This window comes from Mixophyes fleayi, chromosome 2 (genome assembly GCF_038048845.1).
Source record: "Mixophyes fleayi isolate aMixFle1 chromosome 2, aMixFle1.hap1, whole genome shotgun sequence".
NCBI lineage: Eukaryota > Metazoa > Chordata > Amphibia > Anura > Limnodynastidae > Mixophyes > Mixophyes fleayi.
The window spans coordinates 338,145,200-339,298,632 of NC_134403.1; the positions used below are offsets into that span (position 1 = coordinate 338,145,200).

The 1,153,433-nt window shown below is 39.9% G+C and overlaps 3 protein-coding genes across 7 annotated transcripts in view; all 3 read right to left on the minus strand.

Moving 5' to 3' along the window:
* CRYBG3 (crystallin beta-gamma domain containing 3) overlaps window positions 1-17,096 on the minus strand; it is a 164,694-nt gene extending 147,598 nt beyond the window's left edge. Inside the window, exon 1 of the mRNA XM_075197033.1 lies at window positions 16,429-17,096. Coding sequence (XP_075053134.1) covers window positions 16,429-16,865 — 437 coding nt within the window. The 5' untranslated portion in view covers window positions 16,866-17,096. The remainder of the gene's footprint in view (window positions 1-16,428) is intronic.
* Window positions 17,097-40,972: 23,876 nt separating this feature from the next.
* ARL6 (ARF like GTPase 6) lies at window positions 40,973-83,020 on the minus strand. 2 transcript variants are annotated; one of them, XM_075197031.1, is made up of 9 exons: window positions 82,919-83,020; window positions 79,221-79,359; window positions 72,462-72,523; window positions 69,094-69,162; window positions 65,907-66,001; window positions 54,968-55,097; window positions 49,972-50,027; window positions 49,854-49,866; window positions 40,973-41,516 (listed from the first exon to the last, which is right to left on the minus strand). In XM_075197031.1, exons 2-9 carry the CDS (start codon window positions 79,341-79,343, stop codon window positions 41,483-41,485), a joined length of 582 nt encoding a protein of 193 aa, XP_075053132.1. In that variant the 5' UTR covers window positions 79,344-79,359; window positions 82,919-83,020; the 3' UTR covers window positions 40,973-41,482. The 2 variants fall into 2 exon arrangements, with proteins under 2 accessions (XP_075053132.1, XP_075053133.1); XM_075197032.1 differs by lacking the exon at window positions 49,854-49,866 and having other exon boundaries at window positions 82,919-83,019.
* Window positions 83,021-138,783: 55,763 nt separating this feature from the next.
* LOC142139435 (ephrin type-A receptor 6) lies at window positions 138,784-769,114 on the minus strand. 4 transcript variants are annotated; one of them, XM_075197036.1, is made up of 19 exons: window positions 767,079-769,114; window positions 728,614-728,678; window positions 642,712-643,375; window positions 487,664-487,819; window positions 466,840-467,175; window positions 357,560-357,684; window positions 321,604-321,651; window positions 318,532-318,694; window positions 305,031-305,139; window positions 287,504-287,574; window positions 283,079-283,204; window positions 271,215-271,400; window positions 218,839-218,900; window positions 197,518-197,727; window positions 153,789-153,938; window positions 145,015-145,208; window positions 142,132-142,281; window positions 140,149-140,257; window positions 138,784-140,057 (listed from the first exon to the last, which is right to left on the minus strand). In XM_075197036.1, exons 1-19 carry the CDS (start codon window positions 767,179-767,181, stop codon window positions 140,037-140,039), a joined length of 3,048 nt encoding a protein of 1,015 aa, XP_075053137.1. In that variant the 5' UTR covers window positions 767,182-769,114; the 3' UTR covers window positions 138,784-140,036. The 4 variants fall into 4 exon arrangements, with proteins under 4 accessions (XP_075053137.1, XP_075053135.1, XP_075053136.1 ...); XM_075197034.1 differs by lacking the exon at window positions 767,079-769,114 and adding an exon at window positions 742,386-742,549; XM_075197035.1 differs by lacking the exons at window positions 321,604-321,651; window positions 767,079-769,114 and adding an exon at window positions 742,386-742,548.
* Window positions 769,115-1,153,433: the final 384,319 nt, after the last annotated feature.

Below are 1,153,433 nucleotides of genomic sequence, written 5' to 3' on the forward strand. Positions count from 1 at the left end.
GGAGACGGATCCTTGCCCAAAAGTGCTTTTGTGCTGATCAGTTGGACTACATGAGGCCCTATAAGAGCATGCCGGGAGTTGTAGTAAACCCATCATCAGAAAGGCTCAAAACACAGAAAGGAAGAAAAGGAAATTATGGCTGCATTTTGGGGATTTTCTACACAGACATTATCACATATTTGCCAACATTGGGAAGTTGTTTCCCGGAAGGACCTGGGGGCACGTGAGTGTGTGGAGGCGAGGCTGGAAGCCCCACCCCCTCCGTTTAATTTTAAAGAGCTGGCCAGGATCAGGGAGAATTGCCTTGGGAGTCTCTCGGACTTTTCGGGAGAGTAGGCAACTATGCATTATCACCAAGGCGTAGATTTACTAAAGCTTCTAAAAAGTAGAACTGTTGCCAATAGGAACCAAGCAGAGTCTAGCTATCATCTTCTAGAACATACTATATAATAATGAGTGGGAAACACCTCCACTATTCCTTTTTAGATGCTTTAGTAAGTCTACCAGCAAGTCTTTATTCCTATAGTGACCATAAGGAGCTCTGCTAAACCATTTAATGAGTACGGGAATGCCAGGGGCAGTGTTTGGAAAGAGGAAGGAGAATTTTAACATGTGTTTCAGCAGATTTAATAAATGGGGGTAAATGTATCAAGCTGAGAGTTTTCCGGCGGGTTTGAAAAACCAATCAGATTCTAGCTATCATTTATTTAGTACATTTTACAAAATGACAGCTAGAATCTGATTGGTTGCTATAGGCAACATCCCCACTTTTTCAAACCCGCAGCTTAGTAAATCTAGCCCCTTGTCTGGAAAACCTTAAATCCCATGCACTCCAGATAGTAGATCCCATTCCTGTAAATAAAAGCCAAAATAGCAAAAATAAATTAAAATAAGGTAAAATGTATAATTATACAATATGTAGAAGAGCATGATGGTAGATTATGTTAGATTAGTGTTTATAATAGGATTAGAGGCACAAGATCAGGTTACCCTGTGACATTATGCAGCATAGTGACAACACTATGTAAACTGAGATATATTTATGTATAGGGAGAAAGACTGTCTGGTACCACTTATAATCACCAAAGTATAATCGAGACGGGACTGGTCGGAACTTACTAAGATAGATGAGAAAATGGTTTTGAAAGCTTAGGGATTGTTTCTGCTAGCGAAAACCTAGGGTTTTGTCAATATTATATTTGCACTCTTGAAATTATAATTTACGACGGATGTAAAATAATTTCTAGTTTATCTTTACTTTTATTTTTTACTATACAAAAATATTAAGGGTGTACCTGTTACCTTCACACAATATCCAGCCTACTTCAGCCATTTTGGCTGAGTGATATCTGGGTAGTAATTGGAGACTTGCCAACTCTCCCGGAATGTCCGGGAGACTCCCTCATTTTGCGAGAGTCTCCCGGACTCCCGGGCGAGTGTGGCAATCTCCCGAATTCTGCCCACTTCACTAGGAAGTGCCCCACTTCCTAGTGAAGTGGGCAGAATTAGATCCCAAACGCCGCGATTTCCGGTGAATCGCGGCATTTAGCCCCGCCCCCCGCTGTCAAATGATGCAATTCGCGTCATTACGTCGCGGGGGCAGGGCCAAAATGACACGATTTAAAAAAGTTGGTAAGTATGAGTAATTGTGAAGCGTGAATTGAAGAGCAGCATTGTTATGACTACTGCCCACAAAATACCTGCCTCCAAGGAGTGTAGGTCTTGACTTATAACATTAATACACAGTTATAATCCCTCTTACACATACTTGCCAACTTATGGCAGCCTGCGTCCAAGAGCTGCCGGGGGAGGTAGGCGTGCGGGGCTCAAAAAAACCCGTTCCCGTGACGTATTGACGCAAACGTGTCATTTTATAGCAGGGGCGGGGCCAAATGCCACAATACTTGGGGAATCGCGGCATTTTAGATTTAATTCTCCCCACTTCACTAGGAAGTGGGCAGATGCGGGAGGCTGCCATACTCTCCGGGAAGTCCGGAAGAACCACTCGGAATCCAGGAATCTCCCAGACATTCCGGCAGAGTTGGCTAGTATGCTCTTACATTCACATGAAAAAGAACTTCTACAAACACACATGCTGGGCAACTAAGAAGGCATTTTAATTCATTAACTTTCATGACACTGCTCAATGCTATTTGCTGATTGGCTGTGGGTTATACATTATTCTGTATCTGTGTTCTGTAGTTATGTCTAATTCCATGTTCAACATATCCCCGAACCATGTGACAGCCACCTGTAGGTGGTATATTAACTTTATAGTCAGCGACAACATTCTGCAGCACTGAATGATACAAGTACTTTATTCTGCTATATCTGTTCTTGTCCCAGTGGAGCTGACATACTAGTGTGCACATTAATGCCCTTTTGTGTAATATAATACATGTGAATAAAATGTTGTGTTTTTGTGAATAAAGAATTTCAAAATACTATCTGATGGTGAGAGAAATCTCTCGAAATTGTATATTCACATGAGGGTCATTCCTCTACTATTAGTTTAGAAGACTAAATTAATTGGGTTTCTGGTTGTTGCGCCAAGGTCTATTGTATCTGTACAACAGAATAAGCCAAATGTATTCAACAATGGGGACGTGTAGAAATACAGCCAGCTCAAACAGCATCAATCACTATTAATGGCTGAAATCATCCGGCCGCTGCATAGAAAATATAAATAATATATCACTAGAAAACAAAGATTGGGGCCAGCTCCAGGTACATGTTATCATCACTCAATAGGCTAACCAGCTCCTGCTATAAAAAATAAATTAATTGTATTATGCTTTTATATACATGTATATATATATATGTATATATATAAAAATATTCATATTATACCACACTTAATAAAGTGTTTTCCCTGCCTGTTACTATTCTTGCGGTATACAACTTTCCTTTACACAAATTGGTGTAAAATAAAAATGTGCTGTAGCCGATAGCAACCAATCAGATTCTACCTAACACTTTTCTAGTACAGTTAAGAAAATGAAAGTGAACTCCTGACTGGTTGCTATGTGGTAAGGCAGTTTTTTCCTGTGAACAAGGTTTTATACATGTACCCCATTGTATCCCAGAATATTAAATTACTCTTTTGTTATGTGTATTACAAGTGACACCAATATTTGGTGCTGGAAGAAATCAGCGCCACAGCTTTTACAATACCTCCAAAACTGTAGTAGATTTCTACAATAATTAAAATAATTGTCTGCAATACAACCATCATTTACACTGGTTTTCATGTGACGTTCGGAAGGTGGTTTAACCTTTGTTATTTCTCCATATAGTTAATGAACTGGACTCTTATCTGAACACATGATATGAGGCTGTAGCAGCTAATTTACTGTACGGAGCCTAAGGGAGACCACATCTTGTTTGATCAGGTTCAGACCACTTTGCCGTCCTCTGAAAATAGCATCGGTTATACGATTTCTTTGTGAATGGAAAAAAAGACTGCTATTATCATAGTGACTCCATTTGTAATTCACTAAACTGTGCCTTAACCCTTAATATGGGCTGCGTTGTTTAAAGTAGAGAAAACATTCACCTACACACAGGAGGATGCCATTTTGTGTGCCTATAAATTCATTCAGAAGTAATGACATCACTGAAGGACGCTGTGCCTTATTTCTTAGTGATATCACTAGTTAGTGAATTGATAAGCTGTAATCTCATGAAAATTGGTTGAGCTCACAAAATGGCTGCCTCCTTTGGTTTACTGTAGGTGTCAGACATACATGCACCTATTACCTGCTAACATGCTCCAATTTTTCAGACTTATTCCCCATTTGAATTCTCTTGGGCTGACTTAAGTTAATGATGTTCAACATTTATTCTAATAAATATCAATGATTTACTTCAGTCCCATCTGTGAAATTAGTGTAAAGGAAGATAAGTAGAGCAATGTGTCCTGGGTAAAAGAGGTAAAGTTTATATAAAAGATGCTTGTCTAGGCATGCTAGGACTTGTAGTTCCACAAAAGCAGGGGAACGGCTGGTCGTACAAGCATAATCAACAACTATCTGTCATACTTGCATACTCTGTAATTTTGGGGAGAACAGGTCACTCTCACTGACTCTGCATTTCCTTCTTTCAAAGAGGCCAAGCAGGGCTTAGATGATGCGATTTGCGTCTTCAGGCCTTGCCAGGCAGGTCCTGCTGACGGGTAATCATGGCACCATGCCAACCACCCTTTTGTTCGTCCCAAACGTGGACTAGCATGCTATCAGTAGGCATTCACTTAATTTAATTCAGTCCAGGATGAACATAACAGTGTGAATGTAGCATTAAATCACACAACTACAATATAGCACAGGTCAGTAAATAGTGGTGAACCCCCTACTTCAACAATCTGCTGGATGACAATAACAGGGTTACATTTCAGATACAGCTGGAGTTTAAGAGATCTATAGATACTGTAAGAAGAAGGAGGCCGTAGATACTGTAGTAAATGGTGGCTCAGTGGTTAGCACTTCTGCCTCACAGCGCTGGGGTCATGAGTTCAATTCCTGACCATGGCCTAAAATGTGTGGAGTTTGTATGTTCTCCCTGTGTTTGCGTGGGTTTTCTCCGGGTGCTCCGGTTTCCTTCCATACTCCAAAAACATACTCGTAGGTTAATTGGCTGCTATCAAAATTGACCCTGGTCTCTCTCTCTCTCTCTCTCTCTCTGTGTATATTAGGGAATTTAGACTGCAAGGGACTGATGTGAGGGAGTTCTTTGTACAACGCAGCGGAATCAGTGGCGCCATATAAATAAATGATGATGATGATGATGATATCCATCGCTGGCTTGGTGCCATAAATCAGAGCAAAAGAGCTGCGGAGTGGATCTTTAAATCATTTTTATTTTTAAAGGCAATCACCAATAATACAAAGTATTTACACAACAAAAATGTCCTCTACCAATGTAGTACACCACAACTTGGGATACAGCGTGATCTAAGCAATTATCAAAAACATTCGCAGAACAGGTTTAAAGCAATTAACACTTCATAAAACTGAAAGGTTTACTAGGAAATCAGAGTTTACACTGCAATCAATGGCATTTTCTTGACAAAAAAAAACATGTTGACTTTATTTTATTCTTTATTCTATTACATGTGATTTTAATTTGTGTTCACTATAGCGATCTGTATGCCCGGTTAAAAATAAATGTATTGCATTTGTTTTAGCAGATTCGGAGCAGCTGGAGCCTCACAGCCACAATGTACTAATATTAGCAAAACCCACATTTTGTTCCTAATGCTGTAGAGACCCAGTCAGCTCTTATAAGGGGTTCAGGCCTAGAATTTAGCAGTCGCTTAAAGCCACAAATGTTCCCTGCACATAAGGGAATAAGATCCCTGTGAGCTGTATGTTTTGTGGTTGTGTTACATTTTCATAATACATGTGAAACATATGTCTGTATTTACAAAATTACATTTCTGTGATGCATTAACCCAAAAGAACTTCCTGATTCATTTATTATGTACCGTTGTTCCAAGGGAACACACAAGGAGCTTTATACTTTTCTTAGCCAGGCATTAAAAATGTATGGTAACAAATCATAATCCTGTAGCTTAAAAAAGTGATGGTTCTATACTGGGTGATGGACTGGTTTAACTGTTACCAATAAAGGGAGAGTCCACTTCACTTGGGGCCTGATTCATTAAGGATCTTAAATGAAGAGGTATCTTATTTCAGTCCCCTGGACAAAACCATGTTACAATGCAAGGGGTGCAAACTAGTTTTCTGTTTTGCACATAAGTTAAATACTGACTGTTTTTTCATGTAGCACACACATACTTGATAGCTTATTTGTACACTGAAATTTAAAGTTGATATTTGTGTGCTACATGAAAAAACAGTCAGTATTTAACTTATGTTGAAAACAGAAAACTAGTTTGCACCCCTTGTATTGTAACATGGTTTTGTCCAGGAGACTGAAATAAGATACCTCTTCATTTAAGATAATGAATCAGGCTCTTGGTGTCTCCCCAAGCAGCAATTGATGAGGGAACCTTTTCCCTTTTTTTTTTAAAGTGATTGGATCGAAGTCGGCAAATAACCTACAGAGCTTAGAGTTTATTGGTCCTCCGTAGATTCCAAACCTGACCATACTAAGTTTTGGTCTCTGATCCTCTTCCATCATGGTATGTGTGTACCAATGCGGTGCAGCATACCCAGAACAAGTATACCAGACCGTTGTGCCGGCGGGTAAGACTCGTCTGCACCACCTATTTAGTGTTGCTACATTCGAGAAATCGAAACCTGGCTGAGCCTGGGTGATTTGCAGTCCCTGTCTTTGCAAGCTCTGTAATAACATACCTGACTATTATGGTTTGCTGATGATGAGAGAGTCCCCCTTATAAGACATTTGTAGAGCTTGTATTTCTATGTCACACAGAGGACATGTGTTATGGCCTCCCTCTCACACGTCTATGTATAACCTTGTGCCTTGGGACTTATTGGAGTTTATAACTACAACAATGTTGTGGCTCTGTTAGTTCTAAAGTACTATCACTGCGCTAACAGACCACACGCTGCATTTAGAAGATTCCCTGTTATTGTTTTTTTTTATATCAGTTCTTTGTATTGGCCAATTCACTGGTGGGTAGTAGCTGTGATTTCCCTTCTTGTGCCCAGGTTTGAGAGGAACAGGACAGTTCTGGTTACATTAGTTTGAATTTTTGGCCTCTGGCAGTGTGTGGGTGGTTTATGTTAGTTATAATGAACGTTTATGTGTTATTTGTATGTACAAAATAATATTATGGGTGCACGTATCCTGGGATGATCATAACTCACACAAGAGTTCCATAGTCTTCTATTATATTATCAGATGCCCAATATTTTATATTTTTTTCTAGAGTAATATCTGACCACTCACCTCAACTTCAGTAATTACATTTTAGGAAGGGGGATACCTACTGCCCACAGTGGAAGCTACACCCCTTCTGGTTTCACTTCTCTGTATCCAGCCAGACATGTCCTAGGACTCTCTCAAACCCTATCTCAGATGGTGTTACACTCCCCTGCATCCAGCCAGACATGTCCTTGGACTCTCTCAAGGACTATCTCAGATGGTGTTGTCACTCCTCTGCATCCAGCCGGACATGTTGTAGGACTCTCTCAAGGCCTATCTCAGATGGTGTTACACTCCCCTGCATCCAGCCAGACATGTCCTTGGACTCTCTCAAGGACTATCTCAGATGGTGTTACACTCCCCTGCATGCAGCCGGACATGTTGTAGGACTCACTCAAGGACTATCTCAGATGGTGTTACACTCCTCTGCATCCAGCCAGACATGTCCTAGGACTCTCTCAAGGCCTATCTCAGATGGTGTTACACTCCTCTGCATCCAGCCGGACATGTTGTAGGACTCTCTCAAGGACTATCTCAGATGGTGTTGTCACTCCTCTGCATCCAGCCGGAAATGTTGTAGGACTCTCTCAAGGCCTATCTCAGATGGTGTTGTCACTCCTCTGCATCCAGCCGGACATGTTGTAGGACTCTCTCAAGGCCTATCTCAGATGGTGTTACACTCCCCTGCATCCAGCCAGACATGTCCTTGGACTCTCTCAAGGACTATCTCAGATGGTGTTACACTCCCCTGCATGCAGCCGGACATGTTGTAGGACTCACTCAAGGACTATCTCAGATGGTGTTACACTCCCCTGCATGCAGCCGGACATGTTGTAGGACTCTCTCAAGGCCTATCTCAGATGGTGTTACACTCCTCTGCATCCAGCCGGACATGTCCTAGGACTCTCTCAAGGCCTATCTCAGATGGTGTTACACTCCTCTGCATCCAGCCGGACATGTTGTAGGACTCTCTCAAGGACTATCTCAGATGGTGTTGTCACTCCTCTGCATCCAGCCGGAAATGTTGTAGGACTCTCTCAAGGCCTATCTCAGATGGTGTTGTCACTCCTCTGCATGCAGCCAGACATGTTGTAGGACTCTCTCAAGACCTATCTCATATGATGTTACACTCCTCTGCATGCAGCCAGACATGTTGTAGGACTCTCTCAAGACCTATCTCATATGGTGTTACACTCCTCTGCATGCAGCCAGACATGTTGTAGGACTCTCCCAAGGCTTATCTAAGATGGTGTTGTCACTCCTCTGCATGCAGCCAGACATGTTGTAGGACTCTCTCAAGACCTATCTCATATGATGTTACACTCCTCTGCATGCAGCTGGACATGTTGTAGGACTCTCTCATTGAATCTCTAGCTCAAGCTGAGGTGAGTTATGTGCAGACCCAGCTAACAGTTTATCAAAATGCGCTTGGTGCAAACTTCTCTTAAATGAAAAATCTTGACATGTCTGTTCCCCCTCAGAAGCCCAGGGCCTGTGCAACAGACTACAGTTTATGTATACCTTGAAAATAGCTACATATGCTAAATGACCCAAATCACTCCCATGTATAAGTTAGTGGTTTCAATATGTATAACAGCCAAACAACTAATTATGTGGGACTTACTTTTGAAACTCCTGAATGATATAACCCAGCTCTTTGCAAGCTGTAGTCAGTGATGACACCAATATGGAAGCTATACCTAGGCCCAACACTCCCATCAAAATCAATTGCACAACATCATTGTGCTTAAGAAGTTATTCAAGATCATCACACAGATAAGCATCTATTTCATTTACCTACACACACAGTATTTATCCTGATTATTTTTATTGAATTGACTTTAAAAATGCTACACTATGTCCCTTCATGCTTTGTACAATACACACACACACACACACACACACACACAAACACATCTTGATCATCATCATAAACATTTATTCATATGATGCCTGTAAATTCCATAGCGACACTTCTCTTACTGCTGTCATTGAAAAAACTTTCATGCATCAAACTCCTATTTTCATACAGATTGTAAGTTTGTTAGTAACCAGACTTGCTTTAGTACTGTGTATCTTCCCAGTAGTTAATCGCTTCTAAGAATGCTGGTGCTTTCGAGCAGGATGGAACTTATAAATAAGGGACATGACACAAGTATTGCTGCTTCAGTGTTTTTAGACCTTTTTGTCAGATATTGCTGTGATATAATGGAGTAAAGTTACAAGAATTTCATAAGTGTCAAAGGCTTTTATTGACAATTACATTAAGTTTATGCAAAGAGTCAATATTTGCAGTGTTGACCCTTCTTTTTGAAGACCTCTGCAATTCCCCCTGGCATGCTGTCAATCAACTCCTGGGCCACATACTGACTGATGGCCGCCCATTCTTGTCTAATCAATGCTTGGAGTTTGTCAGAATTTGTGGATTTTTGTTTGTTCATCCGTCTCTTGGGGATTGACCACAAGTCCTCTATGGGATTAAGGTCTGGGAAGCTTCCTGCCCAGGAGGATGTTTTGGTACCATTGTTTATTCATGGCTGTATTCTTAGGCAAAACTGTGAGTGAGCCCACTCCCTTGGCTGAGAAGCAACCCTACACATGAATGGTCTCAGGATGTTTTACTGTTTGCATGACACAGGACTAATGGTAGCGCTCACCTTTCCTTATCCGGACAAGCGTTTTTCCAGATGTCCCCAAACAATCTGAAAGGGGATTCATCAGAGAAAATGACTTTACCCCAGTCCTTAACAGTCCAATCCCTGTACCTTTTGCAGAATATCAGTCTGTCCCTGATGCTTTTCCTGGACACCAGGCCATCCTCCAAAAGTCTTCGCCTCACTGTGCATGCAGATACACTCAAAGCTGCCTGCTGCCATTCCTGAGCAAGCTCTGCACTGGTGGTGCCCCCATCCCGCAGCTCATTCAACTTTAGGAGACGGTCCAGGCAATTGCAGGACATTCTTGGGTGCCCTGAAGCCTTCTTCACAACTGAACCTCTCTCCTTGAAGTTCTTGATGATCCGATAAATGGTTGATTTAGGTGCAATCTTACTAGCAGCAATATCTTTGCCTGTGAAGCCCTTTTTGTGCAAAGCAATGAGGTCTGCACGTGTTTCCTTGCAGTTAACCATGGTTAGCAGGGGAAGAACAATGATTTCAAGCACCACTCTCCTTTTAAAGCTTACGGTCTGTTAATCTAACTCAATCAGTATGACATAGTGATCTCCAGCCTAGTATCCTTCAACACTCTCACCTGTGTTAAAGAGTGAAACACTGACCTGATGTCAACTAGTCCTTTTGTGACAGGGCTGAAATGCAGTGGAAACGTTGTTTTTGGGAAAAAAGTTCATTGTCATGGCAAAGAGGGACTTTGAAATAAACTGCAATTAATCTGATCACTCTTCATGACATTTGTGTTGTGCCATGTCATGCTGTGTTATTCTCGCTGACAGTCATTTTAAACGCCCAGAGCACTATTTCTTTTGTGTAAGGTTTTTTGCCAGGCCTTGGTTTGGTTGCCAAGTGCAGATGAGGAGCTTTGGCATGAATCGCCAACACTCCTTATCATTTGAGCTCCAATAAGAGGGAACCTCAGTGTATTTTGGAGTTGGAATAGCTGAACTGTCTTCACAAAATCATAACACAAATACATAATAAGCTCCTGGGGATAAAACTAATAAATAGAACTATAATTTAAGTAATTACAATATTTTGTCTTTTGATATCTTGTATGTTTACATATACATAAATAGATAAATATATTCCTTAGTATAATCAAATTTAAATATAATGGCATCTACAATTGAAACCATATGTGAGAGTTGCTTCCGTTCTACAAATCAGTATACCACATATGGCAAATCATGATGGGAGTTGTAGTTCACGCTTACATTCTACAAATCAGTATGCCACATATGGCAAAGCATGATGGTAGTTGTAGTTCACGCTTACATTCTACAAATCAGTATGCCACATATGGCAAAGCATGATGGTAGTTGTAGTTCACGCTTACATTCTACAAATCAATATGCCACATATGGCAAAGCATGATGGTAGTTGTAGTTCACGCTTACATTCTACAAATCAGTATGCCACATATGGCAAAGCATGATGGTAGTTGAAGTTCACGCTTACATTCTACAAATCAATATGCCACATATGGCAAAGCATGATGGTAGTTGTAGTTCACGCTTACATTCTACAAATCAATATACCACATATGCAAAGCAAGGTGGGAGTTGTAGTTCACGCTTACATTCTACAAATCAATATACCACATATGGCAAAGCAAGGTGGGAGTTGTAGTTCACGCTTACATTCTACAAATCAGTATGCCACATATGGCAAATCATGATGGGAGTTGTAGTTTACGCTTACATTCTACAAATCAATATACCACATATGGCAAAGCATGATGGTAGTTGTAGTTCATGCTTACATTCTACAAATCAGTATACCGCATTAGGCAAAGCAAGGTGGGAGTTGTAGTTCATGCTTACATTCTACAAATCAGTATACCACATATGGCAAAGCATGATGGTAGTTGTAGTTCACGCTTACATTCTACAAATCAATATGCAACATATGGCAAAGCACGGTGGGAGTTGTAGTTCACGCTTACATTCTACAAATCAATATACCACATATGGCAAAGCAAGGTGGGAGTTGTAGTTCATGCTTACATTCTACAAATCAGTATGCCACATATGGCAAAGCATGATGGTAGTTGTAGTTCACGCTTACATTCTACAAATCAATATACCACATATGGCAAAGCATGATGGTAGTTGTAGTTCACGCTTACATTCTACAAATCAATATGCAACATATGGCAAAGCATGATGGTAGTTGTAGTTCACGCTTACATTCTACAAATCAATATGCAACATATGGCAAAGCACGGTGGGAGTTGTAGTTCACGCTTACATTCTACAAATCAATATACCACATATGGCAAAGCAAGGTGGGAGTTGTAGTTCATGCTTACATTCTACAAATCAGTATGCCACATATGGCAAAGCATGATGGTAGTTGTAGTTCACGCTTACATTCTACAAATCAATATACCACATATGGCAAAGCATGATGGTAGTTGTAGTTCACGCTTACATTCTACAAATCAATATGCAACATATGGCAAAGCACGGTGGGAGTTGTAGTTCAATCATATTCTACAATTGCTATTAAACAAGGTTTTCTTACCTTCTATAGCAAATATACCCTATTTATCAGTTATGTTTTTTTTTGTTTTATTTCAGAATTAAACTGAAATCTAACAGATACACAGATATTTGCTTAGTGATAGGAGTTAATGCAGCCTGTTTGTGGTATGAGGCCTACAGGAATATCACGTATACCCAGAAAAAGACCAATACTCCTTATATACGATAGGACCTCACGACAAGCAAACTTTGAAATGAACTAGATCTTAAATATTTGAGAAGTCTAGTTTAGTCAACAAGAGGCTCAATGAATATTTTGAAAACAAGACTTTTTTTTCCAATATAATGGGTGCTTCTTGTAAAATTGTCAACTACAAACAGTGAAAGCTGCCAGTTTGTGAAAGTCAGGAATCAAACTCATGATTTCAGAGCTGTGAGACCGCAATGCTAACCACTGTGCTACCATGACTTTTAAATTAATCAGTAAGAATTAGCCTCACTGAGTTACAGGTGACCTATAAGTCTCTCTATACTCCTATATGCGGCACAGAAATTGATTATCTTTTGATTGACAGACTTCTTGTTTCAATTGCTGCCGTATCCCCTTAGATGTAAGCAGTACATCCTCACCCACAATACAACTTCTCCTTTTTCTTGTCCGGTTACAAGTTACACAAGACCTAGATTACTAATGACAAGGTTCTGTAGTAACATTCTGCCAGTGCTCAGTCTGAGGCTGCCAAATAAGTGTTACTCAGTGGCAATAATACTCTCGTTTTACAGCTTGATCTCTGCAAAGTATCTAACCTGCCCAGCTCTGTGTATTTTTACAGTCTTGTAAGGGAATGTGATTTGGGAGTTTATCTGAGCAGTGATTTGTAGAGCACAACACTGTAACAAACTGTGCAGAATGTATGGCATCTGGTAGTTACTGTAATCATGATGGCAGCCAAGGGAAAACAGTCTGTGCAATACAATGTCATGCTAAATGCTGGTATATAATTAAAGAAGAATCATCCCTAAATGCTAAATCTCTCCAATAACCCTGTCTCCTGTAGTCAGTGCAGTAACTAGACATTTCAGTGCCCTGGGCGAGACAGGGCACCGGCGCCCCCCATCTAAATGGGAGTGACATTTACCAAGTGGATGTGGTCAACCTAATGCAGGGGTGTGGGTAGCACTTTTGAATATTTTGTCACATTCCACACAACCAAGTTGAAATAAATGTCAAGATTATTATTTTATTTTTTTTGTAATATTGCTCATTGTATATGTTTGCTGTTAGCTTTTCAGAATTGCATATAGCAGGCGATTATAGATTGCTCACTTGTATATTAATACATGTTTGCTTGATAGCAATATACAAATATGAGAGAGAGAGTCTTTAAATATAATCCTGCTTGTAACATAACAAAACCTTGCCTGTCTCACCTTTGCTTGATGCCGTAAGGTACAACCTGAGACTTTTTGAGATTTCCCATGGCTGATTGCGATATTGACAGAAAATAACCAAATGCCGAACTTCCTGTCAGTGGAACGCACATGCATTCCACTGTGGAAGTTAATGGCTGATTTTACAGACATAGGTAGCGGGCGGCTGCAGCGCCCCCTTGGGCTTGCGCCCTGGGCGACGGCACCGCCCGCACCACCCTAGTTACGACTCTGCCTCTAGTAGTACTGCCAATGTCACAAAACCGTCAACCTGTGCATTTCCATAATTACTTGTAATGGTAACTTCTCGCTGCTGATAGGCTGAAAGTTTGAAAATAATCTGTGATCATTGAATATTTGTTGTTCAAGCTGATGGATATCTGATACTGAAGTAAGAGGTCTGTGAACCACTCTGGCCTGAGTACCTTGTGGCTCTAGCAGGGGTAAAGTTATTTGGGAGACTTTACAATAGGTGTAAGTCTCCTGTAAGATAAAGTGTAACCGTGCTTACTGTAGACTTAGCAAAGACCTGCAAGGCCAAAAATAGACTAAGCAGTGGTTATGACTCATCCGCTGTGTCTAAAATTACACTGAGTAAAAGTATTTATCGTAGGGATCAGTGATCCCCATTTTTATCAGTGTTTTACAAAAGCGTTAGGGTAGTTATGGATCTGAGGTACAACACACATTACTGCTTTGCATAAAACTGGTTCCCTATAAAACATCAGATTTAATACAAAAAAACTAGGATTCTGTGTCACATATGAGTGTTCTCTGTTTATATCATAGAGTCATAGGGCTAGATTTACTAAGCTGCGGGTTTGAAAAAGTGGGGATGTTGCCTATAGCAACCAATCAGATTCTAGCTTTCATTTATTTTGTACCTTCTACAAAATGACAGCTAGAATCTGATTGGTTGCTATAGGCAACATCCCCACTTTTCAAACCCGCAGCTTAGTAAATCTAGCCCATAGTCTTGAAGATGTTTTCCATCTTGTACAACACTCCTGAATATGGCACCACTTTTTCAATATTTCATCCGAGATTTTATATTGAGCAATGAAGTAACATTTTCTGATATAGCAATATATCAAACACCACCTGGATATTATACTATTAGTTACAGAATCTATACATTACCTTCTCATTAGTATAACTTTTATCTTGCTCCTATTTCAATTTGTATGTACAGACTTTCTAGCTGTTTCAAAATAAAGGTCACCTGTGCCACAGTGGACAAGATAGAAATGGTGATAACAAAAGTTCCCCTGTGCTTCTAACACAATGAGGGCTATACCCAAGCAACTGCAAAAGTCTAAACGTGCAGTAACTAATCAACAATTAGCCTGATCTGATCTAGTGCATGTTAGACAATGGGAACAAATGTTTCCTAAATCCCTGTTTACAATAGAGACAGTAATTATTAACCTTTATTTATATAGTGCTAACATATAACACAGCACACCAGCGCTGTCCCAGTGGAGCTTACAGTTTAAATTGCCTGACACATGAGTGTGCTGCTATGCGGTTGTAGGTCATACCGCCACTTCTTCTACTGTCTTTATTGTATAACTATCACATTCCATTCACTTATATTTTCCCTACCGCCTCTTCTAAATTTCTGTTCGACCAGAGAAATGGATCACTGCCCCAGCGCTGTGAGCCAGGAGGCCACCCAATTAATCATCATCATCACTACCATCTATTTATATAGCGCCACTGATTCCGCAGCACTGTAGAGAGAACTCACTTACATCAGTCCCTGCCCCATTGGAGCTTACAGTCTAAATTCCCTAACATATACACACACACACAGACAGAGAGGGAGAGAGACTAGGGTCAATTATTGATAGCAGCTAATTAACCTACTCGTATGTTTTTGGAGTGTGGGAGGAAATCGGAGCACCCAGAGGAAACCCACGCAAACACGGGGAGAACATACAAACTCCACACAGATAAGGCCACGGTCGGGAATTGACCTCATGACCCCAGCACTGTGAGGCAGAAGTGCTAACCACTGAGCCACCGTGCTGCCCGTTAATAAAGGCTTATCTTATTTATGTCCTTAACAAAAAATGAATAGGATTACCAGGGAATTCCATGGTAATTTGGACTTTTACCTATACCAAGTTTTCAAGAGAAAAGTTCCCCCAGAACGGCTTTCAGAGTGAGGTGCCAGAACACAGCACCAAAACAAACAGCTTACAGCCAGCAGTGTATCCTCAGCACGTGCTAGCTGAAACACTGACACTTTCTCAAGTACTTCACGCCAGCTTTATTCCAGCTTTTGGAGAGGTGCTCCATACTATTTTAGGGTAAATAGCCCACATGATACAATCCTGTCTTTCATTCTGATTTTATTTTTTGAATTGTTCAATAATTAAACATATTTGGGTGAAATCTGATAATTATCAATAACCCAAATATACAATAATGTGATGTGTGTCTATGTAGGGAATTCTTCTGCAAACAATCAGATTAAAATGGATTGAAGCCTGTGTACAGTAACTGTGTGGTTAGACTATAATGACCCTACATCTGCCTTTCCTGCCCTAAATTGTAACGTGCCTGAGGCAAATCAGTCATTTTGTGATAAACATTCACATGAACAATTATTGAATAACAATTGATTGACTTGTAATGTGCGTGCCTCAACTGTATATTGATATGATTGTACAAATGTAGTTGCTCACTCAGAAACAAGAATAGCTGATGAGTGGGCGGCCAGCTGAACTACAAAGCCTTGAAGTTTTCCTGCTTTATAAAAATAAATAAATCTGTCTCACAAAAAGTTTCTGTCCTTTGCAAACAAGTGTTATTTATCCAATTGGATGATATATATATATATATATATATATATATATATATATATATATATATATACATAAACAAACACATAAAACATAATAAAAAAAATAACATTCAATTAAATGTTATCAAAATAATAATAATAATAATAATAATAATAATAATAATAATAATACCTGCTTTGGTCCTCTCCTTCACCTTTGGTCTTGGAACTTTCATTCTCCTCCTCCTTTTCCTGAGATGATGTCTTGGAAAAGAGTCTAGAAAATCCACTGGACCTGTCCTGTTCCTCCTTATTCCCTCTAACTGGTGCATTTTCCAAGCCCCCCTTGTTTTCCTGGGGGGTCCTCTTGAAGAAGAGTCTGGATGGGCTCTGACCTCTCTCCTGCTCCTCTACAGGTTCGGTCCTGTCAGTGCTCTCCTTCCTCTCCTGGGATGGGGTTCTGAAGAAAAGTCGGGACGCGCTCCTGTCACCTCTCTCTTGCTCCCCTCCTGAATCCTTACTACCAGCTGCACTGTCCTCCTCCTTCTCCTGGGACGATGACCTAGAGAAGAACCTGGAGAAGCTCCTGGATAACTCATCCTGCCAGCCTGGTCTCCTGCGAGTGGTCATGTCCTAGATATGAGCAAGGACTTCCCCAAACAAGCCAAGAGTAGTGACATGCGGACTGAGAGGTCACTCGCGGGTTCTTGGAAACAAAGTTGGAAAAGTTTAGTTGTAGAGGAGACTAGGAGACGCTGGATGAGCCATGGGTCACTCCATGGGTCTCTGTCAGGGAGGAGAAGGCTGGAGAGAAGCTGTGATGTGTCCTGGCACAGAGGAAAGACTCTAATCAGACACTAGGAGGGCTGCCCTCTGTGCAGACTGCTCCTTACGCCCTTCCCCTACAATGCAGGAGGAGGTGCAGCCTTCAGCTGGGAGCTTGTGTCATGTTATATGACCCAGCAAGAGGCTCCGCTTACATCATGTACAACTGCTAAATATTCTTATTCTTTTCTCTTGTCTCGGTCCAGGCAATAAACAGACACTATATTGTCAAGGAAAGAGAAGGAGATTATGTCAACAGAAACACTTGTAAGGGGCTAGTGTGACTCTGTACTGCAAGCCAGAAAGTCACAAGCGCCACACAGCTGCTGTATGGAGCAAGTGTGTGAGCTAGCTGTGCATACTTGTCATATTATGGGGATTCCTCTTCCAATGTTTATTTGAACTATAGTAGTCCCGTGAGTGATATGATTGAAGGAATGTTATATATTATTATTATGGGTGTGTGTGATATATATATATATATATATATATATATATATATATATATATATGAACATAGTTACATACACACACACGTCACTAATATATATCACTCATATATATATATATATATATATATATATATATATATATATATATATGAACATAGTTACATATACACACGTCACTAATATATATCACTCTTATATATATATATATATATACATATATATATATATATATATATATATATATATATATATATACATATATATATATATACAGGCACACAAACACACACACGTGTGATCAAAAAATATCATAAAATTGACATAACAACAAGTTTTATTGACTGATGTTTGATAACTAAGAGATGTAAAATAGTTACGCATTATTTACAGGTGATCATAAAATACATTGTCTAGTTGGCTGTATAGAGAATAGACAGATTGATTGTATTTATTGTACCTTTTCAGTCCACTATCCAAAACTGTGTGGGGCATCATTTTACACACTATTATAATGTTTCCTGCCTCAAAGTACAGGAAGGACATTTCTGAGGAACTGAAGATCTGGAAATGCTATAAACACAAGAATAATGGATGCAAACTACTATATATCAAATCGGGTGGCTTCTACATAGATGTGGTTCCTGAATTAATGATGCAATCCACATATGTTTAGGGGCTATGTATAAAGTTGCTGGCCAGGCCCAGCTGCCATGTATTATCTATGCTATGGCTAGAATAAGAGACCTCAGGGAGGATTGTTAGATTATAATGGCATAGACGTAAGAGCTAAATACAGCATCAAGTAGGGCAAGTGTAGGGGTAATGGTAGAAACAACACCAATGTGTATTCAGGTTGTGCTGTGACTTTTGGTGGCCCAAACCCATATTAAGTCACTTTATATCTGCGTTCCCTTCATTTTGTAGACTGCATTAATAATATGAGCAGATCTTAGCTCCTATAGTAGGAACTGATGTATGAGACCTTATAGTTCCTTAATATGATTCATTATATGTGGACTTAAAATTAAATTGCAACTATAATCTATGTTGACTATTGACTGGTTCCAATACTGGTCTATTTCAGTCTTTGACAATATATTTAGTTATATGATTTTTTATCGGTTATTAATATAGAATGTCACTATTAATAAATACTTTATTAAATATGTACTGTCTTGAGGATATATATATATATATATATATATATATATATATATATATATATATATATAAAATGACAATTTAGATACAGATAGGCATGTGACTGATTATTAGTAGTAGCAGTCCAATAAAATCACAGTCCAATGTACAAAATCCTTTTATACACTTCCCATGTATAGGTGGCTGCCAGTCCTCCAAGAAACCAATCAGTGTAATATGGAAATAAAATCTAAGAATACAGACAGAAGGACAAGGCGCACAATAGTGTAGTATTTTGATAATAAATAGTTTAAAAGTGCATATCAAACTGAGGTGGTCTATAAGTACACCAAGGGCTAGATTTACGAAGCTGCGGGTTTGAAAAAGTGGGGATGTTGCCTATAGCAACCAATTAGATTCTAGCTGTCATTTTGTAGAATGCACTAAATAAATGAAAGCTAGAATCTGATTGGTTGCTATAGGCAACATCCCCACTTTTTTAAACCCGCAGCTTAGTAAATCTAACCCCAAATCCTCATCACCAAAGAGAGGTAAAAACTAGATAATCCAGAGAAACTGTGCAGTATATTAATATTTCAAGCAGTGTGACACCATCCATTCTTGTGTGTGTGACTGCGTACCAAATATTACATCTTTGAGGCTTATTTTTATGGGTTCCAATTGTGCTGTATCAGATCAGATGATCTCCAGGTCCCAAAAAGCAGCAGGATGCCTCATAAAAATTAATCAATAGAATCCAAATAGTGTGATATCATAATGACACAATTTATTATATACACAAAAAGTAATGCACTCACATTCAGGTGAGAGTAAATGAGCTTATCTGTATGAACCACATCCATACAGAATGTAGAATTCCTGGCGGTATCGCGACACAATGATAGTACTGTTTTAACACGTTTCATCTGGATGTGGTTCATGTGTATATATATATATATATATATATATATATATATATAAATATATATATATATATATATATATATATATATATATATATGCATATATCATACTTACCTACTTTCGCGAAGCTCTTTCCAGGAGAGGGGCGTGAGTGGAGGGCGTGAGGGGGCGGGGCGCGCCCAAACGCGGCAGTTTGGCCTTGCCTCCCACGCAGGAAAATGCCGTTTTGTCGCGGGGGACGGGGCCAAAATTACGCGATTCACCGTGAATCACGGCATTTAGTGGTGGCAGTAGCGGGATGCCGGAGATTTGACAGCTCTCCCGAGAGTCCGTGAGACCGATCCAAATTTGTGAGTCTCCCGGACATTCTGGGAGAGTTGGCAAGTATGACATATATATATATATATATATATATATATATATATATACATGTGTATATATATATATATATATATATAAATATACATATACACATGTACATATGTATGTATATACACATATACATATATATACATACATATATATGTATATGTGTATATATATCTATAATATAAATGTCTAGTGGCGTGTGTTAGTCTATCTGTGTGTGTGTGTGGAAAAAATAAAACCAAGCTGCAGCGCCACCTGCTGGGCAGAGTTATACACTGACCTACTAAATTCTTAGTGTGTGTGGGAAAAAAATTCAGAAAGGGTTGAAATTTGGTATACTAAGATGTTTTTAATTTGTTAATTTAATTTGTTAATTGTTAAAAGTGTTTATAAAGATTTAAAAAAAATATATATATGTTTCTTGAAGGAGAAGTGACAGTTGGGAGTGGTTGGTGGTTGCCGGAGGTGACAGTGGGGAGTGGTTGGTGGTTGAGGCCTGGGCTATGGCCCAAATGCATGACAAGAACCTTTTTAACACCTTAAGTAGCTTGATTTGACTAGAATGCATGAGTATCATGCACGGGTTAACTTGTATATATATATATGTTTGTATATGTATGTATATATATATATATATATATATATATATATATATATACATACATATATTAATAAATATATATATATATATATATATATATATATATATATATACACACCGAGCAACTGCTTGTGGTTGATTTCTACTTGACAAATTTATTGTTACACGTTGCCATGGGGTACGCTTTTTCTCTATGTGAATGAGCCTCCTTGATTTCTCAAACTACTACAGGTTTGGATGCGCAATATGCAGAGAAATGATGACCACATTTGTTTGTTAATGGGCAACCACATACACTACTATTTAGCTTACTCTATTCTCAGCCAGATCTACTATGGTAAAATACTTAATAAGAGTTATTTCTTTGTTCCCCTACGGCTGCAGAAAATAAGATGATGACCTTGATGATTTGAAACAGCAGGCTTGGCCTCCCAGGACGTGTTTGTGCTTTGAGCATATAAAGGGCCACTAAGCCTACTTATCGTGACTAGATTTGAGATTTCAAATAGCATCAGTTTATTTTAGTTTGAACGGGGCTGTGGATGAATTGAGATTATGGTTTTAATAAATATGTTATGTAGCTCTTGTCAAGAGGACACAAGATCTGTTATTTGAATCTTGTTATTCATTAAAGCCACATAGGTGGTAACTTTGCACTTTGGCAAAACCATGTTGCATTGCAGGGGGAGGTAAATTTAAAATGTGGGGACAGATTTATAGTTGGTGTAGGGGATGTCTTAGATCAACTTTAAATTTCAGTGTACAAATAAAGCTATCAAGTATTTCTGTGCTACATGAAAAAACAATATGTTATGTGCAAAATAATAAACTAATTTGCACCCTTGCATTGTAACATGGTTTTGTCTATTAGAAAATTTACCAATTCTTTGCCTTAAGCTAGGTATACACTACACGGTTTTCGTACAATAATCGGCTCAATCAGCCGACATACGACCGCTCGTTCAAAAGTCGGGTCAGTGTGTGTTTTGACACGATGGTCGAAAGTCTGCCGAAATGGACGATTGTCGCCTCATTTGGTTGGTCGTACCGTTAAATATTTTCGTTCCATTCTCGTTTCCGTTGTGTAGTGTGTATAAGTTTCCGACCGATCCACAACAGTGAGTACGAAATTACAGTCATTGCTCAGGACAACATGGCTGTAAAAAGTCGCTAAGAGACGTCCGCTCTTCCCTTTATCGTCCTAAACAAGGCTAGCGTGTATGCAGTCCATGGACCGAGCGATCGGACCATCGATCGCATGTAAAATCGCTCGGCATAAAAAGTTGGTGGAAAATTCTGTAGTGTGAACCCAGCTTTACTTTCCTTAATGAATCAGGCCCAAAGAATGTTGTGACATTCTGTACTATTAATTTTTCTCTTCTCTTGCGGAGTTCTTTTTTGAATTCACATATATTGTTATTCTTTCCTTATACGTTAATATTTATTTAAGATGAGTATTTAAATACAATATCGGTGTCTGCTTTATCCGCACTGCGTGTGATGATCTGTAATGGCGCACCTCTCAGCAAAATGAGTTGTGTGTGTTTGAAGCAGTGTGTATATATCATTGTAATAGTTATGTGTGATCTTTGTGGTTTTTTTTATAGTTGTATGTGTCAAGTGTATGTGCAAATATGCCCCTGTCCTTACTAGCAGAGAACCCAGGGTTAGATTTACTACAACTTTCTAAAAAAGAAAAATAGAGGTGTTGCCCATAGCACCCAATCAGATTCTAGCTATTGTTTACCTAGTACAGTCTACAAACAAATCATGTGTACAGATGGAACCCATTAGCATGATGTGGCACAGTGAGCGCAATCAGGCGTTTCTTGTCATACCACTAATGCTAGTCATTCTCCTGCATAGGATGTGTCTGTTTCTGTATGCACTGTAGAAGAGGTGTTCTAAGTACAGAAACACGCCTAACTGGGTATAAAAGTAGCCTGCAGACACCTTTTAAAAAGCCTGTATGATGAGTTTAACAAGATGTTCCTAAATCAAAATTTCCCACTTGATAATTGCTCTGGAGAAGTTTTACTACAATCTATCCACCTAGCTCTCAGATACTTCTGTGCTTATAATTAAAGGGCAGAAAAAGCATTTGCTTTGTACCTATGAGGCCACGGGGATTGTCTTTACAGTCATGGCCAAAAGTTTTGAGAATGGCACAAGTATTGATTTTCACAAAGTTTACTGCTTCAGTGTTTTTAGACCTTTTTGTCAGATGTTGCTGCGGTATACTGAAGTAATATTACAAGCATTTCATAAGTGTCAAAGGCTTTTATTGACAATTACATTAAGTTTATGCAAAGAGGCAATATTTGCAGTGTTGACCCTTCTTTTTGAAGACCTCTGTAATTCGCCCTGGCATGCTGTCAATCAACTTCTGGGCCACATACTGACTGACGGCCGCCCATTCTTGCCTAATCAATGCTTGGAGTTTATCAGAATTTGTGGGTTTTTGTTTGTCCACCCGCCTCTTGAGCATTTACCACAATTTCTCAATGGCATTAGGGTCTGGGGAGTTTCCTGGCCATGGACCCAAAATTTAAATGTTTTGATCCCCGAGCCACTTAGTTATCACTTTTGCCTTATGGCAAGGTGCTCCATCATGCTGGAAAAGACATTGTTCATCACCAAACTGTTCTTGGATGTTTGGGAGAAGTTGCTCTTGGAGGATGTTTTGATACCATTCATTATTCATGGCTGTGTTCTTAGGCAAAATTGTGAGTGAGCCCACTCCCTTGGCTGAGAAGCACCCCACACATGAATGGTCTCTGGATGCTTTACTGTTGGCATGACACAGGACTGATGGTAGCGCTCACCTTTCCTTCTCTGGACAAGCGTTTTTCCAGATGTCCCAAACAAACTGAAAGGGGATTCATCAGAGAAAATGTCTTTGCCCGAGTCCTCAGCAGTCCAATCCCTGTACCTTTTGCAGAATATCAGTCTGTCCCTGATGTTTTTCCTGGAGAGAAGTGGCTTATTTGCTGGCCTTCTTGACACCAGGCCATCCTCCAAAAGTCTTCGCCTCACTGTGCATGCAGATGCACTCACACCTGCCTGCTGCCATTTCTGAGCAAGCTCTGCACTGGTGGTTAACCAAAAAATGCAGTGGTCACCCCACTCACTCACAAATACTAGTGCACTGCAGAGGGTTAAAAAGAATACATATTTATTTAAAACATAATAATCACATGCACAGACAATGCTGTGCTCAAATAATAAAACAAACCACTAAATTGGATGAACCACAATTGGATATTAGGTAGGTGCACCTACAAATTAAGCTAACATTGCGCATAATAATTCCAACAGCTGGCAAAGTTCAAAAATTATGTTAAAAATATTCCTGATAAACACAGATGGTATTGTCACACGCCGGTCCCATAGATAAGTGCCGGCACTGTGACTTGCCTCTAGGAACTGTGATTGAGCCTATTCCTGTTTCTGAGATACTACTTTTACACAGGTGTTCCTGGCTGCCTTGTTCTGGACCTCCTCCTGATTCTCATTTGCTCTGGAGTATTATTTAAAATATCCATGGTCCTTGGCTCATTGCCTGTTCTTCGTGTTACTCAGTCTGCATTAGGTCCTGGCTGCCTTTACCTGTAGTTCCACGCTGCCTGCTGAACTTCTCGCTGTTGTTACCTGTTCGCTGGACTTCTGCAATCTACAACTATGGTACTGGTTACCTGTAGTTCCACGCTGCCCTGCTGAACTTCTTGCTGTTGTTACCTGTTCGCTGGACTCCTGCAATCTACAACCATGGTACCGGTTACCTGTAGTTCCACGCTGCCCTGCTGAACTTCTTGCTGTTGTTACCTGTTCGCTGGACTCCTGCAATCTACAACTATGGTACCGGTTACCTGTAGTTCCACGCTGCCCTGCTGAACTTCTCGCTGCTGTTATCTGCTTGCTGGACTTCTGCAATCTGCAACTCTAGTACCTGGTACCTGTAGTTCCACGCTGGTCGGCTGAACTCCTCGCTGCTATCAAGACTATATGTTGAACGTCCACTGTGAGTTGATTGCTGCACCTGTGGTTAATGCTGCACACCTGTCGTTGTACCTTCATGCTGGGTTCTATTGAGACTTTCCCTGTGATTAATCTGCCCGCTGAATTACTACGGTCTGCGGCTAAGGGTGCCTGTCACTTGCAGTTCCACAGTGGGCTCATCGTATTGGTAAGTTTCTGTGTTCTCTTTTTTTTTTATGGATGGCGCGGGGCAGAGTGAAAAGGATCGTGACAGCTGGGCAGCAGAGGTCAGTGTGACAGCGGGGCAGCAGAGGACAGTGTGACAGCGGGTCAGAGGAGGACAGTGTGACAGCGGGGCAGAGGAGGACAGTGTGACAGCGGGGCAGCAGAGGACAGTGTGACAGTGGGGCAGCAGAGGACAGTGTGACAGTGGGGCAGCAGAGGACAGTGTGACAGCGGGGCAGAGGAGGACAGTGTGACAGCAGGGCAGCAGAGGACAGTGTGACAGCGGGGCAGCGGAGGACAGTGTGACAGCGGGGCAGCGGAGGACAGTGTGACAGCGGGGCAGCGGAGGACAGTGTGACAGCGGGGCAGAGGAGGACAGTGTGACAGCGGGGCAGCAGAGGACAGTGTGACAGCAGGGCAGAGGAGGGGACAGTGTGACAGCGGAGGGGGACAGTGTGGGGACAGTGTGACAGCGGAGGGGGACAGTGGGCAGCAAAGGGGGGCAGCATGAAAGGGGGCAGCAGAGGGTGACAGAGGGGGGCAGCATGAAAGGGGGCAGCAGAGGGCGGCAGCGTGACAGAGGGCTGCAGAGGGGGCAGCGTGCATGGGGCAGAGTGCCTGGGGGCAGAGTGCCTGGATGCAGAGGGGGTAGAGGGGGGCAGCGTGACAGGGGGCAGCGTGACAGAGGACTGCAGAAGGGGCAGAGTGACAGGGGGCAGCAGAGGGCGGCAGCGTGACAGAGGGCTGCAGAGGGGGCAGCGTGACAGAGGGCTGCAGAGGGGGACAGCGTGACAGGGCAGAGGAGGGGGACAGCGTGGCAGAGGAGGGGGACAGCGTGAGAGGGCAGAGGAGGGGGACAGCGTGAGAGGGCAGAGGAGGGGGACAGCGTGAGAGAGGGCAGAGGAGGGGGACAGCGTGAGAGAGGGCATCGGAGGGGGACAGCGTGAGAGAGGGCATCGGAAGGGGACAGCGTGAGAGAGGGCATCGGAGGGGGACAGCATGAGAGAGGGCAGAGGAGGGGACAGCGTGACAGAGGGCAGTGGAGGGGGACAGCGTGACAGAGGGCAGAGGAGGGGGACAGCGTGACAAAGGGCAGAGGAGGGGACAGCGTGACAGAGGGCAGAGGAGGGGACAGCGTGACAGAGGGCAGAGGAGGGGACAGCGTGACAGAGGGGGCAGTGTGCCTGGATGCAGAGGGGGCAGAGTGTCTGGATGCAGAGGGGGCAGAGTGTCTGGATGCAGAGGGGGCAGAGTGTCTGGATGCAGAGAGGGCATTTTTGCGTACAACTAAATAAGTATTTTTGTCGTGACCTAAATACATATTACAATTTTTTGACCCAACTACTTCTAAAACAGGACTGCTCAGTAATTATTTTGGAGGGGTGCCTTGAAAAAATTTGGAGACTCTAAGGGTGCCGCTAACTGCAAAAGTTTGGTAACCACTGGATTAACCCTATATCAGCAGTGCACTAGTAACCCAAGCCCTAATTGATATACAATATATGCTTCTTCCACAAAGGATGACCAATACATATTAAAAATAATTCAAATCTCCCATGGTATAAAGATCATTGTTGTTATATGATCTAATAATTCATATATTCAGAATAGATAGCTTAGTGAAATAAAAAAATATATATATTGAATATAAAAATAAAAAATATAAATAAAATAAAAATAATATTATTATATATAAACCCATCTGTGTGTGTGTGTGTGTGTATAAATAAATACACAACAAATAGAGTGTGCTAAAAACACCTCTATAGAACTACATGACCGAGTGTTACTGGAAATAATCACCAGAAATGACCAGATATTAGACAAAGATATTAACATATGAACAGAAAAATATAAAGTAATAGAAATATTATTATTAATAATAATAATAATAATAATAATAATAATAATAAATACCCACTAATCAGCCTTATTTTAAATGATTTCATTAAGTTCTAATGATTCATTTAGAACTGAGGGGGATAGTGTATTAAGAAGATATATCCAGAACACCTCTGATTTACAAAGTTTCTTAAAGCGCTCACCCTATCTGGTCGTAGATTTTAGGAGACGGTCCTGGCGTTTGGTGGACGTTCTTGGGCGGTCTGAAGCCTTCTTCACAACCATTGAACATCTCTCCTTGAAGTTCTTGATGATCCGATAAATGGTTGATTTAATAACATTTGTGTCATTCTCAAAACTTTTGGCCGTGACTGTGGACAGCTTAGTAATGGGGACGTGATCCCAGACATAGTTTAAAAGAGGACTCATGATTTTTGCTATTATTTTCTTAGAATCAATAGGCACACTCAAAGCAGAGTAAAATGCGATAAAGTTTTACCTAGGTGCCCAGATGGTTTGCCCTGAGCACATCATGGTGCATTTCTTGAGACAGAAAAGAGAGTAGACCCTGCCTTTGCAAGCTTACAATCTAGAAGGGGCTGGGAGTTCACACATAAGGATGTTGTAGGACTTGATGTGATGATGTATAGAGATCTGGCAAAGGTAGTTCCAGTAAAGTAGTGACCGAGACAGAGTAGGGGTCCAGAAGAATATGGTGGTTAGTTAGTCCAGGAGTGGATGGTGTCTTGGAGGTATTGTATGGATAGCAGCATTAATAAGTGTTGCAGAGGCCTAGATGGTGCAGGGTTTGTTTTTTTTCTTTAAACTGCTATTAATGACAGTTTGCTGTACGTGTCATGTCATAGCAACCACAGTCTTGTGGCATGGTGTAGTGAGCAGAGAGGTTTTGGAACATCCCTCTTCTCAACATGCACATTCTCGGCACAATCCTCTGTCCCCTTCCTCATCCATCACATGACCGCTGAGGAGATTTTGATTGACTTACTCTGACGCAGATCATGATTGAGTTTCAGAGTTGAAAACAAATGCTTTCAGCTGAGAAACAGTTTCCTGCAGTGACAGCCATGCCCCATGGAGAGATTTTGCAAAGTCATAGGAGGATATGAAAAGTAAAAAAAAGTCTTTTAGGATTAGATATTTCATTGAGTGAAGATAGCAAACAGTGAGCTGCAGTATAAGAAGACAGACATATATTTACATTTGTGTGCATGTATGTCAACACATAATGGTAGTAATTGAAGGTTCCGGTGAAAAATGTATAAACCCCCCCAGAGTTCTGCTTATAGTTAACTACGATAACCCAATTACTTGAGCAAGTTTGACTATGAGGTGAAAGTACCTTTTCACATATGTTGTAGATCTGCTTAATTCTACTGAATGCCTAGGGGTTGTGAATGAAAAGTTGCACATGCAGAATATTTCAGCTTTTGGAGACACGTGACAGTTCCTGTAGTAATGACAACATAGCTTTGGACTGAAATCATTTCAACCTATGTTCTGCCAAAACATGATTTCTTCTCATACAGCACTTGTGCCTTCCAAGTATCGCTGAAGCACACAGTCTAAAATCAAGTAACAGGAGTTCAGTGTTATAATGTTTTCTCTGTGCCAGGATTTAGTAGACAGACACATGTAACTTCTGGCTCTCTAGCTGTTGTGAATTTACAAGCTCCAGTATTTCTTGACATGACATGCTGGGACTTGTAGTTTCAAAACAGCTGTGGAATTACAGGTTGCCTACATCTGCACTATAGTAAAACAACATTAAAAGTATAATAGAATAAAATAGAATAGAGAGCATGTTGTGTTTGTATTCCGATTACAATCAATAAAGCAAAAGAAAATGAAATAAAAGAAAACTACCACAACTGAGCCAAGGGCAGGAGGAAGTCCCACCCATTCCTCATAAGAGAGGAGTTTGGGCCTTCCTAAGGGCTCAAATTCAGTCTAGTCTTGGCTGGTGTCTGTGGAGGGTCGAAGTCTCACACCTCTCGACTGAAGTAACTAGGGTTAGATACAGAAAAAAATGACAAGGGGGGCACCATAACACAAATATGTTACTACCAATAGACCAAGTACCAATATAGTATAATGATAGTTATATAATTATATCAAGGGAAGAGCAGAGAGATTGGCACAGGCAAGGGAAGCGCAGAAAGGTTGGCGCAGGCAAGGGAAGAGCAGAGAGGCTGGCGCTGGCTAGGGAAGAGCAGAGAGGCTGGAGCAGGCAAGGGATGAGCAGAGATGCTGGCATAGGCAAGGGAAGAGCAGAGTGGTTGGCACAGGCAAGGAACGAGCAGAGAGGTTGGCGCAGGCAAGGGAAGAGCAGAGAGTTTGGCACAGGCAAGGAAAGAGCAGAGAGGTTGGCACAGACAAGTGAAGAGCAGAGAGGCTGGCGCAGGCATCGGAAGAGCAGAAAGGTTGGCACAGGCAAGGGATGAGCAGAGAGGTTGAGTCAGGCAAGGGATGAGCAGAGTGGTTGGGGCAGGCAAGGGAAGAGCAGAGTGGTTGGCACAGGCAAGGAACGAGCAGAGAGGTTGGCGCAGGCAAGGGAAGAGCAGAGAGGTTGGCACAGGCAAGGAAAGAGCAGAGAGGTTGGCACAGATAAGTGAAGAGCAGAGAGGCTGGCGCAGGCAAGGGAAGAGCAGAAAGGTTGGCACAGGCAAGGGATGAGCAGAGAGGTTGAAGCAGGCAAGGGATGAGCAGAGTGGTTGGGGCAGGCAAGGGAAGAGCAGAGAGGTTGCCGAAGGCAAGAGAAGAGCAGAAATGTTAGCGCAGCCAAGGGATGAGCAGAGAGTTTGGCGCATGCAAGGGAAATCACTAAAATAAGATGGCACTTCATGCCATGAAAGGAAAGGCTGCAATATTAGGTCAGCCCATAAAATGGTTGCCTTCAATATATGTAGGTGATGGGTGCATTACAAACATTTTATTGCCACTACAGGGTGTTATTATGATCATAGACCACAGTAGATATTAACACGTCATCAGCATCTTAAATCAGCACCTTATTTTGTAAAATTTTATTTTGTTAAATTGAAAATATTTAAAACACTGCCCCCTCCATCATCACACTGCTCCCCTCCTTTATCACCACACTGTGCCCACTTCTTCTTCATCACCACAGTGTTCCTCCTTCCTCATCCAGTTTTCCGCTTACCTTACTCTGGTCTTCCTCTTCTGTCAGCGGCTCCTCACTGACAGCATTTATGTTAGTCTAAGAGTATCCTCACTTTAGAACGCGACATTTTTTCTTGTAAGAAAATCATGGTGTCAAAAATGCCCATCGCCTTTGCTTGGCATTTGGCAGTATTCTGCAGGACCTAATTTATAGAGGAGCCTGTGCAGATCCATCAATCCTCATTTTAATCTCTTCAGTGTTATTACTTTTAAACTTTTTTTTCTATGTGTGTAAGTATATCAGTGTTTAGCAGCTAGCACATTAATCTTCCTATACTGATATCAAGATGGAGTTAAATGTGGCTGTACCCGTGTGGCCATACAAGCTGAGAAAGTTGTCCAGCATGTTTACATTCCTTATTCCTATTTCACAGCGCAGGATTGCTGCTAAACCGCTATTGCAGAGCTGGTCTAGATTCCACTGTCATGTCACTGGAGCCTCATTACCTGATAGGATTTACAAAAAAAAATGGTCTGGGTGTTGGCGCCTGCATGTGCAATCCAGCTGTCAAACATTGAATTTATTTGAATAATCTTTAACGCTGCACCACCACCTACTGACCGGTGGTAGTGCGGGCCCCTCCCAGCTGGTGACTCAGGCTGACATATTTTTCTCGGGCTCCTTGTGGTCGAAATACAGCAGGAGGGCTTATCACCCCCCTCCCCCTTCCCTGTAACTCCAGCATTTTCAGTTGGTTAACAAAATTAATTTGCGGGTTATGTACTGTAGACCTGGCAGAGCTGCAGGAAGAAAGAGCTGCAAGTTGCAGCCCCCTGAGCTCTGGCTGGGAAGGGCAGGATTGCACATTCCCTCTTTACTATATGGTGGAGCAGCTTTGAAGTACCAAAAACAGGTATCATTAATTATATAGAAGAGCAACCAGTTGACCAAGTTTTTCATGAGAAACAAAAACTATTTTGTTTAAGCTCCACAAATTTGCAGTGTTTCAGTATAAGATAAGATCATTTCAAACCCTTTTGTGCTGATACCCACGTTATATCTGGGAATCAGCTTTGCTACCTATTGGTCAGAGTTTCATTAATAATATTGGTAAATAGTAAGTTGGTAATTGCACTATATGGTTTTAAAGAGGAGATTTTGGCATCCATCCTGGCAACTCAAATTTTGGGAGGTCTTAGCCTATAGATTAAGAACCCCTGAATTATAAAAGGTATTGTTTTTTTATGCTATTCTAGAGACAAACATCATACAACAATACAGCAAAAACATTTGGTGCATTAGGCTTTCAACCACTTGAGTCTTTCAGTCAAGTACGTAATCTAATATACCATATTATTATATTATTTTTTTATTCATGTATATATATATATATATATATACATAAACACACGTACATATATCTCAACAATCCTTATTTTTGTTGACCAAAGACATGTGGGGAACGGGTGCAACATATGCAGATTTGGGCTGATCGAGGGCATGTCCTGATTTTATCTCGAGGTCGGGTAACAGTGCTGAGTTGATAGTATGAGAAGGACCAGGAGGAACCAAGGGCCCAGGGACAGCCAATTCTTGCCCTCCCCCATTCCCCAGGATACATGAACAGCCTTAGCAAAAGCCAGTATGGCTGCATACAGGCTATGGGGCTGTGACTGTAGAGGCCCAACCAAGACTGCATGTGCAGCTTTGGCTAAAATTACTGGAAAGTATTGGTCCACACAGTCGTTTACCCTGAATATAATCAGACTCCAATGGGGTCGGAGTCGTGAACCTTAGGTGTTCACCCCATTCTTTCACACTATAATTTAGCAAGTGCGGCCCGGACACCTTGTACCTGCCCCTTCCCTCTCTGCACCCCTGGGTAGTATATAAGAGCAAAGAAATTTCTCCGATAGTGGAAATATTCTGATCTGCTTAAACAATAGAAAACTGGGGGCACCAAATTATAATATGCAACAGTCAAAAAAACCAACCCTATATAATATATATATATATATATATATATATATATATATATATATATATATATATATATATATATACATATACACACACACACACACATACCAACACATAATATGGAAGGATGACCCACAAAAACACCTGGATTGCACTGACAGAAATATCACTTTATTAAAACACATCACATTACTCCATACATCAAATCAAAAGCGCTAATAGACCTTGTGATATATTCTAAATATATGTAATCAATCTAAAACCAGTTCTAATATAGAGCAGTATGTCAAATAATACCCTTGTATACGTTCTATACTGCCGTATCCCACATTCAGTGGAGACAGTAATCACAGTAGTGAACATTCAATCTTGGCTCATAGGAGTAGAATATTCCGATCCGCTTCTTTGCTTTATTTTTTTTTTTTAAGTAAGACAGAGTTTGTAAAATAACCCCCTGCAGGCCTGGGAAAGCTGCTGTTTGAACTTTAATGGGACTGGAGAAATGTATACGGCAGAAGGATTCATAGGCGTGCTGGAGGCTGGGGACACGGATGTTACACCTCCATGATGTCAGCATGACATCACAGAAATGGGCATGGATTGGGTCTGCCCATAGTTGATGTTGTTAGAGGCTAAGCAGTGGTGCCTGGTTATACTCCAGATGAACGTCACAGATTTTGATTGAAAATGGTCTTCCAGAGTAATCAGACAGCATCCTTTTGATAACCCAGACTGCCCTAACGATGTTACCTGTGGACAAAGTCACCTCTTTCTAAATAAAACAATACCAAAACATGGCAGTATTGCTAAGACCAGGTAAGCACCAAAGAATTTTCCGACCGATGTGTTATCTACGATTTTACTAATGACTGAAGGTCCAATCGCTCGGGCGTTTCATGCGTATATACACTAAACAGATGTTAAAGAATTAACGATAGACGGAGTGTCCAGGCAGCGACTTTACACAGCCATATTCTTGTGTTAATAGGTTTGGATTTCGTACACACTGTAACAACATATTTGGACCCTGTAGCGATATCCCCAAGAAATTTAAATAATGGGCCGAGCATGTTCATTAAGAACCATCCAAAAACTCTGAAAAGGAGAAGGAAACACGTATTCTTCATTCATTCTGTAATACATAGATGTGTACAGTGTACGTTCGTTCATTCGCAACCGCACACCAGTAAATTCTTTTACTATTATGGATACTGTTGAAGAACAGCAACAGCTCCTTTGCTATTTGCTATGGCAAGAAGACTGCAAGTACAGACCCGAAGGGAAAGAAGGAGAAAGAATCAATCTTGTTGGACTTTCTTGGAGACCAGTGGTCAGGGAACAGGGGAAAATTACCCCAAATGGGGTAAAAATGAAATTCCTGGGGGTAATGCTGCCGATTCACATGCTGTCAGTTGGATTGTAGACCCCTTTATATGTGAAATTGCTGTTGTACCAGAAGAGCCTCAAGGGTTGGCAGAGGCACTTCTTGAGCTTCGGTGCAATAATGAATCTTGTATTGCATTTGAAAACAAAGCAGATCTGTCATATTTTTGGATGTCAACAGCTGTAAAGAAATTCAATATTGCACATGAGGAGGCAGTCAAAGAGTTGCTGCCTTTTGCAACAACCTAACTTTGCAAACAAGGATTTTCCACCCTAACGAACATAAAAACAAAGCAGAGAAATCGATTGGATGCTGAAAACTGTATCCAAATTGCTCTGACATCAAAATGCCCCAATATTGATGCTCTCGTATCAATGAACCAACATCATTTCTCCAAAACCTGAAGTTTTGAAGTTGAAGCTTTCAAAGAAATGTTGAATAGAATCAATAAAATGTTGAATTCCAATAATTAATAATATATGATTTCCTTCCTTTCAAATCAAGGGGATAATGGCGTATCTAAATATATTTTGGGGTAAAAGGTAAAAAAGTTCCCTGACCCCTGTTGTAGACTATACTGACAAATGTGTATAGTTAAATAAGCAGACATGCTATACACAGCAATTCAGTAAACAGCTACTATTGCGTTACCGTTAGAAGCACCTAATTACCAATTGAGTGATATGCGGACACCCCACCACGTGGGAGAGGTACATGTATCGCCCACAAAGGAGTCGCAGCTTGAGGAACTATCGGCACTTGGTCGCGGATCGATCGGAAATTTTTACATATTACATGATCATAAGGTGATTGGAACGAGATTATTAAACAGTAGACCAACCAAATAAACAGATAATCGGCACGTTGGGGTGACTTTGTAATAATAAACACTAACCCGACATACAAACGGTCGCATGTCGGCTGTTTTGCATGACGATTGGACTAAAAATCTCCAGTGTGTACCTAGCCTAAGGTTTGCAGAAGATACATCTGAATGAAATAATTCACAATGTCATGTTTGGCTAAAACCAAACACAGCGAACCGCCACATAAACCTTGTGCCAACCATCAAGCACAGTGGAAGAGGAATGATGATTCTACAGGAAAATGTGAGGCCATCTGATTGACAGCTGAAACTTCGACTAAGTTAAATCATGCAACAAGACAATGATCCTAAGCAAACCAGGTAATCTACAACTTAATGGCTGAAAAAAAAATCAAAGAATCCGTGTTTTGAGATAGCCAAGTCAAAGTGCAGACATCTATCCGATACAGAAGGTGTGGTGGCACTTGAGAGCTGTGTATAAACAAATGGGAGCATATTTTGTACAGTACTAAATATATTTTTATTTGTTGGGCCCATCTGTGTCAGAGTGTTCGCCTATAAAAGTATCAATGAACTGAAGCGGTGGTTGTAAGAAAGCGTGGGCCAAAATCCCCCAGATATGAAGTAAGGGACTGACAAACATGTACAGTTGTAAACCTGTATAATAATGACTTCAAGTTATTGCTACTAAAGGTGGTTCTACAAATGACTGAATTATATGTTTTACATACCCATTTACATCCGCTGACACACAGGGTGGTCTCCTGAGAAGCTGGAGGCATGTGCGTTGCAGAACATCAACTCCTGTCAAATGAAAGATAAAAACCTAATACTTGTGGCTTGTAAGAGTGTTCAAAGAGTGTTCACAATACCAACCTGCAGCATAGTGTATTAACTTCTCAGCATGAATGATCGTAAACATTTCAAATGGACTAACGGCATTACCGCAGGTTTTAGAACGCGTGTTGAGCGACTGATTTCATTACCAGTGTGTACAAGCCCAGAGGCTTGCCATTCCTTTTCCCTTCCTTCCTCACTACAGTACGCATCTGCAGGTAGCACTCTGCAATCTCTGATACCTTATAGAGAACTGTTTGTCATATTACAAACAGCTGACTATTAATTCTGCAGAGCTGTACGTTTAAATTCATTTTTCCCCCCAATCATAATACAGCAGAAAACCCCCCAAAAATGTTGTCTCCCTTATTACTAATCTAGTTATAGTCGAGCTCAAAATCTAAATGATGTGTGAGTAACAAACTGGAATGGTCCACCTAATAGTATATTAACATGGAAATGTAAATCATACATATATTTCCAAAGTAATAACTTTTGAACAAAGTTTCTCTCTGACATGGTAGCAGCATTCATTTATTAGGAACTAGACTTGTAAGATAAATATTATTTTAGAATACATGTTCCACTTTCATTTCCCTTTAAGAATGTCTTTCTTTTATGCGTTAGTAATTTAGGCAACTCCCAACAGGCTTTTATGAGCGGAATGCTTAACAAAAAGAAATAATATTGCTACAGATTCCTACACTCTCCTGCAATTACTTTCACTGAATCAGAAAATTAGTACAACCATTGCTTTTGTTGTCTTTAAGGCTGCTGCCATCTTGTGCAAACAAGCAGTGATTCTGTACATTCCACCAAACTGGTTGTGCTGGATGAGTCACTGATGTGTAATGTTTGCACTGCTGTCCAAATGTTCACTGAACACCTCAGGGTACAAAGTTCAGTAAGACAAATATCTCAATAGCTCCTTGGAGAACATACATGTACAGAGGCGGCCCTAAGCTTAGACTGCACAGGTGGCTGCCTACAGTCTTGCGCAGCGTCAGGGTAATTCCTGCTAATGTTTCTGTAGGTCATAGGCTGCGGTATAGCGGGCAGTGGTATGGGAATCGGCTGGTTTATCACTGGGCCTGGTATGTGCTTTGGCCACGTAGGCTAACGTCGCATACACTGATGCCTATGTTTAGAACCATTTGGTTTGCTTGTAAAATAAGTATTCAATATTAGCCATCAATAGCACTTCAAAAACCTCAGTAACTCAGGAGAAGCAACTCCACGTCTCGCATACAGGTTAATGCCAAAAAAGCAAAATTATGCACTTGGGTCTCCAAAAACCAAAGGCTGAATATAGTATTAATGGCACTATAATGGAAACTACTGAGGAACGGGATCTAGGAATCACTATTTCAGGTAACTTAAAGGCAGGTAAGCAATGTAACAAAGCAATGAGAAAGGCAAGTCAGATGCTTGGTTGCATAGGGAGAGGAATCAGTAGCAGAAAGAAAGAAGTAATAATGCCACTGGATAGGTCATTGGTACGGCCTCATCTAGAATACTGTGTACAGTTCTGGAGGCCATATCTCCAGAAGGATATAAATACATTAGAGACTATACAAAGAAGGGCAACTAAAATGGTGCATGGTCTACAGCACAAAAGTTACCCGGAAAGACTAAAATATCTTAATATGTATAGTTTGGAGCAGAGAAGGGAAAGGGGGAACATGGTAGAAACGTTCAAATATATCAAGGGTTTTAACAAGGGAAACATTCTTCAAAGGAAGAGAAGTATTAGACAACGAGGACATGCACTGACACTGGGGGGAAGTAGGTTAAGAGGAAATCTGAGGAAAAATTACTTCACAGAAAGGGTAGTGGATAAGTGGAATAGACTCCCATCAGAGGTGGTAGAAGTTAATACAGTAGAGCAATTTATACATGCTTGGGATAGACATAAGAATATCCTTATAAAGAATAAAAGGACCAAATAGGGTTTGAGGTTGCCATAGGTTAATAAAAAAATGGGCAGTCTAGATGGGCCAAGCGGTTCTTATCTGCTGTCAAATTCTATGTTTCTAAGGTCTGGATCCCTGGATGATCTGAGACGTTCTTCTACAGTCTGGGTCATGTTTACAATGATGCCAACATACACTAACGCTATTAACTTTGTTACCCATGAGCATAACATTAGTACCCGCTGCTGGTCCAGAGAAAGAGAGTGAGAGCGAAGTACCAGAGAAAATAAAGAGGGTCTTGGCTGTGCCGGCAGATGCCAGCAATGAAGACCCTGAAAGCAGGTCAACTGGAGCTAGGAGCCAAAGACTTGCAGACTGCAGTACAGATATCTTATAATAACTGAAAGGGTTCGATGGCGGCTCTACATATTACTGTGCACACCTTTTGTAGGGGTCCCTTTTCATTTCTCACCTAGGGTCGGCTCTGTATATGCCTTTGTTTATTTTAGCTAAACATTGTCTTAACTACCTGGCATGATGTGATTGCAAAGAATGTGCAGCAATACCACGAGGACAGTGTTTTTTTTAACCAGGGTGCTTAGACCTCTGGGGTGCAAGACAACTTGCAAGAGTCCTCACACTAGATTTTTAACATCTAGAATTGTAGATCATTTAAGTAATTAGTTGGTGTCCAAAAAGATTGGTGCAAGATGTTTAGGAGTTCCGGATATAAAAACTGAACGTATTGTTCAAGTGGGCGCAAGAACATATTTTGAGACTCAAAGGGCTGTCGGCCGCCAAAAAAAAGTTAAGAACCATTGATGCAGGCGGTGTACATCATGATACATTGAAACAGAAGTTTTTCTCTGAAATACAGATTTAGTAACAAAGTAAATTGAAAACACGCTTATGTGAAAAAGATCTGTAATATATATATAAAATGTGTTTTGAGTGTATACGTGGTATATTTCGATATACTAAACACTAATCTGAAAAGAATGATTGTTTTTCATTTTTATAAATAAACATTTTTATGTTTGGTAAGATGTTGAAATCACACTTCCTCTTGGCATGAGCTTTCTGGTACTCCAATTATTCCTTGCTAGCTTCTTACTAAATGACTTGTATGTGTGGTATGATAACAATAGTACTTCTTGAGAGTCCAAAAATTAGATGGTGTAATTGGTATATTTATCGCAGTTGTATAGGCAAGTGCCACCTTATTGGTGATTTAGCATCCCAGTGATTCTTTAGAATACCCTGGATAAGCAATGTTCTCCACCATTCTATCAGACTTTGCTTAGTAGGTATCTGTATATCTTTACTCAAATCCTTAGGGTCATATTTAATTAAGCACAAAGGGCCTCTGGATCATACCCGAAGGCACTTCACGTTACCGCAACATCGCGGATTTCCCTTCACCCCCCATAGGGTTGCGAAGAGAAATCCGCAATGTTGCAGTACCGTGTTGACATTTTATGCGCACAGCCGCAATGTGCCGCTTAATTGAATATGCCCCTTAGTGTAGTGTATAATCTTATATATGGAATAATGTACCAGCTACTGTAAATAAGAATATTACCAAGATGTTCTCTGACCACATAAAACATTTGTATACAGATGAAGAAACGTTGAAGTGATTACTAACAGTCCTACCATGTAAAGTATTTCTAATAAGGCATGTTCTTTATTTCAAAAATAGCACACACAGGGCATGTACACACGATGAAACAGACACAGCTGTATATTGTGTCTGAGGCAAACACTATAATACATTCAGTAAAGTACACATATAATTCAGTAGAATATGTATTATTCCTTTATACTCTTGTTATATTTGAACATGTTTTTTTTATACATATCTATCTCTATCACAGTACACCGGAAGGGTGTGAATTCAATACCCTGTGATGTGCCGCGAATTGCCTCCCACTTCTCGGCGATAGCTCTTCATAGATTTTTGCCTCGCACCCCACAGAGGTGGAAAGGAAAATGAGCGATATTCTTGTACCGTAATACCTGGAACTGAGTGCAGCTGGACATTGCTGTGAGATCAGGCGGAACATCGTGGGGAACTGAATTCCCCCCTAAAAGACATCATGGCAGCTTCCAGCTAGGGGAGTCTGAGATAGCAAAATTTATTAAAGTCAGCAGCCTTTCACATGGCTAAAACAAATGTTGCATTAAATAAATGTTTTCATATTTTTTAGTTATTTTTTTAATGTAAACTGCATTGGATTGTGGAAATGTGTTTCTTTAAGTATTAGACCGTTAAATGATCTTGGAGGCACACAAAGTTAAGAGAATTACTGTTGTAGCCAATCAGAACATTACAATGTCCACAAGGCTTGAGCAACATGTGGCCAATCAGAGCTTTAGAATGTCCACAAGGCTTGAGCAACATGTGGCCAATCAGAGCATTAGAATGTCCACAAGGCTTGAGCAACAAGTGGCCAATCAGAACATTAGAATGTCCACAAGGCTTGAGCAACATGTGGCCAATCAGAACATTAGAACATTCACAGGTCTAGATCTACCTGTAACCAATCAAAGCTTTAGAAAGTTTACAGCACACAAAGATACCCAATTGCAATAGAAACAACATAGTTATTTTTTACATGCTGTCAGTACTACCAGTGCCCTGTTAAACAAGATCAGCTATGAGGTGTATTTAACTATCCCTACCAATATTTTGAATACACATTTTCCATGTCTCCAATTAATTGCTTTACTTCTGCCATTTAAATTGAAAAAAAACCCTGAAAATGTCACGTTTACTATTATTTTTACACATTAAAACAAATGGTGTACATAATTCTCATATCCCTGTCCATCACAAATTGTTTGAAAAATGTACATTATTGATGCTTTCATAAACTAAACCACTCTTTGGTAAATGACTAAAATGGTTTACTCATGTTTAAACCATGAAATTCTACACACACTGCTTTTAATGCAGTCAGCCTTGCAAGATGCAGTGTATTTAAATAGTAGAGAGTGAAGTCACTTATCTGTTACATTACTGTAAAGTAAAATAGTTAATGTTTTATCAGTTTTCCCAGTGCTGCTTTTTCCTTCCGCTCAGTCGTCATTGTTGCCAGAATCCGTGTACTCCCAGTAGTGCGAGTGATCATGTTTTTAAGAAATGACCTCTTCTTCACATTTTTGGCAGCAATACAATTTTTCAAAATGAAAAATCTTAAAGATAACCTCATGAAATGAGTAAAGGCTATACTGAGCTTGTTGTATTTGACCTCTTTAGCAAGGACTTGTCAATCCCACATAAAACCGCAAACTTGTCTATAAATATCAAACAAGCATTTGCTTAGGTCTAATAAAACAGGAAGGGCCTTATATATTATTCATTCACCTCTGCAATAGCGGCAAAGACCTTTTTCCCTGTAAAATTATGTCATCTGATTCATGTGGCGACCTGAACCCCAGTGCTTAGCTGGCAGACTACCTCTCAGAACGTAGACCAGTGAGGGCAACAAGCGGCCCCCGAGCCTTCACCTGCTGCCCCGAGCTCCTTCCAGCTTATAGTCAGATTTGTTATAGCTTGTAACACTTGTTTAATATACCTGCTGATATGTTAGTACTGATAGCTGTCGCTTTCTTTTATTAAATGTATTGTTATAACGTATTAGCGAGATTAAAGGTAATGTGCGGCCTTTTTAAAGGTTAAAGGGTCACACCATGCACCCCCTGTAGCATATCAGGTTGCCCATCACTAGTTTAGTGTAGATCAAGCACTGTTCGTTCTTCTCCCTGATGGTGACGCTCCAAGGAGCCTCATAGTCAGCCCGCCCTTGTCAATAATCCTACACAAAAGTGCCCCCTGAGGTAAGATACTCACTGTGCCTCATGGCAGATACAGCCCAGCATGCCCACTTAACATTGGCTCCACCATATTAGCTTTTGAGGACTGTCAGATCCTATCAGGTCTCACAGAGTCTGAAGTATCATGTTGTATAAACTCACAGTAAGTACAGCTTTATGGTAACTGCAATGGTTTTCTCCCATTGCCTGTGATATGGAATCAGGTATCAGTATAAACTATTGCTCAAAGTCAATGACGTGGTATAGTGCATCAGGGAAGTACTGTATATCAGCATGCAGTAATGATTTTCTAAGCAGCGTAAATGTTCCTAAATTTAAGGAATGTATATACAACATATCCAAATATGTATTTCAGATTTAGTTCCACCTTAAGGAGACATTTCCAGAAAAAAAAGCCAAGAGACATAAAAACACACAAATTACTTAAAAGCATCAACTCGTTGAAATATACTCATAACAAAGTTTTAATGTGTTTTATTTATTGGGTGAAATACAGGTAGCTGTAATACAATCAATCAACAATATATATTATATATATAATTATATATATATATATATATATATATATATATATATATATATATATATATTTATCCATTTGTACTATTGCTTAAACACTTGCTCACGTTTCTTTTCAATTCTACAATACAAAACTCAGTATTTCTGAAGTAAACCGAAGATGAATAAATTAATAAATTAAAAGGTGATTCCCCCACATTGCATTACTTATAAATTGGACACATTTCATTTCACGGATTTAAAAAACCACATAAAAGGTAAAACACAATAGATGCTTGTAGTGTACTAGTCATTATTTGCCATAATAAAACTGAACTAGTTTTGCTTTACAAAAGTGTACCTGAGGCGCTAAATGGAATGGATGACCTTCTTTTGACATTGTAAACTATCCAAAACAATTAGCACTTCTTTTGGTCCAAGTGTATGGAAAGTGGTTGAGGGTGAAATTCCTTATCTTCTTAGGTCTTCATTGCTTGAATTTGATCTGTTGACGATAATAAAAAAAAAAAAAATGTTGGCAATTCTGTTAATTTTTTTTTTTATATATCAAACTAGATGATTTCTATGATAATTTAAAGTACATAAACTATTCCACAATTGCGACTTTGTAATTATGAAAAAGTGTATTCAGGGTAAATATGTTTCAAATGTAAAACTAAATAGGTGCACAGTAAACTTGTAGAAGCAACGATATCCAAGAATCCACGCAAGGGTGTGTCTTGTGGTATAAACCGAACAGAGTACCCTTGTACATCATGCCAATAAACTCTAAATATTTTTTTGCAAGTGTCAGAATCGGGAAAAAAGTTTTGTAAACAGAGGGTCACCAATCTCGCGGATTAATCACTTGCACTTTTGTCATTTCCTGGGTATTTTCTTTAAATAAGGCATTTCCGCAATAAGGCTTTCAAAACACATAGGTGTGATTAAATTAGTTTCCCATACGTCCTGTTGCAGAACAAATTGTAGGTGGTTACGGTAGTGATCGCGTGATAAAGTATGTGTAACTCCTGTCATTTTCGCGCACACCTCTAGGAGACGAACAAATCAATCATATTTTCTCATGCGATCAGTACTACAAAAACAACAATAAAGCTGGGTACACACTACAGGGTTTTCACCCAATTATTGTGCCAATCACATGATAACCGACTGTTAGGTCCAATATCACATTAGTGTGTACGCTCCCACGATCATGTTTTATCGTTACCAAAGCACATCGTATCATTTAGTTGATTTTATAAACTGACTAAAAGTCCCCATCAACGATGGAACAATGTCGGGCAGAAGTGGAAGTGTGTATGCACTCAGGACCAGAAGTGTAGGCAGATCTCCATAGAGTGTACAGGGTCACCAAATATTCAGCAGATGATTATGACAGATGGGGAGCACAGATCTGAAGGTATTTCATCTACATAAGAATCCTAATGCTCATCGGGACTTTCAATCGTTTGTAAAATCGTTACAGATATCTCATCGGGAGAAAGTTTCTGTAGTGTTTACCCAGCTTGACAAAGAGGTGCAATACAAAGACATTTTAAAGACTTGTTTTCCGGAATTTGAAGTTATGGTTTTATGTGCTGATAGAGAACGCCGTATGTGATGAACCATATAAAAGGGTAATGGCGCTATAGTATCTGGATGCTGTAATTAGTTGATTTACGTGTTGATGCCCATTTAAGCTGTACCATGAGCAGCTGGCTTTGTGTGCTGAACCTGATATTATTTACAGTCTGGTGAAGTCAGTTCTGAAATTCTTTGCAGCAAAACATTTGTACATATGGTTCATCGTAAACATGGGTGACGTCGCTTTCATCCTATGTCATCCAAGCAGCTTAGAAAATGTCAAATCAAAGAAACTGAGATTGTGTTTAAGAAAAGTGCAGTAGGACTAAGTGTTTGCCTTGAGGGCATTGTAAAACCTTAAACCCTATTATTATTATCTTTTAATTTATAAGCGCTGTACATTGGGGCTGATCATGACACAAATTACTTACAATGACAGAGGGTAAGATAGCTCTGTCCAAATGAGCTTACAATCTAAGCAGTATGGGGAACACTTGATACATAACTTAGCAGAATGACAATTGTACCGGTTAGTGGGGAACGTGTGTTCGGCAGCATCCAATAATAACGCAGTCATCAGTGTCTGACCTCGGTGTGCAGCTACCAGTGGTACAGATGGAGTCAGAAGAGACTGTGCCAGATGGATGCATGAAACACGAGTCATTGCAGCAACCATAAAACAGTCATCTGCCGGCCGACAGAACTGACCCTACTGTCCTCATTACAGATTTTGTGGTTTTACAGAAATCTATTGATCCAAATGAAGTAACCTCAAACGCCCTGCAGTTATAGTACTCTTTACTGTCACACAAGAGGGTGGAACTACAGAGAGTCTAGATAGTGTGAGCCTGACCTCCATAGTGTAATGTAGCTTATGGTCAGATGCTGGTGAATACAGCTAAAATGGGACCTGGATAAGGATTTCTGCATCTTGTAACCATAAATGTCCAGAAAACACTTTTAACTTCTAATTGTTAAACGTATATTAGAACAGTATCGAATTTCAGCTGCAACAATGTCTCTTATCCTTAAAAAAATAAACAAAAACATCTTTTCACTCTGTTAGTCTAATTCACAAACATAGTGTTACAGGTGTAAGCATATTAGTCTAAAATGCATTCACATTAACATCCAATTCACAAACACCTGAAGTAATTTGTGTGAACTTAGTGTTAAGTAACGTCAAATTCAAAGTATTTCTATTCATGGGTATTCAGAGTAAATTTTTGCCATGTTCACTTTGAAGATCGTTTTTTCTTTTCGCTGTAACTTATGTTAGACAGTGTTATTTTAATTAAATATTATTTCAATTACACTATGTTAGCAGTAACTACACGTTTGTGAGCAGTAACTACACGTTTGTGAATTTGGTGATAACATACAAGTGAAATGAATGTGTGTAAAATATATCTATGATGGAATATGTGACTGACAATTAAGGCAAGACACACCTGGATATTAGGGTCACCTCATGGAAGAGGCCTGTTTTATTTCAAATGGAAAGGTGTATTATAAGGAATAATGTACCTTTTTTAAATTAAAAAGCATACTAGAAGTCACCGCAGAGCTTCTTGACCTTGATAAAAGCACTTGACAATAAGGTTTATACATACATACATACATACATACATACAGATCCTAGTTCTCATAATTACATACAATGCTGTAAAACAAACTATGGGATAAAAGTGTATTTATTATATATCTATCTATAAACACATACCTGTCTGTTCTCCGGGAACGTAACCAAGACTCCTGAATTTTAGGGACTCCTCCCCAACTCCCAGGAGAGTAGGCTACCCTACCGGATCCTGCGTCTTGTTGTAAAGTGGGCGGGGCTCTGATGACGCAATTCATGTCATCAGACCTCGTGGGGTGGGTACTAATGATGCTCTAATGATGCTATTTGTTACGCAATGGTCCCTTCGCGCTGAGCAACAGTGCATAGCACAGTCGGTGCCATGATAACGCATATCGCGTCACCATGCCCCTCGCCATGTGGACCTCCCCTGCGGGATCTCGCAGAGGGAAGGTCCAAAATTATGATGTATGGTAGTTACTATCCTGTCAGCGTCTAGGTGTAGCTGTGTGTCTGTCTACAGTAGAGTTCATATACTTGTATCTCATCTGCGCACATGAAACAATACATAAAAAGTTAAGTACTATCTCTATAGCTGGTGTTAAAAGACAAATTCAATTTAGAATATATACTTAATGAATAAAAATATTTAACAACATCTTAGCAAGTGATATCAGCGTTTCTATCTGTAAGATGCGATGTACAATATCAGCCAGATATCTATATCTCGCTATATAAACAGATACATACAATGGTTATAAAAAGTATTCACCCCTTCCTCATTTTCATATTTGATTTTTGTACATCATGTAATCAACATGGATTTATTTATTCAGGAATTCTTACCACTGGTAACACAAAATACTTTGTAATGACAAATAAAAGAAGCTTACAGCTTTTTTTAAATCATTTCTACATGCAAATATACAATGAATGATTGTATTCGTATTCACCTTTTACTAAGAGTCACCTAAATACACCCTGGTGCAATAAGTTGTCTTCAGAAGTTACACAATTAATTGGAGCTTAAAGGGCCTAAGTCATTAAGGAGAGCAAAGCATAAAAAAGAAGTAACATTTGCACCTTGGCAAAACCATGTTGCATTGGAGGGAGAGGTAGATTTCAAATGTGGGGACAGATTTATAGTTGGGGTAAGGCATGTCCTAGATCAGCTTTAAATTTCAGTGTAATAATAAAGCTATTAAGTATTTGTGTGTTAGATGAAAAAACAGCCAGTATGTAACTTATGTGCAAAATAATAAACTAATTTGCACCCCTTGTATTGTAACATGGTTTGTCCCAGAGAACATTTACTCCTTTTTTGCCTTAATGACTCGGGCCCAAAGTGTTTAAATGAATGTAAGAATATATAGCTATCTGTGAGAGGTCCCAGAATTGGTCTGTGCATTTCCAAATAAAAGCTTCATGATAACTCTAAAAGTACATTCAAAGCAAATCTGATAAAGGAATATTTAAAAGCACCAATGGAAGGATATAATAAACCTTCAAAGACTTCGTAACATCCACCAGAGCACTGTCCAAATGACAATAATGAAATGGAGGGAATATGTCAAATCTGTGAATTTTTGTAACACAGGCTGTCCTTCATGTGAGCATGACACTTGTTGGGGCCGACAACTGACAGATACAGTCTACCAACGGATGGGACAACAATTGCCTGGGCACATTACTGCCCTGCACTATATGGGAGGTTGGCAAAAAGAAAACTTGCATGAAGTCTATGGTCTGAGACCAGAATGTAACTTTTTGGCCTTAACACTGGGCACTATGTTTGGAGCAAGATGAAGACTACACATTATCAAGTACAGTCTACCATGAATCAAGATCGCGAGAGCATAATGCTCTCTGTTTCAGAGGGTAGACAACTTTAAACGGAGGGCAAAATGGATGGAGAAAGATATACAACAGACCTACAATGTATATTCCAGCAGGTCAATGCCCCAAATATACAGTAAAAGCCACATTGGAGTGGATTAAACACAGAAGGATCAATGTCCTGGAGTGGAGCAGTTATTGCCCAGACCTCAATCCCATCGAGAATCTGTGGAATGTTTTGAATATTACTGGTTATCGATTGGCAGATTCTTACCCAAATAGGCTACAGCGGTAACTGCAGCTAAAAGGGCGTCAACTAAGAAAACAAGGGGTTAATGCTCATGTAATTAATTGTCTGCGGTTACTATAACTAAATAGTTTTTTGTGGCATTAGATAAATGTGGTGTTCATGTGATCAGAATTCCTGGATAAATCCGTTTTAATTCTATGATGTAAGAATAAAAGTATAAGTGTATGTGTATATATATATATATATATATATATATATATATATATATATATATATATATATATATATATATACATACATACACACACACAAGTTAACCCGTGCATGATACTCATACATTCTAGTCAAATCAAGCTACTTAAGGTGTTAAAAAGGTTCTTGTCATGCATTTGGGCCATAGCCCAGGCCTCAACCACCAACCACTCCCCACTGTCACCCCCGGCAACCACCAACCACTCCCAACTGTCACTTCTCCTTCAAGAAATATATATATATTTTTTTAAAATCTTTATAAACACTTTTAACAATTAACAAGTTAAATTAACAAATTAAAAACATCTTAGTATACCAAATTTCAGCCCTTTCTGAATTTTTTTTTCCACACACACTAAGAATTTAGTAGGTCAGTGTATAACTCCACCCAGCAGGTGGCGCTGCAGCTTGGTTTTATTTTTTCCACACACACACAGACTAACACACGCCACTAGACATTTATATTATAGATATACATACACACACACACATATATATACCTCAAGATCTATATGTATACACACACACACACAGTCATATGCATGCAGTCACATTAAATGTCGGATGAGGGAGAGTGAATGAAATTTACAGAGTGTTTTCAGAAGGGTATTTTTACATATGGGCATCTCCTTTACTGCAGATCTGGAAACTCTTAAAAGCAAAACAATGTTTGCAGGAAAACAGAAATCCTTGACTCCACATGTAAACCTTAATTGCGACAAAACTCCTCCACCCACGCGAGATGTAATTGTAAATTGGGGATTGCTGGAAACACTTTAACGTGAGCTGCCAGCAACAATTATCCACTCTCCTGACATCTCCCTCAATAAGACGTTACACAGCAGTGGTAGACAACCTGTGACACTCCAGCAGTCCAGCTAACAGAATGCCACTGCAGTTTAGCTGGAGCATAGTTAATAAATATTTGTCTAGATTTACTTCTACAATAGTCTCTATCATCCTTACACAATATAGAAGTAAGTGGAAAATGCTGCAGGAGTAGCACTGCAGTATTCTCTCAGCATATGTTGTCTAATACCAAGATATGTATTGTAACTGAGATGAGTGTCTGCCGCATTATGTTTATGAACAGTAAATCAATTCTGACATCTAGTGGCGATTCCTTGTGTTGCTAAAATGATACAGTTCATCATTTGGTATGGATACAGCCATTCTGTTTGAGTGGTAAGTATGGAGCAAAAGTAAATTAATAAATAATGTTCTTGCTTTCCAAGCCATCTCGGGTATTTGAGATAAAACATACCAAAAATAAATATTATCTTAGTTAGTTACTATAAACACATATTCCTACTAGCAAAAGAGACCCGGGGGTAAATGTATTAAGCTCCGGGTTCTTCAACACCCGCGAGTTCGGCGTCTTCAGCGTTCGCTTAAATTTAAAGCGGCGCTGCCTTGTAAAGGGAAGTTTCCCTTTACAAGGCAGAGCAGAGTAGTAAGTCAATGTTTAAACTGTTAAAATCTAATGTACATAGGTAATTATTACAATACAATGATGGGCTAGCTTGGCATGTGCAGGTAAGCCCTTTAGGCAGGTAATTATTTGTGGATGGTTAATGAAATATTGTTTTATAGTGGGTGCTTGCAGGTCATGTGTACGTGAACATATGGGTTTATACATCAGTGTTTGCCCTTGTTTAGTGTAAAAGCAAAACATTTGGAAACAGATTCTAGAGACACTTTGCTGCTAATCCGTTGTATTGAAGCACATTATGCCCCATACGGTCTCTGCGGACCTTGGAGTACACCAGGTCACGTCTAATGAATTTCACTAAGACATAGTTTTTGCACTTTTAATGCTCCTCTTCAAAACTATTAATTTACAAAGCCCAGAGAATGGGGCCAGATGGTGAAAATAGCATTTGACAAGCATAAAAAATAAAAAATGTAGGGTTGGTTAATTTTGAAAATATTTACAGGGACAGATCTCAAAATCTATAAATCAGAGGACAACTGGGAACTAAGAAAGATGAATAAATCAGAAGAATATTAATGCAATGATTTTATGGTCACACAGAAGTGTTGGTAAAATGACGGTGAACGCGCGGGGTTAGGGAGAGGGCCCGACGGTGAACGCGCGGGGTTAGGGAGAGGGCCCGACGGTGAACGCGCGGGGTTAGGGAGAGGGCCCGACGGTGAACGCGCGGGGTTAGGGAGAGGGCCCGACGGTGAACGCGCGGGGTTAGGGAGAGGGCCCGACGGTGAACGCGCGGGGTTAGGGAGAGGGCCCGACGGTGAACGCGCGGGGTTAGGGAGAGGGCCCGACGGTGAACGCGCGGGGTTAGGGAGAGGGCCCGACGGTGAACGCGCGGGGTTAGGGAGAGGGCCCGACGGTGAACGCGCGGGGTTAGGGAGAGGGCCCGACGGTGAACGCGCGGGGTTAGGGAGAGGGCCCGACGGTGAACGCGCGGGGTTAGGGAGAGGGCCCGACGGTGAACGAGCGGGGTTAGGGAGAGGGCCCGACGGTGAACGAGCGGGGTTAGGGAGAGGGCCCGACGGTGAACGTGTTACATTATTGGTGTCAATATTGTGTCAGGGTCACTTTAAAAAACACAAGTAAAACCAGTGTATCTAGGCCCATATGCGGAGTCAGAGGCCTCACAAGTGTGCCCAGCCCTGCACCTGTGGCATATGTGCCAGGCATACATACACCCAAATAGGTCATAAAGCACAAGAACAGTTTTTTAACATTTATTTTGGAAGCGAAAAACCCATTTGCTATTAGGCTATTTATAATACAACAGATATAATATTCCTTCTCGTGTACGAATGAAAGTAGTAAAAAAGAAATTTGTAAAAAATACTTGCAAAATTCTATAATATAGGCATGATAAATGAAGGAAGCACCTATCAGCTTCAGAGGTGAATTTATAATCAGCCAATCAGCAGCAGATAACTAGTGCTGGTGACCATAATGATCATCTGCACCTGACCTCAGGCACTCACAATTAAGAGCGTCTCTGTGCAGGTTTCCATACCTTACTGTACGCAGCCTACATTACACTGCCATTTCCTGCCATTCTAGTCGCAAATTACACATACACAGAAATGATACAAAACCTAATATAAATATACATGTAGAATGTATAAGTCGTGATTGCTTGATACATAATAAGGCTATGGGACTAATATACATACTATATACATTTCTGTTTAGCCTGATAACAAGGGGTGATGCACAATTAGAAAAAAGGCAACACATTGTGGTAAATGGGAAAGCACTGCCCGCATGGAGGTCGTCAATAACACCATCAGAGCTATACAAGATTGTAGGAATAAAAATAAAACATAATAAGCCAATGAAAAGCAGCTGTACTCACTGCGTGATTTGGTCTGAGAGCAGGAGAAATGGAAATAATAACATGAAAGAATGGCAGAAAGAAATGACGGCCACAGAGAAATGCAGAAGTAATGGGGGCGTGGGACAATGTGACTTACCCTGTAGCCACTCCACCCCTTCCTGGAGACCCTCTCCTTTTAGACCATCACTTGCACTGAAAGAGGTAGGAAAACAGTTACCACGACATCATTGTAAATTAAATATACACACAATCTGGCCAAAAGGATCATGACACCCCCCAACACAGATGGATCTGTCTGTGAACGTCACATCTGTTTCATGATCATATAAAAACAGAAACATTACGTGGGATTACCGCACTCAACAGAACCGGCAAGGAAAGGGCGTGGTGCAGGACTAAAGATCACCAATCATAACGCAAGAAAATGTTTGGATTCGCGTAATGCTCAACATTAATGTAAACATGGGGGTGTTCCTCATGGTTTGGATTGGGCCCCCTTAATCTAGTGGCTGGATGGTACCTTATTGTTTTGGACAATTCAGTGCTACTAACATTAGGCAGAAGTTTGTGAAGGTGCCTTTTGTGTTCCGACATCAGTTCATAAAGGGCGGTGTGTACACAAGTGGTTTGAGGAAATAGATGTACAGGAACTCGACTGGCCAGTTCAGAGTACCAACCTTAACCTAACTGACCACCTTTGGGAGGAGTTGTGACCTCGCTGGCAACAAATGTTCCATCACCCAACTTCAGTGGTTGACCTCACTACCACTCTAGTGGAAGATTAGCCCCAAATTCCACATTCTACATTCCATCAATACCTGGTAGTTTCTTCACATGGGCGAACAATGTATTTGCTGCAAAGGGTGAACACTATACTTTCTGCCAGAAAGTGTATCACAATAACTACTATGACAATAACTACTTCAGATACATAAGCTGTACTTTCTGGTGAGCCACCACAAACACAGCAGAGAAGGATCAGTGCTCAGTGACCCACTGGAGATTCAGTTCCAACAGAAATCATCCAATGTCTGGCACACTGCAATTGAGCACACCAGCGTTCCTCACCTCTGGTCCCAATGTGCCCCTGACAACTAAGTACCTAAGTGCATCAGATGAAAAAGTCAATATCTTATGTCCACTTAACGGCTTCCCATAGGTGTGTTCATAAGGCACCTACTACACATAAGATTATGCACCGTTTTCACATAAATTGCATTAGTTATTTGCTGGCGCCATTACAAAGAAGTTGTAAAAACAGTTAGAAGCTAGATTAGTAGGCAAATTCGCAGAGAAAAAGCAGACAATCAATAGGCCTGGTGCATCCTGAGTAAAAGGCATTTGGAGCATTGACCCCCCCCCCCCCCTATACATGCAATAACAAGCTGTAAGTGACCACATGTGTATGTCTAATTGTTCCATATGGATCACACATTTCCGTAATAAAGATAACAAAAATTGTGTTGTGTGTTCATGGGAGCTGGACTTCAAATGTGTACATAGATATAAATAGGCAAATAAAGTAAATTACTAAAACTATAGCTGATGAAGGGTGCATTGTTGGCCAAAGATATTTTTAAGCACACTCATGAGACTAATCCATATTCTGCAAACAGATCCACACAACTTCTTCCCTAACCCAGTGAAAATTTTTGTGCTCAGCAAGTGCCGGGGCAATTGCGCAAATGTAGGCAAGTGACATCGCAGAAGAGCGCTTGAGCAGTTTGGTACACCACATATAAGAGTAAAGCAATCATTCAGCGGATATGACAAACAACCGGATCCTTAGGTGTGTGGTTAAGTGAAACTTAACACTATTTATAAATAAGTGATATTTTCTCTTTAAATACACCATGGGGGGAATTCAATTGGCTGCGTTACTATAAAAAGTAAAGCGGTCTGAGTACTATTACCGCTATTATGGCAATAGTGCGCTTAAATACCAGCAAGTGTCGGGGCAAAAATACCGTTATTACGGTAGTTTTAATGCCGGCTTTTTGCTCACAGCTCAGAAAGCTGGGTTAATATTAATACGTTTTACGCGGCGGTACTTTGGGGGGATTGGATTCCCCCCATGTGTTCAAATTGAAAAAATAAAAACACACATTACAAATACAAAATTACCACAGATACATATTTCAGATACAGAACAACACAAAACAGATCATTTACAAAAGTGGAAATAAGTGAATGCCTAGCGCCAATGGCTGTTACTTCTTCTGATGTCATGCGCCCATTTTTCCTCATTCTGATTGGAGGAGCTGGCTGGATATGGGTGATCAGAACATTCCATGTTGAATGCTGAAGGTCTCCAGGAATGTGCATCACACAGGAGCTCACAGATGTAAAAATAAGCTTTCACGGGGTGTTGCCAGTTTAGCGAGTGGCTGTGGTGCCTTTTTGGTTGCACAAATTAACTTAACCTTTTTAACTTTTGTCCCAACTTGGCACAGTTTGCAGAGGGAGGTGCATTTATATGTGCACATAAACCAATGTACAGTTGAATTCAGTCTGTATATCCGCTTATCTGTATAAGCAGTAATTTATGAATAAAAGCTGTAATTAATAACAAGGGTGGTCTAAAAGTGGTAATAAACTGTACTCCCTGGTGAAGTTTTTACTTTTGTCCCCAAGTTAATTTCTACCAGGACCGCAATCCAGTACAATGTACAAACTGACTGTGTGGAACAACATGAAAAAGCAGAATAGGAGCACAAATAGTAGACTCATCTGCACAGAATAAAATGTGCACCTCTGCAAGCTACTGCCTTCATATATCACCCTTATACAATGGTTTATGTAACACCATTTTGTCAAATAACAATTATTTAATTAAAAAAAAATACAAAAAACATATCCTAATGTAGCATAATTCACATACCGCAGGTTCTCTGGGTGTCCTATTCCATTCTATGTCTTACTTATGTATTGCAAGAAAATGGTTATTTTGTGCCGAACATCAATAAAAGAGTTTTACAATCTTCACAAACTTCAAACACCAACTATAACCTCAGGACAGACATTACTCAGGTTGTAAACATCCCAGTATATCAAAATAACAGTGCAATGATTTATTGAACCGTAACATTTAGTTAATAAAAGCAAAACACCACAACATTTAGGATTACGGGAATGTTCAACTACTAAAGTTTGCAGCAGATAACTAGGGTCAATTCCAGAGGTGGAAAAAGGTGAGTCCACCGCACAAAAGATGATTCTTATTATTTAGCGGTGTTGTGCTCCTATTTATCTGCCGTTGTGTGTATTTTTATGGTGATGAATAAACCTACAAAAGGGCATTTAATGAAGGTTGAACAAAATTGTGGTTAACGAGAAGTAGACCAGGCTGAACATAAGGAGAAGGGTTTGTAACTTGAAATGAAATGCAGGATAGGTGCTAGAGTGGTGGCAATATCTAATATATAAATGTCTAGTGGCGTGTGTTAGTCTGTCTGTCTGTGTGTGTGTGTAAAAAATAAAACCAAGCTGCAGCGCCACCTGCTGGGCGGAGTTATACACTGACCTACTAAATTCTTAGTGTGTGTGTAAAATAAAATTCAGAAAGGGCTGAAATTTGGTATACTAAGATGTTTTTAATTTGTTAATTGTTAAAAGTGTTTATAAAGATTTAAAAAATATATATATATATTTCTTGAAGGAGAAGTGACAGTTGGGAGTGGTTGGTGGTTGCCGGGGGTGACAGTGGGGAGTGGATGGAGGCCTGGGCTATGGCCCAAATGCATGACAAGAACCTTTTTAACACCTTAAGTAGCTTGATTTGACTAGAATGCATGAGTATCATGCACGGGTTAACTTGTATACAATATATTTTCCTAAGTGTCTACTCAAAAAGAAAAATGGAAATATGGAAGGGGACCTGCATTTACATATGGTAAAATAACTGTAGGGAATAAAGAATGTAATGAAGTTCATTGGTATTTCTCAAATTCTAGCACAACTACCAGTATCTCTAGTTCACAGAAGTAAATCCACAGCTTCACGGTTGCAGAATAACATACAGAAATCAGTGGCACACAAAGCCACGTGCAGAAAGTGCAGCACCAGCGGCATACTCTGTCTGAACCATGCCGTGTTTATGAGCTGTGTTGTATAAAGTATATCACATATAATTATCTCAAACACAACAAGTCATATAATGTAGCTGCAAAGTGTTTATTTACTCTGATATGAAAATGTGCCAGAGAGCGTGAAAACTAGAAGATGTGAAGAGAGAAGTGTTTCCACAAGATTCTAAGTCTTGTAGCAGCAGCATAAACTGGTTCTGATGTCAGATTCTTCAATAGAACATCATCGTTTGGATGAGATCAGTAGCTGCCAGGTCATTTACAAACTAACAACCTGGTTTTCTGAATTTTCATTTTAGTTAAAAAAAACTTGGGACAAAATTTAGCAGATGTGAGTGGAAAAGCCATAGAAGGAAAAGCGAATGAAGAGATGTATATAAATGATCTGCCAAGATGGCAGCTGTTCAGACTCTCGGTCACCCAAGATCTGGAACCAGAGTGACAGTGGCAGCCTCTGGTCCCAGCGTGGTACCTGCTCATGGACACAAGAGTATGAATAACAGTGTTAAATGAGAGCAAACGTCTGATTAACTGCTACAGAATACTGTATATTGTACTTTGCACAAATGTGTACATAGCTGCTATTGGATAATGTGCACTTTCGCTTATGTTAATGACTCTACTATGGTGACAAGCAGACTCACTGCAACGGCAGTCTACCCTAGCAGCTTGTGTATTGTGTAGCCTATCTCCATTAATGCTCCCCTCCATGACGGTACATCCCAAGTGCTCACTACGTTTATCTCTGTTCCAGCAGACAATACAGAATACAGAGTAAATAAACAAAAGCAAAAAGAAGGTTAGTGAATCAGTGAACTCACATAACCTTATCAAAGTGTTTTTTTTTTAAACATGTCAAAACCTGGTATTTTTTATTATTTTTTTGCCAGCAATCCCTGTTGTAATATTGTTCCTGAGAAAAGATTTCTGCTTAGACGTGCTTTAGTGTACAGCGCAGAGAAAAACGGCATTCTGGATTATAGGCACTTCCAGCAAACAAACATTCGTATTGTGCACACACATACTTCAATATAATAGAACCATTACCAAATATGCCACGGCTTGTCCTTGATGTTCTCTAAGCACAGCAACTGAGAGACCTTGACAGATGACAGAGAGTCTCTTAGGTCCATTTTGTTAGCGAAAAACAAAATTGGTATCCGTCTGTGTTTAATGTCTAGGGAATGGGAGAGAAAAAAAAAAAGTTATTTAAATGAAAATTACAGCTAAGAGGCAAAAGGTGTTCTTATGTGGAAAAATTCAACAAAATACTGAGCAATGTTTAAACCCTTCCACATTTAGTATATCTAGAGATATTTAAAAGGACAAGTGATTTTTGGGAGAAGCCATTGCCATTTAAACGTGTCTGATCCTTACCACAGTATGAAGGTATCACTATATATGGAGATATTTTATGTTTTTGTCCCAGCAACCAAAAAAAACCCAGAAACCAGGACTGTTTGTACCGTTACAAACAGTTGGCAATAGGGAGTGTTTTTAGGAGAGTGAAATTGGAGGTGCTCTAGAGCTGCGGCTAAGCAATTCCCCTGGGGACATGGTCAAGCCTAAGATAACAAGGCCCCCCCTCATGTGCTGTGACAACATACCCTTTCCAGAGGCTCACTCCAAATGTCCTGAGTAAAGATCCGCTAGGAGGTATGCAACCGCACATTTCCATTCTACAGCAGTGGAATACAGAACACTTTTGACTATTTTAAAACTGTTGTTTCACTTTTGTGGTGTGAAATGAGCCTGTATATGACACAATCTTCCTGATCAGTGTAACAGGAGGCTCACTACACTACTAATCACACACGTGGACAGGTCTATCTCCTGAAATACCACGTGCTCCTCTGTGTTCTGAGGATCTGAATAGTTACAGTTTGTTCTATTCCCAATACTTCAAAACTGGGACACATGGATGTGCAGGATAAGAAGAAGGATTACACAAAGGTGCTCTGACCCACACACACATGCCCAGTTCACTACTACAGGACACATTACTACTAAGATCTCAAGGCTCTGTAAAGCCTCACTTTTACAGCTGCAAAGTGCATGACACGTGAAGCTTATCATCATTGACCAAAGGCCAGAATCACTTTCTGTACAGAACAGTACATACTAGTGACTCGTTTTGAAAAAGAGTTCTATGATGGAATTCATCAAAGACAAAATATACCTAGATAAGGATCCTCTTATATAAAATGGATTTATTTTATGTTATGGATGCCACTGATCCACTACATGGGGATTTTATATATGGGCACAAGAGGAATATGTGTGGGAAAGCAGGACCTGTCACCTACACAGAGTGGTAGCATACAGTTTATGGGCTGCCCCAGTATGGAGAAGATCAATTTACTAGACACTTAGGCACTAACAGACTTGTATTCCTGAGGCCCGGCTTGTAGTCCTGAGGCCCGGCTTGTGTTCCTGAGGCCCGGCTTGCAGTCGTCAGGCCCGGCTTGTATTCGTGAGGCCCGGCTTGTAGTCCTGAGGCCCGGCTTGTAGTCCTGAGGCCCGGCTTGTAGTCCTGAGGCCCGGCTTGCATTCGTCAGACCCGGCTTGCATTCGTGAGGCCCGGCTTGCAGTCGTCAGGCCCGGCTTGCAGTCGTCAGGCCCGGCTTGCAGTCGTCAGGCCCGGCTTGTAGTCCTGAGGCCCGGCTTGCAGTCGTCAGGCCCGGCTTGCATTCGTCAGGCCCGGCTTGCAGTCGTGAGGCCCGGCTTGCATTCGTGAGGCCCGGCTTGTATTCCTGAGGTAATACTTTACAGTGATAAGTTAAATGTCCATGAATATTAATTTAGCCCAGAAAATGAATACCTCCACTGTTTAGATGACAGGTCAACTTTAAAAAGGAAAAAGTCTCCACCTTCAAACAAAGTATTATGAGTAACTTAATCTCCATAATTGCATGACATTTCATAAGCAAACACTAAAATAAAAAAAATCACTATGGTTCTACAGTTCTAATCCTGAGCCTGATATTTAAACATGCGCTAACCACAGACCTAACACTGCTCCACACAATCCAATCACTAGTCTATGTCCAAGCTGCAAACTTTTCACTGAAAGTCAAGTAATGCAAGAAAGCAAACACATGGCATACATTCTACAGGCTAGGAAGAAAAACAAAACCTAAGGAGCTGCCAGTTAGGGTTCATCTGCAAAATAATAAAAATACAATCGTTGCCCATCGTTTTTAACGGGACATACTTATTTACCTTCCACTCTGAGATATATATATATATATATATATATATATATATATATATATATATATATATATATAGAGAGAGAGAGAGAGAGAGAGAGAGAGAGAGAGAGAGAGAGAGAGAGAGAGAGAGAGAGATAGATATAGATATTTATACACACACACACATTTCCGTAATGCACACGAATAAGCTCCACATTGAAGATGAAAGCTGTACTAAGTATATTTAGCAGAACTCTTCCAGGAAGTGTCTCTTCGCACCCCACACATCCCCAAATGTTGACAGCTGGAGGCTGCAGCTGAAACGTTCACGGCTAGTGCATTAGTGACTAGGAAATGCCAAGCACATGTGTCATTATTGCCTCTTCAAAGCACAATAGCGGGAAGCTGTAGAATATCCTTTGTAATACACTTTGATGTTGCTTTTCATTGCTGAGAATTACAGCTTCATCTACAGTACCGCACAGAACTTCCATATAGAAAAATCAATACATGACTATTGGAGGGCTCGCCACCTCCTGCTTATCACAGCACATGTAGAGGTACAACCATACACTGGGAATGTTACAGACATGGCATAAACAGCCAAGGAAGCTTCTTTTAATTTGATTTGCAAAATGCAGCACATAACAATGAGGCATTTTACTATGTCTGATTAATACCACTAATATTACAGAAATAAAAACAGTAACATAAGTGCTGTATAGGTGAGAAGAGATTATAGGACTGGGGGAAATTGAAGGGCATTAACACGTTTATTGATACCGCTCCAATAGCAGATTATAACCACTTGGTGCTGGGGAAAAGATTCCACATAAGTCATTCCTCTGGAATGTACATAATTTCAGCTGCAATCTAATGTAAAAATTTACCAGCCAGGAACAATTAAATGCAGTATAATGGATATATGTATCTATCTAGCTGAAGGAGCCAGATAGGTCTATGTCCTTAGTTATTGCACATACAGGCATCACAGAACAATGGTAACAAAGAGCAAAGACTCTGCGTCTAACATCCCGATAAAACTGAGGACACATTCTCACAGCTCATCTGCAGCATAGTGCGCAGTAAGTATTGTACAGTGTCTGAATGCATCTACAACCTACAGACAAAGGCAGAACTGATTTGAAGTAAATGTCTGTCAGAACGTACGTGTGTGTGTGTGTGTGTGTGTGTGTGTGTGTGTGTGTGTGTGTGTTTGTATGTACAGATCCATTAGTTTACAGAATTTTTCAGACTATCAGCATCAAAGCGCATTTAGGAGGCCTCAAGAACGTGTAAACGTCAAAATGCAACATTCTTTTTCTCTTAAAATAAATGTTTTAGTCTTATTTAAGGCTTAAATAAATTGTGAGTGCGAAGGGACATCAGGTCTGCGTTTGCACTTTTAATGTGTGTGAAGTTTTTTCTTACATTGCACTTAGTGGACCTAGAAACGCGCTTCTCTAACATAAGCCTATACATTTAGTGGGACCATTTCTAGGGAAAACAGCATTATCAGGCGTACTCGCCACCTGTAATAAGACAGTCCTTATGTGCAGTGCCCTGTGTAACAAAAATAACCAAATAATTAAAAAAAAAATGGGCAGTACTCTTTCCCACACAAAGTATCCCCCCCTATGACAGTAAAACCATGCAACCCAAAAATAACCATAAAAACGGGCAACGCCCCCCCTCTGAGGCTCCTCTTCCACTCCACCCAACTCCCCATCCAGCCTCAGCCTGTGCACATTGCTACTCTGAACCCCCAGCATGAATCTAGCACATATTCACAAACCGAGACGCACACTGGGTCCAAATGAATTAAGTATAATCGTTATGCACTGGCAGGCTTGATAAACGGAAATACATAGTTTGATCTTATTGTGACAAACGTCCTATATAGACACGGACATGCATGCACAGCCTTTATTTGTATACAATGCCCTGTACCGCTATATTACAAGAGACATAAACTGAAGAACAGAGGAAAGAGCTGGTTGATTCACAGCAATTCTGTAATACTGTGTCAGCTACTGATGTCATATAAAAATTCTGCAATAAAAGATACTTCTGGGATATGAACTGAGACAAATTAGGACACAGTAAAGAACAGACACAAACGGGGCAGAAAAATAAAAAAGACAAACAAAATTAATTTTGAAGAAGAAAAATATCAGTGCTTTGATTTAGCTGTCAGGGGAGGATAGGGACTCTGAAAGAGATTCAAACATCAAAGCAACTGACAGAAACAATTTACTTGATGTTTCAAGTTTTCATCCACCAATGACCATTCGGAGGCTGACCTCCAGTCACAGCTCCCGGTGAGGGAGGATGCGGGGCACGGATACAGGAATGAAATGGAGGGAGAAATGAGACTGACAGAGACTATGAAATTGAAGAAGTCCTGACATGACACTTTAGAAAATAATGGGGTTTGATAGACAGAAATGTCTCGGATAATAATCATCCACAACATGGGGGAAAATATGCAGCAGAGCAGTATGCAGTTTCTGCATACTAAAACTTGTCTGGGGATGGTCAAAGGCACAGCACGGATTTGTGTGACTGGTACCATGCTATCTCGACAGGCAATTAAACACCCACACCACTGTGCATGCGGTTATGTTTTGTCACAGTGTATATGGTAAAACAGACTGGAAAAAAGTAAGGCTGCAAAGGTTCCAAATTTTGTCAGCACATGAGAGAACTGAAGTGAAATTTGCTTGTGTGAGGAAAAATATTAATGAAATCAATATAATATAATCATAATACTGAACGGTATACAGTGGTGCTATTATTATTATAAGTTATTATTAAAATAATGGTTACTATTGAGTTATCTTTCAATTAAGTAGGAGAAAATCATGTATTAATGTTGTTATAAGGTCCCTTACCCACCGGTGTTAAAAAGCATGCTTATATTAGTGTTTTTAGCATTAGAAAAAGTGGGCTGCCTGTTCTATTTACTTGCGTTCACTGTAAGTAAACACAAAGGGCCCGATTCATTAAGGAAAGTAAAAAATTGAGTAAGTAGTCTACTGGACAAAACCATGTTACAATGCAAGGGGTGCAAATTAGTTTATTATTTTGCACATAAGATATATACTGGTTGTTTTTTTCATGTAGCACACAAATACTGGATAGCTTTAGTTGTACACTGAAATTTAAAGTTGATCTAGAACATGCTCAATCCCAACTATAAATCTACCGTCATATTTTAAATTTACCTCCCCTACAACATGGTCTTGCCCAGGTGCAAAGTTACTCATTTTTTTGCTTTCCTTTCCTTAATGAATCAGGCCCATTGTGGTCAAACCAGAAACCTCCATTTATCCCGCTGCCCAAGTACTGGTTACCACCACATGCCTGATGTAATCATGTTTGACATGCGGCGCCAATTGCGTTTTTCGAACACCAGTGTGTAATCCGCTTAATTGGCGCTGTCCTTTATCTGTGTAAGATGCTCTTTACTTGGTTTACTTTTTCCTCAAAATTAATACAATATTACAAAAGGATTTTAAAAATGGCCAATACATTGTAAGATGATTTGTGTTAGGGAGGTGACACATATCTCTGACAGATCTACCAGTATACGTTCACAGCCTCGGGATATGGAAGGTGCCAAGCGGTGCCAGGGGCACACCCTCATCACACAGCATAACAACAGATGTAACCTTTTCATATTTTTGTGTTAATGTGTTTCCATGGAGAACCGATATCTCCCCACAGTGCAAGGACAGCACCTGCAAATAGAGTAAGACGGCAAAGCCAAAATATAAATAGTGCAAATATTCTGATACACATCTGTGATGTATGGAAGACCTTAAGGACACTGTCATGAACGCGCTCCCAGCTGCCGTGACTTTGGGGTGTTTGCTGTATGAGATCACACACGATTTCAGCCCGCAGTCTCTCTCTACCTATCACACAGGTTCTAGACCTACGGAATCATCCCCAACACAGCGTTCTCACACCCCCCAGACACTTCAGGTTCTGCCACCACCTATTGGGTATGGGCAATAGGACCCCAATATACTGTCCCACACGCTTCTAGTTCCACAAACTAGCAAGACCCACACCAGCACACACAGGGTTAACTCTTCACACCTCCAGACTGTTACACAAATGTAAATGCAAGCACACACAGCTTGTTAATCAAATGCATCAACAAATCACACACTGGCATTCCAAGGGTTAACCTGGACGAGCAATCTCTTCTAAACTGGCTAATGAATCCGTTAGAGTATCAAGGACACAACTTATTAAATTTTAGATTTAATATACGAAAATACAGGGCATTCAGATATAAAGAAAAATAATGAATAAACAATTAATATATTGACATAACAAGCAAAAACAGTTTAAAATAAAAAGGATTACATTCAGATTTGCACTTACATGAATTGCATTCTGGCTAAGGGGAATTGGCTAGGAAGATGGACAGCTTATCAATGTAACTTGATTTCCCCAAAAGTCTGACAATTTTTCCTTTCCACACACAGGTTTTTAAGCCAAATGAAATGTGACGGTCTTCACAAGGGCAGTGTTTAATGCTAATAGGGGGTAGGGATGTCCCCTGGGTGTCACTATACTTTGCTCACAAATATTCCCAGAGTCTTGACCTGTTTGTAATTCTTCACAGATATATCTCAGAGAAATAACACCCCCCTCAATAAACCTGTCATAATCTCCTGCACCTTTAAATACCAAACATAATGGAATTATGACAATGTGAGAAACCTCTTCCAAAGATATGTGACTATAGCTGTTCCCTGTGTAGTTGGTATTTATGTTTTAAAACCCTGGTGTGGTTTTTGTCCTTCAGTACGGAGTAGCAGAGGGATTTTCCAAAATATGAAAAATGAAGGCATTTCCTTTCAAGTTCATATTTCTATATACCTGCATAAAGACCATGCAGATTTTTATACAAGAGTCTCCAAGATTCGCACCTAGGCATATGGCTCTCCAATTTACATCCAGGGGTTAGTCTGTGTTTACACTACCTATTGAAAGGAAGTCAATTAGCTAGGGAAATACATGATCAAATACAATGGATGTCTGTGATCTGCATATCTTAAGCTGGTCTCTTCAAAAAGGGTTTGCCTAACTCAATCACCTCCTACTGGGCTCATTTGGTCACACATTTATCTGAGTTGAAGATCAGGTTAATTTATGTATCCATGCAAAGTTTATTTTGGGCCCTGACATTCAATATTCTATTTTAGCATATCAGATTTATGCTCTCATCCTGACAGACACATACCCAGTGGCGTTTATTAAATGCGCCTTACATGCATTTGTAACAAATGTAACATGCATGTAAATGGGTATGACACTAGAAACCATTGTTGCTTGTGTTAACATACTCCCTGTCCTTTTACTTGTGTTGTGTAGCAGTTTCAGAATGTTACTTATTCTATTCTTCATATGTAACGCATCAGAAAGCCTACAGAGATCTCTAAGACTGTAAATGTGCAAGTAAAACGCTAGTGGGTATGAGGCCTAAGACAGGGCTAGACAACCCCAGTCACAATGACAACTAGTGATCAGATATACTGCACTTTTATGATCCACCTGAATTCTTCTGCTGCTAGCATTAAACATTGCTTATGCTTTTATAGTATTCATGGCTGTATACAGAATTCAACACAGCGCATTCACCACTGATACGCACTGCACAATACTGATAGGCTGTCAGGGACCTAACTAAGTCCCAAGATGACCTGAATTATGCAATACTGCTCCTTCTACTGGCAGGTGCAGAGAGCTGGAGGGAGGGCAGAGGCTGGGGCATGTAGGGGTGCTGGGGGCAGCCACAGGCTAGGGCATGCAGGGGTGCTGGGGGCAGCCACAGGCTGGGGCATGCAGGGGTGCTGGGGGCAGCCACAGGCTGGGGCATGCAGGGGTGCTGGGGGCAGCCACAGGCTGGGGCATGCAGGGGTGCTGGGGGCAGCCACAGGCTGGGGCATGCAGGGGTGCTGGGGGCAGCCACAGGCTGGGGCATGCAGGGTAATGGGGGCAGCCACCGGATGGCGCATGCAGGGTAATGGGGTCAGCCACAGATTGGTGCAATATATAACATACCAGGATGCAAGGTATTATTAGGTATTGTGAAGATACAGTGCATTAGCACTGAGCAGATGAATAGTTGAAATAACTTGCCCCTTAATGAAATATTGAACTGTATTTCCAGCTCACACATTTCCATCCACACATTCTACGAGCAGTTGCTATAGTAGCTTCATGTACCCTGCTATAAATTAACTATAATTAATGTATTCATATGCAAGAGTCTTCAACAAGAGTATTTGTCACAGGTATTACACAATGTTACCTGTTACCTGGCAGCACTACACACCTTAAAATGTTTGTGGCTTACAAACTTCATTATAAAACTGCTGGCTTTTACCTTTTGGGTACATTTGTCCTGCATTGTCTATAACCGCATTATAATTATTTTTAAAAAAGGTAGTGGACTGGTACTACTGGTATCATTAACTCCTCTTATTAGTGTCATCATTAGTGACTGATTATTTAATAGAGGATGCGCTACAATATACAATAGGTTATTCCAGCATTGTTATCTCTTAACATAGACCAGACTCTAATGGTGTTCACTAGGGATTACACTACATGTGGTCTGTTAGATGCTGCTTGGAAACAAAAAAAGACAATGCAGGAATATTTGGTGATTTCTGTGATATAGAGAAAAGGTCCTGCTACTCCTGCAATTCTGTAGTTGTTTTTATTTACTTTCATTTCTAGCACTGAACAGTTATGCAAACCCAGAACCTTCAATTAGGGAAAATGGTGTAAACTACTACAACAGATAATACCTCATCAACTCCCTATAACATAACCTGCATCAGTAGTCCTATCATATGAATAATAACTTGGGAATTCATCATGGAGAGCAAATCTCAGACGTAAGTAGGTGGAAATGTAAAAAAATTGGTGATTGATCAGGAACATCTTTGCGTTTTTTCGAAAAAACTTATATTGACAATAACACAAATGTAATTTATGTAGCAGTTTTGAAACATTTACAAAAAGAGTTCAGGACTTTCCTTTTAAAAAAACCCCAAATACAGCCATGCCTTCTTTTTGCAGTTATTGTAACCAGGTATGAACAGGTAATGAAGGTCTATATGTTCCTCCACATCATGGATCAGTCACATTAAAGCAGCAACCCTATGAAAATACCAGGGGGTTTTCCGGTGGGTTTGAAAAAACCAATCAGATTCTAGCTATCATTTATTTAGTACAATCTACAAAATAATAGCTAGAATCTGATTGGTTGCTATAGGCAGCATCTCCACTTTTCAAACTCGCCGGCAAACTCTCAGCTTGATACATTAACTCCCAGGTGTGTTTTTAACATAGATCACTGTGGCAGGCTAGAAGAAGAATGCTGGTATTTACCATTTTCCCTTGTATTTTTTTTTGTTTCAGGTTGTTCTTAAATGACTTAAGATTCTGAACTACCATGGCAACCACTGTCACATGACACATGATGTAGCGCGCAGTGAGACTCTGGGACGGTCCCCCTGAACTCAGTCTGCACTGTGACATTCTCCTTCTCCCTGCTCTGCCATCACATGACATGCTGAGAGCTGTGAACCTGTGTCTGTGTAGCAGACTGCCTGTCCCTGTGTCTGGTAGCCATTTCGGTTTGCCAAATAAAGTTCTTTTGAAAATGAAATAATAATTTATAGGATGATTGCTTAAAATGTACTTAACCTGCTATTTAAAGAAGAAAAACAAATATTCTATGTGGGACCGTTGCTTTCATACAAGCCATTTTTGCGCTCACTCTTCTTAACTCCTGTCTCGACACTCATCGTACCTCAACCAGCACTCTATAGTAATAACACAGGGAGTGTATCCCGATGAATACTTTACGGAACGCTTTGGCAGATGCTAATTCAGTGTTCCCCTAGAACATGGTTTTAATACTAACACACATTTAAGGTTTGTGAACGCTGTACGCAATATTGAAATGGACATGAAGAAAAGGAAACTCTTGTCAAAAAATTGTGTATGCTGTATTTGAATGTTTCTTGTGTTATTGTTTGTTGTTTCTTTTTTGATTGTTTGTTTATGGGCAGTTCTGACTGATTTATTGGATCTACATTATGCACTGTACTCTGTTGTAACTGCCATGTTTGTTACATATTCTTTTACTAAAAACTTAAAAACCTTTTAAGTTAAAAAATAAAATAAAAAAAAATGGTATATGTGTATAGGTCCATTTGCATGGAATTTTTTGTGCCCTATCAGTGTCAAAGCACATTTAATAGGCTTTAAAATGAGAGCCTGTGTGTACGAGGCTTTAAAACTTTAGGTAAAAGCAGGATATTATACAAATAAGAAAAACATGATACAAGTTTTATGCTGTAATAATTCTAAAAAAAATACTTAAAATTAAATAACTAACATTATTAGAAAAGTGTGAAGAGAACAACTAAACCTGTGATACAACACACCTATTCTGTATTAGAAATAGTGCGACAAGGTGCTAGACTCTCTAAATTGGGCTGCACTTGTATATACACAGAAGCAGCATGATTTCTGCTGGTCCAGGTCTGAGCTGGGATGTACCAGTCACAGCTGAAAAGACCGAAATTAAAATCAGTCAAGAAAGACTTTAGGTATTTGAACTGCTGACATATATCATTTGAGCTGAGTGCTCTTCAGTAGCAGCCGTCAGCAGCGCTGACAGGACCAGTTTCTGTAGAATGTCTGAGGATAAAGGGAGAGGGTTGGGGAGGGGGGGCACCCAGCAATCTTACCTGCGTGATTTAAAAGGGTCTCCAGTTCTTCCTTGGCCACAACCATTCTCAGCTTGTCACTACTGTCAATGACAAAAATAATAGCCTGGCCTTCTCTTCAGCATAGAAAGACAGGAAACAGATTTATTGTCAGACATATCAGTCACGGCAGGAGCAGCTATAGAACAAAGCAGGCCTTATTGTTTCATTCTTAGCAACCGCCTCACCCTAAATAGTCATTTTAGCAGAATGAATTGCACATTTTCAGATTACAGGACGGCCATATAAGAGCGACAGGCTGCAGAGTGTTTTTATAAAGGTCACAGAAGTCCTTGGTGACTCCTAATAGCCTAACATTTTGTGGAGTTATTCCTTATACTGTAATACACAAGTAACTTTTTTTTTTTGACAGAGAAATCAAATTTATGATAATTTTATTACGTTATATTTTGCTATTCTTATCTTTGTGTATATGTGAGAAAGGAAAGCTGCACGGTGCGAGAGACTTGATGCTTTCTGTTACAGTGGGGCTGATGCAGAGTTGATTGCAAAATGGGCGGAAATTTCTCTTAAAAAAAACCCCAAAAAAACACAACGTATTTCCACTCACACGCTGAGCTGTGCACACCTAGAGACACGTCCAGCTCCTCGTGTGCCTGGTTTACATCAACTAATCATCAGTATATATTTACACCTGCCCTCTAGCAGATGCAAAAGATACGCCTCCTTACAGGCATACACGCGTGTTTCTGCCGGTCTGCATGAGCCGCATGTGTGATCACACCCTTACTGTATGCCGCCTGCGTTTGCACACCCCTATTCTCCACCGCTCGGCCTAGCCAGTTGTTAAGGAGGAAGTCCCAGATATGCGCACGTCTACATTGGCGTATATGCGTCTTTGTGGGAATTTGCATAATTTATGCTAAACAAGCTGGTGTACTACGCACTCTGCATCAGGCCCAGTGTGCGCAACGGAGCTGAATCCGGGCAGGTATTATACTGGTTAGGACCACCATAGGGTAACCCTGGAAGCAGTAACTAAAATGGCATCTTGAGGAATGAAGGAGAGAAGCTGTAGGGTTAGTCAAAGGACTGTGAAATAAACTGCTACTGTTTGACACGGACGAGGCATGGCCAAGAATGTAAACCTTACTGAAAAATATTATTTGTGTCACAATTCCTGTTCAAAACAGGTAAAGACATACTTCAAAGTTGTTTATACAAGAATTCATACCTCATCATTTATTCTATTCCTATTTACACATTGTTATAGTAACAAGACCTTTGCACACTCCACTGACAACACCCTACATGCTGGAGCCCTCATATGAAAATATATATATATATATATATATATATATATATATATATATATATATATATATATATATATATATATATATATATTCCCCCAAAAGTCTATTCACTGTTTAGTTTGATTTTTGATTCAAATGACATTTATGCTTAAAGTAAACAAGCTCAAATATTTAACCTTCAAAGCAACAAGCTCAGTTAGACAGTTTTACGATGCAGGATACAGTTCATCACAGATATACAGCCAGGCAGAATCTCGCCCTTTTCCAACACTAGCGGATAGATCTGATAGCTATAACTCAGGTTCATACACTGGGATGTGCTTGATTTTGACACTTATGGAAATGCTGATAGTGAAGCAAGTGTTCACATCGCTTATCTGTGCAGCAATTAATGGGAGGAAGAACAAGTGATTACATATCAAAGTATGGGATTAAAATAATATTTCACACTGTCTGGCCATGATAGGAAGGATAGCTAAATCATATAGCTGGCTAATATACAGGCATTCACGTGGCGTATGTTGGCTTATCCAACCCAATACAGCTCAGTGGGGGAAGCAAATCAATATCCATGAGGTAAATAATCAAGCATGATATCTGACCCGTTGGTCTATCCAATGTAATAGTTCATTTCACATCTGGAGAGAAAGATTAAATAGCACTTGTCACCTCCATATAGTAGAGGCAGCCATTTTGTGGGCTAATCCGAATATTCATGAGACCATAACCAGCAATTCAGTATTAACTACTGAAACTAAACAGGATTGCATAATATCAGTTTACTTGGAGCCAAGGATAACACTGTTGTCTCAAGGGTGAAATGGACAGGCTGCATGGTCATGAATATTGGTTTAGCCCACAAAATGGCTTCCTTCAGTATGGGTTAGCAGCATCTGTACTTTGATCTTCTTCTCTGGATGTGTGGGGAAGGAACTATCGCATTTAGTAGAAAAACTAGACATAAGCACAATGTACAAAACCTATTCTGTTCTGTTTGTTTGTTGCATACACTCTTACCAGGGAGTGTATTTAACATTACCTGCAATATAGAAAAGTCTCGGCAACGTGCAGCCGAGTGCTTCTGGAATTTTCCTCGCACCTCACAGGGGTGTGCTGGAAAATATGTGATGTTGGCTATCATAGTTTCCGAAAATGTGAGTGACCAAGCATCGCCGAGAATTGAATGGACATCCTAGTGACAAAAGCTAGATGGCCAGATGATGTAAAGGTGGGACCAGGCACGTATGCTTAGCCAAATATGCTGTACAATATACAGTACATTTCTATAAATGGTGCTAAACAGTTTCCACAGCAATTACACAGAAAGGAGCAGCATATAAGACCGAGGTTCAATCTGTGTAAAATATTTGGATAAGGAGCCTACTGTGCAGGTTTGTGTTGTCTAACACATACACACACACCTGTGTGACGCCATCCTTACACAGCATCTTTCTGGGTTCTAAACACTAAAGTGACTCCAACCTGAAATAGTCATCACAAGACTCTCACGTGTCAAGCTGATCAGATTCAGATCAAGAAAGATGCAAATGTAATAAATAAAAAGAAAAATGATGTGACAAACTGTACTACACCTACTGCAAGGCACAAAATAGTCATAAATAACGTACACAATAAACAATACCTTGTAATATATTACAAGATCCTCTTGTTATTAACGTGTATATTCTTTATAAGTGTTTATTTGAACTTGTAGCAAAGGGTAAGCACTGACAACCACTAAGACCCGTTGTAGGAAGTCCTTGACATTTATTGTAACCAGGTTTGGTTATTTTTGAGATGTATCATGATGTACAACATTAATTTAGTATTATTGAAGCCATTCTGACAGAAATGCTGTTTTCACTTTGACAAAAATTAGCAAGGTCACTTACTTGTAATAGTGCTCCCAAAGGTTTCTGTACCGCCCCTGTCCCGACATGTCAAAAACAGTGAATGACAAGCTGAAGGGAAGGGATACAACATAGTTATCACAGATCATAGGAAGAGTACCTCTTGCAACCTACAGAAGGTTCTGTTAGAAAATATTATGGGACATTTAGAGGAGTAAAGCAAAAAAAGAAATAAACAAGGAACAAATACAGGACAGTTTTATTTTTCCATGTCAATCTAAAGTTGAGCTAGAAAACTCCCCTCCCACCTCTGAATTTGTAGACACATTTTACATTAGCTGCGCATCATTACCGTTAGTACGGTAATAGCTGCGCATCATTACCGTTAGTACGGTAATAGCTGCGCATCATTACCGTTAGTACGGTAATAGCTGCGCATCATTACCGTTAGTACGGTAATAGCTGCGCATCATTACCGTTAGTACGGTAATAGCTGCGCATCATTACCGTTAGTACGGTAATAGCTGCGCATCATTACCGTTAGTACGGTAATAGCTGCGCATCATTACCGTTAGTACGGTAATAGCTGCGCATCATTACCGTTAGTACGGTAATAGCTGCGCATCATTACCGTTAGTACGGTAATAGCTGCGCTTCATTACCGTTAGTACGGTAATAGCTGCGCATCATTACCGTTATTACGGTAATAGCTGCGCATCATTACCGTTATTACGGTAATAGCTGCGCATCATTACCGTTATTACGGTAATAGCTGCGCATCATTACCGTTATTACGGTAATAGCTGCGCATCATTACCGTTATTATGGCAATTTCTCTGCTGATTTTTGCTAATTAAATCTACCCCTATATATGGTGGTATCGCTTTTGGAGGAGGAGACAATTACTACTCATCTCATGTAATATTTCAGAAACTAAAAAAAAAAAACACAAAAAAAGACAGGTTATACAACATTCTGAAATACTATTTGGTCTGAAAAGTACATTTTTACACAACGCTGACTGACGCCTCACAGGTTTTCTTTCAATTAATTACATACAGAACAAATCCTAGTTTAAAATCCACCATTCTTCCTTGTATAAATTTTCATGTCATTTTACATATTATGCCTCTCTTCACCCCATGTATCTGTGTTATTACCCAAACGAGGTGCGATATCAGACCACAAGACTAGAACGAGGTGTGTAATTATCACTAGGCTCAACAGCAACTGAGAATTGCTGACATTTTCTTACCATTACACAAATTCCCTTTAGAACTGATTATTTGATGCTATCAAAATCGCCTAGTTTAATCATCTGCTAAAATAAAATGTTCAGATGAAGGGGATTAATGTATTACAGTCGCAAATGTAAGGCTTGTTATAGCAAAGCAATGAAACTGCTTTAAACCTCTGATGGCTAAATTAAAATGAAACTTTCCAAGATATGGAGGTCACTGGGATTAATTATTTTTTATATCTTAATCATTACTTTTTTGTGTCTTTTTCTGATTACCTGTCCTGAACAAACATTACTTTTAAAAAGGCGATTTGATGAGATGTAGCATCTAATAAACAAACAACTATGACAACGCAGTTTCTGAATGACTTAGTTTTAAGGGCTGCTGTATATTAATACCTAGTTAAAGCAGCTGCGTTATTGCCTTGGGTTTATTGCTAAAATACTTAAAAGTATAAATAATAAAAAGACAAAACAAAAAAAACCAACTTTTTACTACAAGTGAAGACCCACTGAGAGCTAGCGATCTTTTATATATCTGGCTGTAAATTAATATTTAACAAGACATGAAATATCAAATGCATCACCTGGGAAGCAATTCATTTTGTTGGCATAATTTCATTATATTGCTTATTAATGAACCTCTGCTATCACTATAAAAGTATTGCCACAACAAATCACCTCTAAACATGTGGTCAAAAAAGAAAGCTAAGTCATACCTTCCAACCATCCCATTTAGACAGGACAGACCCGATCTGAAGGGCTCTGTCCCAACATCCCGATCGGGACAGCTTTGTTTCACGGGTGGGAAATTTGGAAGCTATGTCTCATTCACTGCTGCTCTCCATGGCAATGAAGGAGTCTTAAGGGGAGGGGAGGAAAGTAAGGGGCAGCCCAGCACTTCAAAAGCCCTAGCCATGCCCCCTGTCCGTATGACGACTAGACAACTGTAAGGAGGTATGCTAAGTTTAAAGTAGAATTCTATTACATTCTCTCCTCATCAGTGATAGAGGCAGGGCACTTCTCGGATCCTCACTACCACCAATGTATACAAGAGAGTTGACTTTTTCAGATGTAGAGGACTGTTAGATTACTGAGAGCATATAACACTTATCTTATGACCATCTTGTGAAGGCATCGCCTGATTGGATGGTCACGGCTCCTCAGAATCCGAGGCACACCTTGTCTTCCATATATCCAATCCTGTTTGAACACTCCTCTAATAAATTACCCGAATTCACTAGCGATTGGGAGCGTGAGCTGGGATCTGCTATTACCGAGCAAGATTGGGATGACATATTCCAGCGTACTCGAGCAAGTTCAATTAGTGTGCGAGTAATCGAAACACAATATGAAAGTGTGGTACCAGTGTTCCAGCCTATTAGCTTAAAGGATTCCCGGGTACCCAGACCTTTGCTGGAGATGCCAACTGGTGCCGGACACTCCACTGCATATTTGGTGGGAGTGCGTGTCTCTCAGACCTTTTTGGGATACAGTTCTACTTATCTCCAAAGCAATTGTGGGAACTGAGTTAGCCTAATTGCCCAAAATTTTGGCTACTCAATGATGCTAAATTATCTGTCTCCCAATAAAAAAAAAAATCTACTTTGAAACATCTCAGCAGTGCAGCAAAGGCTGTGATACCGGTGCACTGGAGATCTCTAACACCCCCCTCTATCAAGGAATGGTTTGAATGTTTGGACTTTTATATGTCTATGGACAACACGATGTACTCCTCGGCTGATAAATATAGAGTACACTACCTACTTTGGTTTGAGTGGATGGAATTTAAAGATACCACATTGTACGCCCAATGGAATACATGAAGTCCAACCCCACTCCCCCCCCCTTCACTTTCCATTCCCCTTCTTCTTTCTATCCCCTATCCAACAGAGTAATGAAGCATTTACCCATCTTTTGGTGTGTCCAGTCACATTTTCTACAGTTCTGCTTGCGGAACCTGATGTTAATCTTTCCAGACCAATGAATGAACAGCCTTACGGATGTTGTAAGCTTCTTGAATAATGTTATTTAATATACAGCTAGCAATAAGGTTCAAATTTGTTTATATGCATTTGCTGTTTCATTTTCAATAAAAAACAGATTATATATAATAACAAAAAAAGAAGAAAAAAAAAAAAAAGATATATAGCCATTTGTGGTACTGTACCTGGATGTCTTGAATTTCTCAATGCTGAATCCAATCGTTGGGACTATATCGTGGCTCTGAGCCTTAAAAATAAAATGAAAAGTGAGAGCAAAGGTAAGTTCTGTGCAGAATAGAGTTAAATTTTCTCTGTATCTCATAGAACACAATACTATATCCATGAGAGAGAAAAAAAAATTGGAAAGTGGTCTATACAAGCTTCCATACAGTGGTAAGCCTGACCTAGGAGGAGGATTTCTATTATTAAAAAAAAAAAAAAAAAAAAAAAAGTACGTAGATGATGGGTTGCCACTCGAAGTACAGACCCTTTTACAATCCCATGCAAATTCCATCATCTTGAAGCACAAAATCAACGCAAATAAAATAGACGCCTGACATCACAGAATGTTATCTGCCCTGCAAGTCCGCATTTTTTGCAGCCTCATAAATGACCTCTAATAACATTACACAAGACACCTTTTTCAGAAAACTGTCACAAGCTTGCTTTTCATTTGTTTAATTTAACGCTGTTTATTTGCAGAGTAATTAGATGCACTGCTAGAAAATTAGGCCATTAAAATGGTGAAAAGAGAAACTTTATTTTACTGTTCTTTCCCATGGGAAGACACTACCAAGAAATGTCTGCATCTTGTCACCAGCGAGGTGAGGTTGCTGCATACAGAAGATTTGAGAAGAGAAAAACTCTGCAGGAATCAGCAGAACTAGCATACTGTCATGGCTGTACTGTAAAAAAAGACACCAAGAAGCCAGGAATGACATTAACACAGACTATGTCTCTAAAGTGTTACTGTTATGCCCAGATAATTGCATTTCATTAGTTTATGCACTGACATATCTGCTATTGGCTTTAATACATTAAAGCAGGGTTTCTCAACTCTCCACCAGCATTTATTTCATAGTTACCTACTCTCCTGGAATGTCCTGGAGACCCCCGAATTTCTGGGAGTCCTCCAGGACTTCCAGGAGAGCAGGGCAACCTCCCGGATCCTGACCATTTCCGTTAGTTAAGTGGGGTGGGGTGGGCAGGGACAAATGACGTGTTACGCTTGACCACGCTTCAATAATTCGCCAGTGAGATCTCTCTTCACGGAAGGGAGATCTCACAAATTGGCAAATATGATTTATTTATACATCAAATACCCCATAACCGGTTATGTTTCAATCATTTCCTTAAACAAAGAGAGGCAAATTAATCAGTATACTTGGCCAATAATACACATTTACTGATTTCAAGGTAATTTATTGTGTAGATTGTGGATGACCAGCAACCTGCATTAATCTACACAAGGCCCGAGTCCCACTCAAATTCAGAATTCTGTAAGTTATTAGGCTCTGAGTACTCATCAAGTGCAGGCACCAGCAAGGCTGAATATATCTGGGACAGTGGGAGTCCCAAGCTTGGGACTCAGGTGGTTCTACTAACTGGCATAAGGGGCTTTCTGAAAAAAAAAGCAACAAAAAAAAACAACAACCTAAAAAACTATTTAAAAAAACATAATAAAAAATAAAATAAAAAATCATTATAAACAGATCGCTCCTTTAAAAGACTTAACCTCAAACTTTTTCATAGAAAAACATAAAAGGTAAAATACATTATGTTGTCTTATAATGACTTTCCACTGCCAATTTAATATAAAAAAAAATAAAGTTTACTTATCCCTACTCCCATTCATCAAACTGTACGCTTGTTTCTTTTAAATGTGATTTGTACAGCACAATGCATGATAATGTTCAGATTGTGGGGAGTGATCCTAACTTCTGTGGGATACTCACAATGATGTGCATATATGTAACAAATATGATATTTACCCAAGAAAACCTTTGGTTTTATTTGATTACGAGGATCTCAGAAGTATCTTTTTAGGAGTGATTTAGAATCCCAGCACCTTGTCTAACTGTATCTTCACAATTCTGTGCTGGTGGTGGGGGGGGGGGGGGGGAAGCATCAACATCACAGCAGTGTGCAATGACTGAAGCACACCCCTCCCAGCTTCCATTGCATCAATATTAAACATTTTCTCAACTGCAACAGCATCATCAACCTGCCAGTGGCCTAGTGGGAGCAGTTAGTGTTTGAAGGCACAGAGCTAATAACTGTAGATAAGGTAACATGGAATGAAATGTGAAGTGAGGGGGAAAAATCAAACTAAGCAATATTACTCCAAATGAGAGCAGGTTAAGCTGTATCTTAAAATAAAGTGTACATGTAGTATACTGTATTGATAAAACCATATGATTGGGTCTAATACATTGTACGGAAGCCACTTGTCTGAAAGTGGGCCTTTTCTTTTCATGCAAGTTAAATACTTGCAAATATGAGAGAGGGGGGATTCAAACCCCTGCGATGTGCCATGACGTGCCCCTGGAATGGTCATGAAGGCATTCTGCAGTGATTTAAAAGCCCCATAGGAGTGCGCAGGAAAATCTGATGTTCGGGTACCTTAGTACACAGAAATGAGCACATCCGGATAGCGAATTACCCCCTTGGGGTAAGTCTGATAGTCTTATTTCTTCCTTCATCCTAGGCTCTCTTTTCCCCATACAATAGTTGTAATCCTTCTCTGAATATTTTGGTGTGCGTAGTCTTCAGCAATAATAATTTAGGTAACGCCGTATGATGCAGTATGCATTTACCACCATACTTATAAATCCATACTAAAAACAACTGTTTTGCTATGTGAAGTAGGAAAATAACAAATATTAATAAACTACACACATTAATTTTTGAGGTATAATACAAGTTTAAAATCACATAAAATCCTATTTTAAATCACACAGAATACACATCGCCCATGACTACACAATATAGATGATCCAACCGACATCTTTCTATACAACATTCATCTTAGACATAGACAGGTAGTCTCTGCTGTTACACAATGAGAAGACCATGATAGTTACCCACACGGCTTCCTTTTCTGACTGGGCACAAGCCAACCAGGCACTATACATCTCTTAACAAATCTGCCAAAATGTGTAGCAAATAAAAAAATTATTTAATTTTATTGCAGTAACGTGTCAGCCAGATAAATCTGAGATGTTGAATACTTTCGTGTCAAAAGTATTATAGGAGTGAAACCTTTATTGGCTAACCAAAATATTTTTTTCTATTTGCTAGCTTTCAGAGCACAGAGGCCCCTTCATCAGGCAAGTTTACAAATGAATGACTGAGAAAAGGGCACAACATTTAAGAGATGTTACATCAAGCAATGTGTACAGGGGGGGGATACATCATTAAGATAAGGTAAACTAATAAAACGGAGGTTTTTGTTGGGTATGGAAGAGTGAAGGCCCTAGGAGTTCAGAGAGCTGGGGGTAAATGTATTAATGTCCGGATTCTTCAACTCCGGCGTCTTCAGCGATTATATTTAAAGCGGCGCTGCATTGTTAAGGGAAATTTCCCTTTACAATGCAGTGCCGCTTTAAATTTAATCGCCGAAGACGCTGAACACGCCGGAGTTGAAGAATCCGGACATTAATACATTTACCCCCTGGAGTCACTCTGCTGTGAAGTGTGTCCATGTAGTGGGTCATAAATCCAGGTGTTAGGTTAAGTCCTTGAGTCAATGACTGGAATGTTCTTATCAGCTTGAGTTCCCAGATTTTTCTCTCCCTGACATTTTTTTTAAAAAAACTTTCAGTAATAAGACTTTTAAATCTGTCATACTGTGTAATGATCCCCGTGGAACATATGGCTCACTATAACAATCTCAATCCTGAATCTTTCCTTCCCAGAATCCTGTCCTTAGCAATCCTTTCCAAATGAGGTGTGGGGTACACTCATATATAGAGGAATAATAACTGTAGCCGGCAATACATGTTAATGGACACAGGCACTGTGCTAGTTCCTGGCTTTACGCAATTGATAAAAATTAATGGTTTGCCCAACAGGACATAACTGTAAATCCTGCTGTGTGGCCCTGCTCTTATATCCTCTTGCAGGAGTTAACCAGCCACTGACAACATCTGCTGGGTCCCTATGTCACTGCCAGGAGGAACCAGGTTGTCACAAAGGAGATTTAAAAATTAAATAGGAACATGTAAAAAAAAAAAAGAAAAAAGGACAATGTAAATAAATATTTAAGAGAACAAACCCCCCCCGCCATAAATTCTTGAAAGCATTATGGAAAAGACCGTGAAGGGGTTATGTTTCTCCAACCTGTATTTGAATAGGGTAAAAATCATCCAGCAGACACCAGAAGGATGGGCGGCATCAATATTATCCCGCACATTACTAAAGAACTTCATACAAGGTCTACAATATCCCACCTTGGCTGAACTCAGTGGGAATGATTCATTAAGGGAAGGAAAGCAGAAAAAACGAGTAACTTTGCACCTTGGCAAAACCATGTTGTATTGGGGGGGCAGGTAAATTTAAAACGTGGTGACAGATTTAAAGTTGGGGTAGGGCAACTTTCAATTTCAGTGTTAAAATAAAGTTATCAGGTATTTGTGTGCTACATGAAAAGCAGTCAGTATTTAACTTATGTCCAAAATAAACTAATTTGCACCCCTTGCATTGTAACAAGGTTTTTCCAAGAGAAAATGTACTCCTTTTTTTGCCTTACTTTCCTTAATGAATCAGGCCCAGTATAGTTAAATATTATTTGACTAGTAACATCCAGTAAAAATCAGACACAATACAGAGTGGGTAGAAATTACAGCAGCAACTACACCATGGTTATTAAGTGTGGAATGAGTGCTACCTTGTGCCACATCTCCAGATAGTTTAGCTGTAAATAACCTGGGATATTTTAGTTAATTGCTAAAAAACATTATGCACAATAGCACAGTGACTTAGCGATTAGCACTTCTGCCTCACAGCACTGGGGTCATGAGTTCAATTCCCGACCATGGCCATATCTATGTGGAGTTTGTATGTTCTCCCCGTGTTTGCGTTGGTTTCCTCCGGGTGCTCCTGTTTCCTCCCACACTCCAAAAATATACTGGTAGGTAAATTGGCTGCTATTAAATTGCCCTTAGTCTCTCTCGGTCTGTGTGTGTGTGTGTGTTAGGGTATTTAGATTGTAAGCTCCAATGGAGCAGGGACTGATGTGAATGATATACAGCACTGTGGAATTAGTGGCGCTATATAACTAGCTGATGATGATTTACTGCAGAAACCTCTACTCCATCTATATATTGCATACTTGCCAACTCTCCCGGAATGTCCGGGAGACTCCCGTATTTCGCGTGAGTCTCACGGACTCCCGAGAGAGTGTGGCAATCTCCCTGATCTGCCCATCGGTTCAAACGCCGCGATTCACCGGTTATCGCTGCATTTAGCCCACAAAATGACGCGATTTCCGGCGCCCCGCCCCCCTCACGCCCACCTCCCCCGGCTGGCTCCCGGAAAACATTTTGATAAAGTTGGTAAGTATGGTATATTGTTCACCACATAACTTAAATCTCAGCAATGTAACTAGTTCTTATTGAATGGAAAGACTGATTCGTTACAAATATTGGATCAGCCATGAAAAGTCAAGTACAGAGCCATGAACAGCCAGAAACAAGACAGTAAGACATGCAATCCCAGACACAGCCCTATCTATCTTGGTAAAAAGTTTACAACTTGTTAATTACTTAATAAAAGTGATAAAACAAAGTTCTACAATGTAAGTGCGCTTTTTTTTTTTATTTACACCATTAGTGTGACTCTGTGGGAAATAAAGATACCCTGTGCTTAAATTGCACCCAATTATATCATTGCAGAAATCCCTACTATAATTCTTATAGTACCATAATTGGACACTGTTAAAACAATAAGATGTGTGTCTCCAGCTGGCACGCTGTTGTGCTTAACTGCCTGTGGACTAAAAATGTGCAGATGTAATGACTCAGGAGTGGGGCTGTAAAATCTTTAACTCTTTGGTTGGTAAGACAAGTGCATATGTAATACATTCTGTCATGCAGGAAAAGAGTGGCAACTTTAAATGAGAGCATAATGTGCTGACTGCACAACACTGAGTAACTTTTATATTCTTCCAAGCCCAGAAGCAATTTATTGCAGCATTCTATACAAATAAATCAGGGTTCCGCAGCACTTTCCTTACACAGAATAGATGCATCAAAAAACCTGTAGCTCCCAGAAACCCTATCACATAGTGTTCATTTTATTTTTAGTACAGAACTCCTGTCTAAATGAAGCTTTACCTAAAGAAACCCCAGGTAGGAATACCTGCCCTGAGACCATGTTATTCATCTTGCTTTTGACCCCTGACCAGCTGCTGGTGCCAACATTTTTGGAGTCCCATAACGGTTGAAGAGTGGGATCATTGGTTAAAATTGAGATGTCAAAGGAGTGTGTTCATCTGACTGAACAGGTGCCACAGCAATCTAATCAAATGCCGATTTACATTCCACAAACCCTATTGACAGATATTTGATACTTCTCTAACAAATCCACTCTTTCAGCGCCTGGTGGCTTTAAAAAAAAAAAAAAAAAAAAAAAAAAAAGGTGACACCTACAGTGGTTTCAGTGACAACCATAAGCTAAGGGACTTCTACCCATGTGGGTGCTGAATTTCCCCCTTTAAATATTTTTTATCTACTAACCTATCAATATAACCCCCCCCCCCCACCAAAAAGAAACCAATACCCCATTCAAAAACATAACTATTCTAAATTTTAACACATAGAAACAAGAAAGTGTCAAAATAAACTCATGACTGATTTGTGACCATTTGTCTGTTTTCTTCAGACAAACTCCATAAACCTCTGTGTCCATATGATCAATCACAAACACATTACAGCTGCACTTACGTTAGCAGGTTTCAGTTTGTTGATGATGGTGGTTTTACCACTGTTATCTAAACCAAGACACAGGACATGAACTTCTTTTTTCTTCAAGCCCAGCCAGCCTGCCAGCCGGTCAAACAAGCCCATGGTCCTCACTCCGTACCTGACATACAAAATTTATATGTAATCACTGTTACATAAGAGCATAACAATGTGTCTACTCCACCAGCAACCTTATTAATGGGGAAGGAAAATGTCATGACAGCTGCAGACGGCATAAGAGAAGAGTAAGCTTCTTACTATAAAGGCCTATAGTTTGTAATCAGGATTGGCAAGTAGGTGTGTGCAGCAGCAGGCTCTTAAATAATACATACAGTACTGTATAGCAATCTTGTAGTATATTTAAAACACTTAAATATATGAGTCATGTAAAAAAAGAAAGTACATCCTTTTTCAAATCCGTGTTATGCCCTGAAATGTAAAATTATCTAATCCTCGACAATTTTTTTTATCTATAAATGTAATCTTGTGTGACAAATAACCCATAAGTTGTTTTTTTTGTTTATTAATCAAAAAATAAAATAAAATACAATTTTGGCTCACCCCTCCTTCAGATGTCTTAGGACATTCATTTATGTACAGCTCTCTCAAGGTCTCATCAGCAATTCAATAGGGTTAAGGTCTGGACTTTGACTTTACATTCCCAAAAATGTGATTCTTTTATTTTTCAGCCACTTAATTATAGATCTGCTGGTGTGCTTAGCATCACTGTCTATTTGCATGATCCAATTTTAGCCAAGCTTCATGTTATTCAAGCAAAATATAAGCCAACATTAAGAAACCATGGGGCAAATGTATCAAGCTGAGAGTTTTCCGGCGGGTTTAAAAAACCAATCAAATTCTAGTTATCATTTATTTAGTACATTCTACAAAATGACAGCTAGAATCTGATTGGTTGCTATAGGCAACATCTCCACTTTTCAAACTTGCCGGAAAACTCTCAGCTTGATACATTTACCCCCATGTGTGAAACAGTAAATACACCAGTACCGCTTCCAAATCAATAAAGTAATCTGAGCCAGATGTTACCACTTCTATATAAAATAAAATTTTTGGCAGTTTGTTTTGGAGGATAAAGGTTTGTGTTAACAATACATTTATTTAATGTCAGTGCATGTTTGGAGGAAATAGGTCTATCTATTAATTCTGAATGCTATTAATTTAATGTTGGGGATAACTGATGGGAAATAGGTCTATTTATTAAATGGGAATGCTATTAATGTTGGACTGGTTCAAGTAAGGAGACCCACTTATTAAACGTAGGTGCAACTGAGTTAATGTCGGGTCGGTTGGGTGGAGGAAGAACTAAATGCTAAACGTTCCATATTTCATGTACTTATCCCTTTTTTCCCCCAAACAGGGCCCCAACATTCCAGGATGCAGACAAGCAACTGAGCTTAAGAAACCAGCGATTAGTGAAATCTGCAACAACAGCTAGGAGAGCAGCAGTCTGCCAACTGTCCCGCCCGATTAATGAGCAGCAGTGGCCGCGCGCCGCCAGAGTAGCGAGCAACAGTGGCCGCGCGCCTCCAGAGTAGCGAGCAGCAGAGGATGCCCGCCGCCAGAATAGCGAGCAGCAGAGGATGGAGGAATAGAGGAGCATACAGTCAGAGGAGAGAGAACCAGAGATGCATATAGAGAATGATGGAATAGAGGTACATACAGTCAGCGGATAGAGAACCAGAGATGCATACAGAGAATGATGGAATAGAGGTACATACAGTCAGCGGATAGAGAACCAGAGATGCATACAGAGAATGATGGAATAGAGGTACATACAGTCAGAGGATAGAGAGCCAGAGATGCATACAGAGAATGATGGAATAGAGGAGCATACAGTCAGAGGATAGAGAACCAGAGAACCATACAGAGAATGGAGGAATAGAGGAGCATACAGTCAGAGGATAGAGAACCAGAGATGCATACAGAGAATGATGGAATAGAGGTACATACAGTCAGAGGATAGAGAACCAGAGATGCATACAGAGAATGATGGAATAGAGGTACATACAGTCAGAGGATAGAGGACCTGAGATGCATACAGAGAATGATGGAATAGAGGTACATACAGTCAGAGGATAGAGAACCAGAGATGCATACAGAGAATAGAGGAATAGAGGTACATACAGTCAGAGGATAGAGAACCAGAGATGCCTACAGAGAATGATGGAATAGAGGTACATACAGTCAGAGGATAGAGAACCAGAGAACCATACAGAGAATGGAGGAATAGAGGAGCATACAGTCAGAGGATAGAGAACCAGAGAACCATACAGAGAATGGAGGAATAGAGGAGCATACAGTCAGAGGATAGAGAACCAGAGAACCATACAGAGAATGATGGAATAGAGGTACATACAGTCAGAGGATAGAGAACCAGAGATGCATACAGAGAATGGAGGAATAGAGGTACATACAGTCAGAGGATAGAGAACCAGAGATGCATACAGAGAATGATGGAATAGAGGTACATACAGTCAGAGGATAGAGAACCAGAGATGCATACAGAGAATGATGGAATAGAGGTACATACAGTCAGAGGATAGAGAACCAGAGAACCATACAGAGAATGATGGAATAGAGGAGCATACAGTCAGAGGATAGAGAACCAGACAACCATACAGAGAATGGAGGAATAGAGGAGCATACAGTCAGAGGATAGAGAACCAGAGAACCATACAGAGAATGATGGAATAGAGGAGCATACAGTCAGAGGATAGAGAACCAGAGAACCATACAGAGAATGGAGGAATAGAGGTACATACAGTCAGAGGATAGAGAACCAGAGAACCATACAGAGAATGATGGAATAGAGGAGCATACAGTCAGAGGATAGAGAACCAGAGAACCATACAGAGAATGGAGGAATAGAGGAGCATACAGTCAGAGGATAGAGAACCAGAGAACCATACAGAGAATGGAGGAATAGAGGAGCATACAGTCAGAGGATAGAGAACCAGAGAACCATACAGAGAATGATGGAATAGAGGTACATACAGTCAGAGGATAGAGAACCAGAGATGCATACAGAGAATGATGGAATAGAGGTACATACAGTCAGAGGATAGAGAACCAGAGAACCATACAGAGAATGGAGGAATAGAGGAGCATACAGTCAGAGGATAGAGAACCAGAGATGCATACAGAGAATGATGGAATAGAGGTACATACAGTCAGAGGATAGAGAACCAGAGAACCATACAGAGAATGGAGGAATAGAGGAGCATACAGTCAGAGGATAGAGAACCAGAGAACCATACAGAGAATGGAGGAATAGAGGTACATACAGTCAGAGGATAGAGAACCAGAGATGCATACAGAGAATGGAGGAATAGAGGAGCATACAGTCAGAGGATAGAGAACCAGAGATGCATACAGAGAATGGAGGAATAGAGGAGCATACAGTCAGAGGATAGAGAACCAGAGATGCATACAGAGAATTATGGAATAGAGGAGCATACAGTCAGAGGATAGAGAACCAGAGATGCATACAGAGAATGGAGGAATAGAGGTACATACAGTCAGAGGACAGAGTCTATAGTGTAAAGGTACAGCATCAGCTGATGGTGAGAAGCTGCTGTTGATATGTGCAATGTGAGCCTACGGCACAATACACGTACAGCGCGTTGTATATACACCAATGCCTAGGACATGTCACATACCTTGCAGCAGCCCAGGCACCGGTCTATGTGACAGACGTACGGACACCGCTGTGTGCACCGGAAGCCGCGGACTCTATGGTAACCCAGCAAACACTTTCCTGCGGCTCATAGCCACGCCCACCTTCTCCTCACAGCCAATCCCTAGTCTGATAAGAATGTCCCAGTGTAGGATGCTTCGGCCGCTCGAGGTAACGAGCGAAGAGCTGCGATTGGCTGCCAGGGATGTGTCCGTGGTACAGGGTTCTCCTGTGTCCCGCTGGTGCTGAGGGATGAAGTCACCTAGTGACCTAGGGGCTGGGCTATGTCTATGTTTATTAATCCCTAGGGCATGTGGGCAACCCCTGCCTCCTGCTGGGACTTATAGTTCCACAACAGCGTGAGAGACATTATTTCCTTAACCCTTCTCTATAGAATGATGACCAGATGTGAGAAATGCTGCTGGAGCTTGTGGCAGATATGGTGAATGACGGATGTGGGTCTCTTAAGCAAGAAACTTTATTATAGCCCACCATATCTTAGCAGTAATTACCATTACGTTTCACCGTGATACAGGTTGTTGTACTGCAGCTATTTACCATAAGGGGGGAGGGGGCATCTATTTTTCTCATGTTAGTTATCATTTCTTATCACATTAATAATAAATTATATACAATGTCTATTTATCAACATTGTTCAGCCACACAGCCGCTCCAATAGGAGCCAATTCCGGCGAATAGTTTGCAGTAAAGTGATCGCAATTGCAGGCTCCTGGGGCCAGGAAGAATTTTCGATGAGGAGAGCATGAAGTCTACCGGGAGGGATCCGAAGATCCCTCTCCTGTGATATCTTCAGATGGCAATAGCTGTTAGGGTCAAGCTCCGAATTTGAAGCTTGATAAATAGTGCATATTCGCAGTCCCTAAAAACACCTATGGGGACTGGATTTGTGAACGATGAAGCTGGGATCGTAGCAGATATTGGACATATAGGCTATAGGAGTGGCCTCTGCTGTATTTTTACACAAGCCAAGTTCAATATTAAGTTCAATAGATCTCTAATATTATATTTATATGGTATGTAGACAGGCGCGGGCTGGCAGGTTTCGGCCCGGGGGGGGGGCGCATAGGCGGCCGCATCATGTGACACGCGATGCGGCCGCGTAATGTTGAGAGATTATTTCATCCGCGGGGGGATGGGGGGGAGGCGGCCGGCCCGAACAGCCATTAGACTGAGCGGCCCGGGTGCCCGCTGCCCCCCGGTCCAGCCCGCCCCTGTATGTAGATGACAGTTTATGTCCATCTTATATCTTTCTTTATTAAGAACACTGCTGTGATATGGCACAAATGAAACAGCACAATAAGGATCCTTTTATATCCAAGTGGGAGAATTAGGCTATATCCATGAATGGATTCCAATTCCGATCACCTGGTGAACTCTCAGATATTAAGCACAAGTATGACAGCCAAAGTTAGTGAAATAATACTGTGTGTTAGTTTATTCAAACTGCGGAGCTCTATATGCTGCCGATTAGCTTACCAGAAATCTGGATAGGACGGTCAGATGTAACAGTACAACTCAGTGTGCACTGAAATGGTGATAGCCGCCGTAGATTGAAAAGAACATTCAGCAGTCAAGTATAACAGTAGAGATTTGTGTGCACTGAAATTGTATTTGCTGCCGCAAGTTGTAGAAAGCACTGGGCAGTGATTTTGGCTATCACCATTTCTGGTAAAATGGGGGAGTTAGAACTAGTAGCAATGAACGAGCTGTATGATATTATAGGTAATACGGAGACATGGTGGGATGATACACATGACAGGGCAGTCAACTTGGAAGGCTATTCTCTCTTCAGGAGGGATAGGGTAAATAAAAGGGGAGGAGGAGTATGTCTTTATATTAAGCCTGAATTAAAACCAAGTATTCAGGAAGTTATATACGAGAATATTGGTGATAATATAGAGGCATTGTGGGTGGAAATATCCAGTGGAGGAAAAAGTTCAGAGAAGTTGCTGATAGGGATTTGCTATAAACTGCCAGATATTAGTATGATTGAGGAAACACAACTTTTACAGCAAATTGAAAAGGCTACAGAACTAGGTCAAGTTTTAATTATTGGGGATTTTAATTATCCGGACATTGATTGGAGTACTGAGACCTGCGGTACAGCTAGGGGAAATAGGTTTCTGAGTATGCTATTAGTCCCAATTAGTAGAAGAACCAACTAGGAACCGCACTATACCGAACCTAGTAATAACAAACAATGTAGACGTAATATCACATATTCAAGTAAGGGAACACTTCATCATCATCAACAACATTTATTTATATAGCACCAGCAAATTCCGTAGCGCTTTACAATTGGTTAAATTTATTACATTAATAAAGCAATACTGGGTAATACATACAGACAAAGAGGTAAGAGAGCCCTGCTCGCAAGCTTAAAATTTATGTTACATTGGGAGTTTGAACACAAGGGCATGTGCTAAATCATATTGCACATTGGACCAACACTTGGGAAACAGTGATCATAATATAATAAATGATTATAATAAATGGTCTCATTTGAAATTGCTTCCCCAAAGCAACGGTATAAGGGATCAACTAGGACTTCAAACTTTAGAGAGGCACAATTTAATATGCTAAAGGAGTCTATAAAGTGCATAGACTGGAATGAAATTTTTGAATGAAAAAATATGGAAGAAAAGTGGTCTGTCTTTAAAATGTTGTTGGAAACATACACGTATAAGATCATTCCTATGGGAAATAAATGTAAAAGAATTAAGTCTAAACCAATGTGGCTAAATAAAAAGGTAAGGGAAGAAATACAAAGAAAGAAGCGTGTATTTAAATTGATTAAGTCTGAAGGGTCCAACGAGTCCTTCCGTAAGTACAAGGAATGTAAAAAAACATGCAAAAAGGAAATTAGGTTGGCTAAATTAGAAAATGAAAAACAAGTTGCAAAAGAAAGTAAGACAAACTCCTAAAAAAAAAAAAATGTATATAAATGGCAAAAGGATTAAAAAAGTTAATATAGGACCCCTGAGAAGTGAGGTGGGTGCATTGATAAATGATACTAAGAAAAAAGCAGAGGTATTAAACACTTTCTTTTTTTCAGTATTTACTAGAGAGGAATACATGGTAAAAATAATACATAAAAACGGAAATGAAAACGTACCATTAATTAATACTTGGCTGACAAAGGAAGAAGTACAAAGGCAACTGAAGAATATTAAGAAAAATAAAGCTCAGGTCTGTTTGGCATACACCCAAGGGTTCTTATGGAGCTAAACTCAGAAATAGCTAGACCGCTATCCTTAATTTTCATAGATTCAATCTCATCTGGCTCAGTACCAAGGGATTGGCGAATAGCAGATGTGCCGTTGTTTAAAAAGGGGACGAGACCACAACCTGGGATTTATAGACCTGTAAGCCTGATATCAATAGTGGGGAAGCTGCTGGAAGGTATATGAAGGGATAATATTCAGGATTACTTGGTGCGCAATAAGATTATTAGTGAGAATCAGCATGGATTTGTGGGGGATAGGTCTTGTCAAACTAATCTAATTAGTTTCTACAAGGAAGTTAGTGGGAACTTAGACCAAGGTAGCACAGTAGGGTGTGGTCTACTTAGATTTTGCAAAGGCCGTTGATACAGTGCCACACAAGAGGTTGGTTTACAAAATAAGGAAACTGGGTCTAGGAAACAAAATTTATACTTGGATTGAAAACTGGTTAGAGAATAGGGAATAAAGTGTTGTGATAAATGGAACATTTTCTAATTGGTCAAAAGTTTCAAGTGGAGTACCTCAAGGTTTTTTTTTTGCAGATGACACTAAACTCTGTAAGGTAATAAAATCAGAGCAAGATGTAGCTTCTCTACAGAGGAACTTAAATAAACTGTAGGATTGGGAGCCAAATGGAATATGAGGTTTAACATAGATAAATGTAAGGTTATGCATTTAGGGATCAAAAACAAGCACGCAATCTATAAATTAAATGGGATTAATTTAGGGAAATTTATAATGGAAAAGGATTTAGGAGTGCTCATAGACAGTAGACTAAGAATAGAGCTGCAAGGGCATATAAAGTATTGGCATGCATAAAATGGGGCATAGATGCAAGGCAAGACAGTATAATTTTGCTACTGTATAAGTTGTTGGTAAGACCTCATCTTGAATATGGAGTACAGTAATGGGCACCACTATATAAAAAAGATATTTTGGAACTAGAAAGGGTTCAGAGAAGGGCGCCAAAATTGATAAAGGGTATGGAGTCCTTAAGTTATGAAGAAAGGTTTACCGGTTTAGGCATGTTTACTTTAGAAAAGAGGCACCTAAGAGGGGATTTGATTACTATGTAGAAATACAGAGAACTTTCATGGGATCTTTTTACCTTTACATAGGACATGCGTCACCCCCTAAGGTTAGAGGAGAGGAAGTTTCACAACCAGCAAAGGAAGGGGTTCTTTACAGTAAGGGCAGTCAAGATATGGAATTCACTGCCAGGGAAGGTTGTGATGGCAGATTCAATAGATATGTTTAAGAAAGGGTTAGGCAAATTTTTAGCGGAAAATTGTATCCAGGGATACGACTTAATTAAAATGAAGGATAGTAGTGGATATAGGGAAAAAATAGGACTGCAATATTGGGTCTAGAGGGATTTTTCCCGATTGAAACAGATTGACGGTTGCTTAATCTGGATCAATTTCAAATATAAGTGAGGGATCGCAGGAGATCCAAAATAGGTTGAACTTGATGAACTGGTGTCTTTTTTCAAGCACATCAACTATGTTACTATGTTAACATCTGGACAATGCCTATTGATTGTTTACTTCTGGTAGAAGTCCTGATATGCTAATTGGGCACCTACTGTATGTTCCAAAAAATTTTGGGATAAATATGTGTTTTGCAGATTGAGCCATTATTAAAGCATGACATATATATACATATAGTCTTGGGTATTGTGGATCCACACAATATTATTACATGAATATTTGTGGACTGTTACTACACTACTATAATATTGAGACATGTATATGTTTATATTTGCTATTATTCCATGGTCATTTGTGGATATTTATGAAACCATCACAATACTTCACTATGTGGCCATTTTTGTTTACCGCATATTCAGATATCGGAGGACTATACAGAAGAAATTTCTCCAGGTGATCCAGAGAGGAAGTGGATGCTTTGACGGCTGATTTCAGACTACCAAATGACACTATTTTTTCATCATCACATGTGAGTGCAATTGAGTGCATCCTTATTCCTATTCATATTCATTACAGTACTTCACTATATGTGTTATTTTCCCTTTTTGGGGTTGGAGAGGAATATGTCCAAAAAGTTGGATCAAGATTTTCCATATTTGGATATTTAAAAGACCTTTTAGGAAATTGTTTCAGAACATATGGCCAATTGTGAAAATGTGATTCTCATCTTTTTAACCAGTACATGGTCCTTTCAGATTCGGGTTTCTCCTTTGCTCTCATGTTAGTAATTAACGCCGATACCAGTTTTTGTTTATTATTAGAACCAATCCACATTCTTCATATGTCTCCAAACCACTCTCTCTAACTTCCTCTCTCGGCCTCAGTGGACTGACTCCTCTAATAATTGTGTTGGCCACTGCCTTGATCTTGTTTTCTCCAGACTTTCCTCAGTTTCTGATTTCTTTAATACTCCTTTCCCTCTCTCTGACCATCACCTGATCATCTGTAAGCTGTTCTCTATCACCTTAATTCCTTTGCACCCTAACTCTAGCATCCTCATACCCACAGAAATCTCAAATTACTCACTTCTAATTCTCCTGGACCTGTCTTCTGCATTTGACTGTTGACTCATACAAACACATTACCTTGGTCTCCAAGAACACCGTCCTATCCTGGTTCTCATCCTATTTATCAAACCAGTTGTTTAGCTTCTGTGTCTCTGTACCACCAGGCTTGGTGCTAGGCCATCTACCATTCTTTGTCTATAACACTTCTCTTGCAAAGATAATTAGCTCCATTGGACTTCAGCATCATCTCTATATGGATGTTAGCAAAATCTCTCCTCTCTGGATCTCTCTCCATGTTTGTTGGAACATGTTACAGAATGTCTCTCTGTCATTTAATATTTTATGTCCTCAAACTCAATCTTTCAAAACTAAGGCAATAATATTACCAATTGTCAAAAGGAGCTGCCTACCTGAAATTTCTATATATTTAGACAAAACGAAAATAAATCTTACCTCTCAAGTTTGCTACTAATGTGTCACCCTTGATTCAGAACTGTCCTTTGTTCCCCACATCCAATCTGTATTCAATTCCTGTTACTTACATCTATGAAACATTGTCCTCACCAAAAAACAAAAAAAGTCCCCCCAGGGAACAGGACTCCTCCTTTGGCCTTTGGCATATATCGTAATACTATAATGGCAACCAAAGAGGGGGGTGCTCTCTCAACTTGGGTATAAATACAAATTCAAAAAGGTGTGCTTAGTCGCACAAAGTCAAGTTGATCATGGTAGGACTCCAGTCCATTAACAACCATAAAATCAATTTTATTATATTATTAAATTAAAATATCATATGTTTACAATTTGACTCATTATTTCATATTTTGTTATACGTGTCCACTGAAAGGCAAAATTGATATTTGATTAAAATCAGAAAGAAAAAAAAGGAAATAAGTGAGAATAACCTCTAAAACCAGAACCTTCAGTAAATTCTGTTCAATATTGTTATTGTCACAATAAATATTTTATTTTTGAATCAGAAAGTGTTGTCCCATTTCTTTATTAAATCAATTGTATAAATGTATATTTCAAACACTCACAGACACAATATCCAAAATTTGGTGTGTTATTATAATTTAATGTTGCAATGGTGTCTCCTGATCAAAGTTAGAGAATTCTTGTAGCCATGGGATTCTTGTGCTACTAGGGATATAAGCTAGATGTTACTGTTATAGATCTCTCATTTCTATTCAGATTAAGAGCGGTTCTTAATTATTAGTTTTCTGTATACGTTAATATTTCTTTTTTATATATTTGTTTAAATTACTCAGATTGCTTGAGTTATCAATACTCATTATTAATACAGAGAGGTTACCAAGATTTTTATTACCATAATAGCGATATCTAAATCCAGATCATACAAAAATTGTTTATAAAATTGTATCTTATTTTATCATCATCATCATCACCATTTACTTATATAGCGCTACAGATTCCGCAGCGCTGTACAGAGAACTCTTTCACATCAGTCCCTGCCCCATTGGAACTTACAGTCTAATTTCCCTAATACACACACAGACAGAGACTAGGGTCAATTTTTGATAGCAGCCAATTCACCTACTAGTATGTTTTTGGAGTGTGGGAGGAAACCGGAGCACCCGGAGGGAACCCACGCAAACACGGGTAGGACATACAAACTCCTCACAGAAAAGGTCAAGGTCAGGAATTGAACTCATGACCCCAGTGCTGTGAGGCAGAAGTGCTAACCAGAGAGTGGTTTGGAGACATATGAAGAATGTGGATTTTCAATGATTATGGGGATGAACTGGAGGCTGCCATGTGAAAAGGACTGCGCGCGGGGTAGTGTCTGATTGTGTGAGCTATGTTTCTCTTAATGTTAGAAGGTGGATGTTGTTCGAGAGGAAGAAGTCATAGATGGAGGTTAGGGCAAATTTAAAGGATTTTGAAAAGTGATGAGAGACTGGTGATGTGTTTGATGTTTCCTGTCTTATATAGTGTTCTGAATGAGAAAAATATCGATGGGAGTGGGGGTGGAGAGGGTCTGGATTTGGTGATATATCACCAGCTAATAGAAGCAGAAGGAAAGAAAGATTAAAGAAAAAGGTGATTAAAAGAAATACATGCTTGTATTGTCTGGTGACATTTTGAGAATATTGCAGTTAAGCTTTTAAGGTAGGAAAAGAGTTCATGAGTGTTAATTAGAGGGAACTTGAGTAATGAGAGGGCATTGTGAATAAAGGGCTGTGAAGCAGAGTCTGTAAAGGAAATTTTAATTTTAATTTGAACATTAATGCTGTAGAACGATAGCAAGAAAAACAGTTTAGTAAACACTGTGAGCTTTGATAGAGGTTAGGGAATAAGACAAAAAAGCACATTAAGTAGACAGATTTACTGTATACATAACAAGTTACACTGTCAAGGCAGAGAAATGAGCAGAATGTGGGTATAACAGCTGCAGATTGTTGTTTGAACTTCTCACATGATTTTCAAATGTGTTTTTTAACTGTGAATTTTATACACTTTGTGAATAAATAAGTTAGTTCAGAAAAAAGTTCAGAAGTATTTAAAAGTTTAACTATAACTATGTAACTTCTGGTAGTATAACCATGTAAATCCTGTTACCTCTATTTTTCCTTCCTCAAACTTAGAAAGGAACATTGATGAAACTGTTCCACAGATAACTATAAAAGGTGCTATAACCAAATAGATTTGTTATTTCATTTTGTAAACTGGACCAGAATATATCACGGTGCTGGTTGCTCCCAGGAGAGAACCACTTGGATGGGATAGTTATGAGAGCGTTGTAAGGGACAAAGCAGAAGTCGATGGGTTGGAGATCTAAATCATGTTTCATACTTCTAAGAAAAATCCAGAATACGGACATTTCTCACACAAAACACTTTAACAACTTTAATTCAAGCACTCATCATCTCACACATTGACTATTGTAATTTCCTCCTTACTGGCCTTCTCCGAATCAGAATCTCACCCCTACAATCTATTTTGCACACAGCGGCTAGATTGATTTTCCTTGCAAATCGTTCGTCCACTGCTGAGCCACTCTGTCAGTCTCTACACTGGTTGCCTGTTTTTCACTGAATCCAATATAAAATAATCCTTCTAACATACAAGGCCATCAGCAAAACTGCACCAACATACATCTCTTCACATGTTCAAAATATCTCCCAACTCAACACGTCTGTTCTGCACAAGATCCCCGTCTCTTATCCAAACTCATTACCTGTTCCCTCTCTCGGTTACAGGACTTTTTTCGGGCTGCATCAATTTTGGGGAATTCTTTTCCTCGCACATTAAAACTTTCCTCTAGTCTTCAAACCTTCAAGTCTTCTCTGAAAACCCACATCTTCAGGCAAGCTTATAAAGTGCCTAAACCTCCCTAGGTTAACCTAATAACACCCTTTGCACAGTTCACACAAGACAACAACCCTTTGACCAACATTGCTGTGTAACTGTACCTTATAGCTCACTAACCACTTATTACCTTTGCAATCTGGCTGGACCACTATGCAATATGTAGCACTTAACCTGAAGTGATCAGTATCTTTATTTTTATGTTCATTTTTATCGTTATTTGTTATGTATTTGTATCTATGTTTATTATTAATATAGTAACAATATTATTACCTAGTTTATTTATGCTACTTACTTTACTCTGTTACATTGTTTATTTTGAGAGTGATCTATATTCCCTTATGTGGGATTCATATATTAGTGCTTTAGAATTTCATATGTTAAAATGGCCTGCAATAATTAAATTGAACCAAAGTTGAACCAGAGGCTTGACAAAAAGGTGTCTAATTAACTAATTTATATCACCTGCTGACAAGATGACTATTTAAGACAGCTTCACTAACCCCCATTAGCTTTGAGAAAGTGCCTTGCACAGGCACGAAATGCATCAGCGGGGGTTTGCTTGTGAACTGGATTTCGATGTATGATTACCTCAATACTTGAACCCCTTTTTCCATTGGTGTCCGTCAACGTGAGACTACTGTTAATTATTCTCACCACTGGCCTCAGCTCGCTCCAACATTCAGAACCGGCGCGGATACCACACCTGGTAACATATGACAAGATTTGTCTAACATCGGAGCGTGATCCACGCGGGTCACGGGACTGGAAGTACGGGTTACCGTTATCAACTATTTGCCCTAAACTCAGGAAGGAGCTGGCTAGACTACTCTTGGAAGTGAGCACTAAGATCCAGGCCATGCAAGATATGCCTGACGGACGTCTGGGATTCAGATGACCTATTAGCAACTTAAGGAGGAATCTACATCTTATGAATTTTGCTACTATTGATGCATATTTATCCCCATTAAACTGAGACTGTATTTTTATTGTCTCAATTAGAAGGTACCTCTCTATCAATGACTGTTTTTACTAAAGTGTTGGCCACACTTCTTTTCTGGTTGCGCAATCCATTCTATTACTGAATTTTATTTTCATCCACAGCTACGGCGGCTGATATGTTGCCTCAACTCTAGTTGGAATATTTATGAGATAGTGGTAGATATATTGTTTTTTATACTGTGTAGCAGTTTTCTGGTATTTGCCAGTACTCTGTGTTGAATATATTTACATTAAATGTTTTAATTGTTATCCAGTGCCTCTTTTGATTCTTCAAGAGAACACCAGCAGTATTTATTATTAAATCCTGTATCTATTCAGCAGCGCAACCCTTATTTTCTGTTTGTTTGTGTCTCTGACCAATTTTGGTGGCTGACAGCAATCCACCACGAGTGTGCAGCAGCTGAAAAGTATCTGTACTTAGATTGTTTCTATACATCTTTTACCCTTTGAATCTAAAATTTATAATTACAGTCATCCCGGGAGACTCTCAGGTGAGCGCCAATTTACCCCTAGTGGGATATCTACTTAACCTGAAGTATCAAACTCCCATTGTCACATATATTGTAAGCTTGCGAGCAGGGCCCTCTTACCTCTCTGTCTGTATGTATTACCCAGTATTGTTTTATTACTGTGTTTGTTCCCAATTGTACAGCGTTACAGAATATGCTGGCGCTATATAAATAAATGTTGATGATTTTGAAGGTATATAAGAAAACTATTTTTTTTCAAGATTATGTCCCTAAAAATTACAGAGACAAAAACCCCAAGAGTAAGGTCATTTTCAACCCGAGACAGACTCAAGAAATGCAAATATAGTGATGTTAGTGTCTATCAAGCACATGCAGCAGTTAATCGCACAGCAAAATAAACTGTTATATCATCATGTACTGAACCATAAAGTTCAAACAGAGAAAATAGAGACAATTGTGGCTGAAGTGATTTGAGTAAAGCATTTTGTAGCACTCACTTACAAAGAATGAAAATTGCAAACACTTCATCAGCTAAACCAACTGTGAAAAGTGTTTGTTGAACTTGGTAGCAGTAAAAAAAAATGGAAAAGTAAAAAAAATAAAACTAAACGAAATGAAGGATGGCCATATATAGGCAAGTATTCTAAGCTTGGTATAGAAACATTTGCATTTATTAGAAAAAAAAGAAATAATTAACGCTTTATGTCCCTGCAAACAAAAATAATGCAAAGTATGTACTCGCAAATACATATTTCACTCTTTTCTCTCTTATACAGAAGCCCAATTTTTAACCTGTGTTCTTTTTCTACCATCTTTGGTACTTGTTTTCTTACAGAAGTGGAAGTGGCTCAATCAATTTATAGGCTCATAGCAGGTGCTTGGAATGAGTGTGGTTATCCTAAAAGGGACAAACACGGAGGAAAATCCGCCAGCACACTGCTATAGCCAGCAAAGGATCTGTCATTTCTACTGTAAATAAAAATGCAAAAGTCTCAGTTGCACACATTTGCAAATGTATGTTAAAGCCACCCGCCACTCCACGGCACTTTTGCTAATAGGGTGGTCCTAACTCTAAACAGTGAGAGTCCCATATATTTGGGCCATACATATATTTGTTTTTAAATTGAGAGCTAACTTACCAAGAGGTACCCCAAAAGCCTCCAAATCACAATACAGCGCCAGCACTCCCCCTCAGCTACTGACAGTAACATGTCTCAGACAAATACAGAAGTGGAAGTTGCTCAATCAATTTATAGTCTCATAGCAGGTGGTTGAAAATCCGCCAGCACACTGATATAGCCAGCAAAGGACCTGTCATTTATACTGTAAAAAAAAATGCAAAAGTCTCAGTTGCACACATTTTCTAATGTATGTTAAAGCCACCCGCCACTCCGCGGCACTTTTGTTTTCTTAACTGTACTCATAACCTCAACACAGTGGAGCACACTTGCCAACATTGTAAACTTCCCCTCCAGCCCTCAAAGAAGTCCCAGAGACGAAGTTAGGAGGCAAGTGTGTGTGTGTATGGCAGGGGGAAGCATGGTGACAAGATTACCGTGGGTTCTCCCCCCGCTGTGTAATGCATTGCTAGGCAGGGGCAGGGCTATTATGACATCTTAAAAGTTGGTTTAAGAAGGGGTTGTCCACCAGCATTAAAAAAAAACATTAAATCACTCTGTATAACAATTTGCTTGAATTCATCTTACACACTAAAGCTTAGTAATCTCTGTAAGCTGCAATTTCTTTTAGATATTATTTCATCACATTTTTATGTCATGATCCATAAGTGAATATCATTTGAACCTGTGCATCCTCCCTGTAACAGGAAGTCAACAAATTCACAGTGCCTCATGTCTTCTTTCTGTACCCTTGGTACCAGGAGATAAGGATATAACAAATAAAATGTTGATTGATGACTTTACCTTGAACAATTCATTAACTGTGCATACACATCATAATGTACATAGTAAATAACAACAAGCATTCACAGCTTTATTGAAATTGCCATAGAAATTGATGGAAAGAAATACAGAGTGTTGGTCAACTAAAACACCCAATACTAGAAATAAATAAAGGTGTGCACAGTCGTAGCTCCCGGTGCATCTTGAGACCTACCACACCCTGATTTGGCTCAGTAGGGACCCCTTGCAAAGGCCAATACCGGATCTCCCTGAACAGGTAAGGTCAAAAAAGGTGTATAGGATCTATCAGGCGCTCCACTCAGATGTGCAGCTTAGTATGAAAATGTGAATACCACTATAATTCACAATAAACAATATATACAAAAACCAAATCTTACATACACTAGCGCTTTCTTTTCTACTCAATAGGATGTTCATATGCGGCGTCCCTTATTGTAGAGGGTATCTTCTTATCCTGTGGATCCGTTCTTCAATGTATGTACTTTGTCGGATCTCAGATCTTGTGAGTTTTGGATTCTATAAGTACCGCCCTCCATGGAGATCCAGCGCCATTTCACAGAGGAACACAGAAGGGGTAGCACAATCTGTAGAGCAGTTGGGCAGCAACATAGGTAGAATAGAAAGAGGAGGGGATAGCAGTGTTTTTCAAAGTCTACAGTGACATTCAGGCTGGAGCTCCATTGCTAATTTTCATTGCTGAAATAGAATTAATAGGGCAGGTTTGGTCTTCTAAATCTGCAGTCCCATAATGTACAGTGTTATATAGGTGACACATAAATAGGAGAGCTCCATTGCTAATTATTATTGCTGAAATACAAATACTAGGGCTGGCAGTCTTTTCTTCTGAATTTGCAGTCAAATTGTACTGCGTTATATAGGTTACACACAAAGAGGAGAGCTCCATTGCTAATTGTCATTGATGAAATACAAATACTAGGGCTTGCAGGTTTTTCTTCTGACTTTGCAGTCAAATTGTACGGTGTTATATAGGTTACACACAAAGAGGAGAGCTCCAATGCTCCATTGCTAATTGTAATTGCTGAAATACAAATACTAGGGCTGGCAGGTTTTTCTTCTGACTTTGCAGTCAAATTGTACGGTGTTATATAGGTTACACACAAAGAGGAGAGCTCCAATGCTCCATTGCTAATTGTAATTGCTGAAATACAAATATTAGGGCTGGCAGGCTTTTCTTCTGACTTTGCAGTCAAATTATACGGTGTTATATAAGTTACACACAAAGAGGAGAGCTCCATTGCAAAATTGCTAATTGACATTGCTGAAATAGAAATCATAGGGCTGGTTGGCTTGGTCTAAATCTGCAGTTACATTTTACTGTAACATAGCTCACTCAGAAAGAGGAGAGGTGGCAGGATTAAGTGCTGAAACAGAAATAGTAATAATAGGGCTGCCAGTGTTCTTAAAAGTCTTCAGTGACATTCTCCTGTGCCATAGTTCATACAGAAACAGGAGGGGTGACATTGTTGTTGTCATTCTCCAGTCTCAGTCATGATGATACTAATCCCTCGACCTCATATGCTAAAGCCTATGTTCAAGTGCATAGTGGTTTTAAGTCAGGGAAACAAAAATGTAAATAAAAAGCTTGTAACTTTTTAAAGAAAAAAACCCCTCTCTAATAAAGGTGAAAGTTTACTGTAGAAAAACAAAAATTGCCAAGATGCCATTTTACCCAAAATATTACCAAGCATACCAGCATCAGATAGCTCCGCTTTCTTAGCTAGATTTCAGCACCTGTAATCTACACTGTCATCATATTCACCCTCATCATTGTGTACATCTTCCTCAAGCAATACTAATTCATCCCCGCTGGAATCCACAATCACAGAAGTCTGTGTACTTTAATGTAATTGCCAATAAATGGCCTTCCTCATGGAATTTGGGAAAGCTTAGTATTTTTCATAGTAGCAGTTGGCAGAGAAACTGAAGGAGGAGACGTCGTTGTGTCATGTACCACTAGAGCTGTCAGCCTGCTGACCAGGAGCTCATTGCATCTCTTGTGATCTGGGACAGTGGGAAATAAAGACATAGCTCTTAAACCTAGGATCAAGCACAGTTGACAAAATGTAGTGATCCGATTTTAAGATGTTGATAACTCTAGGATACTGGCGAAGCAAATTAAGTATTTAATCTACAATTACAATATAGTAAGCGGATTTGCTTTGTTTCATTTCCTCCTTCAATTTCTCTAGCTGCTTCTCAAAAAGTCTAATTAGGGAAATCACTTGACTCAAGCTAACAGTGTCTGAACTCTCTTCACAGGTGACTACTTTGCTGGACTAAAGTACATTCCCCCTCATATTCTATTCTTCTTGCAGCTGCTGCATTCTCCTACATGCTGTTACACAATCCCAAAAATAACATTAAATATTTTGGGACACAGACAGCATCTCCTGCATGTCATTGTCATTTTTTAAAAAGTTCTGTACCACCAAGTTGATTGTGTGAGCAAAACAGGAAATGTGATGGAATTACCATCTGCTTGTCCACATATCTGTGGTTAAGTGTACAGTGGGTAGAATGGCATTTTGTAGCCCAATAATTACATTTTTACGAAGCAAATCTTCTGGTAGAGGTGAGGAATAGTTTTTCTAGTAAAATGGTGTCATGATGGAATTTGGTAACAAGGACACAAGACCTCAACTAATTGTCTAAAACCAGCTGCATTAATAGTGGATATTGGGCACAGATCTAATACTAGCATAGTCGCCATTGCGTCTGTGATCCGCTTTGCTACTGGGTGACAGCTTTCAATCTTGCTAAGGATTGTTTAACAGTCAATTGTTGTAAACTACTAGTAGTCTCCTTCTTGGTCTGCTTCTGGTTTGAAGATCCACCCCCAGCAGCAGGAGCAGCAGCAGTGAGCCTAACGCACATGGATTCTTCTGAGGAGACCTGGATAGGGGAGAAGTCATCTCGCATTAGCAACTTGGATGCAGGACTAACTCCGATCACTTGTGAGGATATTGATGAAGGTGTTGGGGGTGTAGATTGCAGGTGCTGGGATCTAGATGAGAGAAGGAAGGTAGCTGATGCTGGACTGTGTGTTGTTATTTTTTTAGCATAAGTTTTTGATTTTCCCAAGAGCTGTCCATGAACTCGCTTCAAATGGCATAACATGGATTAGGATCCTAGATGGTTAAGGTCCCTAACTCTACTGACTGTGACTTTACAATGCTACAAATGGCTAGACAACTGTTGTCAGGATTTGGGTAAAAATTATTTCACACATAAAAGGTGGATTTTTTGGTCTTATGCCCAATCATGACAATGGCCTTCTTCTTATCACTGGTAAGAACTGCTTGTTTGAAAGTGTATGAAAATAATATTGTGACCTGTGAGGTGGTCAAAATTGTCTGCAAATGACTTGAAATTAGTGTTATTGAGGTCAATAATAATGTAGGAACACAAAAAGAGCAAAATTATGTGATTTTAGCATATTTTAGCAATTTTTCTAAAAAATACAGATCCAAAATCAAAACACATGAGGGCGGATTTGCCAAAACCAAAACACGAAGCTAATACAGATCAAAATCCAAAACCAGTTCACGAGGCTCAATGAGCATCTCTACTCTACAGACATCTGTATCCTTGAAACCCAACCAATCCCTTCAAGCTGCACCATCTGCTCTCCATATGGATGGGGCCAATGAACTTCCGGCCAGCTCTTCTATGCCGAACTGACAATCTGTCAAACATAAGAAGGACATGGCGTACTCATAAGATTTGCATTGGGTTGTACCAGTGAAACTTAGAGAGGGAGCCACTACTGTGACGAACTTGACCTGAGAAACAATATTAAACCACAATCATTGCAGAACAAGATGATGAAGTAAACGAATAGCAGGCGGGATAAAACACATTGGTCATTGATTGCCTGCACCACCTTTAGGTTGTCACACCAAAATATTATGAACTTATTCCTCAGCCTGTCAGCCCAGAGGCATACAGCCACAACAATGGGAAAAGTTGGGGAGCCATGCACACCATTCCCACTACAGGTATGCCCCCAAACCTGCTAAACTTGCTGTGTCCATGATTAGCTGTAGGGTACTGCTGGCCACCAGGGTACTTGGCTACAAACAAACACCACTAAAATCATAGAGCTAGACCGATCAGATAGCTTAATCCACCTTGATTTTCTTAGATGATCCCGACAGGGACTGTACCCATGTCAGGGGAAACTTACATATCCTGGAAAACTCAACAATCAAATCCTCCAGCTTCCTAATCTTCTCTTCGCATAACCGACAACAGCCCGCGTCAGTGTCAATTTCAATGCATAAATAGGATAACCTGGCAGTGGATCCTTTAGTTTTTTTTTTCGTTGGCAATGGGCATGCCCAGCGACATAAGCAAAGCCTGAACAAAAACTAGTAATTGCTGCAAACTGAATGAGCCAGGCCTATCAACAAGAAATCATAAAGAAATGCACAAGGCCTCTGTGTCCCATCCCCATCTCAATACACTAATGAAGAGAATAGCTAAATTTATCAAAGAATGCTCATGAGAAGAGGCATCTATCAAAACAGTACCCATTGTTTAACTTAAAACCCATATTATGAAATGAGACAGGGTGAGTGTAAGAAGGCAGAAGGTGAACTCAATGCCCAACTTGGCCATAAATGCAGCAAGCCTAAAACTGCTAACCAAGCTATGTGCCACCTCAAAGGACTAATAATTCATGGAACAGTGCTGCATATCAATGGCGTCATTGACTGATTTGCCACTTGGTTACATCATGTGTTGAATCAGCTGGAACCAGGGACCTTCTTAGGGACTACCCCAACAGAAGAAATAGAAAATTCCGGAATAGGTGGCATGGTGAAAGGGTCCCGCATGCATCCTGCTCGTACCTCCTTGGCCACCTTCTCCGCTAATACGTCTGGAAATTCACAAGCTGATTACCCAGGGTCTTAAAGTTCAAAATCTTTCCTACCATACTTACTACTCTTACTTACCCCCCTCTTCCCACTAAACCAGTACTTTATTACCATAATAAGTTAAACTAATTTTCAATTGTTATATAGAACAGAAATAAGCTATAGAGGCGCTAGGTGATTAAATTGTGAAAAAAGTCAATAAACATATAGGAATACTTATATTTAGCTTACCAGTAGGCAGCTCTTTTATCAAATGATACCTATCTGCAAGTGTCAAACCTAAAATCCAAAACACAAAGAAAAAGAAGCGCCACACATAGTGTAATTCGGTTATATCAGTGTATAAATAGTGATGTCAATTAGACCCGTACCAAAGGTGCAAATAATAATCAACTTATGTGATATGTAGATAGGTAGGTGCAATGATGATCCTCTAGTAGTCCTTCTTCTTATCACCCAAAGATAGATCCAGATCTGAACTATAACTCAAAAGGATAGCCAAAATAGTGTAGTATGTTCTTTGTGTATATGCAATATCTCAACAATACTCAGGCTGATAATCAGAGCATAATGTAATATGCATAAAAATATTTAAAAACATAAAAGAGCAATTATATGCCCGTACATGATATATAAGACAAACAGCTTATCTGTCCTCAGCACTGAGATCCACACAGGTGTTATAACACTGGAGCAGGACCGAAGATGAGCGATGCTCTGCAGTGAGGCCACGTTCTTGACTGTGGTATAAGCTGAACAGGTAATGCTGGGAAGCGATGAACTGCGGAGAGCAATAGCAGTAAGATCCACACAGGTGTTATAACTCTGGAACACCGGAACAGGGTAAGTATGAGCACGGACGGGAGTCAGAGGAGATGCTTCCTATCAGGTAGGAGACCTGATGAACTGATACCCATAGAAAGGAGGAGGACCCTTATAAAGGGAGCTGGCTGGTGATCCTCCTATCACCGTGGAGCAGAGGTTTTAAAAGGTTCCCGGATTGCCCATGTGCAGAATGCTTGGCAAGATGGCATCCGAGGATAGGGGAAGACCAGGCTGTACAACAGATAGGAGTAACCACGGGCAACCCATGTATACAAGGCTCAGAATGGAACTAAACCGGTGAGATGCGTGATAAAATTGCTTGTTAGATATTTGTTAGTCTTGTTTTTGAGATACCCTGTTTACTGCATGCAAGGGTTTGTTTGAACCAAAGAGATATATTTTTGATATATAAAACTGGCAGAAAACCTTTGGGAGCCCGCGCCTCACTAATAAATGTTCCAGTATGGCTTCTAAAGACCAGCCTGGTGTATTACTATTTCATTTGTGTGAGCTTGTGGTCTGAAGTAGGGGGGCGGAGGGTTCCTTAGTCTCCATCTGGTGTTGCTCATTTCCAGAACATTACCCCACAAAGTTCTTACGGTATTCAGACTAAGGTGCTCACACAATACTTCACATTACTTACATCAAAAGTTATTACTCCACCAATCACAATCAAGTTCTCTCTTTTCTACGGCTGATACACACAAATATCAGGCTTAAACATGCATGTGATTGGTGGAGGGACTTCTTTTAAGATAAACATAGGGAGATACTCTGCCCAGCCTGTTCTCTTCTCTGAACAGCTAGGGGATAATGATGAGTATTAAACAGTTACACCTGCCAATAGGTGTGGTGTAGTGGAAGAGGATATAGATTTTCTGCTTTGGGTCCATGGCCTATGTGTCTCGATTTCCCAATCTGAAATGTTGGCGGTTGTGCACAGTTGTTCTTGTGTAGCTAGAATAATGTATAAGTAGTGTTCTTACTACCTGTGTAGAGTAGAAAGCAGGTGTAGATACTCTTAGAAGGTGTATCTGCTGCCCCTGCTTCCCTCCTGGTGCAAGATCCGTGCTTAGAATGATGATCATCAGAACTTGCATTTTGTTTTAAAAATACTGGAAAAAAAACAGAGTCCCCCCCTCCCCCCAAGAGGCCAAAACAGCACTAATGCTGTCTGCCTAGACTGGTACTGGCTAAATCGGGTGGACAGAAAGCACTGAGTGCCTCCAAAATTGCCAATACCAGCACTAGGATATGCCATCCAGGGCTGGTGGCACTTGAACTGTGGGGTCTCTCTGCCATAGTGACAACGAGCCCTAGGCCATTCAGTACAGTGCTGAATTCCCTAGGGGTATTGGGCCTGCAGAAAATTATGCGGGCCTCCCCACCTAGGTTTAACCAACACTGTTTTGAATAGAACTAGGGCTCTTCCTGCAAACCCTGGTGCGGTGGGTGTGGGGTAATACCGTATATACTCGAGTATAAGCCGAGTTTTTCAGCACATTTTTTGTGCTGAAAAAGTCCCCCCTCGGCTTATACTCGAGTAATGCTCGGGGTGAGGTAGGTGAGCGTCATCCCTAGTGAGGAGAGAAGGTGCCGTACTGAGCGCAATGCAGGCTGCAGCAGAGCGGGCAAGGTGGGTAGTGCAGGTGCGGCCTATGCAGAGTGACCTCTGACACCACATCGGGAATAGCTGAGCACTCGCTCAGACGCTGCCCGGCAGTAGACTGCGCATGCGCAGCAGTTCTCCCGGGTCCCGTTGCAGACTGCTGTTCCTGATCGTCTGCGTCTTGGGCTCCGGGTGCTGCTGGGAAATGTCCACCTTTCACTGCAACTTCGGCTTCCAGATAGACCCAAAAGGGGAGTGCAGTGCCTGGGACGCATCATCCTCTAGTCCCCAAGCACGGAGCGCTTACTTATACGGGGGGGTTTAACAAACTTTATTAATTCACACCTTAAAAACCAGCGAAGGAGAAGTGTGGGTGACAGGGCATTATTTACCCGAATATATCCAGGCTGGGAGGGAGAAGAGCAGCGCCAGTAATAGAGAGCTGCTAGTTTGGAATAGAGTTGTGACTGACTCTACCCGCCCTTGGTTCTATACCTGCCGCGAGTGTCATATACAGTTTAAAGTTGGAATTGATCGTTGACACTTACCTCTTTTGCTCTCCCATACATACTCGGCACACTGTAATCTGCTACTGCCGCTACGGAAAACCGGAGCTGAGATAGATAGACCATTTAACATCTACCCTGTCGCTGATCTCTCTGACCTAAAATACCAATTATCCACTGAAGACGCGACATCAGTGAAAAATTGCACAAACCTAGCGGCACTGATCAACGCCACAGGCAAAAGGCTAATATCCCACTGTCAGCCATCATCACTAGATCGGCACCTCTGCTGATTCCCCGCAGAGACATAAAGTTTGCCTAACATCAAAAAACAGATAAGGGACTGCAATGTATGGATTTACATTACTATTTACTCTAGAGATGGTTCTCTCTCAGTATAACTAAACTTAGGAAGACACTTTATAAAGGAATTACAGAACAATTCCTGTGTTCTCATAATTACGTCCCCTCTTTATGTATGATGTCCAGACACTATTAAGGGCAGAATTCTGTAAGCTGTCATGGAGGCATTTATCAGGTTTAGAGAACTTGTAGCACCTGTTGTACAAGTTTCAGCCTGTGGCAGCTGCTTATGGTCCAGAAGAACTGGAGAGCTGAAGGTTGCCCAAAGCTGGAACATAGGCTACAGCTCATTGATTAGCAAATTGGCATAATAATGGTGTACCAGGTAGCCATTAGCCTAATGTGATGCAATCTGGGTAAAGTTACACAGTATGAAAACATCTATAAAAAGTTAAATTTACCAGTAGCTGCTGCATTTCCCACCCTAGGCTTATACTCGAGTCAATAAGTTTTCCCAGTTTTTTGAGGTAAAATTAGGTGCCTCGGCTTATATTCGGGTCGACTTATACTCGAGTATATACGGTAAGTAAAAATAGAAAGAATAATTTTATCTATGGTGCACAACAGACCACCATTAAGTGGATGTGCAGTGCTGGCATCTGTAGTACTACAAGCACCATCATGCCCACGGCTGCCAGGGCAAATGCATACATTTTAGTAAGCATATCTTACGAAATTATATGCATTTTACATACTATTCAGGTACATTTTCGCTTATGTCATAAGCTCAAATTGCGTCCAACTCTCCATAACGCCCAGTATTTGTAAATTTGCATTGTGTGTACTTTATAATCTGTGCCTGGATCTGTACTGACATTCATTCCACTCTGTGCTGTGATCGGATTATAGCTGAAGAATAGAATTCTGCGTCAAATGTACAAAGTGTTGTGCCCAATGGCAGAATGAGGCGAATTCTCACAGAACAGTTCACTCTAGTACAACCCCTCAAGTTAGGTAGAGAAGGTGATGAAAAAACAGGATGGGTTATTGACAGACATAAAATTAGGGACATTCATAGGTTAATAGTAGTTTAAAAAGTCTGTAACTTTCCTCTCAAAATATTTTTTTGTAGTATAAAGATTTATCTAACACTTTCTTCTTTGTCTAAGTTTCATTACAAGATGTGATCTTTGTCAATTGGCAGCTTGGCAGCTGTGAGATATATATTTACACTCACACCTAAAAAACAGCACGTCTTCAGATACAAGCTGACATCTGATGGTGATCTTTTGTTTAGAAGCTGTGTATTTTGGCTTCAGGGTATGTTTCTGCAGTAAAACATGTGGAAAACTTTATTTCTGTTAAATGTAAGTAATCTTAGTATATCTAAAGGTGATACCACAACTGAGATAGCAATTTTACACATTTATTACATAAAGTATTGCCTAAATATAAATCATTACACTTTTGTTTAGCAAGTCAATGCTGAGGTATCTGTTAAACATTTTATTAAATGTATCATGATGACATTTCTATTTTTGTAAATTATCAAATATATATATTGAGACAGACGCATTATGAAAGTGCTGAATGCCAGAGTTATATGTCCCAGCTTTTCTGCCTTGTTTACATTAAAACCCCAGAGAAATTGTTTATGTGTGTGGGAAAAGCTTCCCAAAGTGAGTTCTTCAGCTACAGGAAAAGATGGTAAGGGTCCCTGGGGTCATGTATGGAGAGAGATGGGTGGGCTCCATACATAAGGCCCGGGTTTTCTAAATTTCTTGTGCAAGTGCTGTAAATCAGGAGTTGCTCCTGCAAGGTACTGACAAAAGGCTGCTAGGCAGTTTCCTCTCTCTCTTAGACTTGGGGAGGAGGTTGAATGCCTTCTGAGAGACTCAGCAAATGGTGAGCAATTACCTCTATGTTTTGTATGTGTGTGGGACACAAGGTCCTTCACAGGAGAGAGGGTCTTCCTGTGTGTTTAGTTAGTGCTGGACAGGCAAGGTGTTTATATCTAAGTTTTCTTTCTTTTTCTGTTTAATAAAGCTGCCTGAGGCCAGTTGTACCAAAAACTCTGGACTTGTGATGACTTCTCTACCCCGGGAGATGGCACCTGTTCCTGTAACATGATCACAATGTGCTGGAGAATATGAGCATGAGATCTGTGCATATTAAGAGGAGCATCAGCCTTAACAAACCTGCAGGAAGCAGGTCTTTGTGTGCTTTGAATTTAAAGTGACAGACACAGTGGAGAAAAACTTGCACTTAGGATCAAGCAGAGTTGTCAACATGTAGTGATCCAATTTCAAGATGCTTCAAACCCTTGGGTCTTGGCAAAGAGAATAAAGAACTTAATCTACAAGACCAACATACTTAGCAGAGTTGCTAAGTTTCATCTCCTCCATCAGCTTCTCCCTCTGCTTTTCCAGTACTTTGATTAGGGCTATGGCTTGACGCAGGCTGCCAGTGTCTGAACACACTTCAATAGTTACAAATTCAAATTGTTCAGTAGCATGCATAAAACAGTAAGGACTCTCCCTATCTCATGGTTTGATGTGTAGGTCTTCATAGCTTGTTGCTATTCCTCTAGTCGCTGAAGCATATAAAGTGTGGAATTACACCTTGTTACTACCTCTTGCTTCAGTTGGAGGCATGGCAGATGACATGTCATCTGCAGATGGCAGATGACAATTTTTTGGCAGCTGATGAAATGTCCAGAAATCCTTCACATCAAATTCTTATCTGAAGACGAGGCAAACCATCGTTTCTGGATTTTTTTATTTACGTATCAATATCTTCTATATCTATAGACCTCCCCCCTGTTATCATCAGCCATTTTAGAACAGACAGTGTGGCTTGCAGTTTGTGCTCCTAAAATAATGTGTATAGAACGACTAGAGGGTTAGATAGGGTGAAACAGGGAATTTTATATTCGCTGTGATTATTCTAAATGTTATTGAAATATAACCAACACACATATAAAAGGGGCGCTAATTCTCTTGAAAGACCTGATTAATATGCTGCTGTCTGAGCAGGATCTGGACCCGCTTGTGTATAGAAAAACTAAAAAATTGTGTAAGACAGCGCAAAAAAGCTCTAATCAGTACAATATTTAATACATATAAAATAAAAATCCAATCGGAATGTACATCACTATGGGCATATATATGTATACCCAGAACTTCAATACACACTGGTCTTATATTTGAACACTCGTTGGAAAATGATGAATAAACAATTAAATTGCTGCCACAATGACATTCAATACAAAGATTGAGAGAAAGGCAATATATATATGCTTAAGGACACCACATGTGATCAGGATGTGGTGTCAATACCATCAGAACAACTTGGAGATAATGATAGAAAAAGTTCCGATTGGATTTTTATTTTATATGTATTAAATATTGTACTGATTAGACCTTTTTTGCGCTGTCTTACACAATTTTTTTAGTTTTTCTATACACCAGCGGGTCCAGATCCTGCTCAGACAGCAGCATATTAATCAGGTCTTTCAAGAGAATTAGCGCCCCTTTTATATGTGTGTTGGTTATATTTCAATAGCATTTAGAATAATCACAGCGAATATAAAATTCCCTGTTTCACCCTATCTAACCCTCTAGTCATTCTCTACACATTATTTTAGGAGCACAAACTGCAAGCCACACTGTCTGTTCTAAAATGGCTGATAAGAACAGGGGGGAGGTCTATAGATATAGAAGATATTGATCCGTAAATAAAAAAATCCGGAAACTATGGTTTGCCTCGTCTTCAGATAAGAATTTGATGTGAAGGATCAAGTTGTGTTTTGTGTATTCTTGGATCCAATCCTGGATGCGTCCAAATCTCTGAATCTGAACTGCTCATCTTGAATATACGAATATATATATATATATATATATATATATATATACAAGTTAACCCGTGCATGATACTCATGCATTCTAGTCAAATCAAGCTACTTAAGGTGTTAAAAAGGTTCTTGTCATGTATTTGGGCCATAGCCCAGGCCTCAACCACCAACCACTCCCCACTGTCACCCCCGGCAACCACCAACCACTCCCCACTGTCACTTCTCCTTCAAGAAATATATATATATATTTTTTAAATCTTTATAAACACTTTTAACAATTAACAAATTAAAAACATCTTAGTATACCAAATTTCAGCCCTTTCTGAATTTTTTTCCCCACACACACTAAGAATTTAGTAGGTCAGTGTATAACTCCGCCCAGCAGGTGACGCTGCAGCTTGGTTTTATTTTTTCCACACACACACAGACAGACTAACACACGCCACTAGACATTTATACTATATATATATATATATATATATATATATATATTGCTCTTTTCATGGCTTCTTTTGAAGATATGTTTCATTTAACTTTTATTGTATAACTTACTGTGCAATACTATAGGTAGAAGCTCATACAGACAGCATAAACCATGCCAATGCATTAGGAGGGCAGTGCTGTGGTTTCACAGGCACATGACTTGGGGTAGCATTGGAATGTTAGGATATTGATTTGATTTCTCCTTTTTATTGTTCTTATTTGGATACCAACCATCTCTCATGTTCACAGACTGCTTTGCTTTGGTAGTTGCTTTCCCCTCGCAACCAGGAGAAACTATAATTGTGTAAAGAAAAGTTAAACGTAATAAAATGGTTTATCAATAATAATGTAAATTAAATTCCCCGGCACTGATCTGTGAAATGACACTTTAAGGCTGAATATACAGGGCTGGTTTTACGATGTATCCTGTTTTCCTTTGGATTGATGAAATAGTGGTGCAGGCACACTAGAGATGATTATGAGAAGGGCATACTATGCTAGCTAAAGGAGCCTGTGTGTGGTGATGTCACTTTTATATAAAATAGAAAAGAACAGAGCATGGGAAGATTGTAAATACCTGAGTGCACTTGGCCAAAGTCTAACGACACCTCCAAATGGATATTCAATTGTGTTTTTTTTAAAGGGCTTGAGAAAATATGGTGCTTTCTGGGAAAGCGACAGTCTTCCACTTTGTACAAAAATACAATAATAATTGCTGGGTAGCACATGTACGCATTGTGAACAATTTTCCTCTGCAATGTGATCTCTGATGTATGAAAAATGTACTTAAGGCATTTCCAGACCATTAGACTAAAAATGTGTATGGGTGACAAAAACAATTAAATGTACATGACCAAATCAATGTACATGACCAAATCAATCGTATTACTTGACAAAAATGACAATATTGGAAGGTGTCTTTTGTAATTGTTTGTTATATGCGTGAGCAAAACATTTGTTCCTTAATGAATTGCTAGCAAACATTTGAGTAATATATGTGATTCAATTGTTCATGGATATGATTGTCCAGCATTTAAATTGGCATGTTAATGGCAAGCACAATGCGGTACGTGTGGGTCAAAAAATTACCCTGATGGCCAACAGTGATCTAGGTGTCTTTTCAGGATCTTCATTAGGTATGGATTCTGTTGGCTTTTGTGTGCGGTTATCTTCCAACTGCACTAATATGCCCCAATGTCAATGATGCTGGAATTTTGTTCAATTTTGACACCCATGTGTGTGGTCAAATTGGAAAATAATCACAGAGTGGCAGAAATGACCCTTTGTGGCTTAATGCTCCCCACTGTGCCGCGCATGGGTATTGAATCCACAATGCTTGTCAGTGAATCCCATTTCAGCGTTAAATAGCAGAAAAATGTCCTGCAGCATTCAACTAGCTCACAGTAACAATCTCTTGTCAGTGGTTTACAGTGCATTATTGTTGTAATAAAACACCGGCACTTAGGCATGAAAAGCAGAGATTCTTGTTGTAGAGTTTATATAACTTATATTTAGTCAGTCTGCTCTTTCAGGCTCTGATCAGCATTGTTAATCCAAAAGATAAATTCAATAAATAATAGATTTAATCCCCACTTATATCTGCTTATAGTTTGCAGCCCACTTGTGATTTCACTGCTTTTTTGATTTCAAGTGCTGTTTTTGTTTAAAGTGTGGAGTTGGTTCCATTAAGGAGTTGAATCCAGGAAGGGGTTTAAACTGGTAAGTGGCTAGGAAAGGCTAGTACTAAAGTTCACTGTAGGCTATAAGAAGTTAGGTTAGCCATAATAAGATGAGTAGTAGCAGGCTTGATGATCTCACTCAATGCATATCTTGTCATATGTATGCACACTTGGAGCAAGTGTTCCAAGGTTTATACCTCTGTGAGAAATGTGAGCAATTGGTCTCTTTGGAAGCCCAGGTAACTGATCTAAAGCAGACCATTGCAACATTGAGAGACATTGCCAACCTGGAGCAGAGTTTACAGCTCACCGTTGATGCGTTAGCTGAGCAGGGTGGAGCAGAGACAGAGGAGGATGCACAGGTAGGCAGCTGGGTAACAGTTACTAGGGGTAGCAGAGGGAGGAAGAGGCAGGCCAGTTCTGAGCTAGGCAATCCCAGCAGATTTGCCAGATTGGATGAAGATACTGTGGAAGGCAGTTCAGAATTGGTAGAGTTGGATGACACTGCTTCCTCTAGCAACCAGGGGAATGGTCTCTCCAGCACAGAGGGGACCAAAGTTACTCAGGGACCCAGGCAGATTGTGGTGGTAGGGGATTCAATTATTAGGAAGGTAGATAGGGCAATCTGTTACCGGGACCGTGCATGCCGAACAGTGTGTTGTCTCCCGGGTGCTCGGGCTCGGCATATTGCGGATCGGGTGGACAGATTGTTGGGAGGGGCTGGGAATGACCCAGCGGTTTTGGTACATGTTGGCACCAATGACCGAGTTAGAGGAAGAAGGGGTGTCCTAAAGAATGATTTCAGGGACATAGGTCGCAAACTTAAGGCAAGGACATCCAAGGTAGTATTTTCGGAAATACTACCTGTGCCACGCGCTAGTCCAGGGAGGCAGCGGGAGATTAGGGAGGTTAATGCGTGGCTAAAAGATTGGTGTAGGAAGGAGGGTTTTGGATTCTTAGAGCACTGGGCTGATTTCTCGGTCAGTTGCCATCTTTATTGTCGTGATGGATTGCACCTGAACGAGGAGGGGGCTGCAGTGCTAGGGGAGAGGATGGTTAGAAGGTTGGAGGAGATTTTAAACTAGGCTCCGGGGGGGAGGGGCAAGCAAGTATTTATGGGATAGACATTGAGAGTAGTAAGGAGGAATTTAACAAGAGTAAAGGGGGTGGAGAGGGGGGAAAGGGAAGCATAGCCGATAAGGAGCGGCCCTTTTTAAAGCAAAAAGAAATACCTAAGGGAGCCAATAGACTTAAGTGTATGCTTGCAAATGCAAGAAGCCTGACAGGTAAAATGGGGGAGTTAGAACTAGTAGCAATGAATGAGCAGTATGATATTATAGGTATTACTGAGACCTGGTGGGATGATACACATGACTGGGCAGTCAACTTGGAAGGCTATTCTCTCTTCAGGAGGGATAGGGTAAATAAAAGGGGAGGAGGAGTATGTCTTTATATTAAGCCAGAATTAAAACCAAGTATTCAGGAAGTTATATATGAGAATATTGGTGATAATATAGAGGCATTGTGGGTGGAAATATCCAGCGGAGGAAAAAGTTCAGAGAAGTTTCTGTTAGGGATATGCTATAAACCGCCAGATATTAGTACGATTGAGGAAGCCCAACTTCTACAGCAAATTGAAAAGGCTACACAACTAGGTCAAATTTTAATTATGGGGGATTTTAATTATCCGGACATTGATTGGAGTACTGAGACCTGCGGTACAGCTAGGGGAAATAGGTTTCTGAGCACGCTAAAAGACCATTACATGTCCCAATTAGTTGAGGAACCAACTAGGAACCGGACTATACTCGACCTAGTAATAACAAACAATGTAGACGTAATATCAAATATTCAAGTAAAGGAGCACTTGGGAAACAGTGATCATAATATGGTCTCATTTGAAATTAGTTTCCAGAAACAACAGTATAAGGGATCAACTAGGACTTTAAACTTTAAAAAGGCAAATTTTAATATGCTAAAGGAGTCTATAAAGAGCATAGACTGGGACAAAGCCTTTGAAGGAAAAAATACGGAAGAAATGTGGGCTGTCTTTAAAATGTTGTTGGAAACATACACGTATAAGTTCATTCCTATGGGAAATAAATGTAAAAGAATTAAGTCTAAACCAATGTGGCTAAATAAAAAGGTAAAAGAAGAAATGCAAAGAAAGAAGCATGCATTTAAATTGTTTAAGTCTGAAGGGTCAGAGGAGTCCTTCCATAGGTACAAAGAATGTAATAAAACATGCAAAAAGGAAATTAGATTGGCTAAATTAGAAAATGAAAGGCACGTTGCAAAAGAAAGTAAGACGAACCCCAAAAAGTTTTTTAAGTATATAAATGGCAAAAGGATTAAAAAAGATAATATAGGACCACTAAGAAGTGAGATGGGTGAATTGATAAATGATACTAAGGAAAAAGCAGAGATATTAAACACGTTCTTTTCTTCAGTATTTACCAGAGAGGAACAAATGGCAGGAGTAATACATAAAAATGGAAATGAAACCATGCCATTAATTAATACTTGGTTGTCAGAGGAAGAAGTCCAAAGGCGACTGAAGAATATTAAGATAAATAAAGCTCCAGGTCCAGATGGCATACACCCAAGGGTCCTTATGGAATTAAACTCGGAAATAGCTAGACCGCTATTCTTAATTTTCAGAGATTCAATCTCATCAGGCTCAGTACCAAGGGATTGGCGAATAGCAGATGTGGTGCCGTTGTTTAAAAAGGGGACGAGATCACAACCAGAGAATTATAGACCTGTAAGCCTGACATCAATAGTGGGGAAACTACTGGAAGGTATTTTAAGGGACAGTATTCAGGATTACTTGGTACGCAATAAAATTATTAGTGGGAATCAACATGGATTTGTGAGGGATAGGTCATGTCAAACTAATCTAATTAGTTTCTACGAGGAAGTTAGTGGGAACTTAGACCAGGGCAGGACAGTAGATGTGGTCTACTTAGATTTTGCAAAGGCCTTTGATACAGTGCCACACAAGAGGTTGGTTTACAAAATAAGGGAACTGGGTCTAGAAATCAAAATTTGTACTTGGATCGAAAACTGGTTAGAGAATAGGGAACAGAGAGTTGTGATAAATGGAACATTTTCTAATTGGTCAAAGGTCTTAAGTGGAGTTCCTCAAGGTTCCGTGCTGGGACCACTCCTTTTTAATATATTTATTAATGACCTTGGTGATGGTTTAGAGAGTAAAGTTTCTATTTTTGCAGATGACACTAAACTCTGTAAGGTAATAAAATCAGAGCAAGATGTAGCTTCTCTACAGAGGGACTTAAATAAACTGGAGGATTGGGCGGCTAAATGGAATATGAGGTTTAACACAGATAAATGTAAGGTTATGCATTCAGGGATCAAAAACAAGAACGCAATCTATAAATTAAATGGAATTAATTTGGGAGAATCTATAATGGAAAAGGATTTGGGAGTGCTCGTAGACAGTAGACTTAGCAATAGTGCTCAATGTCAAGCAGCAGCTGCAAGGGCAAACAAAGTATTGGCATGCATAAAAAGGGGCATAGATGCAAGGGAAGACAGTGTAATTTTGCCACTGTATAAATCATTGGTAAGACCTCATCTTGAATATGCAGTACAGTTCTGGGCACCACTCTATAAAAAAGATAATTTGGAACTAGAAAGGGTTCAGAGAAGGGCGACAAAATTGATAAAGGGTATGGAGTCATTAAGTTATGAGGAAAGGTTAGCCAGTTTAGGCATGTTTACTTTAGAAAAGAGGCGTCTAAGGGGAGATATGATTACTATGTACAAATACATTAGGGGTCAATACAGAGAGCTTTCATGGGAACTTTTTACCCCAAGGACCATACACAGGACACGTGGTCATCCCCTAAGGTTAGAGGAGAGGAAATTTCACAACCAGCAAAGGAAGGGGTTCTTTACAGTAAGGGCAGTCAAGATATGGAATTCATTGCCAGGGAAGGTTGTGATGGCAGATTCAATAGATATGTTTAAGAAAGGGTTAGACAAATTTTTAGCGGAAAGGTGTATCCAGGGATACGACCGTTAATTTAAAATAAAGGATAGTAGTGGATATAGGGTAAAAATTGGATTGCAATATTGAGTCTGGGGGGATTTTCAAAATTGAAACAGATGGGCGGTTGCCTACTCCGGATTAATTTCAAATATAAGTGCAGGATCGCAGGAGATCCAAAATAGGTTGAACTTGATGGACTGGTGTCTTTTTTCAACCTCATCAACTATGTTACTATGTTACTATGTTACTAACCTGTCCCCAGTGGCAGACTCAGGGGTAGGAGGTGACCCGGGGCACATGCCCCACCTCTCATTACTTTCTGGCACCCACCTCCCTCTTCTCCCTGACTGTTGGGCTGTCAGAGAGGAGCCTTGGCCAAAAGGAGCCGCTGCCAGAAGAAAAAAAGACCATTGTAAGGTACGTGGAGAATGGGATGATGAAGGGGCAGAGTGCGGTTATGAAGAAGGGGGCACAATGTGGCAATGAAGAAGGGGACACAGTGATAAAGGGGGAACAAGGTGATGATGGAGAGGAGCAGTGTGATGAATGAGGGGAATTAGTGTGATGAAGGAGGGGGAGCAGTGTGATGAAGGAGGTGGAGCAGTGTGATGAAGAGGGGGAGCAGTGTGATGAAGGAGGTGAAGCAGTGTGATGAGAAGGGGAGCAATGTGATGAAGGAGGTGGAGCAGTGTGATGAAGGAGGGGGAGCAGTGTGATGAAGGAGGTGAAGCAGTGTGATGAGAAGGGGAGCAGTGTGATGAAGGAGGTGGAGCAGTGTGATGAAGGAGGGGGAGCAGTGTGATGAAGGAGGTGAAGCAGTGTGATGAGAAGGGGAGCGGTGTGATGAAGGGGAGGGAGCAGTGTGATGGAGGAGGGGGAGCAGTGTGATGAAGGGGAGGGAGCAGTGTGATGGAGGAGGGGAGCAGTGTGATGAAGGAGGGGGAGCAGTGTGATGAAGAGGGGGAGCAGTGTGATGAAGGAGGTGAAGCAGTGTGATGAGAAGGGGAGTAGTGTGATGAAGGAGGTGGAGCAGTGTGATGAAGGAGGGGGAGCAGTGTGACGAAGGAGGTGAAGCAGTGTGATGAGAAGGGGAGCAGTGTGATGAAGGAGGTGGAGCAGTGTGATGAAGGAGGGGGAGCAGTGTGATGAAGGAGGTGAAGCAGTGTGATGAGAAGGGGAGCAGTGTGATGAAGGGGAGGGAGCAGTGTGATGGAGGAGGGGGAGCAGTGTGATGAAGGGGAGGGAGCAGTGTGATGGAGGAGGGGAGCAGTGTGATGAAGGAGGGGGAGCAGTGTGATGAAGAGGGGGAGCAGTGTGATGAAGGAGGTGAAGCAGTGTGATGAGAAGGGGAGCAGTGTGATGAAGGAGGTGGAGCAGTGTGATGAAGGAGGGGGAGCAGTGTGTTGAAGGAGGTGAAGCAGTGTGATGAGAAGGGGAGCAGTGTGATGAAGGAGGTGGAGCAGTGTGATGAAGGAGGGGGAGCAGTGTGATGAAGGAGGTGAAGCAGTGTGATGAGAAGGGGAGCAGTGTGATGAAGGGGAGGGAGCAGTGTGATGAAGGAGGTGAAGCAGTGTGATGAAAAGGGGAGCGGTGTGATGAAGGGCGGGAGCAGTGTGATGAAGGAGGGGGAGCAGTGTGAAGAAGGGGAGGTGCAGTGTGAGGAAGGAAGAGAACAGTGTGAGGAAGGAAGGAGAGCAGTGTGATGAAGGGAAGGAGCAGTGTGACGAAGGAGTGGGAGCAGTGTGAAGAAGGGGGGGAGCAGTGTGATGAAGGAAGAGAGCAGTGTGAGGAAGAAGGGAGAGCAGTGTGATGAAGGGGGGGCAGTGTTGTGAGGGGCTCACCTGAAATTCCGGAGACCAGTGAGCTCCTGTAGGAGGCTGTGGTCATATCCTCATTGGCCGGGTTGGTGAGTCAAATCAGGACTCACCTCCCAGCCGTCTGTTCTTTTGGCGTCGCAGCAAGCTAATCAGAGCTCACCTCATCATTACGTGGCATTGCAACGAAGACGGGTGATGTCGGTGCACCGCCGGCTATGTAAGCTGTCTCACGCGCCGCCATTTTAGTTAGTCAACAGTGTAGAGAACAGAAGATGGATGCAAAAAGACAGACAATGCCGGAAGAAGAAAATAGATGCTGGAGAAGAAAGAAAACAGATGACAAAGAAAAATGACCTCAGAGAGAAAGCGGGGGCAGAGAACCCTTGTCAGAGCTAAGAGGTACTCTGCCTCCTGAAGATCATTGCGATCAAGAACAGAAGAGTCCGGGTACCCAGCGGTGAAGCTAAAACGATGGCGTCGGAGGGAGGGATTCCAGGAGAAGACCCCCAAAGACACCAGAGTCAGGTAGGACCCAAGGAGGCATTCCTTCTTCTAGGCCCATGCCTGAACTTCCCTGTTTTTCTCTATCCCACACATTATAGGGCACAAGGCCCTGGCACAGTTCGGGCACTAGGCACAGAGGCAAGTGGGGCACACGGACCAGCACAGTTAGGGTTAGGTATACTTAATTGGGCACCAGCCCATAGTTAGTCATTGGGTACCAGGCCCAATAGGTAGTTTATGGGCACCAATCCCAATAAGTTCAGGGGGAACCAGGCCCTTTAGTTTGGCTTGGCACCAGGTCCAATACCAAGAGAGGCACCCTGCCCATTAGTTTAGTTGGGCGACCGGTCATAGTAGTGGGGCACATGGGGGGGGGCTGCTGGTTTCATTTGTACTGGGTCCCTCATTTTCTCATGGCAGCCCTGTTGAATTCAGCCCATTCTGGGTCCATCTTGCATCCAAAATTAGTTGGCATTGGAAGTTCAAAGGTGAGACTCAATAGCATGTACTGCACAAGTGAAATGTCTCCATTAAGCACAACCTAGTATTATATCACCCACCCCCATCGTTATAGAACTCCACCCAAAACTTAGAATACTAATAATAATTTAATGTAAATCTTGCTTTTTCAGTATTGGGCAGAGTTCTTTGACAATAAAAATAGACTTATTTACCTGGAATGTCACAGAGTTCCCCTTTAAGATTAAAAATAGCACACAAATATAGTATGATTGTTGGACAAGATCTACTCTATTATAATTATTATACTTCTATATACACACACCCGCAAAGCCCATACTTGTGATATTTCTTGTTTCATATTTTTGGGCCTGCCCCCCCCACCCCCATTACTGTATGGCTGCTGAACTCCTGAGTGCATACTTGCCCAATCTCCTGGAATGTCTGGGAGACTTCCGAACTCCCGTGACAGTAGGCCATTCTTCTGCGTCCTGCAGGACAGGGGAAAAAAATGATGCGATTGATGTTGTCCTGCCCCATCTCCCCTCCGAGACCTCCTGGAGGGGATACACCTAAAATTGGCATGTTCGCCACAGTGCTGTACCCAACAGGTGATATAGTTATACCGGCCATGTTTATACATAGCTGTGGTGAAGATCTATCCCAGCATTGCCTGCCTATTGGAAGAAACAGCAATGACAGTAATGTGATAGGACATTGATTAACCTATCACTTTACACGCATTGCTGTTCCATCCAATAGGCAGAATTGTATCCAATTAGGAGAATCCACTCTCTTCCCTCCTCCTTCCATTGTCTCCATGTCCACAGCTTGTCACAGCTATAGTCCAGGGGGCTAGTTAGAAGAGTGTGGCTAGGGCTTCCCCTACAGAATCCTTTTCAAGCTCCTCACTCTGACTTACAAGGCCCTCGCCAACTCCACTGCTCCCTACATCTCTAACCTTATCTCTATTCACACCCCCTCCCGCTCACTGCGATCGTCCAACGATCGTCGCCTCTCTTCCCCTCTGATTACCTCCTCTCACGCACGTATCCAAGACTTCTCCCGCGCCGCTCCCCTCCATTGGAACAAGCTCCCCCGCTCCATCAGAACTTCCCCTAATCTGTCCTCTTTCAAACGAACATTAAAAACCCACCTTTTCCTTAAAGCCTTCCAGTCTCATGCTTAACCTCCCACCGGTCGGCTACCTCTCTTTCTCATCCTTTCTTCCCTTCTCCCCCTTCCTCGACTCCGTCTCCGTTTCTCCTGTCTCTCCATCTCAAAGTTTTCTAACTTGTTTCTCATTTCCTAATGAAGGTGTTTTTTTAGTGTCTTGTGCATTTTGTTTTCTCTCTCTCATTGTGCTGGATAATTGCAACAGCCGACACAGGCAGTGAGGCTATAATTCTCTAAAGCATGTGTACAATTGCCGGTGGTGATAGTTCACAGCTCGTCTCAGCTATAGCTCTCTGAAACTCGCGTAAGAATGTTTGCTGCGGGTTTAGGAAACGACATACAAGATGTTTTATGTTATTAAGTCCTTGTCTCCCTCCTCTGACAAAGAACTCTGTTCTTCAGTTTTATTTTTTCCTATACTGTCATGCTCGATAAGTGCGCCAGTCATAAAACACAATAATAAACCTCATGTAGTTGTATCATTTGGATTATTATTACAGTAATAAAATCACATACTGGTAAGAAGATGCTGTCTGCATATACTTCTGAACACATCCCTTTTATATCATTAAAAAGGGTCATCTTTTGCTGAGCCTGACATTAGACGGTTATCACTTTTTTAATGTCTAGCACTTTCAATTATTTTTCTTTAATTGTCCTTACAATTTTTTACTCATACCACTTTTAAGAGTGCCCATACTGCCCTCTCACAAAATAAATTACTATGGTGAGGTATTATTTTTTTTAATGTAGAGAAGGGTGCGGAGGGGCATTGTGAACAGATCACAGAGAAACAAAGAAGCTATCATTTATTTAGACAATGGATTTGTGATAAGTACTGTCTTAATTAGACAAATGTTGTTGTGATCAGCAATGACAAAAGCTTTGTTTATAGTCTGCAACCTAGTACAATCTGGCTCTTTTGATTAGTTTAGTGGCAGTCATCCAATCAGTTGCTATGACACAGGTATGTCAGCAGCAACAAGATTTATAACTGCCCTGTCAGCAGCAGAAGAATGGATCAATTTTCAAGGTATTTGTGGGGGAAGTGAATATCTTCCCCATGGTAGGCCACTCTTCAAAGTCTTCCTCATCTTCCCATTCTTCCTCTTTTCGAGGCAGTCATGTAAGAAGAGTCCTGACCGCTTGCGCTTCCAGCACTGTGGTTCTTCCAACACCGGCCGCTGGGCACGTCCATCCTTTTTCTCTTTCCTTTGTCACTCCAAGGCTTGCTTCAGGCACGTTTCCATCTCTCCTTTTGTAACGACAAGGTTGGGTCCCTCGTACCTCGGAATGATTCCCCGTTGGGCCATCTGTATCCTGCCCATTACACCAAAACGTAGTGCCTGCGGGAACAACAGACTTACACTAACTTCTTGCCTTTGTCACTACTAGTCCACCTAGTGTTGGTACTGACTTCCAACACTGCTTCAGTCTAGGGGAGAAACCACAACAAATTACTGAAGGGCATGGATACAGAGTGGAAGGAAGGGGTTGTATGAGGTGTAGGCCAGAAGTAGACACCATGCACTCTACTCCTATCGCCGACACTTTGATTTGGCCTAAGTGCGGGACTACAGTTATTTTGGACAAGAAAGTATCCTGCCAGAGTAACCTACTCACTGATGTATTGGTGAGGGCCCCAACCAAGTGAATGAGACGAAACCAAAAGATGATACTCACTGAGAAATCGCTGCCTCCTTTTGATGGTCGTCTGTACTCCCAGGATCGGCATCTATAAAGGGACGGTACAAAACAGCCCACCCATAAAGCAGTCTACTGGGCTATTATGTACCTCCCACACTAGTGCTAGCTATAATAACAATATAAACAATAGTGCCCTGGTCCTAACAACAGTACTATGTGACCAGATGCTGCACAACTTTAAACTACTAGCACTAGATGTAGTGTACTGCCCTAACTCAAACCCCGCAGTTCAAAAACACCAATCACAAAATACAGATGGCAGGTAATGATGTATACCAGAAGCCTACCTTTAATGGGGCACTGACTTCTGAATCCTATAAGGGAAAATGCTTATAAGAAATACAATACAATACATAAAATACAATACAATTTAAGGGAACACCCGGTCTGTCCCCTTCTCTACCTGAATATGGCAGAGAAGGGGACAGACCGGGCATAGTCTCACAATAGCAGAATTCCAACAAATTGTGACCACAGGCTAATCCTGTACTTTAACTGGTGTCCACAGGCTAATCATGTAATTTCCTGGGGCCACAGGCTATGCCTGCATTTAAATGGTGCCACAGACTAAGCTTAAAATTGAACAAATGCGACCATAGAAAGACATACAATATACCTAAACACTCCTAATTACCCAGGGCGTTTGGCCACTGCTGCTGCATGGGTCTAGCACCCTAAAGATGCCCAGGGTCTTGTGCCCAAAGTGTACAGAAAGATAGAGTGCAGACGTCGACCTAGAAGAGAGTTGCCCAAGGACCTTACCAGACTCTAGCAGCTGTCGTTGGCAGAGGGGAACCATGATAGCTCTTTTGCTTCCCTCTGCTGCTTCTTCTGGATGGCGTCTACAGCAGTATTCTTTCTTGATCCTGCAGCTCTCCGACTTTACTTAGTCCGTTGGCATCTTCTTACTTCTCTTTTCTTCTCCATCGGCTTCTTTCTTCTATCCGACCTCCTCTTTGTTAATCTCGGCGTCTTTTTGTTTTTTTTAAAGCTGTTATTTTCAACAACAAGTAAAATGAGATATTATTTGAAACAAAAGTATTAATTGTTCATTACAGAGGTGGATTCACACAACTAAACATAGTACAAATAGTATGAAAACAATACATGTGGTAAAGAGCCGAAGTTGCTAGTATCTTTTAGAAAATATATGCTCACGACATTCAACTACTGTGCAGATATGAATCCCTAGAAAGAAACCAGGATCAAAACCAAGGGGGATACCATGTTATGTTTTTTTTCTTTATTTGGGGGAAAAGGAAATTAGGGGAAGGGGAGGACAATGACATGAATGGAGGGGGATGGGAGGAACAGAGCTGCAGGATAGAAAAGATAAAAAATGAGGGGGGAGAAAAAGGTGATAGTGGAAATTAAAAAGCAATCGGGGCAGAGTGACCTGCACAAATGCTGTCCTGAGTCAGGCAAATAGAAAAGGATAAGAAAAAATGGCCCCCTGAGTGCGAGGCTCAAGTGTGGGGGTGACTCACTGGGTGCCGGGCAGCGAAGAATGGTGAAAGGTGTACCAGAGGTCCCATGCCCTGTGAAAATTGGAAGATTTATCCTGGAGAAGGTTCGTGATGTATTCCATCGATACTATGTACCATACTCGTGAGACAACCACCTGAAGGCATGGGGGGTGTGAGGATTTCTGGACGTGGCTATCTGCAAGCGTGTAGTGGCACATACATGTTGTACTTATTTGTCGCAATGTTTGGACAGATTTCTCATTGGAGAGCAAAGCAACATGACCATCGGGTCAGTGGTTACATCAATGCCCAGGATCTGGGTTAGAAGGGTTGATACTTGACTCCACAGACTGGAAATGTAGGGGCATTGCCACCATATAGGAAAGAAAGACCCCACTCCCCCCATCCCCTCCAGCAGAGGTCTGATGTGCCTAGATAGAGTCAGTTTTTTGCTGGTCCCGGGTTCTTTTTTCATTGATCCTGGCATCTTCTTTGTCGACTGCATCATCTTCTTTGTTGACCGTGGTGTCTTCTTCCTGAAGATCTTCATCACTTGGCTCTCAGTGTAAAACTGAAACTGCGCTGCGGGTGTGGACAGGTGACATGGCAAGCACTAATTGCCTCACAGTTCTGGCCACTGATTGGTGGGCAGCAAATCATTTTCGATTCGCTGTCACCAGTACCGGAACCTGGAAGAGAGGGTTAAGGATTTACCTGCGCTGTATCAGGTGAGTCTTTTCTTATTTTACTCACCTTCTTTTTGGGCTCTGGGGTCAATTTCTCACAAATACCGGGTTTATATGGCCTAATTATACCCACTTCACACTGGATGGCCACCCAGGGGTGGCTTTACTATGCCTAGGAAGCATACCAGTACCTGCTAGGGATCTTATAGTCACTCATGCAAATGCAGTTAGAAATATTACATATATTGTAATAAAAACAATCACTAGAATTCTATACACAAGTAAATAAATGTCAGGCAGGTTTACCACATTATCTGTCCCCACTAACTTAAAGAGCTTCAGTCACCTGGATGTTGTGACTTTCTGAATCCCAGCCACTTGGCCTGACAATCACTCCTCTACTATGTGGTAGGAGTCTAGCCCTTGGTTTCCCTGTTTGATTAGGCCAACCAAGTGACAAGACCCATAGAGTTCTTCTGAGCTACAGATGTACAACCAGGATGCTCCATCCAGCAGAAGCCTAGACTTCAAAGCTGGAGTTCTTTCCAGGATTAAAACAAACATTGCTAGAAAAATTCTGTGTTGTTGTAGGAATGTTTTGATTATATTTTGTTTTACAGTTTTCATTATTTTTTATTGTATACACGTTTTTGTTGTGTATTTTACAATACTTATATTATAGATGACTTCCAAATTGAAGACATCATTCCCTTCCCAAGGCAGGGGAAACTTGCCCTTTGTACAATCGGTGGTTATTATCTTCTTGTAAGAACTCTGCAGTTAGTTAGTTAGTTAGTTAGTTAGTTAGACTACAATCAGATGTACACTTTCTATTAATGTTGTTGGGGTTGATTCCAATTACTTATCACCTCTCTGTAATCCTGATTTGATTTGATAAACTTCCTAAAAATCACAACGTGGGAATGATGTCGGAGTTACGATCTTTTCAGCAGATTGTTATGACAGATGAAGATCACACATCTGAAGATAAATTGTGTAGGTGTGTACACATGAATCAGGCAGCACGGTGGCTTAGTGGTTAGCCTCACAGCACTGGGGTCAGGAGTTAATTTCCCGTCCATGACCTTATCTGTGTGGAGTTTGTATGTTCTCCCTGTGTTTGCGTGGGTTTCCTCCGGGTGCTCCGGTTTCCTATAAATAGCTGCTGATGATGATGATCTTTCAGTCATTGGTAAAATCGTTACAGAATTTGCATCTGAAGTAAAATACACTAGCGTGTACCGAGATTTACGCAAACTTACCCACACATACCACTGACCGGTGGTAAATATAAATATATATAATAATTTTACAGATACATATATTTTCCAGGTGAACTGTGACAATACTTATGCAAAATAGTAACAATGGAAACACTTTCTCCATTTTAATGAATAATAAAGGAACAATAACCATACTATTGTTGCAACAAGATACTTGCCATGTATGGGAAGTGTTTAATAATATGGTACAAAGCAATGATTGCTGTTGCTTAACGTGTCTGCTAGCAGTTATGCCGATTCTGTGTGGGTTTTCATCACATGATAAATGCATGAAATCAGATTAAAAAAATAGTTCAATAATCAATGTGTCAGAGTCCTGATCAAGTTCATTGTTTCAAATTCAATGATCATAGGTGAATGCAGACACAGGTGGATACAGACATAGGTGGGCAGCACGGTGGCTTAGTGGTTAGCACTTCTGCCTCACAGCACTGGGGTCATGAGTTTGGTTTCCGACCACAGCCTTATCTGTGTGGAGTTTGTATGTTCTCCCCGTGTTTGCGTGGGTTTCCTCCGGGTGCTCTGGTTTCCTCCCACACTCCAAACAAAAACATACTAGTAGGTTAATTGGCTGCTATTAAATTGCCCTTAGTTTCTCTCCATCTGTGTATGTGTGTATGTGGGGATTTAGATTGTAAGCTCCAATATGGCAGGGACTGATGTGAATGAGTTCTCTGTACAGCGCTGCGGAATTAGTGGCGCTATATAAATAAATAGATGATGATGATGATGATGATACAGACCTTACATTCTACTCATAAAGTAAAATCCATTTACAAACCAAAGTAGTCACAAAGTTGGACATTTCACGACTCAGTTGTATTCTACTTTTTCCCCTCCACCCCTGCCATAGACCATAATGTAATGTGTGTGATCCCTACCAATGTTTCAGTTGTTATGCAAATACAAGTGTTATGGAAATTGTGTATTATTTGGAGAATTAATTATATTCTGTAGGAACATATTTGGCAGTAATGGTATGTAAATGTAGACAGAGTGTAGAATATAATTACTTTGGTTTATTTCCTGCATTTAAGTAGATATAAATAAATACATATGTATGGTGTTATTTAAATAGTCATACATAATTCAATTTGTATATCATTTTATTATGTATTATCTAGGAAATGGATCTAGGAATATTTAAATAAGCTTGTGCAGTGGATGCTCACTAATAGGTATATTTAAAAAATACATACTCCGTGAAGTTTTACTAAATTGTTCAGTGAAAATATAGATGTGATTCTGCTGTATTTGAGGGCAGAATGAATGCCGTCTCTGTTCAGTGTTTGTATTGTACATAGATAGTTAATGTGGAGCCGTCACCAACAAGGTGAAGGACAGCCATGGTAGCTCGGTGGTAGTCATTTCTACGACTACCATCACACCGACACTACTTACCCCGATACCCTCATCACAAAACTGTTATTCCCGACATCTTGGCATTCCCGACTGTTGAAAAAGCTGACTAGCATTTCCACCCACGCCCAGTCCTGCACACAGAAATGACGTCAGTTGTAAGCGCGACCCTATTATTGGTGGCGTTAAGGGGGCAATGCAAGTACGCGGCGTCTGGACAATGTAGAAGGATTATTAAAAAGTATTTTCCAGCCAGCGCATACTTGCATTGCCCCCTTAACGCCACCAATAATAGGGTCGCGCTTACAACTGAAAAGGTAAAGCTAAAATAACTATATCATAAAAGGGTTTGTAGGCAGTAGTAATAAATACTAACTAACCTAAAAAAAAATGAAGGGCCTGATTTAGTGTAGGATGTTAGCCCAACCGTGGGCCAACAAAATCCACTTTTACTGCACACGCACAGTAGTACGGGCCGCAGAACTGCGTCCTACTGTAAAGTAGGCACCAAGGGGTAAATGTATCAAGCTGAGAGTTTTCCGGCGGTTTGAAAAGTGGAGATGTTGCCTATAGCAACCAATCAGATTCTAGATATAATTTTGTAGAATGTACTAAATAAATGATAGCTAGAATCTGATTGGTTTTTCAAACCCGCCGGAAAACTCTCAGCTTGATACATTTACCCTCAAGTGTCCTAAGTTTGTTTCGAATTTACATTCATATAATGGTGAAAAAGATATTGGTGACCTGTATGTTACTTTGCGGCCACAGTATCCCTCGTTAATATATTACTGTGTCTGACTATTCTCTGATTCGTTTCCTCTAATTAAACCTTTCTCTATGGTATGATTCAGCAAACTGTTTACACAATCAGCCGTGTGCACAGAAAATATTTTAAGCAACCATTGTTTGCAAATAAAGCTTTTAAATTATCCTGCTCTTTCATCTAATGAACAGTTACTAACAATATAACAGTTAATGGACTGAAATTGTATGAAAGCAGCAAAATATTTATACTGTGTGGGTGCTTTGTTCAGAGGTAGCTCTGATTCGGATGTGGAACAGGGCATTATCTGGCCTCATAACACAAATTAAGGGCAGTGCACGTGTGCTGGACTGGTGCAGCATCAGAAGAGGCTCAACTCTTCTCTGCACTTCTCATGTGGGGGTATCAGCGGGGAGTCAGGATGTCAAGACCGAGTTAGGGCCTTAAATCCAGAATTATACACCCACATATAAACATGAACATCAATTTTACAGGACAATATATTTCAACGAAATTCAAGGGTTGGACTGGGTACACTGACAGGCATGATCCTTGGCTTGCAGGTGGCCACTCCAAGTACTGTATACTGAGGAGATTATAATGCAACTAAAATTACATATAATGACATGAAATAGAAGGTAAAGTTGGCTCTGCCCAAATGATCTTATAATCTTAGAGGTGTGGGGAACAATTGGTACATAAGGTAGTAGAATGACAATTGTAGCGGGTGGTGAGGGGTGTGTCTACTGTGAGGCAGATGCATTATGATCAAACACTAGAATTAAAACAGCCATTGGAGATGGCCAATTCTGTGCAGCACTGGAAGGTCCCCCCTAGTGCACTGTCTCGCTCCCTCCTCCCTGCACCTCTAAAAAAAGAACACAGAAGAAAAGACTGTAAGCATAAAAGTGATGGGGGATAGTGTGAAAAGGGACCACTGTGTGATAACAGGGCACAGTGTGGAAAGGGGACACAGTATGAAAAGGGGCACAGTGTGATAGGAGGGCTCAGTGTGAAAAGGGGGCAAAATGTGGTAAGAGGGCACAGTGTGAAAAGGGGCAGTAGTGTTATAAGAGGGCACATTGTGTAAAGAGGGCACAGTGTGATAGGAGGGTACATTGTGATAGGACGGCACAGTGTGGAAAGGAGGCACATTGTGAATAGGGACAGCAGTGTGATAGGAGGGCTCAGTGTGAAAAGGGGGCACAGGGTGGTAGGAGGGCACAGTGTGAAAAGGGGGCAAAGTGTGGTAAGAGGGCACAGTGTGAAAAGGGGCAGTAGTGTTATAAGAGGGCACATTGTGTAAAGAGGGCACAGTGTGATAGGAGGGTACATTGTGATAGGACGGCACAGTGTGGAAAGGAGGCACATTGTGAATAGGGACAGCAGTGTGATAGGAGGGCTCAGTGTGAAAAGGGGGCACAGGGTGATAGGAGGGAAGCAGTGTGATAGGAGGGCACAGAGTGATAGAAGGGCTCAGTGTGAAAAGGGGTCACAGTGTGATAGGAGGGCAGCAGTGTGATAGGAGGGCAGCAGTGTGATGGGAGGGAATAGTGTGATAAGAGGGCAGCAGTGTGATAGGAGGGCTGCAGTGTTATAGGAGGGCACAGTGTGTTAGGAGGGAAGCAGTGTGATAGGAAGGGTCAGTGTGAAAAGGGGTCACAGTGTGATAGGAGGGCAGCAGTGTGATAGGAGGGCACAGTGTGATAAGGGGCAGCAGTGTGATAGGGGGGCAGCAGTGTGATGGGAGGCCATAGTGTGATAGGAGGGCTGCAATGTTATAGGGGGGCACAGTGTGATAGGGGGCAACAGTGTGATAGGAGAGCTGCAGTGTTATAGGGGGGCACAGTGTGATAGGAAGGAAGCAGTGTGATAGAAGGACACAATGTGATAGAAAGGATCAGTGTAAAAAGGGGTCACAGTGTGATCGGGGGGCAGCAGTGTGATCGGGGGGCAGCAGTGTGATAGGAGGGCACTGTGTGAAAAGGGAGCTCAGTGTCATAGGAGGGCAGCAGTGTGATAGGTGGGCAGAGTGTAATAAGGGGGAATTGTGTGATGAGAGGGCCCAATGAGAGGAAGGAGGCCCAGTGTAATGAAGGGGGAACTGTGTTATGAAGGAGGCTCAATGTGATGAAGGTTGAACAGTGTGATAATGGGACAGACAAATCTGTTATCTGTTGTTCTTTTATAGCTATATAGTGTTTTACTTAAAATAAAGCAAAGAACAAACATGACCAACATTAATTTGTGTGTCACATAGTGTTGTATTGCACAGGAGTTCGGACTGGAGAGGGGGAGGAGTCGGGGGTTAATCCATAAAAGAAAAGTCTAGCTTCACCTCTGCTGTGCAGCTACTGGTGTTACGGTGGGAATGAGTAGAGACAGTAGAAGCTGGAGGGATGAAACATGAGCCAGAAACGCAAGACAGCTGCTGTCCACCAGGACCATTTTTCACCATTTATATTTACTGAACCACCTTCTTTTCATGGGTCTGGAGAAATCTTTAGTTTTATTTGCTGCATGGATACTATCGTTGTTATCCAGAGTAGCAGTGTGCTGGGTATATTTGTCATCAGGCTCACAGACACTTATTCCCCATGTTCTCAGACGATATGGTGGCAGCTGCTACCATCAAGGAGGCCACGGAGATCATCAAAACAAGCACAGAGATGACAACAACAATGACAATTGAACTCAATGGTTCCAGCAGCTGAACTAAGATATCATCCCAGTAGATCTTCAAAACAACCACATCCTTGGTCCTCTGACATCCTCTGTCATTTCCCACTCCACATTTTGAACTTCTGTATATTTGTGTTTAATGTTTAAATGTTTTCCATTTATTTATTGCATGTAAAATGCAGTGGTGACTGCTTAGGCCGTAATGGACAATACTTTAGTACGCTTAATGCTGGCTTTCAAGAAATAGATTTATTTAAATAAAGACATATCTTTATAAAGTTTATAAGATATTTAAGGACCTGTCCTAAACAAAGTGGAGACAGCGATCGCATACCATAACATGTCTGTCCCCAATAACAGCTTGACCACTTTCCCAGAGGGCTTTACAAACATGTCCACAGGTGGGACAGCTGAACAGTCACAAATCAGGTCTGTGTTGCTGAAATCAGAAGAGCTGTGAGGTATGCCATCGTGTGGGCTGAAATAATATCCATGAGAATATTCATAAGAATTATCGATACAGTGGGAAGCAGCACCTCATGAAAATAAGTCAGGCCCCATGTATATTAGTGCCTCAGTCAGGGCCGCTGCTAGGGTACTAGGCAACCTACTGGAAGCATCAGTCTGTGCCTCCTCACTAAAGTAAAAACACTGAATAGCATTATATCACTGGTTCAGTATTTTAGACTCCGCTCACAATTAGGCCTGCTAGTGCAGGGGTGCACCCAGTGGTTCTTGGTGCCTGGAAACCCCCCTCACAGCCAGGGGCACTATATGCTTGAGCTGGCTTGCCCCATGTATGTGATGGAGATAAGAATTGCCAGTGTATATGATGGGGATAAAATTTGCAAGCGGATATGATGGGGATAGGAAGAGTTTGAGAGCAGCTCAGCACTGTCTAAAATTATAGACACGCCCCATGCATACTGGTCATGCCCATTGGCTGCATGGCTTGAAAACCCCTCTCTAGAAATCTTGCGTTTGCCCCTGTAGTGGTAATGCCTGCCATGTTCTCATTGATGGGATGTACCAATATGGGATGGGGTAAGGAAAAGGCAACATTTGAATGTGAAATGGACAACCCCTTTAGTAAATTATATTGACTGTTTACTTTTTAGTGATAAAAACAACTACCTTCGTTTGTAGTTCTGAACATTGGGTAAATTAGCACACTGTAGTAAACTTTTAGCATAATTTTGGAAATAGGAATTGCGAAAACACAGTGAGATGAAGAACTTTATTCCAAGGAAACAAAAAGAATAAAATATATATTTAAGCAAATTTGCCAAAAGAAAAATCTAAAGAAAGCGGACCACATTTCTGAAGGATGCATGTAAACATAAAAATTATACATTTTCTATCATTTTATCGGGAATTGGCGATACAAAGTAACAAAGTAGATACAAAAGACAAAAACAAGTTTTCCCATACTTTCTCAAGCTCTTCTTTGTAATAATCAAAGCTAATGTTAGGTGTGATTACACTATAATTAGTGAATATAATAGAGGCGCGTTTGTTAAATCATCTAGTCTGTTAGATAATACTGCAGGTATTAATGCCTCAGTTTAATGCTGTAAGTGCAATAAAAACTATTACAGTATCTCTAGATAATGACTGTAAAAATGTACTTGTCTTGCAGTAACGATATAGCAGCAATACATATATATGTCAAAATAAAAAAGGTAAAGTAATTAATTCAATGTACTAAAGTCGCTGTTTTATATGATTTTATTATAATGTATTTATTTTAATTTATATTATTTAATAAACAGAGGACAATGATGATTATTTTCTTTAATATTTGCTGTCAGTCTAACACCAATGTCATCCTATGAGGGAGGAGAGAGATTCGGCAAGCTGTATAGTGCTAGGGAAAGAAAGATGATCCCATTTAAGAAACTTTGGGGCGATGGATGAAATGACAATGATTAAAGTTCCTTTCTTATTATAATATCCTGTTTCTGACTTTCAAAGAAACAAATCGTGATTTAATTTTCTGAGTAACTTTGATGGTGCTTTATGTGTGAATGCCTGTAGTTTTTCTTTTATGTATTTTGAAATGAACTCAAATGAATTTTCTTTGGCAATGGTGTTACTTTTTGGTGTTCATGAGAAGTATTATTTACTATATAGTGTATAATGTGGATTCTGAGATTTTTTACCTCATCAAAAATAATGACTAACAATCTATCTCAGCTATAGTTAATTGCAGGGAACTACTGTCTGGAATGAGTGGGACTACCCAGTTAATGTTATTCCCATAGCTAAAATACAAAAAAATGTATTTAAAATGACCTCTGTTACCTAAAATACTTTTCACATCTCCCCTCCTATTTAAATTGTTTAGCACCGCTCCTCACAGTAACTTTAGGAAGAATTGGTCAGTGTTCATGTCTGTATGCCATTACTGAACAACACCAGTTGTATATGCTGTATAGAGACACAGATAATTGTTGCATTCATTGTTTTACTAGAAGACAGGAAATCTCAAAAACACGCCAAATATGTCTAGCAGCAGAAGTACAATCCCCAACAGTACTTTTACTTGTGGATTTACATTTCTGCAGTTGAAGCAAGTCATTCCCGCTTACAGCTACTTATTATATCTCTATGACCATTAATTTAGATTATTAATGGGCAACAGGTGGCCCCCGGGCTGCCAGCAGCCCGGTGAGCATTTACTTGTGGACCCCAGCTCTATGTCCTGCACGGACTTATTCTCTACTCTATGTCATGTAGCAAAGAACAAAAATGATTGTGATTGGAGCAGCCAGCGTTACGCATCATGTGACCTCCTGTGCATATTGTAGGATGGTCATGCAGCACATCTAATCGGAGAAGTGAGTGGAGTAAGTCTTCTGCCTTCCTCTGTGAGTGACAAGGTAAGTGGGAGGTCTGCGTGGCATGTGGGCAATGTAAGAAGGTCAGGGGCCTAAGTGACAAGTGAGGACTCTGAGGGAATGAGGGAGAACTTTGGAGAAAGTAAGGGGTCCGAGTGGCATGTTGAAGGTCTGCGGGGTATCCTGGAAAGAGTGATATGGGTTTACAGACTTAATTTGGGGCTTTTTTTTTTATCACTGAGAGTAAAGGTAATGTATGGTTCTCTGTAAGTTTGGAAGGCAGCACATGCTGCCCTTGAAGTGTATGAAGTTGCCCCTCACAACTTTAGATGCCGTGGAGTTATAGCAATGTGATCAGTTTAATACTCTTGATCGTTGTTTTATGACAGTAATGTACCATTAGGAAGGGGGAAAGTTATTTATGCCATTTTAGAAGAGTCTTTACCTATGTAAATAATTTCCCAACAATTAATGTGATTCCCACCTAGAATAAAACTATTAGTTTACTTAAATAGGCAACTGAAGATTGACAGAGTTTATGTAGATTCTGTGTAAATATATCACAGTGTAGCTGGTGTTACCAAGCTGTTACACTGCACCTCCTAGGAGTTATTCCTAATTCTAAAGGAGACCCAATTTTTGCAGATGATTGGAGATATGTTATGTGTACATGATATGGAGATATGAAATGTGTACATGATATGGAGATATGATATGTGTTCATGATATGACTGATAATATATATGTACATGATATGGAGATATGATATATGTACATGATATGACTGATGATATGTGTACATGATATGGAGATATGAAATGTGTACATGATATGGAGATATGATATGTGTACATCATATGGAGATATGAAATGTGTACATGATATGATATGTGTACATGATATGGAGATATATGTGTACATGATATGATATGGAGATATGATATGTGTACATTATATGGAGATATGATATGGAGATATGAAATGTGTACATGATATGATATGGAGATATGAAATGTGTACATGATATGATATGGAGATATGATATGTGTACATGATATGATATGGAGATATGATATATGTACATGATATGGAGATATGATATGTGTTCATGATATGACTGATATGATATGTGTACATGAAATGACTAATATATATGTGCATGATATGGAGATATGAAATGTGTACATGATATGGAGATATGATATATGTACATGATATGATTGATATGATATATGTACATGATATGGAGATATGATATATGTACATGATATGATTGATATGATATATGTACATGATATGGAGATATGATATGTGTACATGATATGATATGGAGATATGATATGTGTACATGATATGGAGATATGAAATGTGTACATGATATGATATGGAGATATGAAATGTGTACATGATATGATATGGAGATATGATATGTGTACATGATATGATATGGAGATATGATATATGTACATGATATGGAGATATGATATGTGTTCATGATATGACTGATATGATATGTGTACATGAAATGACTAATATATATGTGCATGATATGGAGATATGAAATGTGTACATGATATGGAGATATGATATATGTACATGATATGATTGATATGATATATGTACATGATATGGAGATATGATATATGTACATGATATGATTGATATGATATATGTACATGATATGGAGATATGATATGTGTACATGATATGATATGGAGATATGATATGTGTACATGATATGGAGATATGAAATGTGTACATGATATGATATGGAGATATGAAATGTGTACATGATATGATATGGAGATATGATATGTGTACATGATATGGAGATATGATATGTGTACATGATATGGAGATATGAAATGTGTACATGATATGGAGATATGATATGTGTACATGATATGGCGGATATTATGCGGTTGATGCAGAATTGTGAAGTGTATCTTGCGTGAAATCATTCTGCCCATTCACAGAAAGTGGGTGCACACATATGTACCCATGCAGATTTGTGTGATTCTGCCAGTTATCCTAGGCTGACTTTGGAGAGGCGGGATGGGGGCGTTCTAATGTAGGCCCAGTACAGTAAGGGAGTGTTAGCACAATTAGCGAATGGATGCAGAGCAGACTGGGATAAAAAGACATTATATATATATATATATATATATATATATATATATATATAAACACACTATATATATATACTCCTGAGAAATGGGGATTATTGGTGGTGGGACAGGGCAGATGCAAATAGTGTATGATGATGATGACGACCTCCGGCACTATCACCGACACTGGCTGATATGATATATCTGATATGCTAAGTGTACGTAATATGACTGATATAATATGTCTACATGATATGTCTGATATGCTAGGTATACATGATATGTCTGATATGCTAGGTATACATGATATGTCTGATATATGTATACATGATATGTCTGATATGCTAGGTGTACTTGATATGACTGATATATGTATACATGATATGTCTGATATGATATGTGTACATGATATTTCAGATATGCTAGGTGTAAATGATATGACTGATATATGTGTACATGATATGTCTGATATGCTAGCTGATATATGTGTACATGATATGTCTGATATGCTAGCTGTACATGATATTTCTGATATATGTGTACATAATATGACTGATATGCTAGGTGTACATGATATGACTGATATATGTATACATGATATGACTGATATATGTGTACATAATATGTCTGATATATGTGTACATTGTATGACTGATATGCTAGGTGTACATGATATGTCTCATATATGTGTACATGATATGACTGATATGCTAGGTGTACATGATATGTCTGATATATGTGTACATAATATGTCTGATATGCTAGGTGTACATGATATGTCTGATATATGTGTACATGATATGACTGATATGCTAGGTGTACATGATATGACTGATATATGTATACATGATATGTCTGATATGCTAGCTGTACATGATATGTCTGTAATGCTAGCTGATGTGGCCGATATTCTAGGTGTTCATGATATGACTGATATAATATGTGTACATGATATGACTGATATGATATGGCTGATATTCTAGGTGTACATGATATGACTGATATGATGTGATATGGCTGATATATGTATACATAATAAGACTGATTTGATTAGTGTACAGGATGTGACTGATATGATATGTGTACATCACATGACTGATATGCTAGGCGTACATGATATGACTGCTATGATATGATATGGCTGATATGATGTGTACATGATATGACTGATACGATATGATATGGCTGATATGATGTATACATGATACGACTGCTATGTTATGAAATGGCTGATATGATGTGTACATGATATGACTAATATGATATGATTTGGCTGATATGATGCATACATGATAGGACTGCTATGTTATGATATGGCTGATATGATGTGTACATGATATGACTAATATGATATGATATGGCTAAAATGATGCGTACATGATAGGACTGCTATGATATGATATGGGTGATATGATGTGTACATGATAGGACTGCTATGATATGATATGGCTGATATGATGCATACATGATAGGACTGCTATGATATGATATGGCTGATATGATGTGTACATGATATGACTGATATGATATGGCTGATATGATGTGTACATGATATGACTGATATGTTATGATATGGCTGATATGATATGGCTGATAGGATGTGTACATGATATGACTGATATGATATGATATGATATGACTGATATGATGTGATATGGCTGATATGATGTGTACATGATATGACTGATATGATATGATGTGATATGGCTGATATGATGTGTACATTATATGGCTTTACATAAGCAACAGTTCCAAGCAAATTGTATAAGTTATTGTGTCCAGGTAACTCTCAACACTAAGGACCTATTGAACCACTTGTGAACACGTTAAATCCTTTGAATTTACATTTTAACATAGATATTTAAATAAGTGTATAACATTAAATTCAACTTCTTAAAAGCACTCTATTTATAAGAAACTGCAATCTTAGTTTCCTTTGTTGTCATCTGCTGTGAGTTGAAATCTTCCAAGCGTGGGCTGTTACATTAAGTAATCATAAAGAACCTGCCATGTTTGAGTTAGGAATATTTTTACATGGTGCCTTTTACAGTAAATAGCACAGAAAGACAGCAGGTTATACCCTGACTCATGCGAGAGTGCTTGTAGTGCTACGTGTGCTCTCTGGCTGCCTCTAGTTCCTGCTGCCCAGTCACAAGCACTCTCCAGCCTGGAAGCTATGACGTAGAGAGAAACCACTGGGGACACTGATCTGGGTCAGTGACTTGTGAAGTTAGATGGACTTTCATATCTAGTGATGACATTCTGGATTTATTTTGAGTTACCAGAGCTTTTCTGACCTTCAAGGAAAGGTATAATAGTACAGCTCATCCTACTTCACAACATATCAAAACATTTTATTTATTTAATACAGCTAACAAAAGTCAGTGGCAGCTGTGTGTGTGTGTGTGTGTGTTACAAGTTGGGCTCCAGAAAATAAATATATATGTATTAAAGTGGTACTGCTGTGAAAACATTTCTGAATAATAATGCACCCAGCAAATATGCTGTTTGCTTTATAATCTATAATGTTAATGATCAGTATAAAATATGTTTATTGTTATTCTTGGCTCTCAGTGTCTTTCAGTGGTTATGGTTTCATGCTAGTCAGACTAATGAAAGCATAGATGTGATGAGTTGATGATTTTAGTTAATGACCTGCAATGGGTTTACTTATTAACTGCCTGATACAGTGCAAATGGAGAAAAATAATCATGTTTAAAATCTTTGCTCATTTGTGCTGGCACCTCATAGGGCCCGGAGGTGAGAAGGGGGGCCCAGCAATGCCATTGTGACCCCACCTCCAAGGTGCTCCTTCACAAGGTGTCTGCTCTCAAAAGGCTAGAGAGGAGGCCTCTTGTGAATATCCATCGGCTCTATTGAAAGCAGAGAGGGAGTCAAGGAGGAGAGAATGTCATCACTGGGCCCCAAAGCAAAATTTGGGTAGGGGCACTGTTCCGCCCCTGGGGGAGTCTAAATGGTGAAGTAGACGTGATTTAAAATGTGGCACAATGACCAAGCAAAAAAAAGTAATGTTACTACTTGCGGGGTGTGAGATTAATTTGGTGATAGGCATAAAACTGGACTAATGCTGGGTACACACTACAGAAAATTTCTCCCGATGTGATATCGTTAATGATTTTACCAATGACTGAAATTCCCAATCAGCAGCTGATTCATGTGTACACACTATACACGTTTTACCATCAAATCTGTGCTCTTCATCTGTCATAACCATCTGCTGAACACTTTGTGACTCTGTAAACTCTGTAAAGATCTATGGACACTGCTGGTCATACACGCTGCAGAATTTGCACAGTTCATAGAGATTTTTAGTCCGTTTATGGAATCAAATCAAACAAAACGATGCGCTTTGTAACAATAAAACATAATGATCATGGGAGCGTACACATTAATGGGATATCGGACCTAACAGTCATTGATCATGTGATTGGCACCATAAATGGGTGAAAAACCTGTAGTGTGTACCCAGTCTTAAAGAGGTGAACTAATCTGCACTATAGTCAGTAACAAAACAATAAGGGGATTTTTATAAACTTTTATTTCTGTACTAATCCTTGTCTTCACATTAGAAGCCTCCTGTGGCGTCAATTATCTATAGCAGCAAACTGAGGATGAAAACTATTATTCATGTATTAAGTGTAGTGAATATGTATATTTTTCTATATACACATGCACACCATGTAAGCTGTATAGTAAACCATACTTGCCAACTCTACCGGAAAGTCCGGGAGACTCCCGAAATTTGGGTCAGTCTCCTGGGCTCCCGGGCGAGCTGGCATTTCTCCCGCATCCCAGGTTTCACCGAGAATCGCGTCATTTGACGCGATTCTCTGTGATTCACGCCATTTTGGAGGGCGGGAGGGGGTGGGGCGAGGCCAATCGCGTCATTTAGGCCCCGCCCCCGTGACCCCGCCCTCCAGTCACGCACCCTCTCCCGGAAACTTGTTTCCGGGAGTTGGCAAGTATGTAGTAAACAGGATGATTATTTCTGACAAATTAACCAGCTGACGTGTTCTCTAAATGTTGTTCAAAATAAACACGGTACAAAAAGAGTTAAATGTCCAAATGAAGTCTATGGAAATAAACCATTGCACTTTATTTCCCAAAATGCATAGTCAGGATTACACAGGACTACAACACACAGGCATGAGACCTATTAGCTGGAAAACTTGAGCCTTTTTTTCTAGATAAGGCTTTTTTTGGGGGGTGGGGTGAGGTGTTGTGCTTTTTGAATTAGAAATTGATGCTTAAAACACATTTAGATATGACCTGTCCCTCCACACACTGCCGCTGGCCTCCCAGCTGTTATTACATTGTTTAGCTGAGCTCCTCATAGTTACTGTAGGAAGAGACATATGACAGTCTACGTGTGTGACACAGAACTGCAGCAATATATTTTACTTTCCCCCTGTATTGTTTTGGAACTTCATGGATCATTTTTCAAATAAGAAATTATATATATATATATATATATATATATATATATATATATATATATATATATACACACATATATATATTTACAATTGGCATGAATATATTTTAAATAAACTGTATAGTATATCCCTTTATTTGGTGAGTAGTGATGTCATCTTATATTTGGAGAGTATTGTATATAAGAAATTCCCACCCCCCTCAAACTTGCTTTGTTTCAAATAGAAATTTGTGTAATATAAGGACTGTAGAGTCATAAGGATACTAGGCGGTAAATGTATTATACTGCGCTTTCTGCAACTCGCCAATATTCGGCAACTTTGACAGCCAAATTTAAAACGGTAATGTCATTAAGGGCAAAACTTGCCCTTAAAGACATTGCCGTTTTGAATTTGCCCTTCAAAGTCGCCGAATATCGGTGATTTGCAGAAAGCGCAGTATAATACATTTATCCCTAGAAATCTCGTCTGCCCCGTTCTCTCCTCCCCTCCCTCTTCATTGCCGTGCTCACTGGTGTGCATGGCACCCATTCACTGCTGCTCTGTCATGCAGATACCTCACAACTTTCCCACCGATCGGGACTGCGGGACCAAGCCCTCAAATCAGGACTGTCCCGCCTAAATCAGGGCGGATGAAAGGTATGCTTCACTAATCAGGTAAAACAACCTGATTGATACTTAGTGAGCATAATATTTTGTACCAGGTGGAAGGGGTCATATAGGTGGCCATGTGTATGCATATATACTACTTGCATATTTAATACAATACGTGTGCATGTTAAGCATGGAGCTTCAAATTACGAAAGTCATATCTGGAAAACTAAGTCTTGAGCACTCTAGATAACAGATTCCATAACCAGGCATTTGCTGCCTGAGACGGCACTTGTATACTGCGACCCACCACCACTCAATCGCTACCAGTCCCCACTGCAGGAGTGAGTGTGAGTGATTGAGTGAGAGCTGTAGGGACAGGGGAGGAGGAATACATCCTTGTCCTCTCCTGCTGTCAGTCATTACATTACAGTGATTGCAGGAAGGAGCACAGGAGACAGAGCAGTCTGTGACAGTGCTGGGAGTGTTGGGCACCAGGAGGTGAGGTGTATATATATATATATATATATATATATATATATATATATATATATATATAAATAAATATATATATATGTGTGTGTGTGTGCGATGCTTTTAAATGGAAACTACAAATCTGTAATTGAAAACTGGGCATGTGGTTCATTTAGACCCAACCCTAAAAAAATATTCTTCCATGGCTCCACTACATATATATGCTGTATACCACTGCTGCTCTGTTCTCTTCTAATTAAATGTGTATTAGCTATTAGCACTTTGTTGTTATACCTTTTACAGTGCTGTCCGTCTATAGATATTATATATTTTCTCAGATTGTGTGAGATTTTGTGGCTTTCCCAGATCTATGGGGCGCAGTGGCGGAACTACCATTGGTGCATCAGGTGTGTTGCACAGGGGCCCATGGAGATAATGGGGCCCGTTGCATGGGGAACTAGCGAGCCGTGGGCCCCACTTCCCTGTAGCGGGGCCCACAGTTCGCTAGTTCCAACTATGACAGGGCAGATATGAAATGAACAAGTGGTCGTGGCTTGGTGATGCCATTCATGTACATTGGCTGGGGCAGTGTGTATGATGATGGTAACTGTGTCATCAGCCAATGCCTACTCTGTACACTGAGGTAGGCGTGGATTAATGATACAATTGGCTTCATCACTACATGTCCCGCCCACCGCACAGTCACCCATGCAGAAGAGCTGCCTGCTCTCTCTGGAGTTTGGGAAGGGATTCTCCCAGACATTCCAGGATAGTAGGTGACTATGACTAGACCATGTACCATTTGGCATTGGATTAGGGAGTACAGTATTGAACTAGGGAGTACAGTATTGAACTAGGGAGTACAGAAAGAAGTTACCTGACATTGCTCAGAAGTGATCTTGAAATGACTGTTAATGACCTTGAAGAGAACTTACAGTGGATCTTTCAGAAGCAGCAATGCTATGTTATTATGAGAGACCCTGTATAAAGGCACTATATGCCACTATCAGAAAGGAAAATAATGTGGTTCTGACCAACGAAAGAGGGAGCTTTATGATAGCCATACAGAACCATGAAAAAACATGGAGTATTGAAACATTTATAATATAATCTATTTTCTATTCTATATTTACCATGTGCTTTTATATATTTTCTAGAAAACAAAGGACAGACAAGTCCTATCTGAGCTGCCCTCTCCTGGCTGCTTACGGCACTAGCAAAGCTCCCTTGCATCTTTTTATGGAAAGGTTCTAAGAGGCATAGATGAAGTAAAAACACTAGAAGACAAAGATTTTTTTTTTTTCGGTTCTAAACTGTAAAAGTACAAGAATATAGAGTATTGATTACATGGACAATTTAATCCTGGGCCTCAGGAAGTACACTTTGTTATTTACCTCAAATATTCATACACACAAGCTCACTACAACAAACCATTACTTAAATATGTAGCGATACCTAGTACTCCTAAATAATAATGTCAAATAAAAAAATCATTAGCAGCTTAAATTTTGGATTTGCACGGTGTTTCTGTTGCTATAGACAGAGGAGGCAAGCACTCTGTTGGCTGAGCCAATATTCCTATTAATCCACTAGGAACTAGTGACACCACCGAGGAATGAGGCATGAAGTGCCCAAAGTGCCTCGTGCCTCAGCGATGCAGCAGATTGTAATTGCAATCTCGTGAATATAGGTCCAGGTGACAAATTGGCTGCCTACGCTGTGGGAATTCACAGGTACAGTTTAAACTGTAGATCCAAAATTCACCTAAAATATTGTTTCTATATTTTTTAAAAAATTTGCACGTTATATTAGTAGTTAGAAGATTACAAAGAGAACTGCAGTAAGTTCGTTGGGCTGTTACCATTTAGTCTTGCTACATGAGCAGGAAGATAGTGTGGACCAAAACTGCTACCGAGTTCAAGGACAATTGGATGAAGTCGTCACACCATACTGCACACCCATGCAACGTCACCCATCAGATGCCAGAAGTCTTGCTGTGGGGCCCAGGATTCTACTTGTCAGTAACTTGAAGACATATCTATTTAAAGTTTTCAAAAACTTGTCTGGAAGTGTTGGGATCTCTCTCTCACCAGAAGAGTCCAATAGTCTAGAAAGCGAGAGACCAGTATGAGGAATAAGAATCTCTTCTGTTAAAGAAATACTGAGGCACAAAACAGTTGTTCCTACTACTTTCATACATGAAATCCCTTTTCTTGTAAATGCATCATCTGTAATCGTAAAGTCTGTATGCTGCTCACTATCCTTCTCTGGTGTCCAATGAGTGTAACTCCAACTCTTCTGATGTCACTAAACAGGAAAAAGGATGATTAGAACTGGTCATATATAAATTACATACAAAAATTGATTGATTGTGTATAGAACTAATTATGGTTCAAATATGGTCTCAGTGCACTGAGAATAGGGTTGGCATCAATATTAATGATCTCAATGCCGTGGCACCTCTGCCATCAGACACTAGTGCTCTCTGATAAAACACTATTATGTGAACGGCAGGGGTACACTGATGTCGGCTGCATTCTCGGTGTGGTGTACAAGCGGCCAGTGCGGTCTGAGTGCACCGCATGAACCGCACATTAAATCACTAATATCCGAGACCTTTTTTGCGTTGTTGAAACAGTGTTGATAGACTCTGAGAAACAGTTACGCTACAGAAATACTGAAAAACGTAAATGCTGTTTTTTAACCAATAGACAATAGAAAACTGAATAGAATAATGTTTGCAAATTATATCCCTTTTCATTTGAGGATCTGAATGGTAAGAATAACTAATGGTGACATATCCTTTAACAGTTGTATTGCTAACTCCCACCAGAGGTGTGTGACTAAGCAAATGTATGTAAGCAGTGTAAATATGTCACACGTATGTGAAGAAGTCCAGTGCTCAACACATGTCCTGTCTTCTTCCCAGCCAAGTATGTACTCTGCTACATGGGTATCAATAAACATGAGGTGTGGTGACTGACTGGTGGGTAAACCAGAGAGGAAACAAAAGCAAGATGGTATCTTGGCAACCATCAAGAACGGTACTCAGTCAGTAAAACAATAGTCATAAGATTATGCAATCCTCCTGACACTACAAATTTACACACAAGATCTAACACACTAATGGATTAGGGTTATGAACCCATAAGTGTCAGTCTATGACCTCCTTTGGTACTCTAGATGTAAGTGTAAGTAAACAATAGCAGCTCTCAGTAAAACTTTCAATTAAGAATAAGATATTTTCAAGGCTTTGCAACTCTGGATGAGGAACAAGGGGTAAATATAGAGGGATTTTAAATGATCCACAACATACACAGAAAAACACAAATAACATGTATTGGAAACCATTCATCAAAATAGAAAAGAGTGAATGATAGAGATTATAAAAATGTCTTTGAAACCAGTGCAGTTTCAATAAACAAAAGTGAAAAAACCTGTAAAAGGGCCAAGGTCTGCTACAGAGAGCTTGTACTTATGTACAGTAACTACCTTTATATAGCACCATGTTGTGCAACATATCTAAAATCTAAGGAATACATAATTTATTTCATAATACTGCAGGAGCTTCCTGTATTATTGCTGCTATATTCAAGGCCAGTGCTAGGTGTCACGTCCAGGTGAGCCTAGTTGGTCGCCTAGGGCACCAGGGTATAGGGGTGCCTAAAACATTGAATTAGTGACATACTGTAACTCATACAGTGTCTTTATTTCCACAGTGAAGCTAACCGCTACTGCTCCCCCATGTTGGTAATGGGCTGGGAGTGGGGCGCTGGGCTGTGACATCATAGCCCAGCGCCACATTCCTAAGAGGAGAACATACCCATTGCCCACCCCCACTACACACATTGTAAGACCTGGAGGGATTTCATAAAATGTTGATGCCCTTTTTTGGGGGGGGAGGGGTGGGGGGGTTCTAGCATTTAAGTTTTACAATTTAATGCCGTTTATATAATTTTGGGTAAATGCAGTAATTAAACTTATAGTTGCAAGTGCTCTATGTGTATTTTGCAATATATACAATTATTTCTAATAAATAGAGAACAGAACAAATAGAAGGAATGCATCCCTGCTCCAATGGTCTTGCAATCTACGTACAGAAGAAATACTAATCTCTAGTAAATTTAGTACCACAGTATTAGTATTTCTGAAATGTTTGTCTTTAGTTCTAAATTACTTACTCAATGCTCATTCTAGAAACTAAGTCCAACGTTGTGAACCCAGCCGCAATGAAATTATTAGCGTACTGACCCATCTTAATGGACTCTAGCCACTCAGTGACTGTGACAAAAAAATGATACTCGGGTACTTCCCCCGGAGATTCCGGCATACTGTAAGGAAGAGACACGTAAGGAAATTCAGTTTTCAGTGATCAAAAATAACATAAATTCACAGCATATTTTATTTATAAAACATTTATATATATGTTGCAGAGGTTAATATAATATTTGCAAATCACATATAATACCGTTATTCGGCCTCCCCACTGATATATGCAATGCTATAACTCAAATGTTAATTGGGACAGATTTGCCCATACGATGACGGGGGTTGTATAATATGTTATCATCTTACCACACTAACTGTGTCGCATGTTTATCCTGAGAATGTTTGGACTGATCAGCTGGCGCCAAATCTTCCACAATCGTGTAACCAAAATTGTCATAGATTGTTCTGCTGAGGTTAAGGGTCGGGATCTCCCCCGATATAAATCCTACACCGATACTGCTGCTATGAAGCGCCCTTCTAAGCTCTCTGTACTGTAAAATCCTCCCCTTCCTCTCACCCCCTCTACCATCACATGACATGCTGAGAGCTGTTAGACCCGTGGCTGTGTAACTGGCAGTCATATTTTGCAACCTCCAGAGAGATTTTGAAAAGGAGATAATTATTTGTAGGATGACAGCTAAGAAAAATGACAGATAAGATGCATGCTTAGAAGGTACTTAACTTACTATTTAAAGAATGAAAACAAAACCTTCTATGTGGGATTGTTCCTTTACGAAATCCAAGTTAATTTAGTCAAAATGCAATTGAGAAATGCTGTCTTTCCCTCGTGAAATGAGACATCATACTATGTACAAATACATTAGGGGTCAATACAGAGAACTTTCATGGGAACTTTTTACCCCAAGGACTATACACAAGACACGCGGTCACCCCTTAAGGTTAGAGGAGAGGAAATTTCACAACCAGCAAAGGAAGGGGTTCTTTACAGTAAGGGCAGTCAAGATATGGAATTCATTGCCAGGGAAGGTTGTAATGGCAGATTCAATAGATATGTTTAAGACAGGGTTAGACAAGTCTTTAGCGGAAAAGTATATCCAGGGATACGACCGTTAATTAAAATGAAGGATAGTAGTGGATATAGAGTAAAAATAGGACTGCAATATTGAGTCTGGGGGGACTTTTACAATTGAAACAGATTGGCGGTTGCTTACTCTGGATCAATTTCAAATATAGTGCAGGATCGCAGGAGATCCAAAATAGGTTGAACTTGATGGACTGGTGGCTTTTTGCAACCTCATCAACTATGTTACTATGTATCAATTTGTGTAGTCACAGAAAAGTAGAACCTGCCATCAACATTCTGCTGTTTGCAAATTTGTGTAGTACAATATAATGCAAAACAGAGAATAAAAAAATAACATTGAAATAAAATATATTTTAACGTTTTGGTCCATCGAAGGCCTTCATCAGAAGTCACCCATTACTCTGGATGATCCCCAGAAACTCACTTTTCTGAGCCATTTTCTTGTATACATCATTGTAATTACTTTATTTTGTTGCCAATTCTAGTGACATAACAGAACAATGGGAGCAATAGTATTGATGATATATTAACACACTGATCCCAACCAATAACCCAGTTGTGACAATTTATCAAGTGAAGTTTCGTGCTCCATTACCGAGAAATGTGCTCACCCTTTATAATGGACAGTAGTCATATGTAAAAGGATTGTGTCATCGGAACAGATAGCTGTAATTACCATGATTAAGAGATCTATCAGGATAACAGCATGCTGTAAATGAACTAAAAGCACAGGTGCATTGTAATACTCCGATGACAAGTTTAAGACCTAAATAAATAACACTGCCAGGGAACAGAGGGCACACTCAAGTCATCCTACATCGCAGCTCCTCTTAATCACGAGCTGGCTTTATGCATGTAGATAAATAGCAGCTATATTAGTCAAGGCATTTCTTTATTACGCACATTGACTTACTTTTCTGTTCATAGGTTAAAGTCATTTGAATTTAATGATCTTGATCTGTGATCTGTTTTCCATTGCCTTTTGCTTTGCTATGTTATTAGGTACTGCACCCCCTTCTTTATATATCGTCTTAATGAATGCGTGTCTTATCTCATCATTACTGTATTGGTTCAGAAAGACTATTTTTATTTTTTCTCCCTCAACTTACTACTTAACAAAAAACTGAAGATGGCCATACTGTGTTCCATGGCTGTCAGATATGGCCATATAAGTACATAGATGTGTATGACCAAATCGTATATATAGATGTGTATGGCCAACTCTGAAAGATCCTGATATTCGGTGCTCAAATGGAATGTTCGGAACTGGCAGAGCTACATTAGCGCAACTGGATGACGCCAAAACACATGGTCATCTTCCACCCGCATCTACCACTCCTCCACATCTGATTGGGATAGGCAGTCTTTTGGTGTCCATACACACAATGATTTGCAGCCAGTTAGGTATAAAAAAGCCAAAATGGTCATGCAAATCACACATGTGTGTGTATATATGTATATATATATATATATATGTATATATAAAATAATTATTCCCCCACATGCCCATGCTGCTATAGCCTCCAGTGCATTCTCCATTATTTTTATTGGAGACAAATAAGAAACTTAGAAAAGGTATAGAACATGAAACCATCACTATGCTGCCCCATGAACAGTGATGCCCTGTGGTACATGTAGGTAGTTGGCTATGTGGTAAGTACAGGCTGGCATTGGGCTTAGCTTACTGTTGTAAACTATGAACACGGTTCAAGTACAATCCTTTTATTCTATGAAACACTATATTCCTTACCCAAGAATATCTTCCACTAATATGTTAAGGGCGCTGGGGTTGCGGATGAGCTTGTCTAGGAAGCTCACGATATCTGAGAACTTGGGTCGGTGATTCCTTTCTTTCTGCCAGCAATGAAGCATCAACTGATGAAGAGAGACTGGACAGCCCATCGGTGCAGGGAGACGGTAACCTTCTTCTATAGACAGAATGACCTACAAAACATAGTCATACAAATAGTACTACATTACACATATGTTGTAATTAGGGTGTATATCTGCATATGTGATGAAGAGTGCAAAAAACAGTTAAGCTGAATTCTACAAGGCTTAAATGTATATTACTGGGACACTAGGAGTTAATTCAGCCCCTGAACTACTCTATTTACGCAGAACAAACTATTGTATAAAAACAGATGTGGGAATCATTAGCATTTGCAATGTTGAAACTATTTATATGTGGAGTTTTCATTCAGAGAGTTATGAAAAAACATCTTTAAGTTATGTGGGTTATATATAGGATAATGCATCCTCATCATCATCCGCTAATTCCGCAGCACTGTACAGAGAACTTACTCACATCAGTCCCTGCCCCAATGAAGCTTATAGTCTAAATTCCCTAACACACACACACAGACTAGGGTTAATTTTACAAGGACCCAATAAACCTACTCATATGTTTTTGGAGTGTGGGAGGAAACCGGAGCGCTCGGAGGAAACCCATTCAAACACAGGGAGAACATACAATCTCTACACAGATAGGGCCAGTTCAGGAATCAAACTCTTGACCCCAGCGTTGTGAGGCAGACGTGTTAACCACTGAGCCAACATGCTGCCCACGGTGGCTCAGTGGTTAGCACCTCTGCCTCACAGCGCTCAGTGGTTAGCTCTTCTGCCTCACAGCGCTCACTGGTTAGCTCTTCTGCCTCACAGCGCTCAGTGGTTAGTTCTTCTGCTTTAATGCACTGCCTACTGTAATTTATATGGATACTAGGAAACAAGGAAGCATTCTATGATCATATAAAAACACATAATGTTTGATGGTGCTGCAGTCTTGGGGCTATATGTGCTGATCACTGCCTGTGAAAATACCGGGTTTAATGTAACCCTCTGTGCCGCACAGCTGGCTTACCCGGTACCTATCCAAGGTTCAAAACCACCCAGGCAAATATCCGACAGAAAATAAATAAGTTTATTTAACAAAATGGTGGCACCAAACAGCAATAAATATGTTAGATAATACCCTGCAATAAATAACACTACAGTCTGGCACAGACAACATACAGGGTATAAAGAAAACACCTCATCAGTATTCTAGCCACTCTCAGGGACCGCTGTCTATCCAGCTTCTCCCCTCTCTCCTTTGAGGCTACCAGTAAGGCAGTGGTCCTGAGTCACTGTCACTCTGCTTTTGGCAGACACACAGCTCCCCAAGACCTGGAGAGGTAGATTAGGGCATAGGCAGTACTCTAGGGACAGATTGTCCCTTTCTTGTCAGGGGCAGAGATCTAGATCTCAACGCCAGCCTGACTTCAGCTATCACTGGGTAGTGAATGCCTCATTGGACTCAGACTTTCCTCCTGGCAGCAAAAAAGAGTGGATGGTCCAGTGCAGGCCTCTAGTATGGGGTCCTGGGTCCCCAGATTTGGAGCTGGAGTGCGATGCTTTAAAGCTTGTGGGGCTGCTGAATCTTGCTGTGCTGGGGCCCTCTCAGACACCCACTCAGTCAACATCTCCTCATCTGTCAATTCCTCATTGGTAAAGGTGTAGGAATAGTTTTCTCAGGGCCCCATTGTAGTGACCTTTGATATGACAATTCCTTTACCCTCTCCCATTAATTCTGTCATACAGTCTGTAATCATGATTTCTGATGGTAGCTTTTTTCCATCCAAGTCACCAAATGGGAGGATTTCTCCTAATCCTTTCTGAGTAGTCAAAGGTACAACATCCTCACCAAGCAGCTCTTCTTCAGCCCACCACAAGATAGTAGTTTGGGTAGCTGTGTATAATCCACTGGAATGGATCTTGAATTTGGGCACTCCTCATCCCAATAATCCAAAATGTGCTGCATTGTGGTGGGGTGGTGCAACACATCCATATCCCCATCCAACAGACACTGCCACAGTCCTTCATCCCAGAAATCCCTTCCCCTGTGTGCACTGGACTGCTTCATCCCTTCCTTTGGGAACTTTTTCAACACTGGGCTGTGATCTGCTCTCTTCTTCCCAGAGCTCACACTCATTTTACTTCAAGAGATCACCTCACTGTGATTTCCCCTCCTTGAGACATGGTTCCATCTTCTGCTCTCCACTGGCGGGGTGCGCCTCCCCTTATCAAATCAGCACTTAGGCGGCATTCTTCCCTCGCCTAAAGCCCACAACGCTTTTCGTGACACTTCCTACCTTAAAGCTTTTAGGAGTAAGTTCAGGATAATGTGGTGACTGGTTTCTAGTGCTAACTGCTTAGCAGAGCCCTGGAATGTATCACGATACAGTTCCCTTGCAGCTCTACCCAGAGAGGACCTGGGACTAAGTAACCCCATTGCTTGCCACCAAAAATGTGAAGATACCAGGTTCTCTGGCCCAATTGTACCCACTTCACTCTGGCTGGCCACGCACGGGTGCCTTCCTAGGCCAGGGAAGCCTACCCAGTACCTTCTAAGGTTCTTATTAGTCACTCAGGCAAATGCAATTAGAAAAGTACAACAGTACATTTATTTTAACAAAAACAATCACTAGATTATTATGTACACACAGTAAATAAATACATTTACCACATTATCTGTCTTTTACCCCACTAGCTTAAGGAGCTACAGTCACCTGAATGTCCTGACTTAAAGACCCATGGAGTGCTTCTCTTAGTTGCAGCTGTAGTCCATTGGTAGCAAACAACAACTCAAAACCTGCTACACTGCACTTCCATGAATCAATTCTCAGAATGAATAACCCCCCCCCAGAGTGGCTCCTTATATCTAGGGTCACTTTTTCACAGTGCTTTCTCCTCCCTGGGCAAACCCCTGGGCCTCTCCTTGTTAAACATTGGTGAGTGCGGTTCTAGGGGAGTTGGAGAGGGGAATGGAGATGAGCTGTACTTCCACGGAAATTCCCCTGCTAGATGGCATGTCTAGACTAGTCTTGTGAGAACACTGGACTCTAATTAGCCTTCACCCTCACTAGTATCTTGCAACCTGATCCCTACCCATAACCCAATCTCACTGCCACATCATCAATATACAATATACATATTTACAATGTGCCCTTATCAACATGTAATTAAACACTGCAGTTGGGCTGGGGAACAAAAGCAAGGACTATAAAAAGTACATGCTATAATCCACTTTTTGTGAGAAATGAGGGACAGGCTGGTTAGGGTGATATTAATACCTCATTTCACCACACTGCCCAATTTAAATAGGACATTTTATTCATTGGCCAATGATTGCAATACAGTGCCTTCACTGGTCCTGAAAGCTAACGGCCCATGAGGAAACAGGCTGGGCGCCAGAGCCAAAGTCCTTACTGCAGACCGTCAGAGTCCTTACTGCAGACCCCTGAAGCAAGAAAGGAACTTTGGAACCCTAACTGCACAAAATATAGACTTTACACTGTTTCATACTCACTCAGCTAGGAGATGACGGTGACTCACAAATATAACATACATACAAACATAAATATATAAATAAATAAAATATTTCAATTTTTTTTCAAACAGCATTTACATATGTTTAATAAAGTGCACCTGACAGGGAGAGTGGATCAGAGAAGTAGCCCAGTCCTGATTGTCAAAATGAAGGAACTTAACCATGTAAGAGGGAAAAGCCCCCACTATGGACGTGGTCATTAACATTTTACATAGTAATAATTATTTTTTTTAAACAATTAACAAAATGCATTATGTTAATGATAGTATTGACGTTATGTAACTCATGAAATTCTATCCATACCAAATGGAGAGAATAAAAAGTCTTGACAGCGGAACAGAACTTGTTACCTGCCCGGTTATTACAAATCCTGGAAATCAGGGCTATTACCAGGTTCTAAAGAAGCCGCTGTTGGGAATTTTACTATAATTGTATTCATGGTATAATATCAGTGTTGTACATAGAGGTGAGATGATTAACCACCAGGTGCTAGAAGTGATAGAAGAGTGATTTATAGAAAGCTACAAAAGTTATTTTCTTTCCACCTTATTAAGTATAATACCACAACATCTACGTGTTACAATGGCGCAGAGTAGTGAAACTCAAATGGCCCCTGGGTTCATTTACCAAGTAATTCCATTATCTCCTCATAACTACTCCTCACGCTGTGCCACACTCTCTGGAGGCATTTATTGTAGATTTAACTGCAAAAAAAGCTTTTGATGAATAAATTGAGTAGAAATTGTTACACTTTGGTTTTTTTTTTCCATCAGTCTGAACAATGCAGTGACATTCCCTTTGGATCAGCTCTTCGTCTTGGGAAACATCGCACTTACCAGCCGCTTGCCATGCTCTTTGTTCAATTTTTTCCAAGCAATTATGTCAGTATTGTTTGAAATCCATTAGCTGTTCTTTTTTCCCCGTACAGAAAATCGGTAAGTTTTATAGTGCACGTTAATTTATACGTTCCCTGTCAGTCTGAAAAGTAGGATTTTAGAATTATTCTATACGATAGATGAAATTTGCTAGAACTTTTTGCTTTCTGTTGATAGAAATCATTTCAAATGTTTGTTACACATAATATACCTGGAAGTCAAGTTTTCTACTTTGTTTCTTAAAACTTATTTTTTTCTGAATGGGAACAACTGCCATTTCCAACAACAATGCATTTCAGGGCTCATAATAAAATTTGGGTAGGGGCCCAACGATTGGACTCTAGCCTCCTGGGCCTTGTGCTCCACTCTCAAAATAACACTAAATTACACCCAACATGCATCCAACTCACTGTTTTGCATGTAACACACAAATACTAGGCAGCTTTCACTTGACAATGCAATTTAGAGTTGACCTAGGACTCTACATCTGTCTGAACATTTATTTATTTTTAACTGAAAAAAAATTATTAGGATTTTGTAGGACTTTTAAAACGGGGTACTGGAGAAAAAAAAGGGGAAGAGAAAGACATTATAATAGAGGGAGGGAAGGAAGGAGGGAACATAGTGTGTATGGAAAACAGCAATAGGTCATCAATTAAACAAGTAGTAATATCTCTGAAATGCTTTAGTACAGTTATAACAAAGTAATTACTTGTGTACTCTGCACACCTTCGCAAACAACTGGACATAAAATTGAAACATTCCTGGCTGAATAACACCTAGGAACCCAAGGAGCCGGCATTAGTTATCTGTTGAGAGGCTCGTGGCGGAGCTCCCGCTCCATGAGTTACATAGATATGCCAACTGCGCTATTTCACCAGTCTCCGTTTCGAAACTAAAATTCACTTTTGATATAATGTTTGGCAGTGTTGGTGGTACAGGTTGCTTCCATGCCTGGGCTATGGCGGCCCTAGTTGCTAGGAGAACATGGCCCATCACGTATCTTGTGAGATTGAGGGAGGGTAGAGGTGCAGTAGGGCCAGCTCTGGGAAGGGATGGCTCAGGCATCGAAAGATAGTTCCAAGTAAGCTAAACACCTCATTTCACGGGTTGGGTAAGCTTTACCTATTACCAGTATTCCGACACGGAGAAGCCCTACAAAGAAAATCCAAAATTATGAAGAACCGATTGGAAAACGAAACAGATTTACCTTCAACCCGACGCTGGACATTTCCGATGAAATCCCCATGCTGACAGCAAGTGATTCCGATTGAAGCGGCAATGTCGGGTTAAGTGTTTAAACACGTAACCTTAGGGGTCCCCACATCGCCGCTTTAAATTTCTATTGACAGACGTTGCGATGACGTCAGCCTGCAGTGCCGAACACTTGTTCAATCGGGATCACTTGCTGTCAGCGTGGTGCTCCCATCGGAGATGTCCAGCGCCGGGTTGAAGGTAAGTCCGTTTATTTTCCAATCGTTTTTTTATAATTTTGGATTTTCTTTGTAGGGCTTCTCCATGTTGAAATAGTGGTAATCGTAAAAACGATTACCACTGCACTCCACAAGAGCTGTAGAACTGGACATGACCAAACACTGTCTGAACATGTTTAATTTGATCCCCTTCTTCCCGCAGCACCACATGGTTTTGCCAAGATGCTAAATTGCACTTTCCAGATGGATTTACTCCTAACTGCAAATAAGGCTCTCTATGTGCAGACTGTACTAAAACCCAAACCAGCTCAACTGGACATGCTGGATGAGAGATGTCCTGCAGCTGCCCCTGTAAATGTGCCTTATCCATGTCTTAAATCCCTAATTATATATAGTTTTCTCTCGCGTTTCGCCTTTGATCCACCCAGCTCCTGCCATCAGGACATGCACAAGTTTCCACCACTGCAGTCACCCCCAGTTTCACCGGATAACTCCATGCGCTTTACATAAATGTGGGTGCAAAAAACAGATACGTGATCTGACATAATGGTCCTGCAGGTCTGCAGGTTTTCACTTTCAGAAATGCCCAGAGATGTTTCTCCCATGAGACGAGGTGAGAGCTGTTTCAGGTGTCACAATGCTACTGATAGTGGAGAATAGCTGTCCATTACTGCATATATTAGGGTGTACTTAGACTTAGAGAGTGATGTGCTGAGTAAAACAAGGTTACTGCCATGTCCTAGAGAGGCTTCGTTATATGGAGTCGTTATGATGAGTGTGAGCTGCTCCTTTGAGGCCAAATTAAAAATCATTGATAGGCAGAAGTGGATTAGTCTTCCCAGTGGCTACATTAGATGCGATACAGAAGAACGCCAGTATATCAGGTGAATATATTACATCAAACTGTATCCAACTAAATGTAGATCCATAGAATAAATAAAACTCAGAGTGTGGTATAAAAAGAGCTCAACAAGTGGAATTTCAGGAAACTATGTACAATTCGATTAGCATATTGTCCAGATGTGCTGGATTCTTCTGAAAATCTTAATTGCTCAAACACTGTCTTTAATTGATGTCATCTGCAGAATCTCCTCCTAAGATTTAAACTCTCCAGAATCAGAATGACAGGAGACTGCTGCTAGAGTCTCGTGGCTAATTACTGAAAACACCCTAATCCAGAAAGTGCCAAGTATTCTGGATAATAGATCCCATGACCCTGTACTTTTGTTACAGTAACATTTTATAAAAATCTTGCAAAAAATATCCATTTGTTGCACAGAGGTTAAAAAAATGGAAAGTGAGATTTATTTATAAAACAAACCTATGGCATATACTGAAACTGTGTGTGAAATTGGTTAGTGTGTAATAAGGTGTAAGTGTAGTGTATGGTATAGTATATGGTATAAGATATTTTATTACACTAACATTTTCTAAAATGCCCCCTGTTATATTAATTCAGCCCATTTCCAGGAACATATAGAGATAGGCAACATGTTGCTCTCCAGCTGTGGTGAAACTACATGTACCAGCATCAGGGGCGGATCCAGAAGTTAATTGTACCGGGGGCGATTTAGCCCCGCCCCCTTTTTGACACCTAAGGCTGCTGACAGCTGCACACTATGTGCAGATCCGTTCAACAGAGAGAGTTAGGGAGAGAGTCCTGCCTGGCTGTGTCAATCAGAGCAGTTGGGCAGGACTCTCTCCCTAACTCTCTCTGCTGAACGGATCTGCACATAGTGTGCAGCCGCCGGCAGCAAGCCCCTGCTAGGGGGGGCGATCGCCCCGATCGCCTCCCCCCTGGATCCGCCACTGACCAGCATGACAAAGGCTGTATATCATCATCATCACCATTTATTTATATAGCGCCACTGATTCCGTAGCGCTGTACAGAGAACTCACTCACATCAGTCCCTGCCCCATTGGAGCTTACATTCTAAATTCCTAACATACACAGAGAGAAAGAGAGACAGAGACTATGGTCAATTTTTGATAGCAGCCAATTAACCTACTAGTATGTTTTTGGAGTGTGGGAGGAAACCGTAGCACCCGGAGGAAACCCACGCAAAGACGGGGAGAACATACAAACTCCACACAGATAAGACCATGGTCTGGAATTGAACTCATGACCCCAGTGCTGTGGGGCAGAAGTGCTAACCATACTGCCCACATGTATATGTAAATTTAGAAGGAAAAATTGCACTTCAATCATTGGTGGTAGTGGGGGCAGTATCTGCTTGGCCTGGTTTTCCTCCTGTTAGGCACTCTATTCATTCATTAGTAGTTGTAGGGTGCCTAGGTGGGATGGCACCTGCTCGCCTGTTATGCCAGGTAGGTGCCATCTTGTTGGGTACCAATGTCCTAGGACCTATATATGTATTATTGTGGGATCTGAGCACACTGTTACTGAATCTTCTTTATGCCACCCTGAGTGTGGCAAACACATTCCAGTGAGAACAGTTAGTGTGTAATGAATTGAATACACTTTTTACGTGCTGTACATAAGACCATTTCACAGCTCCCATAAACAGCTATGTGGATGGCTGCTGCAAACAGTAGTTAAAGGTTCAGTACAGATATCTCCAATATCTGTGGCAATACCATTGATATATATAGCTGCAATACTTAAAAATGCTATAATCCGGCATAAACTGATATTTTCACAGGACTTAAGGCCAGGAAGGGTTTGATAAATGGGCCCCTATAATTCTCTATGGCAAAAGCAAAAAGTCAGATAATTAAAAAGGGGGAATGTGAAAACTTTATATTTTTATCCCAGGAGATAAACAGGAGAATTAAATAGGCCCATTGGAGGGTAATAAATATAAATAAATAAAACAGAGCTACTTACATCTTGATTAGACATCTCCCAATATGGCCTCTCTCCATAAGACATCACTTCCCACATCACAATCCCATAGCTCCAGGCATCGCTTGCAGAAGAGAACTTTCGATAGGCTATCGCTTCTGGAGCTGTCCACCTGATGGGGATTTTTCCACCCTAAAAGCAGAAAATATTTTAAATTGTATTAATTTACATTAAGAAATTGACCAAATATGAATTCAGTGTACACAGTATAGTTATGTGGAGTTAGGTTTCAGCAGTTCCATAATGCTGACAACAAGTGATGAGAGGAGTTGAAGGGGCTCTGAGTGTTAATTACTAACATTTCATTTAGGTGCAATCTTATAATAAATCACAGCAACCAATCAGACACTTGCTTTCATTATCAAACATGTGCTAGACAGATAGAAGCTCATTTCTGATTGGTTGCCATGGGTTCAGTAGAAATTGTGAATTTAAATACAATGTTAGTAAATGAGCACTACTGTCCAACTTACACTACACAGATTAAAGCTATTTGCTTGGTTGCTATGGTAGCAGGCAAATAGAAATGATTGGATTTGTGGGTCGGAACAGACCATTCCACAGAAATGTGGAGCTCTGGCCATACAATCTTCACGTTATGCGCATTGTACATTGCACATGATGCATTTCAATGAATGTATAGTATGAGAGAGCTGTAATGACAGGCTGTCAGTTCATTATGCTGTGTGTTTGGGGTAAGACTGGGACCAAATTTCACCACCAAAAAGTGCAAACTTTTGAGGCTAAATGCAAAGTGAGGAGAAATCTCTGCAGAACAATTTGGAAAGGTCACTCCTCTATAGGGTTCACACACCCACAAAGACTGGGATTGTTTTACAGTAATACGGGAGTCTGTCTCTGGAGCTGATTAGCAGTGCTTCAAATAGAAACTTGTATATAAAAGTATAGTTTTCACTGATCTGGTAGTTTATGTGACTAAAACACTGGCCATTGTTTCTCCCTGACTTTAGCACAACAGATACAGAGACACATGGGACAGAAATACTCCTGTGCTGGACCCCTGTATCTGTCCAGCATTGTGCCAGATCTCTTACTGTGGCTTTGGGGACAACCCTGGCATCCACAGTAAGACCCAGCATTCGTCAGTGAGGTCAGTCTGAGAGCGAATCAGAATGAAGGCGCTCCATCATCATCACCAACATTTATTTATATAGCATATTCCGTAATGTTTTACTTCACTCGGACTCGCTTCCAGACTGTACCTGTACTGCTGTGGAGTTTAGTCTCGTGAGAAAGAGACCATCGGCTCTATTTATCAATGTATATGCCATTATTTATCAATGAAATCTCACAGAGGCAGCTGTGGGCAAGATCTAGCAAATCTTACCGCCGGCTATGAACACTTGATGTATAGGGACTGGTGTACTAATATGGTTATGCGTTGCTACAAGAAGGGAGATGGGAGAACGTGTTTCTACAGGCAAAGTGGGGAAATTGTGTTACTACAAAGGTGACGGGGGGAGTGTTTGTGTTACTGCCGGGGTTGCCAACTCTGAAATGAAAAACAAGCATCCGATAAGTGAAAAACAAGCACAACCAATCCTAAAAAGAGCCCAAAAAAGCCAAAAATTATTTATTTTTTATTTATGATACAAATATCAAGATAATATTAATAGTAATGGGATCAGCAGCAGTTTCTGCAGTTACAGTAACTAATGATGAAGATTCAGGAGTTATAGCTGCACTTTAGGGGGTTGTTTTCTCTGTACACTACAACATATCCCCAGCGTTACACTATAATTACACACATCATGTTCTGTCTGGTTGCATATATACTCTCCATATCTACTGCATACAACACGCTGAAGTTTACCTACCAACACCTGACATCACGCCCACGTAAGGGACCAGCAGCGTCCTTACACTCACTAAAGCGTTATTATAGACACGGCAATAAAGTTTGTTGAAAAAAAAAAAAGGTGAAGCCCAAAAACCCGCAAACCGCGACCACCAGAAAAACCCTGCAAACCGCGACCACCAAAAAAAACCGCAACTCTGGGAAAAAACAAGCCCAATTCCTCTTGTTATAAGCGTAATTGGCAACTATGGTTACTGCAGATGTGAAGGAGGCAGAATGTGTTACAAAGGAGGGGCATCACTTTACTACATGGGGATGGTCACGCCCCCTTTGGTGACAAGCTGCCCCATGGGAACGTTTTAATGAGATATATCGTGTAACTGAGATATAGTATAACTCTAGTAAATTCTATGTATTTTGAATTATGTTATATTGCTGCCCTCGGACCAAAGTGAGAAAACATGTGGTTTACCTAGAAAAGGATAGGGTCAAAACATGACCAATGCTTTGGGGTGAGAAACTATTTTCTAGAGCAGAAGTAGGCAATCCAGAGACTAGCAAGGCATGCTGGGACTTCTAATTCCACAGCAGCTGGAGAGCCACAGCTTCCTCTCCTATCATCCATCACAGTTGCCATGCTAATTCTACGCACAGATCATTTCCCTCAGCTTTTTATTCTGCTTCACACTGACTAGAAAACATGTCCAAAATATGCTAAGTGCTTGCTTGCCTGTTAGAAATATTCCTAAATGATCTGAGTACTGAAGAGGATTCATCAAACCTGTCATTTCCCTAATCCGGAAAACCTTTACCGGTAACAAGGTTTTTTTTTTCTGAGCGGGTCGATGCCGCATTTCTGCCCAGACTATAAAACTATAATGAGCTGAGAGAAAAATGCTAATTTGATTCCTGAGCAATATGCAGTATTAACTGAACTATTGAAACGTTTATGAATTGGGCTTCTTAGTGCCTTCTGACTCATGACAATGCTGAATTAGCTCTGAATGTAATTAAATGACAAATTCCAGTGGGCTGTCAAGGATCTCCGCTAATGAGGATACAAGTGTCACATGAACTGAGTAATGTGTAGCAAGATTTCCAGAGGACAGCCGCTGAACAGGGCTCTACGGGAACGTCACAGACCAGGTACTGCACAAACCTGTAGCGTTTAAAGGGAGATGGGTAAAAATAAAAAATTGCTAAAAGACTGAAAATTCCACCAAGTAAGGTCGAAATCTCCGTCTCTCCTCACAGCACATTCTCGTCTCATTATCCTTTTGCTATGATCAATTATGTGGAATAATGTTGTGGTAGACGCTTGACAAGAAAAGTACATCGCACTGTTTAAAATATTAATAGCCTATAATTTATTTTTTGAAACAGTGTTTTAATTTCTCTCTGTTGGTTACTGCAAAACAGTTGTCATTTTCTAGGTGAAGACAAGTCCAGCCTATTAATAGATTAATGAACCCTTTTAGGAGGCAGATAGATGTACAAGTGATATTGTATGTAATAAGGAGGAGCGTGCATTTGGGTTTCCAACCTCCTGAAGCCAAAGCCTAGTAAAAATTACACCCCACTATCCCACCGCAAAAATGAAATAAACATTTTTTATGTTTAGGAATCAGGGGCCTGATTTATTAAGGATCTTAACTTGAGAAACTTCTTATTTCAGTCTCCTGGACAAAACCATGTTACAATGCAAGGGGTGTAAACTAGTTTTCTGTTTTGCACATAAGTTAAATACTGCCTGTTTTTTCATGTAGCACACAAATATCAACTTTAAATTTCAGTGTACAAATAAGCTATCAAGTATCTGTGTGCTACATGAAAAAACAGTCAGTATTTAACTTATGTGCAAAACAGAATACTAATTTGCACCCTTTGCATTGTAAGATGGTTTTGTCCAGGAGACTGAAATAAGAAGTTTCTCAAGTTAAGATCCTTAGTGAATCAGGCCCCAGGGCACCAACGGTCCGATGCCCAGGACCCCTTTATACATTTCCCTCTCTGCATCAACTGCAGGATTCAGAACCTTACACACAAAGAGGAAAGGACTGATTTGCAGATATATGTAAGCTCAGTACAAGGTGCACAGGGTGAGGTGACCCTTATGTATTGCTGTTAGTTTTGATCTCTATTTCATATCGATCCAGTTAGAGGGGAAAGATGCAGATATGATGCATGTAAGTATTCAGGGAACGCTTGCTGTCTGTGGAGCAGTATAGTATTTATAAATGGCACTGACAGCGCTCCCTATAAGCTAAAATGTGTAATGTGTGTTTGCCTTTGGGATCTTATTTGTCCATAGGAGGATCCACTACATCACCGGATCCCATAGCAAAATTCTGGGGGGGGGGGGGGGGTGGGGTGGTGGCAATGTGGTCCGACCCCCCCCCCCGTAACCCACTCTTTGCTCTTCTAAGGCCTGAATGAAGCTCCATTTGTTCTCCACTTCACAGGCTCCTAGATGGCAGTGGGTGCAGACAATAGCAGAACGATCGCTGTTGATGGGTTTGAGGCCGCTATGGGTCCCTGCTCACCCTATCACCCCATAGCCATTGCAAACCCTTCACCACTGGGAGGACCTGGCTGGACATAGGCAGATATGCAAAAGATTCTCGATAATGCATCAAATTTTACACACAAATACAATAAATGATAATGGGATATTATCAGCTGCAAGAGTTAGAGATTGCTCATATTTGAAGTCAGTCCTGTAAGTCTGCAGAACGTTTGAGCAATGCAGAATAGTTATATGTCCTGAACAGGCCCGGCGCTCCCATTAGGCAAGGTTAGGCAGTTGCCTAGGGCGCCGGGCTCTGGAGGGTGCCACAGAAATAAAATTACTTTAAAACTGTGCGGCGACCGCTAACCATACCTTCCACAGCCGCCGCACAGCTTCAGATAAATCCACGGGGAGGGGGAAGGGGCTATGGATCACCACCGTCGCCCTCCCCTCCACCAGCTGATGGGATGCTCCGTCTCCTCCCCTCCACTCACTGACTGTAGGGCGTGACATCATCATCACGGCCCGACAGTGTCAGTGAGTGGAGGGGAGGAGACGGAGCAGAGAGGAGCAGCTTTATAGAGGCAAGCTAAGGTAAGGAAAGATGGGGGGGTGGCGTGGATTTTGAAAGTTTGCCTGTGAGGGGGGGGGGGGGGGGGGGCGGATTTTGAAAGTGTGCCTAGGGCGCCAAGGACCCTAGCACCGGCCCTGGTCCTGAATAGTGGCAGTAATTGGTATTCTGCTGCTACTTTTACTAAGACACCTTTTGCATAGTCCAGGCAGCAGAGTAAGAGCATTATTATAGGCACATAAACAAACACAAGGGAAAAACTAAAGATTTCAAATAATGACACTTGGAATATAGGCAGCCCTGATGCTTCATTGCTGTAGTGCTTTTGTGTAATACATGATTGGAGGTCAAACAAGCAGTGTTTTAGGAGAAAAAGGAACAAGTTCTAATTATGTGGGTAATTAACACCTTGAATAACTTTTGATTTTCTAGGAGAGGTCTCCTCCAGAAATGTCAATTTCACCCCTAAAACACACAAATATTGTGCAGTGCTTCTGCTCAGAAAATGAAAATGGGGACATTTATATGCAGTGTTGTAAAATAGCTACAATTGTGCATACAAATATATTACACTGCCACATAATTAGCATTGTTATTGACCCTAGTGCATCAATAAACATCTATTTGCATTATTTACTCTACCTTGTCCTTAACATGGCAACCTACTTCAGCGGAAATCAGGAGAGCATAGTGAATGCATTAAGATAGGTATAAAAACTCCCATTATTTCATTTATATATTTCAGCTCATTAATACATATTCCTCCATGTATTATTTCAAATAGTAGTTTTACTTGCTCTTTAATATGTATGTGCTCTCTGAATAACTGTACTAGATGTTAATGTAATTCATAATTATAACCATCAAACTATTTTATTTAGGAACATTGCATATATAGAAGACAATGAACAAGGATAGCCACGGTAATTGGATTTCTGTTATTAGTAAAGATCACTGACATTCCATATGAGATAAGATGAACCCCACTGTCTTTATCCATTTATCATACAATATGGTGACATTAGGTCCCATCGCCGTACACTTTATAAAAGTACAATGTGTTCTGTTATAGAGCATATTTCAGTAATTACTAGATAATATGTTGTACATGAAGACAATATTGCACACTCAGTGCAATCAACTTGAAATTATCATCAAACCTGCTATGCCAGTTCAATTTTTGTTTACTAAAGTGGACCTGTCATGCAGTTTTAGATAATCTAACATCAATAGTACGGTCTATAGTATAACATAATTAGCACACATCATACTTGATAGAATAAGCTAAAAAATCTGTACCTCTCCTCCTTTGCTAAGTACTTCCTCCTACAATAATACCGTTAGCAGCAGTTAGTAGATGACAAGTACTTTATAACCCCTTCAAGACCTGTTTGTGTGTTGTTTTAGTCAATAATTAACAGCAAATGTTATATTGTTTTTTGGGATATACTATTAAGCTATTTTGTAAGATATTGAAATATATAGCCTTCAATTTTACATCCACTAATTAGGATAATCCAGACAAAGTTTGCAAGAAATATAATTTTCCCCAATTTATTCTGTGGTTACTATGACATTCAGAGCAGTCCCAGAAACTGCCTTGAAATGTATTTATATAGGTCTCTGTAAACTTTTAATCAAGGTCTTAGGGAGTTATAGGGAATGAAACAGAATATGTTTTATCTTATTTTGTTTTTGTTTTAAAAATTTTGGTTTTGTGTTTTGCGCTGCTATATTTAAAATTCAAAATGTCGCTTTTTTTTTTTTTATATAACATTTGGGAGTCTACAGGGACACCAATAGGTCTCCCCTGTCTTTATTATGAAAACACTACATGGCCAAACTTATGTGACCACACCTTATATTTGCTAAACTGCGGGTTTGAAAAAGTGGAGATGTTGCCTATAGCAACCAATCAGATTCTGTCATTTTGTAGAAAGCACTAAATAAATGACAGCTAAAATATGATTGGTTGCTATAGGCAACATCTTCACTTTTTCAAACCCTCAGCTTAATAAATATACCCCTGGACCTAAGTTATGGGGAAATATATTAAAATAGTAATAATAATCAAATTATGCTGTTTAATCAGCCTCTACCACCTCCTAGAGGTGCACTGAAATCTAAGAAATCTATGTTATTCCTTATTAGTTATAATATTGTGGTTTCACATGATATATTAAATATGTATATTATTAACTAAATAACTACCTATGGATCATTCATTTATTCAGATATAGATTTTATTATCTGAGCTTAATCAATGGCTGAAGTGGAAATTTAGAAGTGGTGGTATAGAAATTGTAAGTGAATGGAATTTGATAGTTACAATGAAGGCAGTAGGAGAAGTGGCGGTATACCACCGTATACCAATCTACTACTAGCACTGAGTTTAATGATGACAATTATATTCAGGCATCCAGAATGACTGTTTTAATTAAATGGTATTCCAAGATTGTCTCCATTCCTTGGAAATTATTGTGGAACTGGTGAGTCTATTAACACTGACCTCGGCTTGTAATTTATTCACATTAATGTGAGGAGCACGACTTGCTTTTGTTAACACCTTATGGAGGTAATTGTATATGGCATGCTATTGGCATCCCTGCCTTGCACTATTGTAGAAACATGATCCTTCTCCTATGTACCCCGATTCTGGGCTTGTGACGCCATGAGGGACGTCTCACCCAACATACATTTTGCGTAGAAGCTTAATCATTGGGTTAAGAAATAAATGAATAAGCATATTGGTGGGATGTCATGTGAGACGTCCCTGCCCAAATCAGGACAGCTTGGAGGTTTGAGTTTGTTCATATCGAGCCTATAATATTAATGATATTCTCTGAAATAAACATTTTATATATTTATATATACATTTGCTTATTTAGAGATGCAGCTTGATGAGCTAGGCCCCCATATAATAATTGTTAATGTAAATACCTTTGAATTTCACGTTAAAAGGATTTTTAATCTGCAATGTAATTAAAATTAAGGAGAGCTGTTACAGGTGGCTCTAAACAATTATTAGAATAAAAATGACACATTGTAAGAAAATAACATTTACAGACTTAAATTCCTCCATCATGCAGGAGGGTAATTATCCTAATTGAAATAAGGTTTTAGGCTTTGTAAAAGATCTGCTTACTTTTAATTGAATTTGTGCTTACATTTGTTGCAAAGAAAGCTTCTTAAGCCTATTTATTTTTAGTGTGCCAATTTCATAATTAATGTTTTTTTGGTTCCTTAGTGTAGCAGCACATTGCGATGTGATATACTGTAGTGCTTATCTCCAGGTTACTTATGAAATTAAGCAGCTATCCTTCTACATTTGTTATAAGAGGAACTAAGCATTTCTCTAATGAATTCTACATTGCAGTATACTATATACACAGAGTTCTGCTGTTATGCAGGTGCTAAAATCAGTGTAAAGGCTGTTGTCACATAATTAAGATTTCTGGTATTCAGTGTTTGCACTTTGTTATTATTAATGAAATAAAAAAACAATTAAAACAAAGCACAAAATAATTTGTTGTTTAACTTATTTTTATTTTAAACACAGGGGGAGGGTTGTCAGGGACAGGTGCCATGGGTAGGGTGCCAGGAAAGAGAGATGAGAGTGCTGAAAGACAGAGGAGAGGGTGCCAAGAGAAAAAGGGAGAGTGTGCTAGGGAAGAGAGAAGAGGGTGCCAGGAGAGAGAGAGAGAGAGAGAGAGGGTGCTAGGAGAGAGAGAGAGAGAGGGGGGAGGGTGCAGGAGAGAGAGGGGAGGGTGTACTAGGACAAAGAGAAGGGGGTGCCAGGGGACAGAATTCAGGGAAGGAATGGGTGCCAGGGGAGGGCCATCTGGAGAAGTGTGGCAGGGTACCAGAAGAGAGAGAGGGGAGAGAGAGTGGTAGGTGCCAGGAGAGAGAGGGAAGGGTGCCAGGAGAGAGGGGAGGGTGCCAGGAGAGAGAGAGAGAAGGGTGTCAGGAGAGAGAGAGGGAAAGGTACCAGGAGAGAGAGTGGAGGGGGAAGGCTACCAGAAGAGAGAGAGGGGAGGGAATCAGAAGAGAGAGAGATGGGAGGGAATCAGAAGAGAGAGAGAGGGGAGGGAATCAGAAGAGAGAGAGAAGGGAGGGTGCCATTTGAGAGAGAGGGGAGGATACCAGAAGAGAGAGAGAGAGAGAGAGGGAGTTTGCCAGAAGAGAGAGGGGAGGGTGGAAGAACAGAAAGAGGGGAGGGTACCAGAAGAGAGAGAGATAGAGAGAGAGAGAGAGAGAGAGAGGAGAGAGAGTGGTGGGTGCCAGGAGAGAGAGAGGGAACGGTATAAGGAGAGAGAGAGAAGGGTACAAGTAGAGAGAGAGGGGAGGGTACCAGAAGAGAGAGAGGGGAGGGAAGCAGAAGAGAGAGAGGGGAGGAAAGCAGAAGAGAGAGAAGGGAGGGAAGCAGAAGAGAGAGAGAGAGAGAGGGGAGGGTGCCAGGAGAGAGAGAACAAAGGGTGTCAGGAGAGAGGGAAGGGTACCAGGACAGAGAGGGGAGGGTACCAGAAGAGAGAGAGGGGAGGGAAGCAGAAGAGAGAGAGAGGGGAGGGTGCCAGGAGAGAGAGAGCGAAGGGTGTCAGGAGAGAGAGAGCGAAGGGTGTCAGGAGAGAGAGAGAGGGAAGGGTACCAGAAGAGAGAGAGCGGAGGGAATCAGAAGAGATAGAGGGGAGGGTACCAGAAGAGAGAGAGAGGAGAGAGAGTGGTGGGTGCCAGGAGAGAGAGAGGGGAGAGAGAGAGGAGAGGATGCCAGGAGAGAGAGGGGAGGGTGCCAGAAGAGAGAGAGAGAGAGGGAGAGTGCCAGAAGAGAGAGAGAGAGGGAGAGTGCCAGAAGAGAAAGAGGGGAGGGTACCAGAAGAGAGATAGAGGAGAGAGAGTGGTGGGTGCCAGGAGAGAGAGGGGAGGGTGCCAGGAGAGAGAGGGAAGGGTGCCAGGAAGAGAGAAAACGGTGTAAGGAGAGAGAGGGAAGGGTACCAGGAGAGAGGGGAGGGCACCAGGAGAGAGGGGGGAGGGTGCAAGCAGAGAAAGAGGGGAGGGTACCAGAAGAGAGAGGAGAGAGTGTGGTGGGTGCCAGGAGAGAAAGGGAAGGGTACCAGGAGAGAGAGGGAAGGGTACCAGGAGAGAGAGGGTAGGGTGCCAGGAGAGAGAGGGAACGGTATAAGGAGAGAGAGGGAAGGGTACCAGGAGAGAGAAGGGAGTGTGCCAGGAGAGAGAGGGGAGTGTGCCAGGAGAGAGAGGGGAGGGTACCAGAAGAGAGAGAGGGGAGGGTACCAGAAGAGAGAGAGGGGAGGGAAGCAGAAGAGAGAGAGGGGAGGGTGCCAGGAGAGAGAGTGAAGGGTTCCAGGAGAGAGAGAGGGAAAGGTACCAGGAGAGAGAGTGGAGGGTGCCAGGAGAGAGAGGGGAGTGTGCCAGGAGAGAGAGGGGAGGGTACCAGAAGAGAGAGAGGGGAGGGTACCAGAAGAGAGAGAGGGGAGGGAAGCAGAAGAGAGAGGGGAGGGTGCCAGGAGAGAGTGTGAAGGGTGCCAGGAGAGAGAGGGAAAGGTACCAGGAGAGAGAGGGAAAGGTACCAGGACAGAAAGGGAAGGATACCAGAAGAGAGAGAGGGAAGGGTACCAGAGGAGAGAGAGAGGAGGGAATCAGAAGAGAGAGAGAGGAGGGAATCAGAAGAGAGAGAGGGAAGAGAAGCAGGAGAGAGAGAGGGGGGATATTTTTCATGAATTTTAATGGGTAGAGAATGAGCATATTTGGAGGTGTTCTGGTCTTTGCTGAATTTCACTGAGCCTTCTTAGTTGCACAAAATGGCTGGATCTTATTTCCGAGGTTTGTGGTGAATTTAATCAACACTTTCAAAGTGACATATTTCACTCAGTATTGATGAATTTTTATAGAGGAAGTGTGTTAACAAGCTCACATAAACCAATATAAATGAAAGTTTAAAGTAAAATAATGAATCATAATATAAAGGCAGCCTTGATATTTCTTTACTCATGATCTACATATAAGTTAAATAAGACATAAATGAGAGCCAAACAAGCAATATTTTAGGAAGAACAAGGAACAACTTTACAATTTAAGGGAATAGTCCATATGTAATTTGAGGCAAGGTTTTTAACTATGCGAATATACTGTACGCATTTTTGTCAAAGGCTGAAAATCCACCATATATTGGGTTAAGTCTCTGTTCAAATGGGCTGTGATACAAGGAATAATATATGCTGTTATATATGCATTGTTGGTAAAATAGTCTACATAATATGGTACCATTCAGTTAGCAACCTCTTTCTAAATTTAAGGGTACAACAGTACAGTTGGCCTTCCTCTACAATATTGTTTTTGAGCTTAATTCCATTTAAAAACTATTCCATTATGTGCTCGGGAAATACAGTAAAGACTCAAAAGAATGCAGAAATGACAATAATTTAAAGGGAAGTTTCTACCACGAAGTGAGAACTTCTTATCAGGTGGCACTATGGGTAGCAGAAACAAGGTTAGGCTAGGGCATAGCTCTCAACATTCAGAATCCCGAAAGCGGGACATATAATCCCTGCCGCACTCAAACTCCACCCAGTTACGTCCAAACATCGTCAACAAATGGGCATATTGTAATCAAAACCCAATCACTTTTCCATTAAGCTCTGCCCCTTTTGCAGGCCATGAATCATGACGTCCTGCCAAAATAGGGACAGTTGGGAAGTATGGGCTGGGAGAAGTACGCTGTGTGTGTGCGTACATTGTCCCAATCACTCAACTACATGAGCAGCAAGGTTACTGGCAGCAGGGTATCTCCTCTTCCTCCTCAATACTTTCTGTACTCACACTGTCAGTCAGTATTCCTGATAAAGTGAGCTCAGACAAAGGCCTAGATTTGTCGAGAAGCCACCTAGTCCCAGGTCTAGGCCTACCGGAATTTACGGGAGACACTCTGCTCCATTGTCTGTTTACTGTTCTTATGTTTTTACAATGTGAAATCCACGGCTGTTGAGGTGGCTCATTAGGTTTGCGGGTAAAAAAATTCTGTAAAACACATTTAATGAGGAATAATAATTATTATTTTTAGCGTTTAGGGCACCGTAAAGCTCAGCAGCGCCGTACATGGCAGTAACATATTCTACTTATGTAAATACTGTAGGTATTTATGATTAATAAATTATTCATAATTATATGATGATTCATTTATGTAATCATCTAAGTTCTCTCTACTTTTAAAGTTATACCGAGAAGATCAGGTTTATTGTGAGCTACAGTAGTCTGTTTTATATCTTTTCATATAAAAAGTCCAGAAAATACTGTGTCTGGAGGATTTGAAAAAAAATAATAAAAAGCACTTTTTTATCCTTTGTCAAAATGCCGCCACTATTCAGTGTATTCAGAAGTTCTTCCAGACTTTACTCATGTTTTATGTTACATATTACGCTATCTGTCAGCGAGATGGAAATCACTATCGATTCCTTCAGCCGCCGAAACAGCCACAAATATGTTTCTGTACATCCTGTAGGTTGCAGCTGGCAGAGGTGTTTAAATAGTAATCTAGACATCTGATGATTTACTGTTTGCTAATGTGAAATAAGGGAATTAGTCATATGACTGGAAGACACCTGTAATTAAGTTTAACTGCAATTGTGATAAAAAGGGCCCATCTATAAGCTTAGTCTGCAATGCACAATTTACCTGCTACTGATCTGTGTTATATATCCCAGAGCTTCGGGCAAGTCTTATTAATAATCATATCTCATCTCTCTACTGCACCTGGCGCTGAGCTCTCCAGAAAAACCATGATTCATGGTATTTTTACACTATTCTTAAAATACAAAGTAACCATGAAACAAGGCTATGGAAACTTAATCTCCAAGGAGTAATTAATTCTGCTAAAAAGTATATAATGCTTAGCACTAAGGGGAAATGTTCGCACGTTAACCTACAAGCGAGCCTGTCCCTATGCTGGAGAAAACTGAATAATAATAAGTAATATATAGAGCACAGTATGTAATTATCATCCTGACTCAATTAGGCCTAATGCATATTTCTGTTGTGATGTATTTGTATTCTCCAACGTGTACTTTCCATTTACTGCGCTCCTCCCTGGAGTGTGATTTTGTGTATTTTTCCTTTTTGCCATTTTCTTATTTTTTCCTACTCATTTTATTCCGTAATGTGGAGCAGTTTGTCTGTCTCTGAAGCTATACTGTCCTATGTAGTGGTGGTTAAATGTACGGACTGAAAGTTCCTTAGTGGTGACCTGCAACTAAATGGTTAATCTTTGTTAATTGTTTGTATGCTGGAGGAGTGCTGCTAGGTAGGCTGGTATTACCTGGGGGAGCAAACACAGAGAAATATAGGAGCAGACACATAGAAATGGGGGAGCAGACTCAGAGAAATGGGGGAACAGACACAGAGAAATGGGGGCACAGACACAGAGAAATGGAGGCTCAGACAGGGAAATGGGGGAGCAGACATAGGGAAATAGGGGAACAGACACAGAGAAATGGGAGAACAGACACAGAGAAATGGAGGCTCAGACAGGGAAATGGGGGCACAGACATAGGGAAATAGGGGAACAGACACAGAGAAATGGGAGAACAGACACAGAGAAATGGAGGCTCAGACAGGGAAATGGGGGCACAGACATAGGGAAATAGGTAGGCAGACACAGAGAAATGGGGGAGCAGACATAGGGGAGCAGACACAGAGAAATGGGGGAGCAGTCACAGAGAAATATAGTAGCAGACACATAGAAATGGGGGAGCAGACTCAGAGAAATGGGGGAGCAGACTCAGAGAAATGGGGGAAAAGACACAGAGAAATGGGGGAACAGACACAGAGAAATGGGGGAACAGACACAGAGAAATGGGGGCACAGACATAGGGAAATAGGGGAGCAGACATAGGGAAATAGGGAAACAGACACAGAGAAATGGGAGAACAGACACAGAGAAATGGGAGAACAGACACAGAGAAATGGAGGCTCAGACAGGGAAATGGGGGAGCAGACATAGGGAAATAGGGGAACAGACACAGAGAAATGGGAGAACAGAAACAGAGAAATGGAGGCTCAGACAGGGAAATGGGGGCACAGACATAGGGAAATAGGTAGGCAGACACAGAGAAATGGGGGAGCAGACATAGGGGAGCAGACACAGAGAAATGGGGGCACAGACATAGGGAAATAGGGGAACAGACACAGAGAAATGGAGGAGCAGACACAGAGAAATGTGGGGGCAGACACATAGAAATGGGGGAACAGACACAGAGAAATGGAGGCTCAGACAGGGAAATGGGGGCACAGACATAGGGAAATAGGTAGGCAGACACAGAGAAATGGGGGAGCAGACATAGGGGAGCAGACACAGAGAAATGGGGGAGCAGACTCAGAGAAATCGGGGAACAGACACAGAGAAATGGGAGAACAGACACAGAGAAATGGAGGCTCAGACAGGTAAATGGGGGCACAGACATAGGGAAATAGGTAGGCAGACACAGAGAAATGGGGGAGCAGACATAGGGGAGCAGACACAGAGAAATGGGGGAACAGTCACACAGAAATGGGGGAGCAGACACATAGAAATGGGGGCACAGACATAAGGAAATAGGGAAACAGACACAGAGAAATGGAGGAGCAGACACAGAGAAATGGAGGCTCAGACAGGGAAATGGGGGAGCAGACATAGGGAAATGGGGGCACAGACACAAGGAAATAGGAGAGCAGACACAGAGAAATGGGGGAGCAGACATAAGGGAGCAGACACAGAAATATGGGGCAGAGACGTGGGGACACATGGGAGCAGATACAGAGAAAATGTGGCACAGACACAGAGAAGTGAGGGAGCAGATACAGAGAAATGGGGGCACAGACATAGATAAATGGGAGAACAGACATAGGGAAATTGGGGAGCAGATACAGAGAAATAGGGGAGCAGACACAAAGATATTGGGGCACAGACATAGGGACATAGGGGAGCAGACACAAGGATATGGGGGCACAGATATGGGGACAAAGGGGAGCAGACACAGAGAAATGGGAGAGCAGACATAAGGAAATTGGGAGCAGACATAGAGAAAAGGGGGCACAGGCACAGAAATGGGAGAGCAGACACAGAGAAATGGGGGAGCAGACAAAGAGAAAAAGGGGGCACAGACACAGAGAAATGTCTGAGCAGACACAGAGGAATGGGGGCACAGACACAGAGGAATGGGGGAGCAAATACAGAGAAATAGGGGAGCAGACACAGAGAAATGGGAGAGCAGACACAGAGAAATGGGGGAGCAGACAAAGAGAAATGGGGGCACAGACACAGAGAAATGTCTGAGCAGACACAGAGTAATGGGGGCACAGACACAGAGGAATGGGGGAGCAAATACAGAGAAATAGGGGAGCAGACACAGAGAAATGGGAGAGCAGACATAGATAAATGGGAGAGTAGACATAGAGAAATGAGCGAGCAGACATAGAGAAATGGGGGAGCAGACATAGAGAAATGGGGAAGCAGACATAGAGAAATGGGGGAGCAGACATAGATAAATGGGAGAGTAGACATAGAGAAATGAGCGAGCAGACATAGAGAAATGGGGGAGCAGACATAGAGAAATGGGGGAGCAGACATAGAGAAATGGGGAAGCAGACATAGAGAAATGGGGGAGCAGACACGGAGAAATAAGGGGGCAGACATAGGGAAATAGGGAAGCACACAAAAGGCATAGGAACCATATATGGGAAACAAACAATTCAATTGTGGAAGCAGTTATGGGGAAAAGATATGGAGTAAAGAGACATGGGGCTAGATTTACTAAGCTGCGGGTTTGAAAAAGTGGGGATGTTGCCTATAGCAACCAATCAGATTCAAGTTTTCATTTATTTAGTGATTTCTACAAAATGAAAGCTAGAATCTGATTGGCTGCTATAGGCAACATCCCCACTTTTTCAAACCTGCAGCTTAGTAAATCTAGCCCATGGAATGTATATAAGAGACCTACGTCACAGAGATAGGCAGAGTATACGATACATGGGGAAGCAAACAAGGAATGTGGAGGTGCAGACAATATAGATGTGGACGACAGATAATATGGCTACACTGAGGATAAAGGGAGCTGACAAGACACCAAAATACAAGGTACAACCTAGAAGACAGACAAGAGAGAGATATGAATAACTAAAATCTACTTGTTAATGTTTAGCAGTGCTGAGCAGTGAGTGACCACTCGTAGTTTGCAGCTTCCCAATGGTCTTCCCACTAGCACCCATTTTCGGCGGCCAACTTGCTTTAAATAATTTACATAACGGAGGCAAATGTACGGCATTGTCCCACAATGTCATATAACCTCGCTAGTTAGTGACTGATCTGCAATTTCTGTTACATATTTTCTTTTTCATTTACAAATCAGTCCTTCATACATCTTTACATAAAGACTGATTTTGTCTGGCTGTATAAGACTTATAAAGTGGACAGGGTCAACATATCAAAATAACATGGAGACATTTAACAGTAATCCTTTTAGGAGATCAAACTGTTGATTTCCCTACTATAATATCTGTTATTTTTTTCCAAGTGCAGATTCCATTAATAGTATTTACATGTCCATCCCTAATAATTATGATAACACCAGGGTGCACTGACCCCTTTTGACAGTGGTTAGTAATGATTTTTTGACAGCTCAATAATTACAGTGGTAAAGACATAACATAAGCTGAGATCACTGTGTCTTCCATTATATTTATTTTCTATCTTCATTTGTGACATTGTGCCACAAATACTGTGACTTTTAATTTCCTAGGTGCCGTTGTGTAAAAAAAACAACTTCTTTAGTTCCAGTTTTACATATATTCACATTTCTCTAAATGCTATCTGCTTTTTCACGGCCTGGTTTGTCAAAGTATTTTCATAACAAACAACTATCCTGCTCTGTGTCAATAACCCTACATGGTATACGGTTATCAGCAAATATAGACGCCGTCTTATCTACGCCATCTACAATCTCAGCACTAAAACGATTGAAAGTGCAGATCCCAATAGTAATCCCTGTGGTACACCGTTTATCACACGTTAGCCCACTTTAATATGTTACAATATATGTATAAATATACTTTGTCTTCTATGCTTTCACCAGTCCCACTCATCACAAGTTATAAAACAGCCCCCTACACAGGGCACTGTATGTGCCCTGTGTAGTAAGAAATAGAACAATGACTCTTACACATATCCTCTAGCAGCTCCAGCACTAGACAAGTTTGGTAGGTTTCCACTAAAACAGAGAGATCTTGAACATGTTTGTGAAACCAGACCCAGGCTGGTCAGTACAGAACTGGTCGTCATCATAGGCAGCACGGTGGCTCAGTGGTTAGCACTTCTGCCTCACAGCACTGGGGTCATGAGTTTAATTCCCGACCGTGACCTTATCTGTGTGGAGTTTGTATGTTCTCCCCGTGTTTGTGTGGTTTTCCTCCGGGTGCTCTGGTTTCCTCCCACACTCCCAAAAAGCATACTGGTAGGTTTATTGGCTGCTGTCAAATTGACCCTAGTCTGTCTGTGTGTCTGTCTGTCTGTGTCTGTTAGGGAATTTATACTGTAAGCTCCAATGGGGCAGGGACTGATGTGAGTTCTCTGTACAGCGCTATATAAATAAATGGTGGTGATGATGATGATGATGATCAACTTAAAAAAAGCAAATAGTGTGCTCCCCCCATCCCAAAAAAAAGTGAACCAAGCTCCAGCACTCATAGCTCGGGCTGGTTATCACTAATGCGGGGTGATATACAGCATGGGTTCCCCCTTCAAAAGCCGCAATTTGCAACAGTTTATGACAGGCTGGGCTAGCGAAACTAGCAGCATGGGGTTTTGTTGTCGCAGTGGGAGACAGACCCATTCTCAGCAGGCGGCTGAGTTTCCTAGGGGAATTGGAGACACAAAAAATGTGCCCCCCTTTAGAAAAAACAATCTCTGTGCCAATAGTACTGGGGCTCATCCCAACATCCCTGAGGCTCATCCCAACACCTGTGGATGTTGGCTAACTATTGCTTACAGTAAAAGACAAAGTATTTTCATACTTGACACTAACTGTCCCAGCAAGTCCTAGTAGCCATAAACTGGTTGGGTATGCTGGCGCTTGTATAATGCCCAGGGCTGCCAGAACATACTGATGCATGTAGACTATTGGAAGTCTTGAAGACTTCTAATCTAATAATTTATCTTCTGTCATTCATAGTGTGTCATTTTTATAAAGGGGATTTTTCAGCTTGTTTCTTTTTTCCAATTTGAACTACAACTAATGAAGAAAGAAGAAAAGAATACTTATTTCCAATTTGGACTGCGGTGGTTGAAGAAAGAAGAAAATAAGGTTTTATTTTACATTTAATAAAGTGGTGAACTAGGGTTTTAGAAAGTCTTTTATTTAAAAAGTTAAGTTTACTTGAAAATCGTGTATGTGTGTTTCATTTATTTCCTGTTTTATTATAATGGTTCAGGACCCCTTTCCATCACATTGGGACCACTCGGGTGGCAATGTTGCCACTTCAGTGGTCCCAATTGTTAATTACCTGGTCCGCACATCACAGAGGTGGTAAGAAGAGCCCCAGTGGTAGCCTCTGGGTGGGGCAATCTGTCTTTTGCAACCCTTCTTCCCATAGAGGCACCAGGTCTAGGCAGTTTCAAAACCATGCTCATGGACTCTCTGTCATAATGGAAACCTACCAAAGCTGTCTAGTGTTGGAGCTGCTTGAAGATTTGTATAAGGGTCTTATTACACACAGCACCATATGTGGGGCTGTTTTATTACATGTGAAGAGAAGCCTTTGGCAGAGAAGTGTATTTCTACACACACTCCGAGCAAAGTAACAGTTAAACTTCACTCAGAAAAGAGTCACATGTACTGTAGACAGTCCTGATGTTCCCACACTCTCATCATTTATTTAAGCTACAAATTTGGTGAAACCAAGTATTTTAGAAGAACAACACAAAAATGTATTTAATTCAAAAGGGTGGTACTAAAGGGGAAGAAGATTCAACTCGAAGTAACGTTCAAACTAGAGTCTTAAGGATATTTTTGCATCCCTGCAATTGAGGCACACTTTTAATTTGCAGTGGCTTAATGGAGATGTGGATAGAAGGCGGGTACCTCGATGTGGGTGGGCCACTGAGTTGTACTGGTGCAACCCCAAGCTGGGACATTGTTCTGGGACCCTACGTTTTAGTGTGCTATTGTTCGGAGACCCCAAAAGAGGCAGTTCCATGTAGAATGTATTGTACGTTGACACTTGGGGGTATATTTACTAAACTGCGGGTTTGAAAAAGTGGAGATGTTGCCTATAGCAACCAATCAGATTCTAGTTATCATTTATTTAGTACATTCTACAAAATGACAGCTAGAATCTGATTGGTTGCTATAGGCAACATCCCCACTTTTTCAAACCCGCAGTTTAGTAAATATACCTCTTAGCGTCATGTAACAATGGCTTGCTGACCCAACAATGCATATTGTCAGCTAGGATCCAAAAGAAAATGCACACTGACAGCTAGTGTCCAAAAACAATTACATATTGATACTTGGGGTCCTACAAAATGGCACACTGCCAGCTAAGATGCCAGAAGAATGACACATTGACACTTCCACTCCCAGTAAATGGCAAATTAACATACACCAAAAAATTTTACTCTTGTTTTCAGAAAGGTGGCATGATGACACTTGGGGTTTCAGAACAGTGGCACATTCAGATAAAGCTGAAAAAGGCAGGCTGAGCATTACATTCAAGATAACCAGAATATTATTTTCTAACTCTGACATAAACAATAAAATATCTTCATTAACAGTCCAATAAGTGGCCTGTTACGACTGTAAGTCTAGAGTCTAATTTTAGTGTTTCTGTGGGTAAATGAAACTTCTAATCAGCTTTACGGCATAAACCACAAAGCATCATAGCCTTGCTAATGAATACTAGCAGTGTACACTCAGTTGCAAATTGCAGCATTAAAGGCAAAGCGTATTATCATTAAATATATGAATTTTATACTGTTCAACTGAATGCAATTGGTGCAGTGTGGTGTAATTACGGGCTATCAGAGCTTCCATGAGGCAAAAAAGTTGGTTCTGCCTTTTGTCTTGTTTTAAAGTTAGTATAATGGAAGCTAAATGAACTATATGTTTTGTTAACTTCATGAATTCTCTGACTAGTGACAGTCTGTCTGTGCGAGTATTTGTGAGTCCATCTGTGAATTTGCCAGGTTCCTTTGCATAAAATAATTGCCTTATACTTGGCAAGACAATGGCATTTTCTTAATCCTGAGTAAGCCCTTTTGAGTGTGTTTGAAGAGGGCTCTATTGCTTGATTCATATCCATTTAGAATAATAGTATTATACACAGACATTTTTTTTATATAAAGTTTGAAAAGTTACCTTTAAAACTAAACTTTGACAAGGGAGTCACAAAAAGATCCAAACTAAACTAAGGTAGAGCTTGCTCAGCATTGACAAAAGTGGAAGGAATCTGATTCTCATGATCTAATGAAGTTTCAGTACTTTTCTCCCAGAGATATGTGGAAAAAACTAACTTCTTTCAAACACATAATGAAATAAAATAAAATCCCCAAACCTTACAAGCTTGCAGAATTGTTATGCCTGTCATATCCAGTACTGCAAGAGATCAGGAAACTTAGGGATTAATGAAGTTTGAGGCTTTGCACCCTACAATTATTTTAGCCTTTAGATTGTTCTATGTTCCTTGAAATTTCTGTTCTATATCATACTGCTCTGTTTGATGGACTTCCATTGATTATTTTACAAAGTAAGACACCATAGACAAATGGGAAGGACTGGCTGTTATTGCTGTAACCTGAATGACATTGGTAGACATTTATGCAAACTGGTGTCTATACGCAAGTAACTGTACTACTGTTGGATGCACGTATTTTCATTTTCATATAGAGGTGCATTTATTACCATAATATTATTGTAAGTTTGAGAGGAACCCCACATATCTACTATTTGCTGCTGGGGACTCTGCTCCTTCCTCTGTGTAATATTCAGTCTGTGGCTTCTCACATGACTACATTTCCCACATGCAGAACTTTTCTCGTTAGCATACTGACATGATTAGAGAGGTCACTACCTCCCATAAGATCACCACGCTCATATTCTGAAATAGTCTGTTCTGTTGTGAAAATTCTGCAGATTTGATTGACTACAAGTTGTTCTTTGCCCAGCCACGTCACTGGGGATGTCCAGATGACCAGGACATGAAGGTTGGCAACAACAAGCTTCAACCTTGATCAACATACACATACAGTCAAGTCCACAAATATTGGGACATCAACACAATTCTCATATTTTGGGCTCTATACACCACCACCACAATGGATTTGAAATGAAACAAACCAGGGGGTAAATGTATGAATCTCCGGATTCTTCATCTCCGGCGTGTTCAGCCTCTTCAGCGCTTAAATTTAAAGCGGCGCTGCATTGTAAAGGGAAGTTTCCCTTTACAATGCAGCGCCGCTTTAAATTTAAGCGCTGAAGAGGCTGAACACGCCGGAGATGAAGAATCCGGAGATTCATACATTTACCCCCAGATGTACTTTAACTGCAGACTTTCAGCTTAAATTTGAGGGTATTTATATCCAAATCAGGTGAACAGTGTAGGAACTACAACGGTTTCTATATGTGCCTCCCACTTTTTAAGGGACCAAAAGTAATGGGACAAACGACTCAAAAGCTATTTCATGAACATGTGTGGGCTATTCCCTCGTTATTTCTACAATCCTACATCAAACTTTCACTTTTTAATACTTTGTTGCAAATCCTTGGCAGTCAATTACATCCTGAAGTCTGGAACGCATAGACATCACCAGACGCTGGGTTTCATCCCTGATGATGCTCTGCCAGGCCTCTGCTGCAAATGTCTTCAGTTCCTGCTTGCTCTTGGGGCATTTTCCCTTCAGTTTTGTCTTCATCAAGTGAAATGCATGCTCAATCGGATTCAGGTCAGGTGATTGACTTGGCCATTGCATAACATTCCAGTTTTTAGTCTTAAAAAACTCTTTGGTTGCTTTTGCAGTATGCTTCGGGTCATTGTCCATCTGCACTATGAATCGCTGTCCAATGAGTTCTGAAGCATATGACTGAATATGAGCAGATAATATTGCCCGAAACACTTCAGAATTCATCCTGCTGCTTTTGTCAGCAGTCACATCATCAATAAATACAAGGGAACCAGTTACATTGGCAGCCATACATGCCCACGCCATGACACTACCGCCACCATGCTTCACTGATGAGGTGGTATGTTTTGGATCATGAGCAGTTCCTTTCCTTCTCCATACTCTTCTCTTCCCATCACTCTGGTACAAGTTGATGTTTGTCTCATCTGCCCATAGGATGTTGTTCCAGAACTGTAATGTCACACCTAGATACAACTCCAGACCTTTAACTTGCTTAATTGATGATGAAATAACGAGGGAATAGCCCACACATGTTCATGAAATAGCTTTTGAGTCGATTGTCCCATTACTTTTGGTCCCTTAAAAAGTGGGAGGAACATATAGAAACCATTGTAATTCCTACACCGTTCACCTGATTTGGATGTAAATACCCTTAAATTAAAGCTGAAAGTCTGCAGTTAAAGCACATCTTATTAGTTTCATTTCAAATCCATTGTGGTGGTGTATAGAGCCCAAAATATGAGAATTGCGTTGATGTCCCAATATTTATGGACTTGACTGTACATAGCACCTGTCACTCACCGGACTGTGAGTGCTTCTTCCCGGACTATTAGGAACCGTGGACGTCCTCTATCCTGAGGGACTGCGCATGCGCAGCCCTTTCCAAACCTTCAGTGTATGTTCCTTTAACTTAATTGGCAGATCAGGCAACCTCCCTATATTAAGCACCTGTGGTCAACACCACGTTGCCTGATCTTGGAGTCTCATTCCCCATGAGTCTCTGAAGGTGTTCCTGTGTTTCCTTGTTTATTCAGCCCTGCTGATTCCTGTGGTTTCCAAACCACTTCTACCTCTGTGGTTTCCAAACCACTTCTGCTACTGTGGTTCCCATACCACTTCTACCATCTACTGTATCATCGTGACTGTGAGCTGATTCCTATCCGCTGCCTCCGTGCACTACAGTCTTCTAACCACTTCAACTCTACCATGTATCATTGGGACTGTTAGCTGATGCCTATCCGCTGCCTCCGTGCACTACAGTCTTTCATTCACATCCACTCACCTGTTCATGATTGTGACTGCCAGCTGATTCCTATCCGCTGCCTTCGTGCACTACAGTCTTCAACCTGCAACCCGTCTGTGTTTCATCGTGACTGTTTAGCTGATTCCTATCCGCTGCCTCCGTGCACTACAGTCTTCAACCTGCAACTCGTCTGTGTTTCATCATCGTGACTGCTAGCTGATTCCTATCCGCTGCCTCCGTGCACTACAGTCTTCAACCTGCAACCCGTCTGTGTTTCATCGTGACTGTTTGGCTGATTCCTATCCGCTGCCTCTGTGCGCTTCAGTCTTCAGTCCTTGTCAACGCTCCCGTGTTTCCTTGAGTCTGCCTCCACTATTGCTACCCGCTATTCTCCGTGATCAACAGTGCCTGTTCAACTCTGCTCCCCCGTGTCCCATCGTTACTGCACCTGCTGGTTGCTATTGGCTACCTCCGTGTTCCCGCAGAGACCCGCTGCTGCTACTCCTCAGCACTACTCATCCATCTACTGCTGATCCGCTCTCCACGCTTTCCTGTGTTCCCTGCTGGTCTACCTACCCGTGCGCTGCACCTACTAGACCACCGCTTCACCCATCCAGGGACTTCGCATCCTGCCGGCCTCCTGCCGTTCAGGTATCTCTGCACTCCTGTCTGACTGCCTCCTGAACCACGGTATGCATACTTCTCATTGACTGTGCTGTGTATTGCATACCTTGCTGGACTGTGTTGGTTCTCCTCTGGAGTGTGCTATCCGCTGAGTCTATTGCCATCATTGACTGTGTTATCTTATGCTGGACTACTTCAAGAGACTTTCTATATTGGCAGTATTGTTCAGTCATCTATACATTTATATTGTGCATATCACTGTGGTTCAAAGTCAAGGTGCCCGTGTATATATTGTGTTGCAGTCTCTCCCCGTGCACCTCCTCACATATATATTCAGTGATACAACTTGCTAGTGGCAGACCACTGACCCCTGTTTACAGTTTCACCTGTTCCAGTATCCTCTCACATAGCAGTGGTACAACTTGCTAACGCAGACCACTGACTCCCCGGATACCTCCACTTGGATTCCATTCCTTCACTCAGACAGCGGTACAACTTGCTATCCGCAGACCGCTGACTCTCATCACCTCCTCGTTTCTGTTGGACATTCCTCCTCACTATAGCAGTGGTACAACTTGCTACCGCAGACCACTGACTACCTTCACGTGTCCTTTGTCCATACAGTTCCTCGTGTATTACTACCTCCATATTGCCAGTGCTGCTAGTCATAGACTTTCCTGAGCATCTCATCATCTGCTATTTCCTGTTCCGTGATCACCCTGCTACCAGAGTACCATATTACCACCTATACTGCTCTGGTAAGCCTATCACCTGGTGATCCCTGGGTAAAGACTCCTAGTGCCCGTGACAGTAAGATCAGGCCATGACAGACCCAGATACGGAACCTACTGCTAAAGAGATGCTGCAGCATCTGGTCAGTCGTGTGGAGCAACAGGATGCTCGCCAACAGCTGTTACTTCAATGTTACCAATCGTTAACCTCCCAAGGAACATCTGGACAGACTGTTACAGCTAGTATTGAAGCTCCTGTGCTTTCCTCCGTTTCCCCAGTGCCATCCCAGGTGTCTACAGCTCCTACGCTTCACCTGCCTACTCCGTCAAAATATGACGGGGACCCCAAAACTTGTAGAGGTTTCCTTAACCAATGTTCAGTCCATTTTGAACTCCAACCTCAAAATTTTTCTACCCATCGTTCCAGAGTGGCCTATCTTATCTCATTGTTTTCTGGACAAGCCCTGGCTTGGGCCTCCCCTCTGTGGGAAAGAAACGATCCAATTCTACAAGATAGTGCCAAATTCATTTCCACGTTCCGAAGTGTGTTCGATGAACCAGGTCGTGTGACCTCCGCTGCTTCCAGCATTCTTCGTTTGCGACAAGGCTCCCATACAGTAGGACAGTATGTCATTCAATTTAGGATCTTAGCCTCTGAACTTCAGTGGAACACTGAAGCATTAGTTGCCGCCTTCTGGCAGGGGCTCTCCGATAAAATTAAAGATGCACTGACTACCCAAGAGCTTCCTTCGTCACTAGAAGATTTGATCTCTCTTTGCCATCGTGTAGACATGAGATTTCGTGAAAGAGAATCTGAGAAAACAACTTCTGCTAAAGCACCTCTTCGTTTAAACCCTCAATTTCGTCCAGTTTCACCTTCTGTGATTCCCATGGAGATAGGACGTTCCAAATTATCTTTAGAAGAGAGGAAACGAAGAGTAAAGAATAGACTCTGTATCTATTGTGCTGATTCCACACATATGCTCAGTTCTTGCCCTAAGAAATCGGGAAATGCCAGGCCCTAACTAGTTCTGGAGAGGTGAAGTTAGGGTCCCTGGAGTCCTCTCCATTGTCTATGAAATCTAAAGTCTGCGCTTTCGATGTTACGATTTCCTTTGCTACTAAATCCTTTGAGTCACAGGCATTGATTGATTCCGGAGCAGCAGGAAATTTCATTTCTAAATCACTAGTGAATCAATGGTCCCTACCAGTGATCACTTTAAAAACACCCATTACTGTGACGGCTATAGATGGATCACGTCTCATCAATGGTCTCATCACCCAGAGTACGTCTCCAGTAACCCTTCAGATTGGTGTACCACACCATGAAGAAATTTCGTTTTTAATTCTTCCTGTTACGACAAGTCCGATTGTCTTAGGCCTTCCATGGCTTCAATGTCACTCTCCCCAGATTGACTGGCGCACCCCTCAAGTTACGTCTTGGGGGCCTGAATGTCACCATCGTTGTCTCTCTCAAGTTATTCCTCTTAAAGTACAGCAATCTTCCATCTCATCTTCCTCCCCGGGACTCCCTCCTCAGTATGCTTCATTTGCCGATGTGTTTGATAAAGCTCAGTCTGAACGTCTTCCTCCTCATCGTTCTTGGGATTGTCCGATCGACCTTCTACCTGGCAAGACTCCTCCCAGGGGTCGGGTCTATCCTCTCTCGTTACCTGAAACTCAAGCCACATCTGAGTACATACGGGAGAATCTCCAGCGTGGGTTCATTCGACCTTCCACCTCTCCCGCTGGAGCTGGGTTCTTCTTCGTCAAAAAGAAGGATGGATCATTACGCCCTTGTATAGATTTTCGTGGACTCAACGCCATTACTATCAAGAATCGGTATCCCATTCCGCTGATCACTGAGCTATTTGATCGCATCAAGGGAGCTCGGATATTTACTAAGTTGGATCTTCGTGGTGCCTACAATTTAATTAGAATCCGTTCCGGTGACGAATGGAAGACCGCGTTTAACACCAGAGATGGGCATTACGAATATTTAGTAATGCCCTTCGGGCTGTGTAATGCTCCCGCGGTTTTCCAGGGTTTCATCAATGAGATCTTTCGGGACTTATTATATGTATGTGTCGTTGTCTACCTGGACGACATATTGATCTTCTCACAGGACCTGCCTTCTCATCACCAACATGTGGCAGAGGTCCTCTCCAGACTACGGAAAAACTCATTGTTCTGTAAATTGGAAAAATGTTCATTCGAGTTACCCCAGATTCCATTCTTGGGGTATATAGTTTCCGGAGTTGGCCTGAAGATGGATCCAGACAAAGTAAATGCTGTACTACATTGGCCTCAGCCAACTACTCTTCGTGCCATCCAGCGTTTTTTAGGTTTTGCCAATTACTATAGACGCTTCATTCAAGACTTCTCATCCATTGCATCTCCCATTGTGGCCTTAACTCGGAAAGGGGCTAATACTAAGCAATGGTCATCTGAGGCTCTCCAAGCCTTTCAAATCCTCAAAGAGTCCTTCTCGTCTGCTCCCATTCTGCGACAACCTGATGTGACACTCCCCTTCTTCCTAGAAGTAGATGCCTCTAATGTGGGCTTAGGAGCTATTCTCTCCCAACGCTCGGAGCAACAAAAATTACATCCTTGTGCCTTCTACTCTCGGGGTCTTCTGCCCGCAGAGAAAAACTATACTATCGGGGACAAGGAGTTGCTGGCCATCAAAGCTGCATTAGAGGAATGGAGATACTTGTTGGAAGGAGCTCGCCATCCGGTGACGATCTTCACGGATCATAAGAACTTGTCATATTTGCAATCTGCTCAATGCTTGAACCCTCGTCAAGCAAGATGGTCTCTTTTCTTTTCCCGTTTTGAATTAATTATAACCTTCAAACCAGCTGCTAAGAACAAGAAAGCTGACGCTCTATCTCGAGCTTTTGTGACGTCCTCTGATGTAGAAGAGGTTCCCAACCATGCTATTCTAGACCCCAAATGTATTTCTCTGGCTGCTTCATCCACCAAAATGCTACCATTTGGGAAGACCCTCGTGCCTCCTACTCTGAGGAGGAAAATCCTTTCGTGGTTCCATGCCTCTCGTTTTTCTGGACACGCCGGTGAACATAAGACCTTTGAGATTCTCTCTCGTAGTTACTGGTGGCCTTCAATGAGGAGAGACGTCAAAGAGTTTATTGCTTCCTGTGATTTATGTTCTCAGTTCAAATCCTCCCGCAGAACTCCAGCAGGGTTGCTGCGACCACTACCCATTCCGTCCAAGCCTTGGACCCATATTAGTATGGATTTCGTTACTGATTTGCCACCAAGTAAGAATCACAATACTATTTGGGTAGTGGTAGACAGATTTTCGAAGATGGCTCATTTCGTCCCTCTGTCCGGTTTACCTTCCTCGTCTACTCTGGCTGAACATTTCATTAAAGAAATCTTCCGCATCCATGGATGTCCGTCTGAGATTGTGTCAGATAGAGGAGTACAATTCGTTTCCAGATTCTGGCGGGCCCTTTGTAAAACCTTGGGCATACGATTAGCACTCTCATCATCTTACCATCCGCAATCTAACGGACAAACGGAACGAGTCAATCAAGATCTTGAGACTTTTATTAGGATGTTCTCTTCAGCCAACCAAGACAACTGGGTAGAATTGCTCCCTTGGGCTGAATTCGCCCATAACAACATGTACCATGAGTCATCATCCAAAACTCCATTCTTTGTGGTCTACGGTCACCATCCGTCTTTTCCGGAATTTCCTGCCCTCCCGCCCACCCAAGTTCCTGCTGTGGAGACTGCTTGTCAGACCTTCAAAAATATCTGGTCTCAGGTCAAAACCTGTTTAAAGAAGACATCTAACAAATATAAGTCTTTCGCAGATAAGAAGAGGCGGGCTATTCCACCACTAAAAATTGGAGATCGTGTCTGGTTATCTACCAAAAATATTCGTTTGAAGGTTCCATCTATGAAATTCGCCCCTCGTTTTATTGGTCCATATAGGATCATTCAAGTTATCAATCCAGTATGTGTTAAACTTCTTCTTCCTAAGAATCTTCGGATCTCCAATGCCTTCCATGTGTCCTTGCTCAAACCTCTCATCATCAACCGTTTCTCGACTCCTTCCTCAGCACCGCAGCCAGTTCAAGTTCATCAGGAGGAGGATTTCGAGATTACTGAGGTATTGGATGCAAAAATTTCGCGAGGAGTCCTCCGTTTCCTCGTTCATTGGAAGGGCTTTGGTCCTGAAGAGCGTTCATGGATCAAAGCTGAAGATCTTAATGCTCCTGCCCTTCTGAAGAAGTTTTATTCCAAAAATCCGGACAAGCCCGGTTCCAGGCGTTCTGTGCCCACCTTTAAAAGGGGGGGTACTGTCACTCACCGGACTGTGAGTGCTTCTTCCCGGACTATTAGGAACCGTGGACGTCCTCTATCCTGAGGGACTGCGCATGCGCAGCCCTTTCCAAACCTTCAGTGTATGTTCCTTTAACTTAATTGGCAGATCAGGCAACCTCCCTATATTAAGCACCTGTGGTCAACACCACGTTGCCTGATCTTGGAGTCTCATTCCCCATGAGTCTCTGAAGGTGTTCCTGTGTTTCCTTGTTTATTCAGCCCTGCTGATTCCTGTGGTTTCCAAACCACTTCTACCTCTGTGGTTTCCAAACCACTTCTGCTACTGTGGTTCCCATACCACTTCTACCATCTACTGTATCATCGTGACTGTGAGCTGATTCCTATCCGCTGCCTCCGTGCACTACAGTCTTCTAACCACTTCAACTCTACCATGTATCATTGGGACTGTTAGCTGATGCCTATCCGCTGCCTCCGTGCACTACAGTCTTTCATTCACATCCACTCACCTGTTCATGATTGTGACTGCCAGCTGATTCCTATCCGCTGCCTTCGTGCACTACAGTCTTCAACCTGCAACCCGTCTGTGTTTCATCGTGACTGTTTAGCTGATTCCTATCCGCTGCCTCCGTGCACTACAGTCTTCAACCTGCAACTCGTCTGTGTTTCATCATCGTGACTGCTAGCTGATTCCTATCCGCTGCCTCCGTGCACTACAGTCTTCAACCTGCAACCCGTCTGTGTTTCATCGTGACTGTTTGGCTGATTCCTATCCGCTGCCTCTGTGCGCTTCAGTCTTCAGTCCTTGTCAACGCTCCCGTGTTTCCTTGAGTCTGCCTCCACTATTGCTACCCGCTATTCTCCGTGATCAACAGTGCCTGTTCAACTCTGCTCCCCCGTGTCCCATCGTTACTGCACCTGCTGGTTGCTATTGGCTACCTCCGTGTTCCCGCAGAGACCCACTGCTGCTACTCCTCAGCACTACTCATCCATCTACTGCTGATCCGCTCTCCACGCTTTCCTGTGTTCCCTGCTGGTCTACCTACCCGTGCGCTGCACCTACTAGACCACCGCTTCACCCATCCAGGGACTTCGCATCCTGCCGGCCTCCTGCCGTTCAGGTATCTCTGCACTCCTGTCTGACTGCCTCCTGAACCACGGTATGCATACTTCTCATTGACTGTGCTGTGTATTGCATACCTTGCTGGACTGTGTTGGTTCTCCTCTGGAGTGTGCTATCCGCTGAGTCTATTGCCATCATTGACTGTGTTATCTTATGCTGGACTACTTCAAGAGACTTTCTATATTGGCAGTATTGTTCAGTCATCTATACATTTATATTGTGCATATCACTGTGGTTCAAAGTCAAGGTGCCCGTGTATATATTGTGTTGCAGTCTCTCCCCGTGCACCTCCTCACATATATATTCAGTGATACAACTTGCTAGTGGCAGACCACTGACCCCTGTTTACAGTTTCACCTGTTCCAGTATCCTCTCACATAGCAGTGGTACAACTTGCTAACGCAGACCACTGACTCCCCGGATACCTCCACTTGGATTCCATTCCTTCACTCAGACAGCGGTACAACTTGCTATCCGCAGACCGCTGACTCTCATCACCTCCTCGTTTCTGTTGGACATTCCTCCTCACTATAGCAGTGGTACAACTTGCTACCGCAGACCACTGACTACCTTCACGTGTCCTTTGTCCATACAGTTCCTCGTGTATTACTACCTCCATATTGCCAGTGCTGCTAGTCATAGACTTTCCTGAGCATCTCATCATCTGCTATTTCCTGTTCCGTGATCACCCTGCTACCAGAGTACCATATTACCACCTATACTGCTCTGGTAAGCCTATCACCTGGTGATCCCTGGGTAAAGACTCCTAGTGCCCGTGACAGCACCATATAAAGTGCTAAACCCGACAGCAACAAATCATATTCTAACTAACATTTGTCTAGGACAGTTTAGAATATGCAAGCAAACATCTTTTTGGATTCCCCCTTCCTCCGGGATAATATTTAAATACAGCATCTTCTAGTAGGTAGCTACTTGCCAGAACGTCCGGAAGACTCACAAATTTCATGCCTCCAAACTTGCAGTTTGGACCTCTCTCCCAGGGGTTCCCAAATGGGTTTAGTTGGTATTAGATTTCAAACTACAGGTAGAGCACAAATACTTTTTTTTTATTCATTTAAACCTTATTAACATATATACTGTACATATGGGTACATTTTAGCAAAGAGTTCCACAGACAGCATAAGAAATCCATCTGTGATAACTTTTGCTATCTTTAGCTCACATTAGTATTGCCTTCTCTCCTAACTTAATGAGACTATGTATAGTTATGTGTGAAATTCATGAACATGACTGGTATTACAGCTCTGTAATGGTGTATATGCTAATCATGGAACTGCAGTTACTGACTTTTAATTAAGATTTTGGATTAAACTAGACATAATATTTCCAAGGATTATTTATTTTATTATAACACACAAGTAATGCTAATATACAGCATTTATAAACTCTTATAAATAATATCTGTATAATCTGTGAGTTCTATGACATCACTTCTGTGTTTATCTGAAGGAATACGTTATTACATACTTTACAGGTCACCTTGGATTTACATAACTTGTATTAAAGCCTATCCTACGGCCCTGTGTCTTTATATGGTCAAGTAACTGCTAAGTGACTTCTAATATCCATATAATTTACAGTAGGGAGTGCATTATCCCATATCTCATCATCTTTCCTGTAGTAGTCCAATTGAAAATGTAAAGTAATCATCATCATCACCAGTTATTTATATAACGCCACTAATTCCCATTGGAGCTTACAGTCTAAATTCCCTAACATACAGAAAGAGAGAGAGATAGAAACTACGGTCAATTTAATAGTAACCAATTAACCTACTAGTATTTTTTTGGGAATGTGGAAGGAAACACACGCAAACGGGGAGAACATACAAACTTCACACAGATAAGACCATGGTCGGGAATTGAACTCATGACCTCAGTGCTGTGAGACAGAAGTGCTAACCGCTACGCCACTGTGCTGCCCCACGTAATGTGAATATATGTAAAATAATATAACCACCGCACTAATAATTTAAGTAGTATCAGCTGGAGGGGTCAATATGCAATCAGCCAATGAGAGGCTGCTAAATAGTGCTGCTGATAGTCATCATCATCATTGTGTAACATTGCACGAGCCCTCCAGCACCCACAAGATGTATGTCTCTTAGAAGGAGAATCTGGTGATGCATCTATGTCTATGTTTACGATTTCCAGCCCATCCCCGTTCTGCCCCTGTAGATGGAAACGCATAGTCTACATACAGACGTATGCATACACATGTTTGGTGCACATGTGCAGTTTGGGAATGTGCATCTTACATAGAAAAGAAAAACTGATGTAAGTCCAACTCTAAAGTGCAGATTCAATTAGCCGCGAGGTGCTGCCAGACATCGCCTCCATGTCTGGCTGTGCACACAGTGGCTAATACGGTATAGAAATCTCTGCTCATTTTGATAGATTTTAGTAAAAACTCAGACGCTATGTTTCTCTGTGAAAACTTCTGGAGACACATCATGTCACCTCGTGCTGAATCGAATCTGCCCCTAATTGAGCTCCAAAGTGTTCACTTTATTGTAATTTGCAGAGAAAAATACATTTTCGGTCATTTTGTGTCAGATATGTAAAGAAAGTATTTTGAAAAAAACAAAAATAAAAGACTGTATGATTTGTGTAGGTTCTGCACAGAAAATTTACTAACATTGATGAATTGTGCCTAGCCTAAAGAAAGGCAAATTAGGCTCAGCACAGGGGTGAGAAATAAGTAGCACCAGTGAAAGACTTAAAACCTTCTTTTCATTTTGTTTTTTGCTTTTCTAGCATGGACATATGAGTAACTTTTTAAGGAGTTTTCTGTATTACTTTTCAATTGAAATATATCAGTTGAATATTCAACACAGAAAACACTAAGGGCTAGATTTACTAAGCAGCGGGTTTGAAAAAGTGGGGATGTTGCCTATAGCAACCAATCAGATTCTACCTTTCATTTATTTAGTACCTTCTACAAAATGACAGCTAGAATCTGATTGGTTGCTATAGGCAACATCCCCACTTTTTCAAACCCGCAGCTTAGTAAATATACCCCTAAGTGCTATTTCTTTGCATCATTGATTCAAAACAAATATCTTAAATTAATTACATAAAACTCACTAATGATTATGTAACTGGTGGTTTTGCCAGATATGATGTATTGTTGGAAGCCATAGAGCTAATGGTACCAAACAATCCTATACAGATATTACACATTTCCCAACCTCTAGCAGCCTCAGCCACCCTCTTAACCTCACTAGATTACCCTATTACCACCCATTACACAATTTCACACAAGACAACTACCCCTGACCAACATTGTTGTGTGACGGGATCATTTAGCTTCTGAGTCACTTTTGCCTTGATTTAACCTCATGTATCAAACTCCCATTGTCCCATAGATTGCAAGCTTGCGAGCAGGGCCTTCTCACCTCTTTGTCTGTTTTACCCAGTTTGTTTATTAGTTTACTGTGTTTGTCCCCAATTGTAAAGCACTACGGAATATGTTGGCACTATATAAATAAATGATAATGATGATGATGATGCGAAAAACTTGTGTAGGAAGGATAAAGTGCATCCTTAGACTCTGTCTTACCAAGGCCAGATCTTACAGCAGGTAGTCTTGTAGAGCCTCAAGACAACTGTGCACAATCTCCACCCCTGGGACCTCACTTGTCTACCTGACCCCCAACACAAACTCTTGTTGTCTTGGCATGGGCTTAAATAAGACAAAGAATTCACTGCATTTTTTGGGGGGGTGGGGGGGGGGAGTGTGCGCTGATCCAATGTTTAAAATATAGATAGTGTCATATTTATAAATTCACATACAAAATTCTTACAAATCAAAAAAATATATATACATCTACATATGTAAAAGAAGAAGTTTGTTTGTTTGTTGGCAATTATCTTCTACAGCTGTCAAGGTAAAGCTGCCACATTTTACATAGTTATTTAGTATTGAAAAAGTAACCTATTAAACCACATTGCTACAAAGCGACAGAGCGACAAATATTGAAAACATCATTTTTGGTTGTAAACAATTAACTGCTGGAAGGAAACCTGGTGACAACACGACATAATGACAATGCCACAAATCTTACTTTCGAAATAGCATTTCTGGTCTATTTACCAAATAATTTGCTAATATATAAAGACTGCTACACACTACAAATCGGACCCGGGCAACAACGGGTGACCCTGCTAGTAAATATATACATATATATATTTATTTATGGGAACTGCACGCATTATGCAAATAATTACAATGTCAGAAAGTACATGAAATTATCAACTAAAGGAGGCTTGCCAGGATATTATTATTATTATTATCCTTTATTTATAATGTGTCACAAGATTTCCGCAATGATGTACATATTACAAACAGTAGACCTTACAAGGTATAACAGCACACAACAATAAACAAGTACTACTAAGACTTCAAAAGCTGAAGTGATCTATTGAGACAGGAGGGAAGAGGGCCCTCCTCGAAAGAGCTTACAAACTAAAGGGAGAGTAAACAGGCACAAGGGGAGTCAGATGAGGGGGATCTAGGGCAAGAGGAGTGCATGGGAGGGAAGCGGGAGAAAGAGGATGAGGTAACAAAGCATAAAGAGAAGGTAATCCGAATGGTGATAGGCTTTTAGGAACAGGTATGTTTCCAGTGACCATTTTAAGGTGCCCCGACTGGGGGAGAGTAGGGGAGAGTAGGATAGAACGAGGGAGATCATTCAGAGGGAGGCAGTGTGGGAGAAATCTTGGATTTGGGAGTGGGATGAGGTGATCAGAGTGGAGGAGAGGCGACTGTCATTGGCTTATCGATAGAGATGGGAGGGAGTGTGTATGGAGAGGAGGTTGGAGATGTGTGGAGCGGTGGAGTCAGAGAGGGCCTTGTAGGTGAGGGTGAGAAGTTTGAAGCGTACTCTGTAGGGGAGGGGAGCCAGTGGTAGGCAAGGCAAAGAGGGGAGGCAGAAGAAGAGCAGCGTGAATGGAAGATACAGTAAGTTTAGCACCCTCATTAAGTATAGACCGAAGGGGATTGAGGTGGGAGTGGGGGAGGCCAGTGAGAAGGTTACAGTAGTCAAGATGGGAAATGATAATTGTAATTGAAGCCTTGATTTGACTTGTGAGACCACCACGCCAGGTAAGGATTAATGCTTTAGGATCTGTGTGAGCTGCAGTGTCTATGTGGTAAGTGCTTGATCTGCTAATTCCATTTTCACAAGACTAACATGAACATTGTGACAAACAGAATCTCCATCCGCTTTAGAAGCAATGGTAAATGCTGTAAGAGTGGAAACCTCTCTCCTTATGTGATTATAGTGACATTATCTACACCCGGTCTCAATCTGTGATTCTGAGCTCCTGGTGACTGATGTATTTTTTCACTGAAAGTTATTGATCATAAAGTGTATTAAGCAGGCCGGCTGGCCAACTTATGGATACCTAAGGATATAGTGGGAGATCCTGTCAACCAGAGTGGGACATTTACAGGTGCGGGCTGGCAAGTGTAAGCCAGGGGGGCGCACAGGCGGCCGCATGGCGTGTCATGTGATGCGGCCACCTGTGCGCTGACGCAGCCGCATCGCATGTTATGTAATGCGGCCGAAGGTAAACAGCTAGAAATATTGCATCGGAGGGGGGGGGAGAGGCCCTAACAGCGGTTGGACCGAGCGGCCCGGGGGGGGGGGGGGCGCTGCCCCCCTGCCCAGCCCGCCCCTGGACATTTACATTACAGTTGCTCATTTTTATTTTCTGTGTGAAACTTTATATATCTTTTAAATCTTTGGGAACATTATTTATTGCTTTGAGTGTAGACTACAGTGGATCAGCACTATTATGTTAAGTTTTTTCTATGGTCGATGGGGACTAGCATCATTTAGACAATTGATAACTGCAGACTAGCATTAAGTCCAACAGCAGCATAAATATTTATAGATTTAAAAATGCTGGGTACCTGCACAGTGTGATGTTTCAAAGTTTCATTTTTTTTTTAAATGTTATTTTTCTTAATTGGTAAATCAGCAGCGGCCATATGTTAATCTATGTCCATTAATTGATAGATTAATTGGCTGCTATCAAAATTGACCCTAGTCTCTCTCTCTGTCTGTCTGTCTGTGTGTGTTAGGGAATTTAGACTGATGTGAACGAGTTCTCTGTACAGCGCTGCAGAATCAGTGGCGCAATATAAATAAATGGTGATTATGATGATTGTTTTATTATTTAGCACCTGATTTGTATATTTTCGGTTTTCAACAACTAGTGGTCACTGACTGCTCATACTCATGTCAATCTGGGGTAGGGACACACCTCTCTATCTCTACCAGGGCGAGAGAGACCATCACTTTGTCACCTCGTACGCATCCCTCCTGGTACTGGAACACAAATTCCAGGTAGGTCTCCCGGACTCCCGGGTCAGCGAGCCATTCTCCCGCATCCTGCTCATTTCCTAGTGAAGTGAGTAAGCATGCTCCTTTAAGTGTGCTGACTGGCCATCCAGGCACATCAGTGTAAAAACAAGGTGTTTTACGGTGCAATTTCAGTGTAATTTGGTAAATGACTTCTTTAACTTAAAAAAATATAATGTATTTATTTTAAAGTGCTTCAAATATTTTCTTTATCCTCAAACTACCAATCTTTGCCAAGCTAAATAACTGCCAATCGTTTTCCAACAACTTATTGCACATTCTTCATCTCACATGAATAATCTGCTCAATTTGGTGCCATTTCAATTTCTGCCTAATGATTAAACTATGTGATTTTTATCTTGACTAAGATTATCACCCATTCATATTATTCAGAGGAAAGCTTATTTTGATACCTTTGTCTGATACTATGATATAAATATCAATTTTAATACTTATAATTATGATATCTTGTACTCTGCAAGTCACATTTTGCGCTATCGTCTGATACATCATGAAGTCTACTAATATTGAGCAGCTTTATTAGAGGTCTAAGGAATACATTTACAGCAGGGCCTTCAGTTTAAGAGTTGACTTCCCTGGGGAAAATATATACACACTAGAGGGTAGATTTACTAAGCTGCGGGTTTGAGAAAGGGGAGATGTTGCCTATAGCAACCAATCAGATTCTAGCTGTCATTTTGTAGACTGCACTAAATAAATGGCAGCTATAATCTGATTGGTTGCTATAGGCAACATCTCCACTTTTTCAAACCTGCAGCTTGATAAATTTACCCCCAGGGGTGTAACGTGATCACTGGGCTCCATAGGAAGATAGACAAATACAAAAGGGAACTGAAGTCTAACAAAAATATTTTTAAGAGATAAGAGATCATATCTAACCTTCATAATAATACTCTAGTTACTGATCTTTCTCTAACTTCTTTAATAGTATTTCTAAGAGTTCTAATATGATATAATTGTGTAGAAAAGAGCTCATCTCAATCTGTAAAGAGGATTTTTTTTAGGCGCATTCTCTAGGAACAATTTGTAATGCACATAAGCTGCTCGTCACCTGGCAACCTTTGAGTCAATACTTTAACCACTGTTTTTTTTCTAGCATGACACTGGCTTGTGCTGACACAGGATACCGACATTTGACAGGTCTTGTTAAAGCATAGGTGTGTAGGAACAATCATGTACTGCAAGCTGTTTGAATTGTGAGGGTAGAGGCTTGTAGAACTATATAAAGCCTTGATTAACCCCTCCTATATAAATGTGATGCATTTTACCAGTTATGTATTTGTACAATACACAAGCCTCAAACACCAAGGAGTCTGGCATCAAGTACTACAGAGAAAGTATATTGTGTGAAGAAGCCACGCAGCGAGCATGTGCTTATGGCAGAAGCCACTGAACGATTACGGGTTATTGAAAAGAATCAAGGTTATATACAAAGCAAGCCAAGTCCCAGCTAGAGGGCTGCTGGTCGGTTTCTCTTGTCTCTTGAACCGAGGTCTGATCTTCAGAAGATTTGTCAGCATGAGTATATGCTGGAAGTGGTTCCTCCACCAGGGGTACAGGTACGAAGATTATCATGGGGCCCAAAAGGCCAAGATCTACTATAGGGCTTGGAGCCCCTTTATCTCATGTTTGGTATCTCGTTTTCCGACAGTTGTAACAGTGACTGTAAATATACAAAGACTCCCAATCCTATGATAATTTTTGTCAGTGTTTCAGGAGTTGCCAACCCCAGTTTCATTGTTTATTTTACTATAAAAATGTATTTATACATGATTAAATAAATATTATTATTCATGTTAACTACCAAATAGTATAATAGCTGTTAGAAAGATGGATACATTCAATTGCTCATCTTAAAAATGTTACATTTTTCTTAGTCATTAACCTACATTTTCTTCAGTGTTCATTGACAGCCTAATCTCATTTGATTGGGAGTATTTTTAAATCTATAGTCACTGCCTCCCTGGTTATGGTCTGTGCTATAAATACATATTGCTCTATCTCATGTTTGCTACTATACGCACCGCCCGAAATTCAGGGTAAAAGACAAGTGACTAGCTGTTCATTATCAATAAAGGTTATTTATTAAATGTTTATGAACAGAACATTTAGGGGTATATTTACTAAACTGTAGGGTTTAAAAAGTGGAGATGTTGCCTATAGCAACCAGATTCTAGTTATAATTTAGTTAGTACATTCTACAAAATGACAGCTAGAATCTGATTGGTTACTGTAAGCAACATCTCCACTTTTTCAATCTGTTTTAAATCTATACTAAGGCAATCTATATTAAAGAACATTTGGTAGTTATACCAGGACAATCTATAATTTAAAAAAGTTTCACAAGTTTAGAACAGATACCATGACTTCAGAAAGGCTTTTGTGTAGAAGTTCATGGGGGTGGGGGGGGGGGGGGGGGGGACACAGCATGCCCACCCAGCAAAAATCATGGGTTCCTACACACCTGTACTCCCCCTCTACAGCCCCTGTGGGTCTCTGAATATGGGGACTGTACTTTTGTTCAGGCGTCGTTTGTAACGTAATTAATGGTGACCCAGGGGAGGTGCCCCGTCGCAAACCTACTGCAGACTGTGTGTGGCTTCCATTCTATTTTCAATTGAGTTAACAATTAAGAAAATAGAGGAGGAAATAATGTTAGTTAATTGAATTTAATCAGCAAAAGTATTAAGATACTGAGAGTAGAAATAATCACTTAGCAGTCATCAAGACATTGTACCTTGTGATTAGTAGTAGCTAGTTCATAGCTGCCCTATATACAGACTAATCTAAGACTGGTTTATCAAATCAAGCACTTGGCTTCCAGCTACACAGGCTCCACTACTCGAGTGCCACAGCACTCGTAGCTGATCTCATTTCTTGGTGCAGAGACATTTCTATAAGTGCTCACATACCACTAGGGACAGAGCCCCTATAGTTCTGGATAAGGAACTTGACAAAATAGTTGTTCTGTTATCTGCCTGCTCCCTACACATCCTCCTAATTCATGCTGAGATATCACCCGCATGGCATCCTCACAAAAGACCTAGAGTGATGCTTCCACCAAAGAGGCTGCCCACCCAGGGGAGGGCAGGAACATTTTAGCCCGGGGGGTAAGACTTGACACAGCAGCCTAATAAGAACATTTTAAAGGAAAGAAATGCCGGAGGCCAGGTAACCCAGCTCAAGGTAGCCCACTATGGGACTGGCCCAGGAGACAGATGCCCCCCTGCCCCTGTGACAGATAATCCAGGCCTGATTCTATCAACCCTCAACTTTACCTTCTGTTTCTTGTTATTGTACATAATCTGCTTATATTATCATCCCCCTCAACGTACATCACAAATTGTCAGCACTTTAAAATTGAAAATAATAATTTTACTTGGCAGCCTCAGACTTTAGCCATATATGGCCCTATTATGAATATATAGCTTATTCTAATGTTTATATAGGCATTGCTTTTACAAAAAAAAATACAATTGGGGTCATTTATGAAATTGTTACAAAGGTTGAAAAGTGGTTTTGCCCATAGTGACCAATCAAAATCTAACTAATTGGGATTTGTTGTAATGGGTAACACCAATTTCAATCTGTTTTTATAATGTGTCCAGATAAAACTAATCTGCCTGAACAGACAGACTTATTGGACGAGAGAGGTTAGTTGCTGTGATAACTGTACCAGGAACTAGAATATATATTCTAAAAGACACTGCGGGTAGAACAATAGTACAATGAAAATCCATAATGTTTATATCTTGATTGAATAAAACAAATGCTTATATAACAACACAATGTAGTTCAGCTGTCTCTAGTTTTCTGGTAATATGATTGTATACGATCCAAGGAATGATTGCGTGAATGAAAGCGTCTGGGTGAGCTGTCTAATGAATAAATCAGTGGCAATAATTAAATGTGAAAATAAATAAACAGCTGAATAAGTTAATTTATGAGGTTGTTTAAAGAGTGCAGATCTTATAAACATGGCAGAGTGCCACATCATTGCCATTAACATAATCAATAGCAGGAAGACTGCAAGTGCTTGGCTTGGTCTCAGTAGACATGATTAGAGTACTGTAAACTTCATTTAGTGATACATGGACTATTGTACTGTCTGAGTCAAGGACAACACAGCTCATTTAGGAAACATATGGGAATACAGTAATCTTTCAGGCAAGTTTGTACTTATTTGAGAACCTATTTTTGGGCGTCACGTATTTCCAATGTCCATGCCCAAAACTCCATGTAAAAATTGTGACATGCGTATGAGTGGCACATATATTAATTTACGGCCAACTCAAAACAGATGACATTATTCATTATAAATGCCAAAGTTGCATTATCCTACAATGTAATGAAGAGAGAATAGTGTCTTGACAATGTTATTAATAAATGCAAAAGTCAAATCTTCCATATATAAAATGTAATGGAATTCAAACACCACCCGCTGTTTACCGCTTTATAAATCAAGCAATGATCTTCTTTCCTGCAGTAATCCAAATGGAGATGACAAATAAGAGTTCCAAATAGAACTCTGACTTGACGTAAAGTATCCACAATGCTAATGAATAAAGTAGTATCAGCTGGAGTGGTCAATGTGCAAACAGCCAATCAGAAGCAGCTAGATAATGCTGCTGGTCTCATCATCATCATCACCATGTATGCTATACCAGCTCTTCAGTAGCAGCAAAAGATACATCTACAATTCTTATTAGGCCACACCTCCAGGGGGCGTGTTACACTTTCCTATACACATCCTTACTTACCTTGCTCGATCCCGTTCCAGTCCCGTTTCATAAGGAGCTGCAAGTTTAAAATACGCTCAACTCTAGATATGAATGCATGTTGGTCAACATGCACAGTGCAGAAATACTATAGTTACACCACAAAAATACAGATGTCACCAACTCTAAATAAAGTCCATAGTGCATATATAGATGAATAGCTATATTTTGCATTTTCATTGCCCATTCAACAATTTTCTGATGTTTAGGTCCATGATTGAAAGGCACATGTCTGTAATAGCAGAAACCTCACCTCAGAGTATTGCTTACTATTACATTTCATTGTAAAAAAATATGTAAAAACAGTTCCAAACATGGACAATTTCCACTAACTTCATCTGACCATAACATTGCTTTTTGCATCCAGTGAAATTAATATTTTTGCACATGAAGACATAATCACTCACACTAATATACCTATATCACATGTCTACCTACTAACTTGAGCAAATCCTTTTATGCCCCACAATCTCGCTGCACGAACATATGCACAGTCTGTGTAAAGGGTGTCAATGTGGTAATATAGGTACAAAATGGCTCTTGAGGTGCATGGTTGCATTTATTCTAGTTTCTTAGTGACTGTGATGATTGAAAGTAGCTCTGACTTTTGGCTCACCCGTGCCCCTCAGAATCCAAACAGTCAGTTTAATTGCAATTATGTATTTTTTAATGTACATAATAATGCTAAATACTGCCTATATCCATCAATAATTCCTTTGGGATAAAAAAAAAACAATATACAAATCTCTAGATAATTTAGTAAACCAATATTTTTTCATGTTAAATGTAAAATGAATAGATCTAATATTAAATATTTTTTCATACTATGCAAAAGATAAAATATAAGCACCTTTTTGCCCTCCCGAAGTCACAAATCTGACACAACCCTTTATTCGCCCAAGTGCAACCAATCCAAAAAGGCCACCTATGTTTTCACAGAGTAGACAGATAAGTTGTGTGTGATGTTCTGTATGGTAGAAGTCAACAGGACTACCAGGACAACCTATCAGCATTTAGCTTTTAGGTCATGTGCAATTTAGTGAAAGCAAGTGTCTGATTGGTTCCTGGGGTTTAGTGCAAATTTTACACTTAAATGCAATGCTGGTAATGATCCTTAACATGTTTAGTACCTGGACTAATACAAACAGGTTTATAATGGTTTTGAAGTATTTTGTGGCAATAACATAGTTTTCCAATGTTTTCCTTGTATCTTTCATTTCATTAGGAACCTACTGTACACTGGTGTTTCCATTGGTAGCTTTAATAACCAATCTAGTTAAGGATCATATAGTTAAGATTGTTATGTATGTATATTATCAAAATTATTCTCATCATTATAATTAAGTCGTTTGTGCATTCACGAGTGCTTGCAATATTCACATATGAAAATATAAACTTTCCATAACGTAATAACCTAAAATGGCTAATTATAAAGATTTAAGAGAAACCAATTTGTCTCTGCACTTGTGTCGTTCTTCTACTGTGTTCCATTCTATTGTACTTTCAGCAGAAATTTAATAGTGCAAATTAACTTTTCTTCTTCCCCTAGAACAACATGTTGTAACTGAAATGAATAATAGAAATGATTTCAATAAGAAATACAAGACAGAATCTAGTGACCTTTTCTACCTGAATCAACTTACGGTAACCAACGCTATACAGCAATTACATTGCGAACATGGAATTGTAAGTGGTGTAAGGATAATATTTTTCATCAAAGTTTAAACTGGTGATAAAGGTAGAGAATCTCTTGGCTATAATAAGGCCAACATGAAACATGGCAGCCTCCGCAAAATCATTTGTTCCAAAGAAGCTATAATACACACAAATTATGTGACATTAGACAGGAAAAAGATACATGTATTATTAGGAGTGGCCTTTATATTGTTATATCTAATTGACAATCATTTGAAGCTTAATGTTGTAATCAATATATATATACTTAATTCAGATGTTTTTAATTGATAAAATGCCTGTTTAGTGTAGTTATATATCGTAGCACTTCAGTTCTATCATACCCCAATATTTCCTATAAAAAAAAGAATCAGGAAAATTAATCTCGGACCATATCATCATCACCATTTATTTATATAGCGCCACTGATTCCGCAGCGCTGTACAGAGAACTCATTCACATCAGTCCCTGCCCCATTGGAGCTTACAATCTAAATTCCCTAACACACACACACACACACACACATAGACAGAGAGGGAGAGACTAGGATCAATTTTGATAACAGTCAATTAACCTCCCAGTATGTTTTTGGAGTGTGGGAGGAAACCGGAGCACCAGGAGGAAACCCACGCAAACACAGGGAGAACATACAAACTCCACACAGATAAGGCCATGGTCGGGAATTGAACTCATGACCCCAGTGCTGTGAGGCAGAAGTGCTAACCACTTAGCCACCGTGCTGCCCATACCATGACACTGCCACTATCTCTATGGACCACACCAATAAATAGTTAGACCACACCCCTTTGTTTTTGGTAAATAGAGTGTTACACCACACTGATGAATGCAAACCACCTGATTACTTTGTCTCTATTACAAACACAGGTCTTTCTTAAATGGTCTGATTTTAGTGCTTAACATGTGTATTATGTAAATAAAACCTATAATGATTGAATTACATGTTGGTATGTACATACTGTGGTTGTGTAAGCAGCTTCGGGATCATCTTCCAGCACTCGGGAAAGTCCAAAATCTGACACTTTGCACACCAGATTGCTGTTGACCAGGATATTCCTGGCTGCCAGATCTCGGTGCACATATCCCATGTCGGAGAGGTATCTCATCCCTGAAGCGATTCCTCGTAACATCCCCACCAACTGGATGACAGTAAAGTGGCCGTCGTGTTTCTGCAATAAATTCACAACACAAGATTATCTTTCCATACGTCAGTACTTAGATGCCTCATTATCAAAAACATTTGTTGTCTGATTCTATTTCATGGTTAGAAAACCCGGGAAGATAATCTGTTCTATCATCAGCCACCAGTGTTGATGAGCAAATAACGGGCAAAGGTAAAGCGGTGGCAGGATTGTGTGATTGTTATGTACACTTTACAGCCTCGTTCTCACATATTCAATACGAAAATGGATAAAACAGCATGATCAATATACATGAAGGTGTCGTCCTGCCTTTACCAATACACGGCCTCATTTACAGTCGGACGCAAGTCCTTCTGTTGAGCGCAAAAGGCACTTTTGTCCAAAGATCCGTCTCAATTTGTACTCTGACCGAGACGGATCTCCTTCTTGCACCTCTCTGCGCTTAGAGAGGAGGCACGAGGGAGGTAGTGGGTGAGCCTAGCAATGTAAAGGTGTGTTCACACTCTTTACATGCTATTTTGAGTTGAAAGCAACCGCAGTTAGGTCTCTAAGATACGTATCTTTTGCGGGTGCTTTCAGCTGGTGCAAGAGACCTTGATGTATTAAAAAACAAAGTAACAAATAATTATATTTAAAGAAAAGGTTTGCACCCCCATCCCAAACAGCATAACCAACCCTTGTGCTGTTTGGAGGGGAGGAAGAACATTTTTTTTTTTTTGAATTTAATTATCTGCTTTAAAGGGGGCTTTGCATGCTACACTTGCACACTGGTCCATAAGGCAGATAAAGAGGTGTGTTTGTACAATTTGCAGAGTATTCTAAATGGCATGGATCCTTAGATCCTTAGATCCTTAGATCCACTCTAAATACTGTGTAAATTACGGGATGCAATTTACACTTTTGATTTCAGTTTAAATTGCGTCCAACTCTAAATGAGGCCCACAATCTTCACAATTTTAATCCAAAATGTACAATTCTAAATGTAGCATTAACCATACCTGCCTACTCTCCTGGAATTCCCGGGAGGCGGCTCCCGAATTTCGGCGAGTCTTCAAGGACTCCCGGAAGAGTAGGCAAAACTCCCGAAATTTGGCGAAATTAACGGCAGTGAATGGAGGGGCGGGGCTTAATTGCGTCATTTAGCTCCGCCCCTCCATTAAATGCCGTGAACTTCGCCTTTTTATAGTGGGGGCGGGGCTACGGTGCCGCAAAATCCCACCACGCCCTCCTCCTGCCCCATGTCACATGACTTCTTAAAAAGTGGGCATGTATGGCATTAATATTTTAGACTGCAATGGTGGCACATTGTGATATTGTGAAGGGGCTTAAACACTACTTACGTTATTTCGACGTAACTACTTTAAAAAAAGGGACTACCTGGTAATTATTAAGGCTTAGGGGAGCCTTGGAAAAATTATGAAAATCCTAAGGGTGCCTCGAACGGAGAAAGTTTGGGAACCACTGGTGTAATCACCAACTGCAACTAATCTGCAATGATATTGGCCCACTAAAACACAAAGGAAGGCAAATATCTGCTTGGTTGCCATCACTTACACTACAGGCCTCTAGTGAGGATCGTCGGGCAGTCCCTCGCCTATGGGCCCATTAGGTGTCGCGCCTGAAGTGATGGCGACGGTACTACCTATGCTTGTAAGAAAGACAGCCCCAATATCCTTTTACTCAAGATTTATTTAGGAAAGAAATAAGTCTGAAAAAGTAATGTTGCAGGAAAAAAATGTAAAAGTTGAAATGAATCATGGGGGTGATCATAACGTGAAGGTTCCGACATGTGCACTTTCATCTGGCCAGGCAAATTGTCATGCAAAGCATTAGCAGTGGAGCACTTCCCAACCTGGAAAGAAAATAAGCACCTTTGTATGTGTTAGGGGGACAAACAGATGCATTTGTGCATAACTGACAGCAATGCGATGCTGTATATTCTGCTGTTAGCAACTGAGCCTTGTTGTGTTACTTATAGACTATTAATGAACAGAACTACTTTATATTGTACTAGTTGCCATGCCAATATGTTTAGTATGTATATTTCTGGGTATATTACATACATTTCATTTTATAAAGAATATAGTGCTGCATTTCTATGAGAACCAGAAAAGCCACAATGTAACCACAGCCATAGAACCATTACTTATCCAACATAAACAAACTCAACAATAGATAAAAAAAAAATACCAACTTTCTATTTTTCCTGAAAGCTGCTTTACATATTGTGTTTTGTCAAATAATTTCTATTTAACACTATATAGTAACCTGTAAGGAATAATAATGCTATTACCATATATAAAACCTATTCAGCACCAGCTGTGCAGTTCTGACACCTCAATAACATGCTTCATATTATACTTTCTTTATCGAAGCGCCACCTTAATCCGTCACACAGGAGATAAGACTCCATTATGGTGTGGGAGCAGGCTTGGGGCAAAACCTGTAAGGTTAAAAGCCTAAGCATGATAGTTTTATTTTGTGTATCTAGATTTTATGGCCATCACTATCTGTCTGTAGAGTAAAGGAGAACTGCACAACACACAACACTATAATGTATAAAACCAACAGTTGGAACATCAATAAAAATTCCATAGCTCTATAGTTGTAACATAAACAACATCAACAGTAAATAAATATTATCCTCAGTTTGGCATTTTACTGTATTTATTATATGTAAGAAGCTTATTATATATGATATGTAGCTGTCTTTTTATATATATAATTGGAATCTTCTAAGGAGGCATGATAAATACTAATTGTATCAATGTTATCTTTCAGTATTTATGCCAAAATGCATAGGTTTATGGCACAAGATAGCGGGATATGCGGAGGAGCAGACATTTTTACACGGCTACGGGAAGGAATTGGGGGGCAGGGTGTTTCTTCCTAAGTACATAATAGGTGTGATCGTATTGTTTAAATGACTAAAAAATCACTGTAATGCTTTACTAAAGTTAGATGAAACCTATATGTAACAATACTATCACATCATCATCATTTATTCATATAACACCCCCAATTCCGCAGCGCTGTACAGAGAATGTTCGTCACTCACATCAGTACCTGCCCCATTGGAGCTTACAGTCTACATTCCCTAACATACTCACAGACTAGGGTAAATTTTGGAAGCAACCAATTAACCTACTGGTATGTTTTTGGAGTGTGGGAGGAAGCCAGAGCTCCCAGAGGAAACCCACACAAACACGGGGAGAACATACAAACTCCTCACAGATAAGGTCTTGGTCGGGAATTGAACTCATGACCCCAGCACTGTGAGAGCTAACCACTAAGTCCCCGTGCTGCTGATTTTACAACCTAAGGCGGCACATAAAGGATGTTTGTCATCCAAAGTTCTATTGAATTAAAAACACAGAGCAAAAATGATGATTGTTTGCTAAGGTAATGTTGAATTTAGACAGAGACAATATACGTGATTATTTGTACATTCTTAGACATATTTTACCATATCCTGTTGCATAAGCAGTAATATATATATATATATATATATGTGACATCATCACGCCCAACATTTGCAGTGAGGAGCGCACAGAGAGGAGCCAAGAGAAGAAGAGAAGAAAACAGAAGAGAAGAAAGAAGGCAATAGAAAGGTAAGTAAATGGGAGCAAAAGCAGCATGGAGGGCACAGTGTAATCTGTGTTTAAGTATGTTCATCCATGCTGCTACTACTACTCTGATCATTATTCTGTGAATTTCATCCCTGCAATCTGTGTTTAAGTATGTTCATCCATGCTGCTACTACTACTCTGATCATTATTCTGTGAATTTCATCCCTGCAATCTGTGTTTAAGTATGTTCATCCATGCTGCTACTACTACTCTGATCATTATTCTGTGAATTTCATCCCTGCAATCTGTGTTTAAGTATGTTCATCCATGCTGCTACTACTACTCTGATCATTATTCTGTGAATTTCATCCCTGCAATCTGTGTTTAAGTATGTTATAGGAAACTGTTATCTGTTTAAACTTAGGTTGGCACAGTCTTTTATTGCTGCCTAATTTATGATAGGTATCTGGCCTCCTCTATCCTTTCCCACAAATGTTTTCTTTTCCTTTGATTAGCTGACCAATTAGCACATCTGTAGTGTATTCCTAAATTAGACTACATCTTAGCTTCATTCTATGGGGAGATGTATGTGGGGTTAGACGTGTGTGATTTCTGCACTAAGTGGGATTTTCTCACAAAGTGGACGAAAATGCACAGTTAGACAAACATTGGACTACATTTGCCTTGCTTTTACTCTCAGCAATAAGCAACATCTGCCACAGCCTATTTCTGCACTACTTGTCTATTTATATGGAAGACTGCTAAGAGGTAATTCTTAAAATACCCTTGCTTGTTGCTTTTACCCCTTTTATCACAATGTTTCACAAATTGCTTTTCTTAGTCTCATTTCATGGCATGATCTTTAGAACTGTGTCATCTTTCACCCCTCCACCAACACACAAATTTGTTCATATTGCACCTGCATTACTCCACTCACCTCTATTTAACACCCATGAACTGTTGTCCTATTTATTATCTCTAACAAGTACAGCCTCCACCTGTCGCCAGAAAATAAAAGGCCACACATCTTACAATCCCCTTGCCTATCTTTCGCTCACTCTGCTTCTATTAGCTGGTGATATATCGCCTAATCCAGGTCCCCCACACTCCTCACACACACATACATCAGAACACTACCGTTCTATAGCAAACCTCAAACACATCACCTGTCTACCCTCTCTTCCCAAGTCCTTTAATTGTGCCCTTTGGAATGCACGATCTGTTTGTAACAAACTTACCTCCGTTCATGATCTCTTCCTCTCAAAAAATCTCAACCTTCTGGCAATAACAGAAACATGGCTCATGCAATCAGACACTGCCTCACCTGCAGCACTTTCACATGGTGGCCTCCATCTCACCCACACCTCCAGACCTGAAGGCAGACAAGGAGGTGGGGTTGGACTACTTCTCTCCCCACAGTGCACATACACAGTTCTACCAAATGTCCCATCACTCACGTTCACATCTTTTGAAGTACATGCTATTCGCATTTTTAATCCATTCTCCCTACGTGTTGCGGTGATCTATCGTCCCCCTGGAGCACACCAACAATTTATTGAGGATTTCTCTGCATGGCTCCCTCACTTCTTATCTTCAGACATCCCCACCATCATCATGGGTGACTTCAACATCCCCATTGATAACCCACCTTCCAAAGCTGCTTCCAAACTACTCTCTCTAACATCCTCACTTGACCTCTCCCAGTGGATTGAATCATCTACTCATAAGGATGGCCACTGCCTTGATCTTGTTTTCTCTAGACTATGCTCAGTTTCTAATTTTATTAATACACCCTTCCCCCTCTCGGATCATCACCTTATCAGCTACACTCTCACCCCCACTGCTCTAACCTCTCTACTGTCTAACTCAACCAAGCCTCCTCATACTCGTAGAAATCTTAATTCTATTAATCTTCAACAATTTTCCACCTCTCTCCAACACCTTCTCTCCCCTATCTCTACATTCTCATCCCCTGAGATGGCAGTACCTCATTTTCACCTAACCTTAGCAACGGCCCTTGATCAAGTGGCTCCAGCGACACTTCATACTACACGTCGACTTCGATGTCAACCGTGGCACACCAAAGCAACACGAAATCTTCAAAAACTGTCCCGTAAAGCAGAACGTCACTGGCGTAAATCTCGAAGCTCTAATGACTTCTTCACATATACTTCTGTCTACCACTCCTATCGAAATGCTCTGGACACTGCAAAACAAACATACTTTCAATCTCTTATCTATGCTCAGGCTTCTAACCCCAAACGCCTTTTCAATACATTTAATCATCTTCTCAATCCTCCCACCCCGAACCCTCCATCTACTATCAGTGCTCAGGATCTTGCTACCTACTTCAAGGACAAGATTGATAAGATCAGACTAGAAATGGTATCCTCTTCCTCAACAAGCAATCAGCTCATTTCCTTCCCACTACCCTCTGACACCCTTTCTTCATTTGACCCCACAAATGAAGAGGAAATTTCTACGCTCTTCTTATCTTCCTACTCTACCTCCTGTCCTCTTGATCCTATTCCCTCGCATGGTGGCGAAGTGGTTAGCACTTCTGCCTCACAGCGCTGGGGTCATGAGTTCAAATCCCGACCATGGCCTTATCTGTGTGGAGTTTGTATGTTCTCCCTGTGTTTGCGTGGGTTTCCTCCGGGTACTCCTGTTTCCTCCCACACTCCAAAAACATACTGGTAGGTTAATTGGCTGCTTTAAAAAAAAAAATAAAAAAAAAAATTGACCCTAGTCTGTCTGTCTGTCTCTCTCTCTCTCTGTGTGTGTATGTTAGGGAATTTAGACTGTAAGCTCCAATGGGGCAGGGACTGATGTGAATGCGTTCTCTGTACAGCGCTGCGGAATCAGTGGCGCTATATAAATAATTGATGATGATGATGATGATGATCCCTGTCTTCTGTGCTCATTTCACCTCTAACTCAAATCTGTAATCTCTCACTCTCTACTGGCATCTTTCCATCACTATACAAGCATGCAGTGATTACTCCTATTCTAAAAAAACAAAACTCCGACCCAAACTCTCTCTCAAATTACCGTCCCATCTCTCAGCTCCCTTGCCCCTCCAAGCTTCTAGAGAGAAATGCCTACACTCACCTCACACGCTTTCTTTCCGCAAACAACCTGTTGGATCCTCTTCAGTCAGGCTTTCGTTCTCAACACTCCACAGAGACTGCGCTGACCAAGGTTGTTAATGATCTGATCACTGCTAAGACTGAACGCCATTACTCTCTCCTAATTCTCCTTGATCTCTCGGCTGCATTTGACACAGTTGACCACTCTCTTCTCATACAAACGCTGCAATCCCTAGGTCTTCAAGACACAGTTCTATCCTGGTTCTCATCTTATCTCTCTAATCGCTCTTTCACTGTTAATTTCTCTGGAGCCACATCTGCTCCGCTTCCCCTATCAGTTGGAGTACCACAAGGCTCGGTGCTAGGTCCTCTGCTGTTCTCTATCTATACCACTTCTCTTGGAAATCTAATAAGTTCCTTTGGCTTTCAGTATCATCTCTATGCGGATGATACCCAAATCTATCTATCCTCTCCTGATATCTCGACATCTGTGTTGTCCCGTGTAACTGACTGTCTTTCTGCCATTTCATCTTGGATGTCCTCTCGTCAACTCAAACTTAATCTTTCTAAAACAGAGTTAATAATATTCCCACCTGCCAACAAGAGCATACCTGACATTTCTATCTCTGTTGATAACATGACCATAAATCCCACCCCACAAGCTCGCTGCCTAGGTGTAATCCTTGATTCACGCCTATCCTTTGTTCCCCACATTGACTCTATATCTAAATCATGTTACATACATCTAAAGAACATTTCCAGAATACGCACATATCTCACACAAGACACTGCTAAAACCTTAATTCATGCACTAATCATCTCCCGCATTGACTATTGCAATTCCCTCCTTACTGGTCTTCCCAAAAACAGACTCAAACCCCTAAAATCTATTTTGCATGCTTCGGCAAGACTGATTTTCCTTGCAAATAGCTATTCCTCTGTTGAATCACTCTGTATGTCTCTACACTGGCTGCCTGTCTTCTACCGAATCCAATATAAAATACTTTTACTAACCTACAAGGCCATCAACAAAGCTGCACCAACATACATCTCCTCTCTTGTCTCAAAATATCTCCCAACTCGGCAACTCCGTTCTGCAAAAGATCTGCGTCTCTCATCCACCCTCATTACATCCTCCCATTCCCGGTTACAGGACTTTTTTCGGGCTGCACCCACTCTATGGAACTCTCTCCCTCGCACAATAAGACTCTCCTCTGTTCTACAAACTTTCAAGCGTTCTCTGAAAACCTACCTATTCAGACAAGCTTATAATATTCCTCAACCACCATCTTAACCTCACTACCTTTAGCCTGTTACACAATTTCACACAAGACAACTACCCCCGGACCAACATTGTTGTGTGACAGGATCATTTAGCTTATGAGTCACCCTACCTTTGCAGTCTGGCTGGGCCAAGATGCAAAATGTATACTTAACCTCATGTGTCAATCTCCCATTGTCCCATAGATTGTAAGCTTGCGAGCAGGGCCTTCTCACCTCTTTGTCTGTTTTACCCAGTTTGTTTATTAGTTTATTACGTTTGTCCCCAATTGTAAAGCGCTACGGAATATGTTGGCGCTATATAAATAAATGATGATGATGATGATGAGGGGAGACATGTGAACGGGAGCAAAAGCAGAATGGAGGGCACAGTGTCAAGCATCAGGAAGAAAATATTAAACTTTATTTTTGTTTTTTCTTAATAATAAACCTTACAAAATTGCATATGAGACTCTTTCTTTTCTTGTGACCCACAAAATCTTAGACTTTGATTATTTGGCCCAGTTGGGGTTTTGAGTTTGACATGCCTGCATTAGACATAGTGTTATACTGCCATCTACTGCCTAAAGTTTGTATTGCATCAGCATTGACTCTTATTAATAGCAAGACCTACTGTATAAAATGATGGCACTGTTAAGACTTTCCTTAGATCTTTCTAGCGGGTGAACAAACACCATGCTAGTCTCCTACATAAAGATTCTAGAAAGCATGATTCCTCCTGAGAGATGCTTATTGAATGTCGGGTCTCCTTGCAGGGAATAAGGGAATCATTTATTTGTGTGTCAACCGTATTACTTGAAGCTAAGTAAAAATAATTTTTATATTATGTGAACATTTTCTTATACATATGTTATGCCAGTTTGTCCTTCTTTCTTTGTGTTAGTATTTCCGCATTGTAATCTTGGTTACCTGTGCCTAGTTTTGCTGAGTGGTACAGAAATGAGATTTCAGGTGAGATAACGTGGAGTGGGCAAATTTTTAGGTGCATTACTTATTGCGGCGTATATAATAACAAATCAGATCTTAAAGCATTTAAATTAAAGAAAATCAATACTGGTTCAAGATTAAGAGCACAGCTGGTGGCATGATGAGCAGGGGCGGGCTGGACCGGGGGGGCGCTCAGTCTAGCGGCTGTTCAGCTCTGGTGGATTCCACTGTTTCTTGCATTTCTTACTGTATTGAGGAGAGCTATTCTGGACGGCCATGCTGCAGGAAGTTAATGTCCTCTGCATCGCGCTTGGTATCTAGGGGTGTTTCTTCCAGCCCCTTCGGCGGTCACATGACCAAAATTGCAGCTATAGGCCTCAGGGAGCTTGCTGCTAATGGAGCAATCTGGTTGGGCCTTAGTAGTATAAATGGCAGAGAGTGCTCAGCCTCCCTCCCAGTTATAATGTTTAAGCTGGTGCATGTTTATAAAGCGACTTGCTATAGGTGAAGACCTCATTATCAACTACCTAGGTTCTAGGGATTCACTGGGATCCAGCAGGAGCCCTAACAATGACCATTTTATATTTTACAAAGCTACTTAAATTCTGCAGCTGCCCAGAGCTGGTGGGTCCTGTCCTGTACTTTAGTAGGACACATTTAGCACTCTGTCCAGGCTTATTCAGAGCAATGTAATAAGACACTCCACACATACAAAAGTGACACATAATGTCACCTGAGGTAACCTTAGTCTCATGATTAATGTAAGCCATAAATTAGGCTAAACCAAGTAGGATTTTAGGTAGAAAAACTTTAAATGTTTATTTTATTGAAAAGGGTGGTAATAATAAATTGGTTGGAGGTTGGACTGTTGGTGTGACCTGTATACATTTGCACAGTGCATCTATTCAGATTTTTCTATATCCCCACCTAGGAGCACTCTTAGTCTGTGAGGCGTCTCCTGAACGCGGAGAGAAGACGTGTACCTTGATGTTTGCTGAGGGAACCATCAAGGCGCTGTCCTACAAAACCAACAATGGTTTAATATGCATCCAGCGTGTTTCATATGGAGACAATCATTATGTAGTCTGTATGAATATCCAATGAATTGATGTCACTGTTTCTTAGTGAAGCAATAGGCTGTATTCTCCTGTATAGTGATGTCTCAGTGATGTCACAGTTTCCCAGTGTAACAATAGGTTGTATGCTCCTGTATAGTGATGCCTCAGTGATGTCACTGGTTCCTAGTGAAGCAATAGGCTGTATGCTCCTGTATAGTGATGCCTCAGTGATGTCACAGTTTCCCAGTGTAACAATAGGCTGTATGCTCCTGAATAGTGATGTCTCAGTGATGTCACAGTTTCCTAGTGAATCAATAGGCTGTATGCTCCTGTATAGTGATGTCTCACTAATGTCACAGTTTCCTAGTGAAGCAATAGGATGTATGCTCCTGAATAGTGATGTCTCACTAATGTCACAGTTTCCTAGTGAAGCAATAGGCTGTATTCTCCTGTATAGTGATGCCTCAGTGATGTCACAGTTTCCTAGTGAATCAATAGGCTGTTTGCTTCTGAATAGTGATGTCTCACTAATGTCACGGTTTCCTAGTGAAGCAATAGGTTGTATGCTCCTGTATAGTGATGCCTCAGTGATGTCACAGTTTCCTAGTGAAGCAATAGGCTGTATGCTCCTGAATAGTGATGCCTCAGTGATGTCACAGTTTCCTAGTGAAGCAATAGGCTGTATGCTCCTGTATAGTGATGTCTCACTAATGTCACAGTTTCCTAGTGAAGCAATAGGTTGTATGCTCCTGAATAGTGATATCTCAGTGATGTCACAGTTTCCTAGTGAAGCAATAGGTTGTATGCTCCTGAATAGTGATGTCTCAGTGAAATCATTGTCTGATGACAACAGAAGCAGTTTAAAAGACAAACAGAAAGCATGAGAAAATGAAAAACTATGATATACAGAGCAGAGACTGATGTATGAGCACTGTAAATTGACTTGAGAAAAACAGGTATTTAGTACTTAGTCTTTTGCAGATGCAACAACTCCTTCGGCAAAAGGGATCCCAGACACAGGCATGGTAAGGGGCACATTGACATGTTTTCTACTGTGCCAAGAAACAACTTCTGTAATAAAAGGTTTATTGTTCTTTTTACTCATTTTTAAGTAGACATCCATGACAATGGGAGCCGTTTGCCTTACAAATACATTATTCTTACAAAATTAAAAACTAACATTGGACAGCAAGGGATTCCAAACATTCCAGGTCTAATTAGACATGCTGTTTTTGTGTGGAACATATGAACTCCGGGGACAGATTCATTTCCTGCTTGCTAAGAGGTCACTGTTCTATGCTTATCGTTTGCATGTTTCCTGTCAAGGATGATGAAATTGTAATATTCGTTTCATTGTTTTTTTAATTAAGGTGTTTTATGCCAAGGATATTGAAACGTAAGGCATGTATGTATAAATTTATACCACGTGGACAACCTTATAAAGCCAAACTCACATAAATGATAGTCCATAGCGATTATTTTAACGCTTATCTACTTAGCTTTGTAATTTAGGTTCTGAAAGCATGACACATAGTTGCAGAAATTGCTATAGCACAAATTGGAAAAAACTAATAAGCACAGTAATAGCCAACATTCGGAAGCTGTAAACTGCACACAACTGATTTTGTTATCTGTTAATAATAAAAATGTAACTCAATCACTCCTTTTTAGTAATAGAATACATTGAGTAATGTTCAATGCAATTAATACATAGGTTATTATTTAAGACTTTGGATAAAATAGGTTTCAAGGTAATATTGCCAAATGTACACAAAATACTGATTTGTCTCTATAATATTTTTCCACACCCACCATATGCATTACTCATGCTTGAAGTTCGTGTTAGCTGTGTTAGACTTTTATTGCAGGCCAACAAGTATATCAGAGGCATCACTGCCAGCCCTGTTAGAAGAAGTACAGGTGACAGCTGTCGGTATATCTCAAGAAACCTTACAAAAATCTAATGCATGAGACCAACTACTAGAATATAGAATGTGGGAAAGGGGGTGTATTGTTAATAAGTTATAAATTTAGGAGTCTACTAAACAATATCAGGAGATATGAAAGATTTTGTACCACTGCTCATTGCAGTGATAGAAAATCTTATCTCACCTGAATTTACCATTACATTTTTGAGGGGGCAGCTATGTGACGCGCATTTCACTGGTACTCTTACTGCTTCGCCAGCCAATTGGAGGTACATACAGACTGGAACTGGAAGCCTGGTCTTGGGATTCCAGTTCAACTTTTGTGAAAAAGTAAAAAATAAAAATAAATGTTTCAAAAAAATATTAAGAAAATGTAATTGAATTGCGATTCAATAAAAGGCTTTGTTTAAATAGACAATGCCTTTCAGGGATTTCCTTTCTGCTATCGACATTCTGAGACTTGTACTGCCGCTGTCAATGATAAATAGGATGGAAGCCCCCGGCAAAGTCTATCACCGGCGATATCCGGCAAAGTCTTCTCCGGCTCGGGAAACATCTATGGGTACTGCTATGTATACAAAGCAGCAGTTATCTGCTGCGATGCACTGTTAGTATATTTGCATATTACTTAGATATGCGTCAGTCCCCCGAAAATGGAAGTTTTTAGTGAAATTTAATGATAATTAATGATAATTAAATTGATAATAAATAGGCCCCATAGAGAGAAGCCCTAAGCCTGAAAGAGCTTTTCTCCATTGATAAATAGACCCTTTAATTTCTTAAATTACCTTGAGCATCTAGTTTATAGTAAGCACATTAAACAGGATTAAGGCAAAAGCAGACATGGTCCCTGAAGCTGAAGCTCTTTCTGTGACCTAGGATTAGAGTTTTTACTTCCCTCTTATGTGTTACGAGCGATTCAGCTCTTATAAATGCTGCACTTTTGTAGCTTTCCACGGCTGCCATGTGATCCTACCCTTATATCACTATCACCGCACTCTAACCAATTCCATGACATCGGCCCCTAATACCACCATTTTATGTACAACAGGCCGACCTATTGTACTCCTAACTTTGCTAGTTTTTAGAGCTTACCTTAATCATCTTCTCCTCCATAAGTGTCATACAGTTATTAATTTATAACTATTCCAATACTTCACAACTATCTCTCTTCAAAGAAAAAGTATTCTTTTGTGCTAATATGTCCAGGTTTATTGCAAATGTTAGGAGGTATATTATTATAATATGATAATATAATACCATATACAATGTACACAGGGCAGAAAGTAAATGTTTTCCTCTAGAAGTGGAATATATGCTCCTCTCTATGTATGGGTGGGGTAGGATATTGCCTGTGGGGCTGATTGGGAAGAAGTTGGGTGGGCTCCCCTTCCACATGCCTCTGCCTGAACGCTACCCACATTGCATAATTTTAGCTGTCTTCTACATTCCTTTCTCCCCTTGTCTCCCTTACTTCAATAGATTTATTCAGTCTGTCACAATATGGTATTTGTTCAAAATCTGCAACAAAGATACACCCGGGGTAAATGTATCAATCTCCGGTTTTGTCAACTCGCGGGAGTTCGGCGAGATGACAGCTAAAATTTAAAGCGGCGCTGCCTTGTAAAGGGAATTTTCCCTTTACAAGGCAGCGCCGCTTTAAATTTAAGCTGTCATCTCGCCGAACTCCCGCGAGTTGACAAAACTGGAGATTGATACATTTACCCTCCGTACTGCACTCTTTGGTTACAATCTCTTAATGTTATACAACTCTTCCTCTGATGAAGTTGTCTATAGTACGATGAAACGCGTAAGGAAGTAAATGGATTGCTATATGGATCTCTAAACACGATTAGGATTGAACAACATGCTATAAACTATGACTGCTGGCTTATTTAAAGAAATGGATTAAGTCTGCAATTTGCACCAGGTGAAGTCTTTGCAGCGGTACACTACTTTCGAGAGTCCAGCATAACAAATACTAAGGAGCTCCCTTGAAAGAACATGACAGCTAAGTGCATCGGTTCATTTGTCCGTTAGTATTACACCGCTAACTGTCAAAGACCATAGAGTGTAGTGCAAGTGAATCTTTGTTGTAGATTTTGAACAAATACCATATTGTGACAGACAGACAGACTGAATACTTCTACTGAAGCCTGCACATTTCTATATCATAACCTCTGCTGAAGAATAGCTCCTGCAGTCATAATACTAGGTAACATTTACAGATTAGTAATAATATTCCATCATATAATAAACGTAAAGGGGTGATAGAAGGCTAACTCTAAACAAATATAAAAAATGTCATTAATCATTGGCAGAGACCTATGATAAAGCAATGTTACCTAAATTAGCATTAAACCTGCAATTTATTGTAATTGCAGGATAAAGGAGATGTCCAACTTTTAATGTAATCCATTCATGCTATGACAGGTGTTCTTAATAGTTTATGGGACCCAAATTATGGGGTACATTTAAATGTAAATGTCTTTGGTGTAAAAGTGTTTGTTTTGAATTTTTTTTTTATCTTGCATGATTCACCACCCTGGAACAAGTGTTGGAATTTTGACATCATAGGCTTGCAACAACCTATGTAATTGAGCACACAGAAATGCTGCCTTAAGACAGGATAAAAGTCTTCTGATCACAACCACTGATAAAGCTGTAGGTCTCTGAAGGTAACTGTGGCCTGATGAAATGGAATTTCAGCATTTTAGTCTGCCTGCATCTCATATAACACTTGTCATTTTCATTTTCTGTTACTATGGAGTCTTGTTATGAATTGTTTATAAGCCAAACCTTCGGGTAAGGGATCCACTCGCTCACCCGCTAAATCCCTGGGAGTGAAGCCTTTGGACCGTATCCGGCCATTTGATCAACTCTGCCAATGCAGGACAACCATTCAGAGGGAAGTCCACATGGAGGAAAATTACCATGGGCACTTGCAGTTACAGACCGGGGCCTTCCATCAAAGGATCCACTTACTCGCTACCTCCCTGGCTGTTAAGCCCACAGACCTTCCATCACTCCAGACCCCCTCCCTGATACGTTCATGGCTAGTGACCAGCAGCCCATCTGGTATCCGAACAATGAATGACACTTTAGAGGAGACTCATCTTGTGCAAATTCACCGACCGTTTGCCGTGCATGTGCAGTATACACATGGAGGGAAAAACCATGAAGTGAAGTCTTTCATCAGTGCATTAAGATAGCTATCACTGGGAGACACATCTTTGCCGCTACAGCCACTTTTTTGTCGGCACTGTCCCGGTTAGACAAAATTGATAAATATGTCAGAGAATTAATTTCTTATCACTATGACAAAGGGTGATGAGAAATTATACATAGCAGGCAAACTTTGTGCTAATTGATAAATAAACCCCAGTGTCTCATTTTGAAACAATGTAAAACAGCAGTTAATTGTCTTCTATTATTTCACCTGACACTTTCATAAATGTGGGATTGAAGATATTATGGACTAAAATCACAATAATAATATTAAAACTTGATTAATATTTGTTTTATTGGTTGGCAGTACAGAGTAGGTTTGCAAAGTGAGGGCCATGGGAATCCACCCTAAGGGCTAGATTTACTAAGCTGCGGGTTTGAAAAAGTGGGGATGTTGCCTATAGCAACCAATAAGATTCTAGCTGTCATTTTGTAGAAGGTACTAAGTAAATGAAAGCTATAATCTGATTGGTTGCTATAGGCAACATCCCCACTTTTTCAAACCCGCAGCTTAGTAAATCTAGCCCTAAATGTTTGATGGCTTTTGACCTTGTTGGGTCCTCGCCTATAGGTTAAGAAGCTCTGCAGTAATATATTTCTTGGTTTCTTTGCTAACCAATCCACAATCACTATCCAGCCAGGATTAATTGAATTTGTTTTCCATTGTTGCCAGTCAGTGGGTAGACATGACTGGAACTCCACCACATTATACTGCTTATGTAACTGTGACTGACAGTTCCAGTTTGATAACAGGCACCAAGACTGACACTGTTTGTTTCAATGATGATTGTGGAATGATTGGTTGGGTGCAGGCATGTCTACTTGTTGGGTTGGATGTTCTATTTGCCAGGCTTCAAGGTGTAGAGCAGAGGTGCCTAACCTGTTGGTCATAGCTCCAAGTGGGATCCCAGAATCAGCTTTCCGGCTCCCCAATTATCAGATATGCAACATATAAAAAGCATTTATTTTAGGGAAACCCCTTGTCGCAAGTGGTAGAACTGCTGAAGCCTTATGCCCGGACCATAGCATATTCCGAGTAACACAGTCCTGCCACCATCAGTAATGGTTCCTTTTCTATGTCTTGTCACCCTGGAGAAGTTTAAATGAATTCAACACTTAGTGCAGTGTTTACATAAAGTGATTAGAATGGCTGCTGCTGCACTGAGAGATGTATTCATTTAAACTTGTCCAGGGTGTCAAGTCCTAGAAAATGACCATTACTGGTGCTGGCTGGGGTTAGTTACTTAGTCCCAGGTGTTCTACCTCTTCTGCAGAGTAAGGTTACAACGTAAAATAAAAAAATAAAATAACTGGCATTCTTGTTTAATTCCTTCATGCTTGCCGAATGTATAGAGGTCAAAGTGGAAAGTTAGAAGTGGTGGTATGGGAAGTTAGAAGTGGTGGTATGGGAAGTTAGAAGTGATGGTATGGGAAGTTAGAAGTGGTGGTATGGGAAGTTAGAAGTGGTGGTATGGGAAGTTAGAAGTGGTGGTATGGGATGTTAGAAGTGGTGGTATGGGAAGTTAGAAATGGTGGTATGGGAAGTTAGAAGTGGTGGTATGGGATGTTAGAAGTGGTGATATGGGAAGTTAGAAGTGATGGTATGGGATGTTAGAAGTGGTGGTATGGGAAGTTAGAAGTGGTGGTATGTGAAGTTAGAAGTGGTGGTATGGGATGTTAGAAGTGGTGGTATGGGATGTTAGAAGTGGTGGTATGGGAAGTTAGAAGTGGTGGTATGGGATGTTAGAAATGGTGGTATGGGAAGTTAGAAGTGGTGGTATGGGATGTTAGAAGTGGTGATATGGGAAGTTAGAAGTGATGGTATGGGATGTTAGAAGTGGTGGTATGGGAAGTTAGAAGTGGTGGTATGTGAAGTTAGAAGTGGTGGTATGGGATGTTAGAAGTGGTGGTATGGGAAGTTAGAAGTGGTGGTATGGGAAGTTAGAAGTGGTGGTATGGGATGTTAGAAGTGGTGGTATGGGATGTTAGAAGTGGTGGTATGGGAAGTTAGAAGAGGTGGTATGGGAAGTTAGAAGTGGTGTTATGGGAAGTTAGAAGTGGTGGTATGGGATGTTAGAAGTGGTGGTATGGGATATTAGAAGTGGTGGTATGGGATGTTAGAAGTGGTGGTATGGGAAGTTAGAAGAGGTGGTATGGGAAGTTAGAAGTGGTGTTATGGGAAGTTAGAAGTGGTGGTATGGGATGTTAGAAGTGGTGGTATGGGAAGTTAGAAGTGATGGTATGGGATGTTAGAAGTGGTGGTATGGGAAGTTAGAAATGGTGGTATGGGAAGTTAGAAGTGGTGGTATGGGAAGTTAGAAGTGGTGGTATGGGAAGTTAGAAGTGGTGGTATGGGAAGTTAGAAGTGGTGGTATGGGAAGTTAGAAGTGGTGGTATGGGAAGTTAGAAGTGGTGGTATGGGAAGTTAGAAGTGATGGTATGGGATGTTAGAAGTGGTGGTATGGGATGTTAGAAGTGGTGGTATGGGAAGTTAGAAGTGGTGGTATGGGAAGTTAGAAGTGGTGGTATGGGAAGTTAGAAGTGGTGGTATGGGAAGTTAGAAGTGGTGGTATGGGATGTTAGAAATGGTGGTATGGGAAGTTAGAAGTGGTGGTATGGGAAGTTAGAAGTGGTGATATGGGAAGTTAGAAGTGGTGGTATGGGAAGTTAGAAGTGATGGTATGGGAAGTTAGAAGTGGTGGTATAGGAAGTTAGAAGTGGTGGTATGGGAAGTTAGAAGTGGTGGTATGGGAAATTTGAAGTGGTGGTATGGGAAGTTAGAAGTGGTGGTATGGGATGTTAGAAGTGGTGGTATGTGAAGTTAGAAGTGGTGGTATGTGGAGTTAGAAGTGGTGGTATGGGAAGTTAGAAGTGATGGCATGGGAAGTTAGAAGTGGTGGTATGGGAAATTTTAAGTGGTGGTATGGGATGTTTGAAGAGGTGGTATGGGAAGTTAGAAGTGATGGTATGGGATGTTAGAAGTGGTGGTATGGGAAGTTAGAAGTGGTGGTATGGGAAGTTAGAAGTGGTGGTATGGGAAGTTAGAAGTGGTGGTATGGGAAGTTAGAAGTGGTGGTATGGGATGTTAGAAGTGGTGGTATGGGAAGTTAGAAGTGGTGGTATGGGAAGTTAGAAGTGGTGGTATGGGAAATTTGAAGTGGTGGTATGGGAAGTTAGAAGTGGTGGTATGGGAAGTTAGAAGTGATGGTATGGGATGTTAGAAGTGGTGGTATGGGAAGTTAGAAGTGGTGGTATGGGAAGTTAGAAGTGGTGGTATGGGAAGTTAGAAGTGGTGGTATGGGAAGTTAGAAGTGGTGGTATGGGAAGTTAGAAGTGGTGGTATGGGAAGTTAGAAGTGGTGGTATGGGAAGTTTGAAGTGGTGGTATGGGAAGTTTGAAGAGGTGGTATGGGAAGTTAGAAGTGGTGGTATGGGAAGTTAGAAGTGGTGGTATGGGAAGTTAGAAGTGGTGGTATGGGAAGTTTGAAGAGGTGGTATGGGAAGTTAGAAGTGGTGGTATGGGAAGTTAGAAGTGGTGGTATGGGAAGTTAGAAGTGGTGGTATGGGAAGTTAGAAGTGGTGGTATGGGAAGTTAGAAGTGGTGGTATGGGAATTTAGGAGTGACAGTATGGAAAATGTAAGTGGATGGATTTTGATAGTTTCACAATAAAGGCAGTAGGATAAGTAATGGTATAACACTACCGTATACCGGCAGACTTGGTACATGGTAGGAGGGACTAGGAGTCAAGTCTGCTTTACCCTTTCTGTTTCCCACACGATTAAAATATACTGATTCCAATATTCTACCAAAAGTAAGCCCTACATTTCCCTCCTTTCAAACAAAACAATCTGAAATGCATTGGTTTGTCTATGAAATTAAAGAGCTACTCTCAGTGTGTGAAGCAGCACGCAGTTATAAAAGGATGTCAGTCATTAGGGTGCAAATCACCTGCAGCCCTAAATGGGTAAAATAGAACCAGTTTATAGTTGTAATACATATGCAGTGCTCTTTATGTCAGCTCTGCAGACTATAGTATGTTTTGTACTGACTTACAGCTGGCACATGTTTTTCATTTCATGATATAAGACATATAGGATAAATGGACTGGAAACATAACTGACATTTTGTTACACAAAAGAGATAGAAGGATCATGGATCACATGTACCGAGACAATGCGTATGTGCCTGCACGTGAAGCGTCTGCTGGCCAGATGGCTTACCTCTGCTGTCATTTATACGTTTGCCTGATGTTTTATGCTGGTTTATCACAAATCAATCATAGCACTGATCTCAGATTGGAAGAGTCACATGTCCCTTCTATATCTTTTGTTTAGAATGTTGTTATCTTTAAAGGACACCCAGGCTCTGGGGTTCAAAGAGCACGGATAAGGTGAGATTTTCAGATACCATATAAATGCCAGTTCTTTATGTACCATCTCCTTCTTATTTGCCTGCTTTCCTAGAATGGTTTTTTGAATTTTGAGTTCCGCAACATTCTGTCTCCGGTTGCTTATAAAAGTGCCATTTAGTATTATGAAACATATGTCGTTTTGATAAATTATAGGAAAACCAAAGTCATCAAGATGATTAACTTATATTCTAGACCAAACTATACCATTAATAGTAAAGCTGTTGTTGAACTACAAGTGCATGCATATTAGTTCCTTAGAACAGGTCTAAACGCATTTAAACAGTCAACACAGAATAATGCGATTGGTCAGCATGGCAGTTCTCTACCAAATTAGCCAAAATTTGTGTATGGGCGCAAACTGACGAGTAATTCTAGATCAAACTCTCATTGGCACTGCTAAGATTTTAATTGGAAAGGCCAGAAAATACAGTCTGATGGTGAGCATTATAGCATAGTAAAAAAGGGACAAAGATACCTCTTCCCATTATATATCCATCTTATAATGCTATAGATCATACTTGCCAACTATCCCGGAAGGTCTGGGAGACTCCTGAAATCCAGGTAGGTCTTCTAGACTTCTGGGGGAGTAGGGCATTCTCCTGCATCTGCCCACTTCCTAGTCAAGTGGGCAGAATTTGGAGCCTCCATTACGCGATTCTTTGGGGTTCGCTTTTGAATCATTATATCATGGGGACGGGGACAAATTACGCAATTCGCCAAGCCCCGTTCCCACGCACACCCATCTCTCCCCGGGAAGTACATTGGCTTAGTAGTTAGCACTTCTGCCTCAAAGTGCAATTCCTAACCATGGCCTTATGGGAATATGGCCGCATGGGTAGTGATATGGGAAGGTAGAAGTGGTGGTATGTGAAGTTAGAATTGGTGGTATGGGAATTTAGAAGTGGTGGTATGGGAAGTTAGAAGTAGTGGTATGGTAAGTTAGAAGTGGTGGTATGGGAAGTTAGAAGTAGTGGTATGTGAAGTTAGAATTGGTGGTATGGGAATTTAGAAGTGGTTTGTACATTCTCCCCGTGTTTGCGTGGGTTTCCTCCAGGTGCTCCGTTTTCCTCCCACACTCCAAAAACATACAAGTAGGTTAATTGGTTGCTATCAAATTGTCCTGTGTGTGTGTGGGTGTGTGTTTTAGGGAATTTAGACTGTAAGCTCCAATAGGGCAGGGACTGATGTAAGTGAGTTCTCTGTACAGTGCTGCAGAATTAGTGGTGCTATATAAATAGCTGATGTTGATGATGATCTCCCAGAGGCCAACACTCTAAAGTTGACAAGTATGCTATAGATACATACATACATTTCAAAAAACTTAAAACTACACAATATGCAAAAGTCGGAACAATGCACAAAAATCCATTTTTTATTCCTAATATTTTCATTTAAATTCCATTTTCCCTAAATGGTAACTCTGCTTAGAATCAATTATATTCTTAAGTTCACGTCTTCTTTATTTGCCAGACATACTTTAATGTATCATCGTACTAAGGTAATTCAGCCTGGGGGGAAAGCAGCTATTCTAAAGAGAGCGAAAACCTCATGAATAACATTATGTAAAAATTAATTTATGATAAATGATGTTAAATCCTAGCCCAGAATTGTTTCATATTCAAATGTCACCAGAAAATGACACCTCACCCGCAGGAATGAGTCCAGGGATCCATTTTCCATGTATTCAACCACAATCATTACGGGCCTGCCTGCAAATACAGCAAAGACATTCATTAGGAAGATTAAAGGTGTATTATGGGTTGGTTATACATTTCCAGCTGCTATGGAAAGATTATCTGTTTTACTTTAATGAAGTTCATATGTCTCATGCTGCCGGGAAAAAAAACATTGGAAGTAGATTATTTGTGTAGATGCTGCCAAGTGCAGACACTGGATGTTACTCACTGACTGCCGTTGTGCTTTTTATTACCAGATTCTCAGCACGTCAGACACACAATTGTATATAATGACTTATGTCAGTATTCATCATCACCACTATATTCATCTTATAAAAGAATAAATCACAAAAGGTATTATGGGAGCCATATGGTCCACCAATACATGTGCTGTTTTTAAACATCATTTGAAACAGGTATAAACTGTTCTATTAAAATGCAATATCAATGACTGGTTGTCTTATTTTATTAACTGTTTCACTAAACAGTTAATGTTTTCATTGCTTTCTCTTTGTTGAAATAGTGTTACAGATGTTACCATTCCAGAGACAATAATGAAAATATTAAGACATGGTATACAGGGAATTGTCACTTACAAGAGGCAGATTAGATGTGTTTTGCCAGTGCCGTAACTAGACATTTTAGTGCCCTGGGCGAGACAGGGCATCGGCGCCCCCCATCTAAGTGGGAGTGGCATTTGACAAGTGGGTGTGGCCAACATGAAAGAATTATGTTACACATATTTGCAAATGCATGATTATATATGTATATATATATATATATATATATATATATATATATACACACACACACACATATACATACAGTGGTGGGATTGAAATAAATTAACAACCGGCTCTCTGCCCTAATGACCATTTTAAGTATGTAAAAAATATATAGCAAAAGGTATTCTAATATTTCTAATATTTCATGCACTTAATACTCAAATAAGAACGTGTAAGCCCCAATGGGGCAGGGAGTGATGTAAATGAGTTCTCTGTACAGCACTGCTGAAGAAATTCGTAAGTTTAGTTGTTTTATGTAGAGGACAAACTGTATATTTATTTTACATAAACTGTACTGGGGGAGGGAGAGCTGTCATTTATTTAGTACATTCTACAAAATGACAAGTTAGAATCTGATTGGTTGCTATAGGCAACATCTCCACCCTTTCAAACCCACAGTTTAGTAAATATACCCCTTAGAGTTTATGGTGGTGGAGGTTTCATTTCTAGTAACAACAAGAGTGAGCAAGATTGAGGGTGGCAGTCAGTGGGCTACTGTATTGAAAACGTATCATAATCTGAATACAACCTATAAATTGCATCTACACCAGGTCGGTGGTAGTCAACATTCCGAATGTAATAAAACCAACACAGATAATACCTAAATAAAAATACTCTGGGGAACTGTAGTTTGTAAGTAGTGAACCAGGAAATGGAGGAAAGGTGGGGGGAGTGGGTATCTGGGGGCTCAGTGAAACGCATCATCTGGCCCTGCCCCCTAAACTAATAGTACATTTTTAACCTATTACACCAGGGGGTGGGGTTTAGGACAGAATTTGAGCGGCATTGTGAAGCTGACAGGAACCAGGAGGTTGCCTTGCTCTCCCGGGAGTACTCTCAGAAGTTCGGGAGTCTCCCGGACATTCCTGGAGAGTAGGAAACTATGCTGTATATAGCTTAACGATCAACACACTAAACAGTGTTGCATTTGGGTGATGCTGAGCACTGTACACTGGGGGAACACAAAAGGATGCCAGCCTTAGAGAAAACAACTAGGGGGAAAATGACAAACTATCATCAGCCCTGCTTTCTATATTTGTACTTTTATCTTTATCCAAATGTAGGTAAACTCTATCTGCCCATTCTTGCTCTGCCTTACCTTTAATGTTATCATTTTTAGACTTAGAGACTGGAATGCTGTAATCCAGGAGGGGGATATTGGACATTTTTACAAACCCATTACCAAAACTGTTCTTGGACAATAGTGCAATAAATTGGTTGTAAACATATACGTTCCTCTTCCAGAGATGTCATGGAGGAGGGGGTGGACGAGAATGAAAAAGGTTTAAATTCATAGTAATGAAATTATATGAAAAGTGTCAGTTTTTGGGATCAGTCTACTACTAAAAATTGTTTAAACCTCCTAACCTTTCCCCAGGCAGCGGATTATGTGAAAATGAACACGAGTATAGTTCTTCTATTTCTGTGTTGTTTTAAGAAACTGTTTTGCACTTACGTTCGTTCTGTCTTTGTCTTAAAGGATTCACATGTCAAATAGGCTTCTTGTTTTCTAACACTACATTTATGCAGGGAGTTGTTTGGTTTAGAGTAACTAATTATGTTAGGTTATGATTTTATTTTTGATAAGTTATGTAGTAACTAAAGACTTCCTAACAGAGCCGTAACTAAGAATTCTAGCGCCTGGGGCTAGAAAGACAAATGCCGCCCCCCTAGCCCTCAATTTTAACCAAATTAACCTAAAATATTCCTAAATTGCGCCCCCTTCTTCAGCCTTGAGCCCTGGGCGGTCGCCCCTGTCGCACAGCCCTAGTTACGGCTCTGCTTGCTAAGAATGTCAACTCAAGAATTAACTCTTAGAGGTGGCAGGACTTTGTGTTTAATAGAGAATGCGAGATAGACTTTTGCAGGGTTTTAGTCATTGTAGACAGATCAGGTGGTTTTGTGCTGATAAACCCTTTCACGTCCTCATGTCATGCCCAGGTGGTCTTGTCGTGACAAGTAGTATCATTATTTGTGGTACACCCGACTGACATTACTAAACTGAAGTAAGCTCTGAACACAGTCTGAGACTGAAACAGTGGTGAGGAATCTGACCAGCAGTTTGCAAGTGCGACAAACCACAGACAACCCTTTATACGTCTGTGAAACAGAACTACTAAATGTAACGGGACATATCAATTCTCACACAGTGATCAATAGGTGTATAATAGCCATTACAGAGCAGTGAGCAAAAAAATAAATAATTACCAGTAGTAATATTACCGTAATCGTGGTACACCGAATGAAGACTAATCAAGCTGTACTGCTTCATCATATCTATTAGAGATTAGTACAATTTTTAAAAACAGTAGTGTTGCTGGAGGATTTATCTCTGTATATTTTCCTTTCTGGATAAAGCCACCCTTTCCTGCACCTGCTGTCAACTTATAAAATAGATTGAGCAACTTCCACTTCTGTATTGGTGCTTTGTAGAATTGCAAATGATGCAATGCGCAGTGAATTTCGTCAATGAGGCCCAATCCCTCGCACTTCACTATGAAACTCACAAGATGCAGGAGAATGGCCTGTTCTCCCATTAGTCCAGGGGATAAATGTATCATCTTAAAATTTATGCAAGTCGCTAGAAATCGGCGACTTTGCAGTAAAAATTTAAAACAGTGATGGATTGTAAATTTATACTGCAAAGTTGCCCATTTCCAGCGCATTGCATAAATTGCAAGATGATACATTTACCCCCAGGAGTCCTACCCGGAATCCAGGAGACTCTCAGACATTCTGGGCATACTTGCCAACTCTCCCGGAATGTCCGGGAGACTCCCGCATTTTGCGAGAGTCTCCCGGACTCCCAGGTGAGTGTGGCAATCTCCCGATTTCTGCCCACTTCACTAGGAAGTGCCCCACTTCCTAGTGAAGTGGGCAGAATTAGATCCCAAACACCGCGATTCACCGGGTTTTGCCCCACCCCCCGATGTCAAATGACGCGTTTGCGTCATGACGTCACAGGGGACGGAGCCAAAATGACAGGTTTTTGGCCGCCACGCCCCCTCACGCCCACCTCCACTGGCAGGCTCCCGGAAGAGAGCTCAAGAAAGTTGGTAAGTATGATTCTGGGAGAGTAGGCAAATGAGATATAGAAACACACACAAAATATGTTAAATTTGTCAGAAGCCAATTAAACTACCCAATGTCTGCTGCTCCTGTGATATCTGCTACTGTATCCAGAGAACTCTTTGTTCCATATCACATGGAAACAAATATAACAGCCCTGGCATGCTATAAAAACTTGACTGAAGGAAGCCCATGCATTTTTAAAGACACAGCCAAGCATCAAGAAGACAATGAAGTGATTGACGTCTTAAATAAATTTGGACTATCTTTGTAAACCCTCCAATTTTTTTCACGTTTCATTTGCTAGGTTAAAATAGTTAAAAAAACAACAGCAAAAAAGATATGTTTTTAAGTAGCACAAGCAAAACAGAAAGTCAGAAAGTCAGAATATTAAAAATAGGATAAAATAAAGTTTTGGCTTCAGCCTGTCAGCTGTGACCTTGTGATTTCGGAGCTGTGCATCTCCACTATAAACAGAGTGGAATCAGCCCCATGGAAACTGCTTACAATCTCAAAGTTCAGAGACCCTTGCTGTGAATGTAATATATGTTGCTTAGAACCACAGAAGCTTGTCAACAATCTTTAGGCCTGGCCTCGGGGTTACCAATTTAACAGGCTGAAATGCCTGGAACCATTTTATCTGAAGATGTGTAAATAAATGTTAAAACCCCAAAGCTATTCTCCCAACAAAACAGGCAATTAATGGAGCGACTTCCATGCAGGTCGAGCCGAGCCGTGCTGATGGCCACCTTTCAGTAATTTGCAGCCATTTAAAAGCTCCGGAGTTGAAAGAAATTTTCTTTAATCACTATTTTGAAGTAGGCGGTTGAATCAATGCCGGACTTAAATAAACCTCTAACTCTCAGTTCTCTGTTAGTGAAATCTGGTCTTACAGATAAATAAAGTTTTTTTTTTTCCATTTCTGCGATGCAGAAGTTATTTACTTACGCTATGGAAAGCGGATCACCCTTTCCAGAACTTACATTCATTTATCATGTTGCCATATTGAATCCAAGAAACATGTTCTGTATGTTAAGTGGGAATTAATGTGAAAGGGGAACAACTGCAGAACTTAATCCAATGTCTTTAAGCACATATTGAAATGTAATACATACACTTTGAATCACTTTAGAAAGTGATTAAAAATAAGGAAAGATGTTAAAATGTAAATGAAGGATTTAACCGTGAAGAAAGATTTAACACTTTGAGCTCCATTGCATTTTGATTCAGTATTATATATGTAGTGTTAAGCGCAATTTGCTAACTTTAAAGCGGTCTAGTAAGGTGTATACCATCATTATATTCTCATTATATGCATATTGTGCCTGATGTAGAGTTGGATGCAAGTTACGGAAAAAATATAGGTGCAAATTGCATCCATGGAAAATAAGCAATTTGCGTAGTATGCAGAATCGCAGGTATCTTAATTTGTCTACAACGCTGTATAGTGCGAAAATTGCGTATGTTGGAGTAACCCACGCTTAAAGCAAAAAAGGGCAGCCCCTTTCCCAAGGAAAAAGCAGAACGGACAAACGCAGGATTTGTAGAGGGGGGGTTTCCACACCACACCGCCAGTGGGCGTGACCAGCATGCATGGGGGCGTGGCTATAATTTTAGACAGTGCTTGTCTGCTCTCAAACTCTTCCTATCCCCATAATATACATGGGCAATGCTGCTTGCACTACTGTTAGGTGCACGCAACTCTCCCTTTTCAAGCAATGCTGTGTGAAGTGGGAACAGGGTCCAGCCACCTCAATTTTACAGTGTCCAAGGCTTGGAGGGGGGTTTCCAGGCACTAGGAACCCCCCCCCCCCCTCAGTTTGCCTATGAGCAGACCAGTGCTGAAACCACTAGGACTTTTCCCAAACACCTCTAGTGCAGTAGGTGGTGGGTAATTCTTAAAATGAATATGACTACTATTCCCAGCAAGCCCTGTTCACCTTAAAGTGGCTGCCATCCAGAGCTTGCTGGGATCTGTGGTGCACCTTGCCAAAGTTCTGGGAAAAAACACGGACACTGTATAAAAATACATTATTATTAATAAACACAGTCCCACTTAAAACCTTTGTTAACCATTTTATTTTTCACCTAATTCCTGGGGTGCAGGACTCTTCTGGGGGTCCGCCAAGCATTCCAGGGCTTAAAAGCATAATTAACCTTTATTAGATGCTGCACAAAACCTGCTTGTTGTCCCGTTGGAAAAGACAGCAGTGCATCTACATTTATAGACCCATGCTGCATGCAGAATTGCACCTACTTGAATTGGAGAACTGCATGCACCTGGAAAAACAATTCTGTGCTGCAGAGAGGAAAATGCACAACCTGAATGTGAAGGGGAAAAGGCCTAGCCCAGCTCTAAAATGTAGTGTAACATGGAAATTGCAGTATGTGTGTGCAGCAGGTAGAAGTATGTCATACCTCCCAACTGACCTGATATCAGCGGGAGAGTCACAATTTTAGGTTTCTGTCCCGCCTGGGGACATGTTTGTCCCGCAGGTGAAAGTGTTGGGGGAAGGGAGGTAAGTAATGGGCAGCCTACCGCTCTACAGCATTATGCAGCGATCTAGGGGCGTCGCCATGCAGATGTCATGCCATGACCACTCCCTCTTTGTGATGTGGCCATGCCACCATTTTCACTGCAGGGGACAGACATGTTGGGAGTTGTGTTATGTAGTATTTGCACCCCTTACACTAGAACATGTGTTGCTCGGCTAAAAATTCAGCCCTTAACTCTGAGTTTACCCCATAATGGGGTAAACCACAAAATCCCAGTTAACACTTCAGTGGACAGTGAGTAATATATAATGGGGTCCCCATTATATATTACTCACTTTCCACTGAAGTGTTAACTGTGATTTAATGGGAAGATCAGGTTGAAGAGAAGTCTGAGTTTAGAGTTTAACACAGTTTTACTTCTTGAACGTATGTATGTATATTTGCAGCCTTATGTGTGTACTTTGAGCTGCATGTATCTCAACATACATTTGACTCCAAACACTGCTGTGTTTCTACTTCAGGTGTACAAATGCGCACACTTGCACAACTGTAGCCTAAAGATGTCGTTGGACAATATTAGCAGTAATTGCAAAAGTTTCATTACTGCATTTACCCTATTTATACACAATACAATGTAGTGAACTGTCGTACACACAGCAGAGAAATGTAACTCGAAGGTCACATTTTCCATATAAAATGTAATGAGATACAACTCTCGTCATCCGTGGGTTACACCTTTAAAAAGCCAAAAGAATCTTCTTTCCTGTTGTAGCCCAAATGGAAATGACAAGTAAGTGAAAAGATGTGTATCTGGCATGTTCCAAGTCTCATTAGGTCGCCTCTCCACAGATCATACTACACACATATGAACACGCACTTTCTGCCCCACCAGACATAAGGTGCTGGAAATCCGAGATACGCTCAAATCTAAATACAGATGTGTTTTGTTACACATGTGCAGTGCGGAAATGTGTATTTTTACAACCCACAAATGGACTGATGAAGAAAGAAGATCCCTATGGATTTAGTTGTATAATAAAAATACATGTTGTTTCTAAACTGTGTTTTTTTTTCTATTAGGTAGTATTGGGAAACTTTTGTGGGTGTAGGATGCCAGGGCATGTACTAGTAGTGTCACAAGCTACAGTATGCTCTGCCAACCATGGGCTAACGATTTGTGCCAATGCTGTCATCATGATCATCAGCATGTATCATTATACCGAGGCTTAGTCATCTGCAATGAAACACCTCCTAAGATCCTAGGCCGCACCTCCAGAAGGTGTGCTACACTTGCGCGTGCACACCCCTTCTGTACTGAACTCGCATATACATACTCCTATTCCATCTCACCAGACATAAGGGACCGCAAGTGCAAGTTACTTCAAACTCTAAACACGGATGCATTTCTCAGTGCATGCCAAATGCGCTAAAGTGTATTTTTACGCAGCGTAGTTGGATCTAAGTCCAGTGGTGGAAGTTTGCTGGTATTCGGTGACATGCCTTACTGACACTTCTCCTCCTGCCTTCATTGTAAACCTATAAATTTCCATTCACTTATATTTTCCATAGCAGCACTTCTAAATTTCCACTTCGACCACTGCCTAAGTCCACTTCTATATCAGGTCCTAAGATCTTAAAATCCAGTCATGTTGCTAAGAACTGGAATACCTGTGGCAACCAGTAGATGTCACTATTTCATCTCAGCTCCTTAATGCAGCCGGTAACATTTAGTAATTTAAGTTAAAAATGGAGTCTGTTCATCAGATCCAAGATTACACAAATTAAAAAGCAGTTCAATGGACAGCAGGAACCTATATTGACCCAATGCCCAGGACCAGTTATTCACTCCCAATAGAAATGGCAATGGAGGTTTCTCCAGGCATAAGCATGAGAGGACTGAAAGTGCAAAGTCGGGTTTGACAACCATTCTGTGCAGATTGTATATTTTCTAATTAAAAAAAAGAAACTATTGGAGGAATGGTCAGGAGGGTTTATTAATAAAACTCCTGATGCAGCGTTGAACATAAAGAGGCCCCGTTTGTGCACGAGCAAAGAATGCAAATATGGGGCAATTATCTTCAACTCCAAAGCTTGCACCCAGTTTATGTAAGTGCAATATTTACATCTCTCAGCTAATGTATTTTAAGATCCGTGTAACTAAAAATAAGACATCCCACACGGGCAAGGTACATATATACAGCTCTGAATCAGGCCCAAAATGTTTCATTTGCCTGAGTTCTGCAGGTGGTAAGAACATACATTCCCCATGTTATGCTGCTATATAAAAACCATCAAGGCTGTGGGTACATTTATCTGTAATAAATCAATCAGCTATGAGCCACAGCTGAGGCAGGGTTGCTGTGGGCAGACTTCTTTTTCAATTATTATAGCTAATGTTCCACTTGTCATATTTTCCAGATGTACTTAAGGCATTTACAGCAGTTCTGTAACGCAAACAAATGAATTGCACCACTTGCTGTTCATCATGGAACAACTAAAGTTTACCATTCTGTGCACACGCTCAGGGACCTTTTAAGTCACGTATACGTTCTGTGTAACAAAAATTAGATTGCTGCTGTTTTTCAAATGTACAATAGGAAACAATTGTGTATAATATTTTCCTTGCAAAACTCAGACACATTTTTTATGTGCAAAAGCTACAATTATATTATTTACATAAATTCTTTATTTCCTACTATAACTTATTGGGGGGTTTTCAATTGACGGCGGGATCGCCGAAAACCCAGCGATCGAAAAATATTACCGTTAATACGGTAATCCTGCGCGTAAATACCGTTAAAACGGTAATTTACTCGCTCAGGGAGCTGCGAGCTGAAATCCAGCGAGATATTAACGTATTAACGGTAATACTTTTCGAGCACGGGGTTTTTGGCGATCCCGCCGTCAATTGAATACCCCCCATTTAATCTAATAGTATTCTGTTGTTGACAACCTTCCAATGTAGATATAAACACAGTATTTGTACATTATTTTGAGCTAGTTGCAGTTTGTTATCAACTACAGTTACAAACATGATATGAATTTACAGGCTCAATTAGAGTTGGAGGTATGTCCGTTTCTTCATATACATTTCTCTACTGTGCACCAAAAATGTGCACACATATGTCTGTATATAGTTTTTTGTGTATTGTTGACTTGCATCTTGTAGAGGCAGGAGAGGGTACGCAGGTGCCGGGAAGCTTGGATGAGTACAGTAAGGGTTTAATTAAATATGGATGCATTCCCAGATGTGCCTTTTACGGGGTGTAACTCTTGCTGGTTATGGAGGGTTGGTGAAAGGAGACACAGTGTTTATGATGATAACTATTCCAATTGTAAAGCGCTACGGAATATGTTGGCGCTATATAAATAAATGATGATGATGATTATGATCAGCAGCACTATCTAGCAGCTTCTGATTGATAGTACTTAAATCATTAGCTTTGCAGCTACTTTATATCAAGTTACAGCCACTTATTCGTATTACTTAATTGACATTTCCATTTGGACAACTGCTGGAATGAAGATTCCCATTGGCTTTTTAAAGGGGTAAACAACAGACGTGGTAATTACATTTTATATGGAAAATATGTCTTTCACTTTTATTAATAACTGTCAGTACAATATTGTCTCTTGTGTATATATGACACTTCATTATATTATTTTGTTGTGCAGAAATAGGATAATACGACTTCAGCATTTATTACTAAGGCTGCAAAGCCACAGCTCATATACTTGTATGCCTGACGTACATTTGATGCAAATACTCTTCTGTTTGTGAGCTGACTCAACATGTTAAGATAAGTATGCTTTTTTGCGTGCAACTTTTCCTATGTATGTTTGGTGCACAAATATTTCTAACTTTAAGATCATTACTATGGAGCTGACAGAAAAATAAGTTGGATGTATGAAGTTCATCTAATACAAAGGTATGTTTGGCACCAAAGTCTTCTTGAATCAGTTTGACAGGAGCCTCACATCAATACCCCAAGATTGAAAACCCATTTTGATGCTAACATTTAGAGGCATGGATTGGCTACATGTTGGCCTAGCCACCATACCCCCGCATAACAGCTGCTTACAAATGGACATAACCAGAGAAAAAATAAGACTGCGCTCGGTGTATTCCATATTATACATGGTACCAGCTGTGTGGAAATATAAATGCCCATATATGTATACAAAACAAAAAGACAGTTGTTCTCAGTGCTTATCCTTAACACTGCATGTGATGATTATGTAGTATATCTAATGACTGATTGTAATTTTCTGTTGAATTCATGTATGACAATGTATATTGTATGTATTCTTGTAATGTAATCTCAACGTGTGCTTTGCTAAATGACATGAGTCTAGATTTCAAGTGTCAATATCTGTTGAAATTAGCCAGACCAAGGATAGATAAGGATCTTGGAGGAGTTTGAAGCCCGAAGTTGTAAACCATCTACCTAAGCAGAAGGAGCAGAAGTGAGAACTCAAGGCCCTGTGAACATTCTGATCTCAGAACATCTCTAGCTCACTTCGAAAGCCCTATGACATTTGGGAGATCAATGTGTCTTTATTGACAGCTAAACTGCAAATGTGGGGGGTGAGGGCTATGTGGAAAAGGGTTTAAAATCTCCTGCTTTAAGCATCAGACTGTGCATTTTCATGAGGGGTCTATCAAGACTACAATGTCCCATTTTCCTCAATTGTGTTTCCTCACACACCAGGGGGTAAATGTATCAATATGCGGGTTTTTCAACACCCGCGTGTTCAGCCTCTTCCGCGATTAAATTTCAAGCGGCGCTGCATTGCAAAGGGTTAACTTCCCTTTACAATGCAGCGCCGCTTGAAATTTAATCGCGGAAGAGGCTGAACACGCGGGTGTTGAAGAACCCGCATATTGATACATTTACCCCCAGGTCTTAACTAGTAAGTAGTAATTCTGATTTTGTTTCCTATTTTATTTTTTGAAACTTATTTGTGCAAATTTATTGTATGCCTTGTTATTAATTTTTGTAAATAAGTCTTGGAAACATTTTTCAGATTAAAAACATTTAATCTGGTGTATTCTCCGTGATTTTTTGTGAACTTATGAAGCCCAGGGAAGCTCATGCTACATGTGTATGTGATTTAAGTGTGAAACATTAATAAGTGGTTTTCGTGAACGTAAGGACACCATAATAAATCCTTTGTGGTGGCAGAAAAGGTGTATTTATTGCTAAGTGACTAATGTGACGCCAGTCACGGCCAGCTGTTCAGATTGCTGTATCTGCGACAGGCTGGGCGTTTGTGACACTGCATATCTGTGTGTATCTAGCAAAATGAAAACATGACGTATTAGTCCATATTTTGATCAAAACTTTAAGCCTGCATCCCAGCGTCAAGGACACCTCATTATATGCAGGTCCTATACTGACCTAGATGCTTTAAACAACATCAAAATGCAGTTAAAAATCAGATGCACTCACCTCCCAGGTTTAGGGACTTATCTAGCCAGGGCACTTTTTGATTGAATCTCCTCCTATCTCTAAATGAGGCTCTATATGTGGTAGTACAAAATTTAAAGGCACACAAAATGTCCAGAATCCAACACCAACCAAGAGGTAGCAGTGACAGCTGTTGTAATTACCAAGGAACATATTTCATTATACTTTGTACCACAATGGCCTTGGATATGGCGATGCAAACATAAACATTTACAAAAAGAATGTTAACATTTTGTCAACAAAATTGACAACTTCTAGTATGTTTTTAGAGTCTGGGAAGAAACCAGAGGAAACCCATGCAAACATGAGGAGAACATACAAATTCCACACAGATAAGGCCATGTGTGGGAATTGAACCCATGATGCCAGTGCCATGAGGCAGAAGTGCTAACCACTAAGCCACCGTGCCACCCACACTCCAGGAGGTAAATTTATCAACTGTGAGTTTCTGGCAGGTTTAAAAAGTGGAGATGTTGCCTATAGCAACTAATCAGATTGTACTTATCATTTATTTAGTACATTCTACAAAATGACAGCTAGAATCTAAATGGTTGCTATAGGCAACAACTCCGCTTTTCAAACCTGCCAGAAACTCGCAGCTTGATAAATTTTCCCCTTGGTGTTGCAAATGACCCCAATTAAGTATTAATGATACCTATAGTCCATAGATCGTGATTTTCAGGTAATTCTAGAAACCTAGGAATTAAACCGTGGTCTAATATGTAAGATGTATGATATATTTGCACTGTAACTTAGTAAACAAAAGAAATATGCATTTTAAACCATTCTGCAGAACAGTCTGATAAACAGATTAAACCAGAACAAAGCATAGAAGCCTTGTATCTACTGATTACTTATACTGACTAATGTGTTTTATACAAATACAGTCCATAGAGAGCCCCTGTCAGTGAGCAGCACAAATGCTGTACGTCTTGTTTAGAAAGTGCTCCCTGTACCAGACAGGGTCTACCATCGGGTATAATAATTCACTACCTATCCATAAGCATGGCAGAGGAATAAAAACATCCTATGCCAAACCTTTAACCTATTCCTGCAAGAAAGGAAGCTCAATGAAATGATACAATGTTTTATGTTACTGGCCAGTGTCATCGCGGATTCATTCATTCATTTTTATAGTTCTGAATGGCTTTATGTTGAATATATCCCTTTAAAGGCCAGAAATCTATATTTCTTCCCTTTACTTGCGACAGAAGAGAAGTAGCTGCTCAAAGAATGTAAAACAGAAGATGTCATAGCAACATCTAATTTGATAGCATTTAAATTGATGTAGTCTGCCTATTTAGTTATCTGCTATGATGTGTTACGTTTATTCGGTCTTTTATTAGATTCTGCTGTTTGTTGTTTATGTGAAGCATTTTTAATATCTACTACTTGTGATGAAAGACAATTAGGGGGGAATTCAATTAGACGCGATGTTCCTCAGAACATTGCGGCTGCTCAGTTTTACTTTTATTAAGGTAAAATATCTGCTCATTTTATCTCTCACCTCTATGGGGCGCGAAAAATCAGCGGAGATTTTTGTAAAAATCTGGCGGCCGCGATGTTTTGCGGAATTGAATCTGCCTCTTAGAAAGGATTTCTAGTGTAAGAGTTTTTGATATAATGAGGCCTCCCCTTAACTAATAGAATGTAGGACCAGATGCCCAAAGAAGTAGCACTAGCGAAACATCTGCTGGCAGTAAATGATACCCTAGTATCATAGATGGTGTGGATAGTACAATTGACATCATGTATTTGCCACGCTCTAATGCAGACTGTCTCTGTTTAGAGCAGTAATTCTGTGTCTGACTCCTCACAGATTTAAGAATATTAATGTTTTGCCAAACAGAGGGGGCACTGGTAGGTGAAAATACAGTGACTACTGTAAATTTCGCTGTTAGAGATTAGGCATGTCACAGGTTTAGAACCCAGTTTGAGGGTATATGTCTAATATTAAATACTGCCATCTCCAAAGATAAAAAACGCACTGGGCTTCCCATTTGCATGTTAGATTTAGATAGGGAAGCACCCTGGCTAAGTGGTTAGCACTTCTGCCTCACAGCGCTGGGGCATGAGTTCAATTCCCGACCATGGCGTGGGTTTCCTCCGGGTGCTCCGGTTTCCTCCCACACTCCAAAAACATACTAGTAGGTTAATTGGATGCTATCAAAATTGACCCTAGTCTCTCTCTGTCTGTCTGTGTGTGTGTGTGTGTGTGTGTGTGTTAGGGAATTTAGATGGTAAGCTCCAATGGGGCAGGGACTGATGTGAATGAGTTCTCTGTACAGCACTGCGGAATCAGTGGCGCTATATAAATAAATAGTGATGATGATGATAGGGAACTACTTTAAAGGTAGACAGGCTTTAGATATCACACACTTTTATCTACAATACCATGAAAAGATGTATATTATGAACCTGTGATTATAAATACAAAGATTTCCTCCTTTTCAAACTTATAACTTAGACATTGGAGGGGTTCAAAACTACATATGATCTTTATTGAGCTTGCAATTTAGTTACATTTCTGGGGAACTTACAGTATATAGTGTATCTGTATTAGCTTACACTCTCAGTTATACTTACATGGAAATGAAAGCCAACATGTCAGAACAATATCTATAATAGGACTAATATAACAAGGATATGGATTTTATGCGAGAAACTAATAGAAATAATTAGATTTTTTTGATTTCATGGAGAAGAAAGCCCATCTAAGTTTTTATTCTTAACACACATAGGCTTTCTTACTTTTCACATCTATCATTTTAATATTTCACTATGAGTTGGTACAATGAGAAATGTTCAATATCCCAGAACTTAATAAAGTCATTTTTTTTAATATGTAAAGAAATATTTCCTCTATATAACGGATTTAATTGGGAGTGCTTTGCAATCAGAGCGTTCTTTTCTCTCTTCATAGGTTACAAAATTCCAAGGAAGCCAATCTGCTTCTCCACGGCTATAAGAAATATGAATTTGGGAAACTGAAGCAGACTCAGAAGAATGAAGATTAAGTAGAAAATCTGATTAAGCAGAAGGTGGCTAAAAAGAAAATTGAAAGACGCAGACTGAGGAGAAATGACTCCATAAGTAAGTAAAGGAGAAAAACTTTTTGTAAATATATAACTAAGTAGAAGAGAAAAACAAAAGATCACCTAAATTAGTATTTCTGCTCGTTATTCACAGTAAAAGGAAAAGGACCTCAGTTAAGAAGCAGGATTACTGATGCAAGGAAGGGAGAGCTTACCTACATGTAGCTTATTTAAATTTTAGTAAGACCTTTGGCATTGTGACACATCAAAAAATGATACAACATTGGTTGAAAAGATAGATGACAGAGGGTTGTATTAAATGGAATTGATTCGGAAGAGGTAGAGGTTACCAGTGGGCTATCCCAAGTATCTGTACTAGGATCAGTCGTCTGTTAAGGGAAATCAAGATATGTAACAGGGTCTCAATAATCCAAATGCTGAATATATTACTGACAGCGTGAAAATGGCACTTAATAAATCTGGGAGTCATTATTTCAGTTGACATAATTGCAGTAAAACTTTGGGGAAGGCCAGTCAGATGCTCGGTTACATAGGGGAAAAAATTAGCAGCAGAGAGAGGTGGTAAAGCTATTATAGGTCACTAGTAAGATTACACCTAGAATACTGTGTTAAGGAGACCTATCTCAAGGAAGACAATGATTGTGTAAAGAAGGGCCACTAATATGGTGCGTGGTCTACATGGCAAAACTTAACAGGGACGGGTAAATGACCGTATATATAGCATGGAGCAGCGAATGGGTTATGATTGTAGAGTTCTCATATATTAAGGGTTTTAACAAGGTACAGGAGGGATACATTCTACAGAAGAATTAGAAAAAGAGGACATGCCATTAAACTGGAGGGTTGTATGTTTACAGGGAATCATCTCACCAAATTGATAGTAGAAAGGTAGAATCTTAAGTGACCTCCTTGTTTAACTTTGCCTGTAGCAAAACTGATGACAACAGAACCACTTAAGAGGTGATCACAAGTCTAAACATAACAAGTAACAGTTACTAGGGTCTTGGGATGATATATAAAAGACCTTAGAAACCCTAAAGATGTACAACAAATAATAACTAAATCATATTTAAGAAGGTTACGTGAACGTTAAAATATTGCCTTTTCATAAATATTGTTATGTACCAGACCAATACTGATCAATAACCAATAATGTCACATCACAAAAGTCTTGAACAAGATTCTAATATTGACATTGGTTTTAAGAAATGTATACATTATTTATTTGACAACAGTGAATACTTTACTGTTGTTCTACAATAAAAGCCTGAGACTGAGTTACCACATTTCCTAAGCTTCCTTCTTAGGTGTAATCAAAGCAAGATGATTCTAGATTGGTTACATTCATTGTTGGGATAACTATAGCTCCACTTGTATGTGCATACTACCAAAATATGGTTATTAAAATGCATTAGGCTTGGACTGCAAGAGCTTTATTTACAGGATAGCTAGTCTTTGCTTAGAATCTCGAAGTTATGCATGCATTATGATATTTAATTTCACTGTGTACATAAGAAAGGACAATGTGCACTGCAGCAGTAGGGAAGTCATTTATCATATCCAGTTTGAAAATTATATTATTGAGGTTCTGCAGAACTCTGCAATTCTTTAAATTATTTAGCTCGCCCTTCCACAACAGGAAAAGAGACGATGCTCTGTCTAATTTGGTTTAGGCTAAAGAAACATATGACTGATCTTATACATTTTTGAGCCAACAGTGCTGTTTTAAAATAATTACATCCCATGAATGGATTTAAAAAATGCTGATATAATAAAAGATATACACTAAAAGAGAAAATATATATTTCAGCGAAAAATCTGAAGCCGAGATGTGGCTGGGCCAGGTTTATTTCTGAGGCCTGTGAATTCTGAGGCTTGTGAATAGCTTACAGGTAAAACCTATGCCCCTGAAGTCATTATTCTTAGCAACAATGCATGTTTAAAAGTTTAAATAAGTGAACTTATCTATTTTCCCAGAATCCATTGAAGAGCATTGGACCAAATATAGACAGATTATAGAATGCCAGGGTTGCTTTTGCCATAATTATGTGTTAAGAGATGTTACTTTGCTTTGTGGGAGGTGGCAAAGTAGCGGACAACCAATGAGATTACTGGGATTGATAGAGGCTAGTGGGTGTAGCAAATATATTTTGATTCTACTACTAAACTTCTAACAGACAGACTGACCTTCCTTCAATAGAAAAAACTGGTGACAAATTAACCTTGTCTTTATTCAACCTGCACCAAAACTTAGGGAAGTAATTTATATAAAGAAATTGGTAAATCTGTCAGATTTGCAAATCAATTAATCTGTGTACCTACTCTGACTACCTAGGTCACTACATTTCCAGGAACATTTTGGTTTTATATTGGACACCTTTGACATAAAATGACTGATAACAAGAAATAGCAGCTAATATGGCAACACTTCAGATTGGAAAATTGGGACAAATTAGGACAATGTTCAGGCTGCATCACCTGTAACCAACAAAACAGGAACTGTTCCCCAATCAGAGCCAGTTTAAGGGGGAAGGGGGCATCGGGGACATGTACTCTAAAAGGGTGCGGGTCGAAGGGGGTCAGTATTGTTCTTGATGGCTGGTCCATTCCCAGAGAACAGCCATCTTCCTTCTAGTGGCCACAGATGTGCAGAACAGCTAGAGATCCTACACAGCGCGGATGTAACAAGGTGTGTGTATGTGTGTGCAGGGCTGCCAAGAAGAATTCAGGGCCCGGGTACAACAAATTCATGGGGCCCCCCTCATAGTGAAGTAAGCCCCAAAATTTTTTTGCGCCGCCTTACGGCGGCGCAAAAAAGATTAGGTATATGGTCATATATTCAGGGGCGTGGCTAGCCAAACGGCAGTGCAAAAATTTTGGGAGGTGCGGTCATGCATTTGGGGGCGTGGCAAACGTGCCATTGGGGCGTGGCTAACATAAAAACCACTAGGCTCTCAATTCGCCGGAGCGTCACATATGTTTAAGCACTCCTGACTTTCAGGACATCTACCACCACAGGGTAGTATACAAACAATGCAGTGTGTACACAAACAGTTCAGTCTTGGCCTACACCTTACATTGGACACAACATTCACCGAAAATTGGTATTGTCCCTACTAGAATCACAACATTTCACACACTGTGCTGCTCTCTCCTACCTGTTCTTCTCACTTTCTCCACCTGTGGCTGCTGCTTTCTTTAGTTGTGGCTTGTCCGGATCCAGAAATGTTGAAGGACCTATTTTGAAAAAAAAATGGCTACATTTAGAAAATTACAGCCAGCCCCAGCGTTAAATCAATAGCACCCACGATTAATAATTAGGCCTTCCTCCAGCTCCAATATTACAATAATGTGCCCCTTCATCATCGCCATGCCTTATGATCACACTGTGCCCTCCATGCTGTTTTTGCCCCCTTCATCTGGCTCCCCTTCATCAGACTATACTATGCTGCTCCCCCCCTTTTTCAATCCCACTGTGCCATGCCTCCCCCCCCCCCTTTGTAACCCCACTGTGTCATGCTGCCCACCATTTTTTAACCCCACTGTGCCATGCTGACCCCTGTTTATTAACCCCACTGTGCCATACTGCCCCGTTTTTTAACCCATCTGTGCCCCTCTCATTTTTTCACCCCCTCTGTCATGCTGCTTTCCCATTTTTTAACCCCTCTGTGCTCCCCCCTCAATTTTTAACCCCTCTGACATGCTGCTTTCCCATTTTTTAACCCATCTGTGCCCCTCTCATTTTTTAACCCCTCTGACATGCTGCTTTCCCGTTTTTTAACCCCTCTGTGCTCCCCCCTCAATTTTTAACCCCTCTGACATGCTGCTTTCCCATTTTTTAACCCCTCTGTGCCCCCACTCATTTTTTAACCCCTCTGACATGCTGCTTTCCCATTTTTTAACCCCTCTGTGCTCCCCCTCATTTTTTAACCCCTCTGACATGCTGCTTCCCCGTTTTTAACCCCTTTGACATGCTGCTTTCCCGTTTTTTAACCCCTCTGTGCTCCCCCTAATTTTTTAACCCCTCTGACATGCTGCTTCCCCGTTTTTAACTCCTCTGACATGCTGCTTCCCCGTTTTTTAACCCCTCTGTGCCCCCCCTTATTTTTTAACCCCTCTGTCATGCTGCCCCCCCGTTTTTTAACCCCTTTGTGCCCCCTCATTTTTTAACCCCTCTGTCATGCTGCCCCCCCGTTTTTTAACCCCTTTGTGCTCCCCCTCATTTTTTAACCCCTCTGTCATGCTGCCCCCCCCCCGTTTTTTAACCCCTCTGTGCCCCCCTCGTTTTCCTCCCTTCACTTACCTTTTCTCCTCTCTTGGTCTTCTCTGCTGCTCTGTGCTCCAGACTGACTGAATGCTGGGCATGACATGATGACATCACACCCAGCATTCAGACAGTCTGAATAGAGCACAGAGCAGCAGAGAGGAGGGATGCCGGCTCCGCGATCAGGTGAGTATGTTTTTTTTTTTTTTTTTAAACTAGCCTGCTCCCCCCACCAACGACCGAGCCCCCCCCCCCCCCCCCCCACCCCCCGCCAAAAAAAAAAAAAAAAAAGGAAAGGAAAAAAACGTTTTCAAAAAAAAAATTAAAAAATTTTAAAAAATCAGCAGCGCAAGGGCCCGGGCCGGGCCCCCTGACATGCCGGGCCCGGGTAATTAGTACCCGCTCCCCCCCCCTCTCGGCGGCCCTGTGTGTGTGTGTGTGTTTGTATGTGTGAGTATGTGGTGTATGTTACTGCAATGTGTGAAGCGTAGGGGAGCTATATTAATATAATATGTGAGGGAGGGGAGAGGGGTATGTTACTATAATGTGGTGAGGGAAGGGAGGTGGGCTATGTTACTATAATGTGTGAGGGAAGGGAGGGGTCTTAAAATAATATGAGAGGGAAGAGAGGGGTCTTAAAAAGTGTTTATTTAATTTAATAGTGCGGCCTATTACTTTAAGGTGAACTGATGAGACCTTTGATTTAATGCTGGGTTGGTTTGGGGCTATTAATTGAATGTGGGGCTAAGTATGGAACTATTTATGAAATGTGAATATGAATTATTTAATGCCGGGGATGGTTGTGGGAAATGGTTATATTTATTAAATGCAAATGTTATTAATTTATTGCTATAGCTGTTTGGAGGGAGGGAAATAGGTTTATTTATTAAATGGGAATACTATTAATTTAATGTTGAGGCTGGAGGGAGGCCTCATTATTAAATGTTGCTGCTATTGATTAAACGCCAGGGCTGGTTGTAGTTTTCTAAATTTGAAGCATCCATTTGTTTTCCAAATAGGGCCTCCAACATTCCAGGATCCATACAAGCAGTAACTAAAGAAAAAAGCAGCCGCAGGTAGTGAAAGTGTCAAGAACAGATAGGAGCGCGCAGGACAGTCTGCCAACTGTCCTGAATCTGGTGGGGCAGTCGCGAATTTGGGTGACTGTTACGCTTAGTCAAGATTTGATCCGACTACAAGGACATTTGAGAGGTATGTTCCACTTCACACTGTAATGCTCTTCAAGGCAGAGCTGCGTGCACCTAACAGAAGTGCACACAGTATTGCCTGTGTATTTGTCTAAAATGTGTATAAAATGGTACCATATAACATCATAAGGACCCCCCCCGTCTTAAGTGTACCAGGCTCCCCAGAGCCTTAATCCAGCTCTGTCCCCAATAATTGGGATTGTGTCTTTGTAAATCTTGCAAGGCTGGTACAGCAAAGAATGTCAAACATCACAAGTCCTGTGGAGTTATGAGAACACCCACACATATCTACTAGTAGATCTTGTACATAGGACAACTTGCATGTTAGGTTTATGCCCTTATAGTCCATCTTCATTTAATTTTAATTGGATTGGAGGTTAAGTGCTACATATTCTATGAATTCTTATCGCAGCTGTGACTAAACATGTGAGGACAAGTCTGCCCATTCTTCATCATATATTCCAAGTAATGTGTTCTCTTTCCAAGATAGGTCCTGTTTACCACAATGCAGCAGTCACTAATACAAATAACCTGACATTTACCAGATTCAATTCCATTAAAAAGTCATGGACTCCCTCGTAGCAGATGGTTTTCTAAATCATGTACAAGTGATCTCATTGCGATGGCAGTTGTTATTTTCCCATGTTATTGTAAGAGGGATATTAAAACTAAATAAAATACATAATTGCTCAAGAATTTTAAGATATATTAGTACAAAACAAGCCTAGCAGCAGAGTACTATGCACAATTTGTAAAACTGTGTCACTGAAGAAACAAAATTATACAATATTAATTACAATAGAGGGGGTCCAACTAGTGATAATGGCTGGAGATGTGCATCAAATAATTAATTCAAGCCCATCATGGTTTATTACATTGCTGGTAACAGTAAAACGGTTGTAAAAATTCTAGTACTAAAACATGTTTGAAAAAGTTCAGTAAAAGTTCCTGACAGATTTTGGATACAGTCAGAGGGTCACGTTCTAAAATGCAGAATGGGAAATTATTTAGAAGAATTTTACTTGTTCACTGAAAAACTTGAACCAACAGAGTTAAAACAAGATATCTATAACAGGTTTACATTGCTCTACCACTGCCAGCCACAATCATGGCTATATTGATAGACAACGTGGCTGTTTTCAAACCAAGTAGGCACAAACTTGTCAAGATTGTCTTAAATAATCATAATCTTTAATTAATTGAATTGCGCTCCAGTGGACAGAAAAACAGTACTCCTTACAGCCGAAGACATTATTGACTTGTGTTTGTGATCATTGGTTGATAATTTATATGGGGCTCTTCATGATCCATTTGTTACACACACCTACTAAACCACCAGACCTGTCTAATTTGGTCTTTCACGAGCATCACCGAATGAGCCATAGGTCTGGTCGGTCCGAACAAACATATTCACATATGTGTGAGCAGCTTTAGTCTTCAATTACTTCACTGACGTATCCATGACTATGGAATTGCTCATTTATTTCTAAAATAATACCTATCTATTTGACATAATAAAACAACAACAAAATATTGTTTGTTATTATCAGCCAAAACTGTTATTTATTACGTTGAACTAAGAAGTTGTTTAGACAAATTAGTTCAATTATACTGACATAAACTCGCACAAAAGTGACTAACGATATAATAGTTATAACATAAACATGCCTTTGTCACGAACATGCTCCCAGCTGCCGTTACTTTGGGGGTGTTTGCTGTATGAGGTCACACACGATTCCAGCCTGCACTCTTTCCCTATCACACAGGTTATAGACCTACTGAATCACCCCAAACAGCGCTCACACCTCACACACTCAGGCCCGGCGCTCCCATTAGGCAAGGTTAGGCACTTGCCTAGGGTGCCGGGCTCTGGAGGGCGCCTGGAGGGCGCCACAGAATACTAAAAGACTTTAAAACTGTGCGGCGACCGCTGACCATACCTGTCACGGCCGCCGCACAGCATTCAGATGCACGGGGAGGGGGGGAAGAGGCTATTTTGTCACCACCGCCGCCTCTCTGCTCCGTCTCCGCCCCTCCACTTACTAGTGTCAGTGAGTGGAGGGGAGGAGACGGAGCAGAGAGGCGGCGATGGTGAGACAAGGTAAGGAGAGGAGGGAGGAGGGAGGAGGGTGGCGATTTTTGCCGCTTTTTTAAAAATGCCTAGGGCACCGTGGACCCTAGCACCGGCCCTGCACACACTTCAGGTTTGCCACCACCTATTGAATACAGGCAATAGGACCCCAATATACTGTCCCACACTGACACACAAGGCTTCTAACTATCCACAGACTAGCCAGACCCAAGACCCAAGGGTTAACTCTTCACACCTCTGTTACACAAATGTAAATACAAGCACGGACAGCTGGTTAATCAAATGTATCAACAAATCACACACTGGCATTCAAAGGGTTAACTAGGTCGCACTATATTCTTCTTAATAGGCTAATAGATTCGTTAGAGTATCAAGGACACCACATATTAAATTAAATTATAGATTTAATATACAAAAGTACAGGGCGTACATATATAAAAAAATAATGAATAAACAATTGATTGACATACACAAGCAAAACAGTATAAAATAAAATGGGTTACCTTCAGAGTGTCACTTACATGAATTGCATACTCTGTGCATTGGGAAATTGGCAAGGAAGATGGACAACTTATCAATGTGAATTGATGTCCCAAAGTCTGACAATCTGTTGTAACTGGTCTCAGTTTTTTAAAGAGACTTCCACACCTGTCCCCGCCTCCAGGGGTTGTGTCTGTAATACTTTTTTCAATCACCATTTGCATTGTGCCTGATTTACTACCCAATTCAACTATGTGACCTAACTTTTCTGTGGAGCGTCACACAGAAACAATTTCATTATTAATAAATCCCTTATTAATCTGTCCATCTTTTGATACCAAACATGATAACATTTTGACAACGTGACATACCTTTTGCAAAGATATGTGATTTTAGCTGTTCCTGGATACCACCCGTACCGGTCATTCACAACCCTGGTGTGAATTCTGCTCCTCAGTGTGGAGTGATACCCGAATTTCCCAAAATATGAACTATGAAGGCATTTTCCTTGGAAGCTCATATTTCTATATCTCTGTATAGGCCTTCAAAATTCTGCCTTGGGCTGCAAGGATGACCAGCTGTGACCGGCCCCACAAAGTCTATTCAGGAGTCGAAAAACTAACTTGTGTCAGGATATATCTCACAGCAAGAGCCCTTTGAAGTTGCCATAGGTGACACTCCTATCTTCTCACACTGAGATGTGCAAAGCCCTCCAATACATTTACATCAGACTTTCTGTCTTCACATTTTACACTTTAGTAGAACATGTAGGTTAAGTTTAGCTGTCATTCTTTCACTCAAAATATCGATCCTTGTCAATAGAGAAAATTACATAGAACAACATTTTGCTCTTCACTGTTCTTTTCGTCAGAAAGTGATATTCCTTTATTTTTTTGCATTTTATGAAAGTGAAAATACTCCGATCAACCACACATTAAAACCGCCTTCCTAATATTGTGTAGGTACCCATTGTGCCGCCAAAGCAGCTCTGACAGCATTTAGTTGATCACAGAAGTTTCTCCTGTATAGTTGTATCTTACGGTTGCATCTTCCTTTCCATGTTCAGCCATTAAACACAAGGTACACAGTATGAATTAGGAGAACATAATTGTAATGCCTCAGACCCGTTTTAGTTCAGTAGAACAGAGGACAAGCATAGTGGTTTGGAGCAGTGGTTTAGCAATGTATTTGTATGGTGGAGTGGGAAAGGGGAAAGATTGACCAATCAGGACTTGGGATCAAATGTCCCAGTTTTTAAAATGTGTGAATTATCTTGATTTGTTACATATCTTACTAGTGTGGCATTTATACAGCTTTCTAGGTATTTTTGGTAAATTACCAGATGACCCCTGACAACTGATTAAGGGTTTTAAAGAGCAGCATATGATTTCAATGCTCAACCCAGTATAGACAAATCTACTGATAAGGAGTCTCAATTGTTATTGGATACTGTAAAACATCCAAACCCTTCTAACGTTACTAAACTACTTTTCTTGAGCTTTAATGCTATGGCTTATGGTGTGCCATGGACAGGAAATAATTTATTAAGAGCAAGACTTGTGGCTCAGCTCACATACACATGAGAGGTTGCATCTACCTTCATGGGTCCACTGGTCATACCTCCCAATGTTTGGGTAACAGCATCGGGATGGCGGCGTGGCCATGCAGAATCTCTCTCAACTTTCGCACTGATCGAGACAAAGCTGTCCTGATTGGGATGGCGGGACAAACTGGGACTATACCGCCTACATGTGGATGGTTGTGGGGTATGACTGGTTCATACACAGATGTGCAGCCCCATCGGCCAAAATCATAGTCCAGCATACCATCAGAAATACGTGATCTTTTCAGTCCTGAAGGTGCTGCATTAGTGAAAACATCCCCACCAAGCACAGTCTGCGCTCATATTTAGCCGTCCCTCACATTAATTTATTATTTTAAAATGTATTAAGAGATGTGTCTCCCAGACATTCCTGGAGAGTTGGCATGTATGATGTACATCACTATGTGTGAAAGTTCATGTGCCTGTGGTTCGGTTTGATAATATTAGTTGTTTCAATTTCAGTATAGATGGGGAGGAGCACCTGTTCTTTTAGGTGCCCAAATATTTTGCTTACAGACATCACCATACATAAAATATGTTATTGTTACAAGCATCACCCCGGCACTGACAGGGTGCGCTGCCACAACTCTATAAGACCTGTAAATAACAACCGAGCCTCTTGCGCAGGAAAATCTCCCACGCCAGGCACTTTATACATTAGATATAATCAGACTGTATGACTGCTAGAGATAAAATTCAGGACAGGCTAACAAGTTGCTGGTTCCTGAACTGTCTGATCCTTTTAGAGGAAGTCTTATCAATCATGAGAGCCTGGAGCTGGTCTTTCTCATTGTTTACAAACACCTATCTGGTGACTGTGTGCAGAAAATGCTGATGTTATCTCCATGAGGCAGGAGCAACAACATGACTCAATTTTGTCAGATATACAGTAAAATACACTATTACCACAGAAATAGCTTTACATTATAATTCCTAGATAAAAAAAAAAAAAATCATATTATTTCCACGGTTTGTTGTATTTTCTGTCTGCCTTATTTTCTTTTTTTTTTTTCTATTAATGACCCTAAATAAGTGCCTTAAGCTTTAGTCCAGACACAGTGTCCAGCTACATTAGCGACGCCTGACCAATAGTTCCTAACCATAGGGTTTAATTGGTGGCCGCAGAAGCTGTTCTTTAAGCAAGTGATCTTTATATATTCTCGCTTGCGTGTGAGCTAATATAATTTTCAAAGGAACAGCTTGCTTCAAGAACCATAGCGATGGAATCAGACACAATAAAACAGATCTTAATGTAGTGATTGTCCTCATTACTAATATTGAACAGTGAGATACAGAGAGTTGGACGTGTTGAATGCAGATCTGCACACGTTCCATAAGCTCGGAATACAATTTAACAGTCTCTGCCGAGAATATTTAATTGAACATTACAAAGTGATACATTAAATGTTAAGGGGTGCTAGAAGCCTTGAAATAAAAGCTAAAATGACCACATGAAAATTCACACTGTATTCAGTAGAAAAAGTCAACTATTACAATATTATACAATATAATAAATGGCAGCATGATGGCTCAGTGGTTAGCACTTCTGCTTCACAGCACTAAGGTCATGAATTCAGTTCTCAACCAAGGCATTATCTGTGTGGAGGTTGTATGTTCTCCCACACTTCAAAAACATACTAGTAGGTTAGTTGGCTGCTGACAAAATAACTCTTGTGTTTGCGTATGTTAGTGAATTTAGACTGTAAGCTCCAATGGGGCAGGGATTGGTGTCAGTGACAAATAATCTCTGTGCAGTACTGCGGAACTGGTGGCTCTATTGAAATAAATGATGATCGTGGTGAATTACCAACAAATCGTTAACAATACACACAAAGGTGTAGCCTTGCATATATTTACAGTCAGATCCCACGATATACAACAGAAATTCAACAATATACACGTATGTATACTCCCACTATCCTCTAACACAAAAGACAATATATAAATAACAAAAATAAAGATCATAAAAAAAACTGATATTTCCCATGTAGAAATTATTGTTCAAAGATTTCTTGAACTTCAGATTAATTTTTTTGTCTCAAAAAACACACAAAAACAGAAGTAAAAAAATATAATAGTAATATGATGCAGCAAGTTTAATCTCATCATTATTCCATAACCACGCGTTACTGTAGTGGTTATTATAATATAACATTTCAATATGTGAATATCCACCTTAGTAGATCTTTATCTTTTTCAATACTCTCTTGTTAAGTATAATCCCAAGAGGACACACATCTTATGCCTAATGAGAGAGTATTGAAATATTTTTTACAATAGTTTAATGGTGCACAGTTATTTTCTCTTAATTAAATTATATTTAACAGACGAAAGGGACACATTGGCAAGTGGAAGCTCATGCCTAAAACTACCTGAGTGCTAGTATTGGCTCGAAGGCGTATAAGCATCAGGTTTTCGAGATCCTACATTTGGGCCATGCTAGATTTAATATTTTACCCTGTGTGACTGGATGGCCTGGGATACTACGAGTTTATATAAACTAAGTCTAGGTGGTGTTTTGTCTCTTTGTCACTGGAAATTGTCCCTAGCAAACAATCTCTGTTGGCCAATCAGCAGGCATAGATGACATTGTGTGATGGTAGAACACTCTCCCTCAAAAGGGTTAGTAACACTCACCTGTGGGGGGGTTTTGGGGCACCATCAGCTACTGAGTCAAAGGAAGAGTGATGGTTCTTCATGGCCTAGAATCGTCAGGGACATTCCGTTGATCCCTTTTGGTGATAGTAATGGCAGGTAGCTGCTTTTTTCGCCACCACTGAAATTGATTTAATTCAATAAATTTGTGACCTTCCCCCTGACCCTGTGACGTTATTTCTTGGTTATGAGTTGGTGAATGGTTGTCTGCCGGTGTAATGTAAAGGGCTGTGAACCGCTAGGTGGCTTATTTGTTTAATGGATAGATACACTCTCTAGCAAACAATACACCCTGCTGCAGAATCCACTTCAGACACAGGAACTGTATGCAGTATTTTGCCTATACACATGATATGCTGTATCATCAACACCAGCAGTTTTGAAAATCACCTGCACTAATAGGTTTTTAGATCGTAGTTGGGGGATTTATTTAAAAAAAATACAACAAAATGTAGAGTTATTTAAATGCTACCTCAGAATAACAAACAACATTTCAAGCTCCAAATTAATCACTGCAAATGTACGGAGTGTAGAATAAATTATATCTGTCTTTTTGAATAATAAGGTCAATCTAAATCTTGGTTATAAATGAGGTATTAAACCTTATTGGTCTTAATAACCAAACTTTGCTGAGTATATTATTTAGTGAATAGGTTACACCGTTTATTAAAATCACTTTTTCAGATCAATTTATTTTCAGTTTCTTTTATGTTTTCTTGTACTTTACTATTTTTTAGTATATCAACATTTTAAATTGCAAAATCTGTACAAAATCACTAAAAATAAAGATAAGCATCACACATTATCCACCCAAGCTACATCCACATTGAGACAAAACCAAACCCGCTTAGCGCCAAGCCACACCTCTCAAGCCACACACCAATCAGGATGATTGCAAGATATGTCATTGGGCCTATTACATAGATCTCCAAAGACCCACCCCTTTGTCTATCTACTCATATTTCTATATCACAACATAAAACAGAGAATCAAATCAGTTACACACGTCTATGATTTCAGATTATACAGTACATAGCATCCTCTCATCTTGGCGGCAGCCTGCCAGGAAAATATTAAACTAATGGAAACCAATATAAAGTATCCAAAAGTTCTGGTTGAGTTATTTTCCCAGAATAATTGCTAAAATGTGCACTTCAGTATTACATGCCCAGGGTAGCAGCGATATAAAACCTTATAAATAAAGTCATCTATTATTCTCCTTTGAAAACCTGGGGAGATAATCTATAAACTGCAAATTAGTAGCTGAATTTATGACTGGAACTCACCTGTCAATATGACCAGAAAGTTAACTGAATTTTATATATATTTCATGAAACATAACCACAATCAATAAAACTTAAATTCCTTTGTCACATTACAATGCGAATTTCACTTCTTATTTTTATTGAAAGTACTGGATGTCATGTGATGTCTTCTGTTCTCATCACACACTGGAGGTGCAGAATTTTGGAACAGTGTAGTGATTTTATTTTATCACCATTGTGTCCCCAAGCCACTGGGGTTATTTACTAACAAATGTAGTAGTCTCACTCTCTATGTTACAATTCTGAAGGTTCCATGTAGAGGTATGGGAAACCATTGTTGGGAACCACCAACACTGACTGCAAGACTAAGGCTGGATACACACTACAAGATTTTCAGCCGATTGTCGGGCCAATCACACGTTAAACGACCGTTCTGCCTGATATCTCATTAGTGTGTACACTCTAACGATGAACGATTATCATTCTAAAGCACATCGTATCGTTTGATTTGATTTTTAAACCGGACTAAAAATCTCGTTCAAAGATGGAACGATGTTGTGCCGACTGCAGTGTGCATGCACTCAGGACCAGCAGTGTCCATAGAACTCTATGGAGTGTGCAGAGTCAGGATCTTTTCAGCTGATGGTTGTGACAGAAGAAGAGCACAGACCTGAAGGTAAATCTTATAAAACGTGTATAGTGTGTACACATGAATCAGCTGCTGATCGGAACTGTTTTTTTCAGTCGTTGGTAAATTCGTTAAGCATATCGCATAGGGAGAAATTTTGTATAGTGTGTACCAAGCCTTACAGAGATGGTGTAAGGGGGATTATGAATTGTACCATCTTTAACCACCACCTCCCAACTTCTGCTGCATATATTTACTGGAATGCTCTCCTTCATCCTATCAGACTGTCCACTAACCTTCTAAGTTTTAGTTGGTTCATGAGATTGCACCTGTTCAGGGAAGCCTATCACATTTCCGACTACTCTTTTATCTGTCTATATCTCCACCTCTGCATACAATATCAGCACTACCATTGTAATTGCTCTGGTACCATCCCTAAAGCACTTTAATTATTTGCCAAGAAGCAAGCCAGTTACATGACTGGTCAACTCAGTTTTTTTAACTAATATAGATTTAGAGAGTGTAGAGCCAATAAACCAACTTGTGCAAGCTGCAGCATACTTCCCCCCCTCCACCATAGCCAATCAGTCTCATGCAGCCCGTACTCCATACAGCTCATCTGGCTCATAATGCTTATCCCATCAGTGCTGACAGTGCACAGGAACTGGGGGGAGACAGGCTGAGCGAGCTCCAAGGGAGAAGCAAGGGGGATCATTTTGGGCTACTGCTGCAGCTGATTTGCAGAAGCTTGTGAAGGCAGATCAGGAAGAGGATGATGTATAGTCTGTGGTTTCTTGGGTATCTCTGCTTGGGCTGCTGCATGGCTGCTACCTGCTGAAAGACCTGGGACAGCTGGAAATCTAATTCATCTCTTCAGACCCTAACCAAAAACAAACTGTCAGCTTTTACTGAAGGACATGCCCCCACTGGCATTGTTTGACCAGGAGAAAATGCAAATGTGGAGGGCTATGCTTGCCGTATATGATGTTTTCTGTTACCTATCCTGCTGGCAAACCCCATCCCCAGCCAATATTAAACTGGTGCAGGTTCTAACTTTTGCTCCATACATTCATTTTCCCAGGGTTCCAGGGAGGAGAATGTGTAGAAAAGTTCAATTTTGCGATGACATGTTAATAGCAGTTTAAAACAATATTTCCACTTTCAAATTCTGAATTTCCTGATCTTGACCTGTTATTTCTGGAAAAACTGTGGAAACAGTGTGGGAAACCAGGAAAAGCAAGAAAAAACTATAAGTGGAAGCACTGGTTTTAAGTGCTAGTCTTGCCCTTTCCTTCCAAAGGCTGACCACACCCCCAACAGGGGACACAGGAACACAAATGAACAAGTGCACAAGCAAAAACACAGAATGAATCCTAAACACATAAGCTACTAAAGAACAAATGCACAGAAATAAATGCAAACATACACACACAACAACAAATCACCCAAAGCAAAGACCTAAAAGATTTTTAAAACAAAGAATGATTTAGAAATTACATGCATGCCTAATTTACTGGGGGATTTAAAGATTTTTTCCTGGAAAATTTAAATTCTTTTCACAAAGCCTCTGTATATGGTGGATCTTAGACTCAGTACAAGGTCGATAATATTGTATAGTGGAGAAGGAGAGATTTATTTTTAGTGGCTATTTAGATCACAGAAGAACTGCATTATGACAAAGTCCACTGGATTTGTCATGTTGGGGGGGGGGGGGGGGGGTAAGCCAATTTAAGAGACCTATTTTTTTCTACTGAGCGATAAATGTCACAGTTCACAGAGTTTGCTCTATATATTTCTCTGAAGGATCTCTAATCTCACAGCCACCTTTTCATAAGTATTTTGATTAATGAGACTAATATATTGGCTTTCTCCCCCAGGAAGGATAAGCTAACAGTTTGCTGAGTTGCATAGTTTAATGGTTGTAAGAATATACATCGTTAGGTGGTTTGTGGGGGATGGTGAATATGTAATGAAAGAATCCCCATGACAAGTAAAGTCTTACTACAGTAACATTGTACAGTGAATTATATCTGTTGGCGCATATACTGCACAGAGCATAAAACTTCAGCTGTCTAGATACCCTCTCCAGTAATGAGTAAATATTGTAAATAGCCAAACTCATCTTTAAAGTGTACACATTGCCAATACACAATGGGACCAACCACTATTTGTGCTCCACCTACAGTCAAAGCGTTTCTACTAGCAGAGAGGGGGGGTGGGCAGAAGCACTCGGCACAATGCCTATGGAAAATCATCATACCCTGCAGTGGGTGAAGTGGAAATGTAGAAGTGGCGGTATGGGAATGTGAGCGAATGGAATTTAATTGTTTTACAATGAAGGAAGTAGGAGAAGTGGCGGTATGATATACCACCAAATAGAACCCCACTTCTACCACTGATAACCTGCCAAGATCATTACCTTTTGTCACATTACACCATGGAAATGGAAACAAATAAAATCAAACTTTTTCCAGCTTTATTTACACATTTTGCCTTACAACATTCAACTAACGAAAAAAGGGCAGCAGTTCTGAAAATGAATATAGAATGAAAAACTTGTCTTGTGTTAGCTGTGTAGAGGGTGGTAATATGGTAACCTAGAGAGATTAAGAGAGTGGTTGAGGAATATTATAAGCTTGTCTGAAGAGATGGGTTTTCAGAAAACATTTGAAGTTTTGAAGACTAGAAAAAAGTCTTGTGGTGCAAGGGAGTAAGTTGCACAAAGTGTGTGCAGCCCGAAAAAAATTCTGTAACCGGGAATGGGAGGATGTGATGAGAGATGGAAGAGAGAGGCAGATCTTGTGCAGAACGGAGGTGTCGAGTTGGGAGATATTTTGAGACAAGTGAGGAGATGTAGATCGGTGCAATATTATTGATGGCCTTGTATTTTAGGCAAATAGTCAGGTACGACTTGATATGAAAGAGCCGCAGTGCTAATGATTTCGGGGGTCTAAAGGGGTCAATACACAATTAACTAATCAGAAGTGGCTAGATAGTGCCGCTGAATGCCATCGTCGCTGAGTATCATTGCACACGCCCTCCAGTAGCTACAAGAAATATGCCTCCTAAAATCTGTATCTGTGGATGCGTCTGTGACTAATCATGTCACAATTATGTGACATGATTAGTCTTGTCACATAATTGTGACCCTCCTCCTTGAGGACCCTCTCTCCCGCATCCCCTCTTGCTCCCTCCTCTCCGCTTTGGGGGTCTCCCTGTCATCCGTGCCTTCCCTCTTGGACTCCGTCGTTGGCGGACCTTCCCCTCTTCCCTCCTCCGCCCTCTCTAGCTGTGCTTTGAGCTCACTGAGTTACTGTGATTATTGTTTACTGTACTGTGCTGTCTCAGCTCGTATTGTAATTTCGTTTGTCCCTGTACGGCGCTACGGACACCTAGTGGCGCCCTATAAATAAAAATTAATAATAATAATAATAATTCTCACAATAAGGATACCTAAATAGGTGGTGTGCATGTTCACAAGAAGCGTGACATATACCATGACCGTACTACTCTATGTTATTTTTGTTTTTTCTGCATTGTCTGAGCTGTGATTTATTGGGAGGACAGCCCGGAAGGAGAATCTCCCATATACAATTAAGACGACCTACGAATAACTCATGGTACGCAGCTTATTACATCCGTCTATATATATAATCAATTGATAATACACATTGAGGCGCCGTGCCTGTCTTTTGTTGCAGTGTTCCCATTTCCGGATTGACCATCTGGCTACAGGTTATCGTGGCTGCCGCTCACACTTGAGCCAACTATTTATCTGGAACTGTTCCATATTTTATTGTATTTGATTTATATTGATAATTCTGTCACGCTGTGGTTATTAGCGCCATCTATATCAACTTGTTGGTTTTCTATAATAATAATAATAATTATGTGAACACACACTTACTGTATTCAGCTTATGCTTGACCTTCCCCATTTTGCCTCTGCACATGCCAGGGGACCCAAATCAACAACATGCAACAATCTAGCTATGGAAGCATGTGCATGCATTTGTGGTGGAATGGTGCGGAGTTGTGTGTACATCCAGCTGTGAGTGAGCCCAGATATACACCAACAAATTTAGAATTGCGCTCAGTAAGCCTCTGAACTTGCACAGCTTGTATTTTCCTTTTCTATTTCTTTAGCAAATAAAAAATATCTGACTCTATGAGAAAAAGAAAGTTTATTTGAGATGAGTAATACCTTTATATTCTGCTCTATGACAGGACCAGCAAAGTAGGAAAATGTGTCATGTAAAAGTGTTGTGACTACCGGTGGGGCATTGGGCATAAAGGGTGTGTGCCTACTAGAGGGTGGGACATTGGAAGTCAAGGGTTGTATTCTTATAGGCTCCACCAATGTGAATTCAGCATTGCCAAGGAAACCCAGAGACATGTATACACAGCGCAGCCAGGGAAAAGGAATCACATTAATAAAAATACACATTTTTTTTTAACAAACAATACTTTTGAATTTAAAGAACAAATTTACATTTAAAAAATCTCTGAAGTCCCCTGAGCAATGTTATCCTCTGCATGTGCCTATCCAGATATGGTCTCATCCCAAATAAGCATACTGAGTTCCAAGACGCCATACAGCCCAATCTGTAATATAACAATTTACCAAGAGGAGCTGAATAATCTGGAGATTCAAAGAGACGTTGCTGCATATCTCTGCAATTCTATCAGAAATGAAATATGTGAAAGGAGCATCCACTAAACATAAAGCATTGCTTTAACAGCCACATTTACTGGTTTACCAAGAATACATGACTGCAATGTGAGGAATTTTTGAGCAATATTAATTCAGCACTGCTAGCGGACAGACGGTTACTTTAATTATATTGCTCCAGTTTTGTGTTGCTGAATTAGCCGACCTTTCCACCACAAGTCCTGTAAAATTTTGGGCAGCACTAAAATATTTAAGCTCGATACACAGTGACAATGTTATGAATAGAAATGCCTGTAAATGACTTCAGTATGCACTAGTAATAGCTTCAAGCTGATAAGTAATGGCTCGTATTGGAAAGGGATGTGATGAGACTACTGTTATGGCTCTATTAATCAAACTTTTTTTTTCCTAGTTACGGCGCTACATTCACAGCTCACTTATACCTATCAAATAAATAGCTTAGGTTCTTATCAAGACAGCCCGTGTTACACTGCATCTTCTAATCATTCCGCTGTTCGGCTGCAAAACTAAGAGGTGAGAACACAAGCATTAATATTATTATACCCACGAACACCGCAAAACCGAATACACATGTGGGTTATCACCAATATACTTCCAATGTCAATCGGGTGATGACCTCATAGACACCTTCCTACGAAGCTTTTGTGTTTCCCATCATCTGTCAGTTAAACCAGAATGCACCCAGAACTAAAATTATACCAGCACGCAACTTCTCACATTTATAAAAAAATTACGAGATGCTCAGGCTCGGTTCCTCGAGAACCGAACACACCCGAACTTATCTGAGTACTGAGCCAAGCTGTCGCGCGTCCTCGGAATTGAAAACGAGGCAAAACGTCATCGTGATGTCGGATTTCGCGAGTTTTGAATTCCTTTTTAGGATCCAACATAACGGTGGGTGGGAGGGAGGGCGGACAACCATTTTTCTTTTCTGCCACTGCTGTGTGCCAATGTTTCCTAGATGTGCTAGGAACTGCCCTGTGTTTGAGTCATTGCTCTGTCGTTTAGCATCCAGCCAAGTCGCTGCAGTCTTTGTTTGAAAGTGTATGAAAATAATATTGTGACCTGTGAGGTGGTCTAAATTGACTGCAAATGACTTGAAATTAGTGAAAAAGTGTTATTGAGGTTAATAATGTAGGAACAAAAAAAGAACAAAATGTGATTTTAGCATATTTTAGGATTTTTTCTAAAAAATCCAAAACTAAAACACGAGAGCGGTTTTGCCAAAACCAAAACACGAAGCTAATCCAGATCCAAAACCAAAACCCAAACCAGTTGACGGTGGTCAGTGAGCATCTCTAAAAAAAAATACATAGGTTTGGTGTATGGCACCCCCATCACTCATAAGATATTTATTACCCTAGGATTAATGAACTTCAGTTCTCCTGCTAGGCCATGTTGGATAATATTGAACTTTAAGCACTGCCAACAGTGCTGAGTGGTTTACTGGTTAGCCATCCAGTCAGAATTCTTGACCAAAGAGCTGAGGCAGTGCTAAAGTTCTAAATTCTCTGGTCTCCTCCAGGAGGAAACTTGACTGTTGAGTGAGGTTAGTATCTGTTACTTGAGGTACAACAGTATGAGTATTGGAGGAGTTTTTAAAGTTTCAGAAATGGTTATGAGGCAGTCTTGGGTGATGGATGTTACACTTCTAGTTGTAATAGATATGACTTGGGTTCAAGCGCTAATACTGTTAGGACTGAAGACTCGTCATGTGGTCAGATTTAGAAGTGTAAAGAAGTGCAAGGTGGTCAGGCCGCTCTCATTGTACTAAAATAAAATGTAGATAAATGGTTAGACTACATTGCGTCTATGAAGTGTATTCTATCCCGCAGTTGCTGGAACCAGGCTCTCCCTTCCCACTTGTGGGTGCAGCGATGTACACAGAAAACATTTGGTTTGATTTCCCAGGCATCTGATTGATAAGAAACAGTGGTGGAAGTATTGCTTCCGCACTGGGGCTGCAGGTCAGTGAGTGGTCGGTAAGGTGTGATCCAGGTCTCTTCTGCTGCTCAGTAGCTGTAGGTCACTATTAATAAAGCCGTCTAGCATTAAATCAATATTAAAAGAAGATCTAACATTGCTGAATAACATCAAGTACACCAAGTAAAGTAAAAAAAAAGTAAAAAACTAAAATAAGTTGTGAACAATGCTTGTGAAAATATAAATAAAGTTAAAGGTTAAAAAGAAAATGGCATCAACATTACCGTATTGCACACTATTACCGCACTATTACAGTAACAGTGCGCAGGCCGCGTTATTTTCGGCAGTAACACGGCCAATTGAATTCCCCCCATAATGTTTCTTATACATTAGATTTGATTCACAATCTAAGGCTATTATTTTAATTATATTAATCAATTTATAGGATGTTAATAGAAAAGAGGAGAAACACACCCCTTCATGTAAGCCAGTTAACAATATTTAGTGATGTTAGCTGGAATTGCAATTATCAGAAAAATTATTTCATTTTGTAATCACAGGCAATTAAACAGCGTTAAAAGGCCTTAGGGACCTATCTTTTAGTGACAGCCCTTTTGTGACCATAACATTTTTTATCTCTGCAATTTATCAAAACAATATCACCAGGGTAGCTGAGCAATACTCAACTACCCCAGCAATACTAGCCTGGAGTTGTAGAGGTTACCTTACCGCGGCTCCTGGCCAGTCACTGCAGATGTGCACACAGGTGATGCAGCTCGTACTATTTCCTCCGGCAATCAGGCTTTTCTGACCCTTAAATGGTATAGAGCTAAGTGCATCTTATTTGAAATAATATTATTAGCCATTCAAATGTGTTCCTGGATTATAAAAAAATAAAAAAACACCCACATTGATCCCTGAAGCTGCCAGGGGTCCATCCCCATAATGGGAATAACTTTTTTTTAATTCTATCCAAGCGGGTTTTTTAGCCATCTATTTTTAATTTATTTTACAGATAGGGTTTTCTTTTGGTATTAACCAAGTCAATATCTTTTAATTCATGGGGAGGGGGGATACATCTCAGCCGATATCTGAGAACGTAAACAGATACACAGGGGCACAGATCAGCTCTTATACAGTAAATACTGTAGACACATCCTGCTTGTCACCAGTGACACATTGTGATGCATTGGGAAACAAGGTAGGAGATGGGTTTAATATAAATCCCCAGTGCAGGGTGCTGCAGGGAAAAATAAAAACACGGAGTGATATAATGTCACTCACTCAGTATTACAGGCGCCTCAAATGTTGGCACACTAGGTGACTGCCTTAAATTGCCTCATGGTAGCCTAATGAGAGAGCTGGCCCTGAATTAGTGATTGTGGGTGTTTCCTGGATTGCAGAAGGTCCAAGGTACAGTCAAGACGGAGGGCACCCTCAGAGGGTGACTCAATTAATCTCGTGATGGCAATATCCACCATCGTCACTGTTGGACTTTAACAAGTTTTCAAAATTAAAAGGACCTCACTCTAAGTTAGGAGTAAATCCAGCCACAAGATGCAATTTTGCACTTTGCCAAAACCATGTTGAGCTGCAGGGTGGACATATTTAGAGTTGGGAGAGAGTGGTACATCCTAGCTAAACTCTAAATCACAATGCAAAAATGATGCTGCCCAGTTCTGTGTCCTCTGCACACAACCAAGCATCAATTTCCCTGCATGCAAAAATAAAATCACATTTGCCTGTCATGCATTGCAACATGGTTTTTCCACATGCAAATTTGCACCTATTAGCTAAAATTTCTCTGACTCAAGATTAGGTTTATAGTGCGTAAACCCTGTTATTTGGCAAAGCATGGGTGGAAATTATGACAATGCAAGTGGAGATTCTACCATATGTAAACACTCCCATCTGTACTCCGTTGCAATGGTTTAGAATAGACAGGTGCCTGTAAGCGGTCTTCCATTGGTAAATTACTAGCTATCCACATTGATTTATCTATACAACTTCAACTTTTAATATACTATTACTGAATTTGCTTTAACTTGATTATTATTTAATATTTTTTTACAGTTTTTTCTTAATTATTACTAGTTTTTCTGCCTTCAAATTTTGCCTTTAAAGCCATTGCCACTTTAAATTTACCATGCCAAGTCGCTGGATATCGTCGATTTGCAAAAAAAACGCTATTTCATACATTTACCCCCTGATGTTTCCTTTTTCAACGAATCCCAAGAACTATCCACATATAATACATAAAAATCATTATCAGATTTTTCTGCTCTTGCAGGTCTAATAATATACATAGCTTCAATGTTTTATTTAAGCAATGTGATCTGCAGAGAAAATGATCTCTCCTGAAAAATTCTGTCGTCTCTCTCATAATATATCAAGAGCAAATATATCTTGTATTGATTGAACAGAGCTTTGTCATTATCACAGTATCTAGATGAAAAAAGCTTTCATCGAGTTGGGACTTGCTTTAGAAATCTGTAAGTAAAATCTAATGAAATTATTATATGTGTCTATTAAATATCAATGAAATACCCACCAGCACTGGCCAAATAACTGAAAAAATAAATATTTATACATGACAGCAAATGTTGACAGTTACAGTTACATTTAAACACTTCACATTACATGGTGTTACGATGGGCCTAGTGAAGAATGAGAGATAAACTTACTTTAGAAAAGTTACATTAAATAATATCCAATGATTGCAAAGGAAAAAGAAAATACTATACAAGTTTAGTTTGATGTGTAAGAATACTTTGTAAGATTAAACATTGTATTTGCAAACATTATACCTAATAAATTATAAATAAATGAATTGATTGCCCTGACTTTAAACCCTGGGAGAATCAAATAATGACTTACATCTCTCCTCCACAACCCACACACATGGCTTATATCTCTCTTCAACCCAAACATGACATAACTCCTTCACAACCGACACACTGCTTCCAAGTCTTCTCAACAGCTTGTCAACAACTTACATTACTCCTCCACCATCCAAACTTGACATATTCATATCTCAACTAGCCAAACATAACATAGATGCCTACTATATGGGCCAAACATGATTACATCTCTCCTCCACAGCCCACACACATGGCTTATAACTCTCCTCCACAGCCCGAATACATGGCTTATATCTCTCCTTTTCAACCTAAACATGATCCCTTCACGCCCAACACTCTGCTCCCATCTCTCGACAGCATATCAACAACTTACATTACGACTCTACCACCCAAACTTCACATACTGATACCTCTACCACCAAAACATAACAGAAATGCCTACTCTATAACTCAAACATGACTTACTTCTCTTCCCCACAACCAAAACATGACTGGCATCTCACATTCACAGTAAAAACAGAACTGATATCTCTCCTCCGCAACACAAACATAACCTACACCTCTTCTACACATACCAAATATGATTTCCATCTCATCTCCACATTCACCAAACATGACTTAAATAGTTCCTCCACCTCTAAAACATGACAGACATTATTTCTACACAGCCACAATATGACTTACCTCTCTTCTACACAGTGACAATATGACATACTGTACATCTTTTCTACACTGCCACAATACAGCTTACCTCTCTTCTACACAGTCATATATAACATACTGTATATCTCTTATACACAGTCACAATATGAATTACATCTCTTCTACACAGCCACAATAGGACTTACATTTGTTCTACACAGTCACAATGTCATCATCATCATCATCATCATTTATTTATATAGCGCCATTAATTCCGCAGCGCTGTACAGAGAACTCACTCACATCAGTCCCTGCCCCATTCACTTTTACAGTCTAAATTCCCTAACATACACACAGAGAGATAGAGAGACCAGGGACAATTTTGATAGCAGCCAATTAACCTACCAGTATGTTTTTGGAGTGTGGGAGGAAACCGAAGCACCTGGAGGAAGCCCACGCAAACACGGGGAGAACATACAAACTCCACACTTATAAGACCATGGTCGGGAATCGAACTCATGACCCCAATGCGGAGAGGCAGAAGTGCTAACCACTGAGCCACTGTGCTATCCCATGACTTACATCTCTTCTACCCAGCCAAAACATAACTTGCATTTCCTCTCCACATTCTCCAAACATGACTTACATAGTTCCTCCATCCCTGAAACATGGTGTACATCTCTCATATACATCACAAACATGGTTTGCATATCCCATACACAGCCCAGACACGGCTCATACCTCCGATATACATCCCCGAACTATTTTACACTGTCACCACAAGCCATGGATTACTTTCATTGCATTTCCGTTAAATACACTCATTTGGGTCTTTTGCTATATATATATATATATATATATATATATATATATATATATATATATATATATATATATTTATATATATATTTATTATTACAATATATATATATATATATATATATATATATATATATATATATATATACACATATATATATATATATAAAATATATATATATATATATATATATATATATATATATATATATATATATATAAAGTTTCTGTGCCTCCCCAACCGTAACTTTTACATTAACATATATGCCAACCAGTGATTTGTATACATATATATATATACATATATATATATATATATATTAAATATATACACACATGTGGATATAGATTATATATATATATATATATATATATATATATATATATATATATATATATATATATATTCCAGGTGCAAGTGAGTCTTTTACAGAATGAATACACAAAAACTATTGTTTTGTTTTTTTACTAATCTTGTGGTTCATAATTGTCATTAAATATTTCACATAACTTTTAAGAAGTTTTTTTGCATACAAGGGGCTAGATTTACTAAGCTGCGGGTTTGAAAAAGTGGGGATGTTGCCTATAGCAACCAATCAGATTCTAGCTGTCATTTTGTATAAGGTACTAAATAAATGAAAGCTAGAATCTGATTGGTTGCTATAGGCAACATCCCCACTTTTTCAAACCCGCAGCTTAGTAAATCTAGCCCAAAGTGTCCTTATCCGTCCTGTAATCCAGAGAAAACACAGATAATTGTAAATTTTCTTTTTATGCTGTTTATTCATTCTTGGGTCTGTGTTGAAAGATGTAGGGAGTGTAGACAGATATTTTCAAACGTGTCATTACAATATCCTTTAATCTCCTTAAATATATATATATATATATATATATATATATATATATATATATATATATATATATATATATATCTGGGTGATCCAAATGTCATTAAAAACAGTAAACTTTGATTATTGTGAACAATAGATTTTGCCATTTTGAACAACACAATGTGAAATCTGTCGCTACCTTATATGCATAATTAAGGCCTTCTAATTAGTTTAGGTAAGCTTCAGCAGTGTGTTTTTGCCTAATTAAAATAAACATCGCTTTGAGAGTAGAATCAACAAAAAAGTTCAATCACACTTCTGTGTCATTATAATTTGATGTAGAAATAATTAATATGTTTAACCGTACCAAAACATAACAGCAAAAGTCGACTTGGGGACTTAGAAAATATTTATCGCAATTGAGCTATTGCTGTAGTTATTTTAAATAATTTAAATATGGAAACGCATCCTGGGTTATGTTTAAGAATTTAATTACTGCTCATTCTATTTAAAGATACGCACAGAGAAACAATGGTGATATTCAGCAGGGGGTATGTTTCAAACTTAAATTTAGCACGTCTATGTATTACTCTGTAAAAATCAGCAAGGAACAGATTTGGCTTAATTCTGAGCCGCTTTAGTACAATACAAAAAAGCCCATTGGGAAAATCTGCTATGTAAATAATTTATACTTAAAAATAACGTTTGCAATTAACTACAAGGTCATGGTGTTTAATGGTTTTTAACAATACATCCAGGATATTATTAAATAAACTTTTACTTTTTAATAGCCATCTTTGACAAAAAAAAGAACTGCTTAGCAAGAACAAGAAAGGGAAGGGGGGATATCCTTTACACAAAAAAAAATGTTAAAAAAAGCATATGGTTGTGTATTATTTTCCATAATGATGCTTGTTTCTCTGAATATTCACATGCACCAGTATTGTAGTACACTAGCTAGTTGTATTGGGGAGTAAGGTATCGAATGTTTGGTTAGCCACCAAAAGTTTGGTATGACAATATCATACCAAACATTTATTTATGGCTTAGCCAGATTTATGGGAGGGTCCCAAGTAAACAACAGTGCACATATTATTATTAATTTTGGGACCCATGTACCAACTCGCTTTGCACTGCCTAAGCTGCCCACCCTCCAGTGTGTACTCGGAAAGAGTTTTCAGCACAGCCGGGAACCTTGTCAGCGATCGGCGTAGGAGGCTACTTCCTCAAAATGTGTTCATAAAAATGAACTTTAATTTCCACGAGGAAGGCCTTTCCCGCCAATGACATCAAAATACTGTAATGGTGGATTCCAGCGGTGATGAATTAATAATGTGTGAGGATGATGTACACACTGATGAAGGTGAGGATGAGGCTGAGGATGAGGATGATGACAACAACATCTTGCCACAGTAGAGTTCATTAACAGCACTGTTATCTTAGGTGGCTTAAGCCCATTGTTAGCTTGTTTTGTGGGGCCCAAACAAACCAAGCACATCAGCCTCAAAAGTGGCACTCCTTGCCGCTGAAGTGCTTGGTTTGTTAAAGTGTGCATGTCCTTTTTAAGATTCAATATTAGGGTGGGGGGGAGTGCCCAAGGACAATTCCATCTTGTACCACTTTTCCTTTCAATTACTGCTGTGTGCCAATGTTACCTACATGTGCTATATACTGTTGTGTGCTTTGCAAAAATCTTAGACACCCATTGATGATGTAGATGACTCAGCACAAAATTTTGACATCTGGTCTTGTCTACTGTAAAAGAATTGACCAGAATTAGTGACACCTCTGCTGTAACTCCATCTGATCCTTCTATCAACTATCAAAATCCAAAGAATGGCGGAGGATTATTTTTATTTTTTTTAAACGGTATAAAGACAACAGTTTTATTAACAAAGAACAACGTTGCTTGCAGAAGTAATGTAAGCATGGATGTCTAAATAGACGTGTATATGTATTACCTTATATGTATTACCTTCCACTTTGCTGCTGTTTCATCAGTATTGCACAAAGTGTTTGCAATCTGCACTTTACGTCAAAGGTACATAACTATATTATAATTTTTTGTGAATTGGGGCTGATTCAAAGCTCAGTGATGAACTTCCTTTTTGCTGTCAATTATAATGGCTTTTTTTTAGTGCATTGCCTGGCACCCTGGATTGGTCTGGGTCTCATAAAAGCACGTAAATTGGGGGGGTGTGCGCAATGCTCGTCGCCATGTATTAGCTGTAGAATTACCACAGTTATCCAAGGAATGGGTGGAGCGTTCAAATGACCCATATCTGATTTCATGATCCAAGGACAATCCATCTTGCACCACTTTACTTTTCTGCAACTGCTGTGTGGCAATGTTTCCTAGATGTGCTAGGAACTGCCGTGTGTTTGAGTCATTGCTCTGTCGCTTAGAATCCAGCCAGGTCGCTGCAGTCTTTCTTTGAGAGTGTATGAAAATAATATTCTGACCTGTGAGGTGGTCAAAACTGACTGCAAATGACTTGAAATTAGTGTTATTGAGGTTAATAATAACGTAGGGGGGAAAAAAAGCAAAAATATGTGATTTTAGAATAAAATAGGGATCCAAAACCAAAACCAAAACACGCAAGGGCGGCTTTGCCTAAATCAAAACCAAAACGCGAAGTTAATCCAGATCAAAAACCAAAACCAAAACATGGGGTCAGTGAACATCTCTATCATAAACAGGGATTTAGCTCACAAAATATCTGGCGTCATCTTGTGTTGGAGGGGCTCATATGGAACTAGACACATTTGCACCATCACTGCATGCATTATTATTATTATTATTATTGCAGATTTGTAAGGTGCCACGGTGCTCCGCAGCGCCGTACAGTAGGGAAGACAAGGACATACATAAAACAAGAACAGACAATGCAGACAAAATGAATGGAGACATGAAAACAGGGTATGGAGGACCCTGCACATTAGAGAGCTTACATTCTAAGGGGAAGAGGGCACAGCTGAAACAAGAGGAGCAAGTGCATGAGACAGAAGAGTGGGTGTTTTTTGAAAATGCATGGGGCAGCAGAGTGGGGCCTTTTCTGAGCAATCATGGGGCAGCAGATCATGGTCTTTTCTGAGTATGCATGAGACAAAAGAGTGGGGCCTTCTTGAGCATGCTTGGGGCAACAGAGCCGAGCCGATTCTGAGCATGCGTGAGACAGAAGAATGTGGCCATTTCTGAGCATGCATTGGGTAGAAGAGCGGGATTTTTCTGAGCATGAGGGAGACAAAAGAGCGGGGCTTTTTCTGAGCATGCATGAGGGAGAAGAGCAGGGCCTTCTCTCTAAGCATACGTGAGGGAGAAATGCAGGGCTTTTTCTGAGCATGAGGGAGACAAAAGAGCGAGGCTTTTTCTTAGCATGCGTGAGGGAGAAGAGCAGAGCCTTCTCTGAGCATACGTGAGGTAGAAGAGCAGGGCTTTTTCTGAGCATGAGGGAGACAAAAGAGCGGGGCTTTTTCTTAGCATGTGTGAGGGAGAAGAGCAGGGCCTTCTCTGAGCATACGTGAGGGAGAAGAGCAGGGCTTTTTCTGAGCATGAGGGAGACAAAAGAGCGGGGCTTTTTCTTAGCATGCGTGAGGGAGAAGAGCAGGGCCTTCTCTGAGCATACGTGAGGGAGAAATGCAGGGCTTTTTCTGAGCATGAGGGAGACAAAAGAGCGGGGCTTTTTCTGAGCATGCGTGAGACAGAAGAATGTGGCCATTTCTGAGCATGCATTAGGCAGAAGAGCGGGATTTTTCTGAGCATGACGGAGATAAAAGAGCGGGGCTTTTTCTGAGCATGCATGAGGGAGAAGAGCAGGGCCTTCTCTGAGCATACATGAGGGAGAAATGCAGGGCTTTTTCTGAGCATGAGGGAGACAAAAGAGCGGGGCTTTTTCTGAGCATGAGGGAGAAATGCAGGGCTTTTTCTGAGCATGCGTGAGGGAGAAGAGCAGGGCTTTCTTTGAACAGACACATGTGAAGTGAAGCCCTAAATGGGACACAGGAGGATGGACCAACATCCCAAAATTTGCTATGGGTTCTGGCAATGCCATGCTCTACCCCTGTCTCTGGTAACTTACAAAGACTCTTGTAGCATTGGTAGATATTTAAAAAACTGCCCATGTGTATGAAAACCAAACTAGGATTAATGTTAGCATTTCATTCTCATTTTCAAACTTTTTTTTAAATGATATTGAATGTTACACTACACTGCTATGAGGTGTTTATGTGTTGTATCGCCAGTAAACGGAAAACTGGATAGGAAGCTATCTATCTGGATCTGGATAAAACACATGCCAGTATCACATGAATGTGTGTCTCTTAAGTGGCATGTGTAGCTCTGTTATATTTTCTTTATCTTGACACAGTGCAGGGAGGAGATAAAGAACATAACATATAAACAAGTATCACCATTACATTAGTGTCTAGTAAGGGACCCATGCTGCTCTGTGATCTTTTCTGTTTATTGAAACAGTGAAACCAGTGTCACACTAATCCCTGAATATTAGTGTGACCATAGTGTGTGTACTAAGTGATTGGTCATACCTACTGGTACAAAGCCAGGGATAGGGCACAGACTAGTCTTCCTACTGTTCTAAAGCCTGTAAATCGGTGTCTACAAACTGGCAGTGAATCCTGTTGCTGTGTGAGCTGTGCCGTCTCCTGGCACAATGCAGTGAGGAGAGAGAGAATGGACAGACATTAGGATGTTCAATATAAAGCATAAAAAGGAGTAACTTTGTACCTGGGCAAAACCATGTTGCATTAGAGGGGGTGGTAAACTTAAAATGTGGGGACAGATTTAAAGTTGGGGTAGGGCATGTCCTAGATCAACTTTAAATTTCACTGTAAAAATAAAGCTATCAAGTATTTGTGCGCTACATGAAAAAACAGCCAGTATTGAACTTATGTGCAAAATAATAATCTAATTTGCACCTATTGCATTGTAACATGGTTTATCCCGGGAAATATTTACTGCTTTTTTTGTGCCTTACTTTCCTTAATGATTCAGGCCCGGAGAGTGAATTAGAAAAGAAGAAAGTAGATCACTCAGCTACAGACACACTAGACATGAAATACACTGTCAGTCACCTCTTTCTGTATTGTGCAAATGGCAGCAGCAATGGTTTGTGCATCATTACCAAGGGCAAACACAGGATTTCTAGAGGGACATTTTCAAATGCTTAATTTTGGAACAAAGAAAACAAAAGCTTTCAGCAATAAGCCTGCAACAAATAGTTTTTGCAGTCAAATCGATTTTACTGTAAATAACAATTAGAGCCACAAAATATTGTGGCTCATTCACATAGTGTAAGATGTTATCTCATAACAAGACTGAGGCTAACAACATATTTTACCTTTTTAACGTTTCCTTTTAACTTCTAGTGACTCACCATTTAAAATGTGTTCATAAATGTGTATGTGTCAGTGTCTGTAACAGATATCACAGAGAGAATACATAGCACAGGCTGCGCTGGTACAGACCTAAGGGTCTAATTATTCAATGATGAAAAACCCCTATCCCTGGCAAAGCGGGTCTCACGGGCGATAGTTTTAGCCGCAATCATTGTTCGGTTATCATCATCTAACAAAAACAGAGGAATATCACTGTGAAATGGCTTTATCCTTTCAATACAGCATGTTTTCAAAGGTCAATCATTTTTTTTAAAAGAAAATATATTTTTTTTTACGTATTTTTATGTATTTTATTTTTATGTTTGTTTTTTTTTTCCACTCAGTATTGGAACTGAAATCCCAGGTCCGGGTTTTCAGTTCCACTGCACTGAAGCAGGAATTTAACCCTTAGCGCTGAGTACCGACAGTTTAGTGACAAACTGCTGCAACTGAAAATCAGTCTTATCAACGCATTGTAATATATAGACCCCATATTCCTTAATCTATAACATAACTTTAATCTATACAGAGAGTAAAATACTTTCTGCTACATCAAGAGACAACAAGCTTATGTCTCTCACACCTAATTGCCAGGGTGACAGGAAACTCCCCAAGAGCTGTGAGGTTCTTAACTGAATCCTATGTCAGTATGTGGTAGCCTCACTGATCTTTATGCAAGAGGGAAACATTGTTCTGAAATCTTAATTAAAAAGGTCTTATATTCCAGTTTGGTGGCCATGTTTCTGAAGACTAACATTATATGTTATACTACTGTTTAATGTCAAGTGCTGGGGGGGGAGAGGTCTGAACAACGGGAAACCTCCGCCAAGTGCGCGTCTGATTACATTCACTTTTCTGAATAAAAACAAATTGAGTCACACTTGGAAAGCATCAGCAGAGCCAAAGTTAGCCAAACAACCAGTCAAATTGTGTCCTATGTTGTTGAGAATGTATTTAATAAAAGTAAAATGCTACCTCCCTCTCCAAATACAAATCTAACTGCAAGTTGACCTGTTGCTTGAATCAAACCCAATTATGATATCCCAGCATTAGACAAGTGAATCTGAACAGCAGGATTATACCCTAAAGGGATCCATATTTTGACCTAAACCTGACAAAGCACACAGCAACATTGTCTCCTGCAGCCTTGCTCTGAGTAATGAGCATGACAGGAATATCAAGGAATTCATTGTGAATAATTGATTTTGGTAAAGCCCGAACACAACAACTTTCCCTTCAGAGTGCTGGTGATAATTATACAGACTGCTTGCAACAGCAACAGATGAATCCATCAGTACTTATTGGAACTGCTGTGACATGATCATGCATCACCTATTTACTCTGCTGTACATGAAAAGTCATGTGGGCTATAATCTGTGCCTCACTAAAATCATATAGCTTCACCTTATTCAATACAATGTTGTTTTGCTTTAGTTTTGTAATATTTTATTTCAATCCAGCTGATGGCTGTAATGTTTCTTCTTTGTACCTTGACACATTTATCATACTGAGTTTAACACAATGGGGTCATATATCAATTTTAAATAATAGAAATCGTGTTACCAAAATGATGTTTCACCCTTAATAGATGTCAATCCTAGCACTAGAGGCCACGCCAGTCACTGTTGCAGGACAGAAAGGGTTAACGTCTATGTATAATTCATAGTCCTACAGGTTATGATACTAGGATTTTTTTTTTTGAATAAAGGGGCTTTTGTGGGATATTAATTGTGTCGACTTTATGGGGGAGATTCAATTAGCCCCAACGTTCTCTCATTTGTAATGGTAGTACGGTAAAAATATACATTAATTTTTTCTCGCACCTCTATGGGGTACAAGCAGAAATCAGCGGATATTTCACTAAAAACATACACGTGAAGTGTCTCCGCGGCCATTCTGCAGACACTTAGCACGTATTTTTTGCAAACTGAATCTTGCCCTATGTCTGTAACGGTGGTAGTCATATTAATGACTACCTCTAGACCGACAAAAAAAATAGCGATTTAAAGTATGCCTACAAAAAGAAAATAATGACTCGCCATCCTTACGCTACATACCGATTCCTGTCAGTGCCGGCACTTTCAAATTGCGTCACTCTTCATAGCCACAGAGATATCTCTGTATTTAAAGTGGCAATGCAAGGACCCCACAACTTTAATATCTCATTTACACGTTAGGGTTAGGCGTTGCCGCATTAAATACAAACATATCACTGTCACTGACGTGAAATGAAACCAATCGGTATGTAGCGTAAGGATGCCGTGGATGTCCACTGTCATTTTTATTGTAAGTCATTATTTTCTTTTTGTAGGCATTCTTTAAATCGCTATTTTTTTGTAGGTTTAACCTATGTCGGTATTACCAACATCGATAAATGGTACCCAAAGCGTCTGTAATCCTTGTAAATTAAACTCGCTCCTTTATATCAGCATGTACAACATACATTTAATAGCCCTCCATTCTCACTATCGCTAAATTATAACAATACAGAAATAATATGTTCGTTGCTAGGATAATCAGAATGAAAATGGCTGGCTCTCAGACCAAGTAACTAGGGCTTAGTACATGGAGTCAGCTGGTGACTGTAACGTTTGGCAGAATATTTTCATCATTATTAATGTATTGTTAAATATATTATTTGGCAATACAGTGTAACTAATGACTAAAAAAATTAGATACTTGTATCATTTAAACTTTAAAAACTTCTGCATGATGAATAGATTTGATTTTTGTCTACTGTCGCATTGAAAAAACTGGCCGGCTGTAACAACACAGTAACCCATTTTGGGTGCCGATTTATAGGTCAGGAAACCCAACTTTAAAAAAATATATTCCCTTTAAAAAAAGAAGAAACAAAGGCTTGCAATTGCAGTGATTAGCACAGTAAAACCATAATTGTAAGGGCTCTGCTGGTATTCCAGCTCAGACTGGGGGAAAAGGTTGCTGTATCAGAGGTAATTAAGAGATGATTTTGGTCAAGAGAGCTGTTAAATGCGTTGTAAAATTGTTTTAGAGGCTCATTAGTTGCTAGACAAGTGAGAGCCTACTGAAGAGACAGTTGTAAAGGAGCCAGAGTAGCAGAATCAAAGGAAAGTAAGGTTACTATAGCTTAACATATATTCCCATCATTATACAATGACCTCTAATAACAGAGGCAATGAACACGTTATATGAGGAAGATTACATTCCAGGAAAGTTACTAATCTATTGCAGTCAAACAGTCTAGAGCAGCCACCTTTACACAGAATCAGAGAGCTCTGTAAAACTAATACAGATATACCGTACATTTTAGGAGAGCTTCATGGGAGGGGATTCCATCATTTCCTTTTACCAAATTATTCATATTCTATAAATAAACTGCAAATACTATATACAGTATGGGCCTGATTCATTAACGAGCGCAAAACTAATTTATTGTGCGTTTTGTTCAAAGCGCACATAATTCAGGCATACGCGCGTCTGTATTCAATTACAGTACGGGTGTAGGTACGTTCTGCATATATGGCACTGGCCGCATTGAGATAAACATAGTGCAGGATACAATCAATTCATATGTGGAATAAAAAGTCCCAGCAGAACACACAGGAAAAAAATATATTAAATCATTGTCATTTGTTAATAATACAGTCATTAAAGAAAAAAAGTTTTTTTTCCCACTGAATACATTTATCATGATGTTGTTAATGTCTACTGTACATACAATACATTTTTACAGCTGCTCTTGATTGCAAACACATGTTCTAGCATGCATATGTGACTTTCATCACTATCACTCGGCACTTACACCAGACCTGTAGCTGGTGCAAGTGAGAAGACATTAAAACACGTATCCTAGAGATGCCCAAAGCTTGAATCGGACGCTGCTGCGTGCGCTTGACCTCGGCTCGCCCTTACTGCACACTAACTACATTCATACCCCCACTCCCTCCCCCATTACGTCTATGAAACTGTAGGCTGTCGTAAGTGTCCTTTGTGTTGAAAGATGAATTGGATGTACTTGTGTTCACTGGTGTATAGTCCGTTTCTGGGCATGCGCAGAGCAATATTATGCACAATACGATACGTATCGGCATTTACGTTCCTTAATGAATCAGGCCCAATGTGTACATCTAACTTTGGAAAGGCCTCCAAATCGCATTGCCCTGCATACAGACTTTACAAGAATGATTGTAGATCTTGAAATTGTTGTGCAAACCTTTTAATTTTAACATTAACTATGAAATTGAAGAAGGATTTCGGGTACTGGTAACCCCCTTCCTCCATGCGTGCTTATGCATTTGGTTTACTAAAATATTTCAGAGATTGCCATATTGACAAATAATTTCATGACATTATATTATAGGCCTACTCGGCCGATATGAGTGTGAGAAAGCACTTTTCACGTATACTGTAGTAAAACCTACAATCCTGTCTCACCGCTCGCTATCAGTTAGCTTAGTAAAAGTTATTGCTCTTTAAATCGGCTTTAAGAAGTGCTGATTGGTTCATTACAGTGCTTTCAAAAACTTAACAACATGAAATGTTACTCCTATGAGTCGTAAGCTCTGTATATAAGCAGCACATTAACACAGAGAGATGAGCAGGCAGCATATAACTAAACATATGTTACATTTGCTGTGTTACAGCTGTATAATTTATCCTATATTCACCACTTTTACATGTCTGGATGCATTAATGAGAGTGTATACATCCCACATACTGGCAGCAGTATCACTTGGCTCCTATTACCATTACTCGCTCTAGCCTGTGTGTAACCAGAAGCCTAGATTTGAGCTATCAGTTCCACTGCTCTAGAAAAAAAAGTTGAATTGAAGTTTTATTAAAAAGCAAAAGCAAAGTTTTTATTCATAAAAATGTATCTGTAGCTATAATATATTAGTTATTATATTAAAATATTAAAAGAATATATGTTTACTGGGGGATAGCCCAATTCATTTGAAATACTAGACCAGTGTTGTCTAACCTGTGACACTCCAGGAGTTGCGAAACTACAAGTCCCAGCATACCCTTCCAGCAATAAGCTGCTATATATTGGCAAAGCATGCTGGGACTTGTAGTTTCACAACACCTGGAGTGTCACAGGTTAGCCAACACTGCACTAGACCCACTAGTCCAGGAAGTCTGCCAGCTTACAGGCACCTTAATGGTTTGTATGCTCATACAAGATTAATGTCTTAGCACACAGAGCCAAGTTAAATAATCTCTAGGGCATTTTAGCAGAAAGTACAAGACAGAGAGGGAGGGGCACAGTTTACTACTCATTCTCTCAGGTATTTATTTAATAACTGTATTATACCATTAGGCTTTATTATGCCCCATTAGCCACTGGTGTCAAAAACTAGTCTCCTACTAACGTGTTTTTTTAATGCTAATAAAATCATGGAAATGAGTATGGTAATGGAAATGGAAACTGTTAGTTCCAATGACCCAATACTCACACGCACTTACGATTGCAGTTAGGAAAACGTATTGAGAAAGACTGATCTCTATTGACACCACCAATAGCAAATGCAGGTGCTGTGGTCGAAATCATGTCAAAAGTGATCGTGTTTGACATACGGTCTCACTAGCTCGTTCCTAATGCCAATGAGTAGCCAGCCTAAGGCTGTAGACTTTACAAAGCTGCAGGGCAGGTACAATTTAAATACCTTTATATTTGTAAACCCCTGAAACGGTTGCAGCAGTATTTGACATGCGGTTTCTAGCCAATGATTACACCTGTAGCCAAGGTAGAGGACTCTCTGTTGGCTTCCTCACACACACTTCAGTAAACACGAGTAAATGGAACATGAAAGAAACTACACTGTCGCCACCACTCCCATCCTCAGGTATGAGTGGAAGTGGGTACGGGGTCATTAGTATATATAGGCTCTATATGTATAACCGTGTGCATGCTTTTACTAGCGTTAAAAAACACTCAGCATGTACCATGTGCAACACCAGTGGGTTACCAGCCTAATAGTAGCTGCATATTTAGATTTGTTTGGACAACTTTACAGCTTGTCTCAGGTTATAGTTTGTGTCTATTACAAGTAAAAGGACTGTTAAACTGTACTACAGTGTGGAAAAGATGACTCTTGTCAACATACACATTATCAGGAAAGTAAAACTTACTTTTTGTTACAACACCTTCAAGACGGATGATATTTGGATGATCAAACTGTCCCATGATACTTGCTTCTCGGAGAAAATCTCTCCGCTGCCTGTCCATGTAACCTCCTTTTAAAGTCTTAATAGCCACTGGGATTTCCTTCTTTGTAGGAGTCTTCAATCTTCCACTGCATACCTCTCCAAATTCCCCTAAAAGATACCTTGGTATTAATATAAATAGTACTCATATCATAGTGTAAAGTGTATAGCATACACTAATGACATTTCTAATATCTACTCCAAACACAACAGCAATAAAAAAAAAAAAAACATCCTCTAAGCTGTAAACAATTGATTTATTTTTCAGGAACTCTATACACATCTTCCTGCTTCTAGAATAACATTAACCTTTAATGGTCTCAGACTACACATCTGATTAGTACATGAAATGCAAATTGCTAACTCCGTTTTACTTTTCTTTTATTAGTGAACACTGGAGAAATATTGTTACAGGTGGTTTTAATAATATCAACTGATGAAAAGTGAAACAACATAATGACAAAAGCAGAAAAGCAATATCAAGTAATGCATTAACCTGGCTAGCTGGCTCTGATAGCCCCGATTTGAGATTTCAGTTATACTAATTAACAAATAAATTAATGGATTTTAAAAAAATGATAACAAATGTTTAAAAATTATTGAACACTGAAAAAAATTATTTATTCAAAGAATAAAGCCTTTTTAACAATCATTTTCATCTGTTATCGCAGAGGAAGTATTGTAGCGGTATATGTACCATTGCGATACTTTATGAATTGGCTTACCCGTGCAATCACATAGGAAAGCTATTTGGTATACTGGACAAAACGTGGAAAAAAAAACACAGTCTCACCGGCAATAGGGCTTTTTTCACCCATTCATAAATATACACCATTGTTCTTGTCCCCAGCTATTGTTGATTTATGTGATTCTGAACAATACACAATGACGAGCAGAGGATGTTGGGAGATCTAGTCTACAAAAACATCTACCGTATGGTTTTCATGCTCTCTGTCCAATGTGTACATTTATAGACCATTCCATCTTGTTTCATAGAGACAATCCTAATATTAGCACAAAATGACTACATGCACTCTACACAATTATGTATCATAATCAAATGCACAGCAAATTGCCCTTATGATTCCTATGGGGCAAAAATAATGGGGAATGGGTAGGCACAACGTTTCTGTAAGAAATTATTTTCAGGAAGAAAGTTTATTGGAATGCTGTAAATATTAAGAATGGTAGGGTTGAATATATCCAGCTTTAAAGTTATAACTGATGAATTATACTTGGAACTAAATCAAAGTGAATCTAAAATAGTTGGAAAATGCTAAAATTTTATTATTGCAAAAGTGAAAACGGAATATTTGCAAAGTAGGACCTGTGATGTTCTTGATAAAGCAACTTTAGTGTCTGGTACATTCAGTTCCAACTATTAAAAATATCTCTTTGTCCTGATGGTTATGTTTACACTTTAGTACAATAATGCATGGTTGCTAAGAATTGGAGACAATGTGCAATTGTCAGATTAAGTGATCCCAATGAGTTTTTTTTTAAAGTGTGAAAAAAGGGGGTTGAAAATCATTGCGCCTCATTTTATTGCCACCCTTGGTTACTAAATGCTTGGAGGAGTGGCAAAGGCTCGTCTTTAAGTTTGGTTTGTTCCTATTACAAGTAAAAGACCTGTTAAACAGTGCTACATTGTGGAAGAGAAAATCATTGTCCACATTTACATTAATAGTTATTGTTTTAATAAAAGTGCATTAAATTGATTCATTTTATCCTATGTTGTCCTCTTTATAACACCACTCTCATACCCACACCATATTGCCACTTTTGGCTTGTCTCCTATGCTTAAAACTATTGTATTATTTTTCTGAATTTATGTGATGCCGAAAAACACAGTCATCTAAAATATAATTTTTGAACGGCAGCATAATCTTCCCGACAGAGATAAACCTGGTACTGTATGTAATATTTCATATATTCATACCAGTAATATCAATGTGATTTCCCCTTAGATCGACATTACAAGGTTTTAGGTTAATGTATCTCTGCATGCTCATCTCAGTTAAACACAAGCCTAACCTTTTCATGAATATTACAATGATATTTGAAATAATATCATGGGATACATTCAGCACGTGGGTTGTGTTGGAGATAATAACTTAGTGTGCCATTTTGGTTCTGTAGGGACCTTGTGTTTATCGGAAAACTACTACAATATATCCTTATCTGATTAAAAAAATAATAGTAATATTGTGTATATATATATATATATATATATATATATATATATATATATATATATATATATATATATATGTGTGTGTATACAGGGGTTGAAGTGGAAATTTTGCAGTGGCGGTGTGGAAAATGTAATTGAACGGAAGTTGATAGCTTTACTATAAAGGCCGTGGCCGGCAGTGGTTTTATACCACCATATACACCCCCACATCACTGTGTGTATGTGTGTATAATCTTATATATAAAAATCATTGGTCTGTTGGTTTGTCTGTCCGGTTATGCATTCGGACACCCCTGCACTGATTGGGATGAAACCAACGTAAGGTGGTCCAGTTGGATACTGGCCAGGTTTTAGGGGGGTTAGGGTCCTGGTCGGACCTCTTGTTGGAGTACATTGGGCAGAACTTTGATCCGGGGATGCTGTTCTGGGCCTTCCACTGGATGGATTTGGATGATATTTAACATAAAAACAAAAACGACACTGGGCAGCCACTTAATGGGTGTGCTGTAAGAGCTGCTAAGCTGCTACTTATTTTTAAAAGGTTGACAGTTACATACAACTCATTAATACATATATATATATCACTATACTATTTTTTCCTCCTGATGAAGTCTGAACATCTAACCAGACGAAACGCGTTGAGGAGTGTCTAAGGACCTTTCCATCATCTGTTTGGATATCGTGGTACTAGTGTGGTGGGAGCGCTGCAGAGATCTACATATGAGCTGATTGATATCTATGCATACATCTCTGAATACATCCCAGATGAGTACCTAAAGATACCAATATATGTTTGTTACCTTGTGTTTTTATGTAAGTGTGATACTTACTATTTTATTAGTAAAATCTGAGTTTTACAATATTACACTATATGAGTTTTTTTATATTGCTCCTATAATGCTGAAGTTCCAGTCCTAACAGAATTATACACTTGGATGAGTGACGTTACTGGTAACAGCTGCTCAGATTTGGAGTTTTCCATTGAACTGATTCATACATCTTCTGGTTCTATCATCTGGTACGCAGATATATGTTTATTGGTGATTACATTGGTGGCATTGAACACAGTGTGCTGTCACTTTTGTATATATCTAATCACCCTTTCGGTTTCATTAGCCCTATCGGAGAGAATTTATAATTTTTGAGTATATATCTGACTCATCCACTTTACTCTCTCTTATTACATTATTTTATTGTGGTAATACACTATGTGGCGCCGTGTTTCCTTTTTTCCTTTATATATATATATACATACATACACACATACACATATGGGAAAGTCTCCTCTTTTGCCCAGGAGCAGGACAGACAGAGAGCGCACTCAGTACATACTCAGCATCACTTTGTCCTTTGTATAACAAGAAATAGTCTAATATTTAAGGCTCTGCTCTTAGTGGGTGAGTATATAAACCCAGGGACATTGGGGGAAGGGATGGTACAAAGTATTATTACAGTTATGGGAAGTGGGCAAGAAACAGCCGGACCTGGGCCCAAGATTCCCCTCAGAGGCACATTTTGAACCGACTCTTTTAGGTTTTATGGCAGTGTGTCTTTTGATGAAAACTATTTAAGCTGAACTTTGGACTCTATCTTCTTCTTTTACTTTTGAAAATTGGACTTTGAAACTGTGTCACATGGCCATAAATAGTGTTAGATAGAGTGTTACCACAGTGATATTTAATTCAAGATTTTTAGTTTTCTTTATTACAGCATTTTAACATTAGATGTGTCATGAAAACATAATACCACAATGGTTGGGAAGCGCTGGCTTAGTGGAAGAGTGTCACAGGAAACAAAGTGTACCTGTCATCTACACACTGTAGAAGTCATTAAAATGCATAGCAGGGAAGTTTTTCCCAAATAACACACCTGGGATAAACCTTTATTTCAAACCAAATAAAGACACGGACACAAAATTAAAGTTGGAATGAATGACGGTATTTATTTATTTTTAAACTAATAGGACTGTAAGGCGGACGAGAGCAGGGCAGTCAGGAACGCAAAACCAATAAGGTGGAAAGGTCAGACCATAATACCACCAACCCAGGATCATACCTTATCTATTGGCCGGTGCTAAGATCAAGTCCAACGGCAAGACTACACCCCCAATAAACTCCGCCAGTATAAACCATACAAAACTGGCCCAAAGGTTCTACTAACAAAACGGACCAACCATGGTATGACACCATAACCGCAGGGGGGTAGTGACCTATGACAAGATCAACCAAGCACCATATGCACAGTTACAGACTGCACTGTTCTTCTACCCTCAACAACTACATTCAAAGTTATGTAACCAATTGTAGGGAGGGCGGGAGGAATCCGGAAGCAGGAAGGGCAGAAGCCTCTGCACACTGACTTATAACTGTGTATAAGTCCCAACCCCTTCCTGCACTCATTGGCTGAAACTTACAGGAATCCACAGCTAATAGGTTCTTTGGTAAGTCACTCACCCGCATGATTTTAACTGCGTTTAGTCTGAGGGACACACTTCTCTTCTTGGAGTTAAACCAATATTCAGTCAATCAATTCACTAGAGAAGGTGAGGCCTATCTAGCGACTCAGTCGAGACACAAATGCCTCGGCTGAGTCGCTACATAGGCTACACTGTCATGAATACTGGTGCAGCTCACAACATGGCTGCCTACACTCTGTGTACATATATATTAAGATAAGAACAGGATATTGGAGTGCATGACATAGAAATGGAGACAGTTGTGAGGGAAGTAGAGAAGGCATCCAGGTAGGTATGAAAGATCAGTGATTTGATATATAATATTGATATAATACAGCGGGTCTGTCCAAACTGTGGTTCTCTAGGTGTGGTGAAACTACAAGCCCCAGCATGCTTTTCCTGCTGATAGTATGCTGATAGCTAGCAAGGTATGCTGGGAGTTGTAGTTTCACCTGGAGAGCCACAGGTTGGCCAGGCCTGTAATAGAGTATAGTATAATAGAGACTGGAGAGCCTTACATGTAAGAACAGTGACCTTGTCCATATGGCGGCTTGTGGAATGTCACAGAATAGATCTAAGGAATGGTCAAGCTGGCTCTATTATTCGTATAAGCACAAACAAGCTCAATTACTAAACAACAAATACTTCCCTTCATCGATATTCCCTCTAAACTGAGCAGTCTGAAAGTGAAGCAGTTCATCTTATTCTAATGAGAATACCTCCCTAGAGTGCTGCATTGAGTGCCTGTTGTTCACTAGAACCCAGCACAATGGACTATTTTTATCAAGTTCAGTTTTTATCACAATATTCTGATCAGAATCTAATGAACAGGGCTCTAGAAGAACATGTACAGATGACAAGTCGTTGGGGGTGGCACATTCATACACACATACTGGAACACCAATTTAGAAACCAGAAAAATGTATTCATTTCTGTGCATGAATGTTGGCAGAAAAATGAAATTACCAAAATGAGTTTAACTATTTACCACCTGGCTGCTGTTTAATACAGTGATCCCCGCTCATAGTTAGAGGTCTTGTACTATATTCTTCTTTCAGTACATAATATACAGTAGATACTGCGGCATTTTAACATTATATTTACCCTTCTACCTATCTGAACAGATTATATGTTTTATTGGTGGAGAAAATGCGCTGTGTGTTCATTTGGTTTACCTAATTTATAGCTCCGGATTATCATTATAGCGGAAAATCTTCTGCAGTAAACATTTTTAATATTAGCCAGGCACATTCTAATAATATGTGAGCTCATTAGACTAAGCCCGTAGCGTAATGATGTAATAAGGTTACATTTCTTTAAATGAAGTCCAGTATGCGAGGGAGCAGTGTATATTAGCACTGTGCACAGCAGAAAGCTGCATTAGTTAGATAATCAGTGTTTGATGTGGATGGGGTATTGTGAATAAAAATTAAGTAATGCTCAGAAAATTATCCAACATCTAAAATACATTTTGCGTAATAGATTTTTAGATGAACTAACACATTAGTGTAGCCACTTCGCCGCAGCGGCAGTGCTGGGGTGCAACACACAATTACTGTTACAGTTATTATGACATATTAATTCAAACCAGTGTATTCCACATAGCCGTGGCAACAAGCTGGCTGATATTAACATGCACTGAGACATAGCAGTATTGAAATATGAAAATGAGCTGTTTTGTAAGAGGTAACCTAACCGAATGGAGGATGGCAGACAGAAAGATATACAAGACTACTGAATTCTGAAATGTTCATTTGGTTAAAAAGATAACAACAATTTAGGGTTGCCATTGTCGGTGAGAGCTTGTGATAAACATTCCGTTTTGGAATGTTGAGAATAATGGGTTCTTAATTGCTTATACTTTTGCAGAACAAGTCATAACCTGCTGATAACCTACTGATAGACAGATGTGTGACTATAATGAGATAGTCCGATGTTGCTTTGGGCAGCAGCATCAGTGTCATAACAGTGGGCTGGCTGCGCCCCTGTAAACCCCCTTTACCTGTAATAGTGGACTTGCATCACAGGTACCTAATCTGTCTCCTTAGTGTGAGGATGGGGAGCAAAGTTTCAGTGGTGCAGTGCCCAATCCACTTTCACCAGGTACTTCTAACTTACTAACAATAGAGTAAATATTGTAACCAGGAATAGGGCCTGTGTATCAATGGTTTCCCTTCTTGGACATTGAGAACAATTTCATTTTGGAGTCCAGTCCATTACATTACCTGTTGACAATCTGTTGGGTGTGACTATAGGGTGGTCCTTAAGTGTGGAAACACCCTTTTAAAACGAAAATCATCTGGGTGTGGTGGAGTGGTGGAAAACATTTTAGAGTACATGGCCAGTATGTCGGCCAACTTGAAGTCGACCACTTTGGATGCAACTCTAATTTTTTAAATGGGAAGGCAGTAATGTGACATATCAAACAGATGCAGAAATCCATACGAAAAACAATGGTGTTCTTTGTGTTAACATAACTTTATTCATTCTGGAGTTTTAACTTTTCTTTTGCAGGTAATGATATTTAAGACAATGGCACTAACACATACAGAACGTGCTGAGATTGTCTTCATATCTGGAATATGAAGCAGACATGATATAGCCTTTGTATTTTTCCCCATCCAGAGTTGAGGTGCAGTGACCCACTATACAACCATTACCTAGCACACTTTCCCTGCTTGAGGAATAAGACACATCAGTGCGGTGACTCCATTTCCATTGGGAACCACTTCAATTCCATTGGGAACCTCTAACTTACTAGTAACAGAATAAGGCATTACTAGAGATTTCTCAGCCCGTATGATTGTGTTTAAAAATGGTGTGTGAGCCTAGATGCAGTGTAATGTGTTCTTTATACTGATGCAGTGCATCAAAAAAGAGAGAACCAAATAGAGCACAACCCAATCTCATTGCTGTAATAACCCAGAACATTAGTGTAGTACTAACTAGTGTGAGAACCCTTCTGCTGAGTGTCCTATCCTGTCTACTGACATAATACAAGCAGGAGAAGGAGAACTGGAGCACAAACCAGTCTCAATGCTCTAATAACCATGAACATTAGTGTAACTACTAACTGTTGTGAGAACCCTTCTGCTGAGTGTCCTATCCTGTCTACTGACATAATACAAGGAGGAGAAGGAGAACTGGATAGAGCACAAACCAATCTTACTGCTCTAATAACCCTGAACATTAGTGTAACTACTAACTGGTGTGAGAACCCTTCTGCTGAGTCCTATCCTGTCTACTGACATAACACAAGGAGGAGAAAGAAAAATGGATAGAGCACAAACTAGTCTCATTGCTGTAATAACCCAGAACATTAGTGTATCTACTAACTGGCATGAGAACCCTTCTGCTGTATGTTCTATGCTGACAAAGTGCAAGCAGGAGAAGGAGAAGCGGACAGAGCACAAAGTCTCATTACTCTGAACCTTTAACAGTAGTATGCAGTAGCATAGCTGAAGGCCTCAGGGTTCTGACATGGAGTTAAACTTGCCCGCTGCCTCCACTCCTAATAAAATCCACTAGTATATTAAACAGACTCAATGACCACCTACCCTTATACAATCCACAATGAACAGAACATTGCCTATAATCCCTAGAACAACATGCTACTCATAGCCCCATGACACCATGCTATATATTGCCTCTTGATAACATGCTATACACAGACCGTGAGTCATTTTCATCATATAACACTACAGTCATGGGCAAAAGTTTTGCGAAAGACACAAATATTGGTTTTCACAAAGTTTACTGCTTCAGTGTTTTTAGATCTTTTTGTCAGATGTTGCTATGGTATACTGAAGTAAAATTATTGACAATTACATTAAGTTTATGGAGAGTCAGTATTTGCAGTATTGACCCTTCTTTTTGATGACCTCTGCAATACACCCTGGCATGCTGCCAATCAACTTCTGGGCCACATACTGACTGATGTCACCCATTCTTGCCTAATCAATGCTTGGAGTTTGTCAGAATTTGTGGGTATTTGTTTGCCCACCCGCCTCTTCAGGATTGACCACAAGTTCTCAATGGGATTAAGGTCTGGGGAGTTTCCTGGCCATGGACCCAAAATGTCAATGTTTTGATCCCCGAGTCACTTAGTTATCACCTTTGCCTTATGGCAAGGTGCTCCATCATGCTGGAAAAGGCATTGTTCATCACCAAACTGTTCTTGGATGGTTGGGAGAAGCTGCTTTTGGAGGATGTTTTGGTACCATTCTTTATTCATGGTTGTGTTCTTAGGCAAAATTATATTATATATATATATATATATATATATATATATATATATATATATATATATATATATATATATATATATATATATATAATTTATTTTTAATCAACATGATTTGCAATATGCTGCAGACATTGGTTGCAATTAACGGGATCTTGAAACACAGCAAACTATATGGCACCACTGTCCAAATACCTATAGTAGAATTATTAGACTAGTTATGCAACTAACACTTTGAATGGAAGGCAGTGAAACCTTAACAAGGTTGAATTACATTATTTTGCCTGATTTCATGGCCCACTGGCTATATTACAACATTAATTATGATAATTTGAATAAATGACTCGATTGAACTGATGAAAACAGAATAGGATTAGAGACACTATGGGTCATAATTCTGAGGTGAAGATAACTGACAGACTGATTAATAAGCTAATATAGACATGTATTAAAAATCACATTGCCATGTTAGTGACAATAGAAAGGAATCGTGACATATTCAGCAAGCCATGAATTACATATCACTAAATACTATGTGCAAAGCATTTTTGTTTCACTTTTATAATTTATTAGAGACGAATGTACCAATAATGGGTGATAATAGAAGGCAACCAAAATGAACATTTTAAATTGTAAAATGCACTTGTCCCACCTTCACTTAATGATATTGTCACATGCAACCCTGCCCTCGTTAACATAATCACACAAGTGGGCAGGTCAATGAGGGATCTATTTATTAACAGGCCCCTTTCTCCTGCAATAAAGCTGATTTTTTTATTGCATAAAAATCCCTTATCAACGCAATTTACAAAAAAGTATGGCTGGTGCAAGTGAGCGATACTTTGCTGCCTTGGTCTCCCGGAGCGCTAAGGTTTATCTCCTGAAATATTCTATTCTGTTGTGAATATTCTGATTATCTGATTGGCTACAGGATGTACCATTATTATTACTATTAATTCTTTACTTATCCGGAGCTGCACATTGAGGGGATGATGACACAAATAAATAACATGCAACAATATGAAAGAGAAGGTAAAACTATCTCTGTCCAAATGAGCTTACAATCCAGGTGATATGGGTTTCTATACCCAAACAAAACTGGGAACATAAGGAGAAACAGGATATGTGAACTGATTTCTACTCTGACCCTAATCACAGGCACCATTAAAAAAACAAAGTTATTTGGTGAAATATATAGAAGCGGATGCCCAGCCTAGGCCTGACATACTCACATTGCTAGTTCATATTTGCCTACTCTAACGGAATGTCCAGGGAGACTCCTGAATTTGTGGGAGTTCTCTCGGACTCCCGGGAGAGCAGGGCAACCTCCCAAATTCTGCCCACTTTGTTAGCAAGTGGGTGGGGGTGGCGCTAATTGCAGCATCCTGACTATGCCCCCTGCTGTAATAGGCCAACATTGTTAATGTTTAGCAGAGGGGTGGGACCTAAAAGTCGGGATTCGCGTGGTCACGCCACCAGGACGCAGCAGCAAGACTTCTCCTCCCGGAGATCGTGCTGCCAAAGTTGGCAAGTATGTGCTAGTTGCTTCTACCATGCAAAAACATAATATACAGTTACAAGTAACCATAATAAAATAAGAAATGTATGTGTATTATATTTATACTGGTACTGGAGTCATAAATCAAATATGTTTTATTACATTAATTGAAATAAATAATGTATTAATCAATAATGAAAGATAACTAGGGCATTATATTGAGACTCAGGGCCTGGACCCATGTCAAGGCCTTACATCTCGTTAGCAGGGCCGGATTAGGGGAATGGAGGCCCCTGGGCTAATCCAGCCCTGCTCATTAGGCATATAAGACTTAGTTGCTAAATTAACATAACAAGTAGACTAAATAAGTATAATAGCATTAAATATACAGTGTACATTACATTAAAAAAAACCTTTATTTTTACATAAAGGCAGTTGAATAAAATAGGGTCATAAGTTCAAATAAGCAAGAAAATGACTGCTGTTTATCAATAAGACAATATGCATTGTAATCCATGTACAAGAAAAGTCATACAAAGTTTAAGGCCGCAAAGCTCACAGTGGTGTGTTTGTTCATACCTTGTGGAATACGCTAATAGCCCATCAAGACACACAGCCTGCTGTGAGATGTTCGCTGCTATGTATTTATTTTTTTTGTTTTTAATTAAAATATACCAATCAAGACGTTATTTACACTAAATACTTCCCATGTGAAAAATAATAATAAAACCCATATTTATCTCTGATGATAAACAAAGTACATTACGTAGTATTTTCGATCTTACATGAATGGTACAGAAATTACATCTCTTTGCTCAGTGGTGCACACTGCCTGAACCATGCACAGTTCACGTCTTGTATGAGCGATTAAATGCAAATGAAAGTTTAGGTGTTTTTTTTTTTTCATTGAAAAAAAAGTGCTTTTCTTCAATAGTCAATAGTAAATGTATTTTAATTTCTCACATTTTCGTGTTAACATTGTCAATTGGGATTGTCCACTTTAGGACAAACCCATAACCAGTCATGGCCCCCAAATTCAGCCACCTGGGAGTCCCAGAGAGTAGTGAGTTTTCTTCCCTGTAACTCTTATCATTGTCTGACAACATTGCCATCACCGATGGTCCCTGCTACTTAATGAATTCTAGAGAACTGATGGCTTGCAAGATCCAGCCATCAGTAAGTGAGATGGCATTTGATTGGATGGCTTAAATACTTCTCCAATCATGTGCCAGTTTTACTCACGCGCCTCCCAAACACTAGCTGCTTCAATTGTACTACATTTTAACAGTTGAAACTTTCGAAGCTCAAGCACCTAGATCCCTCTGCATACAGTAAACAGTTAAGATCAGTGACAATATATAAGAGTCAAAAATGCAGAAAAACTTTGATTTCTTCTTACCTGCTCCAATTACTCTTTCAATCCGAATTCTCGATGGGTCTATCTCTTTTGCAAACTCATGAACTGCTAAGGAAGGGTCTTCGTATGTGTCTGGGTCAATGTAGGTTTTTGCTCCTGGGAACCTCACTGTAGAAGAAAAAAAGTTACATTCTCATAATATGCCTAATTTAAAAATGGCTGCAAATATAAAATAAGTCCCTGAAGTTAGTGTCCCTGATTTCTAAGATTGTCTAACAACAATGTAATGAATGTCATATTCCATTTGGTGATGCAATGTATTTTATCTAATTTTAAATTGTATGCTATGTTAGCTGAGATTTATTGAACTTAAATATTTAAAATATTTTAGAAATATATATAGGATAATCCTCTTAATGTATATAAGAATGTTATAAGTCACAGAGCAGTTTGGTGTCCATATAAATGAACAAAGCCAAATGTGTTTATACATAGCATTGAACTCCAAATTCAACTAGCTACAGTTAAAATTCAATTATTTTTACAAATTGAAAGGAAACAAATGTTGTTTGACCTGTTTCTGTTGAAAAAACTTACTATGTAACAACAGATTCTATTTCATCTAACTCAGCCTTATCCTCCTGGAGGTCTACGGGACGGTCCATACTCGACTTGTAAGGACAATTGTGCCTGTAGCACAATTCAGGCAGCAACCACAATTGCTATCCTGAGATAGCGATAGCCATCAGAGGGCAGTGGTCATCGTTGTTAAATAGGCTTTGCCATGCTTTGCATTGGGAAGCATCACCGGAGAACCCGTTGAACCCTATTGGTGGCAATGGGAAAACTAGGAAAAAGCCATTAATCCGGTGGAACTCCCGTTTTAGACTTTTATCTATTGACAAATAGTCCCCTAAGTGCATGCTCTAACTACACCAGCTTCACCTTGACAGCTGACATGAATTTAAGTTGGACATTCAAGGAACTCCAAAAGTTCACTGTTAAATCACCATGGCTGAACACACATGAAAGCTCCATGATTTCAATGGATTAAACTGCACAGGCTTACACTCTATAGGCTTACCACATTTTTAGAAACATGCAACTCTCCTACAGTTAACAAGATCCTGAACTCATTGTCAGTCAATTCACATACAAGCTAGCATGTAGAGACCACTGACAGACAAACTCCAAAAGAAACAAAAACAGTCATGTAGATATGCAAGGCAAATTGATTTATTAAAAAAACTGGTCTAGGAACCTCTATTTAATTACTTAAATAGAACTTGGCTTTTTACTGTGAGAGTGCTTAAGACATTACAAAATAAACAATGTATTTTTTATGGGAATAAAAAAGGAATCAACAAAATTAAGTTAAAAATTTTAATGACATTAATGAGCAGGGAAAATCAGATGGAAAATTAATAAAATAGCATGGCAGCATGTGAATAAGTACATGAACAGTATTTTAAACATAGGCTAAAAACTGGAGAGGAGAAGGAGTACACAGCTATAAACACAATATAAGGCATACTCACAGGCTTATGTCCTAGTGAGTCCAGTTTCTAGCATTTTAGCTCAGGCATATTTTTGTCTTGTTTGGCTGATTTGATAATTTAAATACTATAGTGCTCAGAAAGCAGAAAAAAATAATTTCAGAGGATTTGCAAACAGTGGGAGAGCTGCATTTTCAATATATGAAAACAGTTGCACGTGGTGTTTATTCTTAAAGTAGGCTCATTTTCTGGTGTGTAGGGGATCTGCTTAGCCATGCCCACTTTTGCAGACTCATTGAAATCTTATACACTAGCATAATAATAATAATAATAATAATAATAATAATAATGATGTTTTGCTCCATATTTGAGCCCTAATTTATGACCCCACACTGTTTCGGTTTAAATATTTGCCTTAGCACACATGGCTTGAAGTCTATTTTATTTGTGATTTCCCCTGGCTCTCAAGCTCTGTTCAGTAAATCTACAGATTTCCAATGCAGGAAAAAGATAATATAGACAGCAAATACTAAGAAAAAGAGCAGCATGCAGATAATAACATAGCAAAGTGAGACACTGCCCAGAGGAGTTTACACCCTAGTGTTATAATAGGTGACTTCCAGGCATGACAGGATGAGAAGTGCATATATTATTATGGATGGATCAGGAGGTCAAGTGCTTCTAGAGTCAATTGTGCATGATGAATAATTTAAACTGATGCTTCAAACACAAGGTACATTTTCTGGGCTTTCAAATACATAGAGAGTGGATCTGATGCTTATACACAAATCTCAGTTTCGAGAGACAGGAAATCCTGCAGATGATTCACTTGCACTGTACTAATGCCGTATGGGACCTGTACTGGACATTCTATCAAAAGAGAGAAAACTCCTGGCACAAGTATACAGTAACAATGGCTAGACCTGTTTTATTTTGTTTTATTTGTATAATAAGATGCTTGTTATTTTAAGATAGAAACTCAGAAATGAAAAATAATCCAATGTAAATGTATCTATCAATCTACAAATATAAATATATATAAATAAATACAGTGCTTGAAGCAGGCAGCCACGGCAGGCAGAATTCTTGTTCATCGGCCCTGTAAATACTTGCTTGGTGCCCTCGGCTGAGTCCAGCGCCCTCCTCTGTACTCCCTTTGTGATGGAGGAGGGGATACAGTGTGAAGAAGAAGGAGGCATAGTGTGATGAAGGAGGGGGCACAGTGTGATGAAGGAGGGGGGACAGTGTGATGAAGAAGGGTTACAGTGTGATGGAGGAGTGGGCACAGTGTGATGAAGGAGAGGGCACAGTGTGATGGAGGAGGAGGTAAAGTGTCATGAAGGAGAAGGCACAGTGTGATGAAGGAGGGGGTACAGTGTGATGAAGGAGGGGGCACAGTGTGATGAAGGAGGGGGCACAGTGTGATGAAGGAGGGGGGACAGTGTGATGAAGAAGGGTTACAGTGTGATGGAGGAGTGGGCACAGTGTGATGAAGGAGAGGGCACAGTGTGATGGAGGAGGAGGCACAGTGTGATGAAGGAGAAGGCACAGTGTGATGAAGGAGGGGGTACAGTGTGATGAAGGAGGGGCACAGTGTGATGAAGGAGGGGGCACAGTGTGATGAAGGAGGGGGTACAGTGTGATGAAGGAGGGGCACAGTGTGATGAAGGAGGGGGGACAGTGTGATGAAGGAGGGTTACAGTGTGATGGAGGAGTGGGCACAGTGTGATGAAGGAGAGGGCACAGTGTGATGAATGAGGGGGTACAGTGTGATGGAGGAGGGGGTACAGAGTGATGAATGAGTGGGCACAGTGTGATGAATGATGGGGCACAGTGTGATGGAGGAGGAGGCGCAGTGTGATGGAGGAGGGGGTGCAATGTGATGAATGAGGGGGCACAGTGTGATGAATGAGGGGGCACAGTGTGATGAATGAGGGGGTACAGTGTGATGAATGAGAGGGCACAGTGTGATGGAGGAGTGGGCACAGTGTGATGAATGAGGGGGCACAGTGTGATGGAGGAGTGGGCACAGTGTGATGAAGGAGAGGGCACAGTGTGATGAATGAGGGGGTATAGTGTGATGAAGGAGGGGGCACAGTGTGATGAAGGAGGGGGGACAGTGTGATGAAGGAGTGTTACAGTGTGATGGAGGAGTGGGCACAGTGTGATGAAGGAGAGGGCACAGTGTGATGGAGGAGGAGGCACAGTGTGATAAAGGAGAAGGCACAGTGTGATGAAGGAAGGGGTACAGTGTGATGAAGGAGGGGGCACAGTGTGATGAAGGAGGGGGTACAGAGTGATGAATGAGGGGGCACAGTGTGATGAATGATGGGGCACAGTGTGATGGAGGAGGAGGCGCAGTGTGATGGAGGAGGGGGTGCAGTGTGATGAATGAAGGGGCACAGTGTGATGAAGGAGGGCGTACAGTGTGATGAATGAGGGGGCACAGTGTGATGAATGAGGGGGCACAGTGTGATGAAGGAGGGGGTACAGTGTGATGAATGAGTGGGCACAGTGTGATGGAGGAGGGGGTACAGTGTGATGAATGAGTGGGCACAGTGTGATAAATGAGAGGGCACAGTGTGATGAATGAGGGGGCACAGTGTGATGAATGAGTGGGCACAGTGTGATGAATGAGAGGGCACAGTGTGATGGAGGAGGAGGCACAGTGTGATGAATGAGAGGGCACAGTGTGATGGAGGAGAGGGCACAGTGTGATGAATGAGTGGGCACAGTGTGATGAATGAGAGGGCACAGTGTGATGGAGGAGGAGGCACAGTGTGATGGAGGAGGGGGCGCAGTGTGATGGAGGAGAAGGGACAGTGTTAGGGAGGAGGGGGTACATAGTCTTTTAACTGCTCATATTCCTTTAACTCTAAAATGTTTTTCATTACACACAATGGAACAAATAAATATAAAACAAACACTAATAAAAATACAAAATGAAACAAATGACTAGCACATTACTCACAGTTTCCATTCTGTAGGTTTGCACGTCTTTTCTCTTCAGATTTCATTTTTGCTTTAATATACCATTGGCACCTATGGGAAAAATAAAGTAATCATTGTGAGATCACAAGTTTTATATACTATAAAATATGCAATCAAATTATAATGCATTTTAAATCTTCTTCTTTCAAATTTCCCTAAATAATTTCTTTGTTTTTTTTTTTGCTTAATCCTTTTTTGCTATATTTTTAAAACAAACACAATCATGGTTCCCATTGAAACTCTTTCACTTGAGAGAGAGCATTATATTCAAAACTCTACGGAGAGGTGAGTATGGAGGAAAACGCATATCTCCCAAATTCTCCTGGACAGTCAGGACTTCTGACTCAACTGTTGGGAATTTTGGCTGGTATGTCCCGCTCAGTGCCACTCTGTGCAGCAAAGTAAGGGGTCTATTTATGAAACTAAAAAGCGTGTTCAATCCCCGACAATGTCATTAACCGCAAAATTCTAATTTACTATTACTGCATCCGAATAGATCATAGATCATCATCACCATTTATTTATATAGCGCCACTAATTCCACAGCGCTGTTCAGAGAACTCAGTCACATCAGTCCCTGCTCCATTTTAGCTTACAGTCTAAACTCCCTAACACACACACAAATAGACTAGGGTCAATTTGTTAACAGCCAATTAACCTACCAGTATGTTATTTTTGGAGTGTGGAAGGAAACCGGAGCACACCCACGCAAATACAGGGAGAGCATACAAACTCCTCACAGATAAGGCCATGGTTGGGAATTGAACTCATGACCTCAGTGCTGAGAGGCAGAAGTGCTGACCACTAAGCCACCATGCTGCCCAATAGATATCTGCTGCTTTGCATATCTCTTCGTTTTACTGAGCAGTCCCCATAACAGTGTATGGGCACTTTTCAGTAACGCTATTTACTAAAGTTTGCTAAAAAAAATTATCATTTTTAGCATGTTAAGCACGAAGCTGGCGTACATTAACATAATTGAATAATAATTGAAAAATTTCACTGAAGACAGCTCTGCTCCGAAGAGTAGAGCTGCACAGCACATGTGTGGAGGGATCATGTGATCCCTCCCTGTCACATGCTAATTTGTCTTTATTTGTTTTACAATATGCTGCTCTGTCTCCGTTTACCATTTCCTCTATTTTGGAAATTTAATTTTCTGCACTTAACCACCACCTTGGATGCTTGTTTTTTTTTTCACAGATTTAGGTGGAAAGGACTTGATAAAGAAACTCAGACAGACAGACTTTCAAGCACCTTGTTTTCTATCTCTGCGTCTGATGAGTATTTTTACAATGTTAAGTTTTATGTTTTAAAATAAAAAAAGTTAAAATGGCCATATCATTGCAACATATAAATTCATCCCTCATAAGGACCTGAGAATTCACGTTCTAAGAGTATTAGAGCATTTCTATAATTCCTCCCATATAGACAATATCTAATATATAAATGCTTAGTGGCGTCTGTGTGTGAAAAAAAAAACCAACAAGTTGCAGCGCCACCTGCTGGGCGGAGTTATACACTGACCTACTAAATTCTTAGTGTGTGTAGGAAAAAAAATTCAAAAAGGGCTGAAATTTGGTAGGGCTCAAACTCATTTTCGTGAGGTAATTTTACCTCATGAACACACATGTGTAGAGGCGTGCGTTAGTGTGTGTGTGTGTGTGGAAAAAACTATTTTCTCAGAAAGGGCTCATCCAATTGACCTGAAATTTGGTATACTGACATTATTTGACAAAAAAATTTGAATAGTCAAGTCAGTTAATTCCATCATGCCCCCTTCCCCCCGTGGGAGGGGTAGTAAAGGCTAAATTTACGAGTTGAGGGGTCAAACTCATTTTCGTGAGGTAATTTTACCTCATGAACACACATTAAAAAGGGCCCTTGCGTCGGGAAGTAACGCTCTTCCCCTGAGGAGGCCTGGGCTAGGCCCAAATGCATGACAAGAACCTTTTTAAGACCTTAAGTATCTTGATTTGACTAGAATGCATGAGTATCATGCACGGGTTAACTTGTTTTTAGATATGTATTTGTCCTTTAAGAATTTGTTTTATCCAAACAATCTCTCTTTAACGTCATCAGATATCAGGGGAGGGTTGGCAAATTTTAGCCCAGGTGCAAAACTTAACTCAGCAGCCTACTAGGAACATTGTAAAGGAAAAAAATGCAGGTGGCCCACTGACCCAGCCCAAGGTAGCCCAATATGGGACTGGCCTGAGGGGCAGCTGCCCCTCTGCCCCCGAGAACAGCAAGCCGCTGTCGGGTATCAAGTAAGCCTCTCATACAGCAGTCATTAGATCACAATTTCCTCAACTTGCCCCTTGTCCAAATAACAGTGAGACTTTCTCATTTTACAACTTGCGACACAACTGGTGACTCCTGAGAATGGGCATAAAACTGAACATGAAACAGATTTATGGACAGGAATTGAGGTTGTTAACGCTAAATGTTCTCAATGGGATAAACACTGCTTCTGTTCGTACCTTTACTTGATCAAAATCTCCCCAGATTAGGAGTTTCGGGCACTTAACGGTTAAATGGTTTTCTCAGTCTTCTAAAACATTTTTTAAACATGTTTGATCTTCTTACAGTTGTTTACAATGTAATTCTGTCCTCCCTTCTAATGTCCATCCCTTTCTTCTCCTGCTTTTCACAAATTCAGCATCCTAAATGGTCTGAAGAGCTCACTGACTTTATAGTATATAATCCTATTTCCTACAACATGTTGAGATGAATTTAGCAGAGCTCAAATCAGTGTCTATGTAAAAGCTGAGCTTTAATATACCCTGGCAGCACAATGAGGCTATTATATAGGGGTAAGAGGGTAATAACTTCCTGGGACCCTGTATGGCAGCTCTTTTATTGCTCATTGAAGCAGGTATACAGCATTGGTCCTGCTACTGTCAAGGAGCCAGCAGGGTTATTTGTATGTATGTTTTTTTCTGATATTATTTATGATAGGTGATTTACTGGGAACCAAATATTGCATTCCTTTATAATGGAGATATCTGTATTATATCTGGCACAACATAGAAGGAGAACTACATTTTAAAATAGAAATGTGCTAGAAAGCACACACTTCACAATAACTTTGCAGAGTGGGATTTTCCTCATGGGAATTTTGGACTAGTTAAAAGAGCGATGCAAGGAAAGATCTGGGTGTTCGTGGATCATTTGAGCTTGGTGTTGGAATTCTGTCTCCTACCGGCTCCATCATTGCCCGCAATTCTGCATCTTAGTCGCATCTGAGATTGGACATCTTGCATCAGCAAACTTCCGCTTCAACAGGAGCTGCTCGTGAATCCTGTTAAGCCTATAGGAATAGGCTACACCACTCCTACCAAACCGGTAGACAGCTCATAGCTGAGCCCAGGAAGAGGAGGTGACCGGATAAATAGGACAGCCAAGAACTCCACTTTGAATGCTGGGCAGCAGGCGGTACTTTCACAAGTCTGCGGTTTTAGCAGTGGAGGCGAGAATTTACATTTACCACCTAGACTAGGACAAATGCATGCGTGCTTGCCTGGGAATTCCTTTCCTTGGTGACTAAAGACCCTGGGATTACTACAGGGAAAAGGATTACAATTAATTGAACCTATAATACTCCTAGAGGATTGGCATATCATTATTGAATTTGCTACAGAGTCAACCTTAGGACCACTTTTACATCACACAACTTGGTCTGGACAATGCTATTGTTTGGCCGGGTAAACTGGATTATTGAATCTGAGATGCTGTGGGGAATTTGTTGAAGCTTGTTTTTCAATTTCTGTAATAAAGTTATTGTTGTTCCATCTTTCCTTGACTGTTTGATCCTAAAGAACCCTAACATTCCAGGGTCACCTAGTGAGCCCAGGCTTTAACACCCTGGTATCCTCGCACCTACTATCACCAAAAATGATGGCAAGGATATTACGGCACAATCTAGTGCACCCACCACTCTTCAGATTGCTCATTTAGTCCAATAAATGTGCTCTTTTTAAAACGTCTGCTGTTTGACAAAATAATCAGACCCTAATTGTAATGAAATATATTTTTTCAACACAAAAAAAACTCTAAGAACACCAAACATCTTATAAATGTCACAAACTTAGAATAATGCATATAATAAAATAGATGAACTTTCCTTTTCCCATGGGCTGTATTTGCTGTTTAATTTGGAGCTTTGGCTGGATTATAAATTTAATTCCTGTGTTGATTGTTTATGCTGTTATTGTTTGTTAGACAAAGAATATTGGATGTTTTTTCCCTTTGTAAATGCATTCTGAATGTTTGTTTATATGTGTCACGCTGACCCTAATTCATCAAGATGAGTGGTAGCGTGTTGCATGTAGATTGGACAGCAATTGGCATATTTATGATTGAGGTATTAACAAAGTGACACAATATCTCCATTTAGCAGAGCTGTGATGGAGTAACCCTTGCAGATTCCATGTTGTAATACATTCTTATGATCATTTGTGCTGGATCTGACCCCTTACTCTTGGAGGGAACAATTAAGATTCTCTTCCATACTTTTCTATAAAAACATTTAAGTCAGAAGCGACACAACAGGGCACGCTTTCCAAGGAATTACTACAACCTATTTGGCATATCTTTGGCATTACACCTTTCAGCATGTTATTTGCAATGGTTTTGAAATGAATTCTGTTTGCTCCTGGTGGATAATCGCTCAGCGGATAAACCAGCAGGTGCTTATCTAAGCAGCCTCTCCAATATGAATAGACTCATCATAAAACTTGCGATGCGACAGTTCATCAAATTGCTAATTCCAAAGAATAGAGTAGAACACATCTGTAAGGGACCAATCCACTTCCTCAACCTGAAATTTGTTTTAAATTCTTCAAGTGAATGGAGTATTATTCACAATTTCCTCGCCTTGCGTTCACAAAATAACTTCCAATGAATGCCCCTTATCACTGTGCTTAAATGATACTTCAAAATGAAATTATATCTCGCGCGCATGGTGTGGACTTTCCCACTTGCACATCTTCAAAACAGATCAGTGCAGTTAATGTTCTATAATACTACTGAAAATAGGGAGCAAAGCAAGAGCCACAATTTACCATACCTATTACATTTGCATTTATTTACTTACTGATCACTAAGAGAAAACACTCTGCAGAAATTGATTGATTACCACTAAATAACTTTAATATTATAATGTCAAATCAAGAGTTTAATTAACTTAGTATGCATGTTTTAAAACCAACTTTGTGTTCTGTGTTTCAATTATTTCCAGAGTGTTACATAATATTGATATTTTCTCTCTCTTCCACTCTCCTTCTCTCTCCCCCTCTCTCTCTGTCTCCATCTCCCACTCTCCACCACTCTCCATCTTCTCCCTTCTCTCCCTCTCCCCACTTCCCTCTCTCTCCCTATCCAGCCCTCTCCCTCTGTCCCTCTCCCTTCCTCCGCATCTCTCCCTATCCCCCCTCTCTCTCTTCCCCCTCCCTCTTCCCCTGCCTCACCCTTTTTCCCTATCCCCCCTCTCTCTCTCTCTCTTCCCCCTCTCTCTTCCCCTGCCTCCCCCTCTTTCCCTATCCCCCCTCTCTCCCTCTCCCCCTGCCTCCCCCTCTTTCCCTATCCCCCCTCTCTCCCTCTCCCCCTGCCTCCCCCTCTTTCCCTATCCCCCCCTCTCTCTCTTCCCCCTCCCTCTTCCCCTGCATCCCCCTCTTTCCCTATCCCCCCCTCTCTCTCTCTCTCCCTTCCCTCTTCCCCTGCCTCCCCCTCTTCCCCTACCCCCTCTCTATCTCTCTTCCCCTGTCCCCATATCTCCCTCTTTCTCTCTCTGCCTATATATATATATATATATATATATATATATATATATATATATATGCATAATATTTAAATAACAGAATGTAGCAGGTCTCTCATGCTAAACTATCGGAAGGAAATATTCAGTGTACTCACACAAGTCTATATTTTTGCACATCAGGTACAGACTAATTATTCCATTAGGTGTTTGTACTGCAAAGCTGGATGCATGATGGTATGGATAGAGAATAAATGGAGTGAAACACAGATGGAGGTACTATAAGACATATGAAACATGGCAGACATTTCTCATCTTACGCCACAATACATGGCATAGCCGCTCTAAGCCGTTAACCAGGGAACTAAAGAGAAACAGAGATCAATGATGTGTGAAAAAGAGAACACTGACCAAAACTTAGCATTTTTTCGAAATTCAAAGTATTTACCCTTTACAAATTACATTTTGAGTAAAGATAAATTTAGTGATTAGAAACTGACATTTGACAAGTAAAATTAGAAGAAGACACACACAGAATGAGAGTTGCTAAGCAATAGCCAGATGAGAAAAGTTGTGGGGAAGGGAGAGCAGGCAGAAGGTAGATCTTATAAGAAAATTAATTGCAGGAATTCTGATTTCTAATTGAGATATGCTCAGCAAAATATATATAATTGTCAAGAGGTCGCTGGGAGAATGCAGTGTTACAGATTAGAGAATTTAATAAAACTAATAAGTACAATTTATAGACTTAATCCTCTGCACCTAGAAGGGAAGAACATTCTTGTACCTCTATGGTTAATTGTTGTATGAGAATAGATTAACTTTGCTGATGTGAAATGAGCTGGATCACTCTCTCATGATGTACTTTTTCCAGCCTGAATGGAAAGCAAGCTGGAATCACTAGTGTAAAAATACTTAATGTGCCTCATCACATGTGATTAGCGACTACATAGTACAGGTTCCTCAATCAGTGCGTTGAGGAAAATGAAGACATTAGATTCTTCCCAGTTCACTATAAATATTGAAGGAATTATAGCTAATTGGATTCTGAAGAAATGATAATGAAACACTGGATGTTAACTGCACCATTAAAGGTGCATTGACTCTAGCAAACATCTGCTAAAATGAACTACCTGCCTTGTAATTATTCACTCTCTATACGTCCTTATTATTTATGCAGTGCACAAAATCCAACCTATTAAGTTCTGGATCCAATGTGTTCTCAGGTTAAAATACACTATACCCATAGTAGAGGCAGCCATTGTATAAGCTCAACAAGTGTTCGTAAAAAAGGCAATTTACCCATTCACTTGGAAAAAGTGATATAACTGATGAAATGTCACCAGTCACTAAAGACTTCTAGGCCACAATGCAAAATCTGTATACCATCTCCTCTGCCTGCTCCCTTGTCTGCTAGCTCATTGTTTGGACACTCCCTTTTCTTATCTGTTATTATGCCATCACCTTTGTTCTGCTCCAGCCGTCTCACATCCTTCATTCTTGAGATAGTGAAAGCATTAGTAAATCCTGTTTAATAGTGTCAAAGGTATTTTTGGATGAAGCCAATATATTAGCATGAAATATATGTACATTGATTTATCTTATTTTATTTTTATGATTTTATTTAATGTGGTATTTTTTATTGCAATTATATTGTCTGTGAGCTGAGGAGAGAGATGTGAGCAGGGAAGAGTTTATTCTAAGCACAGATGTTCCTAACCAGTATTGTTCGACAAAGACATTCCTACTGTGAGGCAGAAGTGGTTAGCACTTCTGCCTCACGGCACTGGGGTCTTGAGTTTGATTCCCAACCAGGACCCTATCTTTGTGGAGTTTGTATGTTGTCACCGTGTTTGCGAAGATTTCCTCCGGGTGTTCTGGTTTCCTCCCACACTGCAAAAAACATAGTAGTCGTAAACTAGCTAACCTAGTAGGTAAATTGTCTGCTATTAATTTGACCTTAGTCTCTCGCTGTGTGTTGTATGTTAGGGAATTTAGACGGTAAGCTCTAATGGGGCAGGGACTTATGTGAATGAGTTCTCTGCACAGTGCTGTAGAATTAGTGGCGCTATATAAATAGGTTATGATGATGATAATGATGATGATTCTTCACTTCTTAAAACCCCCATCACAGACTTGGGACCTCAATGGACTACGGAACGCCTATATACTATCGCAACCAATTGTAACATTGTGACATTTGAATTGTAAAACAACCGACTTTTCCATTGTTTATAAAAGTAACTGTTTTTTTCACTGAAAGGCAGAATTTCGGACTTGAAATTTGATGATAATATTATCACAACGCTAGCTTCTATTATGGATATAAAACTTTTTATGCTTTTTCTTAATGTTCCTTTGTTGCAGAAATTCAGTTATTGCTTTTTCAGTAGATATAGGGATCTTTATAATTTGGGAATGACGTCAGAGATTTCCCGATTACAAAAACTCAACATATCTGCTAAACAGGTTTTGCTAAAGCCACAACAATCCCAATAAAGCAGGGAGTGAGTCAAGTTACTTCATTACTATGTTATTACCACAGAAGTAATTTGTTACTGTAATTAAGTTTTTCTGCATTTCCATCTGGCCCAGAAAATATGCAAAAGGTCAGGCAAAGCATTATTACAGGGGCAGGATCCCAGATTTGTCATAAGAGAAGATTAATGGCCCCCATAGCACTCAACATATCTGTGCAATGTCAGCCAAAACCAACTGGGTTACCAGTCCTATGAATTTATGAGTACCATAATTGTAGTCTGCAATAATAGAAACCATGTACCTCTAGTATAGATCATACTCACAAAATATTTACTGTATTCCTAATATAACTTGAAATATATTAAAGTCAAATTTACTTTGTGTAATACGTTTTTGCAAAATCCAAATAGATTTGTAAATGGTGTATTACTTTTCTTTAGTTAAGTAATAATGCGATCAGTGCTCAAATAACCAAATTCACAAACAATGTACTCCCAGGCTTTCATATTAAAGGGCCACTAGACCTAAAACACCCGTTCCCTAGCATAAAATAGCGCTCAAAATAATCACCAAGGACGCAGTGGAGATCATAAAGGAGGCAATAGCATTAACAATGTAACTGTTTTATATTTGTGAGAAGATAATTAAGTGGGAGGTCAGACACAGAGCTGCTCCAAAGCGCAGCCATCACTAACTGCTGTCCGTATGCAATGTTTTCTGGGTTAATCCGACAAATATGAATTTTACATATCTCAGTATAGCCCAGGATTGACTCCAAATTCCTTGGATCTGAAATAAAGGTAAAACTTAATTTTCACAAGATTTGGTTGCCACCAGCTCATGCTTCTGACTTTCTGTGAATTGCTGTCCTGCTCTTGTATATATACATAATATTACATCCTTACTGCCAAGTTCTGGATTATGCTACTCATTCTTTTGAAGTGGGTGGGACTTAATGATGTGGTGCACGTCATCGGGAACCACTTTCATTGCTCGAGAACGCGATCTGCATCATATTGCTGGGGTGGGTAGGGCCTGGTTATGGTAATCGTTTCATCATAGCCCTGCTGCAAGATGATGCGAATTGTATCACTATGCTGTGGGGGGAGGGGAGAGGGGGTGGAGCCATGATGTACACCTGTTTGCTTAGTGTAAAATACATAAATCTGTACTGAGTATGCCCACAAAAGAATTGTATACCTATGTTTGGCACTTGCGCCTCCTTACTCTTGAGAGGTAGAGGGAAGGGTCATACATACAGGCAACATCAAAGACTGTCATATATCAGTGGTGCTGCCGTGAAACAACAGCCGCACAGTTATGGCAATGTGACTTCATAGTTCCACTAAGAACAGGTGAAGGAGGAGTGCTATATATTACGCAGCTACAATAGACACTTACTTGGAGTGATGCTAGCTCAACCAATTATTCATGCAAGTCAAGAGACTGCCTAGAAATACTTGTTTTACACTACGGGATGCTTGTAGAAATTCAAACAGCTAGACAGGACAATAGACACAAGAAAATAGACCCTATGGTTTGCCAAATTCCATAGCACCTACAAGCTGCTGCTTTGATTGATGGGGGATGGGATAAAATGCTTATGAAGTCTTACACATTCCTAAACAATAGGCCATTGGCAGGTAGAACACCATTACAGAAAATACTGGACAGAGGAAAAATCAGCGAAAGCAATGGGTAGTTAAGGGCAGCACGGTGGCTAAGTGGTTAGCACTTCTGCCTTACAGCACTGTGGTCATGAGTTCAATTCCCGACCATGGCCTTATCTGTATGGAGTTTGTATGTTCTCCCCGTGTTTGCATGGGTTTCCTCCGGGTGCTCCGGTTTCTCCCACACTCCAAAAACATACTGGTAGGTTAATTGGCTACTAACAAATTTACCCTAGTCTGTGTGTCTGTGTGTCTGTGTGTCTGTGTATGTGTTAGACTGTATGCCCCAATGGGGCAGGGACTGATGTGAGTTCTCTGTACAGCGCTGCGGAATTAGTGGCGCTATATAAATAAATGGTGATGATGATGGGTGGTGACTTTGGCAGGGAAGACAGGAACCCCTAAAATACCTGTAAAGACCAGAGAAGAATTAGCATAAGGAGATATTTTGATACAACACAAGGTATACCTAGGTACATTCCAACAGGTATATGTGACATACCCCCAATTCCACACTTCTGCTCATATCTGGTAGGGAAATACAGGAAGACTGGAATAGGAGGAACAAGTTGAGATAGATGATGTAGGGACATAATACCCTTATTGAGCATGTAGAGCTCATTCCTCATAAACTGCAGATTACGGTGAAGATATTACAAGCTGGGCAGGAAGTATGGGCAGCTCCAGCAGTCAAGGATATAGGTTTTAAGAAAGGCAGACAGGCAGTAATAATAGCACGAGGATCAGGTGATACTGCTGATGTTGTCTTAATTGATGATCATGATGAAAATATTAGATATTTTACTTTTTACAGATTATTGCCTCTGTTTAGACATGAGAGAATAATGTTTTACCGTGGCTGCAAGCCAGATGTTCTGCTACATTGAACTGTTGGATTTATGAACATATACCTATCAGCTTGGGTGCTAACTTTTAACGCTGAACATTAACCGTTACTGTAAAATGCACATTTTATGTTTTTTTGTATTTTTATTTTTCTTGCTTTTCTCGCTACAGTCGTGAATTTTAAGATAAAATGTGACAGTAATTCCCAATTAAAGTGACATCAAGCTTATATATCTACCATGATAGAAGTAATGTTAAACTTGTACATGTAATATGAAACAAATACTTTGCCATCTACTGTCTAACCTTAGTATTGGATTACAATCACAAAGGGTATATAAGGTCACACATGGTCAAGACCTGTTTGGGATTTCTCTGGTAGAAGAAGAGATATTGTAGCCCATTCTCCTCTATGTGAAGATTATCTTGCTAATATTGGATTCCTGTGCTGTTTCAAGACTTCTGTATGCATTGGGTGCCAGCTCTGTGGGTGATGTGGGTGCTTCAGTACCCCCAATATTTGTACTGCCACTGTGTCTATGCAGTCATATGGGGAGGCGGTAACAAGCACCCCCAATCAGTTTTAAAAGATGGCCTCTAAGGCTGTATGCTAACAGCATTCACCTTAGCTATGTAAAATAATGTTTCTATTAGATCTTTGTGCCAATTGTCATGCTTTTTTGTGCTTGTTTTTCATGATTGTAACCCTGTTAAGCTGGTACCACTGTTATCTATATGATCCTGTGCAATATGATCTTTACAAGAAAGAGAAATTAAAAGTTGTCAGTACCAGCAGTCTTAGATATTCCTAGCCTGCCTCCAACACTCAGCAGTCCTCTGATTGATGGCCTTCTCAATTAGAATCCTAACAGAACCCAGCTGGACTCAGGCTAGAGATGACATAACACTTCTCTCAGGTGTTAGCACTAACCTCCAGTACTCATGACACATGCAGGGAATCACCAATCAACCAGCCACTCCTCAGTGCTTGAGTACCAATTGTGTCCAACATCTATAATCCCACTCCAGGTCTACACTAAGAAGTAGAACCAGTCTATCCGACAGCAGCACACAGATCCACATTTCCATCTTCTGTGTTTTCGGCAAAGTACTCATACCAAGGAACCAATTACACTGGACTGTGACCTGGGTCCTGGTGAAATTCGGTGGAGGTCTTAGACTCCACGCAAGTTTATTCGCTTATGTCACTCCTACTTGCTAGTAATTGTCATCTGTGTATGTGTATTCCGCTACACTTGCTGTCTATCTGTTTTACAGCGTCACTGCGATATACTCTGTTGCATCCATTTGTTTACTGCCTTAACAGTGTCAACACCTCCGATTACCTTGTTGCACACTACACTCTGTTCAAATGGTGCCAAAACATCCGTGTTCTTCATTACACACTACACACTGTTCAACCAGTACCATGTACCTTACTGCATGCGACAGTGTCCACACATTATTGCACGCTATGGACTGTCCAAACAGGGCCAACAAGTCTGTGTACCTTATGGCACTCTACGTATTATCCAACCAGTGCCAACATCTTTGGGTACCTTCGTACATGCTACGCGCTGCCCATGCAGTGCCTACAAACTCTGTATTCTCTATTACACGTTACCAAACTCCTATACTTCATGTGCTCAGCAGTAGCCTCAGCACTTTGCCAACAGCGTCAAACCCCTCAGCGTATTCCAGTGGGACAACCTCTTTTTGTATCACATCCACACACCCTGCCAAAGCCACCACCCATTGCTTTTGCTGTTTTTTGTTCAGTCATTTTCTGTGTTCTCCCATAGCTACAAAGTTCTCACAAAAGTACAATAGAAATTCTATAAAGAATTTAAATCATGGTCAGTGCAAATGTGTGTATATGTGGAGTCTGGTGCATGTCAAGACACCTCAAAAACTGTTACGTTAACAGTAAGTAATAAATGGGAAAGTTGCATTTTCTATATACAATCTAATTAAATACAAACATCTCCACATTTTTCTTTTAACCCTTTAAAAATGAAATTGAAATTCCTTTCCTAGAGTAACCCAAATGGAAATGTCAATTAAGTAATATGAACAGACAACCGCGACTTGATATTACATAGTCACAACACTAATGATTTAAGAACTATCAGCTGGATGGGATATGAAATGAGCCAATCATGGGTGGCTAAATAATACTGCTGATAGTAATCACCGTCGCTGTGCATCATCCAGTACCCGCAAGAGATACGCCTCCTAAAAAGGTTTATCTATGATATGTCCCCATCTAATTAGGTTGCAATTTACTTGAACATGGTCTCACTGTACTATGTTTGCCTCCACTAGCCCATTAACATAAATTAATTTGATTTTCAACCGAGTCATAGTTACATATTATTATTATTATTATTCTTTATTTATATGGCATCACAAGAATTCCGCAGCACCATACCAATTACAAAATATAATACAGCAGACCATACAGGATACAACAGTACAGGATACAACAGTACAGCATAAAACGAGTAAAAACAACACTCTAAAAGCTCCAAGCAAAGCAAGTACAGTAACGTTGGAGAGGAGAATATGGTATAGAGACAGAAGGGAAGAGGACCTTGTCATAAGAGCTTACATACTAAAGGGAGGGGAAACAGACATCAGGCACAAGAGGAGTCAGTGAGAGGATCAAGCACAAGGGGTGCACGAACAGGGAAGTGGGAGGTGAGGAGAACAAGGATGGAGAAGGTTAGGTGGATGGCTGGTAGGCTTTGAGGAACAGATGGGTCTTGAGAGCCCGTTTGAAGGTGCTCAGATTAAGGGACACATGAATGGAGCAGCACAGTGGCCTTGTGGTTAGCGCTTCTATCTCACAGCACTAGGGTCATGGGTTTGATTCCCGACCATGGCCTTATCTGTGTGGAGTTTGTATATTCTCCCTGTGTTTGCGTGGGTTTCCTCCGGGTGCTCCAGCTTCCCCCCACACTCCAAAAACATACTGGAAGGTTAATTGGCTGCTATCAAAAATTGACCCTTGTCTCTGTCTGTCTGTCTTCCTCTCTGTCTGTGTGTGTCTATATTGGGGAATTTAGACTGTAAGCTCCAATGGGGCAGGGACTGATGTGAGCGAGTTCTCTGTACAGCTCTGCGGAATTAGTGGCGCTATATAAATAAATGATGATGATGATGATGGAGCGACAGAGGTCATTCCAGTGGAGGGGCAGCACAGGAAAAATCTTGCATTCTAGCGTGGGATGAGGTGATCAGTGTGGAGGAGAGGCGATGGTCATTGGCTGAGAACAGGGAACTGGCGGGAGTGTGAATGGAGAGGAGGCTAGAGATATAAGGGGCAGTGGAATGGAAGAGTCCCTTGTAGGTGATGGTGAGGAACCCAAAGACACTGTAATTGCTGGGAATACAGAATTTGTAATAGTTCAAACTTCTATAGGATCAGTATAATCTTTTCAGTCATCCTCTTGAGAGAATACAATTCCCAAAAATAACACTTTACAGCTTGCTCACCTTTACACATACCTAATAATTTCTGACTACGATACTAGCATGAAGATGAAGATTAATGTAACGGAACACAGTCAATCAACCTAGATGTATACCAAGCCTGATATACTATTAAGAAATATATTTGCCACTAGCCAGTCATGTAAACTAACAGTCTCCATGCAGCACTAGATTAAAAGGAGATGGGTCCATAGTCTTCAGAGGCCTTGTGGTGTCTGTGTTCACACTGCAGAGAGCTCATGAAGCTCACTATTGACTGAGGATAATGGCTAATCTCTGAGTGCAGGAGCCAGAGGAGATGCCAGAGGGGAGCAGGATATGGAGCAGCACTGGTGGTACCTACATGGGGAGCTGGGTTCTATAGAAACTTTAAGCTCAGTAGTTACTCCCATGGCTGTACCCCTTTCACACAGAACTGTCTATAGTCTTGCTGCTTTTGTTGCAGAGAAAACTAAAACAACACAATCCTCCCCTCAAGTAAACACATAGTAGGAGTTCATTTTTCTCTTTTCCTCAGTTCACTTATTTTTGTTGATGAAAGAAAAAAGTTTTCATATGTACTAAGCAGGTAATAAGCTGCCTCTCAGCCACTACTTCCCTAGTCATATGCATACTGTGCCTACCTCTAAGCCTGGATCTGTTTTATTTTCCCAGCAGGCTTCATCTGAGACATGTAATTTATAGATGTGCTAACACAGCACCACAGACAGTAACATTCACTCCATTCTTTAATTGTACTGACCAAAGATGATGTATAAGTAGACTAACACTGCTATTTTTCAAATTTTAATGAGACTTCTGCATGTAGCATATATTGCAACAAGATAAAAAAAAACCCATTAATTATTAAGAATCATTAAAAGTCGTAGCAAAAAATTCAGGTTAATTAGCATGATTAAAACAAAAATGTCATCCCTTTCAACCTTAAAACTTTTTGAATGCCCTTTAGCCAGGGAAAGCAATGCGTCTGCTGTTCTTCTGTGGTCCATTTACAGAGAATATGCTTTTCTCTCACAATCAATGGTTGACATTTTATAAACGTGAAATACTGCTGCTTGTAAATGAGTTCCTTGCTAATCATTTCAGGCACTTATTTTTGGTAATTAGTATGCTAAGCAAGAAATAACAGTCTGCTAATTAAATCATCATGAAAGCACTTCACCTTTGACAAAAACAGAATGAAATTATGAAATAGTAAGGCAGGGAGTGAAGGCGTAAAGGAAAATAAATACAATGTCTGAATTTGGAATAGACGAAAATGTTTTATTCCATATTAGACATAATACACTGTAATAATTAAAACTAAATGTTTTAAATAGTCTCACGTTAAAATGTATTTCTGTCACTTAACAATACAGTCATTTAAAAGCCATTAATCAAATTACTGAACTGGTCCAATTCACACGCTATTAAACTCCATTCAAGGGATCATTGAAAATAGACTGGAAGATGTACCAGGACTACAATTTAAAAAACAAAATCAGAGATGTATTATTCTATTAAATAATTGCAAATCAGCTATTGGTTTCTGTCGTTCCCATTAGCAATGACTGACAAAACCAATCTTCCTTTCAGTCATTAAATGGAACGATAAAGATCTAAACATAATTTTAAGTAGAGATGCTCAGGCTCGGTTCCTCGAGAAACGAACACACCTGAACTTAGGGGACCCGAGTCAGCTCGGTACTTTCGCGCGCCCTTGGAATTGAAAACGAAGCAAAACGTCATTGACACATCGTCGGATCTCAGAGCTCGTGACTTTTGGATTCCTTTTTAAGATCCAACATAGCGGGCGGACCCCCATTTTTCTTTTCTGCCACTGCTGTGTGCCAATGTGTCCTAGATGTGCTAGGAACCATCCAGCCAGGTCACTGCAGTATTTGTCCGAAAGTGTATGAAAATAATATTGTGATCTGTGAGGTGGCCAAAATTGACTGCAATTGACTTGAAATTAGTGTTATTTAGGCTAATAATAATGTAGGAATAAAAAAAGAGCAAAATTATGGGATCTTAGCATATTTTAGGATTTTTTTCTAAAAAATACAAAACCAAAACCAACACACACAATGGCGGTTTTGCCAAAACCAAAACCAAAACACGAAGCTAATCCAGATCCAAAACCAAAACCAATTCACAGGGGGTCAGTGAGCATCTCTAAATTTAAGTAGTACGCATTGCACATTTTTGGACTGTCTAAACTGATATACATATTTGAGATCAATAGCATGTGAATTGGACCTGCCTAATAGATCAGTTATTTGAAATTTCTGTTTTTTATTATATTACTCAAAGAGAATGATCTCCCAGAATGATGCTCACTTCTGTATAGTGCAGATGCATAACTCTTACACTAAGTATAGCTGGAGGTTTGTTACAGGCATGCTGGTCAGAGACATAGGAAAACCTCACGGAGCACTAGGCAGGAGTTTAGGTTGCTTAGTGAGTAGCTAGACTGTAATACTGGCAGTGTTGGAGGGAGAGGAGCAGGACAAAATGCAAATATAGGGGGAAATTCAATTAGCCGCAAAGTGTCTCCGGAATGTCCCCATAGAGGTGCGAGGGTAAATGAGCGGAGATTTCTAATTACCGGCAATGTCCGCATTCGTCGACAATTGAATCTTAAACATAATGTTTCATGCTCCTACCTGCTCCCATTTGACTCCACATGTAACCAATATAATTGAACATTTTTTTTGTGGACCTAGCATGAATATAGATGTACACACACTTTATTATGTATATGGTCCCACTGATCAAGTGTATATTATTATTATTATTATTATTAATTATGCTATCAATGGGCTGCATGTTGCCCCTTCAGGTTGCATTGTTGCGTAAACGGGCATGTCTAGGCATAAGAACGAGCCTCAAACACATAAAAGTGATGATCAGAAAAACAGTCGCAAAGTCAATTCACTCTCATGATTATTTAAGACAAAAATGAGGTTAAACCGAGCGGTATTTTAGGAGAAAAATGAAAATGTTCACATGAATAAAGGGGTTTTCCCAACCTGATAGAAGCTTAAATGTTTTAATGTTTCAGTCATTTTCCATAGTATGCACCAGCCCTCACCTCTAGGCACAGAATTTACAGACGTAAAGACCAGGATATAGGTGTGCACCTTGAAATGCGTTAGATAGACAACTAGGCGCACTTGTGCACATAATAAAGCGCTGCAGGTCTGTACTTTTGGTTGAAGGTCTTTATGTGTTATAAACAGGTATATTATGTTCTAGTATAGGGAAGTTTCGTTTACCTGCCAGTGATGAGGAAGAACAGAGTGAGTATAACCAGAAGAGTGAATCCTCCAACCGCAGCTGTGGCAATTACCAGGATCTGCCCTTGTTCTGCCGCCATATCAGAAGCTGCAACAAGCAAAACAAACAGCACTAAACAACAATGTCGTATGTACATGTTAAAAAAAGAAATAAGCAACTGTAAAGTATAACAAAAAGGTGACATAATATGTGAAGTAGATATAAAATCCTCTTTTAGTTAATTTAATACTGTTATTTTACATTACTACTTCTACCACTTGTACTTCTTAAAGTAGAGATCCCATGTATATATTTTTTACTTTTTTAGATATCAAGCTAAGCACCTTTTAATGCATCTGATTTTTTTCTTAGCTATCATCCTACAAATCATTATCTCCTTTTCAAAAGCTTTCTGTTTGACAGACAAATATGGCTGCAGGACACAGACACAGTCAGTCTGCTACACAGCCACAAGCTCACAGCGTGTCATGATGGCAGAGGAGGATATGGCGCATGTCACAGTGCAGACAGAGCTCAGAGGGGCATTCTAAAGCCTCTCTGCTCACTACATCATGTGTCATGTGACAGTGGATGAATCGGTAGTCCAGAATCATAAATAACTAATAGCAGCCTGAAGAAAAGAAACAAAGAAAAATAATAAATACAAACATTCTTCTCACAGTCTGCCACAGTAATTTCTATTAAACAAAACTAATTTTTCCATGGGATTGCTGATTTAACATAATAATATCTGATAAATGGCCCAAAGACTGGGAAAAGTTTACCGCAGTGTGCTGAATCACTTAAAGACAAATACGTAAAAGTAATTTTCTTTTACTTCATATACATATACAGTATCTGATATGTAGAGATATTATACATGAATTTCTGGGTCTTGCTTCTTATTGGTTTGTCCATGTTATTTATATATAGCTTTGCACAGTGATACATTACAGTATATCCTGTTAGATACTGTTATTAAGGTTGTGACACTTGGTGATTACATTTTAACATGGCTCTACAAGAACAGTTTTTCCTTTGGTACTTATCATTGTGTTCTATGTAGTATATTTGAGCTTGGTGCTTACTGCTATCTACTGTACCTTGAAATAAAATGGTATAACCCAATTTTCCACTACAGCTATGTTAAAAAGTAATTATTACTTTCTGACTCCATAACAGATAGCTGATTCCTCTCCGACGTATTTAAACCAATGTACAGACAATCCTTCTCTGCCCATTTCTGCCTTCTCATGAACCCACCCCACTGCTGTGCCCATGGTCTTAAAGTATCCTTGTCCTATGTAGTATTTTAGCTAGTACCCTCCACCCGAACTGGCAGTCACAGCTTGTCAGACTCTGGTGGTACTCAAATAATTCCTAAATGTTTTTTCATATAATAATAAGTGTGACAGGATGGCCGCTTATACCACCCTGTCTGTTATTGCTGGGAACCGGCTGAGCATACTTTGCCCCTGTTCCCTTTCATTAGTCCGAATACGCCCCTCCTGTCGCCGTAGGAGAAGCCTGCTGCCACCACTGGACTCCTTTGTGGTATCCAGAACCACGTTCCTTCTGGGTAACTGTCGCTGCTAGTGTACTCCCGTGCTGGTACACTTGGGCTAGTACCCCTGACCGCTTACTATGGATCAGGGTGCTGTAGATGGATCCTCTCTGGCCTATCACACTGACCAGAGCTGCTGGGTAGCGGCAGAGTGGTGGTACTGGAGACCTGGGTCCAAACCTCAGACAGCCGGAAATGGATTCGATTTTGGGTCTAATCTGTACGTCACAGGGTTACAGCGATATTGAAGAAGTTGTCAACAGGGTCTTGAAGCAGAGAGTGATGTTTATTTTGCTCAAGTGTCCTGACAAGGACAGTTCCACTGATTTAAGGTATCAGTGGTCAGATCAGATGGAACATCAGAATTATACATTTCAGTTTACAAGGGCTCTCTTTTTATACAGCTTTAGACACAGCCTCACAGGCTATTTTCAGAATCAGGATGCAATTTGTTTACCCAAACATGGTGATATCCTAAAACTTTGTGATTTTCTGCATCTTAATTTGGACACAGTGGACATCTGACAGGAAGTCTAATTACCCCTTCCTTTCCCTTAATGGGTATTCGACACTTACATCAAATGGTCTAATTAACATGAGACTAGTATGGGTGCTTTCTTCCAACAGTTGCAGAATACACATTTCCTCAAAAGTAAAGAATTTCCCAAGAAAAGTTGCAAACCCCAAACAAGGCATTTTCCTTACACCAAGATATACAAAAGACATTCTAAACAAAGGCTTATTGTATCAGATATATACATCAGAAATAATGCATTTCCTCTAGTAAGGTTAAAACAGAAAAAAATATTTTTTTCCCCTGGTCTCAGAATTAAAGATTTCCTATATCAAAATATGCACAATATCAAAAATAAGTGGTTTGGCAATTATATAAATAAACGTCCTGCGGTATTTCCTTTAAATAAATTTATACCATAAGTTGTAAGTGATCCAGTCACACTAGGTAATACATAATTGCCTTAAATAGAGCCTTAATGAATCATTAGTGAGTATATTTATGCCAGATTACCTGTAATTTGCTGTAATCCACTCCATCACTCAGTAGCTGCATAACCTCTTGATTAAGCTCTAATTTATTTAAATTTGGAACGACAGCTGTAATAAACTCGTCAGTCATTCCCTTTTTCAGGCATTTCTCAATTTTATAAAATAATTCTAACAGTGGTACAAATATCAGCAAATTCTGAATTGAAACATGATACTTTCTAGCAACGTCATTATGGTTTAAACTATGAAAATAATTAGACATGCTGCTTTTTCAGCCTCCTCTGATTAGTAACCAGGTCAGTCAATCAGCTCTTACAAGTACTAAACTAGTGGTCCTGTTTTCAATTGTTGATAAGTTAAAGGTAAAATCTATGCAAGAAATGGCCCCGCCCCTTATCCACCTGTCCCTCCAATTTATAAAACTCTAAATTTGTGCCCATAGTTCAAAATATACTCACTCCCACTTCTCACAGCCTGGAGAAGTTCAAATAAAAATTAATTAGCATGGTTGTTGGTTGGAAGTTGAATGGACGAGATTCCGAGCGTGATAGTTTAAGTCCAACTAAGCATTCAGTGCCAGATGGCTTATATCCTATACTTTACTTAAGAGGTTGCAGCTTCAAATTAAATGAACAACAAAATAATCAGGTCTCCAGTTATCTGCACTCTCTCACCCATTACGGCTTGTTACACACTACCGAGTTTTCAGCCAATTATCGGGCCAATCGCTGGATATTTGACCATTCTGCCCGATATCGCATTAGTGTGTACGCTCCAACGAGGAACGATTATCTTTCCAAAGCACATCGTATCGCTTCATTTCATTTATAAACTGGACGATGGAATGATGTTGTGACGATTCTGCAGCATATATGCACTTATGACTAGCAGTGTTGGCAGATCTCTATAGAGTGTGTAGAGTCATGATCTTTTATCTTTTCAGCTGATGGTTTTAACAGATGTAGAGCACAGATCTAAAGGTATTCACACATTTTACACAATTCAGAAGGATCTAAATCGTGTAAAATGTGAATCAACAAGACGATCAGGAGTAATTTTGTATAGTGTGCACCCAGCCTAAAGCTAGGTGCGCACTACACGGTTTTTGTCCAATAATCGGCTAAATCAGCCGACATACAACCGCTCGTTCAAAAGTCGGGTCAGTGTGCGCAGTGACACGATGGTCAAAAGTCTGCCCAAATGGACGATTGTCGTCTCATTTGGTTGGTCGTACGTTTAATATTTTCGTTCCAATCTCGTTTCCGCTGTGTAGTGTGTATAAACTTCCGACCGATCCACAACAGTGAGTACGAAATTACAGTCATTGCTCACGACAACATGGTTGTAAAAAGTCGCTAAAAGGACGTCCGCTCTTCCCTTTATCGTCCTAAACAATGCTAGTGTGTATGCAGTCCATGGACCGAGCGATCGGACCATCGATCGCATGTAAAATCGATCGGCATAAAAAGTTGGTGGAAAATTCTGTAGTGTGTACCTAGCTTTAGTAAGATCATTGAAAGGGTTCTATAAATATCTTGTACTCACTTACTACAAGACACAATACACACACACACACACACACACACACACACACACACACAATACTTTTCCAGTGCAGTCTCCCTACATTAACAGAACCCACAAAATATCCTCTGCGAATGTACTTGTCTACATACCTATTTTATCCTAGCTGAGGCAGGGAATAAAATCTAAAGCAATTTCTGAGGCATGACTAGACAATGAATAAATAAGATACTAAAAATAATAATAAAAATAATACAAGATCAACAACAAAATACAATGTAATAATGACGATGATGATAATAGATCTAAAATAGTATAAAAAAAATAAAACATTCTACTGGTTAAGATGATATATTCTAACAATAGAAAACATGAAATGGACGATATAACAACAACAAAAACTAATGAGATAAATAAATGAGAAAAATAAATAAGTAATACAATTTTATTGAAACCAGTCCATAAGACCATAATCAAACTATATAAAGAAAGTAGGATACATTTAAGATAAATGTTAGGTCAGTTGCATACTTTAGCCTGTTCTCAGTTTTGAAATTGCAAGGTTTTCCTGCAGAAATTGGGTTAGAGTAGATTATCCAATTATATGCTCAGCTAGAAATAGTAATACTTCATGTTTGATGCAATGTAAGGAAGCTGTTATTTACGACACCTAACTGAACAGTTACTTGGCCCCTATAGAGCTATTAAGTATTTGCATACATGCTTTATGAATTGCTTCATCTGGCAGAATAAAAAAAAAATTCTGCACAATAATGTCTACGTTGTGTGATTGATTTAAAATAACTTCCTAGTCACAGAGGGTCCGCCATTCCTGCATCAGCTTTGCAACTTACTATTAATAATCACTTAAAAATGAAAATGGTTTGCCATATCTGAATGCTTCTAGTAATGATGCATCTGATTCTATTGTGAATTATTGAGGCGGCACAAATTGTGTTCCGGAAAATATCCTTGAAGTAACCACTCAACACTGTTCATTTCTGCTGTACTGCTCTGATTTTAATGAGACCTATATATTATATAGGCAGTTTGATATGCGACTCAGCAACCATAACAGTAACAGATATTAATCGTTTAAATGTATTTTTGGGGTGGGGAGGGGTATCCTATTGTCTTGGTATACAATAAACACATTAAATTGGTTAGAAGCAAGCTCCCTTATTATAAAAGAAAATGATCCACTTAATGTGTTGCGCAAACACCTGCATGAAAATAAATTATATATATTATTTTTTTGAAATGGTTAATTATTATTACCAGTATAGGTGGTGTATAGGCTATAAATACTTAGTTGCCTTATCTCCCAGAATGTCCGGGAGACCCCCAAATTTCTGGGAGTCCTCCCGGACTCCCGGGAGAGCAGGGCAACCTCCCGCATGCAGCATCCTTAGTTAATAGAGTGGGGGTGGGGCTTAGTGACGCTGATTCTTGTGTCATCTTGGCCCCGCACCTATTGGAATAAGGTAAAATTGTGTTGCCTGCTTAGGGGTGGGGACAAGTGACGCAATTCGGTGAGCTCCGCCCCCACACGCCCACCTGCCCCCGGGATCTCCCGGAGCACACCAACTAAAAGTTGGTAAGTATGTATAAATATATGTATATGAAAGGTTCTTATTACAATATTATATTATTCAATAATAACTTGCGTTTCAAGCCATATGTGGGACCAGGCTGTTTTGAATCATGTACTATGTCTTGGTGACTGCTGGTGGAAAAAGAGATCAGTGTCTTCCTCTGCTTCTCTTATTTACTTTCTACCCTATATTTACATTAGGACGATCACCACGCATATAGATTTCCATTTGACCAGACATAATAGCCTTTGTGTGCCAGACAAGTTACAACATTTGCAAACCTCACAACTGTCCCTATTGTCGAAGTCGTATAATTGGATGAACGAAAGTATATTGGTTAATATTGTTTTATCGTGCGATTGCACTCAGTACGCCACGCTACACGTGGCATAACGCGATCGCACTGTAAAATACGCACGCACACACTCGCACTACAACATTTAGTTATATATATATTTCATATTTATATGTATTCCATTCCACAGTGATTTATGAGCAGATAGTATTTAGTTTATTATTATTTTATATATTATGATTATATGTACACTTCAGTGTTATTTAAGGTTCAGGTTATAGGAAATGTGTCATGTCTGATATAATTTTAATCCCCTATTCATCAGCAGCTGTCCGATTCATTCGCCGAAGAGATCGCATATTGCATACTCTAGTTATTGATGTTAGGGAATAAATAGTCAGAGTGATACCAAACTGTAAAATGCTAATGGACTAGTTGTAACTGGTTTCTGGGCGGGAGAATCATCTGGAATGTTGACCCTCAGCCTTTGAGGGGATTGTTTGAACTAGCCTATGACCTGTTTACACTGGACCCATCTGAAGTCTGGACCTATAGAAGCAAACCCCGTCATCTGCATTGTTCTCTCTGTAACACTAAATGTATATAGTCATTGCTGTGCTCCCACTGGCTTCAGTCTAATCTGACCACAGTATTCTGGAGTGAAATACTGTTTACTGGTACCCGTGGGAGCGCAGCTAGCGCATGTGAACACAGCGGTATGCATTTATCTTTTGGTATAGGCTGTACTGTATTATAATCATGTATTAAATTGTTAAACTTTGCATCTGCTAAAATAAATAACTTTGCGCCTTGGAAACACAACACAATCGCTTGGGCAATGTTTATTTGAAAACGATAGAATTACTTTAATACTATTTAGGCAGCCTATACCCATCTGTGGACCGCACTAGAGGCAGGGCTTAACATGAACATGGGTGGAGTTTTACACTAATGTGACTATTTGTGGGTGGAGTTTTGGTGGATCTGGGGCAGGGACTATTTTGTCCAGTTTTGGGATTATAAATTTTGTGACGCATGTATTTGTACCTCCGTCCATCTCTCTGTCAATAGTACAGGAGAGACACAAGGATGTAATCAGTGGTAGATAGAAGAGGTGGTGAGTGGCCATGTCCTGATAGTGGTCATATTGTTGGTGATATCTTTTAAATTTAACATTTTATTTTAATGTTACTATAGTTCCTGGTGATCATTAGCAATTTTCTTTCCAGTAAATGTGATCTGTGTAAATACTTATTTATAACTGCAACTGTAGTGTAAGCCATGTGGCAACGGGTTGGACGTCTATAATTCATAAAAATGTTTTCTCAATGTATGATATGGTAAGATGACATGTCTGCGGATTTCATTGTAGGTGTTTGTGTGACTTAGCAACAAGCACGAGACATTTTGGGCATCTCTGCTGCTCTGCTTCCTTCCTGAACATTTGTGCTTGCTCAAAGCGAACTGTTGATTGGTTTCTATAAGTTACTGCAATGTGTAAGGAGAGCAAAGCAAAAGGAAGGAGTACGTTTTCTTTAATTAGTTACTGTTTTGCACGTAGGTTAGGTTCTGGCTGCTTTTTCATGTAGCACACAAATACTTGATAGTTTTATTTTTATACATCACATTTCATATTTACCTCCCACTCCAATAAAACATGGATTGGCCCAGGTTCAAAGGTACTCCTAGTTTATGCGTTGTTCTCCTTAATGACTCAGAACCCACTGTGAGTCCATAAATCAGCCCTTTATCTAATTAAATTAATGACTGCATAGGTATTGTGGTGAAACGAGGTTTTAATATCACCTTAACCAGTCTGCACCTCGTCTCTCACAAACTGTGGACTATAAAAACATATACTTTTTCTAGCCCTCTGGTTCCCCATATTTGTCAGTCATAATTAAACTTGTATATATTCTATTTGTAAGCAGTTAAAATGTCTACCAGCATGGTTTTCTTATCTTGCAGAGTAGTCGATTGTTTCAGCCTAGGAAAAAGGATTATTTTCCACCAGTCCTTTATGAATGTACATCACATTAATTACAGAGGGCTGCATTGTGTATTTAAATGTAATGCGTCTGGATTGTGACCTCACTTGTTTAAACAAATTCTGCTGTATAGCCACAGAACAATACCTATCCTTAATTATATCAAGAGTGGCTCATCTGCTTTCCCTTTGTCTGTATGTTTACCTGTGAAAAGGTAACAGAAAAGGACCAATCATACAGGTCCTGAAACTACTGAGAAGGTCATTTATGGCTTTTGAAAGAAGCTCCAGAGAACAGCAAATGGGTATTCACTACCCAGTGATAGCTGAAGTCAGGCTGGCGTTGAGGTCTCAGCCTCTGCCCTGACAGGAAAGGGACAATCGGTCCCTGGAGTACTGCCTATGACCTGATCTACTCTCTCTAGGTCTTGGGGAGCTGTGTGTCCGCCAAAAGCGAGTAACAGTGACTCAGGACCACTGCCTTGCTGGTAGCCTCAAAGGAGAGAGGGGGAGAAGCTTGAATGGATAGACAGCGGTCCCTGAGAGTGGCTAGGATACTGGTGAGGTGTTTTCAGTATACCCTGTATGTTGTCTGTGTTAGACTGTAGTGTTATTTGCTGCAGGTTAATATTTAAACACTTTTATTGCTGTTTGGTGCTACAATTTTGTTAAATAAACTTATTTATTTTACTTTGGATATTTGCCTGGGTGATTTTGAACCTTGGATAGGTACCGGGTAGGCTAGCAGTGCGGCACAGAGGGTTACATTAAACCCAGATATCATTTAAGAATATCTTTTTGATTAATTAATGATTTGGGTAAAATGTGTTTTCTGTAGAAGGGGTGTTGCTAGTAGATGGGGCAGGTATTATGGCACCAAAGCTTCTGCACCTTTATAATTTTTAGCACTCCTCAGTGCTTTTGGGGTGTCCACCATAATTGTGCATAAATATTTCTGGCTGTCAAAAGTCATGTCTGTCAGAAGTATCTACCAAATAATTTTTAGCACTCCTCAGTGCTTTTGGGGTGTCCCCCATAATTGTGCATAAATATTTCTGGCTGTCAAAAGTCATATCTGTCAGCAGTATCTACCAAATAATTTTTTGCACTACTCAGTGCTTTTGGGGTGCCCCCCCTAATGGTGCATAAATATTTCTGGCTGTCAAAAGTCATTTCTGTCAGCAGTATCTTACCAAATAATTTTTACCACTACAAGTGCTTTGCGCTCAGAGTGGATTCAAAGCAGTCCACATATGATCAGAATGAGCAACCAGGTTCTGTCACCAGTCCTGATGTTAGTGTTCCCAGTACGTCATCTGGCCAAGGTGATGTCAAACAACAGAGTGTTTCCAAATCAGTGCAAAAAACAAAAAGCAAAAAAAAATGTACTGTGTTGAAGCGAAAAAGAAGTGTTACTGAGCAAAAGTTAAGTGCTGATAAAAAAAAATTTGCAAACATGCCATTCTACACATGCAGTGGCAAAAAGAGAATGAGGCCTTCACCTTTGGCTATTAGTGGCAGATCCCAAAAAGTTACCCAGCCTACAATTGGTGCACAACTACTGTTATGCGTCAAAGCCGAGCTGCAAGATAACAGTAAGGCATTAGAGGAGAATGTTTGCTCTGATTCACAAATGACAACAATCCCTGTGGAGAGTCCATCCAACAGTGGGATGTCTAATCGTGAGCATTCTGCTGATGTGTGCCTTAATAGCCCGAGTGTAGCCGGTGATACCCAAATTGAGGATGCCACTTTGGAATTAGAAGAGGATGAGGGGGAGATTTGTGTAGGCGACGAGGGTGCTAATGAGGATGTTGATGAGGATGAGGTTGTTTGTGTAAGTCCTGCACCAGTGGCAGCAGTTCTGGCACGTGACAAGAAAAAGGCCATTGTCATGCCTGGCCATAAAACAAAAAAATCCACTTCTTATGTGTGGAATTATTTCTACCCAAATCTAGATAACAATTGTAGTGTATGTCAAGCCACAGTCAGTCGAGGGAGGGACCTTAACCATCTTGGAACCTCGTCTATGTTACGCCATTTAACGAGAGTTCATGGCAAAGTGTTGGGAAAAGCTGAAAGTTCTTCCCAAAAAAATACAAGCACTCCATCATCAGCTAAGACCCTCCGCTCACCGACATCCCGACGGCTACAAAATACACCCACCACACCATCCTCATCAATATCCTCAGTAGCGCTCGGAGTTAGCCCGGCATCCCACTTAAGGCTGGATGACTCCTGCACTATTATTGATTCCTCTGAAGAAAGTGTTAGTCCCACTGCCACTGCTGTTGCTGCTGCTGGGGGTGAATCGTCATCCCAGAGGCAGGTCAAGAAAATGAGCAGTCCTACATTTCAGCAATTAACTGTGAAACAATCATTTGCGAGGGGAAGCAAATATGACAGCAGTCACCCAGTCGCCAAGCGAATCACAGATGCCATGGCTGCAATGTTAGTGTTAGATCTGCGTCCAATCTCCACAATAAACGCAGCTGGTGTTTCACAGTTAATTGAGGTTTTGTGTCTGCGTTACAGAATTCCATTGCGACACCATTTCTCCCGTAAAGCAATTCCACAACTATACCAAAAAGTGTGTAAAAATGTAGAGATTGCGCTAAAAAATGCCATTCTGCCCACTGTCCACTTAACCAGAGATATGTGGACAAGTGGAAGTGGGCAAACCAAAGACTATATGACTGTGACAGCCCACTGGGTTGGTCATTCACCTTCACCAGCAGGAACAGCAGCAGAATGTACACCACTACGTAACATTTGTCACAGGCAGGCCACTCTTTGTATCCCCGGATTCACTAACAGGCATACGGCTGAAAATTTGTAAAACTGAGAGATGTGATTGATGCATGGTTTATACCACTCGGACTCTCCCCAGGGTATGTCATTTCTGATAACGCCAACAATATAGTGCGAGCATTACAGCTGGGTGATTTCCAACATATTCCCTGTTTTGCTCACACCATCAACTTGGTGGTACAGAGCTTCCTACGAAATAACCGTGACGTGCAGGAGATGCTTTCGGTGGCCCGTAAAATTTCAGGCCATTTCAGGCATTCAGCCACAGCATGTAGGAGATTACAGCAGCTTCAAGAGCAGTTTAACTTGCCCTGCCACCAACTTAAGCAAGAGGTGGTAACTCGGTGGAATTCCACCCGTACATGCTTCAGTGGATGGAGGAACAGCGCGAAGCCATCCAAGCATATTGCACAAGCCATGACATTGGGAAAGGAGGGGGGATGTATTTCACTCTTGCACAGTGGGGAATCCTTTCAGTCCTGTGCAAGGTGCTGAAACCATTTGAAGTTGTGACATGTGAGGTGAGTGCAGACTCTGCTAGTTTGAGCCAAGTCATTCCTTTAATTAGACTATTGGAAAAGCAGCTTGAGAAAATGAAGGAGGAGCTGAAAGCAAGCAATTCAGCAAAGTATGTTGGCCTTGTCGATCAAGTACTTAATTCGCTTCACAATGATCCTCGAGTTATTAAGATCTTGAACTCGGATCAGTACGTTTTGGCCACTGTACTTGATCCAAGATTTAAAACCTACATTGAGTCTTTACTCTTTAGATGTGAACTTTTGCAAGGAGCTATTGCTCAGCAAGTTGGCCGCTGAACTGGGCCTCTGCTTGACAACGTGTCCTCCTTCACTTTCTCAAGCTGCTGCTGCTCGTAAAAAAATTAATTTCCCAAAAAGAAGCAGGGAAGACGCAGGGGGCAGATCAGAACAATTTAACATCTGGGCTGGTTTGAAGGATTTTTCCAAAAAATGTGTCACTTTGCCCATAACTCCATCCAATACGAGTATAAACATGCAAAGGATGGTGGAGGATTACTTTCAAGAGGTAGTTGATATGGAAATGTCAGACAGTCCCTTTCCTTACTGGGAAGAAAAGCAGGCCATTTGGAAACCCATGTACAAACTTGCTTTGCAATACCTAAGCTGCCCACCCTCCAGTGTGTACTCTGAACGAGTGTTCAGCACAGCAGGGAACTTAGTCAGTGATCGCCGTAGAAGGTTACTTCCCAAAAATGAGGAGAAAATGATGTTTATAAAAATGAACTACATCTTCCACGAGGAAGGCCTTCACCATCCAAGACATCCAAGCACTGACTGTTCTCTAATGGCGGATTCAAGCGGCGATGAATTGATAGTCTGTGATGATGACATACACACTGATGAGGGTGAGGATGAAGCTGAAGATGATGACGATAACATCTTTTTAAAACTTTCTATGCAAGTGTAGGGTGCAATCAACCCCCAAAGAGGAAAGGGACTTATGGCATTTCCATATCACGTACCGTCTTGAAAGGCTGCTGTTTGGGCAATTTATCCTTAAGGGTAGGGTGTCTTAGACAGAGTGATCCCAAACTGGCTTTGTCCATTTCTCTTAATATTGTACAGTCTATAACGGCTGAATTTTTTTGGATTTTATACAAGTGGAGGGGAGCCTAGAGAGACAGAAACCAATCTGGCATTCTCCATTTAAATTAATATTGTACAGTCTATAACGGCTGAATTTTTTTGTATTTTCGACAAGTGGAGGGGGGCCTATAGAGCCAGAAACCAAACTGGCTTTGTCCATTTTAATTAATATTGTACAGTCTATAACGGCTGAATTTTTTGTTTTTTTAAACAAGTGGAGGGGGGCCTATAGAGACAGAAAGCAAACTGCCTTTTTCCATTTCTTTACATATTTAACTATAAGTGTAGGGTGTAATATACATCCAAAGACGATGGCTGCATTGCCAATATGCATAGATGGAGAGGAAGACAATCTGTTTTGTGTGTAGAATAAATGAAGGATGAATTAAACTGTTTTTTTAATGATTAACCTCTACAATTTGATTACTTATCTCTAAAACAGTTGGAGCACTAAATTGGGTTATTTTAGGCCCAAAAACATTGATTTTTCAACAAAATAGCAAAACAAAACCAAACAAAACCAAAACCAAAATACGCAATGACGGTTTTGCAAAACCAAAACCAAAACACGACGGTAATCCAGATCCAAAACCGAATCCAAAACACGGGGGTCAGTGACCATCTCTAAAAACAATACTGGGTAATACATACAGACAGAGAGGTAAGAGAACCCTGCTCGCAAGCTTACAATCTATGGGACCAACCCCCAGATACGTATGAAACACGTCCACTCCAAGAGAAGATTGGAATGCAGTACCCCTTCTCTTCCTGAAGGTGATGCTGTATGCTACTCTGTATGAGGAGCCTGCAGACCATTAAATCACTTAGTAGACTGCTACAAGAAATATTTAAGGGAAAAATCTTGAATATCAGAAACTTTACTTTGCAGTGTTCAGCTGCAGACCTTAAATTAACTGCGTCTGGCCATCTTATTATGGGTACATATCACTGTGCAAAACAAAGCTGTACAATTAAATTAAGAACAGATTGAACTTGTGCATGTTTCATTAGCATGCAGTCATATAACAATAAGCATTTTAAAATCTGATATTGTATGTTTTTACATTAAGCACACTGCGGTTAATTAAACTTACTTTCATCTCCGGTTTCAAATTCAAACTTATGACTGTAGCCGCTGTATCCCGCAGCGGTCCTGACTCGAATGTGAAATATATATTTGGTGGATGGCTTGAGGCCTGTGATAATAACACTGGGAGCTTTGGATCTTGTGGAGGAATAACTGAGTTGTTCATGTTCCTGTAGACAAAGAAAAACAGACACAGTTTAGGGGAAAAAGAATGATCCATAATATTATCATTTGTCACCCAGCTTCAGGTTTTTGTGAAATGCACAATGTATTATGTAACAGATGTGTTTGAAAGCGATATATTTTTTTCACCGTTTGCTGTTCTTTTGCCTTTGAAAGCTGCGCCTTTGATTTGCTGCATGAAATGACAAGAGCTGTAGCGGTACTGAGCTTATCTTTATGATAAACTCAGCTATACTTCTACAATGAAAGCTTAGTTCATAGTTTCAAGCAAAATGAAATATAACATTGCTTCTTTCATGGGGCAATACACCAATGATAATAAGTCCGGCTTAAAGGGGAACTAGAGTGTATTTTTAAATTTGTAAATATTAGGGGTTTGACTCCAGGTACCACTGCGATTGCCAATATGCCTCAACTATTTATATTATTCAAACACTGCATAGCCTGTAGAACTCTGAAGTTGTTGCAGATCTATTGGTCTGGACACTAGTAGACTGCAGCTTGGGATTCTCCTGCAATCGGGTGGATCCATATAGCAAGATTTAAAAAGCTTTTACATTCTCTGGGCCATTAAGGAGAATAAGACAAAAAAAGGAGTAAATGTTCTTCGGGACAAACCATGTTACAATGCAAGGGGTGCAAATTAGTTAAATATTGACTGTTTTTTCCTCTAGCACACAAATACTTCATAGTTTTACTTTTACACTGAAATTTAAAAGCATACTTGCCAACTTTTCCTCGTTGGCTTCAGGAAGATCCTGGGGGAGGTAGGCGTGCGGGGGTGAGGCTTGACGTATCGCAGCATTTTTGGCCCCACCCCTAAACGAATGTCACAATTTTGGCCAATTACAGCATGGGGCGGGGCTAAGATGATGCAATATTTGCGTCATTAAGCCCCGTCCCACCACTTATCTATTGAGGGGGCGAGAACCGGGAGCCGCCCTGCTCTCCCGGGAGCCCAGGACGTCTCTCAGAAATGCGGGTGTCTCCCGGATATTCCAGGAGAGTAGGCAACTATGCGTTAAAGAAAAGCAGCTAATTAATCTCTATAGACTGAAGTGTCTTTTACATTTCTGTCTCCATTACTGAAGTCATGTTGTCTTACCTGTCAGTCTGTGATTACATTTTGGTCTCCATGAAAATGGCCACCTCCATAGGCATCAATACATGGACATAGGACACAATTTCTGAAATGTGTCATCATGCCACAGATGACGAAGCCAACTACGTCTTGTACTGGGCTCAGCATCAGGGAGAATGCCAGACTCTACAGGGAGTGAGGGAGATCACCCCAATGTCAGGGAGTCTCCCTGACATTCAGGGAGAGTTGGCAAGTATGTCTAAAAGTTGATCTAGGACATGCCCTACTCCAACTATAAATCTGTCCCCACATTTTAAATCTACCTCCCCTTCAACATGGTTTTGCCCAAGTGCAAAGTTATTCCTTGTTTATGCTTTGCTCTCCTTAATGACTCAGCCCTCTGACAAGGGGGGTGTATCTAGATGACCCAATAGTTACTCCCAGCTATCTTACTAACAGATCTGTTTTGCTACATGTTTTACATTTTTATTTAAGTTTCTTTTTTTTTTAATAAATTATTGTGCATCTTTCATAGCACTAAACTCTACTGTTCCTGTAGTATCCTGGAAGATCATGCTGATCTCTAGAAACTGAATTTGAAAAATCTGGGCTTTTACATCTTAAACTTGTCTTGATTTGTGCATTTCTTACATACTGTGACAGTTCTGCAACCTTTAAAACTTTTTGAAAAAAGTTTCATTATTTTCAGAAACAGTTAACAGAGAAGGCAGGGATAATGTTAATGTCTATGCTATTTATCCACCACCGCCAAAATATGTGTAACAATGATTTGTAAATATTATTATCATCGATTGGGGATGGAGAACAAAATGTGTCTGACTCTGCTCTTCAATATATTTTGTGCCAGCATAGCTGGCAGATTATTTCATAATACAGATTATGGGCCTGATTCAGAGTGGATGCAAGCATAAGCCTAACTTGAGATTGAAAGTGTTGCATGCAAGTGTATGTGTATGTATGCCGTATTCAGAGTCGAAGATGCATCTATGTCTGAATGAGCAGCAGTTCCGTCTGAAATACAACAGCCACCTCTGACAATTACGTCCAACTTGCCAACTTGTACAAAAATCATTCATCTTATGTTACCACAATTGCTAGGAAGCATAATTTAAACTTGCATAACCAATCTAATACAGCAGGAACATGCGTACAAAAAAAATGATCAACATGCTTTGCAAATCCTAATAACCGACTACTGAAAATAAGTGTCTGAGAATCATTCGAAAATCTTTAATTCACTAGTTGGTCATCATCATCTGCTACTTCTTACACCTGCCCCTGACTATCTACAAATAAAACCACTTTTTCAATCATACCTGTCTGAGTCTATAGACAATTGCTTGAACACGACCGTACCGTACATGGCCTGTGTTAGAACACCCCTTGCCTCCCCTGCTACACCTCTTCAGGTATAAGGAGTGGTAAGTGCAAATAGTCGCAGGTCTGAATAGCGAGAGTTGTCTACGTTCATATTCTGGGCATTCGCAGTGCAAAACAAACGCAACGACGCACTATGTAAATGGGTGAACGTCTCACTCTGAATCAGGCCGTTTGCTGTTTGAAACAAAGCTTTATAATAATCTAAGGGCTATAGTTGTTCTATGAGCAGCATAATGTTTTTTTTATTAGTGGTGGTACGTAGCAACTGAAGCCTTTAAATAATTATACTGAAACAAAATGTTTCAATTAAAATCACACTTTTAACCGTAACTTATTCTCATGCATGCAGCTCCCATTATTAACTACACAGATGGAAGACTTAAGTGTGAGCTTGAAATACTCATCATTACTCACTTCTACCCGCAGGTAGTGCCAAAATGGCGGCGCTATCCGGGGGTAGTCCTGTTGGTGAGAGAGAGAAAAAAATGCACAGAATTTATGTGAATTCTACCTCTGCTGAATCTACTGTTTACAAAATCAAAAGGAAAATAAATTACATTATATTTCCACAAGTTGTAGTTACATTTGCTGTAAGGATATGATAGGAAGAGAAAATAGTTAATTAATTATAGTAATGGCATATCCACAAGATTTATCAGTAATATTAAAACACACAAGGCCTGCCCAGGGCCGGATTAACCATAGGGCTAACTGGGCTACAGCCCAGGGGCCTATGGCATCCAGGGGGACCTTGAAAGTGCTCAGCAGCAGTATTGATCGGTCAGGGGCGGGGGCGCCCCCGGCGATCAGTGCTGCTGAGCACTTTCCCTGCAGTCCTTCCCCGGTGCGCTGTAGTCTCTTTACTGAGGAGATCTCGTGAGTCTCACTCTCAGGAGATCTCCTCAGTAAAGAGCGTACAGCGCGCCGGGGAAGGAGGTAAGTGCCGGGGGGCGTGCAGCTCGGATCACGGGGGGGTCCTCACGGGGGAAAGGAGGCCCCCTTAGCCCAGGGGCCTCCATTCCCTTAATCCGGCACTGGGCCTGCCTTAGAACCAGACTTGTAACCAAGGGTGGAACAGCCCATTCAATGACTGACATTCAATAATGGATCATGTTCACTAGTTGACTAGTAGGGCAGAACCTATTGTAAGTCAGTGGCAGAACTACCATTGGTGCGTCGGGTGTCGTGCACAGGGGCCCACGGAGATAATGGGGCCTGCTGCATGGCAGATGCAGAGGGCCGGGGGCCCTGGGGCCCACCTCCCTGCACCGGGGCCCACAGCTCGATACTTTTGCCTCTTTGTGAGAACAAAACAACTTGGAGAAAGACACTTCAGAACTTGTGGCTAAACAATGATAACATCTAGAAAAATTTAAAACTTGGCATGTGAATTTGCATTGTTTGTTTCAATAACAATAGCCACCTTTGTATACATAATTACTTATGGCAGCTCAAACTAGATCATAATTTAATTTCTTGAGAACTTCCTTTCCCTTGTGTTACAGTTGTCTTATCATTCTAAAGGGAAGATTCAAATGGCCGTGAGCTGCCACCATACATCACCTCCATGTCCGACTGCGCACATTGATGGCCAATACGGTATGGAATTTCCACTCGTTTTTCTTCGCACCTCTATAGGAGGTGAGGGAAAATGAGTGGAGATTTCAGTCAAAACATCAAGACGATGTGTCTCCGTCTACTGTTCCAGAGACAATTCATTGCACCTCGCGTCGAGTTAATACTACTCAACAACAAGCCAAGTCTGCATTCAAAAGTCAGCATCACTTGTGAATTTGGCCCCACTTATGGACAACCAAACTGGATGAGGTTGGATCATTTCCGGATCCCACTGAGGTACGCACAGACAGACTGCTAGTGATCATCTTCTGACTAGAATGTTCAATAATGATCCCATTGTTTATGATCAGAATATTGTTATTGTATTAATAGTGGGTGCCCCGATATCAGGGTAAATTGATGTGATTGCTATCGATATCAGTGCATGCGTGTCTAGCTTAAGGTTATGGCTACACCAGTGCCCTTTGATCACTGATTACTGAACATCTGACACTATATCTATATATAAAAGTCCTTTATGGAACTTGTTCTCAATCGTATACTGTTCATCAATACCATATTTTTTATTATTACAATATGTGTAGCATATCCCTGGGCTCCCAAGCCTGAGTGTTGTGCTTGAGTAGATCCAAAATAGACTCAATAGATTTCAAAATGCTAAAGCTGCCCCACCACCTACTGTACAGTATCATTTCACTAACTTGCTCCAGCACCATGCCGGAGCCCCGGGCTGCTCCATACAGTTTCTTTTCACAAGGATCCTCTAGGTCTGACATAAAGAACTTCCACATCAGTGGTCTTCACCACTTTTAAATGAAGGGTGCTGTGAGTATGAGGACCAATCACAACCTGCGATCTCTTGATTGTGGCTTGTGATTGGTCTTACCACTCATTCCCCTCAGTTTTCGGCCAGGGCTGTGAGAGGAATGGAGGCCGGGGGTAGGAGCACGTCGGTCATAAATTTTCAGTAGGTAATAGTACACACTATGAGATTACATTACTATGCAGGGATGTGAAAAATTGCACATTGAGGAAGACTCCTCTCTGTTTTACCAGATACTGACCCTGTCGTGTCATTTCCATATTGTACACACAGTTCAATATGAATGTTTTCTGCACTGTCCACAGGGCCCAGAATGAAGACAATATATATATATATATATATATATATATATATATATATATATATATATATACATTTCCAGTCACACTTGTCTGTTAGATAGATGCATGTGCTGTCGTTGTGTGTGACCCATAGGTACCATGACCAATAAGGGCATAATATTAATTAATTAAAGTCCCTTTTTCCACATAAATTGTAAAATGTAATGAAATACAAAATATGTATATTTGGATCTTTTTAAATGAGTTCTTCTCATGTCTGCTGTTACCTGACATAACATTTATCTTGAGTCTCTTCCAGCTTTGTAAAGAAGTACTGACTGACTGAGCGCAGGGCCCAGAGGCCTGATCTTCTCTTCTGTGGTGAATATAAAGCACCTCACCAAATCAGCTTCTCACACACAGACATGAAAGTCGCTTCTCAAGCTGAAATATTGATGGATGATCATTACTTTCATAACTCTGCATCATTTGTACTGTAAATTTGGTTCACTCAGTCAGACTTTATTTTTTAAGCAATACTATAGAAAATGCAACCAAGATACTTAGTGACATCAATGAGGCACTTCATGCCTCATGCCTCTAGTATGCCACTAGTAATGTGTGTCTCTTTGTACAGTGACATCATTACTTTTTAGCAAAGTGAAAGCTGCAATGTAATGAATATTGCTAGATTCCATAAAATGACTGCATCATCCAGGCGCGGACTGGCAGATGTCAGCCCAGGGGGTGCACAGGCGGCCGCATCACATGACACAGGAAGCGGCCGCGTCATTGATGACGCGGCCGCATCACACATCACACACGCATCACATTTATCGCTGGTAAAAATCTGCCCTAACAGCTGTGATTCTGAGCGGCCCGATGCCCCCCTGCCCACCCCGGCCCAGCCCGCCCCTGGCCTCATCTGTGTAGACAACAGGTAGGGACAATTTAACTTATTCTAGACTGCAAGATACCTATGTCCTGACAAAATCCAATGTATTCTGACAAACAGGCCCCCTCTGTGACTGCAGTCCAGACGGCCGTACACCATATGGCTACTGCAATGCTGTGCACCCTGCTGCTGGCACATGTAGCCTTAAAGGGGCAACCATCAGCCGGTCACACCTCCCAAGTGCTGGACTGGGGGGCAGGGGGATAGTGGGCTACCTTGGGCTGGGTCACTGGGCCACCTGCATTTTTTCCCTTTAAAATGTTCCTAATAGGCTGCTGAGTCAAGTCTTGCCCACCAGGCTAAACTTTGCCAGCCATCCCCAGACTGCCAAGCAATTGGGACAAAAGTCTGATGTGCAGGACCTCAAATTGGGGCTGTCATCTGCTAATCTCATTCTAAAAAAATATTTGTTTACAAAAGGCTCCACCTCTCCCCCCTTTTTGTCTTTCCACCCCTGACCCTGTCTCCCTTTACTCCCATCCCAAGGATTTTTGCGCACACTCTAGGTGCATGGCACCTGAATACAGATGCACACCACCAGTGTAAATAAGAACTTTTTAAACAAAGACATAGGGGTATATTTATTAAACTGCGGGTTTGAAAAAGTGGAGATGTTGCCTTTAACAACCAATGAGATTTTAGTTATCATTTATTTAGTACATTCTACAAAATGACAGCTAGAATCTGATTGGTTGCTATAGGCAACATCTCCACTTTTTCAAACCCGCAGTTTAGTAAATATACCCCATAAACTTTTGTACTTGGACTGCGCAAATTGCATGAAAGTAACCGACTGGGAACAACCATGGTAAAGTGCGTTTTTTTACCTATTTTTTTCCTGTCTCCCCCTTGGTAATACTTACAAAATAAAAATATATTTGTTGCAATTTGCTACCAGCAGAAAGTTCTATCAAAAATGAAACATAATTGTATATATTTATTTATTTTGATAAACTAATAAATAAAAGTTGTTCCTATTTAAACTGGTGCATCCCAAAAATTGCAATTTGGCCTGGATATGAAGCGGCAATCCCTCCGGGTATCAAACAGATAAAATACAAATCAAACTATGAATTCAGAACAGCTTTTGCAAAATACACTATTCCTGGGTAGAAAATAACATAATATATTTTTCTCTTTTTAAACTAAATATTTTATATTGCATTTTCAATATAAAAATAGCTCTGAAAAATACATTAACACACAAAACTTTGTAGAAGAAAATAATGTGATACTGTAAGATCCAGGGTCTGAAAGAAAAAATCTATTTTTCATGTAAGGTAAAGGCTGAAATCACATACACGCTACTTGTGCTTAACAGGAAACAAAATTTGCTAGGGCTGGAATTTTCAAGATGGAGTGTGGAACGCAACACAGAGCATAAATTGTCAAGGTAATAAAAAGAGAAACTGCTCCCTGGAGACCAAATTCACAGTCCCTGAAAGCGTTAGTAAATTTTCACATGGTTAAAACAGCACTATGCCCCTGCTCCACTGCCTAATAATGTTTCTTTGCTTTTAGTAGTATATTCCTGGACTGCATATTATTGAATTATGTTTTCTGATATTAAGCACTGGAATAAATTGTGTGAACAAGACTGGCCCGCATTCCACAGTACATAGTACTGTGCATTAATTCATACAGCTACTCACTGTTTATACAGCTCAATAGTCTATGCATACAAATATCTCATTATGAAAATTTTATTCTGCATATATGTAATAACCACCACTATTGTTTTCCCAAATGTCCACTTTTGCTGACTTTTTATTTTATTTTTGTTTTATTATAAATGTTTTTTTATAGAAACAGTAGGTCATTTAAAAAAAAAATTATACTTTCCTCCCCTTCCCTTACTACTTTATAAGACCTTTATCTTTCTTCAACATTATTACATAGCTCTTAACATTGGCTTTGAGCTCTTTAACCCTAAACTCATAAATCTATATTTTCTTTAGATGTTTTTTTCTGTGGTAACTTAATACAAAGCTGCGCAATTGATGTGGTTTACAACAGTATTGATTAGATACTGTTGCTCTTTATACCCTTGTTTGCTTTAGCAAATAAAAGGAAACAAACAGAAACTAGCTTGTAGCACAACTTGCATTTCTATCCCTGCATAGATTCTCTGACATAATAAAGCAGTTATTGTGGAAATAAAACTAAGCACTGCTCATGATCCACCCAAGCCCCACCCTCAAACTGCCCAAACTCCACCCAGATGTGTAAATTAGGTCTATGTGATCATGAAGCCAATCCCACATTCAGATAGGCCACATTTTACTGGGGGTGTAAGAATCAGGACAGTCCTAATACAATCTTTTGTGCCATATGCACCATACTTTGTGATTTGTAAAAAAAAAAAAATCACTATCTTGCTATAGTTGTATTTTAAAGTGTACCTGTCACCTACACGTAAGGGTGACAACCATTTTATGAACTGACCAAATATTCAGCCTATCAATTCACTAGAGACTAGTGATATCACATGAAGCTTAAAGTGAATTGCCAGCCTGCATTCCCATGGCATTTTGCATTAAGTCTACATGATAGGTCCATAAGCTTGCACAAATATAACTTCCCTTGGATCAGAATCCCTAATGATAGGAGTAATTATAATTATTATTTTTATAATAATTATAATAATTATTATTTTTTTCTTTTTATTTGTGCATGATAATTACTATATATCCAGGAAAGAAACCTGAGTAATTCTATTATAATATATATGGATACAATATATATTTTTAAAATTATTGCCTTTTATAGGAATCCATTACATTGAAATAATTAAGTTTGTGCTGGTGCGGAGGGCCTTTGTTTTTTTCTTTCGGATGTCCATAGGCTTCTCTGTTCACTGACATAATTTCATGTTAATACAATTAAATATTCAAAGACGGAAAACCTTTGCAACCAAGAGCAACATAACAGTGGCTCTAAAAGAATGATTAGCCCTTAATTATTCTAGCCTGTCCGTGATTACAACTTTATTATATATCTATGCCCAAAGCCTAAACAATCATGCGTTTTCCTTTGGTTATTGCAAATTATTTATATAATTATCATAATTACTAGCTACATGTAAATGTCATGGCCGGAGGGACTGCTAATTATCATGCATAAGCACTAAGCTCGACTCATAGCACCAGTGGTGTTGAGATATGTTTTTTTTTATTCTTAGTAAAATTCCTTAGATACCTTCAATTCACACTTAAAACTGCATGTGTTAGAAGGGTGAGTGTACTGGTGATGAGTCTTTATAGGCCGTGAGAATTTACAGCATGATCTATTAAAAACTATTGTCCGGATTCCTGAGTGTTTGGTCTTTGCTTGATTTTGGTTTCCTGATTTTTTTGCTTCTTCCCATTTTATTTTCGGAACCCCCCCACCCCCCAACATATTCCCAATTGTAAAGTGCTACAAATATTCTGGCACTATATCAATTAATAATAATAATAATTATTATTATTATTGCTGTTGGAGTAGTATATTGCAGTGTAGACAAAGACAGCCACATATGTAAGTGGCCAAATTGAACAAGATCACACCGGGGTTCATTAATGCTGTCAGCACAGACAGACAGAGGTCATCTGCAGGGTTAACAAGCATGTGTGTAAGTGATCCAATGATTCTGATTGGATAATTCTCAGGCTTGCTGATCATTTTGGGCCCCTGTATGAGCTTTGGTGGCCTTGGTGTGTGTGGCCAACATACTGTCCCTTCTAGACTTGCAACACAAGAACTGTCCCATCTAGTCGTATGATACTCCCCAAAAACTTTTACATGTGTGCTCTTCCCCTGAAACATAAACTATTTTACATCAGTTACGAGTAAAACATTTTTATTCTACCATCAATATCAATTTTACCTCAGAGTAAGTGTTGTATAATGAAACACAGAGCAAAATCCTTATCTAAACATATTTTCAATTTAAGGGGAATACAGCGGTTGTACACAAACCTGTGCTGAGCCTACTGGGGAGTAGTCAAGATGAGAGAGCTCTACTACTGTCACTATAAGCTCCCCGGAATCAAATCAAAATGAGAAACCAAGGTTACATGGACGGCCTGTAATTGAACGGTGCATGAAATTATACAAAATAATAATAACCTTTAACTGATAGTAAGATAGATTTCAAATCAATGTTATTGACTTTTACACTTCTTTCTGGTGGGAAAAAAATATAAATATATGTATCAAGTGAGTTTGAAATATCTGAGCCCTCACATGCCTTCCCTATTCACTACAATAGAGTTCAGCAGGTAGCCACAATTACTGATACTATTAATGTTGTTGCTACAATGTTATAGCTCTCTGGAAAACAGCTAGCAGTTAATCTGACACATTTAAGCTATGTTTTTCAATCATACAAGCAGCATAAAACAAATAAAAATGTTTGCAAATACATATTATTGATTGTGTGATATAAGTAAAAAATAAAATAAAAATTCAATTCCTTTAGGGCTTTTGTGCAGTCTGCACAGACTTGTTATTTACTTTCCCCAACATCAATAGAGACTTATTTAACAAACTTAAGTCAGACCCGTTGTATCTAGCATGGGAAACTGCTCTCCAGTGGATTACAAATGAACATGGATTCAAAATGGATTCCAAAAAGAAGATCTCAGTGGATTACAAGCAAAAAGGAATTTATATTTCATTCATAAATTGGTGAACAAGGATATGGGGAGTTTGTATTTCAAATAAACATGTGTTTTCTTTACATATTTATTTATTGATTTATTATAATGGTTCATGGACCCCTTGCCACTATACTGGGACCACGGGGGAAAAAAAAAACTCTGGGCATTCCAATATTCATTATTAACCTGGTTCCCACAGCACAAGGGGGACAGGAAGAGCTCCAGTGGTTTTTAGAAAGGGGCTTGCAGTCTTGAGGCATGGGGAGGTGAGAGCATGCTGTTCCCAACCATAGACACATAGTAGCGGGATCACATGATAACTGCCAGTCTGTTTTAGTGAGAACTAAATAAGGCTGCCAGAGGAATTTGGGGGGGGGGGGGGGGGGGGATACTCCCCATTTTTGTTTATTTTATATATGGAATTTCCCTTTCATTTCAATCTGCCACGTATTTTTAATGGGGTTTCTACAAGTAGCATGCATTCTGAATGCACTTGCAAATGAAGGCAAAAATGTTCAGTTTATATTAACTGCATGTGAAGCACATATCAAATGCTTATTCAAGACAGGCATATGCCCTCGGGGCACCCTATGTGGTGAACCCCATCGGGATTAGTTTCCCCACTCCCGCCACTTCTACCCCTCCTTACCTTAGCAGGCAGGAGGTGGGGGCACCATCTTTTGCTCCTTAGACTGGGAGTGAAGCAATTTGCCGTAGCGTCTTAGCCAAGTGTCAAACTCCCAGGGTGTCACTGACATGGGAGTAAGAAGCTGCATGCTGCTGCTCCTTCATGTCAGGGACATTAGGAGAGGCGGGGGAGGCATGTAAACCACTAGATTTGTGACATGACGTCACTCATTTAGTGTTTTAGGTGTCAATTTACAGTAAGGGTGTGCTAAACTCAAGCGCACGCACCCACATCAGAATCAAGCTGTGGACATCTCAAAGTTTCTTGTTTTTCTTCTGTATGTCTTGCTCCATCAACAGGGCTAGTCCAAGTCCTGAGTACTAGTGATAACAGTCTTGTATGCATGCTATAGCATGTGTTTGCAAACAGGAGAAACTGTAGAAATGTATTTTATGTTCAGCAGACTTTAAGATCACCCTAATAAATGTATTCCACAGGGGGTGGGCTGGGAGCTTGGGAGGGGGTATTTTTTTGCTGTTCTATCTTTATTGCCTTAATTATTACTAGTGACTTTAATTTTGGTTTTTTTTCTGTGCATTTGTTCACAAATTTATAGTCCACATAGGCTTTGGACGTATTCTGCAGTGTCTTATGTATTAGAGCACAGAAGATCTACACTGAATTCATCAGCACACATATATTGAGATCCGTGCCGTGATGTATTTAGGAGTGCAGGGAGAGCTGATTTATATTGCGCTCAGTATGCGTGCGTGAGGAATCGGATCCAATATGTGCAACAAAATTGCATTAAGCTATAAAAGCAATACACGTTTCAGAGACCTCACCCTGACCTATTTCATCCCGGAGAGAGTTGTCTGATCCTGAAGTTAGCACTAACTTTGTGAGTTAATCTGGACTTAGTTAATTGACCGATATAAAACAAACCGTTTACATCAATTAAGTAATTGAGCCCAGGTTAATGCAATGCTGCATTCAGGAGCAGACATCTTCCAGATGAATTGGCTCAGGCTGACATCTATATAGCTATATCCCATCTGTACAGCTCTATAACAAGTGAGGCAATCACAGCCATCAAATACAATAGGGCACTCATGCAAGATATTAACATAAAAAAATCAACTGTGGCAAAGTTCTAAAATCACAATCCCAAAATAGTCCTTGCATTCCCATATTTATATATATTATCAATCCAAAATGGTTTGCACATGCTCAGAATTCAACTACATTATAAAATAGTAATTCACTAACTGTACTTTAAAGTAAATAAACTATCTATGATGCGGCTGAATATCTCACAGAGACCCTAAAAAGCTAAAAAATGCAGATTAGCTGCCTATATACACTCCATATGTGCCTAGCTTTACATACATGTGCACCCTGTGAAATAGTCTAATGGGAAATACATTTGCATGTAAAACGGAATCAGTCACTTAGGGCAGGTGTTGCTTAGGGAAAGGTAATGTTAAATGCCGGGGGGGTTGTTGTAAGAGGAAGAACTGAAGTGAGTGCATTTGGGTGTTGCAGGTTGTTGACTATAACTGGTTGCTTAGAATTATGGACTGAAAAGCAGACTTTATTGCACAAGGTGGTATTTTACCAAATTGTTACTTGGGGTGGGTAGTGTGATGTTGCCCCACCCCCTGTATTTGAATGGGGAGAAAGCTGCAATAGACAGACTATTCTATTGTCTGCAACTGAAAGGGGGTGTTTTTTTTTTCTAACTGGAAAAACAAGCAGATCTGCAGCTTTAGTGCTCTCATTCACTAACCTTTGAGGGCCCCACATGTGCTGTGTTCTTCCGATGCCACCTGAGCCACCTCACTTACAATATACAAAAAAAATGTTGTGTGTTCACATTTCGCAAACACATGTTAATAGTGGTATTTAATAGTAGCGATTTCCCTAAAATCCAGAACGAAATCCCAACAGGCCTTGGGTTACTGTCATATTAAAGCAGAAATCTGGATTGTCAGGTGAAATATTGGTTGTATGGTTCTCTATTAGCTGCCTATTTAATCAAACTGTGGGGTAGAATGTGAGTGTAAGTATGAAGCTGAACGTAAGCATGACATTCACTCAGTGTGGTCCAGAGCAGTTCAAAATCTAATTTGCCCTGTTATATCCTCTGGCAGAACTGAATTATTTAAAGCAACTAGCCAGGAAGCTTTGAATATGTGAGGTGTACATGCCCGAAATGTAAGACCCAGTGTAGTATCTGAATCGGTCATCCAATCATTGAACACTCTCTTTGGACAAGTACAGCCTACTGCTGCCAAAGCTCCCGAACAATCTAAATAAATGTTCATCATCATCACCATTTATTTATATAGCGCCACTGATTCCGCAGCGCTGTACAGAGAACTCATTCACATCTGTCCCTGCCCCACTGGAGCTTACAGTCTAAATTCCCTGATAAAGACACACACCCACACACACAGACAGAGAGGGAGACAGACAGACAGGTACAGACTAGGGTCAATTTTGATAGTAACCAATTAACCTACCAGTATGTTTTTGGAGTGTGGGAGGAAACCAGAGCACCCGGAGGAAACCCACGCAAACACAGGGAGAACATACAAACTCCACACAGATAAGGCCATGGTTGGGAATTGAACTCATGACCCCAGTGCTGTGAGGCAGAAGTGCTAACCACTATGCCATTCGGACACGGGATTCCATCACTTAATAATAATATGTCAGAGTTGATTTGTGCACCATGGTTCTAAAACCAACCTTCAAAAACATATCAGCAATCTCCAATTGTAGAGGGACCCTGACAAATTCTATTCTTTTTTCAACCAAACGCACATTCACTTAATTGTTCATTCTATTGCTCTGTATTTTTTTTTTTTTACTATCTCCATATGTTATCTCAATCATCTCTTTTTTTCTAAAACCGTAATCTTGTAGGACTTTAATATATGTAAATGACTTTCTGCGTGTGTTTGTGTGTTACTTTGCTTCTTTTTTTTTTCTTTAGAGTGTGTTTTATTGACTCATCCATTGTGATTAGTTGATGAAAGAAACTGTGAACAAGAAAGCATGGCATCTGAGACCAGCTTTGTGTTTTCATTATCACCTCTTTTATCTTCCTTCTCATGCTTCACATATACATTCCAAACCCTTTAGTGCTCTACAGGGCTGCAATAATCTCCTCTACACAAACTTTTAGAACAATTACTTCTTGCATTTGAGCTGGATTAGCACAGCAGTAAGAATTGTTGGAGACATCTTGCCAAAAACATCTCAAACACTGTTGCATGAGACAGACTCATTGGACACAATGCAGACTTTTCATATGGTAGTGTTAGCATTATATAGTCAGAATTATTGTCTGCATTTGATTATTTGGGGATTGCTAGAAATGTGGAGTGAATTGATAGGTTTGAAAATTCCATGAGCTGCTTTAAAAATGGCAAAATATGACAAGGAATTAGAGCATCACATAAAGTTTGTTACGCTTTCAATTTTGTGATTGTATTATATAAAAGCAAAATAGAAGAGTGCATTTTGAATTAGCAGGGCTTAGTGTCAGTGTGTTTGAGTTTAGATTATATGCGCACTTATTTCAGCAAAAGACAGAGCTAAGATAACATTATTCATTTATCTCTCTAAATATTTGTTTAACAGATCATATATATTTTTTCCCAAACATGGCAATTTAGAAAATATTCAGAGAATAGACTCACTGTTAGGAGCTGCGGCGGCCGTGGGCACCCCCGCGACTCACTGGCCTTGTCCCTGGCGTCCCGGCCGTCTCCATGACAACTGGGACGTCACTTCCAGTTTCCCGGCCCGACCATTGCTAAGGCAACGGCCGGACGCCGAGATTTCTGATTAGCACGCCCCGTCAACACAGGGCAGCCGGGCGCATGTGCGGGGACATCTATAGCCTGCGGGCTAATTAATCAGTGACTCAAATTAATCAACAGTACCTGGGGATGATTACAGGGCAAAGCCCTGATTGGCTACCATCAGTATTTAAGGCAGGGAGGGCTTAGCCTCCCTGCCAGTTATAGCGTGGATTCATCTGTTGCTGACCTGCTCCTGTCCTGTTCCTGCTTTGTCCCAGTTTTCCTGTGGATACTCTGCCTGTTTACTATTGGACCTCCTGTTGTGACCCTATTGCCTTGTTCTTGGATTCTGCTGTTGTGCTGGTGACCCTAACCCTTTGGCGTGTTATTTGACCATTCTACTTGCTTGTGACCCCTGACCTCGACTTACGTCTGACCATCCGCTACCATCTACACAGCCTCCTCTGACCTGCCACTGCGGTGTTGTTAAGGAACTTGTACGGCGCTAGGAGTTAAGTCCTGCGGGCATCAGAGTACCCGAGAGCGCATAAAGCTTTACGGGAAAGGCGGCTGCTATAGGTGAAGACCTCTGTCATCTGTTCTGCAAGTTCGTTATCAGACCGGCAGCCTAACACTCACACAATATATATTTCTCAATAATTCAAGCACAATAGAAAATACAGTAAATAACCTCAGTTTACAACTATGAAAAACATACAAAGCTGTGATCAATATAACAATATTTGCTGGAGTAGGTTAGGGCATTAATAAAGTGTGAATGTCAATTAGTAGCATGTATATAGCAAAGCTTGTCAGGAACTATTCAGTTCATATAAATGACTTGGGGCCTGATTCATTAAGGATCTTAACTTGAGAAACTTCTTATTTCAGTCTCCTGGACAAAACCATGTTACAATGCAAGGGGTGCAAATTAGTATTCTGTTTTGCACATAAGTTAAATACTGTCTGTTTTTTTCATGTAACACACAAATACTTGATAGCTTATTTGTACACTTAAATTTAAAGTTGATATTTGTGTGCTACATGAAAAAACAGTCAGTATTTAACTTATGTGCAAAACAGAATACTAATTTGCACCCCTTGCATTGTAACATGGTTTTGTCCAGGACACTGAAATAAGAAGTTTCTCAAGTTAAGATCCTTAATGAATCAGGCCCTTCATCCCCAAATTGATCCAAGAATTTGAGTCACACCATATACTAAAAATAAGACACAGTTATTGAGTGGTGTCACTAGAATGATGAAAAGCAAGAGATACTCATCCACTTAATCCAGGGGCTACTCTTTACCTACTGCCCCACGTCTGTCTTCTGTCTGACTCCCTTGTAGGTGCCGTTACGTCTCTTGCTGCACTCTGTGCGAGTTCCCATAGCATTACTCACACTCATCTGTGATACTTATGTGGATTACCTCATCTCGGTGGTAATCGCATTAACGGTGATATAAACACCGACAGTGTTTACACCTAAACAATTAATACACAGTGAAGAAAGTGACCTGTAAAAAATAACTACTTACCTGGAAACAAAAACACTGGAAATCTGAAGTAAGGAGAGAGCGACACTTCCAAATTACATCACTTGCAAGCGAGACTGGGACATTTTCGTTTTTAAAGCGGCAACGCACGGACCCATGCAAGTATTACCTTTGGGTTAGGGTTAGGGGTTAGGGGTTAGGGGTTAGGGTTAGGAATACAATTCATATTACAAGCAATAAATGTGTTTGTGCGTTGCCGCTTTAAAAAAATAAAAATCAAACACGTGCTTACAATCTACGTCATTTACAAGTCTCCTCACATCGAATTTACAGTCTGTCTGTTTACAGGTAAGTAGTTGTTTTTAGCAGTTTGCTTTCTTCACTATCAGAATAATTATGGAGGAGTAAACACTGTTGGTGTTTACATTATCGTTTGCTCGTACTAAACCCCCTCATCTATATGTTACTTGCTTCTGTATCCGGCGCTACGGAATCTGTGGCGCCTTATAAATAAAATAATAAAAATAATAATAATAATAATAGTTATCCAGTTTGTGTTCCAGTTCATTTATCAGGTTGTTTTCACCACGGATGGGATAATGTATAAAACGGCACCTTGCTCTTCTACTGCTAGAGTGCATTCATTGGCACTGTGAACATTCACTCCGGTCAGCAACGCTCACTCTGCTTAAGTTCAACAACCACACTTGCTTTGTCCTGTGCAGTAATGCAGTCTACCTCCAGATAGTCACAGCGATGCCTTTTGACAGACAGACTTTTTCAAATCTGATTCTCATGTTGGATCCTGGTTTCTGTTTAAATATCTTAAAGGAGGAGCAGGTCCATCTTAACTAGGTACCTACAATGATTATTGAAAATCATCATACCCTGTCAAAATGATTACCTTTTGTCACATTGCACCATGGAAGTTGAATTAAATTAAATCCACATTTTTTCACCTGTATTTACCCATTACAACCCTCAACATCAAACTGAAAATAACATTTACAAAAATTCTTAACAATCAATATAATTTAATTACTAAAATGCCTTGGTTTGGATAAGTGATCATACCCTTAGAGTAAGGGTATTTTCCGACCGCTGTGTTATCTACAACGATTTTACTAATGACTGAAGGTCTGACCGGTCAGGCGATTCATGTGTACACACTGATGCGATTTACCTTCAGATCTGTGCTCTTCATCTGGTCCTATAGTCGTTTAGAGAATGACAGCACAAAAGCCACTCATTCCTGTCAAAATGATTAACCGCCTTGTTATAGCTATCCACATGTCCTTACCAATTTTGTTAGCCTCTGTGACTCTGAAACGAAATTTTTTAGTCTCAATACGAACGAACAAACTATTCCATCCACAGCACTCTCTACATTTAAGTCACCAGGACATGTTCATTGCCGGCATCGGCTGAAAAGACCATGGGCTAGATTTACTAAGCTGCGGGTTTGAAAAAGTGGGGATGTTGTCTATAGCAACCAATCAGATTCTAGCTTTCATTTATTTAGTACTTTCTACAAAATGACAGCTAGAATCTGATTGGTTGCTATAGGCAACATCCCCACCTTTTCAAACCCGCAGCTTAGTAAATTTAGCCCCATGACTCTGTAAATTCTATGGAGATCGTGATCGTGAGTGTATATACACACTACATGATAAGAAGCTGATTGTAATGAGATTATTAAACCGTACAAATAAAACGACAATCGGCACTTTGGAACTATTGACGCTCATTATGTTATTATAAACACTAATGCAGTGGATCCCAAACTTTATCAGTTCGAGGCACCCTTAGGGTCTCCATAATTTTTTCAAGGCACCCCTAAGCCAAAATAATTACCAAGTAGTCCCCCGACTTGCTTACCACTGGCCCTGGCCGTGACACTGATATCACAAAGGTACCACAAGGAGCCGCGGCGCACAGTTTGGGAACCACTGCACTAATGCGATATTTGGCCCAGCTGTCGTTTATCGGGTGATTGGCCCGATAATTGGCTGAAAAACCTCCAGTGTGTATCTAGCCTAACCATTATAAGCTTGGTCAGATACAATCAGTAGCCTTCCAGATCACACCACAGGCTAATTGGCCACCACCTGACATTAATTCTAGTGGTTTTGATTTCTTCAGAATAAAACTGGTTGCTCATGGAGGATTACACTACTAGTAGCACATAGTAAGGCAAAGAATTCTTCATGGTTGGAAAGGTACTTTCAAAAGGGCTCCGGGATAAAGTGGAAAAGCACAAGTTAGGAGAAGGATACAAAAGACTTAGAACCTTCTACTTAAGGTATTGAGTGTGGCTAATTTATAGAAAACATTAGAACCATATTAATACAAATATTAATAAAAGCTAGTAAAGATCAACACCTATTGAGCTATGTACAATTGTGTATTTTTTTTATATTAATTTCATACCTCCTCTATGCTGTTTATATTATTTTTGTGATTATTGGATTATGTGGATTTTCATAATAATTTTTAACTATAGAAATGTGTATATATATATTATTAATAAAAGAATAATAATGTTTTTTCTGCTTTCATTTTACTTGATATATAGTATTTTACACATGGTATGTATAAATGTAGAAACCAGAGATGCTCTGCCGATAACGAGTAGTTGAATAGCCTCAGGTATTAATGATGTAAATTAGTATTTTGCTGGTTATATAGAGAGGGCAAAGTGAGCTCCTGGTTATGTCTCTGATGAAATTGCTTTAAGGCGCTGAAACGCGTAAGATTAGTTTATTACATTACTGTTGGAGCCGGGAGCACCTGTTCTAACTGAGAGACTGCTTCCCCACTATTGGAAACTTGTTCCTTCTGCTGTGATCGTCTGTCATCTATATACAGATAAGTTGCTTTCTTTTGCGCAGAGTTAACAGAAGGGGAACCATCAGAAACTGCCCTGTTTAAGGGGAGGGAGGGGCAACACTATTGCCGTGTGTACCCAGCGGTCTGTGGTTGTCAGCGTGGCTTCAGCTCACATGGAGCGGAGCGGACACCTCTGACTGCTCTGTCCAGTCATTTTGTAAGATAACCGGCTACTTTTATAGCTTCCCGGTCAGATCAAACCAATTATATCCCCACTAACAACACCTTCTAATAACTTTAATCATGCAACTTGGGTGAAATTAACAGAACTGTCATTATATTTACATCTGTGAATAAATAAGTTTATATTCAACTTTGTTATTGGATACAGGAAGTTTCCAACCTTTGGGTCAAGATAAAATCAAAAGTAAAGTTGCTGCCTAACACAGTTAAAAAAAAAGAAAGAAAACTAAATGGATACATTCTGAGAGTGTATTTATCATCTAATATTGTTTGTTTGTTACTATCTCACCAATAAATATTGTCCAATGCGATCAGTGTGGTTCCAAAGCGCGAAAGAGATTTAACAGTATTACACAGCGAAATACAATAATAATGTTACAAAGTATAACCGATGCATACGCAGCGCACCCTGGATCCAAGAACAGTCGTCAAAGCTGATGTCTGTTGGCAATGGCAAAGAGACTGTTCTGGTACCAAAGGTCAGTTTATATACAGTTTGGTTACAAAGAAACAATGATGATGTCACAAATATACATAGAAAATACTAAGAAAGTTCTTCATTGGTCCAGGGTTTTTGATGTTTCTGTAGACTCCTGGTCATAGGTCAGTTGAATCGATCATCTTTCCAAAGGAGGGGGCAACTCACTCCAACTGTTGCCTACAAGTCTTCCCGCCAAATAAACAGTTTAAACTAACTGAGTATTAATCTCATACCATTCATAACTAGCGATCGCTATGTACGATCACTACTCTGTTGATACCGGAAATCTGCTGATAAAATCTGGATTAATATGAGACCAAACTCCATACATTTCTGAGGACCTGAACCATAAATAACTTTACTGTAGCTTTATCTATGTATAAATAATCTCTAATTCATTTATTAATAAATGAATGTGGGTTGGAACTTTAACAAATGTGTCCTATTTACAAATGTAGGTGTGAATATCAGTGTATGTGCGGTTTAGATGTGCGATTGCATTATTAACCCTGGTATGATATAGCATACTAACCACAGTCGCACGGTAAACCAATGTTAATCAATTTAGCCGACTTCATCCAATTAGTCTACTTTCGACAATATATAGCAAAGTGCTGTTTTTATGATGTTTGAATTTGTATATTGTTCATGTTTTAAATTAATTTATGATATTTATTTATATATTATTAAAAGGCTATTGAATATCCGCATTTCACGTATCTGTTTTTGTGGTTCTAGCGCACTATTGCAAGTCTTTTTTTTAAAAGATTTCAAAGGCTTTTTCTCTCCCTCCAAGTACCATTCAGAGCATTATTAAGAAGTGGAAAGCATTGGCACCACCAAACACCTTTCCTATATTGGGCCGTCCCTCCAAACTGGATGAGAGAGCCAGAAAGATATTGATCAGGGAACACTACCAAGGGGCCAATGAGCATGGACTGGCTGGCAAATTTTAGCCCAGGGGCGAGACTCAGCAGCCTATTAGGAACATTTTAAAGGAAAAAATGCATGTAGCCCAGTGACCCAGCCCAAGGTAGCCCACTATGGGACCGGCCAAGGGGGAAAATGCCCAACTGCCATCCCAGCCCAGCCAGGCCTTACCAATGGCAAATTTGAAGAACTTACAAGTCTTTATTGATCAGATTGGTTGGTCTGTGCATGTGACAACTATCTCACAAGCTTTCCACAAAGCTGCCCTGTATTACAGGGTGGCAAGAATTTGGAGCCTCTTCTGAAAAAGTGCCACACTTTTGCGCCTTGCAAATAACCACTTAGACGATTCTGATGCCATATGGCAAAAGGTTGTCCGGTCAGTTGAGACCAAGATAGAATTTTTTCAACTGAATTCCAAGCACTATGTTTGGCGCAAACCAAACACAGCACACCACCCAAAAAACACCACACCTACTGTGAAGCATGGTGGTGGAAACATTAAGTTGTGGAGGTGTTTCTCTTCTGCATGGACAGGGCGATTGGTCAGGATTGGAGAAGATGGATACGGCCAAGTACACATATATTCTTGAGGAAAATGTGTGGCCCTCTGCAAGACAGCTGAAGATGGGCAGGTGGTCCACCTTCAACCACTCTATACATACCGCCAAGAAAAGAACGCAACGGCTTAAGAAGGGGAAGATGAATGTCCTTGAATGGACAAGTCAAAATCTGACTAAACAATTCTGCAAGGAAGGATGGCCAAATATTCCCCAATGTAGGTGCACAAAGCTGCTTGAGACATATCCAAACAGACTGATGGCTGTAATTACATTAAAAGGTGGCTCTACAAAATATTAAATCAGGGAACTGATCACTTTCCAACCCTGTTATTATAGTTTTTAATTTTTTTATTCATTTTCTGTTGCCTTTTTTTGTTATTTGAATGTGGTAAGGCAAAATGTGTAAATAAATCTGGAAAAAAAAATAATTTATTCAATTTTCCTGGTATAATGTGACAAAAGGTAATGATTTTGACAGGTTAGATGATTTTCTACAGTCACTGTAATTAAGGTGGACTTGCTCCTCCTCTAATCCAGTCGACCTCCGGATAGTCACAGCGATGTATTTTGTCAGAGGCAGCCAGACTTTTTCAAAGCTGATTCTCATGTTTGTACCTGGTTCCTGTTTAAAGATCTTAGAGGAGGAGCAAGTCCACCTTAAGTAAGTACCCAACTAAGACTCAAAATTAGGACTCAAATTGTTAGAACAATGTGGGGATAAATCCCCTAACTTATTTGTATGAACATAAAAGTTCCTGAAAAGCTTTGTTATATGCATGCTGCTAATTCACTCAATACACTGACCTACTCCAGCAAATATTGTTATATCGATGGCATTTTTGCATGATTTTATAGTTTTAAACTGAGGTATATATCGTGTGAGCCTATATATGATTTGTTAATAAATATTTAGAGAGATAAATGAATATCATTATCTTTGTTCTGTCTTTTGCTTAGATAATTTGTCTTCTTTACATCCTCTCCGGATAGACAGCAGCAAGGATTGGGTTAAAATATTATCACTTACTATTTAATACTAAAACTTGTATATAACAGCACCTGCCGCCTAAAAATGAAAAACTATAAACGATAAAAAATAAATAAATATATAAAACACAAAAGTCCGCTTATCATTGAAATCTATAAATGTAATACTAAAAGCACATAAAAAAACAATAATTAACAAACACAATTCCATTTTAGTCCACTGTCTAGATATTGCAAAGCAGCTGCTAGCGTTAAGATTATATGTCAATATATCAAAGAACATGGAGTGATTTGATGAATAACCTCCAGATTAAACCACCATCACCTCTGTAGTTTGTTTGATGACTTCAGCAACCAAAGTTCACCAGATATATTTATCCAATCCAATATGAACCACAATACGTGTCAAGGATGTTGTTTTTGAAAATAAGCAGGAATAAATCGTTCTAAAGCATTTCATTCACTGGACTTTACTAATACTTTAGATGCAATGACAGCTTCCAAGGAAACAAAAATCTAACTTATTATTTAATACACTTTTTATATATTTTTTATATTAAATTCTAAATATTCTCAGCAATATATTTAAATTTTGTAATAGCATCGGAGATGTTTTATTATGTGCAGACATCATGGCCCAACCAGAAAACAAAACATATTTCCTCTCCATTCCAAAGGTTTTGGTGATGGTTTTCCATAACCAAAGGTGGTTAAAGAGTTAAGAGTGCTAAGGTAAAAAAGTCAGAGGGGTATATTTACTAAACTGCGGGTTTGAAAAAGTGGAGATGTTGCCTATAGCAACCAATCAGATTCTAGCTATCATTTATTTAGTCCATTCTACAAAATGACAGCTAGAATCTGATTGGTTGCTATCGGCAACATCTCTACTTCTTCAACCCGCAGTTTAGTAAATATACCCCAGAGTCTGGGTCAGCACGGGCTAACCTGGAAGGATCTAAGGGGCATATTCAATTAGGGTTCCGGTTCGCGGGATCGCACCAGAATGGGCCGTGAACTTAATCCACGTTACCGCAATAACTTGGATTTTCATTCGCAGCCCTTGGGGTTGCGTACGAAAATGCGAGTTATTGCGGTACAGTAATACCGGCAAGAACGCACAAGAACGCGTACCAGAACCCTAATTGAATATGCCCCTAAGGATCCAATTCTTGGACTTGGTAAATGACATTGCAACATCTCTACTAGAGGTGCTGTTGTTGCAGCACTTGTAAAACTAAGGTTTGGCTGACGGCCTGCAGTTCTGCCTCTGACCTAAACGCCTGGTGGCGCTGCAACACACAATGACTATATGGCACTATACAGCTCTATTGTACTGTTTGCCTATGTTTATAGAGCTCTGTCTGATTTTACTAATATGCACAAATATCTGAGAGACAATATGGTTCTGAATGTAGATGGAGGATTTTTATACTTAAGTTGATGGGTAGACCTGGCCTGAAAGGGGTTGATTATAGCATTTAAAGGCTATGTTCACTCAAAACTGTATGTGATCATTTACTGTGGTCAGCTGTCTAAAAAGAATAAAAAAAGGATGAAAATTAACGAAGAGACTATATTTAAACCAACTGAAGCAGAAAATAATTAATTGCACAAATTATGACATTTGAAATAATCATATTGTTATATGTGCAAAAGCAAAAAAATACAAAAAGAACACCTCATAGGCTCCTATAATCACATCTGGAACCCCCTTAATTAATTACAGCTTTGCTATTTCCTCCTAAAATACTCTTTGTTTGACCGTTTTTACATTGAACAAGTCACATGGTATCAAAGGAACATCAGATATACCTCTATTTCTATTTTCACACTTGTACATTTCTATTTATCCACTAAATTGAATTATCTATTCACACACATCCATTATAAATGATCCAAGACACAGCAAAAGGTGTGTCAGGGATGCTATTGGCCGAATACTAGAACAATTAGTACATGAGGCCTTCTATGCTTACAAACTACAATCTATATGCATTTAGTACGACAGGAGTTAAAATTAAGTTCCTGCAGATTTCCACCAAGATGGCCACCCTCATGGTTCTTCAATTATTACAATGTCAACAGTTAAAAAAAGTGGAGAAACATTGAATTCACTCAGTCTAATCCTTGGTTGCCAAAGACATTTAGCATGTCGCTGAGCAAATAAAACCATATTCAGCGACTGGTAAACATAAGTTACTGTCTATGGCGGCAATTATCAGAAACAATCTGTACAAAATAAGGAGGTTGTCGGCAGCTGCCATCACAATATTCGAACCGAAACAAAATCTGGAGTCGCTTGTTTAAAGCTGGATAAAAATAACTTGTAAATGCGAGCAACAGACTTGAGATGGTTTTATAAAAATCTAAGAAATCAAGCACATTTCTTTATGCCATTTCAAAACAGATGCAATGCTTTTTGAAGCCACAGTCTATGGATCTATTATCGGTATTGTTGTGGAGATGGGCAGAGTTTGCACAAGGTCATCCCAAAAAACAACCTTAAGCCTCGTCACATTTTTGCAGCAGCCTAAATGCTTTTATGAGCAGCAGGTGTATTCCCACAAAAGACACTAAAGCTATTAACAGCACAGTGAGGAGTACACAATAATAGGTTGTTAACTCAGCCTTTCTGACAAGAGCACCGGGAAAGGACACTATGAAGCCATTAATAATAAATTATGCATATTTCATAGAGGGGAAATAAAGAAAGAAAATGCTTTCTTTAGCAGATTGAAGCTTGTGTCAATTTACATTTCATTGGTGCTACTTTATTTACCTTTTAATTGCAATATTTCGTGGTAGTGATTCACAAGACAATCTATACAACAATTGCCCCATAAGCACTAAAAAGTCATAAGATGCTGTGCTCAGAAGTGTTTATTGTGGGTCTTTGCAGCTATTAAAATCCAAGTACAGATGATCCAAGTTCAGATGTGCTCTGGGTCATCATGGGTCCAATTAGGCCCAATAGGGGAGAAATTTATTGTTTAAAAAAAAAACACAAACACAAAACAACAATGCTTTAATATGCCTAATCTTCAGTTAAAATGTTAATAATCAAAATCAATTTTTAAGGTGCTATAATAGCTTCTGTGCATACGTGACGCGACTTTGCCCGACTTACCAACATAAAAAAATAAAAAATGGGTAAAAGTGGTAATAAATAAATAAAGATGCTGCCATTTCACTTTGAAAAAATTCTGCGATGGTGATAGCGATTTCGGCAGCACATGTGTCTCCACAATCCTTATTAACTAGGTTTCCCCGTGCTTTGCAGGTTCGCGAACCTGTTTACTGGTGGGAGCCATTGATAGTTATAATAATTAGGCTTGCAGGTTGTGTGTGCAGATCTGCTGACGAGCTTCCAGCTCAGTACAAACTTTATGACATCAGTACGTGTTTTGAAACAGCGTGTCCTCACAAGTTCCAGCCTTCAGTACATCCAGGGAGACATCTTCTGCATTATTGTAAGGTACAGAGAACAATATGTATACAATTACTAAGGTGCAACAGCTTTCAAATTGGCTTCTTTTATTGCCTAAGAAAGACTTAATTGACTGTTACCTTTTATGTTTGTGGAGTACCTATTTCTACCATCATATTGTGGATTCTATGTTCTATGGGGGGGATTCAATTGACGGCGTTGGCCATGTGAACAACACTGGCTGTGCACTATTGCCATTACTACAGTCATTTCAACGCTGAATTTTTGCTCTGTGAGCCGCAAGCAAAAATCTGCGTTGAAATTACAGTACGAACGGTAATAGTGCGCGGGCCGCGTTATTCTCACAAACAACGCAGTCAATTGAATTACCCCTCTAAGGAGGCAATTGGTAGGAACTGTGTTTTATAAATATTTAAAGGTCTTTATGATTATATGCTCCTTATATGGACTGGAACACCTAAAGGTCTGAAATTATTTAATGACCTATTGCTGCTTATAAGGATTAATGAGTTTGGCAATTCAATTTGGGAATCTATTGTTACACCTACCACGTTGAACTATTATTTATATATGTATGTGATTCATTTTATTAATAAAAGAGAGATATCTTTTACTTACACCAGCACTCTCTCTCTTTGTTAGTTTTTTGTCATAATGGGTCTATCTATCTGATGAAAATAAATGAGTCAATCTTTAATTTTATCTCCACACTTTACAATTCAGCGCAGATCCCTTAGCTACTTGTAAATAATAACACTTAGACCCCCTACACGAGAGTGTCAGTTCTTGAGCTATCACTCTACAAAAGCAGACTCACCTAACAAGTACCTTTCAGAGAAAGCTCTGAAGCTCACATCACTCAATCCACTGAGACTCACAACTCCACAACACACACTCAAGTGCTCAGCTGCATTTACTCGAGCAGTCATCTCAGCAACCGGGTTCACATGACATCACCCACAGGGCGTTAGAGTGGAAGGGGCACATAGACCCTCAGATTAGCTTGTGCCCTTTGTCAAGCCAGTTAGCAAGGCTCATGGGGGTTGTTGTTTTTCACCTACCTTCCGAGCCTGGGTTATGGGAGAGTTTTCACGGCCATCTGATTTACACTTTTAAACTCTTGAGTGAAAACCGTTCATCCTTTTCCCAGCAAGCAGCACCAACCCTCCCCCCGCCCCCCTTAACATCGCAGACGTGACATTATTTTTTTGTGAGTTTTTTGAGTGTTACATCATCAAGAGTTAGAAAAGTGGAACCATTACATTGGTATACAGTACGGGAGAATTACCCTTAGGGCCCAACAGTGCCAGATTATAGGTGGGAGAAAATGGGAAACAAGGCGTCAACAAGCATATTGGCCCATTAGTATATGGGTATATGATGAAACTATATGGCCACTCTGAAGTTACATAATTAGTGAGGTAGAAAAATGACACAGCCATCATCTTCAAACTTTTCTATACTTCAGCAATACAAGTGGGTAACCTCAGGGTCATGAGAAAAGGGGGTGCGGCCTCTTCTAAACGGCGCATGCGGAGGACTCTTCTCATTGGTACATGTGCCAGACTGCGCATACTCAGATGCAGCCCGGCTCTCTTGTGAGAGCAGAGTAGGGGGTCTTAGAGGCGGGAACAGCATTGTCGGGCCCCTACCCACATTTTGCTATGGAGACCCGTGATGCACACTGCTCCACCAATGGGTATTCCAATATCTGTGTCTATTGCTTGGTTAATCATATAAGAGTTAGATAATAAATGGGAAGCTCCTTTGATAGGGTGAAAACATATATACAATTTAACAAATTAGAGGTAAATTTTCATATATTGCTAATGTGCACAGCTATTCATTATAAAGTTGGTGCTGCCAAGGTTGTGCTGTTGTCCTATGAGTCTTATCATTTGTAAATGAGCCTTCCTATATAAGCCCGGAGTTGCACTCATAGCATTCAATCAGCACTAGACGAGCAGGGTTCTCTTACCTCTCTGTCTGTATGTATTACCCAGTATTGTTTTATTAATGTTTGTTCTCAATTGTAAAGCGCTACGGAATTTGCTGGCGCTATATAAATAAATGTTGATCATGATGTTGATGAATTTAACCCTTGGTTTTGATTCCAGCATGCCTCTTATCCACTAGATATCGCTGGCTCTAAAACAGTTAATATTCACCTTTCATCAGACTGCTTCTCATCCCATGCTAAACTAAAGAGCTATTTTATTTCACAACAGAGGACCGTGCATTATTCTACGTCACAGGATTATTCAGCCTCATTACTCAGGTCTTAATATCTGCGTCCTTTATGTCTCTGCCACGAGCAACGTACTGAAACACACACAGCTTTTTTTAGTAAATATATTCCGAGGCTCTGGAATTACCGCTTGGAGCCTATGTGATGAAGAGCAGGAAAAATATGTTCCCTATGTGAACGGATGGACTTGCTCATCCCTGAAGGGTCATACACTAGCTGAAATCTTTTGGCTGTAATGAATGGCAGTGAAACTCATTTTAAATAGAAAATTGTCAAACTACCCCGAAGCTGCCGACAGAAGCCTTAAATTCTCTTTTTCCTCCCAGTTAAAACAGTATCCAGAACAAAAGCTTTGTTCCAGGGCAAAATATTAAGTCTGCTACAGTAAAATGTAATGTTGAAGACTTATGAGCCCATTTGTAATATATCCAGGTCTTAGTTGAAAAATACTGTCTGACAATACATCATTTTGTAGTGTTTTTCCGTATTTTCTATAGGCTTTGCCACTAAACCGTAAAAGAGATACCATTGATTGTCTTATGTATAAATGTGATCTATGAACAGTGAAAGGTTGTAACCTCAGTTTATCCTTGTCCTATAGATTGTCAGCAGGGCCTTCTTGCCTCTCTGTCTGTCTGTATTACCCAGTATTCATCATCATCATCATCATCATTTATTTATATAGCGCCACTAATTCCGCAGCGCTGTACAGAGAACTCATTCACATCAGTCCCTGCCCCATTGGAGCTCACAGTCTAAATTCCCTACTATAGACACACACTCACACACACAGACAGACAAAGAGGGAGAGACTAGGGTCAATTTTTTTTATTTTTTATTGCAGCCAATTAACCTACCAGTATGTTTTTGGAGTGTGGGAGGAAACCGGAGCACCCGGAGGAAACCCACGCAGACACAGGGAGAACATACAAACTCCACACAGATAAGGCCATGGTCGGGAATTGAACTCATGACCCCAATGCTGTGAGGCAGACGTGCTAACCACTACGCCACTGTGCTGCCCAGTATTGTTTTATTACTGTGTTTGTTCTTAATTGAAAAGCACAACGGATTATGCTTGCACTATATAATTATATAATTAAATGTATAATTAATTAAATAATATAATTAAATGTTGATGATGATGCTGAACCACAATTATGTGGTTAAAACAGGAATGTGAGCCTCTTCATGAAGATACTTGGACAGTATTGCATTAATGATAGATGTATTTGAATCATCATTATATTTTATTTATATGGCGTAACAGAATCCAGAGCCGTAACTAGGCAGGTGCGGGCGGTGCCGTCGCCCAGGGCGCAAGCCCAAGGGGGCGCAGCAGGTGCCCGCTACCTGGCTCTGTATCTACAGCCTTTTACTTTTGCAGTCACTGACAGGAAGTACGGCATTTGGAACGCAAACTTGCGTCCGAAATGCCGAACTTCGTGTTAGTGACTGCGAAAGTAAAAAGCTGAAGAATTTCAGGTTGGCCACACCCACTTGGCAAATGTCACTCCCACTTAGATGGGGAGCGCCGGTGCCCTGTCTCACCGAGGGCACTAAAATGTCTAGTTACGGCACTGACAGAATCCGGAGCGGCGCTCAATCACAATCCTTGGTGTTTTTTTCTCCCTTATTTTGTTCTCTAACTTCTAATAAACCCGAAAGAAATATTAATTTTTGGATATGCTCAAGGAGATCCTTCACTGTACAAAGCAAAACGTTGTGTGTTCATATACAGTTTTGTGAATGTTTTCATTACATATTAACATTCAGTTATGTCATTTAGAGATGAAAAAACTTGCAACTTATTTTGCACTTCTAAAAAATTTTGTGTACTATGGTGATATTCACATCAAACCATCTCTATTTGTGCTAGTTTTATACCAAAACATGTGACTTACTAAAACCATACATTGAAATTTGACTTTGGACCTATTTGTCTTCCTGCTGAAAACAGAGGTCATTACATAAAAATGAAGCTAGTCATATATACACCAAATTTATCTTTCAGTTTGATTTATCTTTGACAAAGTTAGGCTGACATCGTATAGTATGTGTATGGCCAACTGTAGGACCATCATGTCAAAACAAAACTCAATTGAGTAACACTGAAATTGACGAGACAGGAAGACTCGTGATGCACAAATGTACAATGTCTATATTCAACTGGAACAAAGAACATCCATGCAGCCATATCAGATCACGTCATTCAGCTCGATAACCAAACAACCAATGTGTGGCCAAATCGACCACTTATGTGCTCCTAAGCAACAGTGGGGCATATTTAACAACTGGCGATGGGAATCTATCGTGCACTTACTGTTAAAAACACGTCCCTCTGTGTGTCCCTCGCATATTTAAGAAGGGTGCATCACAGCAGATATCGTGGATATCTGCTGCTTTGCATTCCTTTTCGTTTTTGGGAGCAGTCACCATTCTACAGTATGGTGACTGCTCCCAACAGCAATCTAACTAAGATACAAAAAAGCTGAAGCTGGCGTACATTATCATAATTGAAAGATTTCAGTGCTGTGAGCTCTGCTCTGAAGAGCAGAGGTGGACAGCGAATGTGTAGAGGGATCACATGATTCCTCCCTGTCACTCACCGCTCGCTCTCTGCAACTATAGTTGTAGAGACAGAGCGGAGATGTCTGTGCGCATGCCCGAGGGTTTCACGTGGCGCATGAGCACTGGAGTCAGAAGAGGAGCCCCGTTCATCGCATGCTGCTTCGGGAACGAAGCGGCAGTGGTAAGTATGTTTTCCACTTCACAGGAAAAGCAGTTTTTCGGAACTGCTGTTCCTGTGTTGCTTTTTTAATAAATATGAGAAATAGTTCAATCCTTATCAATGCGATAAGGATTGAAAACTGTTTTTCATATTTTGCGAGTGTTGATAAATGTGCCCCAATCTATAGCCACTTTTACACTTCCACCTACATCCCTTTCATTAAGAGATAACAGAAAAGGGACAGTAGTCACATTCCTCAGCAGGTCCTCGTCTGACATAAGGAAACCCAAGTAATCCTCAACATTCTAAAAATGTATCTGTGACATTCCATGCTCCTCTTAAGCTACAGCATTCTGGAGCGTTACAACAATTTGGCTCCATGATTTGTTCTACATCTTTATATAAACACCAAAAGAAACAAGAAATCTGTCTATTTCGTTTATATGGGTTTTTTTTTTAATTGAAAATACGGTTTTTAGTATCTTAGCGACTAGTCTAGTATTGTTCTTCCTGTTCGTGATGTGATATAAGTGAATTGGGGGTGAATATAAAACACACACTAATCACTCATTACCATAGTATTTGCATCTAATTATTGGCAAGCTTAGTTAATGTGAGATGAAATAACTCGTCAGTAAAGTAACAGTGCAACCTTTGCACCCATTAAGCATTTTAATGACCCTTCTAGCCCGAAAAAACACTATTAGCATAAACATGATATTAACATATGTGAATGCCATATTACATACCCTAATAGAGCTTGGTCAATGGGAGGTTCCATACAGGACGGAATAAATAATCTTTGTGTCTGAAATGTAACGTTGCAAAAATAAAATGGTAATTGCAGCAGTTGCTGGTGTCTGATTTTATAAATGTTATAGAGCCAAATTCCACCAGCTGCCTCATCAGAATGCCGGGTATGCTGTGGGTATAGGCATTTATAGCAAAATCTGATTTATATCATTTTACTAATTTGGAAGTTAAATAATGATCAAATTCAAAAAATGTATTACTTGGCTGCAAAAAATCTATTATTTATTAGGTTTTGTGACAGTGAAGAGACGTGGAGAGGAATTGCCAATGTTAGCTTAATGTGCTGGCTAGTAAAAGATGTTTTTTGTTACTATACTGTATGACATGAGGTTCACTATGCCGATATCAGTTTTGATTACGTGCATTGTACAATATGGGTTCACGATTTGTGATTATAAGTTCAGACAATATTTGTTAAACGGAACTCGGTGCACACCTGATGCTTTAATCAAGCTGCCCTATAAGAAGTGTGTTATGTTATGTTGGATCCACCCCAAATGACGAAGTGGCCTAGACGAAATGCGTAGAGGGCTTTGATGAGGATCACTGTGTGTAAGGTTTGCTGCTTAGGTCCATAGAGACAACAAAGCAAATTTGCAAGAAACTATGATATGCTGATATTTTTATTGATTTCTGGTAGTGCAATACTTGTATATTTTAATAAAACTGTATTTTGGATAACGCACCATGGAAGCGCCCCATGTTTGTTTGTGACAGTCCTGTTTAAATTACAAAGCCAGTGAATTGAGAATGTAGGAGAGCATAAGTGTGTATTGCATCTACTACCTTTTATCTGGCTGTAAAGCGGTGGTCAGAGTTCTGCGGTATTTGTTGACAAAAGTTATTACATAGAACATGTTGTAAGCAAGTATTTGTATTCTGTGGTGCACCTCGTTTTACATGTGTTCTAGAGCAGACTCCTTTTGTATTCATACAATTTGTCTGTTTGCACTAATGAAACAAGCTCGGCCCTCTTGTACATAGTTTGGTTTATTGCTTTTACATAGAACACAATTGACACTAGGTATATAAATAATAAGCATGTCTGTGACTTGTTTGGTATCAATGATGTCTGATGCAGTGTAAAGACAGACAAATATCTCCCAACTTGACACCTCCGTTCTGCACAAAATCTGCGTCTCTCTTCCACTCTCATCAAATCCTCCCATTCTCAGTTACAGGACTTTTTTCGGGCTGCACCCACTTTGCGAATTCCTTCCCTCGCACAATAAGACTTTCCTCTAGTCTTCAAACCTTCAAGTGTTCTCTGAAAACCCACCTCTTCAGACAAGCTTATAATATTCCTCTACCACCCTGTTAATGTTCCTAGCTTACCCTATTATCACCCTCTACAGAGCTAACACAGGACAACAACCCTATGACCAACATTGCTGTGTGACTGATCATACAGCCCACTCAATACTTTTTACCTTTGAATTCTAGCTGGTCCAATGTGCGATATGATGTAGCACGTACCCTTGTGTTTCAAACTCCCATTGTCCCATAGATTGTAAGCTTGCGAGCAGGGCCCTCTTCTCTCTCTGTCTGTCTGTATTACCCAGTATAGTTTTATTAATGTTTGTTCCCAATTGTAAAGCGCTACAGACTTTGCTGGCGCTATATAAATAAATGATGATGATGATGCATTCCATTTTAGGACAAAATTGCTATTGATGGTTATGTAAACACAAGTTAGAAACTCTTATTATCCCCCATAGGTGTCATGCAGCTACACGGACAATCAAATTCAAATGTTGCAGTGATCAGGGGGCTTTGGAATACCCACTTATCAGCATACTCGTTGACAGCACAATCCCCCTCCTCTGCCATCATGTACATGGAAGAAGGGCTCTTACCCAGCTTAGCGAGGGTCTGGAGTTCAGAAAGGCAAATGAGAGACTCTGCAGCCATATAAGCCTCCCCCACAGGGAGATTTTTCAAATGGAGTCATAAGAGGACTCCCTAGAAAAATTAATCGCTTTATAAAGGTACAATACTTGCTATTTAAACATAAATAAAACAAAACATAAAAACATTTATGTAGCATTCAGCTTCAACAGTCACGTATGTACAACCAACTGATCTACACAGGTTAGAAATGGAGACAATGGGACAGGATAGAAAAGTCAGAGACCCCAATATTGACCTTGATAAAGATGCAATTTAAAAATTATTGTCTCATCATTTACACTGTCTCGACTCCATGTGGACTAACAGATGGATGCCGGGCAACACATGGCTCTTAACTCTGACAAATCTAAACTGTGAAAAATACTTTTTACAAATTATAATAGAAATAAAATTAGACAAACTCTGAGCCGTGAGCTCAGTGATGGCCAAGGGCAAATGTCCTCTTTGCTCTGTACTTAAATCAGCCATGCTTATATCAAATATATTTTGCAGTGTAAACATACTGCAAACCTGACTTAAACATAAGAAAGGATTAAGTGGAAATACAATCACAGCAGCAGTAATCTTAAATGGCTGAGCTAGCTGTAAATGCAATTTTCTAATAAATGTAATAATTTATTTTACAGTTGCAACAATTTGGCACTTAATCTCCCGAGGAAGCGCCCTCGCAGAAAATATTGTTTTGCTTTATTTATATTTTGTAAAGGTAGGGTTATAGAATAAAATAACCATCACAAACAAGGATGAACAGTAAGAGACAGCAAAATAAAAACATTATTTCCAACAAGATGTTTATGAGGTCTCAGCTAAATATATTTTTGTTATTTTCAGGGTAGATGAAATCTGTGTTGACCTCTAAATATACTAAATACACATAAAAAAACCTTTAGGGGTATATTGCCTATAGCAACCAATCAGATTCCAGTTATCATTTATTTAGTACATTCTACAAAATGACAGCTAGAATCTGATTGGTTGCTAAAGGCAACGCCTCCCCTTTTTCAAATCCGCAGTTTAGTAAATATACCACTGCGACTTTCCTAGCTTTATTAAGGTTATTGTACCTATATGATTAGTTTTATATATAGATATGGTTTCTATTGAACCAATACATTTGAAGTGGGTATTTTAGTATAATAAGACGGTTGCTTATAATTCCTTCGGTGTAAAGAGAGGCCACATCACTCAATCTACTTCTATTACAAATCTCACACACACAAATAAATTGAATCACTGGTCATTGAAACCCTACACACAAAGCCACCTTTACTCACTACATTGGTTGTACTGTACTGGGGAATGGATACAGAATTAGGTCGGAATATATCATCACAGGAGAACTTCACTGTTAGAGGAAAATACACCATTGTAAAAGTATCATTCTCACCGTATCTTTTTGTTCTCAAATAAACTGGCCATTCTACAGAGAGATCCCAAATCCCCGGTGTATCTGCATTTATTATAGAAAGGAAGTTGCTATACTATTATTTGGCATGCTCCCATCAGAGGTACAGTGAGGAGGGTTAGAAGGTGCAGATAAAAAGGAAATGATTTTGGAACATCCACACAGAACATACTATACAAAATATTTAATGTGAAAAAGCCTGCTCCATTCATTTATCACAAAGTTTAGAATAATAGTCCTCTATCTAAATGAATGTTACAGGAGGTGCATCCCAAGGAAATATCCTATGAGAAGAGAAAGTAAAAATAATAATAATTCATTGATTACATTGATTCTTAAAATATTTCATGCTTTATTTCCTTATTTAAAAAAATAGTTTAGAAAGCGCATAAGGACCCTCCACCAAAAGTTGTGCAGTCAGATACATAACAAGAGGGGGTGCAGTGTCTACTGGGCCCTGAGGTGAGGGGGGTCTTGGCAATGGCAATGCTGTGTGCTCAAAGCCCCTCTGAGGATTTATGCTTCCCACTGAGAGCAGAACTGTGGGCCCAGAATACTAGAACGGCATTGCCGGACCCATCCCTAATGTAACAATAGGTCCCGGCAGTTTACTGTTCAACACCTGCATGTGCTAATAGCCTTCCTATAAAATAAGGTATTTACATTCTTACCCATGGATTATAGAAAACTCACCCTTCCCCGTCCTGGGGCTGAATGCTCTAAACTGTCCTTACCACTCTCTTACTGGAGGGACTGGTGTCCTTATTAGAGGTAGATAAGTAATTTGTGTGGTCATATTTTGTACATATAAGTGTATTAGTACTGCCACCAGCTACTGCAAATCATTCCTCCCAGCAAAGAGAGGTAAGTAACACCATGCTGAGATATTTTTAATGCTTTTTACCGCTTGATGAATAGATTCAGTACGCAATCCTCATAGAGGTCTATGAGGACAGCGTTAAACAGCTTAAAGGCAGTTTAACACCAGAGAAATGATTTCTTTGATGTTAACCCTTAAATTGAATGAAGTAGTGAAAGAGCCTTTTTAGGCTCTTCACCGCTCCATAAACAGACCCCTAAAAGTAATTTATGTGTCATAATTACCTACCTCTTAGTGTATCTAGTGTCTGCTATTTTTGTAGAATGAGAAACCCTTTAAAATATGGGGATCTGGTGTAGTGGTTGGCCCTAGCTTTGTCATTCACAAAACATATCTGGGTAATCAAACACCAGTACAGGAAGCAATTATACAGGCTTACAGTCTTGGCTTCAACCGTGCCTTTAATCATGGTAATAAGTTAAAATACATACGTTAAATACGTTTAATAAAAGAAAGATACACCTATCTGTAATAACACATCAGCAGGATTGTTAATGTAAGATAAACAAATAGGAAGGAGCTGGTCTCCGAGTCAAATGCTTCCTATACAGGGTGTTTGATCACCCAGTGATGTGTGTTTACACTAGATCCCCATACATCACCAATAGCCCATCATCAGGGATAAGAAAATGAACCTATATATTAGATCATGATTACTGCCACATATGAGTACTGCTGAAGTCAATGGAGCTGATAGCACATGTCGCCCATATGCAGAGCCTCCGCCATCAGTAGCATATGTGCCAGTTTACAGCATGGCATCATGGAGTATTTGTACTTTCCTTATAGTGGATGCAAAAGATACTCCTAACACACGTATATGTGGATTTGTGCAGCTCTGCAAGAGATGCATTTGCCTAAAAATGCCTTTACTGCACTCTGCCAAAGTTAGAATGCATCTTTCCCTCCCCTCATCTCATCTCTCCAAGTGTAGATGGGTCTAAGTGTCATAAGCGTGCAAGTCTGCATAGGCACATATGTGTATACCCACTTTCTGGGCAGGTGCAGAGGGATATCACGCAAGATATGCTATGCAAACTGGCGTAAATCCCATTCTACATCAGCCTACCATGTGTGAGTAAACTAGGGATTAATGTATATTTAGAGACCGTGTTCTTGTCCTCTTCTTTGAATTGTTTATGCAAGAGCGTCCTGTGTCCAGTAGACCAGTCACCTATATTTTATGGCACCCCCAACCATCCCACACAGATTTCAGAAATTCCTTTGACCAAAAGTATGAGTTGGGTGGGTGCTTGGGGTAGTCCACTCCAAGTGCATTATGTTTTATATAGGAGCCAACATGCATCAAAACAATACTTTTTATAATCCATATTTGAGGAGATCTTTGTATATATCTATAATCAGTAAACCTATGCACATGATAGGTTTCAAGCATAGATACAACCTTATGAAGAAGAAAGAGAGATCAAGCAACTTCCCAAATAATTTACTAAAACCTATTTGTGTCTTGTATGTATCTGTGCAAAAATTCAGAATCTGATTAATGAAATTAATTAAGTATTAAAACTCTGCTATGTTTTAATAGAGAGATATTCTAGATACAGAATTCATCACTAGAAAAGTGTGTGTGTAAAGGACCACAAAAGCCAGTCATAAAACTGATTAGCATACCCCACTCTTCATTTAGTGACCGCACAGTGATGGGGAAAATTTTGGGCACATAAAATAACTCTTTATACAATCAGCATTGTGACATTTTTGTCATACTAAACTCAATTGAATAATATTCTGTCTTTGTGTGCTTAAGAATTTAAGTGTCAGAGAGGCTTGGTTTTTAAAAACTCTATATAAATAAAATCATGTGAATGTTTGTTATACAATATCTCTGATTAATTTAGTTTTTCACTGTATTTTGAGATAAGTCAGGAAGCAACTAAAGACGTTCTCAGAAGGACAGCTTTGGAACCAAATCTTAGTGGTGGCAGGACTCATAGTTAATAGCGAATTTGAGTCATCATTTTTGGAAAGTTTAATCCTCTTTAGGCAGACTAGGAGGTTTTGTTTTTAACAACACTTTCACATCCACACATCACGCATGTTCAAGTGAGTCTAGTTGTGACACTATATTCCAAAGGGTTTCTCTTGGAAATCATTCTCAGTATATGCTAAACACACAAAGAATGAGTCCAGGAAACATCAGCACCATTGCCTGGAATGAGGTATTAAAATAACAAAGTCTAAAATTTGCATAGACCAGAATTCCAAGTGCATCAACACATTTGAAAAACTTACATTTAGCTCAATGGGAGCACATTATAAACGCAATTAGATGTGGTTAAAAATAATTTGTTTTCACATGCATTTGCCTTGGACAAATTTATTACGGATGCATGTTTAATAATATCAGATTGAGCACTATGCGGTTATTATATGCCTTCTATTTGTGTTTTAACATGCAGTAAAGAAAACATTGCAAACTTCACTGGGTACGTAGCCAAAAAGAGCTAGATTGCTAATTAGAAAGTTCATACAATAATGTAATAACAAAAATACAAATGTGTTGCATAAATGTAAGGCATAACATTTACTGTGTAATTTCCTACAAAAGTGCTAAAACTGAATATAAGACACAGAAAGAAAAACATTGTGTAACAGATAGGCAGAAAGAAAGCACTACTTGCATCTTAAGTGTTTTTCCAGGAATGCTGAGCAAGACCTACTTTCTCATAGTACTTGATCTCGTAATCCAGAATGACCCCATTAGGATAGTCTGGTTCTTGCCACGAAAGAGCAATGCTGTTTTGAGATGCCCAGTCTTTCCTCACCATACCAATTAGCGAAGGAGCTGAAGAAGAAGATAATCACAGTGTAAATATTGGAAAACTGTAATTCAGGCAGTTTTAGGCAGGATAAGAGGGAACTTACTTGGGACAATATTTTTCTTTAGCCTTAGATTATTATTGTTGGATCGATTAATAATTAAGGAAGGTTTCCACCTTTGGATACATTTAATCTACTGGTTTGCACATGCACTTTTGCATTTTTTACTAAATACATTGGAGGTCATTTCTGAAGGGCGTCCAATGTGCCTTAGTCTTAGTTTTGCACTGATGAGTCTCTATGTATCACCCAACACACATCAAGGTGCATCCTACTCTCCGCACTTGTGAGCAGCCTCTGCAAACTACAAGTGCACCTTTATGTGAGGAGAGGTAGGAAAAGTTTAAACTTTGCACTTTGGAAAAGTAAAAACATCAAACCCTTCAGTATCACTTCGTTAAATTAAATACATGTTTCAGTTTTTTCTCCTGAAATACTGCTCTTTATATACTTTTTATATGTCCTAAACATATCAAGAGGGGAAATTGGGATAGTATTTCTTATGATGTGCCACTTTTCCTTGTAAAGTTTTGTTATTACATTGCTCTGCGTGCATCTAGAAATGACCAAACATTTTAATATGGCCATTTAAGCAGAGAAGCATATCTGCGGGTGCACCCACTTATACAACAGATCCCATGACAGTGCCTTGTATAACAAATAAATAATTAAAAACAAAGGCAAGGTGCCCCCACTCCTCCCCTACTAATCTCAACCAGCCCCAGTGCTAGATAGAGCCTGGGCTGGCTTCCAATATAGCATAGACACCATGAGTCCCCTTGCTATAGTGAAAACCAACCCCAGGGCTGTGGGGGCAGGGGTAACAATTATGGCACCCATGGCCTTGTCTCAGTATAACGGACAGAGGCCCCAGTGCACCCGACCACTATATCAAAAGAGTAAACAAAAATAAAGGCACAAACACCGTTTTAATAAATCGAATGAATAAAGTTTACTTGAACAAAAGAATCCCCAAAACCCTTATTCACTTTCATACATAGAGCTTCTTATAACATCCATATCTCCACCTGCTACAGTGCATAAATATTTAGAGTAGTGAGGTGCCCTATGTAAGAATTGTTCATTCTATACAATGGAAGCTCTGCTCCAAAAGCAGAGTAGAGCTGACCTTTGCCACCTCTAATGTGGCAAAGGATTTTACCATACAAAGGAGAGGAGGAAGTGGGGCACATATGATCCGATGGGCACTCCCCCATCGCAGGTCTGTGCAAAGGGACAGAGATAAGGCAAATATGGAGGAAAGAGAAGACATTTGCCACTCTGTTCTCCATATTTGTCTTAGTGCATACAGATCTTTGATTTCTACAGACAACTTTGCCTGGAGTTTTTGAAGTGGTTGGAGGGTGGTATGATTAACAGGGAGATGGGACCATCATCAGCTTACCTATAAGGTTTACTTAGACTTCTAGAGGAACCAACCACTGCAGTATTATCCAACTAGAGTTATTGAAATTGAAAGATGAGAATATGGCTTTAGTGTAATGTGCCCCACCCAATCAACGTTTTGTTAGTTGGAAAGAATACTTAAAAAAAAAAGACATTTAAATGTGCAATTGCCAACATGAGTGACTCACTACATACTATATAGTTAAACAGCACGGTCATACAAAAATTATGTATTCTGCTTAAAAGGTGAGACTTTAACACTCTTTAAATATATCAAAACTTTAGTAATCCTCATGATATTCGATCCATCTTAAAGTCATTACATTCATCAAATTCAATAAGACTTGCAGAATTCCTGTTAATAAATCTGACACTATGAACCAATTCTTAATTCCTTGCATGTAATCATATGGGAAATCCTACAGTGATCTATAAAACACTAGTAAAATGCTAGTAAAAATATCAGACATGTTTTTATTTGATATGCCTTTACTAGGGTTTCTATTAACATTAAAACACAGGTAAAATGCAGTCTGCCACCAGATCTATGACAGTAAGAGCTTTGAAGTGCTCTTGGCCTGAACATCTAAACCTAATTAAAATTGGGATCTATTTAAAAAAGATGTGGAACTAAGGAGATCAGAAGATCAATATTTTAGAGTGATGGCATGAAGGTGGTCATAGGGGTAACAGGAGAGTTCTGAAATATACATATTGGAAGGATCAAAGGAAACACTGGTCATGTTTAGATGAGTAGTTTGAGTGGGTATTGAAGCAGCAGAGAAAAAGAGAATTAAGCACAAAAAAAACAAGACAACAAAAATATATTTAAACTATTAAGAGAAAAGCCTTTAGACAATGTGATGTTTACATCTTCTTTTATATAAAACCAAAGCTCCTGTTAATGTCCTTGTAGTGGACTAACAATGTGTCTACTGTAAAAGATCAAATTATGTCCTTGCTTATTGTAAACTACTTTAAATTCAAATCAAAAACATTTCAAGCACCTATAGTAGTAGCTATACTACAGACATTGATTACTGTGGTGCTACTTGGGCTATTGGACACACACTTGTAAGAGGTCGGCTTTACCTAGTGTCCGCATGCCATCATATTCCCAAAAAAACAAATTAATGTATTTAACAATCCCATTAAAACAGTAACACTAAATAGACCAATTTTATTTTATTCTTCATTAAATAGCAAACTACTATTGCTGCATTTAAGAAGTTTGTCTTTGTCCTATCCCCATATTTGTCACATAACAAATAGTTTTCTTTGAGTGAAATGTGAATTTTATTACTTTTTAGACACTCTTTGCAACAGCAATTTATTTAGGAATTAGAAAAAAAACTGTTTGGCCACTTACTTTTATCATTTTTTCCTTTGAGTACAATATGCTATTTTAAGACCTAAATTCAAGGCTTTTTTTGTACATGATCTTAAGGGAATTCAATTGGCTGCGTTACTGGTGCAAGTAAAGATTACCGTACTAACAGTAATAATGTGCTCTATTACCGTTAATACTGTAACTTTAACAGGGATTTCTGCTCGTGGCTCTCTGAGCAGCGAGCAAAGAGTTAAAAATTACCGTACTAACTGTAATAAGATGCACTGTTACAGTTGTAATGGTAATAGGAATTAATTAAAATCCTACCTTCTTTTAATATACCGCAATACTAGTAGAATATTAATTCCATTAAGTTATCATATTTATTATATTAAAGGAAAATTGATAGCTGGTGCAGGTCATCCTATATGTGTATCTCCTTTTTCTAATGTTTCTCTATATTACCAAAAAAAGGATAGAAACAATGCTAAGGGGAATATTCAATAAGCTTTCCGGTTCGTGGTAACGCGCGTTACCGCGAATCCTGCGCAGTATTGCCGTTAATACGGTACTGCATTAACGCGGATTTTCGTACGCAACCCTATGGGCTGCGAACGAAAATCCATGTTATTGCGGTACCGTGGATTGACTTCGCAGGCCGTTCCGGCGCGATCCCGCGAACCGGAAAGCTAATTGAATATGCCCCTAAATGTCAGAAAAATGTATAAACTTAAAAAACTGAATCCGTAGATCAAATTATTCTTAAGATATTCACTATAAAAATAATAAAAAAAATTACAAATATCACAAATAAAAACATTTATGCATCAGCGCTGCTATAGTGCTTCCATAATCATGAATACAAAACAGAACCCAAAAAAAATCTCAAAATATCTATTTTCCTATAGTTCTCAATATCCAATTTATTAATATCTGGATCCAGCACATAATTTGAAAAATGTGTATATCAAAGGCTTTATTAAGTCTCTGAAAGCACCTAGAGACCAATAAGAATCAGTGGGTAAATTTATTAAACTGCGGGTTTAAAAAAATGGAGATGTTGCCTATAGCAACCAAACAGATTCTAGTACATTCAGTACATTCTACAAAATAATAGATAGAATCTGATTGGTTGCTATAGGCAACCTCTTCACTTTTCAAACCTGCAGTTTAGTAAATGGGGGTAAATGTATCAAGCTGAGAGTTTTCCGGCCGGTTTGAAAAACCAATCAGATTCTAGCTATCATTTATTTAGTACATTCTACAAAATAATAGGTAGAATCTGATTGGTTGCTATAGGCAACATCTCCACTTTTCAAACCTGCCAGAAAACTCTCAGCTTGATACATCTACCCCCTGGTCTTTTTTATCGCATTGGTACATGTTTATGGACTTAGTACACAGATCCTAAAGTATCTTCTCAATCCTTACGGAAAACCAGTGGCAAAAATATAAATAAATCTTTAACAGAGCAAATCCACAAATAATCATATATTTCTGAAACATTTGTACGTTCTGATAGGAATAATGGGTTCACAGGACAGCTCAGTTTAGATAAAGAGATAAAACAACTGTCACATCCATGGTAAAAGTGAGCTTTAAAAGAATGCCTGCTTGCAAATTGAGGTACAACATCATGCATTGTCAGCTTCAAATGCTTAGGAGAGGTCGAATCATTATATAATAGTAAAATTGGGAACCTCTCCGATTAGAAAGATTATAAGTCATTGTTTGCATATGTATATATGTTTCTCTAAGTGTTTCATTTTCATAATAACTTCTGGACGATAAAGGACTAGATCTAAAGTCTCCTTATATGTCCTATATTTCATTATCCTAGTCAGCAACTGTGCAGAGAACATTCCATTGATCCACAGAAACAGAATTGCACTTGGCTTTTGAAAATAAATTTAAAAGGCTATTGAAAAAACTATTTTTTTCAATAATACAACAATAAAGACAATCCAACAAAACATATCAATTATAGTTAGCAATTTTCAGAAACTACATATATCGGACCCTATGAATTCAAAAGGCTGATCACGTGATTCTCCTCCATTTTTATTGTTAAATTTCTTATAGCCAAATCTAAAAATTAATTAAAACTCATAAAAACATAAATCCCAAATTAAAATAAAAAACATATTTAATACATCTTGAAAGGTCTGAGCTGCTCTGTTCTATGACTCCTCCTCAATCAATCATTTTTCACCATGTATAGTGTATTATATTAGGACAGATTAAGAAGTATTATATATATTCAGAAAAAAATAAAATAAGTAGACTATGTAAAAATAAATCTAAGAATAATAAATAAACTCAATTTAGACCAATACTATAATTTGATTTCCCCGATCATATAGCTTTCACTTCAAAATATTAGTATCTAATTCATATAATGTAACGCAATGCACCAACTTAGAGAAAAAGGTATATAGACATTTCTCGAAGATTTAATTCTGTAAGTACTAAGAGGCTAGTATTGATACCCATCCACACCATCAAATCATTTTCAGTGTGTGTGATATATATTCATTAGTTTGATGTATATCTCTTAAGTTTCTTTCAGACAAAAATTCATAAACAATGTAAAAAAGTATGTAGAAACTCTTATAACATCTCAAGCGATGTAAACTGTTACAATGTATAACTCCTCCCCGATCATTCAGTTTTTACCTTTTCTAGAGCTAGAGAAAAGTTGCATAACATATATTCAAAAGAACAGAATAAAAGAAGTCTATAACAAACACTATTTAATTCTAAATCGCAATCCCCCAGATCACATGACTTTCATTCATGAAGTAGTGATAACTACTTCATTTAATATGAAACATGAACTGAAAAATAATATGTGCATATCATTTTCTAATCTAAACATAGAACAAGATTCTCAAACACATAAACAATAATGCAACATTTTAATAACAATGTAGCAACATTGATGTAAGAAATCAGTTACAATATTATTCTAAGCAACTAAAACATTTCATGTGAAAAGACACCAGAAAAAAAATGGATCACTAACCTTTATTATTCTAATAAATTTACAATCACATGTTCTTATTTAAACCAATTCGTTTTCAAAATACCATTAAGACCAATTGTTTCATTTAAGCCAACACGGCATAGTTGACCTAACTGATATATCCAGTATTTCTTTTAAAGTGATCTCCACCTTAAGCTGAATATGTTCAAAGGCAATGATTTTTAAAAGCAGACTTACTGAACATAGAAAGAACATTATTAATAAGAGTTCAAACCCATAGATTTCCGAGACATTTTAAGTTATGTCAAAGTAGCGATCCCTACTTTGACATAACTCAAAATGTCTCAGAACATTATGGATTTAAACTATTATTAAAAATGTTCCTTCTATGTTCAGTAAGTCTGCTTTTAAGACGTTTGGTCGTCCTACAAAAGCACTGTAAGTTAGAGCTACATTGTAAAATATATATAACGTAACCTGTTTTGCAATTAATATAAATTTTAATTTTAAATATCTTATTAACCCTACTGGTTATATTTTTAGTTCATTTTGCACTATAATTCTGCAAGGTATGCATCTTGTCTCCCCCACTTGTAAAAAGCTAGGGGTCTACTTGGGAGTCAATCTAGCCTACTGATTAGTGAAAAGATTCTAATTCGTATTTACCTGGGTCCAAAATACTAGGGGACAATTTTTTTAAGATTTGCCCTGCTTTGAACATAATTACAGGGTCTTGAGAGAGGCTAGTCTTTAAAATGCCTGTTTCAAAATGGAAACATGTTTTTCATAATAATTAGTTTACATCATAAAAGCATCTATTACATTTAATAAATGCTAGATTGACATCTCCTTTCCAATTCTTAGTCATTTTCATATCTTTTAACATCAGGAGGGATACACTATCCCTCACTCTAACCTCACTAAGAGCTTTAAGTACTTTATCAGTTGGATATCCCCTATACAGAAAATTGTCATCATATCTGTAGCTTATTCAAAGGTATTCACTGAAGACGAATTGCATTTGATGCTCATTAGTTGCCCCTTAGCTTTTTCCAAGGTAGTAATGGGCTCTTTTATAATGTAAATAATTATTATCTACCTTTTATGGAAGGTCGAAGAGGATATAGTGGAGCCCTGGACCGACAGGGTCACTTCCAGGAAATCAGTGGAGACCCTACTAAAATTGTGTGTGGATTTCAAATTTTATGTGTTATTGTTTAAAAATGAAATAAAAACCTGTGCTCTTGACTCATTCCTATTCCGAATGATAAGTACATGTAGCAGCCATAGAGAACCAGGTTTGCCTCATAAACACCCTCCCAAATATATAGCAAACTCACCCATAAGGAAGTTGGCATAACTCTGGGTGACCCTGGTTCCCATGGCCATACCCATCACCTGTAGATAATATGTGTTCACACAAAGAAGATAGTTGTGTGATAAAAAGATCAATAGAATCCAAAATAAATCTATGTTGTGTCCCTAAGATCACTCTGTCTCAAATCAAACAATCCTGAGTCAACTTAAGACAAAGTTGATGGGGGTAATTGGTGTATAAAGACTGTACATCCATAGTGAAGAATCCATATGTGTCCTTCCAGGCTAGAATTCAATAGCTTGAAAAGATGAACGAATTGCATAGAAAACATCTAAGGGAGGCCACTTTTGTCTGTAAAAAAGGACATCGCAAACCAATGTAGTTTGCTATCTCTGCAGAGAAAATCTTGTGGCTTTAAACGCTTGTTGATCATCACTAATGCTATAAAAGTTTCAAGCATACAAGGTGCCTAACCAATATTCATTTTGGTAATGTTCCTATTATTTTATTTTTATCTGTAATTATGAGCAGGTTGGATGTATTGATCTACTTGTTTTGATAAACTGGGTGGTAATATTTCTGTATGGAACATTATAAGATGGTCAGGCATGTTAGTTACATTTTTTGGGAACACAAGGAATACTAGGTTTCATCTTGATCTAAAAAAATAAAATTAATTCTCATTAACAATACCTTAACATTTTCTAATATTAATTAACTACTTAATTATATATATATATATATATATATATATATATATATATATATAATCATATCTTTGTCAGATCTGTATTTCTATCATTGTAGTGCTAGGCATCATCATAGTAGTGATCTTAGAGGCTATAGGTCATATTATTGGTGATAAAATCACTGCCAGATTAACCGGTTGGTTTGTAGTTTATGCAACTTCCTAACAACCTGGATCTTGGTATGTGACTAATTATTATTTCTTCTGTTTGCAGATCTAAGTTCCTTTTTTACCAAACGTTGATTTCCAATTTAAGATTCGATAATGATTTTCTCTTTAATCCTGTGTGCAAAATCATTTATCTAAATACTGTGAGATTGTAGTCGGGTTTAATCCCACCATCTTTTGTTCTTTAATAAAAAGTTTCTTTAAACAAAGTTGTCTCAAGAATGTATTTACAATAAAAGTATCACATTTCTTTAAACTTGTTGAGGCAACTAATTCCAATACTTTCTGTAGAATGCTGATCTCATTAGATTTAAGTTCATAATGACTTAAATTAAAGTTACAATGAGGAACCTCTACATATTTTTCAATTTTGATTTGAGATTTCTTTCCCTTGTGACTTCTACATTATTTTTTTGTTCTGATCTATTCATTTTATTCCACAGATGGCACTAGTCAGAGCTAATGTTTTCACCACATAAAATGCATTTACAGTCCTTTACACTGATGCCAATTAGAGAACAGCTAACTGCTGCATTTGCAGAACATATGGAGTGTATAGGAATATTTTATATATATATATATATATATATATATATATATATTGTGACAGAGTCACTGGAAGGAGGCTAGATATGGAGGTATGTGTCCCAGGCTTCCAGCATTGTATACATAAGGCCCAGTTTGGGTCTTCTGTTCTATCAGTCTTAAACAGACAAATCAAAGGATGCACCTGTGAGGTGCTTGTAAAAAGGCAGCTGGGATATGCAGCCAGTGTCTCAGACCTGGGAGAGGTGAGCTGCCTCCTGAGACACTCTGCTGCAGGGAGCAACAGTTACATGTGGTTTGGTGAATGTGTGGGACATAATTTCCTACACTTGAGAGAGGGCCTCCATAAATGTATTAGCTAGAAGCCAGACGGCTAGGATTTTATTTGTGTTTTGTTCCTATTTACAAGCTGGTGAATAAACTGGCTGTGGCTGTTATTCAGAAACTCCTGGACTCGTGTGTCTTACTGCTGCTGTTCACCCAGGAGATGATACCTGTTCCCCTGATTATACTACAATATATATATATATATATATATATATAACACACATATTCACACATATATACACCATATGGAAAAAAGTATTTGGATGCTTGACCATTACACCAACAGGGACTGTAATGACATTGTATTCAAATACATATACTTTAATATGGAGGTGGTCCCCCTTTTGCAGTGATAACAGCATCCACTCTTCTTGGAAGGATTTCCACAAGATGTTGGAGTGTTTCTGTGGGAATTTGTGCCCATTCATTCTGTAGAGCATTTATAAGGTCAGGCACTTTTTGGACAAGAAGGCCTGGCTCACAATCTCCACGTTCCAATTCATCCCAAAGTTGTTCGATGGGGTTTAGGTCAGGGCTCTGTGCGGGCCAGTCAAGTTCTTCAACACTGAACTCATCAAACAAATTCTTTGTACTCCTTGCTTTGTGCACTGGGGCATAGTCATGTTGGAAGAGAAAAGGGCCTTCCCCAAACTGTTACTACAAAGTTGGAAACATAGCATTGTCCAAAATTACTTGGTATGCTAAAGCATTAAGATTGCCCTTCACTGGAGATAAGTGGTCTAGCCCAAACCCTGAAAAAACAGCCCCTTACCATTATCACTCCTCCACAAAACTTTGCAGTTGACATAATGCAATCAGGCAGGTAACATTCTCCCGGCATCCACCAAACTCAGACTCACCCATCTGACTCCCAAACAGAGAAGCGTGATTCGCCACTCCACAGAACATGTTTCCACTGCTCCACAGTCCAGTGTCAGTGCGCTTTACATCACTCCATCCGACACTTGGCATTGGTCTTAGTGATGTAAGGCTTGCATGTAGCTGCTCGGCGGTGGAAATCCATTCCATTATGCTCCTGTCACAAAGTTTTTGTGCTTTCATTAATGCAAGTGGAAGTTCAGAACTCTTCAGCTATGGAATCAGCAAAGCGTTGGCGACTATTACACACTATGCCTTAGCAGTCGTTGACCCCTTTGGCAATGGGTCTGATTGAAACACCAATAATACCACCAATAACACCAATCAATAATTAACAGCTGTGGCCAAATACTTTTGTCCCTACAGTGTGTATATATGTATATATATATATATATATATATATATATATATATATATATATATATATATATATATATATGTGTGTGTGTGTGTGTGTGTGTCAGAATAGCAGTAAATAGTCTGATTTTACTTATATATTTTGAAGTGGTTTAAATGCATCTCTTTCCACAGCCAGCAGCAGGCTGAAAGAGCATCTCTGCAGGCAAACAGAGCACCTGCAGAGGATTCCATTAAAGTTAGGAGAGTCATTTGTCCATCAAGTTAGGGCTGTGGGAGGAGGACAAACTATTTGAACCTGTCTTTTCTTTTGCATAGCGTGACTGATGCCAGATAGTGGCCGGTGTCTAGGGAGCTGGCCTCTTATTGTAGCGCTAGGGTCATAAGAAAAGAGTTTGTAACTTTAAGTCATGGATTATTTTGCCACTCTGACAATAAAAAGCAAATTAAAAGCAAGAAAGTGTTCATGTGTGCATTCTATCTATCTATCCACACGCACAAGTTTGCAAAGTTATGCAAATGGATGCTGAAGGCAGCTTAAAAGCACTTAACTCATCAATCTAAAAAAATCACACGTTTCAGTATTGTGATAAATGTTAATTATGACTTTTTCACTTTTTATGAGCAGAAACCTTGATCCTGGTTTTATATTTTATGTAAATTAATGCTGGTTAATAATAATTTTTTTTGTCATGCCATTCTCACTAATGTGTATTACACACAAAGTATATACTTGTAAAGTGAATGCACTGGCCACATTATTATTTGCTGTACTAAGCATTTTAAGTTTTTACGGTCTACTGTGATGTGCTTCCTGCTTAGTTTAAGGCACTTCTAACAGTAAAAATGTACATCTTGGCAGATCTGTATTCCATTCCCAAAGTCTTTTCACAGCAGCATGTCCGAATAAAACAGAATATACAGAAATGTATAAATAGCGACAACTTTCAATTGATTTAACATATGTCAGTTCAAATTGATTGAAAGTCAAAAGCCAAAAATGAAATAAAAACAAATGATGGTGTCTGGTTGAGTTATTGCAATTAATTTTTCAGAGTAACGACATTCTAATGCTCACAAACACACAGTTTGCCTGTTGAATCAATGATTTGTAGCAAAGCTTTAAGCTACTGATATCATTGTGCTTATGGGCCATTTCAGCATTGATCTTTGTAGTCTTAATAAATGACTGAAGGAAAAAAGACATTTGTTTTACCTCTGTCTTTCTGATATAAAATGAATCAGTGCATAAAAAAATGGTATCCTTTGTGTTAGGGGAAACAAAATCACAATGAATCCTAAATGAAATAAAAGTGTAACATTTCACCTCTTTACTCTGATCAAAAGTGTGCAAATGTTGACTGGCTTTTCGAAAAAATGAAACAAATATTCAGCTTACTCTAAAAAGCCACAGTCAGTGCAATGTATTGAATTGGTCAGTACCTGGTCAGTGCCTTAGGTGCATTAGAAAAGAAGAGATGGTTCTTCGCTCTCTCTCTCTCACACTTATTGAGTCCGTTACTTTTAGCCATGGGCAACACAGATGCACAAGTTGCCACTAGAGAGACTGGTAAGTGCTGGAACCAGAATGCCTCCCCGAGAGTAAAAAGAACATGATTTTATTGAATTTAGTAGCCAGATACAAGATTTGATAGTAATTTGTGAGATGTATGCAGGCAAATTTATATTTTATAGATCAATAGGAGGGACAACAAATAACAACAGAGGATTTGGGGAATTTATGTCCACAAGGCTAGTTGTGAGGCTGAAAATAAGTGTTACACATTATTGCATAGAAGTAGAAACTACATAATTTCTATACATCATTAACTTATTGGATCTTTATATTTTTCATGTGGAGGTGCTCCTGCTTGAGTTCAGATTTTCAGATAGAAATACTTTATCATACTGGAAAAAGATAAACATAAGAAAAGCCTACAATCTATGTTGCAATTTGCAAAAAAACACTAAAAAAAGATTACTGTAAGGGCCGCTAGCCATTCGTGTTTAAACGCTGTACATGAATGGTATTTTTAAACGGAACTTTCATACATTTTAGACACTGCTTGCTACATGTCAGTGCCTTGAAAACATTTTAAATCACTTGAAAAAATCCATTCATCTGTTTGGGAGTGCACTGTATACATACCCAGTATAGGTTAACAAGAGTGATCACACTAGCGTTGTATTTTTTGCATTCCTGCCACAAACCCATTAAGTCCAATGGTCCATTCATTTTAATGGTGTTGATTGCTACAGGTGAAGATCCCACTGAAGTGAATGGTATTTGAAATGAATGGACCATTGACATTGAATGTGCTATTGTTAGATTTTATCTCCTACATCAACAGAGATTCAATTAGTCTCTGGTGATGTGTGATTATAGCAAGGAGTCCCCAGGACACCCTCACTGCCAGCCAATTACATTGAGGCTAGTGTGAGAAACCGCTTGTGACTGACTGAGCAGCTAATGGGCATCAATTCAGTTCACAATCATTTAGGTGTAAGTCTTCTAGCTTACAGTTTGCATTGTCTGTTTTTTTTACTTTTCAATAGATTAAAAGAAAAATGATTTTCCCTTGGATTGCAAAAAGATATCCCTTGGTTTACAGTTATGTTCTCTCTTGGATTACAAGTAAAAAAGATGCCATACAAATAAGAACATTGTTTTTTTGAAAAAAATAATAAATTGAAGATCAAAGTTTTGGTGAGTTTAATTTTCAATAAAATTTTATTTAGCAATCATGTGTGTTATTTACATATTTTTAAAATTTTAGTAATGGAATGGGGACCAAGGAACTCATTACCACTATATAGCGATCATTGAGGTGGTGTCAGGCGCCGTCCTGCTTCTGCCGCTAGACGGGCACCTGCCTCCATGCAATGCCTTTGTCCCGTTGCATAGCAACACACATTCTCCATGCGTATGCTGGGCTTGGCAACCATTGCATAGCGACTAGAGACACTTTCCTGTTTACGAACCGTACGCATGCGCAGGACATCACGGCCCGTCGCATAGCAACTACTTGGTGATTGGTTGCATTCCTCCCGCCGACTGTGGCAGCACCAATCAGAGATCTCTTTCCTCTATTTAAAGAACACCCTGACACCATTTGCTTGCCAGAGTATTTGGTCTTCAGTCTTGCTCCAGCATTTGTTCCTGTGCCTATTACCATTTTAGATTCTGACCCTGGCTTGTTCCCAACTTCTCCTTTGGTTCCTGATTTTGGGGTTGAGTGGTTCCTGAATCTGATTCGGCTTCCTGGCCATTCTCCTGTTCCTGATTTGGCTGCGTTTGTCTCTCTGGTTTTGACCCGGCTTGCTGACTATCCTGTGTACTGCTGAATCTGATTTCCTGGTGCTCCATCACCGCTGCCTCATTTGATACCTCGCCAGCAGACTGATACTGCACGCCCCTTGCAGCTAAGTCTGTACCTCCTTGCGGGGGTCTCTGGTGAAAACCAGGGGCATTAGATTCCACGCCTCAGTACTCAGTAGCGCCAACTGCTGGTAGGTGTCACATACTTCATCTTCGTGACTGTGACAGTATACTCTGGCCATGTCAAATGTCAAAGGCATCAGTGACCTATCTGCCGCTGACTTCCTGCAGAACCTGGTACGTCGGCTTGATCGACAGGAGGTAAATCAGACTTATTTTACTGCCATGTCTACAGGCATTAGCTACATGCCTGGATACCCTTCATAGAACTCTGGCTACTCCCGGAGTATCTGTTTCTCCCGCACCCCATGCTGCCAGCTCATCAGCTTCAGCTGTTCTCAATCCTCCTAGTGGGATTAGCATCCTACCTCCTGATAAATTTGGTGGTGAGCCTAAGAGATGCAGAGGATTTCTCAACCAGTGTGCTATCCAGTTCGAACTTTCACCTGGGATTTTTTCTTCAGAACGAGCCAAGGTGGCATTCAATTTTTCACTACTCACATATCAAGCTTTAGCATGGGCCTCTCCTCTCTGGGAGCGCAGCATTTTTACAGAATTCATCTTCCTTTATTGAGACCTTCAGAAAAGTGTTCGATGAGCCTGGTCGGGTTGCCTCTGCAGCTTCCAGCATTCTGAAGTTACAGCAGGGGACCCTCTTGGTGGGTCAGTATGCTGTTCAGTTCAGAACTCTTGCCTCGGAACTGAAATGGAATAATGATGCCCTTGTATCAACTTTCTGGCAGGGGCTGATAGATCGGCTCAAGGATGAATTGACATCCAGGGACTTACCTGCCAACCTAGATGACCACATCTCTTTATGCGTCCAGGTTGAAATCTGGAGTGAACTCAGGAATGGGAACAGTCTCGCCGGGCTATTCCACACTTGGCTCCCACCTTTCAAAATCCAACTATTCTCCCCAAGGAGCCCATGCAGATCGGGCGTTCTTGTCTAACTATGGAGGAGCAGGAACAAAGGTTTAGGAACCATCTGTGCCTCTACTGCACTGATCCCACTCACATCTTGTCTCAGTGCCCCAAAAGACAGAAGGTCCTAGTCGGTGCCGGGAAGGCCGGTCTAGGACTGAGAGTATCTTCCTCCTGTTTTCAAGATAAGACTGATTTTTTGATGCCCATCATCATTCATTTTCCCAAAGGTCCGGTCTCCCTCCAGGCCTTCGTGGACTCAGGTGCAGCAGGGAACTTTATTTCCGCATCTTTAGCAGCCAACCTTCACTTACCCCTGGAACCATTATTGCAACCCCTGGCTCTGATGGTGGTAAGCTGGTAACAGAGTGGCCAAAGCATCTATCTCTCAGACCACTTGTCCTATTCACCTGCAAGTTGGTCTCCTCCATTTTGAGTGGATCTCTTTCTTAGTTCTTCCACAGACTATTAATCCTATAATTTTAGGATTATCCTGGTTAAAGGACCATTCACCACAATTTGATTGGCAACAAACTCTGGTCACCTCATGGGGTCTGCTCTGCACAGATCAAAGTTTTCATACCCTTCCTATCAGCTGAGATCAAGTCATAAGCTGTCCTCAGAGTATGCCGCTTTTGAGGATGTTTTTCAGCAAGATTGCTGCGGAGATTCTTCCACCCCACCGCCCTTGGGATTGTTCCATTGAGCTTATTCCGGGAAAGAAGATTCCTCAGGGTAGAACCTATGCTCTTTCTCTTCCCGAGACTCGAGCTATGACTGAATATGTCTCTGATAACCTTGAAGGAGGATTTATTTGGAAGTCTTCCTCACCCGCTGATACAGGATTCTTCTTTGTCAAGAAGAAGGATGGATCTCTGAGACCATGTATTGATTACAGACTACTCAATGCCATTACCGTGAAAAATAGGTACCCTATACCCCTTGTCTCTCTCGATCGGATCAAAGGTGCCACGATTACCAAGTAGGCCTCAGATGTGCCTACAATTTAATTAGAATCTGTGAGGGCGATGAATGGAAGACCACTTTTAACACACGGGATGGCCACTATGAATATCTTGTGATGTCTTTTGGTCTATGCAATGCCCCAGCGGTCTTCCAGGAGCTCATTAATGAGATTTTCCAAGACCTACTATATCTCTCAGTCGTTGTCTACCTAGATGACTTTTTAATATTCTCCAAGGATCTAGAATCTCATAGAGGTCACGTCAAGGAGGTTCTCTCTCGACTACGCCTCAACCATCTATATTACAAACTGGAGAAGTGTGTCTTTGAAGACTATCGGGTACATTTTCTGTGTTATATTGTGTCCGGTGTCGATCTATCCATGGATCCAAGGAAAGTTGCTGTCATCCTCAATTGGCCACAACCCTTGGGTCTCAAGGCGATTCAAAGCTTCATTGGCTTTGCCAATTATTATCAGCATTTCATCCAAGATTTTTCTACTCTCATCTCTACTATAACTGTCTTCTCCCGCAAGGGGGCATCTAAATCATGGTCTCCCGAAGCTCTCAGTGCTTTTCAGTCATTAAAAAGGGCATTCTTCTTCGCCCCTATTTTGCTACAACCTGATTTGTCTTGGCCTTTCTTCGTTGAGGTTGATGTTTCCACCATTGGTATAGAAGCCATTCTTTAACAGAAAGATTCCAATGGAAAGTTTCATCCTTGTGGTTTCTGTTCCAGAAGATTCTCCACTAGTGAACAAAACTACAGCATCTGGGATACGGAATTATTGGCCATCAAACCAGTCTTAGAAAAGTGGAGACACTTGCTAGAGGGGGCTGAGCATGCGGTTACTGTGTACACGGACCATAAGAATTTAACTTACCTGCAAACAGCTCAGTGTCTGAACCCGCACCAGGCCCGCTGGTCTCTGTTTTTTACCCGCTTTAACCTCATTTTGACCTTTCGACCTGGGTTTAAGAATATCTGATGCTCTCTCCCATTCGTTTGATGACAAAGATCTCCAACCCTCTTCCACACCCAGAACCATTTTGAATCCTACTAGTATTGTGGCCCTCACCAGAACCTCATCCAAAGTTCCTCCTGTTGGTCGCTCCTTTCTTGACCTGAGGCTTCGGCCCAAGGCTCTCAAATGGGCCCATGATTCCCTGTTTGCCGGTCATGCTGGTGTCAAGACGACCCTCTCGTTAATCTCAAGGCATTATTGGTGGCCCTTTATCCAGGCAGACGTTAAGGCTTATGTTGCTGCTTGTGGAGTCTGTGCCAGACATAAGACGCCTAGGCAATCTCCAGCAGGACCTTTGGTACCATTACCTATTCCAGAGAGACCATGGACTAGTATCTCTATGGATTTCATTACCGATTTACTAACTAGCCATGGATTCAATACCATCTGGGAAGCAGTGGATAGATTTTCCAAACTGGCTCATTTTATACCTCTCAAGGGACTTCCTTTGGCCTCCATTCTTGCCAATCTTTTCATCAAACAAATTTTCCATCTTCATTGTTGTTCTTGGGACATAATATCTGATAGAGTTGTAGAGTTTGTTTCCAAGTTCTGGAGATCATTTTGCAAAGAGCTGGGGGTCAATCTAAAATTTTCATCAGACTACCATCCCCAGACCGAGAGGGCAGTTTCTCAGGACTTATTCTTCAGGTAATCAATCTGAATAACGCACAGTCATCATTCTGTTCGCATGCGTATGCTGCGCTTGGCCATCGTCACATAACGACTAGAGAGTCTTTCCTGTTTATGACCCGTACGCATGCGCAGGACATCACGGCCCGTCGCATAGCAACTACTTGGTGATTGGTTGCATTCCTACCGCCGATTGTGGCAGCACCAATCAGGGATCTCTTTCCTCTATTTAAAGAACACCCTGAAACCATTTGCTTGTCAGAGAATTTGGTCTTCAGCCTTGCTCCAGCGTTTGTTCCTGTGCCTATTACCATTTTAGGTTCTGACTCCAGCTTGTTCCCGACTTCTCCTTTGGTTCCTGATTTTGGCTTTGAGTGATTCCTGGTTCTGACTTGACTTCCTGACCATTCTCCTTTTCCTGATTTGGCTGTGTTTGTCTTTCTGGTTTTGACCTGGCTTGCTGACTATCCTGTGTACTGCTGCATCTGATTTCCTGGTGCTCCATCACTGCTGTCTCATTTGATACCTTGCGGGGGTCGCTGGTGAAAACCAGGGGTGTGTTAGATTCTGCACCTCAGTTCTCAGTAGCACCAACTGCTGGTAGGTGTCACATACTTCATCTTCGTGATTGTGACAGGTGGCAAATTTACCACTACAGGGATCTCAGTATTCCTTACTACCCAGGGGGTCCAGGAAAAGTCGCATTGTTTCTCAACATGAAATTGGTTTCCAAGTCTGGTATGGTTTCAAAAATGACAAGGGAGTCCACCATGTGGGTTTTCTCTATTATAGGAAACCAGTGTAGAACGTACTCTAGCAGCGGGATCCCATGCTTTGTCCCTCTATTTTACTGTCTGTCTAGCCTGGGGTTGGTTTTCATTATAGCACTATAGCAGACAGACTCCATACTCGTCCCCATTATAGTAGGAACCTAAGTGAGGAATCTGTTACCCAATGGTGACCTTGGGTATGGCTTGCAATAGCCATTTACTGACTAAGAAGCAATTGGAAGAATTAGTAAGCATTTTGCACATCTGATAGAATGTTGGTGGATTAAGGGCACATTATGTTACAAGACAGTTAAAGTCAGAGCTTAATTTGGCCAAGGCATTAAAATCACCAAAGATTAGCATAGGTACTATCCTTATAGATGAGTCTAGGCATAATAGCCACCATAGGAATTTTATTTGCTCTATATTTGGCTCATAAAGTCTTATCAGAGTGTAGGGAGAACAGTTTATGAAGCTTAAAGTAGATTTTAGTGTGAAACAGTATGGCATTTTCATTCTGCTTCACAGATCCATTTGAGAAGTATCCGTGAGGAAACAAAAAATTTATGACAAGTGATGGGGGGTGGTGCCAGTGGTAGTGGGTCTCCTGTAGATTAAAAATAGCAGCTTTACTCCAAGACAGCTCATGTTGCTCTGCAGGGGTAGGAAGGGTTAAAATGCGTGGACAGATTTCAAGATAGAAAGACAAGTTAGATCAAAATCATCCTGCAGTAGAAATTCTCATTTCTTAACTTCAAAGGACTGAGGGAGGTTTAGAAAAGGATACACATTTGCTTCAGACATAATAATCTTGACATCTTTATTTATACTGCAGTCATGAGAAATAAGAGAACAAAAAATATGCAGTATGCAAAAGAGATGGCTTCTGCATGCAGGAACCTGAATTCACCTCAATCTAATAACACAGCTGCTCTGATAAATCCCATCCTGTTATTCAGCAACAGGTGGGGGGGATCTTTTTATACGTTTAGCCCTAGCAACGCTGACATATTTTATTAGTTTAACTTTTGCACAAATAAGTTGAAAAGGAAACCTTTTTTTGAATTATAAGAACGCCTACGGACAACAGGGTGGCAGCTGTGTTAAATCCCCCTCTATGTCACCATACAAATCCTGTGAGCAAAGCTAAATTACTTCCCACACAAAATATAGGTCACATAATTGCTTGCAGTACCATTTAACTATTTTATAGACTGTCTCTAACATATAAAATAAGGGGCAGAGACTTATCAGGGTGCTAAATATAGCCAGTTCCCAAATTGACTTGTCTTAAAGAAAAGTGCAAAATGTAAAACAATATAAAGTAAAAAATGGTATGCTGCAGAGATCATCCGAGATTGCTCTTGACTCTGGCTCCCACAGGTAAGTATTACAAATGTCAGCAAAACAATGCCTCCTGTCATGACAATCACTTAAACATTTTTCCCATTCTGCTTTGCTCTTCGGAAGGCCAGTAAAACCCAGATTCCAACTGTGGCTGCTTTATGCTCAAAAAGTATAAGTTATAGATAATTTGGTGCTGTAAAGCTGCCTTGGGAACAATCTGTAGAGTTGGAGTATTCAAGTGGATATTTTTAGGTTATTAGCACCACTTTCTAATGAAAATGCAAGTAGCTTCCAATAATTATGATGTTTAAAAGTTACCATAGACATTATTATAAGTTTTTTTATTTCTGTCCACTAAAATGTCCTACTAGTAAATGTGCTTTATGCTTTTTTATTTTGACATTTTTTATTATTAATAATGTATGTTTGTGAAGTTCAGACTCTTATTGGCTAAAAAAATACAAATAACATTTCCCTCCGCCCTCCCGGTGTTGGAGAAAATACCTTCAATACTAACAAGTGAGGGGCCACTGCCGGCAGTTCTGAATTCTTACCTCTACTCTTCTGTACTTAGAAACAGAAATACAAACACATGTGTAGGCAGCATTCTGTGTTCCAAATATAGATACTGCTGGTGGATCAAGGTAACAACTTAGCATGCATCCAATATGAAACGCAGATATACCTCAGCAACACAGCTTCAGTCTGGTAGTAAAAAAAGATGAAATTCACTATCCAAAGTACAGTCAGCTTGGAAGTATTTGCTCCAGACTTCAGTGTAAAATAAATAATAGAATATAGAGCAGCATAAATAACATACATAATGGATGTGGACTTTTTTTGGTTAAAGGGAAGAAGGCCACTTAGGGACGTTAGGTTCACCAACTAATTACATACACATTTAAGCTTGCACAATTCTAGGACTGGGCCTGTCCTGTGATATATATATATATATATATATCTATCTGTGATCGATATATATATATCTCACAGGACAGGCCCAGTCCTAGAATTGTGCATTTATGTGCGAGCTTAGATAGATAGATAGATAGATAGATAGATAGATAAATAGACATACATACATACATACACACAGATGCAAATTTGAAAGTACGCCCAGTCCTGTAGTGTATATTGCGTGATTTCTCTTTGAGCATGCCCACAAATACCTACTCCTACTCTATGAGTTCCACACATCCACACTTATATCTGATTGTGCCTGGAGCATTCTAATGTAGGCCAAGTTTTGTAAGGGCGTGTTTGCAGAATTGGGGGGAGGGGGCAATCCAGCAATGCAGGCCTGAACACAGATGCACAACGTTTACAGACGTTTTGTTTGCACCAGCCTAGAACCTTGTGCAAATACATGCTAATGATGATCGCCAGGATTAGCTGGCCGCATCTGATTGGCTCATTGTGATTTCACATCTGAAGCTGTTGTATACTTTCCTTATTGATTGTGCAGATGGATTTGGTGTATTTTCCCAAAAATTTGTTTTTTCACGAGTATGCGAGAAGGTTTTACTTGCCATAATTTATGAAGCCCAATATCAAATATGTTTTTTTCCTATGAAAAAAACTTTACACTGCTTCATTGTGATTACAACCTGGTTCTGTGTATGCGTATGTGGGTGTAAGTATGCCTGACATAAACTACACCTATGCTACAGACGCAGAGCTGAACAAATCTTGAGATGTGTCCCACTCAACATGAAATGTGCTATTTTTGCGTATGTATTTTTGTGCTGTAAAATACATCCAAGTTGCGTTCAACTCTCCATCAGGTCCATAGTCCTAATTTTATACCAGCAAACCCATCAGTCCAAATGTTATACCAGCAAACCCATCAGAGGTGAACAGATTATATACTAGCTATCCAATTACAGGTGCCTGAATTATATACCAGCCAGTCGATAATAAGAGCCCAGATTATATTCTAGCCAGATAATCAGAGGTGCTTAAAATGCACTTTATACAAGCCAGGCTAGATTATTTACTAATCACACGCAGCACCTCTTGCTCCATTCTTTTTTTTTTTACAGCACCTTTTGCTCCATTCTTTTTTTTTTATTTCTTTAAACAAGTTTTTATTAATGGTCAAGAGTTCAAAATAACCAAAATCAGAGATATTTGCAAATGACATAACAAACAATTGAAGGGTTGCTTCAGTCAATGAAAGGAACAATAGTCTTAAGTCCTTGTAAAAGAGAACAGAATGAGCGGTAGATTTTCGTATAGTTAAGAAAATCCCAGAGGGAGAGAAAGAAGGAAGAAAGGGGAGAGAAAAGAAGTGAGTGAAAGATGTGAAACACAGGAATAGAGAGAAGATAGAAGATAGGGAATGAGAAAGAGGAGAAAATAGAGTGAAGGAGGCGATGAAGAAAGGAAGCAAAAAGATGAAGTATCTATGGCAATAAAATCTCTCAAACCCTCTTCAGCCCATGGTCTTGATGGTTTCACACTGCAGTACTATAAGAAGTGTGCAGCGGACCTTGCCTCGCACTTAACGTCCTTCTTCAATCAAGTTCTTGAGAGGTCGTACTTTGACTCTCGCTAACATTACTGTCCTTCCTAAACCCGGTAAAGAACCTTCACACTGCAGGCTACAGACCAATTTCTCTTCTCAAAGTAGATAACAAACTGTACGCCAAAATTATGGCCACAAGACTCAATCCCCTACTTCCTTCTGCAATCCATCCCGACCGGGTCAGCTTCATCCCAGGAAGGCAGGCCCCAGATAATACCAGGAGGGCCAACGACCTGATACATGCCATTCATGCCGGCAAGCTGCCCTCTCTAATAATGACGCTGGACGCTGAGAAAGCATTCGACCACATCTCTTGGCCGTTCATGCTTGGTGTGCTTGGCCCAATGGGCTTCTCTGGTAAAATTCCTAACAGGCATTTCAGCTCTTTACCTGACTCCCTCTGCCATGGTTTCGGCCAACGGTCTTACCACCAAACCTTTCACAATCTCTAATGGCACTCGTCAGGGATCCCCCTCTCTCCTCTAATATTCGTCCTTATCATCGAGCCACTAGTGGCCAGAATTCGTGCTAACCAATCCAATCCATCTCGGGCATACAGGTTGGCTGAACTGAAAACAAGATTGCCTTATATGCAGACCATGTCCTTATTAGCAAATCTCACCTGGTCTCCTCCCTCTCACCCCTCATTTCCGAGCTAGATATATACGGACATATATCAGGTTACAAGATTAACTCTGCCAAAACAGAGACCCTAGACTTTCACAACCCCTATTCTGACAAATTGCTCTTAGATTACACATTTCCATGCACCTGGCAACTCCAAAAAATAAAATACATATGTGTTTTCCTAAGCAAAACCCTCTCCCATCTTTTTTAGGCCAACTTCCCTCACACCCTCTCTAGAATAAAAACAGACTTGACCAATTGGTCTCACCAATATATCTCCTGGATTGGCCATATTAATGCAGTCAAAATGAATATACTACCTAGACTATTATACCTCTTCCAAACCCTCCCTATCCAAATAGAACCCTATGTTTTTAAATTTCTTCAATACAAAACTTTTAGATTCATTTGGGCAGGCAAATGCCCACACATACAACTCTTGGTCCTTCAGTGGTCTCCTTGGGGTGGGGGCTACACACACCTGCTTCCCTCTTCTGGCTCTTAAGAGCATGTCACCATAAAAAGGCCCTGAGCCATCTCCCTGAGAGGTCTCCCTCTCTCTGTCTATTTGGGACTTGGCCTCCCGACTCCTTGGTTTCTCCCCTCACCTCTCCCCAGTAATCACTCTCTTCAATTCTCCAGATATCCCCCTGGATTGCTCTCCTCCTCGTTCTCCCCTTGGCACACCCAAGGGTTCCGTTTCTTGAATGACATCCCTCATAATGTCCTGTTCCCCCAGTTTACCAACATACAAGTGAAAACTTGCTTACCCACTCAATTCCTCTATCAATACCTACAAATTCACAATCTCCACTGTGCCTGCGCCGGGCATCAACAGCGGGCCTAATTTCCACTAGATATTCTGAAATTGACCTCCCCTACTGCTCCTTCCCGTGATCCTCATGAGATGGCATGGGAACGAGACCTGGGAGAACCTTTTGATTAGGTGAACTGGACTAAAATCCAGGACAATGACGCTTTTAGCTCAATGTGTGTATGAATAAAATAAAATGTCTATAAGCTTCTGTTTTGCTGGTACTACATTCTTACCTGTCTATATAAGATACTATCCGACTCCTCGAACAGATGTTGGCACTCATGCTCTGGCACAGGCACTTTCCTACATATATAGTGGTCTTGCTCGAAACTAACCTCTTTGACGGGAGGTCAAGTGCCTGATGGAATAAGTAATTCAAATCTCTCTTCCTTTTGAACCCAAATTCTTCCTTCCACCCCTTGGATTCCCTTCTGTCACTAAACATCAAAACAAACTGGCTCGCCACATCCTCTCTGCTGCCACATGCCAAATTGCCTCCGACTGGAAACAAATTTCTCCCTCCCCTATCTCCACCGTGGTCGCCCCAGGATTTGGCAGGTTCACCAAATGGAATTTATGACCAGTATTATATGCAACACCTCAAAAACCTTCAATAAGGTTTGAAAACCCTGGATGTCCTCTTTTCAATACCAATCCTCCTTTACCTAGGCTTTACTTCCCGTCCCCCCACATTTCTCTCCCCTTCTTCCTAATGCTCTAATGGTGGCTTCTACCACACAGCCCTCTTGCTCCATTCTTATTAGCTCCATAATAATACCTTGAATGTTGCTGGTGGGGCATGTTTTCCAGTCTGCAAAGAGTTGGGTGGGCTACTGGTGAGAGTGAGAAGGGAATGGCCTCTCACTTTGCAAAAGAAGTGCTGTTGTGGTGCATAGACACCCCTTCCTCTAAGTCAGGGGTGGGCAAACCTGTCCTCAAGGGCCATATCCAGTTCATGTTTTTAGGATTTCTGTCTGTAGAAACAGGTGGGATAATTACTGACCCAGCCAAATAGATTAACTCAGCTGTACATGATTAAAGAAATCCTAAAAACATGAACTGGATATGGCCCTTGAGGACAGGTTTCCCCACCCCTGCTCTAAGTAAATCCACAGGTCTGGATTGTAAAGTGGCACAGGACTTTATAACTCCACACAAAGCTTCAGTCACCTAGTGGAAAAGGTTGCTGGGTACACAGCTTAGGAAGGTGTGGTGGTGTGAACCAATAGGAAGACACAAATTCTGTTCTATTGGTCCACACAGTCACTCATTCTGTTTTGTGGCAAATATCCTTAGAAGTGATGAAGCTGCAGACCTGGGCGGTCACAATGTCCTGCCCTATTATAATCCACCACTAGTTATTAGGTATGTCAAAGTCAAGGTTCTGTTCAAAAATGTAATACAATACAGGTAGGGAAAAATAAATAAGTTCTGCATTTAGCAAGTGATTTGGACAGCGTTAGATAATGCAATATAAATAAGCTGAATGCAGCAGCATTGTATAATCACCTCTGTGGCGTTACAATTATATTTTATGAACAAAATTCAATTAATCACTCTATGTATTATATTTGAGGTGGGACCATTGTTACGGTTGTGTAAATATTAGCATACTTGAATACAAATCACAAAAACAAAATTACACTAACTAATAATTTGGATTAGTGGAATAACACATATTGAGCTCTTAATACTAACTATACTGAAATGCATCTCCAAATTCTATTAATGTTGCATGCTAAATAGAAGAGCAGTATTTATTTGTATCTACTTTACCAGGATGCTTATATTTGAATGAGGAATTAGTGCCAAGTACTGTTTACAATGATGAAAATTATGTTTAAGCTCCTAAGGCTTGGTCGCTTATCGGATTATAGTGACACAGTAACTTTTTTAGTCAGTAACCACATGTAAACAGATGCAGTCAACGGGGACAGTAAGGTCTGCGTGTTTAAGATTTATTTGGTCTCACAACAAATCTTACGCCCTAAATTAGCTCAGCTTCACTATAATACTGCAGTACCACCTAATTGTTAAATTATACGCACATGCTCCTTCCTCTTACCGGAACCCTGGGGGTCACTTCATGCAGACATTTTTCCCAGGGTTCCATGAGAGCCTTGGGCAATATCTTGGGCTGTGTCATGCTGCAGATGATGGATGTGAGAGGGACCAATCAGAAGCCACAAGTGCAGAGGTTGCAGATTCTGATTGATCCTCCACATCATCCACCGTCTCTGCAAGCATTCTAAAAAGTTTTGACAGCTTTCTATTACAGAATCGGTAGTGCCCCAGGAATGACAGCTGCAACCCCCATTACAATTATCTTCATCTTTAGAGGATGAGTTATATTCTTCATTATTCTGTAAAATTATCTTCATCACCATAGTTGTTGAAAAAAACTTCCAACACTAAGGGATCTATTTATTAAATGGAGAAAAGCCCTATCTCCCATTTTTGCCATAGATAGGGCTTTTCCCTATCTATCACAGGCTATAGCAGTAGTATCGGGGAGCTCAGTCCTTGCTGGCAAAAATAATTATAATTATTTTTAATTAATAATTATTTTCGCCGAATTTTGCCAGCAAAAGTTTCCCCATCCTGTCCAGTATTGCAGAAGCACTAATCGCTGAGTTGACCCTGCAATATTTTATGGATAGAGCATGACAATAAATGGCAGTAGAAAACTAGCCCTAATACCAGATAAGTTAATAAACAGGTCCATATATGTAGCTACGTCATCTTGTTATAACTCCGAGAGAGTTTATTCTCAGAGATTCCATTTCATCCATGTCTCCTGAACGAGACACTATTAGATCAGGGTTTGTGCCAATAGGTTTAAGAGTACGGCCCACTGTGGGACCACTTCCAACACTAAAGAGTATGATGCTCAACATGGGCCTGCTAAACAGACATATTCAATAGAGCTAGAATAACCATCATGGTTCTTAGATAACACTGTTACTAAGAGTATTGCCACTTCTGAATATGCCATGTCATCAATGCTATTGTTGAGTTCATCCTTTGTAACCATATAATGACATGCAATGGCAATGAAACAGTATTAATACATTGACCTCATGCACTTTAAACTTATTAGATACAAAATCTTTTGCCCTTTACCCTTTATTTATCAGTTTAATGGTCTTTAATTTACACAGTTACGCAGCCATTTAATAAACGTAGTAAATAGAGATACATTCATACATACATAAGCCATTTAATAAATGTGTAAATGTCGGATTTCCCCATTTCCTGGTGTGTCCGTGAGTTATTACTGGTAATTTATTGGGAGTCAGGCTTCTCTTATTATAAATAAGGCTCATATTTTAATTTTATTTTTATGTTATCCACCCCTTTGTATGGGGACACTTCATCCCTAACATGTCAAGATAGTAGTGACCAAGAGTGTCAAATTTTGCTCCCTTTAATAGAAAGAGATGGGTGGCATTCATTGTTAGTGTAGAAAAGTGTCTCAATATACGCCTATGTGCACACACAAAACAAAATTTGATTTTGTAGAATGAGAAATTATAATCAGATATAAAGGCCTGGAGATTGTGAATTTAGGGGGATGTTCCCACTTTAGGGGGTGTACACCAGGCCTTTTAGCTCCCACAAAATATGTCCTCCAAGAGGAGATCAGGCAGCGACCTAAAATTTGAATGGGTCAACTTTTGTGCCAACCATGTATACTATGGTTAATATAAACTTTTACATTTGAAATAACAAAATTAACACTGAGTTATTTAAGAAGTAAAGGAGCAAAAATTAGCAGCAAACTAGAAATGTTGAAACTAATTAAAGGGTGGTGCTAAATTAATAAGTGAAGTTTTGACTTTTTCTTTCGATATATACGTTCCTTAGTCTGTACATATATTTGTCAAGGTGCAGGTAAAAACAGGACAATGTTCTGTATATCTAGAGGGATTAGAAATAATAACAAATAGTCAGCAAATGGCTTGTATAATAAAGAAGAGGCGCTAAAACTTTCTGCAAGGTATATTTTAAAAAGTTCTACATTCCACTGACATTATATATGTATAAATTCTGCTATTCTGTTTTATTATTACACACATAAAGACAGGTATACCTGTACAATGTTTATGCTTAAATTCCCACAGATAAGTTGCATTTACATTTAGGGGTTGTCAACAGTTTGAATCAGAGCACTTGTTAACGCATAAGAAACGCCTAAAGTCTCTTCGCTTCTGTGTCTATCTGATCCTGATACATTATGTATTATGCAAATGTGTGTTGTTATCTAGCCTCAGAGGTTCACGGACCATTAGCATCTGGTTCAAAATACCGCCTTGAGGATTTCTATATCCAGTTTTCGAGATGATGCTAAAAAAATCAGCTGCTCTCCCTGAAAAGGGAACCAATAAAACAGTATGTGCGTAACTTAAAAGTGCTATTTTTTTAAGTAATGGACTGATCTGTACCTGATCGATCTCTGGGGTCTTCCTTCTCATTTTTGGCTCATTGAGAACTTCTGCTAAGTGCTCTTTGAACACTCAGAGGAAACTTGTTTGTTCTACAACTCTCCTTGACTGTAAAGTAATTTTCTCCAGGAATGAAAAGTTAATTTGTTTCTCTGGAAGATGTATCCGTGTTGTTTACCATGAGATGAAACAAATTCAGCCCAAGATTTCATGTGGATTTGGGACCACATCTAGAGTAAATGTTGACTTACAATTTTAGATAAATGACAAGCACTTATTTTTTTTAGAAAGGAAAAGTGAGGACAACTTGTCAATCAACAAACATATGTGCAACTGCTAAAAGTTAACTTAGGCCCCATGAACACTTAACTTCTTATCCAGTACTGGGTGAAAAACATTTTATTTCAAAGCATTGGGCAGTATAGAAAGGGGATTATGAGATCCCAAATGAAAAGAAATGTATTATCTAAAATTTGAGAGAAGCGGACTCATATGAAAACTGTTCCCACCTCCTGGGGAATCTGGGAGCACAGACAGTATACACTTCAGTAAATAACACCTGTATCTAGAACTCTATGTACATAATTAAAGCTGTAGTGATCTATTTTTGGAGCAGAGCAACACCAGATGTAATATTTGATTGTTACATACAATATAGCTCTGCAAATATAAAAAAAGGAGCAGGAGTTGACCTCTGCCAATTGAAGTGGGGAAGAAGCTGCACACAGGGCAAATGTAAATCATTAATCTCCTTACACTGCATGTGCTCCACCCAGGATCCTTAATAGTGCTTAGTGGTGCCAACAATAATAGTTAAGGCTTAGTTATGCCATTATTTAGGTATCCATTAGACACACATCTGAATCGAAAGTAGGAACATGCCAGCAATGGGCAACAGGGTAGTCTCTAAAAACCTGATATGTGGCTTATGGTAGTTTAAATGGGACAGAACATAACACTTAGAGACAATGGTTGGGTATTTTAGGCACGATTGATCTCACTCCTGAGATTGCAGCCAAATAGGACTTCACATTATCAGAGCAACATGTTCATGAAACGAATACAGCAGGTTAATTCCCTACTGGTTGATACAACAGCTTATTAAGAGAGGAGATACCACCATTCCAATACAGAACATACTGTTGTTCCGATTGTTTTTTTAGTCTACAAATTATGAATATGTATGTTTTTCCTTGCTTATTTTGGTATGTGGAAATGTATCCAGTTGTCCTAACCATAGCCATACTGCAAATTCCTTGGCTGCTGCTTAAATCATACAACCTAATTGTCTTGATTTTTGCAGAACAGTCCAAATTTCCAGTGACTGGAAGGGGTACGTCTGTTGAAGAAGATTGGGCATGTTCTCTGTGGATCAAAGCTTGGTGTGATTTGTCCCAATTTTCATTTTTGGAACTTGGGTTGTGTTGGGAAGTATGTAGTAGCTAATAGCTATCCGATAAACACCTATAGCAGCGCTGGAAACAATTTAGCTATAAAACATACATGAGTTCATGACTATAAATAGCATATATTTTATTTTAACATAAACAATAAAAATAAACAAATATATAAATATATAATCTGCAATTTAACCCATAAGATACATAAAAACACATAGAATTCAAAAATCCTATAAAAAGGTATTAATGAAACCACCTGCAATCCATATATCGTGGAATAGGACCACACAAACTAAAAACCTAAGATATATAAATAATGGTATACATTAAGTGAGCCTAGGTATATGACAAATACATATCACTAATAAAAAATAAAATCTACATAAAAACTTTGCAGAGAAGGTGGAATTAAACCAGTGTAAAACTAACAGATGAATCCCGATAAATAATAGAATCTTATAGAAGGATCTCCATAAGAATTAGTTCCACAGATAACAAAGGATATTAATCGCCCGGGATAGCTTCCGTCCAAATAAATGGACTAATTTAGCAAATTAAATAAGATGCAAAATTTCGGCTAAAAGTTTTAAAAGATGATTGGAACTTATCCAAATGGTATCAGATAAATGTCTAAGTGACACATATAGTCAATGTAGATAATAACGGCTCACATAGTAAATCTGACAGACCAGAACCTTGGGCTTTTAGTCCCAAACAGCATGGTTACAGTCTCCAGCAGCTGAATTAGGAAAACAAGGTACTTCATCATCATGATCACCATTTATTTATATAGCGCCACTGATTCCGCAGCGTTTTACAGAGAACTCATCCACATCAGTCCCTGACCCATTGGGGCTTACAGTCTAAATTCCCTAACATACACCCACGGAAAGAGAGAGAGAGAGAAAAACTAGGATCAATTTTAATAGCAGCCAATTAACCTACTAGTATGATTTTTTTGGAGTGTGGGAGGAAACCAGAGCACCCGGAGGAAACCCACGCAAACACGAGGAGAACATACAAACTCCAAACAGATAAGGCCATGGTCGGGAATTGAACCCATGACCCCAGTGCTGTGAGGCAGAAGTGCTAACCACTAAGCCACCGTGTTGCTTCACCCAATATGGATATATTTATGGATTTGAATTTTACAGTGACTGCAATGAATTTCAGAATTGTGCAGAACTAAAAATGTGAGATGATGGTGATTTCCTACTCTAAAGTAATAGTGATTCTGGAGGACTTTATTTTTTGGAGACATTATTGAATATCCTCCTCTTGGGTGATTGAAGAATTCTTTGTCTGAGTGGAGGACATAGATAATCTCTTCTGAGAAATTTGGGGCCATGGAAGATGTCACTATAATCTGATGCTACCATCTTGAATGCAACTTAATCTCATCTGTGTGATCTTACTTTATAGTTATGTCCTCTGATGTACTCATAGTGGGTCATTAACAAAGGCATAAAAATACAAGTGCGGTAAAAAAGGAGATTCTTACTGCTTTGTCTGTTTTTGTGTCATGATGCTTGTTCTACAAGACCCCCCCACCAGGATTAACCAGCTGGACATGAGTAAACAGAATGGGAGAGATCCACAAAAAGAAGTATTCTTCACGGGTGCGGACTGCAAATATCTAGATGCTGCATATCAATCTGTAACTGCATAGAACACATTTTACTCCTTGGCTTTTGGGGAAAACAAACCTTAACTACTACTATCAATGGATTGCTTTTTCTCCCTCTATGCACATGTTATAGAGAAAGCAAATTGATATATGTGTAGATACAAAGTAAATATGGATGGATCATCATCATTTATAATATATAGTGCCACTAATTCCGCAGCGCTGTACAGAGAACTCATTCACATTAGTCCCTGCCCCATTGGAGCTTACAGTCTAAATTCCTAACACACACACACAGACAGACAGACATAGAGAGACAGACTATGGTTCGTTTGATAGCAGTCAATTAACCTACAAGTATGTTTTTGGAGTGTGGGAGGAAACCGGAGCACCCGGAGGAAACCCACGCAAACAAAGCAAGAACATACAAACTCCACACAGATAAGGCCATCTGCAAAAATGCCCCTCTATTATTTTAGGTTTCCATTTTTAATTTTATTTTTTTTAATTCTTATATACTGTCCTAAAAATTCAACTTAAATCTGGGGTTCCGAATTGCTCTACATTTTTCTGGCAGTCAGAGTGCAAGGAGCAAACTACTGAAAGTAAATAGATTGATACTTCCCATTTACTTACTGCTGCTTATAGTACGTTACATTTAATATTACTGTATGAATTCATTTCTAACTAGATTTTTCAGTTTCAACTATTACATACAACGACCCTAACACGAACGTATTACAAAATAATTGCAAGGGCTTCACAAAAACAACTTGCAGAGTGAAAAGGCAAACCGCAAATCTTTCTTAATGTATTTATGTATATCAGAAAATCAGTGTGCAAATAAAGCAGATTAAATCAATTTTCCAATTCCTGGCAAGTAAAGAAAGACGTTGGAAACAGAAGAAGGTATCCTTATTGAGTTTAGGAAAAGGGCTGACGGATTGTATTGTAAATATTTTAGTACAAAGTTGCATGTGTGGAATTAGTCTTGAAGGAAAACAAGTTTACCGAACTTAGTAATATCTGAGTGTCTCATTTTTCAACCCTGTGGATTCACAGCTGCTGAGCAACCACGGTATTTTCCGTTTCAGATAGACGGATGGTGTGAGGGAAGAGGGAGCAAGACAGCCTACAACTATGTCATTTATGCCATGCAATCTGTCTAACAATTGTTCCAGTACTGAAGCAAAATTAATTCTACAAAATCATTTACTTGCCAAATTAAAAATAAACTGGGAATTGCCATAACTGAAGGATTTACAAATCCCTTTTCTTGCCTTACTTTATATCACATCAGGGATCACACGGAATGTTTTGCAGTTAAATAAAAATATATCTCTTTTTTGGCCATAGTAATGCCTTGTACTAAAATTCCAAATAATAATACCTGTATATACTTAGGCAAGTTTCATACACAGTCCAGACTCTTCTTCTTCATCATCATCATCAATATTTTTTTATATATTGCCAGCAAATTCCGTAGTGCCTTAGAATTGGAACTCTTCTCCTAGGGCTACCTACAACCAATTACTATACACTTCAAGCAATCAGCAAATCCAATTTTCCTTCCCACACTTTCATTGCTGCCAAATTCAAAACACACTGGGCTCTTTTTACACTGAACTTTTTCTGTGCCCCACCACCTGAATGTCACCTAACTTATTGTATTCCCATTGACCCCTCTCTGTTCTTCTCTGTATATACTTTTGACTGTTACTTGTAATAAAAAAGGGGGAACAATATGAATAATTCAGATGCCTCTCCACTGTTTAAAATAGTAGACAAAATGCAAATACCTTACTAGGTTCCAGTGAAAATAAACTCCCAAATTTAAACTTGTTAAGCATCTAAAATAAAATTGCTCATCAGTAAATAGTAAAAAGGAAGGGGGTTGGGTCCACACCAGGCAGGGACTCACCTCAGATATTCCATACAGCCATCTATTGCTGTTTTATATTCCAACTGAGGGGGTTGCTCTTCCAACTTAAACTGAACATATTCTCTCAAAGAACAGAGTTGAAAAAGTAGGCACTCCAGTCCAAAAGAAAGAAAATACTTTCCAATATTAAAATCACTTTTATTAGTAATTAAGAACGTTTATTCACATTTCAACTTTTACCAGGTCCTTTTATGGCAAAATATTTAAAAACATTGATAGAGAAAGTGAAAATAGATAATGAAATGGGCTCTATTAAAAATATCTAACCAAACCTGTGGGTGGGGCCAGACTCTAAGATCTGACAGGTTGGGTTCTCATAGGTTCCATAGTAAATTTAGATCTTAATTTTGTGTGCAATGATTTATATATTTATTCTTTTTATTTTAGTTTTTTATTTTTACTCCAATTTCATAAATTTCATGTCAATTTTGTTATCAATTTTTTCCATGGAGAATATCAACTCTTTGTATGCCTATGTAATGTTTATATATTATTAGGATTGATTACAACTTCTTATAATATGTATTGAATAATAAATAGATAATTACAGTGCTGTGTCTTTCTTCATTATTTTTAAATATATAGCAGTTTCATAATTTATATAATCACTATTGTCAAACCATCCACTTTTTCATTTTCTTAATTCCAATACAAAATATTGTAAAAAAAAATGATTTATTTTGGACTTGAGAGTCTTATTTTTCATCTCTGTTCTATGGCTGTCTACTATGGGACCCCCAATGACTTACTAACTACAATGGGAACTCCTATGTATGTCAACATTGGTACCCCTTGTGTCTGCCTACTCAGGACCCTTACACATTTATTTCTTTATATCCCTCTCTGTGTATCGTGGGACTCCCTTTGTCTGTTTACACTGGTAGCCCAAAAGGCTACTGTGTGAACTCCTGTGTGTTTGGCTACTATGGGAACCCCTATGTCTGGCTACTTTGGAAAACCTTGAGTCTGCTTTTATGTCTACTGTGGTACTCCTTATATGTGTCTGCACGCTGTAGGTTTGCCTATGTCTGAAGCCATTCTGAGACTGCTATCACTCTGTGACCCCCAGAGCCATACAGTAAATGCACAAAAAACTATTAACGAAAGCAGACAAATTTGCACATATAAAATCTTCATATAATTATTTCATACCACCGAAAGATTGGGTCATTACTGCATAGTACAGTTCTGTTACACACATATATATTCATAGTGTAATATATATATATATATATATATATATATATATATAGATAGATATAAAATACTGCAAAACGTGATCTAAGCAGTGAACATGATTATAATACCATTATATTACATATTATATGGCTATAGGTTACTAAACTCTATCATGACTTGTCAATGAGACACACTCAAAATACAATTCCGTTACATTGTTTAAGTTTTAAGGGCAATATGGAATGCGATCCTCAACTACTAAAACCGCTATGTGAGATGTTCACCTTTAGCAGCCCCCTTTCCGAGGAACTATATATGTCCCACTTTACTCAGTTGCCCCCAGGACTTAATGTCAGGTAGTAGTAGTTGTTGATTTCACTATTGCCCAGTGGAGTGGACAGAACATGATAGGAGGTACCTAGCAACCTAGATGCTAACAGCAGAGAAAGCTGAGAATCAGACTGGCAAGGGTTAATGCAGAGTAACAGACAAGCCAAGGTCAGGAGCAGAAGTGGACAGCAATTTCTATAACAAGCTAGGGGGTCAGGGCAGGTAGAGATATATATGCATATATGTTTAACAAGCCAAGGTCAGGAGCAGGAGAAGATAGAGAATCATTTAAACAATCCATTTCAAACACTGAGAACAGAACAGATCAGGAAAAAACGCACACTAGGTCAAGCAGGAACTATCACCAGTATTGGTATGGTAACAGGAAGAGGTTTATAAAGCCAGCAGAACCAATGAGATATTGCAGGATGATTAACTGCATGAGTGTAGCAGTGACTATACAGTTGACGCTGCCAGACAGAGAGCTGAAGAGGTGCTGGTTGCTATTAACATAGCAAACAGCTGAATCAATGATGCACCGCTTGCGTGGGAGGAGGGGATGCAACAATTGTTAATAGGCAACTAGTCCAGAGCATAGTGGCAGACATCCTGCACATACACGAGACTTAGTTCAACACACTGTCGCTTAATACGGAGAAATTCTGATCAGGCATGCAGCGGTGACCTCTACATCAGGGCTCAATCAACCAGTGGCTGACGGGGAAAGGATGCCAATTATAGATCTGACATGTAGCGGTGATCATCAAATTCCTAAACATGAGAGCACAATCCACTGTCACCTGTCAGGGAAAGGACACTGGTAACAGATCTGGTATGCGGTGGCGATTACCATACACTTCATACACTTGGTAAATCACGGTGCTAGGCAACAAATCCGGCGTGCTGCAGTCATCAACATATTTCTTAACAATAAGGACATACGACTTTACGCATACCCAACATGACATGGCCAATGGACAAGGTCATGATACAATTTTATCATACTCTATACAGACATCGGACATTACACCTTCCCAACATTAAATAACAGTGGACATGGTTATATTATACTTCTAGTACACTCTAAGTAGAAAACGCACACTACAACTGCCCAACATGACCTGACCACTGGACATGCTGATAATACACATCTGTTATGCAATACAGACATAGACACTACAAGTATCCAAGATAACATGGCCATTGGGCATGACCATAGGACACTAATCCTACCCAATATGCTATGGCATTGGATATGATAATAACCCAACATGACCTATGGAGAGGAGGTATGAGCATGATGACCAAACAGAAGCCGTACTCATGGAGATTGTGGCATCTGATTGGGCCTCCTACTCACACGGCCTTCCACAGCCATTTTAAACTTAAATATGTTGCTGGCTCTATGTTACAGAAATGAAGGAATCTTGGGAAAAACTGCTGCATGGAGCTCGGGGCTCCGGGGAAGGAGCAGGTTACTTATATTTATTGATAAGGTAATAATGCAGATTTAAACACTCAAGTATGAAAAGTGTTTTTTTTTCTGCTCTTGTACACATTTAGGACCTCTTTTAGAGTTGGACGTACGTCCATTTTTGTGGCGTAAATATAAAGCAAGTATTTATAAAGGTTTTTTTTAAAGTATTTCTGTGTTGCGGAATCACACCAAATGTATGTATATAGATTTGTGAGTATGTTATGCTATTACTGGTGGTAACTCTTCATATATTAGGTGATGCAATAAAGAGCTCTATCGCAGGTGAAAACATCCATTTTCGCAAGCAATAGGACTCTTCACCTGTCAACAATTATACCCTTAAAATGATCCCCCTAATAGATGTTTGTAATGCTTAATAAACAGTGTCATTTTAATGTGCTTCCAGAAGCCAAAGGAACAAGAAACATCTAGTCCGTGATGTGTGATGCATGCCATAGAAATCTGAGCCGGGATTCTGGCACCCAGTTGTTAGCTTGGACACAGATTTAAATCAGAGTCGTTTGGCTCACTGCACCTGTCTAAATATCAATAGCATTTTTTATGGTAACTGTACACACTACAAGTAATATTTATCACAGTCTGTTCCTTCTGTTCTTGAAGAATAAACAGATTAGAAAGCCTTTCCAAATTAGACTCCCAGGAGCTTTACCCCTTTATTCGATAGAAAACGAGGATCTCACTTTTTAATTGCGTTCTGGTTGATGCACAGCATAGATCAAATATTACTTTTATATTGAGGAATGTGCATGATTTATAAGGCACTCAGCAACACCATCTCTGGTCACATTAAGTCTCTAAATAAGGCTGAAATTCCTGTGATTATTTCTTTGCTGCAGCTGAGCTCATTCCTCTTGATCTTTTATTTGTTAATATTAGTATTCTGCTTCAATCTAAGTTATGTTTATTATTACTATTTTGGTTACCATTTTTTTCTCCCCCCTCTCCAATACAAAATATATAGGTGTCATTACTCACAGTTTGACAGCTAGCCTATGTGTAAATATATAAATATATCTATATCTATATCTATATATATATATATATACACACACATATATATATATATATATATATATATATATACATATATATAAATATACATATATATATATATATATACACACAAAGGAAAAGGTGGTTTGACATTTTTTAATCATTACAAGTGGAAAACCATACCATACTAAGGTAATTTAATTTCATGCAAATGTGCATGGGTTTTGCATTTTATGCATAAAAAACTATTTTATTTTTCAATTGGTTTTGGTAAAATCAGTTCTAGGACTGGAGTTTTTTGTTACACGATGGTTGGCGGTGTTTTTAAAACTAGTGTTTGCTATAGTAATTTAATACCTACATTTATGATAGTTGTGATTGAATATATTATTATTAGTGATTTGGAAGGCACCACAGTGCTACTCAGCATACTGGACAGTGGGAAAGCAGCACGTTCATTAAACAGGGACATATATGTAGACTCAATAAATTCAGAAGTGAAAAAAAGGTTAGGGAGAGCCTTGCTTGTGAGAGAGCTTACAATCTAGTTGGAAAAATGCAGATGTGAAACAAGAGGAGTAAGATTTGGGGGTAATCAGCACAGAGGGGATACTTGAATACAAATGAGAGTATTAGTTCACCAAGAGAAGAGGCAGATATCCAAGAGCGGAGCCTTGTAGAACTCCTCCAGATAATGGGAGTGGAAGGGAGAATGTGTCAGATCTAGAGACACTGAAGGAGTGTCACAAAGTCCAATGGAGTGAAGAGTGTGTAGAGACGAGAGTGATCAATGATGCTGAAAGTAGCAGAGAGGTCCGACAGGATGGAAAAATTAACCTTTTACTTTCCTGTAAATAGATGATTAATCACTGATGTGAAGACAGTCTCAGCGGAATGTTAGGAGCAGAATTTAGTAGTTGGAAAGAGAGATTGTATCAAGAGATAGTTTAATTAGAATTGGTTAGATGAGTGCATGACTAAAACAGGATGGGAATGAGCCAGTGGAGATAGAGGCTAGCAATGGGGGAGATGGAGTTTATAAGTTGAGAGGCAATAAGTAGGTTGTGAGGTGAGATGATGAGATAAGTGCAGAGACTTCAACTCCAGTTATGGGGAAGAATGAACGGAGGTTGGATTGGTGAGTACAAGAGAAGGTGTCAAATTCTGTCAATTCTGTCTCTGAAATAGGTGGTGAGGTCATGGGCTGTGAGGAAGGATGGGGAAATTGGAACAAGTGGGTAGAGAAGCAGGAGGAAGGTGGCAAAGAGGTGTCAAGGATTAAAAGATTGGGTGGTTATTAATGTTGTTAAGTAGTCTTGCTTGGTAAGTGAAAGGTCAATATTGTAAAAGAAAAGCTCTATACTTAGAGAAGGAAGATGGCGCTGGAGAGAGACTGTCTCCAAAGGTGCTAAGCAATGCAGGAGCACTTTTGCAGGTAGCAGTTCTGTTTGGTGTGCCATAGTTGAGGTTTGGATTGCCAGAGACTGTATTTGGTGGCTAGAGCTATGGCTGTAGAAAGAGCCAGTCAGATCAGGGCAGGAAAGGTTAGTTAAAAAAAAAACAGAAATTGGGAGAGTGGAAAGGGCAAGTTGGAGAAATTAGAGATTGAGCAAAAGTGGGAGAATAGGTCAAGGGAGTGTCTATCACAGTGGGTAGGTGAAGAAGTTCACTGGGTCAGACCAAAGTGAAAGAAGTTTTATGGTGGAAGAGACAATTCAGTATCCCAAAGGTGTCTTATTACTAACCAGTGAAATACTGGATCACCATAGAGAAAACTTTCTCACAGTTTTAGGGGAGTTGGTTTCATTATTTCCTATGTGAGTATTAGGAATTCTTAGACCTCTGCAATAGCAGCCCAGAGCACTCATTATATAATCCCTTGGCCAGTTGGGAGGGAATCATACACAGGACACCCTGATGAGCTGTAGTATTAAAAAAAAAATGCTATAGACACCCTACTGAGCTCTAATTTGATTTGATTGGTTGACATATTTTAAGGGCAAACCCATTACTATTAAATTTAAGGAAATATATATTAGCTTTTAGTCCTTTTTAACAACTTTCATTACGTATATTCCATTTATTATTTCACTTCAATTTTTACTATTATTACTTATAATACACAGTTGATTTAACAGAATATAGGGTTTTTTCATGAGAAGTATAGTAGTAGGCTGTTCTTATACTGAATGTCACTATATATATATATATATATATATATATATATATATATATATATATTAATCACTAAATATATAACACAATACAGAAGAGTTATAGCTTACATTTCATACTACATACAACCAAAAACCCATTGATTTGCCTCTGATCACAATTATTTGCATAATATGTAAGCTCTTTACAACAGTGACAATAGTCTGCAGTTTATGTATTCTTCCCACATAATCAGCTATAGTTATGTGAGCTCTTACACACTATGTATTTGTAATGGTTATATAATACATACAACAGCCCTGTTTAAATATGTAGAAGAATAAGAAGTGTCTTGCTTCTACATTATACCTTGCACTCTGCATAATAGCTCAAAAAAACAATCTGTGTGGGATTGATTAGATCCTGTGCACTGCGCAATGCTGACTACTGGCATCACCTGCCAGCAATGCACAGTTCTGTGTACTTCTAGATCTATTTGCTTGATGGGTGCTGGCATTCAGGATCTGAATGAATTTCCATTTGCCATTCATTTACACAGCAATTCACGCATTGATATAAAGAGCCTATTATAATTTTGGAGTGACTTACTAAGCAATATTCTGAAAAATAAGACCAAAATAAAGAAAAAAAAAAAAAAAAAAAAGAAAAAATGAAAAACCTAAAATTTTAAATTGATATAAAAAAATAAAAAGCCACTAAGACTTTTGGTAGGGACCTGTCCCAATTTGAGACCCTCTTTGCCTCACAGAATGCCGCCACACATGACATATCAGGCAGCTATGAGGCATCTATAAGAGTCTCCTTGACAAGCTTTTCAAATCCAAAGATGTATTTACGGAGTTCAAGGAAAGAGACATACTTGGCCGCAGTCTATCTTGGCATCATGGGTGCTCAATAAGCATGTCCGTAGCATAGACACAATATAAACTCTTAACCGGGTGGTATAGATGCCATAATTACGTACACAAATGCTAGTAAAAGGTTTTGCCAACCCGTTGGAGATACAGTAGGGCTCCTGGATCGTTATCACATCTGCGCGATTGTGAAAGCATTATTCCATTCTTGAGGGAAGTATTCAGGCTGTCGGAAAAGATAGTTGGGCACGACGTTCCGGTTCACCCAGGCTTCTGGCCGCTTTCCCATACCAGCATTCAAAAGTACAACTAGAGCTGTCATTCCAGTGCATTGACACCTCAGTCGATTGGTCCCACCAATCGACTGAGGTGTCGAATAGTGAATGGTCCCACCATATTGTCGATGGACAATATTATTTTGCCAGCAACAGATAAATACTCGGTTTTTATGCCCACATGGGTTAGTTGGTTGGAGTTTAAAGAATCAAGTATCTATATGGATGCATTTTCTCTGCCTAGATCCACTTAGAGTACAATACGCATCCCCCTTCTTCTACCTTCTTCCCACCCCTCCCCCTTTCCATGTTCATATGTTATGACTTTATACTTGTCTGTCAAGATGCAATGGATCTATGTATTTTACCAGTTGACGCTATACTTTTGGTGTACTGTTCTTTTATTGACAACCAGAATGCTAACTAAAGACTATATTAAAAAATGTTAGTGTTTGAATGACCAATCAAGATAATTATATCACAATGTATATAATGAATTGTATAATGTGAATAATGAATTGTATGAATCCGTAAGGAAGTCAAATAGTGGCGAAATCAGTTGGCTATATGAAGCTCAGAGATTCACTCACACATGCTGTATAGAGTAGCTCTCCCCCTCCCATCACCCATATGACAAAATAGGTTTGAACATTTTAACTGTAAAGAGAAAATATGTAGCGTGAATTATGTATATTATGTAAGATGAAATGGTAAAAAAAATAAAAGAAGTTTAGAGGAATAGTAGAGAAACAGTTATAACACAGTTTGGATTAATAGTAGAGAATATAGGTATACCACAATTTGGGCTTATAGTAGAGAATATAGGTATACCACAATTTGGGCTAATAGTAGAGAATATAGGTATACCACAATTTGGGCTTATAGTAGAGAATATAGGTATACCACAATTTGGGCTTATAGTAGAGAATATAGGTATACCACAATTTGGGCTAATAGTAGAGAATATAGGTATACCACAATTTGGGCTAATAATAGAGAATATAGGTATACCACAATTTGGGCTAACAGTAGAGAATATAGGTATACCACAATTTGGGCTAATAGTATAGAATATAGTTGTAATACATCAAAATGAAAATCTTGAGCAACTTTGTGTACCCCATATAAATGTTACACTGGGGATTACTTTAGGTAGTAAGAGTAAAGTACATATATTTTTTTAATAGTAATATACAGGTAACACAGGCAAAAATATAAAAAATATTTTACTTTCTATAGTTACTTTGACACAATCGGAGGAATTCAATTGGCTGCGTTACTTGAAAAAGTAACGCAGCCTGCGCACTATTACTGTAATTATGGTAATAGTGCACGTAAATACCGTTATTTACGGTACTTTTAACAATGGCTTTTTGCTCGCAGCTCCCTGAGCTGCGAGCAGAAAGTCGGGTTAAATTTACCATAATAACTGTAATAGCTTTAACGCGGCGGTACTTTGGGGGGAATTAAATTCCCCCCAATTAGTGCAACACCAGAAAGTTAACCCAAAGACTAATGAGTTATTTCTCCTAGGTACACAGTTTATTGGGTGAAGTACATCACAACAGCACCTATGCTAAACCACATAAAAAAATTCTGACTGCTAAGCCATATAATATAAATAACAGCTTAATATAAAATAGCTGTTTATATTATAGTCTCATTTCTGGGTGAGTGTGGCTTAGTCAGCATGCCCCCAGGACCTGTGTTTCAGATATTGTCCTCCATCATCCAACAGCAACTGGAACAAAATTCCTGCCAAGGCTGTACATTGTTAGGCTGGGTACACACTACAGTGTTTTCAGCCAATTATTGGGCCAATCACCCAATAAACTACCGTTCAGCCAGATATTGCATTAGTGTGTACACTTAGACGATGAACAATAGCCGTTCCAAAGCACCGATCATTTGCTTTGACTGTTCAGCAGAACTAAAAATCTCGTTCAGCTATGGAACAACATTGTTCCAATCCTGCAGTGTGTGTGTACTCACAATCAGGATCTCCATAGAGTTTACAGAGTCACAATCTTTTCTACCGACGGTTATGACAGACGAAGAGCACAGATCTCAGGGTAAATCTTTTAAAACGTATATAGTGTGTACACATGAATCGGCTGCTGATTGGGACTTTTTTTCCAGTGACTATTAAAATCGTTACAGAAAACACATTGGTTAGAAATATCTGTAGTGTGAACCCAGCCTAAGTGCAAGTTTCCCTGATTATCTAATTAATGGGGGCACATAATAAAAACATGTGTTACATGGCTGCGAGTGTCCAGCAGATTGGGATGTGGTAGACAAGAGGGAATGGAGCACTTACTGCAACTTCTCTTTACAGGCTACCTAAAGCCAACAGGCCTGCATGCTATAGCTTTTTCTTTTTCTTTGTATATTAATAACCCTTTGTTTTCCATACTATAAACATTGTTAGAGAACTGTTTATTCATCATCATCATCAGTTATTTATATAGCGCCACTAATTCCGCAGCGCTGTACTGAGAACTCATTCACATCAGTCCCTGCCCCATTGGAGCTTACAGTCTAAATTCCCTAACATACACACACACACAGACAGACAGAGAGAGAGAGAGAGAGATTAGGGTCAATTTTGTTAGCAGCCAATTAACCTACCAGTATGTTTTTGGAGTGTGGGAGGAAACCGAAGCACCTGGAGGAGAACATACAATCGCCACACAGATAAGGTAATGGTCGAGAATTGAACTCATGACCCCAGCGCTGTGAGGCAGAAGTGCTAACCACTAGGCCACTGTGCTTATTTTATATAGAAAGAATGCTCAGAAATTGGGATTTTTGGAGTGTAAGGGTCTGAGACAGCAGAAGTAAAAGTAAAGTGGACTAGGGGGCATACAAATGTGCCCATCTTTTCACATTGTCAGTGCCACCATGGGGTAGGTTTACTAAAACCTCTAAAAAGGAAAAGTGAGGTTTTGCCCATGAGATTATAGCTAGTATGTTCTAGAATGTACTAGATAAATGATAGCTAGAATCGGATTGGTTGCTATTTATTGTTTAGCTCACACATTAGCCAGTATCTGGCTGCAATATCGTAGATTGCACTTATTTTAAATATTATTGCATTAGAAAATGAAGAGTGAATATGCATCTATAGTATGTAAGCTGAAATGGTGATACACTAAACAAAAAAACAGTTTGGGCTAATAGTACAGAAAAAGCTATAACACCACTTGGATTAATAATAGAGAATACAGCTATAACACATCAAAATGAAAATCTGATGGTGAAGAAATGAATTATGTAGCATTGTGGCTGTTAACTTAGTAGGCTACAGAGCAGTAAATATTAAGCCAATAGCACAAAATTCTGAACCCTTACATAGCTGACATTCATTTGCTACGCAACAAAGCCCAAATCCTTATCTAATCCTGTCATAAAATATGACTCTTAACAGGGAAAGATGGATTTTTTTGTTGGAGCTTAAAATGCTGAACAAAAATGAGCAGAGCTTTACAGAATACTAGACGATTGAAGGCAAAAAAATGACTCTTTTGGGAGTGCTACCTTTTTGAGTTAGACACCATATTTATTTCTTATTTTATTGCTACTGTACAGTGAAAAATATATAAAAAAAAAGTGATATATGGAGAGCACGCTTACATCCCATCTCAGCCATTTTCTGTTTTACTGCTTTATTTACAACTGAGTTAAAAAAAAAAAAAGAAAGAAAGAAAGAAGACATTCACTTTATAGACTGACATTTCTTATATTTCAAATTGCATCACCATCAGCACCAGCGGGCAGTGACCCCTGACCTAGTGATGTCAAAGTAAAAGGTCGCTGACTTAATGTTGAATGAATGGGAAGATAAACACATGGGGCGTGAAAGGCAAGTTAATGTCTTGTTTCTTTCTGTCATAATTCTGCCATCAATCACTAGTAGGATATTTCATTAAACCAACATTTACATTTACTTAGTTACTTAGGCGTTTTTTGGAATGAGGTGTGGGAGATGAAAAGAGAAGGCAATCTTCCAAAAGTAGCGTCTAAATTATATAAGCTACAACATTCTGACAGAAACAAAGCAAATTATAAGCATGCTGAAAATATCGGGTTGTTTACAGAGGGGGAATCAGATTGAATACACGAAACACTTGTGCGGCCATTTTGTACCAATATAGAATCTGCTCTTAAGACTTGCTTTGGATTGTACGATTTCACAAGCAGGGTCTTCTTTGTTTTTTCTTCTTAACTGGTAGGTAATGGCTGCAAATCTTTTAATAATTGTACAGCACTCCCTTAAGTGTTGGTTCTTTAAGCATACATAATGGATAATAACTGAAGATGTGCTTATAATGAAACAAACTGATGTAGCAGGAATTGGGGGGACAGTCCAAAAACATACGGGTAATTTAATTGGCTTCTGACAAAAATTGACCCTAGTGTGAATGTGTGTGTGTGTATATGGTAGGAAATTTAGACTGTAAGCTCCAATGGGACTGGGGCGGATATGAACGATTTCATAGAGGAGCAGCTGAGCATGCCCAAGATGGCTGCCTCACCCTTTGCAGTACTATTAGGGGAAAGGCACAATGATGACGATGATGATTATAATTATCATTATTATTAATGGAATTTGCTGGTAATTCCTACTATGTTTAAAGTGATGCTGTTGTGTTTTATAGTATTTAATGCTAGCCAATAAATATATTACTTTGGATAACTCTCTCTCTATCTCTATGTATATATATATATATATATATATATATATATATATATATATATATATATATGTGTGTATGAAGGACTGAATTGCATGCATTTTCATTCATAACTTAGGGGCTCATCAAAAGTTGCATTTACGCATCGAATGTCTGTAGGAAAAGTCACAAAAAAAGCACACTTACATGTATGTGTTAAATTAGATGCATCTCAAGGTGTGTACAGCTCACAAACTGTAGTATTTGTGCCAGAAGTATATCAAGTGTGTATCATATATACTTATCCCCCCCAATATAATAAAGATGTGGCTTGACTGTGTACTAGTAAACGCTAAAGTCACATTAACCTAAGCTAAAATAATAATGTAAGGAAGTGTCATATACACAAGAGAGAAGAGTGTCTTGATAGCTCTTAATAAATGCAAAAGTCGCATTTTCCATAAAAAATGTAATCAAACACAAACACCTCCACATCTGTTGTTTTTCCCTTTAAATTCAAATGGGAATATTATTATTATCCTTGTAGTAGTCCCAATGTAAATGTCAGTTCAGTAATGCGGATAGACGGCTGCAACTTGTTATAACATAGCTGCAACGCTACTGATTTAAGTACAATAAGCTGAAGGGGTCAGTCAGGTAATGTTCCTGATAGTCATAACCATTGCCCTGCATTGAATACAAGAGGTACACCTCCTAAAAAGAGTATCTGAGGATGTATCCACCACTAATTATGTTGTATTTACATAGACAAATCCTTACTGTATTCAGTTTCCGCATGCCCACGTTCCATCTCTCTGGAGGTATGAGCATATGTTACGCAAATATTTGGATACGGACGTACAATATGTTTATGCATTTTTGGTGTATATGTCCAATACATATCTTATGCAGAAGAAAAAGGAAAATATCCAAATCTAAATGTCCCTTTTAATTTTTAAAGATATCTTTTTTTTACATATTTTTTTCCCTCATTTCTTGAAATACTTCACAGAGAGGAGGTGTCAAGTGCACATTAACATATTAATTGCATGACGAAGGACTTCTTAGTACTTAAGGCACACCTTTTACCTTTAATAGGTGAGTGTAAACTTTGCACAAATTTACACCAGTATTGAGCGCAACGTGAACAGCAACTGTACAGTACTAACGTAATATTGATTTTTTTTTTGGTCCATCTGCACGGAAATGTTCAGCCATTAAATCATCATCAACATGTAAACTTGCATATAGACAAAATCAAGGAATAAACTAGTAACACACAAAAGTAGCAGAGTAAAATGTTTAATCGCTCATTATTGAAAATGGCATGACTGCCCTTCACATCAATAAATGCTTAAACACATAGAAGATATTTCTAGTTTTCAGAACAATGCAGTAAAGAAATTCCAGAAAGTATCGGAATACCAGTACTCCAATCATTTGGTATCTTTACCAGGAAACACATAAATACCAAGGAATTCTCCTCCTATCAGTATCGCCATCTCAGAAGATAATCATCGAAAAAATTGTTTTTGTTTAAATAAATATATTTTTCTAATTGGATCACTCTCGAAACAATTTTTTTTTTTTAAATATTTTTTAGACTTTTTTTAACACTTTATTTTTTACAGTTTTTAAAAATTGCTTTACAACTGGAACGGGAAGCTTAAGCCACAGCGCATGTGTCAACCGTAAAGGCAAGTCATGATGCCCCGTAGACCAGACTGGCGAGGCGGTAAGAGTACTCTTACTGTCGCCAGCCTGTATTATCGGGCAGCTCCGACTATATTTTCTTGTTAAATTGGGGTGATAGGAGGCTTTTGTATCATTGTAATAAGCTGTAATAGAAAACCTGCCCTTTCGTCATTTCATAGTAAATAGACCGCTTTATGATGCCCAATGTGTGTAACCTTGTGACATATACACTCTAATTACAGCAAATCCTTGGAAATTTACGGTCTAAGGTAAATGTTATCTCTGCCACGACCTAAGCTGACCTCATCTTTCTCACGCTCCCTCTCTCAATCTGATTTCTCAATGCAAAAACATGTGTGTATTGTGTGCAGTATAAAAAATATACTAAATTTTGCAGGTAATGTTTTCTCTCTCCAGGCCTTCTTTTGTAATATATGTGATGATAAAATAAATACATTATCTAGTAATGTCCCTGCTAATTTTGCAGAACTAGCTGAGTAAAGCAAAAAACTGGCTCATGACTTATTTAATGGATTGGAGTAAAATTGCTTATAACATGGCCCATTACTGAATTTTCTGAGATTTTTTTTAGTTGTTTAGTTGTGGCAGAATTTTTTTGTTGGCTTCAGTTATTTTTCTCAGCTGGTTGTCACAGCTAATCTCCTAAGCGCTGATATCTGTTGTCTGGCTTTTGTTCATATTGCTGAAACACTGAAGCTAAGTGCACACAGTCGCTGTAATTGTCTTGTTTTCACCATAACCACTCATTTTTACAGTGTCCACAGTGCAAAAAATATACAGTGATTATAGCACAGATATAATACTGTCCATTTGATATTTACTGGGGATTTCAATAAAGTTGCAAACAAGTTAGATGTACACTATAATTATTTCACTTTATCATGGGTAAAAAAACAACAACACTGTGTTCCAAACAGCATTGTATTTTATGTGCACAATTTAAAATAAGTGCAATTATTGCAGTATGTTAGCTCACAGTTTAAACTGATAAACTGATGGCATATTTAATTTGAAAATAATATTTTATTTGAATTAAGTTTTTTAGCATTTTTTTTCTGTACTTACTGTAAAGAGCCCACTGTGTTCTTAACAATTAGTCGACCCAAAACGGATCGTAGAAATGCTCACACAAAACAAAACAAAATCCGGATGATTTCGTCCACTTGACCTAATGTAGCATGTATGATTTCTGTTAGATCAATTAGTGATAAGCACAGCAAAGCGATGACCCTGGAAGCTAAAGAAAAACCTGCCTTTAAGTTTTCAAATGTCAAAGCAGTGACAGCGTATCCCCTTGGCGCCAACAAACAGGAATTCACCATCAATATAATGAACCATGAGAATAGACAAGCACCAAAACACATGTAAAAAAACAAAATATAGCTTACTTCAGAAAAAACCCAATGTATAATAATATGGCCTCCTCTACTTTTGGGGTACCACTCTGACCCCTTGGCAACAACTCCCAGCCCCATAGGTGAAAAATCTTAACCGAAGAGGGACCACTAGACACTCGTACCCTTGTCTGTAGCCTGATCCATTTGCTTGTATCAGTTTTACCTTGGTGGCCCCCTCTTCATCCAGGACAATCATGCCTAAATCTGCCATCTCAGAACTTTGTTACCATGTCCACTGTCAAAGCAAATCATTGTCCTCTAAATGTAAACGGTCTGTTAGGCCCCCCTCTGCCTCATTCAGCAACAACCAACTATCCAAAAACACGTACCAAATTTGTGTACTTTTCAGCCACACTTCCTTCCACAGACTAACTTCGAAAAGAAACGATACCCATCCCAACTTACTGTTAATGAACTGAGGGAAGAACATGGATAATATACAGGATCCACAGGGACAAGGACGGTAGGGGGATGAACACAAGGAGCCGCATTGTGGATCCTATGGGGGGCGAAAGCCCACGAACGGCCAGAGATGGCATCGGGGGAAGACACCAGTGCCACGGAAGAGGGAAGACAGGAAAAGAACAAAGGGAGGTAAAAGACATTAGAGAAGGTGAGGATTGAGAAGAATAGAAAGCAATGATATACAAAGAAAGAAGGGAATAAAGTGTACAATAAAGAACTGTTGAGACAAAGGAAAATAATAACATTAAAAAAGAAAGTAAAACTGAGCAACACGGGATTGCCCACAGCATGCATACCACAGCAATTTTCAGTCACAAGAGGAAGAAAACCAGCTAGGCGAATTGCGTCATTTTGGCCCCACCCCCTAAAGTCATTTTAGCCTATTACAACAGGGGGCAGGGCCACAATGATGTGTGAATCGCGACACTAAGTTCCGCCCCCACCCTCTTCACTAACAAAGTGGGTAGGATCCAGGAGGTGGCCCTGCTCTCTAGGGAGTCCAGGAGGACTCCTAGAAAATCGGGAGTTTCCCGGACATTCCAGGAGAGTAGGCAATTATGACCTTAACTCTTGCATGGCCCACAATTCAGGATCACACACAACCTCAGCGCTTATAAACCAGACCTCAGTTATCCATAATATTGGTACTAGGACAGCAGCTTCAGTCTCTGTGCCAATCTGAGATCACTGAAGTAAGCTCTGCTGATGGAGTTAATTAAAGGAGAATTAGCCAGCACAGCTAATGACAGCTCTGGTTACTTTACTACTCCTGAGCACATGAACATTTTTAAAGGCCTGTTGAGAATATGTCTGTTGTAAACTTGGCAGTAAAATTAAACACTTTTTTTTAAATCACTTTGCATGTGACAAGTATATAAAATATAACATTGAAGTTACATTTATGTAAGGTAATTCCGATTTTTAAGATCATTTTATTTATTTTTATTTTTAAAGCGGTAAAATAATGTACAATTCCAGCATCATATTACTTAAGGTACTAGCAAGTATTTTGCTATGTGATTTTATAAAATAGTAGAGACATTGTTAAATAATATATAAAACATCTAATTAGTCTCCTTTAAAGTGTATCTGTAACATGTTGGGAGATATATTGTTATCATTTATATATACTGGGTAAAAGGGGAATATAATGGATGGGAGCATTTAAAAAGCCCACTCTCGTCCCATGAGGGGATGTTATATGATGATTGTAGGAGTTTGTTCCAAATGTCTGATTCCAGTCCAACTTGTAGCCGATTGTGATAGCCTTGACCTTGTCTGGTAGTTGACAGGAAGTACGGTGAGCTGAGAACAGATAGTGGAGATAGTGAGGGAGATGCAGTCATGAGATACACGGGGCAGAGTTCCGTTTGGGTGACTAGCGAGAACCATGTAGAGTAACTGTGTGCATTTAAGGGCATTTATGGACATGTGAAATGCCCTTGTCTAATTTTTATTAACAGTTTGTTAATAAGCTCAAATATTATTCAGTGCTTTACAGAGAATAGTTAATTATTCACATCGGTCTCTGACCCAGTGGAGCTTACAATCTATATTCCCTGCCATACAGACATAAACACAGCTAGGGTTAATTTAATCAGAACCCTATTCATCTAGCAGTATGCCTTGGAGTAATGAAAGAAACCATAACACCCAGTGGAAACCCACAAAAGATTAAAAAATTCCTGGTTGAAATCGAACCCATGAACCCGGTGCTGTGAGACAACAATACTAACCACTATGCAAGGGGGTGCCCACTAAGCCTTCGTGCTACAGAAAACGAACAAGCCACACTTGAGTGGAGTGGAGAATAAATCAGATATAGGCAGATCGGGATAGCGGCTAAAGGGTGGAGGGTAAGAGTTACCATCCCTATGGCATAGAGAGTGAGCTCTTGTGTATCACCTGTGGTATACTTTCATCTATTCGCAGATCCTCAGTATGTACTGGAGGTATTCAATAAAGGAGTGGAGTTTATTGAGAAATGGTCTAGCGCTCACTATTTAACAACTTACATGAAGTGTACTTTATGCCTGTGTCATCAGCAAACAGACTGGTTATAACCTTGCATGTGCACTTCTACCCACAGAGCCTGGAGGTAAGAGAGACTAAACTGGTGATATGTGCAGGGGCGGATCTAGATTTTTTTTTTACCCCGGGCGATTTAGGCCCCGCCCCCTTTCTGCCATCTAAGGCTGCCGGCGGCTGACAACTATGTGCAGGGCCGTTCGGCAGTGACAATGTGCTGCCTGGCTGCTGTGATTGTGTTTAAAACACAATCAGAGCAGCCGGGCAGCACATTGTCACTGCCGAGCGGACCTGCACATAGTGTGCAGTCGACCGGCAGCAAGCCCCTGCTAGGGAGGGCGACTGCCCCGATCGCCCCCCCCTGGATCCGCCACTGGATATGTGCAAGTGTATCAGACACCTACAAAGCACACACCAGTGAGAAAGGGGTTACATACATGTGGCTGAAAACTATTCTCACCTCTACTTATATTCTCTGTCCTGTTGTTTTTCAATTAGATTTGCTTGCCTGTGCGCAATACTTACCATAAAATGTTTAATCCTGCTTATAATCCTATAAGAACACATTACTTCATTTGCCATTAGGGATTTTTTCCTGAAACGTTGAAAAGTCCAGACTCTCTTAGACAAAATAGGCTGTATATGACCAGTATTTAATAAACCTCTAAATGACTTTACCCAACTGCTATTAAAATACTGATGGCCTCATTAAGTTAATTTATCCTCTATAAAAAGTACTTAATTATTTTTGTGCCCACACAACATCATAAGCCATTTGTGTGCATCCCTGCACAAATGTCACCAGGTGAGAGATAACAGCCCATAGGAATAGCTTTCCTCATCCCTGCTTTCTGCTAAGATCTCTTTCACAGGCTGTTAGAATCTCTTGATCCATGCTAAAAGCAAAATAAGTTCCACATGAGACCAGTCAGTCGCAGCATGCCTCCCTGTGGAGAAATGGCCTTCTAACCCATTCTTTTCTTTCCAAACAAAGGCAGTCTTGTCTTGTTCTTAACTGCCACCTTTTCGGTCTTGATACTAATGTTTAAGCCCAGACAAGAGAAAACAGATTTTCCTGGAAGTCTAGTTGTATAGCTTTACAGGCTTATTCATTAACAACCGGAAACTGACGAGCAAGAAAGCGCTGTATCCTGTCCTACATCACAGTAGCATCTTGTAGCACTTTGATATGATTTTGCTCTTTCTGCCAACCTTGAGTGTTTGAGTAATGGTAAGCAAAATTCATTCCCTCAGTATAGATCATACTTGCCTACCCTCCCAGAATGTCCAGGAGACTTCCGAATTTCAGGCAGCTCTCTTGGACCCCTGGGAGAACAGGTCTTTCTCCTGGATCCCACCAAGTGGGATGGTGACCTCAATGACGTGATTTGAGGGGATTGTGTCATTGTGGTGCAGGGGTGGGGCCAAAATGATGCAATTTGGTGTGTCATGGTCCTCCCCCGTTCTCTTGACACTTGACTTCACCTCTGGGATCTAGGAGGGGAGGATAAACATGTTGGCAAGTATGATATAGATTTTGAAAGGACAGTTTATGATTTAAGAGGTGTTTCCAAATTGGCAATTTCTCAAATAAATGGCGGTGTGGATGGGTGGATTTTAAGCATGGCCACTTTTGGTCTGAATATTTTCCCCATGAATGTTAAGTAAAATTTAAATTTGCACAATAGATTTTGGGCAAAAACGAGGACTCATCTTGCAGAGCTGGTGTGACAGGATGGACCGCCTATGCCACCCTGTCTGTTGTTGCTGGGAACCAGCTGGGCTTACTTTGCCACAGTTCCCTTTTGTTATCCCAGATGCGCCCTCAGGGTAACTGACGCTGCTAGCGTATCTCGTTGATGGTGTACCTGGGCTGGTACTCCTGACCTCTTACGATGGATCAGAGAAGCTGTGGATGGATCCCCCCCTGGCCTATCACACTGGCCAGGGCTGCATGGAGAGCTTGGGTCCAAACCTCAGAAACAGCTGGAGAACGGATTAGAGTTTGGGTCTAATTTGTAGATCACAGGAATACAGAAATATTGAAGATGTTTTCAAGCAGGTCTTGAAGCAAGATGTTCATTTTCTCTCACACTGGTGGAAGGTACTAGTGTGATCAGGTCAGATGAAAATCAGAAGAACAAGTTTCAAATACAAGTTAGTGCCTTTTTTACAGTTCAGAAAAAGGCTATTTTTAGCATCTGGATGTACCCTATTTACACAAACATGGATTTACAAGCATTGCAAAGCTAACAAAACAAAATTTGCGCGTATCAATGAAATTCACTCTGGACAAAAGGCCACACAGTAACGACCCCCTGCTGGGCTTTTGGCCAGAGCAGGCATGACACTTCATCACAAAACTTCGTTAGCAATTCCTGCTATCAGACTCCCTTCTACATATGCCTAATTGGAGGTTTCCAATAGCAACCTTACAAATCCCACACAATGACACTTCCATACAAAACACATCCCAATACACATAAGACCTCCATCCAAAGGCCTATTGTATCAGTTATATGCATCAGAAATAAGACATATCCTTTAGTAAGGTTAGAACAGGTAAAATGAGTTTCTACCCTGGTCTCAGAAATAACAAATTCCTATCTCAGAATATATACAATATAAAAAATAAGTGCATATGCAATTATATAAATAAGCGCCCTGCGCTACTTCCTTTAAATAATTTCATACCAGAAATTATTTATCAGTGATCCAGTCTCAGCTGGATTATTGAAACTTGGTATGGGGTAGGGAGGACACATTATTCGGGGCATTCTTTGCTGTGAGGAGGGGCTTACCACCATTTTTACTACAGAAAAGGACTTGAATTGTGCACAAGCTCAGAACTGCTGGTTATTCGGGTCTTAGGCGCACTCTGAGCAATAATAATAATAATAATAATAATAAAAAAAAATATTTACAAAGAATGTCCCCTCACTCTTTTGATCAAATTAATTAATAAATAATTGTATATCAAGTAGTATCTGCGGAGGAAAACAGAAAAGTCTAATTTACAGAAAGGGGGAGGGGGTCTAAAGTGATAGGAGTCTCTACTGTACACATTGAAACAGTGCATCTCGTAAGAGTTGTCTGACTCTCAGCCCACCTGCAGGTTGCAACGGCATCTCCAGAGAGTGTCAGGTTGGCATGTGTGCTGAGGAGGATCTTGGGCAAAATCTATTATAGTTCCTGCTAGTAGTGTTGCTAAATGCTCCTAGGCCACAATGCAAAATCTAAAGTGGTGCCCCCCACCACTCCGGCATTGTCCTGTCTCCCACTAATTGTACCTATCTCACAAACAAAACACAAGAACATACAGCCTATCTATTTCTTAGAGCTCAAAGAGAAAAGCATTAAAATGCTTAGTGGTTGATAACATAAGTATAAACCATTAATCTTCACCTTAACACTCATCATATATAATAAAGACACAACACGACTTTTTAGCAAATTAACTTGTTAATCCAAATAACCAAACACAAATATGGTGTAGGGAGAACACTGTAAGCAGCATCAGCAAAGGCATAATACCTATCCGGATGTTCCATCATGGGTCACCTACCCTCAAGACATCAGTACTTATCCATCATTTTGCCGAGCGCACCTTTGTCATTTATCTTTAAATTGGGACAATATTCCCAGGCATTCCAGAACCCTTCTGGGCTAATCAGAACGCACGACAAGCTAGCCCCCAGGGGCGGTACTTGCACTGAACGAAGGGAACGGGTTCCAAATGCCTCATTACCATCAATGTGCGCTCCACCAACTGTGTCCACTGACTGTACAGTGTTTTGCTGCCATGGCAAAGACTGCACTAGCCTCAGGACCATGGTCCTAGTACCGAGCCCGTGTACCACGTAGCTCCCAATACCTCCGGGGCTGCACCAGCACCCGATTCAAATAACATAGCTGTGCACAACATGGCTCCTCATACCTTCAGGGCTGCACCATCACCCAAACCAGAAAAACATAGCACGTGCACCACCTGGCTCCTCATACCACCGGGGCTGCACCAGCACCCGAACCAGATAACATAGCCTGTGCACCACATGGCTCCTCATACCACCGGGGCTGTACCAGCACCCGAACCAGATAACATAGCCTGTGCACCACATGGCTCCTCATACCACCGGGGCTGCACCAGCACCCAAACCAGATAACATAGCCTGTGCACCACATGGCTCTTCATACTTCTGGGGCTGCACCAGCACCCAAACCAGATAACATAGCCTGTGCACCACATGGCTCCTCATACATCCGGGGCTGTACCAGCACCCGAACCAGATAACATAGCCTGTGCACCACATGGCTCCTCATACCACCGGGGCTGCACCAGCACCCAAACCAGATAACATAGCCTGTGCACCACATGGCTCTTCATACTTCTGGGGCTGCACCAGCACCCAAACCAGATAACATAGCCTGTGCACCACATGGCTCCTCATACATCCGGGGCTGCACCAGCACCCGAACCAGATAACATAGTCTGTGCACCACATGGCGCCTCATACATCCAGGGCTACACCAGCACCCGAACCAGATAACATAGCACGTGCACCACATGGCTCCTCATACATCCGGGGCTGCACCAGAACCCATACCAGATACCAGAGCTTAAGCACCATGTAGCTCAGACACCCTCGGGTCTGCACCAGAACTCGGGCAAAGACATGGAGAGTACCTCCCCTACCGCAGGCCACACCAGCAGGAAGGCGAACTCCAGAACCAGCCAACGAACACCGGATCCAGCAGCAGGGAATGTTATCTCTCATTATCATGAAATAATCTACTTTAAACATTAAAGTAGATCCCTTACACCACGGAATACTATATTTCCAGTTCCACTGCGCATGCGTATCATGTGCAGATCCCGAAAAGTAGCCCATTCAGCTGCCAGAGTTATATTTTCTTGGCCATAAGCAGCAATGCAAAAGAAGCTCTATCGCCACTTTTTAATTTATAGAAAAAGGAAGAGGAGGGTGTAAGTGGGTGGACCAATCACAAGCCACATTCAAGAGATTGCAGTTTGTGATTGGTCTTCCCACTCACACCCCTCTCCCTTGCCATTTAAAGTCAGTTAACTCAATTGACAAACAGAACTGGTAGAGCTCTGGGAAAATTAGCTGTATAAAGCAGCTCCCGCTCTGCCTAGGTGGGGGGACACTTTAGCAACATATTTTACCTAGGTGATACTGCAGCTTAATGGTTCCTGAATCCCTGATTGATCACTCATACTGCTCTTTACATAATGCCCCTTGTGTGCAGTGAAAAATGATTATATTATGGGGTCTATTTAACAAGTAGAGAAATGTCCGGCGAAAATGGGTGTTTTCGCTTCTCTCTCTCTCTATATATATATATATAATTATATATATCCCTTCCTGTCTGTTTTGGCTGACTTTCGCTATTGACGGATCTGTCTGGTGGGGCTTCTCCATACCTCCGTATGTATAGTAGAGACACCCCAAAGGGGGAAAAAATGCTTTATTTACTGAAAGCATTTTTAATGTTTTTTTTTAAAATAAACTTTATTTCATTTTTAATTTTTTTTACTTTTTTGAATAACTTTTTTTTTGTTTCAATTGAATTTGGAAGACCAAGTCCAGGCTTCCAGTTCACATGTGCAAATTGCCACCAGACTGACCTGGCGAGCAGTAAGACTATCGCTCAGCTGCATTGGTGATATTTTATTGATGAATCTTGGTGAAACCAAATTTTCTATTGTCGCCAAAAGCAGCGATAGAAATTCTATATTATCACTCCAGCTTAATAAACTTAATAAATAGACCCCTATGTATTTAATGTGAAGGAAATTCAATGTAATGCCAAAAGCAGCAATAGAAATTCTATATTATCACTCCAGCTTAATAAACTTAATAAATAGACCCCTATGTATTTAATGTGAAGGAAATTCAATGTAATATTATTATTATATTATTAATAATAATAATAATAATAATAATAATAATAATAATAATAATAATAATAAGAGATCCCCAAATTTATTCCCCACCCCACAAAAAAATAAACTACATATTGTCTGGTTTATTTATAATATATTTGAGATTTGCCCTTTTGTCATTTTCAGTATGTACACTGAAACAATCTTGATAACAGTTGAAAAAAATTAGCATGTATTGCAAGGCTTAAAAAAAGAATGCAGGATATAAAAGTATACTACATTAATTTCATTTTTACAGCATATCATCTCTGCAGGGTAAACCAGCCCGCTACGCCAAATTGATATTTCAGTAGCTGGCGCCTTTTTAGCTGCTGTAAAAATTGCACTCATGATGGGAAGTGACCCTATGTCTATTGTGTGTTTATTAAAAAGCAAAAAAAAAACAACGGAAGCATGTAGACAGGTGATCTTAGCACTGTATAAAAAGATCTCATACGGGTTTATAGTAAGGATGAGCGCGCTCGGATTTCTGAAATCCGAGCCCACCCGAACGTTGCGGATCCGAGTCGGATCCGAGACAGATCCGGGTATTGGCGCCAAATTCAAAAGTGAAACTGAGGCTCTGACTCATAATCCCGTTGTCGGATCTCGCGATACTCGGATCCTATAAATTCCCCGCTAGTCGCCGCCATCTTCACTCGGGCATTGATCAGGGTAGAGGGAGGGTGTGTTAGGTGGTCCTCTGTGCTGTTTAGTTCTGTGCTGTTTAGTTCTGTGCTGTTTAGTTCTGTGCTGTTTAGTGCTGTGCTGTTTAGTGCTGTGCTGTTTAGTGCTGTGCTGTGCTGTGCTGTGTTCTGCAGTATCAGTCCAGTGGTGCTGTGTGCTGTGCTCTGTCCTTCTGAGGTCAGTGGTGCTGCTGGGTCCTGTGCTGTGTCCTGTTCAGTCCAGTGGTGCTGTGTCCTGTGCTCTGTGCTTCTAAGGGCATAGTTATTTCCCCAATATTCCCCTGTGTTTAAAAAAATAAAAAAAAGTTTTTTTTATAAAATACCAAAAACTACTTTAATATTTTTTAATTACCACAAAATTTTCACAACCAATCCTGCAGTATAAGCCCATTGGTACTGCAATATTACCAAGTTCACACATTCAGCAGTAAAAGTCCAGTGGTACTGCAATATTACAAAGTTTACACATTCTGCAGTATCAGTCCAGTGGTGCTGTGTCCTGTGCTCTGTCCTGCTGAGTTCCGTAGTGCTGCTGGGTCCTGTGCCGTGTCCTGTTCAGTCCAGTGGTGCTGTGTCCTGTGCTCTGTGCTTCTAAGGGCATAGTTATTTCCCCATTATTCCCAAGTTTGTAAAAAATAAAAAAAAAGTAAAAAAAAATAAAAAATTAAAAAAAAAAAAAAATATATAATAATTATAACCAAATTTGCAAAACCAATCCAGCATTATAAGTCCATTGGTACTGCAATATTACCAAGTTCACACATTCAGCAGTAAAAGTCCAGTGGTACTGCAATATTACAAAGTTTACACATTCTGCAGTATCAGTCCAGTGGTGCTGTGTCCTGTGCTCTGTCCTGCTGAGTTCCGTAGTGCTGCTGGGTCCTGTGCCGTGTCCTGTTCAGTCCAGTGGTGCTGTGTCCTGTGCTCTGTGCTTCTAAGGGCATAGTTATTTCCCCATTATTCCCAAGTTTGTAAAAAATAAAAAAAAAGTAAAAAAAAAAAAAAAATTAAAAAAAAAAAAATATATATAATAATTATAACCAAATTTGCAAAACCAATCCAGCATTATAAGTCCATTGGTACTGCAATATTACCAAGTTCACACATTCTGCAGTATCTTGTGCTACATATAATGGAGAGCAAAAATTTGGAGGATAAAGTAGGGAAAGATCAAGACCCACTTCCTCCTAATGCTGAAGCTGCTGCCACTAGTCATGACATAGACGATGAAATGCCATCAACGTCGTCTGGCAAGCCCGATGCCCAATCTCCTAGTACAGGGCATGTAAAATCCAAAAAGCCCAAGTTCTCAAAAAACAGCAAAAAAAGAAAATTAAAATCATCTGAGGAGAAACGTAAAGTTGGCAATATGCCAATTACGACAAGTAGTGGCAAGGAACGGCTTAGGCCCTGTCCCGTGTTCATGACTAGTGGTCCAACTTCACCCAAGGATCAAAGCCCTCCTCCCCCCCCCTACAAAAAATTTAAGAGAGTTATGCTGTCAGCAACAACAACAAAACAGCAAAGAACTCTGCCTTCTAAACAGATGACATCACAAATCCCCAAGGCGAGTCCAAGGGTGTTGTTGGTTGTGAACCCTGACCTTCCCATCACTGTACGGGAAGAGGTGACTCCATCCAGCATTTGCAGCACGCCCTCTGCATATGCTGGAAGGATCACCCACAGTCCAGTTACAGATTTGGCTAATGAAGGTGTGAATGTTGTGCACTGGGAGGAGGATATTGATGTAGCTGGCGCTGAGGAGGATGTTGATGATTATGATGCAGACAGATACCAAATTGCATTTCTCAATTTCTATTTATATTCTAGATTATATAACGGCTGAAAAGTTTTCTGTTTTACTCCTAGTGGAGAGGGGATCTGATGCAGACAGATACCAAACTGCCTTTGTCCATTTCTTTGTATATTTGAATTGCTAGTTCTACAGTCTATGCAGGCTGCTTTATTTATATTCAACTACAAGTGTAGGGCGGGGGGGGGGGGGCATAGATAGCCACCAAAGTAACGTGGTCCATTTAATTTCACTTTCTAGCTCCACAGTCTGTGCAGCCTGCTTTTTTTTATCTTCAAAGTATTTATATTTACAAGCCTTGCAATCTAAATTAACTAGAGGTAGTGACGTGGTAGAACTCCAAAAGGCAGTTTGGAAGCCCCTGTACAAACTGGCTCTATTTTTTAACTGAGTTGTCCCCCCTCCAGTGTGTACTCGGAAAGAGTTTTTAGTGCAGCGGGGAACCTGGTCAGTGAGCGGCGAAGGAGGTTGCTTCCTCACAACGTTGAAAAAATGATGTTTATAAAAATGAATAATCAATTCCTCAATGAAGTACAGCACTGCCCTCCAGATACTACAGAGGGACCTGTGGTTGTGGAGTCCAGCGGGGACGAATTGATAATGTGTGATGAGGAGGAAGTAGACACTGTAGGGGGAGAGGAATCAGAGGTTGAGGATGAGGACGACATCTTGCCTCAGTAGAGCCTGTTTAGTCTGTACAGGGAGAGATGAATAGCTTTTTTGGTGTGGGGGCCCAAACAAACCAATCATTTCAGTCAAAGTTGTTTGGTAGGCCCTGTCGCTGAAATGATTGGTTTGTTAAAGTGTGCATGTCCTATTTCAACAGCAGACCTCTCAACTGCAGCTCATCCCTCCTCTGCGGGGATAATGTCTCCTGTGCTCTGACACGTCACTCTGTGTACTCTCAGCCTCAGGATCTGACACTACAGCTACCATGCCTCTTGTAGCAGCCCTCACTCCAGGGCCTCTTCCATGTGCAGTGTCCCCCTCTCTCTTGGGTTCACTATAGTGGCATGGAGTTCTCCCCCTCATCCAGGGCACACATTCCTTGCCCTGGCTCAGTCACCACGCTCAGACTTCCAGGCAATGCTGGGGGAGCCTGGGAGCTTCCACCCCAGGTCCCCAGCTACAACTCTCCTCTCCTGTGTCTTCTCTCTCTTTCTGACACTTGAAAGATCGTGCCTTTAAATGAAAAAGTCAGTCTTGATTGCACGACTATGTGCAAGTGCAACAGGGACATTTTTTTGGGTTTACAAAGTCAAACAGTAACACTACGACCCTGTCTGTCTGGGGTCTGTCAATGACGAATTGTCTGGAGCATGTTTTGAGGAGGTATTGTGGCCCCGGTATCAAATTGGGTACCGGGGCCACCCCACTATGCAGTCCAGATACTTGTTTGGTGGAATTCCGACACGTGGAGGGTTTTTTAATTATATTGTGGCCTCGGTACCAAATTGTGTACCGGGGCCACCACACTACGCAGTCAAGATACTTGTTTGGTGGAATTCTGACACGTGGAGGGTGTATTTATTTTATTGTGGCCCCGGTATCAAGTTGGGTACCGGGGCCACCCCACTACGCAGTCCAGATACTTGTTTGGTGGAATTCTGACACGTGGAGGGTGTATTTATTTTATTGTGGCCCCGGTATCAAGTTGGGTACCGGGGCCACCCCACTACGCAGTCCAGATACTTGTTTGGTGGAATTCTGACACGTGGAGGGTGTATTTATTTTATTGTGGCCCCGGTACCAAATTGTGTACCGGGGCCACCACACTACGCAGTCAAGATAGATAGATGCGTATCATAGATAAAGTACATTCAGTGGTGTGGGGCAAATTGAAAAATATTCAAAATGCACTGACATTATCAAAAACAAGAGGTTGTCACACGCTAAAACTCCAACATGTATATGATGGAGAGGATGGAGGAGCAGCCGTATGTGTAGTGTAATGCAGACCTGTTGAAGGTTTTTTATATATTTTATTGTGGTGCCCAGTGCCCACTCCTCTACGCAGTCCAGGTACATTTATTGGTGCGAATCAAACAAGTTGATGGTTTTCTTATTATATATATTGTGGTGACCCACTCCTCTACGCAGTCCAGGTACATTTATTGGTGCGATTCATAAAAGTTCAGGGTTTTTAAGATATTGTGGTGACCCACTCCTCTACGCAGTCCAGGTACATTTATTGGTGCGAATCAAACAAGTTGATGGTTTTCTTATTATATATATTGTGGTGACCCACTCCTCTACGCAGTCCAGGTACATTTATTGGTGCGATTCATAAAAGTTCAGGGTTTTTAATATATTGTGGTGACCCACTCCTCTACGCAGTCCAGGTACAATTATTGGTGCGAATCATAAAAGTTCAGGGTTTTTAATATATATTGTGGTGACCCACTCCTCTACGCAGTCCAGAAAGATACCTTGTTGCAACGTTTTGGACTAATAACTATATTGTGAGGTGTTCAGAATACACTGTAAATTAGTGGAAATGCTTGTTATTGAATGTTATTGAGGTTAATAATAGCCTAGGAGTGAAAATAAGCCCAAAAACTTGATTTTTAAACTTTTTATGTTTTTTTCAAAAAAAATCCGAATCCAATACCTTAAATCCGAACCGAGACCTTTCGTCAAGTGTTTTGCGAGACAAATCCGAACCTCAAAAATAACGAAAATCCGGATCCAAAACACAAAACACGAGACCTCAAAAGTCGCCGGTGCACATCCCTAGTTTATAGACAGATGATAATGGCAGAGACAAGAATTTTAATATTTGCAGTCATGACTTTACTTAACATAAATGCCCTAGTAAGATGGAATCTACTCAAATGAGTAAGTACAGAAGTACAGCCACAGCAACAAAGAATAAATATATTAACATTCATTGCAGCTCTTGATGTCTACTTAGAATATCTATCTATAATATAAATGTCTAGTGGCGTGTGTTAGTCTGTCTGTGTGTGTGTGTGTGTGTGTGTGGAAAAAATAAAACCAAGCTGCAGCGCCACCTGCTGGGCGGAGTTATACACTGACCTATTAAATTCTTAGTGTGTGTGTGTAAAAGAAAATTCAGAAAGGGCTGAAATTTGGTATAATAAGATGTTTTTAATTTGTTAATTTAATTTGTTAATTGTTAAAAGTGTTTATAAAGATTTAAAATATATATATATATATATTTCTTGAAGGAGAAGTGACAGTTGGGAGTGGTTGGTGGTTGCCGGGGGTGACAGTGGGGAGTGGTTGGTGGTTGAGGCCTGGGCTATGGCCCAAATGCATGACCAGAACCTTTTTAACACCTTAAGTAGCTTGATTTGACTAGAATGCATGAGTATCATGCACGGGTTAACTTGTATGTATATATATATATATATATATATACACATATATATATATATATATATATATATATATATATATATATATATTACAGTGCACTGAGGGAAAGCAAAAGATGATATGATGTAAAGAACACAGAATACAATACACTCCAAAAAATACAATACGATATAATATGGGTGTAAAGCCAACATGCTACTAACTGATAAATCAGCATGGATATTTAACTATTTAATTCATGTCCTAAAATCTCTATAGATCGTAAATATTAATTCAAATCATTTAAGTAAACCAGGGTATGCTGGAACCATACCTTTTTTACCCATTTACTTTTTGCTAAATCAGGACACGGCCTTGCCTCCTCTGAAAGGGGGTGTTATGTCAGGGGGCATCTCCACTACCTCCTCCCTTTCCACAGGGCCGCCATCAGGGGGGTACAGTTGTACCGGGCCCGGGCTCACCAGAGGGCCCGGTACAACAGTGCAATTGGGATCATGTGATCTGCCTGTGACAGCCAGATCATATGATCGCAGGGGTGGAGGAATCATTCCCCTGCGATAATATGATCTGGCTGTCATTCTTGTGCCTGGCTGAAGACATCAGCGCAGAGTAGCGGAGACCAGCGGACTGCAAGACAGCGGGTCCCCAGGTAAATTTGTGTTGCGCTGTTGCTCATTGGGAAAGGGGCGCTCACCGGGGGAGGGGAAGGGGGGCGTAACTGGGCCCCATGATTTCTGATGGCGGTCCTGCCTTTCCATAAAAACTTTTGTGAAATGCTGCATGCACCATAGGCACCTGTCACCCACCCAGCATGGGGCGAGTTGGGACAAAGATACCCACTTGGAAGACGGCAGGATAGTCCCACTGAAATCAGGATCATTGGGAAGTATCGTTGTAATTGGCTGCTTTAAAACCTCTTGATTGCAGCTTATAATTGGTCCGTATTCCCATTTCTTGGTTTTCAACATTTGGCTGTAAGAGGAATAGAGGAGCCTCAGGAAAAGTGGAGACATTTAGAAATCTCTACGGCTCTGGTTAGGTGGAGGGGTGTGTTATTAAAACATTTTCAGTAGATAGTGAGGCTTTAAGTAGTTCCCAGGGTGATCTTAACAAATATTTTTTAAAAATTGGGCAGCTTTCTCATTTATACAATATATAACCAGTTCTTTGTGGTAGCCTGGTTATATTATTATTTTTAGGTTTATCCTAATAAGATTAACTAGCCAATGGACTTAGTCCCCCTCTCACAGAGACATTGAGTCCATGCAATGGCTCTTTAATCACCCATTTTGAGCTAGTGAGGACTTGGTAATAAAGTGGGACACCAGAGGTAGTAATTATGAAACAACAACAGCCCCTATGTAAAGGACAAGAGATCCAATACATTACAATACCTACAATAAGACTTGCAAGGCAGATCTTTTCATATATCTAAAACTTATAAACAGGTAATTCATGCTGCCTTCCATTCCAGTAGCAGTAATTAAAACTACCGTATTTTTCGCTCCATAAGACGCACCTGACTATAAGACGCACCTAGTTTTTAGAGGAGGAAAACAGGAAAAAAAGTACACACTATAGCCTCCAGGACACACACTATAGCCTCCAGGACACACACACTATAGCCTCCAGGACACACACACTATAGCCTCCAGGACACACACACTATAGCCTCCAGGACACACACTATAGCCTCCAGCACACACACTATAGCCTCCAGGACACACACTATAGCCTCCAGGACACACACTATAGCCTCCAGGACACACACTACAGCCTCCAGGACACACACTATAGCCTCCAGCACACACACTATAGCCTCCAGGACACACACTATAGCCTCCAGGACACACACTATAGCCTCCAGCACACACACTATAGCCTCCAGGACACACACTATAGCCTCCAGCACACACACTATAGCCTCCAGCACACACACTATAGCCTCCATGACACACACTATAGCCTCCAGCACACACACTATAGCCTCCATGACACACACTATAGCCTCCAGGACACACACTATAGCCTCCAGGACACACACTATAGCCTCCAGGACACACACTATAGACTCCAGCACACACACTATAGCCTCCATGACACACACTATAGCCTCCAGCACACACACTATAGCCTCCAGGACACACACTATAGCCTCCAGGACACACGCTATAGCCTCCAGGGCACACGCTATAGCCTCCAGGACACACGCTATAGCCTCCAGGACACACGCTATAGCCTCCAGCGCACACGCTATAGCCTCCAGGGCACACTCTATAGCCTCCAGCGCACACACTATAGCCTCCAACGCACACACTATAGCCTCCAGCACACACACTTTAGCCTCCATCACACACACTATAGCCTCCATGAAACACACTATAGCCTCCATGACACACACTATAGCCTCCAGCACACACACTATAGGCTCCAGCACACACACTATAGGCTCCAGGGCACACTCTATATCCTCCAGCACACACACTATAGCCTCCAGCACACACACTATAGCCTCCATCACATACACTATAGCCACCGGGAAACACATACACTATAGCCACCGGGAAACACATACACTATACCTTCCAGGACTCCAGCCTCCCATAACTTACCTTACTCCCTCCGCGCAAGATCGGTACTTCTCCGCCTATCTGTGAGGACCTAGGTATCACATGGGACGTGCACCACATGACAGGTGCCGTCCCATGTGATACCTAGGTCCTCACAGATAGGCAGGGGGGACGGACAGTTCAGGAGGATCCGCAGGACCGCGCAGTCCACCGGCACTGGTGTCTCTCTTCAGCCCGCTGGACCTGCTTCTCCACGCTGCCACCGTTTTCCCTTCAGCCCGCTGGACCCGTAAGTTTACCCGCTCTCCTTTCTTGCTGGCTTGCAGTATTCACTCCATAAGACGCACACACTTTTTCCCCCACTTTTTTTGGGGGAAAAAGTGCGTCTTATGGAGCGAAAAATACGGTACTCATGTTTTTTTTCAACTGAGTATTCAAAAGTCATCATCATCTTATTTATTCTTATGGTTCCACAAGGAGGGTCTTGCTCATGAGAGCTAACAAACTAATGTGAAAGGGCAATGCTAAGACAAGACGTGTGAGTGGGGCGTTATATCGGTTTTAGTAAAAAAGTTTCTAGAGGGCATTTGAAAGTTTAAAGCAGGCTTGTCCAACCTGCGGCCCTCCAGATGTTATGAAACTACAAGTCCCAGCATGCACTTCCAGCTATCAACAGGTTGTCTACTGGTAAAGCATGCTGGGGCTTGTAGTTTCACAACACCTGGAGGGCCGCAGGTTGGACAGGCCTGGTTTAAAGGTTGTGAGAGAGAATAGTCGGGTGAGGTAACAAGTTGAGAGAAGTGTTGGCTGAGCGAGATTAATAAGGTAACTAGAGAACAAAGTTTAGAAGCAGATCTATGAGGTTGTGGAATATAGTTACAGCTTCTACCAAGAAACTTAAGAAATGGGGTAGGTATGTAACAACCTCCTTCATATCACCCCCATGTGATTGCACTCACGTTGTTTGACTGTTTAAACATTTTTATAAGATGTGACTGCAATCGTTCTTAGGGTGTTCTTATAATTCCCCAAATGCAGCTCAGGATGGAAGGTGTATTGGATATCTTTTGTGTCCCGGGAAACAAAATCCTCCTTCCTCTCCAGCAAATGTAATACAGAACTGGTAACCCAGGAACTGCAATTTCTTTATCACCAACGCGTTTCAACCTTAGATTAGGTCTTTTCAAAGGTACTCTTTGCTTTCATAATGTATCTGGCACTAGCTGAAACCATTCAAAAGAAAATATGAATCACTCTAATGTGAACACTGCAATAAAGATCTTCAGCTGTGTAATGATTATATTATCCAGCGACATATCATGCCGTCATTACTTATATGTGGTTTCTGTTGCAAAGCAGTTAGAATTTTTTCTTTTAGGTCAGCCAAAAACAAATAATTACATATTGTGACACCATTTTTTCCCACAAAGCAGTCCCCAGGAGTTAAAGATATGTGTCCTTATGGATTCCCACCAAAGAATACTGATTTGATATTGTTTTTTTAACCTGATATCAGTGATGTGTATGACCACTTCTACCCCCCCCCCCCAATTCCTCCTATTCAGTAGCTCACCCGTCACATAGTAATGGTTTCTTACTAAATGTTTTTTGAGAGAGAAGTCAAAGCCCAATAAAATGTTACAAAATTTTATTACAATATAAATCAGTATATTGTTTTTATTCACAACAAACTGCCACTGTATAAATATCCAACAGGGAGATGGACTAGCAAAAAATATTTTAAATGTATCTATATAGGGAGAAACTTTATTTTAAAAAAAGAAATGAGATTAAACATTGTGTTATAACCATTCGTTAATCTTTCATTGCGTAAATACAAATACATATTTTTTAAAGAAATTTAGTTTTCTATTGCCCTCATGTGTACCTGGTTTTATTATATCTACACGCTCACATTTTAAATGAGCTCACAATTATCAAATCTGTTGGTATTTGTGTCAATGGTTTATTATTCAATTTGCTCTAAGGTATATTTTGATGCTAACATGTTGCAATAAATTGTTTCATTACTAAATGGTTTTCCTATCTATTGTTTACATGTACTCGTAAGCAAATAAATGACATGATCACTCTGACAACTGATACATGAACCAATTTATATTCATCTTTTGTTGTATTAAGAAATTTTAGGTCCTGAGTCATTAGTGAAAGTAAGGGATAAAAGGGAGTAAAAGTTCTCCGGGACAAACCATTTTACAATGCAAGGGGTGCAAAATAGTTTATTATTTTGCACATAAGGTAAATACTGGCTGTTTTTTCATCTAGCACACAAATACTTGATAGCTTTATTTTTACACTGAAATTTAAAGTTGATCTAAGACATGTCCTACCCAAACTATAAATCTGTCCCAACATTTTAAATTTACCCCCCCCCTCCCAAGCAACATGGTTTTGCCCAGATGCAACTTTTCCCCTTTTTTATGCTTTGCTCTCCTTAATGACTCAAAATGAACTTAGTGTTTGTAATAAATGAACATACTTGACAGTCTATTGAGAAACAACAGCCTAAGCGGTGGTTGACTATATCTTCATTTTGATATAGCATACTGGGGTACAATATTTATTTCAAATTAAGAGCTCTTGTATAAATAATTCTAGGCTGTACATTTAAAATGGATTCAAGAAGCAAAACCATTAAAATGATGTCCCAGTAATTGAGACATTCTTCTATAATTTTGTATTGAGGACTAAAGTGGCTTATAAACAAATGATCTTGTTTAATTTCAATCTGTCTTATATTTTTATTGCCTTCATTATTAATAAGGTATTTTCTATCAATTCAATTTTATTTCATCAGAAATTATTAGGATACGATTTTCCCATGAGGCAAACCTTTAAGAATTCAACCTGTCGGAAAAAAAATTCCACATTATCTCAAGTCCGACAGTGCGAAATAAAAATTGTCTGTAATGAATGTTCTTCAATCTGCATTTTTGAAGATGCATACAGGGATTGAGAATTTACATGTGTTTCGTTACAACTAGTTTTTTAGTAATTGCATTACTTTATTGCATTACGTATTATATTTTAATACGAGAAAATGTTATCAGCCTTATAATATAGTATAGATTTCAAATCAGTATTATCTCATATCTGAATAAAGCTATTGAGGGTCTCAATGTATCTCCTACAATAGATTGCGTAATATGGGTCTCCATGGCCATCCAACATGTCTGGAGGTAATAGGTCCTCTCAAATAAAAAAAATCTGTGCATAAGATCAAAGTAATCTAAAATACATTGTTGATGCTCCAAATATAATAAAGTAATAAAAAGCTTTTAATCCTTTATTGTGAAGAATAATAGTATAAAGTCATTGTATATCTACAGCAGTGGTGCACAATATAGGGCCCGTGTGGGAGGGTAAAAGGTGCTGTTACAAGAAGGAGAGGGCAGAATGTGTGTCTACAGAGAGGAGAGGGCAGAATCTGTGTCTACAGAGAGGAGAGGGCAGAATGTGTGGCTACAGAGAGGAGAGAATATGTTGCTAAATGGCAAGAGGAGAATGTATTACTACAGAGGGGATGTGGGGGTATTACTACAGATCTGAGGGGGAAGTGTTACTACAGAGGTTATGGGAGGATGTGCTACTACAGAGGTGATGATAGGCAGGGCCACCTTAACAACTTTATGGGCCCCTGGGCAATGCAGTGTACCGGGCCCCTAAAAAAAAAATATTATATATATATATATATATATAGTGTGTGTGTGTGTGTGTAAAAAAAATATATATGTATGTAAAAAAAAATGTGATTATATATATATATATATATATATATATATATATATATATATATATATATATATATATATATATAGGGGCCCCCTTAACTTACCTTAAGTCCGATCCTCTTCTTTTTTCCGCGCCGCTGAGTCTCTTCTGCCCTCTTCCGTGCTGTGGTTGCAGTGAATGCTGGGCGTGACATCACGCCCAGCATTCACTGCAACCACAGCACGGAAGAGGGGACCAGGGAGGGAGCCGGATCACCGCTGATGTGACCGCAAGGTAAGTATTTAAAAAAAAAAAAAAAAAAACAACATTTTTTTTTTTTTTAGGATTCGGACGGGCCCCCCTTGCCTGCAGGGCCCCCGGGCACCTGCCCATCGTGCCTAATGGAAGAGACGGCCCTGATGATAGGATCTGGTACTACAGAGGTAATTGGGGGAGGGTGATGTAGCATTACAGATGAGATCCCATAGATTGTAAGCTTGCGAGCAGGGCCTTCTCACCTCTTTGTCTGTTTTACCCAGTTTGTTTATTAGTTTACTGTGTTTGTCCCCAATTGTGAAGCGCTATGGAATATGTTGGCGCTATATACATAAATGATGATGATGTTACTACAGAGGTGTGGGGGGGTGTCTTTATGCAGAGGTGTGGGGGGGCAATGCATTACAGGAGGGATGAGATGTGTTACTGCAAAGGCGAGGGGGATGTGTTATTACAGTGGTGGGCAGGGTATGTGTTATTGAAGTGGTAGGAGTGAGCAATGTAACAATACATAGGCGAGGGGGGGGATTTGTTAAAACAGAGGAGAGGGAAAACAAATGAGCTACAGAGGCATGGCTAGGCCTGGCGCCATCATTAGGTAACTTTATTCAGCTTCCTACAGTGCCGGTACTTGGGGGGCAACACTGAGGAAGCTGCTGGGCATTAATTTGAAGATTGCATTAAATTCTATGCTCTCAGCAGCTGCAGATATTAATCAAACTACCTTCAAAAGCCACCGGCCACTTGTAGCTCTCTAGTTGTCCTGTTTCGCTTTGTTCTAGGAGAGGCAGTGGTGTGGTGCCCCTCTCAGTGGCACAGGCTCCACCCACAGAGGAGGAGACGATGCACTCTATGGTCTATAGTGGTCTGCAGGACTAGTCAGGCGCACACTCTCCCCTAGCTGACATATGTATGGATAAAGGTAACTGTAGGGAAGAAAGAGGGCTCTTAATGTAATTGGGAAGGTGGTCTCTGGTAGCTCTTGCCTCTTTCCAAGACCTACAGTTAGGTTAAATGGATGGTGACTGTGTGACTGAGGGGGTGGAGATTGGTCTATAAAAATTTAAAATCAACAACAAGGAAACTCCAAAAGGATCAGGGCACTGCTTTTACTTAGCACTGTTGATCAGACATTAGTAGGGGATTATTTTCAGAGACCAGTACCCCTAACATCCATATTATTAGCGGTACCCCGGCTCACACTCAATCGATAGGTTGGAATGGAGGCTAATGGTCTGGAGCTATTACTGTGAATATCGTGGCTCCCACTGTCCAGCTATGATTTTGTCTCTGATGAAGAGGTTCCATGGTTAATATTTTTCACTTTGTGTTAGTGAGAACTCAAAGAAGTGACTCGCATTAAAATGTTCCTCTTATTGTTTACACAAGTGCGTCATCCTTGTTAAGCACTCATGGATAATTTTTCAGTGCAGATTATTTCTGGATAACTTTTTCATGCAGACAGATCTCACTTTTCAAAGTTATCTGGAAATAATGGGTTATAAGAAACTGCTGTACAGGAGTATATTTTAATTTGCAGCCTACAGCTGCTGGCCTTTTTCACAAATATGTGTGAAGTGAACCAGCACCTCAGTGTTATGCTGACTGGGGCTTTTGCATGTAAAAGAGTCTTAGAGACAGTACAGAAAGGTGCACTGAGCTAAATATTGGCTGCCACAGTACAATATAAAGCTCTCAGCTTTCTGTGTTACTACCAACAAACAATGCTTTCTAAAAGAATATTTATAAGAGTAAATTAGCATTCGATTTAGCTGGCATTGTCCCGAAAAAAGGTATCTGCGTTATTCATATGTCAAATTGTGAACCTCATTCTGTGTTCCTGGAACATCTTCTAGCGCTATAATAATGATGCATTATTGTATTTTAAGCAGTGTCTGGGTTTTCTGTTGTAATGTGATAAATAATTTACTATTGCTATAATCACAAAGGGAATATTTACACTGTAAAACATGTACAAAACAGTTTGGCTGTTAAAGTCTGGCTGCACTGCCTGTAATATATTGCTACAGATACTGTAAGAGACATTAAATCAAAGAGCAAGGCATGAAACCTAAAGAAAATTAATTATTAAACCCCCATACTGCCCACTTGTATCTGTGTTCGTGCTGGACATAAACTAATATAAACGAGGGTCTTGGATAAGGGACACGTGATTTACAACGCCTGGCGCTCTATAAGGTCACATTCGCTTACAGCCCAATTGTTCTTTCTGGCATGTCATAGTGCGAGAACAGCTGACAGTGGCTGTAATATCGGGTGAGACTTGATAGAGATATATACATGTTCCATGACATTCTGTAACAGGAGTTCTAAACGCACAAATTCATTATCTCATTTAGTTTCAGCTTTAGTAGCGCAATTCATCATTCGAAAGTCACCTTCACTAGATTGCATCAACATTCACACCATACACATATTTGAAAAGCAATATATTTTTTATGACAATTTTGCACCATAGATTAAACTAGGAGTCACATTCATATTATAGAAATATTGGTAAATTGGGTAACTGCGTACAGTAGGAGGTTCAAGGCCAAAAACATTAAAATTAAATAGAGCTTGCCCCATAGCCTGAGCCCTGTTTGTATGCCTAGTCTGTAGAGTCAACATGTACATAAGGCATCATCATCATTAGCTATTTATATAGCGCCACTAATTCCGCAGCGCTGTACAGAGAACTCACATCACTCCCTGCCCCATTGGGGCTTACAGTCTAAATCCCCTAACATACACACACATACAGACCGAGAGAGACTAAGGTTAATTTAATGGCAGCCAATTAACGTACTAATATGTTTTTGGAGTGTGGAAGGAAACCAGAGCAGGCGGAGGGGACCCATGCAAACACAGGGAGAACATACAAACTCCACACAGATAAAGCCATGGCAAAGAAAGGTAATTATTGTGCAAATGGGTTTAAAAGCAACGCTATAGTGATCTGTCTGCAAATGTAATAATTAAAATTAGAAATGTGCACAGATCCCCATCTTTTGGCTTTGGTTCTACTTTATGTGTTTTGGTTTTGGCCAAAAATCCTCATGTGCTTTGATTTTGGGCCTGGATTTAATTCAAAATTGTGGAAAACAGGTAAAGTCAGGTCATTTTGATATGTTTTTGTTCCTACATTAGTATTTATATCATTAACACTCATTTATAGTCATTTACAGTCTATTTTCTAATGATCTCTTCACAATTGTCAACATTTTCACCAATATTGGCCAAAGGCTGCAACGAGCTGGCTGGATAAAGTAGTAGCAGAGTAGAGGTACAAATACAGTTTAAAATCCCTATGAAGCATAGTTGCACAGCAGTGGCAGACAGATGGCAATATTATAAAGTAACGGGCACCATTAAAACATAACCGCAGAGCACTGGCTGATAGGATGAAGAAACGAAGATATCATAAGGTAGACCAACCCCACAACTGAAATGGTTTGAGAAAATCGCTGGAGCATGTGAAGTGTAGAATTCCACTTCGTTACTAGCTCTTGCTCCAGTTGGGGGTATGGCAAGCATTTATTTTTATTTTTTAAAGAGCTGTAATGATCTACATGTGCTTGCTGAATACCGAAAATGCCTAACATCTCCTGCACCGACCTCTCATTTTTGTAGAAAATTTAAGCGGCCAAGTTTTGTGCATGGTACATGTTGAAATTCACCCAGTTGTAATGCACACACAATGTTCGCTCCATTATAGGCAATGAGGAATCCTGAACAGAGTCTTAGTAGGGTGAACCATTCTGTTATGACATTCCCGAGTTTTTTCAACTGATTGACACCGGTATGCTTCTTAGTAAAGTCAGAGAAACAGAGAGTAGCTTGCCTGTGTTTAACCCTGAGCAGCACCCTTACCCCCCCCCCCACCCCCCCACCCCCAACACTTCTTGATTTTACAATCCAAGGACCTGATTCATTAAGGAACATAAATGCCGTTATGAGTCGTATTTTGCATTAAATTGCTCTGTACATGCCCAGAAATGGACTGTACACCAGAGAATGCAAGTGTATGCAATTCATCTTCATGTGTGAAGGACACTTATTATTACGAATATATGAGCGGAACTGGGAGGGAGGAGGGGTGTATGCATGTAGTACAGTGAGCGCGTGCCAAGCTGGAGCACACAAAGCAGCACCTGATTCAAACTTTGTCCATTGTCTGCCGTATCACTTGCACCAGCTACAGGTCAGGTGTAAGTGCTGAGTGATAGTGATGATGGTCGCGTATGCATGCTAGAGCATGTGTTTGTGATCTAGAGCAACTGTAAAAACGACATTTTATGTACAGTAGACATTAACATCATGTTGAATGTATTTCACAGGGGGGAAATGGAAAAAGTGTTTTTCACTAATCTATATTATTAACAGATGAAAATAATAATTATAATAACAATAATAATAACAATAACAATAATAATAATAATAATTGGATAATTGTGGATCTGAAAATGTTGCAATGTGTTGTACTTGAACAAGATAATGAGGAGGTTGATGAATGTGTCCAAGCAAGTCAGCCACCAGTGGTACCACCTCATGCGGAAGTATTTTTATCCCAATTTAGACAACATTTGTCAAGGTATCTGTAGCCTTTGTAATGCCACAATAAGTAGAGATGGGGACGTTGACCACCTGAGCACTTCCTCTCTTCATCACCATTTATTTATATAGCGCCAGGAAATTCCGTAGCACTTTACAATTGGGAACAAACACAGCAATAAAACAACTCTGGATAACACAGACAGACAGAGAGGTAAGAAGTTTCTGCCTGACAGCTTACAATCTCCCCATTACCTTATTTCAATCAAGTTATCAAGTTATCAAAAGGTGAAAAATCATGTATAGTAATAAGCAGTATAAGATTGGAGCGACACAACAGCAGGAGAGTAGAGATAGTCTGAGGAAGTCAGCGACTTGCAGCTATGGTTACCACCGCTATGGTAAAGAGTCTGGTCCAGGTGTAGGTAGGTAACAGGAGAGTCAGTGGTCTGCGTATAGCAAGTTGTACCACCGCTGTGAGAAGGAATGAGGACTTGTCCAGGTGCAGGAGAGTGAAGTTGAAAGGCAAACTGTGGCTGTATGGAAACAGCGTGAGTAGAGCAATGTCTTGAGAGGCAGATATGGAAGGCACAATGAATAGTCTGTATGGAGTAGATGCCTTGCAGGGAGGAGAAGCTGGTCACAGCAGATATGCACAATAACGCTAAGTAGTAGCGTGAGGAGATATCGTAGCTTGAGTGAAAGCTTGTCCTAAATGAAGCAATGCAGTAACACAGTCTATATGGGTACTTGTACCCTGTGCAGCAAACAACAATGGATACAACTGGTATGCGAGCAATAGGCAATAGTCAATAGTCAGTAGAGCATACCCAGTTGTGTAGATCCAGAATCAGCTGAGAAGTGAAGCGTTGTAGCGGTATGGGAACCGCCGCTGAGTTGAGCAGGGAGCAGCGTGGAAACTGCACACAGGAGTAGAGCTGGAAGCAGTTTGGAAACTGCACACAGGAGTAGAGCTGGAAGCAGTTTGGAAACTGCACCCACCTATAGAAGTTCACTGGGAGTGAGACTTCAAGATCAGGCAACTACCTAAGGCTGCAGGTGCCTTAAGTAGGGAGGGGTGATTGATCCATCAATCACATTAGTGGTCAGGTGTAGTTTGTTAAAGGGACCTGCGCATGCGCAGTGCGACAGGATGGCGGACGGCCGCGGTTCCACACAGGTGTGAGCGGGAAAGATGGAGAACCACGTACCAGAGTGGAGGCACTCACACTCCGGTGAGTGACAATAAGCAGTCCAGCATCACCTATCAGCAGAATGGATAGACACCTCATGTAGTCTAGTAACAAGCAGTCCAGTATCACCTATCAGCAGAATGGACAGACACCTCATGTAGTCTAGTAATAAGCAGTCCAGCATCACCTATCAGCAGAATGGATAGACACCTCATGTAGTCTAGTAACAAGCAGTCCAGCATCACCTATCAGCAGAATGGATAGACACCTCATGTAGTCTAGTAACAAGCAGTCCAGTATCACCTATCAGCAGAATGGACAGACACCTCATGTAGTCTAGTAATAAGCAGTCCAGCATCACCTATCAGCAGAATGGATAGACACCTCATGTAGTCTAGTAATAAGCAGTCCAGCATCACCTATCAGCAGAATGGACAGACACCTCATGTAGTCTAGTAACAAGCAGTCCAGCATCACCTATCAGCAGAATGGACAGACACCTCATGTAGTCTAGTAATAAGCAGTCCAGCATCACCTATCAGCAGAATGGATAGACACCTCATGTAGTCTAGTAACAAGCAGTCCAGCATCACCTATCAGCAGAATGGACAGACACCTCATGTAGTCTAGTAATAAGCAGTCCAGCATCACCTATCAGCAGAATGGACAGACACCTCATGTAGTCTAGTAACAAGCAGTCCAGTATCACCTATCAGCAGAATGGACAGACACCTCATGTAGTCTAGTAATAAGCAGTCCAGCATCACCTATCAGCAGAATGGATAGACACCTCATGTAGTCTAGTAACAAGCAGTCCAGCATCACCTATCAGCAGAATGGATAGACACCTCATGTAGTCTAGTAACAAGCAGTCCAGTATCACCTATCAGCAGAATGGACAGACACCTCATGTAGTCTAGTAATAAGCAGTCCAGCATCACCTATCAGCAGAATGGATAGACACCTCATGTAGTCTAGTAATAAGCAGTCCAGCATCACCTATCAGCAGAATGGACAGACACCTCATGTAGTCTAGTAACAAGCAGTCCAGCATCACCTATCAGCAGAATGGACAGACACCTCATGTAGTCTAGTAATAAGCAGTCCAGCATCACCTATCAGCAGAATGGATAGACACCTCATGTAGTCTAGTAACAAGCAGTCCAGCATCACCTATCAGCAGAATGGACAGACACCTCATGTAGTCTAGTAATAAGCAGTCCAGCATCACCTATCAGCAGAATGGATAGACACCTCATGTAGTCTAGTAATAAGCAGTCCAGCATCACCTATCAGCAGAATGGATAGACACCTCATGTAGTCTAGTAACAAGCAGTCCAGCATCACCTATCAGCAGAATGGACAGACACCTCATGTAGTCTAGTAATAAGCAGTCCAGCATCACCTATCAGCAGAATGGATAGACACCTCATGTAGTCTAGTAACAAGCAGTCCAGCATCACCTATCAGCAGAATGGATAGACACCTCATGTAGTCTTCACCGTCAACATCTTCATCAGTAACCTTCTCATTATTATTACTTATCCAGTTTTCAAATGCAAACTGACACCCCTAACGTAATACATGATTCCCAAATGACATCCTAGCACACTGCTGCTGGGGGTGAAACTTTTACACAAGGGAACCAACAAGAGTAAGCATAGCTTTAAACAACAAGCGTTTGCAAGAGGAACCAAGTAGTACAGCCAGCCTCCTGTTGCACAGCGGATCAGCTATGTTAGCATTGGATGTGCAGGGCTATGTATAAAAGATATCGATCCAAAACTCACAAGATCCGACATTTTACCAGAAGTGACGTTTTGCCTTGTTTTCAGATCCGAATTTGGATCTGAAAACATGAATCTCGGTTCGCCTCGGTACCCCAAAATTCGGATCTGTCGGATTTCTCTAAACCCAAACCGCTCATCTCTAATTAAAATACTAAATAATAGGCTGGCTAAGCTTATGAAAACCAGGCGACATACAGCTCCAGAACAATTTCGATAGAGTTGCATGCAGATATCTCTGACAGCCATATATCTCTATGGTGCAGCAGGATATCCCTTTGAATGGGCACAATTTCCCCCCTAAATGCGCAATCTAAAAGTGGTTAAGCTGAGTCTTAGATTTGTTCAGTTTGCTCCAACCTTCCACATCACTTTGTCTACCACTGGCTAAAATATACCTGGATGCTTAAAATTTTGATGTTTTTACAGGGAAAGTGCACCAAGGATATATTTAGTTAATTGAGGAGAGTGCAAAAGTGATAGTAGACGGGACTTTCAAGTACCATTTTTTAAAGTTTTTTCAGTGTGCGCTTTGCCATCTCGGACAGGAAGATTAACAATGGTTGCGTAAAACGTTTGCACGGAATCCTTGCCAAATGCAGAAAGGGGACAAGCACCTATGTGTATGATGATCAGATGCAAACGCACAGCGCACTGTTAAAGGCACGAAATGAATGCGATGCACCTTCTTTTGCAGTATGTAAATGGGTATTCCAGTGAACTATACCCCCAACATGGCCTTCCCAGTAGATATTATCATACTGAGAAAAATAAAACATATTAGTTGTCTATCTTAAATAGCTTATGACGCAAACATTGATCTCACCCTACAGAACAAGATAGTTGGTACTTTAGTAGATCAATGCACACACATCTGTCCCGAAAAGTTGGAAGCACTTGGCAAATGCCCAATTGAACTAAAAGTACAGTGGCTATGTAACGTATTGACCCCTTTTGGCATTTTTCACATTTTATTTTCTTCATGTAATCAAAATTAATTTATTCAAGAATTCTTACCACTCTGTACACAACATACTATGTAATTTCAAAGAAAAAAAAAAAAAAGTAATTAATTAAGTACAGATAATAAACAGACAATAAATGATTGCATAAGTATTCATCCCTTTGTTTAAGACTTGGCAGAAGAACCTTAAAATGCAATTACATCTCAGAGGCTATCTGGGTAAGTCAGTACCAGCTTTGCACATCGAAACATTGCAACTCTCCCCCATTCCCCTTTGAAATCTTGATTAAATTATATCAGGTTGGTTAACCTGATGAGATCTAGGTCTGCGCTTTAACTGGGTCAATCCAGGATATTGATTTTTTCTTATTTAAGCCAATCTTAATGTGACTTTTGCTGTATTCTTTGGGTCATTGCCCTGAAGGTATATAAAACTAATTCCAAATCCTGACTACCTTGAATATTGCAGCAGAATTTCTGCCGAGATTTATCCATATCTTGCTCCATCCAATTTGCCTTTTTTTTTTACAAGTTTTCCAGTCCCTGAAGTCAGGGCTGGATTAAGGCTTTGGGGCACCCATGGCACTTAAATCAGGGGCCCCTATGCACATCGCTCCCATTGCCCCCTCCATGTATTTCTCATTGCCCCCTTTGTCATCATTAAGTTATATAGCGCCACCAATTCCGTAGCACTGTACAGAGAATATTTGCCACACACATCAGTCCCTGCCCCATTGGAGCTTACAGTCTAACTTTCCTAACACACACACACTAAAAAAGCAAACTTCTAAAGCAAAAAAAGCTTTGTTGAAGTTTGTTGAACCTGTGTCATTTTGGGATTTGAGAAACTGAAAAAAGCTAATAGGATTTGGGAAGTTGCTAATTTAGAGACGAAATTTGTCCAAATCTCAGTAAAGAAAATTTCTGGGTTTCAAACAACCCTAGTAGCAGTAATAATTTGTGGTCTTTGAAATTTCTTGGGTAATAGATTACATATAACAATATTCCCTCCTAACTTTATTAATGTCACTTATTTTGAAAGGAAGTCTATCCACAATTAGGGCTGAGCCAAAAACTATAAACTGGTAGAAAGAACGGCCCATTGTATAACTGACAGGATGGTGCTTTTTGCATTTCAGAAGAGAATTGGGAATATTAAGATTTTTCCTCCACGTATATAATTGATATAATTCAGTTTAACTGAGTGGGTTTGACAGCACCTACTCTCTCAGGTATTTTCTAATTTTATTTGCATTACTAACCAAATTACATATTACATTTTGCATGGATTGACATAAATTTACATAGGAACATTCTGAACATAATTTTTATGTGAAAGGCGTAAATTGACAATGTAACAAGAAAGTGAAATTCTGCCAGCACCACTGCTGTGTGGTTAATGTAACATTCACTGTTAACAAAATAGAACTAATCAAAGATAAAATAAATTATTATAATATGATGTGTGAAGGAAAAATCATTTGTTTCACTGTAATTTGGACCAGACTGTAATACAGATCTGGGGGTAAACGTATCATACTCCGGTTTTTTCAATTCGCCAGGAATCGGCGAGTTGACAGCTAAAATTTAAAGCGGCGCTGGCTTGCAAAGGCCAGCGCCGCTTTAAATTTTAGCTGTCAACCCGGCGAGTTGAAAAAAATGGGGTATGATACATTTACCCCCTGCTTGTAAATACAAAGGACACTTTAGTGCAACGTTTATCTTGATTGAAGTCTACTCGAACAGGAATTGACCTTAATATCAAGAATGTTCACTATTTTTTTCTAGCATAATATCCATTATATATAAGTAACCCCATACAGAGTCATGTAGCGGTATACAGAAGAACATACACACTACACCTGCCAGTAACGGCATTGTTCTCTAGATATCAGTATGGATTCAAACACTGAACACAGAAACCATATATTCACAGGTACCATATATTCATTCTCAGGTGATACAAATGACCTTTGGCCCTTTAGATACCACCTAATTGAGAGTGCATCTAACCAATGATTTAAGGCAATTATTTTATACAAATGAATCATTATGGCCTAAGTTTGTTTTTATTTTTAAAGTGGCGCAGTTATCCTATTTTTGTAAAAATGGTCTCAAAAACAATATTCATTCAAAAAAAGTATAAAAATATACAAAATATAATATAAAAGATATATACAATAAATATAAAGCTATGGCAATTGAGCAGACAAAGAAATAAGAGTTAATTGTGCCAACACATTACAAAAATATTATTATCAGTGAGATCATAGGATTCGCTCACGAAGGATCACCAGTTGGTAGGCATCATGTTTACTGCAATATGTGTTAGGTCATTTCCAACCTACTAAGCAAATCATAAACAGGAGACTTTATCCCTGAAAATCACAATTGAAAGCAATGGAAACTAATAGGCTGCAAAGTATAGCACTTCTTTTTACAAATAAGATCATTTGTGGCTTGATAACAATGTCCTTTTATGTTCTTACAGCCCGGGAATTAAACACCTTAGCCACACTACATGGAGAGTAATGTGGATAAATTTCGCTATTTATATTTCTGCATAAATGGTCTCATTGTGTTCCTTTACTCCACAACTCATGATGATCTGTAGTTGTTATGCCATGGCAAAGGTAAAATGGATTAATGGGAGTGATTAGGTAGCAGAGCTGCATTTGGATCGTGATGGAATGCGTACACATTATTGTGATACGTGCTCATTTATTTTCCTCTGCACATGTAATGAAAAAATAAAATAAAACATTGGATTTTTAACATAGTAAAACAAACCATGCACAATAATTGAATAGGAGAAAAAAAAACAATTAGAGAAGCATAATTAGAAAACATTAAAGTGCGGTTATAGAGGTTTGATTTATGAACTATATTTTAGCATGATGTAATGTTATTTATCTTCTGTCATCAACACATACATACATACAAGCCATGTACTACACTAAAGTTCAAGGTCGTTATGGCGTCATTGCCAAACTGCAAGGGCTTTTTTACCTACTAATAGTCCATAGGAAACAAGTTGAGAGTGTTTTCACCTTCAGTTAACTTTGCTTTATTGGCCTATACATGTTTCCTGTGAGTTTTATTAAATACACTGCTTTATGTAACTAGCTTCCCTTAGTATGCTTTATTGCATACTTGCCAACTCTCCCGGAACGTCCGGGAGACTCCCGCATTTTGCGAGAGTCTCCCGGACTCCCGAGAGAGTGTGGCAATCTCCCTGATCTGCCCAGAAGTGGTCAGAATACGGTTCAAACGAGCATTTGGCCCCACCCCCACTGTAAAATGACGCGGTTTGCGTCATTACGTAATGGGGCGGGGCTAAAATGACGCGACTTTCGGGGCCCCGCCCCCTACCTCCTACTAGCAGCTCCCGAAAAAAAAAATGAAATGTTGGCAAGTAAGCTTTATTGTTATTATCATTATTGTGTATTTATATGGTGCAACCAATTCACTCTTTATGGAGAATATTTGTCATTCACATTAGTCTCTGTCCCACGAAGCTTACAGTCTGAAGTACCTAACACACACACACACACACACAGACTAGGATTAATTTTGTCAGCAGCCACTTAAACTACCATGCATGTTCTTGGGAGTGCTGGAGGAAACCTACACAAACACGTGGAGAACATATAAACTCCACACAGATAAGGCTTGGTTGAGAATCAAAATGAGGATCCCAGTACTGTGAGGTAGCAATGCTAACCACTGTGCTATTGCCCAAAGATATATATCATCCGACAGAGATTTTCAAGTTAGTTGCGCTGGTATATGACACAAAGCCAGTCTCTGGATATAACTGTATCCAATGCAGAGAGCACAACATTTACTGTGTCAAATCCCAGGGCAATGAAATAAATATTCTGTTGATATAAAGATATGAGTGAGGCACACAGAAAGAAGACAGAATTATAAAGGATTGCATTTAGTAAGCATTGCAGGAAGACATGTACAGGCCAATAAACTAAAACTGTCTGATGGTGGTAACCCCTTCTAATTACCAGAGTTCTACAAAGGAATGTATAAAAAAAAAATAAAGGGAATGTATATCTTTAATTTTCTATTAAGTTGTATATAATATTCGTAGGGCTTATATTTTTGCATATAAATTTTGTGTATATTATATTATATATATATATATATATATATATATATATATATATATATATATATATGCGCCTTATCTTACAGACATAATTTTGAAGTAAAAGCACTGTCTCCAAACTGTAACCTCTGTGATTTCCAGGAGAGAACATATATTCTACGGAGCTATGTGCCTTCACTCACTGGTTTTGTCATCAATTGGCAGATCTGGTCCTAGTACAGGTTATAGGGGAAGTCATACATGCTATGGAGCTATGTGCCTTCACTCACAGGTTATAGGGAAAGAGCTCTAAAATACATACAGAGGATTCAGTTTGAGTATCTTTACAAAGCACAATGGCACATTCAAGCATTTATATTTATCCTTCCTGAATTTCAGCATAACTGCTGACTCAAAAACTGCAATACATACATTCCTTCAAGTAGACTGTGAATATTAACATGTACAGTACAAGCACCCAGGGAAATGTTGTCATCTTTCCATTGTGTAAAGATCCCAAAGCAAGGGGTGTTCTATGTCTGATGTATATGCCATAAAAGCATATAGGAAGCAGCATAGGATTGTCCTTCAACTGTACTGGGAGTTCTAGTGATGAAAGAAGTGACACTTCCACAAGCCTCCATTTCTATTCTGCCTAAAAAAAATATCCCCAATGCACAACAGTAAGATCTTATTCATGTTACATCTGTGATACTGGCCAAGCACAATGCATTCTAAAGCTCTAAATAAGCTGGAGCTCTGGAATCATACTGCTACAACCAGGCCCACATAGCAAAATTGGGGAAGTGCCCGGCTATGCCTCTGTTGCCTCCCTTGTTCGGTGCATGCGCACATCCCCAGTAAAGTTGATCACACATAAGTTTGGTGGAGGAGGGAAGATGGTATCGGGCTGTTTTTCAGGGTTTGTGCTAGGCCCCTTATCTCCATTGAAGGACAATATTAATTATTCAGCATACAAAGTCAATTTGGACAATGCTATGCACAAAGCAAGGACTACAAAGACATGGTTTGAGGAGTTTGGTGTGAAAGAACTTGACTGGCCCGCACAGAGCCCTGAATTCAACCCCATAGAACACCTTTGGGATGAACGGGAACAGAGATTGCGAGCCAGGGCTTTACGTTCAATATCAGTGCTTGACCTCATAAATGCTCTACAGAATGAATGGGCACAAATTCCTGCAGAAACACTCCAACGCCTTGTGGAAAGCCTTCCAAGAAGAGTGGATGCTGTTATCGCTGCAAAAGGGGGACCAGCTTCATATTAAAGTATATGTATTTGAATACAATGTCATTACAGTCCCTTTTGGTGTAATGGTCAAGCGTCGGAATACTTTTGTCCATATAGTGTACATATGCATTTGCCCATTCTTCTCTCCTACAACTTACTAACCAGCCCCTAAGCTTAGCTTTAAACAAAACAAGCATTGAACCCCTCAGATAGATTCCTACCTATACTTGCCTAGTCCTCTGAAATTAATATCTATTTTATCCTACCCTACAACCTGAATTTCAAGTACTCTGTGTATTCCTTTTTATTTGGGGTGCGAGAGGGTCCACCAATCCTATACCTAGTTCTGGGAACTCTCTACATTTACTATGCCTAACGCATCTGCATTTCTCTAAGCTGTCCTTCTGTAATGTCATCCCCTTATCTGAAACTTAATTTCTACAAGACTGTACATCTTGGAATCCCACCTTCCACTAACATTCCGTATCTAATATCTCTACCTCTGCAAGCAACTCCCACTTCACAAACCTGTTGCTTTGGGTTAACATTTGATTCCTCATTGTCCTTCATTCTTTCATCTAAAAAATAACTGTCACGAACAAGGTAATAGGGAAGCCTCACCTGCTATTATTAGCCCTGTTATGAAGGAGGCGCGGAGTCTAACCACGCCCCAGGTTTTCACCAGGGAATCCCGCAAAGAGTTTTGGACTTAGCTGCTGAGATGTGTCGGTCGCGGCCCTCCCAGGTAGCTACCAGCGAGGTCTGGTGAACAAACGAAGACGACAATCCGGGGTCAAACCGAGTGGGGCAAGAAGGTACAGAGGCGGCAGGCAGAAGAGTAGTCAGGAAGCTAGGGGTCGAAGCCAGGATATCAAACGGGAACCAGGGAGAATCCAAAGGGAGTGGTCAGGCAGGCAGAGGTCAAAATCCAGAAGGCTAGCAGTATCTATAGAACAGGAGCCAAGAGACAAGTTGGAAGACTAGATACTCTGGCACCCTAATGGTGTCAGAGTCCAGCTTAAATAGTGCTACATAGAATACCATTGGTGGGAGTGAAGTTCGGCGGTCAGCTGGTCTGACCGCCGACAGGAAGAGCCGCTTAACGTCTCCGTTGCCTAGCAACGGAGATACGATGTTCGGGCGCATGCTCCTAGAAACTGGAAGTGATGTCCCGTTGCTAGGCAACGGGACGAGCGGCAAAGGAGAAGGCGTCCGCACCGGGTAAGAGCGAGGGACGGCACCTGACAATAACTCCTGAATCTATTCTTGTCTGATAACTGAAACTACTAAAACACCAACACATGCACTCATTTCCCGCCTTAACTACTTTATTTACATGCTTAGGGGACTGCTATTATCCAACTGACCCAGGCGCGGGCTGGGAAAGTTCAGCCCGGGGGGCGCACAGGCGGCCGCATCACATGACACGCGATGCGACCGCAACGGGGGGTGGCCCAAATATCTGTCAGACTAAGCGGCCTGAGGGCCCGACGCCCCCCTGCCCCCCGGCCCAGCGTGCCCTTGAACTGACCCACAGAAATTTATGTTGATCTTTCTCAATAACCGATTTACTAATGCTCTACCTGTTTCCTTTAGGATGACATTTTAAATCTTGACTCTACCGCTCTCTCCCTCCACCATAATCTCATGCATTTTCCAATCGTTAAAAAACTGGTCATATTGTCCAATACCTTAGTTCTCTGCTGACCATTCATTTAGCCATTTTAATATATTTCATGTTAGACTTTGGTACACTTTGTCTTACTTACATGGTTTTCTATTTACAATTCAAATACACTGTTATATGTTCTTGTTACATGACTAGCCAACTCCTATCATCCTCCCTTATCACCAGGATTTCTCCCATGATGCACCAATACTGTGCAATTAACCACCTTTACCTTTTCAATGTAGCCTTACCCTTTATATTTTTAAGCATTGCCTGAAACTGCACATCTTCAAGGAAGCCTATTAAATTCTATGGGAGGAATTAAATTCCCTGCGTTGTTCTTTAGGATGCACATTATTACCACTGGTACGGTAATTTCAACGTGGATATCTGCTTGCGGCTTAGGGAGCTGCAAGAAAAAAATCAGCATTGAAATTCCCGTACTAACGGTAATAACGCGCAGCAATTACTTCTTTTGAATTCCCTCCTATAAATAGGCTAAATGACAGAGCTCATTTGAAAATCCCATCCCTTAACATGCAAACCTTCTTCCGACATCATCACTTATTGTTTAATACAGACAACGCTTCTCTCATTGCTCTTTATTTATGATCGATCACAGAAACTAGTAGTGTGGCTGGACCATACTACACCGAGTGCTTTCCTTGTGGGGATACTTGTGGCTGGTCCAATTTATAAATCAGCCCTTTAGATTATAAGCTCTTGTGAGCAGGGCTCTCTCATCTGTTTCACTGAACTCACTATAAGATGCATTTCACAAATTTATATTTTATTGCCGTTAAACTAAAAACACATCACGTACACGTTACATTCTACAGCTTTTTCTGTACATTTTAAGGCACATATTACAATGCATTTCAGAACTAAAACCATGTGTTACTATTTTACTAGGAAGCATTTATGTCTGTACCATGGCCCATACTGGCATCCAATAAATCCACAATGCAGAGAAGAGGCTGCAGTATATACAGTACATGACATTGAGAAAGCCTGGGGACCCACTGAGACACAATACCAGGTATTAAGTTGAAATGCAATTAACACAGGATCATGCTGTGATTCCCATGTTGGAGGTTAGTGATTCTCTCAGATATTTCTAGTGCCTAGTCTTGCCTGTAAAACATCACATCACACAGTATTTAAGCTGCAGTTATAAAGATTTATTAAGCTTATTGCATTGTAAAATTGCAGTGTAAGAAGTTTCCTACACTATAGATGAACGGTGTATTGTCTGGTGGGGATCTATAATACTGTGTCTGACACCTGAGCTGCACTCTCTGCCCTCTAACCCTGCCACAGCTCACTAGCTGCATCTTTTCTAAGAAAGAGGAATATCCCCCCACTCACTATAAATACTGCATATCTCAACACCACCTATCCCCTTAATATAGACAACCGCTCAGAACAAGGTATTATTAATGCCTATTACACTAAAGGAGTAATTTTTATTCCGTTTCAGAAGGTAAAAAGTCAAACAGGGGACAGTAGTGCAAACGGCATACTTTCCCAGGCTCCCCCAGTTACCCAAGACTGGCAGCCGATTTATGTTTAAGGGGCTTTCCACTTTAAAAATCCTTTTAACCAATCCCATCTCTTCCCAATAATAGCACTAAGCATCAGCACCATACACAGGGTCCCAGCATCCACATATAGCTGCTACCTCTATAGGTCACCTTCAGTAACGCTCTCTTCGTAATACAGTAAATGGTAGCGGCTCCCGGGACCACCACCACAATGCTATGATCGGGAAGTAAAATAATGTTCTAAAGTGCCATTGAATAATTTACAGGACTTCTAAACCTAAAATACAGTAATCTATCCCAAAAAACTAGGCGGATGAGATTAAATGCTTAAAGTTCATTGAGATTAAATTTCAATCCTGAGCAATTAAAGGAGTCTTTTGCACTACACTGCGTCCAACAATCTCTTGTACTGTACAGCTCTTTGGAAAAAGAAGGATTAACATACACACAGTAGAGAGAACCATTGTGTGTGCTCAGCCATTTTTCAGCCTATCAAATGACTAGAATCTTGTGACATCACTGATATCACCTGTACATAGTCAGGTAATTGGTTGCACTCAAATATTAGTCAGCTCACACAGTGGCTGCCTATGTTGGGCCTCGTTTATGAAGTGCGAAATGGCCAAGGCACGGCAGGTAGCGCGAGTCACAAGATGGCGTGATAACTTAATATAATTATAATGTATTCATTATTTTATTTTAGTTACCCATCTTTAACACATACTATTTTGTAAATCCCAGAGTACAAGAAAAATTAGGAGAATGGTATCTTATACATGGGTCAGGAGAGAATGCACTGCACAGTTGGTCAATATTGGCAAATAAGGACAGTTTAAAGGTAAAATATTATCAGAGACAACCTGGGTCCCTAAAAATTAGGGATATAGGAGTTTTGGACCAGTCCTGTGCCTGCATTTTGAGAAGAACCTGTCAAGATGTACTATGACCATAATGTAATAAAAAGCTTCACATACACATAAACTGCCAAACTAACACTGCAATGGGGTCTATATGAACTACAGCCAGAGACAGGCTGGGCTTGGGTCAAGGGGGGATCCCATAGTGCGCTACCGTGGGCTGGGTCACTGGGCCATCTGCATTAATTTTTCCTCTAAAATGTTCCTAATAGCCTGCGGAGTCGAGTCTTGCCACCTGGTCTAAATTTTGTCAGCCCTCCCTTGACTGCAACACTGACTGCACAATGTGATCTGCCAAATACAATATAATCTGTGTAATGTGACTTAATAACTGGCAAAACGGGGGGGTGATGATGCAAACTTGTGTCACTGTGCAGTGGCGGGGGGCAGGGCCACGATGACAAGACTCACCTCATCAGGCCTAGTCCGCCACTGTGTGATAATGTGAACTACATCCATGCACATCGGTGGCAGGGCCGTATGACATGAATTGTTCAGTGAAACAGGATCCAGGACGGTGGCTTTCTGTCCCTGGGTGCGCAGGAGGACTCCACAAAATTCATGAGTCTCCCGGACGCTCCGGGAGAACAGGCGATTATACATTCTTTGCACAAACATGAAAGTTAAATAAGATGCACAGAAATATGTGCAAAGAAATGCTTTTTTAAATGACTTTTTAACATGATTTAACATATCATTCAACATTCTAGCGTCAGTTACCATCATGTAATGTATTGCTAAAGACACTTTATCCCACATCTCTCTCACAGAGAACTATACTCAGTTTGTAGTGCAAATAGCAATGCCTCTAGACATGTTAAATTGGCATGCGTTTGGCCTTGTGTGCACCTACAAGACAAACATCTACAAACTATCTAAAGAAAATGTGCTGCCTACGAAAAAAAAAAAATCCTGTCCTCCACATCAGCAGAACTGGATTGTAATTTAGCTTGTCCTTCACTTTGAACAGGGTCCCTAAAGTTTTATTTGAAAGTCATGACACTACAAACACAATTTGTTTCAGATTGACTAACCGTGATTAATGATTTCCTGTACTGTACTTGACCTAAAAACTCCTTTGATCCTTCACAGGCAATGTAAGCAGTTCTGCTATGTAAAATGCCTTTTTCGTGATTTCATTAGCATGCAAAATATAGATTTTCTCTTTTACATATCATAAACATAACATGACATTCACTGCCCTGCATAGATACTTGATATCGGTTTCTAAATAAACCTGAAAGCTTGTGAGGATTCTATTTTGAGAGTCACTCAATTAAGGTTTATGTCATAGGGTTCTAATTACAAAGTGGCTGCTGTATGGTGCTTAGCTGGACAACAACACTTCAGCAATTAACAGAATAAACATGTAATCTCATACTAAAGCCTTGGTGAAAGAATCAATATGGGCTCTGACAATAGAGGTGGCAAAGGCTCCGGCTAATTGAAATGTGTTTGATTTCCGTACTTCAATTTATCACTGACTGGAGTGCACAACACAGAACAGAATTCTATAGCAGTCTTCAATTAAAATCTCTTAAAGGTTTGCAAGGACATAATTGCTGAACTCTGAGAACGTTTACTCTAGAAATCTATTATCAGTGACCTATTCGCTTTGCAAGGTAAATTCAACAACAGGCAGAAAAAGAAAGTACATTTTTAATTATAGACCTGGATATGAAAACATGGCAATCGTGGATATTTGGATCATTGGAATTGACTAAATCATTGTAGAGTAAGTAACCATATTTAAAAATGATGCTCTGAATTTCTTATTATGAAACAACAGGGATACATAATTACGTATTTGCCTACTTACTTCAAAACTTACTTCCCAACTATTAAAGTAATACAAATATTTTTCAATGTACTTATTTAATAACCCTAAAAATTGTGTAACCCCCAGGTACCCATGCTCTGTGCAAGGTATGAGAGAAAGCGCTAGTGTAACTAAGAGTCCTTAGTCTCTACTAAACAGTAGAGTGGGATTAAATCTAATTTGTTGGGTGGCTTAGTGGTTAGCACTTCTGCTTCACAGCACTGAGTCATGAATTTGATTCCTGACCATGGCCTTATCTGTGTAGAGTTTGTATGTTCTTCCCATGTTTCCTCCGGGTGCTCCAGGTTCCTCCCACACTCCAAAAACATACTAGTAGGTTAATTGGCTGCTATTATATTAACCCTAGTCTCTCTGTCTGTATGTGTGTATGTTAGGGGATTTTAGACTGCTAGCTCCAATGGGGAAGGGACTGATGTGAGTGAGTTCTCTGTACAGCGCTGCGGAATCAGTGGCGCTATATAAATAAATGGTGATGATGGCATTGCTCCTCTCGCAGCAGGGAACGTGAAACAGAGACATAACCACACAAGCAGATATGTAATTGAATAGCTTTAGCGAAAAGATCTGCAAAAACAGAGAAACAATACATCATATATGTAAAACAATATCGTAGGCCCAACCAATAAAGGATAAGTACCTGCTGTGGCTTCTGACATGAGTCACAAATGTGCATAATTCATAGAGTAAGGGCTGGAGATGCAGGCCTGTAATACAACGGAGTACATTGCCAATGTATAGTGCCGTCAATGTCAGGTGGAGGTCTCCCACAATGTTTATACCTGGCAGAGCAGTTGTCTCTGGTGGCTCTGGCAGTAAAATCACCTCACAGTGTGATTATGTAGAACGGGTTATCACCCAGTGGTGTCAAAGAGGCTGTATATTGTGAGGTATATTGTGGGGATAAACCTGTGGTGGGTATGAGACATTTGTGCTTAGCCCTTGCTGAATATAATTGGCATACGTCCGTGGGAGCATAAGGCCCTTAGGCTGGACACTGGCTGTATAAAGTGGCCAAATAGCATACAGTAGTGATGTGAAGCTCCTCAAACTAATGTAGGACGAACGTTACGTGGTGTCAAACACACCTCTGTTTGAAGCAAAGTTTATACACTAATCTTGTTAGCCTTTGGATTATTGCTTTTATTGCCATATCATGCATGTTAGGTATTTAAGTGTTAGCTATGCAAGCTTCACTGTGTATATATTTACTGTTCTGCTTAACCAATTGTTTTATTATACTGAGCTCCTTGCAACATTTAGTCCTCCATTATGTACCAAAAATGTGTCCTTCTTTCTCTAAGAAGATGGAATGCATTGTTCTGATTAAATAAATATAGCCGGATTTAGAGATGTGGTTTTATTTGGAGTATCTTAAGTTACAACCAAAATTCAATCTACTGTATAGATGCGTCTATCGTTATCATCAACTCGTAAATTTGCACCAAGCCTATGGAACGTGCAAAAGGGCTTATTTTAAACATACGTCAAAGTCAAAATCACATGTATTCCTAAGGGGTGTCGTTGACTTACAACTCAACGCCCTCACTGTCCTGAATACATGAGCGCACCCGACCTGCGTCTCCAAGCGCAAGGTGCCCCTAATGCAAGATTCATGCAATTCAATATACAGATGCAAGTTGTGCACATACGCAGAGTAACACATGTTACACAAGTCAAATTTTTATGTGCTACAACTGGACTTGGGTCCAACTCTAAATCAGGCTCATAAACAGCAAGCACTTCGGGGGAAAGCATCTGAACTTCATTGATAAGTTGCTACTATATCAAATATAGTTCAGACCAACCTGTTAATGTTCTTTAAAAATATTTTTTTTACCTTGTAGTGGCATTTAAAGTGTTTATTCAGTTCTGAAAACATGGGACAGGATAGTAAATGTTTTGGCGATCACTATGGAATATAATGATTTAGAAGAGAACAAACTATTTCTGGCACAATCAATTCGAGACATTTACTGTGACACTTTAGAGTCAGACAGTTAGTGTTCTCTTACAGTCTTTATATCTCGAGGTAGATACCAAGGATTCCTGAGTTATTTCAAGACCTCGGATCTACATAAAAATGGAGAATAAATTGACTTTTGTGTACAATTGATCAGATTTATCTGCTCAAATGGTGCAGGACCCACAAAACTGGGTATTAAAAACAAAAATGTTCATTATGAGACATTACACTATGCTTTCCAGTATAATAGATTATATGTTAAACTGCAACGTTTAGTGTAGTGTCGCATGATGAAATATTTTTTTCTGTTATTAACCAGTTTTACGAGAAAACATAATAGTTAACAAATAAAGTGTAGGTAGCAAATACAAATCTCTGCGTTGTTATAAAAATGTTTATTTTTGTATAATAAACATATAAAAAAAAACCATTTTACAAAAACAACGGAACTTTGCTTTTAATCGGTAGGATTAATTTTTAGGAAGAAATTCTCCAACCGGAGATGAATTAATGGGAGATTTGAATACAGAACACATGTATCTAATTTACTGTTTAACTAGTAATAACAAAACAGGGGATCTATCATTTTGCACAGGCATAAAGCTGTATAATGTCTTATGGCTCAGGGCCTGAACTGGTTAATAGTATATAACATTCTGATACTGAACTGTGAAATTGCTAAAGTGTATTGGAAATAGAGCTCAGAGCTGGCAACAAATGCCAAAAACAGGAGAGAAATGATTACCGGTGTGACTGCCTTCACGTTATTGCATTTTCAATGTACCTTGCCAAGCTGCAACGGTGCAGAGACTAACCTTCATTTACAACAACAAAAAATATGAACGCATTCCCTGAGGCAGACACAACGATAACATTTGGATATGAATTGTTATTTGAAACGTGGACTTCAGTTTATTGAGCTATGGTTAGACAACTGGGGTGTGAAAGATGTACCTCTTCTGCTTGTGACCTTTCTATAAGTGACACCTCATAAATATGATTTAAGGTGACATTAGATGCATATAATTGACAAAGAGCACAGACTGTTGAAAACAATGGCATTGTTAACTTGCATAAACTTAACATAACACTGTCATTACATTGTATGGAGAAAATGTCTTTAAAAAGTTCATAAAAGAACAAAGGCAAAGGGAATTCAGTCTTTTCCAAAATAAATTCAGATCACATTCTTCATGCATAACATACCTTTCCTATATTCACAAACTAATGAACTCTTAGAACATTGGCAATGTTTATATATTTCCCTAAAATACCCTAAAAGGAATCATTGTGGCAGGCTACAAGATGAATGTTGATATTTACCATATCCCTTGTTTTTTTTATCAGGCTGCTATTAATGATTTATGATTCTGGACTACCATGGCAACCACAGTCACAATGCACATGATGTACTGAGCAGTGAGACTTTATAACACCGCCTCTGAGCTCTGTCTGAACTGTGACATCCTCCTTCTCCCCTCTTTACCATTACATGTCATGCTGAGCTGTGAGCCTGTGTCTGTATAGCAGACTGTGTCTGTGCCTGATAGCCATTTATGTTTGCCAAAAAGAGTGCTTTTGAAAAGGAGATAATGATTTGTAGGACAGGTAAGAAAAATGACAATGAATTTGCCGTTTATAGAAAAGTATAAAATAAATAAAAATAATAAAAAAAACCTTGCTGGACAGAAATTATATTGCAACAGCTTTGTTTTATTTTTACACAATGGGAGGCAGTTTGCCAAGTCTGTGGGACATTCCAAATTCCTTACATTTATCAATGCAAAAACTACACTACACACAATTATGTATATGTGCAGTGTCGGACTGGGGCATGAAGGGCCCAACGGGGAAAAGGAATGGTAAGGGCCCACAAAATAGTGCATGCTCCGCTACAGGGGCATGACAAGCCATCAGAGAGGTGTGGCCAGCCACTAGATGAGGGATGGGGAGAAACAAAGAAGCATCACTGCCCTGGTCACCTCATCTGAGTTATTCTCCTTTCCTGCTAGCAGTGTCAGTGACTATCCTGCTCTCTCTTACCTGTACTTGAGGTTTTCACTCCCTGCTGCTGATTGTGTCCTAAGCTCAGTAGCTGTTTGTATGGATCCTGGAATATTGGGGCCCTGTTTGGGAAAAAAAGGATAGGTACAGGAAATATGGAATGTCTTGTAATGAGTGACCCACAAAACCAGCCTGACGTTAACACCCACTTTAATAAATAGGCCTCTTCACCCCAGCATGCTCTGACATTAAATGAATAGTATTCACATTTAATAAATAAGTCCAATTCCCGTCTTCCCCCCGAAGCAGCCCTGACATGATATAATTAATAGTCATATTACATGAATATGAGTACAATTTAAGTCCACTGCTTACAAAGGCATAATTAAATCAATCTAGTCTTGTAACATGAACAATAAAGAATCTTACCTGGTGCAAGCATCATTTTCACAGTTTTTCACACTGCCGTTGGCTCACCCTAGTTCCTCTGCAAAGAAGTGTGATGACACAACAGGGAATACGTCCATTATAAGTAATCAGGCAATGCTTCTTATCACGAAGATAACGCATTTTACCACTGACATGTGAGACAGAGGTTAGCATTGCTGTCTCACAGCTCTGGGGTCAAAGGTTATATTTCAACTAAAGCCCCATCTGTGTGGAGTTTGTATGTTCACCGAAAGTCTAAAAACATACTGACTAATTGAAACTAGGGTAGAGAGTGGTACCCTCATGCAGTGGGGCGCAACCAGTAGCCTGGTGGGCCAGTCCGACCAAACATCACCCCCAATAATAGCGTGTAATATCAGTACACCCCCCAATAGTGTGTAGTATGAGTACATATGTAGTAGAGTGATAGTACTCCCCCACCCTAATAATAGTGTGTAGTGGGCAGCATGGTGGCTAAGTGGTTAGCACTTCTGCCTCACAGCACTGGGGTCATGTGTTCAATTCCTGACCACGGCCTTATCTGTGAGGAGTTTGTATGTTCTCCCCGTGTTTGCGTGGGTTTCCTCCGGGTGCTCCGGCTTCCTCCCACACTCTAAAAACATATTGGCTGCAAACAAATTGACCCTAGTCTATGTGTGTGTGTGTGTGTGTGTGTGTGTGTGTGTGTGTGTGTGTGTTTTAGGGATTTTAGACTGTAAGCCCCATTGGGGCAGGGACTGATGTGAGTAAGTTCTCTGTACAGCGCTGCAGAATTAGTGGCGCTATATACATAAATGGTAATAATAATAATAATAATAATAATAATAATAATTAAGATGTGACACTACTAGCATTGTGAACAATCAAATAAATAGTGAGTGTAAAAGTGGATTTGAACATAATCATAAGAATAAAAGTGAAGAATCAGTAAGAAGAAATTCCCAGAAGTGTGCTACTAAGTCACTGCTCAGGATATCAGGACCATATACCCTTGAGTACACTAATGAGTAATGTAGGGTCATGGACACCACCACCATGAGAGCAGTAGATTGCAAATCACACTGTAGGAATGTAGGTCTTCTCTAGTTATTACTGAACAATCAACCAGGAGGTGACAGTCTATATTGACCTTACCTTAAACAATGACACAGGTCGGTTGTATATAAGTTTTGGCAAAAGCATTTAAAGGATACCAGACAGCAAACTCCTTTGGCCCCAATGGAGAGGCATTTCTAATCGGTGGTAATCGTTTTACCGATTACGAGAACTCCGACGAGGTTGACACCTACAAAAAAAAATCTGATTGGCTAAAAAACCGAATAGAATAAAAACAGACTTACCTGAAACCCGAAGCTCCAGATGTCCGATGGCAGCGGCATGCTGACAGCCAGTGATCCCGAACACCAAGCTGACCGGAACTTCAGTGTGGCGTCAGTGCGACTTAAATCAATGTTCATTTTAAGCGGCAATGTCAGGACCCTGCAGTGCTTTAAATTAACCTACATGTAAGTCGCGCTGACGCCACACTGAAGTGCCGGACAGCTGTGTCTTTGGAAGCACTGGCTGTCAGCATACCGCTGCCATCGGACATCTGGAGCTTCAGTTTTCAGGTAAGTCTGTTTTATTCTATTCGTTTTTTTAGCCAGTCTGATTTTTTTGGTAGGTGTCAACTTTGTCGGACTTCTCGTAATCGGTAAACCGTACCCAACCCTTTCAAATAAACACTGGGTTTAGCATTAAAGTCACCTAGCTGAGGTACCAATGAATAATAGGGTATTAGGGATTCCCAGGTCTGTTCAAACCTGAGTTTTTGCCCCCTCGCCTTACCAGGCCTCTATTGTTGTTGCTCCCTTTCCCTCTCATAGCTACGGAGATCCAAGTCACATCTGGTTGAAAGATGAATGTACTCTCGTAATTCCAGCAACTAAAAATTGTAATGGATATTTTATGTTGGAAAGATGTAACTCATATATAGAGAGACTGTAAGGTTAAAAAGAACAGGCCCATCAAGTCCAAATTGTAATTGTGTTGATCCAGAGAAAGACAAAACAATACATACAGCTTAACAATTGCCAATTTAGCCTCACAGGATTAAACTCATTTTCTTCATGGACTCAAAAATGACAATTGGATACATTGCCTGGTTCAATCACCTCCATAATTCCCTAAGTAAGGACTTATATTGCTAATACTAAGCTTACACCATGTGCTTTTATCCACTTCTTACACATTGTTGGATTTTATTTGCCTTTGCAGCTGCTGCCTGGCACTATATACTGCTGCTCAGATTTCTGTCAATGAAGTTCTATTACATCTCAATTTTCCTTTACTTGTATTGCTATTAATGTGCAAGTATGAAAATTATTACCATGATCTAGGTGTACAACCCTGCATTAATCTACATTGGATTTTATCTGACATTTCATAGCCCACTTTGCAATTATGTCTTTATCTTCCTGTATCAAATTATTATCCTGCTGTCTGTTAATAACCTGATATACTTTAGTGTCACTGGCAAATGTGGACCCTTACTTTCAAGGTCATCTGCAAGGTCATTAATAAAAATATTGAAAAAGACAGGATCCTCTACTGATCTTGTGGTACGCCACTGTTAAAATTAATCAAGTCCTAACTTGTTCCATTTAGAATTAATTACTTACTATCATTGGGCAGCACGGTGGCTAAGTGGTTAGTACTTCTGCCTTACAGCACTGGGGTCATGAGTTAAATTCCCAACCATGGCCTTATCTGTGAGGAGTTTGTATGTTCTTCCTGTGTTTGCGTGGGTTTCCTCCAGGTACTCCGGTTTCCTCCCACACTCCAAAAACATTTTGGTAGGTTAATTGGCTGCTAACAAATTGACCCGTGTGTGTGTGTGTGTGTGTGTGTGTGTGTGTATGTTAGGGAATTTAGACTGTAAGCCTCAATGGGGCAGGGACTGTTGTTAATGCGTTCTCTGTACAGCGCTGCGGAATTAGTGGCGCTATATAAATAAATGATAATAATCATTAAACCAGTTCTCAACCCATGTACAACCAGGTCTCTACCCATGTACATACTGTCATTCTATGTAACAGAAAGTTATGTATAGCAGTGCCGAACAGTGTATATATCACATCATCTGCACTACTAACATCCAGGGGTATATTTACTGAACTGCAGGTTTGTAAAAGTGGAGATGTTGCCTATAGCAACCAATCGGATTCTAGCTGTCATTCTGTAGAATGTACTAAATAAATGACAACTAGAATCTGATTGGTTGCTATAGGCAACATCTCCACCTTTTCAAACTCTCTTCCAAAATGAATTGCCCCATCTTATCGTTCAGTGGCACAATATTCACATTTTTATCTGCTTATGTATTTGAAAACAGATTTGGGGTTAAACTTGCTGTCTTTAGCAGCCCGTTTTTTAGCTTTACTTATTGCTAACCTAATTTCCTTTTTACATACTTTGGTATGTTCCATATATTTCCATAAGACTAGTTACCACTTGTGTTAAAAAGTATGTTTAACGTTTAAAAATAAAAAAGTTTGTTTTACTAGATTTTGTTAATGCCAAGAAAGCAGGCACAGGTCTGGGGATGAAACCTAGTGGTCCCAATGGTTCCACACTCACTTCTTCTGCCTGTGTTCAGAGCAGCAGTGGCTTGACAAGCACTTTCTGTTCTGAACTTGCATGTAGATGTAAGCTGTACGCTTGAGCAGTGAACACATTTTGCACCAAGACTCATCTATATGATGCACAAATTCACTTAAATATGTCCATATTAGTCTTCCATACCTTAGTTTAAAATCTCCTTATAAACATCAGTTCCCCCAGTACAACTGCACCCTTCCTATTGAAGTTCAGCCCATGCTTACTGTAGAGCAGCGATAAACAAACTGGCTTACCTCAAGGGCGGCCCTCATATCTTCAAGAGGGCCACACAGAGGAAGGAGGGAGAGCATACTGGACTCCTTCTCCTCCTCTGGTATTCTGCATGACCTCCCTGCTTTGTGCCCGTTCTGCCTTATTTTATGCTTTATAAAAAGGCAGAGAATAAGATCAGGAGCAGCTGTCATGGGGCCACAGATAAAGGCTTCGGCCAGGGGCCACCTGATGTCAAGCACTGCTGTAGAGCCTTTGGCCAAAACAGAAATTGACCCATTTGTCCAAAACCCCCAATTTCACAACCACATTTATCTCTACCTTCTAGTATCTTTCAGGTGTAGCAAGTGTCACAGGAAGTACTTCAAAAACACTACTTGGAGGTTCTGGCTTTGAGTTTATAGTTCAATTCCCTGAAATTGTTTTTATGGACTGTCCATCAACATCTAACTACATCAATGGAACCCTTGTGTACTATGACCTCTGGGTCCTCCCAAACTCTCTCACTAATCCAACAACAAGAATCACTTTATGCCAAACCTAAGCATAGCCAACTATTAAGCATTCATGCGCCTGGCAACAAATAATACTATCTGTCCTCCTGATCACTGAATCACCTGCATCCAGCTCCGGTCTGCTTTTCACCATACTCATGATCCAATCTCTATAGGAGCAGTAATTCCCCTGGTTGCTAGTGGAAGTATCTTGGTGCCGCAATGCTACTCCTTAACTGACATCCCTAATATCAACCAACTTGGAATATTTATTAGGGTCAGATCAGGGCTGACACTATTCTCTCTGCCGATTCTGCTGTCTCAGCTACCGACCTCAGGATTCTGTTCTGCCGTGTTGCCACCCCTTCTACACTTGCATCAACCTGTGTCTGTTCAGCAATAAACAACCTCCTCTCTATATAAACAATTGTATCTCAGTGTTGTCATTTAGATCCAGAACCTGAGCTTTCAGGTCAGCAGTTCACAGCGGTATTCACTCAAATATTTGATCTAGAACTGCATACATAGCACCGACGGGTATTACCAATCATAAAACACACACTGACTGCAATTCACTTATTAATTACTTATTATATGGGTATACTTATTCCGAAATTAAAGCACTGGGTATTGGTTAAGCAAAACTAATCAATGCAATAATAGCGTAGTACTGCAGAGTATGACTATAGTAATGTTACAGTACTAATAAGCTTCTTACAATTAAAAAGTAACATTTTAAAATAAATTTAAAAAAAATCAGTGAGTGAAAAACTGAAATACATTAAAATATGCATTGCCTACCTATGTTGAATTATAGCCTTGTGTTCAATTTTGCATTTTTAAGAACAAAGTAACTAACAGTTGCAAGAAAAATTAATTACCCTCAGAAGTAGACTAAATAAGTAAATTTGTGGTGAGAGAAATCTGCCACCTTTGCAATTGTGCTGCCTAGGCCCAGGCCTATGTACTCTTTCCACAAACCCAATCTTGACACTGCATTACATGCTAGATGATATAGCCAACATTCATGTAACGGTAGAAGAACTGCTATATGTACATCTTCACCCAGCAGGATTGACCATGAGAACTGGCAAAGGAAGTCAGACCTGAGTCTAACCACTCTCAAAGGTGAGGCCAAGCATATGGTCCCTGTACAAGCAGTCTGACTGTCAATACAGTAAATACAGTAAATTAAATATAACATCATACAATAAGGAATTCTTCTTTCGTAATAGTTATGAGACCAATTATTTATTATACAGTATCTATGGAGCTTTTTCCCCCCAGAATATTAAGCTTAATTATATTTTTTCTATTATGAACTCAGATTTTAGTAAAGAAATTGAATCATACGCCCCATGTACATGCTTAAAATTATTATTATCCACACATTTAACCAATACATTGCATTGACAAAAACAAGTACTGCACATGTTAGTCAACATTATCAAAACACACAAGCATAGAATGCGGTAAGCATTATGAAATATACTGTATCACATCAACAGAATGGAAATATGTTTAATACATGGAGAATTAGAATGAGGCATTGAACTAGCTGAGCACATTTAATTTCTCACAGTGTCAGAACATAAAGTCAGCACCTTTGGTCAGGTTTCTAGTCTCTCTGAGAACAGCGGGACTTTCACAAGTAACATCATTGTCCTTAGGGAATGTAAGAGAGATGTGAATGTATAAAAAGTGTTTTAACGACAACAAACTCTCTTCAGACAGAAAATAGCTGGCAGTAATCCAAGGCCGGCGAAATCATGTATCAATAAAAACGGCAATGCTGACTTTAATTAGAGATGGTCACTGACCCCCGTGTTTTGGTTTTGTATTCGGTTTTGGATCTGGATTACCTTCGTGTTTTGGTTTTGCAAAACCGCCCTTGCGTGTTTTGGTTTTGGTTTTGTTTGGTTTTGTTTTGCTATTTTTGAAAAAAATACCATTTTTTGGGTCTAAAATAACCTAATTTAGTGCTCCACCAGTTTCTTAGATAAGTGAGGTAATTCTAAAGCTAATAAATTATGAAAAAAACAGTTTATTCCCTGGTAGGCCGTCCTTAATTCGAACACTTGTCTGCAAATTATACAGACAAACCTGGTTGTCTACCTCCTCCATCTTTGATTATTGGTAATGTAGCCATCGTCTTTGGGTGTATATTACACCCTCCACTTGTAGTTGAATATAAAAAAAGCAGCCTGCACAGACTGTGGAACTAGAAATTTGAATATACAAAGAAATGGACAAAGGCAGTTTGGTATCTGTCTGCATCAGATCCCCTCTCCACTAGGAGTAAAATAGAAAACTATTCAGCCATTATATAATCTAGAATATAAATAGAAATTGAGAAAGGCAATTTGGTATCTGTCTGCATCATAATCATCAACATCCTCATTAGCGCCCTCGTCACCTCCACAAATCTCCCCCTCATCCTCTTCTATTTCCAAAGTGGCCTCCTCAATTTGTGTATCACCGGCTACACTCGGGCTGTTCAGGCACACATCAGCAGAACTGCTGAAAGGGCCCTTTTTTATGGGTACACTAACAGAATGCTCACGATTAGACATACCACTGTTGGATGGACTCTCCACAGGGATTGGTGTCATTTGTGAATCAGAGCAAACATTATCCTCTAATGCCTTACTGTTATCTTGCAGCTCGGCTTTGACGCGTAACAGTAGTTGTGCACCAATTGTAGGCTTGGTAACTTTTTGGGATCTGCCACTAATAGCCAAAGGTGAAGGCCTCATTCTCTCTTTGCCACTGCGTGTGTAGAATGGCATGTTGGCAATTTTTTTTTTATCGCCACTTCACTTTTGCTCAGAAACACTTTTTCGCTTCAACACAGTAAAAAAAAAAAAATTGTTTTTGTTTTTTGGACTGATTTCGAAACACTGTGTAGTTTGACATCGCCTTGCCCAGATGACGTAGTGGGAACACTACCATCAGGACTGGTGAAAGAACCTGGTTGCTCATTCTGCTCATATGTGGACTGCTTTGAATCCATTCTGAGCCCAAAGCACTTGTAGTGCTACAAATTATTTGGTAGATACTGCTTACATATAGTAATTTTGACAGACAGAAATATTTATGCACAATTATGGGGGACACCCCAAAAGCATTGGGGAGTGCTAAAAATTATTTGGTAGATACTGCTGACAGATAGTAATTTTGACAGCCAGAAATATTTATGCACAATTATGGGGGACACCCCAAAAGCACTGGGGAGTGCAAAATATTGGAAAAAAAAAAATCCTCTATCCTCCTCTCTTCTCTAGCGATTTTTGATAGCTCAATTGGAATAAAAATATTGTATTCTCAGTCCCTGTTCTAATCAGCCTGTGACTACACCCTGCTCTCTCCCTCTGTCAAATGGCGATGGATTGCTGTGGAGGCGTGTATTTATAATCTTCAAGTATCGCAAGAACCGAGCCCCGAGATCCGAAGACGTCACGATGACGTTCGGCCTCGATTTGGATTCCGAGCGGGCGGGAGAGTACCGAGCATACTCGGCTCGGTACTCGGATACCCAAAGTTTGGGTGGGTTCGGTTCTCGGGGAACCGGACCCGCCCACCTCTTACTTTAATACACCTGACAACTATGATCTTAGTGATTGCATTACCATCTACCACATAAATGTTGGATTTATGAACTGTGCTTGATAAAGAGGTGTCACTCCTTTTGCTGTACTCAATACATTTTTCATATACAATTAATAAGAAAAACTCTACTTAGTTACTAAAACTGTGAACCTCTACAGTCATGGCCAAAAGTTTTGAGAATGACACAAGTATTGGTTTTTACATAGTGTGCTGCTTCAGTGTTTTTAGACCTTTTTGTCAGATGTTAGTATGGTATACTGAAGTAAAATTACAAGCATTTCACAAGTGGCAAATGCTTTTATTGACAACTACACTAGGTTTATGAAAAGAGTCAATATTTGCAGTGTTGATCCTTCTTTTTGAAGACCTCTGCAATTCATCCTAGCATGCTGTCAATCAACTTCTGGGCCACATACTGACTGATGGCTGCCCATTCTTTCTTAATCAATGCCTGGAGTTTGTCAGCATTTGTGGGATTTTGTTTGTCCACCCACCTCTTGAGGATTGATCACAAGCTCTCAATGGGATTAAGGTCTGGGGAGTTTCCTGGCCATGGACCCAAAATTTTGATGCTTTGATCCCAGAGCCACTTAGTTATCACTTTTGCCTTATGGCAAGGTGCTTCATCATGCTGCAAAAGGCATTGTTCGTTCCCATAATGTTCTTGGATGGTTGGGAGAAGTTGCTCTTGGAGGATGTTTTGGTATCATTCTTTATTCATGGCTGTGTTCTTAGGAAAAATTGTGATTGAGCCCACCCCTTGGCTGAGAGGCAACCCCACACATGAATGGTCTCAGGATGCTTTACTGTTGGCATGACACAGGACTGATGTTAGCATTCACCTTTCCTTCTCCAGACAAGTGTTTTTCCAGAAGCCGTAAACAATCTGAAGTCGAATCCCTGTACCTTTAGCAGAAGATCAGTCTGCCCCTGATGTTTTTCCTGGAGAGAAGTGGCTTGTTTGCTGGCCTTCTTGACACCAGACCATCCTCCAAAAATCTTCGAGTTACTGTGCGTGCAAATGCACGCACACCTTTCTGCTGCCATTCCTGAGCAAGCTCTGCACTGGTGGTGCCCCCATCCCGCAGTTGAATCAACTTTAGAAGACGGTCCTGGCGCTTGCTGGACATTCTTGGGTGCCCTGAAGCCTTCTTCACAACTATTGAACCTCTCTCCTTGAAATTCTAGAAGATTCGATAAATGGTTGATTTAAGTGCAATCTTACTAGCAGCAATATCCTTGCCTGTGGAGCCCTTTTTGTGCAAAGCAATAATGACTGCACGTGTTTCCTTGCAGATAACCATGCTAACCAGAGAAAGAACAATGATTTCAAGCACCACCCTCCTTTTAAAGATTCCAGCCTGTTACTATAATTCAATCAGCATGACAGAGTGATCTCCAGTCTTGTCCTCGTCAACACTCTCACCTGTGTAAACGAGAGAATCACTGACCTGATGTCAGCTGGTCCGTTTGTGGCAGGGCTGAAATGCAGTGGAAATGTTGTTTTCGGGATAAAGTTCATTGTCATGGCAAAGAGGGACTTTCAATAAAATTGCAATTCATCTGATCACTCTTTATGACATTCTGGAGTATATGCCAATTGCCATCATAATAACTGAGGCAGCAGACTTTTTGGAAAATAATATTTGTGTCATTCTCAAAATTTTTGCCCATAACTGTATTACTAAAGTGCAAGGTGATTGGTTCAATATGAGGTAAATTGCATACGCATATTGGAAACGACACATCCCTTGAGAAAGCCAACATGCTCGGGGCTTGGAGGCTCTAGGTGACAAGATGGCCGATACCATCTCTCCCAGAATTCATTGTTTCACATCTGAGATGTATGGAGACAGATAGTCTATAGCCTGAGGCTTATCTGGTATGACCACATACTATTGCTGCAGCATTTATTGACCCATGACAGATAAAAGAGAAAGAACGCGGCAGCATTACAATTACTTTGCACCTGTGAGACCACAGCACTGAATAACCATCCATGTGGTAAGATTACATCAGTACACTGTGAACAGACAGAGCATGACATACGGTTGAAGACATGGAAGGCATCTGACCTTGTACTTTTGGTTACAGGAACATTGTTTATAAAGTTGGATGCTTCATGTGGACACAGGTAGATGTTACTATCTCAATAGTGTGAACATTATTCTAATTATTAGTAGATGACATCTGAATCAACAACTTTCTCTGGTCACAGATAGCTGCTGGTTACAAGATGGACATCATAAATTAACATCCTGCATGGACAAAATACAACAATATATAGGGGGCAAAAATCTTATTGGCTGTAATTCTATCGGTCCTTTCATAACTGTTGCATATTAAATGTTATAAAAGGTTTTTTTTAACATGCAGCAGTGCTAGATAGCAACAAATCAAACTTAATTATAGTGTAAGGTTTATATGTTAAGTAAATAATTCTATGTATACAGTATTATCTGATTTATTTAATTATTGTTTCAATTATTTTAACTGATTTTAGTTTTCTACCAGTAATCATTGGCTGTTTGGTTAAGTTGTATTTGTTTGTGCAATGGCTATGTTGCTGGTGCAATATGGTATTTTAAGAAAATGTAATCAAATAAGTGACATTTGAATACATGTTGAGTTGTGAAATTTAGATTCCATGGCTTAGTTATTTTACTTTATATGACTACTCTTTGCCGTTGGGGAAACCTGCTTCTTCCATATCTCTCAGTCTATGGCTTGCTGCTTACCTCCAGTTCCCTCCTCACACATGCAGGACTGTTCACAGCCTCCCACAAGATCAGTACACTCGTTTCCTGATATACCTTGTGCTACAGTGAACATTCCGTTGATCGAATTGCCTACAAGATGTTCTATCCCCGCCCACTTCAGAACTGGGAACACAAACATGAAGATACAGAATGCTAATAAAAAGGTGCTCAGACCCTAGTGAAATGGACCATTACCACCTAATTACTAAATTTCACTCGTATCTCATTATTTCCAGGGCCACCTCAATTTCTGTAATATACAATCCACGTTGGTGTTCTATATGTCAGAGAATAGGGCCCCCACTGCCGCATCACACTGACAGGGATATCTGGGTCTGTGAGATAAACCACAGAAAACTGGGTAGCCCGTTTGCATGGAGCAGCCCCAGAGGCTCCTGGGAGGGTAAAGGAGCAGGTGAGTAACAATTAACGATTAGGTAAAAATACAAGAACAGCAAATTCTCTCACACAGGAGGTCAGTAATAATGTTTGTGTCAATGTAAATCTCTAAGTGTCAGAGGGTCAGTGTCCATCCTGCACTCTACTACATGTTTATATCTATGTGGTTACAGATTTATTACCAAGCTCCCCTCAGAGCTGTATGTAGTGTGAAAATCATTCTCTGATATGGAAGATTCCTGTGTGATGTCAAATAGATTTATTGCAACAGAGAACACTGGGCACAAACTATAACCTTAAAGGTTATAGTCTGAATAAAGTATATATTAGATAATGCAGGAAATCCAGGTACTGAAATTTGCCATAAAAAATAAATATGTTGTAAACAAACTAAATATTTAACGTTGCCATTCTTTAGACAAGGGAAAACTGAGCATACCATATATAGTGATATGTATCACCCAATGAAACTTCTATTTGGTGAGCAGATGTTTACACATATAGTATTATTTTGCCTCCTCTCTGTTCCTAAAGCATATATTCTTCCTCCATAATCTTATTTTTTCTTGGGAGATCATTTGTGCAAAGTAGCAATGTCGCCTCCCCCCACCACCAGTCCAACCATTTGTCAGGAATGAGTTTGCATCAACCAATTGTACTCTGTAACCACAGACTCTCCATTGTGCAATCTATCCCGCTATCAATCCCAATATTTTTCTCTTCCCAAAACCCTGTAGTTGTCCCCGTATATAAATTCATGCCATGCATGTCCTCCACTCCCAAAGTAACATCTTATTCCCATATTACAATCCACTTCCATTCCCATCGCTCAATCCTTCTATATTCCTGGTGATAGTGGGGGAAAGGGGAAGACGTGGAAGGGGAAAGGCAGGAGAAGGAAAGAGTGAGATCCTTACAGGTGAGATTGCTAAAGAATGAGAGAGGAAGGACCATGTGATCTCTTAGTGTGTGTGGGGGCGGAGCCTCGGTCCAGGAAGTAGTTATTGCTCCATTGATAGGCTATTTGTCCCACACAACGCATACACCACTTTTATGTCATGTGACTGGGTGAGGGGGCTGTATAAGATGGATGGCACCAGAACCTCTCTAGTCTCTCCCTTTATGAATAAGATTAAGGACAAGATAAACTATTTCACAGCCTACTTTTGATGGATTACAGATATGTCTGTAAATGCACTTGGTGGAAAGAGTAATAGCAACAAGGGCAGGCTTAGCCGGGGGCCAGGGGGGCATTTGCCCCCCGGGCCGGTCCCATAGTGGGCTACTTTGGGCTTGGTTACTGGGCAACCTGCAGTTTTTTCCTTTAAAATGTTCCTAATAGGCTGCTGAGTTGAGTCTTGCCCTCCGGGCTAAAATTTACCAGCCCTCCCCTGAATAGCAACACTTCAAAGTTTACCCGGCAACCAATATAGAGCAACTCCCATGATTAATTTCTGCTTTTCCTTTTTTCTACTAAAAAACTACATAGTTTAGCTTCATTTAGGTCCTAAATTAATCATATAAGTGAGTGGACATCACTTTCTTTATTACATGTGTTACTTTTGAATGTCTATATTACACTGGTCAAAGTGTGCAAATAAATGCGCCTTCCCATATAAAGTGTAAAAAAGGCATCCTATTGAAGTATACCCCATTGACGGGCAAACTGATACATGTCAGGGGCAGCATGGTGCGGCCCTCTAACCGTCACAAGGGCCGCACATTGCCCTTAATTTTAGTAATAAGTTAAAACAATACAATACAATCCAAATATAATCACAGCAAGAGACACCAATCTGTAATAACATATCAGCAGACATTTTAAACAAGTGTTACAAGCTATAACAAACAAATCTGAAAATAAAGCAGGAGGGAGCTGGGGGCTTCAGGGCAAGGTTCATGTGTACCTGTGAACCTGTTGCACATCACTGGTATAGGCCAAAGGCTGGGTTTCTTCATCTCCGGGGATGTGCAAAATTTAATTATTTTTGCAGGAAAAAACAAACTTTGAGGCTCCCTACACCACCCCTCCAATCACCTTTAAGTGACATTTTCTGCAAAACAAAATCTTATTACAGGCCGGCACTCAGGAAGAAAACATTTCATCCACCACCTGGGTTGAACCCACCTCTGCCAGGCAGATAAGGGCTTACCATACCGCTTTACCACACTTTTTGAGGTTGTCACTGACTTCTCCTAGTGCCGCTGCTTGGTCAAGCCAGCCACACCCAGACAGTTGTAGACGGGTAATCATTGCCACCACAGACTCCTTCACAGGCAATCAATCTACTTTGCCCATAAATTACCACCATGGCACCTCTTTACTGGCTAATCTCGCAACCGCTTACTATGCATAGATTGTAAGCTTTCGAGCAGGGTTTTCTTACCTCTCTGTCTGTATATATTACCCAGTATTGTATTATTAATGTTTGTTCCCAATTGTAAAGCGCTACGGAATTTGCTGGCGCTATATAAATAAATGTTGATGATGATGATGCATAAGGACTGCTAGAGAGCCGACAGAGCGCTGACTCGTGTATACTGGGCTCAATGCAGGAAAGCAAGAGGAAGAATTAAAATGTGAACTTTGGTCATGGGGCGTACTTACTTCTTCACACTTGGCTTCTTCACGTTGGCTTATTTTTTGTTAAATAAATAATTGACCAAGTAGAAGTTATATGCGCTATTTATTTAGAACATGAGATTAGATGTATCACATTTTAGACTTGGTGAGGACTAGATGATTGTTATTTATGTCCTGCTATTTTATAGAGAATATTTTGCCCAAATCCACGGCATCAAGTATCTCATTGAATTGCATTCATTTCTATTTTTCATTAAACAGTGATTATTTTCATATCCTCTAGACACACTAATTAATGATTTGTAATACAATAATAGAGCTACGTTACAATCATTGGGGATGCCCCACTGTCTCAGGAACCTCATATCTGGTGTAGATCTTCATCACATTGACACTACCAACATCTATATTTTCCCTCCAGTCTGAGTGGATGTAGCGCTTGAGTCATTTTTTGTATTTTTATCTGCTATTTATAGCGCTGTTAAAAGTAGATGTTGTGTGCGGAGGAGTGAGCACCCACCCTCACCAGTAAGCTATATCTATTAATATTTTGCAAATGTGATGTGGTAAAGCCCATCTGTAAAAGTCTACCATATTGTGGAGAGAAGGAAGGGGCATTATCATCATCATCAGCTAGTTATATAGCGCCACTAATTCCGCAGCGCTGTACAGTGAACTCATTCACATCAGTCCCTGTCCCATTGGAGCTTACAATCTATATTCCCTAACATACACAGACAGACTAGGGTAATTTTTAATAGCAGCCAATTAACCTACCAGTATGTTTTTGGAGTGTGGGAGGAAACCGGAGCACTCGGAGGAAACCCACGCAAACATGGGGAGAACATACAAACTCCACACAGATAAGGCCATGGTTGGGAATTGAACTCATGACCCCAGTGCTGTGAGGCAGAAGTGCTAACCACTAGGCCACTGTGCTGTCACAGGAAAGGAAAGGGTGGGTCTGGTGAGAAATTAAAGGCAAGGTCTGGCTAAGGCCAATGAATGCTAATCATTTAACGCCCAGATGCCAGATGTAACTACTTGCTAGATATTTCCTTTTCTCTGCTCATTGTAAAGACTTAGGCCTCTAGTAAGACAGATTATAAAATTGTACATTATTCATGGCATCTCAGTGGGTTAGAGCTAATCTGTAAATTATAAACGCTCCCAGATTTAATAAAAATGATCCACTTGGATATTTTTAAAAAGCACATTTGTGAATATTTATATTTCCTATTCAGTGTTTTTTTTGCAATTTGCTTTTTAAAATCCTGTACTGAAATAATAATATGGATTTGATAAATTAAAAGACATAACAGTTTACATATTAAGGTTTATTAGGCATAATATCCACTGACTCATTTAGAGGGGGATTACAGGCGAGATTGCAAGAAATCTATTATATAAGAAGAAAAATTTAAAGTGCTAAGAAAGTAGAAAAAAGTAAAACAAACCAAACACTATCCATAGTTTTACTTCCCACGCTTTCATGCAAACTGTAAATGTTTTGTACAATATAATTTATAGACTATACTCATACAGGATTCATGTATACCATACATTTGTGTATTGCAAAAGTATTATGTATTGATAAAAAAGTAATAGTGGAATGGTCTGCCCCTTTAAATTCTATGATACTATCTGTAATTGGAATATAACTCTCCCTCTTCCAAAACAAAAAGGGAATTTTTACGTCTTGAGGTCCAATTGTTGATGTGACCAATGACTAGAAATACTGTTTGTGTTAAGGTGGTCAGACAAACCAGCTCTAAAGTGTTATCATTTGCAATAAATCCTTGCACTTTACGCTAAAAAGTTGACCTAAATTGAAGGTAGGAGCCGATTTGAACATGTTTGAACTTGAGCTTAAATGGATAAATAATATATATGATATTTTTTATGTTTTTCCACGCAAAACGTAAATTCAAACACACTAATGCTTGCTGTTTGAATAAAAGAAAACAATAAAAATGCAATAAATAATAAATATAGCCATTCACACTCAATAATGTGTAAACCGTCTTGAACATGGTAAGACCCATTTATTTTATAGCTTATTTTTATATCTATTAAATGCGAGCTGCACCTGCAAACTTCAAACTTGAATTTGAGTCAAAAGCTCTGTAGTTGTGAAACACACACAATTGGTCGGACTGAATTTCAAGGTTTTTGAGTTTGGCTCGACCAAAAGTTTGAGTCTGTCAAACCAGATAGAATTTCACACAGGTTGAAATAGTTTAAATATCTCTATCCATGACACAGTTTCCTGAAAAGATTCAAAGTTGTTAGAGAGTGACCTTTCAAAAACCTTTACTTTACCAATGTTCTTAGGGGGGAATTCAATTCCTCACAATGTGCCACCAGACATCACAGTGATGTCTGCCTGCACTAATATCCATGTACTATGGTAGCAGAACATCACTGATTAATCTGCTCAATGTTGTGCAAGGAAAAATAAGCCAAGATACAATGCCGCATAGTGCCTTCATGACCGTTCCGGGGGCACTACATGGCACATCTCGGGGAATCGAATTCTCCCCTTAAATTGCTGGAATTATTTTCAATACAGGCCTGTTATGAAAAAGGTCTGTGTAATATATTTAAGTTGCACCTACATGACAGTTCCGCTTAATTATTACCACTTACAAGAAATAATTCCGAACACAAAAGATGAATACGAAACTTACCTTCCTGATCTGTGGTGATGGTGATGGATGTGTAGTGTTTGGGTGAAAAACTGAGTTCCGAGACTCCGTTGGCTGCCTCGATTTCAAATGTGTAGTTGACATGAGATAAAAAGTCCAACACGGTGACAGAGGAGTTGAGTAAACCAGAATGTCGAGGTACAAAACGAATCCCCCCACCACACAGTTCACATTGGCCAGGGTCTGTGCTGCATTTCTTGCAGAGTACATTGTAGATGAGGTCCTTCCTGCCCCCAGTGTCGAACGGTGGACTCCATTCCAGATATAGGGCTGTTTCATTCATGTTGAAATTGACATTTCTTGGAGCTGAAGGTGGTTCTGCATGCCAAAAATAAACAAGAGAGACAATAAGTAATTAATACAATCTGGGTGACATCCCACCTTTCTGCTCTTGTGTTTTGGGCACATACTTTGATTTCCCAGTTGCAGTCTATGAAGCAATCATTCCTCCGATAATCAAGTCTTACTTAGCAATCAGCCCCCTACTGGGACATGGTGAACACTGCCAAGAACATTTACTTCAGACCCTTAAGAAATTCCATTTAGCTCTAGAAATCTAATGATTTAATTTAAAATGTGTTAAAAATTCATGTCTCATTTTAACATCTCAACTATTCTGCAACTGAAAGCTAGCAAAGGCAAGAAAACAAAGTATATCCAATACCACTGAGATAAAACATAAATGGCTGCATGCAACTGGTGACTGTTCTGCAGTATACAACAAACAGGAAAGTGAATCTATTTTGTAGTATATAATATGTACTAAGCCAAGGATGTTTTCCTGCGGCAGGTCAGTATAAAAGTAAAAATTTGGATGTTACCTTTCTGTTTCCTACAAGATTGTTCAGGTAAATAATACAAAGAATTGTCCTTTGCATAATTACTCTGTACATCAATAATAACATGGTTCAGGAGATAGCTGTGCAGAGCAAACTAGTTATGACTCTTGATATTATCCCATTGAGCTACAATTTGTAATGTTAACATACAACTGGCTTTCTTTTCTTGTCTTATTTTTTTTAAATCAGGCATCCCAGACTAAGACACGATGGTAAATTTATCAAGCTACAAGTTTCCGGAGAGTTTGAAAAGTGGAGATGTTGCCTATAGCAACCAGACCCTTGTTATCATTTATTTAGTACATTCTACAAAATGATAGCTAGAATCTGATTGGTTGCTATAGGCAACATCTCATTTCCACCCTGCCGGAAACTTGCAGTTTGATAAATTTACCCCACAATGTCTGTGGGAGTTTCTTGGTTTATTTTTGTTTTTCGTTCTACTAACATGAACTAATAAGTGCACACTGTTTATAATAGCATAGGAAATTAAATTCATGCAGTTTTTATGGTTCATGACTTGGGGTATGTGTTGAATCAACTATGTTACCATTAGTCTTGTGTGATTGATATGCGGGCGAGAGGGCTTGTAATTAGACATCTTCCTTTTCATGGCTGAAAACTACTAGACCCCTGATCTTTAAAAATTATGCTTTTACTACAACACTAGTAAAAGTATATAAACAGGTATGGGGATGGAACCTATTGGTCGGCAGCTGTGGCGAAGACAGCTGCGTCATTAGGAAATTGTCTACTCCAGCGGTTCCCAAAGTGTGCGCCACGGCTCCCTGGGGTGCCGCGGCGCTGTCACAAGGGTGCCGGGATCGCCCTCAGAAGAAAAAGAAAGAAAAAAAAAAAAGAAAAGAACTTACCTATCCAACGCCATATCCTCCTCACTGTTCTTACAGACTGTCGGGCGTGACGTCATCATGTCCGACAGTGTCAGTGAAGAGCAGGAGCAGCAGAGAGAAGAAAGCAGAAAAGAAGACAGCAGAAAATGAGGATGAAGGTAAGTAAAGGAATGGAGAGGGGAGCTGGCAAAGAGGGGGACACAGGGAGAGAGGAGCTGGGAGCTGGCAAAGAGGGGGACACAGGGAGAGAGGAGCTGGCAAAGAGGGGGGCACAGGGAGAGAGGAGCTGGCAAAGAGGGGGGCACAGGGAGAGAGGAGCTGGCAAAGAGGGGGGCACAGGGAGAGAGGAGCTGGCAAAGAGGGGGGCACAGGGAGAGAGGAGCTGGCAAAGAGGGGGGCACAGGGAGAGAGGAGCTGGCAAAGAGGGGGGCACAGGGAGAGAGGAGCTGGCAAAGAGGGGGGCACAGGGAGAGAGGAGCTGGCAAAGAGGGGGGCACAGGGAGAGAGGAGCTGGCAAAGAGGGGGACACAGGGAGAGAGGAGCTGGCAAAGAGGGGGACACAGGGAGAGAGGAGCTGGCAAAGAGGGGGACACAGGGAGAGAGGAGCTGGCAAAGAGGGGGACACAGGGAGAGAGGAGCTGGCAAAGAGGGGGACACAGGGAGAGAGGAGCTGGCAAAGAGGGGGACACAGGGAGAGAGGAGCTGGCAAAGAGGGGGACACAGGGAGAGAGGAGCTGGCAAAGAGGGGGACACAGGGAGAGAGGAGCTGGCAAAGAGGGGGACACAGGGAGAGAGGAGCTGGCAAAGAGGGGGACACAGGGAGAGAGGAGCTGGCAAAGAGGGGGACACAGGGAGAGAGGAGCTGGCAAAGAGGGGGACACAGGGAGAGAGGAGCTGGCAAAGAGGGGGACACAGGGAGAGAGGAGCTGGCAAAGAGGGGGACACAGGGAGAGAGGAGCTGGCAAAGAGGGGGACTCAGTGTGTGAGCTGGCAAAGAGGGGGACTCAGTGTGTGAGATGGCAAAGAGGGGGACTCACTGTGTGAGATGGCAAAGAGGGGGACTCACTGTGTGAGATGGCAAAGAGGGGGACTCACTGTGTGAGATGGCAAAGAGGGGGATACAGACTGATATGGTGAAGGGGTGCAGTAATATGATGAAAGGGCACAATGTGATGGTGAAAGGGTCTAAATACATCTTACGTCATTTTGACCCTTAAAAAACTACTTAAACGGGACTACCCGGTAATTATTTTGGCTTAGGGGTGCCTTGGAAAAATTATGATGACCCTAAGGGTGCCTCGAACTGAAAAAGTTTGGGAACCACTGGTCTACTCTATCTACTCATGTTCACTGCTAGTGAACACAAAGGCATTAAAGAAGTGCTCTCCATTGACCACCCCCAGACTGCAAGTATAAGTGCTGGGGGTAAAGTGTGTGAAGCTGCGGGTTTGAAAAAGTGGAGATGTTGCCTATAGCAGCTAATCACATTCTCTATTGTCATTTGTAGAATGTACTAAATAACTGATAACTAGAATCTGATTGGTTGCTATAGCCAACATCTCCACTTTTTCAAACCCGCAGCTTGATACATTTACCCCTTGGTCACCCCTGGCTGTCAACCTTAGAAATGAATTATCATATGTGGGCTTACTAATACATCATAAAAGGACTTCAAAAGGGAGAAACAATATATTGCATAAACAGGTAAAGCAACTTAGTATTGTGGCATTTACCAGGGACAATAACACAGAAACCAGATTCTGTCTTTGTTTAGCTTTGCTTTAATAAACATTACATGGAAATAGTACCATTTTACTTCTTCAGTACCACTATATATAATATTCCAGTGTAAAACAGTATTTGCTACTCCATAAAAAAAATTGCAGAATGTTTTTTTGTCCCCTAAAGCCACAATATGTCTACAGATGCTGCCTACTAGCTGATATAATATAAACCCATGTACTGTAATAACTCATTTTGAATTCCATTTTTACACTGAAGAATCTCAGGGGATAAAAACATTTTGTGATGCTAAAGGTTGAATTCAAGACCGATAAGTGATAACCAGTGGAAAGTGTTGATTAGGTAAGTAAATATGAAGTGCTAATAGGTGCAATCTCACCTATATTTTATTAACAGCAAGTGTTGTACCCATTAAACATGAAGCTGTCATTTTATCAAGAGGTTCTCCTATAACTCAATGTTCCCTTGGCAAAATATTCTGTGGGGCACATTTATATGGCTGCCAGTGCAAAAAAAGTGTCTTCCTCTCCCGGAAACATTTAGGGCCCGATTCATTAAGGCATGAAAATCCCAGTATGTGCCATATTTTGCATAAAATTGTTCTGCGCAAGCCCAGAAACAAACCATACTCCAGAGAACGCAGCAACACTCAATTCATTTACAAGCACAAAAGACCATTACTACGGTCGACAATGTCAAGGGTGGAACAGGAGGGTAATGGGTGTATACACGTAGGCAATGTACAGTAAGGGTGTGCCAAGCTCGAGCGCCCACAGCAGCCTCATATTTAAGCTTTGGGCATCTCAAAGGTACATGATTTTCTGCTGTATCACTTGCACCAGCTACAGGTCAGGTGTAAGTGCCAATCACTTGTGATGATGGCTGCATATGCATGCTAGAAGATGTGTTTGTAATCAGGAGCAACTCTAAAAATGCATTATATGTACAGTAGACATAAGTAAATGTATTTTATGGAAGAAATAAAAAAAAAAAACACTTATTTTTTAATGTTTTGTCATAAATTACTATATTATTAACAGTTGAATTAATTGAATAGTTTTTTTTGTTATGTACGTTCTTTTGTGACTTTATATTCCACATATGTATTGGACATATCTTGCAGTGTATTGTCGGTTAGAGAAGTGCAGACTTAGATCTGTATTCATCAACAGACGTATCTTTACATCCACTGCTTGTTGAATATGGGTCGGCACATGCCCAATTTATGTGTTTGTTTTAAAAAAAAAAATGCACAAATGGCCTCATTCATTAAGGAAAGCAAGGCAAAAAAGAGTAAAGTTTCTCCAGGACAAACCATGTTACAATGCAAGGGGTGCAAATTAGTTTATTGTTTTGCACATAAGGAAAATATTGGCTGTTTTTTCATATAGCACACAAATACTTGATAGCTTTATTTTTACACCGAGATTTAAAGTTGATCTAGGACATGCCCTACCCCAACTATAAATCTGTCCCCACATTTTAAATTTACCTCCCCTTCCAATGCAACATGGTTTTGCTAAGGTGTAAAGTTACTATTTTTTTTGCTTTACTTTCCTTAATTTGATTGACTGTCTCAGGCCCTTAGTCTAAAATAGTCAATCAAAAAGCTCCTCCGTGTTCATATGATTGCAGAGGAAAGAATGGGAGGGGGTTCATGACATGAACATTAAAACGCCACTATGATCACTAAAGCATATGTCTTGTGACTGTGGTTGCCATGGCAATCCCATGACACATTGCAAACTGTAATTCATTAATAGCAGCTTGAAACAAAACCCTGAGGAAAAATTGATAATCGACGTGTCTTTTTACAGGTAACCGAAGTGATTTATGTTATAGAAGTACACCTCATATTTACAAGGGATTGCAATCTTAAAATAGCAGTATAATTTGCCATCCTGCCTAAGGTATGCCCAAAAAGGACAGAGATACTATTTCCCCCTTGAATATGCATTGCTCTTATAAGGGGAATAAGTATAGAAAAATAGGGATATTTACAAGTTTAAGAATTGAAGAAGTCTTTAACAATAAAAAAAATCTGGTCACACAGTGCTAGCATAATGCAAATAAAAGCAAGCAAATGCAAAAACAAAACATACTGCCCATAAAACATTATGTACTTGTTTATACTGCTCGGGAGAAAAAACATACAAATTGAATTCTTGACTGTAATATTTGTTTCTTGGCAGCTAACACCTTACTTTGTCCTACAGAGGTGTCAAAATATTTGCTCTTCTGCAGTTGAGAAGTATATTTTCATTGTTTATATTATACTGTCTTGTTCTGTGAACAAAACATTGATTATCTCTCTAACTGGCCAGGTTCTCTAGGTTCTAATAGAGGGATTTTTTCATCAAGAATGTCATAACATTGGTTGCTTTCAGCTTTGTGATATACAGTATAAAAGGGTACACATACCAACAGTTCAAATTCTGCAATTAATCTTTTACTCAGTATGGATCACTGGAATATGTCATATTTAATTCACTCACAAATGTCAAGGAGGAGTGATATAGTCACGGTGTCACAAATCTAGCAGATAACATGGATTCACTTTCGCCAACCTGGATTAGCGCTTGCAGTGACAGAGACGTGGCGTCTAATTAACCCCCCCAATTTTCGACAGGGACCCCTGCAAGGAGGTTTGGGCTTCCCTGCAGGTAGGTTTGCAGGTCGCGGCCCTATGTGCAGCCTCCGAGCTGATATCAAACTGTATCAAGAGACTGGTCAACGTAGCTGGAACTGGTACACAAACAGACTGCAGGGAGCCAAATCAGCAAACAGAAGTCAGAACAAGCCGGGTCAGCAACAAACAGGAGCATAAACCTTACCAAACGACAGGCAGAAGTGAGTTCAGAAACGATCCAGGTCAGAATGCACAGGAATTAGCCCCAAGAAGTATTGGAACGCTGGAGTAAATGTTTGGAGCCTAATACTTTGGCACATGCCAGGTTTAAATAGCTGTGCAAATAAATAGGGCGCGCCTCAGGTCAGAACACATGATCACAGGTTCAGACCACTGAAAGGGCCATGCACCTTCTGTTGGACAAAGTATTATTACGGCACAAGGTTCTGTGCCTGGAGCTAAGGGGAGAGGGACCATGCTGGACAGCGGGTTTGAAAAGTAACAGCCGACTCCGATGTGACTGTACCTCCCCCTCTTAAGGGTGGACTCCGGACACCCAATAAAAGGCTTAAAAGGAAATTTCTATAAAACAGCTTAAGAAACTGGGGAGCATGAATGTCAAAGGCCTTGACCCAAGAAAACGCATCAGGAACCGCAACCTATCCAATCTACAAGGAGCTGAAGATTACTTTTAGAAACACAAGTCCAAAATATGGCTAACCTCATACTCCTTTTGCTGGTCAACTGCTATAGAGGAAGGAGAATCATTTCTCGAGGTAAACCTATTAAGTACTAAAAGTTTGATTAAAGAAATGTGGAAGACATTGGAGACATGTAATTGTCAGGATTACGTATAGGATAGAGCTACTAACTGGTATTTGCGCAACTGAACAAGGAGGCGCGGAGTCTAAAGCATCCCTGGTTTTCACCAGGGAACCCCACAAGGAGTTTTGGGTTTGGCTGCAAGAGGTGCGCAGGTTGCGGTTCTCCAGGACAGTTACCAGTGTAGTAGTGGTGAGAATAGTCAAACAATCCAGGTCAAGTCAATCAGGTAATGCAGTACCAGGGGAGATCCAGAGAGAGAGGTCAGAATAAACAAGGTCAAACCAGGAGAGCTGAAGCATCCAACCACAATCCAGAAGGAGGGTCAAGAAACAAGACGGGTCAATAAATTAGGAGCTAACAGGATGCAGGAAACACAAGGAACTCTGGAGGCAAGTAAGACCTGATACCCTGGCATCCTAATGATGTCAGAGTCAGGTTTAAATACATGCAGCTGGACACGGATGGGAGAGAGATGTGGGGGCAGTAAGTGACGACACTGACCACTGACAGGTGGCGAGGAAAGGGTCCTGTTGGGGTCCTGCATGCGCCCAGATGGTGGGGTAGATTGCATCCATTATGCCTAGCAACAGGACGCCCCTGGCCAGATACGACAAGCAGCCATCCCTGCTGCATAGAGGCGATGCAGGGACGGCCCCTGACAGTAATGAGGTCAATAAATCCAACCTGAAAGCCACTAGATAAATTGTTTGTAGGATTTTGAAAGGTCCAATAAAACGTGATGCAAACTTCATACTGTGCACTCGTAAGCGCAGGTTCCTGGTGGATAACCACACTTTGTCCCCGGTACTAAACTAGGAATTGTGCGACTTTTTTTGTCAGCTGCAGATCTGAGTTACATAATGTCACTCATCCGGTGTTATTAATCTAGTACATCACCATAGAAGAGATGCAGCTGGAAGATTCTTACCCTTTAAGGGGGAGTGATGTGCGAATCTCGTAATTTTTGTCCCCGTCTCCATAATGCAATGACGTGAAAGTGCGATTTTGTCCAAAATAAAGTGATTCATGGTGAATCGCATCATGGAGGATCCCATCATGGAGGATCCCATCTTGCCCATTTCACTAGGAAATTGCCTGGATGCGGAAGGCCTGAACTCCCGGGAGTCCGGGAGACCTACCCAGAATTTAGTAGTCTCTCTGACATTGTGGGAGAGAGGGCAAGTATGAGATATGTGTGATAACTCCGGTGTTACACTTTTGCTATATAGCCCCCATACTAAATAAAGCCTTAGTCCTGTGTAAACAGCTGTTTCGGCAGGATTTAAGGTAAAATGTTTGATAAACAGGCCCCTTAGAACAAACAATGAATTAAAATTCACAGTGGGCTTACTGGACACAATAAGATCTAAGACATGCCCTATCCCGACTATAAATCTGACCCCACATTTTATATTTACCTCCCCCTCCAATGCAACATGGTTTTGCCAAGTGCAAAGTTACTAGTTATTTTGCTTTACTTTCCTTTATTTGATTGACTGTCTCAGGCCCTTAGTCTAAAACAATAAATCAAAAAGCTCCTTCGTGGTCATTTGATTGCAGAGGAAGGAGTGGGACGGGGTTCATGACATGAACATTAAAACGCCACTCTGACCACTAAAGCATATGTCTTGTGACTGTGGTTGCCATGGCAATCACATGACACATGAAAACAAACACAATAAATATCAACAAATGCAGAGGGTGCTCTGGAGTACTATACTATGGATAGCAAATAATGAGGGGAGAGCCTTACGATTGGAAGTGCACTGGACCAGCAGCGACTCATAGACTATCCACTTTTAATGTAACAAAAACTCTGTGGCAACTCCTAGAATGCAACAGGGGATCTGTCCATCTTTAAAGTATTTACAGATTTAAAATTTAAGGTTGTATACCTGTTATCAAGTGCAATTTGAAACAACACATGCTGAACAACAAAGTGACTATAGAATGCCAGATCATGAGGGGCATTGCTTGGCCTTGGCTCCAGTTGCCCAGGCCTCAGTTATTCTTAATTTTTTTATAAAAAAAAATTGCAATTTATATCTAGGGGCCTATTTAATTTTTACCATCTTTTTGCACGTAAGGTATCATCTGTCATAGCAATGATGACAGATGACCCTTCAGAGCAATTTACTAATAAAGTCATATTGGGACAGTACATCCAATAGGAGGCTGCCCTGGCGATGACTTTTTGCTACTGAAGACATTTGCAGATAATAGCTCAGGAGAGAGCAGCAGCGCTGCCCAGAGGGATCCAAAGATCCCCCTACTGCAAAGCTCTCCCAACAGTATTCAATGGCTATCACAGTCTTTAGATATAGCTAAGCTTTTCCAGGCCTGATAAAATTGCCCAGCCCGTGTCTGGCAGATATATAATATAGAACACATGACTAGTATATTAAATGATCGTCCAAACCAATTCCTCTCGACATGGCATCTTTGGAAAGCCTATTTTGCCTCTTCGCAACGTATCTCTTAATGTAACATTTCCATTATAAGTCTTGAGAACACAATATACTCCATTGAGTCTCTCCCTATTCTTCACTACTTTCCCTTTGCTCTCTTTTCCTATAACAACAAACCCTTCTTGCCCTCCTCATTCTTCCCCTTCTTTCTTCTTTTCTTTTCCTCTCCTCTCCCAAACCTTCTCCCTCCCCCACCCCGGCACGGATTGTGCCACTCAATGAAGTTTGCTCAAATTTAGTCTATTCCCATGGCTGCTCTCTCAATCGACATATGTATTAATATTGACATGTTATTTTGATTCTGCCTGTAAGGTGATGTGTGTTTTATCCTGAAAGTCTGCGATTCGGTCCATTTTCTTTTTTCTGTATATCCTGTTTTGAAAAATATTCAATAAAATTTATTTACAAAAAAAACCAAATTCCCAGACCGCAGTTCCCATTGAGTATGATGGGGATTGCACTTTAATGCCGTAATTTCGCAGATTGCAGAAGATATCTCTGATATATCCTGCATTAGGCTGTTCTTAAATGAACATTTTACTTAAAAATGACTAAACTATGTGGAAAAAGCAGTTTCCAGGACTTCATAAATAGGCCCCATAATAACTTATTTGATATACAGAACTTTAAGTGAATCTGTCACCTTCTCTCAGCAGAGGCTTTGGCAGATTATGGCAGCACTCAGCAAGTTACTGATTTTTGCTCCCTGTGGCATTCACTGCACTGTTCCACTATACCACTCTACCTACGTATCCCATAGTTGCCTACTCTCCCGTAATGTCTAGGAGACTCCCGAATTTTTAGGAGTCATCCCGGACTCCAGAGAGAGCAGGCAAAAATCCCGTATCCAGATTTCGGCGTTCTTGAAGATTGAGGGGGTGGGGGCGGGCTTAACGTGTCATTGTGGCCCCGCCCCCTGCTGCGATTGGCTAAAATTGCCTGAGATTGCCTAACGGTGCCCCGCGCGTGGCCACGCCCCCCTCGACGGACCCCCTCCTGGAAAGCTGCCTGCAAAAGTAGGCAAGTATGACGTATCCTTGTTGATCTGTTATCTTTATTGACCTCTGGAGAGAGCGACAGCAGCCACCACAATGCTCCATCTTTCCCTCTGCTGCTCGACAATCACAGCATAGACAGTTTCGGGGTGGCTTTTTAAAGCAATAGGCAGGAGCAGGAGTTGGAAGAAGAAAAAAGACATCCTAGGCCAATGGGCAAGGGTAATCCTGGCCACTCAGTCACGAAGAAAAAAACCATACAATTAGTGTAGGGTAATCAATCTTCATCTGGTCATGGGGGCGGGTGCCTAGCAGCTATTAGGGCTCTGTGGGCTAAACAAGGAACTAATAATATAAATATGATGCAACTATTTCCGGAGAATTTGATAGAGTGACTGCCTATGAGTACAGTCTATCTGCCTCCACTGTGTGTATATGATAAGTCCGCCTTAAAGTATATTTCAAAACCAAAACTCTATTAAATTTAAATGTCCTTTTATTTCTGCTACTTGTAACAGTACATTGTGTGTGAATGTGATGACTTTGGCTGTGAGGCCAGGGCCACACGTTCCTTAAAAACAAGATGTGCTCAAAGTTCATGTTTGGTTGTTTCCACAATGTGTCCCCAACCTTGCAAGTGACATCACGGGGCCTGATTCATTAAGGGACACATACTGAGTGCAATGTGCATTTGTTTTAAAACACATGTTAATGACACCTGTTAATAACATAGGCATTAATGATAAAACCTATAAAAATAATAAAAAAAGTTTTTTTTCTTTCGTTCCCCCCCCACATGAAATACATTAGGTTGTTATGAGTATTTACTGTACATAAAATACATTTTTACAGTTGCTCCTGATTGCAAACACATGTAACAGCATGCCCAGCCGTCATCACCACTAGTTGGCACTTAGACGAGACCTGAAGTTGGGATAAGCGATACGGCTGAAAAACAAGTGTGACAAAACGAGTGTGATAACACTAACCATCCCATTTCCCCTTGCTTTTGTTCCCCAGCTGAACAGACTACAACTACAGTGCAGTTGTTATTCATTGTCCTTAAAGTGAAGTTGGGTAGGTTATGGGTAAAGATCAGGTGGTGTCCAGGATACAGGTGAAGGGGCTGGAGCTGTATTCATTCTTCCCCCTCCTTCCTCTACAGGAAGCATGGAACAGCTGGGGACCTTGTGACATCACAAAGTAGTGTAAGGGATTAATTTTAGGAGGGGCTGACTGCTACCCTATCTTTGGAGGTGGGGAAGCCAATTAGTATTCATTGTTCCCCATGGGCCTAGTCCAGACGTTTTTTCTGCATCCCAGCAAGGAGCTTTGTGGAAGCACAGCTCATCTCCACTCCCCCTCCAACCCCTGATCCAGGACCTACCAATGTTTAAAGAGAGAGAGAGATCCAGGAGTTTACCAAGGAAGGGGAAAGTGGAAATTTGACCCTAGCTATAAGGAGACACTGCAGGGGGGGGGGGGGGGGGTGGTGTTCATTCTGGGATTTCATTCATAGAAGGTGCAAGGTCTGGTTTTTGAGTTGTCGTTCTCTACCAGAATCTACATATGCAGCTGAGAGAGATCCATGGGTCGTGAAGTCTGGACAGCCAGGTGACTAACTCCCTAAGCTAGTGGTGTAAGGAACAGAAGATGTGGTAAACCTGCCTGACATTTATTTACTGTGTGTACATAATAATCTAGTGATTGTTTTTATTACAATAACTGTTTTGGTTTACTTTCTAACTGTATTTCCCTGAGTGACTGAGAACCCTAGAAAGTACTGGGTAGACATCCCTGGCATAGTAAGACACCCACTTGAGCTTGGCACACCCTTACTGTACACTGGCTATGGGCATACGCCCCTCCGCACACTGCTCCCTCCCTGAAATCCTAGGCTGTAGTAAGTGTCCTTTGCGCTCGAAGATGAATTTAACGTTGCTGCGTTCTGTGGCATATTGTGTGGTTTTGGGTATGCGCAGAGTAATTCTGCAGATTATAGACACAAAACCGTTTATATCCCTTAATGAATCAGGCGCGGAATGTTCAGTATAGCGAGAAAGCTAAATGCCAAGGAGATGATTATCTTCAAGACTTAACAGGTCGATTTATTATGGAGTACAAGCCCTACCAATGGGTGTTTCATCCAGAGATAGCCCTTCGCCCTATGACTCACTAGGTGATAGTAGTGCTAAGTCTCGACAAGGTTTATGTTCCGCCACAGTTCTTCTGCTATCGCCATCTCAAGATGACGATAACAGAAGATAATAAATAAAGGAATGCTTTACTTTTAGAATAAAGAATTTTCTCAATTACTACAATTTTTAAATATTTTTTTATTTATTAATATTTATTTTTTTCGAACTTTTTTGTTCTCTAAGTGTCCAGGGGCACTAATAAGATCTGATACTTAAATGGTGGCATCAATCAGCAGCACAATTTGCAAGTAGCAGTTGCCAAGCCCTAGGTTACAAATACAAATAAAAAACAAAAAGCAAATAGCGCTGTAAATGATAAATAGGGATAGTGAGATGTTACACAAATTTACAGCGCTATTTGCTTTTTTTGTTTTTATTTGTAACAATAAATTATGGTGATTTTCTAGAAGAAACCACTGAGATCATTATCTAATTCTTGGAAACGGTGGGGGAAAGGACCCTGGCTAGCACCAACAATGCTCTAATATAAACCAATAAGTATGTGAAGGAATCCATACTGTATAGAGACTATTTTAAACCATTAACTGTGCTATTGTGTAATTTATTTAGCTATTCTTAAACCTTAACAGATTTTATTTTCCAGCCATATGGGATTGTTTTTATGCATTAATTCCCATGATTTGATCCCTACCAGATTGTGCTAAAATCTAGTAATAACGTACATTTTATAGGAATAACACGGTCCGCACTGATGGATTTTTGCAATCCACAGTTGTCAAAATAATACAGAATTGATGTGTTTACTATACTTGCCCTATGTATGAAATAGTTACCAATGGAATCCAAATTATCACGTCTTTTGTGCTTTTATTTTTATTCAATTTGAATAATGAATAGTTAGAGTAACAGCCCCGGAGAACAAATTATTCAGTTTCCTGTATTTATTCATTTAATTACTATGCACAGATTAATGCAAAATTGTAGCTATTTGAAGAACTACAATATTATCAATTATTTTATAGGCTACCCCAAGAAAAAAAACATACTGCAATGCTGAAAAAATATACCCTCTTTACTGAAGGGCCCTTATGCCAATTTGCATGACGATTAAATAGCTTTTTAATTGCCATTAAATTATGCTGGCTAAACTGTGATTTCATGCAAATATTAAGCTGTAATGACATACAGTGAATCATTTAGTAAGATTTAGAACTTGGAACAAAGAGGGACAATTAATTCTAATCCTTAGATTTAACAATATAATGTGTCACTGGGCTGTTTATGAATATGGCCTGATTGCTTTGCTTTCATTTATAAATTATGCACGGAAGAAGTTTGACATAGACTTACTCAGACACGTGCAGACATTTTTCTACCAAGCTTTCTGTGATTTCTTCAACGTCGCTTTTTTACAGCTTTAGATCTTAAAGGATGCACATTGTAAGTCAAGCGCTGGGGCACCCACAATACAGATATTGCTCTATTCCTATCATAGGATACAATTTTCGATGAAGCCAAATTAAAATATTAAATTTGAAATTTTATTCATACACCATCTAATATAACAAATATATGAAAAATCTGAAATATCCTCAATTTGGAATACAAAGCATCACATAAGTTGGTAAGTTCCACTCAATATATGAAACAGAATATATTCCTTATCTCATGAGATCGTTGCAGAGAGGAACAATTACCTACACCTTCTATATATTTATAACAGGTGAGGCCAATCTTTATATAGATGAAGATATTCTTGCATATGGATCCAATATGATACAGATACCCAAATAATAATTAAAAATTAAAAAGTATACATTTCCAATATCCAGAAACCGAATACATGCATGATTCAAAAATTAAGGGAAGGGGAGGGATTAAAAATAGATGTTGGATAATAGTAATACACCTGAACAAATAGAATGGAAAAAGTGCATAGAAAAACTTGCTGGTATTGTTGTCCACCGTATGGTTAACGATACATCCAAACACATATATGTAGAGTATAGTTCCACCTATGCATAGGTAACTGTTGTCATCTATAACTCCTTTGTATCATGTATCCGCTTGTTGAACTTAGAGTTCATGTGTATAGCAGTAAAACATAACCACGTGTGGCTGTCTTGTAGTGACTTATGCACTCCGGAAAATATGAAATAATAGGGCTTACCCGACTTGATCCGTGACTTAAAGTATAACCGAAAATCAAATACAATATACCGTCCCCTCCTGGATGATTTCCATAAATGGAGCGAGACGGAGTTTGCCCAGGTTGGATCTGTGATCCGAAGAGTGCGTATGACGCAAGCACGTTTTTCCGTCACCTCGTATCTGGGGATACACCCCTTGGTTGCCCAGGAACCAAAGTTTCGTTGGAAATAAACCAATTAGTTGCAGCGGAAGCTGTAGTAGGTATTAAAACACTCTCCTTTACCTCTCACTTCTTCACACAGCGCTGTGTTTGACAAGAATATGGAGAGGAACCCTGCTGACGCATTTCGTCCTATATCCTAGGACTTTTTCAAAGCTGTTACTTCTGCACCTTTGGTTCCTATTTAAGGGATAAGTGGGCGTAATCATCCTCACACATATTAGTGTCTTAAAGTGAACTGTTCCATTATTTCTGGAAGGAAGCCAGATGACATCTGATAATCACTCCAAATTACAATGATGTATAATTCCACATAAACGTTACCCAATCGGATAAATTTAGTTATTTTTATATATTAATCCATTCCTTTTTCTAATGCACATTTCATACAACAATACATTTTAAAGAAAAGAGAGATGGACCCAGATTGAATCTACTTCACACGGGCTTAGCCCATAAATCCACCATTCTTGTGGTTCATATAACGTTTACAGTACTATACATCACCCTTATTCGAATGTTACAATAATATGTATAATATAATATATTTTCCTCTGGTAAGTATTTATTAATTTATGCAGCTTTACTGCTTTTGTAACTCAATCTGATCCTTCTTATCTTATATCTATAAACTTAATTGAACACCACATACTATTCCGTGAGCTCCTAAGTCTGGTGTTCTTACAATTCTTATAACACATCGGTTACAAGGTTGAGCCTCATTGCATTTTAAAAAGAGATATAATATCAAATAGTCTCCTCGTATAGAGGGTGACCATTTTAATCGCAAAATTCCAATGCTTCATTCAAACCTCTCGGAGAAAGGGTCCCTAATTTAAAGATCCAAGAGGATTCACATTGACATAATCTCCGGAATCTATCCCCTTTTCTCACAGTAGGCAATACCTGTTCCAAACCCGTGATCCTAAGACACCCTGGATTTTTTCTGTGTACCTCCAAATAATGTCTCGACACACTATGTGTCAAGAGACCATTAAGGATATTACATCTGTGTTCGCGGAATCTTACTTTAAGCGGTCTCATAGTTCGACCAACATATTGAAGATGACACTCACATTCCAACATGTAAACAATATATGGAGTGTCGCAATTAATAAAATGTTCAATGGGAAATTCTTCCCCACAAGTGTTTGACCGTACTTTCATAGTTCTATTCATAATGTGGTCACAAGTTAAACATCTTGATTTGCCACACTTATAGCATCCCTTAGGTTTATCTGGGAGCCATGTGACATTATTTGTGCACTTCTCTTGTTTTAACATGCTGGGAGCTAGTATTCTTTTCAGATCCATATTTTTTCTGAAAATCACTTTCGGTGTACTATCCAAAACATTCTTTAATATATTGTCTTCCTTAAGAATATTAAAATTTCTCCTCACAGCATTGCCAATTTGTCTGGACTTGGCATTATATATTGAAATAAAGGCTGGATTGCTATTATTAAATCTATTCTTTTTTGTTATTGTTTTGTCTCCATCTGAAGATTCTAATAGAAGACTCCTATCTAAGGTAGAAACATGGGAAACAGCTTCCTTAAGTATACTCTCAGGATATCCCCTCTTATTAAAATTATCCATCATTTTATCAGATTGGATCTTAAAATCATAATCTTCTGAACAGTTCCTCCTTAGCCTACCTAATTGGCCTCTGGGTATGTTGTTCACCCATGGGCGATGATGTCCACTCTCATAATGGAGGTAATTACAAACATCTGTTGGCTTGTTGTAATTTGAAGTTATGACTCTGTTTCCATCAGCTGTTACTGTGATGTCTAGAAAGTTGATAGTATCCTTATTAAACTCATAAGTAAACTTCAGGTTATATGTATTGTTGTTTAAAAATTCAACAAATTCTAAGACAGAGTCTATATCCCCCTTCCACACAAAAAACAGGTCATCTATGTACCGACCATATAAGACCAGGTTCGCGCCACACCGGCCCCCCCATATAAGTTCCTCCTCCACTTGTCCCATATACAGATTGGCAAAGCTCGGCGCGAACCTGGTCCCCATGGCCGTACCGAGGACCTGCAAATAAAAATGGTTCTCAAATAAAAAATAATTGTGGGTTAGGATGTATCTGATGGATTCCAGAATAAAATCACATTTAGCCTTACCAATGCTATCATCTGTGTCCAAAGTCCTTCTAACTACTTCCACTCCCTTCTCATGGGGTATGTTCGTATATAATGCTTGGACATCAAGCGTCAAAAAACCGTAATCCGGCTTCCATTCTAGATTGCTTACTATATTTAAAAAATGAATGGTATCCTTTATATAAGAGGACAAACGCGGGACAAAACCCTGTAAATAATGATCCACATAATGCGAAAGATTAGATGTAAGCGAACTAATGCCCGATATTATGGGGCGTCCTGGTGGAGAGACTAAGGACTTGTGGATTTTGGGGAGGTGGTAAAATATTGGGATCACTGGATGTTCTAAAAATAAGAAGAGATATTCATCTTTAGATATTGTCTCTTCATTCAGGGCTTTAAGTAACATAGTTTTAAGTTCCAACTGGAAATCCTTAGTGGGGTCTCTCTGAAGTTGTTTATAGCACGAAGGATCCCCTAGTTGTCTGTTTGCTTCACCTACATACTTTTCTCGATCCATAATAACCACCCCCCCTCCTTTATCAGCTGATCTGATAACTATCGAAGTATCATTACGTAATTCTTTAATAGCTTGTCTCTCTTTCGGATGAAGATTGGAATAGCATCGAGGGACACCTATTCGAGGGACATCTCCTACATCATGATGTTTCTTATCTTTTCGATTTGTCCCACTGCATATTAACATAAAATCCTGTAACGTCCTATTGTAAAAGAAAGTAATGGCTGAGCTCTTGTGACTGAGAGGAAAAAAGTTTGAACTACGTCTGAATGAGCCACTATTTATGTCAAAAATGGGGGTTTCTTTAGTTTCCTCTACTCTATTCTCCTCCCATAAAGTTTCAAGAATATCCAGACTACTTGAATCATTTGTATCAAGAGTGATAGGAGCTCCCTCAATCGATTGTTTCCTTAATTTCTTAGTGGCAAAATATCTTTTCCTACAAAGGGTTCTAACATATCTATTCAATTCTACAAATAAATCAAAAATGTTCGGCTCTTTTGTGGGAGCAAAATTTAAACCCCTGGACAGTAATTTTGATTGATAGGGAGTAAGCTCTTTTTTAGAAAGATTGAATAGTCCTCTATACTCTATCTCACCCTCATCCTCCTTCCTTTGCTCTCTCCGTCCTCTCCTTCCTCTGACTCTCTTCTTCTTTTGGGTGTTCTCTGATATAGTACATGGTACGGGTTGTGATGTAAGCCCATTTTCCATTCTGGGCTTTTCTCTAAAAAACGAGTATCTTTAGAAAAGTTTGGGTCCCTTTCCTTGGGTCTAGCTCCTAAATCGCGGGCAGAATGTTGCCCCTTTTCCACATCCATTGATGTCTCACTATGCTCGCGAGTTTGTCGGTATGATCTTCTAGGGCTGTGATCCCTATATCTATTTCTATTCTCTTCTCTATGATAATTGCTATTTCTCCCATAGAATTGTTGTACGTTATCCCCATTGTTACTTTTCCATGCCCTTCTATAAGGGGTTCTATTTGTCCTATTAGTGTCTTTCCTTGTTTCTCGATATGGTATTTTGTCAACACGATTTGAATTGGGCATCCTATAATTTTTAAAGGTCCTCACTTGATTCAATTCGTAATCTGTCCTATCTCTCTCAAATTTCCTTGTCTTCCTATCTACCAGTTCTTGCTCAAATTTCTCAATTCTTTTATTAACAGCAATGTCCCTTTCCTTAAATTCTTTAGATCTTAAAGGACCTCATCCATCATCTAATATCCATACAGCAGTTAATTAGGTAACAGGTTTTAGATTTGACTTTGAAGCTTCAAAATAACATGCTGTCATTTCCTCATGTTTATGGTTCTCATCAGATATGTAAAGCAATATGAAATGTACTTGTAATATACTAATGTAATAACCATGTAATATACTTCTCTCCCGGGAGATCCCGGGCAGAAGTCATGTGACAGGGGGTAGGAGGGGGTGCAGTGACGTTGTTGCATCACCATAGCCCCGCCCCCACTATACAATGCCAAAATTCACGGTATTGAAGAGCGGGGGGTGGGGCTTAATAACGCGATTAAGCCCCACCCCCGACATTCAACGCCGTGAAGGTTTGCCTACTCTTTCGGGAGTCCCTGAAATTCTGGAGCCTCCCGGGAATACCGGAGAGAGTAGGCAAGTATGTGCTAATGGCATTCTCAAATGTAAATGTTTCTGGAGCCTGGCTGATATTTTAGAATTAAATAATAGGGTGATCCTTGTGTGCACCACGTCCTGTTCAGAAGAACGGGATATCCTATCTTAACGTTTTACTCCTTATTTACTACAAGTTTAGCTTTCCGCATAGTTAAACTAAGATTTTGTTAATAGAAGTTCCCACTGCCCTGTTTTACTATTTTAGATACAATTACATTATGTGACTGTACATTTTATTTCCCAATTATCTGATGCATGGACTGAACTTCCTTTTCCTCCTCTTGTTTTATACAAGGACTGACCATGGATGGGAATGACCATGGTGAAGTAAAACTGTGGATTTGGAGAGTCCCTTTAAATTATTATTGCAGGCCCCAATAATTTTTAATAATATCTCTGCTGCGGAATTGGTGGCGCTATATAAATAAATGGTGTTGATGATGATGATCTCTGCATCTTGCTATTAAAACATAGGAGTCTATTTATCAATAGGAGAAAACCCCTAGATCCTGTGAAAATATTGGGGTTTTTTTTGCCAGATTTCAGAATTTTTCCTATTAATCAAAGCCCCCTGGCCGGTGTAGACTAATGCCGGATATCGCCAATGGTAGCCTTTGCCTTCGGTGAGGCTTCTCCATGCGAAAATGGGAAATCCTATTTATCATGAACAACGGATTTACAAGGAACGCTGCTGATAGCTTTAGGCGGAACTCACTGCTGGGAAAAAAATGTTTTCTAGGCAAAATATAGCATTTTCACCTTTTTTCTTTAAACAAAGTTGTTTTTTTATTTTTTAAAAATGTTTTTAAAAACAATTTTTGTATTTTTTTTATGGAATCTGGAAGTGGAAGCGCACGTATACGCAGGAGGACCCTTCACTGGCCTGGCAGCTGCTAATACTCCTCTTACGGCTGCCGACCAGTGTCACCAGGGAGCCATCACTCAGCAGCCCCGGGGAATTTTTTTAAATTGCACTATATATAGGTTACAATAAGGAGGGCTCTTTTTAAATACACCCCATATTCTTTAATGGTATATAAGCATTTATATTTATGGTGCATATGTATGCCTTTTAATTTTGGATCATTTTAACCCTTAAAGCGTACTTATTCAGCCTTGAAAAATAAAAAAATCATTAGAATACATGAGTAAAAGTCTAACTACAATATAAAATTATTAACACACATACCATTCTTAGGAAAATCAGATATAAAACTAAGGTTTGTAGTACTTCCTGTTAACTTATCAGGCATTGTATAATGTAGCTGTTGGTGAGCTCCTTTGACATTAATACCATGTGATCATGCCCAGCCAATCTGTTGAATGCTAGCAGTTTGGTGATGTCACGGAAATATTCTCGGAAGCAGAGTGGGCATGCTTCTGCCAGTACATGGGAAGTTCACACTCTTATTAATACTCAAATATTTGTTCCTGTCAAGTACATGGCTAGCTTCTTGCAGACATATACAGATGTGTATTTATAAGAGACTACATGGATTTAACACACAGTATCTGTATCATATGTTTATTCATTTTGTTTTTTAGCTATCTGTTTAATGTACAGACGGATGTAGATAACATGTTCCCTTAAAGTTTAGCAATTCTTTAGCTATGGCCCCCGTAGGGTAATGACTTACTTGTACAGGCCATGGCGGGTGGGTCTGCGTCCGCTCTGTAGTAACCTTTTTCACACTGACAGACAGTCGTGGCCTCCACATACGTGAAACTGTGTGGTGGGCATTTGGAACACTTGATATTCCCGGCAAATGCCTTGTAAAACCCAGGACGACAGGCTGCAGAAATAAGACAAACCAGTCAATGCTTTCTCTTCACTTTTCCCATTCATTCCATCTGTCATTCTGTGGTGACAGTGAGAAATCCTGCTTAGATGCTGTATATAAGCTCCATCTGACCGCAGGCAAGCCACTTTATCTCCCTGCACCTCAGACAGCACAATTAGATTGTAAATCCTTGCAGGCAGAACTTCATTATGTCTGTTTTCCTACAGTGACAGTAAGTAATTGTCAAAATTATAATTCTGAACTCAGGCCAGCCCTAAACTGAATCTGTGATCATGTTTACATGGCCTTCTCCTGTATTCTTGCTTTTTTTTTTACGACAGACAGAATAAGTAATCCTAATACTGGTTGGCTTTATCATTTTGTTTGGCTGTACAGTAGGAATGATAAACAAATATACACACTCAGATAGTAAACCACCTTGCATATTGACAAAACAGAAACAGTGGAAGTATCTGAACACATTTGTCATTTGGCTTGTTTTGGAAAGACACTGGTATAAAGTAACACTGTAAGTAAATTAGATAAACAACAGAGAATAATAATATCTCAAGCAGTACAAACAAAATGTAAAATATATATACAAACTTGTTAACAGTAAAGAACAAAATATTTTGCATGAACGAACTTTGCTTCCGATAGACGTGTGTTACTGTTACACACATGAACCTACATATGCAGCCAAGTTAATATATTCAGTGTAGATGTAGGTGGCTATAAGTTGGATTCTATTACATTCAATGAGGTCCTGCTCAGTCAGTGCATGGAAAGCATATGAAAATAAAACGCTCATGCACTTTTGTTGCAATATTTAGCTGCAAAAAATGTTGACAAAACACTCACTATGGGATCACTGGTGGAGGAGTAAACGCTGTCAAACGGCTCTTTCACGGCTTTTCTTTTTTTTATTTTACAAAGGGTTAACGCTGGAGATTTCCCTGGCAATAACCTAATTACCAGCACTTACTGGAGTCCCCAAAGATCTCTATGTGGACAGGAACATTAGGCAATTTATTACGTAAAGCTGTTTGCAGTAAAGTAACACACCCATCCTGGTTCCAGTTGAAGCCTCTTTAGCATCGCTAGATCCCTCACCGGCGAAAGTGTTATGTGCATGCGCACAGTCAGGGGCTGTCAGTGCATGCTGGCACTTGTAGTGCCACACTACATTTTTAAAGTATTTATCTGGTAATGGTCAGGGATACCAGGAGGGGCCCTGTGCTATTCAGCACCGGGCTGGTCATCTGTAGCTGCTGGGGCCCGATTGTTGGTTGAGACCCCCCTCCTTAGAGGACTGGGCCAGATGCTGAGTAGCCTGGGGTGTTAGAGAAGGGGAGAGAGTGGCTTGTTTGCCTAACTTTGTTTAATGGTAGTGCCATCCCTGCACCCTACATGGAATCATACTTTACTGACTTAACTTTACTATCATTGATAAATTAACATATAAATAAGCTAGTATATAGTCATGTGATTAAACACTGCTTTCACCCAGAAATACTAATAGCTTGTAAGGAATAAAGAGCAGCTCTCACATTAATATCTCTACTCGAAGAGACTCGTGAATTCCCCCTAAGGATTACAAGGTTTTACGGATAATCTTTGAATGTGTAACACTTTCAACTGTATTATTTCACATGATACAAATTGCATTTTACAAGCAAAGGGCAATTTCCAAAGAGAGTAATCCTTTAGAAATCCTAGCACTTCACCATTAGTCTCTTCATTGAGTCAGGTACTCAACAGCTCAAATCAAATCAATAGCAGTTCTGAGAATGGCTTTTACTGTCAAAGTTTCTCAATTTCTCTACAACAGAAACATTTATTACCTATTAAATTGACCGTAACTTAATTAGTAATAAATTATAATCCCACAACCTGAAATTGTTCGTTTTCCCGACTGTTGCATATCGAAATCCTCTCAGGGATTTTAACCCAAATCCATGTTCAACTTAGAAAACCGATTACTGCTTAATAATGCAATAAATCACTTTGAGGGTTAATGAGCAATTGACAGCTACACACTATTTCATTAACTCTAGGTGCAAGTTTTATTTTAGTAGTTTTGTAAGATCAGTGACATATTATCCCACAATTCCTTTTAGCAGTTAAGACAAATGTTTAGTATAAACGCTAGGTCAATGCATTCACTGGGCATTCAAGGCATGGTTCCATAAGTGATGGATCTAGGCATTGTAAATGTATAAATGTATGAAAATACATTTAATGTTGGGGCCGATCAGTGTATATGCAGTATATATATATATATGGCAAGAGCACACTATTGGTGAAACGCACGCAAACAACTTCTCGCCTTTTTACCTTGTTTTAATGTTAGGCTGGTAAATTACTTGACACCATAAATACTAAATAAACAGAGACCAGCTCTCTAGACACCAGCCAGCTTTTCTAGCACTGGTCACACCGAACAGTGAAACAAACAGGGTTTTTATACCTGACACTCCTCCCACAGCCCTAGCTTGATGGGCAGGTGACACTCCCACCTTCCCTTTAAAAAGGTGTTCTCATCAGCTGCTTCTGTTTCATTGCTCCTTCTACAGGCACACCCTGTTAGCTTGCTGCATGGGAAAAGACACTTCCAAAGCATGTAAGTTAATCAGACTATACTTTATATTGTCACACATATGTCCTCCACCTGTTTGTCTTTAAACTAGGTGCACTGCTGCACTAATGTTCAACTCTGTTTGCACTCTTTCTCTGCAGATTGTTACTATATATACAAATTTATGTACATATATTTATTTAAAATGATTGGGGGTTATGTTACCACATCATCTATTACCTCTCCCCCCATGATGCACAGATAGAATTAATGACTGCATCAGCACAGCAAGTATCTTTGTTTTTGTGCTTAAATATTGGGGGTGCTCAAGCACAAAGCTTGCCCCTATGCATATAATTAATTTCATTGATCTGTGAATGTGCACAAAGTAACAGAAAAAAAACACATTGCCATACACCTTGCCGAGTTATGTCCCGTGTCACCACAAATACAACTTTTCTTACAACACAATGCCTGAAACACTAAATACCTGGGAAAGATAAATGAAACAGCAGTGTGGGAAAGGAAACTAAAATTGCTTTAAATGTCTTTCGAGTATTGAGTGGAAAACAGTGTCCCTCTGTGAGGCGCGCAGGATATAAAGCCTAAAACACCTTGGTTTGGCACTCATGCTCCCAGATATTCCTCCTTTCCACTCTCTCAGGAGTAGTCTAGAGGTGCACGTAGGTTTGTGGGGAACCAGAAAGATAACAAGAAGTGCCCTGTGCAAATGTGTAATCATCACATGAAAGGTCCAACCTCATACCTCTTTACAGCAATCCTTTCATTTCTGTATTTTTTCCTAAAACACTACTCATTTATGATTTAAATTATTCATGACATTGGGTCTACCATTATAACATTTGTAAATTCTGTTTTAACCTTTTTATTACATTGGGCAATGTGCACCTAGAAACAATGAAACCACAAGTTCCAAAATGCGTTCCATTTAAAGTCATGTGCAAAACCCCATCTGCACTGTCCCAGAGCTGGAACAAATCGAGGGCTTTTATTTATGGAGTGAAAATGACTGTGCTCCCTTCCACATTGCAAGGAAAACCTCCAGAATTGCACCCTTTAATGCCCCTTACCCTTTTCAATAATTTTACTTCACAAAATTGTACTGCATAAGGGCACCAGGTATGCCTACTCTGCATTTAGCATGGAATTCCCTCACTAAACATTACTTCCTCCGTCGCCCATTGCAAACTTCTGCTCCTCCACATATGCTGCCATAGTTCTCTGGAAACTCATACCTTTTGCCAGAAATATAGACACACCTCCACTAATTAAGGCACACGGTGTTACAACGAGAAAATTGCGATGTGTCTTGGCCATTTTCCAGCTCATCAATGAGGTTCCTTTATTAACTTTGTTCAAAGAAGCACTATATAACAACCAATCCGCAATTGGTTTTTAATTGGTTGCTATGGCACATAGTAGCCTACTCTTCGAAATGTATGAGAGACTCCTGAATTTTGGGGCGTTCTCCCCGTCTCCCGGGAGATCAGGTGATGTGGAAGTAACACGATATTGACTGTTTATGGTTAATATTGTACAATTAAGCAATACATGATACTTATATTCTAGCGAGGTAAATAAGTGTATCAACTGTGTACTTTTCAGAAGTTGGCTTGAGGTGGTCAAAAGTTGACATGGACTGAATAGATGTATTTACAGTGACAACTGGACAGACGTTGTGTCAAGCAAAATATGGACATACTTCTCTGTGCTTGAGAAGTGTCCACATCTGATGTGAATGCTATAAAGACTTCGGTCCTGAGTCATTAAAGTATGCACACTGAGGGCATCATGCGTTGTAAACCGCACGTAACTCTCCGTACTCCTGAAGACAGTAAGGAACAGATGTGGTGTTGACTAGAGGTGTAGCTTTACTTTGCTCTACTAGACCAGGCAATGCAAGATACATACAATACCTATGTGGAATATAAAATCTCAAAAGAACGCACAGGAAAAAAAAAAAAGCAATTCATGTTAACTGTCCATAATATGTAATTTATGATTATAAATGGCAACTTTTCAAAATGTTTATTTTTTTATGTTTTTTTTGCCTTGGAGAAACATTTATTAGGCTGTCTTTAATGTCTATTGTACATAAAGTACATTTTTACAATTGCTCCTAATTGCAGACACATGTTAAAGGATGCATACGATACTGACATCCAGGGGCGGGCTGGGCCAGGGGGCTTCGCCCCCCAGGGCCGCTCAGAATCACAGCTGTTAGGGCCGGCCAGTTGGCCGGCTGGCCGCCCGGGCCGCTCAGAATCACAGCTGTTAGGGCCGGCCAGTTGGCCGGCTGGCCGCCCGGGCCGCTCAGAATCACAGCTGTTAGGGCCGGCCAGTTGGCCGGCTGGCCGCCCCCGGAAGCAATATCACCAGTTTATGTGATGTATGTGTGATGCGACCGCACAGGCTGACATCTGCCAGCCCGCGCCTGCTGACATCACTAGGACTCAGGACTAGCCCTATAGCTGGTGCTAGAGATACGGCAGAAGAACAAGTAACTGAGACACCCAGAGCTTAATTCGGACGTGGCTGCATGCGCTTGAGTTTGGCATGTCCTCACTGCAAATTGAATACGGCCAAATGCTCCTTTCCCGCCCCGTACACTCCCCGAATCATAGGCTGTAATATGTGTCCATTGCATTCGCGCAACAGGGCTGCGTTCAAAGTTGCATCTCCCGCTTCTGGTCATGCATAGAGTGATTTGCGTACGATACGCTCAATGTCGGCAGATACTTCAGAAGACTTTGAAAGACTTAGTGCCTTATCACAGGCCACCCTCCTGCATCCCGCCCCCTTCCTTTGTGAAGTGAATGGGATAGTTCCAGCCCCATTGCGCAAACTGCAGTGGTGGCTGTGTGATAGGGGCCATGATGCTGCAATTGCGTTGTCACACCCCCAACACTTGCCCCGGGAGCTCAACAAAGTGGGCATAAATGCAGATTTGCACCGTTCAGCAACGCAAGCAAAACACCCTAATAGAATAAAAAATTAAAATGATAAATCTTTATTATATATCCATTTCTATGTATAAAAGAACACCTAAACTTTATAATATAAGTCATTTATTTTTCTTCACTCCTATAACAAAATGCCAATAAACCTAGAACAATTCGTGCATTAAGTTAACAGAATGAATTATGTTCAAATGGAGATGAGAAGACAGAGTTAGAAAATAGACATCTGTATATCCCCACCCAAAATATACCCCTGAATCCACAAATCAATTTAAAAAGGCTTTTAGTCCTGCAATATCCCTTAGAATGTGTATTGTCAATCACTCTTCTGTTCTGCTTGATTGTCTTTTTAAAATGCACCTGTCACCCACACACAGACGAGTCATCCATTTTTAGGGCTGAACCAATATTAATGCAGCCCATTGATTCAGCAGCAAGAAATATAGACACAGTAAAGTCAGAATTTACCGGTGCATTAATAATCTGCATTCACAGAAAACCTTACCTCCACTGTGCAAAAGGAATGGTCGCATTACCTAGTGCATTCAATTAGGTCAAAAAGAACAAAATAAATTAAAAAGTAGCATATACACATGTCTTAAAATAAATAAAATCTACAGCTATAATGTAATTGATGTAAGTGTATTGGTGCAGTATTTAGCACTAAAGCGCTAATCATGCCTGGAAAGCTAGCATTAATGGGATTCTAGCAGTAAGTAATTTGTTTTAGGGTTTTGATGATGATCATGATGATGATGCCTGTCTTAAGATTCTTGAACCTTTGCTAAGGAACAGTACTGTGATGTTTGTACTTTTCCACTTCATTAAACATTTAGAGGTTGATTAAGTCATCATATGTTCTGTATAATGAAACCCTCCCAATTAAGTTCTATGGGAATATCTACTAAACTTTGGGTTTGAAAAAGTGGAGATGTTGCCTATAGCAACCAATCATATTCTAGTTATCATTTATTTAGTACATTCTACAAAATGACAGCTAGAGTCTGATTGGTTGCTATAGGCAACATCTCCACTTTTCAAATCCGCAGTTTAGTAAATATACCCCCTAGAAAGGAACATTTTTCTAAATCTCAGAGGGAAAAATCTTTCCCCCTTAATATAACCTACTCCCATATAGCAACTAGGGACCCCAGGACCCTCACAACACCATAAGCTGGGAGCCAGATCCATACAGTTTGATTGAAGAGGACTGGATTGATTGTTACGATGCCATAAATTACAGCAAAAATAAGCAGGATGTATAGTGGTCTGTGTCCAGCCTTCAGGTAAAAGAGGGATTTCTGGGGGAATATCTATTTGCTACATGTGGGGTGTAGTCTAAGTTATGGGATGATTGTGATCTGCAGTGGCCCTCTGAAAGAGACCCCCCAGCTTTGCGAGGGGGTTGTTTAACAAAATATATACTGTATACTAAGCCGTATATTAACTGCAGATAGCAAACACGAGATAGTTAGCTCAAAAGCCAAACAGTCTATTTAGTTTGCTCATAAATATATACCAAAACCAGTCATGAAAAAGAACAAGATTAAAGTCAAAGTAAAAAAAATATATTGACGCGTCTGAAGGTGCCCGTCTCATAAATGGATGGCAAATGACAAATAGCAAATCATAGTGAAGAATAAGTCAAATCCCCCACAAGAAATCATACAGCAAATCCTGAAATCTATAGGATTATGGAAGAAAATATTCACTTGACATGTAGTACCGGGGTGGCCATAAATAACCGTATGTCAAGTCTGAGAATTGTGGCCTCCTTAATAAAAATGTAAATGATCTGCACTCCGAGAGGCAATATGTCTACAGCGTGTGAGGGGATGAGGTCAAACAGCAATCAGAAATAGGCATTAATCGAACAACAATTACAATGTGCTGAGAGATATGAAATAGTAGAAGGGGAACAGATATAGGTGGGATGGTGGCACCTAAGATGAACTAATGAAGAGACACATTTGGAAACATGTGATAAGGTGTTAAAGGGATACGCTTTCTGTATATTAGAAACAAATATATATTTTGTATAGTATTACTGCACGGTATATATATATATATATATATATCAGAGGCGTCTTCATATGCGATTGCTTGGTAACATCAAAGCATCTTACTATTCATATATAAATATCTAAATTATTATACGGACTGGTGGGATGCTCTCCCGCACGGACTGGTGGGATGCTCTCCCGCACGGACTGGTGGGATGCTCTCCCGCACGGACTGGTGGGATGCTCTCCCGCACGGACTGGTGGGATGCTCTCCCGCACGGACTGGTGGGATGCTCTCCCGCACGGACTGGTGGGATGCTCTCCCGCACGGACTGGTGGGATGCTCTCCCGCACGGACTGGTGGGATGCTCTCCCGCACGGACTGGTGGGATGCTCTCCCGCACGGACTGGTGGGATGCTCTCCCGCACGGACTGGTGGGATGCTCTCCCGCACTGACTGGTGTGATGCACTCCCACGACAGCGTGTGAAATCCCTTATACTATAAATAGACCTCGCACAAGAGCTAAGTTCATTGCGCATTGGAGCTTCTACACTGTAGAATCTGTTTTGCGGCGTCTGTCCTTTTTTTTTTTTTTTTAACCAATCATGTTCTGGATTGGATTACAAATATGGGGCCCTTCTAGCTGAATACTGCAAACAACTAGTGGGGCTTTTTGCCCAAGACGAACAGAAGACATTTATAAGCAGGACTTTGGAATTATAAATATATTTGAGATATTTAGAAGCAGGACTGGAATTACAAATACTTTTGGACTTTTCAAGCAGGGAATTTGGAATTACAAATACTTTTGGACTTGGTATTCAAACATTTTTGGATTAAAAGCTGCTGATAAAAGAAAAATAATTCATTTTGGTGAGTATTTTGGGGTTATCTTATTTTTAATAAATATATGTGGTATTAATGAGGGTGTGTATTGTTTTTATTGGGGTTTTATTATTTCTATTAAAATTGTGTGGTTGTAAACAGGGTGTGGTGTTTTTTGTAACATTGTCTTTTTGTGGAACTACAGGTCTCAGCCCGCCCTGGGTGTCAGGGTATGTTGGCACTTGTGGTTCTCCAAGTGCCAGCATGCCCTGGCTGCCATGGGTATGCTGGTGCTTGTAGTTATACAAGTATCAGCATGCACACACTGTTTAGGGCTGCCTGGGCTGGCTGGGACTTCCACAAAACAAAATGGCATCCGTTTATTTGTTTACATTAACTTTCACCTTTATTACCCCACACTCACCACCCAGGGGTGTAGGAAGAGCCCTACTGCTTTCACCACTGGGCTGGGTGTCCCTAGAGAGGGGGCCCACTTGTTTTTTTTCGGTGGATCCCACTCCCTAGGGAATCCAGCCCAGCAACAAGCAGCCTGGGGTTGGTTTGTCATTATGGCAGAGGGACCCCTGCTGCGTGTCCCCCCTGCTATAGTGCCACTCACCCCGAGCTGGTTTGTCTAGTGCTGGCTATGTGAAAATCGGGGGGACCCCAAAGCAAATATTTTCCCCCGATTTTCACGTAACCATCAGTAGGCTGGCAGCACTAGGGTTAATAGTGCTCTGGCTTTTTTTTTTTTTTTTTAAACTTTTATCTATTTTTACACATTTGACAGCCTTCGGGACAGAACAGTGTAACAGTGATATGTTTACTAATCACGCAGGAAACACAGGAGAGCTAAAGACGGGAGTGTTTGACATCACAGCAAATCGCCAGAAATCACCAGCGATTTTTAAGATCAGAGTAAAGATTGCAGTTTAATACATCTGGCAAATGTGGGACTAAAATCACGGATTATCATCCGCGATTTGCCGCGATTTTAAAACACAAAAAAAAAAAAAAAAAAAAAAAATCGGACCTTGACACAGTTTTACCCCATGGTCTTGTTGAGCTTTTTGCTGGCTCTGGTAACGTTTATATGCTGATGACACTAAAATCTCTGCACTGCTGTTCTCTCATCTCTGCTGTTTCATGTTCCCGGCTGCCTTGCTGCTTTTTCGTCTTTTATGTCCTCTTATTACTTTAAACAGAACATGGATAAAACCTGACATTTTTCCTCCTTTTAAATCTGTTCCCTTGTCTGACATAACAATCACTGTGGATCACTTTCCCATCTCTCCAGTTCCCAAGCCTGAATCCAAGGGGTAATTTTTGACTAATACTCTCATTCACCACTCGCTTTCAGCTCTTCTACTTAATAACATTTCTCGCTAAAATATTGGTGTATCTGGCTAGACTATGGCATCGCTCTCCTTTGTGGAGAGCAGACCGGCTAAACTCGGGTCTGTGATGAATTGCACAGCTCAACTCTTACACATTCCTATTACCATTATGTTTGGCTCATAAATGTTAATTACTCTTTGTGGTGTTGTGGTTGACACTTTATAAAAATTATTAATAACAATAAATTTGCCTTGCATGTCAAAAATAGACAAGTAATATAAGGTGGACATCAATGGAACCTTGTTTGGTCAAGATTACCAATATTACGGAGACTTCCTCAATAAAATGTACCAATTCTTATTGTGTAACGGAATTTGCCATTGCTAAATATGTGCCATGACTCATCAATATGTTATTTTTGCATGTTCCTCACTAGAATGTCTGAGAATTTGGAATACAAGACTAAAGGGGGAATTCAATTGGTCACGTTACTTTTCCAAGTAACGCGGCCTGCGCACTATTACCGTTATTACGGTAATAGCACACGTAAATACTGTTATTATGGTAGTTTTAACGCCGGCTTTTTGCTTGCAGCTCCCTGAGAGCCGGGTTAATATTACCGTAATAACAGCAATAATTTTTACGCGGCGGTCCTTGGGCGAAAACTAAATTCCCCCCTAAGAATCTTAAGAATCTATGACTTCAGTCACATTTATTTTAGTACCTTCACTGCTTTGAAAAAACAAACAAATGAGATCTTGTATGTAACTGATGTATGTGTGATGAAGCAGCCTCACAGTGGGGACACTGTGGCTCTGTTGTTAGCTGGCAAGTATGATGGTTAAATAGCTCTAGCGATCTTACTAAAAAATATACAGTGTAATGTATCAAATAATGACATTAATTTTCATTTCACAATCCATGTTCGCCATTTTATTAGTCCCTGTGTGTCAAATTTACCAACCTTTTCTTTATCTTACTTTCTAGGAGCAAATGTGTGTAATATATATATATATATATATATATATATATCTCTAATATATAAATGCTTAGTGACGTTTGTCTGTCTGTGTGTGTGTGTGAAAAAAAAACAACAAGTTGCAGCGCCACCTGCTGGGCAGTTATACACTGACCTACTAAATTCTTAGTGTGTGTGGGAAAAAAAATTCAAAAAGGGCTGAAATTTGGTAGGGCTCAAACTCATTTTCGTGAGGTAATTTTACCTCATGAACACACATGTGTAGAGGCGTGCGTTAGTGTGTGTGTGTGTGTGTGTGTGGAAAAAACTATTTTCTTAAAAAGGGTTCATCCAATTGACCTGAAATCTGGTATACTGACATTATTTGACAAAAAAATTAGAATAGTCAAGTCAGTTAACTTCCATCATCCCCCCTTCCCCCCGTGGGAGGGGTAGTAAAGGCTAAATTTACTAATTGAGGGGTCAAACTCATTTTCGTGAGGTAATTTTACCTCATGAACACACATTAAAAAGGGCGCTTGCGTCGGGAAGTAACGATCTTCCCCTGAGGAGGCCTGGGCTAGGCCCAAATGCATGACAATAACCTTTTTAAGACCTTAAGTATCTTGATTTGACTAGAATACATGAGTATCATGCACGGGTTAACATATATATATATATATATATATATATATATAAATTAATGTTTGCTTTACGTTTGATTTAACTGCATAAAAGCAGGCAATATTATCTTTTGTACTTACAGCGTGCATACTTATTCCTGTAGATTTTGTAGATATATGTTACTTTTTTATCTTAACATGCATCCACTATGAAATTTTTCTGTTTAATCAGGTAATAATCTGGTCTAATATGGAGGAAGTTCACATTCCTGGACGGGGTTCAGAGGTATAAAAGCACCAAACCATAGAAAGGGATGAGTGACAGTCCCCAGGGTATTTGATGCTATAACAGTACAGGTTTTCAAGTTTACATGTGGAATAGTTAGAACCACCTGTAGTTCTGTTACAATGTGTCACTAATGAATTACACATGTGCTCCAGGAAGTGGAAAACATGCACTGTTAGGGGGCCCTGAGGACAGGGTTTGTGAACCACTGGTGTACTATAACTATATGGATACCAAGCTTTGTGTTACCCTGGGACTCAGAAAAGGACAGAGAATCAGACCAGCATCTTAGCCAGATTATGAGCTTTCATTTCCAATGTAGATGTGCAAGCTGACTAATACAACGGCACAATCACTCTTATCATAAAAAGTAGGGATGAGCGCACTCGGATTTATGAAATCCGAGCCCACCCGAACGTTGCGGATCCGAGTCGGATCCGAGACAGATCCGGGTATTGGCGCCAAATTCAAAAGTGAAACTGAGGCTCTGACTCATAATCCCGTTGTCGGATCTCGCGATACTCGGATCCTATAAATTCCCCGCTAGTCGCCGCAATCTTCACTCGGGCATTGATCAGGGTAGAGGGAGGGTGTGTTAGGTGGTCCTCTGTGCTGTTTAGTTCTGTGCTGTTTAGTTCTGTGCTGTTTAGTTCTGTGCTGTTTAGTTCTGTGCTGTGCTGTGCTGTTTAGTGCTGTGCTGTGCTGTGCTGTGCTGTGCTGTGCTGTGTTCTGCAGTATCAGTCCAGTGGTGCTGTGTGCTGTGCTCTGTCCTTCTGAGGTCAGTGGTGCTGCTGGGTCCTGTGCTGTGTCCTGTTCAGTCCAGTGGTGCTGTGTCCTGTGCTCTGTGCTTCTAAGGGCATAGTTATTTCTCCAATATTCCCCTGTGTTTAAAAAAATAAAAAAAAGTTTTTTTAAAAAATACCAAAAACTACTTTAATATTTTTTAATTACCACAAAATTTTCACAACCAATCCTGCAGTATAAGCCCATTGGTACTGCAATATTACCAAGTTCACACATTCAGCAGTAAAAGTCCAGTGGTACTGCAATATTACAAAGTTTACACATTCTGCAGTATCAGTCCAGTGGTGCTGTGTCCTGTGCTCTGTCCTGCTGAGTTCCGTAGTGCTGCTGGGTCCTGTGCCGTGTCCTGTTCAGTCCAGTGGTGCTGTGTCCTGTGCTCTGTGCTTCTAAGGGAATAGTTATTTCCCCATTATTCCCAAGTTTTTAAAAAATAAAAAAAAAGTAAAAAAAAATAAAAAATTTAAAAAAAAAAAAAATATATAATAATTATAACCAAATTTGCAAAACCAATCCAGCATTATAAGTCCATTGGTACTGCAATATTACCAAGTTCACACATTCTGCAGTATCAGTCCAGTGGTGCTGTGTCCTGTGCTCTGTCCTGCTGAGTTCCGTAGTGCTGCTGGGTCCTGTGCCGTGTCCTGTTCAGTCCAGTGGTGCTGTGTCCTGTGCTCTGTGCTTCTAAGGGCATAGTTATTTCCCCATTATTCCCAAGTTTTTAAAAAATAAAAAAAAAAGTAAAAAAAAAATAAAAAATTTTAAAAAAAAAAAAATATATAATAATTATAACCAAATTTGCAAAACCAATCCAGCATTATAAGTCCATTGGTACTGCAATATTACCAAGTTCACACATTCTGCAGTATCAGTCCAGTGGTGCTGTGTCCTGTGCTCTGTCCTGCTGAGTTCCGTAGTGCTGCTGGGTCCTGTGCCGTGTCCTGTTCAGTCCAGTGGTGCTGTGTCCTGTGCTCTGTGCTTCTAAGGGCATAGTTATTTCCCCACTATTCCCAAGTTTTTTAAAAATAAGAAAAAAGTAAAAAAAAATAAAAAATAATAATTATAACCAAATTTGCAAAACCAATCCAGCAGTATAAGTCCATTGGTACTGCAATATTACCAAGTTCACACATTCTGCAGTATCTTGTGCTACATATAATGGAGACCAAAAATTTGGAGGATAAAGTAGGGAAAGATCAAGACCCACTTCCTCCTAATGCTGAAGCTGCTGCCACTAGTCATGACATAGACGATGAAATGCCATCAACGTCGTCTTCCAAGCCCGATGCCCAATCTCGTAGTACCGGGCATGTAAAATCCAAAAAGCCCAAGTTAAGAAAAAGTAGCAAAAAGAGAAACTTAAAATCATCTGAGGAGAAACGTAAAGTTGCCAATATGCCATTTACGACACGGAGTGGCAAGGAACGGCTTAGGCCCTGGCCCGTGTTCATGACTAGTGGTTCAGCTTCACCCACGGATCTTAGCCCTCCTCCTCCTCCCCCCCCCTACAAAAAATTGAAGAGAGTTATGCTGTCAGCAACAAAACAGCAAACAACTCTGCCTTCTAAAGAGAAATTATCACAAATCCCCAAGGCGAGTCCAAGGGTGTTGGTGGTTGTCAAGCCTGACCTTCCCATCACTGTACGGGAAGAGGTGGCTCGGGAGGAGGCTATTGATGATGTAGCTGGCGCTGTGGAGGAACTTGATGATGAGGATGGTGATGTGGTTATTGTAAATGAGGCACCAGGGGGGGAAACAGCTGATGTCCATGGGATGAAAAAGCCCATCGTCATGCCTGGTCAGAAGACCAAAAAATGCACCTCTTCGGTCTGGAGTTATTTTATCCAAATCCAGACAACCAATGTATGGCAATATGTAGCTTATGTAAAGCTCAAATAAGCAGGGGTAAGGATCTTGCCCACCTAGGAACATCCTCCCTTATACGTCACCTGAATAACCTTCATAGTTCAGTGGTTAGTTCAGGAACTGGGGCTAGGACCCTCATCGGTACAGGGACACCTAAATCCCGTGGTCCAGTTGGATACACACCAGCAACACCCTCCTCGTCAACTTCCTCCACAATCTCCATCAGATTCAGTCCTGCAGCCCAAGTCAGCAGCCAGACTGAGTCCTCCTCAATACGGGATTCATCCGAGGAATCCTGCAGCGGTACGCCTACTACTGCCACTGCTGCTGTTGCTGCTGTTAGTCGGTCATCTTCCCAGAGGGGAAGTCGTAAGACCGCTAAGTCTTTCACCAAACAATTGACCGTCCAACAGTCGTTTGCCATGACCACCAAATACGATAGTAGTCACCCTATTGCAAAGCGTATAACTGCGGCTGTAACTGCAATGTTGGTGTTAGACGTGCGCCCGGTGTCCGCCATCAGTGGAGTGGGATTTAGAGGGTTGATGGAGGTATTGTGTCCCCGGTACCAAATCCCCTCGAGATTCCACTTCACTAGGCAGGCGATACCAAAAATGTACAGAGAAGTACGATCAAGTGTCCTCAGTGCTCTAAAAAATGCGGTTGTACCCACTGTCCACTTAACCACGGACATGTGGACAAGTGGTTCTGGGCAAACGAAGGACTATATGACTGTGAAAGCCCACTGGGTAGATGCATCCCCTTCCGCAGCAACAGCAACAGCTGCATCAGTAGCAGCATCTACAAAATGGCTGCTCATGCAAAGGCAGGCAACATTGTGCATTACAGGCTTTAATAAGAGGCACAACGCTGACAACATATTAGAGAAAATGAGGGAAATTATCTCCCAGTGGCTTACTCCACTTAGACTCTCATGGGGATTTGTGGTGTCAGACAATGCCAGTAACATTGTGCGGGCATTAAATATGGGCAATTTCCAGCACGTCCCATGTTTTGCCCACACCATTAATTTGGTGGTGCAGCATTACCTCAAGAGTGACAGGGGTGTGCAGGAGATGCTTGCGGTGGCCCGCAAAATTGCTGGACACTTTCGGCATTCAGCCAGTGCCTACCGCAGACTAGAGGCACATCAAAAAAGCTTGAACCTGCCCTGCCATCACCTCAAACAAGAGGTTATGACGCGCTGGAACTCCACCCTCTATATGCTGCAGAGGATGGAGGAGGAGCAAAAGGCCATTCAGGCCTACACAGCCACCTACGACATAGGCAAAGGAGTGGGGATGCGCCTGAGTCAAGCGCAATGGAGACTGATTTCCGTGTTGTGCAAGGTTCTGCAGCCATTTGAACTTGCCACACGAGAAGTCAGTTCCGACACTGCCAGCTTGAGTCAGGTCATTCCCCTGATCAGGCTGTTGCAGAAGCAGCTGGAGAAAGTGAGGGAGGAGCTGGTAAGCCATTGCGATTACAGCAAGCATGTAGCTCTTGTGGATGTAGCCCTTCGTACGCTTTGCCAGGATCCGAGGGTGGTCACTCTTTTAAAGTCAGAGGAATACATTCTGGCCACCGTGCTCGATCCTCGGTTTAAAGCGTATGTTGTGTCTCTGTTTCCGGCGGACACAAGTCTACAGCGGTGCAAAGACCTGCTGGTCAGGAGATTGTCCTCTGAAGAGGACCGTGACATGCCAACAGCTCCACCCTCATTTTCTTCCACATCTATGGCTGCGAGGAAAAAGCTCAGTTTTCCCAAAAGAGGCACTGGCGGGGATGCTGATAACATCTGGTCCGGACTGAAGGACCTGCCAACCATTGCAGACATGTCTACTCTCGCTGCATTGGATGCTGTCACAATAGAAAAAATTGTGGATGATTACTTTGCTGACACCATCCAAGTAGACATGTCAGACAGTCCATATTGTTACTGGCAGGAAAAAAAGGCAGTTTGGAAGCCCCTGTACAAACTGGCTCTATTTTACCTGAGTTGTCCCCCCTCCAGTGTGTACTCGGAAAGAGTTTTTAGTGCAGCGGGGAACCTGGTCAGTGAGCGGCGAAGGAGGTTGCTTCCTCACAACGTTGAAAAAATGATGTTTATAAAAATGAATAATCAATTCCTCAATGAAGTACAGCACTGCCCTCCAGATACTACAGAGGGACCTGTGGTTGTGGAGTCCAGCGGGGACGAATTGATAATGTGTGATGAGGAGGAAGTAGACACTGTAGGGGGAGAGGAATCAGAGGTTGAGGATGAGGACGACATCTTGCCTCAGTAGAGCCTGTTTAGTCTGTACAGGGAGAGATGAATAGCTTTTTTGGTGTGGGGGCCCAAACAAACCAATCATTTCAGTCAAAGTTGTTTGGTAGGCCCTGTCGCTGAAATGATTGGTTTGTTAAAGTGTGCATGTCCTATTTCAACAACATACCTCTCAACTGCAGCTCATCCCTCCTCTGCGGGGATAATGTCTCCTGTGCTCTGACACGTCACTCTGTGTACTCTCAGCCTCAGGATCTGACACTACAGCTACCATGCCTCTTGTAGCAGCCCTCACTCCAGGGCCTCTTCCATGTGCAGTGTCCCCCTCTCTCTTGGGTTCACTATAGTGGCATGGAGTTCTCCCCCTCATCCAGGGCACACATTCCTTGCCCTGGCTCAGTCACCACGCTCAGACTTCCAGGCAATGCTGGGGGAGCCTGGGAGCTTCCACCCCAGGTCCCCAGCTACAACTCTCCTCTCCTGTGTCTTCTCTCTCTTTCTGACACTTTAAAGATCGTGCCTTTAAATGAAAAAGTCAGTCTTCATTGCACGACTATGTGCAACAGGGACATTTTTTTGGGTTTACAAAGTCAAACAATAACACTTCGACCCTGTCTGTCTGGGGTCTCTCAATGACGAATTGTCTGTAGCATGTTTGGAGGAGGTATTGTGGCCCCGGTATCAAATTGGGTACCGGGGCCACCCCACTATGCAGTCCAGATACTTGTTTGGTGGAATTCCGACACGTGGAGGGTTTTTTAATTATATTGTGGCCTCGGTACCAAATTGTGTACCAGGGCCACCACACTACGCAGTCAAGATAGATAGATGCGTATTGCGTATCATAGATAAAGTACATTCAGTGGTGTGGGGCAAATTGAAAAATATTCCAAATGCACTGACATTATCAAAAACAAGAGGTTGTCACACGCTAAAACTCCAACATGTATATGATGGAGAGGATGGAGGAGCAGCCGTATGTGTAGTGTAATGCAGATCTGTTGAAGGTTTTTTATATATTTTATTGTGGTGCCCAGTGCCCACTCCTCTACGCAGTCCAGATACATTTATTGGTGCGAATCATAAAAGTTCAGGGTTTTTAATATATATTGTGGTGACCCACTCCTCTACGCAGTCCAGGTACATTTATTGGTGCGATTCATAAAAGTTCAGGGTTTTTAAGATATCTTGTGGTGACCCACTCCTATACGCAGTCCAGGTACATTTATTGGTGCGATTCATAAAAGTTCAGGGTTTTTAATAGATATTGTGGTGACCCACTCCTCTACGCAGTCCAGGTACATTTAGTGGTGCGAATCATAAAAGTTCAGGGTTTTTAATATATCTTGTGGTGACCCACTCCTCTACGCAGTCCAGGTACATTTATTGGTGCGAATCATAAAAGTTCAGGGTTTTTAATATATTGTGGTGACCCACTCCTCTACGCAGTCCAGGTACAATTATTGGTGCGAATCATAAAAGTTCAGGGTTTTTAATATATTGTGGTGACCCACTCCTCTACGCAGTCCAGGTACAATTATTGGTGCGAATCATAAAAGTTCAGGGTTTTTAAGATATTGTGGTGACCCACTCCTCTACGCAGTCCAGGTACAATTATTGGTGCGAATCATAAAAGTTCAGGGTTTTTAATATATTGTGGTGACCCACTCCTCTACGCAGTCCAGGTACAATTATTGGTGCGAATCATAAAAGTTCAGGGTTTTTAAGATATTGTGGTGACCCACTCCTCTACGCAGTCCAGGTACAATTATTGGTGCGAATCATAAAAGTTCAGGGTTTTTAAGATATTGTGTTGACCCACTCCTCTACGCAGTCCAGGTACAATTATTGGTGCGAATCATAAAAGTTCAGGGTTTTTAAGATATTGTGGTGACCCACTCCTCTACGCAGTCCAGGTACAATTATTGGTGCGAATCAGAAAAGTTCAGGGTTTTTAAGATATTGTGGTGACCCACTCCTCTACGCAGTCCAGGTACATTTATTGGTGCGAATCATAAAAGTTCAGGGTTTTTAAGATATTGTGGTGACCCACTCCTCTACGCAGTCCAGGTACATTTATTGGTGCGATTCATAAAAGTTCAGGGTTTTTAATATATATTGTGGTGACCCACTCCTCTACGCAGTCCAGAAAGATACCTTGTTGCAACGTTTTGGACTAATAACTATATTGTGAGGTGTTCAGAATACACTGTAAATTAGTGGAAATGCTTGTTATTGAATGTTATTGAGGTTAATAATAGCCTAGGAGTGAAAATAAGCCCAAAAACTTGATTTTTAAACTTTTTATGTTTTTTTCAAAAAAAATCCGAATCCAATACCTTAAATCCGAACCGAGACCTTTCGTCAAGTGTTTTGCGAGACAAATCCGAACCTCAAAAATAACGAAAATCCGGATCCAAAACACAAAACACGAGACCTCAAAAGTCGCCGGTGCACATCCCTAATAAAAAGCACCATAGAGTAACATCTACACGTTCTTTGGCATTGGTGGTTACAAGGGTATAATACTCCAATGTGATTAAAGTAATCCACAGTGAATACGACAACAGGGATAAAAACAGCCAGGGTCTACCTACTAGATTAACCCAGAGATACAGATGGAACCTTTGTATTTTAGACTAACTGAATATTTTTCTGTCACTTGGTATATAGATCATGCCGCCCAAATCTCATCATATCGCACAACTGTAGTATATATGGAGTGGGAAAGTGGTGCCACACAAGTCAACCAATGAAGGTTAAATGTGTCACACAGATCTGATTTTGTTAAATGGTCATTATGAATTATCTGTTTGCAACATACTAATATGTCCCAGTATCCAAAGAAAACACAGCTGTCTAATGCATAAATGTAAAGCATCTACTGAGCAAGTGCAATAAATACAAACACAGGAGAGAGATTACAACACAATGGGACGGCTCACTGAAATAAATAATTGAACTTCAATCACTGGGAAATTGTTACTATATATAAAATTACTTTACTCCTATTTTACTATTTTATTTTCTTACAAAGATCTCCCTTCTCCAGCACTTAAAGCACTTAAAAATGTGTTTTTCTATGATTGATATATCTAAAGTGACAGCTAAATACAAGATGTGAATTTCACATATATGCAGCATTGAGTTACAAAATAATTTCATCCAAAACTACATTTCTAAATAAGATATAATATAAAATCTTACCCAACTGTGTTCAAACAATATCCTGAATCAACTCTTCCCCTGACTCCTGTAATAGTCCAATAGTCCAGCACAGAAGAACCGCTGCCTGTTTAAATCAGGGAAGTTATAGTCAGAAGAAGGATCCCCTGTGCTGGACCATTAGTGGAATTGGGGGTCAGCTGAACCGGGGGACCCCCAGAGTGCAATAAGTAAAATATTTTGTATTTTAGCTTACTTAATTGCCATTTAAAATACAACCTTAACTAGGTGGAAGTTGGCCATAGAACCTACCGGGACTGTTCTCGGTAGGCCGGTAACACCAAATGACTGACCCCTCCTCTGGGACTAGCGACCTTCCTTAATGTGGCTGCAGATCTATTGAACCGTGCCTCCCTCCCTCCTTCTCCTGTGTGGCCTCCAGTCCCCATACAGAGGGAGATCACATGGGACGTACACCACGTGACAGGCGCTGTCCCATGTGTGCAGAGTGAGGAGACCCCTGAAGTTGCAGCAGCAGTAACAAGGTAAGTGTGAGGGGTGGGAGGGGGGGGCTGCTATAATGTGTGAAGGAAAGGAGGGGTGCATGCTAATATGTGTGAGGAAAAGGGGGTGTACGTTATTAGAATGTGTGAGGAAAGAGGGGTGTTTGCTGCTATGCGTGAGGAAGGGGAGGTCTATGCTGCTATAATGTGTGAGGAAAAGGGGGGTGTATGCTGCTATAATGTGTGAGGAAAAGGGGGGTGTATGCTGCTAAAATGTGTGAGGAAAAAGGGGGTGTACACTGCTATAATGTGAGGAAAAAGGGGGTGTACACTGGTATAATGTGTGAGGAAAGAGGGGTTTACACTGCTATAATGTGTGAGGAAAGAGGGGTGTACACTGCTATAATGTGTGAGGAAAGAGGGGTGTACACTGCTATAATGTGTGAGATAAGGGGAGTGTAGGCTACTATAATGTGTGAGGAAAGGGGGTGTACACTACTATAATGTGTGAGGAAAAGGGTGTATACGCTGCTATATCATTAATCCTTCCTCCTTTCATCATCATCATCTATCTATATAGCGTCACTAATTTTGCAGCGCTGCACTTATTATATCAACGGCAAACCCAATCACTTATGCCATTGTCTGCCAACCCTCCCTGCACTGTTATTAATTCAAACCACCCCCAAACACTGGGCACATTTAGGGCTCATACACAATTGTTACAAAAGAAGTGTTTTCTTGCAGATGCTTGCAGCATTTCACCTTTGTGGTGATCGCACTGGATAACCATTTATTATAAGGATTATTTTTAATGCTTTTTTTGAAACACACAGTACACATATTTATATATTATATATAGGGGCATATTCAATTGGCGGTTTCCGCCGCGGAAAAAGTATTACCGTTGTTACGGTAATACTAAGCCAGATTTCAGCTCGTGGCTCCCTGAGCCGCGGGCTGAAATCCAGCGAGAAAAGTACAGTAATGACGGTAATAGTGCGTGCGCCGCATTACTTTAGGCAGTAACGCCAACAATTGAATATGCCCCATAGAGAGAGATTTGACTGGTAGTTTGCATCTCATGACATCAGTAAAAGATGCAGCAGTGTATGAGGTGCCCATATGCTGCTCTGGCAGACTGATCAGATACGATTGTGCCAACATGTTTCGGAATAGTTAAACTTATTAAAGAAAGTCAGATATGTTTCTATGAAGAGAATATTGGAAGGACATGTTAGTAGGTAACTAAACAAGGGTGAGCACAGAGGTATGAACCAGTTGCAGATCATGCACCAGAATTTGTGTATTTTATATAACACAGATCTGGCAGCTGTTTCCATGCATTGCGTTAGTAATGACTGTGTGTTAAGTCACCATGAATCACCACATCTAGGTTTCCTAAATGTTACTGCAGCCTAATTCCAGTAGTTCTAAACTCCTTCTACTCTTGTGTTGTTCCCACCTACCATTGATTTTGGTCCTGCCCACATAAGGCCACTTCAATAATTTTTTCAGGGCCACTTTAAGCTCCCAATCTGCCCCTGACCTTGACCCCCACTTGACACCAGTTCTGTGGAGCAGCCTGTTGGACAATGGGCATAGGTTTGTGGTTTTGGCATGGGTGGTTTGACAGTGGGATTTGGGACATTGCAGCACAATCCATAACTATGATCATTTTGCAATGCAGAAAGAATGTGTGTGTGTGTGTGTGTGTGTGTGTGTGTGTGTCTCATTGACTCATCAGTGTTGCAGATACTAAAGGGGATTTTGACCTTTGGACAATCCCCTGCTGTTTGGGGTCATCCTCCAATATTTCTCTTCAGAGTGAAGGAAGCCAAATTTACCTTCTGGAAGACCTATGACCTTAGTCGGAGACATAGCTTCTGAATCTGGGTTCAACACTGCGCTCCAAAACGGCCTGGTAATCTCCATATTTCATGATGGCGTGGACATGTTCAAGGCACCTGGTGCAAAATGCAGCACAGCAACTCCACAACACCACTGCACCTTCTCCATGGGTGACTGTAGCATCTCTAGTCTCATCTCATCACAAGGCATTCTCCAAGAAGGAATTTTGCTTGTTCAGTTGTGTTTTGGCAAACTCCAGTTGGGCTTTCTTATGTCTCTCTCTCTCTCTCTCTCTCTCTCTCCTTGCAGTGGGGCCTCCTGGGCCTCCTACCATTTATCCCCTTTTCATTGAGTTGGAGATGGAGGGTGCAAGTTGGAACTGTTGTACATTGTGTTAATGTCTGTTTAAATCTGTTTAGCACTTGATCTACGGGCTTTCTCTGCCATTTGAACGGTTGCACTATTCAATTGAGTTCTCTCTCTCTACAGGGTTTGTCTACAGTGCCATGGGACTTACATTTCCTAATAACATTAAGTATGGTTGAGACATTAAGGTCCCTGGAGATTGATTTTTACCCCTGATATTGACCATGCTTTTTTGGCTATCTGGCTTTTTTTCTTGTCTCCATGCTCATTGCAGTACACACTAAAAGGTGCCAATAATTGTGCCCAGCGCATTGCATTTCTGTGTGGAATAATCTATGAAATGTTTCTACTTTTTGTGGTTTATTCTACTGCAAACCAAAGAAATATATATATGTGGATACCTAAATATTTTTTTATTTCAACAATTTTCTGAAAGAAATTGTTCATTATTAGAAAAAAACCGCAGGGTGCAATATTTTTGGCCATGACTGTAAGTATATTTATTCATATGGTTCATATGGGCAGCACAGTGGCTAAGTGGTTAGCACTTCTGCCTTACAGCACTGGGGTCATGAGTTCAATTCCCAACCATGGCCTTATCCGTGAGGAGTTTGAATGTTCTACCCGTGTTTGCGTGGGTTTCCTGCGGGTGCTCTGGTTTCCTCCCACACTCCAAAAACATACTGGTAGATTAATTGGCTGCTAAAAAATTGATCCTAGTCTGTGTGTATGTTAGGGAATTTAGACTGTAAGCCCCAATGGGGCAGGAACTGATGTGAGTTCTCTGTACAGCGCTGCGGAATCAGTGGCGCTATATAAATGGTGATGATGATGATATGGTTTCTTCAATGGTGTAAGTGAAAGACTGTATGGAAGATTGCCCTATGAATCCATGATCAAAACCAATCGCAAAGTTATTCTTTTACTGTTTTAGGCTATTTAAGTACTGTCCTTCGAACATACTTTTAGTATTTTTTTTACTAATGTACAAATCTCTTGCTTTTTTCAGTGACATACTGCTGTCTTATATAGCATTGGATCACTGCCTTAACTTAAGTAGATACTAGAAGAATTTTTATAACTTACAGCTCCCCAAACTGATCCACTTTAGAGGTTGTGGATGCCTAGTTAAGTGCAATTAAGATAAGTATTCTGAGCAGAAGCATAACACTCACCACCCACACACACACTCTCATAACAAGGAAAAGAAATCTGCTCACAAGCTGTGTTCCATTGAAAGGTAAGCTGTGAAAGTATTACTAATGAGAACCTTGGTTGCAGGAGAAGGTATACATTGATCTACACGTTACAAGGGTTAGCTCTAATGCACAATGTTTACTGTAGGCTGCATAGTAAATACAACAAAGAAAAAATATAATCTGAAAAAAATCACCATTAATGTAAATACAGTACAGCATTTTTGAATAGTTGGACAATATGAAAGAAACAAGATAAGGGATCAAGTGTTTCTAACCAGTAGTTTGCAAATTAAAAAAAATGGGTTAACACGTCATTAAGCAGAGTCCCAATGATCCTTGTTTTTCAAGAGTTGTATACTGTATACTATTTATAAAATGCTTTAGAATACAAGTATTTATGTGACTAATTTATTCTTCGTTCACTGCCGCTCCTGCAATATCCCAGCTTTTTCAACCCAGGATATTGCTGTGTCACTGAGCATCCAGCTCATCAGACCCCGTTAACACTGCAACATGGACCTGGGAAATTCCCGGGGCGACCCCATTCATACTAACCCTGGGTATGCCCTGGCAAGAAGTATGAGTCATCACGAGAGGAGCTTTGATTGGCTGACAAAGATCCCTAATCTCCCAAATAGGCTCCTTCCTGTGAGACCCAGGTTGAAAAACCCGGTCCGACCGTTCACACTGGCGGCTACACGGGACGCACCCCCGCTCACACTGAGCCACGACCCGGGTCGCCGGGGCGATATCCCGGGTTTTTAGGGCAGTGTGAACGTGGTATTAGGTATTAGTAAGAGTTTCCATTTTAATTAAAGTATTAATAATGTATAATATAAGTGAATAGTAATTTTCATACATAAATGACAAATGTATTGTAGTATAGTTTCTGTGATTGCCTACCCCTGTATTCTGTCTTTTGTGATACACATTTGTCAGCTATATTTTGCAAAAGTGTATATGTGCCTCAGCCATCCAATTTGTCCTTTGTCCCCCCATTGTCTTTAAGTGGCCTGATTATTATAACAGATCAAATACATTTTTTTTTCAGATACATGTTAGCGCCAGGCAATTACATTAGGCTGCAGTTATACTGGTATCATGGTGTGTAATACCTGACTAGCCTGGCTATCTGTGACCTAGCCCTTCATACACCTGGATAGTAAGTTTACTAGCATGCCTCATGTGACAATTTATGTTCTGATATTATGTTTTTGTTGCTTGAGTTGAAGCGTGTCCCATCCTACTACTATGAGCCAGTCTTGGCTGGAAGGTCTCAGTATATAAATGAGTTTGCCACCCACATGATGATAATGTTCCTGAGGAACAGAAGGAAAGGAAGCAGTGATCGCCAGCAATGTGCTATGATATTACAGGATGGACATAACTTAACCAAATATTATGCCCACCACCAGGGGCGGACTGGCCATCTGGCACTTCTGGCAAATGCCAGAAGGGCCGATGGCCAGAAGGGCCGGTCCGCATGTCCGCCGAGCAGCAGCACCCTGCGCGCTGCTCGGCGGACGGAGAGTCAGTGACTGGCGACTATGTGAGTAATCACATGGGACGGCACCACGCCACAGGCGCCGTCCCATGTGATTACTGCATAGTCGGCAGTCATTGATTCTCCGTTGGCTGACCAGCGCGCAGGGTGCTGCTGCTGCTGGATGTAAAAAGGTAAGTGTCTGTGTGTGTAAGTAAGTAATAGTGTGGCAAACAGTGGGGCTGGCAAACTGGGGCAAACAAACAAACAGTGGAGGAAAAACAGTGGGGCTAACAAACAAGCAGTGGAGGAAAAACAGTGGGGCTAACAAACAAACAGTGGGGCTAACAAACAAACAGTGGGGCTAACAAACAAACAGTGGAGGAAAAACAGTGGGGCTAACAAACAAACAGTGGGGCTAACAAACAAACAGTGGGGCTAACAAACAAACAGTGGGGCTAACAAACAGTGGTGCTAACAAATAAACAGTGGGGCTAACAAACAGTGGAGGAAAAACAGTGGGGCTATCAACCAGACAGTGGGGCTAACAACCAGACAGTGGGGCTAACAGTGTGGCTGTGGGGCTAATTTTGTGCATGTGTGGCCCCATGTTGCTATAGTGTACGTGCGTGTTTGGCCATGTTCATATAGTGTGCGCGAGCGCAGTATTTTAAATATAGCATGTGTGTGCGTGCGCGCAGTATTTTAATATAATATGTGAGAGAAGGGAGGATCTTAATATAGTGTGGGAGGTAGGCTATTTAATGGTGGAGTGTAGGTGGGGGCTAATTATTTAAGGTGAGGTGAAAGAACCTTTAATTTAATGCTGGGGTGGTTTAGGGCTATCAATTGAATATGGGGCTGATTTTGGGGAGAAGGGCTATTTATTGAATGTGAATATAAATTATTTATTGTCGGGATTGGTTGTGGAAAATGGCTATATTTATTACATTTTAATGCTATTTAATTTATTGCTGGGACTGTTTGGAGGGAGGGAAATATGTCTTGAGTAAATGGGTATACTGTTAATTTTATGTTGGGGCTGGTTGGAGGGAAATTGGTCTACTTAATTAATGTGAATATTATTATTGTGGGGACTGGAGGTAGGCCTAATTATAAAACGTGAGTGCTATTGTTTTAACATTGGGGCTGGTTGGAGTTTTCTAAATCTCATGTACCCATTTTTTTTTTCAAAATAGGGCATCCAATATTCCAGGTTCGAGACAAGAATGAACTGAGCTGAAGAAACCATCTGCTACAAGTGGTGAAAGTGACCAAGACAGGTAGGAGAGAGCAGGACAGTCTGCCAACTGTCCTGAATCTGGTAGGGCAGTCCTGAATTTGGATGACTGTCTCCCTTAGTCAGGATTTGGTCCGACTGCAAGGACAGTTGGGAGGTATGTCCCGCTTCACAACGTACTGCTTGTGAAGGCAACGCTGTGTGCTTCTAACAGTAGGGCCTGTGTATTTGTCTAAAATGTAATGTATTATTATAATGTATGTATCAATGCCCCATGTTGGCCACACCCACAACACAATGAGGTCACGCCGTGTTCAGCGCCACCGCTACGCGGCGGCACATATTTTCATTCCTGCTGGAACTGAGGTGGGCCTGTGTACCTTAAATGCCAGGGCTGATTTTTAGTCCCAGTCCGGCCCTGCCCACCACCTCATACATACAGCTACAGAATACAGCTCTGCTGCTTCCCTTGTGTTCTATAATAGAATCCTAATGACACTGTGTTATTGTCCCAGTGAGTTATTCTGACTTAGCAATATAATGTATTAATATAGATGGAAAATGTGCACGTATTCCCCCTCTGCAGTCTTGTTGCGCTATTTTGTACCAGAGTGTTTTGTTGGGTGCTACTTTTACATGGCACAAATCTTAAAATAATGAAAGCAGCTGACGTACTTGCAGGTGCACATAAAATGCATTGTGGATGCAGATGTTCACAGATGGACAGTTCCGTCATTGTATGATTGACCACTGACCACCTGCACACAGATGTGTGAGTATGTGGGCACTGCTGAGCACAGTTAGTGTGCACACTTCTGGGGGCAATGAGCATGCATAACCCTGGGCAATATACACTTGTGTCCAATGCTGGGCACAATGTGCATGGGCAATGCTGGGCACAATGTGCATGGGCAATGCTGGGCACAATGTGCATGGGCAATGCTGGGCACAATGTGCATGGGCAATGCTGGGCACAATGTGCATGGGCAATGCTGGGCACAATGTGCATGGGCAATGCTGGGCACAATGTGCATGGGCAATGCTGGGCACAATGTGGATGGGCAATGCGGGGCACAATGTGCATGGGCAATGCGGGGCACAATGTGCATGGGCAATGCGGGGCACAATGTGCATGGGCAATGCGGGGCACAATGTGCATGGGCAATGCTGGGCAGAACGCATTCAAAAAATACTCATCACAGTTAAGAAACAAATTGTAACCACATTAGTACTGAATCTAGCAAAATATTTCTGCAGACAAAGAATTGATAAAAAAAACTTTAAGTGCGTCAGTTTAATGGCAACAAATAAAGCATTAAAACTATGCTGAATATGCCTAGTCACTAAGATGCCAATTGCTGCTTATAGAAACCAGACACTCACAGTTTGTTACTCTTTCTAGGACAGTTACTGCCTTGCTAAACAGACAGAAGGTAATTGACTATCTGAGTGGCAGGCAGTACTGGTGAAGGTGCTTTAAGTGCCCCCCCCCCCTTAGGTGCTGTTCTCCCCATTTCTTACCTTGTGTAGAGAAGGGATTTGTGAGTCCTCCTGGACTCCCAGAAGAGTAGGCTAACCTCCTGGACGTGATGGAGGCATCATTAAGCCCTGCCCCTGCTATGAAATGTTGAGATTTTTGGCATTTTATAGGAGGGGGCGGAGCTATGCCCCCCTCCTACCCCCTGTCACATGACTTCTCTTCCAGGATCTCCCAGAGGAGCAGTTTAAAAAGTAGGCAAGTGTAAATCTTCTGCTCCTCTGTGAGGGTGACTGGGAGCACAGCAATGGTGTATGCACTATCACCTTGTCACTGAGCAGCTGGCAGCATCACTAGAGAAGGCAGGAAGTGCACTCAAGGTCATTTAAATAAATAAATAAACACATCACCTTTTCCCCTTTTCCAGTCAATGGGGAAGAGAGGGGGTGTAACAGAAATCTCTGGGTGGCTTTTGCTCAGTGTGGGGCATCAGGAAAGATAAAAACATTAATAGGTGATATTATGTCACCAGTTTAGTGTTTTAGGAGCCTAGGTGCTTTAGTTTGACTAATGGTAGTGTCGGCACTAGGTGCATGCTTTACATCAGTGTTTCCCAAACCCAGTCCTCAGGGACCCCTAACAGCGCATGTTTTCCATATCTCTCTGCTGGAGCACAGGTGTAATCATTACTGACTGATACATTCTGAAAGACCCACAGGTGGTATAATTACTTCACTTGTGACCTGGACAACCTGCACTGTTAGGGGTCACTGAGGACTGGGTTTGGGAAACACTGCTTTACACGGCATCACTTATTCCTGAGCTTTCAGAAGACAATTCACCTATCGTGTCACATTTATTAGTAACACAGATAATAAAGGGTGACAATTGTAGCACACAAATATATCAACCTTTTAAATATCTTTCTGGAATTAAATATATCTGTGCACAGTAGCCTGTAGGTCTATTAACTATTATACTTTGGAATATTACAGAGCAAAATGATATGCACTCGGCTAGTTAAGAACAGTCCATATGATTTTTAAATACTGTATCCTATATTGTAATAATGTAATACGTTATCACAATATTTCATTGATATACAAAATGGTCTAGGTGGGGACCCTCTTTCCATGGCGCTTTGTGCTACTGCAGCAATAAAAGTTGAACTGAGCGCAGACAGGGTGGTAGATTTACTAAACCTTTTAAAAAGGAAAAGTAGAGGTGTTGCCCATAGCAACCAATCAGATTCTACCTATCATTTATCTAGTAAATTATAGAAAATTATAGCTAGATTCTGATTGGTTGCTGGGGGCAACACCTCTACTTTTCCTTTTAGAAGGTTTAGTATCTCTACCCCAGGGGCTTTTCCCCCCCGAAGGTACTAAACTAGTGGTCTAGATGTACACTATTGGAAAGACACATTTTGATGTTTGCTAATGACCTTCTGTTGTTTATTGCGCCGTGGAATGTTTATAACAGAATGTTTTGTTACTTTTTTAACCTTTATACTTTTTATCTTTTTTTTACAATATATGCAATTTCTTCTCCCAGGGAAGAAACTGAATGCAAATCACTACTTATAAATAATAGAGGACCATTGACTATTTAGTCGGCATATAAATCATCAAACTAGCTGTTATTTGTAAGGTTTGTCTAAGAAGTTTGCTGGAGTAATCTTTAATCATGTAACTTCAGATTTATGCTTCTGCAGTAAACTGTGAGAGTAGAAAAGCTTGTTTACGTTATGCTAGCTGTAGCCATTGTTCTTTTTGTAATAAGAAACGATTAAGGGTACACACCTGAGCAGAGTTCTGAAGGGAAGTGATAAAGAAACGGTCAAACTATTTCCAGGTATTGTTTAAATGATTTATTGCAATAATAGCTCCTTAATCAAGCATGATTACAGCGTGCCATATACAGTGTGTGGCATTCATATATAATTAATTAGTGGAGTGCATAAATTATATTATATTATGACGCAATTAGTATACAATAAGATACTAACTAAAAGCAGTAGATGGCAGCTCTGCCATATATTTACAGGAGGGAATAATATCGGTTTTGGTGTCATCTATGACTTAATGCAAATACAGTTCCAGAGTAGATAAAACAAACACAGATGGCTACTTTGTGCTTGAAACTCATACAAACGAAATTACGTGTAACTAAAACATAGCTGGTTTCTAAGAAACAAGCCAAAAGGGAATGCAACATATATAAGATACATCCTTGTGTATCTCTTATGTGTCTTATTCTGTGTCATAATAATTTTTCACATGACTATAATTGCAAACATCTTTAAAAATGCCTGTGCCAATCAGTATAGAAATGATAGAAACTTATATAGTTAAAATATACATATATACGGTTAACTCTTTTTTTGCTTCATCAGAAGGCACATTGATCCCAATAAGGAACACAGGCTTTTAAGACTTCTGCACTTTTCAAACTTCTCCTCATGTGATAGGGGGTAGGAGGGGGGTGTGGTGATGCCATTGTGTCACCATAGTTCTGCCCCGTTAGGAAATGCCAAAATTCACTGCATTTCATAGCAGGGGACGGGTCTTAATGATGAGAAATCGTGCTATTAAGCCCCGCCTCCATCACATCAGAGAGGTTGCCTATTCTTCCGGGAGCCTGGGAGGAATACCCAATACACGGGAGCCTCCTGGAAATTCCGGGAAAGTAGACAGGTATGCAGCAGGGTGCTGAGAGATTTTGTGTGTGTGTTTCTTTCCTAGATAATCCCGCCCTTTCTAACACCAACTTCTATTTTGTGTATCACTGAACACAGACATATGAACTTTAGGCTTTTAACAAAGTGAATGACGAATTACTATACTTTTTCTGCCCATGTTCATCATCCACTTTGTTGAAACACTTGTGTGCATACTAAGGGTGTTTCTTCAGACAAAATTTTTTTTTCAGTGAGAGGTATTTTCTACTGTCTTCAGTTCCTCAAATTTACAACACAGAATGCAAAATAAGTGGATCAAATCTACCTATGGCTACATACCCTTGGGATACATGTAGATTTGACTCTTCCTGCTCACTGGCAACATATTAATGTCCTATCCACAGCAGACAGGCTTAGTGCTAAGAAGGCATAGATTTTTGTCCATGCAATAAGGTTGCTGCATACTCCTGCACTAGGCTCCACCTAAGGAACTGGGAACTGAACTCTCAGTAAAGTTTTATTCCTGGCCACCTATTATACCACTTTCATACTGCCGCCCCTGCAATATCCCGGGTTTTTGAAGCCGGGTTTTTGCAGGGTCTCGGAGCGTCCCAGCTCAGAAACACCATTCATACTTCACCTCGGACCCGGGAATTTCCCGGGTTGACCCCATTCATACTGCACAAGTCTGTGCACTGGCAATTTGTGGGAGTTATCACCAGAGCAGTTTTCATTGGCTGAAAAATGGTGATGTCATTGAAAGGTGACTGGTTAATGCTGGAACACAGCATTTATATGTCTCATAATCTGGGGATGTGATGATTCACGCAATCAATATAATAATGTGTATAGTATTTGGGATCTAAGTACCTTTCTTCATCACTCAGCGACTGAACTTATCATTCGGATTCCTGCACAATATTTACAAAAAGGTATGGTAAGAAGGTGTGTACCAAGATATTGTGATTTAAAGGTGCAGGGATAATAACTATTGGTGCTTAGAATTTAATTTTACTCTATGGTAATAAAACGAGGCAGCAACTTGACATGTACATTGAGCTTTCTTCTTTGTGACCCCTCTGTGGCTGAAGAATGATCATTATACAGCTGCAGGGACTGGCTAAATGACCTTTAATTGTTGATGACCTTTATATACTACTTATATTCCAAATTTAGTGTACTTGTAGCCAGGGCTGCCAAGAAGAATTCAGGGCCCGGGTACAACAAATTCATGGGGCCCCCCTCATAGTGAAGTAAGCCCCAAAATTTTTTTGCGCCGCCTTACGGCGGCGCAAAAAAGATTAGGTATATGGTCATATATTCAGGGGCGTGGCTAGCCAAACGGCAGTGCAAAAATTTTGGGAGGTGCGGTCATGCATTTGGGGGCGTGGCAAACGTGCCATTGGGGCGTGGCTAACATAAAAACCACTAGGCTCTCAATTCGCCGGAGCGTCACATATGTTTAAGCACTCCTGACTTTCAGGACATCTACCACCACAGGGTAGTATACAAACAATGCAGTGTGTACACAAACAGTTCAGTCTTGGCCTACACCTTACATTGGACACAACATTCACCAAAAATTGGTATTGTCCCTACTAGAATCACAACATTTCACACACTGTGCTGCTCTCTCCTACCTGTTCTTCTCACTTTCTCCACCTGTGGCTGCTGCTTTCTTTAGTTGTGGCTTGTCCGGATCCAGAAATGTTGAAGGACCTATTTTGAAAAAAAATGGCTACATTTAGAAAATTACAGCCAGCCCCAGCGTTAAATCAATAGCACCCACGATTAATAATTAGGCCTTCCTCCAGCTCCAATATTACAATAATGTGCCCCTTCATCATCGCCATGCCTTATGATCACACTGTGCCCTCCATGCTGTTTTTGCCCCCTTCATCTGGCTCCCCTTCATCAGACTATACTATGCTGCTCCCCCCCTTTTTCAATCCCACTGTGCCATGCCTCCCCCCCCCTTTGTAACCCCACTGTGTCATGCTGCCCACCATTTTTTAACCCCACTGTGCCATGCTGACCCCTGTTTATTAACCCCACTGTGCCATACTGCCCCGTTTTTTAACCCATCTGTGCCCCTCTCATTTTTTCACCCCCTCTGTCATGCTGCTTTCCCATTTTTTAACCCCTCTGTGCTCCCCCCTCAATTTTTAACCCCTCTGACATGCTGCTTTCCCATTTTTTAACCCATCTGTGCCCCTCTCATTTTTTAACCCCTCTGACATGCTGCTTCCCCGTTTTTAACTCCTCTGACATGCTGCTTCCCCGTTTTTTAACCCCTCTGTGCCCCCCCTTATTTTTTAACCCCTCTGTCATGCTGCCCCCCCGTTTTTTAACCCCTTTGTGCCCCCTCATTTTTTAACCCCTCTGTCATGCTGCCCCCCCGTTTTTTAACCCCTTTGTGCTCCCCCTCATTTTTTAACCCCTCTGTCATGCTGCCCCCCCCGTTTTTTAACCCCTCTGTGCCCCCCTCGTTTTCCTCCCTTCACTTACCTTTTCTCCTCTCTTGGTCTTCTCTGCTGCTCTGTGCTCCATTGCTCCAGACTGACTGAATGCTGGGCATGACATGATGACATCACACCCAGCATTCAGACAGTCTGAATAGAGCACAGAGCAGCAGAGAGGAGGGATGCCGGCTCCGCGATCAGGTGAGTATGTTTTTTTTTTTTTTTAAACTAGCCTGCTCCCCCCACCAACGACCGAGCCCCCCCCCCCCCCCCCCGCCAAAAAAAAAAAAAAAAAGGAAAGGAAAAAAAACGTTTTGAAAAAAAAAATTAAAAAATTAAAAAAAATCAGCAGCACAAGGGCCCGGGCCGGGCCCCCTGACATGCCGGGCCCGGGTAATTAGTACCCGCTCCCCCCCCCTCTCGGCGGCCCTGCTTGTAGCTCTATTCTGGTTGATGTTCTTAATTTTCTCACAATCCAAACCCAATTACTACATTTTACTCTTTCCCCTTTTAATAAAGAATAAAGTAAACTGAGAGGTCACCTTCAGTTCCAAAAAATGTATGTACACAGCACAGTAGAATCACTGTGAGATATGCTGCACACAGATCTGTACTATAAAACATACCCCTCACCATTGCCCCACAGTTCTTCATGATTCACTGACAGGCAGACAGCCAATCATCTTGTTTTCTGTGCAACCCGGGTTGAAAAACCCGGGTTTTTCCATTCATAGTGCAGGCAACCGGGGTCCGACCCGGGAATTACCCCTCGATAAATCCTGGGTTGAAGACCCGGGTTTTTAGACTTGTATCATTCATACTGCACCAAGACCCGGGTCGTTTGAGCTCGCCCCGGCAAAAACCCAGGATTTTGGTGCAGTATGAATGGGGTATAAGTTGCACAAAGCATTCAAAGTGAATGATTGGCCTGATTCAGTAACGAAAGCAAGGCAAGAAAAATGAGTTTTCTCCTGGACAAAACCATGTTACAAAACAAGGGGTGCAAATTAGTTTATTATTTTGCACATAAGATAAATACCGGCTGTTTTTTCTTGTAGCACACAAATACTTGATAGCTTTATTTGTACAGTAAAATTTAAAGTTAATCTAGGACATGCTCTACCACTAATTATAAATCTGTCCCCACATTTTAAATTTACCTCCCCCTCTAATACAACATGGTTTTGCCAAGGTTCAAAGTTACTCCATTTTTATGCTTTACATTCCTTAATGAATCAGGCCCGATATGTGTACAGCTCAATGTGGAAGCAGGCCATCAATAGAGGGAAATCCTGTGATGTCACAGCTGTAACATTATCAGGGACTTCCCTGAGTGAGAGTAAGCTGTGGTAGCTGCTACGGAGATCTGTCAGCACTAAAAAGGTATGTGTTGCATTATATTACCAATGCTAGACAAGGGAACTTCTTAAGTACAAATACAATGTTATTTCCACTGAAACTGACACATCAAAAGGGTATGACGCTTAGGGGGGTCAGAAAAAGATAATATCATGAAATAGGTGCAATGTTTACTTGCAGAGAAACTCTATCCAGCTACAGACTTCTCTTACTTTCAGTTAAATGATCCCTTGAAACAAGTTCAAGTACTCTCTTGACAACAATATTTATGGTGCAAGTGACAGTATTACCTCATTCCTAAATGTTTTGCAATTGGCTGGCTCTGTGACACCGCCAAGCCAATCACAATTTCATAAGTAAGAAGGTATCTACAACATTGACTATTGCAATTCCTTCTTTGCTTTTAGAATTGTCCTTGCAAAACATTCTTCTACTGCTGCTTCGCTCTGCCAGTCAGTACATAGGTTTCCTGTATCCCAATATAAAATATGTCTACTAACATACAAGGCCGTCAACAAAACTGCACCAACTTGCATCTCTTCACTTGTCACAAAATATCTCCACCCCTCCACTCTGTCCTGCCCCTATTCCTAGTTACAGGAGTTTGTAGAATAGGGCATTCCACAAAAATGCTTTCCTCTTATCTCCAAACCTTGAAGCGTTTTCTGCAAACTGTCCTTTTCGGGCAAGCTTATCAGAGTCCTGATCCACCCTCTTAAACTCTCTAGGCTAATCTAACCTATTACCACCCTCTGACCCCCAGACCAACAGTACTGTGTTACTAGATCATATAGCCCTCTAAGCACTTTTTACCCTTGCAATTTGGCTAGACCAATATGCAAAATTTGGCACTAAACCTCATGTATCAAACTCCTATTGTCCTACAGAATGTAAGCAGGCCTTCTTAGCTCTTTGTATGTCTGTTCATACCCAGTCTTGTTTTATTACTGTGTTTGCTCCCAATTGTAAAGCACTACAGAATATGCTGGCGCTGTATGTATAAATGTCAATAAATCAATAAGAGAAATGTGCACTTGGGTGGAGTCCCCCTTCAAGTAAAATAAACCCATGCAATAAAATGTAGCCAAGTATTCATTCAAACCATATAAAATGTTATAACGACCTTGACCTGGGAATTATAAGCCATTACATGTTCCTTCATTTCTCTACACCATTTAATGATTTTCAAGGACTCGCTTTGATAGACTATAGCAATTCAATAGAAATAATAGCTTAAGCACTTAATCAGCATTGAGACACCTTTTCCTCTTAAATAAATGTGTCATCCTTGAGATCTGATAAACACTATTATTAAATCCTGTTAAATATAATGTACTATATAAAAAGTCAAACAATGCATGACAACACAAACCCACAGTTCTGTATCAGATTATTGTCTCAGAAAATAAAAACACAGCCCACACTAGATCCAGTCTATTATTCTTGCAGTTTTCGTTTGACTAACTTGCGATTCAGATTGTTGCATCACTTCAATGCAGATTAAGCAGAGTAGCTCTAACTTATTAAACAAGAACTCAGACGTTTCATTGACTTAGTGTTAAATGGTCATACTTCCTAATAGCTCAGCCGGAGCTTCGGCTGTATGATAAAAGACCTTGTTATTGCAGCTTAATAGAGAATCATTTCCCATGTTTGTCTTTGATGAAAGAAAACACTTAATCATTTAAAATAATTTGTTAAAGAAATGCTAGCATACCTCAATGGGGGTCTAACTAAATATGTTCAGGGGAGGGCTGGCAACTATTAGGCTGGGTGGGGGTCAAAACTGTACAACAGTCTATTAGGAATATTTTAAAGGAAAAAACCTGCAGGTAGTCCACTAACCCAGCCCAACCCAATGTAGCCCATTTTGGCCCGGATATGTTTCACTTTATCTATCATTGCAGCTAAAATCACTTATAGCCGCAGTTTCGTCATCATCATCATTTATTTATATAGCGCCACTAATTCCGCAGCGCTGTACAGAGAACTCACTCACATCAGTCCCAGCCCCATTGGAGCTTACAGTCTAAATTCCCTAACACACACATAGACAGACAGAGACAGACTAGGGTCAATTTTGTTAGCAGCCAATTAACCTACCCGTATGTTTTTGGAGTGTAGGAGGAAACTGGAGCACCCGGAGGAAACCAACGCAAACACGGGGAGAACATACAAGTTTCTCACAGATAAGACCATGGTCGAGAATTGAACTCATGACTCCAGTGCTGTAAGGCAGAAGCGCTAACCACTGAGCCACTGTGCTGCCCACAGTTTATCAATAACATATATCCGGGGTAGCTGAGTGATACTCGTCAGTCTCACAATACTGGTTCTTACTGCTACGCTGGGGCAGTCTCGGGGAATATGAACATGCATGACCCAGCTAGCTGGCTTGCACATGTGCAAACTGAGAGCCAGGACTTAGGCATTCAACTCCACTAATAAAAATATTTTTTTATAAAATAAATAGTACAACAAAATAAAGTATGAGAAAAAAATATTTTGAAGCTATTGACGATTGAAAAAATGCTTTATTGAAAAATGTTTTCTGTTATAGCCTTCCTTGTTACATAGGTTTTGCATGGTGTAGCTATTGCTGGAGAAAGCCAGTGAAACGTATCACTGCAAGTTACCCTTTGATAGATAGGGAGACGACCAATCACCAGCGAAAAAAATATTTTCAAATGCCATAAGGTATTTCGTTATTTTGTTTGATGAGTAGACTCCTAAATGCTGTAACAATACATCACAAAAGAGGTGTGGTTCTTTGCACTGTACAATCTGGTGGTAAATGACTCAAAAGTGACTTGCTAAAGAGCAATGGGAGAGGACACTGTTTAAAGCAGTTATTCACTTTGGACAATAACTCACCTTAAAAAGAAATGTCCCCAACATATAGCAAAAAAGGGGACCCTCCCCAGGAAACCCACTAAGTTGCTCTGAAGCCAAGAGTGGACTAACCATTTAACTCTTTCTTCTGGACACTGTAGCACTCAGTCTATCCATAGTGCTTCAGTACAGCTTTAATGAAAAAATATAGAACACGTTGGTTTAAAAATTAGCCCAATGTCTAAAAAATGTCCAATGTCTAAAAAAGATGCAGTGCGCAAAATAAACTGAGGTGACTCAGTGGTTAGCACTTCTGCCTTACAGCACAGGGGTCATGAGTTCAATTCTTGACTAGAGCCTAATCTGTGTGGAGTTTGCATGTGTTTTCCGTGTGTTTGTGTGTGTTTCCTCCGGGTGGGTTACGTTAATCCGTCACTGTGAACCCCGACAAGATTTAAAACGACAGGGGAATCACGATTTCTATAATTCCTATAATAATTATAATGTATAACAGGCGTAGGGTCCAGGTATTGCTGATTTAAAACTGGCATTTTCAGTCTCTCCACAGTAAAACACGTCATTTGATAGTGTACATGTTTAGGCCAATCGGATTACACACTGGACGGCGATTTGAAAACCCGAAGAAAATGCAGGTCTGACATTTGGTAAGTAGTCATTTTAGTAGTGTAGGAATTATAGAAATCGTGATTCCCCTGTCGTTTTAAATCTTGTCAGGGTTCACAGTGCCGTGGTAAGGAGGACCACCGTTTCCTCCGGGTGCTCCGGTTTCCTCCCACACTCCAAAAACATACAGGTAGGTTAAATGGCTTCTGACAAAATTAACACTAGTGTGTGTGTGGTAGGGAATTTACACTGTAAACTTCAATGGGGCAGGGACTAATGTGAATGAATAATATTCTCTGTACAGTGCTGCGGAATTGGTGGCGCTCTATAAATAAATGGTGATGATTACAAGGTTCTGTCATGTATGCATTTGTATGTATAGAACAGGATTTAACATTAGGCACAGTAGGCCTATGCCTAAGGGTGACAAAGACAGAGAGGTTTTTCTCTTATTGTGCAACATGTATATCTGACTTTTTATGCATATGCAAAGATACATGACTAGATCTGGGTTTATCTAAGGTTGGTAAGAGGTAAGTATTACATTAATTAACTAGGGAAAAGTTTACATGAGGAACATGATTTACCTGTGTAGGGTTGTATTGTGTGAGGTAGCATTCTACTTGGTGGCGGAACTTTAAAATTACAGATTGTTCTGTGTAGATGCGGGATTTAAAGCATCCAAAGGTTGCATGCCTATAGGCTACAATTATGTAATGTCAGTTTGTATGAATTGATTTAAATAATTGTAGACTTAACATCTATATGTACCCCTTCAAATATGCTATCATAGAAATGTATTACTTTACAATATGAGAACTACTTGTTCTTAAACTCACACGTTACATGTGGCAAAGGCAGCCGAGTATATTGTACGCTACCACATACCCTTATTTAATGACACTTACATAAGTATATGACTTTATTTTAAATATGAATCTAACAATCCCTAGACACATGAAATGTAGCTCTCTTTATATTTTTTGTTCACCTTGCAGATTTTTCTGGTAATCAATGAAACGTAGAGGTCATCACTCAATACATTAAAATCCACTTATTGCTTAACCATTGACCTGAAGATTGTTTATGATTTTAGGTAATGCATTTATCAGCAAAACTCATGATTTAGCATTGGAGAATAGAGAATATTGGTTTTTCTAATGCAAGATTGGCTAGAAGTATATTATACAGAATGCCTGATTAAAAAATGGATTGTAAAGCAAAATCACTTGCCATACAGGTAACATATCATAATGTGCTCAGCAATGGCATGGCTTGATTATGCAATGAGAGCTCGAATATAGAAATATAAAAGCTACACAATGGGTCTTATTTAATAAAATGGCTCTAGCACAAGTTGCTCTGGGTTACATCATGCCATCATGCTTTGCACCATGTCATTAAATAAGACAGAAAGGGGCCTATTTCTGTATGTGAGAGAAGCCATGTCTCTGGTGAAAGCAGGTAATGCATGCAACTTGTCACGCCAGAGGATCTGTCTGTACCCAGACTGGGTTGTGTGTCTGGAATTAGGCTAGTGACTATGTGCCATACTTACCAACTTTAGTAAGTTGGTTTCCGGGAGCCTGCCAGGGGAGGTGGGTGTGATGGGGGGCGGGGTTCCAAAATGCGCGTCATTTTGGACCCTCCCCTATGACGTAATGACGCAAACACGTCATTTGACAGCGGGGGCGGGGCCAAACGCCACAATCCACCGGAAATCGCTGCGTTTGGGACCTAATTCTGCCCACTTCACTAGGAAGTAGCCACTTCCTAGTGAAGTGGGCAGATCCGGGAGATTGACGTATGTATAGAATAAATAATCAGTTCTATCAGGCGTTCCACTCCGGCATGCAGCTGCGTGTATACTCTAGAATTTCCACAACCAATTCAAAATCACATAGATATATACAAAAAATGAGTACATACACTTGCGCTTCCGTTCATGCCCATAGATGATCATAAACAAAGTGTTCTATTCATAGCCAGATGGTGTTTCCCGCTTGGGACTCAATGATATCATCATGTGAGATGTGTACATGCATGTTAAAACACAAAAAACATACAAGACCACATAGCCTAATATGTAAACATATGATATAATGCTTCAAGTCCACCACCAGAATGATAGTATGTGTAAAAGTCCTAAAATATGTAGTTTTCCTCACAGCACCACACTCATGATATCTTATCCTCAAAACCCCTCTCGAGTGTATGCTTACATCTCCACAGGTTAATATGCGCTTTTCAAATCAAACATCCTCCTCCTCATATGAGCAAATGCGGAAATATTTCCAGAAGAACGATGGAGCATGGAATATGTAAAAAAAAAAAAAAAAAAGATACGAAGACAACTTCGTGCATTACCCCAAAATATACATTTAATATCAATGGCCCAAATAAAAACAGCAATAAAACTGGATAGCACACATGTGCAAAATCATCCACACAATAATATAAAAGTCCCGTGCCGGATGGCACTGTGTAAACAGCCTGTGAAGGATTCCACTTAAAAGATGGTAATGCTGCAGCTTGGGATCCAAAGCACAAGTACGTGTCACACTGGTCACTCGGTATCCGGGAAAAACCTCCAACGCGTTTCAACCCTGTCCGTCGCGGGTCTTTCTCAAGGCATGCCTTGTGCTTTGGATCCCAAGCTGCAGCATTACCATCTTTTAAGTGGAATCCGTCACAGGATACACCCGAGAGGGGTTTTGAGGATAAGATATCACGAGTGTGGTGCTGTGAGGAAAATTACATATTTAGGACTTTTACACATACTATCATTCTGGTGGTGGACTTGAAGCATTATATCATATGTTTACATATTACGCTATGTGGTCTTGTATGTTTTTTGTGTTTTTCCATACATGTACACATCTCACATGATGATATCATTGAGTCCCAAGTGGGAAATACCATCTGGCTATGAATAGAACACTTTGTTTATGATCATCTATGGGCATGAACGGAAGCGCAAGTGTATGTACTCATTTTTTGTATAGATCCGGGAGATTGCCACACTCTCCCGGGAGTCCGTGAGACTCTCGCAAAATGCAGGAGTCTCCCGGACATTCCGGGAGAGTTGGCAAGTATGCTATGTACACAAAGCTAGGTGGTCTGATTATGTTCCTTTGCATGTAAATGAAAGGACTGGTACAACTGGCAATAGACTAGCAGAGAAGCTGAAACAATAGAAAAGACTGTGACTGCTGGGAAGCGTTTGAAAATACAACGTTGCACTGGCAACAGGTAAGGGCTCTAGGAAGTCCTTTTATACTGGTGGTTGTTTCATGATTGGAGCCCAGTCAGCTGGGCTAAAGCAACACTCTGAGGTGCTGGGAGGAATCTGGTGACTAGATCCAAGATGGCAGCTCCCAGGAACTGCTTTTGGAGGGAACCCTGAAATGGAGACTGCTATCCCCTGATTGGCTGAGAGGAATCAAGTGACCGAATTCAAGTTGGCAGCGCCCATACACTGATTCTCTGGCGTGGAGACAGACTAGGCAGCATCTTGCAGAGAGATCTGAAACCAGCAGAGCCTTAGGACCGCAGGGACAGCTTGGAAAGTGACAGGACCTGAGAGCCTGGTGTGACACACAACTGTCCCTAATGTAGTGAAACAGTCCATATTTTGGGGGTCTGCTTCTCGCAGCCAGGACTTTGTCCTGACTACACACTGAACACTGGTGCATGCTGCGTTTTAAAAGGAGAATGAAGAGGAAGGAGTTGACAACCGTCCCCTCTGTGGCAAGGGCACACAGGGCCATCTTAACAACATTAAAGCAGTGCACCGGGGCCCCTAGATATAGATATATAGATGTATACAGATACAGATATAGAGATAGAGAGATAGAGAGATAGAGAGAGATAGATGTACTTGCTCAGTGACCATTGTAGTTTTTTTTTGCAGGTTTTTTTCTTTTGCAGGATTATTTATTCTCATTAAGACATGTGCCTATGGGGCCCCCTTGCCCGTGGGGCCCCCGGGCAGCTGCCCACCGTGCCCAATGGAAAAGATGGCCCTGAGGGCACATACTGGCCACTTAGGTGGACTTTAAGCACGGGCTAAAGGTTTCCAGCCAGCCCTTACTGTTTAGGTAAGAAAACTGATCAAACACCTTCCCTCTTCTCCCCAGTAGCCCTATTTGCTGTATTCTCTAGGCAAGAACCATTACAAAAACATTTAATACATGAAATGGTTAATTTCACTAAACTAAGTGTTTTAAAAAGAAATTCTATTCTACAGGAAGTAGAAGTAAGTTCTCAGTGCCAAGTGTATGACAACTTGTTTTGATGTTGTTGCTCTGTAGGTGGCATATTTTTTCATACTAAATAAGCATAATTTCATCACTTTCCTTCCAAGATGTTGATTTACCTCTATAGTAGATTTTAAAGGGGAAACCATTAAATTGTACTTGTTATGAACATGCCACCTGTAGCAGTTGCAAACTGCTTATATTTGTAATTGGAGTTGACAGTATATCAAAACTTGTTAGACAAACTTGGAAAAAGAAGGCTTTCTGCATAAATCAGTTCTTTCATCCAGTAAATTCTGCTTTGCTGTGTTTTAGGTGACTGTTGTTCAGCAACGTACATGCAGATGGGGTAGACTTTATTGCATTTTATGCTGTGAAACATCACAGTTTGTCAGAGTAAATCCACATTTATTTAAATGGAAAATATGTAACAATGATCAATTCAACTGAGTCAAGCATGAAAAATGTTGCTGGAAATATGGCTTATTTGTATATATTGCTGTTTTATTACATGATTAAAATTAGTATAACAATATAAGAGTAAACGAATTGATTCAGTGTTACTATAGCATTTACAAAATATGTGAATCAAAAAAGACTTATAAGTTTCATATTGATAAAAATTCCACAGGAAAAATATCTTCCTGTTGTGGTCTTTTGGTGTATTATTTATTTTAATTATTTTCTTTTGTGAAATGTCACTTTTTTCCATATTTTACCTCCAACCACTGCTGACTAATCTGATCTGTATTCGGTGGTTGATTTGGCCCCACTCATAAGACAGCAGTGTCAGAAATATTGACACTGCTGGTGTTACCATTCAATGCTGTAGACATTCTGCAAAGTCAGTCATACTTGGCGGATTCTGTGATGTCACCACCTGACATAGCAGGTAAAGGAAAATGTTTAAGTGAGGTAAAATAGTCAGACAGGTATTGATATATGCACATTTTTATTTTAATAAAGTGGTGAACAAGGGTTTGTGAAATATGGAGATTTTTATTCATATACAGTTTATATAATAATTGTGTTTGTGTTCTTTATACTGGGACCATCGGGGTGGTAAAGCTGCCAATCTTGTTCATTACCCCAACTCCCAAAACTCTGAGGGGTCAGTAGTTTTAGCACAGAGCTGGCAGCCTCTGGAAGAGGAAAACGCTGCATTTGATCCTCCTATAGAGGCACCAATCCTGTGCTGGTCGGTCTGGAGTTAGTTTCCATTATAGAAGAGGGACCCTTTGCTCATGGTCTCCTTCTTGCAGTGGGAAAAAAAACACTGGCTTTCTAGCACTGGGTCTGATTGATGTTTGGGGACGGGTCAAGCTACCCATTTCCTTAAATTATTTATTTTTAAAATTATTTATTTATTTTAATTTAAACAGGACTGGCACTAAAGTCCATGATCCCATTATCACTGTAGGACCAGGTCTCTTAAAAAATTATGGTATAGCAGCAATGTTAAAGTGATAGATCACCACTGCTATGTAAATAGGGATGGAATTGTCTGATTCTCGAGTGGTTGCTATTTGTTTGTCAAATTTTTTTGTGAGTCAGAATCGATTTGCAAATTAATTCACCAGTGGGTAATCTCTGAAATTCAGCTAAATTTCATAATCATCTTAAGTTATTCGTCCATCCCCAACGACCGATCTACTTATTGGATTTGATGACTCTCCTACACATCTCTAAGGCAGACAGACAGAGTGGGCATTAAGTATGTTTATGTATTCATACTTGCCAACTCTCCCTGAATGTCAGGGAGACTCCCTGAAATAGGGGTGATCTCCCTCACTCCCTGAAGAGTCTGGCATTCTCCCTGATGCTGAGCCAGTACAAGACGTGGTTGGCTTCGCCATCTGTGGCATGATGGCACAGTTCAGAAATTGTGTCCTATGTTCATGTATTGATGCCTATGGAGGTGGCCATTTTCATGGAGACCAAGATTAAATCAAAGACTGACAGGTAAGCCAACATGACTTCAGTAATGGAGACAGAAATGTAAAAGACACTTCAGTCTCTAGGGATTCATTAGCTGCTTTTCTTTAATGCATAGTTGCCTACTCTCCCGGAATGTCTGGGAGACTCCTGCATTTCTGGGCAACCTCCCAGTTCTCGCCCTGCACACCCATGATGTGATTCGTCTAGCCCCGCCCCCGAACGCCCACCTCCCTCAGGATCTCCCTGAAGCCAACGAGGAAAAGTTGGCAAGTATGTGTATTATATCCTTTATAATTTATATTAAAGAGAAAAAGATTGTGCAGTTATAGCTCCCTTACAACTGTTTTAGCACGTTATGAGCCGTTTGGTTACTATGGTCAGTACCATAATACCTGACAAAGTGAAGACATAAAAATGAAAGGTAATTTCAGAATAGATTCTGCTGTGAAACATAAACACTGTGCATAGTTATGTGTTTACTTCTATGTTGACTATACATATATGACAGCATGTAGTCTCTATACCGGCGGTTCCCAAAGTGTGCGCCCCAGGGGTGCCGCGGCGCTGTCACTGGGGTGCCGCGGGCCAGCCATAAAAAAAAGGAAAGAAAATAGAAATTTACCAATCCGCGTGGCGCCGGGACCCAGCAGCCTCCTCTCTCCCGCAGCTGTCACTGACGTCATTCAGTGACAGCTGCGGGAGAGAGGAGGGATCGTGGCAGAGGAGGGGGACAGAGAGCAGAGGAGGGGGACAGATGGCAGAGGAGGGGGACAGATGGCAGAGGAGGGGGACAGAGAGCAGAGGAGGAGGACAGAGAGCAGAGGAGGGGGACAGAGAGCAGAGGAGGGGGACAGAGAGCAGAGGAGAGGGACAGAGAGCAGATGAGGAGGACAGATGGCAGAGGAGGAGGACAGAGAGCAGAGGAGGGGGACAGAGAGCAGAGGAGGGGGACAGCGTGACAGAAGAGGGGGACAGCGTGACAGAGGAGGGGAACAGCGTGACAGAGGAGGGGGAGAGCGTGACAGAGGGCAGAGGAGGGGGACAGCGTGAGAGAGAGCAGAGGAGGGGGACAGCGTGACAGAGAGCAGAGGAGGGGGACAGCGTGACAGAGGGCAGAGGAGGGGGACAGCGTGACAGAGGGCAGAGGGGACAGCGTGACAGAGGGCAGAGGAGGGGGCCAGCGTAACAGAGGGCAGAGGGGGCAACGTGAGAGAGGGCAGTGTGTCTGGATGATGAGGGGGCAGTGTGCCTGGATGCAGAGGGGGCAGTGTGCCTGGTTGCAGAGGGGGCAGTGTGCCTGGTTGCAGAGGGGGCAGTGTGCCTGGTTGCAGAGGGGGTTAGTGTGCCTGGATGCAGAGGGGGCAGTGTGCCTGGTTGCAGAGGGGCATTTTTGCATACAACTAAATAAGTATTTCTGTCGTGACCTAAATACTTATTACAACTTTTTGACCCAACTACCTCTAAAATAGGACTGCTCAGTAATTATTTTGGAGGGGTGCCTTGAAAAAATTTGGAGACTCTAAGGGTGCCGCGAACTGCAAAAGTTTGGGAACCACTGCTCTATACCATACCCCTGGATCTCTGTCCTGGTTTTGCATGGTCTGCCCTCTGCTTCTTGACGTCTCACTCCTTCCTAGCTGATTCTATGGTTAACTTTGATGTGCCCTAATGACTCCTTCTTATTTTGCTTATTCTGTTTCGTGTCCTGCCCACCTGCCCTTGTTCGTTTAATGGTCCTATCTCCTGTCTGGCCCACTCACTGGCCCTTGTGGAGTTTCAGGTACTATGTGTTGTAAGACCTGTGGGCAAATGAATATCAGAATGCTCTTCTAAAAAATAAAACAAAACAAAAAAACATGCAAATTTCTTTAGAGCATTCAGGTCTGCTGATATATTATTTTCTAGCTTATATCCTGTTCCATTTATACATCTTGTTAATTTCTACCATTTGCTGTATTCTAAACGCATTTCGCTCTGAGAAATTATTTGCACTATGTGAACTGTTACTATTTGTACGCACTCCAATCATCTCTACACTGCATTGTATTTCTGAGTAATTGACCTTCACCAGTAAACAAACATTGATGCAAGAAGCAGAGGCATCATTAATTCCTATATGAAAACACATGGTTTATTTAAGGTCATATATAAAACTGGACCAAAATGGAAGGAAATGCTGTATGTTGCATTTAGATCCACTTTGTTCTTAAACATTCCTGTTATTACAGTTATTCTATTAATCTCTCCCACTTGATTAGTCTGGGTGCCCATTACTCACCAAACCCAATGTCCAGTTTTGTGCCACCGGCTAGTTGCCCTCGGGTGACAATGGATAACTACCAGTACTGAGTAGGTAGGCGAAATCAGTATCATAACTGTAATTGTATCTTAGCAAACATTTCCCCTAAAATCCCTGCAATTGTAGGTAATTATGACATGAGATCAGTGGATGTGGTATGAAATGGATTCACTATAGTATAATATGTAATCCCCCATTAATAGCACCTATAATGCCAGCATGAGTCAGTTTAGTGTCAATTGCCTTACATGAAGCAGGAAATATTCTACAGTGATTCTTAAACATGAACCAAAGTGTACAAACTGAATAAAATGAATAGAAATTCTACATCTGGCATAATAGTCCCATCTCCCACTCACTGATCTTGAGCAAGTATATGGTAGGATTATTATTATAATTTCCAACATATTATATACAGTATATATCATATTAAAAGATTTGCAAACAGAATTATATTCAAACACAGAACAATAAAAGGACGGCTCTGACTCCTTCTCTAGAGAGATTTGTATTATTATAATACATACATACATCACTAGTAATCTCCAAGCTGGATCGTGTTGAGGGTTACAAACTAGAGATGAACAAAACGTTTAAAACATTTCTGTGCAATATTTGCTGCATCCAAGTGCAGAACTTTGCACATTTCCCTGGCAGAATTGGTGCTTACGCGTTAAACCTATCATTTTTTTTTATTAGAATGCCCCTATCATTTTTCCTTCCACCTTGACTTCTTCCTCATTATATATCCTACCACACCACATAGCTTCTGAAGTTCCTGGCTTGCTGCTCCTCCATATTTGTAAAGGGCTGGGTGTATGGTGACATGATACCACAGCCCAGTGCCACACACCCAAGAATTTAAAATGCTTTCCTTTCCCTCTACCTTCTCCCGTCCGGGAGATCTCCAAAGCTGCCGTGTCCTCTGGGTGTGGCATGTGAATCGTGTCATCCTGGCCCCGCCCCCTGTCAAACTATACCAATATCAGCCTATTACAGCAGGGGACTGGGTCAGTATGCCGCAATTAGCCCCACCCCCACCAACTTTACTAACGAAGTGGGTTGGATGCGGGAGGTTGCCCTGCTATCCCGGGAGCCTGGGAGAACTCTCAAAAATTCGGGAGACTCCCGGACATTCCGGGAGAGTAGGCAACTATGGGTAAGAAGTGGGAGGGTAAGGAAGGGGGGGAAGGCGTTCGACCAGCTCCTTTAATTTCACACTCAGGGTCAACTACAAGATCCTTATTTCATGTTTAAAATCACAACAAAGAAATGTAGGACTGTACATTAAAAATATCAGGAAGGTAAATACAACCGAACAGAACACACAAAATATTTAAGTGTTTCAGCATATAGTGAAGTCTGAGCATTTTCAATGTTTTTTACAATAACCAACACAAGTACTGGAAATGGATTTTCATTTTTTTAATATTATCATTATATTCTGCAATATTATCTGTTGCTTCATTAATAAGAGAATATTTCTGAAGCAATTCCTAAAACACCTCCTTTTACCTCATTGATCATATTTAATTAAAATACATTCATACACGATGCGATCATAAACATGTTTTATTGTTTTGCTTTGCATTCTGTATTATTCTAGCACAGTTTTAATGCATGTAATAAATCTATTATCAGCCATTATGTCGTAGTGCATGCAGTATGGTTTCATGGTTTATCACAGTTTGATGGATCACTCCCGTCTCAAGGAGAAGAATTAAAGTTGACAAACACAAAGTGTAAAAGACTCAGGTAATAATGTGTAAAAAGAAAAAGTTCAGATGATTACAAATCTTCAATAAATATATTTAAAAGTACAATTTCAAAAGATGTAGTTGATTTGGGATTATACTGCCCTCTTCCCCTGCAAGAAATAAAATCCCTTGCCCTTGTGACAGTACTCTCGTTCTTTCATTACTTTAGTCCTCTGGGCTCTGACAACCAATATTATTTATTCCCTCCTATGTTCTCCTACGTATACTGCTGCTAGGCAGTGCTGTGTCTGAATGCATTGTAACATAATCAGATTTTTGGTAGTGAGATATTCAAAAACCCAATTATGTATAGTATAATAAACAACATAATAATATGCTATAGCAAAAAAAAATGTGAGCAAACTATGGATGAGTAAACTGAGTTTATACTGTGAAGGATGCTAGATAATTATTGTTTACAGATACAAAGGCTCATTTAATATCACTATATTGTCGCAGAGGTATCAAATGTGGCATATCACACCATATTGGGGGCTTGGTCACACTATGTTTGGGGTATGCCCCTTCCATTGAATTGCCAAGTGCACCAGGGTGACAGGACAATCCCCTAAAATCGGGACTGTCACGCCTTAATCGAGACAGCTGGAAGGTATTCATTTAGGAGCAAATATGGCACCAGCCCACATCATCCAATCAGTAATCAGCTTTTATCTGTCTAGTGCAAGTTGAAGATGAAAGCAATTGTCCCACTTGTTGCTGCAGTCTGCCGCAAAAGTTGCACCTAAATGATGTGTTAGTAAATAAGCCCTGCTAAGGGTTATCTACTATGATTGCACAAAGGAGACTCTGTATAGTGCAAGAAAGAAAAACAAATCAGATGTCTGATTGGTTGATAAGTGTCAGAGTAGAGTTTTATTTTTATTAAATAACTGTCCTTAGTAGAAAACATTTAACATAACATAACAATGGCTCTTATTTCTGCCATGTCATGATACTGTATTTATCTTACTGGCTATTGCTTCCAATGCCGATCATACCTTAGACGTGAGTGTGCCTACCCAAAACGTTCACCAGTGGCAGATTATAATAGGGCATACGTGATGACTATTTGGACCTTTCCTCCTGGAGACTACTGAGGAGAGGTGCAAAGGTCAAGAGTGGGGAGGAAGTGGGTGGGGGGATAAACTGCATTATCATGACCCACCTGGAGAGGATTCAAGAGGGTAGCATACCAACTTGGAAGTCCGGGAGAAGTCTCCAAAATTCGACAGTCTCCCAGGCGTTCCAGGAGAGTAGACAAAGTATGTACTAGGGGCAAACGAAAAATTACAAAAACTGACCTGTAAAATATAGAAGTGTGGCGGTGGTGGCATAGAGAACACGTCCCCTTCTCCTTTACCAACTCACTGTCCTCCTTCCTCCATATACTACTACAGAGGAATTATATCTAAGTACTTTGTCACAGCAAGAAATTCCTTCCAGCATGGCACAAAACAAAGAAAGTTGTGGTCTTTTGTATTAAGGGTATTTTTTTTAAAGTTTTTAAAATATAAATTTATTTATTTTACAAAAGCGCAATGCAACTAAGCCGGAATCTGAGCAACACTTCATTTCACAGTGAGGCTCACTGGCCTTGAGTTTGTCTTTTTTAACGCAAGTGAAATATTAGTGAATGCATTTTCTTCATAACAAAAGGAGGATTGTGGTGATCCTTGTTAAACATGAGAGGTTGCTGCCTCTCATAAATAAGGAGAAGCCCTATAAATAGCTGCTGCTGATGATGATCTCCAGCGAAAACACCCATTTTCACCAGAGATAGGGCTTTTCTCTCTTTCATACATAGACCGTTACTGCATAAGGACTGGTAAAGTCAAAGGTAAAAGGAGTGCCTGTAAAAGTAATGTTACATTCAGGGGCCAAAACAAAAGAGTATAAAAGCAACAGAAACATCCACATAGGTGTAGGCGGTATACCAGAGAGAAGTCAAAATACAGAAGTCACAAAACAGTCTAATATCAGCTACAATAATTTGGGCAGTAACAAACACCAGGAGACACTCAGGGAAAGATTTTCAAGCAAGACAGGAAGAGTTTGGCAGCTTTTCTTGTCTCTCCCAATTATGTCATCAACTATATTTGTAAAAAAAGAGGAGCAGGTGAATACCATAACTGCTTGTATACAGTCCTGGAAGTCAACGGAAGAGCGGCAGCATCCTCGTGCTGCAGAGGGTTGTAGCACCTGTTCCAGGCAGCCCTTCTTACAACCCTGTGGGACCAAGTAAGTGTTTTTCCGATAGGTGATGTTTAAATGCCCTCTATTGCTTACTTTGAAACCAGTTGTGGACATAGTTTTATACGATGGATATTCTGTGAAGCGAGTTAAATCCACCTCACTCAAGAAACATATCCTGATTCAGACCTTATGAAACATGTGCATGAAAGCTAACATGGTTAGAAATGGTAATGTACCTTTAATGCTGTAAGTATTTACTCATGGAATAAGCTCATTGTGCAGTGTGAAATGCGTTAGTCTGCCTGTATCATATTGATTACTTATGAGCAGGTGCAAATTACATTTTTTTTCAAGCAGTCGTTGCAGAGCACCGTGGCTCTCACTTGGGCGAATGTCACATCTGTATAACATGAATACAGTTCATTTGTCACATTCTGTTAGAGTAGATTCTTAATTTTAAAGAATGTTTGTTATTTATCCCCCAAATAACATGTCAAATAAATATATATATTCCAAAACATTTCCACACATTGCTAAAACTAAAAAAATCTATACACCAAAAAGTATTCATACCCTTGGAATTGCGATTTCAAATTTGCTCAGGCACAATAACTATTCCATACGTCACACAGTTTCTTCACTGATGACACCTGGGTATGAATTTAGTAGAGCACCTGTTATCAGTACTTTTGTAAATATTAATACCCATCTCTCTGTGAGGTCCTTTGACATGGTAGAAATTTACCTATAGATATAAAATGAGGAAGAAAGAGCATTCCAAAATAGTCAGACAGTATTATAGTGAGACCCAAATATGAGAAGTGTACCAGATTATTGTACGGGATGGAAGTTACATCAGAGCTCAGTACTGTCCCTTGTACAGAAGTGGAGGAGGTGTGAAACTACAACCACACTGCCTAGATGAGGCCACCAAACTTAGCTGGAATACTAGACAAGCACTTTTTAGAGAAGAAGCTGTGAGGCCAACTTTGCTGTGACATTGCCTAGGTTACAGTTGTTGCAATGGAAAATAATGTAGACAAGTCAACAGTCTCAACTGCATTCCACAAAAAGGGCTTTTATAGGAGTGTTGAATGGAAGACATCCTGGCAAAAAAAACCACACTCATTCCTGCGAAGAGTTTGAGGAGAAAGTCTTTTTATCTGAAGTGGGACGTTTGTCCTGAGTGTGAGTCATAGGGTCATAGGCTATACGCTGTGACTGACGGGAGAGAGTGAGGAGAGATTATTTGGCATATGCCCTCCCCAGCACAGAACACTACACTGTCGGGCCCTATAGCACATAGGGGATCCTGACTATGCAGGCATGCGCATGTCCAGTGAAGCCTGTTTTGCCTTTTATTTTTAACCTACACTAAAAATGTTCATTGAGTTTATATGATGAGGACAGTCATGTGTCCCCAGACACCCTATCCCCGTCCCCCAGCAAAAGTACAAATACATGTAGTATTTAAAAGAAAATTGTTTTAATATATTGGCTTACAAACCATTGGATTACGAACCATCAGAGAACTACAAGGGACGCCCTCTATCTTGGCCACACTAGTCACGGGCATTGTCACTGTCTGACAAATCCAGGCCCTTGCTCATCCACTATAACATTTCTTTGACAATTGCTTTTCTATCAAGACAAATTAGGTTATTAAATACATTTATTCAATAATCAAAGACAAAAACTGAAAACCTCAGCGTTCCCTTTTTAACAAGAATAGTATGCTGACCTGAGAACCTTTCTTAAAGATGAATCCATACCTAGCTCAGAGCAATATATGAAAAACAAACATGCCCTTTAATTAACTGATTCCTGCTACTTGATAAATATTCATAGGTCCATTTGTTCTCTAATTATTTATTGCTAGGTAGGAAAAGTATGCACTCTTTTAACCTTTCCAGAAAGCAGATTTTTTTTCCAATCTGTTTATATCAAGAAATATACTGAAGAATCATTTATGTTGCACATTCAAGACGTTCTCATTAATATTTCATTTGCATTTCTCTTAATGGACATCTCCTGTTTTTCACAATAAACAATATGTTTTAACAACAGCTTCCATACACACAAGCTGTTACATGGGAACGGAGGAATTAATCTTGATATCCTTGCACTGACTGGTATAAAAGAACCCAGGCTGTCTGTCGGAACGTGATACATCTTTCCTTAAACATTCTGGCTTTACAAAAGTTGCCTCTTATTATTGTATCTATACAACTGGGCAAAGTTTCACAAAAGAAGGTTTTGTAAAGCAATCTACCGACGGGGACTCACAATTTAGCACGCAGTGGCGTGCAGTGGCTGGAATTAAACAAAGCCTGCCTACAGGTTTTTATCAGTCAAAACGATGAATTCATTATTACATAATAGAAACCTTTGTCTGTAGGAATATAACATGCAGTCTAGCAGATCAAAAAACCACAGGATACAATTGGGTAAATTCCAAATTATTCAAATTCAATATCTTCAGTATAGATGGTAATTCTGTTCTTGTGAAATATTCATTGATCTTCCATTCAGCCAGGATTATGAAATAGAAGCTCGGATAATGCAATACAAAGAAAATAAAAGATATAGTCGTCATATGAGATAGACTATTGAAAGTCACATAAAAAAAATTATAGATATATGTGTGTAAGTGTATTGCTTATAGAAATATATACAGTATACTGTATGTATGTATATATATCTATCTATTTATACGGCCTGATTTAAAGTTGGAAGCAGTCCATTTGCGTTACACAAAAATGCAATTTGAAATGAAGTCTTTTGCACTGTTCATATACACAGTTGTGCTTGGAGAGGTGAGCCAGGGAAATTTCAGGTATATGGAGAAGCAAGACAACCACTGCCCTTACAGATGAGTCTTATTTTGTCTTACACATATCTTTAAGATATGGACTTAAGACACCTTAGCCATTTAGGTATCTTTGCGTGTCTCACAGTGAAAAGCTTCTGAGACGATAACGATGACAGATGCATGTACCTATGCGCTAGATTTAAAGTTGAATTGTTACATGCAACTGAAAAGACAGTCACAGAAATATGTGGATGCATTTTTGTGTCCACACAAAAAGCATCATTTTATCTTTATCAGGTCATAGCTGCCAACATTTTAAGACAATTTCCAGGGGCACTTTGCATATCACCACTACATGTGCAATACTGTGTCTCCCATGGACCTTGGAGCACTACAATCAGGGGGTGGCTGTCAAATTTTAGCCAGCAGGAGAGACTCGGCTCAACCGCCTATTGGGAACATTTTAAAGGAACAAAAATGCAGGTAGCCCAGTGACGCACTCCAAGGTAGCCCGCCATGTGATTGGCTAGGGGGTCAGATGCCCCCCTGCACCTTGCCCAGCCGGCCCGACTGCAATCCCCTTCATGATAAGTTACCGAGTTTGATTTAAGCATACTTTTAACTTGTAAAGCTCAGAGAAACTAGAATAGATAGTACGAACTGAAGTGCAGAAAAAGAGGATTTTTATTGCACATGTTGTCAATATTGAAAATTAGGGACACTTCCAGGGAGAGGAGTTTCGAGGGACAAATCGTTAAATATATATATTAGAACTGGATAGTCACAACTTCATTAGTACCATATAAAGGTCACCGCACGTGTCTTATTTATTAACACGACAGCAAGAAAAATGGAGCTGCTCTATTACCTTATGCAAACTAACATGAACAACGATAAATATCATTAGCTCTAAGCATTATTGGATCGTTCAACTAAGTACATAATTTACACATTTGTATCAATATATATGCCAATATTTCAATTAACCCCCTTCAATTTGCTGTCCTCAAAATGTAAGGTTCTATTTTTTATAGGGAAAAAATCCTTATCTCCAGTGAAAATGGGTGTATTTATCAAGAGCTCACCATCAGCAATTGCCCCCGCCAGGGCCATAGGAAAGCCTGTTTAACAAGGATTGTGACGATTGTGCCACAATGAAAATAAATGAAAAAATTGCTTTATACTTAGAATAAAGCATTTTCTTAACGGCCAATATTTCTATATATATGTTTAGCTTTTAAAACATTTAATCTATTTTTACTATTTCATATTTATTGTTAATTAGCGGAACTACGCATGCGTGAACCGGCTAGCCAAAATCATGTTCACAAGCACGGTGTGAGTTTTTAATCTCACACAGAGCCGTAACCTAACATTATAGGGCCTGGGGTGAGAAACAAAAATGCCGACCTCCTAGCACTCAATTTTAACCAAGTGCACCTAAAATACTCATAAACTGTGACCCCCTTCAGGGTTGCTCTCTGGGGAGTAAATGTATCAAGCTGAGAGTTTTCCGGCGGGTTTGAAAAACCAATCAGATTCTAGCTATCATTTATTTAGTACATTCTTCAAAATGATAGCTAGAATCTGATTGGTTGCTATAGACAACAACTCCAGTTTTCAAACCCGCTGGAAAACTCTCAGCTTGATACATTTACCCCTGGGAGTTCACCCCCTATTGCACAGTCCTAGTTTCGGCCCTGATCTCACATGTGTTCATTTTATGACAAATACAGGTTTTTATACAACAGCAACACATGTCACATTAGAAGTTTATGCAAATAAATAATTTTGTTTATTAGCTTACATACAGACAAATTTAAGACCCTAACAACTTGGCAGTTGAATCCCAGTTGCATACATTAACATTAAGAGAAATATTCAATTCTAACTTTTGCAACATTCTATTTTTTTCAAGCAGTCCCTTGCCACAAGTTTATACAAAGCTAGTCTACTAATGAAATGAATTCAATATACTATAAGAAAGTAGTATGATTTGATTCTACTAAATAATGATGCTCATTATCTGCAAGCTAACTCTTATCATCCCAGAAAACGTGGCTATAAACTTCGCCTTATGATGATATATTATTGTTTTTCCAATCAGGTTTGTAGAAATGTATTAACCAAATGAAATTTAAATCGATATACTGTTAATAATCATGCCTGTGTATGTATAAGGAAAAAGACATAAAGCAACATGATTACAAGAGATGTCAGTCATGCCTGCATTTTATATCTATGACACTCATTCTATTATGATAAGCATAAAAATAACTAATACTGCATGTAACAGGGATTATTGATCAGTTCTCTTGTGAATGTACCAGGTGACCCACTTATTAGTGCCACCTTTCTGCTCTATATCATCTCTTTCAACTAGAAAACTGAAAGTGTACATGCGCGGCTTCTATGTGGGTTGGCAGCTGGGAGAAATGTTAAGAGGTAAAAAGAGAAGAAAAGATAAACTTGAGGCAAAGTAAACATGTATTTATATAATCTGATGTAAGGAGGTATAATAACAGTTTTACAAAATTGTGATCCAAAAGTGAGAAATATCCCGAACGGTAATCTCACTGTATGCCTTATAAAATGTATTGAGCATGACTATATGGGGTACAGCATCTTCAATTCAGTTCTAGCCCTTCAGATGTCCCACAGTTCAGGGGTGTTGGTAGGCATGGGCACCAAGGTCTCAAAGTGTGCTCATACCCCCACCCTCCTATTATAATTAAAATCTTATTTTATTACAATTAATTTGACACATAAATTGTTGTATGTCGCCCAAAACAGCATAAAAAAAACACACATGTCCTTTTTTATTAATGTTACTTTTAACTCTATGCATGGTATGAACATCTACACATTTGTTGACTCTGGTGATGAAGCACATATCCCTGGGGCCATGATTCCGGGACAGGTAGGGGTTAAGGAAGAAATGCGCACTAAAGATGAAGACTGAATGTTCTAAATTTGCTGACCTTGTAATTACATCTCGGTACCCTGTCCTTATAAGAGGAAGTGTGTATGTGAGATAAGAAGGACGTAGGATGATCTCTTCTAGAACTCTGCTGATCCTGGGGTCAGAGCCGGATTTAGACCTCATAGGGCCCTAGGCAGGATACTGTTTTTGGGCCCCCTCCCTGAAACAATCCACAGCACTATATTTTTGCAGCCTACCATATACCCCTATAGTTACGTAGGTGAAAGCATGTGCCGCCGCAAGCCTACCATATACCCCTATAGTTAAGTAGATGTGAAAGCATGTGCCGCCGCGCAGCGTCGGCACGCCGCCAAAGGAGGTGGGGGTGTGGCTTGCCTCTTTGGGGGCGTACCTAACATGTGAAAAGAGCAAGTCCACCCTGCTGCAGAAAAAGGCACCCCTAAATAATTACCAAGCAGTCCCGTTTTTTTAAGTATTTGGGTCAAAACAACCTAATAAGTATTTAAGTCAGGACAGAAATATTAAATATTAATATTAAATTAAGTTGTTTGCAAAAATAATACGCATAAATCCAAGGATGTGCCCTTGTCACTTTTGTCCCTTAATCATCACACTGTGCCCATTTATTGCCACTTTTGTCCCTTCACAATATCACCTTTGTGCCCCCTCACTGTGTCACCTCTGTGCCCCCTCACTGTGTCACCTCTGTGCCCCTTCACTGTGTCACCTCTGTGCCCCCTCACTGTGTCACCTCTGTGCCCCTTCACTGTGTCACCTCTGTGCCCCCTCACTGTGTCACCTCTGTGCTCCCTCACTGTGTCACCTCTGTGCCCCCTCACTGTGTCACCTCTGTGCCCCTTCACTGGGTCACCTCTGTGCCCCTTCACTGTGTCACCTCTGTGCCCCCTCACTGTGTCACCTCTGTGCCCCTTCACTGTGTCACCTCTGTGCCCCCTCACTGTGTCACCTCTGTGCTCCCTCACTGTGTCACCTCTGTGCTCCTTCACTGTGTCACCTCTGTGCCCCCTCACTGTGTCACCTCTGTGCCCCCTCACTGTGTCACCTCTGTGCCCCCTCACTATGTCACCTCTGTGCCCCCTCAGTGTCACCTCTGTGTCCTCTCACTGTGTCACCTCTGTGCTCCCTCACTGTGTCACCTCTGTGCCCTCTCACTGTGTCACCTCTGTGCTCCCTCACTGTGTCACCTCTGTGCTCCTTCACTGTGTCACCTCTGTGCCCTCTCACTGTGTCACCTCTGTGCCCCCTCACTGTGTCACCTCTGTGCCCCCTCAGTGTCACCTCTGTGTCCTCTCACTGTGTCACCTCTGTGCTCCCTCACTGTGTCACCTCTGTGCCCCCTCACTGTGTCACCTCTGTGCCCCTTCACTGGGTCACCTCTGTGCCCCTTCACTGTGTCACCTCTGTGCCCCCTCACTGTGTCACCTCTGTGCCCCTTCACTGTGTCACCTCTGTGCCCCCTCACTGTGTCACCTCTGTGCTCCCTCACTGTGTCACCTCTGTGCTCCTTCACTGTGTCACCTCTGTGCCCCCTCACTGTGTCACCTCTGTGCCCCCTCACTGTGTCACCTCTGTGCCCCCTCACTATGTCACCTCTGTGCCCCCTCAGTGTCACCTCTGTGTCCTCTCACTGTGTCACCTCTGTGCTCCCTCACTGTGTCACCTCTGTGCCCTCTCACTGTGTCACCTCTGTGCTCCCTCACTGTGTCACCTCTGTGCTCCTTCACTGTGTCACCTCTGTGCCCTCTCACTGTGTCACCTCTGTGCCCCCTCACTGTGTCACCTCTGTGCCCCCTCAGTGTCACCTCTGTGTCCTCTCACTGTGTCACCTCTGTGCTCCCTCACTGTGTCACCTCTGTGCCCTCTCACTGTGTCACCTCTGTGCCCCTTCACTGTGTTACCTCTGTGCCCCCTCACTGTGTCACCTCTGTGCCCCCTCAGTGTCACCTCTGTGCCCTCTCACTGTGTCACCTCTGTGCTCCCTCACTGTGTCACCTCTGTGCTCCTTCACTGTGTCACCTCTGTGCCCTCTCACTGTGTCACCTCTGTGCCCCTTCACTGTGTCACCTCTGTGCCCCCTCACTGTGTCACCTCTGTGCCCCCTCAGTGTCACCTCTGTGTCCTCTCACTGTGTCACCTCTGTGCTCCTTCACTGTGTCACCTCTGTGCCCCTTCACTGTGTCACCTCTGTGCCCCTTCACTGTGTCACCTCTGTGCCCCCTCACTGTGTCACCTCTGTGCCCCCTCAGTGTCACCTCTGTGTCCTCTCACTGTGTCACCTCTGTGCTCCCTCACTGTGTCACCTCTGTGCCCTCTCACTGTGTCACCTCTGTGCTCCTTCACTGTGTCACCTCTGTGCCCTCTCACTGTGTCACCTCTGTGCCCCCTCACTGTGTCACCTCTGTGCCCCCTCACTGTGTCACCTCTGTGCCCCCTCACTGTGTCACCTCTGTGCCCTCTCACTGTGTCACCTCTGTGCCCCCTCAGTGTCACCTCTGTGTCCTCTCACTGTGTCACCTCTGTGTCCCTCTCACTGTGTCACCTCTGTGCCCCTTCACTGTGTCACCTCTGTGCCCTCTCACTGTGTCACCTCTGTGCCCTTGTCACTGTGTCACCTCTGTGCCCCTTCACTGTGTCACCTCTGTGCCCCCTCACTGTGTCACCTCTGTGCCCCCTCACTGTGTCACCTCTGTGCCCCTTCACTGTGTCACCTCTGTGCCCCTTCATTATCACCTCACCCTATGTGCCTCCGTTTTACTTACCTGTCTTTTTCTCTTTTGTATTCCACTTTTCTGTCTTCTGGTCTTCTTGTCTTCCTGTCTTCTTTTTTCTCCACCGCGCAGCTCCTCGGTTAGTCCTCACACTGTGGCCGGAAACAGACTTAAAAAAAAAACAGTCACGTGATCGCATGACAGGTCCCAGCAGTCTCTTCTCCTCTCTGTTTCCCCTGAATGAGGAGGAGAGACTGCCGGGACCTGTCATGCGATCACGTGACTGGGGTTTTTTTTTTAAGTCTGTTTCCGTCCGAAGTCTCTTTTACTATGTCGGCGGACAGAGAGGGATGGCAGGCGGAGGGGAACACTTCTCCGCCTTGCCTACCCCGCTCACCGCCAGTCCTGACTGGGCCCTCTGGGGACCGCTAGGCCCTAGGCAGTTGCCTAGGTTGCCTAGCGGGAAATCCGGCCCTGCCTGGGGTTAATCTATTGTGTTAATCTGTACTTGTTTTTTTAAGAACTTAGTGATCAGGAAATAGTTTCCTGATATTTCTTAACTTTTTTGTGATTGACTTTTTGTATCTGTTGAAAAATGTTTACCTTTCCAACTAATTGTATAACCACAATGGTGTATTGTTCTTTGTACTATCATTATGCTTTAAGGGCCTGAGTCATTAAGGAGAGCAAAGCATAAAAAATAAGTAACTTTGAACCATGTTGCATTGGAAGGAGAGGTAAATTTAAAATGTGGGGACAGATTTATACTTGGGGTAGGGCATGTCCTAGATCAAATTTAAATTCAGTGTAAAAATAAAGTTATCAAGTATGTGTCCTAAGTGAAAAAACAGCCAGTATTTCCCATATATGCAAAATAATAAACTAGTTTGCACCCCTAGCATTGAAACATGGTTTCTCCCAGGGAACATTTAATCCTTACTTCCTTAATGACTCAGGCTCTAAGACTCTATCCTTCAAACTAAACCTATATAAACCAGTTCACTGATGTTCACTGATCCCCGTGTTCTGGTTTTGGTTTTGGTTTTGGCTTTGGATTAACTTCGTGTTATGGTTTTGGTTTGGGCAAAACCGCCCTTGCGTGTTTTGCTTTTGGGTTTGGATCCCGATTTTTTTTCTAAAATACCTATTTTTTTTGCTAAAATCACATAATTTTGCTCTTTTTTCCCCTACATTATTATTAACCTCAATAATGCTAATTTCAAGTCATTTGCATTCAATTTTGACCACCTCACAGGTCAAAATATTTTCATACACTTTCAAACAAAGACTATAGCAACCTGGCTGCATGCTAAGCGACAGAGCAATGACACAAACATATGGAAGTTCATAGCACATCTAGGAAACATTGCCACACAGCAGTGGCAGAAAAGAAATGTGGTGCAAGTTGGAATTGTCCTTTGGCCCTCCCACCCACCCTTATATAAAATATTGAAAAGGTACATGTACAGTTTAACAAAGCAAGCACTCCAGCGACAAGCAGTGCCACTGTTGTGGCTGAAGTGCTTGGCTTGTTTGGGCCCCCACAAAACAAGCTACCAATAGCTAAGCTGCCTTAAGCCTAACAGTGCTGTCAATGTCTGATCGTGCTGCATCTTTAATCTCCTTCTCCTTTGTGGATACCTCCTTCTCATCCCTGAAGAACTGCCAAACTTATGTAGACACAGGAATGGATATTACAACTGGAGTGGCATTAGATCTGCTTCAGAAAGACTGTGACATGGAACATGTGTGCAGCATGGAATCTGTCATGTTGGAATACGCTGCATTGAAGTGAGATTTAAACCAATATATAGACGCAGTATAGGAGGCCATACTTAAGTTAAAACATGACCCACCGGATGAGATCCCGGATTTAAGAGAGCTTGTACGCGAGAGATACACTGCGCTTTAGAAGAATAATACAGAGGAGACCCTGAGGCAGGATAATAAATATGACCAGTTCAAAGAACAGCTAAGAGATCTGAGAAAACAAATGGGTGTCACCGGCCCCTGCAGACTAAGCTTTGGAAGATGAAGACGAGGAGATCGCCGTCACCCTGAGCACACGGACGGTACAGTGAAACTGAGAAAGAATATTGAAATCAGTTATGGTTCATTTGACCGCTCCACCCGTTCCTTGGATAACTGTGGTAATTCTACAGCTAATACATGGTGATGAGCGCTGATTTCCCCCCCAGGATCCGTGCTTCTATCAGACCCAGACCAATCCAGGGTGCCAGACAATGCACTAAAAAGAGCCATTGAAATTCACAGCAAAAAGCAAGTTCATCAATGAGCTTCAAATCAGCCCCAATTCCCAAAAAATTATAATATGGTTCGGTACCTTTGATGTAAAGTGCAGATTACAAACACTTTGTGCAATACTGATGAAAGAGCAGCAAAGTGGAAGGTTTGAGTAATACATATACACGTCTATAGACATCTGCTTACATTATTTCTGCAAGCAACGTTGTTGTACCAGCTGTTATGAAAGATTTTACTGTGCCCAAACCTTGTGTAAGCCCCGCCTCCCTCCCTCATTAGCTGGCTATGACACAACTGCCTCAAATTGTATTGTCCAGGTCTTGGTGGCCATGGCAAGGGACATCTCAGCGCCCGACTCTACCTTACAAATGTCACCCTAGAAAAAAGGTCCAATTGACTATAAATTGGGTCTTAACCAAGTCATTTTGTACCATCTGTTAACAATCATTGTCCAACAGTGGTCTTTATGTCCTACGTGACATACTGTGTATACCAAAATTAGCCAATTAGCTAATAAATTAAAAAACAAAACAATTACCATTTGACAAATTAAATGGCAGATAAAGACCAACATGTCTACAAATTGTGCACAATACTTGTGATTAAGAGAGCACAAGTATTGTAAGCACTCATGAGCAGGGCTCCCTCCTCCATCATTACATATGCCACCTGCATACCTGTGTCTTCTACTTTCCTCAGTCAGTGACTTTTGACTGCGCCCATCCTACTTGGCACAGGCTCAGTCTATTCTGTCCCCCTTTCCCCCCACTGCTCATGTTTCTCTCCTCGAGTTATAGCGAGAGGTTATACCCTACCTTGCACCTCATTGTTGCTGTGTATTGTACTTTTTTGTCTATATTGTAATGTACTGTATAGAACTGAAGTATTACGGTCTACTGTTTTACTGTATGCTCTCTGTATGGCATTGCGGACCCTTTGTGGTGCCTTAAACATAAATGATCATAATAACAGTAAGCGATAACTACAATACATTTGAATCTAAGATTCTGCATTTCCAGACAAAAATGTGCTGAATACATGAATTATATTATTTGCAGCATGAACAACTCTATTATTCTGATTAATAAAGTCCACAATACTTAAAGCAACAATTCCTGAATAACAATTTCTTATACATTGTTTGAACTATACAATTTTATAGCTACAGGGAATTCTTACTTTCGATAAACACTAGTAGAGCAGCATTATGCTAAGCAGAATACAGTTGAAATGAACTTTTATTGCAGCTGATTGCAAAATTACTGATGCTCATTTGCTCGTCAACATTTCACAGCAACCCTACTGAACAGAGAAAAAAGGAGTGTTTAGCTGAAAAACACAGTACTGTAGTATTACATCCTCCACTGAAACATAATTATATTTGCACCCTGTGGACAGATTTGTTACCCTTCGGCAGTCAGTCACTGGGAAAAAAAAAATCTGATTGATTGATGCAGCAGAGCTAATTGTTCCCACTGTGTTACAGGTCATGGTGATTCATTGTGATTCCTGAATGATACAACTTGCACGAAAAGTGAATTTAAAGTTAAGAAATTGGAGAAAGTTTACATTGAGTTCTTAAATGGTCTATGTCAACTAGCACAGATAACAATAAGGGCCTGATTAGATCTTAACGTAAAGATGCCCAGGGGCGCCGAGAGGGAACGGGGGTACAGATTACCAGGGACCAGGTCTGCCAGGAGGCTCCGGGCCATTGGGACACTGGCAAGTAAGGTATTTTTTTCTAACATTATTATTTTATTTTTTTAAATTCCTTTGTTTTCCTTCGTGTGGGGTGTGTGGGGGGTCTGGGTTGATGGAGAGGGAGGGAGTCCTGGACAGTGTGATGTCACACAGTGTCTGAAAAGCTCTAAATCTCGCGAGATTTGGTAATCTCACGAGATTTACAGCTGCACTGCTCACTCTGCAGGACCAGCACAGCCTAGGTAAGTATGCTGAGAGGGGTAAGGATGTGCCTGGGGGGTTTACTGATGTGTTGGGGGGGGGGGGTAATGATGTGTCTGTGTGTCTAGGGGACTAAGGATGTGTCTGGGAGGGTTACTGATGTGTTGCGGGTGTAATGATGTGTTGGGGAGTTAATGATATGTCTGGGGGGGTAATGATGTGTTGGGGAGTTAATGATGTGTCTGGGGGGGTAATGATGTATTTTGGGGGTAATGATATGTCTGGGGGGGTTAATTATGTATTTGAGGGGGGTTAATTATATATTTTGGGGATAAAGATATGCATGGGGGGTTAATTATGTATTTGAGGGAGGTTAATGATGTATTTGAGGGGGAAATATTTTGTTGGGGGGGGGTTAATTATGTGTCTGGAGGTGTGAATGATGTATTTGAGGTGGGTTAATGATGTTTTATGGGAATAATCATGTGCCTGGGGGGTTAATGATGATGATGATGTGTTTGGGGGGGTTAATGATGTGGGGGAAGGGGGGTTAATGATGCGTTGGGGGTAGTTAATGACATATTTAAGTGGGGTAATGATGTGCCTATGCGTTAATGATGTGCCTGGGGGGTTAATGATGTGCCTGGGGGGTTAATGAAGTGCCTGGGGGTGGGTAATGATGTGCCGTGGAAGGGGGGGTGGCATTATATTGCTGATGTTTGGTGCGATGTGGCTGGGGAGTGTTGTGATAAATGTAATGGTTTATTATAATGTATGTATTATATACTGTATGATCTGTGTTATGTACTCTGTTCACTTATTACCAGGTTTTCATTATTTCATGTACATATAAATTTTCCAAACAGGTCCCAACATTCCAGGATCTAGACAAGAACCCAGTACCAGGTTGTGAAAGCTGCAATTACAGGCAGGTGAGAGCAACACTGTTTTAATACGTAATGGGAGAGATTCAAGAATATCGCGGCTGCGTATTTTTACTGAAAGTACGGTAAAAATATCCACCCATAGCCACCCATTTTTGCTCACACCTCTATGGGGTGCAAGCAAAAATCAGCTGATATAAAAAAGGGTGAGGTGTCTCCGTGGCTGTTCAGGAGACACATCACACGTATTCGTTTCTAACTGAGTCTTCCCCAATATATCATATTTAAAGTGACGCAGCTATGCACCATGTTTACCACCCCCCCAAAACTGTGGCCTCGCCCCTTTTGGGCTTTTCCCTTTCATCTATGGAGGAGGGGGGCAAAAAGTTGCTGTACCAGGGACCAAAATTCCTCTTGGTGGCCCTGAAGATGCCCCGTGAACTCCAAAACTTGTAGATGCAAAATGCAAGTCTTCTAACGTATTTAAGGGTCATTGTAATTAAAAATACAATACATCTCAAGCAGTGTCTTCACTTGGGTCTGCACACCCTTACTGTACTGCACTTGCATGTTAAGATCTCTGATCCTCCTCTTCCAGCTTAATGTACTCAATGTGGGCAACTCTAAATACAGATGCAATTTTGTGTATGTGCAGTAGATCAATTTTGTGCAAATTACATTACATGCGACTCTAACCCAGGCACTACAGCCATAGTAACCCAGGCACTACAGCCATAGTAACCCAGGCACTACAGCCATAGTAACCCAGGCACTACAGCCATAGTAACCCAGGCACTACAGCCATAGTAACCCAGGCACTACAGCCATAGTAACCCAGGCACTACAGCCATAGTAACCCAGGCACTACAGCCAAAATAACCCAGGCACTACAGCCATAGTAACCCAGGCACTACAGCCATAGTAACCCAGGCACTACAGCCATAGTAACCCAGGCACTACAGCCATAGTTTTCAAAGTGAAAACAAAGTGAAAATACAAACAAACAAAACAATATGCAACATTTATATATGCAATGCATACTAGTCTAGTTTTGTCTCCAGAATCTCTCATCCAGGAGGTCTAAGGTGCAGGTGGGGCGGCATTATGATGCAAGTAGCGTAATCACCGCCTGCCCCCAATTCTCATCACTGCAATACAGTAGTGAGGTTATGATGACATGACTTGCATTATTAGACTCCACCTAATGCACGTCCTCTCACAGTGGAGACAGGACCAGTTGACTTGAACCGCTTCATCAAGGCCCAATCCTCTTCTCAAGAAAGAGAGCGAGTCCAGGAACACTCCCTAAAATTCTAGAGTCTCCTGGACATCCTGGAAGCGTAGGCTTCCAGAATGAATGAATGAAAGCAGCATTCATTTTTCAATAATTACTTGTATATATGTTTAAAGATTAATCCTATTATCTATTCTATTTACTTATCCATAGCAGAACAGTTAACGTTCCTTCTCTAGAATCCCCACCTACAGCTCCCGAAAAGTGGTCTGTAAAATGATGAATTCTCCAGGTATTGTTTTGTCGGAGCTAAGTGAGGGCTTAGTGCACGATTTGGATCAATGAATGAGCATCTTCAGCAGGGTACAGGGGACACACGAGTAATAGACCGTATGGAGCAGGGCTGCTGTCTAGCTGATTGCTATTACTGACCTTGAAAAGTTTATGATTACACTTTATGTTTTGTGTAATGTATGTGCCGTGAAAGAGTTTGTCACTGAGGAGGGAGGAAGACACAAATATGCATAAACCTGTGAAGTATACATATATGCCAAACACCCATCTTTTACATGCCAAAATGCAGAAGCCAGGTCCCTTTCTATTGGGAGCCTTAGCTGGCTGTACTCCACTAGGTGCTCAGTGATGGGTATCTTAGGAATAGAACTCCTAATGGAGGTGATGGGGACTTCTGTAAAGTAAATAGTAAATAGTAGAGATCTCGTTTAAATACTTAAAGCTATTGGAAGAAATGATAGTTTGTATTTCTAATTAAATAACCACTATTTATAAATGTGGCATGTAAGGAGTGTTTTCACAGAAATATAATTGCATACAACAATACAATAATATCCAATAAGCCTATGTATTAAGCCATAAACCATGCAGAAATGACTTTTTCAGCATGGATTTTAAGTTAATTAGCAATCTCCTGCATTAGGCTAAGTTTCACATTTTACTGCAGTCCCCATAGTGTTCAATGGGGACTGCGGTCTGGGGCTATTTAACAAGCTCCAAAAAACCTAGCTCTTCGGAGCTTGAGCCCGTTGGCATTAGTCATTCTTCTCTATGGGGAAAGCATTGCGGTAGAGGACCCCTCACTGCAGCCTTCTTGCTCTGCCCTCCGGTTACTATTGCAAAGTCGCTTTGTGCATGCATGACCTTAGATTAACTTTAAACTATCTCAACTGGTGTAGACTCATGGACATGCTGCCCGATCGGTCTACAACACTGACCTCTCCTCAATGCCGCTGAACATTTTATGTATATATTGTAACTGAATAAGTTTAGCACAGCAGAGCCTCATGCCTCAGTGACCTCACAAGTTCCTAGTGAAGGGCCTCATGCCTCAGTGATGTCACTAGTTCCTTGTGAAGCACCTCATTCCTCAGTGACATCACCACTGACTAGTGAAGACGGGCCTCATGCCTCAGTGATGTTACTAACTCCTAGTGAGGGGCCTCATGTCTCAGTGATGTCACTAACTCCTTGTGAAGCACCTCATGCCTCAGTGATGTTACTAACTCCTTGTGAAGCACCTCATGCCTCAGTGATGTTACTAACTCCTAGTGAGGGGCCTGATGCCTCAGTGATGTTTCTAATTCCAAGTGAACGGCCTCATGCCTCAGTGATGTCACTAGTTCCTTGTGAAGCACCTCATACTTCAGTGACATCACCACTGACTAGTGTAGACGAGCCTCATGCCTCAGTGATGTTACTAATTCCTAGTGAGGGGCCTCATGTCTCAGTGATGTCACTAACTCCTTGTGAAGCACCTCATGCCTCAGTGATGTTACTAACTCCTAGTGAAAGGCGTCATGCCTCAGTGATGTTACTAATTCCTAGTGAGGGGCCTCATGCCTCAGTGATGTTACTAACTACTTGTGAAGCACCTCATGCCTCAGTGATGTTACTAATTCCTAGTGAGGGGCCTCATGCCTCAGTGTTGTCACTAGTGCCTTGTGAAGCACCTCATGCTTCAGTGACATCACCACTGACTAGTGAAGACGGGCCTCACGCCTCAGTGATGTTACTAATTCCTAGTGAGGGGCCTCATGTCTCAGTGATGTCACTAACTCCTTGTGAAGCACCTCATGCCTCAGTGATGTTACTAACTCCTAGTGAAAGGCGTCATGCCTCAGTGATGTTACTAATTCCTAGTGAGGGGCCTGATGCCTCAGTGATGTTACTAATTCCTAGTGAGGGGCATCATGCCTCAGTGATGTCACTAGTTCCTTGTGAAGCACCTCATGCCTCAGTGATGTTACTAACTCCTAGTGAAGGGCATCATGCGTCAGTGATGTTACCAACTCCTAGTGAATAGCCTCATGCCTCAGTGACATCATTAATGCCAAGTGAAGTGCCTCAGTCCTCAGTGATATCACTAATTCCTAGTGAAGGGCCTCATGCCTCAATGATATTACGAACTCCAAGCGCAGGGCCTCGTGCCTCACGATGTCACTAATCCCTAGTGAAAGACACCATGACTCATTGATGTCACTGTTTCTTATTTGGTAACTGGTAAGTTACATTTTCATAAAACAGTTCTTCAGACTCCTTCCATTGGGTTCCTCAGCTGTCTGTAGGCAACTGGTAAACCTGGATTTTTTGCAAAGCAATCACAACTAAACTTGGTCTTCTATTTTTTTTTACAATTCACCTCCAGATGACTGCGACATTCCTGCAGCATTTTGACAGCTGAAGTGTTATGAAGTGCTTGTCGTGTGTTTCGTTTACTGAGCTCCAAAAACGTGTAGCATTCTAATATGTCCATGTGATACCAGTCTTAAGTGGCTGTTTGGAATACCATTGTATAATCAAGCTACGTGCCCCATGACATAAAGGAACAATTGAAACTTGTACATCTGCAGTAGTGAAAAAGCAAATTATAGCATTTCACATTTAAAAGTACTATTTTGTTGGTTTTGTTTTAGTAGATAATTTCTATGTATAAAAAAAACAAGCAATTTTCAAAACGTTTGTTAGTTAAAATAATACAGTTCTGAACGTCTTAAAATTGACTAGATGGCAAATTTCTCAGGCAAAGAAATGATTTATGCTCACATTTGGCTAAATTATATGTAGGGAAAAAAAAGGTATAAACAATTTCATGAAACAGACAAATTTCTCCGTAATTGTCCAGTCACCATATGATTTATTTAATTTTCTTTTGTGTTTTAGCGTAAGGACTGTGAAACATTCTGGAAAGATGAAGTAAAGGTTCAATTTTCTCTTGGATGATGGAAGTGAAGCACTTTACAATATATTCAGCAACAACATTTAGCACATAAAATATGGAGAAAATGTTCTCAGTTAGTGACAGAAATGAGAGCTTGGTGGGTGCAATGGTTTTATTTTATGTCTATTTATAACAAATAAGATATAGTGTAGGCGGTCACAACAATTTACATGCCACTATATATACTGTATATATGCCTACATAGATGACTTCATAGATGTATCACTGGAGAGTTTTACAGACTACAGAATTGAAAAGTGGAAACTATGGTGGTAAAACTGGGGGACCATGAACATGTTTGCCAACCTTTTACAATATTTTTCAGGGACAATTTAATGCTGAGAATTGTGGGTGTTAATAAGCTGCAAAAGTCTCTGCAACATACAAGACCCAAAACCCAAAATAAACATGTGTCTCTGTAGGAGGCATTAATGGAGAAGTATATTGAACTATTCAGACAGCAAGCAAGATTTGGCAGCTACTGAGGATCATGCAATATGTTAATTATCAGACAATGTGCCTGATTCATTAAGGACAGTAAGGCAAAATAAAAATGAGTAATTTATCTCCTAGACAAAACCATGTTACAATACAAGGGGTGCAAATTAGTTTATTTTTTTGCACCTAAGTTAAATACTGGCTGTTTTTTTCATGTAGCGCACAAATACTTGATAGCTTATTTGTACACTGAAATTTAAAGCTGATCAAGCCCTACCCCAACTATAAATCTGCCATTAAATTTTAAATTTACCTCCCCTCCAATACAACATGGTTTTGCCAACGTGCAAAGTTACTCCTTTTTTTGGCTTTACTCTCCTTAATGAATCAGGCCCAATGTGTCAATGTGTCCAGCTACTTCACATATTTGTCTGATACTGGAAGGTAGGATCATCAGAGCTATTTGCAGATTTGGGGAGATTTATGGAAATTTTTTCTGAAAGTGGTGATCAAAAAACAAAATATGACAAAGTTTGCAGATTTTTTTCCCCCCACTAAGTTTTGGTCATTATTTTACCCACCTGAGATCTGAGCTGAGACAGAATCAGCAGACAGGTTGTTTCTCTCCTATTAGAGCTCCTCAATGCAGGAGAGAGGTTTGTGTTATATGGACAACTTCAGTGAAACACTGAAAACCGCTGCCAGGGTAAAATACCAAAATATACCACTTGTAATCCACTTCTATTTAGTACAACAAACTAATTACATGGCATCCCTACAGGTTAATCATACTTACCAACTCTCCCGGAATGTCCGGGAGACTCCCGCATTTTGCGAGAGTCTCACGGACTCCCGGGAGAGTGTGGCAATCTTCCGCATCAGGCAGAATTCTGCCCACTTCCTAATGAAGTGGGCAGAATTAGGTCCAAAACGCCGAGATTCACCGGGAATCACGGCGTTTGGCTGCCCCCTACTGTCAAATAACGCGTTTGCCCAATTCCGTCACGGGGGCGGGGCCAAAATGCTGCAAATACTTGGAGCCCCGCCCCCATCACGCCCACCTCCCCTGGCAGGCTCCCGGAAGCCAACTTTCAAAAGTTGGTAAGTGTGAGGTTAATACTTTACTGGCTAGTATTAAAAACTGTATTCTGCTATATGTCCAGGGACTGGTTAACCTTCAGCCATAAGTTCATTTGTGAAATGGACAATGAAAGTAATAGCGTGCAGTTCATGTCTGAAGGTAAAAGATACTTACGACTGCCTACAACTTGAAGGGCGGAAAACATGGAAGGGATAGATGACCATGGGCACTGCACAGTAAGGGTGAGCCTAGGGTATTGCAACGCAGATGTGGCCGATTCAAGTCCTGGGTTTCTCTTAAACACGTGGTTCTTTAGCCGTATCATTTGCACCAGCTACAGGGCAGGTGTAAGTGCCGACTCATGAATGACACGGCACAGTCTTTGCATTATAAACTAAACTTATCAGTGACACTAAAGAGCACAGTACATGTATATATATGCAAATAAGATAAAAATTCATTGTAGGGATAGTACACAAGAAGAACATCCTGATTTATGTACTTAATGCTAAAAAAGGGAACATTTTTTAAAAATATATTTTTTATTAATAATTATAGAATCCAGAGCTGTTCATTTGTTTTATAAAATATATATTTTTGCATGCATGCAGATGGGACTTTATATGACACATATGAATGTGCACATCCTGCACTGCGTTCTATCTACATATGGAAAGTAACGTTTAGCCAGAGCTTACTTATACCCTAATTCAAATGGAAATGTATCTTGAGATCTGCTATTTGATCTTGAAATTCGCAAGTGGCGTGCAGGTTGCCTCCCAAGTTTAATGGGGCCCCCAGTGTTTAAAGCAGTGATTAAAAAGGCTGCTATGTCAAGGAAGTCTGATCTCTAGAAGTGGTTTATTTGAATGTTTTATATAGTAAACTTTTCCAAATGCTTTCATTGTTTTGGATTGGAGAAACTTCAAAATTTAGCGTTTGTGGGCCTCATTTAGAGTAGGACGCAAAGCCCGTTTTAGGTGCCTCAACCACGAAAACAGAATCACGCATGAGCAGCAAGCACCATATCCGCCTGAATCTTGGATGCAATTATCACTTGCGACAGCTTGCGGCTTACTACAAGGGAAAAGGCGGAACGCGGAACTGTAAAGGCGTGAACTTGGATAATATAGACACAGGAGGTGCGACCCCGTAGGTAAATCCTGAACACAGACGCAACACACATCAAAAAAGGGCTAAAACAGTGCAGCAGGAATTAGGTGGCGCAAGTAGTTACCTACCTCCACGAACTGCTCGCAGCTCGGTAGGGTATTACGAGTGGGATGCAACTGGGGTTGCATGGTACTCGTAATACCCTACCAAGCTGCGGCACACTCCCACTCCTAAACGTCTAAGACATACATTGCGTCCGACTCTAAATGAGGTCCTGTATGTTCTCCCCTTATTTGTGTGGGTTTTCTCCAGGTGCTCCAGTTTCCTCCCTGTCACACTTCAGTGGAAATCACAGCTATGGAGCCTGGGATGTGATGAAAGCATAAGGTATGTATTGAGCAGGTTTTATTCAGAAAATACAGAAAAAAGTAAAAACCGAATAATGCTGATACTGCACAGGGACACATACTGGTAGATTAATTTAGGTTCCAATGGGGGCAGGGACTGATGTGAAGGTTCTAAGCCTGGGCAATATTTATTTATTAACACATAGCTCTTACCACTATGCACTGCTTTGCTTCCTTTTTGTTTGTCAGTTTTGGGGTTTTTTATGAGGGCACATACCAAGGGGTTTACATGAGACCCTAATGGGTAAACCTCTCCACAAATTTTCGGAGGCTCGCTCCTTTTTTTGGGGAGCTAAAGATCCAGTTCTGTACAATGCTGCACAATAAGATTGGTGCTATATAAATATATAATAATAATGTTTTCAAGCAATAGCTAAAATCGGACAACAGCACAGAAATGATGATATCATATAAGGGATTTAGGTTTGCCCATCCATACCTTTACCATCAATTGTAAAACTGAAATTTTCTTTGTTAATTTTTTTGATACTTTTTCTTCTAAAAAGCATAACAAACCCAAAATGCTCTTTTTGGACTGTAAAGTTATCCTCTCACTCCATGCAATTATGCAGAGTTTTTGCTACAATTTTATTCCCTTTAATGATAACATTTTCATCGTGTTGAACCTTTACATACGTTCAGGTATAGAATGGTAGCACATTTATCGCAATGAATCCTATTACATCCGTGTTTTCAGGACCGTTTCCAAGAGGTTTTCTCAATGGACAATGCTTAAATTGAAACTGACCCTCAGTTCTATAGTTATACCCCTGTCCATAATATACATAATTAATTAGCTACAAAAAGGTTCACTTTGAATTGTCTTGACTAGCCATACAGAACTATGAACCCTTAATCCACGTTTTCCAAACTTGTCTTTAGTGATCTGATTAGTTATGGGTAGTTCAATTTCTATACGTTTGTTAAGGATCTCATAATATGTACTGTCAGGTATTCTGGATAATTTGTTTGCCTAGTGAATTGAAAATGAAGTTTTAGGATTTGAAGGGATAGAGTTGAAGGTCACATTGAAGAATTCTGATTTATTAGCGGTAATGAAAAGACTGAAGTTGGTGCTAAGTGAAGTTACTTGGGCAGATAAATTGAGTAGAAAGATGGATGGTTGCCTTACTGATAGGGGGATGTCATTTGTACAATATATAGTTACACGTTCTATGCTAACTTGCAATTACCATTATTCTGTACTTAAATCAACAACGTCTTTGTGGCAAAAGTAAAAAAGATGAAGGGGAAGGTGGCAGCTCTGCTGCAGTAATCTGTAATGATGTGTGGCCAAGGATTAGTTTATGGGTAATTGTGCAATAGGGAGCTGAGCCAGAGATTGACATTTAGAAATGTTTCATTGAGGCTAAGTATAAAAATGAATAATCAAATTATTGCTAAAAGATAGAGCAAATCCCTATCCTATTTCTAAAAATGACAAAGGGGACTGAAGAGCTATGTTGGTTAAAGGGGAAGGATCAGAATAGATACAAGACAATATATCTCTCTCTCTCCATACTAGAACAGTAACAGTTATTTATATATGGGGTAATGTTCCCCTTACTGTAAATTATAAGTGTATTGGAATTAAACCGGGAGTTTTATGGCCATATAATATATATAATACAAGGTCTGGAAAATCGGAAGTGACTTCTAATATCCGTAATAATTTACATAGGTGTAAAAATCCTTATAATACACACTCTGCTTAAAATGGTAGAAAATATCCGATGGCTTTAATTTATTTTTAAAACTGATACCAATACTGGCTGGCAGTGCTAAGTGTTCCCATAGTTTTAGGAAATTCAATGGGATTAAATTTGTTTTAGATGCTTTTTAACACTATTAAGTAAAATACACACATATAATGGGACACACACACACATGGAACAGAGACTATGAATAATAGTAAGCATGGATAGCAAGAATTACACCCACAATGCAGTACTAGATCAGTGGTTCTGTACAGCAACATATTGATCATGGGATAAAGCACAGACTGCTATATACACAGGTCAGTGTCCCCCTCCTCGTTGGTATCCTGAAATCTGAACTCAAATGTTTATTTTATGAACAAACCTGGCACGTATGCTGAGAATGGCATCGAGTAATATAGATGCAAAAAACACGAGAACTCCTAATTTGTTTATTCTGTTGAGTTCCGAAATAGACTTTTACCCAGAACATCAGTTTTAGGTGAATTAACTTTTAACTTGCAGTGTCATACCTCCCAATAGTTACACATGCTAAATCGGGGCAAAATAAGCATAACCTCACACACAATGTTAACATCCCGATTTAAGTGGGACAGTACCAAATTTAGGGCTCTGTCCCGCTGTCATACCCATGGACATGTTTGTCTCACGGGTGGGAATGTTGGGGGAAGGGAGATAGCTAATAGGCAGCCCCCATCATGACATGGTCACTCCCCCGTCAACACATGGCCATGCCCCTGTCCCGCTGCCAGGGACTTGCATGTTGAGAGGTATGTATATATACACACAGGCACAAGCCCTCAGACACTTACACACTACCAGGTAAATTTATCAAGTTTCTGGCGGTTTTGAAAAGTGGAGATGTTGTCTATAGCAACCAATCTGATCCTAGATATAATTTATTTAGTACATTCTACAAAATGACAACTAGAATCTGATTGGTTGCTATAGGCAACATCTCCCCTTTTCAAACCCGCCGGAAACTCGCAGATCGATAAATTTACCCCTTGGACAATGTATGGATGACAATATATCGTTTATCTCCATGCCGTGATTGAAACTTTGGTGTTATTGTATATTTTAAATTGTAATTACAATAAAGGAAATGTTCAACAGAATACATTATATAAAAAAAAACAACATTATTTCAGGTTTACTTCTACTTTGAAAGCATTGTAATATTGTGGCATAAAGGTCAAGAGGCAATGGGGAGACATGATAATATGAATTTAATGGTAGACTATTGTGTGCTTGAGTTGGTCTAATAGCAAAATACTTTCAGCTGCATCTTCCCAGAATCTACATCCTTCCCGGACTGGGTCTGCCGACGTACAGTGTGTTATGTGAGGACAAATGATTATTAATGTACTGTCCTTCTATATTACTATAAACTGGTCAAGAGAAAGTAATACATCTCTAATCATAACATAAGAATCCCATTCATTACAGCTAATGGAATAATGAAGATTGACTCTTTCATATCATATCTACACAAGGATTGGCGGCCTTCTCCCTAAATGCACACAAAAAGGATTTGAAACAACTAATTCAAATTACTATGAAGTGTGACTGCACAACCCAACACTACACTACTATCACTCTCATAGTCACAATTATTAAGCTTAATATGTAGAAGATATGTATATTTATTTATTTATTATTACCATTTATTTATATAGCGCCACTAATTCCGCAGCACTGTACAGAGAACTCACTCACGTCAGTCCCTGCCCCATTGGGGCTTACAGTCTAAATTCCCTAATATACACACAGAGAGACTCGGGTCAATTTGTTAGCAGCCAATTAACCTATCACTATGTTTTTGGAGTGTGGGAGGAAACCGGAGCACTTGGAGGAAACCCACGCAAAGACAGGGAGAACATTCAAACTCCTCACAGATAAGGCCATGGTTGGGAATTGACTCATGACCCCAGTGCTGTGAGGCAGAAGTGCTAACCACTAATATTTATCTATGCAGCACCAGCATAATCATCAGCGCTTTACAATTCTGAACTGTATGTATGTATGTATGTATGTATGTATGTATGTATCTATATGTACACACACATACACCCATACATATAAATACTAATCCTGAAAATGAAAATATTATTACTGTCATAAATACACAATCAAAGTGTTCTTGACTCTTCCAGTTTTATGTACATACAGGTGATATATGCCTTTGTTTTTCCTGTATGTCTATTAGATCTATGGATCATATTTATATATGGATCACACTAGGATGCTCTCTATAATATATAGAGATCACTAGGGTGCTCTCTGTATTGTATAGATGTTAGTAGAATGCTCTCTGTATTGTATAGAGGCCACTAGGATGCTCTCTGTCTTGTATAATGATTTGTGTATTGTATAGATGTTAGCAGAATGCTCTCTGTATTGTATAGAGGACACAAGGATGCTCTCTGTTCTGTATATATGTCATTATAATGCTCTGTGTATTGTATAGATGTTAGTATGGTGCTCTCTGTATTGTATAGAGGTCACTAAGATGCTCTCTGTCTTGTATAATGATCTGTGTATTGTATAGATGTTAGCAGAATGCTCTCTGTATTGTATAGAGGACACAAGGATGCTCTTTGTTCTGTATATATGTCATTATAATGCTCTGTGTATTGTATAGATGTTAGTATGGTGCTCTCTGTATTGTATAGAGGTCACTAGGATTGTCTCCGTTTTGTATAATGCTCTGTGTATTGTACAGATGTTAGTAGATTGTTTTATGTATTGTAAAGAGGACACAAGGATGCTCTCTGTTCTGTATATAGGTCATTATAATGCTCTCTGTATTGTATAGACTTACTAGGATTATATCTGTATTGTATAGAGGTCACTAGAATACTTTGTGTATACTATAAAGGCCACTAGAACAGGTGTTTTATTTGATTATAGCTTTTTGACATAACCATTTTCTATATATTTACCGTATATACTCGAGTATAAGCCGAGTTTTTCAGCACATTTTTTGTGCTAAAAAGTCCCCCCTCGGCTTATACTCGAGTGATGCTCCAGGACCACAATGTTTTACTCTATACCCCCGAGTTTCACATACCGCGCATGCGCGGCCAGCAGCGCTCATCGGAAACAGGCAGCAGAGAGGTCACACAACGCAGCCACGTAGCTGTCATCATAACAGAATCAGAATAAAGTTATCTTGAGTTTGAATCCCGCCTCCTTACTCCATCGAACAGAAAGAGGGATAATCTCTAGGAGAATAACGGATCTCTGTAGACTCACATCGTTTGGAAAAGTGGACGTTATCGTCTAAGGGATTGTGGGCACTGCAGACAATATCCTGTGGAGACTGGGACTTTACAGTGACGGGGTCTTGGCACCGGACGGAATTGAACCTTCATAAACATACATGTGAGTAACGGATGTTACAGTTTTTGGTTTACTTGGCTTGAAGACTTACAGTTGTTTCTTTGATTTATATGGAACGGGAGTGTTATTGGAGAGGTGTGAATACATTACAGGCTGCAAAAGTCGATATGGAGTAGAGCAGAACACAATTGAGGACTATTCTATATGTGGACACTGTCGATGTACATGTATCATTTTTTATAGTATAAGTGAGTTTACCCTTTTGTTGGGAGGTGTTGGAGATTGGCTGAGCGCTGCAGTGTTTATCCATTTGTATTTATTTAGGAGGGTGGGATCTCCTATGCAGCTGCACGCCAATTCTCTTGTAAGTAGATAGAGTCGGTGCGCAAGGTCAAATTTGGTATTAGTCGTCCACGGTCAGACCGGTTCACACCCCACACAGCCTCTACAGGACCCCACAAAGCATCCAAGGCATCCCGCATGATGGTAGCTTAAGCGCATTTACTACCATCTAAAAGGTAATTGCACAATATCGCCACACCTGCAAGACTGGAAGTCACTACCTTTTGAACATTATTCCACTTTGAACATTATTCCACTGTGCACCTATAACGCCTACCTTGCAGACACAAGTACTGCAGATCCATCTGTTTATCGGCACATCCAATTACTATTTCAGTAGCAGTATTACTTGCTTGTTTTCACATACTGTTTTACTGTATACCACTGCATTTATCCAGTGTATTATCCATTTCCTTGCCCATCACCTTAACCCCCAATCCCGCTGCTTCTAATGAAGCTGAATGTATAAAAGTAAAGTAAAAAATTTTTTACCAGTAACTGCTGCATTTCCCTCCCTAGGCTTATACTCGAGTCAATACGTTTTCCCAGTTTTTTGTGGTAAAATTAGGTGCCTCGGCTTATATTCGGGTCGACTTATACTCGAGTATATACGGTAATTGGTAAACGCACACACACATTTTTTTCATCATGCTAATTTTTCCACTGTGTTTGCCCCCACATCCAACGGTGAGAATAGCCAGCCCTCTCCTGCCTGATGCACTGGGAAAAATGCCTTTCAGCTTCTGAATGAATGATCGTGGCACTTTCCAAATCAGCAGCCAGGTCTGGAATCTTTTCAATTCCTCTCTCCAGCAACTCTCAAAATGTTATTAGAGCAGAGGTTCTCTGTCACATTTACTATGTGGAACATTGGGGGGTCCACCAATGTTTCAAGGTAATGGGAAGTAAGTATGTAAGCACCCTCCCACAGTACCACAACAAGATTGATGCTATCATGGGTTTTCAGAAGCCAGTATAAGGATTGATAGAGTAAGAATTCACTTCAATGTAACACAGTATACTTATTATAAACAAAATAATTAAAGTATGGATCCTGATGTAACAAGTAGAGAGGAAGATAAAGAAAAAGTGTAGATAAAACTATCATATGTTGGATTCTCACATCTATAACATATAATATATAATATATTTAAAGTATAATAAAAATAACTATGCGATGGATCCTGATTCTGTCACTCACCTGCAGACTCATAGTAGGAACAAGATATGAGGGAAGAAAGGTGAACACAAATTATTACAAATATTAAATGTGTAAGAATGTTCAATTTACAATTACTTTATGAATATGGTGCTTTTCAATTGTTTCTTAAACGCTACCTTGCAATAAAATTGTAATGTTTTGTATATATAAGGTGAATTGTATTTTCATTTTAATCAGCTATATTTTTCCATCTTATTTTGACACATATAACTGTATTTTATGCTAAAGTAAAAAATCTAAGAGCCACTTGCTAATGCACACTGCTAAAAATATTTAATAAATGTAACAGTACATTTTCCAAGCTGGAATCAAAACAGTATGATCCCATTCACAACATCACAAGAGACCATAATTACAAAGTTGTCTAAAGCACATTGACGGTGATTAAATAGGATTTGAGGCGTGACATCACTTGACATGCTGACTGCTCAGCGCTAACACTTGTTTTTCTCATTTCGACAGCAGATCCTAATATTTTTGGCAGGAGAGCAATTTCCAAAAATAAATGCAACATTGCCATCTAAATATAAAGCTTGTTGTCCATCTATCTACAATGGGCCCTTAGTGGCGAAATGTTCTCGTGGCGTTTTATAACTTTAGAGAATTGTTTTCTATATAAATTGCCATTATTTTTCTTCACTGTGTAATGTAGTATCCTATCTGTACATGAAAACTCTATATACAATCCAGAACAAGACACCTATAATACAGGGTACAGCTTAAGTACCAGGAATAGGGAAAACAAGATCTGAAGGTGTTAGTATTTAATACCATTTTTTATGAAAATTTGCTTTTAACAGTCAAGACATTCCTTTGTGTATATGATACTTCATTACATTATTATGTTTACAAATAGGGTAATGCGCTTTTGCATTTACTACTAACACTGTTAAGCCGTATCTCTGTGCTTCTGTTAGGGGTAAGTACACAACCTTGTATACCTGATATACGTCTGGTGTAAGTGCCACTGTGTAAGTGTTTCTAAACTGAACTCACACAGCATAGACACATAAGTAGGCTTTTTTTTGTGTATGTCTTATTCTTTGCACGTTCTGGGAAAAAAACCCATCCCATTTGAAATGAGCCCCCATAATAAGTATAGATGCACTTGCTCAGCTACCAAGGCTCTTAGACACTTTGGACCTCATTTAGAGTCGGACGCAAAGTCCACGTAAGAAGTGTAGGAGTGGGAGTGTTCCGCAGCTTGGTAGGGTATTACGAGTGGCAAGCAACCCTAATTGCGTCCCACTCGTAATACCCTACCGAACTACCAGCAATTCCTGCAGCTAGCTAACCGTTTGCGCCACCTAATTCCTGCCGTACAGCTTTAGCCTTTTTTTGACATGTGTTGCGTCTGCGCCTCACTGCGACTAGGATTTATTTACATGGTCCCGGGAGCCTTCACAATTCCACATTCCGCCCATTCTCTCGTAGTGAGTCGCAAGCTGTCGCAAGTGTTAATTGCATCTAAGATGCAGGCGGATATGGTGCTTTCTGCACATGCATGGTAGTGGTTTTTTGTTGGATGCGCCTAAAACTGACTTTGCGTCCAACTCTAAATGAGGTCCTTTAAGTTTCAGTTCCGTTTGCTGTTAATCACTCGAGTATGTGTTGATTAACTTTGAGGAAATTAAATAATAGCTTCCAGGTATACCAACTTGCATATTTTAGAATACAATTGCCCAATTGCCAGCATATACATTGTACCTGTCTATCCTTCATAAAACAGAGCTAAGAAATGACAATAAAGATGTTTTTTTCATTACAGAAAAACAGACATATCTATTGAATTGTACACGACACAACATTTTTATTATATACTTTTTATTACATTATTATTGACTGAATGAAATTTAAACCACACCATCCATGAAAAGTTTATCTCATTAGCTTGAAATTTATATTGTCTCTTCGGTTCAGGAACATTTGGAACATCAAGTGTACTGAACAGTTGTTAGCGCTGAAATATGTTTATTTTGTTTATTTAATGGAAAAAAACAAACAAAAATGGATTAGACCAGAAGCCTAGACTGCTGCTAATTACAGAAATCACAAACTGGCATATAACATGCCTCTATCCTACTTGAAATAAAGTTGTTATGCCCAACTAGTTTACCTTTCTCCTGATCGTTCCTTTGCTGGCAATACCTAATGCTGGTTACAATCTAAGCATAGGGGAGGGAAAAGACAGACGCAGGAGCATTGTAAGTTAACAATTAAAATTTTGCATAAATCTGCCCTTGTAGCACCACTTCTAGGCATATTTATCTTAGGGCACAAGCCCTATGGCCGGACTTACTATAGGGTATTTTATTTAATATATGAAAAGCCTTAGATCAGGCAAAAATGGGAGTTTTTGACAGATTTAGGGTTTTTCCCTATTTAACAAAGCACCTGGTCGTTGAAGCCAATCCATGGTGTTAGCCTATGTCAGGTGCATTCCATGAAGCTTCCCTAATATATCATGGACAGTGGCAGCAGAAGTATCTCCTATAGCTACCGCCATCTCTGGATATCAGCAATGGAAAAATGCTTTATTATTAAAATAAAGCATGTTTCCCTTTTTGTCATTAAGTTTATTTGATTCTTCTTTCTATTTTGTTTACTATAACTTTGTTAATTTTTTTTAATTGAATCTGGAACCCAGGTTGCCAGTAGACAGCCAGCTGACAGCTCACAAGGTATTCTGGTACTTGTAGTTTCATAACACCAGGAGAGCCACAGGTTGGCCAGGCCAGCTCCAAACAATGCATGTATTTTTACAGATATGAATAGGATGCCAGGATTCTACATATATTTCCTAGCACAACAAATATACAACATTTACATCAGTAACAACTAATCATGTGCATTTGAGTTTTTGTAAACAGCATTTAAGTACTGTGTAAATTCATTATTCTGTACTAGTTAGGTGTAAGATAAAACTTATGTTGTTAGCCCATTGTTAGCTCAATTACTTTTATTAAAGATTTTACTTTTATTTTTTATTAAAAACAATTGCTGGCAATATTACTTTATGCACTAAGAAGATATACCTGCGTCACTTTGATGAACATCTGGTCCATGTTTATAGTAACAAATAGCAGTGGGATAACTGCGATCTCTAAATGATACGGCCACACAGGGATAGAGTTGGGAAGTGGATTCTTTCTTCCCAATGGATACACAAATAGACAATCTACTCCCTAGGTGTAAATAACTAAGTATTTGTATCATTATGTACAAGGACCAAATATTAAAAGTGCAAATGGTGTTTTATTTACAGTATGGTTTCAAAGATCTGTCCAGAACAATTAAACATAACAATTCATACATTCATGAGCAAGTGAATAAAGCAATGGATGGTCTAATACTGCAGGCAAAGCCTAAGATAATTTGTCAAAATGAATATATACCAAGTCCCAAATCAATAATAGATAGTAATTTCTTATATTCTGTTTTTTTTTCTGACTAATGTTTATAAATGGTATTGTCAGATCTTTGAGAGCACACTGTTAATAAAACACTCTTTGCACTTTTAATATTTGGGGGCAAATGTATCAAGCTGAGAGTTTTCTGGAGGGTTTGAAAAACCAATCAGATTCTAGCTATCATTTATTTAGTACATTCCACAAAATGATAGCTAGAATCTGATTGGTTGCTATAGGCAACATCTCCACTTTTCAAACCCGCCGGAAAACTCTCAGCTTGATACATCTACCCCTTGGTCTCTGTATATTGATACGAGTACTCAGTTATTTGCGCCTAGAAGGTAGATTGTCTATCTCATACATGTTTGACTGCCATATTTTTGGGACCAGTGCATTAGACATACTGGAACTTGTCACATCCAAAACAAGGAGATAACATTCCTCCACGCCTGCCCCTCCCTCTGTGGCCCAGAAAAACACCACAGTTTTTAACAATCAGCGTTAAATAGGATGTTACCTTTTACACTTAACATAAAATTGCTCTATTGATTTAATAGATGCAGTAGCTCCAACTTGGATGTTGTCTCACATACATGTCAGCGCTTCCAGAGGATGTACCTTATCCTTGGATACACACATGAATGTGGCACTTGATTGACTGTTCAATCAATACCACAGTTTCAGGGAAAGAGAAGGGGAGGTATATAGAAGTGCACACTTAAATAATTATTTGCCTTTTTATTTTATAACATTTTATGAAAAGATGCAATGTATAAGTGGACTGTGAACAAAGGGCTGACATTACAAACTGATGGATGTGTGAATTTTGCTTCATACAGGAGTGAATATGAAAACACACATAGGTGTAAAGATGGGGTGTTCCCAGGCACACCCTAATGCAGCGATGGCCAAGTCGCATGCAGCTCTCTTTACTATTTAAAATATGGCTTCCAGAGGAGAGCAGATCAGCGTCATGGAGACTCAAGTCGGCTGCTCCAAATCTGACTGCACACTGGCCCCCGAGCAACCTGCTCATAAAGGTAAGTGGGGATGTGTGAGTGGTCTGCAAGGGTCATGTGGAGAGGTCTGATGGAAATGTAAGGGACAGCTGGTGGGCAAGTGGGGAGATATGATGGCATGTGGGGATATATGATGGAATATAAGGAGGCTGATGGGCATGTAAGGGGCATGTGGGAAGGTCTGATGGCATGTAAGGTGCATGTGAAGAGGTCTGAGGGGCATGTGAAGAGGTCTGAGGGGCATGTTAGCAATTTACGACTTTTTTTTAACCCCACAGTTCCCTATATAGCAAATGTGGATGTGATAGCAGCGTGACTATTAAAATATAGTCCTTTGAACCCTCATCCAACGGACACAGTAGCAAAGTAAGAGTTTTGCTAATTTTCTTATTGTGAATATTTTGGATACTCAGCGACATGGAGTATTCCTCTCTACATTCCCCAGGTGCACATCCTAATGAAATGTGCAGTTCTGTTGGAGATCCTGCTCCTTCCACTATCTAACTCTCAGTCTCTGGCTTTCTGATTATCGCCATTCCTCCTCTTACATCATAGCACTGTCCCTGTCACAGGCAGCACTATGCTCACTAACATAACTTAGTCACATGACAGGGCAGGCCACTGCCTCCCAAGATCAGCTCAATCTAAAATACTCTGTGCTGCTCTGAACATTCTGTACATCTGATGATTATAAATTGGACACCTAATGAATGAACATGAGATGCACTTATATACAATAATCTGCTGAGACCCCAGTCAAGCACACCTTACTAATCTATAGGAAATTAAACACAATTAAACATGAGGGTGACTTTTGCACTTTTTAATTTATTCATTCCTTTGTTAAGAAGATCTGGAACAGAAATGCTTACTATATATTATTTGTTATGGTCTGTTTCATATCTAGCTAGAAGAGCTTACAATCTACTGCTGAAATCAAGCTGCAGTAGAATACCTTGACTTATCAGATAGAAAAACTGTAACAGTACTTTTTTTAGCTTAATGTGCATCAAAATAGAATAATTAAATTGTAGAATGTAGAGATAATTGTATTTTTGTAACCAATCATATCCTGACTCTTACAACTGCGGAGTGGATTAAATGCAATGTAAAGCTGTGAATATGAATTCCTAGCTCATCATACCATTAAGCAATCTGTTGATGTTTATCTCTCAACATAAGAAGTTCATAGCATCTCAGCAGGACTAACAAACGCTGTGCTCTATAGGTTTTCTGTTTTCTATGGGTTCTCTAAGGGTATAAGTTCGCTTTCACAAAAACTTTGCAAAGTCAAAAGGACGGGTGGAACTTTTGTATCAAGACAGGGAACTTGCCATGTACTAGAATTTTATTTTCGTCTTTAAAATATGCTTAACAACAAAATTGACATTTTATTGCAATCACCAATGTAACAAGATAAAAGATAGAATAAACTATTAAGAGATTCATTTTACTTGTCATTACTGATTGTAGGCTTGATAAAGATATATATATATAAATATATGTATAGAATTTTCTGAGTACACGTCTGTACCTCTGCTCGTCAATGCAAATGTCGAATTAGCCAGTCATGTGGCAGCAACTCAATGCATAAAAGCATACATGCATGGTCAGCAGTTTCAGTTGTTGGTCAGACCAACCACCAGAATGGGGAAAAAATGTGATCTAAGTGAATTTGACCATGAAATGATTGTTGGTGACCGACATGGTGATTTGAGCATCTCAGAAAATACTGTTCTCCTGGGACTGTGACGCACAACAGCCTCTAAAGTTTGCAGCGAATGGTGCAGAAAATAAAAAACATCCAGTGCAGGGAAGGGCTGACACATTTTAGCCCGGGGAGCAAGACTTGACTCGACAGCCTATTAGGCTATCGAGTCAAAAGGAAAAGAAAATGCTAGTGGCCCAGTGACCCAGCTCAATGTAGCACATTATGGGACCTGCCCAGGGGCCAGATGCCCCCCTGTACCCCCAGCCCGCCCCTGATCCAGTTAGAAGCAATTCTGTGGGCAAAAGAAGAAGATATTCAGAAGAATATCTCTGAATGCACAGCACATTGAACCTTGAAGTGGATGGGCTACAGCAGCAGAAGACCACACTAGGTTACACTTCTGTCAGATAACAGCAGAAATCAGAGGCTACACTGGGCACAGACTCACCAAAACTGGACAACTGAAGATTGGAGTGTCACAACTGATAGTGGGTACCTGCTGTTGTTGGCGCAACTCAGAGGAAGGCGCGGAGTCTAACGTGCCCCTGGTATTCACCAGGAACCCCCGCAAGGAAGTATGGACTCTGCTGCAGGGACACGCAGGTCGCGGTCCTTCCTAGAGTCCACAGCGAGATACAAGGAGGTGTCAGACAGGCCGGGTCAGCAACGTTCAGGTAGAAGAGGTACAAAGGGGAATCCAGAAGAATGGTGAGGCAAGTAACTTTCAGGGAGAACAGTACAAAGGCAGAATCCAAATAGGGGTGGTCAAACGGTCCGGGTCAAAAGGTCACAAGCAGCACGAGGATAGTCAGGAACGAATACAGCAACTGGTATACACAAACGCTGGAGGCAGGAAGACCTGATACTCTGGCACTGGTGAGAGGGCAGGAAGAGGTTTAAATACTGTGGTAACCCAATCAGAATCAGCGCTGCAGCGCTGTCATACCTGCCGCCGGGAATCCTTCATAGCGTCCCGTTGCCTAGCAACGGGGCGCGTCATCACACTCAGAGGTCGGACGGCAGGGGGATCCGGAAGTGATGCGTCTGGTTGCTATGCAACCAGACGCGCTGTCAGCAGACAGGCGGCCGTGCGGAACGGCGCCTGACAGTATACCCTCCTCTTCTTCCTCCTGTTTGAAGGAACCTTTTAAGAATTCTAGGAACGTGAAGGTCCTGCTTGTCCACCCATGATCTCTCCTCTGGGCCAAATCCTTTCCAATGGACAAGAAATTGCTGTTTGCCACGAAGAATGCGAGAGGCCAAGATCCGATTGACTTCGAATTCTGTTCCAGAAGAGGTTTGTATTGGTGGGGGACGACAGGGAGGTCGATAGAATTTATTGAGTACCACTGGTCGTAGTAATGAGACATGAAAAGTATTATGACATCTCAGAGAAGGAGGAAGTTTCAATTTAAAGCATACAGGATTAATTACTTGCATGATGGTGTACGGGCCAATAAATCGAGGAGCCATCTTCATAGAAGGAACTTTTAGTCTTAGGTCCCGGGTGGATAACCATACTTGGTCTCCCACCTTTAAGAGAGGAGTGGCCCTCCGATGACGATCTGCAAAGATTTTGTGATGCTGAGTAGCCTTGAGTAAAGCCATCTTAGTCTTAGCCCAAATGAGAGAAAACTCCCGATAAAGAGTATCTACGGCTGGAACCGGTGAAGAGGACACTGGAAAAGGATCCGGAAACACAGGATGACTTCCATATACAATAAAGAATGGAGAGAATCCGGTAGACTCATGAATGTGTTGGTTATGGAAGAACTCCGCCCAAGGAAGGAATTGAGACCATTTATTCTGATTGTCAGAGGTAAAACAGCGAAGAAATGTCTCGAGGTCCTGATTGATTCGCTCCGTCTGTCCATTGGTTTGAGGATGATATCCCGAAGAGAATTTCAATTCTATGTTCAATTTCCTACAAAAGGTTCTCCAAAAACGGGATGTGAATTGGACTCCACGGTCCGAAATGATCTCCTTCGGGCAACCATGTAATCTGAATATCTCCTTGATAAAGATATCTGCCAGACGACTGGCCGTGGGCAGTCCAGTTAGAGGAATAAAATGTGCCATCTTCGAAAATCGATCAATAACCACCCATATAGTTGTAAACCCTGCACTGTGGGGTAGGTCTGTGATAAAATCCATGGCCACACTTTCCCAAGGAGCATCGGGGATAGGGAGTGGACGAAGAAGGCCTGCCGGGACTCTTCTACAAGTCTTGTGTTGAGCACAAGTAGTGCAGGAAGCAATAAATTTACAAATATCGGCACGTACAGTAGGCCACCAGAAGCGACGGCAAAGCAACGATGTTGTCTTCTTTATTCCAGCATGGCCGGCAATGCGGGATGAATGAGCCCACTGCAGGGTCTTGAGCCGGAGATGAGATTCCACAAATGACCGGCCTGGAGGAGGAGAGGACGTTTTGGTCCTAGTGAGGGCTACAATATTAGAAGGATCAATAATATGCTGAGGAACCAACGGTCTTAAACGATCGGAATCGTCAAATGAGCGAGATAATGCATCGGCACGTCCGTTCTTGGCTCCAGGGCAGAATGTGAGCTTCATGTTAAATCGAGCAAAGAAGGATGCCCAGCGGGCTTGCCGAGGATTAAGGCAACGAGCCTCTTGAATGAACACTAGGTTCCGATGGTCGGTAAATACAGTAACAGGAAATATAGCCCCCTCCAACAGATGTCGCCATTCCTCCAGAGCCGCCTTGATGGCCAGTAACTCCTTGTCCCCTATTCCATAATTACATTCACTTGGAAGAAATCGTCTGGAGAAAAACCCACACGGGTTGTGTGAGCCAGCAGGAGACTCTTGAAAAAGCACCGCCCCAATGCCTACCGAGGATGCATCTACCTCTAAGAAGAAAGGTCGTTCTTGATCTGGCTGGGACAGAACTGGAGCTGAAGAAAATGCTTTCTTTAACGTTATGAAGGCAGACATGGCTTCCGAGGACCAAACCCTGGGGTTGGCAGTCTTCCTGGTTAAAGCTGTAATGGGAGCTATAATGGTGGAGAATCCCTGAATAAATTGGCGATAATAGTTTGCAAAGCCAATGAACCTTTGAATCGCTTTAAGGCCTTGTGGCTGAGGCCAGTCCAGAATAGCTGACACCTTGGTGGGATCCATACAAAGACCTTGACCCGACACAATGAAACCAAGAAAAGGTACCTGGCTAATCTCAAACACACATTTCTCCAGCTTGCAGTAGAGGTGATGTTTCCGAAGTCTACGTAAGACCTCCTTTACTTGCTCCCGATGAGTTTTCAGATCTTTAGAAAATATTAATATATCGTCTAAATACACTACCACAGAAGTGTATAACAGGTCATGAAAGATATCGTTAACAAAGGTTTGGAAGATGGCTGGGGCGTTGCAGAGGCCGAAGGGCATCACCAGGTACTCGAAATGTCCATCTCTGGTGTTAAAGGCCGTTTTCCATTCGTCCCCCTTCTTGATGCGAATCAAATTATAGGCCCCACGGAGATCTAATTTGGAAAAAATTTGAGATCCACTGAGTTTGTCAAAGAGGTCAGAGATGAGAGGTAGTGGATATCGATTTTTGACAGTGATGCGGTTGAGAGGACGATAATCAATACAAGGCCGAAGAGACCCATCCTTCTTCTTAACGAAAAAAAACCCTGCACCCGCTGGGGAAGTGGATTTGCGGATAAATCCCCGTTTCAGGTTTTCCGAGATATATTGAGACATGGCTGACGTCTCTGGACGAGATAAAGGGTAGGTCCGCCCTTTGGGGATGGGTTGGTCAGGAGACAAAACAATAGCGCAATCCCAGGGACGATGAGGAGGCAAGATCTCCGCTTCCACCTTACTGAATACATCTTGGAATTCCATATAGGCCTCAGGAAGATGGGTTAGCTCGGAATGAGCCATTACTTGACATTTTGAAGGCAAGACTTTAGACAGACATTCAAAGCGACATCCTGAACCCCACAACGTAACTTGAGCGTGGTCCCAATCCATCTGAGGAGAATGCTTTCTCAGCCACGGTAGCCCCAAGATGAGGGGATTAATGGACCTCGGCAAAACCAAAAGTTGGATCATCTCGCTATGAAGTACTCCTACCATCAACCGAACAGGAGAAGTCACGGAGGAGATGGAGCCGTGGGTGACACGACTACCATCGACTGCCGTCAGAGATAACGGTTGAGGCAATGGGTTTAAAGGTATTTGGAGCTGCGAAGCTAGATCCGCCGAAATGAAGTTCCCGGAGGAGCCGGAGTCCACAAAGGCCGTGGTGGAAAAGGTACCCTTGGGGGTGCTCAGGATGACAGCCATATGAAATTCTGGGGAATTTTCTTTAGAATAGGGAGCAACTGTGGATTCTCCTAAAACGGCTTCCCCGCCACCGTTTAGGAGGAAGAGTTTCCCGGTTTCTTGGGACAAACTCTTAGCAGGTGTCCCGGATCTCCACAATACAGACACAGGCGTTGTTTGAAGCGTCTCTCCCTCTCTTCAAGGGATAATTTAGAGCGTCCTACTTGCATTGGTTCGTCCACTGGCAGGATGGGATTTTGGAACTGGGGTGCTAGCCGTGGTATGAACCGTTTGCCAGGAGAGCGTTCCTGCGTGCGCTCTTGGTAGCGCAAATCCACCTTTATGCACATGGAGATGAGGGAATCTAACTCGGCCGGGAGTTCTCTGGAAATTAGCTCATCCTTAATCCGGTCAACCAGACCTTGCCAAAAGGTTGCCACCAGTGCTTCGTTATTCCATTTTAACTTGGAAGCCAGGGTCCGAAATTGAACTGCGTATTGCCCCACGGACAGGTCACCTTGGCGGAGGTTTAACAAGCTAGTGGCTGCAGAAGCAACTCTTCCGGGATCATCGAAGACTTTTCTAAAAGCTTCAATGAAGGAGTTGGAGCTATTAAGAAGTGGATCCCCTTGTTCCCATAAAGGTGAGGCCCAGGCAAGGGCTTGACCACTGAGGAGGGAGATGAGAAAGGCTACTTTGGTGCGTTCTGAAGAAAAGGCCCCTGGGTTGCACTCAAATTGAATGGCACATTGGTTCAGAAAGCCCCTGCACTTCTTGGGATCACCGTCAAACTTTTCGGGTGTCGGGATGCGTAAACCGGAGGCCGCTGTAGAGACTGTAACCACACTGGATGCTGTGGATGCAGAAGAGGTTATGGCTGGTGTAGCGGGTGAAGCACTCTGAAATGTATCGAAGCGGGTAGCAATCCCTTGGACACATTGTAGGAGATGCGCTTGGGCTGCTTCTTGTTGCTCCACTCGTTGAGCCAAATGCAGGAGTAGGTCTCGAGCAGACGGTTCACCAGACCCCTCCGTTGTCATGGCCAGAGTATACTGTCACGACTGATAGTGGGTACCTGCTGTTGTTGGCGCAACTCAGAGGAAGGCGCGGAGTCTAACGTGCCCCTGGTATTCACCAGGAACCCCCGCAAGGAAGTATGGACTCTGCTGCAGGGACACGCAGGTCGCGGTCCTTCCTAGAGTCCACAGCGAGATACAAGGAGGTGTCAGACAGGCCGGGTCAGCAACGTTCAGGTAGAAGAGGTACAAAGGGGAATCCAGAAGAATGGTGAGGCAAGCCGGGTCGGTAACTTTCAGGGAGAACAGTACAAAGGCAGAATCCAAATAGGGGTGGTCAAACGGTCCGGGTCAAAAGGTCACAAGCAGCACGAGGATAGTCAGGAACGAATACAGCAACTGGTATACACAAACGCTGGAGGCAGGAAGACCTGATACTCTGGCACTGGTGAGAGGGCAGGAAGAGGTTTAAATACTGTGGTAACCCAATCAGAATCAGCGCTGCAGCGCTGTCATACCTGCCGCCGGGAATCCTTCATAGCGTCCCGTTGCCTAGCAACGGGGCGCGTCATCACACCCAGAGGTCGGACGGCAGGGGGATCCGGAAGTGATGCGTCTGGTTGCTATGCAACCAGACGCGCTGTCAGCAGACAGGCGGCCGTGCGGAACGGCGCCTGACATGGAGAAACATTGCCTGGTCTGAGGAATCTTGATTTCTGTGACAACATGCAAATGGTAAGGTCAGAATTTGGTATAAAGTAAATGTTTTTTTGGCACACATGAGGCCCCTAATATCAGTAATATACCATATCTACCTGAGTATTGTTGATGACCATGGTCATCCCTTTATGATCCACAACCTACCAATCTTCTAATGACACGTCATCTCAAGCTGTGCCATGAACATGACAGTGAGTTCAATGTGCTCCAATGTCGCCCACTGTCACCAGATCTAATCCAATAGAACACCTATGGAATGCGGTGGAACAGGAGAATTGTAGAAAGAATGTGTAGTCAACAAATCTGCAGTAACTGCGTGATGCTATCATCACATGGACCACAATCTCTAAGGAATGCTTGCAGCACCTTGTTGTAAAAATGCCATAAAGATTTCAGACTGTTTTGGGGGATAAGAAGGGTCCTATCTACAATGTTTGCCAAATAAAGTGGCCACTGTGTATGTGTATATATATATATATATATATATATATATATATATATATATATATAAACTATACAACAGGATCATTTATATTTGTACAGCAGGGACATATGGGGGTCTATGCATCAAAGCACGAAGAGCCATTAAAATGGCCATCTCAGAATGCATCAAGAGCTTATTGAAGGAGAAATTAAAGGTTTATCCAGACATAGCCCACTTTACGTTTGTCTTCACCGTCCCCATAGATTAATATGGGGACTGCGATGGTTGCAGAATGCATGAAGCTTTGATAAGCTTTGCATTGCGCAGAAAGATAATGACAACTCAGGATGGTGTTGCCTTTCCTTTCCTATGGGATTTTGCTGAAGCCTCTCTGGCTTCACAGAATCCGTTACAGTGGAAGAGCTGTGGGCATGCGCACAGCACTTCCTCCTTTCACCGGCAGTGCTAGGCTGCCAGTAAAAAGGAAAATGAGATGGCAACACAGGGATCACTTCGCCATGCATTCATGCAGTGCTTAAATGTGCATCAGTGCAATGTGCAGCAATGCATATTTAGTGGCACCGCATCTTACTGATGTATAGACCCCATGGTGGACAATATAATGCAGACATGAAAACAAAAGATAGAGAAGACGCTGCTCATGAGAAAGATTTACCATTCAGTTGTCTTGGATTTTTATCAACACTGTTGTGGACTTTAAAACTAGCGCCCTATAACTTCCTCTATTATGATACAATAGTTATAAAACTTGACAATAAGAACTAAAAAAAATAGTTATTCAAATATCATAAATATTATTTCAGCTGGCAAACTGTGTCTTATAGACTGAAAAGAACAAACTGCAAATTAGTATCCAGTATGGCGGACTGTCCTTGATGATGTGCAATTACATTAATCCTCAAACATTAGCTGAAAACAAACTATAATATTGTCACTTTGAGGCTTGACACAGCCAATTAGAATTACATTTTTCTCATTCAAGTGACAGCTCCAGGGGAAAATCTCACAGCTGGATCCCTGCAGACAGGTAAAATCAATTAGAATCGATCAGAGATGGGATGTTTAAGAATTTACAAATGGTATACTAAAATGAATGCAATTGGTCATAGCATTTAAATCCTTCTTCCTAAACCTCTTATACATAAGAAGTAAAACCAAGTGCAAACAAAATGTAAATATATATATATATATATATATATATATATATATATATATATATATAATCAGTACACAGAACTCAATGTTGTGCTTATGCATATATGATAGTCAGCTAGATGTATACTGTATAAGACAGATAGCAATGCTATCGCCAGAGTTAACCCCTTGATAGATATGGCGAAAAATGTGTTTTTCTCCATTTCATAAATAGACCCCTACATTTTGTCTAGAAAAGAAGCTACAATCATTCTAAATCTGGCAAAGTGACATAAAAACTTAATTATGGTATCTAACTTTTCTGAGTTAAAACATTCTTTTCAAGGCTACAATTAATTTAGAATAAAATGTATTAATATACTAAGACTAATTAAAAAACAAAACCATTTTATTTAATTATCCTTCCATTTATAATAAATTTGCACAACATAATTTTATATGAAACATATTCAGTCTTCTAACAATGTTAGATCAATTTTGCTATTAACATAACACAGAGGCAAGAAGGCAACCTTCTGTACTCTGTATAAGATACGTAGGTAGGTAGATTGATTGGCTAAATAAATCGATAGATAGATAGATAGACAGAACGGACAAGCCTAAAATGCACTAGGCATGCCCCAGGGGTGTGTGACCACACCCATAAGGGTTTGTCCGCAGGGACAAACGTTAGGGATATGAGATAGATAGGTAGATAGATAGATAGATAGATAGATAGATAGATAGATAGATAGATAGATAGATAGATAGATAGATCATCATCATTTATTTATATAGCGGCAGCAAATTCCGTAGTGCTTTACAATTGGGATAGATAGATAGATAGATACATAGATATCACATAGATATAACATAGATATGAGATAGATAGACAGATATGAGATAGATAGATAGATAGATAGATAGATAGATAGATAGAAAGATATGACATAGATATAACATAGATATGAGATAGATAGATAGATAGATAGACAGATATGAGATAGATAGATATGAGATAGATAGATAGATAGATAGATAGATAGATAGATATGACATAGATATAACATAGATATGAGATAGATAGACAGATATGAGATAGATAGATATGAGATAGACAGATATCAGATAGATAGATAGATAGATAGATAGATAGATAGATAGATAGATAGATATTACATAGATATAACATAGATATGAGATAGACAGATATGAGATAGATAGATATGAGATAGATAGATAGATAGATACATAGATATGAGATAGATAGATAGATAGATAGATAGATAGATTTTACATAGATATAACATAGATATGAGATAGACAGATATGAGATAGATAGATATGAGATAGATAGATAGATAGATAGATAGTGTGAAAAGTGTGCAAACAGATGGCTCCTCACACAAGTTTCTGCTGAAGCACTTTAACGTATATTTACTTGTCAGGATGGATAAACGGTCTTGGCAGTGTCTTCAGCAATCAAATGAAACATTCACCGAAATAAACATAGTCCCATAGCCTTAAACGTTGGCTATCAGTTAGGTGCCTAACTGGTCACTGGACACTTTTTGGCAGCAGTCTCTCACACACACAGATCAAACCCAGCTTTATAAGTTTCCTGTCAGGCATGGCACTGGCTGATTGCCACAATAGATAGATAGATATGAGATATGACCCAAAAATGAGATATACACACATATACAGATTAAGTGTAAAGGCTCAACCTTGGCAAGCATCATTCACTAGCAATGTGTGTCAGTCTCCAGGGGTCACACTATACAGTGGGTATAAAAAGTATTCAACCTTTTGGCATTTCACATTTTATTTTCTTACATTGTGGAATCAAAATGTCAAACAAGCAACCATAAAGCTTTTCCTGAAATAATTACAAAAAAAAAATCAATAATTAATTACATAAGTTATCACCCCATTATTTAAGATAAACCTAAATAAACCCTGTTGTCTTTAGAGGTCTCATAGCTAGTTGATTGGCATCTACCTGTGCACAATTAAAGCATTTCAGTTGATATAAAAATAAATACACTGGTCTGTGAGGAGCTCACATCTGGTCAGTACTTTGACATGAAGATCAAACAGAGCTTTGTCATGAAGATCAAAGAACATTCAAAGCAAATTAAAAAAAAAGTTATAGAGAGGCATCAGTCAGGGGAAGGATAAAAATGGATTTCAAAGGCTCCATATTCCCCAGAATCTACCATAAATAAATGGAAAGAGTATGGCACAACTGAAACTTGTTTAGACTAAGCCATCCTCCAAAACTAAGCATACGAGGCAAAAGAGTTCTTGTTAGGGGGTCTACCAAGAGGTCTTTGGTAACTCTGGCCATGGTAGAGAGGGGAAAAATGTCTATTGGTCAACAATAGGCCAGGCAATTCATGAATCTGTTCCTCATAGGAATATGGAAGATAGAAAACTATTGTTTATGAAAACTCAAATGTAATCTTGTCTAGAAAACATGTAAGATACCACATACCAAGTGGGGGAAGATTCTATGGTCTAATGAGATCAGTGTTGGACTGGCCCACCGGGGTACCGGAGAAATCCCCGGTGGACCCAATCATCCAAGGATCCTGTCCTTTAGCCTAGTCCACTGACTGTTTTCGGTTCCTTTAAGACTAGCCACGTCAGCACTGTGACTTTATTAGGTCACAATGTTGCAACTGAATAGGAGCCAATAGCCAGGAGGAGCCACTGAAGAAGAAACAGAATCCCATAGTAAGTCTAGGTATTGAGGGTTTGAAGAGAACTGTGAGGTGGAAGCTTGGTGGAAAGAAACTATGGGGGGGGGGGCATTTTTGGTTGTTTATGTGGAGAAGAAGGTAAGTATGGGCAGAAGTTGGGCTCTTTAGGGAATGTGGCTATTTATTTAATGGAGAGGATAAGTTCTGGTCATTTAACTGTGGGTGGGAACTATTAATTTATTAGTGGGGTGATGTGGGGGCAGTTTATTTGAAGGCGGGGAAACTTAATTTAATAGGGAGCTCATGATAGTGCCTAGTAATTTAAATTCTAATGGTGGAACTATTTATTTAACGCTAGGGTGGTTTGTGTGCTATCAATGAGATAGATCTTTATGTACCTCTTCAAGCTTTACGCTCCTGGTTAATTTGCTTTGTTACAATGACAGTAGTTTTACTAGACATACAGCTGACATTTTGACATAGAAGGACTGCCACTCTATCGCTCTTGCTTCTCTGCCGCTACACAGCTGCAGTGTGCAAATACACCTGTCAAGGCAGTTTATTTACTTACACATTATAAGGGATAGGAAATTTACCTGCACATCAGGGGGTGTTACATGGGCTATTGCTTATTGTTGCATAAATTTGCATTTCCCCGAAATACTTGATTTTGGACTCTACAATGAGCCCTTATTATTTGGATTTGCTATTTAGTGCTTCAATTCCCAACCTGACACTGTGTTTTACACTGTCATGCAGATTTGTGATTAGTGCCCTAAGCAGAATATTTTTACCTTTTTAATACTGTCCAGTACTGAATACTGGCATACATGAAAAAAAATACTACAAATGCTGGGTACAGCCATGATCCGTCCAGCAAAGCCCCCAATCCATCTGACCATGCACAACTGCATTTTACAGAGACCATACCCTTAATCAAGAAGCCTGCTCCCCTTAGGGGTGCTGACAATCTGGACTGTGAGGCAACTCTGGACTATCCAGTACTGTGCAAAATATCTGAAATGCACGTGAAACTAGTGTGTGAAATCTGTGCCCAACTAACACTCACCATCATTTTACTACTACAAATAGCAGTAATATTTAAAAGTAAAATCATGTTTTGTTGGTACAAAATAACACTTCCTGCTAACCAGACTCAATTTCATGTATGATATAATTTTTAAGGGTAGTCAAAAAGCATGTAACGGGTCTGACAGAACACAGCTTTGTTTTTATTTATATATATATATATATATATATATATATATATATATATATATATATATCACTTGTCTATTGGACCACCAATATATTACTAGGTTTTTTTTATGGCAAAATACTTTCATACAATGACACTGAATGTATTCATGTAATTGAATATCTACATGATAGATGTCTTGATTCTCCCCATCCTCTATAGCAGAGCTTGTATATGTCATTGTTCTACGTTGTAGTTTTTCTTTTTCAAAATACAAATAAAACACCTAATGAGATAACCAAACTTGAAGGGAAGTCACAGGGATCACTGGGAGTACCCCATCATATAAAGAGAGGTGTCCGCTACTCAGTGACGTTTTCATATGATCTATCACACAGCAATACTGATGTCACACATTAACATCCTTTGTATGTATCATGTTGTGTTACAGAAACAATGATGACGTTAGTTTAATGTGAGTTCTAAATATTTTAATAAAACTTTATCTTAACAGAAGAAATATAGGGGGAAATGTCCACAGCCCTGTTACCCATAGCAACGCGCCAGGAAGTTACTTCCTGCAGGATAATGCACTGACAGGAAGTGTCTGGTTGCCATGGGTTACTGTACTGAGCATGTTTTGTCCCTAGGTTAGTCAATAACCCCAGTGATGCTCCCCTCAGGAATGGCTCTTCTCCATTTACAAATGTTACTGGTTTTTAACAGAAAATATAATTTGCAAATAAAGCAGGATTATTTCCCCACCAATACGTAACAACACAGCGCAGTGACCCCCCAGGTCTGGCAGTTATTGTGCTGATCAATAGGAGATAATCAGACGTGATTGATGGTTGGTAAAGGGAAGACCTATTCCATGGAGAAGACTGCATCATGCAGAGCGGGTCTCCTGTTCTCGGTAGAACATGTTCGCCATAAGCTCAAGGAGGGAAATTATGGCAAGAAAATTGCTGACGAGGCTCCGGTGTATTTGGCAGCAGTCATGCAGTATGTGACTGAAAAGATTTTGGCGATAGCAAGAGCCGCAGCGCGGGAAAATAACGAAAAGCGGATCATCCCCTTTCAACTGCGGCTGGCGCGCCACTGTGACAAAGATCTCAACCAGCTACTCCCAGGATTTCGGTGCTGGTGCCCGAGGTTTCCTGCTGCCCAACATTCTGTTGTCCAACATTTTGCTGCAGCGAAGAGAAGAGCCCAGGCCCTGCTCCCACCACCAGCAAAAAGGGCTCAGAGGAGCGCAGAAGCTGACAGCCCACAAGATTTTGCCAACTGAATGGTTTCTGATGCCTGAGACTACATGACAATGCAAAAAAATATAGCGTTACTCATGCTTTTACGATGCCTTATAAATAAAGGCCTTTTTATTACAGATTGAAATATTGTCTAATCATTACTTTCCAGTTGTTGAACTAGAATACACTGTAATTCAATGTACAGGTGCAGAAGCTACCAAACTTGCTTTAATAGCTAGATAAATTGGTAGTACAGAAACTTAAAACAAATCTCTTGCAACAGGGGGCTTGGATTGTGAATATTATTTTATGTATAGGTGAAGCATATGATGCTATTGGGTTCTTAATAATTAGAAAAAATGCTTGTGATATATTTGGTGCATCATTATGAGGGTCAGAAAATAATATTATTTTTTTAATATTATATGTTAGTTGCTATGTAAATGTGACAGCAGTTTGGAGAAGTAAAGGCATACAGGTAGATTTATATAACTGTGTTTAGAGTAAGTTCTATTTAGTATATTCTTCTTTAGCCCCATATTTAGCAAGTGTTCTCTTTCAGTTTTTAATCCCTCCCAGCTGTGATTGGCTTCATCATTGCCCCACCCCTTGATGAATGATCATGTGATTCTCACCAGCACTGCTAGTAATACGCAAATCTCACCCGCCCCCACCACTGTACTTGCCATTTGGAACTCCCCTCACCTGGGGGTAGATTTACTAAACTGCGGGTTTGAAAAAGTGGAGATGTTGCCTATAGCAACCAATCAAATTATAGCTGTTATTTTGTAGAATGTACTAAATAAATGACAACTGGAATCTGATTGGTTGTTATAGGCAACATTTTCACTTTTCAAACCCGCAGTTTAGTAAATATACCCCCTGGAGTAAAAAAAAAAAGGCGACAGGTATGTGTTGGATTTAGGGGCCTATCTACTAAGCCATAAACCATGCGGAAATGGCTTTTTTTTTTTTGCATGGTTTAGGCATTTTTATGTTACCTTCTAAGTAACACAATCTTAATGCAGGAGATATAGTAGATATGTCCTGCATTAGGCCAAGTTTCACTTTAGATTGCAGTCCCCATCATTTTTAATGGGGACTGTGATATGAGGCTATTTAGCAAGCTCCAAAAAGCATTTCTTTTTGGAGCTTGAGCCCATTGGCTAACACCATCTGAAAATGACATTAGCCTTTCTAGCCTATGGGGAGAGCATTGCGATAGATGGATCTTCGGCTGCCTCACCGCAGCCTTCCTGCTTTCCCCTATGGTTACTATTGCAAAGTGACTTTGCTCGCATTTTTATTAGTGCTAAAAATTGCTAATGTTTGTGATACGGGACTCAAAAAACACAACAATCCTCCTGGACGTATGACAGTATGTGACAAGAAATGGAATGAATGCATGACTGTATGAATGAATGAATGAATGAATTAATTAATTAATTTGTTAATTAAACTACACTGACAAAGCAAATTCTATAGAAAACAAACTACTATATGCCTGAATGTCTTATTTTCCATTAAACGTAAAATAGTTTAATGTGTAAAATATCTTACGTTTTAGCAGCGAAAATTAATAAAGTTTGATGTATTTCACATTGCGAAGAACAGCAAACAAAACAAAATGAAATGGGATTGCTAGAGACTTTACATTGACTCCTTTTATCAGGAAACAACTAATAGAAACCCCTACTGTGGTTACTGTTTATTTTGCTTCACAGGCTGTAAATACAAGTGCATAGAAAAAAGCACAGTATTGACAACCTGCTGTAAAGTTCACAGTTTTCGTATTGTTGCATATAAATGGCCTCAACTATGCTCTCTTACTAGCAGTATTTAAACTGGGTAACAGAAGGCATTAAATAAAATACCTTTGTGCAACGTATAAAATAAAAATAGCTCAGAACACAAAAAGAACAATAATGGATATGGTAAAACAGAGAAATAAAATGCCATAAATAAACTCTGTAGGGCTATCAAGAAACTATGCAGGGGATATATATTTACACAATAAATAGACACACAAAGGTTATTCTGGTGCAAAACATATAAGTTACTTTAAAGTGAAAGATCATTATTTAATAAAGTATCTATGGTACTGATTTAGAGTTGAACATAAGTCCAACCATGGGTTCCAACAATCTGATTTACTGTACTGGGCATAGACATTAAAATAAAAATTTAGGGCTAGATTTACTAAACTGCGGGTTTGAAAAGTGGAGATGTTGCCTATAGAAACCAATCAGATTCTAGCTGTCATTTTGTAGAATGTACAAAATGACATTCTGATTGGTTGCTATAGGCAACATCTCCACTTTTTCAAACCCACAGTTTAGGTTTGAAAAACTTGCACTTGCAGCTCCCCTACACATGGAGAGGTGGATCAGAGTCACCCAAGAGCTAATTATGTATAGTATACATGTGCAAGTGTAAGTGAAACACTCTCCTGAAATACAGCCTAGTCAGAGTAGACCGTATCTCCAGATACAACTCTTAGGCAGTGTACTATGGCTCCTGACTTGTTAAAAAATTTCTAAAATCTCAGGATGGTCATAAAAGAAGAAAATCAAAGAAAAAAGCACAGTGAAAATGGCTCTGTCCCCCTTCGTACAGCAAAGACTTATTGCAGAAATGCACCCTCTTTACCATTTTATCTCAATCTAATAATTTCGGTGTGCAAAATTAAATCTGCACTAATCTGCTAAACTAGGTGTAACCCCCACTGCTGCCGGTATTCTGGGAGCAGCCATCAAAAAACTTAAATTCCCGACAGCACCAGGGACAGGGACAGAGGCAGGAGGACCAAGGGGAGAAGGGAGAAGAGAGCTCCCTCTGAAGGGAGTTTGAGCATGGACAAAGATTGGGGTGATTGCCTGCCATAAACTATAGAAGACTATAGAAGAAGATTGGTGCCAGAGAGAGGCAACAAGGAGACAAAGGAAGAGTGAGGGTCCAAGAAGGGAGAGAGGAACAGAGGGAGAGATGCCTGGGAGCCCAAAGAAGAGTCTGTGTCATCATATCCGAGAGAGATCACTAGTAGCAGCATCAAGAGTACAGAAAAACTTATTGCCCTGAATGTGGGAATTGTTTTAACTGTGACCTGTCAGCTTTGGAGAACTTGAGAGTGTCTTCTACAGTGAGTCTAAAGTGGTCAGAGAGGGAGACTCCTGACCTTGTTGAATTGCATGTGAGCTGGTAGGAGTACAATCAAGATAAAGTCTGCTCCTGCTACTCCCTTAACCCTTTGTGTCGTACGTACAGTGGCACGTATTGTATCCATAGAGAATAAGCCATACTGACACCTGTACACACACCTGAGATCTTCCATTGATAGACTTTCACACATCTGAGATAGATGCTAAAGAATGCACATATATTCTGGGAGTTGTGCACACACACCACGTATTTGCAACAACCCTTTCAGAGATGGAGTGAGGTCATATTACATAGGTGCACTGACGTGCCTAATCTGTGTTTAATAAGGAACACCCTGACTTTAACAAATGTCTGTTCCTCTGAAACACCTCATCTTTTTCGGCAGACCCATGGCTGAAATCTAGGTGCAACTGTGGAATTGGAGGTGTGCAGTGCCACTGAAGAGTGAAGACCATCACATGTTAGTGGAAACACTTTCACAAAGGACAATTTATTAGGCAGCATATTTGAAATCACAAATGACAAAGGTGGTGAGTTTTAATCTCTCTATCGTATTGTGCCATAGCGTGAGCAAAAAGGAAAAATGTGTCTATAAGGCAACAGCTAAACAGAGATGTCTAGGCTAATAAGTATAAAAAGCATTAAATACAAAATTATAAATTATAAATAAATTTAAAGCCAGGGATTGAAGATACTCAAACCCCTACAATAATATATAATTTCAACCGAAAAACTATCCATTATGATGCTTCATAATGCTTACTGTTTATTTTTGCTACTTTTGTTTTCTTCTGTAATGATATTAGCTCCTGAGGCAAATAGCAATAAGGCTTCTTGCAATGTGTTACCGCCAGTGAGAGCACTACTTTGCATGGTGAAGCTTGTTCTGTTATTGTCATTTCAGGATAGTGACAACAGAAGAAAATGACTATGAAATTATTTATTATTTGAATAAACAATGTTCAACAGGCAATCATTTTTAAATATAAAAAATATATTTTTTAAAAAAATGTAGACTTTTTTTTTTTTAGCTGTAAACCAGAGACTTGTCTTCCAGTTCCACTGAGCTTGCACGACCCAGAGAGGAGCGCATGCATATATTGGCAACGGGTGGCCTGGCAAAGCGGTAAGGAAACCCTTATTGGCCCGGACCAGTTAATGCTTAGGTGCTTTGGAGAGATAGTTTTTGACAAATTATAGTAAGTGGCATTTGCGATAAGCTGAAATAAGAAAAAGAAAATCATCATTACCGCAGCTTATTCCTAAATAGGACCATAGGACACTTCCTATGGTCAGTTCCAGAATGACACTTTCTATGGGAAATTTATGAAACCGTTCCACATTTTGACGTCTTCTGTCATTTTCGTAACAGTCCCAGAAGAATGACAGCTAGCACCTTATTGGTTGCTGGGGACAGCGCATTTTCCTTTTTCAGCACAAATACCTGTTGAACAGCTTTCATAAATCCCCACCTCCATATTTAGATAATCACTCTGTCCTTTTAGTCTAATTGACTTTTTAGTGTAATAGACTTACAGTAAATAGCAGTTTATCGTTTTATATTATTGTAAAAGTTTTATGAAGAGTTCAGAAAGGGTAAAACATGGAGTAGTTATTAACAGTCCTCATTCTAAGTTATGGTTTTATTTGACTGATAAATTAGCCAAATAGCCCTTTTAAAACAGAGACTGTAACCGAACATTAAAGTGCAGCAGATGACACAATTGTATCATGGTACTAACAACCTCATTTAACATTTTATCAGAGGCCAGACACAACCATGAGTCTAATCTAGCTGCAATTAAACATTTCTTCTCACATAAAGTAGCCCTGTAGACAAAGCAGGTATAATTCATGTCTGCTCCTACATGGGGTTTCATGACGTAGTATAAATAATTATCTCTAAAGGACAAAGAACAGTCGTGTAGCCTTTGTGTTGTGGCTGTCAGCGCATCAATGGCTTCCTAAGAATGAAATGGCACTCAGTAATTGTGCTACAGAGATTGAGCGTTTGCGGACACTTTAAGATTACAGAATATACGGCTTTAATCACATAATCTCAAAATGCTGCATAAAATCATAATAAAAGTTCAACAGCGATTTAAGCATCTGTCCAACTGGACAGCTACAAATCTGTCTAATTTAATTTCCTTGTGATTGTCAGTATGCCACATTGCCTAGCCAGGCATTATTTAATTAAAATGAATTCTTTTCTTTCTTTTTTTCTTTTACCCCCAACAATACGTACGAGACGCACTTTGAAATATGTAACATTCAGGAAAGCAGTCAAACTGTCATAGTTAAATTAAGACATTTCACATGCATAATAAAGCATTATATAACATCCACACAGCAAATAACTAAACATTCATTGTTAGCACTGGAAAAAGTCCCTCTCTGCATATATTTGGGTGTCCTTTGAGAATTTTTGTAGACTTTGATCATACTGTCTTTGAAGTAACAGTCTTTTTAAATGCATGCATTTCACGAGCAGCCCTTGACTCCTTCAGATGTCTAATGTTAGGTATGATACTTACTTTGCATAATTTATTCCACCGTTAGCAGCCGAAACTCAGGAATAGTGAAGACAAAATAGTTTGCTTTCCAAGTTCACCTTCCTGTGTTAAGTGTATTTGCGTTGTAGGTTATATAGAATGTATGCAAATTGCAATGAGCATATTATATATGATATTTAGGGGCATATTCAATTAGCTTTTTGATTCGCGGTAACGCGCGTTGCCGCGAAAAGTGCGCGTTCTTGCGGGTATTACGGTACCGCATTAACGCGGATTTTCGTTCGCAACCCTATGGGCTGCGAACGAAAATCCACGTTATTGCGGTACCGTGTATTACGTTTCGCGGCTGTTCCGGCGCGTTACCGCGAATCTAAAAGCTAATTGAATATGCCCCTTAGAATGCAATAAGTGGAGTTGCATAATGTTGTTCTTTTTTTTTTCTAAAGGAAAATATACCCTAAAGGTTTTCTTTCTTGTCTAATAGGCACTTTTTCTATACATAATTACATTTTCTCAACGGAGTAAACAATGGCAGTTCCACTTGTATTAATACATGTAAATACACTCTTAATACATGTAAATGTGAAACAAATGAAAGGATCCATTATTTATTATGAGGATGATCACCTACTGCCACAATTCATCAATAAAATATCGCTAAGACATCTGAGCAATACTCGTCAGGAGTATTTACTTACCGCTTCTCTGAGCCAGTCTAAGGGGACATGTGCATGCAAGTCTGATTGGTTGGCAACTCTGACCAATTAGAAGGAAGCCTGACAGCAGAGTGCCTGTTTGATTACTTGACTAGCCCTTGATGCTTAATGACACAATGGAGGATTTTAGTTTTACTTTTCTATCCCACAGAACTATGTTGGCTTAAGGAAAGGGTGGTATGGACCAAAGGCATAGCATAGCATGATTCTTTGGAAGGAGGGTGAGGGCTGGCGCAGTTGGCATTTGCTCTACATCAAGTCAAGATGAAGACAGTTAATTCTGTTTTATACACTCTTTTCACCCCCTTAATAAAATATGTAATACATTTAAGAGATATGGAAATAATGATCCACTCCACCCAATCCCTAGTCCCCAGCTATCAATGATAGTCGGTGGGGCAAGTTATGGAATTGTTTCCTGGCTCTTTAATCTATATGAATACTGTTAAAATGTGAACCTCATCTGTACAGCACAGTAGTATGGTTCAGAGAATGATTTATGGATAAGTGAATAACTCCCCTAAAACTACCTTTCACTTTTGAGTAAACTACGCATTTCACACTTTTACTTTGACAATAGAACTGCGCCCTTGTGGTTTAATAAATAGCTATCAATTAAGTGTCACAAATTGTGAAGAGCTTCAAAACCAGGCTTGAATTTGTGGAAAGCCGCATAGGTCTGGGATTAGGGCAAAAATAATGCAGAGGCAACAATTTGCTCCTTGTTTCATCATTTTACCACAAAATGTGCTTTTTATGTATAAAGATCACCATAATAAATCCATTTAATTAGTGGTAAAATGTATTTTTTCTTGTACAAGTGGAAAATAGTTTAAGTTGCCCCATGGAGCTCTGAGGTAATGAGGGAAAGGAGCTGGGGCAGCTAGAATAATGGGGACAGATTTAGGGTGGAAAAGTTAAATCGGGACTGGTCAAAACCAGTTTTAATTGCTAGACACAAATTAATGATAAAGAGAGCACTTAACGCATATTAGATATTAGTACTCCTACACACCAGTGTTACTTATATTAAATATGTAATAGTTGGAAAATTCTCCATAATTATAAATAGCATTTGCTATAGTATTTTATGCACCTCTGCAGCAAAATATGGCATAATGTACCAACCTGCTCTAAATTATAAGGATATTATATAAGTCACAAGGTAGTTTGGTGAACATATATTTATACAAGTCACAGAAATCACAGCTTGCTTGTTGTACCCATAATAATAAATTACAGTTTGGGGTGTGTTTATATCGTACAATACTTACATTTTCCTAATAAACACTGAAGTCATGACATCAGAACTCAACAATTATAAGTGATGACATCAATAGTCACCGTTTATACAGATACTATCTACAGACATACTCGTATATACATAACTTGCCATCATTTGTGTATTATAAAGGGTCGAACTTAGTGTGTATCATATCTACTCTGCATAAATACATTTATAAATACTACGTGGGAGTTACTGTATTACATGTTTTGTTTGGTAATGAAGAAAAATTTTCAATATCAGCAGCACCTCCTATAAAGTGTAATTTTTAGCCATTAGAAAATATTAGTCAGCATTTCTCCGATGTAATCTCTGAGCTATATGTATAATGATGCTTGTTTTTTTTTTAGTTTAGATCTTCTTCAATCTTTCCTACTATATTGAATTAGCGAAGACACTTCAAATATTCATGTACACCCAGAGGCAACTGAAAAGGCCAAAACAAAATTGTTAAATTTGTTATATGAAAATATAAATTCTCCCTAGTTAGACACATTGTACACAATCCAGAACTTAAATGATAAAACAGGACCATGTTCCAAGACACACATTCAGTTCTGATATATAATAAGTCCTCTACCTAGCATGTGAAGAAACAAGATGAATGTCAAAAACTGGGTAATGTTGACATATCTCTGCTCCCTGTGGCTCTTTAGATAGAGCCAAACCCATATATTTTATATATATATATATATATATATATATATATATATATATATAATTATGCTAATTGCTTGGATTATACATTTTTTCCTTCAAAATTGTAAACTGTTTACCCCTCACATGACTATAACAAATATTCCTCTTGCAGCTCTATACCCCTAACCCTATGGGCTAGATTTACTAAACTGCAGGTTTGAAAAAGTGGAGATGTTGCCTATAGCAACCAATCAGATTCTAGCTGTCATTTATTTAGTGCACTCTACAAAATGACACCTAGAATTTGATTGGTTGCTATAGGCTACACATCCACTTTTTCAAACCCGCAGTTTAGTAAATATACCCCTTTGTCTCTTCTCTTTTCTTAGCCCTCCTTACTCTTTTTGTTCTTGTTTTAATAAAAATGAACCACTGTTTACTTTTAATAGGTTATGTTTATTCAATCAATGTCAAATGTACTGAATATGACTCTGTAAAACAAATTCCATTCTGCAATTTTCATTCTATGCATTATTGTGATATTCATGATGACCTGATAAAATAATGAATTATAAAAAACAAAACAAAACGGATAATGTTGACTTTCAGTCCTTTCCAATTGCGCTTTACAGAAGAGCTCTGTTTATCCCTATGAGATAAGACATGATGGATTGTGTTCTCCTGCACAGTCAACTCGGTTGACTCTACACACAGTGTGGTCCGGCTCCCTCCTCTAGGTAACAGAGGAGAGGGCTATGTAAGTTGGGATCTAAAGAAGGTGGGTTGTCCAAAGGCGAAAAACCCCTTTGACCAACACATATATACATATTATTTATTTGTTAGTACACAGAACCAAACTGTTTTGCATCTCACACAAACATGGCTCTCATACACATTTCAGTGAATGTTCAAGTGTATCTTCCTGTCTGTACAGCACTACTGAATATGTCTGAGCTATATAAATCGAAGAATAGAGCAACATGATCTATTTTGCCCCCTAGTGGTTGGCACTGGCAGCAACTGCCACTTTTGAATGGATTGTACATATATAGAAGCGGCCCTGCTCAAAAAAATAACAATCTTCAAGTTTTTGTTTATCTTTCCCCCTCTAATCACCAGTGAACTAATAAGTGCTGTACAATTCTGGATCACGTTAGCAAAGCAAGCACTGCATGAAAACTGAAGTTGGGATAAATTAAGATATCTAAAAGAATTATTTTTTAATTGTCTACTGTGACATCCTGTAAATGTGCACAGTGTCTAAAATGTTGTTCTGTGCATCACGGTGAATGTAGAGCAGGAAAAACTGAACTTCATTTTCAGAGGGAAGTCTATAATTTGTGTCTGTGCGGTACCAAGGACAGTTCTCTATAAATAATAGACCATAGTTAGCAACCACTGCTGCAATCAAATTGTGTGGCTGTCTTACCTTCACTCGCACAAGAAAATCAATATGAACATATGAATGCTTCTTTTTGTCAAGTACTTATCAAGAGAAATGCAGGCAGGGGCAATAAGGAACGGTGTTTGGAAAATACTGAATGCATCAATAACTATTGGAACTGAAAAAGGAGCAAGCGTCATGCGTTTCCATAGACATAGATTTTCCGAAATACACAAATGGCTTTCTAAACAGTTAGGGCACCTACACACGGGTGTTACTATCAGGCATTCAAAGTGTATTCTTAAAGTCTGGTAAATGTGCTGTAGTGTTGATAGCCCAAAAACTAGTTAACTTGTGCACACACAATTTCTCACAAGCATTTGCTTTGATTTCAACGTGCAATGTGCATAAGCATTAACATTCTGTAAAATACAATGTGGTTCTATGGGAGCACTCATTAAGAACCTGAGTCATTAAGGAAAGTAAGGCAAAAAAAGGAGTAAATGTTCTCCGGGACAAACTATGTTACAATTGAAGGGGTGCAAATTAGTTTATTATTTTGCATATAAATTAAATACTGGCTGTTTTGTCATGTAGCACACAAATACTTGATAGCTTTAATTTTACAATAAAATTTAAAGTTGATCAGGACATATCCTACTCCAACAATAAATCTGTCCCCAAATTTTAAATTTACCTCCCCCTCCAACGCAACATGGCTTTGCCCAGGTGCAAAGTTACTCCTTTTTTATGCTTTGCTCTCCTTAATGACTTAGACCCTAAGTGCATAATACACTTTTCTGAACAGTGGCTTTGAGAACACTTTTCGAACAAGTGAGGACAAAATACAAAGCTAAATCTATGATTTACAGACAAGTTTTTCCGACTAAGTTGTGTACGTGCCCTTAGCCAGACAATTATATCAGTAATTTCATGTGCTTTGTTTCAATATTGTAGATCCAAAGATGAGAGAGGAGTAGGAATGATAGGTAAGCTTAACTAAAGCCTAAACAACAAATCACAATTCTTACTGGTTACAACACGTAAAAGTACAACATGTAAGAGTCAACATCTGACAATATAAGCTATAATATAATTTACTGTCACATTACTTTTACTTAGAACTCCAATATTAGCTGTTGTTTATCGCTACAGACAGGAAGACAAAAAAAATCAGTTTATGTCACTAGTGTTTTATGTCAACAAGAAACACATCTAGTTCCATATAATACAGTGGGAAATATTGTGATATTTTGTAGAGAAGAGTCAACGTAATACCTAGGCTTGTAGGCAGGTGGAAATGTACTGTTCCACCGAAGCACCACTGGAAGGTCCAAAATGCAGCCCATTAAAGGTATAGGACAATACTCCCAATTTCTACCAGGCTTGAGCTAGTGCCAACATCAAGGGAAAATGGCCATACGTCCTTCTGCACAACAAGGAACACCCTAAAAATCCGTCCTCTCCACCACTTTACCTCATTTTAATCATCTTAATCTTCAAAATGAAATTTTGCTTTTGCACTTTTATCACTTGCACAAACATGAATAGTTGAATGTTTCAAATAAGTGTTTTAATTTTCTGGATGAAATTCACTTTAACTACTTCTTTGGTGTGTGAGAGAAAAGTGGACTCCAGCAGTATTACAGTTATAATTAAAATATTACTACTAAAAGATGTTAAAATATAAGCATGTACTCCATAAATTTCCTTAGAGAAGAGTGAAACAATTCATAAATTTGAATAATTTGTTAGATTTGGTCTCAAATGAATTCATAGGACAGAATGCAGGCTTTCTCATAGGAAACGCCAGTGATAATATGACATCCTTCTGACACTACTACCTTGACGTGTTATCAAATCTGGTCATTATTATTCCTGCATTAAGTCAAACATGAAAGAAGTGTTAGTAATGTGTGTAAAACAATTCCAGTTACACCTGTATATAAGCAAAGTTAAAATTATAATGTGCACGGCATGAATTCTCCTTCTTCTAATTTTGTTAATACATTTTTATGTCTATATACATTGACTTTGGTGTTATATGTACTTGTGCAGGGCTGGGGCAAGCCCTGGGGGAGCCCTAGATGTGGCCCCTGATTCCACCCATCAGAAGTGGCAGCCCCCTCTTACGCTGTGCCCCTACCGGTTACCTTAGGGGGTGGTAGGAGGGGGCGACATCCTCACCTCCTGGGACTGGCAGTTTGGTGCTTGACTGACACATTATATCCTAGAGCCACACTTGTAAGAAGCTGCTGGCTGCTTCTCCTTCATGTCAGCGCCAGAACTCTATGTGGGGGTTCTGTGGGGGCTTTGGAAACCTTGCATGAATGACATTATATAATTTATTTAGTGTTTTGGGCCCCCCAACCATTGGTGCAACCACCTAATCTTGCCTGCAGGTCATGCCGGTTCTGTATTTGTGTACTGATGACAAGACACCGAAAGTGCCAATATTAACCGCAGTGTTAATTCCACAATACATTGCAGCATTTAACTCAAAATATATACATAATCTTTTTCCAAATTTGAACCAGAATTAACAGAATTGAGAAATGAAAATCAAGAACTAATAATCTCAATCTGGACCTGTTGAGTGATTACTGGCGATTTTTGTAATCATTCAGCGCTGGTAGTCAGCCAAACCTTATCCTGAAGCTCCTGCATTTTATAGCCTGGATTGTACCATTATACAGTATGTCCATTGCTGCCTACTCACAAAGGAGGTAGAACCAATATTTTCTTATTTCACTTTGTGCTTCATGACTCTATGATGTCGCTAGTTCCTAGGAATGAAAAGACTTAATATTGGTTCAACTCACAAAATGGCTGCTCCATTTTGTGTACAGTTTAAGGATGGTGTCACACAGGGCTTTTAAACCTATCGCTTTTCCAACCTTAATGTTTTTTATTGCAGTTTTAAATCTCACAGAATAGAATGAGTGCGTAAAGCACTCTATGTGGCAGGGTCTGCACAAATAGCGGGCACTTGTTGACTGAGCCCAAACAATAACTCTTATTTTCAGATGAATGTGAATAGCAGAGTTTTCCAGGGCGTGATATATACTGTATAATGTGTGTTTTTTTTCTTTCCATTATCCTGTTTGCTATTTTGAAAATCCAGACAAGGCATACATCTATTTTCTACTCCCACATTTACAAGAAAAGAGTACATTTTAGGTGCTGTAGCTCCATGCGACCTGTTTTTCAAAAGACAGAAATGGTTTTCATAGGTCAAAATGGAATAGCATTTTATTGAATTGTTGGGAGGCATAGTGACACTTGTATAATGAAAACTGTTAAGGTGAGATCTGCACCGTTGATAACTCTTATTACTGACTTATACAGTAGCATGTAAGGGTAAAATATTTACACACACAAACCTATAAACCGCCAGTACACTGTGACAATGGGTAAGTGCTGTGCCAGTTTCTGGCATAAGTAAAACATTTTTTTTCAAAACCGTATTAGTAGGATCATTTTTATTCACATATTAAATATAAGCACCATGTAGTTTGATGGGGTTATGTGAATTTAAATAGGTTTCCAGAATCTCAGATTACAAGAAACACTGGCACGACTACAGCTACCTGACGACACAGGGAGCGAGGCATTTTTTCTTAAACTGAGCAAATGCATAATGTAGTAGGTGAAAGACTGATTTAGAACCTAATAAAATTATGTCAAAATTATGGAAGAAGAAGAAGAAGACCCATTAATAAACTTTCAGAGCAAATTGAAATGACTCATGGCTGATTGCACTGAAATCTATTACTGATGTGCTCAGTGCTGAAACAAATAACAGGAATCAATAAACACGTGGCTTAAATTTTCAAAATACTTAATAGCAGGCGATAGGTGAAATGATGAAAAAAGCAGAAAAAGACTGAGCACATTACATAAAACTAAAGGAATAAAGTTTAAAGATGCTCAAATCTGAATACTACAATATACCTAAATAGTATTTTTCTGTTTACACAACATTGCTCATGTATTAAAGACTGCTTAATATTACATATAGTTTGTGGACTGACACAGTATTCATGTGAATGAAATGCTCCTAAAGACTAAGGGCTAGATTTACTAAGCTGCGGGTTTGAAAAAGTGGGGATGTTGCCTATAGCAACCAATCAGATTCTAGCTTTCATTTATTAAGTACCTTCTACAAAATGACAGCTAGAATCTGATTGGTTGCTATAGGCAACATCCCCCCTTTTTTAAACCCGCAGCTTGGTAAATCTAGCCCTAAGACTAATGCAGTATGTGTGCTATTGTGCGGCAGATCTGTGATGGCTATAACTGAATAGCTGAGGATATTTTTACGCAAACCGGCTCCATCGGTTTAATTGTAAACCTGTCTCTGCATGAGCCACATATCACATGTACCAGGGTGGGGTTACTATATTTCCAATGATCATCCCACATAGACAGCTATAGATGATGTACAGTCAGGGCTGATGCTGAAATCGACAGTGCCCCCTCCTGGCCGGAGGTTACACATGCATCATCATCATCAACATTTATTTATATAGCGTCACTGATTCCGCAGCGCTGTACAGAGAACTCACTCACATCAGTCCCTGCCCCATTGGAGCTTACAGTCTAAATTCCCTAACATACACACACACACAGACAGAGAGAGAGAGAGAGAGAGAGAGAGAGAGATTAGGGTCAATTTTGATAGCGGTCAATTAACCTACTAGTATGTTTTTGGAGTGTGGGAGGAAACCGGAGCACCCGGAGGAAACCCACGCAAACACGGGGAGAACATACAAACTCCACACAGATAAGGCCATGGTCGGGAATTGAATTCAAGACCCCAGTGCTGTGAGGCAGAAATGCTAACCACTTAGCCAAGTAAAGCCCTTTTTTGCACAACTTCCCCATACCTCTGTGTTTATTACATTCCCTGCACCAGCAAAAATATATTTTTCGGCACATGTGGGCTGGCGGGGTGCCCCTGTGATCGCGGCGCTCTCATGCCAGGCTTAACCAGGCTTGCCGTCTTCCACAGGCCCCGTGTACAGTGTCTCCTGGATGGTATAATACAATATTATTTTCTATACCAGCATCAGTATATTCCACTGATTGGTTTTATTCAATTTGTTTTGTTTGTTCTGAGACCGCAGAGAGGCCAATAAACTGTACAAATTGACATGAAAATACATTTACCAAGTAATTGCTGTAATTTCAATTTGCTTAAATGATAAAACATATTCATGTTGAACATAACATTTTACAGTGAATATAAAAAAAAAGCAAAATGTAAGCTCTACATAAGAAAACACTGATAATAACAAACATACATTATCAATACACATTCAGGAAGTAACCATTTAACCCAGTACAGCACAAACAGCAATTATAAAAACAAACCCCCAGTTGCCTAGATGCAAACTGCAGGTCTATGAGCACTGATTTTCCTTCTTTTATAGACATATGTGGTATAGTTTTATCTCTATAATACGACTATAATATGACATGTGTATAAATCCAGTAAACAATATCTGTATAAACTTTGAGTTCACATATAAATGGTGATTCTGAAATAATACCTTAGTGTTCAATTTGAAACCGAAACTGTGTATTATAACTGCGAATACACATCCTACTGTAAATTATTAGATATTAGAAGTCAACCCAGAGTTCTGTGTACTGTATAAAAAAATACAGCCTATTGATTCTATATGGTTACAGAACTTCTGAAATCCATACTGTTTATAGAAGGCAATGCATTATCCTGAAAACAGTGGACGGAGAATGGACTATTGCTGGGGCACTAGGTGATGAATGTTAGCTGATTGGCACGTTGGTAATCGTATTACCGATTACGACCATTCCGACAAGTGTCATACCTACCAAAAAATACCCGATGGCACAAAAAGATGAACTAAATAGAAGCAGACTTAACTGAACAACGAAGAGGCAGATGTCCGATGATACCGCAGGCTGGCAGGCAGTGATTCCGACTGGACATATCTCCGGCACTTCAGTGTGACGAATGTTAATTTAAAGCGGCAATATCTGGACCCCGCAGGCTAAGTGTTTCAGGTAAGTCTGCTTCTATTTAGTTCGTCTTTTTCTGCTGTTTTTTTTTGTAGTTATGACACTTGTCGGAATGGTCGTAATCGCTAAGCCGTACCCAACCCGAATGGCAGGGGTCCTGGTTCTGCTCGATGGATAAAGGTGTGCGGGGTTCCTGGGTAACATTAAACATTTTCATTCATTACTTTTGACTGGTGTAGGGACTGGCCAGACCAGGAATGACTGTGATGCCGTCAGGTCTGGCATTTATTGTAATATGTAGTAATGCGACCTGCTCCTGTCTGGTTTTGCCCCCAACAAATCTGCCCCCCAATACATCCTAAGTACCATGGCGAGTTTGATCTTCCTCACTCGCTGATCCACATCCGCAGAACCACTCTGCAAATCCCTACACTGGCTTCCCATGTCCTCCAGAAGCTAAGAAACCTCTTCATGCATTTCAACCTCATCTTCAAATACGGTTCCCCTCTGACCTGTGCCTTGCCCCCTCTCTGATAAACACGTTTTACTCATGGACAAGACTAGCCCATGCTGCTATCTAACTACGGAATTCTCTCCCCCAGCCTTCAAATCTTTTAAGATTCTCTGATACCCCAACCCTTTGTTAGAGTCTACCCTACTGCCACCTATACTACTCACACTAGCACACCTTTATTACTGTCCCAATCTCCAATCTAAGCTACACTCTACTTGTCTTGTCTGTGGCCTGTGCCCACTAGCTTGTAAGATCTCTCACGAGCAGGACACTGCCTTCACCCTCCGGAGCACTATGGCACCTTACAAATTGAGGACGGCATTTCTACTACTACTACAACTATTACTACTACTACTAATAATAATAATACTAATAATGATAATGATAATAATAAGTGCAAATAACAATGCTTACAAGAGAAGTGAACAGATGAGTGAAGCTACCTGTACTAAATGTTGTATGTGGTTTGATTTGTTAAATGTTTTCATGAACCAAAAAATTAACAACTGCAGCCAGTGTAGTGAAAGCTCTGTACATGTACATACTTTTGTTGTTATCAGTTTACACAGTAAATACATTGTGTCACCACTGTCTGCCTGGGTCTGTGTAAAGATGTTTTGGCTACACTATAATTTTTAAGCACAAGTAAATAGTTTAGGTGGAGTTAGATGCTGTCAGCTCCGTCAGATGTATTACTTTGCATCCTCTGAATTGTTCATAGTCTAGTTTTGTTAAGTTGTTAATTTCTTGGAAAGAAATATAAAAAGAGTGAGGTGAAAAAAATGGTAGAAAACTGGAATATTGGACTGCTGAGATCAGTACACAGGAAAGGTCTGTCAACACTCTGGATTCTGGAAGCAACACAATAAAACACACTGTGGGACCTTCTGTGAGTTTGCAGGTCTACATGGAAACAGTAATAACGTCCCTTGAAACTCCGGCCTACTATCACTTTAATACCTCCCTCCCTCTAAAATACAGCTCGGTTACATCTCACTTATGTCTTAAATTAATCATGACAGAAATGCACGTTCCCATACTAAATGCGCCTGGAAAGTGCAAATGAGTGCGTTTCAAGTATAGGCCAAGGCCTTGTTTGCGCCACTTCCGGAACATGGAAAAAGTTCCTCTGTGGAGGAGGCTGCAAGGCCACCTGCATACGGGTAACAACCCTGTGAAATCTCCAGTCAATATGGCTGGGTGTAAAATGAGGTGCTTGAGTGTGCTTAGTACTCATTTAGTTATCAACATCCCAGGCTGACCTAGCTCCTCCCACAAGAACATTTTCAGACCTCCCAACTGTCTCATTTCCGACAGGAAACTCCCGATTTTAGGGATCTGTCCCTGTATGATTGTCCCGTGAGTGGGAACGTTGAGAGGTATCTTCTGGACAGTAGAGCAGTGGTGAATGGCTGCAGCGCACCATAGGCTGCAGTGTTTGGTTGGAAAGGGGTATTTTTAATGGGCAGTCTAGTGCTTTACAGCGCTAGACAGTCCTCTGGGGGTGTGGCTACATCCCCAACATGATGTGGCCACACCCCCATCAGAACATGGCCATGCCCCCTATCCCCCTGCCGGGGAATGAAATGTTGGGAGATATACATTTACAGCACTAGACAGTCCTCTGGGGGTGTGGCTACATCCCCATCATGATGTGGCCACACCCCCATCAGAACATGGCCATGCCCCCTATCCCCCTGCCGGGGAATGAAATGTTGGGAGATATACATTTACAGCGCTAGACAGTCCTCTGGGGGTGTGGCTACATCCCCATCATGATGTGGCCACACCCCCATCAGAACATGGCCATGCCCCCTATCCCCCTGCCGGGGAATGAAATGTTGGGAGATATACATTTACAGCGCTAGACAGTCCTCTGGGGGTGTGGCTACATCCCCATCATGATGTGGCCACACCCCCATCAGAACATGGCCATGCCCCCTATCCCCCTGCCGGGGAATGAAATGTTGGGAGATATACATTTTCCATAACCGCAGACATTGCCATTGTCATGTGTAAGGTATGCACATTGTAAAGAACTCTGCATATTTGCCCACACATAGGCATGAGAACTTACAAAACTCAATATACTTATTATATATACTTATTATGCAATTACTATTTAATTCTTGAAAACTGTATTGTGGATACGTGACTAATTGCCATATATATTGTTTTCCAATACACTTAAGGAAGCTCAATAAAGGAAAGTAATGTGCAGTAAAACTACAGTCTCAAAACACCTCTTGACTTCAGTCATAATGAATACTTTTAGCACACAATCAATAATTAGTACTTTTAATGATAAGTGAACAAGGAAATTCTTACCATGCTATAAAAACAATGATTCTGCAACATCTGCATTCTATAACTGGAGGGAACAATATACAACCTGTTTCTCTTCCTATACACATTAATCATCACTGTAATATGACAGGATAAAGTTCTATTCAGCTCAATAAGACCAAATGATGCATTATAATATGCAAATATACCTGCAGTATTAAAGCACTCGCAAACTGCATTACTTTGTTACTGCTGTCTGCTGGTTATACATTTTTATTTTAGTTTTTCAAACTGTTATGTTTTGTCATACCAGCAAAGTGGGATAACATATAAGGGATATAGTTTGTTACGTTAGATATTTTACCTAAGTACTTTTCTTCATTTTATATTTTTCATCAAAAGCTTTATATTATCTAGGCAGAGTTGCACCGTCTTTGTATACCACACATCTTAGATTTGCTCTACTATATCAACATTACCAACCCTTATCCCAACCAACTTTGTCGCACCATTAGTCCCAATATAATGGAGTGTTTGATCAAATGACATCAAATGACATTTTGTTTTACAATGTTTTACTATTTGTGTTTTTATTTACATATTTTTAAACCTTATAATGGAAGGAAGCCTTAGAGACCCCATCCACAAAATGGGAATGAATGGGGAGTGAGCTGCCCCATTCTGGGGTCCCAATCTTCTTCACTGGCCCACATATAGCCCACGGTGGCTGCTAAGCTCTGTTATAATTATTAAAGTACTTAGTTGGTTCAGCTGGAGCCTTGGGCAGAGCTGTCTTAACGCATGAGTATGCCGTGCAGGTGCCCGGGGCCCCACAAGCATAGGACCCCATAGGCTTGCCATATTTTCAGTTTATTCTTCCTGGAGATTTATTCAGAACCTTCAAACCCTCTTTATTAAAATGCTTAGGTGGTCTAATCACCTGTATCAACTGTTATCTGTACATGTGATCTTGCTATTGCGAATACATATCTTGACTTTGGCAAAAACAATGTACATGTACCAATTGCACATAAGCAAGGCAAAATCAACACAAATAATTTTTTGAAGCCGTAAAGCTATAATAAAGTTTTTCTAATATTTTGAACAGTTCATGTCAGTTGCTACCTACTAAATGTAAATAATGAAAGAAATGGAACGGAACACAAGGAAGTTTTAAGGCTTCTTGTTTTTTAACCTCAAGGCTTGTCCAAACGTTTGTGTGGATTAATCTATGCTGTACAGCATGTTTTTTAATGTTTAAACACGGGTTTTGTTGGAGCCACCAATAAATATAAGCTTAATTTTATGGATAATTTTCATTTTTATTCCTGGTAGGGCCCCAGTGCACTGCATTGCCCAGGGGGCCTATAATGCTGTTAATATGCGCAGGCCCTGGTAATCTGTACCCCCCCTTCTCGGCGCCCCTGTGCAGAAATGATGCTGTTTGGATGGAATTGGGGAAATAATTATTTTTAGACCCGTCTTATGTGTCCAATGCACAAACCAATGGCCCTATAATCTCACCTAAAAGAACCATGTCTAAAAGATTTGACTAAGTTCATGTGGATTGGCCATTTTGCAAACCACAGCTTGATAAATTGAACATTTGCCTTTTTCTATGTAATAAAAACCAACATAGTCATTTCTCCTTAGGCAGTTTACATTATTGTGGTTTGATGTGCGGTTGACTGCACGGTGTGAAAACCGGACATCAAACTGCCCGAAATTCGCAAAGTGCAGGTTAGTAAATAGTGTCTGTTGGAATATCTTGTGCTATCCTGCCTGAGCTACTCCAGCAAAAATACAGGCACTGCTGCCCATAAGCCGAGGAAAAATATCCTCTTCTTCCAGACTCCAATTGCAATACTAATCATGTTATGAGCCAGGGTTCCCCTCACATCACACCCACCACTACCACTGAATTCCTGTATTACTGTGGGCTCATCAAAATCTAGCCCTTATTAGCCCTATAATACTTGTCCCTTCAGACTACTGTCTGCTCCAACTGCCTCTTGTCTGCTCATGTCGTGGCTGCGCTGAACCTGAGGAGCATTTTTGGATTGCAGCTGAGCCCCCGTTGCATCCACCACCTCTGACTCCACTGTTGGTTAAAGTCTTTTGTTATTCCATATCTGCCTCTTATAAAAAGTGCTTTAAAAGATAGACCCAATGTATACTACAAACAGGACATTTGATTGTCTAATCTATGATTTTTCAATCACTGTTTTGGCCAGGTTTACCTGCGTAAACACTATTAGATCATAGCCACTGAAATGTAAAATATCTTATTCCCTTGCTTGTTTCATTGGTAACAATATAGTGCATTTTCCTTAATCCTTGATATGAGTGGCTCTTGTAGCAACGCAATGTAATCAGTAACAGCACAGAACGGTTGCATCACATCACTGTGTAAGAGAATATTGTACTTTTGAACTGGATAATGGAATTCATACAGACATCGGCAATATGCTCAGCACAGTGGTCAATCTGGTATCATGCAGCTTTCTAAGCCTCTGAATGCTATGATGAGACGAGATATAATACTCACAAATAAAGAGGGTTTGGATTTAAAGTGGACCTGTCACTGCCATGTAAATCTATGCTACTGTCTGTAGAACATCAAAAAAGGATTTGTCTAGAATAGGTAACGGTTTCTTAATTTGCTCTTCACGTTCCCTTAAGGGTACCTTTAGAAAGATTCAATGGGTACTTCAACGTAGTAAAGATATACTGTCATTAAAGTTGTAGAACTGCAATTTAGGTTTCCTTTAGCAGAGTACAGTCAATACAACTGTTTTGTGTATGACATGTTGTACAAAAACTTTCAATTTTGACTGTTTTACTAAGTTCCAGCTGTGTTTTTACCGGGGCTTTTCTCCCTGGGCACCTTTCACTGTGCTGCAAAGAATATATATTTATTATTATCACTATTTAATGGACTGCATTGTCTACAGTCTAAGTAGCACGAGTCCAAGTGAGACCTAGCTGAGCAACACATTAGACCTGCACACAGTGATTCCAAATCAATAAATCACAGAGAAAAATGCTATTGCTGTAACATTAATTACAAACAACGGCTAAAGCATAAAACATATAAAGAAATATAATAGTGCCCTTTAAATGGCAGTATGTTATATTATTGTATGTAAGTATATATACTGTAAACTAAACATTGGTGATTACTGTTTAACATTTATTAATATTAATATTTAATAGTGAAGCATGATAAACCCTAACAAACATTTAGAGATGAGCGCACTCGGATTTCTGAAATCCGAGCCCACCCGAACGTTGCCGATCCGAGCCGGATCCGAGACAGATCCGGGTATTCCCGCCAATTGCAAAACTGAAACCGAGGCTCTGAGTCATAATCCCGCTGTCGGATCTCGCTAAACTCGGATCCTATAAATTCCCCGCTAGTCCCCATCATCTTCACTCGGGCATTGATCAGGGTAGAGGGAGGGTGTGTTAGGTGGTCCTCTGTCCTGCTATATCTCGTGCTGTTCAGTTCTGTGCTGTGCTGTGCTCTGTGTTCTGCTCAGTCCAGTGGTGCTGTGTCCTGTGCTCTGTCCTTCTGAGTTCAGTGGTGCTGCTGGGTCCTGTGCTGTGTCCTGTTCAGTCCAGTGGTGCTGTGTCCTGTGCTCTGTCCTTCTGAGTTCAGTGGTGCTGCTGGGTCCTGTGCTGTGTCCTGTTCAGTCCAGTGGTGCTGTATCCTGTGCTCTGTCCTTCTGAGTTCAGTGGTGCTGCTGGGTCCTGTGCTGTGTCCTGTTCAGTCCAGTGGTGCTGTGTCCTGTGCTCTGTCCTTCTAAGGGCATTGTTATTTCCCCATTATTCCCAAATTATAAAAAATTTCAAAAAAAGTTATAAAAAAAATTGGTACTGCTATATTACAAAGTTCACTGATTCAGCAGTATAAGTTTAGTGGTACTGCTTTATTACAAAGTTCACTGATTTTGCAGTATAAGTCCATTGGTACTGCTATATTACAAAGTTCACTCATTCTGCAGTATAAGTCCATTGGTACTGCAATATTACAAAGTTCACTCATTCTGCAGTATAAGTCCAGTGGTACTGCAATATTACAAAGTTCACTCATTCTGCAGTATAAGTCCATTGGTACTGCAATATTACAAAGTTCACTCATTCTGCAGTATAAGTCCATTGTTGTTACTGCCATATTACAAATTTCACTGATTCTGCAGTATAAGTCCAGTGGTACTGCTGTATAACTCCAGTCCAGTGGTACTCTCCTGTGCCGCATATAATTTTTAAAGGCTTTGCCGAGTGTGTGTAGTTATGTATCACAGGTTTTAAGAAGAGGCACAACACTGACAACCTGTTAGAGAAACTGAGGGAAATAATCTCTCTGTGGCTCACCCCACTTAGACTCTCCTGGGGATTCGAATAACTGCCATTTCTATTACTACTTTCTTTCTTTCTCTATTTAAAAAAAATAAATAAATAACTGCCATTTCTAGTACTACCTTCTTTCTTTCTATATTTAAAAAAAACCCAAACCTGTCATTTCTATTACTACGTTAATTGTTTGTGCAGTCACAAAAAAGAGGAACTGCGCCCTTAATTGCTATGTTGGTTTTAGACGTCCATCCGGTGTCCGCCATCTGTGCACTGGAATTCTGACCAGTTGAGGGTTTTATTATTATATTGTGGCCCCGGTACCAAATTGGGTACTGGGGCCACTCCACTACGCAGTCCAGATACTTGTTTGGTGGAATTCAGACCAGTTGAGGGATCTTTTATTATATTGTGGGGACCACTCCACTACGCAGTCCAGATACTTGTTTGGTGGAATTCAGAACAATTGAGTTTTTTTTTATTATATTGTGGTCCCGGTATCAAATTGGGTACCGGGGCCACTCCACTACGCAGTCCAGATACTTGTTTGGTGGAATTCAGAACAATTGGTTTTTTTTTATTATATTGTGGGGACCACTCCACTACGCAGTCCAGATACTTGTTTGGTGGAATTCAGACCAGTTGAGGGATTTTTTATTATATTGTGGGGACCACTCCACTACGCAGTCCAGATACTTTTTTGGTGGAATTGAGACCAGTTGAGGGTGATATATTGTGGCCCCGTTACCAAATTGGGTACCGGGACCACTCCACTATGCAGTCCAGAAAGCTACCTCGGTGAAACGTTTTGGACTAAAAACAATATTGTGAGGTGTGAGGGTGTTCAGAATAGACTGGAAATTAGTGGAAATGATTGTTATTGAATGTTATTGAGGTTAATAATAGCGTAGGAGTAAAAATAAGCTCAAAAACTTGATTTTGGAACTTTTTATGCTTTTTTCAAAATAAATCCGAATCCAAAACCTTAAATCCGAGCCAAAACCTTTCGACAGGTGTTTTGCGAAACAAATCCGAACCCAAAACATCAAGCAAATCCGAACCCAAAACACAAAACACGAGACACCAAAAGTGGCCGGTGCACATCCCTACAAACATTATGAAAATAAAGTCCCATATGGACAAAAGCACTTAAATGCATACATGGGGAATGTAAATGAAGTTAACATTACCTGCAGGAGTTAAAATGCCATATGCGAGGCCGACCAAGGAGGAATGAAGGGGAGTGCCTGGAGTTTTGTTTATATAAGTCCTAGCATGTCACATGCCCTTTCTCATTCGTTGCTCGAGATCCCTCCCACCCATGCCCCTTTTTGGACTGCTCTGTTCCAGTGTCGGGAGAGTTTTAACCTATTTTTTTCCCACGCCACTGAGCAGGCAGAGTTGGTAGGAAGTTACTGTGGGCAGAGACTGATCATTACAGTGTTATCGCTGATTGAACGCAGGTGCTACCCCTTTCGAGGAAAGTGACTCATGGTCCTTTTTGGTGAGGATCCCTTGGCCCGCTCCTGAGGGAGGTCATTGTGTAGTCGGGAGGGAGCGTAGGCACTCTGACATCAGATTTAGCGCTGGCCAGGAAGTAAGGATTTGTCCCGTTGAGTGAAGTAGGCTGTTATTCATCCACGCTTGGTTCCAAATATCAGTTTAATTTAGCTGCCTCACAGTGCACTCTCACCGTCACCTATTCAATTAAGGTATTAATTAACTGTGACCTTCTTTAGCCACTTTCATCTCAGTGTCGTTATTCTTTAGATAAGTTATGTAAGTTTTATATGTCTAGGTTATGGTTAAGAGAGTGAAGCACATCCAGGTTATGCAGTTTAGAGGGTATTTGATAAGAAAATGGGTGAGAAAACTTGGTCTACAAAACCGTGTATTAGAAACAGATAGGAAATGTTGCTGCAGCCTTTTCTATTAGGATCCCAAAGCGCAGCGTCAGCGTTTATTTGTATTACAATACAAGCTGGACTGGTCTACTTCCTCTCCTTTGCACACTAGAGCCAATAGTATTATTAAAGCTGTTTCAAGCTCATTTTATTTATCACTGAATAGAATACATGAATTGTAACAAGCACACTTTATTTACAATGTATCATGGGACTCATTATGCAGAGCAATGCATCAACAAAATTTCATAATGAGATACCTGGGTGTTCTGTGCCCCTCCAAACAACCGTTTGCAATCCACAAAGTGACTCCATTTGTGCACCAGCCCAGAGTTGGTGGAGATAGACTATTGTGTCATATTGGGAAATGGACTAAACAGTTCCCATAAAAATAAACAGATAAATCAGTTTAAGAAACAGTGTTCTCCCTGTTAGAGTGGAAACAAACCAAGGCCGTTTAATGCTAATACACGTGTTACTTTTGTGCATGTGAAACTTTTTCTATTCCATTGCTCTTAGTGCACATGCAAACGCTGTATCTGCCAAACGGCTCCCATTAAAAATATAAGGCATCGGCAGACAAGCGCATTTCTGGATGCACACCAAGCAATGGAATAAGAAGCGTCACATTTACTGTCATGATAATTTAAGCTATAAATAATGTTAAACTGAGAAGAACTTTAGGAGAAAATAACAAAACATTATTTTATTGAAAGGGGTGTTGTAAAGAGCTTGGCAGTGTGACGTTTACAGTATACTACACAACTTTTTGTCCCTCCACATTTCCAACTGTGTGACAGTTTAGTTTGTGGGAGGGGTGGGGTTGCCGTACTGCCCTCACATCCAGACATCATAGCGGCCACACCTTCAGCGGTGCAGTAGTTCCACCACTGCTGCAATTTGCCAAGTTTGTTGACCCAGGTTGCATTACTCGTCGTATATTACCAACCCTTAAAAGTTACATAATCCCACAATATGCAGGGGCAGGCTGGCCTGGAGGGCAGGGGGGCATCTGCCCCCTGAGCTGGTTCCATAGTGGGCTACCTTGGGCTGGGTCACTGGACCACATGCATTTTTTTCCTTTAAAATGCTCCTAATAGGCTGCTGAGTCGAATCTTGCCAGCCCTCCCCTGACCATGTGCCATATACTTTGGGATTGTGGCACTTTCTTTTGTTGTAAGTGGCTGTCTGGCCTATTAGCATAGCCAAGCCTATAGCACAATTGCTGTCTCTCTCCAGTATGGTCACATGTTGCTTCCCACACTTAAATGTTAAAATGTGTATATGTTTGTTTGAATACCTCCCAACATTTAGAATCCCTAAAGCAGGACAAAATAAGCCCTGCCCACCATTCAGGGCAAACCCCGCCCACAAATGGTAACTTTTGATAAAACCCCACCCTCTTTCCTGTTAAGTCCCACCCCTTTTCCAGTCTGCGAATTAGGATGTCCCTCCAAAATCAGGGGCCATTGGGAGGTATGTTGTTTGTTTCACCTTGGGCGGTGATGGCCACAGTCACTCTGGTGGTACGCATCATGTACATGGGGGTACATACAAGCTTTTACTATGTGACCTCCAAATGCCTTCTTATGTCCCTGGTAATTGGTGTTGTTGTGTTGAAACATATTTAGCGGAGAGTCATGAGGCAAACTACTGTGATATTTGTCATGGGCATACTCATGTCTAAAATACACAAATATATCTACACTGTCTATTCTGCAATATATAGTAATCCTACCATTTAAGATAAAACATTTGAAGAAAGGTCAGCTGAGTTAAAACTCTGCAACTTGTACTTGGCAAAATAAATAATTATAACAATATGTTAAGACTTCTGCCCTTCATTTAGAACCCTAAAGATAATACGTTCAGTTACTGTATATCACACTGCTGTTACAAAGAAAGAGAGGGAGAGAGAAATAAAGAGTATATGGGGCTGATGCAAAGCGGGATGTTCACCAGTTTACGTATCTTCCATGAAAACTCTCTGCACGTATCCAGAAAGTGGGCACACACAAATGCACCTATGCAGACCTTCACATACAGGTTTGTATCTGACCCTTACTCCTGCCTCTGCCAGGGGGAGGGAAGGGGCATTCTATCATAGTCCGAGTAAATTAAAGGGGTATTTCCGCAAATGCGACTCATGCAGACCTGCTTATATTAGGAGGTGTATCTTTTGCATCTTTTATAGGGCAGGTGCAAATCTTCAACGATGATGATGACTTATTGTAAATCATATGCTGCTGATGTCGGGGGAGATGCATTTTGAGATGTGTGCAGCTCAGCATATAATCGGAAACACATCCGTTTTCCGTGCTCTTTTTTTATGTATTTTAGTACCATTTTGCGTTCAAATCTGCAGCTCTACATAAGCCTCTGTTTTCTGTATGTGTTTTATTTCATTGCAATAAACTATAGGAGATATTCCTTATCACTTTAGGTGAAGTTTTTTAAAGGGAGGTTTTATATTTATATATATATATATATATATATATATATATATATATATATTTTTAAAGCTATGATTTAGATTTCCAAATCATTTCAGCAGCTAACAGGAGTCTTCCACTTTTGACTAGATATTGACTGGTACACTACAGGCATGAAAGTCTTTATCTGGTAACCCATTATCCAGAGGTTAAAAAAATCAGAAAGAAAGATTAAGGAAATAACAGCTGCTGCTTAGTAATAATGTACCCATCCTCTGACGGTGACTATGAGGACGATAAGGAGGAAAATACCACGGGGTATGAGGTAAGAGTCAGTTTCCAAATATTTAGTATGTTTTTTTATATGGTACTCCAAATTTACAAAAAGAGAAAAAGACCTTATCTGGAACACTGTAAATGAGTATTCAGAGCTTAAAATTTAGTTTTATGAGTGAGGCCATTAGCCGAAGGAGTTTAAAATCATGTGGTGTGAAGCTGATAATGTTACTCACCACTGGGGGGTTTTAAGGCTGTAGTGTAATCAGCCAATTAGGAAGGAAGTGGGAGTGTCGTGGAAAGAATATCAAGCAGTGTGAGAAGGAGAGAGCTTCCTGTTTCCTGGATCCGGAGACCCACCCACCCGCCCCGGTTCCAGGTTATTGATTATGTTCCCTCGTCACGAGGAGCGAGGTTTTTGAATGGCAGGAGAGCATGGCAGTCATAAGGTTGTTAAACATACGGTACTTAATGTGTTGGCAATATAGCCTTGGTTCCCTCAATGTTATTAGACTCGTTGGTACTCTTGTAAGGAGTATCAGGTTTTTGCCTAGAAAGGGCTTGACCAGTTTGAGTCAGAGGGTATTGAGTTAATTTATAGTGTATAGTACCGGCCAATAGTTAAGGCGTTAACCTGGGTTGGTGGAAAGGAGGCGATCTTCCACCGTATTGGTTCATGTTGGTTTTAGCTGGCTGCCCTTGCTCTTCGCCACCTCTATAAAGAAAAAGGTCCAAATTGTTTATAGCATTTTGATAGTATTGATAGATAAAATAAAATAAAGATAAATAAAATAAAATAAAAATAAACAAATAATTTAAAAATATTAATGTAATAAAAGGACCTTTTTTATTCCAAACTTAAGTCGGTGTCCGTGTCTTTATTTTATGGTTGTATATGTGGGGATGTTTTAAACAAAGAGGGGAATGCATTTGAAGGGTAATCAACACTATGCATTTTAATAATAACTTATGATTAAATGCAAAATTCAACTTACATGGAGAGCTGCGAGCCTGGGATCTGACAGGTCACATCTGAAGATTCCAATGGCTCAGGGCTGCTCTCCTCTCTACAACTAAAGTTGGCCTGTTTCAAAAAACAGCAATGCCCCTCCTCCTGGTCTTCCTATTCATGCAAAACAGGCAAGTGATAGAAGCAGAGAGGAAAGTGGGGATGTTCTGCTGCAGCCTATCAGCAGAAAGTTGGGATGGTCTGCTGCAGCCTATCAGAGGAGAGTGGGGATGATCTGCTGCAGTCTATCAGAGTAGAGTGGGGATGGTCTGCTGCAGCCTATCAGAGGAGAGTGGGGATGATCTGCTGCAGCCTATCAGAGGAGAGTGGGGATGGTCTTCTGCAGCCTATCAGAGGAGAGTAGGGATGTTTTGCTTCAGCCTATCAGAGGAGAGCAGAGATGGTCTGCTGCAGCCTATCAGAGGAGAGTGGGGATGGTCTTCTGCAGCCTATCAGAGGAGAGTGGGGATGGTCTGCTTCAGCCTATCAGAGGAGAGAAGGGATGGTCTGCTGCAGCATATCAGAGGAACACGAGTCCGACATCCTAGGTAAGTTGAACCTTGTACATTACCCAAACAGAAATTTAAAGTTTGGGTGAAGTTCTTTTTTAAGTCTCAAACATTCCAGGTAATAGACCCCATACCTGTATAATCTCCATTTATGAACTGAAAGAAGGGGATGTGCTCATAGCTTGGTTTACTACCTAAACAAAAGAGATAATACATTCTCTGTATCATCTAGGTAGGAATATATAGTTTTATTATTAAACATTGTTTTTTTTCCTACCGATAACTACTCATATAAATAAATATCCCTGGACACTTCAAACGACGACAGTGAGACACATAAGAAGTGCTATGATCCATATACACATAATGCCTTTTAGCAGGCTTTCCGATACAACAACAGTAAACATACAATTATAACCAACTTATACCAATAAAATAAGCAATAATATACCTACAAAAGATTATGGGAGTAAACAATGCTAAAATACATTGTTCTCCATCTGTAAACCTGTAGCTAAATTGGCAGACACATTCAGCTTGTGCCTTTGCATAATGACCACCAGCAATTAGAATGATCAACTTAGGACCCAAGTGGACTTTGATATCTCATATCAGTTTTTTTAAAGACCACACATGCCAGACTGTGGGCAATATTGTCAAAAATGACCAAACTGTCCCAATAAATTTTATAATAAAAGGAATAACACTGAAAAAAGACACAAATATAAAGTAATGTATTCACAAAAAGTCATAAGAGGGCACGTACAAAGGAATACATTAAGATGCCTGAGGATGTAAGAAACTTCTACCTAGATATTTGTGAATGTTGTTATGTGTCTTTGTATATCAGGTCAACTTGCAACTTGTTTTTTTAGGTTTGGTGACTCTTTAAACTTTGAAAAGTCTGCCAAAAGAAAGTAAACCTGTAAAACTGAGATAACAAGACTCAACTATTCTTTATCACTCTAAAAATATATTCATGAAACGTGATTTCTTTCCAATGCCAACATAAAACGTACAAATTATGCTGCACATTTAATTAAATTAATTGAAGGATGAACAGTAAAGGGAAATGCATAAGTGAAAAACGTAAATGATTATGCTTTTTGGGAAGAGAGCCAAGTGTAGCACACATAGATTGTTAAAGGTTGTCAATTTAATGGGCTGGTATGAAAGGAAACATATTGCAGAAATGCTGGTGCAGAATACTGATGGATGATTCAATGTTGGTTTGAAAGTTTCAGAAGTCTGGAATTATTGAAGTGTGGAAAGATTTAAATGGAAAATGCACCACTTGGCCACAGTACATCTAGAGTAAGCAAAAGAATTCACCTCTCTTGGACTTTGTGTCCGTTTGAGTAGAGAAAGTTTTACATTTCAGAGACCACATGAAGAATTTATCAGAAGTTCCCAGATGCAAAACAGCTCAGAGTAATAATGCTCTATATAAAGAGACATGTGAAAGTCTTTATTATGACTGTAACTCCCATGTACAGTAGCAAGTCCAAGATAAAGTTCTGTCACTGGCTGGAAAAGTTGCAAAAAGTAAAAATATTTCCCAACCACAACACAAAACGGATTGAACAGACGGTGTTGTTGTCCCAGCTCTAACTATACACTATAAATTCCACATAATGCAGACTGTGGAATTTACAATACAGTGTACAATCGGTATTCCACAGAAGGGCAAAGCAAAAGGATAAGTCCAGGATTGTTTTGCCGGAACTTTGCAAATTAAAACTTTGCTCAGCTGCAACTTCAATTTACGCAAAATTCCACAGTATCTTTACCTGACAGATAAAAAAATGAAAAAACATGGGGAGTAATTTAAAAAAGTAAAAAAAAATCCCAAATAAATAAAACATTGGAGCCAACAGTCCTGAAATTTCCTGGACTCTCCAGATTTTCTGTGGCAGAAAAGGGGGTGTGGGCTCACCATAAGTGGGTGTGATTTGTTTTCAGTTCTTAATTCCTAATCAGGAAAGTGTGAAAAAGTCATGCATTTAAATTAGCAAGACATGCTACAATGTAGTTCTTTTGTATGAATGTGAATGCCGTATGTTTGATTAAGAGGATTTTATCAAAAGTTTCAGATTAATAAATCACTAGTACATATCGTAAGGTCTGCAAAGCTCAACCTTGGCAGAACAAAGATATATGCCTTTTACTACAGTGTTTTTGTATCAGGGGTATGATAAAGGCTAATAGACAAAGTGTAGTCCTGCTGCCTCCCACCTATACTGGATTTTCAGATAGCAAAGAAGAAAAACCATATCCTGAACATCTAAGGAGGGGACCAACATCACTACCATTTGTATATATAGATAAGCTGTTTTACTATTTTATGTATACATTTTTTAATCATTCTTGGGAATAAAAATAGTTTAACCAAACTATCTCAACCATATACCAACTGCTTATTGTAAAGCTCTATCCCGCTCGACCGGGCTATGCTGGTGCCTTGAATAGAGAACTTGGGAGGCCTACCTCTGATCAGTTCTTCGCCAGAGCGTTTCAGTAGGAGTCTTTCTGTGTTGGAGACGTGGTTTAAGGCTCTTTCTTGTTGGTACCTCTGAATTAAGTAATATCCACCCGGGTGTCTTGGGATCATGCTGGAGATGTGTATCGGGGATGGGATCCCCCCTCCACATTTAGTGGTCATGTCCTTTAATAGCGCAATACTGGTACAAGGTAAGCATAGTTGCAGAGGAAATCATGGGCTGTCCAGATCCAGGTGGCCCTGATTCCTGGCTGTTTAGCATCCCAGACATTGCTATCTCTCAGTATACAAAAATCTCTACTTTGACATTTGAGCAATGCAGCCACAGCAGTTATTCCAGCCCATTGGCGGTCTCCTGCCATCCCTAGCATGCAAGAATGGTTCTAATGGATTGATCTTTACAGGCTCATGGATAACATCACCCTAATAAAAGTGACATTAGCAAAATACAAAATATAGTTACTGAGTACACGGCGATGTGACTCCGCTGGCTTGAATTTAAGGAGTCTCCGTCTTACCGTTCTCTTATGGTCTGTGGATGGCCTATGGCTGGAGGATTGTCTGTGTTGGTGGGCAGGAGCTAAACACTTTAGTCTGGCATCATTTTCATAGCTAAATTTCTTTCATAATACGAGGAGTCCCCATCTCCCCTAGCTTCCCTCCCCTCCCATACTCTTCTTCTCTCATCCTCCTCCTCTCCCTCTATATTCTCTCTTCCGTATTGCATGGGTAGATATCATGAACTCTTTTACAGGCTAGAGTACATAAAGCGATGAAGATTTACATTTTGTGCCCCCAAGTCCATTTTTATGTTACTATTTTCCACCTTCACGGCTGTCATTTGTTTTCAGGGTTCTAAGTCCCATTGCATGTTACTTGTATAAAACAAATACTGACATTGAACCAATGATTAACTGCTCATAGTGTGTAAAAAATTATTTATAATGTAGACAATGATATGCAGAGTGGGCAGATTGTTGCCCATGCAACTCTGCCACCTAGGCCGTATTTTTTTAAACAGTTCAAGGCCTAAATAATTCTATTCTAAGACCAATAGTCAGTGGTGATGAAAACAATGTTTATCCTGACAGAGATCGTTTAAAATACAAACTAGTTTTTGTCACAAACAACACTCACTTGAGCCTGCATGATGTGCAAGTGGGAAAGGGTTAATAAAAATAAAACCATCTGGTCTGTCTAAAATTTATTCACTCCCACCCGCCCCCCCACCTCAAATGCACTCACTATTTAACTACTTCTGCCACCACCAAGATTTGTTTCATGAGTTCACACTCTTACAAGAAGTCTTCGGTTACTCCATGTCTTATCACCCCACACACTCACAACTTAGATTAATCAGCATTATTGTAAAACAAACAATTCCCTTTATCTAGTTATAAAGCGTTAATAGCTAACCAAACCTATCTAGCACATCAATTCTTTAAGAACACAAAGACAGACAATAATTAAATGGAGTTTAGCATGACAAAAAATGGCACAATGTCAGTATGAATTCTAAGCACTATTTATTTTATGTATTGCCTTTCCTAAATGAATATCGTACCATACATTATCCATTGTGATGTCAAAGAAACCTTATATCTTATTGCTCCTGTAGAGTTGTGCCATAAACATTATCTCACTTGCCCTGGGGTAAGACGGTAAGTCTCTCTAAGTGTAAAAAATCCCTTTAACGACAGGACGCAAATTTTATGTGGGCCTTCTTTGCTTGAACAATGTTAAAACCAGTCATATCCGAGGAAGTATTTATTTATTTTATGTTTTTATTTTATTAACTGTGATTAGGCCACAATCACACCAGTTTTATAATGGTCATATTCAATGGTCTTATAGGGTTAAGTACTTCAGTGCTCTAAAATGCCAAGATTATTATACCTGGGATGAATTAAATGTTACCTCTAACAATGTATACCTGAAAGTAGTATGAAGATGTTTGCAGTTAAGAACATGGGGCCTGATTCATTAAGGATCTTAACTTAAGAAACTTCTTAGTTCAGTCTCCTGGACAAAACCATGTTACAATGCAAGAGGTGCAAATTAGTTTTCTGTTTTGTACTTAAGTTAAATACTGACTGTTTTTTCATGTAGCACAAAAATATCAACTTTAAATTTCAGTGTACAAATAAGCTATCAAGTATTTGTGTGCTACATGAAAAAACAGCCAGTATTTAACTTATGTGCAAAATAGAAAACTAATTTGCACCCCTTGCATTGTAACATGGTTATGTCCAGGAGACTGAAATAAGAAGTTTCTTAAGTTAAGATCCTTAATGAATCAGGCAAATGGTTTCTATAACAGTCTTGGTAGAACTGGCACAGTTTAGAAACTATGCTATAAACAAAAAACAAAAGCATCTGTTCAGAAAGTGTTGTAAGATCTAACACATACATCATTCACCAATAAACTGAAAGTATTGCTAGAACATGGCTGCCCCATATGAAGTCTCTGTTCTTTTCATTACATTGACTTCTTATACAATAAAAGTCAGGAATGCTTCTGTTAAATAAAAGGCTCAGGTTTTCAATTGCATTGATAAAATAAAATAATAACAGGAGTGAAATAAATTGCCAACAGCAAAGCGATAACCTCCATCAACATCCAATAGATGTAATGTAAGCTATGGAAATCAAAGATAGCCTTTCAGCATAATGAACAGGCTTTCACATAGAGACATCTCCAGCAGGCAGACACACTGGGAGAGATATGGACCCTGTGGGGATTCTATATTTGTTATTGTGATGAATGTGCAGCTTCTGGAAAGCATCATTTTCCTGATTTACAGTAATGAAAATAAAGTCAAAATCTTTAGTACTGCTGTGAAAAGCTTTTTTTTCTCACCTCTTCATTTTTATGGCTATATATTTGTGTCAGACTACATAATCCTAAAATATGCAATACAAAAACAGTCTAGTACATATATTTCCGGATAGTGTGTATTTACCTTATATGGAAAAAAGGTACATTTTTAAAAGGTGCAGTACCGTTCACATCCTGCGTGCCTTCGTTTCCTCTGATGAGCAAAACTTTCACTGCACCAATCTCCTGTATACATTAGAGCAGTGGATTCCAAACTCTTTCAGTTCAAGGCACCCTTAGGGTCTACAAAATTTTTTCAAGGCACCCCTAAGCCAAAATAATTACCAAGTAGCCCCCGCCTTGCTTAACACTGGCCCTGGCCGAGGCACCTGTGTGAGATCTCCAATGCACCCCAGGGAGCCTAGGTGCACAGTTTAGGAACCACTGCATTAGAGGAAGCTCATATATCAAGCTGCAGTAGTAAGGCTGAATTTCTATTTCATTTATAAATGTGGTCAATAATTAATTGCTTTATTGCCACGATAAATAATGATAAAAACATTACATTTATTGTCACAATGTGGGGTATAATAATACATTGGTTCCTAAGCTAATATCCTTTCATGCATCTAATATACCATAAACACCCCTCATTACACACTATAACATCCTGCACACAGTTAGGTTACTGCTTAGGTACACCTTAGTGAAGTAAGCGGGATTACTATTACTTGCCATTACACTTTCCTTATAACTATATGTCAGTCTACCTTTTATTTTTCTATAAGAAACTCATAATAAAACATAGCAGAATACAAATAGTAAATGGGCTGAGGATATCGTAACCTACACAGTTATAGAGACATAGAGCGGGTTTGAAAAAGTGGAAATGTTGCCTATAGCAACCAATCACATTCTAGCTGTCATTTTGTAAATGTACTAAATAAATGACAGCTGGAATCTGATTGGTTGCTATAGGCAACCACTCCACTTTTTCAAACCCGCAGTGTAGTAGATATACCCCATAGGGTCTGATTCATCGTCAAATGCAAGTCCATGTATGTGCCGTATCTTGCGTGAAATCGCTCTGTGCATGTGCCAGAATGGGACTTGTGGCAGTTAACGCAATTGCATGCAATTCATGTCCATATAATATAACACTTACGAGTGCCTATGACTTGTAGGGCGAAGCAGGTGTGGTAAGGGGTGCACTAACTTAGGCAGTGTATAGTAAGGGCATGCCGTGGCTGATTCAAGTTCAGCTTGAATCAAGGACCCTACACAGGACACGTGGTCATCCCCTAAGGTTAGAGGAGAGGAAATTTCACAACCAGCAAAGGAAGGGGTTCTTTACAGTAAGGGCAGTCAAGATATGGAATTCATTGCCAGGGAAGGTTGTGATGGCAGATTCAATAGATATGTTTAAGAAAGGGTTAGACAAAATTTTAGCGGAAAGGTGTATCCAGGGATACGACCGCTAATTTAAAATAAAGGATAGTAGTGGATATAGGGTAAAATTGGATTGCAATATTGAGTCTGGGGGGATTTTCAAAATTGAAACAGATGGGCGGTTGCCTACTCTGGATTAATTTCAAATATAAGTGCAGGATCGCAGGAGATCCAAAATAGGTTGAACTTGATGGACTGGATCTTTTTTCAACCTCATCAACTATGTTACTATGTTACTATGTTACTATGTTAGTACATCTTGTATGTATTTATCAGCTGCATCACTTCCACCAGGGCAGGTGTAAGTGCCCACTGATAGTGATGGTTACAGAACATGTGTTTACAAGTCAGAGAAACTATAACATTACACTTTATGTACAGTACACATTAAGAACATCCTCATTTATGTATTGCATTTAAAAAAATATATACAATTTAAACATATATATATTTTTATTAATGATTATTGTATTAAGAGTTGTAAATTAATTTTATGAATTTATTTTTTTTGCATGTGTTCTGATTGGACTGTATGTTCCACACATGTAGCCAGAACATACTTATACCCATGTTCTAATGGAAGCGTATCTTGAGATCAGTTTGTATGTGAATATGGGCATACGTGCATACAAGTTACGTGCATTTCTTTTGAACACAAAAGAACAAATAAAAATGAAATATATTTTATTTAGAACATACCAGAAACATTGTTTTACATTCAATAAACAGTTAGGCATTTCTGCACAAATGCATATGAAACATTACAATATTTGGACCATGATTTAGGAAGATACTTGACTACTCTGGTTTCCTCTAGGACTAGCATTAAAGTTTGACTTATGTCATTTGACTGTTATATAAACCATGTTCTTAACTGCCAACATCTTCATACTACTTTCAGGTATTACATTTAATTCATCCCAGGTATAATAATCTTGGCATTCTAGAGCACTGAAGTACTTAACCCTACAAGACCACTGAATATGACCATTATAAAATTGGTGTGATTGTGACCTAACACAGTTAATAAAATAAAAACACAAAAAAACAAGTTGAGTTTGAAGATGAATCAGGTCCATAATGTTGATGCATACCTCCAACTGTTCCAATTTAGGGCAGTCCCGATTTTGGGCAGACCTTCAATATGTAGTCTAGTGGCGTCAGGAAGGAATCAGACTTTTACTGATCTCTAGTTTTTTTTCTTGCTGACGAATACAAATTCCACTATAGTTTGACTGTCAGGACTTTTACTGACAGTCGGCAGCCTTGTACCTGCTAAACCACATGCACTCAAAGCCACTGACTAGCTAGGATTTAAGCGGGACAGTCCCAAATTTAGGGCTCTGCCCCGCTGTCCAGCCGGAGACATATTTGTCCCGCAGGTGGGAGTGTTGGGGGAAGGGGGGGTAGCTACTGGCCAGCCAAGTGCTTTACAGCTAGGCAGCCCTCTGGGGTCGTGACCACGCCCCCATCATGACATGGTTACGCCGCCGGTCCCGCTGGCAAGGGCTTGCAAGTTGGGAGGTATGTAATTTCGGTGCTATGGGGTGTATATGTTATGTCTGTGTAATATGGGTTTTATGGGGTGAGTATTTTATGTGTGCGCAGTGTGATATGATAAGTGTTCTCTGGCTCTGTGTGTGCTCTCACATGTGCTAGCAAGAATAACAACTAGATACAAAGCTACAGTTACTACTGTAGCAATAAAATACATTAGTATTTATTTTTGTTGAACAGGTATTTATTGATAATTTGTAACTTGTGAATTATTGCTAATGTTACAATGATTACATTTGCACGAAGAAGAGCAAAAACATTTTTGCATAAAACCTTAAAGATGAAGATGTCACAGCATATAACAACATCCATCATCATCATCATCATCATCATCATTTATTTATATAGCGCCACTAATTCCGCAGCGCTGTACAGAGAACTCATTCACATCAGTCCCTGCCCCATTGGAGCTCACAGTCTAAATTCCCTACTATAGACACACACTCACACACACAGACAGAGAGGGAGAGACTAGAGTCAATTTTTTTATTTTTTTTATTGCAGCCAATTAACCTACCAGTATGTTTTTGGAGTGTGGGAGGAAACCGGAGCACCCGGAGGAAACCCACGCAGACACAGGGAGAACATACAAACTCCACACAGATAAGGCCATGGTCGGGAATTGAACTCATGACCCCCAATGCTGTGAGGCAGACGTGCTAACCACTACGCCACTGTGCTGCAATGATGATGAATTATGGATGACAGTCAATGATTCAGCTGGTAATAATATGGTAATAGAGAACCCAGCAATCACTCAAACCTTAGGGTGGGCCTAATACTGGCAGTATACACATTCAGACCCCATACTCCCAATGGTTCTGATTTTGAAGGGACATCCCGATTCGTGGACATCTATAGGGGCAGAGCGTAAGAGGAAAGTGGGTGAAGTTTTGACCAGATTTGGCTATTTGTGGGTGAAACGTGAGTGGACCTTATCTAGTCCCACTTTCTGGATTGTAAATGTTGGGAGGTATGAGACCCACGCCCGAAACTGACATAAAAATATATATGTGCAGGACAGTATGCACAACGAGTAGAAATGAAGAAGAGTAAACTCAGGATGCCATGCTATATTAATGAAGCATTTATGCTTCATATCAAAAATAGCTCCAATATTGCATGCCAAGAAAGAAGCTCTCTCAATTATGATGACACGTTCCTCTTTGACATTACTCCGCTCACTGGCAGCTCTCTCTATTATGATGACACGTTACTCCTCTCACTGGCAGCTCTCTCTCTTATGATTGCAGCTCTTTCTTCCAATCACACTCAGTCCTCCTGCAGTTCTTCACTCTATGGCCACTCTCCTCAGTAGTCATTCTCCTTTCTTAGGCCCCCACCATATGCTCCCCATCATAATCGCCACAGCCAGGCCACCAAGCTAGGCTCTGGTACTTTGTACCCACCCCTCTCTTTCACTGAGCTCCAGATAACAAATGAACAACTCTTAAAAAAACATACAAATTCCTTGTCTCTGTTTTTGTTTTCATTTTGCTGCAAACTTTTTCAGGACAGCTAAAAACAGAGCAATTTTTAATACATTTATTGCTGTTGCATCAAAGCCAAGCTAAATATAAACACTAATCTATTGTGATCTGAGGCTCATTTGACTGGTAATGAGCTGGTTAATCTTTTTCTGTTTGCATGACTGAAAGTAGGTAAACTGAGCAGAATGACATATCAAGTGTGTCCAGCAGCTAACTACCCAACAGCATGTGATGGCAATTACAGGTTGTATTGAAAAGTCACTGTCATTTTTACAGTGCATATGTTAGCATAAGCATTTGTGCAGTTCACTATTCCTTGCTGCTGTGATACATACAGCTCCTCAAACCATTTTAAAGTTCTTAAAAGGACACATGTATAGTATTAGCACCCTGTTATAAAACACACTCAAATACAATGATCTCTAGTTTATGTACATATATATATATATATATATATATATATATATATATATATATATTCAAAAAATAGAGAGGGCGCTCACAATGCGCGGGCTGGCAACATGCATCCCGGGGGGGCGCACAATCCAGCTCCTCTATATTATAGTTGATGTTTCGGTCTTACATTTTCAAGACAGATTTTCATTGCACAGCAGCCAAAACAAGCATAGACAATATATATACATACATATATATATATATATATATATATATATATATATATATATATGCTCTCTGAGCATGCAAGCATTCATAGTGAAGCCCCATTTGGGCTTTCAGTTCAGAACTCAGCATTGCAATGCACGGCTGCACTGGCAGTAGTTACTCCACTGGATGCAACAAATGTTCAAAATTGATTTTCATACAGTGCACAAATGTAGTGCACTAGAAATTCATGCAGAGCATATACTGGCATATACTCAAGGGCAGGCTGGGCTGGGGGACAGGGGCATTTGCCCTCCGGGCCGGTCCCATAGTGGGCTACCTTGAGCTGAGTCACTGGGTCACCTGCATTTTTTTTTCCTTTAAAATGTTACTTATAGGCTGCTGAGTCGAGTTTTAACCCCCGGCCTAAAATTGACAGCCCTCCCCTGCATATACTTTGAGTTTGATCATTGAACTCACATGAGCTGAAACACAAACAATGGTTTATTTTATTTTCATTTATATACTTGTTGACACGCCCTGTAAAACTGTGCATTGCTGAGTGATATAAGTATCAATCCTGCAAAAAGAAAGAAAAGAAAAGAAAAGAATGCTCCTACTAACACCTCTTATCTTATATCTAATCATTTACTAGATAAACAGTATAAGTTCGGCCTTTACTGATTCATCACAAACCTAACATAATTAGCAAATAGCTTTTTGTGTTATTCCAATCATACTGTTGACATCAGCTAGATGACGTGGTGGTTGGGCCTGGGCATATGAAGAGGTCTGGCCTTGTATGATGGGAATGCTGCAGCAAAGGTGAGTGCTAAATGTACTCTGCGGGAGAATGAATCCAGCATACGATTAACTATGGAAAAACTATTACCGTTAACACGATAATAGTTAGCTGGTTTTCAGCTCGCGGCTCAGGGAGCTGCGAGCTGAAATCCAGCAAGAAAATTACCGTATTAACGGTTTTTCCGCGCACTATTACCGTAATAATGGAAATAGTGCGCAGCCCGCGGGATTTTATGCGTTTCCGCCGAGAACTGAATATGCCCCAATGTCTGTCAGAAATTAGAAATCATAAATGTTTTAGAATGTTGAACGATCAGAGGTTTCTTTATTAAAAGCTAAAATACAGATGAATTCATCAGAGAGCATTCTGACATAGAGACTCTGTGTTATTTAAGAAAGTACAATAAAAGCAGGGGTAATATATATTTACTTGAGAAATTTAGCATGCACAAAACATAATTAAGCCTTAGTTTGCACAGCAAATACTAAGAAACATTGTGAAGGAAAAGAATACATAAAGACATAAACATAGTTATAACAAGATAACATGATGTTGTGAACTTTCCCATATTAGAGCAGTCTGAATCTGGCACTTACATTCATGCACATACAGTATATTTATTTGCTAGCATAATAAGAGCGCTCTATAAATCCCTACAAACCCATACCATGACATAACTCTTACAGATTATACATGAATCAGCAATAGTGTGGTAAGTAGAAGTTAGTAATAGGTTATCACTTTTCTGTTCTGGTTATTACTGTAGGCAGAGAACATATATATATATATATATATATATATATATATATATATATATATATATATTAATGCAACATATTTAATTTTATTTTTGCTGAAGTAAAAGGGGGCCCGATCCTATTTTAACATTCAGCTTAACTCCAGGAGGTAAATGTATTAACTTCCGATATGTTCAACTCACCGCTATTCGGCGACTTTGCAGTGAAAATTTTGAGCGGCAATGGCTTTAAAGGAAAAACAATGCCTTTAAAACCACTGCTACTTTAAATATTCACTGCAAACTGGCCGAATAGCGGTGAGTTGAAAATATGGGACATTAATACATTTAGCACCAGAAGTCACATATTGGGGTTCTGTCTGATATCTTTCATATTTGTAATTTAAAAATTAAACTAATGTTAAAATAGGATTCTTAGTTTTCAATAAAGGAACCTCTGACCATTCAACCTTCTAAAAAGTATTTATTGGCTAATTTCTACATATTAGTAACCTTTTGATTATAAAGTTCCAACATATTATGCATTGCTCTGCAGAGAATGTTTAATCATTCACATTAGTCCTTACTCCAGTGGAGCTTACAGTCTAAATTCTCTACCACACAAACACACGCAAATAGTAAAACACCAGTATGTTTTTTTAACTGTGGAATGAAACCTGAGCACCCAGAGGAAACCCACACAACCCGGGTGAACCACATAAACTCCACACAAATAGTGCCCTGGTGATTTATTTTTAAAAAGGCTGGAAAACCCCATTGCCAGCAAAAATGTGAGTTTTCGTCCACAGTAAGGTTTATTTCCCCTTTGCCTTATCGCTATGTAAGATTTCTTTGATTGTGGGTCTATTTAACAAATATATCGGCTTCACTTGTACTGCTGCATAAGCTTTTCTGGTATTGTCCTCTCAGAATGGCAGTAACAGATTAAATTAATTAAAAAAAATACTTTATACTTTAAATAAAGCATTTAGTAATGAATAAACGTTTTTAAATGTGTTTGTATTTTTTGTAGTAAATTGAATCTAAGGGGCATATTCAATTGTCGGTGGAAACGCTGTAAATCTCGCGCTCCTCGCACTATTACCGTTGTTACGGTAGTTTTCTCGCTGGATTTCAGCTCGCAGCTCCCTGAGCCGCGAGCTGAAATCTAGCTTACTATTACCTTAATAACGTTAGCAGTTTTAACGCGGCGGGGAATCCGGACAATTGAATATGCCCCTAAATGTTTTAACTTTGTTTTACATTTTGTTCGTTGTTTCTTACACATTGGTGAACTTGAAAGCTCAAATATGATTTATTTTATTCAGGGCAGCACGGTGGCTAAGTGGTTAGCACTTCTGCCTTACAGCACTGGGGTCATGAGATCAGCTCCTGACCATGGCCTTATCTGTGAGGAGTTTGTATGTCCTCCCTGTATTTGCGTGGGTTTCCTCGGGTGCTCTGGTTTCCTCCCACACTCCAAAAACATACTGGTAGGTTAATTGGCTGCTAACAAATTGACCCTAATCTGTCTGTCTCTGTCCGTTTGTGTGTTAGGGAATTTAGACTGTAAGCTCCAAAGGGGCAGGGACTGATGTGAGTGAGTTCTCTGTACAACGCTGCGGAATTAGTGGCGCTATATAAATAAATGGTGATGATGATGATTTTAGTTCTACAGGACATTAGCATAACTGTAGAGAGTGGCCATCTAAATACTTACCATTCCAGGCCTATATTGCCAAGCTATTTGAGTACTGCTTCCAGGAGCGCACGGAGGATTTGTCAGGGGGGGGTTTCCTCCGCCCCCGGAAAAAAAAAATTTCTAGAGACCTGCCGCACATACGCGGCAGCGCCGTTTCGGCTGCACTGTAGTATACAGCAGTCGCGGCGCTGTCAAAGAAGCGTCCGCGGCGGTGCTGTATACAATACAGCACCGCCGCGGACACTTCTTAGACAGCGCCGCGGCTGCTGCATACTACAGTGCCGACATGTAGGGCACTTTTTAGCGGAGGGGGGGGGGTTTCTAGAGACCCAGAAAACCCCCCTGCGTGCGCCACAGCAATATTTTCTTGGGTAAATTGTGGTGACAAGAGATTTTTTTTATCTACACGTTAAAAATCCTATTTATCGCCAGAGTATGTCAACTATTGATAAATATGTCCCAAGATTATAAAGCTCATGGTCCCAGTGCTGGCAGGTAGCAAAACTTACCACTGTGCCATCAACTGAATTTAGAACAAAGAGTTAAACTCATAGACACTTAGCAATTTAAATTCTTTCAGAAATTCAATTCTCCACGGAATCTGTTTCTAAGGAATTCTCAGCAATGTTAAAAACCATTTCCATACTCTCTGGATTTTTCCCTATGGGAGGAACATGATATTTTTTCAGCTAACTAAACCGTTTTTCAAGGCAGTAGCAGAAAACCAAATGTGTCAGTAAAAATAGACATTAAACATTTGCATGAATTGCACAGAGGCGATGCAAAATTTAATAAATTCTGGCTTTTTCCAACTGTTCAATTTAAACGCAACACTAAATATAGTATTTTATAAATACATTCACAAAATAGATTTGGAAAATAGCCATTTCCATCTAGCATATTATCAACAGAAAGAAAGACATGCATGGTAGCTAATGCAAAGTGTGTAATGAGTTTTACCACTGGGTCCATCTTGTTACTGGAGATGGATAATGTATAACTCTACAGCTTTCGTTTCATGAAAATGAGGTTATCGCTCTATCCAAGGAAGGTTAGCTTTATTTGTTAGAGGGAACAGCAATGGCTTTAAGTAATAGCATCAGATTGATAGATATACCCCATTAAGTATAATATCGAGAAAGGGTATTACAACGTCAACTTATCTCATTAATGTCAACTTTTTTTTATTGAATAAGGAAAATATTTATGCAAATGGCTAACTTTCCAATCTCTAATTTAAATGGAACTTTTGTATAGAGAGAAAGAGCTTATCCGTGCATTAGCACTAATCCGAGCATTCGTGGCTGGGGACATAACTCTTATAGATTATACATAAAACCGCGGCAGTGCGGTAATTTGAGGTTAATGCTGGGTTATCACTCTCCCATTATGGGTATTACTGCAGGACGGGAACGTATATTAATGCAGCATATTTGTTTTTATTTTTGCTGAAGTAAAGCAAAGTTTAACACCTCCCCTCTTCATCTACCCATTTGGTAGAGTTCTCCTTATAAAATAGCTACAGGTGCTCTCTTGACATGTAGAATATTGTATTTAACTGTGTATATACTGCTTAAGATATATTTTGTAGGAATTTCATGGAACTGAAATTGTTGCTGTGATTTTGTAAGATGCATGTTTGTGAATAAAAGCTATTTGCTTCTAATTCATTAGACAGCTGCATATATAGCTGTAGTGGATACTGCTCTCTAGATGGGCACAGCAACCAATCAGCAATTAGCAATCAAAGCAAATGTCTGATTGGCTGCTAGGGATTTAGTGAAAATTTGACTGTTGAGCAATGTAAATAAATAACCCTCATGATCTTTAGACATGACCACAATACAGTTCTTCTGCATTTTATATAGTTCACTTTATACTGAGCAATTTACCAGATATATGCACCCAGATAAGTAGTACAGTGAAGCCTTGCAAACAGGGATACTGCGAGGGGCTGATATATTTCCAGGGGAAACAGAGACTATCATCTGGAAACCGCATTGTGCATTGCTCATGGTTGCAGACAGATTGTTGATTTGCATTGCATAAAACAATAATCATTTAGATAAAGCTGTTTATCATGGAAAATTTCTGTTAACAGCTCATTTCCTTGGACTTAATTTACTTCCTCTAATTTTATTGCAGCAAAAAACAATACTGTGCTATTTGTCAAACAGTAAATAGTACATTCCACATAATAGAGCACATAGCTAAAAAGCTCATTGAATCCGTTAAGAGGTCAGCTACTGCCTTCTAACTAGTCATGCCCTTATTAAAGCATTAGATTGCAAGCTCTCCTGAGCAAGGTACCCCCTACCCTTTGTTTTCAAACCGGCACATATTTTGTATGTCTCAATTTTGTGTATGCTCTCTTTTTCTCACTGTGTGGCGCTGCCCAACACTGTGGGGCCTTACAAACAAAAGAAAACAAAATTATAGTAATATTAAATGCAGCAGTTGTAATCAAGTGTTTCTCTTATCAAGGAAACCGCAAGTGAGACGAAGACGCATGATTAGTTGAAAGCAGATGTTTGATCAGATCTCTGCACTAGAGAGTGGATGAGGGTAGTTTGTAAATTCCAGTGGCGTATGGAATGCAGTGTCGGAGTAAAATGAGCTTATTGTAAAGCACTTACATCAACGCTATAAAATACAAAATAATGAAAATAGAAAATAACAGTAGTCGGCATCACAAATATATGTAACTGCCATTAGTGAAAAGTCAATGTAATTACAAATTCTGCCTTACAAAGTCTACAATGGCATTATCTACCTATTTTGTTAATTTAATAAACAACTATCCGACCCTGGCTACTACCGTTGGGTGATTTCCTGGCCTTTAATTGTTAGTGTTACAATGGTTGATAGAGTTCTTGTTTCTTTACTCCCCTGACCTTTAAAGGCAGGATTTAGATTTAGGCAGAGTGTACGTAAGGGTGGCACAAGTTGTGAGGTGGCTTTTTACTTTCTTCAAAAATGAAGCTGAAAGGTGAAACATGGGTTGGGTTGAGACCAGGGCCGGACTGGCCATCGGGCACTTCTGGCAAATGCCAGAAGGGCCGATGGCTAGTAGGGCCGATCCAGCGGGGCTACATGCCCGCTGAGCAGCGCAGCTCACTGCGGGCTGCTCGGCGGACGGAGTTTCAGTGTGATGTGCAGCCAAAAATCACATGGGACGGCACCTGTCACATGGTGCGTGTCCCATGTGACTGCTGGCATCGGCCGCACATCACACTGAAACTCCATCCGCCGAGCAGCGAGGTAACAAGGTAAGTGTGTCTCACCTGACTGGGGGGGCTGTGGCTGTATTTTACTTACTGGGGGGGCTGTGGCTGTATTTTACTTACTGGGGGGCAGTGGCTGTATTTTACTTACTGGGGGGGCAGTGGTTGTATTTTACTTACTGGGGGGGCAGTGGCTGTATTTTACTTACTGGGGGGCAGTGGCTGTATTTTACTGACTGGGGGGCTGTGGCTGTATTTAACTTACTTGGGGGGCAGTGGCTGTATTTTACTGACTGGGGGGGCTGTGGCTGTATTTTACTGACTGGGGGGGCAGTGGCTGTATTTTACTGACTGAGGGGGCTGTGGCTGTGTTTTACTGACTGGGGGGGCTGTGGCTGTATTTTACTGACTGGGGGGGCTGTGGCTGTATTGTACTGACTGGGGGGGCTGTGGCTGTGTTTTACTGACTGGGGGGTGGCTGTGGCTGTGTTTTACTGACTGGGGGGTGACTGTGTTTTACTGACTGGGGGGGCTGTGGCTGTGTTTTACTGACTGGGGGGTGACTGTGTTTTACTGACTGGGGGGGCTGTGGCTGTGTTTTACTGACTGGGGGGGCTGTGGTTCACTGACTGGGGGGGGCTGTGTCTCTGTCTCTGGAGAGGCTGTGTCTTATGGGGGGGGCTGTGTGTCTGGCTAGCAATTGTGTGTGGAGCCATTATTTTGTGTGTGTGTGTGTGTGTGTGTGTGTGTGTGTGTGTGTGTGTGTGTGTGTGTGTGTGGAGCCATATATATGTATATATATATATATATATATATATATATATATATATTTATTGTGTGTGGGGCCATGTTCATATTGTGTGCATGTGGGCGCAGTATTTTATTATAATATGTGAGGGAAGAGGGGATCTTAATATAGTGTGGGAGGTAGGCTATTTAATGGTGGGGGCTAATTTTTTAAGGTAAGGTGAAGGAACCTTTAATTTCACACTGGTGTGGTTTAGGGTTATCAATTGAATATGGGGCCAATTTGGGGTGGAGATGTATTTATTTAATGTGAATATGAGTTATTTATTGCTGTAGATGGTTGTGGAAAATAGCTATATTTATTAAACTTTAATGCTATTTAATTTATTGCCGGGACTGTTTGGAGAGAGCGAAATATGTTTTGCGTAAATGGTTATATTGTTAATTTAATGTTGGGGCTGGTTGGAGGGACATATGTTTACTTATTAAATGTGAATATTATTATTGTTGGGACTGGAGAGAGGCCTAATTATAAAACGTGAGTGCTATTGTTTTAACACCGGGGCTGGTTGGAGTTATCTAAATCTCATGTACCCCATTTATTTTCAAAATAGGGCATCCAATATTCCAGGATCAAGACAAGAGAGAACGAGCTAAAGAAACCAGCTGCTACAAGTGGTGAAAGTGACCAAGACAGGTAGGAGAGAGCAGGACAATCTGCCAACTGTCCTGAATCTGGTGGGGCAGTCTTGAATTTGGGCGAGTGTCTCACTTAGTCAGGATTTGGTCCGACTGCAAGGACAGTTGAGAGGTATGTCCCGCTTCACCACGTACTGTTTGTGAAGGCAGTGCTGTGTGCATCTAACAGTAGTGCACACAGTATTGCCTGTGTATTTGTCTAAAATGATAACCATGTTACATAATAGGGCCCCCTGACCCTTATCCACCTCTGGTTAGGGACAGGACACAGCCTGCAGAGCAAGCCGAGGAGCTCTAAGTATCACAAGATTGGTAATCTGGTGAGACAAAGAGCTTCCCTGCTCACTCTACAGGAAGTTCCCACCCTAATGAATGTCGGCAGCACCAGAAGCATAGATAAGTACAGTGGGCTGTGGATGGCGTGATGTGGCTGGGAGGGCGTGATAAATGTAATGTTTTATTAAAATGTATGTATCAATGCCCCATGTTGGCCACACCCACAACACAATGTGGCCACGCCCACAGATGGGCCTGTGTACTTTAAATGCCAGGGCTGATTTTTACTCCCAGTCCGGCCCTGGTTGAGACTGTGACAATCTATATCTCTCTCTGTGACCTTTTTACTTTTTAAGTTTGTCCACATCCTGTTTTTATGTAAGAGCAATAAATGTCATTACTATTTTAAAAACAATAGAGTGCACTGCGTGTTTTGTTCTTTCTCATCAGCATTCAAGCTGGACATTCTACTGTCATGCATCTGGACTCTACAAGACCTTAGAATTCCTATGCTTTTATCTTCTTTTGTACATTCTCATCAGCATTCAAGCTGGACATTCTACTGTCATGCATCTGGACTCTACAAGAGCTTAGAATTCCTATGCTTCTATCTTCTTTTGTACATTCTCATCAGCATTCAAGCTGGACATTCTACTGTCATGCATCTGGACTCTACAAGAGCTTAGAATTCCTATGCTTCTATCTTCTTTTGTTCTTTCTCATCAGCATTCAAGATGGACATTCTACTGTCATGCATCTGGACTCTACATGACCTTTGAGTTCTTATGCTTCTATCTTCTCACGTTTACAAAGGGGATGGAATAAGCAAAATTAGCATTTTAGATGGAAAACCTTTACAGAAATGCATAACAAGGATAGCATCACTATAACTAGAACTATAGTAAAAAAATAATAATATAAATAATACAAATTATGACTGAACTACTGTCCATCATCTGGTTTTCAAGAATTAAAATAAAAACATTCTCATAACCACAAAGTATACTATACTTTCCTTTCTCCATGTTAGAAAGTTGCACTTCGCTACAAGTTAAAAAGAACCACGCATCTACCAAAGCTAAAAAATAACCTAGATTTAGACACACCAATAATAATAATATGTAGCACTCAAAGGCATTGTAATGCCATTTAGATACTAATGTGCTTTTGTCAAATGTAGGAGCTTGTAAGACTGAATAAGAATGAGAGATAATTTTCAGCCTTTAACAGTGTAACGTTACTAGGGTGACAATTGAGCGTTCGTGTAGCTGTAAATGATGGAAAGATACATTTACATTACAGACCATGAATGCGCTATTAGAGGGAATCAAATAAAACCATTAAATCTTCTTCAAAAAAGATAATGCCTCCGTCTAAAAGAAATTAAGCTCCATCTCTCCACGTTGAGTGTGCAGAAAGTAAGGGTCTCCAATTTTTGTTTCATAATTTTATTTGCAGACATTTCAGCCCTCCTGGCTGTTTTTAAATATTTTTCATCTTCCTCTACAATTCCATGATTCACAATATTAAAATTTGGACGGGTCCTGTGAGAAATCATGTACGTGCAGAGCTTTCGTTGGAACAAAGAAGTTAGATGATGCAAGCTATCAAGCATTCTGATTCATTACAAAATTCATAATTAGAGCAGGAAGAAAAGAAGGATTCTTCCTTTAGTCAATGAAGTCTTCTGCAACGGCTTAATGAGATGAAAATGCCCGAAGGCTGTAGCAATGGCAATGCCAAACTGGATGTTGTGCCAAAATCCAATACCTTTATTGTCTCTCCTCTTACATGGAAACTGCTGTGTATTCCGACACTTCAGACCTAAAATAAAGCATCACCCCTCTCGTGTTTATAAAAGAAAATATTGACCAAACTGTAAACTTTTCCCAATTAAACTAATAGAGAAACATTTTATTTCTGTGTTTGCTTGTAACCTGTTGCAATGGCGAACATTGATTTATCCCAAAAGTAAAATGTATCAAGTTTCCTTCAGTGCAAATACATTTCCTCTGGTACAAATAAGTCTATGGGTGGATTTAATAAAAATTTTAAGAAGTAAGGAGCAAGCTATATGCATATAATGCTCTACCTGAGCTTGTCATCTAATATACATTTATATACACCCACGTGTTGAGGTGAACAAAATTGCTGTGAAATTGCATGTGAATCAAATTTGGTGGCAGCAAAGTTCCAACGATATAATCATTCAACAGTGTATGTAACAAATTTCAGCACTGACCAGCGCTGGCTGGTGAACCATTGCTACATAGGGCAAAAAAAAATAGATGTGTCCACCTGTGGTTGTGATTCAATATAACAAATAATAAAAGCAGAGATGTACTCAGGGAGCAATTCTACAGTCCAACGGTCAACAGGAACGAAGATCGTGCTGGTACTAGTAGTACAGGATTTCCAACAATGCATAGTGGGCACTGTTGCAGCCTATTGAGCAATGTTATGCACATAATATAGCAACATGAAGGAGATTAACATCCAGATCCAATGGATCAAATAATAATGTAGCAGCAGGCAGGGCAAAACAAAATTACCAACTCCAATATAAGAAGGAGGAATAAGCTGTGAGAAATCTAGTCCAGTTAAGAAATATTAAATGTGCAGCAGTCCAGAATCACATCTGACATCCGGTTTTCAAATATGAAACATGATGTAGTCAAGATCCACGGCTGATGTCCGGTTTACAAATATTAAATGAGTAATAGTCAAGATTCACGGCTGATGTCCGGTTTACAAATATTAAATGAGTAGTAGTCAAGATTCACGGCTGATGTTCGGTTTACAAATATTAAATGAATAGTAGTCAAGATTCACGGCTGATGTTCGGTTTACAAATATTAAATGAGTAGTAGTCAAGATCCATGGCTGATGTCCGGTTTACAAATATTAAATGAGTAGTAGTCAAGATCCACGGCTGATGTCCGGTTTACAAATATTAAATGAGTAAGAGTCAAGATTCACGGCTGATGTCCGGTTTACAAATATTAAATGAGTAGTAGTCAAGATCCACGGCTGATGTCCGGTTTACAAATATTAAACGAGTTGTAGTCAAGATCACCGGCTAATGCCCGGTTTACAAATATTAAATGAGTAGTAGTCAAGATTCACGGCTGATGTTCGGTTTACAAATATTAAACGAGTAGTAGTCAAGATTCACGGCTGATGTCCGGTTTACAAATATTAAATGAGTAGTAGTCAAGATCCATGGCTGATGTTCGGTTTAAAAATATTAAAACGAGTAGCTGTCAAGATTCACGGCTGATGTCCGGTTTACAAATATTAAATGAGTAGTAGTCAAGATCCATGGCTGATGCCTGGTTTACAAATATTAAATGAGTAGTAGTCAAGATCCACGGCTGATGTTCGGTTTACAAATATTAAACGAGTAGTAGTCAAGATTCACGGCTGATGTCCGGTTTACAAATATTAAATGAGTAGTAGTCAAGATCCACGGCTGATGTCCGGTTTACAAATATTAAATGAGTAATAGTCAAGATCCATGGCTGATGTTCGGTTTACAAATATTAAATGAGTAGTAGTCAAGATCCATGGCTGATGTCCGGTTTACAAATATTAAACGAGTTGTAGTCAAGATCCACGGCTGATGCCCGGTTTACAAATATTAAATGAGTAGTAGTCAAGATTCACGGCTGATGTTCGGTTTACAAATATTAAACGAGTAGTAGTCAAGATTCACGGCTGATGTCCGGTTTACAAATATTAAATGAGTAGTAGTCAAGATCCATGGCTGATGTTCGGTTTACAAATATTAAACGAGTAGTAGTCAAGATTCACGGCTGATGTCCGGTTTACAAATATTAAATGAGTAGTAGTCAAGATCCATGGCTGATGTTCGGTTTACAAATATTAAATGAGTAGTAGTCAAGATCCATGGCTGATGTCCGGTTTACAAATATTAAACGAGTAGTAGTCAAGATTCACGACTGATGTTCGGTTTACAAATATTAAATGAGTAGTAGTCAAGATCCACGGTTGATGTCCGGTTTACAAATATTAAACGAGTAGTAGTCAAGATTCACGGCTGATGTCCGGTTTACAAATATTAAATGAGTAGTAGTCAAGATTCACGGCTGATGTTCGGTTTACAAATATTAAATGAATAGTAGTCAAGATTCACGGCTGATGTTCGGTTTACAAATATTAAATGAGTAGTAGTCAAGATCCACGGTTGATGTCCGCTTTACAAATATTAAACAAGTACTAGTCAAGATCCATGGCTGATGTCCGGTTTACAAATATTAAACGAGTTGTAGTCAAGATCCATGGCTGATGTCCGGTTTACAAATATTAAACGAGTTGTAGTCAAGATTCACGGCTGATGTCCGGTTTACAAATATTAAATGAGTTGTAGTCAAGATTCGCGGCTGATGTTTGATTTAGAAATATTAAATGAGTAGTAGTCAAGATTCACGGCTGATGTTCGGTTTACAAATATTAAATGAGTAGTAGTCAAGATTCACGGCTGATGTTCGGTTTACAAATATTAAATGAGTAGTAGTCAAGATCCACGGTTGATGTCCGGTTTACAAATATTAAACAAGTACTAGTCAAGATCCATGGCTGATGTCCGGTTTACAAATATTAAACGAGTTGTAGTCAAGATCCATGGCTGATGTCCGGTTTACAAATATTAAACGAGTTGTAGTCAAGATCCATGGCTGATGTCCGGTTTACAAATATTAAACGAGTTGTAGTCAAGATCCATGGCTGATGTCCGGTTTACAAATATTAAACGAGTTGTAGTCAAGATTCACGGCTGATGTCCGGTTTACAAATATTAAATGAGTTGTAGTCAACATTCGCGGCTGATGTTTGATTTAGAAATATTAAATGAGTAGTAATTATGATTGCAGCTAATGGCTGAGACAGAGAAGACACAGCCGAGTCCAGCACTTAAGTACCACAAAGTCAGTGGTCAAAATTCTTGCAAATAGTTAGTACTGTGTCAGTAGTCAGTGTTCAAAGTCAGTTCAGGAAACAAATAAGCAGCAAGGAATTCACAGCTAAAGGCCACTATTTAATCAAGACATTTTCAGCTGTTTTTCAGCTGTTATATCCACATCCAGTTGACAACGAGCAGTGGTCAGGATAGAAAGCTTTGATCTGATACACAGGAGACAAAGTTCACTGCCATGTTCTGGTACACAAATGCGAAGAACTGGAAATACTAGACACAATAATCTGATAATTTGTGCTTGCAGTTGCCAGTTGCCAGATACTTATAGAAACATGTGACTGTCCAGCCCGAGATGACGTCACTCACTTGGAAGCAGGGGAGGGCTGGAAAATTTTTAGTCAGGGAGAGGGACAATACTTGACTCAGCAGCCTTTTAGGAACCTTTTAAAGGAAAAAAAAACCGAAGGTGGCCCAGTGACCCAACCCAAGGTAGCCCACTGCCTCTGCCTGGAAGCTAGTGCTGCAAAAGTGAATGACTTATACTTTCTAGATGGCTTTAAGCAGAAACTGGTTTTAATATTATAAGTAGCCCTATGTTTCTGTACACGCACAGTAGCTACTACTGCCATAGTTTGAGACTGTGCCATAAATAAATAATATTTATTAAAAAAAACAAAACAATCAATTCATGCACTCCAGGGTGGTTGTGAAGAGCCCCAATAGTATTCAGATTGGGGCTACAGGGAGGGGGGTAAACAATTTCTGCCTGCCCTTATAGGGGCAATAGTCCAGTGCTGTTCAGTCTGGAGCTGATTTTCACTACAGTCCTCACACTCGTGGTCTCCTAGCTATAGTGAAAACCAATTTAGTCTGTCTTACACTGGGGCTGGATGAGGATTCGGGAGAGGCACACTGCCAGTTTTATTAGTTACTTATTACAAGGTGTTTTGTCACGCGGAACAAAAACTATAGGAGAAATTCCACACGGAACCCTCAAGGCCATATTTTGCTGGCACAACATTATTCATTTCACAGCTAAATCCTGAACGAAACAAATAGTGGAAACGTTCTTAAAATTTCATAGTAATAAAGGTAGACAAGAAAGAAAGAGGTGCCATCCAGTGGTCCAATTATGTCATAAAAAGGAAGAACGATTTGTGGTTGAACGTCTCATAAAGCTTTCAATGCTGAAAATCAAGGCAAAAGATGTACATTTTTAAATGCATTAGAAATAACTCAGCTGAGACACGCTGCTTGTAAACACCGCACATTGCAACGTGTCAATTGGTCAGGTGCCATAGTCTATCATGTGCCTTGGTCCAAGAGAAGAGACAGACCAGCTTGTGGAAGTGTATTGCTTGTCTCTACGTGCTTCAGTAAGAGCAGAGGAGAAGAGCAGGTCTAGACATACTGCTGCCTGTGGTGGTAACTAACAAGGCAACCTCCTCATCCCTTATGCAAGTTACCATAAATATTTGTGTATGAGATGTGTTCATTTTCAAAGACAAGTATTGAAATTTATGACCATTATTGGAACTACCAACAAGGTAAGTATAGGTATGCTAAATATATGCATCAAGAAATGTAACTCATTTAATTTTGCTGCCCTCCTAAACATGCCACCTGAGACAGATGCTCCATGATGCCTCTTGATAGATCCACCACTGGGTAGGCATTAGTGGGTCTCCAACTGTTGTGGACCTTAAAGTTCTATGAGCGTTGCATAAACATAACACCCTACATTCCAAGTTTGGGAAGCGAGACACAGCAAACAGGGATGTGGCCACCTCACTTTGGGGACATGGACGATCACAGCGGTCACATTATTTTTGAAGCGCTAGGACTCACCCGACCCCCTCCTCTTCCTTGAAAACACACCCTTGCACTTCCGCACAAAGTACCTACTCACCACTGCTAAATCAGGACACTGTTGGTGTGTTTACGCCTGCTCCTAAAAATCTTACAAGACATTCAATTATGATTCTATGCAAAGAATTTTAATTGCAAATATACTCACCCTGTCTGCTGTCCCCTGCCAGTCTGCTTTCATTGCATGGTCATTTTGTAAGGCAGACTATGTGTAATCTGAATTACACTGCAACACATAACACACAGTTTCCAAAGTAATAATTACCAAGGATGCTAGAGATTGACTCTGGACAAGTTTAGAGAATTATCAGAGAAAACATTACAAAAGAGCGTGATAAGAGGACTATGTGCGGCTTTGAAAATGCTGTCAAAGAGAATAGTCAGATGGCTGTTGTATAATACCTCACGATTATGCTCGATAGGAGAGGAGGTGTGCCGGCTATAGCCAAGTTTTTTTCTCTTTAATCTTGGCATGAGCATTGTAATCTAAGAGAGAGAGAAAAACTATGCAGCACATTTTTTTCAGATTTATTGCTCTCATAACCGACAGTGTTTTGCATTTGTTGGCAATTTTGGAAAAAAGACAGCATTATAATCATTTGGAATTCAAGGTGGCTTGTTTAATAATGCTCCTGGTGTTACAAGTTTTTTTTTTCAACAGCTGGATGGGAACAGTGAAGCTTTAGAGGTTATACAGCTCTGGGCAATAAGAAAATAAAACCAGTAGTAGAATATTCTGACTGTTTATGTGGCCTGAAGTTCAACCTCAGCATGAACAGTCCCTGACTATTTAGGAGAAAATCACAGACTATGTTCTTGTCACACACAAAGCATGACTTTAAGCTTCGATAAACATACAAATTCCTGGCAATAATAATTAGATTCACAGCATGGACTGGCAGACTTCCTTCCAGTTACAAAACTACAGCGAGGAAATAATTTAATGTTACAGCAAATCACTAAACCTTCATTTATGGTGACTTATCCTTACTCAGCAACGCATTTCGCTTTTGAGTGAGCGACACGTTTGTATGCTGCGGTGCATGGCAAAATCGAGTACAAAGAAAAAAGACTATTTTATTTTTCGTCCCTTTGACGTTTAGGGAAGAGTTAGGAGGACTGCCAAATTTATCCAGCTGTCTTCTAGTAGATATAAAGAGAGTGCAGCTGTAGAGGTATATATACATAAAGGCAAGCCACACCTGCTAACATAAACAGTAGTGCTATATGAAATTGGAAGTGATATTTAGCTGTATTTAGTATTATTAAATAAAGGCAGTGGAGTCTGTTTGCAACGGCAAAAGTGCAGCTCTGCAGTGTAAACACAGCTCTGGGCTCACTGTTACCCACGTTTTGGGCAAATTAAATATATTTGCAGAGCAAAATGCCCACTTGTGTGGAGGAGCTGAAGTTTGCACAGACAGGGGGTAGCAGTTGGACAGAGTGAATGGGTTTTGGTATAATGGGCAGAGGTCTTAGGGACTCATGTCCCATACACTGAGACCACCGGGATGGCACTCCATGGGTCCTAACCTTGTTAATTACATTGTCCTCCAGAGCCCTGGGAGAGGTATAGAACCTCAGTACTTTTAAGCAGGAGGCTAGTAGCCCATGGGATGAGGGGCTGGCATGCAGTGTTTTGTGGTGTCCCTCTCACAGAAGCAGCAGCCCTGTGCTGTCTAGCCCTCAGACTGGTTTTCACTATAATATGGGACCAAATGTTCATGGCCTCTGTGATAGAGAAAACCAGCACCCCACAAGCTGTCTAGAGACCGGGCTGGTTAAAGATCTGTGGGTGGCAACCTGTCTGTTGTTTAGGATATTTATTTATGCATTACACAGAGCATTGTACATGGGTACTGTTTAACTACAGGTGGGGTGTGCAGGAGCAAGACTCGGGCCTGATTTGGCCACCTCATGGGGAACCCCCTTCCCCTAAGATACACACCCTATGATTAGAGTGAGGAGACTATTAGTTTGCTCAGTAACTATGCCCAGTGTAGATGGAACTGAAACCATGATTACCACTGATAGCTCCCATGGAAGCTCAGGACATGGTTACTTTGTAACCGCTCTACCCCCTCTCGGTGCCCCTGAGCAAGTGTGCCTGCAAAATGCCTTCTCTGTCCAATGGGTCCCATTAAAATATAAGCCTTCGACAGAGAAGTGCATTTATAAGTACACTCCTAGCAATGCAGCAAAATGCTTCACACGCACAAAAGTGACACATGTAATAAAGAGATTCCGTCACTCATGGTGGAACAGGAGAAGGAAGGTGGTGGACAAGCATAAGCCAAGTAGTGTAAGGACATGTTCACGGAGATTAGGAGGCATACACATATAGGCCTCTCAGGAGGCTTGCTGGGTGTAGGAAGACTGGTGCAATGATACACAATGATATTGATGATGATAGGTGGCACTAGCTAGCTGCTTCTGATTGGCTGATTGCTTCTAGACTCCTCCTACTGAAAGTACTTAATTCATTAGTGTGACTGCTATATTATATAAAGTTGCAGCTGTCTATTCACTTTACATCCATAAAACTGCTGGGAGTATCCAGTACTTTCAAAACGTGCAATACCTTCATTTGATTGGATGACTCCCTATATGAATTCCTTACTGAGAATAGGTATATTTAAATCTAACACTTTAACATAAAAGCTCTGCACTTGTGTCCTTGAACCTGCACAACACATGACGCATCGTTATAATGCATTATTTCATGTAAATTAGTACTAAATTACATGAAGATACCCAGATCAAAAAGAAGCACTGACTAAGCTATTATTTTCAAGATTCGTGCATGGGACAATGAATCTGCTTTAAAGATATAAACACAGTTTTCACAAGTAACCCTGGAAATATATTTGCTACTGATATCTTAAAAACCTAAACGTATGAAAAGTAAAAATGAATTTGATATAGAGAGAACCCAGCAAATGGCTGGCAGATTACACTCAAGAGCTCAGTTCCATATTGAGTGAGACTGGGCAGAGCTCTGTCTCTCCACTCTCTGTAACATCCCTCTATGTCAGTACTCCCTACTGGTGTGGAACACAAATACAGAGGATGCAGGTAACTGCTGCCCATCAAACAATTCATATACTGAGTGCAAGAACTTGCACGATCCTCCGGGCCAAATGGAAAGAGCCAGATAAAAAAATGTTTAATGGACATATGAATAAGACCTGCACATACAACAAACAGGGGTGGGTCCCACCGTTGTGATCTCTCTTTACCTAAAGCCAAGAGCCGTTTGGTTTGGAATCATGCTAGATTTTCCTGCCGCTGTACTGCAAACAAATCTAGCATACCGCAGTGCCATCCATAGCTCTCAATAGAGCACTATGAAACATCCTCCACAGAGTTCTATTGTAGAGCTATGGACAGACTGTAGTCCTCCAGTGCTGAGACCTGTGGTGTGGGCCTGCTCTTCGCTCTTAGTAACTGCGGGAACATTTGGAGCATAGATAATTAACTAAATCTCCATTAAAGGTGGTGTTGTCCTTTAACCTTTAACTGTATATCAATTTAGAAAAAAAATTGGAAAAACAGAACATTAATGCAGCCTCATCGGCTTTAATAAAAAGTACTCTAATAAGCACAGATTGATCAAAAATACTTAAAGCTAGCATATGATATCTACAGAATCTACTTTTATAGTCAGTAACCATAAATACATAAAGATTATGAAGATATCAATCACTCACCATGGCAGATTCCATCTACTTCCTCATAGCCAATACTGCAGACACAACGTCCAAGTGGTACAAGCCAGTCACCATCAGCTCCGCAATACAATTTAGGAGTGTCTCTTTCCTCCGCATACTTAATGCAGGACCCTCGTACTTCGACAAGTGAAGATGAATCAACTCTTGGAATAGTATCTGGGAACATTGCCAGGTTGCGCACCATATATGGGCATTTTTTGTAGTAGACTCTTACCGAGACTAAAGCGATACAGGCTCCAATATCTTGAAAAGCGAGATAAAACCCTTTCTTTGAAATGGGACCTACCTCTCGAACCTCTGTGTTGAGTTTCAGGATTCGATCACCCAAATCCATCTGTGTGAAGCTCTCATCGGCGGCAATAGTATCGATCTTACTATACTGCGTTGGCTTGAACTTTACCGCATGAGCATCTTCAGATTCCATGTAGTGAAGGTTAAATGTCTCCTTGCAGGTCCCCACAACCCAAGGAATGCTGTTACAGTCCCTGAGTGTGAACTTCATCTCAACAAACACTTTTTGTGCTGCGTCCCGAGAGATCCAGTTGGTACGGAGCCAGTTGTTTTGATTTGCCTCCATCACGTTACATACCTGGTATGTATGAATAGGCCGATTGTATTCATCCATTTCTGTGATGGCATCCCACTGCAAACACCACAAAATATATATTATTATTATTATTATTATTATTATTATTATTATTATCAGGTAGTATGTAAGGCCACAAACATAAACAAGATTGCCCGATGATATAAATAAACAGCTAAAAAACAAAGGCAAGAAGCTTTTAAAAGAAAGCAATGCATTTAGTTGATGCATGAACACAGCAATAAATGAAAGTCATCTCAAGATAGAAACCCCCATTAAATACATGTACAAATAATTTAATACTAAGGAAAACAGAAAGGCTGTTGATGTTTTAAACAGAAAGTACGTAAAGCAATAAAGCAAACAATGTATCTACAACTGACGCTATTAAAGAAAATATACACTCAAGTAATAAATTCTATTTTGTGTAGCCTGTTGAGAATGCATATTGCCAATTATATCTAAATAATAAGCCCACTGATTGCTGATATATTATTTATCAGAATTAAACTAAAATGTCCACTTGCCTCTATGCAAGGAAATTTACACACGTTGAACAGCTTTTCGATGTGCCTGTAATTGGACCAACACAAAATGTCTTTGGAAGATTTAACTAAGCAACACTACTATTGAGCACATTGACACAACAGCTACAAATTAATTACCTGCTAGAGTAAGGGCATAAAAAGATAAACCTTCTTATTTTCTGGGACTTAGCTACGGTGGTATGAGAAATACAAGGCACTTAGGATATCTCAGCTCCCCGAAAAAACAAATTGCTAAGAAATAAGTAAGATAACAGCAAAATAGCGACACTTAATATTTTCTAGATCTATAGAAATATGGTTACTCACATTACCCAAGCACTTATCTCAAGCAGCAGAGGAAAATGTCACCAGTGCTTTGAAAGTTGTTTTAGCTGTATAGACACACCAATTATAGTGACCTTAGCAGTAAGGGACACTGCCTCAGCAATGGTTTAAGAGCCATCTGGGCGCATTTATCAGATTATTGTCTCAATGGAGCAACTTCAGTGCAGATGCAAAGAACCATTATACCAAAACTGATCTTAAGAACCATCAAGTCATCCAGCTGTCAGTTAACTTATTGTATGTGGAATTGAGCCAACAGACTCATTACTGGCTTTCAGTAGCTCTGTAAGATCTGGCTTCATATTCACCAGCGCTGTGCAAAAAAATGGACATTACAAGCACATTTAGGTTCTTTTTATTGAATGTTAAAAATAAACTCACATATAAACCACATTCTGTTTGCATTTTATATGTGCTTAATATGCGTTTTATTTGTTTTTGTTTTTTTATTTGTTTCTATGTAAAATATGTACTTGTCTGATTTAGTAAAATTATTTTTATTTTCACGTCTGCTTACATGTGCTTAACTGGTACTGGACACGTATCTAAAAGGAAGAATTTTATTCCCAGTGTCTACGTAGCCTAAGGCTGTAGACAGTTTGCTCATTTATATTGCATTTAGAAAAATATTAATACAAAATGTGAATGCTGAAATGTTATGTTAAACATTCGCAAGGAAATCACAGTTCACAACAGTTATTTCAACAGGTAATAATAAATGTGCAGTCTGTCTCCGTTAGCACCAGGTTTTGTACAATACATATACACAGGTACACACTCATATTATGCATAAAGTGTTCCGTTTGCAGCCACTTTCCTTAATGCATACTTGCCAACTCTCCCGGAATGTCCGGGAGACTCCCAAACTCCTAGAAGAGCAGGCAATTCTCTCGCATCCTATCCACTTCCTAGTGGGTAGGATGGGAGGTCTGGGAATGGGTTTTGGCCTCGCGACAAAATAATGATTCCTTTGAGGAGCCGGGGCCAAAATGACGCGATCGGCCGGAGCTCAACCATTCATTCGGCAACTATGGTGTTACCCAGGTCCTTGTGTGGCGTATAATCACTGCTTGCCTGTAACTTATACAAATTCCTGTGCTTTAAATGCTTAACTCATTGTATGATACAGTTCAGGTGCAAGTGGAGACAAATAGTTTGCGTGCACTTCATATGCCTGTTCAGCCAGTTCTCAGTTCTGATTATACAGATTTCCATAGCTGCTAACTGTCCCTAATTTCAAGGGAGTGTCCCAGGTTTTAACAATGTGTCTCTGGAAAGTCCTTATTTGTCAGTTTTGACCAATTGCACAATACTTTCTTTTTTTCTGCATGGTAGGTGAATTTCCTGCCATCTATTATTATGCTCTATGTTTCTGTGTATTCAAGAGGAATATTTAAAATGTTGCACAATTGTATTATAATCAAATTCAGTAAATAACACATTATGGATGTTGTAATGCTCCAAGATCCATTAATATTGTAGCACGACTGATGAGCTCAGATGCATGTGCCCAGCTGTAAAATGTGTCTGGAAATGATTTTAAAATGTTGGCACCATAGGGCCTCATTTACAGTTAGCAACTTAAAAAGCAATATAGTTAGATAATTTAAATTTAGATGGTTCAATGTTGCCCCTTGATAAAACTAAGTTAGGCTGCAAGAGGGGGTAAGTGTAAAATGTTCCAACAGATTTAGATTTGGAAGGGAGAGTGTCACGGGCAGGCTGGGCTGGGGGCCAGGGGGGCATCTGCCGGTCCCATATTGGGCTACATTGGGCTGAGTCACTTCGCCACCTGCATTTTTTTGCTTTAAAATAGGCTGCTGAGTGAAGTCTTGCCCCCCTCCCCTGGGGAGGGTCCTAGCTCAACTCTAAACTGCAGTAAAAGTAAAGCTGCCCGGTATTTGTTTGATACATACAAAATGCAGCTAGCATTTTTCCTGCTTACAGAACAAAAAAAGATATTTCCATTTGCACCCCTTGCATTGCCACATGGTTTGTGCGGGTGCAGAATCCGTTTTTTCAGCGAAACAGTCTGATTCAGAGGTGCAAAGTTCTGGCGATACAATCTTCTGAGTTTCACATTTGCTTCGCCATTTTTCTTGTGCTGTATTTGGAAATTTCCATTTTGCAGCATTTGTACGCTCCTGCAGCAGGAGCGGTACGAGATATATATATTATCATTTCAGGCAAATTGAAATAAATGAGACGTTAAACAAGGATACAAAAGGTGGCTCAAAGATTAACACCTTTTAGTAAACCTGGCCTCTAATGGCTGTTTCTAGTGATTACAAGGATTCGTGGCTTTCAAGACATAAGTAATGGAGAAGGAGGTAGTCTATTCCCAATATCCAAGGTAGGCAATGTTTTCCCCCATCTGATGTAGAACTACAAGTCTCAGGATGCTGGCCGAATGTGCAGGTAATTTTAGTCAGCACCAGGTCCATAGGACCATACTCACTTTCTCTGTACAATGCATTACCTTGCCTAGTGAACCGTAATCCTCATTTTCCAGTTTCAGGTCCCATAGCTCACCACTTGTGTTATGCATTCCAAAACAAAGCATAGCTTACAAATGTGTGATCAAAGGAATGGGTCAGGCCTTTTCCTTTAGTATATATACACAAACAAATGGGTCACTAAGGCATGAGAACATGAGGAGACTGAAGATGTAAGTACAGGAGAGTATTGAGTGGGAACAGAGAGCAGACAAAAGGACAATATAAGGAGAGGTGTTTGCAGTGATGAAAATTGGAGTTAGGACAATAGTGATCATTGCAAGAGTGAGCGGTGAGTTTCAAAGGAAGCTGACTAAGAGAAGACATGAAGGTCCTAAATCATCATGCCATGTATCTACCGATCTTGTGCGTATCGTACGTCAGATCACTCTGCGCATGCCCAGAACTAGCTCATACATTACAGAATGCAGTAACGCCCCCTGCATCTTCACACACAAAGCACACTTACTAAAGCCTATGATTTCTGGGAGGAAATGGGGCAGTAAGGGGTGTTTGCCTGTAGTCAATGTACAGTAGGGGCATGCCAAACTCGAGCATACGCAGCCACGTCAGAATCAAGCTCTACCCATCTCAAAATTACTTATTTTCATGCCATATTTCTTGCTCCAGCTTCAGGGCTAGTCTAAGCCCTGAGTATGCATGCTATAACATGTGTTTGCAACAGGATCATCTGTCAAAATGTATTGTTAATTCAGTAGATGTTCATAACATCCTAATAAATGTATTTTGTGGGTCGAAAAAACAAAACAAAACTTTGTTTAACTGTTTTGTCATTGATGCTTGTATTATTAACAAGTGACAATAATTGAATAGTTTTTGGTTTTTTTCTGAGCGCTCTTTTGTGAATGTATATTCCACATAGGTATTGGACATATCCTGCAGTGTCTTCTGTAGCAGAGCAGAGAAGACCTGCACCCAAAATTATCAGCGCATGTATCTTCAGATCTGAACCTTGTTGAATTCGGGAGTACACAGAGATGATTTACATGGCGTTCAGTATGCGTGCCTTGATGAATCAAGCCCAAAAAGTGTTTATTGATAGAAACAGGAGAGATTGTAAAACCCACTAACTTAGGCCTACTGAATACATTTCCATATGGCGCTCTTCTCAGAAAGCAGCTACAACATCATAAGAAGTCCCCTCCCCCCCTTATTCATGCTTTCTCCCTCTCACCCCCTGTACCCCTCCTTCTATCTCTCTCTATTGTCTGTCGTGTATTGTTTGTCGTTACCGGATGCGCCATTCATTATTGGTTGATGGACTGTGATATTCTCAATTGCTTTCACTTTTTTATTATGTTTCATCTGCTGTACAAGTGCAACTTATGCTTTCAATGAAAAAAAGAAATTACACAACCCCCCCCCCCCACCCCCCAACACACACACTAACTGTGCCTCTCTGCCATCTCCTCCTTGATGTCCTTATGCTTTCTCAAACTTAAAATGGCCAAAACTGAACTCATGTCTTCCCTCCATCAAGAGTGTCCTACTCTCCCAACCTCACTGTTGACAACACCACTATATCTTCTGTTCAACAACTCCGCTTCTTAGGTGTTATACTTAACTCCTCCCTCTTCTTCGCACCTCTCATTCAATCTCTTGACCAATCCTGTCGCTTTCAGCTCCGCAACATCGTCCGTATAAGACTCTTCCTCTCCCAGGATGCCAGCAAAACTCTTATCCACTTACTAATCATTCTCAACTACTGCAACCTCGTCCTTATTGGCCTCCCCCACTCCCATCTCACTCCTCTTCGATCTATACTTAACTCTGCCCCCCACCACTGGAATGATCTCTCTCGTTCTATTAGACTATCCCCTAGTCTGTATAACTTCAAACGGTCATTGAAAACCCACGTTTAGAAATGCCTACCTGTCTTCCACCTAACCATCTCACCATGTAGTGTACCTTCCCTTTCTTTATCCTACATCTCCCTCTCTTGCTTCTTGTCCTCAGATCCTCTTACATTGGTTCACCCCATGTGTCAACCATTTGTCTGCCCCTTTCGCTTTAGATTGTAAGCTCTAGTGAGCAGGGCCCTCTTCCCTTTTGTTCTCATTACCTATAATGTGTTGAGAGATGTAGACAGGGGAGGGCTCGCAAATTTTAGCCCAGGGGGCAAGACTCGACTCAGCAGCCTATTTTAAAGAAAAAAAATGCAGATGACCCAGTGAAACAGCCCAAGGTAGCCCACTATAGAACTGGCCCAGGGGAAGAAGCCCCCTTGCCCCCCAGCCCAGCCTGCCCCTGGTTGAAGTGATATTTGTTTACTGTATTGTACTGTTCTTCCATGTACTGTCCTGTTGTTTGCCCCCTTTACGGGGCTGCAGACCTCATGTGGAGTCCTATAAATAAAGATTAATAATAATAATAACAATAATAATAATTATAATAATTATAATGGTTATTACGTTAAAAGGGTAATAAAATTACTGCGGCAATAAAGATTACTTATCTCCACAAATTGCCATTTTATCGCCATGGAAGGGTTTGTGTTTTATTTTATTTTTTGTTGCTTTTCGTCTTGGTTAAAATTTGTTATTATATTTAGATTTTAAGATTTTATCTTTTTTTTATTGCACTGTTTATTATGTACAGCAGAAGCAATGCAAGAAAAGGCTAATATATATTAATACATCAAGTTATAGCTCAACAAATGATCCAACTTGTAACCAAAAACAAGGTATGTAAACAAACATCTGGTGATGCATATTTTATCACATTTAATGTTGATATAAGGTTTTTTGAATATTAATTTATGTAAATTACAATATTTTATATTTAGTATAACAATAATTTAACTCAACACATAACTTTTAATTTTTGCAGACAGCTAACTTGTTCAGAAAATTGCCATATTCAGGGAGTATAACGATGTAACTGAAAACAGAACAATGTTTTTTTTCTAGACAATTAACTTGATCAGAAATTGACCACTTATTTGTTCTTTAGTGCCACGGTGGTGGCCATAGTGCATGGATGGGCAACAGCTGGTATAACTCCCCACTGACAACTCACCTTCTTTAAATCTTTCTTCTGTTCTCCAGCTGCCTTCATTCTTTACCTTCTCTCCTCGCTCACACTTTTAACCCTTTAGCTTTCATACCATGCTCTGTAGACTTTCTCTCTCTGCCCCTTTTAAAAGACATTTGGACCTCATATAAGAAGACCCAACGTCTCGCCAGGGTGGCAACCACAGGATGTGGACATCTGTAAAATCCTGTTATGTGTTGAGTTAATTTGTTGTTACACTACAACCGCAAATATTGTACTTGTCAAAATAAAAATAATGTGTTTAATCTTGTTGTGTTTAAAAGAAAGTACTCGGTTTATCAAAGGGTGAAAAGCTTAGTGCCGGTGGGGATGAGAATTTTCACCACCAAAAGGTCTTACTTACTCTCACTTTTTCCTAATTTATTTCAGCCTGAATCCTTTAAAAACGTTTTTCTCAATTCACAAATGGGATTTCACCTATGGGAAACTGGATGTGACTTCATGGGGACATGGGAGTGGTTTAGTTTATTAGAGACACGGTTTGGATAGACTGAGGGTGGGTCTTATTCCGGGCCTGATAAAGGGTTCAGGCCATCCTTGGCTAATATGCTCATAGCTCCCCCCTCGCCTTCCACACCAGGCTAATATGCGGTAGATAAACATGAGCTTGTCACACCAGCGCCTGTCGCCATTCTGTGTCCCCTATTGCTTATCCTCAATCGGCCGCCCAAGGATGATTCACTGTCTTCAGCCTGCACCATGGGAATAAGTCCAGATTGAAACTTTACTACATTTCCCTTTCAATAGTTCTCTTTTTACTTTGGAGAACAACTATTTTCTTATATTTTAAAATTATTTTCAGTTTATGCATCTGCCCGTTATACTTTTTCCACACCTGGAAAATATTGCACCCCCGCCCTCCCCCACAAAAGTCTCGCACCCTAGGCTGCAGTCTAGTTAGCCTATTGGATAGTCACGCCATGGGATTATTTTGTCCCGGTTTTGATTTTATAAAATGTTGGGAGGTATGTAGATGGTCAGCGTGATTTACAAACTATATTGCCTCCATCTACAGACACATTGCCCGCTGCTGCCGTTGGGATTAAATTAACGTTAGTGGACATTGTAATCCAAAACAGTGTCTAATGTGTAGAGTCCTGTGGTGTAGATCGTGCGGAGGTGGCTTGCACACATGACATAACTCATGTCCTTGCTTAGGAGTTAATGAAAGAGATTGAGTAGCTAACTGGACCAGAGAAGAGGAGCGCCCACTGAGATCTGTACAAATAGCTGTCACAAGTTACACGCCACAAGCAATGCTGTAGGCTGTGATGTCACCATGCTGCCTCCGCTCCTTTAATGATTGTATTGCTGGAAGCCTCACTACTCTTATTGTGTAAAAAAAATCTAAAAAATCCACCTCTAAGTAAGGGGTTCATCATTCTTGCTGTTCCAGCAGCATCGGGTCATTGATAATTTACCTCCTGTGAGCATAAAAGCTTTGAAATACATTTTACTCAGATTGCCAGTACACAGCTGCAAGCCATGCCATGCTCCTTGTCCCTGCTTTCTTCCAGAACTGTGTGTCCTATTTTTAGCACGACAAGGTTCAGTCACTTAAATCTGGAACATTTACAGTGTATTATATCAACACATTTAAGATGCTGAAGCACAAGGCTTAAAAATTAGGTAGAAAAAGTATAATGTTTAATGTAATATAATTGTAATTTAAAAGTTTAGCTTATCATGATATTTTGTGCTCTTCCTAGAGGATTCTGCAGACATAATCCTGGTGACAAGCCGAGCCTGAGATAATGTGATAGTTATTTATTACACGTATAAAGTGCTGGCTGATCCCATTAGATATTCAGTGTCGGGGTTACTGTTTCTAGGAGAAAGGTCACAGGCCAAGGTTTATTACAGCACAGAGGACATTACGCTGCCACCACCAAATCATCTTAGCAACACCCTTCATTGCACTCTATAGGGTGGAACTCACAAGACGAACTGGCAGTCTAAAATCTCAACATCACTGTTCAGTAAATTGGCTGGGAAAGGGCAACACAGGTGATTAGCACTTTTTAAAATAAGTTATCTAATTTGAAACCTTAAAATAATTATTTTACAAAAAACCCACAATCCATTGTTCAGAAGGCTACCATCTACATTTGCTGCAGTGTACCATGTCTGTATCTCACTATGCTGTCTAATTTTTATTTAAAGGGAATACATACATAAGGATCTTTCTGCCTGCCACATCACCTAAAATAACCCAGTATATGCATTACTGTATGTCAGAATGTGGATAATGATGACTTTATCTTGATAGAGCTGTTGCTGTTATTAATATTATTATTATTGGATAATGTAAAATATTAAACATCTCTGATTATTAGGCTGCTTTTGACTCCAGGGGGTATATTTACTAAACTGCGGGTTTGAAAAGTGGAGATGCTGCCTATAGCAACCAATCATATTCTAGCTGTCATTTTGTAGAATGCACTAAATAAATGAAAGCTAGAATCTGATTGGTTGCTATAGGCAACATCTCCACTTTTCCAAACCCACAGTTTAGTAAATCTAGCCCCAGATGTAAAAGTTTGCCTTTTACAGATTTTTTTCATACTGATTTCTCTGAATAATATTCTTCTTATGGCAGATTACCATCCACAACCCTAGTGTGCATTCTTCTGCAACATTTTCCCCATTACTCTGGAGCTGCATTTGCTGTGTTATATTTTATTGAAAATTGCATAGCAGATAACTATATAAATTAAGCCTGTGGCACAATGCTTTGAGCGGCCTCTCAAGTTGTGTTCTGTGTGGATTTAATTGCTAATGCAAAATGATATCATAATAAGCAGAACATCTGCTCGTAAACGCAACTTAAAATGCCAGATTGTGCAAGTTCGCTGCTTTAAACTTCATGGATAATATTATTAACCTTTTATATTGTATAGGGTGAGTTTTATTAGGAAGCATTTTATTAAACTTTATTGACGTATACGAATGCATTTTAGAGATCAATGGGACGTCAACAAAGTTTTAATTGTCATACAATATGTATAAGGTACGTTATTGTTAAATTACGGTGGTGGCATTTTAGGAACGCTTTCTGATATAAAGTATTTTAATGTCTTGTTCATGATCTAAAGTATTTTAATGTCAAAATTTGCACAGGTATTACATAGAATGCATGTATTATAAATCATTTATATAATTTCTAAAAGTTTTTTTCAATGCCTTATTCTTTTTCTTTTCAATAAAGAGTTGTAAGTAGCAAAACTTGATTGCTCTTATAGGTTCCTATCCACTCACCACTTGCACTTATACTAAACCCATGGACTGGATGCCAACTTGTTCAGGATTCTGACACAAGCTTTGTTTTTCATAAGAGACAAATGTTCCAGTGATTCTAAATTGGACACCATCTGTATAGTTTAGATGAGTTGTTCAGAGGGCAATGAATCCATATAGCCCGCACTTTCTCAAATGTATTGATGTAAATACTACTCCAATACTAAAAAAATCGAGAACAGAATTAGTAGGAGATTTCTATTCTTTACCGATAGGAAGATAAGTGTATTTTCAAATAAGCGTAATTTCTTTTTTAACTCTTATTATTCACTATATCTAAAAAGCTTGTCCATAATTAATGTCCCACCACACTGACCAGTTCATTAACAATTTGTCAGGCTCTGTGATTACTTGTGCAAATGTAAGACAGTACCATCCAATCACAGACAGTATTGGAGCCTGAGCAGACTGTTGGAGACTATTTAATTTCCAATGCAGTCTGTGATTGGATGGTGTCAGTTCACTAGACTTTACTCATACATGCATTCAGCTGGGCAGTATTGTAATAAGGGCTTCATACTTACTGGGGGTTGACTTGCGTTTATTTTAGCATTTTAACTAGTGTCCATATTATGGTTACAAAAGACATTTTATGAAAAATGGAACGCAACAAAACACTAATAAAGCGTAAGTGGGTATTGTAACATCAGAAACAATGGTTTCTACTGTCAGACAAATTCACTTGCATTTGACTAGCGTAAAAATCGCTAATAAACCACATGTAAAAATGTCAATGTGCATAAGACAGAACATGCAGTATTTTCTCTGGTCAGCAACATAGTCATGGGTCACATTATACTTGCCCCTCCCTGTTGTAAGCTTTGCGGTGATTCGCGTCATTTTGGCTCCTGTTCTAAGGTTTGCGGAAAATCGCGTCATTTTGGCCCCACCCCCAAAGACAAGGAGGGGGGGCAAAATTACACGATTGACCGTGCCTCGTCCCCTCCCGCCCTCCAACCACACCCCCTGCCCACCATCTCCCGGAATTCACTATTCAAAGGTTGGTAAGTATGATATGTAGTCTGTTACTGTACATCAATACAGGTGAGTACAATTCTCTGATTTACAACTTGCACATTCTTTACAAGCCAGGCCATTTTGTCGGTCTCTGGCGAAAACGTCAGTTTAGGCTTATCACTTTTTAATAAATAGACCCCTTAATGTTTTATATGCAAACCCACGACCCCCGGTGACTGCAGGAAGGGATCCCCGGAGGGGGGGGGGGTGAGTTAGGTTCCACGGTGGATCTTCCATATGGAGTCCCCATGCATGGGATTACTAAAGAGCCTTTGAGAGACTCAGAAGAGCAGAGAGGACACCACAGAGGGTGTTAAAGCCTAAGAGGTGAGTGAAGAGGCATTAGTGAGTGTGAGAGGGGCAGAGGGTGCACAGGGAGGTTGTGTTATAGTCCAAGGGATACGGTTACCACAGAGGAGGGCTGAGTAATGATGATCCTGTGCAGAAAAGTGCCATTGTCTTAGAAGTGAGAGAACACAGTGTATGTGTCAGAAGCTGTTCCCAGATGTGGGAAATGTTGAACAGTCAGCAATGGGGTAACTGTTAATGAAAAACATGTCTGCTAATGAAGAGCAGGGGAGGCTGACAAGTAATCTGGCAACTTATAAAAATTTGTGCAGGAGGATAGAGGAAATGTGAACATCCTGGGACCTGTTTCTGAATTGTGCACGAGGGGTTAATATGGAAATATAGCTGCAATCATATTCGTATTGTTCATTAAAAATTGTGCTGGAGTTGGAAGGTGGATGGAAAAAAGTGTTTATGTTCTGTCGACCAAATTATTGAGATATCTGTTTGCACTGCACCCCCAAGTTACTAACATATGTCCCTGCACATGTGGGGACCCCTCTGGTCATCTACACTCACGTCCAGGAGTTAGTCAGGGCTAGAGAAGTGTGTGCTTTGCATAACCCATCATCTTAACAAGACACACAGTGACAGGGGGCTACATATCATCATCAGCCATTTATATAGCAACACTAATTCCACAGCACTGCACAGAGAACTCGCATCAGTCCCTGCCCCATTGGAGCTTACAATCTAAATTCCCTAACATACACATACACACACACACACACACACACACACACACACACACAGACCAAGAGAGACTAAGGTCAATTTAATAGCAGCCAATTAACCTACCAGCATGTTTTTTTGGAGTGTGGGAGAAAACCGGAAACCCAAACAAACACGGGGAGAACATACAGTTTGTTTATTAGTTTACTGTGTTTGTCCCCAATTGTAAAGCGCTACGGAATATATTGGCACTATATAAATAAATGATGATGATGATGTTGTACGGTATTTTCCATAGTTGTGTATGAAATTTCCCTTACACAGAAATAGCGTCACCACGAGGTTTAAGAGCTACGGAGTGTAGCACAAATTTTAGGTCAAGATGAAAGTATGGAATCTTAAGGATACATAATTTCTTTTTATTAGAGGGTACTTTTTTTTCATATGAGAACAATTTGTAGTTTTCAGTTTGCTAAGCGCTATGAATGGTACTGTAGACACTTTTCTAAAACTGCCCTGGGAAATTGCTGACAGTGAAATATTGTCCCATAATGAAGATCAAAGAGAGAACAAATAAGAATTGGGAGGTATGAAACTAATCCTGACAAAAATCCAGAAAAGTCTCCTGCTAAGGATGAGACCCGCTGTCCCTTTGAAGAACAAAAAAAGGATATGCTATAATTCGCTTTTTTTGTGAACTGAGACTATGCTCTAAGTAGAAATGGCTAAAAGGGATTATTGTGTCGCTAATTTAGTATTACAATTGCAAACACAATATTAACTGTTTGCAATCATTAATAAATGAATATAATGAGAAAGAGAGAGATTTAGTTACTGTCATAGGGCTAGATTTACTAAGCTGCGGGTTTGAAAAAGTGGGGATGTTGCCTATAGCAACCAATCAGATTCTAGTTGTCATTTTGTAGAAGGTACTAAATAAATGAAAGCTAGAATGTGATTGGTTGCTATAGGCAACATCCCCGCTTTTTCAAACCCGCAGCTTGGTAAATCTAGCCCATAGTGTCATCTAGTCACCACAGACAGAATTATAACATGCAACTTCCAGGAAAAGGTTCTGATATGTAGGAGCCAGTTTAATAATGGCATTACCACTTATTGTCAGTCTCTGTCTAAACAGTGATGCTGTTGTGTTTTGTAATTATATTATGTAACATCACAATTGCAGTTATCAAACTCAGTTGTGCACTTAGGGTCTAATGCTGAGTTGTGTTTGTTTAGTGTAAAATATGCAATTTTGTACTACTCATGCCCACAAAAATAGTGTACACCTGCGTCCATATGCACATCTGATACTTATACCTCCTTACGCTTGGCTAGGTGGGTCAGTGGATGTAAGGTGCAAATACTTAGTGATAATAATGACGACAGTCGCCACCACTAGCTACCCACTTCTAGTTGACTATTTGCGGATTAACCTCTGAAGCCGATGGTGCTCTCTTCACTTATTGTGTCTGTTTTATATACTTTTGTGGGCATATTTTAGAATTATTTTTTTGCTACGTCCATTTGTAGACGACACGGAAGATTATACCTGCTGTATTATGTAAGGCTTATTTAAATCAAATCTAATAACTAACGCATTTTTCGATATCAAAACAAATATTAAAACGTTTTTTTGTGTGCTAATGACTGGTGGGGTGTAAGTGTATCAGATGTACGTCTGACATAGGCCTGGTGCTTGGCTATTAGTGCAGAGCTGGCATAAAATGTAACCTGTAAATTGTAATTTCCAGTGGTGATGTTCAAATTTGCAGATTTGAATAATTACCTGTTTGAGTGGGTTCTGCTTTATAGCAGGACCTGTCCAACTTCAGTGTAACATATGTTAAACTAGCTGATGTACTCGGTGTTGCCCGGGTTTAAATCTTCAAGTTGTTAAGTTATCAATGAGTTGGATGTAACTGTCATTTTAAAAATAATTGTCAGCAAAGATGTCATCCAAATCCATCCAGTGAAAGACCCAGAACAGGCCCCCTGTGTCAAAGTTCAGTCCAGAGTACACCAACGGCAGGTCCGTCCAGGCCCTCAACCCCCTAGTATATCTTCTGGGATCCAATGTTACCACTCTTTGAAGCTTTCGTCCAAATCCATCCAGTGTAAGGCTCAGAACAAGCCCCTCGGGTTAAAGTTCTGCCCAACATACAGCAACGGGAGGTCTGACTGGGCCCTAACCCCACTAAAAACTGACCAGGATCCAACTGGACCACCTCACGTTGGTTTCATCCCAATTGGTGCAGGGGTGTCCGAATGAAATATGATGGTTTTTGATGCCTGCACCGATTAAAGTAGCAGATGCTTTTGCAAAACGCCCAATTATCCCAATTTAGTCCTGCATAGTACTTCCCATAATACCTGTGAATGCAACCAGTCCTTACAGAATATGAAAAATGATATAAAGCCCACTCTAGGTGGTGGGTCATGACTAAAGCAAGGAGCCTGCCATGGGTCCTGCTGTGTCAGATAGCAAAGAGGAAGCTTGTGTGATACCTCGCTACTCGAGATATCACTTCCTTATGCGTCGTCTGGCAACTACGGTTCCCGGGTGACAGAAAGTCGGAGAAGGGTCAGCTGATGAAATGGATAGTGGCACGAGCATGTGTAGAGGCACCAGATTGGAGAGTTTAAGCAAAGAGAATGAGAGTTGACAGCTGATATTGGACAGTTGTCAGTTGGAGGACGGAGGGGACAGTGCAGGGAGTGTGAATAAGGTATAGTAAGGGTAAGGTGCTAAGCGGAAAGCTAAAAGAGAGTGGAAAAGCAGCAGCAAAATACACAGTAGTGAGGAATACGGCAGGAACAGCAGAAGCCGAGTTACAGTAGGCGGCCTTACAGGACAGCATGCCCAGTGCCGCGTGTAACGAAGTTGGACTGATTGCTAATGGAAACAATGCGAGTATCAAGCTATAGATGGAAGGACCAAGTAAGAGACCAAGGACATTTCCGAACGTGAATATGAGCAGGAGCAGACAGATAAGTGAACTGTTTAAACACTACACCTACCTCAAGTCAGCGCATGTCACATTTTATTTACATACCCACCTCATCCACATTTATAATTTTTGTGCATTTCATAAAGGAAGCTCAGGAAAATAGATCAGACTAAATTTATTACTACATTTCACTACGGCAACATCAAGTCCTTTATTATTTAAAGCATAAAGAAGTAAGTTGGACATCGCAATGTCTTGAACATGTTGGGAGACTTGCGAGTTATATCACTACAAGGGAGAACCTCCCAGTACAAAGAGACTTCTGCAGTGTGTGCACTACCGGCAGTGTCCATAGATCTCTATGGAGTGTGCAGAGTCACAAGCTTTTCAGAAGATGGTTATGACAGATGAAGAGCACAGATCTGAAGGTAAATCGTGGAAAATGTGTTTAGTGTGTACACAAGAATTGACATGATGATCGGGACTTTTTTCTCAGTTGATGTCGCATCGGGAGAAATATTCTCTAATGTGCACCCAGTCTAACACTGCTGAGTAGCTTTGTAAGTGTCTGGTCCAGCTCTCCCACTTCAATATACATGTTGTGTTACTTTCTCTGCTGGTGTTAGCTCTCGGTTCAGCCACTAGGTGATACAACCAGGCTACAGGCAGCTTGGCGATGATTTCATAGGGGGCACTGTCTCACTTTGCTATTGTATGCATATGTTTGCAATGAGTTGTGTGAGTTGTATTTCATCACCACAAATATTTCCCATTGTGCAGCCATATCACTGCAGACCACCGATCCTCCATTTGAAAAGATGCACAGCCGGAAAACTGCTACTAGGATAAACAGAAGCTTCTATAAAAGATATTTCTGTGAGTTGTATTAATTAAACAAAAACACAGATACATTCATGATAAAATATTAGCATTATTACAGGTGTTATTTAAAGATAAAACTATTCTCTAAATTATATAAAAATACTGTTAAGATGACTTGCATGCAACACGCTACAAAATGTTTTTTTTCACATTATCTTATTTTTTTTAAAAAAAAAATACACTTTTGTAAAAAAATTCAAATATGAAACTATTATGTTCATTATGGAATATTGCTTTTATCTTTTATGTTTTCTTTAACCTAAACTGTATGCTGTGCCCCTAATGCTACGTCCCTAAGACGCTTCCCATTATACCAAAACAGTAAAAAAAAGGGAGCCACACACACAATTTTCAAATAAACTTTAACTCCATAAAAGACTCTTCTTTCTTCAATCTTCATAATCCAAATGGGAAATTAAATATTATTTTCATCTTTTTTTTTCTTGATTCATCATAGTCCAAATGGGAAATACAATATTTGTTTCTTCTGTATTCCTGCTTGATTCATCAAAGCCCAAATCAGAAAGTAAATACACCCTGAAAAAACTCCATTAGAAAACCTCACTGACTCACTATGGATGACTACCGCTAAACGGTCAAAACCAGGGTTAGCCTGGGCACCCACTCATTGCCAGCCAAATACACCGCTGATGGGGATGCCCAGGGAATACCAGCTTCTGATCATTTACCGGAGGTCATTTCTAGTAAGAGGTGGGTAATGTTTTAAACAGGTTTCTTTATTTCTAATTTGGTCCATGATGGATAGAGCAAGATGAGAATACGATTTAAAATTCCATTATACCGGAACCACTGGGCAGCCATTCTAGGGGTCCCAATTTCATTAATTATACCAGCCCCCACAACCCAGAGGGAACGGGAAGAGGCCAATCTAGGTTCATTTCAGAGCTGGTAGATACTGGGGGGGGGGGGGCACATAGTTTTTCTTTGCTCCCAGATCCATAGAGGCACCAGCCCTCCACTAGGGATGTTGTTCACTGTAGCAGGGGTATTGCCCATGTCATCTAGCACTAGGGCTGGTCCAGGATTTGGGGAAGGGACCCACTGCCTATTTTTTCTTCTTTTTTTTTAATACAACTTTCTGTCTTGAAGCTCTTCATTATTCTTCTTCAAGTGACTGACAGTTATCTCCCACAGACCACAGATGCTGCCGCTTCATTAATTTAAAATTATGCTACATTTTTTAATTATTTATGATCGGCAGCATCCGTCATTCAGTGTAACTAGGGTCCTTCACTGTGACTTTATATATTTGCAATTTTGTACAATGGTTCATTTGAAGTATTTGTATGTCTGTATGAATGTATGTATGTTTGTATGTATTTATTATTTGTGTGTTTATATGGAATTTGTAGTGCTGAGTAGCTTGATTACCTCTATAATACCCCCTATTTTTCGGGAAATAAAATACACATTCATATTTACTAGTTTTTTTAATTATTATTGTGCAGATTTTTTTAGACTTTTGTATTTTCGAACTTCTTTTTGCATATTAAATTCCCACTAGAGCTGTTTCCTGTATTTAATTCAATGTTACCAAACATGCGACACATCTGGATACAACACATTACAGTAAATAATAACAGTCCCAAGTAATATGTTCTGCATTAATGTTCATAATCCAGATCGTTAAATAAAAAAAGAGAGCACATCAGTCCAATTAATGACAGAGGCCTTTGCATAAGGCATGGTGATTCTGCAACAAGTTTTTCACTTTGATCACAGAAAATGGACAGCAGGAGAATATTGTTTATATATATCTATCTATCTATATATATATATATATATATATATATATATATTTACGCATATATATATCAATATATATCTACATCTATCTATCTATCTATATATAGAGAGATAGAATATATATATATATATATATATATATACATATATATATATATATATATATATATATATATATATAAAATATATTTAACTATCTATATATAGATAGATAGATAGATAGATATACACACATACATTTATTTTATGTGTGTGTATGTGGTGAAAGCTGAAAATTAATGATTACATGTATGTGTAGTTTACATAGTATTATATTGCAGCTTGTTTCATCTTTAAGCCTTGCTACAAATCTCTATTCGGTGATATGTGCAGTAAACAATCTCTATAGCCGGTGCTGTCCTGTGTCTCCCCTGTTGTATAGAGGCTCTATATCAACCTGTCACAGCTGTATTGTAAACCTGAAAAATGGTGTCTCTGATTCTCTCTAGATATTCTGCTTTTCACGTTTGATTTACCTTCCCATTCTAAGAATTCCTGATAATCAATTTCATTTTAGTCTGCGTCCACATCTCTCCTCTCTTCAACGCACAAAGCTGAGACTACTTGTTTAAATACTGCGCGCGTACCTCTATAAAAGTAGGACCGTGGGTATGAAGCCAAAAGCAAGTTGTATGTCTTCTCACACACATCTGGGAACAAACAAGATCTACTCATGGATAATACTGAAATCTATTGTTAATCACATTTATAATAATTATACTAGTATTCAGGGGCTGGCTGTCTGAGGGGCAGGGTGGCATCTGCCCCTCGATCCGGTCCCGTGTGGGCTACCTTGGACTGGGCTACGGGGCTACTTGCATTTTTTCCTTTAAGATGTTCCTTTGGCTGCTGAGCTGAATGTTACCCCCCGGGCTAAAATTATTTGCCAGCCAGTCCATGCTACTATTAAATAAATCTCCAAAATTGTGCTATTGGACCTCATCTTGCTCACAGTGTGTGGATTGGTAGAAAAGGGAAGGTTGCTTCATGGTACAAAACTAGAATGTTTTCCCAGCCAGGGGAAGTTTATTGAAATGTATAGGCAGCATGGTGGCACAGTGGTTAGTGTTGCTGGCTCACAGCACTGGGGTCATGAGTTCAATTCCAGCCAAGGCCCTATCTGTGTGTAGTTTATATGTTCCCTTCTGTGTATGAGTGGGTGTATTCTGGGTGCTACGGTTTGCTCCCACAGAGCAGTGGGACTTAGCAGGAAAGTGGGTGGAGTTTTACAGAAATATGTCCATTTGTGAGCAGAGTGTGATCAGGGGCGGGACTTATTTTGTCCTCCTTTAGGGATTCTAAATGTTGGAAGGTATGAATAAATAATAATAATATTAATAATAATATCATCTTTGCCAACCTTTGAGAAGGCAATTCTGGGAGATCCCGGTCAGGGTGCGTGGTTGGAGGGCGGGAGGGGGAGGGGCACGGTGAATAGTGTCATTTTTGGCCCTGACCCCCACGACAAAAACATCATTTTGTCACGGGGGCAGGGCCAAAATGATGCGATTCACTGCAAATCGCGTCTTTTTGATGAGTGAGTTCCATATGCAGGATACTTGCCTGCTTTCCCGGGAGTCCCGAATTTCGGGAGTCTCCCGGACATTCCGGGAGAGTTGGCAAGCATGAATAATAAGCATGCCTGCCAAACTGTAGTTACATAGTTTTAGAATTGAGGCACTAGAGTATGTGGTTTCAGTATGAAAAGCAATACTAACACAGTTTTTTAAAGCATAAGAAAAGTACAGGGCATCAGGAAGCCACTATAGGCCAGAACATCCCCAACTTCTGGGTAAGGCATTGATAGCCAATGTTTACATTTATCTAGTCTCTACTCATCTCCTCACATTATTATAGGACAAAGTATGTTATGTACCTCCATCAATACTTATCATACAGAAACAATTCTACCGAACTACTTTTCATTTTTCTTTTTGATAAATTCATTGCAATTTTTTTCCATTTGCGTTGCCCCAGATTTGCATCTGTGAAATTTAGAATAATTAAATTGTTACAAATGATAACTTGTCATCAACATTTCCCGCTCCATTATCAGTTACATGGATTGCGATGGGAGCTGCTGCAACACACGCATATATTATATAGAATATATGCTGAAACTATAAGTAACATGAGACATTATTTCCCAGGTGAATACTAGGCACCAGTATTTATTGCTGCAGTAGGAGATATCTTTGGGGGATTACGTTGATGTTGTTTATGATTAATTGTGCATGAATTGTAAAACTGGAAACAACGCCACAAAGCGTTTTTATGGTTTTCACAATTTGCATTGAAATAAAACACTAAATGAGACTAAACACATAGACCATGAATATATAATGCAGAATATTATCCACAGCGCTGTCTCACCTTACCTAGAAACAAATATAGACAATCTCTGGTGTGGACGGCCTCCCGTGTGGGTGATTACTGGGATGTAGGGAAAAGTGGGTCACACACATGAGAAATAGAATAGAAAAAACGAGAGCACGGGAAATGTGACAGACCTGATTTTATTTCCTGTAAACTAACAAGTAGGTGGCATGCACTGGATGATCAACAGAAAGCGTAACATGAAACACATGAAATGTGTGAATTCTTCAGCAGATATCTCAGCCAACTTTCTTCAGCAAAATTCTATCATATTTTCAATTCTATAAATGCTACAACTGTTGTTATATACAGGCAATGTGCTTTGTTCTCCGTTCTACTCAACATCAAAAATGTACATTTATTATTGTTTATTTACATAGTGCAGATTATACTATGCAGCACTGTACAAAGAATATGTAATCACTCACATCAGGTCTTGGCCCACTGGAGCTTACATTCTAATTCCCGATCACACCCAATCTAGAATCAATTTTGTCAGAATCTAAGGCTAGGTACACACTGGCCCGATGATTGCACGAACAACCTCTAATCAGCCGACATCCGACCGTTTGGTCAGATATCGTGTGAGTGTGTATAGTGACACAATGATCTAACGTCATCCTAAATTGCCGATTGTTTCATTTGGTTGGTCGTTCTGTTTAATATTTTCCGACCAATCATGTAGTGTGCATGCACTCATGCTCATCATCTCCATAGAGTTTACAGAGTTGAGTTCTTTTCAGCCGATGCAATGAATGTCCTGATGAATGTAGAGAGTGCTGTAGAAGGAATAATTCATTTGTTGCTTCTGAGACAGAATGTTCTGTTTCAGAGTAACAGAAGCTAACGAAATTCATTAGGACATGTGGATAGCTATAACAAGGCGTTTTAATCATTGTGACAATGTGACAAGAATGAATGAATGAATATTGTGCTGTCATTTTCTTATAACTAGAGGATCAGATAAAGGACCAGATTAAGAGCACAGATCTGAAGGTAAATGGTGTCAGTGTGTATGGATGAATCGCCAGACTGATCAGACCTTCAGTGGTAGGTACAATCGTTCAGTGTGTACCTAACCTAATTAACCTACCAGTATGTTTTGGACTGTGAGAGAAAACTGGAGTATCCAAAGGAAATATACGGAAACACCTTTATATAATACAAACTCCACACAATCATCTTTATATTATTTTGTATGTTGAAACAGTAATAACATGAAAACTGTTTAGTTTTTTTTCTTTTAAATAAATCGCTATAACAGGCTATATGAAGAATCTAGGTTTTTACAATTTTTTTTCTTCAGGCTACTATTAATGATTTATAAATCTGCACTCTGCCATGAACTACCATGGTAACCACTGTCACATGGCACATGATGTAGTGAGCAGAGAGTTTTTTGAACACCCCTCTGAGCTCTATCTGCTCATTGTAATGTATCATTCTCCCCCCTCCTCCCCCTAACTCTCCTTTCACACGACATGCTGACAGCTATGAGCCTGGCGTCTGGAGTGTTACTGGCGTCTGTATTTTGCAATATCCAAAGACATTTTGAAAAGAAGATTGAGAGAAGAATGAGTGAAAAATAATTTGTCGAAGGACAGCTAAGGATAATTACAGATGCTGAAAGGGTTATTAACTTGCTATTTAAAGAACAAAAAATAAACATTCAATGTGGGATTACTGCTTTAAATGTAGCACTTACCCAATTATCAAATACTCGGTTACTTTGCTAGGTGAAGATCTATAATTTACCATTATCTCGTTACCATATTTTCTCCTCTGATAACAACATTTTGAAGCAGTACCTCAACTTCTCTTCCTCTCAGCACCCCCTACTGTACCTCTACTCTACCCATACTACAGGATATACTCTGAACTGAGTGCCCCTTAATTCAGCTATCCCTGCTTCCTAATTTTATATGCAATCTGGGAGGCAGATTGTCCACTAGGTTTCAGCAAATCATCCAAAAAATTTTTTTTTTACTGATTTGCTAAATTTTTATTATTATTATTAATTTTTATTTATAGGGCGCCACTAGGTGTCCGCGGTGCTGTACAGGGACAAACGAAATAACAATACGAGGTGAGACAGCACAGTACAGTAAACAATAATCACAGTAACTCAGTGAGCTCAAGGCACAGCTAGCGGGGCGTGGAGATGGGAAGGTCTGCAAACAACGGCACCAAGGAGTGAGGGCACGGATGAGAGGGAGACCCCCAGGGGGAAGAGGAGGGAGCGAGAGGGGACGGAGAAGAGGGTCCTCGAGGAGGAGGCAGGGAAGCTGGTGAGCAGAGTTAAAAGAGGAGAAGACAGGAGGAGAGAAGACCCTGCTCAAAGGAGCGTACAATCTAAGGGATTGAATGAAACATAATTTTGCAAAACCTTCTTGTATCTACCTGTTCCTACAAGAAGTATCTGTCTAGCAAGCTTTCTTCAGCCCAGAGCACTTACTGTTTCTCTCTGATGTAGCATATCTGAATAGGAGCTAAGTGTTTGCTTACATTATTATCTATCTTATGCTGTTTAAATTCGCACTTCTTTTGTTTATGCACTTCACAGATTCAAAGCTCAGTTGCTATTAACTTCAAACCTAATTAAAGTTAAATAAATAAAAGTCTAATTTGATTATTTCGTTTTAAGCAAAGAATTTAAGTTAGATTACTAAATTTATTTTAGCTTATTTCCAAGAATTGTTGGATTTGCATTACATAGCTATTGATGGCTTTTCTTTGCTCATGTAATATTTCAAGCATAACCAGAATACAATGTCTTCTAGTTAGAACATCAGTTTGTTGCTAATTTTAATTTTGTAAAAAAATTACTTGCACGTGATCTGGTGAAATGTGCACTGATCTTCCGTGAGACTGATAAAATATTCTCTATTAGGTGAAGTACATGACCAAGGCAGTATATTAAATTAATATGAACTACAGTAACGGTGGTATTTAGTTATATAAAAAGCCATTTAGAAGACAAATCATTTTCAGGGCAGATGGTGTAAATTACATTATGATAATATGAATCAGACGTACGGAGATATTTGTTTAAGTGAACTAAGAAGTTTGAAAATCTTTACAAACTGAAAGTCAAATTACTAGCATTGTTTTATTCTTGACTGCCATGAACACAAATCTGTCAACCTTCATTGCTCTCCTGTTCCCAATGATCACCTGTACAGCTGGCAAATGTATGCATTTATATATGTTGCATTTTACAGCGTTTCAGTTCATTGCTTTTATTCACACTTATTGTTTCATATATTGGTTTTACAATTGAAAAAGAACATTTTTAAGACTTTCTAAACTGTCATAAACATTTGTGTTTCAGTTTATATTTATTTCAATAATTTCCACCAATGTATTATTTACTGAGTGAAAAGTAGTTGTTTGTAAAGTTTATTTTTAGAGGCAGCTGTTATAGACTGATTTAATTTGAACCACAGCAAGGGGTATATTCACTAAACTGCAGGCTTAAAGGAGCTGAGATGTTACCTATAACAACCAATCGGATTCTGGTTCTCACTTATTTAGTACATTCTACAAAATGATAACTGGAATCTGATTGGTTACTATAGGCAACATCTCCACTTTTTCAAACCTGCAGTTTAGTAAATATACTCCCTAATGTGCTATGGGGGGGCATAACATGTTATAAACTGTGGGTGAAATGAAAGGCAAATTACTACAAAAAACTTTCACTTTCATGTATAATGTAAATTGTACCTATAATGGTATCCACTGCAATATATCCATTAACAAAATGTATGACATTACACTATGTGTAAAACCTCTGCGTAAAATGGACAAATCTGAGCAATATACAGACTGAGGAGTTTATATATGTGAGTGTAGCAGTGAATTATTTAGTAGTCTAAATTAAATGTATTACTCTACAATAAGGCTCATATACAAATGATAAAAAATGCAGAACCACGCTGCTTTTGTATTTGTTCACCAAGTGCCTTAAAGGTCAACACCCACTTCCTCATCCTTGAAATAGTCCCTATAAGAGAGGGATGCGCTTAGGATTGTGGATCCACAATAAAATGAATGTTAGAAACGGTAAAAAAGTCATACAACTCTACATGAGCACAGTGTTTTTATTACTTAAAAAAGGCGAACATAAATAGAGAATACCAAACGTCAAAATAAGTGTTTTCAGTATGTAGAATGCAGTAAAAGTATTGTAGAAAAACAAATGATGATTACCTGATCTTTGAGTTTGATTCTGATTATGCTAAGTTATGCTTGTTAATAAGTGGATATTCACTTAACAAAGGCATCGCCATTCCAATTTAAGTCTTACACTTTTCATTTTTCACTGTTATGTGATTATCTGACATGTATGTGTGGATATATGTATGTATATGTGTCTATGATATATGTCGCTATTTGAAAAGGAAAATATGTACTGAATATCTACTGTTTTTCTTTTTGTATTTAAAAATGCAAATAAAACGTTTTGAATAAAAAAAAAAAGGACAGCATATTTAACAGACCCTATCTGTAGGGTACATTAGGTTTTATTACTTTGCCTGTCTATTGACTAAGATCAAGTGTTGTACTATACTAGGAGGGAATGACCATGCCTCTGATCATGGATAGTCTACCTTAGTCCATGAAACTGGCAGCAGGAACATCCAGGGTATCATGTGACCCTGGAGTGGCTATAGTGGCATATTAAGGCACTGAGCACTATACCTTACTTTTATTTCCTGCCCCCGTTTCTTTCGCCCCTGCATTCTGCCTAGGCATGAAAATATTTACAATACCAGCATGGGCACATGTTTATTTTCCTCACTTGCTTTATTACTTTGAAATTGCTTTCTTGTTTTTTTCACTGGATTTGAATGGGTGTGGTTGACCCTAATGGGCTCTATTCCTCAGATCTGGGGACGTGGCGTGACTCTGAGGTTCCCACCTCCCTGTCCTCTCCCTTTTGAGGGAGCTGAAGAATTGTGTCCCCTGGGTGAAGCTTTGGTGGATCCCAAGGACATGTGATCACCTCTACATTTGTGGTGAAAAGGACTTACAGACCCTTGTCCTCATCAGAGCCTTGTTGCCTCAGTGGATGAGGATAAAGGGGAACTTTGTTGTACTTTTTTGGGCAAATTTTTGCTTGAGTGGGGAGAGCACATCATTGGGGTTTAAAGAATAGTGAAACTTAACTGTCATAAAACAGCAGTAACAATAATATATTTTTATTATATAAAAAGGCATAGGTATCAAAAGAGAACATTTCACGTTAGGTTTTATTCATTTCTAAGCAAATATAGGCTTGCAAAATTAAAAAATCCTTCAATGCCCCCAGTCTAGGGTGCTGTCACAGAAGAGGGCGGTCAGCATTAGAGAGACAGAGCTCTGGTCAGTATGACTATTGAACACTTAGCATATGAGTGTGTTACTTGGCAGAGGTTGTCTCTTCCTCATTGGTTCCAAGACACAATAACAGCACTTCCAGCAATCCTCATTGGTCTACAGCACCAGGGGATGCTAGCCTAGAGTAGGCATGGTAGGCAATCAGAGTGCTTCCCAGTTCACAATTTCTCCCAAAATAACCCCTGTCTACTTCTACATAGAAGTCACCCGATTGAAAAGTTTATATTGTTTAATGGTCAGACTGGGTCTGTATTGTAGTGCTCCCTAGAATGCCATGTATTGTATATTATGTAGCCATAGTTGCTAACTACCCCTAATTTTCAGGGACAGTCCCAGGATTTAAAGATTTGTCCGTGAAAATCTCCATGGCCACAAAAAAATCCTCTTTATCTGCATGTTAGATGCAATTCCTACTCTCTATTTTATTCTATAAGCTTTAGGAGTTAACATTTGTAAATGAGGAGTATTTAAAATGCAAAAACACATATGTCATTATTGCATTCAATTTAATATTAAATTTGACATAATGGGAATTGTAGTGCTTCAAGTTTCACTGAAACAGTATTTTGTGTGTAACCTTTGTAGATGCACTTGCTCAGCAGCAAACTGTCCATGGTAAATATTTTAAAAAGGTGGCACTTCTATTTTACTGTATATATAGAATAGGCTACGCACTGTTTACCGGACAGATGAGGCTGAATTGTGTTTTATTTCAATGGCTGTGTAAAACAATGACCACAGCAGACAAACCACAAACAAAACTTTTTTGTGGGTTATGTTAATTGAGTCTCCATGATTATATAGAGAGCTTCCAGATTGGCCTCTCTGAAAGAGAGGAGACAGAAGGCAATCTAACACTCACTTTAGATTTGACAGCATAAAAAACAGGTACAGTAATTAAAAATGTTTCTTTCTCTGCCAAGTAAAGCACAATTAGAAAGAAAATATATTACATTTGTTGAATTGGATATGTCACTCCAACCTACAATCACACTGGTGTCTCTCAAGTATAACTATTTTCCTACGCAATAAACTTTACAATTATACATCTAGAATGCCAGCCAGGGGCAGAAGTTGGCATTGCCGGGCCCCATATAAATGTATGGGTGAGGGTGACGCCGATCAGCCTCCCAAGGAACTCGCTGCACATGCGCTTAGCCCGGTTTATGCTCCGAAGACTGGTCTGGCGTTGCCATGCCCCCCCACCCCCCCCCAGGCCTGGGCCCAGTAAAGGCTGCATACGCTTAACCCGTTCTCTATGACAACATCTAGCAATTACTGATAGATTATTGTTGTGGAAGAGGACGGAAAGGATAATAAGTGTACAGCAGCCTAAAGCTTCATAGGTCTGGGAGATTGGCTTGCGTTCTCCTTGTTAATGGAAATTTTCTGCAAAGACTGGTTTCATAACTAGCGATGTCACTACAAGTTTCAGAAGGTTGCTCCTTACTGCTATGTGAGCCTTTCACTTATTGAATGTGAGTTATGGTATTTCAACTTTTGCTATTTGTGATGAAGGGGATGGAAAATCATTTTTAACTAAAGCTGCAAAAGAAAATCAGGTTACAATTTAACTCTGAGCTTTACCTTCAAGTCACACATATGATAAAATTATGAGGATATCACTTTATACATATACAATGCTCCATTCTTACAACACCACCCTTAATTGCAAAAAAATATATTAAAACGTATGAATGCCATATGCCATCAACATCATCAGCATTTACATATATCTTTATAGCGCCACATGATGATAATGCCAGTTTGAGCATTTTGATCTGTAGTATAAAGCGTGAGCACCGTAGCTGTCTTTTAAGTCTTTGTGTCTTTGTGTTTGACAATAACGTCAGTAAAATTGTACTTCTTAGGTTGGCTGACTTTTCCATTTACCTGCTTTACCCCAATTTATAAATGATATCTATCATGAGCTTTGATTTTAATTTCTAGAATTATTTGATGCCATGACAAATATTTAAGAACAGTTATATTATCTGGCTGATGCCATAATATTCAACATTTATCCAGCCAAAACTGAGACAAATAGGTCCACCGTGATCTACCGCAACCACACACGATCCATCCAACCATGTCCACTGCAGACCCACAGTGCCTGATGGAGAAGCTTTGCATACGTCAGTATAACCCTCCTCCCCCTCTTTCAAGATCCATTAATCGGGACAGTTGGACGGTATGTAATATATAAATTAGGTCATCTACTTTTTTCCAAAGTAAGCAAAGCTAGTCTTCCCAGCACTTCTTTGTAATGTAAGCCTTCCATTCCCTGTAATTCTGAGGTCACTCACCTCTGAACCCTCTCAAGTTCTCATATGTCCTTCTTACAGTAAGATGCCTAATAACTGTAATCTAACTTGACTTATAAAATGGCAGCGTTATGTCTGCATCGTGTATTCCTCTGTATTCAACTGCTGCCTGGCACTATGTGCCGCTACTTAGATTTCTGTTAACTAGTATGTTTGTCTCAGTTTTGCCCAGTTTATTCTATTCTATTCTATTTAATTTGTAAGTAGCATAGTACCGCAGATTAGGTGCATAACTCTACATTTATCTACACTAAATTTAATTTGCCATTTCACAGTCATGTTTACCATTCAGTCTAAATCTTTTCATGGTAAGTTACTGCCCTACTCTCTATTAATAACCATACATAATCATCTTTAGCAAATATGGACCCCTTATTTTATAGGCCAGTCACTAAGTCATCAATAAAGACAAGCTCCATAGGGATCCCTGTAGTTCACCCCTAATAACCCAAACTCAAAATGTTTGTTTTATAAATACCTTTGGGTCTATATAAGGTGATAATGCAAAACTCTTATTATTTTCCATTTCACAATTTGTGAAAGGGTTAACGCCAGAGAAATTACAGAATTCTCCGGGACTAACAAAGTTTTCCCTGACTATTGCTGTCCCCATAGAGTTCAATTTATCACACGGCGAAAAAGGTTAACTTTTTGCAGCTCTAACACATTTATTTCTTGATGTTAAAGCCACGTGTGGATGACATTAACCAAACAATTCTATACTTCAGTTCCACGCCGGGCATCAGAGATAATCAGGCAGATTGTGTGACGGCTTTTAGGGAACAGCAGGGTGTGTGTAGAATGTTTGAATGCAACAAGGTACTTAGAAGTGCTGGAAAGATGTAAAGTGGACTCAGTATGAAGCCTTTTTAATCTCCATCCTGATCACCTACTTTCACTGATAAGTTCTCAAATCTGTGACATCCCTGGAATATTGGGGATATGTCTGCTCATACTGAGGTCTCATAAGTTACCACAACTAGCTTATACCCTCTGCATGTACTGCTGTCCTGACTCACTGCATGAGACACAATCTGATCAGACAGCTTCCTCTTGTGTATCACCTACGTCTCTGCAGAGCTGTAAAATATTAGCTGAAGGAATGAGGTAACGTGATCTCTGTTTGCACAGGGGGGGGGGGGGTTATAATTTTGCACTGACCTTGTAGAGGATAAAATATAAGACAGCCACAAAACTATTCATGGGCAAGGCTACCAAGGGAGAATCTTAACTCCATCTTTGCTGGAGGGCTGCAGGAATGTATCCTGCCGACTGTCCGGCAGCACAGGAGTTAACAAGCATATTAGCGGACACAGGTCAAGTGCTTGCTTGTTCACTGGTCCATTATCATCTCTGCAGGAATACAAACTACAAAGGCTTTAAATTAATAGCACTGTAGGAGATGTTTCCACAGCTCAGCTCACAGACTCTGCCGCTGTCCAAGGTGCTGAAATGCTCTCAGTTCTTTAGGGCTATAATTATTTAGCTGGATGGTAAACTCTTGTTTGAAATCATCCCTGTTCCAATCAAATAAAGTGCTTGTGGAGATTATCCAGAAAAGAATGTTCAATGAGCACACAAAGCGAAAGTCAGCGCCCTTTAACAACAAGTAGCGAAGCAGGAAAAGAACAGCTCTGCGACGGTATGATAGTAGAAATAGGCAACTCTGGAAAAGAAATGTTTTGCTGCCGAAATGACCACAAAACCATATTTTTTATTGTTGCAATATGATGCCATAAAAAGTATTAGTTATCGCTGAAATTAGGGGGGACTTCAATAAAATCCTCCTAATTTCCTTCATCCTCCAACCAATTCTCTACTCTTTTATGGTTATATTCATCAGACTATTTTGTATCATTTAATAAGCTCATGAAGATGCCCATTAATAGGAGTATGATCAAGAACTTGTGATAGTTACAGTAATTAATTTTTACTCCATACAGCCAATGTCACCAGGTTTACCAGTGCCAGCAAGGAAGCTATTTGCTTGTATGTTATCATTAGCAGAGGGCTGTCTGGTTGTGAAATTCTTGATGTCAGTTAAGACATTTTTACAGGAAAAGTGGTCATCGTGGTTTATTAGTGATAAAACAAATGTATTTTGAAACAATGGAGATAGACAAACATAAGATTTACCAAATTAATTTGCAAAAACATTTCATTTTTAACAAAGAAATAGTGAAATACACCGAACAAGAAACGGTGTGTCGCAATTATCTAATTTAGTGGAGCTTATACAGTGTTGTCATTCTATGAGGTAGGGCCAGACTCATATATGATGATTTTATAACCTTTCAATATTACTGCTGACACATTGTTTGTGTGTGTATATATATATATGAATAATTTTAATTCATTTAAATTAACTATTATAAAGTTATTACTCTATTTATGGAGCTATTATTGTTGCATTTTGACAATTATAACAAGCTTGATTTAATTTACTTACATAAGTCACAGGACAATGGTATGCAAATTATAGTAATAGATTGGCATGAGATTATAAATGTATATATATAAATATATATATGTATATATATATATATATATATATATATATATATATATATATATATATATATATATTTATAGTGACACTGACACCCGACAGACACAACACCTTCTCTCTTGAATAACAGATTTTACAGTACATGTCACCAATAATACACAGCACACTTTTGTCAGCTTACCACCAGGCGACCATAGCCCTGGCTAGACATAGACCTCCTGCCTAGTCACTGGCCAATTAACTCAGCATCGGTCACCCCACACAACACAACAATACATGTTTACACTCCTCCTCTACCTAGCTTAATGAACAGGTGACACTCCCCCCTGGTCTTTATAGAGGAGGTCTCTTCAGGTGCTCTGTATGCTCAGTCTCACTGCAGACACACCCTGTCAGCTGTGGCAAGAAATGTATCCAAACCACCTCAAACTACAGTATGTAAGTTAAATCCCACTCCATACTTTCACTTTGTCACACATATGTCCTCCACCTGTATATCCTCAAGCTAAGTGCACTGCTATAAAAATCTGTGACCCTGTCTGCAGCAATTCCCTGCTGGCAGCTGAATACCTAACTCTTCTCTTGGAGGGTTGTGGCAAACCTCTACCTTTATCACATATATACATATAGGGCCTGAGGCATTAAGGCAAGCAAAGGAGTAAATGTTCTCTGGGACAAACCATGTTACAATGTAAGGGGTGCAAATCAGTTTATTATTTTGTACATAAGTTAAATACTGGCTGTTTTTTCATCTAGCACACAAATACTTGCTAGCTTTATTATTACATTGAAATATAAAGTTGATCTAGGACATGCCCTACCCAAACTATAAATCTGCCTCACATTTTAAATTTACCTCCCCCTCCAATACAACATGGTTTTGCCCAGGTGCAAATGTTACTCCTTTTTTATGCTTTACTCTCCTTAATGACTCAGGCCCATAATGTGTATATGAGTATAAACTGTATATATGTATATTTGTACATACAAACATGTATTATAATGAATGTCGTGAAATGATGAAATTTATATAAGTTCCTAATGTAAGAGAGCACATGGAATCTGCATATTTATTTGTCATAATAATTTGCCTAATAGATGACCCTGTCCTATGTATAACATTTCAGATTAAAAAACTCTTCAGGCTAACCTTATTTTAAAAGAAAATAATACTCCTTGTGAACAATAATTTATTACTATATATTTCAATTTTTAGAAATGTACATTTAAATTAAACTATACATATATAAAGTATACTTTTCCTTTAGCAGAATGCTACTATATGATAATAAACATAGAATTAAATCCATCAAAGAACCCATCTTTTTGCCATCTCAGCACGTAAGTTATAATTTAGTTTATTCTTTATATTGGTACTTTTCTTTTTCTTTTTTGTCATGTTTAAAGCCCATTTAAACAAACTTCAAGAAAGGGTCAGTTGATTGTACTGTCATATTTATAATTTGAGCAATTTCATCACCAGCTCAAAGTCAGTTTTAGAATCAGGCTGGCGAATTGCAGAAGTCATCCCTTGATGTGCACACTAGAATATTCTACTGAGGAAAGATCGTCTACAGTGTCCCGGTGTCTTGAAGTGCGAGTATGGGAGGTTAAGTGAGGACAATGACAACTTCCCGCTGTTTAGGTCCACTGGGAGCACACATTGAAATTGATTTTTTTTTTTTACTGTGGTGGCAGCAACAAATGATTTGGAGATTGGGCTGTTTTGAGAGATATGTGAAAAAATTATATGTTCACAAGTAAGCTCACAAAACTGGTAAAAACAAACAAATAAAGTAATCTGAGGTAAATGCGCATTGATTTATCATGCTGAATACATAAACACTATTCACAGCTTAAACTAAAGAGATTATAAAGTACGTAATTGAAAAATGAGACGGTATACAGTATAAAGAGAGTCACATTCTATTTAATATTGCAGTGAATGGCACAACATGAAGCAGAATACTCCCAGTTAAACTGATCAAAGACCTTTCACAAGATGAATGCAATAAATTCAGCTATAAAAAATATGTTTTCATTGGGACTCCTTCCGGCGTTGTATGCCATCACAGAGCATAGGAGTCATGGCTGCCATATTTAGCAGAGATATGGCAGCCAAGGCAGGCCTTGTAAACAGGACACATATGAACTAATCTATTGTAATGTTATTTTCACAAACAGAAACAGTGTGAGCACGAGAATAATGTCAGACAGTGGCATAATATAACTGAGGAATGATAATACAGGTCTGGTCAGTTTATAAACAGTTGACTTACAGAGGAATCAAACGCATAATTGGCCAGCGCAAAGTAAATATATTTCGGGTGTGGTGGAGGAAGGAGCAAGTGTATGGGTGGTTAAGATGGCAAGGGGGTGGTATTTATAGTTGGGGCAACTGGTTGTCTGGAAAGAAGTTAATAAAAAATACCTGACCTGAAGGTTTTTTACCTCAGGGAAGTAATTTTTTTGTTATAGAGCGCTAAATGACAAGCGGGAATCTCGCTACATGAGCTCCACCGCTATCTTGACACCTTCATTAAACCATGTGAGGAAGTTTGCCGAGGGACGGCCAGGAGGGAATCCAGCATTGTCCTATAGAGTAGTAAGGGGTGAGGGAAGAGAAGAGAGTCTGAAGTGAAGTCTACGGTAATCCCATATCTGACAAGAAAATCTGATGACAAGAAAATTTTATATGAAAAAAGGCTAATGCTGGCCTAATTTAGAAGCAATACCTTAAGGTGTGCTTAGTAGCAAACCAAGCTACAGCCTAACTCAGATGAGAGGCTGCCTATTAAAGTCCAGGAAGCCCCTTTTACTAGGTTTTTTATGACCATAAAATCACAAAGACGGGTATAGAAATGGAGCCAATTGGCTCCAATTAACACACGTCCACTTCCGCTTGCATTCATGGCTGGAAGTGGCGGTGGCGTGGCAGCATCACTTAGAAGCTGCATACTCTATTTATTCATGCTCTGTGAAGTTAACATGAGGGGGCAATGAAGTGTTCTCCACTGTACCCCCACACTCACAAGTTTAAGCACTGGTTACATCTTTTGCAGTTGACATGTATGACCTGAGCCATTAAGGAGGGCAAAGCATAAAAAAGGAGTAACTTTGCACCTGGGCAAAACCATGTTGCATTGGAGGGGGAGGCAAATTTAAAACGTGGAGACAGATTTATAGTTGGGGTAGGGCATGTTCTAGATCAACTTTAAGTTTCAGTGTAAAAAAAAAAGCCAGCAAGTATTTGTGTCCTACATGAAAAAACAGCCAGTATGTTCAAAATAATAAAGTAATTTGCACCCCTTGCATTATAACATGGTTTGTCCCGAAGAACTCCTTTTCTTGCCTTAGTCTCAATGACTCACACCCGCGGTGTCTCTGGTATTTTACTAACCCCAGTGGGTACCCTGTCTTATGCATGATTTTAAATAAGCATTAATATTTATTTTTTTTTAAATCCAGTATTTTTATTGACATTTTTTAAGATATAAACATAAGCATTAATATTTACATAATGAAGCTAATTTTGGAACGTTACAGATCATATACCTTCCTCAAACTGAAAAATTGGAAGACTAATGCAGGTTACACTGGTCAGTAAAGTTCATGAGCAGTGGAATAGCTAAAGGCCCATCGCACATACTCCACATAGTTTGTGAAACCTCCATAAAGTTCATTAAAACATCAGTTGTGAAACTTTATGCTCAGAATTCCCCTATAAGGTGGCTAAACTTACCTGATCTAGTTTCCTAGTATTTAAAAAGCAGATTCACTCTGGTGTGATTAGAATCTTCTATGGAGAATGCCTATTTAAAACCTACCACAACGGTGGTCCCTCGCACTGAGATTCATTTTGATTTCCACCTACCACCTCTTAGTGTCATGTCTGGAAGACTACTTAATTTAAATATGTACTCAGGGAGGGAGAAAAGTCCTCTTTGATCCAATGAAATCTGTGAATACCTCAAAAATTATTACATAATGATTTCTTAACATCTCAAGAGATAAACACACCATGGGCAAAGTACACTCAAATCACCAAAAGTGTGAACAAGTTCTTTGCAAGTGCAGAAAGCAAGAACGATCTGTGACTCCAGCATTTTCTTTTCAGAAAATAAACGATAGATACAGCTGGATATCATCAGTGGACAGGAAATAACTCAGGACATTACCCATTTTATAACCATATTTTAATGTAAATATCAATGTAAATGGTCTATAAATGTCAACATGTGAAATATGTATGAGTATTAAATATTTACCACTTGTTCGCTGAAAGGAATGAAATGATATTTGTGGAATAAAATATATTTTTATTAGATTTACCCAGCTCATAACGCATTTGCAGTGTGAATTATGGCTCAGTGCATCATTTCATAATACTTCTGTCACCCTCCCAAACATTTAAGTTTTCACTCCAGCAGTTGTTGAAGTATGACTCCTATCGTTCCCAGTTTACAGTTTACAAGGATGGCTATTGCAATTTAGTTATTTTACAGAAAAACTAACATCTGTGTAATCAAAATGACAAATTAGTATTTCATATATCAAAGTAGAAATTTTCCAATGTTCCAAAACATTATATAACCCCCATTATATAAACCGATAGAGAGGTTATATAACATTTTGAAGAATTGGAAGAACTTGGGAAATAATTGCTAGATATTGTGAATAATATAACCCTGCAGAGTTCCATGACTTTTGTAAAAGCAGTCAGTCTATACCTTTTTATATGGTCACAAAACTCCTCAGTGGCTTACAATAACCTTACATTTTACAGTAAGGGAGTACAGTGTTCCTTATAGTACACAAGTTTCAATTTAAACAAAAGAAGTTGCTAGTATGACATGATTGTCCAGTTGTGTTTTCCAATCAATGGCAGTTCTAGGTTCCATCACGGGACAGTTTCATAATGACTCATGTGACCCAAGTGACATCACTATTTATTTATTGTTTATTTATATAGTGCCAATCATATTACGCAGAACTCTACAGAAAATATGTAGCCAATCAAATCAGTCCCTGCCCCACTGCATCTTACAATCTCAATTCCCTAATACACACACTGTGATGGGCCCATTTTATCAGAAGCCAATTAGCCTACCAGTATGTAGCATCACTACTCTCCAAATATACATTACAATCAGGGTCAGGATCTGTTGAATCAGATTTGTAATGTGTAGCAGTTGTTATATATTAGCACATTATTTGGTAAGTAGACCAAAAATACTATTTAGAGATAAGATTTGTCATTTTGTCGCATTGTCATTATGTCATTTTAGTCGCGAGGTTTCCTTCCAGCAGTCAATTAATTGTTTATATATATATATATATATATATATATATATATATATGTGTAAAATATATTACAGAAGTGACATTGTTACTCTCCAATTATAGGGATATATTTTATAGAACATTATATATTCATAAATCTTGGTATACAGTATACATAATTGCCAACATTTTAGGATTGTTTCCAGGGATACTTAGCTGTTGTACTACTGCACTGAAGCCCATTACACAGAGTACTGTCTCATACAGAAGAGGTTTACATTTATAGTGTGGACAATACTACAAATTAGGGACATTTTCAGGGACAATTAGCAATTGGCAACTATGAGCGAAACATGTAAACAATTCTCTGGCTTAAGGACTGGGCCAAACGTGGCAAATGCATTGTCACTGTGGGATATCCACTGCAGGCCCCTCCTATCCACTGGAGGGGGTGTGGCTATTTTCCAGTAATCATTGATTGACCTCTCATACTCCACTGTTAACTCGCCGCCATTAATCCCTCCACCATTCACCATTAACCCCTGACATTCCAGTCATTAACCCCACATCCACTAACATCAACTTTCATAATCCACATTCATAACCAACATGATTTAACATCCTTAATTCTCTTATATGTTCCTTTCTGCCCTCTCCATTTTGTAGCCAGCCTGCTTCTTGACTCCACTCTGGTTACTACCTCAAATATTACGTCTGTGTCACTCCCTATGGAAAGTTCTCTCATGCCCAATCAGGCTCTCCCCTAGCCTTCAAAGCTGTTTAAAAACCCACCTCTACAACAAAGATTACCATTCTATCTCCACTCTCATTCACCCCATGTCATGTCATACCCACCTCCTCTGTTTCAGCCTTGTCTCTCCCACTAGACTGTAAACTACGAGGAGCTAATCCTTATTATCTTCTGTCTTCTCATCTGTTCCGTTCTCAACAAGATGTGCATCTATGTATTTGCTTTTTGTGTGTTCTATATTATGCTTTATTTTAGTCCAATGTGTTTGTTATTTAGATAGCTCAGTATTTTGTTTGCTGTTCAAGTAGTTGTTGTGTGGTCTGAACAATTATGCCCGTCACATATGCAGAGAGTGATTAGAGCATAAGATTATTTTCCAAAGTATGCGGACAGCTCTCTGCAGATTACATCTTACTAGTGAGAAGAGATAACATAAGAAAGCAGGAAAGATAAAACCAACTCTAAACTAAGAACATCTTTTGCAGTGTTCAATTATATTAATTTGACACATAATTAAAAACAAACACTTCTTGTAACATAGCTCCCAACATTTATCCAGACAAAACGGGACAAAATGAACCCCCTGATCCACACAATTAACACAAACACCACACCGATCCAACCAATCATTTTACTTTTCAGCCAAACATGCCTGCATTCTGGCACAGCTCCACCCACTTCTTTGTAAGACACTCCCCTGTCAGGGTCCACTAATCGGGACTGTCCTGCTGATATCGGAGGGTTGGGAGGTATGCTGTCACCTTTGTTCCCTCATCAAAAAAAAAATGTCATAAAGTCATGGTTCATTTTTTTCATTATTAAAAAGCATAGGAAGAGGTTAATACAACCCACTGCACACTGCTGTAAGTATTATAATGTCTCCTGCTGTTCTTTCGCTTTTAATAATTGCACAACTAAGAAAAATATCTTGTTATGGACTAACACTGCCAATCTGTTTGGGAAAGAAGATTTCACAAGTCAAATATTCTCACTGAACATCAAAAGTTTAAAATAATTGCTGTCAATCCTTATTTGTGTGAAGTGTAACACTGAGATGAGGTCGGCGGAAATGTGTTCATGTGAGCTTACAAAGTGCTCATCAAGCCTCTATTTACAGAACATTATTTTACCGTAACTTGTGTTTTCTTGCTTCCGCTCTATGTTTATACGTTAGATCATAAATACTGCTATGCTCCTGCAGCATGTCTAATCGCATTAATGAACGCGGTGTGGTTATTTTTAAAGATGGATATAAAAGCACAGTAACCCATATTAAATATCAGACATCTGATTTTACATTGTAATCTCCACTACACTCATAAATACTCATTGCTGATTGGCTGCTAATGTTAACAGTACTTGTGTATTTTAACCCCCGATATCTAGGCAAAGAAAACACACAATGGGGCACTGCTTCCAGCTTTTTTTTTTTTATTAAAAAAAAGCCCCAATAATTAAAATAAAATAAGTTCTACCCACCGTGAGCCTGAGTAATTAAGGAGAGAAGCAAAAAAAAAAAAAGGAGTAAATTTGCACCTTGGCTAAACCATGTTGCATTGGAGGGGGATGTAAATTTAAAATGTGGGGACAGATTTATAGCTGGGATATGGCATGTCCTAGATCAACTTTACATTTCAGTGTAAAAATAAAGCTAAGTATGTGTGCGCTACATGAAAAAAACAGCCAGTATTTTCCTTACCTGCAACATGGTTTGACCAGGGTCAAATTTACTCCTTTTTTGCTTTGCTCGTCTTAATGACTCAGGCACCGCATGCCCAAACCATACCAATTTTTTGTTTGAAGGTACACCTTTTTGATAGCTAATGCCCCTTTTTGGATCTGAGAATTGGGACAGTACTGATAAATGGAGACTACTAAAAGTTATACATGCAACATATCTATAAATGTCAGGCAGGGAAGTGGCCAACTTTCTATACGGATTTATTGTGCCCTATTTCTCTTGTTCCCAATCTTCATGTAATTCTCATTTGCCGACTGTCTCTGATTTTGTCTTGGGTTTGACTCAATAACTAGAGATGCTCAGGCTCGGTTCCTCGGGAACCGAACACACCCGAACTTAGGGGACCTGAGTACCAAGCCGAGTCGGCTCGGTACTCTCGCGCTTTTTCGGAATTGAAAACGAGGCAAAACGTCAATGTGACATCATCAGATTTCGCGAGTTTTAGAGTCTATAAATACCGGCCTCCACGGCGATTTAGCGCCATTTGAATGATAGACACAGAAGGGGTAGCACACTGTGTAGAGCAGTTGGTCAGCCAAGTAGATATAATTGAAAGAGGAGGGCGTAGCAGTGTTCAAGAAAGTGTACAGTGACATTCAGGAGAGCTCCATTGGTAATCCTCATTGCAGAAACATAAAAATACTAGTGCTGTCAGGGTGGGTGTAATTCTGCAGTCAAATTTCTCTGTGTTATATAGGTAACACACAAAGAGAAGAGCTCCATTGCTCCATTGTTAATTGTCATTGCTGAAATACAAATACTAGGCCTTGCAGGCTTTTCTTCTGACTTTTCTTTTCTGCCACAGTTGTGTGCCAATGTGTGTATTATAAACTGCTGTGTGTTTGAGTCATTGCTCTGTCGCTTAGCATCCAGCCAGGTCGCTGCAGTATTTGTCCAAAAGTGTATGAAAATTATATTGTGACCTGTGAGTTGGTCAAAATTGACTGCAAATGACTTGAAATTAGTGTTATTGAGGTTAAGAATAATGTAGGATCAAAAAAAGAGCAAAAATATGTGATTTTAGCATATTTTAGTAATTTTTCTAAAAAAATACAAAACCAAAACACGAAGCTAATCCAGATCCAAAACCAAAACCACTTCACGGGGGTCAGTGAGCATCTCTATCGATAACACAATTTAATATTAACTTGAAGTTCGCAAAACAAAATTGCTATCTCCTTACAGGCAGATCACAGAAACATACATATGTCTTCAATAGTTGGTATGAACCCCACAATCAGAGACTGATAATCCCTATACAGACCCTATGGTGTGGGATGTTTTCCACCATAAGCAACTGTCTCTTCACTTGTACAAGGATGCCCCTTTGTAGTGTATAGTTGTTAACAGTCCTGAGTGAAGTGAAGTCAGGGAGAGATGCAGCTATGGAGCAACATGCACACAAAACAACACAAACAGAACACAAAAGAGAATAGCCAATAGGCCAGCCGGGTCAGAGGACAGGAGAGGTACACAAAGTCAATATAAGGGCCAAGAGTTCAAGGGCAGGCAGAGATCCAACATTACACAACAGTAAACAAAGTGAAGGTCAAACAATCTATACAGAATAAAGATACAGGAACTAGCCTATCACCAGCAAGGCAATAATGGCAATGAGTGTGTTTATGTATATCCTGACCAATCAGCTGCTGGGTAGAAATCATGTGAGCTGAAGGTGTTATCTGCTCAACTGCTGGGTAGAAATCATGTGAGCTGTGATTTGCAAGAGGTGATAAATCAGTTGCATTGTGGAATCCTGGTTAGTAGCTCAGGAAGAAGGGTGAGAAAGGCTGAGTAAGCTTAAAGTGAGTAAGTTAACCTCACGGCATAAAGATCCTTCATTGGCACCCAGGACCTTTCTTCTGGGCCGTAACCTTTCCATTGGACAAGATATTGAAGCTGGTTTTTTTACCCGGCATGAATCTAGAATATTATCTGTAATTCAGTATGCACGTTAACATTAATAGGACAAGGTTTAGTAGTAGGTTTCCTATAAGAATCTCTGGACTCAGCAATAATATTTGAAAGACTCTGGGGATTCTCATGGACAGCTCAGTTTGTATGCTACTGAATTGATCTTCTTGACTTTAGTATATGAAGGATCACATTTTCTGGATGGCTGTCAAAGTCGAAACAGTGGCAAGCCAAACTCTGTCTCCTACTTTAAACTGGAACGCTGTGCAGTGAAGGTCTGCTGTTGTCTTTGACTTGGTTTCAACTCTAGATAAAGTTTCTTGACCCTCATCTCTAACTTGGTAAACAGAGGATTCCCTCAAAGCTTCTGGAGTACCTGACACACATGGGAAGGATGCATGATAATGGAGTTAAAGTAAATTAGAATGTCATCCAGGTAAACAACAACAAACGTATTCAAGAAGTCCCTCAAGACATCATTAATAAGGTCCTGGAAAGCTGCAGGGGCATTTACAGAGCTCAAAATGCATAACTAAATATTTCTAATGCCCTGTATGGATGTTAAATGCAATTTTCCACTTGTTCCCCTTCTTTATCTGGACCACAATATACGCCCCTCTGAGATCGATATTGGAGTATATAACTGCTTGCTTTAACTGATTAAACAACTTTGGGATTAAAGGTACTGGTTTCTGTGCAATATTGTTCTGCAGAGTTCCACCCTTGCTTCAGATTGTGCAGGCCAACGTCTGCTGAAGACATCCAACCTAGGTTGTCATATAACTGCCAGAGAGCTCTAAAGAATTCTTCCACAGATCGTATAGAGACTTAGACCAAAGAACCAGGTTTGAGGATCTCCTTGCAGGAGAGACATTACAAGGCCCACACGTTGTACCTCCATGGCAGACTAGAGTTCTCATATGGAAATAAAGGACACAGCTTTTCTTTAAACTGAAGAATGAGGTTATGTCACCAGAGAACGTATTTGGTAGTCCTATGGTGGGCTCTCTTTTGGCAGCAGCAACAACCAGAGAGGCCTGAGCATTTTCTTTCTGTGCAAAGACAGACCATCAATTGTGTCATGGATGGAACCTGATTAGCCTAAGCTTGAGCATGATCCATAGTGCAAAGTCTGTATGTTATGGCTGGTGTTAATGTTATGCACCCCACAATCTGTGACTGATAACCCCTATATAGAACCTATGATGCACAATGTCTTTGGCACTTCCTCCCCATCAGTCTGTAACCAGAGGCAGAGGAAGGGAAAACAGGGAGCACTTGAAGTAGATTTTGCAACCTCTGATGCAGATTTTGATACCTGTCCCAACGCACAGTGAAGTCAGCTGTTTGTACCAACATTCAGCCCATCAGTTCATTTAGTGCATCATGCCTCAGTGATGTCATAGTGTATAGTACATTGATTGGCTGAATACTGAGCAGAACACAAAAGAACTGTCCTTATTATCTGCAGATGACACTCTAAATAAAGCCATTTGAGTGCCTGAGAAAACAACTATTTTCACAAAACTCTCAAGAGTCAAAATGTGCCTGGACCTATCTGGCCTGTCCACCTTGGCCCATCACCCCGTCTGTTGTGAGACCTCAGATTCCATTTGTGGTCTTATCTACTTATTCAAAGTATCATTATCCATGCGCCAAGCACTTTTTAACTCACTTACTGCATAAGATCAAAGCTTTTGGGTGACTCCCAAACTAAATAGCAAATAGCTGACATGGTAACTAAATATCTGCATTTATCAAACCTGTGAAGGGATATTTCCCGTTAAGATGAAAGTGAAATAAGGATTGATTATTTCTGTAAATACCTCATAACTTTACATGATGCATGATTTTATGTTTTAAGACCACGGCCATAAACACTGATTAAGCAACTTTCCTGACATTGATGGATGAAGTTTACTGGCCTGTTTTTATTTTTAGACAGATTTATTTGTTATTGTTGAGAGGTTCAGTTTAGAAACCGGATTGTAGGAAAACGCAGCAGTGAAAAATATGTTACAAGGTGTAAATTAATCAGCAGTCAATACATGAATTTAAGAGCATATAAAGGGACGTTATACAGTGATTACATAGTCTGCAAACCATGTCTGTGTTATCGATCCCTCTGTGCTCGAGCAAGAGTATTATTGTGTGCAAAATAATACATGTGCTGCTTGGCACAATGACATACAACCATTCTTCTATTGTTTGTGATAATATAGACGCTGGGTGGCACTGAATTGTTGATATTTATAAAATATATTTCAGTTGATCTCCACTCATAGCATTACACAGACATAGCGTTCTTTATGCGAACAAAGCTGGGCCCATACATTTTACTGTATACATTTTAGGAAAAATAATCTAGGGTATAGTTTCTATTTAAAATACATCTGTCACCTCCATGTAGCGAAGGCAGCCATTTTGTGGGCTAAGCTAATACGTCTGTAGTCTATAAATCCAGGAAGAACCATTACCTCATGAATGTTAGTCATGAGGTACTTCAATGAGGTCCCCGACTTGGTAAGCTGCATTCTCATGAATATTGACTCAACCACATAATGGCTGCCCTGACTTACTGTGTGTAGGCAACAGATGCTCTTCAATGATACATTTGTAAGATTCTAGGGGCTAGATTTACAAAGCTGCAGGTTTGAAAAAGTGGGGATGTTGCCTATAGCAACCAATCAGATTCTAGCTTTCATTTATTTAGTACCTTCTACAAAATGACAGCTAGAATCTGATTGGTTGCTATAGGCAACATCCCCACTTTCTCAAACCTGCAGCTAGGCCTTTGTAAGAGACCTATATGTAGTTACTGTATGTGGTAATCCCAATGTATTGTTATATTTACTTTTCCGGATCATGTAAAGGCTATAGGTTCTCACAGGCAGGGCCCTCTACCCTACCCCTATTGTTTGTCTACTCTCTGTTGCTTGTCCCTGTCATGTCCAGGGGAGGGCTGTGAAATTTTACCCCGGGGGGCAAGACTCAACTCAATAGCCGCAGGTGGCCCAGTGACTCAGCTCAAGCTAGCCCGCTAAGTGACCGCCCTGGGGGCAGATGACCTCCTCCCCATCCAGCCCCTGGTCATGTCTTATGCTGAATATATCTGTATGACATGTGATTTTTTCTATTAATGACACCCATGTATTATTGTGCTCAAATGTACCCATGTTCCTGTTATAATGTAAGCTGTTTTCATGTTTGTTATATCTGCATTATTATGTCAGGCGCAACGGAATCTGTGGCGCAATGTAAATAAACAATGATTAAAAGAAGCTAAAGATGAGGATACTATGACACTGAGGATTTAATGGAGACATAAGTGTTGCCTACCATCCAATCCCCAAAAAAGTTGTTTTGCAACACATGACACAATGCAGCATAATGGTTCTAGGGCTCTCCTGTAACTCTGATTTAGCACTGAGGTAATGTTTCAATATTTGTATTTTCAAGCTCTGCTCACATTATTTTCTCCAGGTGATTGCAATGTCCTTAACAGAATCCCACTGATGAAAATGTAAATTTAATGGTTGTTTGAGCTGAAACAGACCCTAATTGACTCTACATTCTGTAAATCACTCTAAGCCGTCTTACAATTTAGATTTTCATATTCCAGAATCACTTACCGCATTCAATAAAATAAATGTAAATTGCAGTATAACTGGAGCACAATTTGAATCAGCTATAATTGTATTTGTAGAACTTTAAATAAGTCTTTGCTAAAATAAATGTATACAGCTTATGTGTATTAAAGGAGTGTGTCAACTTTAAAAAATTACAGTATGAACAGTGTTCTTAAGCTTTTAAGGTCTGCAAGTAGCATAAATAACACAGTTTGATCAAGCTTTCAAATGAAAAAAGATGCTGCATACATTAATGCACATTCAGATTGTTTACAGTGGTATCAAATGATATCTTGACTCCTCTAGGGTTCATTTGCTTTACCTGTGAAGCTGCCAACTCCTACATGTTGGTAAGAGGCTGGGAGTGTGGTGCCGAGCTATATCTATCTCTGTCTTATCATTATTTCTTCATAAAACATATAATTATAGTATCTGTATTATTATTATTATTATTATTATTATTATTATTATTATTATTATCATCAACTTTTTGGTTTAGGGTTCAAATGTAGAAAATAGGCACAAAGGGTCAGATTCAAATAGCCAAGAAGTGCTGCCGGAAATCCCCTCGATATCCAGCCGCGTACCTTGCTGGCTAATACGGTACAGAAATATCCGCTCATTTCCCCTTGCATGTCGATGGGACACAAGGGAAAATGAGTCAAGGTTTTAGTAAAAAATCTGACACAAAGGGGGCGATTCAATTTTGCGTGAGGCGACACCTCGCGCCGAGGTTTGCACCAGTGTTCCCTCTAAGCTGAGCAATCTGGAAATGATAGAGTTAAACCTGTATCTTACTAGGAAACATCCTGCAGACTGTGAATGCAAATCTTTCAGGTGGAGCCCTCATTAGAGTGACCTTCTAACTCTTTCCTTTCCAGATTGCTCAGCTTAGAGGGAACACTGGTTTGGACTGGAATCTCTGCTCATTTTCATAATCAAAAATGAGCGTAGATTCCCACCGCAAATTGCTGGGAATGTGCTCAGTGCGATATCTGCGGGCCACACGGCCGACCAATGAATTTTCCCCAGTGTGTCTCTGCAGACTGTTCCGGAGAAACATTTCAATACCTCGTGCCGAATTGAAACTGACACAGAGGGTCTGGTCCCCTCCGTCTTGTCACAACCTGGGTATGAACTGTGCAGAGCTAAGTAGCACAAACTGCCTTTCCCATTGCTATGTCAGAAGTCAATGACATTGGCAAGATGAAGCGTCTGGTGATATGCAGAAATGTCAGTCCAGCCACCCACTGAAGATGGCAGGATTTGCAGTGGTAAGTGCTATGTACACCTGACTAAAGAGTGTATATCACAAAAGTTACAGATAATATAGGACAGGGTTTCCTAACCTTTTTGTACCCCTTTATATCTGCTTTATGTATATTTATCCCAAATATCGCTAAAGTTTTCTTTCATTATTGTCATATGTGGAAATGTTTACCAAACAACAACTTATTTATTTAATTACAAAATACACGCCTTCTGGTTTATTCTGAATATGATTATTTATTTATTTATTTATTATGAACACAGTAAACAATTTTTCTTCCACAAGTTGAAGTAACAATTGCGTTTATCTGAGATACCTGAGGGGTACATGGACCACAGTTTGATACACTCTGGAATAAGGGTTATATTTGCAAAATAGACCCTGTAAGTCTTATTTACAACCACCGGTCCATCTAATCAGAACAAATTGGAAGTTACAGTTGTAAAAATGTAGGAAAACATCTGCAGTCTGTGTGTATGTGTGCACCCTTCAAGGTGGAGGCATCATGAGATTGACTTTTTAACTCTTTCCTTTCTGGACTGCTCAGTTCAGAGGGTACAGTGTTTACAACCATAAAAATGTGACAAACTGCAGTCTTAACATGATATGTGACTTTACAGTTTTTCCTGTTTTTGCACAAGTGTATCCTATTTTACGGAAATATATGGGCCAAAATAGCAGCTTCATTGTGCAAAAGTTTGTGCAGAGTTGGGCGGATACGGCACACTAATGCACCATGTTTTCCACATGAAAATCAAGACTTTGTTTTGCAGGATAGGGTTAATTAAATAAACTGGTAGGGGTGTAGAAGCTGTATTTCGGGAGGCATGTCAAGTTTTTTGGGTGGTCGCGAGGTAGTTCTGTCCTATATATTTACACACATGATGCATCTTCCAGTGGCACTTTTAGGCAAACAACACATTTCTTGACGAACGTTGACCAATGTAAAAAATAAAATAAAACATATTAAAATAACTAATAAAAATATTAAAATACACAAAAGTAACACACATAATGAAACCCCTCATTCTCATGATTGATTTATGATAAACTGAGGAGCATTTTAATGACGTCACAGTAGAATGACCTCCATGTACTCGCGAACCCACAATTGAGCAGGGTTTTCTCACCTCTCTGTCTGTATGTATTACCCAGTATTGTTTTATTAATGTTTGTTCCCAATTGTAAAGCGCTATGGAATTTGCTGGCGCTATATAAATAAATGTTGATGATGATGTACGGTTATCTTATAAACGTTACATAGGGGGGAATTCAACTATCCACAATGTGTGTTGCGGAGTGCATCTGGAATTCAGCGATGTAACATGACGGATATTTCCCAATTAGGTGCAATGGAAAATCTGTGATGTTCAGTTACCCGGAACTCAGTGCAGCCAGACATTGTGGGATGTCCAATGACTCATAGCAGGAAAGTGAATCACCCCCATTGTGTTATTTTGTATCCCTGCAACTATTAGCCATGGGGTGGGTGCTACCAAAGACCCGCAAGTGAGTGTGTAAATGTGTACATGGGAAGCATTCACATTCGCACAAACAAAGAAGCAATGTGGGTCTGCCTTTTTTACTGTTTATAAATGAGCCTATCTGTGTCTCTTTTGCATTTATATCTCCTAAAAAAACCTGTACCCCACAAAGATAGAGTTTTGCTTTAAGAAATACTTTTGTTGGTTTACTGAACTTCAGTGCAGGCTACAGTGCCAATACTTAATAAACCAAAGCAAACTTGTGACAAAAAAAAAAGAAAAACATAGTTACATTTACATGTAGACATTCTACACTTAACACAAATCTCCGTGAAATAAGCGTTTTTCATAAATGAAAACTTAGGGCTAGATTTACTAAGCTGCGGGTTTGAAAAAGTGGAGATGTTGCCTATAGCAACCAATCAGATTCTAGCTGCAGAAAGTACTAAATAAATGACAGCTAGAATCTGATTGGTTGCTATAGGCAACATCCCCACTTTTTCAAACCCGCAGCTTAGTAAATCTAGCCCTTAAGCTGGCATGTTATATAGCTTGCTCCTGTCTTTAATTTTTTCTTCTTGCAAAGGATTTCAAAGCAAGGGTGTACTTCCAATCAGATGAGTCATTTGGGGAAGTTAAATCTGATAATTAAAAATCACGCTGATGAAAAATGAATCGCAATGAAACATATTAGCAGCTATTTCTGCCTTTCCGTACACGGCCCAACTAGCTAGGAAACTCTATGGATTTCAGCATAAAGCTGTTATTTATCATGTTATCCTGAACACTAATGACAATAAAACAACCAGAGCGTACACTGAAACTTGTAATAAAGAGATATATGGTACAAAAAAAAAATACAGATTAGATATTCACTTAACTTCTTAGAAGAAAATACTAATTTCATTAGCACTATATTGCAATTAGGGAACAGAGTGGAATCATGTGAAAAATTACCCTTAATTAAATTAAAACTCATAACACCAGTTTTTACCTATGTTTAATGAATTGCTTTACGTTTAATTAATGAGTTCTCTAAGGGAATAAATGATTACGCCCTATTAATATGCTTGTGTCTATGAGCTACCAAAAGTTCAAGCGATATAAACTTTACAGTTAGACACATTGGTGAACCGAGGTTTAATTTTAAAAGTGGTCTAAAATTGTGTTTAGTCTAATCCGCTTCTCCAGGTAGAGTACCGTTACTCTGAAAAGATGTGAGTAGCTTGCTAAGTAGTGCTATAATAAATATACTTTATTTATATAAAGGTACAAAAAAGTGCTATAATAAATATACATCATACTTGACAACTTTTTGCCCCCCCCCCCTCTGGGCTCTCCTGGAGGGTGGGGTGAAGTGCAGGTGCGGAGGCGGGCATGGCACCACAAATTGTATCACGGAGACGTGATTCCAGCTGAATCGCATCATAGAAGTCCCTATCCCACCCACTTCACTAGGAAGTGGGCAGAATGCAGGAGAATGGCTTGCTCTTCAGAGAGTTAGGTAAATCTAACCAAAATGTGTGAGTCTCCTGGACATTCCGAGAGTGGACAGGTGTGATATACATATTATGCTTGCATGACAGAGTTAAGGATAGGGACCCAACCATGTAGGATGCCAGTTACCACAATACTTACATCTTGTATTTCCCTATGCATACACCTACGCATTGAATCGGGATGCAGGCATCTAGAAGGATAGAGGATAATCACATGTCTGCCAACATTACTGAGAACAAAATCTTGATAAATTAGGACATGCCCCTTATTTACCAAACCATCTCACATATCTGCACACACCGGTACCCAGCCAGCGGTGACATTGATATACATTACTGAAAGACAACCAAAGAATGATGGAACTTGTGGCTATCTTTTACGGGTCTTTCAGGGCATACACAGTGATATAGTTTGTTTTTAGTGCCATCCTAGCACTGACAGACTGCAAAGAAATTGCCGAAAACACTGAGGTTATAATAACACTACAAGTTGTCGCCTGATTGTAATAACTCTTGAACTCATTCTTAAAACATGTATTATTTGTACGTATATAAAGCCGTGTTTCTGATGCACTTCTTCAATTAATAATAAGTTGGGTAGAGCTTTTATAATGGCTTAACTTTTAATTAAGAGTTAGATCAATATAAAGCTTCTGATTAATTCTGGGAAACCTATGGGTACTACCCATAATCTATTGCATAATATATCACGGTAGCATAAATCATGCAAGACGTGCATATTTCTTTCTACCCCACAGGCCATAAATTATAAATTAATCCTTAGTGATGACTTCTTTTTAAAACAATAAGGCTTACATAGAGTGAGCTGATCTTCCTGGGACAGGACTTTTCAGCATTTGCTGTCATATTTGCTATGTTTAATAAATATTGAAGAAATACAGTATTACTGTAAGTGCAGTAAGATTGCTAACTTTAGTTTTATGCATGAATGATGCAAAATCTAAAAATATAATATATTAATATATATATATATATATATATATATATATATATATTCTCCAGTCCTCCTTCTGTCCCTATGTGTAGTGAAGCCGCTCCAGACGTGCAGAAACACTCCCGTACTGCGGGAGAGTGGGGACTGCTCATGCTCACAGGTGAACTAAGGTCCTTGCGATCAGCACTCTAACTTTACAAGCAAGATATCATCTCCGGTTAATCAAATACATCAAATTCCTGTTGTTGAGATATCTCAATAGGAATAGTCCGTAAACCTACGCGTTTTGCGTTTAAATGGCTACATCAGGGATAGTCTATTCAATAATGTTCCCAGTGGGACCTTAATATAGGCTGATCTTACTTTCTTCCTTGTACTTATTGGTTAGTACACCTGTAACTTCATATCAAAGGGTTGGGCAGCCAGGGACCTGGCGCATCAGATTAACTCAGTTTGACCTTCCAGCTCTGCAAGGAGCAAGCAGTCCTAATCTCTTATGGTTTTTAATTTGATATTCCTTTGGTCTACTTTACTGCTTATTTTACTTCTTTATTATGTACTTATTTTCTTTCTAAACATTAAGGATAAGTGCTGGCATCAGTACATATCTTTAAACAGGGTGTAATTAAACATCAGTGGGCCCCATATCAAAATTTTGTATGGCCCCCATGTACCAACCAATGGTGAAAACTCACATATACACATGGGGCTTTGACAGGGAAGGCGAGCCCCTCAGCTAAGGGCCCCAGAGCAGCTGCACCCCCTGCACCTATGATGATTACACCATTGTCTTTACACTAAGGCTTAGGGAGCTGAAATACACACCCCTCATTAGTGTAATACCTGGAATGGTGTCCGTCTTTCTAGGCTGCACCTCCAGGGGGCGTGCTACACGACCCTACTGTACTCTACGTCCTTTTGTCTCCCTCCCAATCTGTTTTTTCAGACACAGGGGCTGCAAGTGCAAGTTACTCAAAACTTAACATCCAGCCACAAAGCAGATATCCGCAGCCGGCAGTTGGACTTATTTACTTTAATTCAGCCCAATTGTCTGGATTACACACAATGTTTAAAATGTAAATTATGACATTATCTGAGATCCAACAATTCATTTGCTAAACCCTCGATTATCTCACTGACCCCCAGCTGTAAACTGTGAAAAGCCAAACACGGCATCTTTCCACGTTGTACGGATTAGAGATAAAGACTGTATAATAGAGATGTGTTTCAGTTCTACTGCATTTTGTTTGCCACAGGCATATAATGGCAGCAGCGGAGCATCCTGAGTAGGCAGCTGACTCTCAGTCACCTTTAGTACAGTGATAGAGAATTCAATATACAAGTCTGCAATTACTGTATATGTATAATAAGGTCATTTCCAGGGGAGACTGCAACCAATCTTTGCATAAATTGTTTATTTTTTCATTTGCAAATTTCCACCTTTGATGTTCTATATAAAAGTAACCATGATTGTGTTCAACTCCTCCCGCCAACCAGTAGCCTGCATCTCCCCCAGGGTGTGTGACTGGCTTCTAAGCTCCTCCGCCAACCAGTAGCCTGCATCTCCCCCAGGGTGTGTGACTGGCTTCTAAACTCCTCCGCCAACCAGTAGCCTGCATCTCCCCCAGGGTGTGTGACTGGCTTCTAAACTCCTCCCGCCAACCAGTAGCCTGCATCTCCCCCAGGGTGTGTGACTGGCTTCTAAACTCCTCCCGCCAACCAGTAGCCTGCATCTCCCCCAGGGTGTGTGACTGGCTTCTAAGCTCCTCCGCCAACCAGTAGCCTGCATCTCCCCCAGGGTGTGTGACTGGCTTCTAAGCTCCTCCCGCCAACCAGTAGCCTGCATCTCCCCCAGGGTGTGTGACTGGCTTCTAAGCTCCTCCCGCCAACCAGTAGCCTGCATCTCCCCCAGGGTGTGTGACTGGCTTCTAAGCTCCTCCCGCCAACCAGTAGCCTGCTTCTCCCCCAGGGTGTGTGACTGGCTTCTAAGCTCCTCCCACCAACCAGTAGCCTGCATCTCCCCCAGGGTGTGTGACTGGCTTCTAAACTCCTCCGCCAACCAGTAGCCTGCATCTCCCCCAGGGTGTGTGACTGGCTTCTAAACTCCTCCGCCAACCAGTAGCCTGCATCTCCCCCAGGGTGTGTGACTGGCTTCTAAACTCCTCCGCCAACCAGTAGCCTGCATCTCCCCCAGGGTGTGTGACTGGCTTCTAAACTCCTCCGCCAACCAGTAGCCTGCATCTCCCCCAGGGTGTGTGACTGGCTTCTAAACTCCCCCCGCCAACCAGTAGCCTGCATCTCCCCCAGGGTGTGTGACTGGCTTCTAAGCTCCTCCCGCCAACCAGTAGCCTGCATCTCCCCCAGGGTGTGTGATTGGCTTCTAAACTCCTCCCACCAACCAGTAGCCTGCATCTCCCCCAGGGTGTGTGACTGGCTTCTAAGCTCCTCCGCCAACCAGTAGCCTGCATCTCCCCCAGGGTGTGTGACTGGCTTCTAAGCTCCTCCCGCCAACCAGTAGCCTGCATCTCCCCCAGGGTGTGTGACTGGCTTCTAAGCTCCTCCCGCCAACCAGTAGCCTGCATCTCCCCCAGGGTGTGTGACTGGCTTCTAAGCTCCTCCCGCCAACCAGTAGCCTGCTTCTCCCCAGGGTGTGTGACTGGCTTCTAAGCTCCTCCCACCAACCAGTAGCCTGCATCTCCCCCAGGGTGTGTGACTGGCTTCTAAACTCCTCCGCCAACCAGTAGCCTGCATCTCCCCCAGGGTGTGTGACTGGCTTCTAAACTCCTCCGCCAACCAGTAGCCTGCATCTCCCCCAGGGTGTGTGACTGGCTTCTAAACTCCTCCGCCAACCAGTAGCCTGCATCTCCCCCAGGGTGTGTGACTGGCTTCTAAACTCCTCCGCCAACCAGTAGCCTGCATCTCCCCCAGGGTGTGTGACTGGCTTCTAAACTCCCCCCGCCAACCAGTAGCCTGCATCTCCCCCAGGGTGTGTGACTGGCTTCTAAGCTCCTCCCGCCAACCAGTAGCCTGCATCTCCCCCAGGGTGTGTGATTGGCTTCTAAACTCCTCCCACCAACCAGTAGCCTGCATCTCCCCCAGGGTGTGTGACTGGCTTCTAAGCTCCTCTGCCAACCAGTAGCCTGCATCTCCCCCAGAGTGTGTGACTGGCTTCTAAGCTCCTCCCGCCAACCAGTAGCCTGCATCTCCCCCAGGGTGTGTGACTGGCTTCTAAACTCCTCCGCCAACCAGTAGCCTGCATCTCCCCCAGGGTGTGTGACTGGCTTCTAAACTCCCCCCGCCAACCAGTAGCCTGCATCTCCCCCAGGGTGTGTGACTGGCTTCTAAGCTCCTTCCGCCAACCAGTAGCCTGCATCTCCCCAGGGTGTGTCACTGGCTTCTAAGCTCCTCCGCCAACCAGTAGCCTTCATCTCCCCCAGGGTGTGTGACTGGCTTCTAAACTCCTCCCGCCAACCAGTAGCCTGCATCTCCCCCAGAGTGTGTGACTGGCTTCTAAGCTCCTCCGCCAACCAGTAGCCTGCATCTCCCCCAGAGTGTGTGACTGGCTTCTAAACTCCTCCCACCAACCAGTAGCCTTCCTCTCTACCAGGGTCTGTCACTGGCTTCTAAACTCCTCCCGCCAACCAGTAGCCTGCATCTCCCCCAGGGTGTGTCACTGGCTTCTAAACTCCTCCCGCCAACCAGTAGCCTGCATCTCCCCCAGGGTGTGTCACTGGCTTCTAAACTATCTGCAATGCAATCTATTCACACAGATAGCTCAAATGTTTGCCTGCTTTTCTGGCACAACCAACAATGACATCATACCCAATCCTATATTCAGATTATTGCATCTGAATAAGACTGACAGAAGGGATCTGAGAGGAGATAGGGGGGTTACGGGTTAATGGTATAGAACAGTGTTGGCTAACCTTTGACACTCCAGATGTTGTGAAACTACAAGTCCCAGCATACCCTTCCAGCAATAAGCTGCTATATATTGGCAAAGCATGCTGGGAATTGTAGTTTCACAACACTTGGAGTGTCACAGGTTAGCCAACACTGGTATAGGAGACAAACAGTGGCAGCTCTGTTGAATGGTGAAATCTGCAAACTGAATTATTAAACTTTCACACTTTCTGTAACAATGTATTTTTAAAAGATTATGACAATGATATTTTATTGTTTAATAAGTGATACCTACTAACAAACTACATAAGTACAACTGTGCACCAACCCAAAACTAGCTACCAGCAATTAGCATTTAATACAGTCTAACACAATTAGGACAAATCTGGCTGATTGATATGGTTTTTTTGCTACATTGCAATGGAATATGTAAATATATAGGTAATAATGTATCCTCGTATCCTCTAGAATAAAAGGATTTGAGACACAAGAAGATATGCAGACATGCTGAGCATTCATTTTGCACCTAATTGCCTACCTCATATAAATATAAAAACTAGGAGTACGCCCAAATTCCCGTTTTGAGAACTGCCCCATAAAATCAGTCTGCACCTACTTTTCTGGGATTGCAAGTTTTGTCAGAAATGTGCATGAAGGGAAGAATAAACATGTCACTACAGAGGGGAACATACTGTCGCTTTAGTAGCACCAACTTCATTAAATTATTTTTTTGAGTTTATTTTCATAAAATATTGCCCAGTGTAGTCTCATGCATGTCTTACATTAATCACGAGAGTGATGGGACAAGAAATGCGCTTTTCTGTATAAAGTGCTACTGAAAGCTGCAAAAAGCATTATGTGCAAATGCCTGATTTCCACTAGCTCCAAGTATGTGTGAAAAACACCCACTTCCCTGGTCTTCTGCCCGCTCCCCAACACACTTTTCTTTTTTTGAGCCGCGTAAAAAAAATAAATCCTGCAAAGGTTTTGAGCCGCTGGACGCGATCGTTTTTGGGTAAACCGCGTAAAAACTCATGCATTTCAATTTGAAATCTTGTAACACCGCCCCCGCGTGCTAGGGGTTGGTCAAAGCAAGTTTTTTATGGGAGGGGAGAGGGGGGTTTAACATGGCCATCTTGAATATAAAAAAATAACGCTGCCACTAGAAAACTGTCATTTGCTGATAACTGTTGGCTGGGTTGGTGACTGCATAGCATCTGGCTTTGTGAGTTTTCTGCATTGCATTGAATTGGCATACATTAGCATTACACTGTACAATACTATTTTAATAAATGCATACTGCATTTTTGTTTAAAACTAAATTTTAATATAAAACACTAGTTCATACACATTAGTACATACATACATACCCAATTTTACAAACACATAACACCCCACATACATACATACATACATACATACATACATACATACATACCTATATATAGCTATACCTAACATCTCCATTTTTGATTTTCAGGTGTATTTTTGCACTGGAGTCTGTGTAAATTGTTTTTTAAAACTGTTTAATTAAATAAAAAGCCATTAGTACATACACATATTACATACGACCACATACATACCCACAAAATCAGTGTATTTCTGAGTTTTTATTGTATATTTCTTAGCCTAGTACAAAATAATTTTTTAGCATTGTAGTATAGGATAGGTTTTTCTATTGCAGATAGGCCAAAGTAATAATATATTTCTTTCCCTAGTGCAAAATCATTTTAGCATTGTAGTATAGGATAGGTTTTTATATTAAAATAACACATTTAATAAATTAAGAAGTGTATTTAAAAATTAATAACAAAGACATACAATATGTTGCACAAAAGAGTTTCAGAATATATAACAGGAAATAAAATCAGAGCACTACTTATGAGGTAGACTGGCTGTGTGTGAGGGAACGCAATTGAAAAGGATGAGACATTTCAGTCTTGATAGACCCCTCATGAAATGCACAATCTGATGTCTAAGGAAAATTTTAAACCATTTCTTGTTGGCTCTTCACCCCCAACCTTCGGAATTTAGTTGTCAATAAAGACAGATTGATCTCTCAAATGTCACAGGGCTTTCGAAGTGAGCTGAGATCGGAATGTGCACAGGACCTTGAAGTCTCACCTCTGCTCTTCGTTTGGCTTGGTTAAGTTTAACTCCTCTGCCTACACAAATTAATCAGAGATTTATTTGGGCTTGGCTCCTTTCACAAGACTATTGATACTTGCCTAGGTCAGACTCAGGTCAGTTAACAAAATACACTTTGAAAGGTAACATAAAATATTCACAGTGTTATAGATAAATTCAACAGAAAATAACAATCAGTCATTAGATACACTACATTTCGTCACAATATAATTCAAATTTTAAAGAGCAGCCATGTCTAGGGAGCATAGGGATTCTCTCTTTCCACAGGACATCCAAGACGCATCAAGTGTTAGTAGTGGCACAAGGTTCCAGGTCCTCTTTTACAATCTCATACAGATTGTAAATTGCTGAGGAGGATAGGTGATAAAGTCTTCTCATCTCCTCGGGCAATCCTTCAAGCAAGCACCTGTTGTGGTACAAACATGGTCTGGAGATTCTAGTCCTACTTGTCTCAATTGACAATGCTGCTATTGCCTGTCCACAATTCACTCCCACGGTCTCGCCCTCTTCCATACTCACATTCACAGCACATGCATCAACATTCTCTCCAGCCACTCCCACATTTGCATCGCCTTGCATTGCATCCAAAGCAGTCTCCTCCATACATGCAGCATACATGTACATCCACACTGTGTCTATGAATGGCTCCATTGAAAAAGAAAAATTAAACTATTAAAGAAAGGATAATAAAACTAAACTAAACTAAACTAAACTATTAACTTTTTCTTTACACCAAAAAATGTAGACGTCAGGCCTGTTTGTGCAGGGGAAGAATGGGCCAGTGAGAAGCACTAGTTTCCTAGGATATACTTTGGTTGAAGTGACTAATTTATATGTAATTTTAGCTAATTACATGACAAACAACACAAAACAAACAATACCAAACGTGTCCTTGCAAATACTGGATAATCCAGCAGAAATCACTTCAAGTAAAATGCAGGACAATGTTGTTTGCCTAAAAAAATCTATCAGCCAACAGCTCTTTCTCCAAAATACTCTTTCACCACTGTCAACACCAGTGATTAGAAAAGAAATACAAGTGTCTGTTCTACTTAAAATAAAGGACTTCACCATTAAGCTATTAAAGGGGGAATAAAAAAACTTTAATATATTTTTTAACATGCTTTTTTAACTATATTTCCACCTTTTCATTTTCAAAAATAATAAGAAACTACTTATTTCAGTTTTTTTTTACCCTTATTACGTTTTTTTTATATTTTAAAACACTTTTTAGCACACCCCAAAGAGGTGCAAGATAAAACTGCAGATTGACCAGTTTAACTCGCCTTGTTAAATAACAATATAATAGCTTTTAACAGGGCTGTCTCCCGCCCACCCAATACTTTCAATCGATCTTCTACTTGTCCGCGATAGGACCGTATGAGCAAAAAAAAAGTGCGTTAAAAATTTAATTGAATGTCGTGTAAAGTTAACACACTCCAAAATGGCTGTGCTAAAAAAAAAACTGCGTTCAATTGATTTACCCCCTTGGAGAAGAGGAGGCACACGGTGGACGGACACATGACTAACAGTGGGAGGAGCTAGGGAGTGAGAATTCTCCAATCACTCCCAGCATAACCCTCCCTCTGTCACTGCACCAATATAGGAGGACTACAGTGACTGCACTACTTGCTGCTGTAAGTGTAATAATGAGGGCACTAGTGACCACAGTACAAAGGATAGGGGAGATATAGGATAAATGTTCCAAAATTAGATAAAGCCATTCTTAAACATGCATTTTTATAAAAAAAAATATCCACATAATGCCAGGGTAAAATGTCACATATGCGGCATATTGCTGCAGATAGTTCTTCTTGCTATAAAATAAATAATGTTAATATAGTAACAAGCCTGTCATTAAGAAAAATCCCACATATCACACTCACCCTGTTTGCATTTAAAGGTGAGAAGGAAAACACCAAACAACTACCGAGGCAATTATAGTCTCGCTCCCACTAAGGCAACACATATGGTTAGGATTATTTAAAATGGTGCTGGATTTGAGTTTTATTAAATTTAAGTTAGCATCTGTTAAATTGTGAGAATAGCCTTTTTCTTGCCATCTCTGAATGCTTTGACAGAGTGCTCAGGTTGCCAAATCCGGGAAAGGCCATCTGCCTGCGCAGAGGTAAAATACTCTGTTATTCTGTGCAAAGAAATAGTTTCTAGAACAATTCCAGCAAAAATCTGAAAGCCGTGAAATCATATTCCGCAGGGAGAGACGCTGCATATCGTACCATACAAGATTCATAACACGTGCAACGCTCCTACAGAAAGGTAATTTCATACATGGAGTAATATAATGTAGTAAAATAACTGGGGTAACATGGATATTCAATACATTTTCATGTGTACGCCCATTAGCGATAATAATGAGGGCCCTGGCTCCTTTTCAGAGTTTTATTGAAGCTTGAAAGCAAGCCATCCAACTACAATATATATATATATATATATATATATATATATATATATATATATAGACACACACATACACACACGCACACACTAAATATTGAATACTGCTCTGTTTAGAAGGCACCGAAATTTGTTCCAATATCTATAATTCTAAATGACACACAACATTCTGATTTTATTTGTGGAATAGTTTAAGTAAAAATAATTAAGAGATCCCTGTAAATGAATATGTGGAGGTAAATAAAGTACTATATACCAGTCCTGTTCGTGTATCACGGTCAGGAGAAAGTTTATTTCTGATCATCCCAAACTTGCAATAGATTAGCATGTATTGCTATATGATTTGGAACACAGCTCAGTCCCAATGAGCATGCTGTGCAACACCTATACCACACATCGATTGGATTATTAAGACAAATTAGGCCACGTTCATGATCCATCAATACACCCTGTTCCACACATACAAAGCCCATTTCATGCTTGGGACTATCCATTTCTGCTAGGCCCACCCTATTTTGTCATCCAAAAAGAAGTATGGACACGAATTCATACCAAATATTCCAATAAACTGTGAAATATCAGATGAGATATAATTAGCCTTTTTGCTTTCAAGATTTCCTCGTTTTTGGAACCAGAAATCTGTAGTAGTCCGTGGCATCCCCATCCCAAATGTAGAAACTCCAAGATTTGAGATAACAGTAGTACATATTGACTTCATATTTAAATAAGTGGGAAAAATGTGACACGTAGAAAGTCTAGTGACCCATCATCTATACCCAGAGGAGATAGTCGGTTTGTGAGCTGAACCAATATTTTTACATCTGACTGATCCATTACACAGTCTGATTATTCATGAAAATGCCGCCTAATAATTTGAAAAGTCTGCATCCCGTTGATATACCACTGAAGCACTCTGATTCCTACTGAATTTAGAGCCTTCATTTTGGTTCATCCAACAAACACTGTGAGCCTCATTTAGAGTCGGATGTAATGTGCGTCTAAGACTTACATCAAAGAGCAGGAGTGGGAGTGTCCCGCAGCTTGGTAGGTTATGAGTGTTTGCGTCCCACACGTAATACCTTACCAAGCTGCGACCAGTTCTCACAGCTCGCTAACTACTTGCGCCACCTAATTCCTGTTGCACTTTTTCAGTCTTGTTTTGACGTGTGTTCCGTCTGCGTCTTGATCCGACTAGAGTAGTTTTTGTGGGTAGACGCCCATAGTATCTAAATTATTCACGGTCACGCCTACATAACTCCGTGTTCCACCCTTTCCCTTGTACTGAGACGCAAGCTGTCGCAGTGTACACTTGCGTCTGAAAAGCAGACGGAACTGCAGGGAACTGTTGCTTACTGCGCATGTCCCAGAAATGGAAGTGTGCAGGATCCGCCTGAAATGGACTTGGCGCCTGACTCTAAATGAGGCCCTGCGGGGATAAGTCAACACTTAAAATGACTTACCCCTTTCTACTTATTTTCCAGTTACAGGAGGTGTTGAGTCCTCCTAACATCTGTCTGATCTTCTCACGTTGTTAACGTCGATAGTGTGGGCAGCCGGAATGCCTGTTCTCCTACCTGCACAACGTCAGGGTACATTTCATTTTCACCATAAAAGGCTGGATGTATCACTGAACAGTTGTAATTGGAGAAGTATTCTAACAAAATGATAAAATTAAGCACCTGATAGGAGGTGGGTCTTGACCGTAGCAGGGAGCCTGTCATAGATCCTACTGCCCTTGTGAGCAGGGGAAGTCTTGTTGATTGAATAAAAGGAACAACAAGACTTCCCCTGCAGGGTGAGCAGGTGGAATTGCATCGCAGGGGAAGAGCGGGGGAAGAAAGGGGGTGATGTTGGGGCTTCAGCATCATATAAAATCAGAGGACGCACTCACATCCCCCCTTTCCGGCAGCACGCAGGCAACCCCACCCAGTTAGGAGGCAAGAGCAGGATAAGAAAACAATATTTAAATTGTTTTAATTGTATTGGTTTATGTTATGTTACAAGGTTATGATGGAAACATTTATATAAAAGACTGAGTCCACATTGTCTCCTCTACCGGGAGTTGTGCCATTGTTATGTTATTATATTGAGAATTTATGGGACAGAGGAACAGAGAGCTTCCCTATCTCGGGGGGAGGGGTGATATATGAACACTTAAAATAAAGACACAAAATGTAATCCTATTTGTTCAGCTATGGTTTTTTTACAATGATGTTACATTAGTACGTCCTGGAGAAACGTAATCACATGGAGAGTGCGTCAGTAGGTACGTTACATTAACTACGTCAGTCGCATATTGACTGAGACATTTTATTAACCATTGTTTTAACTGAAAACAGCTCAATTGACTAAGATGTAAATGAGAGAAGGTTTCAGTATTTACTGAACAGTGGTCTATAAACCAGAGCAGGATTTAGCTGCACACTTGGGACAGTGCAAATGTCAAAGCTCTTTAATTCATCGCATTACACCCTGACAAAAGGCAATGCTGCCTGAGAAAATAAAACTTGCTAAGATTCTGCTTTTGCTGTGGCCTGCTGCTGGCGTTACTAAATGGATTAGAGTCTAGTCACATTTGCATTTCATACAGTGCGCATCGGGAGTTTTATTTTTATATGCAGATCAACTGCAGCATGCACAAATGAAAGTAGTACACAAAAGAGTATGATTTATAAATCATTTACAATTGATTGGGCTGTGTACCGATGGCTATGGTAATTACCATTGTGGAGATTTTCTCAATTATGAAAGCCCACTGCTCACTGGCACCTCTTGCACATAATGTGTTGCAGGTTCAATCAGCAGCCAAAGATTAGCCTTAACATTTGCCTAAAATGAATGTCACAGAGATATTGATGTGCTATATGGCAATTATTATGTAACACTCCAGTGAATACATATTTTCCGCTGTCATTTACACTTCAAAGTTTAGACTTTATTTACACCTTTTGAGAGTGTTGTGATATCCATTATAATGGCATTGGGCCAAGGGATCAAAATGAAAACTTTATGTAAATGGGATTAACTGTATCACCACTCAGACCTTTGCTGTAGGAAGCTGTTCATGGAATATTTGCAGCTGGTTTAGAAGGGTCCTTGTTCTGTAAAGATGTTTAGTTCATGATTACATCCTCTGAAACAGTACTGTATGTGGTCCTGGATTGGGGTTACCAGGTAAAATGTGTCTTGTATCTTTGCATTTCTGATGTACAATAAAGAGCTCCTTGCATAGTATTATTTTCAAAGTCAGCCATACACACTCTATTAAGAGACCCTGAAGTCCATATTCTCTTTTGCCTGCATCCTGTTTACACCAAAGTTGTAACACGTCATTCTTCATTATCATAGAAATATTATCACAGCGTATTTATCAACAAGAGTAAGAGTTACTACTAAAGAATAGGACATAAAGTCTGTAAAAGTGTTGTGTTGTGTTGTGCAATAACTTTATTTATGAGTAGGTCAATCATATTAAGCAAGAACTGGATCATTTAAATACTGTTTCGATGTCATAATACTTTTTCTTGTGATATCTGACTCACTACTGAGCATGGTAGCAAAGTAAAAGAAGGATAGTTTGTAAGCAATAAGCTCTCAGGAGCAGGGCCCTCTTTCCTTGTGTGCTCCTTCTACTATTCCGTCACCCTCTGTACCTCTTGGCCTGCTTCCCTAGCCCTGTTTTCCTAAGCTTCGGCCTACTTCTCGCTGATTTCTACCATCATTTCACTCATTGTCCCAGTAATAATTTGATTTGCATTACCATTTTACCTGTGTCTGTGTATATATTTTTATTCTTGTTTTGTTCTTTCTGTATCATGTTGTGTCATGTACCGCGCTGCGGACCTTTTGTGGTGCCTTATAAATTAAAGATAATAATAAACATAATAATAAACAGGTTTAAAATAAGTGGTGAGACGGCCTGTGGACGGGTTGGTGAGGGTGTGGGGAAGTTAGAAGCTATGTTAGCTGGACCTTCTCCTTACCAAACAAAGGTACCTATTTATCAATCTGTGGCAATATGGATGATTTTTTATCATTGCAAATTTATAAAAAAGAATTGTATTTTGTAGTAGATCGATGTTAAAAAACAAAATAGGAGACATTTCAAGAGATAATAACAATAAAAGGACGAATCTGTAAAATCTATGAATGTGACTTGAAGTTAGGGACAGTTGGCACCCACGTATGCTACTTCTGATTTGTCATTAAAAAAAATTGCGGTTTCTAAAGTGCATTCAACAAAAGCTCTCGGTTGCCATGGAAAACAGGCTACAGGATTTATGTACAATTCTGTGCAGGACGTTGTGACCTTAATCTGGTTTTAGGATTAAAGATTAGCACAAAATGCTGAACGTGTATGTCTGTTAATTGATTGTTCATTTTTGCTTGACAGAATGCTCCAATATTGGAGAACCAGACAGACAGCAACCCTAGTACTAATTATGAGGTGAAACTAATATCAATCTGTGAAAAATCTTTAAAAAATGTATGTGTTCCATCACAAATTACAGAGGATGTGTTTTTTGTTTTGGCAAGAACAGAAAACAGTCATCGAATGTTTAAGTGGATATCTCTGACATGGCTGATTCCTCATCAGCAGATTCTCTATTCCTGGTGTGTTATGACATTTGAGGTAAAAGTTTCCCCATTTTGAGGGATGGACACTAAACACGCCTTTTACTATTGTCCTTTTCACAAAAATATTTTAACAGACAGAGCTGTTGAAAGACATCAGCACAGAGGTGGTCTTGACAGAACATAGAGTAAGCAACCTTTCCTCAGCATGCAGCTGCCATGGCTGACACAATGAAGAAGGGAACATGCTGATATGTTTTAAAAACATGACTCTGATATGAAAAGGAATCTCATATGAGTTTACCCTATCATTTAAATGTCATTGCTCCAGCGAATACAATCATTGTCATGGCAGCATTAGAAATTTATGCTGCAAAGGCCATTGTGAATTAAGGCTCCCAGTCCGCGCAAACACACATAATCAGCAAAACAAAATATAAAATTTTGTTTTTAAGCAGAAAACCTTTCTTGTGCAGCCCCCTGCACCCTGTGCCACCTGTGGTATATGCTTTCACAATACATCCTTTACAATTATAAGATTATTTATTTAGCACACAATTATCTTTTATAACTCAGTAGTAGTTCCACTCTAAAAAGACAAAGGGCTAGATTTACTAAAATGTGGGTTTGAAAAAGTGGAGATGTTGCCTATAGCAACCAGATTGTTGTTATCATTTATTTATTACATTCTACAAGATGACAGCTAGAATGTGATTGGTTGCTATAGGCAACATCCCAGAGTAAATAAACACCATGTATGGTGCAGAGTGAGCAAATACGTTATTGTCTATAGAAGATGTCTCATTTGTAATTATGCTCTCTTAGTGCTGCCAGGCAGCCTACTTAATGTTAATAGACCCTTTTTTAAAATACTTGTAGCTAATCTGTGTATTGCACATATGTATGTATACGGTATTATAAAAGGAACTCTTTGCTTTCTATGTACCCTGTGATCTATAGCTTCAATGCGGGACGGCAAGAGGCTATAGTCTGGCACAAAATATAGATGACTGCATAATGTGCACTTACCTATCCATAACACTTGTTTTGCACGCTTGCTTGGTCCAATCAGTAGCTACCAATTATGAATTATCTCTGATTCCCCATTTACACTGCATGTGGCTGCTAACAGCATGGCATGAACAAATTGCTATTAAAGGAATAGCTCTATTTCTGGGTGTGAGTTCTTATTTTCTGCTTAGATGACAAGCTTTGTTCCTGTGCTGGCAGACATATAATGGATTTCATTTCTTTAAAGGATAACTCCACGCAAAACTAAAGATTTTATTTTGGGTGTTGTTCAAAGTAGAGATGAGCGGGCTCGGATATCTGAAATCCGAGCCCACCCGAACGCTGCCGATCCGAGCCGGATCCGAGACAGATCCGGGTATTCCCGCCAATTGCAAAACTGAAACCGAGGCTCTGAGTCATAATCCCGCTGTCGGATCTCGCGATACTCGGATCCTATAAATTCCCCGCTAGCCGCCGCCATCTTCACTCGGCCATTGATCAGGGTAGAGGGAGGTTGTGTTTGGTGGTCCTCTGTCCTGCTATATCTCGTGCTGTGCTGTGCTGGGGAAATAACAATGCCCTTAGAAGGACCAAGCCCAGCCCAGCCCAGCCCAACACAGCACAGCACGAAAATTTTTAAAAAAAGTTATAAAAAAAAAAAATAATTATAAAAAAAAAAAAAATATCCAAAAACAATCCTGCAGTATAAGTCCATTGGTACTGCAATATTACAAAGTTCACTGATTCTGCAGAATAGACTGGGAATTAGTGGAAATGATTGTTATTGAATGTTATTGAGGTTAATAATAGTGTAGGAGTGAAAATAAACCAAAAAACTTGATTTTAACACTTTTTATGTTTTTTTCAATATAAATCCGAATCCAAAACCTTAAATCCGAACCAAAACCTTTCGTCAGGTGTTTTGCGAAACAAATCCAAACCCAAAACGTCAAGCAAATCCGAATCCAAAACACAAAACACGAGACACCAAAAGTGCCGCTGCATTGCCCTAGTTCAAAGAGCTTAAATTGAAAAAAAATTTTTTACCTATCACTTCAAATTATTATAAAGCTTATAACACTAAGGTGTCAACCCAAAACAAATAAAAAATTGTGAATGATAAAAAGTATATGCCAAGGACACACATACAGTAAGGCTGCTTTTTTCCTATGCACCTGTTTGGAAGTGCAATACCTACAACCATACTGGCCAAGTTTGGAGGTCTCCCCCCTTACATGATTCTTTGCAGATGTACAGAGTCATGTAAGGTGTTTATTTTATCACATTGAATGCTAGCCAAAAATAGATTTTTAGCTTTTCTAACAGTAGTATAAAATCGCCTACAAAGCACTACTATAAAAACTAACATATATATAAGTATAATATAGTATAAGTATAATAAGTATAATATATTATAAGAAACATACCAGACACATAATAAAATGTATTTAAATAAGAAAAAAAAAATATTTTTTATGTATGTTATATATAGTCACAAAGTGGTATATAGGAAGCTGCCATTCTAGGAGCCTGCACCAAAAAAATCAGTATTGTGATTTGTGCCTGTTTTTGCTCAACTGCACCCGTTAATTGGCATGGATTAGAGCATCAAGATGGTGCCTACTGCAGGGGTGCAATATTAGACTCATTCTAATGGGAACAGTGCTCCTCGCTGAATGTAGGCAAGGTCCAATAAATGCATTTCTCGGGGAGCGTTTCTGGTTTAGAGGGTGGTTACAGAGCTTCTTTTACCCCACAAAAATGCCCAATTTTTACATGTCTGTGGCCTGATGGTAATCAGGCTTCAGCCTATATTTTCAATGCTTTTTGCACCCATCTGCATAGTATTTTATGAAAAAATAGAAACTTTGTAAATCATTAAGGCCATGAGCCTAAAAATGATAGAAGCACAAACTTTGAAGTGATGTTTTTACTTTTTCTACCAAGCACATTCCCATGTGGGCCCACAAATCCACAAATGTCCACAATACTTCCTTAAAGCAGAATATGAGCAGATACCTGTTAGGACTCTACCTGTATTTTGTATGTGGATGCAGAACTTCAATTCCACCAGAGATGTTGCTGTTTGCCCCTGAACTTTGCACCTCTCCTATAGGAGTAAATCTCCTTACCTGATTAGTACCAGTCACAGCTTCATATACTTGTCTCAATCTGTGTTTTGTGCAGTTCATTGTTTATCCCTGTTCCAGTTTTACTTTACTGCTGTCTGATTGCCTGTTGTGACCCTCTGCCTGATTACTGGAGCTTGCTTGTTTGCCTGTTGCCCTGACCTCTGTATACCAGATTATGCTTGTTCACTTGTGACCCTGACCTCTGCCTGGCTACTGGATTCTGCTTAAACTCTTGTTGCCCTGACCTCTGCCTGGTCATTGGACTCAGCTAGTCTGCCTGCTTGCCTGGACTGCCTCGTGCCTCTGGCAATCTGGAATCCTGACCCATGCCTCCTTAGTCTGGAGCCTCGTGCCTCCTGGCAATTGGGTAACTCAATATTCTTGTTCCTGCATTTAATCTGTATTTGTCATTGCTTGGAACCTTGAAAAAGACTTTTGTTTACAAGTCGAAACGCGTTGGTTTTAATTATCGGAGGACAGTGGGACCCGACAGAGTGTGTAAGACGGATGTTACTCGCGGCGGTGGGAGGATTCTGATGTCATATACTCACCTGTTGTATGCGAATTCATCATCTTTCTCTGGTACGGGTTCATTTTTATGTTTTTACCCTCATTTGTTTTAATAAAGGGTAATATGCTAGATATGCTTCTTTCATTTTTGAGTGAGGAAGATCGTCAGTGGGGAGTCTGACAACGAGAGGAGGTCAACTCATTGTCTAAGAGCGAGATTACAGCTGAGTTTGAGTAAGCACATACCCATAAGGGAGGTGTCACGAGTGGAAATCAGGGTGCTGTGTAACACTATTTCACATGGGATCATGCATGGACTTTTAAGCTATATGATTATTTGAATGTTTCATGCACTGGGTCATACAGACTACACTATCATTTCTTTCTGTTTTTGTGTATGCAAATACCGTTTATTTCAGAGAAGTGGTAAGGATAGCCATTGTGAAAGTTTGCTCACAACCGTCTACAAGTGCATGTGGAGGTAATGCTACGCAGAATTATTTGAAATTTGCCTTCCACATATCCATCTTCCAGTGTACACCTGGTGTGCGTGAAGGCAGCGCTATATGTAGGTATCCATCTGTTTAATATATGTTGTAATTTGAAGTATCAGTGGGTCTTCAGGGAAACCTATTTGGCTGCAAACTTAGTGAAGCGCCACATCGGCAGTTGATTTGAGATTGCTTGGAACCTGTTGCTTCTGTGCACTATTCCTGCCATTCATCACACCTGTTCATATTTGTGTATTGGAGTATGCCTGTTTATTCTGCTACCTGAAATCTGCATATTCCACGAACTGAATCCTTGTTCACGTATTTTGCCTAAATAAAGACACATGGTTTTTATACAGCTATTTCCGCGTCCTGAATTCACTAGGAATCCTAACAACACCTATGAGTGTGCATTGCAGGCAAATAGGTGCATTTGCGCAAAAGTAAATGTGCTACATACCCATATATTCATGGTTAGCAAACGACCTTCACTGCCTTTTAGGACATAAATAAGAGGCTTGGAGGTTTAATCTAAAATAACTGGATAAACTCTTGGTCGTCCTGCTATAGCTATTTGCACTACAATCCATGCCAACTCTGTTGTGACCCTCAGTTGTCAAGTGTTACTAACAACTAATAAGAAGACAGCAGATCACTGGCAGGTAAATCACACCAACATGATAACAGTACAACCGGGTAAACAAAGTTCTACTTATATCTCTCACATGTGACATATTTACTATCCTCCATTGGCACAGAGTAAGTGAGCAAAAAACCCAAAAATGCAAATCTAGCCTGGTTGGATGGTATGTGTATCTATCACCTCTGGGTCTGCTTGTATTTTGGACCTATCTTGGGATTTGACCACATGTCCAATCTAACATCAAACTCTGCCCCAATGAAATTACACATATCTCTTTCCATCAGGCCACAACCTCAAGCTATGTCATTGTAAGAGGATTATCAGAGGATAGTACTTGAGGATATCAACTCCCCATTTAACTGTCAGATATTGTCCTTTTACTACTGTATATTTTTGAAGACTTGTTTCTAAAACAGTTAAAACAGTCCATAAGACAGTCCATAAGCCTCTTCCTGATATATGAATGCAAAATAAACTTTATTAATATTAAAGTGGTACACGATGCTGTATAAAGGTCTTGGATGTCCACTTTATAGCCCCTGGTCCTCTAGCTTTCTCATTATTGGTCAAGCTGAGGGATATGGAAAAAAATCAATTCTTATTGGGCTTTGGAGAACAATGTCTACTGATTTTTATTGTTTATACCTACAGGTTTTGATAGCTGTTTTTGTTTGGCATGAATATTTTTACTTTATGGTTATTTGTAATATTATATATATATAAAGCAGAGGGAGAGATATCTTGATGCTTATCAGCCACTTATGTCTTCTTGCTTACAGAGGCTATTTCCTTCAGAGAATATCTGTCTATTAAACTTGCCCACTTGTGTATGGAGAGCTCACTCAAAATAAATTTGATATTAAGTCAAAAGTGCTTTTAGTCGGAAAAAAATATTATCCAGAAAGCACATCTTCAAGCGAACAATTGCAGACTGCTTTTTCATAAATGGTAATTTTCTTTGCTGACTCACAATATGTTAATAACCTTGATTCCTTGCTTGTGCCGTAGAGTGCTCATTATATCCAGTTTTTAGCACAGGCTTGTAGAGCTTCTCCTTTGCTGAGACACAAGAGAGTACAAAATAATGACAATATACTCACCTGTTGTCACCGGTGTTCTAATTAATTCCTGTGTAATTGCCAAAGGCAAGGTATGATTCTTCCAGTAATGTGATGTATTCCATATAAAATATTTATCTCTTCACTCATTATTGACATTAGCCAGTCCTGTCTGTAACATTTGCAAACACTGTTTGACTTCTGTTAACTTGCCTTAGTTATAAAAGTACTTAGGGTAAAAAAGCAGACACACTTTAACACATATCTAGCACTTGTCTGCTATTTTGTTTGTCCTCACAAATCAGTAACCTCTATAATAACAATCAGTTAGTATCCTTTTAATCCACTTCTTAACATCCGCCACCATTTACTCTGAATGATACTACCCATATATGGATGGGAAGTTTATAGGTGAGAGCTATTGACACCTGCTCAAGCTCTTTGAAACAGGCTGAATGGTGATGTTCTAGAGGGGTGTGGGGTGGGTCCATTACCACCATTGGGGACCTTCGAGGATCTGGTGAACGGCAGATCCAAGCTAAATATGGTTTTGTTTTCATATTAACCCCTGTTAGAAAAATTTAAGTTAGAAAACGAGGTGCTACCTGCAGCCATAAATATCTTGCCTGATTATTTTTTGGGTAAGTATTCTATATTTTCTCTTTACTTTCTCAATTCTCTTCTCTATGTTGTTGATATCGATATGTTATACATCAGCTCTTATCAATGTTACTCTTCTGTGTTTTACTAAATGATAATAATAGTAATAATAATAATAATAATAATAATAATAATAATAATTAATAATACTAAGGTTTTGACATTTAAATCTCCAATTGTCCCAAACCACTGAATGTTAGGGTACACTTACCAAAATGTAGCCACTGCATAATGATTAACAATCATTTAGTACAGTAAACAACAAGAAGATGATCTACTGTGTAAAACCCAAAATCCGTTACTTTTTCCTCCATATTTGCCTTAATGCACAGATCCTTTATTATTTAGGTATTTATCATATATGGTACAGGTAGTACAGTAACACCAGCTTATTAAGGCATTAGATCCATTGTGCTCCTGTACAAATATTCTATTTGCAGCCATAAACATTGCACAATGGCTATCCGTGGTCATCCTTTGATATATGTCTTGTATAAGTATTGAGAAAATAAATAACTTTATTTGAAAGTGCTTTCTGCAGTACATATGACAATATGATAATTATTGAATTTGTTTTGTTCCTATGTTACCAATGGTTTTAGTTTCAGAAAGGCTCTGATAGAAAGTGCACTGAAAATAGGCTTCCCCTCCCCTCCACCCTGACCTCAGTTATCATTTCATATATATGTGTGCGCTATTGGTAGCTCTTCTATATAAAACAATGTGTATTATATTCTTACTAATCCTCTAATTGATTAACAGATCATAGCTAATCAACATGCACACATTACTACATTACTATAGATAAATGCAGATCTGTCAACATGAAACTTTTACAGAGAGACTGTCGGTAATAATTTAGTGAGTCACCAAATTAAAAGGTACAATTAGTGGTGTGCATCTTACTTTGTGGCTTCATGCTGCAAAATGAATGTATTGAAAGAATTACGTGAACAAACCCTTAGGTCAAAAATAATATGTGATGCACTGCATATGACAAGAGCTGAATGTCAGCCCACCACTGAATATTACATGAATATCATATACATATCCTGAAATACATACCGTAATTTCATGACTTTGCAAAAAAAAAAAAAGACATTTACTGCACTAAGTGAATACTTAGCATGTGCGCTATGGAAATAATGATATATCGTGAAAATTAAATTATTTAATGTGCTTGGTAGGCAAAAGAAATACTATGTCAATCAGATACAATTATGCTTTCAATTGCATCTATAAAACCTCACATACCCCTATATAGTCTATTGTATCCCCATATAGCCAGTATACCCTCCTATAGTCTCACATTCAACTAATTAGCAGAAATACCTCCATATATCTTCATGTTCCAGTATATAGCTAATATGTCCAGATAGCTAATATGTCTACACAGTTTCATATGAACCCAATCCTCCAGATACAATGGGTTTAGGGAGAATGGACAAAACACTATATGAAGAAAACAAAGCCAACAGATGAAGCAGAGTTTAATGCATTGAATATGCATCATTGACTTGATATTATTTTGAATATACCAAGCTAAACTCAACTATGCTAATCACAGATATGTCACAATATTAACACTTCATCCTTATCATTCGCTCAAAACAAACTTTAAATTTAACAAGCAAAACAAATAGTTAAAAATGTGCTCTTTTGCAGGCAATATTATCCAAAATTAACTACTAGAAAGTGAAATAATTTATTTTATTGAACTATAATTTTCCTGCTTCTATAAATGGGTAACACCTTCAGATCTTCTCTACTGACCTCTCCCCTTCTCTCCTTTCTCATTTTTCCAGCTGTTTCTCTGTCATTTCCCGATGGATGTCTAAAACTGAGCATAACAACTTCCCTCCTTCTAGTATCTCGACCACCCCTCCAAACATCTCTATCACCATAGAGGACACCCTACTACTATGTTCCCCTTGGTGTCACCATGTCCATCCCACTACATATCTAGCCAACTGCTCACCCTGTTGCTTCCAACTTTAAACACTGCCAGGACATGACCCTTTCTCACCTTTGGCGCTGCCAAAACTCTCATGCACTCTCTCATTATATCTTGTCTACTATTAAGTCCTCCTATCTGATCTCCTTCTCACCCTTCTCTATCCACTTACATTCATCCTCAAAGCAGCAGCAAGACAGACTTTCCTAACCAGCATCTCCCCTTCTGCCTTCCCACTCTGCTAATCCCTATACAGACTTTTCCTTCCCCAATCCAATTCAAACGTCCCACCCTCACCTACAAAGCCCTAAGCACTCTACCTCCACAAATCTGACTACATCTCAATTTACACTCCCTCACGCCATTTCCGTTCAGTCCATGGTAAGCACCTTGACACCCCACTGATGTCCACCCCCGTCATGTCTGTGGGGGGTGTCCCACCTCTCCTTATGTCAATCGAATACACTTCCATTCCCAATCAGACTCTAGACCAGCCTCCAAAGTCTTAAATTCTCCATAAAAATCTACCTCTTTATGACAGCCTGCCATCCTCCCATCTAAGAAGACTCTCACTAGTCCAGCCTGCCTCTGCCAACACTCTTCACTCGGCACCCACATTAGATTGTAAGCTCTCATTTCCTCTTATATTCTTGTACCCTCCCATCGAATCCACCTATGAGTCCCGGTATTGTGCCTCTTGCATTATCTGTTTTTCACTTTATGTTTGTTCAGTACATACCTATTGTGTTTTACATATTGCACGTCATTTTTTATATTATTGCTTTTATGCTTCTTGAATGTTCTGCATTTTGCTTTTCCTTGTTCGGTATATCGCTTGTTGGAACCCTACATTTTTTGCAATATGCTTTATTTCCCCACTGTACGGTGCTGCAGAATTTTGTAGCACCTTATAAAGAAACAACAACAACAACAATAATAATAACACTTTGCTGCTACTGACCTACGTGCACTCTTCTTTGTTGAAGTGTGGCAGAGTGATCTGCTCTGTCATGTGGTCCCACTTGTATTTCTAGGCTCATTTAGAAATAACCCAGCAGAAAGGCCCTGTTCAAGTGTTTCCTTTATCAAACCTCACATCAGCCTGTCCTTATCACAGAACAAATAAATGTGGTATATGGAATTCAAGCTGTGCAAGCATTTGTTGGCATTTGCTTGGCAGACAAAGCCTGGAGAGCGCTTCTTCCAGCAGAACACAAAAACAGAGGCCACTCGACTGGAGGTTATTCAGTAAAGTGAGATAACATTATGCCTGCATTCATGTGGGAAATCCTCTGAATTTCTCTGACAGTTCGTGAGAAAAATATTTCACACAAACTTGTTTAAATTTAAAAAGAAAAATGCAACATGGTTTAATGTCACAGAAAGCTGAAATATTTCTAAAGCAACAAAAACAGACATTGATGTTAACTATCATTTTATTAACTCTATGACTAAAAAAATGTAAATGAGATATCCTGACATTGCTTAATGAACCCATGTAATTACGGAGATATTGATATTTAGAGCTCTCTAATATACCTTCTATAGAAATTATAGAAGGCATATTATTTATAACACCTGGGATGAGCTGTACTACATAAACTATGCAAGAAGACAGATTTAGTGCAATTAAAATAGTAATCAGGGGCCTGATTCATTAAGGATCTTAACTTGAGAAACTTCTTATTTCAGTCTCCTGGACAAAACCATGTTACAATGCAAGGGGTGCAAATTAGTATTCTGTTTTGCACATAAGTTAAATTTCAGTGTACAAATAAGCTATCAAGTACTTGTGTGCTACATGAAAAAATAGTCAGTATTTATCTTATGTGCAAAACAGAAAACTAATTTGCACCCCTTGCATTGTAACATGGTTTTGTCCAGGAGACTGAAATAAGAAGTTTCTCAAGTTAAGATCCTTAATGAATCAGCCCCAGATCTTTAGCCCCTACTTGGTACTAACTATGCTCTAGCAGATGAGTCTTATTTCTGGGCAGAAGGGCAGATTGGTCCCCTATTGTCTGTCTCCTTTTATCCCTCCGCCCACATATACAGAAGAGCAACAGGAAACATAGAGTGGTCACAGTATAAAAGATTGGTAAAGTGCAGTGATATCACCACGTATAATCCCCGAATATTCTATGACATGGAACTGTTGATTCTACAGTTTGTGCACATGGTGTTCAGTGTGGTTCCCGGCCCCAACACTGAATTTACAAGACAACAGAAGTCCATGGAAAGTGGGGCCATGTATGACCACCTGGGCTTCTGACCCTCTATCTTGCTTCTCAGGTAAGACATAAAAACAACAACAACATAATAGTAATAGTGTTTTACAATTCTTTAGCAATGACGGTCAGTGTACACAAAGGGGCTCATTTAGAGTTGGGTGTACGTCTGTCAAATATGCAATTTCATACTGCACATGTGAACCAGAAATGTGCGTACATACGGTAGTATGCAGATTTAGTTGTATCTTACGTTTACAACACCTTGAGCTTGGAGAGGCAGAATGCAGAAGGGAAGAGGTGGGCCAGCGTAGGCAGAGCTCAGTAAGGACATGTCCACATAACTGCAACTGAGATAGACCAGATCGGAGATGCATATATGCCTGGCAAGAGGGCTGGGGGCTGATAGGATACAATAATGAGGATGAGGATCAGCAACAGCAGCTAGTCGCTTCTGATTGGCTGATTGCATCTTGATCCCACCCACTAACAGTAGGGGTAAATGGGGAAACAACTGGTGTTGGTATTTAATTACACTATATATAGCACTGTCCAGCCACTATTATCTCTTGTGTATATGACAATTCATTACATTATTAGGTTGTGTACAAGTTGGGTAATGCGACTTTACTAGTAACATTGTCAAGCCAATCTCTAAGCAGGGATACGACCGTTAATTTAAAATAAAGCATAGTAGTGGATATAGGGTAAAAATTGGATTGCAATATTGAGTCTGGGGGGATTTTCAAAATTGAAACAGATTGGCGGTTGCTTACTCTGGATTAATTTCAAATATAAGTGCAGGATCGCAGGAGATCCAAAATAGGTTGAACTTGATGGACTGGTGTCTTTTTTCAACCTCATCAACTATGTTACTATGTTACTATGTATGTTACTATCATGGGTGTAAGTAAACACACTTGTTACTCCTGATATAAACCTTGAGCACATGTTACTGATGTACAGCTGGATGCAGTATGAGATACATGCACATTGTCATCCCTGCATTTATTCCTGGTCCTCTTTCACTGGTTACGTTCGGGGACATGAGCCCCAAATACTGTATAACATCCTGCATACCACATACTTGTAGTGCTACATATCACACCCTTAATTCTATTATCAGTGAAATACATCACTGTCCAAATGAATGTAATACAAAGTATCCTTTAAATGTATCAGGAATAAACAGATGTATATTGACCCACAGTATAAACTGTTCTCAGTTATAGAAGTTTTTTCATTGACCATATTTTTTTCTAATACTGACCAGCTAATCAGTGCTCTTTGAGGACCAACAAATTAAAGGTAATTGTAGTAATCGCTGTGTTTAGCCATTGGTGACAATCTAATATCATCATCATCACCATTTATTTATATAGCGCCACTAATACCGCAGTGCTGTACAGAGAACCCACATCAGTCCCTGCCCCAATGGGGCTTACAGTCTAAATTCCCTAACACACACACAGACACAGACATACAGACAGACAGACAGACAGACAGAGACTAGGGTCAATTTGATAGCAGCCAATTAACCTACCAGTATGTTTTTGGAGTGTGGGAGGAAACCGAAGCACCCGGAGGAAACCCATGCAAACACAGGGAGAACATACAAACTCCTCACAGATAAAGCCATGGTCGGGAATTGAACTCATGACCCCAGTGCTGTAAGGCAGAAGTGCTAACCACTTAGCCACCGTGCTGTAAATGCTAACTTAGGAGATGCGTTCAGCAGCTGTGAGACAACCTCCTCGGTTATGTTGAGGATCTTTGGATCATTATGGTGGGCAACTGAATGACTCCAAATAGCAGGTCTACACAAGTCCCTGATTAGAAAAGGGTACAGACACAGCCCTTTATACTGCCAGGAACTGAAGACCAATGATCTCTTTACGTGTACATATGGCCCACACAACTACCCACTATTAATGAAGCATGAGTTCGCTTTCACAACAGGCAAATATAGTATATATTTCTATATCACAGAGAAGACTATTGAATTCAGACTCCTTACAGTTACTCCTGCCAACACAGAGGGGCACACCTCAATAGAACTACTGTAAGTGCTTAATAACTATTCATACATTTTCCTTAATAAGAAAGGGATCGTGGGACAACTACATGGATGAGTTCACAGATCCCACATTTTCATACATTCCCTACTAGAACATTGCGACAATGTAGGCCACGCCCTCAAATAAATGTTCACACCCACTGTACACCACGATTCTTTCACTACAGAAAGGAGAAGTGTTCTGTGAGAGATAAAGTCTCTGCCTATCCCTAAGGAATACGCTCCGTAAATAGCACACAGGGAATTTCCTGATCCACAGAACTAAGAACAAGTCCTTCACCCACACCTGAACTCCTCAGAAAAGCAAGAATGCACAGACAACCAAGCTAGTATATAACTCTTCATTGCAGCTTGAACCTATGACTAACAATTTCTTGGTTCTTTAAATATTTAGGATTACATTGTCACAAAGCCGAATAATGAACAGGGAAGAATGAGTAGCTGGAAAGTATCTGTGTTTTCATCTACATAGAGCACTTTCAGTAGCTTTAAGAAAAATGCGTAGGATTGAGGCAGAAAACAATGATAAAAAAGCTGTTATGTTGCTAATTTGAATGGACAAAAAAGCCTAGGTGAAACTTAACATAAATCATTTTGTTTATCCCTGTCGAATACATAACCTGAAATATTTCACTCACATAATGGAATTCTCTGCACACAACTATTCTTGTGCAGTCATGGATATAATAATAGTGTATTTAACATGCTTTGGGCTAAGTAGAACTCTGCCAATATATTTTTATTCTAAAAGCAAAACAGCAACACGGGACAAGCACCATCTGAGTTATCCGAACTGCTATAAAAAAAACCCCTCACAAGTTCTATTATAAAAGCGACATATTTTGGGAGATATTGGTATAAATATTAATGTCAGACACTCTGTCTACCCCCAACACTCCAGAAAAATAGAGCAGCAGGAGGTCTTGCACATTTAATCAGAGTTATCTCCAAAATTATGCTTACATTAAAAATCAAGTGCATGGAAATGTCTTCAGATCTGCAATCAGAATCATACCAGGAAATGCTGATCATATTTCCAAACAGAATACAAAAATAGCTTATTCCAGGCTTATAAAGGAAACTACCATGTATGACAGTGTAATGCCGTTTTAAATGCATGGAATGTCTTTATTAACAGAAGTGGAAATCTTTCATCGCACGTGTCTATATAAATTGGAGATTATATCTGCAAGCAACCATCAGCTCTCCAACCACGGTGAGATCCATTTACATATGCATAAAAACGCAGAGGCACAACAAAAAAAAGCTACCTAGTGTATGATATCATGTGGCTTACCAAGCATCATCACACCTGTGTAAATGGACAAACTCAAATTCTCTATACTGAAGATAGACAATTAATTAATTAGCTGGTCACAGTTATGATATAGACTGAAGATAATAGACCTCATTTAGAGCTGAACGCAAGACCCTATCCTTAGAGAGTAAAATAAGTTTTATTGTACTGTTCAGGCACACAAAAAAGTGTATCCATATTGCGCATTTTGCATATTTCTGAATTGCACCACCTTACGTCTAGAAAGGCGGAATGCGGGAGGGAAAGGGCATATACGAATAGACCATGTATTAGTGAAGGCGTGATCACGTAATTGCACTCTAGTTAGAGGAGGACACAGCCAGACCTTTGCAGTATGTTAGTAAAGATATAAATAAATGTAAAAAAAACCCTGATGGGCCCCCCGCTTCCCATAGTTATCCAAGGTCCAGTGATCATATCCTGAGCTGGTTGCACCATCTGCGAAAGGTGTTGCATTTGCAGCGGGGATCCGCACAGAGCAGTATGCATCTTCTGTATGGTTCTTTCAACTTTTTCTTCCTTGTAGATTACAAACAGGAAGACAAAAACAAACTCATGTGCTTTGGTGGACATCTAGACGCACCTATGCAAAAGCCATATGGTGCCACCATAGATAATTAGGCACTGCCCCTCCTCGGTGAATATATCAGTCAATACCAATCTATAGAGATTTCTCAGAACCCTCGCTCATCCACTGCAAATGTCAGGTCTCAGTTATACTCCCACCAAAATATCTGCCAACTTTGTCTGGAAACTCAGCTCAGCCAAGAGTCTTGGTAAAATAAAGGTGAGGATCACATTGTGATGAACTCTGGTCACAAGATCATGCAAAGGCAGGGGACAACCATACGTCCCTTCCAAAAAACAAGGACATTTGTGAAGGTATTATAACCCAATGGACAGTTTTGCCATCTTTGCTGCTGCAACTTTGTCTCGGTTGCTATATGCTGTTTTCTGGCCTCCATAACAAGTTGCCTTCCAATAACCTTTCCTCAGATTTGCTTTGAATGTAATTTAATCTTCATGATGAAGCTGTTGTTTGGCAATACACTAGCCAATTGTGGGACCTCTCATAAACAGATATAATAAACTGAACTACTTTAACTGTACACATAATACCTCCAATTAATGAATTATGTAACCTCTGAAGACAAGTCATTGTATCAGTGTATTAAGTGTCTGCGCAAAAAGAGTTGTTTTATTTGTTATTAATTAAGAAAATTTTTTACTTTATTTTATCAACTTAAATCAGTAGTCCCGTATAGATTTTTTTTCTTTAAATACGTTCTTAAATAAGTTAAGCACCTTTAAGAAAGAATCTGATTATCATTTTCTTAGTGATCCTCCTGCAAAACATTATTTCTTTTTCACAATCTCCCTCTTTGCAAAATATGGCTGCCAGACACAGGCTCACAGCTCTCAGCATGTCATGCAAAGGCAGAGTGGGGAGAAGGGGGGGAGGATTTTACAGTACATTGAGCGGACAGAGCTCAGAGGTTTGTTCCAAAGCCTCTCTGCTCACTACATCATGCGCCATGTGACTGTGGTTGCCATGGTAGTCAATGACACTGTGCATATTTATAAATCATTAATAGCATCTTTAAGAAACAAACCAAAGAAAACAATAAATACAATTTTTTCTTATAGCCTACCACAGTGATTTATGTAAAAAAAAATGCAACTCATTTTCTCATGCAATTACTTTTTTAACATTACCGAGTATTTTGTTTTGATTAATGGTAAGAATTCCGGCATAAATCCATTTTGATTCTATAATGTAAAAATATGAAATTTAAAAATGCCAATGGGGGTGATATAGTCACTGTATCAGTGTTTACTATAGACAAACAAGAACAACAAATGAAGAAGCCTAGAAATGATTCCAGTCTGTTAGCGTGCTCTACCCTCTCGGACTAGATTTACCCTGATTAGCATAGCAATTTGCAATACGTTTTTCAATTAGCGCTAATCAATTTGAGCTGCCAAAAAAAGAACACTTTCTGCTGTAAAAAAGTCCAAAGAATGCTAATGAGAACTTCACATACCTATGTCATCTCCAGCACCAGTTTATAAATGTAAATCTTTCCCCTTAATTACTTTCTGCATGACAGCTTGGAAAAAAAGTACCACTTATGAGTCATAATTTAGCTAAGTTTACCATGACAGCACATTTAAAGTCCTGAGGAGACCTGTAATAAAGAAACAGCACAAGCATTTTTGTGAAAACAATCCATTTTGTTATGTATACACATGGGGTGTACAGACATCAATCATGGAGCCTCAGTTATTGAGCATCTAATGAAACATTAAGGGGGTAGATAAGCAACTGTATTCACTCTGCTTTGCACAACATACATTAATGTATAAGCAGGATGGTATTTAGGTGTAGATATATCAAAGCTTCTAAAAAGGAAAAAGTGGAGGTGTTGCCCACAGCAGCCAATCAGATTCTAGCTATTATTTTGTGGAATGTACTAGTGCTGGTGGATCCAGAGGGGGTTCGCCCCCCTAGCAGCACTCCTTATCCCATTAAGCTGCGGTGGAGAGGTCCAATCACGGGGGAAAGGGGCGCGGCCGACTGGACCAACCAATCAGAGTAATAGAGGGGCATGGCTATGCAAAATTGCCTCTCCCCCTAAAAAAAGTCTAGGTCTGTCCCCGTGTACTAGTCAGCCTATTTACAGGGTTTCCCAAACCCAGTCCTCAGGGCTCCCCAACAGTGCAGGTTTTCCGGATCACACGTGTCATAATTAGGACCACCTGTGGATCTGTTACAATGTGTCAGTCGGTAATGAATACAACTGTGCTCCAGCAAGGAGATATGGAAAACATGTACTGCTAGGGGGTCCTGAGGACTGGGTTTGGGAAACCCTGGCCTATTAGATAATCAGTCTCTGAAAGGAACCAAGCAACCCCATATATTACACAAGGCCTTTACTTCAGATATGAAAATCTTTCAAACTGTGCCTTCCAATGATGTCCCCATGCCTGGAGACCTCCTGCAGTTAGTGGCTGGGAGGAATTATCAGGAAGGACATTTTGGCAAGCAAGAGACAAAAGGGCTGAGAAGAGATGGTGGTACATAAGGACAAAATGCATAAAACATGGCCACACCCCCCATTGTGTCATGATCACACTCCCATAGTGAGGTCGCCACACCCCCATAGAGATGTGGTCACGCCCCCCTGTCCTGATGCCGGAATCCCAAGTATTGGGAGGTATGGAGACATGAGACAAAATTGGTAGACAAGAGACATGGCGGAAATGGAGAGACTTTCAAGAGAAAAGGAAAACAGACATGAGAGAGGGGAGAGGCGTCAACATTTTCCACCAGGGCTGACAGGCCTTTAGGTACACCACTGTCGTAACCTATTGGTAACCTATTAGTTAGTAATTCAGATGGAGCATGCATTAGGTGGTTTCATACATGTTCTACCGAAGCTGTGGAAAGCCCCCTTTCCCATTTTGTTATGGCGTTACAAACACTGCTGTAACCTTAATATATGAAAATGTCACTTTCTGTCCTTTAAAGGTTTTCCTTTAATTAGAAGTCTTGCAAGATCCTAACTTTCTTGCCTGCTTTTAGCGAGAATGTGATCTACGGTAGCCAATTTCTGCTGGGTACTCAAATCAATTGCACTCTAGGGGGTATACTGATTGTGGTTTTAATAATATAGAATACTGTGAGTGCAATTGATTAAAGATTACTGCAAATAATCAGCCTAGTGCAAAACAAAAACCTCTTCTAATTGTAGTTTTATGTGATGTCATGTATGACCTTGCCAGGGGAAGAAAATATCTGGAAGCAGTGGGAAGTGTTTAAAATGAGTTTGATTTTAATATGATTTTAATATTAGCTTTTCACTTGAGTTTGAATTAGACTGCCAGCCACAGTGCCTGGCTGCCACATAATTTCATTAAGATGACCAGTCATCTAGGGAGAGTTGAAAGTTATGTTAAATTGCAGTGGAGTCTTTGATCACTGAAGCTTCCTATGTCATAAATAACTTCTTGTTATTTCTTTAACTTTTTATTAACCGGAACCACAAATACTTATCTGCCTTTCCTGAAATATTCTGCAGGGACAGAGGCAACGTCTACAGTGTGCAAAGACTTTTAAATGAAATGATTGTAATTCCTTTTATTGGTGCAGCCTAATTATAGCGATATTATAAATATGTACTGCACATGGATGCAAATATGCCATATGTTTGAAAGGCATTAGACTGAATAGCCAGATGCTGTGGTTACTTAGTAGAGCACACACAAAAAAATGTTGCATTTTTCCCAATCTGGTTAGTTCTTTCAAGCGTAAAACAGGCAGGAAGGGAGAATCTGGGGGAAATGGATGAAGTTTGAACAGTGCAGAACAGAAGTTGTTATTGCAGATTTTTTTTAACCAATTTAAAGCCCAAATATTTATTTTCATATACAAAGCATGAAAATGAACAGTCATACCTCAACTTTACAATTAAGCATTATGGAAAGGTAAAGGTCTCTTAACTTGATTGAACAGAGAATAGAGGGGAGGGAATATTTGGCCCTATTGAAGACACATTAACGTTATTTTTAAAGATGACAACTATCAAAGGAATTATAGAGAGTTGGTTAACTTTAGTCATTTCAGATATTGTATTTAACTCAAGGATATTCAGCGCGGCTGCTACAGGGAGACACGAGGGGCTCGGTGAGGTTCAGGCACGTAAGGCCTGTGTGTGCCTCTGTATATTAGTTTAGGGAACACTTCACTTTTACTTTGTGTTTTCCTGCACATAGTTGGCAGAATAAGTAATAAATTCCTAAAACAGAAGCTCTGATTTGTGAACAGAGCAGTCGGTGTTCACATGTCAGGATCTATGTGCAGGAGAACTGCATATAAGCGCAGAGTTCCCTAGGCTTGTCTGTCTCGTGCCTCTTCACCTCCCCAGAAGTGGGATTGGGCCCCTTCAAAATGTTGTTATGGGACCCTTTTATTCATTGTTTCATCCCTGACCTAAGCAAGACTAGGGCTGTATTCAGGGCTGCACTGAAAGCAATGCGGGAGGTGGACTGCCCAGGGCACAAGCCAACAGCCGCCCGCTATTTTCCCATGCTTGAGTGCACAGGTGTACATGAATGTGGTGCTCACACAGGGCATCTAGCACCTGCCTGGTGCTAGATGAAGTACACCTGGCTCCCTGCAGCGTCATGACGTCTCAACGCTGTCAGTGGAAAGGACCAGAGAGAAGCCAGTTATAGACAAAAAAGAAGCAGCAGAGAAGCCGGAAAGAAGAAAAAAGAAGGAGCGAAAGTCATTACTAATGAATTAATGGGAGATGTCTGGAGAAAACGGGGGAGAGGTTTATTGAATGGGAATGTTTTTAATTTACTGTTGGTCCTGCTGGCAGCTGTGTAATATGTTGGGTTATTAAATGGGAATGCTAATAATTTAATGTTATGGCTGGTTGGGAGGCTTTTTTTTTTCAAAGTAAACACTATTAATTTACTGTCATGGGTGCTATTAATTTAATTTTAGGACTGTATAGGGGAAATAGGCATATTTATTAAATGGGAATGCTATCAATTAAATTCTGAGGCTTTGGGTTGAAGGAGGCCTGTTTATTAAATTTTAAAAAAAGCTACTAATGTAATGTCCGGCTGGGTGAGGGAGAGGGAGGCCTAGGTTGTTCACTCACTGCCCGACTTTCCAGGATATGAATAGTTTCTTTAAACTCTCTCTTTTCCAAACAGGACTCTGACATTCCAGGATCCGGCCAAGCAGCAACGAAGCTTAAGATACCAGCAGCAGCAGGTAGTCAACACTACAAGAGCAGGTAGGAAAGCGCAGGACAGTGTTGGAGAATGGTCTTGTACTTGTAGAGGGCTAAGCATGTCCACTACGTAGGATGGCTCCGCCTCACTGACAGTGAGCCACTGCTGAGAAGCAGCATGTACTTCCACCAAGATGGGGTAGAGGGCACCAGTGTTCTCTGTTGTCCAGGGCACTTAAATATCTACTCACGGATCTGGCTGTATCAATCATATAGGGTGGCTAATTAGGCACATGCATAATTGGGAACTTAGCAAGTAGTGTAGAGATGGTTGTATGCTGATTTTACTTATGTTTTGTATCTTTCTTTTATTTTCTTCTTTTGCTATTTGGTCTGCATCAACCATGTATATTTCCCATTAGAATAATGCAGAAGACCTCATATAGGCTATATTCATGCCAGTGTATTTTCTACATGTATACTACTTTATAACATTTCAAAAGCATGCTCAGTTCAAAGCATGGTTTGTGCTGGTCTAGTTGAATATAGAGAATATGATATATCCTGAGTGACTATGTAACACTGAAAATAAAATTGAAAATAACTTTTAAACAGAATACCCACATGGACCTGGGGATAATGCTGGCGACACAAACGTTGCTCTTACGGCAAATATTGACTTTAAATCATCATGAATGTCATACCCGTAATTAAGATCAGGTGGATAACTGCTATCGGTCTCTTATGTGATTCTATCCCCTGACCCCATGTGATCCAGCCATGGGCCAGGACGCCGGCCACTCAGCTACCCTGCATGTTTTACCATGTTGCTCAGCGCGAGTAGAGTTGCAAAATCGGCAAAATGAGTGTAATCATCATCATCAGCTATTTATGTACCGCCATTAATTCCCAACTTAGATTCCATTGTTTTGAAAATAGACATTAGTGTGAATTATGAGATGAAAGCAGTTATTTAAATTTTATTTTATGAATATAATCTTTGTATTTGAACATAACTGAGACTTGGGGGTAAATGTATGAACCTCCGATTTCTGCAAGTCGCCGGAAATCGGCGACTTTGCAGTGAAAATTTAAAGCGGCGATGGCTTGTAAAGGCAAACTTGCCTTTACAAGCCATCGCCGCTTTAAATTTTACTATGAAATCAGAGGTTCATACATTTACCCCTTGATGTTATAGAGTAGTGCCAGTTAGCAATAATGTGCACATAAATTCAGGGCTGAGGAAGCACTGATGCTATAGTCTGGTGGGATTCAGAATATACGGTCAGAACTAATGTTACTAATGTTGATAGTGCCCAACATTTGCTGGCTGGATGGAGTGTGCAAGGAGATCCAACAAAGAGAGTGTTAACAAATTAATTCAGAACACAGGGCCTGATTCATCAAAACGCGTATCTGCAGCTTTTGAAGGTATCGTACGCAAGATCACTCTGGGATATACAACCGTTATCATAGCCCTGCTTGCTGCATCTCCCAACACAAAGGACACATACTACAGACTATGGAAAGGGAACGGGGCGAGAAAGGGGCATTTTTGCATAGTCAATGTACAGTAAGGGCACACAGCTACATCCGAATCAAGCTCTGAGCATCTCAAAGTTACTTGTTTTTCTGCCACATCTCTTGTTCAGCTACAGGGCTAGTCTAAGTCCTGATCATTTCAATGACAGTCTTGTGTGCATGCTACAACATGTGTTTGCAATCACGTGCAACTGCAATTTGTATTTTATGTTCAGTAGACATTAACAACATTCTATTAACATGGGTCTGCAATGAAAAAGCTTTTATAACAAATGTATGTGATACTTATAGATTTTTGGCTTCTGAACACGAAAATGACTCCCGATTTTGCATATATACATCATGTTTTTCTGCAAAACCTGAATTATGAATAAGTAATTTTTTTCAAATTCTTTAAAATAATAAATGTATTCTGCCTTCATTTATTATAAAACAGTGTCTTAAATTAATTCAGTCGGTAGTATAGAACGTTGCAATTCAGTTCTTGTCATAAAACTTCCCCCCTCCGCCCAGTGCGAAATTAAAGTCCACATGGGCCTGGAGCTGAAATTCACAAAGGGCCTAAACCCCATACTGTTTAAAGGAACACTGCACACACACAACAACTGCAACTACAAGGTGAGCACATAAGAATACATTCCCATGTTTTCTCTGTGAGTGGGATAGCAGAGCTAAAAATTTATATTGGCAAAAAAACAATTGGCCAGTTCGAAAAAGTTTAGAAATTGAAAAAAATAATGTCATCAAATCAAGTTTAGTAGATCCAAATAAAGTTTTACTTCCACCTCTCCATATAAAATTAGGACTGATGAAACAATTTGTAAAAGCACTGCCTAAAGATGGAGAAACTTTCAAATATCTTTGCACCATATTCCCTAACATATCCGATGCTACACTGAAGGAAGTCATTTTTACAGGCCCTGACATTACAAAGTTAATAAAAAAAAGAACATTTTGGGCGTGTAATGAATATTGTGGAACTTTGGGCGTGGACTTCATTCAAAAACAAGTGATTCAAAATTTTTAGGCAATGTCCAGGATCCAAACTACAAAGAAATTGTCAGTGAAATGCTTAATATTTACAGAAACCATATAGAGCATTTCCCGAATAATCTTGGAGACTACACTGAAGAACAGGGTGAACGGTTCCACCAAGACGTTAAAGATGTAGAAAGAAGATACCAGGATCGTTGGGACGTTAGCATGATGGCTGACTACTGCTGGATGATACACAGAGACGACACAGAAAAAAACTTATAAGCGAAAAGCGACAAAACTAAGTTTGAAGACAAAAAAAACAAGATGATAACGATTTTTTTCAAGAATTATGGTTTTGTTTCTATTATTGTTTGATTGTATTTTTATTTTATTATGTAATTAAGACTAAAACAAAGTGATATCATCTACACTTCTTCGCATGTCACAATATATATGCCAAGAACAATTAAACTTCTTGTTTTTTCTTAAAAATGTATGTAACCCTCTTATAGGTAAATCTGATGTGGTCATTGTTTTTAATATACTATTTCTTGATGCACAGAGAAGTATAATTAAGAATATAAAAGCATTATTAAAAAAGCTTTCAATACCTTAAATTTCGCAGACCTGTGTCATTGTATTTCATGGGAGGTGGACTTTTTTAACTGTTTTATCATTACATTTTTTTTTCCTGTGAGTTTTTTTCGAATCTATGATCCACATATTGGACGAATCCTGCAGCATCCTGGGTAGTAGAGCACAGCACAACTGACCCCGATTTCAAAAGCACGCGTATCTTGAGATCCGTGCCTTGAGGAATTTTGGGGGCATATTGAATTGCTGGCGGAAACACCAAAAATCTCACGCTCCGCGCACTATTACCGTTATTATGGTGATAGTGCGCGTAAAAACGGTTATTACGGTAGTTTTCTCGCTGGATTTGAGCTCATAGCTCTCTGAGCCGCAAGCTGAAATCCAGCTTACTACTACCGTAATAACGGTGATAGTTTTAACGCCGCGGGGATATTCAACAATTGAATAACCCCCTTGGAGTAGGCAAAGCCTAAATATGTGCGTTTAATACTAAAAACTAGTTGTGCTAAGAATGCGTGTCTTGATGAATTAGGGCCACAATGTTTACCTGCAATTTTCTCCACTTATGCCTCTCTTGAATTAAGCTGGACTGAATTAAATAATTACTATTATACATGACTTAATGCAGCTTAGTTTGTTCAATTGGAAAATAAAATAGGGGGAAACAGAGCAGACATGTGTACCTGGGGAACAAGGTCAAATTAAAAGAGATCCATGATAACGGTTAAATCTTTGTATTCTGAAAAAGACAACAGAATAAGAAAGTTTCGTCTTACCCCATTTACTGGGTACGTCTTCCATCCTAATTCTCCAATAGCCGTTGTAGTGTCAAGTAGCACAACTGTAAGCAAACAGAAATCTTGTATCAGTACAAGTGTATTAATTCACTAAGAAATAAGACTAAAGACGGAATAACTGTTTATATTGACATAAATACACATTTCTTATATCTCTTTATTTGCATTTGAGAAAATAAAATATTTGCTTGTTTTGCTTTTGTAAAAAGTCAGCGTGGTTCAGGATGTGACTTAATCACTAGTACTATTCTGTCGCTCACCTGCCCCTAAGCCTGTGTAGAATCAATTATGCACATCGTATAAAGGGAAGATTTGCTGAAGCTATATAAAGATAGCAACAGTGTCACCAATGACACTGACCAATTATATATATATATATATATATATATATACATAGGCAAACCGAGGGGGGTTTCCTAGTGCCTGGAATTCCCCCCTCCAAGCCTGGGGAACTGTATAATTGAGGTCGCTAGACCCTGCTCTCGCTTCACACAGCTCTGCTTGAAAAGGGAGAGCTGCGTGCACCTAACAGTAGTGCAGGCAGCATTACCCATGTATATTATGGGGATAGGAAGAGCTGGAGAGCAGCCAAGCACTGTCTAAAATTATAGCTACGCCCCCATGCATGCTGGTCACGCCCACTGCCGGAGTGGTGTGGAAACCCCCCTCTACAAATCCTGCGTTTGCCCCTGATATATATATATATATATATATATATTTATATATAAAAATTAACTGCAAGGGTATGAACAGCGTGGGTTCTCCAGAGAAATCTGCTACGCAAAAAAAAAGAAGAGTGGGCTCCTCCCCATGTGCTTTTGAAAGCACTAATGCACCTCTCAACACCTCTGGCAGTGGGTGTTGGGGTATTTAATGGTTTTAATGTTTATTTCCTGTGGCACTACTGGTCCCAGTAAGCCTGGGTATGATGAAAAAAAAAAGTGTTCAATAAAAACACTCTCGCCATGAAAAAATAATTTATTTAAAAAAAACAAATACTTCACCACATGCCCTCTTTTACCCCATTATTGGTCACCTAAATCCAGAGGATCCCCTACTTTCTTCCTACTTTAAATCCACTGGAGAAAAAAAACACTATAGACGAAGACTTGCTCCACAAAGAGTCCCAATGTGAATGACAAGCCTCCCGCTTTGCTCTGATTGACCGCTCTGATTAGTTAGCAATGTACTTCTTTGTACATCAATGTATTCCATCCATACATTTATGACTGAAGTACTGTGCACGTTACCAATGTGCTTTATGCATCTAAACCCCACATTCCCTCAGTGACGTAAAACCATTAATATGCAGAATTAATGTACATTAACACTCCACCCTCTGAAATAGCTCTTTAGCAAGTCCCACCCAGAGACCAAATGTGCTTCTCCATAATAGGAACAGTGGATCTTTCTGTTTCATCACTACTAATTGTAGAGGTATCAGGGCCCGGGGGGGGGGGGGGGTGGATATAATTATTTTAGTCAGTTTTTTAGGGTCAGTCTGTTACTGAGTAATAGTCCCCTTGTTAGCCTTCCCACAGGCAGCAGATTCCCTGACAAGTGTGTGAGTGTAGTTTTTATGCCTCTGCGTTTTATTTGGGCTTTATTTTACATAGACTGTTTTGCAATTATATTTCAGTATGTCAATTTGTTCTCAATACGCTTTGTGACCTTTTGTCATATTAAATCACATTCAATGATGTTCTTTCTTTGTGTTCACATGTCAAACAGGGTTGGCTTTTTATTTCTTTAATGCTACATCTATGCAGGAAATTGTTTGGTTTACAGTATCTCTGATTAAATTAAGTTGTGGTTGCAGTTTGGGATAAGTCAATGAGCAACTGAGCTAAGAGGGTCATATTTTGAACTAAATCTTAGTGGTGGCAGGGCCTTGGGGTATATTTATTACAAATCATGGAATTGAAAGCCGAGACTTGGGCTCTAAGTTCCACTTGGTAAAAAGAATAAGATAACAGTAGCTAAAAAATATTATTTTCAAATATAGGAAAAATGCTTTATCAAGAGATAGTGATAACGGAGCAATCATTGCTGTGGTACATGTACTGCTGTGATGCTTCTCCAATAGACTTTCACATAGGTTTTTGGGGAATATTTGAGGACATTTTTAGAAAGATCAATGGAACATTGTTAAGGGCCAGGAAAGAGTGTGGAAGGTCACTCAATGCTCAGGGGAACACTTGATTGGTTAACAACATACAACCAAGTATATTAATACAAAGGTGTTCCTTCTCCATTACATTGGGTATCTTCCGTTCACCGCTGAACGGGTACAGCACACTTGCTACTGGTGCATGCTTTACAGCACTAGCCAGTCCTCTGGTGGAGTGGCCACGCCCCCGTTGTAACATGAGCACACCCCCATTGTAATATGGCCAGCCCTTATTATAGTATGACCACTCACTGTTGTGATGTGGTCTTGACGTGGCCATTCTCCCTGTCCCTCTCCTGGAGTGCAGCTATAATAAGTATGAGGTAAAACTGTGACCATAGAGGTATTTTCCCCTATACATCATACTTGCCAACTCTCCCTGAATGTCTGGGAGACTCCCGCATTTCGTGTGAGTCCCCCGGACTCCCGGGAGAGTGTGGCAATCTCCCTGATCTGCCCACTTCCTAGTGAAGTGGGCAGAATTCGGTTCAAACGCCGCGATCCACCAGGAATCGCTGTGTTTGGCCCCGCCCCCGCTGTAAAATGACGCGATTTGCGTCATTACATCACGGGGACGGGGTAAAATGACGCGATTTTTGGGGCCCCGCCCCCTACACGCCCACCACCCCCTTGCAGCTCCTGGAAGAAAAATAGTAAATGTTGGCAAGTATGCTATACATAGCAGACTTCCTGTCTATAATACCATTGAAGAGCATTGCAATAAAGTCTCTCTGAATTTACAATAGCTGACAAACAAACACAAGAGCTTACAGTCAGCTGTATAATAAACACTCATACAATTAAAACATCCCAAGGTCTGTCAAGATATGTTGATTTTTACATACATACATGTTTAAGAGTGTTATTACTAGTTCTTTTATACATTCTGAGGCAATATGTTAGATTAAGCCATCTTTTTTGTTGGGAACATTCAGAGATAAATGCTGCCATGACACTAAGAAAACATTACGGTCCTGATGTAGAGTTTGACCCATGTCCAAGTGATCAGCGCAAAAAGCGCTTTCTGCCAAGGATCCGTCTCAGTTTGCGCTCAGACTGACACAGTTCTCTCCTTGCACCTCTCTGCGCTTAGAGAGACGGAACGGAGAGGTTAGTGGGCGAGCCTAGCAATGTAAAGGTGTGTTCACGCTGTTTACATGCTATGCTGAGTTGTAAGCAGCAGCAGATAGGTCTGTAGGAGACGTATCTTCTGTGGGTGCTTTCTCCTGGTGCTACAAACCTTGCTAAATTAAAAAAAGAAGTAAAAAAAAGAATTACATTTAAAAAAAAAGTTGTGCACCCCTCCAAAACAGCTTAACCAACCCTAGTGCTATTTGGGGGGGAGAAGCACAATTTTTTATTTCACACTAGCTTATTTATCTGCTTTACAGGACCGCTGTGAATGATACACTTAAGTGTATCACACACACTTGTCCATTAGGCAGATAAATAGGTGTGTTTGTATAGTATTCTGAATCGCACACATCTAAATATCAGCGTGACTTAGAATACTGTGTAAATTACGGGTTGCAATTTACACTTATTACTTCAGTGTGATGTGTCCGACTCTACATCCACAGAGAACATGATAGAAGTGCACTGATTCAGTCACGGTGCTGGGGAGTCTGTTTTTCATAAAAGCTTGTAACATATTTTTCCTTCCATTCTCCTTTAAGAAAGCTTGAAAACATGGTAATGTCTGTAATTTTCATTTTTAATGTGCTATTATGCATTTCAGACCAATTCTTACTGCTTCAGTGCATCTATTTTTCTCCCCTTTTTGAAACACACATTTCAACTGACATTTAAAATACAAAAAAATGTTCAATCAGTAAAGGAAAAGTTTGGAAAAAAAATGTCTGGTAAGATGATGGATTAAGAGATGTGTATAATTATATACAATGCAATGAAATTCATTTAATATGTCATGTTATATCTTAAAGGGATTTCCACTTTAAACGACTTTAAATGACATATATTTGCTTGTGCAGTCACCTTTTCTAAGTACATTACTATGTCATCCCAGTTATCTACTGTGCTTTAAACCAAGGTCCTCATGTCATTCAGGTAAAATTGTTTGTTTTTGACATCCCTAAAAAATAATACAGCTCTGCTTTACATTTTGGATTGGATACAGCAGCTCTATGTCATATCAAAGGGTGCTGGACAAAAAGGACATTGCCAGGATGATATAAATAACTTAATAAATCATTTAAAAATGTAAAACTTGCATATTAAGATGAAAACCATGTTTTAAATAGGAAGTAAAATATTAAAACATAGATTGGAGGTGGCCTTGGCCAAATGAGCTTACAGTCTATGATTATTGCTTAAACTACAAGACGAGAGTTGCATAATAGAAGGCACTCCAGTCTATTAAATATCTAAAACATACAATTTTATTATTGATTATTCTTAAAAAAGAATATAGGCTATGTATACGTACATGACTCTACATTAGTTAGATCCATTGCACTGAAATATTTAAAATAAAGATTCATTTATAGGTGAGAAGAAAGAAAATGTGCTCAAATATTAGAAATAGGTTAAGACCCTTTGGTGGGGTCTAATGTAGAGATGTGTATGTACACATATCGTGGCAGGCACACCAAACAAATGCTGCTGACACAGGTTTGCTGTAGTTTTATTTAGTGATGTCAAGATGGTACAGGCCGCAACTCTTGTAGTTCCAGCAATCACACAAACAGAAGTGTTTACAATTCCATGCAACCCTGCTTCTAGCTAGACACTCGTTCCCCTAACAGGTTACCGGCCACTGGCTGGCGTTGGTTGCCCCGCCCACAACACAGATCCAGCTAGTTATGCTTCCTCCCCAGCAGTAACTAGCTGGGGAAAAAGCAGCTAGTAATTACACCCATGTGCCCCAGCTGTGGGCCTGTGCTCTGAGTGCAGAGAAGTGTGGAGACTTAACCCTGTCTGCAGCAATGACCCTGCTGATTGCCAGAGAAATTATTAGTCTCTTAACTTAACTTAACGGTCAGTGGCAAACAGCCCTTTTAGATATTTTTAAGACTAATTAATAATAAAATGGTATGTTTTATATACTTAGCGGACTGGAGTGCCTTGTTTTATGCAACTCTAGTCTTGTAGTTTAAGCACTTATATATCTATGATGGAAGAGAACCAATTTAATTTAAGCAGCAATTGAATGCTTCATATATTTACAGAGGATAGTCTTTATCTAGTGCGGACCTAACCCCTTTTTTCCTAAAGTCTAAGATTATTCCAACTGGCAGGAATATAAGATAAAGAACTAAAACAAAAAGTTTGGAAAAATCCCTGGTGGAATAAGAAATTAAGCATGTCTAACATTAGGCTTCCCTCTAATTCAGGGCAGACTTGTAAAATGTTGGGACAGTGGCACAGTACCCTCAAACTAGGACTGTCCCTCCTAAATCAGGACAGTTGGCAAGTATGAACTATAGATAAAAAATATATTCTAAAAGGGGATTTCCACCTTAACATTGCTTAATTTGCTTGCACATGCATGTATTACGTGTCTTATCTTTCTACCATGTCTTTATACCTTGTAGCTTCAACATCTTGGACCAGAGGAGTGACCAGTTTTTAGAACAATATGAATACTTAATGGCACGCCATGTCAGCAGCACGGCACCGGGGCCCATGCAGATCTTGAGGCTCAGTGCCGCCGCCTGCATCCATTACAAAAAAAAATATGAAGATAGAAGACAGAAGAGAAAGAGTTATTGCTGTTAACTGCTCCCCAAATTTTTAAGGTTTCCCCAGTCTTTTCTCTGGTCTTCCCGGTTAGCCTCCAGCTGTGCTGTTAACCTGCGGATGGTATCCTCGTGCTGCACTCTGATGGCCTCTAGCCGAGTAGCTTTAATTACTTCCCCCATTGCGTTAACAACTGCAAACAGGCTTCTCCCAACAAAACAATAAATGAGTGTCTGGCCCTTTAAGTTTTTTAATATAAAATATTTTACTGCAGCTAGAATGTTGTGTCTGCTTCTATTCTCTACTAAAATGTGAAAAGCTTAGATGGTAAAACTTCCTGTCTTCTGGGGTAAATGATGGCACATTTTCAGCGAGTAGTTTTATTGTGTAGGACACAAAATAAAATAACAAAAGTAAATCCCAGGCCTGTTCGGCACTAACTAAACATTTAGGGCCTCAGGTAGAGTTGGACGCAATTTTCATGTAAAACACGTACATAAATTGCATCCAAAAAAAAGACATGTTCTACATAGTGGGATGTGTCAGATGCATCTCAGCTGATCTTCATCATTATCATGATATAGCTTACACCAGAGTACCCGCAAGGTACTCGTCTCCTGTTTTAGGTGCATGTGCCTCTGAGTCTAAGTCTACACAAGTCCCATTTTGCGCCAACACGCCTTATAAGTATTTTGGATACCCCTAAATGGCCCTCTCTTTTCCCTGTTCACCTCTTCTATTGTAAAGTGCCACAAAGGGGTCCTAAGTGCAAGATGTAACTCAGTCTTCATATGATCGTAACCACACCCACTGCTGCACAGAAGTACAAAAAAACATTTTGCACGTATCGAACCGCACTTTGCATCAAATTCTGCATGACCACCTTAGGGTTTGTTTTTATATTTATAGAGCTACCTATAGCCCGGTCCTCACAAAATACCAATCTTAATGGGCCTCAGTCATTTAGGATAGCAAAGCCAAAAAAAGTAGTAACTTTGCACCTGGCAAAACCATGTTGCTTTGGAGGGGAGGTAAAACTTAAAATGTGGGGCAAATTTATAGTTGGGGTAGGGCATGTTCTAGATCAACGTTACATTTCAGTTTAAAAAAAAAACTATCAAGTACTTGTGTGTTACATGAAAACGATGCCAGAATTTCCCTTACATGCAAAATAATAAACTAATTAGCACCCCTTGCACTGTAACATGGTTCGTCCAGAATCAAACTTACTCCTTGTTTTTCCTTACATAATGACTCAGGCCCAATAAGTTTTCCCAACTTACAGGTCAGGGGTCTCTCACTCCCTGTTTGCCACTGCACCAAAAATAAAAATTACATTGAAAAGCAATGAATGAAATAAAAATAGGGACAATAAGTAATGAAATAGGGACAGATATAATTTAGTCATAACAAGAGATAGATGTTAAGGTAGAAAGGGAAAGAAAAAACAATGAAATACTCTCCCACCCATTAAAGTTAGGGAATGGATAGTATATCAGGAGAAAAAATGATGACTTTTAAAATGTTCCCATAGGAAAAACTTGGAGATAAAAGCCCTCTCTCATGTAACAGCAGCTATCGATATATATATCATTCCTACATATTGTGAAAAAAGGTTAACATGATAAAAGGTCAAATGACTATCTTTAAGGGAGTAATACTGACACAGCAAGATATGGGCATCACCATAAGATTACCACAGAGCATATGTGTTTAATACTTGACAACCTTATCTGTTCCTGTTCAGTTGTCACAAGTGCAGATAACATGTGTCACTTCACTATTCTCTAGTCAAAATATTTTAACTTGACCATAATGCAAAAAGGGAGATATGGATTTTCTTTTCTTTCTTCTTGTGAAGCCCCGCCACCCGCAAGTAAGGTCATCAGGTATTAGAGATGCCATTAAGCAGAGAGCCCTAGATTCTGCAAAATTCTGCAATAAGCGATGAACCGACAGGCAGCTGTAGACCTTGTAATGCATCAGATGTGCCACAGCCTATCACGTCAGCTTAAAATAGCATTCACTTTACTGTGCCTCAGCAATGTAACAACAGAAGATGTTTTACTGTAGAAAACATAAGGGTCCTCAGACAAGAAGCGATGACAGCAAACTGGCAAGTCTCTGTTTTGTGCTTGCAGGAGGCAGATAAAAGGTGAGTGTACTAGAGACCGCTAGGCTCAGAGGATGTGTAGTGTAGCCTAGCTATTACAGACACTAAGAAAATACACTCTTTCACCCAAAGTGCTACTACATGTGGAGTTTGTTTTTGCAATATCTTACAATGCTTCTTAACAAAATATGTTTGGATGAAAGTCACTGCCCCCCTTCTCGGTCTCTCTTCATAACTCACCTATAGTTCACCATTTTTTGGGGGGCCACTGAATGGATAAGTTCTGTGGAGTTTCTAGGAAAGAAAGGGTGATAGAGCCAGTTGTAGAACTGGAGAGTAGGTGAACAGAAAAACTTCAGAGCGCCCCTTATATGTTGGAGTCCAGTGTCAAGGTGCTGACAGTACATGGCTGGACCACTTGTAGGCATTGATGTGTCCTTAGCAAAAATTACATGTCCCCAAAGCTAAAGTGACCTTATTTTAATTTAGAAATGAGTATAACAAAATATATGGGGCCTGATTCATTAAGGATCTTAACTTGAAAAACTTCTTCTTTAACGTACTGTCCTTTACACACCCTATAGCACCTTTAACTAAATACAATGTTGTTGTTTTATGGGGCCTATTTATGAAACTCCAAAGAGGTTGTTATGCCGGTAAATCGAATTTGAAATAGAATTACCGCATTTTAAATTAACAAGCTTATTTATTATTATAAGATCGCAGCAGATATCTCCGATCACAGGTGAAGTCCCCATTGGTGTCGATTGGGACTGCAAAAATACCCTATTTATCAATGGCGTCAGCCATTCTATCCTATGAGGGGAGCATCGCAGGAGAGGGATCTTCACATCCGTCCCCAGTAGACTTCATGCTCCTCTCCTCCTTCCTATCTCAAAATGTGCAAAGGCCTTTAGAACCTGTAAGTAAAGAGATCGCGATTGAGATTGTTTTACAATACAAGACAGGTTCCTAGACACATTAATTAATTTCTAATCATAGCGATAAGAAATAATAATTAAACATCAAGAAACTAGGATGGGTCATAAATAGACCTGCTTCTGTCTTGCTTCTGTCTCTGTTCTTCAGCAATGTCTCTATATCATTAATCAGATCTGTTACTTTTATTAACCTAGGATGTGACACAAGGTTGCTCTCTAGAGGCAACTGTGTCAAATGCAGAAAGGGTATCAGATCAGTGTTGCAACCTAGCGCAACAAAAAACAACAACACTGCCTGCTCAAAAACATGCCTGAAATGTACAGAAAGAAGCTAAAAAAAAAGCAATGCATTTAGTATTTAGATTACAGGTACAAATGGCAAATATAAATCATTAACTCCAATCCATCTGAAACCTTAATTAAAGGTGGTCTGTCATAATCAAAATGTTCCTGTTCACGAACTTAACACAAAACATCAATGTCTAATATCTGTGTTCACCAGATACATATGAAACAAAATCCCTTTGTGCTCAACTTGCTGCCTGCAAAAAACACCACATTCATATAGTAAACCTGCCTCTAAACTAATAAATGCAGAACTCTTAGTTACATACATTTCCAATACATGTATAAGAGATTCACCACTACATGTATCAGTTTTATTAATGTTCATGTTTTCATGACTTTCTAAAATGTGTTTTCCTATATAATCTACAGTATTTGGAAGGAACAAACAGTGACCCACTGAAAAGATAGTCAGTGGCAACCCCTAGATATGTAAAAATAAACTCCTTTTACTGGGGAGAGGGGAAAATGTTCTGTACCCTAACCAATCACTAAACAGGGAATGCCTCCCTAAAATGCAAATTCATCACCTGCAACACAAAACCTTATTTTGACATGTACGAACAAAATAAAGTGCATAAGAGCACATAGCTGGCACGCAACCAGGAACAAACACACTGATCCACCCAGCACCACCTATCAGAACTCCCAGCAAAAGCCTACTGGTCAGAATTGGCCCAGTGTGGGGGGCTAGTATTACCCTTATGTAGAATATCACCTTTATTATTTGTTTTTCAGATTTTTAGTCTTCTACAGTCTCCTAGAAAATCTTTTTTTAACTGTAAAACAAAAATTCCTCTTCCACTGTGAAAGAAAATATACATATATTTTGAAAATAAGTCATTCATAGAAATCAGCATATTTTGAACACAAAGGAGGGGATTCAATTAGCCGCAATGTTCCTCAGAACATCGTTGCAGCAGAATTTTTACAGAAATCTCAGCGGCTATTTCCTCGCACCGCCATGAGCGGAAATTTTATTGTAGTAACAGTAAAAATGCGCAGCCGCGATGTTCTCAGGAACATCACGGCTGTGAAGGGGGAGCCGGTGTGTGCCCGCGTGTACAGAATACGTGTGTGCGTGCGACGAGCACGCACGCTCACCTACAGAGTACAACTGCGCATGCGCAACTCGCATATGCGCAGTTGTATAGTAGAACCACCACTGTGTGTGCCGACTCAAATCAGCACATACACAGTGAGGAGAACTGCCAGGGATGATGACATCACACTGCAGATAAAGAATCGGATCCAGGATACAAGGAATTGATAAGTATCATTAATATATATATATATTATAAATACTGATTCTTATCAAGGATATATATGTAAAGCAAGGATAGTGAAAGGAAAAGGGTGGTGAACCTAGGGTTAATTTTATATGTTATGTTGATCAACGTTATGATATATGTGTGAACTGTGAAAACAAAGTTTTCTGTGTTAGCAGTAAAATACTTTGATTTAAATACATACATATGTTTTGAGTATTGGTTATTTATAACGAATATATACTGTGAAGTACTGCTGAGATACAGTGATTATTGGATAAATAATTCTGTAAAACTTGTGTTATTTAGTGTGGTCAAAAGACTGAGTAAGGCAACACTGTGTAAGGAAAAGTGCATAAAAGTGCGAGTTTCATAACGAGTGTATCTAAGAACAGAATAAGAGGACAGCGTGCGCATGTAAGGCGCTACCACAGGTCCTTTTACAGCGGCTAACTGAATTCCACCCCAAAATCTATTACTGTCTTTTTCTGTGGTGGTCCCAAGCAAAACACTGTCTGAGGTAGAGTTTGTATTCTTCCCTGGACTCCCACAAGATCTGTTACCTCGTACCCCTGAGGATCCACCTGAAGTGTCCTGGAAATCCTAGAAACGACTAAGACATACTTGAAGAGGAGGTCAAGTGGCAAGAGCAGGGGGGCAAATCACGTCATTTTGGCCCCACTCCTGATAGCACAATGGCGCAATTTCTACGAAGAATGATGTCATCGAGGCAGTCTTCCCACCCACTATGCTAGGAAGTGGTTGGAATCCGGAAGAAACACTTGCTCTCCTGGGAGTCTTCCGGATATTGTGGGAGAGTCGGCAAGTATGGGCCAAGAACGAGAGTAGGTGCTGCCTTTCTTAAACTGCTACCTTAGGTAAGGTATTTATGCTGACTTATTCTGTGCACGGCTCTGCCTGCTCCCCTTTATTTATTTTTAAGAATATGTTCACCATAGCCAACAGCAAATATTTGATTTATATTGCTTGTATGTTCATTATAAACAATTAAACAACCTTATCTTCTAAGGCAGTTAGTCATCTTAAACAATATTGGTAGAAAGAGCTTAGCTCAAGGGATTAATTATCTGTTGATCAAAGAACCAGTAAACATCAGGAGATGGAGACAGGAGCGACTAGAACTGTGCGGACACTTTTAAACCACAATGACATCTGCGAAATGAATAAAGTAAATCACCTCCAAACCATATATATTAAATAATATATCCATCATAAAGACAATTAATAAAATGAGTAATATAGCACAAATGAAAAACATATAATAAATGCATTTAACACTTTATTTAAACATCACATTTGACATTCTGGGATTCCACAGTCCAACTAATAGCAGACATGAGTAGATGTGGGAACTTATCCAACAGCCAACAGTTGTTTTGGGCTATGTGGGTCCTTTATCATGGTATAACTATCACAGGTTCTTCTCTATATAAGTATTGTGTGTGTGTGTGTGAGGCTGGACATGTATTATGCTGGCTCAAATTCCAGAAACAACCCCATATTATAATAATATATAAATCACACCTATAATCAATCTTTGTCATAGTTGCCAACATTGGCAGGTTAAGTTCCGGGAGGTCCGGGGGTCAGGTGGGTGTGTGGGGGCGGGGCTCGAAGAATCACGCTGTTAGCCCCGCCCCCAAAGCTGTCACAACCTTTTCGTCCAATAAAACAAGGGGGCGTGGCCACAATGACACGGCCGTGGCGCCGTTAAGCCCCCACCTCCTCCATTCACTTACCACCGCTGCCCGGGAATCGGGAGAATTGCCCTCTCTCCCGGGTGCCCGGGAGACTGACGCAGATTTCGGAAGTCTCCCGGGTATTCCGGGAGAGTTGGCAAGTATGATCTTTGTGCTTTGCATTTGAAAGCTTTCGTAGGATATAGGGGTTTGCTCTACCTAATAAATAGGCCCTTTAATGTTTGGTTAGTGAGGCACAGGCCAATTATTGGAGACTACAACAGCACCCCCCTCTGGATACTTCCTCCAACACACAATCATGAATATAAGATTGTATAATACTCCATGAGCTACAGTGCCTTTAACCAAGTGAGCTTGAAATCTAAGATCACAATCATAAGATTCACCTTCGTTCTATGTGGCAGAGCCTGTTTTACTAAGTAATCTCAAATTAATATTGTCTGCTTTTGGTCTTTATTCTAGCTCAGAATCCAGCAAAGCCCTGTATTCTCAGACATGATTGTGAAGGTCAGGCTGCTGCAGAGAACACTTAGTTACATAACAGGGAGCTGCAGTTGCACTACTCACCTCCTTTCAGTTTTCTCACAATATTCCACAGCCAGCCCTGCAATTCTTCACATTTACACAAACAGTGGGACGCAGTCAAGTGAAACCAGGCAGCATTAAATGGTATCTGAGATTCATCATGGAAGCAGCGGACGTACACGTGCAAAAGCCGAACACCGAAACAAAGATTACACGTTGATCCATCATTATTTGGCTATTTAAACTTATATATGCAAGATAAATTCTGGCTTCCTGCTGCATTGCTCCTATAGGGGCTTATTGATCAATCTCCTTGACAATGCTGATTTTTTATGTTATCACCACTTATAGCATTGATAAAAAAAAATCCTGATCACTTATCATAAAAATATTGGCAGTGAATCTGAGCGATAATCAGCTGCCCCAGCGATACTGGCCCTGAGCGGTAAGGGTTAAAAAGCGTAAAGATAGATAAAATAATATTACAAAATATATATTTAAAATAGACACTAAAAATGATTCTTGTTGAGCAAAACTAGGTGCACTGCAGGGGCAAACGCAGGATTTGTAGAGGGGGGTTTCCACACCATGCACACACACAGTGGGCGTGACCAGCATGGGGGCGTCGCTATAATTTTAGACAGTGCTTGGCTGCTCTCCAACTCTTCCTATCCCCATAATATACATGGGCAATGCTGTGTGCACTACTGTTAGGTGCAGGCAGCTCTCCCTTTTCAAGCAGAGCCGTGTGAAGCGGGGACAGGGTCCAGGCACCTCAATTATACAGTGCCCCGGGCTTGGAGGGGGATTTCCAGGCACTAGGAACCCCCCCCCCCCTCAGTTTGCCTATGCACTGGTGCGTCTATTTAGTACTCAGCCCACCCAACTCCTCCAATCGACTGGTGCACTCTTCTGCTCTGCAAATGCTGCCACCGTGTACATAAACCTGTACCGGAAAATGAGGTTCACCTGCAGAAATCGAGGTGAGTGACACACTCCAGGGAGACTTTGTACTTCGCCTCTGCTGTTTTACACTTCGTAAATGAGCCACTGTGGAGGCAGCCATGTTGTGGGCGGAGCCAACATTCATGAGAAGGCAGTCTATCAAATCACTGAAGCATGTTGGAACCTGTGACATTACTTAGCCATATATTATTATTATTATTATTATTATTATTATTATTAATATTTATTTATAAGGTGCCACAAGGCATCCGCAGCGCCGTACAGAGACAAACAAAATCACAATACAATGGGAGACAGCACAGTACAGTAAACACAGCAACTCAGTACGCTCAATGCACAGCTAGAGAGGGCGGGGAAGGGGGAGGGAGGATCCGCAAATGACGGGGCCCAAGAAGGAGGGCGCGGAAGACAGGGAGACCCCCAGGGGGGAGGAGGGAGCGACAGTGGACGTGGGGTGGAGGACCCTCGAGGAGGAGGGCTAAGTAGCTGGAGAGCAGAGTTAGAAGTGGTGGAAACAGGAGGAGAGATGGCCCTGCTCAGAGGAGCGTACAATCTAAGGGGAGGGGTGGACAGACAGAGAGACGCAGGGGAGAGAGGGAGAGTAGGGGGACAGAGGCAGAAGATAAGGTAGGAAGTTAAGTGGGAGACAGAAAGGCTTTAAGAAAAAGGTGGGTTTTTAGGGCCCGTTTGAAGCTGGACAGATTAGGGGAAGTTCTGATGGAGGGAGGGAGCTTGTTCCAGTGGAGGGGGGCAGCGCGGGCGAAGTCTTGGATACGCGCGTGGGAGGAGGTTATAAGGGGGGAAGAGAGGCGACGGTCAGAGGCAGAACGGAGAGGGCGGGATGGAGCATGAATAGAGAGGAGGGTGGAGATGTAGGGCGCAGTGGAGTTGGCGAGGGCCTTGTAGGCGAGTGTGAGGAGCTTAAAGAGGACTCTGAAGGGGAATGGGAGCCAGTGAAGGGCTAGGTAGAGGGGGGAGACAAAAGAGGAGAAGCGAGAGAGGAAAATAAGCCTAGCTGCAGCGTTAAGGACGGATCGAAGGGGATCGAGATGAGAGTGGGGGAGGCCAGTGAGGAGGAGGTTGCAGTAGTCCAGGCGGGAGATGATCAGAGAGTGGATAAGGCATTTGGCATATAAAGACTCAATCATTTTACAGGTTCCTGGTAAATTGATAGGTTCATTCAATGACCACAAAATGGTGGCCTCTGCTGTGTAGGCAACATGCGCACTTTAAATGAACGCGTTAACCCCCATGGTAGAGAACAGGCGTATTTTGGTCCCAGAAACATACATTCTTCCATAAAATGTTATTTACTTATTTTATGGCTGCAAAATTTATGCTAAGAGAACGGCAAATTAATAAATAAATTAATAAATTCTTCAAAGCACTCAGCTTTGTAATGCTTTGCTGATGACACGTAGCACGGCGGTGAACATTGCTGTCTCAATTACATAACATAAATGCTGTTTATGTATATACAGCTATACTGCAGAAGCAGAGCTTTCTCCATTGCTGTTTTTCAGCCAACATCTTACTTAATCCTTCACCACCCCGAGGACTAGTCTCTGCTATTATTTCTTCTCTGCCCTTTACCTGTGGTAGTACCAGGGCAATTATAGATTTGTAAGGAAAGGCTGTAATATTCCGCATCTAAGTCATCGTTCATTGTTCGGAGCTGCCTGCCACTGTTTTCAGAGGCTCTTCATTTATAATTTACAATTTTAAGCACAGGGCCTTCACCGTAGGAGTGTTTTACAGGTGGTGCCGGGTCAGGCTGCCAAGCTAAAACACAAGCTTCTACATGCTAATGAGTAGAAGCCCGTAAGCTTCGCTTTCATCATTTTACGTCACATGCTGTTAATGCTAGGATATTTTTTTTTCCTTGCTGCAGATCTCTATCACAGCCCTGTGTCCATAACACAACAAAGCGACTTGTCTCGCAGATCTAGGTATAACTATTATAAGTTTAATACCGCAGAAAAACACAGGATGATCAATCAAATGCTGACAAGTATGATCAATCAAGTACTGGAGCGCACCGATTTTCATTTTTAGTTTGCCAATCATATGCAAATTTCTCGTATGTCTAAAAATGTAATGAATGATTTTCAACTTTATGCAGGGGACATAAAGAAATCTTGAGGGAATTAAATTGCCTCCAGTACCACCACACTCCATAACACTATATACACACTGCAATGTAGCAGAAACCACAAGGGAATATGGGCTTTGTGTCACAAAAATGCCAGCCCGAGCAGTTTCTGTCAAAATTGATGCTTAAGAAGATTTATGTTTCAATGCGATGTATGAATACTACATAATACCCCAATTCATAATAAAGAGTGTGAATGTCTGAACATTACCATATCCTGAAACAAGTATATGAGACTGGAATCTCTAGGAAGACTATGAATGATTTACGGAGAATATCATCATCATCACCATTTATTTATATAGCGCCACTAATTCCGCAGCGCTGTACAGAGAACTCATTCACATCAGTCCCTGCCCCATTGGAGCTTACAGTCTAAATTCCCTAACACACACACACACACACACACAGACTAGGGTCAATTTATTTGTTAGCAGCCAATTAACCTACCAGTATGTTTTTGGAGTGTGGGAGGAAACCGGAGCACCCGGAAGAAACCCATGCAAACACGGGGAGAACATACAAACTCCACACAGATAAGGCCATGGTCAGGAATTGAACTCATGACCCCAGTGCTGTAAGGCAGAAGTGCTAACTACTAAGTCACCTGTCCCCTAATTTGCGCACCTTGAAACGGGCACTTAAAACTCATCTGTTCCTCAAAGCCTACCAGCCATCTATCTAACCTTCACTCCATGCTTGATTTCCTCACCTCTCCTCCCCTGTCTCACTATTCACTGCTCGCTCCTTTTGCGATTGATTCCCTTGTGTCTCCTGTCTGTTTACCCTACAATTAGGATGTAAGGTCTTATGAGCAAGTCCCTCTTCCCTCCTGTTTCTCTACCTATTCTTCTCCTCCGCTGAAGTACTGGTGTTTTTGTTTATTGTTCTGTACTGGTTTATCTGTTTTTTATACGGTGCTGCGGAAATCTTGTGGCGCCTTATAAATAAAGACTAATAATAATAATAATAATAATAATAATAATAAAAAACACTAAAAATAAACACAATAAATCAAATTACACAAAAAGGATATCCTTTTTTTAAAATGTGTTTATTGATTTTCTTTTTAAAAAAAAAGTATGTGAACCTATGCTGTCAGTAACTGGTATGACCCCCTTGAGCAGTAATGACTTTAATCAAACGTTTATGATAATTGTGGAAAAGTCCTGCACATCGACTACACTACAAAACACACTATTTCTTTAGCTTCATCAATCTGCTTGTAAACTGACTTGTGTGTTGAAGGTCATTGACCCACCTTGCAGATGTCCTGACATTCTCCTGTACAATTTGTTGGTACAATCCACAATTCATAGTTCAATCAATGATGGAAAGCTTTCCTGGTCCTGTGGCAGTACAACAGCCCTAAACTATGATCCTGCCAACACTGTGTTTTACAGTTAGGAAGAAGTTCTTACGCTGGAATGTAGTGTTTGGTTTTCTCCAAACATAACGTTTCACATTTAAGCCACAAAGTTCTATTTTAGACTCATCCATCCACAGAATATTCTTCCAGTAGTCTCCTGAATCATCCACGTGGTCTTTAGCAAATTTTAAACGACCAGCAATGTTGTGGGAGAGTAGTGGCTTCCTCCTCGCTATCCTCCCATGACGCTATTCTTTTCCAGTGTTTTCCTGATGGTGGGCTCATGAACACTGTCAACTTGGCAATTTTAGACATTTTTGCCCCTAAATTGCGGCATATGTGGCCCCAAAATTACCAATAATACCGAAATCGGTCCAGACCTATTTGTTCAGGAAGTAGTTGATGATGTCCTACTTAGCTGTGGTTAATACACACATTTAAAGTAGTTGAGTTGTTTGTTTCACTGGTATTGTGAGTGATTTTTCCCTACATTACAATTTTATAACCAGCATGCGCATGCTCATCGCCCACTTTTATTTTTACTGAGGAGAAGTTTCCTCCCACACTCCAAAAAACATACCAGTAGGTTAATTGGCTGCTATTAAATTGACCCTAGTCTCTATCTCTGTGTGTATGTTAGGTAATTTAGACTGTAAGCTACAATGGGGCAGGGAATGATGTGAGTTCTCTGCACAGCTCTGCGGAATTAGTGGCGCTATATAAATAGCTGATGATGATGATTTGTAAAGCAGGAGAGTAGACTTCAGGTGGCCAGGAATGGAAATTAATTTTTCTGGTCACTTTGGTGGGACACAGGTTTATTCCTGACACACAGAAGGACACAGCCAAATATTAAGCCATATTTATAAACAACAACTCAAGGGTAAAGTCTGATTGTCACCAATGTATACACATGCATGGCGGGTGAGAAGATATTAATTTATTAACGTAAAGGTTTTTTTAACTTCCTTTGTTTCGTTCAAGCCAGGTTAATTTTATTGGAAAATCAGAAAAATGTAAATATTGCCAAGATTGTATAAGCAGATCTCTATTCCCATATTGTATACTTGTATCAAAGAATACATGTGGAGAAGGCATATTTGTATTTCATACACAGAATTAAGTATGGTAATATACCTTGATGCATGTAATTCAGCATTATAAAAATAGCACGATTTGCTAGAATGTAGCTTGGTACAAAAAAAATCCCACACAAAATAAAAAAACTACTTATTCTGCACATTCTCAATCTTTCCCCTGCCAAATATACAAAATACTATAATTTGCAGTCTTGGTTGAGAACACTGCAATGTGCAACAGGCTATCTATTAAAAACATTAAATGCAAACCATGATTAAAGAAAATCAACAACCCACAATGGCATCTCTTTTCATTTCACACTGACTGGTGTTTTTGACCAGTGATCGATGCAACCTTTCTGTTCTCATAAAAGGTGTTATTTTTGTCACTACCTCAATTTGTGTCCATTCTACATAGCTCAATTTGTGCTAAAGAGACCTAGGAAACATAATTAAAAGTGTAGCTAAAAAAAGTGAAGTGTGCCTTTCTACAAAGGCATATATATATATATGTCGTTTAGAATGTATTTGTAATAAACTCTTTATTTGATTGAAACACTGCAAACGCTAGTGCTGCTCTGTTCTATTCTATGAACTTAGTAAAACTGTATTTTCATTTTGGACCCTGTACAGTGGAATTTGCCATTAATGTGAGTACTGAGTGCTTACTCTCCTTGGACATACACTGATCAGCCACAAGATTAAAACCACCTGCCTAATATCGTGTAGGTTCCCTTTGTGCTGCCAAAATAGCTCTGACCCATCCAGGCATGGACTCCACAAGACCTCTGAAGGGGTCCTGTGGTATCTGGCATCAATATGTTAGCAGCAGATCCTTGAAATCCTGTAAGTTGTTAGGTGGGACCTCAATGACTCGGACTTGTTTTTCCAGCACAGCTCACAGATGCTCAATCGGATTGAGATCTGGGGAATTTGGAGGCCAAGTCAAAACCTTGAACTCTTTGTCATCATCATCATCATCATCAGCAGCAGTAGCTATTTATATAGCACTACTAATACCGCAATGCTGTACTCACTCACATCAGTCCCTGCCCCATTGGAGCATGCAGTCTAAATTCCCTAACATACACACACAGACAGACAGAGAGAGACAAAGAGACTAGGGTCAATTTGATAGTAGACAATTAACCTACTAATATGTTTTTGGAATGTGGGAGGAAACCGGAGCAGCCGGAGAAAACCCACGCAAACACGCGGAGAACATACAAACTTCACACAGATAAGGCCATGGTCGGGAAATGAACTCATGACCCCAGTTCTGTGAGGCAGAAGTGCTAACCACTTAGCCACCGTGTTTGTCATGTTCCTATAACCATTCCTGAACAATAACCACAGTTCGTGAGGCAGAAGTGCTAACCACTAAGCCACCATGTTTGTCATGTTCCTCAAACCATTCCTGAACAATTAATGCAGTGTGGCAGGGTGCATTATCCTGCTTAAAGAGGCCACTGCCATCAGGGAAAACTGTTGCCATGAAGGGGGTGTTCTTAGCCTGCGACAATGTTTAGTTAGGTGGTACATGTCAAAGTAACATCCACATCAATGTCAGGACCCAAGATTCATCAGACCAGGCCACCTTCTTCTATTGCACCATGGTCCATTTCTGGTGCTCACATGACCATTGTAGGCGCTTTCAATGGTGGACAGAGGTCAGCATGGGTACTCTGACCGGTCTGTGGCTACGCAGCAGCATATGCAGCAAGCTGTGATGCATTGTGTGGCTCGGGTACCTCTCTATCATAATAAGAACGCAAATACTGTTGTACTAGATCAAATTTGATATGTAAAATGTGAGCCAGATCTTCTGCCCTTAGATCCAAAAGAATATTCAATATTTGTTACTGGGAGGTGCCTCCATATTACATTAAGAGTACATAAGAAAGAAGACAGAAGAAATGTATGTTCTATAATGGTGCACTTATCAGGCAGCTATTTAAATATAATTCTATTCTGAGTATGTGACATTTACATTTTGAATTCAACAGATATTAGAAGTTAATTTAATTCTTTATTAATTCAAAATATTAAAATTAGTCCACTTCCAGTGAAATTATTTGAAAAATGTGTTTGTCAATGTGGTGTATTAAAAATATACTCTGTGAGCCAAGAATAAAAATATTTTTAGAGAAAAAAAGATATATGGAATACTCGATTCTCTTATTCAAATATTATTCTTATCAAATGTAACATTACTTAATTATGATATTCATTAGTTGTCTTTATTGTTCTTTGTCAATTTATGTGGTATCAGAGGGAGTTTCAGAGGGAAACTGGGCCTGATTCATTAAGGAACTTAGGCAAGAAATTTCTTACTTAAGTCTCCTGGACAAAACCATGTTAAAATGCAAGGGGTGAAATTAGTTTTCTATTTTGCACATAAGTTATATGCTGGCTGTTTTTTCATGTAGCGCCGTCCTGTCATGTAACACTTGAGCTGTCATCTTGCTCACCAGGAGCTCCTTGCATCTCTTCAGATCTGGGTCAGTTGGAAACATAGCTCTTAAACCGAGGATCAAGCACAGTCGCCAAAATGTAGTGATCCGATTTCAAGATTTTGATAACTCTTGGATCCTGGCGAAGCGAATAAAGTACTTGATCTACAAGTATGACATACTTAGTGTAATTGCTTTTTTTAATCTCCTCCTTCAGATTCTCAAGCTGGTTTTCCAAAAGTCTAATTAAGGGAATCACTTGACTCAAGCTAGCAGTGTCTGAACTCACTTCACAGGTGACTACTTCGAATGGTTTCAGCACCTTGCACAACACGGAAAGTATTCTCCACTGCGCTTGACTAAAATACATCCCCCTCCTTTCCCAATGTCATGGCTTGTGGAGTAAGCGAGGATTGCTTTTCGCTGTTCTTCCATCCGCAGAAGCATATATAGGGTGGAATTCCACCTTGTCAACACCTCTTGCTTCAGTTGGTGGCAGAACAAATTAAATTGCTCTTCTAGCTGCTGTTATCTCCTACACGCTGTTGCCTAATGTCGGAAATGTCCAGATATTTTACGGGCCACAGACAACATATCCTGCACGTCCCTGTCATTTTTAAAAAACCTCTGCACCACCAAGTTTATTGTGTGAGCAAAACAGGGAATGTGAGGGAATTCACCCACCTGTAATGCTCTCACAATATTGGTGGCGTTATCAGAAATGACATATCCTGAGGATAATCCAAGCGGGATAAGCCATGTTGCATTGATATCCCTTAGTTTTTGTAACAGATTGTCAGCTATATGCCTCTTAGTGAAGCTGGTTATACACAGAGTGGCCTGCCTTTGACAAATGTGACGTACTTGGGTACATGCTGCTGCTGTTTCTGCTGGTGAAGGCGAATCACCAACCCAGTGGGCTGTCCCAGTCATATAATTTTTAGTTTGCCCAGTTCCGCTTGTCCACTTATCTAAGTGTACAGTGGGTAGAATGGCATTTTGTAGCCCAATAATTACATTTTTACGAACCTTCTGGTAAAGGTGAGGAATAGCTTTTCTAGTGAAATGGTGTCGTCATGGAATTTGGTAACGGGGACAAAAGACCTCAAGTAACTGTCTAAAACCATCTGCATTAATAGTGGCTATTGGACACAGATCTAATACTAGCATAGTTGCCATCCGCTTTGCAACTGGGCGACAGCTTTCATACTTGCTTCCTCTTGCAAAGGATTGTTTAACAGTCAATTGTTGTAAACTATTAGTAGTCTTCTTCTTGGTCTGCTTCTGGGATGAAGATTCACCCCCAGCAGCAGCAGCAGCAGCAGCAGTGGGACTAACGCTCAAGAATTCTTCTGAGGATAGTGGAGGAGTCATCTAACCTTACCAATCTGGATGCAGGACTAACTCAGATTGCTACTGAGGATATTGTGGGGGTAGATTGCAGGTATCGGGTCGAAGTGAGAGAAGGGACCTAGCTAATGATGAAATGCTTGATGTTTAATTTTTAGCATATGTTTCTGATTTTCCAGCAGCTTGCCTTGAACTCGCTTCAAATGGTGTAACATAGATGAGGTTCCTAGATGGTTAAGGACCCTACCTCTACTGAATGTTGCTTTATAAATGCTACAAATGGCTAGACAACTGTTGCCAGGATTTGGTTAAAAATAATTCCACACATAAGAGGTGGATTTTTTGGTCTTATGTACAGGGATGACAATGGCCTTCTTCTTATCACGTGCAAGAACTGCTTCCACTGGTGCAGGACTTACACAAACAACTTCCTCATCATCAACATCCTCATTAGCGCCCTCGTCGGCTACACAAATATCCCCCTCATCCTGTTGCAATTCCAAAGTGGTATCCTCAATTTGTGTATCACCGGCTACACTTGGGCTGTTCAGGCACACATCAGCAGAATTGCTGAAAGGGGTCTCTTTATGGGTACACAATCAGAATGGTCAGGATTACACATAGCACTCGTAGATAGACTCTCCTCTGGGATTTGTGTTATTTCTGAATCTGAACATAGATATTCCTCTAATGCCTTACTGTTTTCTTCCAGCTCGGCTTTTAAATGTAAAAGTATTTGGATACCACTTTTGGAGTCTTGCTTGGTCACGACTGACCTTACAAGAAGATGCCTCAGTGACAGTTAAAGAACTAGCACTCATAAAGAAAGGCGAAGGCCTCAATCTTTCCTTGCCATTGCGTGTGTAGAATGGCATGTTGGCAATTTTTTAATTTTTCTGCAGATAACTTTTCCTGGATTACAGGTCTTTTTTTCTTGACCAAGGTGAAAGGTGTTTTTTTACATTTTGGTTTCCCTGACTTACAAACACTAGGCACTTTAACAAAACTTTACCAGATGACGTAGAGGGACTAATATCATCATGATTTGTGCCAGCAGTTGCTTGGTGCTCCTACTCTTCTGTGTATTGCTTTGAATCCATTTTGATAACACTGTACACTTTGACTGCAAATTCAGAAGCCCAAGCCTGCCAGCCTTAGCACTTGGATTTTGCCATGACAATTAGCAATGGAGCAATAGAGCTCTCCTCTTTGTGTGTAACCTATATAACACCGCACAACTTGACTGCAAATTCAGAAGACCAAGTCCGCCAGCCTTAGTATTTGTATTTTAGCAATGATAATTAGCAATGGAGCAATAGAGCTCCCCTCTTTGTGTGTTACCTATATAACACAGTACAATGTGACTGCAGATTTACACCAAGCCTGCCAGCCTAGTATTTGTATTTCAGCAATGACAATTAGCAATGGAGCTCTTCTCTTTGTGTTTTACCTATATAATACCGTACAATTTGACTGCATGTTTACACCAAGCGTGCCAGCCCTAGTATTTGTATTTCAGCAATGACAATTAGCAATGGAGCAATGGAGCTCTTCTCTTTGTGTGTTACCTATATAACACAGTACAATGTGACTGCAGATTTACACCAAGCCTGCCAGCCCTAGTATTTGTATTTCAGCAATGACAGCTAGCAATGAAGCAATGAAGCTCTTCTCTTTGTGTGTTACCTATATAACACTGTACATTATGGGACTGCAAATTTAAAAGACCAAGCTTGCTAGACCTATTAATTCTTTTTCAGAAATGACAATTAGCAATGGAGCAATGGAGCTCTTCTCTTTGTGTGCTACCTATATAATACCGTACAATTTGCCTGCATGTTTACAGCAAGCCTGCCAGCCCTAGTATTTGTATTTCAGCAATGACAATTAGCAATGGAGCAATGGAGCTCTTCTCTTTGTGTGTTACCTATATAACACAGTACAATGTGACTGCAGATTTATACCAAGCCTGCCAGCCCTAGTATTTGTATTTCAGCAATGACAGTTAGCAATGAAGCAATGGAGCTCTCCTGAATGTCACTGTAGACTTTGAAGAACACTGCTACACCCTCCTCTTTCTATTCTACCTATGACGCTGCCCAACTGCTCTACAGACTACCAAGAACTGTGCTACCCCTTCTGTGTCCTTCTATGAAATGACGCTGGATCGCTGTGGAGGGCAATACTTATAGAATCCAAAAATCGCAAAATCCAAGATCCGATGATGTAATGATGACGTTTTGCCAAGTTTTTAACTCTGAGGGCACGAGTCAGCTCGGCTCGGTACTTGGATCTGCTAAGTTCAGGTGGGTTCGGTTCTCTGGGAACCGTGACTGAGCATCTCTAATAATTACTTGAAATCAGGACTGAGATTTCATTGGCCGAATCTTGGCGATTTGGCTGAACCTATTTCTTATCGAAATGTTTATACCAGTAAACACATTAAAGTTTTGTACCAGCTCATTCTCCATTTTAGTAAACTACTTACATTGCTATTGTGAATGAGTGACATTTAGCAATCTCTCTCTTATCACAGTTAATAATACACAGGATAACAGGAAAGGGGGTGGCAGAGCAGATAGGAATATGAAGAAGATAATGTCTTTGTGATAGATTATAGCTTTCTAATTGATGGTGATATAAATATTTAAACATATCTTGTCATTATTTATTAAATAGTTTAACTAAATATGGCAGCACATTCATATGCTTATGGCTCCACTATTCATTATCAACATTGTCAATAATTGGTTTTACAGTAAATATCTCCATCTCTTCATTATAGAAAATTATGAAACCATTAGGTTGCAGTTTGCATTACAACTTAGTAAAAGTGTATAGATAGATTAAAAGGTATGATAGCACGTAGAGCAAACATATACAAAAAATACTATGAATGCATTCATATTTTTAATGGAAAATATATTAACAAATACACGAAGGTTCATTTACAAAAGTGCAGAAGTGCAAATGTTCTTTAGATATGTCCGGAACCTAACTTTGCAGAAAGTTTTCAAGTATCTCTGGTGGCGTCTTGGGGTGGGAGGGGGTCTGTACTATGATAGGATTTGGGTAGATCGGGAGAGTTTCTTGCTAAGTAAAGGTTAGTCACACAAGTGTGCATAATCTTGCACTTAGAAGAAAAACTAAGAATTAATTTTGCCAAACGGGATTACTTACATGGGTTGGCAGGGCGAGTTTAGCAACAAGACTCTGGTTGGATAGATCAATCTCATCACTGTGCTGTTAGTGAGACACGTATTACACCTTCCATTTGTACTTTTGCAGGGAATCAGTTTCAAAGGACTGGAAAGTGAGCATTCACCTAGTAAAACCGTCAAATTTAGTTTTTGGCTAGCGTTCGCTAAGTTATGATGAGCATTCCTTTGAACCCATGGATCACCCTAAAAGCTCCAAAAGTCCAGTCATTCTCTTTTATTTGCTACTACCTCTTGCCATTCATACAAAGGGAAATTTGGGGCATTACCTGGCCTACCTTTGTGTGGAGTTTGTATGTCCTCCCTGTGTTTGCGTGGGTTTCCTCCGGGTGCTCCGGTTTCCTCCCACACTCCAAAAACATACTGGTAGGTTAATTGGCTGCTATCAAAATTGACCCTAGTCTCTCCCTGTCTGTCTCCCTCTCTCTCTGTCTGTGTGTGTGTGTCTATATTAGGGAATTTAGACTGTAAGCTCCAATGGGGCAGGGACTGATGTGAGTGAGTTCTCTGTACAGCGCTGCGGAATTAATGGCGCTATATAAATAAATGATGATGATGATGATGATACCATAGTAGCAGACTTAAAAGCAGTGCTGGATCCCTGGAGACACTTGGGGAATCCACTACATCAGTGGATCACCACACTGCATAAATTTGTTAACGTCACTATATTTAGGTTGAGTGCTTCGTTAAGTATACTTGTCACCATGGATTAACTGATTCAATAGCACAGAACATCAGAACTTGTGTTTCAGAAATAATAACTTTATAAATGACTTACCTTGGTAAAATTATTATTATTATCTTTTATTTGTGAAGCACTGGCATTCTAGGCAGCCCTGCTGAAATGACCTTACAATATAAGAGGATTGGGGAACACCTGAGGCATTATGAAGCAGAATAACAATTGTAGTAGCTGAACAGGAAAGTGTGTGTTGTTATTTCAAGGCTGCCCTTGGAGGATGGATTTCTATTCAGCTACCGCTGATGCGTCATATGGGAAACGAGGACGGAGATCAGAGGGCGGAGACACAAAACAAGAACTACACACTTTAGAAACCCTAAAATAAATCGCTGCTGTCCAGCATAACTGTCCTTTACCAGTTATAGTAATGGAACCTCCCTCTTCTTCTGCTTGTGGAGAAAGCTTTTACTTTCGTGCTGCGTGGGCAATCTTGTGATTAACTGACAATGTAGTTATAATTTCCCATGTTGGAAACCTCTCCTTTTCATAAATATAAATAATGTGTATTTCTAGTTGGCTAAAACATAGTTGCTATAATGTAGCCAGCGTGGAAGTGGTCTTATGCAGTAAGTTCTCTAGTATGTTAGGCCAGTTACCCACTAGCGTTAAGAAAATGCCAATGACATTGCTTGCCAAACAGGATCATGTTTAACATGCAATGTGAATCCGTGAGCTTACACACATGGGGCCTGAGCACCCCACATGTGCAACTGAGCGCAGCAAGCGTGTCTGTAAACTGCGCGTAACTCGGTTCTTTGTGCTCCCGGAATCAACAAGGAACAAATATCAAGATACATGTGGAGATGACTACGGGTGTACTCTACTAGAACAGACACTGCAGGATATATACAATACCTAAGGGGAATATAAAATCTCACAAGAAGGCACAGAAAAAAAATAATAATAAGCAATTCATGTTACCTTTCAATAATATAGTCAAGTATACATGGAAATGTAAAAAAATATTTTTACATATATATATATTTTTATTTTTCCCTTGGGAAAACATTTATCAGCCTGTCCTCATTGTCTACTGTACATAACGGACATTTTTACAGTTGCTCCACATGTTACAGCAAGCATGACTTAACTAGAGCTCAGACTAGCCCTATAGCTGGTGCAAGAGATACGGCATATAAACAAGTAACTTCGAGACGGCCGGCACTAGATCCGGACATCGTCCTCACTGTAAATATACTACAGCCAACTGCCCCTTCTCCCCGAAATCGTAGACTGTAGTAAGTGTCTGCTGTGTCCACACACGAAACGGACAGGGCTGCGTTCATGGCCGTATCTCCCAGTTATGGCCGTACGCAGAGTGACTTTGCATACGATACGCTCAAAATCAGCAGACACGTGCCTTAATGACCATATGGAGTGTCAATGGACCCCATAGCATACACTTCAGTAAACACGTGTAAATGGAGCATGCTGCCTCTAAACGACTCTGACGCCACACCTGACCGCAGGTGCAAGGGTATGTGGTGATTGGACTCAATAGGTGCCATCTCTGTACCTGTCTACATGCTTTTAATGGTGTCAAAAATGCTAGTCAAAGCATGGTTTTTAACGCCAGTGGGTAGCCAGCCTTAGTCATCTCTAAGTGGTTGCAATTTTGTAGCTATAGGAGCATTTATAAAAACTAATGCACAGACAAAGGTGCTGCATCTCAAAGCATCCAATTAACTTATGAATGTCAAAATGTGAGTGGCTGCTATGGGCTAGAGTACCTTTTTCCTGTGCACCAGTTTTCATAAATGTTCACAAAATGTTATCATCCTTACTATCAAGTAATGAAAACTAATAGGAAGAACATGTTTTTGTAGCACATGGTACAATGTACTGCCTCAATGTTCCTTGGTTGTCAGAAAGCTTCAGAATGTTCCTACTGTACTCATATGAGCAGCAGCGTCCGTGTATGGAAATACTGGAGATTTTTTAAAGGAAGTTAGCGTATAAGATATAAACAGATGTTAAATGTGCGCAGGCCAGATCACAAGGAGAAATGTGTTGCTTTGGAGAATTTTAAGACACATGAGGGGGCTACATAAACGTCTTGATGAATCCTGTCCAACTAAGTAGTAGGCTCATAGCTGCCATGATTTCACATAGAGTTTAAAATAATATTTCACATTCATTATTAAACAATAGAAAAGTAATGATGTGTAAACTATTCATTCTTCTTCAAGATGTGAACACGTCTATCATTTTAGCTGTAATTCCTCTTTGAGCAAGCACTTTAACATTTAAATAAGCAGTGTATAATATTAGCAATGCTTAGTTACAGTTGTAATCAGCACAGAGTTTTTTTTTTTTAGTATATTCCAACATTTAATATCACTTTGTATGATGCCATCAAACTTTTCTTAAACAAACTTCCCAAACATATTTACGTTTGTAAGGTCTGTCTCCAACTGGATACTGTAGCAGGCTTGAGTCTCTTTTAACACAAACACAGGACAAACAAAATCCTGTCTGGCAGAATCCAGCTCTCATAGGACTTTTCTGTCTGCAGGGGGTTCTACCTACATCTCAGATCTCCTGCCTCCTGCCTCAAGTAAAACACACCTCAGCTCCTCACTGAACTGTCCAATGAGCTCCCTACTGCGTTGTGCATAGTGATAGTAAGAGGCTACTTAGTTCTAGCTGGTAGCAAACTAGCACAACCTAAACTACTAGCCAGTAACTGTCATTATATACATATCCACTAGGTGGCGCTAGTTTGCTCAGGTCATCATCATCATCAGTTATTTATATAGCGCCACTAATTCCACAGCGCTGTACAGAGAACTCATTCACATCAGTCCCTGCCCCATTGGAGCTTACAGTCTAAATTCCTTAACATACACACATAGACAGACACAGACAGACTAGGGTCAATTTTGGTAGCTGCCAATTAGCCTACTAGTATGTTTTTGGAGTGTGGGAGGAAACCAGAGAACCTGGAGGAAACCCACGCAAACACAGGGAGAACATACAAACTCCACACAGATAAGGCCATGGTTGGGAATCAAACTAATGACCCCAGTGTTGTGAGGCAGAAGTGCTGACCACTAGGCCACTGTGCGGCCCAGGTGCTTGTGTTCCTCCCAAACAGGATTGGAAAGGGGGTGTCCTGCTTTTAGATAAATGTATTCAAACAATAGATCAAAGCACTCCTTTTTAGCCACGTAGATCACTTCTACCATAAAATTCCAATATTTTACGTAACTACAGCAATATTAAATGTAATATGTCACTTCTTGGACTTCTCACTTCTTCTAAATGCATAGGACCAGACTTACTCATATTTGTAATATATCTGGTTATGTCTGTAATAGCACTTTAACATATGAATGTTTAAAAAAGTACTGTTGGGTATGTCTCAATTTCAAGCTACAAGCCACATATAGCTACACCACTTGGCCTGGTGGTAATTGCTATTATTTAACACTCTACTCCGGCACCATGTTGGTTAGTACTGAGGTATAATGCATCCAGTTTTTCCCAAAATAATGAATTCAAAACGTCCCAGCACAGTGGATGAGAGGATACATAAATCGGATGAGGGACTCTCACTGTTGGAAATATTGATATTTTATTAACATTAAAAACTCTACTTTTTAATTACACTTTCTGTATGTTGTCTATATAGAGTGTAGCAGCAGCAGACATAGTGTTGTACGTTGGGATGTTTAGAATTCATTGTACTCTTGTGCAGAGAATAGAGGGCTCCTCTAGATCCTTAGCAGCACACACAATTTCCTTTCTAGGGAGTGCACCTGTATCGATTTAAACCGTTTCCCAGAGAAATGCTGGTATTTGCCACTGGGTGTATTTATCTTTAAAAGTTATTTTCCTAGAATTCAGATACATCTGCACATACTGGAGGCAGCTCATCTGAGAATAAGATATATCACTGATTCCTAGCAAGCTGCATTTTCCTAAATATTGCCTCAACCGACAAAATGGCTGCCTATGTGCAGATGATGGGTACACTGTAACATATTTTACTGTAGTTAGCATAGAAAAAAAAGCAAGTGACATCTACTGACTAAGCAAATGTAAAATAACAGGTTTGTTCACACCATCCAATTGTTCAAAATATGCTTTTCTTCTAAGTGTTTTGCTAAAAGCAAGAAGCAAATCTTATACATGGCCAATGTCAAAATCACCTACTTGTGCCACCTGACTGATTTTATAAAGCATGCAGTGACTGTGGTTTTGTTTAGGTATTAACATGTTAATACACACCAATGGATATTGTTTATTAACTTCTCAGATTATTATCCTCAGAATATGGCGATCATACAGTAAATCCTTCATAATCTCCTGATTGTTTACATTGGCTTCCAGCCACAGCAGTTGGAGCACTCTGGTCCCATGACGCAGGTTGTACAGTACTATCTGGAAGTCACATTACTACAGCTTTCAGTAAGCTGCATCCCCTGGTTCAAACACTATACTGCCACCTCTGAGAGCAGAGCCTGCAGGAAACAGAGGGTCATGTGATCAGTGGCCAATCAGAAACCGCAGATGAGAGGTCAGACTTGAGGAGCGGTTTGGCCTCTGTTAGTGGACTTGTCATTATCTGTATCAGGTAATCTCTGAATTAATGGGTCTGTATCAGTGTTTATGTGACAGTGTCTTTCTGTTACATTGTGTTAGCAAATCAAGATGTTTCTCCTTAGGTCTAGGTAAGTATGTAAGTTATATGGTCACAAAATGCCTTTGTAATGATCCTTATACTGCGATTTAAGGCAGGAAGTACATTGTACAATATATTATCCTCCTAACTATCCAGAAAATCCAATTAATTGGGCACTCATGTAATTTAACAAGACTGATTGCCTGCATTATGTGTAGTTTTGTGGAACCTAATGGAATAGTGATGGTTTTATTACACGAAAAAGGTGCTATTTAGTAAAAGATACACTAATGAAAGGTAAACAAGGGTGATTGGTTTTTGGATTCTGCCAATCAAAAGGGAGAAATATATTTGCAAATTATTGCAACACATTACAGAAAAAGAGCTCAACAGCCACAAGGCACAAAATACAAGAAAACTAGATCCAGTCCAAACTGTGATTTAGACAAGCGCAGAAGCTTTGTTTAGATGTGAATGCAACAAATCTATAAACATAATGCAACATTATTTGTAAATTTGTCTTGCAAAGTGAAACATTTTTATGGTTTTGAATAGGTAGTAAGTAGATGAACGGCGACATAATAATATTATTAATAATAATGTCCCAATATAACTTATTATTAATAATTAGTAGCAAAATGCTTAACAGCAGAATTTCCCAGATTGGTTCACTCCTTTTTCAGTAGGGTGGCTAGGTTGACCTTTTGCTTTTCAGGGAACAGAATGAGTGTACAGAAGAAGATACCCATAGGGCTGGCAGAACACAGGGTGCCTGGTAAGTGGAGCAGGAAGGGGGGCGCAGTGATAACCTGGGTGCATCCCTGCAACCCGCTTGTAAAGAAAGAATATATGACGTGCCCCCTTATGTCCCTAGTTCTCACTCTGAATACAGCAGGTATCAGAACAACTGCGTGGGTATGGGGAAGCAGCACATGCGCCAACTCCGAACATTGGGAGGCGCTGGAGAACCCAGTACCATCCCTACCCATACAGGTGCAGATAAAGATATAGATGTGCTTATCACTCAAATGAATGAGTGGCTTCGGACAATTAGAACAAGTAAATAGACATGTCTGGAAGCCTGGAGGACCGTATGGACTCTGAGGTCCCAAGTTAGATACCAAACAGTTGAGTCACTTGTAGATAAAAGGTTAATCAGGTTTGATGAATCACTGATGGGGATTCATCAAACCACTAGACATATAAACTAAAAGGAACCTAGAGATTCAGCCATACTTGTCTTCTCTCCTTGAATGTCTGTGATACTCCAACATATCCCCTGGATAATAGTCCCCCCGGACTCTGGGGACAGTAGTCCACCCTCCCGGATCCCGATTGTCCTTCTTATGAAGGGGTCTTTGTGATATGATTCGAGTCATCAGGCCCAGCCTCAGGACGTTATTTAAAGCGCGGGGGGGGGGGGGGGGGCGTGAAGACGCAAATCTCCAATACTGAATGTGCTCTGACATAACGACATCAGGTGGAAAAATGTATTATCAGTGCATAAGAAATACTTATTTCCTAGTTCTGTATCCATATTGAACACTGAATTAATGGTGGTGTGCATGTTTTGTAATACAAACAGTAGGTGGAAAGACACCTAAGAGACACGTGTCTCCAGAGACAGAACTAGTGAGCTGTGGGTCCCGGTGCAGAGAGGGGGAGAGGAGGGAACTAACCCTCTGCATCGGCCATGCACCTGAAGCACCAATAGTGGTTCCGCCAGTGTATGTTATGTTATAGAGTATGTTATATACACATGATAAAAACATATGAAAAACATTTCGAGAATGGGAACAATCATTACAAAGTGTACACAACAATCTAAATAAACAGAACCGATGCCTTTAGAAAAGACAAAATGCATTATATGTAAAAGGAATATGCATATAGACATTTTAAAGACATATTTTTATGAGAATACGATAAAGAAACAACGAGGTGGAAAAAAAAAAATCAAATTGCAAAGATACATATTTAATTTCCAAAAGAATAAGTCATTTCGTAACCTTTGTTCAACCCATGAGGATGTAAAGTGTTTAATTGAAAAATACAGAACATCTATTACTGTGCAAGTTTATTTTGGAAGGTCCCCCCTTCTTTCTCTTAATGTAATTACTTCCAAAGTTTTAAGGGCAAAAACTTGGATCTGCATTATAGTATAAAAAAAAGCTTTTGAAAGAAACTAAATTGGTTGGTCGTGGATCTCTATTTTGTTTTATTTATATAACTGATATGTTGTTGGATCCTGAGTTTCAATAATTGTTTTGTCTTTCCAATGTATTTGAGTCTGTAAATACTAGTTCTAGGACATATTTTCTGAAGTGCTGAGACAATTAATAAAGTATTTTATCTTAAAAGTATTTTTGTTGAGAGAATCATTAAAAGATTTATTTATAGTGTTTGAAATTTTTATGGTTTCCACTAAATTTTGAAAAATCGCACAAAAGACATTTTTATAACAGTCCCTCACTAGAGATATCATAATTCATGGTTTACAGGCCTTTTAGGTGGCATTATTTAAGTATGAGAGGTCAACTGTGCGGGAGTTCTACAAATGTGCTTTCAGTTACCAGTAGTTGTTTTACAATATTACTTAGTATAACTGACTTAGTTAATGTAGTTAGTTTAACTGACACTCAATTCAGTTAGCATGTCTTCATAGAAATATATTTTTTAAAACGTATATTTCTATTTTTCTCAAACATTAAAAGAGAACTGCACCCAAATATTATTATTTTTTAAAGGCCCTATGTCTGTTTATTAACTTATGTCCTGCTCATTTTTCCTTTGCCGCTCAGTTCCTCCATTTTACTGAAGTCCTCTGGTGTGATAATAGCTTCTAGCACTCTCTAGCACTTGAGCTCAGACATTTTCTCATTGTTTTCAGAAGAACAGGAGCCTGTGACAATGTTTATTCCCTTAGCTTACAAGATATTTGCTTGAAGTATTTCCCTGAGCAGGGAACTCTAGACACTGAAACGAGGCATGATGAGACAGGTAGCCCTTTGAATGTGAGTAACCTACAGAGACTAGTGATAAAATATGTTAGAAATTAACACCCCAATGCACCAGATTGACACATAAAAACATAGAGTTTATATGTTCTCCCCGTGTTTGCGTGGGTTTCCTCTGGGTGCTCCGGTTTCCTCCCACACTCCAAAAACACACTAGTAGGTTAATTGGCTGCTATCAAAATTGACCCTAGTCTGTCTCTCTCTGTCTGTCTGTGTCTGTGTGTGTATGTTAGGGAAATTAGACTGTAAGCTCCAATGGGGCAGGGACTGATGTGAGTGAGTTCTCTGTACAGCGCTGCGGAATCAGTGGCGCTATATAAATAAATGGTGATGATGATGATGATGACCAATGTAAGACATAGGAACAGTTCACCAATAAGTAAGTGGGAAGGGCTTGTATTTAAATATTTATATTGACTAGGGTTCTCCCCTAGTTAGTAATATATAATTAATATTGCAAGCATTATATATATACATTTCTGTATTATTGACATTGTTACATACTGTACTATTTGTAGAAAATAAGTCTATTTAACAAATTGAATGCTTCATTGTTTAACTGTCCCTTAACTGAAACAGATATATGGCATATTTAGGGATGGGTGGGGGTAAGGGAGATTCCTCTCCCTTCGAAAATCAGCGAGTTCTAAACATTTATCTGTAACCTTTAAAAATTTTAATAATATTAAAGTATTAATTTTGACAATATAAGCTCATAGTCATTGAAAAGTAACTTTTTGACATTCTGACATTCAAGATATATGGTTCTAAATGTCAACATTTAATAAAGCTTATTTTTTTCTATTGATTTTGCTTTTGTTTTCAAAATATCCATTTCAAGCATGATATTAAATCAAATTTCTAAGGGCACATTTGTATACAGCACATCTGTCACTAAGTGCTCACCTAGACATACATTATCCTTAATTATTTCTTTGCATTGAGATACAATGAAATACATATTTTAATACTTTATAGCCTTTGGAAGATATAATAATATATCACTTTTTTTTTAACAACACAACACCTGTGCTAAAATGCCAATTTCATTTTGCTGTACAGGCAAAAAAAAAAATTAAAAAGAGGAAAAATAAAACTGAATATAAAAACAATAGGCAATAAACAAAAAACAAAATGTCACTGCTGTGTATAATGTGTCTTAAAGCTGTCAACTATAATATTTTTAATAATATGGTCATAAACTAAAGTTAAAATGCTAACAAAAACAAATATTATAATTTTGTTTAAATTAAGTTACTGTGCTTAGTTAGCTATTATATTATTTTTATTTTCTCTAAAAGACAAAATGGAGACCACAGTATAAGTCTATACGGTGAATGACATAATAAATTCAGTAGGAATTAATAAAGATTCAAGTTTTATCATAGATGACAGCACCATTGGCATATTCATGTTTGAGTTAAATTGTTATTTTTTTTCTTAGATTTTTTTAAATTAATTATGTCAATTATAGAACTTGGTTAACTTCTTGGAAATAATACATTAAGCAGCTCCTAGGCACAATGTTCCATAGGCACTATATTTTTACTTTCAGAGCTTGCAAATTAAAGACCCATAAGGAAAGTTCACTTAGAAATAAGACTTTTGCATATATATTCCATTTGTACATTATGGCTTAAATGCATAGCTTATGTGTTATTTGCAGTTGTACCAATATCATTATAATTTTACTAGTTTGGTATATGGGAGGCTCTTGACCTGATTCAAATCACACTTAAATTATATTAGAAAACACAGGACAGTGGCCACAGTTGTTCATATTCACTTCTGATATTCATTTTGTAAACTAGAGAGAAGCTATTTACTAACAGAGTAAAACGGTACAAATGCACAGTAAATCATAGTAACTATTCAGCTATTAGCTTTGATCTATAGAGTGCAAGTGAGTCAAAAGAATCAGATATGGGATTGGTTGCTACGGGTGTTTGTCATTTCCTCCCTTTTAGCCCGTGCCAATAAATAACCATCATATACTATAGCTGCTTTCATAAAACTGTACAAAAATATACAAAGGAAAGCATAAAAATGACATAGAAAGTTACTTTGGTTCATGGAAGAGATCTATTTAACTTTTTATAGAAATGACAAAACATTGATTTAATCAAGAAATACAACTTTGTAGGCACGACACATAATTTTACAGCAAATGTACCTTTTTACTGCTTATAATGTTTTGTCAAATTGATTTACGATGGATGTCTTACTGTGTGCATCTGTAGACCATTTTCCAGTGATGTTTTCAAATTATGGTGCATGTAATCCATTGTTAATGGTACTTGGAAAAAAAACACTACATTTCATACCCTAAGTGGAAATAGTAAGCAGTGAAGAGAGCCGGAAAGTGTAATTTTTAATGTAAACCAGCAGAACAATTAAAGGTCAATAACCCTAATGCCAAAATATACCCTCAGTAGATTGATGTTGTTAATCTGTAACATCATAAATATTTAGTATATTGGTGTTCCTATTATTAATGTATCTTCATCAATACATTCTATGGGGTAATATTTTGATTTTTGGACTTTTTATAGTCATTTTTAATGAGTAGCAGATATGACAAATGATTATATAGTCATGTGGAAATAAGAACTGTCTACTATATACATGTGAACAGGCCTAGACCTGGAATTCTTCTCTATAAGTAATCTTAGCTTATCAGTAGACACTTGGGTACACAGGCGGTGTGATGATAACATTGGACTATGACAAATCCATCAAACTTTTTTTCAAGTATTTTACTAACAGTAATATAAATACACACACTTTACTAGTTCTACGAAAACATGCATTATTGGAAGTCTTTAAAATGTTTTCTTTTATCTATCCTTTAGACTTAGTCTGTAAGTCTGGAATGTTAGGAAAATAACCAGGCGATGCAATTTGTAGCAAGTTAGGCATACATATGGGAGCGAGCACCCATCATTATTATGGTATACGTTATATGACGTTATATATACGTTATATGCCGTGGCTCATACTAGGTTGTATATATTTGTAATACCAGGACAAGTACGTGTACAGTGTTTATAAGTATACACACACGGATAGAGATACCTTTGCACTGAAACCTAACAAAATGTTAAAATACCACTAGATTAGATAAAATAACTACAAAATGGTTATTATTTTAATGTACAGTATCTATATAGTAGATAGATAGCTAGATAGATAGATAGATAGATAGACAGATAGGTGTTAATTTGCTTACTTTGGAAGTAAAATATAATTCACAAGTAAGTAGATGTCTATTGAGTATAATACCTTATAGACATACTTGTCAAACCCACACACAATTGACTAATGACACATAGCAATTACATAATAAAACATTGTTTAAAAAAGTAATAAAATACTTTCATTTCAATCATGGAACGGCCAGGAAAATTAGGTATTACTGTTATCTGCTTATGTGGGTTGGAAAGCTGGAAAATGTTAAGTTTGTTTATATAGCATGGCTATTGTGCAGACTGTTGTAGTATTGTTTGCTGTATTAAATGCAAGTAGATAAAGCAAGCCTGCTACACGGTGATATGAAGCTGTAAGAGTAAAATGGTAATCTGTATGAACAGTCTATTTACTTTATGAGTTTTGTAATGCCGTAACCTCGAGGCCGTAGCATATGGATTTATAAAGTCAATGATATTCATTGTATAAGGCTCCATCTCACCAGAAGCAGCTGCATAATTAAACAGGTATAGGTAACAAGGGACAATAAGTTCAGCTTTTTCTAAGCATTGGAAAACAGAAATCCTATTAGTGTAATGGAGAACTATTAGTTGCTCAAAACAAGACATTATATGAATTTGATAAGTAGGAAGATAAGGTTTTTTTTTAAGTTTGAATTTAACAAATCCTAAATTATGGTGAGCATAATATATATATATATATATATATATATATATATATATATATATTTATATATATATATATATATATATATATATATATATATATATATATATATATATATATATAATATTATATTACACTATGCAATTACATTGAACATTTCTTAATAGTGAATTACACTGCATGACTTGCTAATTGCTAAGAGCACCTTCTACTACAGGGAAAATCTACTTTTCTCTACAGTACTTTTAAGTTTGGTAACTTTTTGCACAAATAAAATAATATCAATCAACAATATCAAAATTGATATCAACAGCAATACATTATAGGGAGAAGCACAGTATCATGGTATAATGTGAAATCATGGATATTCAGATTCAAAAACTTCCTGGGTAGTAAGAAGAAAGATTCTTATTTTGTCTGTCAGATCCAATCTATCCTACCAGAGATTATAGTCTGTAGTACACAACAGTATCTAGGTATAGTGTGAAATCCATGGATATTTAGGCTCAAAATCTTCAGGGCTACCAAGAAAGTACATTTAATTCTGGCTGTATAATATAATCTAATCTATACTACCAGAGATGCTGGTCTGTAGTCAATGTTCTAATAGCAACACTTGGATATACAATGTGCATTCTTTTACCTCATATTCAAAACCAGATATTTAATTATTGATTTAAGTAGAATAGTAAATACATAGAATTTATTATAACAACTAGTAAGAACACATACAGATTACTCAAAAGATAATTGTAATGTAAAAACCACCCAGTCCCTCATTCACAGTAGACTCGTTAAAACTTATCTCCTTACCTTGGTTATCTGTGAAGTGACTGGAGCCCACCAAGAACTTGGTGAGCAAGGGCAAGAAGAGAGAAGCCCTCATCAGCAGAGCCCTCCTATCACAGGACCCCATGTCTATCTGGCTCCCTCTGAAGACAGCTCCAGCTCTTCCTCCTTTCTTTGTAATGTTATTACTGAGTTAACAATCCAACACAAAACTGGTCGCCGGTTCCTCGGAGGAGTGGCAGTTGACCACACCCCGCAAGAGCTTGGAAAAAAAGGTTAGGTCAATTTGCTATTATTTCGCAAGTTGGCCTTGTGCAAATGTGCAATGTACTCCAATTTTCCTTAGCGGGTGCCAGAGACGTCTACAGTTGAAACAGTTTATCCTACCTTCTGTGGGTAACACTGACTTCTGTTATTCTTGATGTGTACCCGGCTGCTTAAAATCACATACCTGTAATATCCAGAATCTGCAAATGTGCAATATTTTATTGAGGTGACTGCAAGTCGAGGTGATTGGTCAGAACTCACACACTGAATTTGCGAGTTGCACTTGGCCTCCAGATAACACGCAGTCCATAGACATGCGCCCTGGATTGATAGGTAACACTGTTTCCTGATGTTAGTCCTTTTATGGTTTCGTCAATAGATGGTGGCATCCAGTAGAATGACAAGTAAAGGCGCAATCAGACAGTTTATCAAGTGCAGCCCGATATTGGAACATGGTGCCCCGTTTAGTTATCCCGTAGAGATGATGCTTACTGTTTATATATAGACGCACCAGCCAGTGGCTCAGCTAGACGCACAAGCTAGCACTGTACTGCGCTCTGTCTGGTACCTCGGTGTGAACCCGTCGGATATACAGTGAAGTAATATAGGCTTCATCGTGTTTGGAATAAATAGCCCGATGCCGATTTGTAGTTAGTACATCGACCCTTGAAGCCCTGTACAGTGTGACTAGAGTGAATGCACTGAGGTCTGACGTGCGCACTCAATGCTGGACGCACGCAATGATGGTTTGTACTGTGTGACAAGTGTTAATCCCAGTACAGACAGTGCTTGAAACGCATTATGTGCTATGTCCTGAAGTAACTCCACCGCTGATAGGACCAATGTAAGTGTAGCAGAGCATTGACTCGAAAGTCTAGTCTGCACCCTGGCTGTTTGATGTGCAATTTGTGCTGTGAGTATCTGCTATACAAGCATTACTGAGTGCACAAACGATGTGAGGTATTGGCTGAGCATATGCAAGCTGTGCATGATGTATGAGATGAGGATTAGTTGATGTGTGTGTGTACTGAACCCCCAGTGATCAGTCATTTGAAGTGCACTAAGTCGTGCTCCCTGGCTGTGCCTCTGCTTTGGGCTGCAGGTGGGAAGTTTGAAGGCTCCTCGCAGGACCCTCCCTTCAGATGACAAAGCCCCCATCCCCCTCTCCCATCAGAAGCAGATCTCCTTCCTCCCAAATCCTCTAGCAAAATCAGTGGCAGGGAAATTCCATCTATCTCGCCACACTCCGGGGAATCAGTCCTCAAGGTTGCCGACAGGACATCCTATATTCCATGCATGGAGCGCGCCTCTCCAAATTAAAACTTGCAGCTCTCCCCAAGATATAATCAAGTTGACAAGTGATTGCTTATCTACATATGACATTAAACCTTATTGCTTTCAACGGTGGTCTGTCAGTGAAAAGCATAAGGTAAGAAGAGATCCCTTTTAAAGTCAATCTGTCCTGCGCAAGGCGGCTTCCAAGGCAGACATTGGAATACAGCAGTAGCAGAAGAGACGCGTGAAGCGGTATAAGTGGAATCTGTGGATGTAGAGAAGAGGATGCAGACTGTTGAGAGAATCCAGCTGTTCTGGTGTATGTCTCCACTGGAGGAGAATGATAGCTGGGCACAGAGAGGTGCAGAGGAGCTTCCCTGGCTGTTATCTGCAGGTCACATGCAGTGCTCGGCACTAGAGGGGGTTAGTTGACTAGACAAGCTCTCTGTTTGAATGCATTAGGACAGACCGTGGGAAAAGCAGGTGCTTTCTTCCGAGGCTGCATAGGTTCAAATGCATAAAAGCTGGATTCACTTAACCACTTCTCAGAGGGTTTGCAGTGCACGACAGAGCTGGGGAGGGAGGTGGGGGCTTATTTTAAAGCTGCAGACCCTAAATTTTCAAGCCATCGCTTATACACATATGTCTATGTTATCACACGAAGCATATGTATTGCCTATGGCTTATGGAAATAAAGTCATTACATTTTACACGATGAAAGGGTTAAGTAGTGAGCAAGAGAATATGTGTGTGTGTTTGTGTGTAAATTATTATATAATCATAAGACCCTAAATCCACTGCTATGTCTTCCTCTCCCTCAATAACACCATTACACTTCCTGCTCGGTCTAATCTACAGTATTATTTTTCTGACATATCCACTGTAGAGTAGGATGGCATTTGCTTATATCATTCTTAACTAATGCTTAACATTCTACTGTTTACCTGGCTAGTTAATGTTGCAATGATGTGATCCACCTAATTTATTTAAGAGCAATCCAAATACATTTCAATTAGTTTTTATAGAACATGCAATTGCCTATCTTATTTTCCTACTCACTCTTTTAAATTAAATCTTGATGTATACAAATCTCAGGAAAACAGGTTGGTAAATAAATAAGTGTTTAGAAAATATTTGACATGCAAATTCATTACCTGTTCTATGGTAATCCTTAAAGGAACAGTAACACTACTTGTATTTTGTTTTTATTTTGCAATGTTCAGAAAATAAAAATGATCTATAACATTTTGAATGGGTGAAATTAATTAAAAGTCTGAATGCATTCTCTTACTTTCAGCAAGGACTTAGCTAGTGATACACCAGTTGAACTGGCTACTTGAAACATATGCTAGGTGGCCAGGTTAACTTCAGATTTGACCATATACATATTCAAACCTTGGTGGCCACATCTAAAAATACATCAATTCGGCACAAGGACCGAACTACTGGATCAGACAGGACACCATTAGTGTCTTTAGATGTAGTCATTGTAGTCATATTCATTAGAACTGCCTAGCTGTGTTGCTTCGCCCAATGATATTGAATGTTAGAAGTTGAGTGACAGTATACCATTAATCTTTGGGGTAGGTACCTGTCATATGCAAGCTACTTACTAATCATATAAAACTGCAGATAGGTGTTTGTGATTTAATTCACAGTATTATCTTGGGGTGGCTCACAGGAACTTATTAAATCACACTTGGGCCTAGATTTACTAAGCTGCGGGTTTGAAAAAGTGGGGATGTTGCCTATAGCAACCAATCAGATTCTAGCTGTCATTTTGTAGAAGGTACTAAATAAATGAAAGCTAGAATCTGATTGGTTGCTATAGGCAACATCCCCACTTTTTCAAACCCGCAGCTTAGTAAATCTAGCCCTTAATATCTTCATGGCCCTAAGCACACAAGTAATACACAAATGGCTGGAGGATAAGACCTGCAAGCCAATAGGTCAACAAACAGAGGAATTGGTTGGTTGAAGTAGTTTCTTCTAGAGGAGGTGTCATCAGAAACTGATTGTAAAGGTTCACATATGTTTCCAACAAAGACTATTAATATTGATCAATGCCATCGGCATATGAAGTGCAAAATATGTGCAATTTGCTTTATTAGATTCAGACTTTCTGGCCTATTTATCAATCTGCTACAATAAGACTGATTTCCTATTATCACTTATCACAGTATTAAGAAATCATTTATCACTGCAATTTTTCAATAAAATATCACCAGACTTGGGGCTAGATTTACTAAGCTGCGGGTTTGAAAAAGTGGGGATGTTGCCTATAGCAACCAATCAGATGCTAGCTTTCATTTATTTAGTACTTTCTACAAAATGACAGCTAGAATCTGATTGGTTGCTATAGGCAACATCTCCACTTTTTGCAAACCCGCAGTTTAGTAAATCTAGCCCTTGGTCTTTCAGTTCCACTACTAAAAAAAATTAATCGCTTCTTGCCCTTTTGGCTAAAATCAATTGTAGTACTGTCCTAGGATGGTTAAGGGGCCCCTCTCATAAAGGACATGCTAGATAGGTGGTGACCAGCAGCCAGAAAGCGAGGGACATATGTGCCTCCGGAGTAGCGATCTGGGGGTGCATGAAAAATCACTGCTGATGGTGACCCCATAATGCAAGAGTAGGCAGCAAAGCACAGGTCTCACTTTTTTGTTGCACTCACATCTTTGCCCTGGACTTCTGGCTGGTCAGGAAGATTTTTACAAATCCGACTGAAAGGCTGGGGCCGTACGTATCATGGTAACTTTTATATTTATATGTTATTGTCACTCTATGTCACTTTCACTTATTTTATTATACTTTAATATTTTATTGTACCCCTTATGGACTTTACTCCTGAAGATCTAGGGGAGGTGGTATGGCCCTAGTGGCCCCCACTTTGACACCTCTGAGGTCCCCCCTTTTGAGGGGGCAGAAGATTTAGTCCTAGGTGAAGCCTTGGTGGATTCCAAGAGAAAGGAATCTCCTCTAGTCATGCGGTGTATGGGGTTCTGAAGACCTTTGCCCTTTGAGAGGCCTTATGGTCCTAGGGGGTCAGGGATTGAGGGGTCCTTCCTCTTTTAAGAAGGGAATGAAGCCTGTGGTTTGAGAGATAAAAATACAGATTTTTTTTAACCATACTGACAATTGAAGAATATCTTTATTGAAATAATAAAGCATTTTTTGTTTTATTTTTGGCTGTTATCGCAATCCTGAGTATAGGTACCTCCGAGGTCCATGTTAAATAGGTTTCCCAATGCTTTGAATTTCTCCAGCAAATGTTTTGGCCAGCAGGGACAATTCTGTAGTCAGCGGTACCCCTTTGTTTACAAGTGATAGGGCTTTTTGACCATTAATAAGTAGAGCCCGTTTTTCTATTATTAAGACATTGTTGAAGGTCAGGTCACATTTTTCCATAATGCATATAATTCCGAAAAGTTTACGAACCTTTGGTAACCAGTGTAGAAAATGAAAGCAAACGTTTGATTGGTTTCAGTTTTTGCTGTGCAGGTATTTTTGTAGATGACCTTGAATGAGTATGTTACATTTCCAACAGTTATCACACTTCTGTACCCCCCCAAAACATGTGTTGGACACTGGGGGGTGGAAAATATTTACTATAAATATATATCGACCATTTATTTAATGGTCATTAAAAATGTATGTTTAGGTTATTTTGATCTGTATTCAATTAAAACCTTGTCCTTGTGCGTTTAGATTTATATGCTGAATAGCAGCAGAGTTGACTACATCTGCACAAATTTGTATAGTTGATTTTTTTGGGCAAATTATCATTTGTTTTATTTTCACAATAGCAGCTAATGAAAATTACAGCATGGCTCCCTTTTCTGTGCAAAAAATTGGAATAAGCATATCTGGTGTTTTTATCCTTTTAGACAAACAGGAGAAAATAGTTTCCAGCCTCAGCAGTTTTACAAGGGGGCATCTGACTGCGGTAAGGGTTAATGCCTTAATTGGCACTGCTACAGCTTGTGTTCTAGCAAATGTTACTGCAATGGTTTTCAAATATGTAGCTGGTATCATCAAACATTTATAACTGCTTACCGTCAGGCTTAGGAAGTGGTCCAACATTTATAACTGGTGGGGGGAAAAAAAATGCTGGTTTCTTATCAATTAATTCATTGGTCGAAGGATTTCACTAAGTTTATTTGCAATTAAATGTACACTGAATTCTTAAACAGTTGAATCTATAGTCAAATTAACAGTGTCCCCTATAGTATATATCCTCTCGTTTACTTCCCTGCCAAATATGACTTATGCTAAGCATTGGAAGTTACTGATCATTAACGTGTAATTATCACCCACACGACGCGACGGCAGCCATTTTTAAGCAATATTCATTGCTGTTTATTTGTGAAACTAGTGACATCATTTGAGCAAAATATTTTTTCACCCCCACAAAATAGCTGCTTCCATTGTGACTAGATCCCACTTTGCACAGTTCCAATGCCATTGTAATTACTAGGATACACAAAGTTACACCTAAATGCTCTCCTTCCCACCCTCTTAGATCTACCTCTGACCTGTGCATTGTCTCATCTCTGATGACCACCTCTCACTCCCGCCTACAGGACTTCTCCTATGCTGCTCCCCACTTACGGAATTCTCTACCACGCTTAAACTTTCCCACAGCCTTCATATCTTTATACGCTTTTTGAAAACCCATCTCTTTTTTAGAGGTGACCTTATTCCCCATAACACTATTCACACTAATGCAGCCTCACAACTATCCCAATTTCCACTCTGAGCCACACTCACTCCTCTTGTTTCAGCTGTGCCCTCTTCCACTTAGAATGTAAGCTCTCTATGAGCAGGGTCCTCTACACCGTTTGTATTCATGTCTGCATTTATTTTGTCTACATTGTATGTCCCTGTTTTATGTATGAACTGTTTTCCCTACTGTAGAGCACTGCGGAGTCTTACAAATCTACAATAATAATAATAATAATAATAATAATAATAATAATAATAAAAACAAGCTAGTTTTCACAAACGTGTTGTTTCTTTGTTTTTCATGTACTAGTTTACTGTATTCTGATCTTAGTTAGTGAAGTCACAAAACCCTCAGCATTGAAGAGCCAGTTACATATGAAACCATGCAGCATGCCTGAATAGGAAAAAACTATGCTGCACGAGCAATTTTAGCGGTGTGATCCTGTATGATTAATCACAACATACAGATTGCAGGATCTACAAATAATTGTTTTAATTAAGTCTTGCAACATGTGCAAAGGAACTGTAGTCTGGTTGTCTGGCACAATCCTCCAATTGCATGGGATTAATTAATACCCAAAATCAGTCCTGATTTATATGGGACAGATTTTTGACTCCCTAAATGGGCATATGTTAGTCAGTGCCGGGCGTGGCTTGGATGAATTGAGGGCATTCCCTATTTGGGGGTAAATGTATCAATATACGGGTTCTTCAACACCCGCGTGTTCAGCCTCTTCCGCAATTAAATTTCAAGCAGCGCTGCATTGTAAAGGGTTAACTTCCCTTTACAATGCAGCGCCGCTTGAAATTTAATCGCGGAAGAGGCTGAACACACTGGTGTTGAAGAACCCGCATATTGATACATTTACCCCTTGGGCTTGAATGGAAATTTCATTAAGTTGTAATAAATAACATTTAATTGCATTAAATCACCCTAAATTGAATAACAGAAACAATAATAATACACAACTGAAAATAGCATATGTTTAATAAATTTACTACTGTACTATAATGTGATTTTTTTTTTATACAGTTAGCTGCAATTTATAGCTGAAGTCATTGCCAAAAATGCCTGATTGACAATGTGTGGCAAAAAAGGTTATCTCAAGAAAAAACGTATATTGTTGCGAAACCTTGGACACATGGGGCTAGATTTACTAAGCTGCGGGTTTGAAAAAGTGGGGATGTTGCCTATAGCAACCAATCAGATTCTAGCTGTCATTTTGTAAAATGTACTAAATACAAGGAACAAAAGATCATGACCATTTATGAAAGTGTTCTGCCGTAACAGCAGTCGGGATAAACGGCTCTCCCCGACGAACACCCAGTTTACCTGTCTCCTGTACGGTCACCTTTGCCATAGTGACCGGAGGAGAGAGAAGTAAGCTGCGGTGAGGGATCCGAAGATCCCTCTACTGCAATGCACTCCCCATAGGCTTCGTTGGCTAATGCCATTGGGCACAGGTTCCCAAAAACTTTGCTTTCTGGAAGTCGGGAAATGACGCTAAATACCACAATACCACATAGTCACAATACAAACTTATGGGGACTGCTTTTGTATACATTAACAGTGGGACTGCAGCAGACATCTCTGGGATCGTTATTATTGCGGTTGTCTCTCGAAAAAGATTAGGAGCTTCTTAAATACGCCCCAAAGTCCCTTAATGTGGTCTCTTTTATAAGTGTGTCAAAGATCACTTGCATAATAAAGTTAAATAATTGCTCTGGGAAATAATCCCCTTACAAAACACTGACTGGCTTATATTACAATTTAAGTACATAAGACATTGTTAGGTTTATAATGCACATTTTTAAGTTTAAAAATTTTCTTATGTTCTATCAAACTTTTAAAAATGTGAAAATAAATACTGTACAATGTATAATCTCTATTATTGGAGGGATTTAAGCTGCTGATTATTTTTTTGCTCATAAAAATACACCGCTGGGTAGTGTTCTCTCTTTTTCCATGAGATTATTTAGCATTTCGTACTGTGCAATGATGAGTACATTCATGTAACAACATGCTCAATCAAATCTAAAAGCACGTTGATATCTATATTGTGTATGTGAGCTCAAAAGGATAGAACAAAAAGCTGTGCTGCAACTCACCTTCAATACTGGCCTATTCTTCTTTTTTACTATTATTATTTTGTTGTGTTTTTGGGAACACTTTATATCAAAAATGTCAAAGCCATTGCTGTACTTTTAGTCCCCTAGATAACTATTTTGCCTGGCTTTGATTTTTATATTTCCCTAAAGAATGCTTTCAGATGGAATGATTTTGTGTTACAATTCCTCAGGGCCTGTTTATGGAGTCCATGTGTACAGACAGTTAAGCAGTTTATTACAATAGCTAATTCTTCCCTTACCTATGTTTTTTTTTTGGAACTGGCCAGGGAAAAGCATTCCGAGTAGGTGTGCGAGTCAGAGAGGAAAATCCATCGTTGGAAGAGTAAAATTGGTGTTTCAAAGTCCAGCCTACTAACACTTTAGACAAATGGGAACATACAGCGCAGTAGGACCAGTGCACAATGATATAAATGGTATAAAAAAACTTAAAAGTAATTAATATATAAGATCATTATAATACACACGGATCACCAGTATAAAATAAAAAATTAATAAATAAACATAGAAAAAACACATATAGATGGTATAATGGGTGTGTTCTGAATAAAACCTGCAAATGACAACTACCCTCTGTGTAAACCAAAATCCATTAACATAATTGACACAGTCTTGCTCCGAATGGGTGTATAATATACTTTGTTCAGGTATACGATCAAGAACAAAGGAAATCCATATAGTCGCTTAGTCGTGGCCACGACTAAGCACACACAGCGAAACGCGCGTTGGTGTTTCGCTGGATGCTCCTGCTACCTGTTAGATTAGAGGGGTTTTCATTCATGCTTTATTGCTCCAATAGATCCACAGTTAGATGGAGCTAGATAGGTAGATAGCAAGACACGATTGGCTTTTATACCAGCAATATTATTCCTGTAGGAATACAGGTTCTATTAGGGTAATTTACTTTTCATTCTTGCGGTCATCTGTATTATCCATATATTAGACGTGATTTATGGATCTACAAACCCAAGATTAATTGCTTGCATATAGGGGTTATCACAGCATAAGAATATAATAATCCCTGCATTATATTACATACAGGGCTTTCGGAGCATCCAGCGAATTTTAAAGCACACAGTTGTTTTATGTAGAATAGAATTTTAAATTTCGCTGATCTCAACAGCCAATAAAAGTTAAGTTTTAAGTTTCCTTCCTCATTTCTCTTTATATAATAGAGAGCAACAGTGCACCTATAAAAAAATCTTTTCTTTTTTTCTTGTTGTCATATTCCTATTTGAGTATAGGTTGCACCCCCTTATTGATAAGAAGTAGGAATATACCTGGTTACAGAAATTAGGGGTTGTTGCTTTTCAAACTTGTGCGACAGACTTAGGACCTCTCCTTTCCTTTTCTTTATTCTCCTTTAGATACATACCATTAATTACTGCAATATACTGTAAGGTATTAAAGGGCAAATAGCAGGCTAGTGTCATGTCAGATAGACTGGACTATGTGTGATCAGTCTTGGCAGGTGAAATTACTTTGGGTCATTTATATAACAGTGAACCTCCCACAGCACAAATGCTGTATAGAACCTATGCATGTGCGATTGTGCCCAGCGTTTTTGCCATGAGCATGGATTTGGCAGTAGGTAATGACATCTAAGGGTCTGGAAAATGTAGCATCGTCTGATGCTAGGAGCTGTTTGGATCAGGGCTGCCCTTGCTGAGAGTGGGCTACACGCATAAATGATTTATGGGACTGGATTGGGATTAGGTTATTCACATGGCATTAAAGGGATGGGTAAGACACATTTAGGAAGGTGTTCCTTGTTTCGTGAGTACGATGTTTTTAAACATCCTCGGAGGTGTTATGAACTAGGCCTCATCCTATACTATCAATGGGACATCTTATACATCTTCCAGACGTATGTCACATGACAAAAGTATCTGTATGTAATAAAACTTGAATAACACACAAAAGAGACACATGCACTAAAAACATGCTAGCGTCCTTTTGCTATCATAATTACTACATAAATGAAGATAAACAAAGTATTTAAAAAAAAAAAAGTTTTTTTATCCATGAGGTGTCCAGTCATAAAGTGGTTGTACAAAGAAGAGAATAAAACCTTTTACCGTAGGCGCCCAAAAATTGCAAATTGTATAGGTGTATTGGTCCAGCAGCTATAAAAGGAGAATACAAGTCTCCCAACTAGACAATAACAAACAAGTGGGAATATACCATATTCAGCGCAATAGGACCAGTGCACAATGATATAAATGGTAAAAAAAATATGAAAAAGTAGTTAATATACAAGATAATGAGAATACACACGGATCACCAGTATAAAACATACAATGTAATAAATATATATATATATATATATATATATATATATATATATATATACTTGAGAAGGTATATAACATGGTAGTTTTTCCATGAAACCTTTTGAGGGCCAAGTCCCCTGATGGATATTTGTTCTTGCCCCTGTTTCTTAAACTTCACATCATTTTTATTCTTGCAAGAAAGTCAACTCACAGCTCATTATCAGCAATTTAAAAGCAGCCGACTGCTTAATTTTTCTTTGCATTTATAAAATTGCAGAGAGCAAAGCACTAACTGCTTCCCATTATGTATCACCATGACATACTAACGGCCCCCACATCTTGTTTAGCCGACGATAATAAAAAGGGGAGTTGAGCAGCACAACAAAAATGTGGATTCTTTAAGTTCAAGTGATGTGATCAGAAAGATCTCACAGTTCTGTATAAAGATGCATTCTCAGTATATGGCATATTTTCAGTAATTGGTCTATGTAAAATAAATCATCCCATTTATATGTTAACCTGCTCTGTGAAGTGCACTCTAAATCCTGCCTCTAATGATAACAGACATAAATGCATGGTAAAGATGAGGACACATGGAGTATATTTACTAAATTGTAGGGATTGAAAAGTGGAGATGTTGCCTATAGCAACCAATCAGATTCTAGCTGTCCTTTTGTAGAATGTGCTAAATAAATAACAGCTAGAATCTGGTTGCTATAGGCAACATCCCCACTTTTTCAAACCCGCAGTTTAGTAAATATACCCCATGGTGATCACAGGAAATGAAGGACAGATCTTCAACTTTTTTATAATGTCGGGCAGAGAGCAAGATTGATTAATAACAGAGTGTATGAGTCCCTGGTGCGATTCTTCAGAGCATTGATCTTATACTTCATTTCTGATGTTTTGCAAAAGGACCGATGTTTTCTGAATCCACCAGCCAGGGCCCTCTTAACAACATTTGGGGCCCCCGGGCAAAGCAGTGCACCGGGGCCCCTATATATATAAAAAAATATAAAAAAATGTTTATATATATATATGGGCCCTGCCGGCCAGGGGGCCTGTCAGAGGCAGCGAGAGAAAAAAGTTCCTGAAAAAAAGAAGAAGAAAATACCTTGCTCTCAGCTGGCGATCCGGCTCCCTCCCTGGTCTCCTCCTCCGTGCTGCGCTCCGCAATGGATGTCGGGCGGGCGTGATGACGTCACGCCCGACATGCACTGCCAGCGCCGCACGGAGGAGGAGACCAGGGAGGGAGCCGGATCGCCAGCTGAGAGCAAGGTAAGTATTTTCTTCTTTTTTTTTGCAGGAACTTTCTTTTTTAGCTGCCTCTGACGGGCCCCCGGGCACCTGCCCATGGTGCCCTATGGAAGAGACGGCCCTGCCACCAGCGAGTTATCAATTGCAATGAGGGTTATTTACGAACGAAAGTGCTGCCACTAATCTGTGATTAGTTATGATTAATTTGGAGCATGTTCAAAATGGGTACACATTGTGTGGGGAATCAGATATGTGTGATTCCCCCACAAAAAGATCAAAATCTGATTGGAGTTTATCCCTCAGGGTGACAAAGTCTAGCAGGGACCTCCAGTGGTATGTGTAAGGTCACTGGGCATCTGAGATTTGGGGTTGGGTACTTTATAACGAACCTGTAAAAGCCGACACTACTTCCCCTGACAGGATGAAACCGAACCCCTCATCGCCGACTCACTGAAAAGACTGACATGTTCAAACGCAGACTTTTCTCAATTGTGGCACCTGAAGAAGCTGGCAGCGGTTGATGACGTCACATTGAAGAGGCTGAATGTGATCCGAGTTCTTCAGGTGATAATTTAAGGAGGCAACACCTGGTCAAGGTACATGGTTTAGTAATAAGCGTGTCAGTTTTTTCAGTGAGTCGGCGATGAGGTGTTCGGTTTCATCCTTACAGGGTAAGTAGTGTCGGCTTTTACAGATTCGTAAAAGTGACTACCACTGATCTGAGAAATGAATGTTGCTCCCAATACTTTGCAACCTGGTCATCCTGACAGATCCTGACAGATCGTCTAATGACCAGCTCGCTACAATTTAATTACCACATTGACCAAGAAGATATGCAGATACGTGTAGCAAGCTTAATTTGTAAAAAAAAAAAAATACTTAACAATATTAACATCAATATTGAACAATTAGCTTGAGATCTCAGCATGGGTTACACAGAAATGACCACTTTGCTCATTGCTGATTTGACAAAATTGACTAAATCACAGTCAGAAATGTTGGTAAATTCAGTCGGAAGATAAGTGTTGATGATCTCTGTCGGCTCTGTGTGTGTGGACAACTTCTGACCCCTTTAACAGGCTCCTGTCGTGATTGAAGTGATGTAAGAGCTGAGGTGCTGAAAGGCGTGAGTTCGCCAAATTTGGCCGCCTCTAGACTCTGGAACAAATAAAATAAAAGGTCTGCAGACAACAAAAATACACTTGGTAAAAGGATGCCGTTACTGCATTTACATCGTTAGGAATAATCTCAAGTGTTTGATGCTGGCAGTGTTTGCAGCAGTAGTGAGTAAGCAGATGGAGAACCAGTGGAAAACCACATTGACAGGGCTAAAATTACCGATATAGTGCACTTGCCTCTTTTATACTAGTGGGTGTCAGAGCGCTGGAGCCGGGTAGGTAGCAGTAAGGGTATATATATATACCTACAGACACATATACATAGTTTAAATGAAAAGCATAATTAAGATATTTGATAATTTGTTAAAATTAGTGTCCTATAGTTCTTCTGATACTGATTTGATAAAATAAAAGTGTTAATAGACTTGGCAGTTCAAATTATGGACACAGAGATTTTTAATGAACTCATTAATAGCAGCCCCCCTGTCAGATGTGTTTCAATTGTTTTCCAGAATACTACATAATGCATTTGGGAAAGAGGGTTGTAGAGATTAATTGCTTTAGCTTCATTGTGTTCCCATTGACAGGAAGAGCCTGCGAGGCAAGGATCTGCAGAGAATAGTTTTTATGAAGTTATGTCACTCATTGGAATGTTACAACTTTAGTTGTGACTTGTCCTACAGCATATGGTGCAAAGTTTGAAACATGTCACGAAAGCAAGACTTTAATTACAATGTTTGGAAGTAATTACTGTATTTAATGTACTGTTGTTGTATTCATTTTACTTCCTATATGAGAGAAAGAATGATGATAATAGGATTTCAGGAAGGTCATTTGGGGAGCACACACATCAAAACTAGAGATGCTCAGGCTTGGTTCCTCAGAAACCGAACACACCCGAACTTAGGGGATCCCAGTACTGAGCCGAGTCGGCTCGGTACTGTCGCGTGCTCTCGGATTTGAAAATGAGGCAAAACGTCATCATGACGTCGTCGGATCTCTGATCTCGCGAGTTTTGGATTCCGTTTTAAGATCCAAAATAACGGTGGGTGGGAGGGAGGGCGGTCCCAAGGACAATTCCATCTAGCACCACTTTTCTTTTCGGCCACTGCTGTGTGACAATGTTTTCTAGATGTGCTAGGAACTGCCATGTGTTTTTGTCATTGCTCTGTCACTTACCATCCACCTAGGTCGCTGCAATCTTTGTTTGAAAGTGTATGAAAATAATATTGTCACCTGTGAGGTGGTAAAAATTGACTGCAAATGACTTGAAATTAGTGTTATTGAGGGTAATAATAATGTAGAAACAAAAAAAGAGCAAAATTAAGTGTTTTTAGCATATTTTAGCAATTTTTCTAAAAAATACAAAACCAAGCCAAAACCAAATCATGAAGCTAATCCAGATCCAAAATCAAAACCAGTTCATGGGGGTCAGTGAGCATCTCTAATCAAAATCCAGCTGTACAACGGAATATGTGAGCATTTTGACTCTGCATATGTAGCACATATAGAACTAAGGGGCAGATTTATGAAATAGCATCGATAAGGATGAATTTCTATTGGATTCAATCTCTAAAAAATGAAATCTCGATACTCTGCAGATAGCCATCAGGAAATGTGTGTGAGCTTGGTAGGCACACACTGAGGGCCTGATTCATTAAGACATGTAAAACCAACGTAAAGTGCGTTCTTTTTTATTGTTGCTTTTTTTTAAAAAAAAAGGAACGTAAATTGAGCATGTGCACATTTGTATTAAACTAGGAGTGGGTCTAACAATACAGCTCTTTTTGAATACGGGTCTGCTCTAACAGACAATACACTGCAGGATACGTCCAATACATATTTGTATATAGTATGTGAATATAAAGTCCCAAATGAACATAGGGAAAAAAGATATTCAATTAATGTCACCATAAAGTCATTAATGACAAAATGTTTTTAAATTATATATTTTTTTAAAATTTCCCCATAAAATACATTTACTAGGATGTTTTTAATGTCTACTGTACATAAAATGCATTTTTACAGCTGCTCCTGATTGTAAACACATGTTCTAGCATGTATACTCAGCCGTCATCACTAGTAATCTGCACTTACACATGACCTGTACCCAGGGGTGTAAGAACCAGGGGGGCAGAGGGGGCAGTTGTACCCCCATGATTTCTGTTGGGTGGGCAAAGACTATGTTTGTCCCCTATGAACTTCTACACAAAAGCCTCCATGCTACTTTCTGAAGTCATGGTATTTGTTCTAAACTTGTGAATTTTTTTTAAATGATAAATTGTCTTAGTATAACTACCAAATGTTCTTTAATATAGATTGCCTTAGTATAGATTTAATACAGATTGATTGATTTGTTTATTTAAAAAATGTAAGTGTTCCGGTCATAAACATTTAATAAATAACCTGTATTGATAATGAACAACTATTCACTTTACTTTTACCCTGAATTTCGTGCGGTGCGTCCAGTAACAAACATGACATACAGCAATTTGTATTTATAGCACAGACCATAACCAGTGAGGCAGTGACTATAGATTCAAAAATGCTCCCAATCAAATGAGATTAGGCTGTCATAGAAATCTGAATAAAAACTAGGTTAATGACTATAAAAAATGTAAATTTTTAAGATGAACAATAGAATTTATCCATCTTTCTAATAGCTATTGTGCTAATTGGTAGTTAATATTAATAATAATATTTATTTAATAATGTATGGATGCATTTTTGGCCAACCCCTGAAACACTGGCAAAAATTAACATAGGATTGGGAGTCTTTGTATATTTACAGTCACTGTTACAACTGTTGTAAAACGAGATACCAAACAAGAGGAAAAGGGGCTCCAAGCCCTATAGCAGTCCTTGGCCTTTTGCCCACCTATATAAATTTTCGTTCCTACGCTGGTGCAAGTGATATGACAGAACCTCACGTACCTTTGTGATGCCAAAAGCTTGAATCGGACACTGCTACGAGCATTCGAACTTAGCACACCCTTAGGGGTATATTTACTAAACTGCGGGCTTGAAAAAGTGAAGATGTTGTCTATAGCAGCCAGATCCTAGTTATCATTATTTAGTACATTCTACAAAATGACAGCTAGAATCTGATTGGTTGCTATAGGCAACATTTCAGCCTTTTCAAACCCGCAGTTTAGTAAATATACCTCTTGCTGTACATTGACTACAAAATTACTCCTATTCCCCCCACCGTTCCGTCTATGAAATCATAGAGGAATTGGATGTTGCTGCGTTCACTGGTGTATCAAATCGGCATTTATGTTCATTAATGAATCAGGCCCTGTGTGTATATACACCAGTGCTAGTACATTATTATTACTATTGTAGATTAGGCTTTACTTTCAGTATAAGTAAGAAGTAGACAGCCTGCTGTTAATTAGTCGTAGCGTAAGATAAAGGTAAAGGTGCTAGAAGCACATCATTATTAAAGTTCAAAGTTTAAAAAATTTCAATTATAATAAGTGTTATAGTCCCTGTGATGACAGCATATCAGATGAATCTCTAAACCATACATTATTTTTTCCATAAACAAATGAAATCATTTGTGAATAACTTGATTATGTAAATTTGAGAGTGGAGAAATGCTCACCCCCTGCACTCACCCATCAAATACATATATTTTTAGTTTGATGGGTGTTGGTTGCTGAAGGCCAAAACAAGAGCATTTAGCCAAAGTGTGAATAAAATATTTTTATTTTATTTTATATTATTTTATATATTTTATATTACTTTAATGTATTATTGGTTTTATAGCAAATTGTTCATGCCAGTGGTAACAAAAGTGGGAGCTGATCTACCAGGGAGGTACATGGTAGTGGCACACAGCACCTAGAGAAGGGAGATGCTGGATTGTAATCTGAGGCTGGGTACACACTACAGAGAAGTTCTCCTGATGCGATATCGTTAACGATTTTACCAACGACTGAAAAAAAATAAAACCAGTCCTGATTAGCGTGCAGATTCATGTGTACACACTATACACGATTTACCCTAAGATCTGTGCTCTACATCTGTCATAGCCATCTGCTGAAAAGATGGTGACTCTGCACACTCCATAGAGATCTATGGACACTGCCGGTCCTGAGTGCATACACACTGCAGAATTAGAACGACATTGTTCCATCGTTAAACGAAATTTTTGGTCCGGTTTAAAAATCAAATAAAATGATATGATGTTCTTTGGAACGATAATCGTTCATATTTGCAGGGTACACACTAATGTGATATCGAGCCAAACGGTCGTTTATAGTTTGATTGGCCCGATAATCAGCTAAAAACACTGTAGTGTGTACCCACCTTTATACCATTCTAAATAGTTCCTTTTCCTTAAGAATTTGCTTCCGAAACGATTTGTAATTTGTAAAGATATTCAGAGGTATAGCACTGAAATTTGGAGAGTCTTGAAGCTTGCTGTATAATATTCCTTGTCTCCAAGGGGGCACTATTACCGTTACTACAGTAAAGATGCGTATTATTACCGTTAGTACAGTAATTTCAATGCTGATTTTTGCTTGCAGCTCTGTGAGTTGCAAGCAAAAATCTACATTAAGATTACCGTAGTAACGGTAATTGAGCACAGCCCACATTGTTCTTTAAAACAACGCAAGGAATCGAATTGCCCCCTAAATATTAATATTATGATCAATAATATAATACTTTTAAAAAGAACATTTTGTAAACAATGTGCAGCAATTCTGTGATTCAGTTAAAAGATAATAGATACTATATTGTGCCCTGTTAGATTTGTCTCTTCTTTATTTGCACAAACAAATTGAAATGTCCACTATGCAGTGATTATCTGATGGAAACTCGCCTGATACCATGAAAAGTAAACATGACTTTGCTTTACTTATAGCAATGTAATGTATTGGCTCAGGAAAATAAACTTTAAGAGAATTACATACAGCATCCATATCTATCACAGAGAACCAGACATGTGTGCCAATCATTCTGTATTTGCTTATAAGGACAAACACAGAGAATCTTTTATAGGGCAACTAAATTTAACCCTTCATGACCAGAGGTTATTTCCACCTTAGTGACGGGAACAATTCTTGCATTTGTGTGCTGCTTTGGCTCCTTAACAAATACTATATATATATATATATACATATATATATTAGAGATGCTCGGGCTCGGTTTTCTGAAAACCGAGCCCACCCGAACTTAGGGGATCCGAGTAGGCTCGCGAGCTGTCTCAGTATCACCACGTGTCCTCGGATCTGAATTGAGGCAAAACTTCATCGTTGCATTGTCGGATCTCACAGGTTTTGGATTCCATAAGTAACTCCCTCCCCAGGAGCTTCAGCGCCATTGCTCACACAGAAACTGGGGTAGCAGTGTTCTTGTCACTCTCCAGTTTCCAGTGCCATTGCTCACTGCTATTGCTCATACAGAAACAGGAGGGGTAGCAGTGTTCTTGCCACTCTCCAGTTTCCAGTGCCATTGCTCAGTGCCATTGCTCACACAGAAACAGGGGTAGCAGTGTTTTTGTCACTCTCCAGTTTCCAGTGCCATTGCTCAGTGCTATTGCTCATACAGATACAGGAGGGGTAGCAGTGTTCTTTTCACTCTCCAGTCTCCAGTGCCATTGCTCAGTGCCTTTGCTCATACAGAAATAGGAGGTGTAGCAGTGTTCTTGTCACTTGACAAAAATGGACTGGAAATGACTGGAAATCAATGTTATTGAGGTTAATAATAATAATGTAGGGGGAAAAAAAGAGCCAAATGATCTGATTTTAGTATAAAAAAAAATCGGGATTTTATAAAAAAAAAATCGGGATCGGAAACCAACACCAAAACATGAAGTTAATCCAGATCCAAAACCGAAGCCAAAACAAGAAGATCAGTGAACATCTCTAATATTTATATATCTATACACCAATCAGCCACAACATTAATCCACCTGCCTAATATTGTGTAGGTCCCCCTTATGCTGCGTATACAGCTCTGACCTATTGAGATATGGACTCTGCAAGGCCTCTGAAGGTGTCCTGTGGTATCTGGCACCAAGACGTTAGCGGTAGATCCTGTATATTGTGAGGTGGGGCCTCCATGGCTCGGACTTGTTTTGTCAGCACATCCCACAGATACTCGATCAGATTGAGATCTGGGGAATTTGGAGGTCAAATCAATACCTTGAACTCTTTGTCATGTTCCTCAAACCATTCCTGAACAATTTTTGCAGTGTGGCAGGGTACATTATCCTGCTGAAAGAGGTCACTGCCATCAGGGAATACCGTTGCCATGACAGGGTGTTCTTGGTTTGCAACAATGTTTAGGTAGGGGGTATGTGTCAAAGTAACATCCACATGAATGCCTGGACCCAAAATTTCCCAGGAGAACATTGTCCAGAGCATCACACTGTCTCTTCCGGCTTGCCTTCTTCTCAAAGTGCAACCTTGGGCCATCACTTACCCAGGTAAACGATGGACGGGCACCCGTTTGTCCACAAAGGGCCTGAGTCATTAAGGAGAGCAAAGCATTAAAAAGGAGCAATTTTGCACCTGGGCAAAACCATGTTACATTGGAGAGGGAGGTAAATTTAAAATGTAGGGACAGATTTATAGTTGGGGTAGGGCATGTACTATATTAACTTTAATTTTCAGGGTAAAAATAAAGCTATCAAGTATTTGTTTTCTAAATGAAAAAACAGCCAGTATTTAACTTATGTGCAAAATAATAAACTAATTTGCACCTCTTGCACTGTAACATGGTTTGTCCAGAAGAAAACTTACTCCTGTTTTTTGCTTTGCTCTCCTTAGTGACTCAGGGCCCTGATGTATAATAAAACGCGATCATCAAACCAGGCCACCTTCTTCCATTGTTCCATGGTCCAGTTCTGGCTTTCACGTGCCCATTATATGTGTGTTCGATGGTGGACAGAGGTCAGCATGAGCACTCTGACCGGTCTGCCTCATAGTTACTTTAATACAATTAGCTTAAGAGGATCACCCCAAATAAAGACGCTTTTTCAGTCGTATCTGCGACTACCACCCAGTCTGAACGCGTACACAATTGCCAGAACACACCCTTACACTACATGACCTCCCTCCCCGTCACACCTCTTCAGACATAAGGAGTTGTAAGTGCCAAAAAGTTGTAGGTCTGAATATGTAAAAAAACACAGAGGTGCGCTATGCAAACAGGTGTACATCTCACTCTGATTCCGGCCCATCAATCAGGTTCTATAATACTTCTAGTACAGTTTACAAAATGAAAGCAAATGCCTGGTTGCTGTAGGTCATACATGCCAACTTCCGGGGGAGAGGTCATGTGACAAGGGGTAGGAGGGGGGCGTGGTGACATTGTCGCGTCACCATAGTCCCGCCCCCACTATAAAATGCTGAAATTCACGGCATTGAATAGCGGGGACGGGGCTTAATGACGTGATTAAGCCGCGCCCCCTCCATTCAATGTCGAGAATTTCGGCGCCGAATTTCGGGAGAGTAGGCAAGTATGCTGTAGGTGACGTCTTTCTTTTTTATTGATACCTGTGCACCAATTTTAAGAAAGGTCCCCAATATAAGTAAACAATATTAAACAAATTAAATATTTTATGGTCGATATATTTACGAGCGTTTGTAGCAAATGTGTATATATATTTACAGGGACTGAAACAAATAGCATTAAAATATTTTTAGACAATCTTCAATGATTTCATGTATTTTTTTTCATTACATGCACATTTTTGTCTACTTTATCGTGCATAATAATTAAAGATGTTAATGTTTTCGATTCCAGATGTGTCTGAGAAAAAAAAAAATCACATGACCTGTATTTCCCTGATATTCACAGCAAGAGCAGCATTTGTTGTGTATTTACATCAATGAGATTTATTATATGGGCTTGTATGACAGAGTTAAAATGATGGGTGAAGATAGTGTTATCAGTTGTGTACCCTACTGGACCTGTACATAGTCTACATGACGACCAGGACGTCAATTCCGCCTCCTACGTCCCGGTTGCCTGGGCAACAAGCGGGACGCTCTAATTCCACGGCCGCAGCGCCTGGCCAGCAGTCTGACACCCAGGCGCATGCTAGCAGAGAAAGGTAATTCTTTGTTTTGTTTTCTGAGTGTATTGACTCTGTGTTAGAGTCTTGGCTAGGAAGTTAATACCTGGCTCTGATAGTATTGATTATTCTGTTCTCCTATTTTTGTATTGCCTATTCTCTGACATTTATGCGGTAGGGAGGGGTCTCACTGGCACTCACTCCTATTGGCTCCCCTCGCTACTTAAGGCAGTGAGGACAAAGCCTCATTACCAGTTATAGCTCCCAGTGTAGCTAGGCTCCTTGTTCCTGTTCTGCTCCCTGATTGTTTATTCTGGACCTGATCTCCCGTGTATGACCCTTGGCTTGTTTCTGGACCTCGTTGTTTTGCCTGTGACCTCTGACCTCGGCTTGCTTTTGGATTCGTAGTCTGCTGCCGGCCTCTGACCCTTGCCTGGATATCACTGCTGTTTGTTTCTACACTCCTTGCTGGGGTTTCTCCAGTCGGTGCTCATCTCCCGACCCTCTTGTGTCTGCAGCCAAGTCTGTCCCCACCACTAGGGGCTCCAGCGAACACCTGACTTCAGAGCAGACTCCGGGTTTTGAAGTTCCGGCTGGAGGGGTTCCTAACATTACCATTATGTTTTTAGGGACATTATTTGTGCCACAATGATCCCAAAATATTAAACAAGGAAACTGCCGATTTTGTTTTTTTAATTCATCTTAGTACATGTTTGTTATGTCTGCTGTGCACACAGGACACAGAACATAGACAAGGCACTGTTCAAGTCACTTCTCTTTATCATACAAACATGCATCAGATGAACAAAAAATGTTTTTTATCGAGAATCTCCAAATTTCACTGATTTGGAGCCTCAGAATCACTTTGTAAATCTTGTGCTGAGAAAGAATTTGGAAGTTGTCCTTTAAAGTGTCATTTTCTAACAACTAATTCTCACTTAACGACAGACATCTTATCATGTGATTAGAAGTTAGCGCCATCTGTATGTACAAGTAATTGAAATAATGTACCTCCTAATGTAAAATATAAGAATATTAGAAGATTTTATACTAATATACATTTTAAAACATATTTAATGTTTTTGTGTGATTCCAAACTCAGACTATACCATAATGTATTTTCAAAGTCACGTCTTGTCACGCGTTTTACCTCTCCGAGAATAATTAAAACTCGAGAGCAGAGAAGTGACTGACAGATGACAGACAGGTGGCAGCAGAAATTGACTGTCTTCAGATGTATTAGTTGACGTTTGATTACAAGACATTCCTCTCTTACATTATTGTGTCATTTGCAACTCTCATGTGGCAATGATTTTATTGGAGAAATGTAATCAACACATATAATCAAGTTTAGGTCAACAGAGCCTTGTTGTCATTGCCTAAAGTGACATTATATTCCAAAACTAAATTAAGCCTAATGAACTACTCAATTAATTAATGAAGTAAGAAATATACATTGCCCATCAATGCTTCTTTTTCATTTTTTATTTTTTTGTACTTAAAATTGATAACACTCATTTATGAAGAATATATTTTCAGATGTAATGAAGGCTTTGCTATGAAAATATCTTAAAAAATGGATTTACAGTTAATTAATTGACAGCAGTGGTAATTAGCGCTGTTTAAAAAAAGAGAAAAAAACAGATGCCGATTTTGTATGTGTAAATGGTACATATTATAGCACATCTGTATGTGTACGTCTGCAAAAATTACAACCCTACCTAAAAGCACTGCTCGCTATCACAATTTGGTTATGTTTTCAATTATTTTACATTTTCTATTAAAAAAGGCTAATTTGGTGGTCCCTATTCATTAGAACAAGGATGCTTCTGGTTCTCTGGGGAGGAAATATGTCTAATAAAAAAAGGTGTCCTAACAGAAGCTTTTTGCTAGTGATGGACAAATACACTGATTCTGATTGGCTGTTTCAATGTCCATGGGGTAGAATGTTCAAACTCTCTAACACTGAATTGTGAAGGGTTTGCCAATAGCAGCCAAAAATATTCTCGCTATAATTGTATAATACTATATACATGATAACTAGAATCTGATTGGTTACTATGGGCAAAACAGGCGCTTTTCCTTTTTCAAAGCTTTTATAAGTCTACCCCTATGACTAATTTGAAATTCACAAAACAACATGTAATGTAATGCTAATCAGTCACTGAATTATTTTTTTAGAAGGATATTACAATCTATACTATGTATATTTCACCTTTCTAAAAAAAATTACATTTACAAGATATATTAATTGTGTAGAATAGGTTGAGTGACAGATTCATCACTGATGGCCTGATTTAGAGTATGACACAATATTGAAACCAAAATGCAAGTGTAAAGTTACAGGTGCAAGATTTTGGAGTAAAGATACGACTATCATCATCAATAACTTGATGATGATGACTGCAATTTTAAAAATAGAATGAATAATAAGTAATAAAAACAGTGTGCACCCTCTAAAATAAGTAGTATCATTACTAGAACCTGCCGGTAGTTACTGTTTCAGCACATATCTTTAAACCATCGTACTCTTCTGCTTCTGGAATAGTCTTTTGTGCGTCTCTCTCGCGGTTCTCCGCCAGCTCGTAATAGTTGCGCGCCCAGTATAATTGTTTGGCACCATGCTCACTACTGGCCACACAGCAAATGATCTCCGGTGTGAGAATTAACCAAAGTGTAAGTTCAACTACACCTGGAATTATACCTGCAGATTCCTATGGCAACAGTGAGTTGGACAGCTGCATCTTATACAGTCACCCCGGGGAATGATTCCTGAGCATCTGGAGGAGAAGCTGCGGCTTTAAGTGACATAAACCCAGCACTGGCTTAGATATTCCAGATAGTTTCTCCTTATTACACACATCCCCATCCATTTAGTAACATTGTATTCTTATTGCAGAGATATGGCAGTTAAATCCATCTTAATGTGGACCACATCATTTCCTGCAGGCTACAAAGCTTACCCAATGTTTCACTGAACATTTTGTTTTAGTAATGCACACTGTTACTTTTTAATCATGCTTCCCCTGTTTAACCCCTCGCACGTCTGCTGGAGCTGTACAGCGTGAGTTTGCAAAGCAGTGTATTGCTGCCCCCTCCAGCACTGTGCAGTTTAAAGCAGTTTTCTGTCTGTGAGTTAATCTCTTAGCAGTTGTTTTTCATTGTAAAAAAAAAATCAAAATCCAGTTAATGTGTCAGAATAAGGCTAATGCAATCCTGGGTACTCAGTGTGTCAGAGGATTAGGTGTCAGAAAGAATTTGTTTCAGGCGAGCTCTTTGACACCGAGTTTGTTTTGCTTGGGCTTTTATATAAGGATGTGCCTGTAAATATTAAATCAGAAACAGCCTTCCTCCTCTCACCCTTAGTTCTGATACAATATTTCCCTGGCTGGTATAACAGTGGTTGTAAGATTCTATCAGCAGAATGCAGATATGGGGATGGAATCTTCCATGATGTCACAGACATTAAAAGGTTCTTCAATTTTACTAACCCCTGTATTACATCTCCTCCCATTCCAATAATGCTTAGCTGGTCGTCCCTCCGCTATGACCCCCCCATCTTTAGGTGTATTAGCAGGATCCCAGGACTCACATATAGCCGGGACCTTTGCCAATCAACTTTTGCCCTGCATGGCTCTCTCCGTAGCAGGGGAGATCCGATGCAGCAAGTTTATGGCTTTCAATTAGAGCCATTCTGTAGTGACAATTCTTCTGTAACCAAGATTGGACAGTGCTGGAGGGGAACGGAAGAGCTATGTGTATCCTGGAGAATACACTGAACGATTATTGGCAAGGGAGGCGCTTTTGAACAGGGACATTTTAAAAATACCTCCATAAGTATTATATAACATCATCGCATTTAGGATTTAAATTTATATTAAACCAATAGGCAGCAACAGACATAAATGTTTATCTGTCTAAACCAATTTATATAAATATCCAGTACACTTCTGATTGCTTGCTCGGGTTTAGTGCAAGCTTGCACTTCAATGTAACTTACCCTAATAGTGCACGGCCAGATGTACTGATCTAGGATAGTGAAGCTTACAGACTTATGGCAGTGGAGCATAATAGCAAGAGTTCTTTTAATGAATCTATGTTTAAAATCAGACTCAAACACGTGTCATTCAAAATTTGTCTAACTTACAATGGTTCAATTCGGAGTAGATCTGGAACATTGGAGGTTAATGGGCTCAGCATAGTTAGTTGCCCATGTAAACACAGTATCATCATCATCATCACCTTTTATTTATATAGCGCCACTAATTCTGCAGCGCTGTACAGAGAACTCATTCACATCAGTCGCTGCCCCATTGGAGCTTACAATCTAAATTTCCTAACACACAGACAGAGAGACAGAGAGAGACTAGAGTCAATTTCATAGCAGCCAATTAACCTACCAGTATGTTTTTGGAGTGTGGGAGGAAACCGGAGCACCCGGCGGAAACCCACACCAACATGGGGAGAACATACAAACTCCACATAGATAAGGCCATGGTCAGTATGTTGAACAGTACATATAAAAGCTTTGTATGGCATGGGTATACATCCACCACATGCTCTTTGCTTGGGGGAATGCTAGTTACCATCCATATTCAATCCCCAACACGCTCCTATGCTTAGAAAGAATAGCTACATAATTACATAGTAAAACGTAAGTATTGCGGTTGAAAAAAACATGCGTCCATCAAGTTTAATCTTTTATAAATTGTTTACGGTAGTCCCCAGGCGCCTGTACACAAAAACAATAGGGGTGGATGAATAAATGAGTATTTATTTGAACAAAATCACAGTGGTGAAATGGAGGCATAAACTTCCACCTTCTTATGCTGCAATAATATTAAAACAAGCACAATGGACATTCAGCAATCTTGCTGGTATGCATAATGTTCCAAAAGACAGACAGCCGTCTGTTTGATTTCCTTCTATTAGAAAGTGGTTACCAAGTCTGAAAACAATTACGAAATCGCCATGTGCATAAGGCCCAAACAACAATGGGTATTGTAGTCTCATCAACTGTAAACAACGAGTTTCCGTCCAAATTGCACAATGTTAATAAAAATTCAATATAAGTTGGCAAATGATCCAAGGGTGCTAGCAACTCCGGTACACCACATTAGGGATAAAGAACAGAGAGAGGAGTTAACTCACCCCGCTTCTGCAGGATCTAATCCACAGGTATCCGTTCGGGGAAGCCGCTGTGTGAGTCCCCGTCCGCGCTGTTAGACATCCAGCTGCCGAGTGAAAGTTGATAGTTCGCGCATGCGGTTGTAAGTATCCAGTCTGTGTTAGCGTGAAGCCGGCTTGTCAGTGAAAAATGTAGATGCTGTTGATTATTGGTAAATCCGTTTAGAATAGGTAACCTACGCGTTTCACCCAATGAAGGGCTTCCTCAGGGATGTATGGGATGGAAGGGCAACTTAGCCTCCTTTTATAGTTTTAAAACGGAGTTTGACCAATGAGGGGTCTTAATAGACCAGATGTGTTAGTAAGTAGGCTCAAAAGTAGCAGTAAGCCTTACTCAGTATGTGTAGGCTTGTATGGAATAACTGTTTCCCTTGGTTCTCACTCCCTGCATTCAGACCAGCAAGTGAATGCAGGGAGTGAGAACCAAGGGAAACAGGCGCCTGGGGACTACCCCAAGTTTTTCTTGTGGTCTCGTTACAGTTCAATCAGGGAGGAGGGGTCCCCCCGTTTACACTGTCCCCAATTTGGCAGCCATCACCTATTAAACTGGTGTTTGCGCAGATATTATCTATTTTTCTTATAAATTGTTGTTGTTTTGATTCAGACAAAGCCAGAACAAAATCCCCAGTAGGACAGCTTCCAGTTTATCCCCACAAAGGGGTTATAAGGATAGAAGAACAAAGGCAATAAGATAAATCCATCAGACCAATCACCATAACTATGCCAACAAGCAAGTCACTGAGATCATTTCCTTGTAAAAAGGCATCTTATCCATTTTTTAAAGTGCATTTGAGTGAAGTCAGAGCAGCTATTTTATTCAATTTTCTGCTCATCCATTTTATTCCCCATTTGGAAGTGGAAGGGCATAGAACAATCTGTAGCCATTCAGATCTTCTAAATGCTCACAGCAGAACAGAATATTTCAGAAGATTGAGTGTCCTAAACTTGTTGGAGGTAACAACCTGTTCACTTGTGTGATGCTAAACTCCTGTCTTTGTAAGACTGTGGTGTAAGAACATACAAGTGTTGTTATTAAATATCATCAATCAAGTGTTCTATTCTTTTCATGATAATGTGGCCAGAGGGAGTAAAATAATGTATAACCACTTGTTTTATACAATGTTTTTTTTGTATTATAAACAGATAATGAAATTATAAATACTGCAAATATTTTTTGATTAGGGAGTTATAATGATCACACTTTCATATTTTGAAACTAGTGGTGTAATGGTATAAATGAAGAAATACATTGTACCTGATTCATTAAGAAAAGGAAAGAAAAACAATGAGTAACTTTGCACCTTTGCGTTCACAATTTTGCCTAAGAACACAGCCATGAATAAAGAATGGCACCAAAACATCCTCCAAGAGCAACTTCTCCCAACCCTCCAAGAACAGTTTGGTGATGACCAATGTCTTTTCCAGCATGATGAAGCACCTTGCCATAAGGCAAAAGTGATAACTAAGTGGTTCAGGGATCAAAACATCGAAATTTTGGGTCCATGGCCAGGAAACTCCCCAGACCTTTATCCCATTGAGAATTTGAGGTCAATCCTCAAGAGACAGGTGGACAAACAAAAACCCACAAATTCTGACAAACTCCGAGCATTGATTAGGCAAGAATGGGCGGCCATCAGTCAGTATGTGGCCCAGAAGTTGAATGACAGCATGCCAGGGTGTATTGCAGAGGTCTTCAAAAGAAGGGTCAACACTGCAAATATTGTCTCTGCATAAACTTAATGTAATTGTCAATAAAAGCCTTTGACACTTATGAAATGCTTGTAATATTACTTCAGTATAACATAGCAACATCTGACAAAAAGGTCTAAAAACACTGAAGCAGCAAACTTTGGGAAACCAATATTTGTGTCATTCTCATAACTTTTGGCCATAACTGTACAGTGTCAGAAATGCGTGCCTGTGACACTATGTCCTCACAAACCCTGACATTTTCCAGCATAAGGGTTAAATAAGACAATTTCACGTGAAACTGAAAGCCTAATGATTAATGACTGAAGCATACGAAGGACATATTTGTATTCTTTGCTTCATTAGGCAGAAAGGGAGGGTTCCACTCTTATCCAAATGTTCTCTGAAGTTACCATACGGTATTAACTCCTCCTGCAGGCTTAGGCAGCAGGGACAAGGTAAGCGTGCAAGAAAGTCACTGGTTCCAAAATAATTAAAAGTAAACTAGACAGAAGAGACCAAGGATAATCACTGACACATGATACACTTAATACACTGTCACATGACCCACTTTATACACTGTCACATGACCCACTTTATACACTGTCACATGATACACTTTAGTTAGCAGACCGTGAATTTGTCCCTGGCTTGTGCTTCATAATATGATCTTCCAAGAATTTTTATAGGAGCTATTTCATTATTTGTTTTGAAAATAGATGCTGATGTATCATGTGATGTACAGGACCCATATGGCTATAAGATGCTGAGAATCCAGGATATCTGCAGACATTCTCTCTGGATATAAAATTGGGAATGTTTCACTGGTTAAATAAAAACTTTTCTCATATATTGATTGAAACTTTTCATTTAAGTAATGCAATAATAAATATATGTTTTAAAGTGGAATTTTAAAGTTACATATTCTTACTTGATTTTCTTCAAAGGAGAAGACATAACCTAAATATAAGTATCTGTAAAAGCCATGGAGGGCTGAGACAAGGGGGGAGATTTATCAAACCTGCTATAACCTTCTATAAAGGAAAAGAGCTGGTGTTAGCTCATTTTATTTTTTAATGTGTTTGTCTGTGTGTTTTTTTAGCAGTATTAAATAAAAATATGAAGTGTACTGGATGCGCGCCGCACAATACCTTGTTTCTGCGCAAGTGCACCTATGAGGTCCGCTCAGTGCACGTCTCATTTCTACATATGGAAGACTCCTCCACAAACTAGAAATGTGCTCAGGTGTTGCGGAGAGGTGGAAGACACCACTGTGAAAATTGTAATTATGACATCAGTCCAACCTCCCACCACTTGGAGTATACAGCTTATATTATCCACAAGAGTGAGGGGATATTGGAACATTTTGTATTGTGTTATATTTTGTGTGTGAAGCTTTATATTACCTTGATGGAGCTGCATCTAGAAATCTGCTTCTGAGATGGTGCAAAGTAGAAGTCATCATCATCACCATTTATTTATATAGCGCCACTAATTCCGCAGCGCTGTACAGAGAACTCACATCAGTCCCTGCCCCATTGGAGCTTACAGTCTAAATTCCCTAACACACAGACTAGGGTCAATTTGATAACAGCCAATTAACCTACTAGTATGTTTTTTGAATGTGGGAGGAAACGGCAGTACCTGGAAGAAACCCAAGCAAACATGTGGCGAACATACAAATTCCTCAAAGATAAGGCCATGGTCAGGAATTGAACTCATGACTCCAGTGCTGTAAGGCAGAAGTGCTAACCACTATGCCACTGTGCTAACCACTACGCCACCGTGCTGCCCAGTGCTTTTGTAGAGTGTAAATGACCATGTACCTCTCTGTACAGGAAATAATGCTACTAAACGGTGCACTTTTCACCCCTTTATCTTGTGTAAAACGTTTTGCTCTGAACAATAAGGGAAACCAATGTGCTAAATCTGTATTTAGCAAGAAACTCCCTTACTACGCCCAACTCTTCCCTTTACATTGTGCATCACCAGCATCTCACCATGTTGCTCCGTAAATCTGTTTGGTTTAGTGGAAACCTAGGTGCAGTTGCACAAATCGATTATTCTCTGATAACTTTTACATCCCTTTAATTGTCAAGTGTTGGCAGCACGGTGGCTAAGTGGTTAGCACTTCTGCCTCACAGCACTGAGGTCATGAGTTCAATTCCCGACCATGGCCTTATCTGTGTGGAGTTTGTATGTTCTCCCCGTGTTTGCGTGGGTTTCCTCTGGGTGCTCTGGTTTCCTCCCACACTCCAAAAACATACTAGTAGGTTATCTAGCTGCTATGAAAATTGACCCTAGTCTCTGTCTTCTGTGTGTGTAAGTTAGGGAATTTAGACTGTAAGCTCCAATGGGGCAGGGACTGATGTGAATGAGTTCTCTGTACAGCACTGTGGAATCAGTGACGCTATATAAATAAGTGATGATGAAGTGTTTTGTTTTTAACATTAAATATCTTATTAAATCTGATTTTTTATTTTTTTATTTAAAATACATTTATGTTAGACGTATCATTTAATAATGTTGCCTAGCTTTTTTTAAAATACAGAAACTGATGGACAACAGTTAGTGTAGTTCGCACAATTTTATGCTACCCAATAAATTATTTTGAAATTTAATAACATGTATTAATGTTTTTCATTTAAAGTGTTTTCAAGATTTATTTTACAGTGTTGATTTTTGAGAACTGTGTAAATATCTGAGGCCACTAGAGGGACTTATACAATCAGGACTCAAGTGCTCTGCTATATTGGCTTATAAATAGCAATGTGTAAGGTGATTAATGTAAACACAGAAGCATAGATAGATAGATAGATAGATAGATAGATATGAGATAGATAGATAGATAGATAGATAGATAGATATGAGATAGATAGATAGATAGATAGATAGATAGATAGATAGATAGATAGATAGATAGATAGATAGATGCGAGATAGATAGTAGATGTGAGATAGATAGACAGATAGATAGATAGATAGATAGATAGATAGATAGATAGATAGATAGATAGATAGATAAATAGACATGAGACAGATGTGAGACAGATAGATGTGAGATAGTTTTATAGATAGATACAACATAGATGTGTGAGATAGATATATGTGAGGTAGATATGATAGCTAGATAGATAGATAGATAGATAGATAGATAGATAGATAGATAGATAGATAGATAGATGTGAGATAGATAGTAGATGTGAGATAGATAGACAGATAGATAGATAGATAGATAGATAGATAGATAGATAGATAGATAGATATATGTGAGATAGATAGATAGATAGATAGATAGATAGATAGATAGATAGATACACAGAAAGATAGTAGATACATGAGCGATAGATGTGAGATAGATAGATAAATAGATAGATAGTAGATAACTGTGAGATTAGATAGATAGATAGATAGATAGATTGATAGATAGATAGATAGATAGATCAATTAATAGACGTGAGACAGATAGATGTGAGATAGTTATATAGATAGATACAACATAGAATTGTGGTAGATATATGTGAGGTAGATATGAGATAGATAGATAGATAGATAGATAGATAGATAGATAGATAGATCAATTAATAGACGTGAGACAGATAGATGTGAGATAGTTATATAGATACAACATATAACTGTGGTAGATATATGTGAGGTAGATATGAGATAGATAGATAGATAGATAGATAGATAGATAGTCACAAGATGGGTTGTGTAAAAACACCTCACTGTAAGTGGAGACAGTCCCAAATAAGCTGTACTTAAAAAAATGAAGTGATTTATTGCTAACAAGAATAACACAGCATATACTGATGTGATAATACACTCAAAGGCAATGCAGTGTATTATTACAAAAAATAAGAAAACAGCAATTAAATATTACAGAATATATATAGAAACACAAGATAGGTATAATATGAAATGACAGTTAGTTTATGTAAGTAAAATAGATAACTCTGCTTTATATATAGATGTAATATTAGATAACACTGCTAAATTAGTTCAGCTAAATAAAAATCTACTCTGGTTACTCAACCTCGGTCACTGTCATGGTGCACATCTATCTGACCCTGACCCAGGGGAACCCCAATCAGTCCTGCTGATAAACCTGATCTGGAGTCTATGAAGGACTGTCCCTGCACATTGCTCAACATTGACAACAAATGAGTACAAAATAATAGCTCATTACATATGTCCAATGATATACACTTAATTATGACTGGTTAATGCAACTGTGATACTTCTATGTAATATGCCATACCCATGTGTGTTAGGTGTCATCTAATGAATTACTGTCATGTGCAGCTTGTTAAAATGAGTAATATTTTGCTGCACTAAAACAATTTCCCATAAAACTTTCTCTGCACAGTTCGAAAAAGATATATAAAAAATATTCTTTAAGAATTACATAAAGTTATGACATGATCGATTATTTAACAAATCCTTTATTGTGTCAATGTTAAATGATAAATGTATCGCATAGTGATATAGTTTCTTTGTTCATTTGTGCGTATACATTTTAAATTGTTTCATTTGTATTTAAATAACCTTAAGTTTGTTCAGGAGCAATTCGCTATACCACAATAATGACAGTAGATCCCCTCCCCCACACCGATGATCATGCTATATTTATCCTTTGTTGCTACAGTATCATCGTTATCAGCTATTTACATAGCGCCACTAATTCCGTAGCGCTGTACAGAGATCTCACATCAGTCCCTGCCCCATTGGAGCTTACAGTCTAAATTCCCTAACACACACACACACACACACACAGATACACACACACACACATACACACACACACACACATACATACACACACACTCACACACACAGACACACACATACATACACACACACACACACACACACACACACACACACACACACTCACACACAGATGATCATCCTATATTTATCTCTTGTTACTACAGTACATATAGAACCACTAGGGACAGGTCCATGCATGTATATGTGGACAGATACTAGAGAACGATGGACAGAATATCGTGTATGTGTCATAATTCCCAGGCTGGAAAGCTGAACCCCCACTGGATTGAATCATATAAGTAGGTGCTAGCTGGAACGAAGTACTGGATAAGTGGAGAAATTAAAGGAATTCCAGCTAACTGGATGAAATACATTTTGATAGCATAATAAAAGAACAAACAGAGGGGAGTCAGGGCAAAACCCAGGTTGAGAAGTCAGAAGTAAACCAAGAGTTAAATACAAACAGTGGTTTGTTTTGCAAATTGATATCTGTTCCGGGAGTGGTAATCTTACAGATTTTAGACATAATTTTGCACGGGACACTTTCTGTAAAACACTATATATTTGCACCTTTCCCACCATTCTTTGTTGAAGATAAAGGTTATTCTACAACGCAGCATGAAAGACAGGTTGTTTGTCGTGGCATCAGTCGGGCATTCAGCCAACGCCAGGAGTGCATGCTGCTTGACATGTACTTATCTGGAAACATCTGTCTCCTCCTAGCAGCAAAGTGCCCTCCACAGCGCAGACAGGGGGCCGAAGGCAACTGCACAATGGTATCCAGGAAAGTAAGTGGACTTGTAATGTGTTCTGAATACATTAAACTAACTTTATATGTTCCATTGCTGCATACCCTAAACTAACGATTAAGTGGGCAGCTGAACATCCGCAATCTGGAGGTGCCAGAAGTTGGAACTGTTCATTAAGATAATGCAAATTCAGTTATCAATCAGGGGCAGTGACAGTATTGCATAGGTTATTTTTCATGTTACGTGTGACTTCAATAATTCATATGAGGAGTGAAATGTAAACTGACATCAACTGCTTCCAGTACATGAACACATGCCTCTTTAGTGCACTAGTGCCAGAATACGTACAGATATTCAAGTAGAAAAATCAATGAATCATTAGATAGGACAAGTTTAGTACTAATTTTATCATTATCATCATCATCATTTATTTATATAGCGCCAACATATTCCGTAGCACTTTACAATTGGGGACAAACACAGTAAACTAATCATCAAACTGGATAAAACAGACAAAGAGGTGAGAAGACCCTGCTCGTAAGCTTACAATCTATGGGACAATAGGAGTTTGATACATGAGGTTAAGTCTACATTTTGCATTTCGGCCCAACCAGACCGCAAAAGTAAAAGTCACTCATAAGCTAAATGATCCTGTCACACAACAATGTTGGTGAGGGGGTAGTTGTCTTGTGTGAAATTGTGTAACGGGTGATAATAGGGTAATGTAGTAAGGTTAAGAGGGTGATTGAGGAATATTATAAGCTTGTCTGAAGAGGTGGGTTTTCAGAGAACGCTTGAAAGTTTGTAGACCAGAGGAGAGTCTTATTGTGTGAGGGAGAGCATTCCATAGAGAGGGTGCAGCCCGAAAAAAGTCCTGTAACCGGGAATGGGAGGATGTAATGAGGGTGGATAAGAGATGCAGATCTTGTGCAGAACGGAGTTGCCGAGTTGGGAGATATTTTGAGACAAGAGAGGAGATGTATGTTGGTGCAGCTTTATTGATGGCCTTGTAGGTTAGTAAAAGTATTTTATTTTAAACTCGGTAGAAAACAGGCAACCAGTGTAGAGACATAGAGAGTGATTCAGCAGAGGAATAACAATTTGCAAGGAAAATCAATCTTGCTGCTGCATGCAAAATAGACTGTAGGGGTTTGAGTCTGTTTTGGAGAAGACCAGTAAGGAGGGAATTGCAATAGTTAATGCGGGAGATGATTAGTGCATGAATTAAGGTTTTTGCAGTGTCTTGAGTGAGATATGTGCGAATTCTGGAAATGTTTTTTAGATGTATGTAACTTGATTTAGATATAGAGTCAATGTGGAAGAACAAAGGATAGGTGTGAGTCAAGGATTACACCTAGGCAGTGAGCTTGTGGGGTGGGATTTATGGTCATGTTATCAACAGAAATAGAAATGTCAGGTATGCTTTTGTTGGTGGGTGGGAATATTATTAACTCTGTTTTAGAAAGAAAAAGTTTGAGTTGGCGAGAGGACATCCAAAATGAAATGGCACAAAGACAGTCAGTTACACGGGACAACACGGATGTCGAGAGATCAGAAGAGGATAGATAAATGTGGGTATTAACCACATAGAGATGATACTGAAATCCAAAGAAACTTATTAGATTTCTAAGAGAAGCGGTATAGATAGAGAACAGCAGAGGACCTAGCACTGAGACTTGTGGTACTCCAACTGATAAAGGAAGCGGAGCAGAGGTGGCCCCAGAGAAATTAACAGTGAAAGAGCGATTAGAAAGGTAGGATGAGAACCAGGATAGAATAGTGTCTTGAAGACCTAGGGATTGCAGTGTTTGTATGAGAAGAGAGTGGTCAACGGTGTCAAATGCATCCGAGAGATCCAGGAGAATTAGGAGAGAGTAATGGCGTTTAGTTTTAGCAGTGATCAGATCATTGACAACCTTAGACAACGCAGTCTCTGTGGAGTGTTGAGAACGAAAGCCAGATTGAAGAGAATCTAACAGGTTGTTTGCGGATTGGAAGCGTGTGAGGCTAGTGTAGGCAAGTCTCTCTCGAAGCATGAAGGGGCACGGGAGCTGAGAGATGGGACGGTAATTTGAGAGAGAGTTTGGGTTAGAATCTTGTTTTTTTAGAATAGAAGTAATCACTGCATGCTTGTATAGTGATGGAAAGATGCCAGTAGAGAGCGAGAGATTACAGATTTTAGTTAGAGGTGAAATGAGCACAGGAGACAGGGATCTACCAATTTGCGAGGGAATAGGATCAAGAGGACAGGAGGTAGAGTAGGAAGATAAGAAGAGAGTAGAAATTTCCTCTTCATTTGTGGGGTCAAATGAAGAGAGGGTGTCAGAGGGTAGTGGGAAGGTATTGAGTTGATTGCTTGTCGAGGAAGAGTTTACCATTTCTAGTCTGATCCTATCAATCTTGTCCTTGAAGTAGGAAACAAGATCCTGGGCACTGATAGTAGACAGAGGGATCAGGTTGTGAGGACTGAAAAGAGATTTAAATGTGTTAAAAAGGAGTTTGGGGTTAGAAGCCTGAGCATAGATAAGAGATTGGAAGTATTGTTTGTTTTGCAGTGTCCAGAGCATTTCGATAGGAGCGGTAGATAGCAGTATATGCGAAGAAGTCATTAGAGGTGCCAGTGACGTTCTGCTTTACGGGAAAGTTTTTGAAGATTTTGCGTTGCTGTAATGTGCCACGGCTGACATCGAAGTCGACGTGTAGTATGTAGTATCTAACGACTCCTGGAGGACTCCTCTTCTTCTGCATGTCATATATCCAGATCATTCCAGCATGGTCACCTGCCGCCTGGTCTCCCGGTGCGACATCTGATTGTCTCCCGCTGCCTGGTCTCCCGCTGCCTGGACTCCCGCCTGGTCTGCCTGCGTGGTCTTTTCCCGCTGCCTGGTCCGTTCCTGCGGCCTCCTTGACTCCCGCTGCATGGTCCCGCTGTCTGGTCCGTTCCTGTGAAGCTCCTCTTCCCGCTGCGGTTTCCTGCTACTTACGGTTGTCCTCGACTCCGAGACCACATGGCTCCTCACTGCTCCCGTCTCCCACCTGTTCCGGATGCACTGCGGGGGACACGGTCTGCCGCCTATCCTCTGGAGTACTGGCCTCATCTCGCTCAGTTGCACTTCGGTCTGCTTTGATGGGCCCCGGAGCTCCCATTTTGTGTTGTGTCTCCTGACTCCCACCTGGACCTTGGGCCTGCCCTGTCCCCATGACCCACCGGAACTCTTGCCTCACCTGTTCCTGAACTGAACCTGGACCCACCTGCTCTTTTGCCTTCCGGGACTGAACTCTGATCTAAACCATCTCGTCCCTCTGGAACTCTGCTCCCTCCTTACCACTGGACCCCTCAAACTATTCAGTCTCCTGCGCCTACCTCCTAAACGCTGGACCCCTTTGGACTGCTGCTGCATCTACCTAGATTCCTCAGACTTGATTGGTACCTGTTACTATTTTACCAGATTTTATCTTTACCTGTCATTATTTTTACCTGATATTATTTTTATATTATTATTTTTACCTGATACTATTTTACCTGCCATTATTATTCTGTTTTATTTTTTCCTGATTTTACACTTACCTGTTACTATTTTTACTTGTTTTATTCTGACCTGTTTCATTGTCCTCATTATCTCTCTGTCCTAGTATCGCTGGAGCCACTTGATCAAGAGCTGTTGCTAAGGTTTGGGGAAAATGAGGTACTGCCATTTCAGAGGAGGATAATGTAGAGATAGGGGAGAGAAGGTGTTGGAGAGAGGTGGAAAATTGTTGAAAATTAATAGAATTAAGATTTCTGTGGGTATGAGGAGGCTTAGTAGAGTTAGACAGTAGAGAGGTTAGAGCAGTGGGGGTGAGCGTGTAGCTGATAAGGTGATGATCTGATAGGGGGAAGAGTGTGTTAAGGAAATTAGAAATTGAGCATAGTCTAGAGAAAACAAGATCAAGGCAATGACCATCCTGATGAGTAGATGATTCAATCCACTTGGAGAGGTCAAATGAGGAGGTTAGAGAGAGTAGTTTGGAAACAGCTTTGGAAGGTGAGATATCAATGGGGATGTTGAAATCACCCAGGATGAGGGTGGGCATGTCTGAAGATAAGAAGTGAGAGAGCCATGCAGAGAAATCCTCAATAAATTGTTGGTGTGCTCCAGGGGGACGATAGATCACCGCAACACGTAGAGAGAATGGATTAAAAATGCAAATAGCATGTACTTCAAAAGATGTGAACGTGAGTGATGGGACATTTGGTAGAACTGTGAACGTGCACTGTGGGGAGAGAAGTAGTCCAACCACACCTCCTTGTCTGCCTTCAAGTCTGGAGGTGTGGGTGAGATGAAGGCCACCATGTAAAAGTGCTGCAGGTGAGGCAGTGTCTGATTGCATGAGCCATGTTTCGGTTATTGTCAGAAGGTTGAGGTTTTTTGAGAGGAAGAGATCATGTATGGAGGTAAGTTTGTTACAAAGAGAGAGTGCATTCCTTTTTCTTCACCTGACCCAGCAATGGAGCTCACATATAATGGTTACATGTATAAATCATGACAATGGACCATTCCAGGAACCTTATATAATCCAGACCCTGCTTAGCCTGGATTTCTGTTGGCAGTATGGTGGCTTAGTGTTTAGCACTTCTGCCTCACAGCTCCGGGGTTATGAGTTCAATTCCTGACTATGGCCTTATCTGTGTTGAGTTTGTATGTTCTCCCCGTGTTAACCCTAGTAGGCTAAATGGCTGCTACCAAAATTTACCCTAGTCTGTGTGTGTGTGTATATTAGGAAATTTAGACTGTAAGCTCTAATGGGGCATGGACTGATGTAAGTGAGTTCTCAGTACAGTGCTGTGGAATTGGTGGCACTATATAAATAGCCGATGATGATGATGATTACCTGTCCATAGATTGCATAGGTTGCAATTGAGACACCCACTGCATAGGTGAGTCAACCACATCATTATTGTTAGAGTATAAATGGGAGTGTATGTCTCATATAGAGATAATCAGTTTTGGCCACTTTTATCAGAATGACATCAAGAAACTTCCACATCATTTCCTTAGACTTCTGCCTGACCCAGTGATATATTGTGCTGCACATTTAGTAGGGGGGGGGGGGGCAGTGGATCCATATTTTAACATAGATTCATAGAATTTGATGGCAAATAGGAACCACTTGGCCCATCTAGTCTGCCCATTTTTTTAACTTATAGTAACCTCCAACTCTATTTACTCCTTATTTATTTTTAAGGATGTCCTTATGTCTATCCCAAGCATGTTTAAATTGCTCTACTGTATAAGCCTCTACCACCTCTGATGGGAGGCTATTCCACTTATCCACTACCCTTTCTGTGAAGTAATTTTTCCTCAAATTTCCTCTGAACCTACTTCCCTCCAGTTTCATTGTATGACATCATGTTCTAATTCTTCTCTTCCTTTGAATAATGTTTCCCTCCTGCACCTTACTAAAACCCTTGATATATGTGAACGTTTCTATCATATCCCCTTTTCTTTTCTCTGTTCCAAATTTTAGTCAGCTAAATACTGGATCATTTTCACAAAATACTAAACCAAATGTGCATATTAAAATTAAGTAGGAGGTATCTAAATAATAAAACATTATCATTATTACATAGTCTTGTAACTGATAGCTCAGTATCTTGTGCATTAATATAGCCGGCAATTCAGGATTTGAGTCATGTTGCCTAAATTCCAAAGATTCTGACAAATTCCTCAGTTAGTGCATCCCTAATTATTGCTGCCATTTGGGAGTTAGTAGGAGGGAAAATGTGGTATCAGTGGTACTCGTACACACTTATAGGGATACAAGGTCATTGCGCCATCATTAAACATATACACAAATAGCAGCAAATTATGTTGAGACTGAAAATTGTTATGCTCCCTGATTTGTACTATTGTTCTAGGGTCATGAGTTTGATTCCCGACCATGGCCTTTTCTGTGTGGAGTTTGTATGTTCTCCCTGTGTTAGCGTGAGTTTCCTCCGGGTGCTCCGGTTTCCTCCCACACTCCAAAAACATACTGGTAGGTTAATTGGCTGCTATTAAATTGCCCTTAGTGTCTCTCTCTCTGTGTGTGTAATTTAGGGGATTTAGATTGTAAGCTCCAATGGGGCAGGGACTGATGTGAATGAGTTCTCTGTACAGCGCTGCAGAATTAGTGGCGCTATATAAATAACTGATGATGATGATGATAGTATTTACATCTCATAAATATACCTATTTCCTGCAACCATCACTGCCATTAAAAAATTCATAATCACATTTAATAAAGAGACCTCATTCTCTCCAAACTCGCCCCCAAACCATCCCATCTTAAATTATTAGTCCCCACTATTAAATTGCCCCACCATCACCCCACAAACAAAATAGCACCCATTAAATAGACACCACCTACCTCACACACACTAAATTACCACATGCCCCCTATGCCATCACACACACACTACCACAAGCCCCCTGTGCCATCACATGCACTACATTGCCACAATCTCCCTGTGCCATCACACACACACACACACACTACCACAAGCCCCATGTGCCATCACACACACACACACACACACACACACACACACATACACACTACCACAAGCCCCCTGTGCCATCACACATACACTTCCACAGTCCCCCTGTGCCATCCTTATGATCACACTGTGCCCTTTCAACATCACACTGTGCCACTTCATCACTACTACAATGTGCCCTCTTATGATCACACTGTGCCCTCCATACTGCTTTTCCCCCCTTCACCTGGCCCCCCTTCATCACTCTGTGCCATGCTGCTCCCCACCATCTCCTTCATCACTGTGCCATGCTGCTTCCCCTCCTCTCCTTCATCACTGTGCCATGCTGCTTCCCCTCCTCTCCTTCATCACTGTGCCATGCTGCCCGCTCCCCTCTCCTTCATCACTGTGCCATGCTACTCCATCCCTCTCCTTCATCACTGTGCCATGCTGCTCCATCCCTCTCCTTCATCACTGTGCCATGCTACTCCATCCCTCTCCTTCATCACTGTGCCATGCTGCTCCCCCCCTCTCCTTCATCACTGTGCCATGCTGCTCCCCCCTCTCCTTCATCACTGTGCCATGCTGCTCCCCCCCTCTCCTTCCTCACTGTGCCATGCTGCTCCCCCCCTCTCCTTCATCACTGTGCCATGCTGCTCCCCCCCTCTCCTTCATCACTGTGCCATGCTGCTCCCCCCTCTCCTTCATCACTGTGCCATGCTGCTCCATCCCTCTCCTTCATCACTGTGCCATGCTACTCCATCCCTCTCCTTCATCACTGTGCCATGCTGCTCCCCCCCTCTCCTTCATCACTGTGCCATGCTGCCCCCCCTCTCCTTCATCACTGTGCCATGCTGCTCCCTCCCCTCTCCTTCATCACTGTGCCATGCTGCTCCCCCCCTCTCCTTCATCACTGTGCCATGCTGCTCCCCCCCTTTCCTTCATCACTGTGCCATGCTGCTCCCTCCCCTCTCCTTCATCACTGTGCCATGCTGCTCCCCACCTCTCCTTCATCACTGTGCCATGCTGCTCCCTCCCCTCTCCTTCATCACTGTGCCATGCTGCTCCCCCCCTCTCCTTCATCACTGTGCCATGCTGCTCCCCCCCTCTCCTTCCTCACTGTGCCATGCTGCTCCCCCCCTCTCCTTCATCACTGTGCCATGCTGCTCCCCCCCTCTCCTTCATCACTGTGCCATGCTGCTCCCCCCTCTCCTTCATCACTGTGCCATGCTGCTCCCTCCCCTCTCCTTCATCACTGTGCCATGCTGCTCCCTCCTCTCCTTCCTCACTGTGCCATGCTGCTCCCCCCCTCTCCTTCATCACTGTGCCATGCTGCTCCCTCCCCTCTCCTTCATCACTGTGCCATGCTGCTCCCCACCTCTCCTTCCTCACTGTGCCATGCTGCTCCCCCCCTCTCCCTTATCACTGTGCCATGCTGCTCCCCCCCTCTCCTTCATCACTGTGCCATGCTGCTCCCCCCCTCTCCTTCATCACTGTGCCATGCTGCTTCCCCTCCTCTCCTTCCTCACTGTGCCATGCTGCTCCCCCCCTCTCCTTCATCACTGTGCCATGCTGCTCTCCCCCTCTCCTTCATCACTGTGCCATGCTGCTTCCCCTCCTCTCCTTCCTCACTGTGCCATGCTGCTCCCCCCCTCTCCTTCATCACTGTGCCATGCTGCTTCCCCTCCTCTCCTTCCTCACTGTGCCATGCTGCTCCCCCCCTATCCTTCATCACTGTGCCATGCTGCTCCCCCCCTATCCTTCATCACTGTGCCATGCTGCTCCATCCCTCTCCTTCATCACTGTGCCATGCTACTCCATCCCTCTCCTTCATCACTGTGCCATGCTGCTCCCCCCCTCTCCTTCATCACTGTGCCATACTGCTCCCCCCCTCTCCTTCATCACTGTGCCATGCTGCTCCCCCCCTCTCCTTCCTCACTGTGCCATGCTGCTCCCCCCCTCTCCTTCATCACTGTGCCATGCTGCTCCCCCCCTCTCCTTCATCACTGTGCCATGCTGCTCCCCCCTCTCCTTCATCACTGTGCCATGCTGCTCCATCCCTCTCCTTCATCACTGTGCCATGCTACTCCATCCCTCTCCTTCCTCACTGTGCCATGCTGCTCCCCCCCTCTCCTTCATCACTGTGCCATGCTGCCCCCCCTCTCCTTCATCACTGTGCCATGCTGCTCCCTCCCCTCTCCTTCATCACTGTGCCATGCTGCTCCCCCCCTCTCCTTCATCACTGTGCCATGCTGCTCCCCCGCTTTCCTTCATCACTGTGCCATGCTGCTCCCTCCCCTCTCCTTCATCACTGTGCCATGCTGCTCCCCACCTCTCCTTCATCACTGTGCCATGCTGCTCCCTCCCCTCTCCTTCATCACTGTGCCATGCTGCTCCCCCCCCTCTCCTTCATCACTGTGCCATGCTGCTCCCCCCCTCTCCTTCCTCACTGTGCCATGCTGCTCCCCCCCTCTCCTTCATCACTGTGCCATGCTGCTCCCCCCCTCTCCTTCATCACTGTGCCATGCTGCTCCCCCCTCTCCTTCATCACTGTGCCATGCTGCTCCCTCCCCTCTCCTTCATCACTGTGCCATGCTGCTCCCTCCTCTCCCTTCTCACTGTGCCATGCTGCTCCCCCCCTCTCCTTCATCACTGTGCCATGCTGCTCCCTCCCCTCTCCTTCATCACTGTGCCATGCTGCTCCCCACCTCTCCTTCCTCACTGTGCCATGCTGCTCCCCCCCTCTCCCTTATCACTGTGCCATGCTGCTCCCCCCTCTCCTTCATCACTGTGCCATGCTGCTCCCACCCTCTCCTTCATCACTGTGCCATGCTGCTTCCCCTCCTCTCCTTCCTCACTGTGCCATGCTGCTCCCCCCCTCTCCTTCATCACTGTGCCATGCTGCTCTCCCCCTCTCCTTCATCACTGTGCCATGCTGCTTCCCCTCCTCTCCTTCCTCACTGTGCCATGCTGCTCCCCCCTCTCCTTCATCACTGTGCCATGCTGCTTCCCCTCCTCTCCTTCCTCACTGTGCCATGCTGCTCCCCCCCTATCCTTCATCACTGTGCCATGCTGCTCCCCCCCTATCCTTCATCACTGTGCCATGCTGCTCCTCCCCTCTCCTTCATCACTGTGCCATGCTGCTTCCCCTCCTCTCTTCCTCACTGTGCCATGCTGCTCCCTCCCCTCTCCATCATCACTGTGCCATGCTGCTCCCTCCCCTCTCCTTCATCACTGTGCCATGCTGCTCCCCCCTCTCCTTCATCCCTGTCCCATGCTGCTTCCCCTCCTCTCCTTCATCACTGTGCCATGCTGCCCGCTCCCCTCTCCTTCATCACTGTGCCATCCTGCTCCCTCCCCTCTCCTTCATCACTGTGCCATGCTGCTCCCCCCCTCTCCTTCATCACTGTGCCATGCTGCTTCCCCTCCTCTCTTCCTCACCGTGCCATGCTGCTCCCTCCCCTCTCCTTCATCACTGTGCCATGCTGCTCCCCACCTCTCCTTCCTCACTGTGCCATGCTGCTCCCTCCCCTCTCCTTCATCACTGTGCCATGCTGCTCCCTCCCCTCTCCTTCATCACTGTGCCATGCTGCTCCCCCCCTCTCCTTCATCACTGTGCCATGCTGCTCCCCCCCCTCTCCTTCATCACTGTGCGATGCTGCTCCCTCCCCTCTCCTTCATCACTTTGCCATGCTGCCCCTCCCTCTCCTTCATCACTGTGCCATGCTGCTCCCCCCTCTCCTTCATCACTGTGCCATGCTGCCCGCTCCCCTCTCCTTCATCACTGTGCCATGCTGCTCCCTCCCCTCTCCTTCATCACTGTGCCATGCTACTCCCCCCTCTCCTTCATCACTGTGCCATGCTGCCCGCTCCCCTCTCCTTCATCACTGTGCCATGCTGCTCCCTCCCCTCTCCTTCATCACTGTGCCATGCTGCTCCCCCCTCTCCTTCATCACTGTGCCATGCTGCTCCCCCCCCTCTCCTTCATCACTGTGCCATGCTGCTCCCTCCCCTCTCCTTCATCACTGTGCCATGCTGCTCCCCCCCTCTCCTTCATCACTGTGCCATGCTGCTCCCCCCTCTCCTTCATCACTGTGCCATGCTGCTCCCTCCCCTCTCCTTCATCACTGTGCCATGCTGCTCCCTCCTCTCCTTCCTCACTGTGCCATGCTGCTCCCCCCCTCTCCTTCATCACTGTGCCATGCTGCTCCCTCCCCTCTCCTTCATCACTGTGCCATGCTGCTCCCCACCTCTCCTTCCTCACTGTGCCATGCTGCTCCCCCCCTCTCCCTTATCACTGTGCCATGCTGCTCCCCCACTCTCCTTCATCACTGTGCCATGCTGCTCCCCCCCTCTCCTTCATCACTGTGCCATGCTGCTTCCCCTCCTCTCCTTCCTCACTGTGCCATGCTGCTCCCCCCCTCTCCTTCATCACTGTGCCATGCTGCTCTCCCCCTCTCCTTCATCACTGTGCCATGCTGCTTCCACTCCTCTCCTTCCTCACTGTGCCATGCTGCTCCCCCCCTCTCCTTCATCACTGTGCCATGCTGCTTCCCCTCCTCTCCTTCCTCACTGTGCCATGCTGCTCCCCCCCTATCCTTCATCACTGTGCCATGCTGCTCCCCCCTATCCTTCATCACTGTGCCATGCTGCTCCATCCCTCTCCTTCATCACTGTGCCATGCTACTCCATCCCTCTCCTTCATCACTGTGCCATGCTGCTCCCCCCCTCTCCTTCATCACTGTGCCATGCTGCTCCCCCCTCTCCTTCATCACTGTGCCATGCTGCTCCCCCCCTCTCCTTCCTCACTGTGCCATGCTGCTCCCCCCCTCTCCTTCATCACTGTGCCATGCTGCTCCCCCCTCTCCTTCATCACTGTGCCATGCTGCTCCATCCCTCTCCTTCATCACTGTGCCATGCTACTCCATCCCTCTCCTTCATCACTGTGCCATGCTGCTCCCCCCCTCTCCTTCATCACTGTGCCATGCTGCCCCCCCTCTCCTTCATCACTGTGCCATGCTGCTCCCTCCCCTCTCCTTCATCACTGTGCCATGCTGCTCCCCCCCTCTCCTTCATCACTGTGCCATGCTGCTCCCCCCCTTTCCTTCATCACTGTGCCATGCTGCTCCCTCCCCTCTCCTTCATCACTGTGCCATGCTGCTCCCCACCTCTCCTTCATCACTGTGCCATGCTGCTCCCTCCCCTCTCCTTCATCACTGTGCCATGCTGCTCCCCCCCCTCTCCTTCATCACTGTGCCATGCTGCTCCCCCCCTCTCCTTCCTCACTGTGCCATGCTGCTCCCCCCCTCTCCTTCATCACTGTGCCATGCTGCTCCCCCCCTCTCCTTCATCACTGTGCCATGCTGCTCCCCCCTCTCCTTCATCACTGTGCCATGCTGCTCCCTCCCCTCTCCTTCATCACTGTGCCATGCTGCTCCCTCCTCTCCTTCCTCACTGTGCCATGCTGCTCCCCCCCTCTCCTTCATCACTGTGCCATGCTGCTCCCTCCCCTCTCCTTCATCACTGTGCCATGCTGCTCCCCACCTCTCCTTCCTCACTGTGCCATGCTGCTCCCCCCTCTCCCTTATCACTGTGCCATGCTGCTCCCCCCCTCTCCTTCATCACTGTGCCATGCTGCTCCCCCCTCTCCTTCATCACTGTGCCATGCTGCTTCCCCTCCTCTCCTTCCTCACTGTGCCATGCTGCTCCCCCCCTCTCCTTCATCACTGTGCCATGCTGCTCTCCCCCTCTCCTTCATCACTGTGCCATGCTGCTTCCCCTCCTCTCCTTCCTCACTGTGCCATGCTGCTCCCCCCCTCTCCTTCATCACTGTGCCATGCTGCTTCCCCTCCTCTCCTTCCTCACTGTGCCATGCTGCTCCCCCCCTATCCTTCATCACTGTGCCATGCTGCTCCCCCCCTATCCTTCATCACTGTGCCATGCTGCTCCTCCCCTCTCCTTCATCACTGTGCCATGCTGCTTCCCCTCCTCTCTTCCTCACTGTGCCATGCTGCTCCCTCCCCTCTCCTTCATCACTGTGCCATGCTGCTCCCTCCCCTCTCCTTCATCACTGTGCCATGCTGCTCCCCCCCTCTCCTTCATCACTGTGCCATGCTGCTTCCCCTCCTCTCCTTCATCACTGTGCCATGCTGCCCGCTCCCCTCTCCTTCATCACTGTGCCATGCTGCTTCCCCCCTCTCCTTCATCACTGTGACATGCTGCCCGCTCCCCTCTCCTTCATCACTGTGCCATGCTGCTCCCCCCCTCTCCTTCATCACTGTGCCATGCTGCCCGCTCCCCTCTCCTTCATCACTGTGCCATGCTGCTCCCCACCTCTCCTTCATCACTGTGCCATGCTGCTCCCCCTCTCCTTCATCACTGTGCCATGCTGCTCCCCACCTCTCCTTCATCACTGTGCCATGCTGCTCCCTCCCCTCTCCTTCATCACTGTGCCATGCTGCTCCCTCCCCTCTCCTTCATCACTGTGCCATGCTGCTCCCCCCTCTCCTTCATCACTGTGCCATGCTGCTCCCTCCCCTCTCCTTTATCACTGTGCCATGCTGCTCCCCACCTCTCCTTCCTCACTGTGCCATGCTGCTCCCCCCCCTCTCCTTCATCACTGTGCCATGCTGCTCCCCCCCTCTTCTTCATCACTGTGCCATGCTGCTCCCCCCCTCTCCTTCCTCACTGTGCCATGCTGCTCCCTCCCCTCTCCTTCATCACTGTGCCATGCTGCTCCCCCCCTCTCCTTCATCACTGTGCCATGCTGCTTCCCCTCCTCTCTTCCTCACTGTGCCATGCTGCTCCCTCCCCTCTCCTTCATCACTGTGCCATGCTGCTCCCCACCTCTCCTTCCTCACTGTGCCATGCTGCTCCCTCCCCTCTCCTTCATCACTGTGCCATGCTGCTCCCTCCCCTCTCCTTCATCACTGTGCCATGCTGCTCCCCCCCTCTCCTTCATCACTGTGCCATGCTGCTCCCCCCCCTCTCCTTCATCACTGTGCGATGCTGCTCCCTCCCCTCTCCTTCATCACTGTGCCATGCTGCTTCCCCCTCTCCTTCATCACTGTGCCATGCTGCCCGCTCCCCTCTCCTTCATCACTGTGCCATGCTGCCCCTCCCTCTCCTTCATCACTGTGCCATGCTGCTCCCTCCCCTCTCCTTCATCACTGTGCCATGCTGCTCCCTCCCCTCTCCTTCATCACTGTGCCATGCTGCTCCCCCCCTCTCCTTCATCACTGTGCCATGCTGCTCCCCCCCCTCTCCTTCATCACTGTGCGATGCTGCTCCCTCCCCTCTCCTTCATCACTGTGCCATGCTGCTTCCCCCTCTCCTTCATCACTGTGCCATGCTGCTCCCCCCCCTCTCCTTCATCACTGTGCCATGCTGCCCCTCCCTCTCCTTCATCACTGTGCCATGCTGCTTCCCCCTCTCCTTCATCACTGTGCCATGCTGCCCGCTCCCCTCTCCTTCATCACTGTGCCATGCTGCTCCCTCCCCTCTCCTTCATCACTGTGCCATGCTGCTCCCCCCTCTCCTTCATCACTGTGCCATGCTGCCCGCTCCCCTCTCCTTCATCACTGTGCCATGCTGCTCCCTCCCCTCTCCTTCATCACTGTGCCATGCTGCTCCCCCCCCTCTCCTTCATCACTGTGCCATGCTGCTTCCTCCCCTCTCCTTCATCACTGTGCCATGCTGCCCCTCCCTCTCCTTCATCACTGTGCCATGCTGCTCCCCCCTCTCCTTCATCACTGTGCCATGCTGCCCGCTCCCCTCTCCTTCATCACTGTGCCATGCTGCTCCCTCCCCTCTCCTTCATCACTGTGCCATGCTGCTCCCCCCCTCTCCTTCATCACTGTGCCATGCTGCTCCCTCCCCTCTCCTTCATCACTGTGCCATGCTGCTCCCCCCTCTCCTTCATCACTGTGCCATGCTGCTCCCCCCCTCTCCTTCATCACTGTGCCATGCTGCCCGATCCCCTCTCCTTCATCACTGTGCCATGCTGCTCCCTCCCCTCTCCTTCATCACTGTGCCATGCTGCTCCCCCCTCTCCTTCATCACTGTGCCATGATGCCCGCTCCCCTCTCCTTCATCACTGTGCCATGCTGCTCCCCCCCTCTCCTTCATCACTGTGCCATGCTGCTCCCCCCTCTCCTTCATCACTGTGCCATGCTGCTCCCCACCTCTCCTTCATCACTGTGCCATGCTGCCCGCTCCCCTCTCCTTCATCACTGTGCCATGCTACTCCATCCCTCTCCTTCATCACTGTGCCATGCTGCTCCCCCCCTCTCCTTCATCACTGTGCCATGCTACTCCCCACCTCTCCTTCATCACTGTGCCATGCTGCCCCCTCCCCTCTCTTTCATTACTTGGTGCCTTTCTGTTTTCCTTCCTTTGCCTCTATTCATTTACTTACCTTTGTATTGGATTCTATCATCTTCTGTCTTCTGTCTGGGTCCTCACTGCACCGGTCCTCACTGTATGTCAAGCGAGACGTGATGACGTCACGTCCGACATTCAGTGCAAACGGAGCAGAGAGGAAGGAGGAGGGATGCCGACGCAATGATCATGTATGTGTTTTTTTTTTTTAAATACCCTGCTCGCCCCACCAACGATGGGGTGGAGTCACCAACCCCCCTGCAAAAATAAATAAATTTATAAAACAGTTTAGATAAAAAAAACAAAAACAAACAAAATGGCCGGACCAGGGTAATTAGTTCCTGCTTCCTCCCCCACTCTCAGCGGCCCTGTGTAGATAGCTGGTATTGCATCACATGCACACACGGCATTAGTGTTGTCAGTGCACTGCCACCTGTCGCATGTAGCTGGTGTTGCGGGGTATCCTCACACACACTAAATTGAATGGGTCGTGACACAAAACACTAATTTTTGGCCTGTTGGACCAAATAAATGGGACAAACTGAACCACAGGATATATGCACTTCTCTATTCTAATGTAAAATTAGGAAACTTATGTACTTTGGCCAAAGTATGCTATTGACACCTGGCATTTCTTTTGAACTAGGTATATAAAGATTTACACAAGTGGGGACAACATTTTTCTTTATGTTGCTATGCAGCCATCAATTTAATCAATACGAGTAGCTCAGCACATCTCCATCATACCCTGCAGCTTCCCATAAAATGTAATAACATACGTAAACTAATACTGCTTTCATACTGCCGCCCCGGTTATATCCCGGGTTTTTCGAGCCGGGTTTTTGCCGGGGCTCGGAGCGTCCCAGCTCAGAAACACCATTCATACTGCAACTCGGACCCGGGAATTTTCCGGGTTGACCCCATTCATACTGCACAAGTCTGTGCCCTGGCAATTTGTGGGAGTCATCACCAGAGCAGTTTTCATTGGCTGAAAAATGGTGATGTCATTGAAAGGTGACTAGTGACTCCAGAGACAGGCAGACAGCCAATCAGCTTGTTTTCAGTGCAACCCGGGTTAAAAAACCCGGGTTGCACCATTCATAGTGCAGGCAACCTGGGTCCAACCCGGGAATTACCCCTCGATAAATCCTGAGTTGAAGACCCGGGTTTTTATACCCGGGATTTTTGACTTGTACCATTCATACTGCACCAAGACCTGGGTCGTTTGAGCTCGCCCCGGCAAAAACCCGGGATTTTGGTGCAGTATGAATGGGGTATAACATTTTATCTCACTCGAATCAAGATATATATGTAAATGTGCATCCCTGCTGGAGAACGATCAATAACAGTATCGCTAAATACAGATTTGTTCAAATAAATGATTTCTGTCCTCAACTTTAGGAAGCTTGGCAATAGCACAGGAGCAGGGGGCTGCTCGTACTGCTCTGAATGTGCCAGTTATGTCAGGTTCCTTGCCAACTTTGTGTAGGCATCTTTGTATTCCATCTGGTCAGTCTTATTTAATCCTAACAGGTGCAACTTATGATTGTATGAAGAAGAGCCAAACTATTATGTGTTATGAAAACCCAAAGAATCCTTTTATGCTGCCTGAGTAGTTGTCTTTGTGAGTTATAAAATGACAAACTCAGATTCATAACAGCGATGTACATTTATAATCAGACACAAAAACTGCGCTCTTTATGGAAATACGGAACACACACTGTATAGATTAAATGCAGGAGCTGTCATTATATGGCTGCCTCTCATTCTCCAAATGGAAGATCATGATATATTTATCACACAGATTACTCACTAATTGCAGTCCATCTGCTTGATTAATTACTTATATATTTTCCAATGTAGCTATTTATGTGTGAACAAAATTGATGTCTGCCCTTAGTGCTTAGAAACAACTAGCCACAGCTTCCATGACACGTGAACATAAAAATAGTACAACTGGAACAGTTAAATTGGCATGTGGATGTGAGAGTGGAAGGGCAAGATACCACAATGATTTTGTAGATAAAGATGAAAGAGTCAAGTGTAAATAAGGGGCTATTAAACCTACACAGTACTAAAAATACTGATTTAACTCCTCTGGATGATGTCAGCCTTCAATTTATCTGTTTTCCTGACTGGCAGAGGAAAATGTGACTACAATCATTGCTGTCAGTAAATCTACTAATGGTTTACAACACAGGGTAAGAGGCAGGTCTGTTAAATATGCATTTGGACAACTAGAAAGCCTAGCTTTCCGGCAAATAATACAAAAAACCATATTAGTACATAATTTGGTAAAAATACATAATCTCACAACCCAACATCAAGTGTCATAATTTTGTATGTGTCTGACAGATGGAGTTCATTAAATTGGACAATCAGTGAGATTTGAAACAAAGAAGAGACTAACCCAACCCATACTGGATTGTACCATCGTCATCTATTTATATAACAAGGTAATTCCGCAACTCTGTACAGAGAACTCACTCACATGAGTCCCTGTCCCATTGATGCTTACAGTCTAAATTCCCTAACATACACAGATAGAGACTAGGGTCAATTTAATAGATATGGCCATGGTCAGGAATTGAACTCATGAACCAGGCAGAAGTGACAACCACTGAGCCACCGTGCTACCCATTGCATTTATTTAACTTAAATTTAACTTGCATTCAGGGCCGCCAATAGAAATTTCAGGCATCTGTACAGCAACTTCTCTAAGCATTGAGTCACTTTAATAAAAGCTGCTCCTCAACACACAGTTATAGGCTTTCCCACAGATAGCAGATAATGCCAAAAAGTTTGGGTTACTTATCCCCACTGGTCTCCAGTATCTGCATCCAAGATGGCTTCTCATTGTTCAGGAGTAGTACTACAAGCACCAGCATACCCATGGCTGCCAGGATATGCTGCCACTTGGGGAACCACAAATGCCAGCATGCCCTGGCACCCAGGTCCGCTGGGACCTGCAGTGCACCAGGGATAAATGTAAATAAAACACACACAAGTGTAAATATAATTCTATTGGAAATCAGAAGACTCCAACACATCCCTCATCCACCCTCTTTATCGCTCACCTAGCTCCAGGCTCTTCATCTGTAATAAATCCATGGATCCTGAATTTGGCAAAATTAGAAACCCTCATAAGCGACACAATACTAACTGCTAAAAGCTCCATTCAAAAATAAGCTCAGTTTTAGTACCGTCAAATATATATAACATGGGGATTCCCCACAGCTTGAACTCAAGCCGTAAGAAATTTCCATGTTATATATACAACTGTACTGATGCTAAGAGCTTTTTATCCCCTATCCTGACAGCACAAGGGTTGGTTAAGCTGGTTTTTTTTTTGAGGGGGGGCATTGGCTGTTTATCTTATTTTATTTTTACTGCAAGGAGGCGTCGGATGTGGAAAGTAGAAGGCTTGCTATAAAATATTGCACATCCGGCTCTACCCTGCATTACTCTCTTAACACCCCTAATAATAGTATAGTCCCAGAAAGTCATGTGACTTTCTGTGTGCCGACTTCTTCATTCCTCGCGATTCTGGCAGCTAGTCATTTGAAACATTCGGTCTTACTGTTCTTTTGTCATTGACAGCTTCACCCTTGTCAAGTTGGGTTAGACATTGTCGGTGTTGTGACGTGACTACCACCGGCAGTGCAAGTGGATTAAAAATGCTGATTGGACAAGGCTACTAGTCAGTATGGTGGGTTTGTTCTATTTTTAAAAAATATATATATGTATGCACTAAATATAATTGTATTGCAGTAAATACTTTTTTCTTATATTTGTATGTACAGGATGTGACTGCAATATTAATTCAAATATTATTTACAAATATGACCTTATGAAGAGTTAGGTAAATATGTAAAATAAATATTTATTTTTAACGGACAAATTAAACAACAAATCTGAAGCATTTCAATAGCTTCTATACTGTGTTTATGTTAACTGGCTTGCCAACATGTTGAACTTTATCGATTTGTGTTTAGTGGTGTGTTATTCAACACACAGTCAGCGTTCTTCAATGATTATTCCATCACGTTGCAAAATGTAAATAGCTTAAGTACAGTTGACTATTTTTTTATGATTCTCTTTTTGATTTCCTGAAGCAACAAAACACATTTATAAATGCAATAATGGCGCTGTCACTTCATACTTTCTGAATACAATCAAGCTTTTATTGTCTGTCCTACTAATGGCTAGAACTTTTAAGTTTCTTCTAAAGAACATTTTTGTTTTACTATTGAAAAGAGACAACAACAAAACTGTCAATATAATCGTTTTTTATGCTAACTATGGTCTAGAGTATGTTCTAAATGACTTCACTTTTATAATCATAAGTGAGAGTTTATAAGTTGCATCTTCTCTGGAGTTGATAGTTGTACAATTGTTTTATGCTGGATCCCGAGCAGTTCATCATGGATGCCTTGGTTCTCATTTTGTAGCACGTGTAGCCTAAGGTGTATGTCAGAGAGATGCAAAGGGTACCTCTGTTAGTAAAAAATAAAGCATAAGCAAAACTAATCAGACGTTGTACTTATTAAACATTTCAATGGATAAGGAGTGATTTAGCATACTTACCTACTTTCTTCAGCTCCCTTCCGGGAGCCAGCCAGTGGAGGGGGACGTGGTGGCCGAAATCGCGTCATTTCGACCCCGCCCCCTGTGACGTCATGACGCAAATTGCCCACTAGGAAGTTGGGCACTTCCTAGTGAAGTGGGCAGAATTCGGGAGATTGCCACACTCGCCCGGGAGTCCGGGAGACTCTCGCAAAATGCGGGAGTCTCCCGGACATTTCGGGAGAGTTGGCAAGTATGTGATTTAGTGAAAATGTATTTAGAGTAGGGGGTGCTTAGAATAAATTAATACGTTTTATGGGCACTTGATAAACATTTACCATTGCATATTTGAGAAAATACTAATGTAAGCACAAATATGTTATATAAATTCATATTTTCTTATAATAGTACAGTCTGGTAGTAGCTCAAAGTTGCAATTGCAGTTTTAGCTAATACAGTGTTTCACAGATCTGCAGTCTGTGTAGCAACAAAGGAAAATAACATTAAACCTGAAGTTTTGGCTTGGTCACCTCAGTCAAGAAGAATACAATACAACTCATTTTAATGACCGATAAAGTTTATTGGCCAACATCAACACCCAATGTAGGCAGGGCCGGTGCTAGGGTCCTCGGCGCCCTAGGCACAATTTCAAATCCCCCCCTTCCCAGCACACTGCCCCGCCCCCTGGGTCTCAATGTGCCCGCCCCCCGGGTCTAAATGTTCCCCTCCCTTCTCTTTCCTTACCTTAAAGGTGACTCAATAAAGATGCTCCTCGCTGCTGGGTCCCATCCCTCACTGATACTGTCGGGCCGTGATGATGATGTCACGTCCGACAGTCAGTGAGGGGAGGGGGAGTGGAGGAGAGGAGGAGAGTAGTGCGCCCCATCAGCTGTTGGAGGGGAGGGTGGCGGTTACGATCCATGGCCCCTCGCCCCTCCCCCTCCTTATGGATCTATCTGAAGCTGTGCGGCGGCCGTGGAAGGTATGCTCAGTGGTCGCCGCACAGTATGAAAGTACAATAGTATCTGCATTTTTCTTCTGTGGCGCCCACCAGAGCCCGGCGCCCTAGGCACCTGCCTAACGTTGCCTAATGGGAGCCTGAGTGTAGGTGGACATCCAATGGACTGGGTTAAAAAAGATCTGTCACCAGGTGAAACCCTGGAACATGTTTTTCCTGGGAAAGTGCATTATATTCAGTGCATTGTGTATGCGCTTTGCTCTTCCCTGGCTGACCTCCTCTAGACCTTACTGATGGAGAGGAATATGGTATAAAGGAACTATCACATTTTTCAGAGGTATTGCATTGTTGTAAATTGCGGGGGGAAGGTTTTGTGAAATAACTCCGAAATGGTGCAAGTGACTACAACGGTAATATTTTTTCTTCAATTCTACAGACCAAGACCTTTAATTTTTTATATGATGTGCCCTGCTCAGACAACAGCAACATAGAAATAAGTCACTCATAAAAGTCATATGTATACTATAAATATATAGATGTCATATTCACTCACATACCTAGGACATTAGTTTTAAATACAACTTCGCACTTCATAGCAGCAATTTTTTTTCTTATTATTGCCTGGGGAAAATACTCAAATAAGCCTGTCTAAAAGGAGGAGTGACTTCCGGAAAAACCCATTTACATGGCAGCTCTGGAAGTCAGTGACCCACCCACTGGGTTTTTAAAGTATGAAATGGGATTCTGCTGACACAGAATATCCCGCTCCTGACAGGTCTGTTTTGGCTCGTTTGGCCTCATTAGTGCAGAACAGGTAGTTCTAATCAGGAGTGCCAAGACCCCTAGAAGCAGCTGGATAGTCTCCCTATTGTTACTCATCATTCTGAGCAAATTGACCCATGCACACACTTTGTGACAAGCATTTTATTTGCTTTCCAGTAATTTCATGCAGCGCTCAGAGCCATTATCCCTCAGTTAAATATAATGGCGTTTTATGGTGGCGTTCAGTGGGTAAATTGTACTCTATGCTGCAGGGAAGTTATGAGAACACTCTTGGTAGGCTCTGTTAAATGGAAGGACGAAGTCCAAGATTTTGTCTACACCTTTAACAAGAGTTGATTTTTAAGCCCTTGATGTTCAAGAATTATTATTATTATCCTAGATTTGTAAGGCGCCACAGTGCTCTACGGCGCAGTACAGTATGGAAAACAGTACATACATAAAAATAGGGACGTGCAAAGTAGACCAAATAAATGCAGACATAAAAACAAAGGGTATGGAGGACCCTGCTCATTAGAGAGCTTACATTCTAAATGGAACAGGGGACAGCTGAAACAAGAGTAGCTAGTGTGGCTAAGAGTGGAGATTGGGATAGTTGTGAGCTTGCATTTGTGTGAATAGTGTTATCGAGGATAAGGTCACCTCTAAAAAAGAGATGTGTTTTCAAAGAGCATCTAAAGATTTGAGGGCTGTGGGAAAGTCTGATTGAGCGTGGTTGGGAACTCCATAAGTGGGAAGCAGCACAGGAGATGTCTTGTAGGCACAAGTGAGAGGTGGTTACCAGAGATGAGACAAGTTGCAGGTCAGAGGTAGATCCAAGAGGGCGAGAGGGAGAGTATTTTGATATAAGATATGAGATGTATGCAGGGGTGGTGTTATTGAGGGCTTTGTAGATAAGGGGGAGTAATTTGAATTTGATTCTGGAGGACACCGGGAGCCAGTGTAGATATTTGCAAAGTGGTGTAGCAGATGTGGAGCGGTGAGAGAGGAAGTTTTGCAGCAGCATTTAGGATGGATTGAAGTGTGGATATATGGGTGTCAGGAATGCCAGATAGCAGGAGGTTGCAACAGTCAAGATGGGAGACGATGAGAGAATGAAGAAGAGTATTGGTAGCATGTTGAGTCAGAATATGGTGTATTCTGGCAATATTTTTAAGGTATCTAACTTTTTTAATGTTTTTAATTTCAAATTTTAGTCACAAGATCTGTTACTGTACTTCATCAATAATATCTCAAATGGAAAAAATAAGAATTAACATTGTTATCATAACAAATTAAAAATAAGTTTATACCATGGAATCATATGTCTAATAAATAAACAATATTAAATCTTGTTTATGATTCCATGATACAAACTTATTTTTATTTGTTATGATAACAATTTACTATTTTGTTACAAAAGTAAAATGTAATTTTATCCTACAGAAACAACCTCCATCTGTAACTATTAATGGTTACATATTTTATTGAGCATTTAAGGTACACCCCTATAGCTCTGAAGTGTACGTATTTATGCAGACAGGACAATAACCACACACATGGTCAGATGTAGATACTTTGTTTGGACATATACACTCTGAAATTAGTGGCCAATTAAGTGTTAAATGACTGTATTGTGCAGCAGAATCCTAGGGGTATATTTACTAAACTGCAGGTTTGAAAAGTGGAGATGTTGCCTATAGCAACCAATCAGATTCTAGCTGTCATTTTGTAGAATAAATAAATGCTAACTAGAATCTGATTGGTTGCTATGGGCAACACCTAGTTTAGAAAATATACCCCCTAGAGTGTTTGGCCAATAACACTCCGAGGACAGTGAAGCTTATAAAAAAAAATGGTGGTGCCAGTTTTTATGTCCATTTATGCCTATTTCAATGAATCTCGCGTAAACATATTGACTCCCTAAAAAGGGGTCTTATCTGTAAAGGTGTTTTGCTCTATCATTACGGATGATAGTGTCTTATGCATGCATGTTACATTTGAAGCTCTCCCTTCATTTTATCCTAATATACAGTCCATTTATGGTTATATGGCTACCTTAATTTCCCATTGTTGCATGCATTGGTTTATTTGTGCATACAAATGCTCACTCTTTATAAAATACTCTCAAGTTGAGCAGAACGAGTCCTATTTATAAATAGTCGCTGAATACTGAGTAAGTCCACCTTCAAATGGGCAGATATGGGCCGATCCTGCCACTCAGTTCAAGTTACGAGTGCCAAATACAATGTGGCCAAATTAGACAAGATCTAGGTATTTCGCACTCTGGCTCATTAGTGCAGCCAAAAGATGGTCAAACATATGATATGTACGATAATGACTTAATAATATAATTATAATCCGGCATTGTACTTATTTTGGGGCACATTTGTGCGATCACACCTCTAATGTCGTGTCCATTGATTGTGTGCAGCTATAAAGCTCTGTGGATATATATTCAATTATGCCCAATGGCCCCCATGCAGGTCAATTTAATGAGAAACTCTGCAGAAAAATTAAATCTGTTTTACAGATCTGCACATAATCCCGCACATTACTGCAGACATCCCACATATCATACGGAATGTCCTGATGTACCAAGGTCCTTTTATCACCTTGAGAAAATATTTGCTCATCCTGCAATCAATGTCACCCTGCTGTGCTAACCCATGTGCTGATTTTAATTCATTGTCTTGCACATAAGATCCTGCAATGCATTACAAAAGCAATGCATTGCTTTTTCTTTTGTTTCAAAAGAAATCCGGCGCAGGGGAACCAAGAAGAAAGACAAAAAAAATGAATATAGTGTAATGTTCAATTATATAGTGACAGGTGTATATAAAAAATGTACTCACCTAAAATATGTGCTTAAATGGTATATAAATATGAAGTTGCATTTCTTCAGTGCATAGTATGTTTCTTACAATTTGTGGTATATGAAAGAAAGAACAAAACAAAGTAGTATATAATAATATCAGGGATTAGCTTGTGGATATATTCTGCTCACCTGGTAAAGGTGAGAGAGGAGCCTTTACATTTTATTTAGTTCTTCTAGTTAATTGGTCCATTGTAGCCATTAAAGAAAAGGTACTCAAAAAACAATAATAAAAAATAATAATAAATAGAAAGCTCTAGTATAAACCATAGTGATAAAAAGTGTAATATTGTGACGCAGAATTGCACTTACCCAAATTAAATTTTAGAATGTTTTCTATTTGTGTTCATTCAGAGGGCCACAATGCTAAGATGAAATTCTACTATATTTGCTTTTAAAAAAATCGCCTTTTTAAATATGCCAGTCACAATCATCGAATATCGGCGATTTGACGGATCCGCTGATTAATACATCCAATTCTATGTGTTTTGCCAGTAAACAACGTGCTTCATCACGGCTTTTCTGCATATCTTTTGTGGCTTTCTTCTGTTCTTTTCAATCATGTATTTACCTTAACAATTTGAGGGGATTTTGGTCTCCAACCTCCGATATGAATCATCCAGTGATTTGAGAGGTTCAAACCCACCCAAACACCTCAAACCACTGGCGACTTTAAGGAAATGCTGCAATTTTTAAAACTTGCTGCATTCCCATTGGCTGATTTCAAACCACCCATATTGCAAGACTTCACCGGCACTATATAAAGCGGCCTAGTGCTTAATATTAGTTGATAAGGGTTGCAGGCATTGGTGGTAGTAGACAGAAGAGAGGAAACTGTTGTGTTGTATTGTATTGTATAGGTGGTTTGGTTAAGTTGCTATTGATTGCTGAGTGCGGATTCTTGGCAGCCAAGCTGCAAAAACATCAGTTGGCCGCAAAAGGCAAATTGTCGTCAAGAGTCTATGGATTCAACACAGTTGTTATTGACCAGGAATAACACCCATATACTGGATCTAGAACTCCTGCTCTTCTCCTCCTCAGATAAGCGGAAGCCCTCAGTAATGGAGTGCACAAAAATATTGCGAAACTCCACCACCTTTCCCGAGCAACAGTTGCAAGGAGATAGATTAGGTTTTTGTTTTGTTTTTTTTTAAAAAAAAACCAAAAACGTTTTATTTGTATTTTCAAACACAAAAAACATAGTAGATATTCAATACATATTTTTAAATAGCGACATGTGTCATAGATACATGTATATACAAATATCGACATACACATGTCAGATAATCACATAGTGTGACTGGATCACTATTAAATAACTTTTGGTAAAAATTTATTTAAAGCGAATAGCGCAGAGCACTTATTTATGTAATTGCACTTGCACTTATTCTTGTTTAGTGTAAGATAGGAAGTCGTTATCTCTGAGACCAGGGTAAAAAAAATTGTTTTTTCTGTTTAGCCTTGCAATAGGAAATGCCTATTTCTGATGTATATATCTGATACAATAAGTCTTTGTTTTGAAAGCCTTTTGCATATCTTAGTGGGAGGAAATGCATTCATGTCTAAGCAACAACAGACAGGGTGGCATAGGCGGTCCATCCTGTCACAGATTTCTGGTGGCAGCAGTAGGATAAACCCGGGCGGCTTTTCGTGCAGCAATCAAGAGAGCCGAGTTATTCAGGAGAGGAATAACTGCAGCCAGGAGAACGCACAGGATGGCAAAGTACAGTAAAGTGTCCAGGGCGGACCTGGAGATACTGTGCCAAGCAAAGAAGTTGGAAATTTCTTACACAGCAACAAGGAGCTAAATGAAAAAGGCACTGAAAGCCTGGGATGCGCAGTACGGGTCAGCAGATGAGGAAGCTGACAGTGACCTGGAGGAGACATTAACTTTACACCCAGAGGTCTCTGCAGTAACATCCCAGAACACAGTACCTGTTTTCAGCAACAATCCTCTCCCACAGAGTGATCCAGTGATGCAAGTTCAACTGCATGAGGAGGGTAACTTTTCTGTACTAATGCAGCAACTGGAGTCCCTGGGAAACAAAGCAACTGAGGCGGAGCGGTTGCTTATCATCAACTTGTGGGGCAATCGGTGGGCACCACCTCATCCAGCAACCCTGGAAAAAGCAGCAGATCAGTATGTGGCAGTGAGACCACACTGGCAGAAGCGCCTGGTTAACAGCCAACCCCAAAGGACTGTACAATCAGGGGGACACCCTTTACTACTCACCCCCAAAAGCAAGTACCTAACTCTTCCAGTACCATTCACCAGCCACCACCCGGTCCTGTCCCTGGGAGTCATCAGAGACCACTGGAGCCCAGGCTGGAGAAGACGTGCTACAGCTGCGGGAAAATCGGTCATTTAAGGATGGACTGTACCACAACCCCAGCACCCCAGACTCGTGCCCCTAATCCGAGTCCTGGGGCCCGGCTAACTTGCTTGACTGGTGAAGGTGAGCCATTAGAGACTGTTTCCACCCCTGCCTAATTTCTTATTAATAGCTAGCCTTGCGCGATACATGTCCCAGAATAAAACAATATTTTCTATCTGAGGAGGAAAAAAATGTGGGGGGTGTGTGTAATATGACTGCCAAAGAATAAGGGGCATAAATTACGTTCTCTATATCTAGACTAACAAAAAAGGACTGTTGTAATAACTAGCCAGAGCAAAGCGGATCGTGAGAAGGCCACCACATCCGGAAAGCTAATACCACCTCTCTGTCTATTCAGATGCAATTTGGTTTTGCCAATCCTGAGTTTACAATACTTCCAAAGAAACCTGAAGAATAGCTTAGTACAATTGTTGCGTTTAACCCTACAGGGAGTATTTGCAAAGGATAGGTGAGTTTGGGAAACAATATAGTCTTAAGGACCGCATTTCTGCCCAACATAGAAAGGTTTAGGTCCCTCCAAGAGCTTGGTTTGGCTGAAATAAAGTAGGTTTTATAAGCTTTCTCAAGGCAAATAGGCAACAGGTGAGCAATTTGAGCCATCTCCCCTGCCAGATGCTCCCATTTTGCTTTGTAGTTGTTTTGAGAGCATTTCCCAGTGTTTTTTTTTAAAACCGCAGCTTCATATAACTGGGGATTTGTCTTAAGAACATGGTAAAACTTTGGATAGCGACTTGCGGGAAGACAAAAATGCAGCTTTTTAGTGATTTTTCAGTGGCTTAGCCAGTGGTGTGTTATGTCCGCATGTATCATTTGCAATAAAGATTTTCAGATGTGATCAATGTGGTTCCAAAGCACAAAGGTTTTACTAAAATATTACAAGACAAAGTTTGGCATACATATGCCTGCGTGGTTGGCACCAATGCAAGCTTCTATCAGAACGCTCTGGTTTCCAAAACCAGAGGTGAACAATTTGTACACTGTACAGTTGTAAAAAGCAGTGTCATCACAAAGATACACAGTTACAGTATTAAAGTCCACATTCATAGGTTGATGGGTCATGACCTCCCAAGAACTCAACATCTCATTGGTTGAATCCTCTAGTCATTGTTCCTTAACATGGCCAGGTGTCTTTATTCAGGCTCCCGTCTCTAGACTTGTATAAACTGGTACCTTGATGACATCTCTGGACTTGCTATTAAATGTTTGAAAAGTGATATTATTTATAACTAGCAATCACAATGTCTGAACGCTGCATAAATAATACCGTATACGTAAACAGAATGATACCAAACTAGATGTAATTTAAATGTTGGAAACATTAATTAGCCTCTTCACCACTTTATATTAAAAGATAGAAAATACGTTAAACATATTTAAATGTAGCTACGATAATAATTACATTGTGTATTAATTGCATCGCAACAGACTGTAGTGTACGGAAATAATTGATTACCACCTTTGTCCAATTATTAAACTTCAACAGGTGGTTTGCAACTTGACCAAAAAAAATCACTGCTTGATCAGTTCCCCCCAGTGAGCGATTTATAAAATTACTCGGATATGACACAACTCTGCCCTGTTCTATGAACTGGATACAACTATATTAAAACAGCTTCAGTTATATTTCAGGGCAATAATAAACAATTAAAATTTGCTGATCACCATTTATTTATATAGCGCCACTTACTCCGCAGCGCTGTACAGAGAACTCATTCACATCAGACCCTGCCCCATTGGAGCTTACAGTCTAAATTCCCTAACATACACACACACAGACAGACAGACAGAGACACACAGACTAGGGTCGATTTTGATAGCAGCCAAATAACCTACCAGTATGTTTTGGAGTGTGGGAGGAAACCGGAGCACCCGGAGAAAACTCACGCAGACACGGGGAGAACATACAAACTCCACACAGATAAGACCATAGTCAGGAGTTGAACTCATGACCCCAGTGCTGTGAGGCAGAGGTGCTAGCCACTAAGCCACCGTGCTGCCCACATGATATAAATACAGGACTAAAAAGCACAGAAGAAAGCTACAAAGAAAACCTATGCATTTAGTATATGTAGCAACAGGGCATGTACAAGCCAATAAAGTCATCTGAAGGTGAAAAATCCCTCTAGTAATATAATTATTTCAGGTATGCTATTTAGCTCAGCAATACACATTAATGTATGAAAGTGGTTTACTTGTCCTTTTTATGCCTCTTTTTAAATAGCTGACCATCATTTCAGGAGATAAATAATTTAGGCCAGCTGTACATTCACTTATGAATAACTAAAGCCTGTCAAAATCTCTTCTAGACAATAGTTTCTTCTAAAGTCACATTATGGTAGGGATTAGCATACCACTTTCATGAGAAGACAAGAACGATGCAATGTTAACTACTTGCCCTTTAGCTCCTTACGCTGTGTAATTTGCAGCCGATCACAGAGGGCAGGGTTAAGTAAAATAATTGATTGTTCTATCATCAAGTCATCATGCTTGCCGGCGTTGTGTTTTCAAAGAGTTCAGTGGTATTTCTATTAAAGCAAAAAGTGAGGGGTGACGATCTTGCAGTAATGTCATGTTATAATGAAAGCGGAGGAAGAAGTAAACAAAAGCCATAGCCACATCATTTCTCATGTTGCGGTGCAAAGAGCAAAATAAAATAAGGGAATGAACTTGACCTACCTTAAACCAGGCAGAAATTTGTTATTTGTAATCTGCTTATTGCCTAGTAAGGGACACAGATGTCCTTAGTAATGTTGTTTAATGGGTTAATATATTTATTTTAAATTGCAATTTATACATTTTAAAGAGGAAATTTTGTATTCTTTTTCCCTTATCCATGTTTACCAAACATCCTCTAGAGTTATAGTGCTACTTGTTTATTGTATCGTAATGTTATAGCATACCCTTTCAGCCTTTCTTTTTAGCTGTGCTTTGAGCTACCTGAGTTATAGTGTTGAGAGGCAAAACCGCAAAAAAGAGTAACTAAACAAATAATGCAAAAAGTAAATGAATGTACAATTTATTAAAATTACATAAAAAGCTTAAATATACAGTCCAGTATAAAGACACGTAGCATCTGCTTCAGATTAATCAAGTTCTTAAAACACATTAAGCTGTGAGAATGACCATTGTTGATTTGACTAGCCGTTAGGAATTAAGCAAACAAAATTCCTGAATTAGGAGTATATAGAGAGCAAACGGAACAGTCCTGTCCCTCTGGCCGAAATCCAGCAGGTTATCACACTACTCCAGTAGTGGATGAATTGCACTCCATTAGCGCAGCAGACTTGTAATTTGTATTAATACTCTGGACTTTACCAGCATCTCCTGCTGGTGTAATAAAGATAATTCATGCTCTCTTAAGTGAGCTGGCAATCATAGTTAGTTTAGTGGCACCTGTTTCTTTATCCTTTAAGCGTTTCAGTGTAGGAATTAGTTGTAGTCCAAGTGTTCCAGATATTTAAAAGGACCATGATTCAATCAGGAAGTTCCATTTCAATCAGAAATTATTATCATTCATTAGATAAGACATGTATAAAGAATATAAAACTTTGCAATATATGTATTAATTGTTCAAATGCTAATATATAAAACATATCTAGCAATATAAATTGTAATAAGATTTTTCATCAAATTCTTAAACAAAAATGGATCATTCTTGTAAAACTTCCGTTCCTCTTCATGTTCTAACCAATCCCATATCTGAAAACCACGTCCATATTGGCTCAGCTCAGAGTTGCTAATAGGTCACACTCCTTTTATGTTATGAAAAATAGGACTATCAAGGGGAGTATGGAATTAAGGATATTATAGGGTTAAGTTCTAAAACATGACTGTCCTATTTTAACCTTCGGTTGGTATAATATAAAGCGGATGTGTAAAAATGTGAAATAGAGGATGCTTATATGATAAAGCAGGTAAGTAGTAATTTGCTCAAAACAGGCTAAGCAGGCTTATCTGGAAATACTATAGTTTTACTTGTCCTAGTGATAGTTGGATCTTCTGCTCCAGAATGTCTTCTTGTGGTATGTATCAGTGACTATGTGGATCAGTGTAAAGTTTAAAAAGAAGGAACTACTGCAAATCCATTTTATTTTTATACAAGGTACAGACAAGTCTATTACTAATTAAATAACAGGTTATGTGCACACTGAAAGACATGAAGCACTCTGGTTTCTAAATCAGCCTTGTTAAGCCTGGTTGACCTGTATCACCAGCTATCAGAGGACTAAAGGAACACACAGATGGACTGGAAGAAGAAAGATGGAGAGCAAAATGGAACTCCTAACTGTTGATGTACCTTATGCATGTTGGGCTGGATCCTTCTATTTTACTGAGACAAGATACTGCAGCATGCACCACCTCGGGCAGCAGTATTGACATAATACCCCTGCAGTCAGATATGACCTCTCATTAGCAAGACTCTTAATCTTATCTTATTGTATTGGGATTCAATATACCATTACTCTTTGCATCATGTTATTAAGTAATTTCCAAAGTTTTGATCTGCTAGTTCCAATCAGACTAAATAATATAGGATTTCCAGAGAAGACTAATAAATCAATGGTTTGTCTATTTTTTCAATCATGTGGCTCCCTTACATTAACATAACTTGTACCACAGTACTATTTATTGTTAACTTTATGAGCTCCCCATCGTCTCATCAACAAGAGTAATGTGTTATGTAATATTACATTGTATTTCCCCCCCAAACTCTGTTATTCATTACTCTTCCTCCCATTTTTTTTACCTTTCTTGTTTCTCTCTTGTTGTACTCACTTCATATTTGTTACTGGGTATTTATTTAAGTTCTACAAGTTTTTTGTAGTCTTAAAAGATATGCTTTTAATGTATTTTCCTGACATAACAGCCTTGAAATACAATGTTGTATTATACTCTATATGGGCAAAAGTATTCGGACGCTTGACACCAACAGGGACTGTAATGACATTGTATTCAAATACTTATACCTTTATATGGAGTTGGTCCCCCTTTTGCAGCGATAACAGCTTCCTCTATACTTGGAAGGCTTTCCACAAGATGTTGGAGTGTTTCCGTGGGAATTTGTACCCACCCATTCAATCTGTAGAGCATTTATGAGGTCAGGCACTGATGTTGGACGAGGAGGCCTGGCTCGTAATCTTCATTGCAGTTCATCCCAAAAGTGTTCGATGAGGTTGAGGTCAGGACTCTGTGCGGGCCAGTCAAGTTCTTCCACACCTAACTCATCAAACCATGTCTTTGTAGTCCTTGCTTTGTGTACTGGGGCACAGTCATGTTAAAATAGAAAAGGGTCTTTCCCAAACTGTTGTCAAAAACTTGCAAGCAAAGCACTGTCCAAAATGACTTGGTATGCTGAAGTATTAAGATTGTCCTTCACTGGAGATAAAGGGCCTAGCCCAACCCTGAAAAACAGCCCCATACCATCATCCCTCCTCCAAAAAAACTTCACAGTTGGCATAATGCAGTCAGGTAGGTAATATTCTCCTGGCATCCACCAAACCTAGACTCACTCATCTGCCAAACAGAGAAGCGTGATTCGTCACTCCACAGAACATGTTTCCATTGTCCAGTGTCTGTGTGCTTTACACCACTCCATCCGACGCTTGGCATTGGTCTTGGTGATGTGAGGTTTGCATGCAGCTGCTCGGCCATGGAAACCCATTCCATTAAGCTCCCACCGCACAGTTTTTGTGATTACATTAATGTCAGTGGAAGTTCGGAACTTTTCAGCTATGGAATCAGCAGAGCATAGACGACTTTTACGCACCATGCGCCTTAGCAGTTGTTGACCCTGCTCTGTGATTTTACGTGGTCTTCCTCTTCGTGGCTGAGTTGCTGTTGTTTGTAAACGCTTCCACTTTTTAATTATATCACTTACAGTTGACCGTGGAATATCCAGCAGGGATGAAATTTTACGAAGCGTCTTATTGCGAAGGTTGCATCCTACCACGTTTGAAGTCACTGAGCTCTTCAGAACGACCCATTTTGTATTACAAATGTTTGCAAATGGGGACTGCATGGATAGGTGGTTGATTTTATACACCTAATTGAAACACCTCAATTCAATATTTAACAGGTGTGGCCAAATACTTTTGTCCATATAGTGTACATCAAAATAGATTTGTCTCATTCACTTTGCTGAAACACATAAAGTTTTGACATTTCCTATCTTATTTTTGAAATATGAGCGTTGCCTTTTAATTGTCACCCCTCCCCTGCACTCCCCTGCAACGTGACCTTTCTATGTTCCTATGATACAATAACTATTCCATACCCTCGTTATTTTGTCAATCGATCGGAAGTCTTATGTTAAAATATTACACTATGGTTTTTCCTTGTGTCTCTATTTAATATACATAGAATAAAATAAAATAATATTACATTAAGTATACATTCAAATAAAAGACATCAAGTTTATCTGCAAAGAGTCCAAACAAGATCTCATCATCTTTAAATATATTTTATTATAAGAAGTCTCTCTGGAATCTGGACTACTGTATGACATGTAAGACTTTATTACATAGTTCTTTTTGGTACTCATATTAGTTACAGTCTTTCAATATCTTTTAGATTTTCAATTATTCTAGACTATGATATTTCTATTTTTTCTTGTGAACTGTATCTGTGTGAAGGAAAATCTTATTGGAATATATGAAGAAGGCAACAAACATCTCAGGTAAACCTTTCTGATTTATTTATTTATTGGGTATGTGGATATTGATCAGAGCACTTCACTGCTGATTTGGAATTTTGATAATATTACATTAGGAGCTCTTTTTCTTGTTTGTTTAATACAGAAGATTAAAAAATAGTATCAGTGGGCCTGTAGTCCACAATTTTCCACAGGTCATTATATACAAGTCAAACTCTCGGACCCTGCATGAACGAAACATTTCTCCAAAACAGATTTAAACTTTAACATCTAATGAACTGTTGTAATGTTTATATCCAATCAATTAATCCATAATTAACACACATATGGTGCTTTTGACTGTGAAATTCAATTTCTTTTTAAATGTATTCTTTGACAAATTCATATTCTTGTTAAGATTAATTTGACCACCTGTACTGAAAAGCTGGCGTATGTAAATGACGATGAATATATTCAAACCCATGCTCAAATTCAGTATAAAATATTAGATCCCAGAGCTGCACACAGTTATTATTTAATTTAGCTAATATCATTTCGTTTTATAAAGTGACTGATTTGCACCAAATGAAATGATGATTTAGGGTGCATAATGTTAGTTGAAATAAAGGCTGGATGAGCATGAAAGTTTTATTTTGAATTGTGTGAGCACATTTTAAGAGCATTACCCAAACAATTAGATTTGGGTGACATTCAATGAATTACACTAAAATGAAATACTTACCTTGTATGTCCTGTTCATCAAATCTGCCAGATTAACTGTTCACATGTTGCACTGTTTTATACTGATAACATAATTACAAAGTTAACCATGTGAAATGTATAATTACAAATTAATAAGTAGGATTTTTGTGTTGAAAGAGGTAACGCTCCATTTCTAGCAGCTAGAGCCAGTTTTTTAAAGGACTGGCCCAGTTCGTTTGAGCTATCATAAAACAGGTCTCATAGGCTTAATCATTTTTGTTCTGAACCGTACTAACCTGATGACATCTAAGCACATTCCCCTTGAGACTGAGAACTGACTAATGAGAGATCGGATGAGAGGGTATTGTGAAGCAGGGATGAGCCTTTGCACAGGAACTAAAAGAGGTATTAGAAGTAATTGGTAGTCTCACAAGTGCACAGAGATGTGGACCCCCACTGTCAACTTGGGGTTCAGTGATGGCCCCCATTCTGCAAATGATAATTGTTCAATGAAGTGCCTAGGCATAGCCTCATCTCATAGTGCAGTCTTTATGATGATAAATAAGTTACATCACCGGGGACTACAGAACTCAAGGCTTTAGTAATGGATCAGTTATTAGTAGATCCAATTTGAAATTGATCTATTATCATCATCAACAGCTATTTGTAGAGCGCCACTAACTCTGCAGCGCTGTACAGAGAACTCCCATCAGTCCCTGCCCCATTGAAGCTTACATTCTAGATTCCCTAACATAAACACACACACACAGACCAAGAGAGACTAAGGTCAATTTAATAGCAGCCAATTAACCTGTTTTTGGAGTGTGGGAGGAAACCGGAGGAAATCAATGCAAACACAGGGAGCACATAGAAACCACACAAAGATTAGGCCATGGTTGGGTATCGAACTCATGACCCCAGTGCTGTTAGACAGAAATGCTAACCACTAAGCCACTGTGCTGCCCATATTAGTATTGAAAATATTATTTGTTTCTATAACTGCATTAGACCTTAAATGCAACTTGAAGCATTATAATTTATGTATTTTTTTGGGCTTGCACTAAATGCATAGAAGTATATTGCAAAACTATTCAATATACTACCAAAGAAAGCCCCAGGAGAGCCTTGGGGCATCTCTGTGTCAAGATACACATTTACATTTATCACATGATGATATATCAAGTGATGCAAGTCACTATTACATAAGAATGGATGCCAGGACCTAGCAAAATACTATTTTCCACTTAGTTTTGCCTATTTCCATTGGTTACAATTAATTCTCATATAAAAGGGTATGGTTCACCTTTTTACCTATTATGCTTGATTTATAATGTTACATGCATTCTAAGCTCCCATCCCATATAAGCCCACCAGTTAGCCTATAATAATTTATATTCACAACACTCACTCATTATATAGACCTATTACTACACTCCAATACAAGCTATGTGCCTATCTGGTTAACTGTATAGCTTTGGGGGTTTCCGTAAATATTAAACCACTATGGTTTTAGGCAAGACAAAAAATATCAAACAAAACATAAATCCTTATAAATAATATTTTCTCCTTTGGAGAGATGAAGACAATGATTCTGAAAATCCACAGATTTAAGCACAAGGCTTTAAGTATACAACATTTGTCATTTTATAGCTGTAACTTGATAAACACATGAATTGTGTGGTATTTCACCTCAGCAGTGACAACTATTCTATGGAGGCTGCCATTGTGTGACTGCTAGTGATCTGTAAAATTCTAAATCAAATCAATTTATCTTGTCAACATGGAACAATTCTGTCATTTGTTGTGAGAAGGAAGTACATGAAAGTTGTGCAGTAACTTAGGTTCTTGTAGTAAATATTCCAAGTTTGTTTTTACAGGAACAATATATATTTTTGTGTGTTACAATAATGCTTCCTTTTAAAATGTTGCTTTGTTATGATGAGTGTTGTCTTCAGGATTTTGTTTAGACTTTTCTGTAGAATTTGCTTTCCTTTTGCATTTAAAATGCTGCATGCAATTTTTCCATATTTAAATCATTTCTATGAAAAAAACAAAGATGATTTCACATGAGCGATTCTCAAAATTCTGAAAGCAGTGCTGAATAAAATGCTCTCTAACTGAAAAACTTTATATTTGAGCAGAACCAGTTAAACAGTGCATTTTATGCAGTCTTTATAAGCTCTGAGTTGTAAAGTGCTGGACGTTTTCAGAGTAGATAAAGCAATAGAACATAGGAATACTTCCCTTTGCCTTATATAAAGGTACTAATAACTGTGGCCCTGGCAGCCTGGCTGGGCTTTGGGGGCCTCCCCTGCAGGCAGAGAACTACATATCCCAGCATGCAGTGGGGAGGAGGAGTTTGTGAAGGAGCAGTTACAAATGGCATTTGGAATTCTGAGGGGGACTCAGAGGGACAGACGTCCTGAGAGAGTCCCCCGCAGCCTGTCAGAGAGAGGAAAACATGTCTGAGAGGTCTGAGAGACAGACGGATTAAAGAGAGAGAGGGTGAGAGCAACCCTGAGAGATTTGATAAGACTTCACAGTGGAGAGTGAGATACTTTACCAGACACCTGAACTGAGAGGAGCCGTCTTGTAGGGAACAGGAGGGGAGACCTGAAGAATATTTTATAATAACCTTTTGTGGGACTTTGATATAATAACAAGGGTGAAGTGTAGGGAAAGATAAACAGGGGACAGAGACTGAGTTTAAAACTGAGAAAAACTGCACCAAACTCTTTGGCATTATCTGCTATCTGTGGAAAAGCCTATAACTGTGTGTTGAGGAGCCAGCTTTTAATAAAGTGACTGCATGCTTATGCCTAAGAAGAGAGGGAGCAGCAGAATGTAAATTGTATTCTGCATTCATGTTAAATTGGAGGAAAGACAGACAAGGGAGCGTTTTTTATCAAATCACCTGGGAAAGAGAAAAAGTAATCTGTATTTGTACTGCCTATTAACAAAGATTGCGTGGTTGTATACATTTGTCTAATATTCTATTACATTTGTGTGATACGTGTTACCAAAGTTAAAGTACCTGTGATAGAGTTTAGTGTATGTTACTAGTGATAGTTATTGTGTTTAGAGAGATATTACAACACAGTCATTAAAAGGGATTAAGGTACCTCTTAATGGTATAAAACTAGTGAGGCCAGTGTAAATGGTGTATTGGATATTAGTTAGTATTGTTCTCAAGTTACCCTTAACCATTGTTTGATCCAAATAGATCTTATTTTGATATAAACAAATCTACAAAAACTTTAGGAGTCCAAGCTTCATTAAGAAACGTGTCGGCATGGCTTCCAAAGACCATCCGGGATTAGTAATATTTCCTTTGTTTGTGCTTGTGGTCCAGTGTAGGGGGGGACAGAGGGTTCCTTGGTCTCTCTCTGGTATTGCTAACTCCAGAACACTACCCCACGAAGAGCCTACAGTACTTAGACCGAGGTGGAGAAACTGCGCGATACTGAATACAAGGTAAAGAGTCCTTATGCAGACAGGACACACAAAGACTAGTACACACACTCTAGCCAGGGAAAGGGGGTGTTCCATAACATTTACAAGTATAATTATAAAAGTTTCTAAAACTGAACTGAACTTGACATGTATCACCTTGTATTTGCACTATGAAACTGATGGACCCCTTTTAACGATATATATCAGATGATTTTGGATTGGCAGCTACCTTCTTTTGAAGCGGTCTTAATACTATATTCTGTTTACCTCAAGACTTACCAAGTTTTATCTCCCGTCCTTAGGGAAAGTTGGATCCTCATTATATACAGGTTTTTTTTTACTATTTATTTACTAGCTCTCATATGATGTTACTGTTGTTGCTATAGCCTTTATTTTAGAGGTATTAGTGTATGTCACTGTGTGATTTTTATTTCTTTTATTTCTTTTATTTATCCTATTTCTTTCTTTTTATGCCAATAAATTAATTTCTATTCCTGCAGCCTGTGTCCTTGATTATTCTCCCTTTGTGTATGACTCATTTTCTTTATAGAGAGGGTTTTAGAGCGCTGACTAAACCCTAGTAGTATTTGGTTCATTACCTTATATTTGCACTATGAAACTGAGGGAAAGCTATTCATTTCTGTTATTAGTCTTTTCAGACAAAAAAATTGATTGTGGTGTCCTTCAATGGGATTATTGACAGAAAGTCTGCTGCGCAGAGAAAGATATCTTCCCTCGTGTTCTCAACTTTACCTCAAATCTCTTCAGTTCAAATAAAGTGCTGCATCTTTTAACTATATATTTGTTAATAACAGCTCTTTTATACAAGGAAATGTCCGTTTTCTGGAGTTTTGCCAAAGAGATCTCAATGGTAGAAAACCCGACAGGAAGTAAGGCAGCGTTGATGCTGTACACACGGAAAATGCGTATATGTGTGGCTGGGAGATTAAAGACAGAAAATGTTATTGACATTATTAATTTGTGAAAACCTTCCAAGCCACATATTTCATTGCTGTCCATAATATGTTGTGCAGAGACATGAGAAGCAGCTTGCATGGGTGTGTCCTAATTAGAGATGGGCGGGTCCGGTTCTCCGAGAACCGAACCCACCCGAACTTTGGGTATCCGAGTACCGAGCTGAGCAGCTCGGTACTCTCCCGCCAATTCCGAATCCAAATCGAGGCCGAACGTCATTGTGACGTCGTCGGATCTCGGGACTCGGTTCTCGCGATACTTCAACTTTATAAATACACGCCTCCACAGCAATCCATCGCCATTTGACAGAGGGAGAGAGCAGGGTGTAGTCATAGGCTAATTAGAGCAGGGACAGAGAAAGAATACAATATTGTTCTTGCAATTGCTCTAACCAAAATCGCTAGTGCAGAGAGGAGGATAGAGGTTTATTATTTTTTCTTCATATTTGGCACTCCCCAGCGCTTTTGGGTTGTCCCCCATAATTGTGCATTAATATTTCTGGCTGTCAAAAGTCATATCTGTCAGCAGTATCTACTCAATAAATGTTAGCACTCCTCAGTGTTTTTGGGGTGTCCTCTCTAATTGTGCATTAATATTTCTGGCTGTCAAAAGTCATATCTGTCAGCAGTATCTACTCAATAATTTTAAGCACTCCTCAGTGTTTTTGGGGTGTCCTCTCTAATTGTGCATTAATATTTCTGGCTGTCAAAAGTCATATCTGTCAGCAGTATCTACTCAATAATTTTAAGCACTCCTCAGTGTTTTTGGGGTGTCCTCTCTAATTGTGCATTAATATTTCTGGCTGTCAAAAGTCATATCTGTCAGCAGTATCTACTCAATAAATTTTAGCACTCCTCAGTGTTTTTGGGGTGTCCTCCCTAATTGTGCATTAATATTTCTGGCTGTCAAAAGTCATATCTGTCAGCAGTATCTACTCAATAAATGTTAGCACTCCTCAGTGTTTTTGGGGTGTCCTCTCTAATTGTGCATTAATATTTCTGGCTGTCAAAAGTCATATCTGTCAGCAGTATCTACTCAATAAATTTTAGCACTCCTCAGTGTTTTTGGGGTGTCCTCCCTAATTGTGCATTAATATTTCTGGCTGTCAAAAGTCATATCTGTCAGCAGTATCTACTCAATAAATGTTAGCACTCCTCAGTGTTTTTGGGGTGTCCTCTCTAATTGTGCATTAATATTTCTGGCTGTCAAAAGTCATATCTGTCAGCAGTATCTACTCAATAAATTTAAGCACTCCTCAGTGTTTTTGGGGTGTCCTCTCTAATTGTGCATTAATATTTCTGGCTGTCAAAAGTCATATCTGTCAGCAGTATCTACTCAATAAATTTTAGCACTCCTCAGTGTTTTTGGGGTGTCCTCCCTAATTGTGCATTAATATTTCTGGCTGTCAAAAGTCATATCTGTCAGCAGTATCTACTCAATAAATGTTAGCACTCCTCAGTGTTTTTGGGGTGTCCTCTCTAATTGTGCATTAATATTTCTGGCTGTCAAAAGTCATATCTGTCAGCAGTATCTACTCAATAAATTTAAGCACTCCTCAGTGTTTTTGGGGTGTCCTCTCTAATTGTGCATTAATATTTCTGGCTGTCAAAAGTCATATCTGTCAGCAGTATCTACTCAATAAATTTAAGCACTCCTCAGTGTTTTTGGGGTGTCCTCTCTAATTGTGCATTAATATTTCTGGCTGTCAAAAGTCATATCTGTCAGCAGTATCTACTCAATAAATTTTAGCACTCCTCAGTGTTTTTGGGGTGTCCTCCCTAATTGTGCATTAATATTTCTGGCTGTCAAAAGTCATATCTGTCAGCAGTATCTACTCAATAAATGTTAGCACTCCTCAGTGTTTTTGGGGTGTCCTCTCTAATTGTGCATTAATATTTCTGGCTGTCAAAAGTCATATCTGTCAGCAGTATCTACGCAATGGATTCAAAGCAGTCCACATATGATCTAAATGAGCAACCAGGTTCTGTCACCAGTCCTGATGTTAGTGTTCCCAGTACGTCATCTGGCCAAGGCGATGTCAAACAACAGAGTGTTTTCAAATTAGTGCAAAAAACAAAAACCAAAAAAAAATTTACTGTATTGAAGCGAAAAAGAAGTGTAACTGAGCAAAAGTTAAGTGACGATAAAAAAAAAATTGCAAGCATGCCATTCTACACACGCAGTGGCAAAGAGAGAATGAGGCCTTCACCTTTGGCTATTAGTGGCAGATCCCAAAAAGTTACCCAGCCTACAATTGGTGCACAACTACTGTTACGCGTCAAAGCCGAGCTGCAAGATAACAGTGAGGCATTACAGGAGAATATTTGCTCTGATTCACAAATGACAACAATCCCTGTGGAGAGTCCATCCAACAGTGGGATGTCTAATCGTGACCATTCTGTTAGTCTACCCATAAAGAAGGGCCCTTTCAGCAGTTCTGCTGATATGTGCCTGAACAGCCCGAGTGTAGCCGGTGATACACCAAGTGAGGATGACACTTTGTCTTTAGAAGAGGATGTGGGGGAGATTTGGGTATCCGACGATGAGGATGCGGTTGATTGTGTAAGTCCTGCAGCAGTGTGGCACCAGTGGGAGCAGTTCTGGCATGTGAGGTTCTGGCACCAATATGCACTTTCCAAACACAAGCAGGGATGACGCAGGGGGCAGACCACAACAGTTTGACATCTGGGCTGGTTTGAAGGATTTGTCAAAAAAATGTGTGACCTTGACCATAATTCCAACCAATCCTACTATTAACATGCAAAGGATGGTGGAGGGCCTATCAGGGATTAAACTGTATTTTTCATAATTTTCACTAATAATGTTTGGGTGTAATATACACCCAAAGACGAGTGCTCAATTGCTAAGAGTCATTGATGGAGAGGAAGACAAGCAGGCTTGTCTGTAGAATTTGCAGGCAAATTGTGCTGCGTTATATAGGTAACACCCAAAGAGAAGAGCTCCATTGCTCCATTGCTAATTGTAATTGCTGAAATAGAAATAATAGGGCTGACAGTCTTGGTCTAAATCTGCAGTTACATTTTATTGTACCATAGCTCACTGCGAAACTGGAGAGGTGGCAGGGTTAAGTGATAATCTTCCTCCAACAATACTAATTCATCCCAATATCCCAATATCATAGAAGTCTGTGTAGTATGATGTAATTGCTGATAATGGCCTTCCAAAGGGAATGACTAGTTGATTTTAGGGCAGAGCTGTCACGGTTTTTGGGCAATTCTTTTACAGCACAGCAAATATCAAAATGTTTAGCGGACTCATCTGCATCACCACTGGGTGTCTTGGGAAAGCAATTTCTTTTACTACAAGCAGTTGCCAGAGAAACTGAAGGAGAAGACGTCCCAACAAGATGTTGATAAGTCTGGGATCCTTGCAAAGAAAATTAAGTATTTCATCTACAATTAAAATATAGTTAGCACATTTACTTTGTTTTATTGCACACTATAATTTTATGTAGCACCTTTTCAAAATCTATTATTAAGGCAATCACTTGACTCAAGCTAACCGTGTCTGCACTTTCTTCACAGGTAACTACTTCGCTGGACTAAAGTATATTCCCCTCAAATGCTAATCTTCTTGCAGCTGCTGTATTCTCCTACATGCTGTTGCAGAAACCACAAATTGACCCTAAATGTTTATGGACACAAACAGCATCTCCTGCATGTCATTTTTCAAAAGTTCTGTAACACCAAGTTGATAGTGTGTGCAAAACAGGAAATGTGATGGAATTCAGCCCCGCTGTAATGCTGGACCAATATTGGGGTCGTAATCAGAAATGACATATCCTCAGGAGACTCCAAGCAGGATTAGCCATCTTTCAATGACATCCCTTAGTTTTTGGAACAGTTTGTCAGCTGTATGCCTCTTAGTGAAGCTGCTGATACACAGAGTAGCCTACTTCTCAAAAATGTGATGTACCTGGGTACATGCTGCTGCTGTCCATGCTGGGGAAGGCGAATGACCAACCCAGTGGGCTTTCACAATCATATAATATTTTGTTTGCCCAGTTACGCTTGTACACATATCTGTGGTTAAGTGTACAGTGGGTAGAATACCATTTTGTCACCCAATAATGACATTTTTAGTAAACTTTCGGTACAGGAGAGAATTAGCTTTTCTAGTAAAATGGTATAGTGATGACATTTGCTAACAGGGACATAACACCTCAATTAAATGTCTTAAACCAACTGTATTAATAGTGAACATTGGACGCAGATCTAACACTAGCATAGTACCCAGGGCGTCTGTGATCCGCTTTGCGACTGGGTGACAGGTTTCATTCTTGCTTCCTCTTGCAGAGGATTGTTTAACTGCCAATTGTTGGGGGGGAAGACTGCAGGTGCTGGGATGTAGATGAGAGAAGGGAGGTAGATTATGCTGGAATGCTTGTTGTTATTTTTTTTTTAACCGAAGTTTCTGATTTTCCCAACAGTTTTCCAATAACTCGCTGAAAAATGACGAAACATGGATGAGGATCCCAGATGGTTAAGGTCCCTACCTCTACTGAGTGTGGCTTTCAAAATGCTACAAATGGATAGACAACTCTTGCCAGGATTCGTGTAAAAATAATTCCACACTTAAGAGTGGATTTTTGGTCTTATGCCCAGGCATGACAATGGCCTTTTTGTTATCACTGGCAAGAACTGCAGCAATTTTTCTTTTCAAGTGTATGAAAATCATATTGTGACATAGGAGGTGTTCAAAATTGAATAAAAAATGACTGGAAATTAGTGTTACTGAGGTTAATAATAATGTAGCTACAAAATAATACCTAAATTATGTTATTTTAGCACCAATAAATGTAATTTTTATAACAAATTGCAAAACAAAACCAAACAAAACCAAAACCAAAACCAAAACACGCAATGGCGGTTTTGCAAAACCAAAACCAAAACCAAAACACGACGGTAATCCAGATCCAAAACCGAATCCAAAACCAAAACACGGGGGTCAGTGACCATCTCTAGTCCTAATTGAACTTGTAAGGAAAAGATGCAGCAGAATATAACAAGGACATGCATTTGAGTGTTATGTTAAGAAGAAGTCCAATGTTTTACTCACCAGGAATGCGCCTTTGCCAGGATCCCTGAAACACCAAACTGTTGATCGCCAGTTTCCTGTATACTTCCTAAACTCTCTGATTCAATCAGGCTGCAGCGTTATGCCCCTCCCAGTGAACCTTCCAGTGTATGTGCATGGGAGATTAAGGCATTGTCAATACCTGTTTGAATCGGTTAAACACATTGGACCCGAGTCATTACGGAGAGCAAAGCATAAAAAGGAGTAACTTTGCACCTGGACAAAACCATGTTGCATTAGAGTGGGGGGGGGGGTTATTTTAATATGTAGGGACAGATTTATAGTTATGGTAGGGCAGGTTCTTGATCAATTTTAGATTTCAGTGTAAAAATAAAGCTATCAATTATTTGTGTGCTACATGAAAAAACAGCCAGTATTTATCTTATGTGCAAAATAATAAACTAATTTGCACCCCTTGCATTATAACATGGTTTGTCCCATGGAACATTTACTCCTTTTTTGCTTGTCCTCCTTAATGACTCAGGCCCATTAAGTATAAATGAGACTGGTACTGGAATATTGCAAGATTTGCCATACTGGCAAATTGGGATAACACTGCATCTGATCACACTCTGGATTTTATTTTAACATAGGGAACCCTAATGCTAATTTTTAAGTTTTGGGTGGAGTTCTTCTTTAACTGAATCCTCTCCATTAATATCAACACAATAAAATGCATCCTAATAATTGAAAAATATAAAACATATAACATGTTTTAATTGAATTAACTGTAATGTTTGATTGCTGAACATTTGGCTTTTACCTGAAAATCATTTTTTGGATGAATTACAAGACTTAAATGTGAATCCCATTAACTTTTTTATTTCTAAAGCATACATTATAACTCATAATACGATGATTGTAAATGATCATATTAAGTTTTCTTCTACCATCTTCTGAAAAATAAGCATATATTAAAGTTATTTCTAATCTATCTACTTGTGAGCTGGGGATTACAGCTGTACAATTTATCAATTCAATAGTCTGAGCTCACAACCCTCTCCCTTCCCTAAACACTGCAAGATAACTTGGCAGGCAGCCATAGCTAGTGTTAGGTTTTTTTTACTTTTGTACAGTTTTCAGCTCTTTGCTGAGCAGTTAACCTTGGTGCTGCAGAGAGTCTTATAAGTTTTTTTAACCATAGGGGATTAAATTAAATGAACAAAACAGTTGCAGATTATTTTAATTGGGGATCTAATTTAAATTTAAAAACAAAAATGAAGGGGGGATTAAGTGATGCTAACACCACATTTCCATGATTAAGGAATTGAATAAAGTTTATAAGATTTTATTTTATAGTATAATTCATGGATTGAACAATTCTAGTGTGAATCAGAAAAGGAAATGTATACTTGATGTAATGCGAAAATTTTTCAACTGTAAATAAATAGCACTTACTACATATCAAGATATCTGCATTACATTTCAATAACAACATATACGTACTTTATACATTTTGCTTGTTAAGAGATATAATAGGTAAGATTTAAGTAAGGTAAGACTTTAAAAGCTTTAGTAAACGTACCTGTAATCAATGCAGGATCCTATCTTGTACAAATGGAATCTGTCTGAAAGCAGAGTTTTCATTATTGAATGTCACCCACTCTGAGCGGGATGACTAGTTTGTTCCTTCTATCCTGACTCTTACATGGAGACACTGGGGCACCAACTTCTCCTCACAAGGTTTTCTCCCGTCTCTATTTTAGGACACAAAAGCAAATCAATATAGTGTCTGTCCTGCTTTAAATATCATTTGACACCACGTTAGTCTCGGAAGGCTTTAGACTCTTTCGTCGATGCGCAGTGTAGGCCTCATAGTTGTTCGGGAATTTTAAAGAATTTTATTTCTACCATTATCTGGATCAATACAACTTCTAAACTCAGCTCTTTAGCATCAGTTCATCACACTACTAGTCCTTTCTCCGAATGATAACCTTACCCACAGACCATAGTTTCTTAACTTGTGAATTCCAGCCTAACATTGGCAACTCAGTCCTAACAATATCTAAAGTAATAGACATATTTTTATACTGGCCACACTTGCAGTATATTGACAAAATGGCTTAATATTACTGTGTGTGTGTGGCCTGTAGATATTTAAAATAAAATTACTGACTGGACATGTGACTCCTGAGGCTGACTGGACATGTGACCCCTGAGGCTGACTGGGCATGTGACCCCTGAGGCTGACTGGACATGTGACCCCTAAGGCTGACTGGACATGTGACTCCTGAGGCTGACTGGACATGTGACTCCTGAGGCTGACTGGACATGTGACCCCTGAGGCTGATTGGACATGTGACCCCTGAAACTGACTGGACATGTGACCCCTGAGGCTGACTGGACATGTGACCCCTGAGGCTGACTGGACATGTGACCCCTGAGGCTGACTGGACATGTGACCCCTGAGACTGACTGGACATGTGACCCCTGAGGCTGACTGGACATGTGACCCCTGAGGCTGACTGGACATGTGACCCCTGAGACTGACTGGACATGTGACCCCTGAGGCTGACTGGACATGTGACCCCTGAGGCTGACTGGACATGTGACCCCTAAGGCTGACTGGACATGGGATTCCTGAGGCTGACTGGGCATGTGACCCCTGAAACTGACTGGACATGTGACCCCTGAGGCTGACTGGACATGTGACCCCTGAGGCTGACTGGACATGTGACCCCTGAGGCTGACTGGACATGTGACCCCTGAGACTGACTGGACATGTGACCCCTGAGGCTGACTGGACATGTGACCCCTGAGGCTGACTGGACATGTGACCCCTGAGACTGACTGGACATGTGACCCCTGAGGCTGACTGGACATGTGACCCCTAAGGCTGACTGGACATGTGACCCCTGAGGCTGACTGGACATGTGACCCCTAAGGCTGACTGGACATGGGATTCCTGAGGCTGACTGGACATGTGACCCCTAAGGCTGACTGGACATGGGATTCCTGAGGCTGACTGGACATGTGACCCCTAAGGCTGACTGGACATGGGATTCCTGAGGCTGACTGGACATGTGACCCCTGAGGCTGACTGGACATGTGACCCCTGAAACTGACTGGACATGTGACCCCTGAGGCTGACTGGACATGTGACCCCTGAGGCTGACTGGACATGTGACCCCTAAGGCTGACTGGACATGGGATTCCTGAGGCTGACTGGACATGTGACCCCTGAGGCTGACTGGAAATGTGACCCCTGAGGCTGACTGGACATGTGACCCCTGAGGCTGACTGGACATGTGACTCCTGAGGCTGACTGGACATGTGACCCCTGAGGCTGATTGGACATGTGACCCCTGAGGCTGACTGGACATGTGACCCCTGAGGCTGACTAAACATGTAACTCCTGAGGCTGACTGGACATGTGACCCCTGAGGCTGATTGGACATGTGACTCCTGAGGCTGATTGGACATGTGACCCCTGAGGCTGACTGGACATGTGACCCCTGAGGCTGACTAAACATGTAACTCCTGAGGCTGACTGGACATGTGACCCCTGAGGCTGACTGGACATGTGACCCCTGAGGCTGACTGGACATGTGACCCCTGAGGCTGACTGGACATGTGACCCCTGAGGCTGACTGGACATGTGACTCCTGAGACTGACTGGACATGTGACCCCTGAGGCTGACTGGACATGTGACTCCTGAGGCGGACTGGTCAGGTGACCCATGAAACTGACTGGACATGTGACCCCTGAGGCTGACTGGACATGTGACCCCTGAGGCTGACTGGACATGTGACCCCTGAGGCTGACTGGACATGTGACCCCTGAGGCTGACTGGACATGTGACCCCTGAGGCTGACTGGACATGTGACCCCTGAGGCTGACTGGACATGTGACCCCTGAGGCTGACTGGACATGTGACCCCTGAGGCTGACTGGACAGTAGCTGAGTTTTGACGGGAAAGTTCTGATTTTCAAAACTGAGGGGTAAAATGGGCGACGCCGACTATTTTTTATGCCTGAGGCGACAGGCTGAGCGCACAGGGACTCGCTGCTGAGTTTTCCCAGCAGCAGACAGGAAAATTAATAGAGTGACAGAGGAGTAGCAGTAAACTAAGGTGGTGAGACACAGTGGGAAGGAAATCTAACATTAAACAATGTGAGAGAGACGGCATTATCCAGAGTAATTGATAAATAGATGCAAAGATATAACAGAAGAGGAGGAGACAGTGAATGAATCCATACATATATTTACCTGTTTGCAAGTGACAGCTGCTCTGACAGGAAAATGCAGCAAATATATTCATATAGTTATCAGAATATCTGGAAATCACATTTATTATCAGTAAACTGACAGATATGATTCAGACATTTATATACAGCAGAGATTGTACAAGAAGCTGCCTATGAATTACATACAGTGTCATTAGAGTTCATTGCCTAACAAAAGTTGCAGGAAAAAAGCCATCTCAGTTTATATGAGGAAATATGCTGACCAGTTTGCTGCAAGTTATGATTAATCACTAGAGAGGTGTGATGTGTGCCCAGGGACAGAGACTCTTATCTCACAGTCACCGTCACACAGAACCTCACAGCCTGATCAACCAATAGGCTGATCAGGCTGCAGCCTGGGGCGCTGGGACCTGGGGGGCGCAACACCATCATTTAAGATTTTTTAAGATTTGTTTTCATTTTTACTATTGATTATGTGCACATGAAGCCGCCCCTCCTCCACACTGTCGCTCTCTCCTGCCCTCTTCTCCTTCCCACTCCTCCCCTCTCCTCCTTCCTCCCGCCTCCCCTCTCCTCCCTCGTTACTGGCTGTCGGGCGTGATGTCATCATCACGCCCTGACTGTGCCAGTGAGAAGCTGCAGTCGGAGGAGCTGACTGCCGGCAGAGGAGAAGAAGACAGGTAAGTAGATTTGTGTTTATGCAGGGGGACAGTGTGCAGAAAGGGGGACAGAGTGTGTTCTGGGGGGACAATGTGTGCAGAAAGGGGGACAGAGTGTGTTCTGGGGGGACAATGTGTGCAGAAAGGGGGACATAGTGTGTGCAGAAAGGGGGACAGAGTGTGTTCTGGGGGGACAATGTGCAGAAAGTGGGACAGGGTGTGTTCTGGGGGGGGGGGGCAGTGTGTGTTTGAAGGGGGATAGAGTGTGTTCTGGGGGGACAACTTGCAGAAAGGGGGATGATGAGCAGAAAGGGGGACAGAGTGTGTTTTGAGGGGGTCAGAGTGTAGAAGGTGGAAAAGTGTGTTCTGAGGGGGACAGTGTGCAGGGGAGTCATAAATTCGCAGCTGTGGTGTTATGAAATGGCTGGGGGGTCATGAATTGGCTGTTTGTGGGGGGGGGGGCACAATCTCTGTATTGTGTGGTGTTTATGAGGATGCTCTCTAAAGAGCCTAATCATTGATGGTTTGTAATGTTTGCTCAATTTCAAAACAGGTCCACAACTTTCCAGAAGATAGCTAAACAACAACAAAGCTGCAAGAACACGCAAGAAAGAACAACAAGAATAGGTAAGGCAATTTGTTTGCTGGGAAATACTCCTGAATTTTCCTTTAATGATTTGGCGGGGGGGGGGGGGATTGCTACTAGTATATAAGCCTAGGGCGGCCAGAACCCTTAATCGGGCTCTGTAGAACCTCCATTTTAAACTGTAACCAACTGTCATCTCAGAGACATCCTCCATCTTGTGGTTGGCATCCATAATACCTAGCAACGTTCATTTCCAAAAGCACGACTGATTGTTCATATAGAAAGGAAACAAGTAGTTGTTTTATCTGATATGCTGTATACAGAACTGTAAATACATTTTTAATTCCACTGTGTAATTTCCCTAAACTGTTGCCAAAACACAGGTGAATATTGAGTTCAAACTCCTATTAAATGTGGTTAATTTATTGCAAGAGAGGATTAAATAACTAAAGAATACTCCAGAATACAGGAAAAAAAACTTTGCAATACTAAAATCACATAGTCTGTGTGATAGATATATCAGGAGCCAGTTCTATAGTATAGAGAAATGAAACTCACCTCAAGCTGCGGAGTTTTACTTACCTGCAATCAGCCACAATGCTAGCTAACTTAAAAATCAGGGACACTCCTCACGTGCACCACCTCTACAGAAAAGTACTGAACTATATACTGAGGAATTTTTTTTTGGGTTGTGCAGCAATTTTCATATAAACGGGGTCTTATGGTTATCTTGACAAATCTGTATTTATACTGTGTTGAGTTATTGAATGCTAATATTATTGATGTGTACAGACAATTTTGATAAATGCATCAATTAATGTAATGCAATTTTTTCTGCAAGGGTTAACGATTTATTTTGACAGAAACGTCCGGGGACGCAAAGTTCCAGTAGAGTTGTATTGTAAACGTGAATTTTTGTCATATGTGAATAGTTTGAAATTGACATTAACTTGTTAAGAAATTGTTATTGTATTTCCAACCTTATTTCAGGGGCCCTCCTGCTGAATAAAGTGAAGCCATTTTGGAAGTTACTTTTATTTTTGTGGATAACCCTTCTTACCTCTCTGGTGTTAAGAGAATCCAAAGAATCGAACCCACTAAGAAAATCACCTTGGCCAGGTAAAGTGCAAATTCACCTCCTTACAATGTACAGCATCTCACGGGGTATTACATCAACGTGGGTCTCAAAGAGTACTGAACAAAAGACAGGAGCCAAGAACCCAATAAGCCCCAAAAATGAACACCTAACATAAGGGAGTCACCTCTTTTGAGGTCAATGGGTGCACATCTTCCGTGGCTCCTTGTATGTTCAGTCACCTAAGTTTGACTGACTGGCTTCTGAACGGTACTTTATTTTGTTATACCATGGTTCAAAAATCTTACTTACAGCAAAGCATAGTATGATCTACCTTCATTAAAAGTGTTGTGTATCAATCTACCAAAATGTAGTCATATTTGTATAATTATATTAACTACATATCAAGCCAGTTAGTGTGAACTATAAGTAGACACAAGAGCAGCACATGAAGCAATTTAAGTTAAGGATGCCAATCTGCCAGGAACCTCTTCTAAGAGGTTTTTCTTTAAAAAAAAAATCTGCAAAATTTTTCACCGAAGTACTTTTCTGCCGAAAACAAGTAGACCCTGAAATATGTCTATGTGAAGTGACAGTGTGAAGCTGGCACAGTTCCATACACTCTATGCCATGGGGCTAATTTGCATACACTAATACAACACCAAAATTCAAAACAAAAAGCAGATTATATTTACATCAATTTTTAAAAATCCTTTTTGTTCTAAGATGCAAGGTGGTAGTTTTTCTAAGCTTTTATCCGTACTGCCTTTTTTCTACATGATAGTATGATGAGTTTACTTGAGCATTATTATTATGTTATAAAACTTTCAATCATTCTTGGATTTTACTTTGATTTGTGTGGATCTAGTATATTTGATATACTGCAGAGTCTCTGTCACTTAATCAATCCTTTAGGTTTCATTACATTGTTGCAGGCTCAAATAGCACACAGGTATTTAATAATCTAATCAATGTAATAGCTACCCATTTCCTCTCTTGATATCACTTTCCTCTGACAGCTGCTCTCAGCATCAACACAGTAATAACCAAACACTTCTAAGTGCAGGTTACACCTTTTCTTTTATAAGCAAAATTGTACGGTTAAAGTAAAAGGCAATAATAACAAAATAGTTATCAGTGATTTGAAGAGACACGATTGGGTGGTTATGTAGCTAAGAGCACAGGCTGTTAAACAATGGCAAAGACTTCAGTGAAAGTGCGATCATTACTTTAGTGCTTGCTAGATTTCAATGAATCAATAATCAGAATTATAACAGAAAGGACAGATTTGCAGAGGAGTATTTCTATATATGATATATGTGTACATTTAACAATATATATATATATATATATATATATATATATATATATCCACCTCCACCATTGTTGCTTCTCGTGCCTTCATTGCCATCCTTATTGTCCCCTCTCATGCCTCTAATTGATACCCCCATTGTCCTTTTTCAAGTCTTTTATTGTTACTCTAATTGTCCTCTCTCATATCCCTCATGTATCTCAATATCATCATCATCATCATCACCATCACCATCACCATCACCATTTATTTAAATAGCGCCACTAATTTGGCAGCACTGTACAGAGAACTCACTCACATCAGTCCCTGCCCCATTGGAGCTTACAGTCTAAATTCCCTAATATACATATACACAGACAGATTAGGGTCAATTTGTTAACAGTCAATTAACCTACCAGTATGTTTTTGGAGTGTGGGAGGAAACCGGAGCATCCGGAGGAAACCCACGCAAACACGGGGAGAACATACAAACTCCGCACAGATAAGGCCATGGTCGGGAATTGAACTCATGACCCCAGCGCTGAGAGGCAGCTGAGACCCAGTGCTAACCACTAAGCCACTTTGTTGCCACCACTCATATTTCTCACTGCCACCCCTAATGCCCGTTCTCATGTCCCATTGCTCCCTGGCCCACATGTCTCAATTCCATCCAATTGTTCTCTCTTGTGCTTAATTGCCTTCCACATATAATACCACCCTATGTCTCATTACTATTCAATTGCTCACTCTCATGCCGCATTGTGAAGTGTGAATTCACTGCCTCTCTGAGCATGTTTGATTGATGCATTAGAATACTGGCCCATCGCATGGCATTCTGGGGTGTCAATCTGATTGTAGTTCTGCAGTCAATAGCAGCTCCCTGCCTCTGATCACTGACAAGGTGTATTGTCTCCTCTGAGCTCTCAGGCAGTGCTCTGAGGATTAGTGCTGCCGCCAGATAAGCCTCATGCATGCAAAAATGCACAAACATAATTTAGGGTAAAATGGGGGTATAGAGAGGTTTCTGGACAACAGGAACCCCCCACTCCATGTACGCACTGGCTGTGACACTCATGTGGCCACCTATAATGCAGTAACAGATGGAATGTTTTCTAAAAAGAATATAAATTAAATACACATGCACATGTATAATGCTTGTGTGCTAGAGCAACAAGAATGCTTATTTACCGTATGCTGATATTGTTGCCCTGTGCCTTCTCAGGAGGCTGCACATGAAGTACATTTTAAAATGTTGCAAAAGCACAGAATCCTAAATAGGTCCAAATATAAGCATCTAATCATATAACTAAGAGCAATTATGGGGAGAAAACTATATTAAGTAACAAAAAACATCTGTGCTCTGTGTGATTTTAAACAAACTGTGAACCAGCTTTATATAAAACTGGTCAATGAGGAAATTTAGTTCCAAAATGCCTTATATTTTGGACTCGGGAATATCTGCATGATTATACATAAAAGTCTCGGTAGTGGCTGCGCTCCTAATGAGCCAATGCCAAATCATTAAAAAGTAATTGTGTGCAAGTTTTAGAGATATGGCTTCACACTGGGACAAAGCTATTCCTGCACAATGCAATATTTCTTCAGAAGGCTCACACTTCTCCTCCTATGCCTAATGAGCCATAGATATTTAATGTGGGATTTTTTTTAATCGCAGACAAAAAACAAATGAACAAACAATAGGTTTTGTCATGTAAGTTTGTGTATCTCTCCCAGAAACGCAACAGAGCTGTAATAATTTAAGAATAGCCAATATCTTCATAGAGCTCTTTATTATCTTCATGGATGGAACACATTGGCAGGAATCATTAAAATCCTCTTGGATTTTGGAAAGTCTAGTGATAGCAGCTTTAGAAGGAACTAAAAATATTTCTGAATTGTCAGTCCTTATTTGCACAGATAAATTAAACAGATGCAGTATGGGGTTGCACGTATTGCCAGCTTTTTGGTAGATAATGATCAACAATTAATAACACAGTGGTATTTAACAAATTAGATTTGTCTTCATTTTAATATTATATGATTTTCTTTGTATAGATTATAACTCGAGTTTTTAGTGACATGGGTGTAGTTAGTTATTTTTTTTAACAAAGTAGCTTGATCCCCAGTTATATTGGTTGAATGGACAGAATCTGACCACATTGTCAGTGAGCAGAGGGTCTTTTACAATGTACAACTACTCCTTATCTGATTTGTTGAAACACAGCCTGTTATGTGAAGAGAATTAGCATTATGTAAATACTAGCTAAAAGGCCGTCAAAATGACGGAAAAAAATAAGTGAAAGATCATGTTGGACAAACGAATTGATAGAAAATCGAGTCAATTTGTAATAGCAAAGCTCGTTATAAATGGTAATTGCCACACAAAAACGTAAATAAACCAAATAAAAGAAGCCCAAGAAATAAGGAAAATCTAGTCAGTAGGAATAGTCAAGTACACAAAAGAGTGATTTGCAAACATTTTACTAAATTTGTGGAGGTGTGTGTGGGGGTGATGTGCGGAGGTGTGTGGTGTAGATGTAAGGAGGTGTGGATGTGTGGGGGTGATGTGCGGAGGTGTGTGGTGTAGATGTAAGGAGGTGTGGATGTGTGGGGGTGATGTGCGGAGGTGTGTGGTGTAGATGTAAGGAGGTGTGTGTGGGGGTGATGTGCGGAGGTGTGTGGTGTAGATGTAAGGAGGTGTGGATGTGTGGGGGTGATGTGCGGAGGTGTGTGGTGTAGATGTAAGGAGGTGTGGATGTGTGGGGGTGATGTGCGGAGGTGTGTGGTGTAGATGTAAGGAGGTGTGTGTGGGGGTGATGTGCGGAGGTGTGTGGTGTAGATGTAAGGAGGTGTGGATGTGTGGGGGTGATGTGCGGAGGTGTGTGGTGTAGATGTAAGGAGGTGTGTGGTGTAGATGTAAGGAGGTGTGTGGTGTAGATGTAAGGAGGTGTGGATGTGTGGGGGTGATGTGCGGAGGTGTGTGGTGTAGATGTAAGGAGGTGGGGGTGATGTGCGGAGGTGTGTGGTGTAGATGTAAGGAGGTGTGGATGTGTGGGGGTGATGTGCGGAGGTGTGTGGTGTAGATGTAAGGAGGTGTGGATGTGTGGGGGTGATGTGCGGAGGTGTGTGGTGTAGATGTAAGGAGGTGTGGATGTGTGGGGGTGATGTGCGGAGGTGTGTGGTGTAGATGTAAGGAGGTGTGTGGTGTAGATGTAAGGAGGTGTGTGGTGTAGATGTAAGGAGGTGTGGATGTGTGGGGGTGATGTGCGGAGGTGTGTGGTGTAGATGTAAGGAGGTGGGGGTGATGTGCGGAGGTGTGTGGTGTAGATGTAAGGAGGTGTGGATGTGTGGGGGTGATGTGCGGAGGTGTGTGGTGTAGATGTAAGGAGGTGTGGATGTGTGGGGGTGATGTGCGGAGGTGTGTGGTGTAGATGTAAGGAGGTGTGGATGTGTGGGGGTGATGTGCGGAGGTGTGTGGTGTAGATGTAAGGAGGTGTGGATGTGTGGGGGTGATGTGCGGAGGTGTGTGGTGTAGATGTAAGGAGGTGTGGATGTGTGGGGGTGATGTGCGGAGGTGTGTGGTGTAGATGTAAGGAGGTGTGGATGTGTGGGGGTGATGTGCGGAGGTGTGTGGTGTAGATGTAAGGAGGTGTGGATGTGTGGGGGTGATGTGCGGAGGTGTGTGGTGTAGATGTAAGGAGGTGTGGATGTGTGGAGGTGATGTGCAGAAATGTGGGGGGGATGTGTGTGGTGTGTGTGTGGTGTGGATGTGTGGAGGTGTTTGTGTGTGGTATGTGTGTGGTGTGTGTGTGGTGTGTGTGTGGTGTAGATGTGTGGAGGTGTTTGTGTGTGGTATGTGTGTGGTGTGTGTGTGGTGTGTGTGTGGTGTAGATGTGCGGAGGTGTTTGTGTGTGGTATGTGTGTGGTGTGTGTGTGGTGTGTGTGTGGTGTAGATGTGCGGAGGTGTTTGTGTGTGGTGTGTGTGTGGTGTGTGTGTGTGGTGTGTGTGTGGTGTGTGTGTGGTGTAGATGTGTGGAGGTGTTTGTGTGTGGTATGTGTGTGGTGTGTGTGTGGTGTGTGTGTGGTGTAGATGTGCGGAGGTGTTTGTGTGTGGTATGTGTGTGGTGTGTGTGTGGTGTGTGTGTGGTGTAGATGTGCGGAGGTGTTTGTGTGTGGTGTGTGTGTGGTGTGTGTGTGGTGTGTGTGTGGTGTAGATGTGCAGAGGTATTTGTGTGTGGGAGATTTGCTGTAAACTGATATTACTCATTATAATGGTAATTTCTTAGGAAAATATAGCAACATTCTGTTTTCAGAACTAATAAATTAGCTATGCTGGCAGGATGTGACTTCCCTAAACAGGTTACATTGTATATTTAATCATAGGTTTAAAATAAAGACACAATTATTTGCAGCCTGACACACTGCCAGGCAACGAGACGCTACTTTCGGGATTCAACAGGAGGTTCGGGAGCATGCGCCCGAACATCGCGTCTCTGTTGCCAGGCAATGGAGACGCCGATCAGCTCTTCCTGTTGCTGGTCAGATCAGCTGACCACTGACCCCATGTCCACCAATGATAATTCAGCAACCTGTATTTAAACCTGACTCTGGCACCACTAGGGTGCCAGAGTATCTAGTCCCTAGGCTCCAGCATTGTATCCTGTACCTCTGACTATTTGGATTCTGACCTCAGTTCTGCCTGACCACTCTTTCGGATTCTCCCTTGGACACATCCTGATTCTCTGGTTTTGATCTTTGGCTTCCTGATGCTTCTTCCTTATCCTCCGGTACCTGTTCTGCCTGTTCGGTTTTGACCTCGGATTGTACGACTCCGTTTGTTCACTATACCTCGCTGGTAGCTAACTGGGAGGGCCGCGACCTTCACGTCTCTGTAGCTAAACCCAAATCTCCTTGCAGGGATCCATGGTGAAGACCTGAGGCATGTTTAGACTACGCACCTCCAAGCGTAGCAGCGCCAACACCGGCATGTAAGGTCATCAGACTAAGTCTGCTTGTGACATGGTTCATGTGACAATTGCCATGGTGACAATCGTCAATAGACTCCAATTTGAATTTGTGGTTTGCAATTTGTAGCTCACGTTAATGGTTCGCGTTCGAGGGAGGGTTGCTGTTTGCATTTGCAGGCTGTGTTAAAATTATTGGTTTTTTTTAATGAAAAGTGTTTTACCTTTTTTTTTTTTAATTCAAACCTAGAACACAACACAGGCTCTGAGGTTCAACGTTTTCGAAAACCGCCAAAATGTATCAAAGTTAGCTTGAATGTGATTGAGCAAATTGACTTGATCTTTTGTGAACCAGGTCAAAGATGGCCAAAAAGGCTTGAACATGTCAAAGCTGTTTGATTTCTCTACGGTATCTTGATTTTTTTTTATCAATTTAATGTTCAAGAAATTTTGTTGAAATTACAAATTTTAGAACTAGTCTATCAAACTGGTTTGAGAATCGATATGCGGATCGTCTGATTAGCTCTGCTGTTTAGGCTGGTGCCATGCTAACTTCCCAGCAGCAACTGAATTTTATGAGAAGCAACCAGCCACGGATGAAATTTTAAAAACAAGGCATAGTGAGCCTTTACTCGACTCCATATACCTTGCTGTTATCTGCCCTGGAAATGGAATTTGAATAAAAGGGGGATACCTTTGTGTTTTTTCACTACATTAGAGGTGATAATTAAGGCCCAGGGCTTCAAGTGCTTGCAACTCCACCTGCAACCCCTAAGCCAGTGAATGCTTTCTACATGGTTTTGTTCCTACTTGAGAGGTAATTCCTAGAGGAAGCTCTCTCTAGAGCGATGGAGCACAGTCTTTCAAGTAGGATGGGTGGGAGTCTGCCTTGCAATCAGACTTCTTATACACTGATATTGAATTGTCAATACTGGTAACAGGTCTGCAATGAAAAAGCTTTTTTAACAAATTTATGTGATATTTATAGATTTTTGGCTCTGAACACCAAAATGACTCCCAATTTTTCATATCACATCACGTTTTTCTGCAAAACGTGTATTTATGAATAAGTCATTTTTTCATATTCTTTAAAATAATAAATTTATTCTGCCTACATTTATTACAAAACATTGTCTTAAATGAATTCATTCGGTAGTATTGAACATTGCAATTCAGTTCTCGTCATAAAACTTTACCCCGCCCAGTGCCAGATTAAGGTCCACATGGGCCTGGAGCTGAAATTTACAAAGGGCCTTCAATACCTTAAATTTCACAGACCTGTGTAATCTATATTAGTAGTATTTAGGTCCGCTTTTTATAACTACAGACAATTCTAAGCTTAGATGGAGAGAGATAGCTAGAAAGCATGCACACTATGTCAATGTCACAATCTAGGGCTAGAGTGTGACATTGACATACTGTGCATGCTGACCAGTCACTTGGACCATGGCAGTGTTTTCCATTAGTCTAGAGTTGTAACGTAGAGCAGGTGGACAGCAGTGATACAGCTGTGGCAGACTTTAGCATGCTAACTGGGCTCTTTAGCATGCTATCCAAACTGTTTAGTTTGCTAATTACATACTGAAGCCTATTTCGGGCAACATGTGGGGTTCTTTAGGCTTTTGATATCTAGCAGTTTACAGAAGAGGTTTCATAATTGACAGGCAATGTTCACTTTAACTTTTGAAACATTAGAGCAAAAATGTGGACATACGGTAATGGTTGGTAAAGCCTAGGTCATGCACAGTTTTTTTCTTAGGACTAGGGATGGGCAATCACAAGTTGGATACTGTAAGTGTTTTGAAAGGGGTAAATAATGGATATTGGGGTGTCTGTATTTCTTTACATTTTATATGGAAAATGCAACTGCTACTGCATTTTTTTTTCTTGTGTACTATATATGTAGATCCTTGAGAGTCTTAACAGGGATCCACACTGGCAGTGTTTGGAAGAAGTACAAAAGCGCAATAGAATCTTCATTTGACTACTGAGACACAACCGATTCATAAGATAATTGTGTTCCAGGTTTTTCAGTCTCTTTTTAGGGTGTTGATCAGTGTGGGGAAGTTTGTTGAGTATAGGGGTGCCAACATCCTCTCTCACCCAGGCACTAAAATGTGTAATTCTGGCTCAGCTCAATACTAATAAGTACAGAATAACACTGACCTTGAATTCTAATAGATTGATTGCAACTAAACCATGCCAGGAAAATGCACCCACATTACAGAACCACCGGAAACCTTCTTTGCTGGAAACAATCAGTGCTGTTTAGTTCTTTAGGTTGGGGCAAATGTGCTCTAGTCCATATTGAAAGATAATTAATTAGACTAAATTACTATCTTCCACTGCCTTGAACCTGTAAATGTGCATTGCCAGGTTTAATCATCATCAACCAGACTTGGATACCGTGACCTGTGTACTTCTTGTCTATTATTCTGGCTGCTTGAGACACATGTTGAAATTTGCAGTCAATTAATGTGCAGTTGCTTGTCTGTTTTTCCTTGCATTTCAGTTTAATATATGAAGGCTATGATCATGGAGTATGCACTTTCACACACTGTTGAAGTTTGCTCATTTTTCCCTGGGATTTCCATGCTTTCTCTGGGAGTTCCATGCTTTCCATGGGAGTTACGTTCCTTGTGAAAACATTGCTTGTGAAATATTGGCAAGTTTAGGTGTGTTGGTCACAAAACTTGTACCAAATATAAAGTAATAATCACTCCTCTTTCAAAGTCACTGGGGTATAAATGACCTTGCTGGAATTTTTATATCATTAATGCATGAGACACACCTGTGTGGAAGCACTTGCGTTCAATATCCATTTAATTTCCTTTACACTGATAGACATATGCTACTGGCAATAGTAATCCTAAACATTTCACGGAGTGAGACTACTTAAATCATGTTGATGGTGGCACCATAGATATACAAAAAGAAATCCTTGTGCTGACTTAGACTATATCAAGATCTGGGGGTAAATGTATGAATGTCCGATTTCTGCAAATCGCTGGAAATCGGCGACTTTGCAGGTAAAATTTAAAGGGGCGATGGCCTGTAAAGGAAAACTTGCCTTTACAGGCCATCGCCGCTTTAAATTTTCACTGCAAAGTCGCCGATTTCCTGCGATTTGCAGAAATCGGACATTCATACATTTACCCCCTGGTGATAATCTGGTAGCTATAGCCGACTCCTGTTGCTAAAGTCATTCCACAACTCATTTCACATGCCACCAAAGTGTCTGTTAGGTCCACTCAAATTACCCTGTCCCTCTTTACTTCCAAATTATTTCAATTGATACTTGAAAGCCTTATTTAAGTTGTGCAACTATAAGCCACATCCCCTTTTGATCCAAGAATCAGGCCCATCCCTCGTAGCATCAGGTTTGTGAATAAAAATAAAATAACTACCTTGCCTACCACTCCTACATAGATGCAGCCTTCCTCCTCTTACATCGATATTACAAACACTAAAATTTCAATGATATAGACAATGGCACTTCTACTTCTCAATATGATACCACCTATATGTGATGTAAGTGAACAAATATATATAATATAGGTATGTACCAATCGAGTAAAAAAATGTCGTACAACAAACTGAGATTTAAAATGTCCTTTAAATTAACTTCAACCAATTGTATTGTGTCAATTTCCTTCTGAGTACACGCCTAAAGAATAACACTTCTTCTGTTTCGTGTAGTCCTCATTAATTCATCCCAAAAGAGGGAAATTGAAAAAATATAAATAAATATTTATATGACTTCTCCAATAATTAAATCTATCAGTGGCCAGCACATGTTATAGAAATACAACTGTGATTACCATGCACATGTGCAAGTGTAATATCCCCTTTTACATCACACAAAAATCTTCCTCTCTGTGCATTTTTCCACTAATCCTGAGGCCTCAAGTTACACTCAGGAGCTGGTTGTTTCATGTCTTCACCTCCTCTCTGTAAATGTTCATATAATCACATTTCTTCCCAGCCACCAGAACATAACCTCCCTCACTGAAACAAGCTTTGCTCTACTAATAATTATGAGTCAGGTTATTGCGAACAGGATTCTTACATGTTCTGGACAACAAATAAGGCAGTGGAACTAAGAACATAATTGTAGATACATAGAGCAGGAATATATCTGGCTTGTAGAAGCAGTATGTTAAGTAAAGCCATAAGCTGAAGGCACTTAAAATATCATGTTTATGCGATTGTCAGCACTTACCCTTTCGGGGTTAAGGTTTCCATACACAGCCAGCAGGGTGATTGGGTTTTGGAATTTCCGTTCTCTACCAGTGGACTATATCTCCTCCTTCATTCACTCTTCCACCACCCCCCTACTCAACCCTCCTCTATCCACAGCCACGAACACCTAAACTGCTTCCGTCCTATCTCAAGTGATGAAGTCCACTCTCTCATTTTATCCTCTCCCCTTTTAACTTGCCCCATGGATCCTATCCCCTCACACCTCCTTTGCTCCCTTTCCCCTACCGCCTGCACCCACCTCGCTCACCTGTTAATCCATCCCTCTCCACTGGCATCTTCTCCTATTCTTTTAAAAATGCTCACCTCACCCATTCTAAAGAAACCTAAACTTGACCCCACTTCACTCTCTAACTACCGCCCCATTTCTCTTCTCCCCTTTGCCTCCAATATTCTTGAGAGGCTCGCCTAGAACTGTCTCACCACTTACCTTTCTGAACACTCCCTCCTTGATCCTCTCCATTCACGTTTCCACCCCCCCTCCACTCCACTGAAACTGCCCTGGCTAAAGTCACCAACGATCTCCTCTTGGCTAAAGCCAGAGGCCATTTCTCCCTTCTTATCCTCCTGGACCTCTCAGCGGCCTTCAACACCATGGACCACCGCCTACTGCTTCACACCCTCCAGTCCATTGGCCTCTCCGGCACCATCCTTTCCTGGTTTACCTCCTACCTTACTGACTGCTCCTTCTCTGTTTTCACCTCTGGTTCCCTCTCCCCCTCTTCCAGTTGTGGTCCCACAGGGCTCTGATCTTGGACCATTACTCTTTTCGCTGTACACCTCCTCCCTGGGTGAACTCATCAGCTCCTTCGACCTCCAGTACCACCTTTATGCTGACGACACTTAACGCTACCTCTCATCTCCTGATCTCTCCCCTCCCTCCTCTCTAAGATGTCCGCCTGCCTCTCTGCCATCTCCGCCTGAATTTCCTCTAGATTTCTTAAACTTAACATTGCTAAAACTGAACTCGTTGTCTTTCCTCCATCTAGAACTTTCTCCCCCTCCGACCTCTCTATCGCTATGGACAATTCCTCTATTTCATCTGTTCCCCAACTTCAATGCCTGGGTGTCATCCTCTTCCTCCTTTGCCCCACACATTCATTCTCTTTTCAAATCCTGCCGCTTCCAGTTACATAACATTGCTCACATTCGGCCCTTTCTCTCACAGGATGCCATCAAATCTCTCATCCACTCTCTGATCATCTCTCGTTTCGAATTCTATAATCTTCTCCTTACTGGCCCCCCATCTCTCTCAATCTATACTCAATGCCGCTGCTAGACTTATCTTCCTTTCTCACCGCTCCACTTCTGTATCTCCCCTCTACCTAGCCCTCCACTAGCTCCCCTTCCCCTACAGAAGACTTTTAAAGCTCCTCACTCTCGCATACAAGGCCCTCACCAACTCTACTGCGCCCTACATTTCCAACCTCATCTCTAATCACACTCCATCCCGCCCACTGCGATCGGCCAATGATCGTCGCCTCTACTCCCCTCTGATTACCTCTTCTCACGTATCCAAGACTTCTCCCGTGCTGCCCCTCTCCATTGGAACTATCTCCTTCGCTCAATCAGAACATCCGCCAATCAGTGCAGTTTCAAACAGGCATTAAAAACACACCTTTTCTCAAAAGCCTATCAGTCATCTGCTTAACTACCCACCTTGTTGCTTAACTCTCCCTCTCATCACTTCTTCCCTCTTCCTCTCTAGCTCTGTGTGACTCTGTCCCCATTTCACCCCTTATGTCTTCGGTATGTCTGCCCTTCCCTTTAGATTGTTAGCTCCTCTGAGCAGGGCCTTCTCTCCTCTTGTTTCCATCACTTTTAACTTTTCTCTCCAGCTACTTTGCCCACCTCCTTCTTGGACCTCTGCCCACTGACTCCACTCTTGCTTTTCTCTGCACCTTTCAGTGGCTCTTAACCTGTTAGCTGCGCCCATACCCTAGAGCACAGGTTTCCAGCTTGTGCTGAATATCCCTCACACTTTCAGCCTTTCTTTTTAGCTGTGCTTTGAGCTACCTGAGACACATACATGCGCTCAAGACCTGTACATGTACAATAACTAAGGGTTGTTATTTGTAAACCCAAGCTTGCCTGGGTTTAAATTGAAGTACTTTTGCACTATCTAAGTAGACCTTCTTGTCTAGTAGATGGGCAATTTTTTCTGGTATAAATACACCTATAATCTTCACTTTGCATTGTTCATTATGTATATAGACTTAATGATTCTAGCTATCATTTGTCTAGTAGATTCTGGAAAATGATAACCAGAATCTGATTGGTTGCAATGGGCAACAACTCTACCTTTCCATTTTAGAAGGTTTGATAAATCTACTACATAATTTAAGTCATAAAATTGTATAAAGGCAAAAAGTGGACTTTTTTTTACTGACTGCCAATACATTTACTGAACGTTGGTAACCATGTTTGCAACTAATCAGATACTTGCTTCCATTTTACAATAGAATAAGCAAAAGCCTGGTTACTATGGGTTACATCCCATTTTGTTAAACGAGACTTCATCATTACAGTAGTGTTAGTCTTTTCGTAGTATAGTTTAGAAAATAAAAACAAACTTGTGTCCCAGCACATTCATGCCCTCTGTGCCATGTTATTAACAAATCCCTTAGGGCTGTTTCATTAACATGGAGCAGAAAGCAGTGATATCCTGCAATAGGTAGTAACCAATCATATTTCAGATTCCATTTGTCTGACTACATTAGACGATTAAAAGCTGATAAGTTGCTAAGGGTCATGTTATTAAATAGAGAAATCAGAAATATCATGTAACTATGTAAGATTTTAGGCTTTAGCACTTTTTGCTCAAATAAGACCTGATTCAAGTTTGAACACAACTTGTAAGTTGCGTTGCAAAAAAACATTGTGGAACAAACATAGATCTGACCAAATTCAAATGATAGTGTACAAATTCAATTTGGGGGTAAGTACACTCTGTCTAAAAGTCACTTGCCGTATCTAGACACACAGAACAGTATTGCAACCATAAAAAAATGTTTATTATAAAATAAATTAACAACAGTGTAATCGTTAACAAAAATATGGAGAAATTAACCTTTTTTTTTAATTAAATACATAAATTAAGAAGCTTTTAATGCGTACTATAGATACAATGGGCCTGATTCATTAGTAGACGTATCTGCAAATTTGGTGCGTATCGTGCGCAAAACCTTACTGCGCATGCCCAGAAAAGGGGAATTATGTACGTAAAACAGTGAGAAACTTGTTCGAAAGCAAGCAAAGTATATAGGAAAAAGAGCGCAGAGACCACTTTCGACACTCTACGTCTTTGTGAGTAAAAATGGGCGTGCGATGGGAGGACACCACCGGTCGTACTCAGAGTAGGCGTTTACTTCAGGATACATCTGATTATTACTCTGCTGAATGCAACAATTTAAGCAATACAAGCCGTAATGCTTGCACCACATTAGGGTCATGTCTAAGTCCACGCAATACTGGCAGCGCTGCATAGACTCAGCTGCCGTTCTCATCATCTGATGTCACAGCAGACAATACACCTGCATACACTTCTCTCATTGCAAACCATTAGAAAAGACTGGTTGCTGCACACTTGTAATTGTTGGGAGTCTAGTGGAGTTCATGTAGTTTGATAGTTTGTTTGTGTTATATATATTGCTTATTTTATTGTCTTGAGATGAATGTTTTCTCTTTGTCTTAGGCAATGCAAAATGTTGTTGGTTTTATTTTGTCTTCACTGTATTTAATAATTTATGTGTCACACTAACACTGCTTCTCTATTTTCAAATGTAATGTTCCTGTTAAATAGTTTCTCACATGTTTTTTTTTGTAATTTTATTTTTTAATAAGTGTATAAAATTAACTTTTGGCATGCTTCTTATGTGTGTCTTGTGACTGTGTCCGGTTACTTATTTTGTTTTCTGTTAATACCCCCTCAAACAGTGCTCTGCATCATCCTTTTAGTTCGGCTGTTACTCCATGGTTTCTGTTAGCGTTTTTGTAGTCCCCCCTCATTAGTGCTTTGTGAGGTAGGTTTGCAGTGTTTCTTGTACTACATACTCTTGTGTCTCTAATTCTCTTTCTGTCACTTGTTAGTAAAATGCTTTTTATATGTGTGTCTTGTCCCTGTGGCCGGTTACTTATTTTGTTTTCTGTTTTCACCGCTCCCTTCCAAAATATCAAGAAAGAGTATTATGATGGCAGGAGTTGTATGTTTTTACTATTTAGTCTACATGCTAACTCTAAAGGTTGAAAGAGGCAGAGATGTGTCAGGAGGGGCTGGAGGCAGAGATATGGCAGGAGGGGCTGGAGGCAGAGATGTGACAGGAGGGACTGGAGGCAGAGATGTGACAGGAGGGACTGGAGGCAGAGATGTGACAGAAGAGGCTGGAGGCAGAGATGTGTCAGGAGGGGCTGGAGGCAGAGATGTGACAGAAGAGGCTGGAGGCAGAGATGTGACAGGAGGGGCTGGAGGCAGAGATGTGACAGGAGGGGCTGGAGGCAGAAATGTGACAGGAGGGGCTGGAGGCAGAGATGTGACAGGAGGGGCTGGAGGCAGAGATGTGACAGGAGGGGCTGGAGGCAGAGATGTGACAGAAGAGGCTGGAGGCAGAGATGTGACAGTAGAGGCTGGAGGCAGAGATGTGACAGAAGTGGCTGGAGGCAGAGATGTGACAGGAGGGGCTGGAGGCAGAGATGTGACAGGAGGGGCTGGAGGCAGAAATGTGACAGGAGGGGCTGGAGGCAGAGATGTGACAGGAGGGGCTGGAGGCAGAGATGTGACAGGAGGGGCTGGAGGCAGAGATGTGACAGAAGTGGCTGGAGGCAGAGATGTGACAGGAGGGGCTGGAGGCAGAGATGTGACAGGAGGGGCTGGAGGCAGAAATGTGACAGGAGGGGCTGGAGGCAGAGATGTGACAGTAGAGGCTGGAGGCAGAGATGTGACAGGAGGTGCTGGAAGCAGAGATGTATGAGGGTCAGAATGTTTGTTGGGGTTTGAGTAGTAGCTGGGGAAAAGTGGGGACTATAAATGGGGGAAAAGTGAACATGATGGGACTGAGGTTCTGGGCTGGCTAAATGTGGTTGATGGATAGGGGTGAACATGTGAGGTAATGGTGAAGGAGTGAACATTTGTGGAGGATGGTGTGGAGTGTGATTCTGGAACTGCAGGTTTCAGAAGTGTGAAAAGAGGTTGCGCATATCTGTGAGGGTGGAACTAATTATTTGAAGGTTGGTCTCTAAATTGTGCTTGAGATGGGGGAGGGTAATAGAGATCTCATGGGTATTGTCTCTAATTTCATCATTGGTTTTGAGAAAGTGGTCGGCTAAGTGAGCGAGTGTCTGCAGATGAACAACTCGTGCTTCCTCCCTCCGCGTCTTCACATCATGGGCAGCCCCCACCACTGTCCCCTGATTGGCTTCTTCCTCCTCCTCCTCCTGCTGTGCTGTAAACATTCAAAAAAGACAAATCTGTAGTTATTCACAAGCTGAGCAACATGTACCCTATGGAAAACAATACCAATAGTTTGCCAGAAATGTAGATGTGTAATACTTTTGTAACGTTACATCCTATTTTGGGGGACAAAAGTAAGCGTCACACTGTATCATCCAGCATATAAGAGTGGTGGATGATCAAATAGGCATCATTTGGTTTCTGAAATGATGTTTTTTTAAAATAAACAAATAAATGCTATACACTGTTGTCTGTACAGTAGAATGTTGCGGGTAAGGTTGCAATTATTTGTTATGTTTAGTTGTAATGTTTCAATAAGCCACATACTGTTAGTGGGCATAATTTTTTCAACACAGAACAGTCAAATATCTGATACGATTAATATATAGTTCCCATGTACTTATTGGAGCTAGAGGTTCTAATAGGGGTGGGATGCAGCCTGTATCAATACGACCCACCCCTTAGATGCTCGCAACAGCAATTCAGGCCAATACCGTGGCCTCCAGGGGAGTGAGGTCGAGATGAGAGGGAGATGCGTTGACCGTGGACCCTCTGGTCCCTGACTTTATCTTTAACCCTTCGCTGAAAGTCATACCAGCTGTGCAAATTTAGGAAATATATTAGTGTTTGACCATCTTGAAATGTATAAATTTGGCTTAAAAATGTACAAATGAGTGTGTGTGTGCATATATATATATGTATATATATATATATATATATATATATATATATATATACAGACATATACACACACACAGACACACACACACACACACAATCCAAAATATGTGTGTCTTGCCCTTCTTGGATAATTGTAAGAAATGAACATTTACATTGGCTTTCACACAAGAAAATACAATAACACTTTAAACAATTTGACTTCCAACATAACAAAATACATTGATAGCTTATAATTTCATATAATATGTAATGTTAACAGTAATCTGGCCTGTACTATGTTTGCAGTACACAAATATATTAGTGTACAAAAGATATAAATATTACCATTTTTTAACCTCACCCAGCATACGATGACATTTAGCGATGGCATTGACCTGTACTGTTATTTCATCCCATATGTGGAGTTTCGATGAGGAGGAGAGCTGTACGGTTATAGAGTGGAACTTTTCCGCTGCAAGCTCCATGATTAAATGAACCTCCTGCTGGGAAAAGTGCCTCTGCCTTTTGTTGCTGCTTGTGGTGCCGGAGACCCGACTGGGTCCTGCATCCGCATCAGACATTTTCAAAACATTCTAAAGAGAGACAAAAGGACGTACCTAATTTTTCAGCATCACATGGCCTTAAAGGAACAGTCCAAGGCCTAAGTACTGACCAAAATTATAGCAATAATCTCTGGGCAAATATAACAAATAATAACGGGGAGAGGACTTCTGTCGATGATACTAAAGTGATGAAAAAAGACAGGCATAAGGGGATAAACTGTAATAAGTGTTTGAGCTATATTAAAGTCCCCCCCCCCCACCCCAACACAGTTGCCAATCCATGCCAATATATATATTGGCATGGTTCATGCAAAGAGTTCACTCCTGTGGCATAGAGTTGCAAGTAATGTTACACTTCATACCTCTGCAGAGGCAGAAAAACTATACCCCTAGAAGTTGTATATGATGTCAAAATAGCCTTAGCTTGCTAAACTAATAGCTTTTCATATTTACAAACATCTCTGGAACACAAAAGTGAGAAATAGGTCATTGTACGCACCCCAATTATAGAATGCAAAACTGTTTTTCTGATTCTCCAATGCAAATGCTTCCCAAGTCAGATACTAGCAGCACTGAACGAAGGGTGGAGCAGTATTTAAATACACCATGCAGGTGTCTTTTAATGATATCAAATACAGGTCCATTGAATTGCGAATAATGGTTTCATAGATCCGGCTACACCCCCGATTGCTCGGATACGATGAATGAATGACAAGCATACATTTTACAGATAGATATTGGAGAGATCCGTGAGTGACGTAAGCTTGCCCAGAAGTGCACTGAGAACCAATCACAGAGCAGAACATCGGAAAGACATTCTGTAGGCAAAATGAGGAAAGTCACATTTGCCCGAAGAGAGCTCCGCATCCTTACGGAGATAATGGACAATTTGTACCGGCCTAGAAGCTGGTATATAAGCAATGAGGATAAGCTCTGGGCTTATCTTGCAATCTGCCACCATATTCGGCTGCGGTACAATAGGAGGCAGACAGTGGTCCAGCTTTAGTGCCGCTGGAGCGATTTGAGAAGGCGGCAGTAGTAATTGGAATTCTTAAATACAGCTGATAGCTTAATTGTCAGATTATTTTAATGTAATGATAAAGCTGGTACTAAAACTATTTTTTATATACTATATTACAAGGCCTTACCAAAATTCCACATGTAATATGTCTTCCTCACCTGGCAATGAATATGTCATTTTGACATTAATGAACATTAATTATTAACCTGTACTAATGTTATTTCCGAATCACTATGTCACATAAGCCAAGTGCATCCATTGACCAAGACCATCTCTAAGTGATGTGTGTGTATATATTTAGCTATTTATTTGTATACACACTATATTGTCTCTGTCTATACATAATGTCACCTTACATTATCTGCCTATATCTATTGTGAAAAGCATGCCAAACAAAAAGCTCCTCACACAGCTTTGCTGAAACACTTTGCTGTTTATTCTCTTGTCAGGATGGATAATACAGCCTCTTCAGAAATCCCAGCAAACCAAAAATCACAGCAAACAACCATGCATCCCTAACACTTGCTAGACAGTTAGTTTCCTAACTGGACACTGGACAGTTGTTGGCATCAGTCGCCCCACACACATCTCAAAGCTATTTAAGCGTCCTTCAAAACACTGCACTGGCTGTTCCCCTAATCAATTACACCCAGGTGCTCCACCTGTGCTATGTGTGTGTGAAAGTTAACCCTGTCTGTACTCTCAGCCTGCAGATTCTCAGGGTAAACACTAGTCTCTCTTTTATTTGTATGTAGCACACTGCCCCTATTGCCACACTATGTCATTGTGAAACAGAGATAACCTTTTTAGCTTATGTGTCATATTTTTTCAAACAGATCGTCTGTGACACGGCAATGTCGCACAGGCGGAAGAAAGAGGTGTGGCCAGGGAGGAGGACCAGGAGCAGCCAATGGAGGTGAAGGAGGAGGATCAGCCCAGAGAGGAGAAGGGCAGGGAGGAGAAGGAGGAAGAGGAGGAGCAGGAGGAGAATCAACCCATAGAGAATGAGGCCAGGGAGGAGGAGGAGCACAGGAAGGAGAAGGAGGAGGAGGAGAAAGAGCAGGAGGAGGATCAGCCCGGAGAGGATGAGGCCAGGGAGGAGGAAGAGGAGGAGGAGGAGGATCAACCCAGAGAGGATGAGGCCAGTTAGGAGGAGGAGGCGCATAGGGAGCAGGAGGACACCCACAAGGTGGAGACTGTTGAAGAATGTAAGTATTTTCATTAAACAATTTTCAACAATGTCAAGTGGTTTGGAGGCCCAGATCAGTCATCATAAAGCCTTGATTTCACTTGATATTTACACTAGACCTAGTCAGGGATTCCACACATTTATAACACATAATGGGCCAATAAGAAATCAACTGCCCCCTCTGGCCAAGCCACAAATGTATGCATATATATATATATATATATATATATATGTATATATATGTATATATATATATATATATATATATATATATGCCACCAGAAGTCTTAGTCATCTGCCTGCTACTGTGCATTCCATTAAACTTTGCAAAGAGTTGCACATTATGTAACATTTTACACCTCTGCTAATCACAGCAAGTAGGTATACAAAGTACACCCATAGAAGTAATATTAGTTGCCACAATGACCTATGCTTACTAATCTTTTTTTTTTTTAACAGCTCAAGAAGACAGCCATATTTTGGAGAACACAACACAAGGGTCCACTTCAGACACCCCTGCCCCGGATTCCAACAACCCTGCCCCGGATTCCAGCCCCCATCGCCCTGTTTCAATTCCCCCATCCCTACCTTTCTTTTAAAAAAAAATGCATAAATATAAAAAATAGTAACAAAACTTGTAAAGTTAATTGAAAAATTTTACTGAACATAATTAGTTTTGTGAAAATTTGTGTGTACTTTCTGTTGTTAGTATTAAAAAAAAATTGGTTCCACACATTGGTGTGAGTGTTTTTTTTTCCCCCAAAATAATAACTGAAAATGTATATTCATGTAAATTTTCCCCATAAAGAAGGGACATTTTGAACATAAACTAATATCTATAGACATTTGTCCCTTTCTACAAGGTATTAACTCCCACACTGTTTAAGTAGCACTATTACTACAAGCACAATCATACTCCATGGGGTAAATGTATCAAAGTGCGAGTTTGCCAGCGTGTTTAAATCGCGGCAAATCGCGGGTATTTACTGTATTACAGCTTTCGCAAGTAGCGTAGCGCATGCGCAATGCGCTACGTTAATTGCGTAAGCGCTAGATACAGTATTATGTGATTTCCCCACTAGCGTGGGAAAATACCATAATACAGTAGTTAGCTCTTAGAGCATTGCGAAACGGACCTCCTACTAGGTAGGAGGTGTTTGCGGCGGCTCCTGGTTTGTTTTTTTTTATCTTCAAGCAACACTAAAGAGTCGGGATGTACAAATATGTGCCCCTTCTGGGCGAAGAGTTCCTGTTGGCAAAGATTCTCTTATGGAGGTACAAATGGCTGGGACTGGGGCAAGCCGGCAAGATGGATTTACAAATAATAACTGACATTGGATCAAAAAAGAAGGCATCATTGGTAAGTATTTGGGTTTTATTATTTTTAATAAATACTTGTGGTTTAAAAGAGGGTGGTTAGTGTCTTTATTGTGGGTTTTATTATTTTTAATAAATGTATGTGGTTTATAAGAGGGTGTTGTGGCTTTGTAAACTTTTTTCTTTGTGGAACTACAGGGCCCAGCAAGGCAGGGATGTCAGGGCATGTTGGCACTTGTGGTTCTCCAAGTGCCAACATGCCCTGGCTGCCGTGGGTATGCTGGTGCTTGTAGTTATACAAGCACCAGCATGGCCACACTGTTTTTGGCAACCTGGCTGGCTGGGACTTGTAGTTCCACAAACAAAATTGGTGTCAGTTTGTTTTTTTTACTACTTTACCGCCGTATTACCCTACTACCTACAGCCCAGGGGTAGTAGGAAGAGCCCTAGTGCTATCAGCACTGGGCTGGTTCTTTCTAGGGGAGGGCCTGCTCGTTTTTTTCAGCGGACCCCACTCCCTAGGGAATCCAGCCCAGTGCTGAACAGTCTAGGGTTGGTTAGTCATTATGGCAGGGGGACCCCTGCCGCGCGTCCCCCTGCTATAGTGCCGCCAACCCTGGCTGGTTTGCCTAGTGCTGGTAAAGTGAAAATCGGGGGAACCCCACGCAAAATTTTTCCCCGATTTTCATGGGACCAGCACTAGTCAGGCAACACTAGGGTTAAGCATAAATAGCATGGGGACCCCACACTTTTTTTTTTTTTTTAACTTTTATCTGTTCTTTACCATTTTAACACTGCCAGGGCAGTGTAACAGTGATGTGTTTCTACAACACGCTGCTATCAAGCAGCGTGTTTTATCTGGCGTGTTTTGAAGCAAACTCTCCTGAGTTTGCTGACTCGCAGCTTCATACATTTGAGAGCTGTATAGCTGCAGTGGCAAACAGTCGGGAGTTTGATCTCTGGCGATTTTGCAAACAGCGATTTTGACAGAAGCACAACTCTGGCGATTTTGCATGAAATCTCAGCTTCATACATCGGCGAGTTTCAACTCTCCTGAGAAAATCGCTGGAGTTGCAAACTCGCAGCTTAATACATTTACCCCCATGACTGCAAAGCCATGCTGGGAACTCTAATGTCTAAAAAAGTAATTATAATACAATACAGACACAAGTGTAAACATAATTTTTAATGGAAAAAATGGCGCACACATTATTAGTCACCTACATGATAGTGAAATCCAAATAAGACAAAAACCTGTATAATGTAAATTCATCTCCCTTGCAAATTAAACTCTTTGTAAATACATTAATAATAATTAACAAAAAAATTAAATTATTAACCATATTATAATAGTTCAGTGCAGTAGATTTTAGTTGGGCTGTGTTTTGATGAATTGAGTTAACGTGACTCCTTATTGAACAACCTCGAGATTACTGTACAGTTAATACCACTTATTACTATTAATAATATTACTATGACTACTTATTAATTCTTAACAATAATAATAATAATAATAATAATAATAATAGTTAACGAAAATAATGTGGTATGTACCTAACAACTACACTCAGTATAATAAATAAAAAAAAAACTCAACACTACGCAACTCCACGGAAGTGATCTATTTGTATACAGACATTTATTTTAATTCTCTGTTCTGTGATTTACTCCGTGTAGACCTCAGCTCATGTTTTCCGTGATTGGACACAAGTGCCTATCATGTTGCTTTTTACATTGTGTAATCGTCTTGCGACCGAATTTATCTAGTTACGCATCTACAGATCTGTTGCTTGATGAATTGGTGCGTACATTTCTTGCGCAGATTTGTGTATATTACGTTGCACAAGTTACGCACAGAATACGTCCGCTAATGAATCAGGCCCAATATGTTTTTACGCTTGTATACCCATGTTCTGTGCTAGCTAATGGCTTAAGTGTAGTTTTTAAAAGAAATCCTATGCTGTGTCAGTCATCACTATCAGTCGACACTTACACTTGTAGCTGGTGCAAATAATATGGCTTAAACCCAGCGTCCTTACAAGAACCCAGGACTTGAATCAGCCGCATCAGAACACCCTCGGCCCTTATTGTACACTGCCTACATTACTGGGTCCATTCCCTCCCCTGTTCCACCTTTCCAACTGTAGGCAGCCATAAGTGTCATTTGAGTTTGTACATGAATTGCATGTAATTGCATTCATAGTGGTAAGGTCCATTTCATCCACGGAGCTATTTCACATGGGTGTACATCTGAATATGAATCGAGGCCACAGTTTCATGCATTGAGCAACTGCTTTAATATGTGACAAATAAAAACAATGCTGTGGTTAACAAATATAGCATGTGTGTGAATTATGTAGTATTAGCAGATACAAGACACTTATTTGCCTTGTTCCTAAAGCAATGGATTACTTAATAAAAACTAAATAATAATAATGATGACCCCAATAGATCAGTGATATAGATGGAAAAGAGACACATGAACGTTAGAGAGGTTTATTCAGTTCCCCCTTCTCCTCCCTGGATGGTGCTGATCTCGGCTTCTCTTACAATTTTGGAGAGGTATTTGTCTGCCGGTGTATTCGTACTGCAAGAGAGTAAATACATTGACTGAAATGTAGCATGAGAAACAAGATGCATTACTTATCACAGTGTATTATGTGTTGAGGAGCATGTTTATATTAGTTACCTTTAAATAATGGTTATTTTCTTGTGATGCTATTCTTTTTTACCTGAGGTTCGTTAGAAGATGTGCTGCAACCTGTAGTTCCACATTAACTAGAGCGCCCCAGGTTAAATATACATTAAATGTTCTGCTACTTGTTAGCTCAGAAAATAAATGAAATAAGGCTACATGTACAGTCTCACTGATGGGATAGATAACTCGAATGAGAGAACATATTTTTATGTTCTAAGACTACATGAATGGTCTCAGTTAATTTGCTCTGCTCTGATACTTTTTCAGTTCTCCCCTATTCTCTCTGTCACCTTTTGATTAAATTGCCTCAGCTCAGACATTGATGGCTGGCATCTGAGCTGGGCTGTGGTCTTCGTCAGGCCGGCTATTCTTTCTCTCTGGTGTTTAATCCCTTTTTCCTGCACTTCTGGATGGTATCTGACATGGAAAAGTTTGAGAGAAGACAATAAGACGACCTGCACACAAAAAATATCAAGATTCTGTCATACCTGCTGTCATCTGGCTTAGAAAAGTTTGTCCATACCTTAAAAATCTATTGAATTCTGGCCGTTCCCGCTCTGCCTTCTTGGCCAAGAAGCGATCCTGGCGGGACTCATACTCTCCTCTTATCTCTTTCAAGGTGTTTTCAATATCTTTTTGCATATCTACTTTTCTTAAGCAGCACTTTCTCTGCTTGGCCTTTGTCATTCACGTTGCTCTAGTACAATCCTGGGAAAACATGAGACATTCACCAAAAGTGATTATCAGTTCTTTAGACAAATACTTGATGGTGTTCTAAACTCACTAGTACTAAATACATCATGCTGGAGGAAAGAAACCTCTACTGGTTTTATTTAGGAATGTTCCAAGGGTTTTATTTGATACAATATATAAAGCATTTCTTTTTATCCAGTGAAAGGGTTTCTGTTTTATATTTCTCTAAGCTTTCTCGTTACATTTCTGCTACATGTTGGGGTTTTATATTACAATTTGATTAGTAACTTGCATTGGGATGAAAAATCTTCCATGCTATAGAAGTGCATGGCAATTAACATTTTTGTTGTTTGATAGGGTTAAAATGTTCCTGAAGCTGCATAAGATCAGAGTGTGATAGTAACACAACACATCCTAGTGATACAAATAACTATTCATTTATTTGTGCCAGTTATTCTATTATATTTATCTCTGCGGTGGCAGCTTTCCTCTGGAATGCTCATTTCACATGTCCTAAAAAACAGTGGGGAAAAGATTCAAAGGAATCCATGTAAATGGCATTTACCAGGAGTCCATTTTCCTGAATAGGAGTGGTTTCTGTATTGTCTTCCATGAGTAACTTAATCATCTCTCTAATCCTTCTCATTGCTTTAATAAAGCATTTAGTAGAAATGGCATATATAAAATATAATGGATACTTACAATGGAGTCTGTCCTGATCAGTTCCAGGTGTTTCTTTGCCTTGTCCCGTTGCTCTTTAGGTGGTGAAAGAGCTATGTTCTTGATTCTCTGTAACTCTTTGGGACTCATAATAGGTGGTAATACGCAGTGGTAATCTCCAGGCATTCTGCAAATGAGGAAAAGATGTTTTATGTTATATACAGTCATCGTAGAATCCAAATGACTCTATATGCACTGAGTGCTGGAGAAATGAGCACAGGTCAAATGATGACCCGTAATGGTACAGGCTTAGCACTGCTTTGCTCCCCTCCACGCTCAAACAAAACCTTCCAGCAGTGCATAATATAAAAACTGGGAATAAAGAACAGGGGAGAAACAGATTAGGTCATATCCTGTTCTGCTCAGACCACAACAGTGTGGTTGTGGCTACACTCCTAATCTGTCAATCATGTCAATCGGGTGACACTTACGTGAGGTTCTCTACCATGGTTCTGGTTATTTTGTGGGTGGAGCGATTCCTGCACCAACCTAATGCTGTTTGAACCCACAGTTCAAAATCAGTGTTCTGTGAAAGCAAATAAGATGTACTGTATTTTAGAACATTCATCTTGCAATTAGCAAATCAATTATTCCTTACAACTATTAATGCTGCTAACTGCTTCACAGGAATCACAATGAGCCTTAATAACAAATCGAAGCATATCAGTGTAACATCGCACCTGGAAGGTTACTTCTGTGCATTAGGGAAAGTATTTTACATTAAAGAAGACATCCAAACTTAAAGGGCTCACCGTGTATGTCCCCCACCTTCACAACACCTTTACAACTTAATAACTTATCTAAAATAAAAATACAGAGTCATGTATAAGGTTGTGAAAAATGGAGGACATATTTTATTAATTACGTTAACTTTTTTAACTAACCTATGGTGGCGGAGAAAGGGCACTGCGGGACAGCTCCCAAGCTGATATAACCAGATAAACGTGGGAACTGGCGAAACCGCTGTACATCCACTCACAGGGGGATCTCATCCCAAAAACTGTCATGCGCTGAATTGGCGTCAGAGTGACTGTACCCGTTCTAAACTCATGCTGCCCCCCCTCACTGAGCCGGATAGGGGACCCTCCTCACCGAAGGACCAAGGAGTTACTGGTGTCTCTAAGGGGACAGTGACCTGCGGCCACAAAAAGTAGCGCCCAACTAATCAGACGCTGAACGCAGTGCCTTCCTACCACGCTGCGCCCCCACAGACACCGCAGCCCGCCATCAGCTAACCGAGCATGGCTGACACCCCCTTGACGATCCTATCCATGAAGAGACCTATGCCCTCATCTGTTAAGTGAACCCCGTCCCTTCTAAATAACTGTGGTGACCCGACCCCTATTCCCGGATGCTCTATCACAACCCCCCCTAACGAACGTACTATCTTCCGGATGGCACTATTCAGTTTCCTAGCCATAATCGCCATTGTTTTGACCGGGGTAACCGTTCTCCACACTAGACGGGGAATCAGAGCCGACCAGCCAATGGTAATGTCCAGCCAGCTCGCATGAATTTGACGCAGGTCTTCTCGAATCTTAATTATGAGCTCCAGAGATTTTCCCTTCCCCAGGTCATTACCCCCCGAATGCACTAGCAAAATGTCTGGCGTGCCGTATCAATTAATGAGCCGCACCAACCATGGCATAAGGTCGGACCAACATAGGCCCCGTCTACCAAACCATATTATCTCTGAACCTGCATGAGATGGGACTGACTTTGCCCTGGGGAGGCCAGCGGCCCAAAACACGTAGGAGTGACCTATAATACACACACGCTTAGCCGTAACACCTTCACCTGTAGGTAGAGAAAACAAGTGTCAGGACAAGATACCCATCTGCATCCAGACAGGTCAGGTTTAGAAAAGTGAGCTTCCAAGAAGGATAGTAAAATTCCAGAACATATCACACAGGGAAGGGTTAGAGAAGGGACACATGGGGGGGGGGGGGGGGGTAGACCACGCAAGCAAAGGTAAACAACACCCGCGTAAAACCCCGGCAGCACACCACTGATCAGGACTTAAGCCCAGGGAAACCGCGGGTGAAAATCCCTTCGCGCCCTCGCATAAAAGCAACGAGCGGAGGAGCCCTGGGTAGCCCACCTACAGAGGAGGGGGGGGACAAGAAAAAGTGAAATTGAGGAGAAGAAAATCTTCGAGAACAATGGTCGCATCCCTTAGATAAATGGAGACCCTCAGTCAGTATAGGGTCTGTTATTTCTAAAGAGAGAAAAGGTAGCACCCGGGCAAAAGTGTGCCTGTAGAATTTCAATCCTGATTGCATGAAAACTCTAAAAAGTGGTGCGAAGGAAAAATAACAAAAAAAGTTATGAAATGTGTATTCCAGAGACTGGAATTTTAATGTTGAACCCTAGACGTAACAAGGGATGAAATTCTCTTATAAGAGTAAAGTGAAAAATAAGAAAGTTAAAATGTTATTTAATTGTTAGTTGTTAATAAGTGATATGAGCAGTCAAAATTGCATACATTTCAAACAGCAGAAAAAAAAACCTGATACAGCCTTCACTGGTTTGCAAATGGTTTGCAAATGTTAAACTAAATGTGTCCATCATGAAAATACTATTGGGTCACTGCATATTGTACATTGTAACTTGAGAAATATTGTGAGTATTTCATATAAACAGATGCATATCGGAACTATAACTAAAAAGATGTTGGAATTACATCGAGCTATGGTTCCAGAGGACAGGTTTGGTAAGAAAGCTACTTAAGAATTAATAACTGTTCTGCTGTCTATGTATAAAATAATTAATCTATTTTTAGAATTGCAAACCTTACTTCAGCTGTGTTAATATTATTGATCAGTGAATTATTTGTTCCATATATAATAAAATGACATGGTATATCTGTCTCGTACTTCTGTCATTTTGGGGCTATCCACTTAGCTCTATTGCAATAAATGCGGGACATTTAATTTCTTTATCACCTTGGAGACAGAGGTGTGAATAAATATGTATAGGTAAAAATAAGTTTGTGAAGACAGTAGACTAAATACAGTCTGATTTTTTTTGTAATGCCTGTTAAGACTATAAAAATAATAAGATTTGGTTGTAAAGCATAGATAAATGTCCCGTTGCAAGCTAAGTGTTAACTTCTCTTAAATTTATCTTGTGAACGCGCATTCCAGAGTTTTTGTGTGTGTGATTTCACTGAAACAGCTGGTTTTAATAATGTGTCCAAATGTTAAACGTTAAAGAAATTGTGCCTTTACAATTTAATTTCAGAACCGCAGGGAGATAGAAAAAAAAAAAAGTAAACAGTTTTCATATTCAGTAGAAAACTCGTGATTGGTTTAAGTCGTAGTTGAATTTGTGTAAGAAACAGTTGTTGAACATCATAAAGACTGTTAGAAAATATGCTGGTTTTATGAATTTGGAAGATGTTCAGATTAAGCCTATGATTAGAGGACTTTTTGTGTATGGATTAAGCGAGCAAATATGAGACAGGGTCACTATTTTACACCCAGATTGGAAGGGACTAGAAATTTCTGTGTTGGTTGAATCGGCAGAAAGACATGAAAAAAAAAATATTTTACAAAAAAGAGTAAGACAAAAGAGAGGTTGATGTCGTGGCAGATAAAAACATTGGAAGATGAAATAAAGAAAGATGGTATAGCAGCAAGGAAACAGGTTAAGAAAACTCCTCAATATGTTAATGACAAAGTATTAAATCGTGATTTTGCAAACATAAAGTCTGAAAAATGTTATGCATGTGGAATGAAATGTATGTTAGAATATTCTCAGAATTAGAATAATTATTATTTGAAATACGGCAACAGCGACCCCGCCCTGTATTGCGATGCAGATCTATTTATTACAGTCATAGATTTGTGCAGCGTTGATTTAGAATGCTAATATGAACTATTCAGAATATTTTCTTTTGCTGTTATCTACAGGGGGGTTCAATCTTTATAAGGTTTCATAGACAGTTTTATTATTTGTTATAATGTTTGAAGAATAATTTGCAATCGTTTGTACCCACAGGTGACCAGAATATGTGAATGATGTTCTGCTGTGAAGATACTAAACGATTATTGTGTTTTCTTTCAGAAGTATCCAAAAAGGAGAAATTTAATTTATGTACTAACAAGGTTAAATTGTTTGACTCCTGGCCAGAGATATTTAGATTCCCTAAAGGGTGGTCCTGATATTTGAACACCCTCTACCTCAGAATAAAAAAAAAAAATAAAGAAAGAAAAAAAAATAAAAGCAGTACATTTATTTCTTGATATCACAGTGAATACTAGGATTTTCAGCCATAGCAATATGCCAGATACAGTTGAACACATTCCTGAATTCATTGAGGCATTTGAAGATATTAAAGACTCTAGCCTTTACCCCGGCATTAGGCATCCGCAATTATAAGAAATGTTTTCTATTGTACTGATGATGAAAAAACTGTTTTAGGATATTTAAAAGATAATTAGTGTACAATTAAATAGATAGCAAAAGCATTAACTTCATGTTTAAGGTTTATAGCCATAGCAGCTATTCTTGTGGAAAAGACACAGGATATTGTGATGCAGCGTGGGTTACATTCGTTGCATAACTCCTGAATATCACAGACCAGATATGTGTATGTAGCAAGGTTTATACAATGGGAAATTAAAATGAAATTAAATTGCATTAATTCTTCTAACATTACAATACGCAAATGTCAGAATCTCAATCCTGCTACATTATTGCCCTCAGAAACCTCACAGGACAAGGAAGACAATGAGCATGATTGAATTAAGTAAATGTGTAAGTTTTTCTGTATGACCAGACATTTCTGAGACTACATTGAAAAATTTGGATTAAAGTTTCATTACTAATGAAAATGTTTTATAGATAAACGCATGATAGCTCACTAGTGACAGTGACAGAACATGCAGGCACTATACATAATGAGATAATTGAAGTTAAGTTGTTAGGCGTACACTCAGTTCAGGTAGCCGAACTTACAGCACTAATCAGAGCATGTCAGCCAGTTGAAGAAAAACGAGTAAACATTTACACATATTGACATTACGCGCTTGCCGTAGTTCATGATTTCTGAGCTATTTGGAAACATAGGGGTTACCTAACATCAACAGGAACAGCTATATCACATGCACAAACAGTCTAACAACTGATAGAGGCTATACAGTTGCCAAAAGAGGTTGCAGTCATTAAGTGCCAGGCACATACAAAACAGACAGATGAAGGCTCACTAGGAAACAAACTAGCAGTCTCAGCAACTCGAGAAGTAGGTTTAGAAAGGCAGCCACATACCCAATTGATGATTTTTGATGATATCACATTTGAGAACTTACAGCAATGTCAGGAAAAGGCTACATTGAATGAAATTAATACATGGAAATGGAAACAATGTTATAAAACAGAGGATGAAATTTGGGTAGATATAGAAAATAAACCTGTAGCATTAAAAATGTTGTTGCTAGCTTTTGCAGAAAGTGCTCATGGGTTAGTATACATGGGAGCAGTTAACATGATTAGAATTGTCATATCTTGTTGGTATGCACAGAAATTACTACAGTTGCTAAGTTTAAATGTGAAAGGAAATATAGTACCTAGTAAGATTAGACAGTTGCCCTTTTCAGAGGTTACCTATTAGTTTATAGATTTTATTCAATTAAGAGAAAAGAAAGTTAAGAGAGTTACAGTATGTGTTAGTTTGTATTGATATGTGTTGGTGGGTCGAGGCCTAGTTAACTGCCTCAGACATAGTGCAACTTACTGCTAAGAATATTTTGCCAGAATTTGTATGTAGATGTAGTTTACCTAGAGAGTGAACTCATTTCACAGAAAAAGTGTTTCAACGAATGTGTAATATGATGGGAATAGATTCAAATCTTTATATAGTATATCATTCTCAAGCTTCAGAGAAAGTTGAAATAATAAATGGAGTAATTAAAGAATAACTAAGCTTACTAAAGAAACAGGAATGGCGCTTTTATAGTTTATCATAGTATCAGAATCACTACTAAACCTCTTCTCAATCTCTCTCCATATGAACTGTTGTTTGGACTTCAGCCAAGATACGTTATTAATACACAGACTGAATTGAAGCTGCATCATGATCTACCTGTTCAATATGTCATACAGTTGTCTAAACAGTTGCAGAAGCTTCAGAAGGACCAGAAGAAGACTTAAACAAAGACATTCAACCAGAAGCAGCTCTTGGGTCTGCACACAGAATACAACCTAGAGACTATGTTATGGTAAGAAATTTCTTATGCTCTGGTTCCCTTATAGATCGATTGGATGATCCTGCTAAAGGCAAGTTCTATTATCACTGATATTTCTGTAAAGGTTGCAGAGAAAGACACTTGGATCCACAGTTCCCATTATAAACAGGTCAAAGACCCAAGCTTAAAGGAACCAAAGGACTCAGAACTGAACACAGATAAAGAGACTGAGTTATATTTAAAAGAACTCTTCAATAAAGGTGGAAGTGATGATGTATTATCAACCACATGGTTACTGACTTATGATGCAAAGAAAATTCAACCTTGTTGCCTGTCTTATAGGAACAATGATATTTGTAGCCTCAACACGTTATTTATATATATTTTGGAAAGGAATTGAGAAGAAGGTGGTAAGGTGATAGCCCATCTGAAATATTAGATGAGGATAATTTTAATAAGACCATTTCTGCTACTTTTCTAAACAGGAAAACCAGAGAATTCAGTAATTGTAAAGGATTACCATCAATTCCAAAATGTATTTTTGAGTATTGTGGTACTCCACCAAAAGAAAGGTGTTTAATATGGTGGTCTGATAATAATGAATATTGCTGGAGAGAATATCCAGCTGACCGATTGCATGTTATATTAAGTGAAATGTTAGGAGTTACAATTTGTTGGGTGTCTACTAAAACTCCTTTATTGAGTAAGAATATGCCAATGTTATCATTTATGACACATATTAGTCCTGATATAAAACGTCAAGAACAAAATTGAGATCTTAGTGATTATGGTCAAATTGTTGAAAGTATACTATATAACTTGACTAAACCTCCGAATATAGTTTTAGCGCCACACGTAACTGAATAAATTCCTTTTTGTTTTAATAAAACAATAAATGAGGTTAAAACGATAACACCTCAGATAAAGGACAGCATCCGGTATAAACATATGTGCCGTAGAACAACAAGTACTTTAAGTTGTAAGCGTTAGCATGAATAAGTGTGATACAGTGGCTATAGTGCCCAAAACATATGTGCCAGAATGTAAAGAACCTTGTACGTCTGATGTAGACAGAGATTTAGAAATTGCAGATGAGTAGAAAACAAAGCTAAAACTAGAACTTCAAACAGATGCAACTATGTGTGAAATATATGCCATTAAATCTCTTAAGAGTAAAGTATGTACACAAGGCACTTTGTATTATTATAATCGACTTATTCATACACTACCAGAACCAGACTCAGACGAAGAGAACACGATACCAGATACAAAATGTCACTTGGGTATGATAATCTCAACCATGGTTTTAAAATATTGTTGTTCATTTCTTTTACCAGGAGACATTTCTTATATATACACGTGGAAAATATGCATTTAAATGGTTATCAATTAATTCTAAATTATGCTATTTAGGAAGAGTGGTTCCTCAGTTTTATACAGTGTTGTACGATGAGTTGAGAAAGATATTTTTAATAAAAATATGTTCTGCTTGTTAATAAGTCAGTAAAACATAAAGTGGGTATAAATATTTATAACATGTTTACTTATGGAAATTATGGATTTATGACTAATCAATATGAAATTGAATTTTTGGCAGGATTTAATTGATAATGTGACTGGAATTTATCATGATACCCTTCGTTATGTTGGACTTGAATTACAGGTATTTAAAAATGAACTTTTACAACACCGAGTAGTTTTGGACTATTTAACGGCTCGAACAGGAGGATAAAGTTTAATCCTTGAAACTGAACTTGGAGTCCATTGTTTATTACCTAATCAACAACACTTCCGATACAGAAGCTGTAATTACACGTTATATAAACAACGCCCATAATATGAAGAAGGATTTTGATGACAAAATTATAATAAACACTTTTAAAATAATTCATCATGGACAAGGTCAAATCTAAGCATATGGTTGTTTTGACTTGAAAAGTGGCTAATGTATATTTACATGAAATTTATTGTGATAATAATTGTGGCAATATTGTTTCTGTATTCTTGTTTAAAGTATGGTTTGTGTTGTATACAAATATTTTTGAAAGCCAAACCAATCCGAGTACATCAGTGCTGACAGAAATATATACTCCTATTCAATTAATTACAGTCACATAAAAAAGTACCTTTTTATGTGTATATAAAAGGGTGGCATTGTCTAAGTAATAGTTAGCAAAAACCCTATATTACCAATTAGTTCAATAGAATGAACCAATGAACTTGAATTTTATGTGTCTGTACTTTTAAGAAGGAAAAGTATTGAACTTTTCTCTATATTTTACACAATAACATATTACATATTTAATACACAGGTTTTTAGTAAATTTCCATTATTTCCCAATGACCGGACAAAGCCAAGGACATTGTTGCTTAAAAAAGGTTGAGATGACCCATCCAAGAGCCCTTCCAAGCACATGTCATTTTTAAGGAGGATTAATGATATGATGGGCCAGAAGGTATGGTTTGGCAAATGATAATTAATGTTTATGGCAATGATAGAGACTTAGAGACTGAGAGTGCCAGCAGTGATGTAAGCTGGGAAGGTGTGTTTTAAAGTAATGATGAGTTACATTTTCTATAAAAGAATGACTTAATCAAATATAGATTGTCAATTGGCATTTGAGACCTTGGCCGTATGTCTGCTTCGTCCAGTATTGTGTATGCATAATGTTTTTTTAATAAAAAATAGAAATATTATATTTTGGAAACCTGCTCATCTCATTTATTATTTAAAGAGAAGAATAAGAAAAATCTTATACACTGGGTTCCACATTTTCTGATGGCAGCCCTGGCAGCAGATGAAGTTGTTATTGGCAGATAGCAGCGATGTGTTCCCTGTTTGTTCAGTTGTGTTGTTTAATGTGGATTTCCTAACACTTCAGTTAGAAAAACCCCAACATTTCCTCACCCTAACATGCCTCTGCTGAGTGAATGTGAAGATATAGTTGGGATGAGCACAAACTGGCTACATCTGTGCTAATTAGTCAGCTAATAACAGACAAAACAATATCTATTGATCTTAGGCTAGGTGAGAGCCAGGTCAGAATGGTGCCCTATAATTGTTAAAATTTCTAGCAGTAACAGTGATAATATAACGATTTATTGTTTTCAAGATATAGTTTATCAGAAGGCAATAGTCCTTACATGTTTTTTGCTTTATTTACAATAGATCTAGTTTAGTCTACCCCGTACATTGCTGCTATATTTTAAAATAAGCTTTTCTAACAATTTGAAGCATTTTTCTTTTGTCAAAATGGTTTAAATTGCTGCTAATTTAAAGCCTTGTGTTAAGTCAGGTGTAAAAATGTAGTTATTTTATGTTAGTTTGCAAACTTGTAAAACTGAATATGGGCCTGATTCTTCTTCGAATGTAATGTGAACGCAGAAAAAAGGCACATAAATGCCTATCTCTAAGTATAAAAAAAATCCTATTTAAAACACCAATGTAATGCAGCTAAAGCTGTGATACCTACACATTGGTGATCCTACTCGTCTCCAACCATCACCCAGTGGTTCTCCAAAACTGGTTTCTGTATGGATATGGAGGACATTACCTCAGTGCAGGGCAAAAACTATGAATCATTTGTGATACCTGGTTCTGTTGGTTAGAGTTCAAGGATTTTGCACTGTACAAAAATAATATCTCACCTCCTAACAGTTGAGTTACTTGTAATCCTTTAAGGGTTTTAGTTCTTATACTTACTGTTATGTGAGTTGTATGCCCACCCCTCCATCTCGCTCTCTTCTCAGTATTCCTTACAATTCTACCATTTGTATCACGTGCTATATAGAAAAGTCCTGTAGACGTTCTTGCCATCATTTTATATGTTCTCTTAGTATACCCTTACATTACAGTTAAATTGGACTGAACTTTTCCCCTTTCCCACTTTCCTCTTGTTCTTCCCCCTTGTATGTATCCCCCCTCCCACATTTACTTTGCAAACCAGTTGTTATAAGCTGCTTTTGAGATAGGGTTAATACTATTATATACCTATATTTTCTTGTCAACCACTGTATTATACAATCTGATCTCTCAGTACCGTGTATCTCGGCTTGTTATTACTGTATGCTCTATCTTGCTTGGGAAAACCAATAAAGAAAGTTTGCACAAAAAAACCAACACATAACTTTCACGCACATACGACCCTATTTAAGTTCAAGTGGATCATTTTGAATCTGAGTATAGGTTCACTCTGGTTATATGTCATATGCAAACAGGCAGTGTGCAATATAAAGTTCCATCAGAACACACAGAAAAAAATTTTTTTATAAGAAATTTACAATGCTTAATACTGTTTTATTTACATATATAAATATATATATATATATATACAAGTTAACCCGTGCATGATACTCATGCATTCTAGTCAAATCAAGCTACTTAAGGTGTTAAAAAGGTTCTTGTCAAGCATTTGGGCCATAGCCCAGGCCTCCTCAGGGGAAGAGCGTTACTTCCCGAAGTAAGCGCCCTTTTTTAACGTGGTTTTGTCCACATGTCACCACCTCATCATTCTTCTCCATCACCTCATCCTTCATTTTCATCGCCACATCTATCCAGATGTCTATCCAGACACAGGGATCTCTCTCAGCGGTCCTGAGTATCACACTCCTCTCGGTCTGTCACCCCCGGCAACCACCAACCACTCCCACTGTCACCCCCGGCAACCACCAACCACTCTCAACTGTCACTTCTCCTTCAAGAAATATATATATATATTTTTTAAATCTTTATAAACACTTTTAACAATTAACAAATTAAATTAACAAATTAAAAACATCTTAGTATACCAAATTTCAGCCCTTTCTGAATTTTTTTTTCCACACACACTAAGAATTTAGTAGGTCAGTGTATAACTCTGCCCAGCAGGTGGCGCTGCAGCTTGGTTTTATTTTTTCCACACACACACATATTATAGATATATATATATATATATATATAAATGCTATAATAAAAATATATGTTCATTATTTTTTTTTTACGTGAAATACATAGATCGGGATGTTCTTAATGCGCTCTGTACATAAAATGCATTTTTATGATTCCTCTTGCTTTCAAACACATGTTCTAGCATTCATACGTGTCAGTCATCACTATCAGTCGGCACTTACACACCCGCCCTGTATCTGGTGAAAGTGATATGGCTAACAAACACGTACCTAAGAGATGCCCTGAGCTTGTCCTTGGCATGCCCTTACTGTACACACCCCATCTTAAATTAATAACCCCACTATGAAATTAAATTGCCCCACCATCACCCCACCATGAGTAGGAAAAAATTAACTTTACTCGTCTGCGGATCGGCTCTTCCGTTTTTAACTTAAATTTAAAGATATAAGAAAAAGCAGAATCAGGTGGCCTCTTTTGCCATCGTCCTATCGGGACTATGACCAATCTGCCCCTGATTACAACCATCATGTCCTGTAGTATGATAAATGTACTATTCCTCGTCTATTATGTATACCAGGAATAACACAGTGGTACTTCTGCGTGGTACTGGGCACAGTGGAACCCTTAGTGTCTGGGGAGGAGGAGAAGGAAGAGGAGGAGAAGCAGGAGGAGCATCAGCCCAGAGAGGATGAGGCCAGGGAGGATGAGGAGGAGCACAGGGAGCAGGAGGAGAACCACCAGATGGAGACTGTTCACAAAAGTATTTTCATTAAACAATTTGCAACATTTTAAGTGGTTTGGAGGCTCAGTGTAGTCCTCATAAAGCCTTGATTTTACGCATGAAATTTACACTAGACCTAGTCAGGGATTCCACAGACTTATAACACATGATGGGCCAATAAGAAATCAACTCCCCCCCTGGCCAAGCCACAAATGTATGTGTATACATATATAGGTATGTTTATATATATATATATATATATATATATATATATATATATATGTATGCCACCAGAAGTCTTAGTCCTCTGCCTGCTACTGTACTTAGCATACCATTAACCTTTGCAAAGGGTTGCAAATTATGTAACATTTTACACCACTGCTGATCACAGCGAATGGGTATAAATATTACTCCCATATACGTAATATTGGTTCCCACAATGGCCTATGCTTACTAATCTTTTTTTTTTTTAACAGCTCAAAAAGACAGCCATATTTTGGAGAACACAACACAAGGGTCCAGTTTAGACACCCCTGCCCTGGATTCCTACACCCATGCCCCAGATTCCAGCCCCCATCGCCCTGTTTCTTCAATTCCCCCATCCCTACCTTTCCTTTTAAAAAAATGCATAAATATAAAAAAAAAGTAAAAAAACCATGTAAAGTTAATTGAAAAATTTTACTCAACATAATTAGTTTTATGAAAATTTGTGTTTACTTTCTGTTGTTAGTAATAAAAAAAAAATTGGTTCCATACATTGATGTGAGTGTTTTTTTCCCCAAAATAATAACTGAAAATGTGTATTCATGTAAATTTTCCCCATAAAGAAGGGACATTTTGAACATAAACAGGGGCAAACGCAGGATTCGAGCAGGGGGGTTCCACGATACAAGTGGGCGTGTCCAGTATGTGTAGGGGCGTGGCTACAAACACACAGATATGTAAACTTTCCCATACACAGACAAGCACAGTCACGCACACACGTAAACACACAGGATCAAACACACAGATATGTAAGCTGTCATATACACAGATAATCACAGACATACACACATTCTTACCTTCTTCTTCTTCTTCTGCTGCCTCCTACATAACACCCATGCTGGCCGTGTGGGAGGAAGGGGCGGGGCCATGCTGGCCGTGTGGGAGGAAGGGGCGGGGCCAAACTGCCGGCAGAGAGCTGTGCTCACACAGCAGGGGACTGACTGGGAGAGGATCCCAAGCTACAAGCAGTAGTGGCTGGTCCTGGGAGAGGGGCCAGCCACTGTAATCATACAGCATCCCAGGTAGGACAGGGGTTTCTGGGTACTAGGAACCCCCCCGCCCCTGGGTGCGCCCCTGATAAACTGATATCTATAGACATTTGTCCCTTTCTACAAGGTATGAACTCCCACACTGTTTAAGTAGCACTATTACTACAAGTACAATCATACTCCATGGCTGCAAAGCCATGCTGGGACCTATAATGTCTAAAAGAGTAATTATAATACAATACAGACACAAGTGTAAACATAATTTTTAATGGAAAAAATGGCTCACACATTGATAGTCACCTACATGATAGTGTGATCCAAATAAGACAAAGACCTGTATGATAATGTAAATTCATCTCCCTTGCAAATTAAAAACAATTATAATAGTTCAGTGCAGTAGATCTTAGTTGGGCTGTGTTCTGATGATTTGAGTTAACGTGACTCCTTATTGACAAACCTTGAGATTACTGTACAGTTAATACCAAATATTACTATTAATTAATATTACTATGATTATTTATTAATTCTTAAAAAAAAAAAATAATAATAATAATAGTAAACAAAAATAATGTGGTATGTACCTAACAGCGGTTCTGCACACTACACTCCACGGAAGTGATCTATTTGTATACGGACATTTATTGTAATTCTCTGTTCTGTGAGTATGTACTCCGTGTAGACCTCAACTCATGCTTTCCGTTATTGGACACAAGTGCCTGTTACGTTGCTTTTTACATTGTGTAAGAGCCGTGCGACCAAATTCCTCTAGTTATATATCTGCAGATCCGTTGCTTCATGAATTGGTGCATACGTTTCTTGCGCAGAATTTTCTATATTACGTTGCGCAAGTTGCGCACAGAATACGTCCACTAATGCATCAGGTCCAATTTGTTTTTACGCTTGTATACCCAAGATCTGTGCTAGCTAATGACATAAGTGTAGTTTTTAAAAGAAATCCTATGGTGTGTCAGTCATCACTATCAGTCGACACTTACCCTTGTAGCTGGTGCAAATGACATGGCTTAAACCCAGCGTCTTTACAAGAAACCCAGGACTTGAATCAGCCGCATCAGAAAACCCTCGGCCCTTATTGTACACTGCCTACATTACTGGGTCCATTCCCTCCCCTGTTCCACCTTTCTAACTGTAGGCAGCCATAAGTGTCATTTGAGTTTGTACATGAATTGCATGCAATTGTATTCATAGTGGTAAGGTCCATTTCATGCACGGAGCTATTTTACATGGGTGTACATCTGAATATGAATCGAGGCCACAGTTTCATGCATTGAGCAACTGCTTTAACATGTGACAAATAAAAACAATGCTGGGGTTAACACATATAGCATGTGTGTGAATTATGTAGTATTAGCAGATACAAGACACTTATTTTCCTTGTTCCTAAAGCAATGGATTACTTAATAAAAACTAAATAATAATAATGATGACCCCAATAGATCAGTGATGGAAAAGAGACACATGAACGTTAGAGACGTTTATTCAGTTCCCCCCCCCCCCCTTCTGCTCCCTGGATGGTGCTGATCTCGGCTTCTCATATTTTGGGGAGATATTTCTCTGCCGGTGTAATCGTACTACAAGAGAGTAAATACATTGACTTAAATGTAGCATTAGAAACAAGATGCATTACTTATTACAGTGTTTTATGTGTTGAGGAGCATGTTTATATTAGTTACCTTTAAATAATGGTTATTTTCTTGTGATGCTATTCTTTTTCACCTGAGGTTCGTTAGAAGGTGTGCTGCAACCTGTAGTTCCACAACAACTAGAGCGCCCCAGGTTAAGCCTACATTAAATGTTCTGCTACTTGTTAGCTCAGAAAATAAATGAAATGAGGCTACATGTACAGTCTCACTGATGGGATAGATAACTCCAATGAGAGAACATATTTCTATGTTCTAAGATTACATGAATGGTCTCAGTTTATTTGCTCTGCTCTGATACTTTTTCAGTTCTCCTCTATTCTCTCTGTTACACTTACCGTGTCTCCGTCAACCTTTCATTAAATTGCCTCAGCTCAGACATTGATGGCTGGCATCTGAGCTGGGCTGTGGTCTTCGTCAGGCCGGCTATTCTTTCTCTCTGGATTTTAATCTCTTTTCCCTGCACTTCTAGATGGTGTTTGCATTGGAAAAATTTGAGAGAGGACAATTAGACGACCTGCACACAAACAATATTAATATTCCCTTAGATTGTACGCTCCTCTGAGCAGGGCCATCTCTCCTCCTGTTTCCACCACTTCTAACTCTGCTCTCCAGCTACTTAGCCCTCCTCCTCAAAGGTCCTCCACCCCACATCCACTTTCGCTCCCTCCTCCCCCCTGGGGGTCTCCCTGTCTTCCACGCCCCCCTTCTTGGGCCCCGTCATTTTCGGATCCTCCCTCCCCCTTCCCCGCCCTCTCTAGCTGTGCATTAAGCGTACTGAGTTGCTGTGTTTACTGTATTGTGCTGTCTCCCATTGTATTGTGATTTTGTTTGTCTCTGTACGGCGCTGCGGATGCCTTGTAGCGCCTTATAAATAAATATTAATAATATTAATAATAATAATTCTGTCATACCTGCTGTCATCTGGCTTAGAAAAGATCCAACTGTCCATACCTTAAAAATCTATCAAATTCTGACCGTTCCCGCTCTGCCTTCTTGGCCAAGAAGCGATCATGGCGCGACTCATATCCTCCTTTTATCTTCTTCAAGGTGTTATCAATTTCTTTTTGGATTTCTTTTTCTCTTAAGCTGCACTTTCTCTGCTCGGCCTTTGTCATAAATGTTGCTCTAGTAGTATCCTGGGAAACATGAGACATTAACCAAAAGTGATTATCAGTTCTTTAGACAAATACTTGATGGTATTCTAAACTCACTACTACTAAATGCATCACACTGGAGGAAAGAAACCTCTACTGGTTTGATGTAGGAATGTTCAAAGAATTTTATTTGATACAATATATAAAGCATTTCATTTTATCCAGTGAAAGGTTTTCTTTTATATTTCTGCTACATGTTGGGGTTTTATATTACAATTTGATTAGTAACTTGCACTGGGATGAAAAATCTTCCATGCTATAGAAGTGCAAGGCAATTAACATCTTTGTTGTTTGATAGGGTTAAAATGTTCCTGAAGCTGCATAAGATCAGAGTGTGATAGTAACACAACACATCCTAGTGATACAAATAACTATTCATTTATTTGTGCCAGTTATTCTATTAGATTTGTCTCTGCGGTGGCAGCTATCCTCTGGAATGCTCATTTCACATGTCCTAAAAACCAGTGTGGAAAAGATTTAAAGGAATCCATGTAAGTGGTGTTTGCCAGGAGTCCATTTTTACTGAATAGGAGTGGATTGTGTATTGTCTTCAGGGAGTAACTTAAACATCTCTCTAATCCTTCTCATTGCTTTAATAAAGCATTTAGTAGAAATGGCAAATATATGATATAATGGATACTTACAATGGAGTCCATCCTGATCAGTTCCAGGTATTTCAATGCCTTGTCCCGTTGCTATCTGGTTGGTGAAAGAGCTATGTTCTTAATTCTTTGCAGCTCTTCGGGACTCATAATTGGTGGTATTTTGCAGTGGTAATCTCCAGGCATTCTGCAAATGAGGAAAATATGTTTTATGTTATTTACAGTCATCGTAGAATTGAAATGACTCTATGGGCACTGAGTGCTGGAGTAATGAGCACAGGTCAAATGATGACCTGTAATGGTACAGGCTTAGCACTGCTTTTCTCCCCTTCATGCTCAAACAAAACCTTCCAGCAGTGCATAATATAACAACCGGGAATAAAGAACAGGGGAGAAACAGATTAGGTCATATCCTGTTCTGCTCAGACCACAACAATGTGGTGGTGGCTACACTCCTAATCTGTCAATCATGTCAATCAGGTGGCACTTACGTCCTATTCTGCACCATGTCTCTGGTTATTTTCCTGCACCAACCCAAAGCTGTTAGAACCCACGGTTCCAACTCAATGTCCTGTGAAAGCAAATAAGATGTATTTTAGTACATTCATCTTGCATTTAGCAAATCATTTATTCTTTACAACAATTAATGCTGCTAACTGCTACACAGCAATCACAATGAGCCTTAATAACAAATCGTAGCATATCAGTGTAACATCGCACCTGGAAGGTTACTTCTGTGCATTAGGGAAAGTATTATACATTACAGAAGACATCCAAACTTTATTTCAGAGAATAGCTCTTTTTCTACCAATTGGCAGCACAGTGGGTGCCCCATGTCTAGGACCCTGGAGATCTAGAAACCCACTACTGCCTGTGCCACAAACAGTCACTTCATTGAAAAAATACACTGCTCAGTATAGTGTCAATACAGCTAATCGGATGGGCGCTGCCGTGGCAGCTGTCAGATCAGCTTTAGTAATCCACCTGTTATAAATGGTGAGTTAGCTCACACTCTGTAGAAGTGACTCACACTCCGTAGAGGTGGATTACTAATCCTGGCAGAAGTAAGTGTCTTCAGAATTGCCAGGGTCTGTCCGCTATACAGTACTGCCAACTTAGGGGCAATTAAATCTCAAATAAAACCAAACCCTCACAATCTGAACCCTCATAATTAAAGTGATGAAGAAGATGGTGTCTGAGAGCGGCCATCTTGTGGGCACAGAGGAATAAGTGCATTGGAAGGACTGAAGTCTTTGAGGTGTTGCCCAAAGCAACAAGTCAGATTCTATCTATCATGTATCTAGTACATTCTGAACCCACAAAACATTTACCTACTGATTAAAGCATGGAATAAATATGTTAATGAAAAGAGCAAGACATGTAACCTGTAAGACAAAGTCAGAGACAAAGTTATGTAAAGCATCTTAAGTGGAGAATTAACATCACTTACCACTGGTTCTGTCATGTTATTCTTAATTAAGACTTGTCTTCAAATCAGGGATTTCTGGTCTTCAAATAAGCGAACCACTTCTGTGTCCTCTCTCCACAAGATATAAATATATCTGACAAAGTTTAGCTCGTGATGAGCCTGATTTCATTGCATATTGTTATGTCATCCATCTATGAGATTGAAAAGGCTTACTTTATAATATGGTGAAATTATCATCCATATTAACCAGTCACATATGGTCAGTTTAGTGGAACTTTGACTAGTGGAAATAAATGTTTGATTGTTTGCTGCAGGTCTCAGTACATTTGTGGTTGTTTCATGATGCTTTAAGCACTAATATAAATGGGTGCCCCAAATTCATATATTGGTGGTTCTACTAGTTGATTCATCAGATGAGACTCATGCAAGCTTCTAGTGGAAATGTGCTGGTATGTCATACTGGCACATAGCACCATACTTCTAGCACTGCTATGGGGCACAGAACTTGTATACACCCAGGAAATGTATTCTGCTGTGGAACCATCAAATCATACAATTTGCTACCAGAATAACACCCCAAGAGTAGGAAAGCCCAGCAAAAATCATGTCTGCTGCACAGAATCATGTCACAGTTGTGTACAGTAAGGGCATGCCGAGGTCAAGCTCAGGGCATCTCTTAGGTACGTGTTTGTTAGCCAGATCACTTTCACCAGATACAGGGCAGGTGTGTAAGTGCCGACTGATAGTGATGACTGACGTGTATGTATGCTAGAACATGTGTTTGCAAGCAAGAGGAATCATAAAAATGCATTTTATGTACAGAGCGCATTAAGAACATCCTGATTTATGTGTTTCACGTTAAAAAAAAAATATAAACATATATTTTTATTATAGTATATATATATATATATATATATATATATATATATATATATATATATATATATATATATATATATAGACAAAAAAACACAGGGATACTCTGCACTGTCCAAACACATAATTAATGCTGTAATAAGTACTGTTCTATATTAAAAACAGGGAATGTTAGTACCACATATTGCAATATATGTTAAGGTTTTTTTGTCTATATAATGTGGCCAACCCCCTCTTGCACCCCAGTCTGTACTTGGTGAGTGCAGAGGATCTATGTCTGTTTTTGTTTATACAATGTAAGTCCCATGACTCTTGCACCCCACTCTTTACATTAATTAATTCTAACTTGTGTCAAGTGAATCCCAGGTCTCCCATGGCTGCTAGTGCTTGGGAAAGACTTGCCTTTAAAAGCTGTGTGCAGGTAAGCCTTAAGCCCAGATAAAAAAGCATAGCATTTGATCATGTTAGGACTGACCAGAATGGGAAGACTTTGGCGTGAGTTGGTCAGCGTAAACATATATTGCAATATGTGGAACTAACATTCCCTGTTTTTAATATAGAACAGTACTTATTACAGCATTAATTATGTGTTTGGAGAATGCAGAGTATCCATGTGTTTTTTTGTCTATATAATGTGGGAAACCCCCTCTTGCATCCCAGTCTGTGCATGGTGAGTGCAGAGGATCTATGTCTGTTTATATATATATTTAAAACAGTATTAAGCATTGTAAATTTCTTATAAAACACATTTTTTGCGTGCATTCTGATGGGACTTTATATTGCACACTGCCTGTTTGCATATGACATATAACCAGAGTGAACCTATACTCAGATTCAAAATGATCCAATTGTACTTAAATAGGGGCGTACGTACGTGTGCAAGTTATGTGTTGGTTTTTTTGTGCAAACTTTCTTTATTGGTTTTCCCAAGCAAGATAGAGCATACAGTAATAACAAGCCGAGATACACGGTACTGAGAGATCAGATTGTATAATACAGTGGTTGACAAGAAAATATAGGTATATAATAGTATTAACCCTATCTCAAAAGCTGCTTATAACAACTGGTTTGCAAAGTAAATGTGGGAGGGGAGGATACATACAAGAGGGAAGAACAAGAGGAAGGCTGGAAAAGGGGAAAAGTTCAGTCCAATTTAACTGTAATGTAAGGGTGTACTAAGAGAAAATATAAAATGATGGCAAGAACGTCTACAGGACTTTTCTATATAGCACGTGATGCAAATGGTAGAATTGTAAGGAATACTGAGAAGAGAGTGAGATGGAGGGGTGGGCATACAACTTAATTAACAGTAAGCATAAGAACTAAAACCCTTAAAGGGATACAAGTAACTCAACTGTTAGGAGGTGAGATATTATTTTTGTACAGTGCAAAATCCTTGAACTCTAACCAACAGAACCAGGTATCACAAATGATTCATAGTTGTTGCCCTCTGCTGAGGTAATGTCCTCCATATCCATACAGAAACCAGTTTTGGAGAACCACTGGCTGATGGTTGGAGACGAGTTGGATCACCAATGTGTAGGTATCACAGCTTTAGCTGCATTACATTGGTGTTTTAAATGGGATTTTTTTTATACTTAGAGATAGGTATTTATGTGCATTTTTTCTGCGTTCACATTGTATTCGAAGAAGAATCAGGCCCATATTCAGTTTGATAAGTTTGCAAACTAATATAAAATAACTCAATTTTCACACCTGACTTAACACAAGTCTTTAAATTAGCAGTAATTTAAACCATTTTGACAAATGAAAAATGCTTCAAATTGTTAGAAGAGCTTATTTTAAAATATAGCAGCAATGTACGGGGTAGACTAAACTAGATCTATTGCAAAAACAACAATAAATGTTTTCTGAAAAGATTCCATTATCAAAAATACATGTAAGGACTATTGCCTTCTGATAAACTATATCTTGTATATTATTACTGTTACTGCTAGAAATTTGGAACAATTATAGGACACCATTCTGACCTTGCCCTCACCTAGCCTAAGACCAATAGATTTTTCTTTTGTCTATTATTAGCTGACTAATTAGCACAGATGCAGCCAGTTTGTACTCACCCCAACTATATCTTCGCAATCACTCAGCAGAGGCATGTTAGGGTGAGGAAATGTTGGGGTTTTTCTACATGAAGTGTTAGGAAATAAACAACATGCTGAACAAACAGGGAACAAATGCACTACTGAAAGTAACCCAGCCTGCTGCAGCCTGTCACTGCACTCCTTCTTTAACTATCCTGGACATTGTAACTTGTCAAATAAATATTTTTATTCTCTCTGTATTTCCCTTTTCAATTCCTGCACTTTTTCTGACTTCTACCCTTTCATATGGCACTTCTGCTTTCCACAAACTCTCACATATACTTTTTCACCACTTCACTGTTGCCCCTGTGTCACAAGCGCTCAGCAATCTGAAACAGCTGTCTATGACTGGAGTTTCCTTGATCACTTATCAATGAATACACCTTTTCTGCCACCACGAAGGATTGACTATGGAGTCCTTGCGTTCACCAAACCACTTTTGAATGTTACTCACTTAAATCACATACACATGGAGCAGGAGCCTCACTTGGGTTCGTAAGTACACAAATAATCACAGATAATATGCTAGATTAAATGTATTTAATCCCAAAAAGTTTCAAATACTTAATTGCAAAACAGTTAATAACAAGACATGCAAAATAAGTTGCACAGATAAGTTTCAGAAATAAAATAGGAAATAAAACCTTAGTCAGTAACATACTAGTTTAAGACTTGGCGTGAGAGAAGTACACTTTGGGAAAGATGGCACAATTCAACCTAAATATATAGGTCTTCTCAGAAAAATAAGCAATATTACCGGGTCAGGCAACGGATTTTAACTTCTCACACTGCTCTTTCCAGCACCTTTGGAAATTAACTATGTCAACCCAATGTCAGGACATTTCCCAGAATGACACAGGGCTTTCAAAGTGAGTTATCAATTTCCTGAGATATATATCTGGCATCTCAAAGGATGGGATTTCTCACCTCTGCTCTGTCTGTCTGGTCAAACTATATACCCATACACCGTCACACCTCAGTGATGTAATCTGTCTGGCCTGGTTACTTTCAAAATACTCTTGACACTTGCGTAGGTCAAACTGATGTCATTCATTAAAGCACACTTGTTACATTATTTTACAAGGTTACATACAAAATACACACGGGCATACATAAATATTCAGGGGAAAGCAATAATCAATGGTTAGGTGCAATACATAATTGCTATATCCTACCTCTTCACTGCTCTTCTGCCGCTAATTCCTACTCCTACATTATTTCACCATTCCCTTTGTGTTTACTGCCCTTGACTCCACTATTATTGTACTGCATTGCTTTTGCCAATGTACTGCTTTACTATAACATTGCTGTAATAATATTGATATCCATAATATTGCTTTGCCATAGTATTAACTTGCTGTTGTTTTACGACTTACAGGACTTTGTATCAGCTAGGCCCCAGCACATCATGACCCATACTAGGCATCTCTACATCAGTATCTTGCAGACTTCTGTACCATAGTGAACCCCACTATGCCTATTGTTAACCATTTACTCCTTTTGTCTCTCATTATCCCGTCCCTTTAGAATAGAAGCTCTCACAGACAAGGTCCTCTACCCTATGTCTTATTCTCTGTCTATGCCTCACATCTGTCCCTTAGAAGACTGAAGGTGCTTAGTGAAAAATGAAATAAAAAAATGCACTTTCCCATGTTGGGAATGTAAAATGTAGCTATTGTGACAAATATCTGAGATATAGTTCTAGTGAGGATCATATATCTGCCCTGCTTATCCTGATTGCAGAATCTAGAGCGAAGTGGACAGCGTGGTGGATTAAAATGGCTACATGCAAAAACAGCCAGTATTTAACTTATGTGCAAAACAGAATACTAATTTGCACCCCTTGCATTGTAACATGGTTTTGTCCAGGAGAATGAAATAAGAAGTTCCTCTAGTTAAGATCCTTAATGAATCAGGCCCCTGGTGTTGTTTACAAAGCATTGATTAAATATACACAACTGATGTTAAATTTTATATGTATAAAATCCTGCAAATAATATCTGTATAATCAGTGAGCTTTGTTGTTATCACTTATATTCAGTTAGTTCTTCTGCATTCACTACTTCTGTAATTATTATGGCTATTAGAAGTCACATCTGAGAACTGTGACCTTTATAAAAGCACTCTACCTTTGGCCCCATGCCTTTATATGGTTACAGAGTTCTTTGTTGACTTAGGTTATCCATATCATTTACAGTAGGGGTTACATTATATATTATGAATAACAGTAGGGCATTAATAAAGCATCTCTTCCCGGGATAACAGTAGATGAAAATATGAAAGGCTACAAAACAGCACTACCCTTGGTTTTGTATACAATAAATTACTGAATATAACACTGCGACACTTGTTTCAATAAAATCACCTGCCTTCAGCAGAGAACTATACCTGCATTTTTCTTTTATCTGCTTTTAAAGACCCTCTGTATACCTCTTATCTCAACTAAATGAAGATGACCACAAGAACATTACCATCCAGAAGTCCACCTATTTTACTACCCTCTCTTGCTTTATCTGTTAATGCATCACTGTATGTAGTCAAAACTAAGCTACATTTCATCAAGCAACACTTTTATCCTCCCTATGATGTTGAATACCACCAGGCAGATCAGTCATAAGGAGCACAGTCCTGTCCACTATGATGTTGAATACCACCAGGCAGCTCAATCATAAGGAGCACAGTCCTGTCCACTATGATGTTGAATACCACAAGGCAACTCAGTCATAAGGAGCACAGTCCTGTGCACTATGATGTTGAATACCACCAGGCAGCTCAGTCATAAGGAGCACAGTCCTGTCCACTATGATGTTGAATACCACCAGGCAGCTCAGTCCTAAGGTGCACAGTCCTGTCCACTATGATGTTGAATACCACCAGGCAGCTCAGTCATCAGGAGCACAGTCCTGTCCACTATGATGTTGAAGTCCATCAGTCAGCACAGTCTAGGTGCACAAGTGAACATTTTTTACCACATTGTCAAATTATGTAATGGGCTCCATGTACATGAAGCAGACAATTCTGCTCCTCCTCAAGCTTACTGAAGCTCCCACTACTGATACGTTTGTGGCTGCTGTTATAATAAAAAGTCTATACTGTTAAACAATAACAGGCTTCCTTGTGGTTACTATCACAACAACTACAGCCTGATCCTTTAAGGGAGCTTCAGTAAGCAGGGAATGTGAGAAATTGTCTTTAGTTCCACAGTTGCTGCCAGGTTGACCTAAAAATGGCAACAATATATACAAATGGAACTTTAACAAGGGAGGCTGTGCTCACAGCTGCAGCCTCTTGATACCATGGTAGTGCCAACCCTGCCCTGTTCACAAGGATGCCATGAAACACCAATTCTATAATTTCTCAGCCATAGTATATTCTATCCCACAAGAAGCTATTTTCTCTTTATTGCTATATCTAACAACATCAAGAGATAATCCATTCCAAACAATGTTGTGCTGTTACTAAACTCTCTTGCTGCCATTATTCATCTGTACACGTATTTGTTTACAATTTTCTTTATATCTAATAGTAGTAGTCTATCTAGTAGTTGTAATACAGATATTTTAAATTGTAATATAGTTATTAATAGCCATTAAACATGTATTAAGTGAGTCTACATTATGAACTCTATTTGTGTGTATTACTGACACTGCTTAGGTATTTCATATGCAAAGCCGAACAGCTGGAAAACAATACAGACATGGGCTCTTGCATTTCTGAGTTGAATGATAGCCCCGACCACTGGGTAATGGGATTATTGTTTGTTCTGGTTTTTCACTATATCCAAATTAATCTGACTCACCTGGATTGGATACTGAGAGTGTACCACAAGCCCAGATATGATATAGTGATTAGTCTGCATAGTCATTGGCACTGTCAGTTGGCAACTAAAGGGCTACAAAACAATTGCATAAACATTTTGGAAAAAATCTGAGCTTTTTACAGCTTATTATGTGATAGACAAAACAAAACATATTACTACTGAATTTTTATTATGGTACTGAAAGTATTATTGCACTAACATGGTGACAACTTGTAATTTACATAAATTGTTTAAAGATTGTGTATGCTATAGATTGCGGGGAGGTGGCCGTGTAGGGGGTGGGGCCCGGTGGGTCCATCACAGTTTCTATCCAATTGCAGCAGGGGGCAGGGCCATGATGATGCACAATATGCATCATAATCCCCCCTCAACATTTTAATATTGAGGTATTTAGGATTGGAGGTTGCCCTGCTCTCCCGGGAGTCCGGGAGGACTCTCAGAAATTCTGGGGTCTCTGCCGGAAATTCTGGGAGAGTAGGCTACTATGGTATATGCTGTAAATATACTGCTCCATATGAAAACTCTTAATTATTACACCTTAACTGTTAAGCTAGAATACAATCATTTGCACCCGCTACAGGGCTGCAAGTGCCAACTGATAGTGATGACTGTCACGGCATAGTCTTTGAATTAGATGTACACATATGCATGCCACTAGCTACCACAGAACATCTGTATGCAAGTAGGATAGACTATAAAAACGCATTGAAGTACAGTATGCACTGAAAGAATATATTAAATTAATGTAAAACAAAAATAAAAAATAATATTTGAAATGTAATACTTATATCAATGATTATGCTGATAACAGTTGTTATTTTATTTCAGGATCATACTTTTTTTTTAAGCATTCTGATGTGAATTTGTACTGTACATACGCTTATGCATATAATGCAGTCTTTAGCCTTAGGTAAAATGTGTTACATGTACCAGTATAAATCCTCTGCATCCATTTTATTCTGATTCTTGGTTTCTTTTATACTAGTGCCCATGTTTACACATTAATGCTAATCTGCTTCCTAGTCACTCTTCCCTAGTGCCCAGATTTACATATCCATGCTAATCTGCTTCCTCGCCACTCTCCCTAGTGCCCAGAATTACACATCCATGCTAATCTGCTTCCTCACCACTCTCCCTAGTGCCCAGATTTACACATCCATGCTAATCTGCTTCCTCACAACTCTTCCCTAGTGCCCAGATTTACATATTCCATAACACTTTGCCATTCCAATAGCCCCCAAAAAACACAATTAAAGCAATGGTCTGGCTCTGCAATTGGTAATTGGAGAATAATGCAGTTTAAATATAGTGGGCCTGATTTATGTTTGGACATAAGTCAATTTGCATTCTGTATTTTGTGTGAAATAGCTCTGCGAATGCTCAGAAACAGACTTTACGCTAATGAACACAAGTATGTGCAATTTTTTGTCCAAGCGCAAATGACACTTACGACTGCCTATGACTTAAAGGGTGGAATGGGAGAGGGAAGGGGCTGACAGATGTAGGAAATGTACGTGACAACACAGATGCGGGCAAGTACAGGGATTCTCTTAAGTACGCTTGTTTCAGCTGCATCATTTGTATCAGCTACAGAGCAGGTGTAGGCGCCAACTGACATGGCATAATGCGTGTTTCTAGCATGCACTGACCATGTTTATGTAAGTAAGTTTGTGCAAATACTACACTCTGTTCTGTCTGTTAGCAACAAATGGCAAGTACCGTTTAGGCACAACGTACTTACAACCAGATTCAAATCGAGGCGCATCTTGACATCCACTTGGCTTTGAATACGGTCGGAACTATGCTCAACTTCCATGCTCTTTTTTAAACCCCAACTTGCTGCTTTCTGATTTGTATCAGGCCCACTATGTGGAGTCATGTGCAGGACATTGATATGTTGAAAGGGTGTGTGTCCAAACAAAGTCTGTGTTTTACAAACAGAGGCAATGTGGATAATACTTGTACAATCCCCCATGCAAAAACAAGATTTAATTTTGTGGGACAACATATTTAAATGAGGTATAAAAGGTCACAAAAAAAATGTGTTATGGGGACCCAATTTTTCCAGTTTCCTTACTTAAAACTGAAAACGTAACCAAAACCTGGTGACAAGCGTAGAAAGCTGAGCCATTATTTGGTACAATCATAGGAAATAAATCCATATATTCGCACTTGTATTTCTCTATACTCTTGTCATCCTGCTCTTGTAAAATTAATACCGCTGAGTTCTTGAGCTGTTGACAGTCTGTCTTTAAAAAGCCAGGCAGAACTTGTGTCAAGTCTAAGCCAGACAGATCCTTTTTCTGATGTTTCTTTTCCCCATAATCAGACTTTGGGAAATGAAAAGCGGCATTGACTTGCTGAAGTTACCTGGATATACAGGAGGTTACACATGACAATAACTCAGAATTACTCTCGCCTTCTCCCAATGTGTTTTCTATGCCCAAAGCCTGAAATGTAAGGTCTGGAAATCCTTTAAAGTGTATTGTTATATATGTGGCATATATATGTGGCTCCTCCTGGATGCCCGAGCACTTTCTCAAAATCAATATCTCTAAAACTGAACTCATTGTCTTTCTTCCGCCCAGACTCCCATCCCACCATGACCTCTCTATTGTCGTCAATAACACCACCATCTCCTCTGTCACCCAACTTTGCTGCCTGGATGTCACCCTCGACTCCTCTCTCTCTTTTGCCCCCCACATTCATTCCCTTGCCCAAGTCTGTCGCTTCCAACTACGCAACATCGCCCGCATCCGTCCCTTCCTCTCTCAGGATGCCACCAAAACTATCATCCACGCACTCATCATCTACCGCCTCGATTATTGTAACCTCCTCCTCACTGGCCTCCCCTACTCCCGTCTCTCCCCCCTCCGCTCTATACTCAAAATCAGAATTGTATGTACTCTTGTAAATCCCAGGCTGTAAAAATGGGTGGGGGCATTGACAACCTTGCTGCTAGTTTGAAAAAAAAAAAAACTACAATGGGGGAGTCATTGTGGGGTCGACTGGACTAGGGGAGCACAGTAGTTTAGGTAAGAACAATTTTATATTCAAACTCCCTTATATGAATCTTCAATTGGTCTTTAAAGCAAAAAATGGCAGGAAGAAACTATGATGATTCAGTAAAATCTTGAATTTTGTTGCAACAAAGACTGGCATATTTATCATTTACTTTAGACGCTGGACATTTCACATTTAAAGCCAACAAATAGAGACTTGGAACCAACTATGAACTTTTAGAAGGCTTGCTTAAATTCCAATTTGCAGCTTCACAGAGAATTTAAAGATCTGTTTTTTAAAATACATAAAGTACGACCTCTCTTGCTGTTACTGGCATGGAAAAAAAGTTTTACGTGGCAAGATCTGCAAACAGAAACATAAACTCAGCAAATTCTAAAAGAACTCATAAAAGTTACTGTACATCAAAAGTGCTGATATATAAACTAAAACAAATTAAAGTCAGTGATAATCTTAGTAAAATAACTATGAGGTTAAGCCAAACTGAAAGGAATGCTCCAAATTAGTATTTAAAAGTTGAAAAGTTGCTTTTATATGTAGCATCAAGATTTATGTGTTGATAAAATAATCTAGAAGTGTCTTTACTTTTATGGTTGAACTAGGGCAGCAGGGATTCAGGGCAGCATGGTGGCTTAGTGGTTAGCTCTTCTGCCTCACAGCACTGGGGTCATGATTTCGATTCCCACCATGGCCTTACCTGTGTGGAGTTTGTATGTTCTCCCCGTGTTTGCATGGGTTTCCTCCGGGTGCTCCGGTTTCCTCCAAAAAACATACTAGTAAGTTAATTGGCTGCTGTTAAATTGACCTTAGTTTCTTTGTGTGTGCATGTTAGGGAATGTAGACTGTAAGCTCCAATGGGGTAGGGACTGATGTGAGGGTGTTCTCTGTACACCATTGCAGATTTAGTGGCGCTATGTAAATAAATGGTGATAATGATGATCCCATTTTTATTAGAAAGTCATTGTCATTAAAGTCATTATTATAATTAATCACTACTTATGCCTGAATCGTGAAGATCCCTCCTCGGATACCATTTCCTATGTTCTGGAGGGATCCTTGATGACCAGGGGCAGATTGAGCATAAGACTTACCGGGACTTTTCCCGGTAGGCCGTTGGACTCCAGAGGCCGCCCGGAGGCCTCCTAAAGTCTCTTTTAATTCACTTTTGTTTTTTTTTTATTTGTTTGCGGTTCGCCACCGCACGGTTATTAAAGTTATTGAAAAAAAAAAAAAAGAAAGAAAAAAAGGCTGGCGGCTCCTCTCCTTGTTGGGGCCGTGCAGCCTATTGCTACAGCGCACGGCCCCTATATTTTTCCTGGTGGCCTCTAACTCCTTCCTGGTGGCCCCTCCTCACATGCCGTGGCAGGGTCATCTTCCACTAGACTGCTGTGTGTCAGCAGCATCACAGAAGATAAATCAGATCCTCAACAGGTAAGTGGTTGTGAAGTGAAGTGAGGAGTACATCAGCAGCAGGGAGGGGGGAGAGGAACGAGGAAAATTGAGGAAAATAACTATTGTGAACAAGGGTGGTGATTTGGTTTGATTATGAGGGGAAGGAGTTAATGGATCCCCAATGGAGGTAATTATGTTGAGGGAGGGAATGATGGGGTTAATTAATATGAATTAAATTAATTGATGTAGGGGTTAATTAATAATGTGGATGAGGGAGTTTATTATAATTGAGTTACTGATGTTGAATGGGGTTGCTGAAATAGTTAATGATTTTGAGAAGGGGTTAATTAATGACCATGAGGATGATATTGTATGGTGTTCACTAGCATGCTGCTGTATTGTATGACGGTCACCAGCATGCTGCCTGTATTGTATGGCGCTCACTAGCATGCTCTCTGTCTTGTATGGCGCTCACTAGCATGCTCTCTGTCTTGTATGCTGCTCACTAGCATGCTCTCTGTCTTGTATGGCGCTCACTAGCATGCTCTCTGTCTTGTATGCCGCTCACAAGCATGCTCTCTGTCTTGTATGGTGTTCACTAGCATGCTGCTGTATTGTATGGCGCTCACTTGCATGCTGCCTGTCTTGTATGGCGCTCACTTGCATGCTGCCTGTCTTGTATGGCGCTCACTAGCATGCTCTCTGTCTTGTATGCCGCTCACAAGCATGCTCTCTGTCTTGTATGGCGCTCACTAGCATGCTCTCTGTCTTGTATGGGGCTCACTAGCATGCTCTCTGTCTTGTATGGCGCTCACTAGCATGCTCTCTGTCTTGTATGGCGCTCACTAGCATGCTCTCTGTCTTGTATGGCGCTCACTAGCATGCTCTCTGTCTTGTATGGCGCTCACTAGCATGCTCTCTGTCTTGTATGGCGCTCACTAGCATGCTCTCTGTCTTGTATGGCGCTCACTAGCATGCTCTCTGTCTTGTATGGCGCTCACTAGCATGCTCTCTGTCTTGTATGGCGCTCACTAGCATGCTCTCTGTCTTGTATGGCGCTCACTAGCATGCTCTCTGTCTTGTATGGCGTTCACTAGCATGCTGCTGTATTGTATGGCGCTCACTTGCATGCTGCCTGTCTTGTATGGCGCTCACTTGCATGCTGCCTGTCTTGTATGGCGCTCACTTGCATGCTGCCTGTCTTGTATGGCGCTCACTAGCATGCTCTCTGTCTTGTATGCCGCTCACAAGCATGCTCTCTGTCTTGTATGGCGCTCACTAGCATGCTCTCTGTCTTGTATGGGGCTCACTAGCATGCTCTCTGTCTTGTATGGCGCTCACTAGCATGCTCTCTGTCTTGTATGGCGCTCACTAGCGCGCTCTCTGTCTTGTATGGCGCTCACTAGCACGCTCTCTGTCTTGTATGGCGCTCACTAGCACGCTCTCTGTCTTGTATGGCGCTCACTAGCACGCTCTCTGTCTTGTATGGCGCTCACTAGCACGCTCTCTGTCTTGTATGGCGCTCACTAGCATGCTGTCTGTCTTGTATGGCGCTCACTAGCATGCTCTCTGTCTTGTATGGCGCTCACTAGCATGCTCTCTGTCTTGTATGGCGCTCACTAGCATGCTCTCTGTCTTGTATGGCGCTCACTAGCATGCTCTCTGTCTTGTATGGCGCTCACTAGCATGCTCTCTGTCTTGTATGGCGCTCACTAGCATGCTCTCTGTCTTGTATGGCGCTCACTAGCATGCTCTCTGTCTTGTATGGCGCTCACTAGCATGCTCTCTGTCTTGTATGGCGCTCACTAGCATGCTCTCTGTCTTGTATGGCGCTCACTAGCATGCTCTCTGTCTTGTATGGCGCTCACTAGCATGCTCTCTGTCTTGTATGGCGCTCACTAGCATGCTCTCTGTCTTGTATGGCGCTCACTAGCATGCTCTCTGTCTTGTATGGCGCTCACTAGCATGCATTCTGTAGTGTACTTATATCACTAATACTGGGCAAATTACCATTCAAAGCATTATAATACCTGATATGTCTTGCAATACATTTTGCATGGCGTATACAGGTACTCCTCACTTAACAACCTACCCATTTAATGACCACTCAGAGTTACGACCAGGTTCTCCCTGGGCCCTCATTCTTATAATTGCTGCTGTTTGTAGAGCTTTACTGTACACATGTTTATTTTCTGTTATGCAATGTTATGCAATGTAAAGCAAACTTATCAAAATACAGTTTTCTTTAGTCTATTTCTTTATTCAGAATCAATAAAAATGATTACAATACATGTAGGTGCATATAACAGTACTGTACTCACTTAGCGACCAATTCGCTTAACGACCTAGTCGTAGGAACAGAACTAGGTCGTTAAGTGAGGAGTACCTGTATTTGTTTAAGTCAAACATAAAAAGCATTTGGTGAATTACTGATGCTAGTGTTTACAAGTAATCACAGTTAACCATATAGGTAGGCAGAGGCAATGCGATTTTTCCTTTTGTTTTTTGTTATACCACTAGGTAGAGTTTAGAATCAGTGAGAGATTTAGAGGGATGAGGCCCCAGTTGGAATGATCCATATGATAGTGGTCAGGCTTCATGCAATAGGAAGGACTTCACAGACACAACTATCATCATGTAAATGCTAACCCTGGGGACCTCCTGATGCTGGATTAAACTGCACCGCTAAATGTAACCAATGCGTGTACTCCACCCACTGATGTGCCCACTACATGTTGCATTTGCTTCACCTGATGTGGCAAGGGTTAACCCCGTCTACTTTTATGTTTACCACACCTACAATTGACTTGGTCCCGCCTACATGAGGCCACTTTACATTTTTTTCCCAGGGCCACTTTAAGTTCCCAATCCGCCCCTGTTGATGACATATTACATATTTCAAATAAATGTCCAGTAAATAAAATGATTCAATTATTTATGGTAATGAAGATTACTGTACATTAGCGAAAATGGGACAAGATGATGAAGCAAGGGGTAGCCCCCAAGAACTTTTACCACCCAAGGCCTAGGCCTTTGCACAAATCCGGGCACGCCAATTGTGAGTATGCTGCAAACTGTGAAACTAATGTTATATCTTAGTCTCTGTTTCAGATATATGCCTTTATAGAAAGTAATTTGAAAAAGCAGTGTTACATTCTTTTGTAAATATTGTTTGCTGACAGTATTTTTAATAAATACAACCAGCGTTTTTGTAAATTCATTATTATATTATACTAAATGTAGTCAAAGTTGATAGTACAGTAGTAACCGACACTTAAACAGAAGCATGCTAGAAATTAAGTTTGACGTTCACAATCCCAGAAAGTACCAAAATAATTGATTTTATACTTTTACAGCAAATTTACTGGTGGAAAATGAAGGAATAAATCCCTGAGCTAAATGTGAATGTCAAGCTGAAGTGTAACAGTAGAATAGTATTCATATGATATAATGGTGTGTTCTGTCTATATGACTGATGATGTAAAGTACACATGATGTCCAACTTCTACTTATGTGATAATAGTGCATCTCTGGCTGATCCAGAACTTGGATTACATTGTTAAAACTGTCATTCCAACGGTAGTCACTAAAAAGCAGCTATAAGTATCATACAGCATTATGATATACATAGGATTGAACCAACCTGTCAGAAACATGGGGGTATATTTACAAAAAAAACGGTTTTGAAAAAGTGGAGATGTTGCCTATAGCAACCAATCAGATTCTAGTTATCATTTATTTAGTTAATTTTACAAAATGACAGCTAGAATCTGATTGGTTGCTATAGGCAACATCTCCAACTTTTTCAAAGCCGCAGTTTAGTAAATATACCTCATGGAATCTCTTTGATATTTATCCCTTGAAGCTTAGTTATCACTAACCACACTTTCTGATCATCTCCCAGAAGGGCTCTCTTTCTCCACAACTGCTGCTGAATAGAGATGAGCGGAACAATATGGCAAGCTTATTATTTTTCTATTATTATTTATAAAGTGCTGACATATTACACAGCTCTGTATATTTAGGGGATCATGACATAAACCAATTAATTCAATGACATAAAATAGAAGGTAAAAGTGACTCTGCCCACCTGAGCTTGCAATCTAAGAAGCGTGAAGAAATAATTGATACATAAAGTAACAGAATACCATCTGTAGATGCTGGTCAGGAAAGTGTGTGGTTATTGTATAGCTGCAGTATTATCAGCCTCCAAAAGTAAATCAGTCATTCATTTAGTTTATCTCTGTAATAGTTCATGCACACTGCACAAAGAAAGATCATTTGTTTAATTTACCCCACAGAGATCAACTTGAAAGCTGTCTATACCCTCCAGTCAGGGGCGGATTGGGAACTTAAAGTGGCCCTGGAAAAATTTCTGGAAGTGGCCTCATGTGGGCGGGACCATATCAACAGTAGACGGGTCAAGCACAAAAGGAGGCGGGATTAGTACACCAGAGGTCTGTAAAGTGCTAGACTCCCCTTTACATAGCACCCTTCATCCAACATTCCCACCCATGGGACAAACATGTCCCTGGGCGGGACAGAACCCTAAATCAGGACTGTCCCGCTAAAATCGGGACAGTTGGGTGGTATGATTATTGGTTCACCCACATAATGGCTGCCTTCTCTGTGTACGAGTGAAGGGTACACTTTGACTAATACATAGTAAGTAGGACAATATGAGCAACTAAATTTAGCAGTAGTAAACCAGTAACAGAAAATGTCATCACAATATATAGTCATGGCCAAAATTTGAGAATGACACAAATATTATTTTCACAAAGTCTGCTGTCTCAGTTTTTATGATGGCAATTTGAATATACCCCAGAATGCGGGATCGGGGCACCACCAGTGCAGAGCTTTCTCAGTATTGGCAGCAGGCAGGTGTGAGTGCACACACAGTGAGGTGAAGACTTTTGGAGGAAGTCCTGATGTCAAGAAGGCCAGCAAAGAAGCCACTTCTCTCCAGTAAAAACATCAGAGATAGAATGATATTCTGCAAAATGTACAAGGAATGGACTGCTGAGGACGGGGGTAAAGTAATTTTCTCTGATAAATTCCCTTTCAGATTGTTTGGGGCACCTGGAAAAATGCTTGTCCAGAGAAGAAAATGTGAGGACTACCATCAGTCCTGTGTCATGCCAACAGTAAAGCATCCTGAGACCATTCATGTGTGTGGCTGCTTCTCATCCAAGGGAGTGGGCTCACTCACAATTTTGCCCAAGAACACAGCCATGAATAAAGAATGGCACCAAAACATCCTCCAAGAGCAACTTCTCCCAACCATCCAAGAACAGTTTGGTTGTGAACAATGCCTTTTCCAGAATGATGGACACCTTACCATAAGGCAAAAGTGATAACTAAGTGGCTCAGGGATCAAAACATCAAAATTTTGGGTCCATGGCCAGGAAACTCCCCAGACCTTAATCCCATTGAGAGCTTGTGGTCAATCCTCAAGAGGCGGGTGGACAAAAAAAACTCCACAAATTCTGTCAAACTCCAAGCATTGATTAGGCAAGAATGGGCGGCCATCAGTCAGTATGTGGCCCAGAAGTTGATTGACAGCATGCCAGGGCAAATTGCAGAGGTCTTCAAAAAGAAGGGTCAACACTGCAAATATTGACTCTTAGCATAAAGTTAATGACATGGTCAATAAAAGCCATTGACACTTGTGAAATGCTTGTAATTTTACTTCAGTATACCATAGCAATATCTGACAAAAAGGTCTAAAACTTTGTGAAAACCAATACTTGTGTCATTCTCAAAACATTTGCCCATGACTGTACATATTTGGGTTTATTTAATAACAGGGTGCAAAGGAACTGCCAATATAGAAAAATACAGTTGGCAGACTGTCCTGCTCTCTCTTACCTGTTCTTGCTGCTTTCCCTACCTGTGGTTTCTGGTATCTCTTGCTCAGTTTGCCGATTGTCTGGATCCTGAAATGCTGGGGGCCCCATCTAGAAAAGAAAATGGGTACATGAAATTTAGAAAACTCTAAGGAGCTCTGGTGTTAAATCAAAATAACTCACATATAATGATAAGGCCTCCCTCCAACCCCCACAATAAAATACTAGCATTCACATTGAATAAATAAACCTCCCTCCAAGAGCCCCAGCAATAAATTAATAGCATTTACATTTAATAAATATAACCATTTCTCACAACTATCCTGGCATTAAATAATTCATATTCAAATTTAATAAATAGACCTCATTGTCCCCAAACTCACCCCCACATTCAATTAATAGCCCCCAAACCACCCCATTTTAAATTAATAGGCCCCACTATTAAATTACATTACCCCATCACCCCACAAACAAAATAGCACCTTTTAGCCACCACCTACCTCACACTCACATTACATTGCCACACGCCCCCTTGTCATCACACACAGCACTGACATCAGCCCCCCCTTCACACACACACACAAAACACTGACATCAGCCCCCCCCTTCACACACACTGTACTGACATCAGCCCCCCCTCTTCACACACACTGTACTGACATCAGCCCCCCTTCTTCACACACACTGTACTGACATCAGCCCGCCCCCTTCTTCACACACACTGTACTGACATCAGCCCCCCCTTCACACACACTGTACTGACATCAGCCCCCCCTTCTTCACACACACTGTACTGACATCAGCCCCCCCTTCACACACACTGTACTGACATCAGCCCCCCCCTTCACACACACTGTACTGACATCAGCCCCCCTTCACACACACTGTACTGACATCAGCCCCCCCTTCACACACACTGTACTGACATCAGCCCCCCCTTCTTCACACACACTGTACTGACATCAGCCCCCCCCTTCTTCACACACACTGTACTGACATCAGCCCCCCTTCTTCACACACACTGTATTGACATCAGCCCCCCCCCTTCTTCACACACACTGTACTGACATCAGCCCCCCCTTCTTTACACACACTGTACTGACATCAGCCCCCCCTTCTTCACACACACTGTACTGACATCAGCCCCCCCCTTCTTCACACACACTGTATTGACATCAGCCCCCCCCTTCTTCACACACACTGTACTGACATCAGCCCCCCCTTCTTCACACACACTGTACTGACATCAGCCCCCCCCCTTCACACACACACTGTACTGACATCAGCCCCCCCTTCACACACACACTGTACTGACATCAGCCCCCCCCTTCTTCACACACACTGTACTGACATCAGCCCCCCCTTCACACACACACTGTACTGACATCAGCCCCCCCTTCTTCACACACACTGTACTGACATCAGCCCCCCCCTTCTTCAAACACTGTACTGACATCAGCCCCCCCCCTTCTTCACACACACTGTACTGACATCAGCCCCCCCCTTCTTCACACACACTGTACTGACATCAGCCCCCCCCACCTTCACACACACACACTGTACTGACATCAGCCCCCCCTTCACACACACACTGTACTGAAATCAGCCCCTCCCTTCACACACACTGTACTGACATCAGCCCCCCCCTTCTTCACACACACTGTACTGACATCAGCCCCCCCCTTCTTCACACACACTGTACTGACATCAGCCCCCCCCTTCACACACACACTGTACTGACATCAGCCCCCCCTTCACACACACACTGTACTGACATCAGCCCCCCCCTTCACACACACACTGTACTGACATCAGCCCCCCCTTCTTCACACACACTGTACTGACATCAGCCCCCCCTTCTTCACACACTGTACTGACATCAGCCCCCCCCTCTTCACACACACTGTACAGACATCAGCCCCCCCTTCACACACACACTGTACTGACATCAGCCCCCCCTTCACACACACACTGTACTGACATCAGCCCCCCCTTCACACACACACTGTACTGACATCAGCCCCCCCTTCACACACACTGTACTGACATCAGCCCCCCCTTCTTCACACACACACTGTACTGACATCAGCCCCCCCTTCTTCACACACACTGTACTGACATCAGCCCCCCCTTCTTCACACACTGTACTGACATCAGCCCCCCCCTCTTCACACACACTGTACAGACATCAGCCCCCCCCTTCACACACACTCTGTACTGACATCAGCCCCCCCTTCACACACACACTGTACTGACATCAGCCCCTCCCTTCACACACACACCTGTTATCAGCGCCCCCACTTCACACACACTGTACTGACATCAGCCCCTCCCTTCACACACACACTGTACTGACATCAGCCCCCCCTTCACACACACTGTACTGACATCAGCCCCCCCTTCTTCACACACACACTGTACTGACATCAGCCCCCCCTTCTTCACACACACTGTACTGACATCAGCCCCCCCTTCTTCACACACTGTACTGACATCAGCCCCCCCCTCTTCACACACACTGTACAGACATCAGCCCCCCCCTTCACACACACTCTGTACTGACATCAGCCCCCCCTTCACACACACACTGTACTGACATCAGCCCCTCCCTTCACACACACACCTGTTATCAGCGCCCCCACTTCACACACACTGTACTGACATCAGCCCCTCCCTTCACACACACTCAGGGCCGCCGAGAGGGGGGGGGAGTGGGTACTAATTACCCGGGCCCGGCATGTCAGGGGGCCCGGCCCGGGCCCTTGCGCTGCTGATTTTTTTTTATAATTTTTTTTTAAAAAAAAAACCAAAACGTTTTTTTTTCCTTTCCTTTTTTTTTTTTTTTGGGCTGGGGGGGGAGGAGGGGGCTTGGTCGTTGGTGGGGGGAGCAGGCTAGTTTAAAAAAAACATACTCACCTGATCGCGGAGCCGGCATCCCTCCTCTCTGCTGCTCTGTGCTCTATTCAGACTGTCTGAATGCCGGGTGTGATGTCATCATGTCACGCCCAGCATTCAGTCAGTCTGGAGCAATGGAGCACAGAGCAGCAGAGAAGACCAAGAGAGGAGAAAAGGTAAGTGAAGGGAGGAAAACGAGGGGGGCACAGAGGGGTTAAAAAACGGGGAAGCAGCATGACAGAGGGGTTAAAAAATGAGGGGGGGCACGGAGGGGTTAAAAAACGGGGAAGCAGCATGTCAGAGGGGTTAAAAAATGAGGGGGAGCACAGAGGGGTTAAAAAACGGGGAAGGAGAATGTCAGAGGGGTTAAAAACGGGGAAGCAGCATGACAATGGGGTTAAAAAATGAGGGGGAGCACAGAGGGGTTAAAAAACAGGAAAGCAGCATGTCATAGGGGTTAAAAAATGAGGGGGAGCACAAAGGGGTTAAAAAACGGGGGGGGGGGCAGCATGACAGAGGGGTTAAAAAATAAGGGGGGGCACAGAGGGGTTAAAAAAACGGGGAAGCAGCATGTCAGAGGGGTTAAAAACGGGGAAGCAGCATGTCAGAGGGGTTAAAAAATGAGGGGGAGCACAGAGGGGTTAAAAAACGGGGAAGCAGCATGTCAGAGGGGTTAAAAAAATGAGGGGGAGCACAGAGGGGTTAAAAAACGGGAAAGCAGCATGTCAGAGGGGTTAAAAAATGAGGGGGAGCACAGAGGGGTTAAAAAATGGGAAAGCAGCATGTCAGAGGGGTTAAAAAATGAGGGGGAGCACAGAGGGGTTAAAAAATGGGAAAGCAGCATGACAGAGGGGTTAAAAAATGAGAGGGGCACAGATGGGTTAAACGGGGCAGCATGGCACAGTGGGGTTAATAAACAGGGGTCAGCATGGCACAGTGGGGTTAAAAAATGGTGGGCAGCATTACACAGTGGGGTTAAAAAGGGGGGGAGGCATGGCACAGTGGGATTGAAAAAAGGGGGGAGCAGCATAGTATAGTCTGATGAAGGGGAGCCAGATGAAGGGGGCAAAAGCAGCATGGAGGGCACAGTGTGATCATAAGGCATGGCGATCATGAAGGGGCACATTATTGTAATATTGGAGCTGGAGGAAGGCCTAATTATTAATCGTGGATGGTATTGATTTAACGCCAGGGTTGTTTGGAATTATCTAAATGTAGCTATTTTTTTCCAAATAGGACCCCCAGCATTCCAGGATCCAGACAAGCCGCAACTAAAGAAACATGCAGCAACAGGTGGTGAAAGTGAGAAGAACAGGTAGGAGAGAGCAGGACAGTATGTAAAATGTTGTGATTCTAGTAGGGACAATGTCAATTTTTGGTGAGTGTTGTGCCCAATATAAGGTGGAGGCCAAGACTGAACTCTTTGTGTACACACTGCATTTTTTTTATACTACATTTTGGTGCTAGATGTCCTGAAAGTCAGGAGTGCTTGGACATATGTGATGCTCGGGCGAATAGAGAGCCTAGTGATTTTGATGTGTTAGCCACGCCCCAATGTTGCATTTGCCACGCCCCCAAAAGCATGAGCACACCTCTGAAATTTTTTGCGTCGCCTTAGGGCGGCGCCAAATTTTTTACCGTGCTCATCTATGAGGGGGGCCCCATGAATTTATTGTACCGGGGCCCTGAATTCCTCTTGGCAGCCCTGCACACACTGTACTGACATCAGCCCCCCCCTTCTTCACACACACTGTACTGACATCAGCCCCCCCCTTCTTCACACACACTGTACTGACATCAGCCCCCCCTTCACACACACACTGTACTGACATCAGCCCCCCCTTCACACACACACTGTACTGACATCAGCCCCCCCTTCACACACACTGTACTGACATCAGCCCCTCCCTTCTTCACACACACTGTACTGACATCAGCCCCCCCTTCACACACACTGTACTGACATCAGCCCCCCCCCCTTCACACACACACTGTACTGACATCAGCCCCCCCCTTCACACACACACTGTACTGACATCAGCCCCCCCTTCTTCACACACACTGTACTGACATCAGCCCCCCCCTTCACACACACACTGTACTGACATCAGCCCCCCCTTCTTCACACACACTGTACTGACATCAGCCCCCCCCTTCTTCACACACTGTACTGACATCAGCCCCCCCCTCTTCACACACACTGTACTGACATCAGCCCCCCCCTTCACACACACACTGTACTGACATCAGCCCCCCCTTCACACACACACTGTACTGACATCAGCCCCCCCCTTCACACACACACTGTACTGACATCAGCCCCCCCTTCTTCACACACACTGTACTGACATCAGCCCCCCCCTTCACACACACACTGTACTGACATCAGCCCCCCCTTCTTCACACACACTGTACTGACATCAGCCCCCCCCTTCTTCACACACTGTACTGACATCAGCCCCCCCTTCACACACACACTGTACTGACATCAGCCCCCCCTTCACACACACACTGTACTGACATCAGCCCCTCCCTTCACACACACACCTGTTATCAGCGCCCCCACTTCACAGTTACCTGTCATCCGCTTCCAGCCGCGCTTTCTGCTCTGCTCACATGGGACAGCACCTGTCACATGGTGCACATCCCATGTGATACTTAGGCCACGCAGAGGGGGAGAGAGGGACAGATCCGCGGCCACTAGAAGGAAGGTGGCTGGTCCCGGGGAAAGGGGCCAGCCATCTTCCTTGTTTAAAAAAAAAACAAAAAAACGTCAGGCGGCACACGGGCGGCCTCAGGTCATCGGCCTACCGGTAAAATTCCCGGTAGTGCCTATGGCCAATCCGCCCCTGCCTCCAGTGGATGACTGACAGATTTTGACCCAGAGGGAGAGGGCAAGTAAGCCACTCACTGTATGGTCGTACAATCCCACATATTTATGATAACTGTCCACTATGTAAAATATTTTGAGATAGAAACACATTATGAGCTGGCAGTCATTTCCCATGTGGGATTGTAATGGGACAGTCATGTGGCATGAAGAGACCAAAAAGGTCAAATCTATTTTTTCTTTAAATCAAAACGAGCTTAGTGAAGCAAACGTAGTGCTATAACCCCAACTACCCCTAATTTCAACGTGCATTCCAATATTTTATAGTTTTGCTCTTAATTATTTTTCCCTAGAAATATCCCTATTCTAAGGTGTGGTTGACTAGGGACAGAGCACACTTTTGCTATCAATCTTCCACTACTCATCCACATGTCCCCAGGTTTGAAGTGGGTGGCAATAGAACAACCTGTATCGCCATGACTGATAGTTAGATAGCGGGAGGAGCAGGGTCCCCAACAGAATAGAGTATTGTTGTATGCCATACTGATGCTGGAAAATTGTGGTGTTTTTGCTTTTACATATAACATTTATTTTATACATCCAAGTATTCAAAAGTGGACGTTTGGTGAGGGTTGAGGCTGGGACTTTCTGCAGTCAGGATAGATGATCGTCAGTTGTAGACAATGTAAACAGCAGGCTCCTATCACACTATTGCTGATACGCTCTATTCATGACAGCATTCACACAGGGTGTAACATTGATATATATGTATATAAATGTTGCAAACAATATAGAGGTGAATATACTGTATCATATAGAAAATGTTGCTTTTAAAAAAATACAAAAAACATTATGCAAAAAAAATTCTACAAAAAACATTCTGCAAGCATACAGTCTTACAAATATGTATGAATATATACATATATATATATATATATATATATATATATATGTACATACATATATATATGTACATATATATATATATATATATATATATATATATATAAATAAATATAGTCAAAAATGCATGCATATGCTGTGACAAAGAGGGTTACTTGCTACACCTCTCCTCCATATGGACAGATGAAATCCCAAAGTGTCTGCAGACAGGATTAAATTCCCACTCATGCTTTCATACAGCACACAGACACATGGGAGCACCACATGGATTTAATTTGTCATTTTCTTTACTGATTAATTAGTGCTTGGGAGGAAAATAAAAAAGGGTGTTTGCTTGTTGAGGGCGGGGCGACTGAAGCTAGTTAGTTGACTGAGAAGATGTTTGTCTGGACAGAGAGAGGGTCACAGGGAACTTGATTGGCTACATGTGCAAACTGCTGTCCTTACCAAATTGGATACTTGATTCAGACATTTCAGAGTGAAGTGTTGTGTAAATACCAACCTCAACACAGTGCATATATGCAAACCATATTTATATAAGCATGTGAGATACATGCATAAATGTTAAATTTTGGCACATGTTGACAATAAATCCGGTGTGAATGTATGTGTGGCATCAGAAGCAACGCCCACCATATCCCACAATCCTTTCATACACACACACCACAGCAATCACACTCATGTTGTGCACCTGTGTGTGAACTCCTTTCTCCAGATTACAGGTCCTATTCTGTTTACCTTTTCCACTAATATATACATATATTGTAACAAACCGCACCCTTCTCATGGCACTTTTGTCACCTTCTGTTGCAAGAACACCCAGCAGATATCAGCAACACAAAAAACTTCTTGTTTTAAATCAAATATATTTATTGTTGGCATCACAATAAATAACACTTCTTCTGTCAGGATGACACCAGCAAGCATTCCCTTTTGCTTGCACCTCGTGGTGACCCTACAGCTAACTAGACACAGTACAGCTCTCTACTGACTGGCCAACTAGTTCAGCATCAGTCACATCTAACAAGAGCACAACTCAAGGTTAAATACACAGGTCTCCTCCCACAGGCTTGGATGACTGACAGGCGACACTCCCACCTTGTCTTTAAAAGGATGTCTCCTCAGGTGCTCTGTAACGCCTATTCAATACAGCCACCCCTATCAGCTCTGCTGTTAGCTGTGGATAGCTGTGGATACAAACACGTTAAAGCATGTAAGCAAATCACATTTTACATCTACTTTATCACATGTCTCTGACCTGTACATAACTGAATTTAATGCACAGTGCTACACCCATGTATGACTTGATTTGCAGCCTTTTCCCTGCAGACTGTTAGCTCCATAGCATAGCTAATTCCACTCTGAGAGGCCTGTGGCAAACCACTCCCATTGCCACAATATATATATATATATATATATATATATATATATATATATATATATAGAATTGGGCTGGTATATGGTGGTATTTTAATTGCACTTGTACAGTCCTGTTTGCCGTGTTCAGTTTTGTGGTGCCATATAAATAAAAGATAATAGTAGTAATAATAATAATAGGCCATACCGCCACTTTTTCTACTGGCTTCATTGTAAAACTATCAAATTCCATTCATTTATATTCCCATTACATTTTCCGTACTGCCATACCGCACACATGTGCAGTAATGATATTTAGTTTTATGCAACAAGATATTCCAATGAAATTCATGTATTCAGACTGCACACATTGAGAGCGGTTGCAGATTCAGCAGTACCTTTTTCTAAGTTTCACAAATAAACAGATTTTAACAGATTCTATCAGGTGTCTCTAATCAAACTTATAAATCTAAAAAATGTTGTGTAAAGCACTCGCACAGATAAACATCAGCAAATCAGAATCCAGACAACCCCCAATCTATTCATTCTGTGAATATTGGATAATAGCAGCAGTACAATGTACTGTACCTCTGCAGTTTTCCACTAAATGACCCCTAGCGGGACTTTGGACATTATTATTAGACCTTTTATTTTACAATTCTACATATAGTTTAATCCACCTTGCTTCAGATACACTGTAGCTTATTTTCAAAAGTATATTGTATAATGTATTTAAGACAAGGGCAAGGTCACATCACCAGTACTATAGAAATGAAGCACTGAAGAGTCACAGGTCCACATTGAAAGAGTACAAGAATCTCAGGGGACGTCCATCTTTATTCAGCAGCTGATGTAGTGAGAAGTATCCGCATCGAAGATAAGCTTACATTTTTCAATTATTTTCTTTGAAAATGCCCTCAAGCAAATGTTGAATGTTTTAAGTACAGTTTATTTTAGGTTTTATTTTGAAAAGACCACCTTAAACCATTGCTATATTTTCCCAAGAAAATAATGATTTCCATGATTAATTTGGTTTTATTTAGCTTACCTCCACAATTGGTTAGAATGTGATTTCTGATGTATATTAATGTTCTTAAAATATTATTGTGCATACTTAGTGCCCTGATTTTAATCTCAAGCAAGGATTGTATTACATACTTCACCTTATTACAGACTCACATATGTGTATTACATTGAGTAATGTGCCATGTAACTTAAAATTTAACATTAGATGTAGCAGGTCCTCCAAGAGGAATTTTGAGCACCGATACAGCAAGTTCTTGGGGCCCCTTTCATAGCTACTGAAAGGGGATGGTCACAACAGGTTTGTGGCCCTTCACACTACACAGGCAGGCCTGGGCCCCGGTGCATTGTACCTGCCTCTCTTCCCCCGTCTTGGCACCCATGGATGTCGCCAAGGAGCTCTGCAACCACTGAGAACTTTGATTACAAGTGATTCAGATGCTAAGCTCAATTTTTTTAAAATGGAGATTTCTTATGTTGTCATCACTTTAAATGTCACCTGTAGCCTAAAAATCTAGAGCGTGGTCCAAGGGCAGAAGAATGACTTGGCCATTTATTGGCTAACAACAAAGACATTTCTGACTTAACCCCTTTATAACTTGTACATGATCTGAATTCTATGTTAAAGTCTGTACTTCACAAAGCAATCTGTTTAACAACCTGCAATTGCCCAAATATCCGAAAGGCTATCACAGGACTTCTTTTATTTTATCAAGGGGTTAAAACAGCAGAAATCTAAGATTTCTTCTGCATAGCCTACTTTTCCTTGGTTACAGCAGTTCCCATAGTGATCGATGGTGACTGCTATATTAGTAATTTATAGAGATATTCACTGACCCCCGTGTTTTGGTTTTGGATCTGGACTAATTTTGTGTTTTGGTTTTGGCAAAACCTCCCTCAGGTGTTTTGGATTTGGTTTTGGATCCCTATTTTTTTCTAAAATCACTATTTTTTGGCTAAAATCCCATCATTTGGTTCTTTTTTTCCCCCAACATTATTATTAACCTCAATAACATTAATTTCCAGTCTTTTCCAGTCAATTTTTGTCAAGTGAGAAGAACACTGCTACCCCTCCTGTTTCTGTATGTGCCATGTCACCGGAGAATGGAGAGTGATAAGAACACTGCTTCCCCTGTTTCTGTGTGAGCAATGGCACTGAGCAATGGCACTGGAGAGTGAAAATAACACTGCTACCCCTGTTTCTGTGTGAGCAATGGCACTGAGCAATGTCACCGGAGAATGGAGAGTGATAAGAACACTGCTTCCCCTGTTTCTGTGTGAGCAATGGCACTGAACAATGGCACTGGAGACGGGAGAGTGAAAATAACACTGCTACCCCTGTTTCTGTGTGAGCAATGGCACTGAGCAATGCCACTGGAGAATGGAGAGTGACAAGAACACTGCTACCCCTGTTTCTGTGTGAGCAATGGCGCTGGAGACTGGAGAGTGAAAATAACACTGCTACCCCTCCTGTTTCTGTGTGAGCAATGGCACCGAGCAATGTCACCGGAGAATGGAGAGTGATAAGAACACTGCTTCCCCTGTTTCTGTGTGAGCAATGGCACTGAGCAATGGCACTGGAGAGTGAAAATAACACTGCTACCCCTGTTTCTGTGTGAGCAATGGCACTGAGCAATGTCACCGGAGAATGGAGAGTGATAAGAACACTGCTTCCCCTGTTTCTCTGTGAGCAATGGCACTGAACAATGGCACTGGAGATGGGAGAGTGAAAATAACACTGCTACCCCTGTTTCTGTGTGAGCAATGGCACTGAGCAATGCCACTGGAGAATGGAGAGTGACAAGAACACTGCTACCCCTGTTTCTGTGTGAGCAATGGCGCTGGAGACTGGAGAGTGAAAATAACACTGCTACCCCTCCTGTTTCTGTGTGAGCAATGGCACCGAGCAATGTCACCGGAGAATGGAGAGTGATAAGAACACTGCTTCCCCTGTTTCTGTGTGAGCAATGGCACTGAGCAATGTCACCGGAGAATGGAGAGTGATAAGAACACTGCTTCCCCTGTTTCTGTGTGAGCAATGGCACTGAACAATGGCACTGGAGACTGGAGAGTGAAAATAACACTGCTACCCCTGTTTCTGTGTGAGCAATGGCACTGAGCAATGCCACTGGAGAATGGAGAGTGACAAGAACACTGCTACCCCTGTTTCTGTGTGAGCAATGGCGCTGGAGACTGGAGAGTGAAAATAACACTGCTACCCCTCCTGTTTCTGTACGAGCAATGGCACTGAGCAATGTCACTGGAGAATGGAGAGTGTTAAGAACACTGCTACCCCTGTTTCTGTGTGAGCAATGGCACTGAGCAATGGCACTGGAGAATGATGAGTGACAAGAACACTGCTACCCCAGTTTCTGTGTGAGCAATGGCACTGAGCAATGGCGCTGGAGACTGGAGAGTGAAAATAACACTGCTACCCCTCCTGTTTCTGTACGAGCAATGGCACTGAGCAATGTCACTGGAGAATGGAGAGTGTTAAGAACACTGCTACCCCTGTTTCTGTGTGAGCAATGGCACTGAGCAATGGCGCTGGAGACTGGAGAGTGACAAGAACACTGCTATTCCTCCTGTTTCTGTATGAGCAATGGCACTGAGCAATGTCACTGGAGAATGGAGAGTGACAAGAACACTGCTACCCCAGTTTCTGTGTGAGCAATGGCGCTGGATATCCTGGGGAGGGAGGTACTTATGGATTCCATCAAATTTGATGGCAGGTCCATCTAGTCAGCCCTATTTTTGTTTATTGTTCTATTGAGAAAAAGGAAGAGTTTTTGTCACATGTTCAGTATCTTTGTGCCCACATAACCTGCGTATTTCTTATGTGACCCCACAGGGATTTGACCTGTGGTCTCTCATTTGCTTACGTAGTTGCCCTTCTCATCAACCTCCGCTCTTGGGACACATAACTTATCATGTGGCCTATCATATATGGCTTTCCCTGCAAGGGAAGAGCAGAGTCCAGAGTACAGGGTGCTACAGGCTTTCAGTGAGAGAGAAGATTGACTGGGCCTCTTATCCTCAAACTTGGATCTGTTAGGTAGAGTAATGTTCTCACCAAAGAGCAGAGAAAAGGTGTAAATCAAGGGTCGTGATCTGCTGCTAATGTTCTAATGCTGGACACCTCCAACAGTATTTTGCATGTGTCATTAGCAAGTTAAAAGTCATCTCGGCTCAGAAGTAGAACACTGTAAAATGTTAATCAATTACCTTTCATTACGCTAGTACAAAGTTAAAATCTACTCATAGCAAGGCCTTGCAAATGACCCTATCTAGGTTCATGCATTAATATATGTACTAGTGCTATATAAAGAATATGCAGCGGATTATGAATAGTGACAAAGATTTTATTAGCCTTAATAGCACTAATCGCTAAAGAATAGGACTTTAACTGAGTAACAGCTTAACAGGTTAATCCTCTGCATAAAGTATTAAGGCATAGATACAGTATCTTGTAAAATTGTTATTGGAAATTAAACTTGCTACAGCTTTTGGCTTGATAAGCTGTAAATTTTTATTCCTTCAGCCCCTTGCATGTGAAGAACATTTCTCTAATTCTCAGGAATTCAGATCACCCCTTACGTGTCATTTTTATATGCGTGTTTCTCCTTCTGAAATCTACAGATAATTTGTCCTATTTAGTGATTTGTAGGCCACGATTACCGAATAAACACAATGCTGGTTTCTTACCCACGCCGGCTTGCGATTAACATGACAGTCAGAATTCAACTTTGCATATTGTGCCTATGTATTTGAAATATATTTATCCTAAATTATACTCCAACCTGTACATTGCATTTTGATGTAGAATATGGCGATATAATGTATAAAGTGAGACTCATAAATATTCAGCGAACGTCTGCTCATATAAAGCGCTACGAATTCCATTCTTATAGATTCCCCAGGGATCGAGATTATAGAATAACTCATCCATATGAAAATGTGATTGCTCTATGTAAAATTTGATCACTCGTTGTATGCAATCCAGCCTTATGCATATGAAGAGTTGTACAGTATTTCCAATTTAATCTTTCTTAGCTGAAGGGTTCATCAGAACCAGCGATATTGCTGTAGCCCTTCAGGGGTTAAATTATATTTTCCCTATTCCAATTGACCTAGAAAGAATGACGGTTGATGGCTGGAAGGATTGCCTTTATCACATTCAAATAAAATCTGTATTGAACTGCATTAAAATTGGGGAGGTTACAGCTAAAGGACAATTTATTATAAGCCAAGAAAATGAAAAGTGGAGATATATCAAATATTAACATGGAGACTCCACTTGCTCACTGAGATTCCCTGTAGTGAAAAAGGAATACAGTTCAGAAAATTGAAAGATACGAGAGTTCTAAATGTGCATATTTCCTGTACTGCTTGTCAACTATTGTTATTGTCTTAATGTAATATGTGATAAAGGTTTTATGTCAGTCACCTTCAGCAGCCTTTAAGCTGCCTCTTTCATGTCAAGTACCAGAGTGCCAGCATCATGACAGAGGGAGCGTGGCAACGCTATATGCCTCAGGTTTCTGGGTGTGGACCTTCTGGGGGCAAATGTATTAACCCAGCGATTTTTGCAAGTCTACGATATTTTTACAGGGCAAATTTACAGCGTCAATGGCTTTCAAGCCAAAACGTTGCCAAAACCGCTGGTTAATACATTTACCCCCTGGGGGCTAATGTATCAAGCTGAATGTTTTCCAGTGGGTTTGAAAAACCAATCAGCTATCATTTATTTAGTACATTCTACAAAATGATAACTAGAATCTGATTGCTATAGGCAACATCTCCACTTTTCAAATCCGCCGGAAAACTCTCAGCTTGATACTGTATCATACCCCGGTTTTTTCAACTCACCGGGAATCGGGGAGTTGACAGCTAAAATTTAAAGCGGCGTTGGCTTGTAAAGGCCTGATTTTTGTCACCTCCAAGATCGTATAAAAATGTGGTCATGTGACCATGAATGTCCTACGCACTGTACATTTCCCCATCTATTGCCTGCTTCTATAGATACAGACATGAACTCTAATTTGTCTGTTGTGACAGCTTCTTTAAATCATGTTATCAATATTGTTCCTGCCTTGTCGTCTATTGTAAAAATCTTCCTTTGGGAAAAAAACAATTAAACTTTCTTAATGCGGTACACCAATTTATCATACTCTGATCAACATCCGTTAGTGAGCTGGTTGTTCTGAACACAATCTCGGCTCATCTCTTGGCAATATTTGGGCGTTGCAGTCATTTTACACTTCATTGCCGTAATTACGTGACCTTGTCCAAGCTAGATTAAACAAACCCTCAAGAGTATAATCTCATTTTGCTGTATGAGAGACGCTAGTTCTTTCTTACCATTAATTATGTCGGAACAGCTGGTGACTGGTTACTTTTTATGTATTACTATCCCATTGTCTGATCTCTGTCTTTGTCATTACTTGGAGTAGTGCAGAAGGTCAAACCCATTCATAAAGGAATTGAAGCCAGCAGTTAATCATAACAAAGCCTAATTGTATACTATTATTATTTTAAATAATTATGTTTTCATTACACATTACAAGTCATTATGGAAACTATAAAATATGTAGATGCCACGGACAACAACAATATAATTAAATCTCTGATGCCTTTTATACTTCAGCACATTAACATTTCTCAAAGTCTGATGCTGCTATTGATTTTGATGAGTATTCACAGCACAGGTACTGTATTAATAGCTAAAGATAGCGCTGTTGATTTATTTTGTTTCTTATGGCAGGCAGCAGCACAGATGTTGAAGACTATATTTGGACCATTCAAATAGAAGCGCCTTTCTCATGTTTTGGAGTTTAATAGAGAATTGGAAAATATGCACCTCCTGGAGTGTAAATGCTGTTTCTGATATTGTTGCTCAAATGCGCCTGGTTATATGAAACGCACATGGCCTTTATATGTTCAAATGGTTGGAGCTGTACATTTTTAATGGGGATTTCCTTGCTGCATCCTGGCTGCAGGTACGTGCTTAGTTATATCCCCACATGCAGATATATTTTTGCAGGATATGTGTCAGACGCCGTCCCCGCGCCTCCTCGCTGGCTGGAGACGGATGTCTTCTCTCTCCTGAGTGCCCCGTTGCTAGGCAACGGGATGCGCACTCCGGCTTCCTGACGGCGGTCAGCGCGTCTGACCGCCGCACCAATGTCCAACAATGTCCACCAATGATATCTGACTTCCTCCTATAAAACTCCTGCTCTGACACCATTAGGGTGCCAGAGCAACTAGTATTCTAGTTTCCAGCACCTTCATGTTCCTACATATTCAATCTACTAAACTGTGTACCAACCCGGCTCTCCCTGACTCTGATTTGGATATTCCTCTGGTTTTGTGCTGTAATCTCTGGATTGACCCTTGGCTTGCTGACTACTCTCTGTTTCCTGATTTGGTACTTCATCTACCCGCACGGTTCCTGACCTCAGTCTGTACGACCACGATTCTTACTGCCATCTCGCGGATAGATTCCTGGGAGGGCCGTGACCTGCACGTTGTTTGCCGCGAAATCCAAACTTCCTTGCGGGGGTCACTGGTGAAGACCAGCGGCATGTTAGACTCCGCGCCTCCTGGTGTAGCATTGCCAATATCCGCAGGTGCCGCAATCCTACTTCGTGACAATATGAATATTTAAAGGAAATTCTAGGGATGAAGACAGCACCTTACTAACATAATTTCAGCCAATGGAATGAAAACTTTCAAATGTTATAAAGATATTCCCAATGTCCCCTCACTCTTAAGATTAATTTAAGGAATAAATATAGGCTAGAAAGAGCAGGTTAAAGGAAAAGGGGGTGCTAACGTGGTAATAGGCTGAACTTTGTACTTAATTTTTTTCTTCCGCGTTTCCAGCTAGACCCGCAAACTACTGTAGACTATTTTTAAAAACAGAATGAAGGTATGCTGTGGGTGTGTATCTTGTTATGTGCAAAGTGTATAATTTGGAATATTTACACAAAAAGAAATCTATTTCTCCCCCACATATTTTGCAGATTGTAAGATTGTAATTGACCATTGCTGTGCATTCATCATGCGGCAAAATGCCCAGTGCTAACTGGTCCTTGAATGCATCTTGTGGAATTCGTTGGTACTGTCAGCTTCTAAAAATATACAGTATGTATAGACAGTATGTAGATCAGGCTAATTTTAGAATGGAGCGAATCGATCGGAACAAAGTTAAAATTCATGCAAATTTTTTAAACTCAATTGTCTGTCTTACAAATGTCTGTTTCACTCAAATAAATATTTCAGTAGTGATGGTTGAAATTATTGAAATATATGTCATGTATATTTCTATGGTACTTCATTTCTTTTTACTTATACAAAGCTGAAAAAGGATGCTGGTAAACAATCCTGACCAGCTGCCATTCACATAGTCACACTAGGAAGAGAGAGACATGGTTCTGAGGTTGGAGGTACCTAGCAGACAGAACTTTTTTCTAAACAGCAACTGTCAATTGTAGATTGACCATAACTGTAAATACCTCCAAGTTAGACTTTTGTATCATGAACATTAACATCTAAAAAAAATAATTAAAAAAAGGAATTTTAACAGGAATTTTTCCAGACAAATAAATATATATTCTTTATAGTCAGTGCACATTTTACCCAGGGCCAGGGTAAGCACAGCAGGTGCGTTCCCAGGTGCCCTACCTGGTTGCTTGCCAAAGGAGCTTTACGGCACATGCACCCAGTCCGGTCGGGGGTGACCACGCTGTAGACCACGTTCAAACATCCAACTTGTTAAATAGTGAGATATTTTTAAACATATTTTCAATTTTACTGCTAAATGTCCGTTGTTAAATTAATACATTTGCCCATAAATTCTCAATATCTACTGTGACTAAAAACAAACAAGGCTCTGATATGATGACGCACAGTGCTGTGACTGAATGAATAACCCATTACACTGAAATTCAGTGAGCTCAGCACTTTAAAAATAGATGTACAGATGTTTTGTGCAGAGATTCCGTTAGATGACCGTTCCACATACTTGCCAACAGATCCTGGAAGGGATGTGAGTGGTGAGGACGGGGGGGTGGGGCGCTGCAGATTGCTTCATTTTGTGCCGCTGCCACAACGCAATTACACAAACATGACAATTTGAAGCGGGGGAGGGGACAAAATGATGCGATTCACAGCAAATCGAGTCATGGAGGCTCCCATTCACTAGGAAATGGGCAGGATGCTGGAGAATTGCCTGCTCTCCTGGAGTCTGGGAGATCTATCCGGAATTCGGGAGTATCTTGGACATTCCGGGAGAGTGGGCATGTATGCTGTACCAGCCTCATCCATATACCAGCCATTACTTTATTTTGCATACAGAGTTTGAACTATTCTTCTAAAAATACAAATACTTTTTAACCATATATTAAATGCCTACTAATACTACAATCACATGAAGAAGGTAATTGTCAAACGCTGGGCTTCCGGGTCCCTCTACCCGAAAGATCTCTCTTATGGCCATCTGCTGCCTCTTCATTCATTCAATCCCACTCCAGCATCCCACTACAAAAGGTACCTCCTCCCAACTACCTGTGCCAGTTCTTTAGGTCACCTACCTGATAGCTACTGGACATGGATTCTTGCAACTCTCACCCTGCGCTGTGAAATCTACCCTGCTGTCTGCAGGCTATTGCGCCAATGCTTCTCCACCATTCCAGCTGTATCTACCCTGCTGTCCACAGGCTATTGCACCAACACTTCTCCACCATTCAAGTGGTATCTACCCTGCTATCTGCAGGCTATTGCACCAAGTATCTTTTCTTTATCATTTCGTTAGTCACTCACTCCCAACCTCCCAGTAGATCTCGCCAAGTACTCCCTAAGAGGGCCCCGCCCTATGGAGCAGAGGCAGCTAAGACCAAATCCCTGACAAAAACCATCTGCACCGTTAGATTACGCACCTCTGCAAGGAGTAGCATCAATCTCGGCAAACCAAGGATCCGTTTACTCCAGGATATGTGACAGTACTACACTATAACAGGTTAAAAAGTCTTAGGGCTAGATTTAACGTTAACATTTTCTGTGAACATATGCCTATCTCTCAGCTATATTAGCTGCCTTGCATCGGCATGTTTGAACAGCTTTTTTCCATGTAAGTGCCAAATCCACTCATGTTGGCAGCCTGTGCTGCTTATTTTTGACCAGGGCAGTTTCTAACTTGCTACTAGTCCAAAACTTAAATGTCCCCTTCCCCACTCACACCGTCTCTCCACACCTCAGTCTAATGCTGCAGCAAAAGGTTCCTGGACTTTAAAGCAAAAGACCTACCAATTGTCATAATACCCACCAGCATATTTAAACTTATAAAGCAAGTATTTAAAGCAGCAACATGTGAAGCAAAGAAGGCCCAAACACAGTGTACAGTATACAGTATGCTATAGCTTTATGGCCATTACAATCTCAAATGTTGAGAATTGAACACAACCACACAGCTACCATGAGCATAATACAACTACTATACAGAGTTCAGCTCACATATCATATTCCTAATATACAGTACAGCTTCTAAGACCCCTGTACAGAGTACAACTACTATGGCACATCATACAGCACAGATTGCATGCTGCAGTGTAAAGCATTCTCTATATGCCCTGTATAAAGTATACCTAACATATCCTCCCTCATATACAGTAAATCTACTATGTCCCCACTATAGACACTACCAATGTCCCCAGTATACAGCTGTCATGCCCTCAGAATACATTACAGTTCATATGCCCCCATGCCCTCATTATATAGTAAAGCTATAATGTCACAGTGTATAATACCACACTTATGTCCCAAGCATGCAGTACAGCTCCTAGGCATTCAGCATAGAGAAGAGTTCCCAGACTGCCAGTATACAGTACAGCACCCATGGCCCCATTATACATCCACCCCTTGTGCTTATGCTGAAAGTGACGGGAGACACTGTGTGCAGACAATAGCTGCTTGTAACATGGGCTGTCATAAGTTACTATCGCTCTGGCTACTTCTCTTTCAGTAGCTGTAATATAACAGAGCAGGTTAATACTAGCGGCTCCTGGCTGTCTGCACCCAGCAGGGCTTTTCCTTTATTCAATAGAAAGTGAGGAGTTGCTCACTACATGGGGGAGTGGGTGCCTGGGCCTGGTCATGTATGTAACCCTAGCCAAACCTATTGTTATTCCTTACTTTAAATCTCCAAACCTCCCAGACAGTAATTATTACTACTACATACACACACACACACACACACACACACACGCATCATGCACATGAAACACACATACATGCACAAAACCATTGTTGTACTACTTGCAATGTCTTTCATTTGCAGCATGGTGGTGGTGGAGGTGGTGTCTGTCTTCTCTTCCAGAATTGTGGTCCGCACAGTGTGGCACTTCCTGTCAACCCTTGTCTTACCCTATCTCATATGCCCATGTTCTTGTCTCATCTACACCTTTGGTCTCACCTGCCCTACATTGTTATGCCTGCTCTTAGATTCCCTTCCTTCAATACCGTGTCTGACATTGTTATCTTCTCTCATCCTTAATCTGAAATGTTCTCCTTGTCTCTTCTGCCGATATCCACCTTGTCTTAGCTGGTCCTCTTTATGGTAATCCACTGCTTCTGAATGCAGCCCTCCAAAGTGGAATTCTCATTAGATTAACATTTTAGGTCTTTACATTTTAGAACACTCCATTTACAGGGTACAACACTTGTTCCATAAGGAACGGCAATTATATTAGTTTCATTGTTTCACTTAAGAACATTGTTTGTTTTGCTTCTCAGTTTGATTTCATATCCTAAGTTGAAAATATATAATAGCAAAATGTTATTGGTTGAAATTTCACATAATACAGGCTGACATGAGTTTTATTTCTGAGAAAGCTTCTCACTGTGTATACATTTCTTGGTGCAGTCGCTTTCCTCCCCTCAAGGCAATATATTACTTGGACATTTTGCAGATATGAACCTATCTTTCTCATCTAAGAAAACCACACACTGTTACTTCCCTCTAGCACGTGAGATTTCGCCAGTGTTATTAATCTTATATGTGGAAAATCGGCCTCCCTCCTTGTGACTGCTGGGGGTTAAGAACAAGTACAGAAAGGTTATTGAAATGTCAGGACTATATTCTAACAATATAGAGCGCGGGTCAAAATAAAACTAAACCTTGTGCGGAAAGGAAAATGCAATATAAAAAGACAATTGTACACCTAGTGTAGGTTTCAAATGTCACTGTAAATAGAATAGTTTGATATTTTGCGCTAATAAAAAATAACTATTAACTGGTTCTATGTCTGAGATGGCAATTTAAACAAATACAACTTTATTTATAATCAATATTGCATGCGTATATAAGTAATACCTAAATAGTTGTAAAGACCGTACATTTTAAATGTGTCCCATTTATCTTACCTTTGTGTACTTGCACAATATGGTCCACTTGTACTTATGACAAAGCCACTCCTACTTTTGTCACATGACTCATTTTGAAAGTGTTCTGTTATTGAATGCAGTATTCTCAGTGAAGGCAAAACACACCTAGATATGAGGATGAACCTCTACCAGCTGCAGCTTGTTTAGTGCTTGGTCATATGCAGTGTGGGTTAATTTTGATGACTGCAGGACCATTGATCCCTATGTCGATCGAGTTTAAATTACATTAAATTGCAACACTCTTCACAGTGTGAACAGAACAGGTACACTGTCATAGGGACCAGTTATACCAATGCCTAGAGGTATATTTACTAAACTGCGGGTTTGAAAAAGTGGAGATGTTGCCTATAGCAACCAATCACATTCTAGTTATCATTTATTTAGCACATTCTACAAAATGACTAGAATCTGATTGGTTGCTATAGGCAACATCTCCACTTTTTAAAACCTGCAGTTTAGTAAATATACCCCAAGATCTTGTCAAACATTAGATGACCAGTGGTAACTATTTTTAAGAAGTATTGGAGTTTCCTGCGGATCCAGATACTTCTCCTCGTATTTCAAGGTCAAGACATTTCCTGGCTATCATGACTTCTCCATGCATACTAAACAATTACCAAGTTCAGAACTACCCCAATGGAAGCATAGATTCCCTTCTCATCTTCACCTAAATCACTGTTTGAAAAAGGGGCCAAATCACCTTTTTAAGCCCTAAAAGAAGCAGTCACAGAATGCTATAAGTAACCTGACAAGTAACTTATTATTTACATTCTGCCTCGACTTCTGCAAGACTCTCATGATCTAAAATAAAAGTTTTGATTGGACATCTTTTTATTATGAAGCACAGGACACATGTACAGTGAACACTCTAAAAAAATGACTTTTTCATGGTCAATATTTAAAAGTAAGATACATAACATGATTGCAACAAAAGTAGAGTAATGTTTCACTATAGTGACATTTCCCAAATGGTATGCAAAGAAAATAAAGATGACTTTGTTAAGTAAATATTTATTAATTGAACATTGAATATTCATTATGAACAATTATGTTAATCACATACTGTACCATACATTGAAAATATTTCCTAATCACTTTATAACCAGCAATACAAGTGTGTCTATAGTATGTGTCATTACTGGGGATTGCTTACATTGTTTATATTTTTAATTTTAATACCATTTTGAAGAACAAGGAAAATAAAGTTTAAGCAATGTGTGTGTCCCCTATTAGAATGCTGCCCTCACTAAAACTTGTACACTCAGTTCTGGCCTTCACTGTAATTGCCATGATAATTATACTGTGACTCTTTGTTGTAGGGAAAGATATCACCCAAAGAGGTATTTTGGTGAGCTGTCCAATTTTCCAATTACTGTGTTTCAGGGGTCTTGGAAACCTGCACACTTTTTAATGGATTGTGACACCAGATGACAAATTCCAAGAATAAACCACTAGAACCAGACTAATTTTAATTTTTGTCACAACTAGCTCCCTCTTTCTTATAGCTGAATGTGTTCACCAATATTCAATTGCTCCTAGGTCTTGTGCATGCAGTAGAAGAGGTTTATTTCCTCACTTACAAAGCCCTTACCAACGCTTCTCCCCCTTACATCTCTGACCTTGTCTCGCCTCCTCCCATGCTCGCCTCCAAGACTTCTGCCGTGCTGCCTCTAATCTTTGGAACTCCCTACCTCATCTCGCTCTACTCTCCCCCAACCTTCGGTCCTTCAAACGCTGACTCAAAACTCACCTTTTCAAGCTCTCCTATCCTACTACCTCCTGACCATTCTGTCCATCACCTCCTTTTTTCGCCTGCCATTCCCTTTTTCTTTCAGTTGGTCCTACTGTCGCTCACCACCCCTCCCTCTAGAATGTAAGCTCTCGCGTACAGGATCTTCTCCACCTATTGTCCCATGTCAGTCCACTGTCTGACTCTCTCGTACATCCTGTCATGTGTGTTGCTGCACTCCGTGTGAGTCCCCATAGCATTACTCACACTTATCTGTACTATTTATGTGTATTACCTCATCTATTTGTTACCTGCCTCTGTATCCGGCGCTACGGAATCTGTGGCGCCTAATAAATAATTAAATAATTAAATAATAATTCTGAAATAAACTCTGGTACTAGAAATATTGGACACACTGATAAATACAATAGTGGGGATGGTGAGAAATGAAGGTACTCATGCCAGGAGATATGGTCTAGAATCCAGGCAAAAGGTCAGGGCAATCAGCAATTCAGGGAATGATCAGAATCCAGACAAAGTCAGAACCAGAACATTCAGCTAAACAGACCCATAGACCTGATTGGGCAGTAACTACCCGTCTGGCTGCTTGGAAGCATCCATAGTAACCGAAGGGAAGGATCTGTACAGAATGGCAGTGCACACATGACAGGGATGAAAGTATGATTGAAAGCAGAATTTCTGCCAGGGAAGATCATGAACATTGTTGAAAAATGGAAGTGTAATTCATCTAAAAAAAAGATTAAAAATATATTGGGCTTCATATTATCATTGACATCTATTGTTGCTACTCTGTTGATTTTTACCTTTGCACAATATGGAAACCATAGCTGTAGGTTATTATTCAAACTGGCTCTTGCTATGTCTTTTAGTTATGTTATTAAGTTATTATAAACTGACAAGTCATTTACATGTCTGTGGCACATAGTCCAGAAATGGCCCTAAATTATTAAACAATTTTAATCTTCCAGCTTTTATGTAAAAATGAGGTGCTTAACTAATGTAAATGGTAAAACATAATATAACTGTAATATTATTCAATATACACACTTTTTGCCTATCAGTATGTCTAAGCATTTGAACAAGTGCATATTTAAAAGTTTTTTACAGCACAAAAAAACAGTAATAAATTGTCTGGTTGCAGTCAAGCAAAACCTTTAGAATGCAACACCAGAGTTTCTTGTTACTTAACATGATTTATTTACATAGTTATTTATGGCAGATCTGCTACAAACCGAACTCAGAGAGTATATCAATGTGAAGAGTTTATGCTACCAACATGGAGATAAATCCCAGTTAGTTACTTTATTGTGCACACCTGTCTAACACATTTCTACTGATCGTTTGTTTACCACTGCAAGACTCAGTCCATTACCAGTAAAAGAGGAAATAAACATTCTCTTGGAAGAGTCTATGGGCTAGATTTACTAAGCTGCGGGTTTGAAAAAGTGGGGATGTTGCCTATAGCAACCAATCAGATTCTAGCTGTCATTTTGTAGAAAGTACTAAATAAATGAAAGCTAGAATGTGATTGGTTGCTATAGGCAACATCCCCACTTTTTCAAACCCGCAGCTTAGTAATAAATATACCCCTATGTCTTTGTGCCTTAATTAAAACTATAAAATTACACGCTGATGAGCAGCCTTCATATTGACAGGACTTGCCAAGACCCCTTTAAGACTAACATGGGCCATGGAAAACATGAGATCAACAGACCGCCCAACATTACCTCTTCCTTCTGGTACAATGTACTATTTTCCATTTATTGTGCTGTTACAAATATCTGTGTTAAATTTATGAGCTGGTGAAAATATATTTTTATTTTAAATTTGTGTCCACTAATTAATTCAGCCCATGGGACTGCAATAGTTAATTAAAAGGGACATTTAGGAGCAGATCATTTGGTTCCTGGTGGAAGGTATCATATTAGAGGGCTTGGATCAGTAAGTCCCATGGTCCCCATGGTTAAGTGAAAAAGAGCTCTGTTAAGAGTTTGAATAATTTTAGAGTCATGACTGAATATTAGGGCCATGCAAAAGTATATGATTCACTATTCTATTAGCGTTTAAGCTAGATAGAGAATAAAATTCTCCTCGTTGAATCAAAGAGTCTTTTACCTTGATGTACCTAGAGACCCCTGTGCATTTGTGCAAAGCCCCACTAACCCACCATGGCCTGCCTCTTATTGACCAGTGTATAATGTGCCCTCATTCTGAAAAATAAAATATAATAATTTTGGAATAGATATTACCTTAGCTTGAAAACTTGATTCCTTAGGATTTTACAATTGAAAGCACATTACATTGTGACACGTAATAAGGATTGCAGTTTCTGATGTTTTCATCTGATTCAACATTGTTTCACATTACACACTAGTTATAACAGATATAATTGTTTCTGTGATTTACATGAATGCCAGATCAGGGTCATGTGACCTAGGGAAAGGAATCTTTTTCTGTGCTTGATTACACATTGTTCAATTTTGCATTGGGGGTTACAAATTACTGGGGCCTCTTAGCCCAGGGGCCCACATTGGCTTAATCCGACCCTGTATCTCGGTTGGTGTTTTCATATTTTTATATGGAGGTAAGATATTATGCCTGCTAGATGAAGAGAAATTTCCCTTTTTATATTTTTCTGTTGTGCTCCATGTTTTCTCCACTTTAATAAACTATGTAAACAAGATACTGGAGTGCTTATCCATCTTGATACTTTGGGATTATAGTGGAGAGTGATGAATCACTCAGGGCCATAACTTTCCACATATTGACTCAGTGTGGTTATTCACTTATGGAAATAATTTTATACCTTGGGCTTTCAGGCTGGGATCTTGTAGAACTCAATCAGAAGTCCTCAGTACAATTAGTATGGGGTAGAACTGTACTGTACTAATATTGGGGGTCCCACCCTATCTGATGTGCATATTTTGCCTTCCATAAGCTTTTTTATGTGCTGCCCCATAATCTCACCCCACCATCCCAATATCGTTGCTCTCCATGGTACCAATGCTACTGTATCATAACTATTTAAAATAATACATGTTAATTATCTTCCACGTTCCATCAGGTTAGCATCTACTCTCAAAGGCTTCAAGCGTACCCTTAAGACTCATTTCTTTATTCAAGTCTATCTAACTTCCTTGTCCTGGCTCTCTCCCCTAGTTAGTACCACCCTTTTTGTGTCTCCCCCTTCCCTTTATGTTGTAAGCTCTCATGAGCAGGGCCCTCTTTCCTTGTGTGCTCCTTCTACTGTTCCTTCACCCTCTGTACCTCTTGGCCTGCTTCACTAGCCCTGTTTTCCCTGTTTTCTCAAGCTTCGGCCTTCTTCTTGCTGATTTTTACCATCCCTTTCACTATCTGTCAGATATAAACTGATTTGCTTTACCCTGTCACCTGTGTTTGTATATATTTGTGTATCATGTTGTGTCTTGATTCTGTTTTCTGTATATGTAATGTACGGCGCTGCGGACCCTTTGTGGCGCCTTATAGGTCAAAGATAATAATAATAAAATAATAATAATTACCCAGTCCTGCTTCAGCCAAAAAGGTAAATAAAACATTATTCATATCTACTTTTTAAATAAATAATTATGCAAATTTAGCATAGTCTCCCCTTTGGACTTGCCTCTCTATACCCAGGGCTGTATGGCTTCTCCACAAATCCTGTGCTGGGCCCAAGAAGAGGAATAGCACTGAAATTCATCCACCCCTTCTAAAAATCAATGAAAATTATTGTTTGACAAAAGATAATTTGGTAAAGAAACTGTTTGATAGGAGAGCAACCTGTACACTTAAAGTACAGAAAATCTTAAATAACAAAGCAACAAAATGCTCTGCTATACAGAACACACAAACAACTTTTCATAAACGTTTTCATAAATGTTCAGGATCCTGCTTATATTTTCTCTAGCCGTATCCACTATGGATTCAATACTAAGTTCCCATGAGAACTTAAAGAAATAAAAAGCCACTTATTACAGTCAATATGCATTGCAGAGATTTCAGTTTCAAGTCGTGTTGTTAGCTTTATGAGTTCTATAATAAATACTCACAAAACATACTTAACATGCATCATATGCTGTAAAATATCCTTGTGGAACTGACTTAAGCAGAACCAATAAACATTAGACTGCAACTGGCTTCAGAAATGCATTTATGTCTATGCTCAAATCCCCAAAAGGTTACATTTTAAGGGAGAGATGAAAGTCTTAGATGAGGTTAGGCCTGTCTTGTCAATTCATAAACAACAGCTTCATAAAGAAGACAAATTGCTAGAACGTAAACTAAATAAATAAATGAAATGGTCGAAGAGAGGGGTAGTTTGACATGTGATACGCTCTGCTGTAGACAAATCTAACAAATTAACTTTTCTAAAATGAATAATATTACCATTTCTACAACTGGATATAACTGAAATAGCATGACCTACTGAGTGAGATGTGGGCATTATATTTGGGTAATGCAAAATATGGGATGTCTTCGAGTGGTTATTGACTGTTGTTTCAAAATGTGATATTACAGACCGATGAGTTAGTTTATAAAGCTAGCACACAGAGAAAACAAGAAAGCAAAAATCACACTGAGGGCTAGATTTACTAAGCTGCGGGTTTGAAAAAGTGGGGATGTTGCCTATAGCAACCAATCAGATTCTAGCTTTCATTTATTTAGTACCTTCTACAAAATGACAGCTAGAATCTGATTGGTTGCTATAGGCAACATCCCCACTTTTTCAAACCCGCAGCTTAGTAAATCTAGCCCAGAGGGTTCAACCTGTGCTATAGTTTTATTGCATTGGCATGGTTTTTCTGGATTCATAGTTCTTGTGCTGAAGTGATTTCAGTGACACACAAGGGTGTGTTTTTGTGTGTTATCACTTTCAATATATTCTAGAGAAAATAAGATTGAGCCTGCGGGTGTTTTTTTTGTGGAAAGTTGGCTATAGAGCGGTCAGTGCTGAACTCCTGTATGTGGTGAGTAGTGTCAACCAATTTTTGTGATAAACACTGCTATCATATCTGTAATTTGTTACTGTTTCAATCAATGGTCCAAGTGGAAATTTGGAAGTGGTGTTATGACAAATGTAATGGGATGGAAGTGATGGAATATGATAGTGTTACAATGAAGGCAGTAGGAGAAGCGGCGGTATGGCGTACCTCTGTATACACCCCCACTTTGACCATTCATTTCAAAAGCAGTTGGTGTTGTTAACTCTTATGTTGTGAATATTCTAGTGTTCTGATTGGTTACAGATTGATCCTCACACTTTGAATGTTCCAGTACTCTTGCTGGCTAAAGCTTGGATTCAGATTGACTGCAGATCAGCTAGTACTGTGAATGTTACTTACATGGACATAAACAATCAATGATTGTGAACAGTATTGTATTGAAATTCGATACTAGAGGTTTGGAAGAAAGACTTGAAAATATTATACGAGTAAAGATAATAATTTGGAATGTAATTTTCTTTATGCTGAATCACCAGACACATAATATGTAAGAAAAAACTATTTATGTAAAAGTAGAAGCTCAGTAACGTGTTTCTGAATTTTTTTTAATTTAGTTGACAGTAATTGGTTTCTGCTATTTAAATCTTCCCAAAAAAATATTTTTATATACTTATCCAGTGCATGGATATCAGTAACATTTTTCTTCTAATGCTCATTTCCATGTATTCATTTATCTGCCCATTTGAAAGCTCACAAAGCACTGTAGTTTTTAACGTAGGTTAAATTTGAACTGCAACCAAAAGATTTAAGTCTGAACGTACGCTCGCTTGTGTAGTGTATCTTGCATGAGTCTGCACAGTGCATGCATAGAAACCAGAGGTATGCAATTGTACAGAATTCATAACTGCATGCATCTGAGTTACCAGCCTTTACGACTTGAGAGGTATAATGCGGGCAGGAGGGGCAGACTAACATGAGCCATGAACAGTAAGGGCGAGTTAATGCAGATGCAGCTGATCCAATGTGTTTAATGTAAGTACGAGTATGCATGTTTTCGGCTGGATCTTATGCACCTGCTACGATGCAGGTGTAAATGCCAGACGATGGTGCTGACCAACATGGTATTATCTCTCCAACACGGATTGGATGATAGGCACACTGCTTGTTTGCTAAGAGGTATGTAAAAAGTTTGTCTTTGTTTACCTTTCATACCTGTACATCTCAGTAGCTAGCACAGAAAAACTGTATGCATTGTAGATTTATTTAGTGACAAGTAGTGTTTATTGACAATTATATAAAAGAATATACCATATATACTCGAGTATAAGTCGACCCGAATATAAGCCGAGGCACCTAATTTTACTACATAAAACTGGGAAAACTTATTGACTCGAGTATAAGCCTAGGGTGGAAAAGAGCGCTAATTTAAAAACCTAAATAAAAATGATAGGTTCAATCTATGAAATCATTTTTAGCTAAACCATAAATAACAGTAGATGACAAGGAACATTCATAAATGATTATAAAATCATTGGCATTAGGTACAACATAACCTAAATAAAGGGGTAGAGATATGAACATGGTGGCTGTATTGTTTGTTCATTATGTAATCACGCCTAGCAGGAGACCTCATAAGGGCTTGCTATATTTTATATAGGCAAAAATAATTCTATTTCCTAAATATAACTTACAATCAATATAATTAGTGATCAACCAAATATTTATAAATAGTATGATGAAGGGCAGCCCATATGTTCAATAAAGCCATCTGTCATACAGAGAAGGAGAGGAATTTAGTATCATCTGAACTAATACACTGGACCAATGTCTGTTTGGTATCAATAAATTAGTAAATTTGTATGGGATTTATTAATAATTGAATTGGGTCTGTGAGACACTCCCCACGAAAGTTATGTTACATTTTGCAATTAGGTATTAAATAGATGTAAATTGCGGTTGTAAAACTGTGTCACAGGCCCTCCCACCTGGAGACCATATCCCCTAGTGAAGGAGAAAGGTGACAAAGTGTCTTTAAAAAGATGAAACCATTGCAAGAAATTGTCAGACCTTTGGGAAATCAATCAGCATTGATAAGCTGTCCATCTTCCAAGCCAATTTCCTTTGGCGCAGATTATACAACTCATATGTAAGTTTATAATCTGAAACTTTGTCATTTTACTTTTAAATTTGTTTTGCCTTATATTTTGTCACCTTTACTTAGTTGTTTTTATTACCTAATAAATGCTGTCCTTATTGCTCTAAATTAAATCAGCACCTGTTTAGAAGAGGTTGATTGGAACTATTTTTGCTATTAGAGCGCAGAGTGTGGGCAATTAGGCAATTAAGTCAAAAGCATTCTACAGGCCTTGTATGTAGATTGTGGCAGTTGCAGAGAGCTGTGGGAGTGTGAATCTGTGTTAGAGAAGGGATCAGTTAAATCTATAACCTTAGAGAGAGGTGAGTGCGAGATTTAGGCTGGAATCCTGTGTGTCCACTTACAGTAAGCTTCCAAGGGCACAGAGTGCGGTTTGTGACAAGTTAAGGTGGTCAGGAGCGATTGCCTGACAAAATAGAGGTGATATATTGTGTGACTGTTTGAATTTATGATAAAATATTAAATCAGGGATCTGATAGAGGAGGTTAACCCTGACACATATGTTAAATCTATTAATAAGTCACCTATCATTTCTAAGCTATGTTTTGATTTTGCTGAATATTTGACAATTGACCATCTAAATACTCCCTACATTTTTCCTGTAATCCATCCCCATTCCTGTTTGTTCTTCATTAAAAGATAACACAAACTTTTTATTTAAAAAACAATTATAACCAGGATTGTTATATTCAGTTTTTCTTATAAATGCTGTTGAGTAAACCGTGCACTGGAGGGTATATGAATGTAACTGGTCAGAGACACATTTATCAGTAAGTCAAGTGATTCCAAGGAGATAACGTTAGCTTTACAGCTTTAAAGACAATCATATAGGTTACGTAGGAATGGTTACAAATATAGAGTATAAGACATGATGATCGGACAGCGAATAATAACTCATTGTGGTTCTACAGTTACAGAACAAAATCACATGTATCACAGATACCAAAAACATTAACACATTTTGACATTTACATACTTCTAATCTGCCACATACAAGCTTCCCCTTTTAACCAATTGGAGATATAGGATCTTATTTAGAGTTAGTAGTAAATCCAGCTTGGCAAAGTCCTTTTGCACTGTAGAGGAGTAAATTTGACATATGCAGACATATTTAGAGTTGGGATGGATGCATCCTAGCATAACTCTAAATCTCAGTGTAAAAATAAAGTTTCCCAGCATTGGCAGTATTTTATCATCATGCAAAACAATTGCACTGCATAACTGTTGCTCCAGGAGTAACTTTGCACCCAGTGAATGGATTTGCTCCTAGCTCTAAATCAGGGGTGTCCAACCTTTTAGTTTCCCTGGGCCACACTGGAAGACGACGAGTTGGTTTGGGCCGCACATAAGATACACTAACAATAACGATAGCTGATCATCCAAAAAACCATAGAAAACATAGTTAACATATATATATGAGAAAAAAAGTGATTGATATATATATATATATATATATATATATATATATATATATATATCAATCACTTTTTTTTCAAATCCCCCTATACTTACCTTTCAATCGCCCTGTTCAAAAAATCCTCTCTAGTTATTATACTATAATCAATTTTTGTATTGTTTCGATGCAATATCAATAAAGTGCATTTAAGCCAGGCATTGTATATCAGGGTGCCCTGACCAGGCCTGCGGTACCTGACATATACACCACTGTGACCCCAAATTGTGACCTGTTTTGCTAATTACACCACTGTTAGTTAAGGGATAACAACTTATAATGGGCCAAAGAGAATAATATATAATGCCCCATTAGTATTACAAGTAGAAGTATGTAGCAGGGAGATAAGGTCCATGATGCTCCAGGACCAGGTGACTTTTATTCACTGGTCAGCGTCCCTTGAAATAATAAAAAAAAATCCCTCTTAACTTACCTTTTAATCGGCTTGTTCTCCTGTCCTCTTCTCTTCTTTTCTCCAATTCTGTGCTGCTGATTGTTCTTCTCGCGCAGGTGACTCCTCTGTGCTGCGCTCCGCAATGGATGTTGGGCGTGATGACATCACGCCCGACATTCACTGCGAGCACTGCACGGAGGAGGAGACAAGCGAGGGAGCCGGAGTACCAGCTGACGTGACTGCGTGACCACAAGGTAAGTATTTTCTTTTCTTTTTTTTTTGCAGGATTTTTTTTTTCCATTAACAGCGCTGCCCCCTTGCCACAACCAAAACTCCTTCTGGGCCACATTTAGAGGCGTGCTGGGCCGCATGCAGCCCATGGGCCGCAGGTTGGACAACCCTGCTCTAAATGATGCCCATGATCACCAGGTTTCAATTGTATTTCACAACTGCAAACATACAATGTACATTTTGAACTAGAAATGTCTTTATTTTTAATTACAGCCTATTTGCACATATCCTCTTATCTGTATATGAAATGCAATTCTCACTATCTATTCCTATTCTCTGGGGTTTACAACTTATTAATTAAAGTGGGATTTTTAAAATGTAGAAAACGTAACAGTGTCCCTGAAATATTTTTAAAAAGCTGGTAAAAAGGATTCAACCTACGTCTTGTAGTATAAAATTAACGAACAACTATTAACAGTATAATCATTAATACAAATATGGATTTTTTTTTTAAAATATAAATATATATATATCTATATATATATATATATATATATATATATATATACGCCATTAATGTGTACTGTACATACAATGCCTTTTTATAGTCTATCTTACTTGCATACACAAGCTCTGCACTATCTAGTGACATGCACATCATACGGCTGAAACCATGCATACTTCCGTGAAATCCAAGTCTTGAATCAGCCGCATCTGTGTTGGAACGCCCTCAGCAAACCCTTAATGTACATGGTCTACGTTAGTCGCTGCTTCCTTCTCCGTTCCGCTCCATGAAATGCATGCAACAGCGTTCATTGGGGTAAGGTCTGTTTCTGAGTATGCGCAGAGCTATTTCATGCAAGATACGCTATGCAAATGGATCAGGCACATTAAGTACTAAAATGTTGCTCACTTTGAGATATATCCTACTATAAATTCCCATACAGCACACGCTCAGCTTGTATGCCAGTACAAAATACCCCATGACCATCTTCATATACATTAAGAGATGTAACTTCTGGGGAGTTTTGAGATGAATGTTTTTTTTTCTTCTAATTTTACTTCAACTTTAAGAGGAATGGGAACAGCTATTTGAAAAATATATATGAAAATATGCTTCTCACAAACTGGTATTAGATATTGTTTATATGAATGTTAAACAGATATAATTAATCAAGATCTAAGCTTACCATATATTTAATATCCTTGACAAGAAGAAATAGCTCATTACGACTAGACCAGGGGCTTCTCAGCATGCCAAGTTTATTCAACAGTGTTAATTAATGACACTGTGCCAGATACAGTTATTACTACAAATAGCAGAATAATGAGAACACTTTTTATTTCTTCAAAAAAACATTATAATAGAAAATACAAGCATGCATTATGGTTAAGTTAAAAAAATATCTACTGTATAGAACAGTCCAGTCCAACTGAAGTTTGCTGGAACGCAACTCCCTCAAAAACACTGGCTGTCGTCCCATATGAATTAACCCTTAGGTTGAAGCATTTTCCAATGTTATTCCTATGTCTCAATTACAGATTTAAGGGTTAAATTGACACCCAATGTGTCATAACTTTATTGCGTTGCATCATTCATATGTGTCCACGTCACATTATGATACTATAATGTAACATCCTAAATCCTTAATACTGTTTGCTTGGAGTACCAGTACTGTCTGCTTGGTGGATAGCATATTGTGAAAGTCATTTCGCTGTGCGCTATGATGTCAATAATTTATTCACTGCACTAAGGACCGTGCTGGGAGACGTAAGAATTGTATCATTTTTATAAATGTAAATTGGCTTATTACTGATTTATTGTTATATTCTGGATTATACAATATGATGTGTTATCAGACTGTCCAGGGCTTACTTCTGTATTGAAACCCCATTCAAATAAATTGGAAAACCCTGTAAAAATAAATAAATTAATAAAAATAGCAGCATAGCCCCTCAGCTCTAAAATCCATACCCAGTTCCAGTGCCAGACTGGTTTTGCTAGTTAGAGTATGGCATTGCCCTAGTTACCATCTGACTCATTGACGCGCTTCTTTACACACAAGTCTTTACAAGTGCAGTTCTTCACTTTCCCCACCAGTGGCAGCTATGGGAATCATTTGTCCTGAAAGCAGCTGAGCTGCCTCACTCAGCTGTAAGCTGATTACTGATGACTAGCCTATAAATAATCACCTGTATTCCAGTACCTTGCTCTTTAGCAACACCCTTCTTGATACCTGGCATTTGACCTCCCTACTGACTTTGTGGTAGCCTGACACACAGCTAATCTTACTATTCGGCATTGCTGGAATCCTGACCTGGCAAGTTTAAAGGACTTTTTTATGTATACATATTCTGGACTTTTGTTACCTGTCTTGCCTGGCCCTTCAGGCAATGAGATCCTATCCTGCTTGTAGCAACAATAAACATTACTTTAGCCACGATTTCTGTGTGATATTACAATGCGATGAACAAGAGAGCATTGAAAGAATGATCCAGCCGAACCTCATGGATCTCGCTGGGGCCACACCTGTGTCAGCTCTTTCAGACACCTCTATGCTACAGACTCACCAGATTGAAATATTGGTATTCTGCTCTCAACTAGCCCAAGTTTTGTATCTGCTTCCTCAGTTCATCAAAGGAGTTTTCACAAATGTTTTTCAGTGTGGAGCTCATTCAGAAACATATTCCTGACAATGCAGACAGTTATTGCAAGACATGAGCTTTCTGGGGAGAATCAGCTGAAGCAGTGCTTCTTTCTTCCTTCACAGCTGCTGTGTTTTCTAAGGAAAGATCTACAATTCAGCCAACCAATACTCCTTTTTGATCTCAGACACCAGCTATCGCTGTCACTTCAGCAGAACTGGAAGTGGTTCTTACGATCCCCTTTCACTGGAGGAACGTAGCCGCTGAAGAACTTTGAACCTTTGTTTCTTTTGTGCTAGTGCTGTACACTTCCTATTGTCCTGTCTGCACAGAAAACAGAGGTACCCTGCTGAACAGTTTATAGCCAATCTGACTTCAAGGAAAGAGATTATCCCGGATCCACCTTTTATAATTTTGTCTAGTACTCGGGTTCAGGCCAAAAAGATGTCAGCTACTTCCTCCTGTTCGAGGTGACAGCCTCGGCCTCCAGCTCTGATGTTCCAGTCATGTCCTCCAGCACAGAGATGTCAGTTCCTGCCTCCTGCTCCGAGTTGCCTCATAACACTGTTCAGCCTGAGATCTCTTATAGCACTGATCAGTCAGAGAAACCTCATAGTGCTGTTCAGTCAGAGATGTCTCACGGCTCTGTTCAGTGTGAGGTGCCTCCTAGTACTGCTCAATCTGATTTGTGTGCCCAGTCAGGGGCTTCCGAGTTGTGTGCCCATTCCACGCCTTCCGAGTCTTGTGCCCAGTCTGAAATAACAGCCGCTAACCCACAGTCAAAGTATTCAGAGTGCCCAGCCATGGACTCCTGCGCTATAATTGACAAAGCAACCACCTGTATCCTTCCCATGTTTCAGCCTCTGCCTTTTGATGGGGACCTGGAGCAATTTATTGATCTTACATGACAGTGTTTTAATCAGTTCCTTTCCAACCCTATATATTATGCCAAAGATTATAATCAAGTAGCAACCATATTAATGGGTTTTAAAGGGAAGACTCTTGAGTGGACGCTGTCTATGATAGAATCTGATCACCCCATTCTTTATCATCATCATCATCTATTTATGTCATACCAGTGTCTTCATCAGTGCAGTGGTGAAGAAATTTGGACCACCCTCTTTTCGACCCACCCTCTGATAACATCGAAGTTTCTATTTCACCCCCATTTACTAATCAAATTGCTGCATTCAGTAGTAGGAAGTAGTTTATAGTTACATAAGTTGACATCAATCAATAAACTCCAATAATGGCCAAATTGCTCTGTTTGCTAATAAAAAACACAGAAACAGGTAATAGTCCTAAAATGGAACAAATCTGCGGAACCTGCCATTTACTAAAATTATCAAATAGTAAATATTAAACCAGTTTATACATGAACGATCGACAAGGCACCTATATTATATGTTTTAAGAACGGAGCCTATTATCTCCTGAATTTGAATCTGGTCAGTAGAGAAACAATACAAATGCTAGCACAGATAAAACAAGCGAATGTCGCATTGTCTAGCCAGCAATATTTCATTGCCGCATACCCAGCTATTCAACACTAAAAAATATTGGTCCTATCGCACTACAGCATATTGAACTTGTACCAGGGAAGTATACAATGTGATAAACTCACACAACTCTACCTAACCTCTAGTTGGCACTGCATCACTAAACAGAATATGTGCACTCTTAAGCCAATAATATAATACAAAAACAAGAAAGAAGGTTCATCTAGTATCCCTAAGAAATAAAACGGTAAAAAAAATATAAATGCCTTCCATAAACAATCCTATGTGGAACTCGATGTATAATAGAACATATCCCTAAAACTGTACATGAACTAGAACAATTAGCCCCCAATCTATATAATAACACATGTAAGTCCCAGAGGCAGGGCCGGACTGGCCATCAGGCACTTCTGGCAAATGCCAGAAGGGCCGATGGTCAGATGGGCCGGTCCGCAACATGCCCGCCGAGCAGCAGCACACTGCGCGCTGCTCGGCGGATGGAGAGTCAGTGACAGCCGCCTATGCAAGTAATCACATGGGCGGCATCACGTGACAGGTGCCATCCCATGTGATTACTTGCATAGACGGCTGTCACTGACTCTCCGTCTGCCGAGCAGCGCGCAGGAAGGATGTAACAAGGTAAGTCTTGTAGTGTATGTCTGTGTGTCTAGACTACTTCAGTCGGAACAGCTGCAATTCCACTACTTCTCCGAAGGGTCCAGGATTCGGTAAGGCATCTGTGACCAGCTTCACTTTGCTTGTTTCGGGTGCACCCTATAGTATGTCAAGTAAAGGAAATTTCATGGCATATATTTGAGCTAAAGGAGAATGTGACAATATCTTCATTTTACTATATATAGTTTGCCACTATTCACTATCTGCAAAAAGTTATGGGACTCATTATTCCTCCTCTGGAGAGATTCTAATTTCGTTACTTACAACGGAGTGGTCATCATATGTGAAGGATTTGATCCATTGTCCATTTCTATTTTGTGTTTTTATGCATGCATATTTTTATCGGAATTTTTGAATTTTATTATTTATTTTTAGTTTTTATGTGTCTTGCTTTGGATCATTAGGGGCATTGTAGGATTGATTAAATTTTTCTATGCATGGACTATATCGCTTAAAAGAAGTCAGAGATTTTTGTGCCCGGGCATGTTTATATATAGAACCTATTTCCACCAGCTATTTTAGATGTTAGTTATGGTGGTTCTATTGTGTTTTATATCTTTTTATTAACCTACTACCTGTATGACTCTACTTTTTTTAGCTATCAAGCCTTTCAGCTAAACTATGTTGTTTAAATAAATCTTGATAAAGTATCTTGCTTGATCTCATCATTATATCCCATTTTCGAAGAGGGTGAAAAATACAGGTCTTCCCAGCGCTTGACATATTTCTGTATGTTTCTACAGTGTGTGTGTAGATGAAAGATTATTATGGATATAATAATTATGGATTATGGATTATTGGAGATTATGGATATCGGACATTCACATCATTGGATGACTTTTTTTCAAAGTGTACTAGTCTGAGTTTAATACATTCCACTAATCAGTTTAGAGATTTTGTTGTATTTTATTATTTAATGGAGCAACTCTCTTGGTTTATACTACATTGTGGCTGAACACACACTTCCAATTGGATTGTGTTTATATGCTTATGCGGATTAGTTTCAACAAATCCAGTGCACTGGTTCAAAGTTAATTTATTTTATACAACATTTCAGCAATTTACTTCTGCGCCTGGGAAATCTTTTATCTCCCACTTATTATTCTTGGGGATATGGACGCACTCCATCACCATTCCCAAAGGCAGCAATGTCCACTAGGTAAGGTAGCGGGAACCATTTTACTTAGTGTGTGTGGCGCTATAGTGTGTGGCCCCATGTGGCTATAGTGTGTGTGTGTGTGTGGCCCCGTGTTCATAGAGTGCACGTGTGTGGCCCCATGTTCATAGAGTGCGTGTGTGGCCCCATGTTCATATAGTGTGCATGTATGTGTGCGCACAGTTTTTTAATATAATATGTGAGGAAAGGGAGGATCTTAATATAGTGTGGCAGGTAGGCTATTTAATGGTGGAGTGTAGGTGGGGGCTAATTATTTAAGGTGAGGGGAAGCAACCTTTAATTTAATGCTGGGGTGGTTTAGGGCTATCAATTGAATATATGGCTGATTTTGGCGAGGAGGGCTATTTATTAAATGTGAATATGAATTATTTCCAGGGATGGTTGTGGAAAATGGCTATATTTATTAAACTTAATGTTATTTAATTTAATGTTGGGGCTGGTTGGAGGGGAATATGTCTACTTATTAAATGTGAATATTATTATTGTGGGGACTGGAGGGACGCCTAATTATAAAACGTGAGTGCTATTGTTTTAACACCGGGGCTGGTTGGAGTTTTCTAAATCTCATGTACCCATTTCTTTTCAAAATAGGGCATCCAATATTCCAGCATTAAGACAAGAAAGAACTGAGCTAAAGAAACCAGCTGCTACAAGTGGTGAAAGTGACCAAGACAGGTAGGAGAGAGCAGGACAGTCTGCCAACTGTCCTGAATCTGGTGGGGAAGTCCTGAATTTGTGTGACTGTCTCATAAATGTAATGTTTTATTATAATGTATGTATCAATGCCCCATGTTGGCCACACCCACAACACAATGTGTTCACACCCATTTTGGCACCGCCACTGCGCGGCGGCACATAGTTTCTTTCCTACTGGGACTGAGGTGGGCCTGTGTACTTTAAATGCCAGGGCTGATTTTTAGTCCCAGTCCGGCCCTGCCCAGAGGACAAATACCTCAACACCTTAATCACACACCATATTACATATAAAGATTTGGTGGAGTAAATCCCACTAATGTAATGCTTCATAGTTTCTAGCCAAACTGTCCTGTAGTGACAACTAATGTAATGTTCACTGCAAATCAATGCAATCACCAACAATCGGAAACTGTCCAATGCCTGAGGCTACAGGAGAACAGCTCTTTATATCATTGAAATTCCTAATACTGTAGAATACTGAAAGGCAGCTTAGACAAATATTCATAAAAAACAAATAATCTCTGTAACTATTCAGGCTTTGTGTGATTGGGAGTTGGGTTTTATTCCTAAATGATAGCCATGAAAATTCTGTTACTGAAATGTTTAATCCATAAATTGTTCCCCACTGCTATGTGTGTGAAAAACATCCAGTATGTACAGCACTGACAATTTGGTATTGTTAAGAATATATATGTTATAAACATATACATTATTAATACATGATCACACTGTTTATTATTGTACTGTACAGTACTAATGTATCGTATACCTAGTTTGACCAAATGAGTTGGCATCTCTTACTCTGTATCCTGAAGGTCTTAATGAATCTCTATAACTTGATTTTCATTGAACAGAATTTTAGAATCCTACGTTAGCTAACTACTCTCAATGAATTAAACGTTTCTTTCAGGCCTTTATAAGGTAAAACCTGATATTTTAAGGTTGTATCTTTTAGTGAAACTGTGTAAATTTATAATTTTAATGAAATATGAAAAATAAAATGAAATATAATAACAGTTGAAAATTATAATTATTCTTTATTGAAAAATTATATTTGATTAATTATGCTCTTGTATTCCTCTGTACAGCAATTAAAGATGGTAACTAATAATTTTCAAATTGTTAATTCCAATTATATAATAGGCTATTTTATTTGGGTTTTTTTCTCTTTTTTCCATTAACTATATATTTTCTGTAGCTCATTGGTAGTACTGTTATGACTAAATTTATATAATTAACCATATTATAACTATGCAGGGATATGCAGCAATAGTCTGTATATCATTAGATAAATCGAAGTTATATATTATATAACAAAAGGCACAAAAAGCAATTTTGTTAACTGGACTAATAATTGTCATAGAAAGACGTTATACAGATATGATTCTTTCTTAATTGATTCTTATCAAACTATAACAGGATCTTTTTCGATTTTGCATATGTTGATCTAAGCTCTAGTCATGTATAAACACTTAGGGCCTGATTCATTAAGGATCTTAAATTAAGAAGTTTCTTATTTAAGTCTCCTGGACAAACTATGCTACAATGCAAGGGGTGCAAATTAGTTTTCTGTTTTGCACATAAGTTAAATACTGACTGTTTTTTCATGTAGCACCATGTAATGCATCAAGTATGTGCTTCAAAGAATATAAAAAGTAAAGTCCTAATTGACGGACACACCCAACGTCGAGAGGAAGTGAAAAATCGATGTCCGTGGTGCTGAAACTGATATAATGCAAGTGTAAATGATAAGTGCATCATCCCTAACATAATCATATTACCCTGACTGACATACTGTACGGTAATATAGTGTACAAAGTAGGCAATACATTTTTTTCAGAATATGGCAGCATACTTGCATTGTCCCTAGGGCCCACATTCACAGGGCATGTAATGGGGCATTCTGTGGACTGCAGATGGCATTTGTAAGTGTAGTAATTACAATATTACAGTCAATTTTACTCCTTGTGTCCAACTTTTTTTGCTGGCACAATAGGCTATTTGGGATCCTGTTTGTTCATTTTGCACATGTAACCTAATGTACTGTATGTAATATTAGAAAAAGCAGACACTTCAAGGAAAGACAGCCCTGATTCCTCTTGTTTTTCTTAAGGTAATACCTTATTGTATTCGTTCTTCATCTCCATGGTGTCCCGAGTTTATTAGATCATTGGAGTATTATAAATAGCACTGAGTATTTAAGGAGTGTGCTTATCTTGTGGGTGGAAGTGACCTGTAGGCTTGTGTGAATGTGTTGGTGAGGCCAGTGCTACATGTAGCAGGGGCATCATTATATTTACATAATAATAATACATCCATCAAGATCAACATATTATAAGGTATACTTGTGTTGCTTCACAGGAAGGCAAACTAAAATCCCAAGAGTTTTTTCTGACTCCATATATTCATTCCTTATATAAGAGTCCCCAAGAATGTAATCTAATAGCCATAGATGGAGATGTCATTTCATGTAAGTAAGGAATCCAAATCCACTTTTAAATCGATTTAAATAATTGGTTATCAACACTTCCATTACCATTCACTTAGTGAATAACCCTTTTGAGTGTTGATTGTGAAACAGTCTTTTTGCCAGATGCAGTGAATGTCCTCTTGTCGCTTAATTCTAACTATGAAACATTCAAACATACTCTGTATTGACCTTGGATATATTTATACATGCTTATTATAATTTTATTAGTTGTTATTAAAATAGGTAACCAAATAATAGGTCCATCAAAGGACTTATTACGAAATATTTAAAAAGTGAGTATAGAAAGATATGACAAAAAATTTATACCCAATCGTATGTTGATAAGATATAAATGATGTTAACATTTATCTAGATGTTGCATTATTCTTATATAGTGGGACTTTATTATCCCCTAATTATTTACTTGTATTCCTTTATAAAGGACATACTTATCAACATACGATTGGGTATAAATTGTCTACTCATACTAGCTACTGGGGGACTTATGTCACTGGTGTTTTTATAAAGTGAGGTCTGTTTATAACATTATATTGACATTTATATAAGTAGACCACTTTGAGCAGCGTGGCGGCTAGGTAGTTCTTTTAGCTACCTATCTTAACAGTATAACATTTTTTGTCATATCTTTCTATACTCACTTTTTAAATATTTCACTATAAGTCCTTTGATGGACCTATTATTTGGTTACCTATTTTAATAACAACTAATAAAATTATAAGTTTTAAGATTCATGACCATTTGAGTGCCTCACTATTTAAACACACTCTCTTGTTCACAATATTGATCTCAATATAGTGTGTGAGTGCACCCTCCAAATATATGTTATAAAGAATAATTATCAACTATATACTCAAAGTGAGCAATAATGGTCAACTTGGCGCGGCGCAACACAACTACTTAACTGCATGCTTATTATGTCACCTCATTTTTTCAAAACTAAAATAGCTTAACTGTCTAATCAATCTTTAGGTTGTCTCCCCCTATTACATTTATTAATATTATTTCCTGTCTCTGAACATGCCCTTATGTAGCCCTTATAGGCAGGTTCCCCAAACTATACCCCCCGTATTCAAGATTTAATCTAAGATTAATAACATATACAGACATAATACTCTATGTGCATCATGTGCTTTTTGTACATACAAGAGTCTTATTAATGTTTGCAGCAGCTGCCTGCAATGGGTACTGCTATTCAGCTGACTGTCTACTAGCATCCTAAATTATATTCCATCTCGTATTTCCACAAATGTATCCCATTTAATATTTATACAGAATAATTTTTACAATGACCTTGGTGCACAAGCTTACATTTATCTGTGTTAAACTTTCTCTGCCATTTCTCTACCCAAGTTTCCAACTCTCTAATTATTCCTGGAGCACAATACTATATACTCTTCTGTGCATGCAAAGTTACATAGTTTAGTGTTTATCTGCAAATATGGAAACTTTACTCTCCAGGCCATCCGCAAGGTAATAAAAGTATTAAAAAGACATGGCCCAATCATGATCCCTGTGGTACCCCACTAACAACTATGATCCAGACTGAATATGTTCCATTGATAACAAGCATCTGTATTTTATCATAAAGCCAGTTATTTACCCAAGTACATACTATTTCTCCAAGTCCTAATATTTTACATTTATGTAACATCTGTTATGTGGAATGCTTTTGGAAAATGCAAATGTAGAACATCCAATGCACAACCAAGATCCATATTATGCTGCTGGATAGCATCCCTTAAAATTCCTTCAAAGAGTTTCCTCACTATAGATATTGCCCCCTTTTTAAATATTGGTATCACACCTCCTTTACGCCAGTCATTTGGTATGAACCTTGCAGGAGTCCTTAAATGTAATATTATAAATATGTAATATGTAAATGTAAATATTATCTCCCTTAGCACACATGGGTGTATACCAAAAGAAAATATATAATGGTGTGCTTAGTTTTCAAAGATCTCATTGGCAAAGCTTCACCTTTCCAAGTCCATGGGAGGTCAATTTCCCATACAACAGGGATAGCATAAATCACACAGACTAGATCTCATATATAATGATAGAACAAGAACTCATAGCTCCTGGGAATTTGGTTGAAATAATTCTCTCTAAACTTTACAAGTTATCAATAGGACTTACACAGAATATCTGTCTACTAACATAGTTGTAGACCTGCAATATATATGCTCTACCAGCTGTGTTATTTAAATATATGTTACTACAGAAAAGGGAAAATATTCCAATGGCACCAAGTATTCAATGAGGAATTGTTAAATAAATGATTTCCACTCAGAGTATTAAACAATTCTGTAGTGGTGCACCTATATACACATTTAATAGTCTTGGATGTATAGAGTTAAAATATCTCAATCTTTATTATTAACTCCATTACATATATGTAAATACTGATTACTTGTACAGTATCAAAATATTAAAACATATAACATCGATAAATGTGTAAATGTGTTGTAACTGCAAAAAAGTGAATTAAAACTTGCAGTAAAAACTGCTACGCCCTGTTGTCTGTGTCAATATTTATATTAAATGAGACTTACTATTCTTATGTAATTATGAGGCTCTTTATAGTATATCACTATTGGGTTAATAAGACTGGAAGTTGATTATATTTTAATATAATACTTGCTCATAACAGACAGCATGTGTACATACTGATATCCTAGGTGATTCTAAGTCACTAAAGTCCAGATAATCATTCATTCAGGTGTATGTATATAAATTAAATTAAAGTACCCTCCTGCCTGCTAGGTAGTACAATTAAACTAATTAAATAACAGTTTAACCCTATCGTATTATGGTTATTTATTAACGAAATATAAATTTACATGGTTTGTAAATAATGCATCATTAACATGATAAAGTTATTGTAGGTGACAACATAATTTAATTTGCACATTCCGTCTAATAGGGAAATATATTTAAGCACTATATATGGGACGTATTTGACACAGGCTTGACATATCTATATTCTTTATTTTCTCTACCCTATTATATACACTTGAACCAACAACATACAGATTACTAAATTGTTTGATTTTCGCTTATCAGTTTTCTATTTCATTACCTTTTAGCTGCATTTTATGTAATTATATTATGATATTTTCTATAGGTGAGGATTTACACATTAACACTATTTATGAATATTAGATGTAAAATTTAATAGAATGAATAATTAAGGCTTGTTTTTGCTCTGCGAATACACAATTATTTAAATTTTTCACACACTCACACTTGATTAGATTTAGTTAGTTAACTTAATTAACACCTAATAACTTATGACATTACCATCTATTATTTATTACAACCATGTTTCTATTAGCACTTTTTATTAATGAATCACATCACAGCATCATAATGTTTTGATCACATCACTGAACACTTACTTAGTTGTAGCTAATTACAGACTAAGTACTAGTTTTAGGTTGAAAATCATAATATTTCATTCACATTAACTGACATGTCATTTGTCTAGTTTTCACTACAGTCATGATTATCTGCAATGAAAAATGTCACCTAATATAATTTTTTTGATTAATAGTCACAATCATGCCATTAGAAGTAAGGCTGTGATATATACAGTATACATGTGTTCTTTTATTACCAATACCATCTATATCTCCATCTATAAAACAAACATACTTTCTCATTATTAGATTTGTTTCTAACAGACTTTAACTTAATCCACAATCGGATCATTAAATCTTCTATTCAAACAATATAACAGAAAATCATTCAGTCTGTATGGTAGGAATATCGGAGCAGAATAAACCAATAAGACACCAATGGGGGTGTTACCATAAGACGACAAGCATTACGATTAGATAAAATGAATGCCAACCACTAACTATTATTATTATTATAATTTATTTATTTATAAGGTGTCACAGCCGGATACAGAACCAAGCAACAAATAGATTGGGTAATACATGTCAGTAGCTCAGATGAGTGTGAGTAGTGCTTTGGGGACTCACACAGAGTGTAGCAAAAGACGTGACAGGACTTGTGAGGGACAGTTGACAGACGTGAGATAATAGGTACAGAGAACCCTGCCTGTGAGGGCTTACATTCTAAAAGGAGGGGTGTGAGAGACAGTAGCACAAACTGGGAGAAAAATTTAGATGGCAGACGGGGAATAGGATAGAATGGTTAGGAGGTGGTAGGATAGGCAAGCTTGAAAAAGTGAGTTTTGAGTGAGCGTTTAAAGGACTGAAGGTTGGAAAAGAGTCGAGTGAGATGGGGTAGGGAGTTCCAAAGATTGGGGGCAGCACAGCAGAATTCTTGGAGGCGAGCATGGGAGGAAGTAAAGAGAGGACCTCGAGACAAGGTGAGAGATGTAAGGAGGAGAAGTATTGGTAAGGGCTTTGTTAGTGAGGGTAAGGAGCTTGAACTGAATTCTGAAATGGACAGGGAGCCAATGAAGGGATTTACGCAGAGGAGAAGTGGAAGCGGTGCGGTGGGAGAGGAAGATGAGCCTAGCCGCAGCATTCTGTATAGTTTGAAGATCAGAAGTGTGAGAGCGAGGGAGATCAGTGAGAAGGAGTTTGTAATAGTCGAGACGATAAATGATGAGTTAATGGATCAGGATTTTGGTTGCTTCCTGAGAGAGGAAGGGACGGATTTTTGTAATGTAACGGAGGCAGAAGTGGCAGGATTTGGTGAGGGACTGGACATGAGGGGTAAAGCTGAGGGCTGAGTCATGGGTGACTCCAAGGAAGCGAGCTTGTGTCAATACCCAAAGTTTCCATGCTACACTTATTAAACTATTATAGCCTGAACATGTTTCCAGATGAGATCAGGATTTCCAAGGATTGCACACATGGGGGCTGATGCAGAGTTGGCGACAATTGAGCCCCAAATCGCAACTGCAAATTACGTTCACTAAAAAAGGTTCAATTATGGGCATATGTAAAGCTGTAAGATACATGCAGGTCTGCACCAGTAGCATATGCACCCGGTTTACTCCATACATCACATACATTTACACCCATGATTATAATTATATGTTTTGTTTGCAAAATACATAATCACTATTAGGCATCGATACAACTTCAAAAACCTCTCTAATGGAAGAGAAACAACTCTCCATCTCATGTATGTGAAAAAATTATGATATTGGCAGTTTTATATGCATCTGTGTCTTCATCTGAATATGTTTGCAACTGCATGGACACGCCCTTATTATACTCAGCCTATGCTAGAATTCTCTTTCCCTCCATCATCCAACCTCTCCAGATGAACACAGGCATAAATGACAGATCACAAAAATGTAAACAGGAGCCTGTATTGTGTGCCCTCTTTTCTAGGCATGCGCAGACCTATTTCACACAAGATACACTACTGGTATAGCACTCATAGCATCTGCCCCATTTTGTTGATTGCCACAAGGAGATGCCTATTATTTAGCTAGATATATTGCTTCCTCCCACAAATTAAAGCTACTTTATTTAGACAAAGTAGGGACAGAAGGACATAAAAAGACCCAGAAACAGAAGTTGTTCAAAACTCTAGTCAAGCGATCTTACTGCTGACAAAAAATGTCAGATACACATTACGTTACAACTGAAAGGCACTTTAGGTAGACTATTGATACATGTGGACATCTGGTCATGAGTTTGGGGGGGTTGCTGTAGGACCAATGTGTAGCTTAGGAAGGCAGGGATTGGAGAGAAGAGCAAGGGTTAGTCACATGATCTCTGTTAGCACTTTTAGGAGGCAGGAGATTTACACATATCCAGGCATAGCATTGTGCAATTAATGCTTTGCTGGATCTTGCTGGATCTTGAAGAATCCATGCTGGATTACAATTCAATGATTTCAGAGAAATGGTTATTATATTATTCAAGTTGTTTTATTTGTATTTATTTTTATACATGTTATGTTACCAGAAAAAGAAAATAAAACATGTCTATAAAAAAATCTTATAATGAGAACCCCACTGCTTTGCTTTAATTTCCATATTCTTAAAAAAATACCTTTTTTGAAAAGTTGAGCCCTATAGAAAACCCCAATCAGGACTTTATTACTTATCGTCTCAATGCTAATATCCACCAATACAGACTACGTTATAATTTTCCTCATAGATGTCCTCCTGCAAAGTAGGTAGTCAACAGGACTTTACATGCAGACAAACCCTACCCCATTATCTATCTTTCTGTTCCTTCCAAACATTCTTACCCTCCAAAATGTATTGCCCAGTCATGATTCTTATCTAGCCATGTTTGTAGAAAAATAATGGCTTGTCATGACATGAAAGTTAATATAGCCTTAAAGTGAACTATTTACTATAGAAATGTCTTAAATTACTTAATAAACATAGGTAGGAAACTGGTTACAATGACTTTGCTCTGTCCTAAAACCAGCCATAGAGTTGTGATATTAACTAGCTATACCAAGGTATTTGACAAACATTTATACAGGCTCAGCTGTATGTAAGGGTTGATACACATAGGCAATAAAATAATGGTATTTGAGTATGATAGACAAAACTATCAACTTGTCTTTGAAATTGTGTTGGAAATGCATTTGATATCCATTAAGTTTACAATTGTTTTTGGATTATTGGTGTTATTACGCGCTTAATACACTTTGGGAAAGCACATTATTTGCTTCTAAATAATGACTATGTGACAGATAACAAAACCTTCAGTACCAGAGTTCTTTAAAACAACTTAGAACAGCCAGTATAAGTCACCCCTTCAAAAGAATTTACAATCTCAAAAATTAGACGGACAGTGTGATATATGTCATATTATTAGCTAAAGCCTTTGCTGCTAAGTTTGTGTCTGTTCCTTGACAGGTGGAAGCATATCAGAAAATCACTATGTCGTTCTCTCTCACAAATCCAAAGTTTGTGGTTTATAATAGAGTTAAACAGGAGTGCATTCACTGTTAAGTGGTTTCAAAGATAGGCACATTACTCTGGTTCCAGAGAACAGTTAACATTGCTGTTCTACACAGGTTATTTTTATGCAATGTTTGATGAACTGAGCACATTTATTATAAGAACGCTCTTTAAACATTGCAATTATATATTCTTTACAAGCATTGTCATTTTATTTATATCCATGTTTCTTTTACAAGAAAAGATTAAGCTGAAGAAAGATGTTAGCAACGCTGTATTTTGTAATCTGAAAATAGAAATTTAGCTGAAAATAAACATTTAAATATTACTTTTTCCACTTAATGCAAAATATTATTTTTATGGCTACTCAAGAACATGATTTCTTCATTAACTCCAATTGAGCAACACAGGGCACAATTCAACACCATTGAAATTTGTAGATTTATTCATAATATTCTAATTATGCTTCTGTTTCTAACATGGAAACAAAGCAATAACCAGTTTGATTATTACACTATACTTTATATTCTGGTGTCACTTCCGCAGTGGTTTGATAATGAATGCAGCACATTTACCCCTCTTGACCTGTAGATAATTTTCCCCAGTTCCCCATTCTAGAATAGTATAATAAGCTTAATAAGCTGCAGAGCTTCATAGGGTTATGGACTCTGCAAAGGATGTCACTTAAAGGATCAGGGCTGGTTAACAACCTGAACATTCTGTTCAGGCTCTGAGATATTTTATGGCACTGTTATATTAACAGCAGACACAGTTCCGATATCTTACACAGAAGACGACCGTTTGTAAGAGCTTTAGTTTTAATTCCATTACACTGTTGGCAGGGGCGGATCTAGAAAACGACTGTACCCGGGGCGATTTATGGGGGGGCGATCGCCCCCCCTGGATCCGCCACTGACTGTTGGAGAGTCAGGTATTCCTTCAAGAGGGTGAGGTTAGTGCCAGTGATGTCACTAGTATTCTGGGACCCTAATAGTGATAACTCCCTCAAATGCAAAACGGTACAAGCCAGGGTCTACAGAAAACAGGGGACTCAAGCCCATTGAGCACAGTGTAACGATAAGATAGGCCATAGACTCTACTCTGAAACACCATCGCTGCTACTAAGTGCTGGAAGTATTCAGGCCTACTTAAGTGCAATTCCTTCCTTCACTAGATATACCGATATCTTCCTCAGGCAAAACTCCTATACAGCAGAATTGAAACTAAAAGGGATATATAGTAATATACTATATGGCAAAAGTATTTGACCACACTTGTTAATTATTGAATTGAGGTGTTTCAATCAGACCCGTTGCCAGAGGTGTATAAAATCAAGCACCTAGCCATGCAGTCTCCATTTGCAAACACATGTGATACAAAATTGTTCGTTCTGAAGAGCTCAGTGACTTCAAGCTTGGTACTGTGATAGGATGCCACCTTTGCAGTAAGACGGTTCGTGAAATTTCATCCCTGCTGCATATTGCATGGTTAACTGTAAGTGATATTATTAGAAAGTGGAAGCATTTAGGAACAACAGCAACTCAGCCACGAAGCGGAAGACCACATAAAAAGTTGGGTCAACAACTACTAAGGCGCATGGTCCATAAAAGTCGCCAACAGTCTACTGATTCCATAGCTGAAGAGTTCCGAACTTCTGCAGGCATTAATAGAAGTATAGAAACTGTGCGGCTGGAGATAAATGGAATGGTATTGCATGGCCAAGTAGCTGCATGCAAGCCTCACATCACCAAGACCAATGCCAAGTGTCAGATGGACTGGTGTAAAGCACACCGACACTGGACTATGGAGCAGTGGAAACATGTTCTGTGAAGTGACAAATCACACTTCTCTGTTTGGCAGTCATATGGGCGAGTCTGAGTTTAACGGATGCTGGGAGAACGTTACCTGCTTGACTGCATTATACCAACTATGAAGTGTGGTGGAGGAGGGATAAAGGTATGAGGCTGTATTTCAGGGTTTGGGCTAAGCCCTTTATCTCCAGTGAAGGGCAATTTTAATGCTTCAGCATACCAAGCCATTTTGGACAATGCTATGCTTCCAAGTTTGTGGCAACAGTTTGGGGAAGGCCCTTTTCTATTCCAACATGACTGTGCCCCAGTGCACAAAGCAAGGACTACAAAGACATGGTTTGATGAGTTTGGTGTGGAAGAACTTGACTGGCCCGCACAGAGCCCTGACCTCAACCCCTTTGAACACCTTTGGGATAAACTGGAATGGAGATTGCGAAACAGGCCTTCTCGTCCAACATCAGTGCCTCATAAATGCTCTACAGAATGGATGGGTACAAACTTCCTCAGAGAAACTCCAACATCTTCTGGAAAGCCTTCCATGAAGAGTGGAAGTTGCTATCACTGCAAAAGGGGGACCAACTCCATATTAAAGTATATGTATTTGAATACAATGTCATAACAGTCACTGTTGGTGTAATGGTCAAGCGTCCGAATACTATTGTCCGTATAGTGTATGTGACTGGATCACTTATAAATAACTTATGGTATAAATTTATTTAAAGAAAATAGCACAGGGTGCTTATTTATATAATTGCAAATGTACTTATTTTTTATATTGTCTGTATTTTGGTAATGGAAATATCTTTATTTCTGAGACCAGGGGAAGAAATTTGTTTTTTTGTTTTAACATTGCTAGAGGGAGAGCATTATTTCTGAGGTATATACCTAATGCAATAAGCCTTTGTAGATGAAGTCTTTTGTGCATTTTGGTAGGGAAATGACTTGTTTGGGGATTTGTAACTTTCTTTTGAGAATGTGTATTCTGCAACATTCTGAAGAAAGAACCCATTTCAATCTCATGTTAATTAGACCCTTTTGATGTGTTAGGGCCCAGCACCTGAAGGCACAGAAAGGTTTAATTAGACATACTGTTAGATTCCCTTTGTCTAAAACAAGATGCAGGAAATCACAGCAAGTTTTAGGATATCACAGATAAGTGTAAATATTGCTAGCTTTGCATTGCATGTAAATCCATGTTTGGGTAAACACATTGCATCCTGATTCTAAAAATAACTCAGACCTCAGGGGGCTGGCTTACCCTGTGAGGCTGTGTCCAAAAACTGTATAAAAGGACAGTTTTGGATTGAAAATTGTTCTTCTTGTTTCATCTGACCTGCTCCCTGGTACCTTCAACCAGGGTGAGCAAACATACATCACTTACTTCAAAGACCTGCTTGAAAACTTCTCTATCCTGTGACCTACAGATTAGACCCAACTATGATTTGTTCCCGGCTGTTTCTGAGGTTTGGACCCAGTTTTCCAGTACCACCACTCTGCCCGTTACCCAGCAGCTCTGCCCGGTGTGCTAGGCCAGGGGGGATCCATCCACAGCAACCCTGATCCATAGGAAGAGGTCAGGAGTACCAGCCCAGGTACACCAGTAGCGGGGTACACTAGCAGCATCAATGACCCAAAAGAAACTCAGTTCTGGATGCCGATAAGGAGTCCAGTGATGACAGCATTTGTATGCCCCTCCTACTGCAGTGAAAGGGCGCATTTGGGATAACGAAAGGGAACGGTCGTTAAGTAAGCCCAGCCAGTTCCCAGCAACAACAGACATCCTGTCACAGTGTATTTTAATGTATATTACATTTTGCTATTGAAATGAAAGGTGTGATAAATAATAAAAATATTATTTAGCGGCAATGTCAAGCCACCGCAGGTTAAGTGTTTAAACACTTAAACCAACATTGCCACTTTACATTTAAAGGAATCCAAATCGCGATGACAAGAAAATGTACTGCTGGACACCTCTTCATTAGAAATAACTCGCGGTCAGCATTGTGGTGCATCCCTTAGCTGCGGAATTGCTGTAAAGGTAAGTCTATCAATAGTCACATAGTTTTTTAACACTTTTGTCTTTTTTTTTTGTAGGGCAAGTGGGTGTTGGAGCGGTGGTAATCGTTAATACGATTGCCACCGCTGAAAAGAACGTAATTTTTTTTTTGTTTTAATGGGTATTAAAAATCATATCATAGAAATGGCGGCCGTCGTTGGCAATACATTGCTAAAGACGTTCCCAGAAATTCTCCATCACTCTCCGGGTCATATCAGGTGCAATGGCTTCAGTTTCCTGTCTGATCCTTTCCTTCAGAGATTGAGGACGGTGTTCGAAAACCTTTTCCTTCAGGTATCCTCAAAGGAAAAAGTCACATGGGTTTAAATCTGGTGACCATAAAAAAAAGATCAGGGAATATTTCCCTCAATGCTCTGAGCGAACGTCGTGCTGTGGGAGCTTTGTCCAGTTTGGGGCCCAAAGATTAGAAAGACATAGTAAAATTGTTTTCCGATCTACTACAGATGCATTTTGACCTAGCGGCAAGCGTGCATGGAACGCTCTCTGTGTCGTTATCACAGAACGACTGTTCTCAAAATACACTTGAATGACAAAGCCCCGATATTCACCGGTCCAATTTATGATGGCTACTAAAACGGCAGAGCCTAACCTACCAAATTAAATCTACCCACACCTCTTTACCCCCACTGCAGCCAACACAATGCCCCCTCGAAATATGGGAGATCTTTATGTCCCATCCTGTATAAATCAGGGGAAAGAGCACTTGCCAAACTACAAGGTGAAACTAATTTTATGGTTGAACTTTATTTCATAGAAAAGGTCCATTTGACACCACAATCTTCCCACATTAAATTGACAAGAGCCTCACATTATTAATCTGTGCTTTTGGGGACCCAATTCCTTCTACTATTTAACTCTCAGACTGTGGCTTTCTGCTTGTCTTTATTCCTCTTCTCACATCATGACAGTGGTCATGTCACATGAAGACCTATTCTCATTTACACAATCATAGAAGTGGACAGTTCACTGTGTTCTACAAAATCCCTTGAAATACACTGCTATGAGCATCCTGTTGATCTAATTGCCAATAGATTCTACTATACCTGACCACTTTAAAACTGGGGACATCTGGATGAACAGGAGATGAAGACTGTTATCAAAAATATGCTCTGACCCTTGTCAAACGCATGTTATAAACCTGCACACGTATATTGAGGACCAGTTGTGTTTCTGTGTGCATGTGCGTAAATGAGAAATAATGGTAACTAAATAATGGTAACAGATATACTTTGTGTCAGCTAATAATTATATGTTCTCTTTTGTAATTATTTAAGTAATAAACAATTTTGATTCTATTGTTCCTCTTGTCCCTTATTTATTTGTATTTTTTCTGTTTATTTATTGTTGAGTGTGCAGTGCTATGTACTCCGTGGCACATTATAAATAAATAAAAATTGTAATGATGATGATTGTTGTGACCATTTTATTTTATGTGTGTTTCATAACAATGTTGTTGTGTTTTGATGTTGCAGGTACATTATCCACTAAGGTGACATAAATTACACTTTTAAATGAGTTTAGAATTTTACAATAAATATTGACCTATTTAGTCCTTCTAACACTTATATACATATCCCTAATATATTTTATTGCAAGTCAGAGCTACATTATTTTCCCACAACAGTTTTTCAGAATTATTATATATTTTTATTTTATTTTGTTTTCTATTTTTTATTTTGAATAGACAATGTATACAATAAATACAAATGGACGACTGAAAGGGTTCAATGATAAAGAAAATATCCAGCAATAAGCAAAACAATAAAAAAAATCAAACAGAGTAAAACATTATCAGTCAATTTAAACAAACTTGTTAGTCTTAACTAAGGGAATAAAATATTAAAATGTTAAGGAATGTGATGGGAGGAAAGGAAGAGGGAACCAAAGAAAGAAAGGGGTAAGGAAAGGAAGCAGTGACATACTCATATATATGCCAAAGTAACATATAAGCCAAGTGGTTTATAGTATAGAACTAAAGTTAGATTGATTAAAACCAAAACCAATAGGGAAGATCTGTGTAATACAGTAAGATCACCTTTTGAGGTTATCAAAATGAGAGAACAGAATATTTTTGATGTTTGATAAATAAATGTAAAACAAGCTCCAAGATGGATAAAATATTTTTATTTTTGTTAAATCTGTGAAAAAATTATTTAAAAATACATGTTGAAGGCAAAAAAAATAAAACCCATATTCCTTTTTTTGCTACAACATTGCTTTTAAATGCAATTTTGAACAATTCCACTTGTCAAATGATCCACAATATTTTAGTTTGCAAATTAACTGAAGACCTTTGAAATTATCCAATCTGACTATTTCCAAACCATACTGAATTGTTCCATTAATCTCCACTACAAATTTAACAGATACATATTTATCTAAAAAGTGTAGCACTGATAGACTTCCAAAAGTTAGAAATATAATTTTTCCTAGTTTCTCAATTGTAATAAAGTCAGCTTTATTCACAAGTACAATTCTTTTAATTGTTTCTTCTAACTTCCTTTATTTGTCCACCCTTTTTATAGATGTACTCAATTTCTGCTAATTCACAAATGACTCTGGAGTAAAGACCTATAGTGTATCTGTGCGGAATTAATTGGTATTCAAGCTTCTAATTACTGACACTGTCAAATAGATCTATTCTGATTATTTTGCTTTATTAGTACTGTCACTCCCTTTAAGTCCTAACAGAATATTTAAATAAACCTGTCTCTACTAATTTACATGATTTATACAATTACACAAGTGATAATTACAATGGCTAAGACATCAAGTAAAAGTGGCTCTAGAAATATAGACTTAAATATTTCATCCATTAGCCAATTATCTCGCAAATCAGATGCCTTGTAATTTGCCACACAAATAAATTATTATTTTTCTTCAGCAACTGCTTAGATTCATAACATTAGGAAACAAGGTATATTAAATTATTCAACAATATATTCCATGTCATTTGTCTCAATCTGTTCCTTAGTAGTAAATATTAAAGTGCAATTGTAGTTTACCCACATTTAACCAAAACTAATTGTCTTTTACTTAGTTTGTTAGTTATTAGAAAGTGATACCGTTAAACATTCTCTTTTAATAAAAATGCCTATTTCCCCCAACCAGCTCTGACATCAAGCTAATAGCACTCACGTTGGAAAAATATGTCTAAATCTCCCTATCATCAAATTAATTGCTCCACTGGGCCCTAGGCGGGAGCCAGATGGGTGATCTGGCCCTGTTGGCGACACTGGGGATGGTAGTCTCTGGGATGGGAAAGACACTGTTTATTTTGCTGCTTATCCATGGAGGCTGTAGCCCCATGTTGACCATGTTGCGAGTGTAACGAGCCACGGCGGCTCCGGGCACCAATGCAACTCGCTTCCCCCTCTGCCTCCACGTCCCGGCCATCGTCATGACGCTCTTTGTCTGCCGGGCGCGTGCTTAAATTATTGTAATTAGCCCCAGATGGCTACTATTTCCCTGTGGCTGAAGCATTTTTCATTGGGCCATACTCATATATAAGGCAGGAAGGGGCAAGCCCTCCCTGCCGGTTATAGTCCCTGCTTCCCAGCACATTACCCTGCTTAGTCCTGTTCTCTGTATACCTCCTTGATCCTAAATATTGTTGCCGACCTATTGCTTGGATTTCTGACTTCGATTTATTGCCTGTGACCCTTGACCCCTTGCCTGGATACTGACCACGATTGTTTGCTAGTGACCCTTGATCTATTGCCTGGACTCTGACGCTGCCGTCTTGCCTGTGACCTGTTCGACCCTTGCCTGGACTTCACTCAGCTTTCCTGGGTTCCCCCCAGCCGGTGCACATTTCACGACCCTCCGTTGTCTGCGGCCAAGTCTGTCCCCACCATCAGGGGCAACAGCGAATACCAGACTTCCGGAGTAGACTCCGGGTTTTGTTGCACCGGTTGGAGGGGTTCCTAACAGCGAGTTTCCTTATTTCCCTAGGCTGTCTAGCCTGGTGCTGGCTTCCATTCTAGCAGGGGAAAGTATTTTAGGAGGGCATGCTCATTTCCACCCCCATTATTTATTTTAATGTTTTTAATTTTCCTAATTATCAACTTGTACCTGCATTCAGCTGGTGCAAAATGTATATGTTAAAATGAACATATCTAAAACACTCTGTTCAGGATGCAGCTTATGACAACCACCACTTGGAGAACCAAGTTTGCTTTCTCTACCTTTTCGATTTTACAAACATATCTACATGCACATGCAGCCTGACAAACATCCCGGACGGAATGCACAAAGTCATTGATGGGAACTTCTGCCCTTTAGATTTTGGTAGTATATTACACTTGTCTAATGGAGGTAGGGATTGACATCACAGTAATTAAGGACACCCGCCGGTGAGTAGAGATTATAAGGCCAACCCCCACCCTATGAGCCAGAGATGTAACTAGGGCTGTGCTAGAGGGGCAACCACTCCAGGAGCAAAGCTGAAGGGGGGAGCAGGGAAATGAATATTTTAGGTTATTTCGGTTACAGTTGAGGGCTGAGGGGCATACAATTTCCTTCTTGCCCCAGCTACTAAAATTTACAGTTATGGCCCTGGTATGGGATGTTAGCTACGTCCATGTCAATTCCTCTGTAATACACAGCTGGATCAGAAGTTCCCATATACTGTTAGGAACCCCTCCAGCCGGCACAACACAACCCGGAATCTACTCTGCCAGTCAGGTGTTCACTGGAGCCCCTGATGGTGGGGACAGGCTGTGCTGCAGACTGACAGAGGGTCGTTAAGTGTGTACCGGCTGGGGAGAACCTAGGCAAGCGGAATGAAGTCCAAGCAGAGGTCAAGGGCCGGCAGCAGGTAGCAATTCCAATTAACAAGCCGAGGTCAAGGGTCACAAGCAGTCAAGAAGATCGGTAAACAGGCCAGAGGTCAGGGTCACGAGATACACAAGCAAAGTCCAAATCCAGGCAAAGGGTCATACACGGGTAATCAGCAGAAAGTCCAACAGGCAGGCACAAGGCACAGAGCAGGTCAGCAGACTGGCAACAGAAGCTATAACCGGCAATGAGGCAGCAGACCTCATTGCCTTAAATACAGCCAGCAGCCAATCAGAGCCTGCCCCCAGATAGAGCACACTTGCAGGCTAATTGCCTGCTGTCCTAAACACCAATCAGAGCTTGGCCCTGGAATCCACACTTGCAGGCTAATGCCTGCTAATTCAGCCACAGGCTGAACCTGACTACTTGCGCCTGGCTGCCGGGATGCGGCGCTGAAGAGGCGTCCGGCCGTTGCCTAGGCAACGGTCAGGAGTTGGGAGGAAGGGACGTCCCGGTCATCATGGTGACGGCAGGGACGCCAGAGAGGGCAGGAAGCGAGCCGCTCGTGAGATATACAAGCAATGCAGTTCTTCCCTGGTCATTACAGATTGATAAATATATACCTGTGTTACTAAGATAACTATACAGAACTGCAATTCATATTGTTATATTGATGTTTCATAATTGTGCTGTAAAGTCTTTCACATACTTGCTCAGAATGTTATGGAGATTTTCACCCTTTTCTAAATCAATGAAAAAAATCCAGGTCTGCCCATACCCATGTCATTCTCTTTATCTTTTTAATGCAGTTTAAGGAAAATTATAATGAAACTGCGCCACCTTTTTAAAAGGCACAAACAAGTAATTTCATAGTACAAGCCTCCATAAACACAGTTTAAATCCATTTAGCCACACACTATTTGTCTTTCTGCATCAATGAGCTCAAAGAAAAGTATTGTTCTAAAGCATGAGCAATTAGAATCTGCTCAGAAAACAACAAGTGGAAGCCATCTCCAAACACAACATTGATAACACAAATCTGTTGTCCAAGTATGATATTTTAAATTACTTTGAAAGATTTGATGTTCCAAAGCACAGCTGATCTGATGTGTCAGAGGAATTGTGTTTTCAATTTAAAATAAAGTAATTTTTCTCAGTTTCTCAGGTTTGCTTGGCAGCAGTAAGAATTACTGGGATATGTAAAGATAGTGCATTATTGATCTTCTATCATTAATATGATTCTTACTTTGGTTCTTAGTGAAAGATATGTGTTCTAATTATTACTGTTCCTTTAATGGTAAATATACAGTATATATCATCATCATTTATTTACAAAGCGCCACCGATTACGAAGAGTTGAATATTTGTCATTCACATCAGTCCCTTCCCTATTGGAGCTTACAGTTTAACAGATAGACACACACACACACACACACACACACACACACACACACACACACAGTGCAGGAGGAAACCTGGGAGAACATACACACTCCACACATATAGGACCATGGTTAGGAATCAAACTTATGGCCCCGACGTTGTGAGGCTGAAATGCTAACCACTATGCCACCATGCTGTTCATAAAATATATACTGTGTGTGTGTGTGTGTGTGTGTGTGTGTGTGTGAATAGGTGGAAGTACATTTTAATGGAACATTCAGTGTGATCCATAGGTTCCTGATGTGCGATTGCCTATATAAATATATATACCATTATATATGCTACTACTTAGTGGTGGTCATTTATAGAAAAAATGCTTTAATTTTGTGCCAGTTTGCCTATTTGAACATCTCTGTTCTGTATTTAGAAACTGTGTGGAGATGTGCCCCGCGGTGCCCCCAAAGAGGGCGAAGATGGATCCCGCTGCTGTGCCCGTGAAGAGGGTGAAGGAAGAAGGACAAGTTTACTCACCGTTCCTGTGTTTCAGCACCGGTGAGTACTTCGCTTTTTTCTTCCCCGCAGGTCCCAGCAGCAGAGGGCAGATGAGCCAATCAGGGCTCACCTCCCTCTGCTGGCCAATCGGTGGCCGGATGAGTGAGCCAATCCTGGCTCACCTCCGGCCATTTCAATTATTGGCGCCGCGGCGAGCCAATGACCGTTCACGGCAGCGCTGAGTGATGATGTCACGCCGGTGGTTATTTAATCTGCTGGGTGGCGCCATCTTGTCAGAAGTCCGGTGGAGCAGAGAGGAGAGGAAGTTGCAGGATGTCCGGAGAAAAGAAGACAGAAGACACACCGGCGGAGGTAGCAGGGTGCCCTTGTCAGGGCAAGGAGCTACCCTGCCACAAGAAGAAAGCGCCGGAGACATCAGGCGGGAGCCCTTGTAAGGGCTAAGAGCGCCCCCGCCCAGAAGACAGCTTCAAGACACCGCCAGAGATACCGACGGGGAGCCCTTCTAAGGGCTGAGAAGGCCTCTAGTAGAGAGGGTACCAGGCCCTGGAAGAAGAGCAGGAGTGAGGGCCCATAGTTAGAAAGGGTGCAGTCCCCCTTAGCACGTTTAAAATGTAATCCTTTGTGCGTAAAGGGAATAAGGCCATCAGATAACCCAGACACCCCTTCAATGTGCTCTTCCTACCCTTTGGGGCCCTTGTTGGCCTAGCTTTCATTCAGCAAGGAACATCCTGATCTGCTTGTGATAGATGGATTTTGTGCTGGAGATTGGAATGCTGTGTGTAAACATAACACTGTAAAGGTGTGTGGCTACAGTATACTACATATAGCAGAGGTGGCCAGAATGAGCTAATTTTTTAATTTGTTTGCTAATCTGCTCCTCTGCAAACAAAAGTAGTACATGGGAATACTATTCCATGTGCTTCTCATAAAAACAGGAACATCCACTCCAATACAGACACATTAAGGGCTAGATTTACTAAGCTACAGGTTTGAAAAAGTTGAGATGTTGCTTATAGCAACCAATCAGATGCTAGCTGTCATTTATTTAGTGCACTCTACAAAATGACAGCTAGAATCTGATTGGTTGCTATAGGCAACATCTCCACTTTTTCAAACCCGCAGCTTAGTGAATCTAGCGTCTCATTTAGAGTTTGTCACATTTTGTACTCTGAAAGTACATGCAAAAATTCTATCTCCAATAAAAGTGTATTTAAATGTGTATATTGAGTTACAGGTATCTCCAGATAAGCTCATCTCCAAACCAGCAGTACTTCTGTGTCAGGCGTACAAATGTGTATACTTACATCTAATGATAGGGATGTGGTTTGACAGTGTTACTAGTAAATGCACAAGTCGCATTACCCTATTAGTACACAATAAAATAATATAATGAAATGTCATATATACAAGAGAAAGAACATTGTTTTTGCCGTGTTATTAAAAAATGTGTAAATATAAAATCAGTTTTTTACCGCTTTCAATACGAAATGGGAATCTTCTTTACTGCAGTCATCTAAATGGAAATGGCAAAGTAATGTGAATTGATGGCCTTGACGACATAATATAGATGGAACGCTAATGGATTAAGTACTATCAGTCTGAGAGGTCAATATGCAAACAGGCAACCAGAAGCAGTTACATAGTACCGCTGATGGTTATCATCATCATTGTGTATCTTTACACCAACCACGCAGTGCCCACACTTATTTTCTAAGAGACATATCTGGAGATACACATCTAATTATGCTACACTTACACAGCCTTGTTGTATATGACCTATGCTGGTCTGTCCCCATGCTGCATCTCCAGGTGTAAGTGTCTGCATCTCTAAGATACATGCCAATCTAGATATGGACGAATTGTGGTGCTCATGCACTGTACGGAAATGGGTATGATTTAAAGATTATGTACAACCAGCTCTAAATGTGGCCCTGAGTCACAAGACATTGTGCCGTAAACCTGCACTTTGCTTCATTAATAACAGTTACTGTGTATCATATTATTTTAAAAAATATGTAATATTTTAAATGACTCTAACTTCACAAGACAAATGTCAGCTCTGCACACTTTATTGTCTGGTCTGTGAAAGTAGATGTTATTGAACATTGTAAATCACAGCCAGAGTTGTGCTGGACCATCAGGATTCTTTATCCCACATAGATCTTGCTCATGTATATTGGTTTACCAGTCAATTACTTTTATATATGTTGCCTGAGCTTCATTCATTTACCAGGACCTCATGTATAACATACATTCTCTTGCTGTCCAGAAATGTAGCAGTTGTGGCATTGTATCTCATGTCTGGGGGCTATACTGTGTATTAAAATTTAGTGCTGAAGAAAATGGCAAGTACAAGACAAATAGATTATTTTGGAAAGCGTCTGGATGCTACGCTGCTTTCCAATATGAAATCCTCAATCAGGTAGTTGTAAATTGATGGATAAAGGGAAGCTGTCAGGCTGTACAACCACCAGCAGCAAATGCCTTTATCCCAATTTTTCTATAGCTATAGCTTATTGTACCCCTAGGGTTATTAATTTAAATTCAGATTAGTAGCCTTCTGTTACTTGCCCTACAGAGGTTGTCAGAAATAAAGACAGGATATTGCAGCAGTGAATCCTGTACAACCATTCATAATTGTATCACACTTTATTTCTTTTCCCATTCTTCTTTCTTTGGAAACAGGAAGAAGTTATAGGCTGACATAAAAGAACTGTAAGAATATCCTGACTTCTTTTATGTCATGAACCTTTCTGTGGTGTTTGATGTTACAAAATGTGTGATATAAAGATTTCTAAGGTTCCTGCCTAGCAAAGTGCAGGAGAAATGATGTATACCTTTATTCCATGGTATAACTAGAGACCATGGTGCCACAGTGAATATTTTGGCTGCCAACCACCCCCTTTCCTATTTAAATATGCACTTAAGTATACTGGAGAGGTGGAAGAGGTGCTTGCTGGGAAAAGGAGGTTCTATCGGTTGTTGTTGCTAATATTAGCTGATAGATCTCCATGGTCTGCACTGAACTCCTATTGGCTGTTGAAGTTCAGTGCAGGACAAGAAACAGAGATCTATTGGCTAACATTAGCGGCAGCTGATAGAAGTTCTGTTTCCAGCTAAGCGCACCTCTTCCGCTCCTTACTGCTTCATCTTTCTAGTGGGTCTCCTGAGACAGAGGGCCCATCACCAGGGGAGGCCTGGTAAACTTTAGCCGGGGGGGCAAGACTCCACTCAGTAGCCTATTTTAATGGAAATAAAATGCAGATGGCCCAGTGACCTAGCCTAATGTAGTTCACTATGGGACCAGCCCGGGGGCAGATGCCCCCCTGCCCATCCTGCCCCTGCCCATCAGACCCGCTGCTACTACAGTAATTATGGTAATGGTACCCCCGCCCTCAATGCTTCATACTAATGTGTTTCAGATCTCTTCTTATCAAACCTCCTGCAGTTCAGTTTTTATTTATATTCACAATATGTGGCCAACAATTTCCATCAAAGGAATCACAAACTTTGTATATTTTCAGATGTTTGAGGCATGTGTTGTAATTGCTGCATCAGATGAATAGTCATTAGAGAATAGACAGGACAAAGTAAGTTCCTCTGACTCATATCCACAGTGCAAAGTAACTGTAGATCATGGCATCATTATTGTCCTTTATTAAGCAGTGTTATACAATCCGTGTCAATTACAGTCTAATCTTCCTACCTTAAGTCTACAAACATACACTCACACCAGGGCCAAATTTAGTCAGAAGCTAATCTAGTATGCTTTGGGATTGTGGGAGGAACCTTAAATGAGCATACAGAGAGCATACAAACTCAACACAACACAACCTTATTGGCATTCAAAGCCAGCTCCTCAGTGTTACAAGGCAGCAGTACTGTGGTGAATGCACTTTCTGGAGACGATTGCTGTTCAGCTCAAATAACAGGACCAGAGAAAAATTTTAGTTTACATTTATTTTTCAATTTTCTTAAAGGCTCCTGCTGTTGGAGATCATGGATCATTTACACAACATTGTTTTAGCCATGAATGAATTACTGCACCAGAATGTACTCCCTTCAGAATACAAATTATTTTAAATATATTGGCATTGGTGGATGTCAGTTTCATACACATTACAAATGTTCCTATAATTCTTTGTGTAAGTAAGTCCATTAAAGTTCACAAGATACATTTATTGGTTTTAGAGAGAACTATATTCTTTCTCTTCCTATAGAACTACCATTTTTGTTTTTGAGATTGACCACAGTAACAAATCCTGTGACCAAGGGCGGAATATTAGTGGGTTGAGGGGGTACGACTGCTAAGAGACATGGAGGTGAGGAGAGTAGTCCCCCCACTTCCCACAGAGCGCCCCTCTCTGGTTTCAAAACAGCATAGACCACTCTCACACATGGGCATGTTCTGTACTATGGATGCCCAGAGCAGGGGCCCTGGGAGGCAAGAATGTCATCGTCGGACCCCATAGGAAAATCTCATCGGGGCTGGGCAATACTGTCCTTGTCTCCCAGGACTTCTTCTGAGTTTAGGCAGATTGGAGCACTCTTCTGCCCCTGCGGCTCCACAATAGGTGTGTGCTCTTGTGTTACAGTATAGACAGGCTGTGGATCTTATCTGTCTAAACTGATGTGTCCTCTTATTAAGCTGTGGCTTTGACCAGCTATTGCATCTTACGGGTGATTGTATGTCATCAACACATATCTCAGGGAACGTTTAGGTACGTGATAGTCTGCCCAGTGGACAGGGCTAGCCTTTGAGAGAAGGGAGGAAGGGGGTGTTTAATACCCTTCTCCTGACCTTGTTTTATAAGGAAGGAAGCCACACAGAGCATGTCATTCCCGAGCTCTGCTAAGGAGAAGGGAATGTGTGGGAGGTTTAAAGGTAGAGGAAGACAGAGCGCTGGCAGAGTTTGAAGGAAGTACGGCAAAAAAAAGGTGCTTGTTATTAAAGAGTGTATTTTACTAACATGCAATATATAATGTACCTAGTGCTGGGAGTCCTTTCTCTGTGTTCCCCTGGTGCACTAGGGACTAAGGGATCAATACAATAACTCCTTAGTGTTTAATCACCCCACCTGCAGCAACGTGGGGCCCCGGTAATATTACACACACTCAGCCTAAGAGGACTCTTCTCTACTCAAGTGACATGGGGGTAGGACAATGTTTACCCTTCTTCAAGGTTGGGGGCTGGTAATACTATTTACCACCTCTCACCAGGCACAGATCTATTATAGATTGATCCCCGGGGAAAATTGCTTAACAGCAATAAAAAGCTTCAGTACTTTATTAGTCTTTTAGAAACATAATTTCTTAATCTGAATGGGTTTCTAGGGAATGATTTATTGTATTGGAACACAGGAAGGAGATGTCGGCGTGTGGCTGAACAGTATATCCTTTATGAACACTATTCTTTGGAGAGCCTTTGACTGACAAATGTATTATTGTGTCTTATATTGGAATACCTTATGTCCATGAATAATATTCTAATGATAGGCTGATTTAATTGACATTGATTTCTTAATAATTACTATTTTTGCAAAAAGTTTATCTACGGGGTAACAACCAAGGCGGCTGTCATGCCAGACAGGCACTGCAAGCCACACACAATAACTAGATATTTCATGTACATACAGATTTATCATGTGGTTTTGCTTAAAGAACTGCAGTTTGGGCTTTTTCAAAGCACCACACATCTCATGTGATGGAAAGCTAACCAATTTAATGCACACAGCAGTTTGGGTTTTTAAACTGTCTTCATATCCACTCTGTATCCACTCATAGGGCCTGATTCATTAAGGAACTTAAATTAAGAAGTTTATTGTTTAAGTCTCCTGGACACATAAGTTAAATACTGGCTGTTTTTTCATGTAGCACACAAATACTTGAAGTTTATCTGTACACTGAAATTTAAAGTTTATATTTGTGTGCTACATGAAATAACAGTCAGTATTTAACTTATGTGCAAAACAGAATACTAATTTGCAACCCTTGCATTGTAACATGGTTTTGTCCAGGAGACTTAAATAAGAAACTTCTTAATTTAAGTTCCTTAATGAATCAGACCCATAGAGTGGATACAGAGCGATCTCCTAATGATAGAAAAAAAAAATGTCCCACATGCAATGTGCATAAACACTAACTTGCAGGGTTATAAAACATAGTTACTTAACCAATTAAGGTGAATATAGCTGACTTTCTATCATTAACTAATGAATGGACATATAACCAATCTGAAGAGTGAAAATGTGATACAATTATTTCATACTATAAAAATTATGACTTGCTATAAGATGCTGGAAATGTATGAAACATTCTAAGATATTCAATAGACCTGTGTCCCCTTAGGAGAATGGAAACACTAATCTGACTATCATTAAGAGACTTTATCAGTCGAAGATATATTCAGAGAATGAAAATCAATTTCTACTGACAAATCAGATAAGACCTTTATATTATTAAATCGTAGTAAATAAATTCAGGAGACTATATTGCACAATCTTTTCTTAGTTCACTACTATTTGAAGAATCAGGATTGATTTGAAGAGCATTTTAATGAATATTAATCAAATTTTTCATTCTATTTAAAATAGAAAACACTCCTGAGTGCCTCAAGGAACATATTTCTTTTTTCTCTCTTTTTTTCTTAAGATTATATGAATGAGTGTGTGGGTGCACCCCCTGCAATATATGGGGAGCATAATCATTATTACAAATGCTATGTGATGTGATATACTTAGTGCGATTGGACCTAACTGTTATTTTTTCATGCAATGGAAAGCAAACCACAGTTTAATACATAAAGCAGTTTAGATTTTTAAACTTTCTCCATTGAATCGCCATTTGTAAACCTCCTACAAACAAATACAACCTGTAGTGCCAACACAAGGTACAGGTCGCAAGATCCTATAGTTTGACTGCTATTATATGAAATAAATGGAAGTTATATTGGATGGATTTTTAAGACTATTGTATTTTTTTCTTAGTTTTCTTATTGTCAGGTTTATGAATGAAGAGTTCTATGACTATGGATGCTCATGTGTCAGTTATTGGATTTGAATGGATTATGGGGAAATAGAATAAGGGGAAAGAGGATTAGAAGGGTTAACAACTGATGCAAAGGAGTGGGGAGAGAACGGGGAAAAAGAGGGGATAAAGGTTAGGAGGAGGAGTGAGGAGAGAAAGGAGAAAAAGAGGGGATAAAGGTTAGGAGGAGGAGTGGGGAGAGAACGGGTAAAAAGAGGGGACAAAGGTTAGGAGGAGGAGTGGGGAGAGAACGGGTAAAAAGAGGGGACAAAGGTTAGGAGGAGGAGTGGGGAGAGAACGGGTAAAAAGAGGGGACAAAGGTTAGGAGGAGGAGTGGGAGCATAAAGAGAGGAAAATATTAGAGACAATAAGTTGGTGATTTTTAAAATTAGGAAATAAGTAGACTGTTATGGTTAGATGGTTAAAAGGGGTAAATAGGGATGCAGATGAGTCGTGAGAAGTGGTGGAAAAACGGGTGTCAAGGTGAAAAGCAGCATATAAACACAAATCTAGAGACAATCTTCTGACTGAGTAACAAACATGTGAGTAATGAAAATAAGTAACAGCTTGTTCAAGAACAACTCAGGCCCCTATCTAGATCAGGATATTTTCATGACAGTATCTAAGTATATCAGAGTCTCCCATCTTACTCCACAATTTAGGGGAGGACAAGACTAAGGGCTAGATTTACTAAGCTGCGGGTTTGAAAAAGTGGGGATGTTGCCTATGGCAACCAATCAGATTCTAGCTTTCATTTATTTAGTACCTTCTACAAAATGACAGCTAGAATCTGATTGGTTGCTATAGGCAACATCCCCACTTTTTCAAACCCGCAGCTTAGTAAATCTAGCCCTAAAACCTTAATGTGTTTTGTTTATACAACACAGCTCATTCAACTCTGTTTTAATGGTTTTGAGAAAAGAGCATTGGATTTTAATGGGGATTTCTCGCATCAGATATAGGATCTGTGGAAGGAAATTAATTCTTATATTATTGGCAAGCCAAAGCAGGACAAGTATTGGCCATCACACCAGCATAGATCCACCAGTAGGTAATACAGCAATGACCAGAAGTTAATGAGAGCGACAACATACGCAAGATTGTCCAACACTTTAGATAAATGGAAGAATCTCTGAAAAGAAATATTGGACTTAAATTTGACAATAAAGGAAAGAAAATATTTAGTGTCACATATTTTAAAATGTTAAAATTAAGACTAGAGATGAGGACAAATATCCTAAAGACTTTTTTAAGCAATGGATGTCATCATAGCATTTGTAAGATCCAATCAGCCAATTGTGGTTGTTAATTGCCTTTATAGTTTTTATGAAGAATGGAAATCAGAATGGTTGGAAACTATCAGACAACATTTTAATGAAGAGCTTTAAGGTAGAGATCAAGAGTGAAATGGGAAAGGCTCTAGTGCAATGCTTTGGTTCCTAGTCCTTTTTTGGAATAACCACTGTGTTGCACAGAGGTGATGTTCGGGGATCTAGATATTGTGCAGTTGGCCTCAATTACCCTCCTCTTCTAAGTGTCTGTGCATGGCAATGAAGTGTTGAGCGTGCATAGAGAGGTTTGTTGCATTTCCTATTCAGCCTGACTGCTGATTTCCCTTAGTAATCCATCTCCTAAAGGTGTTGGATACCTAGCATGGGTCTGAGTAAACATCAACTGCTGATTCCAGTATGTCTTTTATATCTGTTGCAATAGTGGACAAGTCAGCCTTCATCAGGTGCTGATGTAGTCAGTCAGTACAGATTCACAGGTTAGGCTAGTGGAGAACTTCTCTGAACACCTCTATCTGTCTGGCTTTTTACTTCCCAATGGGTACAGTTGGGTTTGTGTGTATGGGGATTCGATTGGGATCTGTTAGATGTCTCCATCAATGCCTGGGATGGACACTGGAACTTATTTTAGGTTCCATTCACCTAGGAGCTAAGCTCTCACATCACCACCCAGCCCACACATAAACCACACATCCCAGAGTCCCATTAAGTTTGGATATTTTTTGTCCTATTCAGGATCTGTACTAGATACTGAGAACTTCAATGGACCTGGAGAAGCTTTAATAATTTGGGGAAGAAGTTACCTAATAGGATATTTGGAACACAAGTACAATGTCTCCTATTTTTGCCACTGTACCTTTAGTTATAGTGGAGTTATTTTAACAAAAATAATAGTTAAAAGATAATTCCAGCCAACAAAGTAAAACCCTGTCCTAAAACATTATTTACCTGGGGTTCAATGGTGGCATTGTAGAGAGGGTGACATACAAATGTATTGAGCATATGTGTATGCAGCTGTGTTGGGAATATAACTAGTGGCGACAGATGATGGCATTATAAAAGAGTGTGGTATAAAGAGAGAGTACTGTGCTTTCATTATCCTGAAATATGATACAAAAATCTGATCCCTGGATAAAATTAAATGCAATACAAAGAGCATAGCAAGCCCGTGTTATATCCCAGGAGAATGAAAGTAGAGAACTCTACCTTCTGATACAAATATATAGCTAAAAATACAGAATGAACCAACAAAGATAAAGCAATATATTTTTTAAACGTTGAAGGACAGTAGACACGAGACGGTAAATTAGATGCAACTGAAGGTGGACAATCTGTGTAAATGTTAGCAGATAGAAAAGTACACACAGAGAATACATCACTTTACAAATGTTTTCCATGCATTGCACATTATAAATCATACGTTCTATAAATCTATGCATTTGAAAATAACAAATGGTTATTAATGATATACTAGCAGTCGCTGCAAAATAAATATCTAACTGTGTAACAGGCATGCTACATTAATAGCCTGGAATGTGAGATTGATTAACCAATCTGTTTTTAACTGTCTGGGTCAAGTGATTACCAAGTTTAATAAGGTTGACAGAGGTTCCCCCAGCCAGCTACTGTAGATTTATAGCAATTTAGTGGTGGCATTTGCTGACATTCAAATCTAGAGAAACATGGTGATAGAACTGCAATTTAAACCTAGCCATGATATGTGAATACCATAAGTCTTTCCAAATGCATCTTTCTCTTGGTGTGTCAACGTAATTTCTCAAATCAGCGGCTAACGCAAACCAAGCAATCTTATTCCTTCACTTGCCGTTATTCAATCATTATTTAGTAGTGGGGAAATCAATATTTAAAAATGGTCAGTGTTTCCAAGAAAAAGAGAATATTAAGACATGTATTGCACATTCTATAGCAATAAATGTGAAGTTTCTAATTGTATATAGTAAGCAAACAAACAAACAATAGTTTTTCTAACATACAGTAAGACCTGACTAAAGGGGTTCTTATATTTTAAAAGGACCACAACACATATTTCAGCTATAAAGCAAAAATATAAAATCCATTGTTGTGTGTAATGCTGACTTTCCACTGCAAAGGCATTGTTTCATCCATGTGCTGAGCCTATTTTTTCACATTAGTGCTCATCACAGTTTACATCAATATCAGTAATTTTTCTGTGCACTTTGCACACATATCATGCCTTGTTTTTTTCCAGACGTCTTTGGGGTAAATGTATCTAACAATGCTTATCTAAAATCGCACATTTTCAACAATATTCTCATCAGTTTTTAAAACAGAATTTATAGTAAAAGCTAAAATCTTTGGGCTTTGCCTTTGAAAAAATTGCCTTTTTAAATAATGCCGACAAAACTCATATTAATATATTTACCCCTTTGTATTTTCAGAAAATATAATTGGTTTCTTTATAACCCGAGCCTAGAATGCATAATACATTGCCCAATAATGGAAAATAATATATTCTCCATTTATTTACAAAAAACAGATAAACAGTTAAAAGAAGTGATTGTCCGAATAGATGTAGGTTGTAGATCTTCCCATTCGTATGGATTTAGGGAGGCAGGGAGTACAAATTTACCACTTTCTGATTTTTTTTTTCAAATATCAGATGAATGCAGCGCAAAGGTTGTAGAGGCAACAGATCAACAGACAATACATAAAAAGGGGCCTCATTGTTTGAAAGAGGGGACTCCATGTATATCTGTATAGATCTTTATAAGTCTCATACAGAAATGTCGTTTTTATGTCTTATGGGTTATACTTGTATTTCCTTGTTGGCTGCAATATATAAGAATGTTCTCACAGTTCTATGCTTTACCACTGAGGAAAATGATTGGCCATAGTGTTGACCAAACTTTTGCGAATATCTTTTGGCAACAAGTCTAGTTCTGTAATGCTAACTACTCCATTCGTTTTTTAAATATCCATTTAGATCCTATTGCTTTGAAGTAATTAAGTCAATGCAAATGTTTCATTTGTATGCAAGGACTACATTTTCCCTTGTATCGCCAATTCCCATTTTTTGGCTTACTCCTTTGACAGCTGGCTGATCTTCTCCTAAGAGTTAGGCTCCAATATTCCTAGCATGTAAGTCTTCTATTAGAATGTGCTGGCTTGTATACCTTTTGCAATCTAGTTTGACCTTCATAGTTCAGTTTCCTCTGTGACTTCTAGTTTCTGTGTTATGTGCATGTTACGTGGTTAACAGGTTTAACTGTTTTACCGCACTTCTTGTCACACATACTGGCTGTTGATATTCCAAATATGAAGATCATGGAGAGTAATGTGACAGACCCGGACCTTAAGTTGGGAATATCGTGCCAACCCGGTCTGTCATCAGTGGGCCAATTGAACAACCGTGGTCCACTCTGTTATTAAATACCGCCCGGTGCCCAGATCTGTTATTGTTGTGGTGTTCGGAGAGGGAGGGGGCAGGCAGCTCACAGGAAGTGTGAAACAGCTGTGGACCCTGTGACATCTAAAAAAGAGTGGAAGGGGTTAAAAAGAAGAGGGTCAGGACCTTATCTAAAATCAGGAGGTGGACTCTCATTATTTGCTAACTATTGTTCCAGTAACTCTTCAACACAGTCTGATTGGCACCATCACCGCAGGTGGGAGACCACTGATGTCATGCTCTACTTCCACCCTTGTTACCACCCAAACTGTTCACATCACCAATCACAAGAGGACAATGAGCGGGGAGTTGACCCAGGGAGGTAGCCAGGATCGGGTGTCTTGTGAGAAGGGACAAAAAATTTTGAGAGAGCAAGGACTTGGACTGATTGAGAGTAACCTGATTCTCTCAGGGCCAGAAAGGAATGCTTGAAGCAGGAGCTTCTTAACACAGATTGGAGAGTGTACCTCTAGGACAGATTCTGTCATCACTCCATCGGGAGACACTCGCAGATTCTGGGGAATTGGTGAGCCTACATCAGTAGGGAGACTAATACCCAGGGTCCCACCAAGCTGGTGGAGAGTTGACCGAGCGGCTGAGATCAGCAAGATACACCGACCCACCTTACGGATCAGAACCCCTGCCCCACTTGGATTGTCGGTATTTGCAGAGAGATAATTCCTTGGCAATGCATGGTACTTGCAGAAAGGTATGCACTTTGAGAATGCAGGATACTTGCAGAAAGCAGATATCAGGGAGTAAGCAAGAGCAAGGTCAAACGAAGCTGGGGCCTGGGTCTCAAGAGGAGTTGGAAAACATAGGAACAAGCAGGAGTCAAATACCAGGAAGCACGTCAGGATCACATCACAGGAGTTTTCACAGGGAGACCAGCAGCAGTGACAATTGATTAACTGGCCTAGTTTGTATTTGGGTGTCTGTGTCCTTGGTGCGTATGTGTGAATGCACTTCTGGTGAGTGGTGATCTTAGCTTTATTGTCTCTGTTTTTGGACTCATACATGTAACGCTCCGTTTCCCTCCTGGGTTGGGTACTAAATTGCGACAGTGGAAATGTCAGCAGGCTAAATGCCGACACTTGAAAATGTCGACAGTGTGATTGTCGACATTCACGATGTCTACATTAACAAGACCAATGCTGGGGGCTATCCGTCGGACCCACCAGCATAAGTCTATTAGGATGGAAAAATCTTATGTGACCAGTTCTGTGAGATAACTTGGTGTACCATGACTCGGCATTATCAGTTTGATGAGCAGCTTTTTTGAGTAAGTTTAAGACACCCATTTCACTGAGTACCTATGTTGCTTGTTCTATCTAGTTCTATCAGCAAAAACTTAATTCACTGCAGCATCTCTTTTGAGTTGCACATTTTGTGGTTTCTTCCAGTAAAAACACTCTCAGATTCTGCTTTGTTCCATGCTCTGTCCCTTTTTCCTGCTCTAATTTCCTTCATGTGGTTGTATTCATCACTTAACTTGCCTTTGACAAAACTTAAAGTGAGCTCTGATTCTGGGGTTGCTTCTTTTGCATTAATTAACGCTCCATATGTTTCATAGAGGCTGCACAGGAGTAAAGCTGCTATATAACTATCTGTAATGTCCTCTCCAATTCCCCTTAACTGCTCTGACATTTCTAGAATTGCACTTACACATTTCCGCATTTCCTGCTGATTTTCCAGACTCGTTGTATAATTAGTAGAGCAGATACTGTTTACTATTTAGATTTGATCTTTCATACATCGTCTGCAGTGCTTTCCATATACAGTTTTGCTTTTTTCCTGCTGTGAATCAGTTGATCACCTTGTAATCTGTTTACTGCTTTAGGCTGGGTACACACTGCAGGGTTTCCAGACGATTATCGGGCCAAAGACCCGATAAACGACTGTTCAGTCTGATATCGCATTAATGTGTACACTGTAATAATGAACAATTATCGTTCCAAAACACAACGTAACGTTAATTGATTTTTAAAAAGTCTCCGCGATGGAACAATGTCGTTCCAATTCTGCAGTGTTTACGCACTCACAGTCAGGATCTCCATAGAGTTTACAGAGTCACTTTTCAGCCGATGGTTATGACAGATGAAGAGCACAGATCTGAAGATAAATCATGTAAAACGTGTATAGTGTGTACACATGAATCGGCATGGTGATCGGGATTTTTTTTTTTTAATCAGTCGTTGGTAAAATTGTTCTAGATAACACATTGGGAAGACATATCTATAGTGTGCACCCAGTCTAAGTCTGCCTGTTTCCATTATCAGAGTCTTCAGGAATGCTTTCTAGTCTCTCTACGCTGAGAGTCTGTAGTGCATCTAACAAAGGAACAACAAGGATCATTCCGCTGAAACTGGAAGAAGAAACAGGATCACGGGTTACATTTAACTCACTTTGTCTAGCAGACATGTTCTCTGCCTGTAGTTATCAGTTATATGTAATTATTACTAACACTTTAGGTGCTGCGAAATAATATGTCTTTATAACTCAAGCACAGCACAATTTATTGTTCTAGACTAATGAAGTCAATGATCCAGCGCTACTTCTCAAATGGCTCTTGTAAAGAGAGATCTTTGCAGAAAGGACTTATACACATCAGACAGCTACATACATCAGTCTGTTATACACATCTGTAGGCAGGGTGGTGGCTTAGTGGTTAGCACTTCTGCCTCACAGCACTGGGGTCATGAGTTCGATTCCCGACCATGGCCATATTTGTGTGGAGTGTTTGTATGTTCTCCCTGTGTTTGCTTGGATTTTCTCCAGGTGCTCCAGTTTCCTCCCACACTCCAAAAACATACTGGTGGGTTAATTGGCTGCTATTAAATTGCACTTAGTCTCTCTTATTCTGTCTGTGTGTGAATGTTAGGGGATTTAGATTGTAAGCTCCAATGGGGAAGGGACTGATGTAAACGAGTTCTCTGTACAGCGCTGCAGAATTAGTGGCGCTATATAAATAAATAGATGATGATGATGAAAGGACATGTATACAAGTCAGGAAGTACTTTTCTCAAAGCGTCTCGATTTTCTTGTGGAAAGAGGGGTGTGTTCTATAAAATTGGAAGTGTGGATGGGCAAAACAGAGAGTGGCTGGGTGTTTAGAGGTCTGTTCTGGGCACACAGAATTAAAATTACTTTAAAACTGTGCGGCGACCGCTGACCATACCTTCCACGGATGCCGCACAGCTCCCGATAAATCCACGGGAAGGGGGAAGGGGCTATGGATCACCACCGCCGCCTCTCTGCTCCGTCTCATCCTCTCTACTCACTGACTGTCGGGCGTGACATCATCATCATGGCCCGACAGTGTCAGTGAGTGGAGGGGAGGAGACGGAGCAGAGAGGAGCAGCTTTATGGAGGCAAGGTAAGGGAAGGAAAGACGTGGGGAGGGCACGGATTTTGAAAGGGTGACTGGGGGGGGGGGCGGATTGTGAAAGTGTGCCTAGGGCGCCAAGGACCCTAGCACCGGCTCTGCTTCCACTGGATGGATTTGGGTGAAAATTTCACAGAGTGGTAACATGTTATCCCAGAAGACATTCCAGGGGGTTGAGGTCCCTGTCAGACCTCCCGTTGGTGTACACTGGTCAGAACTCAGAGATGGGGAGCCTGTTCTGGGCCTTCCACTGGATGGATTTGGATGAAAACTTCACAGAGGGGTGATAATTGGTCTGAGATGCCTAATGAAGTGCTTGTGGTCCTGGTCGGGCGTTCCGTTGGTGTATGCTGGTCAGAACTCAGAGATGGGGAGTCTGTTCTGGGCTTTCCACTGGATGGCTTTGGATAATTAGCTGCTAATTATTTTTGAAATGTTGACAGTTACATCCAACTCATTGATAACTTAGTAACGTAAAGATTTAAACCTTCAGATAGTAGTAAAATAAAATAGAATCTCAGAACATTGCATTCATGAAAACCAACACATAATTAGACATAGAAAAGAAAATATACTAAAACATAATTGAAAAAATTATAAAAACATGTAATGTTTAAATTCCTCGTCAGAAAAAACTTCTTGTGTTGTATAAACAATAAAGCTCCTTCTATTTAAATATAGGGATAACAGAAAATATGATTAAAGTAAATGTGTTCAGCCTGCAGTCTTGGTCATAAATGTCCTTTGTGACTTCTAATGACTTTATTATAGTATTGGGAGCATTATTTATTATAGATTGGCACCATGTCTAGGCATTATGAGCCCCTATCTATAACAGTAGCTAAAGCAGGATTGTGTGACAACACCAGAATAGAGTTATAATTTAATGCTTACACATTTACCGATGCTAGCTAACTTTCTCCTTGCAAACAACTCTTTTTGTTTGACTGTGCGCTTTGTGCCCTGGTCCAGTTATTATTAATGTACTGTGCACTTCATAACTTTCAGAGCATGCTATGACTTTCTCCTTTCCCTAGACGTCTAATTTTTAATTTGATATACTATTGCACATGCAAGCAGACTCCCCGACTGGTTTCACCTTACTTGCAGGTATGGACAAAGACAAAACTCCAATTATATTGATGGTGCCATTAAGAATGGCTGGTCAGGGCATATTTGTTCTGTGTATAATGTATGGCACAAAGCAGGAATGTCATTATGGTGTACATTGTATTAATGTCTTATTCTTGTATTATTATCCTATTTGTATGACTACTATTACATTTCTCACTGTAGTCACCATATTCATTTTAAAATGTAATTTAAATGTAACTTTATAAAAAATATTTTAATCTTTTGTTAATTACCATAAACATTTTGGTTTCACAAACTTGACAAAGCTGACAAAAATGAAAACAAATTTATATGCATGCATAATGATTACATTTGTAAATCAAATCTACATTTTTACTTTGCACTTAGATTGATCAAAATAACATATGATTTAATGTGAAAAGACATATTGAAACATTCACAGTTATACTGTATGTTTAAAAGTTTTAATTCATTGACTAAAGTTGAAATTCATCATCGTCAGCCTCATCAATGATTCATCAACATCATAATTTTGACATTGCATGTACCTTTGTTACCTAAAACACTATTATTCTGTGTTATCCATCCCAAACACTGAAGGAGTGTTACGAGCCGCGGCGGTGCCCAGCCGCCGCGACTCTCTTACCTGCGTCCTGGCCGTCGCTATGGCGACCGGGACGTCACTTCCGCCCATGTCCCAGCCGTTGCCGATGCTGCGTCCCGGCGGTGAGAAGCCGGGCGCATGCGCTCAACTATAATCAAACACCTATTGCCTAAGTAAGCTAGGGGCAAGGCTGAGGATAATCAGAGCCAGGCTCTGATTGGCTGGGCTTACTACTTAAGGCAATGAGGTCTGCTACCTCATTGCCGGTTATAGTTTCTGTTCCAGTCTGCTGACCTGCTCTGTGTCTTGTTCCTTTCTCTTGGATATCCTATTTGACTACCCGTGTATGACCCCTTGCCTGGATTTGGACCCTGCCTGTGTATCTCGTGACCTTGACCTCTGGCTTGTATACCGACCATCCTGTCTGCTCGTGACCCCTGACCTCGGCTTGTTATCGGATCTGCTATCTGCTGCCGGCCCTTGACCTCTGCTTGGATTCCACTCCGCTTGCCTGGGTTCTCCCCAGCCGGTACACACTTCACGACCCTCTGTCAGTCTGCGGCCCAGTCTGTCCCCACCATCAGGGGCTCCAGTGAACACCTGATTGGCAGAGTAGATTCCGGGTTGTGTTGTGCCGGCTGGAGGGGTTCCTAACAAGGAGTATATTTACTAAACTGGGGGTTTGAAAAAGTGAAGATGTTGCCTATAGCAACCAATCAGATTCTAGCTATCATTTTGTAGAATGTACTAAATAAACTAGAATCTGATTGGTTGCTATAGGCAACATCTCCACTTTTTCATGCATGTAGTAATGTCTGGCCAGATTGTCTGTCAATAACCAGATTATTTAATATAATATTGCACCAGGAGCGGGTAGCATTACTGACATGAAGTCTTATCTGCATAGGAAAAGAGAATCTCTCCATAATGATCAAACCCTAATCAAACATATATTCAATTCTAACAAGGTTATAAAACACTTATATATATTTGTTAATTTTATATGAAGCCGTTTGCATGTTCGTGCTAGTGACCCTTTAAACATTATAGTAATCTTCACTTGTTACTTTCTTTAATTTTTGCAAATGAAAAAAAAACATTGTCATATGGAAAGTACCGCAGCATATGGACTGCAATGGATTCATTTGACACATATATATATTTTAAAACTATGTAATATAGAAACTAGTTGAGCTAAAAAAAAACATATGCCAAACAACTTTAAAGTATAGTTTAGCAAAATGTTTTTTTCTCACTTTATATTAAGACATAAGCTACAAACTAAGTGAATTTACAAGAAAACTTTCTGTCTATTCGAAAGATCTGATCAAAACAGCCCCATGATTTATAAAACTAAGTTAGTGAAAAAGAATTAAAGATAGAGCATCTTTTTCCATGGAGTGAATCAGCACCTGATAACAGGAATTAGGTGCTCACACCTGCTTTAAGTAAGACATCCTCATGTTACTAGCCTAGATCATACACAGGGGTGCATCGAATTGCCTTTAATAAAACTAATCATACACCCACTCTATTTGCCTGCATTTATAAGAATGTGACTATTGAGTACCAGGCGCTGGTAAGTTTCATGAACGCTGTCTCTTGAATGTAATACATGGGCACACAAAGTACCCATTTTCCACTAGCCTGAAGCAGTATAGCTATAACATTGTCATCAACATTTATTTATATAACACCAACAAATTCCATAGCACTGTAAAAACACAGTAATAAACAATATTAGGTAATACAGACAAGAGGTGAGAAGGCCTTGCTCCCAAGCTTACAATCCATGTCAGTAAATGTATCTCATTTAAATAGCTCACTTAACCTGTACTACCTGTCTAGGCAGAGAGAGAGAGAGAGAGAGAGAGAGAGAGAGAGAGAGAGAGAGATCTCAGCATTAGGCCATGCCATGGTGATGGAGGCATAGTTATGGTTTTGGGGTGAGTTTCCCTTAGGTAATAAATGTAATGATGACAAATGTGTACCATCAGGATATCATTGCTCTTATTTGGTGTATTGTTTTATTCTTTTCCTACTGATGAAGTGTGGATTGTGAGTACCATGATGCATAGGCGTGGGCATGGGGGGTGCTAGGTGTGCTAATGCACAGCCGCATTACAACAGCTCCAGGGCCAGAGTTGGATTAATGGCATTGTATTGTTTTGGGTGTTTTGGGTGGCCGTCCCCTTCTTTGGGACCAGTCACTTCCATACAGCCATGGATTGTAGGATCTGTTCCTCCCTATCTTCCCACATGTATGGCCGACTCCCTCTATCCTTCACTGACACGTCACATGGGACATGTACCACATAACAGGCGTGCTGTCCCATGTGTGCCTGCTGCAAGAGAGGCAGACATTAGAGCCTTCCTCTCTTACACAGCATGGCTGGAAGATGGTGAGTGTGAGCGGAGGGTGGGAGGGCGTCTTAATGTAATGAGGTTGGGATGTGGGCTATTAATGTAATGGTGTACTGTGGATGGGTGATGACCAATTATTTAATGGGGGATTATGGGGTGATGGTGGGGCATTTAATTGAATAGTGGGGCCTAGTAATTTAAGGTGGGGTGGTGGGTACTTTATTTTATTCCTGGGGTGGTATAATATATGTGTTTAATGATAATATGTGTATATATGAAATTGGTGGCACTACTGTGTGGCATAATATGAATGAGGGGGAACTACTGCTTCATTATAGAAAATACAGAGTAGTAAATAGAGTGAATTCACAGGAGGAAAACGTTGTAAATGGAGTACCCCAGGAATCTGTACTTGAACCAATACTTTTTAACATCTTTATTGGTGACATTACAAATGGTATTGAAAGGAAAGCATGCCTTTTTGCAGCTGGCACAACATGGGTAGACATACCAGGAGAGGTAAATCAAATGATTAATGATCTAGGTATTCTAGAGGAATGGTCAAAAGAGGGACAACTACAGTTTAATGCCAAAAAATGCAAAATCTTGTAGTTGAGTCTCAATAACCCAAAGGCTAAATATAGTATTAATGGCACTATAATAGAAACTACTAAGGAGTCACTATTTCAGTTGACTTAAAGGCAAGTGAGTAATGGAAAAAAAGCAATGACAAAGGGAAGTCAGATGCTTGGTTACATAGGGAGAGGAATCAATAGCAGAAAGAAAGAAGTAATAATGCCACTGTATAGTCAGGCCTAGCCAACCTGTGGCTTCTCAGGTGTTATGAAACTACAAGTCCCAGCATACTTTGCCTGCTTTTGGCTGGCTATATGCTGCAGAGCATGCTGGGCCTTGTAGTTTCAAAACACCTTGAGAGCCACAAGTTGGCCAGGTCTGGTAAAGGTCATTGGTACGCCCTCATCTAGAATACTGTGTAAAGTTCTGGAAGCTATATCAGAAGGAAATAAATATATTATAGACTGTACAAAGAAAGGCAACCTAAATGGTGCATGGCTTACAGCACAAAACTTACCTGGAAAAACTAAATATCTTAATATGTATAGTTTGAAGCAGAGAAGGGAAAAGGGGGAACATGATAGAAACATCCAAATATATTTAGGGTTTTAACAAGGTACATGAGGGAAACATTATTAAAAGGAAGAGAAGTATTAGATCACGAGGACATGCACTGACACTGGAGGGAAGTAGTTTCAGAGGAAATCTGAGGGAAAAACTACTTCACAGAGAGGGTAGTGGATAAGTGGTATAGCCTCCCTTCAGAGGTGGTAGAGGCTAATACAGTAGAGCAGTTTAAACATGCATGGAATAGACATAAGGATATGCTTATAAAGAACCCTCTTGCTACCTCCTCCCCCCTCTGGGGGTCTCCCTGTCTTCCGTGCCCTCCTTCTTGGGCCCCGTCGTTTGCGGATCCTCCCTCCCCCCTTCCCCGCCCTCTCTAGCTGTGCATTGAGCTTACTGAGTTACTGTGCTTACTGTTTACTGTACTGTGCTGTCTCCCATTGTATTGTAATTCGTTTGTCCTGTATGGCGCTACGGACACCTTGTGGCGCCCTATAAATAAAAATTAATAATAATAATAATAATAATAATAATAATAATAATAATAATAACTACGGATCAAATATGGTTTCAGGTTACCAGAGGATAAAAAATGGCCAGACTAGATGGGCCAAGCGGTTCTTATCTGCTGTCAAATTCTATGTTTTTTATGTTTACTGTGGCATAATATGAACTGGGGGCTCAACTGTGTGGCACAATATGAACTGAGGGCACTTCTATTTGGCATTATATGAACATGAAAAATAAGTGGGAAAGCAGCAGAATATTATCATATTGTGGAAAGGAGCTAAGTTGGCAGGTATGTATTTGCAGTGGAGTCAATTGTGGCCTGAGTGTAAACATTACATTATCTCCTTTTATAGTCTGTTATATATTTGCCAAAACGGTGCAATATGGGTACTTTATTTCACTGAATGAGGTTAAGATAGTTAATTAAAAAAATAAATAAAAGAAAGGTTCAGAGAGAACACCCCCCCATACACATTGTATACAATATGCAATTTGTACTTTGGATGTATTAATTGCAGTTCGGAGGGAATTTTACTTCTACTGCAATAATCACATTGAGAGTGTAATGATAACAAGCTTTCAATACTCCTCTAAAAGTCATTACCTCACACGTTTCAACTTCCTGACCAAGTAGGTTGTGAAAAGGCAACGACCGTGACAGGTTAGTATGACTGGTTTTAATTAGGAGTTTAATTTCATAAAGAGAACAGCACAAATGACAGGCTACACGAACAGCATGCAGAGTGAATCACTATTATGCCAACTGTTCTTGATTGTCCAAAAAGAAGCTTCATGCTGTTCGCTGCTTCATTCTGCATCTTAAACTGACAGCTCTAATACAAACTATTTATAATTTATTCATTTTATCAGTTTGTCTATGCAGACTTGAAGCTTAAAAAATGATCTCTCACAGGAATGCAGTATTTAAAATGTATTAAAAAAAACTGCTGTGCATATAATTCTATATTTACTTTTTGTATTGCAAGTATTGGAAAGTATCAACTCTCCCCAGCTCAGTATTTTGGAGTATGCCATGTTCCATGCTGGGGTAAGGTATGGTAACAGGTGTGTTGTCACCACGATGATGCAATGAGACACTAAGCTGTGATATACATTTGCAAATGTACTAGCAGGATTGGAAAATACTATATCATTACTAGATGTATATGACATTATGTCTGCATGCCTATTAATGACTAACGGTGAATTGATGTGTGATATGTGTCAGACTATCAGTAATTTAGATAGTAACTAAACCTGTACCTTATTAATATATGCCGATATTGTACTAGTTTATTATACATTAGAAAACTTAAATGGAGTAAATACTATTTAAAGGACCACTTAACCCCAGATTTTAAATGTTCAAATATAAAACATGACAGTAAAATACAATGTTCATGTCAAACTGACATTCCCCTGCAGCTCTCTTGTAATGTATTACCTTCCCATTCTATTACAGCTGAAGTCCAACATTAATAGGAGAGCTTCCGATTGTGGTCTAATGCAGGCTAACTGCAGTCCTTTGAGCTGCTTTGACATCACTAGTCTGTGGTACTACAAGTGCCAGCATGACCAAACACTTAATGGCAGTCTAGTGTACCAAGGACAAAATGTTTTGTTTTTTAACAACAACCCCACAACCCCCACACCAGGGTTGTAGGAAGATCCCATGTGCTTTTCAGGACAGGGTTGGCTATACCTGGGGGGAGGTGTATTTTTTTTTTTTCCAGTCTCAAACTAATCAGCCTAGGGTTGGATTGGCATCATGACTGGTTAAGCTGTTTGGGGGAATATGATCCTGATTTCTTTATTTGTTTTTAAATAAATATATATATCAGCAGCCACTAATCCTCTTAAATCATATCAGATGCTGGTAACGTAGGAAATGCTTCAAGTGTATCTTATAAAATATACGCAATTCTAAATAAATTATGGGATGCGATTTGCATTTATTTTGTAAGAAAAAATGCATCCAACTCTTCATGAGACCCTGAATACTGTGGTTTAGTGCAATTTATACACCTAAATGCAAAATAAATCAACGAGCCTTAACGCCTCTACAGATTTCTAGTGGCAAAAACCAAGACTACCCGGCAAAACCCATGATAAATGGAAGCCCTCTGTATAAGCCCACCTTATAATAAAGGACATTTTTTATTTTATTTAAAGCAACGCCCGCGGTATGCACTACTTACATGTAATAATTCTTTTGGATTTATGTGTCTACAACAATCCTTTAAGCAGCTGCATTTTTCAAAACTGACACAATTTCAATTCAGAGTTCTGCATTATTGTTTCATATGTCTTATTTAGAAGAGAAGAGAAGAAAGCAGAACAGGCACAAACTTTTCTAAAGTACGAAAGTATTTAGATAAATTTTACTGATCAGGATGAAAATATCATATTACATTTATGTGTCCTTCTCTGCTTGAATAATTGATCATCTTTAATTGGTTGTCAGACTGCATGTTTATAATTGCATACATACAGACTTTGTTGTGTGCACTGGGGTCCTACCTACACAACCAATCACAGGAATAAAAATGTAAATTATCGAAAAAAATTAAGCTTATATTTATTGGTACCGCCAACAAAATCAGTGTTTAAACATTAAAAAAACATGCTGTACAGCAGAGATTAATCCATACAAACGTTTGGACAATATAACATGAGCCTTAGAGTGGAAAAACAAGAAATTCAACATAAAAATGGTACTCAGTTGGTAAATCATACAGAGGGAGATGGCACAGTACAAAATAAGTATGAATTATTTTTTATTAGATCAAGATATGTGTTCACAACAGCAAGATCGCATCTACAGATAACAGCTGATACTGAGGTGAGGGTTTGAAAGTTCGGATTAAATCTCACAGAATGATATACTGAAAAGTTGGCAAGCCTATGAGTCCCTTATGCTCATGGGCACCCCTGGCACCTGCCCAGCGTACTCATGAGTTACGATGGCTCTGGACGGCCCTACTCTCCATTCTAAATTCAGTCGCAATCAAGACTTTATTGGAAAATGAGATCTTCGGAATTAAGAGTAAGTAGGGAATGTCACTTTCACTATACCACTGCCGTTGTTTGTACTGTCGGGGTTTAGCTAATCGTGATTACGATTACCACTGACTGGAACTTTCCCTAAACTACAAATTATTACACATATTAGGTATCAAATTAGATATGAGAAATAAAGGAACACCCATAAGGACTTGTTTCTAATTACTTAAAAATAATTATAAATATAATAATGTAAAGTTGTATTTGTTTAAAACTTAAGTCTAATTAGGTCTCATAGCCCTGAAAAAAATAAAAGACTACTATAAATTCTACTAAAATACTGCCCTATTCCTCAAAACAAAAACAATGTCAATTTAATACTGATACCATAACAAATACTAAAGTAATTGATGGTTAACCAGCACAGAGCAAAAAATGCTGACATGTGAGTGTTCAAGCTACATAGTACCCCTGGTCATTAAGGGGATAATTATGGTAATAATAATAATAATAATAATAATAATAGAAGTAATATTTCAGTACAAAATATTATTATTAACAATAACCATGATGTCAGCAACCAAAATTCCAAATAGTCATTGTGCCTCCCATAAACCTTCTAATTTCTGAAATATGACACTGTACAAGATTCAAAAAGGGATTTAAAAGTTTGGAACTAAAACTATGCTGCTGAAAGTTTTGGTCGAAAACTACTTTAAAAAAGAAATGTAAAAGAAATATTATTTGCAGCTCAATATGTACCAAATGGAAAGTCCACAAAATATAAAATCCAGGTCATATTGAGCGATATTTATATATTTTGATTGCCCTTGAGGAAGGTTCTGTTTTTAGAACTGAAATGTTGGTATTCTCTATCCTTTCTCCTTTTCCTTTTAATAGGAAGAAATGAATCAGGAGACAATGACCCTGGAAGCACTTCTGGCGTATCCACCAGCAGCAAAGGAGGACCTGTATAACCATCAGTGGTTAATACACCAGGTAAGCTTTCCGCTCTATCTTTATATTACTGCACAAATTTTTAACAAGGTATCCCATTAAATGGGAATTTATATACCACACTTTCAGGTGTTTCTGTGATCATTTTACAGGATTCATTCTTGGTGTATGACCGAAATCTGTTTCTGATATCTGTAGTGATCTACAGTGCTCATATATTTTTTATAAAATGTATGCAAACTAACTATATTGGACATTGATTGCTGTAAACATATTAGACTGTTGCTCTCTTCCCTCATTTTCATTTATGTATTAGGTGGATCTTTTTTAGGTTGTAAGCTTCAATGGGGCACGGACTGATGCAAATGACTACTGTGTACAGCGATGCGTGATATGATTGATGCTATATAAATAAATGATAATAAATAAAATAAATAAATGTACTTTTTACATGAAATGCACAAGAGCCTTTATGTGCGTCTCTATATGTATCAATTAACAGCGAATGAGCAATTAGCAGGGAAACATTAAGCAGATACGCTGCTTTTGTAATGGTAGATGTACATCAAATACTGTAATCGTTGGCCAGTCAAAGTGTCAGGAAAGTGTGCGAAAGGTCCGCAATGCTTAGGAGGACCATGATCAGTTGCCACTGGAATGGGGCAGTATATAAAAGTAACAATAACGTACATTTTTTAAAATAAATATATAAGTATTGATGTGCAGTGTGGGGGGATAACAAATCCTTCTCCTCTGACATCTTATCCCCTCCCACCACCCACCCCTGCTTCCTGGTTCCCGCCCCAGAGGTACTGTACACTGACACCTTATGCTCTTGAGTTTTTCAATTTTAATGGTAAAAACATAGATTTTTTTTGCAACCCCCCCCCAGAAATAATAAACAATAAATTTCCCCCCAAAAGTGAAAATCGGAAACCATGCATATATACAATAAGTATATACTTAAATGTGTGCATACGATAAGATGGCAGTAGTGCAGAAAGCTGATTGGCATTAGGAGGGGTTGACATTGGTTGGTTTATAGGAGGGATTTCATGTGCAAAATGAAAACAAAAAAACACTTTACCCCCCTAATCCTGTCTTACCTATTGTAAGTGGCAGATGATTTTTTTATGCATATTTTTTTCCTTTTTTTTTTAACCCTCACTGATCACAATGTATATTTACTTTTATAATTGAACTCTATGTTTACTGTGGTAAGGGGAAGAGTGCAGCTGTCCCACATAGCTCTCAGCCAGAACCCCTGTATATTTATTTCCCCCCAATCCTCTTTCCAAGGAACCCCCTCCCCAACCCCCTATTGTGTATAATTTCTGCTTTGCCTTCTGAATTTTAAATACAAACCCTGCTCAATTGCAAAATTCTCCAGGCACAGCTGCCTGGAGAATAAAACGAGCTGCTTAATTTATTAATAAAGTGGACGGCTTTAAAAAGAAAACAAAGTTATTTGTTCAATGCCTTTCTTGCTTTCCCTTCTACTTGTCCATCTCTCCAACATACTGTATGATCCAACACAGTAGCTTAAGCATGTTCAAGCATAGTTCCATGAAGGACAACCACAGATGGATAGATAAGTAAGATGGGGAGCTCTCGAATGAAAGCGAATGGCTTTTCAAGTTGTGGGGATAGAGCTGCACAGCACTTGGTGATCGTTTCTGTCATTTCTCAAGGACATTAATAAAGAAAGCCAAGTGTTTTAATCGGACATCACTTGTCACCAACAATCACAATATATAATTATATTATTGTATGTTACATAAACTTCTGAACATGACAAATACATTTATTTCCTCAAATACATAAACAGATTATTGGGAGGTGGTGTCTATTTAGCTAGGTCTGTTTCTTTACTACAAATCATTTTAAATAACAATTTAATAGCAGCATGTAGTACAAACACATCAACAGACAAACCCACAGTAATAATAATTTAATTGTTAATATTTTTTCATTGAAAATTAATCGTGCAATCTTGTATTATAATTAGAATTCTCTGAGACATGTTCTTTTTATATCCCATTTACATCTTTGAAACTGATTTGTATTTTTATGTCCATTCTCAAAGCAACGTGAAATCTGCACCTTGAAATCTTCTCTGTTACTCTGAAGATAATTATTTCATTATAATTCCATTATGTAAGTTATAAAGGAAATTTTAAATAATACGGTTAGGATTGCTTTAAGACTGGCTAACTGGTTATTGCATGCGGTCGATCAGAAGGCTACTAGTGTAATTACAATGATGGCAAAATCTCAAAATGGCAACACCATAATTACTGCAATTCACATATGTATGATAAGAGTAGTAACACCTTATCTTCAAATTAAAGTGTCTATGTCCAGGTGTTTTTAATTTTTGTCCAAAAAAATGCTAAATCATATTGGGACGATGGCCTTACCTGACAAAATATTTTTTTCTGTGTCATTTTTAAAGTTAAGTTTATGATTTCATGCATAAAATGTTATAGTAAAACAAAGTGTAGAGATATGGAATCACAGCACATCTAGCTGTAGGCAGATCAGTTTCTGCCTAATCTGGCCTCATCAGTGCAGGCCAGTTTTATCTACCCAGTAGTGTGATAAGTCACAGAAGCAGCCTTACTAGAATAATGAGTTTTAGGGAGACTTTCAGTTTTTCATTTAAATTAGCAAATGTGGGCCTGATGTATAGTCGGATGCAATTTACACTGAAATTGTAAGTGTAAATTGCATTCCGTAATTTACATAGGATTTCAAGTCATATGGATCTTTAGATCAAATTGCACAAACACACCTCTTTATCTGCGTTATGGGCCAGGGTGTCACATTGGCCCTGTAAAGCAGATGAGTAAATAAATCAATTAATGTATAAAAAAAAACAAAAAACGTGCTTCTCCCCCACAAACAGCACTATGGTTGCTTAAGCTGTTTGGGAGGGGGTGCACAATTTTTTTCTTAAAATGTAATTATTTTTTTTAATACAGCAAGGTCTGTTGCACCAGCAGAAAGCACTCGCAAAAGATACATCTCTTAGAGACCTATCTGCGGCTGCTTACAATTCAGTATATCAAGTAAACAGCGTGAACATGTCTTTACATTGCTAGGCACGCTCACTACCTCCCCGTTCCACTTCTCTAAGCGTAGAGAGGTGCAAGGAGGAGATCCAACTCAGTCTAAGCGCAAACTGAGACGGATCCTTGGTCAAAAGTGCTATTTGCACTGATCAGTTGGACTTGTGTCAAACTCTACATCAGGCCCTGTGTGTGCAAGGCTAATACATTAACTTGATCAAAAAAATGTAATTTGCTTGAAAACTCAGTTAAAAAAAACAATAATTTGCACATAAATATAAAATTCTGCACATTTTTTTTATGTTTGTTGTAAATACTTCCAGTGGGTCAATAACACACATGGACACATGGTTCTTTAACTTTATTTTACAAGTATATTTTAAAAAATGTTTATTATAATTTAACTTGACTATTATTCTATATAACAGTTTTGTTACAATATACTACAAGATACATTTTGTTCAACTCTTATGCGTTCATCACAATGCTATATACCAATATGCAGTGGTGTGATTCAGCTGGTTCTCACCGGTTCGCGAGAACTGGTACCTAATTTTAGGCTCGGTTTAGTGAACCGGTCACTACAGACTGAGTCCACCATCTTCATTGGTGGGGGGAGCAGGGTCCTTTAAAAAAACAAAATAAAAAAAACTCACCTGTTCGCGGCATCGGCACTCCTCCTCTCTGCTCTGCCCTCACTGAATGTCGGGTGTGACATCATCACGCCCGATGTTCAGTGAGGAGCGGCGCAGAGAGGAGTCAGCAAGCAAGAAGAGAAGAAAAGAGAAGAAAGAAGCCAATAGAAAAGGTAAATGAAGGAACGGAAGCAAGGGGGAGCAAAGGCAGCATGGCAGAGTGTGACAGGGAGCAAAGGCAGCAGGGCAGAGTGTTTTGAGGGGCAAAAGGAGCATGGCAGAGTGTTTTGAGGGGAAAAAGCAGCATGGTAGAGTGTTTTAGGGGCAAAAGCGGCATGGCAGAATGTTTTGAGGGGAAAAAGCAGCATGGTAGAGTGTTTTAGGGGCAAAAGCGGCATGGCAGAGTGTTTTGAGGGGCAAAAGCGGCATGGCAGAGTGTTTTAAGGGGCAACAGCAGCATGGCAGAGTGTTTTGAGGGGCAAAGGCAACATGGCAGAGTGTGAAGAGGGGCAAAAGCAGCATGGCAGAGTGTTTTGAGGGGCAAAATCAGCATGCAGAGTGTGAAGGGGTGAAAGCAGCATGGCACAGTGTGAATGGGCGTAAAAGCAGCATGGCACAGTGTGATGAAGAGGGGCATTACTGTGGCATAATATGAACTGAGAGCATTACTGTGGCATAATTTGAAATGGGGGCACTACTGTGTGGCATTACATGACTCATTACTATTATTATCTTCATATTAGCAGACCTGCACACCTGGGTTTGACTAGATAACTGCCTATTGATATTGATATAAATAACACAGGTCTGCAACCAAAAAGCTGTTTTCATAATTTTATCTGATTCTTATGTTTTTTGGTGCGCTGAATTCGAAAAATGACCACCGTTTTTTCCTGGGACATCAGGTTTTTTCACAATCAAAATGTGCCTTGGTCAAACAGGTAGCTGGAAATCGCTAAATTTCAAATTTATCATACTCGGGGAAAAAAAACTGAACATGGAAAAACAAATTTATTTTCACTGCCAGTGCTCCCAAAAACATGAAAATACATGTTTATTGGTCCTGATGGTGATCACTGCATTGTTGAGTGTGCTTGCTAGGGCCTGCCCGGACATGTTCTTTCATGCATTAACTTGTTCTCTGATTCCTCCACAATCTTGTATTTCATTTAAGTCGTCATCCTGCTATTGTCTGTGTGGTTCAAAATTAGTGCAATGCCTCCAAGAAAGTGTGTAAATTAACCTGACAGTTTCTGTTTCATATATGGAGAGTTCATGGTGAAAAAGCAGCAGTTGAATATATTAAGGATTTTGTTAAGAAAGTTCACTGACTCTTCCAAAAGAAGCTTAAAAGCAGTTTTATATCACAATGGTGGCCGTTATGCGTCCTTTCCTCTTGCTCATTCGGTGTACTTGAAGGAGACTTATGAGAACTTGGAGTTGGTATTCAAGAAAGTGGGTTATCAAAACCAAAACTGGTAGGTATGTGGGGATTTAAAAGTATTGTGTATGCTGCTGGGACAACAGGCTGGGTACACCAAATACCCTTGTTTTCTATGTTTATGGGACAGTAGAGACCAACAAAATCACTGGAAGCAAAAAAATTGGCCACCAAGAAGGCTAGTTGTTGGTGAAAAGAATGTTCTCAAAGATACATTGGTACCCCCTGAGAAGGTTTTATTACCACCACTCCATATAAAATTAGGATTAATGAAGCAATTTGTTAAGGCACTTCCCAAAGATAGCGAATGCTTCAAGTACTTGGGATCCAAGTTTCTAGGTTTAATGGAGGCAAAACTGAAAGAGGGGGGTTTGTTGACCCGGATATTAGAAAACTCATATCCGACAAAGTCTTCATCAGTTCAATGACTCCAACTCAAAAAGAAGCGTGGGTTGCCTTTACTGTGGTCATAAAAAACTTTTTGGGAAACCAAAAGGACCTAAATTACAAGGAAATGGTGGAAACAATGTTGAAAGCGTTCCACAAGCTTGGTTGCTCCATGAGCTTAAAAGTCCATTTTCTCAACTCACTCCTTGACTATTTTCTAGAAAATTTGGGTGCAGTGAGTGAAGAGCAGGGAGAACGTTTCCATCAAGATATAAAAGAAATGGAAAGAAGGTATCAAGGGAAATGGAGTGTTACGATGATGGCTGACTACTGCTGGATGTTGTACAGGGATCTTCCGGAAGCCACCTACAAGAGGAAAAGCTCAAAAAGAAGTTTAGAGTTTAAAAAAAGACGATTTCACAAGCAATCTACTTAAGTGTAGTGTTAATTTTGTCGTCACCTGTGCAAATGAGTTAATATTTTTCATGTAAATAAAATATTTGCGGAAAGAGATTTTTTTAAACGATGACCACCCGTTTGTTCGAAAAAACTTGACGTCCCAGGACAAAACGGCTGTCCTTTTTGGATTCAGCGCACCAAAAAACGTAAGAATCAGTCAACTAAACCAAAACAGCTGTCCAAAATTTTTTTTTTGCAGACCTGTGTAATTTATCAATATGCAGCTTTTAGAATATTTGTTGTTTATTACTTTGCTGTTGTTTGTGTAATGTCTTAATAATTTGTACTCTTTTATTGTCTATATTTATAAATTTAATTCCTATTGTGATTGAATGTATGTGTTGCCATGTAACTTCCATTGTTGGTACTTTATATTTTTTTTAGTCTTTTGTCAGGTATTATTTAATATTTTTTCATTAATATTTTAAAACTCGTTCTTATAACATAATCTAGTTTTGTGTACCTCTTTTATTATTCTTATTTGAGTATTAAATGCATGAAATATTAAACTACCTTTCGGTATATCTTTTTGTACACTTAAAATGGTCATTAGGGCAGAGAACTGGTTGTTAATTTATTTGAATCCCACTGCTGCTAATATGTGATATGTTAATTCATTAAATGTTTGAATTCCGATTTTGTTTTGCAATAAACTAATTGGTAGTTTTTAATTTAATATTTTTTTTAACAGCTAACTTTAACTTGTATGTTTTTATACTGCAATAACACAGAAGAATATAATGGAACGTTTACTTTATCTTTGTTGTATCTATTAAGTATCAAAATCATTTTGTGTACAGTGATGTCTGCTGTGTGATACTCATGATCAAGGCATATTATTTCAAAGGATATCTCATTTATCTTATTTATGGAATAACGCATTTCCTAATATCAATTATATGGATATTAGACGTCACTGAGTAGTTGTGTGAGCATATAAAAGCATGAGGTTGTAGGCTGAGGGAGTTTATAGAAGGAGCAGACATCCAAGGTGACGTTGATTATAAACATATCAGAACTCACAGTTTATACAACTATTATTTACAGGACTTTAATATTTATACATCATTTGTAAAAAATACAGTAAAGACAAACAAAACCAATAGTCACTCGGGGCAGTATTGTAACTGAATATGTTGTACTGGAAATATCTATATATAATACTCATTAATTACATCAAAATATTTGAACACGTATTAAATATTCATACTTTTGATTTATGTGTACATGCAGTACATACAAGGACTGATGATGAGTTTGATGCAGATTGGATCTTATTGATGCTCAAAAGAGCCGCCCATAAAAATAGCGTTTTACGCCCAAATGCCGAGTCGGAAATCATCTCAAGTTGCGTCCAGCTCTGCACCTGTAGAATATGCTCCATGTTTATGTCAGACATACCTACACCCACATACTTATACACACACAGCCAGGTCATAAGCACAAGAAACGTTTGTTAACATTTATTTTGATTGCGAAAATCACATTCAGTATTAGGATTGATATAATACAACAGATATAATATTCCTTCTCGCATACAAATGAAAGCAGCTTAAATGTTATTTTTAAAACATGCCTACAAAATCCTATAATATATGCACGATCAATGAAGGAAGCACCAATTCACAATCAGCCAATCGCAAGCGTCTAAGCTAGTGCTGGTGACTGTCATCATCATCAGGGTATATTTGCACACGCCCCACGCTCTTACTGCGCTCACCCTCTCCCGACCTGCATCTCTAGTCACAAGCATGTGCACGTGTTGATATGCCCAGGTCTGCATACACACACACACATGTATGTGGCTTGTTTTGTGGGCATGTACAGTACAAATCTGTAGATTTTACGCTGGGCAAATGGGTGTACATCCAAGTCAGCATCATGTCCTTGGTGTTTATCTTTTACTAAAGATGTCAACTGTCCTTTCATAATGTAGTTTTAATGATTGAAGAGATTGGTGAAGATGAGCAAATCACTTCATTTCTGACTTATAATGTAATCAGTTTCACTGCCACCATTTAAGTGAGGCATCTGAGACACAGAGTAGGCACCAATATCACACATAGCAGTGACAGAGGCTGTAAGACTGGCTGAGGCAGTGGCGCAAGCAGGAAGGGGAGTTTCTGAGTCTCTAGGAACCCCCCCTGCGCTAACTAAGTGGCCACTGTCCTATACAGCAGCCGCAGCGCTGTCAAAGAGGCGTCGCGGCGGTGCTGTAGTATATACAGCACCGCCGCGGACGCTTCTTAGACAGCGCCACGGCTGCTGTATAGGACAGCAGCTCTCTCTCGGGTTGGTTTTTTTTCGTTTTGTTTTTGGGTCGGGGGGGGGAACCCCCCCCCCTGACAATCCTCCGTGCGCCCCTGTGAGGAGTATACAGCACTATATATTCCTATACTGCTAATAAATCTAGACCAACAAAACCGTACTATCGTTACATTTAGAATCACAAATAATGATTACACACGGTTTCAAACAATAGCTCTGTATGAAACTGGAATGTGTAGTGTAGAATTTCACATGGAAACTTTTATACTAAGAATCAAGCAACAAAGAAACAGAATGTACTTTACCATTTATAGAAAACAAAAAAACAATGCTGTACTACCCCAGGCTTTCTAGAAATGGAAATATATTTATGCACAATGTTATGCCTGGATGGAATTTCACTGCATTTTATTGAACCATTTTATCACAAACTTTGAAGCTGAAAGAAGGCAGGGCGATCAATCAGAAACAAATTGACTATTTTTTCCTCGCCTATAGGGATCCAAGGTAAGGCGCGTTATTATACTTTTTATGTAAAATAAATGGGAAGAAAACAAGTCTGATAATGTACATTGCCTGTAATCCCTACGGACCGGAAAAAAAGTAAATTTACCTGCAATTTTGAACAGGATCCTTAAAGTATAGCAAAAAGCTATTAAAAGTATTCTACTTTATCCCCTGTTCTGGAATAGGATCCATTCCGTCCTTATCTTCTCAAGGGGAAGTGGTAAAGGTCGATAAATTAAATGGTTTAGAAGTTATGCAACTCCTACGGGTATATTTACTAAACTGTGGGTTTGAAAAAGTGGAAATGTTGCCTATAGCAACCAATCAGATTCTAGTTAACATTTATTTAGTACATTCTACAAAATGACAGCTAGAATCTGATTGGTTGTTATCAGCAACATCACCACTTTTTCAAACCCGCAGTTTAGTAAATATACCCCTAGTTTTCCTTTCTGTGCATGTCTGCTGCCCTCCTAAACAGGGATTCCAGCTACACCATCTTTCTTACCTCCTTCTCCTGGTCATGATCTTAAAGATACCCCCTATGTACTTCTAATGTGATTAGACTACTATTTCAATTACTATAACTGTTTCTAAATCATAATAATATTGCAAAAACATTTGTTGATCTATTAGAATAATCTTACACTAATCTTACACTAATTTGTGTAAAATCAACGAAGGCTATCTGGACGTAGGATCACTCACTGCTTTTCAAAGGTTTGTTACAAAAAGGCTGTGATAACTCTTATATATCACCAATTTATTTTCTTGTCTACCTTTATGTTATCTTTGGGAAATGTATCTGGCCGCAGAGTATTGTCATTTTCAGTTATCTAAGATACCAAATGAGAAAAATTGTAGGCCTACTGTGTTTATTACACTTATGATTAGCTTGCATCATTATATCCTGATATGAATTAACTTTGTTTTATTGGCTATTGTTAGGTATTTCCCTTTACATGTGCAGAATAATTGGTAAAATTATTTGGATAGTTACAAATTTTACTTAGATAAATCATAAATTATCCTTTATTCACCATTTGAACTGTTTTAGCCTCTTTGACAACTTTAAATGTTTGCAATAATTTAAGAGTATCAAGTTTATAAAAGAATGTGAACAAATTAACTTGCAGTTGTCTGGTTACTAGAATATAAAATGTGCACTTTCTACTAAACTGAGACATAAATTCTAGAATTAATGACCTTGAACAACCTTGAGCTTCCATTTGGTTCTCATCTAAATCTTTAACTTTGTTTATATATCCTTTCACATCATACATATCCTATACATGCATCTTGTGTAACCTGAGTATATCTTGATTTTTTTTAATAGCTTAGTCATACTGTAGCTTATTTTGCTATTTATATTTATTCTGTGATTTATTATAGTAGTTTTGCATTTGTACATATTTATGATTAAAATAAAATAATACAATTTAAAAAGATCATAGCTATAATGATGTTTATAACAGATCATTTAAAAAAAAACAGTATATTTAAAGTATATATAAATAGTCTGTAATTAATGTTGTTATCAGATACATAATTGAAAACTAACAAAGGAAAGTATTATAAAATAATTCCAGTGGGTCAATAACACACATGCACACATGATTCTTTAACTTTATTTTACACGTATATATTTTTAAAAATATTTTTGTTAATTTAAATTTACTATTTTTCTATATAACAGTTTTGTTACAACATTCTGTAAGATACATTTTGATCAACTCTTATGTCTTCATCACAATGCCACTATATACTGATATGTGATTTGTTAATTCATTAAATGTTTGAAATCCGATTTTTGTTTTGCAATCAACTAATTGGTAGTTTGTCATTTAATATTATTTTATTTTTTTATGGCTAACTTCAACTTGTATATTTTTATACTGCAATAACACAGAAGAACGAAATAGAGAATAACATGACTTTAAAAAAAAAAATACAATAAAAAAGCTATTTAAAAGTAAAATTGTATATTGTGAAAGAAAGATAAATCTATGCACATAAGCTGATTTGGTATGCAGCATTTCATAACAGGCTGCAAACTGCATATTGCTAAAATAAAACATTATTTTCCCATTCAACTGTTTCTTCTATGGATTCGGTGTTCTAACATCCTACCATTTGGCCTGTTATGTGTTATATTTTTGTGTGTTCATAACCATCGCTTGTCCCAGCTCACCTCTTCCGTGACAACAGCATGGAATCTGGGCTGATGCTAATCTAGACAGACAGTTCAAGCTCATAAAAGAATTATCACTGCTAATCAAATCAGAGCGGAAACCTACCACACTGCATCGTTGGAGACGTTTCACGTCCTGAATATTTCATGGGATGAGGGCTGCGGACAAAGACAGAACATTATCTACAGCTACATGTTGCGTGCAAATATTTACTTAAACACTCTTGTGCGGTCAAACTGATGTGTGGCAACACTATTAAGCTTTGAGTGATCCTTATAAATAATGGTAATTACAGCTGGCACCACTTTTACTGGGTCAAAATGGCTTAAAGTCAACCCCATTGAATTGTCAGCACTCTCCTTCCCTGCATGATTAAGTGGGCAATGTGCCATAGGAAATTTGATGCATACTAGATGACAAATGTCTGTTTTGGCTGCTGAGAATTGAACTGAATCGTAGATCTGCAGAAACATCAAAACACAATCAAGGGCTGACATCAAACCCATGAGCCAAGAGAATTCCTCCGGCAAGTGGGGCTGAACTCAAAGCTCAGTAAACAGGTGCTCTGTCTCTTCACTTGCCGTTTCAGCAATTCATTTTCCACTCGCTTAGGAAAATGGATTGCCTCTACCTTTTCACAGTTAATTTTAACCACTTTCTTTTACAGTCACTCCTTGACTTTTAACGGCTGTAAATAAAAGAGTAGTAATGCTGAAAGAGATTTGCATTTGCTCCAGGGAGTTCTGCAGTGCTGCCAAATCAAACTGTGATTTCAGCGTTTATTGAGAAATGTATAGAAACAATTTAAATAGCACATTTACTGTCATACTTTCATTGCATATTGAAGTATGTCAATATGACTCATTATCAATACGGGAGAGTAAAAGGGGAGAGTGCTTTGATGACAACATTACAAAAAGTGTGAATTAGATGTATAGGGTGATAAATACTATAAGCAGACTGATGATTTGATAGGGAGTTGGTAGTTGCATGGTTTATTAGTTTCATTAAACTAGGTCACTATCAAACCTGGGGAGGATTCTTGGTCAAAATGTTAATCTTACATAGATAGGATCATTACCAACTCTACATGCCAGCCAGCCCGCCCTGATTTTCAGTTAGGAGCAAAGCAAAGATAAGGAGTAACTTTGTACCTTGGCAAAACCATGTTGCATTAGAGGGGGGGGGGGGTAAATTTAAAATGTAGGGACAGATTTATAGTTGGGATGTGGCATACCAAAGATCAACTTTCATTTCAGCGTAACATAAAGCTATCAAGTATTTGACATGAAATAACAGCCAATATTTTCCTTGAATGCAAAAAAAATCATTTTGTACTCCTTGCATTGATACCTAGTTTGTCCAGGTGCAAAGTTGTTCCTTTTCTCCTAATTCAAAATCAGGCCCTCAGGGAGGATCCAAAGTATCCTCCCAAACATGGGTTTAGTTTTCAACAAGAGGTCATGGCTCAGTCACCTAATGCTTAAAACAACATTGATTTAATGTAATTTAATTTTATTTAAAGTATTTAATTTAATTACATTTTATTAGCAGGCACTTAGAAATTGGCCCTATTGTAGGTCCCAAGGGGCATCGGAGTTTCGTTGCCAAGAGTGTCCTTCTTGGGCTAAGATATATATAATTATATATATAATTATCTAGATGCTATTTATATATTATCTCTGAGGAGGCTTCTGTTTGCCTCATCAACGTTTTACTGTTAAAACAAGGCAAGCTAAAATCTGCATGGGCTAATTATGGTTATATAAATTACAAGACTATTATTTTTGCATGACTTCATACCTGGGCTAGCAGTTATCAACAGCCTTGTTATAAACTATACTGATATTTATTCCCTGAGGTCAGCCTAGACCCCTCCTATACAAGATCGCCGGAAAAGGCTTATATCCCTTATAACGTTATGTTAAGGACTTGTGCCAGAACCTGGCTAGGCCTCTGCATTCAGACTGTATTGGGGAGAGAAAACTGCTGTAAAATGATTATATACATGGACCCCAGGCCCACATTGACCCAAGCAGGGCTGACCTTTGCAGATATGGGCTCCTGTGCAGGATCCCCCCCTTCCACCCTAAGGTTCTCTCCCTATCATGTTCTCTAACATTTCCATGCTATTTATAGAAGATAAGAGATTTCTCTTCTCCCTTGTTCCAGTAGATAGAGATTGTAAGTACGAATTTTCTATCCCCACCTTGCCAGTGTTTCATTTTATGTTTCATTTTCCAGCTCTTTTTGGGGTAGATTTATCAAACCTTCTAAAAAGGAAGAGTGCCCCACAGCAACCAATCAGATTCTAGCTAGTATTTATCTAACCTTATCAATGGGAAAAGTGGAGATGTTGCCCATAGCAACCAATCAGATTCTAGCTATCATTTCTATAGTACCTTCTAGACCAGGGGTTGGCAACCCCCGGCACGCGTGCCACAGGTGGCACGCTGACCACTTTTGTCTGGCACGCCGACACTGAAGCTGTTTTATTAACGAAGTATGCCACAGTGAAGCTGCTTCATTCAGCAAAGCAGCCAGTGATGGCCGAAACGGAGCTTCTGCGCATGCGAGTCCCCACTGGAGACCTATCTTTGAAAATAATTTTAAAGGTCGTGTGACTGCAGTGGTCACATGGTACTCGGCGGGCTGCTGGATATCTTCCCATGCTGTGCAGTGGAGAATAAGGTAAGAAGAAGGTGTGCTGGAGGGAGGGCATTTGTGACTAAAGGTGATGGAGAAGGGGCATGTGTGACTAAAGGTGCTGAGCAGAAGGGGGGGCAAGTGTGATTAAAGCATATGGGCAGAGGGGACATATGTGAGCAAAGCTGCTGAGCAAGGGGGCATGTGTGAGTAATGCATTTTTCTGTAAGAGGGTGGCCTGGTGCTTTTCACCTGCTAGACATGCCCCCAATGATGCACTGCCACGCCCCCAATTGTACGACCACTTGCATGGGAAAGAAAATGTTATGCTGCCGGCCCGCGGCGGCACAGCATTTTTTTTTACCATACTTGACTATAAGGGGGAGACACATGAAGTTGCTGTACTGGGGCCATGAATTTCTCTAGGCAGCCATGTATGTATGTATGTATGTATGTATGTATGTATATATATATATATATATATATATATATATATATATATATCACACACAACTGGCACACCTGGGCTTCACTAGATTTTAGCCGGCACTCTGATAGAAAAAGGTTGCCAACCCCTGTTCTAGACAATTATAGCTGTAATCTGATTGGTTGCTATAAGCAACACCTCCACTTTTCCTTTCTAGAAGCGTCCTTATGACGTCTACACTAACACTGTGATAGTGTAAATCCCTGCTACAGAAAGGTGTGTAAACAAACATAGAAAACTAAGTATTAAACAAAATATCAATTTTGTAGTAATTACTGCAAGTTGGAAATCCCCTTTGAGTTTAGAAAAATGTCACATATTAATATTTTAATAGAAATACTTGAAGATAGGTATGAATGCTGCACAAAAACCTGGTGAGACGATCATTTCATTGTATAGTGCTTTCAAAATGTATATAAGTCATTTCAGCCTTGATTAATTTTGTTAATAACCTTCAACATAAATTGCTGTAACCAAAATAACATATAAAACAAGAAAGCCTATAAATCCCCCATGTAAAGAGACTAACAGAAAAACATTTTTACCAAAAATTGGGGCTCCCAGCGGTAGCAACTATGGAGTTGATGAATCTGCCCCAGCTTCTACTGTTCCATACTTCCACAACCCTACAAGCCTGAGTATGCAGAACTGCCCAAGATCACCCTTGACCATCCCGGTAGACATGCTACATAAACCAGGGCTTACAGAGTAGAGATGCACATAACAGTTTACTTTTGACAACATTTTATTTTAGTTTCTATATGAACCACTTATTAATTATAAATATAATAAATATTAATGCTTTGGCTCTGTAAGAGCTGAATAACGTGCTCACTGTATACAACGGGAATGCAGTGGGGGAGGGATAGATACACTGATGGGGGTATGGGGTGTCACAGAGAAAGTAGTAAGGGAAGATAAAATATTTAAATCAACGTATTATTGCTGTAAGAGCTCTGGGGTACGTAATGAAGAGAAGTGAACAGAGTCAAGTTTAAACTCATCAATGTTCAAGCTGAACAGGAGAAAGAAGTAATGTGTGGTAGCCATGGAGACGTAGTGAATTTAGCATCTTACTAACCAGTGACCCGACAACTGATCAACTGCAGGAGTTGGCCGGTGTAGCTGGAAAAAAAAACTAAATCAAAATTATAATGATTCTAAAAAAAATAATAATATCCACAGCCTAGTACCTAGGCAGTTTAAGTACCACAGGCCTAAAAAAATACTATACCATTAAAAAAAAATATAAAATAGTTTTCAAAAACTATTTTTTAAAAAAAAAATGTTTAAAAAAAAATATATATATTTTTTGAGAGTACTTACCAACCCTATTTCTATGTGTGGTATTGTAATATTGATCCAACGTAGGCCAATCAATATGATGAAAACAAATCCCATCCCTTCAATGCATGCTAGAAATTATTATTTTTTCTCTATATCAACATTGTTGATCAGTAAATTTCCCCTGCTGTGCTGTACGATAAAATGTAACATAGTGTATAGCGCTGGATAGTAAATATGCATATGTTATTTATATTTGTTTTTCTATCGTATAAATGTTCAATCATTATTAGATTTCTGCTATAAAATGCAGTTTGGTGATAGATTATGTTACTTTACAAAACTTGATATTTTAGTCATAGGGGTAAATATATCAAGATGTGAGTTTCCAATGGGTTTGAAAAGTGGAGATGTTGTCTATAGCAACCAATCAGATTCTAGCCATCATTTTGTAGAATGTACTAAATAAATTATAACTAGAATCACATTGGTTGCTATAGGTAACATCTCCACTTTTTAAAACACGCGGAAACTCGCAGCTTGGTACATTTACCCCCTAGTGTTCGGTTGTGATAAATGACAAAATTGCACAATTGTGACTTTCTGAAAGTCTAAAGGACATAACAAAAACATTAATAAGTATAGACAATAAGAAACCAGTATTTAGAAAGAACCTATTGCCAAAATGTAATTTTAATGCAAACTTTTAAAATGATTGACATGTCTACTATGGTATTTTGTTTATGTTTTAGTGTTTGAAGGTTGTGTTAAGCCTTTAGTGGGGCCATTGGAGAGTATGTGTGTTTAAACATGTATTTAGAGGTCATTCTTGGCAATGTGTGTAAATGGAGATAACCATTCCTGCTAACATCATTAACACTGTCATATTTTGTGTATACAGATAATGAAAATCAGTTACAGCATAAGCTCCATCTACCATCACTGCTATTCAGCAACTTGAATGAAGGTGAATGGAAATATGTGTTCATTGTGATACTACCTGGAAATGAATATATGGCTCTTCTGTTTTAGATGTAATAATTGCTGTACTGCTAATACTGTCTATGTTTTTATATAACGTATAATAAAAGAATCAACCAGAGCATATAAAATTTAAAGTACGAAATACATACATTTCTATGACATTTATTTTCAAATTATAGCTGTCACACTAAATACCATAAAAATAATATATAATAGAAAAAAATCAAAATCTGTAAAATAAAACTGTGTATGTGCAGAATACAGAATGTATTGTCAAAAGCTAAATAGGAATTAGTAAAATGTATATCTTAGTAGTACAGCATTATATACAACATAAATTGCAAGCAGTCGTCCACATCAGTGGGATTTTATTTTAAACTGTTATCAGGACAGATGAGCGACTCTCCAATGGTTCGTTTAGCAGGTTGATTCCTGATATTAAGCCAATGGTATTATTTTCAGGGAATCAAAAAAGTTGTGATGACTTAAGGGGAAAAAGAGTTGTTGTATCAAACATTTGTTCTGTTTGTCATTATTGAATGAAATTTTGCAACATTCCAAATGACAATTTACATTTTAACACAATTGTTAAAATAGTGTATGGACAAACGGCACTTAACCTCTTGGACAGTAGCTGAATACAGTTGTTGGTGTATCCATACTGTGCATTTATATTGCTGTGAGAGTGTGTGGGAGCAGTTCATTGGTGGTTAAGCTAAAGTGTCAATTAAATCAGCCCAGGCTCTCTGTAGCACATTCCATAACAACACTTGTAATGTATATAAAATATTGTCTGAGATTAAAACAGTGTTCCAAGCCTGATATTCCTTGCAGAAGGTTGAACAAAAATTTAGAACAGTTTTGGGCAACAAGGGGCCCTAGTTCCACATGTGACTCTCTGAGCTCACCTGCAGACCCCAACTCCTTCCTTCTTTATTGTCAGATGTGTTTGTTATAGGTTGTAACACTTGTTTAAAATGCCTACTAATATGTTATTGCATTACATTAATTATGGGGCGTATTTGTTAAGCCATAAACTATGTGGAAACTTCTTTTTCTGCATGATTTAGGCATTTTTAAATAACACCTCTATCCAGCGGCTGGTTGGCAAATTTTAATCTGGGTGGGCAAGACTGGACTCAGCAGGCTCTTAGGAACATTTTAAAGGGAAATAAATGCAGATGGCCCAGTGACCCAGCCCTAGGTAGCCCACTATGGGACTGGCACAGGGGGCAGATTCCCCTTTGCCCCCAACCCAGCCTGCCTCTATCTAACAAAACCCTAACACCGGTGATATCATAGACATCTCATGTATTAGGCTAAGTTTTGCATTAAACTGCAGTTAACATAATTTTCAATGGGGACTGCATCTTGGGCCAATTTAACAAGCTCCAGAAAGTCTATTTTCCAGAGCCTGTCCCGATGGCTAATGCAAGGACATTCTGCCCTATGGGGAGAGTATAACAGGAGAGGGATCTTTGAATTCCTCTCCACAGCCTTCATGATCTCCCCTCCTTTCGTTTTTACAAACTGGCTCTTCGCTTGCACAACCTAAGGACCCGCATGTGCAATAAAGACTCTGGGTCAGAATCTGGAGTTGTTAGGTTAGTAAATTCATCGCCAGGACAGCCTCCTATCAGATGTGCTGTCCCGGCATGGTTTTTTAATAAATGGCTGTGAAATATAATCCCTTATCATTGTGTTAAGGGATGATATGGAAAGGGGAGCATATGTGACCATACATAAATAGGCCCCTAACCCTAAATGTATTGTTTTAACTTATTACTGAGATTAAAGGCATTGTACCGTCATTTTGAAAGTTAGAGGGATGCCCTTGCGGGCCTTTGAAGTGTATCACGTTGCCCATCACTGATCCAGAAGGTTTAATATCTCAGTAAGTAGCTCTGGAATAGCCTGCATAGTTATCACTTGAATTTCCTTGTAAATTCACCGAATTTTTATTTATATCATACCGGAGATAAAATTGTTTTAGCTATTCTGATCCACTTTAAATAATTATTTAGTCTAAATATGTGTTTCATTTCTATTTCTGATGTACAGATATGTAAATTAAATAAATACTTAAAGAAAGTCAATAAACAGTTACATATAAAATGTTAGATTGTGGGATATATTTGGAGGCATCAAAGGTTATTCTACGAGTTTGCAAGATGCAATAGTTTTCTGTTTATAAAACAATATGAATCTATACAGGAAATAATAGTATAGCACTAAGTAGATAAAACATATTTATCAAACAATAAATAACGTAAAACAAAAAGGTTGCAGTACACTCACAAGCGTCTTGTATAACTAGCGTATCAAACGGGAAAGTGTGGGTCTGAAAACTTATATGTCACTCTCCTCCTTCAGCAGACAGCAACACCTTATGGTCAGCTTGTGCAGCAATTCCAGCTGTCCAAGATCATTACACCAATGCTAATCTGACCTGTTTCAAGGACTCCTCCTCTTCATCGGGGAATCAGTGCTGCGTGAGCAGAGGATGCAAACATGTCTTATAAACCCCCTCACAGCAGTCCAAGTATACTTTCTTAATCCTTAAAATGCATTAGAGAGAGAATTAACACAATTCGTTTTACACTGCACATCCAAAAAAGGTTTTAAAAATATATCCCAAACATTACCATTCTACAATATGCACAATACAGCATGTACGATGTATATAAATGCATAATTGCATTAACAGTCTCAATTCAAAACAATACATATATAATGCAACCTTCATCTGTAATCTAACGCATAGAGGAGGAAAATTGAGCTCGGAAAGAGCAGGTGATGCAATGGGCTGCTGCAGAGAACTTTAAAACAGTCAGAATTTGCTTGGTGTACATTACTATAGCTTTGTAAACCTTGTCTCACAGCCCAAATCTAGATAAAGTAATAAACTAACATACTAATGTGTTAGTGTGATCACATTTACCACTGTTTACCATTTTCACTCACAAAAGTAATCTTAGTCAGTTCTTCAGATATTCTTTTCCCATAGTCAAGTTATTTAAAAAGCATCAATGCTTTATTAATGTGTGTGTGTGTGTGTGTATTAGGGAATTTAGACTGTAAGCCCCAATGGGGCAGGGACTGATGTGAGTGAGTTCTCTGTACATCGCTGTGGAATTAGTGCGCTATATAAATAAATGGTGATGATGATGTTTCAATGCCTATTAAAACTAATATTGCTAATAACAACATTGTGGGAATAAAAGAATAAAACCTTTAAAAATTTTATTTTTATTTTTGAGTCCTATTGGAAGAAAAACACCATATAAATAAAATTATAATTATTATAATTATTATTATTATTATTTATATTATTATTATTATTTTGTATTCCACAATGATGGTCTTTCCATCTTTCCTAACAAATAAAATTAGGAAGTATTAATAAATGGTTGCGTATAAATGTTGTTTGAAATGAACAACAGCTTTTGTACTTTTTAACACAATAACATAATGCCTCTTATTGATTTTACAAATTATTTTTTTGGCCAATTTTCTGTTGACCTGACCCCAAGTATCTTTTATGCCCAGGGACTGGCAAGCTGTAGACACTTCAACTACAGAGGAATGGAGTAAAGATGACACTGTCTCTGCATTAACAGACCTAAAATTCAGCCAAAAGAAAAGTCAATTTCCCCCCCTGCTGGGAAGGAAAGATCTCAGGAGAATCATTCTAGAATAAAGAACATGATATGAAAATCAATAAAGGGCATATTGTGCTAGTGATGTGTCCGGTAAGTGTCATCTTATATCTTCCCAGCGTATATCTCAAGAAAGTTAAGGCTTTCATGCTGGCAATAATGAAATAAGTCCTTTTTCATCAATGATCTTTTATTACACTGCCCAAAGAGAAAAATTATATTCCAGCTCACCGGTGAAATATAATATTGTGAAATACATCAAATGAATTATGTTTTTGCTCAAGATAGCAAAATAACACTGGCTTCCTGGGGAATGATTTTTATTTAAAGCTTTAAAAAGGGAGGTGGAGAATGTAATCAATAGTTCTCCCTACAAATAAAGTTAAGATGTAATCTGTATACACATTAATTATACTATTCAAACCACATTGTAATGTGATATATTAAGAACAATAAAAAGTTATTGCAATGCTAGAGAAATATTTTTACTCATTCATCAAACATTCACATATTATATTTATATGCAGTATATATGTATGTATATATGTATGTATATATATATATATATATATATATATATATATATATATATATATATATATATATATATATATATGCAGAGAGAGAGAGAGAGAGAGAGAGTTATAAATATAAATATAGATATGTCATTGGAAGCACAATGGTGTTTTCTGCCTCAGGAACCTATGTCAACTAAATAAACAATCTTTGCCCATACATAGAATTATGTTTAACCACACAAATGAACATATTGAAGGCTGTAAAAGTATAATGAAAAACATCCTCCAAACATATCTTACAAAAGTTTGTGTGAATTTTAAATGGTTAATTAAATGAAAAATTACTAGATAATTTTACCTCTAGAGTTTGCTCTAGATCAGGGGTCAGGCAACTTTTTTACCTTTTACCCCCAAATATATTTAGATACGCCGACGTTACCCCCTTGATTTGAAAGGAAGGATATCATATAATATTAATTATTGGAATTCAAAATTTTATTGAATCTATTCAAAATTTCTTTGAAAGCTTCAACTTTAAAACAGGTTTTGGAGAAATGATGTTGGTTCATTTTTGATGCGAGAGCATCAATATTGGGGCATTCTGATGTCAGAGCAATTTGGATACAGTCTTCAGCGTCCAATCGATTTCTCTGCTTTGTTTTTATGTTAGTTAGAGTGGAAAGTCCTTGTTCGCAAAAGTAGGTTGTTGCAAAAGGCAGCAACTTTTTGACTGCCTCCTCATGTGCAATTTTGAATGCCTTTGCAGCTGTTGACATCCAAAAATATGACAGATCTGCTTTGTTTTCAAATGCAATACGTGCTTCATTATTGCATTAAAGCTCAAGAAGTGCCTCTGCCAACCCTTGAGGCTCTTCTGGTACAACAGCAATTTCACATTTAAAGGGGTCTACAATCCAAATGACAGCATGTGAATCGGCAGCATTACCCCCAGGAATTTCATTTTTACCCCATTTGGGGTAATTTTCCCCTGTTCCCTGACCACTGTTCTAGATTCCAGTATATCCAACAAAATAATGGTAATACTTTGACTAGCAGAACAGTAGGGGGAATCTTCTTACACATATATAGCCCATTTATTTATGTTATATTTATTTATGTATTGATTGAAAAATATTAGAAATGTGTACATTGGCAGATACTTCTATGTTGTGTCTAACACACACACACACACACACTTTTGTTAAATGATGCCGCAGGCAATTCTGTCGGGTCTACCTTATAACTATCAGATGAAGGTTATACTAAGACCTGTTTTAGTTAACATCCCTCTCCCTACAGCTAACAAAATAATGGGGTCCCATGACAGGAACTCTATTTTCATTGTAACCCGCCTCCACCAGCTCTTCTTTGTTGACAACATGGAGAAGAGTAGAATTGAAGTCACACTGAGTTATGGCATATCCAATGCATAGCTGTTCTTAAAATTGATACAGTGCTGTTTGAGCTTAAACTATTTCTGGTTGATAATGGAAGCTAAAAGAATCTCTTGGAGCACTAGAATGGGTGAGTTATCCTCAACTGTCAGAGACCCTGGTTTGGAACCCTCACAAGTCTGCTTGTTGACCCATACGATGGCTTAGTGGTTATCACTTCTGCCTCACAGCACTGGGGTCAGGAGTTCGATTCTCGACCATGGCCTTATCTGTGTGGAGATTGTATGTTCTCCCACGTGTTTGCGTGGGTTTCCTCCGGGTGCTTTTGTTTCCTTCCACATTCCAAAAACATACTATTAGGTTAATTGGCTGCTACCAAATTGACCTTAGTTTCTGTGTGTGTGTGTGTGTGTGTGTGTGTGTGTGTGTCTATGTGTGTGTTAGGGAATTTAGACTGTAAGCTCCAATGGGGCAGGGACTGATGTGAGTGAGTTCTCTGTACAGCGCTGCGGAATTAGTAGCGCTATATAAATAGATGATGATAATAACTCAACTTTAGGTCAAAATGACCTTTTAATAATTACAGTAAATTAAAAGGTCAATGCAAGAGCGATGGTTACTAAAACTTAAAAACATTTAAAACACATTGTAATATCATTATTTAATGGTAGATGCCTTTTATCAATCCTGTCCTAATAGCATTATTTAACTGTAAGGGTCTTCTATCATACCGAACAAACAGAAACCAAGATTTTTCTTTCCGCTTTCTATAACAAAGCTTTGTTCATCAGAAAGTGCTCTTCCAATAGAAAAACCCAAAGCTGCACAAGATGTAATGTATCTTACAGGAATATGTAAGAAGAAAAGCAAGGACAATATAAGGTGATAACACCTTAAGAACCCTCTAATAGTCTTCAACTGAAGATGTCAACAAAAAATGAAAGTGAATGCACACCACATAAAACACAGAATGGAATGAAAAGCATTCAAGCCTATTCCTTTAAAATGAAAAAGCAATGATGAAAAGCCAGTTTTTTCTATTTAATGCCATCAGAGAGCGAAATAAAGCGAATTCTATACTAGAAAAGATCTAAACGGGTCTAGATTAAACCTTTTGAGTTTTAACATTCTTTAAAGCATGACAAAAAGAGAAGATTCACTATGGTAAATACAAAAGTGCTGAAAGAGAAACTCCATGAAAGCCTGCAATAGTAAAAAATACAGTATACACAAGTGTGTGTGTGTGCTTGTGTGTCTGTATGTGTGTGTATGTATGTGTCTGTGTGTGTGTCCGTGTGTGTGTGTGTTTGTGTGTGTCTGTGTATGTGTGTGTGTGTGTGTGTCTGTGTCTGTGTCTGTGTGTGTGTGTGTGTGTGTGTGTGTAGAGTGTAGACATTCACAATCTTATTTTTCTACCTTGTTGTTTGTTCTTTATGAAGGAATCATGGATATCAGCAATTTATATAGGATAATTGATGATAGATAAAGTTATACTGTTTTTTTGTTTAGAAATAATTTTTGCTGATATAACAAGGTGACTCTTGTAAGCTAATGGGTTAAATGATGTATTTAGCTTGTCAATAGTATCATTAAAGTTGTTATGATCAATGGGGGTCATTATGACAATTGTTCCACAGGAAACTGTACACAACAGGAGGTGTTAACTATAACAACCAAACCTTTCTGAAATTTCTGTAGTATAGTTTAGAAAATAATAACAAACAATATGGTTAACACATTTGTTAAGACACAGTTACCTGTAGAATGGTTTTCATAAGAGTCCCCAGTGTGTTTCTATGCTTCACTTTCATATTCACATTGCCATGGGGTGACATGGTGGCACAATCAGGGCCTGATTAAGGATATTACACTTGTTGCACCATCCAACCCTCCCCCCCCACCACGACCAATGTATAGACGTGTAGGAATACTCCTGTATATGAATATTCAGGAGTATTCGGCAACATTCATATTTAGACAGATTGTGCAATCTCTTTTACCTGTTCTTGCTCTTCTCTCTTGCTTGTTCTTGCAGCTTTGTTGTCTTCTACTTGGCTTCTGGAAAGTTGGGGTCCTGTCTTCAAAATATGCAAAAATGTTATTATAATGCAAAATGTTAGCAAAGCCTAAATGATTAGGCTCTTTAATTCAAACACAACACTTCATTATGGTCAGATAAAACTACCATATAGCACAGGTTTATATAGGCAATCTACATTTGTGGTCAAAGAGCTATAATCAAATACAAACCTCTACCAGCCCCATCTGACTAGTATTCAGCCTTCTAGTGACCACGGAGACAACAGAGAGCATCCATGTAACCACTACACATTACAAAGCTGCTCTACATTTTAAATACCCTCTCAGCCATTTAATTACCCCTACAACCATTTTCCTTATCTACCCCCCTGCAGCTATTGTCCTTACCTCTCTGCAAACTAGAATAATGTAGGGACTGATGTCAATTATTCCAATATTATCTGAAAAGGACTGCAGAATATTGTGATGCTAGACAAATAAATAATAATAATGATAATAATATTGTGTGTTGGTTCTGATCAGCAAAGTGTTACCACATATAGACAACCTCTGGTGTCTACTTTTACTTATTGCTAATAGCTCAGGTTAAACAATTCGGGCTACAGGGAATGGCCAGGGGCAGGCTGGGCTGGGGGGCAAGGGGGGCATCTGCCCCCTGGGCCAGGCCTATAGTGGGCTACCTTGGGATGGGCCACCTGCATTTTTTTTTCTTTAATATAGGCTGCTGAGTTGAGTCTTGCCCCCTGGGCTGATATTGGCAGCCGTCCACTGGGAGTGGCTACTGGGGCCTGAAGCTGAGGGGGACCTAGCAATGCTGGGTCATCTCCCCCACCAAGGCCCCTGCTCTCTTCTGAGACCTGTTATGAGTGGGACATGTGCCCAATCATGTACCCGCTGTGCATGACACCCCGCACTGTTCTTTCTAAAGTAGTACACAAATCTTTCATAATGGAATAAGAACAAATTGTCTCAGCTCTGCTACAGTACTGGTTTCTAGAAGATGATGGTGAAGGTTCCATAACCGTTCTACCACCAAAGACACAGAATCTAAGTCGGAGATGCTTCTCTTCCTTATAGTAAGGTGCACAGTGCTCACAGCGTGTGGGGCTCACTAAGGCATCCCACAATAGTAACCATGGACACCAGATGGAACATTAAATAAATGCAGTTTTTTGTACCATGAATGTATTGGTTTCTAAGAAGCTACTATTGGAATACTGAGTTTCAGTACATATTTTCGTGAATATTTATATTAGAAGGTGTGTCAGGAACATACTCTGCTTATTTACAATATTGTAACCCCTGCCATGGACAGCAAGCAGTGGAGGGCAGGCAAAGGGTTAGACCCAGCTTAACTGCCTATTAGAAACATTTTAAAGGAAAAAAATTGCAGGTGACCCAGTGACCAGACCCACTATGGGACTAGCCCAGGGGAGGCAGATGCCCCCCTACCCCCCTGCCCAGTCTGCCCCTGGCAGCTATGAGAGGTCTGTCGAGGAATTTACTGAAAACTGTATACTGTAAATTGTAGTACTACAGTATGACTGCAAGGATTTGTACTGTATTACTATAAACAAAATTTAGTCATTATTGAAATAAGATTCATTGATTCAATGTAAGGAAAAGCAAAACAAACACTAAGGGCTAGATTTACTAAGCTGCGGGTTTGAAAAAGTGGGGATGTTGCCTATAGCAACCAATCAGATTCTAGCTATCATTTTGTAGAAGGTACTAAATAAATGACAGCTAGAATCTGATTGGTTGCTATAGGCAACATCCCCACTTTTTCAAACCCGCAGCTTAGTAAATCTAGCCCTAAGTATTAGTCATTTAGGAATGTTCACATAAAAAACAACATAGATTCTATTTTGAATTAAACACCATGGTCCTGACACATCTAACACCGTAAGTCTTGTTGCATAAAGTATTTTGTGTGAAATTGCTTTGCTCATGCTCAGAAGTGGACTTTATACCAGTGAACGCAAGTGCATGCAGTTCAAGGTCAAACGCAAATGACATTTCCGACAACCTACGATTTGAAGAGCGGAACGCGGGGAGAGAAGGGGCATTTGCACATACGCCATGTACGGTAAGGGCATGCCAAGTTCCAGTGCATGTGCATTCATCCGATTCAAGCTCTGGGCATCTCTTAGGTACGTGTTGTTTAGCCATTATCACTTGCACCAGCTACAGGTCAAGTGTAAGTGCCGACTGATAGCGATGACGGACACGTATGTATGCCAGAACATGTGTTTGCAATTAAGAACAACTGTAAATATGCATTTTAAGTACAGTAGACATTAATAACACCCTGATGTACAGTATGTCTTTCCTTTTAAAAGTAAATGGTAAAAAAATGTTTAAATGTATTTTTATTAATGATTATAGTATTAGTACAGGTGTTAATGTATTTAATTATTTTTTTTCTATGCGTTCATATGAATTGCGCGTAACCTGCTCTATGTTCTGTCTGTGTGCATAGGGCAAGTACCTTATAGCCAGACTGTACTTATATCCAGATTCAAATACAAATGTTTGAGATCAGCTTGTACTTGATACCAATGGACGTGCCTGCAATTTACGTCTGATTTTTAATAAAAAAAAATTACGTTCACTTTGCGTTCCTCAATGAATCGGACCCCATAAGTAAACAAATCTTCATAAAGTGTCTTTTCTTTAACAAGTTCATTTGAGAATAAACTTACTATTTTAAAGAATATGATTCTGGTGTAGTATGTGTAGGTTGTGTCGGTTGTGTTGGTTGTGTAGGTTGTGTAGGTTGTGTAGGTTGTCATTTGTGACATTCGTGTGCTTGCGGCAATCAGAATTCATGACGTGATCTTACCTTGTTTTAGTTCCATTTCTATCATCTCCGTTGCAACAATCTATTGTCCTAGGCTAAATTAGATGTAAAAAGAATAAATGCAATTATAATATGATTTGTACATTATATATTGTTCTTGTAATTATGTCAAATTGCTTCCCATTAGATTTGGAACATGTCATTATTTTGGTTTCGAAAATGTATTTTAAATGTATTTTTCACTTAAAAAGTAATTTCCATAAGCACCATCATTTGTATTTTCTCTATTGTCTCCCAGAACTTCTAAACAGGCAGTTTTATAGCTGACCATTTACAGATCAGTTAGCATTAAATGTAACCATATGTTAAATAAATGCATATCTATATGTTTCTAAATGCATTTTAATTGATATTGCTTCCTATGATAAGAGCATTTGATCACAAGTGCTTAGTAGATTGGTATTATTGTGTTTTACTTTGAGCCATTTGTTTCTTGTTTTACGACTATGCTTCGAAACGTTCATATTCTTTGAGTAATAGTTTGGTTACCTATAAATGCCATGCAATATTAAGTTGTGCACTGTATGTATTTGATAATATAAGGGAAATGACAGTCTAAAAACACTCATGTCTAGAGGGGCAGTCATTTCCATCCACTCCTGCAAGTACAGTGTAGGCGGAAGGTTTAATAAAAAATCTGATTTAAAAGCAAAAAAACAGAGGCTTGGACAGCAGTACAAATAAGAGAGTCCCTGCAAAGATGACCTATATAACATTGCATGTCTGTACATAGAGTACAAATATATATATATATATATATATATATATATATATATACAAACACACACAAGTGCATGTGAAGGCATGTAGCTTCAGCAGCATGATCCTTCCTGTGCATTTGCTTTATGCCATGAAGTACCAGTTCAAAGCCATACTTGCTAACTCTGTCAAGATTGCCTCCGGGAGATCGGGGTTCAGGTGAGCGTGTGGGGGTGGGACTCTTCAAATCACGTAATTTGGCCCTGCCCCCTACGTACACATAACATGTCCTGGACTATAACAGTGGGGGGCGGGGCCACGATGATGCGCAAATCGTCTCTTAAGCCCCGCCGCTGATCTTATCAAATGGCCAGGAACCGGGAGGTTGCTCTGCTCTCCCAGATATTCGTGAGTCTCCTGGACATTCTAAGAAAGAAGGCAACTATAGAATAAGCAGATTGTGTGAATGGTCCAAAAAGGTTTTGGACACATAAACAGTTGAATATATTGTATCTTTATTATACATATACAAATCTATCATATTCTCTTGGGATTCACTATGGACTCTTCAAACAAGGTAACCACTGCTCTTTTGAACAACATGGTTAGTTGCATGTTTTATATATCCCTTTGCAGTGATTTCTATTGGCAACCAGCTATCGTATCAATAAACCGTGTGACTTTCCATAATGGCTCATACACTTTTTTGTGGCCAGACTTTGGCCAGTTGTTCACTGGACAGTTAATATGCAGAACTTTCAACATGAATGAATGCATTTGCATTATTAATTCCCATGATTACCTGGGTAACTGTTTAACTGTGTAAGTGCTGTCATCTTGCTGTTTGATTAGCCCACTTAGAAAATGCATGTACCTAGTTAAAATGTTTTTTGTCTAAAATATAAAAATAAGGTGTAAAAAAAATATGTGTATATACATATAAACGTATATCTATTAGATAGTTCAAGATAGCTTCAAACACTGTAGACTTCATAATGTGATATCGGGTATAACAACTATGTATCTGCTTGACACACATTTTGCATTTAAACTACTTTATATACCATATAACATTACACCCAAAACCACAACAAATAGTCTATATATATATATATATATATATATATATATATATATATATATATATACAAGTTAACCTGTGCATGATACTCATGCATTCTAGTCAAATCAAACTACTTAAGGTCTTAAAAAAGGTTCTTGTCATGCATTTGGGCCTAGCCCAGGCCTCCTCAGGGGAAGAGCGTTACTTCCCGACGCAAGCGCCCTTTTTAATGTGTGTTCATGAGGTAAAATTACCTCACGAAAATGAGTTTGACTCCTCAACTCGTAAATTTAGCCTTTACTACCCCCCCCACGGGGGAAAGGGGGGATGATGGAATTTAACTGACTTCCCTATTATAATTTTTTTGTCAAATAATGTCAGTATACCAGATAACAGGTGAATTGGATGAGCCCTTTCTGAGAAAATTGTTTTTTACACACACACACACACACACACACATACACACACTAACACATGCCGCTACACATGTGTGTTCATGAGGTAAAATTACCTCACGAAAATGAGTTTGAGCCCTCAACTCGTAAATTTAGCCTTTACTACCCCTCCCATGTGGGGGAAGGGGGGATGAAGGAAGTTAACTGACTTCACTATTCTAATTTTTTTGTCAAATAATGTCAGTATACCAAATTTCAGGTCAATTGGATGAGCCCTTTCTGAGAAAATAGTTTTTTCCACACACACACACACACACACACTAACACACGCCGCTAGGCTTTTACTTTTATATATTAGATAATGCTAAGAATTTAGTAGGTCAGTGTATAACTCCGCCCAGCAGGTGGCGCTGCAGCTTGTTTTTTTTTTTCACACACAGACTAACACACGCTATTAGGCTTTTATATTATATATATATATATATATATATATATATATATATATGTGTGTGTGTGTGTACTTTCACAATTATGATATCCTTTTCTTTAAACAATCCTTTATTTTATATTATTTAAATGTATATATAAAATGTGTATCTTTTATAGTATTTTTTATTTTTTATGCTGATATATAATGGATAGTGGCACTGGAAGAACTACCCTGCTTATAAGTGCAAGCCTGATGGACTCTGGAAGGGGAACTACCGCCACCCCTACAAAATGCATCCAGCACTGTGCTAACTAGTCCTGAGGATGGTTTTATTTATTGGGAGACCAGATACTGCCTGGTTGATAATTGGTACAGGGTGGCTTCCATTGGTGCCTAGTTATATTGTTTGCTATATTACTTTGCACTGCTATTTTAAATATTTTTTTATTTGGAGCTGATCAAGCCTTAATAGCAGGACCAGCTCCAATAGGAAACAATCGAACTAGGCATCATCCCTGGGCATACAGCTTATTTACAGGCCTTCAGATGTGTTGAGGCTAAGGAAGTCATCTCTTAATGCATTCATGTTGAAATTTAATAGAAGAGATCATGGATTTCTTTCTGTGATATACTGGCAGTCCATTTTTGTTTTTCAGATGGAAGAAAGAGCGCCAATCCCTAAATATATATGTTTCTATATATCAGCTTCCCAGAGGTACCTCGAAAGTGGTAAATGGCTGACACATATTTGTACAAAGTTATGCAACTAAGACATCTGTGTTGATTATTTTTCTAAAAATATATATTTTAAATGAGATCCTTCTTGCTGTCTGGTAGAGAATACCTTAAGATGATATAAATTGTTGGAATCTATATAATGTTAACGTGAACTATAGTAGAATTATTAGTATGTTATTGATTTTGCATACATTGCAGTTTCATTAAACTGTATCTCTGTCAGAACTGGATATATGTTCTTCAAAACTAAAATGACATAATTATGTTCTCATATTAAAAGATCTGATTTAAATTCACACAGAATTATTTACAATTTTACCTAAAAGAGGGGAAAAATGAAAGACTGATTAAATATTTCAAGATGCTTAAGGTTAACACTGCACTTGAAAAAAATAAAAATCAAACTACATTCAATATACAATTCCCTTAGTTCTAGAAGTTCTTTAGAGGTATTGAAGTTAAGGTCAAGATAAAAATGTAGGCTAATTAGCAGTTTCTTTAAAAATACATAATTGACTTAGATGTAAATAACATTGTGTAACCCCAACAACCTTACAATCAAGCTGGTCTCTGCCTCCAGTATTCCTGAATCCCAAACTAATGTGAACATATAGTAGATCTTTTGTAAATCAATCAATACCTTTCTTTTGGTATTACAATCTACCATTGCCTAGAGTAAGGCAAGTCAATTCATGAATTGGTACTGAATAGCCAAATATTCAGCAACAATTAACACCCATTGTAAGGAATTACTCAAATATTTGCACCTCCAACCACTAGAGGTCCCTGTATTTGAAAACTTGATATTAAATTTACCTTTATCCAAGATGGACAGAATGGCATCAAGGACAAACCACCTTGGATCCTGTTTCCTGTTTGGGCCCATAATAGGCATTTCCTGGATCAGTCATGTGCTTGAGTATTCTGCTTGCTCAGCTCCTGTTACTTGCTACACTTTCTTGCATCTGTGACTACCTGCTTGTGTACCGGCCTGGGAAACATCTGACTACCCACTTGTGTACCGACCCAGCAAATGTCTGACTACCCGCTTGTGTACTGACCTGGCAAATATCTGACTACCCGCTTGTGTACTGACCCAGCAAACGTCTGACTACCTGCTTGTGTACCTACCCGGCAAACATCTGACTACTCACTGGATATCTACTTGACTATTGGGCTTCAGATAATACCACCAGTATCGTTACACCCACTGAAGAACCCCATGTGCACTTACTGTCAGGCGCCGTCCCTTCCACTTCAGGGCGGTCCCCTGCTTCTTGCTCTCCTGCATCTGGTTGCTTGGCAATCGGTCAGCCAGTTCCAGGGCGCATACACGTCCTGTTGCCTTGCAACAAAATGCGTTTCGGAGCCTGGCGGCGTCTAGTGATGTCACAGCCGCAGGTAATTAGACTCTGCACCCCTCTATTTAAGGAGGTCTGTGCCAGAGTATCTGATCCCAACCAGTGCTCCAGCGTTCCAGTGTGCAGTTTCTCTATAACTTTTTGCTCCTGACCATTCCTTTGGATTCACCCTGACTTATCCCCGTTAAGCGTGACCATTGGCTCATCATTGACGCTCCCCACAGATTCTGATTCTGCACTGTTTTGCCCACTCGGTTCTGACCTGGATTGCCTGACCATTCTTCATGTGCTTCGCTGGTGGCTGTTCTGGAAAATGCGACCTGCGCATCCCTGACAGTTAAATCCAAACTTCCTTGCGGGCAGGGCCATCTTGACAACATTATGGGCTCCTGGGCAAAACAGTGCCCCGGGGCCCCTACCTTCATACTCATATATAGATATATATATAGATATAGATATATATAGATATGTATATCAAATCACTTTCCTTTTAAAATGTACTTGCTAAGTGACTCTTGAAGTACAGCAACTAAAAAATCAAATCTCCCCCTTGACTTACCTTATAATCGCCCTGTTCTCCGATTGCACCTCCTTCTTCTCTTCTTTTTTCTTATTCTGTGTCTTTTGCTTCTTTGAATCCTCTGTGTCGCTTGCTTCTCTGTTGCTTCTCGCTTCATGGCTCCTCCGTGCTGCGCTCCTCAATGAAAATGTCGGGTGTGATGACATCACATTCAAAGCGAGCGCAGCACGGAGGAGAAGAACGGGGAGGGAGTCGGATCTCATCTTGACCTGACCGCGTGACTGCAAAAGGTAAGCTTTTTTGTTTGTTTTTTGCAGGAATTTTTGTTGTTGCAGGATTATTTATTCTTATTAAGAGCCCTGCTTGTGGGGCCCCCTTGCCCGTAGGTCCCCCGGGCACCTGCCCATTGTGCCCAGTGGAATAGACTGCCCTGCTTGTGGGGGTCCCTGGTGAAGACCAGGGGCGTGTTAGTCTCCCTGCCTCCAGTTTCAGCAGCGCAAATAAAAGCAAGTAGCCATTTTCTTATCTTAAGTGTGACATTTACAAAATAGTGGTGACCAGAGATAGTCTATAAAAATAACAATACTGCACTTTCATTATTTCTATGGGGGGCAGGTCGGATAACAGGATCAGCCCCCTAACCCCAGCATACATCTCAGTTCCCCCGAAAACTCTCAACTATCCCTAGCCTGGACAGTGTGGGAACCCTTGCTGTAGTAAAAACCAGACACAGGCTCGTCAGTGCATGGATGGCCCCTTAACAAGGGAGGCTGCAATAAAAAATGTACATGTGGGTTCTATTACACTGGGACCACTTGGTTGGCAACACTTCCACTCTTGGGGTTCCAATCTTGATAGGTACTCTAGCACCAACAGCCCAGTGGGGACAGGAAGCGATCCAGAATTTTTCCATGTAACATCTGATGGGGGTTTCCCGGTGTTTTCCGCACACTCATCCACGAAGGCATCAGCTCTATACCGGTTAGGCTGGGGCTGATCTTACCATAGCAGAGGGACCCCACGCTCATAATCTCCATATTATAATGGAATAACACCCAGGCTTTGAGGATTTGGGAGGTATCACACTACTGTTTTTAAAATGATTTATTTCACAATGAACTGTACATGGAATCTGTTTTATTAAATTGATGAGTCTACAATTGTGCTTCATCACTGAACAGGTTTTATTAAGGCTTTTCAATTATTTATTTTTTACTTTAAACAATGCCAGCCCTGTGATATCAGGACCAGTGCTGAGAATGGGGAATGGGAAGAGGGTCAATTTGATTTTTTTAAAAAATAAATAAATAAATTTGGAGTCTGTGCGAAATTTGCCATCATTCAGACGAATTTTGATTTAATAGTCACAAATCATGGCAAATAGTTAAGACTGGAATATTAACAACAAAAAAACAAATGTTTGCAAAGGCTTACAATAGCTTTTTATAGTAATTTTAAAGGTTAGGAGGACTAGTGTGTCTTATTGTGTTTCAGAGATTGTTTCGCTGTCTAGGCACTATTTTTCAGACAATATTTCTCTAGGTGACAACTTCATAGACAAGAGAGAGGACCGAGAGGGTGTGTGAATCTCTTGGTCCAGAGTCTAGAAGGGATTTGGCAACTCAGTTTTGACATTGGATTGTAAAGTAAAAGACACTACTTGCCATTGTCTTAGGTTGATGATATGTTGGTTTATTGGCTCCTAGAAACTTTGCAACCTTTATTGATCTGTCATCGTGCTTTAAGAATCAGCTTAATGAGAAAGCATTAAAAGTATGGGCTAAAGTGATTTATGAGTTTTCAGCATTCATCCCCTAACCTCCAGTGCCTGTTAAAAACAGGCACTGCTTTCAGCTGATGCTAGTACACTAAACGTTCTGCCACACTCTTCTGACTGTAATCTATGAAGTGTGCTGACCATCAAGTAAAACAGTTCTTCAACATGCATCAGTTCATTGTCAATCTTCCTTGTGAGCTCGTGACAGGTTCATACCATCCAGTGACCACAGACTGTGATTGGCGGCAGGTCCAGAGACTAAGCTTTCCTGGTTCCCAGCCGTAGCAGTGTTAAATTGAGTATAAATGTATGATACAGAAAGTAATACATTGGGGGGTTAAAGCAACTACTTCACACATTCCTAGCTTAATTGCACTGCATGTGGTTTATATATTACTGTTTTATTTTTAATTTCTACAGTCAGCTTTAAACTAATTATACAATACAATTTAGTGTCCAAGATTGCTAAGATCATTATAATAAACACCACACATACCGGTAAAAGTACATGCAATAAAAGCAGATGTTTTTAATAAATACACATTAGCATTTTAATGTATGTTGTAAAACATTAGCAGTAATTAACATCCCCTGTTTTATTGTGTTATGTCAAAAATGATGTTAAAGTAACATGATGAATGCATATTATTTACTGTACTGTACATGAGCTATTGGAATCACTACTCATTTAATTTAAAGTCTTAAAGGAGAAATCCTAACATTTATTTCCCACAGAAATATCTTCCTCTCTCCTTGCTTGAGCCCTAATTTACTTATTCTCTGGGCTTGAATAGGCTGGTAAAACAGTGCTGATTGGATGAGCCTCATCAATCAGCGTATCATCCAATCAGCAGAATGTTGAAAGTCTGTACCAACCCAGCCCATTATAATACATCTCCAGGCTTTGCCATATAACAATAGATCAATGAGGGTACAGTGGTGAGTAGCTCTATAATCCTGATAGATCCAGAGAACTGCCAATCAGCCTTTAATATTTTAGGGCAGGTAGGAATTTTAGGGAAACATTGGTAGGAGCTGTTGTTCTTCTTCAAGCTTCAAATTTTGCAGCAATTTGTAGAGGGAAAACTAACCTCAAATATTTTCTTTTGTGTGCAGGAAAGTAAATGGGAAAATACCAACTGTTGTTATTTTCTGCTTGTGAGTAAAGATATTGTTGTGGAAGGCAGTAAGTTTGTTCAATTTGTTGACTCTGGAGGTCCCTTCTGGCCCCACGCACGTTCCTCTCCCTTTCACCCTTCTCCCGTCTAAACAGATTACTGATAAGAAGGCAAAGTACTTCTACCTGCAGTTGGTCAGATAGAGGTGAGGTAGGCAGTTTTGTATAAGGCCTTGTATGTACATAACCAGTTCTCAAAATGAGCTGTCATAAGGTGGTACGTCATACCACCACTTCTCCTACTACCTTTATTGTAAAACTATCAAATTCCATTTACTTATATTTTGCATACTGTCACTTCTAGATTTCCATACCACCAAGTCGACCACATTTCCACTTCAACCACTGCACACAACAATGGCAATGGTAGTGCAGATTCATTTTTATCTTCTGTCTGTAGCAGACACTGTCCCAGAATGTAATGAAAGCCTTTCAGATTAATGTTTTATATAAATATATTTATATAAATCAGATTAGAAAACTTTAAAAAATATGGTTAGTATATCTTTAAATTAACAATATTACTATTTCAATGTTTAATTCTATGTGGGTGGAATGGTGTTATTTTAGAAGTCCATGCCCACCTGCTGCTGTGCTCAGCATATATATAGTATCGTACTATACAGTGCATGTGCCTGTAATATACAAAAGAGCTGTGAAAGTTTTCAAGACCTTGCTGATCTTCTGTAGACATAATGGAATTCAGCAGCATATCCATGGAGCAGAGTCTTGATAACTTGTAGCAATCCCTCTCATTTTTAAAAATCCATAAGCGCTGACACATGGGTTATGGGAGAATGAGTGCGGCTGTGGGGGTAGGTAGCTTAAAAGCCATGGTTTTTATGGAGAATATTTTATTGGTTGAGGGAGGTAGAGACTTTCAAATAAAGATGATTGGTAAGTGATTTAAGTATTAAACTTTTAGGAAATTATTCTAATTAAAATTATTATAAGTCAATGTCCACATCATTTTGGTTTCTCTCAGTTCGCAACTCGGTTTATTGGTCCACTCAGTATTATACAAGTTATTAATCCGGTAACTTACAAGCTCCGCTTACCTCTCTCCCTAAACATACATAATTCCATTCATATCACCCTACTGAAATCCCTGGTACTCAATTAATTTTTTGAGCAACCTCCTCAACCTTCTTTGATTCCAACTACCTCTGGCGAGGAATATGAGGTCAGTCGCATTCTGGACTTTCGCCTCTTTCATGGCCAGCTTCAGTTTCTTGTCCATTGAATGGGGTTAGGCCCAGAAGAAAGATCTTGGGTAAAACTGAAGGATCTTCGTGTTCCTGGCCTACTGGAAGACTTCTACAAACGTTGTCCGGATATTCCTCGTGTTGGGAGAAAGGGAGGGAGTACTGTCAGGCGCAGTAGAATACTTTACCTGTCTGCCAGTGTATTGGAGCTGTGCATTGTTTTACTGTACAGTGTAACTGCTTGCAATGTAATGGTTATTGTAGGTAACAGCGCTAGGACTGCCAATCATCCTATGTAAGCAACCAGTTTCTACTTGCTGCCTGGGATTATATATGTTCCTTTGGTAAGAAGAGTTAAACAGTTTCAATATGTTATAGTCAGTTATGCATTTTATAATAGACTGAATATTTGAATACTGAGGTATGCAGGTAGTATCATCTTTTGGAAAACAAAAGAAAACACGATATCATGAAAATAGACAGTACATACAGTAAACCCCCCCAGAAAAATAGTTTAAAGGGTTTAATTTGGAGAAATTCAAGCAAATAAATACTTAATTGCCTTTCAGGCAAACTAAGAAAATGGGACTATGATATTATTAGCAATGATAGAGCAGGTTGAAATCTAACTGGCAGAGAGCTCTTTCATACTAGCTAGGTTTTTAAATGCAATATATAGAATAATGCAGTGTAAGCAGTGGTCCAAGTGTGGGTGTATACTGAGGTATGCCATACCGCCACTTCTCCCACTGCTTTGATTGTGAAACTACCAAATCCCATTCACTTACATCCCCATTACCTAGTTCACACCGCCACTTCTAAACTTCCACTTCGACCACTGAGTGTAAGGTCAGAAAGTACTCAGACAGAGCATGCACTGAGGTTATGACGGGCTAAAAGGAGAATAGAAACCGTCTATTGTGATGACAGTAATAAAGTAATAGCCCCCTTAATAAGGTATCCGGTAATGGTTTATAACAAACTAACATCATACAAAGAGACGAATTGTATTCAGGATTTAACCCTTCATCTTGGTATTGTGGATAGAGACATGCAAAAATATCCTAGATAATATATGAACAAAAACAAACTTGATTGGAAAACATATTGCCATTTTGCTGTCTGTGTTCATGTAAAAGGTTTTAATTTAATGCAATAAGGGGAGTAAACACTTGCTTTTATTGAAGTGACTGTTTTTAAGTAATATTCTGGGACTGGAAGCCTAGATCCTTTGTGGTGAATTGGGTGTTTGGGATACAGCCTTTGATGCTGATTCAATAACGAAGCTGGTTGCCTAGCTGAATTATTAATTACACTTGGGCCTGTGTCAGAAATACTTGGATTCCTGGAAATATATACAGTATGGACCTGAGTCATTAAGGAGAGCAGAGCATAACAAAGGAGTAACTGTGCACCTGGGCAAAACCATGTTTCATTGGAGAGGGAGGTAAATTTAAAATGTGAGGACAGATTTATAATTGGGGTAGGGCATGTCCTAGATTAACTTTACATTTTAGTGCAAAAATAAAGCTATCAAGTATTTGTGTGCTACATGGAAAAACAGCCAGTATTTAACTTATTTGTGAAATAATAAACTACTTTGCACCCCTTGCATTGTAACATGGTTTGTCCCGGGGAAGATTTACTCTTTTTTTTGCCTTGCTTTCCTTAATGACTCATGAAACTCTGTGTGTGAAAGGACTTTTCTGTTTGTAGTACAAAGGGACATTATAGCTTATAATACACATGTTTCAATGCAAAACAAAGCACTTACTTTACATTAGGTGATCATCGTATCCAGGTGTGTGTTACCTGCATTGCCAAATATACCTTTCATCACGTAGCACTTTCAAAATGAGTCCGATGATGCTAGGAACTCTGTACTCTCCAAGTACCATCACTGGTCACCAAATAAAGTATATATTTTCCGGCATAGTCTACATATATTAAAGTTATTTGTGTATTAGAATGCCTTGGAAAGACAGTGAGCCCACATCTTCTTTTTTGATCTTTTGTTGCTATGTATTTTGACTTTAAAATAGATGGAAGTAGGATTTTTTGGCACTGTTCCGCAAAGTATTAAGTACCATGTGAAATCAAAATGCAGGTTCCAAAACCCTTTTGGAAATGACTAAAAATGCAAAACAGAAGTTATTAAATATAAAAGGCATTCATAGCCCATGTAATTACACAGATGCCATACATTATCCCAACAATCGCACAATTTGTTCATTGACTGCACCGGTGTAAGAATTTAATTGATCACCTGTTGTCAGTTTGTTTATAAAATTAAACACCCCTTTGTCTGGGAAACCCAATAGCATGGCAGAGACTTTCCAAAAAAAAAAGATTTAAATTGAAAACGAATAAAAAAAAAAAAAGAGTATTTCAGACAAGTCAGAGATATTATTGTAGGAAGACAATAACCAGCAAAGGACATCCGTTGAACTGAGAAGTGGAAGTAGAAAAGCCAGGCTGTTATATCGGGTCAGCCCTCTCCCTAAACAGTTTCTGGTCAAGGGGCCTGATTCATTAAGGATCTTAAATGAAGAGGATCCTTATTTCAGTCTCCTGGACAAAACCATGTTTCAATACAAGGGGTGCAAATTAGTATTCTGTTTTTCACATAAGTTAAATACTGGCTGTTTTTTCATGTAGCACACACATATCAACTTTAAATTTCAGTGCACAAATAAGCTATCAAGTATTTGTGTGTTACATGAAAAAACAGTCAGTATTTAACTTATGCATACTTGCCAACTCTCCCGGAATGTCCAGGAGACTCCCGCATTTCGGGTGGGTCTCCCGGAATCCCGGGAGAGTGTGGCAATATCCCGCTTCTGCCTGCATTAGGGCAAAAATGCAGTGATTCTCCGAGAATCGCGGCATTTGTCCCTGCCCCCGCTGTCAAATGATGCATTTTGCATCATTACGTCGTGGGGCGGGGCCAAAATGACACAATTTTGGAGCCCCGCCCCCCACACATCCACCTGCAACAGAGAGTTTCCCGGACACCAACTGAAAAAAGTTGGTAAGTATGAACTTATGTGCAAAACAGAACACTCATTTGCATCTCTTGCATTGTAACATGGTTTTGTCCAGGGGACTGAAATAAGAAACCTCTTCATTTAAGATCCTTAAATGAATGAATGAATCAGGCCCAAGAAGAGCACTTTTCAGAGGAGCTAATCCAAGGCCGATTGACACTGACCGAGCTACAGAGGTTAGTGGCTGCAAATTAAGATAATGGGCCTGAGTCATTAGGGAGAGCAAAGTATAAAAAAGGAGTAACTTTCCAACTGGGCAAAACCATGTTGCTTTGGAGGGGGAGGTAAATTTAAAATGTGGGGACAGATTTATAGTTGAGGTAAGGCATGTCCTAGATAAATTTTACAAATAAAGCTATCAAGTATTTGTGTGCTACATGAAAAAACAGCCAGTATTTATCTTTAGTGCAAAATAGAAAAACTAATTTGCACCCCTTGCATTGTGATATGGTTTGTCCTAGAGAACATTTACTCCTTTTTTTTGCCTTACTTTCCTTAATGACTCAGGCCCAATGTGGGTAGGTTAACAATCTTTACGGCATTTCACAAAAAATACCTTTATAAGAGGGTTGCAAAGAGATCCTGACTGAATAAAACCATTTACTGGCCCATGAGAGTTTGGGATCTTGAAGATATTGCAGAGATGTGGCAGAATGTCTTTAGTCTGACGAGACTAAAGTGGAACTTTTTAGTCTTAATGTTATCTGGTGTTTATGGTACTTCGTTCTTCTAAAACACTCAAACTGTGGTCCAAATCACACTGCATGAGCAACAGAGTTGTGTTTTAACAAGAAAATAGATTCTGAGTCCTCATCTTAACCCCATTAAAAATCTGTGGCAATACTTTAGGCTTGTTGTCCATCACCTCTCACAAACTAACCTGAGCTAGCTTGAGGAGCTTTCAATGGAAAAATGGTTAAGTCCACTGTGATGTTGAAAATTAATAGTTACTAGAAATGCTCGAATCAGTGGCATTTTAATTCTCAAACAGTTTCAGCAAATTGGTTTTAAAATGTGAAATTTGACAGAATTTCTCAAGTTTTAAAACCCTTGAAATAAAAATTGAGGTTTGCACATGTTTGAGCCTGTTTAATAGTGTTTGAGGCAGTTCAAATACCTGCAAGCTGGTTCTCACACAAATAAATTTTTCGATATTTTGCTGGGTTTTTTTTATTGTCAATAGTGAACGAACCTCAAATGGTAAACTTTCAGTACTTTATTTGCAGTTTGGTTTAAAAATAGTTAAAATACTTTTTCATTAATTAAAATGATGTAAATATTGTTTCCAAAAAAACTTAGGTGTATATTTACTAAACTGCGGGTTTGAAAAAGTAGGGATGTTGCCTATAGCAACCAATCAGATTCTAGCTGTCATTTATTTAGTTCACTCTACAAAATGACAGCTAGAATGTGATTGGTTGCTATAGGCAACATCTCCACTTTTTGAAACCCGCAGTTTAGTAAATATACCCCTAAATTTCAACACAAACAGCAAACAGTGAATTGTGAACAGCAGATCTCGAAAGAAATGGCAAATGCAAACAGTGAATATGACCTGCAAATTTCGAACCTGCAGACGTGTCCGATATTTCATATATTTCAAGAATTGAAATTCACACTTGCAGGTTACACAAGGATTTTAAATTGTTGCTGCCATTTTCTTGTTTTACTGTATGTGACATACCAGTAATAGAAGTGTAGCCTTTTTTTAGATTTTTTTTTACCTTTACTGAAATGTGTACATTTATATGATTATTGTGTGACTTCTATCAATTTATCTGAACAAATTGTTTTCTCTTAATAAACCTTTATCTCTATTTTTTTTATTTCTGCATTTTTAAATTTGAATTTTATCTATTTTTCTCCATGTATCATCCTTTGAGATCACAAACATATTTTAATGTCAAAGTTCTCATCGCCCACCAAGGAGATCCCCCACATGGGAAAAGGATCACAGTGGAAGATGGAGGGAGAATTATGTATTATGAGGTGTGTTTCTTCTTCCTGCACCATCGTACAAATATATACAGGGGGCTCGGCATTGTCAGCTTCCTGCCGTCATCAGCAGCGGCAGCAGGACGCACCAACCAGTTGTCAGTCAGACTATCTAGACATTTCCCCAACTTACAACACTTCTAAGAAAGAGGAGCAGGGGATGAGAGAGATAACCAGAAGCAGGAGGTGAGGAAGGGAGCTTGAGGAGCTGAGACTTAAAGAGGGGGCAGGTGGAGAGAGAGATTAAAGACTACCTAGAGATGGAGGCAGGGGTACCTGAGCGGACTGGCAGAGGGAAGAGACGAGGAAGAGTTGAAGGGACACTGTGAAGATATAAGGGAGAAGTGAAGAATCACAAGAGAAACAGGGAAAATGAGGATGGAACACAAGACATGATGGAAGATGTAGGAACAGGGGAGAGATAGAAGGGGCAAGGGAGAGTTGGGGACACAGAGAGGATAGCCTTGCATCTTTACTGTCTTTAGGCCTGATTCATTAAGGAAATTAAAAAAGTAAATAAAAAAGAGTAAGTTTTCTCCAGGACAAAACCATGTTACAATGCAAGGGGCGCAAATTAGTGTATTATTTTGCACAGAAGTTAAATACTGGCTGTTTTTTGTGAAGGACACAAATACTTGATAGCTTTATTTTTATGCTGTAATTTAAATTTGATCTAGGACATGCCTTACCTTAACTATAAATCTGTCTCCATATTTTAAATTTAGCTCCCCCTCCAATGCAACATGGTTTTGCCAAGCTGCAAAGTTACTCCTTTTTTGTTTTTTTGCTTTACTTTCCTTAATGAATCTTTGTGTTTTACTTTTAAATTTTCTCAAAATTTAAGTGTGGTTGTCTGTGTGTGTCAGTGTGTGTGTCACTGTATACAAGAATATTAACCTATCAATATCTTCTAGTAAAGTATTTCATACAGTACATTTTCATCTCACAAACAATATATGAAACCATTTCATCCTCTTTTAACAGGTTTTATAAGATGATCCTTTATTCCTGTCAACATCATCCAAGAAGATCCAGCTCTGTGAGGGCTAAATGACTTTCCCTGCAATAGATGTGAGCAATCTACAGGATAATCTCTCTGCAGCAACGCTGTAATCTCTGCCTTCCTGGGGTAATGACATGTTTGATAATAGCGTGTGTTTTCAAATGAGTTATATCTAATAATCCTCCACAAAGAGAATAAATAATAATGTATGGTTAAATGTAGCAGAGCTGAGAGTGAGCATTACTATGGAAAAGGCAGTGTTTTTAGTCCTTACGTGGAAAGACATTAATAAAAATAAGGGACTTTAGGGTCAATGAGTGTAACTAAAATAAGTATTTCACACATAATCTTACAGTCACATAAAGTAGATGAAGTCGGCTTAGTATGATATATTAAGTTTATGTGCGGCTCTAATATTCCTGAGGTGGCTGCAAAATCAGAAGCATCTTCATCACTTCCTGATCATTTCAATATTTTCTCCTATGACAAATGTCACATTTGTACAATGGACCATAATTTGACGTTGTGTTGAGCAATGAGGAGCAAAGAGTCAACATCAGTCTCTCCATCATCCTGCAGAAGATTTCCTGACATTTTGTACTCCAAAGTCTCTGCGGCTCCCACAAGAGTGCTTACACCCTTAACACCCTGCTGTCTCTTGCGGAGCCACTCATTTCCTAACTAAATCATCCACTGCCAGAGGAAGAACAGTGTGATAATCACAACTACTTCCTCCTTCACTCAATGCCTTGGCGTCTTGAAGACAGACAGCATGAGTAGAGTGCAGAGAAGGGAGGATACTTGCTCTCTCTCCCAGGTAACCCTATTGACCTTGTCGGTAACTGCACTGCTAATATAGTGAGCCTGATCTACCAAGGGACATAAATGGTGATTTTGTGCATACAATCCGCCCTGAACTGGACAATATGTGACAGAACGCAGCCACGTTCAATTCTTCTTCGAGTGCAAAGGGCACTTACTACAGTCTATGATTTCAGTGAGTGAACAGGGTGGGGAAGGGGTGTTTGTACTGTCATTGTACAGTAAGGGTGTACCAATCTGGAGAGCATGCAGCAGCATCCGATTAAAACACTAGGCATCTCAGGTACTTGTTTATCAGCCATATCTCTTGCTCCAGCTACAGGTCTAGTCTAAGTGCCGATTACTAGTGATGACGGCTGTGTATGTATGCTATTACATGTGTTTGCACTCAGGAGCAACTGTAAAACATTCATAGCATACTAATAAATGTATTTCATGTGTGGGGGGAGTGTTTTATCATTAATGACTATATTATTGACAGGTGACATTAATGGAATAGGTTTTTTTTTGTGCGTTCCTTTGTGATTTTATATTCCACATGTGTATTGGATATACCCGCTGTGTCTTGTCTAATGGAGCAGAACAGACCCGCACCCGTATTCATCAACGCACATATCTTCACATCAGCTCTTTGTTGCATTTGGGCGTACGTAAACAATTTAAAACACAGACATGGTGTAACTGTGACATTGTGGGGTGATGGGACTCTCCCTAAGCACATTGGGGCCTGTAGGCTCAAGAGCTTTAACAGTGCACAAAATATTTACCACTCCTCTCGCAGCGCAAAATAATACACCATGAACGGAAAGAGCATCATCTCAGTGTATGCCATAGGCAGAGGCCTACCATGGCTAATCTGGACATGAATATATCCCATTCAGCCAATTTTATTGTAAATCACTTTTAATTAATATAAGTCTACTGTAGATCTGTCTTTTCATAATTGTTAACTAGAGTGAACTCCATATCTTGAAATTCTGCTTTTCATAATTTTTAAACACTAAAATATAATGCTGTCTTGCTTCTTAGAAGCAGAATGAATCATTTCCTGTAACACTTCATCATGATTATTCTTTATTTTTGGTGATTTTTTGTTGCTATAGATCTATTCTCCCTTTTGCAGCCGAGCAATCATTCACAAATTTATTGGAGATTGTGCTTTAAGTCAGTGAAGCAGTCTATTGATCTAACACATTAAGATGATAAGGTTGAATCTGAAAGTTCAATAGTACAGTAGTGCAGGATCGAGCATTTTTTTCAACATGAGAATAAAAATTTTGCCTGTGTTGCTACAAACTGAGCAATTGAAAAGATTACATTAGAGACCTATTTGTCATGGAATGTAAAAAACAAAGCGTGGCTCTAACAAACGGTGCAGATGGTATGTGTGTGGTGCTATTTAATATAAAGTTACCCGAGAGAAAATACAGAGGAACATGAAACAAATGATACATTTATCTAGCTAAGGAACGCTTTATAAGTCATCTATCCAGGAGATTAACTCAAGATGGGATCAATGAGATAATAGTATAATTTATTGCCGAAATAAAACAAATAAGTAAAAAAAAGTAAATAAAATCATAAGGCTGTTATAGCAATGCAAAAAAAAGAAAAAAAAAAGAAATGAAATAAAAATGACATTGGATAGATCTTCTGAGCACTGTATCAGTTTAACAGTTTCTAAAGTGATTGCCTGGTCTATGCTGCTATTGTGGCTTCATGTGGACCTGTCACCTACACAGAGTGAAGACATCTATTCTGCAGGATGAAACGGTAAAACTAACTAGTTATGTCTGGGTATGTAGGTGTCACAAACACTATAAATAAACTAATGGATTAGCTGTAGCTGATCAGTGGGGTCAGTGTTCATTTAAGGGACTTTATGATGAAAAATCCATTAGCTTAATAAATCTGTACAAGAAGTGTCAGACTGGGGCATGAAGGGCGCACCAGAGAAAACAATGGTAGGAGCCCACGTGATTACATATGCTGCTGCTAAGTACCAGTATACTGCTGAAGGGGGTGTGGTCAGCCTGTGGAGGGGGTGTGGTCAGCCTGTGGAGGGGGTGTGGTCAGCCTGTGGAGGGGGTAAGGTCAGCCTGTGGAGGGGGTGTGGTCAACCTGTGGAGGGGGTGTAGTGAGTCTGTGGAGGGGGTGTGGTCACCCCCTTGGAGGGGGTGTGGTCAGCCTGTGGAGGGGGTGTGGTCAGCCCATACAGTGCAAGACTAGTATTTAACAACCGTGCTCAGATAGTGGTTACACATGCATTACAGGCAGCTATAGATAGAGTTTTTCACTAATTTATATATACTGGATATAGAAATACTGTACACTGTGGATGATTGTTTTCTCCACAGTAATTCTATATCCGGTATATATATATATATATATATATATATATATATATATATATATTAGTTAAAAAAAATCAAATTAAAATACGCTTTCCATGATAGCCTTTAAGTTATCTGATGTGTACAGACTCCTGAAATGTTTACACATATATCTGTAAATGTTATTAGAAGCTCTTTTACATAAAGTTGCATTTTATATTTAGCACACATCTTCTATGCTGCATCATATCTGTGAAACTCACAACTTCCAAATACCTGCATTATATCCTCCCTATATACACCTTCCTCATTCTCCTGAAGCATCACTTACTAAGTGAAGCACTCACTTCAGCACACCTCTCTTTTGCTCTTTGTGCTGCAGGCTGTGAAAAGTACTAAAATTGTGTTTAGCAGAGAGTTTAGTGCTCCAAACTGCCGCATTTAGGGTAGTTTGAGGACAGGACATTTAATGGCCGGTAGTGTGTGGCGGATTCTAAAAAGCTACATCGCCGCCGATTTAGTCAAAACCACCAGAAAAACCTCCAGGAAAACAAACCTTTTTATATCTGCTTCTGTTAGGCTAGATAGCTTAATCTTCATGCTGTTTGAGTTATCATACAATTCAGAACATAAGAGGAGGCATCATTGACTTATGAATTGTAGTACCACATGTATGCAGTATAAATGGTGCCCCCATCATGAAATAATAAGTGTTACCCCATAATAACTAATTATTACTCCCGATAGTCAGGGCCTGATTAAGGGTTTAGGCCGCTCTAGGCTAATACGCTCATGGCGCCCCCTTGCATTAAAAGTTCTGCTCTACTTGGCTTTTTAAAAGGGTCAAGGTAATCTTTTGTCACTCATTTTGTTCTCATTAGATTCAGAACTGTGTAGTACAATAGAATGAACGAGCGCTAATGAGGGTAAAGATGTGAAGTGTCTATCCAAGGATGACTCATTGTCTTCAGCCTTTAATCGTACTACATTTTCCTTTTCTGTTTTCTCCTCACTGTGGAGAACAACTACTCGCTTATATTTTAAAATAAATTTCAGTTTATACCTCCCCCCAGCTCAATTTTGCATCCCCAAACATTCCCCCCCCCCAAAAAAATAAATAAAAAATCTTTGCACCCTAGGCTACATGAAAAAATAGTTATGCCACCATAAGATAATCATAAATTAATTTTGCTCTTTTATCAATAAATAATGATTGCCCGCAAGATTCAAGCCAATGGTACCTCTTCTTATGTTCTGAGTGGAGTGCATGCACTTTGAGCAATCTCGTCTCTCGCAAGCACTTGAGTGCAATCGCTCCAAATTGGAGTCATGAATTTCTGTGAGTAAGATGGAGAGAATATCACAACATTAGTTGCTTCAGCGGTTTTATAAATGCTGACAGCAACGCTTTAGACAAATGTCCAAAGCACACAATAAAGATACTCTCCGATAAGAATTGCGTTATATATGAGCAGAGCGTTTCACATGGACTTTATAAACTGTGAAATTAAAAATACTGAACTTTTTCAGCAAGAATAATAATATTATAAACATTAGACATGAGCGCTGCTCAAGCTGGAAATGTGTCTGTGTGGCACCACCATTAATTTTGATGTACCATCTAGTTTGTGCTTCTCTAACTTATTTAGACTGGAATCTTCTTGGGGCATGAAGTTCCTTGGGACAAGGACATATTGGACCTGATTCATTAAGAAAAGTAAAGCAAAAAATGAGTAACTTTGCACCTTGGCAAAACCATGTTACAGTGTAAGGGATGCATATTAGTCTATTATTTTGTACATAAGTTAAATACTGGCTGTTTTTTCATGTAGCATACAAATACTTGATAGCTTTATTTTTACACTGAAATTTAGAGTTGGTCTAGGACATGCCCTACCTCAACTATAAATCTGTAAATACATTTTAAATTTACCTCCCCCTACAATGCAACATGGTTTTGCCCAGGTGCAAAGTTACTCCTTTTTTTGCCTTACTTTCCTTAATGAATCAGGTCCTTTATGTGTTCCCAATTGTCTATAATTGCACATATATTTATTTCCCTTTATATATATGATCTGCTCTGTTGCATTCTTGTATATTGTGCTAAGCACTGCACACCCAGTAGAGTTATATCAATAACTGATATATACATACTAATTAAAATCCATATGCATAATAAGTCAGGGATAACAAGCAGAAAGCAGCAGACAGGTGTTTAGTGCTTGATTGCACTTTGTCAAAAACCCTCTTTGCCCTAAAACCGCGAATAAGTCATAACATATAAATGTATACCTCTGGCAGGAACATTTCGTGTTTAATTCTGTCTTAAATGTTCACTGTAAATCTAATTAACAACCTGCTTATTATATATTAGGACTTAAAATACTGCAAATTATGGAAAATCCCATATGTGCTGGCAACAGTTGTTATACCATACCTCAATAAACCCTTTCAAATGCAATCTGAAGGTTAACAGAACACATGGTTCATTGAACTGACTGAGACAGCAAGAAGTAATAAAGAAACATATTTCTCTTGGGGGAAAGGTCTTTTTCTGTCATTTACTAGAGAATTGCAGCACAAAAGAAAACTTCAAGCATGATGATGTTAAAATGAGTTAAAATGTCAGTAAATTGCAATTCACTTCTTCAAAGGGGAACAAAATCCCTTTTACCTGCAAAGCCCTCCTAAAAATTAGAGTCTAAATTCTCAAGTTATTGCAAATGTGTATCATTAGATTATCCAGGAGCAGTCCATCTGGGCTGCACCATCTGGGGAAAGAGGTCATTTGGGCAACAAATTGCTGAAGATGGTATGAAAGACTGAGGTTATTAATTGTAAATTAGGTTTAGGGATTTGGGCTATATTGAGATTTGGGTTATCCATGATATTCAGGTACCGTAGATCCAGAAAAAGTGCGCAGTCCTGATGTTCAGAGGAACACTGCAGCTAATTGACCCCCCCCCAAAAGACTTATATTAAAAAAAAAACTAATAACATATAGAAACAGTTGTATAAAAACCCTCATACCTTCACAGGGTAACCTGAGATACTTGCTAATATACTTACATTTTCTATGCAGTTGAATGTAAGTTAGTGCTCTCTGTTATCATATATCTTTTTAGAGAAGGGGACCAAAAATCTTAACAGTAGTATCCTTTCATAGGATTACAGAGAGAAAGTCCTGGTAAAGCTCACCCCATCTCTCACTGTCACAATAATATGCTCACAAGTTCTTGGAGAGCACACACACACACATATATATATATATAATTTCAAATTGAGTGACTCCGCTCTTGTTACCCAGTCGCTGTTTTATTTTGTCACAACAACACCGTAACACAATCATTAAATGTTCCACGGCTTCCTGGTACCAGTTAAACCCACCACCCTTAGCTATCATCTGGCTGCTATTCAGCGTCGGAAGCCCCGCCCACCAGAACGGACAATCCTTTTACACAAACACACCTCAGCAATCACATCCATGTCATGCACCTGTGAGTAAAATCCTTTCTTAAGGTAACAGCAGGATCCCTAACCCTGTCTGTACCTTGCTCTGGGGAACGGGTCCTGTTCTGGTTATCGGACTGTGGCAATTTACCTCCTTCCCCTCCCCCCCCCATCTCTCTCTCTCTCTCTCTCTCTCTCTCTTTCTTTCTCTCTCTCTCTCTCTCTCTCTCTCTATCTCTCTCACTCACTGTCTATTTGTGAATGTTACTAGTAGCACGTCTATATTTTGAATTTTTTTATGTGTACGTTTATGTAAGTCTGGGAAACAGTATTTTGGACCCATTGCTCCATTCAGAATTATACATGTATCTCATGCTAATTACTTTACCATTGCCCAGAGGTAAATGTATTATTTTTATAAATATGCAGATTTTTCAGGCTGACTCTTTGTCACATTGTGATGATAGCCAGGTACAGCTTTTTTACATTTGCTATCACCTCTCTTTACTTGATTAAAAACATGCCTTTAGCACCAGTTAACTAATTGCATAAGATATCAATTAATTATTTTATTCATATCCCTGAATTGAGAATCAGACAATCTGCAAACAGTTTTATCCCGTTTCGCATTCTGATGCCTCATATCCACTGCGTTTTTTTTAAATTGCATTTAACATTTGTATAATGCATGTAATTGGTCTGACATTAGAAATCATTGTTTCCAGTGTTAGTGGTACCGTACCCAATGGTGTTTTTACTGGCACTGTGTTTGTAGTGTTATGTAATGCCCCTTCTTCTACTAATGTGCCTTTGCCCTGTTGAACTCAATCATCTCTAATATGCAAGAAAAAAGAAATTATAAAACAACACAAATCAATATTAAATAAAAGTGATTGCATTGGATGGTTTTTTTTATTTGGTTAAAAATCAAATCTAAAACGCCAGGTTCTTATGCTTGAAAACAAGATTTTAAGAGGCATATTCAAGTGTTGGCGTTTTTCCACCGCGGAAAACGTATTACCGGTAATACTAAGTTGGAAATCCAGCGTGAAATGTACCATAATAACGGTATTTACGGGCACTATTATCATAATGACAGTAATAGTGAGCGCGCCACGTTACTTTAGGCACTAATGCCAACAATTGAATATGCCCCTAAATGCTCAGCTTGAGAGCTGCAACATTGTTGCAACAATGTAAGAAAAGTAACAGTAGTCTTCTGTACATGACGAGTTCTGTTGAATGAGTAAGGAAGGGGGTCATGTGAAATGGGGCATAATCAATTAGCTCTTGAGATCGTGGTTATGCGCTGGAGCGACCCGTAAAGTTAATCCGCGGTACTTCAAATCACAGATTTTGCTTCTCCCCCCCATAGTGTTGCGAAGGAATATCCGCGTTGTTGTGGTACCGTATTACCTTATGTAATGTGCAGCTGCGATCTCCAGAGCTAATTGAATATGCCACTATGATTTTTTTAAACTTAATTATTACACTTCAGCTGCAGGCTCCAGCTCACAAATATATAAAATGGACAATACTTAATGTAGGCTAGAGTTACATTTTAAACCCAGACTATTCTCACCATGTGGAAAGGAGTCCGATTAATATGACTTCTACAGTGTAATAATACATACCTCCCAATGATTTTGGCAGGCCATACAGATTTGCAGGCTGTGATAGAGGTGGGGCTTAACATGAAAGTGGGTGTTGTTTTCACCTAGTAAGTCCATTTGTGGGCGGAGTTTGAGTGGATCAGGGCTGGGCTTGATTTGTTCTGCTTTTGGGATGATTCTAAATGTTGCCTGTCTAATACATAGTTTATTAAGTGTCAAAAATGTATACAGTAGATATGCGTTGGAAGATCTAAATGTCATGTCCTAGCCAATAGTGTCATGCAGCAATAATGGCACTGCCATGAGCACTGGAATAGGCAGCTGAAGAATTCAGCAAATATATGAAGATTCACCAGGTACCAGATATACTGTATGTACTTACAGGAGTTAGCACCGAAGCCAGTCCACTAGCTATTGGCTGGACCTTTACGTTATTTAAGTTATTAAGTGATATCAAGGGAGCAGCTTGAAACTGTTCTTCTGAGTTCTTGTATTTGTAATGCTTGTGTGTCTGTATGCACATACATGCTCATTTCTGTGCATGTACACTATAGAATGTAATATCATCATCATCATCATCTATTTATATAGCGCCACTAACTCCGCAGCGCTGTACAGAGAACTCCTTCACATCAGTCCCTGCCCCATTGGAGCTTACAGTCTAACTTCCCTAACATACACACACACACACACTGACCAAGAGAGAACTAAGGTCAATTTAATAGCAGCCAATTAACCTACTAGTATGTTTTTGGAGTGTGGGAGGAAACCGGAGAACTCATGACCCCAGTGCTGTGAGGCAGAAGTGCTAACCACTAAGCCATTGTGCTGCCCTTACATATAAAAAATATTATGCTCTAAACATAGTGTCACTCACCGGACCGTGAGTGCCTCTTCACTGGTGCGTGGCTCTCCAGTATTCCTGCCAGCACCTATCCTGAACCGTGGCCGTCCGCCATCCTGATGGTCTGCGCATGCGCAGTTCCTAAGAACTCTTTTGACCTTTGCTTTTAGTTAATTGGTTGATCAGGCAACGCTCCCTATTTAAAGCACCTGTGTTCATTACCTCGTTGCCTGATCTTGGAGTCTCATTCCCTGTGAGTCTCTGAAGGTGTTCCTGTGTACTTCTCCGTGTCTTCAGCTTCCTGCTGATTCCTGCTCAACTCATTGCCGGTTTCCAGACCGCTTCAAGTCTCCTGTGTTCTACTATGTCTTCAGTTCCCTGCTGATTCCTGCCGGTTTCCAGACCGCTACAAGTCTCCCGTGTTCTACTATGTCTTCAGTTTCCTGCTGATTTCTGCTCTAATCATCTGCGGCTTCCAGTCCGCTATTACCTCCAGTGTTCTACTCATGTTCGCTATCTCCAGCGATTCCTGCATTGCTCATCGTTGTTCTACCCGTGTCAAGTTCTCTGCCTGTGTGCTGACCCGGACCCTGATTACCGCTACCACTCACCTGTGGTTTCTTTACTCGTGCTGGCGTGCAGCCGCTCAGCTGTTCCCGTATCCTCTCGTGGACAAGCCTGCTCAACTGAACCGCGGTATGCTTACTTTCTATTGACTGTATTCGTTTATTGCATATCCGCTTGGACTGTTCTCCACTTACCCACGGAATCCTCTATCTCCCTGAGACTGTGTTATTACTCCGCATATCTGCTGGGAAGTTTACCTCTTTGTTCAGTCGTGAGATACATATGCTAATTGACTTTCTGCTATTAGCCTGGATTCCAGTAGTGAATTAGTCTCTGTGAAGCAGCGCCTGCCACACCAACATAGACTTGTGCATATTGTTTGGGATCAAGTTCCTAGTGTTCTCAGTGTCTACATTCTATGTTTCCACTCATCAACACTTGTACACCTCCTCAGCTATTAAGCAGTGGTACAACTTGCTATACGCAGACAACTGACTTCCCCGCTACCTACCTGCACCTGGACAAGTCTTCTCACCATAAGCAGTGGTACAACTTTCTATACGCAGACCACTGACTTCCCCGCTTCCTACCTGCACCTGGACAATTCTCTTCACCATAAGCAGTGGTACAACTTGCTGTACGCAGACCACTGACTTCCCTGTTACCTTCCTGCACTTCTTCAGGTCCATCAAGATCCTCGTGTTCATATCTACCTAATCATTAACCAGATTGCTGCTAGTCATTGACTTTTCTATTTGCATTCTCTCACCATCTGCTGAGTCATATGTTCCGCTAGTCACCCTGCTACCAGAGGACCACTGTGTAACCCACACTACTCTGGTAAGATCATCATCTGGTGATATCCTGGGCAAAGACTCCTAGTGCCCGTGACACATAGTAGATCTCAGTACCTAACATTGCATATGGGTGCAAAATTTTCACTGAACAATGGCAAAAATCAGACACTTGCTTTCACTGTCTAAAGTGCACTAGACAGCTGAATGCTGATTGGTTGCTGTGGTTTGGTTCAAATATTTTCCCTAAATGCAATATTACTATATGAGCTCTAGAGTCAGATACACATAGGCACACAAGCCTTACCATCCATAGACCCCATCCTTCCCACTAGACACACCTCATTTACATAGACCAAGCTCTAGCTTGGCCAGTCCTGTAATAGAGCAAACTACAATGGCAATATCCCCTTTAAAATAAGCTGTCATCAGTTGATTTGTTTTTATTTCTTTTAATTGTCTTTTTTTGAAGTGGAAAATTTTTAATATGCGTGCCAGGCTGGCAACCAGCAGCCTTTGTGCTTCTGCTGCCCCTAGACAGAGACCTTCTGTGCCTAGAGCCAGGGCTGGATTTACCACTAGGCAACCTAGGCAATTGCCTAGGGCCCAGCAGTCCCCAGAGGGTCCTCCCAGGGCCGGAGGTGAGACCACCCTTTAAAAATGGGCCGCTACTTATGGGCCAGTGCTATATGCTTGCCCCCCCAGCTAAAGTCTGCCAGCCAGCCCCTGAATAGGGGTATATGTTATGCTAAAAAAAACTATAGTGCTTTGGATTTTTTCAGGGAGGGGGCCCCAAACCAGTATCTTGCCTAGGGCCCCATGAGGTCTAAATCCGGCTCTGCCAAGAGCTAGATCATGGATTAGTGAAGAAGGTAAGAAGACAGGCGAGTAAAAATTACAAAAATACAAATAAAAATGAAGGAAATAGTTTGGAGCTTATCCAACCGTTAGAACTGTTCCTGGCTGTTGTGGTCTTATGCATCCAATTAATCTCAGGGCACCAACACTCGTCTGCATTTTATGGCTGGTTCCATAGACGAGTCTCATCAGCATGAGTGCTCACATTACGATACATGCTTTATAATTAAATGCATAAGGCATGAGCATATTTACATCTGTTGGGAATTGTTAACTCGGCTGTGCTTAATATCAACACCTGTGTGCACTCACTGTAATAAGCTGGGTGCAAGAGTAGATGCAGTGTTTGCTTGTCTGGGGTAGGGTCTTAGCCCCCTTTATAACATTCGGTTTTCCCATAAACAATTATCATTCCACTAACTCAATCTATTGTAAACATAGCCACATCCAGTCATTGTTCTGATAACTCAACTCATATCTTATATAGTAAATTCTGGATTTTCAGTCAATGTCATATACATATATATATATATATATATATATATATATATATATATATATATAGAGGGAGAGATAATAGCTCACTGCTTCTATCCTTGAGAAAGTCTGAAATGTCAGACTAAAAAACCCATTATATCTGTGTGTGTATGTGGATATATATATATATATATATATATAAGAAATATTTTGTACGTCAGTATAAATACAAAGGAGAGTTTCATCTATGCTATAGGCTGCATGGTATCCGAAGTACATGTTTGTTTTCTGCATGACCTATTCCTATTATCTCTCTTCCGTAGCACTAAAGCCTTTAAACTAACAGATACAATAATATTCGTGTTATGATTGTCAAACTGCTGAGAAGATAATATTTACACTTATAATCCTTCCTGTAAATTCTAAAGCTTTTGCCATAAAACAGATACGCTGAAATAATTGCACTGTAACTTCGAACAGCACAAATTACCTTAAACACTGCCATAAAGTTATATTTCTATCTCAGCTGCTAGTCACTAGGCTGTCGGATACCGCGCTCACTGAGCTGTAGGTACCTGTGGGGAGCTTAAATGCCGTTTCTGGTCTGAAGACTTCTGGGTCACTTAATGGCCAAACCAGTAATGGACCATTATATACTAAATTCACGTTCATTATTAACGGAAAGTTACATGCAATTAAAAATACCTGTATTTGATTCTAGAACCATTGTTATTTGTGCAGCAGCAAGCAATTGGTAAAGAGAGAGAGTTTCGGCAAAAATGTAGTTACATAAAGTTTTCTCACAAGCTGCGAATGCTCAGGAAGGTATGATTCAAAATAAATGTAATTTTCCAGGTCACGCCTAGTTTTTGAGTATAATTATTACTGTGTTTCCGTCACATAATAATTGTAAGAAAAAGTACTACTATACTTTATCGATGTTACAATCGATACCTTTCATTCATCATCTATATGTTGTACATACACACTAGCTATATCAGTTGTGTTATCTAAAGGCCTCCGATTTAAATAGTTAGCTACTGTATGAATATCGCAAAAAGAATTAAACTCTTAAACATCAACTAGCATGATTACAGAGGGATAATATAGACTTTCACAGACAAATATATAGTTGTTTGTATTTCTGCTGACCCCTAGTGGTGATATTTGATATGTAAATTGTTGTAAATTGTTGTAAATTTAATTTTATTTTTCAATATAATATGACAATGCAAATATTTTTTTGTAGAAAAAAAACCAAAAACATGCACATACATATTTTAATGTGTGCTTATACAAGATAATTTACTTTGAATAAATTGGAGATATATATCTTGTGCTAATATGTTCCTGTTTGTGCATACTTAAAAATACAAGTGCATGTTTGACTAAGGGTTCTTACAAGCTATTAATAAGATTAATTAGCTAATTTTACCTTCATTTATTACCTGTGAAACATTGTCAGAACAGGAACACATTTTGCAAGACTGTTGCACATTCGCACAAACGTGTAGATGTGAAAAAAGACAAGAGTTTCCTTAGACCCAGTGGTCGAGGTGGAAATTTAGAAGTGGAGATATGGAAAAGATAAGTTTATTGAATTTGATAGCTTTACAATTATAGTAGTAAGAGAAGTGGTGGTACGACATAACACCGTATACCGGCACACTTTGACCATAATTGCCTACTCTCCTGGAATGTCCGGGAGACTCCCGAATTTCTGGGGGCCCTCTGGGACTCCCAGGAGAGAAGGGCAACATCCTGGATCCCGGACAGTCTGGTAAGTTAAATGGAGGGGGTGGGGCTTAGTGACGCGATTCAATCGTCATCGTGGTCCTGCCCCCTGCTGTTATAGGCCAAAAATGGCGATGACAATTCAGAGAGTGGGGCCAATGACGCGATTCTGCAAGCCCCACCCCCACACGCCCACCTGCCCCCTGGACCTTCCGGAAAGCAAATTGCCAAAGTTGCCAAATATGACTACTGCTTAGACAATAATATAGCACCCATCAACCACCCTTTGGCTACAAACTCCCCCAATCCTACCCCACCTTGCCCTCACCAAACTGCTTGCGCTCACAGATGTCTGCAACCATGTGCTCTCATAGCACACCATCAGGATAAAAAAGGTAAATTTAACTAAAATGTATACATTTAGGGCCTCATATAGAGTTTGAAGCAATTTACATCTAAAATGCACACAGAAATTGTACCCAGAAAAGAGACACATCTTACACGGGTATGTTGAGCCAGATACATTCAAGATGATCGCCTTCAGTTCGAGCACCTGCAAGTTCTCTGTCTCCTGACAGCAGCTGCTAATGAATCTTACTGTCAGTCTACATAAGTCACTTTGCTCCAGCACATCGTTACATACCCCCTCCTCCCCCCTGTTCCAACGCTTTGATCGTAAGGGGCTGTAAGAGCAAGGTGCGACAGTCTACGTATGGCTGCAAATGTACCTAGTGCTTTGTGGGAACGCACAGAAGGAAAAAAGCGCATTATACGCTGAAAATGCAGTTTGCGTCCAATTCCATAGGATGATGTCTTAGATCTGTGTAAGACGTAGATAAATGGCATCACTGCTTGTCACAGTAAGTATATGTGTTTATTGTGTTCTATATAGATGGTTTGAACTATCTCTACAAAAATATCTGTGCCTTCATTTTATTTGCTGATATCAGAAGGCAAGTTAATATAAAAATCATAAACTTGCAGGATATACCTCTAGTGAAATATAAATATATATATATATATATATATATATATATATTTCAATAAGCTAACCAAAGAATCTAAGAAAACTCTTCTTCCCTACAGATCTAGAGATAGAACATAGAGGCTAAACAAAAATAAAACTATTTTTTTTTAATATATTTTGTGACCCTGCTGTTTCTTTCCTCTTTATTGAATTTCTTTTGGATTTTATATTACCTCTGTATTTTGTCACATTTCCTATGGTCAGGCTTTTAAGCTGTTAAAGCTGGTGACAATGCAGCGTATGATTGAGACCACTGTGTAATCTATCAGTTCATCAGAGTTCAGCCTTGTGCTGCAGTCTTGTTAAATATCATGAAGTAAACGCCATCCTGAGTCTACTTGTGCGGCACTGGCAGAAACACAGCACAATCCCTGCTACATTCTATGGAGATAATATTTCTTGCACTGTTTAGTTTATAAGGAAATTAGAAGTCACTAAGTATTTTCATGGCCACATAAAGGCCACAAGACTGTAGGCCATCTGTCTCTATACAGGGCAAGGAACTCAAAGGAGACCCATAACATTATTTTAATCCACACCGATATGTTTTCCCATGTTATAATAAAACTATATTTAAACCACTTTTAATGTTATATTGTATATTTTACAATATTGGTGGCGTTATCACAAATGACACATCCTTAGGAGAGTGCAAGTGGGATAAGCCATATTGCAATGGTATCCCATAGTTTTTCAAACAGGTTGTCAGCGGTATGCCTCTTAGTGTAGCCGGTGATACACAGAGCAGCCTGCGTTTGAATAGTCTGGCGTTGTTGAGTATATGCTACTGCTGTTCCTGCTGGTGAAGGCAATTCACAGCTATATAATCTTTAGTTTGCCCAGTTCCACTTGTCCACATATCTGTGGTTAAGTGTACAGTGAATTCCACTTATGGAATTCCCTACCACGCTCAATCAGACTTGCCCACAGCCTTCAAATCTTTAGATGCTCTTTGAAAACCCATCACTTTTTTAGAGGTGACCTTATCCTCGATAACACTATTTACACTAATGCACCCTGACAACTATCAAAATCTCCACTCTGAGCCACATTTACTCCTTTTGTCTCAGTTGTGCCCTTTTCCACTTAGAATGTAAGCTCTCTAATGCTCTAATGAGCAGGGTCCTTCATACCCTTTGTTTTCATGTCTGCATCTGTGTTGTCTGCATTGTATGTCCTTGTTTTATGTATGTCCTGTTTCCTCTACTGTATGGTGCTGCGGAGCACTGTGGCGCCTTACAAATCTACGGTAATAATAATAATAATTCACATTCCCTGTTTTGTTCACACAATCTATGTGGTGGTACAGAGCTTTATGAAAAATGACAGGGACGTGCAGGGGATGCTGTCTACTGCCCGAAAAACTTCGGGACATTTTCGGCATTCTGCAACAGCATGTAGAAAAATTGCAGCAGCTGCAATAAAAAATGATTTTGGCCTGCCACCAACTGAAGCAAGAGGTGGTGACAAGGTGGAATTCCACACTTTATATGCTTGAGTGGATAGAGAAACAGTGAAAAACCATCCAGACTTAATCCACAAGCCATGCAATTGGGAAAGGAGGGGTAATGTATTTTAGTCGACTGCAGTGGAGAATACTTTCCGTGTTATGCATGACGCTGAAACAATTTGAAGTAGTCACCTGTGAAGTGAGTTCAGACACTGCTAGCTTGAGCAAAGTGATTCCCTTTATTCAACTTTTTAAAAATTGCCTTGAAAAATTGAAGGAGGAGATGAAACAAAGAAATTGTGCTAAGTATGTTGGACTTGTTGATAAAGTACTTTAATCGCTTCACCAGGATCGAAGAGTTATCAACTTCTGGTAATCGTATCATTACATTTTTGCGACTATGCTTGATCCTAGGCTTAAGTGCTATGTCTTCTCTTTATTTCCAACTGTCCCAGACATGCAATGAGCTACTTATCAGCAAGTTGACAGCTGAAGTGGTACCTGACATGTCGTCGTCCCCTCCTTCAGTTTCTCAGGCTACTGCTGCCAGGAAAAAACTAAGCTTTTCTAAGAGACCCAAGGATGATGCAGATGATTCAGCAGAACATTTTGACATCTGGTCTGGTCTAAAAGAATTGCCCAGAAATCGTGGCACCTCTGCCGTAAAGCCAACTGATCCTGCTATAAACATCAAAAGATTGGATAATTTTAACGACGGCATAGAATAGACAGATCAGACAGTCCCTTTACATACAGGGAGAAATAAAATCAATTTGGAGACCCATGTACAAAACTCAATTTGCAATAGCTAAGCTGCTCACCCTCCAATGTGTACTCTGAAAAAGTTTTCAGCACAGCCAAGAACCTTGTCTCCGATTGGCGTAGAAGGTTACTTCCTAAAAATGAGGAAAAGCTGATGTTCATCAAAATGAACTACAAATTCCATGAGGAAGGCCTTTACTGGCATTTAGATCAAAGTACAGAGACTTCTGTAATGGTGGATTCCAGCGGGGATGAATTAGCATTGTGCAAGGATTATGCACACACTGATGAGGGTGAGGATGATGACAGTGTAGATTGCAGGTGCTGGAATCTAGCTGAGAGAAGGAAGCTAGCTGATGCTGGAATGCTTATTAATATTTGGGCAAAACTGCAAGTTGGCAATTGTATGTCTTTCTACAGTAAAGTTTCACCTCTATTAAATATGTGTTTTTTTCTTTAAAAAGGTAAAAGCTTTTTTTTTACAATTTGTTTTTGACATTTATGTTACAGAGACTTCTGTTATGGTGGATTCTTGCAGGGATGAATTAATATTGTGTTAGGATGATGTACACACTGATGAGGGTGAAGATGAGGCTGAAGATTGTGACAACAACATCTTGCCACAGTAGTTCATTGACAGCACTGTTACCTTAGCTGCCTTAAGCCCATTGTTAGCTTGCTTTGTGGGGGGCCCAAACAAACCAAGCACTTCAGCCCAAAAAAAAAATGGCACTCCTTGTAGCTGAAGTGCATGGTTTGTTAAAGAGTGCATGTTCTTTTTAAGATCCATTATAAGGGTGGGTGAAAGGACAATTCCATCTTGCACCACTTTTCCTTTCAGCCACCCCTGTGTGTCAATGTTACCTACATTTGCAATAAATGCTGAAGTTTATTTTCAATCATCCTTTCAATTGCTTCTCTCTCTTACATGTGACCACATACTTTGTTTATCACTGGATTCACCATCTCCAACTGTGTTATAGGAGTGCTCTGGGTGATGACGATCTCCTCATCTTCATCTTCCAAAGCTTCATCTGCAGGGGCCGGTGAACACCCATTCGTTTTCTCAGGTCTCTTAGCTGTTCTTTAAACTGGACATATTAATCATCCTGCCTCAGGGCCTCTTCTATATTATTCTTCTAAAGTGCAGTGTATCTCTCATATACAAGTTCTCTTAAATCCGGGATCTCATCCATGGGTCACGTTTTAATTTAAGTACGGTCTCCTCAACTGCATCTATATATTGGTTTAAATCTCTGTTCAATACAGCATATTCCAACATGACAGATTCCATGCTGCCCACATGTTCTGTGTCACAGTCATCATCATCATCATCATCATTTATTTATATAGCGCCACTAATTCTGCAGCGCTGTACAGAGCACTCATTCACATCAGTCCCTGCCCCATTGGCAGTCTAAATTCCCTAATATAGACACACAATCGGACACAGACAGACACTAGGGTCAATTTTTGATAGCAGCCAATTAACCTACCAGTATGTTTTTGGAGTGTGGGAGGAAACCGGAGCACCTGGAGGAAATCCACGCGAACACAGGGAGAACATACAAACTCCACACAGATAAGGCCACGGTCAGGAATTGAACTCATGACCCCAGCGCTGTGAGGCAGAAGTGCTAACCACTAGGCCACTGTGCTGTCCTACACAGTCTCTGAAGCAGATGTAATGCCACTCCAGTTGTAATATCCATTTCTGTGTCTACATAAGTTTGGCAGTTCTTAAGGGATGAGACGGAGGTATTCAGAGAGGAGAGGGAGATTAAAGATGCAACACGATCAGACATAGTTTAATAATGTAGAGTTCATTGACAGCACTGTTGGGCTTAAGGCAGCTAAGCTATTGGTAGCTTGTTTTGTCGGGGCCCAAACAAACAAAGCACTTCAGCCACTAAAGTGGCACTCCTTGTTGCTTCAGTGCTTGCTTTGTTACACTTTACATGTCCTTTGAGTATCTTACATAAGGGTGGGTGGGCGGGCCCAAGGACAATTCCATCTTGCACCACTTTTCTTTTCTGCCACTGCTGTGTGGCAATGTTTCCTAGATGTGCTATGTACTGCCATGTGTTTGTGTCATTGCTCTGTCGCTTAGCATCCAGCCAGGTTGCTGCAGTCTTTGTCCAAAAGTGAATGAAAATAATATTGTGACCTGTGAGGTGGTCAAAATTGACTGGAAATTACTGGAAAATAATGTTATTGAGGTTAATAATAATGTAGGAGCAAAAAAAGAGCAAAATTATGTGATTTAAGCATATTTTAGCTATTTTTCTAAAAAATACAGTTACAAAACCAAAATCAAAACACACAAGGGCAGTTTTGCCAAAACCAAAACACAAACTTAATCCAGATCCAAAACCAAAACACGGGGGTCAGTGAACATCTCTATTTTACAGTAGAAGTACATTAATTATTCTATTACACATGTTTTATCTGGTATGAGGTAATCCTCACATCCAAATGTTTTATACATTCCATCTCAGAATCCTTTCAACATGAGATATAAGTGACATCGGTGCTATATTTTACTGTAGTGACATCACAGTTCTCCAAATGTAGGCATATATTTTACAGGCTCTTTTAAATATATTCATGTCACTCATTCATGTGTAAAATAGTTATTTTGTACAGATATATATACTTATGTTATTGCTATGTTGTTACTATGGATGATGCTGATGATATTTATAATGATAATGGCAATGATTTATAAAGCACTAACATACTATAAGAATGGGGGATTGTACATAAACAGATATCTATTAGCTTTCTATAGATTCAAAATGAGAATCTGTTTTTGCCATTTCCCATTCCACCGTTCCTCTAACTTTTCTACAACTCTGGATTTGGCAACCGCTTTAAAGGCATGATTGATGCAATAAAAAAAGACATTTCTTCATAACAGCTTGCAAGCTCCTCATATCATCCTCCAACGCATGCCCTCCTACTCGTTGCTTTCTAAGTCTCAATAACCATAGCAAATTAAGTCACTACTTTAAGCTTGATTTAGTCTCTCCCTTGTCTCTGGTATAGTTCCCTCCTCACTAAAACATTCACTAATAATACTGTAGAAAATCTAATGTGCCCCCACTTCCATTAGTAACTGCTACTCTTCATCTCTAAACTCCTTGGGGTATATTTACTAAACTGCGGGTTTGAAAAAGTGGAGATGTTGCCTATAGCAACCAATCAGATCCTAACTGTCATTTACTTAGTACATTCTACAACATGACAGCTAGAATCTGATTGGTTGCTATAGGCAACATCTCCACTTTTTCAAACCCGCAGTTTAGTAAATATAGGCTTTGAGTAAAAATAACGTCATCGTCCACCTTCATTCTGAAAACCTACAATTTGATTCCTGTTCTTGATATTGGACTATAGCTCATTTTACTTGACTAGTCAATGACTTGCTCACTGGTACACCCACATTTAATGACTTCATGTTAACATTCTTGGAATTTTCTCAAACTTTTTTCAAAGCGATGAATACCGCAGTCTAATAACTCTACTTTCTCAAGATCTCTATGATTCACTGGTTTTTTATATTTGCTTCCAACCCCTAGACCTATTAAACCAATTGTGTCGAGAAATATATATTTTTCTCAAAAATAATACTCGAGGTACCTGAGTGTTACTCAACTGCCATAACGATACTAGCCCACAGCAGTAATAGCTACCTTATCACTTCACTGGGCCAGTCTACGTTGTTGTGCGTCCATACGGACCAAAAGCCATATTAATTATTTTTTATTAAAAACTACCAACACATTAACATTATATATAATAACATTTCCTATATTAGGGTGTTTTTACATATATTAGTAAACTTTATTTTAATAACTTAGGGCCTGATTTATTAAGAATCTTAACTTGAGAAACTTCTTATTTCAGTCTCCTGGACAAAACCATGTCACAATGCAAGGGGTGCAAATAAGTATTCTGTTTTGCACATAAGTTAAATATTGCCTGTTTTTTCATGTAGCACACAAATATCAACTTTAAATTTCAGCGTACAAATAAACTATCAAGTATTTGTGTGCTACATGAAAAAACAGTCAGTATTTAACTTATGTGCAAAACAGAATACTAATTTGCACCCCTTGCATTGTAACATGGTTTTGTCCAGGAGACTTAAATAAGAAGTTTCTTAAGTTAAGCTCCTTAATGAATCAGGCCCTTAATTAGTATAATTCAGTACTGCATTAAAAATGTGTTATTGTAATAATGTTCTATGCTCCCAGTGTTTTAATGAACTACAAGTGAAAATAGGTCAAATACATTGGCATGAGTGCAGAGGCAGCTATAGCACATAATCTAGGCCGGCAACTTTGAAATGTGCTGGTTGCTCATATTGTTCCCCATTGAAAGCCTATTCACCATTTCAGCCTGGTTGTGTCATCACAACCTAAAACTAACATATCGCTGAATTTTCCATTAACTTCATGAAAGCCATTGTAGCTACATTCATGATCGCTGTCTAGGAAAATTTTTGACTCATCTTTCTTTCAAACCAATGGCCAAATCATGCTGGTTTCACCTATGTAACATCCTTAGAATACAATATTTTCATACACATAATGCTACCCAAACATTCACTACATCATTCCTTGTATATTGCAGCTGTTTTAATTAGCCTTCTCATCCTCCGATTGCCTCTATTTCATCCCATTATACATGCTACTGCCAGCCTTAATCCCCTCACAATCCTTTTATCACTCTGCCAGCGCTTTAATCATCCAGGATAATATTCAAAATATAATTTTTAGCTTGCAAAGCATCTACAATCTCCCCCCACCCTCTACAAATGTAAGTTCATCTCTAAGCATAGATTGTAAGCTTGGGAGCAGGCCCTCATAGCTCTTTGTTTGTTAATACATAGTCACGTTTTATTACTGCGTTTGTTCCCAATTATAAAGCACTGCGAGGTATACTGGTGCAATATATATAAATGACAATTAATAAATAAGTAGTCATTCCACCACACACTACAACTACAGGGCAAATGGTTAGAATTATAGATTGAACTGGCCATGTATTGTTTCATAAACCAGTTTGAATTTGCAGGAATTTCTCAAATGTTTGATCAATTTAAAAATTCTACCTAAATTCAAGAAATTTGAACAAATTTGAGCATGTTTGAGCTGGTTCGGTCATTTATTTTATTGTGTTCGAGAGCTCCTTAGGTCACTCCCCTACTCAACTGTACTGTCATTATGATTGCTGTTATAATGTATGTGATTTATGTCAATCATATCAGGCGCCTCGGAATCTATGGTGACATACAAATAAATGATAATCATGATTTGTTGGGTCACCCAGAATTCCATCTTCAACTGATACATATTAACATTTTTTAATGGCGAGTAGAGAACCTCGAACATAGTTGGCGACCTTTGAACACAGTAATGTTTGCAGCAAGAATTAGAAAAAAATATATATATTTTTTTATTACTTAAAATAATACTTCAATTGTTTTAAATATGAAAATATTTAAAAACATTGATTTAATGGTGAGCACTAGCCACAAATTTCGAACCACGAATTTAAATCAGGGTCAAATGGCAATTGTATCGAGAGTATGTTTGTGTCCATTGAACTGGTGAAATACTATTGAGTTTAGAACCAGTTTAAAATTTTCGAGCATCTCTAAATTAATTTCCAGCTCTTACCTTTGCACTTGTTTTGCTGTCAACATGTGGTGGGGAGATTGTCTGAGTGGCCCACCGGGGTACCAGGGAAATCACCAGTTGGCCCCACTGCCTGAAGGCTCTGCCACTTTTCTCTAGGGGTTGGGGGCCAATATCGTGTGCTGGTTGAAGAGGGTGGCATATATCTTTCCAGTTTAGTCCTATAATGGACTGTCTGAGCAGGCCTGGAACATATATGTTACCTGGTGAAAACTGGAGCCAGAGAGACTCGGAACATGTCGGAGGTTTCTCACAAGCCTTCGGAGGAGACCGGAAGTCCGACACTTTCACCACTATGGCCTCCCATCAAGAGCCAGCCAGTCGCTCCAAACAAGTATCCCCAGACATATTTCTTCCTCCGGTGAGTTTCTATAAGTGGTTTATTGGGAAAGAGCCCCCTACACACAGTCCGGCAGCGCATCTCTTCCCCTGTCTCAGAGAACTCGTAACCCCCAACCAGCCATTAATTGCATCAACTGCTCCCCCTTGAACCAGAATATCTATTATAAAGACTGTCTTCACGCAATTATACTCAAACTTACATGCATGATCTGCAGCCGTAGCTGCTGATCACTTTTTTTTAAAATTTTATTACAGTAACTCTGTGGTCTAGGGGGCAAAGTTAAAGAAATACATTGTAAACAAAATGTAGGGTGTTTGTGCAATTGGATGTTTGTATAGTGGGCTCCGCGTAATGAGGCAGACAATAGGCATGTGATATTTCACTGAGCTCCTGGTCCAGTGCTCATTGCATAGGGTGCCCCACGGTGAGATCTCTAGAATGCTTGTCAGTGTCATTTTCACACAGTGCAAGTAACCAGAAGCTACTCTTCTTATATCATTCATTTATTGTACAGTATATCATGAGCGGATCAACCTGCAAAAAAAACTAAAGCAATGTAATTTTTTACATATATCCAAACCACTTAACATTAAGATCTATTTACAAAAGTGCAAACACTAAGTGGAAATGCAATTTTCTGACATCAGGCACCTACTTTTCACAAATGCCTCCAATTTAATGAGTAAGCACATGGATACATAGGCCATAACGAAGGCATCTTCAGGGGTGCAAAGGTTTGCACAGTCCAGTATTGGGGTGTTCCTTGATGAGTAAGGATTAGGTTCATGAGTATGTCTACTTTTGCACCAACATGCAAAAATTATATTTAATTTTGCAGGGTGAGAGTATTTCAAATAGACAAAGGGGCAGATAAAATGTATCTAGGGAGGAGTTTAGTGCTTTGCATTAAGGTGAACACCATTTTTTTTCTTCACAGAATGGGTTACTTGTTTTGCTATTTATATTTTCCAATTACACTTTGAAGGAATATCCATTTCTAGGCGACAGGGCGTTGCAGCAAGTGCATGTACCACCCAGCTGTACTGATTCCTAAAGAAGGAGGAGGATACAAATGGTCTGTAAGCGCCTTTGGTGGGCCATGCTGACTGATCCATTGCAGTAGAAAGAAGAGGAAGGCAATGGCACATGGTTGTAGCAGAGAGAAATGTTGTCTTTTTCTATTTTTATTTGCATATTTTTCTAACTGCTAACTCTCAAACCCGTCACACAGATACTCTGTCTGACAGGATATTATTATTATTATTATTATTGTTTATTTGTGTAGCACCACCACATTCCACAGCATTTCTGAGAGAATATTTAATATTTCATCTCAGTCCCGGTCCCACTGGAGCTTAAAGTCTAAATTTCTTACCACACAGACACACACACTAGGGTCCATTTTCTGTGAGAAGCCAATTAACCGACCAGTATGTTTTTAGACTGTGGGAGGAAACCAGAGCACCTGGAGGAAGCCCACGCAAACACGGGGAGAACTTGCAATCTCCAGACAGATAGGGCCATGGATGGAACTGAACCGATGGGCCCAGTGCTGTGAGGCAGCAATTCTAACCACTGTGCCACCAGAGTTTAAATTGTGAATGCTGCAGAATCCTTTTCAAACTCCTCACACTCACCTACAAGGCGCTCTCCCACTGTACTGCCCCTTACATTTCTAACCTCCTCTCCATTCACACTCCATCCTGTTCCCTGCGTTCAGCCAATGACCGTCACCTCTCCTCCACCCTGATCACCAAATCTCACTCCAGAATCCAAGACTTCTCCCAGGCTGCCCCTCTTCATTGCACCGACCTCCCATTCTCCATTTCGACTCTCCCCTAATTTGTGCTCCTTCAAACGAGCACTCAAAACTCTTTTCCTCAAAGCCTACAAGCCATCCACCTATGTATCTCCTGCCTGTTTGCCCTCCCTTTAGGATGTAAGCTCTTATGAGCAGAGCCCTCTTCCCTCTTGTTTCTATAACTCTTCTTCTGCTCCTACTTCACAATGTAAGCTATGTTTGGGGTGTTTGAAGTCCTGGTAGTATGTGCTTAATGTTCGGTACTGTTTTTACCCTGTATGGTTATATGTCTGTCTCTGTACGGCGCTGCGGAAATTTTGTGGCGCCCTATAAATAAAGGCTTATAATAATAATAATAATAATAACAAAAATAATAATGCTTAAGGCTGATATTCTGTCTGAGTTTAGCTCACCAATTTTACATGATTAAATAAAGCTAAATGTTTTGAATATATGCTCTTGGCACATTTACAATGAAATACCAGTCTCATTATAGGAGACCTGAAACATACAAAACAATGACTGTTGCTACATAACGGCACATCTCACAATTTAGTATTAAAAACTCAACTTCTAAGCATCGTGACTTACATCCATTTCCTCTTCTTAAATGTTTAGAACTTTTTTCTTGACAGTTTTAGAGTATCTTGAATCTTTGGAATGGACAGCAATTAAACTTTCTATGTAATGTTTATGAAAATAAGATGTAAAGTATAGAATAATAGCAATATATTATCATGTTCCTGCAGATATATGTTTTTCTTTATTATATGAAGCACAATAAATATCTGCCAGTTGTTTAGAAAGCAGTTTATGCCATTTTCCTTACCTTGAACGTCCCCATAGTGAGACCACGCCCGGTCTGTCCCTTTGTATGTGTAGGCAGCCATTTGTGGTAAAATTGTACTGTGAGGTATAGTAATTCTGTGACCAGTTGTGAGGTGGTCTTTTTAAGCACAACACTGTGCTGTGGGTTATTGTCTTGTATTGTACCTAACTGTGTGTCCCTTTAAGTATTTTTCCCTGTAGAATCCAGAAGTCAGGCCCACATTTAAGGTAGGTTTTTGGTATCTCATACATTTGCATTCTGTGGTTTTGTGTGGCTTAGATCTGTGGGGTAAGTCAGAGTAGTACACTACACATAGTAGAGGTTTAGCATTAGAGTTGTGCAGCGGCCAATCACTTAGACTGTTGATATTGTTATCAGAAAAAATATGGGTGCACAGTGCATTTTCCAGTTGTAGCTCACACACTTGTATAGGTTCCAATCTCCATGCTGCAGTTTAAGCAGATGCTTTATTCAACATTTTGCAGATTTCGGGCCTGATACTGATTAGGACATATGCCTGTTTGCATAGTATAAATGATGAAAATTTGCACTGTGCATGCCCACGAGTGTACACGTATATACACGTATTCACAGTTGCACGCACCTGACACTTGGACCTCCTGACTACTTGAGGGGCAGACAAATGTAGACCAATTATCGTAAGGGCATGTTTACATAAATGCGTCTGTGGCAGACCAACACATAGACGCATATGCGTCTGTCAGGACCTGCTACTAAATAAGGAAAGGTGAAAAAACATAGTGGGTATGTGGGTGTATGTATGCCTGGTGGGAGCCTGGTGGATATGCTGCAGGTGAAGAGCAGGATGCATCTTGACAAGTCTATGACCATAGTTGCCTACTCTCCCAGAATGTCCGGGAGACTCCCGAATTTTTGGGAGTTCTCCCGGACTCCCGAGAGAGCAGGCAAAAATCCCGGATCCAGCTGTCGCCGTTCTTTAAGATGGTGGGGCTAAATGGCACATTGTGGCCCCGCCCCTTTCTGTGATTGGCTAAAATTGCCCTAGATTGACAGGGGCGGGGCCTAACGGCACATTGTGCATGATCACACCCCCCTTGACGGACCCCCTCCCGGACAGCTGCCTGCAAAAGTAGGCAAGTATGCCTATGACTCAGAATATGGGCATGAAAACACTATATTTATGGCGGCTTTTTTGAGCGTAACTTATGCCCAATTCTCAGCCCACAAACAATGACTTATGTTATGTGTATGGTGACATACCCAGAATCCAGTACTCCAGAAATAAAGTAGCTTATTCACATATTGCATTATTCCCTTTAATCAATTTCATATTTTGAGAAATGCGCTCGATTGACAATGTAAAAACTCACATTAGAATTGTGCTTAAATCAACTTTTCCTTGTTTTGTCCTAAGATACAGTTTGCTTGGCTCTCATTGAAGCATTATAAAGCTCATGAGTTTAAGACAACATAGAGGCTGCTTTTATTTCAATTGTCACAATTTTTTCATTTTGAGTTTTTAATTACAATGTTTTAGTGTAACTACCAACTACCTTTATAAAATGTTTCTAGACTGAGCAACAGGCATCCTATAAAAGTTAGCTGCCAAGTTCTGATTATGTACACCTGGTGGTAGATGTATCAAGCTGCGATTCTTTTGGTGATTTAAAATCGCAAGAGATAACCGTCGAAAAGTACAAAATCTCCATATGTGTTAACCAGCGATTTCACTTTCCTAAATCCAATCTCTGGCGATTTGTTTCGATTTTAAAACATGTATCTCTCCCATGTTAGAGTCAAACTCGCGGGAGTTTAAACACAAACTCTTCCGAGTTTCCAAATCGCCAGATACAACAGGCTGCTATTGTTAATATACCACTAGGCACAATGGAAGTTTAAATAAGTCATTCTTTTTTGTTGTGGAGGGCCAAAAATAATGATTTTTCTTACGGGGGACGTGTGACTGCCGGAAAATTTGAGATGCCAATTACTGGTTCAGTGGCTAAGAAGACATATAGGAATTTAAAAGGCAGATATAGGTATAGGTAGTGTACAGAGTCTACAGTGTAGAGTAGAACAAACACAACTACATCTGAGGTACAATCTGGAGACAAACGCCCTTATTCCTGTTTAGACGTATCTTGTGAGAAATAGCTCTGTGCATGTCCAGAAACGAACCTTACGCCAATTAACGCAATTGCATGCAATTTATGTCTTAGCGCTAATGACAAGGCTGTCTATGATTTGAGAAGCGCAACGGGGGAGGGAAGAGGCAGATGAACTTAGGCAGTGTACAGTAAAGGAGTGCTGACGCAGATACGGCCGATTCCAGTCCTGTGTTACTCGTAAATATATCTGGCTTCAGCCGTATCACTTGCACTCATGCTCTTTCCAGATCACACACCAGGCTTTGCCTCCAAATACACTATTCTGTGCCACCACTAGACACCAGCCTCTGCTCAATTACACCCCAGCCTCTATCATATCACAGACCAACCTGTGCCTCCATCACACAATGCCTGCAGTGCAGTACCAGTAAGTGGCGCCTTTGCCTCACCATACACCAGCATGTACCCATCTCATAGTCCAGTCTATGTCCCCATTATACCATCAGCTATTAAACACCAGCCTACGCCTCCATCCCACACCCGCATAACACACCTGTCTGTGCCTCTATCACACTCATACCAGCCTGTGCTACCAGTACACACCAGTTTGTGCTGGCATTTTACACCAGGCTGTGCCACTATTACCACAACTCTTCCAATTTCAGAAGGACAGTCCTGAATCTGGGGGCCTGCCCCATCATCCTGACCGTATACCACTCAGCAAACAGCCAATGTTTCTTCAGTTAGCAGTAAAAGTTAGTTCCAGGGTGGTAGACCAGGGGGCCAAAGACTGCTCTAAAATATATGCTGGAGGCTGCGAACTATAGCAACAGCACTAGCTGCCAACTCGGTACTTACACATCTGTACCTATGTGTTGTCAAACGTCTCCATCTATTGCTTGTCAACAGTGGGGAAATAATCTAGAAAACTAGTCATAAGTGGACAGTGCAAAAGCAAAAGTGGAAGCTGCTCAAATCAATTTATAGGCCATAACAGGTGCTGAAAGGGTGGGGTTATCCTGCAAGGAACATACACACAACATTTTTTCCCCCAGCACACTGCTATAGCCAGCAACAGATCTGCCATTTCTACTGTAGATAAAAATGCAAAAGTCTTTGTTGCAAACATTTGCAAATGTATGTTTAAGCCATCCTGCCACGCCAAGGCGCTTTTGCATATAGGATGGTCCTACTCTAAACAATGAGAGTCCCTATATTTGGGCCATACATATGTGCACTAGCTGCCAACTCGGTACTTACACATCTGTACCTATGTGTTGTCAAACGTCTCCATCTGTTGCTTGTCAACAGTGGGGAAATAATCTAGAAAACTAGTCATAAGTGGACAGTGGGCTTTATTTGTAATCGAATGTTACCAGAATATTACAGATAGCCAATAGCTTCAAAAGTCAATTAACCAATTCATTATGCTTCTTTTATCTGCAAATTGCCTTACAAATGAAAATGTAAAGTTTGCAGATTAAACAAAAATATCCAAATAATATCAGGCATAAACAGAAATGATTGAAACCTTCTAGTCTAGCGATGGCGGACATACAGTGATGTTATATTTAGTCTTCATCAGTTTATAATTTTTTGGACGGCTGTAATATATACAGATGGATGACACATATTGCTGCAACTGGACATCTGGCATGATAGTTTATATGCATCAAGACATGCGTGACATTGATGTGAATAGGATTCACAACATCACATGGCATCTTTAGGTGTGCAGGATCTTGCCAAAAGCTATAACAGCATGAGAGCCATCTGTATAACTAGCAGTCTCCAGGAAGATTTCTATCGCTGTCTTCCACATTCAAGTGTACCTGAAGCTTAGCAATAATCATTGGTTCACGGTGACATAAATCACTTATCACTGAAATAATAATGCCCTGCCTCAATGCCCAATGACACGCACACACTTTCCTGGTGCATCATAAAGCCCAGTACTAGGGAGACAGATGCCTGGTAAGAGTTGCTCCATTGTAGTCAGTCCAGTGGTACTGGGCATATCCCGTTTCCTATCACCAGTACTCATATTTAAAAAAATAATTTTTTTTAAATATCTTTAAAAGCTAATGCCACCTGTCATGTGATTATCATTCATTAAATGTGCCACACACATTATCATCATCATCATCATTTATTTATATAGAGTCACTGATTCCGCAGGATTGTACCGAGAACTCATTGACATAAGTCCCTACCCCATTGGAGCTTACAGTCTAAATTTCCTAACACACACACACACACACACACACACACACACACACACACAGACACAGACAAAGAGAGAGAGACTAAGGTCAATTTTGATAGCAGCCAATTAATCTACTAGTGTGGAGTGTGGGAGGAAACCGGAGCACCTGGAGGAAACCCATGCAAACACGGGGAGAACATACAAACTCCAGACAGATAAGGCCATGGGTTGGGAATTGAACTCATGACCCCAGTGCTGTGAGGCAGAAGTGCTAACCACTAAACACACATAAAGCAAATGGGCGGTTCCCCCTTCTATAAATTCTATAAAACCCCATTTTCGGCTTGACTGCACATGCACCAGCCCACACATATGTGTAAGAAGAGGCGAGCGGTAGTCCAGGGAGGGCCCCGCAGCGACTGCGTCTGCTACAGTGGAGGTAGTTCCACCTCTAACATTTGCACCTGTGATCCGGAGAGTTTGCTTTCCCTACTCTGCCTGCTCCATTTACCTGCATTCACCACAAATGAACACATTGGGGCCAATAGAGTGTTCTCTATAAACCCTCTATGACCACAAGTGCTCGTTTACCACCGAGCCTGACATGTAGTGTCACTGGGTAAAGGCCATTAACTATGGAATAAGCAGTAAGAACAAAGCAGTAAGAATGAGCTAAGTTATTACTGTCTCTCCATACCCTGTAGGCACTTCGTTTTTAGTTACTCCTTGTATTTGTCTAATGTGCAATAATGCGCTTATTAGGATATTCATTTTCTAAAACATGCACAGAAGAATGGCATAGAACGTTTAAACCTGCCAGAATTAGGCAACTACAATTAATTAGTGCCTTTAAATGACATTTTTGTCAATAACATTATGATGCTTTTTTTTCAATTTTTGGAGCGTCTGCCCAAATGTCCTTAGACATATGCACTCTACTGACACCCACCTATTTCCAAGACCATCAACAAAATTGCACCAACCCACATCTCCTCACTTGTCTCATAATATCTCCCAGCTCAACTCTGCACAAGATCTGCGTCTCTCTTCCACTCTCATCACAACCTCCCCAGTTGCAGAGCTTTTTTCGGGCTGCACCCACTTTGTGGAATTCCCTCCCTCGCACAATAAGACTTTCCTCTAGTCTTCAAACCTTCAAGTGTTCTCTGAAAACCCACCTCTTCAGGCAAGCTTTTAATATTCCTCAACCACTCTCTTAATCTCCCTAAATTACCCTATTACCACTCTCTACATTGTTAACACAAGACAATAACCCTGTGACCAACATTGCTGTGTGACTGGCTCATATACCACTAAGTACTTTTGTACCTTTGCATTCTAGCTGGACCAGTTTGCAGTATGTAGCACTTACCCTTGTGTATCAAACTCCCATTGTCCATATAGTCCTATTGTTATCGATTAATTTTGAGAACCTTTTATTCTGGTTCAAACTGTTAGACTAATGATGTTTAAGATGGAATTTAGCATTTTTGACATTACTTTTTTAAGCTAAGTACACAAACCTTGCTACATAAAGATTTTGGCTGAACAGCTATATTAGACAGGGCCTCAATAGCCCAGTCAAACGATGACCACATAGATCGTCATCCGAATGCATTTACCATTCATTCCGACTGATGGCTCCCCATCAAGTGTTCACTGGGATTGGAGTTTTTTAATCCCATGCATTCTGCAATTTTTCAATTACGCATCATATTGGCATAAAAATTGCAGCGCACCTGTTAGTTTTCTTGGTCTATGATTAGTATTTCCTGGATAAAAGTATGAGGTTTAGATACATTTTCATTAATATATTCAGTTGTATTACTGATTGCTATGGATAACGTGTTGATTTAGAATAACCTCTATAAATATTATGAGATTGGCAACATTTGTAAGTTCAGGGACTCACTTCATTTCTTAAGTTTTAATGTGTTTTGTAGCTTTGGCTTGTGGTGGGTTTGAGCTTTGGATTATCCTAAAGTTTGAGACAGATAGAATTTGACGGCAGAGAAGAACGACAGGTCCATCTAGTCTGTCCTTTGTGAGTGTTTTTTTTTTACATATTTTTTTATCTAAGTCTTAAGAATAGAAATATCTTTATTCTAGATGTTCTTGAATATTATTCCCCATAACTTCTGGGAAACGATTCCTTTTCTTAAAAAAAAAATATTCCTTATGCTACCGACTGTGAATATTTTTTCACCAAAACCATTTTTGATATCTGTACACCTGTAACCAGAAGCACATAGGTGCACATAGTCCCTGTTTTTGACAAAACTATGGTGCCGGAACAGTGATATCACTAGTTACTATTGAACTGAGGTTATATCCAATCATGTAGGTGACATGTCCTCTTGAACTTTAATTTAATTGATGTCATTCTAATATTGCAGTGAATCTGTCTCTGCTTATCCATGTTGTCCTTTCCTCAAAATCATTTTTTTTTTTTTTCACTTCTGTTTCTGGAAAGAAAAACATAAATACCAAACTTTTATCAGTTTTTTCTGCCATGACTCATTGCTCAGCATGTTTCCAGTCTACTGCTTAGAACCACTTATAGCCAAGGACAGAGTATTTCACATAGGTAAAAAGTTTAGACTTTTATCTTTTAAGCTAGATAACGGAAGTCTTTTCACAGCATTATAAACACACTTCAACCAAAAAGAAAACTACTTTATGTACCAAAGCATCTTAAGAACCATGCTTAGCAACGGAAGAGTTCTCATAACTTGATTCCAGCAACAATCATTGAAGCAGAAACCTACTGCAGATTAAATGGCAAATAGTAAAAAAAAAATAGAAGCTGATTCCATTATAATTTTTGGCATTGGTAGCAACATATAATCTATATGTAAAGGTTTCATTATTGGTGGGGTATAGTAAGGGCAGTAGTCCAGGTACCAAGAGCCCAGTTCTTACCCATTGTTAAAGAGTGTGGGTGATGTCGCTGACTGTGGGTATGGACCCACTGTGTTTGCAGTTGGAGCTGGCTCACCTGAGGCATGGCGTGACCCATGCAAGAAGGACTTGAAGACTGAGGGCAAGTGACAAGCATGGTTGGAGATAATCATGAAGGTCATCATGGGGTCAGGATGGCAACACAAGTGCAAGGTCAGAAGACAAGCCAAAAAGTCAAAGTTACAAGTAGCCAATAATGGTCAAAGACAGCTTGGATAACTAATAGAAAATCAGAATGACAATCGAATAGCAGGAACCAGCTATATTAATACCAGGTAGTCAACATACTATAGCTGGCTGGATATACAGTCATGGCCAAAAGAGAATGACACAAATATTATTTTTCACAAAGTCTGCTGCCTCAGTTTTTATTTGCATATACTCCAGAATGTCATGAAGAGTGATCAGATGAATTGCAATTAATTTCAAAGTCCCTCTTTGCCGTGACAATGAACATTATCCCTAAAACAACATTTCCACTGCATTTCAGCCCTGCCACAAAAGGACCAGCTGACATCAGGTCAGTGATTCTCTTGTTAACACAGGTGAGAGAGGACAAGGCTGGAGATCACTCTGTCATGCTGATTGAATTAGAATAACAGACGGGAAGTTTAAAAGGAGGGGGTGCTTGAAATCATTGTTCTTCCTCTGTTAACCATGGTTATCTGCAAGGAAACATGTGCAGACCTCATTGCATTACACAAAAAGGGCTTCACAGGCAAGGATATTGCTGCTAGTAAGATTACACCTAAATCAACCATTTATCGAATTATCAAGAACTTCAAGGAGAGAGATTCAATAGTTGTTAAAAAGGCTTCAGGGCACCCAAGAATGTCCAGCAAGTGCCAGAACCGTCTCCTAAAGTTGTTTCAGGGCACCACCAGTGAAAAACTTGTTCAGGAATGAGTGCATCTGTACACACAGTGAGGCGACGACTATTGGAGGATGGCCTGGTGTGAAGAAGGCGAGTAAAGAAGCCACTTCTCTCCAGTAAAGCATCCTGAGACCATTCATGTGTGGGGCTGTTTCTCAGCCAAGGGAGTGGGCTCATTTACAATTTTGCCTCAGAAAACAACCATGAATAAAGAATGGTACCAAAACATCCTTCAAGAACAACTTCTCCCAACCATCCAAGAACAGTTTGGTGATGAACAATGCCTTTTTCAGCATGATGGAGCACTTTGCCATAAGGCAAGAGTGATAACTAAGTGGCTCGGGGATCAAAACATTGACATTTTGGGTCCATGGCCAGGAAACTCCATAGACCTTAATCCCATTGAGAACTTGTGGTCAAAACCCACAAATTCTGACAAACTCCAAGCAATGATTAGGCAAGAGTGGGCGGCCACCAGTCAGTATGTGGGCCAGAAGTTGATTGACAGTATGCCAGGGCGAATTGCAGAGGTCCTCAAAAGGAAGGGTCAACACTGCAAATATTGACTCTTTGCATAAACTTAATGTAATTGTCAGTAATTTTACTTCATTATACCATAGCAACACCTGACAAAAAGGTTTAAAAATACTGAAGAAGCAAACTTTGCGAAAAACAAAACTTGTGTTTTTCTCAAAACTTTTGGCCATGACTGTAGGAACACTGACACTACAGCATACATTGATCTATCCTTTTAAATCTAGCGCAACAATGCTGTGTTCCTGCTTTTCATGGATAAAAAAAGAGGAGAGGAGGTGTTGCCATGAAGCTATGCAGCAAACAGAACTGGCAATATAGCTAGGGACAGGGGTGACCAGAGGGGTATAAATGCCCCTGGGTCAGTCAATCCTATAGTGGACTGTCTGGGCTAGCTTTAGCAAGAGTCTGGGGTGGGAGGCTAGAGCGAATTGGTGGATTACTTGGTGGCTGGTCCACCTCGAGACCAGCTGCCATGATCCATCCTGCCCCCTTCCTTTCTCTCACCACTTTTGAATTCCTTGCCAGGGAATTTTTGTAGGATTTGAATCTTGAGCTTCTGCATTGAGAAGCTCAAAACACAAATCCAAAAATACAACAACTTAATAATATGTTAATTGGTTTCATGCCGAACACAAATATAATTGATTAATTGATTGATTATGTTACAATTAGTGGAACCATTGAACATGGCAGTGGAACCATTTTCAGGTCGGAACCGTTATTCATGAGAATGCAGTCATCAATTCACGGAACTGAGACATGAGGCACTTTGTGATGTTAATAGTTCCTTTCAAATTGATAGGCAAAATATTGGTTGAGCTCAGAGAATTGCTGACTTGACTGTGTATAGGGGACAGATCAATAGTAAGTTAGCATGTCGTATAAAGGAAAGATTTGGAAGTCAGACTCAGAAAAACAAATAAGAAAGAATTATATATCCGGAGTATATGAATAATTGTCTAACTTGGACAGAACTCTAACCATGAGTATTTGCCTAGCACAAATAAATCACAAAGACAGCTTCAGTCACACACTGTCAATGTAATTGCACCCCACAAGCTGAATTCAGTAAATAGAATTACATAGCTAGTAATACTGCAGAGCTATTTAATTCTATAAATAATTCATAGATTGTAATGGGGATCCTAAGGGTCATGTATCTTTTTCTATTAACTTTCTTAGACTCTCACCTAAATCAGCATTTCTGTCTGGTCTGCAGCTTGAAAATTTCACTAACTCCACAAATAAAAGCAGTCAGCTTTCTGAGACTTCAATTTGCAACTTATAATTATCTGGCTTTTTTAGTATCATTAGGGAACATCAAATTCAAAGCCGTGCAAAACAGCACGACTGATCCACTGTCTATCAAGCTGTCATTTTCTAGACACAAACATGTTTTCTGTTGACAGTGCTAAAATGGTATCTAAATTAGTCTGCTGGTGCAGTTAATAGTTATAGTTTGGCTATTGTTATTAAAACATAGCCTCCATATATACACAGTGTACTGTATAATTATGGTATGAGATAACCTAATATCTCTTAGAGTATATTTAATTCAGTAGATACCCTATGCCCTTTAAAAGGTTTCTCCACCTAAAAGTAAAACTATTTTCATCTCCATCACCTGCTCTCATCCTCCAATGGAAATTGTTTGTTGAGTCTGTGGACCTGCGTTTTATATGCAACTATCCTGCCAACCTGTTACACTATAATGGTCTGTCACATATGGCACATTGCAGTGTTAGTTAATTACAGTGTTGCAGGTAGGCAGGAGAGCTTCAAGGACAGCACAGTGGCTCAGTGTTTAGCACTTCTGCCTCACTGCACTGGGCTCATTAGTTCAATTCCCAACCAAGGCCTTAACTGTGTGGAGTTTGTATGTTCTCCCCATGGTTTCCTCTGGGTGCTCCGGTTTCCTTCCACACTCCAAAAACATACTGGTAGGTGTATTGACTGCTATCAAATTGACCTTAGTCTATCTGTGTGTGAGTTAGACTGAAAGCTCCAATGGGGCAGGGCCTATTGTGAGTGACACATAATCTCTGTACAGAGCTGCAGAATTGGTGGTGCTATATAAATGATGATGATGAAGAAAGCGCTAGTCTGTAGACTTGTCATGCGATTTCCTTGCAGGCTAGGAACAGGGAACAGGGAGTCGAGCAGTATACGGTGTATGCACGCTGTTCAATCATTGCTGGAATCAATGAATAGATAAGTAGGAATACAAAATTTCCCTTTCTATTTTTCTCATCCATTTCCATTTCTGGTTTCCTATTTCATAAAAGGAGATGTCCATCTTTGTATATTCCCCCTTCTAAACAAGAAACTCCATACTTAGCAGGATAAAACCCCTTTATCTGTGTCTAGCTTATAAGAAATAGTCTTGGTGAAAGGAAAGGGGCTCCATATTCTGCACCCCAGTCAGTAAGAGACTGAGGCCGAAGGTGTGGAACGCCTGCATTTATACAATTACTAGTTCCTGGATTCTGCTATGGAAGCATAATTTAGAATTCCAGTAATCAGAAGGAAAGTATTAGTTCCATGACATAAGGCAATGGTTTCTAAGTCATACTCATGGAAATAGTTGATAAGTAAAATGCAGAAGCCAGCTGCTGATTTTCCAAAATGTGCAAGTATTTATTTTATGTGCTCATAATCCATGCCTCAAGTGTAAGTTTTATAGCAACATGAAGTAATGGATCATACCACAAATAATGGAGCTGTGTCTGGACCTCCAAAGTGTTCATGTTTTGGAAGGGGTCGCTTTCCTTCACAAAAGTAATTTAAATCCACATGGGCATTTTAGGAAGTATACAATGCCTATAGTTTTACATGTTTTTTTTCCTTATAGTTGTGTTTCCATATTTTGTTGGTGGAAGTGAATTGGGTTATTGGTTTAGTGCTGTTTTTCTTTGCTGTTTTGCAGGCTATGCATCTGATGCCTCCATCTGTGTCTTGTCCTGACTCTTCTAGCATGAAGCCTTGCCACTTGGACATACAGTGGAGGCTTTTTATTAGGTTCCACCTCTGTTCTACATCAGAACAAACTATGAATTTCTAGTTATAGATATCTTTTCCCATGAGAGAGCAGCTTTCTGTTGCCGATAGCAGAATTTATACAGATTGATGGGAGATCTTTTGCCTCTTGAGATCGGGCTGTGTGGGCTGGTTGTGTGGGCTGGTTGCTTGAACCTCAAACAAAACTCACACATGTATCTGGATACCCACCCAGACTGCTTTAGAAAGTGTGGGTAGTGAGCACTTTCTAACAGTGTGCTGGAACTTTACAAATATAAGGTCATACTGTAGAAGCACAACCAAGGGTTTTTCATACCATAGTAACATTTACATCCGTAAACAGTCAGTCTGATGTTAAGCCAACAGAAACGTTTATACAACTTCTCTTGCATTTAGAATTGATGTGGCATCATAACGGAAGCATTGAACACTATGATGAAAAGGAATTATGTAAATTTAATTGTCTGGATATTTGAATATTGACCCCTCCAGCTTCATTCATTAAGATCATGGACATATTATGTGACGTTGACCTCTTTCAGTAAACCTGTTAGTTGCGCCCATGCTAATGGGCACAGGTTTTAGCCTACACTTAATATATCACTTACACCCCAGTAGCTGTGTTGAGAGTTGTAGTGTTATGTGTTTACTGTATTGTGCTGTTATACCATGTGCTGTCCTTTTGTTTGCCCTCTGTAAGGTGCTGTAGACCTCATGTGGCGAGAAGCAAAAGAAAGAAGAAGAAGAAAGAAAGAAGAAGAAAGAAGAAAGTAAGGAGAAGAAAGAAGATAGAAGAAGAAGAAGAACTACTCCTGTCAGATATAAAGAAACATGTGTTTAATCTTATTTGCAACTCATGCAAAGGCTTACCGGTTCTGCCTATTCTATAAGTATGTGTTTTAAATAGAAATGAAGAAATAAAAATAATATTTCTAAAATAAAAATGTACCCCTTCTCCCCGACCGCTGGGTACATTATTGAAGACACCAATCCTAAAAGAACATTGTATTTTTGTTTTCTTACTGCACATTGGTTTCTAAATGCATTCAATTAGTAGGGTTAATTAAACACCCATTTGAAATTACTAAAAGGTACATTAAAATAAAGTTACTTTTAAAGGTAAAGGAACAGTGGATTGCTTTAAATTCAATTCCTATTTGTAATCCAATTGGCTAGAGTAAAGAAACTTAGCAAAAAGTTGCTGTAATGTAATTCTTTGAAATTCTTCATATGTCAATAGAAACAGCCAGGGAAATGGCTGAATGAATAATTTTAGTTCATGGTTAAGCTTAAACATTTAAATGAGCCTGGAGATTTTACTGAAAAAAAAAATAACTGCACATTTTATTTAAACAAAACTTGCTTTCTGAAGTGTTGAATTAAATAGGGTTGCAAGATAATTTTTAACTATTGTCCTATTACAGTGTGTGAATATGTAACTTCTACACAAGTGATGAAAAGGTATTTATAAACTCCTGTAAATAATATTTGTATAAAGAATGAGCTCTGATGTCATCACTTCAGTGTTCATTAGATTAAATTGTGTATTCCGGCATACAGCACACTCTAATGTAAATTATTACTGATATTAGAAGTCAACTCCGGGATCTGTAACCTGTATAAAACGCTCAGTCTGTGGTCTTGTGGTTTTATAACTTTACGGAACTCCTTGTAATTTACAATAGGGAACATATAATAACCTATATAATTAGTAAATTAGGTGTAAAACACTTTATAGCTATGTTTTGTCAGAGTAAGAACAGTTTTGTTTTGAGTTATCCAATGGTTCACCCGAGAGAAATCAGATTGCAGTATATTTTCCTACCAGATAGCATAATCTGCATAAATATGATTAAAAGCTGATTTACGGACTGTTGGAGGTAATTTATAAGTGCAGAAAACAGTAATGGCGCCAGATCAGAAGCTTGAGGAATCCCACTAGTCACATCTAGATGGCTGGAGTTAGAGCCAGAGATTGACAGTGATACGAAGGATGTAAGAAATGTAATCAGATGAGTTTTCACTGGTTTATCTACCATGGGCTCAGGGTGTGCTGTGTGCATGGGCTCAGGGTGTTCCGTGTACATGGGCTCAGGGTGTGCTGTGTACATGGGCCCATGAGTCAACGGAGACCCATGACGTTTTGCTGCACCCATTTAGTTGCATATCCAAGTATCTGTAGTGAAACAAAGAACTGTCTGAATAGTCAGAACAAAGGGCAGGAGATTCCCCACTCTTATAAGAATGTTAATGCAATTAGTCTGATCCGTCTGAACATTGATCTAATTAGTACAGCTAGATTGTCAGAAATATATCAGAGATACTGGCATAGAAAATAGATGACTTTAAAGTAATAAACAAAGTGGGAAATTAAAGGCTAAAAAAACCCACTATTAATGTGGAAAATGAGGTACAGCAATGACCGTTTAAAATCCACCCCTCGTTCCCCCACAATATTCATTCATAGAGATATTTCCTGTTTCATTCCAGTAAATGGGCTGTCAGCTATGGTGCCCATTTAAGCATTTGCTTCCACTAATCTTACTAGCGAAGGACTGAACTAGTTTAAGCTGATTGTACAGTATGGTGTTCTTTATACCCTATGATTAAATGTGTCTCATGGTCTCAACATGCAATGAATAGCAAATACATGTTGTATGACCACACAATAGTGAAATGAAAAGCTACATTAATGGACCGCTAAACTATATAAGTTGGCTTATATAAAGGAACTACTAATGACATTCACAAATCTATATGTAATACACAGATATAAGGCAACTTGTGTTTTAGATTTTGTAGTCCTTAATAGTGTATACTACCCTTTAAAGGGTTAATACTAATATCTGCGTTGAAATACAAGATTATATGACTGCCAAACTCGCCAACAGAAGCACTAGGTGTCTATAAAAATGAGCTCCCTAAGCAGTTGTAAAGGCCAGGAAGGTTGTTCAATTTATTGAAAAAGAGGTTTTAATTACAAACATTAATGAGAACTGATGAAAGCTGACATGTCAGTGGCATCTTTCACTTTTCATTTTCTGTGTATTATAAAATTTTCAAATATTTATTATAAAGTAACTTTGTAAAATGGCTTTTGGTCAGAGTTATAGTTTTGTCATCTTAAATAAAAAATGAACACCGTATTTTAATAATTGTTTTTGTCAGGCTGTTAATAGTTTTTACATTTTGAAAATAAGTAGAATTAGGGTTTGACAGCTTGGAAAATAGACAAATCTGTATAAAATATTAATATTGTCATTTAAAGCTGCACTACAACCCGGGTAAAATATTTTACCTAGGGGCTTTACATCATCCTGTAATGCAGAGCCAGCAAAACAATTATTTTAACCAACTTGAGCGGGTGGATCAATCACAATCCACAATTTCTTCATTGCGGATTGTGATTGGTCCTTCCACTCACATTTTTGACCCAACCCCCTGTAAGTAGAAAGGAGCAGCCCAGGGAAAACTTGAGGTACAGAGCAGACTGGCCTGGAGGAGGTGCACCTTAGTAAAAAGTGAATCTTCTCTACATGAGAACTAGGTTGAATATTCTCATGTGATTACCATTAAAAGTGAGCTTCAACGTTTTCTGGATTGAAAGTTCTGTGTTCAAAAGCATCTACATTTCTGAGAGAAGCTCAAATTTGATATCACATTGTATCACAAATAATTATTTTTAGTGATAATATGAGTATTGAATACAGGTACTCCTCACTTAAGACCGAGTTCCGTTCCTACGACTAGGTCGTTAAGCGAATTGGTCGCTAAGTGAGTACAGTACTGTTATATGCACCTACATGTATTGTAATCATTTTTATTGATTCTGAATGAAGAAATAGACTAAAGAAAACTATATTTTGTTAGTTTGCTTTACATTACATAACACTGCATAACAGAAAATAAACATGTGTACAGTAAAGCTCTACAAACAGCAGCAATTATAACAATGAGGACCCAGGGAGAACCTGGTCGTAACTCCGAGTGGTCATTAAATGGGTAGGTTGTTAAGTGAGGAATACCTGTATTATAGAGTCCCCCGTTCTCTACATGATGATGTCATGGAGAGTATGTGTGGTTGGCAGTGGTTCTGATCACTTGATATGACCTTTTTTTAGTTGCAACAAAAAGGTGGCAGGAGAAGGTTAGTGTCCAGCTGGAGGAGATTTTAAACTTGGCTTTGGGAGGAGAGGTAAGTAAGTATTGATGGGATAGACACTGAGAGTAGTAAGGAGGAGTTTAACAAAAGTCAAGGGTGAGGAGAGGGGGAAAAGAGAGCATAGCCGATAAGGAGAGGCCCTTGTTAAAGCCAATAAGAAAAACAGTCATATCAAAGCAAAAAGAGTTACTGAAAGGGGGCAATAGACCTAAGTGTATGCTTGCAAATGCAAGATGCCTGACAGGTAAAATGGGGGCGTTAGAACTAGTAGCAATGAACGAGCAATATGATGTTGTATGTATTACTTAGACATGGTGGGAGGATACACATGACTGGGCAGTCAACTCGGAGGGCTATACCCTCTTAAGGAGAGAAAGGGTAGAAAAAACTGGAGGAGCAGTATTTCTTTATATTAAGCCAATGTTAAAAACAAATTGTGGAAATGGATGTTCAGCGCTCCCTATTAAAGAGTATCAGTGGATAAGCAGCCACCTGGGAGTGGGGGAATATAGGGATAGCTCAACCCTATTAGAGGATAAGATGGGTATACCTCCCTGGCGCTTGAAACAGAGGGGACAGTGGGTAATCTCAAGGGTTGATACAGGGGTACCAAACCTACAGTGTAAATATATAATGTATATGATATATTCTCTTGGCGCTTGGAATAAAGGTCAGATAGGGATTGATATACAAATTTATTAACAGCAGTATGGGTGGGTGGCACCCTGCAGTGTTGATTACACTGACATAATAAAATAAAATAAACAAGGCACATAAGCAGCTGTAAATAACATGAAAGCAGGCAAATAATTGTTGTTATATGCGGCAAGCAAAGTCCATATTTGCCATAAAAACACAGTTCTCTGATAGGGCTGGTAGAGTCCACTAGGTACAGAGATAACAACAAAGTCAGTAATATGCAGATGTGGCAATCGTGAATTCTCCTTTAGGCTTGTCAAGCCACAAAAACACGGTTCTCTGATAGGGCCACTGAAGTCCACTGAATAACAGAGATAACGACAAAGTCAATTCTATGCGAATCAGGCAGATATAAATTCTCCTTTAGGTATGTCAGCCGACATTGTAATCCGATGGAGAACGCCTAAGATAGGCTTGGGGATAGAGGACTTACCCTCACTGTAGATGGGCTGTAGTGTCCTTCCAAATGATCCTGCTTTGTGCCAAGATAGCCAAAATGATAAGCACGCTTGTGCCGTCCCGCTGGGGTGCGATGGTCCAAACCCGGAAGTCGCGGGCAATATCGCCGTCTTAGCAGTGTTGCGCATGCGTGAAGTGGATCCGTTCGCTTCCCAAAGCGGCGGTCTCTGGTGTATGTGTGGTGCCTATGAGAGGCAAAGGTATGGTCAAACCAACGCGTTTCGCACTAGGCTTCTTCAGGGATCGATCGTTAAAACAAGTATACAGAAAGTTATTTACAAGAGCATTTGTGATAATATAGAGGCATTGTGGATGGAAATATCCAGTGGAGGAAAAAGTTCAGAGAAGTTGCTGATAGGGATATGCTATAAACCGCCAGATATTAATATGAATGAGAAAGCCCAACTTCTAGAGCAAATTAAAAAGGCTACACAACTAGGTCAAGTTTTAAACATGGCGGATTTTAATTTATCCGGATATTGATTGGAGCACTGAGACTTGTGGTACAGCTAGGGGCACAGGTTTCTACTTAGATTTTGCAAAGGCCTTTGACACAGAACCACACAAGAGGTGGTTTACAAAATAAGGGAACTGGGTCTAGGAAACAACACTTGTACTTGGATTGAAAACTGGTTGGAGAATAGGGAACAGAGAGTTGTGATAAATGGAACATATTCTAATTGGTCAAAAGTTTTAAGTGGAGCTCCTCAAGGTTCAATGCTGGGGCCACTCCTTTTTAATATATTTATTAATGACCTTGGTGATGGTTTAGAGAGCTAAGTTTCCATTTTTGTACATGACACTAAACTTTGTAAAGTAATACAATCAGAGCAAGATGTAGTTTCTCTACAGAGGGACTTGAGTAAAATGGAGGATTGAACGGCCAAATGGAAGATGAAGGTTAACATAGATAAATGTAAGGTTATGCATTTAGGGATGAAAAACAAGCACGCAATCTATAAATTGGGATAAAATTAGGAGAATCTATGATGGAAAAAGAGTTGGGAGTGCTCGTAGACAGCAGACTTTGCAATAGTGCTCAATGTCAAGCAGCAGCTGCAAGGGCCAATAAAGTATTGACATGCATAAAAAGGGGCATAGATGCAAGGAAAGAAAGTGAAATTTTACCACTAAAATGTCATTAATTTTGCCACTGTAATTTCATATATTTGTCATTTTATAATTTTTTGCAATTTTATAATTTCTTATAATTTAAATCTTTGTAATTTTGCCACTATAATTTCAATTTCCTTGGTAAGACCTTATCTTGAATACGTAGTACAGTTCTGGGCACCACTCTATAAAAAAGACATTTTGAAACTAGAAAGGGTTCAGAGAAGGGCGCCAAAATTGATAAAAGGTATGGAGTCATTAAGTTATGAGGAAAGGTTAGCCAGTTTAGGCTTGTTTACTTTAGAAAAGAGGCATCTAAGAGGGGATATGATAACTATGTACAAATACATTAAGGTTCAATAAACAGAACTTTCATGGTAACTTTTTACCCAGGACACACGGTCTCCCCCTATGGTTAAAGGAGAGGAAGTTTCACAACCCGTATAGGAAGGGGTTCTTTACAGTAAGGGCAGTCAAGTTATGGAATTCACTGCCAGAGAAGGTCGTGATGACAGATTCAATTTACATGTTCAAGAAAGGGTTAGACAAATTTTTAGCGGAAAAGGGTATCCAGGGTTACGACCATTAATTAAAATGAAAGACAGTAGTGGATCCATGGAGAAATAGGACTGCAATATTGGGTCAGTAGGGATTTTTCCCAAATAAAACAGATTGGCGGTTGATTCATCTGGATCAATTTGGATCAATTTCACATATAAGATAGGGATCGCTGGAGAACCAAAATAGGTTGAACTTGATGGACTGGTGTCTTTTTTCAACCTCATCAACTATGTTACTATGTTACAGAGGACAAAAAGCATGTAAATATCAATGAAGTTATCATTTAGGAATATGAGAGGCTGTGAATTCCACCATAAAAAATGCTTTAAAACAACTGTAACATCAAGCTCTAGATGGTTTTAGTGAAGAAGTGGGTGCTGTTTTCTCCTAATTTATAGTTTTTGATTCCAGCTTTCATAATCAAATAAAAAAAAATGGCAATTCGTGGTGAAATACATTGAATGCCACTTTTAGATAGACCTCTGTATCTAGAATGGCGACTATAGAATTACTTTTTAATCTTGCTCCAAGTAGCAATACAATTTGTTTGCACACTTGATGGCTATGACACAGATACAGAAACATGTATCTTTTATTACATAATGTTCTGAATGTGTGGGGGACAGCATTTTAGGCATTTTAGGAATAAATATGAATTTGCTGATAGAGAAACTAATAACAATCTTGCATAACATGCAGTACAGGTTGTTTCTGTAGCACCAGATTTGTGTTAAGGCGCACAGGACCTAATGTGTCCAGTGTGCGGCGGCAGAACTCCCTTTAATTTACATGTGATATATTGAAGTACAAATCCAGATTTTGGACAAATAAAATTCCTTTTGTGAATGAGAACTTAACAGTTAGGCCATTACATGTATTGCAAATGCGCTGAGGTCTGTCCGAACTAACAGTATGGGGACACCAGGGCTGTACAACAAACAGTTCAGCAAATGAAACAACCAAAGTTCCTCTTTTTAAACAGTTAGGGGTCAATGCATCAAGCTGCGGGTTTAAAAAAGTGGAGATGTTGCCTATAGCAACCAATCAGATTCTAGCTGTCATTTTGTAGAATGTACTAAATAAATGATAACTAGAATCTGATTGGTTGCTATAGGCAACATCTCCACTTTTTCAAACCCGCAGCTTAGTCAATTTGCCCCTTAGAGTAATATGAAGAAAGATATCCTTGAATACGGTATGGCTATCCTCCTTTTCTGACTGCAATTCTCAGGTGCATAAAAGGTTAAAAACTAAATTCAATTTATGCCACCTGACCTCTAATTTACTACAACATTAGGGCGACTCCTACATTCTTTCTTTTATTTAACATTATATTATATTTGACATTTTTTTACCGCTTGTAAGAATGTCGAGATTTAGGCCATTTTGTGTTGTCACGTGAAGCTCTACATGCTAGTTTATTTTTTTTCAGGCAGCCAATTAACAGTTAAAATAATATTTGCATCAATGCCATTGCCACAATGATAGCTACTGGAACAATCTGATGTCAATTTCAATACTCAGTGACAAAAAAAGGTATTTAGTAGAAACGCAAACTGTACACAAGTGGAAGTCTATTATATGCCGTTATCATCCTTCTGTAGCTTTAGAAGCCAAACTTGTAAAAGAAAAAGAAATGATACATAACTTCACTATGGGACTTCATTTTGTTTCTAAATGTCCAGAGCTGATTATAAACAGATCATTAACTTGTCACATTTACCTAATTTGGCAGGTAAAAAAATATATTTTCTGTGCTGTCTCTACCTGTTGTCCTCTTTACCCTCCTCCCGAGGAAATTAAGTACTATTTTAAATTTAATTTAACTGTTCTTTTAAAAATGTTTAAATTCTACCCAAATATAATTTTCTTTCTGTTCATTACATTTTAAGTTTGGAATGCAAAGTAAACTATCTATCAAATGCTCTCAAACTATTGGGGAGATGTACAGTAGTAAGAGTTAGTGGGCCTGAGTCATTAAGGAAAGTAAGGCAAAAAAAGGAGTCAATGTTCTCCGGGACAAACCATGTTACAATGCAAGGGGTGCGTGCAAATTAGCTTATTATTTTGCACATAAGTTAAATACTGGCTTTTTTTATATCTAGCACACAAATATTTGATAGCTTTATTTTGACACTGACATTTAAAGTTGGTCTAGGACATGCACTAGCCCAAGTATAAATCTGTCCCCACATTTTAAATTTACCTCCCCCTCCAATGCATCATGGTTTGGCCCAGGTGCAAAGTTACTACTTTTTTATGCTTCGCTCTCCTTAATGACTCAGGCCCAGAGAGTCTTATGAACTTGTGTCTTTTAAATTACCTATAGTGTTTATATTATTGCCAGTCTTTGGGTGTCTAGCTATGTCCAGTTAGGCTGACTCATGCCCTAACAGGATATATATAGAAAGACATATCGACAAGATGAAAGCAGTGTAGACGTCATAAATTCAGCAGCCCTTTCAGTAATTGGGACACTTCAATAAAATGATCAGCCTGTCTCTAATATAAATGTAATATATGAAATAAATCAAAGCAGAGTAGCAACACAGCAGCTAATTAGGAAATAACAGCTACTGCCATTCAGAATACAGAATACAGTTTCATCTGCTTTGCTGTCATTCTGCTTTGATTGGCTGATGCCACCAATTAAATACAGGAGGCAAAATATATTTTTCTTAATGGGAATTTTATGAAAAAATTTGTATTTCTTTTTCTTTGCATTAAATATTTTTAAACTGGAAATACAGCTTGTAAACTGAATTTTGCAGCCTCTAGCCACACTCCTCCCCCTAAGAAGTGTTGCAAATGGAATATATTGGGCACTGCTGGTATAATACTTGGGCACTGGCTAGTGTAATGCCTATTGCAACAATCTGAGCACTGCTAACATAAAGTTTTGTACACCTGTTGGCACAGACTGGTATTAATTGTGAGCACTGTTGGTCATTTTTTATTTTAGACTTTTTGGCCTTCGTACACTGCTTTTTGAAAAACATCTTCAGAGCTGAATTAGCCGACATAAAAATCTGCCTAAAGCACATGTATGCTAAAATATGTATATTTGTGCCAAAACGAGGGTATTTTGAGTAATCAAAGGGACATGTCAAAATATTAGTATCTGTATTAGTGTGTCGAATTGTTTCCCCTGTAGTATTCTGCAATACAGTAATATACTGTATGTAAATGTAACAATCATACAACCATATAAGAAAAGTAAAAGAGAATATTTGTTGCCCAAAACTGACTTAAAAAGAGCAACAGCCTCCTAATTCCAATTGTGCTTTTACCTATTTTTTTCTACAAACTAAACAAGTTGGAAAAAAATTTAATAAAAGAGACTTCCAAAATCAGTACTTAGCATATTATACCAGCAGTGTCCAAGATAGCAAGCCAGCAGTGGTGTTCAACCATTACACCAGCACTATTAGCACAGGTGGTCGTCATATAATATTAGTAGTGATGTAGTAGAGGTGTCCATTTAACTGCAGGTGGCCTTAGCATTACAGCAGTGATGCTGATACCATTATTACAGGAGGGCTACATTATAACAGAAGAGCTGTCTGTGACATTATACCCATAGAGTTACCTGTCATCAGCAGAATTGCCCATTACACTGTACTGGCAGTGGTGACCATCACAATCTACTATTGTTTTTGGAATTACAGATGCCAGTTGGCAAGACTTGGACTTCAAGTTTCATACCATCTGGAGACACATGAGTTGTCTACCTATGCTTTAGGTAGTCTGTAATTCAAAGGTAGGCAACTTGTTGATCTCTAGCTGCCTGTAGTACTGCAAGTCCAAGCATACAAGCAAGTGTGTTTGCAGAGGTTGAGCAATGAGTTGAGGACTAGTGGTGGGGAGCAGAGGAATTGCAGGGATTGTCTTGCATTTCATTGGCAAGGTGAGGTGCAGGGGGATGCTTGAGCTGTAGAAAAAGTGTAAGGGACAAGTCTGATTTAGAAGCTAGTTCGGGAGTAAGAATTGGGGAGGAAAACTGTGGATGATAGGTGTGGGGAGCATTGCAGAACAGAAGTAAACTGCACACAATAGGGAAACTTAGTTAAACAATGGACTTGCAAGGAAAGTGAGCACATAACGGACATCACAGACGACCTAGATCCCTAGAAGACGTTCTTAGTACACATTTTGCTTAAACCTTGGATGCCCATCTACCACATCAAGGTGACCTCATTCAGATGGGTACCTACACTAGCATTTGGATTTGCAGCAATACTTGTGCAGCAGTTTGCTTGATATCACTACTCTGTGATGTTGCTAATGTTTACATGGTCAGATTGGATGTTAAGCCAACAATTCCCAATTAAAGCTTACACACAAGGAAACACAGTTTGAAGATGGCTATACTGGAATAATGTACTTTGTGCTTGTAGGCAGCAGAGAAGCCGACAGGGCAGCATAGCGTGCTATATTCATTCACATTGTTGAGCTGATGGAAATATTACATTATTCGTTAAGTTCCCCCAATTTCTCTTATTTCTGCAGAAAGAAAAAAAAGAGAAATATTAATTCAGGACCTGTGGTACTCAGTGGCCTGATATCATTTCTGTTATTGTATAGCTGTGCTGTGCATAGATAATTGTACTAAATGTTATTCATACTGGTATCTGACAGTTTAAATGAATGAGTATATCTTCTTCAAGCTGGGCTTCACTAGAGTCAGAGCACCTTGCTGTTATCATCCTCTATCTCTTGTTGTCTGTGTGTACCCTACTGTAGAATAACCGGTGGCCAATCAGACCATCGGAATGTTCACATCAGCCCAGTGTTAGTGTATTTCAGAAGATGAGTGGGCTGGTTTTGTCTGGGGCTGTGACTCCGTCTTCTCAGGAGATTGTTATTGGCAGATGTCTGTAAGCTTGTAACAGGTGTCAGCGGATGTGAGTAAGGTTGATTTATTGAATATTGGATACAGGGTTATAAATGCAATAAGCAGTCTTGTGGAATCAGGATAGATATACAAGGAGCTAAGTACTGCACACCTGTGCAGCACTACAGGACTCATATGCACTAAAGAACGAGCATTGTGCAGTAGACAATCCAGTCGGGCCGGATGGCACAGCGCATCCATAAGCTTCAATAATTGAGTAAATTAAGTCACAGCTACATGTGACAGAGGCAGTGTCATAGTGTGAAGAGAGGAGTGTAGGCAACCACTCACTCTCACTGAGTGAGAGTTAGATAATGGAGGGAGCAGACATTGTAGTGTCAATCAAACCTCTGTAAGCTGTAAATTTCAACTTGTTTTTTTGTTGTGCTCGTAGTTGCATTTTTTCTGACTCGTGTATTTTATTTACTATGCAATAAATTATGACTTGTAAGTTTTTATTATTATGGAAGTAAATGTAAAATTGTTAGCAATTTCATTACATGTGTTCAGTGTCCTGTAAAAAAGTTATCCATGGAAGAACAATATTGCTGAAAAACGTGATTTTTATTATTCAACATCTAAAATATTAATGTATTTCATATTACTCCATTATTCATTTATTTCAGCATAGAATTATTTAGTTTTAATATACATGGCAGCTATTTTCTTAATAAAAGTGTGCATACACAAATTATAAATAATTCATCACAAATTTTGAATTAAATAAAGAGAGAAATGGAAAGGTAAGGAACACCGAACGTTTTTCGCCAGTCTGTACCTGGTTGTCTGTCTATTCTAGATATTAGATATGGTCTGAAGTGTATATAATGTCAGCATACACCAAATATTCTCAGCCTAACTCTGATTGCAATTCATTTGTAAAATAAATAGCAAAAGGGACCAATGTATTATTCAGTGTGAATTTAACATCCAGGTGTGCTCACCAGTGGATCCCGGAAGTTGATTGACAGGATAGGACAAGTTACCAGCAGTAGGGGGCCATTCAGTGCAGTCTCAGGTGCCGGAAACTACAGTTCCCACCATGTGCGAGGTCTAGAAAGAGAATGGGTCTTTGGTGCAAGAACAAGGAGAGATAAAGGAGAAATGCAGGAGAAGGTAGGAGTGCGTATTGTCAGGTTTGACAACATGCCCCGAGGAGCATCAGAGTCGCAGAAATAAGCTTCTGTACAGCTGCTACACCTGCTGGAGAGGATCAAACAAACAATGCCTCTAAAGACATGCAGGAGAACAGGGAGTGTACAAAGCAGAGCCTGTAGTGCATGAGAAGTGCTACACATCACTTAGACAGAGCTAGTTGCACTTTTAACTGTTCAGTAACCAAAGCTGGTCATCAATCAGGATAAGCAGCAAGATTGCTAGAGCTAGCTGCCAGACTATCAAAGGGAGTTGCCAGTCCCAGAGGTGAGTCTGTCACAACCAGCTGTCAGGGGCTCTGTACAAGCTGACAGTGGCAGTCCAGGTCAAGCCGAGCCGAACCGAGGGAGTCCAGGTCTCACCCAGGGGATCCCTGCCAAGGAAATCAGGGAGAATCCAGAGGCGTTAAAGTTATCTTCTGCTTGTCCTGTGTCTTTGCCATTGGTCCAAGTTCCTGATGCTGATATTGCTGCTACCCTATCTATATTGCCTTATGGTGAGAAGAATCACTAGAGATCATTTCAAGGCTTTGATTATAGTTTTAATTCAATGTATTGCTTTCTCACTTCCTTGAGTTTTGGCCCACTTATGGCCTAGAATGTACATCAATGTCTTTAGTATTCAACATCTTGATTCAGGGTATGTGTTTGTAGGTAAATATAACCTCTTTACTATTATGTAGCCTATGATCTACACAAATGGAGTATATTACCCTGTTTAAGAGTCATTTCAAGTGTCTTAGCAACATTGCTGTTCATTCACCTTGTATTGTTCTGAAACCACTTATGTCATTTGCATTCACATATTATCTTATTGTCTTCAAGTATTACTAATGCAGGGACTACGTATAATTGTAAGATTAATTGTTTGTGACAAATAAATTATTAGGATTATTTGAGTTGGAACTGTCAGAAAGAAGTTTGCACATGTTAGAAATAGTAGGTAAGAGGACATGCAGGGTAGATACAGGAAAGAGGTGCAAGAAACAGGTAGAAGATTTTGGGGACATGCAGCCTGAGACAGTAATAAAATTACCCCTCATCCCTTAAGTATTGTAACGTATTTGATTAGTGTACACTTTAAAAGGTAAATAGTTCTACTACTCTACTATATCTGTCACTCTTTTCAATAGGGGGTCAGTGTGGATGATTTTAATCCACAATGTTATAATATTTGTTGTTTAACAGAAATCCAAAATAAAGAAGGGGTAAATAATTTAGCCCAGTACCCAAATAGTAACTCTGATCTTACCAGCCCTGAAAGTAGCCTTATTATGTTATTGCTGACAGCAATATGAAGAGGATTTGCAGCCTATTTTAGAGGTGTGATTCCCGTCCTGACCTGACAGTTTGACAAAAGAAATGAAAATATACTGTATTGTAATATTCCTTAATGACTCAGGCCCATAGTCTTTTCCATCTGTATAGTACATTTAACTTATACGGTAATCTTTAATGCTGATTTTTGCTTGCAGCTCAGGGAGCCGCAAGCAGAAATCAGGGTTAAAATGACTGTATTAACGGTAATATAATTAACAATGCATTGAATTCCCCAACAGAGTTCTAACTGATCACGTTCGGTCCGCCTACCATCCTTACCGACTCCTCAGCATAGCTCCCCACACACCGCTTCAGTCTAGGGGTGAAACCACAACAATTATTTCAGTGAAGTAATACAGAGTGGAAGGAAGGAGGTGTCCGAAGTGATGGGCAGCAGTAGAGACCCTGCACTCTACTCCTATTGCCAATACCTCGTTTATGGTCACAGCCTGGGCTGTACATATTTGAAACAGGGAAGTATCCCACATGAATATAATTAATGACTGTGTTACTAGTGAGGGCCCCACCACTACTAAGGACTCAGAATGTGCAACAAATGGAAACTCAGAACTGAATGAGCTGGAACTGGAGACAGAAACTCAGAACTGTAACTAGGAATGGGCACTCAGGACTGCGAGACAGCCACAGACCTGGAACCAACACACAGGTACATAGAACTGGAAATCAGCCTTACAGACTCAGAACCAGCCCCAGCTACAGGACTGGAGATACCGACAAAACCAGGAAGCACTGCAGAATGCAAAGTTCTTGCTGACTTATGGGCACTCTTGGTGAATGCAGAATTCTTGCAGAAAGATGTGCACTTTGGAAATGCAGGTTATTTGCTGAGAGATGATCACAATGCAATGCAGAGTATTTGCAGAAAGATGATCATTTGGAAATGCAGGGCATTCCGGAACAGTGCTGGAAACAACTTGAGCCAGGCGCCAAGAATTTTCCTCAGGAGAGAAAGTGTGTTGTTCTGGCAATGAGCAGATCTAAGGAGCAGGTTTGAATAGGGTGTTCATAATAGTTATTGGTTGTACAGATTATGTGATCACAGTTGCTGAATCTGGTTGGTCTGGAAAGATCACCTGACTGAATCCAATATGGCCGCACCTATGCAGCAGAACAAACAGCATGTCTGACAGGATGGACCGCCTATGCTACTCTTTCTGTTGTTGCTGTGAACCAGCTGGGCTTACTTTGCCACCGTTCCCTTTCGCTATCCCAAATGCACCCTCTAATAGCAGTAGGAAGGTCTTACAATTGCTGTCACCACTGGACTCCTTACCGGCATACAGTATCGGGTTTCTTCTGGGTAACTGGGCTGCGAGTGTAGCTCGTCGCTGGTGTACCTGGGCTGGTACTACTGACCTCTTCTTATGGATGAGGGTTGCTGTGGACTGGATGCTGGGTCCAAACCTCAGAAATAGTCGGGAATGGACTAGATTTTGGGTCTAATCGGTAGGTCACAGGGATAGAGAAGTTTCAAGCAGGTCTTTGAAGCAAGTGATGTTAATTTGCTCATCTAGTTGAAAGTACCAGGGAGCAGGCCAGATGAAGCACGAAGAACAATTTTCAATACAAGACAGCGCTTTTTATACAGATTTGAACACAGCCTCACAGGGTAAGACAGCCCTAAGAGGTCTGAGCTATTTTTAGAATCAGGATGCAATTTGTTTACCCCAACATGGATTTACATGCAATGCAAAGCTAAAAATATTTACACTTATCTGTGATATCCTAAAACTTGCTGTGATTTCCTGCATCTTGCTTTTAGATGCAGGAAATCTAGTAGCAAGTCTTAATTAAACCTTCCTGTGCCTTCAGGTGCTGGACCCTCACACATCAAACGGTCTATTTAACATGAGATTAACATCGTTACTTTCTTCAGACATCTGCAGAATACACATTACCAAAGAAAATCACAAAACCCCAAACAAGTAATTTCCCTATTCCAAGATACACAAAAGACTCCCTCAACAAAGACTTATTGTATCAGATATATAATGCACTTCCTCTAGTAAAGTTAAAATAAACGAATTGCTTCCCCTGGTCTCAGAAATAAAGATGTCTCCTTTACCAACATACACACAATATAAAAAACAAGTACATTTGCAATTGTATAAATGAGCGGCCTGCGATATTTCCTTTAAATAAATTTATACCATAAGTTATTTATAAGTGATCCAGTCACAGTATGTGATTGCTTACAGTCAAATAAGTGGTGGTCGGGAAGGACACAGATGACCAGAAGAGACCCGGATAGCTGTGAGATAACAGCAGTTGACATGGGAATTGTGAGTTAGCCCCCCGATGTGTAACAGGTATGCAGCGCAACATTAACTTCTAGCACTAGGTGCCATGTACTACCCTATCTACAATTTTCACAGTTCCAATAAGTCAATCCACAGAACAACTGACAAAATAATACCAGTTGCCAAAAGCCTACCTTAAATAGGGGACTAACTCTTGGATCCTGTAACAGGGAAGCACCTCAAAACCCTACCTTTCATGGGGGCCTGGCTATGAGGGCAAGGGCACAATAAAGATATTTTCACAGGTCTGTAAGAGACCACCACAAAATAGTCACCCAGGATTAAATGAGCAAATGGGGAGGGGCTGGACGCAATCTCACAATCACATAGCTACCTCCCACTGATGCCAGGCCTAATGCCAACATTTTTCTCCACAGGCCTAGTGCCTGAACTACTTCCACCACATGCTATTCCTGAATAATGTTCTCACAGGCTTATCAAAGCAAAATGTAACCATAGGCTTCTAAGCCTGAAATTGCAGCTCCCTAAAATAAATCACTAAGGGCCATAGGGAAATACAACTAAGTGCCCCATGCCTTGTGCCCATAGTTGCAGCATGGGATCTTCTGTTCCTGATCGCTCTGTTCCTCATGTCTTCCTCTGTCGGCATCCTGTACTGGTCTGGGCAGACCAGTGCAGGGGGCTGGGCTTAGCAACGTGGCGACCCATGGTTGTCGCCGCGGTGCCAAATTCAAATGGCCAGAGGTGAGCCCTGATTGGCTCACTGTCCTGACCACCGATTGGTTGAAAGCGAATCTATACAGGTGCTTGGGAACACCGAAGGGAATAATAACTTACCGGCATTCCGATGTTGGCGATTCTATTGTTAGCCGGCTCCAGCTCTGTCCTCTTCTAGGCTCCTCTTGAACCTCTTTGTGGTTTCAAACCCACGTATGGTCACTGATGTCCACACCTAAGAACTATCCAGGGTTGAGGAAATGGTAGGTGAGAAAGTGCATTATCTACCCAAACACCACAAGACCACAAACACAGTGTCAGGGGGTTATAGTCATATAATTATTTCATGGACTGTAGCTGAGGTGACTTTTTTCCTCTACTGTTCTTTTATTTTTCTATTACTACGCCTACAATATTTTCTTTTTTATTTCAAAATACTTATAACTTGGGAGACAGACACTAGTTTTCATCCCCTTAAAGCAATATTATTTGGAAACCGAAAATGTATTTTCTATATTAGCTATTATTCTGTTAAATAAATAAAAGGAAAATATTTTTTAAATTGAAAAGAAAAATATAATCGACAGAGTCATATATTTATGAGTCTTCAGGGTGCAGTCCAAGTATGCCAAATAAAAGTAAAACTAATATACTCCTGCATTTACCAGTACCTTAACTGAAGAAATAATAATTGGAAAGCAAAACTAAAACAGTGCAAGCAGGATTTATTCACAAAAAGAATGACATATAAATGTGTCTTATAACAGTTCATAGATCAGGAATCCAAGCAGCATTTTTCAAGAAGGATAAAAAATTGCAATTCCCTTTCCCTCAAGGTCATTCCATAGACATAAATCTATAGGACATCGTTTTTCATAAGAGTTTAATCCATAGCTTATCAACATTTTGCTCTAAGAGATAATTCATTGCATTTGGAAGGGAAAAGTCTCTTGACCAATAATTGACTGACAGCTGTCTCATGACATGTTTTATAAGGGATGGAGAGGAAATTTAAAGCTTGAAATCTCATATAGCTTTAGCAGGATCAAAATATATAGTAGAAGGCAAAACAATTGGCGTCTGCTAATGAATTAATTTGAGTTGATGGGCTTCTGCACACCTCATATTATTAATTTGTGTACACATATATACATATTTTATAACCAACAATACAAATTATAGTTTAGCTCCAATATAATAGGAAACAATTAGGAAAATTAGCTTCTTATACTTTTTAATAGTCTATCTTAAAGGTGCCACCCCACAAAGACAGTTTTGTTTTTAAAATTTTGAACCTTTGGAACATGAAGCTCCTATTTACAAGGTGGTCTCCTGTAACTCATTTGTTTATTTGTAAAATCAATCTCTATATAACCTGATCTTGGAGTGGGAGCCAATCAGTCACGGAGCTCTTCAGTGGTCATGTGATGGCAGAGGAAGGAAAGAGAATGTGCTTGTTGAGAAGATTGGCATTCCAAATGCTCTCAGCTCACTACATCATGTATCATGTGTCTCGGGTTGTCATTATAATCACTTGACACTGAGAAAACTATTGTTAATAACAGCCAGAATCATAACTCATAAGAAAAATAAACAAAATGATACCTTCTTACAGGTAACCAGAGGGATTTATTTTATTAGGTTTTAAAAAACACACCTCATTTTTACTGTGGAGTTCACTTTTAATCAAGTGAGCCACCTCTTTCTTTTAAACCATATTAACCGTGGGCCCAGCTAGTTAGTTAAAGACAAGCTGCGGGTTTGAAAAAGTGGAGATGTTGCCTATAGCACCCAATCAGATTCCTGCTGTCATTTTGTAGAATGTACTAAATAAATGATAACTAGAATCTGATTGGTTGCTATAGGCAACATCTCTACTTTTTCAAACCCGCAGCTTGATAAATTTACCCCAAGGTGCTATAAATTGAAGGGGAAATTAAAAAAATGTTGGTTAAATACAGTCTGATAGGATAGCTATAAGCTAAAATATGCCCAAAAAGCTCGAACTTGAATAGCAGCATCTATTGAATGTCATTGATTACATAGATATATGTCATTTTATTAGCTTTCAGTATTAGCATATTTATATAGTGTTCTAAGTATACTTAAATGGGGATTGATTCAAAGTGGGACGTAGCCAATTCAAGTAGCATATTTTGCATGGAATAGAACTGCGCATGTCCCAAAAGCAAGGCCGGATTAACCTGAGGTCTAACTGTGCTACAGCCCAGGGGCCTCGGGCATCCAGGGGGCCCTTGAGAGTGCTCAGCAGCATTATTGATTGGTTGGGGCGGTGGCGCCCCCGGCCCGATCAATGCTGCTGAGCATTTTTTTACTGCAGTCTTTCCCCGGCGCGCTGTAGTCTCCTTACTGAGGAGATCTCGTGAGTCTCACTCTCACGAGATCTCCTCAGTAAGGAGCGCACAGCGCGCTGCGGAAGGACTGCAATGCCAGGAGAAGGAGGTAAGTGCCTCGGGGGCTGGGGGCAGCTCGGCTCACCGGGGGGGCCTCACCAGGGGAGGGAGGCGGCTCAGATTACGGGGGGGGCTCTCCGGGGGGGGGGGCTCACAGGGGAATGGAGGCCCCCTTAGCCCAAGGGCCTCCTTTCCCTTAATCCGGCCCTGCCCAAAAGTGAACGCCTATGCAGACTTGTGCTGTGCCGGCACTTATTGCTGCCTGCACATAGAGAGACTGCAGATCGGTGGGAAGGAGCATTCTAACTTGGGCCTAGTACAGTAATGGCATGTTTACGCAAATACAGCTCGCGCAGAGCTGCTGCAACACACCTATATGCCTGTTAGCATGCGCACCTATTAGAGGGCAACTGCAAATATTGCTGATGATGATGATGACCTATCATGAACCTTTTGCTTTCAATGCAGTTTGCTCCCATTTTGCATCGTCCCCACAATAAGTGTATGAGAGAGTATGGGATTAATAAATATATATATATATATATATATATATATATATATATATATATATATATATATAATTTTTGGGGGGTAATATATACATTCACAATACACACCTATTATTGTTTTTTCAGATAGATAGTATTATATGTGATGAAGGGTATTTAATTGAGTAATCTTAATAAAATATCTTAATAAAATATACAAAGCTGTGTTTTGTTAAATTGAGTGTTTTTCTTTTCTTTTCTGTCCCCCCTTTCCTCCACCTCTCTGATAAATAATATCAACCAAGAAAGAATTTAAGCACATATTGCAGAATTGTCCCCATTTCCTAAGAAACACAGACTATATTAGGCTGGCAGGGAACATAAGTACAGTTTTGATATTTTTTCTGCATAATGTATTTCCTAATATTCATTTTCCTGGGTAGACAAAGTTAATAGTATGCACATCCTATGAAACGTTAACAAATTAATTTAAAATCTAATTATGACTTTCAGTAACGTCTTATCTAGTAATGAAGTTTAATTTAGTGCCCAGATATCACCTATTGTATTAAACATTGAGTGAGTTCCTAGCTGATATATGGCTGTCATATTAAATAGTGTGTTAAATAGGTAATTTGATGATGGAAGAGAAAAATGAATGAGACTTTTTAAGGTTATTGGGAGAATTTGAAAAAAGAACCATCTCAAAAATCTAATCCAAGTCTGATAGGTTCAAAATAAAAAAAAATGTTGATAATATGATAACACTTTTTTTAATATAGGTATATTAATGAAAATTATTTTTTCTATGTTCTTATTTCAACATTTGGTGTTTCATGTCTGTGTCAAAGTTGAAGAAAATTACCTATTTGAAAAATGAATTTGCCTATGACCTTGGTCTTTCAGTGTCATTGCATAATGAACACATTTTTGAAGGGCACAGGATGCACACTGTGAAATGCTTTGGTTTTGTACCAATACACCTCTCCCTATTTGGTCTTTCCGGCGCCTTTCAAGGTACGTACTGATAGCGATATTTCTTGGGTGGTCAGCGATCAGATAACATGCATCAATATGGCCAGCCGGAGAGTTAAAGAAACACACAGGCCTGTTGTTTGCAAGAACTCTGATCTTTACTAAACAAAGACATCACTTTTGCAGTTAAAATTACATAGACATACAGGGGCGCACGGAGGATTGTCGGGGGGGGGGGTTTCTCCCCGCCGACCGAAAAAAAAAAAAAAAACACGAGAGAGAGCTGCTGCGCATGCGCAGCAGCTCCGTTTCGGCAGCGCTGTCCTATACAGCAGCCGCGGCGCTGTCTAAGAAGCGTCTGCGGCGGTGCTGTATACAATACAGCACCGCCGCGGACGCTTCTTTGACAGCGCCGCGGCTGCTGTATAGGACAGTGGCCACTTAGTTAGCACAGGGGGGGAGGTTTCTAGAGACTCAGAAACCCCCCCTGCGTGCGCCACTGACATATCACCATCGTGCAAGTGCATGACATTATGCTAACGAACAGAAAAGTACATATCAAGGCTAAGCAAACTAGTGAAAATACATTAGAGTGATGATATTTCAGTGTATTAAAGAGAAATTTTGCTAATAAGCAGGTACCATATCTATACATGTCATGTGACCTTGGATTTAACAAGTAACAGAGAACTATTGTGTATCTTACCAGGCACTAAACCAATATATCATCTATACAAACCATAAGACCTTGATTTTAGTAAGTGACAAAATACAGGTGCAGGCTATGAAACTAAACTGCTTGTAGTTTCATTTCACATTTCTTTCTTTTTGAAAAAGAAAAACTTTAACTCTTTCAACACCAACTACCTGCCCTTAGCAGACACCTCTGCAAAATAATGTGCAACTACGCATGCAGGCAGGTAGAAAATACGAAGAGGCTAAAAGTGCAAATGTCAAAACAAAGTCTATTACTTTATAACCACCCCTTTCATTAAAATACTACTATCCACTTTTTCTCTTTAAATTTTGATTGATTTAGCCTCATTGGAGGGGACATCAGGAGGGGACATAAGGAATATATTTGAAACATGTACAAAAAAATGGAACACCCCTAAAAATGCACCCACTTCGCCCCCTTATTTAATTTCAATAATTATTGTTGTTACTTGAACAAAAAGAATTTGATCCATACACCTCGGTATGTTTTTTTAAAACTTTTTTTAATTTCATTTTTTTCATTATGCATCAAAATTGAGTGCCAAGTTTGTGCTTCATGCTTATTTAGTACATACAGATGTTCAGAACTATATCATATAAAAGCCTCAAAGTGAACGTAGGCAACTTGATGCTCCTCTTGTATTGTGGAGCTACAAGTCCCAGCATGCTCTACCACATAATGCTTGAGTTTGTAAAGCCACACGTTGTCTACTCCTGGCAGAAAAAAATCAGAATCCTTATTGTAAACCAGTGATAATAGGATAACTTTACATTATTAACAGCCTCAAAGAAAAATGCTGACTTTAGGCAGACTTTAATACCACCTTTGTCTATAAATGTATATAGTAATACATACAGGTATCCATATATAATCAAAAGAATAATGTCAAAGTAATTTTATCTGTCTTGATGACAGATCTCTGTTCAAGCTTATTGTGTGCTGAAGTAGCTCTTGTGTGTTATGCTGGAGGGATTTGTCTTATTAAACTACAATAATAAAAGTTGCAAACTTGTCAAACCTATTTAATTATATGCAAAGCATAAACTATTATTGTGTGGCTGGTTATGCCAGTTATTGCTACTTATGGCATTTTCAATAGACTGGAGACTTGACACAGAATATATGTTAGTATGTATGTATATTTAAATGACCCAATTTTGTCTGGCATTTCTTGCTACTCCAGTTTTTTGAACAATACTGGACTTTGATTGTCACTGACCCAAAGTACCGTCCTGTTCATTCAACAACCCTTAGGTCACCACTTACAAAGCCTGTTTGGATCTAGATCTCGGAACTGGAAGGAGCAATCTCTATCGGTGGGTGAGATATGGGGTAGAGGATATGCTTCCTTTGCAGGGAACATTTAGTGTAACAGGTGACCTGTTTTCTTGTTTTGGACATTCATAGAGTGTATTCATGCTTCTATGATGCAGCCTATTATATTCAGACAAATAGAACGTTTTAATAGAACTCTAGTGAAACTAATCTTTAAGTGTCATTTTTGAGGAACAAATTCTATATAGGACAGATTAGAAGTATGAGCTTCACTTCAAGTAGAGTGGAAAATAACACAATAATCTTCCTTCGTAAACTTGATAGGAGTCTCACAAGATTCATTTTGTGCAGTAGAGGAGCCTGCTTTTTCCAATATATAATTCTCATTTTGTGACTTCCTGCTTGTCACGATTCTACTGCTCAACGTGATACTTACTGTCCCTGTCACACGTAGCCCTGTTCTCACACAAGTGGACGGGTCACTGCCTCCTACCAAATCAACACACTCATCTCCTAAAATAATCTGTGTGGCTGTAGTAATTTCATTGTCTGATTGGTTACCAGTTTTTCTATCCCTTGTGCTTGAAAACAAGAGTCACATGAATGAACAGCCAATGGAGATTGATAACAAAAATATGTTCTAACCCTACTTGCATTAAGATAAAAAAAGAAGAATACATTATTGAACAAACAGAGTGGTCCTAGAAAGTTTGTGAACCCTTTAGAATTTTCTGAATTTTTACATAATTGTAACCTTAAATTTGCTCAGATCTTCATCTAAGTCATAAAAATAGATAACGATAATCCCAATAAGTCAAATAACACTTACAATGCTGGAAAAGATAACAAAGCAAGTTTTAAAGCCCTACAGCTTCACTAATCCACCGTCAGGCAGATATTGTGCAAATGGAGAGAATTCAACACTATTATTACTGTCATCAGGAATGATCAACCAAGAAAAATCACTCCAAGAGCAAGGAATATAATATTACAGGAGTTCACAAAGATCCACATAATGATGCCAAATTATCTGTAGGTCTCTAGCTAATATCAGTGTTCACCGGTCCATCATCAGGTACACTCTGAACAAGAATAGTGTGCAAGGGAGAATAGCTACAACTTTCTTCCACATTGCTGCCTATTTAAATTTGCTAATGACCATGTGCAAGAGCCAGAAGACTACTGCAAGAATGTTCTGAGGATGGGTGAGCCTAAAATAGAAATAGTTGGCTTAAACGAGAAACATTATGTTTGGAGAAAACAAAACACTGCATTCCAATATAATGACCTAATCTCAAACATGAAACATGGTGGTGGCAAAAACGTGGTTTGGGGCTCTTTTGCTAGATGGCTTAACATCATTGATGGAACTATGGATTCTGGATTGTACCAGCAAATTCTTCAGGACACTATCAGTGTATTAATCCATGAACTGAAGCTTAACAGAAGGTGCGTCTTGTAGCAAGACAACGACCCTAAACATACAAAAATTACAAACAAAAAAATGTTTAAAGCAGACAAAATTTTGAGTTTTGGAATGTCCAAGTCAAAGCTCAGACCTTAATCCAATTAAAATGTTGTAGCAGGACCTGAATCGGGGTATTCAAGCCAGAAAGCCCATCAACACTCATAAGTTGAAGCAGTTCTGTACAGAGGAATGAGTCAAAATTCCTCCAAGCCAATATCAACTGAACTGATCAACAATTACCGTAAACGTTTGATTGAAATGCTCAATGGGGTCACACCAGTTACTGAAAGCATAGGTTTACATACCTTTTCTGACAACGACATTTAATGTTGGATATTTTCAACAAATTAGTGAATAAGTATATCCTTTGGTGTGTTGTTTGATTTATTGGGTTATCTTTATCTATTTTTATGACTTAGCTGAAGGTCTGAAAACATTTAAAGTCACATTTATGGCGAAACTGAAAATATTCTAAAGGGCTCACAAACTTTCATTCCTTCTAAATTACTTGTTTATGCCCTTAAAATGTCTGTTTATATATTTTACCCATGTAGTAAATGATGTTGTTGAAAATAAAACTATAGGTTTAATTATGTGAATCATCCTGTGAGCCAAAAAAAAACAAAAAACAACGGTTTATTCATCTCGAATGCTGAAACTGGAGCTTTCCTTGAGCAAAATTAGAAATGAAAAAAACTATTAAATATTGTATGTAGATACATTCAAGTTTACAGCAATAGACAAAGAATTTACGAATTCATAAACAAAGTTTGGTGTTCAAAGTCCATATTCTAATTACTTCCAAATCCTTTAAAAATAATGAGACATTTAATTTTTTTTAAAAAAACAATAGCACGGCTTTTCCTCTAATACCGATACAGAATGTAATGCCGTTTTCTTTTGTATAATAAATAGCTTTATCACTGAGGGAAATAAATTATTTTTTGTCTCATAGAAGCTTTTTTTCATGCGTACAACAGATGTTGTTGCCACAAATTAGTTCATAATTTCTTTCATAACTCAGTCAGAACAACCCTTCAATTTATTGTCAGGAAATGGATTTAGCACCGCATATAATGTTTGTAATTATGTAACAAAACTGCACTTTGCTAGATGAAAAGCTTAGCCATCAATCACCCAGTTTAGTGTATGGGTAACTTAATCTCCTGTTGTACCAGCTGTGCATAGCATATCCACAAAGGATTTGTTAGACTCCCGCTGTGTGATGTGTAAGTGATTAGAGTGATAACTAATAAACATACAGATAAGGGAGCGAGTTACTTTGCTCAATACTTAAGTTAACGTTATATTTTATTTGCTTAAATAATTTTTTTGTATTGTTTAAAGCTATAGTATTATTATGCCTAATGTGTAGATGTAGTTACGGTGCACAAATTATGATTGATCGTAGGGGCGCCGAGAACCTATTCTCAAACAAAACAAATGCAATCATGATCATGTAAATTTCGATATTTAGATGTCTATTCATCAAAATTGGATATTTATCTCAAGAGAGACAAAACCGCCTGTTCTGTTTATTCGTTCTAATAATATAACACTAAGCAATTTTCAACTTGGATGAACAAATTCCAAAGAACAATATTAATTGTCATCTTGTAAATCACAGGACAAATTGCAAATCGTCAATAATAAATGCATCACTTGGTTTATCTACGACCGATAATGTTTAGCGTGGAAGAAATAATGCTTTTATTTAACCCTTCCTGAACGCTATTAGGAATTAATTCTATAGGGCTGATTGAATTACTAGTGATGTGTCGCTGGAAATCACTACCATGTCCGACTAAGCACATTGCTAGGTACTACAGTACCCCAATATGGTAGAGTTTCCTTGGGGTATGAGGAACAAGATACAATGTGGCTTAGCCATATAGTGCCTTCCCAAGTATTCCGGAGGCACTCCATGACATATCTCATAATTAAATCAGTCCCTATATATGATATCTTGCACAAATAAATCCCCTGACAATTATTTTCCCCATTTATATTGACAATATTGTATATACCACATATTTCTTTAACAATTCAGCATAGAAATTGGTTCTTTACTGTAAGGTTAGTCAGACTTTGGACATCTCTACATAGGTAGATAGATATGGCCTATTTATTAAGTAAGTGAATTAGGAAGTTAATCAAACGGACATTTATGGGGCCGGGAAGTAATTTTACTCATTGTGGAGTTGAATTGGCAGTTGAAGTTGAATTGTTAGTTTTGGTAAGTTAATGTTGGTTTTTAAGTATAGTTCATATCTGTGTGTGTGTGTGTGTGTGTGTGTGTTAGAGAATTTAGACTGTAAGCCCCAATGGGGCAGGGACTGATGTGAGTGAGTTCTCTGTACAGCGCTGCGGAATTAGTGGCGCTATATGAATAAATGAGGATGATGATGATAATGGATATATATATATATACATATGTTATTTCACCAGACAGAGAAATAATGCCATTATTGTGACTGTGCATAAATGGATTACAATATAGACTATTGTATAGAAAAAAACACTTCTCTTGGGAACTCAGAGTTTCCACATCCAAACCTTCTCTCCCAATTGCTCCTGTACAAGGTGACTATGGCAAAGACAGAGGTGCAAAGCTGTAAGTGACACAAACTTGGCCATGCAAACCCGTCTGTTGCAAATTTGTGGAAGGCCCTGCAAGAGAAGGTCTCACTTATTGACACACTTTCTGAAAGTGTGACGGCTTGTGCAGAAACTTCTGCTACCTGTCACGTAGCAGAATATATAGACTTCTTGCTTCTTGTACCTTCAGTATGTTCCAGGCAGTGTCTAAGCAAGACAGTGGGAATGGGAGTTGACGGGAATGTAAGTGTGGCATTGGGCCACCATGCACAAAACAATTAGGTAAAAATTAGGTGCAGAGCCAGTGCATTGCTAAAGGAGTGTCCGAAAATGACGTAAGAAGATAGAGAATCTTGTCACTGTCATGTGAGTGATGTCTTACTACACAAATACACCTTTTATTTATGAGGTTTAGCAAATATTCTACTGATGAAGAGTATATAAATCATCTATTATTTTATATTTCATTTTATAACAAAAGAACAGATTCAGCCACAATTGAAGTACAAGGTGACCAGTATCAAAACTCTCCTCCCTAATACAAACAGAAGGTTTGTGAATGTGTCTGCAAGTCTGTTGACTAGCTGGTCAGTTATAACATATGAAAGGCTGTGATCTGTTTCCTGTGGAAAGGTAAATTCCACCCAGGAAAATGGAAAAGTTATAATGGAGTTTTGAATGAAACATAGTCGAATCTGAATGCATGTGGTAGATTATATGAGAATGAATGATCATTTGTCTTTGGTTATAATATAGGTGAGCTATGGAAGTTTGCTACAGATGGTATATCTGAATTTACCATGGTGTTAGTGCAAGAGTTATTTCGAGCTTGTGTTGATTTCAAAAGTTAGATTTTGGTTTGTTATGAATAGTGTTGCATAACTGCATGTCTTATAATAGCGTTGCAATGTTGTGTAGATATAACATAGGCAATGGTATGGTGTTAGTCTGATTTGTATGTGATTATGTAGTCTAATAAGAACTGGGCCCTGTTGCTATAAACGTTGCATTGGCAGTAAATTAGGCCATTACAAGCACATGTAGTTAAGATGGCTGACAATGTTTTGACTCCTGTAATGCTGTACAATTCCTGAAGTTCCTGTTATATTTGGGATGGATTGTTGGTTTAAATGGTAGCATATGTGTCTGTTGCAAAGGATATTTAGAATAGACATCTTTTGTGTAAAATAGATATTTGTGGTGGATTTACAAGTATTTTTTTAGAGGTTTAAGAACTGGGCCCTGTTCATTGATAGTATTGTTCAGGAAGTGATCAGATTGTTAAAAGGTGGTTTGTTATGGAACTTTGAAATAATGCAGTTTATTGCTGAAGAAATTGAAATAGTTAATATGGCAACATTGAGGTGATCTAGAAGCTACCATGGTTGTAAAATTGCTGCCATCTAGAAGCTTCCATGTGAAGGGAATGCAGATAGTGAATAATGGCTGTTGGACTTTGACTGAGATAAGCAAAATGAAATAAAAGGAGAATAAATGGTAACCGTTTATATGTGAGATGAATGGAGTTTATAGTGTGAGAAGATTTGGTTGTGGCATGTATGTTTGAAAAGTGGGTTTTAGAGTGGAGTCTAGCTCTTGTGCCCCCCCCCACACAGGTTCCTCCTCCCCCTCCACACACACAGACACACAGACACAGACAGACACACACAGACACACACACACAGACAGACACACACATTCACACACCTTTAGACAATAATTAGTCAAAACAGACACAATGGGGCATATTTAATTGTTGGCATTACTGGCCAAAGTAACGCGGCGCGCGCACTATTACCGTTATTACGGTAATAATGCGCGTAAATACCATTATTACGCTACCTTTCACGCTGGATTTCAGCTCGCGGCTCAGGGAGCTGCGAGCTGAAATCCGGCTTAGTATTACCGTAATAACAATTGAATATGCCCCAATGACTTGTATATTTATACAGCAGGAAATTGACTGCAATGTATTGTATGAAACAAAATCTGTTGAGTTTGTGTAAATATACTGTTTACGGTTTTATAATATATGCATACATTTTACAATTAGAATGTTGATTAATAATACAACACGTTTTAAATGAAGCTATAAATTGTCCGCAGTCTTTCTTGAATATAAATATAAGTTTGTCCTGTGAATTTAAGGGAAAATAAAAATTATATTTCTTAGGTTGCGTCAGAATTACCTTTGCGAAGAGTTGATTAATGGTCATAGTCATAAATTACGTTATTAAATGGTCATCCATACATTTGCCAGACTATTAGGGAGATTGAAACCACATACCCTAGAATATGACACTTTTACATCTACTTTGCAAAGTTACTAAAGTACAATTTGTAAAATGTGTTTTATTTTGAGCTTCTACAAATAATAATGGCCTTCTAAGTGGTTAACTATAAGCAAACTGAATATCAAATATTAATATCGATTAATTTATTATCTATAGTAATCTATTTATATACAGGTGTATAATATGCTATCAGTCATGTATTGCTTTATAGATTAAGTTAATCCTTGCTATAAAATATATATAGTGTGTGTGTGTGTGTGTGTGTGTGTGTGTGTGTGTGTGTGTGTGTGTGTGTGTGTGTGTGTGTGTGTGTGTGTGTGTAAAATGAGAAAGCCTGCAGTTATATCCATCTGGCTCCACAAAAGTAGATAAAATGTAGCCTATATTCCATTCAAACATTTATCACCCAGCTATCCTTATTTTAAACCAACAATGCACAGATCATTAAATTAATGCATTTTTGCATACACCATAAATTATTTAATCATCCATCTATTAGCATTTAATAGTTTGCCTGAACAACAGTAAATTACTTCATGTTCAGACAGGTTTCTTTCTGTCTTCTCAAGATCCTCTGTACTTACAATTCAGACTCTTTATCACTATAACATGCATGATTAGTCTTAAAAGGTCTCTGTGGTGATTTTCGTTTTTAATGAACTGGTCTGAATTCATTAAATGATAATTGTACAGAGGTATTAGAGCCAAGCTTCTGTCTTCAGATTTTCTGCCGCTAACAGCCTGTCATTTTTATGCTGGAAAAAAGACAAATCGATACACGTTTCGTCTATGATAAATGATCTGCAGCTGATAATAACGTTGAACTACCTATGAAAGCAATGTATAAGTCTTATATGAATTTAAATAAGAAAAATGTTAGTTTGTTGAACTTTTGACATGCTGGAAGTAGATTGAAAAAGTAAACCATGTTAGGGGTTCATTTTAATAAGGCAAAAAGCCTAACTGGTACACAGTGGTGTGATTGGGTTGGTCTGCAGAATAGCGAAACCCATCATCATCATCATCATCATCATTTGTGTGGGAGGAAACCGGAGCACCCGGAGGAAACCCACGCAAACACAGGGAGAACATACAAACTCCACACAGATAAGGCCATGGTCGGGAATCGAACTCATGACCCCAGTGCTGTGAGGCAGAAGTGCTAACCACTAGGCCACTGTGCTGCCCATCTTTTGTTGAGCTGTTACCGGTTTACAGTCTTTGTGCATAATGCGGAGCCTCATGTAGAGTTGGACACAAGTCTATTTGCTGTGTGTATAAATAGGCTTTTCAGGACACACATTTAGACAAATTTGCACTTGTGGCCCCTTTGTCTGCAGAGGCAGATTGGGATGCTACGATAGAAGCATGGAGACGTAAGTCCACCACAACCCTTGGAGATATGTCCAATTTTGACTCATGTATCTTAAAGATATAATTTTTACGAGGTGTATATTTGTGCGTCCTACAAGCCTGGGGCAACCTTCCAAGTTGAGTATGATGAAGGTCACAATTTTGTGCCATATTTAAATGTGAGAAAGTAGACTATAGAAGTCATTTAAAATGTGTATTGTGCCTTTAAGATTGCTTCAAATATAATGTATAAGTCTTAAGAAAAATAAGGAGTATATGATATGATCCTAGAAATATGTAGACGGTGCTTAGGAGTGAAAGATAAAAGGTGCCCAATGAGTATGGGTGTCTTAGAATTTATTGTACCATACAATGGCAGATTTATAGCCCCAATTATTTTATACATATGATGCCAGGTGTTGTATCTCTTAGCATGCTTTCAATGTGCTATAAGAATGTGTATTCTCCATTGTAATAAACAGAACAGCTTCTTGTGACACCAAGGACTAGATTTACTAAGCTGTAGGTTTGAAAAAGTGGGGATATTGCCTATAGCAACCAATCAGATTATAGCTTTCATTTATTTAGTACCTTCTACAAAATGACAGCTAGAATCTGATTGGTTGCTATAGGCAACATCCCCACTTTTTCAAACCCGCAGCTTAGTAAATTTAGCCCCAAGAGAGTGTTGTGTGTCTATTCTCTGCAGCCGGCTGTGAAAGGGGTAAAGGATTACTCTGCTTGTGTAATGGACTCAGCTTTAATCCACTGGTAGCACTTTGGATTTGACATATGCTAGATCAGTGTTTCCCAAATTCAGTCCTCATGTACCCTTAACAGTGCATGTTTTCCATATCTCCTTGCTGTAGCACAGGTGTATTCATTACTGACTGACACATTCTAATTATTCCCTCTGTGGATCTGTTACAATGTATCAGTCAGTAATGATTATACCTGTACTCCAGCAGAGATATATGGAGAAAATGCACTGTTAGGGGTACCTGAGGACTGGGTTTGGGAAACACTGTGCTTGATTTTGAAAACGCATCTTCAGTTAAGTGCAATACATTATACTGCTTTAGAAAACCAAGTGTATAGACGCATTATTTGTGTATTTAACTCTAAATCAGGTAAACACTGTGTCAGTTTTCCTTGTCCCGGTTCATGTCAACCCTGCAATAAAGTTTTCTGATGTTATCTTATCATGTGCCTTCTGCTCACAGCTTTGTGACAGTCATATGCACAGAGAGATAAAAGTCTTGACAGTGTTATTAATAAATGCCAAATTCATATTTTCCATATCGATGTGATTAATATAAACACCCCACATCCATTGTTTACCTCTTTATAAATCCAATAGGAATCTTTTTTGCAGTAGTTCAACTGGCCAAAAAAAAAATGCATCCAAACAGCCACAACTTAACATATTATAGCTGCAATGCTAATGAATGAAGAACTATCAGCTGGAGGGGTCAATAAGCAATCAGCTATTGACTAAATAATGCTGCTAAAAGTCATTATCATCATTATGTATCATTGCCTCAGCCCTAGAGTACAGGTAAGATATATACCTTCTAAAAGACTTATCTCAGGATACCTCTATATCAAGTTATGTTTCAATTACATGAGCACTTCCCTTATTCCATCTCAGCAGGTGTAAGAGTACACAAGTCAACCATATGCAGGAATCTGCATACAGACTGGCTTTACATTTGGTTACTGCATCAACAACTAACTATACGCTACTGGAGAAGTTGAAAAGTCTACGCACAACTCTGCTGAAGACTTTTATGATGTAATTTGATTTATCTGTAGACACTTTTAGTGCTTCTTAAATAGATGGAAATAGGTGACTATCAGTAGTTTTCTGGCAACTTTTCTCTCAGGGGGGTCATCCAACCGAATGGCTCAGTGAGTGCAACCACCAGAAGATAAATTGACCAAGCTACTGAGAAGAAAGACCACTCTCTAACCCCCTCCCTCTCCATTCACACACGACAAAAATGCTATGTAATCAGGAAGTGTCCCCAAAAGTGCACCCTGTTCACCTGTTTAATATAATTTTAATATCTCTTGCTGAAAATCAGAATTTCCTTTTTGACAGTGAGCGTAACATGAAGTGCATTAGTTCGCCCAGCCTGCACTTAGTTTTCAATGCATGATCCACCTATCTCTTCCTATCAGAACTTGCTAAATTCTGCACCCCAGCCAAAGCTGCCATTTTCATATACAAATATACATTTGTTTAAAATGGGCACATGACATCACAAAATATAATTTGCACTGTCACACTTTTACAACTGATCTTTGTTACTCTTGTCTGTAACAAACTGTCAGAAGATGATGATTTCTTTGCCATATCTGGGTCCAGGTCTTTGACCAGATTGATGATACTAGCGGTATGGTGAAGGGGGAGTAAATAATTTCACATTGTTCTAGATGGTGCAGCCAGGGTTTGAAGTGATGGGGAGTAAGTTGTTTTGTTTATTATAGCAACTAGCAAATGCAACCAGACCCAGTCTTGACTTCCAGAATTATAGGCTGCTTAAATGCAAGAACAACTCCCAATTGTAAAGCACTACGGAATATGTTGGCGCTATATAAATAAATGATGATGATGATAATGCTAGCGATACTAGTCTCCCTAAAAAGAGCTCGCTATTGCAAGCTCACATCCACACACTTACCGAACTGAGGCAGACTGCAAAGGTTGAAACATACTGTCCCTGCTGGAGAAATATCTGCTCCAGTACTGCTATAAACCCATGCACAAGGCCTCTGGTGGCAGCCATCACCCTTAGCAATGCGTGCTAGCTCCGCAATGTTTATCGAAGGCGGAAGTGTGAGTTCCAAAATATGGCGGACATTGCAAACCTCCCTCAATCTGCATTTAAATCCACTAGCAGCATACTTACATACAATATAAATGATATGTGGCACATATATAGACAATACAGAAATAATCAACATCTAAGAACCAATGCTACACTTTGTGGACAGAGTACTTCACCTCTTACCAGAAATGCTATGTTAGTTTATCGGGCACACAATGCAGAAAGCACCATCTTAGTTTGTTCCAACTGATGCCATACCCCGCACAGCTCAGTGGATCCTCTGCAGATCATAGCAGCTGCAATGTACATAAGACAAGAGGAGAGAACAGTAGAACGAGGTTCCAAATCCAATAAATAGTCATGAGACTGACATCGCAGTTGCAGAATAAAGTGTTAGAATACAGACACATACATTCTATTCCTTCATAGATCCAGTGTGGAACCGGAAGGTTTACTCCCTGTTTATGCTGGACAGCATTCTATTAATCTCTGTGTTATGTGTGATACTTTATCAACAGTTATTGGGTATGTGAGTCCGCATTTGTGTGTTTGCCATATATTTATACTTCAACAGAAATAGCATTATAAGAGACTGTATTAATTAAAACTACTGTGAAAATACCAATTGATTTAACCAACGGTGTCCCAGCCAGTTGCTGCCTAGTCATTTAGTCATTGGTCAACTCGCCACTGAGGGGAGGTGGTAGAGCTTCTAAATTCAAGTGATATGACACTTCCTGGGTCTACACTCTGATTGGATGACTGCCAAACCATTCACTGAGATCTTTCAGCACAAAAATGCATTGAGGTGTCAGATCACTTAAATTTCAGGGGTGTGAGTATATTACAAATAGCACGGGTCAGGGACACCAGTCCCCCAATTTGTACTATTTGGGAGAGGGGTTTTACACTACAATTTTAATCTTTTGTTGCTTTTCTTTCTTTTAGGGACTCTATTATAACCTAAAAGAAAGCAATCATTTTAAAGAGATCATCTATAGAGAGAGGAATAGTCCACCTATTTAAGATAATATATTAAAAAGGTGACATTACAAATACAAACTATGTGTTATCTAACTATGTGTTACTATAGCTATCCAGCAATAGTAGGAAGAAATGTGCAGTAGGAGGAATGGCAGGAAAACAAGACAATCTTTTGTAAATAAAGCAACAAGGCTACACAGTAGGGATAAATAAGAGCATAGAATGTAGTATACCAACATGATTTATGAAAAAATAGATATTAAAGAATTGATGGGAAAGTGAAATCCTAGTGAAATACTATCACATCAAACATATTAATCAGGTTTAATAATAGGTAACGATGCAATGATCTAGACAAGTTGATATTTACTTAAAGATTTTGCTATGACGTTGCTAGCAATCAGGTAAAATATTTAAAAGTACAGATATATCTGAATATAAAACAAACTACCCCAACTATGAACCGTGGTAAAGAAAAATAGCTGAGATCTGCAGCATTAATATAGTCATTGTCCCAATATTATAAAAACTCATGGTTAAAGGGTAGTCTGTATATATCCATGTAATGAAATTACTCATTAAATAAGTTAGTAATACACCCAGTGTTATATATGCATTTCCCTACATGTGGTATACAGTTTATCACCTGGATAGTCATTCATTCAGTTGCTATCACTCCTATCTGCTTAAGTTACCAGTCACAGTAAGGCAATACATAACGGGAGGCCTCATGATGTCTGCAGTTCCCAGATATTTGCTATAAAATGGTCCCTGGTTTCTATTTTGATCTCTGGCTAAAACACTGTGTGAATCCCTGCAGAGCTCCTGGTGTGTGTCGATACATGGTGGCCGGCCCTTAAGGCACCAATATTAGCTCATTTTGAGTTAGGGGAGCAGTCACTCCCCCCGCTTCCTTGGCTACGCCACTGATTATTGCTCAATGTAAGTATGCTGCTTTTTCTGTTGAATTATCACTGTTAGCTGGATGCAGCTTCCCCTTCATGAGCAGAGGAGTATGAAGCTGGACATTAATCTCCCCACGCCAGCCCCTACATAGCAATAAACCTCTCCACAAGTCCACATATAACATGAAGCTCCACTCTTTATTCTTCAGTAAAATTCCATTGTTTTCTTTAATTATACTCTGGAAAGATTAGTATAAGTTAAGAAGGGTACAGAATAATAAGCAGTTGTGTCAATGGATGATGCACTTTGGACATGATGCGTCATAGGAGTGATGACTACGCAAGTAACCTTTTTACTAGAGATTCTTAGGCTCGGTTCCTCGGAAACCGAACACACCTGAACTTAGGGGATCCGAGTACCGAGCCGAGTCGGCCCGGTACTTTCCTGCTTTTTCAGAATCTAAAACGAGGCAAGACGTCATCGCGACGAATCGGATCTCGCGAGTTTTGGAATCTATAAATACCGCTCCACCACGCCGATCTAGCGCCATTTGAGAGAGGGACACAGAAGGGGTAGCATAGAGTGTAGAGCAGTTGGGCAGGCAAAGTTAGAGAATTGAAAGAGGAGGGTGACAGCAGTGTTAAAGGAAATAATCGGTGACATTCAGGAGAGCTCCATAGCTTCAGTGTTAAATCTCATTGCAGAAAAATACAAATACTAGTGCTGGCAGGGTTGGTGTAATTCTGCAGTCCAATTCTACTGTGTTATGTAGGTAACACACAGAAAGGAGAGCTCCATAGCTCCAGTTTTAAATCTCATTGCTGAAAAATACAAATAATAGTGCTTACAGGGTTGATTTAAATACAACTACTAGTCCTTGCAGACTTTTCTTCTAAATTTGCACAAAAAAGTGTATGGTGTTATATACAACCAAATAAAAGAGCTCCATTGCTAATTGTCATTGCTGAAATACAAATACTAGGCATTACAGGCTTTTATTATGACTTTTCTTTTCTGCCACTGCTGTGTGCCAATGTGTCCTAGATGTGGTAGGAACGGCCGTCTGTTTGAGTCATTGCTCTGTCGCTAAACTTCCATCCAGGTCGCTGCAGTATTTGTCCGAAACTGGATGAAAATAATAATTTGACCTGTGATGTGGTGAAAATTGACTGCAAATGACTTGAAATTAGTATTATTGAGGTTAATAATAATGTAGGATCAAAAAAAAGCAAAATTATGTGATTTTAGCATATTTTAGCAATTTTTCTAAAAAAATACAAAACCAAAACCAAAACACACGAGGGTGGTTTTGCCAAAATCAAAACCAAAACATAAAGCTAATCCAGATCCAAAAACCAAAACTAAAACTACTTCACGGGGGTCAGTGAGCATCTCTACTTTTTACTAAGGGGTTCATGTATCAATCAGTGAAAAGAGTGGAAAACAGGACCAGTGGAGAAGTTGCCCATAGCAGCCAATCAGCTTTGAGGAAGCATTTATCAAGTACATTCTATAAAATGAAAGGTATATGCTGAATGGTTGCTATGGGCAACATGAACCCCTAATTTCTAGTCAGTTGGTGGTCAGAGTAAGTTTTGCAAACTTTTAATGCTGTGTGTTTCTCTATCATAAGTTGATATTTATATAGTTTAGTATATATTTTATAGTGTATAGAATACCAAGTGGCACAATGCCTAGAAATTGTGCTAACCATCCAAACTCTTTTTGCTACATTTGTGGTGAGTTAACATTTAAATTTCATAAACGTTATTTTACTCCACTCATTAAGAAGTCCTATGAGATTTACTTTGGACACAAAGTTGGAGACAAGATAAAAATTGGGACCCTCATTTTTGTTGTATTGCTTGTGTCAGACTCCTCACAGGTTGTTCACATGACTATTGCTGTTCCAATGATTTGGCTGGAAACAAAAGATCACTGTACGGATTGTTAGCTTTGTCTTAAAAACTTTTCAGGCACCAGTTCTAAGTCAAAGAACAATGTGACATACCCTAATTTACCATCTGCCATAAAGCTTGCGCCTCATAGTGAAGAACTGCCCAAGCCAATAGCGGTATCAGGGCAGTGGAGTCCAAGTATGCTTGTTGACAAGAGATGCTCAGGCTCGTTTTTCCGAAAACCGAGCATCCCTGAACTTCGCCAATACGAGTACCGAGATCTCAATCGAGGCAAAACGTCATTGTTGCATCATTGGATCTCATTGGTTTTGGATTCCATAAGTACCTCCCTCCCTAGGAGATCCAGCGCCATTGCTCACACAGAAACAGGGGTAGCAGTGTTCTTGTCACTCTCCATTCTCCAGTGCCATTGCTCAGTGCCAATGCTCACACAGAAACATGGGTAGTAGTGTTCGTGTCACTCTCCAGTCTCCAGTGACATTGCTCAGTGCCATTGCTAATACAGAAGCAGCAGGGGTGGCAGTGTTCTTGACACTGGACAAAAATTGACTGGAAATGACTGGAAATTAATGTTATTGAAGTTAATAATAATGTAGGAACAAAAAGGAGCCAAATTATGCGATTTTAACATGTGTTAGGAATTAAAAAAAAAAAAACAGAGATCCAAAACAAAAAAACAAAACACAAAGTTAATACAGATCTAAAACAAAAAACAAAACTAAAACGCGGGGGTCAGTGAACATACCTGTTGTTGACTATTGTTGGACAGGATGCTCCTTAGGCAAAATACAGTACAAAACTTTATAGTTCTACATTTTAATTGAGTCAATTGTTTACTATGTATTTATTGTTAATAAACGTAATATTGGTCTAATTGGGTGTCACTCTAAATACTTATATGATAAAAGCATTCTAAAACGATGTTTGAATTCAGCACAGAAGATACCGTTAGATTCACCTATATTCACTCTTGTGGCAAAAAGAAAAACATTTTGGTAACCAGTGCAGAGATAGTAGACTATAGGTCTGGCCCAGGGGCATTTGCTAATCGGCCCACAGCCCAGCCTGCCCCATGTAATTAGCATTTGGTGCTTTAAACATCTAATAAAATCAAAAGTAAAAACAATTTAAATTTTTTAAAATTTGACACAGTGAAATTAAGACTTCCCTTAATGATATGAATAAGGAAAGCATAGAGAGCTTATTCTGAATATTGAACGGTTAAATGTCCTCACAATTTGGGGCTGGGATCCACCTATTGTTTACTGCAGCTCGTATCTCTTGCAGGCTGATTTGAAGGATACCTTAGAATTTTAAACAGTAAGCACAAACATGGACATGCTGGGACTTGTAGTTAGTTCAGTTAAGGAGCCCCAGGTTGCCTATTTTTGCCATATGCTATACATTTTTCTTTTACGACGTAGCTTTCCTTTAAGTACGGTCTGGATATCCCACTAAAACTATATGTCAAGATATGATACATATAAAAAGAAATGCATTATTAACAGCATTTATCTTTCATTTTGCTTATTATCTCTTTACAGTTTAATTTTCACTAGCATCCTTATATCTCCTTGGCAGACAATAGTGCTGTATCAGTAGAATCTTATCGGAAGTGAGGAAGATTGTATTTTACACATTTATACTGTGGAATCTCCGCACTGAGATAATGCGTTGTCTTATTAAATTCCGTCTTCAGCTGCCACTCTGCCAGATATTCAAATGTATAAATGAACTGTGACAATTCATTTAACTGGCAGTTCAAGGAAAAAAAATGCACTTCCTGCTCCATGTAGTTTTCAGTTTTCTGAGAAAACTAGAGGTAAAATATTGACTAGGGTTCAGCATTAAAAGAAAAAACTCATTGAGAATTGTTGGAAGGAAATATTCTGACAGGATGATATTGACAGTAGATAGAAATACAAAGAAATTGACCAAAGGTCAAAACTGCGATTTCTCTTCTTGCTTTCAAACAAATATCACTTCTGCAATGTGATCATTTAACATTGATTTCTGTGGCTTGTATTACAGCATACAATCCATCATTTTAGAAAAGTGATTTTTTTCCTGTGTTCCTATGGGAACAACTGTATTTTAGTGGAGGACAGATGTAATTATAGTAGTTGTATGCAAACAGCAATGTAAAGGTAATTTTCTTTTTAGCTAAAACTGCGACAGAGATGGCTTACTTCATACCCATAAACACAGCTTAAAAGTTGTAGGACATTATTCTTTTTAGACTGTGCCAAAATGTTCCAAATAATTAGATTTGTAAATACAGTAGATTAAACCATTGTGCCATTTATGGTTTACTTTTATTGTTTTATTTTTATTGTTTACTTTAGGACATATTGATCTTATGTGATTTTCTGCTGCTCAAAGGTAGGTAGGTGCAGTCCAACAAACCTACATTATCTACTGGATAAACAACAGTAACAAACACTATGTTTGCTGTTTTTAATCTTTTTTTGACCATGGATAATTCACAAGAAATCCACAGAAAATCTTATTTTTATTAAGAGATTGTCACAATACAACATGAGGTCTTACATATTGTAATAGAAATACAGTAGTGAAAATTAACAATAAAACCACTCAACTCTGCAGTCTACAGTCTGGCATGGCCAAACATCCACATTATGTGAAGTCACATGATCACAAAGAATAAAATATTCAATAAAATATTGTCAAAACTAAAATACCTAGAAATACTAGTATATCATTGCAATAAATCAATGGCAAACTAATAAGTGTAAAAGTTTTAGCAAATGTTATTGGTGTCTATGCATAACAATATTTAACAATAATAGAAATAAGTATAGAGTGCTCAGAAATGTAATTAATTGTGGCAGTGAGAGATGATTTATCTAGCACCAAACAATGCAATCTAGATGTAGTTATATAAGTCAAAAAATATAGTGATACTAGTTAAAACCATACTGGTAATAGTTAAAAATATAACCTACATGTGTTATATGTATAAATATATAAGACAAGTTAACCCGTGCATGATACTCATGCATTCTAGTCAAATCAAGCTACTTAAGGTGTTAAAAAGGTTCTTGTCATGCATTTGGACCATAGCCCAGGCCTCCTCAGGGGAAGAGCATTACTTCCCGATGTAAGCGCCCTTTTTTAACGTGGTTTTGTCCACATGTCACCACCTCATCATTCTTCTCCATCACCTCATCCTTCATTTTCATCGCCACATCTATCCAGATGTCTATCCAGACACAGGGATCTCTCTCAGTGGTCCTGAGTATCACACTCCTCTCACTCTGTCACCCCTGGCAACCACCAACCACTCCCCGCTGTCACCCCCGGCAACCACCAACCACTCCCAACTGTCACTTCTCCTTCAAGAAATATATATATATTTTTTTAAAATCTTTATAAACACTTTTAACAATTAACAAATTAAATTAACAAATTAAAAACATCTTAGTATACCAAATTTCAGCCCTTTCTGAATTTTTTTTTTCCACACACACTAAGAATTTAGTTGGTCAGTGTATAACTCCGCCCAGCAGGTGGCGCTGTAGCTTGGTTTTATTTTTTCCACACACAGACAGACAGACTAACACATGCCACTAAGCATTTATATTATAGATTACAAATATATAAATACCTATAAAATACATAAACATCATTAAGGAGTTAGTGACTTAGATTTGATGATTGTATCACAAAAGCCTGTAAAAGATATACATGGTACACATCAATGACAAAAAAAGAATACAGGAATTTGCACCATTGTCACAATTAGGAAAATACACCCATATACAGTAATATAGCCCTCCATCTTATACTCCAATGTATTAAAGGTCTTTTATTCAAAACATTTAATCTCAGTATAAGGTAAATGCACCAACTGACTATTTAACTGTACACCCTTAAACACCACATACATTATTTCATTTTTACTAGAAAAAAATGTCCTACATTATGTTGGAAACATACTACTGTAACATTATACTATAACATACATATATAACATTACTCCAGACTTATGAAGTATCTAGATTGAACTACCCTGTAAAAAATCTTCACCTACTGTTTCATATGTATAAAAACAAATTATTTTTAATTGTTTGTATAGGAACCTACACTCAGCTCAGATATCAAAGTTAGTCAAGGACTCTGTTATCTTAAACTCAACTCTGGGTGCAATTTATATGTATATGCTAATCACATTATCACATAGCCCCAACTCACACACCATTGGACAAAGAAAAGTGCCTGACTCTGCTGGAACACAGAAGGACCTCTCTCTACCTCTCCTTGGACATACAAGAGCAAGTACCAAGGATTATAAATATATCAATAAATATATCTTACTATATCACTGCTAATATTATTACAGATACTATAATATTGAATGCTACTGCTAATGAGTATACTTTATCTAATAAGATATTGTACCTTGTTATTTCATACCTGGCTGGCTATACTTTACCTTTTTATGCTATGTCTTAACCTACTACCTTACTACACATAAAAAGGGAAAGCAAATTTATATGAAGAGTGAAGAGATAGAGTTAAATGGCCTGATGCTGAATTGAACGCATGTTGGGGACGTAATTTATGCTCAAAACATTTCTCCCATAAAAATAGTGTATATATGCTCAAAAAAACACATTCACTATTAGACTTGAAATTAAACAGGATAATTCCTTCTCAAGAAAATATTTTTTAAAATGCAACCACAAAATCAGCTTCAGAAGTGGCTAGCTATTTTAACACACAATTATTTAGCATTTTAGAACATTTTCACTTACATGGCATACCTATGGGAACAATATTTGCACCCATCTTTGCTAAGAGGGAGGTGGTTTTGGATTTTTTTTTTTTAATAATAGCCCTTTCTCAGAAAAAATATTACTATATACATGGTATATAAGTAATCATTATAGCACAGTAGAATAATTTAGTGAATGTATACACCATATGGAATAAAACTATTTCAATCTATGGTTATGTATAACATAAAAAAAGAAAATATAATTTCTGGACCTTGTACAGGAAGGGAATTTCAATTAGGTAATTACTAAGATTTATATTAAACCAGTGGATACTAATAGTTACAAGCATTTGGAAGAAAAATACACCCTTCTCACACTTATGCTGTGTTAATAAAAACTACAGTGATACCCAAATTACTGAACATTAGGTCTCTGGGATATCCAGAGAATTTGATCACTAATGCCTTCATGAAAGCAAAGGAATTAGACAGGGCAAATCTCTTGGAATTTTATAAAAATGAAATCGGAAAAGAATTGATCTCATTCATCACATAAATTAAATGCAAGGAAAAAGTGTCAGAAGAAACACCTTAAAAAAGACACCCAAGAAAAAAAGAAAGACAAGAAACGGTGGAATTCTTTAAGAGCTACAATTGTAGTAACTATAAATGAATACGTCCTAATAATAAAACATCTTTAAGCTTTAATAATTGTAACATTGCGTCCTTTTGCATAGCATATTTAACATCATATCGCAATGTGCACGCCCACAAACAAGCAGGTGTGAATGCTGAATTCATACCAACACAGCATCACCTCACAGAATCAGATTGGATGCTTGCCAATTCACCTGAACACCTAACACCACTGATCAAACACCACTATACCAGACCATTGGAGGAGGTTGCCATTTGTGCCATTTCATTTCTCAGAAGTGTTTCAGTCATTGTTAAGGAGGTAGGTTAAACTTTTTTTAATAAAATGCACGCATGTGTGTAAGTAGCAACAAACGGAAAGCTGTAAGCATTGCATTTTCTTTATTTGAGCCCTGTTATAAGCTCTGTTATAAAGGAGTAATTGTTAGCATTGGATAGTGCAGGTAAAAATAGGTAATGTGAAAGGGCTAATAATAGTTAATTGTCAGGAGGCAGCAGTGTTTTAATTAAGGTAATCCACTTATATGTGTTCTGATGTGAATACATTGAAAATACAGACGTAGCAACAATTGTGCTATTGCTCAAAAAACCCACAAAAAAACCTGTACACATGTCTAAGCTTACGCTGGAATTAAGTAACAAAACTTATTTAATACCTTATTCAAATAATAACATATGTGGTTTGAATACGAGCAGAACTATGCAACAGTTGCATGCTCTTTTTAAAACAGCTAGAAAGCACATTTTACATTCCAATTTCAATCAGGAATTAGGTCTCTAATATATTTAATTGAGTGCACCTGTGGTCTTTAATATATAAGTAGTGATATGGTGGTACCATGACGTTCATTTATAACTCATATTGGCTCTAGCTTCAACTAAACAATTAGAGTAGCTTTCCCAGGCTCTAACCAATCAGAGTGAAGCTGAACTGGATTGGATAGTTGCACATAAGCCTCCTAGCCTATCTTTTGTGTCAGGGCTCTGTAAGGAGTATTTTTTCTATACTATCGATTAGAAGGAAAAAGAAGAAGAAAGAGGAGGATTCCCTTGGAGTTATGTGTATAATAAAGTGGTGAACAAGGGATTGGGGAAATGTTTATTTTACTTAAACGATGTTTGCACTGTGAGCAAGCAAATACATAGGGAGAATCACATACACATATCTTGAATTTAAAATCCTCAAGTATTCAAAGAAAGAAGAGAGAGTGCACCCTCACTGGACTACCTTGGACATACAGCAGAGTACTCACTTAACCTGAGGACCGCATGCTTAATCCCTGTCAACAAATTACCATACTACAGTTTAGCAGAGCCACCACAAGAAAGAGAATTTTCCCGCTCTAGGACACTTGGTACACACACAATAACATCCCAAATAACATAGTTTGAAGAGGAAAAGGATAAACACCAGAAAGCCATTCACATTTAGAACCTTAAGCCCTTGACCATTCATATACATCACATAAAGAGACTGGAATAGAGAAATTGCCACACAAGAAAGGTAATGTACCATACCCAAAAGGTAATTTGTTCCCCTATGTTCTCATAAGGGTATTCAGTTAAAGAGCCTTTACCCATCATCTAGAAACAGGCACATACTGTGCATAAAGAAAAGCACAATAGCTATAATCATACTGATGCTACTTCTAGCATTTCACACCTAAATGCACTTAGGTACACTTCTAACCAATGCTGAAAGGCAGCAAGTAAGCACCACCATACGATGCTGTACATCAGCACAGACGGTCAACACCTTCCCATTTTGAAGATAGTAAACAAAGCTCCATAAGCAGCTTATTAATAATGCCACCTTTGCTATGCACCATGTACTTTTTCAGAACAAAAGTGAAATAAAATATTCATAATATAAAGCATTCATTTCATAATCACTATAATGCTAGTTTTTGTTGTAATTAAGTAAGGCGTTTTAAAGAGGAAGCACTGTACTTTTCAAAACTAAATGGACAACAGTGTCTAGTTGACTTTCCCCTGCCCTTCATGTTAGGAAAGCTACTTTTATAGGAAAAAATATCACTATTTATTCTGTACGGGAGAAGTTCTTTTCATTGGATCACTGATTATTTAAGTTCATACAAACAGTTGCAGTAATCATTCTCAATTTGATATTATTTCCTCTTTTATTTATGGTCTGGAGAACTTAGGACAAGAGTGATGAGGGCCACGTAAGGTGCTGGTGACCTAGTGTACATTATATTTTAGGGTTTACCTGAGAGTGTTCACTACTCCTTCTACATGTTCTACATGTATCCTTAAATGTCTCCTATATATTTCTACATGTTCTCTCAAATATTGTTGTTGTTGTTGTTTTTTGTTTTTTTTAAATACTTTTGTTTTTTTCTTATCCCGTTCCTAATTTTATGTATTTAATTTTATGCATTTTTGTGGTTTTTTTTTAACTATTTTGCATTGTATTATTTAAAGTATAGTATGAAAATACATATTGTACATTCAGCTACAATATTTTCCTTACGCCACAGTTGTAGAAACCGTGCACAGTGTCGAGCTACACAAGATTTCTTAACCTTAACATTCATCCCCCTAGGTTTCAATCAAGATTGATTGAGGTGAGAAAGAAACTTATATTGTTTTAGTCTACCCTTTGTTCCTGTTACTGAGGAATAAAGCCTGCAGTCTAGTTAATCCATCATCCTAAATTATAGATAAAGTAAAATGTAGAAAATATATACGACACAATGGGTGCCAGAAGTTGAATCTACCAAGGCTTCGGACTGGTTTCTGTGTTGCTGGTATGTTGGCTTACTTGTCTGCAACTGCAGTTCTTGAGAGACTAGAACCAGGGATTTCTTTATACTCACTTGTTCCTAATCAGGTTATTTGCACTTTCTGTTTCCTTTGCCTGATTATTGTGGTTTATACCCATGATCTCACCTTGAGACTTCTACTATTGTTACCTGTATCCTGAACCGGCTTATATTTGGCTTGTATCTTCTTGATTACCTTAGTGCTGACTTCATGCACCACTTCTGCCTGCATCCACCTTGACTTGTTCCTAAATGTTTGTGGAGTTTGTATGTTCTCTGCATGTTTGCATTGGTTTCTTCCCAGACTTCAAATGAATACTGGTAGCTTAATTGTCTTCTGACAAAAAAATTACCCCTAGTGTGTGTCTGTGTCTTGATTGTAAGCTCCACTGGGGCAGGGACCAATGTAAATGATTAAAATATTCTCTGTGTATCACTGCAAAATATGTAGGTGCTATATAAATAATTGTCGATAACTAAATAAATCATTCCTCTTTGGCAAGTGGACTCATTATCTGATACCAGAGCCACTACAACCAGGTTGTTATCATAAAATGGTTTGTGTCAAGTAAATATAGTTTTAAATCCTTTTAAAAAGATGGAAAATAACACATGAAAAGACTAAAATACAGAATGTTTACAACACATTCATTTAGTAGATTTCTAGCAGCATGGATTTATTTAAGTCCATGAGTTCAGTCCAGTTATGCCATGTTTTCTGATATTGTTAATGTTAGTGGTAACCATTTACCTTTGCAAAAATAGCACCAGTGGTTGCAAGGTAGAAGGAAGGTACAAATTTGGTTACGGTCATTTTTCCAACAATGTAAATGTAGGCCATGTACTTTTCCTTATTCTTACAAATATAAACTTTGTATATTTCTGAATACTGTTTGCCAATGTCACAGCAGCGCTGAGGATCGACTTCATACAGAAAAACAAGGTTATTTTAGAATCTACTGAACTACCATCTCTGTTCAGCTGTGGGACCCACAGAGCTCAATTGTCATTGCTGTTTCGAGATCTGTTCAGTTGCCCACTGAGATCAATTGTGATTGTTGTTACCATTTCTGGGTGGCAGCTAGACCCTCTGCACCCAACTGTCAGTATCCTCCTGGACCTCATCGTGTCAGAGCAGCAGAAACTGCCAACTCCATTAATCCCAGCCAGGGGGTGGTAAATTATCCTTCACCTCTTCCATTGCCCTGCACAATTTGGGTCAATTGTTTCTTTCCACTTTCTCTTTATCTACCCTAGCTAATACACATTCATTTACATCTCTCCATCATGCACCTACTCAATTTACAGTCTCTCCTATTTACTGTCACCATACTTCTCTCCTCTGCTTTCACCATCATCTTATTCCTCCCTCCCCAAATATAATTTTCCCTTCACTACTTTCCTCCTCGCTAGTCTGTACACATGAACTGTTTTGTCTCCTGCACACACAACACTCACCAACCTAAATAAACAGAAATAAACCTCACACCCATAAATCCTCCTTGCATGTTTTCTTTCTCACTCTGCTCCTTCTCATGGCTGTTGGTGACATCTCACCTAACCCTGGACCCCGTACAATCCCCATTATCTGCTCACGATCCTCAATCCACTACAAACCTTTCAATCCATCCTGTACTTTCAATCCAGCCAACCTTATCCACATATCTCGATTACCCTGTCTTCTCTTCTCCTGTGCACTATGGAACACCAGATCTGTTTGCAAAAACTTACATCCATCCATGATCTATTCATTTCTAAATCCCTGAACCTCCTTGCCATTATAGAAACTTGGCTCACCTCCTCTGACACTACATCCCCTGCAGCTCTCTCCTATTGGCGACCATCCTTCAGTCACACTCCCAGACCCAGAAACAGACAAGGTGGTGGAGCAGGTATTCTACTCTCTTCAAGCTGCACCTTCCAAGTCATACCCTGTGAACCCTCCCTCTCATTCTCTTTCTTTGAAGTCCACACTATCCGTCCATTTTATCCTCTTCACCTTTGTGTTGCTGTCATTTATCGCCCACCAGTTCCAATTTCCAAATTCCCTGACATCTTTGCAGCCTGGCTCACTTATTCACTATCTTTTGACCTGCCCACTCTCATACTAGCCAATTTCAACATACTTATTGATAAATTCCACTGTCTCTTCTGCCACTAAACTTCTTTCACTTACTTTCTCCTTTGGTCTCTCCCAATGGACCTCATCTCCCACAAACTGTGATGGGAACTCCCTTGACTTTGTCTTCTCCCGCTACTGCTCCATCTCTAGTTTCTCCAATTTAATCTTTCCACTCTTGGACCACAACCTCCTTACTTCAGTCTCACCTTAACTCATGCCCTCCCCCCTGAACCCAAATCCACACGTACACAATGAAACCTAATTAGTCTTAACCCAATCCACTTTACATTTTCCCTAAAACAACTATTTTCTCCCATGGCTGCCTCTTTCTTTAACAAAACTTCAGCCCTAGACAATGCAACACCATTTACTACATATAGTCTCTGATGTTCCAAAACCCCAACTATGGCACACCAAACAGACCCGCTACCTTCAAAAGTGTTCCTGTACTGCAGAGAGCCACTGGAGGAAATCTTGTTCCTATCCTGATTTCTTCCACTATAAATTTATTCTTTCATCTTACAGCACTGCCCTTTCAATTGTCAAACAAGCATTATTCAAATCTCTAATATACAACCAGTCTTCTCACCCACGTTGCTTCTTTGCCACCATCAACTCACATCTCTGCCCACCTGCACCTCATTCCCATTCCATGATTTTGCCACCTATTTCAAAGACAAAATCGACACTGTTCGACAAGATATTTCCTCATGGCAAATTTCATTCATTCTACCCACTCTACTATATATAAGCTGTAACTGCTTTTACAAAAGTGACCAATGCTCTACTTACTGCAAAGGATCATTTCTCCATACTCATTCTCCTGGACCTCTCTGCTGCTTTTGGCACTGTTGATCACCCTCATCTCCTACATACCCTTCACTCCATTGGCCTTTGTGAGACAATTATTTCCTGGTTCATTTCCTACTTATCGAACTGGCCCTTTAGTGTTTCTATCTCAGACACATCCTCCCCTCCACTCACACTATATGCTATGTTCAAGGCTCTGTTCTTAGCCCTTTACTTTTTCATTGTACACCTCTTCTCATGGGGCACTAGTTCGCACATTCGGCCTCCAATACCACCTCTGCGCTGATGACACACAAATCTATATCTCTTACCCTGACCTCTCTTCTTCTGTTCTATCTTGTGTAACCAACTGTCTTTTTGCTATCTCCACATAGATGTCCCAATGCTACCAACAGCTCAGCATGTCTAACACAGAGCTTTTTATCTTTCCTCCTGCCAGAGTCAACACCTGCCCTCAAATATTCCTTACTGTCAATAACAACCCAATTTCCTCAGTATCCCAAGCCTGCTGCCTTGGTGTCACACTTGACTCTAACCTCTGCTTTATTCCTCACATCCAGACTCTCCCAGTCCTGTCAACTCCATCTTAAAAACATATGCCCTTTACTTACTCAACATGCTACGTAAACTCTTATCCATTCTCTCATCATCTTCCGTCTTAACTATTGCAACCTCTTGACACCCATATATCCACACTTCAATCCATGCTAAATGCTGCTGAGAGACTGTTCTTCCTCTCTCACGACTCCGCAACTGCTGCACCACTTTGCAAATCCCTACACTAGCTTCCTGCGTCCTCCAGAATCAAGTTCAAATTACCCACCCTTACCTACAAATCCCTCAACAACACTAACCCTGCATACATCTCAAATCTTATATCAAAATTCTCTCCCTCCTGCCCTCTTGGATCTATCCCTGACCTGCACCTTGTCTCGTCTCTGGTAACCACCTCTCACTCCCACCTACAAGACTTCTCCCGTGCTGCTCCCCACTTATGGAATTCCCTACCACGCTCAATCAGACCTTCCCACAGCCTTCAAATCTTTAGACACTTTTTGAAAACCCATCTCTTTTATAGAAGTGACCTTATCCCAATAACACTATTCACACTAATGCACCCTCACAACTATCCCAATCTCCACTCTGAGCCACCATCGCTCCTATTGTTTCAGCTGTGCCCTCTTTCACTTAGAATGTAAGCTCTCTAATGAGTAGGGTCCTCCATACCCTTTGTTTTCATGTCTGTGTTTATTTTGTCTACCTTGTATGTCCCTGTTTTATGTATGTACTGCTCTCCCTACTGTTCGGCACTGCGGAGCACTGTGGCGCCTTACAAATCTACGATAATGATAATAATAATAATAATAATAATAATAATAATATAGGCACTTAACCTACTGACACGAATTGTTGGAATTGTGAATGTCGCATATTCACGCTAATGACGTTGTCCACTTCTTACACAATGCAAGTGATGGTATTTAGCCTGCTGTCATTTTGGTGTCAGCTGGTTAAGTGCTGACATTACATTGTTGGAAGTACGTACACCACCATACAAATTATCTGGTACATCACCTCATCCAAGCCAGATTATGGGTGTTAGGTATGTGGGGGCAGTTTAATGAGCAAACCAATAGCTTCCTATTGGTCTGTATGGCCACAACCACCCTAGGCTGTGTGTGCAGTGTCGGTCTCTGCCAAGGATGTGCACACAGTCTGAGAAGGGAAAAAGAGGCTGCCTCTGCCACATCGGTGCATGTGTTTCCTCTCAGCGGCCCTGCATAGCAGTGCTGTGCTGCTATCAGAACATTCATGTGTGCATAACAAAAGCATGGGCCAACATTTGTTTTAATTGTTCACCAGATAGATTAATTGAAGATTATGAAATAATACTGCACTTGCAGAATTGCTTCAAGCTAGGAACTAATACAGATTTTTATTTGCCTATGTTTAGAAGTAGACATATTGTATATAAAGTTAGAAAAAAGCTAAATGATGTCCCTGGCCAAAGCAGAATTGCAACAATTTATGGAGTACACAATAACCCAACCCCCCACTTTCAGTACTATGCCTTCGCCTTGGTGTGAAACAGTTTTGAATAATTTGTCATGAAACAGATTGATGGGATCTTTACACATGGGAAAGGGTGAGATGTCATAAATCCATCTACCTTTTATCAATGTGGTTGATTCATTCAGCCAATCACAGACAAGGCTAATACAATCACTGTATTATCATTTTAGTGCCAATTGTTTGCGGAGCAGATGGAGATATTTTTATTTTATTTTACATTTACTTTTTCTTTATTGTAATTTGGACTTTAAAATGTCCTTTAACTCAAGACAAGAAGATTGGGTTAAAGTAAAAATTGTATAATGCCCAAAATGAGCACAAAAAAGCCCAAGTTGTACACAAATACAGAGTTGGACACAAGTACATTTCCTGAATTACAAACTATGGGGAAAACACCATGTAAAACATCCAAAGAGTTGAAGGCTGACCTGGAGCGATGGTTTCAACCCATACCATATGCCACACACTAAACCGAGAAGGGTATTATGGGCAAAGGCCAAGGAGGACCCCACTTCTGACTTTTACCATCTGCGGAAAGCAGGTAGCTAAGGTTGATCTGGGCAAATGGGGGGCGGGGGGGGGGGGGTTAAAATGAAATCTACATGTCTACATATTTGAAACATGGAAAGGTCCCTAAAAATTTGAGACAGCTGCATTTTTTTATATTTATATTTCTCTTTTATTTTCAATCTTGTAGATAACATTCCTTTTACCAAAGTAATAAAAAGGACTTGGTAGCTTAAAGATCATGGAAAATATCTAATGTCCTAATCCATTTAGGAACACAATTTCACAACACGGCTCTATAATTACCTTTATTTCCTCTTTTGACAGTTGTGCTTTGTGCATGCTGGGAGGTTTTTTTTGTCTTTTCTGTGACTGCAGCTTTTATAGTGGTAGCGATTTCACACTGCTGCAGCCAAATTATATTTAACTGAAATCAATATGAATGGCTGCTGAGTTTGATGTAAAACAATGTACTGTAAAGATAGAGAGCTTTTAGTAAATCTGGCAACTTTTCATGCTTCTACTATTGGCATTGTGGCAGGTTATGCTAATTGAAAAGTATGTTTTATCTTGTAGAACCAAGCTATCAACAAGTAGTTTTCTACTCCAGTGAATGAAAATTGATTTTTCTCTAGGTGAACAAAAAGGCAACACACTGTGAATACGAAATGCACAAAATGTATCATTGAACATTGGTCTCCCAAAAGACTCTGATTGTTTAACTAATGACATCCTCTTTGAAATAAAATAAATGACCAATAGCCATGTACAGATGAAAGAATATATTTCTTGTCATTTGATTTATGTCAGGATGTATTTGTTACATTTCGTTGCTTTAAAAATTACTGACTGTAGATTGCAGGACTACTGAAGTCTATTGGTGTCAAGGTTACAAAGTCAAGTTGTCCATAACTCTTGCACAGTAAATTTTGTAAGTTCATATATTTCTTCCTGCTTTTTTCTTTTTCATAATAGTTGTATTCTTGTTACTCAGTTGACTCTTTATTATATTTTGAAATAGTTAAAAAGACGCTATTCGATAAAGAATATGAACAGCTATAAATATAAGGCACATTCATTCAATGCCAGAGGCGGACCTAGACTTTATTTTTAGGTGAGGGGGAGGGCGATTTAGCATAACCACAACTTCATGTTGATTGGCTGTCCCCATCCCTGCCCGCAATTGGCCCCACCCCCTTACCGGTTTGATCAGCGGCAATTTAAAGATATGCTTCTGTTGCTAGGGGAGATGATTGCCCCGATCGCCCCTCCTAATTCCTCCACTGTTCACTACTTAGGATGGAGCCTTCTCTAAACACGGTGCCGTCTCATGTAACAAATAAAGAGAAACTTATCCTAAAATGTTTTGTTGAAATTAGGGAAAAACATTTGTAACATTCACAAATGCTTGTAAAGGTCCCAGTATCTTTACACAGCTTGAAATATTTGACGTTGTATTTACATTTACTAGACAGCTGGGTTGTTCTCAGGCATTTTGGACTCTTAAGAGATTCCCCGCAGAGAACTTCAATAGAATTAAAGTCTGGTGTGCAGAGAAAATAAAATCTTATCCCAGTATACATGAATGTTACTTCCATATCTTTTAAATAAAAACTTGCATTTTAAGCTTAGTGCTCCTTTCAATCCGATTTTCTTGAAATTAGCTCTAAACTGACATCTTATAGGAGCTGACCCCTTTTTGACAACCCATCTTCCATCTCTTTCTATCAAATTACCTGAAGTTACAGCACGCTGTTTGTCTGACTGCTGCACACAGTGCAACATGACAGAATCCATCCCCTCCAATTCACTTGAGCAGCATAGAAGTGTTCTGTTCTATTGTATTGTATAACAGTGTTAATGACCTGGTCTGGATCCCAGCTTCAGGTAACATTGATGGTTCAATGGGAAGGACCATTCTAGTAACTACATTGAGAGCAGTAAATAAAAGGTGGGTATTATGCCAAATGGGTAACCACTGCCAATTTAATCCTTTTTTTTACATCAACAAGTATGTGGTGTCAAAATGATGATATTCCTAACCAAAAACCTGATTAATGTTTAGTCTTGAATCTAATCTATTCTAAATGTTGGCTTTCATTTTTAACACGTGTATGAATCCAGCTAATCCTATTGGCTGTTTGATGTATATTATTCCACAGTGCAGCTTGTTCCAAGAGCTGATAATAATATTTTTTGGTTGGAATGAATTGAACTGTGCCTATAAGTGCTAGGAAATCATACTCCCAAGACTGTTGAAATTAGGATTATATAGGTTTCCAAATACTATATTTGGAAATAATAGATTTATACATTCTGCAAAAGAAAACACATTATCCTTTTGGCTAACACTTGAGCGTAAGTCCCATGAAGGAATACACTTCACCTATGGAATCAGATTCTTCACCAGCATCTAAATGCTCGTTAAAAACTCACCTCTTCATCAAAGCCAATTAGCCTTCAATATGTATTTCATTTTGTTGTTGGACCTCTAAGGTTTATGTACTATGCTTTATTTTCAAATAAATAATTATATTTAACAGAGACCAGTTCTCTAGACACAGGCCAACTTATGCAGCATTGGTCACACTAAACAATGAAAGCAGATATGTGTACATAATTGACAATGCTCCCACAGCCCTAGTTTGATGGCCAGATGACACTCCCACATTCCCATCAAAAAGGAGTTTTCATTGGTTGCTCCTCTTGATTGCTCTTACTGCAGACACACCATGTCAGCCTGCTGTATCTGTGGGAACAGACACTTACAAAGCATGTAAGTTAAATCAGACTTCATACTATTATTTTGTCACACATATGACCTCCACCTGTTTACCTTTAAGCTAGGTGGACTGCAGTACAAATGTGCAACTCTGCTTGTCGCCTTTCTCTGTAGATTGCCAGCTAAATACCAATCTCCACTTTTAGAAGTCTGTGGCAAGCACCTACCTTTGTCACAATATATATATTTTAAAATAAGAGTAGCCACTATTTGCTATCATTGTAATAAAATAATGACTTTAATTCATTCAAAATGTGTCTACTTTCCCATAAATCAGCATAGAGAATATACTTTAGACATTAAGGATAATTTACTAACATTGCGTTTAGGTGCAACATTTACACAGAACACCAGTAACCAATCAACAATATTATCTATTTAGTGGAAGCTAGACAGCTAAAACATGTGTCTTAATAGTTTCTATTATTTAGAGCAATATTTGCATCTGAATGCAATGTTTATTTAGCAGGTAAAAATCTGCATTAACGATGAACAGTAATCCACATCATTCCATTAATTGAATTGAATTATTGGCCCAATAGTTTATTGCTCATTGTTATCTTTCAGTTTGGTTCAAACCGTGAAATCAATGAAGTTGAAGCAAGGACTTCTATTTTTTCCCGTATATTTTTTCCACTATGTACAATACAGCCATACTTGAAGTGACCTTTTATTTTTACTGCAAAATTTATAAAAGATTCTTTTTAGTAACACATTTAGTTGAGAGCACCCCATTTGTAATGGTAGTACTAACCTGAACAGGGGATTGGAACAGAATTATAGGATTCAAAAAAGAATCTTTAATCCAGAGTGAGTCGGAATATTGAGAGGTCAGTCTATTGAGAGTTCTAAAAGCTATTTTATAAGGGTTCATCGAGTATGACTAATGTTTAAATCTAATCCAAGTTCAAGTCCAACGTGGCAGCCTTCTCCTTGTCTAGTACTTGATTGGAGGTACGCTGAGTCAAGGACTAATGGCAGACATGGCGAGATAGCTGCCTTCTAGAGATATGCAGGGCAGAGTTCTGAGTGGAAGACTATTGAGAGCCATGTGTAGTTGTAGGGACAATGATTACATTTACATTCTGGGACTAAGTGCACCAAGCCCAAAACTGGCCAATTAACCCATTGAGTAAGACTGTGAAGCTAGGAAGCTTGAGCATAATCCAGAGAGCTGCTAAAGAGGATACCGTAGAGGTCGAGAATAAGAGTAACTATGCCCAAGATGGGGAGTGTCAGCTCTTGTGTACAATCTGTGGGACACTGTCTGCAAACACAAAGTATGTGCTAGTGGCAATCAATAAAGGAGCGCATTTTATTGAGAGATGGTCTGCTACCCATTGTTTAACAACTGTGATGTGCACTGTACACTATGCATGTTCCATCAGCAATCAGACTAGCATTCAAGCATCCATTTGCAGGGGCCCCATCTCACCATATTTATCCAAAGAGCCCAAAAATAAAAGAGAGCAAGTGAGCTTGAGAAACCTGGAACAAGAGGTAGAAGAACGTGTCAACTGCACTGCACACACCAATAAGAAAGGAACTATATGTATCTTAAGGATGTATAAAATAGAGGGGAAAAGGGTTCTCAAGTCACTAGTATGGTGCACCATGTTTTAGAAGTCCGCAATGGGTGCAATGTTCCTAATAAGTTGAGAAGTCTGGCAACTAAAGTGTTAAAAGGCTACTCTGATGAGGAGTTCATCCCAGAGTTTTACTGCAATCCTGCACAATGATCTTTCAACTAAGAGTGAACAATGGCCCAGTTTCTCATTTTTATGGAGAGATATTTAAATAGGAGCAAAGGTTTTGTATTTCAAATTATGATTTACCAAAAGGAACGAGTTGATTTCGCTTATCTCTGTTTAATACATGAAAGTATAAAACGTATACTTAGAAAGCGACAATAACAATGATAATAAAATTGTAAAACAATGAAAAGTAACGTATGGTAATATATACATGAAAAGCATTGGACATTCAAGCAATGTGTGTCTTTTAATGTTTCTTTTATCCTCTATACCGTTTGAAATTAATCAATCTTGATAGCTCACGGCTAGGATTGTTAGCCCTTAATCTTTCTTCAGCTTTTGTCAGCTGAAGACCATCAAGATTAAATTTGTCATTCTTATAGCCTGATAGATAACTATTTGGGGATTTTTTTTTGCAACTTATTTTTATAATTAATCCTGATGTTGATCAAGGAATCATCCATGGAGGAGAAATCCCCAAAGATGAAAAAATACTACAGGCAATTGTTAAACTATATATGTTTTTTAAATCAATGTCACTAGACAGATAATACCATTTGTAGCCATTCTTATCTTACATTTGTAAAGAACCTTACGTTGTCCTCATATTTGATTTATAAGACAGCTAAGCCTTGACAAACCTGTCTTCTTGGTGCAAGAAAACATAGACAAAATATAGTCCTTTGATCTGACAAATTGGCTACAAACAACAATTTAACCCGAAAAAGATCTCACTTACATGTGGCAAGCAATTGCTTAAAAGATAAAGACTCTGTTACGTGCTCGGAATAATAAGACGTTTGGCAGGATGCAACACAAAGATACGTTTAAAAATAAATTATTATCAGCGTAAGAGGTAAAGATTGAAATTAAAATAATCGTTAAACATTATATTGAAAAACCGTTAAGTGGAGGTTAATTAGAAGTGATTGCACCAATTATGAAACAAACATTACATTTTAAAAAGTTGATAAAAGATTTAATGTTTATGCTTAGCAGCTATTAAAATTAATTGAAAAATTACATTTTAAATGTCTTTAAAAATATGATTTAACTTCATGGAGCAGAATCTATACAATTCATATGAAGATACTATGAAAATTGTACCAGGTACACTGCACACAACTGTACAGTACATGGTAGTGTTTCCATTGTCTTGCAAAACTAGACCCAGGGGTAAATGTATCATACTCTGATTTGTACAAGTCACCGGAAATCGGCGAGTTGACAGCTAAAATTTAAAGCGGCGCTGCCTTGTAAAGGGAAACTTCCCTTTACAAGGCAGCGCCGCTTTAAATTTTAGCTGTCAACTCGCCGATTTCCGGGGACTTGTACAAATCGGAGTATGATACATTTACCCCCCACTGTTGCAAGTACTCAGTACTCAGCAACAAAAGCCCTTGTTTTCTCTAACTCCTCCTATCACCACCTATTTCTCTGCAAATTCATGCAGTTTGATGGAAACCCTAAGTTCACCTAGATAAAATGAAACGTACAGCACCTCCAAAGAGGAGTTTGCGCTGTATCTTGGCTGTTTTGTGTGTCAGAAATGTGTCCCTGTATGTTTAACAAAAAAATGAATGTTCCTCTATGTCCCAGTTCACCTAGATGCAAGCATGCAATATAGCACTCTCAATGCTGTTTGATTGATGGTAAAGGAGTTTTGAAGGGAGGTGGTGACTAAGGGAGGGTGGAAAATAATAAACTGATGAACTTTACGTAGTATTGATACATCCGCATGGAAGCATAGGAGAATTAGTTGTTCATACAAAATAGTAAAAAATGGAGAGGTCAGTGGGGGTGCGGTAAATGAGCAGTTCCATGTGGACCCCAAGAGGAAGTGGAGGTGGAAGGAAGTATGTGCAATAGATAGAAAAAATGAAAGAGTGTTTGGATATGTAGGCAGTGAAACAGAAAATTTCTGTGTCACAAAAGCAAGTGGAGTGAAATGTGTGCTAGAAAAGAGAGTGATCAACAGTGGTGAGAACAGCAGAGAGTTCCAGGCTGATGATTATAGAGAAATTACTTTTAGACTTTGCTGCAAGCAAATTATTGATAACTTTTATGAGGGTGGATGCCTGATTTAAGAGTTTTGAGAAGGGAGTGAAAGCAAAATATTTGGTTGCACTCTAGTCGCTCAAGGAAAAGGAAGGAGAAAAATAAGGCAGTAGTTAAAGAGAAGGGCTGAGTCAAAAAATGGTTTCTTTAGCATTGATGTGTTCAGTACGCAGAGGAGGATAGAAATGTGCCCCTGTGAAGAGACAGGTTGAAGAGGTGATCTAGAGGTAGACAGGCAGTGTGACTGAAGGAGCAGAGGAGGTAAGAGGGAAAAAGATTGATGGGATGAGGTTATAAGGACAGACGGTGAGATGAGTGCAGAGATTTTGACCACGATTACAAGGGAGAATGGACTGAGGATGGAATCTAGAGTGGAGGAGGTTGGTGGAGCATCCTGAGCCTAGCATGAGAAGACATCCTGTCAAATGGTGTCTACAGAGGAAGAGGTAGAGCAGAGAATTGAAGGTGACAAAGAGGCATTAGGGCTTATAAAACTCGGTGGATATTAGCAAGATTATGTAGTTTGCGTTGTATGTGGAAGAGCACTGTTGTAAGGAGAAATTAATGCATTTATTGTGAAGGATGTCTGCATTGGAGTAAGATTTGCTCCAGTGGAGCTCAGCAGTGTGGGAGCACTTTTGCAGGCAGTGGGTTTAGTGTGACATTGTCAAGGTTTAGATCACTGAAGCCTGTATGTGGTGGATGTAGCTGCTTTGTCTAGGGTGGTCTCTTACACTAATCAGCCAATAACGAGTGAGAGACTGCTCTTAATTGGCTGCCCGACTACTGAGTAGCCGAACTCACCAGAGTTTAATTCCTTGTGCGCCGGGTGTTCTTAGGGTGCAGTCCGTTGCTTGAATGAGGGTTGTTTTTTTTCCCATATGGATTACCCGTGTTAGCATTAAATTGTTTCAGACTAAGACCGAATGTTAGACGTTACGTTATTTTATTTTTATGGTGAAAAAAAAATCAATCATACTTACGGGGGCATTCGTTAATAACATCCTACGTGGGCATGTATTAATAATATAACTACGAGGGCACTTATTAAAAATATAATTACAAGGGCATTCATTAATAATATCATTACAAGGGCATTGATTAATAATATACCTACAGTGGCATTACATATTTATATAGAATCTGGAACATTCATTATTTATATAGAATCGGGACAGTACTTATATCATTTATATCAGGGCATTCGTTATTTATTTATTAGCTGGATAACAATTGTAGTGCATGCTCTTGAGGCACTACAAGTGCAAGCATGTACTAGTATACCAAGGCAAGGACAATGAGTGTTTTATATCTACTATCTTACATGCAAAGTGTTATTGTCACACATGCCAGGGCTGCGTAAACCTAATCATTAATTACTATATTAAGTAATCTCTTATTTATGATCATTGTACATTATACTTTTTTTAATCATTTTTTGATGATGAATTCTAGCAAAATACCCATTTTAATTCTGTTTTATCAATTATTTCGTTTTGCATGCCCCAAAGCTTCAGGGAACTATACGACCACCAAAAAGCTAAAGTATTATTCTTTAAATATGATTTTATGCTTCGAATTTATAAGATAACTTTTGTAAATGTAGTCATTTTAGCAGAAAGGCAAAGTGATAAATGACTGTAGGACATATACTGTTAATCACTTTCACACAAAAATTAATTGACCCAACGTGGAGCACTGCCGTTTCGCCATATGGCACTAACTTGTAAGTAAATTAATATATTTTAATTTCATTTAAGTCTATTGTAATGGATTACAAATCCAATGTAACCAATTGAGCACATAAGAAATGTATGTCTATATTCATAGTTTTGCAATATTCTACTTTTTTAAACAGTACCCAATTTATTCTTAATACATTCAACGGCTAATTTATGAACATTGGCTCATTCCCCTGTTTCACCTGTTTTGCTTGTCTGCTGTTTTGCAGTTTTCTTCTATCCATGACTGAAATTCTGGTAAAACTAAAAGGTTCTCCTGAAAGTGCTGCCTACTAACACTTTAGTTACAACCCCTTAATTACACCTTTTACCTTTGTTCCTAAAATATTGATCAATGGATTCTCAATTATGTCTTAAATGACTCATGACAGTGAGGGGAAATTGAGACTACATTAATTTAAAATATCATGACTTTACATTTTGATTTTGTATTTATATTGGTTTGTGTTCATGTCAATTCACTTACACTGTTAAATTAATCAAGATGGCATCAAAAGCCATTGCAAGCAGTGGTTGAGGTCCAGTTACTGCCGTCAAATTTTGTTGGATTTGCATGACTAAGAGCAACCAGTGGACTCTCACTAAAATGGGAATGCCTCCAAGTAGGCACATCCTCCACTTTTGAAGATCTGTAGTCTATCTTAGCCCTTCAAATGAAATCTACTTTAATCCATATTTCATCATCATTATCATCAGAATCATCATCACTACTAATAGTGTAAAAAGAGTGCTGATAACAAATGTTCTTGAGCTCACAAACTCCTCACGATGTCAAATGAGTTAGTCTCAGGTAAAATTGTCTATTTACTAGCCAGGCAGCCAATCAAAGGCTGTCTCTTACACCGCTCAGCAATCAGATTGATACAATGATTTAATTCAACTAGTGATTTCCTCTTCTTTTTCTTAGATTGTTTCACCTAAAGGAATGGCGAAGCAGCATTTATATCATTTATATATTATAAAATATAATTATTATAATTCAATCTGGAAGTAGTGCTCAACATAATGTTTGTATTTGTATTATACATATTTGTATTTTTGAATTTTGTGTTTTGAGTTGGACATATATTGAGATATGTGGGACTCAATATTCCCATAGATTGTAAGTTTGCGGACAGGGCCCCTTCACCTCTTTATCTGTTTTACCCAGTTTGTCAATTACTGTGTTAGTCCCCAATTGTAAAGTGCTGTGGAATATGTTGGCGCTATATAAATAAATGTTGTTGATGATGATGAAGCTATAACGCATAAATACATTTTTGCAACAGAACTTTAACAAGTATATGCAAGTTCAATAATGCACCAAACTGTAATTGAGGTACTTAACGTTTAGCTTCTGGTAGATATTTACAATTACTACCATGTACTGCTTGGAGGCAGTTCATATTATTGTATTTTTTGTATTTTCTAAAAAGAGAGAGAGAGAGAGAAAGAGAGAGAGAGAGTGGGGAGGGAAAGAGAGAGAGAGAGAGAGAGAGAGAGTAAGAAAAAGAGAGAGAGAGGGGAAGGAAAGAGAAAGAGAGAGGAAGGGGGAGAGAGAGAGAGAAAAAGGGGGGATGGGAGAGAGAGAGAGAGAGAGGAGGGGAAAGAGAGAAAGAGGGGGAAGGAAAAGAGAGAGAGAGAAAGGAGGGAAGGAAGGGAAGGGAAAGAGAGAAAGAGGAATGGAAAGAGAGGGAGAGAGAGGGAGGGGTAGGGAAAGAGAGAAAGTGAGAGGGAGAGAGAGAGAGAGAGGAAGGGAGAGGAAGGGAGAGAGAGAGGGAGGGAGAGATAGAGGGAGAGAGAGAGAGAGAGAGAAAGAAATAGAGAAGAAGGGAAAGAGAGAGAAAGAGAAAAAAGAAAGAGAAAAATAAAGAGAGCGAAAGAGAGAGGAAAAGAAAGAAAGAGAAAGAGCAAAAGATAAAGAGATAAAGGGTAATAATTATTGGGTGTATATAAAGCTTTGTACAAGACAACTTCTTTAATTTTTTTTCATTTCTTTTTATTTTATGTTCTCACCATCCTGATATGTATTGTGTTGTTTTTTTGTAACTTATACAATCTTCCAAGGTGCAGTGATCACTGACACCAGGTGATATCCCAAAACTATAAGAGTGTGCAATAAGCAAGAAATCCACAACCTCACCTGCAAATGCTCTGCTTTATACAGAGAAGGGCCGGAAGTTCCTCATCCTCTGAGAGAGTCTCGGGACTTGTGGTAAGAGGTGAATAAGATGTGGATACTTCCAATACAAGCAAATCCATGTGTGGGGGCCCAAGCTTCTCTTCCTCCTATGATACTGGGGAGGGAGATATCTTTTAGTTTTCATGTATTTCGCTTTTAACAATATAAACTTTAATCCTCTAAAATCGTCTAACTTCTAAATACAATTGTCAAATAAAAAGCAAAAATTAAATATACTCACTAAAGCAATATGCAGATACCAATTATTCACAACTGTTAAATGACCTGATTTTCTTTAGATATTGATGTGCTATATATATATGTGTAGAGTAGGATTGAGCTCATTAAGGCATGAGAAATAGGCCATGCAGCATTAAAAACTTATAAACGTGACATTACAATTTTAGAACGAATGGTGTGAACAACACCATTGACTCTTTTTTGTCCTATTTTTTAATGGGACAAATAATGAATTTATTAGCGTTTGAAAAAACAATCAGATAGATGTGAATGAGCCCTGATAATTAAGTCTTTAAACAGAAGATATTTATTGTTTTTTGTTATATAGTTACTAAGTCTTTTTCTTGAAACATTATTATTAAATCGTGGTAGCTGTAATTTTATACACACAGTTTCTAATACTTTCATATGATTTCCAAGGAGAGAATCATTTTACAAATTACCAGAGAGACCTGGACATATTTTAATTAACCTGGAAATAGATTTCAAGTTAAATCAGTGCCAGAACTTGATTAATTGTAGTTAGGGAGAACAGTTTTAGACAGAAAAGATTACATTAAATTCTACACTGCCGCAAACCTCTAAAAAGAAACGCTAATGGACTTTATGTGAAATCTCTTCAGGAATAGCCTGTGTGCCTTTGGTAGTAAACAGATAACTTTCTATGGTGTCACAATTGCAAGGTGATGAAGCATTAAAGAAGAACAAGAAGAAACTAACAATATTAAGATGATGAAGTGTGGCACGCAAGTGTTTTGCATTGAAGAAGGTCTAGCAACAGTATCATATCAGAGAATCATATATATTTTAAGTGTAATGGTTATACAAGGTAGTTTAACAAACACGTGCACTACCTTTGAAACTTTTAAGCAACATGTGTAGTTATCAAAAGAAGGTTGTGTCGGCGACGACTTTCCTTATCTCTCAACTCCGGGTTCTGACCTGGAATCTTTATTTGGCATGCGCAGTAAACACTCCGGGTCAGAACCCAGAGTTGGGAGGAAAGAAAAGTCATCATCGGGACAGCATCCAATCGGATACACTGCCCCAGAAGGGTTTTTAATAAATGGCCGTAAAATATCATCATTTACCATTGCGATTTAGTGACTGTAAGAAACTACTAGCAATAAAAACAAGTAACAATTAAGTGATTAAGTAGTATTTTTATACTTAGCTTTGGTAGATAACAGTGATCACAGTCAGGGAGCCCCTCTGTCATTTAATTTCGGACACCGGAATTCTTTAAGTAGAAGTCTTGTGGACACCAATCAATTCAATTCAATCTGGTTCCAGTGTGAGGCTGCAATTTCTTTGTATAACTCATTCTTATATAGATGTTATCTGAACCATGGCTTCCTTGACTGTGACCATATAAAGTTCTAATACAAATGTACATATATGATTCACTTAGCACTACATGGCTACTTCATTCAAGTAGAAACAATAATGCAGCCACATTAAAGGCACATTTTTGTTTAACCTCTACAAACCTGCACATAGTTCATCATGAAGTTAACCCTGAATGGTTTTGTCCAAAAATTGGAGCTCTGACTTGACTGGTACATCCAGCCCTGGGTAGCTAAGGGGGTGGTCCAGAACAAAACCCAGAGATAAATAGTCCTAGAGTGATCATGCTCTCTTACTGACATTTTACATCTGAAATATACAACACATTTAACTTTGCCACATGGTCCAGTTTCATAATAGTTAGAGGAAGTGAGGATGGATTCTTTAGAATGAGAGAGGTTCCCCAGCATGCTTAACCTTTATTATCAGTGCCAGGTGCTTTGTCACAATACATCAAGAGACTCTCTTAAGAAATTAAAATAAGTTGTCTTGTACAAAGCTTTATATCCACCCAATAATTATTACCCTCTCTCACTTTATCTTTCGCTGTTTGTCTTTCTTTCTTTTTCTCTCTCTTTCACTCTCTTTCTTTTTCTCTTTCTTTCTCTCTCTCTCTTTCCCTTCCTTTCTTTTTCTCTCTCTTCTCTCTTCTCTCTCTTTCTGTCTTTATTTCCCTTGCTTTCTCTCTCTCTCTCCCTTCCCCTCTCTCTCTCTCCTTCCCTTTTTCTCTCTCTCTCTCTCTCCTTCCCTTCCTCTCTCTCTCTCTCTCTCTCTCTTTCCCTTCCTTTTCCCTTCCTCTCTCTCTCTCTTTCATTCCCTTCCCTTCCTCTCTCTCTCTGCCTTCCCCCCTCCCTCTCTCTTTCCCTTCCCCTCTCTTTTTCCCTCCCCCCTCTCTCTCTTTCTCTCATTCCCTTCCTCTCTCTCTCTCTTTCTTTCTCTCTCTCTCTCTGTTTAAATACCAAAAAAGAAACAAAATTTGAGCCATGTTGCATCTAAAATTGTTGTTACTTTTGTTTCCAGACTTTTGTTTTCCAGTGTACGCTGCTTAACCTCTGTAGTAGTTCAGACTTAATGTGCCTATTTTATTGATTTCAGTAAATTTCCTTTGTCAATTCATTTTTTTTGCTTAATAAGAGTCCTCAGATTCATGCTTCAGCCAACAACAAAGTTGAAATAACTTCAAGAAATGGAATGCATGTGGGATCTGTAAATGAATAGAAAAGTTAAACTGTCCATTGAGTGCATTGTGCACCATGAAGATAAACTTATCTCAATAAAAGCTGCTTACGTAAAAGCAACATTGAATGAAGAGGCAGTAATATAGGAACAGGATTACTGAAACTTGAAGGTTGTTTTATGAGTTATTGTGACAGAATATTATTTAATATTTGTTCTTCTAAATTAGACTAATCAAATTATTCATGGAGTTAGCTTGGGCAGAACTGGCCTTAGACAGACATTAGTTTTCATAATCTATGTAAGCAGAATGTCTGCAAAAAACACATGGAAGAGAATGAATACTTGGATAGAAAAGATGTCCCAGGCTGTTTTGTGGTATAAATGGCCTTTAACGAACCAACTCTCTTACCCCTTGCTTACCCAGCTGACCGCATTCCGCGGGCCGCAAAAAATATGCTTTTAGGCCACCCTGGTTAGGGATTCCAAAACTTACCTGTTTTATGGTACAAGAGTGTGTGTCTGTCACTAAATTTATTGCGTTGGTAGAACAGTATCATCATTATGGCTGACAAAATTAACACAACTTATATTTGGAGAGGTAGGAAGGGAAATTGTCCAGGGTCCTAGTCATTTTTTGTACCCCTAAAGTCATGTTTCTTTTAATCTTTCTTCGTGAACTGTCCATTTGATTTAAGGGCTGCCCAGGATTTTATCAACAAATTGTTGACAGCTTACAGTCCCCTGACTCAAGCAAACAATAATAATAAATCATTTATAAGTAGGGTAAGAAAGCATGAATAGGTGAATGGAAGTTTTTGAAGAATTGCAGGTTAGGGCAGAGCCTGGTAGGGAATTCCATAGGTTGGGAGCAGAACGGGAGAAGTTTTGGAGACAGGCATGAGATGGGATTATAAGAGTCCTCTCTGTCTTATATCTGATGCCTGTCCATCTCATACAACCCTGATCAGTGGCTCACGCAGGGGGGTTTTCTGAGTCTCCAGAAACCCCCTCCCCACCGCTAACCATGTGCCAACCATAGCGGCACTGTACTATACAGCAGCCGCGACGCTGTCAAAGAAGCGTCCGCGGCGGTGCTGTATTGTATTGTATACAGCGCCGCCGCGGACGCTTCTTTGACAGCGCCGCTCCTGCTGTATAGTACTGTGCTTGCTGCCGAAAACGGAGCTGCTGCGCATGCGCGGTCGCATGTGCAGCAGCTCTCTCGCAGTTTTTTTGGGGTTTTTTGGGTCAGGGGGGAAACCCCATCCCTGACATTCCTGCGTGCGACCCTGCTGATGTCATGTCTTAATGTGAATCATCTGCCGTTTGTTCACTCACATGGCTGGAATGATGATGGTGTGTAAAGTCTTCTTTCCTGAAACTTACCAGATCAATATTTGTAATTGTAAATCAGTGTACGATACCATATATACTATCACAGTAGACTGTTAATGCTAAAACTAATGAACCATTGCGTTCCATAAAGTATATTAGCAGAGAGTATTGACAGCTGGTAAGATAAATCTGCTTCATATTGCAGCCTTACAAGTAACTAGATTAATTCACATGATACAAAGATACAGATAGCTATTCAAAGCATTTCTAAAGCAGTGGTTATTAATTTTGTCTCCAATCCTCACTCTCAGCTCTGCTAGAAAGTAAATAGTGGTGACCAGAGGCTTTCTATCGATGCAACAAGAAAACCAGTCCTGTCGCCACTTAATAGTAAACCCTAAGAGAGAAAATGCCACATTTACTCATTTGGACTATAATGTATTAGTGAGAGTCGCACTTGTCTATAAAGACATTTTATAGACTATACTGAGGTAGCAGTTGTAAGTTTAGTGAGATTTCAATTTTAAAACTGTAACATTTATTCCAGCATAACATGTTTTGGGGCCATGGCAGAAATGAGAATGTGATAATACATATAGATAGAACACTACTATTTAAGACAGAAGGCATGATGGACCCCATATCTGTCGGTGCTCTGATCACTTTGTCCTCTTCACTTCAGAAGGCACCAGCTTGTGCTGTCCATACATATTAGTGATGTTTCATCTGTATGCTTGTTAAAATGCATTTTAATCTGAACATGAGTCAGTTTGACTAGTCTAGCGCTCGTTACTCCCCATGTACTGAAGTATTTGGGAGTTTTTTACATTGTTACATTAGTACCCCAATAACAGGAATCACTGCAACTGTCTGCAATACATGGTTCAGGGCTGTTTTGATACTTAGCTCTGCAGCTCTGGTAAAATGGATCACTAATCCCAGTTGTGTCCAGTGCACATGGCTTTAATTCCCATTCACAGAAACAGGAGACAAGAAAGTAGAGTTTTACTCAGGAGCTTCAGTTATGCAGACAATACAGGTTACAATGCATACAACTCGATGAACCCACAGACTCTTCAAGACAGTCTTTATCCCTTCACAAGGGATTCAGAGTTAGTCCTGAAATGTAACCATTTGCAGCATCAGCACACCCTGTCATGCATGCCTTGTGGCAGAAGGGTACAATGGGTACATCTGTAAGGGGCCCATACAGACTGGGAGACCAACCAGTGATCCTGGTCGAGAACTCCTTATAATTCACAGACAAAGGGAAGGAATCTAGAGCCCCGGCAATGAAGAGCCCAGGTGATGAAGAGCCCCTGGCGATGAAGAGCCCCGGTGATGAAGAGACCCTGGCGATGAAGAGCCCCGGCGATGAAGAGCCCCGGCGATGAAGAGCCCAGGTGATGAAGAGCCCAGGTGTTGAAGAACCCAGGTGATGAAGAGCCCCGGCGATGAAGAGCCCAGGTGATGAAGAGCCCAGGTGATGAAGAGCCCCCGGCGATGAAGAGCCCAGGTGATGAAGAGCCCAGGTGTTGAAGAACCCAGGTGATGAAGAGCCCCGGTGATGAAGAGCCCAGGTGATGAAGAGCCCAGGTGATGAAGAGCCCAGGTGATGGTGACGTCACACTCGCCGAAGCACATTTATTGTGTGCTAAAGGAAGGAAGAAACATCACTGTGACTTCTGGCTGCATTAGATCTATCTAGAAGAGTTTCCATCTGTAAGTGGCTTTTAACTAATGGTCTGATGGACACGTGGGGAGATATGATGGTATGTAAGGGACATGTCGAGAGGTCTAGGTGGCAAGTTGGGGAGGTCTGATGATATGTGCGGAAATCTGGAGGTAGGTGGGTTGGTCTGAGGGGCATGTGTGAGGTATAATGGGCAATGAGTACATGTGGGATCTGAGGGCTTGTGGGAGTCTGAGTGCATGTATAGTTATTTCGGAGGCCTATGGTGGAATTTTGGAGCAAATGAGGGGTATGTGTGGCGCACATCAGTACTGGAGGGGAGGGTGCCTGTTTCATTTGTACAGAGCCCTACAATTTCTGATGGCAGCCCTGTATTTAGGATTCTGTATCGATAGTGTCACCATGAAAAGAAGAACCTAGACCAGAAGAATGCAGATATTCCTACAGAACACTTAGATAAACTGCTTTTAGGGAATCATTAAAGAGTCATTTGACTACCAATGTCATTCTTCTCTCTCTCACTCTCTCTCTCTCGGTTTAAATACCAACAAAGAAAAGTGAACCAGTTTGACTAGTCTAGTGTTCATTACTCCCCATATACTGAAGTACTTGGGAGTTTTTTACATTGTTACATAAGTACATCATTGTGGACGGAACTGGCCCCAGAATGTCTGGGACAAGTTGCAGTTTACCCTTTGCTAAGCACTAACTACAGCAGTAAGTAGGTAAATAGGTATTTTTAGGAGTCCATTGTTTTTTTTAAAAAAAATTGCTCAATCAAAAGAAACAACCAGTGTTTGATGAGAGGGCTATCTAGAAAAGAAATACACAAAATTCCCCAGTACATTACTGCCAGCCAGTAAGTTGAGTTTTTTTGAAGGTTTAGAAATATACCTGTTTCTGAACAAAGATTCTAGAAACAATTTCCTATCTTAGATTAGCTGCCCATTATAAGCTGACCTTGCTATTTGTGTTTGGGGAAATGACAACTGACTGTTGCTAAAGGCTAATACCACCTAAACATTATCAATGTAACAATAAATTACTGGGCCCCATAGCAAAACTGTAGCAGAGACCCTACCTCCCAAGCCAGGTTAAATTAGCTGAGGGGATTTTGAAGCTTATAAATCTTTAACATTTTTCTCTTCTATATGGTAATTTACCTCCCTGGCTTTGGACACTTCGTCCCATCAATTTTTCGTTGCACCAGAAGGAGGGTACAGCAGCTCGTCATGTGAGAAGAATAACAGAACAAGGCTACTCTGTAACAGGTCTGTGGCATGGCTGTGAGATTATACTGTGTAAAATGCTCTTTTTTAAATAATGAACGGAACTGTAAGCATGGAACGTAAGCATATGATTCTCTGCTGCCCTAAAATGCTCCTGTACTTTTCCAGCAGGGTCTCGGACCTTGTCATGTCGCTTTGACAGGAGAAGAGGGGTCCCTCATTTGCAGCTGCCCCCATGTACTGTAGTTTTACCCCTGCCTATCCCATCCTTACTAGTAGAACTGAGCTGAGATTCTGCCATCTGTGTTAGAAACCAACATTGCCCTGTTTTGGTTGCAACAGTTCCAGGTTATATGCTTAGAGAGATGGACGATAGTGCTGCTCCATGGGAGGTTTCTTCCAAGCTGTAGGTGTTTCTGGCATGGCTAGTAAAAGGAAGTGTTGGCTAAAAACTAACAACATCTCTCTGTGACAAAGTATGAAATTGCAAATGAGAATCAGTGGTTGTGGTGAGATGGAACTACAGTCACCATCTCCCATCCATCACTGCAAGTTAAGAGACTTTATTTGGACTAGGACCATACCTGTGCTATCAATTGTACTTGTCAGAACTTTTATTGCATTCCTTGGTGTGACAGGATGGCCCTCCTATAACACCATGTCCGTTGTTGCTGGGGATCGGCTGGGTTTGCCTTGCCAATGTCCCCTTTGTTTCTCCCAAATGTGACCACGAACCGCAGTAGAAGGGGCTTCTGCTGCTACCACCACTACACTGCTTAGCCGCACCTAGAGCTGCATCCTTCTGGGTAACTCTCGCTGCTAGGTTACCCCCTTGCTGGTCACCTGGACTGATACACCTGACCTCTTGCCTATAGATAAGGGTTGCTGTGGATGGTTCCCCCTGGCCTATCACATTGGCCATAACTGTAGGGTAGCGGGCAAAGTGTTGGTATTGGATGCTGGGTCCCAACCTCAGAACAGCCGGATAACGGATTAGATTTGGTCTAATTTGCAGGTCACAGGAATTACAGCAGGTAAGTAGGCATCAAAACAGGATCTTGAAGCAGTGATATTTATTAGCTCAAGTGTGGAATCTTGCTTTTAGCACAATTTGATTTGCAAAATTCACATTAATCTGCGATTACTTACAATGCATGCTCCCCCCCCCCCCTCCCATGGGATGCGTGCATTTATCAGACCAAGACCAATCCAGGGTGCCCCAGCAGGTTGGAGATGGTAAACCCAGTGAAAAACAAAGTATCTGATCACACGTACGAGAGACAAGCAATTGCAAGGATGATTGAAAACAAACTTCAGAAGGGTAAATCCACCAGGTGTACAAAAATTGCCTGTGATCACTCTGACAGTATATTGAATCTTGTTCTGGACAATGCACTAAAAAGAGCCATTGAAATTCACAGCAAAAAGCAAAATCATCACTGAGCTTTAAATCAACCCCAATTCCCCAAAAATTATAATACATATACACATATACATATACACGTCTATTTAGACATCCATGCTTACATTACTTCTGCAAGCAACGCTGTTCTTTGTTAATAAAACCATTATACCGTTCAAAAAATTTCAAATAATCCTACACCATTCTTTGGATGTTGATAGTTGATATTAGGATCAGGTGGAGTTACAGCAGAGGTGTCACTATTTTTTGTCAATTCTTTTACAATAGACAAAACCAGATGTCAAAATGTTGTGCTGAGTCATCTGCATCATCAATGGGTGTCTTTGATTTTTGCAAAGCAACAGTATATAGTACATGTAGGTAACATTGGCACACATTGGTTGCTAAAAAGAAAAGTTGTGCAAGATGGAATTGTCCTTGGGCCGTCCCACCCACCCTTATGTTGAATCCTAACAAGGACATGCACACTTTAGCAAACCAAGCACTTCAGTCACAAAAGTGCCACTCCTTCTGGCTGAAGTGCTTGGTATGTATGTATGTATGTATGGGCCCCGACAAAACAAGGTAACAATGGGCTTAAGGCACCTAAGGTAACAGTGCTGTTAATGAACTCTACTGTGGCAAGATGTCATCATCATCCTCAGCCTCATCCTCACCCTCATCAGTGTGTACATCATCCTCGCATATTATTAATTCATCACCGCTGGAATCCACCATTACAGAAGTCTCTGTATTTTTATGTAATTGGCAGGAAATGCCTTCCTCATAGAAATTGTAGTTCATTTTTATGAACATCATCTTTTCCACATTTTGAGGAAGTAGCCTCCTACATCGATCACAGAAAAGATTCCCGGTTGTGCTGAAAACTCTTTCCGAGTACACACTGGAGGTTGGGCAGCTTAGGTAGTGCAAAGCGAGTTGGTACATGGGTCTCCAAATTCCCTTTTCTTCCTCCCAGTATGTAAAGGGACTGTCTGATGTGTCTATTTCTATGCTGTCATTGAAATAAACCTCCACCATCCTGTGGATGTTGATAGTAGGATTAGGTTGAGTTACGGTAGAGGTGTCACATTTTTTGGTCAATTCTTTTAGACCAGACCAGATATCAAATGCTGTGCTGAGTCATCTGCATCATCCCTGGGTCACTTGGGAAAGCTAAGTATTTTCCTAGTAGCAGTTGAGTGAGAAACTGAAGGAGGAGACGCCGTCCTGTCACGTAACACTTGAGTTGTCATCTTGCTCACCAGGAACTCCTTGCATCTCTTGAGATCTGGGTAAGTTGGAAACAAAGAGCAGACATAGCTCTTAAACTTAGGATCAAGCACAGTTGCCAAAATATAGTGATCTGATTTCAAGATTTTGATAACTCTTGGATCCTGGCGAAGCAAATAAAGTAATTGATCTACAAGTCCGACATACTTAGCATAATTGCTTTGTTTAATCTCCTCCTTCAAGCTGCTTTTTCAAAAGTCCAATTAAGGGAATCACTTGCCTCAAGCTAGCAGTGTCTGAACTCATTTCACAGGTGACTACTTTGAAAGATTTCAGCACCTTGCACAACACGGAAAGTATTCTCCACTGCACTTGAGTAAAATACACCCACCCTCCTTTCCCAATGTCATGGCTTGTGGAGTAAGCATGGATGGCTTTCCGCTGCTCCTCCAACTTCAGAAGCATATACAGGGTGGAATTTCACCTTGTCACCACCTCCTGCTTCAGTTGGTTGCTCTTGTAGCTGCTGCAATCTCCTACATGCTGTTGGCGAATGCCGGAAATGTCCAAATATTTTACGGGACACAGACAGCATCTCCTGAACGTTCTTGTCATTGTTTAAAAAACTCTCCAACACCAAGTTTATAGTGTGAGTGTCAGACGCCGTCCCTGCGCCTCCTCCTCGAGCAGGGACGGACGTCTGTCTGCAGAGCGCCCCGTTGCCAAGCAACGGGGACGCCTCTTCCGGCGACGAGGTGCGCAGGCGCGCCCGTCGCCATAGCAACGGGACGCGTCCTCCTGGTTCCTGTCGGCGGTCAGAACAGCTGACCGCCGATTCCCTGCCCACCAATGAGGAAGCTTCACTTCCTATTTAAAGCCTGCTCTGACACCATTAGGGTGCCAGAGCAACTGGTTACTTAGTCTCAGTGTCCCTGTATATTTAACTTCTGCTTCCCTGTGTTTTGACCCGGCTTCCTGACCTCGCTTTCGGATTCTCCATTTGTCCCATCCTGATATTCTGGTTGACCTCGGCCTGCTGACCATTCTCTGTCTTCTGATTCGGTACCTCATCTGCCCGGTTGGTTCCTGACTCTGCCTGTTTGACTACGTCTTTTCTCTATATCTCGCAAGTAGCTACCTGGGAGGGCCGCGACCTGCACGTCGTTGCCGCTAAGTCCAAACTTCCTTGCGGGGGTCCCTGGTGAACACCAGCGGCGTGTTAGACTCCGCGCCTCCTGGTGTAGTAGTGCCAATACTTGCAGGTACTAAGGTCACGTCTGTGACAGTTTGCTCTGGCCATGTCAACCGACTCATCTAATGAACCCTCTGCACGTGACCTTCTACTCCACTTGGCTCATAGGGTGGAGAAGCAAGAAGCAGAGCAGGCACAGTTACTTCACTGTATCCAAGGAGTCGCAACTCGTCTTGAGACCCTCCAGGTCTCCATGGCTTCTGCTCAAAATGTTCCCGTGACTACCGCGGTAGTCGCCGCCACCTCCTCCTCTCCTGCAGTGGTTTCCTCTACAGCCCTGAGACTCTCTCCACCGGACAAGTTTGATGGCGAGCCTAAAAGATGCAGAGGATTCCTTAATCAGTGTCTGATCCACTTCGAGTGTAGTCCTGCATCTTTTCCCTCTGAACGCATTAAGGTGGCGTTTATTATGTCCTTATTATCCGGACAGGCCCTTGCTTGGGCCTCCCCCCTGTGGGAGCGAGATGACCCTATGCTGTCCAACGTCACCACCTTCATTGAAACCTTCCGCAAGGTTTTTGATGAGCCCGGACGCATCTCCTCGGCTGCCTCCAGTCTCCTGAACCTCCGCCAGGGATCCCTGACCGTCGGGCAGTATGCTATACAATTCCGCACGCTGTCCTCTGAGCTCAGTTGGAATAACGAAGCCTTGGTAGCAACCTTTTGGCAAGGACTCTCAGACCGAGTTAAGGATGAGTTAACTTCCCGTGAGCTTCCCGCTGATTTGGATTCCCTGATTTCTTTATGCAATCGCATTGATCTACGTTTCCGTGAGCGGACTCTGGAACGTGCCACCTCCAGACGGTCCTCTACTCGCCTTGCTCCCATGTTTCAAAACCCGGTCCTTCCTGAAGAACCGATGCAGATCGGCCGTTCCCAGCTGTCCGCCGAGGAACGTCAACGTCGCTTCAAGCAAAACTTATGTTTGTATTGTGGAGATCCTGGTCATACCATCTCATCTTGTACCAAGAGACCGGGAAACGCCCCCTCCTAATCGGTGGAAGGGAGGCCGATTTAGGAGTAGGAATTATTACTCCCTACACCATTGCTAGTAACGACTGCCTCATGCCCATCTCCTTGCATACCTCTGTCGGCCCCTTTGAGACCTTAGCCTTTGTGGATTCCGGCTCTGCCGGAAATTTCATCTCTGCCACTCTGGCATCGCAACTCCAATTAACTACTATCAAATTGCCTCAGCCGTTATTCCTCACCGCGGTAGATGGGAATCGGATCTCCAACGGGTCTGTTTCTCACGCCTGCGCCCCAGTTCGGCTGACGGTAGGGGTGCTACATTCTGAAGTCATCGAGTTCCTGGTTCTTCCTCGTTCTGTCAACACCGTCATTCTAGGATTACCTTGGCTCAAGCTTCATTCACCCCAATTGGTTGTGAATCGTGCGATGGTTACTTCTTGGGGCCCACAATGTTTTAAGTCCTGTTTGTCTGGTCTAAAACCCAGCCAGACCTCTCTTCCTTGTCTTCTGATATCTCCACACGTTGAACTGCCACTTCCATATATTGCTTATCAGGATGTGTTTTGCAAAGCTGCGGCCGAGGTCCTGCCCCCCCATCGGCCCTGGGACTGCTCCATCGAATTACTACCTGATAAACCTCTTCCTAAGGGCAGAATCTATCCCCTATCTCTCCCTGAGAATACTGCCATGACCACCTATATTTCTGAGAATCTTCAACGTGGCTTTATCAGGAAATCTTCCTCTCCCGCGGGCGCGGGATTTTTCTTCGTCAAGAAGAAAGACGGTTCCCTACGGCCATGTATTGACTACCGGCGATTGAACGCCATCACTATAAAGAACAGATACCCGTTACCTCTCATCTCTGAGCTCTTTGATAGAATCGCAGGATCCAAGGTCTTTACTAAGCTAGACCTACGGGGGGCGTATAATCTCATTCGTATACGCTCAGGAGACGAGTGGAAAACTGCATTCTGCACTAAAGAAGGCCACTTCGAATACCTGGTCATGCCCTTCGGGTTGTGCAATGCCCCCGCTGTTTTCCAATCTTTTATTAATGAGATTTTCCAGGACCTTCTCTACATCTCCGTAGTAGCTTATCTGGATGACATCTTAATCTTTTCTTCAGACTTGACCAGCCATCGTGTTCATGTAAGTGAGGTCCTGTCTCGTCTACGAGCCAATAAGTTGTATTGTAAGCTGGAGAAATGTGTATTTGAGAAGCCACAGATTCCCTTCCTGGGCTACATCGTGTCAGGCTCCGGTCTACAGATGGATCCAGTCAAGCTATCTGCCATCCTCAAATGGCCTAGACCTATGGGTCTGAAAGCTACCCAGAGATTCATTGGCTTCACCAACTATTACCGGCAGTTCATTCCACGATTTTCTTCTATCATCGCACCAATTACTGCTCTGACTAAGAAAACTGCTAATCCTCATGTTTGGCCCACGGAGGCCATCGACGCCTTCGAAGCACTCAAGAAAGCCTTTTCTTCCGCCTCTGTACTTGTTCAACCGGATCAAGATAAACCATTCCTGGTAGAAGTGGACGCATCTGCAGTAGGAGTCGGGGCAGTTCTTTCACAAGAATCCATTTCAGGGGGACTGCTGCCATGTGGGTTCTTTTCGAGGAGATTCACTTCCTCTGAATCTAACTACGGTATAGGGGATAAAGAGTTATTGGCGGTGAAGTCTGCGCTCGAAGAATGGCGCCATCTTCTAGAAGGGGCACGTCATCCTGTTACGGTATTCACCGACCACAAGAACCTCATCTATCTCCGGGATGCTCTGTGTCTCAACCCCCGGCAAGCCAGATGGTCCTCATTCTTCGCCCGCTTTAATCTCATTCTTACTTATCGTGCTGGTTATCTCAATTCCAAAGCTGATGCCCTCTCCCGCTCTTTCGATGTCTCCGATTCTTCACCCACTACTGTACCCCCACCAGTGTTTGAACCCTCCTGTATTGTAGCCATCACCCATACTCCTCCTGTGGGCTGTTCCTTTCTAGTACCACATCTACGCTTAAAGGCGTTACGTTGGGCTCATGCCTCTAGATTTGCCGGTCATGCTGGTACTGAGAAGACTCTCTCGCTGTTATCACGACACTACTGGTGGCCAACGGCCCGTACGGATGTCCAAGAGTTTGTAGCCTCATGCTCTGTTTGTGCCCAGAACAAAGTGCCTAGACAATCCCCCGCTGGATTGTTACAACCTCTTCCGATTCCTGATCGCCCATGGTCCAGCATCTCGATGGATTTTATTACTGATTTGCCACCCAGCAGCGGCTTTGACACCATTTGGGTCACAGTAGACCGGTTCTCTAAAATGGCTCATTTCGTTCCTCTAAAAGGCCTTCCATCTGCATCCAAATTGGCACAAGTTTTCATCAAAGAAATCTTTCGTCTCCACGGGTGCCCTCTGGAAATAATATCTGACCGAGGTGTCCAGTTCGTGTCTCGCTTCTGGAGAGCCTTCTGCAAAGATATAGGTATTACCCTCAAGTTCTCCTCTGGATATCATCCCCAGACGAACGGCCAGACGGAGCGAGTAAACCAAGACCTGGAGGCGTTCCTTCGTTGTTTCTCATCTCTTAACCAATCTAATTGGAGTCTTCTGCTACCTTGGGCCGAGTTCACACACAACAATCATGTCCATTGTTCTTCGGGGTTTTCGCCCTTCTTCACTGTGTATGGGACGCATCCTACCCTCCCCACGTTCTCTTCCACCTCCTCCACGGTTCCTGCCGCCCATGCCATGACTCAAGATATGGCTAAGTTATGGGCTACCACCAAAGAGAACCTGCTGAAATCCGGACGGCATTATAAATCTTCTGCCGATCAGCATAGAAGAGTTGTGCCAGCTCTCCAAGTGGGGGACAAAGTGTGGCTGTCCACCAGGAATCTAAAATTACGGGTTCCTTCCATGAAACTGGCACCTCGTTTCATTGGTCCTTTTACCAGTAACTCAAGTAATTAATCCAGTTACGGTTCGACTCCAACTTCCTCCACAGATGAAGATTCATAACACCTTCCATATTTCCCTCCTCAAACCGCTGGTCCTAAACAAATTTATTCATACCTCCACTGTCCCTCAGGCCATTTCCACTACTACGGGCAATGAATATGAGATTAGCCAAATTCTTGCTGAACGCAAAGTTCGAGGTCGGTTCCAATACCTAGTACACTGGAAAGGCTTCGGCCTAGAGGAGAGATCTTGGGTCTTTAAAGAAGATTTGCATGCCCCTAGGCTACTGGCAGACTTCCTGAAACATCGTTCTGTACCCAGTGATTCCCCCAATTGTAAGGAGAGGGGTACTGTCAGACGCCGTCCCTGCGCCTCCTCCTCGAGCAGGGACGGACGTCTGTCTGCAGAGCGCCCCATTGCCAAGCAACGGGGACGCCTCTTCCGGCGACGAGGTGCGCAGGCGCGCCCGTCGCCATAGCAACGGGACGCGTCCTCCTGGTTCCTGTCGGCGGTCAGAACAGCTGACCGCCGATTCCCTGCCCACCAATGAGGAAGCTTCACTTCCTATTTAAAGCCTGCTCTGACACCATTAGGGTGCCAGAGCAACTGGTTACTTAGTCTCAGTGTCCCTGTATATTTAACTTCTGCTTCCCTGTGTTTTGACCCGGCTTCCTGACCTCGCTTTCGGATTCTCCATTTGTCCCATCCTGATATTCTGGTTGACCTCGGCCTGCTGACCATTCTCTGTCTTCTGATTCGGTACCTCATCTGCCCGGTTGGTTCCTGACTCTGCCTGTTTGACTACGTCTTTTCTCTATATCTCGCAAGTAGCTACCTGGGAGGGCCGCGACCTGCACGTCGTTGCCGCTAAGTCCAAACTTCCTTGCGGGGGTCCCTGGTGAACACCAGCGGCGTGTTAGACTCCGCGCCTCCTGGTGTAGTAGTGCCAATACTTGCAGGTACTAAGGTCACGTCTGTGACAGTTTGCTCTGGCCATGTCAACCGACTCATCTAATGAACCCTCTGCACGTGACCTTCTACTCCACTTGGCTCATAGGGTGGAGAAGCAAGAAGCAGAGCAGGCACAGTTACTTCACTGTATCCAAGGAGTCGCAACTCGTCTTGAGACCCTCCAGGTCTCCATGGCTTCTGCTCAAAATGTTCCCGTGACTACCGCGGTAGTCGCCGCCACCTCCTCCTCTCCTGCAGTGGTTTCCTCTACAGCCCTGAGACTCTCTCCACCGGACAAGTTTGATGGCGAGCCTAAAAGATGCAGAGGATTCCTTAATCAGTGTCTGATCCACTTCGAGTGTAGTCCTGCATCTTTTCCCTCTGAACGCATTAAGGTGGCGTTTATTATGTCCTTATTATCCGGACAGGCCCTTGCTTGGGCCTCCCCCCTGTGGGAGCGAGATGACCCTATGCTGTCCAACGTCACCACCTTCATTGAAACCTTCCGCAAGGTTTTTGATGAGCCCGGACGCATCTCCTCGGCTGCCTCCAGTCTCCTGAACCTCCGCCAGGGATCCCTGACCGTCGGGCAGTATGCTATACAATTCCGCACGCTGTCCTCTGAGCTCTGTTGGAATAACGAAGCCTTGGTAGCAACCTTTTGGCAAGGACTCTCAGACCGAGTTAAGGATGAGTTAACTTCCCGTGAGCTTCCCGCTGATTTGGATTCCCTGATTTCTTTATGCAATCGCATTGATCTACGTTTCCGTGAGCGGACTCTGGAACGTGCCACCTCCAGACGGTCCTCTACTCGCCTTGCTCCCATGTTTCAAAACCCGGTCCTTCCTGAAGAACCGATGCAGATCGGCCGTTCCCGGCTGTCCGCCGAGGAACGTCAACGTCGCTTCAAGCAAAACTTATGTTTGTATTGTGGAGATCCTGGTCATACCATCTCATCTTGTACCAAGAGACTGGGAAACGCCCCCTCCTAATCGGTGGAAGGGAGGCCGATTTAGGAGTAGGAATTATTACTCCCTACACCATTGCTAGTAACGACTGCCTCATGCCCATCTCCTTGCATACCTCTGTCGGCCCCTTTGAGACCTTAGCCTTTGTGGATTCCGGCTCTGCCGGAAATTTCATCTCTGCCACTCTGGCATCGCAACTCCAATTAACTACTATCAAATTGCCTCAGCCGTTATTCCTCACCGCGGTAGATGGGAACACCAGCGGCGTGTTAGACTCCGCGCCTCCTGGTGTAGTAGTGCCAATACTTGCAGGTACTAAGGTCACGTCTGTGACAGTGAGCAAACCAGGGAATGTGATGGAATTCACCTAGCTGTAATGCTCTTACAATATTGGTGGTGTTATCAGAAATGACATATCCTGAGGAGAGTCCAAGCGGCATAAGTCATGTTGCAATGACATCCCTTAGTTTTTGTAACAGATTGTCAGCTGTATGCGTCTTAGTGAAGCCGGTGATACACAGAGTAGCCTGCCTCTGAAAAATGTGACGTTCTTGGGTATATGCTGCTGCTGTTCCTGCTGGTGAAGACGGATCACCAACCTAATGAGCTGTCACAGTCAGATAATCTTTAGTTTGCCCAGTTCCACTTGTCCACATATCTGTGGTTAAGTGTACAGGGAGCAGAATGGCATTTTGTATCCCAATAATTACATTTTTACGAACCTTCTGGAAGAGGTGAGGAATAGATTTTCTAGTAAAATGGTGTCGTGATGGAATTTAGTAACGGGGACACAAGACCTCAAGTTACTGTCTAAAACCAGCTGCGTTAATAGTGGATATTGGAAGCAGATCTAATACTAGCATAGTCGCCATGGCGTCTATGATCCGCTTTGCAACTGGATGACAGATTTCATACTTGCTTCCTTTTGCAAAGGATTGTTTAACAGTCAATTGTTGTAAACTACTAGTAGTCTTTTTCTTGGTCTGCTTTTGGGGTAAGCTATAACTTAGTATAATGTCACTGGAGACTTTAGAGAACACTGCTACCCCTTCTCTTTCTTTTATAGCTATGACGCTGCCCAAATGCACTAGAGACTGCCAAGAACCTTGCTACCCCTTCTGTGTCTCTCTGTGAAATGGCGCTGGATTGTCGTGGAGGGCGGTACTAATAGAATGCAAAATTTGCGAGATCCGACAATGTAATAATGATGTTTTGCCTCGTTTTCAATTCCGAGGGCGCACAAAAGTGCTGAGCTGGCTCGGCTCGGTATCGGATGTGCTAAGTTTGGGTGGGTTCGGTTCTCGGAAAACCAAGCCTGAGCATCTCTATTGGTTAGTGGTGGGATGCTCCTGTCACATGGATGCAGGAAGATTGTGGTGTCAAACCCATCTCTGCAAAAATTTAAGCTCACACAGACAAATTGTTTGTAATACTGTGATAAAGTGTATGGGCCATTCATTCACTGATTAAAGCACATCTTCCAACTGTACCAATCTAGTTGGGACAATCCCAATCTTGGTGAACTGCTCCACTGTCCTGATATTCAGTTATTTTTTAATTTTTCCTTGTTGCCTCAGGCGCTAACATTTCTAGCTATGGCTCTGCTTAAGGCATGCCCCAACTGGATGCAACCCATTTCAGAGGGATGCTCTTCAAATCCAAAACTTCAAAGGTTGGGAGATGCGGATTAACCCTAGTAACAGAGAATACTTTTACAGAAATATTCCAGCACTCAGCAGCATAGGCTGAGCAAGTTCTTATAACTTATATATTAAACCAGACCTCTTCTGACATGTTCTGACAATACGGTTTGTTTAGTTCTACTTTAATTCCCATACATGTAAGTAAACCCATATAGGGCCAGACTTACGAGTTGGACATAAGTTCATTTGAACCATATAAAAAGACTTGCACAAAATTTGTCACACTGCGCGTGTAGACAACCTGTGCTCATATTTTGACTTGAGCTTCCCCTTGCGCTTCGAGAGGTAGATCAGGGAAGTACACTTGTAAGTTCAGTACAAGAGTGAGTGGAGACGCACATCAACCCCACCACTTAGAAATGCACCAGATTTTGGCTTATAGGTATATTTAAAATAGGCTTCTTAGAAGGTATATCTTTGTGTGCCCCATAGGCCTGGTGCAAGATGATGATAACGATGGACGCATTTTTTGCACTGGACGTATCTATACACTAGATTTAAAGTTGCATGTATCTAAGACACATTAAACTCAAAATACAACTGCATAAATTTAAGGTACAGACACGTTTTGAATGTATGCAAAAGTCGCAAACTTTTGTCTAACTTTAAATCTAACTCTAAATCTAACTTTATATCAGACACTTAGTACTTTATCCAGGAAAAGTACTTTTCTTTTCACAAACATTTTATTAGCTAAAACAGTTCTACAAAACAAAATATGACCTTTATTTTACATCGTAGTGTTATGGTACTTTATGCTAAAGTCTGACTGAGCCAGAAAGAATGGAAGCTCATGTATGACTTTCTAAGGCAGGTTCACAGCTCCGCAGCATTCGTACGTTTTATATTTGGAATTATAATTAGGCTTATTTATCGTATCTCTTCTGTCTGTGCAAAGAAGCACAGAAATTATGTAAAAGGTTAGGCTCAGTGTAACATATTTTTAAATAAATGTATAAATTACATT

Excerpts from the sequence above, each read along its gene's own strand:
- ARL6 (XM_075197031.1), bottom strand. The coding sequence starts at position 79,343 with ATGGGCTTGTTTGACCGGCTGGCAGGCTGGCTGGGCTTGAAGAAAAAA. Across the intron at positions 69,163-72,461 it reads GAGAAATTCAAGACATCCAG|CTTGTCATTCACTGTTTTTG; the intron begins GTACAGTACCAC and ends CCTTCCCTTCAG. Across the intron at positions 66,002-69,093 it reads CTTTGGGAGCACTATTACAA|AGAAGGCCAGGCTATTATTT; the intron begins GTAAGTGACCTT and ends TCTATGCTGAAG.
- LOC142139435 (XM_075197034.1), bottom strand. The coding sequence starts at position 742,506 with ATGAATGTTGGCTCCGCCCACAACATGGCTGCCTCCACAGTGGCTCAT. Across the intron at positions 357,685-466,839 it reads CATCACCACAGATCAGGAAG|CTCCTTCGCTAATTGGTATG; the intron begins GTAAGTTTCGTA and ends CTTCTTCTTCAG. Across the intron at positions 218,901-271,214 it reads TGAAGGTGTTGTAACAAAAA|GCAGGCCCGTAATGATTGTG; the intron begins GTAAGTTTTACT and ends CTGTATTTGCAG.